The sequence below is a fragment of the Zootermopsis nevadensis genome, unplaced genomic scaffold, assembly GCF_977971745.1.
Source record: "Zootermopsis nevadensis isolate Lab colony 2312 unplaced genomic scaffold, Znev_1.0 Znev_ptg000061l, whole genome shotgun sequence".
Classification (NCBI taxonomy): domain Eukaryota; kingdom Metazoa; phylum Arthropoda; class Insecta; order Blattodea; family Termopsidae; genus Zootermopsis; species Zootermopsis nevadensis.
The window spans coordinates 21,952,501-22,768,568 of NW_028259192.1; the positions used below are offsets into that span (position 1 = coordinate 21,952,501).

General features: G+C 40.4%; 41 protein-coding genes, 4 long non-coding RNA genes and 1 other non-coding gene across 107 annotated transcripts in view; 22 read left to right on the forward strand and 24 right to left on the reverse strand.

Annotated features, from left to right (window-relative positions):
* LOC147871260 (uncharacterized) overlaps positions 1–101,441 on the reverse strand; it is a 266,158-nt gene extending 164,717 nt beyond the window's left edge. Inside the window, exons 1-2 of the long non-coding RNA XR_015532671.1 lie at positions 100,183–101,441; positions 37,279–37,342 (exon numbers count right to left, since the gene is read on the reverse strand). This is a non-coding gene — a long non-coding RNA (uncharacterized LOC147871260). The remainder of the gene's footprint in view (positions 1–37,278; positions 37,343–100,182) is intronic.
* LOC147871261 (uncharacterized) lies at positions 5,944–11,963 on the forward strand. Its single transcript, XM_087340168.1, has 2 exons — positions 5,944–6,585; positions 11,160–11,963. The coding sequence occupies exons 1-2, from the start codon at positions 6,235–6,237 to the stop codon at positions 11,190–11,192; spliced, it is 384 nt and encodes a 127-aa protein (XP_087196294.1). The 5' UTR covers positions 5,944–6,234; the 3' UTR covers positions 11,193–11,963.
* Positions 101,442–101,579: 138 nt separating the features above from the next.
* On the reverse strand, positions 101,580–113,351 carry LOC110830313 (uncharacterized). 4 transcript variants are annotated; one of them, XM_087340749.1, is made up of 9 exons: positions 112,080–112,432; positions 111,726–111,874; positions 109,735–109,836; positions 108,502–108,739; positions 107,676–107,804; positions 106,911–107,013; positions 105,863–105,966; positions 104,355–105,390; positions 101,580–102,593 (listed from the first exon to the last, which is right to left on the reverse strand). In XM_087340749.1, exons 1-8 carry the CDS (start codon positions 112,402–112,404, stop codon positions 104,396–104,398), a joined length of 2,145 nt encoding a protein of 714 aa, XP_087196875.1. In that variant the 5' UTR covers positions 112,405–112,432; the 3' UTR covers positions 101,580–102,593; positions 104,355–104,395. The 4 variants fall into 4 exon arrangements, with proteins under 4 accessions (XP_087196875.1, XP_087196876.1, XP_087196874.1 ...); XM_087340750.1 differs by lacking the exon at positions 112,080–112,432 and adding an exon at positions 113,161–113,351 and having other exon boundaries at positions 101,580–105,390; XM_087340748.1 differs by having other exon boundaries at positions 101,580–105,390.
* Positions 113,352–113,426: 75 nt separating this feature from the next.
* LOC110830314 (cryptochrome-1) lies at positions 113,427–119,902 on the forward strand. Its single transcript, XM_087340752.1, has 10 exons — positions 113,427–113,808; positions 115,344–115,452; positions 115,596–115,738; positions 116,340–116,524; positions 116,792–117,021; positions 117,322–117,489; positions 117,825–117,965; positions 118,136–118,287; positions 118,769–118,971; positions 119,406–119,902. The coding sequence occupies exons 1-10, from the start codon at positions 113,636–113,638 to the stop codon at positions 119,627–119,629; spliced, it is 1,728 nt and encodes a 575-aa protein (XP_087196878.1). The 5' UTR covers positions 113,427–113,635; the 3' UTR covers positions 119,630–119,902.
* Positions 116,001–124,802, reverse strand: GluRS-m (putative glutamate--tRNA ligase, mitochondrial). Of its 2 annotated transcripts, none has more exons than XM_022065128.2 (9): positions 124,685–124,802; positions 124,064–124,298; positions 123,630–123,825; positions 123,292–123,506; positions 122,773–123,001; positions 122,308–122,468; positions 121,457–121,629; positions 120,843–121,000; positions 116,001–120,522 (listed from the first exon to the last, which is right to left on the reverse strand). In XM_022065128.2, the coding sequence occupies exons 1-9, from the start codon at positions 124,800–124,802 to the stop codon at positions 120,415–120,417; spliced, it is 1,593 nt and encodes a 530-aa protein (XP_021920820.1). In that variant the 3' UTR covers positions 116,001–120,414. The 2 variants fall into 2 exon arrangements, with proteins under 2 accessions (XP_021920820.1, XP_021920819.1); XM_022065127.2 differs by having other exon boundaries at positions 124,389–124,721.
* Positions 124,803–125,014: 212 nt separating this feature from the next.
* On the forward strand, positions 125,015–128,531 carry SCCRO (defective in cullin neddylation 1 domain containing SCCRO). Its single transcript, XM_022065130.2, has 5 exons — positions 125,015–125,170; positions 125,287–125,500; positions 126,080–126,248; positions 126,532–126,745; positions 127,261–128,531. Exons 1-5 carry the CDS (start codon positions 125,168–125,170, stop codon positions 127,441–127,443), a joined length of 783 nt encoding a protein of 260 aa, XP_021920822.1. The 5' UTR covers positions 125,015–125,167; the 3' UTR covers positions 127,444–128,531.
* Positions 128,532–128,727: 196 nt separating this feature from the next.
* On the reverse strand, positions 128,728–131,183 carry LOC110830344 (uncharacterized). 2 transcript variants are annotated; one of them, XM_087340754.1, is made up of 3 exons: positions 130,965–131,043; positions 129,728–130,055; positions 128,728–128,887 (listed from the first exon to the last, which is right to left on the reverse strand). In XM_087340754.1, exons 1-2 carry the CDS (start codon positions 130,989–130,991, stop codon positions 129,744–129,746), a joined length of 339 nt encoding a protein of 112 aa, XP_087196880.1. In that variant the 5' UTR covers positions 130,992–131,043; the 3' UTR covers positions 128,728–128,887; positions 129,728–129,743. The 2 variants fall into 2 exon arrangements, with proteins under 2 accessions (XP_087196880.1, XP_087196881.1); XM_087340755.1 differs by lacking the exon at positions 130,965–131,043 and adding an exon at positions 131,085–131,183 and having other exon boundaries at positions 128,729–128,887.
* Positions 131,184–131,961: 778 nt separating this feature from the next.
* Positions 131,962–135,334, reverse strand: LOC147871262 (uncharacterized). 2 transcript variants are annotated; one of them, XR_015532506.1, is made up of 3 exons: positions 134,597–135,334; positions 133,336–133,601; positions 131,962–132,776 (listed from the first exon to the last, which is right to left on the reverse strand). It is a non-coding gene; the product is annotated as an uncharacterized LOC147871262 (long non-coding RNA). The 2 variants fall into 2 exon arrangements; XR_015532505.1 differs by having other exon boundaries at positions 134,411–135,334.
* A 141-nt stretch (positions 135,335–135,475) lies between these two features.
* LOC110830356 (arylsulfatase B) lies at positions 135,476–144,256 on the reverse strand. 2 transcript variants are annotated; one of them, XM_022065162.2, is made up of 7 exons: positions 142,811–144,256; positions 139,753–139,912; positions 138,828–139,054; positions 137,986–138,241; positions 137,252–137,409; positions 136,924–137,059; positions 135,476–136,514 (listed from the first exon to the last, which is right to left on the reverse strand). In XM_022065162.2, the coding sequence occupies exons 2-7, from the start codon at positions 139,778–139,780 to the stop codon at positions 135,751–135,753; spliced, it is 1,569 nt and encodes a 522-aa protein (XP_021920854.2). In that variant the 5' UTR covers positions 139,781–139,912; positions 142,811–144,256; the 3' UTR covers positions 135,476–135,750. The 2 variants fall into 2 exon arrangements, with proteins under 2 accessions (XP_021920854.2, XP_021920853.2); XM_022065161.2 differs by lacking the exon at positions 142,811–144,256 and adding an exon at positions 140,720–141,003.
* Positions 144,257–152,410: 8,154 nt separating this feature from the next.
* Positions 152,411–154,264, forward strand: LOC110830353 (uncharacterized). The gene has a single exon (XM_087340691.1). The coding sequence runs from the start codon at positions 152,512–152,514 to the stop codon at positions 153,766–153,768; it is 1,257 nt and encodes a 418-aa protein (XP_087196817.1). The 5' UTR covers positions 152,411–152,511; the 3' UTR covers positions 153,769–154,264.
* Positions 154,265–156,791: 2,527 nt separating this feature from the next.
* Positions 156,792–158,517, forward strand: Ssu72 (Ssu72 CTD phosphatase). Its single transcript, XM_022065159.2, has 5 exons — positions 156,792–157,135; positions 157,216–157,359; positions 157,509–157,648; positions 157,813–157,931; positions 158,291–158,517. Exons 1-5 carry the CDS (start codon positions 157,053–157,055, stop codon positions 158,390–158,392), a joined length of 588 nt encoding a protein of 195 aa, XP_021920851.1. The 5' UTR covers positions 156,792–157,052; the 3' UTR covers positions 158,393–158,517.
* Positions 158,518–159,776: 1,259 nt separating this feature from the next.
* On the reverse strand, positions 159,777–166,470 carry Ns3 (nucleostemin 3). Its single transcript, XM_022065043.2, has 9 exons — positions 166,104–166,470; positions 165,714–165,836; positions 165,037–165,161; positions 164,574–164,747; positions 163,350–163,953; positions 162,263–162,530; positions 161,813–162,015; positions 161,424–161,521; positions 159,777–161,058 (listed from the first exon to the last, which is right to left on the reverse strand). Exons 1-9 carry the CDS (start codon positions 166,203–166,205, stop codon positions 160,962–160,964), a joined length of 1,794 nt encoding a protein of 597 aa, XP_021920735.2. The 5' UTR covers positions 166,206–166,470; the 3' UTR covers positions 159,777–160,961.
* Positions 166,471–166,663: 193 nt separating this feature from the next.
* LOC110830310 (uncharacterized protein C1orf50 homolog) lies at positions 166,664–169,280 on the forward strand. 3 transcript variants are annotated; one of them, XM_022065047.2, is made up of 4 exons: positions 166,664–166,854; positions 167,671–167,783; positions 168,212–168,430; positions 168,674–169,280. In XM_022065047.2, exons 1-4 carry the CDS (start codon positions 166,791–166,793, stop codon positions 168,818–168,820), a joined length of 543 nt encoding a protein of 180 aa, XP_021920739.1. In that variant the 5' UTR covers positions 166,664–166,790; the 3' UTR covers positions 168,821–169,280. The 3 variants fall into 3 exon arrangements, with proteins under 3 accessions (XP_021920739.1, XP_021920738.2, XP_021920740.1); XM_022065046.2 differs by lacking the exon at positions 166,664–166,854 and adding an exon at positions 166,871–167,096; XM_022065048.2 differs by lacking the exon at positions 166,664–166,854 and adding an exon at positions 167,114–167,555.
* On the reverse strand, positions 167,785–175,218 carry LOC110830308 (dnaJ homolog subfamily C member 11). 2 transcript variants are annotated; one of them, XR_015532645.1, is made up of 12 exons: positions 175,060–175,218; positions 174,771–174,900; positions 174,426–174,558; positions 173,609–173,725; positions 172,667–172,983; positions 172,264–172,471; positions 171,405–171,521; positions 170,876–171,067; positions 170,192–170,480; positions 169,829–169,958; positions 169,156–169,228; positions 167,785–168,277 (listed from the first exon to the last, which is right to left on the reverse strand). XR_015532645.1 is itself a non-coding variant. In XM_087340690.1 (11 exons), the coding sequence occupies exons 1-11, from the start codon at positions 175,129–175,131 to the stop codon at positions 169,206–169,208; spliced, it is 1,728 nt and encodes a 575-aa protein (XP_087196816.1). In that variant the 5' UTR covers positions 175,132–175,217; the 3' UTR covers positions 168,977–169,205. The 2 variants fall into 2 exon arrangements, 1 of the variants encoding a protein (XP_087196816.1); XM_087340690.1 differs by lacking the exon at positions 167,785–168,277 and having other exon boundaries at positions 168,977–169,228; positions 175,060–175,217.
* A 1,272-nt stretch (positions 175,219–176,490) lies between these two features.
* Positions 176,491–186,102, reverse strand: Pink1 (PTEN-induced putative kinase 1). The gene is made up of 9 exons (XM_087340689.1): positions 185,522–186,102; positions 184,156–184,303; positions 183,426–183,639; positions 181,997–182,176; positions 181,475–181,597; positions 180,434–180,608; positions 179,248–179,493; positions 178,723–178,824; positions 176,491–177,824 (listed from the first exon to the last, which is right to left on the reverse strand). The coding sequence occupies exons 1-9, from the start codon at positions 185,915–185,917 to the stop codon at positions 177,591–177,593; spliced, it is 1,818 nt and encodes a 605-aa protein (XP_087196815.1). The 5' UTR covers positions 185,918–186,102; the 3' UTR covers positions 176,491–177,590.
* Positions 186,103–186,251: 149 nt separating this feature from the next.
* On the forward strand, positions 186,252–189,072 carry LOC110830311 (ubiquitin-conjugating enzyme E2 J2). Of its 4 annotated transcripts, none has more exons than XM_022065051.2 (6): positions 186,252–186,374; positions 186,816–186,958; positions 187,046–187,171; positions 187,403–187,511; positions 187,791–187,919; positions 188,006–189,072. In XM_022065051.2, the coding sequence occupies exons 2-6, from the start codon at positions 186,840–186,842 to the stop codon at positions 188,228–188,230; spliced, it is 708 nt and encodes a 235-aa protein (XP_021920743.1). In that variant the 5' UTR covers positions 186,252–186,374; positions 186,816–186,839; the 3' UTR covers positions 188,231–189,072. The 4 variants fall into 4 exon arrangements, with proteins under 4 accessions (XP_021920743.1, XP_021920744.1, XP_087196819.1 ...); XM_022065052.2 differs by having other exon boundaries at positions 186,285–186,354; XM_087340693.1 differs by lacking the exon at positions 186,252–186,374 and adding an exon at positions 186,379–186,518.
* Positions 189,073–190,665: 1,593 nt separating this feature from the next.
* On the reverse strand, positions 190,666–208,877 carry AsnS (asparagine synthetase). 3 transcript variants are annotated; one of them, XM_022065039.2, is made up of 11 exons: positions 208,739–208,877; positions 196,283–196,413; positions 195,915–196,040; positions 194,784–195,021; positions 194,250–194,426; positions 193,991–194,169; positions 193,514–193,691; positions 192,665–192,872; positions 192,214–192,387; positions 191,653–191,796; positions 190,666–191,284 (listed from the first exon to the last, which is right to left on the reverse strand). In XM_022065039.2, the coding sequence occupies exons 2-11, from the start codon at positions 196,406–196,408 to the stop codon at positions 191,143–191,145; spliced, it is 1,692 nt and encodes a 563-aa protein (XP_021920731.1). In that variant the 5' UTR covers positions 196,409–196,413; positions 208,739–208,877; the 3' UTR covers positions 190,666–191,142. The 3 variants fall into 3 exon arrangements, with proteins under 3 accessions (XP_021920731.1, XP_021920730.1, XP_021920732.1); XM_022065038.2 differs by lacking the exon at positions 208,739–208,877 and adding an exon at positions 196,852–197,156; XM_022065040.2 differs by lacking the exons at positions 196,283–196,413; positions 208,739–208,877 and having other exon boundaries at positions 195,938–196,040.
* Positions 199,504–205,950, forward strand: LOC110830301 (uncharacterized). Its single transcript, XM_087340688.1, has 5 exons — positions 199,504–199,941; positions 200,290–200,333; positions 201,507–201,687; positions 202,236–202,442; positions 202,742–205,950. Exons 1-5 carry the CDS (start codon positions 199,903–199,905, stop codon positions 205,730–205,732), a joined length of 3,462 nt encoding a protein of 1,153 aa, XP_087196814.1. The 5' UTR covers positions 199,504–199,902; the 3' UTR covers positions 205,733–205,950.
* LOC110830305 (facilitated trehalose transporter Tret1) lies at positions 206,962–211,448 on the forward strand. Its single transcript, XM_022065041.2, has 4 exons — positions 206,962–207,212; positions 208,095–208,221; positions 208,677–208,925; positions 209,658–211,448. The coding sequence occupies exons 1-4, from the start codon at positions 207,201–207,203 to the stop codon at positions 210,734–210,736; spliced, it is 1,467 nt and encodes a 488-aa protein (XP_021920733.2). The 5' UTR covers positions 206,962–207,200; the 3' UTR covers positions 210,737–211,448.
* Positions 211,449–211,945: 497 nt separating this feature from the next.
* On the reverse strand, positions 211,946–216,087 carry Prp6 (pre-mRNA processing factor 6). Its single transcript, XM_022065032.2, has one exon. The coding sequence runs from the start codon at positions 215,936–215,938 to the stop codon at positions 213,140–213,142; it is 2,799 nt and encodes a 932-aa protein (XP_021920724.1). The 5' UTR covers positions 215,939–216,087; the 3' UTR covers positions 211,946–213,139.
* A 6,303-nt stretch (positions 216,088–222,390) lies between these two features.
* Positions 222,391–230,033, forward strand: LOC110830303 (juvenile hormone esterase). Of its 3 annotated transcripts, none has more exons than XM_022065033.2 (11): positions 222,391–222,529; positions 224,374–224,601; positions 225,268–225,411; positions 225,486–225,636; positions 226,120–226,305; positions 226,475–226,668; positions 227,266–227,428; positions 227,580–227,773; positions 227,916–228,066; positions 228,595–228,727; positions 229,500–230,033. In XM_022065033.2, the coding sequence occupies exons 2-11, from the start codon at positions 224,410–224,412 to the stop codon at positions 229,771–229,773; spliced, it is 1,782 nt and encodes a 593-aa protein (XP_021920725.1). In that variant the 5' UTR covers positions 222,391–222,529; positions 224,374–224,409; the 3' UTR covers positions 229,774–230,033. The 3 variants fall into 3 exon arrangements, with proteins under 3 accessions (XP_021920725.1, XP_021920727.1, XP_021920728.1); XM_022065035.2 differs by lacking the exon at positions 222,391–222,529 and adding an exon at positions 223,217–223,527; XM_022065036.2 differs by lacking the exon at positions 222,391–222,529 and adding an exon at positions 224,092–224,116.
* A 143-nt stretch (positions 230,034–230,176) lies between these two features.
* On the forward strand, positions 230,177–234,678 carry LOC110830306 (UMP-CMP kinase 2, mitochondrial). 2 transcript variants are annotated; one of them, XM_087340692.1, is made up of 6 exons: positions 230,177–231,390; positions 231,812–231,892; positions 232,026–232,152; positions 232,815–233,016; positions 233,888–234,121; positions 234,205–234,678. In XM_087340692.1, exons 2-6 carry the CDS (start codon positions 231,815–231,817, stop codon positions 234,245–234,247), a joined length of 684 nt encoding a protein of 227 aa, XP_087196818.1. In that variant the 5' UTR covers positions 230,177–231,390; positions 231,812–231,814; the 3' UTR covers positions 234,248–234,678. The 2 variants fall into 2 exon arrangements, with proteins under 2 accessions (XP_087196818.1, XP_021920734.2); XM_022065042.2 differs by having other exon boundaries at positions 234,222–234,678.
* Positions 234,679–248,140: 13,462 nt separating this feature from the next.
* Positions 248,141–260,143, forward strand: LOC110830358 (protein twist). The gene is made up of 3 exons (XM_022065163.2): positions 248,141–249,241; positions 251,169–251,338; positions 258,552–260,143. Exons 1-2 carry the CDS (start codon positions 248,449–248,451, stop codon positions 251,333–251,335), a joined length of 960 nt encoding a protein of 319 aa, XP_021920855.2. The 5' UTR covers positions 248,141–248,448; the 3' UTR covers positions 251,336–251,338; positions 258,552–260,143.
* A 20,433-nt stretch (positions 260,144–280,576) lies between these two features.
* Pgd (phosphogluconate dehydrogenase) lies at positions 280,577–289,132 on the reverse strand. 2 transcript variants are annotated; one of them, XM_087341047.1, is made up of 10 exons: positions 288,825–289,132; positions 287,179–287,399; positions 286,829–287,073; positions 286,452–286,628; positions 286,003–286,087; positions 285,561–285,796; positions 284,645–284,778; positions 283,786–284,008; positions 282,752–282,889; positions 280,577–280,805 (listed from the first exon to the last, which is right to left on the reverse strand). In XM_087341047.1, exons 1-9 carry the CDS (start codon positions 288,833–288,835, stop codon positions 282,770–282,772), a joined length of 1,452 nt encoding a protein of 483 aa, XP_087197173.1. In that variant the 5' UTR covers positions 288,836–289,132; the 3' UTR covers positions 280,577–280,805; positions 282,752–282,769. The 2 variants fall into 2 exon arrangements, with proteins under 2 accessions (XP_087197173.1, XP_087197171.1); XM_087341045.1 differs by having other exon boundaries at positions 280,577–280,808.
* An 872-nt stretch (positions 289,133–290,004) lies between these two features.
* On the reverse strand, positions 290,005–357,460 carry Pde9 (phosphodiesterase 9). 4 transcript variants are annotated; one of them, XM_087341034.1, is made up of 14 exons: positions 357,353–357,460; positions 337,828–338,127; positions 314,572–314,714; positions 310,045–310,194; positions 308,836–308,884; positions 304,633–304,760; positions 300,681–300,795; positions 300,276–300,513; positions 298,852–298,974; positions 298,291–298,554; positions 298,117–298,206; positions 296,498–296,659; positions 296,181–296,420; positions 290,005–294,622 (listed from the first exon to the last, which is right to left on the reverse strand). In XM_087341034.1, the coding sequence occupies exons 3-14, from the start codon at positions 314,675–314,677 to the stop codon at positions 293,135–293,137; spliced, it is 3,153 nt and encodes a 1,050-aa protein (XP_087197160.1). In that variant the 5' UTR covers positions 314,678–314,714; positions 337,828–338,127; positions 357,353–357,460; the 3' UTR covers positions 290,005–293,134. The 4 variants fall into 4 exon arrangements, with proteins under 4 accessions (XP_087197160.1, XP_087197158.1, XP_087197157.1 ...); XM_087341032.1 differs by lacking the exon at positions 357,353–357,460 and adding an exon at positions 352,781–352,870; XM_087341031.1 differs by lacking the exon at positions 357,353–357,460 and adding an exon at positions 352,781–352,870 and having other exon boundaries at positions 337,828–338,130.
* Positions 357,461–358,567: 1,107 nt separating this feature from the next.
* On the reverse strand, positions 358,568–386,301 carry LOC110830318 (DNA-directed RNA polymerase II subunit Rpb4). 3 transcript variants are annotated; one of them, XM_087341051.1, is made up of 4 exons: positions 362,386–362,563; positions 360,394–360,574; positions 360,086–360,181; positions 358,568–359,075 (listed from the first exon to the last, which is right to left on the reverse strand). In XM_087341051.1, exons 1-4 carry the CDS (start codon positions 362,444–362,446, stop codon positions 358,997–358,999), a joined length of 417 nt encoding a protein of 138 aa, XP_087197177.1. In that variant the 5' UTR covers positions 362,447–362,563; the 3' UTR covers positions 358,568–358,996. The 3 variants fall into 3 exon arrangements, with proteins under 3 accessions (XP_087197177.1, XP_087197176.1, XP_087197175.1); XM_087341050.1 differs by lacking the exons at positions 358,568–359,075; positions 360,086–360,181; positions 360,394–360,574 and adding exons at positions 360,593–362,083; positions 363,469–363,674; positions 365,141–365,978 and having other exon boundaries at positions 362,386–362,574; XM_087341049.1 differs by lacking the exons at positions 358,568–359,075; positions 360,086–360,181; positions 360,394–360,574 and adding exons at positions 360,593–362,083; positions 386,167–386,301 and having other exon boundaries at positions 362,386–362,574.
* Positions 366,086–372,049, forward strand: LOC110830319 (facilitated trehalose transporter Tret1-like). The gene is made up of 9 exons (XM_022065059.2): positions 366,086–366,233; positions 368,630–368,744; positions 369,130–369,265; positions 369,338–369,604; positions 369,930–370,048; positions 370,373–370,637; positions 370,865–371,079; positions 371,150–371,427; positions 371,525–372,049. Exons 2-9 carry the CDS (start codon positions 368,652–368,654, stop codon positions 371,766–371,768), a joined length of 1,617 nt encoding a protein of 538 aa, XP_021920751.2. The 5' UTR covers positions 366,086–366,233; positions 368,630–368,651; the 3' UTR covers positions 371,769–372,049.
* On the reverse strand, positions 372,654–372,862 carry LOC147871263 (small nucleolar RNA U3). The gene has a single exon (XR_015532770.1). It is a non-coding gene; the product is annotated as a small nucleolar RNA U3 (small nucleolar RNA).
* Positions 376,145–387,446, forward strand: LOC147871264 (facilitated trehalose transporter Tret1-like). Its single transcript, XM_087341036.1, has 7 exons — positions 376,145–376,226; positions 378,958–379,093; positions 382,874–383,018; positions 383,525–383,791; positions 384,307–384,425; positions 384,812–385,228; positions 386,200–387,446. Exons 1-7 carry the CDS (start codon positions 376,222–376,224, stop codon positions 386,707–386,709), a joined length of 1,599 nt encoding a protein of 532 aa, XP_087197162.1. The 5' UTR covers positions 376,145–376,221; the 3' UTR covers positions 386,710–387,446.
* Positions 387,447–388,412: 966 nt separating this feature from the next.
* LOC110830320 (facilitated trehalose transporter Tret1-like) lies at positions 388,413–395,430 on the forward strand. The gene is made up of 8 exons (XM_087341053.1): positions 388,413–388,605; positions 389,832–389,895; positions 391,356–391,491; positions 391,677–391,943; positions 392,026–392,144; positions 392,910–393,557; positions 393,938–394,191; positions 394,942–395,430. Coding segments are annotated over exons 1-8 (1,725 nt in total). The 5' UTR covers positions 388,413–388,603; the 3' UTR covers positions 395,177–395,430.
* An 877-nt stretch (positions 395,431–396,307) lies between these two features.
* On the reverse strand, positions 396,308–412,671 carry LOC110830360 (facilitated trehalose transporter Tret1). 2 transcript variants are annotated; one of them, XM_022065167.2, is made up of 8 exons: positions 412,565–412,671; positions 411,714–412,351; positions 411,192–411,304; positions 399,284–399,383; positions 398,970–399,132; positions 398,301–398,503; positions 397,956–398,166; positions 396,308–397,440 (listed from the first exon to the last, which is right to left on the reverse strand). In XM_022065167.2, exons 2-8 carry the CDS (start codon positions 411,912–411,914, stop codon positions 396,533–396,535), a joined length of 1,899 nt encoding a protein of 632 aa, XP_021920859.2. In that variant the 5' UTR covers positions 411,915–412,351; positions 412,565–412,671; the 3' UTR covers positions 396,308–396,532. The 2 variants fall into 2 exon arrangements, with proteins under 2 accessions (XP_021920859.2, XP_021920860.2); XM_022065168.2 differs by lacking the exons at positions 411,192–411,304; positions 411,714–412,351; positions 412,565–412,671 and adding an exon at positions 408,654–409,224.
* On the reverse strand, positions 412,297–419,694 carry LOC110830359 (uncharacterized). The gene is made up of 7 exons (XM_022065165.2): positions 419,417–419,694; positions 418,357–418,503; positions 416,509–418,064; positions 415,418–415,595; positions 414,150–414,436; positions 413,330–413,516; positions 412,297–412,676 (listed from the first exon to the last, which is right to left on the reverse strand). Exons 1-6 carry the CDS (start codon positions 419,555–419,557, stop codon positions 413,330–413,332), a joined length of 2,496 nt encoding a protein of 831 aa, XP_021920857.1. The 5' UTR covers positions 419,558–419,694; the 3' UTR covers positions 412,297–412,676.
* A 473-nt stretch (positions 419,695–420,167) lies between these two features.
* Positions 420,168–426,645, reverse strand: LOC110830351 (uncharacterized). Its single transcript, XM_022065154.2, has 8 exons — positions 426,627–426,645; positions 425,870–425,952; positions 425,203–425,336; positions 424,349–424,454; positions 423,853–423,971; positions 422,731–422,981; positions 421,855–422,052; positions 420,168–421,410 (listed from the first exon to the last, which is right to left on the reverse strand). The coding sequence occupies exons 2-8, from the start codon at positions 425,938–425,940 to the stop codon at positions 421,261–421,263; spliced, it is 1,029 nt and encodes a 342-aa protein (XP_021920846.1). The 5' UTR covers positions 425,941–425,952; positions 426,627–426,645; the 3' UTR covers positions 420,168–421,260.
* Positions 426,646–427,247: 602 nt separating this feature from the next.
* LOC110830349 (uncharacterized) lies at positions 427,248–434,214 on the reverse strand. The gene is made up of 8 exons (XM_022065152.2): positions 433,957–434,214; positions 433,569–433,715; positions 431,737–432,596; positions 431,010–431,122; positions 430,510–430,763; positions 429,228–429,416; positions 428,568–428,681; positions 427,248–427,381 (listed from the first exon to the last, which is right to left on the reverse strand). Exons 1-8 carry the CDS (start codon positions 434,089–434,091, stop codon positions 427,361–427,363), a joined length of 1,833 nt encoding a protein of 610 aa, XP_021920844.1. The 5' UTR covers positions 434,092–434,214; the 3' UTR covers positions 427,248–427,360.
* A 720-nt stretch (positions 434,215–434,934) lies between these two features.
* On the reverse strand, positions 434,935–447,599 carry LOC110830331 (uncharacterized). 5 transcript variants are annotated; one of them, XR_015532746.1, is made up of 12 exons: positions 447,234–447,599; positions 444,884–444,946; positions 443,646–443,784; positions 443,173–443,287; positions 442,395–442,433; positions 440,992–441,173; positions 440,059–440,197; positions 439,419–439,538; positions 438,744–438,988; positions 438,015–438,217; positions 436,848–437,101; positions 434,935–435,959 (listed from the first exon to the last, which is right to left on the reverse strand). XR_015532746.1 is itself a non-coding variant. In XM_022065097.2 (11 exons), the coding sequence occupies exons 1-11, from the start codon at positions 447,322–447,324 to the stop codon at positions 436,974–436,976; spliced, it is 1,446 nt and encodes a 481-aa protein (XP_021920789.1). In that variant the 5' UTR covers positions 447,325–447,599; the 3' UTR covers positions 434,935–436,973. The 5 variants fall into 5 exon arrangements, 4 of the variants coding, with proteins under 4 accessions (XP_021920789.1, XP_087197170.1, XP_021920790.1 ...); XM_022065097.2 differs by having other exon boundaries at positions 434,935–437,101; positions 440,992–441,155; XM_087341044.1 differs by having other exon boundaries at positions 434,935–437,101.
* Positions 447,600–447,738: 139 nt separating this feature from the next.
* On the forward strand, positions 447,739–450,955 carry Prp31 (pre-mRNA processing factor 31). The gene is made up of 3 exons (XM_022065096.2): positions 447,739–448,893; positions 449,615–450,073; positions 450,535–450,955. Exons 1-3 carry the CDS (start codon positions 448,096–448,098, stop codon positions 450,760–450,762), a joined length of 1,485 nt encoding a protein of 494 aa, XP_021920788.1. The 5' UTR covers positions 447,739–448,095; the 3' UTR covers positions 450,763–450,955.
* Positions 450,956–452,228: 1,273 nt separating this feature from the next.
* On the forward strand, positions 452,229–457,333 carry LOC110830328 (venom carboxylesterase-6). Its single transcript, XM_022065090.2, has 10 exons — positions 452,229–452,757; positions 452,927–453,064; positions 453,657–453,822; positions 454,026–454,211; positions 454,590–454,795; positions 455,230–455,410; positions 455,588–455,769; positions 456,119–456,245; positions 456,669–456,801; positions 457,072–457,333. The coding sequence occupies exons 1-10, from the start codon at positions 452,260–452,262 to the stop codon at positions 457,265–457,267; spliced, it is 2,013 nt and encodes a 670-aa protein (XP_021920782.1). The 5' UTR covers positions 452,229–452,259; the 3' UTR covers positions 457,268–457,333.
* LOC110830340 (uncharacterized) lies at positions 453,496–458,018 on the reverse strand. The gene is made up of 2 exons (XR_015532758.1): positions 457,809–458,018; positions 453,496–454,434 (listed from the first exon to the last, which is right to left on the reverse strand). It is a non-coding gene; the product is annotated as an uncharacterized LOC110830340 (long non-coding RNA).
* Positions 458,019–458,203: 185 nt separating this feature from the next.
* Positions 458,204–526,061, forward strand: LOC110830321 (uncharacterized). Of its 7 annotated transcripts, XM_022065064.2 has the most exons (16): positions 458,230–458,247; positions 462,129–462,307; positions 509,171–509,305; positions 509,602–509,851; positions 511,006–511,132; positions 511,463–511,623; positions 512,030–512,248; positions 512,613–512,794; positions 513,335–513,510; positions 513,969–514,520; positions 516,628–517,470; positions 518,770–519,008; positions 519,299–520,399; positions 520,756–520,853; positions 521,629–523,309; positions 523,774–526,061. In XM_022065064.2, the coding sequence occupies exons 2-16, from the start codon at positions 462,144–462,146 to the stop codon at positions 523,786–523,788; spliced, it is 5,943 nt and encodes a 1,980-aa protein (XP_021920756.2). In that variant the 5' UTR covers positions 458,230–458,247; positions 462,129–462,143; the 3' UTR covers positions 523,789–526,061. The 7 variants fall into 7 exon arrangements, with proteins under 7 accessions (XP_021920754.2, XP_021920756.2, XP_087197155.1 ...); XM_022065062.2 differs by having other exon boundaries at positions 458,204–458,247; positions 521,629–526,061; XM_022065063.2 differs by lacking the exon at positions 458,230–458,247 and having other exon boundaries at positions 462,288–462,307; positions 509,174–509,305; positions 521,629–526,061.
* LOC110830336 (putative G protein-coupled receptor No18) lies at positions 513,450–646,511 on the reverse strand. 12 transcript variants are annotated; one of them, XR_015532753.1, is made up of 15 exons: positions 645,535–646,479; positions 645,335–645,430; positions 596,238–596,287; positions 554,378–554,488; positions 551,763–551,832; positions 535,957–536,077; positions 534,144–534,288; positions 533,500–533,728; positions 532,809–532,992; positions 531,855–531,952; positions 531,017–531,462; positions 530,719–530,896; positions 527,853–527,982; positions 526,438–526,521; positions 513,450–513,584 (listed from the first exon to the last, which is right to left on the reverse strand). XR_015532753.1 is itself a non-coding variant. In XM_022065112.2 (12 exons), the coding sequence occupies exons 6-12, from the start codon at positions 536,068–536,070 to the stop codon at positions 530,760–530,762; spliced, it is 1,353 nt and encodes a 450-aa protein (XP_021920804.1). In that variant the 5' UTR covers positions 536,071–536,077; positions 551,763–551,832; positions 554,378–554,488; positions 596,238–596,287; positions 645,335–645,430; positions 645,535–646,479; the 3' UTR covers positions 526,719–530,759. The 12 variants fall into 12 exon arrangements, 1 of the variants encoding a protein (XP_021920804.1); XR_015532756.1 differs by having other exon boundaries at positions 527,853–530,896; positions 531,017–531,327; positions 645,535–646,511; XR_015532754.1 differs by lacking the exon at positions 527,853–527,982 and having other exon boundaries at positions 645,535–646,489.
* On the forward strand, positions 639,086–656,756 carry LOC110830329 (copine-8). 4 transcript variants are annotated; one of them, XM_087341035.1, is made up of 11 exons: positions 646,937–647,105; positions 647,433–647,753; positions 648,468–648,564; positions 649,227–649,368; positions 650,585–650,710; positions 651,270–651,424; positions 651,642–651,933; positions 652,280–652,409; positions 652,626–652,856; positions 653,169–653,347; positions 654,259–656,756. In XM_087341035.1, exons 3-11 carry the CDS (start codon positions 648,497–648,499, stop codon positions 654,601–654,603), a joined length of 1,668 nt encoding a protein of 555 aa, XP_087197161.1. In that variant the 5' UTR covers positions 646,937–647,105; positions 647,433–647,753; positions 648,468–648,496; the 3' UTR covers positions 654,604–656,756. The 4 variants fall into 4 exon arrangements, with proteins under 4 accessions (XP_021920787.2, XP_021920785.2, XP_087197161.1 ...); XM_022065095.2 differs by lacking the exons at positions 646,937–647,105; positions 647,433–647,753 and adding an exon at positions 639,086–639,308; XM_022065093.2 differs by lacking the exon at positions 647,433–647,753 and having other exon boundaries at positions 646,898–646,989.
* Positions 656,757–658,275: 1,519 nt separating this feature from the next.
* Positions 658,276–670,351, reverse strand: LOC110830322 (uncharacterized). 2 transcript variants are annotated; one of them, XM_022065070.2, is made up of 7 exons: positions 670,057–670,351; positions 668,174–668,298; positions 667,227–667,375; positions 662,029–666,756; positions 660,770–660,872; positions 660,342–660,472; positions 658,276–658,745 (listed from the first exon to the last, which is right to left on the reverse strand). In XM_022065070.2, the coding sequence occupies exons 1-7, from the start codon at positions 670,183–670,185 to the stop codon at positions 658,666–658,668; spliced, it is 5,445 nt and encodes a 1,814-aa protein (XP_021920762.1). In that variant the 5' UTR covers positions 670,186–670,351; the 3' UTR covers positions 658,276–658,665. The 2 variants fall into 2 exon arrangements, with proteins under 2 accessions (XP_021920762.1, XP_021920761.1); XM_022065069.2 differs by having other exon boundaries at positions 658,276–658,748; positions 670,057–670,350.
* A 1,720-nt stretch (positions 670,352–672,071) lies between these two features.
* On the reverse strand, positions 672,072–815,428 carry pcm (5'-3' exoribonuclease pacman). 5 transcript variants are annotated; one of them, XM_022065073.2, is made up of 34 exons: positions 815,302–815,428; positions 742,024–742,162; positions 700,265–700,396; positions 700,087–700,181; positions 699,634–699,847; positions 699,127–699,459; positions 698,197–698,317; positions 697,131–697,291; positions 696,207–696,490; positions 694,852–695,073; positions 694,288–694,435; positions 693,090–693,201; positions 692,778–692,956; positions 691,615–691,778; positions 690,981–691,121; positions 690,247–690,364; positions 689,331–689,489; positions 688,587–688,713; positions 687,314–687,471; positions 686,349–686,521; positions 685,844–686,039; positions 684,813–684,933; positions 684,396–684,596; positions 682,938–683,194; positions 682,188–682,337; positions 681,734–681,829; positions 679,423–679,563; positions 678,074–678,158; positions 677,461–677,579; positions 676,636–676,834; positions 676,059–676,213; positions 674,400–674,477; positions 673,798–674,016; positions 672,072–672,490 (listed from the first exon to the last, which is right to left on the reverse strand). In XM_022065073.2, the coding sequence occupies exons 3-34, from the start codon at positions 700,364–700,366 to the stop codon at positions 672,383–672,385; spliced, it is 5,136 nt and encodes a 1,711-aa protein (XP_021920765.2). In that variant the 5' UTR covers positions 700,367–700,396; positions 742,024–742,162; positions 815,302–815,428; the 3' UTR covers positions 672,072–672,382. The 5 variants fall into 5 exon arrangements, with proteins under 5 accessions (XP_021920765.2, XP_021920764.2, XP_021920767.2 ...); XM_022065072.2 differs by lacking the exons at positions 742,024–742,162; positions 815,302–815,428 and adding an exon at positions 700,480–700,772; XM_022065075.2 differs by lacking the exons at positions 673,798–674,016; positions 742,024–742,162; positions 815,302–815,428 and adding an exon at positions 700,480–700,773.
* Positions 701,181–759,454, forward strand: pico (ras-associated and pleckstrin homology domains-containing protein pico). 8 transcript variants are annotated; one of them, XM_087341030.1, is made up of 13 exons: positions 701,181–701,372; positions 724,636–724,766; positions 749,791–749,890; positions 750,086–750,220; positions 750,519–750,653; positions 750,759–750,913; positions 751,361–751,595; positions 751,714–751,907; positions 752,194–752,382; positions 752,688–752,858; positions 753,450–753,702; positions 754,182–754,384; positions 754,798–759,454. In XM_087341030.1, exons 2-13 carry the CDS (start codon positions 724,650–724,652, stop codon positions 756,355–756,357), a joined length of 3,447 nt encoding a protein of 1,148 aa, XP_087197156.1. In that variant the 5' UTR covers positions 701,181–701,372; positions 724,636–724,649; the 3' UTR covers positions 756,358–759,454. The 8 variants fall into 8 exon arrangements, with proteins under 8 accessions (XP_087197156.1, XP_021920775.2, XP_021920776.2 ...); XM_022065083.2 differs by having other exon boundaries at positions 701,183–701,372; positions 751,358–751,595; XM_022065084.2 differs by lacking the exon at positions 701,181–701,372 and adding an exon at positions 713,441–713,461 and having other exon boundaries at positions 751,358–751,595.
* Positions 786,716–789,333, forward strand: LOC110830341 (uncharacterized). Its single transcript, XR_002543228.1, has 2 exons — positions 786,716–786,864; positions 788,633–789,333. It is a non-coding gene; the product is annotated as an uncharacterized LOC110830341 (long non-coding RNA).
* Positions 803,460–814,267, forward strand: zld (zinc finger protein zelda). Its single transcript, XM_022065088.2, has 2 exons — positions 803,460–803,636; positions 809,023–814,267. Exon 2 carries the CDS (start codon positions 809,246–809,248, stop codon positions 812,609–812,611), a length of 3,366 nt encoding a protein of 1,121 aa, XP_021920780.2. The 5' UTR covers positions 803,460–803,636; positions 809,023–809,245; the 3' UTR covers positions 812,612–814,267.
* Positions 815,429–816,068: the final 640 nt, after the last annotated feature.

The following is an 816,068-nucleotide window of genomic DNA, read 5'->3' on the forward strand; positions in this document are numbered from 1 at the left end:
TTTTGTTAGGTTAGGTTATTTTTTTTAAATTTCAATTTTTTCGAAAATTTTCGAAAAATCGAAAAACGTGGGAAATCGTCCAAAAAGCGCACAAAACCAAAATTTTTTGAAAAAATCTGAATTCAATTTTTTTTCGAAAATTTCTAAAATCTTTATTTTTCTTCGCGTTTCATGCCATTTGCAGCCTCTTTTAATTTTTTTAAAATTTCGACAATTTTTGAAAAATTTCAATTTTTTCAAAAATTTTCGAAAAATCGAAAAACGTGGGAAATCGTCCAAAAAGCTAGATTAGGTTAGGTTAGGTTAGGTTAAGTTAGGTTAGGTTAGGTTAGGTTAGGTTCGGTTAGGTTAGGTTATTTTTTTAAATTTCAATTTTTTCGAAAATTTTCGAAAAATCGAAAAACGTTGGAAATCGTCCAAAAAGCGCACAAAACCAAAATTTTTTGAAGAAATCTGAATTCAAATTTTGTTTCGAAAATTTCGAAAATCTTTATTTTTCTTCGCGTTTCATGCCATTTGCAACCACTTTTAATTTTTTTAAAATTTCGACAATTTTTGAAAAATTTCAATTTTTTTGAAAATTTTCGAAAAATCGAAAAACGTGGGAAATCGTCCAAAAAGTTAGGTTAGGCTTAGTTAGGTTAGGTTAGGTTAATTTAGGTTAGGTTAGGTTAGGTTAGGTTAGGTTAGGTTAAGTTAGGTTAGGTTAGATTAGGTTAGTTTTCTTAAATTTCAATTTTTTCGAAAATTTTCGAAAAATCGAAAAACGTGGGAAATCGTCCAAAAAGCGCACAAAACCAAAGAAATTTGAAAAATTCTGAATTCAAATTTTTTTTGGAAAAATTCGAAAATCTTAATTTTTCTTCGCGTTTCATGCCATTTGCAGCCTCTTTTAATTTTTTTAAAATTTTGACAATTTTTGAAAAATTTCAATTTTTTCGAAAATTTTCGAAAAATCGAAAAACGTGGGAAATCGTCCAAAAAGCTAGGTTAGGTTAGGTTAGGTTAGGTTAGGTTAGGTTGGGTTAGGTTGGGTTAGGTTGGGTTAGGTTGGGTTAGGTTGGGTTAGGTTGGGTTAGGTTGGGTTAGGTTGGGTTGGGTTGGGTTGGGTTGGGTTGGGTTGGGTTGCGTTGGGTTGCGTTGCGTTGGGTTGGGTTGGGTTGGGTTGGGTTAGGTTGGGTTAGGTTAGGTTAGGTTAGGTTAGGTTGTTAGGTTAGGTTAGGTTAGGTTAGTGTATTGGGTACGTTCGGTAATATTTTGTAATTTTTTTGACAAATCGACACTTATGGCCACAATTTGTCACGCTGTTACGGTACGTCACGACTTGTCACGCATTGTCACGCTTCGTTTAAATTCATCATTCTACTTTTCTGGTCACATCTGATCACGCCTTTACAGAAAATCACGCCTAGTCACGCTTTGTCACGCTTAGTCACGCTTTGTTTAAATTCGTCATTTTACGACTTTTCTGGTCACATCTCATCACGCCTTTACAGTGAATCACGCCTAGTCACGCATCATCACGCTTTGTAACGCTTAGTCACGCATGGTCACGCTTGATTTAAATTCGTCATATTTTGACTTTTCTGGCCCCATCTCATCACTCTTTACAGTAAATCACGCCTAGTCACGCTTCATGACGCTTTGTCACGCTTAGTCACGTTTGCTCACGCTTTGAAAATCTTCGTCACAAATCGACACTTATGAAGATCCCTTGTCACGACGTGACCGTAAGTATCACATTGTTACACTATGTCACGCTTGAGCACGCGTGATCATCATGTCACGTTTCAGCACGTCTACCATATGCTACGTAGGGCACGGATATTTTTGGGTACATCGCAATACGTTAGAAGTAAATAGTGGTAGGGTTAGCATGTGCTGGGTTACGTTAGGTTAGGTTGGGTTAGTTTAGGTTAGGTTAGGTTAGGTTAGGTTAGGTTAGGTTAGTGTATTGGGTACGTTCGGTAATATTTTGTAATTTTTTTGACAAATCGACACTTATGGCCACAATTTTTCACGCTGTTACAGTACGTCACGACTTGTCACGCTTTGTCACGCATTGTCACGCTTCGTTTAAATTCGTCATTCTTCTACTTTTCTGGTCACATCTGATCACGCCTTTACAGAAAATCACGCCTAGTCACGCTTTGTCACGCTTAGTCACGCAAGGTCACGCTTTGTTTAAATTCGTCATTTTACGACTTTTCTGGTCACATCTCATCACGCCTTTACAGTGAATCACGCCTAGTCACGCATCATCACGCTTTGCCACGCTTAGTCACGCTTTATTTATTACCCACTAAAAAGACGCCGTGTACATTCGACCTCAAATGTCCTTCTTGCTCTCAACGCCGTATACAACAGGCGTTAACACGGTTTCAAGCACATCTCAGCCAGGAACGTGGCTCAGATGGCTACATCAATTCCAGACCATGGCGTCCTGGGATTGAGACCCAGCTGTCCCACAAATTTCTGCGCATCCTAATATAATTACGCACAGTTCAATCAAAGGTAACTGAAGCAGTGAGGGAACGTTAAGCCCTTTGTGTTGAACAAAGACCTCTCGTCTTGCCAGTATTGGTCTAATAAGCAGCTGACAGTTCAGTTTAACTCTGGTAGTCAGGCAGACGTAATATTCCACACGTCACACAACTTAAATGTCGATACGACGACGCTAAACCAAGTAAAGTTGCTTACTCAGTATTCTTAATCAACAACCCTGGACTGTTGAATGTGCTGTGTATGTGTACAATAAAACAACCTTAAAATATATATTTTTTTGAGTAAAGTCATAAAATTTTGGTCCGAAATCCAGAAAGGACGACACCACTTGTAAGCCCTGGACGTAACTAGGAAACAATATTAAAATTGATCTTCCGAGACCTGGGTGGGAGGATGTACGATGGATTTATGTAGCTCAGAATACACGCCTTTTGGACTTTTGTGAACAAGACAGGAAATCTGTTTTTATAAAAAAAATTAAATATTTTAACTAGCTGAGTAAATATCGGCTTCTCAAGAAGAAGTCTTTTCCGTGGAGTTAATTTAACTATGAATATTATCTAAATAATAATTTGCAGGCAATAAACTCCATAGTATTTCACACGCTTTCAGAGGTACCTGCTATGGAGGCAGCAAGTACCTCCGAAACGTCGGTAAACCTCCATCAGATTGCAAGGCGCCATAAACTCGACGTCCTGAGACTTTCTGTGCCAGCCTCGAGGGATGTTAAGTCATGTGACTACTGAGGGATATTTTTCCCTTCCTGCAAGCGATCAGGGTAGCCAACATAGCCACAACTATTGGAGAACGTGATGAAACCACCGCATCATTACAACGCGGTAACAAAAGGACACAGACAGCAAGACAAGTACGAAGTTCTCGAATAAAACGAACCAACATGACGTCACATCTCCCGACGCCTAATTACAAGCGGAATGCAGTGTGTCAGCACGAACAGCGTCTTTGCAGCCCGAGGGAAAATTAACTGCACAAAGTCTCGCAATTACGAGGTTCTTGGTTCCAGTCAGCAAACGATGGATCTTCTCCGAAATAATTCGTGGTTTTACTTAGTAATTGCAGCAATTGGTTTCAGAAACAGTGGATTTGTGTTATGTGTAAGGACTTTGAGGATTTTAGGTTTCAGTAAAGAAAATAAATTAAGCTGAAGAATGTATTTTATAACACAGCAAAGTATAGCAGGCACGGATTCTACAAGCAGAATTTGTCGGACATAATTTCGTACAACTAAATGAACTTTTCCTTGAGAAGCTATCAGTCGCTCAGCTAGTCAATATCGTTTTGTCTACGCCGTATAACAGTGAATCAGGAATGAGTTTACACAGCTTCTCGCAGTACCCGTGACCCCTTAATCTGGCAGCACCTACCCCTTTCGCTTTCATGTTAACTTGGCAACGTCTCCATAACGTTTTATTATTATTATTATTATTATTAGTGTTCTGTCTGACGACAGGTCCATATGAACAGGATCCTTCCATCCTTTTCTCGGACTGGGACCTGTTCATATACGTTCTTGGCAGATGATCCAGAAGTGGTTTGCCATTGCCTTCTTCTGTGTGTGAATGGAGTAATTGTTGGGATGCCACGGAGGAAAACTCCGTGTTGCCTAGACCACAGCCTTGCCCAACACAAGTTATAAATTCTTGCACCGCCGGGAAACGAACCCGAGACCCCAGGATTACAAGGCTAGTGTTCTGACCACTAGACCACAGTGCCACGACGTAATGGCTTGTCCTAGACAAAATAATACCATCACTTGAGATAAAATAAATTATATGCAACAACTTTTTCGGTTTTATATTTTCCCGCATTTTGATGGGTGACAGGGTTCTCCCGTGCTCCTGAACTTATGGGACACCCGGTGTACACAGCGCTCTTGGTATTTGCAAACAAGACTTGTGTGAGCTCTTCGGTATGGTGTAACAAACTACTAGCTTAAATCCACATCCGCACTAAGCAAGCGGTCTCGTGTTTTTGCTGTTTATAAATGCATGTGCTGGTACCGATGAAGCTTTGCTCTCCACAGAAAAGGTTCGGAGGAACAAACAAGCTGACGGTTAAGAGCTTTAAAGATACGGTTTGTTGTATGACTTCAGCTTTCGCGGATAAGTTGCGGCTTTTACAAAGTTTCGAGAGGGAAAAAGAAACAGTTGTCATCAAGGTCAATACTACCGAAGGGTAAATACGGGGATAGGAAGCCATTTTCCATATCTGTCAGCAGGAGGTGAGTGGGAGGTTAATGAGAGACGATCGGAGGACCTACCATATGAGTTAATCCGTTGATGACAAAAGGAATCTAGTTCTCAAGGCGGCGAGTATGAAGTTGGCTGTCTTCTGGGTTGATGTTAGACTACACGGCGTATCAACCCAGAAGATGACCATTGAAGAACAATAGTTTAATAAAGAGGTCGAAATGTGTTTGAAAAACGTAAGATTCCAAAAATGTGATAACCTTTATACTTGGTAAGGAGCAAATTTTATTAAAGGCTTCACTGAAATTTTATCAATACTCGTGTTATTTTCCCTTTTTTTAGGTTCAAATAAATATTCTCCTCAGAACCTTGATCTCAGACGCAATCTGTAGGGAAGACAACAAGTTTCATGCCAAGACAGTACAGAAAATGTCAGCTAGAGTTCTGTTTATTTCAATATTTTGACTAATTTTCTGTTAACTTGCACGTGAATGTAATTATGATGTTACTGCCCTAACCAAAATATTTGTATGTTGTGATATTTGAGGTTTTAATGAGGTGAAATTTTGGATTGTGAGGTCTTCTGGATTCTGACAAGTATGTAGCCTTGTAGGTGGTTACCAAGGTTACTGAAGAGCGTAATACGTCTACATGTAGACTGAGGCGGTATGTTCTTCCGAAACGCTGGAACCATCCACGATCCAGAACTGGACGTCTGTCTGATACAATATCCATTACACAACCGTTTAAAGCTTAATGGTAACTATATGCACCAACTGATTTATAAGTCATTAAATATCCATTTTTACCACAAAGTGTATACTTACAGGCCTTTTGCTCTCAATGCAAACAGCTATTATTTCCTTAAACAGCGTTAATCAGTTGATATTTGCAATGGTGAAGTACGGTGTTTTCTTCGCGGTACGGACTGAATTCTTTAATATTAATCAGACGAACTATGATTCTCAATGTAAACAGCGATTACTTCCTTAAACAGCGTTAACCAGTTGATCTTTGTAATGGTGAAGTGCGGTGTTTTCTTCGCGGTACGGACTGAATTCTTTAATATTAATCAGACGAACTATGATTCTCAATGTAAACAGCGATTACTTCCTTAAACAGCGTTAACCAGTTGATCTTTGTAATGGTGAAGTGCGGTGTTTTCTTCGCGGTACGGACTGAATTCTTTAATATTAATCAGACGAACTATGATTCTCACGCCCAGTCGTGCGGCGGTCTTCAGGTAGTGAGGACTGTAAAGCCCGGCCAGGCACTCTGACTTGGTCCTTCGAGGGAACATCGAGCAGCGGAGAAGAATAGGACGCCAGCTTACGCCGTGCCCACCCGCGATTACCGAAACCTAACGGTGACAGCATAAGCAAAGGGACAACGCAGAAGCAAGGTCTGGCGGGCTGGTGCCCTCCAAACCGGCATACCAAAGCTAAGTGCAGAGGAAAGCGTTAGGGGCTTCCACCTCCTGGCAGGCGTGGGTGTTGGTGAGTACACCGCGTGAGTCAGGATGGTGAAACCCAAGGTGGTGAGACTTAACCCGCAGGGAGTAAAGAGAATGCTAGACGTCTCCGGCCCCTCAGGCCGACGAACCAAAACAAAACTGACTACTAAAACGGATAAAGACAAAGACATGAAACTGAAAAAACAGGCAAAACGCACACCTCGGTCGCCGTCAACTACTGACTTCGAAAATTCGTCGTCAGACCTTTCGGACACCGAAATGACGTCAATTTGGCCACAGGGTCAAGAAGGAGCTAGGGCAACGGCAACCTCGCCAGTAGCAGGCCCTTCTGGCACTAAAACTTTAATCGTAGAGGCGGAGGTCCACTGTTCCCAAGGCGGGACTAAAATTGATAAGGTCAGTGCGCAGAAAGCAACAGACTCTGCTACAGCGTCCTCTGAACGGTTGAATCCGGAGGAAATTGTGGAGGGAGATGACTTCACTGTCATTACCTCCAAAAAGAAATTGAAAAGAGCACCTCCAAAGCCCGCAATAACTGACGAAGCAATTAACGCTGAGTTACCTTCCTCTCCCACCCCTGAGACCCGTGATTCTGGGAAGACAGGACCCGCCAATAACCACTACTTAAACGCCCCGAGAGCAAAAATCCCACCGGTAATCATTCACCACCACTATGAAGGTGACATGACCCGACTCAACAAGGACTTCCATACAAAATTCCAGCCGCTGGGCTTCACTTCTCACAGAATAAAGTCCGGAATCGCTTGTCAAACGTCCACATACAAGGACTATCTGAACCTTCAAACCTTCTTGAAAGACAACAAGGTGCCGTTCAATTTACTCAGATCGAACGACTCCAAGCCCTTCAAAGTGGTCATAAAAGGCATTCCGCCAACCACCCCCCCAAAAACCATCCAAAACGAACTGATCGCACTGGGACTGGCAGTTCAAACCGTTATCCCAATGACCGCTTGGAGAGATAAAACCCCTCTGCCAATGCATATAGTCGAACTGGACAACGTTCCCCAGAGTCAAAAGATCTCTCAGCTGTCCCATCTCTGTTTTATAAAAATTTCTGTCGAACCTTATAAGGGGCGAACCGTGCCGCCTCAGTGCGCACGGTGCCAACAGTTTTACCACGTGGCGGCAAACTGTCAGGCCCCTCCGGCCTGTGCCCACTGCGCGGAGGAACATTGCTCGTGGCAATGTGAAAATAGATTCCTCCCAAACTTCGTGCCGACCTGCGCCCTGTGCAAGATCGGGGAGCACGGCTCCAAGTACAGAGGGTGTCCCTTCTTCCGTGACCTCATGGAGAGGGAGACGAAGAGCAGACCTCCGCAGGAAAATTCAAAAAGAATTGCTGGAGCGCGGGTCTCAGCTCAACCCCAGCGACCGCCCCCCAAAACGTTCCGTGACTTCCCCCCTATGGGTGCTGCAAATGCCTGGAGCAGGCCACTGAACTTCGTCAGCTCACAACTAACACAGCCTCCACCACATCCCTACAACTACAACTTCCATCAACCACGGGACCTTTATTCTTCCTATCATTTTCCACAGCCGCACATCATACAACAACACGCCCGGCTTGCCCACAGTGCTAACTGTCCCTGCTGCGTCCGGTCCAACACATCAACACAGGCTGCAGCGAGCAAGCCTCCGAATTCTGTAACAGGCAGATCTTCGCCGGTTCCGGACAGACCAGTCTCTCCCGCTCTCTCTGTAGTAGCGCAGGACGTCACACCTGCCGAATCATCTCTCGGCCCAAAATCTAGGCCCTCAGGCCCCAAGACCAAAGTAACTAAGGGGAACAACACAGAACCACTCAGGCAGGGAAAAGAAGAACACACGAGCCAGAGAGAGACACACACATCTCATGAACGCACCCAACAATACCCACACCCTCCCGCGGGTCTGAGACTCGGAAATCCTCACACCCAGCAGCAGACAAGAGAATTTGTCGAAATTGTTCGGACTTTCAATCCGAACTTCTCTTTCCATTACCTTCTATCTTCCATCTCAGGAATGCTTTTACAATTCATGCAGCACCCTTATGAGAGCGCCCTCCCAATAATCTTTAATAACTTCCTAGCCACCCTCCTCGGTCTTCCTAATCATGGGTAGGTCCCTCAGCCACACTGACATCCTGTTCTGGAACGCCAGAGGCGTCAAGATTAAAAAATCAGAACTATTAGATTATTTGGAAACCAATAACATCCCCATAGCTCTAATTAATGAAACTCATTTACAATCTGCAACAAAATTTAAGTGCCCAAACTACACGACATTCCGGTCTGACAGGCTAAATCAGAGGGGTGGCGGAACGGCCATTCTAATTCGCCAGGGCTTCAAGCATTCGGAAATTCCCCTTCCCCCCCTCCAACACATGGAAGCGACAGCTATCCAAGTTAACATCAATAGGGAAACAATAGTACTAATCTCTATTTACAACCCCCCGGGCAGAATTATAGAGAGTGACCTGGACCATCTTTTGGAAACCGGAAACAAAGTAATTCTAGCAGGCGATTTCAACGCCAAGCATTTAACCTGGAACGCTCGGCAGAACAATGCAGCGGGACAGACACTTCTCACACATTACTATAAAAGTAATTACGTAATCTCGGCTCCATCCCACCCCACACACTTTCCAGATTGTAATCCTGGTGAAGCCGATATACTTGATTTTGCCATAATCAGTAACGTGCTTTCCAGCCACTCAATACGCACACAAGGCAGTCTTTCGACATCCGACCACAACCCAGTTCTTCTTAGAATACGTGGTCCACTAGAACCAGACGAATTAAAACATACATTCGTCTACAGCGAAGCCAATTGGAATCTTTTTCAAAATTACATTTCTGAAAACCTAAACACACAGTGCGTAGACGGGAACTGCTGTAACAGTGAGATTGATACAGCTGTTGACCACCTTACAGACGTTCTGAATAAGGCCACGCACCACTCTATTCCGCTCAGACGGAGAACTTTCAGGTCAATGCAAATTGCAGCAGCCACTCGACTTCTCATCCAAGAAAGAAACAAACTGAGAAATCAGTGGCAAAGAACCCACGACATAAGGCTTCGTCCCCTCATCAACGCCTTGAAACACAAAATTGACTCGGCCATTAAAGATCAAATTTCGAACACCTGGCAGCAAACACTCCAAGGCCTCGACACTACCAACACTAAAGACACGTGGAGGATAACAAAAAGCCTCACAAACACGGACACAAAAATCCCACCCCTGAAACACAATGGCAACGTTGCAATTACCAACCAAGACAAAGTGAATATTTTTGCTGATACTTTAGAAGAAATATTCCAAACGAACCCAAACGTAGACACCAACTTCACCGTTAGCACAGAGCAGGTAGTTACCGACTTCCTGATGCAACCTCCGCAGGCCTCCGTAAGGCTTACAAACCATTGCGAGGTCGAATGGATTATCCGCCACCTTAAACCCCGCAAGGCTCCTGGCCCTGATGGGATTCAGAACATAGTACTAAAACACCTGCCACGGCCTGTTTTCAGATTTATTGCAAAAATATTTAACAAGTCATTAGCTTCAAATTATTTTCCTACCCAGTGGAAAAACGCTAAAGTTATCATGCTCCCAAAACCAAAAAAGGACCATTCCTCCCCGTTAAATTATAGGCCAATAAGTTTATTAAATTCCCTAGGCAAAGTTTTTGAGAAAATCATCTTAAAAAGACTTAATTTTCAACTTAAGGAGCTCCACATTATCAGAAATGACCAGTATGGTTTTAAACGTGGACATTCCACAACGCACACACTATTAAGAAATATAGAGAGAATCACTCACGGATTTAACAATAAGAAAGCCACAGTGGCATTGTTCCTGGACATAGAACGAGCATTTGATAAAGTTTGGATCACGGGGCTAATAGCAAAACTCATTAAAGTCAAAATTCCGCCTCACCTAATCCACGTAATTCACAGTTACCTCCAGAACCGTTCATTTTCTGTTTCACATGGGAGCTCTCACTCAAGCTGCCGCCCCATCAGGGCCGGCGTTCCCCAGGGTAGCCTACTCGGGCCAACACTTTTTAACATCTACATAAATGACATCCCATCCATTGAGAATGACTCCAACGTGTCCATCTCAATCTATGCAGATGACACAAATATCAGTGCTCGCTCAGGAAAATTAGACATAGCGATAACGAAATTAAACAGAGCAATAGGCCTTCTGGAACCCTGGTTTCGGAGATGGAGAATTCAGATCAACATTGACAAGTGCACCACAACCGTGTTTTCAAAACGTTTACGCGACTATCGCTGCAATGTTCCCACCGTAAAATTTTTTAATAAAACCATAGCTTTTACCTCCGAAACCAAATATCTGGGTGTCACTCTAGATTCCAAATTGACGTACAAGGCCCACATATCATCCATTCTCCGTACAGCTAACTTCAGACTGAGGCAACTATTTCCTTTACTCAATAAATCCTCCAGAATGGATGTTAATTTATCGTTAATGATCTATAAATCACTCCTCCGGTCCATACTGACATATGCCTCCCCCGCCTGGGGCTACGCTGCTAACACTCATTTACAAAAACTTCAGACATTTCAGAACAAAGTCCTCAGAATAATAACCAAATTGCCAAGGGTTACTCCAATCAGTACCCTACACGAACAGACCGGAATGCCGTTGATCAAGAATTACATTAAAGGATTAGCGAATAGGCTATACTTGAAATCGGCCATCAGCTACAACAGTCAAATTCAAGAGCTAGGACAGTACGATCCCAGCATTGACAAATACCTCCGCCCCCGAGCCCTTCTTGCGAGGTGACCCAACCCGCGAAATCCTCCAATCCTTTTGCTCAATAAACGGTCAGAGGATTGCCTCTGTAGTACATTGTTCTGTAACATTAGCCCAACAGCACACCTTAAAATTCCTTCACCTCCTGCATAAACGCAGCTAAACCTCGGCTTTTCTTTTGTAGCCCCCACTACAGTGCACCACCAGCCCGTTATAGGTACCCCGGAGAGTCCAGTCCATAGGCGGTCACATCGACCACTCCCCTACGCTGGACCGACCGCGAACCAACAAACACAAGACGACCACGGCAAGAAAATGGAAAAATGATTTATGGAATATGGATTGAAACTTTTGTAATTGGATAAGCAACGAGCCAAGTTGGTCGTTTCTTATCCAAAACATATCTTTGTAAAAATGAAAAGAAAAAAAAAAATGTATCAGTTTTTAATAAAGGAAGCGCACGGACAGAGGCTACCGTTAGGGCTCGCGATTTTAAATGCCGGACTGCTGGCTAGAAGTCAGCAGCACGCATCCGGAAGGTCCTGCGACCGGCCAACTCGACCAAGGTTTTCCGTGGTTTTCCTCGGTACTAGAGCAAATGCTGAGTTGGTACCCAAACTCCACGTTGCTCTGCATGCCTCCCATGCAGCCCTCTCAGAGTAATATCAAAATTCCGCTCTATAGTAGCCCCCCCCCCCAAAATTAACGTAAATTATTCCTAACGCCACCCCCAAGGCCAATATCAAAATTCAAAATTAACGCAAAGACCCGAATCAACTCCCCCCTACCCTATTTCTTACCCCATCCTGTCTCCTAAATCCCTTGTCCACACTAAACTTATTCATACCAGAAGGACGAGCGGGCACTGCCTGGGAACCTTCGTAGCCCACAACCAACTTTATACCCCTCCCCCATTTATTGCAGTAGTGCCTATCGCTACTCCCCCCACTTTCTCTCTTCTCTCTCTCTCTTTTTATGATTCTCACAATAAACAGCGATTATTTAATTAAACAGCGTTAATCACTTGATATTTGTAATGGTGAAGTGCGGTGTTTTCTTCGCGGTACGGACTGAAATCTTAAATATTATTTAGACGAGCTTCGGCTTCTACGGATTAAATTAACATCATCTTGTTGAATGCGCCAAAAACTCTATAGTAGATCAACGAATCATAACCAATCACATTGCGACGCCATTTTTATCCTGAACCGCCGATCTCAGGATCACGACCAGGCAGTTACGTGTCCATGCTTATACGAGTCAACCCCCCTTTTTTTTCTCCGCGTCGAGTTTGGTGTAAGTCGCAGGTTTTGTGGCCTGCGTGTCTTAAACCGAGACTTAGCACCACAAAGCAACTCCAAAGCCTCTGACGCGACGACTCCAAAAAAACTTGTGAGACCCACATTGAAAAAGAGGTTAAGACTCGCCTATGTCGGTCTTCTGGACCGTGGCGTCGTGTGGACATGGAGATATTATTACAGATACCGACGTTTCGGAAGAACACACTGCATCAGACCTTCATGTCTGAGAAGGGAGATGAGCTGTATTGTATAATCAGTTTCAGACGGCCGACAAAGGGTAGTACAGCAGATACAGGGCTACCAGCCAGTACAATTATTATCATACCATTCAAATTTCCAAGACTGTCACAATTTCCGATTCACGTGGTCTTAAATATCTCATCCTACTTCTTCATTATCCCGGAATGCCCAAATCCCCGTTACTCCTCGTATGCACTGTGTGTGTAGCTTCCTCCCACCGGCACCTCTAGTAGAAGTCAGAACCACAGTGTAATGGGCTGGAACCAATAAATTCCTATTTGCGTCAGACTGCAGCACGTTGCCTGGGTAAGGCCTACATAGTGAGTGACCCTCCATCTTAGTTCGGTGGTGTTTTGTTTCAAAGCTAAAAGGTTAAGGGGCCAATCTGCGTGCTCGGTTATACGCGCCCGCCATACTCGTCCATCACTATCCGCTGAGATGTGATTTATTGATTTATTGATTGATTAATTCTTGTCGGTTCAGGTCTTCGGGGTTACTAACGTTTCTCCGATACTCTGGCAACCATCTACAAGCTCATGCCGTGCTACGACCCTGAAGATTCAAATTCAGATTTACAAATCTTCGTGGTTTTATTTAGTCCCTCCGGGCAAATGTTAAGTCACTTTGGTTTCGTCTTGTTGCATACGCTCTTACATTCGATGACATTCAAAAACTCAGTTCCTGTCTCAAAGTAAACGCACCGAGCCCAAATAACGAATAATTTGGTTAACGGTGTTTAAGGAAACTAGCTTTGTTTATTATGAGAATTATTATTATTTATATATTTATTTAGTGTTCTGTCTGACGACAGGTCCATATGAACAGGATCCTTCCATCCTTTTCTCGGACTGGGACCTGTTCATATACGTTCTTGGCAGATGATCCAGAAGTGGTTTGCCATTGCCTTCTTCTGTGTGTGAATGGAGTAATTGTTGGGATGCCACGGAGAAACCGGGGAAGCCCCCGGAGGAAAACTCCGTGTTGCCTAGACCACGGCCTTGCCCAACACAAGTTATAAATTCGGGCACCGCCGGGAATCGAACCCGAGACTCCAGGATTACAAGGCCAGCGTTCTAACCGCTAGACCACCGTGGCGGTATGAGAATTATACAAACACATAAATGCAAAATGTGGGCAATGTATAAGATTATTTAAAGTTAAAATAGATGATTAAATATTGCTACCATTGCATTTTGCGAAGTTAACTCATGTAGCTGACCAAGATGCTAACCTGATAGTGCCATAATTTAGGAAGACGACGTTAATGGTGAGAAATAACGCGGTAAGGAACACAACACTCAACAGCTGACGTCCGTCGTGCTTGTTCAGGGAGGCTGGCTGACCGTAATGGAGGTCCAAACCCATCTTTTTTGTCTTCATCTAGAGGCACTTGAATTTTTGATGACGTCTGTCCACTTAGAGCTGACATGGATACATTACCGTAGACCCACATCTTCGTATCTTATAACAGAAACGCTTTCTTGCTGAAAGGAAACGCGAACCTGCCTTGATGAATTATTCTGCTGTCTGAGCAGTGCCATTGCAAAAGACGTCTATCCTTACAGCCAGAGGAGTCTAACATTTCTTGTTTCATCCAGAGCTCATGAGAGGCCAGACATGATACAGCTCCTAGGACAGAACCTTGGGTGCATGCCTGTCTTCTGGAACGTTGCTCTGAAACGTCCGTAAACTTCTACCAGACTATACGGCGCAACATCCATCCACGCCTTTCACGTGCCCACATATGCAGAGGCTTCATTTAAATCTCACCACGTATGTACACCTGCACGTATAATCAAAAACATTTTCATTCTATGTTCTCTTAATTTGAAATACCAGCTTCCATACTCATTCTTGTCATCAGATAATCATTTTTTTCATCACTTATTTTCCTCAGCCACACGCTGGTTACAATTGTATAACAGCCCACTCTTCCGCTCCACCAATCAGCACCATAACATCCAACTCAATCAAATAAAATTCTTCCTGAAGATGGCAATTAAAATCATTTCCGAAACGTTGGATAATTTTTTTTTTAAATTCAACGCGGCTCATCCACGAAACCCGAAGGACAAACATTCGATACGAAAGCACAGATAAAATTAGAGATGCATCACTGAGCGGATTTCTTTTAAATGTCTTTAAAATGAGATGTTTTGTGCTCTGATAAGAAATCTGAAATGAGAGGAACTGGACATTGAATACTGTGAAGTACTGCCAATGATTTCTCTAGTGAAAATAAGAAATGCGTACTCGACGTTACTGCCTCTCTCGACTTTAACTGAATGCCAGCCAAACACAAATCAGACACATTACCGCTGCTCTAATCTACTCGGTGCGCACTCAGCCTTCATATTTCATATGAAGAGCTTTTTCCCCAGTCAGAGAGCGCCTGGTAATTACATGAACTGTTCTGCTTATCCAGCCTTCTGTGACATTATGAACGCCTTATGATCACACACTCGTTCAAAGCACTGAAACGTTCCCTTCGCCCCAAGTGAATTCACAAAGAACCATTTGTCTTTCCACCATCTTTTTGCAGTTAACAATGAACCAAATAAACATAATTTGCATTTTTTGTTAATTAATTCTAAAATTTCTTATGTACAGTTAAATTTTTCAGACGTGACCACTGAACAGCGCGTGAGGGGAAGTGAGGGGAAGAGTACTGGAAGTTAAATTTCGAGTTGCAGTGACTTGGTTAAGTAGCTAAGTTGCAGCTGAATTAAACCACACGTCAAAATCTACAGCGCCATCTTATTTAAAGTGACGGCGTCCAAGAAAATTAACTGTACTAACGAACGAGGCAGAGGTGGGCCGGAGACGTGTTTGCTGGAAACGTTTAATCCGAAGGTATCTGACGGAGGTGCTTGTGTCTAGATCTGAGGGTATACGACAAGAAAACTTCTTTTCCTCATAAAGTTTCGAGGAAGAGGCTCGGAATCGAACTACAATAAAGAGGGTGAGAAAGGCATGGCTAGGTATACCACCACGAAGCCGCTTAAACCAAGGGATTATTGGTAATTAATTTTGCGGGAGGTTTTGAGTACGAAGGAGTTGGAGAAGATGAGAGTTAGAACAGGGTCTAAGTCTATAGAAAAGAGCGAAGTGGCTTACCTCCACACACACACAGACAACTTTGTGTTTTTAATTGGCCTACTCGTCCCTTATACCAGATTCGGAGATGATTTTGAGTGATATGTCTGCTGAAGAGAATACTGGCAGCCATGGTAACTGAACAGAATGGTTTCTTTCATGAATGAGATTACCAATGTTAAGTTTAGAGACTCACAGATTCGCCCTCCTAATTTCCAGGGATAAACTTCCTGGGTTTCAAACATCAAGTGAATGTCGACCAAAGCCAATTACATAACTGCCTACAACGTACAGTGCGGTACAGTAGACAATGAGTCTTGGAAAGTTGTCTTCAAACTGTAAGTCAACGTTTCTGTTTAACAATTTTAAAACGTAATGGTAACTATACGCACCAGCTGCTTTAAAACCATTAACTCTATACTTTGTATTGATGGGATTTCTATGATTCTCACTGTGAACAAGAATTATTTCCTTAAACAGCGTTAACCAGTTGATCTTTTTAATGATGAAGTGTTGTGTTTTCTTCGCGGTACGGACTGAATTCGTAAATAATATTTAGACGAACTTCGACTTCAAAATGTTAATACAGTATTTATTATCTGCGGTCCGTGTAACCCTGTCGGATCAATATTCTAGTTAGATTTATTTTAAAGTCACAATTGTACATATTTACAAAAAAAAATCGATAAAACTTTCTGTATCATCAAGGAATATCACCGTTATCACCTTCAGTTTTATCTGACATTCTTTTGCCAATGTTAACTTCATATGTAGATGAAATGATTGGGGATCATCAGTGTAGATTTACTGTTAAGAGATCAACCACTGGTTTTTTGTTCTGTTTACTGAAGAAATTAGAGTATATCCAAGTATAAGAAAGTGTCTCAAAAATGTACCTAGTTAGGGTGGACAGAAGTATTATACGACAACATTTTTATTAGATTTTATATCAATTTGAAAATAGTTAGGATAATTAGAATTTGCTTGTACGGAACATACGTGATCAACAGAGCGTAGGACAAATTCATCACACAAAGCCAAGCAGTGAATTTGTCTGGACTATGACAAAGCTTGCCGTCTTAGCGTTAGGACACTTGAATTTGGAGTCCATGAAGAACAGATAAAATCTTACTTAAAAAGTAACAGAACTTCAAGTGAATGGAAAATGCTATCAACTAATTTGTATGACTTCTACAGTTTCTTCTTGTAAGTTTCAATATTCGTTCCCAAGTCCTGGCGATGCACAATGAAAGATACGAACGAAGCAGTCCACTAAAGTTCACGTAATTAATGAACCCGTATAAAATTCACTTAGAACGAAAATTTTATCTAAAGCTCATTGGTTACAAGACTTTGTGGTGCAGGTGGGAGGGGTTGGTTCAAATCGAGCAATTTCCAGAGCCCTATGCTGTTACCTAAAGGTAATTGAAGGAAAGTTTGCCCTTCATATGTAATTAACTGGCGTAAGTTGGATAATTAATTAATCAGTGATTTCTAATTTGCTGTGTCTTACACCGAGAAAATTGAACTGCATTTCTGAGAGAGGGAGAGAGCTGAGGTTAGAAAACTTGAAAACAAGAAGTGACAGTTTAAAAACACGCTCTGGAATTGTTGTGACCTGAAGCGATAACATCTGGTTTCAGAAAGTGTGGGCTCCGAAGGGTAAAGTGAGGTTCAAGTCTGGTAATGTGTTAGTGGCTAGGAGTGCTCACTCCGAATTTAGCGTCGTCCACTATTTTGCTTCACTGGGGTAATCAATAATTGATTTGTTCCCACAGGTCTTAATACTCCACAATGTTACGGGAACGAACACGCTCAGGAGACGCGTGTTGAATGCACAAAGTGTCTTGCCCTCTGTCTAATTCGTCTGCTGTATTAATACCTGGAGAAGCCAACGAAGTGTCTCCTTAGTCTGTAACGAAGTCACTGTTCAACAAACAATACTCCATGCCCTCTCTAGAGTACTCGGTTAAGCAAGAACCTTTTGCTTTAATTACATTTTTAATTTATTTTATGTCAAAAAATAATTTGGTGTTCCACTCTTCGTTAAGATAAATAAAGTACTTTGCTCACTGCCACAAAAATTATTTTCTGGCATATTCATCAAAATTCGACCTGCGAATTTTGAAAAATAGCGCTTGTCCTCATGATGACGTAATCATGGGGAATCTTCACGCTGCTGACTTAAATATTCCCCGACTGGAAATCCAGCCACACACGAGAAGATGTTTTAATCAAGATTTGGGTGCGACGAAAAGTTTTAGTAAAAAAAAATTCCCATACCAAATTTTATGAAAATCCGTTCAGCGGTTACATAAAAAAAACATAAATACAAACATTTAAACAATCAAATGCAATAGTGGGCAAATGTTCGCAATTGTTTTAAAAGTGAGAAGTTACTTTTAAATGAATAATATTATATCCAAATAATCAATGGGACATAAACAATAATGTAAGTAAATATGATGGTATTAAATTATATGAAAAATGAGACAACTTTTCAGACAGGGAAGATAAGAACAACGATAGGAAGAAATACATCATAAATTAATCGAAGACGAAATGTATTACAGACGTTATTAAATGCTATCGACTGAACTGGAGAGAGACAAAAACGTCTAATATAAAAATAAATGTGATGGCGTTGGAATATAACTTAGAGACGGAAGTAAGAAAAACAAAGGTTTGAATTGTCTTGTCCGAAAAAGACGGCATTAAGAACAAATTAATAACAACATCAAAAATATCATCCCCAAAAGTAGCAGAAAATTCTCTCGCCAGCGTCAACATTTATAAAATAATCCAAAATAAAAAACATCTTCGTCATGGACAAATTAAATGTGTAAACAACAAGGCAGACGCCGACGTACCTTGGGATAAAAATATAATAAAATTTGTTTTTTTAATTAAATGCACAGCTTTAAAGTTCGTAATAAAAAAGTGATCATCACAGAAAGTGGAAAACATGACAGAAATTCTCCTTATACACGACGAACTGGTAATAATAAATACCAGTAAGGCACAATTTACTTCAAATACCGCAGTACCCACGGTGGTCTAGCGGTCAGAACACTAGCCTTGTAAGCCTGGGGTTCCGGGTTCAATTCCCGGTGGTGCTCAGATTTATAACTTGTGTTGGGCAAGGCCGTGGTCTAGGCATCACGGAGTTTTCCTCCGGGGGCTTCCCCGGTTTCTCCGTGGCATCCCAACAATTACTCCACTCACACACAGAAGAAGGCAATGGCAAACCACTTCTGATCATCTCTGCCAAGAATGTATATATGTATGAGCAGGTCCCTGACAACCTGAAGAGGTTGGAAGGCTCCTGTTCATAATATATGGACCTGTCGTCAGACAGAACACTACAAATAAATAAAAACCGCAGTACAGTAGCCTGGATGAAACCGCGCGTTTCTCCTACGTCTCTAGTTTCCAGGTATGAAATAATCAAAAATCTTTTACTGTGTAAACCAAATATATTACCTGAGACAACGAGCTGGTTAAATAGTTACCAATGATAGATGAATATTATAAAAATTAACTGGCGGCTAGCGTGAAGGTGACGATCTTCTGGGTTGTCATGGATGATGGAAGTAGAAACCACCTCTGAAACGTCGGTAAACATGTACCAGGCAACACCCTAGAAGACAGTGACCTTTAGCAGTGAAATGTTCTGAATGGACAGCTAAGAACTTCCGTTTCTTCATCTCGAGTTTCGCTGGAAGTATCCTGTCGTGTCATGGCAACTGCTTCCATACAAAAATACACTGCGCTCACATTGACAAGCGTAATAAATGTGCTGTTTGAATACATCTGCTAAAAATATCTGTCCCGACGTAGTACATGTAACGGAAACACTGTTATGGTATTCAGTTCACGTTGTGAATAATTTTATTCTCTTTTCTCGTGGGCTTTGTTTTTATCGCTGCATGTGTGAGGACTTAGTCATGCAGGTACGTAAAGATATCTCGGTGGATTTATATGACAGACACTGGCGCCTGTCACTTCCATGACGATCTCTGTGATTCCTCGTTATTTTTAAATCTAAATCATCTTTCTTTCAAATGCCTGCGTATCCACATATCTACGTTACAGATCAGGCCTGCCACACCAAGCACATAGAATCCCGTCAGCTTTCGTACACTCCCGAGAAACCAACTTCAAAAGCAGCCAGCCTCAGGATTTCTCGCAAAGCTGGATGGATTACATTTATAGGTAATATTTTATTTATCGGAATTAACGAAATGTTTCTTTTTCCGCGTGGTCGAGCAGAGGATACATTACTCCCTCCTCCCCCTACCTCCCTTCGCGTATTTCTCTTCACTCATGGTAATGAACCCGTACCCCTTGCCCGATGTAATGGTACACCAGCTTGTAGTATGGATTACCACATATTCATGTTCTTTCAACATTCATTAAATTTCTCTCTTTCATATTTCATAATTATAAAATATAGAATTTTAATATATATATATATATATCTTCCTAAATAAAAATCAGCCAGTCTGTAACAGTTCTTTATGTACAAAAAAATGTTTAAATATTTATATACACGGATGTTCCGTCGATGGTAAACCTTATATAATTTAACACATAAAGTTTTATGTGACAAGAGAGCAGTACATAACATAAAAGATGTCGATGTTAGTCTTTTGCATTCTAAAACTATGATGATTTGTGGGTAGCTACAAACGTTTCGGATTAACACATTGTCTCCATTTTCAGGGCTGAATATGGAGACAATGTGTTAATCCGAAAAGTTGATATCTACCTACGAGTCCACAATACGTTACAGCCGAGAATAACATGCAAGAAATTGAAATCTCCTTCACAAAAGATGTGTGATATATTACATTGATGATGGAGGTAGGCACAGTCTCCGAAACACTGTACTGTAACTCCATACTTAAACGGCTGGTAGCCCAAGAAGACTTTATTACTCTGATTATAAAGTTTACTGAAGATGAATTAAGAAGATTAATCGAATATATACACAATTATAAGCAATTTGATAAGTGTTTTAAGTGTACAATATCTTTTTAAAAAACCAAACAAACACCAGGTGCTGTGAGTAATTACATTGTAGAAAGAGTTATAAACACCGTGAGTTATGAAAATGTATTCGTACGGACAGAACAATGGCGTCAAACTAGCGAACCGAATAATAGAAGCCAGCACACCGGAACATTCACTCAGCAACGCAAAATGTAATGTTTTCGTTAAGAGAATTTCCTATGTCATCATGGAGACCTTTGTTGCCATAGTAACAGTCACAATGTCATATTAAATATCGTACAATGTAATTTATTCCCCATTTATTACAATTAAGATAGGCAGTACTGAGGCTCGAAAATGATGCTTGACGACATCTGTTGACAAAGGATTCTGGGCCTTATGGCATAATATTAGTGAACGTGTGTTGTTATATCTGTTGCCATAGCAACGATGTTGAGGAATTTCTATGACTTACGGGATAATTTTCATGACCGCGTTCACCACTTCGCCATCTTCTTGTCATTCTTGAAGGGCAATTTACGAGTCCTTTAAAGTAAACACCAATATAATCACCCTGTATTTTAAATGACTATGGAAGGCCACGTAATCGCCCCCGGGTAGCATCGACTCTGCTTCGGACAGAGAAGAGAAATGAGATTTTAATTAACTAATGAGTTAGCTAGCCTACGCGAACAGAACAAAGTTTAATTAAATATCAAATAACGCGAAGAATTGATTCGCCAGATATGCCGTTACTACGGATTCATTAAAAAGGTCATTAATACGGATCTTGTGTTTGGGTGTGCAGACCTGGTGAACCAGGGGTTCAAGGCCTGACTGTCATCTGGGATTTATAATCACTGTGGTTAGTTTACATTCTTTGGCACCGCACACAAGAACAGTGCTCAGTAACTCTACTTCTTACTTTGGAGGATCCCGTTTTAAATAATGGTCTCGAAATTCAATACATTAAACTACTTATTTCGTGGCTATCGTCAGACTCCCCCAAATAGCACGATAATGCCTCACTGTCATGTTTGGACGAGTGGTGGCGACGTCCAACCTCTTTAAGGGATTCAAAGACATGGTCTGTTTTTAACGATGCCTTTATTAAGATCTGTTCTAACGTGTTCCAATGTACCAGAAGAGTAACTTTTAATGTTTCGTTTTGCACAGTGTAAGCCACGCTAACACGGCTAACATGACATTCTGTTCAAGTGTTCTATTTTTCCATATCTCCGCGTTCTCCTTCATTTTGGCCAACCGAATGAACATTGCTGTTTGCTACAACAACCAAACAAAGTACTTCATTTGCATGCTTATTTATAAACACATCCTACGTATTACACAAAGTATCCGTATCTATGGGACAGCACATAACCTGGAGGAGTTCCCATTTCTAAGACCAAAATAGGATGGAGGTGCCATGGTTTGCGTTGAAACCTTTAACAACATTAAGTGCAGAGCAGTGTAAAGTACACCCAGGGACATGTTCAACGTCACCATAACCCAACCAACCACATTTCTCGGCTGCTCGGCTAGATGATGTTCGCTTATCCGGTTCAGTACCAGCGTGTCCTTAATTTAAGCAGAATTGTACGGTCTGAGTCTTTCCACAAGTTCTGACGTCTACGAATGTGACAGCGAGTGATGACGCCTAAAGACGAATCCACAAATGTTATTAAGACGAACATCCATTGCTGATCTTCTAGACTGGGGCAGCTCACAAAATGTTACGTTACGAAAGTTTTACATTGTCACTCAGGTGTAGTCGTGTGGACGTGTAGTCAGACACCATTTCCGAAGGTACAAACTTCGGCACCGAATATGGAGACAGTACGTTCCTGTCTATGTACAACTTCACAAGGCGTTGCTGCGTCAACATAGTGTACTTCGCCCTACCTTTTTATCTTTCTCAGTCCATAGTAACTACCTTGATCACACCCCACGGTAAAGATGAACAAATTTTCTCAATACGTAATTGTCATTTTTTCTTATCAATTCTGCGTCGATATTTTGTTAATGTTAGATAACACATAGCACTAATCCTCATTTCCAAAATTGTCCCTTTCAAAATATAGGCCGGACATAGTCATGACGTTGCGGATAATATGATTTGTGCCTGAGGAAAATTTAACACACATTCTTTTTAAATTCCTGCCGAAGAGTTACAAAATAATCCTGCGATGTACCACTACAAGGGAATGTTTTTTGAACACGATTGCTTTCTGGGAAGTTACCCCACGCAGTCTCGTACTTTACCAACGTTTCGTGAAGGTGCTTATTACCTCAGTTAAGGCTTTAAGTAAGCATCACTGAAACGTTGGAAAATTTCTTAAAGATACAGCGCAACATTTTCATATAAGCCTCCGTGAGAACCTGAGACCTCGCCGGAACACAGCCACAGTATTGCTATTTGTCCCTGATCAATGAACAGGAATATGACAAAATCTGAAAGAAGGGAACTTGCTACTAGATCTCAGTGCACGAGCCATTCATTTATGCCAAATGACCATTAAGTCTTTTCAGCAACTTCAGTTCTGATCTGATTCCTTTCTGCCTTACCTTCATTTCAATTTTTATCTTTTTCCCCACTACCTTTCGCCCCTCGTATCTTCCTACATTCCAAATATTTTTATTTTATTTTTTATACATTCACGGAATCGAGGAATCGTGTTAGGACTCACAAATTGATATTAAATAAAGAGGCGGAGTTCATGCGAAAAGAATATTTTTATAACGAGAACCCCATCAGAACGAGTGCAGAGTCGAGGGTGGGGGGAACCCATGTAATCCAGGCGTGATCAACACGCCTGGATTATTGATTCTGTGGGGCTGGATACATATGCGTCAGGAGCATGGGAACTGAATACATGTCTGTTTGTGGCCATATTGATTTCACTTGTAAATTAGGGGATGTTATTCGTATGCTTATCTCGTTTAGTTGTTTTTAATTAATGTCTTTAAAACAAGCTGCTAATGGGGTGTGCAGTGGACATGCGTCTCGTTATGGACAACTAAGAAAAATTATAGCAGGAAACTATTTACATTTACTCCTTAAACTATTGCACTTCTGACCGGTTTCAAGATCTTTAAACAGTTCATCAAGCCTCCACACTTTACCCTAAATAAAAAATTTAAGTATCTCATTAACACGAAGCAATACTTAAGACCACAGTTGGGAAATACACCAATTGTTTAATAATATAAAAAATTAGATATTTCGTAAAATAAATATTCATGGAATTCAAAGGAAAATGTGTTGATTCAATACAATAACTGTAGGTCACAGTGTTTCGCAGCACATCCTTTGAAAAACACTGGTGTAGAGATTAAAAAATTATCCCCTATAATAAGGTTAAAATTATTAAATTCGTACCAGTTATAGTGAGAATAAGGATTTTGCTTTACAAGCCACTAGAAGCTGACGTAAATACTTGAAAAAATAAATGTATAAAATTACCATAAATCTGATAGGAAACATATCTGAAATATTTTAAACTTTATTCAGCGACGTTTCAGTGTCTAACGTTTACGTACTCATTAAAATTACCAGTGGCGTCATCGGTTAATATTTTCCCCCCAAATTTTGTTGCATATACATAAGCTAATTTGCAAACAAACAATACAGTGGAATTCGAAAACGACGTAAATTGTCCACTGATCGAACAGACAAAGACAATTAATAATTTTTTTCAGACGAACACTGTCCAGAAGACCACGGATTATTTTTCGATGACCTCAGATTTTAATTATGAACAGTCTCCAACAAATCCAACCTGTCTGTTTCATTGTGTATTATTAACATCAATAAATTTACTCCCTGATAAAACTGATGACCAATAAAGTGACAATAATTAATGGCTCAGGCTTTAGAATATGAAAAAACAGCAAAATTTACAACATGGCTACATATAAAACACAAAAAATGACAAAAAAACACACACAAATTTGAGAATGACAATTGAGAATCGATAATTATCGACATGGAAGGTTCGTGTGTTCTGCTTCGCCCCATCTTTCAGAAAAAAAAGTAGGGGCATGTCACTATTTCGCAGAAATGGCGAGTATCTTAGAATTTTTAACAATTTTCTTTTTTTCCGAGAGCTTAAAATACTATCCCAAGGCAAAGAGTAACGGTGAGAATAGCAAAGGACCAATTAATTCTGTCGTCAGAACAAAAGTGAGAAAGAAACAAGGACAAATTAAAGGGAGAAACACACTAAGGGGGAACAAACAGAAGATAGGAAGCTAAAAATAATAACGAAGTAAGGAGTAAATTAATGAAGGAACAGAGAAAAATACACAAAAGAAAACGACACGGGAACTCAGGTTTTTACGGAGGTTAGGATGTCAATACTGGTATTGTAGGTTGTAACTCGTCGTGGACTTGTAAGCAGATACTAGAGTTTCGAAGGAACATTCTGCCTCCATCTTCAGGCCTCAAGCTGATAACCTCCTACAAGTATACGAGGTGTCACAATCCAGAGACATTAGCGAGAAAAGCGATTAAGGTGCGTGTTTTATTGTACGGTTATGAGTGGACGTCGTCACAAAACAAATAAAAAAAATTTAATTCACAAATTTTTGGAGAAATTAATTAAGTGTGAAATTCAGGACATCAGACAGCAGTTATTAGGAATTTAATATCATAAATAATCCGTGATTATAAATTGGCAAATCAAGTCAGAACTTCAGTTGGCTTAGTTCATATTAATGTCACACAGATTTTCAAAATTCCTTACGAAGATGTTCTGAACACGAGAGGTATATATTACGACCTACTTCAGAGGGTGTCACATGTTGGAATAATTCACCGCTATTTCAGTCTTTCGTCTTCCTTCACTCCCTCTGTACCAGCTGAAAATCCCAGTACAGAGTTCGACTCTCTATAACTTATTGCGAACTAAGCTTTATCCAACACGGCAGGCGCGGTTGTCCCACGAAACAGCATTTGTATAACGACTTGCTGCAACAGTGGCACAAGGCCATTTGTTTGCAGTGATGAATTTCAAGGTAAATCAGTGGTTTCACAGTCCAGGCGCCTGACTTGTACTTGAAAGATATCCGATTCGAATCTTAGCCAAGTTCTTTTGTGATTTCTTCCTTACATTGAAACAGTATCCAGATGCCAGTCGATTATAAATGTAAAACTCCTGACAGTTTTTGAATCGTACGAAAAAAAAGTGAAAGCTGAAATACATTAAAAGAGCGGATAAGGAACAAACATTTGATGTTCAGCAATAAAAATCAACACGACTTAAATAACTGAAGGCCGCGAGACTCTGGAGAGAAAAAAAAAACTGGTAAGTTGTTAAAGATTATTTTTGAATCTGAATGAAGTATTTTTCATGGCACGAACTGTTTTTCAAGTGTCCCACCTAACAGCGCCATTTCAATTTTTCATTCGGTAGCCTGAAAGTTTTCCAGACACCGGTTTCCATGGAAACAAACAGAGAGAGGCCTACCCGTCCTTGTTTTTACATTACTACGCATAAATTAAATGTCAGTGTTTTATCTTTTATCACTTTCTATTCCTATGCATTTATATATTCATTGGTGGTGGAGTTTCTGGTTTGCATGATACGTGCACTACATAAAATGGTTGTTATTATTATTATTATTATTATTAAGGAGGAGGCTTTTGGATGCGCTTTTCCTCATCAATGTTTTTAAAGGCAAAATTAGTTGCTCATCTGTTTTTGATACAGTTAGTCTCTGCATACCCACTAGGTCTATCAGAGACTACTCTACCTTTATGTACAACGTAATTTCAAGGCCAGTCCTTCTGCCAGACGCGTTTCTGGTGCCAATGCAGTCTGCAGGAGCATCAACATCTTTAACAAAGATCGTATTTTGCTTACTGATGTCAGTCAGCTTTTTAAACAATAATCATTGTTCTTTTTTATTATTTATTTAGTATAATATTTTATCTTGTATGTTGTTTGTCCAAAATTGAACTGATTTTAGTTTAATTATTACTTTACTTATCTATAACATTTAGTTTTTTACTTATTAGTTATTTTGCAATAAATCAATATTGTACATTTATGTTTTCAGTTCATTGTTTGTTTGCTTTTGTATAGTAATGTTTGTATTGTTGTTAGTGCTTGGCTGTTATTGGCCTTTTTGGCTGTTGTCAAGCACTTTAATAAATGAATTGAATTGAATTATTATCATTGCTTCCAGCGAAAATTCGAGCCCCTTTGTAATAATATATTTTTTATTCAAGTCCAACACATTTATGTGAATGTATTCGACTACCTACATTTTTATACTTTACGTACAATGACGTGGCACTCAGATGTGTTTCTTTAAATGATGTTAACAAGAATTTAAAATATTGCCCGTTCGTAATGTCAGATATTTTCCAATTCTCACCGTTTTTTTCTCATTCATAATATATTTTCTGCTAGATTTGGATCATGGCATTTGCAGAAGCTTCAACACATTCAGGAAACAATTTCTTCCACTAAATAACATTTTATACTAAAGAACGTTACATTATCAGTTTGTTTGCTAGTGGTTATTTTGATGTATCAGCATCTGTGAAGTATAATTATACAACTTAAATTATTTCTACTTGTATTCATCATAATTTTTCTTCTACATCTGTAATTATACACAAGGTTCTTTCAGGCCGTTAATGATATAGGACTCAATTTAATTAACCAATTGATTTGTAATGGTGAAGTGTAGCGTTTTCTATGCGGTACGGACTGGATTCTTAAATGCTATTTAAGACGAGTTTGAACTTCGAATGTTTAAAGCAAGGATAATATTCCTAACGGCGTCGTTCAGAAAAGACGATGGCAGAATTGGGAAGAAGTGTCGCTTAATTCCATTCTGTTCTGTGGCGTGGGTCCTTACCACTAATGCGCTCAGTCGTCCATCCATTCCCAGACCTCCTGAAGCCATTGTCTACATGTCATCTACACCCCCACGTACCTTATTATTTAGCACCCCAGGGCCTGGCTGCGGATTGGTAGCCAAGGAAGGAAAAGACGGGAAACAGGAGGTTCGAGCGAGAGAATTATATTTGTGTTTCTGGTCCACAGACTTTTACTGATATAATCCGTGCAACATTGTCCTTAGATTCGATATAAATCGATAGTCTGTTTAACAGACTCGACTATTCCCATGCTACAGCGAATACAGAAACACAAACTTATGTAATTCACGTTTTTAAACCCAATTTTCATTACCGTGCTCACAAGAGTGAGGCACTGGACTCTAGCCACTTGAATCCAATCACCACCACATTTCCGTAAGGTACAATTTAATTACGATAATTAAACCTCCTCTCTCACCATTACGACTAATCTTAGGCATGTGTTTCTAATCTCTCTCTCGCGTGCTATATTTTCAGCTTATCTTTTTCCCGTTGGTTTCAGTAAAAATATTTAGCGAAAACCACGAATTCGCCGGTTGGAAAAAACAAACACATTTTCGGAGAAAGTCTTATAGTCCTCCATTTAAAGTGTCAAGTTATTGTTGTTGCCTGACTTTGAATAAAATTGGAATTTGTCAAAAAAATTTGGTAAAACTGCCGTAAACCAAATTTAATGTAAATTCGTTCACCTGTCTCAAGTTATTGCAAGATTACAGGAAAACAGACGGTCAAAGCTATTTTAACAGGCGCTCTGCAAGGATACAAACACACCAAAAGCATTTAAATTAAAGCCTTGACGTGTTTTCTGCCTGTACGGACCCCCCCCCCCCCCCCTTAATGAGTTCTCAGTGACGTGGTTGGTTTTCGTGATCACACTTTTTAAATTCACACAAGATTATTCTGGGCATGACAGCCACGTGACTGTATGATACATGAAGAGCACTGGTACCAACTACAGCAGAACAGTAAAAGATTAGTCAGAACAGCAAAATTATTCACATTGGCGTAGACTACACAAGAAAGTTTTTTTAAACATTTAATTTGAAAAAAGGACACCAAAAACCTTAAGTTAGGCTGGCGATTATGCGTCTGGGCGACTTGGCTAGTTAGCGACTTGGAAAATTTTCAGATTTTGAAGTTCTGATGATGTCGTCTTCGTGTGCGAAGGTCACGTGTGGTCAGGCCACGTGCTTTTAAGCGACATGCGGTCACTAAAATTGTATTTACCCTATAATAGTGGAAGCAAGGATTCCGAAAACCTTCTTTCGACTTTAAAGGGCTAATACACTTTCGTAAGTGCGTAGCTCTGGTTGCATTCTACATCTGCCCGGAGTTGCTTCACCTTCAACCCCGTCAGCGGAGCTGTGGGGACAAGGGGTCTACTTTACATGGTAAATCGGTGTGCATTGTGAAAGTACGAGCCCGATTCCCCTCCCCCCCAGCCTTTGCCTGTCATTAAACGAATGTCATCATGGCACTGACTGCTGTGTACACGTTAACATGTCATTTCAGGCACGATACTACGTCTCGTTGCCATGACAGTTCAGATAAATTTGACGTTTCTCTGCGTGTCAAATTAGTTATGTTGCAGACATAAACGTACTTCTCGATAAAATCGAGTAGTGATGTCTGTTTATAAACGTGTTTTGGCCGCGCTTTTATGACTAATTCTACTTTGTGATCCTATATAATCGACCATTTAGCTACATTTCCAGTTGCTCCGTGTCTATTTCAAACAAGATTCGAAACTGAAGTTTAAAGGCTTTCACTATGCGGCGTTATAATGAGTAAAATTCTTATTTTGGACTCTGTCCATCATCGTCTAAATTATAAAATTACATGTAACGTTTACGTATCTGCATTCGGCTTTCGTCATATCTTTTGACGTAAATACGTCTATATTTTAGGGTCAGTGTCATTCGGCAAAAATGTGTTACGAAAAAGGGAAACGAAAAAGTGTAACTTCATTGTTATGTTACCTGGGAAACGTCATCTGTTTACTTAGCATTGTTGTTACCTATAAAACATTTCATTACATTACCTTACCTTACATTACATTACTTTACATTACATTCATCTACCACAGACCCATCTTAAGCGTAACTAATTCAAGTTAAATAAGCAATGTCTTAATCAAACTTTATTCAATTGTAAAGCATGTATAAAGGAAATATTTAGAATAAAGCCAATATATAAACTTCCTTTCCCTATAGACGTATTTACGTCAAATTCTCCGGAACCGTGATTCCACTGACAACTTTTTTACCTGATAAAAAGCCGAATTCAGCTTTCGAAACGTTATAGGTAATTTTACAATATAGACGATGGACTAAATTCAAAACAACTGTTTTATACAAGACTGGAAATGCGTATTCTTGCAGAGTACTCAAAAGTTCTAAAGAAACTTTTTTAAATGACATCCGATTTGTACAGCAGAGATTCTTTTAAATGGCCATTGACTAATGGCAGAATGAACACTTCGTACTGCTCCATGTTTTTTATACCACACTGTACGCCTATATAAAATAAGGCTTTTTAAAACAATATTCGATTATGTTCCCTGAACAAGAAAAAAAATTAACTGCGTTAAATGTCCTCTGGGATGACTAACAATGTGCAGATTTAAACACTGTTCAATTCCCACTTATTTTGTCATAAATTCAAGAGCTTGTCGAAAATTCGATTTCCATGCTGAATTTCCAATAATTCAACCATAGCTGCTTTCTGTAGAGAAACTCATGGTAGATTATCAAGCAGAATTAACCTCATTTAAGATTGTTCCTCTAAGATTACAATAACAGACACATGTAAAGGACAAAGACAGAAATTATATTAAGACACACACATAGGACACCTAAAACAACATCGTACAATGACGTTTAATCAACTGGCTGCTTCAGATATACGGCGCACTGTCGCTGGATTACCGACAAGGGTTTTATCGAACACTGTAAGACACTTGAAAAAGCAGCATAATTAGAGAGCGTCTCATCCAGTACTTTTAAAGTCTGCCGTGAGTTTCTTTGTTAGTTATTTGTTTCGTTGCATGTATCCACTTCATGATTCTAGAAACAAATTCTCCTTTCAGTGACATGCCACTTGTAATATAAAGCACATTTTTGCAATAACTTTTCCCTTCTTATGTTTTTTTTTAAAATTTATATTTTGCCAAATAACAGAGGTCGCCTATTTCCCCGAACTTGTGAAACACCCTTTATATTATGTCGCTCTCGAGATAATAATGGGCGAATACCGAATTTAGCTTCGTAAACAAAAGTTTCAAAAGATCGAGCACTTTCGTGATATACGTTTTAGGCATTTAAGGTTTTTTTTTTCTCTCATTCCGCTCCGGAAATGTACGAAAGAAATCGAGAAAGAATGTTTCCTTATTACTTTCGTAAAAAGCTGCTACTTCCTTCTCTGTAAATTCCGGATATTTTACACAGTAATAAATGTCTCACGAAATGCTGATCCAAAGAGTGAAGAGTATTATGTTCGTGTAGTAAATTCACGGGGACAGTTCTTGCATCTTTCATGAGTAAAATAAGAGCCTGTCACGCAACGCTCAGCGGACGAGAGCTGTATATCGCAACAGGCGCATGATGCAATCCCGCTCGACGCGACGTGGTGATGTCGGATGTCTGTCACTCGGCTCGCATCTCTCACTTGTTTTTCCACACAGCCACCTTCGAGCCGGCATTTAAATGGGAGGTAATGCAGATTCTCACTGTGTACATACCTGGCCACAGATGAATTCAAACACGACTTCGTCTAAGAATTTAAATTCACTAAGGTTATGCTGCGACAAACCTGTTGGTAGAATCCGTCAGAACCTTCACTCAGATCGCCCCAATGATCACTATTCCTCAGAACTTTTGTCGTCATTATGACACAACTGTCATCCTGAAGTTCGTAATACGGGCTTTTCAGAGCAACGCTGGAGATAGTCTGACAAAAAAATTTAGTTATCAGTCTTCGAGCTCAACACTAAACCCATCATACTCAGAGACAGCGACATCGATGTCCGGCAAAGTGCTGATAACGGATAAGGCTTCAAACAGGGTTTCCTTAACCCCCAAAACTGATTCGGTTTGCGGATATTTTTCACAGCAGTCAAGCAAAACAAAAGCTCGAAGATGTCTGTCCTCTGGATCGTAGCGCCGTGTAGGCTGATAGTTGATCGACGTTTCAGAGGTTCTTTCTGCTTCCATCATCAGGGCGATAAAAATTAGTAAATTTCTACCGGGCTAAACGGCGGTATAAATCATAATCGTGTTCACCACCGTGAAATCCTCATATTCTTCTTAAAATAATATCGGAGTTTATGTTCAAATTTTCATTTTAATTTTATTATAGACAGCTGAATGAATAACATGTTCGATTCACACTGAATCGACAATTCTAAAGACTTGAGTTCTTTATCAGGGTGACGTCTAAGTTATGGAAATTGCCAGAAACGACAAAAGGGAAAGAAATATTTTCTAATGGAGAAGTCCAATTAAGTTGCACAAAAAGACGCCGACTTAGCTGGAGACAGGTTAAAGGAGCAAAAGATTGCTTCCTTTCAGAAAACGTCTGATCTGGGGTGGGGGGGGGGGGTGTTTAAGCACCGTAGAAAACTTTATTTAGTTAAACGCCTTGAAAACGATTATTACTTCCTTAAACTGCGTTAACGAGTTCATCTTTGCAATGGTGAAGAGCAGTGTTTTCTTCGCGGTACGTACTGAATTCTTAAATATTAATTTATATGTACGTCTGCTTTAAAGCGTAATTTTATGTTTATTCACAGGACTCTGGATTTCTTCATAAACATAATTCTCATTCCAAATGTTTGACTTTCCTAGTGTAACCCTACTAATTCAATATAAATGGAATTAATTACTGGGTGACTTGGCTGCCTGCTCGATATGAAAAAAAACTGCATCGGTAAGAAGTGGTCAGTACGTAAACACATCAAATCCAAGTGGGGTCACTCATCACAGCCACTCCCGTCCAGTAGCTCAAATTAGCAGCCTGCACAAACACACTACTAACACGTACTGGTCGCAATCCGAAACTACCCGGTTCAAATACCAGCAGGTAAATCTAAAATGATCCTGTCCACAGCCGAATGCAAGGAAATCCTTTGCATTGGCGCTCTACGTCTGAAGTCTGGGGGTAAAGTATCGGAGAAATTTATTTACGCGAATAGTAAGGTTGGTTGACAGAGCACTTGTTTATAAAGCTCTTTTAATCCCTTAGATTGATTAGGTTCATGACGGGAACCCACCGTCCTACAGCACACCATGGCTTATAATCTGCGTCAGAGTGATCCCAACTTAGTTTTGTTTTCCTTCCCTCGGGCTAAGAACATTTTTCTCTTCGGACTTAATGACCAATGAACCCGTCATGCGATTATTATTAAAACTAATCGCCAATACTTATTATTAACAAATTACAAATGACCATATTATAAGATAAAATATAATTATTTAAAAGTGAATAAATTCCTGCAGAGTTACATATTATTTTAAACTTATTCGTGCAGAGAAAACACAACATTGCACCATCATAACCACCAAGTGGTCAAAGATGTCTAAGGAATACCACGGAAATAATCGCTGTTTACATTGAGAATCGTACGAAAGCCATAAACACAAAATTAAGATAAACTGACTGATAAAGCTAGTCGGGCATGTACCTGCTACTAATCTTTAATAAGAAACTTTTTCATACAGAGCCGTAATTTTATATTTTGATATTTTATTATCTATGTATTTGTAATAATCCTAGCACAGGTGTATATCACACACTAGGTTACTTACATGACATGAGAATTTGACGTAAATACGTCTATACGGAAAGGAAGTTTATATATTGGCTTTATTCTAATCCTCGTTTTATTATAATTATCAACTCTCGTTTAAAAGAATTGATCTGTGGATCGACATTGCCTCGAAATGACAGATCAGTTACAAGAGTCACAGCGTGTGAGCCCTGAATTTCAAACCGGGGACTCTGCTGTACGCAGCCCTCTTCTCTGGCACAGCTCCCGGTTCAACTATTGATTTTCAAAACGTCTTACTGACCGCGCTACTCAAGTAGTTGGCACTCCTGCTTCGTACTCCGGAGATCCGAGTTTGAACCTCAGCTCCTGGGCCTCGTTTCCCTGACTCAGCCTTAGATATATAAATTCCATAAATTTAAATGTCGCACCACCTTCAAATTTACTAACCGTGACGGAAGTCAAAACGATTATAAGATTTGTATTCAATAATTTTAAAAAAAAAAAACATGACAAACGGTGTATTTCGGTTGGTATCTCTTCATCTCCCGAGTGTCTCTTGTAATCAGCATTTACATTCAAATTCTAAACGATTCTAAACAAACTCCTTCAACGAATAACAAATTCATATTGCTTTATCATCAAGCTATTCTAATCGCCTGTTCCCATGTACGATCTGAAGCAGTTCTTCACGAGACTCATTATCACAGCCATCATTATGGTTGTGGCCTACTTTAAGGTAATATCCCATCATTTGTTTGGAGGGAGTCAGCAAAACCACGAAAAACCTATTAGGATTGCCGGTCGTCGGGCTGATATTCGAACCCGGGACATTCCGAATGTGAATCAGGAATGCTAACGAACCACCATCCCTTTGTCAACAGCCTTCGATTTCTTTGAAGTCGAAGCTCACCCAAATAACATTTAAGAATTCAGTCCGTACCGCAAAGAAAACACCACACTTCACCAATACAAAAATAAAATGTTTAACGCTGTTTAAGGAAATAATAGCTGTTTACAGTAATAATCATACGAAATACATATATATATATATATATATAAAAATGAAGAGTTAATGATTGGTAAAGTATGTGGTGCATATAGTTACCACTCGAATTCAAAAGGGTTTTAATTTGGCAATTGATATTCTTGCGAGGAGCGTTTCAGAAGTGAATATCGTAAACCATATTTATCATGACTCATAGCAAGAGAGGTTTACGCATTAATAAAACAATTCATGGGGGGGGGGGGGCCCCAAAACATGTCAGAGTTGAAATAGTAGAATACAGTAAACCAAATTCTCTAACTCTGAACCCTGATATTCGCACGAGATGGGATCAGCTTTGCGAGTGCTCACGAAACCAAAATGAAAAATATCTCATATATACGCTGTTATTTTTAGAAATTTCTATCTAGTGCATTATTTTAGTTCTGTCTGTTGACTTTTTCCCCCCTCGACGTTCTTTGTACTGAAGCAGAAAAATTTCCAATTCGTTCATCCGTAAGCGGTATTATGATCCCTATAAATGGAAGCCAAACAATAGTGACCTGACAGTCGAATCGGATTTTGAAAGTCATAAGGACTCGTTCAATGGCTGGGCCCACAAATGTGACAGGTCCGATACAAATGGAACCTCTGGTTTCTTTAGTTGGTACCAAGATATCTGGCCCGCCCGGCTCACAGATGGAACAAAATCATTACGTCATTGTGCGTCCATTCCATTCTTCTACGCATGAAACCTGAAAGCCCGTATCATGAGGTTCGATCATTGAACTGAGCTCAAGAAATTTCCACCAGGATGAATTCTCAAGTCCACACAGTCACATGTCTAATAGGTAGCAAAAAGGAAATTTGTCTAGAGGTAAAGGCGGCCGTAGAGGAAATCTGACCTCTCGTCACGAGTTAGAAAATATATGCATAATAAGTGTGGCGCTTTCGCCAAAATTTTACCACTGTTGTGAGATTTTTAAAATGGCAGAAATTTACTATTTTGTAACAGAATACTCTCGTGTTTTTCCTCAATATCTCCACAGTACTTTCGAATATTTCACGACCGTCTTCTATAAAATCGGGGGGGGGGGGGGGGCGCTGCCTTCACGTAAACCGCATTTGCCGTAATGGCGCGGCACACACTTTAAAAAACGAAACAATACATTTTTCTGTCTTCCTTACATTGAAACACGGCAGATAAAATACATCGTTAGCCAGCCAGGGGCTCGTCGCGAGCGTTAGCAACGAGAAAACAGCCTGGATCGTTGTAGCTGGCTAACAATTCACCTTATCTGATCGGTTCTGCTGTGTTCCAAAGTACGAAGCACCTACAAACCACTGAAGTACTACACAAGAATTTTTATTTTCCGTATTTCAAAGCATTAGTCGGTCTAAAACGGCTGACGTGTATAATATTAACGCATCAATGTTTCATAAAGACTTTCTAATATCTTTAGTCGTTATATAACCTATGTACCTAAAACTACGTCCTTAAACACTCAAAAACTTTCAGTACAAAATTCCCTGCGCCTGTTACTCCCTCTGACGCAACCCTCAACTCACCGCGGCCTCGTACCAAGACTAAATCCGCAAATCAATCAATTACGATTTCTCTGCTAGTAGCAATGATGTTATAATGATAAAGATGATCACAACAACCCTTAGGGCATGCGATCACTGAATCGTGTGTTGGTTTATCTCTCTCTGTGTTACTATGGAGATAATTCGCTCGGATGTTCGACGACAAATCTCACGTGACTTGCGTAATGAAGATTTACTATGCAAGGAATAAGATTCATTGACATCAACGGATATTCTCGGCAATAAACAAAACAATCAAGAAAAGCGAAAGAAATTTCCCTTCTAGCTCTTCGAGACAGAAATTAGAACTGGCATCCCAAAATTAAAACGAAATGTTACTAAAATTTAAGTAGGAAAAATAAAAATTGTGAACTGTCAAGGGGTGTACAAAATTCATTCACTTAAAGGGCTGTATTTTTATTCAGTAAATGGAAAATTTTGAATATAAAAGTATGATGAGCCCTCTTTATAAGAGTGTGGATAAGACAAACTTCTAAAACCTATTATTCAAATAAAACAAAATAAAACTTTCACACATAAAAGCAGTGAAAAGTAGAGTAGGATGTCGAAAGAGATATCAGTTCAGTCCCTATAAAGTAAACAGGAAATTTGACCAAAATATGTGATCAACTTCGGACACCTTCCAGTTAATAAATTAATTGAAAAGTAAAACATCTAGTTCCAACAAATTGCTCAATAATAAGTTAAATACGTAGACTGAAACGCACAACTGTCTCTTAAATTCTTTACAATTTAATATTTTAAAAAACTAATATCGTCGAACATTTTAAGTCCATTCATTAATAAATTAAAACGTAATGTCAGCATTACTAAAACATTTTGCTTACACAAGCACTTACATAATAAAGCGTGTATTTCAATATAAAAACCGTCAGAAACTTCGCTAGTTGATATTATTTACTGTCAAGGAACTTCGTTCCATACAGAAACTGCATTATAATAACCTTTGCCATGGTGTAACGATAACTTCCTCTTTGGGGATTTTGGGACTCGTTGGATAATATTTATAATGCACGTGAAATCATAATCTCGATAAAAGTTCATATTTCAGAATGCACTACATTAAATCATGTTATATTCTATAATTAAACAAGGATTAACTTTTTTTTTGCTATACATTATTTAATTTTAATTTTCATATTCAATTTTCTCAAACAATGCACTGAAATAAAAGTGTTCACTCACTATGACAATGTACTTCTACACCACGCTTCAAAATACATGTCTACGTGTTAATGCATCACAGCTCTCGTTGTAAGGAAAACATTGGCGATTATTTCAATTCATAGACGCTGCTTTGTTACAATTGACAACAAAAACTTTTCTTTACGTAATACTTTTGATTTTCCGATCATTGCTAGCGGGTGATTTGCAAGTGGCAAATATAATACTTGTATATAAGAAAATAATCGAAGTACTCACCACAGAAATGCTATTCCATTGTAACAGGAAACGGATGTAGATCCGTGGAGAAATTTGGCTGTACCTGCACAGTAGAATAAAACCATTCGCTTCATTATCCAGATGGCGTTGCCTGTCTTATTTATATTTTGTCAAGTACAACAGTTCATTTCTCTCATCTATTATTACTAATAAATTAGAATTTTTAGAAACACTGTAAGTTTTTCACTAGTTCCTTTCACACGCGCCGGCCTAAAAAAAATTAATTAGAACGATAATGGACGCCGGATAATTTTTTAACAAACGAGAAACAGGAAACGATCATTTACACTTCCGAATTTCTGTGATAAATAGAAAAAAGTATATATTTTTTTCCCATCCTTTCGAAGATAACATTTGCATAGTCTACAATGACTGCACGTATGCAGAATCTAAACATCCACTTCTTCACATCAAAATAAATCAAAACGTAGAATTATTTTCACTTATAATGAATTAAACTTACGTTATAAACATTCACTAACATCATTCATACATCTGAACCAAAAAAATTCAGACGACAAAGTTTATTATTTTATTTAAGTGCTATAAATAAAACACTTATATTTTGTTTCTGTTAAGTTCTTCAATATACTTTAAGATAAATCCAACGCACTTTTAATATTAACGTATAATGTCCTTGCATTAAATTCTAGTGCACATGTACGGACTCACATTTACACAAAATTAATTTGATGACTGTACACGATACTTCTTTCATCCCTCGCTGTAGTTTTGTTACAATAATCGTTCACTTTTACAAGTAAACGGATGTTTCGAAAGCTGAGACCTTTACCGAGTCGATTTTACGTCAATAGCTATGCAGCTTCGAAGTTAGAGGCGTGGGTTTAAATCCCAGTGGACGTGTTTTCACTGACGATGGCCCTGATTGGTAAGTAACACCTTTGAAAAGGGCACGCGAGGACTAGACGTACTTCATTCGACATTTTAGGGAGAAAGCTAGGCGTCTCGACGTACCACCGGCAACTGAGATGCTGCATGCGTATGTTCTTCTGTCCAGGGACAGAAAACAGCAAACAACTTCACTGGCAAAGACATTCCACTCGCACTATTTCTGTTCCCAACTACGTTTTGAGACACGTTATACGAATCCGGTAATTTCCATTATAAAATTCTTGGCTGGATTATTGAAAACTATGCAATTCTAGAATGGCGAAGACCCAAATGGAACTTCGGACAAAGATCTGACATCACCACAATGAACAGCAACACGAAATGCGCAATTTTTCGAAACAGAAGTGACGGGCGAGAACTGAATTTCTGTTGGCGACAAATATAAAGTCTTCTGTTATGATGTGCCGTGTAGTGTAGTAAATGCTGATCGACGTTTCAGAGGAGTCTCGTGCTCTATCATCACGGCAATGATCATCCACCAGAATACACGGTGATACATCGCAGAAAATATTCATCAGTGTAACGAGACATTTAAAAATCATATGGTGATACAAAAAATTTTATAATATTAATCAGCACAACAATCACCAGACTGTGAAACAAGTGAAAACAAATCTTCTTTTCCTATTCTATAGTAATGGCTGAGCGTTTATGTTCGTGTTAGCCCGGCTAACACATTGGGAAAAAAAAAATTCCGTTTCGCTTTCGTGGTTCAGTGGTATTCCAAAAAAGGGAATACAGAAGAACCCATCAGATATAATACACCGATATCAGCTTCAGACAGCCAGGCGCTAGTGAGCGTAAGCCTCAACTAGCTGGCTAACAACACCTGGCTAGCTGCCTGGAGCTGATAACATTGCATTTTAAATGACCAATTCTTCTGTATTATCTTGTTTGCAGTACCAACGAACCACGAAAGGAGGACTATTTTTTTTATTTTTCGTTTTTCAAAATGTTGGCCGGGCAAACACGAACCCTCCGTCCCCGTTCAATGGGTAGAACATTTAATTCAACCCGGCTTAAGAAAACACCGATCTCAACAAATCATAGGTTTCATACGTCACACTTGCTAATACCCTGAAAAACCACATTCAAATGTGTGGAAAATAATGTACGAAAAGGGATGTCCACATCACACCACAAATGTTACGTGAATCAAATACGTAGACAGCTATCATTTCCCTAAATATAATTAACCAATTAATATTTGCAATGGAGAGGCGCCTTATTATCTGAGGTATGAACCGCATACAATTAAGGTTAGCGCCTCAAATAATACAGCTTCAAAAATGTCAACATCAGACTCTGTTGGGAAAAGTCAGTCGGCGAATGAACCCGAAAGTCGGTTACTTTGTTGGTTAGTTATTTCAAGTGTCATCAGACAACGTGGTCAAGTTCCGATCCGTTGTCGACTTCATTATCAGCGGTGTTTTGGACGTTATTGAATTTCCACGCGGTACGAATTTTAATTGGTATTTCCGAGAAGGTTGAATGTTTTGGATTTCCATTAAACTGTTTGCTAATATTCGGTTTCATTGGCGTGGAAATGTTTCCTATGTATGCCTCGCTTGATGCTTTGTTAGTGTAAGTAATTTCGATTCTATCCGTCGCCTGTTTTCTACACTTTATCGCTTCTGAAACTCTGCATTATTTATGGTCTCTAACTTCTGCTTTGTACTTTTGAACCAGAAATTCAGAAGTTAATTTGTGCAATACTGAAATTGTTCTTTGCAGTCTACCGCAATGTTTTTCCAACCGGGTGTCCGCGAGCTGGGTAGATCCATATCGTATTTATTTGTCGAACGTTTTCGTAAATTTTAAGCTTTCCTTCATCACAGTTTTAATTCCACAATCATTAACTTATTACTACACTTTGGTTCACTCATTTATTCGTCTGTTCGTTTATTAATTCTTTGTAATACATCAGCCTGTTCCGACCTAACAAAATCCAACAATTCTGTGTCGAGCGTAGTAAAAGTCATCATATAATGAAACATTTGTAGCGAATGTATAATTTCTGACGTCGGAGTTACCCGAATCAGCGTTGTCGGAAAACTAATCTCTACACGACAGGTCGCCAGGCATTCATTTTCTAAATTGCTGTCATTAAAATTACATAATTAAAACATCCTTTCAAACAGTCATGTCAAATACCGTGATTCGAGACGAAAACGAAACAAATATCTTATGGCGATGGAGATTCAAGCTAATAGCCAATTACTGTAAGCAAATTAAAAAAGTTAATTGGTGTAATTAGTACTAACAAGAAGTTGAATCAGCCTGCATAACATCGTTAGCTTAAGCATCATGAAAAATGTCTGGTGAACAGAAAAGAGGCGAACGAACTGCATGACGGTATTACGTCATGATGACAGGAATACCACACAAACAGCAATAAAAACATTCTTATACTTTACATAACAGAAGTATTTTGTTTGCAGTTTAAAAACGTTATTCAGCCTTAATTAAGTTTCTTTGCGGGAATACGGAACTCACAGAAATTAATTATAAACCAAATATTCATTCGAAATTCTTAACGCCAGTGACTTCCTGCCGAACGTCACAACCTAGTGATTACCACTCTTGCTGGAAATACGTGGTTCGAATCTTAGCAGGGAACGAAAATTTATAACCCATCGAAACCATAACAAATTTCCGCTAAGTACAGAGATGATTCAGTTCCCGGTAGATGCGAAAATATTTCTAGGCGCGTTGTTTCAGCTCGTGAATGACAGACATGTCGTGTCTGATCACGTGATACAAACTACCTCAGCGTTTGACACGTACATATAATAAATATTTAAGTTTTGTTTATGAAGAGAAAACAGAATGATTCTATAGTGTAATGCCGCACCTATATTTTAATGTGGATTCGAATGTTTGGTGTCGACGAAATTGAAATTGAGAACAATTAAATCACCATAAATACTGTGGACAATTTCTGTGATAGATAGTGGTAACTGGCACTGTTACAAGTTCAACCACTGAATCCAAAGCTCGTCTAAATAATATTTAATTAATTCAGCCCGCACCGCAAAGAAAACACAACACTTCACCATTACAAAGCTCAAGAGATTAACGCTGTTTAAGGAAATAATCGCTGTTTATTTTGATATTCATACGAAATACATACAAAATAAAGAGTTGATATTAAATATTTTGCATTATTCCAGATTTTTACATTTTATGGGTTAGCGCATTGTTTCTCCAATGTCTTCAACGTTATCAATTTTTTTTGTTTAACTTTCGTGGTGTAAATTCTCTTTACAATTACACGAAAACGTTGGCAATCTGCAGTCCATACTCTTAAAACAGAGCTAAACTTTACTGGTGGAAACATAGAACAAAATAATTTAGATTATGCGAGATTTCACGTTCTCACGGCTACTAGCATGAAGATGGATGCCTTCTTGGATGTTTCGGGTTATACTCTGGTATAAATTGAAAGTCGTTTCGGGGGTGCTTACTATTTCCATCATCAGGAAATAAAACTATGTATAGATTAGTTGTATGTACTCTGGTAGGTAATATTACTTCTCTAACAGCGACTATTCCATTGACTTTCCATGTGCCAATTCTCTATAAACGTATACAAATGTAAGAAAAATGTTTTAAGTGACATAAATTTTTAAAGAAAACACAGCTGTCCGATAATACGGGTTGGATTATCTTCTCCTTGTGGTGTTCTCTGAAATAAGCGCCGATCTGCGCAAGCCGTACAAATTTTTCGTATTCCACGGTTATTCCGCCAGAGGCGCGCTCCTCTGACGCTTCTGCGCACAACCAAAGTTCCTGTCTCTTTCCAGCACAGCGCCCTGGCAATGGTGAAGTCGCTGGTTCGATATCCAAACTTCTCACTCGAGTATCGATAATAGAAGCTCATGTCGACGGTATTGCGACTATAAAAGTCAGCAAATATCAAAAGTCAAATTACTAATTAATACTGAACATGGAATGGTAAGAAAGGCCTTAGCAATGATTCATTCCACTTTATTTAACGCTAAGTTTGTGCCCTAATGTAAGGTAATACGCGGTATTTGCTAGCAGAACTAAGTAAAATCACCGTAGTCGGTATCCGGTTCGAGGTATTAACCCGGTACTTCTAGACTACAAATCAGAAGCCGCTACATCTGTAAGAACCACCGAGAAGACCACAATGACTGTCATTCAAGATAATGTTCCAGACGCTCTTCTGTTATGAGAACACCCCTTTGAGGTTACGCATAATATGGTAACATTCAAATGTCTGCACAGGGCACTGAAGCCCGATCGCCCGAGGCCAACGCGGCCGCCATGTTGGTATTTTTTATTTGTAACTGCAAATTAAAAATTATAAAATACGGAGTGATTTTTGTGACGTTAAGATAAGAAAACCCATTCAAGGAGACGTAATCTCGGATGTTACTAACGGCACAGACACGCACAAACATGGAAACACCATTTTCCCTGTGAAACTGGGAAAGAGACAAAAATCTAACAGAATTTATACGTGTTCTATAACAGTCTCGTCCCTCAAGGGAGACATCATATTACACAAGCTTCACAAGTAATATCGTTGCCATGGTGCAAGGCTGTTAGACGCGCAGTACTAGTTTATATACTGAGCTAGACGAGGCAGATCGCGCTGCGTTACCTGGGCGGGCCTTCGACTTGTCTGCACGCAGAAACATCAAATTTTAGTGTAAATCGAGAATATGAGGGGGGGGAATAAAAATTGGGTAAACAAGGAAGAAAACTAACAAATCCTGAGCGTTCGCAAGAATCTGATCTCTGGCCTTCAACCACAGTAACCATAGCAACGAAGGAAGCCTGGATATCCCCCTCCTCCATTGTCACTTCGGCCTTCTGAAACGCCACAAGGTCCTCGGTCCTTTGACCGTCCAATCAGGTCTTTCCCCCACCACGCCACCCCTACACAAATGCTTCTTACGTCCTTAGTTAGATTTTTTGTTTAGTTGGTAAATTTTGGTCTTGTGGGTTGCAACGCCTTGTGCACTTGCAGGTAGATACCAATATTTCGATCAAATTTGATGTTTCCAAATATATTTGCCCTGAAGATGGCAACTGTAATGTTTGTCGAAACGCTAGAAAACTAACATTTGAAGCGTTTTATTCCCGTGAGTCTTGGTTGTAGCGGGACGAGAATTTTGGTACAGAAATTGTAGACCTAAACTCGATGCCGTGTTTCAGGCACCCGAACTCAGTTCTCGAATTACAAACGACGCCCCACCCAAAATGATAATGATGATGATAAAAATTTCAGATTCATGTCAAGTAGATTCTTGTGTATCGCTGTTTTATATTTCAGTTTAATGAAGTGGAAATGTGTTTCGATCAAATTCGCATTTGTGTGCGCTTGTTGGAAAATATAGGGGATGAAAAATATTTATGTACCTCAGTTAAGCTTTTGCTCAGAACTGGTAACAGTAGGCGATTATGATTATCCCCGCCGTGGATTTGTCACCTCTTTTCCAAGCGGCCCCAAAAGGAGACACCGAATTTGACATACCTGGCCTAGAAAATCTAGTGCCACCTCTGAATCTAGATTACTGGTGCCTTCCTTTCTGATACAAGTGACCAGTACTGCCAACATAAAATCAATTAAACAGGCAGGGCAGTTCAATAAAGAATTCTGTAACTAATAGGGTGTCCTCAGTCGTGGTATTTAATTAGTAAATCAATTAGTTGGGTATACAAACAGACAAACACTGGCCAAAACGGATAGGACAGACACAGCGTTAGAGAGACAGAAAGTCAACTGAGAGTTTAAATTAAATATATAACGAATTGTGAATTAAATATAAGGCGAAATACAAGAGAGTTAGTGGAACGGAATTGTATAAAATTTTGAACGAATGGCAAATAAGCGTTGTAATGTTCCGGAGCAAAGTACAGGCCGGAGTATTCCGGTCACAGTTGTGGTGAATATTAAGCGGACCGCAAGATGTGCTACCCCTTTAAAATTGAACGACTGACTGCATCACCGTGCTATGAAACAGTAGATGATTATTTATGAGCCGGAATAACTCTTGACAGCAAAGCGAACGCCAGGGTTCGATACCCGGGAGCAACATGGTTTTTAGAATTCGCTTCAGCGTCCAGACCGCCAGATGGATGCACCCAGCCTCCTGTCCAATGGTCTTACAAGGGGTAAAGTGGACAGAGCGTGACGCTGCACTCACGTGTGTTTAGTGTGTTACTAAAGACAGCTGTATTTGTGTTGTGCCGTGTAGCCTACAAGAATCTTACCGACGTTTCGCAGATGTTACCTGCCTTTATCATCGGGGCTATTGAAATCCTGTAACCGATAGCGTCATTAAATAATCACAAAATGATTATAAACATTTCTACAGCGGAGTTGTGTTTCCAGCGAGGAGCTCATTCGACTGCTGCCTTCATGATCAGTCTGACATCGAACCATCGTCCATTCGTAGTAGCCTAATAGCAAAGCAATGTCGATACTGGTGATAATTACGCTGATGGAACTTCCTACGGCAGTAATGATGTACAGGAAGACCCCGCTCCGTCATCGGAAGTTCCATTCTCTGGACATTGCGGCAAAGAAACACAGAGATTTATGATAATGAAGTTAAATTCAATAACACTTCACACGTACAATGGAAAAATCTGGTACAGAGACCAGAGAAATGATAATCGGACGATTTTAATATTATCCTTCGTTCTTTCCTTTTTCATCCGTTCTTGCCTTGGCTCAGTTTTCACTTCTCTTCCTTTGCCTCTTTCTACATTAGTTTTTCCTCCAAGCTTCAAGATTTCACTTTAGCCCACTCTCTCATTCCCGATTATCCGTATTTAGAAATTCACGTAACCATTACTACATAAATTATACCACGCATCGTCCATTGTCTGACGTAGACCATATTTGAAACAGTCATGCTTCGAGGTTTGGCTCTACTCCCTTCTTCAGGTTGTCATAATACCAGACTCCATATTACTTGTCGTATGATAGTATTGATCATAGACACAACACATCTGTTAATATAACAACAGTCTATAACCACAAGTGTAGAGTAGTTTAAGTTCCGAAACGTCGTTGACATAGAATTTATCTCAGACAATGGACAATGTCCAATAGAATATTCATTTAATGAATTAAACACTCTGATAAATCTTTACAGAATCATAATCATTACGTAATAATTATTATGATAATAATAATGAAAATATGTTTTATTATCAAAAGTCAGACGCAGCTTATATATGATAATAGCACTTCAGAAACTTATATTACAGTCGACATAATCATTCATTACGAGTATATGATGTTACTCAAGCAATTTATGGCTCTAAGGAAGACGCAATTAGCCTAAAATAGATATAAACCACTTCTGGAAATTATTTCCTTTCGTACTTTCAAATACTGTTATCACATTGCTCTTAATATCATCGCGTGATTCACAATCGAATCAATTTATTCAGGTTAGTTTTACAGATCCACGTCAGGCGAGCAAAACACTTTAGTTCCTTGACAAAAAAAAAACGCTTTGAAAAAAACGCAGGCTATGAAAATTAATTATCGTTACGTAAAATCCACTTGCACGATTAAAGATGTTACACTGTTTTAAATATTCATAACGAATAATTCCTTTGATACGATAAAAAGCCGATAAGTAGTCACGTGATACAACACCTGCAATTTTCTGCACGAAACCACCAGTTGCTCGCTCATAATTGCAAGGGTCTCGTCTATCAACCTCATCTGTATCTTATCCACTGAACGTAACATCTTGCCTATTGTAAAAGTCAATTACCGGGAATTTTGCATAAAATCCGATTCGTAAGTTGCGTACATACAAGTTTTATAACATCCACTGACCTTCCTGTCACATATGCAAATCCACAGCGGATAAAAAGCAACGTAGTTTCTACGTAGCAGCTCCTCACGTAGACAAAATTTCAATTACCTTAAATAAATCGCTATTTCATTATCCCCCCTCGTTCTGAGCGGCGGCCTACACAGAAGGGAACGTCTAACATAAATTAGTGTACATTTTAAATTCCATCCACAATACTTTAAAAAATAAAAATAAAAATTCTCATTGGTATTTTATAAAACAAAAAATGGCTTTAAAGACGTTTATATTGACCGCTCCATAAGAAATTAGGTAAGTGGAACACCATAACTCAGGATAAAAATTTGGAATTTGAAAGTGATAAGTATCACGATTTGAAAAAAAAAGTTGCTCCCTGTGTTCGGGGGGGGGGGAAGATGTTTATCACGTGATATTAAAAGTTGATAACAACGAAGATGATATAAGAATGGTTTTGAATATATTAAGATTTAACGTATAAGCAAACAAAGCTACTGATATAGCCCATTTAAAGGATGTTAAAAATATATAAACAAAACGTTTTTATACCAAGATGGTACAGCAATGATAAAATTTTGTGCAAGAACTTGGTGTCAAGGTAACAGAGTTTTATAACGAACAATAACATTTTATTCCATTGGAATTATTCTGAATGTACCTAAAACCAAAAAAGGGCATTTACAGAAGGGCTGATAGGTGTCAAAAAACATTTAAGGTAACCAAATAAATATCACAGTATTCATGTAATACGTTAATTATTGTTAATTAATGAATACAATAAATCAAAATTAAATTCGGCAGTTTCCACATCAAATATCGAATCCCATCAAAAGCGTTTGAACAGACCTGCTCATTTCACGCACTTAGTGTAATTACATAAGCCAATGATTGAAAGCAATAAAATATTCCAATTAATGTGAACATCCAACAGTTGATGCTTGTAAGCCATTAGAAAGACGTCGGTCTGTGCCCTTGTTTATGATGTGTCACGCGCTTAGCTGCCAGTTTCTAGCTGTCATCACTGTTCTCAGCAGTAATTACATATTTCACGCGGCTCTCAGTCTGACACCAAGTTCTCTGAGCAAAGACGCATATTTTACACCCCTGCCACAACACCATATTTCATTATCCTGCATGAACGTCGCACAAGAGCTTAAGTGTGTGTTGTTTTCCTCTGTTGCATAAGATTTCGAAAGCCCCCCCCCCTCCCAAAAAAAAAGAGTTAGGAAGGATAACAAGACAGTTGAAGCGAGGACAAAATTGGTGGGGAAGGGAGAAGTGAGACACTTCGATTTCTGGTGGGGGACAGAAAGCGCATCTTATACTTTGAAGGTTCCCAGGCAATGCCCACTCGTCTTTCTGGTAAGGATGAAGTAAGAGTGAAGACGTTAGGGTGGTAATTAGTGAGAATTTGATAACAGAGACGGTGGAATTTTGATTAGCTTTTTATAATCAATGTTGAAGCTATAATTTGGAAAGTTAAGTAAGTAATTTAGTGGCCTCCACAGTAGGGGGGTTTGGGGGGGGGTAAATTTTGATAAATTTAAATCAGGTGGACTGCAGGAGGAGCATAGAAAGAAGAATACATTTATCATCATATAATATCGGTCTAGCGGTTAGAACGCTGGCCTTGTAATCCTGGGGTCTCGGGTTCGATTCCCGGCGGTGCCCGAATTTATAACTTGTGTTGGGCAAGGCCGTGGTCTAGGCAACACGGAGTTTTCCTCCGTGGCATCCCAACAATTACTCCATTCACACACAGAAGAAGGCAATGGCAAACCACTTCTGAATCATCTGCCAAGAACGTATATGAACAGGTCCCAGTCCGAGAAAAGGATGGAAGGATCCTGTTCATAATATATGGACCTGTCGTCAGACAGAACACTACAAATAAAAATAAAATATCGATTATATGGTAAATCGAGACTTATTTATAGATACAAAACAATTAATATTTTACAGAATCAATATCTCAAAAGAACAAATGGCAGCGTCGTATTCATTTATTCATCTACCCCTTTTCATCACAGTCAAAATAGCAACACACACAAAAACAGAACAGGTGAGCTTCATTCGGGCTGTACAAACACACATTAACCATCTCAAAAATACTCTGCCTCTGTAATTTAATTAACTACATGCTTACCACTACGGTACCAGAAATTCAAAATTTAAAATTCAAAACAGCTTATAAAATTCCTTCCAGAGGAAACGATCCTGGGGCAGTTTAATCTATATCGGATTCTTCTATCCCCCAAAGGATCAATATAATACATTTCCACTTACTTCTAGGTCTTCCAATTGAACGTTCTCCTAAAATTCCAACCTGTCCACTTCGAGAGCTATGTGTCAGCAGAAACTTTTACGCGTATTACTGAGAACTCCCTTTTAAGCTAAAAGTGAAATTAGGCAATCAGCAACACAAAACCCAGCCATTATATTCCACCACAAATCACCAGAGTCCATCGCACATTATAAATTTCACAACCCCATAATCCACCTACATAAAACGCACTTATTACTTAATCAGGAGACGTTTCGATGTTTGTAAGTTGTACATCGTAATTAGGACAATTGGCCGTTACGACCATAAAGGCAGAAGATTAAACAGTTCATTTAACTTTCACCCCTTCCGTTGGTTCACCGCAATTTTAGTCCAAAATCCACCTCCCATGCAAGTCGTCATTGTATTTGCCAAGCGCATTGCAGTACTTCACTGTCTGAAGTAAATAATTAATTATCTTTATGGACTGGATATCACAAATACAAGAATTAACATTCATATGGTTCCCTATTTAACGCGATACATTATTACGTCAGCAACTATAAGATGAGACTGTAGACTACCCTAGTAAATACACTGATAAATATTAACTACATGAAGTCAAAGCACGTCTAAATAATAATTCAGTCCGTACCGCAAAGAAAACACAACACTTCACCTTTACAAAATCAACTGGTTTATTCTGTTTAAGTATATAATGGCTGTTTACAGCGAGAATTGTAAGAAATACATAAATAGTAACTGCAGACTTATTGGCTGTTAAAGCAGGTGGTACATATAATTACCACTATGCATTAAAGAGTTAATATAGACCGAAAATGCAACAACTTTATACAATTTCTAATATCAAGTAATTTTGTATAAAAATTTCAACAAGGCAAAAAAAAAGATAGAACCAAAACACAGAAATTTCGTAATGAAAAAAAAATGAAGTTATTTTATTCAGCACATTATCATACTACAGTTTGACTCGAAGCTAAGCTACACGCTCTCATAATTATTTACGTACCATCCTGCACTTAGGGTAGTCGAAGGCTCTTCAAAGTACTTACTAATTCATTGTCGTGTTAACAATAGTGGTACGAATATGCCCACCTCCCTCGCTCGTCCAGAGTGGTCGTTTGTTTGTATGTTTGTTTGCAATGTTGTCAGAACCTCTGCCAGTGTCTAAAGTATCCACAACGCAACGCGATATTCATGTGTTTTTATTTACCTCGCTAATTTGTTTCAGTACAATAACGATCCATAAGCTTTCTAAACACGGCTCTTGTCTTGCTGCTGGAGATGAGAATCGATGACCTAGTTTTTCACATATGCGCTAGATTTCTAGTTTGATATGTGAGAATAAATAAATGTGTGTTAATATTCGGTTGCATTTCCGTATGGCGGAGATTTCCTCTTTCGCGAAATTCTGTTCCATTCACATCACATACACAAAGGGCGACGCAGCATACAGATGGGTTTTCAACGAAGATACAGAATCTTATCCCGTTGATTCCCCCAAGAAGTTTAGTATCTACATCTTTCACAGCATCAGCAAGGAACATTTTATCCAAAGAAACTGTTTTCGCTATGAATATCATTCCGATCCACAGTCTAAACGCTCTGAGACAAAATATAATATTAAAGTTGGAGCATTCACTTTCGTAAAAAAAATTCAATAAAACCATGGAAGTAATTTCAGTCTATAAATTATTGAAACCGAATTAAATCCATTGTGACTTCATTCAGCGCTGTTCGCTTTTTCGATACGAGTCTACTGCTAGATACAAAAAAGAGAAATTTCTTCCGCGTTTCCCATTACCTCTGTTTCATGAGCAAATATCAATACCACGTTCCATCTTCTTGTAGTACATCAAAATAAACGAGTTTCCAAGTCTTACAACATCGTTCCTCTTAAAATAATTTGACGTTAGGTAGTTTCGAGACGTATTGCATATTACGTTGCTAATGCATTGCATTGCCGTGGGGAAAGCAGACTTATTAAATTAATAATTTCAAAATTAGGCTGTCGGAACCGCAGAACACGACATATATTTAACAGTCTACTACATTTACCTTAATTTACAACTCGTCTGTATAATCTAACCAGCCCATTTGTGTAACCTAGCAAAATTTCATCTCCTTGAATAACTAAATCGTTTGATCTACCACCTGGCATTCCAGTTAATGTATTTCTGTCATCTCATCAAATAATTTGAAAGTGTGTATGTTATCTTCCTACTGTCTTATGTACGAGGATTTCTCAGTGTCTACCTTCTCTCCTTTGATCTTCATCCTCGAATATTATTCCATTCTTCTCGACTGTCTAGTAGTACTTCCGGCAACATTCTTGTCTCTTCTGTCCATGCTCGGTCATTTGCCTAACTCCATGGAAACAGAGTCCTTCAGAAGCTAACAGTGCGTTCAGATAGTCAAGAAAATTTCTCGACTTTTATGGGAACTCCAAGGTTAATCACAATGTTCACAACTCACCACTAATCCTTATCTTTAGCCAGCTAAGCCAAGTACACATCTTCCAGCCCATTTAAAAATATAAATCGATAATTTAAAAAAATAAGCCGAAATTTTGGTAAACCTGTACAGAATTTTCATAATTACTATTAGTCCCTGACAAACACTCAACAAGTGATAATTTTCTTCCAATGCCTGTCGTAAAAAATAGGGTGTCATGTAAACAAAAAGTTGGCTGTCTTCTGGGTTATAGCGTTTAGTCTGGTAGAAGTTTATCAGCGTTTCAGAGGTACTAATCTCCCTGATGATGAAGGCAGTATGACCTCTGAAACGTTGGTAAACGTCTACCAGACTACACGGCGCTACAACCCACAAGACAGCCATCTTGGGACTCACAGCCCTGAAAACCTTAAATCCTACCAAGTTTCCATATATATTTATTATTCAAGTCATATACACAAACTTTTAAATTATTGATGTTAAAATTTAAAATTTAAAATTGATATTCTGCGCCATTCATCGTTATCTCGATGTTACAATGTTGCGCTTTACTACTTCTACATGTTTCGATGTCATAGCATCATCTTCAGGTTTTTATATTTAAAACTATTCTATATTTATTAATGCAAGCTTTTCGTTGATTGTAGATTGTAGATTAGTATTGTGGGTGTTTTCTTTGGTCTTCTTATTATTTTGCATATTATGTCTATAAACTGACATTCACCTGATCAGACGGGGACACACTGCACATCAATCTCATGAACAATGAACAACTAACATAATATGCAAAATAATAAGAAGACCAAAGAAAACACCCACAATAGTAATCTACAATCTACAACAAACGGAAAGCTTGCATTAATAAATATAGAATAGTTTTAAATATAAAAACCTGAAGATGATGCTATGACATCGAAACATGTAGAAGCATTAAAGCGCAACATTGTAACATCGAGATAACGATGAATGGCGCAGAATATCAATTTTAAATTTTAAATTTTAACATCAATAATTTAAAAGTTTGTGTATATGACTTGAATAATAAATATATATGTGAATTTTAAACACAAACATGACGCATCAAAACTATAAACATACCAAGTTTGATTACACCATCGAACAGACTTCCTCAGTTGGTACAGCAACTGTCGGTATATGTCTTCTGTGATGTTACGCCGTGTGGACTTACAGATTTTGCCCCATAAAAACCTCAAATCTTAAACGGTACTGTACCGGTCTCCTCAGTCTGTAGAACTACATATTTCGAGATTTTCCATGGCATTCCTCAATAACTCCCAAAGAATTCTGTGAGATTATCCTTAAATGTGATTTTCTAGTGCATTTGGTTTAAAATTATTTACCGAAAAGCAGTCTCATGAAGTACATTAAACATGTAGTTGATAAAACGTCGTCACATAAACGAACTAACCAACCAACAACTTCAGCATACTGAGCAGACAGTCTGACATCGCGAACCGAGTTCAAAGACGCAAAAGTTCAACCCGACACGAAAAGCTACAGAGACACGGGATACTACGTCACAGCAGAAAAGGTATGCGTAAACACGTATCATACATGTGCTGGAATGTGGTATTTGGAATTTTATGTGACGTCAGTGAAGAAAGACTTTCTAGAATGCATTCAGTTCTTATCACGGCTTCCAGAGTTAAAATCGTTTGAATATATATCATAGCGAAGGAAAGGAGTGAGTGGTCGAACATTAAATTCTCCAAGGAACATACAATGTCTGCGAACTTTAAAGTGCTTCCGTCTCAATACTGAGGCCTCAAAATTTATATCAGCAAATTATGCAGCTTAGTGACACAAGTTTTGCCAACAAACATTTTCTATAGCGAAAATCTGTCAAACCTCGATCCTAAATTAAACGTACGTACTCGTGTCATTTCTAGGAAACGTATTATTTAATGCTTTGAGAACTATTTTGGTTTCCCATGGTTTCTCCATAAAAATTAAGTGTGCTAGTGGGATAATGATCTTCTGGGTTGAGAATTCTTGTGGGCTAACAAGTGGTTACCAACGTTTCGTTGGATCGTATCGCTTCCATCTTCATGTTTTAAGATTAACCTTCACTTTGTGCTACTATAGTGGAAAAATATTTATTTGCGCTAATAACATCGCATTTTTTTTTCAAAAGTGTTGTAGCAGCAATTTCGGCCATTTTCAAAATCTTCACTTGTAATGCCACAGAATTATCAGCAAGAAATATCTTTCATAAGATATTGTAATTGCGTCATATTGTGAATACTATAACAATTATTTATTTTAATCCGTCTTATCACAATACATCTTTGGTATGTTTTATTTTTATTTTTATTTCTACTTTTATTTTTATTTCTTTTTATTGATACTTTCTAACTATAATTTATATATTTTTGCATTTTATTCTCTAAATTCTTTTATAAAATTCTTTCAAATTCTTTAGTGTTTCTTTCAATCTTTTACTTACAGACCGATATGTATATCTAATAAAAAAAATTTTAAGAAAAACAACACCTTCGCCCAAAAAATGGAAAAACAAACGTAATGAAACATCACCAAAATACTACAGAAATCATAATTGAGTTTTAAGTTCTTAGATATATTTTACACCTGATAATGGTTTTATAAAAACTGAAACATGTTGTGTAAATGTTCCGAAATGTAAATCGATCAATCGATATGGAACATCAATGATATTTTATTATCTTAATTATAAGAAATTTTAAAATATTGTGATAAGACGGATTAAAATAAATAAAAGAAATATCTTGCCTGCGGAAATAAATATTTTGTGACTCTCCGAAACGTCGGTTTCTACCTATAAGACCACATGAAGTTAGAAGAGACATCTTCACGGCCATGAGAATCTCAAATCCCACACAGTTTATGTACGTAGGCATATACTATAAACCCAAAGGCAATCGAAATCATCATCACCCGTGGCTGGATAAGGACTCGGTGATAACTTAACTAACGCGGCAGAATGGTAGAATAGTCTTCGATAGCATCTAATTATGAAACACGAAGAAAAGACGAAGGTGTGTTACATGGAGGCCTTACAGAAAGAGAGAGAAAGTAGGAGAAACAGGTCACTATGACGTCACACAACCCCCATCCCCCGGTATATTTGCCGTCAGCAGGGGTAGAGGGTAAATGTGAGAGAGATAAAATTCTATCCTTGTCCCTGGGACCGATGTGTGAGGGGACACAGAAAAGAGAAAGTTGCGAACAGCGGAGGAGGGCGAAACAGAGAAGTTCACTGTTAGAGCGACCTATGTGACTATTAAATTCTACACGTTGTAAAATGAAGTGTCATTGAAACTTTCCTGTCACCTGCTACCTACCTGCCACCAGTGTTCGGTCGGAGAGTTGTGCTGACAGTCTACATTAAAACCTCTGAAGCCGAAGCTCATCTAAAATTTAAGAATTCGGTCCGTACCGCATTGAAAACACCACACTTCACCATTACAAAGACCAGCTGTATATTCTTAGAATAATTCTAAACACATAAATTAAATCCGTAGGCAAAATTCAGAGCTATGGAGTGGTACATAAATTCAAATCTTCTGTTAAATACAAGTCAGAATATTTATCGCTGTGACTTTTTTTTTTCATATCGATCAAAATTTAAATTATGAAAAATTTCATATTAACGATTCCCGAAGCTGTCAAAGTGTAGTACAGGATTACATAACAATATTTTGCTTTCTTCAGCATTCAATGACCCTAAGTTTAACATGCTTTTATCTGGTGTTTTACTCTAAAATAGAATCTTGCGTGATTTTACAAAAATCAACCCTTGTATCACTCTGAATTAACCCATAGATTGCATATTCTACTCTCTAGCATGTTCTATTTTTTTTTTCTCTCCTAAAAGAGAGCACGCACACTCGCGCCATCATGGCCCAGGATGGAACTACTGGCTTCGTTCGACTTCAAAGTGGAAGGGTCGATACTTGACCATTACGCATGCGCAAATGATGCTGTACTGGCTGCTACTGACGTGATATTTACTACAGACCATTTATAAAACATACACCTGTAAGTTCCAGTCTACAAGAGTTTACTAACAGTTATATATATATTATATACAATTAATAAATTATTTATTATTCATTATAAGTGTAACTAGATAAATTAACTCATTCTTTCGCTCATTTTTTCTGAAAAATAACAGATTTAAATTTTTACACGAACGGAAGTGATATCACATAATTACTGTTAATCTCTTACTTGTTGCTTGTACGTGTAACGTCTGAAATAGATACGCCCTGATGATGATGGAGGCAGCAAGGTCCTCTGAAACGTTTGTATACCAGACTACACGGCGCTACAACCCAGAAGACAGCCATATTCAGAAAATTAAGTAACGAAAAACACATGAATTCAAAAGACAAACCTCTCAGGGGGGAAGATACCAAATTTAAGGGTTCATTCTGCACATCTATTAAGTTTACTCTACTTATTATTACACACAACCCGCCATAGCACACTCTACTCAACAGAATTTTATACCTCTGCAATGACAGTAAAAAAGTAAAGCTGTCCCACTATACGCCATGTAGGCGCTTGGGGGGAGTGGAGGTATAGCTCCTCTCTTCCTTGACCTCGGCACTAGATGGGGGTGAGTGGTCAGCGTCACGCCCCGGCCGGCTTTACCCCCGGGAAAAGATCCCGGTACCCATTGGATAGGAGGCTGTGTGGGCCCCAGAGCCGGTCTGGACGCAGAGGCTAGAGGAAAAATCCTCTGCCCCCGTCGGGGATCGAACCCCGGCCGTCCAGCCAGTTTGAAAATAAAAAAAGGTCTGACATTTCTGTGTCATATTGCGACAGTCACTATTCGACATTAAACATTCCAGCGGCAACAAAAATACTCATCCGCCTTACATAAAAAGTCGTAGTATCGATTTGTGGTGATTGAAGCAATATTTTTTTTTTTTGGAATTTCTCATATGGGTGACATAATGTTGTGTACTTGTTAGCCTATACGTAGGAAAGAAAACAGTAACAGATAATTTAACGAAAAATATTAATAAAATAACCTTAATATTAGGCTATATTATTGCATACATAGGCTTAATCAACACGTTTTTAAATTCTTTTGATCCAACGGTTCACAACTTACTAAATTCCATCGTAATAAAATATTTTCTTTAGTCAAAATCTAAAGAAACTGTTGAACAGCTTCTTTAATCTATTTGCAATAAAGTTCCACGCAATTCGATTAATATTAATACTTCGGTTGTCCAGGATACGCTGATTAATATGCCGCTAGTCATCAGCACGTGTTAAAACCCACGGTCGCTCAGAACTCGTATGATCAATTCGACCTAATTTTTGGTTCATACAGATTCGTCACGCTGAAATACCAGTCCACGTATATTTAATTAATTTTTACACCCTTTGACCGCAAAAAAATCTGATTAAAGCTCGTTCTTTTGTGCAGTCTGTAAATTGAACAGCCACGTCACACTTGGTACAGTGAAATCACAATTCTGGAAACAACGAAAAACAACGAAATGCAGTCGAATGTATGTATTGTATTCGCAATATTTTCCTTTGTTGCCAATAACTCCTTGAGTCAAACTGAAACTGTTTTGTATAATTTTAGGTTTTCACGGCGGTGAGTCTGAAGAGTGCTGTCTTCTGAAACTGTTTTTTTTTTAATTTCTGAATTTCCTTCTCAGAGCTAAAGTGGTATAAGACAAAATGTTTTATAATGTATTCAATTAAGTTTCTTGTTAATACCAAATAAAAAAGAGGACATGTAATTCGGAATTATAGCGAGGGAATTTTATTAACTGTAGCACAAATGTATTTTCACTTATTACAAGTAAATACATCGAAAAAGTACGCCGAAAACACTACACCTAGACCGTACTTGACTTATATCACTTTAGCTCTGATCATTTAAAATCACTACAGAGGTCGAATTCGATGAGATGAAGCTCCATGATCTGCTAGCTCTCAGTTCGAAATTAATGGACACACATATCTGTAATTTAAAATAAAAACTTCTGCCGGATAACGACAACTGGATTTTGCATTTCATGAATTACATATTTTATGTACTAAGTATATGTTAACTTATGTAAGTGACTGGATAAATCTTCAGCTGGTCAATAAATTTAAAGTCTTTCATGAAACTTTAATTTCATTACAGTGTCCATGAGTGACAGTCGCTAGTGACCCAGATTAACCCAGTCCAAAGTCTCACAACCCATTTCTTTAAGACAAATGTTATGCCCTCAATTCGCGTTATCTTAAGTACCCCAGGATTTCTCTTTAGTTCTCCAAACTATATGTATTTCTCATCTTCCCGATGCATGCTACATGCCTCACCCATCTCATTCTCCTTAACCTCAACACGTAACACCATATTTGTAAACGATATTTTTCATGAGATGATAATGTTGCGTCATATTGTGTTGACATACATTACGAAACGACCTTGAATGCGATATTAAAGTACAATAGGTCTGGAAGAGGAAAACTTTCTGATATTTTATGGACATCTGACGAAGGATTGCACTTAGGATATTACATTTGAGTTTATATGGATTATACACCTGAAGATGGTTCATTTAGAACCGAAACATGTAGTGTAAAAGGTGATGCTCTGATGTAAATCGAACATTTCGATAGAGAGCATCATTTTAATATATTTTAAATATTTAAATGTTAATCGTAGTAATATTTTAATATTTAATAATAACATTTTATTGTGATTAGACTGATAAAATTGAACAAGTAGATATTTTCCATGTTTTAACATTTCTGAAATCGGAATACGTCTTATAATTGACGGCGTCTTAAAATCTTGGAAAGACTAGAACTGACACCGGAAAGAGTGAGAGAGTGACAGAGAGAGAGAGATTGTGTGCCGTAGTTAATTAATGTGTTTAACTGTGACACATTATGGAAATTTTATGTCATAATAATCCTTTGTAGGTCACAGGATAATACCTGCTTTCAGGTTTTATGTTACTGTATTCATTTGGTTCACAGCTAAAGAACATTAAAATATAATACGTACATTCGTTACAGTAGTACGGTGTGTTTTCTTAGAAGTAAGAACAGTTTTTAAATACTTTGAAGTATCTACTTTGTCCCTTAAAGATTTATACGACACTGTAAAAAGTGTACGTCAGGGAAAAATAGAAGCAATCTTCACGGTTCCGAAGGATTTCAGATACTAGTATTACACACGCAAACTGTCAAGAACCTACATTCGAAAACGCTACACGTGCTGCTAGTAATTTCGCATGGCAGCCATGTTGCTATCGTTGATGACAGTTCAGAAGTATCAAACTGAGAGGGGAAAACTCAAACCAGAATTTACAAAACTTGCTGAATTAACGTCCATAAAGTTGATTGATATCAGTACTTTAATCAGGGTGGATGGACGAACACACACATACACGCTGCTCAGAGGAAGGAAACATGTTTTAACCGACCTCATAAAGACAAAGTATAATAAAAACATTACTTAAACTTATCGTCTTAATTAATTTGACAGAACCATTTTGGTCCTACAGAACTAACATCAGAGTCCATGAAACTACTACACTGATAAAGAAATTCTGTAACTCTTAAGAAAAAATTAGTGTGCATGGGGGAGACGAGACGAATGCAAAACTTTGGTTGGAAAGCCTGAGGAGAAAATACCACTCGAATTACCAAGGCATAAATGGAATGACAATATTAAAATTTATAACAATTATTTATTTTAATCCGTCTTATCACAATATTTAAAATTTCTTATAATTAAGATAATAAAATATCATTGATGTTCCATATCGATTGATCGATTTACATTTCGGAACATTTACACAACATGTTTCAGATTTTATAAAACCATCATCAGGTGTAAAATATATCTAAGAACTTAAAACTCATCTAATAAAATTTAAGAAAAACAACACCTTCGCCCAAAAATGGAAAAACAAACGTAATGAAAACATCACCAAAAGGAATCATATTTGAGTTTTAAGTTCTTAGATATATTTTACACCTGATGATGGTTTTATAAAAACTGAAACATGTTGTGTAAATGTTCTGAAATGTAAATCGATCAATCGATATGGAACATCAATGATATTTTATTATCTTAATTATAAGAAATTTTAAATATTGTGATAAGACGGATTAAAATAAATAATTGTTATAATATTCACAATATGACGCAAGTACACTATCTTATTAAAATTTATCTTAAGGAAACAGGGTTGTGAGGAAGAGACTTGACTCATGTTGCTCAGAATACGAATATAATATTGTGCAACCCTGTAAGATTATAAATATTTATCTCGTATCAGAATACATGCTGTGCTAATGTGACCAGCGCTTGGCAGTACGTACAGCTTGAACAACGGCAAATGAAAAGCCAGGATGTGTCGTTCTGACAACCACTTTCAGGGTTGCTTCCAAACCGAAAGACGACTCCATCAAAAGCAGTGTCCATACCTCTCATAAATGACTTCGCTAATAAAAATTATTGAATAATATTTTAACCTCTCTGAAATAGCAGTAATAATTTAGGATCATTTTCAAAAAACTGTAAAGGCTTTTTTTTTTTAATATACAATCCTCATTTGTAACTTCGCGGCTCGCGAATCTAAATTTAAGGTTGAATGTGACCTCGGGTCTAGAAATGTCGATTAGCCCTGCTTGAGTACAAACAACAACACAAAGCACGTAACAGAAATAAAGTGAATAAATATCAGAAATTGTGAAGAAGAAGAAGAAGAATAAGAAGAAATAAGCGAGAGTTTAGAGCAGTAAGAAGCAGAAAATAAAAGCCGAGTGAACACGCCACGCTCTCTTCACATTACCTTGTTCCCGTTTGTTAATTAAATTTCCTAGCCTGGAGCTTGAATTTCGGAACGAAATTAGCACAAGGAAGATAGAGTATAGGTGGAACGATTCTTGGAAATGGAATTTTTATTATAAAGATATTTAAGGTCCTTTATTTTCAGAACATGAGGGTCTGAAGTCTTCACTGTATTGAATACCTAGTTCCCTTAACGTAATCGTGTGTATATATATATATATATATATATATATATATATATATATATATATATGGATGAATATGGACGCTGTAAATTCCTCCGAAACGTTCATACGTACTGCAAGTTAACAGGGCAGCTCAGAAAACCAACAGCATCAAAAGAGCGATGTTTATCTATTAAGCTGTTAAAGAACTTGCCAATGAAAGCAAAGGCTAAGACCAGAATTATAGCCGCTGAAGTAAAATTAATAAGAACAGCATAATACACTCGGACAGACGAAAATTAAATAAAATTAAACATGTATGATTAACAATCTGAAACTGCAGCTCGTCTAAATAATATTTAAGGATTCAGCCCGTACCGCAAAGAAAACACCACACTTCACCATTACAAAGATCAACTGGTTCACCCTTTAAAGTCGAAGCTCGTCCAAATAATATTTAAGAATTCAGTCCGTACCGCAAAGAAAACACCACACTTCACCATTACAAAGATCAACTGGTTCACCCTTTAAAGTCGAAGCTCGTCTAAATAATATTTAAGAATTCAGTCCGTACCGCGAAGAAAACACCACACTTCACCATTACAAAGATCAACTGGTTAACGCTATTTAAGGAAATAATCGCTGTTTGTTCTGGAGGGATCTTGTGGTCTGAGAAATGTTGGTTAAACCATTTTTAGTGAACCAAATGACATGTGGGAACTCCCGCCCAGAAAGGGGGGTCCATTTTATGCCCCCTGAAACAAGGCATCCATTGAGCTACTTATTCTGATATAAAATTGCTAGTATCCTAACCAGAATTCTACAGCGTTCTAGACGAGAGAAAGCAAATGCAGATTCCTAATATAAGTCTCATAGCTACAAGCATACAGCATTATGGTTCATAATGGTTCATTAAAAGTTAGCTTCTAGCATGACTCAGTTCACCCGTACACGACTCCAAAGTTTCCTTCATCGCAGTTATTTTGTTGCTAGGTTCCCTTCATTTTTATCTCCTATTTTGAATAATTTTACAAGTTTCATAGAAAAGCTCACATCCTAACTATTCATGTGCCCTATTTACGTGCGTTCGTAATCAAGACTTGCAATAAAGATCCATTATATTCAACATGTCTGCCTGTCTGTCCGTTCTTTGCCCGTATGGAACAAAGGCTAAACTGATTATCATAAAATATCACATTCGGAAATTTTACTGAAATCTGTAGACACATTCCAATTTTAGCTAAAATCGCACATTGCCAATTGGCGATTGGGCGCGCGAAGTTGATTGGGTGGGAAATCCTCAGTCGGTAAATCCCCTGGAGAGTCCCATTCGACCGCATAACTACTTTGGAGAATCCTCTAAAGTGACTCAATCACCCATTCAGACAGACGCCAGACACCCCGCCCACATAAAGGCCAAACTAATTTGTAAACTAAACCACAACGGAATAATAACTGCACTGCAATTTAAAACGTACCACGTCCTTCGCACAAATACCTATAGTTTACAATCTACAAACCTGTAAAATTCTTAAGTTTCATATTTATATATCCTTTTTAATTTAACAAATTGGAGCCGACGCCCCTCTAAATAATATTTAAGAATCCAATCCGTACCGCGGAGAAAACACCACACTCCACCATTACAAAGATCAACTGGTTAACGCTATTTAAGGAAATAATCGCTGTTTACATTGAGAATCATAGTTCGTCTGATTAATATTAAAGAATTCAGTCCGTACCGCGAAGAAAACACCGCACTTCACTATTACAAAGATCAACTGGTTAACGCTGTTTAAGGAAATAATCGCTGTTTACACTGAGAATCATAGTTCGTCTGATTAATATTAAAGAATTCAGTCCGTACCGCGAAGAAAACACAACACTTCACCATTACAAAGATCAACTGGTTAACGCTGTTTAAGAAAATAATCGCTGTTTACACTGAGAATTATACGAAACCTATAAATACAGGGCTACTGATTGTTGAAACAAATGGTACATATATTTACCACAGGGCAATAGAGGATTATATTATGTTTTCTCATTACGCAGATCTTGCTATAAATAAATTTAGTCAGCATTTTCTACTGAGAGTCGTAATTTATTTCTGTTAAATTTGTAGTACGGTACACGTAAAACATTAATTAACTCAGCAGCACCGCTAACAAAAATATAAACTCTCAAGGAAAGTGGAAAGCTATTTGTCCAAGTATTTCATGTGAAAGTTAGCACAGCAGAAGAATTACCTTCTCATGCATCAGGAGCTGAAAAACGGCTCAACTCTGTTTCCATAAACCACTGTTTTACTTGGAGACGAACAATCATAAAATATTTGTTCTAACTTCTCCATATGCTGTGAAAATAATTCAGAACGTGTAGGCAATATGATGTCCGACGAGGCCGACATTTGTATTCTGGAAATGCTTGCCTCAATTTATACCAGTGCCCGCAAATTTCCTGAGTCTCTCAAAGTAAATAAAAGAGCATGAGACATAAAGTTTTCGCGGTGGAGAAATTGTGTATCTCCTTTAACCCTTGAATTGAAGGCGATACAAACTTTCTTAAAAAAAATCATCCAATCGTTTCAAAAGTTAGAAAGAGATACGTAAAGACACACCATGGAAATCTCATAAGTCTATGGTAACTATGAACTATTTACTTCAACATTAATTACCTTTGAATTCTGCCCACAGAGTTTATTTGTACACTTAATACAATTCTCAGAATAAAGAGTGATTATTTCCCTAAACAGTACTAATAAATTTGTCTTTCTAATAGAGAAGCATTTTTTTTTCCTGCGACGTACGAGGAACATTTTATGGAGCACAGAGTCCGTGCATTGTTTACTAGAACCTTCCATTGGAACCCACCCTTAGCCAGTTCAATCTAATCCAGGATCTCCAAAAATTATTTTATTCCAAAGCCTACTTTAATATTATCCCGTCTTCCTTTATGATTTCCAGCCAACATTTTGTATTCGTTTCCCAACTTACACGCCCGCTTTTATATCTCATCCATCTCATTTTCTTAGACCCAAATATTCTCCTTAACACTTCGTTCACACACGCTCTCAGCACGCCTTCTCAAAACATCATCCCAGTCTATAGAATTCTCTATATATCTATACCAGAAGCGTGAACTTTCAAACCGTAAGCTAAATTACGGTTTCATTAGACGTAAAGCAAGAACAATCCCTGCGAGTTCAAAAGACGTCGTGGTCTTTTGTCTTATTGCTCTGTGTCCTTAGAATTCCGATAGCAATTTCCACAAGGCTGATTGTAAAGTTATTCAAGGACTAATGCACAAAGGATCGGTTTGTTAATACTTAACAGTACGGACAAACAATTAGGGGTTTAAAGCACACGGAATTCACTAATTCAAATTAAATTATTGTGAAAACTTTAGCCCAAGCTGTACTTGACCGTCCTCTTAAGTCGACAGTTGTTTGTATTTCTACCACATTTGTTTCCAAACACGACATTCCTCATTAGTGTGATCTTCCACAGAGGCATTTGTGCTAAGTGGCCGTCTCAATGCTACCGGAGTCTTGTCACCGCCTTGCTGTTCGTCTGTTCTAGAACACTTTAATTGTTCTTTAAAAAATTAAAATTATAAATGACGCAACGCTATTGTTCTTCTGGGTTGTAACGCCGTGTAGACATGTAGGGACATACCAATGTTTCGGAAGAATGTGCGGCCCCCTTCTTCAGGGATGACGCTGGTTATGAAATCCTTCACAGTTTCTGAATACTAGTCTTAAATCATGTTGAACCACTGTCTTGCGCCTTGTAAGCAAACATTTGATTCGTTACAGTTCTGTTCTACGTTCTCAGATGACTGAGATCTGATAATCAGTGTATCTGAAGTTGCTATGGACTGTCTGACGTCACAAATAAGTATTCGATACAAAAGAGAACTTATCAGAAAATCTGTAGCAGCGCTGGCCCAACGCTCAGAATGGAGAATGTATGAAAACTACCCTCGATTCAAACAACCCAGAACGTCAAGTTCCATTTCCAACAAATCTAAAGGAAACAATTGACCACTTCGGTGCATAAATGTAATAAATGACATTTCATATTTTTCTCGAGTCGGGGCAGAAGCTGTTTTAAGTATCCAGAATTGGGTGAATGGCTCTTCGTGACTTACGTTATTACCTTAATACGCATGTGGACTTATCCGTCTCTTGCAATGTCGCATCGGGTTGTCATGTTTTATATTTTAACAAATTTAAAGGTCAAAATATGATCTGACCATTTTTGAGTTATCCCCTTTTCGTACCAAAGTCTTTAACTGCGTTATCACACAGCAAACAAGACATGCCTCTTCAGTTACTCTACCCAAATTGCAAACCTAAGATAGTTATTAAATACCTGCGCAAAAAAATATGTAATAATTGCGAAGTTAATAGCAGATTTTAATAACACGAGATGAACATGGACCTAATACTACAGGAAAAATGTTCAAGAGCGAACTGATGGCATTTTAGGAAATATTCGAGTAGGCGCTATCCTGTGACGATGCAGACACGAGCCCAACATGACAACTTACGAGCTAAATAGCATAACATTGATTTCCCTGTTAAGTCTAGATCGAGAATCCTTTGCGTCGTACCAATATTGAAATAAAAAAAATACAGACTCATCTCGTATCAGACGGCGGTAGTTCATAATTCCCATTGCCGGTCTTGTGATGGAGACGAAGCGGGCTCTAGTCGCGTTTCGCAGAAGGCGACGCGAAGCTCGGCGTCCGTCTTTCAGTATCGCAGCATTTCACAGTGTGACCTTGAGATAGAGCATAAGGAACAATGTCGCGGATCACACCACGAAAATATTTAAATATTTTCCTCATTTATTAAAATAAATAACCGGCTGTTTCCCTTACTGGACAGTGTCGAAGTAAGAAAAACACGTAACTGGCTTGGCTTACACTTCTGCGTATTTGACTTTATCTTGAAAGAAAGCCTTCCTGAACATCAAAGTGTTCTCGGGACAGTTCGCAAGGAGTCGAACGAATCCTCCTAAGAGAAATAATAAATGCATAGCGAGGTTCTTCCCGCAAATGAGTTCAAAATTCTCCCTCGAGTGTTTCTTGTGACCATCCTTTGCCCGCTGTTCTTATTATACAATTTATAAAGAATGTTATAACAAGGGTAGTTTTAACCCCTACGTGAAATTAAGAAGGCTGTGGTAATAGAGGTATATAGTATTATTATGGTAGCACACAGGTTAGCCAAAAAGTTATTTTTTATGACTCAAGGTTTAGGGACATTCATCCCTTTATGAGTCTCTTAGAGCTTTATTCCTTCCAACCCGTTCGCAACCCTCTCTCTTGTAACTTGTATGTACCATGAACGTCTGAGACACATTCGTACCTTCTCGTCTCAACCACCCTTAGACATTCCTCCCGCAACCCTCCCTTCCCAGGGGATACAGCCCATTATCCATGCTGTTACATAGTCCATGGGAGTAAACGGAATGCGAAATGCTATAAATTAGGTTGGAATGGCTTTCGTCTTGAGTCTTGTAACATCAGCGTATGACTCGAATTCCTGATTGGCGGTCATTTCAGTCACGTATTACCAAGACCTTCCGCACTGTACGCGTCAGACACAATGTCTCGTTAGCTTTGAATTCGACATTTTAAACGCAAGCTTCTTGCCAAGACACAAGCCAACAGTGGATTAGGACTGCTCTGGGCAGGTTTATCGTTTCACGACTATGATTCAGCCTTATGTTTTAACACCGTCGACAACAGTTATTAGTAAGTGTCGTCGTAGACAAATGGCGTGGATGGACGTAGATTGGACTCATCTGGCTCAGAATACAGGGAGTTGGTTAACTCTTGTAAACACCTGTCTCCTAATTTGTCTTTTCCGTACACATTTAACGAAGAAAATGTAGTGACTGTTCGTATTTCTCACCAGCATTAAAAATCAATAATAAATCTGCATTTTGCGTTACTTTGTATATTTATGGATTACGTATGATTCTCACTGTAAACAATCGGTCATTTCCTTAAACAGGATTAACCACTTTATCTTTGTAATGGTAAGGTGTTGTGTTTTCTTTGCGGTAAGGATTAATTCCTCAAATATTATGTAGGCGATGAAATATAATTTTGATGATGATATCATCATCCAAACGTTTAGGTCAACATAAAAATTCAAAATCAACGCAGAGACCCTGATCAACTTCAAAATGTCTTGCCCTTATTAAACCTATTTCTACCAGAAGTACGAGCGGGCACTGCCTGGGGACCTTCGCAGCCTCAAATCAAGTTTATGCCCCCCCCCCATTTATAACAGTAGTGCCTATTGTTACTCCCCCATTTTATCTTCTCTCTCTCTCTCTCTCAAATTTAATTTTCTCCTTCCGTCTGTTACACCTTCCCACTTTGGTTCATATACTCTAAGTACATCCCTTTGCTTAAAATAAAATTAAAACAAAATAAATATTTCACTTCGGTATACAAAAGAGATACCGCCACGGTGGTCTAGCGGTTAGAACGCTGGCCTTGTAATCCTGGGGTCTCGGGTTCGATTCCCGGCGGTGCCCGAATTTATAACTTGTGTTGGGCAAGGCCGTGGTCTAGGCAACACGGAGTTTTCCTCCGTGGCATCCCAACAATTACTCCATTCACACACAGAAGAAGGCAATGGCAAACCACTTCTGGATCATCTGCCAAGAACGTATATGAACAGGTCCCAGTCCGAGAAAAGGATGGAAGGATCCTGTTCATATGGACCTGTCGTCAGACAGAACACTAAATAAATAATAAAAAATACAAAAGAGAAAATTACGCTCTCACATATTTCAATTTCTATGTTCATAAATAGTTGGCAAGAAGATAAAATACCTTGAACTGCAAGGCACAGAGCAGAATCGGTGCAATCAGCTCTTGAATACAATATTCATTTGCGCCCGTCGTTCACGAATAATTTATTTTAACCTCGCACGATTTATTAACTGTCTTTCACACTAATTAGTAACTTGGACTAAGACTTTATACCCTGATAGGACTGAAATAATTACCTGAATGTTTTGTTGGTGGTACTTGTACTGAATGATCATCAGTAAAATTCGAATGTAATTTTTGATCTCAAGAGATTACGTTGTACTGAGTAAAATTCAAAATGATATCAAAGGCTCTATTTAGGTTCACTCATAACTAATATCTTGGGGCACACGAGAAGAACGAAACGTTCAAACAGCGGAAGTAAATTTATAGTACGATATGAATAAAATGACCCAACAATCTTTTAAATTTGAATTGTAAAAACATGGAAAACAGACCCATTGGCGAGCTCAACTTGAAATCCTGTTGTAGGTAATTAATTCCCTCTTTCGCCCTTATACGATAGTCATGTATTTTTTTTTATTTCAGTACCTCCTGAATACACAGATACATTTTTGTGTGTAGCGGGGCATAAGTTTAATAAGTCCTGCTGCGAACATGCATGTCTATCTGCAGAAAAGATATCAATAAAAAAAAATTTAAAAAATTTCAGTCCACTTCGACGTCGACTCGACGCTCGGCGTCGGCTGTCGTTCGTCGTTTCCACTGGAGTCCTGAATCTGACCTGCGTCGAATGAGGTAACCCTTGAAGACATCTCGAAGACACGCATCGCTACACATGGCGTCCATTTTTCTCGAGGTCCCTTCGTACAACCATGTTTATACTGTCTCGCGTCGGTGTTGCTACGGTCCTCATTCGCGTCTGATACACGGCGTAGCGACGCTCTGCCTCCTCTTCGGGTTCCCACCAACTTTCTTCTTGTGGTTAATGTACTCCTTCTGGCGTCAAATTAACCATTACATACTTCTGCACTGGCATTTGGTAAATTTGCGAATTTGGTTTAGGTGTCCAGAATGACCACCGGCAGCTTCGTGGCACAGTTGTCACCGGCGACAGACTGCCTGACAAGCTATCACCAAAGTTTCTGCCGCGTATATTTTTTTGGGGCAACCTGTATAGTCCAATCCATTCCATTCAGTTGCTACTAGTCTGATGAATCAGACACTAAACGAGCAATTATTACAGCAAAAAGAAAACAAAAACAAAAATAATTACAATAAAATAACAAAAATCAAACCGTAAATGACCCACGTAATTACACTGAACCAAATCTAAAACAAAGACATTTGATATTTTCAAGGTCAACGCGGTAAAGATGTCGATGTTGATCTTCCGGGTTGTAATTCCACGTGGAGTTAAGAGGTATAAGACAACGTTTCGTGGAACACAGTGCCTCTATCTTCATTCCTGAAAATGGAGGCAGTATGTTCCCCCCGTAACGTTGGTATCTCTCTGCGAGTGGACATGGCGTTGCAATCCGTACGAACCAACATCGACATTTATCAGTTTTTATCTTCCGAGTCTTAAAGTAATTTCAAAAGACACTTTTTCAATTAAACGCGCTGGCCTTTCACGAAACCTGGATTTTAATGAGAACAAAGCTTGTTCAAATAGCCTTGAAAATATTAAGGGTTTCGCAGATTGTGTTAGCACATGAATTACAGAAGGCTATGAACAATGACGGTTGTTGTGGATACAGGGGGATGAAGAAACTAAAATTACGAATTCAAGATAAAGTTTTTCGTTTGGGTGAGAATAAAGTCGATTTGTACAACAGCCATTGAAGCCTTACTTCCAAATGAAGAAATAATTGGAATTTAAGAAAAGAAAGATTTTCATCTGTTTTAGAAGTTAAAACAATTTAATTAAGAAAACGGATGGAGTTTTTTTTAACAGAGAGAAACACTCAAAACTTAAATCTTGCTAACAACTTTTAGAGTGGCCATTCATTAACTGCGAATCAAATAAATTTGGCTAATACAAATATTAATTATAATAATAACAACATCCCCTGCTGATTTTGTCGTGAAGTGATGAGACAAATATTTCCTGAAGTAACGAACATTCTAATAACTCATAAAACAGCATTCACAAATCCATGTTTTGTAAACTCTGCTAATTTCATGTACCTGAACACATATGACATATTCTGGCTCCCGGTCGTCTTCCCTTTTCAATATTCTCTCAGAAGCCACAATTGTTAGAATTATATAATAGCACGGTTTCGCATACGTTTCCCTCGTGTTAAAACTTAAGGGTAGTATTTTAGTCCAGTATTCGCTTCTGTTAAATCGCCTGCAATACTTTATTTAGGCTACACGCCTCTCAATTCAGTCGGAGAAGTTGCCGCGCAATCCTTTGGTGTGTCGGCATATTCGGGCTTTCAGCTTCCACGATTCGCTAACGCTGTAAGGCACAGTTACATCTATCACCTGCTTTAAGAATCAATTATGCATTTTCACCATTCAGTGCAATTTGTGTTTCGTATTGTTCTCAAAATAAACAGAGGTTAATTCCTAAAACAAAATGTACAGATTCATCTTTGTAATTGTGAAATGTTACGTTTTGTCTGAGGTACGGACTGAATCTTTAAATATGATTTAGATATGTTTCGGCTTTAAAAGTTTAAATAAAATTTCAATCAGCCTATGAAGACCATATAATTACGTTATCACTCCAGATTATCTATCAGAAAATAAAAATTTCGCTGTTTAAATACACTACTACTCGTCACCCCAGCGTCTTCACGTTTATGCTATCTTTATCAGAAGGACAAACGTGCGAAGCCTGGGAACCTTCTAAAAAAGTTATTCTATTTCACCCCCTCTCAATTCTTATACAAATTCGTACATTAGAGTTAGGTTTTGTGTGTGCGTACGTGTACGTAGAAAGTGTACAGCCAATAACCTCTTGTTCATAAACTCCATGACGGGAATTTTTTCAGTATAAACAGATGAACGTCATCTAACGAGGATGTTGGTAAAACAACTGCGCGTCACATTGCGTAGTTCCGTCAACCGGAAACCACTGAACGTTTAGTCACGTTCGAGTGAGCCTAAATAATTCACAGTATTAAAGTCTGTTTAAAATAGTTGACTTGTTAGACAGTTTATCGATGGATCCGTGTAAAGAACTTCAAAACGAATTCACGACAAAAAATTTTTTTAGTGGTTTAATGTCGAGGCTTTCAGCAAAATGCTTGTACAATGACGAGCAATCAATAACAAATCAATTATACATTTATAAAAGCTTTAATGTGCTCTATAATACGCAGTGTGTATTGGAGCGTTTCCATAGCAAGCTTTCAATATATTCATACATGTGCTGTTACGGGTCGCCGGTAAACATTGCTTCTCATATGTGACACAAGTTTCCGCTCTGCAGCTCCAATGCCAATTTTTCGTTTCATAACTTGGCGTGAATTGCCTCATACACTCATCCACATTCCTAAACCCCCCCCCCCCCCCCAATAAATTTCGTTACAAGTCTTTGAATGTATTATTCCACCTGATGACCGCCCAGAGCGTTAATGAAACCCTTGAGAGCTTATAAAGACGCCTGTCTTCTGCGATGTTGCGTCGTAATGTCTGGTAGAATTTTACCGACGTTTCAGAGTTACTTACTCCCTCCAAGTAAGCCATGCTCGAGACAGTGTGTTGAATTATAAAAGCAGGTCGGACAAGTCAGCAGCTTGCCATGATTTTCAAAGCCACCTCTAAAACGATAGTCAATTCCTACCTGACTGCATGATGCAACAACTCGTAGCCTTGAGAACCTGAAATCTCACCTAAAATTAACAAATATTTTAATTCCCTCCTACAATCGTCATCGGTAAAACCAGTAATAACACACTCCTTGTTCACGAAGCATTAACGAGTCCTTCAGAACCTTGTTGGTTACTTCACCTGTGATGAGCAGATATTGAAATATTGGCGCGAAGAGATAGAAATGAATCACTCCAATATGAACTTTCTGGTTGGGAAAGATGCCAGAAAAACGAACGGCTGGAAATTTCAAATTATTGGTATAGAAGGGTCTGAATGTTGTCAAACACACCTGCAGAACATTTCGAGGTCTTGCCTTTGTAACAAGACAGGGCTAAGTAACATTCTGACCACTGTCATTCATCAAGGATTCGAAATGCCTACAAGGAGCGTTCGTCTTTCGAGAACACACAAAGAAACTTATCACTGAATGCAACTGAATTACGTCTACAGTAATGAATATGTACGTACTAAATCGTCAGCACTTTATATGACGTTTTATCTCAAAAACTCACTTCTATCTATTTCAAAATTCACAAAAAGCTATACAGAATTTTCCATCGAAAGCTAATAAAATTGTATAACCCCTTAAAGCCTAGTGGTGCATATCTGTCCCATCTCATATTTCTCAATGTAAACAGAGATTATTTCCTTACACAGCGTTAACAAACTAATTTTCGTAATGGTGAAACGCGGTGTTTTCTTCGCGGTACGGACTGAATTATTTTAATTATAACAGAATGCCACATTGATACTGCGGAGAGATTCGATAAAACTTTCTTCCGAAATCTTACCTACGCCCGATCATCCACTCTTCACGTCGAGAGTCGTTTCTGGGGTATCCGGACGCTCAGCTGCGGTAATTTTGACGTCTCGAAGGAGTCGCTGACAGGCGTCGTCTTTTCTACCGTGTGTCTAATGACATCCTAAGGTTCATCTGTCCCACACGTTGAGTTTTCTGGCGATTTCGCAAAGATTTGCTTCGCGAAGATCGGCGTCATTTGTTCGCCACTGTTACCCAAGTAAGTAGATACATAATTCATTTCCAACGACAAGAAAGTTTTTTATAACATGCAATCTATAAAAAAAGCTCGAGATATGTAGGAATTGATCTTCTTTTCCTTTGGTAAACAATTTCAAATAAAGCACAAAACCATCCTAGACAAATCAGCGAATTTAAAAAAAAACATATCATGAGAAATGTAATCTGAATAAAAAATTCTCTGAAAAATAAAGCGTTGTAACAGCCAGATCGCATAATTGGCTCTGCAAGCAATACCAGGTAGAATTCCATTAAAGTAATACAGCCAGAGAACGGCAATATGGCGGACTAATTGCGTTGTCAACACACAAACTGCGCGCCGAAGTCTTGGCGTCTTACCTTTTCACTAAGCCTCACATAACGACAGTAATTAAGTAACCCTTTTAAAGTCCTGTGGTTGTTTTGTATCAGTTGCTTTAATAAGCAATAACTCTGCAAAACAGTATTAACGCACTGATCAATGTCATGGAGACAAGTTGTGTTTTCTTTGCGGTACGGACTGAATTTGTGAACTTTTTCTTACAATCCGTCGATGAAGTTGACGGTATACATTTTCGAAAAACCTCAGATTGCTACAATATCATTTTGTTTGCCGGAATGATGGCAACTATTGTTTACCGCTCGGATGACACAGACTTTGAAAAGACGGGTAAACTTCTACCAGGCTGAACGGAGCAAACATCCCAGAAGCACCCCCCCTATAACTGTTCAAAAATTGAAAAAATTATTTTTCGTGTTTTATAATTTGTAACACTTTATTTCCTCTGTACCATTATTTTAATATTGCCCCTTACGTTTTCATTATCCACTAATCGGCTGAACTGATCGTAAGTCCACGGGCGAGGAGTACGAAGCAGAACGGGGCTATTATCCGGCTGCAAAGATTTCAGCGCGGCTAGCCGGTCAAATGGTCGTGGTTATTGTTAATGAGCGTTCAATAATTCTGTGTGCTGACTATTTTTTGTTCTAACAATGATAATGAGCAAAGATTCACGGCAAATTACTTTTTCTAAATTGTCTTTGAATGAAAGTGATATAAAAAATCATAGCCATCCTCTTCCGGACTTACAAATAGTTCAAACATATTCAAGCACGTGTGGGTTTTTTCCTGATGTAAATTTACTTTCCATTTATTTATATTGTTATGTGTTGAAAAACTATTCTGATCCCCCCCCCCCCCACCTTGCGCAGCACTGCCACTGCTCAGACTCACGAGCCGCCACTGCCCAGAAGACACGTCATCTCATATTCGCCGCCGTGAGAACCTGAAACCTACCAATTTTTGTTGATTCCTCCCCCATTCATAACTTCATTTTTCCTATAACTGAAGACTTAGTTCCTGATGATTTCATCACCATTCAGTGACGGATGTCACATCCAGGAAATTGAAATGGAGGGTTGTGGATAGCACAAGTGAGATATGGCTGCTGGCTAATTGACTTTGCCATTGTTGGACAGTGCCAACCCCTTGTACTAAGCTGCTGAGCGGTGTTGCCTATGTGGCAGGCGTAACATCCCTAAAGGGAAGCAATAGACTGCAGCCTGGTTTACAGAGGTTGGTGACTAGTAGTCTAATCAATTAATGTCATATCAGTTGCAGACGACATATGGCGTGGAACGAGGCTGTAGAAGAATTATTACGCAGTTATTCTTAGAATAGGTGTTTCTGTGACTTACCTCAGGGTAATTTCAAAATCTAGGAATTTACCTGTAGGAATTCAGAAAAGCTAAGAAAACTTCTCAGTAAGTTTCGACAGCCATAAATTCGACCGAAATAAACGTTTCGAAGAACTGAACCCAGGTTTCGTTATCAGAAGCCAGCGACTAGTCACCTTAACTACGGCATGGCTCAATAAATCCCCTATTTTAATTATTTAAAGCCCAGAACTATACCTACAATTACGAGTAATGTTTGTCAATTTTAAACATTTGTCGATTTGAGAAATTAACCACCGATTATTTTCGAAACCAGAGGAAATATTTCAGGTGATTTTTGATGCAAAACGTAAGATTATTCTCCGTTAATTAACATTTAGCCCTGTGCTACAAAGCGTTTCGTATGAACTCTTTTTTTAATTTTTTCATAGCGGAATTTCAAAGTAACGTAACAAGACAGTAGAAATGTACAGTGAGGTGGAATAAAGAATTCTTTGCGTACGAAAAAGCAGCAATGTTGCGCACTTTGCTGAAAGATCCGATGGAGATTTGGTCTCTACCTATTGCGTATTAAGGTGGTACGTAATTCAAGTCTTGGTCGGGGTCGACGATAATGACGTCAGAATTTCGTGCTAATTATGTTGCTGTATAAGGAGAAGAGTTTCTGCGTAAAACTCAGGAAATGACCAATCTCTCTCACTTTTTCGTTCCTTCTTACAGTCTAGTAGAGTTACACTCTATATAAAAATCCAGGCAACTTTGATTTTGTCATTTAAAACCGAAAGCTCATCTAAATAGCATTTAATAATTAAGTCCGTACCGCAAAGAAAACACAACACTTCACCATTACAAAGATCAACTTGTTAACGCTGTTTAAGGAGATAATCATATGAAACCCATATTACAAAATGAAAAGTTTTTAATACGTAAGTAGTTGGTAAATACAATTACCACTGTATCTTAAGTTAACTATGGAAGAGAATTGTGCAAAATGAAAAGAAACCTGATATTCAAGAGTGTATTCGCATGAATGTAAAAATCATGTAATTTGAACCGTATACCTTACTTTTTAAACAAATCTGAAGAACCACATTCGCATAACGTTGTAGAAAAAAATAACCGACCGGCAATCACAGAAAACAGGAATAGAATATGCATGAGAAGAATAATATAAAAAAGAGAGAAATAGTTTCAAATTCAACTCGAAGTGTACACGGCCCAGTCACATTTTATATACATCTCGGCTTCCAACATCCAATTTTTCCTTCTTTTTCTTGAAGTGTAATGAAAAATAAGTGAGAATGGAGAATGTGTAAAATATTCATTCGACGTTCTGTATCTCATATTCCACGTATTGAAAAGGAAAGACAAAAATTGAAACTTTTCAAAGACTAAACATAAGATATTTATAAGGTAGTATATTTGCGTCATATTGTGAATTAGGTTAATATTTTAATGTTTTCCGTCAAATCACAATTTTAATAAGATAATAAAATATAAAATATTTAAAATAAAATATAAAATATATAATAAAATATAAAATATTTTAAATATTTTATATTTTATTATCTTATTAAAATTGTGATTTGACGGAAAATATTAAAATATTAACCTAATTTACAATATCGAATGATCATTCGATGCGGAACGTGAAATGATATTTTAAATATTTTATTATCTTATTAAAATTGTGATTTGACGGAAAATATTAAAATATTAACCTAATTTACAATATCGAATGATCATTCGATGCGGAACGTGAAATGATATTTTAAATATTTTATTATCTTATTAAAATTGTGATTTGACGGAAAATATTAAAATATTAACCTAATTTACAATATCGAATGATCATTCGATGCGGAACGTGAAATGATATTTTAAATATTTTATTATCTTATTAAAATTGTGATTTGACGGAAAATATTAAAATATTAACCTAATTTACAATATCGAATGATCATTCGATGCGGAACGTGAAATGATATTTTAAATATTTTATTATCTTATTAAAATTGTGATTTGACGGAAAATATTAAAATATTAACCTAATTTACAATATCGAATGATCATTCGATGCGGAACGTGAAATGATATTTTAAATATTTTATTATCTTATTAAAATTGTGATTTGACGGAAAGTATTAAAATATTAACCTAATTTACAATATCGAATGATCATTCGATGCGGAACGTGAAATGATATTTTAAATATTTTATTATCTTATTAAAATTGTGATTTGACGGAAAGTATTAAAATATTAACCTAATTTACAATATCGAATGATCATTCGATGCGGAACGTGAAATGATATTTTAAATATTTTATTATCTTATTAAAATTGTGATTTGACGGAAAATATTAAAATATTAACCTAATTTACAATATCGAATGATCATTCGATGCGGAACGTGAAATGATATTTTAAATATTTTATTATCTTATTAAAATTGTGATTTGACGGAAAATATTAAAATATTAACCTAATTTACAATATCGAATGATCATTTGATGCGGAACGTGAAATGATATTTTAAATATTTTATTATCTTATTAAAATTGTGATTTGACGGAAAATATTAAAATATTAACCTAATTTACAATATCGAATGATCATTCGATGCGGAACGTGAAATGATATTTTAAATATTTTATTATCTTATTAAAATTGTGATTTGACGGAAAATATTAAAATATTAACCTAATTTACAATATCGAATGATCATTCGATGCGGAACGTGAAATGATATTTTAAATATTTTATTATCTTATTAAAATTGTGATTTGACGGAAAATATTAAAATATTAACCTAATTTACAATATCGAATGATCATTCGATGCGGAACGTGAAATGATATTTTAAATATTTTATTATCTTATTAAAATTGTGATTTGACGGAAAATATTAAAATATTAACCTAATTCACAATATCGAATGATCATTCGATGCGGAACGTGAAATGATTTTTTAAATATTTTATTATCTTATTAAAATTGTGATTTGACGGAAAATATTAAAATATAAGATATTTAGTTTTCGAACATTTCTCTGGCTACCCACGCATCATTCACATAAATAAACGGTAAATAATCAAGCCTCTGCCTTCTACACTTCCACGAGCCACTTAGGTCAAACTACCTTAAAATATTCAAGAACACGAGGTTGAGCTGGAACCACATCGAACTAAACTTTCTCAAACTCACACAGTCACTTTCTTCCTGCGCAGACTTCTGTCACACATGTCTCGTTATTAATGTTAATTTAGTAAACGTACATTTATGATCCAACAATAAAATGCAATTTAGCTCATGGGTTAAGACGCCTAACTTAAAGGCTCAAAGTGTCTTAAGATGGAATCCTCCAAGAGCGAAAATTCGTGTTGTTTTCAGTTGTGTCATAATTATTGACGTAGCAGTAGCGGTATTAGTAGAATTACAAAGATTCTCACCGTCGCCATGTTTCTAACTTCCTAGAAATATATTGCCTCTACCTTCAGATGGATGCAGTACGAGGTGCGATCGGAAAGTTTACAGACTGTGTCAATAGAGGGCGAACCGGATGTAGTACGAGCTTCTGCCGCTAGGGGGTGCGGCCTACATTCATAGTGAATCAGTGTGTGGGACCTGTCAGCTGATTCTAAAGGAAGAACTCCACATGCGACGCATCCTGTCTGAGGACCAGAAGCAGAATCGACTTCTCGTTTGTCAGGAGCTCAAAGATCTTGCAAGAACCGACCCCAACTTCCTTTCTAAGCTCCGTGTGACTTCTTCCTCTTCCCAAAGATGAAAATTCAGCTAAAGGGAAGGAGATTTGAGACGATAGAAGAGATTCAGGCAGAATCGCAGATGGTGCTTGACAGGCTGACAAAGAAAGATTTCCAGGGATGCTTCCAGGCTTGGCAGCGGCGCTGGGATCGTTGTGTTCACTCCCAGGGGAACTACTTCGAGGGTGATGGATGAATTTAATACCTGAGATAAGTGTACGGGTTTTTATACGCGCAGTCTGTAAACCTTTCGATCGCACCTCGTATGTACCTACAAAACGTCTGTATCCGATATCAAGCTCAGACGCCGTTAAAACCCAGAAGACCATAATTCATATCTTCACCGCCGTGAAAACCTCAAATCTTTCTAAAATTCCACTCCCTTATAATTTTATTAACTTTTTTTTTAGTAAACAGAATTTACTTTTTACAACCGTACCGAATCAAATGTGATCTTCAACAGACAACAGGTGGTTTTAAACACACACGTCAAAACTATTTTATTTCAAACTCTGTATTTATCATAACGCTTTATGTTCACTTTTATATACAAAAAAAAAATACAGACAGAAGCATTGAAATCGTTCAGATACTACACAGTTCAGTAGCCATGCTGCCATTACATAAGGAGATAATACAGCTCCATGTAGTTCATTAAGTAGCCATAAAATCAAGAACTGCTTTCTATAAATTACGTAGGACTCAAAGAGCTGGTTTACTGTCCTGCCATATACATTATGAGCCGCCTCTGAAGAGCACGTAAAATTTACATTTCACCATCGCATGCACAGGTACAGTGGGCTAACACAATGCAGACTGAAATTCACCCAGGAGATTTTAACGCACGCCCTCTAAATAGACAGACAGACATGGCCGTGACATATTTTCAGACCTGTCATCTCTCTCAATTCTAATTTTGTAATTGTTCTACTAACCAATGTTTCTACTTATAAATCTCTCATAGAAGAGACTTTCGTTCTAGTGAAGTGGTGTTATGGCACCTCCGGAAGATTTAAATACGATTACTTATTACCAACTGATTGGCTATTTATATGCAAATTAGGCAAATAAGGAAAGAGCGTAGTCTCGTCATAGCAACACCACACAAAAGCAAGACAGACGACGAGCTTAAGCCGTGAACAGTAACTAGAAAATCTTTCTGTTCATACTTAAATTGCACATGTTTCCTAAACTAAAAATTGGATATTTATTACTAGCCTTCAAAGTAGTAGCTGAAAAGTATACATTACCCTCTACTTTACGTAATCATCAGTGCTGATTCTTGGGTTGTCCCGGATACGCTGACTGATCTACTAATTAAGCCCAACACATGTCAATGGCCGCCTCAACACATACTATCAGAACTCATCAGCTCTCCTTCGAATCTTCCCACAAATCCTTAAATGTTCCTCTGGTTCATATGGTTACCATCATAGCAGAACTATTAATTTCCCATAAATTCTACTAGTATCCCCACCCGCTGACCACAAAACTTTAATCCCCTTTTTTAGTACACCCTGACAGCATGACAGCATTACGACTATTCAAAAGATAATAAAACTGACTTGATGTAAACGAGTAAAAGTTAATACTAATGACGTTATTCTTCTCAGTCATGACGCTGTGTAAACTCACCGGTAGATGCTAACGTTTCGGAGAAATATAATGTCTCCATCTTCAGGGCTTAAATTATGTTTCAGCCCTGACAATGGAAACAATATATTTCTTCGAAACATTCGTGTCGACGGACGCGTCTACTTAGCGCTAAAATTCAGTGAATCAACAACATTATCCTCACCGCGGTAAAAACCTGGCAAACTTCATACTGTTTTACCAGCCACAATAATCCAGAGCAACCCATTTGTAGATAACATAAAATTGTCTTTGCCTTATAGGAAGAGTTTATCATTTCCTTGTTGTGATGTCAGGTTGACTGGTAAGGCCAAAACGTGGAATATAGTCTACACTAATTATATTAAACTGCAATGTCGTGCCAGCACAGTTTCCGAACTGCTTCTTTAAGTATGCATTTCGTGACATGAATTAGGTCATTATATCTACCCCTCCCCCGCCTTTCCCTCCCTTAAACTGAAGCACGTGGTGGTAAAATCACGTTTCCTCCGTCCTCCCTCAGGGGCTGTAGACAGAACAGTAACCAATTAGTAAAATGACGTCATCAAGCGACGACATTTATTTAATTACGACGGGCCGTCAAACACAGCGGTAACCGTAGCTCATTATATAGATCATGACTTTAATGATTTCAATGAAGATAACAATGATTGTCTGACCGCAACGTTCACTAAATCCAATCAAGTAAAAAGGCAATGCTTAACGATGCACCAAGCCATAAATTCGTTTAGAAAATTATGGTTTTGCTCCATCCATTTCACTGTAGATGGAGATTATGAGTCATCTTTACTCCTGGTTGCTTCAAGGTCGGGAAATGAACACAAAACCCAATGGACAGGAGGCTGATGTATCCAAGAGCTGGTTTGAGCACAGCTGCTAGAGACAGCTAAATGCTCCTGCCAGGAATCGAACCCCGGTCAACCAGCACGTAGCCTGGTCGCTATAATCACTCATAAATACTGACGACTACCAGGTGCATCTTATGGCCTTTCAACAGCCTACTGACAACGCACAGGCCTATTATTAACACAGAAGAGATTTCTGTTCAACGAAGGCATGTATGGTCATTTCTAAGTTATAATCAGCCCTGAGTATGGAGACTGTATGTTCCTTTCAACCATTGTTAACTACGTACAAGGCTTCACGGCGTCACATTCAACAACCTCAGCTACGTGGTGATACCAACTCTTATTATTTATTTAGTGTTCTGTCTGACGCCAGGTCCATATGAACAGGATCCTTCCATCCTTTTCTCGGACTGGGACCTGTTCATATACGTTCTTGGCAGATGATCCAGAAGTGGTTTGCCATTGCCTTCTTCTGTGTGTGAATGAGATGCCACGGAGAAACCGGGGAAGAAGCCCCCGGAGGAAAACTCCGTGTTGCCTAGACCACGGCCTTGCCCAACACAAGTTATAAATTCGGGCACCGCCGGGAATCGAACCCGAGACCCCAGGATTACAAGGCCAGCGTTCTAAAAGCCCACTATGACCTCTTTTAACTTTTCTGGGTAGTTTCTTGTCACATTCCGAAAATCCTTTTTGACATCTGGTACGACTGTTCAGGAAGGGGGGAGTCATGGCGTAGTAAAGTCTCAGCCTACACAAAACATGACGCACAGAAACGCGGACATGTATCAATTCGAGGACCGCTGTCTTCTACCAGACTGCATGGCGCAACAACACAGAAGACAGCCATCTTAAGACTCACCGCTGTGAAGACCTCAATTCCACGACTGAGATTTGAACCTTTGAATTCCGTTTTCGAGCAACCGCTGTGACCTGATACAAGAGGAAAGAAAGTGGGAAAGTGATGACAGAAGAAATGGTGACTGAAGAGGGTTGAAGAGTGTGGGGTGAACGGACGGATGGACGGATGAGACCCGCTGGAGAGGAGACTTCAGTATGGTAGTCCACATCATGTTTTAAATGCCAGAGTCAACACAGGGCTGGGAAATTGGCATTTCTCCTAGATTCAATTATAGATAGCCTGGCAGCATGGACAGGCTAGAAGCCGTCGTACTCACACATTTCATGATAAACCCTCCGCTAGAAGTCGAGTATAAAGCTACATATAACGATACTGGCTTTGAAGTACACAAAATGTTAATCGGCTTACCCATTAATGGCATTGTTAATTGTTAATTTGTCGATTTCGATAAAGAAATAAACCTACGCAACACATCATTACTGAGTCTTGTACAATGGCGTTTGACAACAGGGTGATTGGGAGAATATTTGGACCCACGAGATATGATAAAGTTGCAGAATACTTAAAAAGAATGCGTGATGAGGAGCTCGACGTTGGTCTCTTTGGTGAAGATGGAGGCAATTTATTCCTCCGAAACGTTGTTACCTGCGTACGAGTACACAGCCAGTACTGCGTCATAACCCATAAGAGTAACATCGACGTCTTCACTGCCATGATAATCTCAGATATTATAAAATTGAAAGGCTCATTTATAGTACGACTAACCTCCAAAAACCGCTAACTACGTGTATGTTATTCTATACGCAATTTTAATACAATTCATAAACAATTAAAATAATATTAGTACATTTAAATCTTATAAGACACGAGACAATCAATTCACTGCGATATATCAACATTAAATTTATCTTGCTTGTCATTATATTTGAGTTTTAGTAATGAAAAAATGTGACATCAGGTTTTTCTAAAATTTGCCCCGTAGCGCCGTAAGATTTGTAACTGCCGACAGATCGTTGTATGCATTAAAACTATTGCATGTGTTATACTATCGACATGACACTGGTAAACAAACATCGCTTTATGCATTGTACACTTCATTTCTAGCAGGTAAGAAACGTGAATACATAAGAATTTTATGTTACGAATCATACAAAATTTCAGAACTGCAAGTAGTTGCATTGTTTTTTGTATAATCGAGCTTTAACGTGCTCAGTTTTAGCAAATCCTAAGCATGTCAGAGAGCCAACAGCACATAAAATGTTCGTCCAGGAAAAAGTCTCTAATATTTCTGCTTAATATTTTAGATATTTTCGACTTGTGATCAGTGATGTATGTCGAATAAGTGAACACATTTGCAATTCATAACATGGAAGAACCCCGTGGCGTTCTGTGAAATTGTTGGCATTCTTGTCTCTGTGACAGAAGAGAATCTAAAATTGTTAATGTCGCTACGCTATGCGCATCTCCATAGCAACTGCAGGCGATATAGGAACTGTGACGGACATCCAGAAAGCAAATCCATTCGCTGTCTGCACATTCCAATTATTACTCTGTGCTATTCCATTTTAACTGAAACTTTGTCATTCGGTGATTTCATGTGGCGTATGCAGTAAAGGAAATTAATACTCAGCTCATAATCTCCACCTACTCTTAAGAATCTCATTGAAGAAAGGATCTACAATTCCTTCAATTTTAATTGAGTTGTTTGTTTTGAAATAAGTCTCAACCCTCAAAACGAATTTTATACACGTAACAAAAGTATGAATTTCAATCAATTTAAAAGTACTTTTACAAAAGGAATTTTAATTGGAAACAAGACAGTCAGACTTCAGTATCCAAAATCCAGAACTTAACCACGAATTACTCTGTGTGCCTGTGTGTGTGTGTGTGTTTAGGGACACTACAGTATCTTCAAACCAAACACTACTTTCGAACTTACTGATTTAGTCCCTTAAGCCGAAGCTAGTCTAAATAAAATTTAAGAATTCAGTCCGTACCGCAAAGAAAAAACAAACTCCACCATTATAAATATCAACTGGTTAACGCTGTTTAAGAAATAATCGATATGTGAAATAAGAATAATTAAAACCGCAAATACAAAATAAAGAACTGCTGATTGTTAAAGCAGGTGGTACATATAGTTACCACTGGGTTTTAACAGTTATGAGACAGAATGAAATGTATCTCAAGTGTCTACAGTAACCTCGTGACTGTGCCTCGGGCTGATTTCTATTAAACGTCCCTTAAATCATAGCCTCATTGATAGAGAGATTCTGCTGTGAGGTCAGGAGATCGAAGAGGCTACACCATACGAACAAGAAAACATCACTTTGGAGTCTTGAAACCGCACGATAACCCGCTCAGAACTAGTCAAGATAGCAGCCCGTCTTTTGGCCACAACTGTAACTGCTAACCACAAGTGACTCTTACAATATTCTGCATTACAATATTTGTGAGAAATGTTACTAGTAAAATTTGATTCGGAAAAACAAACCGTGGTGTTGTACAAAACACGCAACAAAGCTTAAAGAAACAAGACTTTTGATAAAACGTGACACATATTTCTTACGCAATAAAGCAATTAACTCAAACAATGTAGGGAGTAGTAGGCCATCATAATAGCACGTCCATGAATAAATTATGATCCAAGAGAAATGTACCACTCGCACATCAGACAGGTTACAGTGGCACACCACTAGGAGCGCTGCGCACGATTTATTTTACGACAGTTTCTACCTACATGCCTCTTTCCTTACTCATTTCTTCTCCCTGAGGAGAATTCAGAGGCAGTTAGTTGTAGCATTAAACTATCTTAAAAATCTCTACTTTCAGGATTCGTATATTTTATCCTCTTTTTATAGTTATTTTATCCCGGTTACAAAGAGGGAAGTCACTAAAAATGTTATCTGTGTAAGGCAGGAATTATACTATCTGCATATCACGTCCCGTGAGTCAATGAGGTTTACTTTCTATTGTGGCGGGATGTACTTACGTCAGTACATTGCAAATGTTTAGTTTTCGTCTCTCCGGTTCTGGGACCTGCCGTCTAGCTGCGGAAAAAAATTGAGATATTTTATCTATGAAACAGAACCACAACAAATGGAATTCGTCGGGCTCCAACCTCAAGGATTCTTGTGGTTCATGTCAAGGACCACTGACAGGATGTTTTAAGCGGAATAATAAACTTTATGATTCCGTAAATGACGTGGAATTTCCTGACTAGCTGAGCGTGCTATTATTTCCTTGGAGTTAGGTTATTTGGATATATTTCCTATTTGTAAACATTAATTAATCAATCTTATTACTCACATTCTAAAGATTAATTTCACAAATCCATTATTTAACGGTTTGAAGATTAATCTCATCTCAATAAAACTTAAAAATTCGTTACGTGCCTCGAGGAAAACACGACACCACAATCACGAAGACCATCTCGATTTCAGATTTTTTTTTTTTTAAATCTTACAGAAGATATAATACACAATGTGCTTGCAAAAGTTTTAGATTGTTGAAGCAGGTGGTACATATACTTACCAACAGACTTTAAACGGTTAACATAATCTTACTTAGTCATTTAGAGACTTCGTACACAAAGAAAACTTCCCTTGAATTCTATCGAGTATTCAAAATATGCGGATAGATAAATATCGATACTAATAATTTTATGTCCATCGATAATTACGCTCGAACCAGACCGACAGCATGAAAAGCGGTAAATAAGTATTGCAACATGTCAATATCAATCCTCCTACCCTCCCCAATATTCCTTAAAACCCTCTGCTGCTACCCTTTACCACCCAAAACATTTTCTGCAAAATATTTATCACACACAGAGGCAGCGCGTTGATAAACGTGCCCCTGCAACAGAAAGATTAATGGCCCCTTTACAGCTCAATAATTCGTCTTTCCTTCTCTAGGAAATGAGCAAATGTGTTATGTTACACACCGACCGAGCGTCCCACGTCTACAGAATTATTTTCGATATCCGCCGACTGAGTGGCTCGGTGTGTGAGGATCTTGAGAGTTGGTGAAGAATGAGTGGCACTGATCGACTCTGGGAGTGACTCGTCGAATTGATATGAGAGCGACTGATCGAGTAATTCGACCGGTCGGTCGATAAGTGGGTAAATGCGTGACGGGCCGAGTGGGTTAAGACAGAGAGTGACGAGTGGCCGAATTCATGAGTGGATGACTGAGTGACTTGGCACGTGAGTGACACAGCTGGCAGGGTTTATGAGTGAATGATGGATGACAGTGAGTGACAACGAGTAAGTCCAGAACAGCGTTCGCAAAATCACTTTGCGGTCCGAAATTAACTACATAACATATCCTAGTAGTGTTATTGTACCCGCTCCTATACAGATGATGATGATGACAGAACTTCAGGAAGCTGCAATATCGACTAAACGCTGTAACAGAGGAGGATGCAGGTGACGCGGAAGTTCGATAGAACGCCCATGAACCGGCGCGAATCGGGTTGGATAACGCGCGGTTTGGAACTCGGTGATGCAGGAACGCCGTGTGGATATGCAACACATCCGGTTTTACTGTCAAACTTACTGCCTAAACAGAATATAGTAGGCGTTTATCCTGGTTTATGGTTAGCTCTGTTACGCGAAGTACCAAAATTCAGTTCGGGATGTAGATTATAAAATGATAAGTACTTGTGAAATACGTTCAGTAATTTTTCTTAGAAAGTTTACATGTCTGAAAAAGACAGACATAAAACGTACCTTGTACTGTTAGCCGGTTTATGCATCTCCTGTTTCTGGTGGCTCGAGTTTGATACTCGATTAATCGAAATCTGATTAAAAGACTGATATCAGCGAGATTTCAGGTTCTCACGGCGGCAAGTAGTGTAGGTTCGTTACAGTTCCCGACATTTTAAATGTGCCTGCTGCCTCTGAAACGTCGGTAAACTTCTATCAGACTATACGGCGCAACAACTCAGAAGATAAGCATCTTTCTAGGTTAATGTTACTTTTGACAGATTTATCCAGACCTATTCCCACACCATATACCCTCAAGTGTCCTTATATTCAACCATGGATCCATTTTTCTTTAAGTGGGGTCATCCTGACATCGGTTCGTTCATAAAATACCGGCTATGGTTTGGACGCCCGTGGATCGGTTCTCAGCTTAAACAGGGATTACTCAGTTACCGTGTCCAGACCGACTGTCCTATCGAACATGTACCGTGCACTGCTCCCCGAAGAAGTGAACCTCACCCACTAGACTACATCCGAAGTCGGAAATGCATGGAACTTTTCTGTGACTTTAAGTACAAATTTTCTTTTCAGATCAGATCTTTTACGTGATTTGAGGATTTAATTACATTATTTTATATTTTATTGTTGTTTTAGTTCTTAGCAGTAGTTTGGCTACTACAAGACACATGAATACATTAACTACACTGAGTTGAATTGAATTATTATTCCTGTCCTTATTTCTAAGTAGCATTTCTTCACTGAGCTACACCAGGTGCGTCTGTAATTAATGGCTTTCGCTCTTCCAAGAATAACCCATCAACAATGTCAGCGCAGATTACAACACGCTCGTTTAGTTCCATATTTAAGGTTGCTGGTATATAAAAGGGTCTCGGGTTCCAATAAATGCTTCCTGGAACTTCTTGTGTCCTAGGTTATAAGAAAATTACTGTGTTATCATTTGACATCTGTGTTTCGGAAAACCTACGCATAGATACTTGGTTTATGTTCTTACACGTGTCAAAGGATACCAGCCTTCATTTTTCGCATTAGTTACAGCTTGTGACATATTTTATCCGAACACAGTGTAACAATCATACATAACACATATTATTATTAATATTTCTTTATCATAATTTATAAATAAAATTAGGTGTTCTTCCATAATTTATTCTGTCAGTGTACAGACTACTACACATTTACTATTAATAACTCACATCCTTTATATAATTTATCTTCTCTGGACAGTTAATTGTTTTATATAATAATTTAATTAGGTCAAAGCTATATATCTTCTTTCTACTTCATGCATATGAGTTTTCATAAACGCCTGCCTGTCCTAGGCGCTTTGCTGTTGGTAAACATTTTAATAAAGTAATTAAATTTAATTATTTTACATTATTATAGCACAAATAAAGGCTGGCGACATTTTAAAGGACTCAGGTGTGAACCAAAGAACCTACAGTTCAATGCTTCAAGGAGATGATAATTACTACCACTACAGAAAATTGCGAAGTACCAAAATTCCGCTGAAAATTATTACGTAATTAAGAACTAATTTTCGATAAAGAAATCCAATCCATCTTTCCGCCAGTCCTCGTCTAATTAGCCTGTCCCCCAGCCCGGAACACGTGACGTGCGTTCAAATATATTCGTGGCAGATAATTGAAAACTGTATAGAGAAATCGCTGTTCTACTAAGTGCGAATAACTGGCTAATTACATCGGATGTTAAGTCCCTAATACCCCTGCGTGTTAGAGACGCACAGACAGTGACAGCAAACATGATAAATGAAGGGTGAGGAGGACGAGAGAACAGGAAAGAAATTTAGACAAAGATAGCATTGTTACAGTGGAAACAAGAATGAGAACGCAGGGACGTGAGAAACAACACAGAAAAGTGAAAGCAAACTAATTACAGAGAAAACGTAACGTTATAATTATTCTATCAGCAAATTAGCACAACTTGTCTTTACTTTGCGCTTAGTACACTTACGAGACATTTCAATTCCCTTGAAATATTATCAGCACAGCAGCAAAGCCTGTATTGTTATCATTACGTTTATTTATGTCTACTAGGGCAGAACGCTCCTTTCGGAGCTCCTCGGAGGGGCTGGTCAAGTTTTTAAAAAGCAACCAACCCCTTCGGGGGGGGGGGTTGCGTTTTAAAATCTTGTGTAAGAAACTAAACTAACCCCCCCCCCCCCGAATGGAGGGTTAAAACACTTGACCAACCCCTCCTTCGGGGCGGTTGGTTGCGTTTTAAAATCTTAAGTAAGACACTAAACTCGGCATTGTTGTGTTCCACAACAATGCCGAGTTTGTTTATAATTGACATTGTTGATGACGTAATTTATTGACGACGACGAAATCACAAATTTTTATAATAGAAGATTGTTTACAAAAAAATCGAAAACACATGCATGAAAGCATCTTCATAACAATTCACAAGACGCCATGTCAACTGCTAACAGTTGACACGCAAAACGTTTTCTTTAGTGAATAACAGCGTTTTCAACCGGATTTTCTTCATACACAATACAATGTAAAATGTAAGGTTAGGTTGGCCTCTGATTATGCCACAATGACCTAACAGGACGATGGATCGAGCAGGAGGAGGGCCTGTGATTGCATAATGCTCGTACTACATTTCCTCAAAGGCGGTCTACTGGTTCATAAGTTGAAATGGGGCATGGTTATATTAACCTCCTCTCATCTTCTGTAACGTCATATCGAAAAGAAACATTATACAAGATTGTATTGGATTATCTTCTACAGTTTAATTTCAAAACTTTGGGTGTCCAAAATATAATTTGTTTCGTCAAACGCTATGCAAATATGCTGTTATGTACCGAGTTCGGTTAAAGTTTGTGGTACTGTCAAACTAAGAATTGGGCAAACGAGCATTATAAATTTTTTTATAGAATGTAATATATGTACGGTATATGAGAGACATCGTACAACAAGCAGGCATGTATTAACAAGACTAAAAACCAACGTCATTCTCAACTCACCCTCCTATAAACTGATAATCGGAGAATCGGTCCCTAACGTCTCAGCTGTCGGAAAGTGTAGCTTATCACTGACCCCGTTATACCCCACTTTCCTGAATCTGCAAACGATACAAGTTTATTTACAAAGATTTAATGTATTTAAAACGGCAGAGTGTATTCTGTAGTTGGCGCAAAGCCGATTTAAAAATCAATATAACTTTTAAGGGGTGCAAATTTGTCTTTTAACACTACGTACTATTTCAATACTGAATTTCACAGACGAGAAATTCATTTACGTGCGAGACAAAGAGAAACATAGGACTAATTCTTCGAATACGAAATTAACGTGGGTAAATGAAAGCTAAGGAAAAGATTGGACCGGGAGGTTAAGGTCTAGAATGTTAATTCCAGGTTTTACTTCCTTCGAATTGCATTATCGTTAAAATGGTTTCAGAAATCCACCGGCACCTACTTCCACCAAGAGACTTGATTCTCCTTCATTAGTCAATAAGTCGAATTCTTCTAATTTTCGGTCAGAATCAGATATCAGATTTCACGCTAAGGTTCGTTCAGGAATTCATCATCCTTTCTGCGCAAAGGGAATGACAAAATTATTCGCGAATTGGGTTAAGTCGCTCCTCACAAAAGACGACGTTGCCGTAAGCCAGGCTTTAGTCATCCTGGGGGGAAAAAAAATCCGAAAGTAAACACTCCATATACAATTTTAAGACATACCAAATAAAAGTAATGATTTCTTAACACTGCGTCTGTCTATATCTTGGTCTCAGAAGTTTTCTCTTTCCATGAGATTTCTAACCACAAATATGACTTCTACGTTCTACGTTCCTTACCAATATATTACCCCTGATTTAATTATTATGACAACAACGACATTATTGCATGAATTTCACTTTGTTAATGAGACGAGAAGATATACTATGAACCACATACAGGCATTTCTAAGACCATTCTGTGTCAGAAACTCCAAGATTGTATTTGTTGACGTGCGATATATTTTACAATTCATTTGCCATTCATTAATATATTTTACTGTTTCTTCCACAATATTACCCGTAACTAGACGAATTAAGTTGGCCCGACATCCAGCTTGTTCATCACGTGACTGCAAATACCCAATCGTTCGGCGCGCCTCTATTAGAAATGGTTAGTGAAACAAAGCAGAAAATAATCATTTAATTCTCTTTCGTCTTCACGAAGTCCCTGTCCCTTAGTACCTCCTCCGTCATAACCACTCGTCCACACGACTGTCTACGTCCATCCCTTAATCTCCGAAGGGTTTCGAACCCATCCCTTTGCCCCCCAAAGTCAGTCTGTCTTGCCGCTTGGCCGGTTCCTACGCTCCTAGCATATCAAACAGCTGAGGTCGCCAAGTTCTTGGTTTTGCTAGTTTTGCTGTGATTGTTCGGGGAACGTCTGAAGGCAACAGAACCGTGTAACAGTTTCGTTGACGGAACAAAAATGTCTCCTTCCCGCTCCCCTCAAAGCCAACTTGTACGCCTTTCCAGTACCAATGTTTCTTTCTCCATATAAATTTGTTCCCTTCTTTTAACTCAGCGACTTTTCCTAAAAGTCTTTACTTTTGTTGTCGTCTGTACTTGCAAATAACAACGGAGATTTGGAGAAACGTTACATCGAAACATATCTGGAACCTAAAGAAAGCGAACTCATGGCTGTACCAGAACACCATTAGACTTAAAGCACACTTTCCTCTACTACGAGCATGTCCAATGCATATCAACTACTTGATTCTCTTACAAAATTCGCTAGATTCCAGTGAAACACTGAATACTAGCAGCTTGAGATGGCTAACAAAAGACAGTCTTCGCTTACCCTCACTTTCACAAGATGGCGTCCCACGTCTTGCATGCAGAACAGTAAAAGCATTACACATATGAGCAAACTACAAGAAATTGTATTTAATTATAACATCTCGAACGCATCTTTGTTATAACCGTTGCCATGGCAATGCTCTTAAGGGAATTTGCAATTTATTAGATAATGTAACTATAAATGTTCTGACGGTGGTGCATTACATTCAGAATTGCTGTTTCTCTGAACAGTATTCCCAAAAAAACGAAGCTGCTACGTTTCGGTAGCTGGCTGCGTTCCCTTCTTCAGGAGGAAATACCTATTCTACTGAGGGATTAATTCCAATCAGTCGATGGATTCTTTAAACAGACTTCTTATTTGTAACGTAAGTCTTGTCTCATTATATAATGTATTGGGACTGGAGACTTATTCAGTTAATTCGTCTTAGACCAGTCATTTATCGCATTTAGTTCAGAAAACAGAGAAGACCCATCTTAAAAATAACTCGAACGCAAGACAATTGTCTGGGTTGAGCCCAAAAAAAATCTGGTATTTTTTAACAAATGTTATATTTCACATTCCTCATAATTAGACTTCTTTTTTCTACTCTCCTCTGTCCATAGTCCGTGCGTCTTCATTTTTTTAGATCTGGACGAAACTCCTATTGTATTGTTTCATCTCTTTCGTCGTCTGTAGATTTCATTACATTGTTATTTTTGTACTTTGCTATAATTTACAGTGTTTTATTGTTGTCAAACATACAATTTATTATCATTATCATCTACAAATTTTATTTTTACTGTTGATGGAAGTTCCTACACAATGCACCTCACTCACTGTACATCATAACTACCGCACAGTACAAAATTCAAGCAGAGATACTAGCAGCTAATCAAAATTCCACTGAAAACAAAGCTTCAATCCTCTTTTCCTCTTCGCACGTGTGAAAGTAAACTAGCACATCCCTCACTGAAATATGCGGGCAGCCAGATAATATTTATACAAAATATCATAAACTAAGTCCTTCTCGCCCTTAATTCAAGCCCTGCCAGTGGTAATTCTTTCGCCATAAGCTCTTTGCAGCTGTGAAATATCTCTGTTGGTAGAAATTAAAAAAGATATTACTTTAATACACTAAAAATTTTACATAAAATTACGGCAGTTCTGTTCATAACCACCTACAAGACACGGGTGGGCTACTCAACAACACAGGTTTGAATATTACACTATACACCCGTTTTGTACCGTTAACATCAAATAGGTCTGCTTTAATTAGCAGAACAATTAGAAGAATTAAAGGCTAGTTAAATAAAGTAAAACCATGATAAAATAGTAACGTGGTGGCTACGCTAATCCTCCTACAGCGATACGCTGTAAACACAGACACGCACTTAGCACCAAACTTTCTTTCAACTAAGTAACTAACTACATGCTACACAGTACATAGAAGCTAATACTACCCTAAGCCAGTCCAAATGTTCATTACCATGTTCACAACAGCTCGCCACTGGTTCTTATCCCGGGCCAGATAAATCCAATCCGCAAACTTCAACCCTACTGTCCTTAGACCAATTTTTAATATTACCTTCCCATCTACGTCCAGTTCTTCTGAGAGATCTCTTACAATCAGAGTTTCTAATAAAAAAATTTAAGTCACAGCGAGAGTTACGTACCAAAATAACTTACAATATAAAGTTAAGAACACGTTAAATTGACGGATATTCACTTAATTTGAAATCGTTAAACCTCGTTTCCTGCCTATTAACTTAAAGATTAAAATACAGGTGTTAAGAATCTCATATTTTACCAGAAAAACACAAAGTGATGTTCTAGAACACGCGGCGAAGGAAAATTTCTAGACCTAAGAAAGGAAATAATAGAACAATGATGAAGATTATACACGACAAAGATCTTCATAACTTGTGCTCTTAACCACATATTATTTGAAATATTAGATCAAAGATAATAAGATGAGAGGGGAATGTAGCACGCATAACCACGATTAGAAAACATTTTAGTACGAAAATCTGGTGAGACTAGGCAGACGTTGGTGTACATCGGAGGATAATATTAAAATGGATCTTGTGTTAATACACATTCGGGTTCCGTAAAATCTAGTACGACTATAGCCTGAAAAGAAGAGCATTGTTCCACAGAGATATTAATTGGTCAGTCATTCAATCAGTCACAACATTAAACGTTTCATGGCCAAATAAAAAATATCGATATTATAACAGAAATTAAATCCTTATCTTTCAAAATGCTTAAATGTTCCGGGCAATTGACGGGTGCTTTTAATTTAATCACAGGAGATAAGTGACATTGGTCCTGTCTTTTCTACTTTATTTTTAAAGTGTGGCAGATTTTGTATAATGAGAAGAACACGTGTCAGTTTCCCCAATGCACTCGCAGCGCCGTGAACGACAGCGAAACGAACTGTCCCAAGAGAAGTACCGTCAACGTCGATATGAAATAATTATCAGATTTTAATTACCCTTTAGCTGCTGCCAAACTTCCAACTCCCTCTGCAGCGTTCACTATTTTAATCCCTGACTGATTACTACCCCTTCTCAAATTCGGAACTTGAACAAATATTACGCACAAATTTGTATTATATAAAAAAAAAACTCAGTTTCTCATTTGTTTCCACTGAGAGAAGCCTAATCATTCTCAGTAATGACGCTAGATGGCAAACTGTTCTATTTTACAAGTGCTTGTACCATTTGGACTCTTTTAGAATTAACGTAGGACGTGGCACAGATATTTTTCATTGTCGTTCTAAAGCTGAATGGGGTGAGAACGTAATCCGAAAAGAAATACGGAAGACAAATGTACGAAAGAATAAAGAATAAAAAATGAGCGGCAGAAAACGAAGATTCGAAACAAATAATTCCAATCTGAATTATAAAGAGCCTTTCCAATAGCCTTGTATATAAAATAAATTTTCTCTCAAATTTCTTCGTTAGCGATCTAAACCAATCTCTGTTTCGTTGACTGAAAATCGTTTCATGGATAAAATAATCACTAGAGTCACTCGGAATTTAACTAAAATATTAATTTAAAACATAGTAACAATAAATTAAAAAATTTTATTTGTATCAGTAAACAAATAAAACCACGGTAGAAGACGGAATACTTCCACTGTTCGTCTCTAAATTACACCAATATCTTAAGGTAGTATATTTGCGTCACATTGTGAATTAGGTTAATATTTTAATATTTTCCGTCAAATCACAATTTTAATAAGATAATAAAATATAAAATATTTAAAATATAATTTCACGTTCCGCATCGAATGATCGATTTACAAATTGGAACGTTCCAATTTGTAAATCGATCATTCGATGCGGAACCTGAAATGATATTTTAAATATTAAAATTGTGATTTGACGGAAAATATTAAAATATTAACCAATATCTTAGTTTACTTATTTCGTCACTTGCTAGTTTATGCAAAAACAAAATATATAACTAAGTCCAAAAACACAAACATTTCTGATGCATTGTGGTCTCAAACGTGACGCTGTATCGCCATTGCTGTTTAACTTTGCTGTATAATGCACCGACATGAATTCACAATAAAACAAAGTGAGGTTAGAACTGAATTTGTCGCATCAGTTTGTTATACAGGACTGACTGAGGTGCTTAAAAATTTGTTTCTGTGCATCACGGAGACTCAAAAAGCGTCTATCAAGTTAGTTGGTCAGAGCAAAAGTGGTTTACGTCAACAAAGATATTGTGTTGGGCAAGGCCGTGGTCTAGGCAACACGGAGTTTTCCTCCGGGGGCTTCCCCGGTTTCTCCGTGGCATCCCATTCACACACAGAAGAAGGCAATGGCAAACCACTTCTGGATCATCTGCCAAGAACGTATATGAACAGGTCCCAGTCCGAGAAAAGGATGGAAGGATCCTGTTCATATGGACCTGTCGTCAGACAGAACACTAAATAAATAAATATAATCGATGAAAACACATCTGTATCACAATTAATAACAATTTCCTATCAATCACACCAAATTCCCAACATTTTACATCTAGTATTAACAAGAAACCTCATTTTATATCAAGTGTGTCTTGATCTATGACGTTTTCAGTAAATGATAACGAGTCTTGTAACCCTGACAGCCAATGAACAAATTTTACGTTTCTTTCAGGCCATGTTGTAAAATATTTTCGACATGAAAAACTTCTATCGACTACGAATCCGGAAATAAATTCCACCAGAATCTGCAAACACACAGAATGCGATAACAGAACAGAACAAAATACAAAATCAAATTGTAAATAAACGTGTGACTATGTAATTTGGAAAGGAACACGCACACTCTTTGTAATTCATGTGTGGGCGTATATGTACGAGCTTGTAAAACGTAATTTATACAATTCTGTGTCAAAAGGGATTACTATTAATGTGACATTTTTTCTGAATGGCAGGCGAGGGGAACGGCACGGAAGTTTTAAAAAAAAAACTACAACACAGAGGCAGTATATACACAGAGTTAAAAACTATATTATTAAATTCCCATCATGATGATCCTACAAACGAAATTCCACGTAATTAAACAGAGAGACACATTCAGTGTCTACACACACACACACAATCCATTTTCGTAATGATCCAACTCGAGCTGAATATGAATGCATAGCAGAATTCACACAACAATGTGTAAGCATTGTTGTGTTGTCATGTTATTGTGACGACGATGATAATTATTGCATCAGAACAAAACAATTGTCACACGTCGACTCGCCCCGGACATTCCTTGTCGCGGAAATTAGCAGGCTGAATGCGCAATATCACAGACTAATTCAAAAAGTTAACTGCTGGGTTTTTTCCTACAATGACAAAAAAAAGTTTGAAGTAACACTTTTTATGCATTAAAGTAAACACGGTCTGCGATCCCACCATTGTCAATCTGACAGAACAATTTTACATCAGGTGCATTCGTTAAACAATGTTTATTTAATTCTTTAAAGCAGTGTTGAACTTTCAATGCATTTTATTTACAAGATTTATAGGATTCTCAGTGTAAACAGCGATTATTTCCTTAAACAGCGTTAACCAGTTGATCTTTGTAATGGTGAAGCGTTGTGTTTTCTTCGCGGTACGGACTGAATTCTTAAATATTAATCAGACGAACTATGATTCTCAACGTAAACAGCGATTATTTCCTTAAACAGCGTTAACCAGTTGATCTTTGTAATGGTGAAGTGCGGTGTTTTCTTCGCGGTACGGACTGAATTCTTTAATATTAATCAGACGATCTATGATTCTCAATGTAAACAGCGATTATTTCCTTAAACAGCGTTAACCAGTCGATCTTTGTAATGGTGAAGTGCGGTGTTTTCTTCGCGGTACGGACTGAATTCTTTAATATTAATCAGACGAACTATGTTTCTCAATGTAAACAGCGATTATTTCCTTAAACAGCGTTAACCAGTTGATCCTTGTAATGGTGAAGTGTGGTGTTTTCTTCGCGGTACGGACTGAATTCTTAAATATTATTTATGCGAGCTTCGACTTCAAGGGATTAAATGCAATTCTTCATCAACACCTCGTTTCAATTCGAAAAGTTTGTGAAAACAATCTTTCAAGTGAACTGAAATTTTTCAGCTCTCCGCCACCCGCAAATAGAAGAACAAATATTTAAATTCCTGGATTTATTTTTACATTTGAAATCAAATCTATGTCTTGAAAGATTTTTTCCATTTTACGCAAAGCATTTCACTAATAAATTACACTCATTCCTCCTACGTTAAAATTACCTCTGTAGCAAGTTATTTCTTTATTTACGCACCAAATACCACATCAGTGAGTGTATGGGGGGGAGGACTTTCAAATTCAATTACATCTGTTCAGAAAAACATAAATATTTGACTACTGTACATTAACACATCTAGTCAAAATACTTCGCTTTTACAACTGGCGAAACAGTAGTTGCTAGTTTGATTCTCTACTAAGCTATCTGGCTGACATCTCTGTTTTCCTCAGTCTCTAAAATTCTAATAAAATACTAACTTATCTTTAGACACGACAAGTTACTTCAAAATCTATACTCATTCAGCATTCTTACTGAACACTCCATGACATTTGTAGTTTCGGGGACGTCGCTACGAAACCCGTAATCAAATCGTCCAAGATTGAGAACTGCCTCTGCTATTCAATCCTTCAGGTAATTCTACTTATTACGAGATGTTACGGGAAACATTCCAAGACGCCCACTTGCTCTTAAATGTTCCAACACACGTATGATGGATCTATAACAACTAATAATAATTACGTTACTCATTAATACATTTTGCGTACAATTTCCACAAAAACAGAATCCGACAACATTAAAATTTACTAATATCATCTCAAATATCACCGCCTTATTTGTAAATGTTAAACTATAAACAAAATGCACGCGCAATTTAAGTACGTTTATAATCCACCACTGTCCTTAGTCATCGTAGGACAGATGATACCTTAAAATACGCCTCCACCTACTTCCACGATCTCGTCATACCGGATTTAGGTACACTTCCATTTGAAGAAACTAACCTTGGAATCAAGCAATCATTAGTAATTCCGTCTCTGGGCAAATAGCCATTAACTTACTAACGAAACTTTACCGTTACGTCATTCCAATGGTCCTGAATAAAACCACGATAGATCGGTAAAATGGCGGCTGTCTTTGAGATTCAGACCGAAATGAAACATCAATGTAGGTCTTCGTAGTCATAACGCACGGAGTTTTTGATATCTGTACTACCCGGAAGATAAAGATCGACATTTTCTCCGCCGTCAGACCCTACCATCCCTCTACGCATATATCGATACAACATTTCGCAAAACATCGTGTTCGTTTTTTTAATATTTTAAAATCTATATCCCTGTGCAAGAAGAATCTGACAATTTATTACGGCTGAAACAGTTTGCTGGGAAAGCGACAACATCGTCGTAGCTGGTCGTAATAAATCAATCGAGTTTCACTTACACGCTCAAGGATGGCAGCACAATGCAAGCGTAGATTCATCCGACATGTTTTTATTCCATTACTAGCGTTCAACAAGGGCGTAACTCCCCAGTAGACCGGGTGTCTAATGCCCCAGAATGCTGCATCTGACTGTCCCTTACAGCTCGCCTGCAAACTGCTTAAAAGTTTATGATATTGAAGAGACAGCTCGTTCAATGTAATCACTCGATACGGGCTGACTGGATTCCTTGAAGGACTGAATTTCTCTCTTATCCGTAATTTCTAGTTCCACCAACAAACAAATGGATACAGGGACTCTTTCACCGGGGTTAAATTGGCCAGCGTGTGAACAAGACCTCGCATTACCATATAATGCCGAGGTTAAGGAAACATGGAGCTATACCTTCATTTGGCCCTACGTCTTCAAGGTGTGGTGCTTAATACCACAGAAACAACTTAATATTTTATCTTAGCCTTCTTTTTAAAAAAAATCCAGGAAAAAATTAAACATTTTAAAAAATGAAAGTAAAATAAAAAATCATAAACACCCGGGCAACCATAAATATACCAAAAAATATATAGGTATCTTTAAAATATATCAAATAAAAGGTTTTTTTAATTTAAAGATCATAAAGAAATTCTGTTTACATAAGCGTCGCTACCCTACCTTTTACGGAGTTCACATCTAATTTCGAAAATTTTCTCAAAGAGGCACATTTTGATTAATGCTTTGTAGACATGCGTGAGACAGAGAGAGAGAGAGATAAAGAGATAAATACAAAATATATCTTAAGGAAATAGTTAAAGTATCGTGAATATCACCGTCTTCGGTTTACAGGGGATTTGGTAAACAACTATTCTGTTCAATGAACAGAATAGTTGATGAAAGATTATCGGGCTACAAGCCGCGTCAGGATGAGAACAGATTGTTCTCGAAACGTTGGCAGAAGATATGTACGGTCTACTCACCGTTCAGCCACCTGGCGTGGCTTGTAACCCGATAATCTTTCATCAACTGTTCTGTTCATTGAACAGAATAGTTGTTTGTCATTGGACTCTGGGTCTGTTTTAATTCGAATAAATACAAGGCCGATCAATACGTGTCCACCAATTTACGAGGGTCGCTCATTAAGTAATGCCCCACATTTTTTTCCTCAGAACATATTTATTCAAGATGGCTGAAATGTAGTGACAATATAAATCAATGTTTCCTTTACACATACTATTTTTCCACATAGTCCCCATCAACTTGTACGGTTTTACGCCAGCGTGGAACAAGTGCATGCATGCCTTGCCGGTACCAGCTCTTGTCCTGTGCACGTAGCCATGTCCTCACTGCTTAAATAACGCTCTCGTCATCTTCAAACCTTGTTCCGCGGATAGCATCTTTAAGTGGCCCAAAGAGATGGAGTCGGAGGGTGGATGGGGCAGCACCGTTCAACCAAATTTGGTGATTTCTTCCCGGGTTCTCGGACTTGTGTAAGGGCGTGCATTGTCATGCAGGAGCAAAATTTCTGCTGGATGCTTGTGAGGCCGAACTCGTCGGAAACGCTTCTTGAGGGTTTCCAGGGTCATAATGTACGCGTCTGAATTGATGGTCGCACCTCTTGCAATCACATCCACAAGAATGACCCCATCACTGTCCCAAAAGACAGTCATCATGACTTTTCCGGCGGAGGGAGTTGACTTGAATTTCTTCTTTCTCGGTGATAGAGGATGATGCCACTCCATTGACTGCCTTTTTGTCTCCGGCTCAAAGTGGTGTATCCAGGTTTCGTCACCTGTAATGATCCGGGACAGAAAGATCTCTCCCTCAGCATCAAAACGCTCCAACAATTCAGAAGAAATCGTTTTCCTTTGAATCCTGTGGTCTGCTGTGAGACTTCGTGGAACCCATCTTGCGCACACCTTCGAATATGCAAGAGCCCGGATAATTGCAATTACACTTCCATTGCTGACTGAAAGCTGTTGGGCCAATTGTCGAGTTGTGATGCGCCGATCCTCACGAATAATGGCATCCGTGCGGTTCAACATGTCTGGAGTGGTGGCTGTGGCAGGACGCCCAGAGCGCGGCAGATCACGGAACTCGGTTTCTTCACTTCCTGAAGCTTTAACTCTCTTAGCAAAGCGACCAACGGTGCTCCTATCGACTGCACAGCTTCCATACACAGCACACAAACGTTTATGAATGTTCACCACAGTTTCTTTTTCAGCAAAAAAGAATTCAATTACAGCTCGTTGCTTGTAACGAGAGTCGTTCACAGACGCCATTTTAACAGTTCACTACAGCTCCGCTATCGGTTGGAATCATTTGAAACTCCGTACACGAACGCGGGAAACATCAAATCTCAAGCATGTAAAAGTGCACTTTTCTATCTTCATTATTGGCTGAGAAAAAAAATGTGGGGCATTACTTAATGAGCGACCCTCGTAGAATGACGAAGAATAGGGCACATTTAAACCCTGCGAAACGCCTCGACGAAAGTTCACAAATCAAAAGAATTCAATGTGATTTTAAAAATATGACATAAGCCCCTTTTGCGTGCAACCATTCAGAAACATTTATGCATAATATTTTGTTTCGCCGTCTCTTTCTAAACCAGAAGTTATGTTCATAGCCACAGCACGGGCTGCAGATATTTTTATTTTATGCATACTCGCCCTCAAGTTTCTTTTTAAACCATCACGAACTCCCCATTCCTGATTTATTACACAGCCCCTGTAAATCCGCTGAGGTGCTACTTTCCAAACGTGTTTCAGAATAAAGGAACGCTATATTTATTACACAGAGAGAACAATATAAAAAAAAACACAATTTACAAAGATTGGGATTTTCACGACGGTGAAAATGTGATTCTCGGTGTTCTGGGTTGTGACGCCACGCCATCTTATAGGTGGTTACCAACACTTCAAGGAACAAAACACTTCTACCCTGATGATGGACGTTAAATGTCCCTCCGAAACGTTAGTAATCCCCTACGAGACAACAAACTGTCAGATCAGACGATATGGATCGACACTCGTTTCAAAATAACACTAATTCATGTAAGATTTGAGGATATTGCCTCCATCTTCAGGGCTGAAGCGGCCCTGAAGATAGAGACGGAATGTTTCTCCGAAATGGTGGCACCTATTGAAACGCCAAAATTCAGGCAAACAGCATTATCAGCACTACTTCAGATCTGTTTCGTCAGGAACAGTCGTTTACGACATCCCCCTCACCCAAAAGAGTTAAATCATCAGCATAGACAATAAGTTGATGTGTCCCATTCAGTCTCAGTCCCACTTGGTTTTCTTGGACCTTCCAAATGGCGAATTATAAAGAAAGGTTGAAAAACAATGGCGAAATATGTACAAAGTTCGTTCAAATTAAATTTAAATATAAGACTCCACGTTAATATAAAAATCACATACCTGATGATTAACAATACTACACAACTCGATATTATATGCAAATTATTAGAAGGCATTAAGCTGTTACTTACATGGTCTCCGTTTCTTCATGATGCTGTTGACACTACACAAAAAGCTTGCCGTCCATATTTAATTTTCAAGACAGCTCCAACAGTACATTAACCCTACTGTTAGTAACCAAACGCACAAAACTTATTTCGTAATGACAAAACATTGTCACACGCGGTTAATACACTACACTACCACAAAATATTTATTAACTTATTCACAAAGATTTCCTTAACAACACGCACACCACACTTCTTTGGTTACGACATTTCGCCGTCCACGTTCTGTACCGACAGTCGAAACGATGCGATTTGTCACCAGCGATATAGTGAAAAATGTAGCCAATGGCATCGACATTTGCTCTATGACGTCATCTGAATGTTTAGTATCTTTCGCTAGCATGATTGCCATTACATAGTTCACGTTTGTTTAAATTATTGTTTAAACGTTTGTCAAAATACTCCTTACAAAACATGTCTCGAAAAAAATTGAAGGAAGGAACCGATTAAACCAATACAACTGATGATCTTCTTCAAGACATAACCTATCTTTCATGAAACCCAAAAGCTCATTACTATTTTCACCACAGCCTGCCAACGGTCCACAACCTAGAACAGAAGAATCCAATCTGCAACCACAAATTGCCGAAGTTCATTTTAATATTATCTTCCCATCTAAGTTAAGGTCTTACAATAGGCCTCTTCCATTCACATTTGTCAAATCAAGATTGTGTAGGTATTTCTCATCTCCACATGTGGTACATACCCACCCTTCTGATTCTCGATTTGATCATCCAAACATCAGCAAACTTCTACCAGACTGTAAGATAAAATAATCCAGAAGTCTGGCATCTTCATACACATTCCTGTGATAACCTAAATCTCACCACATATTACGAAGTTTCCACATATTATGGACATTCTCTATTATTCCATTTATTGTTTTAAAAAATACAACATTTTGGGAAACTTCAAATACACTATACAGATGATGGGAAGATGAAAAATGTCCATGGTAAGTGCTAATTTAACTTTCTTGAAGTTAATATTTCAAAATAAACATGTTCACTCCAAAAGAAATTAAAACTACCCATAGATATTGGGATCGACCCGTTCTTCAAGTGCCTGAACACTGCGGGTCCCAACTTTTCGTTGGTTCAATCTGTAGACATTCGGTAGGACTCTTTGGACGAGGGATCGGCCCGTCGCAAGGCCTCTACCTGTACACAGGACAGCACAACACAGAAAAATGCGGACAAACATCCATGGCTTGAGTGGGATTCGAACCCACGATCCCAGCAACCAAGCGGCAAGAGGCCCACGCCTCAGACCGCACGGCCACTGCGGACCCTACCCATAGATAATTCCAATAATCCTACTCATACATAATAAACAATGAATAATTAATGTGAAAAATGGTATACAAATCAACCACCTTTGATCTTTAATGAATGTAAATAATTCCAGTATTAGCAGGGTTAAACATAACTGACTAGACATTTGTGACAACAGAACTTAAATTGTCTTATTTTAAACTTCTAGTCTACTGAGAACTGTTCATCAATGGATCATAGAAGATCACGACTATTCACAGAAGACATACATTATTAGACATTTTTTTGTCTGTAGTGCTGTGGCATCTGAAGTTGTTCTATGTACGTAATAAAACGTTAAACTGCAGGAGTCGATCACTACGAAGAAGACAACAGAATTCTCTTACTGCTATTGGCATTTATAATTAGTTTGTTTTGACGTATAATAACGTCATACACATTTGAGACAAGACAAAGCAATCAAATACCTCAAAAAAATTTGAAAATTCATTAAATATTCCCTTTTGAGTAGACACAAATCGAACACTCAATTCCAGAAAAAAGTATTTAAGAGCCAACACTAAACAATTATTAAAGTAATAACTTTCTATCTTTCAAACCTGCAAAGTTACAAATGTGTCCCATCAAGGTAAAAAAAATGGTAATCATTCAATAAACATACAACTGTTTGTTCTGACATTCCCAGTAACAGATTCAGTCTCTCCACTGAACTGAAACCATATTCAGGCGAGCAGGATCACTTTAGACCAGGGGTTCCCAACCTTTTCATAACATAGGGCCACATACCATTGCTTATACATTCGTGAGCTAAAAGATTATAAATGAGGGCGATTTCTTGAAACTTCACGGCAATATATCAAGAAAGTTACCAACTTACTTTCCAAACAGTCACACATATTATTCCATCAGTTTTCTCTTAAAAATATCACTCAATTTTGAGATATTTGCCACTTAATTGAGTAATCTTATAAAATCAGCTTTAATTTCTCTTGTTCCTATTCACACGTTCCTCCCCAAGCATGTCAGTACGACGTACGACACCTCCTACTTCCAAACTTGACGGTCTTCAACAAGTTTAACAGTTGCTCACAGCATCACGTACTGCCAAATATACACATATTATCAAATTTTTCATTACACAAAATGATGCAATAACACAAAAAAACATAAATGGAAAACACAAGATACATCAGCAGATCAAAGGTCAAAAACCCCTGAACTAAAACGTGTTCAAAAGTACATCATTAATTTCAGATCACTATTCATTAACGTGTACCGAAATTAAAATTAACGATACCTTTCTAACATAGATTATCAAAAAACGAGTGGACTGTGGTCTTCTGCGCTGCAACACCACAGTCTTGTAATTGGTCGCTAACATTCAACCAGCAGACCACAATTCACGTATTAACCACTAAAAGTATGAAAACATCAAACGCCATGTCACTGAACAATCTGTTGTTAAGAAAATTACGGTCAAGCCCCAACACAGCACCCATCCGTGTAACACCACCCTCGTATTGTACCCACGAAAGTCTCCGAAGAAAAACTCCTTGTGTAATTTCAAAGGGGGGACCACCTCCCCCAGTAAAACGCCACCCACAATGATTATGACATTAGGAAAACTTTAAACAAAAATAATCCACAGATTTTTAGGAGGAATTTACGAAGTGTATACATCGGTTAGTGCCTACAAAACTAAGTGGCAACACAACTCAGAAGATCACAAATAGAATGAGACGCAAGCACTTCATAAGTATTTTGTTTTTTCTAAAACAAAACAATGGTACATTCTCACCAAGTTTACAGACCTGCACCTTGTCATGGTGGTGGGGCTTGAGTACCTCAGTGACCCCAAGAGCTACTGGTAGAGCCTCCCTAGCCAGATTGGTTGAGGGGGAGAGGTCTGACTAAGACAGGTACCCTGGTCCTCCAGGTTGGGGGTTGGTCGCAAGGCTAACAACCTTGCACCGTAAAAAGGAAGATGTTTCGAAACCTCGATCAAAGCCTTGGACAGACGGACCTAACAGAGGACCGAACGGAAGAGGAGAATTGAGGAGGCCGTGGAACGAATACAGACCGGAGAGCCGTAGAAGACGAAGAAAACAAAACAATATCAACACGTGTCTGTAAACTTGGTGAGAATGTACAATACAAAGCCTTTATGCTGCAGGCCCTAAAAAGTTTATAAATCTGCACTTATAATTCACCACTACAAACAATTTGCACACCACTACTTTATACATAATATTATGCAGAACACCGTAAATATGCAAATGTCTCTTGGATTTACTTCTACATTAACGCAACCAAGCCGTTCACATAAAAAAAAGCTAGGTCGCAAATCTCTGATGAACACAACTCAAGCATAACTAAATTATAAAATTATAGATATCTACAAATCGCTCATTTTGAAAACTATTACATCAGCAATAAATCATCAGTATTGTTAACATATTTAATTTTATACCTGAAAAACAGAAATATGAAGCAATAAACATAATTGTCCACCCATAAAATGGAATCTTTAACACTTCCAATCAAATAGGATATTCACATATCACAGTCTCCGAAAGATTACAGACGACAGCGTATTTCTTAACCTAACTGACAAAACTCATCGCCACATTTTCATTACCCTTAAGATCCATGCAGCTTCACAAAGCCTTTAGTTATTTTACTATGAAATGTCATTCCCGATCATAATTTATTCTTCTTTATGGGTTGACATTCGTTGCATATTCCAGTTCCTGCATGGACAAATGGTGGGGCACTTTGGGGAATGTAGATTATACAAGATGGTACATAGGACAAGAACTTAAAAAAAAACCTGTCGTAACAGTCCGATAGACTTTGACATACCGGAGCGATAGGAATCGTGGCAGTGTCCCATAACGCGAGCCTTATCGTTTTCTTGTAGAATGCAGGGCGCCAGTGAATGACTCCTCCAATGTGCTCTGCCGGCCCCTCCCTTCCTTCTTAGCTGAAGTCTTCTTCTTTGTTGCTCGGGGTTTACTGGAATTTCTCAGCTCGTAGGCTAGCACGGATCCTTTGCTTCTGTCGACCCTCCTGTCCGCAGCGGTCCATTCCTGCTGTAACCTGAGCGCCAACTCAAAATCTGATCGTTCCTGCCTGATCAACATCTCGATTCGCGTTTGCTCCTCAGACAGCACCAGAGACGCATCTTCGGCAACGAGTGGAACGATATTAGCCGAACCGTCTTTACGCTTCTCTGGAACTGCCGAAGCCTGAGTTTCTGTATGCAAATTGGATTTGACGGCAGTTTTAATGTCATTGTTATTATTGTTATTACAGACTCCCTTAATTTTACTCTGCTTTGTATGACGAGTATCTTCACAGTGATTAACAAGTGTTTTTTCATTATTTATGCTGAGCAGATTCATGTTCAAATTGATTCCGGACGAAGAACTCTCATGACCAATCATAGCAAGGGTCGTACTCTTACATCTTATTTCGGTCGGAGTCTGACTGTGTGATTCTGGCTCTATGCCGGTAGTTCGAAACACATCTGGATTATCATACTTTAGTTCGTCTTCGGATTCATCCCTATCTGCCACCTTCTCCACCAATCTAAAATCACAATTATCTCGCTCATCAGAACAACCAAACCTCCTGTCATGACCTCCGACATTCGCTTCTACTTCCATCAATGCGTCCGATTGATCATGTACAATTGCTATAACTTTCTTCCCCTTGCAGTTTTCATCGCTGTACGAACTCAGTCCCGCCAACGCGGAATTAAGTTTTTGTCCTCCCACGGCAATGTCTTTGCGTGCTTTCTTTCTGGGTGATTCTATATCTTCCGTAATCATTTCTCTTTCACTGTTGTCATTACCGGATTTGAAAGCCTCTGTCTTCTGCAAGAACGATTCTTTCCCTGCAAAAAACACAAATCATTAAACTTTTCAAAACACAAAATCTGGTAGGCCATGATTTAACACGGAGAACATTTTACATTATGTATCGTTGGGAACCAGACTGGGAAAAAACCCTAATATTGTGGCCAAGCGGTCAGCATTCCGGCTTTGTATTCGGGAGGTCCCAGCTTCAAATCTCGGCCCAGAGACCAGCTGACTTGGCCGAGACTTTTGTGCTTTTTCCCAGTCCCTCCAGGAAAATACCGTTATAGTACCTTAAATTATGCTGTGACCACTTCCTTCCACATCCTTTTCAATTCATTACTCACAATCATTCTATCATTCAACGCTATACAGTCTGAGCTACCAAAAAAGTGCTGTTAAATACACTATAAATAAATACACTACAAAAAGAAAATTTGTAAACACAGAATTACTGTCATATATTAGATTAGTGTAAACAAATATATCCAATAGAATCTTAAAATTTACCTCTAAATGCTGAAACTGATGGATTAATTTCTGAAGTCCCCAACTCAGCCTTCAAGTTTTTCATTCGTTCAACTTGCAGCTTCAACTGTTGTTTAAATGATGTGCTATAAAGAAACACAGGATATAGAAACACTAATTGTAGGTTAAAAACTACACTTAAAACTAGACCACCACACACACTACTTTGGAAAGACGTGTAATGATTATGTTACCAGATCTTCATTTCTAAAAACATAGCTTATTCTAATTACGATAAAGATGGCTGATTCGGAGATCCTTTCTCATTAATAATCAGGACACTTGCCCTAATTATAAAGGCAGCAAGGACCTCTGAAATGCTGGTAAACTTCTACCAGAATACATAGCACTACAACACAGACGAGAGCCAACTTCAGACTAAAGCGGCCCATCCACGTACGAGTCTGACTTGCGAGTCTAGCTCGGCGAGCTTGACTCGTGAGCCAGGCTCGGATATATTTCACCACACACGTGTAGCAGACTTGGCTCGTGACACCCCACCCACAAAAGAGTTTGGCTCGATGGAACCCGAGCCGAGCCAGACTCGCAAGCCAGACTCGTACGTGGTTGGGACGCTTAACTGATGAGAAAACCTCAAATCTTACATGATTGTGACATTTCTCAGAACATGCGTAATTTCTACTTGGTAACGAAATCTTGTTAATTTCTGTCCCATTTTTCTTTTCCATGCAAACAAAGAGTGAATAAGAAAAAAATATATTATTACCCTACAGGTATAACTCTGTTTCTTACACAAACAGAATGAATGCTACAAGCGCTAAACAACGTTAATGGGAAGAGAGAGAGAATACACTCCGTGACAAAACAACGACAGAAACAATTTACTGTATGTATCAACAAAAATGCAATTTTGTCGAGTGTTTAGGGAAGAAATTCTAAATGTTTTAATAAGGTACTGAAACAAAATTTATACCGCTGAAAATGGGTTCGACAAGAAGCTAATAATTGAGACTGTTCCAAAGAAGTTCACCATAATATCCTTTCCTTCATTCACATTTTTTAGTCATACCTAAAAAATGACTGCGTTTCACTGGCTTCGGTAAGCGACTCATACACTGTATTTAAATTCACTGGAACTGCTTTCACTACAACAGGGACAAGTACTCGGCCATCTGCAAGACAGAACAATTAACAGATTTGAAAATTATGTGGAAAATATTACCACTATAAAAATTACAAAAGGCACATTACATACACTTTTTGAGTCAAACAGTTAACATTAAAACTAATTCTTTTAATAGAAAAAAAAACACATATGAGAATGACCATTTATCATAAACAGAACACAAACTTCCCACTATTGACAATGCTTACATGTCAGTACTTTTGTTATAGACTGCACAGATGACAATATGGTGATGTGATAAGGAACAAATGTTGTTCCAACATGAACATGCTACTCTCACAATACCAAAAAAACAAAAACAAAAAAACATAATTTCATCAGCGTTTATATCGGCAGAAAATTTTGGAGCAAGACCAATCTGGTATAGCAACTGAACATTGTGGTCGACTGGTTAGCGATCCTATTTCATAACATAGAAATCGCAAGTTCAAATCTCAGCCCAGAGACCAGCTATCCCGACTGAGATGTTTCATTATTTTCTTCAGTCCCTCAAGTCAATCCTAGGATAATACCTTAATTAGGCCACAACCAATTCCTTCCATAGCCTTTCTAATACACTATGCACTAATCATCATATCAGTTGACAGTATATAATCTGAGCTTATTAACATTATCTTCAAATAAACCATAAAAAAATGGCTTATATACCAGATAATCTTTTGGGTGGAGTCCGGGGTACACTCTTAATAGGCTTAAAATGATGCATTTCCTGATTAATGCTGTCATGGCTGCCTGTACTCATACTGCTTGCACAACGGGCATTCTCCATCTCTGTAACTGTGTCGTAAAATAAGTTTTATTAAATACACATACAAACACAAATTTCACCAAAACATTTAACTCTATAAACCACTGTACGCAAAACACGTTGTTCGTCTCATACTGCACACTTTTATGGGGTGCCAGTTGCAAATGAACGCATTCACTGACAAAGAGACCAAATAAGTATCAACTCCAATATTAAAATTATTTTTCTTCGAACCAAATGAGGCTAAAATGACACAAGGTTGTAGAAGACTCTATAATACGGAACTTCATAATTTATACTTGTCACCAAATATTAGTAATGTGATAAAATCAAGGAGGATAAAAGGGGTGAGACATATACCACCCACAGGGAGATAAAACTGTATATAAGATTTCAGTGAAGTGAAGAGGCCAATTGGGAGACCTAGGCATAGATGACAAAGCAATATTAAACCTTACTTTCAAGAAATAGTGTGTGTCAGTATGGACTGCATTTATTTATTTCAGGATCCATTTGCAGCTTTTGGCTTCAATAAAAGATGGAGAGTTTTACTAGCTGAATGACTATTACCTTAACACATACGACTCCGTTACATGGAATTAGTTATGAATTCTGTTTTAAACAGAAGTGTAAAAAAATTATTAAATGAAAAAAACAGTAATTAGTCAATTTTTAGAATTTACATATCACACTTTCCATTTTTATAGCCCACATGACATTCCATACCTGGTACAGTTTTAAGTCTACTGCTACCAAACTTAGCGCTGAAGCTACTGTCAGAGGTTGTTAGGAATTTGCCGCTTGAAACCGCTGACTTCTGCTGTGAAATTACATACGAATCCATAGGTCCCTTTATTTCTGTCCCTACGCCCCCACGGGCCTGACTTTTGTTTTCCTTGTTATCCATTCGAACATGCGGTCCACTAGTCTCTTCTCTGACACTCAAATCAGTTTGACTTGTGCTCTGAAATAAAAGTTCACAAATAATGAGTTCTGCAGTAAAGCTCTAACAAACACAGAAGTCAGGATATTATATTTTCATGTCCCACCTCTGGTGAAAGAAATTAGATACAATTTTGAATGAGTAATTTTCATGGAAAGAAAAATCTTATTTAATATCTTCTTTATCACTGCAGAAATCATTAAACCTAAAATTATCATAACATTTCTTTCACGGTTCATATTTTCTTCCAGTCTGGACATTCAATTAATTTACTCCTCATATTCAAACAAAATGTATCTTTGTTAGTGAGCTGTAACATCCCTCAACTTCCTACTGAACTAAAATTAGTCTTTTCTTCTAGATGCCTCATCCCCAGTTTCTGTACAGATTCCAAAACATATAATAAAATGCAATCAAGCACCGTGGAGACGGCTGTCTTCTGGGGCGTTGTGTCGAGTGTGACAAATACTGACCAATGTTTCGAAAGTGCTAACTACCTCCATCATCAGTTCTACAAGACTACACAGCGCAACATCCCAGAAGACAGTCGCTGCCGTAATTGCCACCAAGAGAACGTAAAATTACACCTTTCGCATCTTCTGTGAGTGTTATGTAAGGAAAATCAATAGAATTTTAAGATTCCAACACTTCATCTTTCACGATTATTCAGTTCGGATGAACAAAACATTGACATTCTACAGAAAAATTTATCTAACACAATACTGATCAAATAAGTGATACATATATCCCATCTATTTTCAAGATATTTACAGGAAAGTACAGGAAATTTTAAGACAATTAAAGCTATGTTTATTGAAAAGAAAAAGACTTACAGCTCCCTACTAACTTTAAGAAATATCTTAAGTTCTGATCACAAAATAACAATACGTACATCATACAATAAATGAGACTGTAAAAATCTTTAAGGAAGAGAACGTGGCTCTAAATGCTGTGTTCTGCTTTCATATAAACAAACTTCTCCAACAAAAATAAATGAATATCAAATTAAAACAAACCTGTAATGACTCTTCCTGCAGCTCTTTTGCGATCCGTTCATCAGCTGCCGTCTGGTCCAATAGCTGCTGTCTTGCTGCACGGTATTGCCTTTCCTCTTCCTCCTTCAGTTCACAAGAAATCAATCATTAATACAGTAAGGTCAATTATACAATATAAGAACAATGACAATTAGAGTAATTAACAATATTTCGAAGTTAATGGTGACTGCAGAACGTACTGTTGTTGTTGTTGTAGTTATTTCTTGGCTCTAAAATCTAGTTGTGGGTTTTAACCACCTCCTTCTTTTTTTTACCGGAGGTTTCTTGATCTTGAAGCGTGCATTTGTGAGTAGTGAGTGACCAGACCACTGACTGCACAATTTCTACTCAATCCTGATTTGACTGCCAGAGTCATCTAGCAGTTAAACAGGAGACTTGGGATTAGAAATGGCTGCTGAACTTTGCTTACGAAACATCTCGTATCATACTCGTGAGGTTCTTTTATATGTTGTAAATCTACAACACGAGGCCGCTGGCTTTACTTCCCCTCCGAAGGAAGTTGTGCTAGGGATTTTTATCACCCTTAAAAATCCATCGATCTCGGCCAGGATTGAACCCGCGAACCTTGGGTCCAGTGGCGAGCACGCTAACCACTAGTCCACCGAGGGCAACGCAGAACATACTGACAACAGTAAAATCATCGGATTGCCACAAGGAGAAATAACTGAAACAACATTACAGGAGAAGGAACAGCAAAAAACCCAGAAAACAAATAGGCCATTCACTTCCGCTTAAGTCAACTCAACGATTATTCAGTTATTCAGAATAAAATCTTCTGAAAAGCTAGCATTACATAAATTCACCACAATAAAAAAACCAAAAAAGTAACTTGTCAATGTTGGTATTCTGGATTGTGACACTGCGTGAACTTGTAGGTAGATACCAATCCTTCAGAGAAACATACTGCCTCCATCTTACGTAGAACAGATTCTGCCGTAACTGTGATGACACACATACTTCCAGATATAATGTGCCTACTGTGGCATGTAAAAGCTGAACAACAACGAATGCAGATCTATTAACATTCTAACAATGATGTGATGATTTATGTCATTGATGATGATGATGCAGCTGTCCAAAAGAAGAGTATGCCAGTGCATAATCAGTATTAACACAAAAATACTTTTCACTAATGCAATGTTTAACATCTGTACATTAAAAATATGGCAATATTTTAAAAATCAATTTTTATACAACTGACATTTCCAGTCCAGAAAAAGTATTTGTTCAATTTAAATTTGTTTAAGGTGTGTGATGGGATATTAAGCTTGACAGGGTGGTTCTGATGGCAGAATGATTTGGGCAGGAACCACAGGGGTGAACAAGTTGGAGATACTAGTTACCTGGATCTAGGTCAACCTTCAGACGCATCACGTGCCCATATTCATCAGTCTCTACTCAAAGACCATAAAGATTCTGAAGATTAAGCTTCATGCCTTGGACAAGGATTTGTGCCCTGACAAGCATGGATGTTCAAAAATGTTGCAAAAATTACAGTAACTTACTTGCTTGAAGACTAGCAGTTTCCATATTTTCCGCTTATGATAGCAGTTCTATACACTGTTTTCTTACAACAGCCAAGCGTACTTACAAACACAAGTTCTTGCATTAATAAAGGATCATCAAACTTCAAATAATCATTAATTCAAAAAATTACATGTAAGTTTACTTTGCTTCCTTTACTATACAAGCCCTTTGCTAGATGGTTGTCTTGTAGGATATTGCACCATATAATCTAACAGAAACTGACTCTAATGATGGTGGCAGTGAACACCTCTGAAATGTTGACCAATTTCTACTAGACTACAAGGTGTAAAATCCTACAAGACGGCCATCTTCACACATGTCACCACGAGAACCTCAAAATCTCACCCACTTCTTTTGCTAACCTGTTCATTTACATGAACAGCTTCACTATAATTTTGAAATTCTTTAAATAATAATCACCTTACCTGAATTGTACGTATAAGATCCTCGGTTGCCCGACGTTCCACTTCCAATTTCTTCTGGGTTTCTTCTTCCAACTTGCGAATATGTAATTCAAATTCTCTACGAATCTGCCCTGGCGAACTGATACGTGTTGATCCCCGACCAAGAACATCTACAAATATCACAAAAGCAATAATCTCTCACTGTAAGCTGTGGCTAAAACAAAGTGGCAAACGTATAAAACATTCGTTTGCACATTAAACTCCTAATATATAAAAAGCATACAGATATACTTCTTATCCTGAGCAGTGAGGTTATGCACTCCATGTACACCCAACAACCTATTACAAGTTAATATTATTAAACGTGATACATACTTTCTTCGATCCCATCATCTGCACCACTTAATTTTGCTTGAACTTGTTCCGGAAAACGCTTTTGTATGATGGCCCACAACTCATTATTTACCAAGTTTCGATCTTTGGTAGCTGCCCTTAACCAACTACCTATTCGTTTTCTACACATTGGACAAGTCAAACTCGTTTCTTTCATAGTACGTTCGAAACACTGTAGACACAGGCCATGATGACAGGGCATTATTACTGGTTCAATGAAAATTCCTCTGCACACAGGGCACATTACGTCTACTAGTGTTAGATTCTTATACATATTTGGTATTACTTCGTTCAAACACGTCGCCATTTTCAGCGCGAAACTGGTTGCGCCAAAAACCCGAAACAAGTACTTCTGACAGCAACATTAACGGAAAACGGAAATACAAAAGGTGATGAAACAAACGACAGCCTCATAGTATTCTCACAGATCAGGTGGCTCACCGAGAAGGCCCGGGTTCGCTCCCAGGTCAGTCCATGTAGGATTTGTGGTGGATAATGCTAAACTGAAACAAGGTTTCCTCCTGTCAATATCACTCCACAACTGCTCCGTAGTCAATCATCTGGGGATTGACGAAAGGCCCGATAGAGGTCCAGTTGACGTAGACATGTCTAACCCCACAATAAAACAGAACGTGCGACGCTTTGTAAATTTTCAAAAAAAATATATAACGCATTGTCAGGTTGTCCCTTAGTCCGTAGATTTTATTGGCATGATACTGACAAGCACAGAAACGGCAGTTCTTTGGATGCGGCTTTTACAAATTAAAAATATAATTAATAAGTATAAAATATAAATAATTAAATTTCATTAAGAAGTAAACTGAAAAGCCTATAAATATCCCGGGTAATAGTACCCCGTGTTGTGGTTATTAAAGGTTACTATTTTCCATCAAATTTACAGCAACTCGGCTACTATCGCTCCTCTTTGTGCTGATAACGGGGCTCGTTATTTTACTTTGCCCCACTATTCTTTTCTCCCTTCCTCTACTGCGCCGGCCAAGGGCCACCATAAAATAACGGACCTGTAGAGTTAAATTTCGTGAGTGAAGGTGTTACACTTAACTGAAAAATGCTGATATCGTGAAGCAGTATGAGTTAGAGGCTTTGAAGCTGCACGAAGATACACCACCAAATCCTTCGTGATTGCTGGAACATTTTACAGACGTAATGCGATCAAGCTGTATGTCTGTACAATCACCTTTCATACACGTTGTTATGTTATGTTATGTTACCTTATGCCCCTCTCACATAAATGTTGCCGCACTGTATTCAACGTGACTAGAATATACCACGTGATTAGTTTCACCAATTACGTTACAGCTGACGTCCAAAGTCACGTTGCTGGCGGTGCGGAAGCTCAAGTGTGCAGTGTCAATGGTGTCAATGTAGCAGTTGCTGGCGGAATTGCGATGTGGAAGATTTTAAGCCGTGCATGCTATGCATTTTGTTTCGCAGTTTCCCAAAGCTATTTACAGTGATCGCTTTCAAGATGAACAGTGTGTCACGAACAGTTAATTATCGGTGTCCTGGCTAAATTAATGATGAGTGAAGGAAAAGCAAAGCATACCGTACATTGGTTTAGAAAGGGGCTTCGTTTACATGACAATCCAAGTTTACGTGAAGGATTAAAATGCGCTACAACATTCCGTTGCGTATTCATTCTGGATCCGTGGTTTGCTGGATCCTCAAATGTAGGAATTAACAAATGGAGGTAAGTACATATGCGCTTTTGTTTTCTGTTACGCTGACGTCACTTATTAGCATATGGAAACAGAGGTGTTTAGACGTCTTTGGGACTGAAATCAGATTAATCCGTTGTTCCCAGAACAGCTGAGGTAATAATTGTCTCTCAGGAAGTGTTGGATGTTTTAAACGCTACTTTCACGGTGACAAACATTTACGCTGTCATTCTTATTCCCTTACCAGTGTATGTAAAGGACGACAGTTTATACTGATAACCAATACTCTGTACAGTCTCACTAACTTCTTGAATTTTTTGTTTGGTCGCATGTGGCACAACGTCCATACCAAGTTTCTTGAAAAGTCTTATAGCCACTATCTTGTTATTAAATATGTACAGACTGTTGTCAGAGGTCAAGAGGGGTTGCGTAATGCAGTGGCGAAGTGGATGAGCGATAGCCCATGATTTCGTGTGCCTCACATCTGTACTTTTATGTATAGAAATTTCCTATTCTTTCATTGTTATTGGCTCCGCTGCTACTTGTGTAAGGTTGCTGATACGCGTGCATAAATTATCATGACTAATTGGCTTCATCATCCCATTCAAGAGTTTCAGCACCCGTGATATTTCAAAGTGTAAGACGTTAGATATCATGAGTTTCGAGTTGTGCGTGACTTGTGGCGTAACGTACGTCAGAAATTTAAAAAAAAAACTTTGCGTTCAGAAAATAAATATTGTTGAATGTCGTGTGGATTGAACGACGTAGCAACGTACCTTCCCCCCCCCCCCCAAAAAAAAACACGATTTTAAAGCTATGGGCCTACAACTGCACAAGTTTTAATTGAAATGTCACTCAGAACATTAATTCAGCCACGCACGGACACAGTCGGACATAACCTGAAGGAGAGTATCATCTGCAGGGGAGAGTAATCATTGTACCGAAGCTGATGTAAATCCTCCCCCCACCCACGGTATTTAACGAATTAAAATTGCGGGTATTTTTACATGACTGTCCATAATGACGTCAAAGCTGAACGTCGTCACGTGGGTAGACACCCGCGTCTATGACGCTGCTCGACGCCACGGATGCTTGACAACGTGATTAGCATAATATGCAGCAGCAACGTGATAAAATGGTACTGCCTCTGTAAAACTAGGTCATTAAGTCTTTCTCATTTTGATTATATTTAACCCTTTGAAATCGATGCTGGCCTATATAATATTGAAGAATTCAGCCCGTACCACAAAGAAAACAGTTCACCATAACAAAAATGAGCTGATTGTTGCTGTATAAAGTAGTAATCACTGTTCATTCAAGGAATCACACAAACCCCACAGATACAAACAGCAGAGATACTGATTGTTGAATCAGGTGGAAGAGTCTTGAATATTTGATTTGTTTGTTGTGTATGAAATAAATTAATTTGTTTCTGAGTATACATAGAGATCCCAACAGATCAGTACAACACATCAAGAAAAGTATTTGATATCAATACAAATACCACATATTAACACATGGTTTTGAACCTGAAGGTTCCCACTCCATGAGATTTTTGTTTTTTCAGATTTCTACTACAGTGTCTGGAAGATCTGGACCAGAGTTTACGCAGACTCAACTCTCGTTTATTTGTAATTCGTGGACAACCTGCAGATGCGCTTCCAAAATTATTCAAGGTAATACTGACATGAAAAATTTCCAGGAGGAAATATTTCTGAAACAAAGGGGGAAAAATAGTCAAATTTTAAAGATACAGTCAATCAGAGAGGTATTTTAGACATTTCACAGACAGTATTATAATATTTTACTCATTTCTTAGGAATGGGACACTACAGACCTGACATTCGAAGAGGATCCGGAGCCTTTTGGACGGGTCCGCGACCAGAATATAATGGCTATGTGCAAAGAACTTGGCATTACTGTCATGTCAAGAGTTTCTCACACCTTGTACAAACTTCAAAAGTAAGAGTCTCAGCTATGCTAGTACTCATCAACCAGTGCTTTGATGGATGTGGAACAAATTTCCGCATTATCCTTTTCCTGCTTCTAGTATATTCTTCAGGGGTGCTGCTACACAGAAATAGCAAAGAAAGCTTCCAGTAAAATCCAACTTTTACGTAATGGAAGTCCTGCAAATGTCCTCAATAACTTTTGGCAACCTTGAAATCATCACTTAATTCATTTCAGACCAGATCCCTTCTTAATTAAGAATAAAATGATAACGTAAATTGTATGTATTTAATTCTGTTACAGTTTTATGAAAGTTCTTTGGAATTTCTCTTCATGGCAAAGTTACATGATGCTTAATATTATTAATTATACAACATTATTTTATATCACATTTGACACCTGCATTAATTTTTAATATAAGTCTCATAAATTATTACTAAAATCATCTGTGAACAAATTTTACTGTAAATCCACATTCTTAGATTGTTTAAGATTTCATAATTTATAATGATGATGGATTATAAAACTGGTATAACTACTTACACATTCATTTCATCATACCTCGGTTAACACATCGTACTGATTATCCTGGCCACTTTTTGATCCCTTCTAGTATCATCGAGAAGAATGGCGGGAAAGCCCCACTGACATATCATCAATTCCAGAAAGTAGTGGCATCCATGGGATCCCCACCACAAGCAGAACCAACAATCAACCAGAAGTTTATTGATAGCGCTTACACTCCTATTGCAGAAGATCACGATGACAAGTACGGTGTTCCAACGCTGGAAGAACTAGGTTAGTTTGTATCCCTCGGTGCTTATAAGCGATGTTTTTATTTGTTTTAACTTGCTTTAAATGGTAAGTGACTTAAGGAACTGATCTTATAAAAGAAATTCTCATTTACATTCACCTAATTTGATTGGTTCATATGGAAATGGGTGACCTGATGCTGCAATATGTCTTTGTATCTGACGTGCATTTCCTTATTTTCTTGTTTAAATCTCGACCATGGTACGGGCTGTTTCGCCATGCGGAGATGTGACGTATAATTTCTGGTTACAGGTTTCGATACAGACGGTCTGCTTCCACCAGTATGGCAAGGCGGAGAATCGGAGGCACTGGCAAGGCTGGAAAGGCATCTCGAGAGAAAGGCTTGGGTCGCGTCATTTGGTCGCCCCAAAATGACACCCCAGTCGTTACTTGCTAGCCAAACAGGGCTGAGTCCATACCTAAGGTTTGGTTGCCTTTCTACGAGACTGTTCTACTATCAACTGACTGACCTGTATAAAAAGGTACATAATGCAGTCGATATAAATCATTTTACACGTCTGTCATTATGACTGCATGACAATTACACGGGACTTGTCCGTAGCCCAACAGCTCGATAAATATAACACTTCGAGGTTCTGTGTTCCAAATCCGTCAGCCTTCACACTATCAGAAGACATCATCTGAACTATTAATTAGGTGTTCGGCACAACAGATGGCCATCATATTTTGGGAAGTAAATTTCATTGTTTTCTATATATTGTACTAGCATCCAGAAGCATTATTTGATGATGTATAATTTTTTTTTCAACCGTTTGTTATAGATCAAGAAGGCATGCCCTCCTCTCTCCCTCCATGGTCAGCTTCTGTGGCGTGAGTTCTTCTATTGTGCGGCAACAAAGAACCCAAACTTTGACAGAATGAATGGAAATCCTATTTGCGTCCAGATTCCGTGGGACAGGAATGCCGAAGCTCTTGCAAAGTGGGCAAATGTACGTTCAGTTCTGTATCTCATTGTCTTCGATCCATTGCCGTTCAGAAATCGTAATGCCGAAGTTCGTAGCATGTGTTTATCTTCCTTTTTTACGTCCATGTTTCTGCTGCAAATGTTGGCACTGTAATGTGTTCTGTATATTATAATGAGCATAAATTACTGTAATATTGATTATAATAAGTTTTTATCAGTCCTCCTAAACTTAGTATTAAAATACCTATGCCTGTATAAACTTTTTTGTGAAAATGAGTTTTAAGTAGACAGATGGGCGACTAATGCTACAAAAATCTTGTATTCTTTTGTTTTGTGTTAGTAATGTTTTCGTCTTTCTAGGGTCAGACTGGATTTCCGTGGATTGACGCCATAATGACGCAACTTCGAGAAGAAGGGTGGATCCATCACTTGGCACGGCATGCCGTTGCATGTTTTCTTACACGTGGAGACCTCTGGATCTCTTGGGAAGAAGGCATGAAGGTAATATAATATTCATGGCTGTGAGGACTCCCTGGCGAGTATACAGGGTGCCAAAACCCAAACATCATCTTCATCAATAATGAATGATTGTTTAAACCATGGCACTTTTCTTAAAAAATATGACAGTCAATGTTTTGTCGTTAATATTAGTTTATTTGTATGTTGGACAGGTTTTTGAAGAGCTTCTGCTAGATGCTGATTGGTCGGTTAACGCTGGCATGTGGATGTGGCTGTCATGTTCATCCTTTTTCCAGCAGTTCTTTCACTGCTATTGTCCAGTACGCTTTGGACGCAAGGCTGACCCTAATGGAGATTACATTCGGTAAGATTTTACGGTTATTGTAACTGTTCCACACTTTTTAGGCAAGTTAACACATTTATGCTAGGAATCATAATAATATGTTGTACATAAACATGTCCCACTGCCCAAAACTTTGTTGTTCTTTACATATCAATACACCCAATGAATAGTGTGACTATTAGTTCTATTGCATTAGAAATACCTTGGAGACGCTTGTGCTTCTTGTTTCTGTCAACAGATGGTGTTGGACTGTAAGAAACGTGATTCTGAAATTGCATATGCATTACAATTTTAAGTTTTCTTCATATACAGTACAGGGTTTCATTCCTGGAACAGACCTCTCTTTCATTTCTTCTAGTTAATACTTTCATTCAGAGATGGTGCCACAGGGTAACTTTCACTCTGAGCGATACAGATTTGAACTGCGGTCATGCCTCTGGCCAAATGAGCTGTTCCTATTCTCGGCCGTCTGCTTAATGACTACGTGTTTACGTGTTTGTAGAAAGTATCTGCCAGTCCTGAAAAACTTTCCGACACGTTATATCCATGAACCATGGAACGCACCTGAAGCTGTCCAGAAGGCAGCAAAATGTATCATTGGGAAGGAATATTCCCTTCCTATGGTGAACCACGCGGTTGCCAGTAGAACCAACATTGAACGTATGAAGCAGGTTTATCAGCAACTCAGCAAATACAGAGGGCCTGGTAGGTTAATGTTAAAAAATAACATTAATTTTTTTTCAGACTATGGCCATTTTTAAGCTAGTCATATGTACTCTGTTGCTTCTGTAAAATAAAATTCTAAATAAATTTGAAGGTCTATAAATATCCCTATTTAAGGTTTCTTTGGAATTTAATTAGAGACATGTTTTATTTCTCGTTCTAATCGAACGACTTGGCCATTTTTATTGGAGCAGACATGGGATCCCACTTGTGAAACGTGAATCTTATCTAAAATTAATTCGAATAGAGTCACAAGCAATATCACTGTAATCCCCTTTTTTCACTATCTATGCAACTGGGGGAATACGGTTACAGTAACCTTAAATTACATTGCAACCATACTCTGATAATCTTTATATTTTAGGTCTCTTACAGTTATATTAAAGTGCTAATGTGTCTGTCTTTCATTCCGCCAGGTCTGTTAGCGACTGTCCCTACAAGCCAGTCGCAGTCATGCAACACTTTGAACCATCTGTCAGTACAAAAAAGTCTCAAGACATCTCCACCATCAGAAACTAAATGGGAGACATCACCCAGTGATGAGATTATTGGTCATTCTCAAGTAATCTGTGATGAAGAGTTGAAGAATGGCATCCAACTCCATCGCTACAAATCGCACAGAAGGGATGAGTGCGAGTGACAGCTTACGTTTAGAGACAGCTGAGTCTCCACTGCCGCCTGCAAAACCTGGGGCAAATGTCTGGTATCAGTTTGCATATTTCTGCAGACAGAAACAATGTTAGAAGGAGAAGAAGAAGATGAAGAATTCTATATTGTATTGTATTGTAGATGTGCAATTTTTCTTTACACTATGATGTTGGAAGCGGTCTGTCTCAACTGCAACTGAGACAAATCAAAAGATGGTCATTTTTTTACTCACGTGAGCATAAAATAAAAGTTGTTTGCCGTACAATTTCTTCACATCTTCACTTCTACTCTGAGCATGGAAGTGATAGGTTCCTGCCAAACATTTATAATCACCTACCCTACACAGCATCATAAACCAGAAAATCACAAAGTGAATTCTCACTATAGGTAAAACCTTAAATCTAATATAAAATATAAATTAATTAATTATTTAATTTTAGACAGTAAATCAGACACGAGTATAAAAGATTAAATTCTTATGCGGGTCGTGTTTCAACACGGGAATTATGATTTCCGAATTTTTAAATCTACGTATGTGAATGGTTAAATAATATGTGAGGAGAGTTTCAAAAAAAAATAATATTTGAAGAATAGAAAATAAGTATATTCTTTTAAAACTTGCTGACTGAAATATTTTTATTAACAAATTCCATACTGCATACCATCACGTTGTTACTACAGGCTTTTACTTTACATTACACTTAAGCTCTACTCAGAATTCAACCTTGTTTGCAGTCTGAAGAAACTCACACAATGTTCAAAATGTGTTGTAATTTCTTACTTACTTGTCTGCAGTGTTTTCAGCACCGTAACAGCATGGTCTAACCTAGCTAACGTACTTGCCCGTCCAAGTATCTCCATCATCTCTGCAACACCAGGGCCTTCCTACGAGTAAAAAAAAAATGAACGTCTTAAATAGCACAACATTTCTTGTGAATTTAGAGTAGCATGTTACAGAATGGAATTTTAAATGTTATTCATAAGTATTAGTGGCAGTAGTAGTAGTATTTTCTTCTTTTGAGGAGCTTATTACTTAAATATATATTTCGTCTGTGTTAAATTTGTCGCACATAACTGTCAAATATTCAGCACTCAGATTGTAACCAAGGACTTCCTCAAAAACCATTTGATCATGACATTCAGTGGATTGAACTAGATCAATATTGTGTTGTTAGTTAATCTTGCATCCTGACAGAATATTGTACCTGTAAGCCACTGACAGCAGAACGTAGAAGCTTCATCAATTTACTAAATGGCAGCTGTTTTTCTGAAGAAAAATCTTTTAGCAGTTTTTTTAGATGATCTCTGTGAAATTCAGTTTCAAGCAACTTTGAAAGATACAGCTTCATGTCTTCTAACACACCTGTCAAAAGAGACATCTGTTCTTATTAATACAATATTATTTAATTAACTGAAATTACTAGAGCTGTAGATCTAGAAATTGACATAACCACACAGGAAAAAATCCAGTGGTGTTATGTCTGGTGAACGTGGAGGCCAAGGCATTGGACCGTCTCTGCCGATCCATCTTCCTGGAAATGTCCTGTCTAGGTACGCTCGTACCTGCAGACCCCCAATGAGGTGGAGCACCATCTTCTAGAGTTTCACTGTAATCTGCCGCAAACCGCATGTGGCTAGCTCAATTTGTTTGTGCGCCACAATTATTCAAAACCCCGAAGGGACTTTGTGGACACACTGTATAACAGTAACATATTTCCTACAGAAGGGATACACACTAAACAAAAGTTCCTGAAAGACATTGTGAAACGAAGTGTGGAATGCTACATCACACCAAGCCATACTGCCATAAGATTCATACCTATGTTGTTAGCTTCACTCGCCACAATTTCTAGAGCATGCTGTGAGGGAATAATCCACAAGAAGGCAAGATTGCTATTCACAAGGTCAGTCAGCCTTGTAATGCGGTCTTCACCCCACACTAATACAGACATGATATGGTCATCTTGTAGCTGTAATTTCTGGTTTTCTAACCTATAACCACATAAAATCATAGAATCACTGATTGTTCGGTTATTCAATAATACTGTATTAGCTGCAGAGGTTTTTTTAGTGTCAAATGAAATGCAAGAATGATTAATGGTCAGTTAAGAAACATTGGATAAAATGCAATCTCAGTTCTTGGGTGAAAAGCCGGAGAATACATACTCGGAGCGGTTCCGGAAACGTTCTGTTTTGAATGGCGGACAATGGTCAGAGTCCAGAAATCCAGTAATACTAAACCTTCATGGTTATAAAACCGCGACACAATACTATTGAGAGAAAAAAACTTGTAAAAATGTGCTACAATCACTTGCTTAATGTTGTGGCTATAGTTGATGATCAATGGTCAAAAGTTATCACTTACGAAAACAGAGTTGGCTGAAAGTAATGCTATATAAATTATTTAATCGCACATGTATACTGTATTCTCCATTTTGGAAATTAAACCCTAGCTGTCAAGTATGTAGCCAGTCACTTTTATGTCTCAGCTATCATACTCTTAAAAAGAGGAATAATGAGAAATAACTGAAAAATTAAATAAAATTAATGAAAATGTACTAGATGAAGCAGTATACTTATTGATTCTGGAGCTACAGTCAGAGTCTACTGCCAAACATACTCCCATTCCTGTATCAACTGCGTCACTTACGGCTACTTCTGCATTTTTACCTGTCCTTAAATGTTCTTGAAACCAACTCTTTAACTTCTTGAACCAGCACTGCTGATTCCTCTTTATCTGCAAGTCTTCTTCGAAGTTCCAAACCATTAAACTCTGGAAGCTTTTCTGGTGTTAAACGACAAGAACTGGGTTTCACGTGGCTTATGTCAAACTGTAACGCACAAAATGAAAATTTCACAGCTAGCATCACACCTGGCTGAACCAGTGGGCCCAATTGATAGATATTCTGTTCCCCATTTTTATCCGATGATGAAAGCAGAATCCAGTTTTCAAAACATTGTAACTTTAAAATTTTATAGTTTTATATGATAGATAAATTCCAAAAGAGGGAATTTAATGCATGTCAAATTCATTATAATTTGGGGTAATCAGCTCCATATAATAAGTAAACAAACAATTAATATAAAAAGTATTTCTAAGCTCATAATTCAGATGAAATCACCTCAGCTACTGACTTGTTCAATTAATTCCTGCAGTGTGTATATTCTAGATTTTGTTCTAGCCACATCCTTAGTAAAACCTCCACCAGCATCAATGATGAAGTTGAGCAGGGCTTCAGGAAAAATGCCCTCCCTGCGGTAGTTGTCTACCGTGATGTCCCCTTGCCGTTTGGATAGTTTTGAACCATCTGTATTTAAAATAAGAGGGAGATGGGCATAAACTGGAGGCTGCCACCCAAATGCTCTGTAAAACAGCAAATGTTTCATTCTAACCAAAACAGTTTCTTAATCAAATTATACAGATTATAATTTCCAACAGTCTACCCATCTAACATCTTCTGAGGGCACAGAACATCAAATCCTACTTAAAAACTGTATATGATTCATATTTTATGTTCTGTAATGATATCAAAACTTTGGAAAGCAAAATAGCAAATTTTCAGCGATCCAGGGAAGAAATCTCGTTACTTTTGGATCTGAATTATCTACATGAACATATCTGAGAATTTATATTTCCTATGAACAGTTACATACCTGTACAATAATATATGCTTAGTTGTTGAGATCTGCCATTCTACGCCACGTAACACATGAGAAATTTTCATGAAGTGGTCATCAACAACATTTGCAAAGTGATATGTTGGATATCCATCTGATTTAATGATGACAGGGTCACCTTCATTTAGTGCTATATTGTAACTTATTTTACCATATACAAGGTCTTCAAAAGATTCTTCATTTGACACGAGCTGAAAATATTTAATTGTACTATATTAGATTTAAATACATCAATTATTGATATGGCCAAGTGGTGAGCACACCTGCTTTGTATTTGAGCAGTTGTAGGTTGGAATCTGTACTCGGTACTGTACCTTGAAACGAATGCAATAATTATCCCCTCTTGCAAGTCGTTTTTTGACTTCTGCTTCTGGGAGATGACGACACCTGTTATCATAACGGGGGACTTGTCTAGCTTTGATAGCTTCACGTCTCAGTAAATCCAAACGACGGTCAGTACAGAAGCAATAATATGCTGCACCTGCTTCTAGTATACATTTGACTTGATCCCTGCAGAGAAATAGTTCACATTAAACTGCTGCACTTTCATGACAATAAAATAATAACAGTGCTACAAAACTAAATCTGTCACTCATACATAATATAAATTGAAGTAAATAATGTAAACTGAGCTATAAATGTTTCCAACAACAAACTGACCTATCAATAACAATTGAGGTTGAAAGTAAGGTTACCATGAATTTCATCTATGTATCACACTGAATATTTGGCTCTCACAACTACAAACCTGTACAGGGGCAAGCGTCCTGACTGCTCATAAGGTCCATAAGGTCCACCTATGGATGGACTTTCATCTGGTACAATTCCAGCCCATTGTAAATCATTCTCTAATGTACGCACTGCATCAGGAACAATTCTGCTTTGATCTGTATCTTCTATCCGTAATATAAATTTTCCACCACGTGACTTTGCAAATATATAATTGTAGAACGCGGTTCTTAATCCTCCTAGATGTAAATGACCTGAAATACGAAAATGTTATATACTTAAAAGTAATGTATCTTCCTGACGCAGAAGAGAACTACAGTATAGTAATGCTTATAAAGCACTACCTGTGGGACTTGGTGCAAACCTAACTCGCACTTCTTGAATTCTTTGGGCTGTTGTCATAAGCTGTCTTCCACAAATTATAGTCGAAGGTATCCAACGAAAAATATTTTTCCGAACCATTCTTAACCTTACATTCTACGTAATATAAGTGTACATAACCTAATTTCACGTATACTGGGCAGTAAATTAACACTTATTTCCAGACAAACTATTAAACTGCAATAACACTTATTTAACTGGCAGTGGTTGTAAACCTAACTCATAATGCTTATACGTGTAAACCGGGTAATTTCTTAACCTGAGGCTATAATTAAAAGTAGATATACATATCCCCTCATTACGTGTTGATACACTGTGGTTGTACATAAAACGTGAATAAACATCATTCGAAACGTAAACCACCGCTTCCTAAACATACGCGGTTCCTTTCGTGCTGTACAATTGACGTAGTGTATGTTTATAAGGGCATTTGAAGTTTCGTAGTTAATTTGCTGTTAGTAATAGTTCCGATCACTAATAAAATTGAGAACAGAAACTTGACTGTTCATTACAACTGGTCTAAGGCAAGATTCAAAACAAATATAAATTTAATGCTGCCTGTAGTTTCTTGGTATTTGTCAGCATATCCGCCAGGTGACGAAGAGTCAGAAAGAAACTAAAACGTTACTTCAAACGCTTCCGTTCATTCATTTTGGTATTTTGGAATACCTGAAACATGCGCACTTTCATGTCAAGGGCAGTGTGAAGTGTTTTGGTCTTGTTGACCGTAAAATTTACAAAAATGGTAGGATTAGCTATGATAACAACAATTATGTAGCAACTAGGTTGGAACTCTTGATATTTTAACCAGTTTCATAGTTTTTAACAGTCATGTGCACTGATTTGTTTCTTCTCTTGCAGCATAAACTGAAGTCTTCACAGAGAGACAAGGTCAAGAAATTTATAGCATTTACCCAGACGGGAGAAAATACTGCTATATTTTGTCTGTCTCAGAACGACTGGAAATTAGATTTGGCTTCAGATAATTATTTTCAGAATCCTGATTTATACTACAGAGAACCAAAGATTTCAGTTGATAAGAAGAAATTGGAGCAGCTTTTTGCAAGATATAGAGGTTCAGTAATTAAAATCTGTGTTTTAGATTATTTTCTAAGCCCTATATTTGTTCTTGGGTAATATGCCTGAATACAGCAATAGAATATATAAGGTAGAATGGTTTATACAGTACTATACATATCTGTTGACTGTATGTCTTTACCAGTTTGTCCATATGCTTAAAGTTTGCCCTAGAAACTTAAGCTACTACACAGTTCTTAAAAAAAGTAATTTAATTTACTCTCAGCTATAAAATTTTAAAAAATCTTTATATAGGTTATCCTTGCAAAGTCTATAATGAAATCAATTTGGGCAATTCTACAATTCTGTTTGTTTATAGTTACATCAAGGAGGTTACAGTGGGATGGACATGAAGTTTGAATGGGGGTAACAGTAATTGTGCAGAGAAATGTAATGGGTTTGTTAGAAGTTTATATGGATACTTAAAGGGCAGTATGACCAAATTTCTACAGCTGATAACTGCTTACTGACTCACAAAAAAGTGTGGTACATACTTCAGATATTTGGGTTGCAGGATTTTTTCAATATGTGATTTATATGTAATTATTTCTTAACCTGTTACTTTATCCTGTTGTAGATCCTGGTGAACCGGATAAGATAACAGCAGAAGGAATTATGAGGTTTTTAGATGACTTAAGTTTAAGTCCAGAGTCTAAGCTTGTTCTGATCATTGCGTGGAAGTTCAGAGCAGCCACACAATGTGAGTTCACAAGAGATGAATTCATGTTGGGCATGACAGATATAGGGTAAGTGCCAGGTGTCTCTCCCCCATTATCATATATATATATTTTTTATTTATTTATACCCCCTACCCAATACATGTTTTGGAAGGATCCACCTGTGATGCTGCTGACACAGTATTCCAAAAGATAGATTGTAATGCTTTTATAAATCCTGTGACCTCTGTTTTATATGTTTTGAATGGCACCATTAAATAACCAAAGAATCAACCAACAACCACGTTGTCATGAAATCATAAAGGGGACAATGGAAATTAAGCTTGTGTAACGTATTTTATATCTGTTTCAGTTGTGATAGTATTGAAAAGTTGAAAGCAAGACTGCCTTCGTTAGAGGTTGAACTGAAGGATCAGTTCAGGTTTAAGGACTTCTACCACTTCACATTTAATTATGCAAAGAATCCGGGTCAGAAAGGACTTGACCTTGAAATGGCAATTGCTTACTGGAACATCGTCCTGCAAGGAAAGTTTCGGTTTTTAGATCTCTGGTGCAAATTTTTGCAGGTAATGTGTGTGTACGTATAAATTTGATAATAGAAGTTCAGCGAATAAGTTATCTACCAGAGTGTGAGATTGATGAGTGATCCAAACGTGCGCATATTGTTATCTTCAGCTATATTTGTTATTGTATCATTGTTTCGGATTTATCTGAGTGCCGTTCACTGATAAAATTTCTCGTTGAAGAAAGATCATCTCAAGAGATCTATAATTGTATGCTTTACTTTCGTGCAATCCTCGGGTTTTATTTAAATCCGTTGATTTGTTTCAGAAATCAAACCAACTTGTACATTGGTGGACAGACATGATATCCACATTATGCTTTTGTTTTATACACTTTCTGCAGAGAATGAATTAAAAATTAATTCAAAGTTCTTAAAAACCACCATCAGCACTTGAATGTGAAACAAATCAGCTGTGACAGGAATCAGTAACTGCAAGGTGGATTAGTAGAGAATTACAGGGAATTAAGATGAGGTACATCGTGCTCGTTCTTTGTACGCCATCTCTTTTCCCCACAGGAACATCATAAAAGATCAATTCCAAAGGATACGTGGAATCTGCTGTTGGATTTTGCAATGATGATCAACGATGACATGTCCAACTATGACGAGGAAGGAGCGTGGCCCGTTCTCATCGACGACTTCGTCGAGTACGCGCAACCGATGGTGTCGTCTTCGGCACCTCACAGCACGCAAGTTTAACAGGACACAGTTGATTAGGTGTAATTAAAAAAGAGTTGGAACAAAAAAAAGTTATGCGACCTGTAATCTCTTATTTCATCACCGGACGCGGAACGCGGGATTTAACTATCGTCATCGAAGGAAGAAGACGTCGAGACGGAGAATTATATCACCAAGTGCGGTACTTAAAATGCAAGCATGAACAACTGGTTTATAAGATTATTTTGATTGATTAAACCCCAAGTGCAGTGCAAGTAGGAGACAGAAAGGGTGTTAAACGGCAAATCTCATCTCGTACGGCCAGCGTCAGGTGAAAAGATGTTTCTTTGGCACTGTGTGACGGAACAGGTCCTAAGGGCGCTGTAGTTGTGGCTGTCCTGAAAGTGTAGCCAGCATCGCGAGAACTCTCGAACATTTAAAATGTTTTATATATATAATGCGGAGATGGCACGGGGCTCAAGAATGTAACTGGAAAACTTTTTTAATTGAGAAGAAAGAATAAAGACTTTGTAAATAATGTATAAAATAGATTAATTAACTTTTTTCCTTTGTTTTAAAGTGAAATTCGGGTTGCAATGAATGCTACGTAGAATATTTTTTTACGTAGTGAGTGTGATTATCCGTTGTACGTTATTATTTACACAAGGAATATCTGTCCATTAAAACTGCGGTGTGTTTCGAAAGAAACATTTTCGTTCGTGTCCGTTCTAGTTTATATAAATAAAACTTCTTTTTTGTGACGGATACTGTTTGTATAAATTATACTTTTGTAAAGAAAATTGAAAGTGAGTTATGTTTTTCTTTAGTTTCTGTTATGATGCCAATATTCAGTCAGTGACGACCCGCTCTCGTACTTAGATTTTATAAAATGTGGATCACGTGCGAAATTGAAGATTTTCAGACGCAAGTCGTATACTAACGATACTCTTCGTTTACTTTTGTTATTTAAGACAAAATACAAGTTGTAACAAATGGACTGTTAGAATTTTTGAAAAACTTCAGATTGTAAGCAAAATCTGCTAATCAGAATTAGCTTAACGAGTCACCATAAACAAATGATATATCACTTGTGTATTTAAAGAATATTCAATAAAGAATTTTAATAATAATTTTGGGACTTGAACAGACAGGTAATATTTTGAGGTTACGTTTTCATAGTTGGGAGGTTCTGAGGAATACGTCAGCATGGCCTGCAGCCATGCCAAAATGCAAACCGAGTACTACTTACAAAAATACCAAGCACTGATGCATTATGACCGTAAGTAACTGTCCTTTGGACATAAATCATCCGTTTATCTTTTTCCTCTACACTGTAATAAATTTCTTTTGGCTAGCCATGACTTTTATTTCATTAGTGTTTAAAATTATGGTACATAATAGATAATTGAGGTTATGCACTTCTCACAAGAAGCAAGAACAATGCTCTCATTTGTGGTGTCGAATTCTTGAGTTACTCGCCGGCTTCCTGTGAACAAATACGAACATGCTTCAAGTACATTTTTCTCCTAATTATGGTTTTGTAACACATAAATGCCGTTCATAATTGTCGATGTGACGACGTACGGACTTGTAGGTAGACACCATCGTTTCAAAGAAACATACTGTCTCCATCTTCAGGAATTACGTCCACACGGTACCACAACCCAGAATAACATCGACGCCTTATTTATTTCGGTTTATTTTACTAAGCGAATTAATCTTACCTGACAATCAGAATTCCGACCATAAATTGTACGTGCTACTCTGTGACATTCCTTTTGAATATGCTATTGTTGACACCCCATCGGATATTCGATTGTCAGGTGTGACATTCAGTAAGGTCGTATAACATTTAAAATTAGATCTTGTCGTCCTCTGAAAACCCCTCCCTGCAGAAAACGTCCCAGAACATTTTATCAGAATATTCTGGTAATCTTTAAACGTTATCACAAAGCGCATATTTCAGAGCTGTTGGTTTCCTGCTGTATTCTACTGTGAGAAATAAACACGCATCCTCTGACTGGCAGCATTCCATTGTCACAACCATAACGCTAAACACGGTAGTAATCAAGAGGGAGCTAGCTCAGTCGATAAAGCGACTGCTTATGTGTTCGATTCCTAGCAAGTTCGCCACACGTCCACCTAACCTCCTACCCAGCTGGCACCGATAATTATTCCTCGGGGATAATGCGGCTTGAGCAAATACCTGACCACTCACTCCTATCAAGTATGACGTTAAGAATACGTGGAATTTTATTTCCATTCGCCCTGACATCGTGGCGACCAGAAAAAGGAAAAACTTAACCTGTACCTTACTTAAACTTACATGCGTCACATCGTGTTTAAAAAGTTGGTACCCCGTAGACTGATTGCGGGGTAGGAGGAGGGCTGAAAGATGGGGGAGCATAGGAGGTGACTGGAGTTCGAGGAATAATATGGAACGTGGTCGGGTTGGGAAAAGCCAATGGTGAAGGGGGTGGTGGGGGCGGTGGTGGTGGTGGTGGTGGTGGAGGAGGGGGTGGGGGTGGTGCCGGCGCCGAGAACTGAGACACGGACTGTGGTGCCGGTGGACCGTAGAACGATGCCGGTGCGTTTGAAATTGGAGGTGCATACTGCGCAGTCGCCAGAGCGAGTAGAATCATCAGGAATCCAGCCTGAAATCACACAGAATGACGATGTTACAGTTGTTAATACTACTGAGCTTAAAAGGTTCAGATTCAAATTGTTTAGGAGTTGGCAATGGCAGTAACGGAAGTCCATGTTCATTTGTCTACTGGCAACAATGATGTCTCGATGTAATTCAAAATCATATTATTGTTTTATTGAATAGTTGCACATTTATAAACATAACTGAAACATTCCTTGAAAGCTTACAACACCTTCAACACGTTTCATGTATTGTTGTTTCAACAATGCGTATGAATTAATATCATTTTGATCACAAAAACATTTCCTTTGGCAGAAAATGGAATCGACTCTCAGCGTACAATCGACTTTTTTTTTTACACATCTCTCATATCGAATTCGGTCAAATGAAAGCTGTTAAATTTGATCCAATAAGTACACCGAATTTAATTGCTAAGTAGACCCTGATTATTTACGAATGAATCTATCAATTCTGTTAATTTTATAAGTTTCGAAGTACTTTCACGAACAGTGTCCACGTTTAATGTTTTACTGTGGAACCTCGATATGCCGCGCCTCGTTATACCGCGGCAGTGAACATGTCCTTCAATACGATTACATATCTTTTACATGTTTCACATATAACGCGGGTACTGAAGGTGTCCCTCAAAACCCGCGTAATATCGAGGTTCCACTGTACTTAATTTTTCCAAGATTATTATATTTAAACCTTCATGCAACAAAGTCATTTTTGAAAATAATATATCGCGATTATGATAAGCTGATAATTGCTCACACATCCAAATAATTACCTAAATTTTATGGAATCTAAATGTTCGTTACCAGACCCTATCTTTAGCCAAATGAATCCAGCGCACAACCTCCCACCTTAGTCCCTAAAAGATCCATTTTAATATTATCCTTCAATCTATACCTACGTCCTTCGAGTGACTTCTTCCTTTCATGATTTCCAACAAAAATTGTGCATGCAGATCTCTGAGAACGTGATACAAAAGTAATTGAGTAAAAATGCAATTTAAAACTGTGATTGAACTCACTGTTGGAATCATCGTTGGTGTTTTTCCGTTCGCTGTCCGATCAATTTGTGGTGAATTTTATGTCTGCAAGAAGATTTAAGGGACCTTTTATACAATCAAGAGTCCTTGATCGAAAACCTTTCACTCTGCCACATTGCTATTTTGTCGAAAACGGAATAACAGGATTTGGGGGGGAAACTACGATAAAAATCAAGTAACCGATATCACAGTTGTTGAAAAACATAATTCTTATAAATCACAGTGCAAGAAGCGGGTAGCATCTATTATTTTCCTTCGGGGTTTGTTTTTATGCCGTCACAAACCTGTTTTCGACTCAGACTTCCATTCGAAAGTTCTTAAATCTCGTCTCCAATTCTCACACCTCGCTCTCCTCACATTTTTACTTAACACCTCGGCTTAATCACGTATTAATTATTACGTTATTTAACGATGTTGTTTCAACTGTAAAGGTTATATGATGTGGACATGTCCATGTATGACGAGCGGATAATTATTTCGCAGAAGTGGGGAGGGAGGGGGGGGGCTGTTTGAAAATACTAATAAAACATTTGTCTGTAGTGGCTCAGGAGAACCATGTAACCATGGCAACCCGAAACCCGTCTGAGCGCTTGTCATTTCTCTAAAAGGAACAATATTTTACTCAGTACCCTGTTCTCAAACGCCCTTTAGATGAGACACCAAATTTCACACGCACATAAAACAAACAGACGAAAGAATTTCAAAAAAGAGTTGTTCTTGAGAAGCTTATGGTCGCTCAACTAGTCAAGTTGTTCCCCGTCTCTCATGGAACACGAAGGTTCATTACAGTGTTCACAAAATCCCGCTACCGGTCCATATCCTGAGCCAAATGAATCCAATCCACGCCCTCTAACTAACTTACTTCCAACTCAACGTTAATAGCACACTTCCATCTACTCCTAGATCTTCCGAGTAACCTCGGAATTATGATGATGGATTACGGATTGGAAAGAGTGTGGATGGAGGCTAATATGCCCTATTATGTCTGGATAAACTGTGGAAATCCACAGAAAACGTGGGTCTCGGACCGGTATTCAACTCCAGATCCTCCCAAATACGAACCACTACCACACAGATTGGTTTCTATGGGTTAGAATTAGGATTTATTACAAATTAAACAAGGTTTATTTCACGATAAACTTTCTAAGAATACAATGAACCATCATACACACTGAAGACATTTGTTTCAGACGAAAGAGTAAAAAGGAATTAATCTCTCACACAAGGATGAGTCAAAAGTTTGCCATGGTGGGTAAAGCTTAAGTACTTTCCTGTCGTTTTGAGGTTATAATGTGTCATTCGCATTGCCAACGAATTTTGATAAAAAATCTTTCGACGAAAAATCCAAATATATTCAGACCTTTAGATGCTATTTCCATATAAATACATTTTCCCCACGAAGTTCCTTGGATTATTTTTCACCTTAATTAACTATAATGTTTAATATTTACATTACAGGCCTACTCGTTAACAACTTACTTACAGATTTTGAGAAAATTTCGAAGTATTAATGAACGCAGAAGGAAAGTAAAAATCAGTCTTTTCGTTTGAGTTACGTACTTCGGCGTTCTTCTGTTTAAAATTGTAGCAAGAAGTTTCTAGAATGGGTTGAGCAGGAACTTATCAGCGATAACACGCTGTCGATACCGCATGATAAACTGAGCCCTCGTTCATCTGCAAACAATGGACACATACACACAACAATGAGAACCTAATCCTCTATGAAATATGATTAAATGGGCGGTGTCAGGGATATAAATGCATTGTTGGTTCCCAGAATATATTTCAAATTACATTTAGTTTAGCAAAACCGTCACTTCAGCCTTGGTTTCGTGTTTAAATTATATGATCACTAAACGCGTCTTGCAAAAACATTCTGAAAATTGTTTTTCGCTTCATGAACTTTGGAACTTGTAACCTTTTACTCTGACACCAGCGAAATATGAATGTAGGTTCGCTTTGTCCTTTGTAAACATGCCATAAAACCGTCTTTGGTTAAGTTCCAGAGAAAGATAACTGAAAGTTGTCCACGACACTCGATCTTGGCTCAAACTGAAATACTTTCAAGTTTAAAGTAAGGTTTAATACATTATTAGGTGGTTACCAACGTTTCGAAGGGTCATATCGCCTCAATCTTCGAGGTGAACAGTTGGTAACCACCCACAAGACCACACGGTGTCACAATCGACATCTTTTCTGCCGGCATAACCTCAAATCTTTGAATTATCGGTACCTGCTACTTCTTGAAAATGGCGTTCCATACTGAGACGACGGTGGTGCTGAAAATACGGGGGCGAATTCCCAGAACGGCCCGACATGAGCCTCAGCAGGGGGTATCAGGCTCCACTCCCCTGTCGTCTGTGGTGGTATGAGGGGTGCGAAGGGCGGGGCAGGTACAGGGGGCCCGTACACCTGCGCTGGAAAAATGGGGGGATGTGTTTGGACGGGTGGGGCATACTGGCCCGATATTAAGGTTGCGAACCCCAGGATGAACACCGCCTGAAAGTAAATGAATCTTTAGTTCAGCTCGACCCTTTGAAGTCAGAGCTCGTCTAAATATTACATAACAAGTCGGTCCGTACCGCGAAGAAAACACTGCACTTCACCATTACAAAGATCGACTGGTTAACGCTGTTTAAGGAAATAATCGCTGTTTACATTGAGAATCATAGTTCGTCTGATTAATATTAAAGAATTCAGTCCGTACCGCGAAGAAAACACCGCACTTCACTATTACAAAGATCGACTGGTTAACGCTGTTTAAGGAAATAATCGCTGTTTACATTGAGAAACATAGTTCGTCTGATTAATATTAAAGAATTCAGACCGTACCGCGAAGAAAACACCGCACTTCACCATTACAAAGATCGACTTGTTAACGCTGTTTAAGGATTTAATCGCTGTTTACACTGAGAAACATACGAAACGAAAAATAGACAGTTTCCGGTCGTTGAAACAGTCGGGACATTCACTTACCGTCGGGCTTCAAAACATTTAATCCAGTCACACTCTACTTATTTAAGATTAATTTTAATATTATCTTATAATTTTTCGGGGCGTACAAAGTTTTTTTTTTCCTTCTGTAATCTAGGTACTTCAGAAATACTCCATTTTATAATTTTAAATTAATTACTAATCTCCATATTCTTCTTGTCTGACATCGCTTTGGATCAAGGCATTTTTATTAAACTTGAGGTGTACGTGGCGTATTAAATTTTTAATTAAAACGATAAAATCTATAAAACTGGCAAAGCGATGTCACCTACAACTTTCATGTAACCTTCAGATTAGAGGTAAATACCACGCACAGCTGGCCTTCGGTCAGCGAACATCTTGCAGTTCCTGGAACTCTCTAGTCTTAGCTTGTTTTCCTCAGACGCACCAAAGTTTCGCTTTGTTATTATAAACAGGGCGTGGCACCAGCGAATTCTCTTCTGAAATACATACGTCCACAACCAGAAACGTTATTGCCGTGAAATTGTCAGTGTACTTACGATTTGCATGATGCCTTTTGATGTATCAGGAGAACCTCCTTTGATGGAATGAATTATTTGAGGGTAAGAGAATCAACTTTTATAAGTGCACCGATTGTTACAAAATGTTTGTTTTGATGTTGTTATCATAACAACTGTTTCCAAAATAGCAGAGATGTTGCATTACAGTTTTGTCACAAAGGAAAGTTGTGGATTTCTTGTGCGTGGAGCAAGAACCAAACATTGCAATGCAAGTTACATAAGAGCAGAACGCAAATTAAATAAAATAAATATCGAATATTTCGATAAAGAACATCATTTAATATTTTAAATATTTTAAATGTTAATTATGTAATATTTTAATATTTAATAAGAATTTATTGTGATTAGACGGACAAGATTTAATATATACTTAATATAAACAGAGCAGCCCTAACTCATATTCAATTTCCTCTTTTTTTTCGAGTTCCTTCTTTCTATGCTTCGTCGTATTTATTTCGTTCTTGTCTATCTTTTCCTCTTCCTCCCCTTTCATTTCGTCTTTCCTTTGTTTTTCTGTCTCCCTTTATCTCTACTTCATTTTCGAGGGAAATTTAAAAAAGTCGGGATATTTTCGTTGTATGACTGGCAACACTGCTAAGACCCCTGATATGCTGCGAGTGTGGTTCATTTGCATCCCATTTGTGCCGAATTAGTGTGGTGTAAAGATGGCTACGAGTGACATTAATGCCCAGTCTTGCAGCCTCACTTTTAATAATTCCGCGCTCAACTTTAAGACACGTATTTCGCCCCATCTACTTTCCCCTCAAGCATAAACAAATTCGAATTTCATTTAAGCACATTTCCACTTCATTAAAACGAAATATAAAACAGCGGTATAAAAATAATTATGACACACAATTGAAAACTTCAACTTTTATTAAAAATTTTTACATTCTGGGCCGAAAATCGTGTATAAATTCGAGACATTTCGTGGTTTACCTCAGTCGCTCTAGGCAAATGACGAGGCATTACCTGAAAATTGGGATTCCTACCACGTCCTTTTCGATTCATGATCTGTTAATCATCCTTCGCTACATAGGCCTAGCTAATGATAACGTTCATAAATAAATGGAATGATCAAATTTGTTTGATCAAGACAGCACACAACATCACCTACAGACAAAAGTTATTTGTTACGTTCTGTTAAAGCTATTCATAGATCGATCACACAAACATATTAATACGATACAAAGGATCGATACGTAGACAGGCAGAGACATCTTTGCGGAACTCCCTGACACAGTAGAGTTGGTTTTCGTGGTTGTATCGGTCTTTGGAATGTTATTTACATTTTCGTCATCAAGCCAGCAAACCCAAGTGTTGTTAAACAAAGCTGGATTTGAGGCTCTGTCTACACTTGTAGTTAATTCAGGAACCATTTCAGCTTTAAACCTTTCCAGTCTATTCTTCAAATTCTCAACTACGCCCGGATGTTTTGAGGCCAAGTTAACGGTCTCGCAGGGGTCTTTCTCTAGGTCAAACAGGCAATAATTCCAACAATAAGGACCTCCGATATACAACCTCTGACTCCCCTCACAACTGACCATAGCAACTGTCCTCATTTCTTCAATCTTGCCAATCAGTTGTTCCATTGTTGACGTCGTTGTGTTAATATTCAAAGCCATTATTGCCTTGGAAACAGTGCTGTTAATGACTCTAGCGCTATCGTACGGAGGATTTGGCAAGCCTCGTCCGTCTTCACCATAAAAACCATCATATACCCCATGACTCGATGTAGATCTAACAAGTTTAAAATTGCCGTTGATGATTCCTTCCATGTCGTCCAAATCGCCAATGTTCAGTAACGTTTCATTACGAGGGATATCACCATTATTCCCCATCAAAGATGGCCACTGATCAACTCCATCTATCTCGCCCAGTTTGTCAACCTCACCGCCTGAAATACAAAAAAAAACTCTTTCTGAAAATGTGGGTTTCAGATTTATTCAAATATGAAAATCTGCTTCCAAGACAGCACTAACAACACCATGGTACCACAGGAGTGATGTTTTCACATCATTAATACCATTCTGCATGACAGTCTACTGTTATACCGGGTGTCCCACTTAACGTGGAACCCGCCACGACAACATACCACAACAGCAGCGAGCGAACTACAGTGAAATGAGTTAATCACAACGCAGAACATAGCCCTCGCATCTTAGTATGTGAGTTCCGAGTTTCGTGGGACGCCCTGTATAATGACGCGTTGAGATCATGTGACGATTAATGCCATCTTGTGCTGTCAAAGGAAAGTAATTGTGACGTTAAAATAAACGAGCAATTTGAAGTAAATTAAACTTTACCTGCCATGGAATAGATTGTTGGATACCAGTCCGATATGTGCATCATCTGCGTTGATAACCTTCCCGGGTTTTGAAGTAAAGAACTCCAGACAACGGCCACTCCCCTGACCCCACCTTCGTACAGCGTGAACTTCATCTAATATAATACGTAAACCATCGTTTATAATATATAAAGTAAATATTTCACAGTCAAACGATTTGAGGAGTTTTCAGAGAAAAATTATATTATTACATTGTTCAAATAAAATTTATGGTTCTTAATACGTGTGATGTTAAGTTAAATGTACGTTTTACAATAAAGTGCCCTAATGGTGACTAAAACACTTACCCCTCTAAGTGGCCAATTGGAGCCCCAATTTTGGAGCTCACCGATTGTCGGAGCCCCGTTATCTGTCAGGAACACGATGATGGTATTGTTTAGAATTCCTTTATCCGAGAGAGCGGACACAATCTGTCCCACCGAGTCGTCTAACTTCGAAGTCATTTCTGTAATTAACATTCATCAGTATAAGAACGTATTTGGTTCAACTAACGATATGTTTAATCTATTCACCGATTCAACTACAGGCATAAATAGTACAGTACCACCTCAATGTAGAACAGTTCAGAAATTGATTGATAATGCAATCAAATCCCCGGCCTTTAATGCAACCCCAATTTAATTTCCGTATGGTGGTCTAGCGGTTAGAACGCTGGCCTTGTAATCCTGGGGTCTCGGGTTCGATTCCCGGCGGTGCCCGAATTTATAACTTGTGTTGGGCAAGGCCGTGGTCTAGGCAACACGGAGTTTTCCTCCGGGGGCTTCTTCCCCGGTTTCTCCGTGGCATCCCAACAATTACTCCATTCACACACAGAAGAAGGCAATGGCAAACCACTTCTGGATCATCTGCCAAGAACGTATATGAACATGTCCCAGTCCGAGAAAAGGATCGAAGGATCCTGTTCATATGGACCTGTCGTCAGACAGAACACTAAATAAAATAAAAATTAAATAAAATTCACAAGAGCCCACCGTCAGTTCCTGTCTTAAGCCAGATGACAGAATGTGTAAAATTCACGCACCTGAGAAGATTCTTCTCTGAGTGTCTGGGATGTAGCTGAACTTCGTCAGGGCTTCTTCAAGGCTTGGCACCTCAAGTAACTGCGTGTTTCTAGCACTGTGAACTGCGAGATGGGACACTTCCAGGAACAAGGGTCTGCTCGTATTATGTTGCAAGATAAGACGGACCGCTTCTCGCGTGAACACATCAGTAGCGTACTTTCCTTTCTCTGCCCACGACACGTTCATATCACGGCGGAGGTCGTAACCTAGAAAATCCTGCAAATTGATTGTTTCGGGTTAAATATGGAAACTTGCACCTTAAATGGTCGACTAACTTTCACGAAATTTTTTGCCATATAAAACCCACGAATGCTCTGTGAGCGATATGAGGGTATACAAAAGTTAAAGCAGCTGGTATACATAGTTACCACTGACCTACAAGATTTTTTTTTCTCTCATCCAAATATTTTATAAGTTTCGTTTGAATTATATGCGTTAAGATATATCAAAATAGCAACAACAAAAAGTGTGAATGGTTACAAAGCCCCATCTTATTCCATCTACAGCATCGTCTCCTGACCCCACCACGACGTAGCAAGCCGCAGCATGGACGAATGAATACAGCGATGTTGTCAAATTGATATACGGACGTCAGATGACAATGTGTGCGGTCAGAAGTTCAAAAGGTCAGCTTGTACACCCCGAGAACATCAAGAAATGTCATTGTAGTAAACCAGTATTAAAGGAATAGAGCTGGCAACGTACCTGATAAACTCATGGCTTGGCAAATGCTGTCTGGCAACAGCGACTCGATAAGTTTAAGGTCACATGAACAACAATTTTATCAGCATTTCATACTAACGTCTTGGTCTATCATGTAGTCGAAGTAATCGATATATCCATTCCAGTACCCGAAATGGGAATCGAATCCTCGTCTTGTGGGCGTGTATTCGGACCGCTGGCATCCGAGGTGCCATTTTCCCACAAGCCTCGTGATATAACCGAGGTCCCTCAGCCTTTGGGGCAGGGTAGTCTCCTCCAGTGGCAGTCCTCGGGGTTCGCCACACCTCAGAGGTCTGCCTTGCATCCCTGCAACGTGAGAAATCACGTTTTTCCCCCATTCAAATTAGAGTAAACTTTCGAAAAATAATTACTCTTCACTCCTAATACCCTTAATTCATTAATGATTCTTTAGCGTGTTTTATTTTGCTGACAACACTCAATTTTCCAAACGTTTCCTTCACGAATTTGTGTTTTTCATCGGTGCTGATATTAATTTATCGCAGATATCGAAAATGTTTCAAATAAAAAAAAAATTGTAGATTTAATCTAATCTGAATATGGAGACAGTACGTTCCGCCGAAACGTTGCTGTCTATCTACAAGTTTACATAGCGTGACAACTGAGAACAACATCAAAACGATAATGAAGGTTCGGATTAAGAAAGGTATGTAATTTATTGATCAGCTGAACGACTACAAGCTTCTCAGAGAGAGCTCTGCTCCATGGTGTGAGTCAGCTGTTTTGAAACTATCCAATGAACCGAGTTAATTCTGGAATCGGCTTAAAATCCTGGTAATGTCATGAAGGATATTAAACTTCAAGATCTTTGACCTACGTGGTTTAAAATAATAAATTAATAATTGTTTCTTCAATTTCATTTATTACCCGAAATAAAAGGACCACCTACGTAGGGACTTGAAACATCTACTAGGATTATTAATCGTTTATCTCGACATCTGTTTCGTGGCATCCAACAGAGAAGACGCTTGCATATTTGCACATACCTGTTCTGATAGGATATTTCCCTGTCATGAAAGCAGCTCTAGACGGCGTGCAAATAGGTAGTGTGTAATGGCGGTTCAGAACGACGCCGTTGTAAGCCAAAGCGTCGATGTTTGGCGTAGGGATTTGGTCTGAACCGTGAAACCCTACATCATTCCACCCCTGCAAGCAGAAAGTCCCACATAATTTGAAACAAAACAAAAAATACACTCCGCTGGAGTATGACGCCCTCCCTTTGAAACCGAAGGCTCGTCTAAATATTACTTAAGAATTCAGCCCGTACCGCGAAGAAAACACAGCCCGTCACCGTTACAAAGATAAATTTGTTAACGCTGTTTAAGAAAATAATCCACGTTATGCTGTGAATCATGCGAAATCCATAAATAAACTATGGTCAAAAGCAGAATTATACATTGTTTAAGCAGGTGGTACGTATAATTACCTCCAGACTTTAAATGGATAACGTAGGCCTGTATAACACATCGATGGGTGAGAAAGTTTTTCGTTCTAAAGACGCAAAAACAGATTGATTTCTAAATAGGATGCTGAGAAGAATATTTTAAACTATGAGACGATCAACTGGAAGACACGACGAGGGGCTTCATAATTTGTAATCCTCCCCCCCCCCCTCCCCGTAGCACTACGGCAATAGAATTAACGAGGATTAGATCGCAGGTTATGTAGCAGTCATCGGAAAATTAGCAACAAATATAAAATTATAGTGTGATAACCTGAAGGAAAGAGCTTATTTGTTAGAACTAGACATCGATGGGATAATATGGTGTGAGGAGGTAGAGTGGATTAAATTGGCTCAGGATAAGTTTCTGTCGCGTGCCCGTACGAAAATGGCGATAGATTTCATAAAAGTGGCGGAATTTGGACCAGTTGAGGAGAGATTATTCTCAAAAGGAGAGACTGCTTAGTCGACTTCTGACGAGAACTTTTTTTTAATAATGAAATTAAGCTTACCAGGTCATCAGCCATAATTACGACGACATTTGGTCTTAAAGCGACACACACTGAAGACGTTATTAACACGGAGATCACGTCGAATGATGATAACGTCCATGCCATTTTACCGATGAAGTAAAGAAATTTCAGTAATCAAATACGAGCAGTCGCCAATTTCTCATTAATTAAAACTTAAAATTACTGCACAGTCTACATTACAGACCACACCTGGTATTTGCACGTTTTAAATGTAACCAACTTCCCTACTGTAGTCCTACCAAATGACGTACAATTAGTCACGTGACATGTGCATTACTTGCCAACTTATTGTCTCGTAACCGGACTGATAAGTCCTTCCTCAAGTGCTATAGCAAACAGCTTGTTTGCTGAAGAATGACAACCACTAATTGTTCTGAAGTCCGATTACATTTTACAACAGACACTAAAGATTAGCACCATTGTAATTGGGAGTGCCTACTAAATTTTAAATACATTTAACACTCGACTTTAAGCTGGGCCAACTAACGCATTTTACAGTTCAATTTAACGTATGATAAGGAAGTAGTCTGAACTACAAACCTTAATACTAAGTCTGCACAAATTCAGTGTAATTTAAACTGGATTAAAGTAAATGCTGGCAATTATAAGATCACGTATTTTATGGTAGAAGGATAAAAGACTCGTTTGTATACAAGATTATTCTCTACCTACACCCAGAGGCGAAATTTCTTCCATTATTCGTGCTTTCCAAATCCTCTTTCTTGTTTTTTTTTTTAAATATACACGCTGGCCTTGTAATCCTGGGGGTCTCGGGTTCGATTCCCGGCGGTGCCCGAATTTATAACTTGTGTTGGGCAAGGCCGTGGTCTAGGCAACACGGAGTTTTCCTCCGTGGCATCCCAACAATTACTCCATTCACACACAGAAGAAGGCAATGGCAAACCACTTCTGGATCATCTGCCAAGAACGTATATGAACAGGTCCCAGTCCGAGAAAAGGATGGAAGGATCCTGTTCATATGGACCTGTCGTCAGACAGAACACTAAATAATAATAAGATGAGGTGGTCTAGCGGTTAGAACGCTGGCCTTGTAATCCTGGGGGGTCTCGGGTTCGATTCCCGGCGGTGCCCGAATTTATAACTTGTGTTGGGCAAGGCCGTGGTCTAGGCAACACGGAGTTTTCCTCCGTGGCATCCCAACAATTACTCCATTCACACACAGAAGAAGGCAATGGCAAACCACTTCTGGATCATCTGCCAAGAACGTATATGAACAGGTCCCAGTCCGAGAAAAGGATGGAAGGATCCTGTTCATATGGACCTGTCGTCAGACAGAACACTAAATAATAATAAGATGAGGTGGTCTAGCGGTTAGAACGCTGGCCTTGTAATCCTGGGGGGTCTCGGGTTCGATTCCCGGCGGTGCCCGAATTTATAACTTGTGTTGGGCAAGGCCGTGGTCTAGGCAACACGGAGTTTTCCTCCGGGGGCTTCCCCGGTTTCTCCGTGGCATCCCAACAATTACTCCATTCACACACAGAAGTAGGCAATGGCAAACCACTTCTGGATCATCTGCCAAGAACGTATATGAACAGGTCCCAGTCCGAGAAAAGGATGGAAGGATCCTGTTCATATGGACCTGTCGTCAGACAGAACACTAAATAAATAAATAAATAATATAGGTCTTGATGCAGATACAAGTCTGTTTGGACAACATCGAAAAAAATTTCGAATAAAAACCTACAGAATCATTTTTCTCTAGACGTTTGGTGGCGACAGGTAAATGCTACAAACGGACGGTTTTCCAAATACCTAGCGGACATCTCATTCTGATGTCCCATAACACTTCAGCTCCAAAATATTTAACCAAAATGGATGAAGGAATAAGATATACAGTGGGGAGGACACACAATGAGATTTTAACAAAACAGTGCATTTCCTCATTAACAACACAATTTATTCTATGATTATAAACAAATGTCTTCTGATACATATAATCACCTAAAAATAGAAAAATTAATATAAAAAAATGTTGAATTAACTAGGCAGTAGTAACAGGAGAATAAAGATAAGTGCATCATAAAAAGTTGCAATGTTTGAATTCCTCACCAATCGCGATTATGGCGATCAAATTGAGGATTGGCTGGACACGGAATATGGCGAGTGTGGAAAACCCAAAGCCAAGAAACCACTTCACAGACCTAGGTACAGATGGAAGTATATTATTAAAGTCAGTCTTAAAATAAGATACTGGACTGGACTGATTTCACTCGGAACATGGTCTGTGTTCATTTCTGTGAACACAGACCAGCCATTGATACAGAAATCTTAAACATTTACAGAGAATGTTCTTCAGTGCTTCTACTCTCATGATTTAGGATGTAGTCAAATGTATCAGATTATGCAGCACTAGACATGAAGCTTCGATGGGAGAGGAAATTTTGGTGCGCCGAATCTTGGAAAGCAACCACTTGGAAGACCAAGGAGTAGATGGGCAGTGAATGGAATTCGCTGTACATTATATCTAACGACAGTCTTCTGTATTATCAACGTGGAACTTTGAATTCTATCGCACGGCTAGTCACAGTAAAGAATAACTTTTAAATTCCATTGCTGTATTACGGTTAGTACATTTCATCTTTTATTGTAAGGAGTTTAGCTCCCAGTTTTAATTTTGCCTGAATTTATTAAATATTTCTATGCCTTCAGCCATGATGAAGAACTTTGATACGTCAGATTTTTTTTTTTACACTGTGATAACTCGCAAAAGTGTTGCCCTAGGGAAAAAGATATTTTCGGGTGAGCTACTGGTAGAAGTTTGGAATGAACACTGCACGTATCTGTCAAAGAAACATCAGAGGCAAAGTTTTATTCAAGTTCAAAATTACGACAGCATTCAGCAAAGTCGATCGAGTGCTCGACTTAGAAATTACAGATTTTGTTGGCAGTTACCACCATTTCGGAGAAACAATCACACCCCCCCCCCCTTTCAAAATAAAATACAGGGGCCACACATTCCTCCAAAATGTCAGTAACCACTTTCACAACACAAAAGACCTGAACCCACAATGCTTAAGTATCGGAAGCAACTTCATAGATAACTGCAGATTGGGAAAAACCAAGGAAAGTAACTCAGATCGCTGTATTATACCAGTTAACTTCGAAATACAAATAATTAATTGGAGAAACATTTTAGGTACACTCGCAATCAAGCAAAAAAAAAAAAAATTAATTATTACGTATTATATATTTTATCCTGCTTTGGCCAAAGAATTATGCATGCTTATGTACCAGACCACCAAATAAAGAGTCATTAAAAATTATTAGCCGCACTGATTCTACAACGAAAAACAGAGACTGCCACGTGCAAGATTTGAAAATGCGAAAGTAGTCGTATTACTATCAACGTCGCCAAATCAGATCGTCACGTACTGAAAGTCATCTTATCATCACAAATTCAACCGTATCTCTGGCAATTTGCATCCTTTATTATTAATACATCGCAGGATAAATACATGCGTAATTCTCTGTTCACCCCCTCGCCACGTTGAGGCACAGGACTTGGAGGGGGAGGACATGGCAAGCTGCAATTTCCAGAAGCACGTCCAAAATACTGAACTCGAAAAGAAATTCCAATCTCACTGTTACAGATTACTCCGAGGGACAAAGATTTTGCTTTAAGAAGATCCGCATTTATCAACAGCCATTCATCTTTCACCAGACGTGGAACCATCTGGTGGCTGTGTTTCAAATAAAACTTGAACAGAACTTGCAATTACTCTAAACATCCTGGTACCCTTCCCACCCCCCCCACCCCCCAGCCCCCCACCCCCCAAAATATGGCCTGTCGATCGAAAGCGCAGAGGGGTAAAATTTTTACGATGCAGAAAAACTGCAAGTTCTTTATATTGTATTTGCCTTTCAACAGCAAGTTTTTAGGACAAGTATTGATTAAAAAAAGTTATCGATGAGACAATGACAGACATCAGAAAATTAAAATACAGGCAGAGCCCGTATCAAGCCAAATAGCCAAGGAAATGGTATCAGCGAAGTTTTACTTCGCTGAAGTACCATTTCTTGGTTATGTCAGCTGATCGGGGGTCTCCGCCCTGCAAAGATTCAGCTATCTCTACATCCCACCACCAACACAACAGCGAGAAAACACTTTACAATAAAAATACACAAAAACATTCCTGAAACAGAAGAAAACAGACGACAAAACATATTTTGAGACAGCTGAAACTCGCGTACCACAGCCTGACACTTGTAACTCCATACCAGCTAACGTCACGTAACACGTTCACTTAATTACGCGTATAAAAAAACTGCTGGAGATCTGGAGACTCCAGTTGAAATTTACCAACAAGTTAGAGTCAATTCCTCTCTATAACGCAATTGACCACATTACGTAACGAATCTAAATCTACGGAGGCTGGAAAATGTTTTGCAACCAGACACATGATTCAATAAGTAGATTTTCTGGTCAAAAACTCTCAAACCTCAAAAACTGATGGACGTAGAATGTATGCAGGGTTAGCAACTTTCTATATATCTCAAGAACAATATTAATGGCGATAAACATTCTCATGATGCTATTTTGACATTAAAAATATAAAATTCAATATTAAAATAATTCTCAATCTGAACCAATTCTGAATTACTTCCTCTGATTCATCAATAACAGTTACAGCCAAGAATTTAACTTAAATCGAAATCAGAATAAAACACGTAAATATTAAAATCTAATATTTCTGGTGAGCTCAATCATTAGAACAAAGAGAGGAACCTCGGAGTATTCTAGGGCATTAGCAGCAATACTCTGAAGTAGGCATACACGCATTCTACTGATTTCCCCATCCGCGACTGGTATGGTTGGTTACACGGTCCTGGTTCTGTGGTACCCCCATAAAACTTGTCGCAATCCTACTATTCGATGAGGTCCCCTGATGTCCTGCGCTGTCCCACGAAGGCTGGCCAATTCTCTTCCCCTGACGCGTCCGAACAACACGCCTGCAAACCAACTGGCAGCAGTCAACTGTTCCATTGTCACTTCTTGTTCTGTGATTGTCACTGGTCATCTGGCCATTTTATTCCACAAGTACCAACGTGCTTACAACAGTGCAAATTTCTGTTAATTTTACTGTGGATTCATTCAAAGTACTCATTTCTGTAGAACAATTATAAATTTTAGATGTTATGTACGTACAAATAATTCTGTCACAGTAAAAATCGCCAATTAAGAGATTGTTCGCAACAACTTACTTTATGAGCCATGACCAGTCAGTGTTTACCACAAGACAAGAAACGTGTTCAAATCACTAATTGTTCTTTAGTGTATTTCTCACAATGCAGTGTTTGAACAGATATTTGTAAAAATAAAACTCAATTTTTTTACATAAAATATCAGACAAATCTTTATCCAGCAATTACGACATCTTCCACGTGAATTGGTAGTAGTCATTAAATAGGAATAAATTATGATGGCAATGACAAATTCATATGAAACATCAAAACCTCTAAAACAACTTTGTTTGTAATATACGAACTATGGGAACTTAACATCATGGGTAATTTTAGTTGAAGAATACACACCTGAATTTTATTGGTAGGAAATTACATCATAAAACTCAATTCCAAACCTGAGCTTCATATCACACTTATGAAGACACATTTTGTAAAAGTTGGAAGACTAAACTTCGGCACACAAGTGCACAAACTAGGCTTTGGCACTCTAGTGCGTAGACTAGCTTCAGCAAACTATTGTGTAGACTAATTTCAGCACCCTAGTGCGTAGACTAATTTCAGCACCATAGTGCGTAGACTAATTTCAGCACCCTAGTGCTTAGACTAAGTTCAGCATCCTAGTGCGTAGACTTACTTCAGCACCCTAGTGCGTAGACTAATTTCAGCACCCTAGTGCGTAGACTAATTTCAGCACCCTAGTGCGTAGACTAAGTTCAGCATTCTAGTGCGTAGACTAAGTTCAGCACCCTAGCGCGTAGACTAATTTCAGCACCCTAGTGCGTAGACTAAGTTCAGCACCATAGTGCGTAGACTAAGTTCAGCACCCTAGTGCTTAGACTAAGTTCAGCATCCTAGTGCGTAGACTTACTTCAGCACCCTAGTGCGTAGACTAATTTCAGCACCCTAGTGCGTAGACTAAGTTCAGCACCATAGTGCGTAGACTAATTTCAGCACCCTAGTGCGTAGACTAAGCTAAGCACCCTAGTGCTTAGACTAAGTTCAGCATCCTAGTGCGTAGACTTACTTCAGCACCCTAGTGCGTAGACTAATTTCAGCACCCTAGTGTGTAGACTAAGCTAAGCACCCTAGTGCGTAGACTAAGTTAAGCACCCTAGCGCGTAGACTAATTTCAGCACCCTAGTGCGTAGACTAAGTTCAGCACCATAGTGCGTAGACTAATTTGAGCACCCTAGTGCGTAGACTAAGCTAAGCACCTTAGTGCTTAGACTAAGTTCAGCATCCTAGTGTGTAGACTTACTTCAGCACCCTAGTGCGTAGACTAATTTCAGCACCCTAGTGCGTAGACTAATTTCAGCACCCTAGTGCGTAGACTAAGCTAAGCACCCTAGTGCGTAGACTAAGTTCAGCACCCTAGTGCGTAGACTAAGTTCAGCACCCTAGCGCGTAGACTAAGTTCAGCACCCTAGTGCGTAGACTTACTTCAGCACCATAGTGCGTAGACTAAGTTCAGTACCCTAGTGCTTAGACTAAGTTCAGCATCCTAGTGCGTAGACTTACTTCAGCACCCTAGTGCGTAGACTAATTTCAGCACCCTAGTGCGTAGACTAAGCTAAGCACCCTAGTGCATACATCCTGACTATGCGGTCTATTCCATTCTATCTTATCTGCTATTATCACTGTGTACTGGTCTTGTATTACTTTTTATGTATCCATGTTCCCAGGTGGAGTGCGCGCATTCCTCTGCCGAATCGGAGGTCCGGTACACTGCTAGAACACCGTCTCTGGAACAAATGAATTATCCAGTTAATCATTTAATAGAGACACAGCATTAATCAGAACAGGCAATTCATCATGTGAGATTCTCGAATGTCAAACTGAGAGCTATAAAATACTTAAGACGCGTTAAAAAGAGTTACTGTCCGGTAACGCAGGTGGTACACATAGTTACCACTGGGCTTTATATGATTAAAAAGCAACTAATTGTAATGTATTTTTTTTTTTTACAGTCTCGTAAGAATCGATGCAAAGAAAGCGATGGACAAGCGACCAACTTCCCAACTGCTCGCTACATGACTCATCCACCTCGTCCTCCTAGATTTGCTAACAACAACAACAACAACAAAGTACGCACAGCTGCACGCAAAGGTGGACATGGCAGAGTGGGGTGGAGTGCGTCAAATAGGGAAAAAGTAGCACTTCTTAAATGGGAAAGAAAATATCAGTTGTGTAACAACTGAAGACAAATTACAAATTTGAAATATTCTATTTTGAACTCCACTAAATTTAAACGCTTTACGTTAAAATCCTTGATTTCTAACCCCCCCCCCCCCACCTCCAAAATGCATAACAAAGCATGTAAAAATATATAACAAACTCATTAAATAAAGTGATAGACCTATGCATTAAACTTCACGAAATATTTCGAGACCTCATTGTTGTCTACCGTAACCATCTTGTGTCACATTGACGCACAACAATGTCCGACATAACGAAAGAAAAAGAGCGAACAGATTCAATTAAGACAATACGTTCACTGTAGAATGACCACGACAGACCGCGGACTATTGGTCTCCCATTAAAAATATAAATTACTAATGCCATACAAAGATAACCGAAATAAATATTTTCTACAACAAATTAAATTTAAACAGGAATATTGGAAGAGATTCTATAAAACGATATATTTTAACAAATACTTTAAAATGGTACGTCCTTAATTACAGCGTTATTAAATGTCTACTACATTTAAAATATTTTAATTTTATAATAAACGTTGCATTGATTAAGTACTGATTTTGTACGCAGATAAATTTAATGTAAAATTTCAACAGACAGAAGTCTTAACAAAATAAGGTTTCAACCCTAACAAAAGACATATCCTTACATCAAGAGCTTGGCGCAGGAATTCCTAGACCACCGACTTGTTTGACGTCTTCTCTCATCGCTTGCCCACGTCGAAGTTCTGTTCGCATTGCTTTGAATAGTACTCTTATGATTTTAGTACAGCGCACGCACGGGCACACACACACGCACCTGTACAACCCCTGACGTAATAAACAAGAGACACGTGGTGCGAGACCTGACATGTTACGGATTGTACAGACTAGTCATACAAAATGTACACACCTCAGAAGAAACAAACATTCAAATTGCTCTACCGTCAAATACGCCTGCATAAATATTTGAATATATCCAAAACGCCGAAGAAATTAATTATTAATTTAACTTTTCTTTATTTATAGTTTAATTCCTTGTCAATAGCTGAAACCATAAGCCTTTGAAGCTGCACGATTCGATGACTGATCAATACTTAATTATAAAGGATGTGTAAGAAAGAGGTCGTGGCCAAATTTAATTCTAGGTACCTAGTAATTCCACGGTCCGAAATTTGAACCCGGGACATTCCGAGTACGAAGTACCGCTCGACCGTGACGTTAGAATCTTAACCCGAATACTGCATCTTCACCGAGGGGTTTCGTGGTTTTATTCAGTCCCCACACCAACCAAATGCCAGTATATTACTTTAAATTAGGCCATGACCGCTTCCTTCCTAATCCTTTCCAATTTATAATTCACTGGTCATCCAGACATTCGACGATATATAATCTAAGTAGCTGACAGCTGTTAAATTAAACCATAAATTAGATTTTAGTGTGGTCAAATCGAGGGGGATGGACTTAACATGAGACACGCATATGGCATATGAGAAATGCAAACATAATTGTAATCGGGAAGCCTTAATAGCATAAACCACTTGACAGGCCTATGCTTAGATAGGAGGATAATATTAAAGTGGGTCTTACAGAAATAGAGTAGGAAGGGGTGGACTAAATTTATGTTGCTCGGGGTAGGGTCCAGTGATGGACGGCTGGGATCACGGTGATAAACATCCAAACTCCAATTTTGGATCAGCTCAGCTCCTGAAGTAGTATGGTTCATGCAGTTATGGATGGAAACCAATGTTTCTACGTTTTACGGTCATCCACTAAATAAGCGGTACACGTTTAAGTAGATAACTCGAAACGTCATCCTATTGGTGTCTGGAAGAGATTATCCGTATTTCTCCTACGCGTAATTTTACCAATAAATAATAAATAAATAATTTACAGGCATTTTTATAAAATAATGTACTGTATTAAAAATGATACGCAGGCCCTTGTAAACACGGTCTTTAATTTCTATTAAAGACATGAAATTAGAATTTATATAAAATATAGGTTAAACCAGTAGCAGAACATGATAATGAGATATGCAATGGCAGACAAAAGTGAGGTTAAACGCAACAAAAATGATAAATTTGATAGCCGATACCCTTTGTGTAAACACGACTAGACAAACAAAATCAAAACGCAGAAATTCGTGAGAAACAAATTAAGGTTAATAATATTATCTAATACATTCATACGTGTAGTGGCGTATAGAAACAGACTATCGCTGAATAAGTGACAATTTATAAACATACGAATCAAAGCGATTGACGTAGGAACAACAGTATCAGACATGTTGAAAATATGAAGGATTAACATGAACATACCTTAGTCTTATTTAAATAACAGGGCGGAGAATAACGTCGCATCTTCCTGTCTTCATAATGGAAGGCATTATTTCAAAATCAATACAAATATCAGCAGCAAATCTTTTTTCTTCAACCAACTATACTAAGAATTCTTAATGTTGTGAACAGCACTTTCCTAAAATGCCCGCCTTAAAATGGCTAGCAAACAACTGAAGAGCACCAAAACAAACTTGATAAAAAAACACTACATAACAAAATATATGGTTTAAATCACACTTCTATGAATATGCGAACTTCATTGCACTGAATCTCATATTTTATGTGCTTGAGGCAAACAAACGTCAACAGAAATAAAATAAGAGTCCGAACACCACCTACTTGAAATTTGGATGCATCATATGCCAACCAATCACATCGTTTCAATCCTCATGCGTCACGGACACAGACATGCAACGTAGTGCCGCGCTTACTGACCTCCCATCTATCCGTCAGAAATAGGTATTACAACGGGCGGTACGGTAACTTAATCGGTAATAAAGTCATCCACTATTCCACCTCAATTTCTATAACAAACTTCTTTCTAAAATTATGCACAATGTGCATGAGTATATTGCAATCAGTTTTAGTAAATATAATGCACGACTAATAAATACTCACCTGTCAGATTTATTCAAATGGTATTGTGGTGGCAAAAGACACACCTACACAAGGCATTTGGCTCATGAACATATATCAGGGCAGCATAACTGGTTTGCAGTAATTTTGTCTTCTCCATTTTGTGCCCTCATTGCATATGCATCATAAAACAATGCCTGTTAATACTTGGACATATGATGGCTTTTCATGCAACATTTCATTTTTCCCCACACTGTAGTACAAAGAAGTCTGCTCTAGCAAATTTTTATTTGGGGTGTTTTTAATTAAAAATATTATTTTTAGATTTACATAATCATTCATAGTATGCTTGTAACATACCTGGATTTGATCATAATCTATCCTTAATTTCATCAGCCACAACATGGTTTTCATGTACTATTACATACAAGAAACAAAATATGGTCGAACATGGAAAAAGAAGGAGTGATCTCCAATTATCACAATTACAGGAAATGAATCAGACTTATAAATGAAAAGACTATTAAAGAATTTATATCAGATCTAAGTAATGTAAACTGGAACACATTATTAAATAGTCACGATGTAGATTCAAAATTCAGCACATCCCTAAATATTGTCTTAAAAATTATGAAGCAAGTTATCTTTGGAATCAATGAATGGCAGTAGGAGTTTTTCCATAATGACTTACATATTCAAAAGTTTCATATCTAACAGCTTTCTCTAAAATATTTTATAATGTCATGTACAACAGAGTAAGTAACTTTTTTAAACTCAGTGTCCTTGCATGTGAACAATTTGGTGTTAGGAAACACCTCTCACCTGATAAAGCCCATTTAAATTTTACAGATACAATATTAAGTGCTATTAATAATAAAATGAGTGTTTGTGGAAGTTCTTGTTATATTTCTTAAGTATCTTATTATGTAAATCATGAATTATTATTGTCAAAACACATGGAATTCAAAATGCAGTGGGTCAGTGGTATAAACTGTACCTTATTATTATTGAATGTATATATCAGTCACAACTATGTAAATTAATATTTGTATTTGGAACAGGTATTGTATTTGTGCTATGGCATGTTCTGCATTCTTCGCTTGGGCCTGTAAAGGATCTATGCAAAGTAAAAATACAATAAAACATAACCTCTAAACTCTCTAACCCACAACAGTTATACGATAAGTATGGCAGATCAATAATTATCGGACATATTAATTGTGTATCTTTATTATTTGCACTTTTGCAATAAAAGTCTTAAGTACGGTTCTGGTAAAATATAACTACGTACGTGTGAAGTACACCTATAATCAATTGCACCCGTACTTATGGGAAATGTGAATCGAATATAGGGAATTTCAGTGTGGCATATTTGGCTGCACTACGTACGCCCATTTTGCATGACTCGCTTGCCATTTTAGTGGCCAGCGTGTTGTGTGTTGATTAGACAAAGTATTTGGTTATTATTGGGGAAATGGTAAAAATGGAACACAAAATGATAAAAGTTGAACACGATGAAGAAAGAAAAATGGTGAAAGTAAAGCACGATGAAAGAGGCAAAATGGAACCTGAGTATACGCGGAAACTTTTTATTGGTGGAATTTATTATAAAACAACTGATGAATCTCTGAAAAAACATTTCGAACAATGGGGTGAAATTGTCGATGTTGTTGTAATGAAAGACCCCCAAACAAAAAAGTCTCGGGGGTTTGGCTTTGTTACGTATGCCCGTGCACACATGGTCGACGACGCCCAGAATTCCCGACCGCACAGAGTAGATGGAAGAATTGTGGAACCCAAGAGAGCTGTACCCCGACAGGAAATCGGTCTACCAGAAGCCGGTGCAACTGTTAAGAAACTATTTGTTAGTGGTTTGAAGGGAGGTATAGAGGAAGAACATCTGTCGGAATACTTCCAAACCTTTGGCAACATTGTATCCTGTGCCATTGTCGTCGATAAAGCGACGGGCAAGAAGAGAAGTTTTGGTTTCGTTGAGTTCGATGATTATGATCCTGTTGACAAAATATGTCTTCAGAGAACGCACCTAATTCAGGGGAAGCACATAGTCGTCAAGAAGGCCTTGAGTAAGACAGAAATTGCATGTCAAGAGCCAAGGAGTCGTTTTGAAGGTATGGGCGGAGGTGGCCGCGGAGGTCCTGACTGGAATTCTGGAGGAGGTGGATGGGGAAGTGGTGACCCATGGGACAACCATGGTGGGCTTGATGATGGATGGGGAAGTGGTGACCCATGGGACAACCATGGTGGGCTTGACGATGGATGGGGAAGTGGTGACCCATGGGACAACCATGGTGGGCCTGATGGATGGGGAAGTGGTGACCCATGGGACAACCGTGGTGGGCCTGATGGTGGATGGGGAAGTGGTGACCCATGGGACAACCGTGGTGGGCCTGATGGTGGATGGGGAAGTGGTGACCCATGGGACAACTGTGGTGGGCCTGATGGTGGATGGGGAAGTGGTGACCCATGGGACAACTGTGGTGGGCCTGATGGTGGATGGGGAAGTGGTGACCCATGGGACAACTGTGGTGGGCCTGATGGTGGGTGGGGCCCAGGTGGTGGAGGTGGCAGTTGGGGCAATGACAGTTTTAATGGTGGCTATCAGCAGAATTATGGTGGAGGGCCTGTTAGAGGCGGTTTTGGTGGTGGAAGACCGGGCCCTTATTCAGGTGGTGGCATGGGAGGCTATGGAGGAGGTGCACGTCGATTCTGAACTGTCTTGAATACAGTTTACTGTGCCTTCATGGTACTTCTACCGCTGCATCAGTGACCAGTGCTTGTTTAAGTAAAAGACAATCAGACAGCCAAAGCTGCATGAAGACACGTGTTTCATTCTTGTCAGTGGATCAGACTCTTAAAATGTAATTTACTGCACATACTATTTAATTGTGAGAAACAGATCAAACAATAGCAACTGTGTACTCAAACTAAATTATTTAAACTATGGCCAGTGTAGTGTATATTGTTTTCCACAGTTCTTCTTTGTTCTTACTTGTTTTGTTTTTGTATAAATATTGAACATAACATTTGTTGTTAGATGTTTCAAAGTTTAATCACTTGGCATTGCTCTGTAGGTTTGAATGGTATTGTTTTTTCATACTAAATGTGTCCTCTTTTCCTATAAGTGCATACTTGCTATACACAATGACAGTCATGTATTTCAAATGTGTATCAGTATTAAATGAATAGAAACAATGGGTTCAAATGTACAGAGTTGTTTTTATTGTTAAAGTGGCAGTGGTGGGCTTTTGGAATGATTTGTGCCCTTCCAGAACATCGGTGATCTCTTTAATAATGAGTGAAAAATAGTAGTTGACAGGACTGGTAGAATAATTCCAAATGGGACCTAGTGCAAAAGATGGTAAAACTTGATTTTAATGGAATCTCAAGGGTTCTGAATGTGTCCCTAACACAGGTAATTCTTTCTAGATATAAGTCAAGACCAAAATTAATGTTGCATGATCACATAATGAGCTGTACACATTTTTCTTCCCCTTTTATCCATTTTCTGCACAAAGTGCAAAAAATGAACATATGAAAGTCAAGTCTGCCTGCGTATATCAACAAAACTGGCTCAATGTAGGTTGAGATTTCTGATTTTTGTGGTAATGAGTATGTTGGGGTTGGATTTTATGCCATGTAGTCTAGTAAATATTAATTAATTTTCAGAGGTGCTTACTGCCTTCATCATCATAACAAAGAGTAAGATGCCTCATCACTATGATGATACAGTTAGCTAGCTCCTTTGGAATATTGGTAAATGTTAACCAAACTACATGGTGCAGCAATTGAGGGTATTGACTGATTAAATTTTAAATTGTAAATCCCTACTGCAATATTACATGTCCATAACTAAAATTTGTCAGTGAAATCTTATTACAGTCTACAATGAAATTGGAGAAGAATTAATAACATGTTCTGTGGCAGGCTCCTGTATGAACCAGGCATGTTGCAGTGCAAAAGTGGATTGTGTAGTCTACATCCTGCTTACTGTTGCCCTAACAAATGCCCTCAAAATTTCCTCCTTTAATCCCTAGTGAAATTTTAGAATTTTTTCTTCTCATTCCTATACTGATCAATTATCCTGATAAACTTATTCCTGTATCTTTTTAATATGGATGGCTCAACATACTGATGAAGGATTGCAAAATAAAGTTGATGCTTTGGTCAGACTTCTACTATTGAAAATAGGCTCAATGTTTCAGTGACACCATTAAAAGTTGCAAGAAATTTCCCAAAGTCCACACATGTATAACTGTTTGGGGATCAAATTGTTTTATTTTCCCCACACTTTATAAATAACTTTAAGGAAAATACATTTCTTCATCAAATTCATCACAAAGGAGTATAAGAAGGGCCTTTGTCTTGCGTCGGGACTACGCGGTATGCCTGACAGTTTGTTATGATGAATGAAAATATATACAAACTATCATGCTACCAGAGGCCACCACTGATTTGTGCTGTTCAATGTCTTTCAATAACACCAACACAATGGATGCATGAAACTGTGAGATGGGAGCAACACCAACATCTGTACTACGGATTCTAAAATCTGTGGTAATAGAACTTACTAATAAATCCCAGATTTACATATGAAATTTTGTATGCAGACAGATAAAAAGTTTAATATGTTAACAATTACAAACATGATAATGCAAAAAACGTTGAGATTATATTCAGCAAATTTTAAGTATTTTAATCCACTCTAATAGAAATAAAACCTGTAAATGAGTCACTAAATAATCAATTACATGGACATGTGTCCTTGAGAAGTTCTGTTAGTCAAGAAATTATGGTCTATACAAGCCGGCTAACGGTCGTTATCTCCAACAGTACCCATCAACCCTATTTTCATAAGATCAGTTTTTATATAATCCTCCTAGATTAGCCAGGATAGCTGTCAGTAAAGTGACTAGCCATAGGCTACACAACTGTGGTTCAGTACCTGGCAGAGGTTTTACTTTCAATATCATGCACAAACCAACAATGGGACTAACATAATTGGCACTGAGAGGCTCTGCTGCCAGAAATAGTGCCTTAATTTTCAAGCTGTCAATTCACCTTGATCAATAGTTTAAAAACTGTAGAGTTTTACTTCCACTCCCCTATACGCCATTATATGCTTCAGCACAAAAGCTACTTATTAATTTATAATTCTTTCTAGTCCAACAATATGATGGAAGGTGAACACCATATAATTAAATAGGATTAAGGTTATCACGGCGGTGTATGAAGACATCAGCCTTCTGTGTTGTAGTACCATGTAGTCTGGTAGAATTTTATCAACGTTTCAGAGGTCCTTGTTGCTAGGACAACTTTACTATTTTCTTTCACTTTTCCATAGGACACATTTCATAATCCATTGGCTGAGAAAATATCTAAGTTTTACAAGTTGTACGCCATGTTGCAAAACAGATACCAACGTCTTGTAGGAATGTCCTACCAGAAGAGTTGGATCTACCAAAATCCACATGGTGTTACGAACCAGAAGACTGATTTTAATGTCGCCTTATTGATCCATAAGCACAGATTATACGGAGCACATAACAGCCGCAATTGGCCAAAATGTGCAATTTGCCCTTTTCAACTAAACTACGACCCAAGCATAACAATAATGGTGAATTTTCCAAACTACATATTGCACAAATGGGTCTTCGGGATGTTATCTGTGTAATTTCCCTCTCCTGTGTACAAACGGAAAATTTCAATTCACAGAAACGTATATCCGGAATTTGGCAGCACTGACAATCATTATAGGCCATGTATACAGAAAATTGGATAATTTACCTGATCCTACAAATTACAATTAATATTTACGCAAACTGATAGTATTCATAAAGATTTACAGGCAGTAAAACAATTAATTTAATGTTTATAACGGTACAAATAATAGGGCAGAACTGTAACTAAATTTGAACGTCTTATGTGTTATTACTAGGTTAAGGGAGTTATTGGCCTCGTTAGTAGCATTGAAACGCATTTTAACCTAGACGCAAAATGCCAGGGACTAGCAGCTTGAAAGTTGCTGTCATATGTTCAAGTAACATGAACAGAAGTATGGAAGCCCATGCTTTCTTAAGGTATTGCCAAGTGCATATCACTGTTGAATAGAAAGGTTAGGTGTACGTTTTTCGACCTCTACTGATGATTTCTTTTGTAGTAAGAAGGGGTTTCATGTCGAGTCTTACGGCACCGGAGACAAAGTGAAGCTACCAGGACCAGCCCCAGACAAGCCAAATTGCTATGAGTTTGGAATAACATATGACGAAATATATCAAGATCTTCTTGTAAAAGACAAGACTTTGTATCCTTTTCAGAAGAACTGAAATATCCGATATTGCCTTTGCACTTCTACGTTGTCATCTTTGTTGTTTCAAATACAGCTGTTATATAAATTTTAATGTGTTGTGATAATTCATGTTATACAAATTATTTTCTTTGACTATTAAATAGCTATACACAAAATGGACTACTGCACATGATAGACAGAAATAAACGAATTAAACCCAGACCAGAACGTTTCCAGGCTACTAGAGATAAGTTTGATATTCTTGTTACTTGTGAAGAGCGAGTATATGATCAAGTTATTGAAGGTACCCATAAGTTCTTTATATCCTGACATATCTTATATACATTTCTGCCACTGGTTGCAGTGCATGAGTCTTGAAATAATTTAACTGTAAAGTAATTTCAGTGTATTGAAATGTGTTGCAACAAATTCAAATTCATATGTATTAGCATTACTGTTCCATCGCAGCTTTAGAAAGCCGAACCCCGACAGACAATTCTTCAGTCCATGTAATCAACATTGATATCCAAGATAACCATGAAGAAGCCACATTAGGGGCATTTTTGATCTGTGAACTCATGACTGTGGTAAGTTTTCATCATATACAATACTGGCATGTAACATAAAATAAAGTAAACACTTTTTAATACGGCATGCATTTAACAAAATAAAGGTTAAAATAATTTCTAACTGCAATTTCATTGTCCAGTAATACCTGTATCTGCATGTGAAGGCCCATGGAGCAGGCAAATACATATGTACACTTTTCAACGCTTACTGATTTTACATTTAAAATCTGACATGCTTTAAAATGCCACATTCAAGGATCTATTTTTCTTTGTTGTGTCAACAAATCCTAATAGATTCAAGGTACAGGCTTTACCCGAGTCCATTAAAGACACAATATCTATGCCGGTGAATTGTATGACTTGTTTGATGATTTTAGCTGTCACAGAGTGAAGATCTGGATAATGACATTGATGAGCTGCTTCATGATTTTGAACTGAAATGTGAGCGTCCCATCCTGCACTGCGTGCTGTTCTACTGAAAAACTGTAATATCTGAAGGCACATGGTGAAGTGACTTAACAGATGAAAAGGTATATTATATGTTAATAGATATGGAAAATTGTATAATATTGTATGAACAATAAAGAAGTAAATGTAAATAGTATGGTGACCTACTGAGGATTTCCCCCGACCAAATGTCAGCAGTAATTTCTTTAACATTACAATTAAAAGCTCAAATTAATATAATATTGAATGATTAATGAATAATTAATTAGGATGGATATGAAAGAAAGTAGTCACAGCCTAGTTTATGGTATTACCATGGCATTTGCTTGGAAGGACTGAGAAAAGTCACAAAAATCCTGTTATGATAGCTAATCTGTGGCTTGAGATTCAGACCTGGGACCTCCCAAATATGAAGCAAGAGTTTGTTCTTTATGTGAATTACATGACTTATCATTTTAATTCTGGCTGTCATATCTATTCATTTGGAAACATCAAAAAGTACATAGGATGGTCTTCCCAGAATACTTTTTTATGACATTTTTGTGAAAATGTTTGCAAAGAGCAGTTTCATCAAAAGTGGTTTCAGGATAGGGACACTTTAAATTATTTTAAAGGACACCTGTTTAACCCTTCAGTATTGATGGACATTTCAACCCTACTCATTCCTGGGAACGGAGGATATTTTATATATTAAACCTTGAAAATGCAACATTTCACTTCAACTTCAATAAATATGAATTTTTTACATTACAATCACAGAAATACACAAAATCAAAACATTGTTACCAAACTGCAATAAAATTAATTTGGCACACAATGTATAAAATTTATGAAAGAATATATTTATGGCATTATTACCTCAGAAATTGAGCTTGGTGTCAAAATCTAAAAGGATCTCACACAGAGCCTGTCATATGTCACTCGTCCAAGGAGTCCTACCAACTGTCTAGATCAGAGCCAACGAAAAGTTGGGACCCGCAGATGCTCAGGCACTGAAGAACGAGTCGTATAAAATAAATAAATAAAATATGGTTTTCACACACTGGATGGACAGGCACAGAATTTCTAAAACACTCGAATGGGGAGACTATCAAGATACGCCAACTGAAAGGTGTTAAGCTAGAAGAAAGAGATATGAAGATCTATGGCAGTGAAGACATAAATGTTGGTCTTTTCAGTTCTATCATTGCATGAAAGAGCATATACTACCTCCATTTTCAGTCCTGAAGACCAATATCAACAATAAGGTTCTAAACTTGGGAAATTGGGATGACAAGCTTCAGTGCAAAGCTTTCTGATGATACAGACGCAGAAGCTTACACTTTAGCTAACAGGATTATCAAGGACAGGATCCTGATGAATGGTATGGACCACCATTACTGCACCCTACAGCACTTTTACATACTTCAAACAAAATCCAGAACCTGTGTCATTTATTACACTGTCATCTGTTTTACAGAGCAACATTCCCATCACCTTCAACACAATTTTCTGTTATGAAATAATCCAATTCCAGCAGCAACAAAACTTTACCATTTCAGTTCCTTCTACAGGGAAGTTAGCAAAATTCTGTGGATGCATATTGCACCACAATGGAAAAAAAAACCCTGTAATAATATCAATGATAATGATGATCACAGTAACAATTACTAGACACAGTTAATGTTACCCCTGTGACTACACACCACAAAGGCACAAAGGAGGCATGGGGAATAAACTCCGCCTTAGCACTTGATGGAGGCGAATGATTAACTTCATACTTCAGCTGCCTGAACCTCCATGATAACCCCTAATACACAATGGATAAGAGGCTGGCACAGTAAGTACAGACATGGAGGCTGTAACGACCCCAAACCTTGCCCTGCCAGGAACCAAAACCAGTTGTCAAGCCCGTTGCCCAGTCAGTCAGTAACACCAGGGAAGTACAACAATCAATTCATCAATATTTTCTGTTGCTTGTGTGTTTCGTTTCAGGCATTAAAATTGCTTTCTAATTTTTTTGGGTAATTTTTCAGTTGTTCTGGAAAATAAGCTCCAATTTTAACACTGCACTTATGGAAAATAGCTCCAGGAATATTAGTATTCATAACAGTGGGGACTGCCTGTAACAAATTATAACAGTTTTCAGCGGAATTGGTGGCTGAAAGGGTGCACCAATCACGTACTGTGCCGTGGTAGGAAGTAGCGGTGGGAGGCGGAGGGGCGAGATAGTGAGGAAACAACATACAGCGGTGCCAGATGTAGCATTACAGTAAATGGTTACTACACCATGCAAAGAACATGTAAGAATTGGCAACAACGCAGTGCGACTGCCGATGCTTCTATCACTGGGCTTCTGAACAGACAGGTCTCCCTGCTTACCAACAGACCTCCTTTGCATTGAATGGTCACTCACAAAGAGCAGAACTCGACTTAGCCGCCAATTCCACTGAAAAATACTATAATATGGTTTTACTACATTGCAAAGTTTCATTATAAAATGGCCAGTGGCTAAACCTTTTTACCTTGAGATGCCTCATTCATAAAACGGCAGCAGTGGCTCTGAAAGATGTGCACCATCTGTGCACATGATGTTCCATCACACTGTCGTCCAACTTGGTGTCACTGGTCCAAGTGAGCATACACCCTGCGCAACTTTTCATGCTTGTTCCTCTTGTTTCGGTGATCTTTCCATGGTTTTGCGTTTGTGCTGGCATCACTGCAATGACAGTCATGCCCAAGCCAGTGTCAGGTTCTATTAACGTTAACACCTACAAAGTCAGAGTTTTCCTACAAAACTGACACTTGCACATCAAATTTTGCAGCATATCAGAGAAAAAGTCTGACCATACGTCACTCTGTATCTGGTTGAATGATCGTTCACCTCTGCTTAGGCATGTGAACGTGAGGCCAGCAGTCAAGCTAGTCGGCTTTGGTTCTCATAGGGCTGTTACGCCACGGATTATTATTATTATATAGTGTTAACCAACAACAAATTAATATATTTTGAAAGGTTCCATAAATATGCAAAATTCAAGGATACACTGCTGACTAATTAGTAAATGTGATATCAAGACAGGCTACCTGGCATCTGAGGAGCTCTGTGTTCCCTTCTTGTGCACCCCAACTGAAACTTTTTGGAAGAACTGCCTGTCAAGATCCTCTGTGGATATCTTGTTTGCCTGCAGGAAGAAGAATCCATACCCTGAATCAGCAGACTTTATAAAGGTTTAACAAAATTCTTGAAATAAACTTTGGAGGAAGGTAAAGTAAGACAGAAATTATTTGGAGACTGGCAAAACATGAGATACACAAATGTTGCTCAGAGGTAGTGAATATCCACCAGAGACTGAAGCAGGCAGCGTAACATCTGCGATCCCATTCCGTCAGATGCCTTCTAAGTCCTCGACAATAGTGACAACCTGACTGTCCAAACTGATAAGTACATGTTTCATGTTCTGAGTTGCCATTACCTTGAGCAGACGAACACCAAGAGGAGGCAAGTTGGATGGCCTGGACTGCTTTGTCCTCCCTGGAAACATGTGATATTGTGACTGGTCATGAGTGGGTGGGGCATGACAGTACAGCAACTTGCCCTTCACAAAGTCCTTCAGGATGTAACGAGATGACCGAGGATTGTCTGGTTGTCCATTCTGAGTCATGAACCCCCGGTTGTCTGCAATGGTGTGGAGTTTGTATAAGTACAGAGCTTATGACCACTCAATTCCACCTAGTGCTGGTGCTTCAAAAGTGTGGAGCTGTACCTCCACTCTCCAATTGTCTGCATCGCATGGTGCTTAATTAAGAATCAGGGACAACTTAACATGTTAGCTTCACATAAAAAGTTCCATTTATGCAGCCACTTAAGATTTAGATATCTACATAAAGAAGTCACTTTTTACACAGAACATGGAAATACATACATCCGTAAGCATTAAGCAGCTCCTCTGCAGTTGGAGGTCGCGTGGGATCTTCCCCCTCTGAAGGCATAGGCAGCATTATACCATAGGTGAACTCCAGTTCAGATCGGGGTATGAGGCTACAAACTAACGTCGCAGGTGGGACATGATCACGCATCTGATCAATTGGAAGAATCCCATTCACTACCATCTCCGCCTTTGTGAACATGAAGCTCGGCATTACAAGTCCGGGGCAGTCACAAAGCATGAGGTCACGCTCCAGGAACAGCGTCTGCTCACAAAAAATACACTACTGTCATTCTGAACAACACATGCACGTTCTCTCAAAACCTTTACCTTGAAAATCAATGATTGTCACAGTCAGGTTTTGCTAAAATCAGTACAACGATCATCAGAATTGGATGTGTCAACAGTTATGGTCTATTCACCGTTCCTAGCCTTTGTCCATCTGAGCAATGGTGGATTTCACCTGTGACAAACTAAACCACCATGTAAGAAGATAAAGACCCTGATTACGAAAGTCAGAGGAGGTGACTTATAGATTAATTTGGGCTAAAAACCATGATGGGTGCCTGGCATCCTTTATACTCAGAAAGTTTTACCTTTGTCATGAGGTACGGGGATGGAAAAGGCATGCGGAAAAATCTTGGCCTACACGTTCACCAGACATAACACCACTGGATTTTTTCCTATGGGGTTATGTCAAGAGCAATGTGTTCCGAACACCAGTTAACAGACTTGATGACCTGAAGACCCGTACAGGAATGCGATCTCGGCTATTCCAGCGGACATGCTCCACAGAACATGGCAAGAGCTCGAATATCGTCTGGACGTTCTCCGTGCTACCAAGAGAACCCACATCGAGGTCTACTGAGGTCAGTAAAAAACTTCCAGAGTTTCACTGTAATCTGCCGCAAACCGCATGTGGCTAGCTCAATTTGTTTGCGCATCACAATTTTTCAAAACCCCGAAGGGACTTTGTGGACACACTGTACAATAATTCACACCCTTTCCAATGGTAGAAGCATGGCTAATATATGTACTTTCAACAACAACTTGCTACAGCTCAGCTTCGACACACTGATCATACCTGGAAGTGTTTGGTTTTTCCTGGGGTAGAGGACACAGAGACCTTCTTGTAAGTGAGAAGTGTATTGATGGTGGAGCTCTTGCCAACATTGGGGTAGCCGACTAACCCAATAGTGGTCACACCATCTGTCACCTTTGGTCCTGTGTGTAGAGACTTGAAGACAGCCACCAACTCTTCACGAGTTAGAAGCTTGTCAGAGTTCATCAACTTCACGACTGTAACACCAGCTGTGTCAGAATCAGTAAACAGTTCGCTATTACTTTTAGCAGCATCATTATCACATGATGGAGACTTCTCTGCTATGTCTTCTTCCTCTTCACTTTCTGAAACTTCCTCAGTCAGCTCCTCATTCGGGGACACGCACTCATCACCCTCGCTCTCTTCTGTCTCCGCTGCCAGCGTGGCAGAGAAGAACGCAGCCCTTATGTTGAGACTCGAAAAGTACTCTGCCCATGCCTGGCGCTGAGCTTGTGTCAAGAAATCAGCCTTGTTGATCAGGATCAAGTTCAACTTGTGAGGACTCACTTCCTTCACGTACGTCTCGAGATCCTCGCAGCGAAATAGGAGGGGGTTCCTACTGTCCACTATCTGCACCACCACATCACTGAAACATACAATCAGTGACAAGCTGACCCCTTGTGTTCCATCACTGTACCTCCCTCTAATGCACACCTGGTCTCATTTACAGTTTTACCACTTTTTATTTCACTAGAATTTTACATGTAAATATGAAAAAAAAGACAAGTACCATAAGTATTTTCCCTTGGTATGGTGCACTTCAAGAGGTCTGAAGATCATAACTTGTGGGATAAAAAGCTGTAATTTTATTTTCAGTCCCATTAATTTTCCTACCACTTCAATGGTTTTACTTCCTGCAAAATACATGTAATTTACATGAATTTCCCAGGTCTTTTACTAATTCTTTTTGTGACTAGTCAATCTTTATCTTCAACTGTTGCTACTCTGATGATCATTCCAAGGGTTCAGATGAAGGTAAGTACAAAGCGAATAATATTTACATTTCTTGCAATTAACACAAATATATATCAATCCGCAAAAATTTGGAAATGAGGAGGTGCACTGTATGCTTACTAGAATTCTTCTCTTCCTACCTAAGAATCCTGCAGATGACATCTGGACCACAATGATGAAATTCATCAAGGGATTACTGAACTGTTTTGTAACTTCTTTTACTTTCTATAGCCATAAAAGCAAAATGTTTACCTCTTCTCAACCACTCTCCACAGCTGCCTCCAAAACTCTAGGTTTTTCTCATATGGTGTCAGAAGTACACCTTCTACCTCTTGCAGTGTGGCTAGACGTCGCCTCCACTCTATAAACGCATCCCGTTCCGCTGCCTGCAACTGCTCTGCTGTAGTGTTGACATCCCACTTTGGTCTGCACATTTAATATTACAGTAAAATGTTCATACTGACATGAGATAACCAAGAAACTAATTAACTGACAATCTAACGGACCATCTGCCAAATACTTCACCCATACAAGTGACAGAACCCAAAGATCTTTCAGGGCAAAAGTATTTCTGGGAGCGAACATGTTCAGCTATAAAATTCATACAATCAAAATCATACGATTAGATACAAAAAAATTTGAATCTGGCACTAGGACTTCTGATTTGCTGGATGCATAGAAAAAGAATTGATATAAAAGTTATTAGCCACTCAACCTTCTCGGTATCCCCAACAACTGTTTGTTCTTGTCTTGTGCATCCTTCACTTTATCTTTGTCCCCTTCTGAGAGTAACCCAATGCCACTCTTCGGGTTCACAAATGTGACATTCAGTTTTTCAGCCTGGGAACAAAAAATAGCAATCTTATAAAGTAATACATGTCGCTCATGTGTCCTCCAGACCTCGACATCTAGGTGCCACCTCTAAAACATAAGAGACAGGATTAAAAATAGGAGGTGTGATGGAACCGTATTATTTTTAGTCCATGGTTAAAAAATATGCATTGTTTACAAATAAATGGTATACTGTGGCAAAAGATATTTTTGTATAGTTAAATCTTCAAGTCCAGTAAAATCTAGGAAAATTTTATAAAAGCCATCCTGCTATATTCCATGTAGGCACTTGGGGGGAGAGGAGGTATAGCTCCTATGCATTCTTCATCTCAGCACAAGGTAGGGCTGAGTGGTTAGTATCATGCCCCGGCCACGCTTTACCCCCGAGAAAGAACCCTGGTACCCATTGGATAGGAGGCTTGGTGGGCCCCAGAGCTGGTCTGGACGCAAAGGCTACAGAAAAATTCTCTGACTCCGTCGGTGATCGAACCCCGGTCGTCCAGACAGTAGCCAATTACTATACTGACTGAGTTATATAAATACAAAACTGAACAAAATTACCTGAAATTCTGTTCCAGCTAATTCAGCTGTGGAGAGGAATTCCTGGAACGAACTTTCTTCTGTCACTGACTGAAGGTTAAGGCGTCCCCAATCATAACCATCATCTACATCTGCTGTATGAAGCTAGTACAAGACAAAAGAGCATGTTAACCTGCAGTGTAAATTGAAATAAATTAAATTACATCCGAACAATATGATAATCTCAGGAAATATTTCGTATATTGTGATGACACTCATGTTACAACTTTTTGGGTCTGTACGAACATTTGTTAGGTTAGGATTTTGTACGAAGCAATTTCTTAAACAAATTATAGTTCCTCTTCGAAAGTAAGAAACTGACGGCAAGTTTATCCAACTAAATCTATTTTTACGTAATAATGTGTGACTTACCAAAGACTGGTCTTTATTTCTCCTAGTTTTGTTGGTTGCTCCAAACCTATCTTTTATTAGGGATCTACCAAGATTATTTGAGGATTTATTCTTCTTCCCCATACTGAAGCCTAATATCTCTATAAACTTCACAAGCTTAGAATACAGCTCTTCAAACCAAACACGGTACTTCTACATAATATTACTAAAGTGTCCACAGGCTACAGAATTAAGACACATCGTGCGAGAATCACAACACAGACACGAGACACATGACCAATATGAAACTTGTTACCCAGTTCCAGATATCATTACGCGCGGAAGTCACAGGGACTAATATTCTGATATTTTTTTACAGAACACTACCTTTATATTACTTTTTTAAAAATGAAATATAAAAAATTAGAATATACGAATTTATTACGCGCTGCAAACATATACAGTAAGAGTGAAGAATTGAAAGGAACTGCTATAGGAATGGCACATCAATGTTTCTCATATATTCTTTATTTGATAACAGTACTTTGCCTCTATCCATAATCAATGTCTCCTTATACCATCACAGCAATTAATGCAATTCATAATTTGACTGAATAGCAATTTATTACAGTGAGCGTTTTATGGAATACCGCTAGATCGCACCAAGATCGTTGAAAACGGATATTAAGAGAAATAAGTTGAGAGAAGCAACTTTGTATAGGTGTCTACATGAAACGTCGTATATTAAATATGGACCCAGAAGAATTTTCAAAATTAAAATATAATGGGGCAGGTACAGTGGTGTTCGCGTATAGTGTCCAGTGTTTTAGTATCTGCAGAGTAGGATAGCGAACTTTTCCATTGTATTCCTTCAATAATAATTTTACAAAGCTCAAACGTGGGTTTGAACAGATTACAAAACTGTTCGGTGCATGGTACCGAAAATAATGCAAAGAACTTTTAATGACATGGGCGATACCAACTGGTTGAAAGAAAATACACCAAAATATAAAAGCGAAGTACTGGAAATGAAGTGTAAAGTAACATAACAGCACTGTCATTGTTGAAATTCTGAAATGAATTGATAATGGGCTTCATGAAGTTGAAGAAACTGTAGTTCCTAATATACTGTTAGGGATATTTGGTGATAAAGTAGATATCAGTATGATAATCGATAAACGTCGAATGCAAGGGTGCCAATCTTTTTAAAATGATTTGCTAAACTTACAACCCGAACCCAAATTTACCATATCACCATGGTCAATAAATAATAACCTATTTTTGTATTAAAATGTATAATATGAAAAGGAGCAAGGCTTGCATTTTGAATTGGTATGACCTGGCATGCAGCACATGGTCACAAATGTGGACTGATAATTCAAAGTATAAGCCTATTCCCCGCCCCCAACAATTTTTGTATAAACATTATATAGCACTGGCTGTCCCCACTACACCATTGGGCCGAACACAATACAAAGGGGAGAGTGCAGTCAGGTTTGTCTTTGTTGATGGTGGTCATCTGGGTTGAAACACTTTGTGGTCATGAACATTCCCTGAAAATTATCATAGTCTAGAAGGAAAATTATATAGGTTTTTTGTTTTATTTCAGGCTTCCTTGTTGAGAAGAATACTGAGCCTCATGGTATTCAACTTATTAATCGATTTGCAATGGCAAAGTATGAATCCACTGATCTGGTAGACCTCGCTAGAGAAATTCAAAGGGTGAGCACAATGTATATATTTTTCCCCTTATACAAATTTACATGCTTAAATATACTATCATCCCAATTGTTTTGTTGTAGACAGTTCATATTCATTCAACCATTACGATCATCAAGTAATCAACCTGCTTTATTCACTATCACCTCGACTTCTCCTGTTGTCGTTACGAAGTACTGAGAATTTTTGCATCTAATGGTGATGAAATAAAAAATATTTATAAAACATGGATTTTAGAAAAATAGGTTATGAAGCTACAAAGTGGATTCTCCTGGTTGGTAGAAAGTTTAATGGACGGTTTTTGTGAGATGGGTGATGAATTTTCAGGTTCCATAACAATAAGAAATCTGTTGAAGAGCTCAGTAACTATCTACTGTTCCAGGAAGACACTGAACTTGTGCTGAAATGTTGACAATTGTTTCTATTTGCAGGCTGATGTTCTTGTAAGAGCCACAGCATGCAGCAAACTTCAGATGATAGCTGAACAAGTTCGTTTCCTGCAACAACAAGCCCACAAAGTTCTACTGGAAGCCAAAGAAAACTCGGAACTTCATCACGCAGCCTGCAACTTCCGCAAGCTACCTGGCCACACCTACTACCTGTACAAGAGACCTTCTGGACAGCATTACTTCTCCATGCTCTCTCCAGAGGTGAGCCAGCTGTATCTTCTCATGTAAACTGAGATATATTCCACACATTTTGTACCTCAGAAAACAGACTTCCTTTCATATGTGCAGATGGTAATAGTTCTATATCTTCCTCTCTCGAACAGTTTATAGTTGCTGTGCTGCTGAATAAATCCCCTGGTGGTACGGAATCTGAATGTTCATTACTGTATTCATGAGATTAAATGCAATATACTTAACGATGCAATGCAATTACTCCGTGTGCAGGATTGGGAAAGCAGTCGTGGAGGACCACCTCATGTTTACGTAGGAGCTTATCGATTGGAGCAGGACCTCTCATGGACACCTGAAAACAGGTTTCAGCAGCCGTCTCTTATGGACAAGCTGTTCAGCAGCGAAGATGTTAGCTTTTGACAAAGACACGGTGAAAGTAGGTCAGGTATGACGTAGCAGCAAGAGGCCATAAATCAAAGCATCTGAATACTCCCATAATTAATTTGGAATGGAAAGCTGTCATTGCTTCGATAATGCGACTCCTTGCACCTATTACCATGATTAAGTTACACTGACTTAAAGTAACTATGAAATGTTTATTTCATTTAAAAATAAGAAAATTGTGAGATACTGTAACCTGCTTGTTTTTATTCTCACTTGCTTGTTTCTTTCAAGTTTCCTAGGTTCTAACAGATACTATGTACGTCCTTGTATGTTACCAAACGCTGCTTGTTTTTAAGTTATACGGTACTTACAAAGATACAAGTCTTGAACTAAGAAAAATTGACTATGTACTTCAGTGTTGTTAAGTTGCATTCACCCGGTGTGCTGCAAAAGAGAGAAAGCTGTAACGTACAATACAAAAACAGAGGAAAGTAGACTAATACTTTTCTTTTTTATATATTTCCCTTCCCAGATTAGAAATTATTCCTTTTTTCCCATCATTAATGCTTTGTGACCAGACATAATTAGAATCTGTGTGGCTTTTCCAAAAGTATCCCTTTCTTGGTTACAGAATGAATTTTTGTCATAAATTTTGTGTCCTACGATAATGTTTCTCACATTAAACCTCCACTATTTCTTGGTTTGAATAAAAAATGTCCACACATTTTTCTCAAAAGATACAATGGAATAACAGAATAATTTATTATACACATTAGAAATTATTCATTATTATGCCAACATTACTGACTTGATTTTTGGTAGAAGTGAAGTGGATAATGCAAATGTCTGAAATGCTCTGACAGGTTTCCAAAAATAACGTATTATTTTTACCCATTATAAATGATCACCCAAACAAGTTATGTTATTTTCATCATAGCCGTCATACTGGGCGGACATTTGTTCCTATGTGGTCTGCATGGGTACTCCCAACTTCCTGGCTTTTCAGTGATAAGTAGGACAACGTTGTGTAAGTGGGATACTCACATTGTTTTGGTATCCTGAGAACCTCGTTGTCCTCTATAACAGTTTCATGGACATGACTGTGGAAGAGGTAATGCACTAACAGTGATTTCTCCTCACCCATGCAGGGGTCATAGAACCCAGGTAACTGACTCTGCACAGAAAACATGTATACATTCACCTTCTTTGTTTGTAACTCATTTACTGTACACACTATAGTAATGAGACGAGCCGTGACCCGAGATTCAAAATTCTTACACTGACGAAGACGACAATGTTGTTTTCCTGGGTTTAATGCCAAGTGTAAAAAGTAAGTAAAGTAAAGCTGTCCCACTATACACCATGTAGGCACTAAGGGGGAGGAGGAGTTTCGGAACTCCTACATACCTTGGATGCATCATGAAGTGTGAGTTTTGAGTCCTTGACAAGGCACTGGAGTGGAATCGTTACATCAATCACCTCATCCAGGTGCTCCAGGTCAGCAGTAGTACCAGCTTCTCTGCCTTCCTCCTCTCCACTCCCTCTTCTGCCGAGATCAGCAACATCCATGTGTCGTCCATACAGAGCCTTTATGATAACGAGACCTCTCTTTGCCTCTTCATTACTCCGTACACGAGCAAACGTAGCTCGCATCAGTTCCACCGCTGCCGAGGCCTCTTTCTTTTTCTCTGCCATTCTATTACACAAAAATAAGTTTTGTAAAGATCTTCTAATCCCTACTTTCCTTCAAATGTTTCAGTCTATAAGGTAAAGCTACCAAGAACTATAAATTAGTAAGAATTCTCTCTCATGAGATATTTCAGCGAGCAAGATTAAGATGTCAAGGCCACGCTGGTGCAACAGTCCAAGGAATTCTTTCAGATTCATCAAACTAAGGGGATCCATCTGCTGGTGCATTAATGGGATGCCAGCCTCATCACCCACGTAAACTATTTCTAATGGCTTCCACTACTTCACCCAAAATGTTCCCAGAAAGGGTTTCATCTGAACAAGCCTCGTAATTTCTGTTTGTACAAAGTGTGACTACGTAACGTCACATTTCTGGGTTTCAAGTATGAACAACAGAAATACCTCGTTTTGTTCAGTTCACGCTGTTTCTCCTTGTCTCGCTGCTTCTGTTCAAGAACAATTGGATCCACAATAAGTTTCTTGACAACAGCCCAAATAACAACTGGAGTCACAGTAGCATAGAATACAGGACTTGGAATAAGCTCGTCGCTCAAGTGAATTGGGAACATGTACGTCTGGTTTGCTCGACTCAGCCTAGATCAAAGAAATGTCTATTTCAGATTAAGTATCAGGCTGCTAGGGCGAGATTCTTGGGGGAACCTAAAATTTGAACAACAAAATAAAATATTTTTGTTGGAACACATCAAAGAATGGAAAGCACAACTCCAGGTAAAAATGTGAACACCACCACTACATGTGTATGGTGAAACCCCTCAAGGTTCAAATGATCGATCTATCAGGAAGTTTGATTTTGCCTTCCCTCGAGTTCTCATGCCTCAGATTCTCATAGTGTTTTATTCTGATTTGAGCATTATCAATCAAGAAAACAAAAGTCATACAAATTCAATATATTATTTAAAGGTCTACTTACTTGATTTTCAGTGTTACGCCAGATGGAACACCAACAGCTACTGAAGCTGCCAACCAGCTGTGCTGAGATACCTTCTTCTCAGCTCCATATTCCATTATTGCACCAAATGTTCCTGCCCTGGAATGTCAAGTAACTCTGCGAACCTGACACACTACAGAATATACCCTGATGATGAAGTATATTTTTTTACATCATCTATAGCCTCTTAGATTTATTGAATGGCATATTTATTTGGATGTAAATATTCACCCGAGAATAACAAAATGATCTAAATCAAGCCACGGTAAAAATAGACTACCTGACGTAAGCTGACGTGCTTGGCAACAAGAATCATAAATGCAAATTTATGATTTGTAAATTGATCCATTTATGGTACTGTATGCTTGACATAACTGTGTCAGACCACATGTTACATGTTGGTCTCATTCCTGGGATACTGGGAACGACCCGTTCTTCAAGTGCCTGAGCACTGCGGGTCCCAACGTTTCGTTGACTTGATCTATAGACATTCGGTAGGACTCCTTGGATGAGGGATCGGCCCGTCGCAAGGCATCTACCTGTACACAGGACAGCACAACACAGAAAAACGCGGACAAACATCCATGGCTTGAGTGGGATTCGAACCCACGGTCCCAGCGGCACAAGGCCCACAACTCAGACCGCGTGGCCACTGCGGACCCCTGGTCCCATTCCTACTTTCATGAATTGAATTATGACGCAGTAAACTACAGTAGTCAGTATAGAGAAATTTCGACGTACCCACAGAAATGGACATTACCTTCCGTGTCTGTCATAATGTCTGCCTGAGCAATGTATTCTTGTAAATACAAGGAAGTCTGATGCTGTATGGTGCACTCACTTGACAGATCCCCGCAACTTAAGCTCCATCTCCTCGAATTTATGAGTGTAGCTTAGGGAGAAAAAAGAGTGGGGGATGCCAAACTGGATGGAGAAAGCCGCGTGAGAAGTCATCGTGTCTCGTACTATCGTGGTCGACATGGATGACTGGTGTCCTGCTCGCCACGTCAAGTAGCCCACAGTATGCTTATCCAACTGAGTTGCCAGTGCTGAAACCACACAAATTATCAGACAGTTACATTTAAATGGATGACAAAAGTCTATGGCTTGTGTGAAAAAATTCCATGAAAACAGGTACCCTGGTACTCCAATAAATTCAGTGACATATTTAAATTCTTTCCAGTGAGTACGTACTGAACTTCGTATTACAACAAAAACGATGCCATAATTCCAGTGACACTCACTAGTGATGAGACCTGGCCTTATTCCATGAGGCGTGATCTGAAAGGTGGTCGCCATATTACTGAATGTCCGTTTACTGAGCGTACGAAATCCCTTCACCGAGAATGTGGGTCCATTGCCAGCTCCTATGTCCAGCTCAAGCCAGCCCTTTTCAGACAGCAAGCGACGCACAGACACGTCCACAGAGCCGCTTCCTGTCCCATTCTGTGTCGACAGTTGCCCCGACATGGTCATTGTGTCACGCAGAGTAAGAGGAGCCTCAATAGACTGAGTAATGGACATCCCACTGACCTCAATAGTAGGAAAATGTAAATGTTCACTGCAAACAGACACATAACAATATTGAAGATGACTTCGTTTTCTGGGATGCTGCGCCATGTAGTCACGTATAAATGTCTGAAATATAAATCAGTTCCTACCAGACTACACTTTGCAACATCTCAGAAGACAGTCATCTTCATATTCACTGCCATGAGAACCTGAAAACTCATTCAAGATTATTTTCTGTCAAAAATTTAAACATGGATGATTAAAGCATATTTTAAATAATGGGTTATATGACATCACAGTTAACAGCATTTCTTACTTTTTCAGTTATACTGATATTAGGGTACTTTAATGACCTACTGATATTAATATCTGCACGTCACACGACAAGAATGGCAATGAATAATGGAACTCGAAGTGAATAACAAATCAGAAAGGATGCAGCTATAACATAATTAAAGGTATTATCCTGGTAATTATGTGAAGGACCTGAGAAAAACAATGAAAAACTTCAGTCAAGAGATTTGATCCTCAGACTCCATGAACATGAATGCTAACTACTCGGCAACAACTCTCAGTGAGTGATGAAGAAACAAATCCCAGCCATATTAAAGGAATAAAACCCAATCGATGCTCACTTGTTTTAGGTACTGCCTTCTTTCACATTCAGATCTTACCTCTCATCATATTCGAAGTCATCCTTGTACCTGCTGAAAAGGTCTGTAGCATTTACACTGACTGTCACACTCCCTTTTGGATTTGTCCTCTGCTGCAATTTCCTTTCATTTCTCTCTCTGGGGGCGAAAACAAGAAATAAAAAAAAAGTGGCATGAGAAAATAAAAGCTCTGTCCTGTTGTTACTGCAGACAGAAGTTTCTGTTCGGTCATTAATGAAATCGTAAATTTGATTTGTTTAATTTCCATTTACTTAAACACATTAATGTGCAATATATGACAAGAAAAACGAATAACAATTCAAGAACGAATAACAATTCAAGATATTTGCGTGTATATTTTTTTTTTTTTAAATTTTCCACAGAAAGTCTGATGTAACTAGAACCAGAATTAATTTACATTCCACTGACCCTTCATAATTTAAGTCAAGGATATGGAACATGTCATTGTATGAATATGAAAAACAGTACAATAAAACACCCCCCAAAAAACATGCTAAATATAAATATTTACAGTATTTAATAATTTTCTATTGAAGTAAATTGTTATACAGAGCACAAGAAATAAGGTAAAAGATAATCTTTCTATGTTGGCTTAAATATTTTTATATCATGATATAAACCTTTCCACAACAAAAGACAGTAATGAGAGTAGGAATTCATTTGTAAGAGGAAAGTGTACCAAATGTCACAAATATTTCTCTATGAGATACTCTCCTTCAACACAAGGTATAAAGGCGAAGGACACATAAAAAGTATCAGCACGTCCTATCCAGTGACTTTTCTGAGACATAACATGCAGAATAACCTTCCATATTACCTTGCTAATCTTTCATATTCTTCTCGTATTTCTTGAGGTGTTTTGGTTCGCTGAACTACTTCCCATCCCTCAGTTTCTAGTCCACGAGTCCCAAGGCTGTCATAAATTGCTCTTTGATGTGGATCACTCAAAACTATACAAAGTTACACATTAATATTAATTAATGAAAGTAGATATTAGTCAATCTGATGCAATAACATAGCTGTTTCATAGGCACAAAGTATGTGTCTTTGGTTCATTTGTGACATCTTCGGGGCAATGTTTATTTATGACCAAAACTCCTACAGAAATTTCAGCGAGGCAATTACATAAGCTGTGTAAATAATTACGAAACTCTCTTACTACCTTCATAAGCTTTCTTAGTCTTGTTGAAAAGTATTTCTGCTTCTTTCTTACGAATGGGTTCGACATGTTTGTCCGGGTGATATAGGCGACTGTTTCGACGATAGGCATTATTGATCTCTTCGTTCGTTGCCTGAATCAAAAGATAAACTTGTCATTAAACGAAACACATACATCAAAACACACCACATCACCGGCAGCATAACTTCTTGTCCGAAATGTAATAGCACAAAATATAGACCAGCATCAATAATAAATAATTTAATACTGAAATGGCATTACAGTAACTTACATTTCTTGGAATATTAAAAAACGTGTAATAATCTTCTTCGATTAACACTCTACTCTCATCATCGTCCTCCATTCTGGTTTCATGTATAGCAACAGATCGTAAATGGTTATGGAGAACACATGGTTCCAAATTACGTCTCGTAGTCTTTGGTATCACAGAGTATTAGAACAAACGTGTTTGAATTTCAAGTACGGGCGACGTTCCATTGCTCTAATTCCATACGTATCAGTGTCATAAACAAAATTGTTTATCCATATATAATGTAGCATAAGCCGGAAAATTATTGTAAAATAAGATTTGATGTTTAAACAGCTGCAAAAATGTCGATCGTGATGAGGGTTTATGTACTTACGTTACCTCCCACAGAACCACAATGTATCAGTACTGGGACTAAAGGTAATTAAAAAGAAAATTTAAGTATGCCATAACTTTCGTCAAATTCCTTATCATGTCTTTCTTTGAGTAAAGGCCTGCGTAGTCTACAAATTATACCAACATAACCTGATCAGCCGACGAGTCAATAACGAAGAAATAAGCCTAACAGTACAAAATTGCTATTGATGTGCAAAATGTTATCACCTCCATGACAAACAACAGAAATCACCTGGAAGAATTCTGTGTACACTCCACTGCTGTTTAACCTGTTGTAACTTGAGCCCAGTACTATCAACAAATTTTTGTCTCCCAACCAGTCATGTATCACCATCATCCACAAGATATCTAGTGTTCAAGCATGTCAAAGAACTCCACTGGTATAATAAGATTGACAGTGCATGTAATATGCATGGGGTAACAAAAATACACGCAGAATTTTAGTTGGAAACATGTGAATATGCTGTCACACAATACGACTGTTCCAGCAAATTTCCTGGCCCATGAACTTGAGCCTTTCGTCAAATATGTCATTACCCCTCAAAATCTACTCTTATTTGTTGTCCTCCAGCTTCTGAATTAAAGTCTTCAAGAATTCTGAAATCTGAGGAGCTTCACAATTTATACTCTTCACCAAATATTATGAAGGCCAAATCACGGCAGATGAGCTGCTTGGATGAAGCAGTAAACACAGGCAGACAAAATATGTATACAAAGTTTTGGTTGCAAAATCTAAAGGGTAAAAACCATTCAGAAGACCTAGACATATATTTGAGGATAATAAAATGGACCATAAAGAAATGAAGAGTGGACTCGATACATTTGGCCCACAACAGGGAACACGCGACCAGGATCTGTAGGTTCCATTAAAGAATGGGAATATCCTGGCTAGCTTCACAAAGACTCTTCTCTAGGGAATTACTAATTATAAAGGTACTAATGAGCAGTCTATGATGTTGCAAAATGCATCTAAAAATAGTGAACAGAGTGTGGTACATGCCACGACAGATACAGCATGTCAGTCCAGACTAGAAATAATGAAGTGAAAGAGATAATCCATTTTCTTGTTAGACATTTATTTATTTATATCGGACACTAAACCTACACCACTGTCATCCCAACATACCAAAGCGTCTCGATAAGATTACATCATTTTGAATCAGATATGTTCTTTTAAGACAAACACAGTTCACCAGAGCTACTTGGAGGCGTGTTAAATGTTGTAACAAAAGTAATCGTGTTAATTACAATTTCCCCTCTAGCAAAAATACAATAAAGTTATTCTGTAATACAGCATTCTGTTGCGTAGATCAAGAACACAAGTAGTCATCTCTTAAATAAAATATAACAGTGTGAGAACGGAGATGAACTGGGAAAGGTTGCGTGAAGTGATGGACGTTAAATGAGAACTAATAATCAAGCTAATTTAGTAATAGTCATCATCATAGTTCGTATACTATCCATGCACCAAAATCATTTTAACAGAAGGTTTCATCAGCAAAAACCCAATTTAAAACAAGCTTGGCTTACTTCAAAGGGAAGTCTTATACTATACCGTAAGTTACCATCAGAATTATAATTATGAGGCAACAATATGATATTAACAAATCATTCATGAATGCAGAAGAAAGTACCACATATACAGAAAACATTTTACTTACCATTATCCATACACGAGTTACTACATTTGTAATACATCTGCAAATCTGTCAGATGTTATAAATAGTTTAGGAACTACGAGAAATGTACATAATCGACTAGATTCTACTTTATTTCCCTCAACCTTCTATGTTACAACTGCCTCTTCTAGCTCGTAATTATAATGTATGTCAAATCCACTGTAAAAACAAAAATTACAAGACAGTAACTTTGAGTTACAATAAGAAATTTTAACCAATGGTAATTATTTTTGAATTTCCAAACAAAAGTGATTTAATAAATGTGGAATAATCTAAAATGATCATTAAGATATACATATAATGAACTTGCATAATCAAGGCACAATAGCTATAAGACAAATTTTAATTGGTATTTGACATCTAATACACTTTCCATGACAGTAACTTTAATTATGATTATGCTAAGATCCTGATTACCCATCTTCCTTCAAGCTACAATTGAATATACACATCATGAAGGAAGTCTAACCGACCAGAATACTAAGTGTTATGAATCCAGCTGAGGGCCACCTGAATCTGATGCAACTTTACTCTCATGAGAAATGAAGCAATCAGCAGGTATTCAGGTAGCGTGCGTCGGTTACCAATCCCTAGTGGGGGGCTGACACAGCCCTCTTGTGCCCCGCCCGCATTGAAGTTGGAACTGATCGCTGTGCCGAGCTTCCGCCCTTCGCACAGCACCTTCGTTGTCAGGCACAGCAGCCATTGCAGGATCTGAATACAGTTTTCATGATGCTGTATCAACTACACAACCAGGCAACTAAGGTACATAGTTTACGTTAATTCTTTGTAACCAGGACTTAAAATTCAATTCATACCACAAATAAAACATCGCACTTCACCATTACAATGGTAAAATGCAATTATTCATTATTTCAAAGGATTAATACATAATCTTCCCACCAATATATGGTTAAGTTTTTCCAACTAAACTGTAAGAATAATCATTTATATGCATTTAGCTGTTTACTTTGCCGATCTTTCGAGTTAAACTTGCACAGTTAAGTAGTCCAGTGATAATACTACAATCTACAGGTTTCCAGACAAACCTCCCTCTATGCTAATTGTTATTTTTGCTTTAAATGGGAGAGACAATGTCCCTATGGAACTGCGGTCATCAAGCCCACAGTCAGCCATTCACAGAGTTATCACTCTTCATTTTAGTTTCTGGACACCAAGGCAATCTACTACATAAGCGATAACAAGCAGCATGGGATGTCATATGAAGCGGGGAATCGCTTGTCGTGTCCTATGTCGAGAGACCGCAATAGAAGCACACGGCCTTCCTGCACATGCGCCTTCCGTGTACTGCACGGTCAGAGCTTTCTTGCGCGTGCGCCTTACTGGCCAGAGCAGCGACTCGCGAGAAAATAATAAAAAATATTTGATCTCAGACTTTGGCCGCTTCTCTCTCCTGACCGCTTCGCTGGAACCTACAGCGCCACACAAACAGCCAGTTTGATATTTCCGCTTCACCCACGCAACTCACACCGCTCGCATTTAATCGCTCACGTAGAACACCGGGTAAATGTGTATCGAAATAGTAGCAATTACTAAGAATATCCAGCACTAAAAATGGGTGAAAAGGTGAATAAAGGATACAATCTGATACCTCATTACTAGATGGCAGGTCAGGCTCATCAGGACGAAGCCAAGCACTTGGAGCCCACAACAGTACCTGGCACACTGTAGCAGCTGTTTCTGCACTGAGGCGCTGCAACAAAAGATGCTATAAGCTCTCAAGTTGCAATTCTAAAGCTAAGTCACTTTATTCCGAGTGGAGATGCAGGCTCGAACTAAAAGAGATAAAAGCAGATTACAAGCTGAACGTGATGCATTTCCCACAGGAATGTTAAGCAACGAATATGAACGCATAAATCTAAACCCAGGTCATTCAGCAACATAAGAAAGACTGAACAACATACGAATGGATGCGGTTGTAAGAACAAGATTCTTTGGAATGACAAAGATGTTCAAGGGTGGCTATTTTCTTGGATGCTACACACAGTCCAGTAGAAAGTGCCTGATGTTTCAGAGGTGCAAACTGCCTCTGTCATCGGGCATCAATTTTCCAGACTACATGACACAACATCCCATGAGAACCAGAATTCTCACCAATATGAGTTCAATTTCTTACCTTGGATGGGTTCCTCGCAAGCAGGTTATGAATAAGGTTAGCAACAGTGATTGGCACTCCTTCTGGTAACGGAGACAAATCATCTTCAGAATAGGACCTGTTGCTCAGGTATGGCTTGGTGTATGCACCACTGGAATAGAATGGGTTTTCCATCCCAAAGAGTTCATAAGCAATGGCTCCAACTGCCCAGGCATCTGACTTGGAGTAGTTAATACTAGTAAAGGAACCAGGTTCAGCACACACAACCTAAATAAAAATGTTCAGTTACAAGAGGCACACAGTTCACGACATTCTACTTCTTTATGAAACTGGTTCTGTATTATTTAAACACACTATGTGGGCTTTATTTAAATTTAAAATCAAATATTCTTTCTATTTCTATTTTATTGTGGTCTCTTACAATTGAACAAAGTTTGAGGTAAGGGATTCCTATTTATTATTACTGTTCATCACGTTAAGCGCCCGCCTCTCGAAAACCGTAAGAGATGGATCTGGACATATTGCATACAAAATACGTATTACCTCTTGAGCTTTCTATATCTGTTTTCAGATTTTACATATCACAAATGGTTTAGGTTCTATAAACATTTATTTATTTATTTATTTTTATCTTAAATGCAAGGCACAAAAATGTACAATAGTTTTTAAAATGTATCAATTGATAAGCCTGAAGATGATGAGGTAAACATCGAAACATGTCGTCAAAATCAAAAGCGCTGCGATAGATGTAATATTATACGATACAGAAAGCGCCATAAAATATAACATAATGCAATTTATATTGTAAATGTTACAAAATTTTAAACAACATTATTTTAAAACAAGTTTTGTGTATAGACTGGAAAAATAAATATATGTATAAACATTTATTTGTACAAATAAAGGCGCATCGCACTTCACGCTGCTGCTACGTTTGTGTGTTGCGTCATACTATGTAGAGATAACAAGATGGATGACATTGAAGCTAAAAGAGTCCGTAATGCAAAATATATGAGACAGTACAGAAAACGTAAAAAATAGAAGTATTAAATAATGAACCTGAAGTTCCCAAAAAATACCAAAAACTAATGTTGAACGTATGAGGGAATATAGAAATCGCAAGAAGCAATTATTACAAGTTATCAAGCTAATATATAAACTTCCTTTCATTGTATTTATTGCCTAAATTTAATTTAAATACAAAGACCTCTGGTGCCATGAGTGCAGTGTTGCCTCCTTTATCAGTATCCGGGGAGTGATATGGCAATGACAAACCGTGAACCGTGTCAGCTAGGCAACACCCAAAGTCTGTCACCACCAGCAGAGGGCAACAGTCATCTCCCTCAGATAAGTCAAGCAAGATGTTATCACTTTTCAGATCCCTGTAATGAGAGATCAGAAAATTGGAGCCCATATGTCAGAACAGATACGTGTGCAAGAAAATGAACTGATAATAACTCAAAATCAGATGCAAAACGTAAAGGCTACTTACATGCCAACCTCACCTTTACGTGCAGGCACTCCATTTACAAAAAAACAATGTCCTAATGTCCAAGTGATCGCTACATAACAAATACACGAGGTGGAGGAAATTTCACTAATTCCAGATAAATGAAGGCGTGACAGTATAACCATTATTTACTAAAATTAAAATTAAATCCGTGGCGTAACCGGCTCGAGAGCCAAAGCCGACTAGCTTGACTGCTGGCCTCACATTCACATGCCTAAGCAGAGGTGAACGATCATCCAACCAGATATAGAGTGATGTATGGTCAGCACGACAAACCCCCAGCCATCGCTAGTTTTCATGACCGGATTACTGTACCCATTGCAGCTCCCCAATTTCCTCACGATGATGGGTTGGCACCGGTCGAAAATCTCAGGAGAAATTTCTTTCCCCGAGTCTCGAACCAGCGCGCATTCTGTATCACCTGTCCGAAGCATAATGCCTCAGACCGCGTGGCTACAGCACGGGACAACCATTATTTACTAGTGCGAAGGAAATCCCAATACCAAAATTAAGCTTTGCTTATATTCAGTATTGATGTTTTGGCTGACTTATTTTGCTGGCAAAAACGCATTAACAAATTAACCTAATTCTTCAGAAACAAGTTTCAACCTTTCTGTTCTTATAATAAATAAAATACATTTGCACAAAATACGAATCATGATTACATACAATTTGTGAGCCGTGATGTATAATATTACATGCCCCGTATCTTAGTAATGCTTGCTTGTCCATACTGACCGATGTGCGATGCCATTCATATTGATGTGTGCGATACCCTCTAGCAGCTGAGCTAGGAGGAGGGTGGCTACTCGAATGCTTAGCTGCTTCTCTTGGATGTACTGCTTCAAACTAGTGTCATACCTGCGAGTCAACAGACCGAGATATTAAACCAGCACATGGAGTCTGCAACTAAATTACCTAAATTCAAGAAACTGAAGAGATAATTAAAATTGTTTGACATGTTTTGAAAAAGAAATTCATCCAAGATTTAGATTTCTTCATAAATTAAATTTCTCACACCACATATATGACTACCAAAATATTACATTACTAAACCAATGACATGTATTAGGCACTTTTATGTTCTACTAAAACTACTCAGATAGCAAACCTCTCAAAAGAAAAACTGTCAATATAGCAAAGAAGCTTCTTAGTCAAATAAAGACGCAGTAACATGCATCATAAATGGTATAACCTCTAAGCCGAGAACTTTGAAACAACGAAATACAAATGTCAGACAACATTTCACATGTGCCGCACCTCTTCATAAGCAGGAACAGACTCATGTTCCTCCCGTAGCCTGCTGGGTTGATACGAGCAGGGAGAGCATCTGGGTACAGGCACAGGGACCCCGGCAACATAGGCACGTGGTCAGCAAATGCGCAGTACATCTGCACAACATTTGGATGGGGTGGCAATACTTTCTTTCGATCCAAAAAGCTGCAACACGGCCAATACGCTATAAATAATGACCCTGAGAACCAAACGGTAATAACGCATACACAAGTAAAACAGAATGCCTTATGGCACAACTTGAGAGTCTCTCCACCTGCACAGACAGCCACTGTCTGTCCACATTACAAACTTCTCAAATTCTGACTAATGATGTCTGTGTAGAGGTTGATAAAATGTGACATGAGAAATCACGACAAACATTTAGTGAACGGGTATGAGTTCAGGCTACGAAAGCTTACGAGACTGCATATATCATTTGTCTAAGATATACAACAAATAAAATACATCAATCAATCGTCTTCTAGGTTATAATTCCATGTAATTCTGTAGGTCAGTGGTCCCCAACCTTTTTGTGCTTACGGTTACATTTTAGAGTTTATGAGATCGTGGTGGGCACCAACCAATTAACAAAGCCAAATTTTCTTTTCTCTGGACAAATAAGATATGGACACCAAATAATACACAAAACAACACGTTTAATGATACAAGAAACCACGCGATCAAAAATATGTAGTTTTATAAGTACAATTATTTTTACTCAAGTGGGAAGTTCGTGTGATGTTTGGCACTGCATTTCATTGGCCAGTTTTTCAAATTTGGGAGTGTAGGATGATGTTGCTGCTCGCAAACGATCGTCAAGATGGACGTCAGTAAGTCGAGATCTGCGCTTTGATTTTATAATGTTCATGGTTGAACGGCCTTCATTATTCAGTATAACCTCTTTCCATAACAAGGCGGGTACCCAAAAAAAGCCTTGGCGGGTGCCATGGCACCCGCAGGCACTGCGTTGGGGACCATTGTTGTAGGTCATTACCAGCGTCTGAGAGGAATGTATCATCTCCATCTTCAGGGTAAAGTGGAAGATGGAGGAGATACAAGATAAAATCACACAGCATCAAATTTCCACTGCTGCGAGAACATCAAATGTCAGATATCAAATAAATTATTTCTAGGAACAAATTTATATAAAAGGTTATTATTTTATGCCCATTGCCTTTATTAAACAGTAAGACGCTTTTGGTAAATTTAATAAACCTTGATTCTAACTTCATGTTAGTTATACTGAAGCCATCTGGCTCAAAAAATTTCACTGATTATGCTTCACAAACACAAAATAAGTTAAATGGGACATGAAGCATGTGAACAGATTAATTTAATGTACTCTGGGCAAATAACACATCAATCCTGAAACATATTTGGAGGGGAAAAAAAAAATTGATGTGAAGAAATCCACCTTTTCTCCCAGACGCTCAGCTCCTCACTGGTAAAGTAGCACCACGCTGGCACAGTCTCTCTGTACATTGCTCGCAGGATGGACGTTGCATTTGATTCTGCATCATAGTTAAACATCATCTTAACGGCCAGTGGGAAGTTGGACAGGTCTTGCTCAGTCGTGTCGATCATAACGTTTGGTTCGAATTTTCGTTGAGCCACGTTCTTCTCTGACTCTGAGAATAAAACCAAGATGATATAAACATAAATTATATAAGTAATATATTAATGCATCTCTAAGTAGCCATGATGTTTCCCCATCAAAATTCTATACCCACTTATTCATCTCATGTCAGATGCATGTACTGCCCAATGCAGACTGTAACACTTAAACCAAAACCAAATATAATTACCATGAAATTCACAGATCTCAGAATGTCATAGTTGTTAATGAATTTCAGATCAACAATTAATTGATAATGAAAGTGACTGTCTTCTGGGATGTTGCACCTCGTTGTCTGGTAGAAACTCTCCAATGTTTCACAAATGCTTCCTGCCTCTATCATCAGTGCAATCACGCTGATGATGGAGGCAGTAAGCACCTCTGAAACATCAGTCAGTTTCTACCAGATTACGAGGTGCAACATCCCAGAAAATGGCCACGTTCATACTCACCATTGTGAGATTCTGATATCTCACCAACAATTAATGTTTATTCACTTAGCAGTTTCAACTGTCACATGTGATATTACCTTGCTTCTTGCGAGCAGCATACACAACAGCATTGCACCCTTTTGCAATGGGTGGTCCCAGAACCAAGGAATTGAGTCCTTCATCTGTTACCTCAGTATCACTGCACTCAGCCTTTGCAGTGTTCCACTGCATCCGAGACACTGCCTCCTGCAAATATCACATTTCAAAGTAACGACTATTTGGAACACATATAATTCCAAGTGTGATCTTCGCAGCTTTGCGTATATCACTATCCTTTACGGTCAAATGCAATCTGTTGTTGCTCAATTAATTACTCTACAGATACAGTGCATGTAAAAAATAATTCTCCATGTATGTCACTAAATAATTATTATAATGAAAAATGTTTCAAATAAGAGTTAAGAATCTTAGTTATTTATTATTCTTGTATTTAACACAACTCTGAGCTTTTAGAAGTCTAATTTACACTTCACATAAAACAGGGAATATACTGGCCCAATATGGACCAAAAATTAAATTCATTAGACTATTTTAGTGTAGATCCAATACCAAATCTGTCAAGAAGTTTCGAACATAAAACATATAAATTCATAACAATCATATTACTTTGCTCCTCAAGCAGTGTTTCATTCAGTAGCAGAATTCAAATAAGTATTTTAGAATTTACTTGTGTTCTCTTCCACTTCACACAATATGTCAATACCAACATGGACAATGCATCATGCACAAATGAAGCTGCCATGACTGTCTGTCAGTACAAACATAGCACATGAAAAAGTGCAAAGTACAACCCTCTGAATGTGACTCTTATAACTACTTCCCTCAGACTCTACGCCCACTTCTGTTTATGATACATTAAACTTCATCTTATCAATGTTATGATAACATATATTTATCAGATGACATTTCCAGACAATATGACAGATTAAAATGGCACGCCTTACAAACAGTAAAAGTATGAGATTTAATGAAATGGAATGTGAAGATGTTAATTTATCTTTCTTAGTGTAGGCACCAGTGGTAGGCATCTGCAAATACATAATGAAACTTAAAGAGTTCCATAAAAGACTGGGAAATATCTAGGTGGGTAACTATTAGCTTTTCAATAAGGACTCTGTTCCATGAGAATAGTTAGTTTCAATATGTGTTTCCAATGAGTTTTGTTGGTAGTTTCTATATTCATCATGGCAACTTGATGAAGCTACTTGACACCTCATGGAGATTATGTGCAGAACATTTTATATGCTGACCCTGTCAGTATTTAGGTAAAAAGGAGCCAAATTGTAACTACAAGAACAATTTTGCAAGTGTGAGGATTAATCCCAAATAAATACGCTCTTCTTCAAAATGAACAGGCACTCACAGGAGCAAGAACGAAGTCTGTTAAACAAGTTAGCAACTTACTCTGATTTCCCAGCATACGCCCTCCAGTTCATCATCCTTCGTCAAAATTCCTGTTCCTGATGCCAAACTCACGCCAACCAAAGCAAAAAAGGGAGCAGAATCGCCGAACAGTAATCTTTTGGCTGCCCTTTTACGTAAATCGGTAGACAAAGAATTTGTAACTCTCCGAAGTACGTTGTTAACGAATAGACGTCGGGTATGCACACGCACTTGGAAGCCAACATTTCGAACTGCCGACTGTACTGCAGATGTACTAGATTCTATCTCTGCTCCCCTCGGGAGAATGTTAAGTTTGACTCCGTCCACCACGTCTTTAGGATTTCTCTGGGGCTTAAATGTTCGCAGAAGTATACGACCATTTTGAAACACTCGATGAGCAATTGCACGCAGTGACATTTCGCACTCCTGCGCTGATTGCGCCCACAGGGACGCAAATCCTACGACGAAGATCCTTATTTTGAATGTTTACTATATTCGACTGACAACTAAAGTTTCCTCACGACAGAATCAACAATCTCCTGTAGACGATTATTACGCCTCCAACCAAACAAAAAGCTTTCAATTGTTTGTGGATATGACGTATTAGATATATAAATAGAGTTTACTTTTCTTAAACGAATTTCGGCCAGTTTCAAGCTGGTTACACCTCATTTATTTTTAGAATATTTTGCATGAAATTTTGAGTTAGTATGACCGACATTTATTTTGTAAAATTACTAAGTTTTATATTAGAAATTTCCGGTAGATGACGTTTGTGTTCTACATAGTAGCTTCCGGAATTCCGAATTAATCTTTAATTTAATCGTATAAACTAAATGTTGATTGAATTTTCTGTGAGCTTATGTATTGATTCGTGAGTTTTAATAGTTTACTTTTACGGATTAATTAACTTGTAGTATTCTTGTGAATCGAATGAACGTTTCCTTTATAATCGTTTAACCTTGAAGTTTGGAGTAGACATTTATGGTAGCCCATGGATGTTATTGTGTAGACTCTGGCATATTCTGTGATGTATCTACTTTCTGTACTTATTGCAATTATTAATTTGTCAATGCATCATTGTTAATTGGTGAGTTCATTTGTAGTGAAGTATTTGCTCCTTAGGTAATCGCAGACATAAATGAGTACTCTCGCATGACCGTCTTCCACCACATTTGTGTCACAAGGTGACAGTTGTGTCGAGAGGCCTGTTACAACCTATTTGGGTAGATGAAGTATTTATAGACGGAGAATGGTGACTAGCCGGAAAATGGAATGTTTTATTATTATTTCTACTTTTACATTTCTCTAACAGTAATGAAAGGTTAACGAAACGAGAATGACCACAAGTAAGACTAACAGTGCGACAGCACGCCTAAAACAAGACTATTTGCGGTTGAAGAAGGATCCAGTTCCCTATGTTGTAGCAGAACCGTTACCAGCAAACATTCTAGAATGGTACGTATAACCCTACTTTGTGGCTAAATGTGGCATATTTTTAGAATATTTTAAGAAACGGTAACTTTGGTGTTTTTGTTGTTCCAGGCATTATGTTGTCACAGGACCAGAGAACACTCCATATGATGGAGGACTGTATCATGGGAAACTTGTGTTTCCAAGAGAATTTCCATTCAAACCTCCTGGCATATACATGATCACTCCAAATGGAAGGTCGGTACTTGTACTTTTTCTGTTTGCTGGATTTTTCCAAATCTGCCATGCATCTCACATATGGATCATGCCATTTAAACAATTTTACAAAGGAACTTGTTCCCTAAATTAAAATTTTCATTTAATATTTATGAATCTTACCATTACTGTGCCATAGCCCACACTTTACTAAAAATGTTATGAACTGCAATGTTGTTACAGTCATTTTATCAGGTGTTCTTATATTTACAGGTTCAAGACCAACACGCGTCTCTGTTTATCGATAAGCGACTTTCATCCTGACACCTGGAACCCTGCCTGGAGTGTGTCCACCATCCTCACAGGACTCCTCAGCTTTATGGTAACATCCTGATGTAAATAGATAATTGGATGGGGGCATTTCCTTAGTGTAAGGCATGGGACTCATTCATAGGGTCCCAGATGCAAGCCTCTCTCTCCTACCATATTTTCCCACCTTTCACAAAAGAGGCTCGGGTGGCCAATTCATAGTAGTATAACCATTGCGTCTGGTATAAAGTTAACGCCTCTGTCAAAAGAGTTAGTTTGGTTTGGTCTGAACCATTTGCTATGCCAGCTCAGTTCCGTCAGCAGCAGTTTATTTTACGTTTTCTGTTGCCAGATCGAGAGAAGTCCAACACTGGGAAGTATCGAGTCATCCGAATATGAGAAAAGACAGCTGGCTGGTCAGAGCTTGGAGTTCAACCTCCGAGATAATGTGTTCTGTGACCTGTTCCCAGACATGGTTACCGTAAGTGCTATATAGCAAGCCTGTCATTTTGTTTTGTTGGTAAGAACTACCTTCTGTCATATTTAGTCATGCATTGAATGTTTCAGAGCATCAAGACTGAACTTGAAAGACGGGCTGAAGTGGAACGAGCTGCTCGAAGCAACCCCCAGTCTGTAACATCAAACGACATGGAAGCATTGTTGCGGAATCAGTTTGGCCACAATGACCAGAGTCCACTTTACAGTGCCATTACGAATCTCTGCGTTGTGATAGGATTTGCAGCTTTTGCTTATACGGTCAAGTACGTGCTGAGGAGTATCGCTACAGAGTGAAGTCGGCCGGACAACTCGTCACTTATCGTTTTCACCCCCATTCTCTTTCCAGACTTTGTGTCTCATTTTTAATTGTTAAACTTGTGTTCTGATTTACATCTCATAAAGAGTATATGCAATTTGCCGTGGAGGCCTGAAATTTCTGGTGAAAGTAAAGATTAAAGGTGGGTACTTAGTAGAGTTCATAGACTGGATGAAACACAAGATATTACTTCCTATACCAGCATATGAACAGACATGACAGGTATATTCAGAAACGTTTATGAATAATTTCCATTTTCAGGAAATTCATCTGTGACTGCTTTGCTGATTGAAGTAACACAAAAAGAAAACTCTAACCATAAGATCGTAAATTCTGCCTGCAGAATGTGTACTTGCTACATAATTTCTGATGACTTTTAAATATTACAAAGTGGAAGTATTTATTCTTATTGATGCTTCTCTCCTGCTTTGTTTGCCACAGTTTATTGTTCTATGTTTAATGTAATGTGAAAACTCCAGTTTTATTTTCCTTTTGTTTTCAATGTTACTATCACAAAATATGTGAACAGGGCTGGAACCTACTATTTTGTAGAATATATTACTGTACATGCAGTAGAACAAAGACTGTACAGAATATGTATTTCTTCTGATCCACAAATGTTCCCAGTTGTTTAGTTTAATAAACATAAAATGGACAGGTTTTTGGGCAAATATTTATTTTGTAGCGCGTAATGCAAGGGTTTATAATACAGTACTAAAGACTATTGTAAGTACTGCAATGAGATCTGAAGGATCAGGTTTTTAAAAAATAATTTGGAAAGATAATGCAAATAATATTAAAGATGGACTTCTTAAGTTAACTGCAAATAGTTGCTACAGTCCACAGACCAAGAGAAAAGCCCTGCTAGGAATTCGTTATACATGCGCATAGTGTAAAACTCTGACATATTGCACTTCCCATCAATAGCAGCCCTCTAGTCCACCTGAAGGTAAACATTCCCCCTGCACCGCCCCAGAAATGATTTCCCCCCACAGGGTTTTTCTCCTGGTCTGTGAACAGTACTTGTACTGTATTTTATCCCATCCCTACTACTTCCAACACATCAAGCAACCAAATACTACAAGGCGTGCACCTCTCGATGGTGCGAGATGAAAAGACATCTAGAATAACCACCAGGACACTGCCTGTGCGGTCCAGTGTGAATTGAAGCAATGGACTGGTCCCACTGCTTGAAGATGAGTGTATGGTCCACGACTAATCTTGAGACTTGCGGCGTGAGGAAGTGGGGTGAAGGAGGAAAGATAGCGTCTGTCTTTAATGCTACGGACTTCCTGCATTCCTTGCAAGTCTCAAGATTACAGTCGTGGACTATACAGTAGGCAAAGTATAATTTGTCCATCACCATATTCAGATTTTTGACGTAAATATGTCTATACGGAAGGGTCATTCAGCAAAAAAGCATAACGAAGATGTGTAACATCCATATCAACAATGTGTAAATATGGACCGACAACAATGGTGAGCTTTTATATGAACTCTTACGTCCACTGTTATGTTACCTAAGAAACTAATTGTTACGTCATCAGTTTACTCGGCATTGTTGTGTTACATTACTGCCGTCAACAAACCGCTTTCGTTATTGCGGAAAGAGCTGAGATGTCAATCGCTTGTAGAAGAAGTGCGTCGTAGAGTAGATAATTTTGTGCTGGTAATAACGTTTTAGAATATCAGAAGTTCTTATCTTATATATGAATTATTACATTACATTTCGTTACATTTACGCCAGATTCTCCGGAACCGTGGTTCCACTGTCAAGTTTTCTCCTACTGACCTGGTGTGTTCTTGTCAGCTTATGTCATGGTAGGTTCCCCATTAATTTCAGTTACTAGTTCATAACAAAGTAATACTCCCCAAGATATGGCATCAGAGATAAATTTTTACCATAACAGAAGTTTTCTCTTAACAGGCCTCTAAATCTGAACGTAGATGAAAAAATTATAAATTCAAAACTGTCATTCCAATTTTTGATAATGAAAAACTATCCAGACATTAATTTTATCTAATAGGCTCATATAAATTTTTCCATACAGTCGCATCTGCAAGAGGTAAGACATTTTCCTTATGCTTTTAATATGACGATCCTAACATTGGCAGGCATGGAACTGGTCCTATGAGTACTCCCACTTCAGAAATGTATTCTATCCATATACCTAGAAGGGCAGGGGCCAGAGAGGCACTCAAAATCAACCACATTATAAATGTTGCTTCTAGTATTTATTCTGTCTCTATTCTAAGAAACTTCCAAATTCTATGTAGCAAGACAGAACACAATCACTGTAACGCAGACTACAAAAAGGGAATGGATTTCCACTAAATCACCTATTTCATGCAACGTTCTGCCATTTGTATGTTACGTTGAAGGTGGTGCAATGGGACCAAATAAAATACAAAGAAACTTTAAACATTTTATGCATGTTCGGCATATAAACACACAACCCTTGGCACAACAAATAACAATCTACATACCTGATATGTAGTCTTGGCTTCATTTTGTGATACTTTTCACAAGACCACTTCTTTATTCAGAAAATGATGATGTACTAGAATCCGATCCTCTCCTAGAGATGTGCAAACACTCAAATATCCAGTTGTACTCGCCTTAAATGTTACTTTCCTTTTAATTTTTTTTTTGTAATTTTGGTTGAAAAATCTTGTGGAAAGAGACAACTTGGAAGAGCTATGTGTAGATGGGAAAACAAAGTAGAATGGATGCTCAATGATCAACTTGTGAACTGCCTCACTGTACAGTGTCAAGCTGATATACATGTGAATAGGTATGAATTGCACTGTTTCAAACATCCAAAACCAAAGCAAAAGCAACCGCACAAAAAGTCCACGAACAATCTGAATCTGACCCGTCTGCACATCCCTACATTCCACCCAGCTGCTGCTTATCTGCTGCATAATGGCTGATAAACCTCGCTGAGGGATCCTTCACGTCAGTCCACTGTGGCATCCAGAAATAAGGCAAGAAATGACTCTGCTTTGGGAAGTTCTTCTCAAACACCTCCCTGAAAATTGGTCACAAGTACAGGGGCCTATTTTATCAATCTGTTCCCAATTTCCATTATCAGCGACTTTCAAATTCCCTGCTTGAGAGTTCAGTCAATAAAACAATCCACTGCAATTAAAAATTGTAAATTACTCGTATCTTAATCGTCTATGATGCCATTTGTGTTTCTTCTGTTAAATACAACAACAGTTACATTTTAAAAAATTATAGAATAGGGATATTAGCTTGAAATGGACCACAGCTGCATCTTCTATTCTCCTTTCATCACATCTGATATATCATCATTAAATGTCGTATGAATAAATAAATACATCTACTTTACTAGTGTCATTAAAAAAGGCACAAAACAATGTCCGGTCAACATACCTGTAATAAAAAGATTCTTTAGTGGTTGGTGTGCAGTGTGGGAACTTTTCGGAAGCCTTTTCCAGAGTATCGTTACCCAGACGAGAGTCCACCAGCTCCTGGATCACTTGGAACAGTGACTTCTTTGCTGAAGCCACCCCATCACTGGAAACAAAAAGTACCATCTGTGAAGATTACATGGTATATGACCTGCTTTCAGTGTTTGTATGAAAGTGTCACTTTCAGAATGGATGGTGGGTACTTTTTATTTGTTTATAGTTTATTTAACAACACTGTCAGTAGCTCAGACTACATAGTAATGAATAACAGATGAATAATGAATCAATTAGATTGTATATAGAAGAAATCATTACTGGTCTAATAAGGAATTATCCCAGCATTTGGCTAGAGAGAATGATAAAACCCACAGAAGTTCGGACAGGAAAGCTGTTCTGCAAGCAAAGATTTGAAACCAGGAGCTCCCAAACACAAAACAGGAGTAATAACCACTCAGACATGACGTTCAGTCAGATAATGAGGTTCTCAACAGACAATAGTTAAGAGCATCTGAGCGCAATTAACCTGAATGCCTCCTTGTGCCGCCACAGGATGGACTTGGGCAGTAGATCCGTTGAGTCAAATGCAGAGCGCAGTAGATGCTTCTCGACGCCTCCCTGTGGCTGTCGTGTGGCTGCTGGTAGTCCCAAGTAGTAGTTTGTGAACTGAAGGTCAAGGAATGGTACACGCAGCTCCAAACTAAACAACAAGCAATATGAATCAGGATAAATGCAGCCATTTAAAAGTTTCTCAACTTAAGGTTATTTTTCTCAATCAAGATTAAATTTAAATAACTACAAGTTGAAACACTGGCCTTTAAATTTCATTCAATACACAATTTCCCTGATCAAACACCGATAATATCAAAGTCAGCCACCGGACATGATCCTGAGTCGGTTCATCCCACTTCCCATCCATCCATCAGAAGGCAGTAATGGGCTGAATGTGCCAGAAAAGCAACACTGTAAGTTCTCACCCGTGTGCTGCCGTGGTGCGATCAGCTCTAAGCCCATCAAATAAGTAAATGTCCTTCAGCAGACGGAGACTATCACTGTGAGCTGCATCTGCAGATGGGGCATCCCTGAAGTAGATGTAGCCCTGCGCCACCTCATCAGCACCCTCCCCGCTAAACACCACCGTTGTGTCTGTGTTCTGCTTAATGTAACGTGATATCAGATACATTCCTACAGGCAAAACATTTACAGCGATTAACACTGGAAATAGAGTTCTTGGTGGCAGCAATGGAGTCGGCCACTCTCTCGACAATAACTCGGATTTACGGATGTGTTTACTTTCCTCAATTATATTTTACCTCAACTGGGAAAATTTCTGTTTACAACTACTCAATTTTGTATTTTCACTTACTTTTAGTGACCAAATAGTTTGTGCCGAATACTGATATATTTTTTCCTGTCTATATTATGGCCAGCTGAGTGGAGATCAAGAGAAAACCAAATTTTGTGATCAGTCAGTACACCTCCCAGAACAGAAACGAAGCAGTGGTATTGCAAACCAATGTCTTAGGGACCTGGACACAAATGACATACAAAACTATTTCATACATCCTTGTGTATATTCAGTGTAGGTAATTACACTGTTGCTTCAGTTTTCCAATACCACATAAAGATTTTAATTTGTATATTGAAACTAAACATGTTTAGATATGCTGCTGGTAATTAGTTTTGGAGACTATTAATTATACTGCATAATGCAAGACGAGCAGGGTATTGTTCCTCAAACCCCCATTGCTGTTTTTGTGGTCCAGGAATCAGAAAAAAATTTTGAACTCCTAGCTTAAAGGAACTCGGAGATAAATATAACTCACCAATAGATGCTCTGACAGTTGTGATGTCAGGTGTTTCCAGATGGTATATCACTTTGTCCAGGACACTCATCACATCCTGTTCTGTGAAGATCACCTCATGATGTTCTGTTCCAATATGATTCGCTACGACTCGTGCTGCCTCAATGTCCGGACTGTTTCCCATGCCAACTGCAAATGACTGCAAAATCAACAACATATAGTTCTTGTTCCACGCTTTTTTCTTTACCTATTTCCTGGAAGGATGTGAACATCCGCTTGTTTTTCAATATGCAGCATCAACATATGTGCGGCTAGACATTTCATGCTCAGATGATTTAAGTGCAAATAGATACTTTAATGGATCGACCGACTTAAATGGTGTTTCAACAAAAATACAACGTTGATGGGATTGTGGGTGTAGAGGTGATTCAATAAACCTCTAAAACCAAAATTTGACTAAACTTAAGATTAAACTAATAATCTGACAACATAACACACCTGGATTTTGTACGGCAGATTTTCATCCTTGGCTAACTTCACCAGCAAAGCAGCCACAAGGCTTGAATCCAGGCCCCCAGACAACAAGCAACCTATTCGTCGGTCAGCCATGAGGCGCTTCCTGACTGCAGCAGTCAGCAGTGTCCGAATGTTGGCATGAACATCATTGATGGAAAGAGCTACGGAACATAACCTTTTAATCACCTAAATCTACTGCTGGGAACAGAAAAATCATTCACTTCATACAGCTTCAACTCACATTCATATGGAATGAGGGGCTTGAAGTAAGGTTTATTTCCAATGCTGTAGAATGCTTTCTTCATTACGAAGGTTGTTCTGCCGGTCTCATTGATCTCATAATCTTCCACACAGCCAGGTGGAAACGGCTCGAGATTCGGAATTTCCCCGTTCACCTCATGTTCCAGGTCAATCAAACCTGAGGTTCAACATTTTTAATGTGTGTACGAATGAATAAAACAAATAAAGCACTAAAAACAACATAAATTTAAAAACTGGCTTGTCACAATAAAATACAACTTCAAAATGTATTTACTTAAAATTATGCAGAATACACTAAAATGTTAGGCAATATCAATAACGTTGGTCAATGTATATGAATAATTTTTGACACGTAAATGAAGGCAGACAATGTGAAAACAGTTTTGGAAGTATCTAAATTTTGGAAATTAAGTTACTTAAATTTTTGTGATAGAGAACTAGTGTGAAGAAATAACAAAGTTTTGAAACTGCCATTCTGAAGCACTGTAAATGCAGCGACAGATATAACACAAACCTTTCGCTTCCGAGCAGATGCCCAGAATTCCGGTCTTACTGAGCAGGCGAAACAGGGGTCGAACGCCATAAGGGTCACGACCGAGATACAAATGCTGCTTGGCAGAATCCACAATACAGAACACAAACACACCATCCAAACTCTGAGCACAGTGCTCTATGCCACCAGTAGCATAGAGATGCAGGATACACTCCACATCACAGTTTGTCTCGTACTTGAATCCATACTCCTCCTTCAGCTACACAACACAAACACAGTCCACATAACCCAAAAGAATTTCTGGGAATATTAGGACACAAGGTAACCAATTACATGTGAATGAAATAGGGAGAATCAAACGAAATGCTAGCGCACCAGTAATATTTGTTTGTCTGTTTGTGCTGTCAATACGAGTCAGGGTAACTGTCAGTTTTGCAACCGACTATGGACTGGACAATCCCCAGCAGAGGCAAAGTATTTTCTTCTACCTCTGCATCCAGACCAGCTCTGGGGCCCATCCAGCCTCCTATGGAATGGGTACTGGAGGTCGTTTCCCCAGGGGTAAAGTGCGGCCAAGGCACGATGCTGACCACTCAACCTCGTATCGTACCAAGGTCAAGAACAAGTATCAACTGTAACACCTCTTCCCCCCAAGCACCTCCATTAAATGTAGTGAACAGCTTTATTTTTATGCTGCCAGTCTGTTGATTGATAGGAAAATTAATAAAAATTATGTAAACAATAAAGAAAGCTACAAATGTGGAGACTGGTAAAAATCAGCGCAATGCTATAACTGACAAAAACAGTACCTGTGTAGTAGTCAGAATAAGTCAGTGGGGCACCTTCTTCAGGATCATTAAATTCAAGCTGTTTAACAAGTTCTTAACATGATTTAAAATCACTGCAATGTAACAATATTGCAATGAACATGATACTGAATGAAGATGTAATTAACACTAGTTTGAACATGTGTAATGCCACACATGCAAAAAGCAGAATAATATTCCAAACAGGCAAAACTGTCATAAACACAGAGAGACGGAAAATTGGAGCTGACTGAGATCGCTCTTAGAATGCTTATCTTTATTTCTCATCTGAAAAGGATAATGATTTTAGCAAACTACTTTGTATGGGTTTGAAACTTTATCTCACCCTCTTGCAGTTATAGATCTCACCATTGCAGAGTAGCGAAAGATGAGGATACTGATGCAATTTCATGGGTTGCATCCCATACAGTGAGTCCACAATCTCCAGGCGATGAAAACCGACAACGGAATTCTACAAGCCAAAGACACATTCTACAGTGATTTCATAAGAAAAGTGTACTTTCCAAAACCTCCTATTAATACACAAAATCTCAAATTGCACTGTTCTTAGCATCTATCCTTTTCTCATTGGTTTCAATGACAATTTACTGCAGACAGGTTAAACCAACAATAAAATGTCTTAATCAGTCCGTGGTTTATTTTTCTATGCTAACACATTTTCTTAACTCACATGTGCAAGAAGAAACCACACACCTTAACTTTCTTGTCAAATTCTATCCTCCATGCATCTGGGCCCCGATGAGAAATTTTACTAAATGAAGTGTTAGAATGAACTGAAGTATGGGTTTCCATCCCAAATAATGCCCAAATACCACACATGATACCTGAAACAACATAACACTGTAACCTTATGTTTTAATGTTACATATTTTATGTCAAGCCAGTGTCTGAATACTTTGTCATCAGGGACAATATTTTTTAAGATAAACATTTCACACTACATATTACTTTAACACTGGGACAGCTTTAGATACTTAGGTCTTGACCAACTTCATCATATTCAGTAAAGGGTAAAGCTTGCCCTGAGAGCTGAAATTATAAATAATACTTAATGACTGCAACAAATTAACCTGGGAGTTTGCAGTCCAAGTTCCAAATCCACAAAGGTAATCTTCATTTGTCCTAGTTTTCATGCTCGACTACAGGTTATAACAGAAACTTTAAGTATAATTAAATATTAACATATGTCTTTCCCTTTAAAACCAAAGTGTCAACATATATAAAGTTTCAATCAAAATCAATGACAACCTCACAATTAGTACCTTGTATATTATTAAAATTCCACGGCGTATTCACCAAACTATAGAGCTGGCAAAAACGTTTTAATTAAAACTGCTGACAACAGGCCTCGTGGCAAAATCCCGGCACATTTTACACATATGTAATAACAACCACCCACATGCAATTGACGTAGCGCCTTGCACATTGTGCTGCACCCTGTTCGCGATTCACAAGTAAACAGAACAGCGACGTGATAATAGCCCGATCGGTAAGATCAACTACTCCTTAACCTTCAAAATAAAACGAGCTTATACACACAGCAGAAACAGTGCTAATCCAATCATAATAAAAATTCTACGAATATCTTACACGTTTTGCAAAATAAAATAAAAACATGAACATAGTAAAAAAGGAGACAAGAAAAATATATTTAACCTAACAGAATATTCTCTTCTTACAATGAAGTAGTAAAATATTCAAAAAATTTTGATCCTTTCACGGCACAAGAACCCAAAAGACGGCCGTCCTCAGACTCACCGCCGTGAATATCTCAATTCCTACGATGACAAAATCTTTCGACATTCTTCTGCATATTAGAAATTCTTGTATTAGTAGTAGTCCCTGTGAATTGTGCCAAGATGTCTCCACGAATCTCTCAACCTGCCCTATATGATCTTCCACCTATTGATCCTTCATGCGAGATTTATTGTGCAGCTGATGCAATATTCAAGTACGATTTCATGACGGTGATTCCGAAGATGGCTATCTTTTGGATTGTAGTTTGCCAGACTGCACGGTGCTATAGCCCAGAAGACAGCCATCTTCGGACGCAATATCTGGTCCCATTAATGGGTTATTGCCCTTTTGTGGTTACTGTCGCTCTGGGTTATTGTTTTGTTGACTGAACACGCACTCTCTTGGATTATGGTGGATCGTGATCCATAAATGTCGTGGGTGAAAAAAGAAAATTAGCCGATTTTATTGCATAAGAAGAGCGTCAGCATATACTGTCACACGTTTCATGATGGCAAAATGTATGTGTAATGTAAAACTGTATATAGTCTTTTCACCACAAAACAGTATAATATAAGCCACTCCCAATTCTCACTTAATTTTAAATGGGGTGTAGATTAAACCCTTTTGACACAGTCACTTATTTATACTTAGAGCGCATTTAACACAAAATCTCCCTTCATTAGCAAACATTTCCCTTCTAAATTAAAGTTCACATATTTCCTCATGTTTCTGGTGAAAGGGTGGGCTGTCATCCAATTTCCCATCTTTCCTAAATACCGAATAGCAACAGCTGCCGATGTTACCAGAGTGGTTAGGATCATGACAGACAGCATGCTACCTGTCAGTGTCAACCATAGAATTACTCAGTATTAATATGTCAGAAGAACATATTACCTCCACATTAAGGATGAAGATGGATACACTATGTTCCTCCAAAACATGGGCACAGAGCCAAAATATTACAACACATAAGGCCACCACCAGTATTACTGGATTAATTCTTTTGCTGTTGATGGCCTCTGCATGAGATACAAACCTTTCAAAATAGGTTAACGTTTCTCTGCGCAGACAATACACAACCGTTTTAAAATAAAATGCAGAGATGAAAAAAAACCTGAAACTGATGTTTCATTAGAGCCATTAAAGAAAGCCCCATGTGATGTCATTAGACATGTCAAATGAATCAGTAACAGTCTAGTCGCTTCCTCAGACAATTAGCACCTCTGCTCAAGGGTAAACATGTTTGATGATAATACATCATGATTGACAGCATAAAAGAAAAGTGTGACAGTGGTAGGAATCTGAACTACTCTTGACACTGAAGGTATATACACATGCAGTATCATTACCAACTGTCATGTTCATGCAGCAGTCTTCTAACTGAAACTAACACTAACAACAAACATTAATAATATCTTTCCTTTAAGGTGTATAGATTCCTCTTTATTTCGTTATTCTACGATTCTGTGCCAAATGTGTATGTCAATTATATTAAATGAAATGAGATATGGTAGGATCATCATGACTTACGAATTTTAAATAAATGTGGGAGGAATAAGTTGGGCAAAACCACAAAAAAACTCTTAATCAGGACAGCTATGTCCAGACCCATGTGGTTAGTGTAGCTATGTTGACAAGACATTTACTCTACATTTTGTTCCACAACAGCACTGCTGCTTCGTAAAACACTATGGCTGGACCTTACTACAGAATTTCACTTTCTTGTTTGCTCTTCCGGACAAATTACATTAACTAATTCCTAGCCACTAACAATGTGTCAACACTGCTCTAAGTGAAACATCAGGAATGAAGAAAGACTGTACATGTGTACACGCACATACGAACGATCGATTACCATAAGTCTGCCCTTCATATAAAAATAAGGAAGCAGACTACAAGTACCAGTAGTCAACAAGTTATATTATACATACATTTGCATACCATCAGATATAATCAATTGAATAAATAATCATACAAAATCATTAATTATTTATATCTTTAATCCTACTTAACCACGTTCAATATCATAATGTACACACCTTTTTACAAACAAACAAACAAAACAAAAACAAGAAGAAGAAATTAATGTGTAATAACCATGTTATAAAACGATTTCAAATTTCATATTTTGATTTACAACCAAATATTAAATTAATATAATCAGACTGATATAGAATCTAATGTAAAATTAATCACTTTAGCATATATTATGTTACCTCTGAGGACAGTAAACAGCAAAAAACATGTAAGGTTGAAAGTACAAATAATTAATACTTTTGTATGGTTATGTATTTAATTGATTGTGTCTGATGGTTTGCAAATTTATATAATATTATTTGATACACTGGTACAGACCTAACAAGACTTAAAAAAACTCAAGGAGTATTTATATAGGACTAGTAAAAGATGACATGTTTACTGCTGGCTCACTACTTTCTGGACGGATGTGCTCCGTTTTGGATTGTAATGGTGCTAATCGAACAACAGTTACAAGTAAAGTATTACAACACAAACACTGTCAACGGTATCCAATTAGAACACTGGCAGTTGAGCTGTGAGTGTGCAAGGTACAAGACATGCTGTGCTTCATTCTCCTGGTGCACACCATTTTGGTGGTAAGCTGAATTATATTCTTTGCTGTGATCTCTCACAGTTTAAACACCAAGAACACAAGAGCATGCATTTAGATCAGATTCTTTGCTAGTTCAAACAAATGCAAAGTACAAATATCTATTCTTAAAACCCAGTTTAATATTATCCTTCCAGTTTCAAGCATATTGGCTTACTGGCTATGATGTTCAAATCGTGACTGCTTGCTCCCAGTTCACCATTTGTGAGCTTATTAATTTTCATATATGACTTGAAGCTTTTGCTGCAAGAAAATGCAATAAAGTCTTCTCGGGTGCATTACATAGATTAAAATAATTTTAAGGAAATCAATAATGGATGTTTGATGTTTGCAGGCACTTGGAGCAAATGGCACTGTTGCCCCTCAACACAGTCTCTGGTAAGTTGGTACATGACAACATTGCAAGTCGATGAAACAAACATGTAGTGAAAAGTAAACCAGGTCCTTGATCTCAGAAAAGAATAGAGTGAAGATATCTGAAGGCAAAGTATATATTCAGACCAAAAACAAGGCAAAATAAAAATAAAAATTATTTGGACCACAATCTTCTGGGTTATGGGCCCAGAAGGTTACCACCTACAAGACCACAATTTCACTGCCATGAAGACTACAAATCTCATAAGGATATATCAAATGACACTTCTATCCTCTCCACAAAAACCGGCTACATGGATCGGTTAATCAGGGAAGCCATCGAGATCGAACTTCATCCTGATAACTTTAACAGGGAAGATGGACTTCACCTGAGCCGGTCCTGGAAGCCTCTTATCCACACACTCCGAGAACGAGCAAGAGTGCGCCGCCAGAACCAACCAGACCACTAACTCGGCCCTTTTCAGGGCCCTGATCCATACAACTAAACTCACCTTTCTCTCTCTACTTTCTCTCCCTCTCCCACTCTCGCCCACGTGCTACCATTGGTCCACTCCCATACCTGCTCCCATTGGCTCGGGGCAGGCTACACCTTTCACTTCCCTACCTATAAATCCAACTCCTCACACCCTATTGGCATATTCATCGCCCTGATGACGGAGGCAGTATGACCTCTGAAACGTTGGTTAACATCGACCAGACTACACAGCGCAATAACCCAGAAGACAGAAATCTTCATACTCACCGCTGTGAGAACCTCAAGTCTTACATATATCAAATGAATTAGAATAAATGAGACTATATTGGTTTGGACATAATAAAAGAATAAGATGTACATTCTAGAAAAGTAAAAGAAAAACCATCAGTAGGAGAAAGACGAACATGAGAACCAAGAAGTTGTTGGCTCCGTTTGGTAGATTATGGTTTATGTGAGATGAAATATGAAATAGTGGAGGAAATCTGACTAGGGAGATTATCAAACCGGTGAAATGAGTCTTTATTACGGATCACTTAATGGTTTTCCACTGGGTAAATATAATGTTGAACGGTGCAGGATAAGTGTGAATGATGAATTTGAGAGTATGTATGATTGAAATCCATGACCACCAGAATATGAACCAGTTGTGTTAACCACCTGTAAGTAGCATTCAGTGTTATGAACTTCTGACATGCTTTCAGGACCCTAAGACCTATCAGAGAACAGTGTTGGGGCCCCGGCACATGGCCACACCCTGCCCACTGCCGCCTGTTCTCAGTGTGTCATCTCGGGTTGGACAGAACCATTGTGGGTCACCTGTTCCTGTGTCCACTGGGCAGTAGCTATTCCTCAAGGAGCCAGAGCTGCATTACCAGTCAGACAGTAAGTCCTATTAGAACAAGTCAGAAGAAATATGACACCAGTCTGGAAGTTAGGTTTTGATGGTGATGTATGTGCAGTTGGTTGTTTCCTGGGTTGCTGCACTATGTAGTCCTTTGGCCGACCAACGTTCTGGAGGAACTCACAGTCGGCCTTGAAGATAGAGCAATAAGTTCCTTTGTAACACTGTTACACAGCCAAAAGACTACAGGGTACACCAACCCAGAAGATCACCAAGTATAAATGCTGTAAAGCTTCTGTTCTTAAACACCATATCATAGATGCACATGGAGGTGGAAGCAGACTTTGCTGTGTTCTTAATTTTGGAACTGGATGAAGGCGAGTGGACAGCTTCAGGCTTATTTATGTATGTGTTATACTATCACATGATAAACAGACATGACAAAATAAAGTAGTTCTGAAAGAGGAAATATGTTCCTTTCAAACCCCAAAAAATAATGAGGAAGAATCTAAAACATATTATGGCGACATACATGGGCAAAAATCATACTGAAAATAGGAACGCAATAAATGACAGGTCTCTGCCCCAGGTTATGCCAAACTGTGCGACATCTCTGGAGGATGATTTCCTGCTCAAAATCCAATTTGCTGAGCAACTATCCAGCAACAATGATTTACCATTCACATGCAATGGCACCGAGATCACATACTGTGCAAACAGAGAGATAATGGTGATCTGTACACCGAACAAGGCTCTCGTGGGGTTTGTAAACTGCTCGGCACAGCACTGGGAACAAGTAAGTGCTGCAAACATAACAGTGATGCATCTAGTATGTTGCATGCTCAGATTTTAAGCATGTTTGCAATGAATTTATAAAAATGCACCTATTACCTTTGCCATGTCTGTATGCTGAATCCTGGCTTTCCTAACCAAGGTGTTTCCCTCAAAGTGGATGAAATATTCATGACAGTATCCTCAAAAAGGACTCCACTCCAAAGACTTAGATTAGTTATTTTTTATATGATATTAAGCATTCTACAAGTTTAAATAAGCATGAGGGTGTTGCATATGCTGAACTGAACTCGCTGTTTGCAGAAATATGTACCACTGCAGTGTGACAACAGCAGAAGCAGATGTACAGCTTCGCCAGTATCGGAATTTCATCAGGATAATACAACACATACTGAAGTATTTGAAACAAGTACTGACAGCACCTCTGCAGAATCAGAGGCACCCGTAAAAATCTCACAGAGCCCTTCAGAAGGAGAAACTGCTCTTCCTAACACTTCACCTCTCCTTCTTGTTCCATCTGAAAATACAGACTTCATTTCACATCCCGACAAAAACCAAACATTGGAAGCAACCAATCACATCACAAATATGTACCTACACTTAACGATACCCAACACAACCAGCGAAGACAATTATGCCAACGAACTTTACGATGGTGATGAAGATTATGAAGAGTATGACCTGGAAGGTTCCTTACCTAACTACCCTGACATAAAGTGTACCCGGAAAGGGTTGCAGTGTGCAGACAGAACAATAATCATGGACTGCTCCGAGAACTCAAGTGAGCCACTCTTCACCGTGTCATGCGCATCTCTGCTGCACAGTGATGACGGTGAGAATGCCACTGGTCATTGTGATAATGAAACACCATCCTGCATATTGTCAAGCCAGGGCATGACCTTATCACTCAACATCAAAACAATCAACACTGAAGATTCTAAAATATGCAAATTTTACAGTGGACTGCAATGTATTAATAATGATACTCTGGTTGCATGTTCTGGGTACACTAACAATATTCACTACGCAATCTCTTGTGATGGAATGTCAACGTCTGACACAAGCAGCTTTCTTCAGGGACAATGTTATGAGAATAGCTGCGTGTTTGTAATTGCTCAACACAACAGAAGTTCTGAAATATTGGCTTACCAGATCAACAACTATGAAACTTATCACTTACTAGCACCTGATGCCAACAAATCCGTAAGCGAACATCTTCACAGCAAAACAGGCACAGAAATAAACACTACAGACATTCAGGGTGAGCAATTTCAAGTGTTTGATTTGCACAGAGATGATTTCATACATAGTTTATCTAAGATTAATGAACACCACCTTGTTGATGATCATGGTGATACTGAGATTCATACAGCAAACTCATCATCTGGTGAATATACTGACCTGATCACAGAGACTGCTGAAAACATCATAAAAACTGATCAAGACAATTTACCACAGACTGACGATCTAACATCAGCTGAATCAACTGTATCAGACATTGGAGAACCTACCACAGATCTTGCGTTACTTCCCCAACACACAGAAAACTCTCCTGAAGTTACTGAATCAGAAGGTACAGATTTCTATTCAGAAACATCATCCACACTGAACGTGGACTACATTAAAATTGCATTTGAAAATAATGTAAACACTGCAATACCTGATCATAAGATACCAACTTCTGCTTCTAAGATCAGGTATGACATCTCTGAAACTATCCTTACACAAGCCCCTAATTCTATTCCCACAGAAGCCATGATGTCCATCACTAAAGGCATTCGTGGAGAAACACCTTCTCCTGTCCCTGAAATGATACCTGCAGAAACCACAACTCATGTATCCAAATTGAGTCAAACAGAAACTGACTTCTCTACCCCTGAAACTCTGCCCACAGAAACTGTGGCACCTGTCTCAAAAGTTCTTCACAGAAAGAAATTTTCTCCTGTCCCTGTAGCTATACCCACAGAAACCATTGTTCCCATGTTAAAATCTGGTCACACAGAAAGTGATTTCTCTGTCTCTGAAACTCTGCCTACAGAAATCATAACAACTGAATCAGAAGTCATGAACAAAGAAACTGCTCCTCCAGCTCTTGAATCAACACCTACAGAAACCATGATTCCTGTGTCCAAAGCGAGTCGTCACACAGAAATGTTCTCTGTGACTGAAACTCTACCTACAGAAACCATGATATATGTCTCAAAACTCATCTACAAAGAAAATTATCCTCTTGCCCCTGAAATGACACCTACAGGAACAACTCCTATGTCCAAACCCAGTGACAGAGAAACCACTTTCTCTAACCCTAAAATTCTGTCTGCAGAAACCTTGGCATCTGTCTCAAAAGCTGTTCACAAAGAAACTGTTTCTCCCATTCCTGAAAACGTACCTACGGAAACCATGGTCACTGTGTCCAAATCTACTCACACAGAAACTAGTTTTTCTGCCCCTAACACTCTACCCGCAGATATTCAAAGAGAAACTTCTTCTACTGTACCTGCGACTTCACCAACCAAACATATGACTCCTACCTCCAAATTCATTCACACAGAAACTGCCTTCTCTTTCCATGAAGTTCTGCCTAAAGAAACTGTGACTCATGTCTGTAAATCCACCAACACAGAAAGTGCTGTCTTTGTCCCCAGAACTCTACCTACAAAGACCACAACGCCAATCTCAGAAGAAACTCGTGGGAGAACTGCATCTCCTCTCCTTAAGACTATATTTACAGAAGCCACAAACTTCAACTCTAATACCGTAACTCCTGCCTCCCAAACCACCATGCTTATCTTGGAAACCCCACTCAAAAAAGTCACAGATCCCATGTCCAAACCCATTGCCATGTTAGGCACTCAGGAAGCAGATGGTGACAGCAACAAAGAACTTCGCTTCAATCTACAAACCCTAGGTACTGTTCCAACAGCTCAAGTGGCCTCTGAAGCCACAGCTCTCCTTCCTGCTGTTGAAGGGTCAGGACCTACGAGAATGGGTATAAAGTCACCAACAGCAGAAACAGATCAGTCTCAACATGTGGTACCAGAGTCGAGCCCAGCCATGAATGGACCCTTCAAAGTACCTGATACACAACAGAACCTCGGAGACTTTCAAAAATATGCCTGCCGCAAAGCAGGAATCCAGTGCATGGATGGTCAGACGCTAGCCGCTTGCCTGCCCGACCTGACTCTTAGCTATACTGTGTCATGTCACACTCTGTTACCGTATGTGACGTCTAAACACCACGTAGTTTATTGCGACCACGAGTTAGAAGCATGTGCTCTGGCACACTTGGACTAATCTCAACTTTTATTATCATTCAAGAAGACCTTCACGAGAAATAAAATATTAAAGCAGAAAAGTTTCCTAATGCTCTCTTCATGATTATGCACCTATCACTGATCTTGATTATATTTATGTATATTTTAATGGTTAATTAACAATGTATCAATGTAGTATGAAAAGCAAATTATGTAACATGGAATGAGATTATGGATGATTATATCATACATTTAAAAGTCCTGGTTTATTTCAAGGGAGAATACCAGCATTTGTATCTCTCTTTATATCCTTTTCACTCCTATGTGGCGCACAGAGACCTCCTTTCAGAAGTTTCTTGATCTATTTAGACATTTGATAGAACTCCTTCGATGAGTGATCAGCCCAACGCAAGGCCTCTACCTGTATGCAGCACAGCACAACACAGAAAGACACGGACACACGTCCATGCCTTGAGTGGGATTCGAATCCACGGTCCAAGTGCATGAGGCCCACGCCTCAGACTGCATGCCCGCTGTGACCAGCAGCATTTGACTGCATTGAAAAAAATTATTGAATAACTTAATCAGTTTACCCACTCACTGTCTCAAGATTCAAACTTGGTATATTCCAATACAAGACGCATTATCACTGCTCAATCTTATTTGGTATGACTGCTGAAGAATCATAATTATATCTGAAATATACAATAATTTGAAGTCCTTTCTCTTCCATGACATATTTTAATGTACTGTTCTGTGGAAGGCATGATATAAACCATGACAATTCTAAGTCGGGATAGCAGGAATCTGAGATCTGACTTGAACTCATAACCTCCTGAACACAAAGCCAGCTCTGTACAAAGTCCTATGAGATTAGAGAAAGGTGAAGTTGACAGAAATCATTATCCACTGCAACCCGATGCCAACAAATTTGAAGCATTACTAGGCGAGATGTCTCTGATTTTATGACACAATGATATGACTCAGCACTTAGGAATGCTAGCGTAGAGCAGAACAAATCACATGGATTACTCAAATGAAGACATTCATTCACCTTGTTGGCTGGAGGTCAATAAATAACCCTCCCTCCAGACTGAGAGATAATTGCTGCCCACTTGAGCTCATTAAAGACATAGCATCATGCCTGTTCTTCCAGTGTGAGGCCAAGTTACACTAGTCTGCCAGTAGAAGCAGGAAAGCAGTCATAATGTTGATGACAGTAGCAATAACAAAGATGATTATAACAACTGGAGGCAAGCTGTTAGAATTCTTGCTTCATTCAATTTCTGACACGGACCCCAACCTTTACACCAACGAAGTAAGACCACAAACACAGGCAAAAAAGTTTTTTGCTATTCCCGTTTTGGTCATGGGGTGAATAAGAAACTGAAGGTTACACATGCCTTGATAGTGTAACCTGTACTGGCTGCGTGACTCGGAAACTCAGACAGTGAGGGGCGCTGCACGGGCCAGTGTCTGGAAGACCATGTGTGAAGACAGTAGCAGCAATGAATTGGCAGGTAAACACTGTGTCTTTATGAGCGTAAAGTGCGTAGTATATTGTCACAAACAGACCTGGACACTTACACCAAAACTAACACTTTCTCACTGTCATGACACATAAAGAAAGTGTACATATATACATACATAATATAAACACTGATCTTATTGCAGCCAACTTTAATCTGAAACATTCTTTTGTGTAATCATTATTCATGTGTCTAAAAAAAATGTAAAGTTGTCCTCCACTAGAGGAAAATATTTTCCAGATTGGTCATTTGTAATTTTGCATGACCCATTAGGCTGGGGCCACACGACCTTACAAAGTACATCCGTTGTAACGCACATCGTGACGTCCGTCATAGAATCATGAAGGGGCAAGACCACAGAGCGCAGGGGCTTCTTCCGGCTCCATTCGGGCAACTGACGCATCACACTGCGCTCGTGTGGTGTCCTCACCTACATCCGTACAAAAGTACATCCGTTGGAACGGACATACTTTGTACGGTCGTGTGGCCAGGGTCTTTGCTTGGTTATTCATTTATTGTACATAAAATTCATTAAATTTTACTGAACCTGAAGTGGAGGTAATAATTGGCAAGTACACAAAATTAAGATTTTAGTATGGATCCACCAAAATCAAATTTCAGTTAAATTACTACACAAGTTTTGGAAATAAAACACACAGACGGGCAGACAGACATGACCTTTCCATTACTTATTACCTTTACCCTCTGCATGAAACACACACGAAGATGTATTTAGACCTCACATTACTTCAGTGCATACCTTAAAATAGGTCCATGATTGTGATCTTATCTCATTGAGTGACAAATAACATCTGCAATTGATACAGCAAACAGTAAACAGTCTAAAAATAATAAAATATGTGTATATTCTAGCTGGGAGTTGTGGTGTTATGTGGTGCCAGTAGCCTGGCAACCAGCCTGGGACAAGCGTACAGCATGCAACAGCTAACTACTGTCTCTCACCATCTGACGGACAGCCCAGCATTACGGGCCTGGACAGGTACATTCCAGCACTCAGTCCACATAATAGTGTCAGAATGATGACAAAGGCACAAGTGCCTATAAGCCTGGCTTTGTGCCTGGAAGGATAGGTTAAACGCAATTGGTAGAGATGCTCCGACCAAATAGAGAGAAATCTGGATATGTCAATGTTGATCTAGAGGGCTGAATCTTCAGTCCTCAAGATGGAGGCTCTATGTTCCTTCAAAACATTAGTATCTACTCCGAAGTCCACATGATGTTACAGATAAGAAGATCAATATCAACGCCTTCATTGCCACGAGAAAGTCAAAAGTCTGGATATAGTGGGTGAGGACTTTTCTGCTTATCCTCACTCACAAGCAAAGAGACCACTTGCTTTCACATCAGTTGACTTATCATTAAAAAAATTATCATGCAATTTAACCTTTAGTGCATCAAGAGACAGGAAGTATTATTGTTTGATTCTGCCTCCAGATGTGTTTCCAATGGCTGGAGCATTACTAGGATGCCTTTTGTCATGGCTGCCTCTACGTTACCTGGGACGCCGAGCTACTCTGCAGCTTGTGGTGGCGCCGCTGCTCAGTGCCGGGTGCTGCCTTACGTTTGTGTTCTGCCACATAACCAGGGTGGCGTCTCCCGTCCTGTTGTTGGGGGTCTCTCTCCAGGGGGCTGCTCTGGGAGTTGGCTTCTCTGCTATACCAGTCTACCTCCTGGAAACAATGTGTAAGACCTGTAACGTCACATCTGCCTTTAACCTTTAATCTGTACAATGCACCTAACACATTAACCATTAATCTCAGAACTGAAATCCAGCTGGCAGCCCAATATTATGGTGACTTAAATCCCCCATTCCTATATGATAAAGGTGTAATTACCATTACTATTAATTCATCAGAAACCTCCACAATGAATACAAGATATCAGATGTACGCTGTGATTTAATCAACCTTAATCTTACAGGAACAGGGGATTTAATCCCTACTACTATGGAGCTGCTGACAGGATTTAAACCCTGTTGTCAACATTTTATGCTAGTGCAACGCACAGGCAACTGAACTGGGCACAAGACGCAGTGCACAGTTGATAAAGGTCAATAAACTGCCACACTATTTACTGTACCCTCAAAATATCTGAGAAACAATTTAAATACCTCTACAAAGCATGGCAGGAATATGGATTCAGCTGACATACGATGTTTTCACATTTACAACGACATTAAATTTCAATGCCATTTGCAAGGATAATGCTGTAATAACTGATATTACTTGTTCAACAAAAAAAAAGTTAACCTCCATTAACTTTGATAAGTGATAGACTGCTAAATATAATGTACTGTTAGCAGTACAGACTATCTATTTCTCACCTCCACCCTCTGGTTCTGAAATTTACAAATGTTACAATTCCTTCCTATGACGCTGTAGAGCATGTCCTTACCTGAACTCTGTTATGTTTCAGGTTTTCCCTGCAACACATATTCGCACACAAGATGTGCCCCAGCCCTTATCATTGCCACCCAGCTCTGTGCTGCCATTGGGACCCTGCTGGCAAGCGTATTTCCCATCTCGCCCAACACTAAGTATTTGCATCTCATCCCTGCCACAATCATGACAGTATCTGCACTTGGTATGTGCCTCACAAATGAATCTCCACGATGGCTGCTGCTGTTTGGGCAGAGAGTTGAACATGCAAAGGCATCACTTAAACAACTCCAGTCGCAACTGCAACTGCAGGGTTACAGTGACCCAGACATCATCATCTGCCAGGCAACGGAGTGGTTTCAAAAAGACGAAGAACAGTTTTGTGCCAGGAACGTGAACATCGCAGTTGTGAGAACGTATCTGCGTGCGCTGTCACTAGCAGCATGTTTGCTGAGCTTGCCAAGCATGAGTGGAGTGCATGTATATGACTTTTATTCAAAGTGGGCATTCAAGTTTGCAGGTGTCTTTATTACTGACAGAAATATTAGTCTGTCTGTGTTGAGAGATTCTATGCGTGTTGCTGCAGTAACCATTGCACTGGGAGTGCTCTTTGTCGCAAACGGTGCTAGATCTCAGTGCGTCTCTCTCATAATCTCAACAGGAACGATATCGATAGCATTAGGTGCCACTGGGATGTTCCTCTTTAGCCTTGAGCAAGGCGAGAACTGGAAGTGGTCAGTGTTGTGGTTGCCGCTAGTGATACACATCATATTTCAGACAGTATTTTGGTTTGGAGTCGGTTCCCAGACTTTCATTACTGCCTACCAGTTCACTCCAACACCTCTCCGTCCTTCAATCATAAGTCTTGCAGGGGGACTGCATTGGTTACTGGAAATAACTGTCAATAAATTCCTATTTTTCATGATAGACACAATCCATCCATTTGGAACATATTGGTTTTACTGTGGAACATCAGCCACTGGACTGGTACTCATTGTATTCATGATAGTTCCAGAGATCAGCATGAACAGAGCCACGATAAACGTGGCACGCAGTCAGGTCAAACGTGAAATGGAAACAGGAAAGCAAGCATGCTCCTCTCCTCAATATAAGTAGCTTATTAATAGGAGACAGTAAGTCTTCACAAAACAAATGCAATTTTATGAATAAAGCAGATGACACCTCACCCAACATCCTACGCAGCTGTCTTGATACATTTGTAATAATGTATCAGCTATAGAAGTTATTAGCATCAAATGAAATGATATGATTATGTTACTGTGAACTGGGAAAAAAAGTTACAGCCCATTTCAAAGTATTTCCACAAGAAACTAGCTGGAAGGATTGATAAAGACAATGAGAATTTCATACAAATATACCTCTCAATTAACTATAACTCTGGTACATTTCCACTGATGTGATTTATATGTATATTATTATGTACAAATTTTACTTTACAAACTAGGACTGTCCAATTTTTAAGGCCAAACTGATGTACTTATTGCATTGCATGTACCAGGAAACACGGTAAACTGTAAATACGCAAACTGGATATCAGAATGTGAGTCTAGGAACTGGTATATACACAGGGGAAAGACTGGAGAAATTGACGAGCATGTAGACACAGAATTACCAACTTTCAAAGCTGAAAGTATGATACAGTACAAACAAAGGAAAGAAGGACTATTTCAGAGAACTACAGAATGAACCAATTCCCTACACTGTTCTCTACGAGGGGCAGTCAAAAAGTTCCTGGAATTGTGGTATAGCACTGTAATGGTAGGACATATGGCAATGCTTACCTAATCACCTTCAAAGTAGGACCCTTGTGCACACACACACATGCTCCATAGATCCTGCCATTGTTGGAAGCGCCGGCGGAAGGCTTCGTTTGGAATCTTCTGGAGTTCGGCCGTCGCGGTGGATTTGTTGTCCTCCATGGTTGCGAAACGTGTCCCCTTGAGGCCCATTTTCAAAGTAGGGAACAACCAGAAGTCACTCGGAGCGAGATCCAGAGAGTATGGTGGTTGGGTGATGACAGGAATGCTTTTCTCGGCGAGGAATTGCTGCACAACCAGCGAGGTGTCGAAACGGCCGAACTCCGGAAGATTCCAAACGAAGCCTTCCGCCAGTGCTTCCAGCAATGGCAGGATCGATGGAGCAAGTGTTTGTTTGTGCGCAAGGGTTGTACTTTCAAGGTGATTAGGTAAGCGTTGCCATATGTCCTACCATTACAGTGTTATACCACAATTCCGGGAACTTTTTGACTGCCCTACGTGTATCAGTATATAAATATAAGGTGCACAAGGATAGTAAAAGAATAAATTCAAGAGATTCTCATTATTATTCAGTTCTAAATACTTAAAAAAATCACAACAGACAAATACATTTAGAACTACTACTTCTTATTTAGTGACCCCAAGTGGAACTACTTTTCGACTCGACTGATGATTCTTACTCTGAGAAATAGCGTAAGGCGGGAATGGAAAGAAATACATAACAAAAAATTGTCAGAGCAAGTAGACTCTTCCCTTCAGGCTTACCAACCAAAATTTTATGCACATTTCTAAACTCCCCCACGTGCACTACATGCCCCACCCATCTCATCCTCCTTGACTTGATTATCCTAATAATATCTAGTAAACTGTACACATAATTACAGAGCTCCTCATTATGCAATTTTCTCGAACCTCCTGTCATTTCAATGCTCATACCCAAATATTCTCTTCAGGACTTGCTATCAAACACCCTCAATCAATTTTAAAACACTTATGTCCTGATATAAGTCAAATCTTACATATTTACTCTATACCTAGGAGGGAACATATAGAACGCCAGATGAGTCCTCTCATTAGAACATGAACGTGTTACACAAATTCAAATTGACACAAACATTTGGCCTTCACGTCAAAATTATGATGTGATGAGTGTGGATAGTTTAGTTCAGCAAGAGACGTCACACTGTCGCAGGTTCAGAAAAAGTCCACTTCGTTTACACATCAGTTCTTAAACATTTTAATCAACATAAAGTACCTACATGAATTACTTTTAAATTTGCTTCAGTTTAAACACACGTTTTAGACCATCCATAACATTAAGTTATCTTTGGTTTTCAGAACAATTAATTTATATTGCTCGTACTTGCCATTTAATGGAAAAATGAAACGAAGTCCACTGTCGATAGTAGCTTACGTGTTGCAAGGAATAACACAGAATCCTATTACTGATGCTTCTGAAGACATGAATTAGATGGCATGTTATGAACCAAATTTGATTTTGTTTACTAAAAATATAAACAAATATGTGTGTGTATCTGGGGGAGGGGAGGGGGGGTCCACTCACTCAGCATCTGGCACAAGGTTACGAAACCTGACAAAAATATGATACGGTAAGCTACTAGAATGTTACAGGGCAACTTTTGCTACAATATGTGTTCCTTTCTGTTTATAACAGTGTGTGTCGAGCTGCTATCATACAACAGTATGTAATGGAGCACAAGTAGAAACTGCAAGCCACACTTCACACGGGAATAGGCAAGTCCTTGGCGACCATCACGAGAATATGATCTGTGTTCAAGCGCCAGTTTCGAATGTCCTTTGACACCTTGCACCAGTGTTCACCATGATGGGGCTCAGCTGCAATGCACCTTTTCTTTATTTCCTCCTGTTGCTCCTCAGAGCCATTGAGCAGCTCAAACTTGTAGAAATATGCCCATGCGTCTCCCAGGTCCGGCTCAATTTTCACTGTTCTGTTAAACCACTCTCTGCACTTCTGTATTTTTCTCTCACACCAGAATAATTTTGAGACGGCCAGAAGGACATGCGGGTCATGCTCACACTTCTTCAGAGCATCCACACTCTTTGTCTTACGCTGTGGTCGTAACTCAAGGAATATTGCTTCTGCCCACAGGATACCTGCATTTGGGCACTCCTGAAGAGCTTTTGCCGTAAGTGTGTTGGCTATGTCCCTCAGCCCAGCACGGAACTCAACTCGAATAGCCTCCAGCCACAGCTGTGAACATTTTGGGTTTCGCAGCCTCCCTTTCTCAAGGACTGATCGTGCCTTGGTCAACATACCCCTCCGCTCCTCCAGAGATGCCAGCATCTTCCAGAGAGGTACCGAGTTGGGACATTTCTTGATGCCAGCATTGTACGTTTCCCAGGCCTTGTCAACCTTCTCCTGCTGCTCCTCTATCTGCCCCTTCATAAGCCACAGCTTCGCAAATTCAGGGAAGACCTTGATTGCTTCCTCCAGCAGTCTGAGAGACTGATCCAAATTGTCTAGAGCCCACTCCAATTTTGCAGATTTCATCATAACCCTCGGTGTCGGGGCAGAAGCGCGGGCCTTAGCGAGCAGTCGACGTGCACGTTCATACTCTGAATTCTCAGACTCCAACTTGACAGCAGCAAGCCAGATTTCTTCCGAATTAGGATTGGCTTGGAAAGCGAGTGAGAGAATGCCACGAGCAGCAGGTACATCTCCTGCCATCCACTTAGACTTGGCCCCCATGAGCCATAGCACCTCAGACTTTGGACAGTGGGCTACTGCACGTTGCAGAAGGGCCTCCAGCGACTCCCGCGTGCCATGATTCTTCTCAAAGTAGGCTGCCCTCAGCCAGATAGATTTCTTGCTTGGGAATGTGGCCAGTGCATGAGCATACACAGCCCGTGCACATTCATATGCTCCTTGTGATGCACAGGCCTCAGCATCTTCCATCCATGTGTGCTTCCTGTCTTCTTCCTCTACACCCTGGCCTATGATGGCTCGGACCAACACCTGGCAGCAGTGCACAGAGCCAGACTTTTCTGCCTCAATCGCTTCCTTGAACCAATGCTCGCGGTTGATCTCCACGCCATTAGAAGTCAGAGATGTTATAGCCCTCTCAATAATCTTGTCCACCATGTGATTGTTACCATTTGCCTCCTCCAGTTTTGCAGCCGTAGTCCAAATCTGGCGATCTGTTGGGATGTTTTCACGGGCTTTATTCAGAACCTTACGAGCATTCTCATATGTCTCAAGCCGGGCCAAGGCCAGCCATAGGTCCACGCTGGTTGGGCAGCATTCCACTGCTCTGCTGAGAAGAATTCTGGCATCTTCCGGATCTTCCAGCTCTACAGCTGCCTTCCACAGTCTCACAGAGTTGGGTATGTGCTCTAGTGCTTTGCGATAAACCCGGCGCTTTGCCTTTGTTTCTTGCTCCAGATCTGCAGCCTTGATCCAGATGCGGACAGATGTCGGGATGTGTCGTACAGCTTGGGCGATCACTGCACGTGCTGTATCTGGCGGCTGCAGTCTAGCGGCCTCCAGCCAAAGGTCTTCCGACTTAGGATTCACCTCACAACCCTTCATGATCAGATTCCTGGCAGCCTGTACCTTGCCAGTGACCTCTTCTAGCCTGGCAGAAGCAATCCAAGCAGGTGGATGATTTGGGTTTGTTTCACGTACAGACTTAAGAAGTAAACGGGCCTTCTTTATATCATTAATGTCTCCACCATATGTAGGAATCATACTCTGAAGATCTGTCAAGTAACCTTTTGGATCTACAACTGTCTGACCTTCAACAGAATCAGATACTTGACTCAGCTTAACATTCATCAACGTGTTTCGTGCTTGTCCAATCTTACACAGGTCCAGGTCTCCAGTGGGTGTAAGCATACCTGTTGCTGTCCCTGATGGGAAGGCACTAGCAAGCCCACTAGCAGGGTCAATTGTGGTAGCAGTCTCTCCACCTAGATTGCGAGCCAGGACAGAGTCTGGCAGGGGAGTGAACTTCTCAGAACGCGGATTTCGCACTTTACGATTCCTTGCATCACCTACCTCAGGAACGTTGCGCCATTCATCTTCCGACACAGTCACTAAACCTCGTTTCAAGTCACTAAATTGTTGTTGGATTTTAGGGCGTTCCTGTCGATACCTTTCCAATTCCTCTTTCAGCCTCTTTTCTCGATATTCTTTTCTTTTCTCATCCATTCGTTTATCGATGGCTTCGTAGATGGCATCTGCTTCTTCATCGTCTTTGTCGTATGGGTCTTTGCTAAACAAAGATCCCCCATAACCTGAAAATTCATCATAGTTGGAATCGTTGAGATCTTCATCATCATCTTCCTCCTCCTCCTTCTGATGACCTTTCTTACGTTTGCTTGGTGGGGCATGTCTGTCATCGGATACGTCATTGGCATCTCTCGCAGGACCAATATCAGATCGAGTTGTGAAGCCAGTTGCACCTCGTCCGACACCAGCAACATAACCTAATGGAGCTGGTACTCCCATAAAATGTTTCTTATTCCTATTTACCAACGCCGCTGGAGGAACAGCCATATTTTATAAACACTTTAAGATAGATTACCCACACAATAAGTACTGAAAAACAAACTGAAAGTTACGTTTGTTTACAGTAATCACCTTAATTCCTTCCCTGCTTCAGCGTACCACTTACATCCACAGATTATACATTAGTCAGAATCATCTGTGACTTAGTCTATGAATTTTCTATCACTCGCCGTAGCAGCGCTGGTGTGGAGTCTCATTATAGCGGTACGGCGCTCGACTTTCGAACGAACAATAAACGAATACAAAATGCATAAACAATTGCTGTAAGAGATCTAAATAATGCTGATATCTTAAGAAGCAAATATTAAAATCATTCTAATAAGCAGAAACTTTGATTACAATATATAATTTTATACATTAAATAGGTAATTTTTAAAAGTCTTGAAAACAGTCAGGGGCACAAACATGAGTCACTTCGCTTTTTTTTAAAAAAAAAGACAGGCAAACTACATCCGCATCAGTAGAGATGTGTCATGAAAAGTACAACATGCGAAATACATCTACAGTAAATCACACTATCACAAATAAATAGGTAATGAACCGAAAAACACGGTCTAGAACTGCAGTTCCCAAACTGTGTTCCGTGGACCCCTTTGGATTCACCGAGAACACTTTCTCAACGACTGCTTGCGTAGCGATGAGTCTATGGGGCATGAAATTCAAAGGTTCATTACCGAACCCGTCAGATGTATCCAGCCCACACCCTTCCACCCTACTTATTTAATTAGCTATAGATTTCAGGCGATCTTATATACGTAATTCTACTTAACATAGGACGTTGTTGCACGGAAGCCATGTTCTTGACTTCCTGAGTTCGAGGCTACATAATTGCTTGCCAATTTACGCACGTCTGGGAATGAAAAGCAAAACACAGAAACGTCTGCAGTGAACTTCATCTCGACGAGCATCAGTGGCGTGTACCAACAACCGTAGGTAATGGCTAGCATGGAAAGTGAGTCTCATACCCAAATGTACACACGGATTTCTGTAGCTAACAGAGATGATTCAGACCAAGAAACACAAATATTAAATAATCAAAATGCATAAGGAGTAGTTTCTATGTTGTTAATGTGATTAACCCTTTAAATATCAGTGGTAAGAACCTACATGGCTCAACAATCAACAACTATTCATTTTATATTACGTGTTTCATGCGATTCTCAGTGTAAATAGCAATTATAACCTTAAACAGCGTTAACCAGTCGATCTTTGTAATGGTGAGGTCTGGTGTTTTCTTCGCGGTACGGACTGAATTCTTAAATGTTGTTTATACGAGCTTCGGATTCAAAGAGATGGAATAAACCATGATGCATACATAAAAGAAATGAAAAATGAAAGTCAATGTTTTGATCGAAATACATCATAGAAATGGACCACTTGGAAGACATTGGTGTAGATGGAAGGACATTAAAATATATAGGCATTAAATGTGTAGATTTGAAATGGGTGCATCTAGTTCCAATGAAGGACTTCTGTGAACATGGTGTTGGACTTTAGGGTTCCAAACAAGCAGGAAAGTGCAATGTCTGTACTGTTTACTATCTTTGTCAAAAATACGTCTTTATCTTAACTGAATGAAAAATGACACCAAACGCATTTCGAACTGTATTCTTAACCGACACTAACAAACTAAACCAAAGAGAGTGGATAAAAGTGCATACTGAGTAACTGCACAATTTGTACTCCGTCACCAAACATTGATAGGACGGAGGATAATATTACAGAATTGGGTGGAATGGATTCTTCTGGTTTGCAAGAGGCACCAATGGCTGACTCTTGTCAAGACTTCAGGTTCCATAATACGCGAGTTCTGACCTGTCTTCACTCGATATTCGCGTTGCAGCTTTGTACGATTTTGTTGTGTCCTTGAAGAATGCAATTTGGCGATGGCTGCTGCAGCCATTTTCAATTTTGCTTCGAGTGGCCTGAAGGCTCTTAGCAGAGACGGCTAAACGCTGATGGGTGTTTACATCAGCTTCATCTTGAGAAGATGACAAGTAAAAACTCTAACAAACACTCCTCCTAACAGCACGCCACGAACATGTCTGGGATCCCCACAACGCCTATCCCAAGGCCGAACTGCCGTGCTCATTGCCATCTAAGTCCACATAGACGCAACCTGTCGCTCCACGGAGGTAAAAAGGTCATTAAATCTAGTCCGAGGCTGTGATTTGTTGATGTGTCTTTTTTATATAAGCAGATGCTTGCAACAAAGTTTCTAAAATAAACCAAGAGCTTAGATTGTTTGAACACATTGTAGCGCAACAATGACCTCGGATCCCGTTACAGCACGAACAATCTACGTCTTGCCGCAATGTAAGCCCTTGAAATGTCAAGTATAATTATCATGTCTACACATATTTATCCATTACATACAACATTAACACCTTTATGTGATCTTGCAATCCAAGAGAGCGCAATGCATGGTTCATGAAATTAGTTTCAATATATTATCAACGATCTGGGGTCTGTAATAAGGTTTGAATGCCCCATTTGGGGGGAGGGGGGTTGGAGTGTTCAGTGGCCAACTCCAAGAACCCCGTTATCCTCCTCCTCATCAATCCTACGATCACCTCATCAAAACATTTAAGAATTTAGCCCGTACCGCGAAGAAAACACAAAACTTCACCATTACAAAGATCGACTGATTAACGCTGTTTAAAGGAAATAATCGTGGTTTATTCTGAGAATGATACCCTACCCATAAACACACACTGTGACCAAAATGCAGAGTTAACAGATTGTTAAAACAGATGGTAAACATAAATACCACTGGGTTCTAAATGGTTTAAGTTTTCAGCTGTGTTAAAGCAAGTACGCCTTGTGTAATGGTAACTAAAAAGTTGTCAGTGGAACCACGGTTCCGGAGAATCTGACGTAAATACGTCTCTGTAATGAAATGTAATGTTCCCTAGGTAACCATTGTTGTCGATTTGTTGATATGGATCTTACACGTTTTCCTTTCATTCTTTTGCCAAATGACCCTTCCGTATAGACGTATTTACGTCAAAACACATGGACCGGCGTACAACAATCAGCTGGCCAATAGCATCCTGAGAACCACTGGCTGATATGACAACGTTTATCCACCAGACAGAACACAAGCGTATTGTTTACGTGAATCTTGTTGACACAGACATTCCAATGATTGCGCTTTCAGGGACGCAAGAAACGTGTTTTTATTTAATTACATACTTATTATGTGTTTTTTTTTTACACAGTCAGCACACACATTCGCAGTCCGCGTTAACTTCTGTACGGGCTTCGATTATTAATATATTTGCTTCCTATCTGTCCAGTGCAGACCCTAGATTTAATAAAGCCCAAATTTCACTTTATCAATGTTGGTCTAAAACTTCACAGCGATTGTAGGTCACACAAAGATCAAAGAGTAATGAGTTTAATTCAAAAACTTTCTTGCTTATCAACACAGATGAAATTTGGGGTTCTGACGGGGGCGAATATGACAATTTTGTCCTGGACTATGACATCGTTTAGACTCGTAGGTGCAATGAGATTAAGCAATTTAACAACCCTTTCTAGCCATAAAATTCGATGCAAGTTCATCGACTTCAGTAAGAATGTTGGCAGACCTGACGAACCATTTAGTGTTAATTAATTTCTATACCAAGTGTAGCTAGCATTCAAAATCGTCAAAGAGCACATTAGACCAGTGGTATTCAACCTTTTTTGTTCGCGTACCCCCAGATATAATTTCTCTTCAACTTTGTACCCCCAAAGTTGTTGGTGTATAATTCAAGTTATACATAGTATATAATCTACATCTGAAATAAATTAAATAAATTACATTACTGATTATTCAGTGTTTATCATAAAATAATATTTTTTTAAATTTCACGTACCCCCTAAGATGTCTTCGCGTACCCCCAGATATAATTTCTCTTCAACTTTGTACCCCCAAAGTTGTTGGTGTATAATCCAAATTATACATAGAATATAATCTACATCTAAGATAAATTAAATAAATTACATTGCTGATTATTCAGTGTTTATCATAAAACATTTTTTTTTAAATTTCACGTACCCCCTAAGATGTCTTCGCGTACCCCCAGATATAATTTCTCTTCAACTTTGTACCCCCCAAAGTTGTTGGTGTATAATTCAAGTTATACATAGTATATAATCTACAGCTGAAATAAATTAAATAAATTACATTACTGATTATTCAGTGTTTATCATAAAATAATATTTTTTTAAATTTCACGTACCCCTTAAGATGTCTTCGCGTACCCCAGGTTGAATACCACTGATCTAGAACGTACGAGAGCAGTCGAAACATACTAAAGGACAGACTATCAAAATGTAAACGCGATGAACAATTAAAAGGTATTTTTGCATTTACCTTTCTGTTTAAAACTCTTCACATTTACTACTATTTGTGGAATAATAACTGGGACACAAATTTGTAATTCAAAAAATCAATTCGACTAACTGTAATTCAACGGAATAATTTTATGTTCAGTTCCACATGGTCTTCAACAAGCGAGGTTCTACAAACAAAATTTTTAGGAATGAAAACACAGTGCTTTTTTCATTTCCGAAAATCACACCACCGCCTTCTTTTATTAGCCTTGAAAATGTCTGCCATTCATCATTGACCTCACAACTACATTCAACATTTGCAGAACTCTAAAACTGACAGTCAGCAAAATCACCCTGCAACCAGACACAACATTCTGTTGCGAAATAACAAACGTCTGTCTGCAAATACTCTGATCAGAATGTTGTATTTATTTATGGTTTGTTTAACGACGCTGTTAACAGCTCAGACTGTACAGGATCGAATAATACTTGACATGAAGGTAGCGGGCGTCACCTAATTGCCCCTGCCTTTGCCTGGAGGGATTGTAAAAGACAAGCCAAAATACATTAGTCCTGGTCTCCGAGCCGAGATTTTAACCCAGGGTCCCCGTAACACGAAGTAGGGATGCTAACCACTCTGCCACAACGATCGGTGAACAGTCAAAATGATGGAAAGAACACCTGCGACAATCGAAAAGTATTTGTTCTCCGTTTGTGGCACAAGTGATACCAGGTGCGATCGGAAAGTTTCAAGACTGTGTCAATAGAGGGCGAACCGGATGTAGTACGAGCTTCTGCCGATAGGGGGTGCGGCCTACATTCATAGTGAATCAGTGTGCCAGCCGGCATCATCGAATTAGCATTTGTTTCTTAGTTACGGGCGTTTTGGTAGTGCATTACACCGACCCTCCTGCGATTTCGGAATGGCGTGTGCATCAAATTTTGCCAAAACGGCTACGGAAACCTATGAAATGCTAAAGCAAGCATTTGGGGAGTCCGCAATGGGTCGTGCACAAACTTTTGTGTGGCATTCACGTTTTAAAAATGGCCGAACCTCTGTCGATGATGACGAGCGTTCTGGACGACCATCTTCGAGCACAACGCCCGAAAATGTTACGAAGATCGACGTCGTACCATCAACGACTTGTGCGACATTGTTGGGATAGGCTATGGGACCTGTCAGCTGATTCTAAAGGAAGAACTCCACATGCGACGCATCCTGTCTGAGGACCAGAAGCAGAATCGACTTCTCGTTTGTCAGGAGCTCAAAGATCTTGCAAGAACCGATCCCAACTTCCTTTCTAAGCTCCGTGTGACTTCTTCCTCTTCCCAAAGATGAAAATTCAGCTAAAGGGAAGGAGATTTGAGACGATAGAAGAGATTCAGGCAGAATCGCAGATGGTGCTTGACAGGCTGACAAAGAAAGATTTCCAGGGATGCTTCCAGGCTTGGCAGCGGCGCTGGGATCGTTGTGTTCACTCCCAGGGGAACTACTTCGAGGGTGATGGATGAATTTAATACCTGAGATAAGTGTACGGGTTTTTATACGCGCAGTCTTGAAACCTTTCGATCGCACCTCGTATGCTTACCACGTCCGTGTTCTCAACCTTTTTCGCAGGCGTACCACTAATTCTAATTTGACACATGAAATGTACCACTAACCAAATTCGTTCAGTAAAAAAACTTATTTATGTGAATATTATCTTTTAATTTTACTTTACTTTTTAGTTCTCGTACCACCAGTGGTACGCGTCCCATAGGTTGAGAGACGCTGTTCTAGATCATAAGTCAGTGAAAGTAGCTCTATTTTTAACAGCCTTCTACGCATAAAATCTATAGAAGGCCAATATTTTTTATATTGCCTAAGGGCTGGATTTTTTTATAAACATTATAGTTGATTTAATACTGATTACTTCTTCACTGATTAGACGTCGAAGAATCAGAGTAGAAGAAATTTGACAGGGCGTAGAACTACGTTCTCGCCTAACTATCCAACTATAAATTCTGTTGGGACCAAACCCGGGGGCGTGATACGACGTCCAGTCAATGGGGCCAAGGTCACGTTAAGTGCAAAGTGCCAGTACATGCCCCGTTCTTGCGCGTACTGTACCACATGTCATAATATTGGCGGGGAGGTGCGGAGTCCGAACTAGCTTCACATTATAAATAAATAATTTGGGACTGTGCACTGCATTTCGTGTTTCCGACGTGACACTGGAAGAACCAGGGCGTACCAGGAGGACAGATCCGAGACAGGTGAGTTTTCAAACTGAAGATTAAACACGGTTGAGGGAATTTTTCCAGTGGCAGGCAACAACAATGGCCCAATGCAATGGAGAGGTCAGACAGCCTCAGACGACATTGTTGTTCGTACGTCTTTATGGAAATGGGATTCTAACGGGGCCAATTCATTGAAACTTTATAATAGTTTCACAACAATCGCACCATTAAAATAGGTTCACATATTACCCTATAAAACATATTACTCGACAAATGTGTTGATTTGTTAAATATAAACTTAAAATACAATCTTTAATTAAGACAACTGTTTATCGATTATACAGAGTGACGTATTAGAAACGTGCGAGGAGAGCATAAAGACATTGTCCAGACCGCGGTTTGATAGTGCAACAGGCCTCATATCCCCCCCAGAAATTACTATTGTTGGATTGTTCAAGTTTCCTGACAATCTGCTCTGGCAACACGGTTCAAGATGGCGGTAGGAGTATTTGCATGAAATTCACTGCTGTGAATCAGAAGTCGTGTGACAACTTGCAGTTCTGAAACGAAAATAGCACAGTCTTGCAAGCTGCACAAATTACTGTTACCCCCCCCCCCTCCTTCAGCGTTCCATCATTCTCCCACTCCTTACTCTTCCACGTGGTATCGTTCCAAGGGGCTCGTGTGAACATTCCAATCAAGCTGGCTTCTTCCTGCACAATCCTTATCATTTAAGTTGGCATCTGAAACTTGACGCCCGTTGAAATTCAACGAAGAGGGAACTACTTTTCTTTCATCTGTTTAAAATTCTCATACCCAGAACTCAAAACAAACACGGACACTCTCAAATCACTACGCGTAATCACCCTACCATTTGAGGTTATGTAACTTGTGCAATTTAAAAATAAGTGTAACACGCAGAACATGAGAGAGATGAAAAATCCATACAACATTTTTGTCGGAGAACCTAAAAGCAAGACGTCGCTTGGGCGCTACCAGTAAAGGAGAAAGGATAATATTAAAATTGGTCATAGGTAAGTAGGGTATGCGTGTGTCTAGATTGGCTTAGGATAGGGACCAGTGGCTATCTTTTGCGAACAAGGAAATTAACTTTCGGGCTAGATAAACACTATAGCAGCGTTTCTCAACGTATGGTACGCGTACCACTGGTGGTACGCGAACTAACTAAGAAAATCAAAAGATAATATCAACATAAATAAGTTTTTCCCTGAACGCACTTGATTAGTGGTACATTTAATGTGTTACATTAGAATTAGTGGTACGCCTGCGAAAAAAAAGGTTGATAACCCCATGCACTAGAGGATTTATTAAAAATCCGAGGAAAGATACGTTTTAAAATACACCACACCTTGTACCAGCAACTTTCCATGTAAGGTTCGGAGTAAAATGTGTTAATCGCTTGTGCCCGCTAGCTTGCCGCGTAAGACAACCGCGAGTCAAGGCCGGCCGGCCGGCCGTCTTCAATGCGCTTTTCAGTGCGCGAGCCTATCACGATGACTGGCTGACATTCTGGGGGGGAAATCTCTGTGGAAATGTTCCTCCAGCCTTTGTTCATACCTGATCCCACATCGACAGACTTACAAGCGAACTCAGGCCTCCGCGGTGAGAAGCAGGCGACAAACCGCATGAACTACAACACGGGCCAAAAGATTGCATGCTGTTACGCCGAAGGATGCTACTCTATAACAAAATACGAAATGGAAGTTGAGAATACTCAGAACACAATTCAAAGCAAAGCAGAGCGCCAAAAACATGTATCAGTCACAGTTAAATAAGTCTACACGCCACTGATCTATCAACCTTTTCGTATCTGCACGCCACTGACACAGTTAACTGCACGTATTATTATTATTTCACAGATATACCAATCTTCAAGTCACTGATACACAGCAACAATGCTGAGTGTGACGATATTATTGTTGCTTCTGACGGGAGGAGTGAGGTTGGAGAGGAGCGTTGACCCAATAGTGACCACATATCAGGGCAACATGCGAGGTACAACAATGACGTCACGTAGTGGCAGGACGTTTCACGCGTTCTTGGGAATCCCCTACGCAGCACCACCCGTCGGGGAGCTTCGGTTTAAGGTGAGTGTCCAAGAATGGTCTTCCCATTTAATTGGGGGTGTGTCACGAACAAGATTATATACCAACTGCTGTACACAAAAAATACTCTAAAATAAAATATCTTAGTATTTTATGACAATAGTACAGAGGAACAATAAGTTCTTGGAAGAATTTGTAGCATTAAATTTCCTTACAGATCAATGCTAGTTGTAGTGGACACAACCATTGTTTGTAATCAATCCAAATTATAAATTGGCATGATGAATATCATTTGCAAGAATGCTATTAGATGGCATGAGTACATTCGCAGGTCACGTGTGTGTGTATACAAATATATATGAATCATATGTCTATTAACTTAATAGCTGCGTTGGATGTGGTTAAAATCTACAAATATAATCATAATTATAATCAGCAATTTTATTAAATTAAAAGAAGGTTGTCTGGGGTTTCATTTATAGAATCTGTATACTATTATACGTTTAACCTTTCCATACGTCACATATTTAAATTATAGATTATAACTAATAGGACTAACAAAGTACAGACACATGGCGGCAACCACAATTTTATATTACTATTCAAACTACATCTTTATAAATTCATATTCGTTAAAGTTAAAACGGTTAACGAACCAATCAGAAAAGAGCATTGAGCACGCCTTTTAATCTGTCTGTCTGCACGCAGGCGCCGGAGCCACCACAGCCCTGGGGCAACATACTGAATGCTACACAAGACGGCCCGATGTGCATGCAGAAGAATTACCTCGAGCCGAACCCAAGGGTGCAGGGTCAGGAGGACTGCCTTTACCTAAATGTATACACCCCTGACGTAAGTAACAGATCCTGTTACTGGGCAGAACACCTGCCGCATTTTGCACAGCCCTGACATGAGTGTCGTTACAGCTGCTGCCCAAGGTACCCCTTGAAGTGATCGTCAACATTCATGGCGGGGGATTCTTCTCTGGAACTGGGGCCAGCTATGCGTGGGGCCCACAGTACCTCCTGGACAAGGACGTTGTGCTGGTGACATTCAACTACCGCTTAGGGGCGCTGGGTGAGTCACAAACCAGTCACTTCAATAGTCACCACCTTTCCATTGCCTACAGGTCATTCATTGAAGTTTCTAAATAATAATTTTGAAATCTGCTTTCATTTTCCATGTACGCGCTGCTGTCCCACCCGTCTCATCATCTACTGAGTAAACCATAAATACATAAACAAATAAATAAATAAACAGAGGCAGAGAGTTTCTCATATTACAATAAATAACATGATTTCAAAAATGTTTAAATAGTGTTATAATTCATTACAAGACTTTTTTATGTAATAACATTCTGTTTGATATTTATGTAAAGCATGTATTACAGTGGACCAACATGAATCACATTCTACGACTTTTAGCGTAGACCCTCTCCTCTCAATTCCAAATTTAATCAACATTCATTTAGTATTTCTGAAGATGAAACATGTGGATGTACTGACTTCGACAAGTACAAAGTTTAATTGCTAACCTCCAAATTTCATGACGTTCCCGCAGGATTTCTGAGCACAGCGGACAATATCGCTCCTGGTAACTTTGGACTGAAGGATCAGGTGGCAGCCCTGCACTGGGTCCAGAACAACATCGCGGCATTCGGCGGAAACCCCAACTGCGTGACTATTTTTGGACAGAGCGCAGGTGGTACAAGCGTGCACTTGCATATACTGTCACCGCTCAGCGCAGGTACACAACCGATTCACAAGTACAGAACACTACTAATCTTATCGTTAACGTACCAGCACAGCAGCACTGTTAACCTACTGAAACACCGATCCAGAGCGTCACTGATCTCATTACTATTATGCTGTTGTAAGCACTGTAAACTTATGAGAAGGTTCGCTGGTGTTGACAGGCCTGTTTCATCGTGCGATCTCTCAGAGTGGAACGGCACTGAATGCCTATGCGTGGCCCACGGACTCCCTGTTTCTTGCGCGACGGCAGGCGGCATATGTGGGTTGCAACCCCGATGATAACACAGCCGACATGGTGGCCTGCTTGAGGCGGGTTGACGGCAAGACTCTCGTCGACTCGGGCGACAACTTTAAGGTCAGTGGTGCCAACTTCTTGAAGTTCATCTTATGAGGGAGAAGAAACTGATGTCAAAACCAGGCACAGAGGCAGAGACTGTTTTCCGGCTCTCTGGTCCATATTCGGTCCATGGCCTCCTCAATTCTCTCTTCCATTCTGTCCGAAGCTTTGCTTGAGGTTTCGAAACATCTTCCCTTTTTACGGTGCAAGGTTGTTAGCTATGCTACCAACCCCCAACTTGGCATTGACAAAGACGTCTTAACCACTGATCTCTCCTCTTGTCCATCATGTCAAACACTTATGTAAAGGAACATCTCTTCCTAAAAGAAGAAGTAACCGGGCCACAAGTACGTAATTCCACTGATCTGAGCACTGTTAACTTACTGGGTATCTGGTACGTAAGTAAAGCTTGATAACACCTTAGTGCAGAGGTCCTTTTTGAGAAGCTAACAGTTGTTCATCTACTTGACAAATTCCCCTCCTTATGGAACATGAAAGATGCTGACAAGAGACGAACCAATGGTCCCTACTGTGAGTCAGACGAATCTAGTCCACAGTATCTTGAAAAATTTTCTCTCAGATTCATTTTAATATTATTCTTATCGTACATTACAGTTGTGGTCAATAGACCCTTTGGATGTGTTCGTACCAGCAGTTGAGCATGGCCCAGATGCATTCTTGCCAGCAAACCCTTTTGACATTATCGAGAGTGGGCAGTTCACCCGTGTGCCCTGGATGGCAGGCGTGGTGACTGAAGAGGGACTCATCCGTGGTGCATGTGAGTCGAGAGCATGCGCATGCATTATATATATCTCAGTTGAAACACACAAGATTAACAGCAATGTGGAACGCTGATTAGATACCTCATGTCACAAAGTATGGAAATTCTGTAACTTAGCTCCACAGTCTTTTAATTCTTTTGTTTCTAGCGATCCTTACCAACCGTACGCTGTTAGAGGACCTGAATCAACACCTCCCCGTGTTAGGACCACGCCTCTTTGAGATCAACAAGAGTGCTGTTGGTAGAGATGAGATAGTGGCGTACATCTGGGACCGGATGGTGAGGTTCTACTTGGGTAACCAGAGTACCATCACTGACAGTAGCGAGCGCGGCTTTCTTAACGTAAGTATTGTGCGCATGGTCTGCAGATGTGTATAAGTATGCTTGAATTTATTTTGTATGATATATTATAATATGAAGAACTGTAGCTACGGAGACAATACAGACACATTTCCTGGTTACAAAGACATAATCTGTGTTTCAGATGCTTAGTGATCGGGCATTCATCCACGGGGTTCACAAGAGCGCTCAGCTGCACCACAGGGCGGGCCACCGTGATCTGTTTCTCTATCACTTCAACTACAGGGGACTCTACAGCTTTACGTCTGTGTTCGCCAACACGACCAAAGACTTCGGTCAGTTTCAACAAGTTCCTAGCAACATCCAGCAAAACTTAAAATCATGAAGTCAGACAAATTTCTGCTTTCTGCATGATCATCACTGGTTTAATATTATCAGAAATCTAAAAATTTTTACATATAACTCAAAATATTGGCACTGTTTGCCATGTTTGAAGTTTTAATGCTTGTAATACATAATTATTTAATATTAAGCACGGGCGTGCATAACACCAGAGACGACACGACCAGCTACAGTAGTTCATCAGGTATTGACTCTAAACGAACACCTTATTGATCATATTTATGCGGGACGTAAAGAATTACAAAGATGAGACGCTCAAAACAGAACACATTATCGAGACTCGTGCAAATCGGTAACTGAAACGCGGAAAGTGGCCCGATGTTAATGGAAACCAAAAAATTGATTCCTTTTGTGCCCTCTCCAGTTCCAGCCTCTGAATGTACCAAATATTTATGTGATATTAGCCATTTTTGTTTAAAATGCTCTATACTGTTGCCATGCCGCTGGCATTTGTCTTGCAGGAGTGTCCCATTGTGATGATCTTATCTACATGTTCCGCCAGCCCCTACTGTTCCCAGATTGGCCCCCCGGACATCCCGACCTGCAGATATCAGAAATGATCATTCAACTGTTGACAGATTTTGCAAAATATGGGTAAGTATCTCACACCTAAACATATCGAGGACAGCCGATAGGCTGGAAGTGTAAATGAGTGAATTAACGACAAGAACGTGTGTAAGTTAGGTTCAGCGAATGAATATGTGAGTAAAGCTAACGTATGGTTCGCTATTATGAGTGAGTGAATAAGTACAATTATTAAAACAGCAAAGATGATTTTTTGAAAGAAAGATGTAACAGTGAAAGTTCATATTAGAAACAACCGACTACTCATCCGACCAATATCTTCCATTGTACTTAGCGTAATCCTAATATTCGACACTTGCCGCATGTACTACCGATATTTGATACAAGATGCTAAGCGTTAAGTAAACCATTTGTGTCTGCTATCATTTAAATTGGTTGTTATGACTGAAGAATTCCCCCTTGTGCTGGAATATCACCTTGAGTTCAAACAGCCTGGTAATGAATGGCCTCCGACACTTGCACGTATCCTGCGATGACAAGAGGCCGAACGAATAATTGAATTGATCAGTCGATAGGCGAGTGACTGCGTAAGTTAAGAGAGTTGAAATGAGTTACAGTGTGTTACTGGATAGTTCAAATGAATCATTAAAGGAATCGCGGTACTTTCACTACACGGCGGTTACATGTAATGGATTCTCTTCTCTCAAAGCCCTACAAAGAAACATCAGAATAAATTATAATGGTGTTTAGTTGAGCTAGTACAATAAGTGACAAGTATCTTTATTTATAGGTTTTCAAGGCTTTTGCGTGTCCTATATTTAGTACCTCGCCTATGTTTCAGTCACCCGACGCCTGATATAAAACAATGGGAAAGTGGTGCCAGCGATGAGAAAGCTGTGAACAACATAATCTGGGATCCGGTACTTTCGGGAAAACATCTGAACTACATGGAGCTTAGTGCAGGTCCTAATGTGACCATGAAGCAGAATTGGTTCAAACAGCGCATGGACTTCTGGGACACCTTGCCTCTCGTGGAGAACGAGTCCCAATTAGTTGACTCCGACAACTTGCTCGACCTCATCTACAATTATTTTGTCTACTTGGTGAGACTGTAAGAGGAGATTGTTTATGAAGACTGCTTGTTAATTACGCTGTTTTGTGATGAGCTGCTGTGATAATGCAGTGTTAAATGTTATGTAGTATGACGTTGAATTAATGAATCAAGTCAGATGTGACAAGAAGAGGTTTTGGTCTATTTGAAAGTACAACATTGAATTTTCCTCAGGATGGCTAGTTAGAAGTGTCATTTAGAGGTGTTGCCACCTATATAAAGAAGAAAAGACTGCAAATAAATTACTTTCATTATTTCATTTAATTTTTTGTTTTAATACTATTTACCTGGACAGAATTAACCAACTGATTTTCGCAATAGAAATGCACTGTTTTTACTTTGAGACAGAATGAATTTTTAAATGTTATTTACATGAACTTTGTGCTTCAAAGGGTTCCAGTATATTCAAAAGGCTTAACATGGGTCTGCTTATTAGGTTCCACCCTAACCATTCCATCCTTCAGCATACATTTTGCATTATGGTTCCTCTCAATCTAACAAGTAGTTCAGTAAGTTAACCTTTTATGGAACCAAAGAAGTTTACTACTGTGTTTACAAGAGCCTGCCAACAACAAACCCTATTCTAAAACAGATAAATCCAATCTGCACCCTCCAACCCACATTCCTGCATAGATGCATTTTCATTTATCCACCAATCTATGTCTAGGTCTTCCAAGTGGTCTCTTCCCTTCAGGCATTTTTAATCCTCCACATTTGCTACATGTCCTTCCCATCTCATCTTCCTTAAATTGATCATCCCGATTATATCTGCCAAGAAGTACAAATTATGAAGCTACTCTTTATGCAATTTTCTCCAGCTTCCTGTCACTTAAAACCTTATCCCAAAAATCATCCTCCAAACCCTGTTTTCTAATACTTGTATCAGAGTGGTCCTAGTTTTTTCTTCGCTTGGGCCAGAATAGTTTTACTGTTGGACCCAAGGGCCAAGAAACCCCTACTCTCACTATTTTTGCATTGTCATTATATTCAATAATACTTAATCAGAAATGACAAATTATCATTGCATATGCTGAAATATAAATATTATTTAAATGTGCACAAACTACTATAGAGTTGTATATTATTTTGCTCCTGCAACACCTTGTATCTATCACAATTTTTACCTGGAAATCTTACACAAATTATTTGAACTCCGCAAATTTAACAGCTTGTAGCTGATACAATAACAATTTGTACCAGTAAAACGTACATCTTATGCTTTTGAAGCCAGTGGCTTTAGTGAGAGCACTGAACAGAATTTTTTTTATCAGTGACAGAATATCAACTTCGAAAAAAATGGATTTGAACTTACTAGTAACAAATTAACAAATAATTTCACCAGCCCGCCAGTTGTTTCACGATGACTTATATCTATGTTCTTAAGCTAGCAACAACACATGAGCTTAATCAACAACTGCAATGAACACTTTCCGGTACCATCGATTAATCGATTTGAAGCGTATTTGATTATTGGGTGTGGCAACACATGGAGAGTCGAATTAATAACTCTAACTTCAAAGATATAATCATTGATAAATCGAAAATACTTTTATTTCAGTTTGTAATTTTTCCGGTGTTTTCTGCTGTTAATTTACTTGTCGAAAACAGGGATTTTTAAACGGTAGAGTATATGCAGCATGTCCCGTAATTAAACATAGGCATAACGAGTCGTTAGATGACAAGTTCATTGTATTTTACCTGAAGTGAAAGCCTGACTAATTTGTCTTAGATAAGCACTACGCTCATAAACAGATGTATACATTTAGTTATTATAACCTATACCATAGTGTTTGATAACTTGCATTTTTAGGTTATGGTTGCTGTCCTGTGGTAAAATAAAGAATTAAACGAGAGAAAATAAAAATATGTATATTCTGTGGAATTGGCCCACTTAATTTACAGCAGCTTTATTTTTAATGTTTGGCTTTATATCATTGACCCTATTATTCCCTGTGAACAAACACTAAAGCCTGTTAAATCCCTTAAGCCCACTGCTTGAAAATAAATGCCACAAAGAATGACAATATGTGCCAATTTTTCAGGCTATGTCTGAAGGAAATGTGAACTTCAGCTCTGTGTACCATTCTCTGGATGCTATACTGAACTTCTTGAAGAAAGGGGAGGTAACTTACAAAATAAGAATTTCTTTGAATGGCCATAATTTATGCAGCTTTTCAGAACAATTCTTGTGTTCAATGGCTGTCTAGCTATCCAGCTTATAAAATCCCTGCCCAATGAAACTGTTTGTTGTTGCAGTTTGATCATCTCCCTCAAGTTGAGCAGCTGTTGGCAATTTTTAGTGCCAACTACAGTCACAGTATTGTGAAGAGTAAAGCTGAACGTCTCCATCCATTCATCGTCCTGGAAGGCCTAGATGGATCAGGTAACACTCATAGTGTAGAAGAATGATTTACACAACCAGCCAGTAAAATATCTTGGTATGTTTTAGATGGACTTCACTGTCAGATGGCTCTGGCAGTCAAATCAGGAGTGAGTAGAAATTGTGCAGTCAGTGGACTAGTCACTACTCCTAAATGCATGCTCTAAAGACTATGAAACCTCCGGAAGGAGGCCTTATGCTCCACTTAGGAGTTACAGGAACTAAACTAAACTATGTTTTGGATGGCCAGGGTTCAAAATATGGCAGGGGCATTGAGATATTTCTCTTTATTACCACAGCTAGAATAAGTCAGGCTTGTGCACCCTCCAGTCCAAAGAGTACTGGGGTCCCTATACATGGAAACAACAACCTATCTAGTATTGCCACCTAAAATGTATGGACCTCCACACCTATTATTAACCTTCAAAGACCAATTCTTCCATCATCAGGTGAAATTTTAAGGTGTACCTACCAACATGGGTCTGTTAGCTAACTTCAGGCCCGGTGATTGAGATTAGCGCAACGCAACTGAATCAGAAATATCAATCTTTTCACCTAAGGCACGAAACAGATTCAGTCTGTGAAACGTGTTCCGCTAGAAATACGAGATGATGGGCGAAGTTCACAGATCCCGTTATGCTAACTTTATATGATTATTGCCGCAGGTAAAACCACAATGGCGAGAAAGTTAACAAACAAGTTGAGTGGACAGACGATGTTGACGCCGCCTACTTGCCTGCACTTGTTGCGCAGTTATTTTGATGATCAACCCGTTGGTCTCAGACGGGCGTACTACGGTCTTGGGAACTATATTGCTGCGAGGGAAGTCGAAAGACTGGTACAGTCTTGTCCCGTTGTAATGGATCGGTGAGCGGCGTCTGGCTTGTGCCCACATGTTTAATTACGTCCCTGACTGTACAGTTCCCATCTATCCAGAATATGATTTTACTTGAAGTTTAATAAATCAGTCTAACTGAATAATAATTGATGTGAAACGCGTATTTGTGATATGTCAGCAGAAATGTCTGTCACTAGATGATGCTTGCAGTTGTCTACTGTGAGTCCTTGAACGCGTTTAGATAATTCGTCGTTCATTTCCTTACCACGTAAAATAGGAGATGTCGGTGTACTGCTAAAAATGGCTGGACTGAGAGGTAAGCCAGCAGCAGAGTTCCTGGGTGAGAACATGTTAAAAACAAGCATCGTACCGCGTCACGTAAACTTCAGAGGTGTAGTTTGAAACCATAAAATTTTTAAAAATTTGTTTTTTTCTTGGAGTTTCATATGCAGTGAATTCACTCCAACAATTTATGGATTTCTGTATTTGTCAGTCTGTCATCATTTTCATCTCTTTTGTATTTTTATTTCAAATGTCTTGATTCTTTTCATATTCAACTTTCTGATTCAAAGAATAACGTGGGCAGGGCTCTTCCTCAGAAGGTGAGACGATGGACGAAGCTCACCAGCGTCCTCCATCGAGCGTCAGGGTTGAGAATGAGAAAACATGTACACGCTTTTTTCCATAATTCTTTATGCCACAGGAAGTTAATAATGGTTATGAAATTGTTTGTCATATTCTTTATAAAAATGGAATATTGGGACTAAAATTTTGTATATGTTACCTCTTCCTTAGGATTCGTCCCCGGTGGTTGTAATACTTAAAACTGAAGTCTGTCTGTGTCTTCCTATGCAATCTTACGTCCCCTAGCGACTACTAAACGACGACCGTGTACCCTAGATTCTGGCACTCGACAGCAGCGTGGGCTATAGCCGATGAAGTGAGGGACAAAAGCCTGTGGCTTCCACCCGCGAGTGATCCGATCTACAACTGGCCAGAGGACTTGACAAAGCCCAACATCGTGCTGTTCCTCGGTCTGGACGAGACGGTCCGCACTGCCCGCCACAAGGGTCGCAACACGACGGACACCGACGAGGAGCAACAGCTAGCGAAGGACGGTCTGTTCAGAGAAACGTAAGTTATTGTTTCTCGGGTATTTATCCTAAGGATCAGGAATTTAATTTCTGAGTAACGTGTTACAAGGCGCGTCTCATAAGCGCCGTTTTGATTTCAGCATCATCGAGGCTTACAAGCGCATAGCCGGTGTCCATCTGGTGGAGATTGATGCCAGCAATTACCCAAATAAAGTTATGAAGGAGATCCAGGAAGCAATCCAGCATCTGCTACAGCAGCGCCAAGCTACGGATTAATAACGCCAAATATTATTTTTGCCGCAGTTATTTAAATGCCTTTCCGCTGCAGGAAATTTCTCGTAACACATTTTTATGAGTTGATTACTTACAAAAGCACCATTTTTATATATGTGTTGCACAAATGCATCTCGCTAATTGCTTATGTTTGCTCTTTTATCATGATTATGGGTGTCTCTTTTATTTTCTTGTGATTTTAAATTTCATTATGAAATGGAATATGACGGCTGTGATACTGACATGTGATTTCATCGGCGTAGTCCGATGCACGTGGGCATTTGTAAGCTCCTACAATAAATAGAAAATTGGTTGAAAGTTTTATGGCGATGATGTATCACTGAACTAACATATATTTTGTATATTTTCCACCATCTTGTTGGTTAAAGCGCACAATGATTTGAAGCTGGCTGTGCGACTGTCGTCAAACAAAACCATTAAAAATCCTCTTTTGGGTCCACAGGATGAAGCTTTTCTCTGTTGTAACCTGACATTGGTCTCCTTGCGCGCACTCCACTTCTGTTGTCGGTGTTGTACGGATTATATTAGTTTGACATTTATGACTCGTGACATGTGGTAGTTTCTGATTTCTGGATTCTGTCCTCAATTGGCCTAAATTGTCCAACCGAGCCTAAATGTTCCAGAGGGCCTAACTGGCTCAAATGGGCTAAAAGGGCCTAAATTGTCCAAAGGCCCATTTTGTAAACGTACGTTAGGTTAGGTTGGGTTAGGTTAGTTGGTGGATGATAGATTGGGCTGTTTGTTTCCAAGTCCAGAGTGGGCTTCAGTGGCTGAAAGTGCCTAAAATCCCCAATGGGCCGAATGGGACACGGCCTAAATGGCGCAAAGGCCAGTTTTTAAAATGTAGGTTAGGTTTAGTTAAGTCACGTAAGGTAAGTGTAGTTTATATAAGGTTTTTGTTTTATGATGTGTTCGGTTGTTCTGGAGAAATTGTAAGGTGTTCATCGGGTGGTCGTGAGGATATCCTGGACAAGTGCTGGATAATCCAGGTGAATTCCAGGAATATTCCTGGAGAAATGTTTGAAAAGCCCTAGATTAGTTTCGGTGAAGTCCTGGAGACATGCGGAAATTTTTTTGTCATGGAGAAGTCCCTGAAGGTCATTTGTAAGTCCTTAATCGGTGGTGGGTTTGATGCTATGATGGGACGGTTATTTTCGATTCCTTTAAGTTTAATTGGGATAAGTTACATTGGATGACTCTATTTGATACTTTATATTTTCCTGTCGTTCTTTGATCGTAATTTTCTAGTACACACGCAATAATTTCGTTAATCGGTCTGCAATTAGTAGCTACCTGCAGAATCAGTCTTTTCTGAATTACGTCGCATAATAAAAACCTAACCACACGTACAAGGAAATGTATGCTAGATGTTATGTTAGTGAGTTAGTTAGCTAGTAAGATACTTAGTTAAGCATCCATTAACTTCTGAGTTCTGTTACACAAAATTAATTTGAATTGTTACATCTTGTTAAGCCAGCTAGCTATTTAGTAACTTTATATTTTGGTCAGAACAATCCCTGAAAAACGCATTTCATATTTCGCTTGTTTTAAAAGTCTACAAGGTTTACGAAAAATCAAGCAGATAGTTTCAACCCACTAGTGACATCTGTATTAGTAACAATGAAGCAAAGGGAGAGCTTTTAACCTGGTCGGAGCTGTGTAAACAACAGAGTTTGTTGTTCCTTCCTGATGTAGAGCTCGAGTTACTTACTGATGCTCATTTGTTTATGCTGTCATGTCACGTCACTCAGCATTGGTTTGCATTTCAGAACATCCAGCGGGTCTCTACCTGTGATGCACGACCAACCCTGGCAAGCGTACAGACATGCAGATTCAAAGTAAAGTAGTCGAACATCGTATTTCAGACAGAACTAATGAACAAGTACTGGTCCTTGCTGGAGACGTATGCACGTACGAGTAAGCCTATTTCATGAGTATCAAGGATGTAGCGGAGTCAGAGCGATTTCTCGGGTACTTTTTCAGTTTCCAGGGCGACATAAGTTATGGCTACTAACGTAATTAATATTATATTATACAATTCGTATTCGAAACTTATAGCTTCCATCAAAATTAAGCCGAAGCTCGTCTAAATAATATTTAAGAATTTAGTCCGTACCGCAAAGAAAACACACCACTTTAACCTTACAAAGATCAACTGGATAACGCTGTTTAAGGAAACGATAGCTGTTTACTGTAAGAATAATATGAAGCCTATATAAATAAATAATTCAGTGTTACTGATTGTTAAATCAGATGGTATAAAAAGTTACCAATCGGCTTCAAAGGGTTAGTTTCAAACGTGTTTGATTTGTAACCGTCAGCCCGTTATGTCTGAATTTCGAATTTAATTTTACATTTAAAATTGTAAAGCCATTATGAGGCATTTCTTTGAACCTAGAGCAGTGTGTCAGTCGTCCTCGACACTCATATTTTTAGGATTAAGACCCTCGCAAGCATCATCTCGTACACCACAGAAGACTGGATGATGTTTTAGGAACTGCTAGTACCAGCGGAATCTCATGTTTTGAAGACGGCACAAAGAGATGTCCTATCAGTCAAGTATGATAGCTCGTATTTCACGTGAAAGCTGGTATTATTTTTATAACGTTTCCAGCGCCGCTGTGGCAGCCAGAACGTATATAAATTACCCACTCTTAGTACATGTCGACCGCAGCGAAGCCTGACGGACGGGTTGCAAGATAAAACAAAACTACTTCTGTCCACATAAATAAAATATAGAGTAAGATTGGCCCATGTGACACGATGGAAATAAAATAAAAAAATACTGAATTAAGCTTCTGTTGTTCTTAAACCAGAAACACACTGTGAGCTTCATCTTTGATCCTCGGTGGCGGTGTTCGATCAAAAACCTTGTTTCCTGCGCGTTTCGTAACAATATCAAACTTCTATTAACTTTACACCGTCTGTCCATACACTAACCTGTAAACACGCCGATCCAAGTAAAGAATTGTTAAGACATTTTATAAAGAGATGTATCAAAGTAAAGCTATCCAGCATTTCGAGGGGGAGTGTATAGTTCCTCCCTTGTTTTTAAATAAATCATAATTCAAGTTATATTTGAGGCGGAACGTACGAAGAGACACTAGATTAGGTTTTTTCTATCCTTTCGCCCCCCCTCCCGGCTAATCATCATCCCACCAACGCTCCGTACCCATGTGTCATCGCCCCACGAGGTGATCGACAGCCCTGATGAAGGAGGCAGCAGGTACCTCCGAAACGTTGGTAAACTTCTACCAGAAGACAGCCATCTTCAGACTCACCGCTGTGATAACCTCATATCCTACAAATGTAATTATTTTAAACCGTCACGTGACGTTCAATTAGATAGGAAGACGCCATACGGGACAACATTTTAAATTTGCATATCAATTTTAATATTATCCTCAAGTTATTGCGTCCCATAATGTTTCGTGGATCCTTGTTTATGGACGCATGCAAGGCGCGTTGCTTTTGAGGTAATGAGAGTCAACAAACGCCACGGTGGTCTAGCGGTTAGAACGCTGGCCTTGTAATCCTGGGGTCCCGGGTTCGATTCCCGGCGGTGCCCGAATTTATAACTTGTGTTGGGCAAGGCCGTGGTCTAGGCAACACGGAGTTTTCCTCCGGGGGCTTCTTCCCCGGTTTCTCCGTGGCATCCCAACAATTACTCCATTCACACACAGAAGAAGGCAATGGCAAACCACTTCTGGATCATCTGCCAAGAACGTATATGAACAGGTCCCAGTCCGAGAAAAGGATGGAAGGATCCTGTTCATATGGACCTGTCCTCAGACAGAACACTAAATAATAAATAATAAGAGTCAACATTCACTTGTTAGATCGCTCCATAAAACAGACAGACACACGGAACTTCCATACATGCACATAAAAGATTTGCTTTAGGACTGACAAAGAAACCGAGCAGTTGTAGATTAGTGACTTATTGGTTGTTTAATGATGTTCATTCGTACAGAGAGGCCGCTGAATTTCTTGGAACACTACTCAGTGCAGTTAAACATGAAAGGCCACGCATCAGAGCTGCCGATATGTTTGTTTACCCAACAATAAAACTTGTATGGTCGCACATTTCCTGAGAAAAAACATGCATAAACAACAGCGCGAAACATAAGTCAACTACGAAAGTGTCTCCTCTTCAGTTTTAAGCTGAAAATGAGTTGTGTTTTATGCCATTGAAGGAAACGTATTTCGCCTTTTCTTAACTTCTTAAAGCACGGTGGTAATTATATATACCGCCTACTTAAATATTCAATAACTCTGCATTTTGCCTACAGAGTGTATTCAAGTGTTTCTTGTAATTCTCAGAATAAACCACGATTATTTACTTAAACAGCGTTAACCAGTTGATCTTTCGTAATGGTGAAGTTCTGTGTTTTCTTCGCGGTACGGTCTGATTTCTTAAATGTTATTTAGTCGAGCCTCGGTATTAAAGGGCTATTTAAAACAGCGTTAACTGGTTGATATTTGTAATGGTGAAGTTTTGTGTTTTCTTCGCGGTACGGACTAAATTCTTAAATATTATTTAGACGAGCTTCGACTTCAAAGAGTGCCGGATGTCAGATTAGTTTGAAAAAAGCTTCGGTTCATCAAATTTACATTAAAACAGACGCGATTAACATGCTTTATACGTAAATTCATTTACAATTTTGCGAGAACAAGACGAAATCATTCAGTATATTCAGATCCAACGCAAAAATGTTGACAAAACGAGGCATATGACACATTCGTTACGATTTACATGCAAAATTAACTTCGGTATTAGACCCAAAATGGCATTACCGTTGACAGAGTAACTCCCCACTGGACTAAAATCCTTAGTCACATTCTTAAGATCCATTTCCATCTTATTCTTGGTCTTCAAAGTGGCCTGTCGTTAAAATGTTTTCTCGCTTTCCTTACTTTCACTTATCAGAATCCACAAAAAGTAGATTTGAAAATTTCGCGGTGAATATAACAGAAGAATGGTTACTCGGAGGTAAACTGAAATGACCTGCGAGAACAAGTTAAGGTCCAACAGCAGCTTCTAGGACATAAAACTATTTTAGGCGTGCAGCTCTAGAGCACAATTCGCCATTTCGGTTTCGTTTCGTAAATCAGAGTCTCCTCACTTACCCTTCGCGGCTCCCAAAACTGTCTCCTCGTGATGTCACGGGACGCGGTTTCCACAGCAACAGATGCGCGGCCATGTCAGCATCAGGGTCGCAGGGGTGTCCAAGCGTTGAACCGGAAGCGACATCAGGGGTGTCCTTCCTCATTCTGCAACAAGGAAGATGCATGTTCAGCGCTCGCATCTTCGATTCAAGCAGGGGGAAAAAAACTGCGAAAAACAGAACATAACTCAAGACGTAGGATCTGAGTATGAAGATCCCTGTCTTCTGGGTTGCAGCGCCGTGTAGTCTGTTAAAAGTTCGCCCTGATGATGGAGGCAGGAAGCAGCTCTGAAACGCTGGCAAACTTCTGCCAGATCACACGGCGTCACAACCCAGAAGACCACAGTCAACACCGTGGATTTGTGGCAAGTCCACGCACAGAGCAACCGACGTTTCGGCCATTCTCATCGCGTCTTTCTTTCGCCTTCTTATTCGGCGGTAGATTTCATTTTGAACCTTGGCCTCCTGCTCTGAACGTCGTGGCCGAGTGGCTGGCACCCCTGTTTCTATTCGGTAGGTCCCGATCTAAAATCTCGGCGTGGAGTACGACTGAGACCTTACGTAGTATTCCTCAGTGCCTCAGGATAAATTCCGGGGCATTACCTCAAACAGGCCACGACCACTTCCTTCCAAATTCCTTCCAATTCACTTCTCATTAATCATCGCATCATTCGACGTTACCTGCTTACTGTTGAGGTGTTGACGACGTCGTCAGATAAGTAAATAAATAAATTAGCCTCCTGTAATGTGCTGGCGTCTTTCCTTCTTTCCTTCTTTCCTTCTTATCTTTATTTTCCTTCCTTTCCGTACCCCCACTTAGTTCCGCAGCCCCTGGTGGGTGTCAGGCTGTGAGCCGACAGAACAAGCTAAGTCAGCGTTTCTTCTCGAGACACTCTAACGTCGCTGTGAAGTCACCAGATGCAACCAGAGAAGGCAGGAGGTTTTTCAAAATCATCGCACGAATCAACCGACGTTCGTAACGTAAGCAACCGATACAGCATCGCCAAATATTCCCATTCTAAATGAGATGATCAGATGAGGCCGACCACTCGTTGGCATGTAGTATCGAACACGTGCACATTTACCTCCACGACCCCAATACGCGTCGTCCTACACATACAGTGTGTCCGAAAAAATATACACACAACCATTGTGTATATAGCTTTCCGCATTCAAATGTCAGAGTTTGGCCTATTTCAGGGGCAATAACATTTATAGGCGTGTCTTCTTGGTATCAGAGTCTGCACCGTCATAACTTTATTTCAAAGTTTCCGCGTCGCGCGAACGGGACACTGGATGTTATATTAAGAGTAGGTTAGGTTATCCGATACGCTAGTGCAGCTGTGAGCTTCGGATTCTTGGCTGATCTGCCCCAAATGTGAGGTTGGCCGGCCTCAAGGGCGACGCTCAGCGTATCTGAATGACCGCCATTGACAGCGCCAGGCCGAATGCAGCTGCTACGGGAACGGGACCCTACAGTTCATCGCCGTCCCCACAAAAGCCAGATCTTTGACTCTATCCCGAGCTGGTTTAAATGTTTTCCTCCTCAACTGACAAACTCCTTGTAGCACAGACCGTCTTGAGAAACACTCTGCTAGTCAATAAATTCTCAGACTTTTATGGATCTCGAAGGTTCGTCACCGTGTTCACAAAATCCTACCACCGGTCCCTATTCTGAGCGAAATGAATCCAATCAACACCTTCCAAAAGATCCATTTTAATATTATTTTCCCTCATGCGTGCTTCTCATCGTCCTTAATTTTGCGAAGAGAAAATTTTTTTGAGATCCTAACTACTCAGCTGTGTTCAGTTTATAATTTCACTTTGTCTCAGCTAGGTTCAAATATTCTGCCATATGATTTAACAGTGTTTCAAAAAGGTCGTACCGCTATCCGATAACAAGAAGTTTACCGACGTTTCGGAGATCACTGTTGCCTCTATCACCAGGGAATGGTCAATGCAACTAGGGATAAAACAGACTTAAATGACAGAAGAATTTTGGTGGTGAAGTCTCAAGTCAAAACTGAGAAGCAGACGGGAAAATAAGTTGAGACGATGGGAGAGAATGAAACTGGTTCCGGGTCGTGTGCTATGGCAGACCTGAAGCTCCGGGTGATACCAACATGAAGTCAGTTAATAAACAGTGTCAGCGCCGGGAGAGAGCGAACGCAGACACAAGAGAGTCTTGACAGCTGATGCTGCAATCCGCCGCTGCATCCACCCCTCTGGACCCACACCTGCCCCCCCCCTCTTCCTGGGGGTGGGATCAAACCGCAGAAAGCGTGTACGTCTGTCGGCGCTGTTTCCTGCTTCCAAATCCCCATCCCGTCCTGCAGCTCGCCAAGGCAGAAAGAGAGAAATTAGAGCTGCCGACTGCAAGAGTGTCACAAGTCAAGATGCACTTCCATTTCGCACAAAATTCTTTCAGAAAAGGCCACAGAGCACAGAAGTTGATATGACGTAGTAACATAAACAAGGAAAAATGTGTCAAGGATTTCTAAAAAGACTTTGCTTGTGAACAACAAATTAATTAGCAAACTGCGTTAACAACGTCAGGTCAACGTAGTCTGGTAGAAATTAGCCGACGTTTCAGAGGTTCTTACTGCCTCACTCATCGTCCTGATGATGGAGACAGTACGCACCTGCGAAACGCCGGTGAATCTCCGCCCGATTACACGGCGCGTCACACAAGACAGTCATCTCCGAGGTAACAAGTGATCTCAGAAAGGCCGATGCAGAACTGTTGTGTTATTTGGTCGGATTTCATGGCCGCCTGTGATCCTGGCAGCGTGAGTAATGTCTTGACGCACTAACGCATTTCAGATTTCTCGAGAAAAAGAAGATGGCAAAACAATGACGTCATGCCGGCGGACTGTCAAGACTTTGGCGTCTTCCCACGTATCAGCTGCTGTCATGGCTTTCGTGATCTGAACGAAAACTGGCAAAATGGCAGACACCGCGGAATGTTCTGTATTTTGACGCAAATACGTCTATATTTTAGGGTCAGTGACGAAAAAGTGTGACGAGAAAGTGACGAGAATATTTGCTGGAAGACGTTCAAGGGCTTAAATCTGTTTCGATAAGCAACATGGCTTCCCTAAATACAGTCAAGATACAGATATCCCTCTTTCGGATAAAAAGAGAATTAGAGAGATTACCGAAAAAGTTTATACGATTTAAACTACAATATTCAAAAATATGCAAAAAAAAACAAAAAAATGGCCCTCACACGCAGAAAAGATGAAGTAACGCGGTTTAAAAAGACGCACGGGCATGTGACTACCGTCCTGAAGAAGATCAATCGGGTAGACCAAGAAAGAGACGGCCTAATCAAATGTTTGATAGAATTTCAGAGTTCTCACGGGGACTAGCATGAAGATGACTGTCTTCTTGGACGTTGCGGAGTGTGGTCTGATAGAAATTGACCGACGTTGCGGAGGTACTTGCTACCGCTACCAACAGAGCGATTGCCCTGTCAGACTACGGGGTACAACGTGAGGACGTTGAATCGTTCAGAAATTCTGCTGTCACTAAAGCTGCTACTTTGTATTTCAATGACCGATAATTACAAGAAGCCAATTTCCCTCCTTTTATATGTTATTTTAAATATTTTAATGTTTAAATAAAAGTAAAATGTTTGAGTCATTTTCCTGAGACTTCGCCCCCTCCTCTTCCAGACGGCAATAAATGTGTTAGGTTGGCAGCGGCCCCACGGTCATTGTTGTGCATCTTTTCTTTCTGGCATTTTTTCCGACATTGTTGGCGCTGGGACACGAGGAAGACATAAATATGGCCGCGAAAGGGGCCATAACGCGGTGTTTAATGAAACTGTTACGAGTCAAAGTATGTTTGCCAAGATTCCTTCTCGAGGCTTCTCAGCTTCGCGCTGCGTTAGACAATTGGGAGAACCGCAGAAACTAAACGGGACTTTTCCGGAGACGACACGGGCATGCCTGAGGAAAAACTCCAATTAAAACAATCAAACTAATCTGTACAAAATCTGTGGACAAATCATCTTCTGTCCTATCTACCAAAGCACCGTGATATCCAGTTAACAGTTATCTGAAGGTACTAGCGGTTAGAACGCTGGCCTTGTAATCCTGGGGTCTCGGGTTCGATTCCCGGCGGTGCCCGAATTTATAACTTGTGTTGGGCAAGGCCGTGGTCTAGGCAACACGGAGTTTTCCTCCGGGGGCTTCTTCCCCGGTTTCTCCGTGGCATCCCAACAATTATTCCATTCACACACAGAAGAAGGCAATGGCAAACCACTTCTGGATCATCTGTCAAGAACGTATATGAACAGGTCCCAGTCCGAGAAAAGGATGGAAGGATCCTGTTCATATGGACCTGTCGTCAGACAGAACACTAAATAATAATAAGATGAGGTGGTCTAGCGGTTAGAACGCTGGCCTTGTAATCCTGGGGTCTCGGGTTCGATTCCCGGCGGTGCCCGAATTTATAACTTGTGTTGGGCAAGGCCGTGGTCTAGGCAACACGGAGTTTTCCTCCGGGGGCTTCTTCCCCGGTTTCTCCGTGGCATCCCAACAATTATTCCATTCACACACAGAAGAAGGCAATGGCAAACCACTTCTGGATCATCTGTCAAGAACGTATATGAACAGGTCCCAGTCCGAGAAAAGGATGGAAGGATCCTGTTCATATGGACCTGTCGTCAGACAGAACACTAAATAATAATAAGATGAGGTGGTCTAGCGGTTAGAACGCTGGCCTTGTAATCCTGGGGTCTCGGGTTCGATTCCCGGCGGTGCCCGAATTTATAACTTGTGTTGGGCAAGGCCGTGGTCTAGGCAACACGGAGTTTTCCTCCGTGGCATCCCAACAATTACTCCATTCACACACAGAAGAAGGCAATGGCAAACCACTTCTGGATCATCTGCCAAGAACGTATATGAACAGGTCCCAGTCCGAGAAAAGGATGGAAGGATCCTGTTCATATGGACCTGTCGTCAGACAGAACACTAATAATAATAATAATAACTGAAAGTTGCCTACTTTCAATTCGTTCCATAATCTTCGAATATTTGTTGTTGTTCATAAGGTAGTATATTTGCGTCATATTGTGAATTAGGTTAATATTTTAATATTTTCTGTCAAATCACAATTTTTAATAAGATAATAAAATATAAAATATTTAAAATATCATTTCACGTTCCGCATCGAATGATCGATTTACAAATTAACGTGAAATGATATTTTAAATATTTTATATTTTATTATCTTATTAAAAATTGTGATTTGACGGAAAATATTAAAATATTAAAAATATTGTTGTTGTTATTCTTGCGATGGGGTCAGAGTCTCTGACGCCCTTTTTAATAACTCCTAGATGACGCATAAGTAAATATGGAACAGCGGTGGAGGAAAACTGAAGGACTCGGAGATAAATCTGTCCCGGTGCCATTTTGTAAAGGCCTAAATATTCTGTTGAATAAAAATTTACTTAGATATTATCCATCGTCTAGTAAATATAAAACGTAACGTAGGTCCGGAGATAGGGATTAGCTCTATCTAGTGGGCCCAACTGTGTAGGAACCTGAAGACGGAGATAGAGTCCCATCTCCGAAACGTCGTTTTACATCTTATATTTACTAGACGATGGATAATATCCAAGTAAATTTTTATTCAATTGACTCTTCACCATCGTCAAGAAGTTTTAGATCTGATATACCTAAATATTCTTCTCAGTTCGCTAACACATTTAAAATACGTTCTTCATTTAGTGTCAGAGATCAAATTTCACACCCATATAAAACAGCTATATTTTTTTGAATTGCGTAAAAACCATAAAAAGTAGGATTACAATAATTTATCTTGCAGAATAAGACATGTGAAAAATGCAGAAAACAAAACTCGTGCAGGGTACCTGGTACATCGGTCGACACGAAACCAACTCAGTGAAACATTATACGAGGTTTTTACGTCTACTTGGGATCGGACTATTGCAAAACAACTTCATGAGTGCATGTTTTCCGATTGAACACAACTTAATGAGTGTATGTTTTCAGGTTGAACACAATTTTATGAGACGCATGTTTTCAGGTTGAATACAGCTTCATGAGTGCATGTTTTCCGATTGAACACAACTTAATGAGTGTATGTTTTCAGGTTGAACACAATTTTATGAGACGCATGTTTTCAGGTTGAATACAGCTTCATGAGTGCATGTTTTCCGATTGAACACAACTTCATGAGTGTATGTTTTCAGGTTGAACACAATTTTATGAGACGCATGTTTTCAGGTTGAATACAGTTTCATGAGTGCATGTTTTCCGATTGAACACAACTTAATGAGTGTATGTTTTCAGGTTGAACACAATTTTATGAGACGCATGTTTTCAGGTTGAATACAGCTTCATGAGTGCATGTTTTCCGATTGAACACAACTTCATGAGTGTATGTTTTCCGATTGAACACAACTTAATGAGTGTATGTTTTCAGGTTGAACACAATTTTATGAGACGCATGTTTTCAGGTTGAATACAGCTTCATGAGTGCATGTTTTCCGATTGTACACAACTTCATGAGTGTATGTTTTCAGATTGAACACAATTTTATGAGACGCATGTTTTCAGGTTGAATACAGTTTCATGAGTGCATGTTTTCCGATTGAACACAACTTCATGAGTATATGTTTTCAGGTTGAACACAACTTCATGAGTGCATGTTTTCAGGTTGAACACAACTTCATGAGTGCATGTTTTCAGGATGAACACAACTTTATGAGGAGCTCTTTTTCAGGGTTAACGCCAGAGTTTGTATCCTGCTGTCAAAACTCGCGTCGCAGTAAATGTCACCGTCGCGCAAACAAACCCATAAACACGACTTTACGAGGTGGGCGTTGGGCTGACATCGCGAGGTTCGGGGCTCGCATCTCCCAGGTAGACGGTTTTAACTCACCACGTTACCAGCATCTTAAAGCAGCCAATCCTTGTCTGACTAAAGAGTCTATAAATCTCGCATAAACACGTAGCTGAAACGATGCCTCCGGATACGCAGACTGATTATTTAAGTGATTTTCCTCAGTCACGTCATGCAAAGAAATTTCCTATTTAAACAGGTTATGACAGCACACCCAGATATAGGCTATCAACAAAGTTTTATTTTAATAAAACGAAATTTAAATTGCAGAATGCAAAAAAGCCCAATCTCAGAGTACACACTTTACCCGAGTGTTCTTAATCAACCCTTCAATGCACAATGGTAAGTAAACGAGGTGCGATCGGAAAGTGTCAAGACTGCGCCTATAAAAACCCGTACACTTATCTCAGGTATTAAATTCATCCATCACCCTCGAAGTAGTTCCCCTGGGAGTGAAGACAACGATCCCAGCGCCGCTGCCAAGCCTGGAAGCATCCCTGGAAATCTTTCTTTGTCAGCCTGTCAAGCACCATCTGCGATTCTGCCTGAATCTCTTCTATCGTCTCAAATATCCTTCCCTTTAGCTGAATTTTCATCTTTGGGAAGAGGAAGAAGTCACACGGAGCTAAATCCGGCGAATAAGGAGGGTGCGGGATGACGGTCATGGTGTTTGAGGCGAAAAACTGCCGAACTGCTTCTGGTCCTCAGACAGGAGCCTTGGCACAAACTTGGCTGCGATGCGTCGCATGTGGAGTTCTTCCTTTAGAATCAGCTGACAGGTCCCATAGCCTATCCCAACAATGTCGCACAAGTCGTTGATGGTACGACGTCGATCTTCGTGAATGGCCTGCCGAATCTTCGTAACATTTTCGGGCGTTGTGCTCGAAGATGGTCGTCCAGAACGCTCGTCATCATCGACAGAGTTCCGGCCATTTTTAAAACGTGAATGCCACACAAAAGTTTGTGCACGACCCATTGCGGACTCCCCAAATGCTTGCTTTAGCATTTCATAGGTTTCCGTAGCCGTTTTGGCGAGTCTTTGGCAAGAGATTCAGGCAGAATCGCAGATGGTGCTTGACAGGCTGACAAAGAAAGATTTCCAGGGATGCTTCCAGGCTTGGCAGCGGCGCTGGGATCGTTGTGTTCACTCCCTGGGGAACTACTTCGAGGGTGATGGATGAACTTAATACCTGAGATAAGTGTACGGGTTTTTATACGCGCAGTCTTGAAACTTTCCGATCGCACCTCGTATATGTGCCAGGGCATTGCCCTGATGATGGAGGCGGTAAGTACCTCCGAAACGTCGGTCAATACCTTCCTGTGTTTACTTCTGCCTTTTATAAAATAGTTTTTCGCCCATTTCCCTTACGTCTTTTATGCGTTTGTTCAGCAAACTGACGAAATAACTGATGGATCCCATCAAATTCCAATCCCTCCTGATTTTCTTGAGTCTTCGTAACAGAGGAACGGGAGTCCCTAGGAGAACGCGCAAATGCACCGACAGAACAGAGAAGAAGATACGAAATATATCGCGAGGCAGGTGACACGAGACGACTCGTATTTTCACAAATCAACGTCGCCTTTCTTGAAGGTGCCTTGCGGGAGACTTGGAAGTGGAAATGGGAGGATCTTCTTGCATCTTCCGACCAATAGGATGGTGAGAGAGACTTCCAAGAAAGTGATGTGTTATGTACCACTGCCTCAGTTCCGCCCCAGACGAGTCTCGGGTGTGTCAACAGCGAGTGATCGCGTAGTTTTTCATTAACTTTTTTCGGTTTACACTTCGAAGACATAAAATACATTTCAGTTTCGTGGTTAACACTTTACGAACATGTGTCATTGTAACAAACATTCGTGTTTCTAAAATTTGTGTTCAGTTCCGATATCCACAAATATATCAGATGAATCCAAATACATTCAACAATTACTGTCTCTGAATATCACGTTCAAAAGTGACGATACAAGACGGAAGCTGTCATTGTTACCAACTCAGAAGAACACGACATCAAACTGAAACCAGAAACAAATGCACATCAAGACAGAAGAAGGCGACAGTCCGCTGTCGGTACGTAATCTGCCAACAATGTCGTATTACCCGGAGTCCGAGGCGTGCAACAGACACTTCCGGGACAACGACGTGGCGTCATCGGCTTCGTCTTCCCCGACGCGCTACAACGAGTACCCTTCCTTCAAGCTGTGTCCAGACGCGACGTCGAGGCTTATAGATTTGAGCCGCGGTAACTCCGCGCAGAGCGAGCCCCAACACTACGGCTCGTACCACAACTACCACCACCACGGTCCTCTGAACCAGCTTCCCGCAAACTACCTGGTGTCCACCGGCTACAACGGGCAAGAGTTCCTCGACGGTCACGTGGGTGAAGACGTGTCCGACGTTACAGCACGTCACCTGCAGGAGGACCAACAGCCGACGTCGTCCAAGACGCTGGACTCCGATGACGGCGAAGGGGTGGCGTCGGGGTCGGTCATCAAGCTGGGGACCGCGCGGAAACGCAAACAGGGCTCGACGCGACAGCTGTTCAACCAGGAGAACTGCGACAAGCACAAAGTTCGCAGGAAGTCGCAGTCCTTCGAGGAACTACAGTCTCAGCGAATCCAGGCGAACGTGCGCGAACGACAGCGAACGCAGAGTCTGAACGAGGCGTTCGCGTCTCTGCGAAAGATCATTCCCACCCTGCCTTCTGACAAACTGTCCAAGATACAGACTCTTAAGCTGGCCGCCCGCTACATCGACTTCTTGTACCAGGTGCTGCACTGCGGGGTCGGGCCCGACGGGGACAACGACGGCGGCGACAACGCAGGTCAGTCACCCCCCTCCCCCCCCCCAAAAAAAAGGGGGCCTTACGACGGCCCAAAGACTGGCAAAGGTTTACTCAAGACCTGAGGTTGTTCGATAACGGAGAACTGCAAAGAACGTTTCGACCAAGTGACAGCACAGAATGGAGAAAATTACATGATGAGGAGCTTCATAATTTGTCTCGTATTCCAGCATCCCAGTCCTCATGCAAATTTATTTAAACTTGGTGAAATATCAGGTTCTCGCGGTAGCGAGTAAGAAGATGACTCGTCTTCTGGGGTGTGTTAGAATTTTATCGACGTTTCAGAGGTGCTTGTTGCCGCTCCCTAATTAAAATTCGAGCTAAACATTATGTAAACGTAAATTATCGGTTTCTTGACGACATGTTTCGACACGTTTTAAGTTATCTTAAGGCAATTTTTCATTACATGTAAAATAAATGTGCGGGTATAACTTCAATATAATTGTAATTTGTTACTAGGAAGTTAAAGCGAACAGATGGGTTCGGTGTATAGCAGGCAAGGGGGAAATGATAAATGCATACAAACTTTTTGTGTGAAAACCTGAAGGTAAGAGACCATTAGGGATACGTGGGAGCACGATTGATGAGAGGATAATATCCCTCAGGACTCTGTTGAGCTAATTTATTAAGCAGTTATTCAAGTACTAAATGGTTTGACCAAATTGCTTTATGTTCCGGAACATTCTGGATAAGAAAGACGAATCCTAACCACACGACCGCGGAGTTGGCGTTACGCCATCCAGTCGCGCCATTCCTCCAACTGACCGTTAAGACTCGAGATACGAGATTCGTTCACAAATGCAGAGCGGAAGAAAGGATTTTGTGTTCACAGACAAGTAGATCAGTCCATCATCATAATACAAGCGTTGGAGTAAACTGCCCGACAATAATGACGGAAACCCCAAAACATTAAGGACACAAGTCATAAAAATTATCCCTTCACAGAATTACCATGACAACAGTTATAAACACGCCATCGTTATCACATTATTATTTAGTGTTCTGTCTGACGACAGGTCCATATGAGCAGGATCCTTCCATCCTTTTCTTTTCTCGGACTGGGACCTGTTCATATACGTTCTTGGCAGATGATCCAGAAGTGGTTTGCCATTGCCTTCTTCTGTGTGTGAATGGGATGCCACGGAGAAACCGGGGAAGCCCCCGGAGGAAAACTCCGTGTTGCCCAGACCACGGCCTTGCCCAACACAAGTTATAAATTCGGGCACCGCCGGGAATCGAAACCGAGACCCCAGGATTACAAGGCCAGCATAAGGTCCAAAATTCCTCGACAGCAAACGATAACCAACGAACGTAATGCTTCTAGAAAGCTAAAAAAATTTTGTTCAGAAGCCAGAGGAAATCCTAATCTGAGAGATTAGCAAGAGACATGCGTTTTAGATAAACAAGCAAGTAGACGGTTTCATTCACAAAGTTACATATCGCAAATATTTGTTTTACGAATGCGGACAAAGCAATTTTGTTTCTTGTTAGAGTTTTCAACCGATGCTATAAAATCTAAAAGTTCTTGACGATGGTGAAGAGTCAATTGAATAAAAATTTTCTTGGATATTATCCATCGTCTAGTAAATAAAATATAAAACGTAAAACGACGTTTCGGAGATGGGGCTCTATCTCCGTCTTCAGGTTCCTACTCTAGTTAGAGCCAATCCCCATCTCCGAAACGTCGTTTTACGTTTTATATTTTATTTACTAAACGATGGATAATATCCAAGAAAATTTTTATTCAAACGATGCTATAAAACTTGGTCTCGAATCATTTAATGTACATCCCAGAATATAATACCAAGCCCACCCTTGAGGTCCATGAAGGGTCGGGAGTGTCCTGGTGGCTTCTTCGCGTTTTGAAACCTTTCTGAATGTGAATTATTTCCGTTTCTCTGTGTGGCAGGAAGCGAAGCGAGGACCCCGGGTCCCTGCAGTCCCAGCACACGATTGGCACTCATGAGTGCCTCGGCTGTGACGTCATCATGCACATATATGGCCCACGAGAGGTTAAGCTACGCCTTCAGTGTGTGGAGAATGGAGGGCGACTGGAACGGTGGAGGTCACGTCTAGCAGGTCAGTTCCAGGCGGTAGCTGAAGACTACCTTGAATCACATCCACCCAGCATCCCACACAGATCATCGTTATCTGGACCAACGGCTTCGTCACAGTTTTAGCGCGAGCGAAGAACAATTTTTATGGACTCGTCCACGTCTGTCTGTCTGTGTCTGCGACGTTTTGCTTAGGACGTAGGTAACCCGCGTGGCCGTAGATAATTTCTCCGCAACAACGGGGAAAAAAAAAATTTGCGTAAAAATTACCTCGTATCACATTAGAGCAATAGTGACATAAGACGCGACACTGCGTGCGTGTATATTTTCGGTCAAGAAACCTTGAATTAAAAAGATCATTTGGAAAACCTTGACGAAGATGGAAGACAATATTAAAACCAATTTTTATGAAACAGGGTATGAAGAAATGGAGTTGTTTTAAGTGCCTTACGGGATAAGAATCAGCTGCAAAAATTTTTGAATCCGATAATGAAATTTCGGGTTCCATTTCTTTGCCTTCAGCTCTTGAAGGCGGACTCTGCCCCACGTAGTTTGTTTATTAATCTGTACTTTACGCTTAATTTTGTGAGGGTATCCAACTGTGGATGTGTGACGTGGGTGGGCTGTGTGACACTCGCCCCCGGGGGAGGGGGGGCTCATGAGGGGACCTCAAGACGGTATGAAAGCAGTCACGGAGGGCAACCCTGCACCTAGTTACGAGTGAGGACGTCAGATAGAGTTATCAGGTAAAGATGAAATCCAATTGTGGGTTATAAAACCTCGGGCTCCAGAATGAAAAAGGGTTTTATTAGCCAGTTGAGTAGCCTGTCGCATTTGCAAGGATTTACAAGTAGTTTCTCAGGCATGCCCCATACCGGAAATACGTTTTAAAAGGAGATTATGACTGAATTTTATGTAGGCCAGTAGGACGAATATGAGATTCCTGCAAGACCTAAATTTAATCGAAATCGATGCCGAATTAAGCTATCAATTCGTGAAAAGAACACACGCGGATGTAAGGCCTGTACATCGTTTAGTGTCTAGGAAACTTCCGACACCGCTGAGTACCGTACACTGACGATGGTGTCATGTTGATGGCGTAACATCTGACAACACCGACTCGGCATTAAGTCGCAACAATGTTAACTCTTGTTACTGACTTCGGGCCGCTCTCTCGTCACAGCATGACAGATGCGCCATTGTGTTCTCAGCCGGAGACTTTGGCTCAAATCTCTATCTCCATGGTAACCCTGTTGGGTCATCCTCGATCAGCAGATAGTTAGTTATTCAACTACCAAAGAAATAGAATGAGTAACACAATTCTGGACCAGCTGTATTCAGTAATTATTCCCCCCTTTAAAATCTCCCATCTACGCTTAGGTCTTACAAGTAGCTTTTTCCTTCAGATTTTCAACGAAAAAAGTCTCGTATCTAAATTATATTCTCAATTCAAAAATGAGGTCGCAAAGATTGTGGATTTTTATAACCAAACAAAGAGATTTTACAAATCGTGTGGTTATTCTGTGATATTCTGCCGTGTACGCTCGTAAAAATTGATCCGACGTTTCAGAGGTGCTTACTGCCTCCATCATCAGGGCGATTTACCCCCTGGGCAACAACCCAGAAGACAGTCAACTCATCTCCGTACCCGCCACCGTGAAAATCTCACAATCCTTAGCCCTCACAACATTCATATTAATGTTACCGTCATCATCATCTTGGTCTTACAAATAGACGTCTTCCAAGAGGTGAAAATTACACGAAAACCAGTTTATACAGATTATAATCACTGGGTTCAGTTGAGTTTCTTCTGTTTTCCTATGGAAGCCTCGAGTCTTCCGTGAAAAATCCCACGAACATCCCAATAAATAAGATGTGACGTAGCTCGTAGCTGAGGGGGGGATGTGAACAGCCACTTTGTTTATTTGTAGTTGGAAGGTAGACAAAAACAGACCCCATTATGGGCGCGACACACAGAGGATAACATTTCTCTACAGCCACAAAAACAGTCCGGTAACGAAGCTCAGCTCAGAGTAAGTAAACATTCACACAGTACATCGGGGGCGCATCCCAAGGAACGCCGTTGAACACGACAATTTTCTGGGCTGTTGCGCCGTGTAGTCTGACAGAAACTGACCGACGTTTCAGAGTTACTTAGTACCTCTGTCATCTTCCATCGCCCTGAAGATGAAAGTAATAAACGTCTCTGAAACGTCGGTCAACTATATGAGACTACACTGCGCATCACCTCAGAAGACAATCATCTTTGTACGTCGTACCGGAAAACCAAAACCAAAATGCTTTTTTGTCGTATATAACCAGTCTGTTATCCCAGGATGAAAATTATCATCAAAGAGGGTATATCGTCTTGAGGTCTGTGACGATGATAATTAATCTGGCGAAGACGTCAGTTGAGATACAGAACACAGAATCTCTAAAATGCTATTAGGACGATGGTTGGCGGTGCTATAATAAATCGGACTGCTAATATCAGGCCAGTGTCGTCTCCCAGCTAGGCCACGTGGGGTATCATCGGATCAAGTTTTTTCTCCAAGTCAGTATATTTCCACCGTTGCTCCATATTCACTTACGTCATTTGGGGGATGGACAATGGGGCTGTCGGCGGTCCTAGTTCTAATAACCCCTATCGCAACATTAAAACAAAAACAGTGGTCTGGAAACAAATGCATGGAAACTAGGTTAGCCCATGCCCGTGTCTCGTTAATAAACTACAAGACAAAATCCATCTCTCCGTGTACATAATAACGAAAGTCCGCCAACATCTTGCGTCTCCCAAACGGAGCGTAGTATAAAAAATTATAAACAAAAAATATCCCTCTTGGAGATACAAGTCCTTGAAAATTATTTTTTCCCACTATTTCGAAAATTAAGCACAGGGGTGTTCAAGAAACTTTAAGCGTCGTATAAATATCATTTGTCACGTTATAAAGACTTTCATTTCAGACATCTAAGTAATACTTAACTGTGCATGGTAGGGAAAAATACAACATAAAAGTTCCTCTTGGACACTTTTTTATATTTCAGAAATGTCACGCTCTCTAATATTAAAAGCGTTAAGACATTATAAGTCTTTCCCGGAAATTAATGTTCTAACTTCCTCTTAAATATTGTATGCAATGTATTGTATACCTCATTTTATTATACTGTATACACGTGTTCAAAACAGGGTTTATGGACTGCGCAATTACTTCTAACTATTGCATACGTTCAGCCCGATATTTTAACCCTTAAAGCCCGTGGTAACTATATGTACCACCTGCTTCAACAATAAGCAATTCTTTATTTTGTGTTTATGAGTTTCGTACAAGTCTCAGTTTAAGCAGCAATTATTTCCTTATACAGCGTTAACCAGTCGATCTTCGTAATGGTGAAGTGCGGTGTTTTCTTTTCGGTACGGACTGAATTTTTAAATACGATCTTCAGCTTCTAAGGTGCTCAGTGTTTAGTTACATTCACTAGTATATGACGCAATCCTAAGTAAATTCTATCTTAATACATCTGCATGCATATTACTGGATCCACATTTCAAAATCCCTTTTCCAAAATCTTTCCTAATATTAAAACAAATACTCCAGATAAGCGTGTATGATGATGACGAAGTCTGAATTCATCTGCTTCAGGACAGGGTCCATTGGCGGACGAGATCTCGCGAACACATTAATGAACCTTTGGATTCCATAACACGAAGAAGATTTCTAGAATGGCTTAGCGACTATCAGCTCCACGGTGATCTACAGACCGACATACGCAACACTTTCCTGTTTCAATTATTTCTCGGCACAAACCACTATTTCAGCGATAGATTATTTATTCGATGACCAATGAAAGTGACGCGGGGCTTTGATGTCAGCTGTTATGATGCACAGCAGCGCCAGTCTTTGAAATGTGGGCGGTGAGTGACTTATACCAGTGGCAGAGGGTGATACCAGGCAAGGTGGGGGGGGGGGGGTATTTAAAACATATACAACACCTCAGACTTAAGAAGAACGTATCTCGTGATTATGACTGGAGCTGATGAAAGTTCAAAGGAAACTTCAAAGGGAAATTAAAATTGTATCTGGTCTCGATGGGGCTCTCACAAGACTGAAGACCGCTTCTAGAAGGGTTGTGGCTCCTTTTAGGGAGCGCCTGCCTCACGTTCTTCCCGATCGCAAACGTAATTTCGGCTCAGGATATTAAAATCAAGCGATCGTCCACTAATGAAATGATGTCGGTCTTCTGTGCTGTAACACTGTACGGACTTGTAGACAGAGACCAACGTTTCGGAGGAACGTACTGTCCCCATCTTCAGGATATTACTACTCAGAAGACCAGCACCGCTGTAAGAACCTGGAGTATTTTATACGACTCCAACTTTTCTTCAAATGTTTCACTGTTTATGGCAAAGAGAGCAGGAACTTCAAATCAGTTAACTTTTTCAAGAATTTAGTTTTCCAATTCTTTGCAATACCACTATTAAAATCCCGTCTGCGTTATGTTAAACCAATACGCAGTTTAGTAATATCCATATATATATATATATATATATATATACGGTTGAGTAAATATAAATGATTCAATAAAACCTTGGTCATCGAACTAGTTAGGAATCATTATTATGCATTACTGGTTCTTAAAGACGTGAGAGGAGATTTCTCTGAAGTTCTATACCAGAATTTTCGTGGAGTGGCTGAAAAGTCACACAAAAGTCTCAATCAAGATGCCAGGTTCAAAATTTCACGTGTTCCCTGAGACGAGTATGAATATCGGGACGGGCCGTGTAATCCGGTACAATGTGACCTACGTTTCAAAAGTTGTTTACTGCCTCCATCATCAGGGCGATAATCTTGAAACCCAGGATACTAACGAGCAGTTCCAAACACATGTTTCCCAAAATGCAATTTTGTTTCTACCATCATGAACTCGACTTTGTTGCTTCTTACACTAACAGCAAGCAGTCCACGGGTGTGAAGACTTCGCAAATTATAATTCCATTACGTCACCACAAGATGTCAAGCTTCTCTGATACGCATTGGATTTCGGAACCGGCAAACAGCACCGCAGAGCAGACTGACGTAACGAATGCTTGTGTACGCGTTCTTTATTACAAATTTGCATAAATGCGGACCTATGTGTGACAAATTTAAAAATTCAGGCGATAACGCATTTAACAGAGTCGGCCTCATATGATAACAACGTGAAACAAAATCAATTATAAAATATCAACCCACAGAAAGACATTATTTAAGAATTCAGTCCGTACCGCGAAGAAAACATCACACTTCGCCATTACAAAACTGAACTAGTTAACGCTGTTTAAGGAAATTATCGCTATTTATTCTATGAAAAACAAAGCAAAACCCACAAACACAAAATGAAGAATTGTTGAAGCAGGTGGTACATATAGTTACCACTGGGCTTCAAACGATTAAAGCAAGATCCCGTCATCTGCCCCGAGTTAACTTGAGATAATTACGAAAAATCTCAGCGAGGACAACCGGTCGCCGAGTTGTTGCAGGCGGGCGGAGATGGAAACGCACCTATAACCGCGAAGAGGCCGTTCCTGCTACACTGACGGTGAGTGTCAGCAGTAAATTCAGATGTCAGGTGGACCTGCGAGTGTCGTCTAGGGACAGTGAAAAGTACCTAAAGCTCCAGTCATTTCTTTTAACAGCAATTCACTGAGCAGCCAGTCCGCCACTGCATACCGTGAGAGCTGTGATGCATAAGAATAAGAAGGATGTTTCCCAGGGAGACAGAGAGCGTCTTCAGAAATGAATGACATTAGCAGCTGCGACCCGACGTTGCCACTTCGCGACCTTATAACTGTCGATTCAAATTTCTACCAACAGGTGGAACTATTGTGACCTGGGATGATATTTACTTTGTGTCGAAACGTGCAGCAATTTGGATCACTGAGGTCAAAAATAGAGCGCGCGCACAGTTTTTGAGTGCGTACTCAAATACGAACCTTGAGCTAGGACTAAAAATTTATTTGAATTTGCACAAAACGTCGCAAAGTTGTGCCTAAGATATGAAGGCGTATGGAAGGCGTGGAAGTAAAGAGCTAAGTATCCTTATAAACAAGAAAAACAGGGCTTCTAGAACCTAGTTTCTGACAGCACGGAGGACGGCGATGTTGTTCTGGGTTGTGACGCCGTGTAGACTAGTACCGCTGACATTTCCTATCCCCGAAACGTCGGTATCTACCTCTGAGTCTACGCGGGTCACAACTCAGAAGAACAGGATAGTCATCCTCTCCACTGTAAGAACTTTCACAAAATGGAGTGACTTTTTTAAAATCCAAAGAAAAATGTTTTAATGGTGACGGATTCATAGGTCCGTAATCAGCCGATGTCGGACACAATCTTAACACTGATTTCCCCTGCACCATACGTGGATATAAACAGAACTGAGAAAACACCTATTTATAAATCCCGTCATCCCACAAAAATACCAACCCTTTTTGAAGATATACTTTTTATTCGTCTTCAAAATATCCTCAAAGGACATCGAAGTGAGTGCCCGGAATTTGCCACAAAATGTTCTCACAAGTCTGCTTCATCTTTCGCAAAATAAATTAAAATCCTGTCATGAGTCCCAGACATTAAAATATCTACGTCACTGTCGACATAAAAGTTTACCAATCGCTCAAGTCTTTAAACGATCAATAACTGTGTATTATTTATTATTATTATTATCAGTGTTCTGTCTGAGGACAGGTCCATATGAACAGGATCCTTCCATCCTTTTCTCGGACTGGGACCTGTTCATATACGTTCTTGGCAGATGATCCAGAAGTGGTTTGCCATTGCCTTCTTCTGTGTGTGAATGGAATAATTGTTGGGATGCCACGGAGGAAAACTCCGTGTTGCCTAGACCACGGCCTTGCCCAACACAAGTTATAAATTCGGGCACCGCCGGGAATCGAACCCGAGACCCCAGGATTACAAGGCCAGCGTTCTAACCGCTAGACCACCGTGGCGGCAACTGTGTATATTATTAAAAAATTAAATTAATGAAGAATGAACAAATTACTCGGTTTATATTTGTAGCATCTGCTGACTAATTATATGATTGATTTCGTCATTAGTATCTGAATGAAACGGACGTTAGTTTAGATATACCCACAGGGTCCACGTTCTAGATGTGTTCCATTTTTTGAATCTTTCCTTCTACGCCAACTGAAACTTATCGCTGACATGCTAACCTTTTTTTTTCATCTTTTTTTTCCACAGAATTTGACACGGGAGTGGAGCCATCTTGAAAAAATGACTGCTCTACAGTTACCAAGCAACAGTGATGGCGTGACAGTGACAGGAGACAATCGATCTGTTTCACGCACATTTCAGGGAAACAACAAATATTATTTCTGTACACGTGTTGTTCTTTGAGACAAAGCGATTTTAGGCTACTTCATGAAACTTATATTGTAAAAAAAAACTGAAACTCATCGAGTACAAAGCATCATTTAATAAACATCACAGGAGAGAAACTGATATCTCCTGACAATATGCCTATCTTGTTCTAACTTTCTATTGAGAACTAAGTGTAGTCTATAACTCAGGGGACATTAACTTATATTGTATCTAAGAACGGATGAAAGTTACATATTATTTTGCACAATATAGGTTTAAGGAGGAGAGTGATTAGCTCCACGATCCGGCTGCTTTACTCTGACCCACTGAATTAAGCTGTTGGTGTGTTATGAGCCTATGCATAATGTACAGGAGGACATGACATTTTGACTATTATTATATGGTGTTTGAACAACCTCAGGTCCCCATCTGGGCCAATTTATTAAAAACTTCGGAGCGAATATCAGGCAGAACGAGTGCCTACATTAAATATTTATCAAATGGAAAGCTGTAGCTTTGATTGTTTACGAGTAAACCTGGCATAAAGTTATATAATTTCCAGTGGAACAACAGCTTTCTTGTTACTCGCATATCCAACAAAGTTGCTTACTTAATAACTCTCTGGATGTTGGGGAAATCCGTGCCAGTTAAGAGTTGGAACATCCAGAGCTGATCTGTTGCTAAGACACAGAACGAAACCAATTTACGTCATTCAATACTCAGACTCAGTTCTCTGTAATAATATTATGTATTTATTATTTAGATGGAATTTAAATTATATTTGTTATTGAGATGGACGGGACATGTAGCGCGCATGGATGGGACAAGAGGTGTGCACCGGGTATTGGTTGGGAAGCCTGAGGGAAAGAGACTGCTGGGGAGACCTAGACGTAGATGGGAGGATAATGTCAGGCGGGATCTATGGGAGATAAGAGTTGATGGAAATGGATTTTGTTTGGCCCAGGACAGGGTCCGGTGGAGGGCTTTGGTTAGTTCGTTGATGAACCTTCCGGTTCTCTAAGCCATCTGGTCGGTTGGGTCCACTATTTGGGAAGCCTGAGGGGAAGAGAACTCTGGGGAGACCTAGACGTAGATGGGAGGACAATGTCAGGCGGGATCTATGGGAGATAGGATTGAAGGAGACTGGATTTTGTTGGCCCAGGACAGGGTCTGGTGGAGGGCTTTGGTTGGTTCGTTGATGAACCTTCCTGTTCCCTAAGCCATCTAGTTAGTTAAGTAGTTGAGGGAAAAACATTTAATTCAAAGGTATTAACCCTTTGAGGCTGAATCCCGTATAAATAATATTTAAGGATTCAGTCCGTACCGCGAAGAAAACACCACACTTCACCATTACAAAGATCAACTGGTTAACGCTGTTCAAGGAAATAACCACTGTTTTTTACTGAGAATAATACGAAGCATTTAAATACAAAATGTAGAGATGTTTATTATTAAAGCACGTGTTACACACAGTTACAAGGGTATTTTTCTAAATGTTGGATCGAGACTCCCCACAACCATCTCCATGAAGCTAATTGACCCAGAAATTCCCCGTCCTTTAAAGAGCCCGCTAACCGCCCTTATCTTGAACCAGATGAATCCATTCCTAACCACGTGTTTCTTTCTGATACGTTCAGTTATGAAAAAAGATAAAAACGTATGGTTAATTCTGATTGGTAAACCATGATTATACATTAAGGAAGATACAAAGAGCCTGAGAGTGCACATTACACCAGGTATAAATATTTATCTCGTAACGTGTGAGTGTACGCCTACATTTTGCCTCTGAGTGTACATTGGAACAGTTGCATCATGGCAGAGAAATTGTTAATCTGACCAAGTAAATACATTGGCAAACCACACTCGTGTTCAAAATTAAGCCACGTAATATTCCATCCTACAGCAAAAATGACGCCACAGTCGTGTGATCTAGAAACCCAAAGCGATGTTTTTTTTTAATGCTGAAGAGTAATTGATGGAAGAGAGTGTACAGAACGGTTGATAACACGTTTTGGCAGACTGATTTATAAATTTAGATGAATTTCTTTTGGCAAAGCTTTGGCTCGCTTGTTGGCAATAAGAAATATGTCTTCCGGGAGGCTCTCACAGGCGAACGTTACGAGGGGCTAAGTCTATACGTTTCGGTCAGGTAGAAACAAAGATGTTTTACTGCTAAACACAAAGTTAAAAATCGTATGAACGGAAAAGTTTTTCTTTCAGTGGTTTTAATTGATATAAACAAGAATCCGGGCTCCATAAATAAGTCTAAAACTTCTTGACGATGGTGAAGAGTCAATTGAATAAAAATTTACTTGGATATTATCCATCGTCTAGTAATAAAACGTAAAAAACGTAAAACGACGTTTCGGAGATGGGGCTCTATCTCTATCTCCGGTCCGGAGATAGGGATTAGCTCTATCTAGTGGGCCCAACTGAGTAGGAACCTGAAGACGGAGATAGAGCCCCATCTCCGAAACGTCGTTTTACGTTTTTTACGTTTTATTACTAGATGATGGATAATATCCAAGTAAATTTTTATTCAATTGTCCATAAATAAGACCTAAATCTCACAGCCATTCAACAACAGCCACCAGCCCGCGACGTCCCAATCAGTACACACACAAATATTTCTACGCGCTTCTAACATGAACGCATGACAGAGAGGTTATCCCTTCCCAAAGATGCTAAATCGATTTCGAGTAAATATTATACTGACAGTCAAATGAACGGGAAAATTATTGGCAGAGCTTTATTTTAGTGTTGAGATCTGAGGATCCCAAGGCAAACAGGACATCGCCCGGGGTCTTTTGCGTTGTGATTCCACGTAGTAAGGCCATAAGTTCATTTACAAAACAAGACTACAGGAGTCACAACACAAAAGATCACAAATGATAGATTTCAGTTACTCCCTTCCGCCAAACTGTCCGTTAAAATAATAACTGGGATCTTTCGTATTCCAAAACTGTGGTCCTAAACTTGGCAAAGGGAAAAAGTGATGTATACAAATAGTTGTATAATAAACACTACAGTAAAAATTAATTAATCAGCCTGTTTATAAGTTCGGCTCAACGAAATTTGCATTCCACACGGCCTTTACGCAATATGCACACCATAATTTCTTATTTTAACGGCGCAACAACCCAGAAAACTCACCGTCGTGAAAACCTCAAAACCTTCAGGAAGATAATATTAAAACGGATCTTTAATAACTGAAGTATGAAACAATAAACTGCATACGGTCCAGTGATAGGCTCTTGTAATCACAGCTAGACCTTGGGGAGGGGAAGGGGAACTTGACCATTTAAGTTAATACCAACATTTTAACAAAGACCCTATAAGTTACGCGGGTGTAACAAATGGAATCATTTCTGCAACATTATCGCGTGCAGGGGCCCAGTGAGCGGGCCTAGCAGCCTTGTCGTCAGACCGCTTTATGTTCACAGCCGAGAAATAAAGCAAACAAACGAGCAGTGTCACCCGAAATTAAACAGTAGTGATGACATTGTTACACGCAGACGAGGCGCGTCGTTAAACGTAGTCGCAAGTGGTCACAGATACTTCCTACTAGGAACGCGCGGGAAGGGTGGGTTTTTTTTCTCATAAGACAGCGATTATTCGGGTGATACAGAAACGGAATTTGAAATTTCGATAGTTCGATTCAACTAATATTTTCACAGGATAATCTATTTCTCTGAGATATATCTCAGTATTATGCTCTCATCAAGGTCCACACCTGCATCTCCCAAGCGATATCTAACCTAGAAACACTCGAAACAACTTCATACGCATGACACATGCTCAATCAGCTGATGTATTACATGAAGACAATAAGACTGTGAAAAATGACAGCATTTGGACGAAAAATGTGTCGATCCTTTGACGTCGAAGCTCGTCTAAATAATATTTAAGAATTCAGACCGTACCGCGAAGAAAACACCACACTTCACCATTACAAAGATCGACTGGTTAACGCTGTTTAAGGAAATGATCGCTGTTTACACTGAGAATCATAGTTCGTCTGATTAATATTAAAGAATTCAGTCCGTACCGCGAAGTAAACACAACACTTCACCATTACAAAGATCAACTGGTTAACGCTGTTTAAAGAAATAATCGCTGTTTACATTGAGAATCATAGTTCGTCTGATTAATATTAAAGAATTCAGTCCGTACCGCGAAGAAAACACAACGCCTCACCATTACAAAGATCAACTGGTTAACGTTGTTTAAGGAAATAATCGCTGTTTATACTGAGAATCATACAACGTAAATAAAATAAAATTTAACAGTTACTGACTGTTGAAGCAGGTGGTAAATATAGTTACCACTGGGCTTCAATGTGCTCATATCGAACACGACAGGATGCTGTATTACAGAATAGGAGGGCAGTCTGTAACATCCACAAACTCCGAATGAAAAACCATGAGACGCGGGACACTAAAATATGAGAAAATTAATAAGAGGTATGAGTTAGAGAAAAGGAACAGAACGAGAAGGAAGGAGCTACAGGAGAATAGGAAGATGACGGAGAAAAATGAAGACTGCAGAATTTTTTTTATGGAAGTCACGTATGGGACTACATAATTTTCAGAAAACCGTCACTGGCGATCAGTGTCTGAAAAGCGCAAAATCAGTTCTGAAATTTCTGCGGCAATAACTGAGACTACCTGTCTCGTCGGCGCATTTTTGGAACGGGGCGACCGGACGAAGCGAAAGCCTGGCGTGGAATGCACGTAACGAGATACCGAAGTACCTTATTCCGGATAAAAATACAAACAAATGTGTATTAATAGCGGAAGTGACGTTGAATGACAGGCAGGACTGGTACTGCGCTACGCTTGGCCGGAAACGACGCCCTAGCATCGGACACAAACGGTGCCTCTGAAAGTGACGACCCATCAGAAATCATCAAGACTTCACGCAATCTTGCGGGCACAAGGCGCCCTAAAACGTTTAAATAATTCCACGGAACAGAAAAAATTCTTCGACTCTTGTCTTATTTATAGTTGTTTAACGACGCTTTATCAGTAGCTCAGTCTGCATACCATTAAGGATGAAGAATAATGAATTGGAAAGGGTGTGGAAGACAGCGGTCGTGGCTTAACTTAAGCTACTATCCCGGCATTTGCCTGGAGGGATTGGGGAAAAACCACGAAAACACCCATCAGGATAGCCCGTCTCCGAGCCGAAGTTTAAACCAGGGACGAAGCAGGAGTATTAACCACTCGACGTTCGACTCTTATGAAATCCGTAAGTTCGTCATTGTTCTCACAATTCCCCGTCACTGATCAAATCAGTCCACACCCTCACATTCTACTTCCCCAAGATCCATCTTAATGTTATCCTCCCATCTACGCCAACATGGCGCCTACCAGCACACAAAGAAAAAGTTGAAGAATGTCTTAAAAGAGTTGGCGTGGAGCAATTGTCAGATGGGGATATATTACACCACTCACTTGTCTCGTATTATTTGCTGGCCATAATCTGCGCGTTTATAACAAGCCTCTTCATAAATGCCAAGTACCTGGTTACAATGACTCGATGATTCGACAGTCAGAACTTACGAGCTATAAAAATTGTATCCAAATTTTAATCCTTAATCCTTTGAAAAGGAAGGCCTCAAAATAATATTTAAAGACTCAGTCCTTACTGCAAAGAAAACACCACACTTTACCATTGCGAAGAACAATTTGTTAAAACTACTTACGATAGGTTCTAATTGTTTACGCATGTAGTAACATGGAGTTTAAATGGAAGGTAAAGGTTGAATTTCCATTCGGGGCAAAAGAATAGAAATCGTGAATTTTTGAGCTGTGAGGTTAACAAACCCTAAAACCTACGCTGAGGAATTCTCGGGATTTACGCTTACGAAACTTGCTGGGATTGTAATGACAGGTAGTTGATTACTGTTGCGGTAACGGAATTCTGTACCGAGGTGAACGACCTCTGAAAAGCGGCGTCTGAGGTTCTCAAGGGTAGCAGCGCCGTTCAGTCTGGCAGAGAAGTAGGAAGTATACGTACGAATGACAGAAAATTAGGGGTGGAATTTTCGAGTCAATTCCATTAATATTAAGATCTTTAACATTCCAGAATATCCCAGAATACGTCACCTTCATAATAGCCACTCTGACCAATGAAAGCAATCTTTGACAGAATTATTTAACGCCCTCTAAAAAAATGCGTGGTTATTTTGCCGCCTGATCAAGGTTGCAAAGTTGTCGAAAGCCACGTTTGTAATTATTCTTTGGACGGAGGGGGACAACTACGTAAATGCCATAGAAAGTCAAGTCGGTGGAATCTATTTCCGGAAATGAGTTTTACGTTTGATTTTCCATCATTTTCGCCTGGCCTGAACCGGAACATTGTTTGTGCTACCAGGCCCAGGCCTAGACCTGAGCAGGTCTCATAGCAGTAGAGTGTACAGAAAGAAGCATCTACTCTCAGCAAGCTTCGAGCGCGTTCTCCTCGCAGGTAGCCCATTCATGCGTACACAATGTCATACTGCTCGCAACAGTGGCTTAAGGCACACACGAGTGGGTACGATAATATTAAAATGGTTCTCCGGGATGTAAATATGGAAAGTATTGATTTAATTCAATTGCTTCAGATTAGGAACCGGTGGCGGACTCCTGTAAACACGACAACGAACCTTGGGGTATTTCTTGAACTAGCTGGGAGTGCCACTGTCTTCTAAAGGAGTACTCCACTGCATGGAGTCAGGAAGTCAGTTATTCTGTTCAGATGTTCGTCTTCTGACATGTCTCGCACACCCTGGTACGTAGTTACCAAGGATTCGGAGTAAAATTCTGCCTCCATCTTCAGGTATTTTTCTGTTATATCTGTTCGTATAAGTGTGAAGCCCTCGTTTCAGAATGGCACTTGGGGCCGACTCATGCTAGCGAGCTGGGAAACGCTGAAGCTGATCGGTAGCCTCTGACTTTACTTCAGGTCCCTACGACCCAGCCCCGTGTTAGCAGGTGCTTGCCAGATGCGGCGGATTAAAACCGAGAGCGCGTTCAGGTGTCATGTAACACGACCACAGGCGCCGGTGGGCTATCCGATGGCACAAAGAATCCGCGTGGCATCGGATGGATCGTCTCGTCTTTGTTTCTTCGATTTGGGCCACATTCCAAAAATATAACGCCACCGGACGTTTCTTCAACCCTGTTTGTCATTTTAGTAACAGTATGAAACCAACTACCAACTCACTCACAGACCCACTCCATGTACTAGAGTCCTTCAAAAGACACCAGCACTCCTAGTAAGTTCAAGAAATACCCTGCATTTTATGGAACCCGTGTTCACAATAGTTCTCTACTGGTCCCTAAGTAACATGAACCTAATCTACACTCCCAAAACCTATTTCCCTAACATCCATTTTAATATTATCCTCTCATCTATGTCCATGTATTCCCAAAAGTATCTTCCCTTCACGGTTTACAACAAAAATGTACGCATTTATGATCTTTCCGCTCAGCCTATACTCCTTAACTCCATTATCCTAACAACATAAGGTTCAAGACAAAGTGATGGGCTATTTTGTTACCTTCATTCCTATTTTTCGTTTATAAAACGGCATTACACAAGCCCAGAAAATCAGGAAGGGTCGCAGTTGGACGGGCCACATCAGTTACCGACGTTTCGAAGGTGCTTCTTGTCTCCATCATCAGGGCGATAAGAAAGAATCCCTGATAATGATTAAGGCAGCAAGCACCTCTGAAACGTCGATACAGTTCCTCTAGACCAGTGGTATTCAAACTTTTTTGTTCGCGTACCCCCAGATATAATTTCCCTTCAACTTTGTACCCCCAAAGTTGTTGGTGTATAATTCAAGTTATACACAGTATATAATCTACATCTAAAATAAATTAAATAAATTACATTACTGATTATTCAGTGTTTATCATAAAATATTTTTTTTTAAATTTCACGTACCCCCTAAGATGTCTTCGCGTACCCCCAGATATAATTTCTCTTCAACTTTGTACCCCCAAAGTCGTTGGTGTATAATTCAAGTTATACATAGTATATAATCTACATCTAAAATAAATTAAATAAATTACATTACTGATTATTCAGTGTTTATCATAAAATATTTTTTTTTTAAATTTCACGTACCCCCTAAGATGTCTTCGCGTACCCCCAGATATAATTTCTCTTCAACTTTGTACCCCCAAAGTCGTTGGTGTATAATTCAAGTTATACACAGTATATAATCTACATCTGAAATAAATTAAATAAATTACATTACTGATTATTCAGTGTTTATCATAAAATAATATTTTTTTTAAATTTCACGTACCCCCTAAGATGTCTTCGCGTACCCCCAGATATAATTTCCCTTCAACTTTGTACCCCCAAAGTCGTTGGTGTATAATTCAAGTTATACACAGTATATAATCTACATCTGAAATAAATTAAATAAATTACATTACTGATTATTCAGTGTTTATCATAAAATAATATTTTTTTTAAATTTCACGTACCCCCTAAGATGTCTTCGCGTACCCCCAGATATAATTTCCCTTCAACTTTGTACCCCCAAAGTCGTTGGTGTATAATTCAAGTTATACACAGTATATAATCTACATCTGAAATAAATTAAATAAATTACATTACTGATTATTCAGTGTTTATCATAAAATAATATTTTTTTTAAATTTCACGTACCCCCTAAGATGTCTTCGCGTACCCCCAGATATAATTTCTCTTCAACTTTGTACCCCCAAAGTCGTTGGTGTATAATTCAAGTTATACACAGTATATAATCTACATCTGAAATAAATTAAATAAATTACATTACTGATTATTCAGTGTTTATCATAAAATAATATTTTTTTTAAATTTCACGTACCCCCTAAGATGTCTTCGCGTACCCCCAGATATAATTTCCCTTCAACTTTGTACCCCCAAAGTTGTTGGTGTATAATTCAAGTTATACGTAGTATATAATGTACATCTAAAATAAATTAAATAAATTACATTACTGATTATTCAGTGTTTATCATAAAATAATATTTTTTTTTAAATTTCACGTACCCCCGGGGTTACGCGTACCCCAGGTTGAATACCACTGCTCTAGACTACACGGTGCAACATCCCACAAGACAGCCACATTCATAATAACAAGGAGTTGAGAAATCAGAAATCAAGTAACACGCGGCCATACACGTGTTTTACTGTCAATACGACAGTGGTCAGTGGTCAGCTGTGATAAGTGGCCTTAATTATTCCGAAACCATCAGCCCACTGTGAACCACACTTTTAACACCATCTGTCCGTCCGTACTCGCCTGCGCGCCTCAGAAACCGCTAATGAAAAACAGTTCCGAATGAAACACGACAATTTGCCACAAAACTTCCCCTTTGTTCCGATTTCAATCTTCCGGAAACCTTACAAATGACAGCCATAAAGCGAGAGAATGACATTATTGCAGGCACTTAAAATAAAATAAATTTCATTATTTGGTGGTGATTGAATTGTCCGTCTAGGCTCTAGGGAGGGGCTGGGATTATAACCTCCATAAACACAGCTGAATTCTGGGAGAATTTCAATAACTTATTTTCAGTCTGCTATGATCCCATGTAAAAATTCATTCAACCCTTTGAAACCACAGAGAGAGAGAGAGAGAAAGAGGAAATTTGTGGGGGAGAAGTTGGAGACACTTCGATATCTGGGGGGGAGAAAGAACATCTTATAGCTAGAAGGTCCCCAGGCAATGCCCGCTCGTCCTTCTGTTAAGGATAAAGTAAGAGTGAAGGCGTTAGTGTGATGATTGGCATAAAAGACGGAATTTTGAAATTTTGTATTAGAGAAAGCTGAGACTATTAATTTTGAAGTTTAATACATAATTTAGAAGTTCCTACTGAGGGGAGGGGGGTAAATTTTGACGGCGTTAAGGGGTGGTAAATTTTGATTAATTTAAATCGGGAGGGCTGCGTGAGAAGCTTGCAGTGGCAACTTGGAACTTGGGAACCATCTCAGCATTTGCTTGAGGACAGAGGAAAACCAAGGAACTCCTGTGTCGAGATGGCCGGTCGCAGGACCTTCCGGGTGCGTTTGAAACCACAGCTCGTCAAAATAACATTTAATAACTCGGTCCGTACCGCAAAGAAAACACAGCACCTCACCATTACAAATAAAAATTGGTCAAAGCTGTTTACGGAAATAATCGGAGTTTATTCTCAGAATTATACGAAACCCACAAATCACTGTGTGACCAAAATGCAGTTATTTAATTTTAAAGAAAGTGGTTTTATAAATAAATAAATAAATGTGTGTGTATTAATCAATTACCACTGGCGTTTATTGTGCATTCTTTGAGGTACAGACTGAATTTCTTTAAATATTCTTTAACCAAGCTTAGGATTCAAACGAACTTGTTTGTATCGCCCTTAACCTCCGGTTGGTGACGTATGAAGCCATCTTCTACGGTAAATGACAGTCCAGGAGCAGGAGAAAACATAAATCTTGACCGTAGACCCCAAAAGGCCAGTGTCCGTTCATGCGACGAATTAATTTGTGAAAGGAAGCTGTAAGTCCTTCAACAAGCAAAACCCTGACTTCGGGCGGTCGTTTGTCAATTGTCCACCTCATCCTGGGTGTTCCATAGTGCAGCTGCGATTGGTCACTCGGTCTAATCTTTTTCTTTTCCTCAGATACACACGTACGTCTCTCAACCTCCAAGTTCTGAGACCAATTTCGTACGTGTCCGAACGGGTCTCAGAAACTGGACGTTGAAACCACATACGTTACCCTGAGGATTAGGCAGTAAGGACCGCTGAAACGTTACTGAACTTCTACCAGAGTTCACGGAGCTACAACCCAGAGTACAACCACATTCATTCATGAGTCATTCGGTTATTTTAAATCACAGCGATTTTTCAGTGAACGTTATTTTTAGTAACCGTGATTTTCAGCAGTGAGCCTGGTGATAAGCACAACACTTTCAATTATAACTAAGCTTTCAGCTCCAAATACATCTCCAAGGCGCTGTGCTTAATTAAGTACCAAGAACGTTTTACTTCAAAGTAATGCACGACATCGTTCGGCCATATACGACTACAAATATGTGTTACAGATTATTCAAATTTGGCTTTTGAACTGTTAACATAACAACCAAAGGAAATAATCACTTTTATGTAGACATTTAGGAATCTTTGCGTTGACTGCGTACCTAGGTATGACGCACCTCTGAAAGTACAGTTACTATCAGCTTGAAAGCCAGCCTTAGAGCAATACAAGCGAGGAATGAAAGGGAGACAAAGCGAGATTCAACAAGCCAGCACAAAGGGACGATATTCAGTCATCACCATGAAAATATGCGGCTTGTAGGGACGGATGACATAACACTTAAATTATTTATTTAAGAATTTATAATCAAGGTCATAATTATCTGAGAATGCATTACCTACTTTAAACAACTCCGTAAGATTTAAACACGCATTGCGACTTCTTTTATAAATTAAGAATTTGTAGAAATATTAGGCCGAGTTTATAACTTGTTTTGGGCAAGGCCGTGGTCTAGGCAACACGGAGTTTTCCTCCGTGGCATCCCAACAATTACTCCATTCACACACAGAAGAAGGCAATGGCAAACCACTTCTGGATCATCTGCCAAGAACGTATATGAACAGGTCCCAGTCCGAGAAAAGGATGGAAGGATCCTGTTCATATGGACCTGTCGTCAGACAGAACACTAAATAATAATAAGATGAGGTGGTCTAGCGGTTAGAACGCTGGCCTTGTAATCCTGGGGTCTCGGGTTCGAATTTATAACTTGTGTTGGGCAAGGCCGTGGTCTAGGCAACACGGAGTTTTCCTCCGGGGGCTTCCCCGGTTTCTCCGTGGCATCCCAACAATTACTCCATTCACACACAGAAGAAGGCAATGGCAAACCACTTCTGGATCATCTGCCAAGAACGTATATGAACAGGTCCCAGTCCGAGAAAAGGATGGAAGGATCCTGTTCATATGGACCTGTCCTCAGACAGAACACTAAATAATAATAAGATGAGGTGGTCTAGCGGTTAGAACGCTGGCCTTGTAATCCTGGGGTCTCGGGTTCGAATTTATAACTTGTGTTGGGCAAGGCCGTGGTCTAGGCAACACGGAGTTTTCCTCCGTGACATCCCAACAATTACTCCATTCACACACAGAAGAAGGCAATGGCAAACCACTTCTGGATCATCTGCCAAGAACGTATATGAACAGGTCCCAGTCCGAGAAAAGGATGGAAGGATCCTGTTCATATGGACCTGTCCTCAGACAGAACACTAAATAATAATAAGATGAGGTGGTCTAGCGGTTAGAACGCTGGCCTTGTAATCCTGGGGTCTCGGGTTCGAATTTATAACTTGTGTTGGGCAAGGCCGTGGTCTAGGCAACACGGAGTTTTCCTCCGTGACATCCCAACAATTACTCCATTCACACACAGAAGAAGGCAAAGGCAAACCACTTCTGGATCATCTGCCAAGAACGTATATGAACAGGTCCCAGTCCGAGAAAAGGATGGAAGGATCCTGTTCATATGGACCTGTCGTCAGACAGAACACTAATAATAAATAAATACCATTTTATAACATACACAAAGACGGGAAATCAATTTCTAGTTAAATATGAGCAGACATATATGGTAATATGGTGAAGGTGTCCCTGGTGTTTAATTACGCACCACGCCATGCTAGACGTTGAAGGAGTGACGGTATAATGACTGAAGTAAACTTCACGCCCCGGCCGTCTTAAACTCTGCCAAACGACCCCGATACGTAATGAACAAGAAGGTGAATATGGCGACATTATATTCCTCAGAAACAATTGTATCAACCTAAAAAATCCCATAAGGTCAACATCCAAAATTTTATTATGATTCGCCCCCACATACGCCAAGACCTCTAAAGATTGTACTGACTGAGAAAACCACGGTGATGACTCGAATAGACATGTGACACCTGAAATAGATCGCTCAGTGGAGTTTACATGAAATAATCGACGTTCAAACATCTAACCATCCCTTTCTATTCGAAGCTCGTATAAACAACATAAACATTTGGCCCGTACCGCAAAGAAAACACAACACTTGACCATTACAAAGATTGGTTAACGCTGTTTAAGAAAATAATCGATGTTTATTCTGATAATCACACGACAAAATGCAAAGTTACTGCTTGTGAAAGTAGGTGGTAAATATTGTTACCACTTTGATATAAAAAGGCGAGCATCGGAACTGAATTAATCAGTTCTTAGGACAGCGATGGCCGGGCACTTTGATCGGCGTGAAGGTGTGGTTCCAGTGTCTACTACGAGGCAACCAATAGCAAGTCCGTTCACAGTCCCTCCCTTACCTGTGAATGGAAGATTCAGGTACGGCCCCTCCCCGAACACAGAGCACCGCAACGCCACGTAGGCGACGCCCAGGTGTACCAATTAATCCGGGTTCTTTCCTCGGGGTGTGCACGTGACCAACAACTCGCGGGTTAAGATTTCAGATTCTCTCTTTCTGGTAGAGAGTGACCGACGTTTCAGAGGTGCTATTGAGTAGAGCTCTAATATGTTCCTCTCATAAACCACAACTGGATATAATTTATTACGACACGCTGTATACATAGGCTATTTACTCTAAGGTTTAGGCTTATAGGCTATTGTAATAGAATTGATTACCCATCTTTTGAAGGCTAGAGGTAGTACTTAGTATAATCCCCACTGTTGTTTTCTCAGAACAAACGATTATTACCTTAGACAACAACAACCAACCGATTGTTATCACGGAAACTCGCTGTTTTCTTTGAGGTACGTACTTCAGTAATTTACTACACAAGTTCTTAAGCTGTTAGGCTCACTTTTAAAATGTCGAAAACAGGTTTTGGTGACGTAAGATGACATATATATAGACAGCAGAAGGAGCCCGGGGTAATTTATGTGCCCGTCGTGAAATGAGGGCTCTAGCCTGCCCCATAATCATCACCCCCAAAAAGCATCAGACAACTTGGACAGTTACAACCCTCACAGGGGGTCTCCCGTGGCTGGAGACAATGTCCAAGTAATGACTCGGTGCAGAGGAGTGGTAGTGGCACGAGAAACTCATTTCAGTGGAAGTTTTTTTATTTGTAGTGTTCTGTCTGACGACAGGTCCATATGAACAGGATCCTTCCATCCTTTTCTCGGACTGGGACCTGTTCATATACGTTCTTGGCAGATGATCCAGAAGTGGTTTGCCATTGCCTTCTTCTGTGTGTGAATGGAGTAATTGTTGGGATGCCACGGAGGAAAACTCCGTGTTGCCTAGACCACGGCCTTGCCCAACACAAGTTATAAATCAGTTACTAATAGGCCAAGGCCTTCGAATCCCAGTTATACAAGATTCATCGCAGGTAGACCTACTAAACCTTGACCTGTGCCTCTCTCTTTCTCTCTCTATGGTGAAGGAAACTCTTTGAAACGTCAAAGGATAGCCCACTTTTCTTTATGGAAACCGAGGGTTCATCACCGTGTTCACAAAAGCCTTGCTGTTCATGAAGAATTCGACAATACGTAACCTAACGAGGAATTACCTGGCAATAAACAACACGCATGTTCGTAGAAGGTTAAGGAATCACACAGAACGACTATCTTGGTCAGAATCGATGAGATCACGAAATATAAACAAATGAATGCGAAGGTCTTGAAAAAAAACAAGATTATTTTAGATTCTGGTCTTCTGGTAGTCTTTGATGATGGTGATGATTACGATGGATAAAACCAAGAGTAACGGATGAGATATCAGGTTTTCACGGCGACGAGAATAATGGGATGTTGCGCTGTGCAGTATTCTACCCGGCTACAAGGAGCAACATCGCAGAAGGTAACCATCTTCAACAGAAAGAGATGATCGGTCCTCGAATTCGGGACTGTATTGCAAAGTCCTCTAGCGATGTCACCCTTCTCAGAAACAGAAGACTGTCTGTCCCGCCCACTTCCTCCTTCTGCTGAAACACGTCGTGCATCAGTGGCACAAAGTTCTTAGCCTCGCGGTGAGAAAATCTTTCGCCAATTCGACAACTGCGGGATTTTATAGCTCACGTGACAAAGCGACCGCGGATGGTGACTTGGAAAGGAAGCGGGCATAATCTAGTTTAAATTGATACACAAAATCTTCTGATGTTGGGTTCGATTCTCGGCATGGACACTTTTTAATCTTCGTCCGACGTCCTGACTCGGTTCTGCATTCCACACAGCCTCCTATATTAAGGGTACCGGGTTCTTTCTCGGTGAGTAAACGCGATCAGGGAGTGAAACTAAGATACTCAGAATATGTGGAGCTATACCTCCACTACCACGTACGTCTAATTATGACCAAAACCTATTCGTATTTTGAACACGACTGTGTTCTGATATGTTGTCTGATATATACTGAACACACCCCGACGATGGAAGTTGTAGGTACTTCTGAATATATATAACATAAAAGACTGTGCAATATCCCAAAAGGCAGTCATCTGTGAGAACCACAAGGCTTCAAGGTGGATATCGAAAACTTTGAACTGATGTAAATTGAACTACAAAACTGGCCTACGTATATTTTATCTGAAGTTTCCGTTCCGTGTGACACTTCTGCACGCATTCCGTCAAACCACACAGACACTGCAAGTTTTCCGCGACGAAGTTGGAGAGTCTCATTAGGTCTCGGTAATGAGATGACCTTTGACCCCGCACGGTATAATTCCTGGTGCACTGACGCGGGAGCCGGTGATGGATGACGCTCCCAGAACTTTCGCGGGCTTCCTTTGACAGCATCTCGTAAAGGACACGTTGCCGACACGGGGGGGTGAGGACAAGAAAGGTGTGTCCAGTGGTGGATCTTCGAGAATAATACTGGCTACAGATTATCCACTGTCGCGGGCTATTTACGTCTTACTTTACGTAAAAGCTACAAAATACGTACGACAAGACGTAATTTTTGTAAAAAAAAAAGGTCCCAATGCCCAAAATAAAAATCCTGCACACCAAAGCCGGGACGAGGGGTAGACAAACATGGCAGCTGCCTAGAGAATTCTTAATATATCTAAATCCCTCACTCCTTGATCATTGGTCCAAAGGAGTCCCTCACAAATGCCTAAAATAGATCAAGTGACCTCCAATGTCGGAAGGGGCAAAGGCCCATCAAGGGTTGCAATAATCCCCTACTTTGTGAAATATAATTTTGTGATACATGAAGTCACAGGGTGTATAAATGATGACCAAATCCTTTCCGATATTTAAAAAAATTAACATTAATTTCAATTATGTAATATGCATCTGTTAAAGAAAGAAGAAATTACACTGTAAATTTTCAGTCGAACATGATAAATGTTAATGAGTTGTATTTTATATTACGCCACTATACTCTGAATAAACTCAAATTTACAGAGAGAGGAAAAATTTGTTACAACGTTTTAACATCCCCTATGGCTCGCTACTTAAAAACGCTGTAAGAATAGGAAATTAATTAAGAGTGGGGTCATCGTATTAAGTCACAATTTATGCATTTATCAAACTAAATAAAGTCACAAATTCCATCCAACACAAAGATGAAAATGTTCCTGCGAGCATAAAATCTTTTAGAAGTCAGTAATGTGTTAATGGTCTAGAAGGGACGAGTTCTTAATGTGGTCTTTGTGATACTGTGAGGACCTTCTGTTTGCCTTAGCAGGTTCTAAACTTCGGCAAAAGTGAGGATAGCAAAGGACCAGCACAGATGTGGGCGGGTATCGAAAACTGAACGCTCCAAAAGACTCTGACATTCTAACCTAACCTCCCACACTCCATCTTTTGGATTTTCGCACAGAAATTTCACTTTAATTAGTCGGACCTCCAAACTGTATTCTCTTGTCTACAAGAAAAATTCAGACTTCTGAATCTCAACAAAATCTAAGCGTCCGTAGCATTCAATTTTAGTTATAATTAAGAGACACGTGGGATCAACAGACGATTTGAAAATAATTGGCAAAGGATTTCTGGTAAAAGCTGAGATTAGGTACAGTTTTGTTAATTATTTCCTGAAACATTCCGCTAAATGAAATACGGCAGAATTTCTAGGCTGGAAGTCCTCAAGTTATGCTTAAGGTGTCCGCGAGTCGAGTAGATTCTGCTGTCTTATTTTCATGTATTATCACCTTAATTTTTTTAAAGACTTTTTCATAACGTTTTTACTTGTACGTAGTACCAAAGAAAACTAGACCAAAAAAAAACTACACATTCTATCTTTATATCAGCTGCTTCATAGAGACGAGTCTTTCCTGAGAAGCCAACAGTAACTCAAAAAATTCCCAAAATTTTACGAAAAGCTACGTTATTCTGTCTTTAATAAAAAATGTATGAGACAATTCTGCGACACCACAAAGCTGATAAACACTTAAGCATTGGAAACGGTCCTATTTCGAGGTATCAAAGAACACAAATTATAATCGTAAACAATGGAATCAAACCAACAAAATGACACGTTACAGGAGACACATTTTCTTTGTTTTCATAACATAAAATTAAAGACGATCCTACAGCTTTGGTTTACGCTAACGTTTCGACACCAATGACGTCTGTTAAAGTTTTTTTTTTTTTTACGATTTCGTGTTTACCAGACGCTGGGGTTTTCAAAGCCGGACCTACCACGAGGTTCGCTTCGAAATCGCGTCTTCTGTCTACACTTTCCTAGAATCGCAGTAAAATTCCCACCAATATTATTGTTAAGTTGGAAAACCAGTCCATATATTTTATAGGCGCCTTCGTTGCAAGCAACACAGAACACGGTCGTCTAGAAACATTTTCTCCAAACAATGAGACAGAAATCAGCGGTTTAATATCTTTTCAATAAAGGGACACGTTTCATCACACGTAATTTAAACAACAATGCGCGTAGTAAGTCAACTTTATGTTAATTTGCACTTAATTTTTATTTATTTAGTGTTCTGTCTGACGACAGGTCCATATGAACAGGATCCTTCCATCCTTTTCTCGGACTGGGACCTGTTCATATACGTTCTTGGCAGATGATCCAGAAGTGGTTTGCCATTGCCTTCTTCTGTGTGTGAATGGAGTAATTGTTGGGATGCCACGGAGGAAAACTCCGTGTTGCCTAGACCACGGCCTTGCCCAACACAAGTTATAAATTCGGGCACCGCCGGGAATCGAACCCGAGACCCCCAGGATTACAAGGCCAGCGTTCTAACCGCTAGACCACCGTGGCTATTCTCTTACTTGGCAGATGATAAATGTATTTTGGAAAACAAAAATCGAAGTTGTATTCACTAAGGCATTGAAAGCGGATTACATTACGAGGTGAGTGAGGATAACAATGGATCTTAAGATAATTTAGCCGAGAAAGTGTTGACTGAATCCATGGCGTCTGGGGTCGGGCGAACACAATAATGAACCTTCGAGTTTCATAAAAGACAGGAAATGTCTTGACTAAGCGGTTATCAGTTTATCAACGAGAAATCTTCTTCGTAGAATTGTTTACCGCAAAGGTTACAATGAAATAGAATATCAATAGAATTCCGGCTTAAACTGACAACCCACAAACATAAGAGTTCATTCAGACCGAAAGAAACAAATGCAGATAGAAAATCTGTGGAAAGGAAATGTGTTCTTTTGTGTAAATTGTTCAGACCGTTTCCCCCATCCAAATTAAAAGTTAATTAGGAAAAAAAAAAGCCTATATTCCAGTGGCGTTTTCTGTCATTCTAGTAATGAGCCCACAACCTCCGTCTAACAGGCAACGGGCTAGAATATTCTAGCAACTACCGCCATCAGTTGAACTGACTAACACAGACCGACCGACGCTGGAAACAGCCAGCTTCTAAGGAACTACTCTCTCACGGGAACAGAACCGACTCTCGGCATTTGTGAGACGGTTAGGGGGGGCCCCAAGTCAGACTATCCTGCTTCGTTCCGCGAATCCCACGTTGCACACCATTGTGATAGAGGAAACTGGTTGCAAGAATGTATAAACACACTGAGGAAGTTCGAATTTAAATAAAGTTTGAGAGACAAAGCCGTGTTTTGTGCTCGGTGTTTTTAAGTAAAGAGCGTGTGGAAAAGCTGATTCAGGCCTACACTTTGCCCTCCATGTGCAGTAGGCGGACGCTTCGCGTGTTTATTTATTCAAACGTGTACGTCTGTACTACACTTAAAAAGCAATCCAAGGTACGTCTTGGACTGGTTTCGCGATTAGCTGCAGGGCTGAAGTCAAGTCGTAGCACTACTTTTAAAACTTCGAAGCAGAAAGTCGCCTCGATAACATTTAAGAATTCAGTCCCTACCGCGAAGAAAACACCGCACTTCACCATTACAAAGATCAACTGGTTAACGGTGTTTAAGGAAATAATCGCTGTTTACACTGAGAATCATAGTTCGTCTGATTAATATTAAAGAAATCAGACCGTACCGCGAAGAAAACACCGCACTTCACCATTACAAAGATCAACTGGTTAACGCTGTTTAAGGAAATAATCGCTGTTTACATTGAGAATCACAGTTCGTCTGATTAATATTAAAGAATTCAGACCGTACCGCGAAGAAAACACCGCACTTCACCATTACAAAGATCAACTGGTTAACGGTGTTTAAGGAAATAATCGCTGTTTACACTGAGAATCATAGTTCGTCTGATTAATATTAAAGAAATCAGTCCCTACCGCGAAGAAAACACCGCACTTCACCATTACAAAGATCAACTGGTTAACGGTGTTTAAGGAAATAATCGCTGTTTACACTGAGAATCATAGTTCGTCTGATTAATATTAAAGAAATCAGACCGTACCGCGAAGAAAACACCACACTTCACCATTACAAAGATCGACTGGTTAACGCTGTTTAAGGAAATAATCGCTGTTTATTCTAGAATCATACGAAACCCATAATGAGAGTATATTAACCCGTATAAATAATATTTAAGAATTCAGTCCGTACCGCGAAGAAAACACCAGACCTCACCGTTACAAAGATCAACTGGTTAACGCTGTTTAAGGAAATAATCGCTGTTTACATTGAGAATCACAGTTCGTCTGATTAATATTAAAGAATTCAGACCGTACCGCGAAGAAAACACAACTCTTCACCATTACAAAGATCAACTGCTTAACGCTGTTTAAGGAAATAATCGCTGTTTATTCTGAGAATAATACGAAACCCATGAATACACAATGAATATTTCCTGATTTTTGAAGCAGGTGGAACATTTGCCTTTAGACTTTAAAGTGTAAAAGACGATTCAAATATATAAAACGTGGCGAAGAGCAATTGAACTTGTAGGCCGGGTTTGCGACCAGGGAAGTCGATGTGGGATTTGCGGTGGACAAGGTGGCAATGAGACACGTTTTTATCCTGGTCTTTCTGTAATTCCACCGATGGGGGTTGGACAAAGGGTCCGTTTGAGACAAGAGGAGTTGTGAGCTGATCTCTCAGAGGATGTTTCCCTTTAACCCGGAAATTATTATGTAGAACGAAAGGCAGCATATGAAACTATTATATATGTTCTAGCATTAAAATTAAGTAATTTAACCGGTTTAAAATGTACATTGTCGTGAAGTACTGCACTCAATTTAAGAAAAAAACGAGGCCCCCATATGACAAAACGAGAAAATTTATTACAGTTGCTATGGAAGAAATACAAACATCACGTTTGAAGTACTGTATTTCTATAAGCTTTTGTAATGCAGCTTCTCAGGTCGTATCATGTAACCTAACAATACAGAGTTAAGGCCTAGTCGAAAAAGGCAAGCCTGTTCAAAGAATTTTAATTTTAAACAAGTATCAGTCAATACAGCTTATTAAAACCAAAAAGCAAGCCTCATTCCCCTCCCAAAATAATTTGTTTCTACTCCAACCCGTAGAGGAAACTTGGCAATGCCAATATTTATCCTTTCCGTATCATCTTCTATGACGTAATGATCACTTCAGTCCACTTCCCCAGTACGCACGCCCACATCAAATTTCTGTAGTTTATGCCGTTCCCGTAAGATGTCCGCGTACACCACGCGAATGGTACTGCCATCTTCCGGATGACTACTAAATTACAACTCACCAGGTGCGCATGCGCATACAATAAACCATTTCAATACAATATAATCTGTAATAACAGGTCATATAACAGGAAATTGAAATTTTCTAACTCAGTTTCTGAGAAAAAATATTCATAAATATTTTATTATTACAAATAAAAAAAATCATTTTAAATGCGTAATTTATGTAATTTTAGGTTATGTCAATAAGGATGATAATGTTCACCTTATACCTCGGTAAAAATTCGCATTACACCTTCGAGGAAAAAAGGCAATTCACCTCAAACGTCAATATGGATAATAAAAATTCACCTCATGTCTCAACAATGACAAATTCGCCTTACACCCCAGAAAAAATGAGTTTACACCTCAACAAAAATGACAGAAATTCATCTCTCACATCAGTAAGAATGATAGTTCACCAGACACCTCAAAGAAAGTGGCAGCCTTTAACCCAAGCACTGTTTTAACACTCCATAATTATAAAAAAATTAAGCTTTATATTAATTCTTCAGTCTTCTTGTGTATTCCACAATGTCAAAACGGCAACAGCACACAAACCAAGTTAACTCTGATATAATCATGTAAACCTGCCAGAGAAAACACTATAAGAATTAACAAGAGAGTAACTCGACATATATACGACTGACTCGTAAGACAACTAGGAACACATTCCAATCACGTGGGAGCAGCTAGTGAAGTAACGAGTCCTGACAACAAACAGGGGCCAGGGACATGTGAGTGATACAGAACAAAACCTGGCTAGAAAAAAACAGGTTTGAGGAAAATGGTGTGCCATGGAAGGAACATGATAGGCTCCAGGGAAAGATGAAAATGCCGCCATCACAACCAGCAGCATAAAAAATTGTCGCTGCTCTTGGATGGAGCTTCAGAAAGAGGACAGTGAGCAAATTTTATTAAGTACATGAAGAGGATTGAGTTCGCCTCCCACAGTTACACAATTTATTTACACATGTGTGTCATCGAAAAAGGACAAAACCATCCCATATCCCCACACCAAGCAACTGAAGACTTTGTAGTGTCATATCTCCAATTCAGGCAACATGACCTCTTCTCTCACCTCTACCTCCAGATGATGCGCCCTTAACAGCCAATGGATATGCTGCTGCAAAACAATCAAGAAATCCATGTAAAGCGTCAACAGTACAAGACTCAAAGTTCTCACGACAGCGAAGACGTCAATGTTGCTCTCCTGGGCAGTAATATTGTGTGGATTTGGAGGAAAGATACCAATACTTTGGAGGAACATACTGCCTCCGTGTTGTAGTACGTTTCTTCGAAAATGCTGGTATCTACTCGCAAGTCCCCACAATATTACTATTGAGAAGACCAACATTGTTCACGGTCAAAGGTTATGCTGCTTGGGAAACAGGATGGGATTATGAATTAGACTGAGCCGGCTAAGAACGCATAATTGTTCAATCAGGAATGAACATGTAGATTCTCAAATCACAAAGATTAAAACTGTATAAATAATAAAATCCTTACAGTTTCTGTCAATCCAACTTCCTGCTGTTAAGGGCTTCCATTGCTTCCGAGTTCTAATAACCAATGGAAATGTGTCAATACAATCAGCTGTAACTCGGCATTGATCAGTCCTCAATACGTGAGAAATATGAGGCCAATATCTTCCTGATCTCAGGGGTTAAATGCCAGTCCTCTCATGGGAATCCGCATTCAAAGTCTGTAAGCTATAGCACGAGGTTTGCCTATTTCCTCCGGAGTTCACAAATGTGAAGCAAAATGGGGGAAAATATATACAAGAGCTGTTTCAGTGAATTTATGACTTTTCGATAAAATCCAAACATCTCTGCACCTCAAGAAAGGGACCCTCAGAGGCGCGCCTTCAAACCCCTCTTCTGGTTTCGATACGCTGACATGTTCATAAATGAGCCACATGGACAAGAAAAACATAACTTCCTCAACCATTTCATGAGCATTCCGTGTTAACATCCAGTTCTTCATGGAGACAGAAAGATGACCACCTCCCACTCCTGGACACTTACATCTATAGAATATCTGATGGCTTCTTGAGTCATACCCTATTCAGGAAGACCACCAGTATCAAATCTCTATTCACCTTTGCATACAGTCACAGCCATTTCATGACAGCGACCGCCTCCACACAAAACAGGATTTTAACTCCGTACTTACACGGCTAATTGCCCAAGATTTCATTGCAAATTTGGATGTTTTACAACCAATTTCAGACAGAACAGCTATAGCAAATTCACAGACTCACCAGTCCCCAATCCACCTTTGAAAGTCAAAACCATCTAGAGAGGATCGGACTTCAGTGGCATTGTAAAAAAAACAAAAACACATTACACTCCGGAAACCAAAAACATCAGTATTCCTGACTTGCACTCAATGGCATCCGAACTGTCCAATGGTGTCACGCAACCTCAAAGTTAATGTCCCCATGTTTAGAATTAGCAACTTATAAGCAATATTCCATCAAATTCCTAGCGAAAATGGTTCATAAACTGTCACGGTCACTAAAAGCTAAACAATACTGTCACTGAGCCATCAAATTTTTGTTTTAAATTCTACCAAAAACATCTCCTTAATAAAGCTACATATTTATCAATGCTCTACCGCCATACATCACTTCAAGGCATAAGTACACAGCATATTTCAAACAAATCAGTCAAGGGGACATAAATTCAAAGACAGCATGGCGATTACATTAGTCTACATTTTTCTCTTCAGAAGGGAAACAAGGCTAAACAAAAGAGTTCAGAATAAAAAATGGTTCTTGTGGGTTATCGGGACACATCACTTCATTGATTGTCATTTATTGAAATAAAATATAATAACTTTCAAGTATGTCATTTATACACACACATTAACCTAACCTATCCTAACCTAACATAACCTATTTTTAAAGCGACGTGTCCCGATAACCCACAAGTACCTAAAAAATATGTCTGTGCCAGTATCAGATCTGAGCTGTTATCTGAGTATAAGGCACACTACACACACAGAACAAGAAACACATAAGTCCGAAGTGTATGAAACAAAGTTAAAATCACAAATGTCACTCACCCATGAAAAGATACCTCTCTACGCTTGATACGTGCTGGCAGACACATTTCCGCCATGTCCCGTCCAATTGGTATGAACAAACTTTCCAGGACTGGACAGCAACTCGTAGGTATGCGCACCAAAGTAATCACGCTGGGCCTATTGAAAGACGCAATTCCGGCCATGACTAACGTTTCGTAAGTGTAAGTTGAAATGAACGCCACACTGCACAGCACCCAAACCAAGTTTCAAATAATGGGGCACAGTTACTTCAACTTCATTTGTTTAAATTAAGCACATGGTCTTTTTCGGCAAATTGCTCTAGTCCTACAAATACAAGATGACAATAATCATAATTTCATATAAGATTTCTCCATGTCCACATGCTGTATAGCGACAAAGTATGGTACACATCATTTAACTTTTGACAAAGATTAAATTATATTTAGATGTCTGTCGTAGTCTGGTTCAAGGGCAAAAAGGCGCGAAGAAGCCATATTACAGGAAACCGTCTCCACAACTATCAGCTTCAGCCTGTTATCGGGGAATAGGAAAAAAAAAACCTACCCTCAGAACATCACTGGGGTATGCCCAAAGCAAGAACAAATATCTGGCGTGAGCATTACTTAAGACTTAAAGCCCCTACCAAGTGCACAAATCACCCACGGTTCGCCACATTAATCCTGCAGGCTTCAGGGGGCTTACGGTTGATTACATCACAAAAACAGCCTGTCAAAACCACACGACCTTTCGTACGCACAGCCCACCAGGTCAGCAGTGGAGTGAGGATTCTTCGGTTTTTACACGAGTCTATATATAATTAAAGTAGGCTAAAAATAACTTCATCTTGCTGCAGATGAGGCAAATGAGAAAGCTGAATTTAACCTTCACTTCTAAACTCTCAAGAAAACAAACCAGTTGGACGTCAAGCTGAAGAACACGAGGCAGTACCATGGCAAGAAATATCCCTGCTGGCCAGGCAGCAGTTTATAAATCTACGGGGGCTTAAAACTAGTAATGAGAATAAGCGTATAAGGGAAGCAGCTGTCACATACCTGGATGAGGTTAGCGGGCAACCGCTCAGAACGGTAGCCATCATAGAAGGAGAGTGCCGTACTGAATGTGGGGAGAGGTATACCGAGAGTTGCACCAGCTGCCACTACCACACGCCACGAAGCCTGGCAGCGCTGTACAGCTTCGCTGAAGAAGGAGTCGAGGAGCAGGTTCGGCAATTTGGGATTGCGTTCAAAAGCTGTCTTGATATCACCCAGGAAAACACTGCGAAGACAAACGAGTCAAATGTGCAAATGCTGGTGGAATTTATTAACACCTTTTATCCTTGAGGTATATTCTTCAAGTAATTTACTTGGAATATTTTCAACACATCATCAGTATATGCTGTTTTTTGTGAATTTTGTGATAAAAATGTAATGAAACACAAAGATTCCAAAAGCACACAAAGCCTAAGCCAGTTAATCACATGTTCACTTTTAATAATAAATATTTCTTTCTTAATCTTCAATACATCTTCCACAGTAAAGAATGCCAAGTGATGGTTTGACAGAAATCATCTTCTTCTATGGCTCTCCGGTCCGTATTCGGTCCATGGCCTCCTCAATTCTCCTCTTCCATTCAGTCCTATCCTCTGTTAGGTCCGTCTGTCCGAGGCTTTGATTGAGGTTTCGAAACATCTTCCTTTTTATGGTTCAAGGTTGTTAGCCTTGCGACCAACCCCCAACCTGGAGGACCAGGGTACCTGTCTTAGTCTGACCTCTCCCCCTCGACCAATCCTACCAGTAGCTATGATACCGCCAGCATAGCTCTTGGGATCACTGAGGTACTCAAGCCCCACCACCACGACAAGGTACCACCATGTACATACAAAGTTCATTACACGTCAATGCAGTCTCTCACCTGCGTATGATGCATCCACCTCGCCACATGAGGGCAATGCCCCCATAGTTGAGGTTCCAGCCATAAACCTTGGCAGCCTCTCTCAGCAGCATAAAGCCCTGCGCATATGACACGATCTTGGATGCGTACAGAGCCTGCACAGGAAGCGTACAGTTACGTTCTGAACGACGAAAGAACCGTCGGCACACAGTGAATGAACACCTAACAACAAGATAATCTGTCTCCTGCCAGTCTGCGCTGCCCACAGTGTGGTTTAACTGCATACAGTGGTCAATATAAACTCTATTTTACATGAAGATAAAATCTAACTTAATCAGTTTTATAAAAACATTTGTACATTAACAAATATAAGTGCCATTAGACATGTTCAATTTTTATATAAAAAGGAAGTTTTCAAACAATTTATATTTCAATACAGCATCATATCCGTAACACATCTTTGATGGTAATAGGAAAGTATTCAGTCAATACAAATTATGTTTGGCTTTAGCCCTTCTTACCAAGCATCAAAGACATATATATCAGATTTATTAGAATACACCAGTAAAATATTGGCATTAAAAAGTTATTTTATTTACTCACATATATGTTGGAAATCAGACATACTTATGGCAGGATGGGAACAGGACAGTGGAGTGAATGTGAAGGCAGAATGTTCCAGCAAAATTTTGGTCTCTTAACTACCAGGGCTGTGGAGTCGGAGTCGGTAAAGATGTACCGACTCCGACCTCGATATGAAATCTTAATAACACTTTCGCTACCGTGTGAGCCGCCAGTGGCCTCATGCTTAGGGAGATTCAACGACGCGTTGAGCCACAGCTAACTACAAGTCCACAGGGAATTACTATTCAGAAGACAAATACACATATCTTTCTCATTAAAATCTCAAAATCTCATAATTTCCATGTTGGCCCACCTGTCTAATGTTCTCAAGGAACTGCTTCTTGTCTCCAGTGTATTTGGATGATGGAGGGCCCTTAAGGACCAAGCTCGCCTGCTTTCTTTCGTCAAGTAGCGAGGACAGGCACCGTGCAAAGACTGACTCCCCAATCAGTGTCACAGGCATACCATACTCCAGGGCTGCCACTGCAGTCCACTTCCCAGTACCTTTCTGTCCTGCTGAATCTTTAATCTTCTCCAAGAGATATGAACCTGTAAGACAACAGGACAGAAAAATGTGAAAATTATGTGCACAAATATAGAATTTAACTTCACTTCCAATATCCCAATCACGGGATGTACCAGAAACTGACCCACTTATTCCCCACAATGGCGTACTTCACATTTTGCAGTGCAGCCATAAAATATTTTGACTGTACTTCATTAGATGTACATCTGCTGAGAAGTTGCACACTCACCGTCACCGTCTTTAAATTTGAGTATGTCCTTGGTGATCTCTATGAGAAACGAATCTAGCTCCCCCTTATTCCAATCCTCAAACACCTAAAACACATCAGACAGAACTCATCAGTCAGAATCTGTGTCCGATCAGGGACATAAATCAGTAGAAATCTTTAGCACAGAATTTCACGGCCTTACTCTCTGAATAAAAAAGGCCAAGACACTTGAACTGTAACCATGAAAATAGATAAGGACTCAGCAAAGCTGGTCCCACCCTTTCTCTTCTAAAAACTAAAAATGTTAATTTCACTTTTATATTAAATGTGTGTTCATCGTTAATTTACCATCTACTTATCCACAACCTCAGTTTTATAAGGAGAAACTTTGAATATACATTATTTAAAAAAAAAGCAATAATCGCTCCATTAGCCCTCAAAAATAAGATAAAACAGTGTACGATACGCACCTCACTCATTTCTTGATTTGTGAGAGCGAGAGCTGTTTTCATAAGGTGGTATGCCTCACAAATCAGCTGCATGTCCCCATACTCAATTCCATTGTGCACCATCTTCACAAAGTGGCCTGCCCCATCCTCACCCACCCAGTCACAACATGGCTCCCCATTCACCTTCGCTGAGATCGACTGCCAACACAAAAGCACGTAAAACTGCCCTCTGAGGGACTAGGCTTGGACGAGATACATTTTTCCTTAATTTTTCTTACAATAGTAAATAAAAAGGAAAACACGGCTCGTCCCAAATCGCATGAACGGATGTGGAAGATATCTGCGGGACAAATATTTGAAAAAAAAAATAGTTATTGCTACTGTAAGCCCATACATACCTGGAAAATATTCTTAATGCTGGGCCATGCCTCAGGATTGCCACCTGGCATCAACGACGGCCCATACCTTGCACCATCCTCTCCTCCTGACACACCTGATCCAACATATAAGATACCCTTCTCGCGCAGCTCTGCTGTCCTCCTTGTGGTGTCCTGGTACTCGGAATTACCGCCGTCTATGATGACGTCACCTTTCTCCAGCAGTGGTACCAACTTGTTAATGAAGTCATCCACAGCCTGACCAGCTGAACACAGGTAATGGACGCCCATTTCACACTTTAACCTCTACTGACAAACAAAATTTTGTCACACTCATCCTTTCAAAATGAAAGTCAAAAAAATAAACTCACCTTTGACAAGCATCATAACACATCTTGGCTTCTTCAGCTTCTGCACCATCTCCTTCAAGCTGTGAGCACCGATTACCTTGGTACCCTTTGCCTCATTGGCTAGGAACTGATCCACCTTCTCTGTGGTACGATTATACGCGCAAACAACGTACCCATTATCGTTCATGTTCAAAATGAGGTTCTGACCCATGACGGCCAGACCAATGAGAGCGATGTCAGCTCTGCAAAGGTCAAGAACAGTAATCAGAGGTAACAGAAAATGTACAGTAGTGGTTCCAAAAAATGCACCATACCACAAACCAGCTGTCTCTTCCCCTCAGGCTTCCCGACCAACACCCGGTGCACACCTCTTGTCCTGTCCCGCCCGCCCATATAATTTTTCTTCTCTTAATTACCCTAACAATATTTGGAAAGGAGTACAAATTTTTAAGCTCATCATTAAGCAGTTTTCACCATACCCGGTCCTCTTCTCTCGTAAACCCAAATATCCTCCTCAACACCTTATTCTCAAACACCCGCAATCTGTGTTCCGCCGAGTGGGAGATCATGTTTTGCACCCATACAAAACAGGAAAAATTATTGTTTTGCATATTTTAATCTGTATTCATTTTGTTTGGGTCCTGTAACCATTGGAATTTTGTTTGCTTCCTTCGATCTATTAATTTTTAACATTCTTCATCAAACCATGGTTTAGGAATGACCAATTCTGTTAAACTACAAAACCTTTGTTGGCAATATTGTACAATGTAACATATGAACACTAGCACACTGCTCTTAAAACAGAAAAAGTTCACTATTTTACACTGTAAGCTGGCTAAACTGCAGCAGAATTAACCTCAAACTAACTACTTTCAATGACTGACCCCTAAAGTTATCAAATATATTTTAATTAAACAGAATACAGACTAACTAATATAAGTTATTTCAACATGTTCTTTTACTCCAACAGAGAAGTAAAAAAAAAGTGATGAGAAAACTTTAAAAAGAGCAGAACCTATACCGTGTACTGTACAGGTTAAGCAACAAAGAATATGTGATCAGCGATGTCAGGCTCCGCCCTCTGTTCCCATTCTGGTGCACTTTCAGATAAGGACACTGGGTTGCAGGAGCAAACTATGAGTATAAATACAATACAATGGATGGCAGTGTCATTCATCAACCCTGATGATGAAGGCAGAGACAGTCTCCAATATCTTGGTAATTAACTCATTCTTGCCTGGCTGATCACCCACAGAAATTTAACTGGAGAATGTGGTTTGTAACTTCAAGATTTCCATTTGGTTGGTAACTTTTGTTACTCAGTCGGGGGGGGCATACAATTTTGAACCACTCAACCACATACAACTTCCGTAATATGCAGTTATTGTGCACTCTGCATAAATAATTCTTAAATAGGGAGTCACCTTATCTCAAACACCAAACAATGTATCACTGAAAATGGCAATTTTTAAGTAAATTTTGGTTCTCTTACACATTAATGGGGAAAAAAGGATCGGATAATGCAGTAATATAATTGCACAAGCAATACAGTTACAAGTTAGAAATTGTGGTAAAGCAAAACTGAGAAAGAAGCATGTGTTGCATGTAATGACAAGGCAAATTTAACAGAATCAGAAAAATGTGCCGTAGCTGCACACCGTACTTACTTTTCTGACATTGTGTTGCTGTCCTGGACAAAACTCGTGAAACAAGTGGCTGTCAATCCTTTCTCTTCAGATATCTCCAACAGGCAGCAGAAATGCCGAACAGGCTGATTACTGGCAGATTATGTAATAGATTCGCCAACTAGGCCACCACAATCAAGGACACACCACTCCATCCGTCTTACAACACTTCTTACACTCGTACAGTCGGGCAATAGCCTTATCGTGCAATCGCAATCAGTCGCCATGTTAAACGCATATCTCTCGTCATCCGTTATTGTAACTGTAACATAATCATCCTACGCCATTTTGCACGATATCTAGAGGAGCAAACATGTTACACATTCCCCCACTTTGAAATGTTTCACATGCATTATTATGAAGACCTGCACCCATCTTTACGTACGGTGTCCCTGGAATCATGACATTCTATGCTTAGAATAAGATATGAAACATCTTATATATACATGACATAAATTATATAGTCATGAACCTACACAAACATTCTGACATAAGAGGTTAGCAGTCCTGTTACTCTATAAAGGTGGGAAATATGAACGAGCCCACTGTCACAAACTTACCAGATTCTTTGTGTGGGTCAGTTTCTAACATCTATATCTATACTGTCATTAACTCTCCTTTTGCTACCAATGTGTGAACTCACAGTCTTGCTTTCTGCTTACCACTCTTCTTTTCTTTCACATACCGACCAGAAGAAAACAGAAGACTGTTTGTGTTGCCAACTCACTGACACCATGCCTCTTACAGACTGACTAATTGAACAACTGAAACATAGCTTAATTTATAATTGACTAGCATAAGACTACCCTAAAAGACAGACCAAAATGCTGACTAATCATGAAACAAAAAAATTTTCTTCTACTGATATTAGATTAGTTAGACAGAATTGTCAATTTTAATTTCAAGGTAGCATCACAGGAGTCAGGATAAGTATGAAATATCTCAATCATCATTGGATTTAAACTAGGCACTTATTAAATGCAAGTAGGATACAACCCACCTCTGTCCTTCCTCTTACTTAATGTGTCATGGGGATGTGGAGACATGGATACACCTTTTGATGTGTAGTTATCAAGTTGACATAACTGGAACAACATATCAGTGCCTTAAAAAGCAACTCAACAAACAACCACACATCATGGCTTTAGAAAGATACATACTGTGACGCTTTTTGATACACATGTTCAGATTTCACAAATAAATTTTTTGTACATATTTATCTTTCCTCATTTTTAAGAAAATACATTTATTTATACAGCAGCTGTCACTAGGCAACCCACACAGTGTAAACCCACTGGGTGAGGCGTCAAAAAGTCTCCACAGCTTCCAGCTCAGTAACAGGAGAGGTTACAATGGGAAAGAGAATGGATGTTCTGACACTAACCTGTAGTCAGACAAAATTCCTCTTCTACTGTACAATATCCAGTCTCCCCTCTGTAATGAGATCTTCAGTTCAGTGCTGTGTGTCAATTTTAACTTAATAACTCTTTTTTTTATTGTCAACATTTGTGCACAATGCCATCAAATGTCTGCAAAATGTTTTAATAAATTACATATAAAAGAAAAGTGAATCCACAGAATATCAGCAAACAGAACCACCATTATTCTACGTTACAGAACTCAAAATAGGAGAATATCTGACCCCAAGAAACATGCAGTGTATGGGAAATGGTAGACATTATATAATGATTCATTTGAAGGTCTATATTTCTCTTGCCTAGACTAATTAAGGTAGTCAAACCAAGGCTAAAATGTTAATTAACTACAATAAAGGAAACAAATATACATGGGAAATTTGAGGAGATTGAGCCCTCTTTGAGAATGGCCATGTGGAAGACTAAGAAGAGGGACTGGAAAATAACATTAAATCTGAGGATGTGAATTGGGTTGAACTGGTTCAGAATTGTGTCCAAACACAGGATCTGGTATTAGGAATGCTACAACATTGTGCCATACTACTAGGAAATCAGGTATTAAAACACAAAAAAGTTTAGTTTTGTTGCTTGTGTTCTGAATGTGTCAGATCATTACTGAGACATTTCTGAACCAGGTAAAGAGTTAACACAAACCAAACCAATGGAAATGATATTGTTACTTGCATATTTACAGGTAGAAACAGTTATGTATCATGTTGTAGTCCTGTTAAGTGATTCAGTGACCAGTTACACTAAGTATGTACCTGTATCGCCTACAAGCTAGGGAGAGGAGGGGCAGATGATGGAATATTCTGGAACTCGGAGCTCTTGGTATGAAGGGGAGTATTTTTTGTTCAGCATAAAAATTTTCTTCTTGTCATTTGAGAAGGAAAATTAATGCATTTATTATTTTAATGATGCTCTATCAAATTCTAAGATCATTATTCTTTTATGAATGGAATACTCTGTTAGATTTTTATATACAAGAGAAGTCATTAAAATTTAAATATTTGTGAAGATAATAGCAGTTAAGTTTCTGATTTGTTTGAAGTTCTTAAATGTAACAATAGTTCAGATATACAAAAATAAGTTGGTAGAGCGCATTCCTATTTAAAAATAGAGTACAAAAAATAGAGAATTGAGAGCATATGGGATGCCTTCCATTTCACTGTACATCAGTCTACCAGTTATGGGAATCAGCAAGTCCTTTACCAGAGAGTGATACAAATCACGACTTAGTTCTACTGGATATGGTCAGGTCTTGGGAGCAAAATGTAAACAGAAACTTCGGTCACCAGTTCCCTCACCAGATTCAAATTTCCCCAGCGCCTAACTGATTACTGGCTACTGTACATATCAATCCAAACGATTAAATCACTGGTATTGACATGTTGCTCATCTCTGTTTAAACTAACCCTTTCACTGGCATAATGGACATTTAAATCCACCACTGGCTAGCATATACAAATATTTTTAGCAGTATAAATTAAATACAGCTGAAGCAGTCAAAAGAGTTTTAAATTTCATACACATACTTCACACTGACACCAGGGAAAGAGTTAACACATACAGAGGTGACGGAAATGACGCCGCTACTTGCAAATTTTCATCTACACAGAAACACACTAGCATTATAAATCTTGAAGGGAGGAAGTGTACAGGCGAGTTGGAAGCCATGGAACACATTCCTGTTCTACACAGTCTACGCATTGTACACGCTCGCCCAGCGAAGCATCAGAACTTCATTACGAGAGAGAAAGAGCATTTAACAGATGCACAGAAAGTTCATCTTGCCTTTCAGACATGTTCTCTGTCCTTCCTCAAACTGTTTAGAGCAAATCTCTTAATTTCAAACTTTTCATCCAGGAAAGCAATTCCATTTCTGAGGGAATTCAAAAGAAAAAGTAATAATTCACAAAGCATACATTAGCACACAAACACCCACACATACACACACAACCACAATTTTTCAAGCCTGGAATTGAACACCAGATCTACTGACAAATTTTAAAAGTCATTTGGGACTAGTCCTGGTGCTGTGGGTCAGATATTTATCGACGAATAACATGCTGCAGTCCGAGAGACAGGCGAGAATACCGAAACTAATGACTGCAGCCCCAGACTAATCGAGAAAGAGAACACGAGTAACACTGACAAAAGTGCCACAAGATATCTATACTTTGACAAAAAAAAAAAAAAAAAATAGACTCAATTACACTTTAACATCTCTCGTCTACCCTATCCGCTCAGATATTTTAAAATATATAATGTCAAGATTTTTCTGTCCCATTATTTCTGACATATGTGAATTCTACGTACTACAGATTACAACTAAAACAATGAGGTTGTGATGAAAAGGACTAGAATTGAGTTATCAATCTTAATGATACATAATATACAAATTTAAATACTTAATGATTAATACCAGACTCAAAATAATGAAACAAATACTACAGTACATGATCAGAGCTGTTCCTTCGATCGCTCTGGAAGCACTTTAAAGATTCTTTACCTTGGAATGATCTCATTGACTGAGTTATGAATGATCTGTAACTATTGTTTCTGACTAGGGAACACAAACATGCCACCCAATACTGATTCAACGCGCATGACGTTCACTTTCTCGCGGGCTTCCGAGTTCCTGTGGCCAGCCACAAATGTCAGTACGTTAAAACTAAGAAGTCGATGAAGCCTGCCGCATTTCTATGTTGAGAATTCATACATCAGACATGAAATCAAGTTTCAGGTGAATGAAGTAACACATCTAATACAGAGGGGAATGTTAATTCATTACTTGGTCTGTCTGATGTAGTCGGGTGAGGCAGCTACAGATAGACAACAAGTGCGGACGAATGTCATGGTCAGGAAAAGGGGCGGTCACTCCTGCCCCTGTGGTTTGTGAAGACTATGGTGATGATGACGATGGTGGTGGTTTTTCTTAGGACGGAACCCTGCTGCCAGAGAAGACATCCAGTTATGCTGTTGAACTTTACTGCAGTTGTCTTCACTGCCATGGCGCCTGGTTCCTTCCGTGTGAGTGTTGCTCCGCCCCAGACGCGTGAAGAAACCGTGTTTCGAGCCTGGACTACTCCATATGTTGATCTTCTTGCGAATGTTGTTGTTGCCAGAGGATCTGTCCTTCTCCTTCAGGATGCTGTCCAGGCTCCCAGACAGAACTGCCGAATCACTTTTTGCGCTAGCTGGCGATGAGTCTGCCATATGCCAGGAGTCATCCTGATCCACCGAGACATTGCAGCTGGCTTCTAGCCCATTGCTATTTTGAGTTTCTTGACCTTGTAACTCCTCAGTTTTTGGGCGCAATGCATTCTTTTTGTCGCGTTGCTGCCGCACATCTGGTGAGGAGCTCTCTGCGGGAGACAGAAGCTCTAAAGACGACGATGGTAGGCGATCTTTCCCTCCTCCACCAACAAGAACTTTCCATCCTCTTTTCCCAGTACTACCACTGTCTGTTCGTTGAGGTTTCCTTGTCTTTGGTAATGTCATGGCTTTGTTTGCAGCCTCCTCCACTGATCTCGTATCTGCAGAGTTAACTGATGTAGATGATGAATCATCTAGTTTGTTTACTGGTGATGACTTGTTGCAGTAACCATGTGTTGGTTCAGCACTGTGCTTCTCATTGCTGAAGGACAGCCTGTCTGTCAGGTTACGAATTCTCATCAGTAGTGTTGTCTTCTTGGCACTGATTGCTCTAGCCTCCTTGTCGTCATGAGGTGCGTCATGATCGTCACTCCCTATCACACCACAGTCTGCTTCCAGATTATTGTCATCAACCTGCACTTGCTGGTCTTCACTTGTTTGTCTCTTCACACCCTCAAAGCACTTTGTTTCGCCATTACATAGCTCTCCTACCTTTCTACCGCTTGCCTGCCCCAAACTACTCAACATCACTACACTCTGTAGCTCCGAATCCTCCGAGCTACCATGCCTCTGATCCTTATCGGGGGATGGAGATATGAATGGAAAATCTTTGGAGTGTGGTGATGGGGATGTGGGGGTGAAGGTGGATGTTTGACATAAGTCCCTGAAAGCCCCACCCTCCTCCTGGTCATGTATTGCCCTGACCAGGTCATGAACATTATGATGGTAATCTTGGAGTTGTGCCTTCTCACGACTTCCCTTCCGGCTACCGGGGTAGCTCCTTCTGCCACCAGGGGCTGTGATGCTGCCTTCTGTTGCAATCTTGAACTTTAGGGTCTTCTCACTTACCTCCACCTCTGTTACTGTTTCTTCCTCTTCCTCCTGTTCAACCTCTTCCTGTTCCTCTTGCATCTCTTCCTCATTTTCTATCACTGTCTCCTCCTCTACTGTTTCAGATGGTTCCCAAGTACTGCCATCTGGGGTCACCTGCACCAAACAGCCGACTACTTTGAAGCAAGACATTGATGTCGTGTAGTGAAGAATGTTACAAAGTAAATATTATGTTGAGATAAACTGAGGACAGATAATGCTGATGCCATTAGAAGCCAACAAGACACAAAAATGAAGTGAACTTTGAAACGAACAGTTTAAATCAGAATAGGGAAAAGCGGCAAATGCTTATGGAAAAAAATATATCGAAAATTAAACTAAGGAGGTTAGTCTAGAAGTAAATGTACCTCATATTATACAGTGTGTCCACAAAGTCCTTTCTGGGTTTTGAAAAATTGTGGCGCGCAAACAAATTGAGCTTGCCACATGCGGTTTGCGGCAGATTACAGTGAAACTCTGGAAGTTTTTTACTGACCTCAGTAGACCTCGATGTGGGTTCTCTTGGTAGCACGGAGAACGTCCAGGCGATATTCGAGTTCTTGCCATGTTCTGTGGAGCACGTCAGCTGGAATAGCCGAGACCGCATTCATGATACGGGTCTTCAGGTCATCAAGTCCGTTAACTGGTGTTTGGGACACATTGCTCTTGACATAACCCCACAGGAAAAAATCCAGTGGTGTTATGTCTGGTGAACGTGGAGGCCAAGGCATTGGATCGTCTCTGCCGATCCATCTTCCTGGAAATGTCCTGTCTAGGTACACGCGTACCTGCAGACCCCAATGAGGTGGAGCACCATCTTCCAGAGTTTCACTGTAATCTGCCGCAAACCGCATGTGGCAAGCTCAATTTGTTTGCGCGCCACAATTTTTCAAAAACCCCAAAGGGACTTTGTGGACACACTGTAGAAACAGTCAATTAATACTTAAAAACATGGAAAAATTAGAATATTTGGGAATGACAGCAACAAATTAAAACTGCATATATGAAGAGTGTAAGGAACCACTGATAATCCGCAGACTGAACCTGTGTCCGCACAGTGGGAAATAAGTGTAACCTTCTGAGCTATAACACAGCTACTGAAAAGCTGTGGTTTCAGTGAAATTAGCATCTCTTTAACTTAGATCACAGACATATGTGTGAAATTTTATTGTGGACATCTTGTATTAAAACTAAAATAACATCTTCAAGATATATTAAAGATATGATTCATACATTTAGTCACAAAAATTTAAATTTTATAGAAAGGTGTTACCAGTAAAGCAGCACGTGAAACACATTTCTGATCACACATTCGGGTAATACGCTTGGCTTGTTTTTGCCATGGCTTATTTAATGATAACCTCAGTGCCTCAGACTATACAATAATAAATTTGAAAGGACATGCAAGGAAATGGTCATGACCAATTTAAAGGTAAGCCTATCATGCCAGTATTTGCCTGGAGAGACTGAGAAAAATCTCAGAAAACCTCAATATGTATAGCACATTTCCTGGCTATAATTTGAACCCCTGACTTCCCAAATATGAAGCAAGCGACTGCAATGTTCAGTACGTGGACTGTGGTTTGAAAGCCAGGCTCTTACAGACGTAAGAACCTTCAGCCAAACAGGCTGCATTCATCAAGTAACCTACGGACTTGTATAAATTCAATCATACCCCTGGTGCTGACACATCGTCATCCTCGTCTGCAGATCGTGACCGCGAGCTTGCCCCCAGACTGCGCCGTGACTTTACACTGTGAGCGCTGGCAGACTTAACAACTGGGCCACCGCCACCATCACCCACACCTTCTCCTACCTCAACCACGCTCTTCCGATGAAGACGTTCGTCCTTTGCTGCCTCGTTTAGCCGTCGATAGTGATCCAATGCATCCCGCACGGGCTGCACTATCAGATCCTGCAAACGGAATACCTCACGAATAAAATGTAACGTCACACATTTCCTTCCTCGCCAACATTTGGTCACACACTTACCTGCAGCTCAGTGAAAAGCTCTCCTAGAGCCTCAAACAGAGGCAGTAACACGAATCCAATGAAGCTGCATTGAGAAGATGGCTTGGTGATCTTCTCACGGTCCATGAAGGGGGTGACAGGCAGTCCCTCCAGTTTCTCCGCATCACTCTGCTTGAAGAACTCCTGAAAAGCAACAAGAAACTTCAAGCTCATAACAAAAGTAACTGGACCAAACGCCCTCGCCTCAGTTTCGACTACCGTCAGTTGAGGTGACCTCTTGATGGATTTTTTCTGTTGTCTCTTTTCATTCATTATTTATAGAAACTGTATTACATGTATCCTAGGTCATGGGTCATGTCTGGATATACCATCTCTGAAACTAAAATATTAATTTTGATGGAGATTTATATTGAAGGTATGAACTCAAATTATTGACTAAATTAAATTTTGGTTTGTACTGCTTCATTATAAACTCCTTTACATGCAGCTCAGTCAGACTTTTATAAGTTTAATCAGAATCAGCCCATTATAAATAATGTGTACATAATATAAAATAAAGATCTCATTAAGATCTACAACTTCAGTTTGCAACCATTTTCAACATAACTTTAAACAGCGACACAATAAAAGGGACATGGCGAACAGCACGTTGCTAGCTGTAAGCTGTTCCATCAGAAAATCAGTAAAATGAGGAATGCGATATGTTTTAGGAAAACGGACTGTGAACATGTGAAGTGGATTGAACTATCTCAGGATAAAGTTCAGCGTTGAAACTTTGAATTCTACATATTGTAGAGTTAGTTTGTCAAATTATTACTGATGGATCACAGGTGGGGGTCCGCAGTGGCCGAGCGGTCTGAGGCGTGGGCCTTCTGTCGCTGGGACCGTGGGTTCGAATCCCACTCAAGCCATGGATGTTTGTGTTTTTCTGTGTTGTGCTGTCCTGTGTACAGGTAGAGGCCTTGCGACGGGCCGATCCCTCGTCCGAGGAGTCCTACCGAATGTCTATAGATGAAGCCAACTTAACAGATGGGACCCGCAGTGCTCAGGCACTTGAAGAATGGGTCGTTCCCAGTATCACAGGTGTCAAAATATTTACATTTCTTTTAAAGCTCTCTGCTCTTCACTAATGTTTCTTGACAGGGGAAGTTACTGTTGGGCTGCAGAAAACTGCATCAACTACTTACTTTTCTTGGAAGACAGAATAATTAAATTTATTACCAGGCTAGAAATATCAAAGTTGATATTCACTTCTTAACATATCTCTGTAGAACTCTTCTGTTGTCCGTCATTGCTCCCACACAGATGGGAAATGCCACTTGTGTCCCTCCTGCACAACCACAGAGTCTCAGCGCCTCAAGATTGATGCGTCAAGTGTTTGGTTGCCGGGGGTAACCACCCTCTCCCCTTGTTCCTAGGAGATTCGAGAGCAATTACTAACAGCTCACTGCCTCCGTCTGACCCTGAGCTAAACGCGGATCTGCACGGCCAGCTGACGACGTGGAAACACAGGAAAGAGCACTTCACGTGAAGAGTATAAGCAAACCAATTACGACGCCTGTCAACACGCGGCTCTTAAAGGCGAATTTAAATTCCACTGCTGTAACAATATGAAGCAGGGGTGAGTAAACGTCTCTCACCTGTAGGAGGCGATCCAACCAGGGTTCTGCCACGTCCATGGGTCGTGCCTCGTTTGAAATGTCTGCCACCTTGATGAGCACCATGGATAGCTGCAACAGGAAGAAAAATGTGACAACCACTCTTCAACCAGTTACTACCTGCAACGATGAAAGAATGTGACAGTTCAAACTCACGAGGTTCGTGTGGGTCTTGTTGTTGAAGTCAAACTCTGGCGTGATCTCCTTAAACTGCGCTAGGATCTCATTGTGTCTGGCCATGTCAGTGGCTAGGATGCAGCGGATCACACCTTCTCGCACCTGTCGAAACATTTCTGGTGACAGGGTGCGGAATATGTTGCGCTCATCGTCTTCCAGCACCCGAAATGCCACCGAGCAGTGATGGTTCTCCAGAGGTGAGATGTCATTATAGCGCAGAGCCAACTCCGTCTTTGCATTGATCTGTCAACAGATGTGTTAAGAGGCAGGGTCTGGAATAACATTACACTCAAGAGTCAGATTGGTGACATTTCAGGTTCTCATGGCAATGAGTATGAAGATGAGAACTGTCTTCTGGGATTTTGTACCATGAAGTCTGGTAGAAAGTAATCAGCATTTTGAAAGTGCTTACTGCCTCCATCATCAGGGTGATTACCATAATGATGGAGGCAGTAAGCACCCCTGAACTGTAAGTCAGTATCTCCAGACTACATGGTGCAACATCCCAGAAGATAGCCATCTTCAGGAGTGATACTGTACCTGATAGATATTGTTGTAGCCAGGGTGGTCCAGGTCATGGCAGATGCAGGAAGTCAGCAAGATCAGTGTCTCCAGGTCCCCGATCTTACTGGGCAATTTCACGCACCACACCATGGAGTACATCTGCCATGCACATGAAACATTACAATGCAGTTCTAGAGATCAATAATACAATTGTCAGTCGGAGGTTTGCGTGTGGCTTCTGCCCTAAATCGTAAGAGCAATACGACTGTCCGTCAATCGCTGGTTGCTAGGACGTACTGTGGCTGGCACAATGTAATCACATGCTTCCTACATTTAACAACCCTCTGAATATATTGTTTTTGCTCCCTGTTGCACAAACCTCCTTGAGAAACTAATAGTTGCTCAGCTATTCAAAAAATACCCTGTCTTTGACGGAACTCAAAGACTTAATTTCTGTTAGATCCCATCCTGAACTAACTAACTAACCAACTAGACGGCTTATGCAACCAGAAAGTTCATCACCGAATTAACCAAAGCCCTCCACCGGACTCTGTCCTGGGCCAACAAAATCCAGTCTCCTTCAACTCCTATCTCCCATAGATTCCGCCTGAGATTATCCTCCCATCTACGTCTATATCTCCCCAGAGGTCTCTTCCCCTCAGGTTTCCCAACCAGTACCCGGTGCACACCTCTTGTCCCATCCATGCGCGCTACATGCCCAGCCCATCTCATTCTTCTCGACTTAATCACCCTAATCATCTTAAGCAGGAACGCAGGGTTTAAATCCCTGCGTTACAGAGCCAACAGCCGGTCTGTAGCTCCAGGGTTCAGAGGTTTAGTTGTACGCCACTGCGACACGTGGCCATCTTTACATCATGGAAGTTAAGGCACACAGCTGATAAAGGTAAAGATCCATCTTAATATTTTCCTTCCACTTTTCTCTAGGTATGTTAAGTGGTCTCATCCTTTCATGTTTTCTGACCAAAATGTCACAAATTTCTCATCTTTCCCATGACTCAGCCATCTCACCCTCGTTGATTTTACGACCCCTAACAATATTTGGTGCAGAGCAAAAATTCTCCACTTAATGGTACCTGCACCTTGTCGTGTTGGTGGGGCTGAGTACCTCAGTGACCCCAAGAGCTACTGGTAGGGCCTCCCTAGCCAGATTGGTTGAGGGGGAGAGGTACCCTGGTCCTCCAGGTTGGGAGTTGGTCGCAAGGCTAACAACCTTGAACCATAAAAAGGAAGATGTTTCGAAACCTCGATCAAAGCCTTGGACAGACGGACCGAATGGAAGAGGATAATTGAGGAGGCCGTGGAACGAATACGGACCGGAGAGCCATAGAAGAAGAGGAATACCAAAAATTATGAAGAATATCATTAAGACAGATTCTGTTTTGTGATATCATGCCACCTAGTCTGATGTTGGGAAGGAGAGGCATCAGAAACGCACTCACCATCTGCGCCACACAGAAGCAGTGTCTGAAGTTATGGAAGGGCACCTCATTGTAATTCTTGTAGACCTCATAGAGGAAACTGCGCAGAGTTGGCAACTCAATGCCAAACTTTGTTGTGAGGTCCAGGTCCACGTACATCTGTTGCAGCAGCAAGAGGATCTCCTCATCCTCCCACTGGTGGCAGTCGAACGTGGGCTGACGCAGGTAATGGCGCACCTCCTCCGACACTGCCACGTCACTGCAACGACGACATTATTTGCAGATGTGGACAAAACTACACGAGACTACGCGATCTCGCGTGAAATGACAAACAATTTACATTTCGAATAAAAATTTCCAGCCTAACTTTGCACTGTGGTGCTACGTTCTATGCAGACCCTGTGACTGTCTCACTGAAACGCTCACCAGATGCTGAAGAACTTGTCCCTCACACGACGTTTTTCTTCTTCACTCTTACGTCGATACTGCAGCCTCCTGCAAGCCTCGGTTGATAGCGGGGGTGGAAGCTCTTTGTAGAACCCTGCGCAGACACACAGTTTATGACTTCTTTTTTAAATTAAAGTAAAACTTATATTTAAATCTAAAACTTCTTGACGATGGTGAAGAGTCAATTGAATAAAAATTTACTTGGATATTATCCATCGTCTAGTAATAAAACGTAAAAAAACGTAAAAAACGACGTTTCCGAGATGAGACTCTATCTCCGTCTTCAGGTTCCTATTCAGTTGGGCCCACTAGATAGAGCTAATCCCTATCTCCGGACAAATTAAAAAAGTGAAAGTCCCAGAATAAAAAGGCATAACTACACCATCCATCCGTGGGACGTAAAAAAGTAAATAGTAGAAATAAAGTTCGTAAAACACGATACAGCCAAAAGACACAAACTCACAAAAAGTGGGAATAAATACACAAGAATATTAACTTGAAACTCGATGCCCACTTTGGATTTCTTGAGAGATGACTTATATTAATATGAAGATTTCCGTCTTCTGGGTTGTTGCACTGTGAAGTCTGGTAGATGTTAACCAACGCTTCAGAGGTCATACTGCCTCCGTCATCAGGGCGATGAGTATGAAGATTTCCGTCTTCTGGGTTGTTGCACTGTGAAGTCTGGTTGATGTTAACCAACGTTTCAGAGGTCATACTGCCTCCGTCATCAGAGTATGAAGATTTCTGTCTTCTGGGTTGTTGCACTGTGTAGTCTGGTCGATGTTAACCAACGTATCAGAGGTCATACTGCCTCCGTCATCAGGGCGATGAGTATGAAGATTTCCGTCTTCTGGGTTGTTGCACTGTGAAGTCTGGTCGATGTTAACCAACGTTTCAGAGGTCATACTGCCTCCGTCATCAGGGCGATGAGTATGAAGATTTCTGTCTTCTGGGTTGTTGCGCTGTGTAGTCTGGTAGATGTTAACCAACGTTTCAGAGGTCATACTGCCTCCGTCATCAGAGTATGAAGATTTCTGTCTTCTGGGTTGTTGCGCTGTGTAGTCTGGTCGATGTTAACCAACGTTTCAGAGGTCATACTGCCTCCGTCATCAGGGCGATGAGTATGAAGATTTCCGTCTTCTGGGTTGTTGCACTGTGAAGTCTGGTTGATGTTAACCAACGTTTCAGAGGTCATACTGCCTCCGTCATCAGAGTATGAAGATTTCTGTCTTCTGGGTTGTTGCGCTGTGTAGTCTGGTCGATGTTAACCAACGTTTCAGAGGTCATACTGCCTCCGTCATCAGGGCGATGAGTATGAAGATTTCTGTCTTCTGGGTTGTTGCACTGTGAAGTCTGGTTGATGTTAACCAACGTTTCAGAGGTCATACTGCCTCCGTCATCAGAGTATGAAGATTTCTGTCTTCTGGGTTGTTGCGCTGTGTAGTCTGGTCGATGTTAACCAACGTTTCAGAGGTCATACTGCCTCCGTCATCAGGGCGATGAGTATGAAGATTTCTGTCTTCTGGGTTGTTGCGCTGTGTAGTCTGGTAGATGTTAACCAACGTATCAGAGGTCATACTGCCTCCGTCATCAGGGCGATGAGTATGAAGATTTCCGTCTTCTGGGTTGTTGCACTGTGAAGTCTGGTTGATGTTAACCAACGTTTCAGAGGTCATACTGCCTCCGTCATCAGAGTATGAAGATTTCTGTCTTCTGGGTTGTTGCGCTGTGTAGTCTGGTCGATGTTAACCAACGTATCAGAGGTCATACTGCCTCCGTCATCAGGGCGATGAGTATGAAGATTTCCGTCTTCTGGGTTGTTGCACTGTGAAGTCTGGTTGATGTTAACCAACGTTTCAGAGGTCATACTGCCTCCGTCATCAGAGTATGAAGATTTCTGTCTTCTGGGTTGTTGCGCTGTGTAGTCTGGTCGATGTTAACCAACGTTTCAGAGGTCATACTGCCTCCGTCATCAGGGCGATGAGTATGAAGATTTCTGTCTTCTGGGTTGTTGCGCTGTGTAGTCTGGTCGATGTTTACCAACGTTTCAGAGGTCATACTGCCTCCGTCATCAGAGTATGAAGATTTCCGTCTTCTGGGTTGTTGCACTGTGAAGTCTGGTTGATGTTAACCAACGTTTCAGAGGTCATACTGCCTCCGTCATCAGAGTATGAAGATTTCTGTCTTCTGGGTTGTTGCGCTGTGTAGTCTGGTCGATGTTTACCAACCTCTGAAACGTTGGTAAACATCGACCAGACTACACAGCGCAACAACCCAGAAGACAGATATCTTCATACTCACCGCTGTGAGAACCTCAAGTCTTATATTAATATCATTTTAAAAAATTAAAATCTATGTAGCGTTGCTACAAATTAAGCACACACACGTTCAAAAACGTACGTGGAACAGAGAAATTGTCATGCAAAATTTTTTGTTAGTGCAGACTGAAATAATTTCACTCAAAAAATTTATCATCAGAGACAGTCAATATGAGCTCAGTTGATGATTCTGACAACAACCAAGTGATAAAGAAATTCCTCTCGAATGTTTTGTATGGATCACAAATTTGAGGTCGTCATACTCGGCTCAAGGTCACCAACCGATCTCCATCTAGGGGGCATGGTTTAGGGCTTTGATGGTTAATGCGTTTTCCAGGAACTGTTTCTTTCCCGTTAGAATCGAAAACTTACGAAACGAAATATTCTGACGTACTGTTTCAGTTGACACTACGTAAAGTTTTCTAGGGCAAATAATTTGTTCAGAATAAACTCCTTATGTTGTACTTTGATTGAAATGAAGTAGCTGGCTGTAAATTTATTTAATGTGGCAAGGTACAGTCACTGTAATAAAAGACTATTGGTGCTGGCTCGGTGTCAAGGCACTGCACAGCGTGTCTTTATGGCTAGTCCAGCGAAAGATGAAACCAATAAAATCCTTTTCTCACTTGCAGTGTCCTTGTGATGGATCAATGGATATCTCGAGATACGAGGGAACTGAGTGACAGCCGATAGTGTGGACGTCCTCCTCTGGGGATAACCAACCACAAAGAAACCAACTGATGAGAATGTGAGAGGGGCTTATGGCGTACAATTGCGGACTTTTTTTTAGTAATTAAATGGCATTCCTTTAGCTGATGAGGTCATCTTTAGATGGAAGACAGTAATTTCAATCTTCTGGTTACAGAATAAATTTGACATTACTTTTAAAGCGACGTGACACATATCAACGCAGTTTCTCAACCAAAATTCACTATAAAGCTTGCAGAAAAAAAAATATCCATACGAGAAGAATTGAAAATAATGTCACGGAGCTTCGATCTGGGGCTGGAGAGGAAACCCAGGCCACAGGACAGGGTTCGAGGGTAATGAATTGCACTCAGCGCCTCGAGAAAGCGGAAAACGATAGTCACGTTTAATTTCCCGGCGACACAGATTTGCAATTGTAATCGGCTGGATGAAGAAAAGAATGGAGCGTCAGTGGTTATCCGCTCAGATGCGTCGCCCGCTTTGTTACTACAGAGGGGAGAAAATGTTCACAGGATGAATAAAAAGCCCTCTAGAAGCCACAAGTCTTTCAGATCAATACAACAGTTAAAGCAGATACTTCCCGCCAAAGTGAATGCGGTCTGACCAGTACGCCGTGGAGCTGGGGCAAACCGTGACCCTGGTACAGCGCGATCGAGGGGGGGAAGGAGAGACCTTTCTTTCAGAGAGGTCATCTACACACACGCACACAAAAGACAGACAATTACAACGCATTTGAATAAATGCAGTAACACATCCCGTTCGCTGATAAAGTTCAACGCAAATTTCAATTCTGGCTGGCAGATGGAACTGCATGGAACACATCAGACAGCACCAACAAATAAGCGGGCAATTAAAGGATTAAACATTTGAAATTGCAAAAAAAAGAATTCTTGCTCACTCACCCAGCCAGCTGAGGTGTTCTGTTGTCTCCAGTTTCTTCCGGAAGCTGTCCACTTGGTGCTTCAAGTCCTGTACCACGGGCGGAAGCTCCTCAAACTCCATCCTGATCTGCTTCTCCAACCGCGCGACCCTGAAACATAGGCAAGCCCGTTCTCGTCACTGCATGACGCCCTATACTCTGAGTCGGCCCAAATCTGAAGACACGAGATTGGAATGACAGACTCCTGAAAGCGGCAACATCCAGCAGGGAGAACTAGAAGAAATACAGTCGATTGTGGTCTCCTCGGCATGGCTTTCTAGGTGTCACAAAGAACAAGACCTCCAATCGACCTCAGGCAGGAAGAAATTTTGTTTTCGATGCAAACTGTGAGATACTTGAAGATTTCTGTCTTCTGGGTTGTTGCGCTGTGTAGTCTGGTCGATGTTAACCAACGTTTCAGAGGTCATACTGCCTCCATCATCAGGGCGATGAGTATGAAGATTTCTGTCTTCTGGGTTGTTGCGCTGTGTAGTCTGGTTGATGTTAACCAACGTTTCGGAGGTCATACTGCCTCCTTCATTAGAGTATGAAGATTTCCGTCTTCTGGGTTGTTGCGCTGTGTAGTCTGGTCGATGTTAACCAACGTTTCAGAGGTCATACTGCCTCCATCATCAGGGCGATGAGTATGAAGATTTCTGTCTTCTGGGTTGTTGCGCTGTGTAGTCTGGTCGATGTTAACCAACGTTTAAGAGGTCATACTGCCTCCTTCATTAGAGTATGAAGATTTCCGTCTTCTGGGTTGTTGCGCTGTGTAGTCTGGTCGATGTTAACCAACGTTTCAGAGGTCATACTGCCTCCATCATCAGGGCGATGAGTATGAAGATTTCTGTCTTCTGGGTTGTTGCGCTGTGTAGTCTGGTTGATGTTAACCAACGTTTCGGAGGTCATACTGCCTCCTTCATTAGAGTATGAAGATTTCCGTCTTCTGGGTTGTTGCGCTGTGTAGTCTGGTCGATGTTAACCAACGTTTCGGAGGTCATACTGCCTCCGTCATCAGGGCGATGAGTATGAAGATTTCTGTCTTCTGGGTTGTTGTGCTGTGTGGTCTGGTCGATGTTAACCAACGTTTCGGAGGTCATACTGCCTCCTTCATTAGAGTATGAAGATTTCCGTCTTCTGGGTTGTTGCGCTGTGTAGTCTGGTCGATGTTAACCAACGTTTCGGAGGTCATACTGCCTCCGTCATCAGGGCGATGAGTATGAAGATTTCTGTCTTCTGGGTTGTTGTGCTGTGTGGTCTGGTCGATGTTAACCAACGTTTCGGAGGTCATACTGCCTCCTTCATTAGAGTATGAAGATTTCCGTCTTCTGGGTTGTTGCGCTGTGTAGTCTGGTCGATGTTAACCAACGTTTCGGAGGTCATACTGCCTCCGTCATCAGGGCGATGAGTATGAAGATTTCTGTCTTCTGGGTTGTTGCGCTGTGTAGTCTGGTCGATGTTTACCAACGTTTCGGAGGTCATACTGCCTCCGTCATCAGGGTATGAAGATTTCTGTCTTCTGGGTTGTTGCGCTGTGTAGTCTGGTCGATGTTAACCAACGTTTCGGAGGTCATACTGCCTCCGTCATCAGGGCGATGAGTATGAAGATTTCTGTCTTCTGGGTTGTTGTGCTGTGTGGTCTGGTCGATGTTTACCAACGTTTCGGAGGTCATACTGCCTCCGTCATCAGGGCGATGAGTATGAAGATTTCTGTCTTCTGGGTTGTTGCGCTGTGTAGTCTGGTCGATGTTTACCAACGTTTCGGAGGTCATACTGCCTCCGTCATCAGGGTATGAAGATTTCTGTCTTCTGGGTTGTTGCGCTGTGTAGTCTGGTCGATGTTAACCAACGTTTCGGAGGTCATACTGCCTCCGTCATCAGGGCGATGAGTATGAAGATTTCTGTCTTCTGGGTTGTTGTGCTGTGTGGTCTGGTCGATGTTAACCAACGTTTCGGAGGTCATACTGCCTCCGTCATCAGGGCGATGAGTATGAAGATTTCTGTCTTCTGGGTTGTTGTGCTGTGTGGTCTGGTCGATGTTAACCAACGTTTCGGAGGTCATACTGCCTCCTTCATTAGAGTATGAAGATTTCCGTCTTCTGGGTTGTTGCGCTGTGTAGTCTGGTCGATGTTAACCAACGTTTCGGAGGTCATACTGCCTCCGTCATCAGGGCGATGAGTATGAAGATTTCTGTCTTCTGGGTTGTTGTGCTGTGTGGTCTGGTCGATGTTAACCAACGTTTCGGAGGTCATACTGCCTCCTTCATTAGAGTATGAAGATTTCCGTCTTCTGGGTTGTTGCGCTGTGTAGTCTGGTCGATGTTAACCAACGTTTCGGAGGTCATACTGCCTCCGTCATCAGGGCGATGAGTATGAAGATTTCTGTCTTCTGGGTTGTTGCGCTGTGTAGTCTGGTCGATGTTTACCAACGTTTCGGAGGTCATACTGCCTCCGTCATCAGGGTATGAAGATTTCTGTCTTCTGGGTTGTTGCGCTGTGTAGTCTGGTCGATGTTAACCAACGTTTCGGAGGTCATACTGCCTCCGTCATCAGGGTATGAAGATTTCCGTCTTCTGGGTTGTTGCGCTGTGTAGTCTGGTCGATGTTAACCAACGTTTCGGAGGTCATACTGCCTCCGTCATCAGGGCGATGAGTATGAAGATTTCTGTCTTCTGGGTTGTTGCGCTGTGTAGTCTGGTCGATGTTAACCAACGTTTCAGAGGTCATACTGCCTCCATCATCAGGGCGATGAGTATGAAGATTTCTGTCTTCTGGGTTGTTGTGCTGTGTGGTCTGGTCGATGTTAACCAACGTTTCGGAGGTCATACTGCCTCCTTCATTAGAGTATGAAGATTTCCGTCTTCTGGGTTGTTGCGCTGTGTAGTCTGGTCGATGTTAACCAACGTTTCGGAGGTCATACTGCCTCCGTCATCAGGGCGATGAGTATGAAGATTTCTGTCTTCTGGGTTGTTGCGCTGTGTAGTCTGGTCGATGTTTACCAACGTTTCGGAGGTCATACTGCCTCCGTCATCAGGGTATGAAGATTTCTGTCTTCTGGGTTGTTGCGCTGTGTAGTCTGGTCGATGTTTACCAACGTTTCGGAGGTCATACTGCCTCCATCATCAGGGCGATGAGTATGAAGATTTCTGTCTTCTGGGTTGTTGTGCTGTGTGGTCTGGTCGATGTTAACCAACGTTTCAGAGGTCATACTGCCTCCTTCATTAGAGTATGAAGATTTCCGTCTTCTGGGTTGTTGCGCTGTGTAGTCTGGTCGATGTTAACCAACGTTTCGGAGGTCATACTGCCTCCGTCATCAGGGCGATGAGTATGAAGATTTCTGTCTTCTGGGTTGTTGCGCTGTGTAGTCTGGTCGATGTTTACCAACGTTTCGGAGGTCATACTGCCTCCGTCATCAGGGTATGAAGATTTCTGTCTTCTGGGTTGTTGCGCTGTGTAGTCTGGTCGATGTTTACCAACGTTTCGGAGGTCATACTGCCTCCGTCATCAGGGCGATGAAGATTTCTGTCTTCTGGGTTGTTGCGCTTTGTAGTCTGGTCGATGTTAACCAAAGTTTCAGAGGTCATACTGCCTCCATCATCAGGGCGATGAGTATGAAGATTTCTGTCTTCTGGGTTGTTGCGCTGTGTAGTCTGGTCGATGTTTACCAACGTTTCAGAGGTCATACTGCATCCATCATCAGGGCGATGAGTATGAAGATTTCTGTCTTCTGGGTTGTTGCGCTGTGTAGACTGGTCGATGTTTACCAACGTTTCAGAGGTCATACTGCCTCCATCATCAGGGCGATGAGTATGAAGATTTCTGTCTTCTGGGTTGTTGCGTTGTGTAGTCTGGTAGATGTTTACCAACGTTTCAGAGGTCATACTGCATCCATCATCAGGGCGATGAGTATGAAGATTTCTGTCTTCTGGGTTGTTGCGCTGTGTAGTCTGGTCGATGTTAACCAACGTTTCAGAGGTCATACTGCCTCCGTCATCAGGGCGATGAATACAGAATACAGAAATCTTCATACTCACCGCTGTGAGATACCTACTGTCAAATTTCATAAACTTCATAGACTTCCGGGATTAATTTACCCTAAAAGTCGTATTTCAATCAACATTTTTTCTGTGTCCTCTTTGACGTCCGATAATTCCGGAACCTACAATTTAGAATTTAAGAAACTCACCTCTGTTCCAGTGCCAGGAGATCAATTCCCACCTCGTCCAGAAGCATGCCTGAAACAAAGATTTGACACTTATCAAGAGCATGAGGTGTATCGGAATTTTGTTTTTTGAGCAGACTGACAACACCCGCGAAATTCGCGAAGGATAGCCAGTGTCTTCAGATTACGAAATAAGAGTATCAGCGACCACACAGTGTTGTTGGATAAGTTGGATTTATTCTTTTTAGTGCCAAATTTGATCACAGTAACTGCTAAATGAGAGCCCGTTGTGAGAAATGGTTGCATCTTACTGCTTCCTAATTGAAACTAAACGTCTTAATGAACTAAACTCAAGTTATACAGGAACGAGTTGAAAGAAAAGTAAAGTGTAGTTTAGGTTCTTGAGGGTTACAACTTTCAGGACAAAAAGTTGATAGTGGATCCACGGTTCCGGAGAATTTGACGTAAATACGTCTATACGGAAAGGAATTTTATATATTGGCTTTATTCTAAATATTTCCTTTATACATGCTTTACAATTGAGTAAAGTTTGATTAAGACATTGCTTATTCAACTTCAATTAGTTACGCTTAAGATGGGTCTGTGGTAGCTGAATGTAATGTAATGAAATGTTTCCTAGGTAACAACAATTCTGAGTAAACAGACGACGTTCCCTAGGTAACCAGGTTACACTTTTTCGTAACACTTTTTTGCTGAATGACCCTTCCTTATAGACGTATTTACGTCAAAAAATAATTATATCCAAGTTATCCTCTTAAAAATCTTTCGTCCGAAACGGCTTTTCAAACCGAGCACCTTTCAGCAGATACCGAGAGCCAACCCACAAACCAAGGCGTTCAAACTTCATAGATTCATTTATAACTTGCTACTAGCCTATATCAATTTATCAAGTACACGTGATTCCACAATCGAAAATAGTTCGCGAGGCTGAAATATGATTTTCCATTCTTCGTAAAAGAAAAAGCTTCATATTTTCGAAACGTCTGTTACAGCAGTGAGATGTCAGATTCTCACGACGACTATGAAGATGGTTTACCTTCTGGGAAGCCGTGTCGTATAATCTGGCAGAAGTTTACCGACGTTTCAGATTTGGTTGCTGTTTTCATCATCATAATCATCGACCTGATGATGGAGGCAGTAAACACATCTGACACACGGCGCAGCACCCCAGAAGACACAGTGTCGTGTCGCGGGTAACCGCTGTGTACTCACCGTTGCAGTGGGCCGCCACGACCTGCAAGTTGTAGCACGTGTCTGGGGTGTTGGACGGTATGGAGGGTGAGATGTTGACCAGACGCCCGTCCGCGGTGTACAACTTCAGGACGTCCCCGGGCCCTGCCTCTGCTGCCGCTCGGAACAGCTCTGCAACAAGAAACAGCCCCAAACGCTTCGTTTAAGCTCGTTTTCCGAACCGGGTCACGTCCAGTTTCGACGTCAAACTTGCCGATGGATGGACGATGAACAAACACTCTCTCTTCTCTTTAAAACTAAGACAAACACAGTGTAAATATTGGATTTAACTGGCTCAAGACCGTGCTTCTGCGATGGTAGCTTTCATATTTCTTGTGTCAAATAATTCTTCTCAGATCTCTGTACTTAATCACCCTCAGTCTGTGTTCTTCCCTTCACGTGAGAGACCAAGAATCTGGCAAACCCTGGCGACTGTCTGCAGCGACTCTGATAGACCGAGAACGGAATGGCTTTCATTTGAAATTCAAAATGTGAGCGTTAAACAAATCAATTAGAGACTGAACGAGATGTGTTTCATACGTTGGAAAGTTGCGTTCTAGAATAACAATCAGCCAACAGGAAATTGAAAGACGCTATCACTCAAAACATCGCAGGTATGAAAAACTCGTTCTTGCTTTTGTGTGCTGTTTCGTGGATCGCTGACGTCACGAAAAACATTGTGGATACTTTAACCGATTGTTTCAAAACTATTTAGCACGTCTTACCTGAATGTCCCTTCTTGTTCTGTTACAACAATTAAACATTGAGAAGCATTATAATTCAAAATTTTGACTTAATATTGTTAGAAGATGAGATGGTAAAGTTGCGTCATATTGTGATATAATAAATATATATTAACCCTTTGAAGCCGAAGCTCGTCTTCATAATATTTAAGAATCCAGACCGTACCGCGAAGAAAACACTTCACTTAACCATTAGAAGTCGAATCAGGCGGTACCACATAAGATTTAACAAAAGAACATCCCGGTCAAAGCCTTAAATCTTGTCCGTCTAATCACAATAAATTCTTATTAAATATTAAAATATTATAATAATTAACATTTAAAATATTTAAAATATTAAATAATGTTCTTTATCGAAATATTCGATTAGATGGACAAGATTTAATATATATTTGTTAGAAGAATTAAACCAAGGAAAATAACAAAGACGTAGCACATAGGTTATCATTTTCTGTTAATGGATGATATTAATAAAAGTTTGTGCTGTTTTAATCGTTGCCATGGTAATACCATTAAGGGACTTCGGGCCTTATAGGATATTTATAAATCTGTGTTCACTACTTCGAATTTTACCGTCATTATTGACTTGTAAATTACTAGTTAATCCATCATTGGAAGAGACGGTTTTGGAGGACAATACAGAAATGTCTTAAGAAAAGAGATTTTGAAAATGTGAATTGTATTGAAGTGCTTCATGGTAAGAGCTAACACCAGAATTTCGTTAAGGTGACAAGTCTTTGGGTCCTTTAGAAAGCAGGGAACTTCTTGATCATCTCGGAGAATTTACCTTTTTTCAATGGATCATACCCTACTGACGTCATGCTATGTTTTGAAACAAGAATTTCAACTGTTAAGGTTTGGAGCGTAGTTGTGAATCCAATTAGTGGTCCCGCTCAACTCTGAATGGCATGGAAAACTTTGCAGATCGATAATCAAGCCACACTGGAAAAGCGAAGGGTGTTTCATCTGATTATCTGAGAACTGGTTCATAAACCCAACGCCAAAGAGACTTGCTCAGATCTCGGGGCAAAACGATATCCAAGACAAGAGTTGAAAGCGGGACTTTCCAAATACGACGTTCTTAGGTGAGATTTCAGGTTACATTATCATACCCTCAGTCCCAAGTTAGAAACTTCATCTCTGACCCGGAATTTGGCTGGAGCGAAGTCTTTTTCTAGTAAATAACGGGATGAAACATTTAGTAGTGACGGAAAATTCCAACACATTTGTAATCAGACTCTGAAAATATTAAACGTAACAAGATGAGACAAGCTAAAACATCTTTAACACTCTGGCACCCTTAAAAAAATCAAGTTTAATATATTTCTGAAGCAGGAACAAGGTTCAGCACGATTAGGTGAATTTGATAAAGAAATACCAGCATGATCTTGAATGTTTCGGATAATCATACCGCTTCCATCTTCATGGTGAATTGGTGAACCTTCGTTCGCCATACAAGCATGGATGTAATTTATTAGCCAGCTGGGCGACTGTCAGTTTCGTAACAGACACCACGTAAGTCAGTCCCTGAAGATATCAAATTTTACCGTCTTTGAAACGCTATTGGCTTTCCATTGGTCCTGTTACGTGTACCATGAAATTTATATTCTTCCGCGTCTTTCTCACGGAGTTCACGAGATACGAAACTTTCTGGAGGGCACAGTTTTAGCCAGTTATTTCTGCAGTTTCTCACAATTTTTTCATTACGTCTTCATTTTATGTCAAATCTTACGAAAGGATTATTACATCTTCAAAAGAATCTCGCAGCAGAAACGGAAAAGAGCTCAAAAATACCGGAGACAGAATCCGAGACACAGCGACAGGTGGGGCGTGAAGGGGGTGGCAGGGTTTATGATATTACACGGAACGAAAATAGGATTTTTTCTTCTTCAAATTCGCAGACAATTTGTTGTTTTTATGGCCCCGATCGCAGCGCTACAGGCAGACGAATAGCTTTATTCGATTTACTTTGATTCCTCTCTCGGTTACAGGATCCAATATTGACTCCCGAAACATTCTGAGGTCAGAAGCGATGTAAGTGACACTCAACCCAGTGATATGTCTTGTTCACACTAGTTTAGTGCTAAGACTAGTTACTGGAGCGAGTAACTAGTACTTAGTTACTCGATTAGCGTACACAAATACTCGAATTTTATTTTATTTAGTGTTCTGTCTGACGACAGGTCCATATGAACAGGATCCTTCCATCCTTTCCTCGGACTGGGACCTGTTCATATACGTTCTTGGCAGATGATCCAGAAGTGGTTTGCCATTGCCTTCTTCTGTGTGTGAATGGAGTAATTGTTGGGATGCCACGGAGGAAAACTCCGTGTTGCCTAGACCACGGGCTTGCCCAACACAAGTTATAAATTCGTGCACCTCCGGGAATCGAACCCGAGACCCCAGGATTACAAGGCCAGCGTTCTAATCGCTAGACCACCTCATCTTATTATTATTTAGTGTTCTGTCTGACGACAGGTCCATATGAACAGGATCCTTCCATCCTTTTCTCGGACTGGGACCTGTTCATATACGTTCTTGGCAGATGATCCAGAAGTGGTTTGCCATTGCCTTCTTCTGTGTGTGAATGGAGTAATTGTTGGGATGCCACGGAGAAACCGGGGAAGCCCCCGGAGGAAAACTCCGTATTGCCTAGACCTAGACACAAGTTATAAATTCGGGCACCGCCGGGAATCAAAACCGAGACCCCAGCGTTCTAACCGCTAGACCACGGTGGCTAGTTTCTAAATAAATGACAACAATACATCGCTCTAGTGACTCGCTCTAGTAACTAGTCTTGACACTAAACTCGTGTAAACAAGGCTTAATGGATAGGACTCCTAGGGAGGGCAGAGGTTCATATCTCGGCCGACAGATCAGTTTGCCTTTGACGGTTCCATGGTTCGTTTACACTCCCTTGAGAAAAATGTTTCGCTGTGTTTTAAAACATTTCAACCGCTTCAAACCACAAAGTTTTCCATCCACGATTCACATATGTACCGAAAAGCCTCGTTACACGAAGAAATCAGCCAATAAAATAATTTTTTGCCTTCGTTTATTGTCAGAGAGAAACCACAGAACTTCTACGACTTTTATTGCCTAAGTTTCAGGCCGACACATCTCGACCTGCTAAATCGCCCGAAGGCAATATATGGATATCGATAAGAACTACACAAGATCACCGAGATCTATGTTGTCGGACGAGAACCGCAAATATGTAAGTACTCAGCGGATTTCGACAAATTTTAGTTTTGTTGAAAATAAATTATATTGAATAAAAATTTTCTTGGATATTAGCCATCGTCTAGTAAATATAAAACGTAAAACGACGTTTCGGAGATGGGACTCTATCTCCGTCTTCAGGTTCCTACACAGTTGGGCCCACTAGATAGAGCTAATCCCTATCTCCGAAACGTCGTTTTACGTTTTATATTTACTAGACGATGGATAATATCCAAGAAAATCTTTATTCAATTGACTCTTCACCATCGTCAAGAAGTTTTAGATCTGATATAAATTATATTTCTTGAGAAACCTTAATTTTGGTTCGTATGAGGCCAATGTGTTCGCTCATCCTAAAATATATGACATTACAAAAACAAAATTAAAAATAAATATAAATATCTAACTAAGTCCATTGTGCTGAGTCGTTTTTTGAGGATATTTTAGTTTCTCTGAAATTCCCTGCCACAGGAGCCCGATCGTCACCAGATGAACCCGGTCCACGACGTCACAGTCTCTCCGTTTTGCCACGCGTTCTGCTGACCTTTGACCTCGTCCGCGGGAGTGTCTGTGCGGAAGAGGGCCGCCTCGCAGTGGTCGCTCCGCTCCACCGTGAAGTAGACCAGTCTGCTTTCCCCACGACACTCCATCCGCAAGCAGAGCGCTCATTGTGGATGCAGCGGAGACCTGCAACACAGCGGTTTCATTCACTGCAGGTACCCTCATGTCTGCCGGGTCACGACCTCGTGCCAGCTGTCGCCCCGACGACGACGGGAGGAGATGCTGCGGATAAGATCTGTCACAGTCAGCTGCAGAGGAGGACACACCCCGCTGTCATGTCTGACACCCTGCCCTGCCCTGGTGGACCTCGTCAACAGTGCGTCGCGAAATCGTCGTCAGAACTAATGATATCCCAGGCTCGGTCGTAAGCTCAGACATCGACTTACTGACCAATATTTTCGTGGTTTTCCTCAACCGCACAAGCTGATGCTAGTATAGAACCTTAACTTATGAGCAGCCGTTCTGTATTTACTGAATGGGTCCACACGTATTCTAGCTATGAAGACGTCGGATTAGATAAAATTGGGTTGGGTTAGGTTACGTTATATCAGTTTACGATGCGCATGGTTAGGTTGGGTTAGGTTAGGTCAGGTTAGGTTATATCAGTTTACGATGCGCATGGTTAGGTTAGGTCAGGTTAGGTTATATCAGTTTACGATGCGCATGGTTAGGTTAGGTCAGATTAGGTTATATCAGTTTACGATGCGCATGGTTAGGTTGGGTTAGGTTAGGTCAGGTTACGTTATATCAGTTTACGATGCGCATGGTTAGGTTAGGTCAGATTAGGTTATATCAGTTTACGATGCGCATGGTTAGGTTGGGTTAGGTTAGGTCAGGTTAGGTTATATCAGTTTACGATGCGCATGGTTAGGTTAGGTTAGGTCAGGTTAGGTTATATCAGTTTACGATGCGCATGGTTAGGTTAGGTTAGGTTAGGTCAGGTTAGGTTATATCAGTTTACGATGCGCATGGTTAGGTTAGGCTAGGTTAGGTTAGGTTAGGTTATATCAGTTTATGATGCGCATGGTAATGGCTTCGTAACTAATTCACCTCACGACTTCATGATTTGGTTTATTTAGTTAAATAATGCGATATTTACTGAATCACCTGTGTCATAACGTCCAAGTCTTTACTCTTATTATGTAGACATTTAGTGCGTACATGTGGATACATACATAAGTAGTTTCAAAGGTAGAGACTTCGTTGCGTTCATGCACCGTAAAAGATCAGAATTCTACAACTCCAATTGATATTAAACAATTTTTAACGCATCAAAAGTTGTTTACTGGACTTTTGACACGACATAACATTAAATTGCACTCAAGAGTCAATAATTATCTCTCAACTAGCCAAGAGTACGTATACCCCGTCAAAATTGACGGGAATCAACAACTTGCGAAGTGATCACAAGCTTGCAAAAGGGCGTACGACACATTTTAGCTGAGATTCTACGTTCTCACGGAGATGAAAAAAATGTCGATTCTTGTCTTCTGGCTTGTGCAGTTACAAAGATGGTTGCCGACGTTTCGGAGAAGAAAACAGCTCCATCTTTCGGTGTACGTACAAGACCACGTGGGATCACAGTCCAGAGGACCACAACGACAATTACTTCTGGACACCCCTCGGCGAGCGACGCAGTTTCTCTTCAGTTGTTTGTCACACTGTGCATCATCTTTTGTTGAGCTCGCGGTGACGAGCATCCGGTACTGCTCACTATTGTACCCAGCGTAAAGAAACAGTAACAGTGTTATCCAATCGGCAGTCCGATTCAATGTCACAGAATGCTACTTGAGAGGCGAGAAGAGTATTAAACTCTATAAAATGCAGTGAAATGAAACCAACACGAAAATGGCCACTCACAAATTATGAAGAACAAAAATTAATCAAGGAGCAATTTTAAAGAATGTAGAAATAGCGAATATGACGCAAGGAAAAAATGTTTAATTGGGTAAAAATATCAAGTTAAGACATCGTCACCCCATCTGCAATCTAAAAACGTGGATATTAAAATACGCAAAATTATAATTTTACCTGTTGTATTGCATGGGTTTGAAACCTGGTCTCTCACTTTGAGGGTCTCTGAGAATAGGGTGCAAAGGGGAATATCTGGACCTAAGAGGGATGAATTGACAGGAGGGTGGGGAAAATTGCATAATGAGGAGTTTCATAATTTGTAATCTTCGGAATCAGGCCTATTAAATAGATAAAGATGAAATGGGCGAGGCATGTAGCGCGCATCTGGGAAATTAGTAGAGAACAAAAATTCTTGGTTGTAAAACCTGAAGGTAAGAGACCACTCGTAAGATCTTGGAGTAGATGGAAGGATAATATTAAAACGAATCTTCGTGAAATTAGTAAAGAACAAAAATTCTTGGTTTATAAAACCTGAAGGTAAGAGACCACTCGTAAGATCTTGGAGTAGATGGAAGGATACTATTAAAACGAATCTTCGTGAAATTAGTAAAGAACAAAAATTCTTGGTTTATAAAACTTGAAGGTAAGAGACCACTCGTAAGATATTGGAGTAGATGGAAGGATAATATTAAAACGAATCTTCGTGAAATAGGGTTTGGGGGTCGTGAATTGTATTTATCTGGTTCAGGACAGGGATCTGTTGAGGACTAATGTGAACACACCGATGAACCATCGGTCTGAGAAATATATTTTGCTTGTCGAGAAGGACTGCGCTGTAGCTGATCGCAAGATGGTATGAAAATTTCCGACGGTCCAGATATTTTCGAACCTTTGGGCTGTTGACAGCCGAGTACGACGAAGTCGTTGCAGGTGCGTATCTGCGTGACGCAACGGACGTCAAGTGCCCAAACACAGCCACACGACGGTGAGACGCGCTTGCCACCTGGCGAACAATTACCCAGGCCCCATGCATACAAATGGCGTTGTATCTACTCACGTCCTAAGGTAAGGAGTTCATTCAAAACGTGGCCGGCGGGCGATGAGTTCGCTATGAGGAAAACAATTAAGGAGTTTCATAACTTGCACTCTTCACCCAATACGACTAGGATCCAAAAATAGAGGAAGATCAGATTGGCGAGACGTGAAGCACGCATGGAGGAAATTAATATACGTACACAAATTTAAGTTGGAAAATCTGAACAGCAGAAACCAATTGGAATCCAAGGTTTAAATATGAGACTATAACGTTAACATTTTCCCTAGTGAACAGAGTGTGGATTGGACTCAATTAGTTCAGGGTAAGATAAAGTGTTGTGAATCTTTCCACCAATGAGTTAGGTCATAATTACTGGCATCAACACAAACGGAGATACAGTTACGGAAGCCTGCAACATCTCAATCTGTCGGATCTACGCCTGTTAGTGGTTATTATTATTAGTGTTCTGTCTGACGACAGGTCCATATGAACAGGATCCTTCCATCCTTTTCTCGGACTGGGACCTGTTCATATACGTTCTTGGCAGATGATCCAGAAGTGGTTTGCCATTGCCTTCTTCTGTGTGTGAATGGAGTAATTGTTGGGATGCCACGGAGGAAAACTCCGTGTTGCCTAGACCACGGCCTTGCCCAACACAAGTTATAAATTCGGGCACCGCCGGGAATCGAACCCGAGACCCCAGGATTACAAGGTCAGCGTTCTAGCCGCTAGACCACCTCATCTTATTATTATTTAGTGTTCTGTCTGACGACAGGTCCATATGAACAGGATCCTTCCATCCTTTTCTCGGACTGGGACCTGTTCATATACGTTCTTGGCAGATGATCCAGAAGTCGTTTGCCATTGCCTTCTTCTGTGTGTGAATGGAGTAATTGTTGGGATGCCACGGAGGAAAACTCCGTGTTGCCTAGACCACGGCCTTGCCCAACACAAGTTATAAATTCGGGCACCGCCGGGAATCGAACCCGAGACCCCAGGATTACAAGGTCAGCGTTCTAACCGCTAGACCACCGTAGCGGTTGTTAGTGGGAGGGTGATTAAATTAGGACGACGCACTGAACGCACATAGGATAACATGGAAGTAAATGATTTTTACTGGCAAACCCCACGCACCTGGTGGCTGCCACTCTTGCTTCGTGTTCGGAAGTTGTGGGTTCGAGATTATCCTAACAGGTTATTTGAGATTAAAAACTCTTTGGGTGTACCAAAATTAGGCCAAGATCGCTTCAATTCACTTCCTTTAGAATTTACTTTTCATAAGCATAGCGAGATTCCAGGTTCTCACGGCGACTTGTATGATGATGGATGCCTTGTGTGTTGGTGGGCAAACTTTTATCGACGTTTAGGAGATACTTGATGCATCCATCATCGCCCTGATGGTGGAGACAGCAAGGACCTCTGAAACGTTCTAAACTTCTACCAGACTACGCGGCGCGACAAACCATATGACGGTCATCTTCATTCATAATTATAATTTAATTTAATAATATTTATATATATATCAAAGAATTAGATTTAGTTGGAATCATAAATTGACCAGTTCAGAGTGTCGAGACGACGTGATTAGCGATTGGTTAACGCTGCAGACAAGCGCCATTTTCAACAAAAATATGTATATCTGTATACGTGCTGCATACAATGACTGAGATTCAAAAAACAGAACCTCATATCTACATTTCACCGTGCATAACTTCTACAGCTCTTGCAAGGTCCTTAAGCCATGGAAGGATTGATAAAATATAACAAAGTGGCTAACTTTTACTTCAAACAGACACTTTGCAGCTTCATGTTAGCTTACATTTACTGCTGTTATGCAACCCGGCACAAAGAAGAGTTAGTTGGGTTGCGGCACAACAATGTAGGCGTAGGCTCACAACTGAGGTAATTACTGTCGGAAAACAGTCATTTTATACGATTAATTTCTGATTCCTCGATGGAAAATGATGTTTGTAATTGATTTACGGATAAAAACAAAGCTTTATCTGAAAATGGAGCTGAGATAGCTCTGTCGGATTAATACGCACTCTACAGGCTGGACAACCGCGATTCGACTCCCGACAGGCAAAGATGTTCTCTTAGTCACAGCGCACAGAAGGCTTCTCGTAAACTCCCCAATCTGGTGTCAAGAATATGTCTCTACTTCTCCATGCGTCTGCATGGCGTGGTACCTCGCTGAAACACCAGGTACTAATTTTTTATTTGCTTTTAGTAGGGTCGAATGAGAGGGCGCCTATTAATGATGGCTTCGGACGAGCGTACAGGGGTAAAGCAGCAACCCACTTATCATGTCTCACCACTGACGTCAATCACTGCCGATATGGAAGCAGACACGTCGCTCACGCACACACATTAACGCAATACGTGAGTGCGTGCCGCCGAGGGCACCACCTGTTGTCAACGCTGACAAACTGCAGTGGGTCCCACCGCTCGTGTTCGGAGTGCCATTTGTTGTTAAGTAGGTTATTTAACAACGATGTATGAAAAGTAGAGACCATTTATCTGCGAACTGGACGGAAGTATCAAGCAATGAACTATGGAAGTAATATCAGGATTATATCCTGTGACTGAGTAAAACCACGGCAAGTGTGAGAATAGCTGTCGACCCAGCCAAAAGTCGAGCCACGTACATCAGCGTATGTGATTATCTATGAAAGAATGTGCGATTAAAGACGTATTAATACCTTCATGCTCGTGTCTTATTGTGTGCTTTTCGTACAACTGTCGTACAGACACTTAAGAGTGTTTAGACAGGTTATTTTTTATATTATTTAGTGTTCTGTCTGAGGACAGGTCCATATGAACAGGATCCTTCCATCCTTTTCTCGGACTGGTACCTGTTCATATACGTTCTTGGCAGATGATCCAGAAATGGTTTGCCATTGCCTTCTTCTGTGTGTGAATGGAGTAATTGTTGGGATGCCACGGAGGAAAACTCCGTGTTGCCTAGACCACGGCCTTGCCCAACACAAGTTATAAATTCGGGCACCGCCGGGAATCGAACCCGTCAAAGTTCAGAATATTCAGCGATCTTCCCTTGAAATAACATCGAAGACAAACTTTGAAGACGGAGCTCGTCTAAAAAATATTTAAGAATCCAGTCCGTACCGCGAAGAAAACACAACTCTTCACCATTTAAGCGAGCAACCGGTTAACGCGGTTTAAGAAAACAATAGATTTGAGGTTTTTCGATGTGGTGAAGAAGACGGATGGTTCTTTGCCCACGCCACTCAGATGCCTATACGAAGGGTACCGGGTTCACTCCCCGTGTGCCGAAACTGACAGCCTTCTCCATCTAATGCGTGGGAGGTTTATCTCCAAGTCAGCCATGCGCCCAACTGGAGTGTGTATTGGGGGGGGGGGGGGACACGGATCATTCCAGCGCGTATTCGCCCACCTGCATAAAGAGAGAAGATCTCTTCGTTTCGCTACTCCGGAAATGGCGTTGTCACAAGAATAGACGGGTCTGTGTCTGCACGCCACTGCAGCGCTGCTATGACGTACATGCACACAAAACACCGGCCGCGAAGTTCCCCTCCCGCGTTACCTAACAGAACATCTTTTACAGCGGTTTTGTACGAGTGTCTCACTCTGTGGCTCGCAATATTTCGGTTCTTTTCGACCAATAAGGTCCTCAGAGCGTTGTCAGCCACCTAGTTGAGGCTTACGCTCACCGAAAACGCCTGCCTGGCTGGCTGGAGCTGGTTAACCACCAATGTAATATACAAAACCTTTTTTTATTTTTCGTGTTAGCCGGACTCTTACGGCTAACACGAACGTATCATCCTTGAGTTATGTAACCCCCATCAGTCGACGATTACCAATATCGATACAGCTGCTATTAGCGATACATAATTGCCTTGACGTCGTTATGAACTTCGTACATGATTTGGCGAAAATCTCGCACAGACTTCCGGTCGGTGACTGTATCGATCCCAGGCGATGGTCGATAATTATTTACGTAATATCCGAAAACACATGTTTAATTTTCATCCCAGACTAATACGTCCCTGATGTAAATATTGACGGGATAGCAAACTCAGCTGCACCGATGATACGGTGCAATGAGTGTGGATATACAAATAGTTGGAATGCGAAACACGGATAAAATCGGTACTGTCAACATGTGAAATATAACAGGCGAATTTACTAAAGATCATAACAACAACAATAAATATCATCGGATTTATATTTATTTTATTTGTAGTGTTCTGTCTGACGACAGGTCCATATGAACAGGATCCTTCCATCCTTTTCTCGGACTGGGACCTGTTCATATACGTTCTTGGCAGATGATCCAGAAGTCGTTTGCCATTGCCTTCTTCTGTGTGTGAATGGAGTAATTGTTGGGATGCCACGGAGGAAAACTCCGTGTTGCCTAGACCACGGCCTTGCCCAGCACAAGTTATAAATTCGGGCACCGCCGGGAATCGAACCAGAGACCCCAGGATTACAAGGCCACCGTTCTAACCGCTAGACCGTGAATGTTTTGCTCATATCATCGTATATGAGCAAAAAATTCATTTGGTGCATGAGGAGGTAAACGTGTAGAAGATAGGGTCGCATTTTAAATAGAACACCCTGTATAAACAGACGCAGAGCAAAGAACAAACAGCATATCATGGTTGGATATTCGGTTACATTAAGTGCAAATTAAATTTCGGTAATTCTTGTCACCGCTCAGTTCATTCATGGCAGAAACTTAATCTCTGTTTACCCCGTCAAATTTAGTGTCTCTCGCTACCCATCCTTCCTCTCCTCTCCTCTCTTCTTCGAGCTTCAAAGTGTTGTTAAACTAAACTGCTTAGGGACGACCCCATAATGGCCTGTCCGTCCGTAACCTTCTCCCGACAGTCTCTTGATATGATCACTCGGCTAACACTGCTTATTGCGAACCAGGGGACCGTCATGTCCTATACTAATAGCCAATTTTAAGGCCGTGAAGTTGGCATGAAGGCCGCGCCAACCAATTGTGACTTCTTTTATTTCTCACCATCAACAATGCAAACCTCGTATGATTGTTACGACACGTGAGCCTAATGAAACGTCTCGCTGCTGATGTCGATGAGGAATTCCCCCCCCCCCCCCCCCCACTTCTTCAATTCATTACCTCTGCACGCTAATGAACGACACAGATCATCGCGATGAAATGTTTCGCCCTCCGTCCTCGTATTTGAGAGCCCCAGTCTTCATTTCTCAGGCAGGCGATCTGATACTCTCAAGTAATTTTTAGTTTTCCTCAGTTTTTATTATTAAGTGTTCTGTCTTACGACAGGTCCATTGCTCTGCCCAAAAATAGCTCTCCAGTTGTCCCTATTCTCGGCTTCTCGCTTTAATTCCTGGAACGTCACCTTCTTTCCTTGTTTAAGGTCGTCGGTTAGCTGTATCAGTCTTCTTCCCAGTCCTCTCTTTCCTTCAACCTGGCCTTCGATGATATCACTCATTAATCCATTCCTTCTCATAATATGTCCCAGCCAGTTAGCTTTCCTTCGTGTAATCTTTGCTCGTTGACTCTCCTCAATACTTCTTCGTTGGTCACTCGATCCGTCCACCTGATCTTCTCTATTCTTCTCCAACACCACATTTCAAAACTCTCCAGGTATTTCTGTTCCTTCTTCCTGAGTGTCCAAGTCTCTGCTCCATACGTAACACCTCACTAGTTTCTCCTTCATCTCCAAGCCCAACTTGCTAGTGAGAAGTATCCTCTTCTTGACGAAAGCTGCCTTGGCCATGGCTATCCTTGCTTTTACTTCCTTGGTGCATAGAGCGTCCGTCGTGACTATGCTTCCGAAGTACTTGAAATGCTCCACATTCTCCATCTGTTGGTTTCCAATTACAACGTTCAATGGTTCTGCTCTCGGTGCTATCCTCATTACCTTTGATTTTTCAATAAGAAAAAACTCAGATCGTAAAATATCGATGGTGGTCTTCGAGTTTGATTCTGTTCGTGGATATCAATGTTTCGGAGAAACATTGGATTTGTTCAAATATAAGTCGCGGACAAGGTATGGACCTCCAGCTAAATGACTGGGTACGAGGCCAACACCTCCCCACAGTAAAAATCCACCAAGTTACGAAATGTTACACAGGACCTCGGAAATTAGGGGCTCTTCTGAACACGGCAATGAACCTTAGATTTCCATATAAGGCGGGGAATTTGACTAGCTCAGCGTACTGTAGCTTCTCAGGGCGGACTGGTCGGTGACTGGAGTTACCATGACATCGCCTTAAGCGGCTGGTCTGGGAGCAGAAAGTAGTTCCACCAGGACCTAAGCGCAGTCTCTCTGGAAACACGAAGCTACATTTAAAAAAAAGACGAGAGACGAGCGAAAGAAATAATTAGGAAAGAAACAAAAGAAAATATATTTAAAGCAGAGGAAAACAAGGGACGTTGCACCTTGTAGTCTGGTAGATGCTGACCGACGTTTCAGAGGAGGAGATTACTGCCTCTACTATCAAGACGATGAATCACCGTTGATGACTCATATTCAAAACTACTGAATTAAACGAAAATGAGAGTTGACCAGTCCAGACCACATCAAGGTTGCCTTAAACGTAAACGCATTCCGCGTTGTCTCTCTTGTCCGACAGCAAGGCGCCGAGCATAATCGGTTTATGTCTCGTGAAAGAAGACTGCGTGACCTAGGAACTCGTAGTCTCGCCGTGAGAACCCCAGACTCTCACCAAACAAGGGCAAACATCGCCCACTGGAACCAAATTCCTGGCCTTATTCGACCAGTTAACTAATTATTTGCGGTGTGTTAATTAAATTCCAGTTTGAGGCCTTTGATCTCAGTTTACGTATGGGCACAGCGACATTTCAATAAAACGAACATGCACGTGAATTTAATTAAATATTTTCAGGTGTTCCGCGCGCTGTGCCCCGCGGGGTACCCCGTGTCTGTTTGATGTACTAATTATCGTATTTCTGCTATCGACTGCACTCTTACGATGTACTATCGACTACGACAGTATCAAGTCTGCAAAGAACTCGCAAAAGATGAGTAACTGATGGGCAATACTCGGTTCGGTCCGACACAAACCAAGGTAATTAAAACTCACTTATGAAAGCGCTAGTCATTTCTTGAAATACGACTAATGGGAAAGGCACGACCCGAAAGTTGGCGAATAAGAGACTAATCTGAATATTCTGCCCTACTGACACAACGAAATCACTTTCTAAGAATAATGATGATGGTATTTTGCTGTTATAACCGTTGTCATGGTAATGAACACGCGCTTCTATACAATGCAGCACAGTTATAACCTCTACGTAAGATCGAATTTGAGATTGTGGTGTGTTACCTGATATAAAATTAATTATTTATTATTAATTCTCTTGTTACACAAAATTATATAATATTAATTTTTATATGCTGCTTTGTTTCACTTTTCAATAACAACTTGTTACTTTAATTCTTCTAGTTCTTAATAAACTACAAAGTCGTATAAAAAATGACATCGAAGATTTCCGTCTTCTGGGTTGTTGCGCCGTGTAGTCTGGTCGATGTTAACCAACGTTTCGGAGGTCATACTGCCTCCATCATCAGGGCGATGAGTATGAAGATTTCCGTCTTCTGGGTTGTTGCGCCGTGTAGTCTGGTCGATGTTAACCAACGTTTCGGAGGTCATACTGCCTCCATCATCAGGGCGATGAGTATGAAGATTTCTGTCTTCTGGGTTGTTGCGCCGTGTAGTGTGGTAGATGTTAACCAACGTTTCAGAGGTTATATTGCCTCCATCATCAGGGCGATGAGTATGAAGATTGCTGTCTTCTGGGTTCTTGCGCCGTGTAGTCTGGTAGATTTCCACCGTTTCAGAGATCCATGCCGCCTCTATCATCGCCCTGATGACGGAAGCGTTGGTGGAAATGTACCAGACTACACGGCGCAACAACCCAGAAGACGTAAATCTTCAGACTCGCCGCTGTGAAGACCTCAAATCCTACAAAAATTACCTCACTTATAAACTTGGAGCTGGCGGTGGGGGCAACTACAAGTCTGCAGAAGCTGATAACCTCTGTAGTACGTTCAGAACATCTGACAATTCGTTTCCACCACAAGATAGCTTCGGGGCGACAGAAAAATTAATGCAATACTTTCGTGTGCCACAAGGCCAACGTAGCGTGGTCTTCCTCTCCAGACATGGGGTCCCCTCGAGTAGTCGCTAAATTCAATGAGCCGAGCAGAGGGAATGGAATCTCTGGGTCTTGCAGCAAGAAATAGATTTCGCAGCAAGAAGGCCGCGTGTCGGAGGAGGAGCCCGAGTGCTACATTCTGAAGGGCACAGATAATCGTCAACACCGACACCCGCGAAAGGTGTTAGCAGGCAGTGAACCCGGGACGACTATAAAACGGCTTTCTCTCATTTACAACACACATGGGCCTATTTTTCAAATGCATTCTTTGAAATTTTGTATAACTGGATGGTACGGCTGTCTTCTGCCTCATAGCCCTGACGATAGAAGCAGTAAGCACCTCCGAAACGTCGGTAATTTTCACATCAGTAGCCGTCATAACTTGAAATTTCATCCAGTACGATCACAAGGCACATTTTTTGGACCAAATTTTCGCTGCCTTCATCATGGAGGCGGGTCCATCAGCTGAATTAAACGGTCCTTTTGGTATTCATTCATGAACCACCGTTGAGTGACAAAATCCGGATTCACTGCATCAAACGTCCAGTGTTACTGGAATGTTTCCGCCGTGCGGATTGCAGTGAATGCCAGGCTCTTCGTGGAACTCCAGTATCAGCAAAACTTAAGTCGAGTTAAATCGTCCAGAACAGTAGCACACTGCGGGGTCATTCAGCTCCTGCCGACACTGACCACTGCCTCGAGCCACGGGTGAGGTCTTCCAGAAGACATCCTTCTTCTGGGTTGTATCGCCGTGTAGTGGTAGAATTTTACCAACGTTTCAGAGGTCCTCGCTGCCTCCATCATCAGGACGATAACAGTCCATCTTCTCGACGGTACCTTTTTTGAGGTAACATTCTCCACTCGATGCTAATTCAGGGCAATATGAAGTGTGAACCACGAGGTTCAAACCCCGGCACGAGCTGCTGTGGGCGGGAGAAAGCAGAAGTGGTCCAAGTGTCGTGAGACCAAGCGGCCATTTCCCTATCAGCCAGTTCCTGTGCCCGCCCACACGTCATTAGCCCGCCGGACCGTCCGCTGTGACAGACACCAGTCGCCTCAAAGAACATACGGGGGCTTGCGAGTTCAGGCTACCTCGTGAAATGTCACTGACATAAAATAAAGAAAGTATAACCCGTCCTTCCGTCCTTCCGTTGGTTGACGCTGATATTCAAGGCAGCAACGCCGAGGACGGACTGATGTACTGCAGTCCTGAAGATGGAAGCATTGTTTTCCTCCGAAACGTTGTTGTCTGCCTAACCAGAAGAGCAGCTGACATATCGCTTCACATTCCACCGAAAAAAATAAAATACTTGTGTTAACTAAATTGACTGACTCCATTCAAGACACGCAGAATAATAATAAGAAGAAGAAAATCTTCGTCTTTTATGGAGCCAAAAGGTTTATAACTGTGTTCACAAGAGCCCGCCACCAGTCACTATCCCAAGCCAGCTCAATGCACTTCACAAGTTCCTACCCGATTTCCTTAAAATCCACTTCAATATTTTCATCCCATCTATTCCTAGGTCTTAAGAGAGGTCTTCCCCTGAACTTCAGAACCCTCCTCCCCTCTGCACAATAATTCCCCAACCTACGCATGACATGAGCACGGGTTCTAAGACGTGGCTGCACGCCACTGATCCCTCCTCCCACACGACCCCTAACTTCAGTCTTGGAGCACAGCTTCACGAAGCCATCCCGCCATGCAAGAGATAACACAAATGTAATAAAATTACGCAAAATACGCCATGGGGAATATCCCCGGTCAGCCAATGCAAATCAGTTCCGAGTTGAAGCTGAATTGCATCTTTCATTTGAGTCTCGTTGTCTCGTCTCGTCCACTAAACGACTGAGCCCTTCTCACGTACTTACACTCTTCAATTGGCTGAACGATGTCGAACAGGGGCTAATGGATTCATATGCCCATTCGAGCTCATCTAAATATCATTTTAAAATCCGGTACCTACCTCCAAGAAAACACGTCATACCTCCATCACCGACAGCCAACTGTTCATCCTTCAGTTTTCGTAGACTGTGAGATTTTAGACATCGATCATGTTGTTCCTGGTTTCTGGCGCCGTGTATACTCGTTGGTAGACGCCAACGACTCGGAGAAACACAAACTCACATCAGCCCTAAAGATGGAGGCAGTATTTCCCCCCCGAAACGTTGGTATCTATCAACGAGTATACACGGCGCCTAAACCCAGGACATCATCAACCCCGGTCTGTCCTACCTAAGAATTAATTCCGACAGTGAAAATTTTCGATACGCGTTCGAGCTTCAAGTGTTGGTGATCATCTCACAGTAAAACGTCTACCGACCGGAGGCAATGCACTATCTAGAAGTCATCAGAAAAGGGTTTTGGGCTGACGAAAACCAAGTCCCACTCCCACATACATTGAGGCACACGCAATATAAAACAACTACCTCACCAGCAAATAATTCTCCTCGAAGGACTTCTTTCCAAAGGGAAAACACAGATTGGTGGTATTTGGGAAGACATCTGGACAAGTACTGTCCACAGATCACGAGAAAAATCCTGCTGAGGGAAGTCGTTTCTGGGGCAGTGCAGGGGGTAAGTTTACTATCAGCTGGACTAGAGGGCTGCTATTGGTAAGAAATGTGATACGTCAGAGTTTTACGCTACTACACAGACTGAAAACATCAAGCGCTTAAGAGTGGTGCATAGTGAGTGCACCTGTACTATGTTCTGTGGGTGTTGCGATAATATTCTATATTAAATCGCTGTGCCACTGTGAGGTAATCTTAAAGCTGTACCCATTAGAACGTCTGTTGTTCGTTCAGTGGTTGTGGAACGAATCCTTTTAGGATGGGTCGTCACTCAACGCGAAATCTCGCGCATGCGCGTATATCGAATTCCTAGCAGGGATTTTCTCCTGATCTGTGGACTGTAGACCGGATACCACGACTGGCGTATTCTCGTGTTTTCCCTCAGTTCCCTCCTACACGCAAATTCTGGAACACTGACCATGTGGATGAGCGTTGTACCACGGCTGACATAACTCGGCTAATACCTGCCGAACGTAATTTATTCTGACTCAGGGTTCCGTGGTTTTCCTCAGTCCTTCAAAAAGCCACAAGTCCGGACCACACTTTGAGGACCACTGCGGAGGCGAACAGCCACCTGTTGCACTGAGACTCGATAGGGGGTTTTCGAGGGAGCTTGTCCTCACCTCCTCATAAAGACCCGAGGTCAGAGAACTTCCGACCCCTTGCGCTATTGGAAACGTTTGAATCGAAGCTGTAACGCCAAACGTCCTGCGCAAACACTGTGTTCTTCCGACGATCAATACAAAATGCAACAAACACAGCAGAAGGAGCCTGCATCACGAATTACAACTGTAATAATCGTCTGGTTTCCAAGAACGTTTCTTAAGACACGTCAGACCAAGAGGGGCGGGGCGAGGCACGTCGGTATAATTACAGTTGCCATGGAAACATCACCTGCCTATATTTAACAACACGACCTGATCAATCCTCTGCTACAATGTAATGACGATACATGATTCCTACAGCGACCTGTCAGTGGCGTGCAAACAATGGCAGATCACAGATCAACATCCTATATGATGACACGGAAGTTTCATCTGTTATTCACAGACTTCAAATCTGGGAACTGCGTCGAAAACACAAAGCAAACGAAGCAAAATATCCAAGAATATGATAACTTTAATTAACCAACTAACTAGATGGCTTAGGTAAACCGAAGGTTCATCACCGATTTAACCAAAGCCCTCCACCGGTCCCTGTCCTGGGCCAACAAAATCCAATCTCCTTCAACTCCTATCTCCCATAGATCCCACCTGAGATTATCCTCTCATCTACGTCTAGGTCTCTCCAGAGGTCTCTTCCCCTCAGGCTTCCCAAATAGTGGACCCAACCAACCAGATGGCTTACGGAACCCGAAGGTTCATCACCGAATTAACTAAAGCCCTCCACCGGACCCTGTCATAGGCCAGCAAAATCCAATCGCCTTCAACTCCTATCTCCCATAGATCCCACCTGAGATTATCCTCCCATCTACGTCTAGGTCTCTCAAGAGGTCTCTTCCCCTCAGGCTTCCCAAATAGTGGACCCAACCAACCAGATGGCTTACCGAACCCGAAGGTTCATCACCGAATTAACCAAAGCCCTGTCCTGGGCCAACAAAATCCAGTCTCCTTCAACTCCTATCTCCCATAGATCCCGCCTGAGATTATCCTCCCATCTACGTCTAGGTCTCCCCAGAGGTCTCTTCCCCTCAGGCTTCCCAAATAGTGGACCCAACCAACCAGATGGCTTACCGAACCCGAAGGTTCATCACCGAATTAACCAAAGCCCTGTCCTGGGCCAACAAAATCCAGTCTCCTTCAACTCCTATCTCCCATAGATCCCGCCTGAGATTATCCTCCCATCTACGTCTAGGTCTCCCCAGAGGTCTCTTCCCCTCAGGCTTCCCAAATAGTGGACCCAACCAACCAGATGGCTTACCGAACCCGAAGGTTCATCACCGAATTAACCAAAGCCCTCCACCGGACCCTGTCCTGGACCAACAAAATCCAGTCTCCTTCAACTCCTATCTCCCATAGATCCCGCCTGAGATTATCCTCCCATCTACGTCTAGGTCTCTCCAGAGGTCTCTTCCCCTCAGGCTTCCCAAATAGTGGACCCAACCAACCAGATGGCTTACGGAACCCGAAGGTTCATCACCGAATTAACTAAAGCCCTCCACCGGACCCTGTCATAGGCCAGCAAAATCCAATCTCCTTCAACTCCTATCTGCCATTCGCTTTAATTAAGCAGTCTTAAAAAACTTCAGCGGATATTAATGAACTCACGAAAACACAGTCACGTGGGATGTGTTTAAGGGAACTAAATACATTTATGGACATCGTAAGATACCTCTGCCATCTAGATCCAGAACACTGATCGAACAGCGTTTTTCTTTCTTTGTGTTTGACGAAAATCATTCGGCAGAACTAGTCACCGTAGTTTCGAACGTTTCCTGAGGATCCGACTCACGCATTCCTAGTGTGCAAGCAAACATCGCTGAACGGACTTCCTTTCCGGGACGGGCGGCTCTAACATTCCAGCTTCCTTAAATGGTCATCCAGAGCAATTGTCGGGTGCGCGCAACTCTGGCTTAACGCGTTCCGCGATCCTGAAATCCTAACACACCGAAACACCGTGTGCTGTGGTCTCAGGATCGAATCTCTGTTCAATAAACAGACCATTCTGAACACGATTTTAAGTGGTTTTCCCCTCAAACTCTACTGGTAAATCCTGGGACAGGTAGCGTACTCTAGAATAGATTTCAGGCACTTCAACCCCACCATTCATAACCATCCTTCTATAAAATACAAGCAGAAATGCTGACGTCACGAAACACGAAAATCCATCACACTTCAATCAATATAAAAGCCAGCAAATCTCCCATTCCAATTGCTTAATTAATTTGCCGATTATTTTACGACACTGTATCAACTGTAAAGTTAATGTAGCATGAAATTAAAAATTCCTTCGTGATCATAAACAGGGATGAGAAAGGAAACGAGGTCCTTTGCCTACGTCACAGTTTTCTTGGTTGGACCGCAGCCAGAACGTCTGGATGTCTGATCCACCAGCATAGATTCGAAAGGAGTAGTCACCCATACAAGTCAGGAGTGTTGCAGTTCAGCTAGGCTACTTTGTACCTGTGATAAACTTTCACGGTCTGGAGCGTCAGAGATTTAAGAACTGGAATGAGTCGCAGTGCCATTTGCTTATTACACAGGCTATTTTTAGCTTCGCCACGTGAAAGAAGGTATAAAGACAATCATTAATGTCTTCATCCTCCTTCACCAATCAATAAGGTTAATGGACTCTGTCGACATGAGACACAACCTCCCAATTTCGTCTCAGACTTCCTGTATGTCTCCTGATTGATGGCTAAAAGTTATAAAATAAACATTAAACCCTTTAATACCGAGGCTCGACTAAATAACATTTAAGAATTCAGTCCGTACCGCGAAGAAAACACCTCACTTCACCATTACAAGGATCAACTGGTTAACGCTGTTTAAGGAAATAATCGCTGTTTACAGTGAGAATCATAGTTCGTCTGATTAATATTAAAGAAATCAGACCGTACCGCGAAGAAAACACCACACTTCACCATTACAAGGATCAACTGGTTAACGCTGTTTAAGGAAATAATCGCTGTTTACAGTGAGAATCATAGTTCGTCTGATTAATATTAAAGAAATCAGACCGTACCGCGAAGAAAACACAACGCCTCACCATTACAAAGATCAACTGGTTAACGCTGTTTAAGGAAATAATCGTTGTTTATTCTGAGTGTAATAGGAACTCCATTAATTCACTGTCGGTAGGGTTCAGTGTTAAAGCATGTGGTAAGTATAGTTACCGCTCGTTTCTAATTGCTTATTGTTAGTGTAGATAACCATTGTATTTCTATTGCTTGTACTGTTAACAGCATCAAATACAACGATATTCAGTTAACCAGTTGATCTTTGTAATGGTGAAGTGTGGTGTTTTCTTTGCGGTACGGACTGAATTCTTTAATATTAATCAGACGAACTTCGATCAAAATATTCCGTGATTTTTCTCGGTCCTAGAGCAAATGCTCAGTAGATACAAATATTCCACGCCCCCTTCCAGTGTTGGTATCAAAATTGGAATTGGAACAGAGTTACAATTTCCCTACGTCAGAGGCCACTCAAGAGTGCAGCGTGCTGGCCTCAAGGCCGGGGAGGTACAGCGCCGCCTGAGGTCGCATCTGAATCAGGACGACATTCCAGGAAAGGATAACCACTGGATTCGATACGCTGTCGCCCACTTTCTGAGTACTGGCTGTTCACAAACTGCACCGCTGCTAAGGCGAATCCAACTCCACGGTGCAGGCGAGGAGCCATTTATCAAAAAGTCTACAGACACTCAGCTGGTCGCGAAACTTTCCGCCTTTTATGGAACCACAAAGCTAATTTTCGTGTTCACAAAAGTCCTTCACTGCGCTCTCTTCTGGATAAGCTAAATTCAGTTCACAACTCCATACCATATTTACTTTAGCGAAATTTTTAATATTATCTTCTTAATTAGGTCAATGTCTCGCCTACCAACGAAAAAGGTGACCAAGGTGGCGGAGTCCTTGGCTTAACCATTCCTGCTTTCGGAACGCATGGCTGGAACTGAAGTAAGGTACCGTATTAACTATAAGTTGGGATGTACTTACACTAACGGGACTTTGGCTGAAGGCCTTGACATGTTCAGACTAGAGGCTGTTCTTTCCTGCTAAGTCTTTCCGGCTTTTACGTGCCTAGCATCCGTCTCCTTCTAACTGCCTTAATCACACTAATGACATTCCGATAAGAACACGTCCTACAAACTCTTCACCACGTGGCAGTCTCGATTCTTGGGTCCAAATGTTCTCCAGGTTAAGATATTTCACTTGCCTGAAGCTGGCCTGTGTTTAAGTTAAACACGCGACGAGCTGTCACGTTATCACGTAACGTGATGCCAGAGTTTCGAAGGAGCAGCCCATGACGGAGAGTGGTGAGCTTCACGTTCCGGCCAGCTTGTCTCCGGTACCCAGTGATTAAGTGTTTCAGGCCGGAACTCAACGCTTCACTGACGCATTCTGCTGTAAGTGAACCTCCAAGTTAATCTCCCCAATCCTGTCATTTTATGTAGCCTGCGTACTTGAAACAGCGTTGTTAAACCTTTGAAGTCCAGTGGCAACAAGTCTCGTCTGCTTCGAAAATCAATAACCCTTCATTTTGAATTTATGGGTTTCGTATAATTATCAGAGTAAACAACATTAACCAGTTGATCTATTTAATGGTCAAGCGCTGTGTTTTCTTCGCGGTACGGACTGAATTCTTAAATATTATTCAGACGAGCTTCACGCTTCAAAGGGTTAAATAAAGTTGCTAACAGTCTTTCAATAAGGTTTATACAGTACTGCAGGGGCAAGATTCTCTTAATTCAGAAGACGTCGCTTGGATAAACATTTAAAAGTATACTGACAACGGCGTTGTAGCACTGTTGTGATCTTCTGTTCGGGGACTATTATTATTTTATTATTGTCATGACGACCGCCACGGTGGTCTAGCGGTTAGAACGCTGGCCTTGTAATCCTGGGGTCTCGGGTTAGATTCCCGGCTGTGCCCGAATTTATAACTTGTGTTGGGCAAGGCCGTGGTCTAGGCAACACGGAGTTTTCCTCCGTGGCATCCCAACAATTACTCCATTCACACACAGAAGAAGGCAATGGCAAACCACTTCTGGATCATCTGCCAAGAACGTATATGAACAGGTCCCAGTCCGAGAAAAGGATGGAAGGATCCTGTTCATATGGACCTGTCGTCAGACAGAACACTAAATAAATAAAATAAATAATATTGTTATTTTAAAAAATCATATTCAAAAAATGCATTATGTATCTGAGTTGGCTCTGCGTCCGTCTTCAGGCAAAAATGCGCCTACTCCACTGTTCCCGTTAGATAAAGTTAGTGTTAGCCGTCGTTGTAAACTACGTTAGCGAGCTAAAACTTTACAAAGACGTAACTTATATCTAGGGATCAATTTATAAACGCCCATGAATTCGACTCTCGGCGAAAACAATTAACATAATCCTTTGTATCAAGCTGGAACAAGGAATTTTGACAAGGTACAGCTCTGTTATTTTATGGTGGCCCTTGGTCGGCGAAATAGGGGGAGGGAGATAAGAATATTGGGGCGAAGTGCAATGACAAGTCCCGCTGTCGGTACCAAGAGAGGTCATGACACAGTGGTTACAGATGTGTTGGGAAAATATTAATCTTTAATGTCCATAATACGGTAAAACTGAGCGAGATATTGACGGACGTTTCACTAACACTTTGAATGTAACTGAATTATTCGTATTTCAAATTTATTACATAAATATATGTTCTTCTTCCTGTGGCTCTACAACCACGTGTGGGCCTTGGCCGCCTCCTTTTGGAGGGTTTTTTAATCTTTGAAGTGTGCATATGTGAGTAGTGAGTGGCCAGCCCACTGCCTCTGCATAATTTATACTCAATTCTGATTCGACTGCTAGAGCCATCTATAAGAGAATCAAGAGAGACATGGGTGAGAAATGGCCACTGAATTTTGATTACGAAACATCTCGACATAAATATACGCACACTTCGTAAAACCAGCGTACTGAGAAAGTTTTATGCTTGCCGGATGAAATCTCTAAATTCGACCTGCTCACCGGCAGATATCAGCAGACTGACACAGACCGAAAATAAGCAGAACTTTTCTGACCACGTTTACTGCGCAGCCGAAACCAAGGACCACCATAAATTAACAGACCTGTAACCTTCTAAATTACCAAACAAACTCCTAGCTACCAGAAATAAATTCAATAACAAGTTCAAGAACTGGTTTATTATAAGAAGTGAAATTGTGTATATTTCCTCTCATGAAAGTTAGAACAATTACTGTAATTCAAATATCTACTGTGACGCCGGTAACAAGAAAAATGTATATACAGCGTGTTACTCCGAGGAGGAAAACGAGGAGGCCAGTTGTCCTCCTCTCCACCAGACAACGGAGAAGTTTACCTGTGACCCGAAGGGACCAGAAGCCCGCACACCTGATTACGTAATGCCCCGAACGTCATGCTCAAAGCGATTTCACTGTCGGCTGACTCCCTGGGCAACCACCATTCCGCGCTGCATTTATTCCGACCTATTTGCGAACATCACCCGCATTCACCCGTCATGAGTTCGTGTGTGAGAGGCAAACCTGGTCGCCAACACCCAAGTTCATTGAAACATACCAAACAAACGTCTTCAGGTAAGGCGCCAGTCCAAACAGTTTCATTCTTCGCACACAGGTAACGTCGCCCTGGGCCTAAGTTTCACGCGTTATGGACCTCGTTCGTAACGACAGATGCGTAGACACCTGTGAGCTGCACGATCTGACATTCGGGACGCGGGTATTTCTCTGTGCATGCTGTCATGTCCTCCTCTGAACACGGTAATAAGTCTTTGGGTTACACAAGAGGCGTGTAATTTCTTGCCCTGATGACGACTCACGATCCCCCCAAAAGATCTCAACTTCTCAGACCTCATTAAATTGCGTCCAGTCTCAACCAGAATTACTTCATTCAGAGCAGACAGGTTCACAAACCAGATTTTCTGCAGTCAATTGAACGATGCTGTATCAAAGTATTTTACCTGCCAATGGTTACCGCACGTTATAGTTACCGTAAGGCATGCGGCGGCCGACAGACTGCCAGGGGCTAGATCGCGAAGTATAAGTTGAACCTTGGTCAAGCTGAAGGCCTGATGTACCAGTGGCACAAAGGACGACACGACCATCAATTACAAAATGCAAATATAAAGCTATTTCGTCCCTCAGACTCACGTGTAATCAGAGCTTGCTGTGTTAGTTTTCTGCAACCCAGAAGCCAACTGCTTGGCTCTAAGGGGAGTAGGTGCACTACAGGGAATTACTTTCACACTACAGCACATCCGGGTGTTGGTCTTCTAGGTTGTAACACTGTGTGAAACTCCAGAGATGCTGACGTATCGAGGAAAAACATACTGCTTCCACCTTCAGGGTTGAATATGGAGGCTGTATGTTTCTCCACTCGGCGTTCCAACCCAGTACATCAACATTGAAATCCTCGTTAACAAAATAAACTCAGAACTTAAGCATTCTTCGTTTCTGCACAGTCAGACGCCACACAAAAGCGCTCTGCTCAGTTGTAGTACGTCTACAACATTTAAGAACGTTTCCGTCAATATTATTCTTGGCCAAAAGAGGCCCGCGGTCAAGAGAGAGGCTGCCTCAGTTAATCAAACAGCTACAGCCTCTCACGAAGCGCGGTTTTGCACCATTCTCTCCTGACAGAGTGTCACAATTTAATCGCGAAACATGCCGCTCGATGTCATGTCAGGAGAGGTAACTGGAAACGAGGCTCCCTCTAATTCAATACAACCCTAAACCTCCACGTGGGGGTCTGAGCCTTCATAAACGATGCTCTGGAAACCAAGACATATGTACGATAAAGAAAAGCGTGAGATTTCGGATCCTCATGACGAGTATGAAGATGGTTGTCCTCTGGGCCCTGATGAACGAGGCAGCAAGGACCTCTAAAACGTCGGTAAATATCTACCAGGCTACACGGCGCAACACCCCAGAAGACAGCCACGTCAAATCCTGCTAAACCGAGTGTTTGAGAACAGTTGTAATCGTATGGTCAATGTAGAACAACGTGGTCATTTCCAATTTGTCAAGTAATTGTTTTTAATTCTTGAGTAATTTTATACCTCTATATGTATACGAGGCGAATACTTGTCTGATGTTAAAAATCCAAAAAAAACATGGTTTAAAAAAAAACATGGAGAGAATACATTATCGTCGTATGAAATAAAAAATGTATTGTAAACAAACTAGCGCATTCTTAGCAGGATCTGAGGTTTTCAGAGTGGTGAGTGTGAAGATGGCTGTCTTCTGGGTTGTAGCGCCGTGTAGCCTGGTAGAAGTTTACCGACGTTTCAGAGGTACTTGCTGTCTCCATCATCAGGGCGATGAGATAACTCCATTCACACACAGAAGAAGGCAATGGCAAACCACTTCTGGATCATCTGCCAAGAACGTATATGAACAGGTCCCAGTCCGAGAAAAGGATGGAAGGATCCTGTTCGTATGGACCTGTCGTCACACAGAACACTAAATAATAATAAGATGAGGTGGTCTAGCGGTTAGAACGCTGGCCTTGTAATCCTGGGGTCTCGGGTTCGATTCCCGGCGGTGCCCGAATTTATAACTTGTGTTGGGCAAGGCCGTGGTCTAGGCAACACGGAGTTTTCCTCCGGGGGCTTCTTCCCCGGTTTCTCCGTGGCATCCCAACAATTACTCCATTCACACACAGAAGAAGGCAATGGCAAACCACTTCTGGATCATCTGCCAAGAACGTATATGAACAGGTCCCAGTCCGAGAAAAGGATGGAAGGATCCTGTTCATATGGACCTGTCGTCAGACAGAACACTAAATAAAAAATAAATAGTGATGAAGATGCCCATCCTATTTCTTGAATCTACACTGAAGACCAAGACACTGTCCCGTCACCTCCGTTTTCAAATCAGACTGTCTTCGATCGGTCCTTATATTTTTAAATGACTCGATGAAATCAATCGTTTCATATTGTACTCACCACCAGGACTCAGCCGGCATGTTCCGCGAAGCTTGAGCAAATGCGATGCGCTGTTCTTGGCAGACTTCCATCCTGACGACGCAAATGCACTAACCCTTTGAACGCTCTTGCAAACTGATGTTTTCGTCACACGGGCCTTAAATAATCCTCTCCTTCACTGAAATATCGCAGGAGCGGAGTCAGTTTATAGATTTGATTCCCTCAGACTTCAGATTTCGACCAGACGTCGGCTCGAATGCAATCGTTGTGTTTCCATCGTCGATTGTAGATCGAGAATTGGACCACTGCCACTTGCGGGGACTACTGAAACAAAACAAAGACGCATTACGTTCCGTCGATAACAAGCAATTTAATAATAACACGCTCTCACTAGACCGCGTGACGTTGTCTGCTTTGCTTAACGACGCTGTTTCTCTGAGTGTTAATAAATATCGACACATCATCTTCCGATCGCGTTGTGCGCCGTGCAAGAACTCCTGAAAATACATCCACGACAGAAAAATGTACTCGGGTCAGCTCAATGACGTCACGCGTCTTCTGGACCCGAGCCCGAAAACTGCTAGAACTGGGTTAAAGGCTTCCCAGAACACTGAATTAAATCAATATCATTTATCGGGTTTCCATACGACGCACGGTTATATAAAGAGAGAGAGAGTTGTATCCGTCCGCATTTATCGTGCACGGACTGACATTAAACGTGTTCCTGGAGATCTATTCGTAAGGTCATGGGTTCAGTCTTCACGACTAGAAAATAAGTCGCGTGTGTTACGTGCGTGACTTGCGTTAGTCGGACGGTCGGTCAGTCGTATAGACTAGTCAATCAGATAGTTAATCAGTCAGTTATCCGGCCACCCAGCCAGTCAGCTAGCCAGTCATCAGTCAGTCAATCAAACAATCAGTCAGTCAATCAATCAATCAGTCAGTCAGTCGTACAGGTAAGTAAGTACACACAAGTGTCGAGAAATGAATGAGACACAAGGTCACGAAACAAAACAAAACTGTGTGACGTCAGGCCCAGCGCTGCTATCTTATATCTCTGTAAAAGCCAATGAACTCTACAAAAATAAAAAAAAAACTGTCCTCGTTAGTGCCCATACTGATGATTATTTAACGACGCTTTGTCAGCCCATAAATATCAAGGCTGACAAGTTTCCCCTTACGTCGGTTAAGTTTTTGGCCTCAGCATCAGCGCTTCTCGTCAGAGTTGAGTGCTAACAAACAAGTGACAGGCGGATGTGTACGCTGTATCAACTCCTCAACATTACTGTCCAAAGGACGACGACGATGAACTATTAGGTACCTGGATCCAAAGGTCCAATACCGTCACTGGGCATGATCCTGAATGCTTCCAATCCAGTTCGCACCGTTAAAAACAAATTCCGTAAATTCATCCACCTACAACCCTGATGATGGAGACAGTATGCTCCTCTTAAACCCTTGTGTCTACCTTCCAAGCCGCCGTGACAACCTCAGATCTAACTCATGATTTTCCTCAAGGCTTCGCACCCATTCCAGCTGTTTGCTGTTACACTCAAGACACTACGAGTTCTGTAAGTGAGGCGGTTTCTTACGAAATCGGAAGGTCTGTTGCCAAGCAACGAACAGCTAGACACGTTTAATAACAGATGACGCCACAGGCTATGCAAATAGGTGGAATCCAACGCTCACAAACAAACATGCATTATGCATCCATGAGAAGAGTCTACTGCGCGGGGAGGAAGGGGGGGGGGGGGTTTCTGTTCTCCTCAGGCGACCTCCGTTCGAACCTCGGTCGCAGTAATCTAGACGCACAGAAGTTTGAATGTGAAATTGCAAACTGTTCGTGTCACTATACAGAAGGCGTAGGAATCCTCGCATCGTGCTTTACATAATGTCATGGGTAAGAGGTCAGTACTTTTCCATCGAATTCCAAAGATTTTAAGTTCAAATCTCGTCCGGAAACAAACCGCCTACTCTGATTTGACTTCTCTCAGTTGTTCCAGGAATATGACGCGATAGTACCTTATAATAGGCCACGACGATTTCCTTCCGATTCACGCATGCTGTTAAGAAAACTGCGTTAACTTAACCAACAAATAATCCAAGCGTCTTTACTGTCGTTAAGAGGTCAGTTTCACACTTGGGGGCAGATGACCCCCATCACATATTGTATGAAAACCCAGATCCATTCTGGAGACGACAAGAATGATTCCAAACGTAATGAAATTAAAATCGACAGATTCAGCTGATGGATCGTATCGAAACTGTACAATACCAAATTTCATACTAATCCGTTCCACGTGCAGAGAAGTAACGCGAAGCAGATTCCAGCGCCTGGCTGAAACAACTCCTCGCGTCTCTTAGAGGGTTTTTAAATTATTCGTCCAGACCCTCCCTCCTCTTATACCATTCAAAGGCATAACAAATGAACAAAGCACGGGACACGTGAATAAGTAAACTGCATCATGAGACTGCCTTACGGGACCTTTGCGCGCGTTTCCGACTGGCGCCAAGCATCAACGTCACACGGACCGGATACCGCAGTGCGAAGGAATGGGTCTGAATCCACGGGAACGCAACTGTTCCAATCTCGGCTCTGATACCGGGTATCCTGGCTTCGTTTTTCATGAGTTTACTCAGCACCTCCACGTAAATGCTGGTACAGACCTCTCGTTTTACACTACCACTTCCACGTGCTTTTAAATTCATCATTCATGAATGATTTTACCATCTAACCCTGTATAACCTACACAGTTGCAACAGCGTAATTAAATATTCGAAGAATAAACCAGGACGCGGATCCAAAAGAAGACCACGTGGGATTCGAGGAGGGGGGGGGGGGTCAGTTACATCCGAATTAACTAGTTTCGTTTTCACTGACTTTTATAATCAATGCTACCTACGTATAAATCAATGCGAGATTTGATGACACATTGCCCTGATGATGGAGGCAGCAAAAACCTCTGAAACATCCATGCTAATTTCATAATAGTAAATTGGACGTTACTTTCACAGAAAATGAACGTCTAACTACAGACATGCAGAGCATTATGAAGACAGAAAAATCTACAAATATATCTATAAATCAATAAATGCATTGCATCGAAATATATAATAGTTTTAAAATGATAAAAATGACGATATAAACCTGAAGATGATGTCATAAAACATCGAAACATGTCGTACAATTAATAATAAGCGCCATAATAAATGTAACATCATACTACGATAAAAGCGCCATAATATAACATAATATAACTTGTTGTAATATTTTATACTACAGATGTTATAATGTTATATAAATTTTAACAACAACATTTTAAATACGTTTGTGTATAGACTGTGATAATAAATATATATATATATCGGTAAACCTTTACCAGATTACACGGCGCAACAACCCAGAAGAAATCTTCGACAGAAAATATTTTCTTTTTTGTATTGGTACGTTTGGTATTTGATATGGGTTATGTGTATAAAACGTAAAGCAACATTTTGAAATATAATTAATAAAATTTAGAATATACTTTTATTTTCACGCATGTTTTAGGCATATAAATAATCTTTGTACTGGTATCAGGGGCCTTGGGTACAAAACTGTAATTGAATTTCGGTGTTTCAAGCGATCGCGTGCCAACTTTCGTGACTACATCCATGGCGACGCAATGTTGAGACCCACTTGTGGTGGGTACTGAGTGTACCGATGCTTAAGAAGGCCATTTCCATAGAAACGACATTCTATCGCGGGCTCCGATCACGATGCGGAATTGTTTCCAGCCGGCTGCATCAACGGCAAGGGTCAAGCCTCTTTTGCACCCGGGAAGTATTCATCCCTCATCTGTTTACGGTATCAGACGCCAGGTTCGGGCGACTTGGCATTTCGGGAAGAGTCGGGATAGAGTGACACTAGAAAACACAAAGAGACGCGGGCTTTCAGGCACGCTCAGCAACTAGCAACTGCCCCCAAAAGATGCGCCAACTAACTTCGTCATGTCTCTCTTTCTCATTTTCGTGAAATTTTTTGGGGGAGTTTTACTAAAACTGTGCTCAAAATCAGATACAAAAACATCGCGAATTTCACACGAAAACCTACATGTGCCAGACGCCTCGCTCACGCAAAGACTATTAACCCTAGACAACTCTGACGTCAGTAACAGTCAGAAGTCTATTCTGGCTAACTCGTCAGATTTGTAAAGCTACGTTTAAAATGCCTAATTTTTTGTTGTTAAAATCTTGGCTCTGTCAAGTTAAGGAAACGAAACCTCCTCCTCATATGCAAGGCAGCAGGAACACACTGCAGCAGGTAGTATCAAGTTTGGCCACCATCATCACCGGACTTCTCTTGGCCTAGTGCATTTTCGACACAATAATGTAGCAGCGAAGAGAAGTGTACACCCAAACCCCGTCGCTATGAAGAACGGATAAGATTCTGACACTGCAATAACTTGGTCCGTGTGCAGAATTATACGGGATGCTACGCAGCATCCAAACCACTCGGCACAGAGACTCTTAGTTGAATAAATATGTGAAGAGCGCATCAGTATAAATAGTCCGATTTTCATCACCAGGCAGCACCGCTCCGAGCTGCGTGACCTTTGGGTAGATTCTAGTGTCCTGGTAATCTAAATTTAAGGCTTTTTCTTATTACACCGTTCACGGATGTGGTCTTATCGTAGGATTACTTCTGAAATCATGACTCGTAATGCTTTGACGAGTGATCAGCCCGACTCAAGGCCTCTGCCTGTACAAAGGACACAACACCACAGAGAGACGAGGACACACAGCCGTGCCTTGAGTAGGATTCGAACACACGATCCCGGTGTTTCAGTGGTCAAGACCCAGACTATGAGGCGAGTGTGATAGGCTACACCAACGACTTTGGGGGTACAAAGTTGAAGAGAAATTATATCTGGGGGTATTATTTATTTAGTGTTCTGTCTGACGACAGGTCCATATGAACAGGATCCTTCCATCCTTTTCTCGGACTGGGACCTGTTCATATACGTTCTTGGCAGATGATCCAGAAGTGGTTTGCCATTGCCTTCTTCTGTGTGTGAATGGAGTAATTGTTGGGATGCCACGGAGGAAAACTCCGTGTTGCCTAGACCACGGCCTTGCCCAACACAAGTTATAAATTCGGGCACCGCCGGGAATCGAACCCGAGACCCCAGGATTACAAGGCCAGCGAACAAAAAAAGGTTGAATATCATTCGTATAGTCTACTCATAAACCTATCATAATCTACGTATGTGAAATGGTTGGTCTGTAATAATTTGTAGGATTTGAGGTTTTTACGGCGATGAGATTGAATATGGCCGTCTTCTGGGTTGATGCGCCGCGTAGTCTGGTAGGTGCTTACCGACGTTTCAGGGGTCTTTGCTGCCTCCATCATCAGGGCGTAAGAACCCAGAAGACAGCCATCTTCAGACTCACCGCCGTGAAAACGTCAAATCCTACTAAGGCAAATGTCGGTTGGCGCGTAATAATTTGCTGTTACGGGATTTCGGATAATATTTATTAATATTTGTGTCTACTACTTCAAACATCTGGGTAATTCTTGACGGGATATTTACAAGTACATAAATATTTCGTCATTTCAGTACAGTTTACTTTGAGGGAAGTCCTTGAGAAGAACAAATGATTTTTCTAGAGAAGTAACGTATACACGACATGAGTAATGGAACATTATATTCAGGTGTGCACGCCACTGAACACCAAAAGGGAACTAGGGCTGGCACAGTGTTTTCACGACATCCTCTGATTGACGTGGTCCACACTACGGATGACCTGATCTGTCAAATCTTTCATGGAAACATTGATGGACGTGTCTAGTCAGAATTCGATTATGTTCAACTAAATTTTAAAATTCACTATTAAACTACATTATGGAATGTTCTGACAAACGGCATCCATTTCTCTCGGTATCAGAGCTCTCATTCAAACCGATGTAACTCTAATCACTGAACTTACAAATATAAACTCTCTTTGGAAAATGTACCGTCATTTTTGGAGCTGTCATATGTTTGAGGTTGATCCATTTCGCTTGTTTATGGTCCGGGATATTTGAATTTGTGTCAACATTTATCAGGAATCATGATATTAATTGAGACTACATCAATAATTCGCATCTATGCTGAATGTTTTATGTTAATGATCACACAAATCTGAAAGGTACGAATTAACATGCGCGGAAAACGCGTCCCAACGCAGCTACAGTCAAGCAGCTCTCAACCCTACGTAACTGAAGACACATGCGTATATTTCCCCGTGTACGAAGTTGGGTCGAAAGCAGGTCTGAGGGCCGAGGATTCCTGTCAGCTGTAAAGTGTCGTCAGGCTACTGAGTATGAGACTCCTCTAGCTTACATTTTCCGATTCTGGTCCTCTGAAGATTTCTGCTTTCTGAGTTGTAGCGCCGTGTACTCTGCTAGAAGTTCACTAACGTTTCGGAGGTCCCTGCTGCCTCCATCATCAGGGCGACAGTCATTCTTGCCACACTCGCCGCCATGAGAACTAAAAATCTTTCTCTGGTCCTCTGGCTGGCAGGTCTAAAAACTCACAGCCACGGCGCAACAACCCAGAAGACAGCAATCTTCATTAAAACGGATCATTGCAGAGAAATAGCTTAAGAGATACTCCGTTAAAAATATTAAATATTATTGTTATTATTATTATTTTACGTGTTACGTGGTTTCTGTTTTAGTCAAGGTCAAACCGTGGTCCCAGTAATTATTATTATTTATATCGATAGTGCCGAGCAGTACTTCAGGCCCTGTATCCTGTTTGCTGACGCCATCCACAAGCTGAAAGCTTTATGTCTGCCGGACAGAAATAGTTAGTTCAGAATTGTCGCATGTGCCATCGGAATTCGATTACACCTGGCCATGCCGTGGCTGACGGCGAGATCAGAATTAAAACACTGCGTCAAACTCACAAGAAGCAATACAATGACAAGAGGGCCACGTCAAAGTCGTCCATTTCTTTATATGGAGGCGCGTAAACTTGAATGCGCTTTCTGAGTACGTTTCCGCTCCAATTCGGCAAAATCTGTTATGGCGACAGGCCCGTATTAAAAGGCTTTGGTCGAATGTAATTTTAATTTACATGAAGTTGTTCCCGTGCTTAACTAAGCTCCATGCATTCTTAAACTCGGCACTACACGGAGATGAATGATTAGATTCACGCTCCGGCCGTCTTATCGCCGAGAAAAGAGCCCACTGAATGCTGAATGATCCCCCGGAGAAAGTATGGACCTTGTGTTGAAGACAAAATCCTGTCGCCGCCGGGAATCGAACCCTGCTTGTCCAGCGACGATTTCTTTATTGTGAACATGGCAATGAACCTTTGGATTCCACCAAGACAAAAGTAACTCAGTGCCTAAGTATTAAGCGTTCAATGGTAAAAACAAGAAAGAGACGGACGGAGGACCTTCAGACGCGATGTGGACAGCTCAGGAGTAAAGGTGGTGGTTGGTTGGTTAGTTCGTTAGCCAGTTACTTTACCAATCAATCAATCAATCAATCATTCAGTAACGAAAGGCAATCGCACTTGGAACAGGACTCATTTTACGGGCTCGGACTTCAACAGAGAACTGGAAACTACTGAACAAAACCTGGGAAGAATTTTAAAAACAATAAAACAGCTTAAATGCGCGAAACAACACAATTCGCCCCGGTCTACCAACAGTTGTCATTGTCTGCGGCCGCCTAGCGTCCGACGGTACACATTATAATAAAAAAATAAGTTGACAGTCACCGCACGCTGAGCGACAGTCAACTGTTCTTAAGACTGGTGCTGCGCCCTTTGTTGGCACTGCAAAGAAAAGACAAACGCTCCCGCCATTACGTAACCTGTTTCTGCTAATTACAATACGAAAATTCTTCACCTTACGTCTTTATTCACGTTTTATTTGTTTCCCTTTTAACTAAACGTTCTTCTTTTACGTAATTATCGTTGTTCCAAACACTTTTTCTCTGAATTGTGGAAATAAAATACGAAATCACCAGAAGCTTGACTTGTTCCCTATAAAGAATAAAGTTTGTGCCGTCTATGAATCTTCTCACTTATCGAGCACAAAGTGCATGAAGTGCACGCAGAATGGTGAGGTTGTGTCTGAATGCGAGCACGAAATATATTAATGTGGGCTCGAGGCCCTGTATTAAAACTTTCCCCCCAAAAAAACAAAACAGAATAACAAATGAACTTCTCTGTTCAAATGAACGTTCGTTGTCTCTTCCAAAACGAATTATAGTTTTTGCAGGGACATTTTTCCCAGCGATAAATATCGACCCAGAGACAGATTTTTCGTGGCTTCCCTGTCCCTCGAGACAAGAACTTAGACCACGGTCGCTTCTTTCATAACCTCACTATTTAATTACTTACTAATCATCCTCACATTCGACGCAAAATCGTCTCGTCTACTGACAACGTCGTTAAACAAATCCATATAATGAAACGTGTATCCTGATGTAATTTTAAATTCTTCAGTAGCAGGGGGAGGTTTGAAACAATCGACATTCAGTTTCCAACTCAATGGTAAAAACACGAAAGAACAAATAGAGCAATTTTTTTTTGAATCCCGTTCTACGACCGAGAGACACCAGTTTCACACGAGTCACTGGACATGACGTGACGTCGGCACGCCTTCTCGCCGCTTCAACACAGGCGTCGTGCATGATCACCATAGTAACCCAAACGCCTCATTAACAATCAAGAGACGCAGTCACCAGAAATAAATACAGTCGGCCAGGGGTTCGATGCCAAGCCGCGGTTTCAAACCCACGGTTTACAACTACCTCCACGAAGTAGAATCTTCAACAAAAAAAAGGCTGACAGTCATTAAGCTAGACAAGGAATTTCCTCTTTTATGGAATCTCAAGGTTGATTACCGCTACTGGACTCTATAAGGATCCATCTCTCTCCAATCCACATTTCCACATCGTGTTTTCCATAAGATCAGATGTGTAATGCTGCCCTCTCATATGTGAATTCGTAACCTAAATGATTCTTTACCTCAAAATCTTTGCATGCATTTGGCATCTCTTTCTGTGCGCCAGTCCAAAATGTCTCGCCTATTTCAAGAGTCTGGAAATATTAGGTGAATTCCTTTTCTCAAATCTTCCACTACTTGTCGAATCAAAATATTTTCCTGATATCCTCTTCTAAAACATGCATTGCATTTTTTTATTTTATTTGTAGTGTTCTGTCTGGCGACAGGTCCATATGAACAGGATCCTTCCATCCTTTTCTCGGACTGGGACCTGTTCATATACGTTCTTGGCAGATGATCCAGAAGTGGTTTGCCATTGCCTTCTTCTGTGTGTGAATGGAGTAATTGTTGGGATGCCACGGAGGAAAACTCCGTGTTGCCTAGACCACGGCCTTGCCCAACACAAGTTATAAATTCGGGCACCGCCGCGAATCGAACCCGAGACCCCAGGATTACAAGGCCAGCGTTCTAACCGCTAGACCACCTCATCTTATTATTATTTAGTGTTCTGTCTGACGACAGGTCCATATGAACAGGATCCTTCCATCCTTTTCTCGGACTGGGACCTGTTCATATACGTTCTTGACAGATGATCCAGAAGTGGTTTGCCATTGCCTTCTTCTGTGTGTGAATGGAGTAATTGTTGGGATGCCACGGAGAAACCGGGGAAGCCCCCGGAGGAAAACTCCGTGTTGCCTAGATCACGGCCTTGCCCAATACAAGTTGTATCCTAGCAACAAACACACATTTCAGATCTTTGAGGCTGCCTGCAACAGTGATCTATAGAACGCAATGACAGACGAGATTCGAACCGGGTATACGCCGAATGCGAATCTCACTCGTTCATGCTACATGTCTTGCCCACGACAATCCCATATTCTCTTTTACCGATTTGCATTACTCCTATCACAAACCGAACAACAGAATTGTGTCAACTCCTTCCCCATATTCGGGAAGTCCCGGGTTTATGTCTCAGCCCGGCAACCGGCTATCATGGTAGAAGTTTTTCGTGGATTTCCTCAGTCTGTCCTAACAAATGATACTATAGTATTTGAAATAAGACCACGACCGCTTCATTCAAAATCCTTTCTAGTTCTCTAATATTGTCATAGAACTTCATATATCGTGGGATTCTGACAGCGTCGTTAAATAAACAATGAATACACATTTCATTTTTAGTGGTAATCCGGAACACAGAAGAACCGATTAGATAATGAACAACAAAAGTAAGAATATTTTTATTTTTCGCTTAAGCGTTAGCCGGGAAAACATTGCTAACACGGTTAACTTATGGTCCCTGCCACAACAGGAAGTTTCATGCCAAGCGGCGGACAGCGAAAACAGATCCAGTACACGCGATTAAAGACGTATCATGTCCTGAGACGGAGGCTAAATCAGCTCTGATTGGCAGCGGTCAGCGTACAAACCCGACACTTCATAAAAGTGTTTGCTACATGATTGAAGAGGAGTAGGTGATCAAATATTTGCTCTGCAGTGGCGGCTAAAATGCGTCGGAAAATCCCCAATTTCAGGATAAACGTTACTTTAACGCAAAATCGCGCAATGAAAGCAGACAAAGTGATATATGAGGCGAATATTAAGTGGGAGTTGAGGTTTTCACGGCGGTAAGTACGAAGATGTCTGGGAGAAGTTTATCGACGTTTCAGAGGTCCTTGCTGCCTCCATCATTAAGACGAGAAGTCAACGCCCTTATGACGAAGGCAGCAAGGACGTAAACGCCTACCAGACTACACGGCGCTACAACCCAAAGACTGCCATCTTCGAGAGGAATATTCTCTGGAAAAAAAAAAAATATATACAATTTTTCGTAAAATCAAATACGAAATCATGGAATAACCCCGACAAGCAACTTCACGAAGCCTCTACGTAGGGGTGCAAAGCCGAGGTAGTGCAGTCAGTAAAGTGACGGGCTACTGGAGAAACAGCCGGGTTCGATTCCCGGCAGGGGGCGAGAGTTTTCTCGCGTGCAGACCGGCTCTGGAGCCCAGCCACTTTCTCATTACTCGGGGGTAAAACGGCAAAGGTAGACCTGACAACTCACCTCCATCTAGTACCAAGGTTAGGAATGCGTGGATGGAAACCTCCACTCCCCTATGCGTCTGCAATTTTAAATTACTCTGAGATCGCGATGCAAGTTTGATCGATATGGAATGATGCATTCACGACGTGATTCAAGCTGCTATCACGGTATTTGGCTTGAGCGACTGAGTAAAATCACGATAATCTCCAGAATCGCCTGTCTCTGTGCCGAGACAAAAACGAGAACTTAATGATCATCTCTCATCATTATCAAGGTGATCGAATATTTCCAATAGATATACAGATTATTTATTGGGGGGCGTTTAACAACGTCGTATCAACTCCATAGCACAAGAATACACAAGACAGCTGTGCGGGATGAACTGGGAAGGATGTGGAAGGATATGACAGTGGTTTCGGGGATCATGGTACCCCCAAAACACGACGAAAGGATCTCCAGAAAATCACATTCCCGACTTCGAAGGGAAAAATCCAAGTCACAAAAGCGAAAATTCAGAACAGATGCGATATGTCACGTGGTCTCACTGACCGCCACTGATTTATGTAGACATGGTATCAGCAGCAGCTTATCAGTTGCCGATAATGTCCAAACAAATGAACACAGATTCCAGTGTCGCCAACGGAACAGATAACTGAAATATCAAGGATACCGCCACAACACAAGTATGTCGTTCTGCAGCCACTCATCACAAAGGCGATAATTTAATTTTTATCCACTAGAACGCGTAATTTAATTAAGAGATTCAACTGTGAATAAAACTCATCAGCAAACCATGCGCCAAAACAAGTGAAGAGTACTGATGCGCTCACAGCGTCGCCATTTTATACAAATCTCGTCGCAGTGACGACGTAGTGAGATATTTAACGACGCTGTATTAGACGAGTCCCTTGCAATGTTTTGCAAGAGGGGAAAACTCGTTACAAAAGCTAAACTAACTAAACGTTTGTCAGTGTGTTGTGCTCCTATCTCGAGCCAGATGAATCCAATAGAAATCACATCACATCTAATATCGATACAAAGTCGATTGTATGGTTACGTTTAATAAAATTCGACATTGCGAAAACAACGCAGCTATGATGAGACAAAAATATCAAGAATGCGTGTTTGTTATAAAAATGGTTTAATTATTTTATTTCGGTTTTAAACACGACATGAAAATTAAATCAGCAACCGACATTTTATAAACAGATAGCTGTGAAATGTTCCAACATTTATCGGGAAGAATAGTTTGATCACAGAAGAAAAATTTATGATTAAATTAAGAGACAAAAATGTTTATTTTTCAGTGCAGCATTGAACTGAACACTGAAGACCAGGATATATATATATATATATATATATATATATATATATATATATAAAAAAACATAATTTTTCAATCCTGTTTTCGTATGTGTTGAAAAATGGTCCTTTACTCTGAAAGACGGACATAGGGTGTCCGGAAATGGAACGGCCTAGAACAGATTTTCACCTGAACAGGATGGTAAACCTCAGAATTTAAAACAGGATTTCACGAGACAGGAGTGCCAACTACTCGACTACAACATTCGGTGTTAATAACTAATAACGAAAGAAGGCAGTCTTGGTCTGTGAAAGGTATTTCGTCATTCGGTTGAATGATACTAAAGAAATCAACGTAAAATCTCGCTTGGGATAGCAGACAAACGGGCCGGGTTTCAAACCGGGTACCTCCTGCTACCACGCTGTTTTAAATCCGCTCCATTATCCATACTGTTAATGGTAATACGCATCGCTACACTAAAAAAAGATTACGGTATGTATTACTTCCTGCAGTTGGCGGTACCTGAAAGTGGTTTCCTCAGGAACAAAAATGCATGATCCTGACGAAACCGTCCGGCAGTCAAAAATCCGTACGGATCTCAAACTTCCTATTCTACATCCTGCCGTATTCTTCCCCTCGTTTCGTCAGCACATATTTGCTCCAGCCTCGAGCAAATATATTTTCCAATACGTTCATCGTGGTTTCACACAATTATTTGGACTTAATTTATTGCAAGACAACGTTCAAAAGGAAACCATACCGAATAGTTAAAACCCTTTTTCCCCCCAGATTATTTTCGCAATATCAAATTATATTTCAAGACGCAGATCTTCCTGAGCGTCTACATAACTCCACAGACCAAAGACTTTATTGAAAAGCTGTCAGTCCAGAAATTTCTCGTCTTTTATGGAAGTCGACGGTTCGATACTATGTTCACCAAAGCCCGCCACTAGACTCTACCTTGAGCCAGATTAATCCAATCAACACCCTTCCATTGTACTTCTTTATTATTCCCCGTTCAATGAGATCATTCTAAACAGCCCGAAATCCGGGATATTTCATAACAACCTTCACTTGTGTTGTTTCAGGTTCTCAGGGCTGCGAGTAAGAAGACGACTCTGTCCTGGAATGACGCATCGTGTATTCTCGTACAAATTGACCAACGTTTCGGAGGTACTTCCTGCTTCCATCATCAGGGCGAGTAAAAAATTTCTACCCCTCAGCCCGACTCCCACGAATAGAAGATTATTCATTCCTATTCGGCTGTCTACGACAGCTTGTCTGACCTGTAATCGTTGTTACCTTCTGCGCCCTGAGGACGCGGTGTGCCACTGCGAATACGGGACCCGTCTAACTGCCTCCCTGTCCGTATCAAATGCCCCGCTGACCCGAACAGTAAGAACGTGCAATTATTTTACTTAAGTAATATACATTTTTGAAAAAGAAAAATATTCGTGATGCGCCTTTGTGGACGGAAAGAGGTGAACGTCAACTCCATCTGTCCAGGTAAATTTACGCTGCTCCAAACGAGAGAGGTATTTGGTCAGATTTTACGTTTATAATATTCAATAACAATTTATAACATTATTTAAATTTGGGGGAGAGAGGACGGCAGTGGATTCGCACTTGATACGCAAGTCTGCACGCCCTTCCAATAAACACTACGATTTAAACACATATTTGGTAGAACAAAAGGTCGTTCAGGATACAAATTAACTCACACACTGTATTGTATTACAGACGATGACGTATCAAATACCAATTTCAACTTCAAGATTGTAAAAATATGGTTTGCACCCCCATCGACACTTAAACCTTAGACCGCCTTTGGTTTACACAGGGGTTATCAACATTTTTCAGACCGGGGGTCACAGTGACATTTGTTTCTTCAACTTGTGGGTCGCAGGACAATAAAGACAATTTTTTTAAAACGCATGTCACCTTAATAAAAATATTACTACCTCGCTATTGGGAAGATGCTCACGTACTGTCATCATAAATAAATATAAAATTTAATTTCTGTTGTGACGTTCCCATCCATCCGTAGAAGTGTCCATGAGTAATGCGTGTTCTCGATTTGGACCTGTTCACTAACCCGACGTTGATCACATTAACAGGTAGACTACTGTCAAACAATGACATCAACAAAACGTGTTTTCCGATGTCTGGTAACTACTTTTCATCAAAAGTGCACTGGACAGATCAAAACACATCAAAGGGCCCCCTCCAACCCAAGGGCAGTTGGTTGAGAACCTTTGGTGTACACAGCCTGGGATTTATGCCAGCCCAGATGCCCCCTCCCCCCACAGACGCTTGTCCTATTTGACATTTCATCGCCGCGAATTATAAACAAATGGGAATTTTAGAGTAGGCAACAACATTGGTTAATATCTCATTTATTACATTTCGTATTCCGTTGAATAAATCACGAAGCCCGAAATAAATAAATTTCTATCTCCAAAGAAACATACATCAACATTACAAAGATCAATCGGTTAATGTTTATCGAAACGACGCACGTAAGCACACTCTGCTGGCAAAATGAAGAGTTATTGAACGAAAGAACATGTGGTATGAGACGGCATTGGCCGAGACAAGTCCTTATGCCGGGGCCAGTGAATAAAACCACTTGTTGTACTCACCTTCCGCCACAAAATACGCGATCAGCTGTTTTATTATACCACACTTGCCTGGTCGCCAGTCCACGAATCACTGACTGCCCTCCAATCCAACTTCTCGCCTCTTGCACCGCCCCTCCAGGGCCGCCAGCCGCTACAACCCGGCTTGAAAACGTCTACCCATCCGGGATTTTCCAGCAGAACGATATTTGAAGATAGTTTTACCCACAACCCTGATAATGGTGGCAGTAAGTATCTCCGAAACGTCTGTAAACCAGACTATACGGTGCAAATTCTCAGAAGACAGTTATCTGCGTGTTCGTAAGTGTGAGAAACCTATATCTCTCGTAAGTAAACGACATTCTAAAATGATAGAAATAATATTTACCTCCTATTAGATACGCGCCGGGAAAGAACTCTTAATTGAAAAATGTCCAAGTGCCAAGGTATAATTCGAATGGGGCACGGCCCTTCTTTCGCCAATAATTGAGGCCTTCAGCAAATAAGGACTCCCCAGCCCCCTCACGCAGCAGAGGCTTTCAGCCATTGTCAACAACATTAAGATAGTGGTTAGCGGTAATAAATTGCGTTCATAATTTAGCAACACTCGGCTCCGTGGTTTTTCTATTGTTGCTCTCGATATCCTTTTTGTGCGTCGTAAACACAGGGGAGTCTGTACTCTATACAAGGTAATGCGTTCAGCCCTGCTTAGCAAAAAAACATCTCCACTCACAATATTCGGAAATACGTCTTAAATCCTCCACTATAACAAAGAAAATAATGTTGCATCAGGATCGATCGATTTTTGTTGCGATGTTTCTAGCGTGGCTAGTACATGAAGTAGTACTGCGTAGTGACGTACGATGGCAGCAGCGATCGTCTTTATTTCTGTTACCATGGTTAATCGCACACAGTAGCGGCACGAGCCGGCGCACGCTCGGTTCGAGCCCCGGCCGAAGTCCTTGGAAATTATACCTGGGGATTTTCTTTACACAAATCGCTCTGGATAAATGAGTACTCAAAATGGCCGCAAAACGATTGCGCGAAACATTATTATCACTGTTCAGAATACTATAGCGATTATTATTAATTTAAAGACGCAACGTCCTTGAGATGTTGATGGTAAGCAGGGGGACCACCCCTTGTCTAAGTACGCTCTGCATTTAGGCATAAAGGAAACTTTACGTTTATCACGATCATCAATAACCTGCTGTTATGAAACCATAATTCATCACGTACATTTTACGTTCTCATGGAGGCGTAGCCCTGAAGATGGAAGCATCAAGGACATCCGAAACGTTGGTATACCAGACTACACGGTGCTACAACCCATCTTCATAATTCGTCACCATAACTATAAAACCCAGTTGCTAAACACCATCCTGAGCCTGTTATCGTCCTCGTATCATATTTATTCGAGTTTCAGTCTCCTCAATGTTATAATTTATATTAGACGCGTTGCTATATACAGAAATAATTCCGGTTAGGCTTTTATCACCTCCGTTCATCATTTTATCATCAAAACCACGCTCTGGCCCCAGGAAGTATTCAACAGAATACAATATCTCGGTCTATTTTGATGCAAGACTTATGATACCAAATCCTTTGCACGATCCTGTCGAATTAATACGTATCAGATTATGTTCCCGGGCCATCGTCTTAAAAATGTGCCCATATTCCCTCCCCCGCACCGATCTCAGGGTCAAATCACGCTCTAGGCAAAGGCGTTGACAATTTTTGTGTGCGATACTCCCATCCAATTAGAAATGCAGCGGTGCTGACTAATCCATTTTGTATAACCACATGAGATCTCTGCCTACATTTGTGGATTGAGTTCTGTCAAATCGTGCATAAACTCCATTCACCCCGCCTAGTAGAAAATAGCTCTCAAATCGAAGTTTCGACTTAACTATTCCACAGTCAAATAAATATTTTTAACATTTCTGTCGTTTGTCACCGTTTCGATGGCTCCCATAAATAAAAATTACACTTTTTAAGCCGAAATTCGTGATTCTATATTGACGTTTTTTTCTGAAATAAGCGAGATTCCTCTCACATCACTCCACAGTTATGGCCAAGTTAATAAATCTACAAAATGTGTCTGTACAAACACCACGAACAAAAAAATTGCTAACATGAACACCCTGTATACAGTCTGCCCAAGTGATACTCTACAACCTGTGGCTGCAAAAACACACAAGGAGCAAAGTTTTGCTGACATGAACATTCCGTACACAGCGTGAGCGGCGAGACCATCGCCCTGGCTGCCCGGAACGTTAGCATCCCGCGAGACCCAACCCCGCGGTCGGGCTGTTGTGAAGGGTGGGGTGAGGCCTTGTGGCGCCAACTGACGACCTCGGATACAACTTACAGTGCTTGGCGCCGCGCGATGAGCCCCACTATCGCGAATGACGTCACACCGTGCGGAAACAGCTCGCCTTGACGTCTTACGTCCTTTCTACGATGGCAACAACGCGACGAGTATTTCCGTAAAAACAAATTTAACAGAATGGTCTTTGTAAGAGACGCATTGTTTTCTTTGAGGTTAGAACTGAATGTTTAAAAATTGTACAAGCTGTTTGCTACGAATCAGGTTTTACACCTGTCACACCCATGCACTGTCCATGTTTAAATTCTGATATTTATAAATTAAATGAAACAAAGAAGCTGATACCACACCGACTACCTTCCTAATTAATTAACTCAGCACTGGCTAAGTAATTAGCTACTGGACGAACCAAACAGCTGTCATTATTGGATCCACTGCACACTACAAAAATTAAATCAGGATCAGGTCCATCCAGTGTAATAAACTCTACAATCCCCCCCCCCCCCTGATAATAGAAACAGCAAAAACCTCTGAAATGTTGGTAGACTGCTATCAGACTAAACGTGCGCTGCAACCCAGAAGAGAGCCATCTTTGTGAGAACCTCAAAACCTATATTTTTAAGTAAATCAGGAAACAGACATTAACCACAAAGTTTTTTGTTGTAAACTGTCCATTTGCCACTGTTTTGCTTCAGATCTCATACAGCAAAACTGCAGCTTACAATGCAAAAACTTCCAAGTGTCTACAGGCATGACAATCCGGGGGAAAAAAATGCTTAATAATTCTGAATCAGAAAGGCCAGACGGCTGAAAAATAAAGCTTTCACTAAACACATTCTTGGTAGAGGCTGAAGGAAAACAGACATCAGAATTTCTTGAGTGGGATAAAATTTGTTTAAACATACTTCCTCCCCCCAAAACACCTGCAGCGATATGAGAAGAAAGTATCTTTCCGACTAATATAATTAGAAGAAACGAACAATATCAAAAGCATTATGTAATTTCCGATGTTTTTCAATGTAGGAGGCATTTCTGCATACAAGTCTACACGGTGTTACTACCTAGAAGACCAACAACAAATTTTTCAATGTCATCATAACCTCAAATCTTACAAATGCAGTTTTTTAAAAGCACCAACCTCAAAATGAATCCTAGATATTCTACTGCACAGGATGATGCAGGTTTGAATTTCAACTTCAAAACAAGCAGGAATTCAACAAACCCCCACCCCCTCATTGCACAGCAGTCTGCCAATTAAATTGTAGAATGGAAGGAAATGTGGCAGAAAATTTTAACGAGACAGAAAAATAAAGTAAAGTGTAGCATTGATTTTTTTTAAAGTGGTCCTCCCCCTCCATCATCACTACAAACCGAACGAGTATCATGTTGAGGGGTGGCCAAGTCCAGAGCATAACCATTCAATTGCATTCGCATGGACCAACAATTTTCGATTTTCTAGACAATAACACGAAGTTTAGTAAACTGTTTTCCAAGATTCACGAGAGATGGGAGTTGAAGGCGATTGGATTTTGCTGGAACCGGACAGGGACTGGCGGAGAGCTTCGCTTAATTCGGTGATAAACCTTCCCTAAGCTATCTAGTTAGTTATCAAAGATTCTGCAGCAAATTTTAATTATGTCTGCAAGTCCTTGAGAAAATTTTACCAACTTCCATTGGTATGATACCAGGTCAAATTTCTTACGTTAAAGATAAAATTTTTGTGCAAACTCCTTTCCTGAAGTGGATTGGCTGACAAACAAAAGTTGGATGCAGTGAATATTAACCCTTTGTAGCCAAGGGTTACACTAATATTATTTAAAAATTCAGTCCGTACCGCAAAGAAAACACAACACTTCACCACTACAAAGATCAAATGGTTTATGTTGTAAATGAAATAATCACTGTTTACTTTGAGAATAATAGAAAACCCATAAATATATGATGTGAGCAAAACACAGAGATAGTGAATGTTAAAGTTACGACAGACTTCTTTACCATCTTCAGTTTCCTCATTATTAATTCTTTGTTTTTCTGTGGTAGTTTCTCATTAATCTTTTATTTACTGTAATAATTTTACTCTTTCGCAAAATACTAATCCTGAGGTCATAAAAATGACCCTGAATGTAACGCCGTCATATATATTTATGAAACAGTATTATTCCACGTATAAAGAACATTCAAAAGTCCATCATTGAAGAATCGTATCCCCAGAATAGCAAAGACAGAACTCTCATCAGAATTATTAAAAACCGAATGTTTCACGTTACCTGAGTCATTCTGAACGCTGCGCACCTTCTCCACTCTCCCAAAGTCGACCATTATATAACGGTCCCACTTGTATGGACGAGGACTGAGGACTGGTTCTGCGGTTCACCGGTAACTGGGAACAGGATAGAAGCAGCAGGGTCAGGAAGGAATTACAATAAAATGTAAGAGGGGCACATACAAACTACGGACTGTAAGGAACAGGTAAAGAATGAAAGGGTGTACAAAGGTGAAAAAATTCCATCACAACACATTTTATTATTTATTACCATTTTTCTAGAGCAACTTGATTCAACCCAGCTGGGACATCATCGGGTTCTACAGGTACAGTATCTGAGACAAAATTGCTGCGTAATGTAGTAATTATGCCAAAAATGTTGCTCTTGAATAATGTTAATAAATGAGAAAAAGTGTTTTCTGTGATGGAATTGTTTACCTCTATACATTCATAAAAACCACAACGGGATATAAAGAAACATCAGAGAATTCAGGGGCTGGGGTGGAGGTTTTGAGGTGCGTTACAGTCTTCCTCCAGATGAACGCTGGGATAATACCTTGAAATAGGCCAAAGACATTTGCTTCCAAGTCCTTTTCAAGTTTACCAACTCCATGGAGCATAGTCCTTGAGAATATGACAGTACACTCGACTAATCAAGAACTATCCTGCCTTTTACGAAACCTGAACGATCACATCTGATCCAAGACCATCTTAATCAGAACCCAGTATCTTATCCCAGCATCATCAATCGTAACAGCAGACACGTTTACAACAAACGCAGAAAATTTTGCTCAAAATCGTGCCACAGAACTAAATGAGGCCACGACCAGAATGCCCCAAGAAAATGAATACACATCAAAAATTCTTTGTTTCTGCCATTTGTCAGCTGTATACATGTGGTATCAACAAGACAGGGCACCCTCATATACCGATCGATGGATAGCGCAGAGGATCTGCTGCATACCCCCCCACGATCACCAGATTTGACCCCACCCGATTACTTCTTGTGCAGTTACTCAAAGGACGTGGTGTACAGCACAAAGCCAGCAACACTTCAACAGCTCCTGAAAAAAAATTGGTCTTCTGCAGCCGTCCTAATAGCAATTTTGGTGTCCACCTCTGTCAACTGCGCCACGAAGCTAACAGCGGCCATTTTAAACACTTACATTAGGCTTGCTAATTCATTAAATGTCAATGCTGACATATGTAATGACTTAAGTGTATTAAAATGTCTTTATTTAATTAATTGGATGTGTATACATCTTTTTGGGACACACTGTAGATCTTTCTTCCATAAGGCTTAGCGTAACACACTCAAGCTGTCACACAGCTTAATATTTTATTCCAAGAGCGAGTTTCTAAAAGGAAACAAAATATTTGTTTCCATGCCATAACTTTGTGCTTTGTCGCACTGTAATGAACATAAACTCGGCAGGAGGTAAAAAAATTTGTCGCAAGAGACAACGCTACAGCATCCAGACACTAGCACTTGCAAGTAAACATGCTTTATGTCCATTTACAGATCGAGAGAAGCCTGAAATTTTCATTTTATATTAATCTCTGGTACTCGTTCACTTTACAATGCCTGAGGCAACCAAAATACTGTGTCCTGAATATACAATTAAATATCAGCTCTCATAATTTGAACTCAATACTGCAAACTCCGTTTTGTCTGTATGTCATCAAGGATTTGTCTCAATTCCTCATCCTCAAACCTCCCTTCCAAGCTGAAACATAACAGGACGAGCAAAATAAAGACACACATTATCAGTGAAATTGTGATCACGATATGCAAAGAGCATTAGAGAAATATTCCAAGAAACTAACGGCAATATTTGACTGGGTGTTTTCACTAAAACAGTGGCCACGTTTCTGTGGTGGCAAGACTGACAGACTGTGGTACAAAATAGATTTTCATATACGGTATGGACCAACAACTGTATAATACTGAACATCACAGCGTAGTGACCTAAACTCCTGCTTCCTACTGCACCTCAAAAATACAGGCAAGTCGCCCAGTTTCTGCTGCCCTTATGGAGGTACAGTCCACACACCAGGAGAAAAGCCCTGCTACGAATTCGTTATATGCGCATTCGCAAGATTTCGCTGTGAGTGACAACCCATCCTAAAAGCATTCGTTCCACAACCACTGAATGAAGGACAGACGACAGGCTTTCATGTGTTCTGATGGGTACAGCTTTAAGATTACCTCACAGCGGCACAGTGATTTAATCTAGAATATTATCGCAACATCCGCAGAACACATTAGAGGTGCAATCACTACACGCTACTCTTAACTGATTTATGTTTTCAGTCTGTGTGTAGTAGCGTAAAACTCTGACATATGAAAATTCCTACCAATAGCAGCCCTCTAGTCCACTTGATAGTAAACATCCCCCCTGCACCGCCCCAGAAACGACTTCCCCCTGCAGGGCTTTTCTCCCGGTCTGTGGACAGTCGTACCTGTTAGGGGAGACAACTGTTCACTCATCAGGTACTTCCCGTTAACAAATGACCATGAGACATCATTTCTCAAGGTCAACTCATCCTCACTTATTTTCACCTACTGAGAAGAGACCAGAAGCCATGAAGAGTAGAGGGTTGGTAGTAACAACACATATACAAGACCCACTGTATCCGCGACTATCTCGGCCACAGCAGAACGTTATTCCTACAGACATTACTCTCGGTTTCAACCACCCAGACTTCAATGTATGCTACTTGGATCTCCGCGTACCTAGGTATAAGAGCCTTCGCCTCCTCTGGAGTTTCAGGACACAGGTTTGCAAGGGACGCAAGCTCAAACTTGTGTAATTTCTTCTGCATCAGCAAACTGAAACCAAGACAGAAGGGTAAAGCAGTGTACCCAACACTACAGGCAACTTCATTCAGTACAATAACACATACATTAATTTCAGTGGTAAATCTACCAAAATTTTCCATAAACAAGAGTTACTATAATGAAGATATAACATTCCACAAATTAAATAACCTAGAAAGAAAAAAAAATGGTTATACAGAAGAGACGTGAAATGCAAAGCTTACTTGCGAACAGATGATATTGTTTCCTTGTTCTTAAACTTGCGGAAACGGTTGGTGTACGTCAGCGTCTTCATGAACACCTCGGAAAACTCCTGTTCCTCCTCTGCGCTTTCATTCTGTGCCTTCCGATGCTCCAGCAACATGTGGACCTCAGAAATGAGCAGCGTCTCAGCGTTCTCAAACTCTGCACCAACACATGCTCTATGTTTCATCTGACTTTATTGAGAAACTTATGGACAGAAACGAGTACGAAATCAAACAACTATCTCAAGAGAAAATGAACAGTCTAAAAAAAAATGCAACAACAAACAATAACATCATTCAAGTCACTGGCTACCATAACACTGGTAAACAAACTCGACACATGATGCCCCTTAAGATGGTTGATGTATTAAGCCCTCTTTCAGCAGGAAATCATACACCTTCCTTGTTTTGTTCACATCAATCTTGATGAGTGTTCTTGCCTCGGCTAGTTTCAGGCCTGAGTTACGTTTACATTCTGCTACAAGAATCCGCTGAAACTCCAAGTATGACTCAGGAACAAGCCTTGTGGCAGAGCAGAGTTGACGTTCTTCTGGTGACAGCCGTTCATAGCCTGGCAGACCAACTATGTCAAGTGGCGGAGGAGGCCGTCTCATAACACTAGGAAATGTTTTAATAGCTGGGCTGAGGGATGGCACTGAATTGTTGACAGTACGCCAGCAGGCAGAAGAATGTAACAGTCGTCGTTCTTTGCGATGTGACTCTCTGATACGAAGCAGTTTCTGAAATAAACGGCAGCTGTGAAAACGAGTGATGCCATTCTCCCGGAGTCCTTGTAGGCGAAGAATGTACTGCTTCAGCTTGCCTGCATGATGCAATCCTTCCATTATATAATCAAAATCAATACCAGACATCAACTGCATAAATAACAGCAGTCGTTCGGCAATCGTTCGTGTCACAGTGGTTTCGAAACGGTGCAGCCATGAGAAAATCTTCCGAACAGCAATTATACCGTGGTCTCGGACCACGCGTTTTCGTCTTTCTCTCTCCTTCAGGCGCACATTGTACATGCTCACTATTGCTGTCTGTAGAGCAGTTCCAATCTCATAATATGGGTCATCTGGTTCAAATGTACTGACATCAAGTTGTGAGACGGTTGCCTCTGCATAGTTATCATATTCAACATCAAAGTCACCTCTTGCTGCATTATACCCACCAAGAGCTCGATAGCTACTAGAACCAGGCAAATAACGAGGGGGTAGCTCTGTTTCCAAAGGTCGATAATCAAAGGGTGGTTCTGAGGTTATTGTATGGATGTCATTGTTAAATTTTGGCAGCTCAGGTGCAGGGTTATCAATGTAGAATGTTACATAATGTTTCTCACATTCTTGTGCTGATCGAGTATGCACATAATGAGAAATATCATTCCAATTTCCAAACCCACATTTGAATAACGCATCCAGTAATTCAAGTTCTTCATTTGCTGTCCATGTTGATCCCTCATATAAAGGGAACTCACTTTTCACAACAATGTATTGATGACAGTTTTTATGAGGCTCAAGCTCAGCACCAATTGCAAAGCACGATGAACAAATCTCCACAGCAATACTACAATCGGCACAACATATGAATGGTTCACGCAGGATGGAAGAACATACATAACACACAGAAGATGTCATAGTGGTGTCCTGCCCCACCACACACAGCCAGTCTGCAAACAAGATGTATCAAATGCAGCTATTCATCTTGTTTGAAAAACAAAACACACAAAATTATCTGTGTACCGTTTACTGGCACAACTTTGTTCACTCTGAAATTACGAATTATCATTATTCTTTATCACAAGAAATTAGTATTTTACTGTTTACTGGCATTACGACCGTTCACTGTGCAACATGAATTATCATTATTACTTACACCAGCTTATGATAAATACAGTTTTGTCGTGCATACACAAATATCACTCATTTTAATTCTCTCAACACTTAGCAGCTTTTATACTCCTATAATTACCTTTAGGGAATTGCAAGTCTGCAGCCTCCTCTTCAACAAGATCACTAACTAAAGCAGCCATTTTCAATATTAGTGGATATCACAGATTATTAAACTCATGGGCGCCCATCACCACAGATTATAATAAAGAGAAGCAGCCTTGGAGTTTGATGCTCGTGGCCAAGTCAATGTGCACTACAGTTCTGCATTCTATACGGCAACAAACAAATTAGATTTGAGCTCAGAAAATATAACGAAAAGGAAGGGCACATACAAATTTCGATTTACATGAGAGTTTACGGATTTCATTATAAATTATGTAAAAATAAGTCATTCTACGAATTTAACTCTTCAAAGCAGCCATTTTTTTCTGACAAACTTCAGACAAACCAATGTGAAGTGTAAATTATTAAATTTTTCCCTTTCCAGTTACAATGCAGAAGACTTTAAAAGCCTCTGCCTACGATTGAACCCAGTTGATCTATCAATGAGATATTGCTCATCATGATTTGCTAAACTACACTGTTGTTTGACTGCAATATTGCTCAATGCATATTCAGATGGAAGTTTTCCATCAAGATCAGGTTCAGTAAGGGCAAGCTACCCTTCACCTTCACTATGGACCCTAATAAGTAGCTGACACAATTTGCTTTCCACTTATTTGCTGAGCTCTATATTTTGCACACTGTACACCAATGAATATGTATTTAAAACCACTGTTTATTTTCTTTTTTGTAGAGTTTATACATTGTAATGTTAATGGCATGAGATATGCAAATTCATAGCTTCACATTATCTTCTATTTACTATACAATCTTTTGTACATTACTTATGTTTCAAGACATAGGAAAACTTATGACCAAACTGGGAACTGCTGCTGTATATAAGAAATTCTATACAACTTACTCCGCAGAGGAAACTCAGGGGAAGATAGTTTAGAGTCAGAATGATTGACTAGCTTTTGGCTTACTGGCCAGGGTTTGATCCCCAGCAGGTCAGGATTTATCTTTCCATGACAACATCCATCCTTCTATCCAATGGGTACCAGAGTTCTTACTTTGGGGGTAGAGTAATTACAATGTTAAATTAACCAGTAACCTCTACCTGGTGACAAGGTTGTGAATGTGTGGAGCTATACATCTAATTCCATACACCGTAGTGCTTAATTAAGCACGCCAGGAATAATTCAACCAATTTCTGAACTTCTGAATTTCCAGCTGCTTTGTTAGCTGCAGATGCCATGCATCCTCTGGACATTTCCAAATACCACGAGGAACTTGAAAAAGACATGGCCACAAGTGGAATCTTGCCTGTAAAAGGTAAAAGGAATTCTACAAAACACTTATAATGTTGATTTTCTGGAATTAGGGAACCTCGTGGAAATTCATGTGAGAATGAAAAATGTTTGTAGATAACATGAATGTAAGAATACATTACTCGAGTGACGTTTACATCCAAACTGATGCTGCAACGTGGGTCTGAGCATGTACCCCAAGACTCAAATCAAGTTCTGTGGAGTACGACACAAGACCTAGGAAAGACAGTAATTCTGAGGACACTGAAGATACGAACAGATTTCTAAATCTTATTAGGAGGGCAGAGGCGAGATTACTGGAAGTTCTACCACTTAAAAACCAGGGGTATTCCTCACGCCACATTATGAAATCAGCAGGGCAACCAAGGGAATAACAAATGAACCAATGATACCAAAGGTAACAATGGTATCTAAGATCCCTGTTGCAATAATGTGATGTGAGGTCATTGTTGCAGATGTGTGACCCAATAACGACTTTGATTCACACTGAAAATGAGACAGAGAGACATGGACGGTCCTATAAGGAGTTATTTTCTCATTCTAGAGAGAATGATTTCTTTCCTTGAAGATTTTCAATGAAATTTATGTAATCAGGGCGATGACTCATAATATTTAAGGTTATTGATAGCGCACGTTATGTAGGGGCTAATATGATACGATAAACTGCAAGTGACTGGCTGATTCTTACCATATTTAACAACGACATTTCAACTGCTTTGAGGTTCGTGCAAGGAACGCTAAAATACGCAACAATAGTGCAACGCTGAGGTTAGTTACAGCTTCAGGGCCGAGTAGAACGAGTTCGTAAACGTGGGTTATATCGTGTGGGTGGAAGAGTGGCTTATGGTGCAGGTAACGGTTCAGGAATGAGGAGTTGGCAAGGACTGAAAAGCGCTATTGGTTCATCGAAGTCTTCCTATCTCGGTTGACCCAAAGGTTGGTATTTCCTTTACAGCGTACGTACTGGAATCGCTAGTTCGTAATGATCCTGTCGTACCAGTGCCTCGTTTGTGAAAACGAAATTCACCACGAGATTTGTATTGCCCACCTCAGCCTACACGCCATTTTGAAAAGTACGAAGACGGTTTGCACTTATAAACAGTTTTCATTTACAATGTCGGTTTCTGTCCGCGATGCGCCACTCTTGCACCGAGTAGTGATCATGTATTGTTCCATCATTATCAGCCATTCGAATCGTAACCCACGGAAAAACAAGTTTCTTTGTTTCATGTTATTACATAAGGAAAACAAGAGCCTCAAGCTATGATAATATTAATTGTGTTTTGTTCAGGTTATGAATAAGTTTTCAATTCTGCAAGTATTTAAAAAACAAACTTTACTTTACACAGGCGTTTAACTACATCGTCATATAATTAGGTGGAGTATCACACAGAAGTTTTGCAATATATTTATTAATATCATCAGATCCTGTATATTTTAATGTGCAAATCAATAACTTACGTGCTAATAACGTGAAGGACAGGCGGACGTGTGACCTCAACTGTTTAAATTACATCGTTTCTACTGACATCTAGCGAGACCGATTACAATCAAAGTTCAAATATTGTATTATAGGCGTCGAAATAAGGTCAGTGTCTTAGTTTTATAAAATTACATGTACTTATTGAAGTGTTTAGAATTTTTAATATATTTTCTTTGCCATACGAGTGTCTCGTAAACGGAACGTGCTAGGAGTAACCAGATGTTTCATTGTTATCAAGGACGGATTGTGTAAGTTCCTTGTTTTGTACTTTGAAAGTGTTGGCTGCGCGTTCAATGTGGCAGGCAGCGTAATTGTGAAGTCTTAAAGTTTATAAACTACTTTTGTTGTAACGATCAGTTAAGAGTCGTTTGGGGCACGGGTGTTTGTCTAAAGTGTTAAATGCCTTTATCACTACTTTAATATTGTAATATCTAAACAGTTTTACTGTAATTATGATTTCTTTACCAATAAATGCAAAGGAAATCCTTTTATATTGTTGATCGAAACACTGAATACTGTAGTTTTATTCGGACTGTGTTTTTTTTTTGTTTCGAATCTGGTTTTGTGCACTTTGAACCTCTTAAAATGAACCGTACAATTGATTGAAGGGGTTACAGCTACATTTTACCGCGAACACTAAAAATTAAATATAGACCACTCTAACAAAATACACCAAGGCGTATTTGTGTCCGTAGTAATAATGATCAGATCATTATTTCTGAGCTAAGCGTCGATTTTCAGAAAATATACCGCGCGTCACTTATGCCATTTTCCTAGTTTGCGAGATTGCGTTGTTTATGTTTTAAGAGTACTTCAATAGAATTCGCTTAAGGACAGACGCGATCTCGAAATGTGAGTTAAACCATTTTTGTTTCGACTCTCACAGAATTTATTAACTGGTTCCTCAGGCAAAACAACTGCCATACCGGTTGTTAGTCTGCGAGAACACGTCGGAGCGAAACGGTCGGCTTTTCTTACGTGAGATAGCAAAGTTTTCTTATGAAGAAAAGACAATAATCCGGTTAACCAACAGTAATCTATTTGGAATCATCGAACTGGAAGAAAGCTCAAGTAATGTTTAGAAATCATTATTATTTGCTTACTTTTAATACGACATTAATCATTATAAATATATTAATCATTAAAATAAAGTGGAACTGGCATCAATTAACATTCAGCAAATCAGAATTCTGCCTACGATCCTCAGTTTAAGCAGCGATTATCTCCTTAAACAGCGTTAACCAGTCGATCTTTGTAATGGTGAAGTGCGGTGTTCTCTTCGCGGTACGGACTGAATTCTTAAATATTAATCAGACGAACTGTGGCTCTTAAAAAGTTAAAACGTACGAAACCAAGTGACAAATGACACGTGGACGGAAAAGTAAAGTGATTTTAATTACATTTAATAATGGAGAATATCGAACCATTCGTGGGGCTTAAAAAGTTTCACATTTGTTCGGGAAAATCTTTCTTAACAACGTAATTAATTCACTTCTTTACCTACTCTACTTTTCATGTCTCTCTTTTATTTCCTTCATCTTCACTCCTCTCTTCCTATTCGTTTCCTTCTGCTGATCCGGTTTTCGTCACCCAAAACTTTGAGACATTTCGTATCTGTCCTGTACTTCCTCAATCAAAACAAAATCTCCCCTCACAAAAGAATCTCCCGACCTTCAGGGTTGTGCATTTCGTGCGTGACTTTCCTCTACGACCTCGCGCACATTGCCGCAATGAAATTATGGACTAGCCCGTGCTGTGACGTCATCAAATATGACGTCTCACTGGTTTTTGCCTTTCACAATATTAATTTCAGTGTTCCATTTGCTCTCTCTGTAATCAAATAAACAAAACCAGAAAAAAGTAATACAGATATCGGAAAATTATCCCATTTGTGCGTCAATGCAGAAGGGCGTTTGGTGATCATGTACACAGCGCAAAATCTATTCGCCTATTCGCTTATTTGCAACTGCTGACACCGATTTAAATAAACACCGAAAATTTAAAATTTTACAAGAGACTCCTCCGTGACTCGATTGACAGAGCCTCGTTTCTGGTAACGGTAGATATGCTTAATGCTTGAAGGTTAAGACAGCTCGAGGTGTGATCTCACAATTTCAGTCTCGTGACGTAAGAATAGCGGGTAACACCTGTCTGTTTGTACATCTGATTACACCAAATCAATTAAGTTGACCTTATTAGCAGACACAATTATTAAAGCGCATTTAATTAGGACCGAGAATTGGGACACCTTACGAGGATTAGATTACTATTGGAGAGTTGAAAATATATAAATTCCACCAGATACCGATGAGGGCCCAAGGTTGGTTGGAATCCAGTGGCGGAGTTTTGTTAACGCGGTAATGAACTTTCGGTTTATATAACATGAGAGGAGGTTCTTAAACATCAATAACAATAACTAATATTTTTTTAAAAAAAAGCGCAACAAATATCACTTGTAAATCTTTTTTAATAAATTATTTCATGTTATGGACCCTTCTTGAGCTAAATCACAAGCTGAGAGTTGTCTCAGTGTTCCACTTGCATCCACCGCATATCTGGGAATTCCCCAGCAGAAAACTACGGACAAGTTCCTCCTACATCGTCGCCTGAGGTTATTCTTGGCAGGAAAATTAACAAACCTCTAGGAAACATCCAAACAAGGTTTCGAAACAATGTTACAAAGTCGTGTTCGCGTAAGAACGTGCGTTATATACCCAAGGCTGTGTCGTATGTAATACGTAAAGTGACTAGTTTGTGTGGTCAGCCTGCACGTGTCGAAGAAAATGAGATTTAATTTTAGCAGAAGCTTCAGGGATCAGATAGGCTACGGGTCTTGCAGGATGTTACTTTTAATGACGTCACCTAGAAAGCCCAAGATTATCAGTCTGCGTTTATTTCGCAATGAGTTGTCATTTATAAATAATATTTAAGAATTCAGTACGTACCGCATAGAAAACACAACACAACGCCATTACAAAGAACAACTGGTCAGCTTTCCTACTTTACGTGAATTTGTGGCCATGTGCTTACCTTATGGGACGTAATCGGTGATACATTTTGCCAACCCATTTTAAGCCCAGATTAGACCATACACGGGGCACGGAATTCCTTCATTATCAGCTTATCGCCATTTAACAACGCCATTTAACAACGCCGTTTAACAAGGACAAGTTGTAGAATGCAGATAACCTGTCGGTTTTAGAATGACTCTTCTGATATTTTCCTGTCGCCTCTGCGTCTCAGGGGCCCAACAAATCTCCTATCCAATGGACAACAAGGTCCTTTCCCCGAAGGTAAAACACGGCCGGGGCGTGACTCTAATCACTCACCCCCACCTGGTGGCGAGGTTAAGAATGAGTAGGAGCTATATTACCTCTCCGCCCAAGCGCCTACATGGCGTGTAGCGGGACAGCTTTATTACAGTAAGTCGTGGCTGAGTCTAAACGAGCTACCGCGTTCTATTGCAGGTAAAACTTACTCCCCCTCGCGATGGAGCGGGGTAACACAGGTACCAACATGGCGGCAGCAGAATCTCAGAGACAAGTGAAAAACATCAGCCGCTTCCGAGAAGTGCTTCCTCAGGTCAGTGTAATCACATGCTGGGTTTACGAGTATGTATTATTATATTTTTTAAAAAATATTGAACACTTTCTCTGATTATTTCTTCCTTTATCACATTCTGCTCACTACGCAAGAACTGAAGTAATTCAATTCAATTCAATTCAATTCAATTCCCAATGTTTCCGAGGTAGAAGCAATAATTTTCTCTAAAACTTCAGCAGTCTAAAAAATTTTCATCGACGCGAACATCCAAAATCTCACGGTTTCCAGCCTCACTGCACATCATTTCACCTTCCTTTTACCATTTCCATCGACTGCGGGATGGAGTTCTCAGTCCTTTCTTTCCATGTGTACCTTGTCTTCGGATCTCTCTTGCCGCCTGTAACGCTGACGGTCGCTGTTGCAGGTACTGGCTAGTGTTGCCTGCAACTTCGTGCTGCTGGATCTCAACTTGTCCCTTGCGTACCCAACCATCCTCATCGCTCAGCTACACCAGAAAGAAGGTCCTTTAAGTCTGGACGACGTACAGGCCTCATGGCTAGGTGAGTGACTCTTGACCCCCGCAAGTCGGCGGCGATAGATGCAGTGACTCCCGATGCTCCTCTCTGTTTCAGGAAGCATCGCGTACATCTGCCAGCCGTTCGGTAGCCTGAGCTCTGGAATGCTAGTGGAATGGTTAGGTCGAAAGCGCTTTATGATGCTACTCAACGTGCCCTTCCTGTTGGGCTGGTTGCTCATGTGCACGGCGCCAAACTACGCGGTGCTCTGTGTCGCCAGCGTCGTGGTCGGCGTCACTATCGGACTCACCGAGGCGCCCATCAACAGCTACATCGGCGAAGTGTGCCAGCCAGAGATCAGGGGCGTAATGACAGCCTGTGCAGGTGCGTGACGTAAGCACGAGGGAGGAAACCTGAAGGGGAGAGAACATTTGGAGACCTAGACGGAGATGCGAGGGTAATTTTAAAGAAACAGGATCTAACTGGACGCTCTGGAATAAAGAGTCTGTGAGCGAGACTCAGTAACGGGCATTTCTTGAAAGAGGCAGTTAACCTTTAGGGTTTCATAAAATCAATTAATTTCTTCAGATCAAGGAACGTAAATGGTTTTTGGGCCTGGGTATTGAACGCTATTTCCCTGGAGGCAGCACACCCAAGAAGTGAAGAGATCTAGAATAAGTGGAGTTGAACGCCCATTATTCTGTTGCAGGAGTGTTTTACCAATGCGGCTTCTTCCTCGAGTACCTCTTCGGCAGTCTGACAGACTGGAGGACCGCTGCTGGCATTAGCGCATCCATCCCCATCTTCACCGCCATCTATATTGCTCTGGTAGATTCACTCTTGGTCATTTATTGACGCTGTATTAAGTTCCGAGTTTGTCAGCGGCATAGAATGAGATGGGGAAATGATGACAGATGTTGAATGTAATAGTGGCCTAGATAAAAAAGACTAATGTAAAATTTATATTTAAAGAGGAAGAAATCACTAAGACGTTAGTTAGGACAGCCCGGCCGCATCACCCTACATAACGCGAACTACTGAGAGCTTCGTCAGATAAATCATAAATAAATAAGCCGATGATAAAATACACTTCATATTCAAAACTTCTGTATGACCGTACGATGATCGATTCTGTCCCGTGCTATTACGTAGGTGCCCGAGGCCCCAATATGGCTCATCTCCAAGGGGCGGATAGAGGATGCTCAAGTAGCCCTTTGCTGGCTTCGAGGATGGGTGGAGCCGAGCGTCGTCAAACAGGAGCTAACTGAGCTGATCCGCTATCACCAGGAGACCATGCTTCTGCTGACGAACGCATCCGGAAGCCAGCAGATCAGAGAGACGAGTGCAGCCTTCGATAACCCGGTGTTCGTAGGGGAGCCGGAGATAGAACCAAAGAGAAAACCGATGGTGGTTGCAGGTAAAATCACGAAGGCCCAGTAAGTCAGCTTAGCGATATGATAACAGGCTGGCAACAGCAGGGGAAGGAGAATTATCTCTTGTACACAGCATCCAAACAGGAGCTGGGGCCCACATAGCCTCCTGTCTAGTTTTCTCTAATCCCACCAAGGCAAATGCGTTGAAATTAACCTTGAAATACACGAGACACTTCAATAAATAGCGTCGATGAATTTTGTTCTGTTTCAGAGACCGAGACGACAGGTGGCAGCACTTGCTGCGGGGGACGTTCGGAGATGTTGGACCGGATCCGGGACCTGGTGCGCCCCCCCACGCTCCGTCCCCTCCTGCTCGTCATCCCATTCTTCTTCTTCGTCCACTTCTCTGGGCTAACCTCAATCAGGCCTTTCATGGTGCACGTATTCAAGGAATACCAGATGCCCATCAGCGGCGAGTGGGCCACAGTGAGTGCTTGCGTCCTCGCTCACTCCTCGTAGACCACGTGGGCACAGTGTTGACCATCCCGTGTTTCAGGTGGTGTCCGGTGGATGCGGTGTCGTGAGCACGGTGTTCATGATGTGCACGGTCCAGCGGATAGGGAAACGTCCCTTGTCGCTGTTTTGCACCATGGGGAGCGCCTTGGCGGCCCTCCTGCTCGCTGTGTACGCCCTTGTGGAGGTGGCGCCCCAGAAACCAGGGGAGCCACTTAGCGCCACCTGGGCTCCACTCCTGCTCTTCATCCTACTGTCCTTCTGCAACGGCATCGTGGGGCAGATGCCCTGGATGCTACTTTCTGAGGTCTTCCCCTTCAGGTAGGCATAAAGAGGTTTTCTCATATCCTTAACTATCCTCGGAAGGCCCAGTGCCATTAAGTTATTTCTGTAAATGGCTCTATGTTACGTGTTGTAGAACGCGTGGTCTGTCGGGGGGCGTCTCTGCTGCTGGCTGCTACGTGTTCCTCTTCCTCAGCTCCAAGACGTTCATCGACATCGAGCGTTCCTTCCAGTTGCACGGCGCCTTCTGGTTCTACGGTGCCATCAGCTGCGTCGGCGTCGTGTTTCTCTACTTCCGGCTGCTGGAGACGGAGGGGAAGTCCCTGGAGGAGATCGAGAATCACTTTACGAAGGGCCTCAACGCGCGCCGAACAGTGTGACCTTGGCGATCCCCAGGAAATGGCGGTGAGCGACAGGAAGCACTGATAGACTATTCAGAGCCGCTCTCTACTGCCTTCGTCCGACTTTTTAAATTTTGTTTAAAGGTCTTCTTCCGGATCCAGGCAACACTAGGAATAACTTCCTGTAAATCCTGCCTTCCGTCTTATCCCCGAGTATTCTCGTTTTCAGTTATACTAATTCATCACAATGTACGGAATACGATCGTAGTGATGTTAACAAGGACAATCAATAAAAAATATGAAATTTTGTAATTAATTTATTTCTGAGCATAATTTAAACTTTTCGCTCCTTTTCAAACCAAATACTATTAGGAGGATGAGATAGACGGGACAGGTAGTACACATACAAGAGATGAGAAATGCTTGCAGAATGTTAGTTGGAAACCCTGAAGAGAAGACACTACTCGGAAGAACTAAGAGTAGATGGAGGGGCAATGTGATCAGCCACGGCCGCTTTACCGCGGGGAAATGGGCCCTTCTGGAAAGCAAGCTGGACCGTACAGCTGTTCAGGATGATACAACTAGGACAATATACCCTTATCGAGAATCGAACCTTGATAGACCTTTTGTCATCCGTATTAAATATTAATAAGTAGTTTCTTATACCACACATCAAGCAATTTGTGTTCAGGCAGGATTAAATTTTCTACTTTAGGCCGACGTAACAAAATCTTGTGACGCGAGAACAATAAATGCATAATATCCTTTACTATGCAAAATACAAAAAAATATAATTTCTTATGCAAACATTTACTTGTAAATGAGAGTCGATAAACGTGACAGTTCTCAAATCAAGAACCCTCCGATTAATCCCAGACTGCAAACTCCCATTTAAAAACTATACGAAGATATAAATAAAAAAGAACCACTCGGAACGCAACTCCCACCTCAAATTCAGTTGCCTGAATCCGAACGATCATCGATGATTCTCAAACACCTTGCGGCGTCTTCAAATCTGCCTCACGCTCAGAGGAAGTTGCTATAACTCATCATCGTGGTTGCAACCAACTCGACTGTTAAATGTCAAGTGTGAGAAAACATACTACAGAAATGATCCTGTGAAGTACGATTCTAACGCTTGCTTCCAATTTTTGAGCTATTAAGAACATTACAACGTTCTTCACTTGCGGGATCTAAGAACCAACACAACGCGCGTGCCACCTAGCGGCCATTACTGTAAACAAGTGTATGCAAGGTGGCGGGCGAACACAGCAGATGGCAGTACCGTTGGCAACTACGACGTCATAAGCAGAACGAAGTTCTATACCTGGAGAGATCTTCGGGAATTCCAACAACACAATACGAACTCGTCCTGTTGGTTATAAATGTCAATTTATCGCTAGATAAAGATATCAGGATGTTGTGGCTAAAATAAAAATACTTTTTTGCAAGAAATCGAACGCCAGTCCTCCATTTCATAATGTAACACGTATTTAGATGCTAAGAGTCTAGAATATTAATTAAAAGTTTACGATTTGTTGCCTAATCCTTCCTTATAGAAAAAAAGGGGGGAACATAAGCTTACGAGGTTAACGGCGTTCACAAAATTTGGTGTGAACTCTAAGATATGGAAATCAACCACAAAATATAATTTTATTTACAAATCTGAAACGATTACTGTCAAAAATTAATTAGGCCAGCCGTTACCTCTGAAGGAGGGTCAAGGTGATTTATCATTGGATATCGCTAAATGCCTAAAACATCACACTCGTTCAATTAAACAATGATTCCTGTGTTGACTGAAAGTCCCGTAGGTTTACCGCAAGTGAAACATGGCCCTCACATCATATGAAATACGTCACCATACGAAATATCAAGGACAAGGTTAAATTGCATTACTCATCACACGATTCTACGAGTTGAGACGGTCAGCTTGAATCGCTCTAAGTGTCGACGAAAATACCGCGATTAGGAAAGTGTAGGACGCGAATTTTCTTGTTACAGGGTGTGCAGCAAACTGTGATCGCAAAATTTGCGAAAGTATGATTCCATAATGGCGTGTTATTGTGTGTTTAGCCCTTCAAAGCCAAAGATCGTCTAAATATTATTTAATAATTCAGTCCGTACCGCAAAGAAAACACCACACTTCACCATTACAGATATCGCTTGATGCTGTTTGTTCTAGGAATCACAAGAAAACTATGAATACAAAATTCAAAGTTACTCACTGTTCGAGCAAGTGTTACATATTTACAGGAAGTAAGATGGCAACCTTGTGGACTGATAATTTATCAGACTTTCAGTGCCAGCGCAAGGCAGCATCCATGAAAAAAAAAATCGGTTTTCATGTCACGATATAATCGCCAAGTTTACTCGTGCCTATAGCCTTGTGTTGGGTTAGGTTTTAGGGTCGAACCGTGAACCAAACGTTTAAAGACAGATAATGATAAAACACAAATTACTAGGTTTCAAGAACAACAACAACTGTCCAAGCAAACAAACTGTCCTAGGAACACTAAAGTAAAATAGAAGTACAAAAAATTACGTAAAAAATTTGACTTCCACACGTCACCTTAAATATATAACACAATTAGTGGTAAAAACATGTTTTTAACCAATTAAAGCCTAATGGTCCCATCTGCTTCAAAAATCGATAAATCTTAATTTTGTATACAAGCGTTTCGCGTGATTCTCACTGTAAACAGCGATTATTTCTTTAAACAGCGTTAACTGGTTGATCTTTGTAATGGTGAAGTGTGATGTTTTCTTTGCGGTAAGGACTGGATTCTTAAATATTATTTATACAAGCTCAGACTTCAAAGAGTTAAGACTTCATTAGATGCTGGTGCAGTTAAAAAATTTTCTAACCGATAAAACGATTCGATAACGATATGACCACTTCCAATATCGAATCCATAATATATTTTGATAATCACCATCCAGATTTATTACTTTTATAGGACACATCACATTCAACCTAGAACCAAGAAGTGTAAAATATCAAAGTTCATTCCACGAAACGAGTCTGCGGTCCGCTCGGCATTTCACTTCTGCCTCCTGCCAGCGTTGTGCAATGGCTACTCCTCAGGGTAACCGGGCACATGATATAGTCGGCGTGGTAGTTTCTGGCCGGTGGAGAAGCTGGCGGACGGACCTAGTCTGTGTACCTAAGGTGGCACGGTCAGCGTATTTCTTTTGTTTGGGCGTTCAGTCAGCATTATACTATCGCACAAGAGACTCGCTCCTAGCCTTTCCCTTGAAAATTCCAAGCTAGCGGAGCTGGCGGACGGGCCTAGTCCGTGTACCTAAGGTGGCACGGTCAGTGTATTTCTTTTGTTTGGGCGTTCAGTCCGATAAGCTCCTAGGTGCAGTCAGCATTATACTATCGCAAAAGAGACTCGCTCCTAGCCTTCCCTTTAAAAATTTACCGGCCAAAAACTACTGCGCCGACTATAATAATCCTGTCGCCTCACGTTCGAGCACAGATGATCCCAGTAACGTTAAAAATTTTAATGCAAGATTGTAATGTGCAGCTTCGTACGGTTGAGATTTCAGAAGGCCAATCACAACACCAACAGCTTGATTTTCGATAACAGCAGAATATTTTAAAAGGGGAAGAGGTTTTATGGCAAGCAACTGAATTTAAATAATTTGATGGGTTCCCGACATCACGATGGTAAGCGAACTTTTTTAAACCGTGACAGACGGAGACTTCAACGCCAGTATAAAAGTCGAAATTACCTTCACAGTCTTGTAATGTTTAAAACCCTCTAAATGAGATTGTGGGTTTACGTTTACCTCGCAAACATATTGTCAAAGGATCGCAACGCAGCTAGGGAAATTCACCGGCCACTCACAAAAGAAAAAAGTCAAATATTAGCGAACGCGTCGGAACTATTAAGTTGTGCGTACATTCTGTAATTTGTTTTTCAGGATGATACATTTGTGGGAGACTCTATAAAATGTGCCTTTATATGTATAATATAGTTTTAAACGTCTTAAACCGCTGAATAAACAAAACACCAATAAACGGGAAGGCACTGTGGTATTGACAGACTTTCGTTACTTAACACCACTATTAGCTTATCAAGTCGCCCGCCGAATGGCTTACTTTTCGGCTTATCTGTCATTTTTTCAAAGCAATAATAAAATTATTCCAAAAAAAAAAAAGCACTTTCAGATAAGAATTCATAAACAAGTTTCCAGTTTCGAATTTCTTTTTGAGTCTATGGAAATATAAACGGAACATTGACGCACTCCCGAAACACACCCGTAAGTCAAATCGTGCTCATAGTATGGATATCACGAATAAATTTAATTGAAATACACGGAAAAGTTTAGATTTTGACACCGAATGTCTCCACTCCCCCTGAAAATATAAAAATAGCTGATAGTGGTCTATTTTCAAGGCCGGACAGCGTGTGACCACCGCCAGCCTTGACACAGCTCACTTGTTTCCAGACTGCAGTCTTAAGCGGATGCTGAGACCACAATGACGTAAGTAGTGGAGCTTTAATGTAAAGTGTTTTAAACTTTAAGTATATGTGTCACCTGATATAACATCCAGGAACTGCGTTTTGCCCACAGAGTGTACGTATTTAGGTGTTTCTTATGATTCTCGCTATAAACAGCGTTGATCAGTTTATCTTTGTAATGGTGAAGTGTAGTGTTTTCTTCGCGGTACGGACTGAATTATTAAATAATGAGTAAACCAGGTACTTCAAAGCGTAAAGTTATGAGCAGAGTAACGAAAATCTTACCAATATCCTGAAAAAATATACCGATACTGAGACGGTGCATCCAGACGGCTTTCTTACGAGTTTCATTCCAAATTTTTAAATTTCCTCGAAACTGCTGCGTCGGTTGTACCAACTACTACGATACTTCAGCAAAGATTATAAAAATGACGAAGTTTATGCATGTCGAAATTCTTGCTACAATTTATTTTCGTGAAATGTGGATTACGCGACGGTATGTGCTGGGCACGTCCAGGAACTTTCCATGCAGGGTGACAGATACGCGGACCTTTAGGTCTAACAATACGTGGCAGTACAAAGACGAGATCCAGGAAAAAACGGCTATCACCCGATTTAAATACCTGCGACTTTTATTTGCGGGGTACGCTGAAATGGTAAGTGTACATGAACAACCAAAATCTTTGGAGCAATACCGATAACATGTTTAGAGGAAAAATAATTCCGCTATTTCCATGCAAAAACTTCGACTTGTGTCTAGAAACAGGGGCAGTCACTTCGAATTTTCTTTTCAAATAACTATAGAGGAAAAGCGAGCAGTGAACAGTCGACTGTCTCTGTGGGCCTATGACGAAAGGCGTGTCAACAGCGAGATTCAGTCTAACCATTGACCGTATGATCTGTTATTATAACGAATTGCTTCGTGCGCCTGCTACCCTTGGATAGACGTCACTCCTTACACATATGCCAGAGACGTAGCTGCACGAGCGCGGCGAACAGGACACTCGTGTATTTTATAACGCCGAATTAACTACTGAGGTTATGTATGGCCAAGACAGATATTTTAACATGACTGTGAATGATGAATAGAGGGAATTGGAGAGGAAGATGTCGTGGTACCCTTATAGAGGCAAGACTGATTGATAGACTGTAGTTAGCTTTCTCGGTTGTGTGAAATTGTAGAATTGCTTATGGTTATGAACGCACCGCCTCCATATTCAGAGAGAAATTAGTGAAACTTGGAAGCTAACCAGTTGTGTACGGAATGATACGATGGGCTGGACATGTGGCTAGGATAGAGGACACAAGGGATGCAGACTTAATTTCGGTGGGGAAACATCTTGGAAAACAGTTAATTGGAAGATCAAGAAGGTAATGGACCAATACGAAGGTGGATAACTAAGAAGTGAGTTGTGATGATAGGAAGTGGACTGAACTGCCTAAGTATCGTTTCCAATGACCGGCATTGCTTTTAAAGGTGATGACCTAAGGGGCTACGCATTCCATACACAGATATATATAAATGGGTTAGGCAGAAAGAAGGCACGGTGGAAACATAAAATATATTTATAATTTTGGTTAAAAAATGTCGTGAGTACTTTCAAGACTTAGAAACGCAAAAGATTTGGTAAAGAATATGAAAGATTTTGTTCTGTGCAGTGTTGATCTTTGGGTACTGTTCCCAAAGAATTTTTCAGCTGATTTTGTGTGTGTGTGTGCTCGACTAACTCATGCGCTGTTTGCCAGCTGGTAAGTAAGTCAGTCTGGGTCCGATGTGGGACTTTCGCGATATAGCTCAGGGGTCTTCGGCGTCGTCCTCTGCTGACGAAACACCTAAGAATTCAATTTTTAAACTTCAGTTGACGGCTCCAGGAACAATTCTTTCCATGTATTGCAATTTTTATATTAAAACTGTGAACAAAAGCCGCTTTATCTGTGTGATCACCACAAAAATTGAGAAGCTGTTTACCTTGGAAGCCAATTCGCCTGTGACCGACTCCACCTAAACCCGTCTTACTCTTATTCAGGGGTCTCCAAAATTCTTCACAAGTGTGCCAACTGTTAAGAAAATTCTACCTTCGCGGGGTGGAATACAAAGGTCGAACATCGTTTGCAATTACAAGCTCAGAATTTTAAAACTGACGAGACTTGGTAATAAAATTAACTGAAACAAATATATTATTTTTCCGGCCCTGTTTTCATAAATTAATTATATTTACGACCAACAGCGGGCTCTTACGAGAAAGGCAACGAAATCTCGGGTTAGATCAAAGGAGAGTTATTTCTCGACCGGCTGAGTGACATTCACTTCCTCAAGAACTAGTCTGTTTCTCTAACTCGTTCAGGGCCAGCTGAAACATAATCCTATCACCAGTTCATTTAAATGCTGGCAAGGTATCACCTTGCGGATCCTGTTGTCAGACAGTCTGGACCATACCTCTAAAATTTAACCTGCCTTCCATCCACCTGACAGCATGAACAGACACATAATTTACGGTGAAGTGGTTGGAATTTCCGAATTCTATCCATGAAAACACGAAGTGAATACCATACGAACTGCGACTCCTTAGTAATTACAAGAGAATTGTGGGATGCCTTTAGAACAAAACACTGTCGTTACAGACTTCAATTGAACACACGCTGTAATTGAAACCTGTCACATAATTGACTTTGCAAAGTATATCCTTTCTCATGGAAGTGAAGATGTGCCATTTTGTCACACTCTTGTTAAGTTAATGACGATAACTTTGCAGGAAAGACGGACATGAAATGGAGGGGATGATGGCGTCTGGCAAGAAACCAGAGATCGTGGCAGGAATGGACAACCCGGTGACAAACGACCATAAACAACATAAGACCGTCACGCGCTTCAGGGAAGTTCTACCTCAGGTAAATAACCACTTGTTCGATCGATTCGCTATCTGCATTGCCCAAACAAAGTTTAAAAATTAAAGGCGTCTGAAAAAGATACGAAATTCTATGACCTCCTGGTAACGAGTTGTTAACAAATTAAATTTTAGACATCCTTACTGGAACAAAAACAATTAGAAATTATTCTCCACTTGAAAAGCCAATGGCCTTCCAAGCGTAATTCGTCGAAAACAGAGCAATACGAAGATCGGGTAAGAATTCCTGTCACACGACTTTCCGTGTTTGCTACGTCAAATCAGTGTTCTCAGAATGATTAGCACACTGGGTTTTTGTGGGAAAACCAGAGGGGAAAGAGACCACTAGGAAGAAACACGGCGAGAGGACAATATTAAAATGGATCTTAGAGAATTTCGGACTGGATTTATGTGGCTCAGGATATGGACCACTGGCTGGCTCTTGTGAACACGGTAACGAACATTCGGGTTCCATAAAATGTTGTAAATTTCTCGAGTGGCTGAACTACTGTTGGCTTCTCAGAAAGGACTCGGGTTAATTGAGTAAGTAAGTCAGAATATTTGGCGATTACTCCAACATTCATAGCCTTGGACTGGTAACAAATTGTCAAAGCAGCCTTTGTTCTCCTTAGTTGTCGTGTTTATGGATTTACTAAACGACTATTTATCACCTAAATGCGTAGACTATATAGAACATATACCACGTAAATCAGGCGATACGTCCTTTACCAATGTTAAACAAAACTGAATTTTCAAGACAACTTTAAATTCACAAATCGAATTTGAATAAATCCTGCAACATTCCCACGTATTGACTAATATTCTATGCATTCTAAGAGAACGTACGAGTCTACTGCGACTTTACACCTCAAGTCTCTGGTAGATGCAGTTAGACTACACAAGACTGTCTCCAGTGTTACGACCGTGTGATAGCGGAACATCATCAGTGGCTTCATTAAACTCAATCGGTCTGTTGAATTAACGAATTCACATAATAAACAGGACTGCAAAAGAATTTACCTCTCGGCCTGTCACAGACCTAACAAAGACTGACAACATTTAGACATTCACGTAGATTTTTCTAACAGGCGTGGAAAATTCGATAATAGTGTTCTGAATGTGCCATGTAGTCACTAAAATTTCAGAGGAACATGTCGCTTCTATTTTCAGGGTGTTCTCTCCGACAGCGTCTTCTGTTTTAGTAATAAGACGAGGTGGCGGTGATCTGGTGACTGGATTTGGTGATGACGACAGCAGAGGTCCTTGGATGTTGCGTGTCTCGGTGTGTGAGGGGCGAAATGCAATACAGTAGCGACTAGTCACGGTTATAATCGTCGCATCTGGTCATAACGTATATTAACGTGCATATTTTCTATGGTATATAATTACTTCGTCTTCAGGAACACGTGGAAAATACATGAGGTCGGTGAGATTTGAGGTTCTCATGGCGAAGAGCACGAAGATGGCTGCTTCGTGGAATACTGCGTCGTAACTTGTAGAAATTGACTGACGTTTCAGAGGTGCTTAGCGCCGATGAATATTCAGATAGTTATCTTAATTTCTGACGTATTTCGCCTCCTTCTGAGGTACACTGAAGCGTACAGGTGTGGATAGGATCTTACTTCAGATCGGTGACGTCATCCAAGCAATGCCATTGGGTGGCAGGTCAGTAGTACTTCCTGCGGGCTCGGTGCCAATTATGGGACTCCAGACTTGTCTCCTTCGCTAATGGCGCTGGAGAAAACTGCACAATGAGGAGTTCCGTAGTTCGTACACTACACCAGATATCATGACGGCGATGAAGTCAAGGAGTATGAGAAGGTCGGGACATGTAGCGTGCATGGAGGAGATAGTATTTTGTTTTGAAAGCTTTATGGTGAAAGGCCAGTCTGAAGCCATATACGCCGATGGAGGATAATATTAAAATGGGTCTATGGAAAAACACGATTTGGGACGGCGGACTGGATTCATCTGGCTCGGGAGAGGAACTGATTGTGGGTTGTTGTAAATACGGTAATGAATTCCTGGGTTCCATGAAAGTCAGGAAATATCTTGAGCAGCTAAGTAACTATCAGTTGCTTCGGAGTTTAGTTGTCGAGTAAAGCAAATGCTCATCAATTTGGGAAAGCGATGTTCCACGCTCTGAAGAGCGGAAGTGCCTCCTTTCGGCTTGTCAGGAAAGTCACGTTCGCCGTGTTGCGACCTGGCTCTCTAGACGCATTGACATCACGTCGCTGGAATGTTTCTTACTTGCGGTTGTGTTTGGAATTCTCGATGACCAATCTCCACGGTGATATACACGGTTTTGCAATTGTCTTTATCTGCGGGGTTCTTTCGTGAGAATCCCGTAGACTTTCGGATAGTCGTAGACAAAAAATTCCTAACCTAACCTAACCTAACCTAACCTAACCTAACGTAATGTAACGTAAAGTAAAGTTTGTCCCACTATACGCCATGTAGGCGTTTGGGGTGAGAGGAGGTATAGCTCCTCTCTCCCTTGACCTCGGCTCTAGATGGGGGTGAGTGGTCAGCATCACGCCCCGGCCGGCTTTACCCCCGGGAAAGGACCCCGGTACCCATTGTAGAGGAGGCTGGGTGGGCCCCAGAGCCGGTCTGGACGCAGAGGCTAGAGGAAAAATCCTATGCCCCCGTCGGGGATCGAACCCCGGTCGTCCAGCCCGTAGCTAGTCACTATACTGACTAAGATATCCCGGCTCATACGTAATGTAACGTAACCTAACCAAATGAGTTCCAGTCGCATAATTCAAGGATACACAGTTCAAAATCTTCCTAAGCAACCAATTACTGATAAACCAACGAACTAATTACTTGATAATAAATAAATAACAATGAATAATGGGCTGATACGTCCCTGCCAGCCTATCCTTCCTGATTCGAAGAGCCTTGTGCCATATAACAGGGGAAGTGTACAAGTATGACGCTCCTTTTAAAGTATTTTTTCCAATTATAATACTTCCTCTCTGCCAAGCATTCAGTGCTACACCCAACATATTTTGTATATGTAATGGAAATAAAGACGTAGAATGTAACCGGTTTTTGTTATATTACTCACCACATCGAGGCCTTGGCGTTAATAACAGATAACCACACATAGAATTGATTGATTTATATTTTGATTATAATGCTGTCACTTCTAAGGAATGGTAATGCGGAGAATTATGTAACGAAGACCAGCATTTGTTACGATGGCTGTCTTCCGGAATACGTGCCGTGTGGGCTCGCAGAAATTAACCGACGTTTCAGAGGTGATCAGTGCCTCCATCATCAGGGCGATGGCGATCATTTCGCATCTAAAATGTCAGTTAATTTCTACCAGACTACGCAGCGTAATGCCCCGGAAGACAAACATCTTCACGTTTCATCACATTGAGAACTTAGTAATATTATCATCATAACAAACATCAATTGAACGCATACAGAGGAGCTCGACACAACATCCATCTGCCGACATCTAATAAAAGGGTTAATCTTACATACATCTCATTAATATCTCAACTAACTCCACGGAGCACAGCCCCCTTTACGGATCCAACAGTAAACTCAGATTCTCAAGATATCCCCGCCTTTTATGAAACCGCAAGGTCCATCACCGTGCTCACAAAAGCCCGCCACTGGTCCGTATCCTGAACCGGATGAATCCAATCCACACACCCTATCCCATTTCCCCAAGATCCATTTTAATATTATCCCTCCATTTAAGCCTAGGTTTTCCAAACCAAAATTCTGCACGCAATGAAAATGTGTTTTTCTAATGCTGTGACAGGTGCTAGCCACCATGGCGTGCAACATGGTGGGGCTGGAAGTCATCGTAACCCTTGCGTTCTCGACCGTGGCTATCGCCCAGATGCATCGGGCAGAGGCACAACCACATGACCTCTCCCTGGACGACGTCCAAGCTTCCTGGATTGGTAAGATCAGATAGTTGCAGCATTCCGTGGACCGAAGTCCTTCATCATTATCACCGTACTGATCTCGAGTAATTGTGGTCATTATTTCTGTTTTGCAGTAAGCAAATCCGGACCTTGAACCCGACTATCATGATCGATGTTTTCCTTAACGCTGGAACAGCACTTTCAATAATACATGACCTCTTCCTTAAATGCACTTCCTCATTCGCCATGCATAATCATCCTCCCTTTATCCATTCTATAAATATGTAAACCTCATAAGGAGTTGTTACATAAACAAGAAAAAACAAACAAATAATTCTCCGTCTTCACGCACAGTGATCCAACCTCGCCATGTTTCAGACCCTCTTACCACAGTCACCATGAGATGCAGTTCGTTAACTTCGCAGTCTTAAATCTTGTTCTGTGCAACACGTACTCCAAGTTAATCTTACTGCACTGTGCATTTGGCCTGTTGCAACTAAGGGTCAACTTCTGACACGATGAATCCTTTGATTCCGCTGTAGCCAGCATCCCATTCATCTGCCAGCCAGTGGGCAGCGTGGTGTCGGGGCTATTGGTGCAGCTGATGGGCAGAAAACGCTCGCTCATGCTCGTCAACGTACCCTTCCTGGTGGGCTGGCTGCTGATGTACACGGCGCATTCCTTCGAGCAGCTTGCGGTCGCGCAAGTCATCCTGGGCGTCACCATTGGACTTTGCGAGGCTCCTCTCAACACGTATTACGGCGAGATCAGCCAGCCGGAGCTACGGGGCATACTGGCGGGAACAGCGGGTAAGAATTGAGGGGCATACTGGCGGGAAAAGTGGGCAATAATTGAGGGGCATACTGGAAGGAAAAGCGGGTAATAATTGAGGGCATAACGACAGGAACAGCAGGTAATAATTGAGGGCATAACGACAGGAACAGCAGGTAAGAACTGAGGGGCATACTGAAAGGAAAAGCGGGTAATAATTGAGGGCATACCGACAGGAAGAGATGGTAAGAATTGAACAAGAACGTGTTTGATTGGCATGTAGTTTTCCTTTACGGATATCTGAAATTCTATCAGGAACCGGTCTCAATCCCAATTTGGCGTTGCCAGTCTGTTCTTTACAACTGCGTGTTGTTCAACTTTGAAGCAGGACTGAATATAATTTGTCTATATCTGCCCGGTTACCTTGCTATTATTTGTTTTACATTTCAGTAAGTTCTATTAACCTCATCATATCGAAAAGGAAACTGCGAATTTCCAGCGTCAATCAGCGCAGGGTAGAGAGCATTGTGACTTACTTTTGTGTTGTTCTCAGGTACAACCTACCAAACAGGATTTTTCCTGGAGTACCTTCTGGGCAAAGTGACCAACTGGCGAACAGTTGTGATCATGAACGCGGTCTTACCAGTAATCACTGTTCTGTACTTCAGCCAGGTTGGTCCTCACACAACTGCTTTATATCTGTTACAGTGTCTCTCTTTCACAGGGCATGATGTTTAGTAACACCCCACAAACTTTCTTCAAGCGCCAATACCAATATTCCATTTCGCCAACAAATGACTTTATATGGCAGTTACCGTCATTTGGTTACTGTCACATGTCAATTACTTATCATTTATCATGTATTTTCTTTAAAAAAAACATTTCGGTTGGGAAACCTTCCAGAAAATGATAAATAAATATAACGAGAATAAGATGGGTGCATGACATAAGACGTCGTCACCTGTGGCGGGCTTTGGTACTAGTTGTGTTCAAAACGTCGGTCCTATTTCCAAAGTGATGGATAGAATAAGCAGTGCGACGAATGATTTCATTTAAAGGTACCAGAATCTCCAATCTGGCTGCTGTCGAAGGGTAGGAAGCGAGATGCACAGAACGCGTTGTGCTGGTTGAGAGGCTGGGTGAAACCTAACGCCGTTAAAGAAGAATTCTCTCAGCTTGTCCGCTATAGCGAAGAGGCCAAGAAGGAGATCGAACTGAGGACGCCGGATGAAGAAGAACGACCAGAAGCCAACACACTCCTTGACTGGACACACAGGGAGCACGTGACAGCAAAGCGACGCTGGAAGTGTTTGGGACTAGCACGGGATGTGCTACGCCCCCCGACTCTGAGACCCCTGTCGCTCGTCGTCCCGTTTTTCTTCTTTGTCCACTGGACAGCAATGACAGCGATCAGACCCTATATGGTGCACGTGTTCGAGGGCTTCAAAGTTCCCATCGATCCCATGTGGGCCACGGTGAGTTCCGAACTACTCCATAGTTCTAGAACGCGACGTCGGACTACGTCACGATTTTCCGTTCCGTCTGCCTGAGTTGACGATCGTTAACATGTGCAGGGTTACCGCATAAGTGCCTAATATTTTTTTAAAAAAAAATATTGTGAGTAAACTCGAGAAACATAAACCAAGATCAAATTTTGGAAATAGTAACTCAATTCTGTTTTCAATGCGGGCTCCACACTCTGATCACTGACCACATCTTAAGGAGACGCGAACTCGTCCCATGCGTTGCGTAATGTTCCAATGGATTCCAAATCTTGACCAATCATATCTTCGAGTTCTTGAAGTTTGTTTGTCAGTGAAAGAATACAAAGTTCATATTAAATGCAGTTCCATGAGAGAAATTCAAGAGGCGTCAGGTCAGGCGATCTGGGAGGCCAGTCCCTTGGCCTTCGACAACCTGTGCGTTGTGGTAGTGCGGAGATGGTCCATCTTGTTGAAGAATCAAATCCTCTCCAAAGCCTTGTTTGAGAGCACGTTCTCGTATCTTCACAGTTTCAGAGGAAGGAAAATAACTTTTGAAGTTACTCTTTCCAAAAAAAAAAAAACACACACACAATTTTGGTTTCGACAGCTAGTTTAGTTTACTCACAATAACACTGTGAAACGTCCAATTATATTCTAATAACCTGATTTACTTGATTATGGAACCTATCCGCACATAAATCCTCATTTATATATTAAAGTAATGTATTCTTCGTCGCCAGGTAGTATATTTATGGCGATGCTTACTAGTTCCTTTAACGATGGTATCTTAACTGCACATTCATATAGCGTCTAATCGGAGTGCACTTTAAGCGACAAATTTGAAAGAATGCAAAAGAAAGCCTATTTTAATACACGACATTCAAATAAGCCTACGACAATCCCCAGTAAGAAAAGACTCGAAAACTTACCACTGCTAACCGGATGTTTTGGCAATTCATCAGGTGGGGTCTGCCGGAATTGGAATCCTGGGTTCGCTGTGCCTGCTTCTGCTGGTGCACTCGACGGGCAAGCGTCCTCTGTCCCTCTGCTGCATCGCCGTCTGTAGCGTGGCCTGCGTGTTGCTCGGTCTGTTCGCCTTCCTGGTGCCCGCCGAGCCAGCCCCTGCCGTGCGGTGGCTGCCTCTCGTCCTCTTCGTCCTGCTGACATTTGCGCAGAGCATCGTGAGTCAGGTGCCCTGGATGCTACTCTGCGAGGTATTTCCCTACAGGACTCGCGGCTTCTCCAGCGGAATAGCAGCTGCCGGTTGCTACGTGTTCCTGTTCCTCGCCTCCAAAACGTATCTGGACATCGAGCGCGGTCTCCTCCTTCACGGCGCTTTCTGGTTCTACGGCGTGGCAAGTGGCATCGGGTTCCTGTTCCTCTACTTTCGGCTGCTGGAGACGGAGGGGAAGACCCTGGGAGAGATCGAACATCACTTCACGCACGGGCTGAGCGCTAGGGGCAGCAAGTAATTGCCTGGTCACAAAAATCACCGGGTATTAACGTAATTCAGGGCGTGCGAAGACAACTACAGGACCAACATACGGTCCGCGATGCTCCGCGTAAATTTTTTTTAAAAAATAATCGACTGCTCACGTTTTCAAATCACATCTTCCCAAGACGTATCGCACTTTCAATAAATCAATTATAAAATTTTTGTGGATTTTATTTTATTCAATCTTAAAACTAACTGAAGCGACCAGGTAGTTAATAATTACACACAATAATGAATTAAAAACGTCTAAAAACACTCTTTTTAAACGATCTTCTCGGAGAGAAACGCTGGTTTTTGATTTCACGAAAGAAAACGACTACATATTTTGCGCTTGCATGTAAATTAAAGTAAAAATTGACTGCATCGAACCAAGGACGCCAAGGAGGAAGGGCTGGAGAAAATTGTTGTCAGCTGAAATGCGTTTTATGGGATGGGCACGTGGAGACGGAATGCACAAAGGCAAAATTACAAATTTCATTGTATTTTTTTTTCGGGTTTGCGTAATGCGAAAGAATAAATGTGGAAGAGGGCGTTTAAGTAATTCAATTAGCCGGTTCTAACACTTGGCATTTCGCATCCAATTTGTGTGTTCATGACTAGCGAAGTGAGAAGACAACCCTGTGCGAGCTCTGGTGATATTTCAAAGGACACATGGACAGGTGGAACAATGCTTGGCTGTATTCATGGACGGAAATACATAATTCTTGACATAAATCATAACTTGAATTATTACGTAATAAGCATTTTCACTATAACTGCATTTATTTACAATTTCGTACCTGTAAAATGTTAAATAAACTAACATTGTAATCCTGGGGTCTCGGGTTCGATTCCCGGCGGTGCCCGAATTTATAACTTGTGTTGGGCAAGGCCGTGGTCTAGGCAACACGGAGTTTTCCTCCGTGGCATCCCAACAATTACTCCATTCACACACAGAAGAAGGCAATGGCAAACCACTTCTGGATCATCTGCCAAGAACGTATATGAACAGGTCCCAGTCCGAGAAGAGAAAAGGATGGAAGGATCCTGTTCATATGGACCTGTCGTCAGACAGAACACTACAAATAAAAAAATAAAACATGGTGCTACAACCCAGAATACAGACATCTACGGACTCTCAGCTGTGAGAACCCCAAATCCTATTTCGTAGCTCTCTCTTCAGTTTTCCTGGAGAATCCTTGGGTGTACCCACAAACAGGTAATCAGCGCCATATTATTTTCTGTTCATTGGTCAAACTCATTTATGCATGTTGTTTGTTTATGGTTTATTCAACAACGCTACAGCAGCTCAAACATACATAGCACCTAATAATAGGGAAAGTAATGAGTACTGTAGTAGAAATTATATAGAAAAAAGGTTTCGAGGCGTAATTTAAGGTACTTTAGCGTAATTTTCCTGGAGAGACTTAAAAAAATTACAAAATAAGTCAGTTAGGAAATTCGGTGTCAGAGATTTGAACACGAGATATCCCGAATATGATTTTTTTTTTCCATTTAATAATATGCAACATGAGCAGTTGAAACAACGTCGTCAAATATCCTCAGAATCAAACATTCAGGAACCGAGTTTGTAATCAGTCTGTGTATAATTCGAAGTACGTATACACGAAACGAAGGATTTGATCGACTGCGACCAATGTCTCTACGACGTCACGACATACGCCGCCAACTGATAAAGTGACTTACAATCCTCTTTCTCTGGCGGTCACCACCTGTTCAAAGTCCGTAAGACATATCATAAATATGTCGGCTGTTCATTGCTCACTGTAGTCCTCTTAATTCCTCCATTGTTTGCGCTCAGTTGCTGCCAACGTTATAAACACCAGGCACATGCAGAAGACAGGCACACGGGCCCCCGCGTAGACAGAAAGATGTAAGTACTGAGATAATTTTCCATCACTGTCGTGAAGGGAACGAAATTTTCAAGTGAATTTTGAGGTTCTCACGTTGGTGAAAATGTCGATGTTGGTTGTCACGCTGTGTGGAATTGTAGGTAGATATCGACATTTCGAGTGAACATAATATCTTCATCTTCAGGGTTTCAATTAATCTTATTTCAAATCCTGAAGGATTTTAATTTTTTTTTTCCTAACCATTAAACTCAATATGAATAACTGTAGTCAATTCGATTAGGTTTATGTAATATTTCCGGCATGTTTGAAGATACTCAAAATTAACTTTTCATTCTGTTCACCCGTTTCTTAGCAACATCGGTACATGTACATGCTTTAGACTCACGTTCAAATCATGGACTTTTCATAAAAAAATATATTATTTTATCACAAATAACCTCAACAAAGTTCCTAATGTTGCAAAGACACGTCGTTATACAAGATGCAGGATCGATCTAGTGTTGCACCCAACTCAAAAGTTCGCATAGTCGCCATGTTAGTATTTCTGACGGCAGATGGTCTGCTCTTAGCTTATTCAAGGACACGGTGGTGATGGTAATTCAACATTTGAAAGTTGATAGTCTTGAAATATTTAGAGGAAAACCACGAAACATTTCAGTAGGAAAGACCTGTAAATCAGCCTAGATTCGAATCGGGAACCTTACGAATACAAGTATAAAGCGATACCGCCATATTAACGTAATCTGTTAATTAATACGAAATTGCATAAATTTTAATGCCTCATATTTGTTTGTACGAAGTTTGTTAAGGCTTTGGCCGGGATGTTCTTTTGTTAAATCTTATGTGGTACCGCCTGATTCGACTTCTAATGGTTAAGTGAAGTGTTTTCTTCGCGGTACGGTCTGGATTCGTAAATATTATGAAGACGAGCTTCGGCTTCAAAGGGTTAACCAGCTGATTTTCGTAATGGTGAGGTGTAGTGTTTTCTTCGCGGTACGGACTGAATTCATAAATAATATTCAGACGATCTTCGGCTTCGAAGGGTTAAAGAGCCACTGAAGAGTTAGACATGTACATACAAATAAATACATAGACGCGGCGATCAGATAACATTCATCACAACATACGGAAATCAGACTAAAAACAGAGCAAACGATTGCTTTTTTTTTTTAAAAAAAAACATTGTAGTGATATCTTTAAAAATTTGTCGAATAAGTTAGTTTGCATCTAGTGTTTTCTGTTGAAGGACCGCGAACACACAAAGGCCTCAGACGAACACAGTGAGTCGCTTCAGGGAGGTGCTGCCTCAGGTAAGTGTTAACGCACTACAAAATATGTTCACAGACTCGGAAACGTAATTTGTCGTCAACGCCACCCTCAAACGCAGGCTTAAAGAAGTTACCAGTTCATAAGTTTCTACATTTCCACGCGAATATTATTTTATAAACGAATTAAAAAACTAGAGACAGTAAAGGAGTCAACTCGCCAACACTGTCACACTCTGCATATATTTTCTAACTTGTTTGAAACACCTTTCCAGCAATAAATTAAAAAAAAGACGAGAAATACAGCACGAGGGAGGGAACTGTTAAATGAATGCAAAAAACTGATTGAGAAACCTAAGGAAAAATGCCACTTAGGAGATTCAGACACAAATGGGAAAAAAATATTAAAATATTAAATAAAATTGGGGGGGGGGGGGTGTAGACTCATCTACCTAAAAACAAGGTACTGTGACTTGCTCTCATGAATATGGCAATAAACCTTTGTGTTACGCAAAGCTCTTTTGAAAATTAAGTATATGAGCCGACTGCTATAAATCTCTCATGAAGAACTGTGTTCTTGGAGCGTCTGAGGAAAGCCGTAAGGGGCTACAGTCAAAACAGCCCGCCACCGGGCCGGATCTGAAACAAGTTTCCCCTGAACGCGCAGCCACCTGCCATAAAACAATAAAATGGTTTATCTGACATTCCGGGATTTTAAACTGAATTCAGTGAGCTTTTGCTTCGACAAGAGTTTCACCAGAGAACAGCAAACATTTGCAATGGGCTCAGAATTAGCATGCTGATCCGACGTAATTAAGAAACTTAGCTACGCTCAACATATCTCTTGGCGCCGTGAATTAATACCACACATCGTAAGAAGTCTTCAATGATACAACAGAGACTGAGATGGAATATTTGGACATGCGAACAAAAAACTTTTACAGCGAGAAGCTTCTTAACATTTTACTCTCAAAAACTATTTATAAAGATGATATATTCAAGGAGAAAAAGACAGGCCGAACATGACGAGGCCGGGGGGAGGGGAATTCAAAATGCGTACAAGAGAACGCACCACTCGAAAGACCTAAGCATAGATGGGAAGATAATATTAAAATATATCTTAAAGAATCACTTACAGGTTGTGAATTGGATTCCCACTATAAACTATACGCCATGTAGGCGCTTCGGGGAGGTGTGGGTATAGCTCCTAGTCAATCTTAACCTCAGCACTAGATGGGGGGGGGGGTGAGTGGTTAGCGTCACGCCCCGGTCGTGTTTTACCCCCGAGAAAATGACCTCGCTACCCATTGGATAGGAAACTGGGCGGACCCCAGGGTCGGTCTGAACGGAGAGGCTTCGGTTCCATAAAAGCAGACGAGTATCTTGACTAACTGAGCGTACTGTTGATTTCTCAAGGGCTCTACTTAATCTAATTAATCATTAAACTCACTGCGATAAATCATCATTAGTTTGAGTAGAAATTACACCAGACCTGTGTGTTCCAGGTGCTAGCGATGGGTGCAGCGAACATGGTGGTTATAAACCTGACCTTGGCACTCCTCCTTTCCACCCTCGTCATCGCCGAAGTGCACCACTCGGACGCAGAGCTCTCCATGGATGACACGTTGGCTTCCTGGTTCGGTGAGATTTAAAGTTGATCTTCGATAAGATTTTAACAAGAGGTGTAACAACGCTGTTATCTTAATCCCTTTTTCCTTTAAACTCTACTCATTTGACGTGAGGCATTGTGGGTCAGTCACATTTATCATTCCACCTTTAAGTGATATTTCTCAGCACATGGCTACTTATCTTCGTGATCTTTACAGGCAGTTTGCCATTCTTCTGTCAGCCAGTTGGAAGCATATTATCGGGGTTCGTAGTGCAATGGCTTGGCCGCAAGAGATCTCTGATGCTCATCAATATTCCATACTTCGTGGGGTACGTACTTATCAGTACGGCCCCCTCGATCACTGTACTCTTTCTGGCTAACGTATTGCTGGGCACCACAGTCGGTTTCACCGAGGCGCCGATCAACAGCTACTTCGGCGAGATCTGCCAGCCAGAGCTCCGCAGTATCCTGGCCGGCAGCGCAGGTATTGACAGTACCGATTACATTGTAGTAAAAACGGATGTGCGCCTTCACGTGTTTGCAGTGTCGTGGTGAATGTGTTGCAGCGATATTCTACCAGGTGGGGATGTTCGTGCTGTTTGTTCTGGGTAGCCTTACGACCTGGAGGGTTACTGCTGGAGTCGTAGCTGTGATCCCTGTCGTGACGATGATAATGATCAGCCAGGTGAATGATAACGTAGTTCTCTGTATTATCAACCCCATATTCTCTTACCAAGGATGCAATCTCAGCACCAATGAAGCTGGCTAACATCCGGAAGTATTCATTTCATATCTTGATTTTATAGGTACTTAAATTTTCATAGTTTTCTGAATTCCTCACAGATAAAGTCTGTGATATCTTCAAGCGTAATCATTTCCCAGTACCGTATTTGGAAGGAAATTTACGGGTTAGAAACCACCCTGGAATATTTGAATAAACAACTTTTTGGGTGCTTGATAACAGAAAGGTTCCGACTGTGATGCATAAATCAGCGGACGTTTTGATAACTGTTTTATCGTCCCCACACTAAAATCCTTGTCAAAACTACGTACGTCCAATGCAGAATTACTCCACTACTTAGACTAATGTACCGTAAACAATTTCTACCTAACACAATGTATCATATTAAGTGATATCAGACGCCTGACTCTCCTTCAATACAGACTGATTGTGATCATTTAGAATGTGACGCCTTGTGGTCTTGCAAGTGGTTACCAAAGTTTAGGAGGAAATTATCGCCTCCATCTTCAGGGTAAAACTGGTGGTAACCACCTGCAACACTACAACCCAGAATGCCACAATTTACAACATAAACATTCACTTAGTTAAATGTAAATTTCTTTCTTATTAACTTACGACTAGGGCAGGGTTTTTAGCTGTTTTTAGATTGGATATTAAATAAAATGAAAATGCTCACCACTGCGCACATTATATCCGTCTATCCTCCAGGTTCCAGAATCTCCAATATGGCTGATAGCTCAGGGACGACTTAAGGACGCTGAAACTTCCTTGTGCTGGCTACGAGGATGGGTAGACAGAGGCGCTGTGCAGCAGGAATTTGAAGAACTAGTGAAATACTACGACCGCGTAACAACGAAATCTGCGCAGAAACGGGCAGATGACAGGGAGACAAAAAACCTGTTGGAAGAGCACAACATGTCCGAATACAAACCGAGCCCTGAACTGAATGGATTTTTATCAGATAACCAAGCAACGAAACAAGCGACAAGCGACAACGCCCAACTGCCTTCGTGTGAAGATAATACTGATCCAACGATGAGAGAGGTGGCGCTGGAAATGAAAAATATAGCAGGCCATGACGAAAACCAGCGAATGATTTCGCCTGTAGACAAACAGATAACAATAGAGAAGGAGCTGTCAACGGAAGTCTTTACTGCCGAAGTCAGTGACGGGGGTAGAAAGTCGAAGTTCGTGACAATGGTGAAGTTGTTAGTGCAGCCAGAAACGTTGAGACCGCTATTTCTCACCGTATCCTTTTTCTCGTTTTATGGCTTTGGAGGAATGCCATCCATCAGGCCATTCTTGGTGGAAGTGATCGACAACTTCCACACCCCAATTAAAGGATCATGGAGCTCGGTAAGTCGATTACAGCGCTCAAGATTTGAGCAGACAACTGATTTAAGCGGTAATACACTCCATTTTACTAAAGCTACTCCCGTTTCCTCTTCGGCTAATTTAACGACCCCTCCCGATACTCAGAGACTGATTTTATGTTGAATGCAATTCACAAAATGCATGTCAATATATATACGTCACATGAAAGCGAGTACTTTTTTTTTTAGTATTCTACTTCGTATCTTCTGCACAGCAAACATTTATTCATGATCGAGGTCTTCTGGGTTATGACGCCGTGTTGTGTTTCGGAGAAATATCTCGCCTCCATCTTCAGGAAATGGAGACGACAGTTTCCACCGCTGTGTTTACGAAGAAACCTCAAAGAAGCCATCGTGTTACAGGTTGCGATGGCGGTCACAGGGTTCCTGGGCAGTGTGGTAATGATCGGCTCGGTCAACAGGCTCGGGAAGAGGTCGTTAGCGATGTCTAGCGTCGCCGTCTGCGCCTTGTCGTGCCTGCTGCTCGGGGTGTACGACTACCTTTTCGTCGACAGAGCCACGTGGGTGCCGCTGGTTCTGTTCACAGTGTTCTCCTTCGCCAATAGTATTCAAGGGCAGATACCGTGGCTGCTTGTAGCTGAAGCCTTCCCGTTCAGGTACTGTGCAGACCGACAACTGTCGCCGTCGGTGTGATTTCAGGGTACACGTTGACCCATGAGGTGTGTGGCCATTTCTAGTATGTACTTTGTTCCGACAGTGGCCAGACTACCTTGTGTCCTGACTTGAGACGTTCCACGTTTCTTCTCAGTCTCTCCATGCAAATTACGTAATGGTACTAACCCCCAATTGGTCAAGATGGCCTCTGTCCAAATATCTTCGTATTTGCAACCTTCCCATCTTATCAGACTCTGTGTAACAGCTGCAGCTGAAACAGTGTCATCAAAACTATATTTGATTCAAATTGTTTCAAAAAGTTCCTTTGCCAAATTCTGTACATATTATTTGTTTCCTTCTACATATTCACGCCAAGCTGATGGCTGTTCCTATTAACAAGAAATTTGATGTTACGTACCGAACCTGAAGATTCATAACCGAAGTCACAAATGTCCACCTTTGATCACTGTCTTTAGCCAACCGTCCCTTACTGATTTATTTAAGATCTATATCCAAATGACCTCTTCCTTTCAAGTATCAAAACCAAATTTTTAATCTATCCCAGCATTCTACATGTCCCACCCAATCCATTTCCTTCATTTGTTCATCCTAATATCTGATGTAGACTACAAATCCTGAAGCTACTCATTACGCAATTTTCTCCATCCTCCTCCTACTTTTTGTCTCGCAAGTAATGTTTCTCAAGCAGTAACCGAGTACGATATGGCTACATAAAACATACATTTATTCAGGACGAGGGGACTGGCAGGTGGAATGGCAGCAGCATCCAATTACATCGCATCCTTCATCGCTGCAAAGACGTTCCTCAGTACCGAGCACAGTCTGCAGATGTATGGCTCCTTCTGGTTCTTCGGTGTCGTCAATTGCCTGTGCTTCGCTTTCCTGTACTTCCTGCTGCCCGAGACAGAGGGAAAGTCTCTGGAGGAGATAGAGCACCTGTTTGCAGGCAACAAGGACCACAAGTGAATCCTCCAATTACATCGCAGGTCTCCACAAGAGGAACGACCTGTCCGTGCCCATTCAAATGTCAGCAGTCGACCACAGCGGCACAGTGTTGGTAACTTGAATGCTGGTTTCGCAGGTCTGAACCTGGCTTGAAGAAACGTAATTTTCATGGTTTTTGTTCTGTGCATGTAAAAGTCTTGCAGTGAAATGATCTCTTACTGAAGGAGTCATACTATGTGTAATCAATTAAATACAATAAAGGGAATCCCCACACACACCGTTAATTGGCGATCAAAGGAAACGAATTAAAACACATACGAATAACATAACATGGCACGTTCATGTACAGCGTGCTTTATTTCAGCCACGTCTGCTATATATTTATTTGAAAATTCCCCCAATATCAAATGTTATGGAAATCCATTTTGCTGTTCTTGATTTGTTATACGCATACAGACACAAAAAAATCTGCATATGCTTCCTCATCACATCATTAAACACAGCAAAATGGAGAAAAATGTCATGTCTGACAGCAATAATACCATATTCTTCTATCCCCTTCAAATCCAAGGCCTGTCGGAGAGTTCAATGCCAGCTGTAGTAGTAATCAACGGTACCATCCCCAATATTAACTTCATCTCAGACCTCCTATTTTACAATTCAGTTTCACATGTGTTAATAAAAAATTTCTGAAACTGTGTTACGCTCTTTTTCTCCTTCTGTGGCTCTCCGGTCCATATTCGGTCCACGGCCTCCTCAATTCTCCTCTTCCATTTGGTCCTCTGTTAGGCCCGTCTGTCCGAGGCTTTGATCGAGGTTTCGAAAAATCTTCCTTTTTACGGCGCAAGGTTGTTAGCCTTGCGACCAACCCCCAACCTGGAGGACCAGGGTACCTGTCTTAGTCCGACCTCTATGTTGTTATGATATCTTATGCTTTTATTGTAGGAACTGCCGGCCTAAGTTTATAAAATGGTTCAATGATGAATTATGAACAACATGCAAAGGTGAGCATCGTACTTGGCCATGTGTAGCCACTGACCTGGAGGATGGACGTGAGACTGACGGTGACGTAACAGAATTAACTGCAACAAATGTGTCTGTCCAGGATAACCAGATTAGCGGCATGAAATCGGAAGTGGGTAAGAGGCGTCATTATGTCAATAAAAACCTTTATTATCAAATAGTTAAGTTAGGAGTGGGAAGAGGAGAACTGGACCACACACCAAGTCTCAACAGGCAGACACCCTGGCACAATTCACCAACAAAATAAGACTTCAGCTATAACTGTTTACGTAAAACCACGCGCAAATCTCTGCACTGCGTCAATGAAAGGATAAATTCTTCCACTACAGTGTTCCTGCTCAATGAAATACTACTTTACAGATGCGTCTCAGTATCAGGAACCAGTGCAGGGTTCGCAGTAGCCCACTCCTCGGGCACCCTCGATGACAATCTGCCTTTTTTCAACAAATTCCGAGACCCTTCAAAATGCTCCTGAATCTCAAGCAAGGTCCTACCCTCTGTTTCTGGCAGAAAGAAATAAAACCAGACTGACCCTACCAAGCTGACCACACCATAAAACCAAAATGTTCCAGGCAATGTCATGGAATTCAGCATGTAAAAATATGTCTTATTTGCTGCAAAACCAAAAATGTACCCAACAGATCCCGAAGCTCCGCTGGCAACGCTGCGGATCTCCGACGGAAACACTTCGCCGATCAGTATCCAGGGCAACAGACGGATGCCAACATGAGACAAGAATGCTGACGCGATAAGGAAAGTCAACGGCAACCATTCGTACGAATTACGGGAAGAGTAGAAATATGCATATGCGGCCACAACGATATAACACAATCCATTTCCAACAGTCGACACAAAGGTGAGGGGTCGCTTCCCCGCCCAGTGTACCAGGATAACACAAATTAGAGCACCTGCCAGCTCCACAACACCCAGGTACAGCGTTGCGACATACTTGTCAATTGGGGCGCCCAACGCGGCAAAGATGCTGACAGCGTACGTCTGTAGTGTTGTCATCCCTGCAAAGTGGCCGAAGAAGAACCCGGCCGATACAAGGCAATAGGGTTGTACAAAGGTGCGTTTTGCATAGTTACGCCACGAGTAGCAGGAAGGCGTGGAGGAGACTGAAGGCACGCAGTGTTTGTTCGAGAGGTTTTTAGCCGAGATAGAAGACACCAGTTGCATCAGTTCGTGTTGTACCTCGTGGGGCTCTACCCAGCCTCTTAGCCAGCACAATGACTTCTCGGCATCAGCCACTCGTCCATGACCTGAAATAAAAATGTTTGCATATTATCGCCAGTACACGTAATAATGTTCAAATACCTAGGAATAACAGCACAAGTAAAATTAATTTTTTTTTTATGAAATTAGAAATGAGAAAAATATCTGTATCTACCTAAATAAATAACTTATTTACTCCAGGACATAGCAGGGTCTTCCTTAAGAAGCTGACAGCTAATCAACTGGTCAAGATTTTCCCCACTTTTAAGGAAATCAGAGGTTCATCATCATTTTACAAAAGCCTTCCATTGGGCTCTATCCTGAGCCAGCTGAATCCAATTCAAAATTATATACTAATCCTCTCATTTATCGTAGTTCTCCGACACGGTTGCATCTCTAGTGTCTAACCACCAAAACTTTAAATAATTTCTCATTCTCCCCTATTAGAATATTTGAATCTAAGCGACATTGCATAACAGTGAGCTTCATATCTTATTCAAAGTATATTAAAATTTTTTTTTAAAATTATCAGCCTCCAGGCTTTCTCGGCTCTTGAACATACCAATTAGCCAATAAGGACTCTCTGGAACGAAGCAGATTGCGATTATGGCAACCAGAGGAAAAATAACATTGATGGCTGCAATGGTTCGCCAGGCGAGCACCGTTCCCATCAGGAACTGGATGAGGATCCCGAGAATGACGCAAGTGGAAGAGGTGGCGGACAACATGCCTCTCAGGTGCGGCTGCGTGATCTCTGCCACGTAGGTCAGAACCTGCGATAAGGCAGGTGTACGAACTGTGTGAAACAGGATCATCAAAGAGAATGCGTAATTTCCAAACTTCTCTTAACGATGTAATAATTAAAGATAATTAATGTCGCCACAACTTTAAACACTCGGCAACTTACTGGTGCTTCCATGATGCCACCTCCAAATCCTGTAAGCACGAGGCTGGCATACAACATGCCGACGTTCACGGAATAGTGAAACAAGATCCAGGCCACGATGAATGGAAAATTCACCATAATCATGGCACGCTTTCGACCCAGTGGCTGAGTGATAGCTCCAGATACGAGACAACCCAGAGGCACACAGATCAGGTTGATGCTGCCTGCAACACAACACAGCGTACCAACGTTGAAATTTAAATGCGTGTCATTAAGAATAAGTGCAATAAATGGTTATAATCAGAGAAGTGGTATTTTAGTGTCGACGTCTAGTGAAGGTTGTTCCGTAACTCAATGCAGTCAGTTATAAGACGGTTTTCCGCCGAGAGGCCCACGTTAAATCACAGAGTACATCGTGCAGGATACGTGGTAGACAAATGGCCCCAGGGACATGTTTGCCTCCAAATACCTCAGCTTCTTTCCACTTCCCATCTTCATCCCACAAATATTTTATTATTTTCTATCGCAACACTGAAGGTAGAGGTAATAGAGCTTTACAAATTTAATTTTACGCTTCTGGCAATGAAGTGACAGTAATAAAGTCTGCTGTATTTCCATTTATGTGCTGTTCAATGTTATTGGTGTACAGTCACATTTTATTTTGAAGCCCGAGTGATGCTATTCACTCACTGAACCAAGAAATCTGCTCTTCTGTGAGGCTGAACGTATCCTTCTCGCGCATGTCAGTCACATTGCCGTGGCCTGGCTGCAGCGAGGGGATCACGATGGTGGGGAATCCGAGTGTCATCCCGTAACCCAGGAGCAGAATATTCTTTGCTGATGTTGCCAGAATCTGCAACAGAAAATTGACAGTCTAGCGAGACCACGGACAGAAACAGATGGACCGGAACTGATTAAGTTAACGAACAGATTAATATGTATAATAATGCGTATCATATTCGTACAGTCAGATAGAAAAGAATGTAAGAAACAATTTTTCTTACCTGCGGCAGTGCGGTGCGAAATGTTTTCTTGGAGTCCGCGACGTTCGGGACGGGACACTTCTCGTTGCTAGGATACTGGTCATCATGGTTTCGCTTCTGACTTCAAGGAGAACAAAACAATGTGTTATCAAACTGTGGGCCATCAGACACTTTTTTGAAAATATACATCTTATAAAGGAAATATCAGCGGTTAAGCTTAAATTTGAGATGGCGGTCCAGAGATAGTATTTTCTCCAACTCCACACATCAGAGCCCATATTGAGAAGCTAAGAGTCAAGAAAGATGAGTCCAGTACCACATCTTCAACCATATTTCTTTATTGTCTACAAGTCTGTTAAAAATCTCAAAATCATTCGGCCTATTCTAAAAGATTTCACAATGATCTGCCTGTCATTGAAATATCCATCTATATAAATTCTAAAACCTACATTAAAATCCAAGTCTTTGTTGAAATCAACACGCTCTCTTGAAATTACTTGAAATGGCGTAATCTTTCTGCATCTTTATCCCCATCTTGAAAAACCTACTATTTAAAAGTGTTTCCTATCGTGCATTAATGTATTCTACTTCATTGTTTTACGATATTTCCAAATTTCCCGTAGCTGTTAACTGTTCTATACTGTTTGAGGACATTCTTTTGAAGTAAATACGGAAGAAATTACGAAAAACATCCGCCAGAATAATTGGTACATCCTCACAGATCGCGAAAAGGTATCTCCCGAACACCGCCGTTCTTACCCTCTGGCTTCGAGGACAAACAACAGATTAGTTCAAGGATCCGAGAGGCCCACATCAAGAATTCCAGCAATGATGCGTCCCAACAGCTGGCAGGCACGTTCTGCCTTCCTCAAACCGGACTTGAGATTAATGGAAATCCCCGATCTTGTACCTGGGCACAGACGATAGCTCACACGTCCAGGATTTCATGGTTGATCACAACTGCGACTCAAATCAGCCGGTTCAATCAATTTACTTTTCCATTCTTTTATCATTTATTAGTAACTGATCTGTTAAGGGCCTACCGGATTTCTACAACGCGTTCTATTGACCGTGTTAATGCACCTTCTGGTTTCAAGGAAGACGTGAATTTCCCGATTATTACCTTATCTACAAGGACTCTGCTACATGAAGCTCGTCAAACAGTTATAACCATTTTGTTGGACTTATACGAGGCGCGTCCACAAAGTAAGTTTCCCACTCGTCCCACAGCTAGCAAACCTTATATTGCGCGAAGCGACTGTGCGTACGTGATAGAGCAATGACGTAGCATGGCGCATGCACTAACGGCACCTCCCGCGTTATCACAGTAGCATCGTTGCAGCTGTTGAAGATGGAGGTTCTTATTCCAACTCCCGCCGACTGTGAAGTGCGGTCAGTGATAACGCTAGGCCGCACACGGCTCGACGGACAGCAAGTCTCCTGCAGGAGTTCAGCTGGGAGGTGTTTAATCATCCACCCTACAGCCCGGACCTCGCTCCCAGTGATTTCCATCTTTTCCTACACCTCAAGAAATTCCTGTCCGGTCAGCGTCAGCGTTTTGAGAATGACAGAGAGGCGGAGATGGTTGTCACACAGTGGTTCCAATCCCAGGCGGCAGACTTCTACGACACAGGTATTCAAAAGTTGGTCCCACGGTATGACAAATGTCTCAATTCCGGTGGCGAATATGTTGAAAAATAGCTGGACACTTGCTGTATCTGTTGCAATAAATATTTCCATGAAATTGTGTTTTGTTTCTGTAAACGGCCCCAGGGAAAATTACTTTGTGGACGAGCCTCGTATGTCATTCAACTCGTTTGTTTAAAATCACGACGTTTCGAAAGTTCGTTTTACTTCCTTCTTCAAGTCAGCTACTGGAGGACAAAACCTCACTCTCTTGATCCCACTGACCCCGCTAGTTCCAACGTCGGACCCGCGGCTGAGACTAACTCGAAAAAAGGATTTTAAAAAAATAAAAGGGACGCTCTTAGTGGATAAAGTCCAGCAAAATAATTTGTTGTATGTATCACGTCACTCAACAGCCCGAAACCTTTAAACTTCCCTAATTATTTTAACCTCGATCTAACATAACTTTAAACAAATAAAACAATAAAGAGTTCAACTTCATCGGCTGAATCTGAGGAGAGGTCAGTTGTGGCGTAATTATTAATGTTCCATGGTACTGGACGTCATGAACACTTCATACTCTCTCGTGCGGTCAGTGAATGCCACGCTATTATGGAATCCAATGTTAAGCAAAGTGAAATGAGTCAAAGTTCTACTGAGATTCAAATCGCTTCTGAAAAGTTCAGAGTACGCATATCGTTAGCTGCTGGTCACATTGCCGCAGAACTATTTCGAAGACGGAGGTTAAACAATACGATCCAAGATCCATAAATATTGTATTTCAAATAAGACAGAATTTTCACATAATTATTTATATAAATAATTTATGTGACATCTGTCCAGATCATGTACGATATTTATGACAAAGTTCAACTGTTTTACAGTACTTCGTCGTAATACACTCGCGTTTCCTGTTTAACTTCACTGAAATTAACATGACTTAATGTACCTTAAGTCGAGAATTCGATGTCAATAAATACAAACACGGCCTAATGAATTGTAAATGAAATTTTCATACGGCATAGTAATCACCAGAATTATAACAAACATTAAAGACACATAAAAAAATGTATAGTATTCAAGAATTACGCGAACTTCGTACGTAAGACGAAAGTACAGTATCATTTTCCACTTTCAATAACAGCGGTTCAAAATGACATTTGCCAATGGGCTTCATGTGTTTGTTTATTTATTTCACAAACAAACCTACTGTAGACACAGCAGAAATATTAAGGACTACATCGAGGGGACTTATAAATTCTATCAAAAACAGAACTAAACAGTAGTTGAAATTACACTGCAAGAGCACGTTTTATTTATTTAATGTCGAAACATTTTCGATAAACGACATTTTCATGTCTTACTGAGCGTAGTATATTAAACAAATGCATAACAGATATTAACGCCAGTCTGTAAGCAGATATAATTTTGGAAATTACTAAATGATTTTTCTTCCGGGTTGTACCGTCGTGTAGTCTGGTAGAAGTTTACCGACGTTTCAGAGGTTCCTGTTGCCTCCATCATCAGGGCGATCGCCCTGATCATAGAAGTAGCAAGTACCTCTGAAACGTCGGTAAACTTCTAAGAGGCTAACGGCGTAAGACCTAGGTGACTGTCACCTTCAACATAAGTTTAAATTTACATCAAGTTAAAATATAATTTTATAGATTTTCTCAAAAACAGCAGAAAATTGGTACACGGATTAAATATGCAGGGTGTGCATCTCATCAAGATATACAACATTCAATTGGAAAAAAATATCCAGACGGCGAATTTTAACGAAATAAAAGCGATAATAACTTCTGCAGTTAATCAACTATGTAATAATGTATATTAATCTGCAATAAATGAACAGGAAATAAAGCTTTCACATTCTATAATAAAGAATTTAGGAAATTTGCTATGTATCTAAATCGAAGTACACTTTCACAACCTGTTTCTTGTGGAAAGGAACCCACAAATATCTTGAGTCACAAACATAGGATACTTACGTATCTGTGTTTCTGTGCGTGCGTGCGTGCGTGCGTACGTATATTATTATTATTATTATTATTATTATTTAGTGTTCTGTCTGACGACAGGTCCATTGCTCTGCCCAAAAAGAGTTCGCCAGTTTTCCTTATTCTCAGCTTCTCGTTTTAATTCCTGGAACGTCATCTTCTTTCCTTGTTTAAGGTCGTCAGTTAGCTGTATCAGTCTTCTTCCCAGTCCTCGCTTTCCTTCAAGTACGTACGTATATCATCTAGAAAATCACGTGTTGATCACTGAATTCACACGATTTCTTTCCATTGGAAAGCAGCCCAAAAATACACCGGTTCACTTGCAGTAAACTTATAAGTATGCCCTTATTTACATCAGCTAACGGAAAACGTCCGTTACATGGATCACATATTTGAACCGCTTAATTGATAGTGTTTTAACCTTTACAAGCCAATGCGATATTTAAGAAGCCAGTCCGTATCGCGAAGTAAACACCACACTTTACCATTACAAGGATCAAATGGTTAACGCTGTTTAAGGAAATAATCGCTGTTTACACTGAGAATCATAGTTCGTCTGATTAATATTTAAAAAAACTCAGACCGTACCGCGAAGAAAACACAACTCTTCACCATTACAAAGATCAACTAGTTAACGCTGTTTAAGGAAATGATCGCTGTTTATTGTGAGAATTATAGTTCGTCTGATTAATATTAAAGAATTCAGTCCGTACCGCGAAGAAAACACAACTCTTCACCATTACAAAGATCAACTAGTTAACGCTGTTTAAGGAAATGATCGCTGTTTATTGTGAGAATTATAGTTCGTCTGATTAATATTAAAGAATTCAGTCCGTACCGCGAAGAAAACACAACTCTTCACCATTACAAAGATCAACTAGTTAACGCTGTTTAAGGAAATGATCGCTGTTTATTGTGAGAATTATAGTTCGTCTGATTAATATTAAAGAATTCAGTCCGTACCGCGAAGAAAACACAACTCTTCACCATTACAAAGATCAACTAGTTAACGCTGTTTAAGGAAATGATCGCTGTTTATTGTGAGAATTATAGTTCGTCTGATTAATATTAAAGAATTCAGTCCGTACCGCGAAGAAAACACAACTCTTCACCATTACAAAGATCAACTAGTTAACGCTGTTTAAGGAAATGATCGCTGTTTATTGTGAGAATTATAGTTCGTCTGATTAATATTAAAGAATTCAGTCCGTACCGCGAAGAAAACACAACTCTTCACCATTACAAAGATCAACTAGTTAACGCTGTTTAAGGAAATGATCGCTGTTTATTGTGAGAATTATAGTTCGTCTGATTAATATTAAAGAATTCAGTCCGTACCGCGAAGAAAACACAACTCTTCACCATTACAAAGATCAACTAGTTAACGCTGTTTAAGGAAATGATCGCTGTTTATTGTGAGAATTATAGTTCGTCTGATTAATATTAAAGAATTCAGTCCGTACCGCGAAGAAAACACAACTCTTCACCATTACAAAGATCAACTAGTTAACGCTGTTTAAGGAAATGATCGCTGTTTATTGTGAGAATTATAGTTCGTCTGATTAATATTAAAGAATTCAGTCCGTACCGCGAAGAAAACACAACTCTTCACCATTACAAAGATCAACTAGTTAACGCTGTTTAAGGAAATGATCGCTGTTTATTGTGAGAATTATAGTTCGTCTGATTAATATTAAAGAATTCAGTCCGTACCGCGAAGAAAACACAACTCTTCACCATTACAAAGATCAACTAGTTAACGCTGTTTAAGGAAATGATCGCTGTTTATTGTGAGAATTATAGTTCGTCTGATTAATATTAAAGAATTCAGTCCGTACCGCGAAGAAAACACAACTCTTCACCATTACAAAGATCAACTAGTTAACGCTGTTTAAGGAAATGATCGCTGTTTATTGTGAGAATTATAGTTCGTCTGATTAATATTAAAGAATTCAGTCCGTACCGCGAAGAAAACACAACTCTTCACCATTACAAAGATCAACTAGTTAACGCTGTTTAAGGAAATGATCGCTGTTTATTGTGAGAATTATAGTTCGTCTGATTAATATTAAAGAATTCAGTCCGTACCGCGAAGAAAACACAACTCTTCACCATTACAAAGATCAACTAGTTAACGCTGTTTAAGGAAATGATCGCTGTTTATTGTGAGAATTATAGTTCGTCTGATTAATATTAAAGAATTCAGTCCGTACCGCGAAGAAAACACAACTCTTCACCATTACAAAGATCAACTAGTTAACGCTGTTTAAGGAAATGATCGCTGTTTATTGTGAGAATCATAGTTCGTCTGATTAATATTAAAGAATTCAGTCCGTACCGCGAAGAAAACACAACTCTTCACCATTACAAAGATCAACTAGTTAACGCTGTTTAAGGAAATGATCGCTGTTTATTGTGAGAATCATAGTTCGTCTGATTAATATTTAAGAATTCAGTCCGTACCGCGAAGAAAACACCGCACTTCACCATTACAAAGATCAACTGGTTAACGCTGTTTAAGGAAATAATCGCTGTTTACACTGAGAATCATAGTTCGTCTGATTAATATTAAAGAATTCAGTCCGTTCCGCGAAGAAAACACCGCACTTCACCATTACAAAGATCAACTGGTTAACGCTGTTTAAGGAAATAATCGCTGTTTACACCGAGAATTATACGAAATCCATAGAGACACGATGTGGACAAGATACAAAGGTACTGATAATTAAAGCAGGTGTCACCACTGGGTTTAAAACGTTAAGAAAAATATACAGCTCGAATCCAATCACTTGTAATTGAGCCACGTCGCTTCATAAAAATAAAAAGTTAATGACGTACGAAAATATTTTTTTACGTTTAAATTTCTGAGACGTAGTGCCCGGTTGCGTAAACAGGAAAGAGTAGTTAACAGAATCGCCTGGTAACGAGGCATGAATGTCTTATTGGCGTGACACACTTATGCAATCAACGATTCAAAGGAGCAAACAAACGAAGAGATGAACGCGTGTGTAGTCCATTCCTAGCTTCCGTCTCATCCCGACCGATGATTTATCCCCATGAAACCCGATGGCACATTCATTAAATCTTATTTTTACTTAAATAATGATCAGTGATACAGTCATTCATGTGCCGCATTCTTTAAACTCGGCATGTAGGTCATACCGCTAGAGGTCGATTCCAATCAACACTTTCCAAGTCCGCAAGTGAAATTATAACTGTACTTAACCATAGCATTCTGAAGGCGTTGGATGCAAAACTCCACACATTCTTTATACGAGCAACAGATTAACGTAACTGGTCATTCAACTACTACATGAAAAGAGACTGGAATATCCACACAAAAAAAAATCCACCAAAGTACCTGAATATTAATCTTTTTACACGTAAAATGTTTGTCGTTTACGTGCTAAATTTTTCTTGCCATCTATGTTTCTTATTAAGCCTTTAAGGGATATGCCTTATGGCCTCTTCAAATTCAGAATAATTACAGGAATTACAAAATCCATTTAAACAATTAATAAGACTCCTTGGATGGGTGATCAGACCTGTCAGTGTTTGAGCAGTAAAGACCCACACTTTAGACTGCACTCCAATTACAAAATTTTTTAAATTCACACGTTCATTTGAAGCCCGTTTTAATTTTATACACATTTCAAAAACAAAAGAATAACATGGGAATGTCGATTGTGACACAGTGTAAATCTTGTATAGAATACATATATTTATTGTTGTGATAACCTAAAATTTAAAAATGTTTTAACATTAGGAAGCAAGCTGTTGAAAAAAATACGAAAAAAAATTACATTTATCACACGCCCAAATTTTTTTTTAAAACTTTTTACGAGGTTATCATCAGGGGTAAATCCACACTCTTGTTAAATCAAAATAACCTAGATTTTTTAATCTTATTATTTTAAAAGAGAAAAATAAAACTTGATTTCAAAGTTCAAAGATTAAAAGACAAGAAATAAAATAACTAATTATTCTAACAAAACTGTCATAATGATGTTTTTACATTTAACTTATAGCTGAAAATGTTTCACCACTTAAAAAATCCTCAGTTCGATATATGTACAAAAACTGGGCATCATCACATGTCACTCACATCTTTTAATTAAAAATGATGTTCTTTTTCGTTTTATTTCAAATATTGTTTATCTCTGTTGAAAACTGGTAGTCCTTTGAACAATAACTGATATCAAATTCTTATCAGCGAGTTCACAACCATCGTGATCTGGATGCTTCAGTTTATTCGAACACAGATCAACCCAAAGATAACTGTTTCTGGGATGCTGGGCGGCCAAGTCTCGTAGAAATCGAATACCAAACCACCGGGAGTACGAGGTGCGATCGGAAGGTTTCCAGACTGCGCGTATAAAAACCCGTACACTTATCTCAGGTATTAAATTCATCCATCACCCTCGAAGTAGTTCCCCTGAGAGTGAACACAACGATCCCAGCGCCGCTGCCAAGCCTGGAAGCATCCCTGGAAATCTTTCTTTGTCAGCCTGTCAAGCACCATCTGCGATTCTGCCTGAATCTCTTCTATCGTCTCAAATCTCCTTCCCTTTAGCTGAATTTTCATCTTTGGGAAGAGGAAGAAATCACACGGAGCTAAATCCGGCGAATAAGGAGGGTGCGGGATGACGGCCATGGTGTTTGGGGCCAAAAACTGCCGAACTTTGAGGGCGGTGTGCGCTGGCGCGTTGTCATGATGCAGCAGCCAGTTGTGGTTGCGCCACTTTGACGGCCGCTTCCGTCCTTTAGAATCAGCTGACAGGTCCCATAGCCTATCCCAACAATGTCGCACAAGTCGTTGATGGTACGACGTCGATCTTCGTGAATGGCCTGCCGAATCTTCGTAACATTTTCGGGCGTTGTGCTCGAAGATGGTCGTCCAGAACGCTCGTCATCATCATCGACAGAGGTTCGGCCATTTTTAAAACGTGAATGCCACACAAAAGTTTGTGCACGACCCATTGCGGACTCCCCAAATGCTTGCTTTAGCATTTCATAGGTTTCCGTAGCCGTTTTGGCGAGTATTTGGCAAGAGATTCAGGCAGAATCGCAGATGGTGCTTGACAGGCTGACAAAGAAAGATTTCCATGGATGCTTCCAGGCTTGGCAGCGGCGCTGGGATCGTTGTGTTCACTCCCAGGGGAACTACTTCGAGGGTGATGGATGAATTTAATACCTGAGATAAGTGTACGGGTTTTTATAAGCGCAGTCTGGAAACCTTCCGATCGCACCTCGTACATCCCAGCCAGAGTACAGTTATCTTCACACTTAGACCACAACTGAGCCTATCCAACGCATGCCATTTTATTACGAACACACTTTTGCTGAACACAGACCCACATAAATATAAGATGCCCAACACTCGACATTTTGTTAGACATTATATCTACACATATATCGGGTTTTTAAAGCATTTCTAAATAGCGAAACATTGTATTTTTAAGCACAAGTCAAACACAAAAACATCACCTGGACGGATTTATTAGAATAATAAGTATCACTGAAATATAGTTAACAGCACCAGAATTCATTTGTATCTATCTCCATTCATCTCATTTCCTTGAAATCTGAGGTTTTCGCGGTGGTAACACCGTGTAGATACCGACATTTCGGAGATAAATATTGCCTCCTCTGGTGTCAGTTCACACGGCGTTACAACCCAGAAAACATGCCATTTCTTTCTCACACACATTTGTACATGAACGACGCCAACATGAAACTTTTAAAATACGTAAGTAGATTTTTACCCATCACGATCGTCCATTGTTACCGTTGACAACTGCAAGCCGCAACAATGAGTTCGTTAAACCGCCGATCGGAGCGCCGTAAACATTGCACTGCACCGAATACACGAAGATGGCTACTTTGTCCTCGAGAATCGCCTCTGCTCGAGTGTACGAGGTCGTCGACGGAGCAATAAGACAAGTGACTGTCGAGTCCACCTTCAAGCGCTGTTGTTGATCGGCAGTTTTCTATACCGTAAGTGGATACTAAACCAGTCATACCAATCTCACAAGTACGAACGTATCTCAGTGACTGCAACTGGGTTTAGAGAGACACTTCGATTTCTGGTGGCGGGGATAAAGAGCATCTTCTACTTTGAAGGTTTCCAGGCAATGCCCGCTCGTCCTTCTGATAAGGATAAGTAAGAGTGAAGACGTTAGGGTAAACCATCTCAGCCTTTGAATCCGAAGCTCATCTGAATAATATTTAAGAATTCAGTCCGTACCGCGAAGAAAACACCGCACTTCACCATTACAAAGATCGACTGGTTAACGCTGTTTAAGGAAATAATCGCTGTTTATACTGAGAATCATAGTTCGTCTGATTAATATTTAAGAATTCAGTCCGTACCGCGAAGAAAACACCGCACTTCACCATTACAAAGATCAACTGGTTAAAGCTGTTTAAGGAAATAATCTCTGTTTATTCTGAGAATCATAAGAAATACGTAAATACAACATGGAAATTTGCTGGTTGTTAAAGGAGATGCTATGTATAGTCACCACTGGACTTTGAATGGTTAAGGAATCACAAGAAAACAAGTTTCTGACTATATACTGAAACTGTTGTGTTATTTGATTCCAATGCTAGATTTATAGTTGAAATAAACGAATACATAGCAAAATCGAACTAAAAAGGATAAATCTCCACTCCCCTCTCTACTTCAGCATGGCAGACACGCGGACAATACAAGCTCGTCCTCCAAATGTAAGGCCATGAATGTCTCGGGGGCTCCATAAATCACTCGGTATTTTTCTACTGCTATCGCCAAAAGCAAGTTTACAATTACTTTGTCCTACGTGTCATTCGTGATATTGACGCGTGAAAAAGAGCGCTTATGAGTTTCGTACGAACGCCTTGCACATGCACACAGGGTGATTCAAAAACTCTGCTTCAAAAATTAAAGACGATGCTGGAAGAATTATTTGTAACTGGAAGCGTGAATATATACAATTAGTCTTAACATTTCAATGTCAATTAATTTAATAGTTTTTAACGGGAAAAAAAATAAAGAAAGCAAATTCTGTCATTTGTACAATTTTTAAATCGACATTTCCAGTACTATTTCCCTTTGAGTACTTTTCTGTTCGTGTGGTGGAAACTTATCACCGGAACTATCATTCTCCGTGCCTGATTACTGCACTATTAACTATCTGCAATTCCACGAACAATACCGAGGAACCAAGTCAAATTATCACAATACAGTGCAAGAATCTCGTCACTCTGAAACAGTGGCGAATCTGAAAAATAACAATTGTTTCAGATCTGCTCCAAATGATCTCTGAGGAGCGACAAACATTCTAAGGTGAACATTTGGCAATAATTCAGTTTCCAAAAAAAATCCTGTGCTTTTATGGAACCTGGTGTGACCTATTATCACATTACTCACACAAGAAAAAAAGGCCAGTTCAAATACCATTAGCCTATTTCTTTAAACTCCTTATTAATATTATCCTTCAGTCTATGCAATGGTTTCTCAAACACTCCCTTCAGTTGAGATTTTCAAACCAAAATTTTATGTTTCTCATTCAATAATTGCCAAGTAGCCTCACAAGTAGACGAATTGTCCCCAAAATAATTTTTGAAATGCCAAATTTCAAGAACTTTACTAAATTATGTCAACAGAATTTCAATACCGTTATTAAACTTAATCTTGTTCTCTGTCGTAACATTCTTTTCGTTCTCTAAGTATAAAAATTCCTATTGAACTTGTACTTCCTCAGTCCACGCAAGCCAAGTACTAGGACTAATCCAGAAAACCACTCAATTTCATGTAAACAAAAAACGGAAAAGGTCCCAATAAAAAAGTACACTATTTTCCAGAAAAAATCTAGCTGAAAAATTGTTAACTTGCGGCACACACAAACATGTGTATACACATATAGAATATAACATTCATTTGAATTTTTTAACACAGGAGTAGTTTAAAAAAACACATCAAAGCGTATATAAAACAATGAATATTTATCGAAGTGCGATGAGGCAAAGAATCATTAAAAACAAATACTTTCGCAGTCGCAAATTCTCTGGTCCGGCTAGTACCGCACGGCCGGACCACTAGAATTGGAGGAATATAAACAAATGTTTTAATACGTAACACAACAGCCACGCAATAATGTTGTTTTAGTTATTAAAGTTCGATAGAATTGTGGCGATATTGTTCGGGAGATCTAATAATATTGCATTTCCCGACAGCTCGATTTATAGATCAGGATTTGCCACTGCTTTGTGTAGATGTAGAAAGTAAACACAAACACGCTATTTCATCAGTTATTACGAACCTACGATCCTTTGTCCTCTTGTAGCGAGCGATCCCGAAAACAGTAGGCACCGTGTCGCTGCGAGGCGTCACATTTCCTCGACCCACTGCGCATTTCAAATTAGACGACCCACCCTAACACAGAAATATTTCAGATTAACTGTGCTGGAGTGTTACGCTGCTATTCACTTCAAACATCTCCAACAACATAAAAATAGACATGACCTTGAAATGGATATAATACATCTGAGATTATATGTGGTTACAAAATTGGTTCATTTTGTAAGCTTCTGAGCAGTTAAATAAAAGATAATATAAAATAATAATCAGCCTTGAAAACTCACATTTTTTCTTAATTATCCGCACAGTACAAAAACTGTAAAATTGTAGTGGCGTTCACTGCTATTTCATATACCTTACTCGGCTTTGCATTCATTCACTGGAGATAAAATTCTGGAGATGCAATCATAAATGGTTTTAACTTGTTTACCGTATCAAAAAATGTTTCAAAAAAGTGGGGCGTACACAAATGATTTAGACTAACCTGAATTACGTGATCCTTGATGGTGGTGGCTCCCAGGTTACACTTTGGCCCGTTCCACATATTCTTCCTGGAGGTCGATGCACCGTTGCCATCTCTCTGGCAATTTCCGTATCGCCTCACGAAACCATTGTTTGGGGGTGTCTCGTACCCACTCCCTGACAGCGTCATGTAAGGCGTCACTATCGGGGAATCGGTAACCATGCGGGGGATTCTTCATCTCACGGAAGAGGGCATAGTCACTTGGTGCCAGGTCGGGGGAATACGGCGGGTGTCGGAGCACAGTGAACCCCAGTGACTGCAGCTCAGCTTGAGTCTGTTGGCTGGTGTGTGGGCGGGCATTGTCATGCAACAACAACACATTCCGAGACCACTTCCCCTTGCGACGCTGTTGGATTTTGCGTCTCAGTATTCGTAGGGAGGCACAGTAGCGGTCACTGTTGATGGTCGATCCCTATGGCAGCTAGTCCACCATGATTATGCCCCTTTCATCCCAGAATACTGTTCCCATCTGTTTCCCAGTAGACAGTGCAGAGCGGAATTTTTCCGGTGTGGAGAATCCTTTATGCTTCCATTGCTTCGACTGCTCCTTGGTTTCAGGGCGTGGTAATGGAACCATGATTTGTCCCCGGTCACCAATCCTGCAAAAAAGGCCTCTGGGTCTGCATCATGTAATGTCAGCAGCTCACGACAGATCTGAACCCTCTTATCCTTTTGTTGTTGATTCAGAGCACGTGGCACCCAATGCGCACAAACCTTCGATAACTTCAGGTTGTCGTGTGAATGATAAATAGCAGTTGGGTAGCATGTAGAAGTGGACGTGGCCTATTTTGATGTATTATTCTGATACTTGCCTGGTGAACTGATGAAAATTATACAAAAACTCCCCTTCCCGAGATTTGAACCACGGGCCTCTCGGATATGATGGTGATGTTCAGTGTCGTCTGGACCAACACGGCTGGTTGTCTGTAGAAAGTGAAGTGGAAGGGATCAGGAAGATGCAAGATGAGTCAGGGGAAATTAACATATTAAAATTGACACATGTCTTTATTTCAATCACCTTCTGATAGAGACCAATACAGTTTAAACACAACCAACTAAAGGGAGAACAGTCCTTCTCGAGAAGTTAATAGCAGCTTAGATAGTCAAGACATTTGACCCTAACACATTTTATGAAAGAAAAAGAACATGCCATTGATCCACATACTAAACCACATGCAACCATGTCGGTGTTTTTCTTCTGGTTGGTAATGCCATATAGATTTGTAGACAAATATGCCCATTTTGGACAACCACTGTTCATCTACCTAAACGTCCACATGCTGTCACTTACCAGAAAACCATCATTGACATCTTAAACCTGTGAGAACCTTACATCTCACATATGAATACAGTCTGCATCATCACACCTTATTTATCTAAGAATTTAACTTCGGCAACAGCAGAATTTGTCTCGACTGACTAAATACTTCTTTAGAGAACCTTCAACTGCTGACTAAGAAATTAGAAAAACGCTAAATGAGGGTCAAACATAGTAAGTTATGGAGTCTTTACTGCACTTTAACACAATAATTAATTACAAAATAATATTGGTCATCTGATAACTAAATGTCACTAACCTACTCAAGACGCTGCTCCTTCTTCATGAGATCTTTGTGGACGCAGGAGAGATGTCTCAATAAATGAGCCTTTGCTTTGAATCTGCTCACACAGAGATGACAGCCAAAGACACGCACGTCTGAATGAGTTCTCTTGTGGGCATGAAGAGTCGAATGCCTCGAAAATGTTTTATTACATTCCTTGCACCTGCAAAGTATTAGCAACATGTCAGCACATCGCCAGGCACGACTGTCCAGATACAGTCTATTTGCATTGTAATCCTGAAAGTGTTTATTTGTATATCGCTTAATCTGTTCAACTCGGAGTATAGCGCAGAGTCCTTCTTGAGAAACCACGGGTCACTAAGATGATCTAATTCAGCCCAGACTCCCACTCTACATCTTCATCCTCACATCCACACCTACCACACCTAATCCTTCCTGTACTAGAGTTATGACAAGATGATTCCTCCAATCAGTGCTCAGCTTTGACTGTCTCAAAACAGCTTAATCATTTTATTCCAGAAATTAAATCCAATGTTGATCTAAAAATGTAATGTTCTTGACCAGAATATTAATTCACAACATAATTTGTTACTAACGTTAAAAACAACAGATCCAGTGTTTTACCTCCATAATACTTGCACTGTTATGATCATGTCCATAAATATCCTCACCCATTCGCCATAGCTGCATTAATAGAGACCAGTGCATATATTTAGTGTCACTAAAAGTACAGGCAAGTGGATTTTCTTAAATGACTAGAATATTTACACAGTACTTCTAAAGCCCTGAGGACGATTAAAAAAAGTCTATTATACTAATATGACGATATGCTCACTTGAAAGGCCTTTCGCCAGTGTGAATTCTCCTGTGGTTGATCCAAGTCGTGCGAACAGAAAATGCTGCATCACAGAGGTCACACTTGTAGGGGCGCTCTCCTGTGTGGATTCGCATGTGGTGTTTGAGAGAATCTTTCAGGTTGCAGGAGTACCCACATACTTGACAGACAAATGGAGTCACTGTGTGCAGTCTCATGTGTTGTTTACGGCGCTCTCCCCCCAAAAATCGGTGCTTACACACCTCACACTCGAAGTTCTTCTCAGCGAGATGAACGACCATATGACTCTGAAGAAATACAACACATGACTGCAATCTCATCATCCAAAATCTGAAAAACCTTCAACTGAACCTGTCTATGAAAATCAGAAAACACATGAACAATTATTTTTTACAATTCATCTATTTAAAAACAACTGATTTTAGGATTATTAAAGAACAATGAATTGGAAAAATGTGACCAATTTAAGGTGCTAATCCACGCTTTGTCTGTAGGGACTGAGGAAAACCATAAAAAAACCTCAGTCCACATATCAATTCTCTGGACCAAGATTTCAACTCCTGAATCTGAAGGAGTATTGAACGCCCGAGCACAACGTTAGTTTCCTTAGTGTGTACATGATTCTAATTTCAATTATCACATGTACCCAAATATATGATGAGCCGGGATAGCTCAGTCAGTATAGTGACTAGCTACGGGCTGGACAACCGGGGTTCGATCCCCGATGGGGGCAGAGGATTTTTCCTCTAGCCTCTGCGTCCAGACCGGCTCTGGGGCCCACCCAGCCTCCTCTACAATGGGTACCGGGGTCCTTTCCCGGGGGTAAAGCCGGCCGGGGCGTGATGCTGACCACTCACCCCCATCTAGTGCCGAGGTCAAGGAAGAGAGGAGCTATACCTCCACTCACCCCAAGTGCCTACATGGCGTATAGTGGGACAAACTTTACTTTACTTACCCAAATATATGATCTATATTTTTGCTACTTATTAACATGTCAAAAACAAATTACATTCTTAACCCTGCTAGGAGGAAGTAAAACATTAAATAAAAGTGTTCAATTTGTTCCGTTTTTCTCCTTCTCCTTGACTTCTAACTCATGGCACAAATAAACACTATTTAAATGCAGACACTCAAGTCTTCATCATATAAATTCAAATTCCTGAGTGTTGCAGTGAGACTTCATCACAAAACTGTGGATGTCCTCTAAAGAAATGTAAAAGGGGTTAATTTAATTTCGAATGTACTATACAAGTTATCAAACAAAGCACCTTGAGCATGTAGTTGTTGCGGAAGGCCAGGTTACACACGGCACACACAGAAGACTTGTCACCTGTGTGAATCTTCATATGTTCCTTGATACAATGTTTGTATGACAACAAGCTGCTGCATTTTAGGCACTTATAGCGCAATTTTCCTGTCGCCTCATCCGAGACAGGCTTCACCAACCTGCAGAAGAAGCAAGAGAACATAGTACAAGAACTGAAGTAAGTCATGGAAGTGTCGAAAGACCCATAAAACATGAAGCTTCAAAACATTTGCTCTTCACTCATTACTGTTCTTCAGGTTGCAGGCAAAGCCATCCACGTGCTTAAGTACCCTAAATGAGAGTGTACGTAAAGATCCACACGTTCCTACCAATGACGGACAAAGGTTAAGTGGTCAGTTCCGTGGTCTGGGGCCACTTTAACCCTGGGGAGATCACCCTCCATTGATCTTAATGGCATGAATGATACTGAGTTTTAAGTTCACTTGGCGGACCTATGCATGAGTGGTAAAAGAGCAATAAAGTACTGTCTTCCAGATAATCTTAAACTGCGAACTTTCACACGTTGAAAGTCACCGAGAGATACCCCGCCTTGCACCAGAGATGTTTTGTTGTAATACTGGTTCCACTTGCCCAGTAGAAGACACATTAATTTTAAGAGCTTATGATATTAAATAAAATTTAATTCAAAGACAGACACACATAATGTGGATTATTTATTTCAGATGTCACATTTTTCATTTCCATATTATTAAATGCCCCACTTAATGGTACCTGCACCTTGTCGTGGTGGTGGGGCTGAGTACCTCAGTGACCCCAAGGGCTACTGGTAGAGCCTCCCTAGCCAGATTGGTTGAGGGGGAGAGGTCGGACTAAGACAGGTACCCTGCATCGTAAAAAGTAAGATGTTTCAAAACCTAAATCAAAGCCTCAGACAGACAGACCTAACAGAGGACCGAATGGAAGAGGAGAATTGAGGAGGCCATGGACCGAACACGAACCGGAGAGCCATAGAAGAAGAAGAAGAAGAAGATATTATTAAATGAGTTTCCAGCGTCTATGAATGTCACATACAGAATCATTAACTGAGCTCACCTGTACTGACTGGACTGACTTTTCTGTTTCTGGCTGTAAGGTCTCCGAGGCTTTTTGGCCTGCGTTGAAACAGCTGTGGAATTTTTAATTTTACTCTGCACATCCACTGCAGTGCCCTTCTTATTTTCTGCCAGTCTCTCTACTTTAACATAGGCAGTCAGTGGATCCTTAATGACATATTCTGTACTGTTGTTTCTCCTCTCGCCTCTTCGACCCGGCTTTGCTGGTCTACACATATTACGAGTCAACATTTTTCTAACTCGAGTATTCTCAATGTCTGATTCAAATGAATTACTGTCTTCACCAGGCTCCAAGACTTTTAAAAGAACCTGTACTGACTGATATTTATGACGTTCGTGATCTGAATTCAGACTAATATGAATAGATTCATTTTGCTTCTGAGAATTAATTGCTACATTTTCAGATGCTGTGACTTTTCTCTCTTGTTCTGTCAGCCAAGTTGTTTTTTCCGAGTCTTCAATGTTATGAGAGCAGCAATGATCAGTGCCGCACTCCTCCGCCACAGAGTCCGGAATTGATGCTAGAGAACGAATGTCACAAATTACTGGTGACATGATGGACGGTCTTCTTGTGGGTACATTCATTCCAGTAACACCTGCACGCACCTTCCTGTGCAATGCAGATGTTTCCGAATTCTGTTCACGTAGTGGAGTGTTACTAGAAACTTCTTTGCTATTACATGGCACATACAGGGAACAAATATTTCTTCTCTTTGGCCTTACCCTTCTTCTTTCATGCTTTACGGCAGTGGAGAAAAAACTGACCTCTGTATCTCTTGCTGATGTCTCAACAGCCTCTGATTGAATTTCACTCCCTACAACTGAAATTTCTTCGCCTTCAAATTCTTTTGGTGTTGAATCGGGAAATGTTAATACCGTATCAGCGGCAGCCTTCAGAGGGGTCTGGATTAACATACACGTGTGGGAAGATCCTTCTGTGGGCACATTCAGTCCAAAGTGATTTACAGGAGCATTCAGTTCCGTCCTCTGATCTTTCGCAGAAGTTTCTACATTGTGTCGTGAGAGAACAGCGCAGTTTTGTCTGGGAACTTCTTTGCTAATGCAAAGCACAGAAAGAGGACTTTCATTCCATCCATTTAAGCCCACCTCTGATGGCTCACATTTAGCAACAGTACAAGAAAACTTGTCCTTCAGTTCTGATATCTCACCCAACTCACACTCTACTCCATTCCCTTCAATGGAATCTCCTGCCACTTCAGACTGCTTAAATGTTGAATCAGGAAATGTTAATGGACCACTGTAAGCCTTCCTAGGGTTCTGAATTAAGTCAATCATCTCACAGACAAATTCACTGTCTCCAACAGAATTTCCTTCCATTTCAAAATGTTCTGATGTCTTGGGTGATCTTTTACAACACTTGCTGTATCTACTTTTGGGAGAATTCATGTAACCCTTTTGCTCTGGCAACTGATCCCCTGAAAAAGAGGACTGTCTAACAGCTTCCGTTGCCTGCCTGTTATCATCATCATCTTCCAAAACATTTGATGTAACATTAACATTCAAAACATTATCCTCCTGGAAAAGAAAAAGAGAAACTATATAAATTAAGTTGGCAAGTAAAAATGCGGCTATGAAAGGAAATATCATGAACAGGAATTAATTTATTTGTAATTTATTTTATATTATGAGTAACCCAGACTAAGAAAAGGCAACTTTTGGAGTAGATTAATTATACCAGATAATACAGATGAGGTTAAGTTCACTCACAATTCTAATGCAGACACTCCATTATAAAATTTGGGGAGTAACTTTGGAGATAAAACACAAATAAGTAAACAGATACAATTACATTTTGTATACACTATACCTTCAATTCACCTCCATCACAAAACAAATTCCAGTGCTTTAGTGTATACTGTGACTCCAGACAAGACTGTTTGTAACTGTGAAATAGCTCAATTTGGGAGAGGCACTCATAACAGAGCTGCTGTGGCAACCCATCATGCAAGGAGACCTGCAACACAAAGCATGCGACGTGATTCACTTTCATTTCTACTCTCTTGTCACACTACTGCAGACTGATAACATACACCTCCAAAAAAGTGCATAAATCACACACAATCCAAGACAAATGTTATACAAGCTCTTTCAGAATGCAAACACCTAGTCTTCTACATGTGAGATTTGAGGTTTTCACAGTGATGATAATGTTCTTTTGCGTTCTGGTGCCATGTGGACTGGTCAGTACATGTTAACATCTTGGGGAAGTGCACTGTGTCAATCTCTTGTGAGAAACCAAAAGAAAATCATAGTCTTCCTCAGTTGGGGATTGCTTCTCTAGAACATTCTTACAACATCTAACATTTAATTTGATTTGGTTATCCATGCTACATCCATTCAATTTTCAATGCTTTCTTTTGTTTAGAAACGTTTAACTGTGCTGTGAAACTAACAGATAGGCCTACATTTCAATTGCTGTTAAGAGTGCATGGTGGTCATCCCCCATCAACCGCTTTTTAACCAGTAACTCTCCTGCCAGAATTAACCCTGACAGGACTTATAATTAGGTTGAGGTTTTGAAACATCTTCCTTTTTACGGTGCAAGGTTGTTAGCCTTGCGACTAACCCCCAACCTGGAGGACCAGGGTACCTGTTTAGGATACAAAAATTGAGCATTTCTACAATGGTGGTACATTATTCACGAAAATGGCATTGCATAGATGTGAGTTCTTGCTGCAAATTCTTGCATCAGAAATCATTGAATTACGGGAGTAAAATACAGGTATCATATCTTGATAGCATACAACTGTTCTCCATGATATTTTCGTTCGATATATAGGCAAATCTAATTTAATATTATAACTTAAAAAGTAAACCTACTCACTGCATCATTTACCATTGCTTTAATCACCACACACTGTACTTACATGTATCGTAAGGTAAGTCCGGATTTTATTGATTAGATTCAGTCGTATGGCTTCTGTTTCAAATAAATTCAAACTTAGTCTACCTTCTGATATGCAAAGTCGGCACCTGTAGAAAAAAGAACCATTACCAGCTCCTTCCATTATATCACGATACAAGCACCTTCAACACGTAAAATATTTTCATAGAATATGGACATAATCGAATGAAAACTATCGAATATTTCGATTATTGTGAACTATCGAATAAATTCAAGCATAGAAACGTAGGTAAATTTCTATCAGACAACATGGTGCTATAACCTAGAAGATAGATAGAGTTCGACACCCCCCCCCCCCGCGTTTTATTTGAGCGTGAGGGGGGGGGTATTTATTTTAATGGAAATGATGCCAAACACGGACAAGGGCCTAAGGGGAAACAGGGTTTGGGGCCCAATAACCAAAATATGACAAGGCATATTACCCTCTGGAAACTATGCAATATAAGCCAGGTTAAGTTATAGCTGCTTTATGACCCTCTTTGAATCAGAAGCTGGGTGTTGAAGATCACTAACTTTATAAAGTGCTGGAGAGAATATCTTGTCTTGGAAAAGATTACAGCAATACAATGGAGCTTCACTATGTAAAGTTTTCCTACAGCACTGGTGGAATAATTTAACTAAAAATGTCATGGGCCAGGTACATGGGAAAAAGGACAGGCATTTGAAGTGAAAGTAAAAATACTAAATGGCAAGAAAAATAAGAAAAAATCTGCGACATTTTGTACGGTGTCTCTCTTATTACTGAAGAAGTTACATATTTTTTGACAAATTCTGTTCCTAAGTTATTTCTGTAAACAAAATAAAACTCATGCAACATAAAATACAACTCTTATCCTGTTGCAAATTCCAACAGAAGGCTGATAAGAGGAATGGTAATACATTTGACAACAAACTAAAATCTACAGGTATAATTCCTCAATGATTTTTTATATTACATATCATATATGTAAACAAAACTAATATTAAACCTTATAGTGCCAAGATCAACTAGACCAAGGACAAAAAGAATTCACAAAATAACAACAATGATCAGACTCTTATTCTGTTATAAACCTGCACTCTGGCAGTGTGCTACTGATGGCGGTAAATATAAACATATTATTTATAAACAATGGCAATGCCAGTCACAACAAAAAATACAAACAAATTGTGTATGTTGGATTTTTGGAGACACACTGAAGTGTTAAATTAGCCCACAATCTATGATGAGGTCTTATTATAATATCACATTGCTGCTAACACCACTACTCTTACAAAAAAAAACCCATAGATTTACTGAAAAATAAAAATATGGAACCAAATTATTAAATTATTTTTTTCATTCCATGTTGTGGTGCTCATAAGTGGCAGTAATAAACACAAATAATTACTAATACATGCACATACCTGTATATTCATATAATATGGGATTCAAATGCCTGTATAACAAACAATAAGCAATGCCTTGACCCATATAATTATAACTCAAAATCATAATATCCCTGCGGCAACCTTCGTATCAAAGTTTTGCCTCTGGTGAAAAAAAGGAGACAGTGTCATTACCTTTCACATACGTCGACTACAACGTGCATCTTTCTTTAAGCAGTGAACTACTTACACTTGGGAATGTATTTTTAACACTGAACATCAATATAATCATAAGTGAAGACCCACTGGGTAGCAAGTTAACCTCAAACCAGGCTCATTATTAATGTACAATGTTTAATAAAACCAAAACATACCTTTTTCTTTATGCCCTTTGTTAGCATAGGTCTGAACAACTGAAAAAAGGACTCTGAATTGCTTCCTGACTTTGACGGCCAATGTTCAAACACTGAGAACCTCATCCCATACTGATAATTGCTTTGATTGCTTGAATGTCTTAAATAATTTCTTCACAGATGTCTCCGACAATTTGCGCACAGTACGCCAGTGCTTCAAGCGCTCCTTCTTGGTATAGTACAGCCAGTCACAGCCCTGTTTCCATTAAGTAACTCAGCTTTAGTTTGGGAACTGGGATAGTGGGCTTTGATATCAACAGCCTCATACCTTAAGAGAGTTCATTAACAGCTATTTGAAACATCCAGAGAGAAGTAGGAGAAAAAGATTAAAATTAAAGTCAATTTTAAGTAGAGACTGAGAATATGAACTGGACTGAATGATTTTTGGATTTTATCCAATTGCTTACTTAGTTATTAGCAGTGTTTGATCTTTATGTTCTATAGTTAATTCATTGGTTGAATGCCGGTTACTTATTTATAATTCAAAGACCAATGCCTTGGCTGAATGCTAAGATTATTTATCATGAAGACTCCATTTACATATGTGAACATACATAATATTTATAAAATTAATTTAACACCATGAGAGAGCTTAAAATTTAAAATTTCATGGGAGACTGAACGAAAATGCTTGACATACCGGGCATAGGAACTGTGGCTGTTCGTTCTCATGGGAATTCCAGTGTTCTGCCAAATAACTGCACTCCACAAAGGTCTCATTACATCTACAACAATTTAACATCTGACTGCTGTTGTGACGCTCCACATGCTCCCAGTAAATTCTATCCGAGTAGAACACCAAAAGGCAGAAACCACACTTATACTTCTGCTTAAAATTCTGTAACAGAATAACAAGAAGTTTAAGGCAGATGTAGTCACACCTCCTTTCCTTTAAATTATTTAATCTTTGTAGAGGAAGTACCTTAATTTATATATTAAACATTACCCTTTTACACCTTGACAAAGAAGCAGAAGAATAAAACAAAGAAAAATGAACAAAAAGATATTACGATAAAAGAGGAGAAAAATAAGAGGAATATAATTAAATAAGCAGAGAAACAGAAAGAATATAGAGAAGGATGAGCAGGATATGAAAGAACAACTTGAAAAGATAATTATCACCATTTTAGAGGCACCTGCTGTCTCCTTCAGGATTGACTTATTTACTTTGACCCTAAAGATAGAGGTAGCTGGTTCCTCTGAAATGTTAGGAATTTCTACCACACTGACATGGTAGGATACAGCGCTGAGAAAGACTGCAATGACTGCATTACAGCCTTTACTCTCTTAACGCATCTTACTGTGCCACTTCAGTGACACCGATATGGCACCTAAAAATTCAAACAGATGATAAAAGTAAATTATAAGCCATTCCATTCTGGAAAATAAGCTAATAAAAAGAACTTACAGCTGAACATGCAAACCATAAGTTAAAATTTCTGTTGCACACCTGTGAGCCCACTAGCATAGATAGGGCCATTACATAAATGTTAATAAACTGGAAGATATTGCGAACCTGTTGGTGTGATTTCTTGTGCTTTCTGCAACTCCAGTAGTAGCTGAACTGTTTATTGCACACATCACATACATGTGACTCAACTTCATGAAACAACTTGTGACTCTTTAACAGGCTGGGGTCAGAGAACCTCTTACCACATACATCACATACCATCCTCTTAGTGGTATGCACCAATAGATAGTGAAGCTTGAGTGAGTTCTTGGAGTGGAAACTGCTGTCACACACCTGGCACTCGTATGGTTCCACCTCTACAGCATAAGAAACAGACCTTATTAACAAGCAAGGGGGTACGAAGCCTGATGTATTCACAAGGTCCATATTAAATGTAGGTCCCGCGCCGTAGCCGCGCGGTCTGAGGCATCATGCTTCGGACCTGTGATACGGAATATGCGGCGGTTCGAGTCTCGGGGAAAGAAATTTCTCATGAGATTTTCGACCGGTGCCAACCCAGCATCGTGAGGAAATTGGGGAGCTACAATGGGTAGCGTAATCCAGTCATGAAAACTAGCAATGGCTGGGGGTTCGTCGTGCTGACCACACGCCACGATATATCTGGTTGGATGATCATTCACCTCTGCTTAGGCATGTGAACGTGAGGCCAGCAGCCAGCTAGTCGGCTTAGGCTCTCAGAGGGCTGTTACGCCACGGATTATTTTATTCAATGTAGAATCTTCATTTATCACATCCTTATAAATGAGATTTTGACAACCAAGTTACAGTAGTAAAACTATTATAAATGATACAGAGGATGTGCTGGATGAAACATAGAACATGAACAACACACTCAAGAAAGTTTATGGAAAGTGATCAGTCAGAAAACTGAAATATAGCTAGCAGGAAAATATTAATATTTGAGATGTCAGGTTCTCATGGTGGTTAGTATGAAGATGACTGTCTTCTGAAAAGTTGTGTCATGTAGTCTGGTAGACGTTCACTCATATTTCAGAGGTGCTTGCTGCCTCCATTAATAGAGCAATATTGTCCTTGGCTCCCTAGTCAGAAAATTGCCTGCATGATGGTGGTTAGCCTTCCAGTAAGCTTAAACATAAAAATTCTAATCTTTACTAAACAAAAACAGTGTGTTAATTATTTAGTTGGTTAAAATGTCCCTGGTCTCACCTGGATGGAATATGAACACATGATCCATAACTTCTTGTTTCCCGAAGAAAATAGTGTCACACATGAGACACTTGAATCCCGGCTCATCAGTGGGTCCCTCGCCCGATCTTTCAACATATCTATTGAAAATGTTATATTATGGGCATGTCCATTAAGTACAAAAATATCACAACAGCTGCAAATTTATATTGAAATGAGCTTTCAACAGTTTCTAAATCTCTCAGGAAACCACAAGAATAAAGAAACTGCCATCTTTTTGCATCAGTTTGAAATAATGGTGGATCACCAAGTGAGAGGCAAATTCAAGTAATATTTCTGTTATTTTTATGTAGTAACAAACCTAAATTTCTGAAACCTGTTTAAATCTAATTACTGTCACAAACATAAAAGTTATTTATATTCATTAAATCTTCTCTGATGATATTCTTAAGACCCTTCTTCATGCCGCTTATCAGCAGAACAAGAGAAGAAGGGTTCTTTATTCATTCAAACACACCCATGAAGTTGTAATTTCCTCAATGCAATGTTGTGAATCTTCTCTGAAGTTGACTGCGATGAATCCACATTTGGCAGGATTGCATCTTGCCTCCCATCTCCTTTCCCTATGACAAAAGTTTACCAACTTTCAGCTCTGGTGATAACATACCAAAGGCATCATGCCAGATACGTATATCAACATATTTGCACCACTGGAGAAATTTAATCAAACAACATGAAAGAGTGGGGCACGCGAGCGCTAATAATGCCTATTTTTCATACCAAGTAAATGGAAGAATTTTGTCCCCTGTAAATCGGCTAATTTGTTGATACACCCATTTGGCATCATGCCATCAATATCTGACTTACATTTAGCAAGTGCTCAGTTCAAGTCTCAGCTGGTTCACCGGCTATCCCGACTGACTTTGTGGTCCTCCTCACTCTTTCTGGGTGAAGGTACGGCTTAGCTTCATGCTGTCTGTTTTAATTCTGGTGGAAAAGCCCCAGATACCTACTGTATATGAGGCAGGTGGGCCACAGAGCCAGCCTGGATGTGGTAATGAAGAGAAAATTTTCTTGCTCCTTCCAGGATCAAAACCCTGGTCATCCAATCTACAACATAGTTACTATCCTGTCTGAGCTACCCAGTTCTTAAAATTGAATAAAATACATATTTATATAATTTTGGTTTTAAAAGATACTGTAAAGCAGTTTTTTCAAAGACCAAGAAGATAAATGATTAATATTAGACTGGACCTTAACAGAGTAAATTGCAAGAATGTGAACTGGGTCATGAGGAGTAACAGTGAGCCTCAAGTTCCTATTTCTATATAATTACTTTGTCCTTACACGAGATAAGCAATCGGTATTTACCTGGCCCGACACTATCTGACAGCGAAAAGGAAGGTGCTAATGATGTGGCATATTCACTGTCATACACAGAAGGGTCGACTGATGGAGATGACAGATGTGTCGGTGATACCGATGAGTCTACTGTCCTGTCAGTCCTGCTCAAAAAACAAATAACATATATGTAACAACTGGAGGGTCAATGTTTTATCTATAATATACCACAGACTCATTAATTATGTTAAACAGGTTTCCTAGCGCAGATGATAAAAAATGGGCATTTGTATTATGACGTGTTCCACATTTTTGGCTTGTATTATGAAGGAACTGTAGATTCGAAATAAATTATATTGTGATCCATATTATGAGAAGAAAAACTGGCTGTAAGCAATGCCAGTTAAACTGTCGCCAATCAGTCCTAATGCTTCCAACAGCTATACTACTTACATACAGTAAACCTCAATGCATATTCTTACTCCCTGCACACTTGTATCCCACTTTACTTGATGTTGAAAACATTAAACTTCATTTGTAACATAACACAATATCAATATGAAAACCAAACGTGTAATGACTGAGACTACTCTACCTAGTATTAATAATCAAGTACCTTCTATAAAACAACACCAATATTTTGCATATGTGCATGCCCTTTAGATCACACACCCAACAAATTAATCACGTGCCATACCTGCCACCTTTGTATGGGCTGTGGAATAACATGCAATCAAAGTGTTCTCCAGCCTCATTAACAGTCTCCATGTTTCTTGCAGACTAGGAACAAGGAGTAAGATGATTTCTCAAACAATTGGCCTCAAAAAATGATCTCATCTTCCAGAAACTTAACACGCACAAAACATTTTCAAATAACAGTCCCATTTCAAACACACTTTTCAGTGTTTTGATGTGGCCTACAATAATATTAATAAGTAATGATTCAAAGATATTGGGGGGGGGGGGGGTTTAATTCCCTACTGCCAAATTCAGAATACCAAGACATAAACAGGCTACACTTGTTAATAAAACAGGTTATTTTATCATTTTCATCATCACTGAATCACACATTACAGATGCAACCTCACATAGGGATTAGTTTGTTTCATGCCTAAAAAGTTACATTAAAACACAAAATGCATATGTGCATATTTTTGGACATATTTAGCAAAAAGATTCTCACTTGAGGGCACAATCTGCATAGGAAACTGTCTAGATTGATTTAGTGTAAGTCTGTTTCATTCTGATTCTTTCTAGTATATTTTTATTAGTGTTTGTCTATAACAGGTTATTTGCTGTTGGCAACACTCTAATAAAAGAAATTAATTTAATTTTAAACCCACCTACATCCTATTAAAATGAAATAATGTTTAAAACAAAACTGAAGTAGCAATACTTAACCTAGACCGGTACCTAAATTACATAACCATACATGAGCAAGCACAACTACACACACTATCTGTACTGTCTGTTATCTGATGTCAGGTGAAGTTAACAACCTTGAAAGGATCATAGCTACAGACCATGGGGTGGTGGGGGGTGGGGGGAGAAGCATGTTACAAAACACTGGGACCATGAGTCAAACAGGACCAGGGAAACTTTTAATGCAAACAGATAAATGCAAAGTGCAGGCAATAAAAATAACATTTATGGTCTGTTTACATTCTTCTAGTGTTGATTTCAACTACGTTAAACACAGTCAGACTGTGTACCAGCAGAAACTACACATAGATATAAAAATTCTAAATTGCATAATCATTACTTTACAGTTTGTGCTAACCTCTATGAAGTCAAGTTGGCATCACAAATTCTTACCAGAACTTCTTCTTAGTGTAGTTGCCCACAAACATATCCAATTTTATTTTCTTCATGCTTCTGTAAAAGAAAAGGATTTGGAAGGAAACAATCAAGGATTATATTCATGGTACTGTTGCAGTATCTGACTTACCATGAGAAATATCAGGGTAGTCAGCATATAAGCCAAACTTTGAAGACATGACCCCCTGAATATAATGCAGGAGTGCCACTCAACCACAATGTATGGTGACCCACGCAAATCACGAAGTTTCTCATCATGTAACTTCATTCCCAAATTATTTATTCTCCCTTAGGTCCATGTTGAATTTAACAAGTAGATTCATAAATGGAATTATGTTGCCCACATCATCAGTTTTATTAATATCACATTTCAGAACACAGCAGCTGAACACTGTAAAATATAAATACATTAAAATGTTACCACTGATCCTTGTTCTACATTCCAGAACACTACAAAATTTATTTCCACGAAGGGGTAGTGTTGAAGATTTACATACCTCAAGTTTATTGATTATTTATAAACATTTCAGGAAATAAATCAAAATACTTCTTCTTTTTCACTTCCATGTTAGGAGAGCCATTATCAGCATTACATAAAAAATGAATTCAGTACCTGCTATGCTCAACACACAGGGCAAAGTACTCTTATTCTAGTGGCACCTTAACCTCAATAAGAATATTCAAGTAATCCATATGAGCATCACAACTCATAATCTCTATGTAGTTTGGTATATGCACCATTCATATTCATTCTGCAACTATCTGCATCTCAAAATTCAAATTTCCCATGTGCCAACTACCAACAAATGTGTTACAGTGAGATAAATTAAAATACATCAGTTTTAGTTGCAAAGAGGAATGTTTTTGGGAGGAAGTATTGTTACCTGTTTACAAAAACTTTAAACTAGTAATTTTAAATGTAGCCAAAATATATCTTTGTAACATACATATCACAGTAAATAGGATATTTTTTTATTTAACAGCCAGTTATGTGACAAACCACACAGAGGCACAAAGTTAATACAAAGACAGATGATATAAAGTCACGACTACCTACCTTCACTATACCTCTTTGTCCACATAAAACAATTTTATCAGATCCTGACATAAGCTGTTGAATTAATTTTGTACACTGAAGTTGTGAAACAAATGAGGTGCCAACACGCAATATGAGCATACTTTCCCAACCTCATTCAAAATACGTCTATAAATGTTACATAGTCTAATATGAACATACTGCAATATATCCTGTAGAGGTCCAAGATTTCGCTGTAAGGAGATTTAATTACATAAAGTTTGTAATGCACCACATATTATGGGCAGTTCAGACTGTGATAAAAAATACAGTGACCCCTATACACTGTTGGATCAAAATCTAGTTAAATAACAAATTATGTTCAGAAACATAACACCCATCTATTAAAGAATTCTGCCGCAACACAAAACTCAATATAAAATTCCAACTGAGGCAAGGTCACTGAATGACATAAACTCATAGGTCTATACATATACAGTGTCACAACCTCAAAGAACAATCGCAGGCTGCCAGAAATCACAACTATCTACTAACAGTTTACCAATTCTGGTTTTGGTTCCTTCATGAATGTGATGACTGACTTCATGACATCCCTGTGGATGGTTGAGAGATGCTTCACAAGATGTGCCTTTGTCCTGAAGGAAGAGCCACACACCTAGCAAGACAAAACATAACAACAAAAAAACAGAATAGCTGGAAACATTCTTCAAGTCTTCAGAATTCTCCATTTTTTACATGCAACATGACTGCTCACCAAGCAACATTCATCACAACAGATCTGAAAGTATACAAGTAGTTTCGTATTTGCATCTGTCATTAATCAGGAAACAGTTTTCATTAATATCTGCTTAATCATGCATATATGTCATAACAGATAAAAACTGTTTAGTATAATAAATAAATTGACATCTGTGGTTAAAAACTGAAATGTCTGCTGTTTTTACAAAATATTTGAAAAAACGGCGCATTACAACCTGAGAATGACGTATCAGTACTCCTATGCACTGCGGTATTGCATGTACCAGCTTGAGTACACACAGAAGGAAAAAAATAAAGAAAGGGAAGAAAGACAGAAATATAGAAAAAAATAGAAGGAGAATAAAGAAGAAAAACAACTGGTTCACATGGACAGGTCTTAAATGAAATGCATAGAAATAGAGACAAAACACATGTTCCCCAATATAACACCCATAAAATATACCTGACAAGGGAATGGGCGCTCGTCAGTGTGTGTCTTGATGTGTGCCTGTAGATTAGTTCGCTGTACAAAGGTCTTTTCACACAGTGTGCACTTGTATGGCCGCTCCCCCGTGTGAATACGCACGTGATTCCTCCACGTCCCACGATCCGCAAAGCACGTCTTACAGTGGTCACACATGTATGGTTTCTCCTGTACACAAGACAACGTTCTTTTATCTCCTAACCTGCCCCGGGGGCATACAAGCCAATAATTCAAAACACTTCCTGCACCAACACTTTCATAGGGGAATGAAGCACAACCAGGAAGGGGATTCATTTATAGGTCTGAAGTTCTTCTCTGCTTGAAATTAAGACATTTCACATGACATATTAAATGCATTTGCTGCCAGGTTTCAGAAGTAACAATTTTTGGACTCAATTATTTTTATAACTATTTATGATATGCAGTAGGACAATGGCATCTCTTAAAGTTTCTTGTCACTGAGGGAGTTTCCAATTTTTGAAATTCATCAACAGCTGTCTGCAGTAGTCATGCAGAATACTCCTGTTACATTCCAGGCTGCATTTCTGGGACATCTGAAGTCCATTCCTCATGATGCCAGAACTCATTCATCATGTAGTACCATTACTGTGCCATGTCCAGATCTGTATCCTGTGATACAGTGGTCCCCAACGCGGTGCCCGTGGGTGCCATGGCGCCCACCAAGCCTTTTTTGGGTGCCCGCGTTGCTACGGAAAGAGGTTATACTGAATAATGAAGGCCGTTCAACCATGAACATTATAAAATCAAAGCGCAGATCTCGACTTACTGACGCCCATCTTGACGATTGTTTGCGAGCAGCAACATCATCCTACACTCCCAAACTTGAAAAACTGGCCGATGAAATGCAGTGCCAAACATCACACGAACTTCCCACTTGAGTAATAATAATTATACTTATAAAACTACATATTTTTGATCGCGTGGTTTCTCGTATCATTAAACGTAGTGTTGTTTTGTGTATTTTTTGGTGTCCATATCTTATTTGTCCAGAGAAAGGAAAATTTGGCTTTGTTAATTGGTTGGTGAGAGCCACGATCTCATAAACTTTTAAATGTGCCCATAGGCACAAAAACGTTGGGGACCACTGCTGTAATAGGTTCTTGAGAAAATGTGCTCTGAAATATCAATTGAGATGTGCTGTCTAGTATCAAAGAAACTACACAGCACATCTCAAAAGACAGTCATCTCCTAGTTTCTCTATTAACACAGAAAAGCATTAACTGGCTCACAATGTACACACCTTGGTGTGGATACGAAGATGTCTCTTAAGAGCTGGATTTTGTGCAAACTTGCGACCACAGAAAATGCAAACAAATGGCTTGACACCCGTGTGCGTTCGAAAATGGGAGGCTAGGGCACCGCGCTCTGTGAAGAGAGCACCACATTCCTCACACTTGAAATTCTTCTCACCCGTATGAAGTCGCATGTGTACCTTCAGCATGTAGTTATTGCGGAAATTACGTCCACAAACTGTGCATGCGTAGGGCTTCTCACCTGCAACAAAATGGTTACGGAAACTAATTACCATGCAAAGTAGCAAATCTATCTGATATTTGGCCAACCAACTTTTCCCCTTATTTATCAATCACTATTTTAGTTTAGTTAAGATTAATTTCAAGTGCCACTTTACTGAAACTTGTAACAAATTTGTATGGTGTGTATCGGGACAGCTTTATTTTTTTATTTACTTACTTTTACTGAGGAACTAGTTGTGTTCTTTTTCTCATGAGTTTATCATACCTGTATGTATCTTCATATGTTCCTTGATGTAGCTCTTCTGAGCAAAACTTTTATTGCACTCGACACAGGCAAAGCGAGTTGAACCTGAACTGTTTACAGTAACCATCACATACCTGCGCAAGAAACAGTTAAGTGAAGGCATAATAAATGCTTAAATATAAGAACACCAAAATACTAATTAAAAACTGTTTCGAAATCTGATGGAAAGGAACATCCTGAGACAGTCAAAGATAATAAAATTTGCTTTGAAAAAAAGTCATAAGAATGTTAAACAGACTGAAATGCAACAGAATACTGCTAAATGGTCAGATTTATACGATGACCATAACAGCAAAATTTTAAAAAAGTACACACTAGTGTCTATCAACACATTAACACTTTCTGTCCAGTGACTGGGTACGTACGCTTACAGGAAAAAAAACGTAAGTTACTTCTAAGCCCAAGATTAGAATCTAATAATGCCATCTTTGAACATCTAATGGGTGGTGCAGATTCTTTTTTTAAAAGCGCTGAAAATGAACAGCTCAACAAATAAGAATGAAACTCTGTAGAAAATAAATATTTTTGTAAACAAACTTTGTTGTGTTTCACACAACTTACACGAATTTAATTCAAATATACTTAGCTATTCATTTTTACCACTGTTTCCAAAAAAATGTCATGACACGAATTACATGCAACAGAAACAAGCTTCTGCCAGAACACATTTGTAGCACATCCTACTTACTTCAATGAATCCTGCAACTCCAGTTTATCTGTATTCTGAGACGCATCTTCAGCAATGCACACTCTGGCATTCCTATCAACTTCCAAATGCTTAAACTCAACACAATTGCTCGGTATCAGTTCTCCCACCACAACTGTCTCCTCCAGTCCCTTCCCAGAGTTTTCCTTTGTAAGTTCCATTGTTTCTGAACCATTGGATGTTTCCTCAAAATCAAAACCTGAGAAACCATCAGTCTCATCATCATCATCATCATCATCATCATCAGACTTAATGACATATTCCTCTGACAGCTGTTTGTCCACAATTATCGTTTGATTTTCTTGCATCCCTCCACCTCTCCTGCTATTGCCCTTAGCATCTACCTGTTTCAGACCCATACCCTCATATTTCGTGACTGAGATGGTACCAACGCCAGACATATTGAGCAGAATTCGTGACACTTCATTATTATTATCACTTTCGGGCAACTGATCTTTGAGGTCGCTGTTCGGATCATCATCAGATATCCTTAAAATATTCCTACCAGTCTTTATGGCTACTACATCAACCTTCCCACTTAAATTTTGGGACTGCTTTATTTGGTCAGGAGTGTCAGATGTGGTAACTTCATCACCCTTCGTGGTCTGTAACTGGATATCCTTGCTCCGTTGGCTGTTAACTGCTGTTTCCACCATTTTGGCAAGTTTAAGACTAGACAGAGAGCTTGTTGAGGGCTGTGCTACTGATTCCACTGATACGCTAGGGGTGAGTCGAGTGTTCTTATCTGAAGTCAATTTCAGTTCTTGATCTGTACTTGGAGCAATGTTTACTTCTGTTTCATCCTCTGACTTTAATTCATCCCCTGAACCTGATGTATTGTGCTGAATAGGAACACAACAAAAGAAATTTCAGGTTGAACATTTTTATATTAAAACTAGCATAATTTTTGAAAAGAATATACTGTCATGCTTCTCCAAAAATGCACATCCAGTGATAAAGATACACTGAATCTGTAAGGTAAATAGCTAGGGTAAATTCTGTATAACAATAATATATACTGTAAGCAAATCCATCTTGGATCAATACTTAATATGATAAAATAATATCTTTTGGGACTATTATTTAATTTTTTCAGTCATTAGTATAATAGACTATAACAAATTACCTCTCCTTATTTACACAGGAAGCTATGTCATTACACGAATTGTAAAATACTGTCAAATGTACTGCTTTTCAATATTGACGCTGATGATAAACTAGGTTTCAGCACAGTGCAGAATGGTCAGTAGATGCCAATGTTTCAGACACACATACCATGTCCATCTTCAGGGCTGGGAAGTAGAGGGACTCATATGTGGTTGGAGGAAGGGGCAGTTGAGGGAGTGGGACAAGGAATGACAGGGAGATGGAGCTGAGCTAATACAAACTGTCCACTTCCCAGATGTATCGCTTCAGCTCTAAAGGTGATGGTATAATTCTCTGAAATATTATCTACATGGCACCAACACCCAAAAAAAGAATCATCACCCTGCTGTGAAAACATCTTCTTAACATTGTGCTTACTCACCCGATTAAAACAAAAATTAACAAAAAACATTTAAGAAATCAGAACCAGCAACATCTACTTATATACACGCAGTTTTAAGGGCCGGGATAGATATCCGTCATGATAAAAATCAAACAGAAAATTATGTTTTGGTCCTAAAAATTCAGAAAACATGGGTTCAATAGTGTATGCAAAAGTTACAATTAACTGATACCCACATACCTTGCAACAATCGATTCTTCATGAAAAAGGAAAATATTATTGATGCAGTAAATTTTATACCAACATCAACCTTGCATATACTTACTTTATCTGAAATTCCTCCATAAAATAAGTGCCAATTTCTCAAAGTGTGTTCTGACTCCATGCATGATAGTTTGAAACTGTGGAATGTTTCAATTCGATACAAACATTGATAACATACTTGATTTGGTAACTCATCTTCTGAACATATCTAGAAGAGAAATCAGGTTATTACTGATTTAAATTTCAATATTTTGATCAGAATTCTTAAACGTAACAGGTCACCACTGAACTCTTAAAAGATTTATAGTAAAGTGCACGTCAGTAACCATAACCACGAAAAACCCCACATTTTCAAACAGTAGTTCAGTGCTAAAATAATCTTCTTTTTAAGCAATCCAAATATTACGGCTGTATACGTGCTGACAGAACACTAATATCAGTCAACTTACATTTATAGAAAGATACATCTTTATTTTGCACTTCAAATCCAACATTACTCCTTCTGGGCCAAATAAATTAAGCCCCAGTTGATGTTCAGAAGCACAAAGACGACATCTTTTAAGATATAAATCAAACTCATCCATCGCACGTAGTCGAAGACAATTGAAAACAACCTCCAAATTACACTTGTAACAGCCAAAATACAAAAATTTGTGCAAAATTACACATGAACAGCTTTCTTCTGAAAATGGGCGAAGGAACTTTTCTAGTGCTGACATCTATCACTAGTTGAACGTAATGTTCAATTTTAAAGATAAAATATTATACGCAGATTTCGCGTAATGCGGAAGATAAAATCTACAATACAATACATTTACCGAAAATAACCCTAGTACACATTTTTCATGACCTTATAGGATAGCAGTTAGAACGAAAAAGATACATCCATAAATTACACCAATATGCAATGATGATGAGCTAATAGTCCCCGAGATGATTTTTGCTTGGCATTCTTACTAGGAGGAAAAAAGTTATAACTAGTTAAGGGCCACTTCAAACCAATTTTAAATACTAATAAGGGCTTACTTTCACAGCTGCCAAAAAGCACATTCTTTTGAGAATAATAACCAATAATTTCACGAACGCTACAAAGACAACTTGGTTCAAGCCCACTCTCTCGAATTAACGCACCTGCTGGTGTACAACAGCTTGCTGACTACATATAAGAGAGCTATTTCATACCAATTCATTACATGGATATAAAGTGGGCAGATAAAATGGAATTTAAAACAATTTTTGCCTTGAAGTATTAACAGAATAACTGAGGACACAGGGAATGAGGAAGCTGGGCTGCAGGAAGAAGGAAACAAGTTTTTTAATTTTAAAATTTGGTGGGGTACATCAGTGTGTTTAAAAATATTACATCCAGGGTAGGTTATCATTAAAGATCTCTTTAGGACATTACATAAAGAAAGACACACATACTTAGTCATTACAGTGCAGGATTTCCTTACAGGTCCTACACTGTATTGTAAGGAATGATCATTTTCCTTGTAATCAAGTATTTATTGGTATGGTCTTTAATATTATTCAAAGTATATGATTGTTTTATCAGACCCATCAGACACCTCTGAATACATGCAGTCATGATCCTAATACTACATTACAACAATAATTTATAAATATATCAAGAAATAAAATACAACAAAAAATAAGAGAACTGATACAAAAGGAAGGTCAAGAAAATGGAAATACTGCCATAGGCTATGAGTAAAAGCAAAATGGATGCTTGTAGCAACATTCAAGTTCTCTTATACTATACATGAGCCACAACATGCTGACAAGGGAGAAAATTAACCTCTTAGGCACAAATATCTGCTCTGGCAGTGCTAGTGTCATGTATCATAAAAAAGGCTTCCAAAGCTTAAAAATATATACTTAGGCTCTGGAATTAAACTTTCAAAAATATCAAGTTGCTATATAGAACAATAATCCACCTGTTTTAAACAGATGTATAAATTCTACGTACTTCAAGACACAGGCGTGAGGTTCAGTGAAAGTAAACTTTCCTTCATCACAGTAATAATGCACCATGGAAGGAATAAATGTCAATCTCATTAATTTTACTATGAGGTAAGAAATGAGCTTCAATCTCCAAGGCTACAGACTGGCACCTGAAGAAAATTCTCATCTTCAAAAGTTTTGAAATGGAATGAATAAATAGTGACTGGCAGGATCGTGTACTAATCTCAAAACAGTATTCAAAGTTCACAACGCTGAGAAGAACTACACATTTCTTGGCAATTTTCAGCTATCCGAAGTCACTGTTCAGAAATAATTACTTCATAGTACAGATTCAGATTTTCATAAAGTATCTACTTCTTCAACAGTAAAGTTATCTCATGGTAGTCACCAACGCTTTAAAGGTTCGTAAGATTTGAGGTTCTCACAGCAGTGACAGAAATCTTCATTTCAAAGGTTCTGTGACTCGCATCGTACTTAGCTGGAAAACCTGTAAGAGCAGCATACGGTAAGAGTATTCAGCACTGCAGTGCCACATGGATGAGACGAACGCTGGCTTCTTACTTGGGTATCTATCCTTGGAAACATAATGATTGGCCACTAGTAAAACATGACTTCATTTCACGACCAATGGGACACATATTTTGACCATACGATATACCACAACATAATGGGCCATTTCAATTTGTGTATGATCAGTACAAAGCTGCCATAATATGTGACAGTCCGTAATATAAACCATCTGGTATAATTATACAAAAATCAACAGACCGAAGTGCTGTAATGACAAAATCTCAAACGTCCAAGAAACCAAATATGTATCCAGTAGTGGAACTGGGAAATAGTCGCTGTGATACGTGTGATATAATAATGATCTTAAAAATCTGTACTCCTCCCCCAGTATTGTCAGGGTGATTAAGTCGAGAAGAATGAGATGGGCGGGGCATGTAGCGTGAAAGGATGGGACAAGAGGTGTGACCGGGTATTGATTGGGAAGCCTGAGGGGAAGAGACCGCTGGGGAGACCTAGACGTAGATGGAGGATAATGTCAGGCGGGATTTATGGGAGATAGAAGTTGAAGGCGATTGGATTTTGTTGGCCCAGGACAGTCCGGTGGAGGGCTTTTGTTAATTCGGTGATGAACCTTCGGGTTCCCTAAGCCATCTAGTTAGTTAGTGATACGTGTGATAAGCACGTGTTTGATCCACCCGCTGACAGTATCATCCAACAAAAGTCAAAGGCAAGGCATACATTCCTTGACAGGGCAGAATATAAACTTGTTCAACGTACAGAGGAATGCCAATTTGTTTGACCAAATTATCGAACAGGTTCCCTACATCTTATCGAGTAGAGACTATAGTTTTGACTCCAGTCTTACATTTGTAGGCACCTTCAGTTCTGTCTTCAAGGTGAAATTATGGAAGGAGGTGAATACACATTTGCAGACCAAATAAGACACTCCTATAAGAAAGGGCCATGTGTATTGCTTCTCCCTTAAAGCTGGTTACTGCTGTTTGCAGCTATCCTTGCTACGTCCTTTCTTGTTTTTTTTCTCAAGGGATGCTGACCTCCGCTGACCCTGTATTGGCATGTAAGGTGGCACTGGACTATCATCATCTTCATCATCAAACTCTGAAATTTAATAACTTTTTAAGTCATGTTACATAAGATGAGATATGAAATTAATACTCCCACCGGAAGAGGCTCAAGTTTTGTTGGCTGATAAACTGTACATAATGACATCTGTTACAGTAGCTTTGTGATCGCATGAACTTGAATGAAATACACCTGTGACCACTAAGTTTGCAACACTACTACAATGCAACATCAATATAATGAAAAATGATCATTCTAACAGCTACTGATACATCTGAAATTTGTTGCAACGCGTGACCACATCCTAACTTCTAATTACGTCTAACAATATGACACAAAATTAACAACTAATACAAGTACCGCTAAAGCAGTTTCACATTTTTTTAAATAACAAAGAATAACTCACTATACTTGATGTCTTTAGCGGTATCTGAACCAAGAAGTTACAAATTTTCTCACACAAACATAACCTCTTGTAGTTCGAACTCCCTCACTAATGGTACCTGTACCTTGTCGTGGTGGTGTGGCTTACCTCAGTGACCCCAAGAGCTATGCTGGCGGTAGCATAGCTACTGGTAGGGCCTCCCTAGCCAGAGTGGTCGAGGGAAAGAGGTCAGACTGAGACAGGTACCCTGGTCCTCCTGGTTGGGGGTTGATCGCAAGGCTAACAACCTTGCACCATAAAAAGGAACATGTTTCGAAACCTCAATCAAAGCCTTGGACAGACGGACCAGAGGATAGGACCGAATGGAAGAGGAGAATTGAGGAGGTCATGGACCAAATACAGACCGGGAAGCCATAGAAGAAGAAGAAGTTGGAACTCACCACTTACTAGAGCCACCCTCTACAAGCAAAAGTCCTGCCTGATACACGCTGCATGCCCACCTTTTCATGCACACATACTGTACAATCATCTCTCATGCAACTCTACAAGCCTCGTTAAACTTACCTGGAGGTGGCAGAGAGACGGCAGGGCTAGAAATGTTACTGGGTGGGGGGTCCACTACTGAGGTGTTGTATGTGCTTGTGTGTGTAATGGTAGCTCTGCGAGGATATGTGGGGTCTATGGCCATGGCAATGTTGGGCAACGCAGAATGAGAGGGTCCAGGCTCAGGGGACGGCAGTACATCTATTGCTTCTGGGTCTGGAAACCTAAAAAGTAGTGTCTTGTTGAAATTACCATTTTAAACACTGTTAAAACATTTTAAAAATGCATATTTTTGAGCATGATTAAACCATGCCATTATCAGCATAATTTATGACATCACAATATTCAAAATACATTATGAAGCTTATTTGTGAATAACCAAACTAGGGGCTACTGTACAAAGTGACATTATGAAAGATCACAAAAGTGTTCATTTGTAAACTGTACTATTTCTGTATCATGAGAGGTACGTTCAATCTGTGTTCCAGTATGTTTTTTACGAACCTCATGAAATGCCTCACACCAAACTGTAAAAATGGTTAACTTGGTCATATAGAGCTGTGCTAATGTTCAGTCTAAGATAATGTTTCTTAAATGTTAGTTTCTTGTAATTAAATGTGTTTTGACATGCCAATAAGAAACACGGCTGTAAAACTATTATCCGTGCTGTACCATGCAACAGCGAACCCAATGCTGTTTTACAAGTTCCTGAGAAAAGAAAAGGTCGAGAAAAACAGGTCACTCACACACCTCTGCCTGCCTCTACTTGCTGATCTACTGGCTCCGGAGGTCAGGTCAAGGTCAGTGGGACGAACGGCAGTGGAGTGAGCAGTAATTAGTCCATCCTGCTCAGACCACTGACTGCTTGGCAGAAGGCAGCCATGCACAGAAGGAGAAGCCACAAAGCCCTCATCATCTGACAACAGCTGCTGTTGCTTTTTCAGGAGAGCTTTCTGCTTGGCTCGCTCTCGTGCTCGCTTAGCTTTCGCCCGCTCCTGTAGATCATCAAGTAAAATACACATTACCCAAGTTGTTGGCTGTCTGCCTGCATCTTTACAAAAATACAATCATTATGAGTAACTCTATATCAATTCAGCAGCCACATAAACAATCCAATGATTTTGAGCAACGTAAATGGTCTTATATTTTATTTGAAATTATTATGAGTGAATGTAAACAAACACAAGGCACCAGATGTGACAAATATCCACTAGGCACCGACATTCGTTAAAACCTACAAACAAAAAGCTTCCAAACCTGATGTAGCATAAAAATTTATTTCACGCACTCCTGCTGCCTGGAACACAGAAGCGGGGAGCATGTGTTAAGCATGAAACCTAACATGACTACACTGCATCAGAACCACAGATTGATAGAGATTTCTATCTATAAAATATCACCAGATTAAGCGGGAAAATAACTGACCCGCTCTTGCAGTAGTCGTGCTAATTCCTTGTCCTGAGCTTCAATGGCAATCAGTCTGTCCTGATCTAACATGTCCAACTGTCGGGACCCCTCCTGTTCCTGCAGGAGGCGAGCAAACTCCTGTAAGAAAACACCAATCTGTGTTATTTAACTCATTGAAGTTCATAACAAGATCCACAAGAATCACGGTGGCAGTTGTAGTGAACACGACACAGTCGACGAGTGTCACTCTAGTCACGAGTTTCAATGACAACGTGGACTAGGGCAACACCCGCTCACTGGGACAGTCCAATTTCACTAAATTAATATTCCTTTTGGAGGTGAGGGATCAGTTCTGAGCTCTGAAAAGGGCATGTGCCAGAACAGGTTGGAAATGGTGGAAAATGGGGGCTCACAACCAATGTTTGATTCCCAGCATAGCAAGATATCTTTCGTTGATACAATGTTCAGACTGGCTCTGGGGTTCATCCAGCCTCTTATCTGGTAGGTGTGAAACTCTGTACTTGTATTCACAAGGTGGTCAGGTTAACATCTCTCCTGACAGGGTTTTCAGTCCCCCGAAGTGAACGCATGAATATTAGTGCTTTCAAATAAGCCACAGCCAAAGCTATGTAACTTCTGCATTTGAGTTTTCACTCACAGCATCCTGCTCTTCCTGTATTCTCCTTGCCTCCTCCTCGCTGAGTCCTGCAGGTGACGGTGGGTTGACAAGAAGTACCTCTTCAGGGGACTGGCAGATGCTATTGGTCTGGACAGCTGCATCTGTCAAGGTGCAGAGTCTGGAACGAAAATATAACTGGCTGTATTTTATGAATAAAAGACATGCCTATACTCCATGGAATAAAATTCAGCAATGGCAGTCAGACAATGGAGTACCAGCTTATCACACTTTATACTTGATACTGTAATGCCCACTCACAGTAAAGATACCGGTATTTAAAAAAAGTATAACCTAACCCAATTCATATAGGTCACCTAATATTGTTAGTAAACTGAAATGTAGGTTATAACAGGGTCTGGGCATGTAACTTGGGGAAGAAAAATGCACATACAAGTTTCAAAAGCAAAAACTGACAGGGATATGAGAGTGTAACATCATGTTTGATCTGTGGGAAACAGGTTGTAAGGATCGCAGGTAAATTAAAATAACTCAGAATTATGTCCAATGGCAGGATTTGGTATTACCTTAAGTTGTTGTAGCATACAGTTCATTAGTTACGACACTCTCCAAAACTTTGTTTTCAATACCAGACTGAAATGTGTGATATACTGATAACTTAAAAAAAGAAACAAATATTCCTATAATTAATATCTACTGAATGAACTGAAAAATAAAGGAATTCTAATGATGAGTAGGAAGTGTGTTACAGATAATTAATAATTAAGGTTGATAAAAAATACATGCTTTAACTTTTATCTGTAATAACCATTACACTGTGAGGCATTAAACCTGGACACAAAGAGAAGTTCAAAAATTAGATAAATAGCCTTGAGTAAAAATTCAAAACTAAATTAGAGAAAATTCAAAATCAAGACTCATTAAATGTGGATTTGAGGCAGCAACACCATGTACCTGAACTGCTGAGAGAGAGAATCTGGGCTGTACTGGGATGGAGAAGGCAGCCCAACATTATTCATGTCTCGATCATACTGCGGGTGTTCAATGCTGCCGTCAGTTGATGCTTGCATCGACAGGCGTTCCCTTTCAAACCTCTCAATACGAAGTCGTTCACGTTCCTGCCTCAAAACAACTTGCTGAAAATATCTTGAATGTGACCACCCACAGCTAATGTTACTGGGCTGTTTTAAGCTCACAGCACACAACTCGGAATCTTGGTACAACATGTCTCACGGTACATTATAATTACATTTTGTTAAATTTTTTTTTTTACAATTCAACTGTGTTAAATATCAGTGAGAACTACAGTAACAGGTTCCAAACCCTTCTGGCTCTTCCTGAACTACTAACTTTTAGTCTTCAACAAGATATAATGATAATTTTGTCCAAAAAATGATGCTATACATAATGATAGTTGTTACACTTTTTATTTACATAATTCTACTGCAAGCTATCAGAGGCAATGACATGATTAATTTTGACCAAAATATTTTTTCCTTAAGAAACTTCATATAGAGAAACAATTGGCTGTCATGGAAATAAAAGCAGCAAAAACCCAACCTCGGTGGGTGAATAAATTACAGGGTAGAAAGCCACAGTAGGAAACTGTCACAAGTCAACTTCACAATTCATTTGTAATGCTTCATGAAAACCGCTTCCTGACGACATTCAGCTTTCTTACCTCTCCCCATTTCAATCTGACCCTCTGAGATGTTGAATTAATCATTCAGTAAATCTGGGCACATCTGTGATTCTGAGACAGCATATACACAGTCACCGCAGGCAAAATTAAAGCACATGCAAAGGTCAGAAGATTTATAGGAAGAACAAGACACTATACACAGTACAAACTGAACGGCAAAAAAAAAGAGAGAAGGTCATGGGAAGAGAGAGAATGTAAAATGACTTCTTAGTATGAATTATGCAATATTTATGGCAACTGTAAAAGCGTACATAAAGTTCCATGCACTCTTAACCTTGGAACATGACGGAGGTGAATTGTCAGTTTCACACTATGGATGCTTTACCCATGGGGAAATAGGTCAAGAGTCTCATAGGTACGTACCCTGGGCAGATTTTTTTCTGATTTAATTTTTGACACAGTTATTTTATTACTACTGGGTTCCATTTTAAATGATGCGCCTTGCATAACATTAGTTATAACATAGCAGCATTTGATGAAAATTTCTGGGTCAATCTTACATGTCAAGATTCATCAATCAGGAGATGCAACCTAAAGAAAATAAAAGGGTTTACAGTTTACAGTCACAGTAACTGCAGAGGAACACAAATACAGTTTGTCATGCCTCCATACATACACAGAGCAGCACAGACTACAGCAAAAATCAAAGTTTTACCTCTCCCTCTTCGGCTGCGACATCTGAGGAAGAGTCTGGCTACAGATAGGAACAAATGAAGGAAGAAAAAACAATATCACTCACTGCAAAACATGGCATGACACATCTCTCGCAGGGAATAACACATTCTCATAATCTGGACACACTGGATCACAATCACAATAACACGGCACTAAGTAATGTGTTACGCCTCCAAGTGGGGAAATCTTAATGTCATGTGGCACCAACATTACAGCAAGAATTCTCAATTACATTATTTTCTAACAGGAAAATTTGTTTCAATCATGACCAACTAACATCACGTTGTAAAGTCTTACCACATAAGTCAGTAGCTAATCAGTTTATTAATAATTATCTCTTGTTTAAATTAAAGGCTCATGACATGCAACACCAATCATTTGCTAATGTGGATCATTTTCAGACATAATCCAATTCATACTCTTACAACCCATTTCTTTAAGATTCAGCTTTATATTATTATTCCATCTATGTCTAGGTCTCCTAAATTGTCCTCTGCCTTAAGGTTTTCCAATGTGAATACATGCTGTGATAACCTGTACTCTGTTCTGATAATTGTTAAATATGAAATTCATTCACATTTACGACAAACACGAGTTCAATAAAACATACCAACTTTCATTTCTGGATTGCAACTAAAATCTAATGTTTCGTGTGACTTGCCACGTTGGACACAATAATTCAGTACAACGAGCAGCACTAGCTTTGCTAAACACGTAACAGTTCATGGAAATTTCTTTAAAGACGCAACCATACTCACTTGTAGCTTTCGAGCAATCTCCTGGTCCCCCTCCTCCAGAGCTTGTCGCCGTTCCAATTCTTCACGCTCCATTTTCTCAGCCAGTTGCTTAGCTACCTGGGCATCGACCTGCTCCCTGGATGACACATGATACATCAACATCATCATCATATGAGGCAACATCAAACCTCATAATTTTGAAATGATATTAAAAACTTGTATCTTCTTTTGTGCACATTTAAATATAATTAAGTTTACACCTCCCTTTATTTCTACTTTATCATTAAAAAGCCAACATGTCCTAGCCTTGATCGTGGACTGGATTCATGTGGCTCAGGAGTGGAACCAATGGTGGTATCGCATAAACTTGATAACAAAATTTAAGATTCCATAAAAGATGGGAAACATCTTTACTAGATGACTGTAGTAACTGCTTCTTAACAAAGACTCTATGCCATGATATTACGTAGTTAAACAAAATAAAAGCTGCTAACTGTTGATGGACCATCTGATGGTACATGGCCCGCAGAGAAGCGGCCTCCTTCTCTTCACGACGCTGCTCATCCAGGGCGTGGGGGAAGTCCTGCCGCACCAGAGCATTTCGAGACTTGTTGCCTGTGTAGTGGTGTTTGACTACAAACAAAAACAAGCAAGTTTAATTACCTTTTGACACATCACAAAGAAGAAGCTTCTCTGGAGTGTGTAAAGAAGGGTTAAAATCCAAAACCAGGGCATTAATCAAAAGCTGAAGGTATGAGCACTACAAGAAACATTAATGGAATTGACATGTGTTACACATGGAAGCAAAATGACTGCTGCTTTAAGCGCATAATGAATGAATAAATAAATAATCGTAAGATTTGAGGTTTTCACAGCGGTGAGTATGAAGATTTCTGTCTTCTGGGTTGTTGTGCTGTGTAGTCTGGTCAATGTTTACCAACGTTTCAGAGGTCATACTGCCTCCATCATCAGGGCGATGAAGATATCCGTCTTCTGGGTTGTTGCGCTGTGTAGTCTGGTCGATGTTTACCAACGTTTCAGAGGCCATACTGCCTCCGTCATCAGGGCGATTCTTAGTATGAAGATTTCTGTCTTCTGGGTTGTTGCGCTGTGTAGTCTGGTCGATGTTTACCAACGTTTCAGAGGCCATACTGCCTCCGTCATCAGGGCGATTCTTAGTATGAAGATTTCTGTCTTCTGGGTTGTTGCGCTGTGTAGTCTGGTCGATGTTAACCAACGTTTCAGAAGTCATACTGCCTCCGTCATCAGGGTGAAGACCTCTGAAATGTTGGTTAACATCGACCAGACTACACAGCGCAACAACCCAGAAGACAAGAAATCTTCAAATAAATAATCATTCAAGAAATTGAGAATTAAATGCCTCATGAAATGATAAATTACCTCACTGAATACAAATGATGAAACATGGCAAAAATCCTTTAGTTTTGTGGTATGTGGAATATAGATATCCTATTAAAATCTCACTTGTCATGGCAAAACAATTATTGTTGGCTACGAAGCAATGACTTATTTTAACATCTGCAATATGTCATGGATGTATTTGTCTTTATCACAGGAAAGTTTCAGTCTGATGAATCCTATCTCCTGTTCATCCTGTTCACATCAGCCCTATCACAAATAATCATGCAGTCACGCTACATAGCAGAGAACTGTTATCCAACACTTTTATTAGAAAAGCAGATGTGCTTAGGTTACTATGTACATTACTTACTTTCCTCAGTCTGCAGTTGGTAGGCCAGTGCTCCATCCTCCTTGACCAGCCACTCACGACACACTGAAAACAAACCACTGAGTCAAAATGTATTTTTAAATGACTAATTATTATACATTACAACAATCTTATTAACCTACATTCCCACTGATCAATGTTCCACTACTCATAATGATGGCTTGATGCATTAACGGATGATGAGGAATGAAACAGCAGTCAATACATGCAACAAATTACTGGAAGGAAACAAAAAGGAAAATTAAGACCACAGAGTAAGGTTATAAAAAGTGGTCTGACAGTTTGCAAGAGTGCATGAGAATGTGGATAGAAAAATAAAACTATTAGAACAGGTTAAGGTCATAAGGAGGTCAAACTTTTTGTAAACAAATATAACCACAGCCTGTGTCAAAAATGGAAAAGCATCTCAATGCTTTGTATATCATGTTATAACATTTTTATAACAGGAATAAAACTTTTATTACCTTGAGTTGAGTGGCCTGCTTCGAACATCCAACTTTACAGTACAAAGAACATGGCTTACTCCTTCTGTACAAAATGGATTCTAACTACTCCTGTCATTGTTTGTTTAATGACATCTAATTCGTTGTATAGATTATAGCATATAAAATGACAATATCTGTACAGAACACATGTTACACCCACAGTTTTTAACTTATCACAGATAGGAAACTGAGAATTTATAATTATTAAAAGAAGTAAGAAATGCAAAGTTACTGAACTACCTCCTTCTACTTCATGAAGAAATGGTGTTTGGAAAGATAATTTTCCACTGTGTGCTAATACTCAAGCTCTTGAATTTCTTCATTACTCTAATGAAGCTAAAAAGTAAAATACCCTGTATTTTGACCGTGTGCCCGTATTTTAAACCATTCACCACAATTCAATCTGGAAACCATTCACATTTGAGATAAGAAGTATAAAGCTCAAATCTTAAGGATGTGAGGCCTTCTCAGAGAAATTAATTTACATTACAGTCCTCTGGGTTGCTGCACACTGTAGTCTCTTGTTAGTGTACAGATTTCAGAAGACAATTCTGCTTTCACCATTCTGTTCCTCAAGAAGGTAACAGCATCTGCTACCTTGCTTCTCCATGACAGGAAAAATAAGACTGTACTTTATAGCAAATGCTAATGTCTTTGGCAACGGGCCTGCCAATATTTACGATACGTGACATGACAAGTGGGACAATTGTAAAAAACTTGAGGCTGGGATAGCATTCTGAATGATAATGGCACAGCCAAGCTGGTACACTCCTTCACATTTCCTCACAAACACTAGTAACTACATGCAAGTCCACAAAGCATTACAAGTCAGAAGAGCAACAAAGCTTATTGTTATCAATATAACATGGAGAACCTCACATATTGTGGCCCTCTAAAACCAGCTTCAAAGGCTAAAAACAGACTACAGATGATACAGATAATATCCATACCAAATTTCATTATTTCCTATTTTTATATTAATGTTCTCAACTGTAGCATTAAATTGCATTTTTTCCTGTTCTTGTAATGGATTAATCCAAAATCATGTGATGGGAAAATTACAAACGTTGCAAAGACCACAACTCTAGAACTATGAGCAACTCAGCGGCAAGATAAAGCTTACCTAACTCAACCCATAACTTCCTGGCAAGGGGCGGGGATTCTCATTAATGTGATCCAACAACTTAACCTAAACAAGAACTACACAGACATGGAAAAACAGGCTAGAATGATGAACAACTTAATCTATCCTAAATAAGAATTAAGCAGACAGCCACATGCCAAAGCCAACCTAATTTAACTACAACTTGTGTTGAAAAAAAGTATATGATCATTATTTGGTGTGAGATCTGTCATTGCACATAAATATATGGCATTTAATATACGCAAGATGGGACTAAAATAATTTTGGTTACCAAATATACAACCAGAACTAAAATGTTCCTAGTGGGCTACGTGAAAGTCACTAATTCAATGCAGTGTCTACGTTTCATATGAAACAAATTAAAGTAAGTAAAGTACAATGCTTAACAATTTTATCGAACATAACATTTACGTCTACGTAACAAAGCAAAGCAAACGGCCACGTATTTCCGATACCAATCATATATTTTTTAAATGTTTTCCACGAATAATGTTACGATCCTTTCAAAAGTAACACGTAAAGAATTTGACCTCGCTTGACCCAATTTAAGTCGTCTTCCCTTTGTTATGTCAACTACACGCCCACATGTTCCAACTCACAACAGGCATTAAGGTGATGCGATACACAGTGCACCAAACATATCCAAGTAAGGTCATTTCAATTAGACACAATACTGCGAAACATGCACTTTTGAGCAACTAACCTTCATTCACACGGCCTGGTTTGGGCAACGTGTCTGTATTCGCCTGGCCCGCTTCTGCCATCTCTCCCATTCCCCGTATTTCACATTGCATTATAAGTTTTCACATATACTTAAAAATATCATAAATTTGTCGCAGTCCACACGCAGTTAGTCATCTTGCTACAGCTTTTATTCAGTACACGCCCTTTGTTTTTAAATAACTCGCGATCAACACACCGTAACACCTTCCGCTCATGTCAAGTCCCCTTCCCCGTAACCATCAACTGTCGCTCGACCATAGATAACCAACATCAGCGGCCCGATAGCCCACTTTCACAGACGGATCACAGATAGGCAAACTCCACAGATCTCTATCGATCACAATCATTTTAAAATTCCATAAGAATGGCGTGATCACGTGACCCAACGTCATATATTTATATTTAACGTCATGCCATCTATTGGGCAATAACCAAACAATGAAATAATAATTTCTTTGTAATAGGACAAAGTATTTGCAAGAAATTGAATTTTTGAAGTAAATACAAAATCACAAAAGTCTAATAAACTATATTTTAACACAAATAACTGTTAGCTCTTCTACAAACAATGGGCGTCGTATGTTGGTAGTATTGTACGCTATATTGGTAAACTGTGTAGTAGACGTTTGTTGACGTCCGGATGTCGTTTTGTGTTTGTAATAACAGCGCTTAGTTCAGATCGGTTTATCGCATTGAATTGCATGAGAACGAGTATTTTAGGCGTAAAAAGTATTCGTTACAGTGTATGAGTTCATACTGTTTCGTGAATATTTTTTGTCAGAAGCAGGTTACATCAATATTTTTAGCTCGTCAAAAGAGGTTAAGTTGCAGGCAACAGGATCATGTCTTTAGCAGATGAATTATTAGCGGACTTGGAAGAGCAGGATCAGGATGATGTCAAGGAGCTGTATATGGACAGTGCGATGTCACTTGATGTTAGTCCAAATCCCACAGTCGTTCCAATGGAAGAAGACATAAAAATTACTTCAATACGTGAAATTGCTAAGCTTAGAGATTCCAAACGACTACGGAATATAATGGATCAAATTGATGATTACAGTGCAAAGCCCCGCAAAGCGGAAGATATCGTTGGACCTGTTGAAGCAGATCCAGAATATCAGTTGATTGTAGAGGCAAATAATGTAGCTGTCGACATAGACAATGAAGTAACTGTAATTCACAGATTTACTCGTGACAAGTACTCAAAACGTTTTCCAGAACTGGAATCGTTAGTTGTTGGACCATTGGAGTATGTTATGACAGTTAAGGAACTTGGCAATGATTTGGATAAGGCAAAGAATAATGAAGCCTTGCAGCAAATTCTAACACAAGCTACAATTATGGTTGTCTCAGTCACTGCATCAACAACACAAGGCCAGCTGCTTGCTGATCACGAGAAAGAGGACATTTGTGAAGCTTGTGACATGGCTATTGAAATCAACAATTTTAAGCAGAAGATATATGATTATGTGGAGAGCAGAATGGCTTTCATTGCACCTAACCTGTCAATAATTGTCGGTGCATCTACTGCAGCCAAAATAATGGGTGTTGCTGGAGGATTAACAAAGCTGTCCAAAATGCCAGCATGTAATGTCATGGTGCTTGGATCACAGAAGAAAACTTTGTCTGGTTTCTCCCAGGTAATTTGCCCCAAAACTGTTCAGAAACATATATAATTTCTCCCTAGCAGAGTCCTGGCATAGACAAAACAAGTCTCTACAAATGTCGTGTAATTAATGGCACTGCATCTGAACACTTGAAGCTAGGTTGGAAATAGAATAAAATATTTAAAATTTAATATTCTTAATCACAGGTTATAAAATGCAGTTTACATAGAAATTTCACACTATGGCAAAATATTTCTTTGATCAGATACCTCTATGTGTGTAGTAGGATTAATGTTTATCATGATTTTGATTTGTTCACACAGATTCAAGCACATGTAAAAAGCATCACATAGCTTGTGCCTTGAGCAAGGTATTATAATAACAGTCATAAAGTGATGGCCCATTTCCCAGATGTGAACGCAATGTTAACAATTTCAAATTGATTATATGTCAGGCATTTAGCAATGCTTATCCTCACAAAGTAGTACCAAATAAGACAAGAATATACTGACTGATAACAACATTATGGGACACAGGAAGTGCTTGTGATGAGAAACATATCTGGCATTGACAGTGTTAACAGATTTTCTGTAAGTTCTTCCTAACAAATAAAAACTAAAAAAGAGAGACTTGTTTGTTGTCTTACATTGATGTCTTCAAAGCTTACAAATACTGTTGTAGTTAGGGCTACATTTTCAATATAACACACTGTAAATCACAATAAAGTATGTTAATTAAAATTTTCACTTCTCAGGTCACAATGCTGCCTCACACTGGCTTCATATACTACTCTGACATTGTCCAGGACACACCTCCTGACCTACGACGCAAGGCAGCTCGGTTAGTTGCAGCCAAAAGTACACTGGCAGCCCGTGTCGATGCATGCCATGAAAGTTCTGATGGTCATGTGGGGCAGATGTTTCGAGAAGAAATAGAGAAGAAATTAGACAAACTGACTGAACCTCCTCCAGTTAAATTTATAAAACCCCTGCCAAAGCCAATAGATGCAGGAAGAAAGAAGCGTGGAGGGAAGCGTGTTAGAAAGATGAAGGAGCGCTATGCCATGACAGAGTTTCGTAAGCAGGCAAACAGGCTTAACTTCGCAGATATAGAGGACGACGCATACCAGGAGGATTTGGGGTATACTAGAGGAACTATTGGCAAGACTGGAACTGGTCGAATACGACTACCACAGATTGATGAGAAGACCAAGGTATGTTCTGGTAGATGCTGACTGTCGTTTTAGAGGAACTTACTGCCTCAGGGTGATATGATCACCGTCATGACGGAAGCAGTAAGCAGCATCCCTGAAGATAGCCATTTTCAGCAGTGGGCCTTGTGCCGCTTGGTTGCTGGGATCGTGGGTTTGAATCCCACTCAAGCCATGGACTTATCTTTAGGGTTTAGTGGTTTCATGAAAAATTAGCATACAATCTCGCCATAAGTAAACTGCGTTAGTCATACAGAATCACCAAAAAAATAGATGGACATACCACATCTGTGATGTATTCAAACAAGTGCCCTCTTTAATGTTATACTTCGTACTTCAAGCATAGTACATTCTACCTCCCCATTTTTTTCTTAGCAAACTAATCCAGAAGTCTCTGTTGTGTGAAATGGTATCATGTCATTCTAATATCCCGTTCTAAGCATTTTTTTTTTTTTGGGTTGTAGGTGCGTATCTCAAAGACTCTTCAAAAAAATCTGCAGAAACAGCAACAAGTTTGGGGTGGAAGCACAACCGTGAAGAAACAGGTATCCGGAACAGCATCTAGTGTGGCATTCACACCTCTGCAAGGACTGGAGATCGTGAACCCACAAGCTGCTGAGAAGAAAGTGAATGAAGCCAATGCCAAGTACTTTTCTAACACGTCAGGTTTCCTCAAGCTTCAGAAAGCTTAAGGAGAAGACAGTGCAGATGTTGATTTTGTAAATAATGCTCTGTAATGGAAATATGTGCCACAGTTAATAGATTGAATTTGATTGGATGACTGTGTTAGTTGTATCAGAGGACTCCACTTTATAAATGAGGTTAAATGGATTCTGTTTATACACTACACATAATAATAACAGTACAGATGTTATGAGTTCTGAATTGTGTAGTATTAATGAACTTACATACCTGAACACATCTTTTTTCTTCTTCTATGGCTCTCCGGTCCGTATTCGGTCCATGGCCTCCTCAATTCTCCTCTTCCATTCGGTCCTCTGTTAGGTTTGTCTGTCCGAGGATTTGATCGAAGTTTCGAAACATCTTCCCTTTTACGGTGCAAGGTTGAATATAAACATGATATGATTCTCTCAAAGCAAAATACTAAATTAATAGGACCTGAAGGTTCATTTAACAACATTAATGTCAAAGCTCACCATTGCTAGTTCAGTCTTAGACATATCTTCACAACATACCTCAACAAGATTCACTTTAATATTATCCTCTCTTCTCAGTTGCTTTTCAGGAAGTCTTCCCATTAAATTTATGTACTATTTCTGGAATACTCCATCCAAGCTGCATGTCTAGACCATCACAATGGTTCTTATAAAATGGAAGTGACAGATTGTAGATCATTTAGCGATAGTGGTCTTACTATTAGACACGCCTGTCCAAGCTGCTAGTCACTGTCACTGTCCCAATATCTGACAGTTTATAAAATGCTATCTGCAATACTCGCAAACTTCTGGACGGAATATATTAAGTATGTACACATAATATGACACGAAATGTGCACATAGCATAACCTTTCTGGTGTTTTATTCAGAATTTATCTTAGACCTTTATGAATGGTACCAGCGATGTTGGAATTGTCTGGGTGGCTGGGGATTCCACAGGTAACGTACTAGTTACGATGAGGGCTTATCATCCCTACGTCCAACTACAAAGCTGAAGGACTACCCCTTGTTGACAGTCTAAGTGCTTATTCATTACATTCGGGTATATGCTATCCACATCTGGATCACATCTTGGCTATGCAAATTCTGGGATAGTACTTTAAGAAATAGGCCACAAACATTTGCTTCATTATCTTCCTCATTCATCATTAACAAGTACTTTCTCATTGAACAGTGTACTCTAGTTGAAGAAGTTTTGTAAAACAAGTAGAAATAAACAACATGATCGCTGGTAAATCATGAAAATATGAAAGGAAAACTGCAAATGGTATATTCAGGAATTCTGTCCTGTGACATGCTGGAGAAAATGATAATGAGGCTACCTTAATACAGATGGATCTAGTGGTTATTTGTATAGGAATTTAATGTGTGACTCTTGTTTTTGCTAAATGTAGGTTCTGCTAATCTTTATCAAACATAAAGTCACACTGAGCAGATAAGGAGTGCACTTATCTGGTGGATGATTAGATTGCCTTGGCACTAGGCACACTCTCTAATTGTAGCTCTCCCAAGATGGGTCCCAACCTGGCATGTGTTCTACTGCTGGTTTGTTTTTGTGCTGCAGAAGTCAGTATAGAAGGAAACATACCTGATGTTAATACAGAGGAAAGCATACCAGAAGTCAGTAGAGGAAAAAGGAATCCTCAAGTTAGTGCTGAAGAAAGCACTAATGAAGTAGTTGTGGAAGAAAGCATGCCTGAAGCCAATACGCAAGAAAGCAATCCAGAAGGAAATGCAAAAGAAAGCACTCCTGAAGTAGTTGTGGAAGAAAGCATGCCTGAAGTCAGAATGGAAGAAAGTTCTCCTGAGGTTAGTGTGGAAGAAAACACAACTGAAGTAAACATGGAAGAAAGCGCTTCTGAAGTCCCTGAAAAAGAGATTGAACCTGTAGTCAGCACAATTGAAGGGAAATTGCGGGGCACAACCCTCCGCACTCACAAGGGGAAAATCATCTATGCATTTCTTGGCATTCCATATGCCACCCCTCCAACTGGCCAGTTGAGGTTCATGGTAGGTTACACTGATGAAGTACTTGGCAGGGCAAAAATATTATAATTTATATTCTGAATGGTAACTTGGTACAAAATTTTCCATATTAGAAGTGTGTGTGTATAGAGAGACAGCAGTGTTCAAGTGCAAGCCATTAAACTGTGAAACTAAGCGTCTTCTTTCTTCTTAGCCTCCGAAGCCATTTAGACCATGGCATGGGATGCGAGATGCTAAAAAGGAGGGTCAGAGTTGCCCTCAGCTGACCTACCCAGAGCGCAAGTATGAAGGCTCAGAGGACTGTCTGTACCTCAATGTTTACACCTCAAAGGTAAGTACTAGTTGACATTGTCTTGCCACTTGTTTAATGTTGTTGGTCGGAGCGAAAGACACAATTCAATTTGAAGTGGACATACCTATACATGTAAAGTACATGCGTTGTTCCAAACTTTTCACTCTTCATTGTTCTTATGTTTGTTTATGATTTATTTAACAATACAGTAAGTAACTCAGAGTATACAGCATCAATGATAGGATGGTTAATGATAATCAAGTGGAAAGGATATGGAAGAAAGTGGAGGTGGCTTAATTTAAGGTACTATTGCATAACTTGTCTGGAAAGACTGAGGAAAACCACCAAAAGCCTCAGTCAGGACAGCTGTTCATAACTGAAGATAACATTGTGCTACTGACTGGACTAATAAACAACACAAATGTTATACCGCAGAGAGGTATGAAGTATTTGATTAAATTCAAATACAATTTACCGATATTCATAACATTTATAGTTAATGTAATACATTTTGTATGACAAGCTGTTTATGAGGAAACTGCAAAGAACTAATTAAAAAAGCTCCATGGAGTAGAGTCTACTTGAAAGCAATAAAATAATAAATACAGTGTCGGAAAATCTATGTTTACAGATGCCAAACATATCGAGTTTGGAGACAGCCCTTCAGGATGTCGTGGTGGTACTCCACGATGGTGGTTTCTCACATGGGTCAGGTGACATTGCAATGTACGGCCCAGATTATTTACTGGATCATGACGTTGTTATGGTCACCTGCAATTATCGCCTCGGTGCCCTTGGTAAGACCATGAGAGTAACAAACTGACCCCAGGGATCAGAGTCCTTCACACATCTTCATACACTAATTCTTTAAGATCCATTTTAATATTATCCTCCTATCTATTCCTAGGTCTCCCAAGTGATTCTTCCCTTTTGACTAGAATTCTATATGAATTCTTCATCTCTCTCATGCTCAGTACAAGTTATAATTTTCTTGCTGTAGGTTTCTTAGCAACAGGAGATGAATCTGCGTCAGGCAACTACGGACTCAAGGACCAGGTGGATGTGATGCGGTGGGTGCGTCGTAACATCCACAATTTTTCTGGAAACCCTAACAGCGTGACGCTGTTTGGGGCAGGTGCAGGAGCTGCCAGCGTGCACTACCACATGTTGTCTGTCCTCTCACATAGTGAGTAGATTCTCTGGTTTTAAAGAAAATGAACCGGTCCGCAGTGGCCGCGCGTTCTGAGGCATGGGCCTTGTGCCGCTTGGTTGCTGGGACCGTGGGTTCGAATCCCAATCAAGCCATGGATGTTTTTCTGTGTTGTGCTGTCCTGTGTACAGGTAGAGGCCTTGCGACGGGCTGATCCCTCGTCCAAGGAGTCCTACCGAATGTCCATAGATCAAGCCAACTGAAAAAGTTGGGGACCCGTAAAAGGGTACCGGAAAATGTAGAAACATTGTTAAACCGGAAAAAGAAGAAGAAAATGAACTGTTACACAGTACAAAGTAACTAAATAATTAACTAAAAACATTCTCAAATTCCAATATTATTAATGTGTGCTAGAATTGTTTCACCGAGCGATATCCCAGTCTGGCACTGCTCTCTCGCCCTGGGCCCACGTTAGGGCTACAACAGCCCGAAAGCGAGCCTTTAAGCTAGGCAAGTTGCTGGGCTGTAAGAAGAAGGAATTGGAAGAAACAGAGCAACTAATCAAATGCATCGGCAGGAAACCTGTAAAAGACCTGGTAGAGGAATCAGCCAAAATCTTGGTGAGTGCTCCGTGTGTTTAGTGTCTGTACTGTGTTTGCACATTATATATATCGGATTACTAGACAGACAAGTTGTTTTGTGGAACAGGCAGGTATAGATTATTATGGCAAAATAGCTCAAAAAAGAATGATTTAAAATATTAACAAAATAAAATATGTTAATTCTATCAGCTTCATTTCATTTCTTTGCTTGAATTACATATATTTATTGTAGAAAATTGTAAACATGATGTTATGTTGGCCTCCAACTGAACAACGTTCATACCAAATTTTCAGGAAATCTGTAAATTTGTTAAAAAGTTTAAACACCTGAAGAAGGCTAATAATAATAATAATAATAATATACTGATTATCATAATATGAAATTAATATGGTAATCAAGAATAACGTACGACATGAAACACGCATAAGTACGGACGTGTTTTTGTACACAGGAGTACTCAACAAGATTCACACACCCGTTCGTGCCTGTTGAAGATGAAGTTGTGCTGAAAAATAAGAAACCCCTGCTCCACGACAGACCCATCAACATTATGAAGAAACCTGTCCCTGCCTTGTGGGAGATTCCATGGCTTGTAGGCGTCACTTCACACGAGGGGTTGCCACAGTCACTCCGTAAGTCTCTCAAAATTGTTTTAATGCTTGTTTAATTTTAACAAATATATCACATGCTTCTTTACACAAATTCATCACTACCCCAGTGCCTTCTTGTATCACAGCGAGTAAGTCTTGACTGTCATATGTGGTATTGTATCCTTAAGGATCTAATTTATAATTGTGTCTGTATCTCAGAGGTGATGCTGTATCAAGATCTGAAAGAAGGTCTAGACAAGGAACCTGCAAAGAACATACTGAAGTATCTCGGATTCGATGTCCAGCCAGAGAAGGCTCAGGAGGTTGGACAGAAGATCTGGGAGTTTTACCTCCACAATGACACAATCTCATATGGGACTAACCTCGTTAAACTGGCTGAGGTACGAGTTAGCGTCTCTCTCATCTTCATATAATGCAAATTCTGAATAATCTCAGTCAGGATAGTCAGTAAGCAAGCCAAAATTCAGACTCTTCAAATTTTAAGGGTGTGCTGTAACCCTTCCGAACCAAGCAACTCTGCATTTTTCCCACAGAGTGTAATTAAACAGCAATTATCTCCATAAACAGCGTTAACCAACTGATCATTGTCAAAGAGATGAATTATATTTTCTCTGAGGTAGCGAATGAGAATTTAAATATTATTTAAGTATGATTTATATGTCGCAGTGTTGGTTAAGTCACTATAAATTAATGTAGAAAACCTCTGAAATGTTGACCATGTCCCAGCAGATGACCACAGACTTCAACTATTACTATGGACTACAGAAGAGTGTGGAAACCCACATAGCTGCTAGTGACACTCCCATATTTGTTTACCACTTTTCATACAGCAGGCGAGACCCTCGATTCTCTCTCGGTAAGTCTCGTTTAAGCTTAGTATTATTGAATGTAAAACAGTAGATGATAAACAGCTTATATAAATTACAGTTATTAAAATCAAGAAAGATACGGAAGGATAAGAGAGATATTCAAGATATCTAGCACAAATGGGGAAAAAAAAATTACACACATAATCTAGGTTAGAATGCCTTAAAGGAAATGACAAGTGATTCAAAAGTGCAGATGACAAAATCAGATGAGAAATGGATTTTATATAAATCACATGTGATGATATGAAACGACTCAGGATGGTATCCTATGATGGTTTTTGTAGACATTGTGATGAACATTAAGTTCCAAAAATGAGCAAATCGTGATGATAACTATAAGGCAGTACTTCCAAACGAAGTAGAAAAACAGGCTAAAAACATCCCTCGTCTGTACGAATTTCTTATTTCAGGGGTGCCACACGGAGATGATACGCTCTACTTGTTTCCAAATATTATTGCCGGCACGAAGCTTGTCATAGACAAAGAACACTTTCATATCATCGAGCGCCTGCTGCACATTATTACCAATTTTGTACGAAATGGGTAAGGACAACACAAATAGATATCTCATTTGGCGTTAGCTCATACGTCATACTTTGAGTATTTATGTTTAAAATATGTCCTGTCTTCAATGGTTATAATTCATGAATTTCAGTCTCAAGCCAAAAAGTAGTAATTTATGAGTTTCAGTTTCTTTTCTAGAGAGTAAAATGTACTCCCTTCCTCCTGCTCCTCCCCCACGAACCCTAATCGAAAAATGTAATTCTCCAAAGAAATCCAAAAATGGCTATTGCAATCCTCTCATGGTTCCAGGGATCCGACACCACAAGAAACTCCAGAGCTAAATAACATTTTGTGGCCAGTCATTGAACCAAACAACTTCAAATATGTAGACATCAGCGAGAAACTGACAATCAAGAATAATTTCTTTCCTGAACGAATGGCATTCTGGGACAGCATATTCAAGATGGTTGAAGAGACACCAAAAGTGGTTAAGGATGAGTTATGATAGGTGCAAAGCAGCAAATGAATTGCCAGGACTGTAAATGTGTAGTAATAAAGGTTCTCCAACCAATATGAATGGCTTTTTTTTAAACAATATTGCCAATAGCCAGCAATAAAGTGTATCACTGCACATGTCATTCCTCTTTCACAGAAATTACATTTTTTTATAATAATTTAAGGGAAACCTGAAATGTTGTGATTGAAGAATATTATTACTCTAAGCAAAATATTTGTATTCTAATTTACTGGATTACAGTGTGTTCAACACACAAGGGGAACAATAATTTAATATCTGGGGAGATGAGCTGACCACTCTCAGATATCTTCATGGCACGAAAATAATTAGGTTATGTATTACGTGAAAAGTCTTGCTGAAGGCACACAATTACAAATGTATGTGTGCCAGTTTTGTATCATGTTGCAATAATATAAAAAAATTAAAAAAACATAGACTTCATATATTAGATTGATAGGATAGCAGACTTTCAACTACATTCTATCATACGATAGTTGAGTTCAGAATTAACGATTCATTCGATAGTTACATTATGCTGGTATCGAATAAAAGTTTTCGATAGTACTAATCAATCGATAGCCGGCAGTAAGTACTAGTTCTTCCGACTTGACATACAATGTATCGTACTAGGAGTCCAAAACTCGTATATTCGTAAATATATCGATTTTCTTGCGATTACGATACATGATACTATGCAAATGAAATTAACAATCTATAAAAGACCATGTTTTTAATATTATAAAACTAACCTTCCTGTCAGTTATTCGTCTAACTCTGTACTAACCAGGGCAACGTTCGCTCAGCTGCTGAAAACACGCAGCTCGAATTAACAATGGCTCAAATAATAGTGGACCGATGTTGAGTCCTGTGGTCATGTTACGTCACATCCGCTTCTCAGCTTGGCGCGATGTCGGATGGAGAAGACCGTGTTAGTGCACTGCGTGATTTTGTCTGCCGTCTGCAGCTTGGTACGTATTCTCATTTTGTCTGATTTGTCGGTGTGCTTTTGTACATTTGTAGTGATTTAATTTTTACAATGAATGTAGCGTTGTAGCCAGTTATACTTATCATATTATTTATGTAGTGTCATGGTCTACCCTGTTCTGGCGTTGTGTTATTATAATGTACTGTGACTTTAGCTTCTATATTATCGTTAAGGCATATGTTTTGGCCCATTATATTGCAGATTTAGCTATTTTGCTGTCATCTCAAATACGTTGTATGCAGTCACCTGCTGCTGCTTAGTAAAACACGTATCGCCGAACGAAGTGTTGGAAAGTTAACGCATTTACTAAATTGTCACCTGGAATAATTCAGACTTCGCCGTGAGAAATAATTGCGATTTGCAGGTTATGTGATAGTGCATTTTCAACTAAAACGTTTTTTTTCCTTTATGTAAAATAAAGTGATCATGAACAGTGAATAAGTAAGGACTTTGAAGGAAGTGGTCATGGCATATTTTAATGTACTATCCAGCATTCGTCCGTGCAGATTCGAACTCCCACCGATCAACAGTTACAGCAAACTATTCAACAATTGAAATTATATGTTACCATGGGAACATTCTAACAGAAGGTTTCTTTAATAAAAAAAAAGAACAGCTTATTAAATGTTGAGAAAATAAAGTTTTCACACGCGAGCATAAATTGATACGTGCTTAAAAAAAACCGGGAACAACTTCTACGTACAGACGTAAAATGTTTAATGGAGTTTTTTTAATATTATTTCTTCATAAGTACAACCAGTCTCTCGGAGACTTTCCACTTTAGTTGTATTTGAACAAACAGATCTTTGTATTTTGAAGTTAATTTCTGCTTTATTAGCTATTATTATTATTACTATTATTTCCGCTTATGGAAAAAGTGTGATTAATTACGAATTCCTCAGCATTTATTTCAACACCTAGAATCCGGATTGTTCCGGTCTCAGTACTTCAGATGGTCTTAGCGAAATACGTAGAGAGAAAAGTCGTTTCGTGTGTAATATTGTTCAGATATTAAAATATTACTCTTATAGTAACTAGATGAGCCGGGATAGCTCAGTCAGTATAGTGACTAGCTACGGGCTGGACGACCGGGGTTCGATCCCCGACGGGGGCAGAGGATTTTTCCTCTAGCCTCTGCGTCCAGACCGGCTCTGGGGCCCACCCAGCCTCCTCTACAATGGGTACCGGGGTCCTTTCCCGGGGGTAAAGCCGGCCGGGGCGTGATGCTGACCACTCACCCCCATGTAGTGCCGAGGTCAAGGAAGAGAGGAGCTATACCTCCACTCACCCCAAATGCCTACATGGCATATAGTGGGACAAACTTTACTTTACTTTACTTATAGTAACTAGTCTTGAAGATGGAGATGGTATGTTCCTCCGAAACAACAACATCGACATATCCACAGCCGTATATTTTATTTCGAAATGATTTTAAAATTATTATTTAGTAATACGAAATAACGACAATACGTGGAAGAAATATTCATAGAGCAGAATGTAAGTGGATGGAAAATGAACAGAACTTATGAAACGTGATTTTGGAACTGAAAAAGTTACTAATACGAATAATTCATAACTAAAAGCAAGTATTTTAGAATAAAGTGTGTGTGTGGGGGGGGGGGGGGACTGGGCGTAATAGATACTGGACAGCGAATAACTTATTGCTTTAAACTCTTAACACGTTAATTCAAAGCTTTGACCGATGGACTACGCAAAACCGTGTAGCCCCGTGTCAGGCTACAAACAAGTGAAAGTGAGTGAGCGTTAAAGCGTCTCCATGGCAGCGCATAGCGTTATTCGACTTTTTTTGGCCTCAATGATCATCCGATGGCGTCCGAAAACAATCGCCTCACATAATTCTTTTTTAAACTCTTGATTTTCCGCCAACAGAGCGAGACATTTTTATGACGTAGTGTTATAAAATACAGCAATACTTTCATTCAAAAACTAAATATAATTCCGTTTCCCTCTAAATCACTTGTGTTTGGTATTTTAACGACGATGTTCAGGGGCGAAAGAAGGGCAAAACGACGTTTCGGGAATAAAAAAGTTTTACGAAAGTAAACAAAACATTTTGCAGGAAAATAATAATTTTGAATGCATATACAAGAATGTTTCTCGGTGTTTTTGTAACGAATTATACCAAATTGTAATATGCTTAAACATCACAAAATTAGGGCGTATGGGAATATGATGGCAAGGCTCTGCCCATTCTTAGACCCCCGCCTCTGATCCCAGTTCTGATCCAGATTAATCCAATCCACACCATTCTTTCCATCTATGGTTAGGTCTTCCGTGTGGTTTTTTCCCTTCAGGCTTTCGAACTATAATTCTGTACATATTATCATCTCCCCTCCGCCCGCTGCATGCCCCGCCCATTTCATCCTACTTGATAGACTGTCCGAATACTATGTGCCGAAGGCAAATCACGCAACCCCTCATCCCTTAATCGAAGACACCCATAGAAGACAAAAATAAAATAATGTTTTATTTTTAACTGTTTAACCTTTACGTTTTTAGACAACAGGCGGGGACAAAAATATTTGTGAACTGCTCTTAACCTCCTCAAGAATCTAAATTTGGTTAGTTACCGTCCGTCGTTCACTGACATCTTAACTTTGTCACGTTTTCAGGACAGACTGTTATTATTAGACGCGGAAAAAGTTTGTGCACAATGAAGGTCAGTGCGCCTGCAGCTCACTGATACGACTACACGCGACACTCACGTGTCGGATAAGTTGCCGCAACGTGACGGCGAACTCATGAAACAAAATCTTCTATTCCGTAAATTAAGCACTCAAATGATTTCCCAGTATTTATTCTTCTAACAGCACACTTTATACTTTGACCCCGTTGAACCTGTTACGGTCCTGTGACCATACGTAGGTCTGCCTTATTTCTTTGTTTCCATATTACACAGATTATCGTGGAATGAGACGAGAAGATGAATGTACGTACCCAAGAACGGGAAATTTTGCTGGACACTTCAATGAATCGATGTTTGTACTCTCACAAACAGTTGGGTACCGAGTTCTAATCCCGTTCGTCACAGTGATGTCTGCATTTTGTTACGAGATGCACTTCGCGGATGTATGTTTTCCACCAGCTTTACTTAACTCTTTCAAGCATGGTGGTAAATATATGTACCACCTATTTTTGTATTCAAAAACTGAATATTTCGTCCTCAGAATGTATTTATGAGTTTCTAATGACCCTCAAAATAAACAGCGATTATTTCCTTAAACAAAATTAAGCAATTTATCTACATGTATGTGTTTGTAATGGTGAAGTGATGTCATCAGCGAGTTAACATCATTCAGAAAATCTGAAGAACACTGAGTGAAAATTTGAATCAAGCCATTTTCAGCAGTCATTCCTGATCGGAGAGACATTTAACTATTTGAAGACCGACGTTCGTCTAAATAACATATGAGTTCAGTCCGTACCGCGAAGAAAACAACACTTCACCATTACAAAGATCAAGTGATTAACGGTGTTTAAAGAAATAATCGCTGCTTCTTCTGTTGACAAAATGCAGACTTACTGAATGATTAAAATTGTTAAAACACCTAAATTAAACTGAGTTAATACCAGCATTAGACGTAAAAGGACACGAACAGCAAGACAAATGAAGAACGCTATGCGATATAAGCTACTTACATGAGGTTCTCTGAGAAACTGAAGAAAACCAGGTAAAAATTGAGTAAAGATAAATGGAACAGAATAAATTCTGAATACAAGACGTTACTGTACCAACTCTCAATCCCCAATGATAAGTGTAAGTTTCACGTGCAAATGAACTAAGCTCAGCTTTCGAAATTGTGTCTGTAACTGTTCAAACAGTTGACTGTCTGCTGTCTGCAGGGTGAGGCAGTGGTGATGATGAGAGCTGTGAACTTATTGTGTCTCAAAAGACGCTTCAAAAGACGCAGACGGCGACGTCTCTGGAGACTGTGGACGTGTTTCCGAACGCCGCGACGCCAAGGAACGATGCCTCATCTGAAAATGAGCATCACGGGGTCAGAAGTCTTACGGCGAACGAGGTAAGTGTCCCTGATGAGATAAGATTCTAGGAATATGGTGACCTTGGATATCACTGCTGCATTTCATAACATTTTTGACTCGATGACGACGTAGAAGGCCCTCTGGAATTTTAATATACTCCAAACAGAACACCTTTCCAATCTTGTTAAAAAACATTTTATACAATTCAATGACTGATCATTTACGCCTGCATGGGGACACAAGAAATGATATAGAAAATTTGGAGAAGAATATTGTTTCAAAATTCGTTATTTTAAATACCACGAAAGGCAGGGGAATGTCTTGAATAGCAGAACGACTATCAGCTTTTCAACGAAGTCCATGTTTCATTGTATTAACTACATCCGTGGGATGGTATGGAATATTTATAGGCCTCTATTATTAATATCTTTCCTGTACGTGCAAATAAAAAAAAATTAAGAGAGAAAAATTCAGTATAAATATGAAATCGGATCATATTTCTTAATACAGTGGATAAATTAAGAACTTTTAGGTCTATCTAATTAAAATCTTTGCTGTGTGACAAATAAGTACATAGCACACTTGTTCCCTCACATGATACGCATTTATAATAATAAAAATATCGTCAACACTACCCGGAATAAAGCAGAAAATATGTCGTTTTCACGGTCAATGCTGTAAATATATCTGTTAGCACTTAAACTTCGTTTCTACGTAAATGGGACAAGAACAGTGAAGTGTCATTATTGCTCATAACGTAAGTTAATTACAGAATGTCGAGATAAGAACAACTACGAATTAATTATAATGTGTGGATAGCCATTCTGGGAAAGAAACGAAGATGAAGACAATTGAATCCGTCCTTGGATGTACAAGCAGCTGTCTCTAGCGGGCCGTGGGTGAGATCACTCGTCGATTGTTACTATCGAGAGGTTTACAACCAATCAGGGCTTGATATCCGGTTCCGCTGGTGGAGGAAACCATTCATATTTGGAAGTGCTACGGTGATTGCCTTCTGAGGAGACACGCCCCCTACCAGGATGCAAAGCTTTCTCCAAGTCGAATTTATTAATTTTTTTTTTTTTTTTTTGTTTCGAAGGATCTGTTCACACTTTCGCAAAATGTCAGGACGTTAAATCCACGGCCTAATATGAATTCTGCTTATCATTATTAAGTTTCCGAAAGGGAAATCTGTGGAACATTTCTATCAGTTTTACGAATATTGAGCTCTGGGGACAATTGAGGTTAAATCCACGGCCTAATATGAATTCTGCTTATCATTATTAAGTTTCCGAAAGGGAAATCTGTGGAACATTTCTATCAGTTTTACGAATATTGAGCTCTGGGGACAATTGAGGTTAAATCCACGGCCTAATATGAATTCTGCTTATCATTATTAAGTTTCCGAAAGGGAAATCTGTGGAACATTTCTATCAGTTTTACGAATATTGAGCTCTGGGGACAATTAAATTCTGACAAATGTGTCGTCACCAGAACCCCATTGTTAACGTCACTGCCAAATCGTGCATAACATTAAAATATGCAAGTAATCAGACCCTTTTCTGAATCTAACGAAAGTTTAGAATCATAATTGTCTTCCTACATGATTCTATTCTGATTGGCAAATTCTTCTGCATCTTTAAGCGACGTGCTCGCCTGGTACCGAAGTCTTCTAACGGAAATTCACCTACAATTGTTTAGATTTTACGACCACGGTTATGTCACCAGGCGAAATAGCGACCTCGTCATTGTTGTAACAAACCTGCTTTTTTCTCACAAAACAAGTGAAGGCCAGGTCTCGTGTCCTTGCCTTTCATACGAAAGATAAAGTTTAATTAATCACTTCCCGACCTCCTGAAGACGCATCCTGTTACGCAATTGTTTTTGACAAGATGGCGGTTCATATGTTATATAAATCGCGGGTTGGACTAGCGGTTGTCATGGTGATCCGAGTTTATTTCGTTATTTCTAGTAAATAAAGGTTTGTGGTGACACCACGTCTGCATATCCGTGTATGAATTAACGGGCAGGTTTTTATAAAATTTGGTATAAACATCTAGAACATGGAGTCTGTGCCTAGTTCGTGATGTCACTGGAGAAGACCCTCAACACCGTTCAGATTCCATGGATGATGAATCCTGTCTGAGCTCATTATGTGTGGACGAGGTCTTGTTCGTCCTTTAGGGCGCGTTCGCAAAGCTGTCGCTTTGTACGTCTGCCCGTACACAGGAAACAACTCGAAAATGGATAAACCTATTTTTATTACATGTTATACGAGCCTAGTTTAAAATGTTATGAAATATTATCGTAAATCCATGCGGGTCAGAAACTGTTGTTTTGTAACTAAATAGATGAGATCTCACAGCCCTAATCAACAATGTTGAGCGAAACATAATAATAATTCTCTTCACAACCAACTTACAGCAGCGCTCTAGTAAGCCAGTCCGGTGGCGACATCTCGAACGAGTCCCTGGAATTACTGAACAGTTCAGCGTACAAGAATTAAATTCCAACTCCAAAGAAAATAGTTCCATTTTGTTTTGCTGTTTGAGCCGAGAACACAAAAAACTCATAAATACAAAATAAAGAGTTCCTGACTCTTGAAGTAGGTGGGTCTCTGGGCTCTAAGGGGTTAAAGAAACAGGGCAGAAGGGTGTGGATTGGCTTCACTGTTGGGCTTTTCTGGACACTGTAATGAAAATAGGATCTGAGGTTCATCACGGCGAAGAGTCCGAACATGGCTTCTTACTATAATTAAACTTCGAATTTTATAAAAGCAGGGAATTTCTTGGCCAGCTAAACGACCATTAGCGTCTCAAAGGGGGGGCGATAGAAATGAAATTTAAAACTCAATCCAACGATAATCTCTAACTACGATACAGAAAATAATTATTTTTCAATTCCGTCTAAAGTCCGGCGTAATCCTATTCCATTTACATCTAAAATTGCAGAAGACACCGACGGAACAGTATTTTGTGAACAAAATTAATGTCCCTGCAGAATATTTTCAGGGAAATTTCTGGCATTAATTTTCGTTTACGTCAAAAATGTATTTTTACACTGGGACCATCGAAATTTTCTGCTAAAGACGGGTTAATCCATCAGACCATCGACACAGAATGGCCACTGACGAAGTACGTGGTTCTAAACGACGTTCTTAATTTGTTAAGTGGCTGGCTAATGTCGCCTCCCCTTGTGGTTCTGAAGTCGAGAGCTGCTGTCAACAAGGCGAGGAAAGTGACATGACTCAGCCCGCGATCCCAATATGGCTCCGTGTACCCCACGTTACGTCACATCCGTCACACCTGACATCTTATTGATTCGTGTGTCGTGTTGTTGGACTTCAAGGTTATTCAACCGTTAATAGACATTCGACGATATTCAATGAATGGCAGAATGCTCTTCTGATTTTCTAAGGCAATTAGTTCCATTGTTTGGTCGAAGACAGCGCCGAAGTGAGTCATATTACAACTCACGGCACGTCCATGTGGCCAACCTCAATGAAGTCCTAATTAACCCTTTAAATTTCAGTAGTAATTAACTAAATGTCCCACCTGCTTCAACAAACAGTAATTTATTTTGTACGTATGGGTTTCACGTCATTTTCACCGTAAACAGCGTTGATCAGTTGATCTTTGTAATGGTGAAGTGTGGTGTTTTCTTCGCGGTACGGACTGAATTCTTTAATATTAATCAGACGAACTATGATTCTCAGTGTAAACAGCGATTATTTCCTTAAACAGCGTTAACCTGTTGATCATTGTAATGGTGAGGCGTTGTTTTCTCTTCGCGGTACGGACTGAATTCTTTAATATTAATCAGACGAACTATGATTCTCAGTGTAAACAGCGATTATTTCCTTAAACAGCGTTAACCTGTTGATCATTGTAATGGTGAGGCGTTGTTTTCTCTTCGCGGTACGGACTGAATTCTTTAATATTAATCAGACGAACTATGATTCTCAGTGTAAACAGCGATTATTTCCTTAAACAGCGTTGATCAGTTGATCTTTGTAATGGTGAAGTGTGGTGTTTTCTTCGCGGTACGGACTGAGTTCTTAAATATTTCTCCACTTCCAAACACTTCGCCTTCACTACAACATCCCTTTACAAGAAGGACGAGTGGGCACTGCCTGGGTGACTTCATAGTCTCAAATATAAATTTATGTGCCCCCTGTTAAAAAGCAGTGTCCATCACTACCCCCCCACATCGTCTTTTTTGGCTTCAAAGGGTTAAGAGTCCATCCATAGGTTTCAACTTACTAAGTAACGAAACTCATGATATACGAGGTTACTTCATTATAATTTTAGTTGCTGAAGTGGCTAAGAAATTCTGTACTACCGTAATCATAAAAATTCCAATGTTTTATCTCATTCTCTGCTAGTTCTAGTGGATTCAAAATTCTTGTGGATGTTTCTAAAACAAATTTTAATATTATCCTCACACCTGTGCCTTCGAAGTTCCCTTAACGCTAGAGACCAAATTTCGCACACAAATAACACGTAAAATTATGTTGTTTTTTTGCATATTTTAATTTCTAATTTTTTTATAATGGTAGACGTGAACTCGAAAGATTCTGACCAATTTCGTTTCTTTCGTCGAAAATAACAAGTCTTCTGTCTGGCGAGTAGTGCGCTGATGGTAACATTTAGTCGATTAGAACTGTATTACCCTGAATGTCCAGATGTAGGACACACACATGGAAGCATAACTTTGTTTACGCCACACATCGTACACCTTTGCGTTAGGCACACCGTATTACACAACCACTCAATATTCTGTACAACTTCTGAGGGCTGCATGGCCGACTCATTTCCAAAGTTTTGCTTGCAATGACAAGAGACAGTCGTTGCCACTTCAACTGGTTTGCTTTCATGTTCTTTCTGGTTGATTTCTCAAGAACTGGTAAAACTACAAAGTACGAAGTTTCATACGCGAGAGACCTGTTCCAGATGTTATTACTGGATTCACTGAACACCTGTTCCAACAGATGTTGGCAAGTCTATTGGTCTTGTTAAGCATCGCTAAGTGTGACAAAGCAGATAAACGCAAATTCCGTGAATATGAGAGTGAAAATTGTCATGTTAAACGAAGTTATTGGAATAAAAAAGACCACTTCAGGTATCCACGAAGACAATCCATCGTGACAAGACAAACATCACGCCTTTAAAAATGTTTACTGGAATATGGAAAAGACGATGACTTCGGGTATCCATGGAGACGGTCCACCGTGAAGACGCAAACATCACGAAAAATGTGTTTCTTAGTGAGTCCTCTGACATCCTGAGGTATTCGTGGTTTTCCTAAGTTCCTCCAAGAGAATACTGCGGTCAGACCCATAAAATGGGCTAGGACACCATCCAAGAAGATGGAGGTCGTATGTTCCTCTGAAATACTGGAATTTACCCACACGCCCACTCGCCGTTTCGACCCAGGTGACCAACATTGACATAGATTTTAAAATCTACGTAGTCTTAACCTCGGAATTAGGTGGATTTGAGTGGTAAAACTTCCCGTTTCACCAGCTTTTCCTCCTGAGAAAGGATTCTTCAGTGCCCCATAAGCCATGTAAGTTATGTCGCTCTCGCACCAACCCGACAGGCTGGAATTCGGATGGATCATTGCCTCCGTGGAACAGTGACGTCACCAGGAAATGTTCCGTCACCACAAGGACGTGCTGGGAGGTCTGGGGTGCGAACCTACTCATCTCGTTGCGGTCACAGTGGACCGATCACTTCCTTGTGCTCAGAAACACCTGAAGTCTCATTTCGCATTAAAACCGAATATCGTCCAACTGATATTTAAGAACTCAGTCCGTACCGCGAAGAAAACACAACTCTTCACCATTACAAAGATCGACTGGTTAACGCTGTTTAAGGAAATAATCGCTGTTTACGTTGAGAATCATAGTTCGTCTGATTAATATTTAAGAATTCAGTCCGTACCGCGAAGAAAACACAACGCTTCACCATTACAAAGATCGACTGGTTAACGCTGTTTAAGGAAATAATCGCTGTTTACGTTGAGAATCATAGTTCGTTTGATTAATATTTAAGAATTCAGTCCGTACCGCGAAGAAAACACAACTCTTCACCATTACAAAGATCGACTGGTTAACGCTGTTTAAGGAAATAATCGCTGTTTACACTGAGAATCATAGTTCGTCTGATTAATATTAAAGAATTCAGTCCGTACCGCGAAGAAAACACAACTCTTCACCATTACAAAGATCGACTGGTTAACGCTGTTTAAGGAAATAATCGCTGTTTACGTTGAGAATCATAGTTCGTCTGATTAATATTTAAGAATTCAGTCCGTACCGCGAAGAAAACACAACGCTTCACCATTACAACGATCAACTGGTTAACGCTGATTAAGGAAATGATCGCTGTTTACGTTGAGAATCATAGTTCGTCTGATTAATATTTAAGAATTCAGTCCGTACCGCGAAGAAAACACAACGCTTCACCATTACAACGATCAACTGGTTAACGCTGATTAAGGAAATGATCGCTACGAGAAGCATTAGACGCCCATAAATACAAGTTTCACTGATTGCTGAAACAGGTGGTGTATATAGTTACCATTGGGCTTTAAAAGGTTAATAATGTATCACAGAGTCGTAATATTACCAAAGTATTATTCTAAAAAGCTTCTACACACAATTCTGTTTCTTGCTCACGTTTTGTCAGGGCAACCGTCACGCTCGAAATAGGTTCACATCACTTATTATATTTTTTATCATTGGTGGTTTTGTGTTTCGCCTTGTCCTGCACGTCTCGGTTCACTTGTTAACACAGCCATCTTTTTGGGACGACCAGAACTAATATGATATTTCTATCATATCCGATTCGTTTCAGTCGCAAACAATCAGTACGCAGAGAGCCACATGTGGCCCAGAAGTTGAGTTCGACCTTTCCCCGTGGTATAGTGTACCGCTCATCGATGTCTGGATAAAACTCTATGTTCCTCTATATACAGGGTGTTCAATTTAAAACGCAACCCCAATACACATGAACCCCATCACGCACAAAAGGACAATACCAAAACTAATATTGTATTCTTGCAGCTAATGCCTGCTTTGAAATGGTTTGAGTCATCAGAAGTTTAAACTTCTAATCACTCCAATATCTGGAAAAATATTCCCCTTGTTGAGATTTGAGTTTCTCGTGGCGGTGAAGATGTCCATGTTGGTCTTTTGGACAGTAACGTTTCGGAATGTGTTTTCCTGCATTTAATTCTCTACTCAGAAGCACACGAAGAAAGACTTTGTGAGACGTATGCCACTCTGGCACGAAAAATCTGTATACCGGGTCGGTCAACACGGATGTGAGCCGAACAGGGCCCGCGGGCCATTTGCGTGCAGTAGCTGTCGATGTCACGGCTCACTGGCGAATGAGTGAAACACGCGCCCCCAATTTTGAGGCTGAGAGGTGTGCTCCTCCGCTAACTGATTCACCGACTGAATATCAGATTTTCCGAAAAAAAACTAACTCAGTTACTAACTAACTAACTGTGGACCTGTAGTTGGATACAAACATTCCGGAAAAAAAACACTACCCCAAGCTTTTCGTCCTGAAGATGGAGGCAATATATTGCATCGAAACGTTGCTGAATTATTAGATATTATTTAGAAAGAACGGCTTCAAAGGGCCAAGCATTAAAACAGCTGTCGGCTGTGTTCATCACCTGAGTTGTTACGACGCCCCACAGTCCGTGTTGCAATTATTATGCGCACTGCTACCTCCTCCCTGACTTCTTGTACTAATGAGCTCATACAGTATCTGAGGCCAAGAGTAGCATAAGAGCTGCATGCTTACGTAACGCTGCGATAATCGGCCATTTTGTTTCAAGATGGCGACTATCTGAAGAAAAGATACGCGATTTTTGTGAGTTCAACTGAAACACGTAATGTTTCCATGTTTTGTTGCCAGTTCCTTAGCAACGGAAGTTTCTCCCCTGACACGTCTTCTAGAGCCACAGGAAACCTCATTCGTAATGCATAAAGCAATCCACTTGATACTAAATAATTCGAAACATCTCGCTACAACTTGTTGCACGTTCTTTGCGCATTATTGTTCTTAACACGAATTTAATTAGCCATGTTTCAGTTAAGAGATTAAAATGCTCTGTTACAGTTTATACCGAGTACGACATTTGTTAAAGACCGTCATAGAAATTAATATAATATGAATATACCATATTTATAACTGAAGACGTGTAATGTAAGACATTTCATTGTTTTGTCAGAATTTAATTTTACGAAAACTCCTAGCGAAGAATTTGTACTTTATTCAGGTTCAAAAATGTCTGCCTTCCCTTAAGCTGTCACTAAGCGAACTTCAGACGCCCTGATCTATGTAGAAGTTCCTGCTTCTTAAGCCACTTTCACCCTCTAGTGACGACGCTCGTAACTACATTTACGAAACCTTTCTACTGTAAGAGGCTTACTTCTGTCTGGATCACGCACCGCGATGCTACGTTGTTTAAAATAATGTGACGTGAAGAATACACAATTAAACTTACGTAATGTTCGGTAGCATGCAGACCTTGGCACCTGAGCTTCTAAATTTGAAATATTTTTTTCATTGTTACGAAGTGTTTACAAGGATAATAAAGATAAGTTCCTATTCTGCGACTACAATCGTCACGTAATGTCAACAATATGTCAGACTCCACAGATCGGTCTGTAATCATTGTTATAACAGCGCAAACAATATAAACATTTAAATATATGAAATATAAGTTAAACGGGGAAGGAGGGAGGTCCCAACTGAGGTGGGAGGAGTTTATTCATTTGAATCAGGACCGAGCAGTGGCGGATTCTTGTGAACACGATAATGAATCTTGGGTTTCTATAAACGAAGAGTGATTTCTTTACTAGCTGAATGACTATTACCTCAAAATCTATCTTCATGGCGTCTACTACAAAACATTTTACGTGGCAAGTCCACTGAAACTCGCTTCATTTGTGTTCGATTGTTGGTCTTAAATGAACAGAATATCCTAATTCCGTTCTCTCTCCTTTCATTTCATATCGTGACCTCGTTACGTACTCGTCATGACCACCTTTGTTATCCGCTTATCATTGTTATGTTTATTCTTAGGCTATAGTCTCTGCCTATAATTTCAGAACTTTTAACAAACTAGGTCGAGGAGATAGTAAAACACGCATACAAATTTTGATGTGTAATAAAAAGCGACAATAACTTACAGGCAGCCATGTTTCTGCACAAAACAAATGACTTGCTTAAGGAACAGGCCTTAGTTTCCTGGTTTTAAATTTCCTTTAATTTTCCTTGTATTTTCGCCCGTAACTTTTGACTCCTCTGGCCGACTTTACCCAAATTTATATCTAAATTCGCCATCTTACTTCTAATTTGTTTAAAGATGACTTGTCTATACAATTTATACACCGATCGATGGGAGAAATATTTTGATCGACGAATTGTAAAATACGTATGAGACAACATCTGATGAAATAAACTATCGAAAACCATGACCATCGATCTCCAAGCTGAGAATCCGCAGAATTTAGTGGCCTAATTACAAAACTTACTGGAACAGACAGATTTTTTTTTCGATCTCCTTAGGAGGGGATAATGGATTCTGGATTATCTCGTCGTCTTGAAGATAAGGGCAGGAATTCTGAGTCGCACTGTTCAGGAGGCAGCCTCCCGAAGGAAGGTTCGCGAAACGGAAAATGTTTTAATTGAGGAAGGGAAAGGTAGAAACAATTATCCTTCAGCAGCCAGCCGATTGAAACGAGGAAGTTTTCTCCTACAGGAAAAAGAGACAACTAACTTGCATTACAAATACACGAACAAAATTGGGTAACTCCAGCGTTTTCATAGCATTTAACTTTTTTTTTCTATTCTAGAAAACTCGCATAAATAAATAATTAATTCTGAAAAATGACGGTCTAGTGAACATTATCCGAAGCTGAAAAGAATGTTTTGCAAACTAGGTACATATGTCGTTTTGAGCACGCAAGTGGACAGACGAGGTGTTTCTGTCCAAATATCTTCAGTGCTCTCAACAGTTCCTGTGACATATACGCGTGTTACATTGCGAGTATTTCCTCGAGAGGGACTGTGATACACAGAGTTGGTTCACTGAGTGAGGGGTACATTCACAGGAATTTTTCTATTTACACATTGTCAGTCTTTCCTTGTGTAAATATTACGCCTTACGCGGCTTTAAATTAGAAAGCAAACTCCTCATTGGCTTACGATATTCATGTAAAGAAATGTCAGCACGGATATCCACGTCTAGATAAATTTTTCTTGTGGACTTCTTCTGTCATGGGTCTGACAACACCAACGTATGCATCCAGGAACCTGAAGGATATTTCGCATTACCATGGGTTTCAAACAATAACGGCAAAACAAGAGAAACACGAATAAACAAGAAAGAATCTCGAAAACTCGTTTCGTTAAGATCTCTTCGTGAAGGTTGGAAGGAGAAACTGCAATTCCTCTTCGTTGAACGACAGTAAAAAAAGAAATAAAAAGATTAATTTCCAGCCTGGAGCAGGTTTGTCAGGTGCACATCGTCCTCACAGGTTTATATGACGTCTCTGGTATGTAAGCATTGCCAACTGTTATAGAAAACCACCATAAAATATCAATACCAGACATGTTTTTATCACATTATTGAACTGGATCTTACTAACAATGGGCACTTAAATACTCAAAAAGCTGTCACCTGGAATTCTCCACCTGTTTCTAGTTATCTGTGTCTCATTCTGTCATTGTTACTTACTTATTTCTACTACGCACTCAACTTTAAGACATGACAACGTATTCAAGAAATTCTCCGCGTTTATTACACCAAAAGTACCTTCACTACGATACACTGAGCCAATTCAATCCGAGTCGTAACCACAATTCTTGTAAGACAGCCAACTTTAAACATCATTGCCTTTATCATATAAGTACCTTCTCTTTTCTGTACTGCTTGTTTCTACTATGTGTGTGTGCTACGTGTCCAGCCAATATAAATCCTTCTCATTAATCGTGAACTGTATATAAACTAAATCTCAAGTCATATAATCGAATGTTGACTGGGAAACATTATTTGGATTACGTCACGGACAGCGATGATAACAGCTGATGATTTAACACTGACACTGGTAACAGATCATCACATTCTGGTGCTACCGCACGTCAGTCAATGTTTTATATTTTCTGGCTTCTTAGTTTGAAGGGATGGGCGAAGGAACCCAAGGGCAGAGGGGCTCTCCCTAAAGTATTAGACACAGGGTTCGCCCCCCTGTAAACATTTGGTAATTTATTTACATAAGGAACGTGTTCCTAATAGACTCATGAACTCGAAAGCCTTTGTTCTATTACCCGTACGCCGAAAAGGTTATCGTTTACCAACATTGAAAGCAAGTAATAAAATTTAAGCAAATTATGTAGCGTACAATAACGAAAATCAAAGTCTTAACCTACTCTGTTACTAAGTGTCTTAATTCAGACGAATGTGGTTTTTATTGTTATTAAAGTCACAAGTTAAATCGTAGCTAATCGTTCACTGTGCGTACCTTTACTAACTTGTTTTTATTTGTAACTATGTATATGAATTCTTTAAAAAAATGGGGTTAATGATGCAATTTTTAAAAATTTCTCAATGTGTCCAGAGCCTGTCATCTGTTTAAGTCGAATCTCAGCAGAGAATTCTCTTGCCAAGAAATGAAACTCGCATTTGTCTCGTTTCTCCAGGGAAATTTGGTGCCGCGTTATGAAACACGTTTCCCTCATGTTAATCAGATTACTCTGGTTAAATATCGCAATTATTACAGGAGGCCTTGACGTCGTTCATCCATAATTACGCTGTTAATATTTCTCATACTGCGTCTTTAAACGGGTTTTTATCGAGTGTTATGTCATCAGAACGTTCTTATCCGGATGACATAAAGATTCTTGGTTTTCCATGATGAAAACACCCCGGCAATTGAAGTAATGATTAATTACAAATGTACACACTGTCTGATTTGCTGTCTAATTAAGTAATTTCCTTCTGATCAATGACAGATACGTTTAAAATAAATCTGTTGCTATGGAGACTGAACGTTCATCATCGTAACCACAAAAAACTATCCCAGCCCTTTTCTTAGCTTATAGCCTGGTAGAAGTTTACTACCGTTTCGGAGGTCGTTGCTGGTGCCATCATCAGGGCGATATGATGGATGAAGCAAGGTCTTCTGAAACCAGGCTACACAAACTCAGAAGACAGCCATCTTTGCAGAGTTATACCGATTTTTAAATCAGGTATAGAATATTAATTTCTCCAGCCAGTTAAAGTGTTGGAGGGGAGGTAGTTCGTGGAGCCTGAGTTTCTTTCTTGTTCAGGTTCGGAGCCAACACAAACGCGGAAGAAAAAAATCCAGACCAAGGGTCATATTTGTAAAAGAGGTGGAAAGGGGTTGAACTGGACGGATTACAGGGAGTTATTGAGACGTCTTTTAATTCCCAGCGTCGTTGTGCTGGCAAGACCAGTAGGAAGCGGCCAGTGACACCAACATCTGTTAAATTCCCGAGTGATGCGCTTTACCTGAGGATGCTAATCGTCAAGAGTGGGGGGTCCCCGTTATGTCCCCGAAACACCTGTAGCTACACAGGTTTTCAAAAGGAGGTCGCGAAGGTGGACCCTACTGTACCGACAAATCTGGGTATCGAGTTTCGCATTCCAAGAATTGCAGTCAACGCAGGTCGCTGTTTATTCGGCAGACGCCCGTTTCGAACCTTTCCTGAGCCTATCCTGAAGAATTCTCTTCTATGAGCGCCCCTTCCATATCCTTTGAGATTCATCACATCGCCACAAAGAAAATATTGTTTTATGAGCAGCTTCGTAATTAGTTTTGGTTTTTTTTTGTTCGGCTGTACATATTTTTAAATTCGAAATAGATATCAAAACATCGCCGATGGGTCTAGTGCCTTTGGTTGTGCAAGGTTGGTAGAAGTGGTGCGCGGTCGGTATCCAGCGAATTACTCAGCGCGCAGCTGCTCAGATCAGGAAGGGACAGCGAGGTGTTGGTTGGTTACGTGCGTTGCGAAAGGTGGTTTGAATTTATTTCGTTTGAGATAGCTGTGTGATAAGTTTGAAGCTGGTGGCGTGCGATAAGAAACATGGATTGCGGTGTCAAGAGGTAAATTACAGGAGCGTTACTGTCTGTGATGAAGTTCAAAAGCAAAGTAACATTGAACTGCCAGTAACTATGATGACATTGTTAACGGTGTTTTTAAGCTGTTTTGTGTGGTTTTGTGTGCAGTGAAGTGTCAAGAGACCATCTTTCTGCCGACGTAAGTAACTACCAGATATTTGCTACTTGTGTTTCTTTGTAACAGCCCATCTTTTTTGTTTCGAAACTTGTTTTTGCACACCAGTGGCCGTTGTCACTTATTGTTTGTTCTTTGGGGGGGGGGGGGGGGAGTACAGTGTCCTCAAAGCGTATATTACTTTATTCTATTGTTAAACAACGTAATGTACGTTATAACGGAAGTGTGTAGGGAATCCGTTTTCAATGGGATTGTACATTCTTTTATTTGACCCCCCCTCACTTCAGATGACAAGTTTTCCCGACGTGACCGTTAGCCAGAAAGTAGGGTGTTTAGTTTAGTAATTAAGGGGTCGCCAGACTGACCCTGGAGACGGACTATGTAATGCGTATCGAACTTAAAGACGGTATGAAGATGACCATTGATATCCATCAAATGCTGGGTTTAACATATGGATAGTAATAACAAATACGGATATTTACCTCAGTAGTTGACACTCTGGTATCGTATGATGACGTAAGCATGATTTTTACCTCGGATCGTACACGCAAAAATCGAGAATAAACTGGATGATTCCAGTCATTTTCGTTTTCTACGAAGAGATCAATAAAGGTCGATCATGGTACCAGTTGTGGGAGGGGAGATCAATTTTCCGTTCCGCAGATTTTTATCAGGTTAAACCTTTGATGTTCATCGCACCGAAAGGCCAGAGGTGTAGATTAGTTTGTTGTAATATCAGAGTACAAGGCGATCGGCTTATCCGATTCAGTTCATCCCCAGGGAAACTGACAGCTGGCTGTTCGAGGCGTGGTACCCAAAACAGTTCCAACGCCACTAACGGGAGTCAAACCCCAGTGTTCAATTAAGCTGTTACTTATTGCGAAAGTAATATTGTCCTCTTACCGTCAAGTTATGTTGTTATGTAGTTCGAAATACATCAAAGTATCCCATGTTCTCCTCTCGACAACAAAGTGACAAACCTCTACTTTTACCAGAACAGTGGCGCCGTTGTTGTGAAGTTCTCTGATTCACCGATTGGCACCCTCCCTTGTCTGTCTCACTGTACAGTTGGGACAAATAATAATGCATCAAGGCAGAAACCACCCGTATTTTCAGGTCCGTGTATAACGGGAGGAGGTGGGGTGTTACCTGACTTAAACGGAGATACGGAAAGTTTTCACCCAGCCCAGTGGTAACTATATGTAACGCCGACTTTAACAATCAATAAATCTACATTTCGTGTTTATGGTTTGGCGTGATTCTGAGTGTAAGCAGCGATTATTTAATTAAACAGCGTTAATCAGTTCATCGTTGTCATGGAGACGCCCTGTGCTTTCCGTAAGAGAAAGCTAAAATCGAAAAGAGCAGCTAGCTATTCATAATAATAATCATCAGTGTGTTAATTTCACACAGTATCACGGCCAGACTGATTCTTGCATTCAACGAATTTCGTGGCTGAACAATTGCATTAAATAAGACGGAGGCTTTGCAATCCCTTGCGATTTCTTTCAACTAATTGCATCAGACGAGTTAAAACAATCAACACCTCTGCATTCTGCCCACACACAGTGAATTTACGAGTTTCGTATGATTCTTAAAATATCAGGTTGTTTCATTGTCTGTGTACCATTTGAGTCAACCGAATCCGGACGCGTCTCGAGTTATTTCCCGCGATATTTACTGTGAGCTGAGTTTGTTTCGCCTGTAATTGTTAAGAAAAGAAAAGAAAATATTCTTGTAGAATTGTCCTCTAAGCTACAGGAAAGAGGGTACTTTCGACACTAGAACTGGCGTACGTGACAATAGCACTAAGATAAGAAAACTTGATCCTGTAATCCGCAGTACTTGGGCTGTACCGAAAATTAAACTCTTTTATCACCTCTGGAATTTCTTTATCAGATTGTCGATCCATGCTATCACGTTATGATATCACGAATTATCATTGTTGGCTACAAGTTAATCATTTTAATTTCCTTGATAACTTTCAGAATGAGATGAGATCTATAATTGGTGGACTTCATTTTAATATGATTATCAGTTTATTATTTATCCGCGATATAATTAGACTGTGACGTTTTCGGGGCACCTGGTGGCCATTGTGAAAACTACTGATGTGCAGAGATTCAACAAATTACTGTAGAAATATTGTATAGCCATTAATTGTGCTACGAAATATTTATTGTCAATCACTCGTATGATCTAGATGTAGATGGAATGATAATATTAAAATCGATCTTTGAGGTGTGTTTGCAGTGAACAACAGTTCATACGTGGGCTAGTGAATACATTCACTCCGAAAATAATTATGATATTATGCTGTAGTGTTCTGAATTTTAAACAAAACTTAAACTTATGTTTTTGCGAAGGAAAAGTACGGTAAACGAAACATTGCCTGCTATAAATGGTTCTCCACCGTTCCGTGAAATGAACGAAGGTCATGTCGTCGGTAAGGATGGATTATAGTTGGCCATGCACAGTTCTGTTCCGTGAAGACAAAATCTGTTTCTTCGAGCTGTTTTGACACTGTGAGCCCTCCTGTGGAGGAACTTACGAGTTCATGTGTCGTCATGAATTTCACTGAGGTGACGAAGTAAACTCCAGTAATCTCATTGAAGTGTTTCTCAGCCGGAGGTCATTATACCACATATTGAGAAAAAAATTACTAGTTTACAACTAGCGACCTTTTTTTCCCTTCAGCAACAGAATATTGAATATTATTACTGTGTTTTCTGTGTCCATTTTATAAACATAAGGTCGTCTAAATAATAATTTACTCAGATAATCACTGGCTGTCAAAGCAGGTGGTAAATATCTGTTATTTATTATTATTATTTAGTGTTCTGTCTGACGACAGGTCCATATGAACAGGATCCTTCCATCCTTTTCTCGGACTGGGACCTGTTCATATACGTTCTTGGCAGATGATCCAGAAGTGGTTTGCCATTGCCTTCTTCTGTGTGTGAATGGAGTAATTGTTGGGATGCCACGGAGGAAACCTCCGTGTTGCCTAGACCACGGCCTTGCCCAACGCAAGTTATAAATTCGGGCACTGCCGGGAATCGAACCCGAGACCCCAGGATTACAAGGCCAGCGTTCTAACCGCTAGAATGAGGCTGGAGTTTTTAGAGTCTATCGCTGCATCTGTCAGCACTTGGGTGGGGGACTTGGCCATATTACAAATTCAATGCCCTTCTAAGACTGATGTAAGTCTGCATGTCTTTAATCGGGATGTTCAATACGATTATGACGGCTTTTTGATTTTAGTGTTAAACAAGGGCACCCGTATTTATACGCCTGAGTACGTTCAGATATCTGACTATTATTTATAGGCCTTTCTGTGCAAATTGACGCAGTCATGACACTGGTTTTAGTAAAAAAACAACTGCTGTTTCAAGTTGTCCCTGTCTCTGAAAAAGTTAAGAACAACTGTCTCGGATTTGCCAGAAGACAGGCGTATCAAGATTTATGTCCACGCCGGGTGTTGCAAACCTAATGCTATAAAAAATACCCCTCGAGTCCGGAACGGAGAAGTTTGGGTGTAATGAACCTTTAAATATGTCTGCACATCAGAGCGCTAATGGCTAAGCGAACAAATGACTTCGGAAACTGTATAACGAAACGCTAATGATAGGCATACACGAGACAGCAGCTACGTCTCTTAGCAACCGAGTGACAACACGACGCCACTGTCAGAAATCGAACCCCGGTCGCCTTACTGACATGTACCATGAGCGTCTTGGTGTAGTGGTTACTTGCATCGCCCGCGCTCAGTATCTGGGAGATCGTGGACCCGATTATCGGCCTGGAGGACGTCGTATCTGAGGATTTCCTTAGCTGTCCTAACTCCGTCCAGGGTGATACTTTTAAAACAGTCTCCTTCCGTATCATACCCATTCAACGTTCATAATCGTTTATTCGAGTCTATACGAACGTCGTCAAATTAAGACACGGAGAACGAATCCAGGGCGAGAAAGACACTGGTAATGTCCAGCATTCCAGCAGAATATTGAGAGACAGTTACCGTCAATGCTTGTTTCGAAATTAGCTTCAAGGTTGCGCGAAGAAACTTCTTGTAATGACACGCCTGTCAATACACAACGCCATATGCCTGCGAGCCATTCCGGTACGCGAGCCACGGGGTGAAATCTATTGTCACACCAGCGGCTTAACGCTTCGACTGATAACTTCGTGATGGACGTGAATTTATTGCCATCCACTGCTTCATCCTCCCTCAAAATACCACGAGATTTTCTTTCAACGCCCCCCCCCCCCCCGGGTTCGTATTCGGAATCAGGCCATTAGACATGAAGAAGCCAATGTACTTGAGAAAGCATCGTTACATAAGCTTAGGTCTACACAGGGATCAGCTACGGGTCACATCGACCAATCCAGTTTCAAGGAAGGTTCATTTTGTTTTGTAACAATTGAGAAACAGGTACTTTTTTTGGCCAGGATGCATTTCTATATTTCATAACATTCTGAACTCAATCGCCCTTTTGACCCGAATGTTGGAACTCGTTTTAATGTCTCCGAGTTCCAGCGAACCATGTTCAGTACTCGATATTTCTCTGCACATTGTTAATGTAATCATCATCAACCCAGCAATGGAACGGTTAACCCTTTGAAAGCAGAATCTCGTCTAAATCGTATTTAAGAATTCAGTCCGTACCGCGAAGAAAACACAACGCCTCACCATTACAAAGATCAACTGGTTAACGCTGTTTAAGGAAATAATCGCTGTTTACATTGAGAATCATAGTTCGTCTGATTAATATTAAAGAATTCAGTCCGTACCGCGAAGAAAACACAACGCCTCACCATTACAAAGATCAACTGGTTAACGCTGTTTAAGGAAATAATCGCTGTTTACCGCGAGATTCATACAAGATACGTCTAGAAGTCAGGTCGTGTAGAAACGCAATACTATTAAATCGCCCTAACAATGAAATTACGATTCTGACGTGTTATTATGCAGTAAAACACTTCTTTTATATTCCTCCTATTTTAGTGGTGATCTAGCAGCACACTGCTTATCAAACCGGAACTATCGCCACTGAACAATATGGCCCTCTTTGTGACAATTACACTAAATTTTCATCAAGGTCACAAAATAAACACGTCAGTCTTATATCCTGATAAAGAAACAAGTGAGCCGAATTCTTAGACTGCATTATGACATGTTCACCTGTTTGTAATTTACCTTCAACTGAATTTTAATATGGAAACAGAGTAGGTCATGGAAATCAGCTGAATATCGCATTCCGTCCAGAACATCGTTTCTTCAAGGACGCCTGATAAAAGAACTGGCACAGCCGATGTTGTGCGTTGGTGCGGGTAAGAGATTAAATGCTAGGGCGTATTTCAAAAGAGCTTTTCTTTTTTTTCTTCAGAAAATTAGGTTATCTGGCAGGCACCCAGGCTAGTAAACACGTGACTGATAGTTGCACTGCTAGGGCGAGTGTTTGAAATTCGAAATTTTGCGTGTTTTTATCTTTCGCGAACACAGTCTTTGCTTTGCATGTCTGTTTATGAAAGGTGAGGTACGTGAACACACCCTGTGATATCGTATTGAGGTACAACTCGCCCTCTCATTTCCGTCGTTCCCCCCGAACATGTTTTGCACCGAGAGATTTGTGAACACACAATTGTGTTTGTGTCTATGAACGCGTTCTGAATTGCACTAAGGTTTCTGAACGCGCCCTCTGTTGTCACAGTGGTGTCATGAATGTATCTTCTTGTTTGTTTTTTTTCCTGTGAGGTCGGTGGAAAAGTGTGATAATTCTCCTCTCACTTGTTCGTAGAGGAAACAAACGAGTTCAATTGTTTTTCACGCCTCGTATAGCTAGAACTACGTTGCAGAATTTCTATTTTCTTTGCACAGTTGAATGTCGCAAAGTAGCTTACTCACCACAATAAGGTTTCGACATAACTCGCCTTCTACAGCGTGCTCAAATGTACTTGTGTGTAAAACAGTATCTCCCCCCATTTTTCGCCGTCGACATCTCAAAAACCCCGAGCGTACACAAAGGATTCTCGTAATTTGGTGTTCATTTCACGATGTATTTACGGTCTCGTTATCTGTTCATATTCTCCAGTATTTGAACGGGACTTAACTTCTTAAGTATCCCCCCCTTAGCTGTAGGCACGTTTACCGTGTCACGTGGCAATTACAATCCTGATTCATTTCTGTAGGTTCGACGCAAATAAGAGGTCTCGCTTCATTTGTTTACACGTGTGTTCATATTCGCCAAATTTTCCTTGATCTGATTTTAATTTATACTATTTGTATCTTATATGCGTCATGTTTGTGTTTGATTAAATATATTTATTTTTTGTACAGTCTATACACAAACGTTTGAAGTTTATTTGTGTTGTAAAAAATTATATAATATTAAAACATTTTGTTGTGTGAAATATTATATTAGCGCTCTTAATCGTAAATACGATTTTACATTATTATTTTTTTTAGCGCTTTTATTAAAACGACATGTTTCGACGGGTAATACCGTCGTCTTCAGGTTTTTATCAATTTAAAATATTTTAAAAAACTATTAGATATTTGATGCAATATATTATAATGATCCGTAGTTCTGTTTGTAGCTTTCCATTTTCATGGTAAGTTGCTTATTGTAGTCAGACGTTATATTTATCAAGAGATGTTGTGTAGAGTAACGATTAAGAGCGCTAATATAATATTTTACACAACAAAATGTTTTAATATTATATAATTTTTACAACACCAATAAACTTCAAACGTTTGTGTATAGACTGTACAAAATAAATATATTTAATTTATACTGTTTACACACCAATTTAATTTTATATTTATTATCGAGGGTTTCTAGGACAACTGCACTTAAAGGCCCGTGACATTCACACGGAATTACGTACAAAGCACGTCGAAAATTTTAATAATATATTTTTTTAAAACTGCACAGGGGATAAGATAGGTGTAATTAAAATTTGGATATATTTTACATTAAATACTATAAAAACTCCAGTGATGTTTTAGTTAAGACTTAACCCAATATAAAATTTAGTGGAAATCTGTCAACATGAGCTCAGATGGGGGTGGACGACGATTTTAACAGGTGGTTTGCGCATGCGCCAGAAAACAATAGACGTATTTATATCCGAAGTTAACGAACACGATTACCAATAACGCTTACAGTTGCGTAGTGAAAGCGTTCTAAACTGAGGGACACCTTTCTATTGTTGTATTACTTTTGACCAGTTCGTCCTTCTTCGTTTCTCTTTTCATCGAATTCTTTTTTTATTAACTTCCGCAAAAGATTTTTCTTTTGTTTGTCTTAACACGTGACTTTCTTTGCCTGCAGTAACAAAGATCTTGTAGCAGCGAGAGATCATGGAGGTTTTCCCACGGTGTTTAGTCCAAAAAGCAGGATAATATAAACTTTCGTACGACGGTCATAAAAAATAGATCTCGCGAACAGTTTTGGTATCAGTGGACACCTGGCGGGAGAATAGGAAAGTGTCAATGAGGTCTTTATCTCAGAATTATATTAATCTGTGGTCCGGATGTCTGTTACACTACGTCAACACTGTTTTATTACGTCAGTTTATCGGATGTCAAAACACATGTTTTGTATAGAGGCGCCATTTTAATTATTATTCTTTTTCTTATCCCTTTGAAGTGACGAGCAATTGTAAAATTAAACAAAGACTTTGAAGACGGCGTATCGTTTCGGTTTGAATAGTCGTCTTTTGTCCAAACTTGAATATGGCGAAGCTGTTGGGAAATAAATGTGTTCCTGTTATCTGTCCTGACACACTCGTGTTTGTCCCAGCTGTTATCGTCAATTGTTTCGTCAGGTTAATACGTCTCTTTGCTCGGCGTAGTGAATTGGTAAATGATGTTCCGACTTAAATAGCTTGAACACGTTGGTTCGTATCTCGATCGCTGAGTGAGTGAGATTTCAACATTTCCATTTGTCGCTACATCGAGTGTATGAGCTTACAAAAGCCTCGATTCACTCCACAGTCATCATATCATTAATCATTCGATGACAAAACCGTCATTACTGAATAAGAGAAAACCGTACACATCCCATGTAAAAGAGTTCAATTACCTCAGTTTTAAAGTAGCTCAGACAGTTTAGTGACTAGCTACGGGTTGGACGACCGAGGTTCGAGAATTTTTCTTGTAACCTCTGCGTCCAGACCGGCTTTGGGGCCCACCCAGCCTCATATCCAATGGGTACCGGGGTCCTTTCCCGGGGGGTAAAGCGAGAAGAGGACGTGACGCTGACCGCCCACGCTCCATCTAGTGCCGAGGTTAAGAATTAGTAGGAGCTATACCGCCTCTTCCCCCAAGTGCCTACGTGGCGTATAGTGGGATAGCTTTGCTTTACTTTTAATTTATAATGAGAATGAGGTTTCAGTAAAGTATTTTTTTTGCAATTTAGCCATGATAAATGCGTCTTCGTGTCTCTCGTCGTGTGTTTGAAAGATGTCCTGTCGTTTAATGACGCGACAAACTATTTTTGTTATTAGGCCCCTGTGCGTTAGGCTTCCCAGCACTACGGTACTTAGCAATTCGTGATACGTAACAGTGAATTGGCTTTGCTTTGTGAAAAGCTGTTCGGATGATCTCCATATGCACCTATACAAGAAAGTGAAAATAGTTCTCACGTCTGGTATACTGCAGGAAAGTATGTTGCAGAAGGATGAGAAATGTGAGAAGTTCGTTCTGTGATCTAGTACGCCTTGCCTTGCCTTGCTAGTAGATGTCTCTGGGGTAGCCTGTCTGAGGCACTCACTAATCTCCTTGTACTTTGAACCTTGCAAATTGCCAGACTACCAGAAATTATGGGTACGACGCGAGTCTTTATAATTTTAATCTCTTTCCTGAACAGATGAAAATCTGAACAAATGTTGCCGGCAGTGTTTAAAAATAATTTTCGTTTCAAATTCATTATATTTAAGAACGAATATAGCAAAAAATGTGATACTAATGGCTTTGGCGTATTAATACGAATTTGTTTCACAAAGTGAAAGCGTAAGGGAAGGATTTGTCTGTCTGTCCGTCCTCAGGATTCATGCCGACGTTACAGAAGTGTGGCTTGGGGGTGCTACACCAGAACGTAAAGGGTGCCTGTCCAATACGAAGCGTATCTTTCATTAAGCACGAACAGAATCTAATTTCGATAGATTTTATATAAAAAAAGTAGTTCATATCATAACAACTGGTGTACGAACTACTTGGAAGACACACAGTTGGAAACATACCGCCCACTTTAATGCACGTAATTTAAAAAAAATCTTAGGCTGAACCCTGGAATTATTAACCCTTTGAAGCCGAAGCTCGTCTTCATAATATTTATGAATCCAGACCGTACCGCGAAGAAAACACTTCACCTCACCATTACGAAAATCAGCTGGTTAAGAGGAGGCGGTCATGATTTTCCCCACCCATGTGAAGGCCCCTCGGACAGTCGCCTGTTTTATTTTAGCGACCCTTAAAAGCCTGCATTACGTATTTCGACATTCGCACATAACATAATCTATGTGTATTCGTACTTCGTAATATTCGTTTTAAAGTCCTTGGGTTTTTTTTTCCGTAGCGATATTGAATCTGGTGATTTTGAATTCCCTCTTTTGACGTTGTTAACAGCTGAACACAACACGCATCAACAGGTCGTTACACAGCGACGTAATAATAAGGGCGATAACATGAGTTGCAACAGCGAACTATGTCCCACCAACTTTCCCCTATTTACAAGTGGGAGTCCATTATTGAAACTTGGCGGGAACAAGTTATTTATTATTAAGGCATTGTATTCTTGCTTAAGAGTCGACTTTCGTCTCCTGGCGCAACAAACATGAAGTTGCCATTGGTACTTGACCGTATAAAGCCGAATGTAAGCTAAATAATATTTAAAACATTGAACATCAGATAAGTCCAGGTTTACACGTCTCTTCTTGGAGGTACTTTAATTTAGCAGCGTGTGGCAGCACTGCGCAAGTGTAGTGAGGACACGCTGGGAGCCCAGAAACTGAAGCCAAGCAAGCGAGTCATTGAACTTGGGACGCGACCATCGTAGGATCTCGCCTAAAAACTCTGGAGGCCACCTAATGGATAATAATGACCGCAAATAATCTCTGTAAACGACTTCAACTTGACTGTTACGAAGTTCAATTGGTCGAGAAGAAGCAGGCACGATACATATTCGAGTAAAACAACAATGGCTTCTGGGTTCTTGCCTACTTGTTCATTATTACGTCATGATTACCCGATTGTCGTGATATAAGCCACAATGCAATCGTGTTGTCAGTACTAAGTGATTATTGCTTGGTTTGAGAACAAACTTTTTGGCGAGTCAGATATTGTTTTATAACAAGGAATTCTGGGAAGAACGTGCGATCTCTTATGTTTCGAAGGCTAAAAGAACTGTAAGTATTTAGTTTGATAATCCACTTCTGTGTATAATTTCTGCTACTTATCGGAATAACTACTGTAACCGCCATGATCTTGAAAGGCGTGTTGCATATCACGAAATTCCCCCACACCCAGGGTCACCTTCACGCTTGTTCATCGACAAAGGCAATTTATCGAAACATGGCGATTTATTAGAAATGTAAACAGGTTGACATATTAATCGATAATTTTTTTTCTACAAAATCAATCAGCAGTTTTGATTGATTGCTTTTTCTAAATGTTCGGTTCATGATTTTACGTTCTTTACGAAACTGAGCAATTGCTCAAAAGCGATTATTACTGCCAAATTCAGACGACAGTAACAGCGCGTTTTCTGATATCAGGTAAAATATTTTTTCAACACAGAAGGTAACAAAATATGGCAATGCGAACCGCACATGAAATAGAGAGAGTCCTTGAGAATCCTACAGTCGCTCAAGTAGTTATGAAATTCCCGGCCATTTATAGAACCCGAAGGTTCATCACAGGATTCGCAAAAGCCCGCGGCTAAACCCTGTCCTGATCCAGATAAATAAAGTTAACACACTCCCACTGTTTTCTTGCCAAAATTTTGTATGCATTTCGTGTTCCATGTCTCGCCTTGCCTTGTAATATCTGGTGAACAGTACATATTTTAAGTTCTTGATAACATCTTTAATAAGACGAAACGTGGTAAAAGTTATAGCCTTCAAGTGTCACTTCGATGAAATCAGTTCGCTGGCCAGTGTAGGAGGATGACGAAGCAAATCTGTTTCAAGATGTCTACGTTTTATCAGTCCCCAGCGATAATGGCGATGAGCCTCTCGAATAATCGCATCATCAATCTTGCGCTGTTGCTGTTAATCGCGTCAGACAAGCTTCCGAGACGCCTGACTGACTCACGAGCTTACTGCAACGTGATGTACAACTTTTTTTCCTATTGTTAAGGGAACTTTATTATACGAGGGTCGCTCATTAAGTAATGCCCCACATTTTTTTTCTCAGCCAATAATGAAGATAGAAAAGTGCACTTTTACATGCTTGAGATTTGATGTTTCCCGCGTTCGTGTACGGAGTTTCAAATGATTCCAACCGATAGCGGAGCTGTAGTGAACTGTTAAAATGGCGTCTGTGAACGACTCTCGTTACAAGCAACGAGCTGTAATTGAATTCTTTGTTGCTGAAAAAGAAACGGTGGTGAACATTCATAAACGTTTGTGTGCTGTGTATGGAAGCTGTGCAGTCGATAGGAGCACCGTTGGTCGCTGGGCTAAGAGAGTTAAAGCTTCAGGAAGTGAAGAAACCGAGCTCCGTGATCTGCCGCGCTCTGGGCGTCCTGTCACAGCCACCACTCCAGACATGTTGAACCGCGCGGATGCCATTATTCGTGAGGATCGGCGCATCACAACTCGACAATTGGCCCAACAGCTTTCAGTCAGTAATGGAAGTGTAATTGCAATTATCCGGGCTCTTGCATATTCGAAGGTGTGCGCAAGATGGGTTCCACGAAGTCTCACAGCAGACCACAGGATTCAAAGGAAAACGATTTCTTCTGAATTGTTGGAGCGTTTTGATGCTGAGGGAGAGATCTTTCTGTCCCGGATCATTACAGGTGACGAAACCTGGATACACCACTTTGAGCCGGAGACAAAAAGGCAGTCGATGGAGTGGCATCATCCTCAATCACAGAGAAAGAAGAAATTCAAGTCAACTCCCTCCGCCGGAAAAGTCATGATGACTGTCTTTTGGGACAGTGATGGGGTCATTCTTGTGGATGTGATGCCAAGAGGTGCGACCATCAATTCAGACGCGTACATTATGACCCTGGAAACCCTCAAGAAGCGTTTTCGACGAGTTCGGCCTCACAAGCTTCCAGCAGAAATTTTGCTCCTGCATGACAATGCACGCCCTTACACAAGTCCGAGAACCCGGGAAGAAATCACCAAATTTGGTTGAACGGTGCTGCCCCATCCACCCTCCGACTCCATCTCTTTGGGCCACTTAAAGATGCTATCCGCGGAACAAGGTTTGAAGATGACGAGAGCGTTATTCAAGCAGTGAGGACATGGCTACGTGCACAGGACAAGAGCTGGTACCGGCAAGGCATGCATGCACTTGTTCCACGCTGGCGTAAAACCGTACAAGTTGATGGGGACTATGTGGAAAAATAGTATGTGTAAAGGAAACATTGATTTATATTGTCACTAAATTTGAGCCATCTTGAATAAATATGTTCTGAGGAAAAAAATGTGGGGCATTACTTAATGAGCGACCCTCGTATTTCAAATACACAACCCAGGGCTGATAATTCTGTTTTCGTTTACAAAATTAAAATTAACATCCCAAGTAGCGGAATAATCCACCCAGACAGGTTAAATTTCAGTTACAAGACTGCGTTCAATTGTTACGTAAGAGGAAACAGCCCGTCTCCATGACAACGACCAGTACTGCTGCTGATTGTTGTGAGAATCATACGTGAACCCACAATATTTTATGTGGGCTGTTCTAACAGTTACCACAAGCTCGTAGCAAGAAAGTCCAAGTGAGCGCAAACCCGCTGCCACACGACCACGAAGCCACACGAAATAAATGAACACACTTATCGCTGACGTCACAGAACAATTGAAGGCGACCTTGACGCGATAAGGTGCGAATGCCGCTGGGAAACCGGCGACGTGTGCACTCCGGGAACACGCGGAACAAAATAACGCTGACTAGTTCCCCTTATAATCTATTTTAATATTATCCCACGATCCCTGTTTAACGTTCGTAACATTCTGGTTCAGTTGAAGACAGGTTATATTGTCACAATCTTATCTTACTGATCACCAAGAAGAGTTCATCCGTAGGTGGACGTTTAGATATATCAGTTCAAAGGTATCATATAAGCATATAAAGTATATAATATACATACAGAACTTCAGTAGACAATCACAGATGCTGGGAAACTATTACGTGAATCATAACCCAAATTTCTCGGGGTTTTCTGGAATTTACGTGAACGAATCAGCGGGGTCGCTCGTGTCTCGTTCTTAACCTGCGTGACGTTCAGACACGGGCAACGACGTAACCCCCTTCAGAGTTTAGAAACCGTACTCCAGCGTTCATCTCCGATACAACAAAATCTCCTAATTTGGAGGGATTATCACGATTGAGTTCGTGTCATGTGACCTTCGTGTATTATGACCCACTACTTCAGAACCTAAGGCGGTGTGTCGACACCAATTCGAAAGATAACACAGCCATAACAGGAAAAAATTGAAGTTATGAAACACGAGAAATTACGCAAATTCCGGTTACCATGGTAATAAACTGTTAGAGCGTTAACACGTCACGAAAAAGTCAACAGTGTCTTGTTTTCTCTTTACTCTTATTTGTTGAAGATATTTAAATGTGAATACGTGGATTGCAGTCAGTATTTTATCACGGAATGTGGATTAATTTACTAAGATCCGTAAGATTTGTCACTTTAAAAACAGACACCCAGAAGATGTTCAAACAGCACGACCCAAGTGGAAACTTGATATTCACGTCGGCCCATTACGATGGGAAAATAGTCTCTTGGCCGGAAACTGCTTGAGTTCACGTCTCCATGTGACCGAACTAAATTCTTATGTATCTTCTGTTCATCACTTCGATACTTTTATTTATTTAGTGTTCTGTCTGACGACAGGTCCATATGAACAGGATCCTTCCATCCTTTTCTCGGACTGGGACCTGTTCATATACGTTCTTGGCAGATGATCCAGAAGTGGTTTGCCATTGCCTTCTTCTGTGTGTGAATGAAGTAATTGTTGGGATGCCACGGAGGAAAACTCCGTGTTGCCTAGACCACGGCCTTGCCCAACGCAAGTTATAAATTCGGGCACCGCCGGGAATCGAACCCGAGACCCCAGCGTTCTAACCGCTAGACCACCGTCTAACGTACTCGAGAAATGTTTTCCTTCATCTTCGCAATGTGCACAAGGCAAGTTCTTCGCTTGTATAGAGGTCATAATTATTTCTTGGGTATAAAACTGCACCATCAGTGATGCGTAGAATCGATTATGGCAGACAACCTCTCCGGACGTGACCTTAATTAGTAAAGCAAAGCTCATAACTGTCTATAGAGACTATACCGAGGTCGTAGCTCACAACATTCGTGTCACTCGAAGAGTCCCAGGTTCGAATATCACCCAGGAGATGGGACATTGCGAGTGATGTGTTCCGTGTCTTTCCTCAGTCCCCGCAAACTTCATAACTTCCATCTGAGCGTAACATTAACGATTAGTAACCCAGTAATAATCAGTGAATTAATCGTGGGAGTATTTCGACGAGTCTCCGCATCTGGGGGGGGGGGGGGGGGGGCAGTTTGTGCACATGTGTCGCTGATGCACGGCGCCCCGCGGCTGCAAGTAACGTTACATGCTCACAATGGCCTACATCCCGTCTCCATGGAAACACGACGATGTCGAAGTAGTTCAAGTAATGTCGTCGTCGTCGTGTCCAAGTCGTGAATTAATGCATTTTTCTGACATCCAGCCACTCATTTCTAAAGAGTCAAATTAAGTAATTACCGGTACCTTTGAGACGCTTGAATCGCTCTAGGGGGATTGCTGAATGTCTGCGATGTTTTGTGTTATTTTGTCCTCTGAAAGTACGGGCCTTGGGTTGGGCCGATCCGTCCACAGGAATCTATCAAATGCACAAAAGATTCAGACCTTCAGAACAGTGAATTCGAATAAGTCGAAGAGGTCATTGTGATATTTGAAGGTAGCTAAACTATCTGGTATGGTGGTTGCTAGTTCCATCAGTTTTAATCCGCGTTATCAGACCCTATCCTAAGCCAGTTCAACTCACTCCATCACCACCTGCCCCCCCCCCCCCCAAACCCCTTCGTTTTAGCTTCTTTATCCAATTCATAAATTATCTATTTCTTTTAAATTCTCAAGCAAAAAATTTCTATGTATTTCGTGTTTAATTTATGGATTTAACAGCGCTTCACGAAATGCAATTTTTACTGTAAAAAAATGAGCACTTTTTCCGGGAAAACAATCTTCAACCCATCTACAATGAAAGGCGTCTTACTGTGAGAAAAAAATCGATCAACTTTGAAAACCGAGTGGTAACTATATGTACCATATTCTTTAACAATCACTAACTCTGCAATTTGCCACACAGAGCATTTATGTATTTCTTGTAATTCTCAGAATAAACCGCGATTATTTACTTAAACAGCGTTAACCAGTTGATATTTGTAATGGTGAAGTGCGGTGTTTTCTTCGCGGTACGCACTGAATTCTTAAATGTTATTTAGTCGAGCTTCGGTATTAAAGGGCTATTTAAAACAGCGTTAACCAGTTGATATTTGTAATGGTGAAGTGCGGTGTTTTCTTCGCGGTACGCACTGAATTCTTAAATATTTAGACTAGGTTCGGGTTAAAAAGTTTCGAGCCAGTCCGGATGTGGCGTCACGCACAAATAATTCGCTCTACATTTCACGCTGTTTGATCCTACATTGCTCACGAACCGAACACCATTTTACGTACAAGTTATTCTGGTGGGACCCAACCCAAGGCACAAGCGGTTGTGGAAGAAGGTTCCTTTAGAAGGTCCACTGAACGAGTGCTCTTTCACATCTGGAAATCCATCGACCTACGCTGTCTGAGAGCAAGGTACTAAGAATAAATGTTTACTTCCGACAGATGACGCAACAGAACACCGGGGAAAAATACATTTGGGAGACATTTTTGTAGAAGGAACGACATTATTAAAAATTCATCTGAAAAAAAATAGTGTGTGAAGGTATGAACTGGATTCATCTGGCTCAGAATAGGGTCCAGTGTCCGTCTTAGATGCAGTTCCACAACAGCAGGGAATTTGTTGTCAGCTGCTACAGGAGAAGTAAGACCCTAGATGAGGGGCTTCATTTCTGACCCGACACTTGGACGGTGCCTTAGTACGTGGTTTTAAATTACGTTCCTCCGAGAAGTTGGTCGTACACGGTGTCTCAACTCGGACGTCCACAATCCATGTAAGATTTTTTCGATCCAAAGCTAGCCCGAGAATCCAGCATGCAGTTTGTTTAGGAAGGCTGGCCAAGTGGATCCAGTTAGCCGTAACGGTACACCTGACATGAGTGCAGAGTCGAAGAGAAGAACATGCAGCAGATAACATCGACCTTGAAGGACCTTAACTTGTTACTGCTTTGGGGTGACATCAGCTGTGTCTCTGCCCACACCGAAGTTCAAAAGGAACCAAAGTATTTTGGGGCGAACTAAACGTGGAATCAGCGTTAATGAACTTTCTAGCCCATCTACCTGCCTTTATACAAAAGAGCCCTCGAGAGGCTAAAGGTACCCCCAGCTGGTCCAAAATTCCATACATTTTATGGAAGTCAAATGTTCAATACCGTGTTCACAAGATCCCGTTACCGGTCCCTATCTTTAAGAAGATCCAGTACATACCCTACAATAATTTCCCTAAAATCCATTTCAAAATTATTCTTCCATCTACGTCTATGTCTTCCGAGTGATCTCTTTCCTTCAAGCTGTCAAACCTACGGCTACCGAAACAAACGGACGTATGCAGAGAAACTCCCGATGTGTGGTAGGGATTTTTCGGTGACTGAATTCTGAATAACAGCTAGATTTATTCTTGGGTTATTTAACGACAGTTTTCAGCTGCATATTTTAAGAAGTATGGTGGAAGAATTATGACGTAAATGAACTGGAAGTGATTATATGAATCAGCTGTTTCTTTTAAGGAACTGGATAAAACCACTTACAAATTTCAGAGTAATCGATCTGTTGTAAGGTACTCGAACCTGGGATTTTCCGAATAGGAAACAGGAATACAAACATCGATAAATGTCGATTTTTCATGCGATAAGCCGTTAATGAGAAAATCTATGAATTGCATTTGGAGTAGATAAAAAAATTAGTTTTATTTATCTTGTACTTTCGAAAGTGGACCATGTGGACAGGCAGATAGTAAAAGACTCCATCTTGTGTCAACTTTCTGCATATCGTAACAAATTCACAGGACTTAATTATATAAATACGACATTTTGAATTTAAATTTAATTGTTGTGATTATATGCTGGGGTTTCAGCCATCCCCCCCGCTCAGTGGTCCACGTCGTACAGCCTTCAGAAACTTTACTGTGTGGCCAGTGATTATTTTGAAGCGTCACTCTTCCCCACGGCCGATTGGACGTCAGGACACACAAATAAGGTTATGAATGCACTGACACATGAATGGGGACGGACATTTGAGCGAATGTGTGATGATCCAATTCGCCATGGTGATGACACAGAAACAAAAGAAGAGCTGGACCATGGTCAGATCACCCACTATCCTACATTCCCTCCCACCGCCTTCTGAAGAAGACAGATCTAATCGAAACCTGTCACTTCCACAATGTGTCACAACTTATGAGTGAAGAGAAACGCATTCAGTGTGAATCCAGCTTTCCTTCAGACTGTAAAACGTGTGGCGGTGGTGGTAATGTTGATCTCAGGGTTTTCTCGCCCTGAAGATGGAGGCAGTATGCTCCTTCGAATCGTTGGTATCTACCTGTAAGTCCACACGGCGTTACAAACCAGAATACCAAAACCAGCATGTTCACCGCCGTGATAACCTCTCGTCTTATTATCAGTGCAACAGTATCAGACGATAAAACTGGAAATTGCATGTGAATGTTGGTTTGGATGGTTTTCGTAATAAATATGTTGTTATTTTTTTTGGACAGTACTGTACGGTTTTTCCAGACATTAAACAGAATACAGACGTGTTTGTATTGCATTCTCTTCGAGGTTACTGTCTGAATGTATGCATACGCGTATGACTTCTGTACATGTTAATGAAACAAGTTTTTATTTGGTTTTTTGTTTTCTTTCGTAAATCGAGGTCAGAACAATACAAGCCTGATTTACGCTTCATAATTACGTTCCAGTATCTGCGTATAAAAACAGTGCTAAATCATGGAAAGTCTTACGTTACAGCCAACATTTCGAGGTTTATACACACACACACAAAACCAGTTTTCAATAAAATTAATTAATAATATTAATACGGTGTATACTCTGACTTAATCGTGGCATCTCTCGCTCCTTTAAATAGGCCTCGGTCGTAATCCCCTTTTCATATCGTTACTTAATCATTACATCATTCCATGCGACAGTATGTGACAATTGCAGTTCGATCAGCGTCGTATGAACTAAAGTAGCGGTTGGTAGTACTGTCACATATACTCAGGTTCATTGGTTTGTTTTGAAATAGTCTCTTTCTGCAGTTTTCATTACAGAAAGTAGGGCAGGCCTTCCACTAAGATCTAATTGCTATTAAACTGTGCAAGAAATGTCATTATAACCGACTCAGCAGAACATAATCCTTGAAAAGCGAATTCCTCGCCTTTTATGGAACCATAAGGTTCAGTATCGTGTTCGATAAAGCCCTCCACCGATCCCGATCCTGAAACCAGATCAACCTATACGCTAGCCTACCTTCAGTTTTTTTTGGATTAAAATATGTACTAGCGGTTAGAACGCTGGCCTTGTAATCCTGGGGTCTCGGGTTCGATTCCCGGCGGTGCCCGAATTTATAACTTGTGTTGGGCAAGGCCGTGGTCTAGGCAACACGGAGTTTTCCTCCGTGGCATCCCAACAATTACTCCATTCACACACAGAAGAAGGCAATGGCAAACCACTTCTGGATCATCTGCCAAGAACGTATATGAACAGGTCCCAGTCCGAGAAAAGGATGGAAGGATCCTGTTCATATGGACCTGTCGTCAGACAGAACACTAAATAATAATAAGATGAGGTGGTCTAGCGGTTAGAACGCTGGCCTTGTAATCCTGGGGTCTCGGGTTCGATTCCCGGCGGTGCCCGAATTTATAACTTGTGTTGGGCAAGGCCGTGGTCTAGGCAACACGGAGTTTTCCTCCGTGGCATCCCAACAATTACTCCATTCACACACAGAAGAAGGCAATGGCAAACCACTTCTGGATCATCTGCCAAGAACGTATATGAACAGGTCCCAGTCCGAGAAAAGGATGGAAGGATCCTGTTCATATGGACCTGTCGTCAGACAGAACACTAAATAATAATAAGATGAGGTGGTCTAGCGGTTAGAACGCTGGCCTTGTAATCCTGGGGTCTCGGGTTCCATTCCCGGCGGTGCCCGAATTTATAACTTGTGTTGGGCAAGGCCGTGGTCTAGGCAACACGGAGTTTTCCTCCGTGGCATCCCAACAATTACTCCATTCACACACAGAAGAAGGCAATGGCAAACCACTTCTGGATCATCTGCCAAGAACGTATATGAACAGGTCCCAGTCCGAGAAAAGGATGGAAGGATCCTGTTCATATGGACCTGTCGTCAGACAGAACACTAAATAATAATATAATAAATACAGTACCAGATCACGAATGCGAAGAGCGAATTCGTCATTATACAGGGTGTCCGAATAAAATAACATTTTAATAAACTAAGCCATTATGTAGACCAGCATTAGCACTCGGTGAATTACCGAATCTAGTGCGTTTAAAATGACTGTCGTTAGCTTCGTGGTACACTTGAGAGCGGTGAGCAACTAACTGACTGACAGAAGGCCACCAAAATAGTAGTTGTGTAGAAATTTTTTGTGGGGCACCCTGTATATATTTCTCTCCGTACTCATATTACTTCCTCACTCTTAGGTCTAATTGCTATTCGGACCTTAGTCATAAATTGGGCATTGCTAACACGCTCCGTGTAATCAGGTTCTTAACCAGGCTTCATTTTAATAATATCACCACGTCCACATTTCGGTCAGCGTTTTGAACGAACGCATTACTTGTTCTACCCACGCAATCTCTGTGCTTGGATGAAGTAAAGAAAGTGAGGTAATTGATTAATGATAAGAATTAATACATAATATAAGTTGATTAAACAGTATGTGCGTTAATAACAGTTAATATCGTCGACGTTCGCAGTTCGATCGCCATTTCACCTGTCTCTGGCAACGTGAAGGCTGCGGTTGGTCCAGATTGTGTGGGCAGGCGGAATTTACAGCCAAAGAGAAAACCGCTTCTGGCCGCACCAGGTGGTGTGGTCAGTGGAAACAGCTGACCAACGCCTATCACGCGCAGTTCTTGCTGTGGCATAGTGAAGAGCATATTTGAGAGACCTAGGCATAGATGGAGGATGTTTCTGAAATGAAATAGGTGAGAGGGTGTGAAGCGGATTCATCTGGCTTATTACAGGGAACATTGGTGGGTTTTGTGAACAAGGTAATGAACTTCCTAGCTTAATAAAACGCGGGAGCAACTATTAGCTTCTCAAGAAGGGATCTTCTTCCTGGAATTGGTTTGCGCTGTCGTTGTCCCCAGGGTCCAGACGAAGAAGTGTGTTCAGAAAGTCGCAATTGGTTTGCCGTGTCACAGATTAATTCTGGATAGGTTGGCTTGGCATGCAACCAATCTGGTGTCCGTGGTTACGGGTTTCAGAGGGCCTTGAACAGACACGCCATGACCGCGTGGCACACATTTTGTGGGGTTAATACAATCCGAACTCAACTGTGAATGAATTTTTGCAAAATTGAAAGTAGACCTCATGTCAGACATTGACAGGTAATTTCCAAGCAAGGGATACCTTTCCTTGTTCGATTCCTGTATGAGAGCCTTACATCCGTTCAGTCCCACTCGCCGACAGCAGGGCCGAAAAAAAATGAATTTCCGCCAGCGAACGCGATTTCTGAGCCAGCTCCATCCAACTGGCAGCCTCACAATCGACTATATCGATTAGTAAGATATGTCCCCACCCAAATACTCGTTTATGCTTTGAAGAAAAATAATAAATATATTTGGCCTGGTCTTCTGGGTTGTAACGCTGGGTGGACTTGTAAATAAATACTAACCTTTCGGAGGAACATACTGCCTCCGTCTTCAGAGCCGTCTTGACTATATTCTCGAAATGAATGATAGCATAATATTTAGTGAAAATTACAAATTATGATTCTCCACGTTACGTAATTTTATGTATATCCCATACCTTATTCTCAAACCGCTTATAGGTTATGTAACTACGTTTGATAATAATTTAAATTCAAGATACTCCGTTTTTATGTTCCAGGGAGTTCTTGTCTAAGACTTATATTTTTACGATGTCTGTCCAACTCATGGTTTGTGGATGTGAAACAGAGGCTTTCAGGTCTAAATCCCTTTCACAGAAGCCTTCCCCCCCTCCTCGGGCAGGCGCCATCACAAAAGAAACCTCCATCTGGACACACCTGTTTCAAAATAAAGCGCTAAGCATTTGTCGTGTGATGCGGGTTATATAACACAGTCACACAAAGAAATCGTTTGTCTGTCGGTTTCTTGGTTAAGCGCTCCTCTGCCCCCATGAAATGGCGTCACTAGACCTGTCTTTTCTTTGGTGCTGGACACTTTCCAGATACCACTCTGTCCACCATTACATCGCGTGAGGAATGTTCAACGACATAATCCCCGTTTGTACGATCATACAGACACGCACGGTAAACTGTCTTTTGTTTCTACGTTCGAAGTTACGCGGGGTTCGTGTAACCACGGCTAAGAAACCGGAATTTTGAAGCAGTAAAACTCGTTCGTAGCGTCCCACATGTTAAAAAGCATATTTAGTGTGCATGATTACGTATTTAACGAGTAAGTCTGCCCCTAAATTAGATAAGCCCTGAGGTAAAGCGGAAGGAAAATTTTCTATGCCCTCGCGAATGTCGTCACTCGCTTGTTTGCAGGTTACGTAACACCACGTAGACTGGTTTGACTACATGTCTGTCAGGAAACGTTCGAACAGTCCGTCTAAGGGATAACATTTACTTCGAAGTTTTATTATAGGTTACATATACCTTCAAGTCGCCACATTTTTATATTTAACGCAGGAAGTCTTAGAAAATTCTTAGGTATGTTTACAATCTGTCTGCTCGCCATTTCACTTTACTAGCTACTATTGGCCTTACTTTCTAGAGATATGTTCAACGCAAGTTGCATATGTATATCTTAGAGGGCTTCTTGCGAAACAAAATTTTAGGACCCTACTCCAAGTACCACTAATGACGATTTTTTTTAAGTGTTCTGTCTGACGACAGGTCCATAAGACAGGATCCTTCCATCCTTTTCTCGGACTGGGACCTGTTCATATACGTTCTTGGCAGATGATCCAGAAGTGGTTTGCCATTGCCTTCTTCTGTGTGTGAATGGAGTAATTGTTGGGATGCCACGGAGAAACCGGGGAAGCCCCCGGAGGAAAACTCCGTGTTGCCTAGACCACGGCCTTGCCCAACACAAGTTATAAATTCGGGCACCGCCTGGAATCGAACCCGAGACACCAGGATTACAAGGCCAGCGTTCTAACCGCTAGACGATTACGCATTACAAATTTATAAGGTTATTATGTTAGTATTTGTCGCAGTGAATTGGGCAACCTGATATCCAATGATATCAGTACGCCCACCAGACGAGGATGAAATTCCTCTCTTGCCTTCTTCAATTCCTGGTCCAGTCTCGATGCATTTAAGCAGATGGGAAACACTTCGCACTACATCGGTATTCCAGTGTTGCCAACCCACAAGTGCCTTTTTGTGACATTCTGTAGTGTTCCTTGAATTCGTTAAACGTTCGGTACATCTCTTGTACCACTCTTGTGTGCAAAGTGTGGCGTAACCATGGCAGCACGTAGCGACGGAACGTGGGAGGACGTCCCAAGGATCAGTTTGATGCCAAGAAATTAGCAATGCAGCCCGCACAAACCGACTTCAGTGTCGATTTTACTTTCAGCAAAAGTAGTTCTGCTTTTTACCGACACGCCTTTGTCACGTAAATCGTATCTTATGGTATCCCGGTTTAGGGATGTCTTTCGATATTGCCTGTAGACTGGATCCACAAGAATAATTGTGACTAGCCGACTGAGATCAGAAGCGTTGTACTCAAAATTGACTCTGAAAATAATTCAGGGAGACTATTTTAAATATTTGTGTATTAATATTTCGTCGCATGTTCTGTGTTATAACACTTGTCCTCACTAAGATAATTTATCGCTCTATCAGGATGTAATATTTGAGCCGGATCGCAAGGAGAACATTGGTGTATTACACAGCTGTAAAATATTAGACGGACCGCAAAGGAAACACTATATGAAGATATCCGTCTTCTGGGTTATTGCGCTGTGTAGTGTGGTCGATGTTACACCTTTCACTTCCCGGCCTATAAACCCAGCACCTCACACCCTATTGGCATATTCATCGCCCTGATGACGGAGGCAGTATGACCTCTGAAACGTTGGTTAACATCGACCAGACTACACAGCGCAACAACCCAGAAGACGGAAATCTTCATCGCCCTGATGATGGAGGCAGTATGACCTCTGAAACGTTGGTTAACATCGACCAGACTACACAGCGCAACAACCCAGAAGACGGAAATCTTCATCGCCCTGATGATGGAGGCAGTATGACCTCTGAAACGTTGGTTAACATCGACCAGACTACACAGCGCAACAACCCAGAAGACGGAAATCTTCATCGCCCTGATGATGGAGGCAGTATGACCTCTGAAACGTCGGTAAACATCGACCAGACTACACAGCGCAACAACCCAGAAGACGGAAATCTTCATACTCTGATGATGGAGGCAGTATGACCTCTGAAACGTTGGTTAACATCGACCAGACTACACAGCGCAACAACCCAGAAGACAGAAATCTTCATACTCATCGCCCTGATGACGGAGGCAGTATGACCTCTGAAACGTTGGTAAACATCGACCAGACTACACAGCGCAAGAACCCAGAAGACAGGAATCTTCATACTCTGATGACGGAGGCAGTATGACCTCTGAAACGTCGGTAAACATCTACCAGACTACACAGCGCAACAACCCAGAAGACAGAAATCTTCATACTAAGAATCGCCCTGATGATGGAGGCAGTACGACCTCTGAAACGTTGGTAAACATCGACCAGACTACACGGCGCAACAACCCAGAAGACAGAAATCTTCATACTCACCGCTGTGAGAACCTCAAGTCTTACAAACACTATATGACTTACTACGCAACTATTCAGCTGTTAGACTCCTGTGGTTTGGACTTTTACCAGTGGGTATAAATGTCAGAGGAGTAAATCCCTATTACGTGTTTATCTGATAACACTGGGATCCGTCCAACTGGGCCGGAAATACTTCGGATGAACACGAATACCTTTTGACACATACTTTCTCCAGATGCCATGAGAATGGCCAATGAACGCGAGGTTAGGTAACTGCAGATGAACTGCACGCCACTCGTTCGTAATTATGTTGAAATATGTGTGTATTGAAACAAGGATTTTCCGCGTTCTTCCGTTTCAATATTATTAAGTCAAACATCGTATCTTGAACAAACATGACTCGAGCTTGGAAGGGGGGAGACAAAGTAAATATTGAATTCTGTGGACTACATGTGTGCCAGCGATGACTCGTAAGACACGATAAAACTGTAACATTATGTGGGTTGCGAAGCAGGAATGTGGATGGACGATCTTGTACGAAGGCAGTCTTTGGTATTTAAGGGCGTTGAACTTCAGGTTCCACTGCCAGGGTTAATTTACATCCAACAAAGTATCACATCAGTGAGTTCTAATTTGGTGTAGGCATTTTTAAATTTGTTTCGATCTTCAAGTATTTGGTTAGTTTTGGTAAAATATTAAATTTAGTCGATGGAATTCTGTATCTATTGATAAATGGTACTTTTCTGTTTTACAAAATCCCTTCGTAAGGCAATATGTGATAGGCCTGCATTTATGATAATTGTCAAGGCCTGACCACCAGCATTAAAACGCCTTCACAGATATCCGCTGTTTTACCCTTAGCCAATACAATATAATGTGCATCCTACATTTTAATATTATCCTGTCATCTATGTTTTGATATCTTTGGAGAGAGATTCCTAAATGTTTTTCTCGCCCCTGCCATCGAAATGTATGCGGTTATCACTTCCTTGTCCGTGCAATGTGCCCAGCCCATGGTAATATCTTCTTGTTGAGAAAATGCATCATTTTAGCGCATGAAACAAGTTGTGTGTTTGTATCTCTCGAAGGGGCAAGAACAAACACATCGCGTCTTGCTTCCATAGCAGCACGTAAAAGGAACGATAATCAGATGTTGCCATGCCAACGAAAGAAGTCAATGGTCGTCACACAAGAAAGCTCTGAATAATTCTTAGGAAACACCAACTTAATTTACTGTGACTTGTCAGAGAGAACTCCGAATAATGTGAAGCACGCATTCGGTATCTTGCTTCCTTTTCGATCGCATAACCGTGTTGAAGTGGCTTTGGAGAACTCCATCATGGCGTATAAATTGTTAATTTATCATCGTACTTGAAAGCCTGAGGAAAACCAAGCAGATGTCCAGGTCGAGAATGTACTCAAAAGAGTGTATTTATGGGTTATGTCTTCTTTGAGCCAAGAACTTAGGTTACTGTAGAAGGACGAGCGGACATTGCCTGGAAACCTTCATTAGCATAAAATTTATCTCCGTTCCCCCCGTTAAATGTAATGTCTTTTCACTAACCCCCCCCCCCCCCAACTTTTTCTTCTCACCCTCTTACTCGTGCTTCAAAGGGTCGGTGGTAATTTTCGGCTGCAGAGGGTGAATATAGTAGAATGAAGCGGGAATGTGTTGCAATAATTTTGAAACAACTGTCCCGACATTCCTCTGGAGGGATCTGAGAACATTTGTTCTTGTCGTGGCGCTAATTTCTGTTTCCCGTCGAGTACTGACTTGTTCTGGCGTTGAAGTCTCCGCTCGTAACGTCATGTTATGCTCGTATGATGGGCCGTGTGACCAGAATTATTGCGCTCGATAATTGTGTGTGAAAATGTTTCGCTTTCAGTTTTTGTTGGGGTGACAACACAGTTACGTGATGGGAACTGTATTTCACGGCAGTTAATTTATTCGATACGCACCGTCCCTCTCTCGCGAATTTCGTAACTCGGTCTACTTTCGAATGCGCGTACATTTTGGAATCATTCCAAAAATAGCAACACTTTTGGAGCCCCTGTTTACAGTGAACACCGGATAGGGAAAAATGTCTACGGTAAAAAAATAACCAGCTTGCTTACGTCATTACACTGGTAGATGCGTCGTTTAAGTTCATTCAATTTCATAATTCCTCTGATTCTTTTAAAACTTGTCGAAACTTACAAGAGTATTCTCCACCTTGAGGGTTGCGTGAGGTGAAATATCCATTACCCATCAAAATAACGTAATATACACCAATGAGAGAGACCCGTAGATTGAAGGGGAAAAACAATATTAAAATGAACCTTGGAAAAAAAACAAAGTGTAATGATGTGTGATGCATTCAACTGGCTTAATTTAGGATTCAGTGGCGAGTTGAAATGGTAATGCACCTTCGGGTTTCACAAGAGCTAGAATTGTTTTTATTATTTGCTCGACTAGCAGTTTTTTTTTTTCCAGAAAGAGTCTGCACCATGAAGTTGATTCTAGAAAGTTTTAGATTTTGCTTTATATTTTATCTTCTCTTGCCGACACGCGCAGATATTAATTTCTATTCTAGTATTTTCTGGCACGAAACACAACAGAATTAAGTTGCCAATGTTTTTGGGTAGGTTCCTAATCCTGAAGATGGAGGCAGTGTGCTCCTCCGATACGGCAACAAAGACCAAAATGACCGCACGGTTTTAGAATCCGAATTAGACCGAACCCTCACGGCGGTGAAAACCTCAAACCTTATACAACATTATAACATTTTTTGAAGTATTTAGTTCGGCAGTAATGGCTACCTCTGCGACAAAAAAAAATCTCTTGGAGAAATGTGTTGGACCGGAGCGTATCAGAAAATACATTAATTGGAAACGTCAAGGTCCAGACTTGATTAAAACGAGAGAATTAAGTTCATCCCCGAGGATGGAAGTAGTTTATTACTCCGAAACGTTGGTATCTACCTACAGTTCCACACGGTGTTGCTACCCAGAACACCGACTTCGTAACTCGTCGTGAGAAACAAGTGTCTGGTGTACTTTCGAATGAAATGGAAACCCGCCTTGTCTACCTGCTTTGCCCCCCCCCCAACAGGTCACATGAGTCCGGTTTCTTGTTACCCCATATGGAACAACCTAGTATGAATGACCGGAAGTAACATCTCCTTCCTGTTGCCTTGCGGTCTCAACTTTCACTAGCAGCAGATAACTTAAGAATCGCGGAATGCAGTGCTCTGATTTTCCACTCGAATGACAAAATTCCTGCCTCTAATTAAGGCCAGACATGATTTTTATTGCAAATCGAGAGAAATCCTCTTCGGCGTTTCCCCTGAAACGACAACTGTGTACGCCATTATCTATGTCAGCGGGCTCTGATGTGTCTCAAAAGGACGACTGTCTGGCGTCTGACCTGTTTGTTATAGTGACCTTGGTCCCACTGTTTTAGTTGTCTTTCTGAAAAGGCTTGTCGCCTCTCAGTCTGGCGACAAGACGTGAACATTACTGAATTCGGGTAGGGAGAAGGAAAGAACCTGTGATCACGAATAAGAAATGTATTTCCTTAGTCTGTGGCATTTGAAGCTCCATTTAACATCCATCTACGCCTAGTTCTTCCCATTGGTCGGTTCCCTTCACGCTGTCCAGCTAAAATTCTTTAAGCATTCTCATGTCTTCCAATGTGCTGCATGCCTGACCCATCCTATCGCCCCTGATCTCATTATTCTCATATTTGGTGATGATTACAAATCATGAAGTTCGTCATTATCCAACCTCGTTACAAGAATCTCCTAAGTCCAAATACTTTCAAGCATTCCAGAGACGAACATGGGAGACAATTTTCAACTTCATGATAAACAAGGCTGTTAAGAACTTTCAGCAATATTACCTAACCTGTTAACCCTTTAAAGCTCAGTGGTAACTATATGTACCACCTGTTTCAAAAATTAATGACACTGCATTTTTTACCTATCACTGCAAACAGCTGTTATATCCTTAAACAGCGTTAACCAGTTGATCTTTGTAATGGTGAAGTGCGGTGTTTTCTTCGCGGTACGGACTGAATTCTTTAATATTAATCAGACGAACTATGATTCTCAACGTAAACAGCGATTATTTCCTTAAACAGCGTTAACCACTTGATCTTTGTAATGGTGACGTGCGGTGTTTTCTTCGCGGTACGGACTGAATTGTTAAATATTATTTAGACGAGCTTCGGCTTCAAAGGGGTAACTCTTAAGCACTGTGCTTACCCCATATCATATTTACACAACTTCACATATTAATAATCTTTCTCGACAATTTTTGTTCTCTGTTTTGACAAACAAATGTGAAATCCACAACGAAACTCTGTGAGAGACGTTCAAAGGCATGGGTTTAATACCAGGTGGTATACATAGTTGCTACTGACCTATAAAGGGTTAACTGTACTAGTCACTTAACAGACTCCACTCGCCCATTCATTTAGACCGAGGTTAAAAGCATTCTCGCCAACAGCCTCTGTTACCCCGTCGGTGTCAACCGCGAGTGTGTCTCCATGGTAACGAGACAAAAATGAGCATTTTGCGTATTATTACTACGAAAGCCTGTATGAACTTTGCTTGAAACATTTTAAAATTGAACCGATATTAACATTAAAAAATTATAAAATCCACTACGTCTCTGGTAATGACTTTATTAGTCTTGGTGTAAAAGGATGCCTCCGTCGAGTGGCGTGGCGGATAAACCAGGTCTTTATCGGTGGGTTTCAGAAGCAGTCAGTGGAAGGTAAAGTTACGCGTATTTAAATAACTTCGAGAAGAAAACAGATAGAACCAATTTCTTAGCTCGAAAATAAATATTTTTTTAACGAGGCTAGTACGGCCAGCCATAATGAATTTCGCCAGCAAGGTGGAACACCTCAAAGGTTTATACTAGACGCCTTAAAGTGGGTCATGGCAAAATAAAGTAATATTTATGCAATTAAAATATAACAAAAACCAGCCAATAACGGCCTGTAAGGTATGAAACCAGCAATTCTTTGCTTATTTACTGTTCATTTCACGTATTATAATAATACTCGAATGCTATACGCGAATGGGTACATTATATTTTTATGCTTAAACTATCCAATGAGGAAGGTGTTTCTGTCAGCAATCTGTATCCTAGCAACCGGCTCCCAACCTTACGTGGCGGTGACCCCTTCGACTAAAGAAGTTGAATGAACGTTCTTGGCCTTGCAGTTTGTCTTAAGGCGGAGCCATATGCTGGCTAAGGACAAGCTTAATATGACTGCGCCCATCTCGCGTGTAGGGGTGTGTGGGTTCTGATCCCGATTCTGCCATTCCTCTCCCCGTCAAATCTTATTTGGAATTTTAATTGTTTCTCGATGTCTTGGCAGTGACCAGGCCCTAAAAATACTCTTGTCAATGCAAAGAGTAATGGAAACACGGCTTCGTGTCCACCCTGTCCCCTCATCGTGTCATGTCAGTTGCAAAACACTGGGTATGTCACAAAACGCGTGTTGCATCCAAGCAGCTCGGTTCTGACTCATAAGTTGATCAATTACCATTAACTGGGAGTTTGCCATAATTTTCGCAGAAACGTATAGCGCAACGCTCGTGGAGAAACCTCAGTGAATGAAAGTTGTTGATAGTATAATATTAAAATGCATCTTGAGAATGTGAGCTGTTCAGAAATGTATTTTTTTGTGATGCAGATGAACGCTGAGGTTTCAGAATAACAGAAAAATGTAGGATGTGAGGTTTTCATGGCGGTGAGTACGAAGAAGTCTGGTAGAAGTTTTCCAAAGACCTCTGAAACTTTTTCTACCAGGAGACATTTCGTCTTCGAACAGGAAAATGTGTTGAACAACCGAATAGTCGCAACTACAGATCAGGGAACCGGCAGCAAGCTGATCACTCGGTCAGTAAATTGGGTTGTTAAACCGAAAACTTTGTGATCGCGTACCGTGTCACTCGGTACGGTGGTCGCCGATGTACTGCAGTGAAGTCGCAGAGGCCGGCCTTAGCTTTCTGAGTGTCAAGGTTGCGCAGAGTGAATCAGGAATCCCAGATCATCAGCTTCGTGACTCAGTGGAATTCGAGGCCAGAAATCCCGAAGGCGTATTTGCATTAGATGATTGCTTTACGTCACTAGTTCCGGACTGGACTCTTGATTATGAGGGACATTTGCTGAGAATATTCCTTGTTGTGTAACCCACTTAAGTCCCCCCCGAGGTCAGTTAAGTGCCGGGTCACATATGAAGCCCTTAACGTAGGACCTGGGGCTTGGTCGGGGTTACCTCGCATCTCCTGGGGCGGTGACAGATGAGAATGGTGCAATGGTGGGGTGATGATTAGTGGGGGAAAACCCCGAAGAACTCGAAGTGAAATCCCTGATATTTTGCCACGACGTTCATCTTATTTGAAGGATCTTAGATTGAATCCATGTTTCTGCGTAAAAAAAAGAGACAGTGTCCAGTCGCCAGAACTTTGACTCGGCTCACAACTTTATTGTATACCCCTTAATGCAGAGTTGGTAATGAATGCTGTTTCGTTCTCAAGTGCTCTTAACTGTCTCACAGTAACGCGGTTCTACAACTTTGTGGCGACTAGATAAGAACTTTTATTAAGCTGTCACTCGTCAGACCAGACGTGTCTTTACGTAACGGCCTTGGGAGGGCATTAGTTGTCAAACTGTGCACGGTATACCCCGAGGACGATGGACAAAACATTTCTCTTTGTGTCTTAAACAACCGATCGCTACTGGACTTCTGCAACCGTTCTGACACTGGATATATTTTCCAAGCTTGTTGGTAAGGACAACACGCAAAAATGACGTATGCAGCACGCATCTGACCTCTGGTGGAGGAGTGGAGAGTAGTTGTGCAAAATGATTCATCAGACTTTCGTGACAAACACATCTTTGTCACTTGTTACGTAGTTACTTCGTTCTGCAAGCAATTTTCTCGTTTGAAGGCCCAACGTTATGCAAGCGAAGTTTTGGGCGTGACACTGCACAGCGAATTAGCCTTCGGAAGGCCACGAAATGCAGCTGGCTCCGTAATTGTGATCCCCAAGAGACGAAGAAGCTGGTCTCCGAGCAGATTAAACATGAACCTCCCACCGCCATAAACGTTTCTTTGGAACGACAAGTTTCCTGCTACCTGGCGGATTTAAGCAGTTCGGTGATGCAGACGTAAATATGGGTTTTGAACCTGAGGACTTTGTGAAAGGCGGTTTTACCAGACTTTCTCCTGACGCGCCGATTTGTACGAATGTAAAAGTGCGATATATCGACGTATACCGTAGTTTTTCCTTCTTCCTCGAACTAAACTAGATGCACCACAGCTCATATTAGAATCTATGACTGAACACGATCATGCATTATAATTATTATTATTATTAATTGATTATAATTATCATCATCGAAATCATTTCTGAACTACTAACAGCGTAGTTAAATAAATAAGTGAAATAAAGCCATAATTAGCGATCAGAGATTTTCGTATTACGATTTGGTTACCGAAATCGGTTATCGATATTTTTTAAAAAAAAATTTTATGATTGACGGCTATCGGAAGAAACTACTGTTTACGAAATGAGAATGATTTTTTGAAGTTGTGGACACATGCGAAATGTAAAAGGCCAAAACACCTGCTTCTGCTTTTGAAGGAGTTGGTGGAGTACAGACGCCTTGCCGTGTGGCTGGGACCTGAACGAGCAGTTCCGTTTTTCCTGCTAAGTCACTAAATTATCGCTGTTCATTACTCAGCAGAAAGTCGGCGTGGAAATGTTCCAATAATTACACAGGTAATTCTGTCTCCTTCCTCCCAGGACGACAGACAGACGGACGGTCAGACATGAACGGGCCAATGACGTGTTCTTCGCTCACGCTAGAGCGCGAAGAAGACCTATAAAACGCGAAGCAAATGAGATGGGCAGTGCATGTAGGGCGCAAGGAGTGCATGTACGATAAATGGCAGTTCGATGGCTTTTGTGAACACTGTAATGAGCCTCCGGGTTCCATAATGAGCGGGGTTTTTCGTGACCAGCTGAGCTACTATCAAGGACGACTGCTTTTGCCAGTACGGTGATGAACATTTACGTTGAATAGCTACCAAGTGCTGTGAGTCAGCTTATGTGGTAGCTGATTGTGACCACGTGACCAGTCGAAAGAGGGACCAGACGATTCTACATTTCGGTTGCTTCAACTCTAGAAATCGAAACGGAGACCTCGTTCGTCGTGGGCCATGAATTTCGTGGTCGACTGTGAATAAGTGACACTTGTAGGAGACCTTGGCCACCCGCAGGGCAAGAGTTAGTCACTGCAAGGCCTGCCTCAGAGTAGCGTGGGGAGGAGGCCTCTCGCGGGAACAATCCAATTCCTTCTTTGCGTTACAGATCGTAGTGTCTTACGAGGGCTGTATTCTTATATTTAGAGGAAAAATTTCTACCCAACTTACAAGCTACAGTGACGGTTCCCATCAACAACAACTGCAAGCCCCTTCACGATGTTTCATGGTGAAAATTTTGTTTTATTTAATGTGTTGTTTGACACAACATGCACGCTTCAAACATAACCTTGCAGCTATAATGATAAATCTTTCTTCTTATAATTACGTAATCAAACTTCGTTTTATCTTGTCTAGTAACTACAATGTACAGGGTCTTCCTTGAGGTGTTGAGAGTGATCTAGAACCGTGGTATTCAACCTTTTTTGTTCGTGTAACCCCAGATATAATTTCTCTTCAACTTTGTACCCCCAAAGTTATTGGTGTATAATTCAAGTTATACATAGTATATAATCTACATCTGAAATAAATTAAATAAATTACATTACTGATTATTCAGTGTTTATCATAAAATAATATATTTTTTTAAATTTCACGTACCCCCTAAGATGTCTTAGCGTACCCCAGGTTGAATACCATTGATTTAGAGAGACAAGAAATCCCTTAATTTCATGGAACCCAATGTTCGCCACTGTCGCCACAAGACTTCACCACTGGACCCTATCCTGATCCGTCTATACCCAATTCAAATCCTCACACTGTATTTCTTTGAGATCCACTTTAATATCATCCTCCCATCTGTGTATAGGACTCAAAGATGGTGTCTTTCCAGAACATTGTGGCTGTGACATTCCGTCACAGCAGAGGTTGCCCGTACTGTCGGGAGATCGAAGAATATTCATGTGAAAAAATGTACATCTCTCAAAAAATGCATTTTCTGGTTGTCGCAGAAGACGTGACAGGATGGCACCGACTCCACCGCTTCCTGTGACAGAGGACACACCCCCCGACATGCTGGCTGGCTCCATGGACCTGCGAGTGGTGCTACCTAATGGCCATTCTGTGAAGATGAGTGTGGACCGAAGGTGAGAGAGGACCAGACGCAATTCTGATGATTTTTTTATCAGACATGTTGGGATATTACTTAAAGCTGGACCACATCTGCTTTGTTTTCAATACTTTGTAACTTCCTATTCGTTATCATAACAGAATCGTTGCCTGTACCGGGACTCACGCCCCCGATTTCTGACATAATTCAGTTTGCGGCAGACTTTGACCGTGGAAAATGCAGAAGAATTGAAGAAAACTCCTTAGAAAGCACCATCTTTGAAGACGAAGTGGATCTCTGCTGCTAGTTCTAGAACTTGTTCAATGTTTACAGCACGCCTATGATGGACCTCCTGGTTCAAGTGACAACTATGAACAAGATCTCAACAGGTGGTCACATTCTTCAGGCAATAGGCGAACGGGGCATCCTTCCCTACAAGCCCAGCACGCCCATCGGAGCCCTCGATACGTGGACCATACAAGTCGTACCCAAGTCGAAGGTTCAGACGACCACAGTCCAAAAGAAAGCGCCATTAAAACCGCTGAGTCAGCAACAGCCATTTGAACAGACATTCAGACTACAGGTAGGATTGCAGGAACCTACTGCATCCATATTTGGAGTAGAAGTCCCCGAATTCCCTAAAGCTATTGATTGTAGTTTCCCCTGAAATGTTGGCAACCGCGGTATCCTCACATATTAGGATAAACCACTGACAGCTGTCTTCATGAATGTGTTGAAGCGCGTGAAGAACGTCTGTCGCGAAGGTTTCCGAACGTTACCAGAACAGTCATTTTTGTAATTGTGCGTGAAACTACTGTCGTCGTTCTTTCGTGTCATCTCTGAACTTGATCGGTGTTGGGGGTCACCGGTAGATCGTATTTTAATTTCATCCAGAAAATGACTCTCGAGGCTCATAATCACCCAACCCGGTGCGAGAACGAGAAATTTGAGTCCTGAACCTTCGTACGGCACAGATTCGAACATCTGATCTCCTGATTTGTAACTGGTAAGTCGGTACTTTCTACCAACATACGTTTCTTGCAGTTGCCGATAGTAAACATCTCTTTCACAAATTCTCTTTGCCTCGGATGGCGCGCCTTCACATTTTCCTGGTTTGTCGGGACGGCCTTTCACATACTTAAAAACTAACGTACTTTGAACAGGACGTCGTAACGCACGATAAACGAGACAAGAGAATTCATAGATGGAATCTCCTTCACAAGTAAGCCAGATTCATAACATGTCAAAATATGCAGTGTTTTCTCTTCCACTTTTGTTAGTGACGACCTGACCTCTCCTGCGAGGAATCTTACCGTCTTTTCATTTCCTGTTCTACGTTGCCACCTGTTAACTGAGGAATCTACCGAGTCCAAATAATGGCGCCCACATATTTATTTGCGGAACCTACTTTGCTGCCACCAAATTTCCCTCACATATTTGCCCTGTCTCTTTTGGTTCTTTATTGACTAAATCTTTCTTCTGGTATTATCTGTGCGGCAGGAAAGAAGCCTTCATGAGTGAGTTCCGCCCTGAAACCTTCTTTTCTTAGTACGCACTCTAAATAAAGTGAGTACTTAAATGTTATACACGACTAGAATTTATATGTTTCAGATCACATAAAATATTATTTAATCCTTTGACGAGCCCAAATATACTAGTAGACTCCGCAAAATTTCGCCTGATGATAGATCTAATATGGCCTTTCAGGCAGCAGTTGTACTTACTTCCGTGTCGCAGGTGCATTTGCCGCGGAACCAACTGTACGTGATGCGGGTCAGTCCGAGGACCCTCCTGTCCGACATCCTTCGCCAGACGTGCAAAGAGAAGAACCTTGACCCCAACAAATATGAGCTGAGGCACCCAGGTAATTGCATGCACTGAAAACAAAATTAATTATTAATTAATTAATATTATTGGATTTCTGGACTGTGTTTATTTTCAGAAATTCTTAGAACATTAATTCTGAAAACTGGATCAGTTTCTGTGCATTTTCCAAAATGTTTTCTGTTCAAATTCAAAGTTACGAAAACTGGAGGTGGAAACTGGTTTAGAATATTTATCAATGCTGGTATCATATTATTATCTTTGCATCTTATCACCAGAGAGTTACTTGTAGACACTGACGTAATATAACACAGGAGCAATAATCAGTCACGCTGTGCTCTGCGTCTTACTGGATGTTGTCGCTCCACAGCCAACATTTCTCAATTGCTGATTCCATCGTGCACCCTGGCCGACTACGGTCTGCAGGAGGTCACAGTAGCGGCACGAAGTCATGCGCCACGAGTGGGATCAGCGCTGTTATCATCTGACATCATGGCGCTGCAGCAAGAGGAAGACATTCGGTGCCAGCAGGTACGCCAGTCTTCATATTCCAGAGATCTTGGGTTCAAATCTTGGCGCAGACTGTCATGACAGGATTCTCAATTCTTTCCTTCACTCGGCACGGAGCGAGATGGCTCAGGTGGTAAAAATTTTGACTTTTGATCAGATTGTAACAGATTCACATTTTCAGTGGGGCATCATCATCAACTGTCATGAGTCCTTATGTGCAAATACCTTAAAATAGGCCACGACAAAGTTCACTGTAAAGTTATTATCCAGTCATCACAACAAAACAACTTCTGCGGCTGACACAGTGCGTCCGCATGAATAAATGGTTACTTTGGGTTTTCGTGAACAGACAAATAATCACGCCCTCTTATTAAATCAGCCAACTGAGATGTAAGAACTGCTCTAACTGACCTGTCCGCATGTACAGAGCAAGTGCGAGGGCAGCATAAGCAGCGACAGCCTGGGGGGTCGCAGCATCTCGCCGGCCAGGTCCGACGAGTCGGCCAGCCGTTCGGCCTCACCGCCCGCACCAAACCTTCCGCCCATGATGGCACCGATCCCACCCGCAAGGCCGGCCAGGAAGAGACGCCCCGCGCCAAAACCGCCCGGTTCTAATATTGGACCAGTTAGCAACAAGCAGCAGACAGTTAGTATCATCATATGACCTGTAACAGAGTACAAAAGAGCGTGGTTTATAAATCCCTTTTGAAGTTTACCACAGGAAATTAATAATATCTTTTCTTTTTTGTGCACCTGTCTGTCATAACACTTTCCGCGCTACAAATAAGACGGTCACGTTGTTTATTTGGTTGTCAAGTTAATATTTACAAATTCTAATTGAATAATTTTTTTATTATTTAGTGATTATTTAACAAGGTCACTTTTAAGTTAGTTTTATAAAAAATATAACATAAGCAAAAAGGGTACTTTAATAAATGTTCGGCCGCGTTCGTAAGCGGTGATATCCGCTTGTCAAGGGACACCTATGAGTCTGAAACTTCTTGCAACAGGAATTAAACACGCAAGCAGAGTCCAGCACTGGAACTGTTGTGAACGGGCATTCCGGGAGCGATAACGGCAAGACGGCGCACGTCGCTGTGTCACATTCCCGTAACAGTTCGGACAGCAGTGGGTACCATGAAGCATCAGTTCTCAGTGAGGGTCCGGCTGAAGGCCACCCGATATCAGAGAAGTATGTAAGCTTTTATATCAACTATTTTCTCATACGAAGATGACTGACCTGATTCTCATGATGTTTGCTCTTTAAGATGGCAGAGCTCGTGTGTTCGTCTTAAAAAATTTGAAACAGAGTGCGGTCTGGTTGAGGGTTTTCCACTTTTGAAGAACATTTTACTTATTTTATAAGGAAAGAAAGGATTTATGATATATTTTTATGTGTTTGTATCTGTTCCGTCCCCCGTTTGACCTCTTCCCGTGAAGATTTCAAACCACAAAATTTGTTACGCAAATCTTGTTTCCCCGCATGTGCTAAATATCCTATCAGACTTAATCACGTTTGCGACAAATGATCGTGTTGACACATTATAACTAAAATTCACTTTATCAATAAGACGAGAGGTTGACACTGACAGCTGCGTATTCACTGCTTGAAGTCGCTTAAAGTGACAGGTTAATTAGTTTTACTTGCATTTTCATAGCGAAACACGTGTCCCGTATCAAAATAAATGCTGTTGCATGACATGACAGTGATAATGATAACCCTTAATTTCAGTGGCATTGCGGACTCGGTCTCGCATCATGAAAAACTTACATCGACCCAGCCAGCACAGATGAAGGCTCAGGTTGGCAACTATGGTCTGTCACGATCCATGTCGAATTTGACTGGAGTGGGCAGCATGGGAGACTGCCAGCGCAGTACGTCGAACACGTCCCTTGCATCCTCCACAGGTTGGTAGCGGTGACCTGTTTCTGATTAATGTTTCTTCATCTCATTACCCCGATGGTAGAGGCAGCAAGGACCTCTGAAACATTGGTAAACGTCTACCATACTATACGTTGATACAACTCAGAAGACGGCCGTCTTCTTGCATCTGTTTCCCCCGCTTGTTTTTGTAAGAATATAAACAAAACTTTTAATAATATTCTGCTATTTATTAGGGTTGGTAATACCTGTATTATTCCGTGTTCTGAGAGAGGTGGTGTTCTATTCCATTAATTATTTGTCTCAAATTATTATGTTCTTGCATTGAAAATGAAGTTCCAGTACACTTTTTGATAAAGGTTGATAAAAAAATTTAAAAGCTGATCTCTTCCTTCGTAACCTCTAAATACTGCATTGATTTTGGGAGCATTCTGTTGTTCCACGCACATCTTCTTACTTTATAGTAATGTGTTCGTTACTGCAGGACAAGGACAAAAGAAAAAGAAAGCGCCACCCCCTCCACCAGGAACGGGCGGAACCAAAGATCGCCAGCAGCAGAAGCACCCATCATCACTGTCGCTATCATCCAACGATCAGGACGTCGCAGACCCCCACAACAAGACAACATCACTAGAGAGACATCTGTCTGGCAAGAGCTCTGTAGTTGGCAGTGCTCAGTCATCGGACAAATGTTCATCTCTGCCTGGCAAGATGAAGATGTCACAGCACGACTACAGGCCAGCGGAACCTCCGACCCAAAAGTCTGAAAACGCTGCGGAGACAGAAGCGATGTCACCTGAAGAAAGGCGGCTCGACAGCGACCAGATTCCCGAAGTTGAGGAGGACACCGCTATAACGCGCCAGGATGAACGCAACACTGCGGCTAGAAGTCAGATCTCTGGAGACTCCTCCGATATACAAGATGAAAGCTTTCAGACACTTCCACTGCCTCCTGTAGAAAGTGCACCACCGCCCCATGTAGAGCTTGCGTCGAGGAGTAAAAGCCATCAAGTTGTTGATCCAAGCACCCCAGAAGGTAAGCTAAAGGCTAGTAACGTAGAATTGAGCAACGATGTCTCATCTTTGGAAGGTAGGAGGAACCTAGAGGGGGCACCATCCTCTCCTTGTAGATACAAAGAGAAATGTTCTGGTTCATTCTGTAGTGAAAGTCCTGCATTCACTTCCAGATATAGTTTACGTCCAAGCGGACGAAACCCCGCCCGTAGAAGATCTAGCGAAACTCATTCTTCAAAGCTACAAACCATTCATCAGAATTCCAACATGAAGATTTTGTCTGATGTTTACAATCATCAAATTAAAATTGGCCATGGTATGGCATGTAGCAAACTTCCTGATCATAATTCAGAACAGGAATTACGCAACTTGATTCCTCGCGACGAGCTAATTCAGCCATCTTGCAATCAAATTAGTTACCGCTCATCTTTGAATTCGGACCAGAAACTTGTTAACTCCGATTCACATAAATTAAAACCACTCGTCGGAAGCAGTTCAGTCGTGACTGCTCAACGTAATTCTGACTTTGTGGCCGCGTCCCCTGAAAAATACACGTGTGGTTTTGAAGCTGATGTTTGTAATCATTCGGCTTCTGAAAATGTAATATGTCCTCCTAAATTAGACAAGGTCACGTCAGGTCTTACGTCAGAACAGATAAAATGCTCTTCAGCGATATCACAAGAGCGCTTTATTCCTAACGGAATCTCGACTGATATTAAAGACACTTCTGATAAACATTCCACATCTCAAAATGTTTGCAACACCCCGTACAATTCGCCAACTGCGTCGAAGCAAAAGTATGATGGGCGTCGCGTAGAGCGGCAGATGAGTCCTAACAGGGTTAGCTTGCTTGTTCCACCACCAGAAGATTTTCCGGTTAGCCGTGGGGAGTCTATTCAGTCCTGGAACAAATTCCTACAGGATCTTGATAGAATCCTAGAGAACAGGGCAGAATTTGTGTGAAGGAATCCCTTACACAAATTAGTAATTAAAGTAGAATTACTTCTGCTATATTAGTTTCTAGGTAACACGCAGTTCTTAGATTGGCTAAAGTATGCGCTCGACAACTATTAATTACAAATCGTGAAACTTATCACGTGCTTCTACATTAAGCCTTCAGACGCCAGTGGTAATTATATGTACCCCCTGCTTTAACAATTAGAAACCCTGCATTTGTCCCCACAGAATACATTTCCTATGCGACTTATTAAGCAATTAGTATATGATGCCCCTTTAACAGCCGAAACATTTGAAACAGAAATGGAAAAGTAATTTCTGATTGTGCAGTGTGGCGCGTATAGTGTTATTAGCAATTGGGATTTTTTTAAAAAAATAAATGAACAAAGTGCGGTGAGATGTATTAAACAGCAAAGAATGTGTTTGGAAAACATGCGTTCCGAACCGGAGCACCCCTTTCCATTTTTAATCCTGTTTGAGAAACACAAAATTCTACGCACTTTTTTCTGAAGTTATAAAATACATTTGAACCATCAGGAGGAAAAAGATCTTAGTACGACCTCCTCTAAGGTCCACCTAGCCTTCTATTCAGTGGGTCCCTAGGTCTGTTCTGCTCCGGGTAAGGTGGACAAAGCACAGAGCTCACTACTCCATCAGGTACTGAAATTATAAGTGCGTAGATCCTTGTCTGTACCCCCCTCGATATGCCTTCGTGGTGTGGAACACGGAAAACATCACAAACCTCATAAGAATAAAGCTGGAATCAGCTGATCAGACTTTATCTCCGAGGTCAGCAGTTTCATGGTATGCCACTTTGACGCATGGGACCAGCTAGACTATACGCGAACTGTGTTGCATGACAAAGGTTAAGGGCTGAAAGTACCAGGCCCTTCGTCAACAATTATTTATATGCAAAGCTTCCAACATGCAAGCGCATCTTTTGTAAACTCTTAGTATGTACATATTTTATTTTGTAGTTTTGTGTAGTTGTACTAGCAGGTGTGTTATTCCGCGTCTCCATCAGACTCGGACGCTATCGGTACACGCGGCGGCCGTGGCGTCTGACGTCCGTATTATCCAAGCAAGCCGTAAATGCCGGCCACTTCTTACCTCCTGCATGTAATTTTTTTCTTTTTCTTTTGCATGTGTTTCTAACCCACTCCAAACAACAGCTTCCGCTACTTTGAAGCAACCACTCACACTACACACCCCCGTCCCAAAGCCTCGTGTGTGCATCGAGCGTAGTCTTGGGGATGACACTACTCCCTCAGTTAGAAAGAGACCAATTCCGCCACCACGACAGATGTCTGACAGCAGCAACGTACAGGGAGAAAGACATAAACAAACTGCAAAGGAAGAGAAGAGTGACGGAGGGCAGAAGATGAAAGTGAAGAACGGCAGCACGGGTCGAACGTTCGGTGTGGGGACGACGATGCTGATGATGTCTCAATCTGGGACTGACTCCATCAGCAGTGGAAGTTGGGAGTGGCAATCACTAAGATCACAAAGCCCTGCAGATAATGGTCCAGATTCAGATGATGATCTGAGCATTGCTGATAAGGACATGGAGATTTTTGACATGATGACAGAAACATCTGAAGCTTCAGGCACGGTTCAGGCCAGAAATAAGACGAGAGGCAACACCTCCACTGTGAACCATCAAGTGATGGACTCATATGATGACAGCGAGTCACTTTCTCTCGCCAGTTCTGTGTTTGATTATGACTCGGAGCACGAAAGTTCTGAAGCGTCGTCTACGTTAAAATGCCCACCGCTTGAGAGACTGCTGAGAACCAAAGGGGAGAAGAGTTTTCATGCTTCTAAAGAGGTAAATCTCCACGACACTGATAGGAATGGACAACAAGGGAAGAACGTCGGTCCAAAAATTAGTGGAGGCAGCAGTGCCAGTGTCTGGAGCGTGGACGAGGTGCCGAGTAGGAACAACAGCATGGGACGATGGACCAATAGGAAGGCTCCAGCATCCAAGCAATCATTGGTGTTGGGATACAATTCAGGTGCATGCTTACTAACCGTCTCAAGTCTTGCCAAAACTCGGTGCAATTCGGGTTATGTCCTCGAACCGACTTTTCAGAAGTATGGTTACAGCTTTTCTAAAACTCTCGCCATTTTAAGAACGTGTTGGTACTATATGTAAGGCCACTGTTGTAATGGCAGCTAATATGGTTTAACATGTTGAATATGGAGTGCTTAAAACAGTAAGCCACAGGGTGTCTCAAAAATGTTTACAGGAACCTTAAATTGTAAATTTTAGTTTGGAGAGCAAAATGAAATTGTTCACATGAAGAATTTTGATGATGCGTCACATGATTGGACCCTTAAATTTGTACTTCGTGTAACACTGTATGGCGTAGTTAGTATTTAACTGTTATGTAGTGTTGATTGCTCTCTGAAGTGGTACTGAGTTTTGGCATGCTACTAATATATTTAATTTCATTATGCTGAATAATATTTTGGCTGCTTTATATCTAATTTTTATGAAACTCCGTTAAGTCATTAAAACTTCCTGATCTGTCTTTATAAATGAAAATTATATGTACATGTATTACATTGTGCAAAAGCAAGGGTCGTTCTGCTTAGCACCTGAATAGAGTTTATATGATTTCCATTCAGTTCACAATAGAGGCTAGTAAAAGATTCTTCTCGTCTCAGTTTTGGCAAGAACCTGATTTCTTCGATATGTCACAGTCAGTTGTAGAATAGTCTTAACATGAATAACTTTGAGCATAGCAGCGACTTATTTCTAGTTAGTAGTTAAAATACGAAAAGTGTTGAAAATTAATCCAATCAACCCTGGCATTGTAAGCATTTTAATCATGGTTCATGCTGCAGGGTGGCCGCGTGGTCGCTGAGTCCATGGGTTCGAATCCCACTCAAGCTATGGATGTTTGTCCGCGTTTTTCTGTGTCGTGCTGTCCTGTGTACAGGTAGAGGCCTTGCGACGGGCCGATCCCTCGTCCAAGGAGTCCTACCAAAATGTCTATAGATCAAGCCAACGAAAAGTTGGGACCCGCAGTGCTCAGGCACTTGAAGAACGAGTCGTCCAAGTATCATGCTGCAGAGTTAAAGTCCACACAGGAATATCCACTGTCCAAACTCTTGACATTTTTTCCTTTGTGATTCTTTTCTCCAAGAAGAAACTATTATGTCGTGCCATCCACAAAACTGTCGTTTCACACCAGAGCTGTAGACAGAGAAGAAGCGTGTGCTGTTGCAGGTGTGTGATGGTTTTCATGTTATTACAGGAGTAATTCTGTTGCTTCCTGATTTACAAGTTGTCTCTGTGTGCCGAACAGACGCTGAGACCGGGGATCCTATTGACCAGGTGGTGGAAGCTTTCAGCAGCGTGACAGCGGAATTGGAGGCTGCCATAAAGCGGGATGAAGAGCTGGGTACTCAGCTGCCCCCACCTGCCCCCGCAGAAGATCTGACAGTGGACTGGGAGTATCTACTACCCGCGCCACCATCTGCTTTCAGAGACTCCGATTCTCCCACTTTTTCTGAGGGCAGAACAGTCTTGTTGGCAGATACACAGGTATGACAACGCTTTGGAATATCTTTTGGTATTCGTCTTAATTCACGTCATCCTGAATTATACTGTTTCTGAAAACCTACTCTATCATCAAAACATAACCTAACAAATGGGACCAAGTTCCAATAACGTAAATTAATGAACTGCTGCTTTCCAGGTCAAATTTGGTCCACAGGCAAGTGGATGGCTACTGCATTCGACCCCTACTTAGTATTGTAGAACATGCAATTTTCTAAATATGTTGCAATTTAGCAAGTGTGGAATTGCAGAAATTGAATTAGCGTTCTGTGCAGGTGTTCCAAGAGCCCTCGTCACCAGAACCTGAACCAGACTTTCGTCAGGGGCGTTCTGCCATCACGAAGCATAAAGACTCTCTTGATACACGCTTCAGCAGTCCATTGCATAGGAATGAGGTGACCCGGACGAATCCTTTGTTTGACCCAAACCAGTATGATGATGATGACCCAGGTGACAGCAACATTAATCCTTCTGCAGTATGTGAAGATGGCACAAAGAAGTTGAAGCATGACACAAAACACCTGTACCATACAGAGGCAACGCTTCACAAGCAGGACTCATCGGAGCTATTGCTGATGAAACCAGATTCCTCGAGAGACCAAAGCACAAGGAAGGGTGGGGAACTTTCCAATTTCACCATCACAACATACCAAAGACCTCATGACCCTGACGGATTATTTGGCAGAGACGGTGATAACAACGCGGCAGAACCTGTCCAACATTTGTCCACGGACACACGCAAGAAACCAACAACGGTGTTTCAACACAAGTACAGTTCTACTGATTCGCTAAACAGCAGCGGTGGAGTTGGCAGTGCCACAAGTGTATCGAGAACAAATTCTTTCAACAGTAATGACAGTAGCATGTTTAAGATCCCTGGTCCAGTTTCGACATCATCTGTCAAGCGGTCCACATCTTACATCTCCCTTGTTGCTAAACCTCCCTCTTTTCCTGGAAATGGTTTCCAGTCTGGCCGAACCTACGCTCCGTACTCAAACAGAACCAAATCTGTTGGTAATCTGGCAGTTGAGGCACAGTTGGATGCAGATGATGAGACGGCATACGAAAACTGGGGTCTCGGGAAGATGAGAAAATGTAGTGTTAGTCACGATCCATCAGAAAGTGTCCAAAAAGGAATCGAGTCGCAAACCACAGCAGAGAAGCAGAAGATGGCAAGAGGAACGGAGGTTGGACATGAGGAACAAAGAGGCTCACAGCAGCAGATAATAATAACAGAGGAGGAGCGTGCGCGGCTTTTGGCGTTACAGGAGCAGTTCCTTCAGTTGCAGGAGCAACTCCTTCAGAACTCAGGCCACATGCAACAGATATCACAAACTCACGCCCCTGCTGCAGACACTCCTCTGCAGTCACTACAGGTGAGGAACTCCTCAACTTGTGAACTTATTCTTAGGAACACGCATGGACTCCTTAAGCGTATGCTCCTGACCACCCCAGTTAACGTTCGAAACAACCGACAGATTTTCACAAAACCTAATGAAAATTTCATGCCGAATTATTCCATCCCCACCTTCATAAACTTACTATCAGCAATTGCAGCGAAGTTTAATTTACAGTATTATGTAATAAAGTGTCCGGTATTTCCTTTTAAGGCCATTCATAATTGCCTTATAGAATTCGTGATTCAAAACATGCGACTGCATTATGTCTGTCTCCTGGAAAATGGGGGAAGTACAAAAATAAACAGTCCTTAACAATCTGCTTTGTTACTCAGGTACTTAGAAGCATCCTGCCGCAGCTGAATCAAACAAAAATGTCTGGTTGTCAGGAAACCAGTCAGCAGCAGAACTCTGAAAACTCAGCTTTCCTCAGGTAATGTCAACATTTATGTGGGTCATACCCCACATATAACTTGTGATACGTAGTTTGTGTTTTAGTACATGCCAGAAACAAAGTACACAGCAGTACAAAACTAGAAATGTTCATGAGTGTATAATATCGAATAAATTAGGGTTATGACGCTGGCCATCTACTGGGAGGTCATGTCATCTAGATAATGTTAAAAACATTCATTTCATGCATCTTGTGCAATGAATTGCATGTAAATTGTATGAATTCTACTGGGAAGATATGAAGACACAAATACACATATTTTTGCAGATATCCTTAAAGTTTCAGAATCTACTCTCATGTTTGTAGACACTGCACAGATTACACACCACACACAATACAACGAATGTAGATTTGGTCATTCTCCCATTTCAGCCTCTCCATACTTCACCACAAACAGCTGCTTTAAAACTAATGCATCTTATCTATATCTTTTTCTATGGCCTCCTCAATTCCCCTCTTCCATTTGGTCCTCCATTAGGTCCGTCTGTCCAAGGCTTTGATCGAGGTTTCGAAACATCTTCCTTTTTACGGTGCAAGGTTGTTAGCCTTGCGACCAACCCCCAACCTGAAGGACCAGGGTACCTGTCTTAGTCTGACCTCTCCCCCTCGACCAATCTGGCTAGGGAGGCCCTACCAGTAGCTATGCTACCGCCAGCTTAGCTCTTGGGGTCACTGAGGTACTCAAGCCCCACCACCACGACAAGGTGCAGGTACCATTATCTTATCTATATTATAACTCTTTATTTGTTTCCAGATCTGAAACTCATCCCACGGAACTGGTTCCAAAAGGTGCAGAAGACTTTGTCAATAATCAGTCTGTCAAACTAACGACCTCTTCAACATTAAAACGGCAGAACAGCAATGAAAAGGAATCCAGTGATAACACTGGTGAAATGAAACGGTATACATATCGTGGTCCCCCAGCAATTAGTTTTGCTACATGGAGTGAACGGCCAAAGAGTCAAGTTAGCATTAAGATGGATCGTGACTACAGGATAGGCGTCGGTCAGGGCGGCCGAACAATTGAACACGGTGAAACTCCTTCTCGAACAGTAATGTCCGAGTCCAAGGACGATACCTCTGCAGTGAAAAGTAACCACCATACAGAAACATCACGCTTATCAGAATATGATGATAAAGAAGCAAATGCTCAAAACAAATCAAACAATAAAGTAACTAACTCACAAGCAACCAAAACCGATCCTGGCTCACTCACAATGAGACTAATTTCGCACACAACACCGTCTGGTTTCCGGAAACCTGTGACGGGAGGCAGCCAGAAGTTCATGTCTAGTTATGCTGCAGGAGAAGGACAACAGTCTTACACATCTGAAGCCAAAGAAGTAACAGGATCGTCAACAGTCGGTATGCAGGTCGGCAGTACTCAACAGAGCGATCCTTCACGAGTGCCAATTGTAAGAGCTGTTGAGCTCAAGAAGTCCTTCATCCAACAGCAGAATCCTCGTAACGTTCGCAGCTCAACGACAGAGTTGAACGGTGAAGAGAGCAGGGGGCTGTGTAGTACCAACATTGTGGACCAAAGAAACGGAACTGATAATCATAACGGAAGGAGTGACGCAGAGACATTTGCAGGTGTTAATTTCTTGGCGAAAAGATTTTCAAATGCAGGTTTATCACAGAATGGGCCTCACAGTTTACGCTCATCACGGCCTCTGTCTTCCTATGGAAAGGTTGAGACTGCGGACACCAAGGGACGAGATAACACAACTAATTTACCTTATAATGGGAACCTCTCTTACAAGAGTGTGAGTTCAACCAATCTGAATGCATTGAATGTAAATACACGTCAAGATGCCCAGCTCAGAGACAGAGATGCGACAGTCAATCGGAGGTACACTTCCGTCGTCGGAATTAACAATGATTCAGAGAGACCATCATCGAGTTTTCAAGAACTAGCCTCAGAGTCAAGCAGAGTGCAGTCACGGGTATCTGGCCCCTCTGTGGTCAGAGTGAACGGTATGACTGCTCCCAAACAACTGATGCCAGTTGTAAAAGGTTTCCAGTTTGCCTCCCCAGCAGCCAATAAAGATACATCTCCTCCTCTTGCTGCTAAAAGCTTAAAAAACTCAAATACAACGAATGCTCATAACCCCAAGGTTCATCGATCAGAATCAACTTCGGCCATCAGAACCTGGAAGACAGTTGATGTACCTGACCACACATCTGACACGAGTTTTGGTAGCATCAAGACGTACATGCGACGAAGTTCGAATGACACGCGACCAGAGCCAGTGGTGATGAAAGTTAAAACGGATACAGAATCAGAACCTCCTCTACCCCCTCCCTTGGCGGTATCCCTCCAGAAATCTACGTCACGACCTCGTCCGAGGACTCGACCGGGTCCTGAGCTCAACCCTCGAGACCAACTAATGGATGCAATTAGAAATTTTGGTGGTCGAGAAAACCTAAAACAGGTTCGTGATAAAAGGGACAGCTCCCTCAATATTGTGCTCATCCATTGAACAGCTGTGTGTGTGTCTGTAACTTCAGAGCTTACCCTTATACAAATGATATGCTTCACATGTCAGAGTTCCAAGTTAAAATGTACTGAACTACTAATCTGATTCTGAGTAAAATGCTACAAATTAGCTGCAAGGGTGTTTATCATGTTTATTGCCTAGACTCGGCCATTATGAAATTTGTCTCATGCTTCATTTCTGTTGAAAGGTGGGCCCATTTTAATGAATGAAACTTCCATAAACACACAAACTTGAGTGTTTAGTGAGATTCTTACTGAATCATGAACAAAACTAAATTTTATATCATATTTCTATGCAAAGTGACCTTGAAGTACAATGCAGATAAATACATTTTCTTCAGCTTTTGTAAAGTAGCTTCAACAAACTTTAACAAACCCTTGTTTCCTTTTTTTTTTTAGAGTGGTTGCAGCTGAAAATTGAAGACACACAGAATAGCAAGAGATTAAATAATCAAATTACTAACAATAATACTTTGAAAGCCAGTTAATTTAGTTTGTTAGAGACGATCGTTTTCATAGAGATTCTACTAGTCCGCCATTTAGAGTAGGCGACATGTCACAACATTCTAACTGCAGTCCGTCAAATGAAGACGCTGGTACATCTGTCTGAATGACCTGTTTCAGGCAACCAAATTTGTATTGTCTGTTTGGTAGACATTGTTCATTGTTTTCATTTCCAGAAACATGGCAGGTGGGATATGGTAATATATCATAAATACTTATTAGTCAATTCAATATACAAGAGGCAGTCAGAAAGTTCCCGGAATTGTGGTATAGCTCTGTAATGATAGGACATATGGCAACGCTTACCTAATCACCTTCAAAGTATGATCCTTGCGCACACACACACTTGCTCCATTGATCCTGCCATTGCTGGAAGCACCGGCAGAAGGCTTCGTTTGGAATATTCCGGCCGTCGCGTTTGATTTGATGTCCTCCATGGTTGTGAAACACGTCCTCTTGAGACCCATTTTCAGAGTAGGGAACAGCCAGAAGTCCCTCGGAGCGAGATCCGGAGAGTATGGTGGTTTGATGACGAATGCTTTTCTCGGTGAGAAATTGCTGCACAACCAGCGATGTGTCGAATGCGACGGCCAAACTCCGGAAGATTCCGAACGAAGCCTTCCGCCGGTGCTTCCAGCAATGGCAGGATCGATGGAGCAAGTGTATGTGCGCGAAAGTGTCGTACTTTGAAGGTGATTAGGTAAGCGTTGCCATGTCTTACCATTACAGAGCTATACCACAATTCCGGGAACTTTTTGACTGCCCTACGTATATCTGTTTTAAATCTGTCTATATATAATTTTCTCTAGAAAATTTCTTTTAATGCCTGTCTTGCTAACTCTTTAGTCAAATGTTCAGATTGGGTACCAATAATTTTTGTGAATTGCATGAGAAAAAGAAATTTAAATTTGTCTCAGCAGAAATAGACGGTCTGGCTGCATATCTGTGACAATGTCCAGCTCTGTTATAGTCAATTCATTACATTTGCTCGATTATTTTTTGTTGTGATACTGAATCTGACTGTGGGACAGACTGCGTTATTTATATACTTTTATGAAATTGAAATATGGTGTTCCAATGCTGTATCTTTACCATTTATAATTACTGCATAAACATTTAATTTTTATAACCACAGCAAACTGCAGGTTTTTGGGAGGGGGGGTTATAGGAATAATATGATACTGTTAAACTATAAAGGAAATATACAATGAATATAAATAATATTACAAAATATCCATAAATTTCCTTGTGTAACAATATGAATATATGAACTGTAGATAACATTTTCTGTTTTGTATTAGGGACTGTGTAATAGTACAGTGTGTCCACAAAGTCCCTTCAGGGTTTTGAAAAATTGTGGCGCGTAAACAAATTGAGCTAGCCACATGCGGTTTGCGGCAGATTACAGTGAAACTCAGGAAGTTTTTTACTGGCCTCAGTAGACCTCGATGTGGGCTCCCTTGGTAGCACGGATCGGCAGAGACACGGTCCAATGCCTTGGTCTCCACGTTCACCAGACATAACACCACTGGATTTTTCCTGTGGGGTTATGTCAAGAGCAATGTGTCCCGAACACCAGTCAATGGACTTGATGACCTGAAGACCCGTATCAGGAATGCGATCTCGGCTATTCCAGCGGACATGCTCCACAGAACATGGCAAGAGCTCGAATATCATCTGGATGTTCTCCGTGCTACCAAGGTCTACTGAGGTCAGTAAAAAAACTTCCAGAGTTTCACTGTAATCTGCCGCAAACCGCATGTGGCAAGCTCAATTTGTTTGTGCGCCACAATTTTTCAAAACGCCGAAGGGACCTTGTGGACACACTGTATTTCATGTGTGTATATACGTATTTGTGGGTGTAACATAACCTCAATAGCAAATACAAATCCAATATTACGGCTGTCACGCGTGTCGTAATAGCTCAACATATCATTCCATTGTACAGGAGTGTGAAGCCTCATTCAAGTACACTAATTTATTTGTGACCACAGAAGGAGCTGCCTTATAGATAAGGGACCAATAAAAACCCTAGGATCCGAGCGAGACCTCGTCTTTATACCGTATCATGCAAAGGTTTACTGCAATGTTCAGTCACTTTAAGAAATGAAGCTGTATGTTTATCACACTCTTGTATTTTGTTTCAATTGTAAACTTTGTATTAAAAGAGTTCTGTAAATGCACTGGCATTATTGATTCCATATCCCTTCTAACAACCATGTTCTAAATAATTATATCGCATCTTAATTAAACAGTGACATCACATGTTAAAAATGAAACATTCACCTATTTTCAGATCATGAGAGCAATGTATGCCCAAAGTTTGAATGTGAACTCACAGCTTAGCTGCTTTTGTTAAATTCTTATCGTAAATTACGTGGGACACCTTATTCGGCTGAATTATTGGGGTTTGATTCCTAGCAGGGCGAGACTCTTCTCTTTGCCACAATGTACATACTGGCTCTGGGTCCTGCCCCGCTGTACCAGTGGGAATCACGGCCCTTACCTCAGTAGTAAAATGCGCAGAGCTAGTACAAAGGTTAAAAATGCGTGCCATACCTTGTTCATTTTCCTTCCGTTGCTTGGTCTGTGGGTCCGACAGCTGCAGGAACATAATGAGATGACAAACAGATGTCGAAGACGCTGTAAAAGGCGAGAGAGTCCTGTAGCTTCTGATAATGACACTTGGAAATTTTGCAACAAATTCTACAGAGTGGGTGGGAAGTAAGTAGGCATTAAGTAATGGCTATGCATTGGAAATATAGAGGTTATAACCATTTCTCAATGCCTACTTACTTCCCACCCACCCTGTATAGTGTCATACAAACAAGACTCATTAATATGGCTAATAGTATCTCCTGGGAAATCCTTTATTTTGTTCCATTTTATAATTTTCTTTTGAAGTATTTTTGTTACACATCTCGATACAAAGACATGACTAAGGATACATTCATACTCACAAAATAAATACTTTTCTCAGTCTCAAGCGCACAAAGTTAATATTACAAGATGGAAACAACATTTAAGGTTTGCTTACAAGTAAACTACATAACAGATTTTATCTGAGTGAATCGACAATTCATTAGATGGCTTGCAAAGTACCACGCAGTGAACACATTTAGGGCATATAGTACAAGTAAAGCAAAGTGCATGATTAGTCGCAGAATTTGGCTTTGTGCTTTGAAAATCCACCCCAGACTAAAAGAAGACGACATCGAGCCCAAGTAACTTTGTGCAGGGTCTGAACTGCCCTGGATGTAATGATTAAGTCAGTTCCAGGAATTAAACCAAAGAAATTCAGTCCGATTTTAAGCATAATGACTGTTTCCCAAATGAGGGAAGGTTTGTAAAAATCATGGCCCCATTTCTTCCACCAATTCTGATTCACTTTACTACAGCGGCATCTGACTGCAGTCAAACATCTGTGCATTCTGTGAAATTTGACATTTTTGGACTGATACTAGGTCAAACAGCTAATGTTTCTGTACCTTCCTTTTTATCTGAAGGTGGAAGAAGATGAAGCTTCCGAAACGTACTTTTGTTCCTATTTTTAAGTCAGACAATGGACAAAGTTAAAAAAAAAAAAGCAACAACCTGATATGACCACCCACATTTTACAAGCAGTTTATGTTTCTTCCCTCTGATTAGCATGCATAATTGGGATTAGACCTGAAGTAAAGCAAAACAGAAAAGTATCTGACTACAGTTGCAAAAGGAAAAGTGTGTAGATAAATAAATGAGTAATATATTTATTTATTTCCGTCAATACACAAAATTGTAACATCGTAATAGCGATGATAAGCGCCAAATTTTAAAGTTTAGCTTTAATAACACCAATTTTAACAACTAAGTTTGTGTATTGACGGAAATAAATAAATATATTACTGAATTAAGCACAAACATGACGCATTTAAACTACAAAAATAAATAAATGAGTAAAAGATGGAATAGAGACAGAAAAAAGCAAATCTTACCTGATATCCCAGTACGTAAATCATCCACAAAGCAGGTGTACAAAAGCAGCAAACAAAGCATTCATGGAATCTAGGAATTATATTTTGTGGTGGGAGAGTCGTCACATGCCTTGGGATTATTACGTGGCATCTGAAAGCCATGAATTATTATGCACTAATTGAATGATATAACACGTCATAATTTTACACAATAACTCAAATTTCTCACAAAACAGAGTGGAATTTGCTGCTGTTCTGACTAATATCTTTAAAAAAAACTGTGGCATCTTTCAAACTGAGGAAATATTTTGTTATCTTGATGCCAAATTTTTAACGTTTGACATTTGTATATTTTTAAACATGTATTTTACTAAGTAACGAAGCCAGACAAATGTGAATTCAATGCCATTTGTTAACTTCCAATCCTGCCCTTGTCGGACACCGACATTTCACCACGAGAATATGTTAGTTTAAAACACGTAAAACAGATCTGTTAAATAGCAGTACCATATTTGGCCAATTTTAATGCATCTTTGAATATAATTCACATTCATCCCATTTATTTTCTCTGTCACAATGTTCAGTTATATTACCTCACTATTTTTACAAGACAGAAGAAAATGATGTCACTACATAACTACATTTTGGCAGCAGCTCGGGCGAAAAAAAAAATTAAAAATACAAAAATTTAACGCACAGTTTAATTCAGAAAGTATTTAGAGGAAGACCGTCATAAATTACCTTCAGCCAAATATGATACAATGTGAACAGTATTAGTACTATGGGCAGGAGAGGACAAGTTTAGGAACCCACATTTTATAAAATAGTCAAAATCAGACAAACAAATACCTCTCCAGCTGAGATGGCAACTCAGACAGTGATCAAACTATATATGACTGCTTCTGTACATCAAGTGAATTACTTGTCGGAGGTTTACACGTGACAGTCAACATAATAATTTGCACCATCCTAAGAAGTTTAAAATATTCTGCAGATCTTCGACTAAGCTTAAACTTAACTCACACGTGCCCGAAACTCACAGGGGCTTTGAGTAAGACGTTCTTCTGACATCATTTTATAGAGTTCTTCTATCGGAATTGTGCGTACCTCAAGATTAATATTCTGAAATTGCATTATATACATCGCAACATTACGGAAACAAAGCTATAAAATTTTGTCTCCTTGGAAACATAACTCGTGACTAGGGAAATGTCATGATCAAAATAGAGGCTCCTTTCCAGTTATTACTGAAAAGTTTTTTGTTTCCATGAAATCACTTCGTAACAAAAAACAACATTTGTACATGCTAGGATGGCATCAGTCATAGTTTATATTTTACGCATCACTTAAAGTTTGTTGCGTTTCAGAGTAAAACGCCCCTTCCTTCAGTATAATAAAAAAAGAGACTGCAGTTTGACTATTTACAGGAATGCTGAAGTCTTAAACACATTCTAACATGGAAACAGTGGAGTTGCTTGTGGTTTTAACAAACAGAAATTTCCTCCATTCAATCCTACTCTTATCTCCTGGAGGGGTGAGGGAGGGGGGGATGTGGAAAGAGATGATAGTGGTCTATTTTAAGGTACTGTTATGGAATCCACCAGGAGAGACTGATGAAAACAAAGCAAAACTTTGGCAAGGGTAATTGGTAATAAGGTAGGGCCTCCCTAGCCAGATTGGTCGAGGGAGAGAGGTCGGACTAAGACAGGTACCCTGGTCCTCCAGGTTGGGGGTTGGTCGCAAGGCTAACAACCTTGCCCCGTAAAAAGGAAGACATTTTGAAACCTCGATCATAGCCTCGGACAGACGGACCTAACAGAGGACGGAATGGAAGAGGAGAATTGAGGAGGCCATGGAGTGAATACGGACCGGAGAGCCATAGAAGAAGAAGAAGAACTGGTAATAAGATTGAATCCTGGACATATCTTAAATACAAATCTGTGGTGTTACGCTGTTATCATCCTACTTGGCTGTAGACATTATTACAGACAAAGATACTGCATTTTGTTATCTCACAAACCAGTATTTCCTTTCAGAAACTGTAGTAAGTACAATATAATTAATCTTTGGTATCAATAATTTTGTTGCATTTAAAAAAATGTGAAAGTCTCTGCATTGAAATTCATGCTTTCTCTTCAAGTATCAAATGACTTTCCACATTGGTCCCTCATTGGTGAAGTTAAGACGTGTACACACCAGTCTGTATTTTTATAACTTCCTTTCTCACAAACCCCAAACAACTTCACACGCCCCAAACATGATTATTTCATATCCCATAGATGCGAAAAAGAGGCCGCAAGAAGTCGAAGTTTCAGAGCTTCATAAAATTTGTCACTGTGTGGCAAATGTACACACTGCAAGTCTTAATGAGATAAATGAATTTAACACAAAATTTAAAACAAACTTCAGTGCGATAATGATGAAAATTGGAAAGATGCCTCCACAACTGTGATATAAAAAATAAAAGCCTGCACACAGGGTGCAAGGATAGCTTCTGATTTTAAAATGTTAATAGTAAATTTGTCTCTAAGAAGACGACTGCTCTGTCTAGTCTAACGGAAGTTCACCGATGTTTCAAAGCACTTGTTGCTTCCGTTAAGAGCTCTGAAACCACAGTTCAGTTGCAGTCCCTTAAGCGGCCCATCCACGTACGAGTCTGGCTCGCGAGTCCGGCTTGGCTCAGGTTCCATCGAGCCAAACTCGTTTGTGGGTGGGGTGTCACGAGCCGAGTCTGCTACGCACGTGAAATATATCCGAGCCCGGCTCACGAGTCAAGCTCGCCAAGCCAGACTCACAAGTCAGACTCGTACGTGGATGGGCCGTTTTAAATGCATGTACTGAGGGACACCAAAAAAGCTACCAAAAGCTACCATGATGAACAGTTCACCTTGCAGTGCATCTAGATGACATTATGGGCAGAAAGCAGAATTATTTGTGCCTTAGTGAAAAGTCTGGAGGACTTTTTGGCGTGGAACAGTGTCGGAATGTCAACCTCCAGAATGCAATCCGAAAATCCGGACTGTAGAATGCGTAGATGAATGGGTTAATGGCTGAATTTATCCAACCTAAAACATGGAAATAATGAATTAATGTCGAAGTTGGCCTTCTGGGTTGTGACACCACGTACGGTAGGAAGCAAATAGCAGTGTTTCGGATGATCACACTGCATCATGAAAATCACTTACCCAGCCACATGAGAAATGACATGAGCATCGGTTGGATATCAACAAATGGCGTAAGTAGATACATGATGAAGAAAGGAAGCCAGCACGCGACAAAGCCCCCCACTACGATGGAAAGGGTCTGCGCCGTCTTGCTCTCCCTCCTGAAGGAAGAGACGCGGCTCGTCGGCTGCAGAGGGAGAGACATCGTCTGCATGCGGATGTCTACCGATGCCACGTCCAGCGCGAGGGATTCTGGACGTGACGAACCGCGACTGTAGAAACTCGATCTTGATGACTGGGGCAAGATAGGCTGGTGGTGATTCATTCCATCCCTACAGGTGGGAGGGCAGTAACTGTAGCGAGGGGAGCGGAGATGTCGCTGATTGTGATGGTGGTGGTGGTGATAGTGATGAATGTGGTGATGTTGGTGGAGACCAGTGAACTGGATGCCATCTACATTGGCAATACTGGAAACACAACACAACACAGCCAGGATAAATGGGGCACTGTAACAGACCTTCAGGGGAAAAAAAATCTGATTTTCACAGAGGTCTGAATTTTCAGAATAATTGTCGCTTCACACATTAATTTTACGTGTACAATTCTTCCGTCCATCTTCCTCCATTTTACCATCTCTGGCCTGGTTGCTAAGTGAGGCCATAACCACTTCCTTCAATACCATTCCCAATTAATTATTCATTAATCATATCGTTTGACGTTAAACAGTCCAAGTTATTCAGTGTCCTTAAAAACACGACAAACAAAATAAACTACCGTAAAAGTTGCATCTTTAAAACCGTAGGAATGAAAAGATCTTCCATTTGTCTGGATCCAGCCCAAACCAAAATTAGTTACTTACCTCGTACACCTTCCTGCCAGGTGATTCCCCTCCTCGCATTCAGACGATGCCCTTTCCATGTCCGACTCCTCCTGATTACTCACAAGTCTACTTGACCTCTGTAACACGAACGCAATAAGAACAGAATTATATTTACGCCAATACCACCAATAACAAAACGTATTTGTCATACAGTATTAAACCCCATTATACGTCAAATATCATCAGGATAATTATGATTGGCTGCGCATGTAATTACATAGTTTGAATACACGAATACATAGGCCTGACTACATTGTAAGTGCAGTATGGACGTACGGAAGAATATAAAAGTAGGTGACGACGACGACGACGATGATAATAATAGGTACTTGTGGGTTATCGGGACACATCGCTTTAAAATTAGGTTAGGTTAGTTGTCATTTATTGAAATAAAATATAATAACTTTCAAGTATATGTCATTTATCCACACACATTAACCTAACCTAACCTAACCTAGCCTAACATAACATAACCTAACATAACCTAACTTAACCTAACCTATTTTTAAAGCGATGTGTCCCAATAACCCACAAGTACCTAATAATAATACATCAAATACAAAAAACTGGAATATTTAGGAAGTATAAAATGCGACTGTGTCCCAAGACAATTTTAAAAGTATCTTCAAAATACAACCTCAAAAATTATATTTCAAGCTTGAGCTAAAATCCCTGAGAGAAAGCCATGAATCTGGCAGAGGAGGAGGGAAATTTAACTAGAATTTCTCTGCACATTTACCTGCTGCATATGATCTTTTTTTTTTCTGTAAGAAATTTTTCGGAAATTCACAAAAAGCCACTCGCCTTCGACATGTACATAAAAGCATTGCTGTACCGTGAACCGGTCGCCGACCTTATCTAAATCATTGCAAAATAATTATTATGTACAAATGACAATAAGAAGTCGCCACTTTAACAGCGGAGATAAATTACCTGATCATTGCTGTCGAGAGCAGTCAGCTGGTTGTGTCGTTGGGCCACCACGCATGAGATTCGTGCGTACATATACAGCATCACGGCCAGCGGGATGAAGAATGAGCCCATCGCGGAAAACACAACATAACCCCTGTTGCTGTTGTAGCGACAGTTCTTATTGTTGTGATGATCTGGGTCGTACCTACAGCATTTCAACGCGGATGTTACAGCGGCATGACCGATCAGACCAACAGTTCATAAAACCGGAAGTTTTATGAAAAATGCATCGTTGTTTCATACAAAATCTGTAATGCGTTTTCATAGTGGCTGCTACGTTGTCGTTTTGCTTTAACGCTTAAGAAAGCAAATTATTTTACCAAAATAAATATAATAAAATAAAAATAAAACTCAGCTATCTTCTTTTGTAAGTGAATTCTTTCAATATGATATGAAGATTTTGACAAAATAAATATCCGACATATTTCAGAACACCAACAAAATATTATAAAACAGTCACAAAAGTAAAATATTTACTCTTCTATAATCAGGAAGTAAAAAATAAATCATAAAATTCAGTAGAAAGCGCAGAGTAGCAGTAAAAATTACCGACTGCCACCGCACGTTTCTTGTCACATTACGTTCCTCGGTGCCACGGCCCAAGAGCCTGAATCGCAGAACGGTTAAGGACCGTTATCACAAAACTACTCACCAGCCAAAGATAGGAGGACAGGTGATCGCAAGGGCTGCGAGCCAGACGGCAAGTATCATGAGGAGAGCGAGCCTCTTTGAGCGCCTCCTGCGCGAGTAGTTGAGAGGCTGCGTGACTGCCAGGTAGCGGTCGACACTGATAGCGCACAGACTCAAGATAGAGGCTGTGCACAGCAGGACGTCCAGTGAGATCCAGATATCACACAACACCCAGCCCAGCTCCCATGTCCCTGCGCACATTTAACCGGCGTTATAACCTGCCTGCGGATGCTGGGATAAAAATATAAGCCCTGAACACATTAATTTTGGGGTTTATACTATTTTTAGCACACCCTGTATAATTTAATAAAAAAATTATTAATTGAGTACTGGGTGTATGTTGTAAAAGTTGTCATATAGATTTCAATCTGACTTGTAAAAATTCACTTTATCACAGCTCAAAAGTGGACCACTGCAAAACAGACAGAAAATAAATGTTTTTAAAGTAAGAAATATGAAAAATCTATAAACATACTCTGTGGACAAAACAGAGTTATTGGCTCTTAAAGCAAGTGGTACATATAGTTACCACCGAGCTTTAAAGTGTTAAATCACAAAGATAATTCAAAATGGGAAAACACAAACACACACGTGACTTCACTTTACCCATAATTTGCAGAGCAACTTTAAGAGGCATTACAAATATTCCAACCAGCCAATCCGCAACAGCCAGCGACATGACAAAACAATTTGTCACAGTTCGAAGTCTTCGGGTCGTCATTACAGCTACTATGATTAGAGTGTTACCAACCTGCAAAATAGAAACAATAATGATAGGCCACACATTCACAAGAATTTGATTTTCTCATGGTGGAGAGTAAAAATGTGGCCATCTTCCGGGACTAACCGGCAATACAACGCTGAAGACAGCCATCTTCCATTCACGAAACTTGTAACATTATTAACTTATTTGTCCTCTTGACTAACAAATATTTGCCACATAACCAAAACAAACGTACAGAGTGTCACTACTTTCTTAACATGAAAGAACTCGTATCTGGAATAATGTTAATGGAAACACGAAGCAGAAGTGCAAAGTTTGGTCTGCGGTATCCCCTCCCTCGACGTAACATTCTACCGGCCAGACTTTGCACTGTCATGAAAAGTGGCTCCTTACTGTGACAAAAAACGGAAAAATTACATAGTTCTGGGAAACAGAAGAGTTAAGAGAGTGCGAAATTGAGGGAATTACATAACGAGAAATTTCCCTAGCGTTGCTAATGTCGATATATTAATGAGATTACGATGGGCTAGACATGTAGTTCGAACAGGCGCTAAAATGAACGCATACAGAACGAACAAAGGAAAAAAAAAAACATCTTGAAATGTTGCTAGCTGAACATCGACACGCGGAATGAAGAGTTGTATTATTATTGGCAATAATGCACAAACAATTAAGAGTGAAAGTCAACGTTTTGTGCTCTATGGATTACACTCGTTATCAGCTTTCAATTTATGTTGAACTATATTTTACAAATACATTTCTATTCAATGTAAAAACATAAATAGAGGCCTAAATACTGGAAACTGCTCTGTAACATTAATAAACTTCTCCCGAAATAAGATTCTGTTATCATAACTGCTTCATTTCATTGTCGATATTTTCAAATTGTCGTCAATTGCACGGAGTTTTGTTATAACTGCTCTTAACACTTATACAATATGACATCTGTGATACAGAACGGCTGTTGAATTGTATTCTTTCAATCCATTTTAAGAAAAAAAAATCCAGAATGTGCAAAAGATCCAATTACACAGATCTGAGCCATCTGAAAGCCAATATATTACACATATATTTGCTATTACAGTGCATTATGGGACTATACTGCAATAATCCACATGACGCATGTAAACTTCCGGTGGCTTCAGCCATACGCAATAATTACTGACATTCATCACTGTGACCACATTAATTACATCTAATCCCAGCCTTGAAATGTAACATAAATTCAAAATTGGGTCACGAGCGACAACCGTCGGGGTATGCCGTTATTGGAGGTTTCTCAACCTGTATACCGAGAATCCACATAGGTCCGCAAATTACTTTTAAACGTATAAAAATAATTTAAACGTCTTAGTTTCAATGTCATGAGACTGGGAAGAAATTTACATTATTTTATCATCCATATTTTCCATACGAAAGCTCATATGGACTTTGGAACTGTTTTCATGAATAGAATTATCATTAAATTTGTGTTCTATCTATGAGAGAAAATTTTTATGTTTTTGCGTAAATGTCAGTAACTTCCTTGTTATATTTAATGCTTCAATGACATTGTTCTTCACTTATTTAACGCCAAAAGATTATCATGTACCAATTTTAAATAATTTATAAAACTTTTTTTTATATATGGTCAGAGCGTGTTTTCTGCCAAATTTCAGACACGCGGGCAGGCAGACGGATGGTACAACTACTTACCACTGTGACCAATATGAGGATGCAGAGGAGAACGGCCAAGCACACGTTCTGCCACGTCAGCTCCCTCTCCGATGTCGGTCCTGTGTCAGAACCGTTCGTTACATCGGCCGCCATCCAGCATCTGTTGCAGCAAAACATGGCGGTCAGTTTGCAGACAGATAAAAACGTAAGCTCACGTTTAGCTAAGCTACAAGTTCTAAGAAGCAGTAATCTTATTTCGGTCGTAATTTTCGAAGTTACACTCCGAATTTAAGATTTATCCATGAAATTTTCTATTACTCATCTCCTTATTTTAAAAACATACAATGCAATCCAAGCTACACTCTTTAAACCACTGTTGATCATGAACACAAATTTTAAATGTTGCTACAAGGATTAAATTATCTGGAAATCCTTTGTTGACAAAGCACCACAGTTTTAAACACGGCGCGTCCATCTTGTTTTCACTGTACAAAACATTCAATACACAGAATATACACGATTCTTGTGAAGATTTTTTAACCTGGCCATAAAACAAAACATTATCTTAATTACAAAAAAATAACTATCGTTTTAAACTTCTTTTCCAAGTAGATGTAATGTTATGCTGAAACATTAGCCTTTACGAGGCCTGCAGATAAAAAAACCCAGACGAAAGTTACAGCTGATACTTAATTGACAAACAGATAAAAGTTGTTTCTCAACAATTTGGTTTATTGTAAAGACGCTGTTTTTGCTATCTTCAAAACAGTTCTCATTTAAAGTCGTCGTTAATTTAATAACAAAATTAAGACATTATACAGCAGTAATTTTGATATTCTATTGTTAAATTTCAAAGGGTTTGAACAGCGGAAAATTCCAACTTTCCACAATAATGAGATTTTAACTTAAAACACTCACATCTGAGAAATTATTTTTCCATTAATTTTCGTTGTGATAGTTTGCCCTCGTGATAAGAAAATGTACAGATATTTATATCAGTATTCCTCAGCAGGAGACAATATTTGTACTTCTCGCATTGGCCAATTCCCAAACTATGTTGACCCGCGACGTCATTCTTTATGAAAATTATAGCCTTACAAATTTCTGTAAGAAACTCGACTATCGGTAGCCATAAAAATCTGTCCAGTCGATCCATATTGACGTACGGGACGACATTTAGATATCAAGTAACGAACAAATTAATATTTATAGTCCTGACGATACAGCGCTAAATATCGTTGTATGAGAAGATTACCTGCACAAAATTATTAAATTTCGAAATGGCAGAATTCAGCAGAATTGCAGGTTCTCGGTGTTGTCATGTTAGTATTACTGACGGGCGAGCTTAATAAAGTCGGTGTGACTGAAGTCCCGTAGCGTGACCTTCATAATGAGTTTTATCATCGTACTTAACACGTAACGCGAGGTTATGGCGAACAGAAAGTAATCATATTAACATTTTCCCTAGCCACTTCATTTACGTACAATATTGTACGAATATAACTCAGAACCGAAAGACAGATCAGCGTTTCTAAAGACTTACATATTTCACATTAAATGACGTCTGTGCTGAACATACATCCAGACCTTTACAATTAAAATTTATTTAAGTAATTTAACGGTGAACTAACTCCTGATTAGACACGTCATAGCTTAAATTTCTCACGAGACTTGAAAGAAATAGAGACATTTTCATAAAATGAACTTAACTGTAAGAAATAAAAATAAAAACCTCTTCTGAGATGCATCCAACTCTACCTTCATTAGCTTTAATTTTAAATTATATTCTTTGATTCGACTGGAATCTACGAGCACAGACTACCGACAATCTTGCCTTCTGCTGAACTCAGGAACATCATCCGGGCAAAGGCTTCAACCTAAAAGCCATATCCGAAAAGAGTTCTTCAATTTGGTATTCAATTTCACCAGTAAAATAAAGACAGCCATAAGAAAAACTCACGACCCGAAATGGAAACGATCAGGCGATGCATCCCAATAACAGACGCAGTTGGAAAGTTGCCCTCGGCATTATGGATCAGCGTCGCGACGGCGGAAGATTCTAATGTCTAACTACGTCTTTCAGTAATCTTCTTTTTCCAAAAATTTAACGTATTAGGTTTTTCCCGCATGCTACATATCCATCCCATCACAGTTTCCTTTAACTTTCCTAAGAGTACTAAGTTATTTTCATCATTAATGTAAAATGGCAGTTGGAATTCAATAAAAATCATGTATCTTGTATCTTGCCCTCCTCCTATTTTCCTGTCTGGTTCCATGTTTCAGTATAAATTTACGAATGCAATACAAACACGCAATTATAATATAGTATCAGAAAAAAATATTATTATTATTATTATTATTATTATTACTCATGCTACAAAGGATTTTGTATTTGTAAAAATTTCGTATCAGAAGATATACAAAAACAAGTGCAAGTCGACTATGATTTTGGTTCTTACGGTTCAAACATAATCACCATCTTACACAAAGCTCGAAAATGCATCACAAAATTTTTCCCCCAGAAAACGGTCCATCGTGCAAAACATTTGGTATATAACATAAAAATACAGGTCTCATTAACTTCGCAGAGTTTACTTCGACTTTTTTTTCGACATGTCTCGAATTTAATACAGAGTCGAAAATCGAAGTAATCGAAAAAGATGCCTGCAACAATGCGTACAACAGATTCAAAATAATATTCAAAGCTCAACGTAAACTGATTCATTTTAACTTGTCCTTTAGTTTTTTTCGCTCAAAGTTACTGCCTGTTATTTCTACGCAAAGCTGACTTAATAAGTCCGAGTCTAAAAATCTAATAACTACATTACGTAATAAGAATTGAATTACAGGTTAAGGAACATGGTTTAGTTGCGGTAACCACAGTAAAATCCAGAGTCAGACAGATTAGAGACGCAAGATATAATTTGCTTGTGGTAAAAATAATAACATCACATTAAATCTGCGATCGAATTATCCTGGTATATTATAACTGTTATTAGATTTTCCTGTTCTCTTAAAACTAAACGTTTATATGAATTAGGAGAAACAAATGTTATTTATGAACGGCTTTCATACTCTGATAGAAGTACCAATTCTTCAAAGAAAGTTTACAATGTTTACACGTTGATACAACAGAATGTATTCAAGGCGAATTTCCATTAAATTTCAACCAGCTTTTTTATACCAACCATTAGATATCATTATTATAAGATATGATAAGAAAAATTAAAACTAAAAATCATTAAAAATCAGTAATTCAGTTAAAAAGTTTATAACATAACACCTGATGATGGCTATATATAGCCGAAACATGTCGTAAATGTTCCACATGTAAATCGAGTACTCGATAAGGAACGTAAAATGATATTTTAATCTTTTAATTATCTTATATTGTGATTGACGGCTAATTTTAATATATTTTTAATACTATCATTATTATAGTTATACATTTTGAACACATAACAATCGTCAATAGAACACCAACACCAGAACACAAAACGTAATTCTATAAACACTACATCAATTGTTAACACAAATCAACGCTCGAAACCCACAGAAGACGAAAGATATTCTGTTGCTAATTAAACCAGATTCTTTAACTCTCCAGAAACTCGAAACTTAAAACAATGGCATTAATCACATTGTCACAATCTCACCAGCATTATTAAGTAACATTCTGACGCCAGAATAAAACTAAAAAGTGAAGAGGCTTCCAGGCGATAAATAATCCCAAGACGTCTACACCATATTTTCTCGATTGTTAAACTTTAATTTATAAGTAAACTGCATCGCTGCTAGCCCAGTCCGGGTTTCGTTTGTCCTCTACCTACAAGCGACGAACAGTTTCTGTCAGATAACTCAGTGGGTGCGAGGTGGTCTCAACGCAAGCTTCCTCCAATGATAACCTAATCTCTAGGTAACGTGTGTGGTTTTCCATTTATGTTTTAGCCTTTCTACGCGTCATTTCAAGTTTTGCTACCTTTCTGTTCAACAATGGTACAAACACAATGCTAACACATAACAACAAAGACATTATTATTCTTAGAGAATCTAGGAAGTCAAACATTTACTTCCATGAATCCATGACAACGAACGGTCATGAATAATGCCGTGCTTCGAAATCCAGTAACAAAAATAGTCTCGTTTCTCCTCGTTTGTCAACGGAGAATTCGGTCGGTCTAGAGCGATGCGCGCGCTCATGTGTAGAAGATTTGTGACTGCTCAAGACACTCGACATCAACTCGGACGGATCCTAGGCCCGGGTTCTTATGGGCTCAATCCATCACCAGCAACACAGACGCCTGTTTGCTCGGTGAGAGGTCATGCCCTCTTTATTCTTAAACGCAAACAAAGATTTCTCCTTTCGCCACAGCGGCTCTGGGACTCTCTCTCTCTCTTCGGGGTTAAAGCAGCCGGAGCGTGGATCTCACCACCCACCTCCTCCAGTGCCAGAGTTATGAATGTGTGGAGCTATGCCTCCACTCCATCGCACATTTCAATGGCGTGGTGCACTGGGAAAGATTTATTTTACCCACAACAGAGACAAATGGTCCACACTTGCGCTGTACAAATTACATTTCAACGTTTCGGATAAACATATTGCCTCCATCTTCAGGGTCTCTATGTAACTACATGCAGAAGAATCCTTGTTGAGAATCAAACAATAATATTCCTCGTCTCTTATGGAACCAGATGTTCAAAATCGTGTTAACAAAAGACCCCCCCCCCCCCACCTGTCCTCATCCTTAGCTTACCTACTGATCACGGAGGGACAATTTCTCGTGGTACTGAACAGTGTCTACTCTGCGGTTTGTTATGTTTCTAGCTGCTACTCCGCAAAGTTTGCTATTTTAGCAAACACTACGATGATATCTCTGTGTCAGTCCTTTGATGCGAGCATAAACAAGTTACTGTCCCGTTATCAGACAAATAAACACTCTGCAGATATAAAGGGGGGGGGGGCTTTATTTTTATTCCTTTGTTCCGTTCTTACTTTCTGCTTCCTGGACCCAGAAAGAAGTTTTCGGAGAGAAAAGAAACAAAACAGAATACTCAGAAACTCGGCCTAGAATCGAAGTCTAAATCGGCCGAGTAGCTAAGCACTCACATAAATAAGGGAGGAGAAGAAGAAGAAGGAGGAGAAGAAGGAGAAGGAGGAGGAGGAGGAGAAGAAGGAGGAGGAGGAGGAGGAGGAGAAGGAGAAGAAGGAGGAGGAGGAGAGGAATAAGGAGGAGGAGAAGGAGAGGAATAAGGAGAAGAAGAAGGAGAGGAGAAGGAGAAGAAATAGAAGGAGAGGAATAAGGAGAAGGAGAGGAATAAAAAGAAGGAGAAGGAGAGGAATAAAAAGAAGGAGGAGAAGGAGGAGAAGGAGGAGAAGGAGGAGGAGGAGAAGAAGAAGAAGGAGGAGGAGGAGCAGAAGGAGAAGAAGGAGGAGGAGGAGAGGAATAAGGAGGAGGAGAAGGAGAGGAATAAGGAGAAGAAGAAGGAGAGGAGAAGGAGAAGAAATAGAAGGAGAGGAATAAGGAGAAGAAGAAGGAGAGGAGAAGGAGAAGAAATAGAAGGAGAGGAATAAAAAGAAGGAGGAGAAGAAGTAGAAGGAGAAGGAGAAGAAGGAGAGGAAGAAGTATAAGGAGAGGAATAAGGAGGAGGAGAAACTGACCGCGTTATGAGGAGTGTCCACTTTGCCCAGAAGGTGGTAAGCAAAGCAGCCGACCTAAGCCATGAAACACGCACTTCTGATTGCCATGACAGAACGTGTTCTGTTCAACCGAAACAGCCAGACGCTGTCAACTATCGTATTCTGGGTCCTTACGCTATGCAACGTGCGAAACAGGATTTGTTCTTGTCCTGGAGGACACAGTTACCCGCTGCTTCTGAGCTGCAGACTTAAGAAGAGCTAATGTCGATCACCGGATCTCCAGCTCTTAAGAACGGACCCAGTGGATGAGGAACTCCGCGCCTTTAGGCCAGATCCTTCTTTTTTCAAAATGCCCTCCTTTACTCGAGAACACTAGACCAGTGATTTCCAGCAGCGATGACTCAGCACACTGTCATACCGAAGAAAACGTATAAAGGTAAATTTGAACATCCCAATTTTTAAAAATAAAATGTATAAATAGTTCTTCAAGGTTATATTCTATTCCGTAAATGATTTCAGGGCAATCAAAGGTTTTATTGTAAAAACTGCAATGCTGAGAAATGTAATAGGGTTACCAGAACATAGAAAGTATGTTAATGGTATCGTAAGCAAAAGAAAGTTGGAAATCATTGCGCTAGACCAATGGTATTCAACCTGGGGTACGCGTACCCCCGGGGATACGTGAAATTTAAAAAAAAATATTATTTTATGATAAACACTGAATAATCAGTAATGTAATTTATTTAATTTATTTTAGATGTAGATTATATACTATGTATAACTTGAATTATATACCAACAACTTTGGGGGTACAAAGTTGAAGAGGAATTATATCTGGGGGTACGCGAACAAAAAAGGTTGAATACCACTGCGCTAGATGATGGAAAAAGTCCAGAAACACGGTAATACTAAATAATATATCATCAGAACCCTTTAGAACCGGTTATATAATTGAATAAATTTTTTTGGATATTATCCATCGTCTAGTAAATATAAAACGTAAAAACGACGTTTCGGAGATGGGACTCTATCTCTGTCTTCAGGTTCCTACTCAGTTGGGCCCACTAGATAGAGCTAATCCCTATCTCCGGACCGCAGTCCCATCTCCGAAACGTCGTTTTTACGTTTTATATTTACTAGACGATGGATAATATCCAAAAAAAATTTTATTCAATTGACTCTTCACCATCGTCAAGAAGTTTTAGATTTGATATGGTTATATAATATCTTTGCCACACTTTTTTATTAACAGTCGACTACTTTTGGATCGATATTTCCAGTCTTTCATAAATACAAGTTCCTTCTATTTCACATGATTCCTCCAGAGCTGGACCCTTGTTCTTAACTCGTTTCCGGCGCTGACACCTGTAACGTTCTCTCAACGACGTCCCCTCCAAGCGTCACGAAATGTCACATGAGCGTGCGTGCCTCTGATCCATAAAGTCCAGCCTTCCTCGTCAGAATTTACGGTTTAGTACAAACAACACTGCGTGACTATAAATAATTATGAAAAGGCGGAATTTTATAAAAAAATTGCTCTTATTTAGTAACATACTGCTACCTACTTTGCATTAAAATTCACTACGTACGGCTTATAAAAGTTCTACAGCGTATTCATTAGGACTGTGAAATGTTAAGTCACAGCCTGACGAAGCCGCTAACAGAAGCTTAAGACTATATAGCGCAGAATGTAATAGTTATAAATAAACAATCAATTAAAAAGGCGTGGAAGGAACCAGCTGTGGCCTAATTTTCCGTACATCGTAAATAACATCCCATGAGGCCAAAATCCCTTAGCAGTATTACCACAACGGTTATATAACACGAATTTATAAATGTTTCACCCTAACAAGAAATGATCCAACTAACCTAGCTCCAACAGCTGTAAACCAGATGGCTTTCCGAACCCGAAGATTCATCACCGAACTAACCAAAGCCCTCCTCCGGACCCTGTCCTGGGCCAACAAAATCCAGTCTCCTTCAACTCCTATCTCCCATAGATCCCGCCTGAGATTATCCTCCCATCTACGTCTAGGTCTCCCCAGAGGTCTCTTCCCCTCAGGCTTCCCAAATAGTGGACCCAGCCAACCAGATGGCTTACGGAACCCGAAGGTTCATCACCGAATTAACCAAAGCCCTCCACCGGACCCTGTCCTGGGCCAACAAAATCTAGTCTCCTTCAACTCCTATCTCCCATAGATCCCACCTGAGATTATCCTCCCATCTACGTCTAGGTCTCCCCAGTGGTCTCTTCCCCTCAGGCTTCCCAACCAATACCCGGTGCACACCTCTTGCCCCATCCATGCGCGCTACATGCCCCGTCCATCTCATTCTTCTCGACTTAATCACCCTGACAATACTGGGGGAGGAGTGAAGATTTTTAATCAGAAAACTGTCACATCACTTGCAAAACGACCAGTTGCATGATGAAGTAGAAAATATAAGGATAATATTAAAATGGATTTCAGTCTGCGAGGATCGAAAATGGATGTAACAATTACAAGATCTTGCCTGATGGCCAGCATCAGTATCAGTGATTTTGAATACACGGATTCTTCTTCCAGAAACTGAGACGTGAACTTGGTTCAGGGGTTCTTGTCTCGTCAGTATATTTATCTTGTATATATAAAATGCGTAACGCAAAGCAACGAGCAGCGGCGACCGACCGTCTTGTGTTTCTGAAGGGAAACTGTGCAGTATCTGTGACGGAAGCGATGTTATTGTTATGACATCGGGAACATATAAAGCAGCTGGTACCACGCCCGAATAGGAAATCTACCTTCAAAGTCGAAGGCATCGCGAACCTTTCGTAATCTCCCCGAAGACTCAACAGTTGCATACGAGGCAAAACACTGGAATTGAAATAAAATTACGAAAATTTGTAAGTAAATTCATCGCACTCGTCCTTCTACCTGGAAGACTGTGATTATATTCCTGGCATTTACAGGGGTCTCTCCGCTACGACGTCCAGACCAGTCGTGACCCATCGAGCCACGTACAGAACGAGTACCGACTCTCGCCCTATTTCTCTAAAATCCATTTTAATATTACCCTCCCAAATTATACGAGGTCTTAGAAGTGATCTCTTCTGTTCACGATTTTAAAATTAAACACTACAGATATATTAAAGTTACATTTTAAATTATATATTTCTCATATTTTGCTTTAAACTCTTAAGACAGATTTAATTTATTTATTTAGTGTTCTGTCTGACGACAGGTCCATATGAACAGGATCCTTAAATCCTCTTCTCGGACTGGGACCTGTTCATATACGTTCTTGGCAGATGATCCAGAAGTCGTTTGCCATTGCCTTCTTCTGTGTGTGAATGGAGTAATTGTTGGGATGCCACGGAGGAAAACTCCGTGTTGCCTAGACCACGGCCTTGCCCAACACAAGTTATAAATTCGGGCACCGCCGGGAATCGAACCCGAGACCCCAGGATTACAAGGCCAGCGTTCTAACCGCTAGACCACCTCATCTTATTATTATTTAGTGTTCTGTCTGACGACAGGTCCATATGAACAGGATCCTTCCATCCTTTTCTCGGACTGGGACCTGTTCATATACGTTCTTGACAGATGATCCAGAAGTGGTTTGCCATTGCCTTCTTCTGTGTGTGAATGGAATAATTGTTGGGATGCCACGGAGAAACCGGGGAAGAAGCCCCCGGAGGAAAACTCCGTGTTGCCTAGACCACGGCCTTGCCCAACACAAGTTATAAATTTGGGCACCACCGGGAATCAAACCCGAGACCCCAGGATTACAGGAAAGATAAATTATTCCGTAAGAAAATGGTTTCCGAAATTCAATCCATTCTTATTTATCATTACACTTTAACACTTCTCTTAAACAAGTGAAAGACGGAAAATTGCATCTGTTGCTTCTACAGGGTGGGTGGGAAGTAAGTACGCATGCCTACTTAATTCCCACCCACCCTGTAGATTATACGATTTCGAACAATGTAATGGTGGTAATAACTGTTCAAACGAGACATTGAAGTTGAAGCGTGAACTTACAACCGCTTCATTACCTCATATTTTAAACTACACGTAAACTTTGAATCATAAAACGAATTGATGGTCTATAAAACACTTTAATCAGCCGTTAGGTTGTCAGTCCGTCAACCCAACAATTTTGTTACTATATTTTCAATGTTTATTAAAAACTCACTACATGTTTCGACCTTATCTGATCATCTTCAGGTGGTTATCTGATAACCTAATTTTCATAACACAATGCTCTTTCAAACAACTGCTTCTTTGTTCTGACACGAAATGTGAACACATAATTCATGGATACAGACGTATCTCATTTCGCAAGAGGATAATTTTAACACAGCGAAATATTACGTAATGCACTGAAACACTACGCTTTTCTTGTCTGGAGGGAAATCAGTGCAATTTTCATTGCTGGGATATTTCTTAGCCGAGGAAGCTCCGACCCTACGAACCAATTCTCGTTACACTATTCAGCCCGAAATCGTGACGTCACAGTATTGTGATATATCAAACTTTGTAATTACGGAATTTGAGAACATGTAAACGAAAAATGGGCACAGATGAACGTCTTATGCATGCCGAATTGTCGCAAACGTTTGGAAATCGGATAAACAGATGAAATAGTATAGACCTACTTCGCTTATAAATCGTAAAAATTAGACAAATTCGTATTATAACGCTTCCAATTACTACAGAGAACGTATCATGAAAGTAATCTCCGAACTAAAGTTTTAATTTTCACTTGTTATGTCACTTACAGTCTTTGGAGTACACCAACATTCCACAGGCGATCTTCAAACATCACGTAGGTTCAAGAAACACCTACGTGATAATAGTTTCATTGTTGCATCCTGTGTTATTCGTGCACCAATATCATTGTTGAGTCTCAAATAATTCTTGCACTAATCGCCCAAATCATTGTTGCTGAACAATGCCTCCCAACAAAAGCTTTAGATTTTCCCTGCTCGAGTCTGCAGCTGTTGGATCCAATTACTGCCCGACAGTGGAGTCATCCTCCGTGGGCTGGACTCGACCACACCTCAAATTTTATGAACTTAGTAACAAATCTTTCATTTAATAATGACATTAAAATCATTTAAGACAATTTATTATTTATTTATTCAGGGTTCTGTCTGACGACAGGTCCATATGAACAGGATCATTCCATCCTTTTCTCGGACTGGGACCTGTTCATATACGTTCTTGGCAGATGATCCAGAAGTGGTTTGCCATTGCCTTCTTCTGTGTGTGAATGGAGTAATTGTTGGGATGCCACGGAGGAAAACTCCGTGTTGCCTAGACCACGGCCTTGCCCAACACAAGTTATAAATTCGGGCACCGCCGGGAATCGAAACCGAGACCCCAGGATTACAAGGCCAGCGTTCTAACCGCTAGACCACCGTGGCTCGTTTAAGACAATTATATAAGGAAAATAATTGGATTAAATCGTCTAGAGATTGTCTTTAGAAACAACAAAAGATGACGGAATTTTAAAAGTACTCAGATAGCTTTTCTATCGAATTTTAAACTAACAGTTTCAGACGATACTAGTAAGTTACGTAGTTGAAAACTCAACTCTGCGCCTGGAAGTGGCAAGAAAATGAACTTATTTCCTAGATTTATTAAAAGTAGCAACATCGGGAGCTCCGAAGCAAACTTTCTTTGTGTGACGTCACAAGAGATGTCAAAGGAACATCAAAATCGATGAGGAAGAGAGAAAGTAGTTCCTAAGTTCATGAAACAAAGTGCCACGGGGCTAGCTGTCGAGTTATTACGTTATCCGTCTCTTACGTTACAACTGAATTTAACAAACGTCACGGAAATCTCCAACCCAGGATAAGAAGAGTGATACATTGACTCGTTCAGAACTCCCTGACTAACCTAACCTGTTCCTAATCCCCTTCCTGCGGTTCACTCGAGATACACTGCGCATTGATATGATGCCGGCAAGATCTAAAAATAAGACTGTACATAATTTACCATGACGACAAATCACATACCATTGTGATGTTATATTGAGACAGTTTTGTGCCGAATGCAATTGAAAACGTGAAATTATTGTGACTGCAAATGCAATTCTACAGCCATGCTATAATTACTTTCTAAGATTACTCTTTAAGTAATTTTCGATATGGTAGTACAAGAACTGACAAAGGAATGCAGATTTCTTATCATGACAGACGTATACTAGACAATGGAAAAATAGACGTAGAAACATATTCTAGCTCGATTATGTATTATTCAACTTCAATAGAAATTTTTATCCTTTTTTCTTGTTTCTGATTTAATTTACGTATGTCATAAGCAAATCACAGGATTGACGGTGGTTATGATTATGAATTAAGGCATGTCACAAAGGTATTTCACCAACACATCTAATTCTTTACATTCCGAAAAAAATAAAAAAATAAAAAAATTAAATGAGTCGTAGGCATAACTGTATCATAAGTTTAAAATGTCGCCCCAAAAGGAAAATGACGTGTTATGCAAATTTAATATTTTTCCTTCTTTATACGGGGATCACCGTGCCACGGTGGTCTAGCGGTTAGAACGCTGGCCTTGTAATCCTGGGGTCTCGGGTTCGATTCCCGGCGGTGCCTGAATTTATAACTTGTGTTGGGCAAGGCCGTGGTCTAGGCAACACGGACTTTTCCTCCGGGGCTTCCCCGATTTCTCCGTGGCATCCCAACAATTACTCCATTCACACACAGAAGAAGGCAATGGCAAACTACTTCTGGATCATCTGCCAAGAACGTATATGAACAGGTCCCAGTCCAAGAAAGGGATGGAAGGATCCTGTTCATATGGACCTGTCGTCAGACAGAACACTACAAAAAAAAATACGGGGATCGACTCGCTAGGTAAATAATGTCAACATTGTGCTCCAGTATCAGAAGTTGCTAACGCCCGCGTAAGAAGGAATGAAATTAATTACATTTATATGAATATTAGAACAAAACAAAGGAATCCACTGACTGATATACGTAATGCTTTCATAGCCAGTCCTGTTATTAAGAACCAGGCAGTAACCGACCTGATGTCACAGAATATACGCTTCAAATATAGCAGACAGAGAATATTTTTCAACATAGAACGCGGTAGAAAGCGGGGGGAGGGGGGATATTTTAATTGCTTTCTAGTCTTTGTTTCCGTCTCAAACATATTACATTTCTGTTTTGGAATTTCGGGATCATTTTGAAAATAAGAAGTAATATTTTGCTATCTGTACTTCACTGTCGTAATGCAAACACGCCTTTTCTCAGAATTCATTCAACCACGCTGCATCGGTTACAGGAATATAATAACGTCAAATCAGAAATCCGAATAAGTTCCACGAGTTCGTGGTCACAATGTCTGCTCCACTAGACAAACAAATATATTTTAATGTTGCTGTGACAACGCGCAGTTCAGGCACACTTAAAAATGAGCGCAATAATATAAATAATTCGGTGAACCAGCATAGCTCTGGTGGTTTGGAGATTGGAATATAGCGGTTCTATTCAATTCACAGTAGAAGCAGCAGGTATATTGCTGTATTTTCTCTTTGACACTTTAACACTTTTAAATCCAGTAGTAGCTGTATATCCCACCTCATTCATTTAATCTAGGGGATTGTGTTCAGGACAGATTAAACTGTGTTTCGTAGAAATTGTTACGTCTGACATCTACCAAATCAGTCTAATTTAATACGTACAGTGAGTGTCCCACTTAACGTGGAACCCACCACGACAGTAGCATCAGCGAGCAAGCTACTGGAAAATGAGTCAGTCACATACGCAGAGCCGTCGCTTGCAGGTGGGTTCAAAGTTACGCGGGACAGTCTGTAAAATTCTCTGCCAGAAATTACCTTTATTTCTTAAGATTAATAGAATGACAGATGGAGAGTTTACAAGACATATCATAAATTAAAATTTCCCTGCTTTAATTCAAATGTCGACATCGCCTAAGTTTTCCGACAAGACGGAAGAACGAATTTTATTTCCAGTTTGTATGCAAATTACTTTATTAATCAAACGTCCAAAACCGTGATTCTAGGCCTGCAAATGGAATGCAAACGGTAAAGTTATAAAAGTTATCTTTGAGATACAAGAACTGGTCTTGATTCATGAAAGCAACGAAGACAAACGACCATTAGCATAAACTGAACTGTGTAATTGGACGGATCTTCGCAAAAAAAATATTTTAATCTAAAAATCTAGACGTCTTCATTTTAATAACACGCCATTTCTTTTACTTCTCCACTTGAATCCTTTGGTGCGTAACTGATTACGTAACGCACGCACAGAATCTATTTAAATAAATCTTTTCCCGTGCTATTCCTGAACAACTTTTTTTAACTTTTTAGATGTAACACTGAAAATGGTAGCTACCTTATAGTTACATGATCTGGCTCACGGATCGGAGCTCAGAAGCGTCCAACTAGTGATGGCACTGGCGAATGAAAGACGGGGACCCCCAGTTTCCGGCCTACATGCCCCCCCAAAAAACGACGATAATGCAGATACGTCTGTCCGTGTCTGGAGCGAACTTAACAATAATAATATTCCAGAAAGGATCAATTTTCAAGAAACGTAGTTTGAAAGTCTTAGCACTGGAAACCATAACAAAGTGTCCTCATGTGAGGACAATCGTGGAAGCAGATGACCAGCGTCTTGATCCAGAGGGGGGTAGGGGGAAGAGACTGGCCCAAGGTAAAGATTCCGAAATTTGCGTTACAGAAACCTTTAAAATACGCAAAACTCTGACAGCGTACATTTGCAATCTTAAAATGTGGGCCTACTTTTATAATCCGGTTCAATAACACTGACATTTACCTTAAAAATCTGACGTCACTATTTTCATTTTCAACATTACCTTTGCCTACGCTGTACTCAGAGTTATCAAGATTGGTGTTTTCATATCAGAACCACCAATCACTCTCCTTTCGCTCTAACTAAATAAATAACCGGCCACAGGGAATAAACTCCTTTCTCAGAAGCTAATAGTCGCTCAGCTAGTCAAAAAATTTCCCCGCCTTTTATGGAAGCCAAGGAGCCTCTCCCGTGTTCCCAAGAGCCCGCCATCAGTCCATATACTGGTCCGTTCTGAAGGCTAGACCATAAGTAATATTTTAATATTTTATGTAACTGAAGTACGAAAAAAATAATTAACAAAATTAAGCGAAAAACTAAGCCGATAAAAGTCCGTCATTTTATTCAACACCAGAACTTTTATTGATATCATAAATCACAGGAAGACACTGAGCGGGCTTTCATAATGACCCCGCCCCGCCACAATCCACATCTTTCGTAAATACAACACCTGGAGACCAATAACAAGGTTAATTTTACGTATTATAATGTGTGTACATCTTTCTGGGACTAACTGTATTAATCCTATTACTGAATGCCATGTACCTGCATGCGATCCTCATTCAAAAATTCTTCCCTTTGGAATTAAATTATGCAATTTTACATACGCCTTTTGTAATTCGGATAATAGCATATACTTGTTAAGAGGCATACATTTTAAACACGCTGCGGTTTGCAAAGGATAAATTTGGTGGCTACCCAAGATAATATTTACATTCCCTCCGAAGTGTAACACCCTGTATTATAACTGAGCCAAGTTTTTAATTTCTTTCAACGACTCCATTGTGCAAATTCCCTTCCAGACAACAAGACGACTGGTTCTGTCACTCTTATAGAAATTGTAACTCCACAAACAATGGTCCGCCTTTTTTATGCAATGTTTGACAACTTTCGTTTGCTTCCCTACTCTATTTGAAGTGAAACAGAAATCTGCGTAATTTTAAATTCGCTTTTTCAAAGTCACGAAAAGTGAGTTACAGTTAAAATCGTACTTCTTTTTATTAAAACGCAGTTTCTTTGCTTTTCCATCCGATGTCTGGTTATTTCAGTACTAAATTCTTTTGTTCTGCAAGGCTGCATAGGCGTCTTTTAAGGTAGAACGTTCTTTGTATATTTCTCTGTAGTGGTACTACATAAAATTGTACTCCGTAATTTAATAATGTTATTCTGCTTATCATATTATAACTTCTGCTGTTATCTTTTCAAATCCAGTGCATATACAAGTATAGAGATGTATAAATAAAAGAATATCATTAATTATATTCCTCAGAAGCTTTTCAACAAGCCTCAGTTCACATCAACACACAATTCACAGAAATTTTTGAACTAAAAACGGATATAAATGTCTACTCTTACCCCTTTCTGCGAATTTTTGAGAGCCTACATCTGCGCCATCTCGTGTCCCGCTCTCTGACACTTCGAGTTCCTGCAAAGGAGCACGGTCTACAATGAAAGTTTTACTCTCACTCTTAAAGTTCAAAGTACAATCCAAGATTAATTTTCCGTGATATTAGTAAAAAAAATAAATTAACCCTGTGAAATCATTATTTGCTATTTTACCTATTAAAAAACTAACATATTATTTATGCAACTAAGGGAAACCCAAACAGTGTACATTTCAATTTAATACGATCAGAAACACAAATTACCCATCCTATCCTGAGCCAGATTAATTCAGTACACACCCTCTCAATCGATTTTTCTTAATTCCATTTTAATATTATCCTCCAATATATTCCTTAATGTCTTGACGAATCGCAACGGAAATTTCTAACTATGAATGTGTGGGGTAGGGGGTAAAAAGGAATATCCAAACATACAAACTAAAACAAATTTGTTAACAAATCGTTGCTATTAGAACCAGCAGATCGTATGATCACCACCATAATTGGTTTTCAAAAAAAATATCATATTCTTGAATGAGGGCCTACAATGTAATGTATCACAATCCTTCGAGTCAACTACAACTTAAGTGTAAATAATCTGTTATCACTCCATAATGGCGTCATACTACACACAGATTTATAAAAATATCAAATATCCAACAACCAGGCTTACCAAGTCTAATAAAAATCGGTCGAAGAGGTCAAACGTTATTCGAAAGTAAGAAAGATATATAAAATTTCAATTATTTGTACCAATTCAACGTTAAAAAAAATTCTATGTAAATATATATTTATGTAAATTAATTCAAGTCACATACATTTCGTCCGAAAACCTCTTCCAGACGGAATATTCACACGTCAACTTTCGTCAATAGCAACTCCAGATTCCGCTCAACAGAAAAGCCGCTCTTGAAAAGACTAACATCGCACAGCAGAGTTGCCAACCTAGTAATCCCATTTCATGGTCAGAAGTCAACAGGCAATCAGAATTTGAATGGAAATAAACTACAGCAGCTCTCCAAATAAAGCGAAGATTTCATGCATAACGTGTTTAGCCCACTTGAGCATGAATTAGATTTTCATCGGAATGATTTTGCTATTGCCAACAAAATCTGTAGACGCCTACAGCACTCCAAAATTTAACGAAACGGTCTAGGGAGCATTACAAAGATTCGATCGTTAAAATACATATTTAGACTACGAACTGTTCACACGGGGTTATTAAAAAAATATTTATCTGAAGACGAATTCATTATTTCAATGCCTGCTGTAAAAATTGACGTTTGTTCGCTTAAATTCTCGTTTACAAGCTACGAACGATATATCTGGCCCACGAACACCAAGAAACTTCTCCTTTGAATAACTCTGTCTTTTAACAATGTCAGTAACAATAAACTTGTTTGCTAATTCAAATTGCTTTTGACGGAACTTAAGTTTAAGTTGCCATGGAAATTTTCCTAGGTAAATAAAAGAATGTATTCTGTTAACTGAACCTCAGAATTAGAAACACCGAACTACCGTACCATGACAAGGTAATCAATGAAACCCACACACGTTTGCGAACAAATGTCATCTGAAAATGACATCAGACACAAATTACAATAATATGGCAAATTAGAAGAATTCCAAGTAACCATATTGATATGGGAACGCGTGCTAAACCAAGAACAGGCGATGCCAGCTGACTGAGATTTTGCCTAGCGTTGCACTGCTCAGGCCGAACGCATAACAAAGCTGTCGGAGAAGTTGCCGCCGCTGCAAGGCGACTCCTTTAACCTCTGATCCACGCACGAAACAAAATGTTAACATCCTAAGTCAGAGCTCGTCTAAATATTATATAAGAATTCAGTCCGCACCGCGAAGAAAACACCGCACTTCACCATTACAAAGATCAACTGTTTAACGCTGTTTAAGGAAATAATCGCTGTTTATACTGAGAATCATAGTTCGTCTGATTAATATTAAAGAAATCAGACCGTACCGCGAAGAAAACACTGCACTTTACCATTACAAAAATCAACAGGTTAACGCTGTTTAAGGAAATAATCGCTGTTTATACTGAGAATCATAGTTCGTCTGATTAATATTAAAGAAATCAGACCGTACCGCGAAGAAAACACAACACTTCACCATTACAAAGATCAACTGGTTAACGCTGTTTAAGGAAATAATCGCTGTTTACATTGAGAATCATAATTCGTCTGATTAATATTAAAGAATTCAGTCCGTACCGCGAAGAAAACACTACACTTCACCATTACAAAGATCAACTGGTTAACGCTGTTTAAGGAAATAATCGCTGTTTACATTGAGAATCATAGTTCGTCTGATTAATATTAAAGAATTCAATCCGTACCGCGAAGAAAACACCGCACTTCACCATTACAAAGATCAACTGGTTAACGCTGTTTAAGGAAATAATCGCTGTTTACACCGAGAATTATACGAAAGCCATAAATACAAAAGGAGGATCGATTGTTAAAGCAGATAGGACACAGATTTGCCATTTGGCTTGAAATGCTTAAACAACGAATCAAAATTACACAGAGGCAATTTTAGCAGGTGCGCAAGTTACGACACTCTTACCTGAGATACAATGTTTGTTTCCCCTCTCAGGACAGCTGCCTTCTTCAGTTCTTTACTGATTGGTCATGGGTTAGATTCAGCTGGATGACGTTTCGGTCAAGTGACGACCACCTGTAAGCGATAATCGTAGGTTAACTTCCACGTCGTTTAAATACCTCAGGTGAATCACATTAGACACACAAGAGCGAGCAAAAACAGATGACGTCACAAGATTTTCTTTATTTCATGTCATGGTCTATACAGCTCGAACAAGTAACGTAAAATATCTAAACTCGTATCACAAAACTGAGGAATTTCCTCCTAAGCTTGTTTCCATAGAAACGAGTTGTTTGAAAAATTGTATCTAAAAACTTTTCTTGTTAACATCTTCCCAATGTGAGAACTTCATACATCGGATTTTCTTTGTAGCTCTTGGATCAGTGATGCGCAAACTACGGTCCACGGACCCGTTGAATAAAGGTCCGGAGTCCCGCAGAAATTTGTCTTTAACAAACGTTAACGATGACTTGTTCAAAGCAAGAGTTGCTTAAATTTAGGGGTAATTTTTTTATGAAACGTAATTTCTTTAAACAAGTTTAAGGTTTACATGCGTCATGTTTGTGTTTTTGATTAAAATATATAATAAAATTCAGGTCAATACACAAAACTTTATTTGGATGTTAAAATTTAAAATTTAAATGTTAAAATTTTAAATTTTAAAATTTTAAATTTTAACATTTAAATTTTAAATTTTAACATCCAAATAAAGTTTTGTGTATTGACCTGAATTTTATTATATATTTTAATTCTTTAAACAAATATAAACTCACTGTATACAAAACACCATCATCTAAATAAAAAAAATCGGGGTTCCAAATTTTCCATATTCCAGTCTTGAGCTGGAGACCCAAGTGTTCTCACGCATTACAACCAGTTTCCGGGAGAAGGAGCCAACCTCAGAAGACCCTGAGAACTCCACACATGCATTACGTACGATAACGTTACAATATTTCTGTACTTTACAATTTGTAATATTATGTTTCCTGAAAAAGAAAATCTGTACCTAGCAACGCATACCTCTAAGTGGGAAACAAAAAAGCATAACATAATTTTCTGGTGCTGCATATATATATAGCCTGGCAAGCTGCCACTTCGATGAGCAAGAAGACGGAACCTAAACTTCCAGGCACATCTTCAAGAAACGATAACAGACGAGTAGCGGATGTAACTGGTTCAGGATCTTAATTAATCGTGAGTTTTGGTATTAGCTACTTTGAAACTTCACTATGGCCTATTACCAGAGTCAAACAGCTAGCTAACGCCCAGCAGTGGAGTGATTAACTAATTGATCGAAAAAAATCTACAGCTATTCTAAACCCTCAAAGACTCCTGTGAAGTTATGCAACTCTGAATTCAGCAATACGTAATGAAGAGGAATTCTTGCAGTCAAAGAATCTGAAACTTGCTAAATCAACGGCCATGCTGAAGTTACCACGATGCCCCCCACCTCCACGACAGCAATGCCCTGCTGGAATCTCTAACTTCCCCTGCAGCGGGGCCGATGCAAGCCCGGACAAACCACATCCCTCGGCGACATAACACAGCGCCAACGAAAACAAGGAATTATGGGAAAATAACACGGCTGGATCTTCAATGTCATTCGTATCACTGTTACTAACGCTTTAAAGACCAATGGTAACTATACGTACCACTTCCTTTAACATTCAATAACACTGCATGTTTTCCACAGAGTATATTCATACAGTCCGTATGATTTCCAAAATAAACAGCGATTATCACACTAAACAGCATTAACAAAATAATTGTTGTCATGGAGACCACGTCCGCTTCCTCTCCCCTCCCCCCGGGTAGAAATAAAGTCTCTCTCCATTCTCTCCCACACTTTCTCTTTGCTTTTACCCTTCTGCCAACTTTCCTATCTTCGGGCTGCAAAAAGTCTATCAAATGACCAGTACAAGACGTACCCGTACATACGACAGACATTTACAATGACTATTCTTACTTCCTGACGAAGTCACGAGTCAAAGCGTAACGGGTCTAAGTAGCACCAGGAAACAGAGTCCTTTAGAACCTGATAGTCGCTCACCTTGCCACGAAATTCCATTCTATTCACGAACCGTGTTCATCCACAACAGACCTCTTTCTTAAGTCCGAAGGAATCTAGTCTACAATCTCGCGACTACTGCCTTAAGTATACTCTAAATCAGCGGTTTTCAACCTGGGGTACGCGTACCCCTGGTGGTACGTGAATACATCTTAGGGGGTACGTGAAATTTAAAAAAAAGTTTTATGATAAACACTGAGTAATCAGAAATGTAATTTATTAAATTTATTTTAGATGTAGATTATATATTATGTATAACTTGAATTATACACCAACAACTTTAGGGGTACAGAGTTGAAGAGAAATTATATCTAGGGGTACGCGAAGACATCTTAAGGGGTACGTGAAATTTAAAAAAAAAGTTTTATGATAAACACTGAATAATCAGTAATGTAATTTATTTAATTTATTTTAGATGTAGATTATATATTATGTATAACTTGAATTATACACCAACAACTTTGGGGGTACAGAGTTGAAGAGAAATTATATATGGGGGTACTCAAACAAAAAAGTTTGAATACCACTGCTCTAAATTATCGTATCATCTATGTCTTACTCTTTCCTTCAAGTCATCCGATTAGAATGTGTCGAGACAAAGAGAGAATAAAGTTTAATGATGATGGAAGAAAACAGTAAATTCTTTCTTAACGAAATGAATCCCTATTCCAAGGCAGAAAGGAAGTTACATTCTTCACTCGATTTCTCCCCACGTTCCATGCGTAAATAACGCCTAGTCAATGTTAACTGTGTTTCCAAATTTAGTAAAACAAAGTTTAAACCCCACTCTTTGGCTTGCAGTAATAAGCTATCTCATCTCCCTGTGATTACAGAGAACCCAAATTACATTATCGTGCATATTGGCAGTCAAGCGTGTTTAGCACGAGATACTTCATTATCAGTTTTTGTTTCTGTTGTGTTCACATCCTTCTACGTCCCACTAATCCGAGCTTCGATGCTAGTTACATCAGATCCGTCTGAAGTTCGCGGTTGAGATTACAGGAGTTGGTTTATATAACATTAGCTTACGTGTCTAGCGATCCCTGGTGAGTTCCTCATATAACAGAAAGATAGACATTAGAACATCGTTTTAATATATTCTTTTAACTTTAAAGCAGCTGTGTATCTCATTCAAAAAAATATATTAGATCATGAACAAGCATTTTAAGAAAAAGCGACACAACAACCAGAACTCTTACGCTATGCGTATATTTCCTAACTTGTTTTCAATTTATGCCATATATATATAATGTTGAACTTGATTAACGTACTGATAAATTTTAGGTACCGTAAAAATTGAGAATTATAGATCAGCTGAGACACTATCAAACATCCTCTATCGGGACTTTTCAGTGGAGATGCTTCAAGTTTTATAATTAAATACCACACAGAATTTCGGTTCTGTTCAGTTTATTTCGACATCCCAGTAAAATTCTGTCGATAATCTTCACAGTTTGTCAATAAATTAATTGAATTGAATTGAATTGAATTGAATTATTCGGTGGGTTTCCCGATTAAGTTCTTTGCTAACAGATTCTTTCCCAGTCGGTGAAACAAGTTACAATGTTGCAGGTAGCTTTAATAACACTTGTTAAATGTTTCTGCGCGACCAATTTCATATTCAGTACCACAACCTGTTGAATGGATATTATTTTCCGCGTTATATTACACTCACGAAGGGAAAACGCTAAATGTGGTGGCTGAGTCCTGTTAAATTAAGTCTGCATTGCGGTTTTACGAAAAGAAAACTTTTTCAGACGCTTTAAATTTCAATGCCAATGTATACTTTCTACGAATATTTATATTCGATACCTTAAAGATGGCAGGACAATTCTTTTCTATTAATCTCAGCGAACAGCAAATAAAACGAGACCAGGAGGTTCAACGTTTCTCAACGAGATATCGAAGTGTGTTTATAGAATGTTACATCACAAATTTAATCAAATTTTATGGACAGATACCATTTTAACTGGCTTGTTTTTTTCCCCCGCAGAACTGCTGGAAATAATTAACACAGCCATTATAACAGTACTCAAATCTATCACTTTACGTTAGGAACTGTTCCTGCGTGTGACAGCTGACAACCGCGTCACATGACCCCATTATACATCACACAAAAGTACGACATTCGTTTGTTTCCAACGAGCTAGTAATTCTGGAGAGGAAAATCACAGCAAGAAACTTTACAACACAGAATATACCTGCCCATACGCAATTGTCTCAAAAGAGGTAGAGCGGTGTTATACGTAAACATCACGCTCATGTGGGGTCACATACAAGTTACCATGGAGACACAAAACGTGAAGACAGCCAGAGGAATTTGTCGTCCAGCGAAACTTAAAACGTTCGGAAACGCTCCGACTACATTCGTTTAGAAGAGCCATAAATACATTACAGGCCAAGACGAAAACGCACGGATGGCGTAGCCCATTAAAGCTACTGGATGAAATCTTTTCATAACGCTAGCTGAGCCGTGGTTAAGTTCTTTTACAACTGTATCCATGGTAACTAATGCATAATGTTACGATAAGCTGTTAACACACAAGCAAAGAATTACCAAGAAGTGGGATTACAAGTTTAAAAGCATTGCTGTTTGCGACTAAAAAAAAAGACTTCGTGATGTTAAAACTTTCTGAATACAATGGACTTCTTCAACGAGATTTTATATGTGAAACAAGACGAATGTCATGGAAACTTGACGGACAATGCTACATTGAAGTATCAAACACTCTCATTCTCACAGAACGACGAACTTAAAGAAATACAAAAACTTAAGAGAAGAAAATCGAATGGACATTGGACTTCGAAACATTTTCTTTTCCCAAACACAGCAAGAACTGTCAGAGCTAATGAAACTGAAAGGAAATCTCAGACAGACGTTCTAACGAAGTAAGAAACATGAATTCGCTGAAATGTAACAGCCATATTCTTCGTAACTTCCTGATATTATCCGGCAATCATTTGGTCAAAAATTATAATTTATTACATTATTTAAAGAGGCATTTAAAATTCAATGCCAACATAATACTTACAACGAAAATTAAATATCTTTGCTGCTTATATTATTCCACAAAAATGTTGTGTTGTATCATAACCACAGCAAAAATACTGAAATTAATTTCATAATTTACATACATTAAGCTCTGCAAATGTACACGATACAAGATCGCTCTGTTACCAGGAGAAACCTTATTTTAATATTTCATTCTCAGCTGGATAACACACTTTACCAAAAATACATATCGTGTAACTATTTACTGAAGGTCGTGGTCTTCGAATGATAAGCACTTCTACTTCGTAAATGGACGAAGAGTCGCGACTCAACCCGAAGGACTAACTAATGTCTTCCTCGCTTTTCCACAGACCATCCAGGAAAATGAATGGCATCACCTTAAATTAGGCCACGAAGTCGAAACCGCATTTCCATTCCATCTTTCACTAACCATCCTACCACGTGACATTTGAAAGGACGACGCACTAATAAATTTGTATGCTGACGATCGTTGCAGACTGATTTCGCATGAATATGCAAGGAATACGTTTCGCGTTCAACAAGAAATATTGACGTGTTGAGATGTTTTACCGACTGAGCGAATTCTAAGCTAGTTGTGTACTCCGATCTAACTACCAGTCCCTCTACTCCAGGTCGCTACAGCCTTCCTCTTAATTACTGTACTTACAGACATCGTTAAAGGCTCGATCAGTATCACGGTATATATTAATAATACAGCAATGATTAAGACCACGTAAAAGATTCTGTTAACCTCCTACAGCGTAAGAGTACGCGGATTTCAGAGCCGGCAGCTTTCCGGTATTGAAGACTAAACAAAAGCTGTTTATATAAGGGCATGGACACAAGCTCTCTTATCGATGAGCAGATGCGCCGGGACTTCCCCTTTGTGAGACTAGAACACGTATCTCCATGGATATTAAGAGATATTGCTTTTACCTCTCCAGGTCTGTCCGATGTATACATCCTGACCTCTCGCATGCAAAGAGGAACGTGAACACGTGTTCTTTACAACGCTGGATGCCTTATTGATCTTGATCTATTTACACACCGAGATTAAATCCTACTACAGTCACGTCAAATGTTTCATTGCCATTTCGTTAAAATATTTTTTGCAATGTGGGACACATGTTCCACATTAAACTTGTTACATATTACAAGACCTATAACTTACGCAAAGACTAAATGTATTAATTTATTATCATAACTAAACTGCAGTAAACGAATTTAATAATCAATTAACCTACTTTCATTCCCTAATTTTAAAAATTTAAACTTCAGCTTTGAGATGTATTTTATAAAACAGGTCACTATGCCCAGCGAAAACATTTTACTGTAGTTTCATGTTAAATAAATTGACATATTGCACAATGTTTTAAATTTATTTACGTCAAATTATTATTATTAATTATTCGTTTAAATTTTTTAACATATAATCTAATGGCAAATGTATATTCATCGTACATAATGGTGAAGTATTATAAAGTATATGTGCGCATGTACACAAAATCGGGCGTAGTGCCACGCGCTGAGAACCCCTGATTTATATTTTATTAAGTGGCGAATTGATTCATGCCGAATTTTTGTGGTCCTCGTTTAACGCAATGACACTTCAGTCAAATCTAATTTAAAAGAACTAACAGTATGTTTAAATACCGAGGGAACTCGTGCCCCACCCGGTATATAAGGTTATTTAGCAGAACGTAATATGAGAATACTTTAGAGCGTCTGTTCACTTGGTCAAGTATGGGGAAGTGGCAGTGATACGGAGTTACGTTAAGTCACTTTAAACATCTGGTGACAAGTTTAGAAAGCTTTTCCATTACGTGACTGTGTTTTGAGTGTTGAAAATCCGACCTTCTTACCGGAACAAACCACAGCATCGTACCAAAGTGAACCCAAAGAAGACGAGAATGTACAGATACGTTGAAAAAGAACAGCTTTAAATTGAATTATAAAACAAGTTTCAGTTGGAGCTACTTGGGAAGTCACATTTCATACGAAATTTTCTATGAAGTATATAATAAAATATGAAGGAATGTTTGGGACAAGCAAGGAAACAAACCCGGCACTTTATAATAGTGATGGCAGTTCATCCATTTTTATATAGAAGTGAAACTTAAGAGATGTAACAGATTAGACGGGGGTAAAACAGAGAGACACGTCCCACAGGACGAACCATGTATTTGGTAAATGGAAGAATAGATTACTACAGACGAAAGAGGTTAACCTACACGTACATAGTCGGCAATGACAGATGGTAAAAACTTCGTCATCCTTATACTTTAAGCATCAATTCCGTATTATACGAGACGGCGAACTAAAAGTTAAGAATACATCTTCTCTCTTGGAAACCCAGCCATCTCTTTCTAGCAGGGATGTCCCATGGGGCCCGCCCTCTAACTTTTAATTCTAATGTCCCCCTCGGTGCCTCTGATACACAGGCAAAACCTTGTCGTTCTCTTTTCTCAGTCACCCATTTCGCTTCGCCATATTCAGTCTGACACCGAATTAGTTATTCGTGCTGTGTGTATTAACACGAACGCATACAGCACTCATTGCGTCTATCCGCTGTTTGCGACTGAAAACTCGAGAACGGCAGAATGAATTCTGATTAAACTTGGTACAGACATTATGCCACAAGAGGACAAGTAAATCATTACTGTACATCAATTGAAGCCTATTTTTAAACCTACAGTTGTTTTTTATTACTAATGTTATTCACATGGTCATTGTTATTACAATTATTATTAATGAAAAATTATTACAAGTGTTAATTGAATGCACCAAAACGAATGTCATGTCACCTAAAATTTATGACTGAAAAATGGCAAATTATAGCTTTTTGTCGGCGGGCTATGGAACAGTTCTATCCTTTCATATCTATACTTATAAACTCTAGTCAAATCATAAATGAAAATTAAAGTATACAAAACAATAATCTTGCCTGTTGTTTTGTATGGGTGCGAAACATGGTCTCTCACTCAGAGGGAGGAACACAGATTGCAGGTGTTTGAGAATCGGGTGTTGAGGAGGATATTTGGGCCTAAGAGGGAAGACGATGGGGCGTGGAGAAAACTGCACAATGACGAGCTTAAAAATCTGTACTGCTCCCCCAGTATTGTGAGGGTGATTAAGTCGAGAAGAGTGAGATGGGCGGGACATGTAGCGCGCATGGATGGGACAAGAGGTGTGCACCGGGTACTGGTTGGGAAACCTGAAGGGAAGAGACCGCTGGGGAGACCTAGACGTAGATGGGAGGATAATCTCAGGCGGGATCTATGGGAGATAGGAGTTGAAGGAAACTGGATTTTGTTGGCCCAGGACAGGGTCCGGTGGAGGGCTTTGGTTAATTCGGTGATGAACCTTCGGGTTCGGTAAGCCATCTAGTTAGTTAGTTAGTCAAATCATAAATAAATTTACTCAAAATTTAATGTTATTGCAACGAAAATAAAGCGTTGAGATTACATTATTCAGATAAGGTTGCATAAAACGACACGTTTAAAATCTTAGCCTACTTAAGATTGTTGTCTCATTCATGAAAACCCTTCGATAAAGCCGTGAAATATTCAAATTTCAAAAGTTCAGGGAACACAAGTAGAACAACACTGCGTAATCCGGCGCGGATTTCAGACTTCAGAATCTTGTTCAAGACGCCCACATTTAATGCCCCAATTCTTATCCCTTGTCTCCTACAGTATAGTCTTACAGTTCGAAACTTTTTTTCAGAGGCTTTTCGTAGTTTCAGCTACTCGGCCTGTCAAGGCTTCGATCCATTTCATCACGAACCAAACTGACGGAGCGACATGGCATGACCTCTGAAATTACAACTACCAACTACGAAGCCTGAGAAGGTTTGAGGCTAATCCCTGAAAGGAAGAAGATTTATAGCTTAACGACACAGCGTTCGTGATGGAAATAACAATAGTTGTAGCCTGACTAGTGTGGGCGGAGACCAAAAAGCCTTCATACAAACCGCATCGGAACAATCTTCTATTTACCGAGTCCAAACGCACGCACACAGACATCAAGACTCGCACGACGCCATGTTGTCAGCACACGGAAACACGTCTATAAACACTCTTAGATGTTCAAAAATACCAACCAGCTTCATTGTGGAGCAGAGTTCAAATCAAGAAATTCTCTCCTTTTATTACAAAATTAGTGTTCATCGTGTCTACAAGAGTCAGCCAGCAGTCCCTATCCTAAGCAACGATGTGCAAAAATTTACAAGTGAACTGCACAAAGTGTGTGATAAATCGGTATCAGACAACCACTTAAAAAAATTCTCTCGTCGACTGACAAGATAACACGACCACCACATATCTGCAATTCCTGCAGCTAAAGGGTACAGAAAAATAAGTAACCCGATTAAGCTGAAATCACGTAATGGCTTTGGAACTACAAAACATTCCACACGGTACTAACTTTCTACTTGTTTGTTCAAAAACGACCTTTTTACCATTTTAGAGCCCTCTTGTAAACATATGCCCTTCCTGCTTCAACAACCGGTAGCATTCCATTTCATATTTGTGGGTTTCGTGCGACAAATGTAAACAGCGATTATTTCCTTAAACAGCGTTAACCTGTTGATTTCTGTAATGGTGAAGAGTTGTGTTTTCTTTGCGGTACGGACTAAAATCTTAAATATTATTTAGACGAATTTCGGCTTTAAAAACTTCTTATCTCACTTTTTGGTCCTACCAAATCCCTTGCCATTGCTAAACCTATCTCTACCAGAAGGACGAGTGGGCACTGCCTGAGCACCTTCGTAGCCTCAAACCAACTTAATGCCCCTCCCCTCACTTTATCTTCTCTTCTCTCTCTCTCGCTTCCGGTTTTAAAGGGTTAAACTTACGTTTAATATCTGTTACCAAACGAAAGAATCCGGACAATATTTCCGGGCTAACTTATGGCGTGTTCGCAACGAAATCTTATTCCTTTCGGCAAAAAAAAAAAAAAAAAAAAAACTTTAAACTCACCAGCACGTGGAACAAACAGTGTAGAAAAGCGATATCTATCAAAATTGATATTTACGTCCGGAGTATTTACCGCTGATTGCTTCTTCGAGACATCACGCTTTCAACTCTGCAACTGCCCTCGTACGACAGCGACTGTCGGCCTATGCACGTGACGAACCTGAAATAGGCCCATAGCTCTCTTCCCTGCCCTCATCAATGGCTATTTGGAACGCTAACACGTCTCCTATTAAGATAAGGTTCCTGGCTGGAGTGTTATCACAGCACGACCGACGATAAGCTAGCTACGTTCAGTGCAAAAACGAGATTTGCCACAGGAGAAATACGGGCGGACAGGACAATGAAGAGAAAGCCTTATGTCCCTTTTGACGTAGTGGAATTACTGAAGCAATAAAATAGTTAGAAAGGATGAAAATCACATTCGCGGAAAATGTAACAAACAGCGAAATTTAAACGTCAGATACAAAGATAACATAACATTAATATTTTTAAAGGTACTTATTTGTTCAACATCTAACAATTTTTTTTTTCTGTTATAGCCATGGGACATCACGATGAAGGATGTGGTTCAAATCAGATGAAATTTTTGGTTCGGTTTTTATCAACGTCAATTACCACACCAATGTTAGTTCAGCCACAGTTCTGATCTATTAATGTTGTGCTTACAGAAGTTGATCGCTGGTATAAATACTACATGAGAAACGTTTTTTCGATTAGAATCTAATCATCATCAGGCCCATTACACTTCTTTGTGAATAAATCTAAGTACAACCACACAAATATTTGTTTTGACATACAGGAGAGATAACACGTCTCACAACACGGAAAGACACACAACACATTGAACAAAAACAATATTACCGGAACCATTTAACTGTGGGTTTCAAACATTCTTACCTGATATCATTTGTGACAGATATTTGCGTGAAATCAGAAACTGGAAATGAGTCATACGAAACGTCGCTATAACTGGATGACAAGATTAAAAAAAATTGCTGAGGTATGCATCTGGAAGTCACTAAATATTTGTGGGCACTACTAAACGAGTAACCTCGTGATATGTATGGACCACCTCGTCCTGTAATGACAGCAAAATCAACGAAGTTAAGATGGACCGGACATGTAGCTCGGATAGATTTACAAGAAATGGGGAGGGGTAGAAGCTGGGTTCAAGTGTCTATACCAGAGGTTCCCAAACTTTTATACCTTGCGTCCCCCCCTTCCAAAACAAGTGCAAGCAAATATATTTTGACATAAAATTTAGCTATGAATATACAGCACTGTAAGACAACAAAACTGTCTCAACCAAGCAAAGGATGTTAAAAATATTTCTCGATATTTCTTTAAAAAAAGTTTTTCATACAAACACCCCCCCCCCCCCCCAGGAGGCGCGCCCCATACTTTGGGAACCTCTGGTCTATACCAAACGATACGAAGCTCTGACGGTGTCAGGATTTAATTAGCCAATAGAGGTTCAGAGCTCTGAGGAGGACTTCTTCCACGTCACATGACGAAACTCCGGAATAAAATGTAAGTAACCGGAAATCTGGTCAGAAACCAAACCGCTGCTTGCGGAAGGTCAGTGCAACCCGAATCTCTCAGTTTCGGCACTCTGCTTCAATCCCACACATCCCACCAAAGTGAAGCTGTGACGCCGACCGCCGACCGCCGACCGCCGACCGCCCTATATCACGAGACGTAGTCAGCACTTCGTCAATAATGCCATTGAGGTCACGCCGTTCAGCACACGGAATAAAAACGAGCAACGTGTTGTGAATGTTGCCGACTTCACAGCAACAACCATTAGGAAACAAGTTCAAATACGCCACACAGACAACCGAGATTCAATTCCTGGTAGGGGCAGAGACCCTCCTCTTCGGTTGTGGGAATCACAAAGCCGAAAATTAAAGTTGGCCATTCATAGAACTCAAGTGACGAGGTTCATAAATAGCGATGGTTTTCCTCCACTCCCCAATAAGTCTCCATGGCGTAGTGCTTAATTACAGGAACGAGGAGTCTATGTTTGCAATGACAAGTCGTTTATTTAATGACACTCTATTAAGTGTGCAGGTTATATAGCGTACAATAATCGACCGCATCAATCGATTAGACATCAAAGTGGTCAATAAGCATTCCATGAAGATGGAAGCAATATTTTCCCCCGAAACGGTAACCACGTACAAAATTTTACGTTGCCAGGCCTGGAAAAGCACAACAGACACACGCAAAGCACTGATAACTTGAAATCTCATACAACGAAAAACTGTCGAAAAAAGGACATAGCTGGAAGGAGTAATGACTTATTCTGAGGTACTCTCGCTTGTAGGGACTGAACAAAATCATGAAGTCTAAAAGCTTGAGACGACGGCGTGTTGGTAAAACATCTTCGATGCTATACGCGCCTAATTTAATTAAAAACAAGACGTTTAAGAGAGCGGGGTCTTCAGAACGTCATTATTTAATTAAATTAAGACGAATGATAATACCAAAGAAGTTTGTTGTTTTAAAACCATTAAAATTTCCGTATCTGATTTCTATTCCCGAAAGCGTTTTGAACATTGTGACATCAAGAAGAAGTCAGCTCCTTGCTTTATTTCCTTGGTATATTTCTCTTTTTATAGGTACATTCAACATTCCCACTTTTCCTTAATTTCTTCCTATAACCTTTCATGAAATTTTAAAGACTGTTCCTGGCTAAACCCTACATTGGACAAGACGATGTTAAATAGCACGCGTGAGACATGAAAACTGTACCCTCGTATTGACCACCGAGGACACCCCAATCCCAGAATGGCTACAGCATTAGGCGATTTATCATCACTGAAAAATGTCACAGTCGGCGAGCTGGGTCACACCAGAGGATGCACAGCCCCTGATAATACATGGCAGAAATTTATAGCTCACCTGGGGGGAGCATACTGCATCATCAGCGACGCAAAGCGGTGATAAGGGGAAACTGTGACATCGCAGAGAGCCAAAGTTTCATTTTGGAAAATTGGAACTGTATCCACAGAGACAGAAATTAATTCCATCGGGTCTTTGCTCACGCCACAAACCACTGCAGCAAATCAAACATATAGTTTACCGATGACGTGATTTTCTTTCCACGAAACGCATTAAATGAACGCCCTACGGGTGGAATCTGTCTCTCATCGTCCGCCCACATGTTTATTCTAAAATAAACTAATTTATGCTGAATTTGATATTCAGACTCTATGACGCACATTAAAAACGTATCACACAACAACCCTTTAAAGCCGAAGCTCGTCTAAATAATATTTAAGAATTCAGTCCATACCGCAAAGAAAACACCACACTTCACAGTTAAAAAGATCAAGTGGTTAACGCTGTTTTAATTAGCCCTTTGATGCCGAAGCTCGTCTAAATAACATTTAAGAAATCAGTCCGTACCGCAAAGAAAACACAGTACTTCACCATTACAAAGATCAACTGGTTAACGCTGTTTAAGGAAATGATCGCTGTTTATTGTGAGAATCATAGTTCGTCTGATTAATATTTAAGAATTCAGTCCGTACCGCGAAGAAAACACCGCACTTCACCATTACAAAGATCAACTGGTTAACGCTGTTTAAGGAAATAATCGCTGTTTACACTGAGAATCATAGTTCGTCTGATTAATATTAAAGAATTCAGTCCGTACCGCGAAGAAAACACCACACTTCACCATTACAAAGATCAAGTGGTTAACGTCGTTTAAGGAAATAATCGCTGTTTACACTGAGAATCATAGTTCGTCTGATTAATATTAAAGAATTCAGTCCGTACCGCGAAGAAAACACCACACTTCACCATTACAAAGATCAAGTGGTTAACGTCGTTTAAGGAAATAATCGCTGTTCAGAAAGAGAATCATAAGAAACACATAAATGCAGAATGGAACGTTGATGATTCTTGAAGAAGATGGGAAATGTTTGGCTTTAAACAAATGACAAATATAGTCCCTTAAGGCCCAAAATCCCTTAAGAGCAAATGATCACCAAGCTACCTACCAAAATGTGCTTGGTTATGCAGATAAATGTTCGGTCAAATAAGGTTGAAATTCCCTACGACGTATGTGTTGCGTACAACCCACACCATACGTCAGAATTACTTGTCACATTTCAAACCAATCCCTAAATGTGTGTGGGACATGACACTGATCTTACATACAATCATAACTCGCAAAAAAAAAAATCGCATAAACATGCTAGCTGCACACGTCCTTCGGGAAATCGAACTGGTCAGTAATTCAGTTACGATGTCAGTCTGTCGCGCTCAATATGGCGGCGTGCGGTGACAGGAACAGTCGAAGTGATGAGAGATGCCCACAGGGAGGCATCAAAGGCTCCAGACCCAGTGTCAATATGAGATGCCCACACGCACACAAAGGTCGGTTGACACACTGGTGTCCGTAACCGGCTTGCATTTTAATAGAAATTATTGATTTCTGTGTTGCTTAATATGCAAGACTACCAAGCACGATGATTATTCTGTGTCTATACGCATTAATGTGTGGTGTTCAGTTGAAAGTAATAATTTTATCATTATTATTATCATCATCATCAACGGTGGATATGATACGAAACACATCATATTATAACAAAACTTCATGTTTGATTTTTCTAAGATCCATTTTAATATCAATTTTCCATCCATACATCTCAAAGTCCGCCAGTGGACTAGATTCTTCACCAGTTCCATGAGCCTCCCAGGACCCACGAATCAGCTAAAATCTATGTTAATGTTATCATCTAAATATCGTTGACTGCTAAACATCCCTTTTCAGAAAAGAATTTCCCACTTCATGCATAAATTTCCCCCCGGTAAGCCCTTTGTTACTAAATTTCAGTGCCAAATAGAAATTCGGGTGCACAGAATCCAGAAAACTTATCTGGTGCTTTAATCAACAAAATGGTTTAAATGAAACTACAAACAACAGAAGTTAGCATTAATGCTTCCATTTCACATTACGTTCCATTGTTTGAATAACAGAAGTGCAGTCTTATCGACATGGTTCCAGGACCAAAACTTTCAAGTTACTTAGTTTATCAACTCGTGTAACTACACTGAACAGTGGAAAAGTTTTTAAACAAATTATATGCCATTTTAAACACAGGGGGGCTGGCGTACCTTCACTGGACGAACGAAAATGTATATGAGTTGCATTAAAAAAAATAACAGCCACATTTCTGTAAAATTTTAAATCCAGTTTGATGTACCTAACTATTAAATTGTTTGTCCTTATCAATACTATTCCAAGAGCAGCATTCGGACACCTTAAGGAGTGGAACGATGGTCGCCATATAACCTAACTGTCTGAAATGTTGTGTGATTTGGAAAACATTAATTTATATGAAGATATCCGTCTTCTGGGTTATTGCGCTGTGTAGTCTGGTCGATGTTAAGCAACGTTTCAGAGGTCATACTGCCTCCGTCATCAGGGCGATGAATATGCCAATAGGGTGTGAGGAGCTGGATTTATAGGCCGGGAAGTGAAAGGTGTAGCCTGCCCCGAGCCAATGGTAGCAGGTATGGGAGTGGACCAATGGTAGCACGTGGGCGAGAGTGGGAGAGGGAGAGAAAGTAGAGAGAGAAAGGTGAGTTTGGTTGTATGGATTATATTTTCGTAAATTGTACAGAAGTATAAACATACTTCACCATAGACAAATTAAGCAGTTTTAAAAAAATCTTACTTCATTAATGCTCTACTTTCTAATCACAAATATATATTCATTTATTTTCTAGAATAAACTATATTTACTCTGAGACCAGTCAAGTGTCGGGTGATGAATAAGACCCTTATGCAAATTATTACAACATTCTATGGTCGCTTCTAGTAAAATACCTGAAAGACCACGTACGCAGACAATATCCCGGGAGATTTTTCGGCGTGAAAGAGAAAATGGTGACCTTGGGGTCAGTGGTGAAACCGAGCATTAGTTGTCCCCTCACAGACTTCCACTCATGGGATATACTGCTAAAGGGATTTCATGTTTCCTCTGTTACGTAGATTCCAAAGGTCGAAGGGACAGACATAAGCTTATTTTACAACACCTACTAAAGATATTGCAGTTGCGATGGGGGCTAGAAATTTTTATATGACAAGACGAGAAGCCAATTCTCCGACCAGGAGAAGATTTGGACAGCCTCTTGGGAAGCCTGACCAAAGGCGTGTGGAAACATGTGTTCATGTACATCCCTTGCTAAAATTACGGGGGTGGTCTACAAAGGGAGGAGTGTAAAGGGGGGGGAAGACACAAAGAAAACGAAGCAATTAATCAAAGGGAGGAGCCAGCCAAGAAAAGACAGACATGAACATAAATAAATAACACTGCGACAAAGACGATACGATTAAGCAGAGATACAAAGAAGTAGATAATGCAGAGAGAACGCGAATGAACAGAAGTATCAGTGAAGTAATGAGCATGTTTGCGTGTATAAATAGGTTAGGTATAAAAACGAAATGAAGAAACAGAACAAATGAATACTCGCGGATCAGTAATGATAAGGAAACAAATTGAACTAGGGCCAAAAAGAAGATTAAAGAACATGTGGGAAGAGAAAAGGAGAAAGACGAAATGGTACAGAATGAACAAAACATAGAAACAAAATAAGTAATGCAGATTTAAGAACGGAGAAGAACCGAGAGTGAATTTTTCGTCCTTGTTAGCAATAAGTATGAATAACTTACAAACAATAATTGAATTCAATTCAATTTTTATTAGACAATAATAATTTGTATCTTATATGCGTCATGTTTGTGTTTGATTAAAGACTACAATAAGCAACTTACCATGAAAATGGAAAGCTACAAACAGAACTACGGATCATTATAATATATTGCATCAAATATCTAATAGTTTTTAAAATATTTTAAATTGATAAAAACCTGAAGACGACTGTATTACCCGTCGAAACATGTCGTTTTAATAAAAGCGCTAAAAAAATAATAATGTAAAATCGTATTTACGATTAAGAGCGCTAATATAATATTTTACACAACAAAATGTTTTAATATTATATAATTTTTTACAACACCAATAAACTTCAAACGTTTGTGTATAGACTGTACAAAATAAATATATATATAATAATAATTGTTATGAACTATTAACAGTGTTGCAATAAAACCCGAAGTCCACTTTGAGCACGACACCAGGACAGTGCATAAGAATATCCGCCTCCTTTTAAATCCATACTCACTACTGATTCATAATAATTTTTCCATCTCCGCAGCTCGTATATTAACTTGCGGTTTATTTAACGACGGTATCAGTAACTCGGATTATATGACATCGAGGGAGAAGACGATTAATGAATGACGAATTTTAAAGGACGTTAAAGCTATCGGTAGCATCCTAGTAAAAAGTAAAGTTTGTCCCACTATACGCCATGTAGGCGTTTGGGGTGAGTGGAGGTATAGCTCCTCTCTTCCTTGACCTCGGCACTAGATGGGGGTGAGTGGTCAGCATCACGCCCCGGCCGGCTTTACCCCCGGGAAAGAACCCCGGTACCCATTGTAGAGGAGGCTGGGTGGGCCCCAGAGCCAGTCTGGACGCAGAGGCTAGAGGAAAAATCCTCTGCCCCCCGTCGGGGATCGAACCCCGGCCGTCCAGCCCGTAGCTAGTCACTATACTGACTGAGCTATCCCGGCTCATGGTAGCATCCTAGTACAACGCACTGTTCCGGCATTTGCCTGGAGGCACCGAGGAAAACCAAGAAAAATCACAGTCAGGATACAAATCCGGAACCTCCCAGAATATGAATTAGGATTGTGTTGCTGAAACAGCGTCGTCCAGGTTTGAGTTGGCGTTTTGAAACTTCGGTCCTGAAGTGTGTGCTGATGTACTGCGTCTCCCGTTCGTCACACAATTTGTTTGTTATTCCACTCACAAAACAGGCACCGGGATGGCTCGCAGCGTCTCTGAGCGCGATCAGAAATCCTGCAAAGCCTCTGTGAAAACAGATCACGAACCTCGGCAAAAGGGGGACGGAAACAAACATGTTCGATGCCAGCCTTCATTTGGGTCGGACCGCAAAGTAGCACAGAGACTCGAGAGACAAGGTGGAAGGAGATTATAAAACACCGGAAGGCAAACAAAGGACGTGATAGGTAGGATCACCGAGACACGCAATTAGACAGACAGGTTACGAAAACATAATCGAATAAATCAAACACACTCAAGCGGGAAGAGAAACTGATAAATACACACAATGAGTGAGCAAAGACACAGAAGACGAACTGAAAACAAGTTAACAGGCGATCTCTACGTTGATGACGACTCTTTAGAAAACAGAAACAAACAGGCAAACGTAATTCTGTAGTATATTCCGACAAAGACCAGCGGTTATACGGGCGAGAGCTCTGGTGTCATTGTCCGAATATTAAATACAAAGGTGGGGGTTGCTATTTCAGTTAATCGCCACACAACCATCATCATTTTGGTTACGTGGTACAAGCCGTCTGATACTGCGTTTAACTGTCGTGTTTACTGTACGCTGGGTTATAATTTATTTTCACGCGGAGCATAAACTGAGCGCTAAATGGACAGGGTCTGTATGTCAACCGCGTGTTTCATCAGCAGCAAAATATTATAAACTGCGTCGTAGCGAACAATCACCAATTCAAATCTACTCTGAACTTATTCTCGAATGCAATTTGGTTGAAATGGCCTTTCCTCCTGAGATCAGCGGCTTAAAGAGACTAGAACACACACACACACACAGACAGACAAAAAAGAAAGCATTTCCATTTAAATTTAACAGGTGAAGCACATCACATACACTACACACAGACAAATTCTTGTTTGATAGACGAGTTTTCGAGTTTTGTTTAACGACAGAGGGCACTGCAGTCGTGCCTTGAAATCATATTCGAATTCAATTAGGGGGCAGCTAGTATTAAATTAGAAGATTGTTGCGCCGTTTAGTGTGGTAAATGTTGCTCGACGTTTCATACGTGCTTGTCGCCTCCATCATCAGGGCGACTATAAACGGCCTGGGGTTCTATTCCCGGCAGTACAGTGGATTTTCTCTTCGCCATCGGTGTACGCAGGCCGATTACTGTCCAATAGGTGCGGGGTACAGAGCGGCCGGATCCTAAAGCTAGCCAAGATAAGAAGCCGTAGATCTGTAACTCCATTATCCCCACTCGCCCCCCCCCCCCCATGACGTGGTGTTTATGTAGAAGTAAACCGTTACCTTTCATTCGGACAAGACGATAACAGTCCCACGCAACTTATTATTGAAGTTATTAAAGACAATCACGTGCCTATTTCCAACAAGTAAATGAACATCAGTGAGGCAGAAGACGATGTGCCGCTTAGAACTTCGCCTTTGTCCGTCAAGAGTTCCTGGATTTGATTTCAGTACCAAATAAAAACAAGACGTTTTACTAACTCCACCACAAATGGATAGAAGCTCTTACCTTATTTGGGTGCCTCTCATTTACACACCTTGCTTTTACGTTTCTAAAGCACTTCTAAGTAAAAGTATATGAAGACTTCCTTTCAGACGTGCTGTAAATTCTGCTTGAAGTTTTGTTTCCTTCCAGTAGTAAGTATCCTTAGACTGTAACCTCGTTATACGAGAACACATATAACGATAATTTAAATATGAATTGAAGTTTTAGAACATTTACATACAACGATATTCTATGTGGCAGACAAGAAGACTACTTTTTAAAGTCTTACCGACCTAAAAATTTCCGTAGTCTTGTACCACGACACGAAGAAATATCGGCTGGTCACAAAGGCCGAACACAAAATAACTTTTACTCATACCAAAATATGAATTACATAAAGTGGATAGAATTCCTAATAACAGACAGTTACGCAAACAAGATACATCACCGACGCTGAGTACCAGGAGTTTAAGACAAACAAAATCTTTACTGACTTCATTAAATTTTAACCAAGCACCAAAGCTATATTTCTTAAATAATTACCAAGCTGAGACGTATTCAATGACAAACTTCAAAAACATTTCTCCACGTACATAAGAACTAAGGCAAAAATGCGTATAAAGGACGCGTATGTAAAGCTTCATACATTATTAAACCCGGCACTAGCTAGGTACAAGTACAGCTCAAGTACCGAATTAACTCATGGAGCACTTCTAAGCCTGACAGGAGGTTGTTTGGGTCCCAGGGGCAGTGCAGATACAGTGCTGCATAAGAAACGTTTGCTGCCCCAGACAGAATTATAACCCTGCTCGGAAAGTTATCCCAGCTCGTTGAATAATGAAAATTCCTCATTCAGATGTGTTTGTAGCTACATAGCGTAACTACTTGTAGCAAGAAATTAATTCTCCGAGATGACATCGCCAAGAAATCACGTTTTGGTTTTACTCCCATAAACCAAACAACATAGCTTTCCAATAAGGCACGCAGAAGAGGCTTCATTGCTAACAGACGATTCCAAAATGTCAGTCAAGTCGTTAGCGTTGAGTAAAATTTACAGGCTAGTAAAGGCAAGGCCGTGGTCTAGGCAACACGGAGTTTTCCTCCGGGGGCTTCCCCGATTTCTCCGTGGCATCCCAACAATTACTCCATTCACACACAGAAGAAGGCAATGGCAAACCACTTCTGGATCATCTGCCAAGAACGTATATGAACAGGTCCCAGTCCGAGAAAAGGATGGAAGGATCCTGTTCATATGGACCTGTCGTCAGACAGAACACTAAATAATAATAAGATGAGGTGGTCTAGCGGTTAGAACGCTGGCCTTGTAATCCTGGGGTCTCGGTTTCGATTCCCGGCGGTGCCCGAATTTATAACTTGTGTTGGGCAAGGCCGTGGTCTAGGCAACACGGAGTTTTCCTCCGTGGCATCCCAAAAATTACTCCATTCACACACAGAAGAAGGCAATGGCAAACCACTTCTGGATCATCTGCCAAGAACGTATATGAACAGGTCCCAGTCCGAGAAAAGGATGGAAGGATCCTGTTCATATGGACCTGTCGTCAGACAGAACACTACAAATAAATAAACTGTACAAAAGTAATTTTCAGCTCCATCAATGAGATGTATGAATCAAGATATTTCACAAAATATAAGAGTCAAAGAATTCTTGTTGTGAAATTGGCAGAGGAAAACGTCATTTTGTCCGGACTCCATGATGGGTTAGAACAAAGTCGGAAAACATCTGACAAATCGTTTCCACTTATCACATTTCCCCAGCTGTTCCATTATGATCACAACACATGACGCGACTTGTCTTGCACAGATGTTGCAACAGTTTCATTACATCTCTGATACCTTGATTTGAACCAGCAGTCCACTTTCCACGTTATAATCATGTCGGTTTGTGTAACCAATCAAGCTATCTCAAATATGATATGACGTAATGACAGTGGAAGAAACTCCATATTCATTAATGTTATCCAGTAACGTTAAAAATACAGACATGGTGGTTTTTAGACTCCTCAGGTGGAATCAATACCAGCGCTTCAAACGCCCTGTTCAGAATTCCATGCGTCTATTCACAACCATTCACAGGATATCATCACAAAATCTGAATAAGGTAGTTTGACCTGAAATGTTCTTTCACAGCGTAACTAACCTCCTAAGCCACACTCATACTCCGCCGCGAATGCACGGCAACTTCTCCGCCACGAAAGCGTTGCGTGTAATCTAAACAAACACCTATAGGGGTTCACAAGTACGTCTTTCAATATCCGGCATAAATTTATATTCAAAACGTAATATAATAACACGAAACATTCACAGATCCTCGGAATAGATTGATTTTGTTATTTAACGACGATTCTCTAACTGCTTAGGTTATACACCGAAAAATGGTGTATAGCATCTAATGAACTCGGGAAGATTTAGATAGAAGCGGTCTGACAGCTTCTTTATGGTACTCGTCTAGAATTACTTGAGGATACTGAGGACAACCACGAACTCGCTCAATCAGGATACCTGGTATACACGCAGGGCAGAATTTCAGGTGGCGCTGGTGGTAAAATCAGAGCAGCTACTTAGCATTTTAAACGTGAAAAGTATTCCATTTTATATTCCTTTGTTAAGTCACTGAATAATAAAACGGACTTAACAGTTTCAAGACGGAGTAACTAACTAACTAACTAACTAACTAGATGGCTTACCGAACCCGAAGGTTCATCACCGAATTAAGCAAGGCCCTGTCCTGGGCCAACAAAATCCAGTCTCCTTCAACTCCTATCTCCCATAGATCCCGCCTGAGATTATCCTCCCATCTACGTCTAGGTCTCCCCAGAGGTCTCTTCCCCTCAGGCTTCCCAAATAGTGGACCCAACCAACCAGATGGCTTACGGAACCCGAAGGTTCATCACCGAATTAACCAAAGCCCTCCACCGGACCCTGTCCTGGGCCAACAAAATCCAGTCTCCTTCAACTCCTATCTCCCATAGATCCCGCCTGAGATTATCCTCCCATCTACGTCTAGGTCTCTCCAGAGGTCTCTTCCCCTCAGGCTTCCCGACCAATAGCCGGTGCACACCTCTTGTTCCACCCATGCGCGCTACATGCCCCGCCCATCTCATTCTTCTCGACTTAATCACCCTGACAATACTGGGGGAGGAGTACAGACTAACACACTAACAAAACTAGTCACGCAGTAATAATATCAAGTCGACTATTACGTAAACTCGTCGTCATTTGCTTTCTGAAAGCTATCAGTTAATGCAAATGAAAATCAGCTACTTGACAGGGTTTGAAAACTGGAAATTAATGCCCTCACACATTCAGCCCGTCGCAATGTTTCACCCAGGACAACACAATTTATTGAATTCCCTGCCCACTACACAAAGACTTCACCGTGTATCATTAAGTATAATTCTTCGCCAGAATGGGAAACACTGGCGTAAGAAGGTCAACATTTTATTAGCATTTTTTTTTGGTGAAATCGACATTTTTCAATTTCCTCTTTCATTTTTTCGAACAGTTTGTGCCATAGTTTTATCATTTTTAAAATCATCATCATCGTTATCGTCATTAACATTGTGGCGGGACTGTAGGAAGATTTAAATTATCAAATTGCATTTCTAGACGACCACACGAAGCCACCGAAAAGCCCCGTTGGTACGTCCCCAAAACAAACCACAGACTCGACGCGGGTGACAAATTTATACAGCAAAAAGCCCACTGCAATTGCCTGTCTTGTTACATTTAATTAGTAGAGCTTAGTCATTTGTCCTACACTCCACTTGCTTACAAACAGCTTCACAGTATGCACAACTTCCTTAATAAATTGTACAAATTATTTACTTGGCATCGGATACTTAGTCACACGTTAAAAAAATCGAATGTTCATTACCTCCTTCACAAAAAAATTAAATCCTTTTTGGCATCATATAAACCAGAGATTACTTCAATTAGTTAAGATCTAGTTGGTAACTATATGTAGGCGACAAGTTTCTCTGACATTCAATAACTCTGCAATCAACAAAGATATTTTCCATAAACATCACTAACCAAATGATCGTTGTCATGGAAAAGTATTGTTTTCTTTTCGGTACGGACTAATTTAAATATATATGAACTTCGTGTTAGAAAAGTGTTAAATAGTTATTTTTGGGTGTCTAATTTTACCGTGAACATTTTTCAACATATTATAATTGTAATTAAAACGGACACTTTATAAGAAGAAATACAAGAACTCCTAAGCGAGGAAGTGACTGAGTGAGAAATCCCAGACTGCCAATCGTCCACGCGACCACCTGATAAAATCCCCGTGAGTCACACGACCCGCCCGCGCAAAAATCATTGTCCCTCACTGGCACAACTCGTAAAGGCAAAAGAACGTTTTCTTCTAGGTAACAAAATGCACAGAGATATCAAAGAACGCACTATGAAGCGAAGATACAACATTTATGTCCAAAATGCTAATACATAATAATAAATTGCCATAATTTCAAAAACGCTAAGACGACGTCCATGTTAAACACTCCAGCGCGGACTACAAAAGGCGGTATTTCCGTGAACTACGGACATTCTGAAGGAGAAGGCGTATGGACGCAGCAATGTATTTTCCAGAAGCAATTATGCATTGGGTTTCGAAGATAATGTATGACTCGTGGACAGATACTCTGCAATATTGTGTAATATAACAGCATTAATTAAATTGTGTACATAACATGGTCTAGCGGTTAGAACGCTGGCCTTGTAATCCTGGGGTCTCGGGTTCGATTCCCGGCGGTGCCCGAATTTATAACTTGTGTTGGGCAAGGCCGTGGTCTAGGCAACACGGAGTTTTCCTCCGGGGGCTTCCCCGGTTTCTCCGTGGCATCCCAACAATTACTCCATTCACACACAGAAGAAGGCAATGGCAAACCACTTCTGGATCATCTGCCAAGAACGTATATGAACAGGTCCCAGTCCGAGAAAAGGATGGAAGGATCCTGTTCATATGGACCTGTCGTCAGACAGAACACTAAATAATAATAAGATGAGGTGGTCTAGCGGTTAGAACGCTGGCCTTGTAATCCTGGGGTCTCGGGTTCGATTCCCGGCGGTGCCCGAATTTATAACTTGTGTTGGGCAAGGCCGTGGTCTAGGCAACACGGAGTTTTCCTCCGTGGCATCCCAACAATTACTCCATTCACACACAGAAGAAGGCAATGGCAAACCACTTCTGGATCATCTGCCAAGAACGTATATGAACAGGTCCCAGTCCGAGAAAAGGATGGAAGGATCCTGTTCATATGGACCTATCGTCAGACAGAACACTAAATAATAATAAGATGAGGTGGTCTAGCGGTTAGAACGCTGGCCTTGTAATCCTGGGGTCCCGGGTTCGATTCCCGGCGGTGCCCGAATTTATAACTTGTGTTGGGCAAGGCCGTGGTCTAGGCAACACGGAGTTTTCCTCCGTGGCATCCCAACAATTACTCCATTCACACACAGAAGAAGGCAATGGCAAACCACTTCTGGATCATCTGCCAAGAACGTATATGAACAGGTCCCAGTCCGAGAAAAGGATGGAAGGATCCTGTTCATATGGACCTGTCGTCAGACAGAACACTAAATAAATAAAATAACATAACATTATTTAAGAAGAAGAAGAAGAAGAAGGCAGTACCTACGCATCTTATTCTCATGGACACAATTATTTCCATGAGAACAGCAAGAAGTTTAATATCTGCTGTTCTCACTATGTCGCTTGTGATCTCGTTAGTGACGTCGTGTAGTATTAAAGATGGCCACCAAAGAGGAACGCAGGCCTTCATCTTGAGGGACACGCGGCGTCAAAACCCAGGAGACAAATGACAAAGTCTGGCGCGAGAAAACTTACCAAGCAACGTCTAATACGTACGTCTAGGCTGATGTTTCATATATCATTTCCACCCGCTGTGGGATATTCTTCAGCAATAACGTAGTAATGGATCCATCTAGATACGCAGTTATAGCCGTCGCCATATTGGTCGTGTGAAATAGCGCCTAATCAACAGAACGAAGAAAACTGCGTGTGCCTGGAAAGACTGAGGAAAATCACGAACAGTCTCCGTCAGGACATCCTGTCTCCGGGCCGAAATTCGAACCCTGAACGTCCCAAACATGGAGTGCTAATCAACCAGCCGCCTAAAATATAATTTATACGAGCTTCGACTTCAAAGGCTTATTAAGCAAACGCCTGATACCAGGAATCGATTTTCCTAGAGCAGCAGGCAACCAGCATGACGCAGACAATATTAATATCTACAGTGTGTTGCTTCCGGACGTGCGATGCAAACAGCGCGTGTACTGACGGAAGTTAAAGCTTCTGGACGGAAGACGGCGCTAAAAAGCGTTACTGACCGCACCCGACACGAAATTACGAAGAAACTGAGTTCCCGTCTCTTCTGGCAGACACACGAACAATGCCCAGTCTCATCGCTAGACAGACATTTTTGTACTATTATCATTACAGGAATACCTCGTTTTATTTCGCTCCGCAGATATTGCGTTTCTTAACAAATTGAATGTTTGTGGCAGCCCTGCGTCGAGCAAGTCTATCGGCGCCATTTTTCCAACAGCACGTGCTCACTTCGTGTCTGTTTGTCACATTTTGGTAATTCTCGCATTGTTTTTTTTAGACTTAATGCTATTGCACACTTAATAGACTACAGTATAGAGTAAACATAACTTTTACATGCACTGGGAAACAAAAAAATTCGTGTGACTCGCTTTATTGCGGTGGTCTGGAACCGAACCCGCAATATCTCCGAGGTATGCCTGTATTTGGTTCGCTTTAGACCGACAATATTCGCTAGATTTTGATTGGTTTTGTGCGACTCCTACCTGCCTTGAAGTTTCTAGACTAAACGTTTGTTTATATATTCCATATTTTTCCATGCGTGCTATATGGACCGCCCTTCATTTTATAATCCTAAGTAAAGTAAAAATTTTGGAGATCCTCATCTTATTATTATTTAGTGTTCTGTCTGACGACAGGTCCATATGAACAGGATCCTTCCATCCTTTTCTCGGACTGGGACCTGTTCATATACGTTCTTGGCAGATGATCCAGAAGTGGTTTGCCATTGCCTTCTTCTGTGTGTGAATGGAGTAATTGTTGGGAGGCCACGGAGGAAAACTCCATGTTGCCTAGACCACGGTCTTGCCCAACGCAAGTTATAAATTCGGGCACCGCCGGGAATCGAACCCGAGACCCCAGGATTACAAGGCCAGCGTTCTAACCGCTAGACCACCTCATCTTATTATTATTTAGTGTTCTGTCTGAGGACAGGTCCATATGAACAGGATCCTTCCATCCTTTTCTCGGACTGGGACCTGTTCATATACGTTCTTGGCAGATGATCCAGAAGTGGTTTGCCATTGCCTTCTTCTGTGTGTGAATGGAGTAATTGTTGGGATGCCACTTAGGAAAACTCCGTGTTGCCTAGACCACGGCCTTGCCCAACACAAGTTATAAATTCGGGCACCGCCGGGAATCGAACCCGAGACCCCAGGATTACAAGGCCTCTCATTTGAGCCGAATTATTATAACCCGTTCTGAACACCCTCAGTGCCAGTGTGTGGAACACGTGGTACCGCCCTTTCCAGCTTTCGCCGGATACTTGCGTCTTACAGCACTTCCGTGCATCCTATTTCGAGAAATATTCAACACTCGACTGTCATTAATTCCCAGGAGACTACAATTATTTAACGAGGCAGAATGTGGGCGTTATTCGCGTGACAGTCGCCAACTTCCGTTTCCCTTAATCGAATTACAGCATTGCATTATGGGAGACCGCCATTGTGAAGCACATACCGTGTCAAACAATGAACAGTCGCAGGTAAACTTACAAAGCGAGAAACTGACTGAAGTTAAGTTAATCTAATTGCGCTAAAAAGGCAGGCAGATTTATGTCTTTTGCACATTTCAACGCTGGTTACGTATAACAGGATACAATATATGACGACGGTACGCGTTACACATGAGTAACCAAGTTTTTAACCATGACGTCAGACGGCGGAATGCTCTATTTCACAAGTGCTGCTACCATTAGGAATTTTATAAAGATACTTCTAAACTAAATGAAGATATAAAAAAATCAACACCCATTCAATGCCAACGACTCTTTTCGACTAAATCATGTAAAATTATTGTTTGTGTCTCTGCATGATAGCGTTTAACTTCTACAGAACTAAAAAAACTAACTAACTCCCATGGAACAGAGTCCTCCTTAAGACGCTAACAGACGCTCAGCTGGTCAAGATATTTCCCACATGTTCACCACCGTATTCACAACAGCCCACCACTGGCCCAGTGCCGAGCGACATTAATCCATTCAACGCCCTCACGCCTGATTTTAGATCCATTTTAACCTTCCATCTAAGTCTAGGTCTATCAAATGGTTCTCAACCAGCATTCTTGTACATGCTACATGCCGTAAGCCCATTTGTCCTCCCTGACTTGACCATAGGTTATAAACTAGATAAATAAATTACAGACTGACTCAGGAATTATCTGTCCATCTAAGTCTGTAGAAGTCGCAAACAATTAACACAGAATGTTACGTGTGAATTTATTACTGCCAGTGGTATTCGTGTAAAGATATTGTAAAACTGTAAAAATTCTTACAGACGTTCAAGCTACAACAAAATGTTTATGCAACGCTCCTGAAAGAGTTCCAGAATCAAGCATACCAACACATGTACGAGTAACTTCCCGTCCAACTGACATAATTTGAATGTTTCAGCAGGAAATACAGCTTTCGTCAGAGAATCGTTCACTTGGGAGATCTCCTAATTAAATCGAAGAGCAGACACACAGCTGGGCAGGTGGGAAAACATTCCGAGAAACTTCCTCATGCTAAAGTGATAATAACTTAATAAAAATAGTAGATAAGTCACTGATAACTTTTTATCACCGCACAACGAAGACTCCAGCACAGAAATTTTATCCCTGATGATGGAAAAATTATTTTCCTCCGAAACTTCGGTATCTACCTACGAGTCTACACGATACAGAACATCGACATTTTCACGGCCGTAACTACCTCACTCATGAAACGGAGATAATTACGCTAATATTTGCTCCCTAATTTGCATGGCGAAGTAGATCACTTTTAACTAATGGAAGAGGACATTTAGAACGCTTAGAGAGGCATACAAAAGTTTGGTCGATTAATCTTACGCACGATTGATTCAAGGTCCGAAACAAAGATAGGAGAACAAAACAGACTGTTGTGGTCTTTTAAAGACGTAGTTCCAATTGCATAAAATTTAACACGAATACAATCAGAAATGGTAAATATTCAAGGACTTGTACCATCACGAATATGGGCCATATTTTTTGGGCGTGTTTCCTACAGCCAATTACAGTAACTGATAAGAATTAATTAGACCTAATCATTATAATTTCAAGACGCAGGCCTACACTTTGATTTGTTCTGCCACGACGAACTTGGAACGCGACACACGTTTTGATAACCACAGGATTTTGCAGTATTCAAACATTAGCTGCAGCTGACATATTTGAGTGAATTAATCTACATTATGGATACAATTCGTATCAATAGATCACACATTCCACTCCGATCTTGTGGGTGTAGGAACGCAGAGGGAGCGGGGGGGGGGGGGGTTTGAATCTGTCAGGTTGGAAAAGAAAAATGAGCGCTTGTGAGCAAAGCAGAGAAGGCGCAGTCAGCCCCAGTGCTGAGAGGCACGAGCAATTTGGAATGAATTGTAGCGAAATTTTAACAAAGCATCTACCCCGAAAAAACATATTTCAAGGGTGTTAGGTACGAGCTCTATACACAGTAGGTGTCATGGACAAAGTTTAAAACCTGTATTCGTAATTTAAAATTTAAAATTAGTTTTACAGTAACTATGTAACTGTGCTCACAAGCTACACACTTCGTGCTACGACCATGATGTTTGTAAAGCGGTGCGCGTTCCACAGACTGAGATAACAAGATTTTTTAAAAAAAAAACCTACGACGTTTCAAAGAAATTTGTTTTATAGGTCCACGTATTTTTAAACCGAGGCGATTCCGATGTGTAATCACAGAATAGGCAGATTTGCGTGTCGCGGAAGAAACTGGGCAATTATAATTTTCCTACTACATGACGGGTTAACAGGATCAACAGAATTCAATTATACTGAATCCGTTCAAGTCGAAGCTCGTCTAAATAACATTTAAGAATTTAGTCCGTACCGCAAAGAAAACAAAACACTTCACGGCTATAAAGATCAACTGGTTAACGCTCTTTAAAGAAATAATCGCTATTTATAATGAGAATTATATAAGGCTCAGAAATTCTACGCAGAATTGTTTATTTTTGAAGCAGGCGGGACATATAATTTACCACTGGGTTTTAGAATTAAAAGAAAATTTTACAATCTGAAATTCAAGACAAGTACATGAATTCTGCTTCTTCACGTTTCTTTGCCACGGCAAACGTTCACGCCTTTTGGGCAGGAAATTTACATTTCTTTCGCTTGTTATTCGAATGGTAAAGAAATCGGTTAACATCCTCAGGGGGACAGGCCTACTGTAAAAGTTTTAATTCATTCTCGTGTTGTTTCCAAACTTCCCTTTCACAATACAGCGCCTGCATAACATTGCAGGGGATCAGTTCTCCCGCGTAACCCATTACCAGATCAGTCTTCAGAACAGCAAATACAGCGGGAATGTTACTCCCGTGAAAGGCATTCCCGCAAAATGAAGCATTCGTGAAATAAATGGAGGAATTCAGACAAGGAAACACAAATTAATGTACAAAACGAAACAGAGAAATAACATGAAAAAACCGAATGAATAAAGAAGCAATTTACGATTGGCTGGTTCGTAAGTAAATTAACTACGCTTAATAAATTCCACGTGATTATTTTTATTTTTTATTTAGTGTTCTGTCTGAGGACAGGTCCATATGAACAGGATCCTTCCATCCTTTTCTCGGACTGGGACCTGTTCATATACGTTCTTGGCAGATGATCCAGAAGTGGTTTGCCATTGCCTTCTTCTGTGTGTGAATGGAGTAATTGTTGGGATGCGACGGAGGAAAACTCCGTGTTGCCTAGACCACGGCCTTGCCCAACACAAGTTATAAATTCGGGCACCGCCGGGAATCGAACCCGAGACCCCAGGATTACAAGGCCAGCGTTCTAACCGCTAGACCACTTAAATAAATCAAAATATGTCTAGACTCTATGTAATTTGTAATTATAGGATTATAAATCAGACATTCAGAATCAATGCTACCACGTTCGAGATTCAACCCTAGTTTTTCTCGAATAAATTCAGAGGCGTTAACTTGGCGTATACTAAACAAATTTACTATTAATAAATGCCGAGGCCATGTGCGAGTTATCCAGTGTCTGTAACCTTCTATCGGTTACCGAACTGAGCAATTTTCCATGATGACGTCAACAGGTTCTGGAAATGCTCAGCGTTGTCTAAGAAGAATCAGTGGTTATAACACACTTTAGAAGCAGTAATACGTTTCGTCAGCTCGTTCGTAACTTATGTCATATATTAACATCAGCCATTTTCATACGCGGATAAAACTGAGCGATATCCCAATCACAACATCTGCTAGGGAGTGCTCGGATACCTCGACAGACAGAAATATGCTTAGCATTAGACGGTAAGTTACAATAAGGCTTTATAGAAGCCAATGAAAGTTACATTTTAGATTCAGGAAAGTATTTTAAAATAAAAAAATTGATGAAATTTGTGTTAATTGAGTTACCGGTGCCAACATTTTACGATAAAATCACATTAGTGATCCCCCTTTACCCAGGGCTACTGCCGAATACAGTTTCAGAAACACTGATCGAATGGATTAAATAGTAAATAGAAATGTTTACACTATTAAGAAGGTGACAGAATCATACGGGCTAGAAGGGGAAGACCGCAAGAAAGAAGAGAGAAAGAAAGAATGAAAGAAATAAAGAATGAAAGAAAGAAAGAAGGAAAGAGAGAATGAAGGAAAGAAGGAAAGAAGGAATCAAAGAGAGAATGAAAGAAAGAAGGAATGAAAGAGAGAATGAAAGAAAAATGAAAGAAAGACAAAACGAAAGAGAGAAAGAAAAAATGAAAGAGAGAATGAAAGAAAGAAGGAATGAAAGAAAGAAGGAATGAAAGAAAGAAAGAAAAAATGAAAGAAAGAATGAAAGAAAAAATGAAAGAAAAATGAAAGAAAGAAAGAAAAAATGAAAGAAATAGAGAAAGAAAGAAAAAATGAAAGAGAGAATGAAAGAAAGAAAGAAATAATGAAAGAAAGAATGAAAGAAAGAAAGAAAGAAAAATGAAAGAAAGAAAAAATGAAAGAAAGAGAGAAAGAAGAAAGAAAAAATGAAAGAGAGAAAGAAAGAAAGAAAAAATGAAAGAGAGAATGAAAGAAAGAAAGAAAGAATGAAAGAAGGAATGAAAGAGAGAATGAAAGAAAGAATGAACGAATGAAAGAAAGAAAGGTAAAATGAAGAAACAACAAAAATAACAAGAACAGAAAAAAATATGAAAGGAGCGAAAGAAGTGAGAAAACAAAGAAATTGAGAATGAAAGAAAAATGATAAGAATCAAACTTGGATTTGAAAAAGACCGATGAAGGAAGACAACGTCGACGAACTCACTCAGAAGCAGCAAGTCGGAAGAACTTGAAGTGACTGGACAGCAAAGCGCGTCTCTGAGAGGCTCTTCGTGCGAGACAAACTGCGAGGGTGACATCAATCAGCGACGATGGAGAGTGGCGTTATTGATGGAATAAATTACTGCCTTCAAACGTCAGGTGATAGAACATGAAAATGGTTATCAGGTCCCAGTCACAACATTGACAGACACGCTCAGGGCTGATGCTTCTTGCAGAAACACTGACTCACACAGCCACGACAAACCTATATATGAGAACGTTCCTGTGCGAAATGGGCGTAAAACTTGCTCTCCAGCCCCTGGAAAGGATTTTTAACAAGTGCGCAGAAGATATCTCGGCCACAACTGCTAGTTCGTGGAATCTATCACGGAAAGAGGCCATTTTCAACGACTCCTTATATTCCAATGCCCTCGTCGTACTTTTTAGAATTCTTTGCCTTCTAATCAACAAATACGTACACGATGTAAGGCCTGTTATGCATTCGTCTACAGACACCTAACTCTAAATTGTATTAATTTTATTACACTCATTCAGCAAAATAATATTTTATGATAAAATTATTTCCATTATGAAACATCCAAACTTCAAAACACTAATTCCAATCGATTACATTATAAAAAGGATGTAATATAGTTTACAACGAATTAAATGCATTCCATCGATATAATTTATAATAAAAATAGGAGCTGTATTTCAGGACTTTCGTTCAGCGACATAACAGACGCGAAACAAAGGAAAAACAAAGTACAAACAGTATTGTTGCCTGGCAACAGACAGCAGACCGTCACACTTCAGTCAGTTCTTTCTAGCGGAAATTCAGCAAAACAATGAAACATCAGACTGGAATATTGACGAGGAATGCGGTTAAAACGAAATTTGGTTGAATCAGTCGATACGCGGACATAAACGGGGGAAATTCTGAATATTATACAGAGTTCTATTTGTGAACGTTCTGTTCATTTTATAATTCGTGTTCTTTAGTAATAATCTGGCAAAATTTTCGTTGACTGAACCCACGATTCTGTAAGATAACCCTTAATTTCTCAATTCCTATAAACATATTAGGATATCGTAGTCTTCCAACAAACCGCCACAGTGGTCTAGCGGTTAGAACGCTGGCCTTGTATTCCTGGGGTCTCGGGTTCGATTCCCGGCGGTGCCAGAATTTATAACTTGTGTTGGGCAAGGCCGTGGTCTAGGCAACACGGAGTTTTCCTCCGTGGCATCCCAACAATTACTCCATTCACACACAGAAGAAGGCAATGGCAAACCACTTCTGGATCATCTGCCAAGAACGTATATGAACAGGTCCCAGTCCGAGAAAAGGATGGAAGGATCCTGTTCATATGGACCTGTCGTCACACAGAACACTAAATAAAATATAAAAAAATAAAAGTCTTCCAACCCAAAACTAATCGAGAGAGGGGGGGGGGGGATCGGACCAATCTAGTAAAACTCAGCATGAAAGTAATTATCAAAAGAAAACTTCCAATCACAACACATCCCCAGTCACCTCATTTCTGGCTGTCTACTCTCACGTGTAGATGCTTTAGCGAACTTTGTATAAGGCAGATGCACAGTTCCCACCGCTTTTATTTGGTGTTGCCTGGCAACAAGAAAGATAAGCGAGCGTCTAGAATTATAATTACACAGACATTTTTATTACCGTAATAAAAATCTAGTTATTGACTGAACAGAATAACCAACCCTCTTAAAAGACAGGTATCAGACACTTGAAACTGACAAGCAAGAAACGGATTTTGGATTTAAGTTCTCTCATGAAAAGTAGGATTTGAGGTTTCCACGGCGGTGAGTCCGAGGATGGCTGTCTTCTGGGATGTGGCGCCGTGTATTCTGGTAGAAGTTCACCGACGTCTCAGACGTGCTTACTGCCGCCATCTTAAGAGCAATCATGAAGAATAATCAAATAAACATTTGTGTGTTTAGGTTTTAGAAGATATTATGATGTGCTGGTTAAAAGGTAATGATAATGACTCACTGATAATTATCATGAGAGCGACATAAAACTAGAAAATTATAAGTAATTAAGTAGTATGGATCGGAAAGGAAACGATCAAAATTATTCACACAGAGATGCTAGATTGAACCCAAGACCTTCGAGAAGACATGCAGCGCGAGCTACCAGCAGAAGGTATGTGAAGGAACACGCATTTCAATCCTATGGTAATTAAATTCTGAAGCTGTACAAGTGGAATTACTAATGACTTTGTAAAAGAAGTTTAAAATTTTAAATTACTTCAAGTTCATATCCCATGAACAACTTCTCTAATGACATTCTAAAAATCCGTCTCATTAGAAGTTTATTCGAAAGAAGTCGTATCGAAAGGTAAGAAAACACGAGACAATGTTAAGGGGAAAGCAACTGGCAAGAAAAATATGAACGTGAAACAAAAGTGGCGATGAAGGAACAAAGGTTCGGCCATTTTAGTTACATGTAACACCTTTCAAGTGTAACTCGGAAGCCTCCTTACGGCAAAGAAATTACAGTCTTACGCGAAACGAAACCTAAATAAAACTTTCTGCTAACTCGATCAGGGCGCCGGAACACGCGAGTTCAATTCATTCAATTAAAAATTCTTGTTAGCACAAACTCAAAACACTTAGCACAGCGTTCCTTCTTCACCGACGACGTCCAATCGTATATTAAAATAGATTTTAAATAAATATTTTGTGAGAATATAGACCGGATTCAACTGGCTCAAAACAGGGTCTGGGGGTGGGAAAATGTGAACTCGCCAATGAAAATTCGAGTTCCGGCAAAGGCACATAAATTCCTGGTCTAGCGGTTAGAACGCTGGCCTTGTAATCCTAGGGTCTCGGGTTCGATTCCCGGCTGTGCCAGAATTTATAACTTGCGTTGGGCAAGGCCGTGGTCTAGGCAACACGGACTTTTCCTCCGGGGGCTTCCCCGGTTTCTCCGTGGCATCCCATTCACACACAGAAGAAGGCAATGGCAAACCACTTCTGGATCATCTGCCAAGAACGTATATGAACAGGTCCCAGTCCGAGAGAAGGATGGAAGGATCCTGTTCATATGGACCTGTCGCCATACAGAACACTAAATAATAATAATACAGACACAGACACTGACACTGACAGCTTCTCAAGGAGGGCTCTACTGGATGCAACATTAAGGTAATGTGGGACGGGAGTAAAAACCTAGAGACAAGATTAAGAGAAAGAATAAGAAGAACATTTCATAACCGCTGCAAAAATAACTTCCTAATTTGTAAAGGGCAAAATAGTTTATTTGAAGCTACACACGCTCATCAGTTGATTCAGAGTAGTTAAATAACTTAAGAAAAACAATACTGAAGGCAGTGTTACCAAACAAAACTCAGGTGGACGTCAAACGTCGGACATCGCACGATTAAATGTGTTTCCTCCACAGAACTACAGAGCACCAAATTTCATGAAAATCCATCCGGTGATTGTCGACCTGTTACATGCGGGAAGACATAGATATGGCGCAGCTAATGAAAACACTTTTAACCCAAATGCCAATTATCACCACGAATAACCAGAAACGAGACATGGACGAATACAAGAGTTGACAAAATTTACATGAGATCAGAGAGAAGACAGACACAAGAAGTCGTCTCTCTTTCCCTGATTCCACCGACAGCTGGAGGCGTTCCACGGTTATGCAAAGCTCAAAGCGACTACTTCAGCTCAGAAACGAGGAAGCTCGAAGTTTATTACTGTGGAATCCGTTTCAGCAGATTTTATACACAGTTTTTTTCCCATTTAACTATCAGAGCGGAAGAAATACGGATTTCAATTTAAACACCGCAGGCAAATCGATGTTGAGTTATCTGTTTTTCTGTACCTCACCGGCTGGCTTCTGTAACTATTAAAATATGGATATTCTTGAAACATAAAATGAAGGTAATAAACCGGAAGTCACTTCCATTGTGGAGCGTACAAGTACACTGTTCTGCTACAGGTGTCGTAAGAACAGTCTCTGTTCTTAACATAACCCTGAAGGTAGTATATTTGCGTCATATTGTGAATTAGGTTAATATTTTAGTATTTTCCGTCAAATCACAATTTTAATAAGATAATAAAATATAAAATATTTAAAATATCATTTCACGTTCCGCATCGAATGATCGATTTACAAATTGGAACGTCTCTTACGACATGTTTCGGTTATATTTAACCGTCCTCAGGTATAAATTAGATTGGTAAAATTTAAAACTCGAATTACAATCATTTACAATGTTATGCAGTTTATTGAAATGTTCTTATCAGATTACTCTTATATATTCTACGCGGAACGTGAAATTATATTTTAAATATTTTAAATATTTTATTATCTTATTAAAATTGTGATTTGACGGAAAATACTAAAAATACTAACCCTGAAGATTACAAATTTAAACGTGTTTCCACACACGCGCATAAAATAATCTTCTTTAGCGAGAGATGTTTATTACGTTATAAGTTTTGTTAGAATGTTTAAAAAAATATGTTCTATGTATTAGCTAAGACGCCATCCCATTTCTCTCAAAAAGAATTTATGTGAAGCTTAAAAATGTGCACATCTCATCAAAGCCACACAACTGCAGCTACAACGGTGAAACTTCCCATTTGTTTTTTCAGAACTTACATTATGGAGTGGTTTAAACAGAACACGCCTCGTTGACCACAGTAACAACTTCATATATTGAAAAATCAAGAAACAGTTACTTCAATTTACATTAATTTCCAAAATGAGCCGGGATAGCTCAGTCAGTATAGTGACTAGCTACGGGCTGGACGACCGGGGTTCGATCCCCGACGGGGGCAGAGGATTTTTTTCCTCTAGCCTCTGCGTCCAGACCGGCTCTGGGGCCCACCCAGCCTCCTCTACAATGGGTACCGGGGTCCTTTCCCGGGGGGTAAAGCCGGCCGGGGCGTGATGCTGACCACTCACCCCCATCTAGTGCCGAGGTCAAGGAAGAGAGGAGCTATACCTCCACTCACCCCAAGCGCCTACATGGCGTATAGTGGGACAAACTTTTACTTTACTTTACTTCCATAATGACAAACGAAATTCTACAATTAACACTTAACAGCAATCTTTCGACAGGAACAAGATTATTTAAAAAGGTTTCGTAAAATACATTCGTAAATAATCGGTTTCATGTCGGTCCGTCCGTCAGTCTGAAATTATAACAGCCCAGAGTGCAAAACCAGTAAAGTAATACTTCCATTTAGGTAGGACATGTAGCACGAATCTGAATAACCCTAACGTTTGGTCGTAAGGAAATGTAAAATTAAGACAAGCTCTGCTCAGTACTACAGATCACAACAAAGTTTCTCTGTTCTAAATCACATAATTATGTCTTAATGTGTATGAAGAGCACATGAAATGAAGATCCACCAATATCGATCAATTTTCTATGATCTCATGTCTCACACGGCCTCTTTTCCTTTTCATCTTCTTCTTCTTTTATAGTTTTGATGCGTCATGTTTGTGTTTAAAATTCACATATATATTTATTATTCAAGTCATATACACAAACTTTTAAATTATTGATGTTAAAATTTAAAATTTAAAATTCATATTCTGCGCTATTCATCGTTATCTCGATGTTACAATATTGCGCTTTACTACTTCTACATGTTTCGATGTCATAGCATCATCTTCAGGTTTTTATATTTAAAACTATTCTATATTTATTAATGCAAGCTTTTCGTTTGTTGTAGATTGTAGATTACTATTGTGGGTGTTTTCTTTGGTCTTCTTATTATTTTGCATATTATGTTAGTTGTTCATTGTTCTGTGAAATTATTAATAATATAATTAACATTTGAGTTATTAATATTATTTATATGAAAATGAGTTTGGATATCGTAATAAAAATTCATGTTAAAGTAAGAAAAACGTAGAAGTATTAAAGCGCAACATTGTAACATCTAGATAATGATGAATGGCGCAGAATATCAATTTTAAACTTCTTCTTCTTCTTCTTCCTCCCCCGTTCCAGGACCCCCTATGTCAAGCCCTTCTTACGTTTAATGGGTTCTCTCGTACTTGTAATGATGTTGTATGGTCCAGCAACAATCTCGCTCTTATTACGTGTACTGGGTGTGGTGGCAGTAATATCTAGGCCAACATGGTAGGATGAAAAATATTAATTACATTTAGAACAGCAACAGAAAGAGATAGAGAGAGGCTCAGTGGAAGGAGAAATCAACTCCTGTGTTCAGTTGTAGCGCCGTGTAGACCCCCATTAAGGAAGCAGTAAGGACCTCCGAAACGTCGGTAAACTTCTACCAGACTACACGGCGCTGCAACTCAGAAGACAGCAGCCTCAGTTCCCTTCAGGTTTCCCGATAAAAATTTTGCATGCATTTCTGACGTAGAGTGAAAAATAAAAATTGCGAACACGCGCTTACGAAACGTCATCGGCGAGTCCTTTCGTCAGTCTGCATAAAAAGGCGCATGTCCTCACAAAACGCGAAGTGCCTACACGTACATATGTCCGTCTCTCAGTCCTACAACGGTCGGCCTTTTGGTCATCATCTGAGCCACGAAACGCACGAACGCAGACCCCACCCTCAGCGCAAAACATGACGCATTTCGTCCGTCCTTGTCCCCAGCCTTTCTAATAAATTAAAACACTAAACTCCTGATTACGTTACCCCCTTCCACGCACAGTGTAGACTAGCAACTGGGAGGGTCAAACTTTGCTTCCTTAATTAATCCAATGCTAACCATATGTCCCACCTGCTTCAACAATTTATTCAATGTGCTTCATATCGTGTTTTCTTCGCGGTACGGTCTGAATTATTAAATATTAATCAGACGAACTGTGATTCTCAGTGTAAACAGCGTTAACCAGTTGATCTTTGTAATGGTGAGGCGTTGTGTTTTCTTCGCGGTACGGACTGAATTCTTTAATATTAATCAGACGAACTATGATTCTCAGTGTAAACAGCGATTATTTCCTTAAACAGCGTTAATCACTTGATCTTTGTAATGGTTAAGTGTTGTGTTTTCTTTGCGGTACGGACTGAATTCTTAAATATTATTTAAACGAGCTTCGGTTTCAAATGGTTAAGCACATTAACAAAAAACTTGAGCATTCAGAAAAAGGATTTCGCTGAGTATTCTTATGGGACAGCTACACGCTCCGGCCTTTATAACCCAACAGCCAATGTATGCGAGACTGAATATAACCCACGGCCGTCCTCGATGAGAAAGTCAATAACAAAAATCTACCTGTAATCTAACCACGGTACTACAGCTAACAGTCAGGTACTCGACTGCCTCAGTACTGTTTCTGTTGATATTAGATACCACAGTAATCTATCATTACAAATAGTTTTATTAAATTCGTTTTAATATTATCTATGCGCTAAGCATTGCATTCATATTGCATTATAAACTCATACGAGGTTACAAGATACCTTAATATGACTTCAGTGAATTTTTACTGTCTCCACGGAATATCAGAATTAGTTAATTACTTTCAATTAGGCCAGGACAACGTAGCCTACTAACCGGGAATTACAAATCTATAATTTATGTAACATTATTAAACGGGATAACTAAGTCAGTAAACTAAGTAGGGAATACATCGCTGGGGTTCGATCACCGACAGATGCAGGGATTCTTGCAATGATATCCAGACAAGATTTCCGTCTTCTGGGTTGTTGCGCTGTGTAGTCTGGTCGATGTTAACCAACATTTCAGAGGTGAATATTCATTGCCCTGATGACGGAGGCAGTATGACCTCTGAAACGTTGGTTAACATCGACCAGACTACACAGCGCAACAACCCAGAAGACGGAAATCTTCATCGCCCTGATGATGGAGGCAGTATGACCTCTGAAACGTTGGTTAACATCGACCAGACTACACAGCGCAATAACCCAGAAGGCGGAAATCTTCATACTCACCGCTGTGAGAACCTCAAGTCTTACATATCCAGACAAGTTGTGACGAACACCAAGCCTCACGTAAATAAGGCATTTAAAGCTTGAAGCAGACTTCTGCCTGTGCCGAGGACTAAAATGCATGGAAATTTGTATCTCTGCCCCCACTTCTTGGATCAGTGCTTAAGTGTGGGAGCAATTTCTAACTCTATTTTATATCAAGGCATGGCGACACGCCCACGGGTCTCCTCCATGACATAAGCACTTTGCACTGAGCGGCTGCTATGAGGTCATTCCGACTGCCAATCGCAAATCGAAGGATACGACCCACACACGAGTTCCTCTGACGACAGAAGACCACTTCCCTAATAAAACTTTTTAGGTTATCTCAGCACAGAACATAAGGCTTTAGGAAATATAGACAGACAGTAACAATTCTGGCTTTTTCGTCAGAATTTGGTCTTTGTAAATAACCGGGGAATTTCCCTTGGCTGTGGATTCCCTCACGTGAAGACCAATTGACCTTTGTACGTGAGAGTCTCCATCCAGCCACTATGAAGAACGCAATCACATGTAGATCTTCATGCACAGTTTCAGTTAATTTTGTCCGATTTTCAATACAATTTAAATTTATAGACTAACAGCGGTACAATTTTTCAAATATCAGATTTCACTGATATCCCTTCAGCCGGACGAACGGGTACTTTAATTGGAGCACCGCACATATGCGAACGCATCGAAAATTTAATGCTGTGAGGAACACGTCTACCCGACACTACTGATTTAGACAAAATTTGGTACTGAGAGATTTCTAGGCACACGATTCCGTAACAACCACTGACTTTCATGAAGTTTTTAAGTAGGCGAATATTAAGACGGAAGATGGCTGCCTTATGGGTTGTAGCGCCGTGTACTCTGGTACAAGTTTACTTAAGTTTCAGAGGTCCTTGCTGTGATAATGGAGACATAAAATACATCTGAAACGTCAGTGAACTTCTGCCAGACTACAACCCAAAAAAACAGCAATCTTCACACACGAAGCTGGAAAAATATTTTACGGATTTCCTCAGAACGGCTAATCATAAAAAAAACTGTGCATCCGTCTTCCTATATATTTATTAGTTTTGATATTTGTTGCAATGAAAGACCGTCAGACAAAATCCACCAATTAAACGGAAAGACTTCATAAAAAGCAAAACAATGCTATGACGTATACGACTTACTGGCTGTATAATAATATGTGATAAGAGACTATAACTGAAATTAGTAAACTTTAAAATGTCAGAGTTCAGGAGAGGCCACGCGAACGAGTTGCGTGACACCTGAGCGATGTTCTGATGTTTCTTTCGCGTTGCTAAGTCGCCTTCGTTCGCTCGCGAACAAATGAGTAATGAGAAGCGGACAACCTCGTCTTCTAATGTCGTGTCATTTATTTGACAGGAAATTGTAAGATAATTAAGTAAATGTACCAGATAAATATATTACATCGTAGAAATGAATAACACAGCGCGTCACAACAGCAAAATCATTAACAGTAGAAGATAAGAATGTTGAATACGTTCTGCTTCATTTTTGTTCGCGAATTCAAGCTAAATTTAAAATAAATCAAACTTGCTACATAAGTTCAAGGAGTTATTTTGGAACAAACTTCTAATTTTCCCGACACATGAAAGCAGAATATAATTTTAGAACACATAAACCTAGAAAAGAGACAAGACGCTAATTCTAAAGTGGAACTTAACTTCCATGATTTGGTTTCGGATTATTATAGCATAAGGTTTAATAACCTCGAGAGGCTTTAATCAGGTACTCACCAGACGCAGCCTTCCGAAACGTCGTGGGGCGCCTGCAGAAGCGGAGTAACCTGAAACGAAATTTTAAACGAGGTCATAATGGGAAGAAGCACGCAAACACCAAGCTTTAAGTAACGTCCAAATGTGAGATAATATTAAAATAAACAAATTACCTTTGTTTTCAAAAACACTAAACTGGCAACCGGTCGCATATTTGAAGGTTTCCATTTCTGTGTCTAAATAAACTAATATACTTCCACGAGTGATAACCTTAATAAACAATACACATTAAAAAGATGTACTGTTAACAAGACATAGAATGATGTTTTATGATCAGTAACAAAAACAAAGATGCCTAGAAGCGTCTAACATTACCATAGTAACAGTTATAATAATGTATGCATAACAGGCACATATCATCATAAACATTCTCGTATTTAATACACAAAAATATATTGATAAAATGTATTTTGAGAAGTCTTGTGGCCTGAAATGTCGGTCAACTTTCTGGGTAGCGAACTCGTGGTTCTGACATCTGTCGACTGAATAATTAATTTCTAAATTGTCTCTTATAGATTAAATATATTACTAAACAACCACTTCCAAATCATCACGATGGAAGCAGCAATGGCCTCCGAAACGTCGGTAAACTTGTACCAGACTACACGGCGCTACATCCCAGAAGATAGCCATCTTCGGACTCACCGCCCTGAGAAACTCATATCCTATTTAGCCACTTCGAGAACTTCTTGTAGTTCAAGACAAATGTGGGTGGATGCAAGGAAGATAAATTTAAGATAAGAAGAAAGAATAATATGACGAAAAAGTATCAAACTGGAAATATGGGAGACGTAGAGGGAGGAAGAAATATTTACAAGGTGTCCCTTAGAAGATAGCTACCTTAATGGCGCCCTCACACAGTCACAAACGTGACCTGGTTACCGACGCACGTCGCCTTAACCATTATACTAAGCGCCAAAACGTAAATCCACTTTATTCTTATCTGCGCTGAAAAGTCGAGAATAACAAATGTAGTTGAAATGTAGTTTAAACAAATCAATACCAATGTTTCGTACACGAATAAGGCAAATTAAACTGGAGACAGATACACGTCGTGAAATTTGTGAAGAAAGTGATACCATTCGAATTCAAACATTTGGTTACGCTCTGCTGACACAAGTGATAAATCTTGAATTACTGGTAGCTCACTATAGAATCTCACCCTGGGATTCAATTAACATTTATCAGAGCTTTCTACAGCGACCGAAAAATATAAAAGCTAACTTCAATATTTTCAAACTGGACAGAAACATTGGCCAGGAAGGAAAATGTACGAAGGCCGATAAACGGGGAAAAATAAAATCGAATGTTTTCGGTTAAACCCAAACGTGCATTCAATTGTGTTGAAATTTGTTAAAGAACATCCTGTATCTGAAAATTACAGATCAAAAATACCATCAAACAAATCAGACGTCAAAATCGTACATTTCGCCAAGCAAAAACAGCATCGTACGAACAACGATCATTTAACCCGAAGGTTTCGAAAGAGTTATTTCGTATAATCCCTCGAGATGGCGTTTGCAAAGTCTGAATCATTGCAATAAAAAAATAAAATAAAAAATTCAGGACTAGAGAAGAGTACAAGCGCAAACGGACATCAGAAATTCTGTTTCGACTCAATACATCAGAGCTGACGAGAATTTCAATCACGGGACATGACACGATACTCCGTACTACCAGCTGATTAGTGCAATATTGCCAATCACTTGGACCGCCGATAAAGCCAGTGAATCTCGTATAGACACTGCACGAAGAACGATTAAAATTCATAACTGGTCTCAACATTTTCTTCCCTGGTGATGTGAGTTTAATAACGCAGTACACTACAGCCATTCACGGCCACTCTGATGATATACGTGCAGTGATGAACTGTGCGCGAGAGGGAGAGGTATAATTAAACAGACAGCCCCTACTGGGCGATGCACCGGAACTTTGCCCTCACAGAAATAATCTGATGGTACCGAGTTTGAACCCTGAAGGCAACTCTATCAAATGAATACCAACACTATTATGCCCTTCCATTTTGCAGCAAAACTGGTGGAGTTTCACTCCACGCCTTCTGCATAGACAGATGTCGTGTACAGCTCGGCTTTTACCTTAAGCCAATGAGTTCCTTGGAACAAACTGTTATGACAAATATTTGTTTAAATCTTGTCAGTCAAATCACAATAAAATTCCTATTAAATATTAAAATATTACTAAAATTAACATTTAAATATTTAAAATGATGTTCTCTATCGAAATGTTCGATTTACATTAGAACATCACTTTTTACACGACATGTTTCCGTTCTAAAAGAACCATCTTCAGGTGTATAAAATTATATAAACTTAAATATAATTTCTTAAATGCAACTTTTAGTCAGATGTTTATCAGATTTCAAATGATGTTTTCTTCCAGATTTTATTGTATTTTTAATATCGTATTCGAAGTTGTTCTGTATGTACGTCGTGCTTAACATGATTTTGTGTGGGTGAACGTTTTGTTGTTGTTTTTTGTGTCATCCAGAAATGAAGTTGTGGAATACGATATTAAAAAATACAATAAAATCTGGAAGAAAACATCATTTGAAATCTGATAAACATCTGACTAAAAGTTGCATTTAGGAAATTATATTTAAGTTTAAGTTTATATAATTTTATACACCTGAAGATGGTTCTTTTAGAACTGAAACATGTCGTGTAAAAAGTGATGTTCTAATGTAAATCGAACATTTCGATAGAGAACATCATTTTAAATATTTAAATGTTAATTTTAGTAATATTTTAATATTAATAGGAATTTTATTGTGATTTGACTCACAAGATTTAAACAAATATATATTTATAACAATATGACGCAACTGGATCATCTCATGTTATGACAAAGTTAACAGACTGTTAGAATGAGAAGCGTATATGGATGGCTGTGACTGACGAACTTTAGCGTTAATTTAGGAAACCAGAACATAGATGGAACGTAAAACTATAAATACAGTCATTTTGGACAAACTGAACTGTCAGAGCTCCATGTAATCAGATATAAAACTTCTATTGTGTTGTTTAGAATGTAATTTCGAATTTGAGGGTTTGTCACATACCTCTTCCACGTTCATACGGTTTTGTTGAAACCAGCAAATATTTTAATATTTTTCTCACTCTTAACTTGTAACATATAAACATTTTAAAACACCCTGTACAAACTTGATAAAAGTATTCCCTGACACGAATAACTGAACAAAATCCGTTTAGCTGTGTAATGTAATACAAAATTAATTAAACTGTCCACACTTTCAACTGTGCTTTATAACAATTCATCAGTCTAAAATATCATTTCCTGAAAACATCCATGGATATCCCTGGTGTTTTACTACAGTTTATCAGTCAAAATCATAATTTCCCATTTCCTGTAAACATTCGCAGTTGTCAGTCGTGTCTCGTAATATTAATCATCCTTACGCGGCATCAACAGAACATTACACTGAGAGGGGGGGGGGGAGAGAGAGAGAGAGAGAGAGAGAGAGAGAGAGAGAGCATTTATTATGATGTTTACTTAACCGTTTAAGTGCCAGCGGCAATTATGTTTACCAAGTTATTTAACATCCATTATTCTGGCATTCTGTTCACACAATATATTTATGAGTTTCGCCTGGTTCAAAATATAACTGATATTTTCATAAACAACTTTGTAACACACGTGCGACGCATTTTTAAATATTATTCATTTATTTGAATAAAAAATTTCCTTGGATATTAACCATCGTCTAGTAAAATATAAAATATAAAACGTAAAAAATTATATTTATATTTTATATATTTTTATATTTTACGAGACGATGGATAATATCCAAGGAAATTTTTATTCAAACGACTCTTCACCATCGTCAAGAAGTTTTAGATTTGATATTATTCATTTACATATCAAGGTTTAAAACTATGCCTTTTTTATGTAATAAATAAATGTCGAGAAAGAAGTGGGAAATCTAAGCGACTATCAGCTCCTAAATATGAATCTGTACTGCGAAGTTAGTAATCAGCTATACAGATTTACACAGTATTAAAGTCTGCACATACACTATTCTGCTACATTATCAAGAACTCTAATAGCAAAATATTTGAAAGGAAATACAGATGGTACACATTACACGTAAAGCTGGCACGATTTCAGAAACGGTAGAACCACATTCATAAACTGAACAAAGGCAAAATACTGAAAAGGTTCGTTTCTCTTAAAAGCATCTCTACTTCATTATCAATGTTGAAATGAAACCAACTTCTGGGACTCTTCCATTAGCAGAGGCTGCTTGATCCTCATCCGGCTTTAAAATTCGATTTCACCACGTGATAATACAGAGTGTTCCTCAGTTAAGTTGCAATATAAAATGCTTTGTAGATCCACGATTTACTGAAGATTTCAATACAAACAAACTGCCTCAAAGCTAACCACAGGACATTAAAACAATTGGAACTCACAGCATGAAGACGCATATAAACTCCTGCTACAGAGCTATACACATACGAGTCGATCAATACCTGGCCTTTTATGTATCATGAAAGCTCATTACCGTAATAAAAGTAGACCACAACAAGTTATATTAACCATACAAATCCTACTTACGCCCTACATTTTTCCTTTCATCAATTTTAATATTATCCTCCCAACTATGCCTAGGTCTTCCGCATACAAAGATGTGTGGCTCACTTTGGCCTACGGGCAACTCAACTCTGTACGCTGCAAAGACAACTAATTCTATTAATCAGAATATTTCCTGAGAAGCTGATAGTAGCTTCGCTGGTCAAAAAATTCCCCTCACCGTCCACAGAAGACCCCGCCACTGTGCCCGCAAACTCCAAGCTACTCTTCAAGATACATTTTAATATTATTCCCCATCTATGTCTAGGTCTATCAATTACATTAGACAGAAACTTAATATCGTCTTCACAAATGTGTTTTTTTCAAGGCATTCTCAAATATGTTAACTCGGCCGCACATTTAAGAGTCACTGTCTGTATGAAGTCTGCTGACGGGATGCTGACATATATTTAATTTTCGCTGAGTTTACTTCTGGACCAATTTATTACTAGCGTCCAATAGAATTCTTGGTTATCAACGAAATTAAGTGTGATTTGATCAACTCCGCAAAGGCGGGTCTGCTTTTTCCAAACTTCTGTCCACGTAACGTACGTATTCCTGTTCCAACTGAAGTTCAGTGTGGACGAAAACACGAACAGAACAAAACATCATCATTATCTAGAACAATTCTTATTCTGTCCACCCCAGTGCACAAGCCCCACTTGACGGCTTGGCACCTCGTAAACAACATGAAGGCGAGAAAGAATCCCTACAACCATAAATCAGTGTTACATGCCACTGAGGACAGCTTTATTGGTTTTCAGTTGAAACCAAATATCGATTAATAATACTTTTACGAAAACATGCATTTAAAAGGACGAAGATTGCACTCAATCACATCTTGAAAAGGGGAGCGTAAATGTGTTTATGGGCTCTTTTCATATAAATTATAAAAAAATTACCTTTCCGACTTTGATTATAAGATTTCAATTCTTCACAAATTAATAAATCACCGCGTAATAAAAACTGACACAGACAGCGGGCGTCGTCGCCAAGAGGTTAACAAATCTTCGTATTCGGGAGGTCCTGGCTTCGAATCTGGAATCGTAGACCTGCTATCCGTCTCCCATAACACATTTACTTCTACCGTTGGTTTTAAAGAATTAAAGTCGCACCACATAGTGTAACGTGAAGGGTGCTTACAAATTAATTACGTATCTGTTTTGAAATATAAGGCTCCTACAATTACCTAAAATAAATTTTAATATTATCCCTGCATCTACGCCTTGGTCAACCAAATACTATTTTACCTTCAGGATTCCTGACTAAAATTATTCATTAAAATTTCCTGTCCATGCCATCCTCTTGTTTGTTCACCCCTAAAGCTCTCGATTATGTATTTTTCTCCATCCTCCCTTATCTAGTCTTTATTAGGTCTAGATACCCTCAGCACTTTTCTCTATTCCTATAAAGAATGGTAACTATATGAACCACTGTCTTCAACAACCAATAACGATGCATTTATTATTTATGTTTCGTATGTTTCTCAGAATAAACAGCGATTATTTCCTTAAACAGCGTTAACCAGTTAATATACGTAATGGTGAAGTGTAGTGTTTTCTTCGCGGTACGGACTGGATTCTTAAATATTATTTACACAAACTTCAAGGGGCTCCATCTCGACACAGGTTTTCCTTGGTTTTCCTCTGTCTTCAAGCAAATGCTGAGATGGTTCCCAAGTTCCAAGTTGCCACTGCAAGCTTCTCATGCAGCCCTCCCGATTTCAATTAATCAAAATTTACCACCCCTTAACGCCGTCAAAATTTACCCCCCTCCCCTCAGTAGGAACTTCTAAATTATGTATTAAACTTCCAAATTAATAGTCTCAGCTTTCTCTAATACAAAATTTCAAAATTCCGTCTTCTCTGCCAATCATCACACTAACGCCTTCACTCTTACTTTATCCTTAACAGAAGGACGAGCGGGCATTGCCTGGGGACCTTCTAGCTATAAGATGCTCTTTCTCCCCCCCAGATATCGAAGTGTCTCTCACTTCTCCCCCACCAATTTCCTCTTTCTCTCTCTCTTCAAGGGGCTAAGGGGCCCTCAGCCGGAGTTCGTCTTTCAGAATGAGAGACTGTGGTCGAAATTCGCGTTAAATGTCCGGTCACAACTCACAGTGACCCACAGTCGGTTTAACAAATAAGCCTGTGTCACGCAGTTAATACCATCCGACCCAGCAGCTTTTGATTGCTCTGGGTATTTGGGCAGAAATTTCGGGACACAGACCGAACAGCCAGGAACAGGTGACTGTAGGCCCCTGCATTATAAATGAGCTGTCAAACGCCTCAGCGTACCGAACAACGCTGAAAGTTGTTCCCACAGTAACACACACATTGAAGCTATCGCCTATAAAATCGAATCGAGGCACTGCGTTAACACAATGCCTGAATAAAAATTGTGAACATCAAACAAGCGAATTCTGAAAATAAATAAAGGAAACCTGAATAAAAAATGTAAATTTTGTTAAGACTTCCGGGCTTCGTCATTTTAGAGAAATTCAGTTCGCCCATTTGGCCGCGGTATTTAAATAAAAAAATCTACACTGCGTCATAACATAGAACATAATTTTCACCGACGTAAGAAACTGGTATGTCAGAATCGATGTTTTTTTTAAAAATTTTCTTATAAAATCCCAATGAAATTTTTCTGTATCAAATTTATTAAACCTGTGAAGGGGCTAAGAATTCTTGTCAAGGATACACAGTGAGAAGTAAAGGCCAAATGGTATTCCTTACGCCACACAGGAAAATAATCCGAAAGTGAAGTTTATTTATGTTGGATTGTACTTGCAGTTCGGAGCGTTGAAACGGCCCAACTGATACACACGATTTATTTGCAATAAATCTTTCTAGAATAATGGAAAGTGTGCTTTCGGCCAGAAGTGCTACAACTTAGTTCGTGTATGTCACGTTCCCGTTGTTGTTTTGCGGGCGTTTGTTACGCGGAGCACGAACACGGCTCAGGACAGAGAGCAAGTGGAACTTAGGGGCTGGGAACTTAACATAAGATAGCATGGGTTCTTGTCATATTGTCTTCATACACTGGCGGCAGAAAGGAAGGAAGGAAGGAAGGTTGAAATACGAATAAAGACTGAAAGGAAGTATGACAAAAAGAGAAACGAAGAACAGGAAAAAGCGAGTTATGGAGAAGAAGAAGTTTGATAAAGAAAAAGAGATCTAACTCCGTGCAACAAAGACTTTCTTCACAAGCTAAAAGTACTCTCAGCTAGACAAGAAATTTCCCGTCTTATAAAACTCTAAAGTTCATTACCGTGTTCACAAGAGCCAGCCACCTGACCCTAACCTTGTAATCAAAACTTTTGAGAAATAAGTGGCGTCGATCTATCAAATGTCACAGGTAGGCCTATGTGATGCCTCACGTCTGACTGGCGGATCATAAACACACAACATTTCCATGGAAACTCATTGCCTGTTTATGGCGGTCTATAAACCACGGGCAATCTAGCGCCTAGATGCAGGACTTGTCTCTTAGGACCTTCTTGCTTTGCAACGTTGGACTCCTTTCTTTAACTACATGGAACATATTTCTTGAAATGTTGACATTTGTAGTTTTATTTCTAATTTTGTCATCAGTTTCCCCGGGAAAATAACCGAGGTTCCCTCCAGCCCAATTTTTTGTTTCGAAGATAGTGTCATTGGAGAGATTCTCTGGAAAATAAACTGTACACGTGAGTAAATATGAAACTGGATCTTTAGAAGCTACGTTGTGAATACGATAAATTGATTCAACTTCAGTGAAGTTAGGGCCCAGTGGTGCGCTTTTGTGAACAGCATTCAAGTTTCCTAATGAACTTTGTGTCCGTCTGTTTATAAGCCGCTGTTTCTAGCATTGTGTCATTTTTTACGGGTCAACAGAGTGGTACTACACTTTGTAAAGTTTTACTCATTGTTGACATTTTACGTATAAAGTTTCATACGGTAACAATGGACTAATTTATAAAACAAGCAGAATTTAAGACAGAACACAACGGACACTCATCAACAGTAAAACAAAGTGTATAATATTTATAATTTGATTCTGAAGTCGTGTGTTCTTGTGATTCCAACAATAAGCACGGAAAATGAAGTCGTTGTCCCGTTTTCTGTCTGTCTTTCGGATTCACATTCAGGTTTTAAGCTTATGAAAATGTCTGTTATCTGAAAGCAGAATTACCGAACTCGTGGGAAATACGTCACGGAAATTCGTGTCCAATAAGATGACAGCTCCTGGAATTACATTTCAACACGCCATAGCACAGCGTAACAAAACAGTGTTAGCCGACCAAATTATACAGACCGTGTTGACTGTGGGCTGTACGACGTACGACTTCAGACATCGAGGAAATGAAAAGACGTGGAAGGCCTAGCAGAATTTCAATCACGGCCACAAAGATCCGGCGCCAGCAAAGGTTCCTGCCTTGACTACTTGCTGCCTCCGTCATCCGGGGGATTAGTCACCGCCCTTATGACGAAGAAAGTAAGGACCTCGGAAACGTCGGTAAACTTCTACCAGACTACACAGTGCTACAACCCAGAAGACTTTGGACTCACCGCCAGATACTACTTTAAGTAGTAATTACATATAAACAACAGAATTATGTCTGCTTTAATTCTGAATGGCGACAAAACTTTCTTTCTAATTTAATCAATTGTCTCGTTTATGGAAATAAACAAAGAGTGGAAAATTACGCTCCAAGAGAATACGTATAATCTGTTAATTCGCCCTTTGTGACTCCGGTCCTGTATAATCTCATTGGCCGTGATGTTCATTGACTGTAGTTAAAATCCACTGTTGCAGAGCTAACCGCATTATACACTGCAGAAATCAGTTTTCCCTTACTACGTTAAATATTCAGTATATAAAATGTCAGAAATAAAAGTTTTAAAAAAAATGTGCTTAAAGTGAAATACTGGTTTCATTACACCAATATGAATCAAAATTAAATTCGTCCAGAACTTCAGTTCGAACCATAAAATTTAATCTAAACCCATCCTATAATATCGCACATGAAATACAGGCTGGACATGGTATTATTTGTAGCCTATGTGCACGAAAAATTATACGCTTTTATTATGAATTACGTAACAAATCAACATATTTACCACAGTTACAAAAAACAGAAGGCTGCCACATGGAACGAGATACGATCTGAACACTAATCACTACACACCGGCTGTTTAAAATCTATTACTTAAACATCTATATATACAAATAATACCCCTTATGAGAAAAATTTGCAGCCAGAAAACAAGTCGCGTGATGTGTAACCAACAAAATCTGTGCCGTAAATATGACAAATATCACACTAAATGGTTATATCAGCCGAATTATGGAATAAGTGAAATAAGATCAACACGCAATGACCACTCATAAATCCAGAAATATTCAAATCGATTCCTCGTTTAATAACGATTATATATAAATCGCTTCACAACAAACAACACTTTCATTATATGATCATGGTGGGACCATCAGAAAACAAAGATTAATTAAAATAAGTTACACGTACAAAAAAGCATTATAATTTGATGCAATCAATCTAACAAGATGAAGGATAAGACAAAATTTTAAAGACAACGCAAGTTTTTATTAAAGTCACTAACAAGTGTTTGCAATTTTAATAACGCACTTCATATTAATTCATTCCTTACGAAAACCTTTCTGCCATGCAATTCAAATTAATTTCCTCTTCACAAATCCAACTATGTGGCCTCACTAACAAAATGTCTATGAAACTGTGTCAAGTCTTTTACTTCAAAGATTCACTTTATATACAGGGCGTAATATTTAAGTATAAATATGATATAGCGCAAATGTTAGAGCACGTTTCGAGCATCGACATAAATAAATGTAAATTTTCTTTAACGTCAGTAGTCTTTCACGTCACGTTGTATAATAGATGCAGAGCATATTTCGCTCAACTTGACAACAAGGGATTATATATCCTTCGCATATTGTAACTTATCTTGCCTAAAACTTTAACAAACTTGATAAGTTACAATAACTGCTGGATTTTCAGATGATAAACAGTTTCTGACAAAATTCATACAACTCGATCGTAGTTTAACGTAAAATAAGCTTCACATTTCATCGATATGAACAAAAATTAAATTTGGGCTGAACTTTTAAAGTAACTATACAGACTCCCACCAACAGAATATACAATTTAATCGAATCTGATCAGTGGTTTCGCAGATAAAAATGCGTATATATACGCCCCTTCCTACCCCGTTCAATTCATGCGCTTTGAGCAAACAAAACACGAAGAGACTATAATTAAATGGTCCACACAAGACGATTTTAAAGCAACTCGCTCGAAATGCAATGTCCAAGAGATAATAATATTTTGAATCCCAACTTTGTCTAAATCATATTTAAGATTTAAGTCCGTACCGCGAAGAAAACACCAGACCTCACCGTTACAAAGATCAACTGGTTAACACTGTTTAAGGAAATAATCGCTGTTTACGTTGAGAATCATAGTTCGTCTGATTAATATTAAAGAATTCAGTCCGTACCGCGAAGAAAACACCAGACCTCACCATTACAAAGATCAACTGATTAACGCTGTTTAAGGAAATAATCGCTGTTTACGTTGAGAATCATAGTTCGTCTGATTAATATTAAAGAATTCAGTCCGTACCGCGAAGAAAACACCAGACCTCACCGTTACAAATATCAACTGGTTAACGCTGTTTAAGGAAATAATCGCTGTTTACATTGAGAATCATAGTTCGTCTGATTAATATTAAAGAATTCAGACCGTACCGCGAAGAAAACACAACTCTTCACCATTACAAAGATCAACTGGTTAACGCTGTTTAAGGAAATAATCGCTGTTTACGTTGAGAATCATAGTTCGTCTGACTAATATTAAAGAATTCAGTCCGTACCGCGAAGAAAACACCAGACCTCACCGTTACAAAGATCAACTGATTAACGCTGTTTAAGGAAATAATCGCTGTTTACAGTGAGAATCATAGTTCGTCTGATTAATATTTAAGAATTCAGTCCGTACCGCGAAGAAAGCACTTAACTTCACCATTACAAAGATCAACTGGTTAACGCTGTTTAAGGAAATAATCGCTGTTTACGTTGAGAATCATACGAAACACATCGATAGAAAATGAAGAGTTGCTGATAGTTGGAGGAGTTGCGCTCTAAATTACGAAAGACGCTAGAATTTAGTTTTATAAAAAAATAATCCTAATTAATGTCTACGTAAGTTATAACATGACGGTGATATTTATAACAAAACACATATTAAAACTTAATTTCCGGCCCAGTTATTTCTTTCTTCAAACACAACGCAATTAAACAGAATCTCCTTGTGAAAACAAGGCACTGCATTGTTCCTAAATGCCACATCCTTGTACCCATGCAGCCGCGGAATCACAAAGGCTTGTGGGCAGACCTGAAAAAATCTGGAATGTGATATCACAACAGAAAAATATCCTAGACCAAAAAGCCTTAAAAAATAAATCAATGAATGCGATGAACGTCTTTCTTTTTTTTAAAAAAAAAAAAAAGGCAAATAGGTTTTCACAGCTCAATGGATCGTTAAGACGACGTCATGCCTGGATGAAAGCCAGAGGAATCCCTCAGCAGATACCCAAGAAGTGTAATAATCAGTGTGTGAAAGTGACACACTCTTGGCACACGGCCGGAGATCGCAGGCTAATCACCGCGGTTAAAACTACTAAATCTTCCTAGTTTATAAGCGCTATAGCACTCTCGGAATCTTCACCTTTCCCGAAAATCTGTCGATATTTTGTGGGACTCCTCTGGACCGGGGTTCATCCCGACGCTAGACCTCGACCCTACGCAGTACAACAACAGAAAGACGTGGATACCATAAGTGGGATTCGAACCCATTACCCGAGCCTCAGACCGCACGGGCAATGTAATCGGATAAAATACATTTTTCACACGATTATAAATAATTTTAAAAATTCACAAGTCGTACAAGATTTTCATAACAAAAAAAATATACGTAATATACGTACATGCACATTTCGTGTAATATTGAGGAGTGTACTTTTGTATTTCATGGTTACTATCTCTGAAAACGAGGTTTGAAAGGACTTGTAAAGTCTGTTGTCATTCAAATACTTCAATTTGTCGGCTCATCGCACATAACATGTTTTTGTAATCGCCCTTAATCACATTATCGGTGTCTGCCTGCAATCGGCTTTCTTGATTTTGCTACGCACTTGCGTGAAAGAACCAAAATTATGATTAGTGTTATCATTTATGGTAAGTGGCATTAGAACTAAAATGTAATCCTCCTGAATCCCATAATGCACTACACCAAACGCTGTTTCAAAAGACCCGTTCTTAATGGTAGCTACAACTTTGCTCTTTAATCGGCGGTGATTTATTAACACAAGAACTAGTCACATTTCACCTTACTCCAAAGAGGATTATGTATCCTTAACAAACATCACATTTGCAGATATTACTTCTGTTTACAACTTATGCGAGTATAATCTCCAACACAGCGGCATACAGGCTCCCCGTATATTTGTTCATGAACACTTAGGATTAAATCTCTTACACATGTGATTTCGACATTCCACGAAAAATAAAACTTCACGCAAATCTGATTACGTACTTCGTGAACGACGCTGCGACACGTAAACTTCGTTTATGATTCATATAAATTGAACGTAACTCGGATTAGAGAACAATAAAATGCTGGCTTAAAAATGCCCGTAAAATTAATCTTAAGCTACTTGAAGACGAATTTTCAAAGACGCATGTTGCGAAGCTTTGCGTGTTTCGATAAGTAAATTATAAATTTAAAATAACGCGGAAGGAAACAATCACACCCCATACACGATGAGTAACAATTAGATCCCGATTAAAGGAAATTAAAACAATCTCGTGGCTGTCATACTGAGCAATAGATTAAGGTGGCTGCTCAGCTTCAAGGTTCGGTCGCTTTGTCCTTGAGTAAATAACCTAGTAACCACTGGAAAGAAGATTCAGTGGACCCCCAGAGCCGGTATTAACTTTTATTATAGAACACTAAAACTAAATTTAATCAAAATCTAATCAAGAGTCTCGGAGGTGCAGACCGTCGGACTAGAACTTCCTAACGATCGTGTGTTCAGTTCAAGCACTTTACGCAAAGGGCGCTGTAATCGCCTGGAGACGCTTCTCACATAACCCTATCTTTTGGGTTTGTTTGTTTGTTTGTTCGTTCATGCCGCGTTAACGTAGGCCTGACGTGTCTGTTCTAAATTGGGGATAATAATACTCCGGGTTGATTTTTAGATTCGCGTAAAACCACCGGACGTGTTTCTGCATTGTATGAATTACAAGAAGCAAAGAGAATGATACGACTCTCTGGCCGAGTTATTGCATTCAAACTGTTGCCATGGTTACGCTGTATTAATCCGCTGCTAAAATAAGGATTAAAAGAGTCGTTTGTGCATGATTTCTGTTAGTATTTTTATTTAAATAAATTTATCAGATGAAACCGTTATGGAGTGTCCCTCTCTGCAAGAAGTCATGTCTCACTCTAAAATTGCGCAACAAATTTCGATGAAATTTAGTACTTGAGGTCTGGCCCCTTCTGTAAATCATTAACTTTAAATGATTCAGTACCTAAATAGCTAAGAATGCTAATAATGTTGTAGATGTTCGTCTAAACAACAGATGATTAAAAATTGCAGTTCGTACCTAGAAAGGGGCGCGTTTCAATTACAAAAACGCTGTTTGTAAGAAAATTTCAAAGTTACTGGCTTTAAAAACCGGTGATACATACATACCACGGAGGTTTGTTACTCCCGCGCGTCTTATACGCGACAACAGATGGACAGACAAACACAGCCTTCCCCCCCCCTTTTTTTTTTACAGTACATCGGTCGGTAGCTTTCGACATTTTTATGATTGAAAATCCCTTCAATATATTGCAGTAACCGAACTTGCCCTGTCCCCCTCCTACCAATATGTATATCACATTTCACACGACAGCTCCTCCACTTCCCGTCCATCTCCGGTATCTTCCGTCTACGTGTGGAAGATTACAAATATCGCTCTTACATAAGCCGATCAGAGTTACAGTGGCATATGTCAATAAACGTACAGAACGAGTGTTTTAGGTATACGTATATTCTCAATTTATTCCACGTAATCAAAGAAAATACATTTGTACTACATCTACTAAAATTTTTCTAGCAAGCAATCAAGTCAAATTACCGTGCATCTTTTTTTTCATTCCGTATCAATGAGAAATCTTATTTTATACATCATTAAACGAATCCGACTTATACCACTTTAGCTCTGAGGAATTCATTTAGATTTTACATAAAGCTGCTTATACGCATAGGGACACTGCGATATGACTCAATATTCCCGTAACAAATTACGTGCTACCGAGTGTCTGCACGCAAGGACGACCACTGAATATGATATTTATCGAAAAACCGCTCTTATAAACTTCATAAAAAATCCTTTGAGATTTCAAATTCTTACGGCGGCAAGCATGAAGATGGCTGTCTCCTGGAATGTTGCGACGTGCAGTCTGGTAGATGTTTACCGAGGTTTCAGATGTATTTGCTGCCTGCTACGATGATGGGAGGCAGTGAGCACCTCTGAAACGTCGGCCTTCTACCAAACGACACGGCACAGTATCCCGGAAGACAGCCATCTTCAGTAACACAGAATGATTCTACGTGCCTTGAGAAGTGTCCCAGTGTCTGGGGGCGTTCGATAAGACAGAACGTAGTTAAAGTCAACCTGGATGTAACGATATATACGATTACCCGAACCTAATCGTCTGTACGTGCCCCCCCCCCCCCCCCAACTCCCGACTTCTCTCCATCATCTGCCGCGGGGCACCTAGATACTGGCTGGAATTTTCAGTTGGACCAATTCCACAGGAAGCGTGGATCAATTTGGGGCGGCATTCCTGTATTATCATGTTCTCTTCAGTTCACTTTAAGAAGGCAGGATTCACATCCAAGCAACAAGCGATGAGTGATATCTTATCGCCTGTACTCGCAAATCAAAGCAATAATATGGCTAATCTGTAAAGATATATAAAATATCCATTGTACATCAAATAATCTACAATTTGCACCAACTTGATAGTTACTTGTTCTACAGATGCCTTTTTTTTAATTCAGTTCCCACACCTCTTCATGACTTTGTGTTGAATTAAACATGGACACAACTTCACCTCGCCGCTTTAATATTATCCCCTCGCCTATAACTTTCCCAAGAGATCTCGTCTCTTACCGAAATATACAATTTTTATTATAAGTGCTGACAACAAAATGGTGGTGAGTAACCTCCTATCTTTCTGTCCTCTATTTACCTGTTGCTTATTTAACGACGCTGTAACCCTGTTACCCACAGCACCGATATCCGCCAAGGTGGGTCCACGTTACTCGCGCTCGGGGGTCGTGTCTCCATAAATGTGGACGGTTTCACGAGAACATGACCACGCAGAGCGATCGAGTAACCCCAAGCCTCTAGAGCACAAGAAATCGGGAAGATTCTTCACGTCGGGGCTCCAGAGTCGATGTGCATGCGGCGATGAACAGAAACACTCTATTACCGTCGGGAACAAAATCCTGATCATGGAGCAAGGAGCAACTTTGCATACTGAACTATCCCGTCTTATAGAATACAGATATATGTTTTTTAGGACACTCGCGTAAAAGACTATGTCCCGTGTGAAAAAACAATAAAAGTTACGTCACTCATCCAGACATATTGAACTGGCGTGTCGCAACAACCAGACCAGAAATCAAACCAGAATAGCACCGAACTATAACTGAGAGATCGTTACCTCATGCATGTTTAACGACTCACTCCCCTTACGGTCTCTACACGCCACTACTTCAGAGAGACCTCATTCGAACATAAAAACTCCGAATGTATCTCTGTGCTGATACGTAAAAACGTAAGATACACTCACATTTAGAGATCACGTATATTTGTCACTAATTCATTTGACTGTGCGAGTTATATATTATTATTAAAACTAAAATGTTATAAAAATAGATGTCAAGTTAAACAATAATACAAATTTCGGAAACCGAAGCTTTTCTAAATAATATTTAAGAATCCAGTCCTTACCGCAAAGAAAACACTTCACTTAACCATTACAAAGATCAACTGGTTAACGCAGTTTAACGAAATAATCGCTGTTTACAGTGAGAATCATACGAAACACACAAATACACTGTGGACCAAATATCAAGTTACTGAATGTTAATGTAAGTGATATAGGGTACTTCAGCACTGAAGATGGAAACAGTATGTTCCTCTGGAACGTTGGTATGTACCTACAAGTCCGAACGGCTCTACAACCCGTAACACAAACATCGACATTTCAGGTCCCTTGTATTAATGTTTATTTGCCTCTTACAGAAATATCCCTGTAAAATAGTAAGACCATGGAACATCTTTCAGAACCCCAATCACTCAGTTAATCGTCAATTTTTATGAAACCCGAAGTTTCACTACTGTATTCACAAGAGCCCGCCACCGGTCCATATCCTGGGCCACATTAATCCAATCCACACATCCCAACCCAATCTCCATTTTAATATTATCTTCCCATCTCCGCATAGGTCTTCCGACTTGTCTCCTCAGCTCCACCAAACAAATTTTGTGTGAAACTTTGATCTCCCCGTGCGTGCTACACGTTTCGCCCATCCAATTCTCGTTGATTTCATATTCCTAATAGTATCTGGCGAAGAATCTGAATTATGGAGGTACCCAAAATGCCCATGAGACATTTAACTTGTTTGAAGTATTTTTCGATGCAAATATTTAACAAAATGAAAATAGCATCTGACTATGTAGGGAATTTAACGAATGGAGTGTGGAAAACAGCAAATATTGCATTTGTAGGTAAGAAAAATTAGATTCCATTTTTTTTGTGATTAATCAATACTTAATTCCAGAGACTTGCTTTACGTAACATTAAGAGTAATAACGCTGACAGACGAAAGCAGATACAAATTTGGGTGGCCGGTTGAATCAGTATTTGTAAACCTACGTTTATCCTCTGAGGAACTTTCGAACTTACCCACGTTACGACGTCCGCGTTCAGAAAACCCGAATACAAAGACGTTCCCGACGAAATCCAATCGGCGACTGAGTCAGAGGGCGTCGTCGAACGCTCGGCAACAACTGACGAACGACGCGCGCCTGCAGTCCTGGAAATAGCTGTTTACGACGACGACGACGACGCCTAGCGCCATAGGCTTTCACAGCAGCGTCTGTTTAAGAAGTAGACGGGCAAGAGGCACGGACCGCCTCCACAAGTGATTGTCACTTCTCACAGACTTCCGGAACCTTTAGATTCACAGTACACTTTACCCGATATAAAACTGTTACTCTGTGCAAGAGCGACTTATCGCTCCTTGTTTGTCTATCTGTCAGTGGGCATCATTTCATGTAGCCTCGGGCCTGTCATCATGGCCGCGGGTCGGAGGTTGGCAAATTTACGAGGGTCGCTCATTAAGTAATGCCCCACATTTTTTTTCTCAGCCAATAATGAAGATAGAAAAGTGTACTTTTACATGCTTGAGATTTGATGTTTCCCGCGTTCGTGTACGGAGTTTCAAATGATTCCAACCGATAGCGGAGCTGTAGTGAACTGTTAAAATGGCGTCTGTGAACGACTCTCGTTACAAGCAACGAGCTGTAATTGAATTCCTTGTTGCTGAAAAAGAAACGGTGGTGAACATTCATAAACGTTTGTGTGCTGTGTATGGAAGCTGTGCAGTCGATAGGAGCACCGTTGGTCGCTGGGCTAAGAGAGTTAAAGCTTCAGGAAGTGAAGAAACCGAGCTCCGTGATCTGCCGCGCTCTGGGCGTCCTGCCACAGCCACCACTCCAGACATGTTGAACCGCGCGGATGCCATTATTCGTGAGGATCGGCGCATCACAACTCGACAATTGGCCCAACAGCTTTCAGTCAGCAATGGAAGTGTGATTGCAATTATCCAGGCTCTCGCATATTCGAAGGTGTGCGCAAGATGGGTTCCACGAAGTCTCACAGCAGACCACAGGATTCAAAGGAAAACGATTTCTTCTGAATTGTTGGAGCGTTTTGATGCTGAGGGAGAGGTCTTTCTGTCCCGGATCATTACAGGTGACGAAACCTGGATACACCACTTTGAGCCAGAGACAAAAAGGCAGTCAATGGAGTGGCATCATCCTCAATCACCGAGAAAGAAGAAATTCAAGACAACTCCCTCCGCCGGAAAAGTCATGATGACTGTCTTTTGGGACAATGATGGGGTCATTCTTGTGGATGTGATGCCAAGAGGTGCGACCATCAATTCAGACGCGTACATCAGGACCCTGAAAACCCTCAAGAAGCGTTTTCGACGAGTTCGGCCTCACAAGCATCCAGCAGAAATTTTGCTCCTGCACGACAATGCACGCCCTCACACAAGTCTGAGAACCCGGGAAGAAATCACCAAATTTGGTTGAACGGTGCTGCCCCATCCACCCTCCGACTCCATCTCTTTGGGCCACTTAAAGATGCTATCCGCGGAACAAGATTTGAAGATGACGAGAGCGTGATTCAAGCAGTGAGGACATGGCTACGTGCACAGGACAAGAGCTGGTACCGGCAAGGCATGCATGCACTTGTTCCACGCTGGCGTAAAACCGTACAAGTTGATGGGGACTATGTGGAAAAATAGTATGTGTAAAGGAAACATTGATTTATATTGTCACTAAATTTGAGCCATCTTGAATAAATATGTTCTGAGGAAAAAAATGTGGGGCATTACTTAATGAGCGACCCTCGTAGGTTCATTCGCAGACGTCTTCAACAACCAACACATATTCCTTCCTTCCTTCCTTTCATCCATTTGTCTTCCTCGCTTAATTCTCTCTCTTCTGATCTCCGTTTTCCGTATTTCCTTCCATCCACGTTTGTGCCTCAGAATTAGCTCCAGTGGCAGGCTGTTTTAAGCGAGGTGACACCACTCCTGTTGCTATAAACGACGAGGAATTTGGCTAGCTGGGTGTTGACAAATTTTGTCCGGAAAAAACTTCTGTTCAAAACTAAACACATATGACCAAGGGTCAAAATGTTTAGGTCAGGACTGTAAACTGTCAAGCAACGTTAAGTTAAACTACCAGATACTTTACACAGAGAGAGAGATATAAACTAAAACCGCCTAACCCTATTTCCTAGTTTTAGACGAAAATTAGCTTGCGATATCAACGCGTATAAGTGCCACTACGTCTGACCTCGGTCAAACTAACTTTTGAACTTCCTGACAGCTTCTCATCTATCTTAGTCTGAACAAGCACGTCACTAAGGCGCATCTCGTTTGTTATTATCAATTTCCTACCATAAACTACACTGACATGTCGGAGGATTTGTAGATTTTTAGGGTGATAGCTAAACGTGTATCAAAATCTTTAAATACAGTATGGTAACAGAACTTCGCTAAACGTACAATTTTACAATGAAACAACAGAGTTAGGCATTTGGCATTAGGACAGGTCACAAATGCACGTCTAACAGTTAACATTTATACATACGGGAAAGCAGTGATTCACATGTTATATCGGGCTAATTTAATCCATGCGTTATCTACATATTATTATTATTATTATTATTATTATTTAGTGTTCTGTCTGACGACAGGTCCATATGAACAGGATCCTTCCATCCTTTTCTCGGACTGGGACCTGTCATATACGTTCTTGGCAGATGATCCAGAAGTGGTTTGCCATTGCCTTCTTCTGTGTGTGAATTGAGTAATTGTTGGGATGCCACGGAGGAAAACTCCGTGTTGCCTAGACCACGGCCTTGCCCAACACAAGTTATAAATTCGGGCACCGCCGGAAATCGAACCCGAGACCCCAGGATTACAAGGCCAGCGTTCTAACCGCTAGAAATTAATTATGCACACCCTACAATATGTTAGCATCAATTGCAGAATGCAAAAATCTTTAATCACCACACTGAGTGTTATATAACAGCTATTTGTTCTGACTATATGTGGGCCCCAAAGTGTGAACTTCGTTGTCAACACGAGTAACAAATCTAACGCTGCACCTCCATTCAGACGTAGGGCTTTCTGTAAAGGAACTTCTACGGGAATTTAAATAAAAAAAATACACGTAAATCTGCAATACAATGAAGCGTTGTCTGACAATAAATTGGATACGTAAAGCTTCCAGAAACGTCATGTCACCCACACACCATCCAAGTGATACTAAAACTCAAGCTCACTACATTCCGATTTCTTCCCACACAAAATGGGAATCTTAGAACCAAATGTATCAATAACAATTCAAAAAAACTCCTACCTACAGTCTCAATATGTACAAGAAACAGTTAATCGTTTGACCTTTGAAGTATTAAGTTCACTTAAATAACATTTAAGAACCCACTTCCTGGCTCAAACAAGACAAAATGTTTGTCCATTACCAAGAAAAAGGAAATAATAGTCATTTATTCTGATAATCACAGCAATCGATAAGCACACGCTCTGGGCAAAATAAAGACCCCGAATGTAAAGGCGGAATGTGCGTACATTACAACTGGCTTGCATACTGCTTTTAAAAAAGAACGGGCATAAAAAGGTGCTTATTACAACATTCTAAAATCTGCACTTGAAGCACGTAATTCAATTTCTATTTTCGCCTACAGAAAACCCATATGCCACTCTAGCACACATTACACTGTAGGATATGGTGATAACCCTGGCAACAGCTGAGGAAGCAGTCTTAAGATGGCCTCATTTTATAACAATGACCTATTATTACAAATTCCGCTTGTTTCTTATAGACCAATTTCAATCAATGCAACACAAAATAAATGTCATCATTTGCTTGCACGTTTCCATAGCAATAACAGTCTTCATTGGTGGTAACCACAAATAGTTCCAAGTATCCAAAAGAGATGGCAGATTATTTCCAGTAAAATTATCAATTACGGATACCAAGAAAAATATCTATTTCGTAGCAAAAAAAAAACTAGACGGCTTAGGGAACCCCAAGTTTCATCACCGAATTAACTAAAGCCCTCCACCGGTCCTTATCCTGGGCCAACAAAATCCAGCAAAGAAAGAGTTAAATATACGGCACATGAATTTTAACTGCGTACTTGGACACACCTGATCCATTTAACGACGCGTTACTTAAATATATCACGTAGCGAAATGAATAGTAAAATGTTTTGTGAACTTAAAGGACTCCGCTGTTGCTCAACTACTCAGTACTTCTTTTAAAATAATGAGAAAATTCACAAGAAATGCATACAAAATTTTAGTGTGAAAACACCCACATGGAAAACCAGGTGCAAGATGGAATGGTAATGCTGATCTTGAGGAGATAGATTGTGATAGTTGAAAGCTGAAACAATTTGGATTCTACTACAAGACTATTATTGTTGTTAGAATTAATTCTAAGAATATGACTGTGCAATAAAAATTGAAAAAGTGTTTTTGTTCCTGTGTTACAGTTAATAGGTGAGGACAATAGGGGGCTAAAGATGATGATGATGATGATTATCGTAGATCAGGTATTACAGACAGTTTTTTATTTGTAGTGTTCTGTCTGACGACAGGTCCATATGAACAGGATCCTTCCATCCTTTTCTCGGACTGGGACCTGTTCATATACGTTCTTGGCAGATGATCCAGAAGTGGTTTGCCATTGCCTTCTTCTGTGTGTGAATGGAGTAATTTTTGGGATGCCACGGAGGAAAACTCCGTGTTGCCTAGACCACGGCCTTGCCCAACACAAGTTATAAATTTGAGCACCACCGGGAATTGAACCCGGGACCCCAGGCTTACAAGGCTAGTGTTCTGACCACTAGACCACCGTGGCGGTTTATTACAGACAGTAGGGCACGTATTTTAGTTCAGGTTCAAAGAAATATGGTAATTCATAATCTCTTCTGTGAAATGTGTCTTCCAGTTTACTGAAGCGAAGAATAGCTCCAGGAATGTGTTACTTGCTGGATAATACGTACAAGAAACAAACGTCAGCACAAAGCAACTTCATTTCTATTTCTGACCTCGAATTCCTCAAAATGCACTCAGATTTATAACAACGATAACAGATACTACTTTAAACAAGACAAGAATGCAAAGACCAAACGATTCCTTGACTTTAAACACGGAATCCGTATGACATTTGTTTCTAACCCCCACATAACAGTAAGAGTTATGTGGAAATTTTAATTAATTTCTTCTCGCAGTCATTTGTGGAAAATAGGATTAGACAGGATATTTACGTTATTTCCTGTCGAAAAAGATTTGTAACAATTTCAATAGCCCGTTAGAATTCTTTAATAAGAAACAAATTAAATTCATGTTTTAAAAGAATAAGATACCTGTTCAGAGCTTTAATACCAGGGATGTAAAATTTACGGCCCGACTCGTCTCTAGAACTATACAAGATGTGCGACACCACATTTCCCAGTTTCAATAAATTTCAATTTAAAATACACGTTAAAAATCTACATGTACACCAACGTTTTATATTTCGAATAAAGTGGAAATGTTCTATAATTAAGTTCAGAATTGCGTGTGCTTGTCGGGAAAAATATGGCGATAATGACCTCTGAAACGTCGGTCAACTTCTATGAAACTACGTGGCGTAATATCCAGGAAGGCTGTAACCTTCACACTCGCCGCCCTCAGAACCTGAAATCTCACTTTCCTAATTGAGTTCTTTGTTATTTTGAACGGATCGCTGGTCCTGATTATAATCTATTGCAGATTTCACGCAAATCCAATAACACTACAGCAATAGAGTCATACATTATTTTCCCTTGTATTACCTTAAATATTACCGCCACGGTGGTCTAGCGGTCAGAACACTAGCCTTGTAAGCCTGGGGTCCCGGGTTCAATTCCCGGTGGTGCTCAAATTTATAACTTGTGTTGGGCAAGGCCGTGGTCTAGGCAACACGGAGTTTTCCTCCGTGGCATCCCAACAATTACTCCATTCACACACAGAAGAAGGCAATGGCAAACCACTTCTGGATCATCTGCCAAGAACGTATATGAACAGGTCCCAGTCCGAGAAAAGGATGGAAGGATCCTGTTCATATGGACCTGTCGTCACACAGAACACTACAAATAACAAAAATACCTTAAATATTCGATGTATTGAAAAATCTTCAGGACAAAGTGTTTCATAGATGGGGTAAAGACCGAAATTAAATTATACGGCCAGATTTTAAGGTAACTCTTAGGCTTGGGACGGAGGAATACGAATGGGCGGTACTAAGTAAACCCAGGAGAGTTAACAAATTGGGGCATACCCTTCTCTCGTCACATTTTACACAGTGAACACTAACTCAACGCCCAATACACAGCCAGTGGGTATGTGGAGCACTGCGACGCCGCGGCGACGTCATTCAGGTGTGAACCCTGCCACATGAGAACAACAGTGGCACATCTACAACAGAGGTAATCGTCTCCCAGTACAAACATCGCTCGGCTAGAAGCAAACATTTGATATTCAGTCATAATTACCCCCCACTTTGAGCCTTCGCAATCAGTGGGAGATTACGCCGATAAATATGGCGATTGTGAACTTCCGGATTGTGATTCTGTGTAATCTTGTAGCTGATTTTCAACGTAGGAACATACTGCCCCCATCTACATGGTATGCTTTCCTATGCAATGTCAGTAACCACCTACAAGGCCACAACTGATCCCAACTCAGTATTAAGTCAACTTGGATCTAACTTTACGGGGCACAGTGTCCTTCACAAGCTAGTAGTCGCACAGATAGTCAAGAAATTCATCTCCATTTATGAAACCCGAAGAGGTCACGGACAGGTCAGCGTCATGTTATGGTCACGACAATATCAGTCCATGGGTTTTCCAAATAGAAGCCTTTAAAGTTTTCAAGGTCATTCGAAAGTGATTTTTTTCAAATGCATATATCTGCCGATCTGCAGGAAACTGAATGACCATATTCATGTCAGTTTGAGGCCATGGATAGGTCAACGTCACCTCAATATTACGACGAGAACAGTCCAATGTTTTGTGGAATATAGGCCTTTAAAATTTCCATGCTCACTTCAAGAACAATTTTTTCTCACGCTTATATCTACGTAAACTGTATTAATCTTTGTGAAGAAACTCGTGTTATTTTGAAGAATTTTACACCTTGCGCGCACGCTTCATTTTCAAAATCCATACATCGACTTATCAGCCTAGAGCACACGCCAACTGTCTCCACAAAATCCAGGTCACAACTGAAAAGAAAACGCAGACAATGCGTTTATTTCACCGTCCGTGCGCACAGGCAACTATAATATGGGATTGCGGTTGTTTTACCGTTGAGGCAGAAAATCCTCGTGCGTGCAAGCCCTTAAACGTTATTTTACACGAGAATCGGCTTCAAAAGGATGATCCGGCTTTGAAGTGCTGTATCGTGTTAGAAGGCAAGAAAAGGCTTTGTGGCTACAATAGGCCATTGTAATGCCATTACTGAATGGCTCAATCATCACAACTGGGGTGCAGACTTGAAGGAATCCATACAACACGCTGTCATTAATAGGTAACTGAACGGGCAGGCAATGGAAAGCCGGCCAGAACAAAAGCTCTATATATAAACCCGCGTCTCACATCTGCCAGCTCAATTACGTTATGCGTGATAAAGGTAAGACATCCCATCAAATTCGAAATCAAAGTGGTGATATACAGAGCATATTTAAGCCAAAGGGCACAATTTTGTTTCGCAGTTACCTAAAACATTCAACTATGAACTGCAAATTTTTTTTGCAAAATACCGATCTTTATAATAATAATAATAATAATAATAATATCTCCGGAGATAGGGATTAGCTCTATCTAGTGGGCCCAACTGTGTAGGAACCTGAAGACGGAAATAGAGTCCCATCTCCGAAACGTCGTTTTATGTTTTATATTCACTAGACGATGGATAATATCCAAGTAAATTTTTATTCAGAATAGGATGAGCTGAGAGTAGCTCGCACCTGACCTATTTTTCGTCTGCTAATAATAGGCCTGATAATAGTACTTTAGCTGACAGTGTCGTTAGAGAAGCGCCCGTTCCAAATAGGTCACGACATGTTTTTCAGTATCCCAGTGGGATGCTACATTTTCTCAATTTAAATAACCCAATAAAACAATAAGTAATAAAAAAAATTAATAATGTAACAGCACCAAATATCAGAAGCCTGGAAACAAAATAAAATGCTGGAATATAATTTGTACACAGAGGATAATTCATAAGTTGTAAGAATATTTCACGATTAAGTTCAGATTTTATAAAGACTAGACGCGATACGTTGTACCATATACTCGAAATGGTACAGCATGTTGGGAAGTTTTTTGTTATAAATATAGCAGAACTAACGTCGCATGGAAATTGCATTTCTAATCTAAAAATAAACTACTCGTATCCATAGCAAGCACAAACTTGCCCAACAAAATCCGCTGAATGTTACCAGAACGCCATTCTAAAAACACGAAACGACAGCCTGCCAGCATGTTTTGGATCCATACAGTTCCTTGTGCGAAGACTTGGCTATACAAATGGTATCACAAATAATTTAATGCTCAGCTGATACAGCGAAATCAAAAATTAATATAACGGGTTACGCTGTTACCATATTTACCTTATTTTATGTCTTATTTCGTATCAAAACAATGACGAATTTTGTATGAGAAACTGAAGAAATATTCTCAAAACCTCAGACAGGAAACCAGCAGCTACTACTGTCAGAACTGGATGCAAATTCAAGCGAAAAATTCTGCCAAGCTGAGTACTAGAGTGACATAAATCACTTCTACACTTCAGCTGTAGAGGAACGACACACAACAAGTGTGAGAGCAATCATTCACAGACGTCCTATGCAAGGTAATCCGAAGCTGAAAGGAGGTTTAATGAATGGCCACCCAGGGAAAAAGCAAACTTTATGTTAGTTACTATACCAACTACAGCGGAATATTGATAAAAAACTAGTTTTAACATTAACAAGACTACGTCTCAAATGAACATTATACACTGCGATGCTTGAATTTCTGTGACCAATTAGTAAGAGATAAACACAGAATGGCTTGAGGAATCAGAGTCGACTGGAGAAGTGAGGAAAATACGAAAAATGAAACTTCGACCGCACTCCACACTATCCGGCTTGTCCAATAATTTTGTGTGTGTGAAATATGTAGTGATTGGACGTAAAAATAATTAGTGAAAGCACTGGTACGCTACAGTTATTTTTTATTTGTAGTGTTCTGTCTGACGACAGGTCCATATGAACAGGATCCTTCCATCCTTTTCTCGGTTTGGGACCTGTTCATATACGTTCTTGGCAGATGATCCAGAAGTGGTTTGCCATTGCCTTCTTCTGTGTGTGAATGGAGTAATTGTTGGGATGCCACGGAGAAACCGGGGAAGCCCCCGGAGGAAAATTCCGTGTTGCCTAGACCACGGCCTTGCCCAACACAAGTTATGAATTCGGGCACCGCCGGGAATCGAACCCGAGACCCCAGGATTACAAGGCCAGCCTTCTAACCGCTAGACCACTTTCTAACGTGAGCAATCTACCCCTTCGGAACCATAAAATACACGACACGAACGACGAGGGTTTTAATACACTCCTATTATCGTCTATTTTAAAAATATGATAATAATCGTGTCACTTTCAAACAAACAAAAAAACTAAAAAAAAAAATCCACTTTCTATTTCACAACATTGTCAATTTTTAGGTCATCGTTAAACGACATACATTACGTATAGCCTGATCGTGTAGAGGCACTCTGTTCTTACATATGTTTTAATGGGTTAAAATGAGCAAACATATAGACACTGCTATCAGACATAGAACATCCTAATACTCCACACGACCAGGTCATTTACAATGCAGTCATGATTCCCCTGGGAGTCATGACCTGACACTAGTTAGCATTGGTGCTGACAAAATGTTCATCCCCCAACGCGGCACTGCATGTCTGATACACGTACTGACATTAAGTACAAAGCGGATAACAGATGAAGCTACGTTTCTATAGCAACAGTTAAGTTGTTACACCAAGAATAAAACTTGAATAGATCGGCTATAAAATGTATTGTGAGAACGCAGTCGTAGGACATAAAATTAAGCTACAATAAGGGCTCCAGTATTTTATTTCAGTCTCTCCAACATTAATGTAGCCGCGTTCACCCATGTAACTGAGTCTGTCCAACGCGCGGATCGTACATAAAGCGCAGTCATCGAGGAATCCAACCCTCGCGTTGGACGAGGGTCCACCTCACTCCTAGCTTCAAGCAGCGAGTAGCAGATATCAGATTATCCTTTCTTACGAGTCCAACACATCACATACGTGTCTTGTTTATTAAAAATAAACAAAAAAAGTTGCCGAAACAATGGAATAACGCATCCCGTACCACATAAAAATTGAAACTGGTACCAGAATGATTGTGATCCAAGGTTAAATCGGTAATGTCACTCGTTATAGAATTTTGAACCGATACCAGCCCTGAAGATGGAGACAGAAAGCTGCTCCGAAACGTTTGTACCGACAAGCCGACGCCTTAAAACGCTGATAATTTTACACGTGAAAAACTGCAGGAGCCCTGAAGATGGAGACAGAAAGCTGCACCGAAACGTTTGTACCGACAAGCCGACGCCTTAAAACGCTGATAATTTTACACGTGAAAAACTTGCAGGATCCCTGAAGATGGAGGCAGAAAGCTGCACCGAAACGTTTGTACCGACAAGCCGACGCCTTAAAACGCTGATAATTTTACACGTGAAAAACTTGCAGGATCCCTGAAGATGGAGGCAGAAAGCTGCACCGAAACGTTTGTACCGACAAGCCGACGCCTTAAAACGCTGATAATTTTACACGTGAAAAACTTGCAGGATCCCTGAAGATGGAGGCAGAAAGCTGCACCGAAACGTTTGTACCGACAAGCCGACGCCTTAAAACGCTGATAATTTTACACGTGAAAAACTTGCAGGATCCCTGAAGATGGAGGCAGAAAGCTGCACCGAAACGTTTGTACCGACAAGCCGACGCCTTAAAACGCTGATAATTTTACACGTGAAAAACTGCAGGAGCCCTGAAGATGGAGACAGAAAGCTGCACCGAAACGTTTGTACCGACAAGCCGACGCCTTAAAACGCTGATAATTTTACACGTGAAAAACTGCAGGAGCCCTGAAGATGGAGACAGAAAGCTGCACCGAAACGTTTGTACCGACAAGCCGACGCCTTAAAACGCTGATAATTTTACACGTGAAAAACTGCAGGAGCCCTGAAGATGGAGACAGAAAGCTGCACCGAAACGTTTGTACCGACAAGCCGACGCCTTAAAACGCTGATAATTTTACACGTGAAAAACTGCAGGAGCCCTGAAGATGGAGACAGAAAGCTGCACCGAAACGTTTGTACCGACAAGCCGACGCCTTAAAACGCTGATAATTTTACACTGAAAAACTGCAGGAGCCCTGAAGATGGAGACAGAAAGCTGCACCGAAACGTTTGTACCGACAAGCCGACGCCTTAAAACGCTGATAATTTTACACGTGAAAAACTGCAGGAGCCCTGAAGATGGAGACAGAAAGCTGCACCGAAACGTTTGTACCGACAAGCCGACGCCTTAAAACGCTGATAATTTTACACGTGAAAAACTTGCAGGATCCCTGAAGATGGAGGCAGTAAGTTGCTCGGAAACGTTGGTACCGACAAGCCGACGCCTTAAAACGCTGATAATTTTACACGTGAAAACCTGCAGGAGCCCTGAAGATGGAGGCAGAAAGCACCTCTGAAGCATCGATCTATTTCTACGAGAGTGCACGGCGCAAGAATCCAGAAGACGGGCTTCTTCATGCTTGCCACCGTTATAAACTCAAATTACTAAAAAAAACTAAAAAAAAAAACTTTGTTCAAAGGCGGTGGATAACGTCGGAAATTACGGCGCTAAGGTAACTAGCACGTCACGACTCGCTTTGCCTGAGACTAGGAAGATAAAGCAGATCGACCTTTTGTTTCTCAAAATTATGCCTCGTGTACCCTACAAAGCAGATGCGAACTTAGTACTGCCACGTGGAACGACTCACAGAACGTGGGTAGCGGACCCAAGAAGTTCCGTGATCTATTTGAAATACTGTAAAAAGTAAAGTAAAGTTTGTCCCACTATACGCCATGTAGGCACTTGGGGTGAGTGGAGGTATAGCTCCTCTCTTCCTTGACCTCGGCACTAGATGGGGGTGAGTGGTCAGCATCACGCCCCGGCCGGCTTTACCCCCCGGGAAAGGACCCCGGTACCCATTGTAGAGGAGGCTGGGTGGGCCCCAGAGCCGGTCTGGACGCAGAGCCTAGAGGAAAAATCCTCTGCCCCCGTCGGGGATCGAACCCCGGTCGTCCAGCCCGTAGCTTATTTGAAATACTGTGGACCCCTGAAATAAGCACACTGCTGTTCAATTCAGAATATTTTATCCTTTCCATCAGTTTCTTTGTACAGAGGTGCCGAATGGCATGATTAACAAATGATAAATCAGATAGGAAGCGGTCGTGACCTACTTTAGGGTCTATACAGGCACTTACCTGGACAGACTGAGAAAAATCACAAAAATATGTCAAGGTAGGCGAGATGTGAACTCCGAGACCTCCCGAATACGAAGCAAGAATGCTAACCACTCGACTGCTACGTTCGGTAAGAAAAAAATTTCGGATGGGAAGACTAGATTTTAGACTTGCACGCTGGAATGAGCTAACTCGGGATAGGTATTAAACAAAGACACGCCAGTCTACGCTTGTCAACTGTAGGTACGCTTAAAACGTTTTAAGTTTGACCTCAATGTCTACCCCAAGTCTTGATAAGTTAAAAGATCTCGGGGTTGAAGTAGACAATCGGGAATATTACGCAGGGAAACTGGTACTATCAGGTAGCGAGATCAGAATTACCTGGGCTAGACGCATACCTAGGACGAGATGCCATTTGTATTCCCAACGGAACACGGACTAGGCTATGACCTGGACGTATATTCTCGTCAGAGCAGGACTTCTCTCTTCGCCATCGAATCTACTGTGGAGGTTATGAATGCGTGGAGCGATGCCCCCCCCCCCCCTGCCTATACGGCGTGCTACTTAAGCGCCACGAGCAACTTTATATTTCAGCTAAAATACGGTTTCCAGGCACGACACATATTACCCGTGAAAATCGTTTTGTATTCCTGAAAGAAAATATCCCCACAGGACAATTCTAAGCTCCTGGTAACCTTTATTCACGCGGAACGACCCCCAAAGGCAATATATAAAAAAGTTCTATAAATATCGGTCACTACTTAGAAACTGCAAACTAGTACAGACACAATCCATGTACCAGAAAACAGCCAAATAATTCGAGAGGAAAGAAACCAACGAGGAAAGGGTATACAAAGACAGAACGAAAGCTGTGAAGAGATAAACAAAAAGAATAAAACTTGTGGATTTAAACACGATCCTACTTTGTGAGATTTGAGGTTTCCACGGCGGTGAGCACGAGGATGGCTCTCTTCTGCGCTGTTGCGTCGTGAAATTCTGTCAAAAGTTTACAGACGTTACTCACTGTCCTGGTAACGGAAGCAGCGAGCACGTCCGAAACGTCGGTGAAATTCTACCAGACTACGTGGAGTAACAACCTAGAAGACAGTCTTTACGGTTCCACATTTTTGTGGCTGGGACTGTACTGTCTTCTACCAGACGCGGCTTAGACAAGACTTCTTACTACATCATTACGTTCGTTGCAAGAAATAAGTTTCTAAGGTTACTCAACATTTCTTTTGTCTAAGTTAAATCCTTCTTTCCAATTCCATGAGCAAAAATCCTTCAGCTTCCAACTCTGATATCCACTAAACCAATAAAAGGTTCAAATAATTTCCATTAGACTGTCTTCATTATTTCTAAATATCGTATTTCCTATAGCAGAATGCTAATGACTCTTCTAAAGACTCCAGTGAATATTCGAAACTTGGTAACATACCTTAGTATCAGTGGCGTGCAGATAGCAGGAGCCTGTTTCAAGAAATGGCGTAGGTCATGGTTTCCGAAGGAGCATTAAAAAGATTCTTAATTACACACTCCTTTTACTCTGTCTAGCTACGGGCTGGACGACCGGGGTTCGATCCCCGATGGGGGCAGAGGATTTTTCCTCTAGTCTCTGCGTCCAGACCGGCTCTGGGGCCCACCCAGCCTCCTCTACAATGGGTACCGGGGTCCTTTCCCGGGGGTAAAGCCGGCCGGGGCGTGATGCTGACCACTCACCCCCATCTAGTGCCGAGGTCAAGGAAGAGAGGAGCTATACCTCCACTCACCCCAAACGCCTACATGGCGTATAGTGGGACAAACTTTACTTTACTTTACGTAATGGGTAGATCTATTTGTAGCTTATCATTTCTCTAGGTAAATGCTTTGTTTTGTATTATGTGAAATTTATATAATAGTACGAATTGTACTTTATAATATGTATTGTATTATTATTATTATTTTTATTATTATAACTTTTTCCACATCCTATTGTCATCTGACTGTCTTATGGACCCATGGAATGTAAATAAATTATTATTATTATCCGAAATTTATACTCACAATTTGCCAGTATGAATTTTTGTTCAAAGCATTTGTTAAAATAACAAAAATTTAGCTACGTGTGGTAATCATTATGTCCGACAACGGCGTAGTTACCAGGTAAGAATAGTTTGATCAAATCTTATATGAGAATATTCTAGAGTCAGAGATAAAAGACATGTCACTGATTCGTATAAACGTCTTTTTAATTTGAAGAGCGGATAGAAACCGCCTGCGGTCAATTCTGTTCTAATTAGTTAACATATCACGTTTAACATTCATTATATCGAGACAAATTTTTGAAGACAATTTTAGAATCTGTAACAAATATTTTATACCGGTATGAATATTCAGGCAAATATGCTTGGGATATTAGTCACATTTTCTGACGAAGGTGAGTCTGTGAGTAACCTCATATCTGTATTGAATCGGCGATAAATGAACACCAAGGCCATAGTGGTATACAAAATAACAAACAATGTATTTGGATAATTTGTGTACACCAATGAAGCACGAATTTCTACTCCAGTTCACACCAGAACACAATGCAATTCGATGTGCGGTTATACTGATACACCTGAATAACGATTAAACCTACGTAAAACAGGACCAAATAGAAATTAGAATTTGCCGCTCGTGCCAAAATTAACGCTTTGAAGCACGAGGCTCATCTAAATATTATTTAAGAATTCAGTCCGTACCGCGAAGAAAACACCACACTTCACCATTACAAAAATCAACTGGTTAACGCTGTTTTAATTAGCCCTTTAATACCGAAACTCGCCTAAATAACATTTAAGAATTCAGTCCGTACCGCGAAGAAAACACCACACTTCACCATTACGAAGATCAACTGGTTAACGCTGTTTTAATTAGCCCTTTAATACCGAAACTCGCCTAAATAACGTTTAAGAATTCAGTCCGTACCGCGAAGAAAACACCACACTTCACCATTACAAAAATCGACTGGTTAACGCTGTTTTAATTAGCCCTTTAATACCGAAGAGAGAGAGAGAGAAGAGAGAAAGTGGGGGGAGTAGCGATAGGCACTACTGTAATAAATGGGGGAGGGGTATAAAGTTGGTTGTGGGCTACGAAGGTTCCCAGGCAGTGCCCGCTCGTCCTTCTGGTATGAATAAGTTTAGTGAGGACAAGGGATTTAGGAGACAGGATGGGGTAAGAAATAGGGGGGGGGGGAGTTGATTCGGGTCTTAGCGTTAATTTTGAATTTTGATATTGGCCTTGGGGGTGGCGTTAGGAATAATTTACGTTAATTTTGGGGGGGCTACTATAGAGCGGAATTTTGATATTACTCTGAGAGGGCTGCCTGGGAGGCATGCAGAGCAACGTGGAAATTGGGTACCAACTCAGCATTTGCTCTAGTACCGAGGAAAACCACGGAAAACCTTGGTCGAGTTGGCCGGTCGCAGGACCTTCCGGATGCGTGCTGCTGACTTCTAGCCAGCAGTCCGGCATTTAAAATCGCGAGCCCTAACGGTAGCCTCTGTCCGTGCGCTTCCTTTATTAAAAACCGAAACTCGCCTAAATAACATTTAATAATTCAGTCCGTACCGCGAAGAAAACACGGAGTTTCACCATTACGAAAATTAGTTTGTTAACGCTGTTTAAGGAAATAATCGCTGTTTACAGTGAGAATCATTTGAAACCCATAAATACGATGTGGACTAAAACGAGTGTTTAGTAAACGTTAAAGTAAGTGGCATATATCGAGAACGCTGTGATTTAAAGCGGAAAGAATTGTGTCGCTTTAATAAAACGGGCTGAACGTTTGAAACAAAGAGACTGGGGGTCATTACGATTTAAACAGAGCGCTGGATAGAAATATACGTTTTCATGCGCTTTACTTTGAAACTTAAAACCTGTAGCAGAGTTAACACTGTGACAGAAGACCATCAAAAACACAAACGGGGGCGCATTTACAAGCAAGTAACCAGAAACAAATGAAAATTGCCACTGTAACCAAGCAAGGGAAAACAGACACAGAATTTATCACTTAAAAGGTTTGATGTAGGTTATTCGTATGCAATAGAAGAACTGAGTGGAGTGGATAGGGTATTAGCAAAATGTTGAGTTTAAATCAGATACTTCATATCGTAACTATTATTTTGATTCTTGCTGAAATGATAGCGTCACTTTTTATTCTCCACGATACGAAGCCTGACAAAATAGGCGTCCATTACTTTAGCGTAAATTAGAGTACAAAAATGTAATACAAACCCTTAACGAGCTGAACGTGAAGGTTTAAAAACACTAATACGAAATATCGCCACTGGAGGACAAGATACTGAGTCACACACTTTTTTTACCTTCAACCCTGAAGATGGAAACAGCACGTCCCCTCCCCCCCCGAAACGTTAGCATCTACTTAATCGACTCACAACCCACAAGAACGATATCGTTAATGAATACATTTTATGAGATGGTAAATTTGCGTCATATTGTGATATAATAAATATATATTAAATCTTGTCCGTCTAATCACAATAAAATTCTTATGAAATATTAAAATATTACAATAATTAACATTTAAAATATTTAAAATATCAAATGATGTTCTTTATCGAAATATTCGATGGTCTAATGTAAATCGAATATTTCGATAAAGAACATCATTTGATATTTTAAATGTTAATTATTGTAATATTTTAATATTCAATAACAATTTATTGTGATTAGACGGACAAGATTTAATATATATTGAATACATTTTATTTTCCCAGCTTAACCTTTAACTTATATTTATCGTCATTCTCAAATACCCAAAGGTCGAAACATTGCAAAGTGATTTATTAGAGATTTACATTATGACTTTGTAGCTGAAAAATAATGACAAGTATTATTTTTCCTTAAACCACTAAACGTAACTGCCATTTCATAGTAGGATTTGAGGTTATCACGGCAGTGATCTAAAGATGACTGTCATCCCTGATGATGGAGGCAGCAAGTACCTCTGAAACGTCGGTAAACTTCAACCAGACTACACGGCGCTACAACCCAGAAGACAGCCATTCTTCTGCCATCTCATAATCTCAAAATTCCTTGATGCATGCGCAACAAACAGGTACAGTTAGACTCAAAAGATACGTGAACACTGGAGGCTGGAGTTTCACTCGAAGGACAGTATATCGGAAGCTGGGTGCTTCAAACAGCAGATGGGATTACGGATTGAGAGCTCAAAGAGAGATCAAATAAAACGCGACTCTGGGGATGATGGTCCAGGAAACTTGGTCGAATTGGGAAGATGAAAAACAATGCAATTCTCAGCATCTAAACCAAGGTACTGATGTATCTTCCTCAGTTTGACACTGCCGATTTACATAAATTCTTCAAAATGCTATCAACTATTGCAGTTATCAATTGTAACTTCCGTTAATGTCTAATTGTCACGTTCTATGCTTTTATGAACGCGCGTCGGGACAATTCCAGTTGAATGAAAGATATTTTTGTTAAAAGACCTTCGTGTTGGGTTCACCTTGATGTGGTAATAGTCGCCAATGTGGCTAAGAAATCCCTCGATTTTTTTATGAATGAGAAGGGTCATAACCGTGTTCTCAAGAACGCATCAACTGCCCCTGACCCGAGTTAGTTAAATTCAGTCGACACGAACAAAACCTTTCTTTAGATAAAAAAAAAACATTTATATATTATCCACGCTTCTGAGTACATGTGACCGAAGAGGATGATTTACAATACTGTAAAAATATCTTCGGACTTTCTTTGGGGGTTACTCACGGCTAATGACGAATTAGAACTAACTTACGCTAAAAGTACATTTCCTACATTTCGTCTTCCGAACCAGCCACCTGATGAAGGAAGGACAAAATTCTCAGGACGTCCAGACCGAGATCTGAACTGAGTACAAGTAAAAGCGCATTACCGCAACGCAAACTGCGTCATGCATCACAGCCTCTGGGTTCGATCAGAAGAGACACTCGTCAGTTCAAATGTAGTAGTCTGTGTACTAATGATGGCTACTGTGTGTTTCATCGACTCTCTAATTAGAGGTGGCGACCTTCGTCGGTCTCGAAGCTCAAACCATTCTGTTGTGTGCGGCACTATCCCAACCCCGCCCACGTTAAAACAACCCCCGACTTCAACTGCCATGAAGATATGTTCCTCACCCCCTGAATTATAACGTTGATGATCTCTAACATTCAACCGGTACTGAGATGAATTTTTACTCATGACCGCCAAGTGCGCATAAGATAAAGAAACACATGAGTAATGGGAGATACAAAACTAGTAATGAGAAATTAGAGGCATGTACGGCTTTACTAACGACAAACGTTTAAAATATACTCCTTATCGTGACTGGACACTACCATAACCGCAATGCGCATTGAGTGGACACGTCAAAAAAGTAGGACTGTACATTTCTAACATGTAACAGGTAATACACGCTGACAACAATGATCCAACTTCCACTGGTCCTGTGTGGCACGTTCCATCCATTATCCAACCGCGTAATTTGTAAAGAGGTGTATTTTCTGAACCTGATATTTTCTGTAAAAATCTGCTTTTATTACTGAACCACGTTTCTTTACTCGCCCTCAATACTTAACTTAATGCACCGGTACGTTAATTGTTGTCTGAAGACAACCTTATAATTTGGCAATGGAGCGGAAATAACGCTTAAATCCCCATGGAAACAGACATACAATGTTAAAAGTTCGTTAACAATCACGTTTAATGTAAAAAAGGTTTATCATTCAATATTCACGATAAAGCTGCTATTCAGAACACGAGGAAATAGGGCGACCATGTTCATGCCATCTGTTGCCATGCTAGTGGTCTAATTTGTCATCGAATGGAACCACATCGAACCAGAAATTGTACTACGCCAAACAATCGTTTACGTTCATTTTAAAGATACGATCAATCTAAAAGTATTAGTGTTTCTGTTCCTACCCAAACCTTCGACGTGTGGGAATGCAGTCGTCAAACAGAACTTGTCTCTTTTGACAGCTAATGCAGTTTTGCGATCATAAGAGCTTTTGTTGTTAAATGAGTAAGCTTAATGTCACTTTATTATTTTATTTAGTGTTCTGTCTGACGACAGGTCCATATGAACAGGATCCTTCCATCCTTTTCTCGGACTGGGACCTGTTCATATACGTTCTTGGCAGATGATCCAGAAGTGGTTTGCCATTGCCTTCTTCTGTGTGTGAATGGAGTAATTGTTGGGATGCCACGGAGGAAAAGTCCGTGTTGCCTAGACCACGGCCTTGCCCAACACAAGTTATAAATTCGGGCACCGCCGGGAATCGAACCCGAGACCCCAGGATTACAAGGCCAGCGTTCTAACCGCTAGACCACCGTGGCTGCTAATATCACTTATATCTTAACAATCAAAAGCGTCTGAATTTCAAAAATTATCAACAATGATATAACAGTTGACTATGATACTCGCTCTTGTTTTGTGGTACTAGATTAAAACGTGTCTCTTTAGTCAGTTCTGGAAAGGAATTGATAAAAACAGAGTGGGATTCGCGTTGTATATGAGAGAGACAGAGAAGCGGGTTAGCGAATTTTACATGTTTAAAACATTGTTGTGTTTTAGACATTTCATGCATTATTTATACGACGTCATATTAAATGGTCCGATAAGCAGGTCGCTATACGTTCTATTATTTATGTAACAATTCCCAGATCTCTAGAAAGATACATTTACGGAATTACTGTCCCATGAGTACAGACAAACTGATCTTGAACAAACACAAACAAATGACAGGGCAGCTTTCTGGAAATGCCTCGTCGACACGACAACACATCGTACCACAAGACTCGCAACTGATCAAGATGGCTTATCAAAACACTGTTGCCACACAACGCGGTCAATACCCTGTAACAACTAAACAACATGGCGGAAGGCGCTCAAAAAATTCACCAACTTCATAAGAACTGAAGGAATCTACAATATTTCGACAATTAACCCTTGTGCAATCCTAACAACACGCATATGTCCTAAATATGAAAGTTCCATTTCAATAATATCCTCTCACCTATGTCCAAATATCATAAATAACTCCTCCCTGTAGGTTTCCTGACCAAAATTTTATACGCATTTCTTCTGTACACTCTCATCTGCTGTAGTAGCAGTTAACCGGATAACAGTATAATTTTTACAATATTTTTGGATCCCTGCCATAAGAAAATAAATCTAAATTACCTACGTCCGTTCGGACCAAAGTCAATAAACATGTTTCGTGTATTTTTCGGACATCTTCAGGGGTTCGCATTAATAACCTCAAGTTAGGAACTTGCGTAATTTCAACTTTAGTATGTCTGAAAAGCATGCAAAATGTGTTTGGTAAAATAAAAATAACATTATTTTAAAGCAAAAAATATATGACAGTACATATAGAGAATAGCCACGGTGGTCTAGTGGTTAGAAGTCTGGCCTTGTAATCCTGGGGTCTCGGGTTCGATTCCCGGCGGTGCCCGAATTTATAACTTGTGTTGGGCAAGGCCGTGGTCTAGGCAACACGGAGTTTTCCTCCGTGGCATCCCAAAAATTACTCCATTCACACACAGAAGAAGGCAATGGCAAACCACTTCTGGATCATCTGCCAAGAACGTATATGAACAGGTCCCAGTCCGAGAAAAGGATGGAAGGATCCTGTTCATATGGACCTGTCGTCAGACAGAACACTAAATAAATAAAAATACATATAGAGACCGGCTCCTATTTATTTCATATAGTGACTGATTTTAACATCGCTGTTTCAACTGGATTATATATGGTATTTAAAGATATTTGATGGTAATTAAAACGGTAAGCACGGGATGATATGGAAGGAAGCTGTTGTTACGTGTTTGAATTTAGCGTTCAGTCTGAATTATTACGAAGCAAATAGATTTCTTGACTAAGATTATAACCAACTGTCTTCCGAATGCAAGTCAGGCAAGTTGACACTCAATCTGCGGAGTGAACGCTTTAAAACAAAAGACAGGTTCTATTGAGAATATTGTATACCAGGAAATGGAGTTCACTTAATTAGCAAAATGCAGAAACGTAGGTTCTTAAGACGTATAATTAAAATGCCCCGCTGCAGTCTGCTTCATTGTGTGGTTTTGCTCTCAGAGTCGGGACAAATTCGCCGAGGGCAAGTTAAAAGGATATAAGTCCAGAAATTACAACAGACATGTACGATTACCACTTTACAGTCCGTGTTTCATACTGCCTGTGATTTAGCAAAACTGTCACTAATACGTATATTGCACGATGAAATTACTATAAATTCTTGGAAAATTCGATAAAGATGGTTTGCGAGAACTTCCGAAAAATTTGTTTTCGTTTCCAGAATTTTTAGGGACTTAAGCCCCTTTCTCCTTACGCCAGCGAATTCTAAATGAAAATAAACTAGCAGTAAAGCACAGGACACAAAAGGAAGATCCCTCTGGTTTGTACAAGTGAATTGCACTAAAGGAAACTTTCGGGTTTAGTAGGTAAGTGTACTACTAAGCTGATAATCTGATTCATAATTCCTTATCTCACGCAAGAGTAAAACTTTCAAAATCAAATTAACGCATTGCGATCTCCATATTAAATAGGCCACCCCACTAAACACCGAACGCAACTTTAACCTTTTTTAAAGCCGCTGGCAATTTTATCTTTCCACATGCTTAAAAAAATCTCTTCACTCTGCATATTGTATTTCGTATGATCCTCAGTGCAAACAGCGATTACTTCCTTAAACAGCGTTAACGAGTTGATGTTTGTAATGGTGAAGTTCGGTGTTTTCTTCGCGGTACGGACTGAATTATTTAATATTAATCAGACGAACTATGATTCTCAGTGTAAACATCGATTATTTCCTTAAACAGCGTTAACCAGTTGATCTTTGTAATGGTGAAGTTCGGTGTTTTCTTCGCGGTACGGACTGAATTATTTAATATTAATCAGACGAACTATGATCCTCAGTGCAAACAGCGATTACTTCCTTAAACAGCGTTAACGAGTTGATGTTTGTAATGGTGAAGTTCGGTGTTTTCTTCGCGGTACGGACTGAATTATTTAATATTAATCAGACGAACTATGATTCTCAGTGTAAACATCGATTATTTCCTTAAACAGCGTTAACCAGTTGATCTTTGTAATGGTGAAGTTCGGTGTTTTCTTCGCGGTACGGACTGAATTATTTAATATTAATCAGACGAACTATGATCCTCAGTGCAAACAGCGATTACTTCCTTAAACAGCGTTAACGAGTTGATGTTTGTAATGGTGAAGTTCGGTGTTTTCTTCGCGGTACGGACTGAATTATTTAATATTAATCAGACGAACTATGATTCTCAGTGTAAACATCGATTATTTCCTTAAACAGCGTTAACCAGTTGATCTTTGTAATGGTGAAGTTCGGTGTTTTCTTCGCGGTACGGACTGAATTATTTAATATTAATCAGACGAACTATGATTCTCAGTGTAAACAGCGATTATTTCCTTAAACAGCGTTAACCAGTTGATCTTTGTAATGGTGAGGCGTTGTGTTTTCTTCGCGGTACGGACTGAATTATTTAATATTAATCAGACGAACTATGATTCTCAGTGTAAACAGCGATTATTTCCTTAAACAGCGTTAACCAGTTGATCTTTGTAATGGTGAAGTTCGGTGTTTTCTTCGCGGTACGGACTGAATTATTTAATATTAATCAGACGAACTATGATTCTCAGTGTAAACAGCGATTATTTCCTTAAACAGCGTTAACCAGTTGATCTTTGTAATGGTGAGGCGTTGTGTTTTCTTCGCGGTACGGACTGAATTATTTAATATTAATCAGACGAACTATGATTCTCAGTGTAAACAGCGATTATTTCCTTAAACAGCGTTAACCAGTTGATCTTTGTAATGGTGAAGTTCGGTGTTTTCTTCGCGGTACGGACTGAATTATTTAATATTAATCAGACGAACTATGATTCTCAGTGTAAACAGCGATTATTTCCTTAAACAGCGTTAACCAGTTGATCTTTGTAATGGTGAGGCGTTGTGTTTTCTTCGCGGTACGGACTGAATTCTTTAATATTAATCAGACGAACTATGATTCTCAGTGTAAACAGCGATTATTTCCTTAAACAGCGTTAACCAGTTGATCTTTGTAATGGTGAAGTTCGGTGTTTTCTTCGCGGTACGGACTGAATTATTTAATATTAATCAGACGAACTATGATTCTCAGTGTAAACAGCGATTATTTCCTTAAACAGCGTTAACCAGTTGATCTTTGTAATGGTGAGGCGTTGTGTTTTCTTCGCGGTACGGACTGAATTCTTTAATATTAATCAGACGAACTATGATTCTCAGTGTAAACAGCGATTATTTCCTTAAACAGCGTTAACCAGTTGATCTTTGTAATGGTGAAGTTCGGTGTTTTCTTCGCGGTACGGACTGAATTATTTAATATTAATCAGACGAACTATGATTCTCAGTGTAAACAGCGATTATTTCCTTAAACAGCGTTAACCAGTTGATCTTTGTAATGGTGAGGCGTTGTGTTTTCTTCGCGGTACGGACTGAATTATTTAATATTAATCAGACGAACTATGATTCTCAGTGTAAACAGCGATTATTTCCTTAAACAGCGTTAACCAGTTGATCTTTGTAATGGTGAAGTTCGGTGTTTTCTTCGCGGTACGGACTGAATTATTTAATATTAATCAGACGAACTATGATTCTCAGTGTAAACAGCGATTATTTCCTTAAACAGCGTTAACCAGTTGATCTTTGTAATGGTGAGGCGTTGTGTTTTCTTCGCGGTACGGACTGAATTATTTAATATTAATCAGACGAACTATGATTCTCAGTGTAAACAGCGATTATTTCCTTAAACAGCGTTAACCAGTTGATCTTTGTAATGGTGAGGCGTTGTGTTTTCTTCGCGGTACGGTCTGGATTCTTAAATATTATTTAGACGAGTTTCAACATGAAAGGGGGATAATGTGAAATATTTCTATCCATACTTAGCGTCAAATACAGTCAAACCAAATCAGTTTACATCCGTCTCTGCATCGACTTGATAATTTCGTATTATAACTCTTCCATGTATCAGTTTCCTCCGTAAGGTATAAAGATGTTTTTAGGTGAATAAATTAGTGCTGTATATAATACATTTTAATTCCCGGAACCCCTTCTCTGTCGTCGCCCGCATGCTACAGGCTAACAAACGCACAGCCCACTGTAACGTGGATTTGTTTCACTTCATAAGACCATAGGCGCAATAGTCACTGCCCCACAGGCATCATCGTACTACCAGTAAAACACTAATCACTGAAGTTTGGACTTTAAAAATCACCGCGTATAAGCGTTCTCTAACCCCATTCTACCGTTAAAAAACTCTGCACCTGATACATCGTTATTAAATACCGCATTTAGCCAAATGTGACGTCCATTCTGTTTCCTTCAAATGCCTAAAACACAATTAGACTACTTTTTTGACGTAAATACGTCTTTACGGAAGGGTCATTCGGCAAAAACAGTTTTCGTTACGAACATGTGTAAGATCCATACCAACAACGTGTAAATATGGACTGACAACAATGGTCAGCTTGCATGCATTGTTATGTTACCTAAGAAACTAATTGTTGCTAGGCATTGTTGTGTTACATTATTGCCGTCAACAATCCGTTTTCGTTAGTGTGGAAAGAGCTGAGCTGTGAATCGCTTGTAGAAGAAGTGCGTCGTAGAGTAGATAATTTTGTGCTGTTAAAATCCTTTTAGAATATCACGAGTTCTTATCTTATATAAGAATTATTAAGAAATCTGTGAAACTGCCCTCCACTCTCTCCATTTCAGTTTTGATTAAATTCATCGCTGCCGGTGGACGTCGTGGTCTCTTACAATTGAGCAAAGTTTGAGGTAAGGCGTTTGTGTGTTGCGTCATACTATGTAGAGATAACAAGATGGATGACATTGAAGTTAAAAGAGTCCGTAATGCAGAATATATGAGACGGCACAGAAAACTTAAAAAAAATTTAAGTATTAAATAATTAACCTGAAGTTCCCAACAAATACCAAAACCTAACGCTGAACGTATGAGGGAATATATTTATTGCCTAAATATAATTTAAATACGAAGACGTATTTACGTCAGATTCTCCGGAACCGTGGTTCAACTGTTAATTTTTTAAAACCATTTGACACGCGAATTTAATATCCTAGAGACTTACGAATCAAATGAAGAATATTACACAGACGTCTGTGAAATGTTGTGGTAACAGAATTTAAATATTTTAAACAAAATCTTTCTATGAGATGATAAATTTGCCTCATATTGTGATAAATATATATTTGTTTAAATCTTGTCAGTCAAATCACAATAAAATTCCTATTAAATATTAAAATATTACTAAAATTAACATTTTAATATTTAAAACACGGCAATACTTCCAGACGGACGTAACTCCACAACTTCATTTCTGGATTATACAAAAATAACAACAACAAATAATAAAAAAACAACAACAAAACGTTCACCCACACAAAATCATGTTAAGCACGACGTACATACAGAACAACTTCGAATACGATATTAAAAAAAATACAATAAAATCTGGAAGAAAACATCATTTGAAATCTGATAAACATCTGACTAAAAGTTGCATTTAAGAAATTATATTTAAGTTTATATAATTTTATACACCTGAAGATGGTTCTTTTAGAACAGAAACATGTCGTGTAAAAAGTGATGATCGAACATTTCGATAGAGAACATCATTTTAAATATTTAAATGTTAATTTTAGTAATATTTTAATATTTAATAGGAATTTTGAAAACAAATAAACAAAAAAATCTTTCTAGTAATATTTAATAATCTTTTAAATATAACACGTTTTAAATCAAGCGGGAAAATTATAAGCTAAACAAAATAACGTTATCAGCTGTATAATTTAGTTGAACGCACGAAAAGAATTCGTTTATAAAACGACTCAGTAAATTTCTGTAGCCCAGGATGCACGAAGACTTCTTTTTACGAATTCTTCAAAGGTTTCACTGTTTCTAGCAGGCACTCCCCAAATTTAATTCCCTAGGCGCAAGTACGCAAAAGTTTCTTTAACATCCGCCTGACAACCGTCTCGATCAAGGATTTCGTCCCATCAGTGAAATGAGTTTATCTAAGCAAAGACTTTAATTACATTTAAATTAAGCAGACTTTAAATTGAATGTCTTCTGCAGTTGTTACTTCCTTCGAAAGTCCAGGAAATTATAATTTCCACCATTTACCCTTTTTTTTAAAAAATCGCCAGAAAAGCTACTTAAACTACCCAACTTGTGGGACATCGCGGTTTTCCTCAATCTCACCAAGAAAATATTAGGACAGCCCCTTCAAACAGGCCACGACTGTCCTCTTCCATAAACTTTCCAATTCATTCAACCTAAGTTCTACTTAACTTAACCCCAAAATTAATTGTACATTCGTGTCTCGAGTGTATAAATGACATACAGGATAACGCGGCGTTAAAGATGAGCTTATAAATTCTCTATACCAGCCACTGCCACTTCAAAACTTGGAGCAGTTCAACTTCCACTTCGTCAAATATTCGTGACATGAGACTCATTCAGTCTCCAGCTCACACTTACTCGGCTTAAGAAGTAATTAATCGGTGGCTTGAAGTGCCTTGCGTCGAGTGGTAATTTCATAGAAAGCTGCTCCAGAGGAGGACGTTTTAGATGCACTAATTTCCAATATAACTTGGCAGGGGTAGTCTTAGAATGGCACGTTCCATAATATGTCGTAACTGATTCTTAGCTTAGACGCGTTCTACAGCCAATAAAATTAAGATATTACAAAGAAGTCTTCCGCTCAATAAGAGAGGCTGGACTTAATAAAAATTACGTGAAATTTCAGGTTTTTATGACGGCGGAAATTAAGACGATTGGGAAACCTGAGGGGAAGAAACCTCTGGGGAGACCTAGACGTAGATGGGAGGATAATCTCAGGCGGGATCTATGGGAGATAGGAGTTGAAGGAGACTGGGTTTTGGTGGCCCAGGACAGGGTCCGGTGGAGGGCTTTGGTTAATTCGGTGATGAACCTTTGGGTTCCGTAAGCCATCTGGTTGGTTGGGTCCACTATTTGGGAAACCTGAGGGGAAGAGACCTCTGGGGAGACCTAGACGTAGATGGGAGGATAATCTCAGGCGGGATCTATGGGAGATAGGAGTTGAAGGAGACTGGGTTTTGGTGGCCCAGGACAGGGTCCGGTGGAGGGCTTTGGTTAATTCGGTGATGAACCTTTGGGTTCCGTAAGCCATCTGGTTGGTTGGGTCCACTATTTGGGAAACCTGAGGGGAAGAGACCTCTGGGGAGACCTAGACGTAGATGGGAGGATAATCTCAGGCGGGATCTATGGGAGATAGGAGTTGAAGGAGACTGGGTCCGGTGGAGGGCTTTGGTTAATTCGGTGATGAACCTTCGAGTTTGGTAAGCCATCTAGTTAGTTAGTTAGTTAGTTATATTATGGGATGATGCACCATATAGTCCGGTAGTAAGTTCACCGACGTTTCTGAGGTACTCACGTTCAACAACGCCCTGATAATACAAGCAGTAAGAACTTCTGAAACGTCTGTAAACTTCTAGCGGACTACATGGCGCACAATCCAGAAAAGTCATCTAAATACAAACTGCGTTTCAGTTAAGACCTTATTACCGAGAACCAAAGAAATATAACCTAATTTGAGGGGAAGAAATGAGATATCAATTACAAAATTTAAGTTTCGTATCAATTTAGATTAGGATTTCATATTAAACAGGGGGACCCCAGGATCAAACCTTGTCACTGAGATTCGTTACATAGTAGCTTCTGTAAAACGCACTTTAAAATTAACATTAATATCTTTCTCAAGATTTGAGCAGTTCTCAGAATGTCCGCTTTTTTGTAGTTCCAGGCTGAAATATTTACCAGGGATGTAATCTAAACACTTTTTAAATATGGTGGGCTTCAAGTTAACAATTACCGACTTCACTTTCCACATACGATATTTGCTTTTCATTATCTTTCTGCCTGTCGTCACTACATTTCTGTAATTAGTCATACAGACATCAGTTAGATTACGCTGCTGTAAAGTTGCGATTTTCTGCCACTAGAGTGCAGCACAATACGGAGAGGAAAAGACCAATATCTATTTCCACCTGAACTAAATGCATATGAACATAACAAATTCGTGTACTCCATTAGAGTACGCTTACATACACTACCAGTGTAAAATGGAAACTGACAATTTAGAGCAAATTTCTCTCATAAGTTCCACCCCAGAGGCCGATTAAACCAAAATTATTTGAATAAATATATCAATCGATTCTAATGAACGACAATACAATATCTGATGCTCAGTTCGAAAAATATTTTAGCTGACAGAAAACAGTACAATCTCTCTCATTAAATGTATTTTATATGCATCCGTATTTGTATTCTTAGTCCCTGATAATGTTAAAAATTTGTCTATATGATTGCTCCTTTGTTAGGTTAGGTTTTGCTTCTAGATAATTTCAGTTACATAATTACAATAAATCTGTCAACATTTTTCACAAAACCTTTACAGAAAATTTCTTAGAAAACTCACAATTTATCCAATTACATCGCATTTTAATACAAAATTACCTACATCTGAAAAATGGATGCCAATACAAAAATTTTCTCCTTGATAGCCCAACCTACAAGCGTAGAACTTACAGACGAAGTGGCCCAATTTTTTTTCCTCACATCTAAGTAAATGGTTCCAGCCCTCTTCTTTATTACACATAATTAACATCCTCTGTTCTATAGGCCCTTAACACCCCTAAATTTTCAGACACCCATTTTCCACCATCCTAAATGATAGCACCTGGGATGTTGTAAAACATGGAGTGCCTCAAGGTTCAATACTAGGTCTTCCGCTTTTCTTCACACATATCAATGATTTTCCACCAATCATTAAATCTCAGCCTAAATCCACACTTTTTATGGATGATACTAAAATTATTTCATATCCAGAAATTGACTGTTTACAAATTTGCATGAATTATGTCTCTGCTAGCTTGAACAAATGGATTAAAGCCAATAAACTCACAATAAATGTTGACAAAACAAATTTCATGAAATTTTATACAAACAACAAAAATTGTGTTACGCTATTTGTAGAGTCCCCACTTAATGGTACCTGCACCTTGTCGTGGTGGTGGGGCTTGAGTACCTCAGTGACCCCAAGAGCTACTGGTAGGGCCTCCCTAGCAAGATTGGTCGACGGGGAGAGGTCAGACTCAGACAGGTACCCTGGTCCTCCAGGTTGGGGGTTGGTCGCAAGGCTAACAACCTTGCACCGTAAAAAGGAAGATGTTTCGAGACCTCGATCAAAGTCTCAGACAGACGGACCTAACAGAGGACCGAATGGAAGAGGAGAATTGAGGAGGCCGCAAACCGAATACGGACCAGAGAGCCGTAGAATAAAAAGTTGTAGAGTATGAACTTAAAATAATTGAAGTAGAAAACAACAAAATTTCTCATCTTACAAATCTGACAGTAACTTAAATTCGAAAACACATATTCAACACATTATTCCTCGACTAAACTTTACTATGAGGACTTTAGAGTAGAGTTTATTTACATTCCATAGATCCTTCTCAGGACTAAACCAAAGGATGTATAAAATGTCACATGACTCATGAAAACAATAGTTTTAATATTAGTCTACTTTGTTTACTTCCATTAGATCATGACTTATGGAATTATTTTCTGAGGGAACTCAAAAAAACAGCAAAAAAATTATCTCAAATTCAAATTAAAATCATTACAATAATGTCAGGCACTAAAGGGAATTGATTAAGAAATTTAATATTTTTCCACCAGCCACCGAATTCTTGTTCTCATTATTTGTAATCTGTAGTGTACAACATATAAATATCTAAAACAAACTCAGATATTCACGATATTAGTACGAGATACAGAAATAAACTTCACGCGCCAAACACTAACCTCAGAAAATATCAAAAAAGTAGTTTAATATACTGGACTTTAATAATCACAATATAAAAGAGTTTAAGCCGGCACACTCCAAACATTCTCAGCTATTACAAATGCATGTAAGCTTCCTATGTAATTATTTTTGTGGTTAATACTTTATTTGACTCTAAATTACTGGCATAACCAAGCAATTTATATTTCTATTATAAACAAGTATTGTATTTGTGCTATGACATCTTCTACATCCTTGGTTTAGGCCTATTAAGGATCCATGGAATGTAAATAAATTCTGAAGATTTCTGTCTTCTGGGTTGTTGCGCTGTGTAGTCTGGTCGATGTTTACCAACGTTTCAGGGGTCTTACTGCCTCCGTCATCAGGGTGATGACAACCCAGAAGACGGAAATCTTCATACTCACCGCTGTGAGAACCTCAAGTCTTACATAAATAAATTCTGTTGTTAACCTATTCTTCTGAATTTTGAATTGGTACATAATAAAGATATTGACGTACATAAGGAAGGTTTGTGCAAACATGTGCACCGAAGTTAAAGCGTTTAATGTAAGTTACTTATTGTGTGATGCATTTTTAGTTCACAAGATGTTTTATTAACAATAATCAGTAAAGTGACTGGCTACGGACTGGACGACCAGGGTTCAATTCCTGACGGGGACAAAGGATTTTTCCTCCAGCCTCTGCATCCAGATTGGCTCTGGGGCACACCCAGCCTCCTATCCAATGGATTCTGGGGTCCTTTCCCTTGGGGTAAAGTGCAGTTTTGATTTGATGATGACCACTCACCCCATCTAGTACCCAGGTCAAGAATGAGCTATACCGTCTCTCTCCCCCCAAGCGCCTACATGGACAGCTTTACTTTATAGTTCTGCCATTGCATGAACTAAAAAACCATTACAAATAATAAGTGCATGGTCACTGAGACATACATACCACACACGAAATACAGCAAACGTTAAGAACCACAAATGGGCATTGCTGAATCCTTGGCACCCTTGGGTATTGATGGTTTTCTTCGCCATTTCAAACCTTAACAAACAACAAGATTCATCAATCCTTGTCCACTGTACATTTCTCATTATTCAGCTCCAATTAGTATTACTAAATATTATATTTATATATTACCAAATTACCTTGAGTGTAGGTCATTTTGTGCTCGTCCTTTTACACAATACACAAAATAATTAGCACATATAAATGTAATTAATCTACAAACTTGTTGAAACAAGAACACGTGTTGCACTTAGCACCGATGGCAGGTACGTTCAAAACGCCAATCCTACAGCGCTAATTACGCCAATTTCACATATCGCATCTGTGATTGTTTAAGAGACAGTGCTGCAAACACAGTAATAGAAAGAGGAGTTTCACTGTCCGTATAGTTCTAGATGTCTACTACAGTCGGGCAAACTGATGAAAGCAAACTAACTAACTAAATGGCTTACCGAAACCGAAGGTTCATAACCGAATTAACCAAAGCAGACCCTGTCCTGGGCCAACAAAATCCAGTCTCCTTCAACTCTTATCTCCCATAGATCCCGCCTTCCCATCTACGTCAAGGTCTCCCCAGCGGTCTCTTCCTCTCAGGCTTCCCAACCATTACCCGGTGCACACCTCTTGCCCCATCCATGCGCGCTACATACCCCGTCCATCTCATTCTTCTCGACTTAATCACCCTGACAATACTGGGAGAGGAGTATAAATTTTTAAGTTCGTCATTATGTAGTTTTCTCCAGACCCCATCGTCTTCTCTCCTAGGCCTGAATACCCTCCTTAACACCCTGTTCTCAAACACCTGCAATCCATGTTCCTCCATCAGAGTGAGAGACCACGTTTCGCACCCATACAAAACAACAGGCAGAATTATTGTTTTGTATACTTTAATTTTCAGGTTACCAACGTTTGAGTATCTTCGCCGTTTCTCCGAAATGTTGGTAACAAATAAAACTTACATGGCGTCACAAGCCAGGAAAATATAACTGGTACAAAGTGGCTGCCTTCTTGAAAGTTGCACCGTATATTTCAGAGGAGCTTACCGACTCCGTAATCATCCCGATGATGGACACAGCAAGTTCCTCTGAAACCAATCATCTTCCCATTTTCGGGCTTACCGCAGTGAAACCTTAATTCCTATTTTGCAAAGTTTATTTTGAAGTTTCGTAAATACAATATCATAATAATATTGTATTGTTTTGAAGTAAATCTCTTCTGCAATGTAACAAATCGTTGAATGACTTGTTATAATTGACTATTACCATGCGTACTGTCTAAGCGTAACGATTTCTGGTTAGCGTTTCCTACATTAGTAATTCCTATAGTGAACAGCAGTTAACTTCTCGGGGTACCCGATTTATTTGTCTGACACTGCTCCATGTATTTAGATTTTCGCTTATTCTTAATATGTTCTATGAATTATGCAAGTTGCCAGAAATCCCCATTCAGTTAGTGCACGGTGGTTTATTGTGTTACATTAACGAGAGCACATTTATGGTAGGTCACGGCCAACACCAAGGTCGATATATCGCGTTCTGAAAACGACTACAAATAAATGACAACAGGAAATAAAGTGGGCGTGGTACGAAAATTAGGTATTTCTTATTGCACTTCGTGCATGTCCTGTTTCCTGCATAACAATAGTTCTGGACAAAATTCATAAAGAAAATTGCACAGTCTTCCATTCCTACTAATGCTGTGTTGCATATACGTAAGTTTGTAGCGCAAAATCAAAACACGGTTTAGCTTGTAGGTTAATGCGATGGACTCGCATGTAGGTGATTTTACGATTGAGTCATAAAATCGAATCCTACGGTTTAGAGTTTTTTTATTGCTTGTAAATTCAGATATTTTGCAGATTAGTGTTGCAATTAGGGAAAATTTTACTTGTTCATTTCTAACAGGTTCGTCTAATTAAATTAGTCGAATTTAACCTCAAAGTGTTGCCGTGTTCGTTTTACAAGGCCTGTAGATATTGCGGCGTCTAGAAGTGTTCTTGAACGATCATCAGGTTGAATTCAGAAGTCCACCTTTTCAGAGTCCACTGGCTAGTGAAGGGGGTCATCGAGATCTGACAGTACAATTTAAATATGGATAATGGATTCTCACTATGCCAGGCCTGGCAACTGCTCACCACCATGCTCCAGAATGCCCCATCAGGCCCACAAGAAAGCTGCGCAACATTCAGACAGAGCAATTAGCTTGATTCTGAAGACAAAACATGACCAAAACAAAAATGGCAATTTTTTGTCAGGGCACTGCCAGAGGGGCTGCTCTGACTTGACTTTGCTGGTGCAGGAACATCAAGTTTAATGATAATGCGATGAGTTTACACTTGACTGCTGGTCATCCTTCATAGGTCAGTGTGTGTCCTTGAAGATAGGGCTGGTGACCAACAGTACAGACCCATAACATCATTCCCTGATAAAGGGGTCGGAGACAGTCTCCAAAACTGACTTCTTTCTGAATTGATGCAACTGATCACCAGAGAATAATTTACTGAATGTTCATGACTTTATCTTTATACAAAATTTCATACTTCTAGATGCAATGTTCCATTAGTTTCCAAAGACAAACAAAATGCAACATGAAAATTTTTCATGGCTGGCACATCATTTTACATTCTACAGAAAAGTTTATTAATATAAATTTGATATTGTTCGATTTTTATTATGCATCATTTTAGGATGCCATGTTGAGTTCACTGGTATCACTCCCACCTACAAGTTAACGTGTCTGCCATCCTATTGTTATTGACAAAGTATAATGCTGGAATGACCCCAGTGGTCAAATGTAATATGTCAGCCAATTGGTTCTAAAGTTGAAAGAAATTAGCTAAAGAATGAAACCCTGTGGATTATTAAAATTTTCTTATGCTGTTGTAATATATAAACACAGTGAAATGGTAGGGTTATAAGACACCCCATGTCAACAATCTTCAAGTCATGTAATTTAATACTGCATTTGAATTAGTAAATTGCATGTCGTCATAGACATTTCTTATTCCAGATTATGTCAAAATTGTGTTACGCTCGTGTTTTATGAGCTATATAATAGTTTTACTATATTTCAGAATTGGCGCGTGACTTACTGAACTAGAAAATGGCCCGTTTTGTACCTGGATCAGCTTCAGAACCTACATCTGAAATAGAACTTACAATTTCATGCAGGTATGCCATATAAATTGGTTTATAGCTGTTAGTAAAATTAGGTAAGAGGTTTCTGAGCATGCCATGATGCTACATTCCTTGCCCCACACAACCATCACCGTAACACAAATAATATAATTGCACAATTAATTTTTACGAAAACGAACTTTATCCTATGGTATGTTATAACTAACACACATGCATATTCACTCACGGAGTAGAGTGTTTGAAAAGTTCATAGTTGCTCATCTACTTATGATACACAGAACTGTTCTTCAGTCAATTGTGTGAATGGCACAAAAATATGTAGCAGTAGCATCCCACGCATATTATCTGTGGGGGCGTTAATCACCTGTCACTTGTTTGTTCATTTATTTGGTACTTGTAGGTTATCGGGACACATCGCTTTAAAAATAGGTTAGGTTAGGTTAATGTGTGTGGATAAATGACATATACTTGAAAGTTATTGTATTTTATTTCAATAAATGACAACTAACCTAACCTATTTTTAAAGCGATGTGTCCTTATAACCCACAAGAACCTTTTATTCATGTGTGAGGAAACTTGAGGAAAGTTTATATATTTAAGAAAGTTTGTACAGCAGCGTCATTGTCAGCATATAATACCTTATATGTGACAATCCTGTCTCCTTCGTCATTGTTATTTTCATGCACGTGTTGCAGGAATCTTTTGGATTGTGATGTGTTTTCTAAGTCAGACCCCATGTGTGTTACATACCTCAAGAACTTTGAGATGACGGAATGGCAGGAGATTTCTCGGACAGAGACTATAGACAACACGCTTAACCCTAACTTTGCTAAAAAGGTAACAACAAATGGGAAATTATGGAACTTAATTTTCCTGTTACTTAAGACTTTAAATCATAAGAATTGAATATAGTAACTACAGGACATGATTTTTGTTGCCTGTGTTTTAAGAGGTATGATATTTGTGTTTGTCTTTTTTTTTTTAATATATTCCTGGCAACTTCTGCTTTGGACAAAACAATGTTTGTTCGTATGCTATTCAGTGGCATGTTGAGTGAAATCAGCAGATAGATTATAGTGAACTGGTGAGATTTAGATATAAACCTGAGTGGTTCTGAGGAAATGTTTGACAATCTTAATTGTGTTTAATGAACATTGCTTCGTTATTTTGTATCCCAGTTTTTGAGGAATAAATATTTTTCTCTTCTGCACAACTTCATGTTTCCTTTGATATAGTATCCTTATATATTTAGCAGTGTCTCTTTCTTTTATTGTTACCCTCAATGGGGAGAGACTACGTCTCTGTGCAGACCTGTGGCCACGAACAGGCCCATTGTCCATCCCTCAGATGATTCATGATTGAATGTGGAGCAGCAGTGGAATGATATTGACAGGAGAAAACCAAAGGCCTCGGAGAAAAACCTGTCCCAGTGCCACTCTGTCCACCATAAATCCCACATTTACTTCCCTGGCAGTGAACCCGAGCTTTCATGGCGAGACGCTAACAACTAACCATCTGTGCTATGGCACAGCCCCTAGGTGTACATCATACCAGCACCTTTGGTCAGTAAATATGTGTCTAAAGGTGGCGACTGACTTGTAACATTTGCCTGTAATGTAACGTGTTACAAATCGAGCATTACACAAGTGAAGACAGCGAACGGAGCCGCTCGATGCGAGCCGCTCACGCTCGCGGGCGCTCCATCGTGTTGTCGGTTTTTTCGCGAATCCCTTTGAGTGTTACATTACAAGTCAGTCAGTCAGTTGAGCGGCGTCGTAAGGAGCATTCACGAGTTCTTTAGATAACAGTAGCGTATTAAATGGAACAAAGATAACACAACCTCCATATCCGACATATTGAATGAAATGAATGGAGCACACATGAGCACAGTCAAGCCGAGCGTTCAAAACGAGCATTTGATACGCCACACCAGTTGTGTAATGTAACATGCTCGCCGCGAATGATACATTACGAGTAAATGTTACAAGTCAGTCGCCACCTTAATAATTGGCTGCAGTAAAAGCAGGCTTCCTAATGACTTTCTGACAAACAGGTGCATCTGTTATACCGGTTTGAGGAGCAACAGAACATTAAGTTCGAGGTATATGATGTGGACACACATGATCCAAGACTGGAGAAGCATGATTTTCTTGGATCCTGTGAACTAACACTCGGACAGGTAAGATTTCTGTTGACAATCTAAGAATGGTTTTCGATGCGTGTCAGTGTGTGATATTTCAGTCTTTACTGTAATTTACACTGCTCCATTCACTCAGAGACCATTTATGATTTTTTTCCACCAAAATATAAAATGTATAAGAACTACAAGACTGAAAGTAGATTAGCATAGTCCATGGAATAGAACCCTTCTTGAAGCTAGTAGCTGTGTAGTTTATCAAGAAATTCCTTGTATTTTGTGGAATGCAAAAGTTCCATACAATGTTCACAAGAGCCTGCATGAACCTTTTCCTGAGCCAATTCAGACCAATCCACAGCCTCATACTCAATTCAAGATCCATTTTAATATTATCCTCACATCTGTGCTTAGGTCCAGGAAATTGTGTCCTCTCTTCAGGCTTTTAACCTAAAACTGAAAATGCATTTAGAATCTGACGCATGCATGCTATGTGCTCTGCCAATTTCATCTTCCTTTATTTGATCGCACAGGTAACTACGGAAGAGGTTATGAAGCTTCTTAATATTCATTTTTCTGCTTCCTCCTTACTTCTGTATCTCAGATTGTATCATCAGGAAAGGTGACATTGCCACTGACAGGGTTGTCATACAACAAGGGTGAGTTGACAGTTGTTGCTGAGGAGTTGTCAGTATGCAGAGATGAAGTTCTGTTGCAGTTCAGTGGACGGAAACTCGATCGCAAAGACTGGTTTGGCAAGTATGTGGCACGAGCTGCTGATTACGTTCCTTGCGCAAAGTGAATAAAATTAACACATTCTGGGGGGAGGTGATGTCCTTGCAGCTGTTTATCCAAATGTTTCGCCTCTCAAATTACCAAATTAATTTTGATGAAATTTATGAAAAATTACAATAAAATCTTAATTTAGTTATTAAGAGTAGGTAGACCTAATGATGGAAGTTGTGTGTAATTTTAGGTCTGATCCTTTCCTGGAGTTTTACAAAGTTGGTGAAGATGGTGAATATCGTGTCATACATCGAACAGAAGTGATAAAGTGGACATTAAATCCAGACTGGAAACCGTTCATTATATCTGTGCGGTCACTATGCGGTGGAGACATGGACCGGTCCATCAGAGTGTTGTGTTATGACTGGAATCGTAGTGGCAGTCACAGCATGATCGGAGAATTCTTTGTGACTTTGGGCGAACTGAGCCGAGGACCCGGCCCCCACAATGTGCATCCATGTATACATCCAGAGAAACAGCAGGTATAAATAAGAAATACTATTGAACATACAAGTTATCTTGAGAGTTGCCTTCCTGGATACCAGTCAGTCTGTCCGGTTGTGTGAGCCATTCTTCTTCTTCTATGGCTCTCCGGTCCGTATTCGGTCCATGGCCTCCTCAATTCTCCTCTTCCATTCGGTCCGTCTGTCCGAGGCTTTGATTGAGGTTTCGAAACATCTTCCTTTTTGCGGTGCAAGGTTGTTAGCCATTACCATTACCATTTTTAAATTGTTAATAAAGAGTTCAGTGTAAGAAGGCAGGTATTCCACATGTATGATAAAACTAAAAGTTAAAAAGCAAAATAAATGTTGAAATGATTTATTCCAGCGAAAAGCATCGTACAAGAATTCTGGTGAGATTGTCCTCATGCGTTATGAATTTAGGAAGGTATACTCATTCTTGGATTACATTATGGGAGGCATGCAGCTCAACTGTACCATAGCTATAGACTTCACAGGTAAGAATAAGCCAGCTCGTTTTCGTTGCTTTACTTTCTGGGCCATTTCACGAGGTTGTCAAAATAAATGCCCATTTCACAACTGGATTTGGGGTATCATTTGTGTGGTTTGGCATACTGACTGACTTTATATTTTATCAAGTCAGTGACTTACAAACTAATGGCTTGATTGTGTACTGGACAGCAAAACGACATTTTTTATCCGATTCATTGCAGCATCTAATGGTGATCCACAGTCTCCTGATTCATTGCACTTCATCGCTTCTGCTCTGCCAAACCAGTATGAACAGGCTCTGACAGCTGTCGGGGAGATAATTCAAGATTACGACACTGATCACATGTTTCCTGTGCTGGGGTTTGGCGCTCGACTGCCTCCGGATGGTCGAGTGTCGCACGAGTTCTTTGTGAACATGAAACCCGACAATCCTTACTGCAACGGAATATCGGGTATGGCTCAGAGGCACAAGAACATGAAAATTGCAGTAAACCTGTTTATATAGGCTTTTCACATCATGTCACACCATTAATTAATTCTCACTGTCAACAGCAAAGCCTGTATCCCTAATATCCATTTTAATATCATCCTCCCAGCTGCATGTAGGTTTTCTGAGCAGCCTTAAGGCTTTCCAACTATAATTTTGTGAACACTTTTCATCTTCACCATGCATCCTACAAATCCTTATTATCCTCGATTGATTTGTCATCTTAATTAAGGGTACGAAAAATTCAAGCACTGACATTACATCATTTTGGATTCAGGTGTGCTTGAAGCATATAAGAGCTGCGTCAGACAGATTCAGTTATATGGACCAACCAACTTTAGTCCCGTCATCAACCACGTAGCCAAGTTTGCCGAAATGTATCAGGATGGGTCGCAGTATTTCATCCTGTTAATCATAACAGATGGAGTCATTACTGACATGCCTCAAACAAAGCAGGTAAGTACGTCACATAATTCGTATTTGCTCAAAAAAGGTAAAGAATTGAACCAAGTACAATTGCATTGCCAAATATTTGAGCTTTGTCGTATTTTTGAAGCATTTTACTATACTGTAGTAAGACTTTGCTGTGCATTCTGATGGTGCGATATGCACGTATGCTGAGATTCCTGTGTGTTGTATATCCGAACACCAAACGGGGAAAGTACACGGTGCTAAGGAAAATGCACAGTTGCTACTTTTCATGAAAGATTATTCAGATGATCATAAAATCAAGGACAAGCCAGGTTAAGACGTAGCACATGGTGGGGGAGCTACGGAATACAGAATTTTAATTTGAAATTTTGAAGATAATATTAAAATTGATTTGAAAGAAACAAGTTGGGAAGAAGATAAACTAACAAACAAAATAGTAAGATGACACTAATGATGGAGTCAGGGCAGGTCTTCGAAATGTCAGTTTTTGACTCGACTTCGACACAGCTAATTGACTAAGAGGTTTTTGGTGTATATTTACTGTGAAAGCTTCAAGTTCTTAAATAATCCGAAGGAAGTTTCTGAACATGAAAGTAAAAGGAAAGCACCCAGAGGAAGATAGGCACAACAGGTCAGGAAATATGTTACACAGAGGGAAGGAAGAATAAGGGAGGAGAAGATGCTTGGTTGTCATATGACCCATATAAAGAGTTAGAAGGGTGTGAGGTTTTTTGCCTGGATTCAAGACGGACTAGTAGGCTATTTGTGAACATGGTAATGGTTTTTACAAAATGTGGGGAATTTTTTAGCTTCCTGAGTGACTATCAACTTTAGAAGGTCATTGCTGCATGAAGTTACAGAAGTTTCACATGTTATATGACATGCCACTATTGTAGTTTGGCTGAATTGGTGTTTGGTATTCTTGTCTCCTGCAGGCTATTATTAGGGCGTCTACTCTCCCTATGTCAATCATCATTGTTGGCGTTGGTAACGCTGATTTCACAGCCATGAATGTACTTGATGCTGATACAATACCTTTAGTATACAACGGTGTTCAGGCGAAACGTGACATCGTCCAGTTTGTGCCATTCAGAAACTTTCAACGTCTTACAAATGTGAAAGCTGCAAAAGCACACCTTGCAAAAGAAGTGTTGGCAGAAGTTCCAGAACAGTTAGTTGGTTACATGAAGAGCCTGAATATGAAGCCACTCCAGCCGCAAACTCAACATTCTGTACAAGCCCATGACATGGCTTCTCCTCCGCCATATTCCGAACACTAGGAGATGCATGTAGGGAATACGTCTCATTCAGCAATCAATATGCCTTTGCCTTTCTCTGTTTAAGTCTGAAATTGTAACATGAAAATAATGATAAAATTTTTAAATTTACTGATTGTGATTCTCTGTTATGTTTTTTATGGTCTAAATATTCTCCTCAGCAGTTTATGCTCAATCACCCTTTATGAATGTCTGACCCTTGGAGCGCGTGAACAAGTTTCATGCCTGTACAGAATTGAATGCACTAACTGATAGACACTTACTGCTTATCATGATTTCAGTTCTTTGAGCTTGTAATGCTGCAGGTAGTCTGTTCGGTTTCCAATAAAACAGGTGCTTCTGAAATGACATTAAGTTTAATGAGTAACAAAGAAATGTACTATAGTTTTGCATTAAATTAGTACGTTGTTATAACAACAGTCTTAAAAATGAACCATCCTATAGTGTATAAATGTATAATACAGCTAAAACATATAATTTTATTAAAATTTAATTTTATAATGATACAAAACAAATAGTTGAATACCCGTTTACTCACATTACATTACAGTAAATGTATTTTTTATATATGTATTACTTATGTAAGGCTTCAGGTTCTCACAGCACGTTGTTCTGGCTGTTACCATGGCAACTGTATGGATTTAACATTCACACAGGTTTTAGGAAGCTGCACCGGAATGGGATTTATATTTTGCCATCACAATTCACCACAATTATGTTACTATATACCTACACTTCATTACGTTCAATTGGTAGAGGTATAATTTGGGATGTTGTTATTTGAACTATTGCACATAAGTTTGGGCATGTACCTAGAATGGGCAGACAAGGAAAGCATACAGAATTGTGATGAGGAAACCTGGTGTAAAATGGTTACTTGGAAGAGCGAGGAGATGAGAGGATAATATTAAGGAAATGGGTTGTGAAGTGGATGGAACTAGTTCAGGATTGTGTCCACCCATTGGTGAACCAGGTTAAGTGAACTCAGAACCATACAATGTACATTAATATGTAAGCTTTAACTAGTATCTAAGTCATTTTTCTGTTAGTTTTATAAGGGACAACAGGATCTTGAGTTGCAAAGACTGCTGTGACTAGCCAAGCAGATATATCTTCTTTTCTGATGTTTAAAATGTGTTTAGAAGAGGGATGATGGATTGGAGCCATTAAGGGGAGAACTTCTTCTCTATTTGGAGTTTCCATATAATTTGGCTGCAAAATTTATAAAGCAACTATAAGTAAAATTCTGTGTAACTTCAATATTTAAAGACATATTAAGTTAATGTTTATTTTTACCCGCAACGTCTTTAAAGGAATGTCACTAAATTAAATTAGTATATGGAAGTTAAAATATGAGGAAATAAAATTAAGAAACAAAAAATGCAAGCAACCATTTTCTATAGTACTGCCTCCGTGGCCCTTTTTTGATAGTATCCTGTAACAGTGTGATTTATATTATTATAAGTGTTATCTTGTTAAGTCTTTGATATACAACATTATTTTTTTAAATTCTTTTGTCACATATTTTTAATGTTATGATGAATATGTGATTTAAATTTGTTACGAGTACATACGATTAGTTTACTATAGCTCAATAACTATCTGTATTTTTGCTACATTATTCATTTTAGCTACAGATGACAATTTACTTGTTCATTTAGAGCTGAAAGGTGCATTCCAGTTGGAGTACACATAAATTGCAAAGGATGCACAACTCATCAGCCTAAATGTTCACCTGTTGGTGATACAAATCTTGTAGCAGGACAATTCAAATTAATTTCCTTCATCTCACTGTTTTAAATATTGTATAGATTCTCCTTAGGAACTTTTTTTGTCAGAGGTAAATAACTAGCAGAGGTGAATTCTTGTTTAATGATTATTATGACAAATGTGATGATATACAGGGTGTGATGATGCCAAACTGCACTTTTTCCTCCCAAGCTGTGACTGAATCACTGCACATTGGTTATGGCATTTTTCTTTCACAGGGATGTTTATATTGTGTAAAATGTTTATTTGATAAAGGTACTTAAAAATTATTTTTCTTGCCAGAATTATACTTTTATATCTCAGTGGTTATCGTTCATAAAACTGTGTAATACTTTTATAAATATTTATATCTTCTATGGCTACAGAATATATATTAACTGAAAACATTGTGTGTTGCTTCCATGATTTGGTTTGTGTTATGAAGTTAGCTTGTTTAGCACTGCCCAGACAGCTAAACCAAGCTAATGATCTAACCTTTTAAAATGATTTTTCTCAAAATACATTTACATTTTACCATCCATGATCCAATGAACTTCAATTCTTTCTTGCTTTTCATTTTCTTCAGACAGGTCATCAAGCTGAAATATACAAAACTGAGGCTTCAATGCATAGAGTTAATTTAAATCCCTTCTTTTGGGCGTTCAGAGCCCCTGGGAATAAAATATAATGCCGCAAAATTATGCCTTATTTAATGGTAAGTAACAATTTCACAATTTATTAAAACACTACTTTTAACAGGAATTTGTACCATACAGGCACACGTTTCTGTGAAATACTTCCTTAGGTAAAGGCAAGCTGTTCTGTTACATACCATGTAGGCACCTGGGGAGAGAGACGGCACAGCTCCTACTCATCTTTGACTTCAGCAATTGATGAAGGTGAGTGGTCCGCATCACACCCTAACCATGTTTTACTCCTGGGGTAAGGACCGATGGTACCCACTGGACAGGAAGGTGGTTTGTATGCACAGGCTAAAAGAAAAATCCTTTGCCAATGCTGAGGAATGAACCACGGTTGCCCAGTGTGTGGTCAGACACTATATTGACTGTCTTATGCGTCCTTATTGAAGGAAACGGCAATCTCCTGTTGATCCTTCAGGTAATTCACAATGTTTAATAGCAGAATTGTCTATTACTAACTCAAACCACACTTTTAATACAATACGCAGTGATAATACACTTCTAGAAGTGAATTAATGTTAGTAAATAACCAACCCCTGATGTAGAATCATGGGACGAAGTGAGTTTTGGCCCATGACAGGTATTATCTCCACCTTGCTAACATATAAGTGGATGCTGACAATTTTGGTTCTGATGAATAATTAGGGGATGATCACAGAATGCTGAGGATGATGACTACAATAAGGGATGTCATCAAGCTGAGTACAGTAAGGGTAAAAGGATATACTGTGAAAGGGTTAAGAGAGGTAATTAAATACTGATGACCTAATGAAGATAGATGAGGGAGTAGGTAGAAATAGCTTAGGATAGAGGACCAGGAAACAGAAGAGTGAATTTAAATCTACATTATGTACTTCAAGTGTGTTACATTGTAAATAACTAGAGAAAGGCATTTATTGATTGAAGCATCCCTACCCATCCTAAAGAGTGCGACACCTGCCACTGGAAAGAACAGAAATAATTCTCATATATTCTTTACCTCCTAGGAGAAGCTACCAGAGGAACATGAGAGGTGGATTTTCCTATGGGGTGGTGGCAGTGCTATACTACCGAGTGTATACGTGCACGTAACAAATCCTAACACAGCACTCTCCCAAAATTATAATTTTTCAGATGACGGATATGGTGAAACCTAAGCCATTGGCCATGGAACGTAGCCAGCGACAGTACTACAACATCTTCAAGCCCTTATGATGAAGATGCATAATAATTAGCAAATCAGCAGTTATGGAAGTAATTTTAACGAGGATTTAAATTAATACACTTATATATCAAATCACAAGAACAAATGAAATTAAAACTAGCAACACTACCAGACATTTAGTTCACTATGCGCAGTGAGTCTTTCATCTTGCACCAGTTAAGCTCTTTCTGTCCCATATACATTGTCACGTAATATACATAATATATAAAGTGAAGGTCCAGCCTACAGCAGCTGCAGGGAGCACAGCAAATAAGAATACGAGAGAGATGATAGTTCATAGACGTACACAATCTGCCCTGTAGCTACTTAAGCTGCAGAGACATACTTCTACATTTCTGTATGAGGAATGAGCACAAATGACTACATTAGCACAATAAGGGTTCGGCACACTGGAACCTCCAAATCTTGCAATCATCTTCTTGTCTTTGATGACGGTGGAAGCGTCTTGGTGACATCTGAGACATGGCACTTACTAGCGCAGTTTGTGACATCTTCTGTGGACAAAATACACAGTGCAAAATGCTTCATTCAACACCAGGGTCAAAACAGCCATGACACCAACTTCTCCACTAGCTACTAGGGAGCTTCTGTTTTCTGTTCACCAAATGAATTAACATCATCATTTCCTGTTCCTACTTATTTTCTGACTTTCCTAATGACATGTTCTAAAGCAAAGTTGATAAGTAACTGTGATAAAGCATTTCCCTGTTTCAGGGGCCCATCCTGATTAGGAAAAACATCAAATCTTTACCTACACAGACCATAATACAGGCTTTTGACTGGCCCCGGCACTCAACACAGAACAGACTACTCGTACTCCTAACAACTCACAGCTTTTATCTACATTCAAAGACTAAAATAGGTCAATATTACTCTTCCACGTTGTGAGGTCGTAACATCGTGCAGACTTGTAGGCAGATACTAACATTTTAGAGACGCATATCGTCTCCATCTTCCTCGCCCTAAGACCACATCAACATCTTCAGCACCGTGAGAACATCAAACATCACATGGCTACAATATATTCACCTGTTATTCGACTGTAAGACATCAACATAACCAAATTACAATCTACGCACATTACCTGCATTAGACATATGTGAAAATTAAATACGCCGGGGATGCGTTCCTGGACAAACCAGCGTAAATTGAAACCTTTTATAATGTAAATCAATGGGAAGTCAATGAGTCAAGGGAATGTTTTTTTGATTCATGTCATCCACCCTTAGCGACAGTAATTTCTCCAATCTTTCTAAAAGTTTACTTCTGCTATAAATCACTTGCGTTGCACTTACTCTCGTAGCCTGTTGCGTTGACTGTTTTATTTTATATGAATTTTTCATTATGGTAGTCACAGTGGAAGGAGGCAACTTCATACCTCTGCACACATTACGATGGGTATCACCACCTTCTATTCTACGAATTACGTCCATCTTATCTTCTAACGCAAGAGACCTACGCAACATTTTAGCAACACATTCACTTCTCTTACCAGACATGGTGGCTCTTCTACAATTTATAAATATAAAACAGTTGCTACTGCAGAATAGTGGTCGAACAACAACACAAACACGTTTAGCTCACAGTTTTCAGCACATTCAATGTGTCAACAAAAGGCAAACTGAATGCATTTTTCCTTACTCCTTTCCCAGGCTGAAGGCAAATGACTCACCGTGAAGAGTGACCAATGCTCACGTGACTGTCGCAGAATGTCGGCGGATTTTTAGATTATCTCGCAACTACTTAGCAATGAGTGCAGAGGCGACTGTATTTATAATTTTTATTCAAAATCAGCGATGTAAGAATTACGATTCAGTATAAGAATCAGTATGAAAAACATTGTAAAACGTTATAAATAATAGTATTTTTTCTTTTACTTTTTGACTTGCTGGTTTCAAAAGCGGCGTTATTCTGAATCGGCGCAAATCGAGGGTCACCTGTACCTTGTATATTATAACGTTCACAACATACAGTGGTAAAACGAGGGGAAATATTCGGAGTATAAGACCTTAAGAAGGAACCAATTAATGACATGTTGAGGGCTGATTGTACTCTATTCATAAAATAGTGCTGTGCTATAGGTGTACCTTGACTTAAAGAAGGCGACACTAGTCCTCGGACACGTCTTGAGCCTTGGCTGAAGAGCGGCCGAGGTTTGTAGAGGTCATCACTGCTATAACGTTGGGCACGGCTACCAGGAGTCCCAATACCACCACTCCTATTGGCAAGAATGTATACTTGAAGGATTTCAATTTTTTAACAACATACTACTGTGACACATGGCCAAATGGACTGCATTTAAGCTGTGATGTACAGCTGAAAAACATTGTCATCCACCTAAGCTTAGGTCTTAGGTCTGCAAGTCTCTCACTCTTATCTCGTACATACTGGCTACTAGTTATAGAACTACAACGCTGCTACTTTATATTCATTATTACTTCATTATCTGAAATTCACTATAGAAATTAAAGACCTTTGACAGCTCTGTGGTTCTGGTAACTTAATTGCTATTTACCTGAGACTTTTCCTCATTTCTGTATCGCCAAGTCTGCTGTTTGACATATGACCAGCCTTCTCAACAGAATTTGAAGGAGAAGGAGCTGTGTGGCTATCACCAACTGAAATGTGTGAACAAGATAAGAATACACATTCTCTTGATAAGCGTGCACTACTGCTGTAAGACACTAGATTATAAGTACCTGCAGAAATAATATAAATAAGAATCTGTGCCTGAGTACCACACCACAGACATATATAAAGGGCATACAAATAAGCCCTTAACTTTAGACCTTGCTAGGCATGAGAGCAAGGCGAGTACTAAATTTCACATTCTAACCACTTTATCCCTCAGAAATAACCACTCAGTGCCAATGGACATAAGCCTCAATGGTCTCTAGTGCCAGTATGAGTATGTGGCAGAAATAAAATACCACGCTCCTGCTAGAAATCAAACACCTTGGTATCCAGCCCATAGCCAGTCACTTTGCTGACTCAGTAATAACATATCAGTAATTAGTGTGTGTAGCAGTGATGCCACACCATCAAACCTAATAACTGGAAGCAATTATGTCTGTATTATTGGAAATATAACTTACAAAACAGCACAATACTAGAAAAGAACATAAGAAAGAATTAAAATAATCTGAAACTTCATTTGTAGGTAACGTAGATATTTTCAATAACTCCTTAAACTCACTAATTCTTGTCTAAGGTTTCAAAAGCATGCGTTTTTGAAAGCCCCAACTGTTCACTTATTTCTTTAGTCTATAATTTCAGAGAAATGTATTTTCCCTGTGTAACAAAAAAGTATTATGGTGGCGGGGAAACAAATGCTTCCTGAGCACTGAAAAATATTTTCTTAAAAATGTCTCACTTTAACAAACACTAAAGCATCGTAAGGAAAACAGAAAGAAGGCATAATCAGGAATGAGATAACAAAATAAACTGGGATTTAAAATTTTGTAGATAACAGGATCCGAATAGTTTGGACATTAACACACGTATGTGCATAAACAGAATATCTAGGGCTTTTGAATTAGAAGTGCAACGTAAAACACCCAAAGTAAGACCCAGGTCACGATGGCTTCTTTTATTAAAACAGTAAAAACTAGGGGACATATCTAGTAAGGTAGAAGAACGAAACAAAATGTGGAACAACAACGAAATTGAAAGCTTTCCATCAAATAAACCACCTTTAGTGAATAAGAATAAGAATATAATGCTGACATCATCAAAGAAAGGTTGTAAGTTGGGTAAACAAAGATCACACTTTACCTTTTGAGTCTACCACAGATTTCTTGGCCTCCCCTGATGAAGCTGAAACATCACTTTCAGGACTTAAAGGCATGACGAAATCAGCCGTGTTGGAAGATGGAGGCATCCTATTTCCAGTATCATCTTCACCTTCTTGCTCTGATGATCTCTTTGGATGAGGTCTTCCTAAACCGACACGTCGGCTCCGATTTAAGACTGGCCGCTTTGTCTGTGTTCCCTCGCTGGTCTCATGGGCACCCCTAACGGTAAGTGCGACGTTGTGGACATTACTCCCTGTCATCGGCAAGGAATTACCTACAGACTTTCCTATCCCCGCTAAGGACGGCAGAATGTCAGACTTATCATCTTCCGTTCTGAACCCACTCTCGACCATGAGGTCTCTCAAGGTGGGTAGAATAAGATCTTGATTCAGCATTGATCCATCTGTGCATCCCCTTTCATCCTCTGAACTTCCCTTATCAATATTGTTGTTATCTTTTATGATATCATATCTGTCCTCAGCCAAGGGTTCTGACACGTTCTCCCTGTCAGAACTGTCATCATCTGCTTGAGTGACGGTGGCCGGAATTTTCACCATTGTAAAGATAATGTTATTTCCACCTACAGAAATGGGGGATGTACTGTTAGCTCTACTTGGGACATTCCTGGAAACATCATTACAGGTAACTACTGAAGAATCATCGTCAAGTTTAACGCTGTCTCGTTCTTCCAGGAAGGCGTCATGATTCATGTCTTCATCCGCTAAGCATGAGGTAAATATTTTTTTTGAGTAACGAGTGCTTGGCTTCCGGGATTTTCGAAGGTCCCGCTTCTCCACTGCTACTTCTGGAGGTTTCATTTCTGGCATAAAGGCAATTTCCTTCTTCACTCTTTTCCTTGATAACACTCTTTTCTTCTGTATATCTGAGCTAGAATCTGGTATCTTTCCTGCATCCAACCCGTTCGAAGCCACATCAATCTTTTCAGAAGTACTCTTGTTGCTGTTTGTACCTGCTACTGATGACAGATGCTGCCTCTTCAAAATTCTCTTCACATTCCTGTCATTTAAAATTACGTCATCAGCAGACGTGTCCGACGAACTGCTTCGTACTAAAATTCGTTTTAAATTTGATCTCTCTTCAACATTGTGCCTCATAATGGATTTACGTGGGTTAGTAAGGCCGGTGTCTTGCCCAGGTGATGAAATAATCAAAAAATGATCAATTGCCGTGGAACCTTTATTCACCACAATAGAATCGTTTTTGGTGGAATGTAGGCCAGGCAAAGCCTTTTTTGACATTTCTTTATCTTCTGGCAAATTCAACACAATCTCCGTGCCTTTGTTAGTCTTACAAATCTTTGCGCCAAGTTCTGCTGCTACTATGTCATCCAAATAAGAACTCGGCAACTGAATGATGTCATCCATATCACTCATTTCTGACTCAGGATCTGAGGAGGTGGAAATTTCTGATAAGTTGTCGCTCTCTACAAGCCGTTTAACATACGCCAAAAAATCAGAATCAGAGCGGCTCAAATGCGAGGGATTCAATTCTGAGCCAAAATATTTCAGCCCTGCCGGACCGTCTTCCTTATCACTTTCGACCTGCGGCATCTGTTTCTTGGACAGAGACGCGTCTACGTCCCTGCGCAACGACTTTTCTATATCGCCCAATTTTCTACGCTTTGCGACAACTGGCTTAGTCATTTTCTTTTCACTTCTCACCTCCTTAACTTTTTCATTGGCACATTCAATTCTCTTTAATTCCCTCTGCTGTCTACGCTCTTTCTTGGCAAGTGATTTCCGAAGCATCATGATCTTTTTCACTTCAAATATGTTTGCGGCAATCTTCGGTTTCTTAATCTTGATGCAATAAAATTCCCTGCTTCCACCATTGACTGAATCATTTTCATCTTCAGATTGGATGGAAAGTGGCCGTTTCTTGAAAGGTAGTGATGATGGTGGAGAACTTGATTTTGATGTTGAAGGAATGTTATCCTCAACATTCTTCGATGACCCAACTGTTGACGATTCGCTGTTGCCACCGTCAGATTTGCTGCTGTTACTACTACTGCCGCTTTTATCGCGACGCGACTGCGAACGTTGCGAATCGTTGCCATTTGTCCGAGACGTAGTACTGCCAACTGACCTGTTCTGCGCGGTTCCGTTGCTATCTCGATCAGTAGACCGCCTGTCATCCGAACGCTTATCCCTATGAATTCTATGATCATCAGTTATGCTCTTCCCTTTGTTTTCTTTGCCTTTCTTTCCACCATTCTTGCTCTTACGGTCAGAGCGAGATGACTTACCGGTTTCTGTCTCTTCCTTCTTTTTGTCAGTCTTCTCGCTCCCCTTCGCTGCAGCTTTACCACTTTTCTCGTGTTTCGACTTCTTTTTACTCTTTTTCTCTTCAGTTTTGTTCGTTGTGTCTTTACCCTTATCTTTGGTCTCTTGTTTTATTCTGTCTTTAGACTCCTTGCTGCTTGACCTGCTGCCATCTTTACTGTTTTTGTCATCATGTCGTGTGGCCTTATCCTTATCTGACTTATCTCTGCTTTCACACTTTGTCCTCTCCTTGTGCCTGTCATCATGTTTCATTTGCACCTTTTCTTCTGCCTTTGGTTTTTCCTTCCCATCTTGTTCTCTCTTCTCATCACTCTTTGATTTCTTGGTATCTTTCTCATGCCTCAAGACATCACAATCTTCTTTCTTAGATTTTTCCTTACTGGAATCCTTCTCTATTTTCTTCTCCCTTTCATCACTCCTCTTTTCATCTTTAGTCTCCCTTATTCCTTGTTTGAATTTTTCCTTCACGATGTCTCTGTCAGCTTTTTCTTCATGCTGAACTTTTTCTTTAATGCCATCCTTCTCAGTTTTCTCTTTCCCATCTTTGCTTGACTTCTGTGCTTTGCTGCGACTGTCACCTCTGTCTCTCTTGTGCTTGTCCTTGTCACTTCTCTTTCTGTCTACATCTGGTAAGTGCCCACACGGGTCATTCTTCTTCACATCTTTACTGTCGCTGTTCAACCGCTTCTTTTCATCTTTCTTTTCTCTAGATTTATCTCTGTCCTCTCTATGTTTGTCCTGTTTCTTATCATGCTTGTCATCTACTTTCTTCTCACATCTCAGATCTGATTTCCTTTCAGATTTATCATCTGTTTTCTTCTCCAGTTTAATGTCTAATTTCTTCTCTGACTTATCAACTAACTTTTTTTCAGACTTCTCGTCTGTTTTCCTCACAGATCTTTCATCTAATTTCCTTATAAGTTTCTCATCTGATTTCTTTTCAGAAATTTCATCTGATTTTCTTTCATCCCTCTCATCTAATTTATGTTCCAAGCCTTCAACATATTTCCTTTCAGACTTCTCATCAGACTTATCGTCTAATTTACGCTCAGACTTCTCATCCAGTTTCCTCTCAAGCTTGTCATTTGTTTTCCTTTCAGGCTTCTCATCCAATTTCCTTGTAGACTTTTCATATAATTTTCTGTCAAACTTATCATCCAACTTCCTTTCAGATTTTTCTTCCAATTTATTTTCTAACCTTTCTTCCAGTCTTCTTTCAGATTTGTCATCCAATTCTTTCTCAAGATCCTCATCTTGCCTCATTTCATATTTCTCTTCTACTTTCCTTTCTTGCTTCTCCTCAGCAATTATTTCAGATTTCTCACTTTCTTTCTTTACAGACATTTCTTCAAATTTAAACTCAACCTGGACTTCTGTCTTTTTATCCAATTTTTCATCAGTCATTTCTTCAGATTTTTCTTCTATCAGCTCATCAGATTTTTCATCTATCTCTTCCTCACACATTTCTTCAAATTCCTCATTTATCATCATCTGGTTACCAACATCACGTTTACTTTCAAATTCATCCACCATGATGTTATCTTCATTTTCATTGTATTCATATTCAGATATATAATTTTCAGGTTCATATTCTTCAACAATTTTTTCCTCAGGTGTATCTTCACACATCATTTCAAAAACATAATCTATTTTTGTCTGTGATCTTTCATCCTGACTGCTTTCTTCTTGATCTGTTTCAGGTCTGAGATTTTCATTGGTTATAATACCATCTGATATGCTGTGGGAACTATTCTGAGCAGATATCTGCAATTTGTTGGCATAAATACTTGATTCTTCATAGGAGATATCACCAGTGACTTGAACGTCCATATCTTTCATTTCATTTTCGTCATCAGTGAATCCAATACTCATAGACATCCGCGTATCTTGACCAGAAACTGGAAGCGAAGTTTTCGACTGCTCGCTGTCGTCATTTATTTCAGTATTGTACGTCAGTCTACAGTCTTGGTCATAAAATGAAACAATAGACAATCTACTACCGGACGACACTTTTGAAAGCTGGCTGTCATGGTTTGACAGATCCGAAGCGGGCATTTTTATAGAACTGTTATTATTTGCATGATTTGAAATCATGAATGAGACATGCGAATGCTGACTCTCATGACTTGTCAGTTCTGATATACCTGACAGATGACTGTCTACTGAACTCTCTTCTAAATGTGAGTTAACTTTTTCTATGGGTTCAAACGGGGGTGATGAATCTTCTTCTTCCCTTCCATCAGGAAATCCAACTTCTTCATCTTCGTCCGAATCATCCTTTTCTTTTAACGTGTCACTCTCTGGAGAAATAGGTTCCAATTCCTTTGGTAATAAATCTGTAAGTGTAGGCAATTTCTTCTCCTCCTTCTGCGCAATATTCTCTGCAGTTAATGATGCCACATACACTGTAAGAGATACACGCAACATGGTGAGAGCACATTCACATCATGCTTTCTATGTTTAAATTTATATCCCACATAATTAGAACAAGCGTCCAAACAAACAGACGAATATACTTGAAATGTGAACATTTTTTAATTAAACGGGTTGTAGCTGCGATTTCTGAGATGTGGGCAAAAAAACTAAGTGAGCAAACCAAAGAATTAAGATTACTGAATTACCACTCATGATAACAACCCTTCTTAATTGCAAAAAAAAGAACCTCATTCACCTCCAAATATTTTCAGAGATGGGTTAGTTCATGTCCAACAAACGACACCAAAACTAAGTTACAGTAACCTTACAAGGATCAGCAATTTTATTACTAGATAAAGTCCAGCCCTTATGTCCCCCCCCCCACCCTTGTGCCAGCCTAAGGCCATCACAAAGCAACATATCCGTACGCAACTGTACAAAACGCAGGAAAAGGTCATACCAGTTTGGTTCTCTTTCCCCTTTTTTGGCTTTTCAATGCCCAGGTATTTGTAAACAACATCTTCTACTTGTGGCATGAAGACAGTTAAGATCTTCGGGTTGACAACCTGGTCAACGATCCTCTCCACACCAATATCCAAGAAACCAGATCTGTATGATGAAATGAAAACGTTAGTGCCAAGCTGGTTAAAATCCAACCATCCATGTTTTACTCACCTGCGTGCGATGTTATAAAGTTGCAGTTATTCACTGGTAACACAAAACCTGTCCTTGGCGCTTAACTAAAGAACGTGCCATGCAAACAAAAAGGGAAAGCGGAGGTACAGCCCCACGCATTCTTAACCTTGACACTAGAAGGAGGTGGGCTTCATGTTACAGTACTACCATCTGCACATTTTCATACCAGTTATGGGGTTCAGCCAGTCTCTCATTCCATGGGTAATGGAGGTAAAACAGCTGGGGCATGAAGTTAACCATTTACCTCCATCTAGCGCCAAGGTTAAGATATGTGGAGCTACATCCCCTCCTCCACACGTGTGGCATGGTGTTTAATTAAGCACCACAGACAATTTTACATTTCCTTGCACTGCAACCATTTTCCCTTTGATATGGTAGCAGGCCCATGCCTCCCATGAAACACAGACCCTAAAATAGTAGGATCCCGTAATAATCACTTCTTTTCGTATGGCGGTTACCCAAGTGACAAAATCGGAATAGTTGTCTTCAGCTTCCCTGGGTTAGCTGATGGTGTCAGCTCCCGAAGGGGGACTTTGTCAGAAAACATCCTTTAATGATGGCCATAATCAAGGACTCTCTGTAGGTCCTTGGTCCTGTACAGTACCTGGATCTTTGAACAGAGCTGACCTCTTTATATATATATATATGAGTTAAATCCCACTAATCACCACTGATCTTTTGCACAAACTTTCATCTCACAAAATTACTTACTCATGAATGTACTTTCTCAGGCTGTCACGCAACTGGTTCTTGTTCAAGTCTGGCCGCCAGACCTGGCTGGCCAAAAACCCAGACACACTTCCTTCAACCCTCTGGTGTAGATTCTGATATGCAGGCTAATAAATACAGAGAACAAAAGATAGTGTAATTGCGTCATATTGTGAATATTCTAACAATTATTTATTTTAATCCGTCTTATCACAATATTTAAAATTTCTTATAATTAAGATAATAAAATATCATTGATGTTCCATATCGATTGATCGATTTACATTTTGGAACTTTTAAGTTTGTAAATCTTTTACACCTGAAGATGGTTTTATAAAAACTGAAACATGTTGTGTAAAGGATGTTCCAAAATGTAAATCGATCAATCGATATGGAACATCAATGATATTTTATTATCTTAATTATAAGAAATTTTAAATATTGTGATAAGACGGATTAAAATAAATAATTGACAGAGAACAAACATTATCAAAACAGGAACAGTATGTTCATTTGGTTATTTTGTAATACTATAAAAAGTAAAGCTGTCCTCCTATACACCATGCAGTCGCTTGGGGTGACAGGAGATATAGCTCCTACATATTCTTGAACTTGGCATTAGATGGGGTGAGTGGTCAGGATCAGATCAAAACTGCACTTTACCCCAAGGGAAAGGACCCCTGATACCAACCGGATAAAAGGCAGGGTAGGTCCCAGAGAAAGTTTGAACACAGAGGCTAGATAAAAAAGCCTTTGCCCCTGTCAGAGATTGAACCCCGGTCATCTAGTCTGTAGTAAGACACTATTATTCATAATAAACCCAGAAGGAATTCCAGGGTCAAAATTAATAAACAAGCAGAAATTTTGGATGTATCAAATGATGTGCACAAGCATGATTAGACAGTTTTCCTGATACAATTTCTTGTCTCCTAATATGTTGCTCACTTTTAATCTATTGCAGATGTCAAGAGTTTCTTTGATGGTCCAGTATTCTAATGTCTAATAATGGTCTTATGAATCACATTTGTGCTGCTTCCAGTTTTCTGGGCAACTCTTTAGTTTTTAGTCCACATTTCGCTGCCATGGCACAAAGCCACTTTAGAAGTGATATTTAATTGTAATTTTGTGTCTGTTGCCATAAATTTTTCAAAATGCTGTTTAACCGTTCCATTCATTTTGTTGTAGCTTTATAATTTTACATTTATGTATTTTTCCTTGTTTGATACTAGATTTTCCAGACAGTAAAAATTAGAAACTTGTTCTGTAATTTTGTCTTCAATTCCTACCCTAACTCTTTGTATGTTTTTACCCCATACTATTAAGTTTTTCTTTTGGAAGGGAATGTTCCCATCATGAGACTAAGGAGGTTAGGTTTCTAGTCAGCTGTAACTCATCGACATGGCCAGTCTGTCCTTATCTTTAACCATGGTGTCCAATTTACTGATTATTACCACTGGTACTCTGGGGCAGTATTTTACAATAATGGGATATAAACTTTGTACCGCAATTTCTAATGTCTTTAATACTGTAACAACACAGTAACAATAACATGAAGTCGTCATTGTGCTAGAAGAGAAATATCTGACAAAAAGCATTAAAATACGACACACAGTTTCATTATATATCATGTGCTCGAACAGTAAGAGATTGAAGATGACCATTTCTGCAGGACGAAACATGTCGCTCTGAGATATGAATGGTACTGCACATCTTCGTAACAGGTTGATTGGAATACAGTTCTTATTGTGTATAAAAATTGTTTCCTCCACAAAAGGTTATAACAACCACAAATGGGGCATCAAAATACGGTGTAATATAATTCGAGAAATAGCCTACTAAAATTAATCACAGTAATTAATTACAATTATTATATATCACAAACTTACCTTTGTGTCTACATCTGCTAGACACTCCTTTCGAAATTGATCAAAAATTCCTTGAGATTTAAGTTGATGAACAATTTTGTCGATCATTCGGGAGTCACCCGGTGGATACTGCATCATTCCAACTTCCATTCTTTTTCTTAGTGACCTTTGTTACGCCTTATAATTTACACTGCTTTTCCGTACATTTAAACAACACAAAGAAAAACATCAAGACTCCATCTTTCCTCGTCGTTCCTCACACAGATTATATTATAATGGTAGTAATATATGGTGACTACACCTAAATGGCCACCCTGCTTTGTCCGATTTCCTTCGTAACTCTAGCAATTATCTGGTAGATGGCGGCGGCGGCGGCAGTAGCATGGCTCCCCGTTTCGCCAAGAGAAATATTTTTTTCTTCTATAGAAATACTCGAACGAAATATTTCCGCCGTGTAAGCTTCAAACCTTTTGCATGTTCTATAGGAAGGTGGGTTCTGGGTTGTGAAACTGGCCTTTGCCAATTACAAATGTCAGATGCGACCAAAATAACTGTAAAAATACACAGAATACTAAATTATTGTTGGGGGCAATTGGGTATAAATTTACACGTAAATTGTCCATTGTATCCCACCCACCTTCAGGACCGAGATAGAAGTGATTATGTTGCTCTGAAATGTTGGTACCCACATGTAATACTATGCTTTGTCACAAAACATATTTAGATAGGCCTACTAACACAATGTAAGCCTATCTTGTTTTAAAGACCATCAGGTTTATACATATTCAAACACAATTACTGTACTATAACTTTACCTGTTACATTGTGCCCTAAGAGAACAGACACTGAGATGCTCAAAAACATCTCAATGAGACATCAACATCAAAATTAACTCTTCAAGACTGTACATTTTAGACCTCTCTCAGGCAATTAGCTCTATTGAACTACAAGATTTATTGTAATTTATTTCCTACAACAGATCAGTTCCAAGTCAACAAAATCTAATTATAGTTTGTAAAATTGCACTTCTATTGTGTACATGTTTACTGGGAATGACGTGAATAATATGAAACAAAGTTTAAAATAATGTCATAGTCTGAATATTTCTCATAATGGTGCACTAAGAAATGCAAAGTTGCTCTCTTGGATTTCGTCCATCATCTAAAATGTAAAATAATAAAACAACATTTCAATAGCTGGATGCTGCTCCTGTCTTCAAATCAGAAAGGGAGAAAGATGGTATAAAGCCTATCTGTTAGACACCCGGTTGTGCTAACCTCAGACCTGGACAAGACCAACATCAAAAGTGGAAAAAAGGTGAATTTGTCTGATAAGGATCAACTATCAAATTAACATCACACCAGGCATCAGCAAGTGAGTCAGTGTTGCAAGAAGGAAACTCAAGCACATTATCCTTACAGCAAAAATTAGAAGTCTCATTATGGACAGAGCAGTAATTAATGTCTAAATTAATTTTAGAAAATGTCAGTTTTAAATACAATCTACACCAATTTCATTTTTTGAACATATTTTACCACAATGTGTAAGTGAAACGCAAAAAATTTACAAATGAATTCCACTGTTGAACAATGCCATATGAATAAGTGTGACTGGCATGAATATTGGGCAACACTGAAGGTTTAAAACTAACGGAATACTCCACAAGGAACACTATTAGCAAAATGGACTGTCACGGCTTATTACTAATGGAACGTGGTGGTCTACGGACTCTCATTCCGAGGGTTCTCGGTTCAATCCCCAATCATACCTAAGTGTGGATTTTTCTACTCAAGAGACTGAAGCCTTTAGCTCTTCCAAAGATAAAACTTTGTGACTGCAAAGAATTCCTGGGCCCAATTGTGATTCACACCCGTATTAAGCTTTATGTCACCTCTGCTGATTATCATCCTTATCTTCACCCTATCACTGAACAAAATTGAATCTACCCAATGGCAGCTCCCACCTCAGGAACGTTCTACGTCCTTCTCTTGGTATAAGGAGAGCAGGAAAGTCTATGCAGACCACACCTGGAGGCATACATTACAAACAAATATTTTATTGCTATAGGTAAAATCAAATGTCAAAACTCTTGACGGAATAGACTATAATAAAATGGAAACAGGTGAAACACCTGTGTTTGTTACATTGATCAGTTAATAAAATGATTACATTCCACTGGGTGGAGGGGTCAGGGAGAAATGGATATGATTACAAACAGCTGTTCTGCTATGATCACATTCAGACATGCAGAGTACTTCTGTAACACAATTTCATGGTATCCACTTTCCATACAGGATTCTGGTGCAGTAGTAGCCCTCTCTTCACCAAGATGTCACTACATTCATGACTAATCAGAAATACGTGTGCTAAAGTTGGCAGCCAGACGAGACTTCCTACAGTGGCTAACCAGAGGCTTGGATGCGACACTGTTTGGTCGGCTGAGCACAGGATTCTCCTGGAATACAAAAAAATTCAGCAATATGTTTTCAGAACTCTAACAGAATTTCAAAGTGGTATTATCACAGACCACGAAGATTGTATCTAATTGTAACCTTCAGTATTTGTAGTATGCAGAATGGAAAAAACTCATTGAACAAGCCAAGACCCATGTAGGGTTATAACGCTACAAGAAGAAGGAAGATTAGTAGTATACAACCAAGGAGATTGGTATAGCTGTAACATTTAGACTTGTGATGAGAGGTATCTAGTAGAAAACTTCACTGGGGTACTGGCGATCATGACTCAGGTTTTCCATGTTTTTTCTCAGTCTTGCTAGAGGAAATGACAAGTAAGAAACTGGAAACAGGCTGTGACTGTCATTCAAATCTTTATCTGTGAAATACATAACCGACAATTTCGACGTTATCCACTACGCAGAATGCTAAAGGATGCTTTATAAAATTTGGAGGTAATGTACGACATGTAATCAACTGAGATGGGGGGGGAGGAAGTGAGAAAGGAAGGATGGAAGGACATAGCTGGGGCTTAGGCTGAGGTATGTAAACACCATCAACACATACAACTGTTGAAAGTATTGGAGCTTCTATTGAGAGTCTAGAACTGAGGATTCGAATGCTGAGATGTTATGTGTTTTCTACATTTCTCTATGGATGCGAGAGCTGGACTCTTGATTCTCCCATGGAGAAAAGAATCGAAGCATTCAAAATGTATTTATATCGACGTATACTACAAATACCCTGGGTGCAAAAAGTCTCTAACATCGAAGTTCTCAATTGCATGAATAAGCAAACGGAACTACTGCTTGCCGTTAAGGAAAGAAAGGTCCGGTATTTGGGCCATATCATGAGAGGAGTACATTATGAGATCTTAAGACTGATCATCGAGGGCAAAATCCAAGGAAAAAGATCTGTTGGTAGACCCCAAAACTCCTGATGAAAGACTTAAGAAGATGGTTCGGATGGACCTCAATAGACCTCAATAGACATCTTTCGAGCGGCAGTCTCGAGGACAATATTCGCCATGTGGATCGCCAACATTCGTTCGGAGATGGTGCAATAAGAAGAAGATTGAGAGGACTACCCGGTAGAATGATACATGGAAGGTTAGTTATGATGATAAACAGGGAGAGATTCAGATCGTAGCATATTTCAAGGTAGTAATCTTACATTTCCTACAGATGCTCGAGGAAAAACAATAAAACCTTGATCAGAATTGTCAGTCCTAGCTATAATTTCAACCAGGTACCATCTAAATGTGAGTCAGATCAGATACTGATTTTATGAGCAATGTATGTGATATTACCTTGTTGGTAACAATGGGCTCTACAGGCACTAGCTGGTTCTGTTCTGTAGGTGGCTGTCGTTGTTGTTGTTCGGGCCACTTCCTGCTAATTTGCTGCTGGGGCAGTGCCCCCGGGATCTTATTTCTCTGCTGCTTTACAGCCTGCAGTGGGATAAACTGTTGCTGTGGCTCTTCGAATGGCACTTGTCTCCTGATATATGTATTGCTGCCAAGCCAGGGCTGCCATGTGGCACAAAAGTGTGCTGGTTAAAATATGATTCAACTACTCACATTTAGTACTGTGGCTTTCTTCACAGATAACTTGTGCCACACACAACTATAAAAGTGGGGCATAGTGTTTGTAGGTACAGCTTGGCAAATGTGGCCATCCACTTACAATTACTTAGTTCTGTGAGCTGGTAAAATGAATTTGAAACATCTGTTTATATGATCGAGGCATAAGCACAATTTTCCTGAAGGAGTCAACATTCAAGTCACATATGATAATAACTAAGCTGCAAGTCCTCATACCTGTCTGAATACATTGGATAGTGCTGTGTGGAAATGATAATATGACAATTATAGCATAAGATTGGCTTTAAAAAACTGTTGAAGGCTGATACCTCTTGTTGCCGTGAGTCTCTGGGAAGCTGTCTCCAGTTGGTAGAACTGCTAGCCACTCCACTCCCACGCCAATGTGGCTGCATGATGAGAATGTAATATTACAGATCCATTTCAGAATTAACTCTGATTCAGTCTTTAAAAAGACCTGAGAAAAACTTATTATACCCACTTTTCTTTACTCTATAATGGGTGGCTAACAAGAATGATAAATAATAATTATATATTTCTGTATTTAATTTCCCCCCACTTAATGGTACCTGCACCTTGTCGTGGTGGTGGGGCTTGAGTACCTCAGTGACCCCAAGAGCTACTGGTAGGGCCTCCCTAGCCAGATTGGTTGAGGGGGAGAGGTCTGACTAAGACAGGTACCCTGGTCCTCCAGGTTGGGAGTTGGTCGCAAGGCTAACAACCTTGCACCGTAAAAAGGAAGATGTCTCGAAACCTCAATCAAAGCCTCGGACAGACGGACCTAACAGAGGATAGGACTGAATGGAAGAGGAGAATTGAGGAGGCCATGGACCGAATACGGACCGGAGAGCCAAGGAAGAAGAAGTATTTAATTTCCACTATTAAGGAGTCTGATTATGTTAAATTTGCCATAATTATATCAAATATTCAGACTATTACCACATTTGTAATCACATCTACAATGAAAGATTTTACTCAAGAGTCTGTAGGTATGTATGTGATCTATCTCCATACAAAATTAAAGATGCTGAGCAAAAATGGTTCATTAGTTATCACTACCAAACCGAAAGACAAAGAAGATTTCACGTGGCCACTATGCTGTTTCACATTGCAAAAAATAATTAACATAACAAAAACTTGCATATTTTTCAAATCTGTAATACCACCACATACAGTTTAAAGATTTTCTACTGGCTTGCAAGCAGTGGTGCCAGCTAAAAGTTCACATGACCAATGTTGATATTACTAATGGAAGGACAAATAAAATAAATAGACTGGTAACTTGATGGAATACTATTACACTGTCTCTGTATGCTATTAACCTTTGGTAATGCTATATCAAGGCTGATGTGCATTCCAAGTGCCCATGTGCCATTCCACCATACTACTGAACCATTAATTCTACAGTTTATTTATTATTTATTTAGTGTTCTGTCTGACGACAGGTCCATAAGAACAGGATCCTTCCATCCTTTTCTCGGACTGGGACCTGTTCATATACGTTCTTGGCAGATGATCCAGAAGTGGTTTGCCATTGCCTTCTTCTGTGTGTGAATGGAGTAATTGTTGGGATGCCACGGAGAAACCGGGGAAGCCCCCGGAGGAAAAGTCCGTGTTGCCTAGACCACGGCCTTGCCCAACACAAGTTATAAATTCGGGCACCGCCGGGAATCGAACCCGAGACCCCAGGATTACAAGGCCAGCGTTCAGTACAGGGGTTTAAATCCCCTTTTCCTGTACAACAAACCAAGTAGCCAACACTGCGAAGCAGAGACCTTGAGAAACTGATAGTACTCAACTAGTCAAGATATCTGCCTGTTATGGAAACTGAAAGTTCATTACCGTGTTCACACACAAGCCGACCAGAAGTCCCTATCCTGAGACAAGAAATCCAGTCAACATCCCATTTTAATATTGGAAATCAAAGAACTAATATACAGTAGTATTTAAGGGTTATGAGAAATGCTGACCTGCTGCTGGACCTGGTATGATGCATACATGAATGGTGGTGGTGGTGGTGGCAGTTTCTGTTGGTGCTGCCAGGTGAATGGCCTTCTACCTCCTGGAGGGCCGCCGGTGGGTATCATCTCTGGACCGGGTCCGTGCCGCCAATCTGGTACAGAATCTGGAGACATTGAAATGTAAAATGCAGTGGAATATAAAAACAACAAACTACAGTAGACAAAAATATTTAACCTGAGATACCAGTTTATCACAACAGCGAAGATTTTGATAGAACGGAATCATCTGTTTTTTTGTGACAAAATTTGTAACGAGAGGCAGCCACTCATACGGGGGTAAAATATCTAAGAGGTTGAAAATAACAGCTACAAAAATGTATATGCAATATGAAACTTCAAGGCTCACTTGGTAATGGAATATTTGACCAAGCACAACATTCAACTAGTTAAACCACCTGCTTTACATACCAAAGTTACATTCAATTCCTTTTCTCTTTTCCCCAAACTGAGAAGTACACACAAGGAAAAGAGATATCAGTTTATAAATTCATAGGTTAAATCAATGTTATTTCAAACGAGGCTGTACCTTGGCGGTTGTGCTGCTTGGGATGGAATGTCTGAGTGGAGAGAGGTGGCTGCTGTTGCCGATGTTGGCACCACTGCGGTGGAGGGATGGGCAGGGTATTGGTACCAGGCTTCCCCACCCCCGATGCTGGGGTATGTTCCTGATGCTCTGTTTCCAGCAACAACTGAGAAAGAGCAATCTTAGCTGCGCTCTCCGAAGCCTGCCAGAACACAAGATATTTCATAGATGTATTTGTAGACACAGCCTAAATGTACATGGGAGGTTAATAATAAAACAAATCTTAAAGAAACAGGGCGTTACGATTTGGCCTGGATTCAAATGGCTCAGGATAGCGTAAAGTGGCGAGCTCTTGTGGTAACATACTAATAAAGTTTTTAAGTACATAAAAGATGGCAAATTTCTTGACCAAAGTGGATGGAAATAATGTATGGAGGTAAGACCTGGCCTAGAAAAGGTCTGTGAGATGAAGAAAGGGGTTCTCAACCTTTTCTGGGCATGAGGCCAGATTCATCTCTGCACAGCAGCTGATCAGTGGCTGACACTTCACTGAAAAATCCAGCAATGGCATATACAAGAATGACACTCATACTACACACCTCGAAAATACATTAAGATGTACAGCTGAGTCATTCTTCTAGCACAGAGGGCAAAAACCGTAAGAAGTGATAGATGGTAGTCAAGGAATTCAATTTAGTGACCTAATAAAATGATTAGAAGCAATGTCTGATAATATTATACTGTTTATCAAGATGAAAGGAACCATGAGTCCAAAACTCTCTCTGAACTTGGTGAAAGGTAAATAATTCCTCTTAATGGTACACTCACCTGCTCTCGTGTGCTACTGATGTCTCCGAAGAAAGCCCGCATGTCTGGGAGCATAACCTGAGCTTGGACAGACCCATCCTCTTTGTTGTCCAAGTAATTATACCGGGGGATACCATACCCTGCAACACCAACACGCACAAAGCACTGCAGAAGCAAGCATGAAATAAACCACTTTGCTCCAAACGTAATGCTGCAAGGTTTGCGGGGAAAAAAGCTAAAACAATACTCAAATCATATTCTTTTCAACTCTGCATTACTATTAATTTACATGAGGCACAAAGCTTAATACACTGTAGATATCACTCTGACAAAGAAGAAAATTATTTTTACCAGTATTTTGTTATGCAGAAATTTTTTTTATGATGAATTGTTTCTGACAGAATTCATAATTCTGTCTCAATCTTCTACCCTGCAGATGAAGGCAGTATGTTGCTATGAAATGTTTAAATCTACCTATGAGTCTGCACAGCATTAGTAACCTGAAGACCAACAGCGACATCTTCACTGCCATGAGAACCTCAAATTTCCATATCTTTAGATGTTCTTAAAATAATATAAAATTTCAATTAAACAAATTTTTGCTTTGCAAAAAAGAGGTAATGGAATGCCTTACCCTTTCGCTGAAAAATGCTGATAAGCTGAGCACAGTAGCTGGATGTATTATCCTTGGAGATGCCAGACCCAGCTACTCGCACACGCTAGATCACAAAAAATGAACACGAGTAATAAATCACCTCTGATGTAATTAATTTTAAAATCAAGGCCCATCTTCATATACTCTTTCCTTCATAGCCATCCGATTCAAACGACACAGCCCTCATAATTAATGTGTCATTGATACAATACATAGATGTCAACCTTTACCGAATCCAGTCAAAACCTAAATAAGAAGACATACTCTTAAGTCTATATCATAATTATATCCAGACCAAGCTTAACGATGAGTTACAAGAAATAATAAAATTAGAACAAAAAGTTCACATGTGAGATTTTACAGATCAGTGCTGGGAGTAACCTTAACAGTTCAAAACCCAGTGGTAACTATATGTGCTACCTGCTTTAAAACTTTAGAAACTTGAACACGATCAAGGTAAAAAAATAGTACACATAGTAAATGATAAGGTAACAAAGAAAATTTCTTCTACACAGTGAAGCACATGGTCTTTCCAATTTCATCTATCAGCATTCTGATTTTATTCTGTCAATATGTCTCAATTACAGTGTATTCTGGTTAACTGGGACACATCGGGACCAGAACATTTTGGCCCAATTAAGCGAACTTCCACATAAAGATTTAAAAAGGTTTGTTCTTTAAGATTTGTCCCAAATAAACGGCTGCCCCGATTAACCGATGGCCCAATTAACCGGAATCTACTGTATATTATAACCAACAAAGTGCATTGAAATCACGATAAATAATTTGTACTGTGCAAAAAAATATGTGCAAGCCTGAGATATGTCAATACAGTAAGAGAAAAGAAATGATGGAATGGAAAAGGGGAGTTACGACACCATTCAACCAATTCACCCATTAACCTTTATCAACCAAGTGTCACATCTTGCATGCATTACAATAGCCTCTAAAGTATTAACACCAGACTCACAGTCCAGCCAAACACCCTGTAGTACTTGGCGCGTAAATCCCCTATTCCCATAGCGTAAGAGTTAAATTCCAGAAGGAAAAGAGCCTTCATCTTCAAACATTAGCCTCTTAAAGATTTCTGTCTTCTGGGTTGTGAAAACCTCAAATCTTACACAAGACTCTTAGTTTATAAAAGGGAATAAGAAACAAAAGAAAGGCTTCTTGTAAAACAGTAATTTTTTCCCCAGCTGTGGTAAAGCTTACAGATTACACAAAGTAATTGCTCTCAATAAACTCAAATGAGTGAGAACATAGGGCAAAATATTAAGATATGAGAGATGACATTTTTTAAAGTGAAGGTGAAAACTTTAATGCCTCACCTCAAACATTTCTTCAATGGAAACGTGTCGACGTAGCGGTTGCACTTGCTGTGAGGAACTGCTCAGAAAGACTGGTGAAGCTGCGTCATCATTAATTTGCAACATTTCCTTTAGAAGCTTGGTACCAGTGTCCTCCCCAATCTAAAACCCAGAAAATAATTCCACCTATGCGGTCACTCCAGTACGAGTACAATTCCACAGCTACAGACTACCAGACTGTGTGATGTTCTTTTGTGCACCTACCACGATCAATTAACTATACATGCATGAACATACAGATTTTCAAACAATACTCAACTTCTCCCTACATGTGACCCCGAACTCCAAACTTGTATCTTATTTAGAGTTTGTCATGGAAAGACTGCTCTCCTGTTTCTATCTTCTGAGCAATTTTAAGACAACGTCAAATCAGGATCTAGGACACATCTAACAGATGAATGATTTGAGGGAAGTATGTGACTCGTAACAACGTAAATTAAACCTGATACTGAGAGACTATTCAAACAAACACAGCAGTAAATACTTCACTAATGACTGATTTTGTTAAAGAATGTTGTTGAGTAACATGGGAACCACTTTGCAATAGTAGGCCTCATTTAACAGAAGAAAGGAGATGAGAGAATAGAGAAAAGGATAAGAAAACAGAGGAGGAGGTGGGAAAAAAGAAGAGAGGGTAAGAGAAGGAAGAGATGAAAAGTTTTGAGAGAAAAAGTGAGAGGAGTGGAGAAGAAGGAAGAAATGAAGATAAGTGAGAAGAAATGAGAAAAGAGAACTGAAGAGAGAAGAATACTGAAGACAAAATAAGAGATGAAGAGGAAAAAGAATTGAAGAGAGGAGTGGTGGTGAGAGGAGAGGTGAAACGTAGAACCAAGAGAAGAGACGTGGGTATAGAAGAAGAGAAGAGAAAGAAGGAAAGCAGACCTTAGGATTGGATAAGAGAGGCCAAGAGAAGTTAGGATAGGAGAAAGAAGAGAGTAAAAGAGAAATGTCAGTGACGTAGGTTTCGTTAGTTAGGTTAGGTTATGGTAGGTTGGGTTAGGTTATGTCATTGGGTTAGTTTAGACCGGAAGCGTTGTCTTCGGTAATGTGTCGTCCTTCGAAAGCGTCGCAGCGCTTGGCGTCGATTTCCTAGCATCGTGCCAAACGTTACACAAAGGGTTTCCCTCTTTTCAAACGCCCTTTGATGGCGTTGCGACGCTCGGCGGCGGTTTTCTACTTGAGTGTTCAGCGTCTTACGGACACTCATCTGCTAGAAATTCTGTGTCATCTGATGGCCTCGTGACGTCAGGGGTCGAGAAATGTGACCAAAGCATTTGAGGCATAATTTGGGAGCCATGCCAGAAAGTCGATGCCTGCCTAATAATGTGACATCTTGAGATAACGCCAGATAACCACAGATAAGTCACCACATGACGTTGAAAGGAAACTAGAAAATTGAAGCCTGCATCTCAAGGTTTCTAGCCTTTGGATGCAACGCCAGCATGACGCCTATTTTACCGCAGACGAGGCTCCGCGTGCCTATGGAAGGTACAAAACCGACGCCGTTAGTCGCAACTTTCATAATCGGGACGACGCCTAAAGACGTTATATTTAGCGTACGCGAGCCTAGAGGTGCTTTTGAAGATGAAGTTTAAGAAGGGACGCTGACCTCGAAATGTAACTGAAGCGATGAGGAGACTTGGGAACCTATACGACATGGTTCTAGCAAAGAGACGCCAAGCTTCACAACAACAAAAGTTGCGGAAATAAGAGATAAGCTTCGGGATTACAACAAAATTCGATGTCGTGGACACTGATCGTAGTGACTAGAACTATCAGGGCACCAAGGAAAGATGTGTGGATACCAGTTAATGGAAACAACCAAACCCAACATCTACCAACGCAATATAACCTAACCTAATCCGACTAAAGCTGACGCAACCTAACCAAACCCTGCCTCAGCTAATGTAATCCTACCGACATTAACCTAACAATCTAACCCAGTGTAGAGGAACACCGGTTGTGCATCGCTGCCATAGATAAACATTTACAAAATTTTGTACAGGAGAACATTAATTTGATTTTCAAATAAAATGACCTATCAGTGTTGCCAACAGATGAAAATGAAAATTCCACTTTTGTCTTATCCCTAAAACTACTTGTCTGCAAAGTTAACAAAAGCTAAAAGCTGTTAAGAAGAAAATTATCCTTCAAGCCAAATAAATCCATAATATAAACATGCATACATGAATGTAATGTTGTCATTAAAAAGTTATAAAAGCTTCCAACGCTCTTTGGATATGCATGTGAGCACCACTTCCTTGAAACTTACCTCAGAAGTCGGTACCAACTGTTTCTGTTGCTGTGGCGATGCTTGGCTAGGCTTCTGTGAAGACACAGCGCTTTTCTGTAAAGGTGCAGTAGTTTTCTGCGGAGAGATAAGAGAGAATTACTTTATGACTTAAAGCCTTTACAGTGAATGAATGCAACAGACAAGTAAAGGTACCAGTGCTATGGGAGCGTCTGTGCAGTCAACAGAAACTTTCCTGGAAATTTTTGAACAGCTGAATGTCCAATGAAGAAAAAGAAAAGAAAAATATAGAAGGGAGACTTCGACACAGATGTCTTACTATCAAGTCCATATTCATAAATCATCTACCACTTAGTAGTATATAACCCAAACTATTAACAGTATCATTAAACACAGAACCATATGGAGCAACAGCAGGTCATGGATCGCACTTTCGTAACGAAACACAACTCTGCTTTAATGTCATAATTCTCGCCTCTAGTTGTTTCCAAATATCTTGGAATTCTGGGGGTTGGGACGTGACTTTGCTGGGAGCTGAACCATAGACTTTGGCCACTGGACTGCTATAGTTCTGCTGTTTTAGTATTTTGGAAGATGACGTGTTCTGTTGTTGCTTACTACCAACCTGAAACAAGAACAAGCACATAACAAATATATTGTATGAGTACATCCACTCTTACTCACTCATTCTATGGCACTGGAAATTCTTCGAAACATCTATTGAACACTCAGCTTGTCAAAGAACAGCCCACTTTCTTTATGGAACCCAAAAATTCGTCACCTTGTTCACAAAATCCCACCACCGGACTCTATCCTGAGCTAAGGTCCATCTTTATGTTATCCTCCCATGTATGCCTACGTCTTCCAAGCAGTCTCCTCCCTTCAGGTCTCCTAATCAACACCCTCCACTCCCCCATGCGTGCCACATGTCCGCCAACCTCATCCTCCTCGATTTGATCACAATATCAGGTGACGAGTACAGGCTGCAAAGCTTATCGTTATGCACTGGATAAATTGTAGTGGCAATAAAAGAGTAACGATAATGAAAGTTGAATCTCATATTGTTCCGACAATTTTTAATGAAGATACAAGTCATTGTCTTATAGTTGGGTAAAAACAGCGCTCATTAAAATATACATTCTTATAACAGTAAGAAGCCTGATCAAATCACGGTTAAGTTAATACTGAAGTCACAAATTATCCACTAATTAACCCTCGCACATACCAAGAAGGTTGGCTGAGGTGGGACACTGCCACCACCCGTCGGCTGTGAGGCACATCGATTGCCGATGGTTCTGTACAACGGAGTGGTGCTAATATTAGAAGAATGTGGTGCCATTGCATAAGGTACTCCATTCTGAGCCGGCTGACTGCTGTTCCAGCTCGCAAATGCAGAATGGCCTTGTGCAGTGTTGCCGCTCCCTATGGAGCGTTGTTTGTTCCAGGGGGCATACATGAAATCTTCCTGTACCACGGTGTTGCCTGCACAACACACAATGGAAGAAGGCATAGAACCCCAAGAAGAAACACATACAATGAGATTCCCATTCAAAATATGACCATTGGATAACATATATTAAACTGAGGAAAATCTTAAATGGAGACAATTTAACACTGAAATAACCTGGCTAGAACCATACTAAATGAACAATAAAATTTTTAATTTCCTATTTTGTCTTATGCCAGTGACCTTCATGGCAGAAACTAACAATCAAAAAAACATTTAAATTTTTGTAAAACACAGTAACATTACAATGCATGATCTGGAGGATTACAATGATTGTGTTCGTTAATTTCATATAGAAGTCACGGAGGTTGCAATCATGACCACTGTCCGCAGTGCAATCATATATATTTTTAATTCTAATTCTTAATGAGTTACAATTTTTTCCTCAGAACAATTCTACATACATTTTTAATTATAATTAATGTAATGAGGTGAAAACATTAAAATGCCAGCTTCATACATTCTTCCCGTCTGAGTTCTAAGAACCTGAAAATTAAAGTATACAAAACAATAATTTTGCCTGTTGTTTTGTATGGGTGCGAAACATGGTCTCTCACTCAGAGGGAGGAACACAGATTGCAGGTGTTTGAGAATCGGGTGTTGAGGAGGATATTTGGGCCTAGGAGAGAAGACGATGGGGCGTGGAGAAAACTGCATAATGACAAACTTAAAAATCTGTACTCCTCCCCCAATATTGTCAGGGTGATTAAGTCGAGAAGAATGAGATAGGCAGGACATGTAGCGCGCATGGATGAGACAAGAGGTGTGCACCGGGTATTGGTCGGGAAGCCTAGGGGAAGAGACCTCTGGGGATACCTAGACGTAGATGGGAGGATAATCTCAGGCGGGATCTATGGGAAATAGAAGTTGAAGGAGACTGGATTTTGTTGGTCCGGTGGAGGGCTTTGGTTAGTTCGGTGATGAACCTTCGGGTTCGGTACGCCATCTAGTTAGTTAGTTCACACATTCTTAAGCATGGCACTAAATGAAGGTGAGTGGTCAGCCTCTTGCTACAGCCACTTTTCAGCGAGGGAAAGAATCCCTTTTAACCACTGAATAAGAGGTCGGGCAGGTTCTAAAGCCAGTGCGGACATGCTGGCAATGAGAAAACTCCCTGCCCCCACCAGGTACATGATACAAGTCTGCTAGGTTATGCTGCACTATGCAAGAACTTACCAGATGGTTGAACGACAGCAGTCGGCTTGCCGACAGTCTTCACCTGTTCAACACGCTGGCCGTGAGAGAGATTCAATATAGCTGGTTGAGACAACCGATAACCACGGTTTGTTGAACAATTAAGCAGAAGACCGCCTGGGAATGGCTTGTCGAACAACACATCATACATGAGCTCTGCTTCATTCTCTGTACGGTGGATACCTGAGAAGGAATGAGGTCAGCAAATATCTGTACGCCCTCATGAAATGATGAGGCTCTGAGAAGGTGATTTTAACAAGGACTGATATAATATGACTATTTTGTACACTGGTTCATCAGTGTTTCCAACAGACAAGATAAAAATTCTAAAAACTCACTCATTTATTAATGTTTTAGACACAAACCTTGATGTAACAATGAATACTATTTCTGTCTTACCTATTATAGTGCCTTTGAGACCCAGCGGTACTGTGTAAGATTCTCGAATGTTCACGATGCGGTCAAGAAGTCGGTGGTTTGCCAACAGGTCTGGGGCAAGATTTCCAACTTGAAGCTCAGGCTAGCAAAGTAAAGACGTGAAACATTACTGATACAAAATTAAATGAGACAGCTTAGTCAGTACAACAAATTATTGAACCTATAAATGGGTATCAATTCTTGGCAGAAACAGGAACATCACTCTTTATCATACCCAGACCAGTCGTAGGGTCCACTTAGTCTTATCGTATACCCAGAGCACTTCCTTTTGAGTAAATCCACTCCGATGCATCTAGATGCGAGATTACAAAGGCATGGAGCTTTACCTACAAACTTTCTTTGTGCTTAACAATGCCGTTCAATGTTCTTACATTTTGGCTGCAACAACTTCTTCTTCTATAGCTCTCCGGTCCGTATTCGGTCCATGGCCTCCTCAATTCTCCTCTCCTCCGTTAGGTCCGTCTGTCCGAGGCTTTGATTGAGGTTTTGAAACATCCTCCTTTTTACAGTGCAAGGTTGTTAGCCTTGCAACCAACCCCCAACCTGGAGGACCAGGGTACCTGTCTTAGTCCGACCTCTCCCCCTTGACTATCTGGCTAGGGAGGCCCTACCAGTAGCTATGCTACCGCCAGCATAGGTTTGGGATCACTGAGGAACTCAAGCCCCACCACCACGACAAGGTGCAGGTACCATTAAGTGGGGCTGCAACAACTTTCTACCGTAATAACCACACGAGAAGGAATGAAAATGCATAAAGCGTCACAGGACCTCAAGAGAAATGACCTACTGTGGAACTTAGGTATAGATGGAAGACTAATACAGTTTCAAAAATTAATGTGTGAAGGTGCGTAGTGAATCAAGTGAGATTTTGAGATTCTCATGGTGGAAAGTGTGAAGATCCTATCTTCCGGGTTGCAGCACCATGTAATCTGGTAAAAGTTTACCAACGTTTCAGAGGTACTTACTGGCCACTTATAAAAGTAAATATGTACCTTGTACAGGAGGTGTGGTTTCACTTGCATTACGACAGTCTTAACACGGCATCCATGCTGCTGGAACTCATCCACCTCTTTTTCAATTGCCTGCACCAATTCTGCCTCCACAATTTCTGATCCACAAACTTGTCGCTCTATCTTTGTGTATGGCTGCTCCTTCAGCCAGTCTGTGATGGCTGTTAAGCAACTCCCCCTAAATAAGTAACAGATAATGCCAAATGTTAAAACAACTTTTAGTGTAAACACCTCAAAACCAAATTTCACTGAAAATGAATCAGTAGTATCACACATGAAACTTGCAGATGGACGGTGACACTTCAGATTCTCACAGGTGCAAAGATGGCTTTCTTCTGGTAGGAGATGTCCGATTTTTCTGGAGGTGCAACATGGCATAAGACTGTAAACCTGCAGACAGACAGAGAGACACAGTCTCCCCATTGTACGTTCATTATACACACTTTGTGCAAAGAGCATAGAAAATGGAAAAAAGAATATTACTCACCCCCCTTCATTCACAGGTGACAACACATCTGATTCGTAGAACACATCATTCCCAGTATGTTTGGCCAGGTGTTCAAAGAGCACAGGAAACTGCTCCATGTACTTCTGCACCAGATCCACTGCCTTGTTAGAATACTGCCACACTGCTCCCAGCTTACGAGTGTACCCTGGTATCTGACAGACAAGACAACAAAGAAACTAGAGACGAGCAAACACACATTTTTAAGTCCAACTTCGCTATAAATATGATTTTTGAGTTTGAACTTTTTACCATTATTAGATTTATAAAACTCTAAATTAGAAATGAATACTGGATTTTGTCAAAATCTCAAAATTTCTGACAATGGTATGTTATAATATACCAGATTCACAACATGACACCCCATTTCAATCACACAAAGTTGTTGTTTTGGTCTTTCACATTTAAAATTAAAAAGAACAATGTTTCAGAAGCTGGACCTGCTTCTGTCATCAGGTCAGCAACCTAACCAGCTCGGCCCATCAATAAAGGCCAATCTCAATCCACGAGCTTGGGAATATAAAATAGGCCAACATATATTTATATCTTCATTTTAAAATGTTTATTCCGACGCTCATAAGTTAGCAGTATGTACCACCCCAGCTGAATGCCTTTCATCAGTCACTGAGCTCAATGACCTTACCATGAAAGCAACATCTTGATTCTGGCTGCCACCTGTTAAGATTGTTAAAAAACCGCAAGTTTTTTAAATTATTAACAATCATGTTCAACAACTGTTGCAACTTTGTATGACAAATGTGTTTTGGCAACAGATGTTATCAAACTTGAACATTCAAACGCAAATCAAAATTGGTCAAAGTTCACAAACAGTTTAAGCTCTGAACTGGTGAAATATCTTTAAAAGGAAGAATTACATGAGATAAATCTTAAAACAAGTAATGTTAAGTGAGGAACAACAGTAATATTAGGCAGTGACATCACCTCACCTCTTCATTGCGTTTGTTGAACTTAAGATTTAGCCCAACATTGACTTTTTTACATGAGTCCGCACTGGCATTCTTGTCTTCCTGAATAATGTAAATGGTTCCTGTGACCCGCGACACTAGGTACGATGACACTCCCAGACGCTGAGCTGCAACATTTCCTTCAACAACCCAACGTAAATAATAAGCTCACAAACACACCTGTGTCACATTGGTTATGTTTGAGTATAATATATGGATATAAGCCATGCATTACTGCTTATGAATTCCGCGCCGTAGCCACACGGTCTGAGGCATCGTGCTTCGGACCGGCGATACGGAATGCGCGCTGGTTTGAGTCTCGGGGAAATAAATTTCTCCTGAGATTTTCGACTGGTGCCAACCCGGCATCGTGAGGAAATTGGGGAGCTACAATGGGTAGCGTAATCCGGTCAGGAAAGCTAGCGATGGCTGGGGGTTCGTCGCGCTGACCACACATCACCCTATATCTGGTTGGATGATCGTTCACCTCTGCTTAGGCATGTGAACGTGAGGCCAGCAGTCAAGCTAGTCGGCTTTGTCTCTCTGGAGCTGTTACGCCACGGATTTAATTTTAATTACTGCTTATGAGCAGTCCAAGGTGCCTGTGCATAACAGTAGTACATCGCTAAACTTTTAACGTGGAGGTGAAGTCAAGCCATCAGCCCTAAAGTATGAGAGTTTAAATCTTCTATTCTGATACAACAAAGGACATGTTTACAAAATTTCATATTATTCTCAGTCATTTCAAGAAAATTCAGTACAAAACATTTCTAATAATGGGATACTGGGAATGACCCGTTCTTCAAGTGCCTGAGCACTGCGGGTTGCAACTTTACGTTGGCTTGATCTATAGACATTCGGTAGGACTCCTTGGACGAGGGATCAGCCCGTTGCAAGGCCTCTACCTGCACACAGGACAGCACAACACAACATCCATGGCTTGAGTGGGATTCGAACCCACGGTCCCAGCGACCAATCGGCACGAGGCCCACGCCTCAGACCGCGCGGCCACTGCGGAGCCCACATTTCTAATATGGCAAGATAAGTGGACAACATCAAACCTTACATTATTTAGATTACAAGGTAGTTTTATTAATTCTAGGACAACAGCCACACCTCAAATAAGGTGGTACTAAGAGGCCCTCAGATGCCTTCAAATTATTTTCCTTTAGCAGCTATAAACGTCTGCCAGCATTATACAGTCATTCAAGGCATCATGTTAAGCATATACTACAAACTATTTATTCTGACCTACCAGGCATGTAGCAGTAAATATTGGAGTCTTGATGCTTCTTGCGTACTCTGTCCAGGTTTGGCTCAGGAGTTACCGACATGCTTACCTTCACTCGTCCACTCTTTACCGACGTACCACCATCGATCACCTACCGGCGCAATAAAAGACACAAGCAATGACAATATGGCACTTTCAGTAAGAAAGAAGGTACACCTCAACTAAATTTTCCCTTTTATTTAATTATTTTTAGACACTTTGAATTTATGTTTCTTCAACAGAATACAAAATGTAGCTTTACTTATAATTCTTTGAATCAGATTAAGTACCTACTACACTAGTTCCATAAACAAGCAAATAATTTAGCCCTTTAGACAAATTCCTTCCATTACAGACCTAAAATTTTTCATCACAGTCAGTCAAATTCACATCTTCACAACTATTTCCCTGATATCCATTCTATTCTAATATTATTGCTCCATCCACAACTTTCACTTTCCAAATATTTTCCCCACAACGTTTACAAAAAACATATTATACATGCACCAATTACCTTTTATTTACAAGCAAATTTGGGGAAAGTGAACAGACTCTGATTTTAGCCTCAAGTAACGTAACGGAGCAAAAATAAATTTCACCTAAAAGCTTTCAACATAAGCTCCACTCCACAATATAAAATTTCATCAATCTGTTCAGTAACATCCAGAGATTCTGGCAGATGTAACCTTCCTTACACGCGTTAACATTCGGCAATGACCGCATACTTGCCTCTCCCATGGCTCCATAAAGAGGATGACCCAACATGAAGCACACCGACTTAGGTGGAAACATTTCCTGCAGTGAACGGTACTTGACAAATGTTCTGTCGTGGACGGCAATGTCTCTCACCGTTGTCTGTAGGGCATAAGCTGTCGGCTTATCACACCACTGCAATTCATATTTGGGGTATGTAAATATTTTCCACAGCACACGAAAGTGTCAATGCTTCATTCCTGTCTCCTAATAACATGCCAAGTTAACTAACTTCTTAAAATTTACACGATATGGTAGTAATGTTCATTTCATACATTGGTTCCAGTTCCTGAGTAATTTCTCTCAATGTTTCATACTTTAAATAAATTTCTTTGAGAACATATGGAATCACAGTATGTCTTAATAAGAATCGTAGGGGATAAATTACACAATGTAGATGAAAAAATTTCTACAATAAAACTATTTAACATTTTTTGAATGAATACTGACTCTAGAGCTACATCCAAAGGATGAGCAGGTACTTTCTCTTGGCCTAAAAGGTACTACACCATGACCCTTACCTCTCACTACATTCTACTGTCTATATCTGAGACAGTATGAGAATTTTAATGATCAATAAAAGCAAGGAAGTTCTTACAGACTTGGTTGCTTGGTTTCTAATGCCCCCATGTATGGTCTATGATGATCCTTCCTCACCTCTGGTGACCCTATGCAAGTCAAAAATCAATTTCTAAGTTGGGAAGCTGACAGGGAAAATTCTGTTACCCTCAACGATAGGGTGATAGGGCACCTACCGACTAATATGAGTGACAAACCAGGGTGGGGATCTAGCTTAACTTGCTTTCTCAAAATTTTATATTTGACGCAGCAGAAGACTTCAGTGTATATCATGATAAAAAATTCAAGGAATCAAGTATCAAACATCAATTACCTGCTTTTGAATCGTTATCTTCCCTGTCAGGCCATAGACGTACTTCCTGCCAATCAAGGTTGTGGCATGCACCAAGATGTTTGTCTGTCCTATTTGCACGCCCATGCGATTGGCATAACTGTCAAATATAAGGCATCACAACCTGTATTGTACAGTCTTGCAAGGGTGACAGGGTCCATAAATTTTAGTTCTCCAAAATACTGGTATCTACCTGCAAGTCTATACAGCATCACAACCCAGGAAAACATCAAGAAGTAAACAGATGCAGATATGGTTTCTGGCATTTCATAACAACAAAATTCAATTTAGACACACCAGTTGTAAGTGTTCTTCAAAAACCTACTTAAAGTGATTTGAATATTCACCACCTGGTGTATAAAAGGGTGTACCATCAAATGACATCACATACCACGTTATCTTTATGCATACCAGTGACTTCTATCTAGGCTATGGATTATTAATAGTTACCCATTCCAGCATAAACAAACTATTCAGAGGCACAATAACTACATTCCTGCAACAACTACCTGTCTCCCGCTACGATGCCCACTCCCACGTCCCCTGAAAACAGGCCTCGTACATCTACCAAAATCCTGAACCACACAAATAAAACAAAAGTTGTAAATAGTGCAATCAATGTGAAGCAGGTAGTGAACTGATAAAGTGGGAGTTTTATTCAGAAGACTTGTCCGTAAATGGAGCACACTTTCACGAGCAGACTCTCTAGTACTCACTGTTCTTGGATGCCCTTGAGCTGTAGGGTCCACTGAGCTGCAGAAGTGCCCTTCACCTCTTCAATACTGAGTTGTGGCGGTTTCAAAGCCGAGTCCTCCTGCAGCCCATAGCGGAACTCCTTGTTTGACACAGACACCACCCTGAAAACACAGACATATGCAGTGATTCAGTAAGACAGCCATAAACCTTAAAATATAATAAAGAATAACCGAGTGTCCCCCACTTAATGGTACCTGCACCTTGTCGTGGTGGTGGGGCTTGAGTACCTCAGTGACCCCAAGAGCTACTGGTAGGGCCTCCCTAGCCAGATTGGTCGAGGGGGAGAGGTCAGACTAAGACAGGTACCCTGGTCCTCCAGGTTGGGAGTTGGTCGCAAGGCTAACAACCTTGCACCGTAAAAAGTAAGATGTTTCAAAACCTCGATCAAAGCCTCGGACAGACGGACCTAACGGAGGACCGGATGGAAGAGGAGAACTGAGGAGGCCATGGACCGAATACGGACCAGAGAGCCATAGAAGAAGATAACCGAGTGTCTCCAATTGTATCTACTACCCAGGCAATTTTTAATTTATTTAAAGCTCCTATTCATCTGGTATGAGAAATAAATGTCATTCAGTATGAAGCAGCACTCACTTAGCCTCCACAAGATGGGGCCACCCGACATAAATGGTGTGTCCCAAGAGCTCAGTTGCAACCTCTTTAATATCTGGTTTTCCTTGGTCCACAATCTGCAGTATCATGTTGGTGCCTTGACTTGGCTGCTCAAACACCTTCACTTTGCACTTCTGCAGTGATGCCTATGACAAATATTTTAAATGTTATAGCTAAAAAAATAGTTATACCACAATTAGTTTTGATATTATTGGCGATGACAACAGATTACCTGTACCTGCACACGAGAATTGATTCAACTCCCACAAAAAAGTACATTAAATATAACTCACATAATGAATATCACTTATCATAATTATTCCAGGATCAGCCAAGTGCCAGGTCAGAGACGAAGCCCGCGGCCCCTCCCGACACTAATTTTCAACATCCAATTTTCTTTATCTTTGAAAATAATTATTTATTAATGACAAATTACCACAGCAAATGCCAAAATATAAATTTTACTGAAATGTGCACAAATTATTATAGGTATAGTTCAGGACTGTAATCTTGAGACTTGTGGAGGTGAGGAAGTGGGGTGAAGGAGGGAGGAGGAAAGATAGTGTCAGCCTTCAACGCTTCAGACTTCCTGCATTCCTTGCGAGTCTGGAGATTACAGTCGCGAACAGTATGTATTATTTCAAATATGCTTCCGCAACAACTTGTAACTGACACAATTTTTGCCTGGAAAACTTATATTACGGTAAAGTTTAAAGTCAATAGCATTTATAGCACTTGTCCATAAAGCACCAGATGAGATAAAAATCATGATTTTTTCCAAATAACTTCAGTAAATCTAATAAATGAGCTTGTAGTAACCAGTAACAAGTAAATAAGTTAACTAACCCGGTTACAAGTGGTCCTGGGCTACATGTGGCCCATGGGAAGCCAGTTGGACCATCCTGCTTTATTCCTTACCTTACTTTCTGGACATTACTGCACTCCACAAATCTTTTACGAAGGACGTAGCCAATCAAATCAGCAAACGGCCTTTAGTTAATGCACAGCATACGCTGCAGTAGTGCTATATTTCCATACAAAGTGCTTGACGAAAGACCAGCACAAGAGATTTTACTAGGCGAGACTACATAATAACAAATCTGAATGCGTTAAACATTCACTGTGTCTATAACATGACAACTCACGGTATGAGGAATGTGCTTCAGTGTGGGGAATCCTGGGAAGTAGACATCCAGCCGCACACCAGGGCACAAACCCCTCACTAGGCGACTGCGATCGACGTGAATTTCATCTCTTATTTTCTTACATACTAATGCATGGTTGCTCTTAAGAGGAGGAAAATATTCTGGCGCTGCATATTGACCTGACACACAAGAAATAATATTTACGTCATTTTAAATGTGACTTACACACAGTATAATGTGTCCATATACACACAAAACAAGAATAATGAAAGCAAACTTTGTATTATTAGTGAAACATAATTTTTTCCATACCAAGGTCTTCTTCCGTGTATTTGTAGATAAGCATAGGACCATGACTATTACGTCTGCGTTCCTCCTTGGTCAAAAGGTCTTCGCAGGGAGCCATGGCCTCCAGAAGTGATTCCTGTTGCCCCAGAGAACATGGGAATATTAAGACGCATGCATTAAAAAAAACTTATTCAAAGGCTTAGGATACTTCAAGATATAACAATACTTCTTATTTGTAGCCAGCTGCTTCATTCAGACTTAATGTTCTTAATACTACTCAAGTTACTGTCCAGCAACTGGTGTTCCACAACTACCTCACGTCATTCTCCATCAGTGGCAAGTAATGCTTTTAGAATGATCACTTAAACAAACGCTCGATTCCAAGATCAGTCGAGTGCCAGGTCAGAGATGAAGCCCCTAACTTGCTTTGTATACGTCTTTTGGGGACACTCTGTACATGACACAGGCTACGCCGCTTCCTCTCCTCTGGTATGTACGACAGCACATTGTAGAACGCGTGAGTTTTTAATGCAGTAAAATGATGCAAGTTTACTCAGACTTGGTGATTTAAGGTTAAAACAATGGAACCAAGTAATGTGTTGCTGTGCCCCACTTAATGGTACCTGCACCTTGTCGTGGTAGTGGGGCTTGAGTACCTCAGTGACCCCAAGAGCAATGCTGGCGGTAGCATAGCTACTGGTAGGGCCTCCCTAGCCAGATTGGTCGAGGGAGAGAGGTCTGACTAAGACAGGTACCCTCATCCTCCAGGTTGGGGGTTGGTTGCAAGGCTAACAACCTTGCACTGTAAAAAGGAGGATGTTTCGAAACCTCAATCAAAGCCTCGGACAGACGGACCTAACGGAGGAGAGGAGAATTGAGGAGGCCATGGACCGAATACGGACCGGAGAGCCATAGAAGAAGAAGAAGAAGAAGAAGAAGAATGTGTTGCTGTGTTACTGGCACATCCAACCATTTCATAGTGAAACATATTACATGTGATACATACCTGAGTGTGTCAACAGAGTGGTAGAAGCAGCAGAATCTCTGAAATATTAGGTAAACTACTACCAGACTACACAGCACTATAACCGAGAAGACAGGCATCTTATGTTATAATTGCCACCTCTTTTTGACAAGTGATAAGAAAAACATCTGGCAGAATAAATACTACTTATAATGTACGTCTTACGAGGAGATTTATCATCGGGCATCGCCACTTTACCTCGTCAATAAACGGGATGAGAACAACGGCTTCCCACTCCTGTTTCTTCCCATTGAGATCTGTCTTGAATTCAGATGGGTAGAAGTGAAATATGGGGGACTCCTTCTCTGACATCAACTGTTGATATGGTACTGGCAACAACGTTTTACTGTAATCAGTACAAGTAGTCAAATCTGTATTATTATGTACATTGCCCAAAAAACTGAGATTGTAATAACGATAAGTAGCTGTTTTAGACGGTACTTGACTTGCATTTCACACATCATATGGCACTTAAATGCATTAATAAATATAAATACACTCAAAAATAAAATATTTCACTTCATCGATAGCCCTACTTTAACACCAATACTGGCGACAGGCAGAGTATCGCATTATAATCGGTCGGACTGTAATCATAAATAATAACAAGCAGAGATAGATCTTTTATGTTTTCTTGAAACTAACATATTTCCAATGTTTTCTGCGGTATAAAATGCTATGTTAGTTTCAAAACAACGCCAACAAAAATTAAAACAGATACCTAAATAAATATATTTATTAAGCATCAACAGTTGGTATTACCTAGCTGTAGGCAGAACAGCCAAGAGCTGCTGGAAAGGTAAAAATGGTTTCCCCATGTCAAAATTTAGTTCCAAATTCTTTGAAAAATTGCATATATCTGAAATATATGGAGCGTAGTGATGTGGGTAAAACCAAGACCATGAGCACACCCCATTGTAGTAGTAGTGCAGGTTCCACTGGATGGCGCGCACATAGCCATCCGCCTGAGATCGTAGCACATCACTGAAAAATACGAGAATCAATATACTAAGTAAAGTAGAAATGAAACTTTTCATGGTAAATGCTTGATATTTTGTAAGTTCTTTGCACAAAGTACATGTAATGAATGCATAATGGCAAGGTCCTGTCCATCTGACCACATTTCACCTCAAGATACGACAGATTTTGGTTAAATTTGGTACTGGTAAATAATGAGATTACACGAGATTTTGGGGAACAACAGTTACAATTTTGAAAATTAAAGTGTAAAAAATGAGCAGTCAAATTTAGAGATGAAATAGGTTGGGGGGAGTTCCCGTTATGTAGCTGCGCGGTCTGAGGCATCATGCTTCGGACCGGTGATATGGAATGCGCGCTGGTTCGAGTCTCAGGGAAAGAAATTTCTCATGAGATTTTCGACCGGTGTATGGGACCGGTGCCAACCCAACATCGTGTGGAAATTGGGGAGCTACAATGGGTAGCGTAATCCGGTCATGAAAACTAGCAATGGCTGAGGGTTCGTCGTGCTGACCACGTCACCCTATATCTGGTTGGATGATCGTTCACCTCTGCTTAGGCATGTGAATGTGAGGCCAGCAGCCAGCTAGTCAGCTTTGGCTCTCAGAGGGCTGTTACGCCACGGATTATTATAATTATTAGGGTGGGGGGAGATAAAACTTCTTATCAGTGGGTACTGAGGAAGGGCACGATGTAATGTTTGAACAGCTTCACCTACTTCGTTCATTTCTTCAATTAAATCTCATGACAAATTATTATTAAAAAGTATCAAAATACTTACAAAGAGAAGTATGATCCATATGTGATGGCAACTGTAAATGAATTAAAGTTGCAGTACTGTCACGAAGTGTCAGCAACTTTACCTTTGAAGATGACTCTCTCGTGGTTTGTAACACCGTGCAGTAGGGTACAAATTTACCAACATTTCTGAGGTCCTCGCTGCCTCCACCATGACGGCACTAACTACCCTGATCACAGAGGTAGCGACGACGTTTGAAACACCGGTAAATGTGTACCCTACTACACGGTGCTACCATCTTCATACTCATCATCATGAGAACCTCACATCCAACTTTTACCTTTAATGTAAGATGAGTACTGATAATTACACAGAGTAGATACAATTACTTGCTGCACACCTGTCCACAGTGTCATATTCCAGCTTCGTCATGTAATAATCCTTCTTGTGTTGGCGAAACTCCAGGTGGAAAAGAGCATTGGCATGCGCATCTTCGTCGCTCTCATATTCCTCCCAGTCATCGACGTCGTCATCCTCATCTTCGCTCAGAGTCCCCAACTCCGGCCGCAGTTCCTGCTCCGTAATCTGAACCAGGGTCTCCACATCTGTATTTCTCACAGGTCTTGCAGCATCGACGTCTTCTTCAAACAACTCTTCATTCTCTTTTGTACCAGTGTTTTTATACTGTAATGTCGACATGACAAATTCTGAATTAACGTCATAAACCAAAGTCCTTTTGAAGTATTTTAAGTTAGTGTTCTTTAGTTTTGAGTGTAATACGTCATGCCTAGAACTAGCCAGAAGAAAAGCATAGAAATAGCAACTGTTCAAGTATAAAGTACCACACATACTAATACCATCATAGACGGTCTTCTTAACCCTTCAGTGATGGTAGCCATTTAAATAGTGTCCCACACCCTGTGAATTGTAGAGATTTAAACCCCCATAAACAGTACCTGCTCTATACCACATAAACGATGGTATCGAGAACGAAACTGACGTCTATGAGAGGCATGGAGGTTGGCATTTAAGGGGTAAGCACTTGACAGTTTATGGGCATTCACTTTTCAAGAAATCTCCCGTTTCTCTTTAATGTTCAATATCATGTTCATAAATTTAAGATGAATTTCATTCTTTTGAAGTTGATTTCAGATTATCAGCACTACTGAAAATAACAGTCGATAATGTTATTCTTGGTCGTAACACTGCGTGAAATACAGCATTATAACCTACAAGATCAAATCTGAAGATGGAAGCAATATGTCCTGAGATCAATAGTACCAGACTACCAACATTCAGTTCTGCATGATCATTAGTTACTCACACTATGGCGTTCCTTACTTCCCAGACGTCGCCCTGTCTTAGCTTGAAAAAACTTAAGGTCTGCGTATGTATCCCTAAACTGTTCAAAATCATATGCGGACAGCTTTTCCATGAACTTCTGGAAGCGTTCTAAATTGAGTGTTCCACCTTCATTGATGTAACCTGCACCACACAAAGAGCAGGTAAATGCAATCAGCAGGCTTACCAATATGATATCTGAAGACCAACCACGATCAAGCCTGAAAAATTTACTGACAAGAATTATTATTCAATACTTTAAACCAGCGGTCCCCAACCTTTTTGTGCTTACGGGCACATTTGAGAGTTTATGAGATTGTGGCGGGCACCAACCAATTAACAAAGCCAAATTTTCTTTTCTCTGGACAAATAAGATATGGACACCAAATAATACACAAAACAACACTACGTTTAATGATACGAGAAACCACGCTATCAAAAATATGTAGTTTTATAAGTATAATTATTATTACTCAAGTGGGAAGTTAGTGTGATGCTTGGCACTGCATTTCATCGGCCAGTTTTTCAAATTTGGGAGTGTAGGATGATGTTGCTGCTCGCAAACGATCGTCAAGATGGGCGTCAGTAAGTCGAGATCTGCACTTTGATTTTATAATGTTCATGGTTGAACAGCCTTCATTATTCAGTATAACCTCTTTCCGTAACAACGCGGGCACCCAGAAAAAGCCATGGCGCCCGCGGACACCGCATTGGGGACCACTGCTTTAAACACATCTCTGAGACATTTAACCCTTATCTGCCCTCTTTTTTTTTTATTAACCGCAGTAGTCAGGTCCAAGTCTGAAAGTTCTTGAGCTTCAAATTCATTTGTGAAAATTCATTATCACTTGGATGGCTCAAAAATCAGATCACCAACAAGGATTATAAAAAGAAAATGACTACACATAAAAACCAAATTTAACAACTGGTGTAGAGGCGTTACCTTATATTCAGTAACACTCGGAAGGGACAAACTTAACACAACTTGCAGAAGAATTTTCAAAGTGAGACTGAAGCAGACTGAAGTGGGCCTACTGAACGTAACTCACCACCAAGCGTTGGCAACACATCGACGTACGCCTTGTATAGGGTGGGCAGTGCCCCGTTGATAATGTGCATGTCAGGAAGTGGTGGGATAAAGTCATTACCCACAAGAAACCCCATCAGAACCTAAAAATCAAAGAAAATCATTACAAAATTGCTTGCATCATAAATACAAAACAAGATTTTTCAAATGCATGCTCTGCAATTTTACATATTTCACTGGTCTCGGTGTTCATTTATTGCAGATACAAATTCCCAACTTTCATTTTGTCCACATAAGAATTCTATATGAGCCTGTCCTCCATAAGATGAGTTCAGTCTACCCATTCACATCCATTTCCCTGTGATACATTTTAATATTACCCTCCTGCCTACATCCAGTTTACAGGCACCGTCCCATTTGCATTTATATATTTTTCTTCTTTCTTTTTAGTAGCTTAACCCAGCAATGGGTCATTTCCGCCTCCTTTCGGAGGTTTCTTAGTTTTCAAAGCGTGCATTTATGCATTATGAGTGACAAGCCCACTGACTGCACAATTTCTACTCAATCCTGATTTGACTGCCAGAGCCATCTAGCACTACGGATTTTTATCACCCTTCAAAATCCATCGACCTCGGCTGGGATCGAACCCGCGAACCTTGGGTCGAGTGGCGAGCACGCTAACCACTAGTCCACAGAGGGTGACGTGTTTATATATATTGTAACGTGGGTCGGCGTTGCGACCTTGGATTGTCAACCCTGATTTATTCACGTCAAATTAAATCAGATACAGTCATCTCTCTACAACAACAACACACTCGAGTCTCTGTGCGCACAGACACACATTCTCTTACGCCCTGTCCATCGAGTCTATCTGGTCCCCAAGCTCATCAGATTTGGAACAATAAACTAGCAGTCTTCACACTACCCAAATTCCCAGATTGCTGCCACTTACCCAGTCATCTATGACTTTCTCGATGTCAAACGGAAAGGACAGCATCGTCTTGAGAATTCCAAATTCCAATTCCAAGTATTCTCGCATCAGGGAGAGATGTAACAAGAAAAACTTTGTCTCCTCAGGAGTTGATGTGCGTTGTTGTTTAGCTTTGCGCCCATATTTCACCTCTTCTCGGAGCAGAGAAAAGTGAGGTTCATGAGAACAGAGACCCAACATGATAAGATCTGCATCCAGCCCATAGAGACAATGACGTGTATTCGGATCATGGCCAGGTTGCGACTTCATGTACCGTATGTAGTCCATTATTTTGTGTTCACCTTCACCTGGAGTCTACAACATTATAAGACACATTATTGTACATCTTAACTATGGATCATGTCAGACCTCATGTGTCAAATTTATCTTGTTATTTTCATCCTACTACATTAGTTAAAATGTAAAAATATATGAAATGGGGGGGGGGAGGCTGAAAAAGAATGACACCCCTGCCACAGAGATGCTCACCTCATGTCCTGATAGAATGACCTTCACTTTCTGCCAAAGTGTGTCTGTAGTGACCTTGTATGTCACAAAGTACCTGAGCTGCTCATGCAAGCGAGCCATGAACTCAGTCCCTGGTGTGATGCAGTTTGAGTCAAACCTCGCGTCTGAGGGTAGTACCTCACCACGTTCACGAGCCTTTTTCTCAAGAATTTCTGCCTCCTTTGCAGATCGGAACCTGGTACAAGCAATTATTTTTATGGTAAACGTTCATATTATTTCTTAGTATACAGCTGCTATTGTGCAATTTGTGAGTGCTGCAGTTTAAGCATAAAAATTCACCAGATTAATTGTAGTATCAGCTGAAATGTCAGTTTATTGTGCTTATGAGCTGTAGATAGAGCACCTTTAAAATACAATGACCAGTTTCTAACTTCAGGTTTACTTAGTTATAGTTAATGATTAATAAAAACTCACCTGCGACCTCTCTGTTGGTTCATTTTAGCTCTTGGAGCCACCCCATCTACTGCCATAAAAAACAATCGCTGAGGCTGAATCATTCGAAATAAGACCTGGAAAAAACAAAATTGCATAATTCCAATCATATTCATTTGAATTATGACCCATTTCTGCTACAAATTATTTCAAAACTTACTTCAATGTAGTGAAAAATATCCTTAAAAATCTTCTCTTCGGTTATCCTAAAATGAGGATCAAAATCATTTGGGTGTGAACACATATGAATTATACCATTCATGTCCAAGTACAAATTGTCAAATTCCGGAATCTGAAACAAGATTGAATAATTAGAAATTTTGACATTAAACTAATTCTAATATTTTCTATTTCATAATTAGATGTAGATAGTACCTGATATTCTCTGATAACTTCACTTAAACATGGATATCTCTCGCTAATCCATCTAAAAAACTTTGGTACCCCCATTATAAAACCAATACAATAACAACGAAAAATAATCCGGCTATCGCAAATGTATTACGTTCAATTTCTGTCAGTGTCGCCACTTTGTATAACAATGAAATAGTGAGACAAGAACATCCGGTCACAATATACAGATTTGATACAAACGTATGTTATACATATCTTTCTTTATTTTGATAAAGAGATTAACCTTTAATCTTTATACTGAAATGTTCTAAACAATTTTAAATGTATAACTTTAATTAAGTTTACATTCCTGATTATATCGATTTTTAAATTCCGATCCTGCTCCCATCTATATACGTACAATATTACTACATGGTGCCACAAAACAATAACCTGTTATCCATCGTTCAGCCATATATCGAAGGCGTGAAAAGTTCAAATTACGTGTGAACAACGGCAGCACGCAGAATAAGTGACAGTACATTATAAATACAATTTATTCGTGTAGCATTATATTGACTTTACGATACGCTTAACTTCATATATAACAGATGGCAGTGGATCCCATTCGTACTTTTAACTACAGTATTTGGAGTGCAGGAATGACGTGCATCTCGTAAGTGTAGAAGCTAGCACATGTCTTCTCGCCTGCGTGCATGGCGCTATTTCTGCGCAGTCCCCTCTGCGCAGTGAATGGCTGAGTCAGACTGTAGTAGACATGGGACTTTGCAGCTATTAGCATTCCTTCAGAGTCCCGAGATTGAAATTGTTTTGGTTGGTGCTATTGCTTTTGTGTGAGTGTAATTTTATATGCATTCAGTAGTGTGATGGCCGCTTGATCTGAAGTCAATCGTGTTCAGCAACGCTTCTTACAGGTAAGTACCAGCTTCATTTCAGACTTGACTGTAATGCCCTTCCAGGTTAATTTCGGAGTCCAAATAATGGAAAGGTATCTGCCCACCTCATGCTGGCTTTGACAGTCGCCTTGTTAGGGATGTGAACGGCAGATTGGCGTAACGGTACGTGTTTTTATGTTCACCTACTGACTTTCACAGTACTGGGGTTAAGAGTACTATTTCTAATCGATAATTTGTGATTCTGTGTAAAAGAGATTCGGGGAAAATAAAGTGATTTTACACGTGGACATGAATAATGTAGAATTATAATAGATAGCTGTACCGGTACACCCACACAATTACTTTTTTTGTGGAATATCAATCAACAGAAGTATCGAAGAATCTCTGAATGATAGATTAATACTTTGAAGGTAGTGCTTTAGAAATGTACAGGATCTAGACACAACAGACATCTTATCTACATTATTTAATAAGTCATTATTAGGTTAAAGACGTTTGACGAAGCCACGGGTAAAGGTGGCCACAGAGTGAAGCTGGAATGTAGGTGTTATGGTGTTGCCACAGGAATTGAGATGACCTGTTCGTAATTGGGAAGGGTAAATGGATTTTCAAATGCAATCACTGTACTGACTGTAGTTTCAACAATAAGTATCAAGTTTGCCCGTAATATGATACGTTGTGTATGTTTAATGCATTTTTATGTTCGAAAGATAGAAGCAGACTATGATAATATTTATTTACATTCCATAGATCCTTCATAGGCCTAAGCCAAGGATGCAGAATATGGCATAATACAAGTACAATACAATAGATTAAATACAAAAATTTTATAGTTATTTACGGACATGTCTGATATAATACAGTATTGCAGTAAAGAAATTACATCAAAGTTTCACAACCATTATTATATGTATTTATAATTACTGAGAATTATTGTTTTAAGCTTTTGCCAATTTTTAATAACAGGGAATTTACTTAATTTCATTACATTGGGCCTTTGTGGGCCTGAGGTTACTGCCCTAAGCCTTTTCCTGGTAAGGTAATAAATAATTCAACTGCTGAGACATTTCCTGAAGTTTCTTTTCACGGTCGCCAGGGTGTGTTTGATGTATAGATATTGAGTTTCGCCAAACACTGAATCCTTACTACAAAGAGATGTCCAAAGCCGGCTAACATACGATTAAGCTAACGATTTTCTAAAGTTGGATTTGAAGTTCTCACGACCGCTTCAGTTCTGAGGATGGAGGCAGAATATTCCTCCTAAACGTTAATACCCGCATACAAGACCACACGACATCACAAACTACGAGAACTCAAGCATCAGCATGTCCTTGGATCATATCTGGACAACATATTTTCCCCAGGAGTTCGTAGATTTTGTGTAAGCCTAATTTTTTTAAAAAAAATTGTGACCTTTTTGCGTAACCTCGTGTCTTTTCGCCTGTTTCATTTTGGAAAAAAAAAAAAGCAACTGATAAACAAATGTTTTAAATTCAAAATGTGGGTATGCGTGTTCGCTTGTATCTCGAAAGGGTGAATCAGTTTGCCTCAAACTTGGCATTTGAAGCCAGAACTCCGAAAAAGGTCCCTGGTCTGTAAGAGTGGTTCTTGTAGCTCAGAAACAGAGCAGGAAAAACGGGCCCACGTGTTGTTTATATGGATATTTCTGAAACCACTTATGTAGACGATTATGCGTAAAGAAAAATATTCTTGACTTTGGTGATATTTTTCCCTTCGATATTCAGCTATGCTGGCCTTGTAATCCTGGGGTCTCGGGTTCGAATTTATAACTTGTGTTGGGCAAGGCCGTGGTCTAGGCAACACGGAGTTTTCCTCCGGGGGCTTCCCCGGTTTCTCCGTGGCATCCCAACAATTACTCCATTCACACACAGAAGAAGGCAATGGCAAACCACTTCTGGATCATCTGCCAAGAACGTATATGAACAGGTCCCAGTCCGAGAAAAGGATGGAAGGATCCTGTTCATATGGACCTGTCGTCAGACAGAACACTAAATAATATTAAGATGAGGTGGTCTAGCGGTTAGAACCCTGGCCTTGTAATCCTGGGGTCTCGGGTTCGATTCCCGGCGGTGCCCGAATTTATAACTTGTGTTGGGCAAGGCCGTGGTCTAGGCAACACGGAGTTTTCCTCCGTGGCATCCCAACAATTACTCCATTCACACACAGAAGAAGGCAATGGCAAACCACTTCTGGATCATCTGCCAGGAACGTATATGAACAGGTCCCAGTCCGAGAAAAGGATGAAAGGATCCTGTTCATATGGACCTGTCGTCAGACAGAACACTAAATAAATAAAATTCAGCTATATGTGTGTGATGATCACGTTTGTGATAAGCATTCATCGTAACACTGTAGGCTCTGTGATAGCGTATTTTCACTTTTTTCCTCAACGAAGTATGATCTAGTACAGCGTTTCTCAACCTGTGGCACGCATACCACTGGTGGTACCCGAGCAAGTGTTGAGCGGTACGCGATCTGAGTAAGAAATTCAAAAGATTATATTAACGTAAATAAGTTTTCCCTGAACGCATTTGGTTAGTGGTACATTTAATGTGTTAAATTAGAATTAGTGGTACGCCATCGAAGAAGGTTGAGAACCCCTGCTCCAATAATTTCGAATTCATACGAAACAACAACAGAAATCAAACAAAAGATGGTGGTCTTCGGGGTTGTTGCTCCCAGCAATCGTTTGGCTTATTACCACCGGTCAGGAGGGTCATACCAGGTTAACTGGCTAGTCAAAGCCATAGGATGAGGAGATTGATACTTCAGCCCTGAAGATGGAAGCAGTATGATCCTGTCAGTAGACTACATGGCGCAACATCCCAGAAGACCATCATCTGGACTTTTGAATTTGAAGTGCGGACTTCCGAAATCAGGGCAACCGTGTCGATACCGTAATCGAGGTCGTAAACTGAACCTTGGATACGGAGTCAGGTCTTTCCTGTTACTGACGTCATGAAACAGGCGAACTATGCACTGCGCTGACATTTCTTTGTGTACAGCGGGCTCGTCAAACTTGGCGCCTACTGAGGGCAGCTTGGAAAAGGAAGTGACAGTTGTTGGGGGGGGGGGCGCCATCACGTGGGTGGGGAAAATTATAACGGCGTACTTTTAATAATTCCGAGCTCAAGATATATTTTCCGTTCCTCTGTCTTCCCAGTCAAGTGTGATTTCAAATTAGACAAGTTTCCGCGTTAATTGAAACATATTAAAACAAGAAAATTTTTGTATATGCATTTTAAAAATTTAAATTTATTAAAATTTGGAAATTTGGGGTCGCAGAAGGCATGCCTGGTGTCGACACGAACAGGTACAAAATTCCGATTTGTAGTGGAGAGAGAGAGAGAGTTTTGGTTTGGTTTGGTGATGGAGGGTACGTAGGGGATTCCATGGACCCCTCCCCCCGGAGAAGCTTGTAATATCTCAGCTGCTCACATTAATCAATTTTAATGGAACCGGATCGTTCATTGCCGTGTTCACTAAGTCCCTTTCCTGGACATGTAGAATCCAGGTACCTTCCGTACACCCTCTAAAAGATCCATTTTAATATTGTTCTCCCATCTTCACGTACATCTCGCCAGGTGTAGCAAGGGAAATGATGTTACGCGATTGTCCTGTCCCTGGTATTTGATTCCTGTCAGCTGTTTTCAGGAACCCTGGGGATGTATATGCCTCGGAACAAGATTCACTGCACGCGAGACGCGCTCTAATTCACAAACAAGAGAGAAATGAATAACTTTCCTTGTTACGCGATACAGGGTTCGTTTTCTTTTTGTTGTAGCGCGGAGGTTAATGCCTTCTGATGATAAAAACATCTCGCACTGACTGCTTTGCCGACTTATGAGGTCTTCTGTACGTAGCTTATATGAGCACTGATTGATGGAAACTCGTGAAACGCTGCATAGCGAGTTCCGTGTCAGGCAAATGGCCTATGTGTCGTGTGCAAAACCGGACACGCACTAACACTTCGAAGCCGAAGTTCGTCTAAAGAATTTAAGAATTCCATGACCAGTACCACATTTATTCAAAACCAATTTATACGTGTTCCCTTTGAAACAAAATAAAATTGGTGCTACAATTAAGGCTTAGACCGGGATGTTCTTTTGTTAAATCTTATGTGGTACCGCCTGATTCGACTTCTAATGGTTAAGTGAAGTGTTTTCTTCGCGGTACGGTCTGGATTCGTAAATATTATGAAGACGAGCTTCGGCTTCAAAGGGTTAACCAGCTGATTTTCGTAATGGTGAGGTGTAGTGTTTTCTTCGCGGTACGGACTGAATTCATAAATAGTATTCAGACGATCTTCGGCTTCAAAGGGTTAAGAAAACGTGTTTTTATATCGTCCTTTCTTTCCGCTGATTTTTCTCCCGTGGCGTGAGTCGTCTCAAATAATTTAAAACCAGTTTAGTTCTAACCTCCACGGAATTCACAATCCAGAGATTTCGGGAGATACAAAAGACGGACTTGGCCCCCCCCCCCCACATCTCACCATCAGTAGTCGTTTCCTGGACTGCCAGATAGTTTTCTGACCGTCACGTGTAACGGAGCCCCTCTGGTGGGTGAATGTCCCAATGGGAGAACGCGCCTTATCTCGTTGCAGCCTTGACTCTCGTCTGAGAGGGCGCCCCTCGTATATTCAAATATAGAATAAAGGATCTTTCAGACGTGGCTTCGCTTTTTTTTTTACTGAAAACTTGCCTGTCTTGGCGGGAATGGATACATTTTTTTATCTTGTGTAAAACAAACAATCTAGTTCCCATAGTAACCGAATCAAGGAGATGTGCAATAAACATCCAGGGTTGCACAGATTACGACGTCTGTTTTGAATGTACCATGAGAATACACGAAGACCGATGTTTTCATATTCTGATGGCGAGGACTGAAATTTCATGTAGGTTATGTTCAAATAGTATTAAAAATATATTAAAATTGGCCGTCAATCACAATATAAGATAATTAAAAGATTAAAATATCATTTTTCGTTCCTTATCGAGTACTCGATTTACATGTGGAACATTAACGACATGTTTCGGCTATCAATAGTGCCATCATCAGGTGTTATGTTATAAACTTTTTAACAGAATTACTGAATTTTACTGATTTTTTTAATGATTTTTAGTTTTTGAGTTATGAGTTCCCTAATTTAAGGGCGCCAGTGTCGATCCTACGAGATGTGAGCGTTTCCAGTGGTGTGAAGTTCATGCCAGATTTCGTGAAAAATCTTCCATTGGTTCCAACGTTGGTTGTCATAAATGGAAAACGCAGAGTCATTTTATGATTAGGCAGGTGGTGCATATACTTACCATTAGTTTCTTGACGGGTTGAGTCTCCAGAAGTGGTCTCATTCCTTCAGGCGTTCAGACCAAAATTCTGTACGCATTTCACTTCTCCGCCATGCGTTCTACAAACCCGCCAATCTCATTCTATTTGTTTAAAAAGTACAAATTATCAAGTTCCTCATTATGCAGTTTTTCCGCCCTCTTTGTCACTTCATCCCTCTTAGGTGCAGATATTCTCCTCATCACCCCGTGGGCAAACACCCTCAGTCCGTGTTCTTCCCTTAATGTCAGAGACCAAGTTTCACACCCTCACCTGTAACCACAGGTTCATTATATAAGGCATAAGCTGAGAATAAACAGGTATTATGTCCTTAAACAGCATTAAGAAATTGATCGTTGTCACGGAGACACGTTGTGTTTTCTTTGAGGTAGGTACAGAACTTGTATATTTTATTTAGATGAGCTTCGACGTATGATGGAAGATAATATTTTATATATTTATAATAGCAGAGAATTATTGTTTAAATTTAATTTCAGTGTAGAAGACTTATTTCTGTTTATATTTGCTGAGGTTATCATTTGTTTAGAACGCTGGCCTTGTAATCCTGGGGTCTCGGGTTCGATTCCCGGCGGTGCCCGAATTTATAACTTGTGTTGGGCAAGGCCGTGGTCTAGGCAACACGGAGTTTTCCTCCGATGCATCCCAACAATTACTCCATTCACACACAGAAGAAGGCAATGGCAAACCACTTCTGGATCATCTGCCAAGAACGTATATGAACAGGTCCCAGTCCGAGAAAAGGATGGAAGGATCCTGTTCATATGGACCTGTCGTCAGACAGAACACTAAATAATAATAAGATGAGGTGGTCTAGCGGTTAGAACGCTGGCCTTGTAATCCTGGGGTCTCGGGTTCGAATTTATAACTTGTGTTGGGCAAGGCCGTGGTCTAGACAACACGGAGTTTTCCTCCGTGGCATCCCAACAATTACTCCATTCACACACAGAAGAAGGCAATGGCAAACCACTTCTGGATCATCTGCCAAGAACGTATATGAACAGGTCCCAGTCCGAGAAAAGGATGGAAGGATCCTGTTCATATGGACCTGTCGTCAGACAGAACACTAAATAAATAAATAACATTTGAATATGTTTGAAATTTTTCCGTGTTGTTCACAACAGATGTTGGTAATGAAAATAATAATTTTCTGGCTAGCGGGAGAATATTGAAATTCTTAAATGAAAACTGTTTAATGGAATTAGTAATGCTCCATCGGTATGAAAATCGATAAACTGCTTTAAAATATTGACTTATCGTCTAAGTTGCCTTTACTTAAGGAAGACAGTGAAGGAAAAGTAACGAATAGTATCGGAATATTTACACAAGATTATGTGGGATAATCTGTGCATGAATTAAAATTCTGATAACATTAAGATAGTGTAAAAGGGTGCGGACTTCTCTCATGATTACTCAAAAACCAGATCGTTTGTGTCAGGGCGTTTGAACGGCGTTACCAACCCTTTAAAGCCCGATGGTAACTATATGTACCACCTGCTTCAACAATTAATAACACGTCATTTTATATTTATGTGTTTCGTGAACAGCGATTATTTCCTTAAACAGCGTTAACCAGTCGATCTTTGTAATGGTGAAGTGCGGTGTTTTCTTCGCGGTACGGACTGAATTCTTTAATATTAAGCAGACGAACTATGATTCTCACTGTAAACAGCGATTATTTCCTTAAACAGCGTTAACCAGTTGATCTTTGTAATGGTGAAGTGCGGTGTTTTCTTCGCGGTACGGACTGAATTCTTTAATATTAAGCAGACGAACTATGATTCTCACTGTAAACAGCGATTATTTCCTTAAACAGCGTTAACCAGTCGATCTTTGTAATGGTGAAGTGCGGTGTTTTCTTCGCGGTACGGACTGAATTCTTTAATATTAATCAGACGAACTATGATTCTCACTGTAAACAGCGATTATTTCCTTAAACAGCGTTAACCAGTCGATCTTTGTAATGGTGAAGTGTGGTGTTTTCTTTGCGGTACGGTCTGAATTCTTTAATATTAATCAGACAAACTGTGATTCTCACTGTAAACAGCGATTATTTCCTTAAACAGCGTTAACCAGTTGATCTTTGTAATGGTGAAGTGCGGTGTTTTCTTCGCGGTACGGACTGAATTCTTTAATATTAAGCAGACGAACTATGATTCTCACTGTAAACAGCGATTATTTCCTTAAACAGCGTTAACCAGTTGATCTTTGTAATGGTGAAGTGCGGTGTTTTCTTCGCGGTACGGACTGAATTCTTTAATATTAATCAGACGAACTATGATTCTCACTGTAAACAGCGATTATTTCCTTAAACAGCGTTAACCAGTTGATCTTTGTAATGGTGAAGTGTGGTGTTTTCTTTGCGGTACGGACTGAATTCTTAAATGTTTTTCATACGAGTCGTAAGAGCCCACCACTTATACGTTTCCTGAGCTACGTGAATCCAACGGACACCATTTCAGTCCGTTTCTTCAAAATCAATTTTAATATTATCCTCCAAACTATGCCCAAGTCGTTTAAGTGATTTCCTCGTCTCCTTGACATTATCGCCCTACCTATCTCCATGTACTGGAAGATTACGCCTCCTCTATCCGCGGTTGTTTGCTCAACAAAATTTAAATGGCGATGGTTATGTAATCACGTAAGCCCCAAACACTTTGACAGCAAATGATAACCCCAAAAGGGGAGCTGTTATAGAGCCCCGGTGATATTTAATGAGAGAAATTTAAATAATGTATATTTTAAAATTTTGACAATTTTTATGAATTTTAGAAATTTTAAAAATTTCAAAAATTGTGTGTGTTATATTGGGTTTGGTCTGGGTTGGGTGTTCTCAGGTCGTGCACAGTCGAATAGGTTAGGTGTCGTGTCGGGATATTTTTTTTTTACAGGCTGTCCATTGCCTTTTTCCTTATTACTGAAAAGAGATGAATGATTGTCTGTACAAACGTAAAATTGAATTACTAACACATACCAGGAGAAGTGGGTTCATAGCGGACCACAAATTACCACGAAGGTCTAGAGGAAAATGGTTTTTGGGAAGACCATGAATGAGATGGTTTGACAAGTTTTGTGAGTCCTCGGAAAGGGTCGAATAGGTCGAAACCGTACGAGAAAGAAGACGAAAAAGAAATTTGATGATCTTCAGCTCCCAAGATTTTTTTTTTAAATTTGTTTCGGTAGATGACAGGTAATTTCTGAGCCAGCTGAGCGAAAAGTAAAACAGAAGTGACGCATTTCTCTAATTCAAATATTTGAAGAAAGATTATATATACTTTCAACATATTTACAAATATTGATATTTGTGTCATCAAGATAAGAACTGCTATACTGGATTTACCTTAAGAACACTTAAAAACCTGGGTTGGTTAAGCAATTTAAACTCCTGCATCGCATTGATAAGGTCTCGGGTTTGATACTTGGTCCACATTCTGACTGTCTTCATTTTTGGTTTCTGTAGTTTGCCCTCTCGGATAATAATTTAACACAGGTTATGATCACTTTCTTCGACGTTTCTCTCAGTTAATTGTCCACATTCAGACTCTGCCTCCAGAATACGAAGAAAGTACTGTAATACATTTGAAGTGCCTGAGGTAAAGTTGGTAATCGGCTTCCTTAGATGTTGGTAGTATTTCGTAGGATTGGCGGGTAAGTTGAAATAGCTAAGTATTTCAAATGTAGAAGATTCTCAGTTTGTAGATACTAATATGAAGATTTTTATTAATCTCAAGACAAGATAAAGTAAAGTTGAACAGTAGGTTACTCAAAGTTGACCACCTTCTGATGATGTGCCTTGGGGTAATGAAACTTATTATTATTATCTAGTGTTCTGTCTGACGACAGGTCCATATGAACAGGATCCTTCGATCCTTTTCTCGGACTGGGACCTGTTCATATACGTTCTTGGCAGATGATCCAGAAGTGGTTTGCCATTGCCTTCTTCTGTGTGTGAATGGAGTAATTGTTGGGATGCCACGGAGGAAAACTCCGTGTTGCCTAGACCACGGCCTTGCCCAACACAAGTTATAAATTCGGGCACCGCCGGGAATCGAACCCGAGACCCCAGGATTACAAGACCAGCGTTCTAACCGCTAGACCACCGTGGCGGTCAATAAAACTTATATACGATATCAATTAAGGTGGGGGGTTTTCATTCTCCTTATGAGAGCGACCCCACACATGAGTAGTGTTTCATCACAAGAGGCACACTTATAAGTTAAATGGGCAATATCAGTGTCAGACCTAACATAGCAACTACGACAAACACACACATGTGAGGGCTCTCTCTTATTATCAGTATGTGGAATAGGGACCTCTGTTACGGTACTAACCACGGCAGAAACACGTAAATAAGTCTCGACGACTTCCTCTGCTCCGCATACGATACGGCGTCGTTAAATAACACTTTTGTTCAGTGACAGGACATGGTATTGATAACGTTTTCAACTATGTTCATTAACAAGGGTTCATTAAACTTCACTGAATGAAGTCATTCATTAATTTCTTTGGTTGTGCATCGGACGCGCGCAGATCCACTTCACATCGATACCAATTGCTTGCCCACAAAATGATATTCAGCTTTCCAAGAAGCTTCTAAGCTTGTACGTTCTTGTCGTATGCCCTCGATGGTAACAGGGCCCAAAATATCTGAAATTGATACTCGTTCATCTGTTTTATGAAGTCGGAAAGTTAATTACCATGCTCAAAAATATCCCGCCATTGTACCCCATCCCTAGCCATTTCAATCCAATCCATATATTATCATTCTCCCATCTATTCCTATGTCTTCCAAGTGTTCAGTTTCCCCTGACATCCTCTGACTATAATAATCGTGACTGAATTTTTCGTCTGCCACAGTTAACAATTACATCGATCGACCAACGTTTCAAAGGTCCTCGCTGCTGCCATCATCATGGCGATGATGATAAACTTCTACCAGACTATACGGCGCTACAGACTGGTTATTATTTTTATTATTAGTATTCTGTCTGACGACAGGTCCATATGAACAGGATCCTTCCATCCTTTTCTCGGACTGGGACCTGTTCATATACGTTCTTGGCAGATGATCCAGAAGTGGTTTGCCATTGCCTTCTTCTGTGTGTGAATGGAGTAATTGTTGGGATGCCACGGAGGAACCGGGGAAGCCCCCGGAGGAAAACTCCGTGATGCCTAGACCACGGTCTTGCCCAACACAAGTTATAAATTCGGGCACCGCCGGGAATCGAACCCGGGACCCCAGGATTACAAGGCCAGCGTTCTGACCGCTAGTCCACCGTGGCGACAGACTGGTTAATGATGTTTAATGAAATAATTCGTGTTTATTCTGAGAATCATACATTCTGTGTACAAAAATGCAGAAATATTTAATGTTAAATTACGTTCAACAACTTTTTTTACCGTTGGTCTTGAAGGGGTTGACAGCCGAAGAAGTTTGTTCCAGATCGGAAAACGCTGTAAGTTTTCGCAGTCGAACGGAAAAAGGTGCGGTATGTAAACTTGTTTTCCTTCTGCCCCCTCACAAACTTAACTGTCTTGCAGACAAAACCAGAATTTCGGGCTGAAGACTACCGTTATCAGATAGGGTGGTAGCTAGATGTACCATATGGTGTGTGTGTGTGGAGCTGAGTTTCCGGGGCAGCCTATAGGATCCACGGCGCCACAACACAATGTTTCAGTCGCGGATATATTAAGTACAAAAGTGGCACACGTGTTGGGCGGTACAACAGCCCATAATGCCTTGCACTCCGATGTGCATCATGGCCAAGGGATTTGGTTGTTGGAAGTTACGAATCTGTGGAGGGAAAGGAGTCCGCAACTCAGCTCTCGAGTTATTTAACGACGATGTTTTGACTGTAGAGGTCACGTAACGTTCAGAGCGTAGCCAGCGGAAACCCTGTCAAGAACGGTTGTTTAACCCTTTGAAGCCGAAGATCGTCTGAATATTATTTATGAATTCAGTCCGTACCGCGAAGAAAACACTACACCTCACCATTACGAAAATCAGCTGGTTAACCCTTTGAAGCCGAAGCTCGTCTTCATAATATTTACGAATCCAGACCGTACCGCGAAGAAAACACTTCACTTAACCATTAGAAGTCGAATCAGGCGGTACCACATAAGATTTAACAAAAGAACATCCCGGTCAAAGCCTTAACTGGTGATCGGGCGAGGTACGAGCTTGGTGGACGCGTGTGACGAGGCAGGGACAAATCTTAAAAGGAACAAACCTTTTTAACTCTTTACGTGGAACTTCGCTTAATTGGGCCAAAGTTTTCTAGTCCCGATGTGTCCCTATTAACGGGAATCCACTGTATTCAAAAATACAGTGAGGACATCTGGCGGCTGTGCCGTGTGGATAGAAAAATGTGGCAACCGACGCTGTGATCCCGCGTATCGGTAAGGCGGTTCCCTTCCGCCCGACATCCTCACTGTAGAATACCGCTGTGTGATGTTTCTGATAATATGACAAAATCTTCTGTCGACTCCACCTAATTTTTCTTTCCAGAATAAATTTAACATAGACAATGAAATCGGGTGTTCTGAGTAGTGGCGTGGGCTCTACCGATGATGTATGCATCACAGAATCCCAGATAGGGCCGGAGGAGGGGGGGGACATGTACTTCCGGTTTGGAGGCTCCATCGTCGCCTTTCATGTGTTAGTTGATCTTATACCCCGCGCGTGTGCATATGAACAGGGCGGTTCTCCGTTTGCTGTAAGGCCACTGCAGTAGGTGCCAGAACAGGTACGGTGAATTTTTTTTATGATTCTTAATTTACATGAAGGCGCTGTATCAACCACATGCGTTATACTGTAACACCGATCGAGATTAAAGATTGCCACGAAAAACGAGGGAGTGTGATTTCGATAACACGGGAAGGATTTGAACCAGATGTCCCTGAATAAAATTTTGGAGACCACTGAGGTGTTCTGTGTCGTGCCGCCATGTATAAAATAAACATGGTTACCAGTGTTTTGAAGGAACATACTGTCTCCATCTTCAGGGTTAAAATCAACCTTAAATTAACCCCGAAAATGGTGGCGATACATTCCTCCGAAGCGTTGGTAACCTAACCTGCGAGACTACGTGGTGTGAGCCCAGAACACCGCGGGCAATTTCGTCAATGCCGTGAGAATACGTGGCAGAGAAGTTGTGGAACGTTTGCTGGTAACCCTGCATCGCCCATTCCAGGGGCTTGTTTACCTGGAAGAGACATTCTCGTCCAGGAGTGCAAATATGTAAACAGCTCGTTAGGAGAATACACGTGTCCCGAAAAGAAGTGTACGTACACCATATAATACGGAACATTAACCTTTTCATTCAGTTTCTCGCCGCTGTCAACTGCGCCACGAAGCTAACAGTGGTCATTTTTAACACCTAAAGTAGATTCGCTAATTCACCAAGTGCCCAATGTAATTGTTTAGTTTACTAATATTTATTTATTTCAGTCATTGAATGTGTGTATACATCTTTTTAGGGCAGCCTGTATATGTATGTGCTTAACTGAATTCCTCTTGTTTCTGACTGTAAGAAGTCTTTGCTGAATTACATAACCAGAGCATGACTCGATGTGCAGAAGCAGATATCACTGCTTCTTGTCTGTGTTCTGAGCCGGTTAAAAGAAGATTTTAGGTTGTCATGGCGATGAGGATGATTCTGATCTGGGTTTTGGCGCCGTGTAGACTTGTCGGTAGATTCCAGCGTTTCAGAGAAACATGATATCCTGAAGATAGAACCAGTATGTTTCTCCGAAACACTTGCACCTACCGACAAGTCTGCAAAGCCCAAATTTCGCAACAAACAAGCTCGCACGTATGCAAATAAACCCGCAGATTCCTGACACTTACTGATGAAAAGTAGTTTCACTACATGAATCGTTTGGCGCGCGTATACACGTCAGAGCAGCAAATAGAACGCAGTCTCCTTAAAAAGTTCATACAACTAACAAAATTTCAGATGTTCCAAATTTGGAAAAAAAATTCCAAAAATTGGCAAAATATCTCCAAAAATTAAAAAAAAATTCCGAATTTGAGTATTCAGTCCGTACCGCGAAGAAAACACAAAACTTCACCATTACAACGATCGGTTGGCTGATGACGTTTAAGTAAATCTTCACCGTCGCTACATTGACCTGCTCTCCGCTGAGACATAATGACTGTTTACTACATTTTCATGCACTCAGCAGCAAGCTGTTCACGCAATCGTGGAATCATCGGTGACCGCATCAAAATCCTGATGAGCTGGCCACCAGGTTTTAGCTCTGACGTGGACATCCCACTGAACGATGGTCAAGACGGCGCTGGGCACAGTCCAAGTGCGGAGTTATCAGGTCGGATTGCGAACTATGGACCTCCAAAGGGATATCACAGAACTGAAGGGCACCTCGCGAAACAGAACAACACTGGGTTGACTTTTAAACAGTGACGAGGTGTAGTTTTCTAGGTAGAACCATCGACTGTATAGTGGAGCTGATTATGTCAGGATTTCGGATATTGGAATTTAAAATGTCGTCGTGGGTATCATACATTACGAAGCTTTTTGGTCACACTATGCTATCAATAATACATTGATCGTATAAATCAGTAAGTTCATGTAATTATCCTCAATTAAGCACTGCATCATTCCTCTTTAAGATTCTAGTGTTTTCATGTGAAGTTGCGTGTTTTTTTAAATTCTCCCTCCCGCCTCTGCGTTCGCTAAATGTAGTTTCTCGAAGATGTGTCACACTTTGCCTTTCAGCCTCTTTCCGACCTCGCGAGTGCTTGTAGGTAGCCGATGAATGTGAACTTATTTATATACCCCCAGGTCTCCCCATCAGACGCTGAAAGACGTTTCACTCTGAAAAGAGACAGTCGATCTCCTGGCACTCCAGCTTCCTATGCTGGAACTTCCTGCCTCGAAGTACTGTCGTTTGACTTTCGTGGTTTTACTCAGTACTTCCAAGAAATTGCTACGACCTTCGTCATTCATAATCCTGTCATTCGACGTTTAGCAACATGTAGTTGGACAGGCGTCGTTAAATAGTCTAATAGATCATTTAAATAAAGCGTGTTTTGTAAGTGGTGTTATGTTGCGGGGTTAGAAGCTTTGCTCCTGTTGTTTGTGAGTGTTCATACAAAGTACCTCCTGTCGCTAAATCCCTCTAAGGTCCAGTGAATGCCCTGTTCTGAAACACCCTTGCCTTGTGTCATTCCTGCGCCCATGCTGCGACCACGTGCTGTTCAGTTATTAATATACACACCGCGTGTAGGATACTGCCGGATGCTACTGGCAGTGTCAGCGGGAACAAACTGCTTGGTCCATGGAGATGCAGCAGTTTCTTTTTCGTCGGGAACTTGCCTTGCCCTTCGAAAGGATTGAACTCTGCTGACAGTAATTTCGTCCTTCAAGAAAAACGCGCGTAGCCGAATTTCATTTATTATTCTGGTAACTAAAAGGAAATTTAACCTGCGCTGAATCATTTAAAATGTTTCAGAATTTAAGGTTGTGGAAATTACAGTATCGTCGACCCTTTAAATCCCAGTGGTAATTATATGTACCACATGTTTCAACAATCAGTATCTCTTCGTCTTGTATTTGTGTGTTTCGTATGATTCTCTGATTAAAAAAAATAGGGCTGTTTGATATTTTAAACGGTAAAGTGTTGTGTTTTCTTTGCGGTACGGGCCGGATTCTTAAATGTAAAGACGAGTTTCGTCTTCAAAGGGCAGATCTTGAGATTGTGACAAATAATTAGGGAAATTCCGTCGAGTTTGGTCTTCTGGGATGTAACGCCGTGTGAACTTGTACATAGACACCGTTTCGGATGAACATACTGCGTGCATCTTCAGGGCTGGACGACGGGGCTTTGACTTCTGGAGGTGGTTCTGATATTTCACCATCATGTTGTCCTACGATCAACAATGCTCCCTCCATATGTCTTCATGCCCGCGTGCTCCTCTAACACTTTTAAGCGCATGAGATGGGCGGCGAATGCAGCACGCATTGGATAAATGGATACGCAATTGTGGCCGGAAAACTGTAAAGAAAGAGGCAATTTTGAGACCTAGAAGTAGATGGGAGGGAAAGTTTAATATGGATCTTTGAGAAATACGTGTGAACCGAGTTCTGCAGTCTGAGAATAGGATCAAATGGTAGGGTACTGCAAACACTGTAATCTCTTTTGGATTTTGTAACCAGCTGAACAACTGTATGATAAGAAAAACGGCCTTGTTTGTTAGTAAGCACAGGGCTGACAAAACCCGTTACTGGTTCTGTCGTTGTTGAAATAAGGCTCCGTTGACGTCAGTACTGACTGTGTGAACTTTCGTCATCCTCTGCTAATGGCTTTGCAAGATGTCTGTGTACACAGCTCCATCTGGCCTTGGAGGAGATGACACAGTAGTAGGCAGCGTGTCTGTGTGCCTCACAATCGGGAGTCCGCGGTTCAAACCTCTTAAAGAGTCGCGTCTCGGTTTTCTTGCTGCTAGATTCACATAACGGAATGCCGTGTTCCGTCACTTTGAATCGATTTTTTCCCCCTATAAAATCACCTGTACAAAATCGAGGAAAAACTCTAAAATAGTACTTAAGGAATTTTTTTTTTTGAATTGTGTCAAAGTACCATATAAAAATGAAGATCATTACTTATCTTTGCTTAATTACGAAAGCTTCGAAGCGTTGACACTTTAAAACGTTTGGCCGTATTGTACAGATGTACATGTACATGGTAGACCACGGATGAGCGAACAGTCTTTCGTTTAAGTGCATTGTTTCCGCAAAGTATCGTACAGAAATTAAAATTTACGATTGTTGTACAACAACAAAATCTTTGCTTAATAAAAGAATATTTTTTCAAAAATTTCGAAAAATTTTGGTTTTGTGCGCGTTTTAGACATTTTTCCAGCATTTTTTGATTTTTCGAAAATTTCGAAAAATTTTCAAAAATTTTCCGATCCCATCTTCAGCTAGTAAAAGAATATTTTACGATTGTGGTTATAATTTCTGTGATGCACTGTATAGAGCCTGCGTGTACAAATAATGTCACGGTAGAACTGGCCTGCAGTATAGTCGAATGACGATGAATAGTGAATAGGAAAGGATTTGGAAGGAAGCGGTCGTGACCAAATTTAATGAGCATAACTTAGGCCACTATCCCTTCCTTCCACAAGCTATAACTCCAGTATGAGGATAGAATGAAGAGTTATTGACTATTAAATTTTATGGTTTAACAATTACGAATATGGCAGCGCTGCGAAACTGTATAACCAACTTGATGTAGTTGAAATCAATGGTTATTGATCGTTAAATTGTGAAAGTATTAATAGTGCCTGCTGGCCTCGCAGGATTAGTCACAAACGTTTGATTGGAAAAGTTAATGCAGTCACGGTATATATTTCTAAAGAATCGCTTTTGTAACGCGTGCACAGGATCGAATGGAAGTCCCTTCTCATTGTTACGGAACGTGTGATTTAGGCAGCCTGTCTTGCTCCCTTGCTGGAGAAGATGCCGAACCAGCACGGCGCTAGATACAGTTTAATTTACGAGCAGAGAACAAATGACTAAGCCTTTCAGCGGAAAACAAACAGCTTTGTGGTACGAGATTATGCTGGTGTAGAATATGGCTGGGGGTGTACTTTAGTTTTGGTTTCGGATATGAAACGTCACCAGATGAAAAACTGAACAGCTTCTTTTATCTTCTGGGACACATACAGGTCCTCCAAAAAAGATGTATACACATATATTACGGAATATTATCCTTGTGTGTATACATATTTTTTGGGACATTCTGTAAATTTAAATGTGTTTAAGTGTATAGCTTTAGGGCGTTTGGAAACATTGTTTTGAAGAGAATATTTTTTTATTTAAGAGTGACGTAATAAGTCAAGAAATATGAAATGGGCTGAGGGCATGTGACACGGAAAATACATATAAAATTTTTATCGGAAAACCTGAAACGAAAAACCTTTAGGCGGACGGACCTAGGCGTTCATGAGAAGATGGTATTAACATGGATCTTGGGGAGACAGGTGTGGAGTGGATTCATCTGACTCAGGATACAGTCAAGTGGTGGGCTGTTGTCAGTAAGGTAATAAACGTTCAGGGAATTTATTGAGCACGTGATCGATTGTTTGGATTTTCAAGAACTCTGGTCCTGTGAAGGCAGAATCAATCATTAAGCTACGCTTTCTTAAAGTAAATTGATCGATTTCATAATTTCTTCATGACTCTAAATGAGGAGTGTAAAACTTTTTTCTTTTTTTTTGAAAATAAGTGTACTCAAACATTAATGTTCATATTCACTATTGTTACGAAACTTTAATGTTTACAGTCACTGTCGATTGGCGTAATATTTCATACGCTAAATCACTGTTGTTTCCTCAAACTAAACACAAAAATAAAACGTCTCTCTGAGAAAGCCTTTAGGCCCGTAACCTGTCATACGCTAAGTAATTAAACGGTGAAGGTATTCTGAGCTTTCTTTGCTTTATTGTCGAAGAAATGTAAATGTTTCACTTCTACTTGCATTCATTTGCATATTAATCATTTCAAGTAACTCGTTTAAACTTTTACTGCTGTAGATAAATTACCGCTTCAAGGACTGAGCCAAGTCCAGTTTAACGCGCCTCACGTGAACGAGGGAGCCATGACAGCGCAGTTAGTTTAGTGACTAGCTACGGGATTCGATTCCAGGTGAGAACAAGAATTTATTTCTTAGTTTCAACGTCCAGGAAGATTCTTTAGTCAACCCTGGATATCGAAAGAGGTCTTTCTCTGGGAAGTACGTGACCCCTTGCGAGTATCTAATACTTAAATTAAGATTGCATGGAGTTTGACCTCCGCTATCACTGTCTGCCTTCATGGCGCGATGCCTATTCGTAGAAGTTCCATGTCATTTAAGAAAATGTATCTGTCCAACCGTATTCATTGCATTGGATAATTCCTTGTCAGATTGGTAGATATTTAATTTGTAAGTGTCATGTTATCACTACATTAGCAGTACTCGTATACTCAGGAAGTAGGCGTTATTGCCATCTGGACAGCTGTTGGCATACCCCTCGATAACATAGGTCGGAAGGCGCGACCCCATGCCGTTCACATGAATCTTTGCTACGCTGACGTCATGTAACGCCAAAAAAGTTGTCCAACACTTGTGACACTCCCGGGCCACTGTGTGGGTCTTGTAAACAGAAGAGTCATTAAAAACTGCCATGTTCTTAACAGTGTACGTTCTACAGGTCTGAACCCATAACAAATGCCTCAGAAAACCCGATGGTTCGAATCTGCTATTGTCTCGGCCTGACTGAGATTAGTGACGGAAGAAACGTGGACCACAAATCGGGAACACTTCTACAATTGAAATTATCATACATTATATCCCGACCAAGGCGAATGGTTACGTGGTTAGTTATTTCAAAAGCAGTTACCCGTTTTAAATTACGGGCTGTTGTATTAGCGGTGTTGCTATAATGCCTATAGATTTAAACATAGACCAGTAAATTCCTCGGAGAACCTCCTGTTCGTAATGGCGTTGCTTATCTACCGATGAAACGTGAGTGACTTATTGAGCGTAATTAGAACCTGCTGACAATAAATGTTATCGGCCGTCACCATGGGATCCCACGATGTCTTGGATGCAGGGAGCTAAGAGGATAACATTAAGATGGATATTTGGGTTGACAGGTGGATGAATCCGTTCAAGTCCAGTAGATTGCCTGTGGTACAGCGGTGTTGAACCTTCGCTTCGGGCTATGCTTTTAGCAGTGTTACTTTAAAGATGCTCAATTGGGTGATTCCCAAAAGATTTTAATATTATTCTTCATTTAAGACACGTGCCTCTTCAACCCTTTTATATTCGGCTCCTTAATTTTGCCCACAGAGTGTATTTATGTGTTCCGTATGATTCTCAGAACGAACAACTATCATTTCCTTAAACAGCGTTAACCAGTTGATGTATGGTAAAGTGCGGTGTTTTCTTTGCGGTACGGACTGAATTCTTAAATACTGTTTAAACGAGTATCGGGCTTCGCGCCATCTCGACACAGGAGTTCCTTGGTTTTCCTCTGTCTTCAAGCAAATGCTGAGATGGTTCCCAAGTTCCAAGTTGCCACTGCAAGCTTCTCATGCAGCCCTCCCGATTTAAATTAATCAAAATTTACCACCCCTTAACGCCGTCAAATCCCCCCCCCCCAGCAGGAACTTCTAAATTATGTACTAAACCTCCAAATCAATTGCCTCAGTTTTCTCTAATATAAAATTCAAAATTCCGTCTTCTCTGCCAATTATCGCACTAACGTCTTCACTCTTTACTTTACCCTTAACAGAAGGACGAGCGGGCATTGCCTGGGGACCTTATGACTATAAGTTGCTCTTTGCCCCCCCCCCCCCCCCCCCCGAAATCGAAGTGTCTCTCACTTCTCCCCCCACCAATTTCCCCTTTCTCTCCCTCTCTCTCTCTCTGTCTCTCTCTCTCATTGGGCTTCGAATGGTTTCGTATGAAGCACCCTATTAATTCGTCTCTTACTTTAGACCCAAATTTTCTGGCCACATTTTATCCTCACACACCTTCATTCTTTGTTTTTCTGTCGGAGTGTGACAACATGTGACAGCCTCGGTCGATCCGTAGCTTAATTAGAACAGCGTGGAAATAAATCTGCCTGTGATGATGAAACCTGCAACCCGCGAGGTCAGCTGTGGAGATTCGTCAAGGGAGTCTTCACGTGACCGCCTCATGCTGAGTGTTGGCATTTCTGAAGATGATCCGCCACTTGCCTCATCAAACTGCTGTGGCTTCATCTCATCTTGTCGACGACGTCAGTTTTATTGTCACACGGTGATTCTCGCGATAACCTTACCTGACTTGATTACAGACCGGGGATCTGTTTTTGTTTCGTGATATTTAAATATGCCAATATTGAAGTTTTAAAACGCTCGTGAGTTACGTCTTCAATTGTCGCTGAATTGAAAAATGAAGTCATGACCCGCGAATTAAGTAAAAACTACACAATAATGCAAAGTTAAGCGGGTTACAGTTTCTTTATTTATTTTATTTGTAGTGTTCTGTCTGGCGACAGGTCCATATGAACAGGATCCTTCCATCCTTTTCTCGGACTGGGACCTGTTCATATACGTTCTTGGCAGATGATCCAGAAGTGGTTTGTCATTGCCTTCTTCTGTGTGTGAATGGAGTAACTGTTGGGATGCCACGGAGGAAAACTCCGTGTTGCCTAGACCACGGCCTTGCCCAACACAAGTTATAAATTCGGGCACCGCCGGGAATCGAACCCGAGACCCCAGGATTACAAGGCCAGCGTTCTAACCGCTAGACCACCGTGGCTCAAATCGTTAATTCTTAATTGAAGTGTGTACTACGTCAGGTAATTTAATGTCTTTGTTGAGAGCTGCAGATAATAATTTTACAAGTTTTTTACATAGAAACAAAGAGACACTTTTACCTGCAGATTATGCAGCACTGGAATAGGAGTAGACATTTCATCTTATCAGATATGAATTCACGCAACATCGTCCCAGGGGACATTCGGGTAACACAGATAAGTACTTTGCACGTGACAAACTCTGACACTTAAAATAATTGAAAGAATTCTGAAATAATTTTATTAAAATTTAATGTATTCGCTCACACGCTGCAGTTACTCCAGTATCTCTGAAAGTGTAGCATTTGTTACCGCAAGTTTGAACAAAAATAATAGGATATCTTTCGGAGAATAACAAGAAATCCATCAGCAGATCTATTCTAGAGCCCAGTAACGGGCAAGGTCCACTGCTTTGTAGTAATTAACAGCAAAAATAAAGTAGGATGTTTGCAGCTGTTCAAAGCGCGTCCAAGAACGTAAGTACAACTGTTTCTGTAACAGCGCATTGAACTAAGGCGTCTCTCCCGTGGTGTTGAAGGGTGGGACCGTAGTTTCATCACTACTGAGGGAAATTGCTTAAATATGGAGCCTGGTAGTCTGTGATCTTTATCTCATGTTTCACGAATAACTAGCCTCTGTGATAAATTGTGAGTTCCATGACGATTGGACCACTGTACTTAGAAGCTGTTGGCAGGATATATAATTTCATTTGTTTTAACCTCTGTCTCTGGATGTCAAAAGCCATATTCGAAGGACACGAGAAAACTTATTCTGAAATCGTAAGACTTCTGCCAGTGGAGTACACTGCGTTCTGAGAGGATTCAGAAAGCTTCATCTCTGTCCAATAAAATTATAATATCAGTAGAGATTAACTGTACATGATCTTCAAGATATGGTCAAGTTATGGCGGACTTGAATATACGAACTTACACACGCACTAACTGATCTGTCAACTCAAAATATTTTTGTAGATGTGATTTAATTTTATGAAAATAAGTTCGTCAAAATTACGGTCAGATTTCCGTGTTGGAATACTGCATCTGTGTATCAAATATAGCACATAGTTGTGACTTGCATTCGGTGACATTTCACGGCCTGCAAATTTTGTTCCATGTAGCTCAAATGTAGGAACGCGCCCTCGTTTTCGTAGTTCGTCTCCTGACGAAGCGCATTAATGAGAGTCAGTTTCGGAGAAGGCGGGAAAAAGAATCGGGTACTTCCTGTCGCCTGCATCCCGGCTTCACGGCCTTGTGAAAGGCGCAGAAAGCTGTTTCACCTGGACTGATTCTTAGAGGGGCCGGCCGGCCGGCGGGCTACCGGTTGCTACGGTAACTGGACGTAATAAAGTATTGTGCCAACTTATTGTAGGTTTATTTTGTGCAAAGATGGCTGTCTTCTGGGATATTGCGCCATCTACGATGACAGAAAATGACCGACGTTTCAGAAGTGCGTACTGCCTCCATCGTAGGGCGATCATCCTGATGATGGGAGGCGGTAAGCACCTCTGAAACGTCGGTCATTTTCTGTCATCATAGATGGCGCAATATCCCAGAAGACAGCCATATTCACACTCTTCGCCATGAGAACCTGAAATATCACCAGTTTGAATGAAGAACTTCTTTGGAATGTTAGTGTACCTTGTAAAACCGGTCACATATGTCTCTTGGCACGTTTAACGCGTTAAAGACCAGTGGTAATTATATGTACCACCTGTACCATCAGTAACTCTTCAGAATAAAAAATATTTTATTTCCTTAAACAGCATTAACCAGATGATCTTAGTAATTGTGAATTGTGGTGTTTTCTTTGCGGTACGGACTGAATTCTTAAAAGTTATTTAGATGAGCTTCGGTTTTGAGCAATAATAATAATAATAATAATTACGAGTATTTTGAGCACTGGGTTTGACTACTGTGAAACATAAATATGAGGATGTTGTCCTGTTGGCAGTGAACAAGTTTTCTAAACACCCTGTATTCGATGTTACTTATATGATTGGCCTTGATGTTCTTTATACATATGAAATGTAGCAAAGCTAATCACTAGTACAGACATGACACTCCGTACAGTCTGAAATTATTCCGTATAAAACGGGGGGGGGGGGGTGTTGAAAGCACATCTCATGAAATCTGCTTCCCCGTTCTACAGATCTGGTGTTATAAATGTCATATTTGTATATTTTAAGTTTACAGTCAAACAGTATGCAGTACGTTACGAATATTGTCATATATTTCTCAGTTTTGCGCTGATAATTCCATAAAAATTAAAGAACGAGTCAAGCAACTTGTATTTACAGACCAAGCTACGCAGTTATCTTCGTTGTGTTACAGTTATCTGTGGTTTTGATTGAACACTTGCAAACAATGGACACAAAGTTATCGTTATTTTTTAAATACGAACCACTACAGCAAACTTCAAGGTCTGCCTGTTGGCATTTCATTTGAAAAACACGCAGGCTTTGGTGTGCACTGTTTGTCAGACAGTACGCGTCTGAGACTGCAAAATGTTCTAAGACCCCTGACATTCCGTAAGGAGGAGGTTTACTGTATTTTCCGGTGTCTGCAGGTTGCTCCGGAGCTATGGACTGTGAGGATTCGTCGTACAACTCGACCAGCGAGCCGGAGCCCGATTCTGACCCGGAAGACCCGGAGCGTCTCCTCAACGAGTGGCTGGGCGAACTGGACAGTCTGACAGTGGTGAGTTCTGTGGTGTGGGCGGACCGGAAGTCACTATCAGCCGAACCGGAAGTGAAAACAGATACCAGCAGAGTACTTGGGCGATGCATGAGCAATAAACTGTCACTTCCTTCACATACGTTGCGTAGGATGTCAGTTGACATCCGACATGTTGTCAATTTCGTACAGAATATAAATTTTTGCGGGCAGTTTGAACGCGTAAGAAAGGGTCTGTCGCTGTTCTATTAAATGTTTCGGGTTCCCTAAAAGAAATCTTTCGTTTGTTTAACTCAAAGTAGTGATTGTCTACTGTGCATTAATTTTTGTTGGCCACTTGATCGCCATGGCCGAGTATACTCGAGTTCAGATTAGTTCCCCATGTATAAAATATATAAATATAGAAAATTGTGTATACAGCGGGTTAAAAATGTGACAGTGACTTCCGTCAGTTCTATCTTAATTAGATAATAATACGAGCTTGTGTTCATATATCTAAGGCTCCCATAATACTTGCTACGGAATATAATTTTTCGAAGTGAGATACATTGTATCTGAAGTATGAGATGCCTCGGGTCAGGGTAGACGGTCTGAGGGCCGAGAATCAATCCCGGTACGTCCGGAATACGAAGCAGGAGTGCCAACACAGGTAACAGCCTGTTTAGGGCTGTACAAATTACTCAGGAAGTAGTTAATGTATTTCGGTCTCGAACGCTGTGCGGTGATTTTTTTAATAGATATAAATTAAAGTAGATAAATTAATAACTGCAAAATGAATGCATTTGTTGCTTTTTCCTTAGCATTTATCATGTGTAATTTCGCCCCCCCCCCCCCTCAAAAAAAATACAATTGTGCCGTGGACTTTATGCTATCAGTTAATCCGATTTAACTACATCGTAAATTCACATTGATATTGAATTTAAATAAAATTCGCCCAACAACGTTCGATGTAAAATCCCCAAATTTAATCGAAATCCATTCTGTAATTCTTGAGACATGCGAACTGATATCCGAATTTTGCGCTCATTTTATCCATCTCCCAGGTGATACATGAATGAACATCGAGCAGCGATTGAATAATATCGATAGGGGAAAATCGAACGTATCGCAGTGTCACTTCGTCCGCTATGATTCTCTTGTGGGGTACGAACCCAGGCCTCGGAGGAAAGAAACGTTATCAGTTCGTAGGTATTTGTTTACTGCAGTGATGATGTGGAGGAAATCAGGATAGAAAAACCAAGTTTCAGCAAAGACTTAAGGTGTAATCGGTAAATTCGACGAAATACCTGGAGAGTCGACATGACATCAGAAGTCACGTGGGGACAAGGGTGCGTGTTGTGTTAATAGTAGTAATAAATCAATAGATATGAGGAACTTGGCGGTGTTCAGACGGCGAGATGTGGTTCAGGATAACCCTCTGGTGTGTGTGTACAAACAATCTGGAAGAGACCTCGCCTCCACCCACGACCAGCTGTGGGGTGGATGGCAGACGTCCGCGCTATTCCTAGACGACTCGATTCTTCGCGGCCAGGGGTGGCAAAAATCTGCCCTGCAAGTAGTCGTCGGATGTCAGCCAGTCAGTATCTAAGTTCTTTTTACTGAAGATTGTCTCTCCCTAACACCGGATTTTTAGGGCCCACGCCTCTGATGTAACTATTTCTAGTGGCATTGTTTTCTGACTATACAATATTTATAATTATAATTATACTCCCATAAGCCATTTCAATAATTGTTCCTCTCACATCCTTTTTTTTCTTCTAACATTTAAATAATGTGTGTAGGATTTGAGGTTATCACAGCGATGAGTCCGAGTTCTGGGTTGTTGCGTCCGGTAGAAATATACCGACGTTTCAGAGGTTCTTGCTGCCTGCATTATCATCAGGGTATTTTATTTTCTCCAGTGCCTGTTACATGTACCGCCAATCTCCCTACCTGATTTCATCATCCTAATATTTGGTGAAGTTTTACAAATTTTTAAGCTTCAAACTACGCAATTTTCTCCAGTCACCTTATCATTTCTCGTGAGGAACCTGTTCCCAGATACCCTCAGAAACAAATTCATTTCCTTTAAGCACTTCGAAAATTACTTAAAACGCGCTTATTCAACGTCAGTTTATATGTTAACCACCGAATGTATCCATTATTCGTCACGGTTCTTATAATTAACTGCACTGATGTAAAAATGCATATTCTGTGTATCATAGGTTGAATGCTTGTAACTAGGCACGTATTGAATCAGTCTTCTTTGTGCATTGTCATGAATTTCATAAACATTATAGTGAGTAACAGGAGAATTTAACCTTTTAACTGGCACATGAACGAAAGTGCACTGCAACAGACGCCAAATTACTCTTATCGTTAAATCAAGGTTTCAGTTCGTTCATTCATTTCTAACCTATCCCGTGCTTACGACATGTACTCGTGGATGAGTCAAAGCTTCGTATGATGATGCTATATGAATTCTTTTTGTACAACACCCAGTTACGTGTTCAGGCAGATGCATGTTGCAATATCAGTGCTAACAAAACTTTACTGTTGATGCAATTTTAACACGGGGGCTTATGTGTAGCTGAGTAAGTCTGTATTTACACGAACCGCCACTGGCTACTTCCTTTTCCTGCGAATCAGTATTCTTCTCATATGCGTGTGTGTCTCCATCTATTGAGTTGAGGAACCATCTCCTTGTTGTAGTTGCGTGACTTGCTCACAGATGGGGCAGCAGTACTAGAGAGCCACTGACCTTCAGTGTCTTCGTATATTGGATCAATAAACAACACGATTTCCCCAGCCCGTGTTCAAAGTCGGGATTCTTGTCTAATAGTCAATAGTATAGTCTAGGGAGCTGAGGGGAATATTTGGACCTAAAATGGATTAAAATAGGAGGGCGGGGGAAATTCTACATAAAGAGCAGTCTCATAATTTGAGGGCGACCAAGTGAAGAAGGATGAAATGGGTGGAGCTTGCAGAGTGCATGAGAGAGATAAGAAAGTGAAACATAATTTTAGATGGTAAACCTCAAGGAAAGTTGCCACTTGGAAGACCCAGGCGAAGATGGGAAGTTAATACGAAATTCAATCGAAATCCGAAACGTCCGTTTGCCAATGTGCCAGTCAGGGCATCGTTTAAGCCCTTACATGTGTCGAGCAGATGCTAATAGCCTTCTGAAGGAATGGGACTTTCCGTGTCCTGTGATTGGCTCCGAGATGGCTGTGCATGAAACGGTATCCGCTGTTCCATCTCGTTAATTAGTAGACACTGCTCGGCTGCTACTGACACAATCGCCTACGAAGTACAAGCAGAGTGGATAATTACACACACCGGTGGTTTCAATTTTTCGCCCCCCCCCCCCCCCCAAGTGCTATGCAGTTAGCGGAAATGACTGAGGATAACCACGAAAATCCTCGGGATAGTTTCGAGGTCAATGTGTGGTGCCAGATATACCTCCTTATGTCTTAATAACATGGCGCCCTATTAAGTACACAGTTTTTTTACCTTTAAACTTTTGATCCCGAGGGCTGTCTGCATGATATTTAAGAATTCAGTCCGTACCGCGAAGAAAACACCGCACTTCACCATTACAAAGATCGACTGGTTAACGCTGTTTAAGGAAAGTAATCGCTGTTTATTATGAGGATCATAGTTCGTCTGATTAATATTAAAGAATTCAGTCCGTACCGCGAAGAAAACACCGCACTTCACCATTACAAAGATCAACTGGTTAACGCTGTTTAAGGAAATAATCGCTGTTTACACTGAGAAACATACGAAATACGTAAATACACAATGTAGGCAAAATGCAAAGTTAGTTAATTTTAAAGGAGTCGGTACGTATAGTTACCACTGTTCGTCGAAGGATTAATGGGCATAGATTGTTCTTCCAAATCAGAAAATGTTGGTTTCTATGACATTTATTATCTTTCTACGATGAACCGACGCAGATTACTCTATAATTATTCATATCCCCAGTCAGTAATTTCGGGAATGAATTTACGCTCCAAAAAAAAAACTAATGAGAAGACTTGAACGTAGCCGTGTGTTTAATGAAATTGTGCGTGATGGCACCGGGAGAAATGATCTTATTGCCAGGAGACGTCTGGGGGACATGGCGGGTGAAAGATTGAGGATCAGTCACGCAAGGTATGACTCACCATTATCTCTGATTCGAGAGTTAAGACTGATGAACCATTTAAAAGGGAATGCTTTGAGGAGTATTTACGGGTTTCGATGTGAAATTAACTGTACAGGCTTTGAACCGAGTGAGCTTTTGTGCTCTCTGCGCTGAACCTTCATGTCCTTACTACACAGTTAACGTTATTGAGATGAGATGAGATGGGCTGGGCTGGGCATGTGGCACGCATAGAACTGATAAGGGACGCTTACGTTGTAATATGAAAACTTGAAGTGAAGATGTGACTTCAGGCAGATACGGGCAGATGGGAGGATAATATTAAAATGGATATGAAAGCAATAGGATGTTAGGACGTGGGCTGAACTCAATTTGTTCATGATTTTTCTCGCTTATGAAACACGAACGTTTGTTAGAAGCTTGTGGTAGACCCCAATGCCGAGCGTAATAATCATAATTCCTCGTTTTGCGATTTTCGTCAAAATATTATTATTTGTACTCTGTCATAAAGTACCCTCAATCTGTGGAAGACCAAGATTTACACCCATACAAGACAACGGAAGGGAGCTTTAGTGGACTGTTTTATTTCTAGCCTTACCCGGGGCGACGGGGAGCTGTTAAGTATTTCATCTGTAGGAAGGATTTGTAAGGACACAATAAGGTTTTTCTACTGACGGCTCCACCCAAGTCTGTCGCTGTCATGGCAACGTTGCTTTAATTTCAGTGTAAATTGGTAGCATCCAAGCAAGAGCGTATTAAGTGCCTCAAAACTGGAGGCATCTAGCCTCGTGTTAATTCTCAGTCGCTACGAAGACGAAATTAGGGCACGCGAAAAGATTGTCCTCGTCGTACACGGTTGAGATTTCAGGTCCTCACGGCGATGATCTGAAGATGACTTGTCTTCTGGGATGTTGCAGTGTGTAGTCTGGTCGGAATCATCGCCCTGATGATGGAGGCAGAAAGCATCTTTGAAGCGTTGATCGCTTTCCGTCAGACTACACAGCGCAGCATCCCGGAAGACAGCCATCTCCACCTGTAACTTAAAAGTTTAGTGTCCAGATAGCAGCGCGCCCGCCTAGGAGGAATACGTTAATTTTGAACAGCCCAAAAGGGGTGAACCTCCATGTTGGGATGTTGGCAGTAGGTCTCTGCCTGAAATAGTCGTGTGTGTGCGTGTTTTTAGAATTTATATGGTCTGGGTTCAGTCTGACTTTCGGGAAGTAATTTTTAGGTGCTGGGCGTGTTTTTTGAAGTCAGTTCATAAGATTCTGTTCAGATTGTCGCTTAGAAGCAAGAAGTCTTTCTGTTCTGCGTTTGTGAATCGAACGTGTTGCGCCATCTCCCAACATTTAAATCACGAAAACAAAAAAATCATTGAAAATATTATTAAACCCATCTTATTTTGCCCCTCAGAAATTGAGAGACGCGAAAACATCACATCTCTTTCACGCATTTCATCCAGAGACGTTTTCAGTGCAAGGCACGCTCTAAGACGTGCGCCAACGTCGTTTTCAACTGTTTCAACAGACACGTGTTTGATGCGAGTTTTCAGTAGTCAATTGTTCTGTATAGCTTCGAAGCAATTTTCCTATTACAGCAATGCAGCTGCGTCCATAGGATAAATATCTTACGCGTAAGAAGAGGTTTGTTCTTTGTTCTGACGTCTTGTGACACTTTCGCTCGCACCGAAAGCCTCTCTCTAGTTAGTGATTGGCCTTGCGTTCTCGCTAATTTCTGTAGATAGAACTTAAATTGGTCAACATCTACACTCTTACACGCTTCGAGGACCCTAGTTCGAGACCACAAACTGCTTCTCTGTGATGTGTTATTCATTCTCTTTCTTCAGATGCACGACACTTGCGTGTTTCAAAGTTGTCTTCTGGCAGAAGTAAGGAGTTAGCACTTTCCTGGCGCGTTAATTAGACTGCCGTGTGTTTATCACGACACTAGCCTCGCCCACGGACAGGTGACACAGCAGCGGGTTTTCCAAAGACCTGCACCCCCTTTTTAACTCTAAAGAAAGAAATTAACGGTATAAAATTATTTGTAGCACGTCTAAACAAGCTCATTTACATACAGTTTACAAATTAACGCCTGCTTGTGTTAATAAAACAGAAGACAGTCGCCAATGAGGACCTACAGTTAAAATTTGAATTTAAATCGCCAGATACTCTTATTCATCTAGCGGTGATACGGTGTAATGTTCAGCAAAGTTTCTAAAAGGCAGAACTCATAAAGCGTGGGTGAGCTCTCAGGTTCTCACGACGACGAGTATGAAGATGGCTATCTTCTGGGATGGTGCGTCGTACACTCTGGTAGGTAGCGACCGACGGAAAAAGTAAGCGCCTCAGAAATTCGGCTCAAATCCCAGAGGAGATAAATACTTCCACTGTCGTCGCTGAATAACGAGAAATTGGCTCGATCCTAGGTGCTGAGGGGAGTTTGGGGGGGGGGGGAGATTCGCCAAATTAAGAAGTAATAAAACCTTAATTTCATTTCATATTTCCCTAACAAGGCGTGTAACGAACCCTGGGAATAAAATAATTTGAGTCTTCATGATGTCACCCTTCCAACAAATTTGACTTAATTGGTCTACGTCATTTGGGGCAATCCACGAAACATGAAACATTAGAAAACTTTGTTTATAACTTGAGAAGCTGGCAGTCTCTCAGCAGGTCGAGTAATTTTCCCTCCATTATAGAAACCGAACCGAAGATTAATTTCCGTGTTCACATGAGACCGTCACCGACTCCTCGGGCTTGAATTTGATTTTAAGCCATGAACATATTATTTGAGTTACACACAGTGCCCACATAAAATCCGTCTCCTTTCGTCCAGAATATGCACGGGCCGATTTCAGCCCGCGAACCATATGGGAGGTCCCCGTGACGTAATCCCCAAAAGGGTGAATCATTTCCTCCCGTCTGTCTGAGGGCGTCAGCTGTTTCACAGAATCTACGGCCAGAAACTAACATTTCAATAATGACAACTAATCCTCTGGCCTGCTTACGCTGACGCACACCCAGCGACCCCACCGTCTGTACGTACAGCCCGAAAGATAAACAGGGTGAGATCTCAGGTTCTCATGGCGACGAGTGGGGAGGTGACGGCTATAATTAAGTACAGGCAGGGTAGCTCAGCCAGTACATTGACTAGACTGCGGGATAGACGACCTTGGTTCGATCCCCGGCAAGGCTAAGAGATTTATTTTCCTAGCTACAGCATCTGAGGTCCACCCAGCCTTCTGTCGTACGGGTACCGCGACTTTTTCACCGGGGATAAAGCGGACGGGACGTGAAACTGATCATCCAGTTCCGAGGTCGATAAAGTTTAGAAGCGTGTCTCCACTCCACCGTACGTCGAAATGGCGTGGTGCTTAGAGACGGCTCCCAGAGAGGCTTTGGCCGTTCATTCCTATGACAGCCATCAGGCTCGCGGACCCCGGGTTGTGGTGACGGAAGTTGTTTTCCGAAGGACGGACCGACCGATCGGCAGCTGCTGCTCTTTTAAGAATCAGCAGATGCGCTCAAGACGCCAGGTGAGACCGGACCCTGCTCGTGTGACGACGACTCTGTACGAGTGTGGGTCCTCTCCGGTAACGGGACCCACTCGGTCGCAATACCTCCATAATTCAATTCGCACATCTGACCGTTTATCTTCATGTGTCTGTCATCCATGGACGTACTTATTTATCTGTCTTACCGACTATGCATTATGATGGAGGCAGCAAGCACCTCTGAAACGTCGGTAAACGTTTACAACATCGCCGCCGTGAGGACCTGTCTCTCTCCTCTTCTCTGCTATGACATGACATGACGAAGCAACCCACAGTTAATTAGCACCGACTCATTAACACGACGTTCCACAGCTGTTGCATTACGAGCGCCGAGGAAGTGCTAACTGCTTTCCTGCGTGTTGCAGTTAATTGTGTCCGTGTATTTTGGCCCCGCCTATTCGCCTTGTACGCCGTCAAACAGCTACTGTGCACGCATTCTTTGCGACGTATAAGCTCCCCGGTTCCCACTTGTCTCTTTATTTCTTACGAAATATTCTCGGCAAATGAAATAATGTTGTCTTGGATATCGCCCTGATGATGGAAGCTGTAGGCACCTCTGAAACGTCGGCCAATTTCTACCAGACTACACGCCGCAACAACCCAGGAGACCGCCATATTCATATTCGCCGCCGAGATAACCCGAAAGCTCGCATCTATTTATAGTTTCAGTAGGTTTCGTACTTCCGTTTCATCTGATAAATACTGACTGACGCAGATTCGTGAATCAAGACGTTTGATGAACTGATAAATCGTTGTGAGTCACACAGCGCCCCTTGACAGGGCTTGTTCTGACTAATGCAGTGAGAAAGTCGCCCCTCAATGTAGGGTCTGGTAAGGAAATTACCTGTTTCTGTGTAACCTGAAGGTTTCTTACCATATTCACAAGAGTCTGCCACTAGATCCTATCCTCAGCCAGCTGAATCCGAAAAAAACCTTCGCATTGTATTTTATTATTATGCTCCTTACCACCCTCTCCGCCTACTATCTCTTTTCTGGACGTTTTTAGACAAAAACAGTGTAAGCATTTCTCGTCCACCCCCATACGTGCTATATGCCCCGCCACAAATTATGAAGTTCCTCATTATGCAGTCTTTCCGCCCTCTTAGGTCCAGATATTGTCATCAGCGTCCTGTTCTCGAACGCCCTCATTCTGTGTTCTTCCCTTAAAATGATAAACCGAAGTCTGTGGATCACATCTGAAAGCCCATTTAATTTTAATCGAGTCCTGCAACTATACCGTGGCTAGTCTAAATAACATATAAGAATTCAGTCCGTACCGCGAAGAAAACACAACTCCCTACCATTACAAAGGTCAACTGGTTAACGCTGTTTAAGGAAGTAATCGCTGTTTACACTGAGAATCATAGTTCGTCTGATTAATATTTAAGAATTCAGTCCGTACCGCGAAGAAAACACCACACTCCACCATTACAAAGATCAACTGGTTAACGCTGTTTAAGGAAATAATCGTTGATTATACTTAAAATCACACGAAACCCATAAAACAAAATTAAGATGTGTTGATTTTTTAAGCAGATGGTACATATAGTTACCATTGGGCTCTGAAAGTTTAATAAACTCTAGTGATTTTATGTTATACGTTTAAATGCGTTATAAAGTTGGATTACTCCTTCTGATTCCAAGCGGTGAATTCGCGAAATCTGAGAGTCTTCCACGTGCTCAGAGCTGGGGATGTCTTACTCACCCCCAATGCATCATGGGGATACTACGTGAATCATCAGGTGGGGGCGCTGAATTGTCAACAAGACTCATATCACTGCATTAATTCAAGGCTGACTCACGCGTGATAATGCTGGGATCGAATCCCGTGCCAGGAACTGTACCTTCGCCTCCACCTGCTACGATCATGATCTATAGATCCCCAACTATCATCGCTGTCTTCGGGTTCAGTACACTTAAAATCCTCAAAACATGTTTATCTAACGCCATGGTTCTGAGTCTTTTTCTGAACAGCTGATAGTCTCTCATCTGGTAAATAAATCCTCCGCCTTCTATGGAATTCGATGGTTCAGTAGCTCGGCACTGAATCACATCCCGAGCCAGTACAGTCCAGTTTCCACCTTCACAACGTATTTATCCAAGAGCCATTTTAATATTATCCTCTCATCTATGGCTACCTCTACCACGAGTGGTCTCTTCCCTGTAGGTTTTATATTCTTTAAATATCTTGTCTCTCCCGTTTTATCGTCCTTCGCTTTATATCCCTAATAAAATTTGGTGAAGATCCCGTAAGAATGAAATCCAAGATTGTGCTGGTGAAGCAGCATTGCCTGACGGACGATTATTTTGAGATATCTTAATACAGAACACATGAGGACACAGCCACGTCTTGAGGGCGGAAGGAAGAGCAGCTGGCGGGCAGGAGTCTTGCCCCCTGGAAATCTGGGTACAAGCTGTCACAGACACCTAACCCCACAACTGCCAGAAGGGACCTTAACACCTACTTTAAAATTCAGCAACACAGAATATATTCATTGGTTTCTCTCTATTCTCACTGTAAACAGCGATTATTTCCTTAAACAGCGTTAACCAGTTGATCTACGTAATGGTGAAGTGTGGTGTTTTCTTCGCGGTACGGACTGAATTCTTTAATATTAATCAGACGAACTATGATTCTCAATGTAAACAGCGATTATTTCCTTAAACAGCGTTAACCAGTTGATCTACGTAATGGTGAAGTGTGGTGTTTTCTTCGCGGTACGGACTGAATTCTTTAATATTAATCAGACGAACTATGATTCTCAATGTAAACAGCGATTATTTCCTTAAACAGCGTTAACCAGTTGATCTTTGTAATGGTGAAGTGTGGTGTTTTCTTCGCGGTACGGACTGAATTCTTTAATATTAATCAGACGAACTATGATTCTCAATGTAAACAGCGATTATTTCCTTAAACAGCGTTAACCAGTTGATCTACGTAATGGTGAAGTGTGGTGTTTTCTTCGCGGTACGGACTGAATTCTTTAATATTAATCAGACGAACTATGATTCTCAATGTAAACAGCGATTATTTCCTTAAACAGCGTTAACCAGTTGATCTTTGTAATGGTGAAGTGTGGTGTTTTCTTCGCGGTACGGTCTGAATTCTTTAATATTAATCAGACGAACTATGATTCTCAGTGTAAACAGCGATTATTTCCTTAAACAGCGTTAACCAGTCGATCTTTGTAATGGTGAAGTGTAGTGTTTTCTTCGCGGTACGGACTGAATTCATTAAATTACACGAGCCCTGAAGTCGATCACGTACAGTGGGGATGGATGGGTTACATAAAACGCATTCAAAGGCCTGGTTGTTGCGTCTGCGCTATTATCTTCCAGATACGGTTCTGTTGGCGACAGTACGCCAAGAAGGCCCTCCTACCATGAACATTAAACCCAGTGAACGTCACAGCACGTGCCATTTAAATACTGAGCATGGCGTTTACACTTTCCATGCCACACACGAGGTACCTCGGTTGAAAACACTGTCCCTTCTGGTCGAGTCTACTTGATGTTGATAAAACTCTTACTGCCGTATCTCAACAGTTAAGGCCATTTGTGGCTCTTCAGCGGTAGAAATAATACGTTCGTTTGACCAAAAACACGCTGAAGTGAAAATATCACAGCAGACTGCTTTTTTACTCATGTCAGTAGAAACCAGAAAATATATGAAACAGCCTTAAGAAGCTGGTAGTCGCTCAGCTAGTCAAGAAATTCACTGTCTTGTATGTCGCCCGCTTTTCATCACCGTGTTCCGAAAGACTCGCCAATGAACTTCAATATCCTACTTATCTAAGGCAGTAAGTACCTCCGAAACGTCGGTCATTATCTGACAGACTGCACGGTGCAACGTCCCAAAAGATAATCATCGCCGTGAGGACCTGAAATCTCTTCTGGAGAACTTGCTTGTGGGACGCCCTGTGGGGGCACGTGGCAGCTGGAGCTAGGTAGGTCCGACCGCTCCAATCAGGGTAATTGGAATCCACGCTGTGGGCCACGGGCCACAGACCGTGTCCAGTTCGCTTGCAATATCACAGGTGCCAGACGGATGGAACACCGTGGCCGCGGTTCGAGCCTCGCTTGGCACATCCGTTGCCTGTTACCTTCACTTATTTTCGAAATTCGTTCGTCCCACAGACCTGGTGTTCGTCTAATGCGCGCAGGTGTCTAGTATGAGAAATCTAATCACCGCGTCTCTTTTATTTTGTTAAATACTCACCACCTTTCATAGTAAAGGTGTTAAAATACAGATTGAAGACTTCAGTGTCTTATTTTCACAGCCCAGAGGAGCCCATATTCAAATCCCTGAAGGCCTGTATTTATCTTAGTGGGGAATCCCCCTGTCATTCACAAAGGTCAGTGATTGTATCCTAACTTGTACGCTATCGGTATCAAATTTAATCAAAATCCGTTACTTAGATTTGCATTCGAGCAGATAAACGCGATCTCCCTATAAAGCGGTGATTTCCTGAGCGCCGTGCAAAGATCGCGTCTGTGACACGCGCGGTATCAGTGACAAGGTCTGGTCCTTCTGCTGCAAGTGCTTTTTTGTGGAGTATTCGGTAGGACCATCTGCCACACTTGTGAGTGTCGGCAGGTGGCACACGTCCTCGCCAGCCAGGTGCGGACACAGCTGCCCCCTCAATCACGGCGCAAATTGCGATACGCATGCCATCAAGGCTGCTAAGCAACAAGTTCGCAGAGAACAGCTTCCAGATGCAAAATCTTACGTTTCGTAATTAACTAAGTCCTTCGAAGACGTGGCAAAAGAACACAACGTTCCTTATCCCTTTAAAGTCGAAGCTCATCTAAATAACATATAAGAGAATTCAGTCCGTACCGCGAAGAAAACACCGCACTTCACCATTACAAAGATCAACTGGTTAACGCTGTTTAAGGAAATAATCGCTGTTTGCAGTGAGAATCATTCGAAACCCATAAATACAAAATGAAGAAATGTTGACTTTTGAAGCAGGTAGGGCGCAATAGTTCCCAGTGGGCTTTAAAGGATTAATAATTTAAGAGCAGAGTAATGTTTGCTACGATTCGTTTCAGAATCTTCATCTTCCTCCAAAAAAACATCAAGATTAAAATGTACAAAAATGTAATTTTACATCTTGTTTTCTGTGGGTGTGAAACGTGGTCTCCTATCGTATGGGAAGGACACGCTGGTATATGTGAACAGAGTCCTCAGGGGGAACACGTGGCCACGTGGTTGGAGAAAATTACGTAATGACAAAGAGCTTAATTTTATTTTTTAAGGGAAAGGTCGGTTGTCCACTAGTATGTCTGTGTATTTATTTTAAGTCTGTCCAGGTTGTAAGTACGCAGTCCACTAGCTAATTAAGTTTCGTTCCAGAAATGCCATCTGGGCGTTAAGATATATTTGTATCAAATGCACATCGTGACCATTGAAGTACGCATTATCTCAAGGAAAGAATTTTGTCTCATTCCGGCGATGAACACCGCCTCAGATAACAATCCACACGCGAGTCAACATCAGGTTTCGAAGCCCAAAACACAGATGCAAGATTTTAGGTTCCAGGTGCAAGCAACCGTCTTTCTGAAGGAGGGACCCTTATTTCTTAACCAAAAGGGCCGGATGTTGTTATTGGCAGACTTTGCATCGGCCTCTTAAGCTGTGACGTCACGTTTTGTCTGTCTACAATGCAGGTCGGAATGAATTACCACGTTTAAAAGTGCAGCTTCATTTCTAGAAGCTACGTCTCAGGTTCGGGTCCTGTTAGTGTCACAGTTGTCCACAGATTTGGTGCTTTGCACGTGGTTTCCTCACCAAAAGTCCACACCTCCGAAACGTCTGTCAGTGTCTTCCAGACTACTCGGCGCAGCATCCCAGAAGACAGCCTAAGTTATTCCTGAGAAATGAGAGAAGTACTTAAACCGACAGCTTCCACCCTGCAGAAGCACTTACGGGGGTTGAAACACAACCATAAAGCACTGGTCTCCTACTAAAGAGTTTTGGGTTCAGGACCAGATAATTGTGGTAGAACTTTAGGCGACAGAACTGAGTTCAGTCAATCTGAAACGGGCCACGTGACTGATCCCTGCAGACATTTGTTTATAATACACGCTTAGCACACGTGTAGGATAAGTCGTCGAAGTAGCAAGGCGTTAAAGAATGTAATTGCCAATTCATTATTCATTTGACGCTGTATGGTATACGCCATTGACTGCATTAAATTATTAAAAAAATAAAATATAACCGATGAGAAATCGTGGCTGAACGTTGTCATAGAGACGCGTAGTGTTTTCTTTGAGGTGGAAGCTGATAATTTTTAAACCCCTTGATCTGTTGTGACAATGTAATGAATTACAGATCACGTCAGAGTCGCTGAACTAAGACACCATTTCTTGGGGTCTCCTTAATAGTAACGAACGTCAAAGAAAGAACCACTCAGCGTCGTCGAATTGGTCTGACGATCACATGATTTGTCATGAAAGTTTCGAGATCTGTAGCTTATGATGTTTCTCACATTATGGCGCGCGGTCCATATGCTGCCGTGGGGCTCGCGATCTGACAGGAAGGGCCTCTCGTCTTTGACATGCGAGTGGTACTACTTAAAAAGAAAAATTACAAGGAAATCTGAGATAAAAAACCTGCCATGCGACAAAGGTTAGCAGGCCTCTTTGCGCATGCGCTGCAGCACACATGCAAGATGTGAGTAACCTACGCACGATACTACCTGTACCACAAACATCAGCTGCATAGGATAACCTCATCTCTCGCTTTCCCTATGAACCCCGATCCGTATTACAAACGTCTATTCTCGAACTTAACGGTAAAGTGGTTAACACTCCTTCGTTTTCATGAGGTCGCGCGTTCAAGTCTCCGTTCTGAAACCGAAAATCCCTCCACGTAAATATCAGGACATAACCTTAAATCTGATCACGGGTGTTCCCTTCCACATTCCCACCATTTCATTATTCATCCTGTCATTCAGTAGGATTTGAGGTATTCACGGCGGTGAATCCGATGTCTGTCTTCCGGGTCGTAGCGTCGTGTAGGGTGGTAGAAGTTTACCAACGTTTCAGAGGTCCTTGCTGCCTCCATCATCAGGGCGATGAGCCGTTCGACCCTGAGCAGCTTACAGTGTCTCAGTCCGAGTGTTAATTATGGAAGAGACAAGGTTTTCTCGGGATTATCGAATTCGTGTCGATTGTGGCTACCGACGTTTCGGAGGAAAGTATCATCGCCTCCAGAGGCTATATTTCAACCGAAACTTACATAATCACGGCATCACAACCCACAAGCGCATCTAAGAACAGATTGGAGTAATTCTCACATGGTCATGCAGATTCTGCTTTGGCCTGGTCGATACACGCAGAGTGACGAAGTCTAGTTTGTGTGTCCGGATAGTATGACCCCTCTCACCTCCCCCCCCCCCCCAGGTGGCTGTTACCTGTGGTAACGGCACGCAGCCTATATAGGCACCTGGCTCCCCAGACCACGGCTCACACCGTGTCCATCCTTTGCCAGGTGTGTTGCTGCTTCAACGGCGTCATCCTTAACCTAAAAGTGTTGTACTTTTTTATATTTGAATTTCGAATTCTTGTGTCGTGTGCGGTTATCAGAAAGTGACTCTGTGGTCACCTTTGGTGTCAGAACTTGGTAATTCACTTCTTTCATGGTATACAAGCGTTCATTATCGTCTTCACAAAAGCGACTCTTTATCGTGGGACTATTTAAACGAGCATTTGACATCCAGTGCGTCTGTGATTTGTGACGTGAGGCGGGGTTACCGATAATTCTCTAAAGCTGTCCCATACTGATGTCAACGCCGAATGGCATGGGGAATGTGAGATAGCTTGGACACAGACGACGTTGTGGGGGTTATACGAACATTCATATTTGTCGGGGCATGAGAATCCCGTTAACGAAGTGACGATGTTGTGCGGGAAACTTGGGCGAAGACGCAGCTCTCTCGATAGTTCCGATGCCTACCGCCTGCTGGCGCCACTACACCGGTGTTCGAGTTGTGGCCGGAAATTCCCCCGGAGCAAGCAGATCCTGTCCAAGGTGAGGTGTTCGTCTCTCTAGTTCAATAGGTACAGTCCAAGACACTTGCAAGGAATGCAGGAAGTCCGAAGCGTCGAAGGCTCTAGATTACAGTCGCGTACTGTACTGGGCTATTTATTATTGATGGGGTGGGTCCGCCTCACCTATCCTTTGCTGCATTGTCATTGCGATGTTAATTTGTTCGACGGATTTAATGACCGCGGAGATTATAAGACGATATTTCGTGGCTGCCTTGCGGGATGTAGGTAGCACTTTAAGAGAAATTTCTCCGTCCTCATATCCGTCCGTCATTGCCCCTCACCAGTTGATGTGTCGTCTCTTCATGTGGAATGCGTCGCGGTGGTGGTTCAAAGGTTTCATTGCGTTCTGATGGGGTTCAAGCGACCGAAACGATCCGCTCAGTGGTTCATGTCTGGCGGGAAGACGCTTGAGGCGTGGCGATGCATTGTACCACCCACAGACAGACAGACAAGGGAAGCTGAACGTATCCTAACCGTTCCTTCCCGTCACGCCTCGTTTCTGTTAAGATATTTCAAGCATTATTCTCCCAAGCTGTCTTCCCTTTGTACTTTTCGGATCAAAATTGCGTATACATTTTTTGTTTCCCCCCTATTTTATCCTTCGTCGCGTGCTATAATGTGCGTCATTTGTTTCCCCCCCGAGGTTACACGGTTCAAGTCAGAAACCCAGTTAACCTGCCTCGGGTGTACGGGATATTCTTCAGTCTCTCCTTTTTTTCGTAAGGTTTCACGGCCCATTATTAATTTTATGTCTTCGTTTGCACCAGGCTACAAGGCATGATGCGTCCCTTATTAATTGTGACAACCTCGACACTTGGTACGAAGTCGTTAATCAATTTACACGTGTTCCTGATTGCGTTGTAGTGGTTGGCACTCCTGATTCCCAATCAGGACGCCCCAGATTCGAATCAAGGCCCTAACATTGGTTATTTTCAATGAGATTTTCAGTTTTTCCTCGGTCTCTCTAGAAGAACGCTGAGATACCTTAAAATAGGCCACTTTCACGCAATTTCAAACCTAACCAATCGATGCTATGTAACTCGTGGTGTCGAAAAGGCGTCGTTAAATGACACAAGCACCGGTCGTCAGTGTTTGCGGCCATGACAGCTAGCTCGTACCACGCCCCGAGCAATTTCAATTAGCGACCCGCGTGCTCAGGGCACTGCTGTCAGCTTTACAGCGAGGGTGAGCCATCCCTAGAGAGGGAGAAATCTACCCCTGTACTTGGTCGGGGATCGAAAGCTTACTCCCCTGCCTGGGCACCTGTTGGAACAGCACGATCGATTTCAGAAACCGGACTGAGGCAAACGCTTCATACCGAATTAATATGATTTTTTATTTACGGTAAACTTCAGCTATCAAATGGTACCATAATATCTATACACCGGGGTAAAACAACCGGAGCTCGAAGCTGGCTTGAATGGAAACAACAAATTATTTCGGGCCGTGCACCGCGATCTCCATGGTGATTAGCTATGCAAGAATGAACATTAATAAGGATAATTAAGTTTTACGTTTCACACACTCGTGTACTAATTTACCTGGGATCTCGAAAGCCACGATTCCAGCAGCAAACGCAGAAGGGGCGGTTTGTTGGCAACACTGGCGACTGGAGTTGGAAAAGCGTCTGGCCTCCCTCATGTCTGGAGATGTGATTTCCGCTCACAGCATCATCCCACACTGGAAACAGAAAGCAGGGGTCATGGTTTCCCTTGTATAACGGCACATACACACACACAGAATTGAACTGACCCCAGGCGAGTACACGTGGGGTCCCTACTCTTCAGCCAAAGTGAATGTCCCGAGTTTCCGCATTAAAAATAATTTAAGCCTAATAACCAACCGTCCATACTAAAACGGACTTACTTTTCACGAAAGTACGTAAATTAACACGGACTGCGACATCTTGAGATTTTACGTCCTTGTGATTGGTTTACAAGACTAGCGAAGTAGTAAATTTGTCGCCAAGTGCACAGTCACAAATATTATCCCCCAATGCCCAGAATCCTTTAATAGCGTTGCCATGGCATCGGTAAAACGATCACCGCCGAACTTTATTTATTTATACCCAATATACACACACAGAATAGACAGGATTGTGATTACGTGTGTGTCTAAAACATTTTCGGGCGGGTTTTATTTTGGTTACAGTCAGCCCGAATATAAAAATTCTTACAGTACAGGAAGTCCAATCGAAATATACACACGTTCTCAAAAATGGTAGTCGTGGTACAAACACTGGGGCAGAGCTTATTAAAACCTTAAATGTGTTCAAAAATCTTAAGATTGACGAATATTAATGAAATACAACGAAAAATGGTTGTTTTATATTTAGTGGCGTTATTTGTAATTCTGCTGGTTTTCGAATTCCAGATTTATATCTCAATAACTGAACAATCCATCTAAATAAAATAAACAATATATTCTAATATTTAATCTATCAAGAAATCCCATGCTTTGTGGTGCCCTATGGTTCAGTACCATGCAAAAGCCCCCCAGTAGACCCTATCTACAGCTTCACGCCGTTTTAATATTATCCTGTCATCGACGCTTGGGTCTCCATTTCATTCCCACCCCCACCCCTTGATTAAAACGCTGTCCATTTTGGACAAACATTTAATGGCCTGGAATGACACCGACAAGGGAAATCCGAAGGACTCGGAGAAAAACGTGACCCAGCGCCGCTCTGTCCATCACTGTCCCCACAGCGAGCCTTAAACCCGGTCCTCCCGACTGGAGCTTGTGCTCAATCGCACTGCGCGACGCGGAGCAGCTCCGGACGGATCGCCTCGCCTCATCTCCCGCTCACTTCAGTTCCGTCCAGAACTTCCGGGTGAGAGGAGCGCGCGCGAGTGAGTTGCGGGTGACATGCGCCACTCTTGCTAGAACGCAGTCATGTCGTGGCTCCGGAGAGCCTCCGAGCCGTCCGCCTTGGTCCGGGAAGACAGCAGCGGCAGTGACATCGCCGTCCTGGCATCCACCGACGACGAGGAAGTGGACGAGGGCATGGTACTGTGTTGTTACTGAGCGTTTGTTTCGGGTGGGGGGGGGGGGTATTTTTTGAAATTCTACACGAAACGCGAATTAAGTGGTGCTCTTAGAGCGGTCGGATAAAAGTATCCCTCTGATCACTTGATAATCCTGGCTTGGACAAGCAGACTTCATCAAAGCATGTGCGTACAGGACGTTTAGAAACAAAAAGTGGCGAACCGAAAAATGGACACGGGGAATACCAACAGAACCAACCGGAATGGAGCAGGGTCGTTCTTAAGAAACTAACTGTACGCTCAGCTATTCAAAGAATTTGCGACCTTTCTTAGAAACCGAAGTTTCATTACCGTGTTCACAACAGCTCGCCACTGGTCCCTGTCCTTAGCAAGATCAATCCAGTCCACACGCTCCCAACCTACTTCCATTTTAATATTATATTTCCATCTACCACGTTTCCCCGCAAACGCCTTCGATCTGTGTTCGGCTCGCGATTTGAGGTACCAAGTTTCACACCAGTACGAAACAACAGGTAAAATGTAGCTTTATTTTATTTTCATCTTTGCGCATTAAGAGGGGTGGGGGTGGCATTACAATTTAACTTGATGGGGAGGTGGTTGTAAAAATTCCCAGCACTCTGACGGGAATCGATCCCACACTCTGTATCCAAATGGCTATGATTACATCAAGAATTTTGACAAGGGCAGAACATTATGAGAGACGAGAAAATTTAAAATAGTCACTTGGGAGATAAAGATGCAGTTAAGGCCGATTTTCAAAGAGAACTTTGGAATACGTAGAGAGAATGTGAAGTGAAAAAGTTTCATAACAACGCAACTCAAATTCCACAACAGCAGGAAATTCGACTGCTGAATAACTATTTAAAAGCAGAATCTCGTCCAAATAATATTTAAGAATTCAGTCCGTACCGCGAAGAAAACACAACTCTTCACCATTACAAAGATCAACTGGTTAACGCTGTTTAAGGAAATAATCGCTGTTTACACTGAGAATTATAGTTCGTCTGATTAATATTAAAGAATTCAGTCCGTACCGCGAAGAAAACACAACTCTTCACCATTACAAAGATCAACTGGTTAACGCTGTTTAAGGAAATAATCGCTGTTTACACTGAGAATTATAGTTCGTCTGATTAATATTAAAGAATTCAGTCCGTACCGCGAAGAAAACACAACTCTTCACCATTACAAAGATCAACTGGTTAACGCTGTTTAAGGAAATAATCGCTGTTTACACTGAGAATCATAGTTCGTCTGATTAATATTAAAGAATTCAGTCCGTACCGCGAAGAAAACACAACTCTTCACCATTACAAAGATCAACTGGTTAACGCTGTTTAAGGAAATAATCGCTGTTTACACTGAGAATCATAGTTCGTCTGATTAATATTAAAGAATTCAGTCCGTACCGCGAAGAAAACACAACTCTTCACCATTACAAAGATCAACTGGTTAACGCTGTTTAAGGAAATAATCGCTGTTTACACTGAGAATCATAGTTCGTCTGATTAATATTAAAGAATTCAGTCCGTACCGCGAAGAAAACACAACTCTTCACCATTACAAAGATCAACTGGTTAACGCTGTTTATTCTGAGAAACATACGAAACACGTAAATACACGCTGTGGGCAAAATGCAGAATTACTATTTGTTGAAGCAGTTAGTGCTGTGCTTTGAAGAGTCGCAGAGGGAGTCAACCAGAACTTAACCTGTTTTAACATGCAGCGCGCGGTCCTAATAGACGGCATCATCCATTTTGAAAGCTCTCTCCATCAGCAGAGCGTTCGACGTGACACACTCGATTGTTTGAATGGTTAAGGAGGCATGAGGCTGTGTGGAGTGGTTTTTCTATCAAGTGATGTGAACACAACGCACGCCTGCCACTTCCACCCAACATACTCACTCGGCGTTGCTTTTAATTAAGCTCGTTCCAAAGAAAGAAAGAAAGAAAAAGAAAAGAAAAATTCCTTGCTTGTCTCTTAATAACTCGTGAACACAGTGGCTTATTCTCACGAAACACAGCGGGAAATATTTATTTAGGAACGTGATTCTCTTCTGTTATATTAACGTCTGGTCTTAGGTTTTCTGGCAAAAATCTTGTATCCGTTTCTCACACGCACTTGGCCTCTTGTGCGTGGGTCATATCCATCCTCGTTGACTTGAGAAACATTGGTACTGTATCTACCCATAAGTCCACACGGCGTCACAACCCAGAGAACCAACATCCGACCCCTTCACCTCAAATCTCACTAGGGTTTCATACCTCAGGATTGGTCCTGTAGCGAGTTCTTGTGACATAAAAGGCAGCTGATTGACTGTCAGTTTCTCGAGAAGCTGGAGTTAGCTGGGAGACGTAGGTATATTGGAAGATAATATTAAGATACAGAGGACAACATATGAATATAGACCGAATTAAACTTACTCAGGATATGGCCCAGAACGTGGTATTAATCCTTTGCTATGCATAAAAGGTGGTAAACATCTTAACCAGCTGAACGACCTTCAATGAAGCCTCAGCCTGATATTCTAAAAGTCTAAATACTATGCATACTGTAGTCTAGCGACGTAAAGGCACGCCACAGATGGCGTGGCGTTCATAGAGGATATTTCGGGAAAACTTTCACCCTTAATTGCCACCCTTCCTCTGCTGTCAGCCAGAAACAGCCCCTCACTCGCTCCATCATTGACACTGTGTTAAATTTGTACGTACAGTCCTACCCAGAAATTGTTAACTCCGCGTGAAATTGTTTCGGGACGTTTCTGCCCTTGTACACAAGATTCGTGCCTTCTTCAGGACTTGATTTTGCGGATCGTTGAATGAACTGACCGACGAAACAGAAACCGAGAATGGAAGAAAGCTGAACGTACGTATTCAGTAACAGTGAGATGAAAAAATTCTCTGTCTGTGCTTAATTTTACACCACGGCTTGAGGATGTGTGAGGGAGTGGAGGTATAGCTCCACGCTAGGAGGCGGGTGGCCTCGCTCTGATGGCGTACAGAAAGAATCCTTTAAGAATTCAGTCCGTACCGCCAAGAAAACACTACAACTCACCATTACAAAGATCAACTGGTTAACGCCGTTTAAGGAATTAATCGCTGTTTATTCTGAGAATCATACGAAATCCATAATATGGGCAAAATGATGCCATTGTGCCTTAAGATTACAGCTCGGCCCTGTAACGATACTGGGGTCACTGAACCAGGATGGTTACGTCAGAGGGGCTGGAAGGGGGGGGGAGGCGGCGCCCTTGAAGCCCCGGGGGCCGCGTCGCGACGTCGCAGTTGGGGTATGGCCCGGGTCATTACAGCTCGAGGTCAAGGATGCGAAAGGTCATAGGGGCGAATGACACTTCTCGTGGTGGGAATATGAAAGGAGAACGCCACTAGCGTTGAGGTGACAGTGGAGCTAACAGCCCTGTCCGTTTGGCGTATTGTGGGAGATACTCGAGAAAACAGCAGATCTCATATGAACAGTCAGCGTCGTATAAAATCTCTTACTTTTCGTTAGCAGGCCATCATAAGGAACTGGTATGTTCGCCATATTTATAAAACTGATTTAACTAGTTCGTGCTGCGACACCCTGTATTTCCTCCAATGTGCGCCGAATCCAACCCCGCCCCCTCTCACTGGAGCCCTTATAAAATTTCCAGGCATTCCTTATAAATTTAAGTCGCCGAAATCTTGGTCTCGGGTCCGTATAATTTCCCCGAGACGTCGGTTGGAGAGCAGAGCTCTGCATTGTCGATCTGTTGCCGACGGGCTGGAGGGGGGAGGAGAGAGATCGGGCGATCGATCCAGCTGGAGCCGTCTCCTGCACACGATCACCGACTAATCGTCAGTCAGAAAGTCTGCATAAGCAAAGGAGCACCCAGGAGCGGGTTTTATCCACCGCGTTACGATATTCGGCCATTCTGATTGAAAAGTTTATGGTTACTCGGCTGGTCATGATTTTTTTATGGAATCCCTGCGTTCATTACCATATTCACAAAATCCCGCTACTGGGACGAATTTTGAGTCTGTTGTACGTTAACCACAACTTGGAGCCATATTTTAACATGCGTTTTAATACAAGGCAATTATCCGGCAAGAATGGAGGGAAAATCTAAAGCAGTAGAGACACATAGTCATTAATATTATCCCAACATCCCTTAACAGCAAAACTTGCCTCTTACGTATGGGACTTTCCCAGTCTGCCGTCACTTACTCAAATACTCGGAAAACTAGTTAATTCTTATTTTGTTTAACACCGCCTCATCAACTGTAGATGCCATATAGTGTCAAATACTATTTTAAGTTAGTCGTGACCTATTTCAAATTAATATCCCGAAACTGGACTGGCGAAACAGAAACATGGCGGCCTCGGGATATCCGGTAGACTCTGGATCGGTACCGCTAGGCAAACCTGCTCGGTAATGTGAGTCTGTATGTCGACATTAACATTGGATTGGAACGAAACTAGGCTACAATTGGTTGTATCAGGTGGACAAGATACTTGTTGTTGCGTTTATCGCTGTAAAATTTCAGCTTCTATGGATGAGTCGCGTTGGATTTTGAAAGTTTTTCGACGTTGCGGTAAGCATTGCAGTTACCGACTCCAGAATGATTGTGTGCTGGAAGTTTCAGGAAGTCCTTCTGAAGAAGGCAGAAAAAATTGACGGAGGGGATACGTCCCTCTGGAACGTTGGCAGTCTGCATTGTCAGCTCGCGGTTTACTCATCACCCCGATGATGGAGGCAGTAAGCACCTGTGAAACATTAATCATTATCTAACCAGACAACACGGCACAAAATCCCAGAAGGCAGCCATATTTACACTCGTCGCCGTGAGAACCTGAAATACCACATTTTACCATTCTGTGCTGTAAAAGACACGCAATTAAGGCGTCGTTAATCAACCAGTCAGTCAGAGAGGTGGGCAGGCCGGAAATCACAATGGCAAACCTCCGTAGTACGGAGACCATGTTCAGGGGGGCTTCTGACTCGCAGTGCGCATGCCCGAGATTCATCCTCGCTTCGCGGATTCAGCATCCCTCACTCACTCAGTCTGGTCGTGACGTCACTCGACGCCGTGTGTGTGTTTCCATCTTCACCCCTGCGTTGGACACATCTCATCCCTCCAGAGGGTAGGTTGGGTCACGTGGTATGTGTGGTTGGTGGGTGGGTGGGTCACTGCCCGGTCCCACTGCGACACAGCGTCGTCGACACTTCGCTGTAAAGAATGCCTGTCACGAATACCTGCTTCCGGACGCAAGATAAAGTGTGAAGGACCAGCCGTGTTCTGCCACGAGACTGACTTGTGTCCTGTCTTCTGGCAGCAAAGGACTCCGTTCATGAATTACCAGTGTGAGCAAGTCTTACCTTAAACTGAACGTCGTTCACTATTTAGTCCAATTAAAAATCAGTTGCTGCTATGAATAAGGCATTCGGCCTTCCAGTAATGAGCGAGCCAATTGCTTTCGTCTTAACATCATTTGGAAGAAAAGTGCTGGATGGTGACGTATAAACCGACTAGAACATTGAAGTGGTTAATCAACTGAAGAAGCTTGTTTTTATTTATTTTTACTGGTGACGATGACTCTTCTGGGATGTTGCACCATTTAGTCAAGGCCCCGATGACGGAGGCTGCAAGTACCCTTGAAACGTCGGTAAAGTCTACCAGACTTCATGGCCCAGCATCTCAGAAGGAAGCCATGAGAACCAGGGATCTGACTTTCGTGTCACCGGTCATTTTTATGCACAAAAATCAAGAGTCGCAAGTCAAGGAAAGGGGCCACATGGAAGACCTAAGTATGAATGGAATGATGAACTGGCTCTTCAATAAACGGTGTGTAAGAAGAGCATGGAATGGATTCGACTGACGGAGAGAAGGAAGTCAATAGTGAGCTTCGTATCGCAGTAATGAACCTTTTGAGTTCTTAAAAACAAAACTTCTCGTAACCTCCAACCCAAGAATGCTCCTGTATCTCATGTACACAGATTCGTGGTGTGAAATACAGAGATGATTTTTTATGTTCCCGTATTTCCTGATATGATTAAGAAGGTTGACTCAAGTGTTGATGTTGATCTTCTGGGTTGTAATGCTATGTGAATTTGTAGGCAAGATACTAACAGTTTAGAGAAACATACTGCCTCCATCCTCAGCACTACTATTTCTTTAAGTTGCATCTTAATATCAACCATCGATTTGCTGATTCCCTTATACGTGGTTGTACGTCCCACACATTTGTGTGATAGTTACGCCAATAAATCCTGAATAAACATCGAAACAATTATTTACATGAATTACCTTTCTGTTGTAGGGGTTGGACAATGTGAGCTCTGGGGCACTGCGCCCCCTCAACTCGGACCTCAACACACCCCGCATAGACAGCTACCGCTTCTCCATGGCCAATCTGGAGGGTAAGTATTAACGCAAATTTTGATGAAATTCATAGCAGTATGTCTGGAATATACAATGTGGCCTTTTGCCAGGTTTGTTATTCTCGTAATTATAAATTAAACAGACGCTTCGAACAAACGTAAGTTTCCATAATGATGGGATGTTCTGTAAACAGACTACGACGCTTGCGCCCGACTGATAACCTCTGTTTTCAGACTCTCAGGATGTTGATCTGGATGCCATCTTGGGCGAGCTTTGCGCATTGGAGAACCAGTATGACGCTGCACTGACGGGTGGGAGGAACATTTCCCAACATCCAGGCCCCAAGAGGACTTCTGTACCCAATACAGGTCAAGAATCGATTCATCCCTCCACAATTTTAATTTCAGTATAAGTATTGAAAAATAAGAACTTGCTTTGTCGACAGCCTCCGATCATATCTCCATACCAGATTTCTGCGCTGCATAATTTTCCAGAGTGGCATATTCTGTATTTTATGTTTTGTGGGGATCACACACTCACTTGCCGTTAAGGTAGTCTCCTTATGTTTGACATCGCTGTTTAATAGTGGCGCCAGGTCGCACTCAAAGAAAGGAAATGGGACGCACTGTCCTTGGCTTGGATATACACGAGTTGTGTTCTGTGCAGGGATGGACAGAGGAATTCAGCACCAGTCGCTTCTGCAGCAGCATCGGAGAACGCACTCCCGTTCCAGCTCCGAGGGCAACCGACTGCTGAAGCTAGATCCTAGTGATACGGACCCACTAACAAAGAGTGAAGGCGGTGAGACACCATTGCAAACCGTTCGTTCCCTCACAATTGTGCCTGACTGATGATATATTCTGCTACACTCGTCTTGAGAGCTAATAATGTTAACTTTGGTTTCAGGTGTTCGGACAGAGAGCCCTGACAATGACTCCGCCTTCTCGGACAATGTGTCCATGTTATCGAGTGAGAGCTCTGCCTCCAGTGGCGGTAGTGGAGGTCGCGCTGACCCTGGTGGCAAACCCAGTGGACTCAACTTAGCACCTTCTCCCACTCAGGTAAACGATAATTACAATCCAATATTAATGTACCTTCATTAAGGTTTTAATTATTTACCCTTTTATGGTTGCAGAACAGATCTGCGCATCACGCTATAAAGCGTGTCTCACATTATTATGCAGGTGGCCGTCGGTCATATTACGACACTTCTGTTGCCTCTCCCGAAGTGCACACAGAAGAGAGAATTGCAGCATTATGCGTCATATTATGCCTACATTTGAAACTACTAATTTTAGGTTTCCGTCTGCAGATTATTCTGACATGTCCTAGAAACCACAAAATGCAGCTAGAATTATGCTGCCACCTTGTCTTTTTAGCACTATATCTGTATTTGTGATGCTAAATTTTGCCGGTTCACTATCGTCAAAGGAATCGGAGTCACGGTGGTTCTGTGGCTCTTATTATCTGTTGTAATTAATTCTGTCGCCAATGACTGCCCACAGCAGGACGCTGCAAGTCGTGCCAAAGCAGAGAAGATCCGTATCGCCCTAGAGAAGATGAAAGAGGCAAGTGTCAAAAAGCTGTTCATCAAAGCATTCTCAGCTGACGGAAGTACAAAGAGCCTCTTGGTGGATGAAAAGATGACTTGTGCCTATGTGACACGCCTCCTTGCGGACAAGAATCACGTCCATATGGACCCCAAATGGGGAATTGTGGAGCACCTGCCCGATCTGTACATGGGTAAGTCGTGACAGTGATCCATTTATGGCTCTGACGATCGTGAAGTATTCCCAGCTGAAGCTAAAAAGTATTTGGGCAAATGGATGTATTAAAATGGTACTTCGCTCCTGTTTGCCAGAACGAGTGTATGAGGACCACGAGCTTCTGGTCGAAAACCTCATGATGTGGACCCGAGACTCAAAGAACAAGCTCCTCTTTTTGGAGCGGCTGGATAAAACTGAACTGTTCTCCACCCCCGAGAACTTCCTCCTCAGCCAATCTGACCGCAGTAACACAGACTTCGATGACCATGCAAGGGCCATATTGCTAGAGGTAAGGGGGGGAGGCAGTAATAGTTCCTACCCATTCTTGGCCTTAACACTAGATGGGGATGAGTGGTCAGCTTTACGCTTTGGCCACACTTTACCCTCAAGGAAAGGACGCCCATTACCCGTTGGATATGAGGCAGGGTCGACCCAAGACCTGGTCTGAATGCATTAATCATAGTTAAATAACTCACAAGCAATCCCTTACAATAAATTATTTACTGTACAGAACAATAGCAGTCAAAGGAGATATTTTGTAATCGCCAGTAATTCTAAATGTTGCGTGTGTCCAGGAGTTCTTCTCAAGCACAGGTGTGGGTGTCCCTGAGGTTGAAGGGTCTCTGTTCCTTAAGGCAGATTCCAAAAAGGGCTGGAAGAAACACCACTTTGTACTGCGGGCTTCTGGGCTGTACTACTGGCCCAAGGAAAAGGCGAAGTCATCCAGAGACCTCGTCTGTCTCGCTACCTTCGATGTTAACCAGGTATGTTACTGTCTGTAGAAAATTGTGTATTCTGAGTACGTAATGCAAAAATAAAATTCCTAATCGAGAGGTCATATCTCTCTCCTCCCCCACAACTGTTTGAAAACTACTGAACCGAACAGGAGGACAGAGACTGCGTTTGTAATTAAGCCATATACCATTTATATTCTGAGTTCAAATGACTTGTGCATGACTTCTTTTAATGTGGGGGCAGTAGAAGTACGGCCGACAGTAGCTTACAATCACTTTGTAGATGCGACCGTTCACATATTTTGTTTGTGACACAGAACATTTCTGACTGACAGGTATATTATGGCGTTGGGTGGCGCAAGAAATTCAAGTCCCCAACAGACTTCTGCTTTGCGATCAAGCACCCGAGGCTGCAGCAACCCAAGTCCAGCAAGTACATAAAGTTTCTGTGTGCCGAAGACCAGGCGACGCTCGACAGATGGGTCATGGGCATTCGTCTTGCCAAGGTCAGTCGTAGCAACTTATATTTCATCATAATTATAAAAATAAAAGAATCCGTATCATCCGTTCCTCTAACACCATTTCCAGTCGGTGCATGTGGTCCTGGGATATTTCAGTTTATTTCCATTTAAATATTATCTTCAGATACTTTGAAGATGACAGGCTTTTGAGATATTGTACTGTGTAGTCTTGTAGAGGTTGACCAGATCTTAGATCCAATATTTTAAAGCGCTAACAAATACCTGTTTATACCAAACATCGTGATCAAAAAAGTAACATTTCTCATTCACGTTCAGGAGGTCCCAAGTTCAAATCTTGCCTCAGATAACAGTGAGGTGTTTGTGACTTTCCTCAATTCACGCACATGTTAACCACAATTGCTTCCTTTTGCATTCTTTCAAAGTTATCATTTGGTCATCCTGTTACTCGCTGCTTCACAAACTTTGTAGTCGTTAAAGTGTCGGTAAATGGCACGAGAATGAATCATCGCTAGAAATATGTGTTCTTCTCCAAAAGTAAGACACCAGATGCTGTTTTAAGTCGCATTACGTACTAATCATTAAACCTTGATACATTAATGTGATATTCTCTTGCAGTATGGGCGACAACTCCTTGACAGCTACCGCAGCCTAGTGGATGACCTTGCGCAGGAGGACCTGGACTTGTTAGCCCATGCTCGATCGTGTTCTGTCAGCTCGATTGCAGGAGGTGGCACCGGCCAGCCCGCAGGCACACCCTGCAGTCACAGTGGTTCAGAACCTGATCAAGACCATGACCAACTGCAGCCCACTGTGACAGTTACCCCCACGTACAATCACAACTTCCATTCCGCAGTGGATGGGTTGCCAGGTCAGTGGGTGCAAAACTTGGTCTTCACATTGAGAGAAGAACACCGAGTGTGAAATATTGCGATGGAACATAAATAGATACTGTGTGATGGTGCAGATTGGGTTCAACTGGCTGAGACCGTGCAGAAACAGGCACAGTAATGGGCATTCAGATTCCATGATAGTAGAAACTGGTCGACAGTCTGGCCAGATACGCAACAGTCCGCTTGTTAAGAAGGACTCCATTAAATTTATTAATTGCCCTTCATGGATTAGGCTCAAGCATGTTTTGATTTCTGAGTCATCTCCTTAAAACGTCTTATGTCATTTGGTTTGTATGAATAATAATTTATCATAGTCTATCTTTGTCCGTTTCGTTCATGAGGGTTAACATTAGTCGTGAATCACGTATTCTTCAGTGTAAATTAATTATTTACTTGTGTACATTTCTGTTATTATTTATGCATTAAAATTTTTGATAATACTAACACTTGTGTTCAGGACCACAATTACGGCGGAGGGACTCGTCCCGTAGTAGAGCTTCCAGTTCTAGCTCGAGTGGTTGCATGAGTGATGGGGGGGCACCCTCATCTTGTTGCGAGGTGGCATTTGAATGTGATTTCCCCACAACTGGAACCATCAAACGCAAGCCGTCCATGAATCCCAAGTTGCCCCTCACATCCATCACAAGACAGCTCAAAGAGGTAACAAATGATGTAGGATTTCAGGTGTTGATGTTGATGTGAATATAGATGTTGGCCTTCTTGGTTGTTGTTGTGGTGCCATCATTTTGGAAGAACATACTGCCTCCACCTTCATCTAAATTAAAAACTCTGACCAGTCGTTTGTTCATTTATTATGCCAACCGAGACCATCACCTAGTGGTGCCAAACATTCACACTGGAAGTGACTATCATAATACATGCCAAAACATACAGTTTCATTAGAAACCAGAAACACACAAGACGATAATTTGTTAATTTCGGCTGACTTCATTTAAAAACGCCTGAAGATTTACCAAATGCTTGGCACAAGATACAGCTTGTATAAAACTGAAGATAGGAAGATAATGCCCCGTGCTAAATGATCCTTCTTCAATACTTTTCTTCTTTTTCAGGTTGGTGAGACTGTGGTCGAGGGATCATCTTCGCCTGACACAGACTCGCGTAGTGGTACTCTCACTAGAAATGGAACAAGGCAGAGCAGGCGTCGCTCATCAAATATTTCATCGGAGGAGTCCGGAAGCAATTCCAGCACACTTAAGCGATGTCACAATCACCATCGAGGGTCTAACTCTGGCTCGTCCTCCAGTGCTTCCACGCCGATCAGGGAGCAGCCCATGGAGCTTAGCCCTGTGGAATTCCCAGCACGAGTGCCAGCAAACGATGTGATACAGAATGGCGTTGAAATCACAGAGCCCATGACTCTTGGCTGTGAGCCACAAGATGGTGTGGAAGCTTTTGACTCGTTGCCTCCTCCGCCTCCTGAGATGTTCCAGAGCACCCTTAGTCTGGATTCTCTTCCTCCACCCCCTCCACCATCAGAGCTGCCAGTGTACACAGATCTTGGGGGCAGTTCTCTATCCCTCCTCTCCCTGCCACCACCACCCAGCCCCTGCATCGACTCTGCCACCATCCGTAAGCAACAGAATCTACCACCACATCAAGCGAACAAGCTACCCACTCCTCAGTCATCAGCGTCATCCACCCCCACCAATGTTCTCTCACCTTCTACAACGCCTACTAGAACACGGCCGCCATGCTTTTCCCCCCCTTCCAGTCCCAGGGCTTCCACAACCCCACGTGTGCCTCCCAAACCAACGCCCATCACCTCCAGACAGGGCTCCCTGTCCCGACAACAAAGTCTGGAGAGTGGAAGTTCGTCGCACTATGCTGTTCCCCCTTATCTTGCAGAGCTGAAGGCTGGCTCACCCCTCATGGCTCGCAAAGCATCTGTCACCAGTGCTACAGGATCTAGTCCGAAAAGTCCCATTAGTCCAGCCACCCCGTCATCGCCACCACAGTCAGCTGTTGCACCAAAGAGCCCAATCTTGTTGACCAAACAACGCACACGGACTGTCACAAAAAAGATCTCATTTAACTTCACTCCTGAAGAGATAGGTGGGGGTAGTAGTGGTACAACTACTCCATCATCTCCAACTTATGGCAGCAACAGGAAACCATTGCCACCAAAACGAAGTGAGAGCACAAGACTGAGCACAACACCCAGTCCTAAGAGGCTCTCAGATGCGGACTCTACCCTTACACCACCTCCCAAGGACTTCCTTAAGGACCTGCAGCGAATCATGCGCAAGAAATGGCAGGTGGCTCAGAAGTGCAAGTTGGATTCATCCACAACACCACATGAGGTGCTAGGCTTCCGGGATCCTCCTCCGCCAGTTGCCGATTATCGCGAGACGAATGTGAGTAATTGGGTACAGGAACACTATGGCGCGAGAGACAATCTTTACGAGAATGTCTATTTGGTTGGAGGCGGTCCGTCTGTGCAGGAGGTCACCTATGCATCACGGAGTCAAACGGTGCCATCTTCAGTAGACTACTATAGCAGGCAGCAGGCCAACAGCGTCGCCATGGCGATAGCCAACAAGAAGAGGCCGCCGCCTCCTCCACCAAAGCGCAGCGAGACCACGCAGCTGTCAACAGCGCGGCTTCACTGACAGTACAAGCAGCGCTAGTCACTCTCATGCTGACAATATAATTAATTTATTAATTTTCATCTGTTTCTGCGGCCCCTCGTCTTGTACTTCCGTTCGTGTGTGATGACTATTCGACAAATTTTTATGGTGCATTGATTTTTTTAAAGTATAAATGTATTCTTATGTGTAAATAATTTTTTTTGTAACATCAGTTAGATGGATGCTTCAACGGATTCTTTTTTAATTATCGTAATTGAGCGCAATTGAAGAAGACATTTCTGATGAATGAATTCTGCAGTGAATGAATGTTTCCTGTCCTGTAATTGTGTTCCCAAAGTCTGGGGAAAGAAGCGTGGATTTGTAAGTGTTCAAAGTGTTCGAGCAAAGAACGAAAGGTGTGGAAACGAGAGACGAGTCTGGAGCCAATGATGGTTTCTCTTGATCGATTTCCTATGAGTGGAGAAGGGATCACAAATTTCAGGCATAACTCGTAATAAAATTATACGGTCCCCACGTGTTTTCGGCTGCAAATGAAGAGTCTCGTCTAGAAGAAACTCCAAGTAATGGGTTCATATAAAATATTAATTTTTTTAATTCAGTGAAGTCGTCTGAGATTTTAGGTTCTCGCAGCAGTGAGGATATCCTTTTGGGTTGTGGAGACGGGGGTATTTTTCTAAAATGTGGATGAAGAGTCTATGCGGCATCACAACCCGTAACAACATCGACAGTACTGTCTTCTGGAGTAATCGCTTGTGTCCGCGTGTAATTAAAATCTAGCATGACAGAGGCAGTCATTGCAGTGAAGACGTTCAAGAGCTTTGATTGGGGATTCCGTAATGTACGAAATGACAAATTATTCTTCGTTATCAGAACTCTTAAAGCCGCTTTTAAGATGTGTGATCTCAAAAACTATTATTAATATCCCCGATAAAAAATGCTGTTGTCAAAGTGCAGTTTGGCTTCGCTGCTGTTAACAGCGAATTTAATTACGTGACGTAATAGCAGATTTCTGTCGTTCCTAATCTCTGATGGATACACTTTTCTCACAGTTGCATTCCTGACTCTTTACTGTTACCAACTTTATAATCCTGAAAACATGATACAGCATGGGGGGGGGGGGGGGCAATATCAGTAAAACGTTACCCTAAATGCGAGTTTGTGACTATTTTTTCAGAGTGAAAATTGGAGATTTTAAAACGCTTCCAAAAATACCGGAGGAAGGAACCAACGTTCTTAATGTTTTCTGAAAACTGGGAACTAGCTGTTGTCTTCATGACCTTGTACAGAGACACGGCGTGTCTGTAATAATTAATTAAATCATATTATAACTGTTGTTGAGATAAATGGAAAGTGACAAATATGACGAGACCCAAATATACCTATTATTAACATTATCATAAAGTACAAGGGAGAATTTATTTGAAATATCGGTTCTGAAAATATGGTGTTGCCAACATAACACAGCAACTTGCTTCCATATCATGATATTTGTTGAGGTGCGCCTTGTGGCTACATACGACTAAACAAGTAAATTGTATTTACTTGTAATTAACACCGCTTCAAATGAAATGGAGATGGCCGTCTTCCGAGATGTTCCACTGTATAGTCTGGTAGATAATGACTGAAATTTCAGAGGGACCTACTGTCCCCATCATCAGGGCTATCTACCAAAGTACATGATACGTTTATTCTCACTACCCTGAGAACCTGAAATCTCACAAACATCTGCCAACAGGGTAAAGAAAGGAAATTAAAAATGTTACTGCCTCGTCGTCCTGCTTGATGGATCAAAGCCATTCAGAAAATCTATGCAGACAGAACATTTAACAGAGGAACACCGCCCAACACCTGGAAAGAAAATATTATGCCCCCGCCAATCCACAAATGTATTCTTACATAATGGACTAAACCTCAATTTAAGATGTAATCCTGCGCAACGAAGTCAAACACTTTGTATCTGTTGCTGTAAGGAGTTTTCTAGATGTCCGTGTGAAATCAACTGGTGGATCAGAAAGGTTGCCGTAAGCTACTCCTGTTACTTCCAGGGCTACAATGAGCCACAAACTGTAACTTGCCCCCCCCCCCCCCCATACAATGAATTTATGCGTCCTCCATCATCGCCACATGTACGGCGAGTTTCACTATTTTGTGATCTTGAAAGTTCTTTAACATTGAACGTGTCTGAAGGGCTGGCGGTCCACCCCTTGCATGTGGGCTGCGACTTCTTACATCTACCCTCCATTCAAAAATTATTTTTATAATATGCAAATCCTTCTAATCCTGTATTAATGTACTGCCTAAATACATAATGAAGTCAATGGAGTTTTCATGGGTAATCGGACATGCAAGGTGACAGTCAAGTGGCACATCCACGTGCGAGTCTGGCTCGTGAGCCGGGCTCGGATATATTTCACCGCGCATGCGTAGTAGACTCTGGCTCGTGCCACCCCGCCCACAAACGAGTTTGGCTCAGTGGATCCCGAGCCGGACTCGTACGTGGGCGGGCCGCTTTAGAATCTGATCCGAGATCTCTGATCGTGACTTAGACGGCTCTCGAAACGTCAGTTTTGTATGGCCACCTGAAGGCCGATTGCTTACGAAGTCTTCATTGAATTTAGACACCATGAAGGTTTTAGATCATACATCAAATATTTAAATATTTCCTGCTTCCGTGAGTTGTAACAATCTATAAATGTTTCAAAACCAAGATCACTATTGTTGCCTTCTTCAATCACTTACGTTATCTGCATATGAAATCATAATTTCCACATGAAATGAACTCCAGAAATGCGACACCTAGACATGACATGACATGACGTGGAAGCAGGATGTACAAGATGGCGCATGCGCGCGGCAACACTCGATACCTTCGTTGCTGCTCTATATATAATGTGACGACATTACTAATGTTATATAATATGGTAGCTGTTGCTTATGTACACATGGTAATCTTTTCTTATGTGTTCAACTGTGTTTTTGGTACCTTTTTTGCATAAACAAAACAGACGTTATATATAAATGACATGTTTTGAGCAGGTTCTGACCTGTTGACTGTTTTATCTTACCAACCACAAGTCTGCTGCTATACGGAAATGTTAATAAAGAAACTACAAAACAATTCTGTGTTGTCATTTACAAGTATGTAGTCCAGCCACTCGAAACACGACCAATTCTCTAAAGATCTTATCAATCGATGAGATAGCAATATTTTATGATCGCTGTCTGACGTATATATACAACACATTTGACGAGTTGACTTTAGAAAAAAGTTTGCGTACAAATAAATGTAATCTCCAGCTATGAACAGAATATTCTCCGAAATGTCAATTTAAAAAAATTGGGTAATTTACTTACAATTTGACATCCCAGAGGTTATGTATGCTTCATGGGACTTGAGCGCCTGCTTTTAATTTATTCATATTTTTTTTAAAATGTCATTAACACACATGCAGACTCCTAAGTATTTAGGAGCCAATTTTTGTTGTAATAGTTATAAACATTTTCTAGGCATTCTACTGATGTGAAATTCTTCTGAGAACTTAACTAGTCCCGGGTTCAATTCCCGGTGGTGCTCAAATTTATAACTTGTGCTGGGCAAGGCCGTGGTCTAGGCATCACGGAGTTTTCCTCCGGGGGCTTCCCCGGTTTCTCCGTGGCATCCCAACAATTACTCCGTTCACACACAGAAGAAGGCAATGGCAAACCACTTCTGGATCATCTGCCAAGAACGTATATGAACAGGTCCCAGTCCGAGAAAAGGATGGAAGGATCCTGTTCATATGGACCTGTCGTCAGACAGAACACTACAAATAAAAAATAAAAAAAAACTGAAAATTATTTCATTTTGCTAATCTTCTAAACCTGGTGAACTATAATCATACAGTTACGGCAGTAATTTACAATCAAACATCGTATAACCTCAAGAATAATTACGCAAGAAAGCATGATCACTATTGCTTACATGGATTTATGTGGGATGTGATGTCTAATAATGTTGCAATATCATAAATAGGGATTTTATGGTGCCTCTCAGCATCCATTTGAATGATCAGTTTAAACCATGAAAATACTCGCTCCTGAACCACTGGATTCAAGATACCACAACAGACAACTGCTGCCATGACAGAGAACCACGGCAACTAAGAGGAGCAGTAGTTACGCGAGTAGCGTAGAGATGGCAGAAAGGTATAATCTGAGTTTTTTTTCTTTTATTTTATAACTAAAAATTGACTGTGGAACTTTTCCTTGAGACCCCTTCAGATATTTCAAAACGTCTTGATATAAAAACAATTTGTACTTTGAAACGAAATGACATCGATGATGAAATGAGGACAAGATTAAATTTAGAAATGCTTATTATTCAATTTTAATCTCGTGATTTCATCCAATTTCCAGAACATTATATTGGGGACAAAACATAATATAAACAAAAGTGCTTGAAAACACTTTAAAAACCATCAACTTCGTGACTTATACTGATCAACTACAGAATTTGGGTAGATAAGCGTAACAGAAAACGACCACTTGGAAGACCGAGAAGGAAATGGGAGAATATTATTAATTTTTGCCTTCGGGTCGTGTTACCAACATCGTACAACACGACTTCCCTGGTACTTAATGTGCGAAGAATATGTATAATGTTGCTATAAAATTATTACACATTAGAATGTAATCCAAAATTGAATGGTAATGAAATGGTACTGGGGAAGGTTTCACCTCGAGTTCTTCGGGGTTTTCCCCCCACTAATCATCACTCCAACTTTGCTCCAATCTCAACTATCACCGCCCCACGCAATGTGCGACAGCCCTGACCAAGCAGCGCATTATCATACCCCCGGTCTTACGTTAAAGGCTTCATCTCCAGCCTGACACCTGGCTGGTCTCTGTGTCAAGGTAGTTTAAAGTATCTTCTTATCATTTTGAGAAGCCGAAGCGTAGTTAATATATAATTTCTGCATCCACGCCTGCAGCATACTACTGACCCGCCGCACAGATGTGGTGGAGAAGTTGCCGGCCAAGCACGGCGTTCTAATTTGTCCATCAAATCCGCCGTAGAGCGTAGATAAAATTAGTCCCCTCAGCGAACAACTTGATTTCGTAACCTCAAAATGCCTGTATGAAATTTAATCATCATCGTCGTCGTCAGGGATTAGGCAATAATGCCTGTTCCGGCTACAAATTGATCTTTCCATCTTCTTCGTGGTCGAACCCGATCTCTTTTTCCGCTAGGTTTGTAACTAACGCAGCCTTAGGAAATGAAATTCAAGCCTCACAATAAATATATAACTTTACTCCATAAGAAAAATGTGTTAATCTTTCTCGAAAATTTCGTCTGGTGTCTGGTGTACACTGACCGACGTTTCAGAGAGGCTTCCTCCCTCCAGCACCAGAGCTGTGACAGTATCAGTCGGCATCTACAAGGCGCAACATCCCAGAAGACAGGACCCTGATAATGGAGGTAGTGCTATCCTCCGAAACGTCGATTATTATCTATGAGACTACATCGTAAAAAGTGCCAGAAGTACCTTCATTCTCGCCGTGACAACCTAAAACATTACCTAGTTTCCAGACATTGTTAGAATTAATTGTTGTCCGCCTAAGGTGATTAAACACTCCGTTAACGAATAATCATGATAATGCTACTTATGAGTCACTCTGCAATTTTATGGGAAATTATTTGAAAATAACTGCCCAATCCAGAGGGAGACAAAAATTCCAACCTTAGTGTAAACCAAACCCCAGTCTTTCAGACCCCAGGCGATCAGGTCCCTTTGTTTGAAAGGATTTCCACATTGTCAGGAGGTAAATTTATTTTAATACGTACTTTACTCAGAAAATAAACAAAAACAGGTAACAAGCGAAGACTTAATTGCTCTAAGACTCTGTTAAAAGCTTCAATTCATAAACAGGAGGAGAAGGTTTCAAAGTATAATAATTATAAATTTACAGAAACTACAAATATATTGTGTAAAATCACCAGTTCACACGACAGACAGGCGGGAGCCAACAGTGCAGTGCACACCCTGATGCCATCAGCGATAATGCCACAAGCCTACAACATTACCTATCCTATCATGCTTCGATTTCCGTTAACAGTTGACAATTTGATTTATGGATAGGATTATTAGGCCGTCAAACAATGAATCTGATTTGTCCTCAGCTCTGTTCTGAGCCACTTGCATCCGGTCCAGACCTTGACCGACTCTTTAACATTCATTTTAATATTATCTTACAATCTACTCGAACCTAAACGGTTTTCCGATCAAAATAATGTATGCCTTTTTCCTAAATGTCTTCTGGGTTGCTGCTGGTATAATTTCACCCATACTAGTGGGATTTGTACGCAGACACGATGTTTCGGAGTAACACGCTGCCTCCATTTTCAGGTCTACATTCACACAACTCTGCAACCCAGAAGGCCAACATCGACAGTTATTCGTAATGTCGTGGTTTATTCCATCAACCAATATTGCTGGTGATATGGGGGTTGTTACGATGGGCCGGACATGTTGAAGGCAAGAAATACATACAGAATTGTGGCTGGTCCAGGATTATATCCAGTGACGGCCTTTGGTTTCTTCGGTCGCTTCATGAGACTGATTAGAATAGTCGAAGGTGTTGGTAAACAAAGTGCAGATGAAGAATTTTCGACATAGAAACAGAAGTTAAAAAACTATGAAGAAAATGAATAATGAGATCCATAATTTGCAGTTTTGAAGTCAAGAACAATGAGATAAACAGAGCATAGGGGAAGTAATAAATGCTCAAAAATACTGGTCAGGAATCCTGAAGGTAAGAGGCCATTTTATTATTATTAAGTGTTCTGTCTTACGACAGGTCCATTGCTCTGCCCAAAAAGAGGTCTCCAGTTGTCCCTATTCTCGGCTTCTCGCTTTAATTCCTGGAACGTCATCTTCTTTCCTTGTTTAAGGTCGTCGGTTAGCTGTATCAATCTTCTTCCCAGTCCTCGCTTTCCTTCAACCTGGCCTTCGATGATATCACTCACTAATCCATTCCTTCTCATAATATGTCCCAGCCAGTTAGCTTTCCTTCGTGTAATCTTTGCTCGTTGACTCTCCTCAATACTTCTTCGTTGGTCACTCGATCCGTCCACCTGATCTTCTCTATTCTTCTCCAACACCACATTTCGAAACTCTCCAGGTATTTCTGTTCCTTCTTCCTGAGTGTCCAAGTCTCTGCTCCATACGTAACACTTCACTAGTTTCTCCTTCATCTCCAAGCCCAACTTGCTAGTGAGAAGTATCCTCTTCTTGACGAAAGCTGCCTTGGCCACGGCTATCCTTGCTTTTACTTAGGAGACCTAAATGTAGATGTGAAAATATAAAAATGTACCGGTGTCTGGAGGACAGGATTCAGAGGCGGGATTTTTATTAAGACCGTAAAGAATCTTTGGTTTCCATAAACGACGGGGAATTTCTTGATCAACCAATCAACCACAAAGCCGTGAAGGAGTTCGACGCGGTCAGTCACTTGGACACACGCACAGAGCGCGGAATTCATGAAATGTGACAATACACGAGAGACGACTTTGCACTTGAGTAGCTTATAAAAAGACAACAGGGATTTCCGTATGAAATGAAGACATGTGAACATCTAGATAAGACCCAGACGGTCACAAGCCGTTAGCGGTAAAAGGACGCCAACCGTTGCAACATATGTATCCCAATCTTTTTCTTTCTTTCTTTTGCATAAAACTGTATCAGTCAGCTGGACAACAATTTCTCTCATTGTTCCGGGCTGCTACCTGGACACTGCCCCATGCAACTCTCGATTCCGCGCATGAACGACTCAAGTCTCCTGACGAAGATGAACTGGGATGTAAGACTTGAGGTTCTCACAGCGGTGAGTATGAAGATATCCGTCTTCTGGGTTATTGCGCTGTGTAGTCTGGTCGATGTTAACCAACGTTTCAGAGGTCATACTGCCTCCGTCATCAGGGCGATGAATCGGCAGTATGACCTCTGAAACGTTGGTTAACATCGACCAGACTACACAGCGCAACAACCCAGAAGACGGTTATCTTCATGAACTGGGATGTTGTTCCGTACAGTTCTATAGACCTTTACCGACGTTTCAGATGTGCTTAGAGCCTCCATCATCGGGGCGAGACTAATCACAGCGGAAGAACGATCATTTTATATCCACGGGAACTCTGACTCGCAGTGGCTATGAGCATGTTTGCATGACAGAACTTTACCAAACGTCTTTATCTGGTAGTTCTAGAGAAAAATTCTTGTAGTAATGATCTGCATTCAGAACTGACAGATCCTCAGATTCTGTTTGCTGGACTCAACTAAGTCGGTACAGAGACAAGTAGCGGGCTCATGTGAGCATTATCTTAAGCTTCAATAAGCAATGAAATTCTTGACTAGCTTAGCGACTATAAGCTTCTTACGGGCTCCGATCAAGGCTGTTGGTTATTTACATAGAACCTCAGGTTATATAACAACTTTATCATCCACAATCGTCCAGGAAAAGTTTGAAAGGAATGGCACGTTACCTGGTTACCTACTTACTCCCTCGTTTCCATGACTACTGTAATTAATGCGCTGACAGACAGACAGATGTTGGAAATACAAGGCAGGATACACTGCACAGTCAAAACACATTGTTCCTTAGCACTTAATTAAATAATAGCCAAAAAAAAATATACTGCAAAACTATGAGCAGTTAAAATAAAGTTTATAAAATATTACTTTCAGCTATTTATTTTGTTTTCTATATTCAATTTTCATTAATAGTATTGAAACCTTTACTTCACAGTCCATATACACAACATTGGCATCACTACGAAATACAATCATATTAGTGACTTGTGACACAACAACGGATGAAGACACAATATGAAGGATGAGAAAATGATAAGAAAAATGAAAACTAAAAATCATTAAAATCAGTAATTCACTTAAAAAGTTTATAACATAACACCTGACGACGGCTACATATAGCCGAAACATGTCGTAAATGTTCCACATGTAAATCGAGTACTCGATACGGAACGTAAAATGATATTTTAATCTTTTAATTATCTTATATTGTGATTGACGGCCAATTTTAATATATTTTTAATACTATTTAAAGTTTATAAAACTCAATCGAGAGCAGTGCTAAGTAGAGGCAACTTTCAGTGTAGATTCTAACATCAAATTTAATCGTAACGAGTTGACTTGTTTTGAAAATCACGTCTTGTACGATTTAGTTATGTTTACACTAGCCAAATATTTGATCGAATAATGGGATAGGTTAATAATAAAAGATCTGAAGATCGATTTCTTCTGGGTTGTAGCGCCTTGTAGTGTGCTAGACGTTTAGCAAATGTTTCGGAGGTCCTTGCTGCCTTCATCATACAGGGCGATCAACCCAGAAGACAGCCATGTTCGGACTCACCGCCGCGAAAACGAAAAATCCTACTTAATAAAAGATTACTTAACATAATAATACATTTGATAAGAGGTTTCGACGGAGGTGGGCCGTGTGGACTTGGCAGAAGTTTAATAAAATTACGGAGCATCACTGGTGATAGGGGCGAAATATTTCTTGGGAACCTTAGGAAACCACTGGCAAAGCCAGACGCCGTCACAACACAGGAAACAATAGTCTAGGCGTAGTAATAGAAGTACATCCCTAACAAAAGGCCTGTCTATTTCAAGACATACCACATTCTAGTATAAATGGAATACAAAGTTTTAAAAGTCGGACTAGTGAGCAATTTACATATTTAGGCTACAAAACTTCATGTGAAGGACAGAGACTGAGCTATAAGAAATTATTTTAATAACTTCAAATTTTAGTAGACAACACTATGAGCTCTGATTTGTGTCATATAAAAGTAGCTTCAGTGACTCCGTATAAAATATTTTCCGTTCTTACTACGGCAGTGAAATTTTAACAAGACGACGTTGCACTGAATAAATCTTCTCACCCACAAGAAAAACGAAGACTTTTTCGAACAAGACAAAATTGAATTTTCAAAGAAAAACTTACAAGCATTTCAAAATAATTGGTCTCATACATATCCGCGGAATGTAAGATTTACTGACTCCAAGGATCAGAGCCCCTGAGAAGCTGATGCACATTCATTCAGCCAGTGAATAAATTCCGACCTTTAGAAAGCTTAACGTTCATTGCCGCGTTGACAACAGCCCGTCTGTGAAACCTATCAGAATCAGATTAATCCAGTCCAAACCCTATCAATTACAGTGGAGACCTCTAACGCCCGACGTTTCGCTGACGTAAACCGCCATTGGAATCGATTCTAGGGCAGCTGAATCCAATCCACACAAGCATGGCATGTTATCTTTCGAAACGTTCGTCTAAACAATGCTACGCCGATTTATCACGTTACGGCGTCGTCCGACGGCGGACAGAAGCACGTGCGTCTGTCTCGCACGCAACTCGAATGATGTACTTCCGGTTTCGGCTCAGATGACATCTTGCGCGCACCTTCACATTGTTCAATTTACTATGTAAGTGCCGGCGAGACCGACAAAAAAACATACAAATTTCGTGACCCCACGTATACAACAGTAAACCTGTTTAAATTTTAAATTTCGGAATGAGGAACTGTACACAGGTCAGAAGGTCATTTCGTGTGCCCCCCTCCCCCCGCAGCTCAATTGACCATTGTCCCCTGGGAGGGTTGTTACAACCCCTTTAATAATAATAAAAATATCACATAAAAGGAATGAAACCCATCACCTTTTGAAATAAGAACACTTTACATGCGTGTTTTTTGTAGACCCGAGTTCATTCAAACCCCATTAGAAGCTGCCTCCACTTCCTGACGGCCGTGTCCAGACCCTAGGGCTTCCGAATGACCAGCGTGTGACCTTTCCTCGCGTGCCCTGCTGCTATAACAAGCGTTTGATAGAGATGTGAGTGACCAATGTCCACTGCTAATCCCTTCCTTAATCACATCCTTACCGGTCCGTACCCGTCAGGCCACGCTTTGGGATAATACCGGCATGTCACATGACACTTGACGATAAGCGTCACGTGTTGCCTCGGCGAAAAAAGATTAACACCCCGACTCATTCTTTCGCGTAAGGGAAGTATTTAAAACAAATGTTTCCATTAACAAGATACTATTTAACACTTTAAAACGCAAAGCTCGTGTAAACATATTTAAGAATTCGGCCCGTACCGCGAAGAAAACACCACACTTCACCATTACAAAGATCAAGTGGTTAACGCTGTTTAAGGAAATAATGGACATTTATTCTGATAATTAACCATTTGAAGCCGAAGCTCGTCTAAGTAACATTTAATATAATTTCAGTCCGTACCGCGAAGAAAACACCACACTTCACCATTACAAAGATCAAGTGGTTAACGCTGTTTAAGGAAATAATGGACATTTATTCTGATAATTAACCATTTGAAGCCGAAGCTCGTCTAAGTAACATTTAATATAATTTCAGTCCGTACCGCGAAGAAAACACCACACTTCACCATTACAAAGATCAAGTGGTTAACGCTGTTTAAGGAAATAATGGACATTTATTCTGATAATTAACCATTTGAAGCCGAAGCTCGTCTAAGTAACATTTAATATAATTTCAGTCAGTACCGCGAAGAAAACACCACACTTCACCATTACAAAGATCAAGTGGTTAACGCTGTTTAAGGAAATAATCGATGTTTAGACCGAGAATTACAATAAACTCATAAATACTGTGGGTAAAATGCATACTTGTTTTATGTTAAAGTAGTGAGACGTAGTTACCGCTTGGTTACAAAAGGTTAAAAATTTACTTCCTATTAAATTATATGTATAATAATTAGACATACGACGAAGTGAGATGATACGTAATGGCCGAAATAACTATGAATGGGGTAGAAGAACACGGCCACCGGACGTCTCTCATCGTCACAAAAGAATTCTGTACCAATAAATTTCGTCTCTCCCAATTCCGATACTTTTGTAAAGGTTTTGGTAATACCACACCTTCAATGAAGACAACTAAAAACCTAAGCTAACCACTCAGAGGGAAGGAACACACTTGTTGACCGTCCACTTCTGATTCAATATATTCGCAACTACAATGAAAATCCGAAGGCAGTTTCTTCCACGTACGACCTGAACATAAGAACGATATAACATACTAACTGAACAGTCTTTCCGAACCTAATAGTACATTAAGCTAGACATGAAATCTCCTACACCCCTGTCTATAAAACCCGAAGGTTCATTACCGTGTTCCCAAAACCCATTCATGTTCCTATCCAACGCCAGAAAAATATATAAAGAAAATGAAATGGTGACAATTATAGTGACGGTTGTTTCCTGCGATGTTGGGCCGTAGGGTCTGCAAATTTCAGAGAAACTACTCCCTACAGTATCAGAGAGATTACACCTGATGATGGTACCAGTAACGTCAGTCAGTATTTATCAGACTACACGGCGTAATATCCCGAACTGTGTCTTCAAAATTTGATACTTTCTCCCCTGGTCAATAAATCACTTCGATTTTATGGAAACCCTGTGATCACTAATATGTCCCATTGCATATAATTGTACTACGCACTATGCTATAACAAACGTGCAAATATTACACTGCGGTGTGCATGAAATAAACCTTCCAGGCTCTTCAACAAAACCCGAGCAAAATAATACCACCAGCAGGTCCACTGGGCATACGTCGTAAATGCCGTTATATAACCAACATCTTTCTTTGTCTTTCTTTATGAGCACTAAATTTTCAGATTTAATTGGTGCTAGTTTCATCGAAAATGTTCTTCTACTCAGAAAGAAAATCATACCTAAATCACTTTCCTTCCATCGTGCTGTGCAATGATTAACCACGTCTAAATAATATTTAAGAAATCAGAACGTACCGCGAAGAAAACACAAAACTTCACCATTACAAAGATCGACTGGTTAACGCTGTTTAAGGAAATAATCTCCTATTTTCATCTGAGAATCATACGAAACACATAAATACACTCTGTGGATGAAACACAGAGTTACTTAGTCTTACAGGAAACGGTACATATAGTTACCATGGGGTTTAAAAGTTAACTGTAACTTCCTTTTCAAGTATTACAGAAAACGAATGGCCGAAGGAAGTGGCTAAGATAACTGCTTTGTAGATGTGGACACCAAGTTCTAAGCGCGAAAATCTGGCAATGTGGCAAAGGGGGTTGTTGTTTGTTTCAAAAAAAAAAAAAAAAAAAGGTCCAGCATGGGGTGGGGTACAGTTTTCTAAGGGTTGATGTGATGGTGGGGGAAGGTGAAGGTTATTCTACCTGCTCTTCTTGGGGTGAGCGTACATACTGAGGGACGCGGCTTTCTGACGGCCGCCGGGCCTTCTGGTAAGCATTGTAAGGTGGTCCGAATCGCTGAACAATCGCCACATTTCTTAAACATCCGGTAATCCAAATAGCGAACAGTTCTATATATAAATTGTATCAGCATCTCCAGGGTCCTCCATGTTGCTCGTCAGTAAAGATGTTCTCTCTGATTTTATGGAGACAGAAGTTTTATTATCGGCAATGGTCCCTACCCTCAAGTTCCCCTTCGGCACTAATTCTCGTCTGCATCTACGTACCTTAATTTGAGATTCGACGTTTTCACTGCTCTAAAGACATCGACAATTGTCTTACTGGTTACAACACAGTGTGATCTTGCAGATAGATACCAAAGTTTCGGAGGAACATACTAAAGATGGAGGCAGTATGTTCCATTGAAACGCTGCACGAATTTTTCCTAGAGACGAACACAATCATTTTCCTTCAAGCGGTATCTTCCCCTTTATGCATCTTATATGAAGCAAACATCTGATAACGCTAATAATATAATGTCTCGCTTTTATTAGTTCATTTCTTGTATGGATAAACGGGCAGGGTTTTTCAATAACATTCAACTGATTGGAACAATCAAACAGACACTTGGAAGCTTTATGACTGCTATGTCCATAAAGATCATTATATTTTCAGACACAATCTTTGCCCATTTGTTGGGAGTAATAAAACCTTTTTTTCAGCAATGTTAAATTCACTTTAATATTATATTTCCTCGTGGGTCACCGACCACCATTATCCAAATCAGAAACAAAGTAAGAAATTCATCTAAACAAATGACTTCCTTCGTGAGTAGACTGAAAACATTCTGGACACGCAAATGATAAAATTGCAAACGGAAACAAATCTGTCGTTTTCACGAAAATGCCAAAGTGTTATCAGGCACTTTCACGTGTCCCACGCCGAGACTCGATCGCGGATAGGCAGGTGAAGCCATTCAGCCTACCCCTCCTAACACCCATAACGATCGTTACACACCCTACAAAGAAGCACCCCTTCCTGTTCAAGAAGAGTGTCACACGGACGTACCATGTTCCTCGACGAAGCCGTGTCTGCAAAACCCCCCCTTCGACCCCCTTCTAACAGTGAACAACAACAAATATTTTGAGGGAAGCCAACTTTTATCTTCAAAATAAAAAAATAAGAAACTGTCAGCGTTATTCTTGTGGGTTGCAACAACGGTTGGTGGACTTGAAGTTAGACGCCGTTTCTGTCAGCACTGAAGATGGAGGCAGTAGGTAATATTTCATAATGCATTTTGGTTTGGGGCGCCATGTTGTCTGGCATAATTAAACCAACGTTTGGGAGAGCGATCCCCTCAGACTGACAAATATTATTTCATAAAGAATGCAAATGTTTATCTAATTTTATCTGGTATTCGGATCTACACGTTTAGGAAGTTTTCAGAACAATGCTTCGCGTATTACTTTCATGATAATTAAACCAATGAAGGTAAGAATGGGCATGTAGCAGGCATGGGAGAGATGAGAGATAGATAAAAATGTTTTGGTCTTAAAATCTGAATGAAAGTAGCTATTTGGGTAGGACTAAAGTATATCGCTTCCCTTGAAATCTGCCTCTGACGCCACACAAAGTTGAGTGGCCCTTCGACGCAGTGGCGAGTTGAGATACAAGCTCACAGCAGCCTTCATCACTGGCAACGTTTCTTTCCAGAATTGCCAAAGCCGAGGATTCAAAGTCCCTTAACGGTGTCCTCTCAAACGCCTTCATTCTGAAGAAGTTGCTGAATACAGTGAAGTCGAAACCAATGAAGCTTTTACTCTAATTACTGTTTGTGAGGATGATACACGTTCTTACCCTGCTTTCAGCAACGTACGTACCCAGAATTTATACTTCCTTTACTTATTACAAAATACCAATAAGAGACATAAATGTACGATATAATGAAATAACACAAAAGAAAGTAAGATTTGAGGTTCTCACGGCCGTGAGTACGATGATGGCTGTCTTCTGGGTTGTAGCGCAGCAAGGACCTCTGAAACGTCGATAAACTTCTGCCACTCTACAAGATCAGTACGAAGATGTCTGTCTTCTGCGAAGTTGCACCGTCTAGTCTCGTGAAAACTGACAGAAGTTTCAGAGGGGCTTCTTATAACGTCATCGACCTGATGATGCAAGCAGTACGCACCTCTGAAACGTCGGTCGGTCTATTTCTACCAGAGACCAGACGGCGCAACATCCTAAGAACACAATCAATTTCACACTCGCCGCCTTGAGAACCTGATATCTCACTCAGTATAATCAATATCAAGCATCATGGACGAAATCATGCTACAGGAAACAGCTGGGGGTGGGGGTATAATGCGATGTTTCGTTGTTTTACCCACCGGAAGAATAAACAGCAAGTGCAGAAGACGAAGGAATGTAAAATACCAATTACCTTCGATATTAGATAAGTTATTATAGGAAACAATAAGTTAGGAAATATATGCACCCCGCAAAAGAAAAATCCATTTGTTTGATTACACCGAAAACAGCAATCTTTTCTGTAACTTTTGTTCCAAACACTTTTACATGTGTAGATACATTAATTGCTTAAGGATTTTCGACCCAGACACATTCACGCCTTCGGGAATAATTACCATTACTGTCGATTATAATAAAACTTTTAATGCATCTGATAATTTTAATATAACTCCCGAACATAACATTTCCAGGCTATCGAGGTCTCGATTTGTTACATGCACAAGACAGAAACAAAGAAAATGACTGGTGCAATTAGGCTACTTTACAAGTGATATTATTAAAAAAAAGCGTCAATGTAGATACGTCTTCAGGGCTGAAGATGTATGCAGTACGTTCCTCTGAATCTCTGGCACACAGCGGAAACACTACACGGAACACGAAGGCAGTAGACCGCCATTAAAATTAAAATCATCGTGAAAGGCTCATTTCCTTACAAAAATTATGAATTTCATTTATACACATAATATGCGAGAGAGTACGTAAGTCAATATTACAAGAAATTGACCAAGCTCAATGCTGAAGGGGTGTGAGGGAGTGGAGATATTTTTAACATGGGGAGCAGATGAGGGCAATAAACCTCAGGTATCTACTGCACCAGCACGAAGGCCAGCCTATACGCGATAGACGTTTCGCCATAGTCATCGTATATTTATTTCAGTTTGTGATCCTTCGAACTGAACAAAGCTGTTAGAAATGTAACTTCTTTTATCTTAAAGGAATCCCGAAGGCACTTACAAAATCCTTGAATTTCCTACCCTTAATTCAGGTGTCACATGAAACATTTCCCGCAGTTCTCCCCTGCGCCGTCAAGACCACATAAAACCGCGGCTTTCCGTCTTCATCCTTTGATAATACTCCGGTATTTCCTCAAACGCGGATCTTGTCATGTCCAGAATGCAACTTCAATGTTTGCCGAAACGTCGGAAAGCTATGATACGATGCCGACAAACTTTTGTCATTTCCCATAGGACAGCCATCACTTGAAGTTCCTCGATTTACAATCTTCTGCAGTCTCCTGCTACTTCCTGCCCGCCCAGGTCGTCATGAACTTCTTGAGCGACAACCAGAAAAACTTTCGGCTCAGAATTTAAATCTGTTCCTGTGAAACGATTCGTGGCTCCTGTAAGTGACTACAACAGGTTTCAGTGAAACACAGGATTCCATTTAGACCGGAAAGGCCCACATTTCCTTTTAATAACCGACCAGAACTTCCCTCCATCATCCACTATTGCGTTACACTTTTACACGGCCTGTTCATAACGACGCGTCACCAGCGTATTCATTGCCTTGCAGCTCAGTGCTACACTCTTTCTAGTTCAATGGACGCTACTCAGTCAGTGGTAAGCGTGTTCGATCGTCGGCCTATTTAAAGGTGCCTTCAGCCAAGGCACCAAGACCCGGTGGAGCTATACCTCCACCCTCATACGTCTTCACAGACAAACGTGTGTTTAAATCTGGAGATACTGATTAAAAAAAAAAACAAAGAACTCTTACCGTAACAACTGGGAATCTGGTCGAGATTTAAACGCGGTGTACGAGTCGAAAGACACACAGCTACACCACTAAAAATAACTCGTATCAGATAAATATGCTAACTGTAATATTATTATATTAAATTATATTCTTATTTCAATGATTATTAGGATGATCAAATGAAAGGAGATGAGTGAGCCATCTAGAGAGGATGAGGGACACTTATCCGTACAAAATTCTGGCTGTAAAGCACGAAGACCACTAGGAAGATTTAGGAATACATAAAAATGTATGTAAAAATTGGGTGGGAAAGTATGGATTGGATTCATCTAGCTCAGGATCGCGACTGATGGCGGGTCCTTGTGAACAGTGATGAACGTTCGGATTCTATTCAATATAGGAAACATATTGACCAGTTGAGCGACTATCAGGTTTTCATGAATCTGGTCTCCGTGAGAGGTAAGTTTTAAAAGGACATGACAACGAGCGATGATAATGTAAGGATTTTAAGGGGGGAGGGGGGGTGCTGGCCACAGTTTCAATGGTTGGGTTGCGAAACCAAGATCTTCCTTCCGGAGGGGCTGCTGGAACACAAGGAAGTGAAGACGTGCTTGGTGAAATTTGGCAACCTCTGATGTTTGAAAACGCTTCGTGGAAGCGATTAACTGTAGTAAAGGCACCAAGCAACAGCGGGCCATCCATCCATCCCCTACGTATCACACACCACCACCAGGCAGATCCAGTTGCTCCACGGGGTGCTATGGCATCAGAAAGAGCCAAGGATGCGCCCAACATCCACTCCACTGTTCCTACAGTCGCCAGCAGCGAACCACTTGCTATTACAAAACTATGACTGATTAATGATATGAGATATTCAGCCTTCTTTCGGACGAAGAAGGCGGTAGGTTCATCCACAACCCTGAAGACAACAGAGTCTTTGGCACCGACACGAAACTGCGCGTATCTCAGGGCAGAGGAACAGATAATAAAGTCTGTCTGTCTTGGGTTGTAGCACCGTGTAACAGGGTAGATATCTCCGTAATGGGAAGACATTAAACACCTCTGAAACGTCGGCCAATACCAGACTACAGCCATTTTCCAGATGAGGTTAATTACTATCTCCACTATTAGGGGTGATGAAAAATGCAGTAAGCTCCTCTGAAACGTCGATCAATATCTACCAAAATTTACATAATGCCGAAAACTGGAAGAAACTCAAATCTCACTCAGAAGCGAATTTTATAAAAACAGAGAGAGACAGGCGAAAGAAAGTAAACCAATCTCCGAAACGTCGCTCAGTAGCTACATGCATATACAAAGTGAACGATATCTACTTGAAAATTAAAGTGGGACCAGAAAAAGGCAGTGGTGACGTAGAATGGCGACTGAGAACCGGAAGTTACGGAAATGACGTGTATACATACATACACCCTTAATGCGTTTTCCTTGTAACTACACAATAGTTTTATAACCAGCCAAAACATACAACGTCCAAAGAAATTATTTCTACAAGCGATACAGCAATTACTACCAACATTTTTCAGTTCGTGGGATGGCGATATTAGAAAGACCGATATGAGACTTGAGTATTTTCACGGCGATAATCTCCCTGATGATGGAGACAGCAAGGGCCTTCGAAACTTCTGTAAACTTCTACCAGACTACACGGCGCAACAACCCAGTTCTTTATCAATAAAATCTTCTCGGGCAATCAGCCGCGTTAAATGGTTACCGTAGTAAACCGACGTTTCGGGAACAGAGTTTGTTCGCGGCTGATTTCCCGAGAAGATTTTATTGATTGTACTCGCCGCGAAAGTCTCAAATGCTAAACCCAGTTGTTAGTTTAACCGAAATTCGTTCAAGGACGCAAGGCCCGAGACTTACCTCCCTGAGAGGGAACATCAGACAAGGGCTTGAACAAAATTGAATGATGCGATCATTTCGAGGAAGGGGTCACACGAATGGATAAAGTACGTTAAGGTAGAGTGTGATTTACCGTATATGAAGCTGTCACAAGGAACCGTTCTTACCCCCAGCGCGATGCAAAACACTGAATACAACACACAATCGCCTTCAGTGATCTGCATGGATTGTGAGACGCCCTAAAACCCCACGGTTCGGTGTCTTTCTTTTAAAAAAAAGGTCATAGTTATTCATTTGGTCAAGAAACTCTCTGATTTTCAACAACCCTACGTACGTATCATCACCGGTTCACAAAAGCCTTCTCACAGTCAGACTGAATTCTAAGCCAATTCAGCTCAGTTCACCCCTTCGCCTTCCGTCTCTCAGATCAACCGTGATACTGCCTTACGGGCTTCAACGCTGATAACAACGTTCTGGAGGAACATACCGGGTTTATCTTCTGTGAGTCCAGACGGCATTACAACCCAAAAGACCAACATCTACACGTTTTTCACCGCGATAACATCAAATCCCAATTACAAATAATTTTGATATTATTCTCCCATCGTTAATTGGTACAGACGGCTACTTCGGTGAGAGAGATATTCCAACTGAGTTTTGCCAAAGACGCCGGTACGCGTGGTTGTAGTGCTGCTTCGTGTTCAAGAGGTTCTGTGTTCGACGCTTTCCTAGGACGTCGGCAATCCTGACTCGGGTGTGTCGTGGCTTTACTCAGTCATTCCTAACAAAGGATACGATATTATTAAAAAGTAGTATGAGCCATGAACGTTAACGGGAATGAAGCTTCATTGTGTCGATGCTATTTACTGTGGCATTAGCATTGCAAATCGTACTGTGAGGAAAACGAGTACGGTTTCTATACAAGATGAATTAAATGTGAAAACCCGTATCCGTTAGGAGGCAGCACAGATCGAACGGAAAAAGAAGACGGGACCCCGAACGGAATACAAATGACAGTCATTGCCATCGGATATACCCAATCAGAATCTAATGGCGGCCAGACCCTAAGGTAATAGAGACCTTCTTTACAAGCTAGCAGTCGCTCAACACTGAAGAATTTAACATCTTTTTATGAAACCCGAAGGTTCATTACAGTATCTACAAAACCCAGACACTGATCCATATCCTGAGCCAGTTGAGTCCATTCTACACCCTCCAACCTTACTTCTTCAGACAGATTTTAATAGGATCTTCCTATCTACACCTAGGTCTTTCAAGTGGTGTTTTCCTTCACGTATTTATATTTGAAGATTTCTAGGTTGTTACGCTGTGTAGTATGGCAGATGTTTACCAACGTTTCAGAGGTCATACTGCCTCCGTCATCAGGGCGATGAGTATGAAGATTTCTGTCTTCTGGGTTGTTGCGCTGTGTAGTCTGGTCGATGTTAACCAACGTTTCAGAGGTCATACTGCCTCCGTCATCAGGGCGATGAGTATGAAGATTTCTGTCTTCTGGGTTGTTGCGCTGTGTAGTCTGGTCGATGTTAACCAACGTTTCAGAGGTCATACTGCCTCCGTCATCAGGGCGATGAGTATGAAGATTTCTGTCTTCTGGGTTGTTGCGCTGTGTAGTCTGGTCGATGTTAACCAACGTTTAAGAGGTCATACTGCCTCCATCATCAGGACGATGAGTATGAAGATTTCTGTCTTCTGGGTTGTTGCGCTGTGTAGTCTGGTCGATGTTAACCAACGTTTAAGAGGTCATACTGCCTCCATCATCAGGACGATGAGTATGAAGATTTCTGTCTTCTGGGTTGTTGCGCTGTGTAGTCTGGTCGATGTTAACCAACGTTTAAGAGGTCATACTGCCTCCATCATCAGGACGATGAGTATGAAGATTTCTGTCTTCTGGGTTGTTGCGCTGTGTAGTCTGGTCGATGTTAACCAACGTTTCAGAGGTCATACTGCCTCCGTCATCGTCCTGATGACGGAGGCAGTATAACCTCTGAAACGTTGGTTAACATCGACCAGACTATACAGAGCAACAACCTAGAAGACAGAAATCTTCATACTCGCCGCTGTGAAAACCTCAAATCTTACATATTTATATCTGGATTAAAAAACAGTTCGAACTAATAATTTTCAGTCCAAAGTTTAAGGCCCCAAAGATCCTCATAGGTTTCAAATACATGTTCAAAGGCCTATCTACTTGGTCCTATATCATTTAAAGCCCCATCTGCGAACCGATTCTATTAAATGAAGACACACTTTAAACGCACACTGCTGATGGAATAATTACTAAAACGACAGAAAGTTTTCTGTTAAAATAACGCTATGAGATCCGCCAACAAGAGTTTTGATCTGCAACAAACGAACACCAGGGCCAGCGAGGCGAGCAAAATTTCTTAAGGACACCCAAGAAGGACGCCTCTTTCTTCCTTATTCCCCATGCCTTTCGTTTGGGTAGCAAAATTTCCTTTTAAATTTAAATTCGGCTGATACGTCCCCCTCGCGGAGTGCCTGAGGAGAGAGAGCAGTTCCCATTCCTGAAGCTCGCGGGCACAACGGATATTCCCGCGGACTCTGACCACTTCATCCCTTTGCCGCCGAAGGGTTGTCGCTACCCCCATTGTGTTCGATTTGCCCGTATTTAAATGTGTAACAGGTAGAAAAGAAACATCGCGTCTCAATGCAACAACGACCTATACCCATATTACAATCAGATTGACGGTTAAGAGACTTAATGCTGGGAGGAACGGGGTTCGATCCACCTGACAACATGTGAATCTCCTATTCTTACGTCACAATACAAAATACACTAGCTAGGGCGTTATATACAGAATGAAAATATTAAATGGACCGGATTACGGAATCCTTTGAAAATACGGAAGCATTTTCACGAAAAACAGTGCTTAAACATATGAAAGGCTTCAAAATATTCAAAGCAAATCGTGGAATACTGTACCATACACGGGAGCATTAAAAAAACTTCAGAAAGTGTGCATTTGACATCCCAATTAAATTGAATGCAACCACTTAACATTGGACTAAATTTTAGGTTATGACGTATCTCCAAAAAAAAAAATCGAATTTAAAAATTAAATTTGCCAAGGCACTTCAAAATATCACAAGTACAGTGACTGCAACTCCCGCTTTGTATTCGGAAGATCCCGGGATCGAGTTTCAGTCTAGTGACCGACCATCCTTTTCGTGGTTTTCCAAAGATCCACCAGGCAAATGTCAGGATACTGCCTTAAATCAGGCCACGACCACTTCCTTGTAATTCATTTTATTATTTATTCAGTGTTCTGTCTGACGACAGGTCCATATGAACAGGATCCTTCCATCCTTTTCTCGGACTGGGACCTGTTCATATACATTCTTGGCAGATGATCCAGAAGTGGTTTGCCATTGCCTTCTTCTGTGTGTGAATGGATTAATTGTTGGGATGCCACGGAGAAACCGGGGAAGCCCCCGGAGGGAAACTCCGTGTTGCCTAGACCACGGCCTTGCCCAACAAAAGTTATAAATTCGGGCACCGCCGGGAATCGAACCCGAGATCCCAGGATTACAAGGCCAGCGTTCTAATCGCTAGACCACCTCATCTTATTATTATTTAGTGTTCTGTCTGACGACAGGTCCATATGAACAGGATCCTTCCATCCTTTTCTCGGACTGGGACCTGTTCATATACGTTCTTGGCAGATGATCCAGAAGTGGTTTGCCATTGCCTTCTTCTGTGTGTGAATGGAGTAATTGTTGGGATGCCACGGAGGAAAACTCCGTGTTGCCTAGACCACGGCCTTGCCCAACACAAGTTATAAATTCGAACCCGAGACCCCAGGATTACAAGGCCAGCGTTCTAACCGCTAGACCACCGTGGCGGTAATTGTAATTCATAACCCGCTAATAATTCGTTTATTAGACACGTATTTAAATAAACTACAAATAAACTAATCTCCTTTGCGTTCGAGTTCTTGCCACATTGAATCTGGTGTTGGAGCCCGAAAACCACAGAATCTTTTCCGTTTTTGCTCACTCTCAGCTGTGACCAGCGGGGTTTTTTTTCTTTAAAAAAAGAAAGGTCGTGGGGCTTTGAACTTATGTCTGACAAATCAGACGTAGAGTAAATCTTGAGAAAAAGGTGCAGATAGTGCGTACCGCCAGGAGAAATCCACTGACTCCCATTAGTTTCAAGGAACAGAGTCCTCCTTTTCAAACCGATAGACTGTCAACCAGTCAAAAAATAAATTGCCCTTTAACGCGGACCAAAGGTTCACCGCGAGTGCCCATCATTGGACCAGATAAATATAGCCAACACCCTATTTTTTTATAATTCGTTTTAATAATATCCCCCTAACTATGTCTGTGTCTCCAAAGAGTTCTCTTCCCTTCACTTTTCCGATTAAAATGTTTTAATCGTTTGTGATCCTACCCATACGTGCTACACGTCTCGCCCACCTCATCCTCCCCTATTTGTACACCCCAATAATATCTGTCAAAGATACGAGTGTATGGGGCTTTCCTCAGGACATTTTCTCCAGCTCAGGGAGAAAGGAGTTACACTGACCCATACAGCAGATAAGCCACTGTTGCGCGCAGCCATGCGGCACGCTGTTACCTGGACAACAGAAATTAACTCCGTTTTTCCTCAGCTGTTACTCTTTTCAATTACATTAAAAAAAATCCAGTGCAAAGGGAAACTAATTCAATCATAAAAATTAAAAAAACTGGCTGTTGCAGACGGGAGAACCAGCCCTTGGTCACTCAGGTAGCGTCCCAGGTGTGGGTCAGATGACACGAGGGTACATGTAACATATGCTACTGGCCAGCATGAGTTGCTGCCCTCTTGGCGAGGGTGACAGCAACTTTTCGATTTAATGATCCAATTCCTTGCATAATTTCCACCAGAACAGATTTAGTCTACGTTAAATTAAAAATACATATAACAAAATTTCGCGCAGCAGCCATATTTGTGGAACACGTCTGAGGTTTCCAAGGGGGTAAAGATCAAAATGGTGTCCTCTGCGCTGCAACGTCTTGTGGTCATGTTGGTTGACACCGACAACACAATGTCTCCATAATCAGCACTGCTAACTATTGTAAAAATCCCTGATATGTCTGAAACGTCGGTAAACGTTTAGCAGACTACACGAGCGAAACAGCCATCGTCACATTCGTCGCCGCGAGAATCTCAAATCTCACTTTGCCTGGGATAAATACGAATTACCACAAAGACCCTAAGACAATAAAAGCTGGGATTCGAACCCTATAATACCAGCCGCCACAACGCGACGTCTATTCGACGTGTGGGGGTGGAGAAAATCTGAAGTAAATCCAAGGCAAATGATCCACGAGAGACAATTACAGCCTGGTGACGGTGGATCCTGCAAATGGCAAGCAACCCGCCGATCTCCCAATGCAGAAGACTTCCCAGTTTTGCTCTAAGTTGGCAGACCTGAAGTGCAGGAAACAAACAAGACTCTTAAAAGTTCTTATATGCCTAATGACTTAGGGGACAAAGTACGTTGCTTGGGCAGCCACGAATGCATTCAACGGAATGATCAGAAAATGTACGTACACAAAGAAAAATTCAGTCCAGAAGCGAAAACTAAGGGTGGAATTGTTTGGGAGACATACTGACCAGTTAACGGTTTCCGTGGTGAATACCTTCTTAATGCGTGGGAAAATGGATTTTGTTAAGTGGAAATTCCGCGAATCCCATTAAAGGAAAGAAATATGAACATTTACTATTCTTCTCTTCTAAAACAAATTAAAACAAGATATTATGGAAAATAAAACCACGAACGTGACAACGTTCTGGATTGTGACACTCAGTCCTGATAGATGTAAAGTAATGGTGGATAAATTATGCTCATATAATACGAGTTAACTGCAGTAATGAACCCTTAGTCGGCTTTGACTCTCTGGAGCTGTTACGCCACGAATTTAACTTAATTGAATTTAAATTAATTAATTCAATGAACCCTTTGAAGTCGAAGCTCGTCTAATAACATTTAGACGATCTTTATTTATCGGCTTTTGCTCGTCTAAATAATATATAAGAATTCAGTCCGTACCGCGAAGAAAACACTACACTTCACCATTACAAAGATCGACTGGTTAACGCTGTTTAAGGAGATAATCGCTGTTTACACTGAGAATCATAGTTCGTCTGATTAATATTAAAGAATTCAGACCGTACCGCGAAGAAAACACAACGCCTCACCATTACAAAGATCAACTGGTTAACGCTGTTTAAGGAAATAATCGCTGTTTACACTGAGAATCATAGTTCGTCTGATTAATATTAAAGAATTCAGTCCGTACCGCGAAGAAAACACTACACTTCACCATTACGAAAATCAAGTGGCTAACGCCGTTTAAGGAAATAATCGCTGTTTACTGTGAGAATCATACGAAGCACATGGATACAAAACACATAATTACTGATAGTTAAAGCAAATGGTACATTTAATTATTATTCGGCTGTAAAGGGTTAGTTAATATTTCATGCTAACGTGACACGTCTCATGAGCTTTTCACAGAAATAATATTCAGATCTTCAAGTCTGAGGCATCCGGCTTTCTGCTTTCAGATGGCAAATTCTAATTTAAAACTCCGAAATTATTAGGCCGATGTTTTTCCTCGGAGTTCGACCCCAGTTTTAAATCAGGGTGAGCGATGGCAAGTGGTAGTCGCGTCCAGCGTGAACAAGGTATGTAAGACGTGACGGTGGTCCAGTTGGGGGTGGCAGAGATGTAAGGGTTGGGGGTGAGGTCAGATCAATACAATGCGTGGTGCTGCTAGCGGTCCAGCAGTCCGTCCACGTCTTCCAGAACTGACTGCTCTGATCTGGGAACCTAACCAGGAGCTGCGGTTCTAAACGACCCGTTTAACAACGCACTGCACCGCGAAACACGTGGGAGGCGTCGGGCATGGAAAATTCTGGGGAAACCAGAAAAGTGAAAATAAAACTGGCGATGACTCGATGACCCCAGGGTCAGAATTATTTTCGTTATTCAGAAATTAGTCGCAGGTTTTCAAAACAATGCCAGTTTTTTTGAGTCAATTTCCTAAGTATACCAGGAATACTGTAGTTTAGTAGAAATGTTCCGACGTTTCAGAGCTACTGACTATGATGAAAGGCAGTAATCACTTCGGAAACGTCGGTAAATTTCTACCAGACTACACGTCGTTGTGAGAGCAAGATTTTTCGTTCATAATTACGTCTCTACCTATGATCTTACACGGTTCTAAAGCTTCGTCCCTCTGCACAGGGAAGGGGGCAGCTTAATTGGGGCTTTCACGGCGATGAGTACAATGTTGTTCTGATTCTTAGGGCCGTGCAGACTCACCGGTCGATGTCGACGTTTCAGAGAAGCATACTGTCTCCATCACCAACACTGAAGATGTTGCTAATGTTCTTAGAAACGATATCCAAAGACGAGTCTACACGTCCCTAAGACCCAGAAGATTATATTAAGATGTCTGTTAGCTTTTATGATTACATTTCGACATAACAAAATAATGGAGGAAATTAGATAACAATGAGAGGGTTAATATTTTGTATGCTTTACCTAAGCACTATAAAATTAAGGCGTATAGAGGGCGCGGATACAGAGCTCCACACATTCTTAACCTGACACAAGACAGATATGCACGGCAGACCGAGTGGAGCGGTTAACATTTTTTCTCTCCCTGCCAGGAGTCGAACCACAGTCCAGCTCGCATGTATCAGACCACTTTTGGGTTCAACGAAACAAGGAAGAAACTTCAGTACTTTCAACTGATATTGTCGGCCGTGTCTAAAGAATGCCGAAGACCTTTGAAAGATCTGAGTGCCGGCAGGTCATAACGTTGGAATGCGATGTTTTTTTTCAAAATTTTACAAGTTGTAAAATTTATAAGACGAACGCCGCTTGGCTTTAATCCCCTCCCCCTCCAACAATAAACCCCAAGTGCACCGTTATAAGCTCACAGTGAACACTAGAAGCCATAAAAATAAGTCCCCCTCCTTCAAGAAAAATTCTGCAGTTTAAGTTAACCCCAAACATTTTGAAAGTACGAACAGCCACACTGATTCAAACAGAAGAAATCTGCGGGGTCATGTAGAAACAGCATGTGAGGATGTGGACTGGATCCTCAACTGGATATTGATGAGAGGCTTTTGTCTGTAAGGTAATGAAACTTCCAGTTCCAGAGAACTGGAGGATGGCATCACCAGGACACAGCTGGAGTAAGCTCAACTGATCTGAACAGTGAATACAGTTTATAAAGATGAGATTAAAGGTTCTCACAGCGGCAAGTACGAAGTTCGCTGTCTTCTTGGATGACGTGGACTGTAATCTGTCGACCTGAAGATGAAGGCAGTAAGCGCCTTTGAAAACTACACGACGCAACATTCGAGAAGTGGAGGGAAATTTGCGAGACAGTTTCATGGCATTAACAGTGAATACCGTTGAAATTAACGGGATTTGCGAGAAGTATGGCGACGTATACCTGGACAGTACTCAAGTGGTGGTCAGTTTTACGCTCCGGTCGATTTATCCCTGCGGAAAAAGTGTCTGGCAACGAACTGAGGAGCGATTGAAGCTAAATCCAGTTCTGTACGTCGCGAAGAAAAACGTTCAGGCACTCCTACCAGTGATGGCCACGGTGGTCTAGCGGTTAGAACGCTGGCCTTGTAATCCTGGGGTCTCGGGTTCGATTCCCGGCGGTGCCTGAATTTATAACTTGTGTTGGGCAAGGCCGTGGTCTAGGCAATACGGAGTTTTGCTCCGGGGTCTTCCCGGGTTTCTCCGTGGCATCCCAACAATTACTCCATTCACACACAGAAGAAGGCAATGGCAAACCACTTCTGGATCATCTGCCAAGAACGTATATGAACAGGTCCCAGTCCGAGAAAAGGATGGAAGGATCCTGTTCATATGGACCTGTCGTCAGACAGAACACTAAATAAATAAAAAATACTCCTACCAGTGAATGAACTACGGTAGGCGAACTATTAACACGGCTGACACGAAAAACTCCCTTAAACCAGTTCCGAAGATTCTGGACACAGCGACAGCTAGAATCCCCTGACTTCATAATCCGTTCTTAATTTCTTCATGAATATAATTCTGATTTGTTACTGTCGTTCTTTAACATGGATATTTATTTCCATTGAGGTTGCCGTTAATGGTGTCAGTACGTCAATGAAGGAAAGTCCGGTCTGGCTTCGTTGGGGCTGGACGGATGGAAGGGCCCTCTACCGTGTGAGCGGTGGGGTCTGGCAGACACGCGTCGTCCACCGGTCACTACTTGACCCCAGGGGCCAGCGTCTCTGGGAGGTCTTCAGAACGATCCTCAACACAGACAAATTAAAAAGACATTGGGAAGGAATTAACATCCCCTCAAGAACGGAACAGACACAAATGCAAAAGGGGTCCCGGTTAGAAAGGAAACGAGCAAATAATCGCGCACTGCGGTTCAAAGATTAAACCAGAAATAGACTCACCGAAACTCCCCCGCGTGTCACGGTCTAGTTGCTAGGCCGCTGCTCATACCTGTTGCGCGAAAGCTGTAAAGGTAAAAATGCATATCAAAATGTTAAATTTTCCGGTAGTTTTAACGACACTCTCTCCACCCTATACACCAATTCTGCAAATAATCGACTTAGAAATACCTCATTAAACGAACATTAACATCGACCAGACTACACAGCGCAATAACCCAGAAGACGGATATCTTCATACTCACCGCTGTGAGAACCTCAAGTCTTACATAAATTGTTTGTCCTTTACATTCATTAAATACACAACCATAATATCTTTCAAATGCAGTTTTAGGTCTTGGGTAAGTTCCGCGTTGTTTTTATTTTATCAGATAATCCTCTTCCTGGAAAAGGAGGTACAGACATACCTCGGAGATATTGCGGGTTCGGTTCCAGACCACCGCAATAAAGCGAGTCTCACTAATTTTTTGGTTTCCAAGTGCATGTAAAAGTTATGTTTACTCTATACTGTAGTCTATTAAGTGTGCAATAGCATTAAGTCTAAAAAAAACATTGCGAGAATTACCAAAATGTGACAAACAGACACGAAGTGAGCACGTGCTGTTGGAAAAATGGCGCCGATAGACTTGCTCGACGCAGGGCTGCCACAAACATTCAATTTGTTAAGAAACGCAATATCTTCGAAGCGCAATTAAACGAGGTATTCCTGTATATAATAAATCCGGTCCATATCAGATATCCCCCCTTTAATATTATCTTCCCTCCTACACCTAGGTCTGCCAAATTGTCTCATCCCTTGACGCTTTCTCCCCCTTCCCTTCGACCTCATCGACATCCTACGGTTAAGAGTGACCAAATCAACGAGGACGTGGCGGACCGGGTATGTCCCACGACAAATACGTACATGACTGTGGTTTGAAGCCTATATAACCCAATTGTGGAAGAGAACTGTGGAATTGGGGATCTCAGGGCGATAAGGATGTGAACTGTCTCAGGCTACTTACTGGCTGTCGCCCTAAACACTTCAATTCATAACAAATTGGGATGTCATGACGACTTCTGAGCAGGGGAGACATCTCGCCTTATAAAACAACTTGACAATGGGTAGTCACTGGTGTGGTCATGCTTGACCTCTGTGCCCCGGTGGTCAGCAGTGGTCAGTTCGTCGTGGAGCGCGTGCAGGACCGGTCAGTTGCACGCGACACACCGGATTAGCGAGTGCCACACCGGAACGGTCAGGACTGCAATTAGATGGATTAACCTCCCTGCATATGAAAAGTTCTTCACCCCTTCAAAAAACTGCCCGCAGTAAATTGACGGATTATGCAAATGCTTGTAGCCCCCCCCACCCCACCCCTCTCTTAACCAGAACAAGGGGCTAAGTACACCCTGCTATGCACTGCACATTATCCTCACGTCACAAAACTTCTTAAAAGACCTGCGGATATTGGCAATATTTTTATGCCGTTTGCGAGTTTCGGAGTCACGTGTTTGTAATGTACTGGGGTTATTCGCAGGGTTAACCACAGTTTTAAAGTTGCAACACAATCAATCCTCATTTTGCCCTCACACACAGTTTATTTTTGGGTTTTGGGTTTACCCACAACAAACACAAATTATTTTCAAAAAATATCATTAGCCAACTGGTCGTTGCCATGGAGACGGGTTGTGTTTACTTGTGAACAGAGAAAAACAAACCATAATAAACAATTCCATGCATCAAAGTCCCTAGAAAATCAGACATTTGCACACACAGCCAAGAAATCTTAACATACAAGCAGGAATATTCTTAAGATACTTTACATCTTGAGAGTTAAGTTTTCGCGTTCACTGAGGCTTCCAAACCAATTCGTAGATGTCGCAAGAAAGTAAGCCCTTCGTTTCAGGTTTGTATTTTTCGAAGAATACAATACAAAAGTTTTGAAGGAAACTGGATTTTGTTGGCCCAGGTGGAGGGATTTGGTTAATTCGGTGATGAACCTTCGGGTTCGGTAAGCCATCTAGTTAGTTAGTTAGTTAGTTACAATACAAAAATTACATCAAAATATAGGATTTGAGACTTTCGCGGCGAGTACAATCAATAAAATCTCGGGCAAACAGCTGCGTCAACTGGTTACCATAGTAAACCGACGATTCGGGAACCAACTCTGTCACCATCAGCAGGGTTCTGATGTGACTGGATACCTCGGAAGTCGCCTGTGTATGTCCAGTAACATCAGAAACCCGATGATGGGGACAGAGTTTGTTCCCGAAACGTCGGTTTACTACGGTAACCAGTTGACGCGGCTGATTGCCCGAGAAGATTTTATTGACATCAAAATATGATATTTGAGGTTCTCACGGTGGTGGATGTCAATGTTCTTCTGGGTAATGACGTCATGTAGTCTCGTAGACAGATACAAATTCAAATCTAAAGCCTTACGAGTCTAAACGTCATCACGATCCAGAAGATCAATATCAAAATCTCTTCACCGAGAACAGAATCGACAAGACAGCTATCCGTTCCGAGCAGAGGACAACGTTCACGCGTTTGGGTCCAGTTCTGCCTCGTTGAGAAAAACTTAATAATAAATGCGAGATATCATAAGTCACTGTTGCGCGCATCGCACGTGCCAGCGTCTGTTCAATGGTCATCACTTATATTGAGGGACTGTTAACAAGAGGGATGGTGGATGGACGTACGTCTTACAAGGGGTTGTTCACCCTTGCTTTAACCACCTCGTCTGACCACGACATAAAGTTTTATTAGCTGGCAGACAACAGCTCTGTGTGCAAATACAAACTGACGACAGCTCAAGGTCATGAATTCGATTCTAGTTTAGGTTAGTAAAATAAATTCGGTTTAATGACAGCATAAAAAGTCGGAACAGCTTGATATATTAATGCGGAACATGCAGCACGCATGGAGAGACTAGTGACAAATGCATTTCACCTTTGTGATGGAAAATTTTGGGCGAAGAGATCACATTGCTTGACAGATTGGAGAATAATGACGTGGAATATATGATAAATGTAGGACAACGCAAAATGGAGGACTTTTCTATAAAAGAAGGGAAATTTATTTCTCAGCAGAGTTAGGTAATTATTAAATTCTCAGGGAAAATCAAAACACCATGGAGTTGCTTCATTAATTACTTAATAACGACCAGTCTACATCTAGGAGAATTCTTCTCGGGGTAGTCAAAAATTCCCAGACTCTCAAACAACCAGAGGTTCGTTGCCGTGTTAACAAAAGCCAATTATTTATATACCACTTTTTATGCTTTCATTACTTTATTTAATTTACAATAGTAAAAACAGCAAAACTATGTTATTGCCCCTGTATGAAGCCTCCACATTCCCACGATGACGTCACAGATAGGTACAAATGCCAGTTTCTTATACTTTTCGGGGGAAATAAGAATAATTTAAAGCACTTTCACAAAATAATTAGTAATTTTGGCTACTGTTAACAAAGAGCCGAACCCGGCTCGCTAGCCCCCCTGGTCCAGCCCGTAATAAGTAAGAGAGTTTTCACGGACTACGGAGGAATGAACCCAAGCCCATGTCGAAATGAGAGCGAAATCTCAGCCAACAACTGATCTCATCTTCAAGGATGCTGGGAACTGAAGATGTTTCACAGCAGCGGTTTCATCACGCATTCCTTTGTGACAGATCCACCTTCCCAATCCCTGGGCCCAACATAGGTGATGACGTAACGAGCGGCCTTCTAGAGGAATGCCAGCCACTGGATCATTACGTCCGGCCAGCCGGCGGAAAGACAAGGCCATCGCGTCGTGGGGATGGGCAAGCAACGTGAGAAACAAACGCTGGGAGCGGAGGTCGAACCCAGGAACACGGCACAGCCACACGCAGGATCTAAATATATGGGGAGTTCATGTCTGTCAACAGGAGACAAGAGGGTTCTCGATAGCAGTAACATTTCTAGAGTCTAGCTGCTTCGCTGGTTCTCTAGACTAAAGGACCTAAAGATGGATGTCTTCTGGAATGGTACGCCGGGTAGTCTGTCGAATACTGGCTGACGTTTCAGAGAACCTTACTGCCGCCATCATCAAGACGATGAGCGCAATGATGTTGGAGGCTGAGTTAACTAATGGCTGACTGACCTACGTCCCAAACAGCCAAATAAACAAACCAAACCAAACTAAACGACCAACATAACCAATTAAACTAAATAACCAAGTTAACCAAACGTAACCACGTGGAATCAAGCGGTAAATTGACATTCGGAAAATATTACCACAGCTGAAAGCTTCACAACCATCAGAACGTTAAATCTTAGTTGATGTAAATTGATTACAGAATAATAAATAAATTCTTCAGTAGGTTACTTTTTAACCTGCTCAGTCCACTAATGAACTAGTGTGGCCAGAAGGTTATTTTGTAAAATATGACGGGAATTTGAAAGGACTGTGTTGTGTGGGGGTGCTGATGGAACAAAATACTAACCAATGGCTGGACCCCCCCCCCCCCAACCCCCACCCCGGTCCAGCAAACGCGCGATTCCTAGCAGGAAAGGCCAGTAACATGCACGGGGGCCATTCAAATGCAATGACCTTGAACTGCAGGTGTCATGCTCAAAGTACTTTTGGAATGTCGTAGTCTGGTAGAAACACCTCCAAAACGTCGGTAAAATTCCACCAGATTACACGGCGCATCTCAGATGACAGCCATCCTCATACTTGTCGCCGTGAGAACCTCAAATCTCACAACAGTTGCAAAAGGCTTTCGCTTTGCTATTAGGACAAAGAGCCAATCACTTTCCAAGCACATGGAAACACAACTTTAGAGCTCAGACTTTCTGAAACTAAATCTCTCAAAATTTCTGAAGAACTAATTTATACCGGGATAATTAGGAACCCTGCAACAGCTGAATACTTGGGTCAGCGAATTTAATGCAACAAGGGCATAAGCCGAAGAGCCTTAAGGACTGTTTCAGAATTTGTCTCGGTGGGGCTAACAGCGTTTTGGGTGAGAGTTGCAGGGCCTGAATCAACACCCAGTGATCAGCCACACGCACGCACAGAGCTGGTGCCAAAGAAACAACCTGGGAACACACAGCATTTCTCATTTGTTACCTACAGCACCGGGTTTGAAGTAGGAACATTACTTTATATCGACTTCGTAAATGCTGTAGAGAGAATCTAACACAATGAGTACCATCCTCGGTACAACTGACGACGTTTTGAAATGCCCCAGCTGTTTAAGGAAATAATAGCGTTTTAAGATGGCTGTCTTCTGGGTAGATTTCCAGACTACACGACGCAATAACCCAGAAGACAGCAATCTTCAGACTCACCACTCTGAAAACCTCAAATCCTACAAGAGGTTTTTATTCTGAGAATCATACGAAACTTACAAAAACACTACGGGCAAAATATAGATTTAGGCCAATGACATAAGTCAGATATATCGTGAATAGCATTGAAGTGAAACTACTATATCTCGTTTGATCTTTCAAGCCTCCCACGATTCTACAAAGGTTAGAGTGACAGACATGCAGGGCAGCATTCAACCGGCCGCTAGACATTGCGGGATGCTACCTTAAATAAAGCATGGGGGGAGTAATCCCCTATTCTGTGACCGGAATTCGGATGCGTGGTACAAGTTCCGTGTTAATTATTTTTGCGACTGCGTTGGAGTCTCGCGAAGACACTGGACGTGCATTCCAGTACATCTTCATGAATATTTTAATGTTCTCAATGAGTTTTGTCGTCCTGGCCTGAGCGAGATTCATCTCGTGTGTTGGGTGAATAAAATCAGGATAATGGCTTAGTGATTATTCAAGAAGTCTGCTCCGTGAAGATGTCAAAATATAAGGCCTTCAGATACGAAATACAAAACACGAAATTGCTAATGATCAAACAGACGTCACAGTGATCTTTATAGCAAAACTATTTAGTTTGAGTCTGAAGATGGCGGTCTTCTGACACGGTTCGCCGTGTAGTCTGGTAGACATTGGGCGACGTTTCTGATGTTTTTACCGCCGTATAATCAGGACAACTACACGGGACTACGTCCCAGAAAAGTCATCTTTTGTACGAAGGGTCTTCTTCACAGCAAAATGAGAACTCAGCTGTATTCAACGGTTTCTGTGTACACACGCATTTATAAAGGGAGGAGCATGAAGTAGCATATGTTTGGTTAAAGGCAACGCAACACGATTTAACTGCCAGTACGTGCCAGGGGGTTGCAATTTTGAATTATACACTTCCTATACTCCCCACACACACACTCCCTCCGCCGTCGCAAATTAGTGATAAATGTGTATGTGTTGCCCTTCTGAACTCACACACGGTTCCAGGTTCGAGGCCTGAATTGTAAGGTTGGTCACCCTGTGCTTGAAAGTAAAACCTAACTGTCTTTCCCCTCCAGCTTCCAACAAGCGACCCCAGGGAGAGAAAAACATTATGCCGAACCCCTCCCTGAGATCCTATTCACATTTGGCACGGGTAAAATCTCAGTAAACCGGCTGGTTGGTACAGAAACTGAGCGTAAAAGCGACAGCCTACTCAAACCGAACACTTTACACTTCAAGGATTTTTTTTTAAAAAAACTACCCATCGTCTTTACTGTTTCAAACGCGTTCGTTCGTTTTGTGCCACGAGGGCGAATGGAGGTCGTAGCACCTAAGCTCCACTTGGTCTAGCGGTTAGAACGCTGGCCTTGTAATCCTGGGGTCTCGGGTTCGAATTTATAACTTGTGTTGGGCAAGGCCGTGGTCTAGGCAACACGGAGTTTTCCTCCGTGGGCTTCCCCGGTTTCTCCGTGGCATCCCAACAATTACTCCATTCACACACAGAAGAAGGCAATGGCAAACCACTTCTGGATCATCTGTCAAGAACGTATATGAACAGGTCCCAGTCCGAGAAAAGGATCGAAGGATCCTGTTCATATGGACCTGTCGTCAGACAGAACACTAAATAAAATAAATAAACTTAACTGGATTAGATGCAAGTGGCGAAATCTTATATTTTGAATAGATATTTATTGATTTTTCTCTCGACTCAGAATTCGGCGTATACGTTTTCATCAGCATGATCACCGGTATCATGAATCCGCCCCTCTCGGAAGGGGAGCGTTTCAGTCATGGGCCCAGCCCTTAGCTAGACTAACACCCCTAACTCATTCCATGAGTTCAATGCAACCCAACATGATGACGCTGGGGGGGTGCTTCTACCAACGTGAATGTTCATCCCATGCGAAAACCATTTCTGACATAGTGTACAAGTGTCGGAAGAAACGTCTCTCATTCATTCTTCACCACTGATTTTAATAAACCAGATCAAAACACCGACGCTGGACCTCCGAAACACTGGATATGAGGGTTATGAATACACTTTAAGCGCACATGAGCATAACTATAAACTCTGACGAAATAAATTCCATGTTCAGAACAAAAAAAAATAATTAATTAACGTAAATTAAATGAAGATATCCGATCAAATCAACAAATTTTATCGTTATGTGTGTAACTAATTCCCCCAGAAACATCGTAAAAAGTCACAACCTACAGAATTAACTAACAGCTTCGAGCACAGTCCTTGAGGATCTACACAGCTCGGCAGACAAGTGAAGTCAACCTAATCTAACCTAGCCTACCTAAAAACTGCGATCATTAAAATAAATGTGTCGGAGGTCAGAGTTCAAAATACTGCCTAGTGAATGACGTTTTCACATAACTTGCTGGTTAATCAACAGAAATGCCTCCTAAACATCCAGCCTGCACACAGGCTCTGAGTGTGTGTGTGTATGTGTTTGTGTGAGAGAGAGAGGAACATCACTGCCCAACGCCCACGAATTCAATCAACATGTCCGTCCGCCAGCTGTTTTGAAGAAGTTATTTCCGGCGTGTGCATAATTTCTGGAGAAAGCCTCTGACTGCTAGTCATTTCCTACGGAATTTAGGATGAACAAAGCTGGACTATGTTAAGAGAAACCCAAAGGTTCATCACAGTTTCCACAACAGCCCGCCAACGATCCCTATCTTCAGATGAATTCACTACACATTTCTATAACAACAATTTCCATTTATCCTTTCATCTACGTCTAGGTCTTTTGAGTATTTTATTTCCTTTAGACTTAAAAAGATAATGTACACATTGCTCTTGTCTCACATGCGTGTTACATGTCCTGTCCATCTCATCCTCCTTCATATGATTATCCATCGAATTTCTACAACCTGACGAAGAACCAAAGCAGACCATTCAACTGTTTACGAAAGATACGTTTTAATATAAATCTTCCATGGCGTTGCAAACGTAATCGGTATAACGCATGATAGATTAGAGAAAAAATGTTAACACAACACATGTAAGCAGGAGAAAGTTTACAAAAAATATCAGGTCAAACAAACATAATCTTTCAGAACATCTGAATAGTGTAAATGTACTGTTTAAAATGCACATTTCTCAGTTTATTCACAACATCCAGCCCATAATTTAATCCTTTTCTAAACCCCCCCCCCCCCCAAATTCACGCCAGTTTCAAAGCCACAAATTCTTGAATTCCAGTTAACTCACGAAGCTCAGTTTCAAACCAGAACTCGATATTTTACGATAACTTATTGCAGTTTCGTTACATTGCTGCATCAAAACGCGGGTCACTCTTTTCTGAAACCCCCTGTAAGCACTAAAATTGTTATATTTAAGAGCCAAAACTTGCGATGTTGCCAAATGTAAGTGGAAGTTCCCATCACTCCTTCGATGTGTGCTGTTTACCGAAAATCCACCCGGTATGAAAAGATGATTATGAACTGCGACCGTTTCCGAAAAGGGGAAGGAGACAGAGAGATTGCTGTTCATTGAAAGTTTCGAGTTGCCCTCTGCATGGGTGGATGATGCAAGGCTCCACTAATTCTTAATCTTGGAACTGGGAACAAGCTTCACGAGTCGCGGATAATTAATGCACGGTGAACAGGAAAGGATTGGAAAGGATGCTTTCACGACTTGTCTCAAGGTACTATTCGGCCATTCGGATAGGATTCAATCCCTGTCTGAGGCAACGATTTGATTCTTTATCTGAAATCTGAACCGCCTCCTACACAACACGTAAATGGCGACGTTGCCTACAATTCCCTTTTATTCGTGGTGAGGTGCAGAGGCCCTAGAAGAAAGTACCCCTGTATTCGTCTGTAGGGATGAGTAAAACGGCGAGAAATGTAAGTCAGGACACTTGGTGCCTCGGCCGAGACCATTCGGACGACGACATATTGAAAGATTCGTAAATTAGATGAATTTTCCGGGTCTGACGACGAGTACGAGGACGGCTGTGTCTTCTGGTATGTCGCGCCGTTGAGTGAACACCACAGAAACGTCGTCAAACGTCTACAAGGCTACACGACGCAGCATCCTAGATGATAGTCATCTTCGATTCGTCTGTTACTTAAGTGCACTGTTTGAAACGCTGAGGTTAAATGTCTTTGAATGAGGTACAAATGACCGGTAAAGATTTGGAAGGAGGCGTTCACGGTCTATTTCAAATTACTATCCCAGCGTTAGGTTAATGAAAACGTCATTGAGGATAATAGGCGGACTGACCGTGTGGGGCTCGCAGGGAAGTCGGAGCTGTGATGAGAAATGCTGTTAGCTGTTACTACTGTAGTAGTATCTGGTGACAATTCAGAGGTAAACACGACCCTGAGAGCCACCGACCGCCGCCTCCAGAAGAGAAGAACATAAAACGAGAAAAAAGGATAGTAGGAAAACAAGAAATAAAAAAAACAGAGCAGAAACATGAAAGGAAAGTCAAAACGAAATATTTCGTGACCGTTTACTCAAAGAATTTTTAACAGTAACTCAGGTAAAAATAAAAACAGATGTTTACTCAGTAACGCGATATTTATAATCAAACGAAAACTCGACGTTGCTGTCTGCTGGGTGAAAGGCAATATCGCGAAAGGATTTTAACTAAACGGGTTCACGGTCTGGCACAAACCCCAAATAAAGCGCACGAAACGAGAGAAATTTTAAACCATTTCCCACTAACCACAATAAATTATAATTTTACAGTCTCAATTTGCTACAAGAATTTAAGTACATGCTCCACCCGCGTTCACTTTGAGGTAGGAACTCATAGTTAATTATTCACATGAGCTCCGGCCTCAAAAAAAAACAGGGCAATTATAAACAGGTAACGGATGAGAAATAAGGTTTGAATGGCGGTAAATGCATCTACACTGAAGATGGAAGCGATACGCTAGTAACCGTCTTAAGGCTTCGACCGGGATGTTCTTTTGTTAAATCTTATGTGGTACCGCCTGATTCGACTTCTAATGGTTAAGTGAAGTGTTTTCTTCGCGGTACGGTCTGGATTCGTAAATATTATGAAGACGAGCTTCGGCTTCAAAGGGTTAACCAGCTGATTTTCGTAATGGTGAGGTGTAGTGTTTTCTTCGCGGTACGGACTGAATTCATAAATAATATTCAGACGATCTTCGGCTTCAAAGGGTTAAGGAGGAATATATCCAGTAACACGGGAAGCGAACATGAAAGCGTCATAGTAGCAAATTTTTCACGTTTCTGGCGCCGTGTAAACTCGTCAGTAGGAGGCAACGCTTGAAGCTGACCACTGCCAAGGGTTTAAAATGCTTGGAGTTTCACTCCTACTCCACTCATACACCTTCTTAATGCGATGATTTGGCACAGGAAAAAACACCAATCCCATTACTACGCTTCTGTTTTCCAATCCGTTCAACCTTTCACTTTTCGCAAAAAAACTTTTTTCCCCCCTAAAATTTGAATGAGCGGGGTGCAAGAGGTAGAAGCTCCAGCATTAGTAGTTTGGCTGACTGTACAGCTCGCTGTTCCAGTATTGATCTCTCATGGACCGTCCAGCACCCGTCCAGCTAGTCGGTAACCTAGTCTCCTACATTACCAATCCATTCAAGGTCACGGACAAGAGATGATGTGTCGACTAAACCAGGCGAAGCATCACAAAGATTTTGATCCAGGGCCTTCGTCTTATTTTCTTAAACCCACAAACAAAAATATGAATTATGGATCCGTCCGTACAGGTTCCGAACTGCGTCATTCTAAGCTGTAAGAATGACAAAATCTGAGTTAAGTGTTGATGGTTTCGGGGCTCGAATGTGTTCCTTCCGAGAAGAAACTTAGGGCAACGTAGAATATCGGCGAAAGATTCTGAAGCCTCAGGTCGTAAACAGTTAACTTGCTCGTTTTACGCCTCGTTCAATCTCTTAATCAGGCAATGAAGCTACTGAAATATGTTTGGATTACAGCTCGAAACATGGACAGTGGGGAGCCAGAAAGAAGGAGGATTGAAGCATTTGAAATGCGGTGCTATAGAAAGATGTTGAAAATTAAGTGGACTGATGAAGTACGAAATGAGGACAGGCGAAGGAAGAAGTCTATGGAAGAATCTTACGAGAAGACGAGATAGGACACATTCTGAGGCACCCGGGATTGGTTAATTTGGTAATGGAAGGAACAGTTGAAGGGGAGACAAAGATTGGAATATGTGACGCACATTTTTGAGGATGTGGAAATGAAGAGATTGGCGCAAGACAGACGAAAATGGAGGACCGCATCAAACCAGTCGGAAGACCGATGACAAAGAGAGAGACAGGATGGACATCGGAAACAGTATCAAGACAACTAGCAAAGTATTAAATTGGATTTAGTAGGAGTGCAGGTGATATGGGACAAAGGCGGCACTGAACCAGCAAAAGACACGACTTACGTCTATACGTTCCCATGGAAACTTGTGTTTAATTCGCTGCCTGAAACAAATGATACCATAAATGCGCCTCTAGGAAACAGAAGGAAACACAGCGTAAGTTGGAAAACCTCCAAAAGCCCATTTATTGTACTTAAGTACAGATGGAAGAACGAAATCTTAGGGATAAATTGTCAAGTTGGGCTAAAGTGACTCAGAAGATGCTCTATGGTGAGATTTTATGAGATGGTCCTTACTGATCCATAACAATAAACTTATGGAGCAGATGAATAACAAGTCCATGGAACAGAGCAGTTCTTCAAAAGTTTACAGTAGCTCAGCTAGTCATAAAATTTTCGATCGTTCATGGAGCCAAGAGGTTCAATACCGATGAAGCCAACCGGACTGATAAACCCAGAAACCATAAAAGCTGTTTTACTAAGATTAGTTTCAATTTATCCCTCCGATCTACGCCTAGGTCAATTTCCTTCCAGCTTTACAACCAAACTTTCAAACACAATTGCAATTTTAACTCTCCATTCGCTCTAAATATTCCGCCCATCTCATCACCAAGATACTATTTGATAAATCGCACGAATTATGCAGTTCCTCATTACGTACTTTTCTCCACCTTCTTGTTACTTCATCCCTCTTTGGTCCACATCATCCTATTCTAACCCTCAATCTCTGGTGTACATCAACCAACCGACAGACAGAACGTACTATGGACGTATAGAGTTGGTTGATAATTTAAGGTTCTCAAGGCGGCGAGTATGAAGATGTCTGTATTCTCGGCCCTTTGGACATGTAGACTCCTCGGAAAAATTGACCAACGTTTCAGAGGTACTTACTGGTTTCATTATCGAAGCGATCGCCTCTGAAACATCGGCCAAATCCCAAAAAAAAAACAGCCATCTTCGTTCTATGAAGATGGCTGGGTGGTTTTGAAGAGTTCATGTCTCGGGAACTGTTGACAGAGAAAATCTGCATTGTTTGGGGTCTTGATATTTTTACGTTCCCCACTGGGACGAAGAATCCTCTGATTTCATGGAAGCCCGATATTCATTGCAGTGTTCACAAAAGCCCGCCACTGAAAACCTATTCGGCAATTTCAGAGGTAGGAAGCAAGCAAGCTAATATTTAAATAACAACAACTTTACTTCAAGTGTGTTGCTTCAGAATTCTATGTACCCCCCTCCACTCCGGGCTCTGGAACCGTTATCCCCCCCCCCCGCGAGAGCTACATTTCTTTACTTTTTTGTTATCTGTCCGCTTTGCCGCCACAGTCGCCACAGTCGCCCGTCTTCTACAGACCCCGCTCCTAACCAAACTCTTCCTGCAGAGGGGAAGGTCAGGATTCTATTCATCCCTTCTTACTTTCTTCTGCCTGCGGGGTCATCACCATTACCAACTTCCGTTCTCACACCGGACATACGTCAAGTGATACATCTGATACCCTACATCGGAATTCGATTGTCACATACCCGGACGTGAACCATTTTGATTTACTGGTAAGTATAACGAAAGAGAAGAATTTAAAAATTGGGGTGGGGAAAACTTTCTTTGAACTTTGTGGCATTTAAGGCGGTAAGTACGACCTTGTCAATGTCTTAACGCGCGTTACTTAACATGAAACAAGTTATGACATCATCCATCGCCCTGATGATGGCGGTAGTGAGGTCCTCCAAAACGTCGATCAATATCTACACGACGCTACATCTCAGACGACAGCCATCTTTAAGTTACGAAATGTACGCATTCTGACACGTTCGTCAAGAAATGTCTACAGGAATTTGTAAATGACAGAATCGTATTTGTTTTGACAGGTGTGTTTCTGTCTGGATGATGACTTTATCACAGAGGTCAGATGCCCCACGGGGTCAAGCGGTCATACGTAATTACGGAAACCGAAGTTAACTCAGGAAATCCTCTAAAATCACTTCGTATCATAGAATTGTCCGTAATTATTGTCCTTCAAATCGCATTTCATGGCAATCACAGCTAAAAATAAGCACATTTCTGCAAACCTTGAAACCCTTCCCCAAACTGTTTCCAATGCTCTTACATGCATCCAACATATGAAGTGCGCCCCTCGATGACGCTGTTCAATTCAGCCACACCTCAACCACCGCCCCCTGGCTGCGAAATGCGCACTGGGGACAATGAACCACGAGGTGTGCTCCCCTGATTCCCACAAACTATTCAGTCATTGACCCTTCTGTGAGGGGCGTCTGACTATAATGGGACCAGAAAGCCAAAACGCTATCGCTCCACGTAATTGCAAACTCTCGTGTCGAGAAAAGCATTCCAGGGTGCGAAGTATAAACACCTCAGCACCCCAACCACGCGACTGGACCACATCAATGTAAAACCACTCACAGTCTTTCAATCAAGAGTCTGGGGACAATTTCACAATGACAATGTGTTCTTTTTTCCCTTCTTGTAAATCGCGATTAATGATTTTCGTGTCATTTAACAAAATCTTTTCAACGGCTCATAAACTGCAGCATGATAGTTGTGAAAGTAGCCGTAAAGATCGAGGCAGCATGTTCTTCCGAAGTTTTGTTATCTACCTACAAATCCACACGAGCTTACAACCCGGAAGACCAAAATCAAAACATTCAGCACCGCAATAACTCGACAACTTCACAAGTATTTCCAAAATTTACTCCGCTATAAGTCTGTTAAGTACAGTGCCGTTTGTCAATCAGGCAACTTATTAAATGTCTGAGCAAACAACTACAAACTTCTTCAGAAGCTCAGCTAGTCAAGAAATATCCAACTCATAGTTCATCAGATCCGCCACTGACAACTATCCTCAGATGAACCCTCATACTGATATTTAGGAATTCACCACCCCTTATCGGCCGTCGGAGACCGATTATTAAAGTTGTTCGCAGTATGCAATTATTTAACAGAAAATAACAAGGCACGGGCGTAGTTGCCTATTCGGATAATAGTCTAAAATTACTGGCGGATATAAGACAAAATTTCTAAGTTGATCAATTTTTGGAATAATTAAAATAGTTTTAGTCAAAAACAAGTTGATTGTTGCACACATTAAAACTCAATTTGTCAAGAACAAAGGAAATCAGACAAGTCACAGTTTACCGAAGACAACAGCATTTTCCGCTGAGTTTCCTGTCAAACAAAGATGGAACGTGTGCAGGAGCCTTGTAAACGAGCTAGCCAACTTTTAAAAAGAGGAAATTCCAAAGGCGTGTGGATTTCTAGAAAATGACTGATGGAGCCGAAGCATCAGAGCGGAAGAGTGACTTATGGGACAAAAGACGATGCGTTCCAGTTCTGTTCTTGCTAAGATGTCTGATATAAATTATGTTTGAGATCTGAGGGTGAAAACGTGGACTGTCGCTTTCTGGGTTCTGACGCCGAGTAGTTACAGGCCTGCCAACGTATTTTCTCCGAAACCAACAACATCCAATTTTATTTATACAAGAGAGGTGATATGCTTCGTATCTCCACACCAGATTACGTTCGGCTGCAAAGTCGTATACATGTGTTTTTCTTTTCATTGAAAATATTAGTTGTAATACGTTTGAAAATTAATATAAAATTTATAATAGCAGTTTACGAAAGCAGGATTTGACGTTGAGTACGAAGACGGCTGTCTTCAACTTAGGAAAAATTAATGAAATAACATTGTGACAGAGTTAATATTGCAATTTGTAAATCGATCATTCGATGCGGAACGTGAAATGATATTTTAAATATTTTATATTTTATTATCTTATTAAAATTGTGATTTGACGGAAAATATTAAAATATTAACCTAATTCACAATATGACGCAAATATACTACCTTATCATTGTGACAGAGAAAAAGTGTTCAAAATTAAAAAAAAATGCCTTTCTCAACAACGAACTGTGTGTAATAAATATAAAGAAGAGATGAAGAATATGGAAGCAGGAACAATGCGATAAAGAATATCAAGACATGCCGAATGGATTAAAAATAAGATTGTAAAATTGTACAGAGTGCATTTAGAAGGAATTAAACATGAACATAACATGATTCATGAAAGTATCGCCCTTCAGTAAAGTGAATAATTACGTCTGCGACACAATATTTATCTCATAACAAACAAACAAACAAACAACACATTCAGACGCGAGGATTCACTGCTAGATGATACTTAATAAAATTTTAGAAGAGTCTAAAGAGTTTACTGAATGAATTTATTTATTTTCCTCTGAGAAAAAATTTAGAATTTATGAAACCTGTTCAATGTATGCTTCAAAGTGGTGTTGTAATTGACTACCACATTAACAGAATAGAACGCATCTGATTTCAACACTGTATTTTAAATCAATACTTTCGTTTGTCTTTTTTCCAACCGAGATCATCTGAAGAAAATTTTATTTTCGTGTATAATGAGTTAAAACATTCGAAGCGGCCGACTCCAGAAAGCCAAGATCACTCAATGACCGCGAAAACCTAAGGACAAGATCACATCAATAAAAATCTAACGTTTTTACGTAAAGAAGTCGCTAAAATTGTTCCATCGACACGAAAATTAAAATGGGCCCACAATTTTTTTAAATACTACTCCACTATCCACATATGATTTAAAGCTTTCACGGCGATGTAACTTAATAAAATCGTCTCGCGTTAAATGGTTAAACAGTAAAAACCGACGTTTCAGAAACCGTCTCTGTCCCCATCATCAGGGCTCTGATGTAACATCCAATTTAAGATAGAGAAAATACTAATTTGTAGACGCTAAGGTTTAGTGACAAGAATTTTTGCAATCTTACTCAATTCCTGGCACCAAAATTCTTTATCACAGTGTCCTCATTCATGCATACAGACGACAAATCATTTTCTCCAGTCACTTAGCAGGTCAACTGGTTCCTTCCTCACGTAAAACACTTTGTAGGCTTGATCTGTTTTGATCTGTTTGTTGTAGACTTCGATATTTCCGATCACCAATTGCCTTGCTGCCTCCATCATCAGGGCGATGATGATGGAGGCAGCAAGGAGCTCCGAAACGTCGGTAAACCTCTACCAGACCATACAGCGCAACAACCCAGAAGACAGCCATCATCGGAGTCACTGTCGTAAAAATTTCAGGCAAATCCTACACGCATAGGCAATGCTTCCCGTTTAATACGAGTTATTTATTATTTAGTGTTCTGTCTGACGACAGGTCCATAAGAACAGGATCCTTCCATCCTTTTCTCGGACTGGGACCTGTTCATATACGTTCTTGGCAGATGATCCAGAAGTGGTTTGCCATTGCCTTCTTCTGTGTGTGAATGAAGTAATTGTTGGGATGCCACGGAGGAAAACTCCGTGTTGCCTAGACCACACGGCCTTGCCCAACACAAGTTATAAATTCGGGCACCGCCGGGAATCGAACCCGAGACCCCAGGATTACAAGGCCAGCGTTCTAACCGCTAGACCACCGTGGCGGTTTAATACGAGTAACTGAGTAAAAACTGCAGCTATGAAATCAGATTATACACGGACTGTGCAAAACATTTGGTCATGCGCTGAAAACTACAAACATCTCGATGTGAGGACCAACATTGAAATGATGAAATTGTAAAATTATTAAATTTCAATTCGTGCTAGTGTTTCTACACTGGCGTATCTTCTAGGGGGGAGAGTTCAAAAAATACGACGTCGAGTTTCGATTTGCGAACATCGACAAGTACTGGGAAGGCACGCTGTGTATGGGTGTACACTCACAGCTGGCGTCGAGCGGTTCACCGGGCCTCTGAGGGAAATCTAACAACGATCATCCGCGAACTTGTGGGTTCAAGACTCTTGTCATGGTTGATCCAAGACCTCTAAGTTTGAATTTCTGACCAGTCATAACGGGGCAGACCACAAAATGGAGTGACGAGTCCAAAATCGCGGTGACTGAAGATACTTTAATGTTGGTAGCCCTGGTAAGACCTTGATTCAGTTGGCGGGATGGGGGAGGGGGGGAAGAGAGCAAATTGGTGGGGAGCTGGTCCAGCGCATGTCGCGGGGGGGTTGGGGTTGAGAGGGGCAGACATCTTGAACAGCGAACGTAGATGATGCACCATCCGACCGTCACAAGTGGCTTTGGTCGCACTGACCTATTCAACGTCGAACTGGCGACCTTCTGAGAGGGTGGAAAGTTGTTAAAAGCACGCGGGGAGGGTCCGTGCGTCGTTTCCCGTCTCTGCCAATGTTTCCGTGCCAGAGGGTAGGTGATGGATGTCCTCATTAATTTCAATTGTCGCGGTTTGAGGGGGGTTGGGGGTGAGACAGGTCTTGTTAAGCTGAGGCCATGACGCAACAGGGTGTATCTAAAAAGAAGTTTCTCAACTTGTGATACTATATCATGGGTCTGACGATTCCCTTAGAATTATTATTAAAATTACGTTCGGGGAAAAAATCACATAGGAGAGCAACGTTCAGATGGCGGAATAATAATTAAGACAGATATGTTACTGACACGGGATAAATATATTGATTGGATTCTCCTGGCGCTGGATAGTAATCACTGCAACAAAAGTTTGGGGATTTTCGTAAATAGCTTCCCAAGATCCACTCTGCTCCATGAAATTAAAGGAAAAATATGCTTTCGGGTATTGCGCACTGGGTCACAACACTGAAACAGAGATTAAGTCTAGTGGGTCGTTCGGAAAGGCCATCCAATTCTTCGTACGAAGAACAAGGTGTTTGGTCAGAGCCGAGGAGAGGCCACGTAGCGCCAACCCAACCCTCCGCTGTTCGAGGGGGGGGGGCAGAGGGGTAGGACCCGTGGAGGGGAGGACCAGATCTTTTGGTGATGACTGGTTGGCTAGCTAGAAAGGAAAACCGACGCTTTTGGTTGGCGAAGTAACTGCCTTACAGCGGGGGTCTTCTTACCCCGAAAGCATCACAAGGAGCCCGGACACCAGTGAGTGCGTAGCAGACACGTGTTGATGTGTGGTCAGACAATGGACGTGTTGTGATTGACATCATCGGCCGATCCCAACTAACGTAAGTACGGTGATTCTGTGGTTTACTTCAGTGCGACCTGGCCGAATTAAGCTACATATATATATATATATATATTTTTCGATCTGCGTCTGGACCAGGCTGAGACTTAGGTCAGTTCCGATTAGCGACTTTGCTTGAGATTTCAGGTTCACAAGGAGATGAGTATGAAGACGGCTTGTCTGCTTGGTTGTTACGCCGTGTAATCTGGCTTTAGTAAACCGACGTTTCAGAGGGACTTCCTGCCTCCTTAATCAAGGCGACTGTGGCAGCAAGCACCTCTTAAACGTCTGTAAACTAAAGCCAGATAACACGGCGTAACATCCAAGCAGACAGCCTAGTGACTTAGTTAGGAACATGCTATTGGCTCCTCGTGCAAAAAAACAGCAGACTTACAAGTGGAAAACAGAACGGGTTTAGTAAGCCTGGGAAAAGATGAAGATCTAGGACAACTTTGTTTAAAACACTTGCCGATACCGGACCTAAATTTCATGAATATTTTAAGACGTTTATGCATCATTTAATGTTATCTTTAAAATGTGAAACGGAGAATTCATTTCGTTATTCAAGGCCTGGACCGGTGTTTTAGCGCTGCGAGTTGTTTACACACAACTAGGTCGGCAGCACCTGCTTTAACAATGACTTCTTCCCTAAGAGTGCACGCATGGTCTTCGTATAAACAGTGATTACATCCTTAAACAGCGTTAACTGATCGAACGTTGCCAACAATCATGTTGTGTTCCCCTTGCGATAGGGACTGAAGCTTTAATTATTATTTAAATGAGTTTCACTTCCAAAGGAAATAGCACACAAGCGACTTTTGCCATTGTCCGCGAGACAATGGTCCAAACACGTGTAAAAGTTTAAATTGGTCCTTAGACCCACAGATTTCTTAAAAGAAATTACTCAATTTCGCCGTTTCAACAAACGAATGTCACCGATCCGGTTTGTTAGTTGTTAGGCCGTGTTGAAGGTCGATTGATTACAACTGCTCCGTGTTCGGGAAATTATATTTAAACCCGCTGTAGTGATTTTCCTCAGTCCCAGGCAAATTCCACGTACTACCTTAAGTCTAGGATGAATAATGAATTGTAAAGGATATGGAAGGAAGCGAGCATGACTTACTTTTAAGGTGCTATCTCGAAAGAAGTGTCCTATTAAGTTATGCATTAAAGAGGTTACGATGTTTCGACAAAGATTTCAGTTGCCATCTTCAGCTCCCACCACCAGATTATTATAGGGATCCTCAACCACCCAACCACTTTTAATAGATAGTATACATTTCATTACAGAGATGTTGACATTTGTCTGCACAGTTCGAAGCAGAGGCTTACCTTCAAAAAATAATTTAAAATTAGTTCGTACCTAAACGAACACAATCCGTTGGTTAATGCTGTTTAAGGAAATAATTAACAGCTATTTATTCAAAAAATATAAATACACAGGGGACAAAATGCAGTCACTGGTTATGAAATCAGGTGGTACACATAATTACCACTGGACTCAGGGGGTTAATAAACGGCGGTATCCCGAAACATAATTTCCAAACACGAGTCTGCGTACTTCATTGGTCTTGTTCATTAATGCCCGCAAAAATCTCTATACAAATTAATCGCGAGATTGTATTTTGCCATATACGAAGCCTGCCACTTTATAGGATGAACACTTTTCCAGGAAATTGGATTTTATTTTGCACCCGTACAAAATAAAATTATCGCCTTGACGTAGAAATCGTCTAAATAATATTTAAGGATTCAGTCCGTACCGTACCGCGAAGAAAACACCACACTTCACCATTACAAAGATCAACTGGTTAACGCCGATTAAGGAAATAATCGCTGTTTATTCTGAGAATCATAGTTCGTCTGATTAATATTAAAGAATTCAGTCCGTACCGCGAAGAAAACACCACACTTAACCATTACAAAGATCAACTGGTTAACGCCGATTAAGGAAATAATCGCTGTTTATTCTGAGAATCAGACCAAGTCACTGATTGTTGAAGCAGGTGGGATATACATGCAATTATCACTGGTTTTAAATTGTTAAAATCACCAGATGATTGATATCCGAACTGTAATTTGCAGATAAGAATTATGGAGATTCACAAACACTACCTCGCCAATGCGCGCTCATTTTATGCATGCAATTTGTACTAGAATCCCACATATTTCAGAACAGAGAACCAGATGCTTATATTTCTACTGCGTAAGAGTACAGAGGGTGATTACTGTTTGCTCTGAGTCACGTAGTTTCATTTGTCTGTACTAACATAACAAACGATAACGTGACGCTTCCAATGCTACAAACTTCCCCGCTGCTTTCAGAAATATAAGGGATGGTTCTGGGTTCTGGAATTTTGCGCTTTGGAATCTTATATAAGTTTACAGACGTTTCGGAAGTGTTTGGAGGCAGGAATGACCTGTGAAACGTCTGTAAACTAATACCAGACACTATCTTCAGACTGGACGACCTAGGTTCGATTTTCGTCGTAAACTACTTTGATTTTATGAACACCCGGTATTTTTACACTACGCACGCAATCTAAGAAGGGAAATAAATGAAGCCTGGGTAGAAACAGTATCTTTTCCAAGAACTGTGAAGTTGTTACCCCTAATATACGCATTCAAACACGTAATCAACGATGACTTATCTTTCATTAGTTTGCTATTGGTCAATTCTTGGGTGTCTTCCAACTGCGGTCTGGCAATTGTTATTATGATGCTACAGATTTCGTCACGAACCGGATTGATTCTCATGTTCTATTCAACAGTTCAAGAAATTCCCTGTTAACGGTAACCTGATATCGATTGTTATACCACGCACTCGAATTCGTTCGAATGTTTCTTAAAACTACTGAGACCATAAACCTGCTTGAGTCACACATCTTTCATATTATAACTTTTAATTATTGAACTACTCGTATTGGAAGATTCACCTATACGCAAATTTGATAATAATTAAACTGAAAACGACCTAGTACATTTCCAAATCACCAGAGATTTATAACAGAATCGTTAACTATTAATGAATTTGTCTAATTTCTAAGTAACACCACCGTGCACAGGGATAGATGGTGAACATTTCCCAGGGTGGAGGGGCTTTGATGTTAATCGTCTAAATGTCAATGTAATCTGTGATTCTTAACGCCATGAAGTCTTCCGTACGTACCCTCAAACCAGAAGACCTGATGGACACAGGTACCTTTTACCCAGGCCAGAAAGCTAGGTGCCTGAGGATTTGGGGTGGAGGATATTTGCCCAGTACCTGCTCTGTTGTGACTAATAATTCCGGGTTCCAGCTACAGGCCAAAGGAGTTCAGTTACCGAGAATTATTATATTATTATTTAGTGTTCTGTCTGACGACAGGTCCATATGAACAGGATCCTTCCATCCTTTTCTCGGACTGGGACCTGTTCATATACGTTCTTGGCAGATGATCCAGAAGTGGTTTGCCATTGCCTTCTTCTGTGTGTGAATGGAGTAATTGTTGGGATGCCACGGAGGAAAACTCCGTGTTGCCTAGACCACGGCCTTGCCCAACACAAGTTATAAATTCGGGCACCGCCGGGAATCGAACCCGAGACCATACCCGTCATTAAAGAGTTTGAAAGCTATACTAAATAAAATCCATATAAGTAAACATTTCAATGTTCTTCTGGGTTGTAATGCAATGTGGAATTGTACGTAGGCACCAACATTTCGGAAATACTTTGCCTCATCTCTACTCCTGATGATGGAAGTAGTATGTTCCATCGAAACTCCCTGATAGAGACGGGATGTTTCTCACAGCGTTATAGCCTAGTATTCTCCTACTTGGGATTGCTCTCCTGATTATGTTATCTTTCATCTCTGCCTGTAGAGGGTACAGAAGCTAGTTTCCAATCGCCAGTATTTATTTTGATCGGTGATTTCTCGTTCATTAATTTGTCTTGTCACATTGTAGACATTCATCGACGAGCTAAATACTTATGAGCCTTTTATTAACATTTTAAAATGACAAGAAATATATAATTTAACTTTTATAAAACAAGGTAACTACCGGACAAACAGCTTAATAAATTGGAAGGGACTTTGAAGGACGCGTTGTGACCAAATTTAAGGTACTATGCCGACACGTCTTTGGAGCAACTGCGAAAAACCACGAAAACATCAGTCTTTTTATGGACCCATAAATTTAACTTGGGACCTACCATTTAAGGAAGTAGAATTGTTTTTCATTGATATATGCATGCAAAACTGACATCAGCAACGGTGAATCCGGTTGATCTCAGAATAATGCCTTGTCGCAGGCCACCTTCAAATTCCCCGCCAGTCAGAACATGAAATCTCTCTCATTTTACGTCTAATGTGTCTGAAAACATTTCTACCCAGTATGCATTGCCTGAATCTTTTCTCTGAACCGTTAATATTTTTATAATACTTCTGTTTCATCTTTCAAAAATTTTGCTTTCTTAGAAAACCCTCCTTTTATTTCCCCAACTATATAACAATTCAAAATAATATTTTGGTTCAATAAAAAATATTTTCCTTTTCAGAATCCCTCTATTGGAACCCATCCTGAGCCAGCTCACTCTTATTTCATCTTTCTATAGATCCATTTTAATATTATCCTCCCATCTAAGCTTAAGTAGTATATTCAGGTTTAGGGGCTAAATTTCTTTTGCAGATGCTGCAATACCTCAGAATCAATTCTGAATGCATTCAGTATCCTTCCAAACTTAATATTTATAATTAAATATCCAATTCAAGGCCACATAACACGTGCAGTTGATACAGGAATGTCAGTATATCAGTCATGTAATTGTCCACCTAACGCTTCTTTTTCTCCATTTCCAATTATATATTACATATTTTATTCCCATTTATAACAGATTTTATACAAATATTTTCCTATATTTCTTAATTCTATAATTAATACATATCAAATCTAAAACTTCTTGACGATGGTGAAGAGTCAATTGAATAAAAATTTACTTGGATATTATCCATCGTCTAGTAATAAAACGTAAAAAAACGTAAAACGACGTTTCGGAGATGGGGCTCTATCTCCGTCTTCAGGTTCCTAATCCCTATCTCCGGAGATAGGGATTAGCTCTATCTAGTGGGCCCAACTGAGTAGGAACCTGAAGACGGAGATAGAGCCCCATCTCCGAAACGTCGTTTTACGTTTTTTTACGTTTTATTACTAGACGATGGATAATATCCAAGTAAATTTTTATTCAATAATTAATACAATTTGTTATTATCTTTAATAAGCTACCTTTTTACTGACGAGCCATTTTCTATTCAAATGTCCCCCCTCACTTTCTTGTTCAAAACATTTTAATAATATATCTAAGGCATATTCATAATGTACAGGGTCTTACTCGTTATGTCTGTTGTGCAGGTAATGCTGTCATCAACGAGTACTGGGACAAAGGATGGACATGAGAACATAATTTGGCTCCTATCGACAAGGATGGACAGACAGTCATTGTCCTGATATCAGTTACCATTGACTTTAATTATAGTGAGCTACCATTATTATTAATTCTTTGCAACTAAGGATATTGATATTTTTGTAACATATATGAGGGGGCACTTCAGTGCAAGAACTCTAAGCCATAGGTATGGCACATAGCGGAGTGCAGAAAGACCACCTCTGCAAGGATTGTGGAGTGTATTTTGATACCATAAAGTCTCTGGATGTGCACCTGCAGTACCACAAGGAGAACCTCCTCATAAAGTGGGCGACGCAGCCAGATGAGACGAACAACAATAATGCGTCTTCCAACAAGCACAGGGGCGGCGTCACGACGGCTCCCGCAGACTCCAGCGATGGCATGATGAAGACTGAACCGGGTCGTGCGACAGGGAGCGGCAGTCCTCAGCCCAACTCTTTCAATCATCCACCGACGCCCAGCAGTTATAGTAGTGCGCCATCTCCTTTTCAAGACTCGTCAGCACAAAGATTCTCTCCTATGGCCTCGGCGGGTTACAGTCTGAGTGACAGGACTCCGCCCCACCAACAAAATGGGGTATTGCATCCATTCAGCCAGCAGTACAGCAACTTCATGACCCCCAGTTCAGATGGAAGTGGATACTTCATGGATGGCAGTAGCAATTCAGGGTATATTTTAGGCTCAGGTACAGATTTCCCAGCATCTTCCAATGTGGACAATCTCCGATCATCGCCAAATTCAGTGTCATCGCCGTCTTCATCGTCGTCTATCGGTCTTGTCATTACGTCGACGGGCATGTATCGTTATCATCCGTACCACCAACCGCACTCATCAGGGAGTCAGTTGTACGTACCTGATCGTAACAATGGCGTGACATCATCTGGACCGTCACCATCCTCATCCTACCAGCCACCACCGACACCCCACCAATGTGATAAGTGTGGCTTTGTGTGCAACAGCAGTTCAGTTCTGTTAGAACACCTCAACAACGCACACCCTCCAGCACCATCTCCGCCATACATGAACAACCAGATGCGGTTCGCACAGGAAGCCATGTTTCAGAACTATCATGGCAGCAATGAAAGTCCAGACACAGCAGGGGGCGGCCAGCAAGCTGCCGCAGCTGGAAAGATGAAAGATGAGCCAGCAGCAGAAATTCTGGACCTGGATTCACATAAGGTGCACCAGGTGTACCAACCTGAAGGAGAGGCCAGAGCACTACAGTCTGCAGCGAGCAGCGAGGCCTCCAACAGGGGTGGTCATTCCCACTCGGTGTCTGCCATGCTTTGGGGCGATACCCCACAGAATAATGTTAATCCTCACGCGATGTCTTCCACCGCACCTCAAGAGTTTCGTGGTGTGACATCTCCAAGTGGTGTGACAGTTCCTCACCAGCAACCCATGACATATCAGAAGGCAGGTGTATATTCCCAGCACCTGGCACCCATCCCCGGGCAAGTAATACACCCACACCTACATCATATCACATCAGTTCCTAACATCTCATCCTCTAGTCTTCCCCCTCCGGGTCCGATGCCTTCGACATCTCCCCACCACCAAAAGAATGGGCAATCAATGCAGCAGACTTCTCAGCAAGGTGGTAACCAGACTTGGAAGTCAAATGAGGCACGGAGACCTAAGACATACAACTGTTCTGCCTGTAACAAGTGGTTCACCAGTTCTGGTCATCTGAAGAGACACTACAACACAACACTGCACAAGAATGCTGTTAAGCAGAGTGGCGCACCTGACCCAGCCACGCAACCCATCATCAATCATCACCATCCTGGACGCGCTGCCACAGATGTTGGAAATAGTGCCCGAGGAACACCTGCAGGAGAGTCGCATGTAACCCAGCTCAGTCCTGCAGGTCTAGGGCACCAAATAGCATCTGTGATTGAAGACTCTTCCAGGAGCGATGATGCTAGTAGCAATGGCAACTTTGGAAGGATTACGCCATCAGTTCAACATGGCGGTCTGCTGCCAACTGGCAACCAACAGCAAGGGAGTTCCCCAAACCTGATGGCAGGTCCCTCAGTAACAATGGAGGCACAAATGGGGGGCCTGCACTATGTAACCTCCAGTTACAGCAGCGAGAACCCGCTACACAACCCTTCCAATTCCGTCCGTACATCTCCAGCGCCAGTCCCCCAAATGCCACCAGAAGCAGTTTTGCACCAACTGGGAGCAGCTCCACAGCCACTTTCTTCTCAGCACCCTTACATGTTGGGCCAAGTGGTTTCACCACCTCATTCACAACCCCAACCATCGCTGCCCCTCACCCATCATCTTATCCACCACCCTATCCCTCAGCACCAACCTCTGCACCCTTCCCAGCACCCCACACCCCCGCCTTCACTCCAGGTGACGAATCTAACAGAGATGTATTCCCCAAACGGGCAGCCCCCCCACATTTCTATACTACAAGAACACCAGCCAATGCTGCCAACTTCTATCAACAACCACCTCATACCTATTACTGGTAATTGTGGCAGCAGTGGAGGTACCGTGTCCCCGCTCAATCTGCAGGATGAACAACAGTTCCTGTTCCCAGTAACGTCCTCGCCTCAGCAGGACAAGCAGCCATTGCCTAGCTTTGCTCAGATTGGACACCACCCTTTTGGGGCAAACTCGCTAGTTGGCTTCAGTGGGCTAACAGCATCCACTTCATCTCCAAGTTACAGCATGGTGAGCACGGGACCAACCTCAGCAATGACTGATAATGTGGGGGGGCTCTTGAATGGTGACCAGCACTTGCTGGCGACAATGAAGCAGAGCGATGTCTACAAGAACAACAACAATCTGTACTGGTTCAACAACTTTGAGGATCAGAATAGCCTTCTGGATGAAAGCAGCAGCAAGGATCTTCTGGCAGACTCCAACGGAAACAGAGGTAATGGAAACGTATCATTAAACCTTTCACCAACCACAGCAGACTGTCACACGTCTAACATCGATTTCGACAAACCACCGCAAACAGAGACGCGTGCTACGAATACCAGACATGAAGATGATATCACCAGCACAGGTATGGAAGAAATTACAGCTATGGTTGCCAACAACAATAACAACATCAACACCACCAGCAACAATAACAGAATAAATAAAGCCAAGAACTCCATTTTTAAATCCATGTCCATCTCAAGCGGAAGTCTTCACAAATGTGTAGATTGTGACAAAGTGTTCAACAAGGCATGCTATCTTACGCAACACAACAAGAGCTTTCATTCAGGGCACAAGCCATACAAGTGTGACCGGTGCGGGAAGAGATTCATGATAGAGATGACCTATGAGCAACACTTGGCAAAGCATGCGGGCGAGAAGCCATACAAGTGTGACGTGTGCCCCAAGCAGTTCAATCACAAGACAGATCTGCGTCGTCACATGTGCCTGCACACCGGGATGAAGCCCTTTCAATGCAACATCTGTAGCAAGGGCTTCATACGCAAAGACCACATGCTGAAACACTGCGAGACTCATCGCAGGAAGGCCGCTCATCCACATAATGGCATTCAGGTGGTGTCAGCAAAGTAAATACAATTTTATATCAGATATAATTAATCAATTCTTAATTTGTGACCTGAAAAAGCCAATGCTGATTTTTAAGACTAAGACTAAATTTTATAATTATTTTTAAATGTGGCATCGCAAATGCAGAAAGGATTCAGTTTCGACCTCCAATTATTTAATCACCTGTACTGATTTTAAAATTAGGTTTGTCGAGAACAGACTTTTCTTTATAATGACAAACCGTAAACGTTTCATAAGAAACCTGGCTTTTTTATTATAAAGATCAAGGTGAGATTTGAGGTTATGAGTGTGACAAGTATGATAGATGGCTGTCTTCTGACCGCACGGTGCGACATCTCAAAAGACAGCTATCTGCAGACAAAGATTGAATTCATAATTCAACATAATTGTAGCAGAATGTCTCATTTGTTGTAATGAATTTGACTTACAGAATTTGATTGGTTCCTGCAGTGATAAAGTATTCTAAATGACTGTCCGTTAAGTCTTAGAGTAGTACATTAAATTGTTTCACCTTTGTTAGATAATGTTGGTTTAAACTTAAATTGGAGAAGAACTGTTGAATGCAATATTAATTAATGAGTTTATACTGAGTCAATTGTGAAAGTTTTTGAGAGGTTTATGATGAGTGGTTATATCATTCCAATGTACAGTATTTTGGAAATTTTTTTGTTTGCAAACTGAGTGTTTGGAATCATCAGGCCTAATTTCTGATGGAGGGATCCTCAGTTTCTAGAATCCCAAGAAATTAATTTGGTTCAAGTTCCAGTTGAGTGTAATTGTGAGATTACATCCTGTTGTGATATTTAATGTTTAATTTTGCTTTGTATATTTCCATGACACAACTTTTATATATACGGATTTATAAAATGGTTGTTAAGATTACATAACGCTACATATCTCAAGATGCCACGTGTCATACAGTTTTTCCTGTTTTCTCGAGTATGTGATGATTCTTTTAAGGGCTTACATAATATTGTGTTTCCTCCTCGGTTTTCTGAACTGTGCCTCGATCGGTGAACTCTATTCCATTGACATGAAGCGACATATTCACCTCATATCATGGCAGTCGACCTAATTATTGTTATATATTATTTTTACAAGACTGATACTGTAAGATATTCCAATAAATACCATATTCAGGGTTAATAAAGCAACTAGCAGTTTTTGTGTTACTGTTGCTATTGTAAATGTAGAATTCATTATGTTGGTGTTGATCTTGTTAAAGTTATGCACCATTACTAAAGATAGGGAGATTTTTAAGTGTTTTAAATTATATCTGTTCTTTACGGGTGTGTAGGATAACGCTTGGAAGTAACAGCATTTTGTTTGTCAGAGGAAACGTAATGTTCAATCTGTAGAAATACAAGATAGATAGCGTGATTGTCTCTAACGGAGGTTAACAGAGGGAGGAAGTCTGTCAGTCAGCCTGACATGTTTCCCCCTTCTTTCTGCATTATGGACAATCGTATATTACGAGTCGAAAGCCACTTTTGGACAGGCTGCAGTAGCTTGTCCACGACTGAGCCAGCAATCTGAGCATCATCTCAACAATGTGCCAATCAAAGCAGAGGGTTGTCATATAATTTATTGTGTAAGATAACTTATGTTTTAGTCTCCTGATACATGGACGGGTTTTGCCATTGGTTGAACTTAGTGTTACGACTACCTCAGCAATAATGAGTAATCATGTACATATATTATCAGAGTGCGATCCAATATCGCCATTTGTGTTTTTTTAGGTTATTAAAGAAATTTTCATAAAAGCAAAATATTGTCCTGTTATTTAATTTTAACCTTGAAAACAGAAATTTTTAAAGCTAAATTGATGTTGTGAGATTTGAAGTTCTCACAGTGGTTAAGAAGTCATTGTTGGCCACTTGGACAGTAACAGTGTGTGGATTTGGAGGAACATACTGCCTCCATCTTCCACCCTGATGATCAGGGTGAAACTGATGATGGAGACAGTAAGATGAAAGATGTATCTTCCATACTACATGGTACCACATCCCAGACAACTTCCCTTCAACTTATTCACAGTGAAAATCAACTGAACTGCATTAGAGGGTCTTTGAAAGTTGATGGTCACTCAACTTGTCAGGGAATTAATTACCTGCTTCTTTGAAACTACAACCCAAAGTCTTTTTTTTTTTTTACTCATAAAACCTTCTTACTGAACTCTATCCACCTGACAATCAAGGCCACAAAGACCTGAAGTTGGAGGCAGTAAGTTCCTCTGAAATGTTCATCTAACTTGGGGTCTACATGGCATTATTACTGGAAAACCAAGGTCAATATAGTGTTGCTGACTAATCTCCATTGTTTAATTTTGGTTACACTTGTGAATGTAAATTAATGCAATGTTATGATGCTAATTCTGGCACTGGGCACTTCTAAATGAGATTCTCACAATTTAAAAAATACTCATTCCCTAGAATCTCTTTACTTTGAAGAGGCTACTGTGAAAGTGTTCTGAAGGTAAATTAATGTCTAGGTTATTAGAGTATATTAGTATCAATTCCTAGCCTTCCAACATAAAGGATAACCTAACCTTACTAACCACGAACTTTAAGGCAAACTATTTGAATCTGCTGATCTAATCAAGGGTAGGCTTATACACAAAACTGCAAGAAAGCGCGAAAATAGTTTCCTTAAATTAGTGTTGGCTAAATACATGCAATTGTACTGAAACTTACCTCACTAGCAAAGCACCCCAAAAGATTCGGAACTAACACTGCACTACACTGTCTTATATCAAATATCACAAAACTAAATGTGTTAACTTGAAGTACATTCGTAACTCAAGACTCCATTGCTGCCACTGCCTTTGACAATATGACTAATTCATTGCATCCTATGATACTCAGGCATGTATATACTTGCACTTCATCACGTTGCACCATTTCCCACTAGTGTTCTATAGTAACAATTATGGTACACACAAACCTTTTATTCTAGAGTTATTGCAAAAACTAGCCTAATGTAAATGTTAGAATTTCGTATTATCACCGAATGTTGATGGATACAAAAAGTGTGTTGGCAGTTCTGTGGAAAAAAAAGTAATTCTTTTTTATATACTGTGCCTTTTAAGAAAGATATCGGTGGTGGTAAAGACCTGTTTCAGAAAGATGTTTTTGTTCCTTTTTCCGGATTGAAGGTGTAACTTATTTTTTTTAAAGTGGTGATATATTAAATTATGAGTGTCGCGTGAGAAAATGTACAGTAGCAGTAATAAAGACTGACTGGGCGTTAACTGGTTTAACTCTCAGCATGGGTCAATTCTTTATACCGCGTAGCAACTGTTCCACAGGTGAATTATCAGCTTCATGTCTTGGCCAATTTATCATCACAAAAATACAGACGTGGCAGCGATGATAAAATACCTGCCCTCCTTGATAGTTTATGGCGTTTCAACAAAAATTACATTACCACGAAAATATGTCAGGCTTTCTTTAAACATGGA

Bases quoted from the DNA above. Each gene is read 5' to 3' on its own strand.
- LOC147871261 (XM_087340168.1), top strand. From the start codon at position 6,235: ATGGTGAAACCCAAGGTGGTGAGACTTAACCCGCAGGGAGTAAAGAGA. The intron at 6,586-11,159 runs GTCAGTGCGCAG...TTTCTTTTGTAG, and splicing joins GCGGGACTAAAATTGATAAG to CCCCCACTACAGTGCACCAC.
- LOC110830313 (XM_087340749.1), bottom strand. From the start codon at position 112,404: ATGGCGACGTGTTTGAACGAAGTAATACCAAATATGTATAAGAATCTA. The intron at 109,837-111,725 runs GTAAGGTGATTA...TGTGAACTGAAG, and splicing joins ATCTTATACGTACAATTCAG to GAGGAAGAGGAAAGGCAATA. The intron at 107,014-107,675 runs GTATATAAGCCA...TCTGTCTTGCAG, and splicing joins TCCACCCAAAAGATTATCTG to ATGGCCGAGTACTTGTCCCT.
- LOC110830314 (XM_087340752.1), top strand. From the start codon at position 113,636: ATGATGAGTGAAGGAAAAGCAAAGCATACCGTACATTGGTTTAGAAAG. The intron at 115,739-116,339 runs GTAAGAGTCTCA...GATCCCTTCTAG, and splicing joins ACCTTGTACAAACTTCAAAA to TATCATCGAGAAGAATGGCG. The intron at 117,022-117,321 runs GTACATAATGCA...CGTTTGTTATAG, and splicing joins TGACTGACCTGTATAAAAAG to ATCAAGAAGGCATGCCCTCC.
- GluRS-m (XM_022065128.2), bottom strand. From the start codon at position 124,802: ATGTTTAGGAAGCGGTGGTTTACGTTTCGAATGATGTTTATTCACGTT. The intron at 123,507-123,629 runs GTACAGTACCGA...AAATATTTTCAG, and splicing joins ATTATTGCATTCGTTTCAAG to CTCGTGTCAAATGAAGAATC. The intron at 123,002-123,291 runs GTATGTAACTGT...GCTGTTTTACAG, and splicing joins AAGCATATATTATTGTACAG to AGCATTTGGGTGGCAGCCTC.
- SCCRO (XM_022065130.2), top strand. The intron at 126,249-126,531 runs GTAAGTGCCAGG...TATCTGTTTCAG, and splicing joins TTGGGCATGACAGATATAGG to TTGTGATAGTATTGAAAAGT. The intron at 126,746-127,260 runs GTAATGTGTGTG...TTTTCCCCACAG, and splicing joins TCTGGTGCAAATTTTTGCAG to GAACATCATAAAAGATCAAT.
- LOC110830344 (XM_087340754.1), bottom strand. From the start codon at position 130,991: ATGAAAGGAAGAAGTCACTCGAAGGAC. The intron at 130,056-130,964 runs GTAGGTATAGAT...GTGTGATTTCAG, and splicing joins GAAGAAGTCACTCGAAGGAC to GCTGGATTCCTGATGATTCT.
- LOC110830356 (XM_022065161.2), bottom strand. From the start codon at position 140,824: ATGGCATGGACGTTATCATCATTCGACGTGATCTCCGTGTTAATAACG. The intron at 137,410-137,985 runs GTGCGTGAATTT...TGTTAATTACAG, and splicing joins TCAGAGAAGAATCTTCTCAG to AAATGACTTCGAAGTTAGAC. The intron at 136,515-136,923 runs GTAAAGTTTAAT...TTTGTATTTCAG, and splicing joins AACAATCTATTCCATGGCAG to GCGGTGAGGTTGACAAACTG.
- LOC110830353 (XM_087340691.1), top strand. From the start codon at position 152,512: ATGGTAAAAATGGAACACAAAATGATAAAAGTTGAACACGATGAAGAA.
- Ssu72 (XM_022065159.2), top strand. From the start codon at position 157,053: ATGCCAGGGACTAGCAGCTTGAAAGTTGCTGTCATATGTTCAAGTAAC. The intron at 157,360-157,508 runs GTATCCTTTTCA...ACTATTAAATAG, and splicing joins CTTGTAAAAGACAAGACTTT to CTATACACAAAATGGACTAC. The intron at 157,649-157,812 runs GTACCCATAAGT...GTTCCATCGCAG, and splicing joins ATATGATCAAGTTATTGAAG to CTTTAGAAAGCCGAACCCCG.
- Ns3 (XM_022065043.2), bottom strand. From the start codon at position 166,205: ATGGGGAAGAAGAATAAATCCTCAAATAATCTTGGTAGATCCCTAATA. The intron at 164,748-165,036 runs GTTGAGTGGCTA...TTAAATGTGCAG, and splicing joins TTGTTGGGGATACCGAGAAG to ACCAAAGTGGGATGTCAACA. The intron at 161,059-161,423 runs GTAGCCTGTCTT...CTGTCATTGCAG, and splicing joins CAGAGCTCCTCAGATGCCAG to TGATGCCAGCACAAACGCAA.
- LOC110830310 (XM_022065046.2), top strand. From the start codon at position 166,994: ATGGTACCGAAAATAATGCAAAGAACTTTTAATGACATGGGCGATACC. The intron at 167,097-167,670 runs GTAAAGTAACAT...GTTTTATTTCAG, and splicing joins CGAAGTACTGGAAATGAAGT to GCTTCCTTGTTGAGAAGAAT. The intron at 167,784-168,211 runs GTGAGCACAATG...TTCTATTTGCAG, and splicing joins TCGCTAGAGAAATTCAAAGG to GCTGATGTTCTTGTAAGAGC.
- LOC110830308 (XM_087340690.1), bottom strand. From the start codon at position 175,131: ATGGAGGACGATGATGAGAGTAGAGTGTTAATCGAAGAAGATTATTAC. The intron at 173,726-174,425 runs GTAATATGGAAG...TTTCGCCCCCAG, and splicing joins GAATATGAAAGATTAGCAAG to AGAGAGAAATGAAAGGAAAT. The intron at 172,472-172,666 runs GTGAGTGTCACT...GTGTGGTTTCAG, and splicing joins AAGGCCAGGTCTCATCACTA to CACTGGCAACTCAGTTGGAT.
- Pink1 (XM_087340689.1), bottom strand. From the start codon at position 185,917: ATGTCACTGCGTGCAATTGCTCATCGAGTGTTTCAAAATGGTCGTATA. The intron at 183,640-184,155 runs GTAATATCACAT...TTTTATTCTCAG, and splicing joins TGCTGCTCGCAAGAAGCAAG to AGTCAGAGAAGAACGTGGCT. The intron at 181,598-181,996 runs GTGCGGCACATG...GTTGACTCGCAG, and splicing joins CTGTTCCTGCTTATGAAGAG to GTATGACACTAGTTTGAAGC.
- LOC110830311 (XM_022065051.2), top strand. From the start codon at position 186,840: ATGACCACAAGTAAGACTAACAGTGCGACAGCACGCCTAAAACAAGAC. The intron at 186,959-187,045 runs GTACGTATAACC...TTGTTGTTCCAG, and splicing joins CCAGCAAACATTCTAGAATG to GCATTATGTTGTCACAGGAC. The intron at 187,172-187,402 runs GTCGGTACTTGT...TTATATTTACAG, and splicing joins ATGATCACTCCAAATGGAAG to GTTCAAGACCAACACGCGTC.
- AsnS (XM_022065039.2), bottom strand. From the start codon at position 196,408: ATGTGTGGTATTTGGGCATTATTTGGGATGGAAACCCATACTTCAGTT. The intron at 196,041-196,282 runs GTGTGTGGTTTC...TTTGGCTTGTAG, and splicing joins AATTTGACAAGAAAGTTAAG to AATTCCGTTGTCGGTTTTCA. The intron at 195,022-195,914 runs GTGAGATAAAGT...TGTGTTGTGTAG, and splicing joins AGATCTATAACTGCAAGAGG to CTGAAGGAGGAGTATGGATT.
- LOC110830301 (XM_087340688.1), top strand. From the start codon at position 199,903: ATGCTGTGCTTCATTCTCCTGGTGCACACCATTTTGGTG. The intron at 199,942-200,289 runs GTAAGCTGAATT...TGATGTTTGCAG, and splicing joins TGGTGCACACCATTTTGGTG to GCACTTGGAGCAAATGGCAC. The intron at 202,443-202,741 runs GTAAGTGCTGCA...CGCTGTTTGCAG, and splicing joins CGGCACAGCACTGGGAACAA to AAATATGTACCACTGCAGTG.
- LOC110830305 (XM_022065041.2), top strand. The intron at 208,222-208,676 runs GTACATTCCAGC...TTCTGCCTCCAG, and splicing joins AGCATTACGGGCCTGGACAG to ATGTGTTTCCAATGGCTGGA. The intron at 208,926-209,657 runs GTAAGACCTGTA...GTTATGTTTCAG, and splicing joins CTACCTCCTGGAAACAATGT to GTTTTCCCTGCAACACATAT.
- Prp6 (XM_022065032.2), bottom strand. From the start codon at position 215,938: ATGGCTGTTCCTCCAGCGGCGTTGGTAAATAGGAATAAGAAACATTTT.
- LOC110830303 (XM_022065033.2), top strand. From the start codon at position 224,410: ATGCTGAGTGTGACGATATTATTGTTGCTTCTGACGGGAGGAGTGAGG. The intron at 226,306-226,474 runs GTACACAACCGA...TGGTGTTGACAG, and splicing joins ACTGTCACCGCTCAGCGCAG to GCCTGTTTCATCGTGCGATC. The intron at 227,429-227,579 runs GTGAGTCGAGAG...TTTTGTTTCTAG, and splicing joins GGGACTCATCCGTGGTGCAT to CGATCCTTACCAACCGTACG.
- LOC110830306 (XM_022065042.2), top strand. From the start codon at position 231,815: ATGTCTGAAGGAAATGTGAACTTCAGCTCTGTGTACCATTCTCTGGAT. The intron at 232,153-232,814 runs GTAACACTCATA...TTATTGCCGCAG, and splicing joins GGAAGGCCTAGATGGATCAG to GTAAAACCACAATGGCGAGA. The intron at 234,122-234,221 runs GTAAGTTATTGT...TTTTGATTTCAG, and splicing joins GACGGTCTGTTCAGAGAAAC to CATCATCGAGGCTTACAAGC.
- LOC110830358 (XM_022065163.2), top strand. From the start codon at position 248,449: ATGCACATCAAGACAGAAGAAGGCGACAGTCCGCTGTCGGTACGTAAT. The intron at 249,242-251,168 runs GTCAGTCACCCC...TCTGTGTGGCAG, and splicing joins CGACGGCGGCGACAACGCAG to GAAGCGAAGCGAGGACCCCG.
- Pgd (XM_087341047.1), bottom strand. The intron at 286,088-286,451 runs GTGCGTATCGTA...GATGTGTTTTAG, and splicing joins CAAATCAAGAAATGAGTGAG to GTGTTTGAGGATTGGAATAA. The intron at 284,009-284,644 runs GTGAGAGACTGC...TTGTCTTCGCAG, and splicing joins GGTGGATGCATCATACGCAG to TGTTTTCCTGGGTGATATCA.
- Pde9 (XM_087341034.1), bottom strand. From the start codon at position 314,677: ATGGAGTGTCGTGGGGAAAGCAGACTGGTCTACTTCACGGTGGAGCGG. The intron at 310,195-314,571 runs GTCAGCAGAACG...TTCTTGTTGCAG, and splicing joins TCCCGCGGACGAGGTCAAAG to AGCTGTTCCGAGCGGCAGCA. The intron at 298,207-298,290 runs GTGAGTTTGAAC...TTCCTGTTGCAG, and splicing joins ACAAGACCCACACGAACCTC to CTATCCATGGTGCTCATCAA.
- LOC110830318 (XM_087341049.1), bottom strand. From the start codon at position 362,446: ATGGCTGCTTTAGTTAGTGATCTTGTTGAAGAGGAGGCTGCAGACTTG. The intron at 362,084-362,385 runs GTAATTATAGGA...TCTTGTTTGCAG, and splicing joins AGACTTGCAATTCCCTAAAG to ACTGGCTGTGTGTGGTGGGG.
- LOC110830319 (XM_022065059.2), top strand. From the start codon at position 368,652: ATGGAGCGGGGTAACACAGGTACCAACATGGCGGCAGCAGAATCTCAG. The intron at 370,049-370,372 runs GTAGATTCACTC...GCTATTACGTAG, and splicing joins CCGCCATCTATATTGCTCTG to GTGCCCGAGGCCCCAATATG. The intron at 371,080-371,149 runs GTGAGTGCTTGC...CCCGTGTTTCAG, and splicing joins TCAGCGGCGAGTGGGCCACA to GTGGTGTCCGGTGGATGCGG.
- LOC147871264 (XM_087341036.1), top strand. The intron at 379,094-382,873 runs GTAAATAACCAC...ATGCTGTGACAG, and splicing joins TCAGGGAAGTTCTACCTCAG to GTGCTAGCCACCATGGCGTG. The intron at 383,019-383,524 runs GTAAGATCAGAT...ATTCCGCTGTAG, and splicing joins CGTCCAAGCTTCCTGGATTG to CCAGCATCCCATTCATCTGC.
- LOC110830320 (XM_087341053.1), top strand. The intron at 391,492-391,676 runs GTGAGATTTAAA...TGATCTTTACAG, and splicing joins CACGTTGGCTTCCTGGTTCG to GCAGTTTGCCATTCTTCTGT. The intron at 391,944-392,025 runs GTATTGACAGTA...AATGTGTTGCAG, and splicing joins TATCCTGGCCGGCAGCGCAG to CGATATTCTACCAGGTGGGG.
- LOC110830360 (XM_022065167.2), bottom strand. From the start codon at position 411,914: ATGGTTACCGATTCCCCGATAGTGACGCCTTACATGACGCTGTCAGGG. The intron at 411,305-411,713 runs GTTAGTCTAAAT...TTTCTGTGTTAG, and splicing joins TCAAGGATCACGTAATTCAG to GGTGGGTCGTCTAATTTGAA. The intron at 398,504-398,969 runs GTGAGTGAATAG...GTTGTGTTGCAG, and splicing joins AGAGCAGATTTCTTGGTTCA to GCAGCATCAACCTGATCTGT.
- LOC110830359 (XM_022065165.2), bottom strand. From the start codon at position 419,557: ATGGAAGGAGCTGGTAATGGTTCTTTTTTCTACAGGTGCCGACTTTGC. The intron at 418,504-419,416 runs GTAAGTACAGTG...TTTGTGTTGCAG, and splicing joins GGACTTACCTTACGATACAT to GTCTCCTTGCATGATGGGTT. The intron at 413,517-414,149 runs GTGAGCATATCG...AATACTTTGCAG, and splicing joins ACTGGCGAAAGGCCTTTCAA to GTGCAAGGAATGTAATAAAA.
- LOC110830351 (XM_022065154.2), bottom strand. From the start codon at position 425,940: ATGGAGACTGTTAATGAGGCTGGAGAACACTTTGATTGCATGTTATTC. The intron at 425,337-425,869 runs GTATGGCACGTG...TTTTTTGAGCAG, and splicing joins AGCCCATACAAAGGTGGCAG to GACTGACAGGACAGTAGACT. The intron at 422,053-422,730 runs GTTCGCAATATC...ATTCTGTTACAG, and splicing joins ACAAGAAATCACACCAACAG to AATTTTAAGCAGAAGTATAA.
- LOC110830349 (XM_022065152.2), bottom strand. From the start codon at position 434,091: ATGGATGAGTTTGATTTATATCTTAAAAGATGTCGTCTTTGTGCTTCT. The intron at 432,597-433,568 runs GTAAGTATATGC...GTTCCTATTCAG, and splicing joins ATGGAGGAATTTCAGATAAA to CACAATACATCAGGTTCAGG. The intron at 429,417-430,509 runs GTGTGTACATTG...TCTTGTGTACAG, and splicing joins ATCTTCGTATCCACACCAAG to GAGAAACCATACATGTGTGA.
- LOC110830331 (XM_087341044.1), bottom strand. From the start codon at position 447,324: ATGCAATGTGAAATACGGGGAATGGGAGAGATGGCAGAAGCGGGCCAG. The intron at 443,785-444,883 runs GTAAGTAATGTA...TTTTGTTTGTAG, and splicing joins CCAACTGCAGACTGAGGAAA to TCAAACACCACTACACAGGC. The intron at 440,198-440,991 runs GTACATGGTGTT...TTTTCGTTCCAG, and splicing joins TCTCTCTCTCAGCAGTTCAG to ACTCTGCACCTTGACAGATG.
- Prp31 (XM_022065096.2), top strand. From the start codon at position 448,096: ATGTCTTTAGCAGATGAATTATTAGCGGACTTGGAAGAGCAGGATCAG. The intron at 448,894-449,614 runs GTAATTTGCCCC...TTCACTTCTCAG, and splicing joins CTTTGTCTGGTTTCTCCCAG to GTCACAATGCTGCCTCACAC. The intron at 450,074-450,534 runs GTATGTTCTGGT...TTTGGGTTGTAG, and splicing joins AGATTGATGAGAAGACCAAG to GTGCGTATCTCAAAGACTCT.
- LOC110830328 (XM_022065090.2), top strand. From the start codon at position 452,260: ATGGGTCCCAACCTGGCATGTGTTCTACTGCTGGTTTGTTTTTGTGCT. The intron at 453,065-453,656 runs GTAAGTACTAGT...CTATGTTTACAG, and splicing joins TCAATGTTTACACCTCAAAG to ATGCCAAACATATCGAGTTT. The intron at 456,802-457,071 runs GTAAGGACAACA...TCATGGTTCCAG, and splicing joins ACCAATTTTGTACGAAATGG to GGATCCGACACCACAAGAAA.
- LOC110830321 (XM_022065062.2), top strand. From the start codon at position 462,144: ATGATGAGAGCTGTGAACTTATTGTGTCTCAAAAGACGCTTCAAAAGA. The intron at 511,624-512,029 runs GTACGCCAGTCT...CCGCATGTACAG, and splicing joins AAGACATTCGGTGCCAGCAG to AGCAAGTGCGAGGGCAGCAT. The intron at 512,249-512,612 runs GTTAGTATCATC...TTCTTGCAACAG, and splicing joins TTAGCAACAAGCAGCAGACA to GAATTAAACACGCAAGCAGA.
- LOC110830336 (XM_022065112.2), bottom strand. From the start codon at position 536,070: ATGGCGGCCGATGTAACGAACGGTTCTGACACAGGACCGACATCGGAG. The intron at 533,729-534,143 runs GTAAAGTGAAGT...AAATGTGCGCAG, and splicing joins AGTTGCTCTGCAAATTATGG to GGACATGGGAGCTGGGCTGG. The intron at 530,897-531,016 runs GTAAGTGATTTT...TCCATGTTTTAG, and splicing joins GTCATTTCTCATGTGGCTGG to GTTGGATAAATTCAGCCATT.
- LOC110830329 (XM_022065095.2), top strand. From the start codon at position 648,497: ATGGCCCGTTTTGTACCTGGATCAGCTTCAGAACCTACATCTGAAATA. The intron at 652,410-652,625 runs GTAAGAATAAGC...GATTCATTGCAG, and splicing joins CATAGCTATAGACTTCACAG to CATCTAATGGTGATCCACAG. The intron at 652,857-653,168 runs GTATGGCTCAGA...TTTTGGATTCAG, and splicing joins TTACTGCAACGGAATATCGG to GTGTGCTTGAAGCATATAAG.
- LOC110830322 (XM_022065069.2), bottom strand. From the start codon at position 670,185: ATGGAAGTTGGAATGATGCAGTATCCACCGGGTGACTCCCGAATGATC. The intron at 667,376-668,173 runs GTAAGTAATTTT...TTCATCATACAG, and splicing joins CTGAGAAAGTACATTCATGA to ATCTGGTTTCTTGGATATTG. The intron at 666,757-667,226 runs GTATGACCTTTT...TATCTCTTACAG, and splicing joins GGGGAAAGAGAACCAAACTG to TGTATGTGGCATCATTAACT.
- pcm (XM_022065072.2), bottom strand. From the start codon at position 700,554: ATGGGGGTACCAAAGTTTTTTAGATGGATTAGCGAGAGATATCCATGT. The intron at 699,848-700,086 runs GTGAGTTTTTAT...TGCTTGTACCAG, and splicing joins AACCAACAGAGAGGTCGCAG to GTTCCGATCTGCAAAGGAGG. The intron at 681,830-682,187 runs GCGAGAATTATG...ATCTCTCCGCAG, and splicing joins ATATTTGGAAACAACTAGAG to AAAACTACTGCACCTTTACA.
- pico (XM_022065080.2), top strand. From the start codon at position 740,331: ATGTTGTGCGGGAAACTTGGGCGAAGACGCAGCTCTCTCGATAGTTCC. The intron at 750,654-750,758 runs GTGAGACACCAT...CTTTGGTTTCAG, and splicing joins ACTAACAAAGAGTGAAGGCG to GTGTTCGGACAGAGAGCCCT. The intron at 754,385-754,797 runs GTAACAAATGAT...CTTCTTTTTCAG, and splicing joins TCACAAGACAGCTCAAAGAG to GTTGGTGAGACTGTGGTCGA.
- zld (XM_022065088.2), top strand. From the start codon at position 809,246: ATGGCACATAGCGGAGTGCAGAAAGACCACCTCTGCAAGGATTGTGGA.